The sequence below is a fragment of the Macaca mulatta genome, chromosome 17, assembly GCF_049350105.2.
Source record: "Macaca mulatta isolate MMU2019108-1 chromosome 17, T2T-MMU8v2.0, whole genome shotgun sequence".
NCBI lineage: Eukaryota > Metazoa > Chordata > Mammalia > Primates > Cercopithecidae > Macaca > Macaca mulatta.
In genome coordinates this window covers 69,187,457-70,263,545 of record NC_133422.1, presented here as the reverse complement: position 1 = coordinate 70,263,545, position 1,076,089 = coordinate 69,187,457, and the positions used below count along the sequence as shown (strand labels likewise).

The 1,076,089-nt window shown below is 37.8% G+C and overlaps 2 protein-coding genes, 1 long non-coding RNA gene, 1 other non-coding gene and 2 pseudogenes across 15 annotated transcripts; 3 read left to right on the top strand and 3 right to left on the bottom strand.

Moving 5' to 3' along the window:
• Nucleotides 1-16,275: 16,275 nt before the first annotated feature.
• TBC1D4 (TBC1 domain family member 4) lies at nt 16,276-228,598 on the top strand. 11 transcript variants are annotated; one of them, NM_001172423.2, is given in 21 exon segments: nt 16,537-17,184; nt 146,449-147,030; nt 149,216-149,305; nt 152,936-153,040; nt 161,871-162,003; nt 169,530-169,621; nt 169,881-169,991; nt 174,562-174,681; nt 184,144-184,218; nt 185,548-185,774; nt 187,573-187,737; nt 192,247-192,270; nt 199,322-199,482; nt 202,040-202,251; nt 205,683-205,842; nt 209,751-209,909; nt 212,586-212,830; nt 217,756-217,915; nt 220,484-220,653; nt 223,632-223,808; nt 225,754-228,598. In NM_001172423.2, coding segments are annotated over 21 exon segments (3,900 nt in total). In that variant the 5' UTR covers nt 16,537-16,686; the 3' UTR covers nt 225,988-228,598.
• LOC695072 (mitotic spindle assembly checkpoint protein MAD2A-like) lies at nt 125,911-128,274 on the bottom strand (annotated as a pseudogene).
• A 45,325-nt stretch (nt 228,599-273,923) lies between the features above and the next one.
• LOC144336138 (uncharacterized) lies at nt 273,924-684,477 on the top strand. Of its 2 annotated transcripts, XM_077973777.1 has the most exons (6): nt 273,924-273,987; nt 311,823-311,972; nt 476,777-476,885; nt 530,154-530,227; nt 611,951-612,018; nt 619,293-621,768. In XM_077973777.1, the coding sequence occupies exons 2-6, from the start codon at nt 311,850-311,852 to the stop codon at nt 619,306-619,308; spliced, it is 390 nt and encodes a 129-aa protein (XP_077829903.1). In that variant the 5' UTR covers nt 273,924-273,987; nt 311,823-311,849; the 3' UTR covers nt 619,309-621,768. The 2 variants fall into 2 exon arrangements, 1 of the variants encoding a protein (XP_077829903.1); XR_013407641.1 differs by lacking the exons at nt 611,951-612,018; nt 619,293-621,768 and adding an exon at nt 684,150-684,477.
• LOC114673654 (U6 spliceosomal RNA) lies at nt 394,241-394,347 on the bottom strand. The gene has a single exon (XR_003724417.1). It is a non-coding gene; the product is annotated as a U6 spliceosomal RNA (small nuclear RNA).
• Nucleotides 680,019-751,358, bottom strand: LOC100430131 (serine/threonine-protein kinase RIO3 pseudogene; annotated as a pseudogene).
• Nucleotides 751,359-946,886: 195,528 nt separating this feature from the next.
• Nucleotides 946,887-949,685, top strand: LOC114673574 (uncharacterized). The gene is made up of 3 exons (XR_003724336.2): nt 946,887-947,105; nt 948,408-948,447; nt 948,804-949,685. It is a non-coding gene; the product is annotated as an uncharacterized LOC114673574 (long non-coding RNA).
• The last annotated feature ends 126,404 nt before the right edge of the window (nt 949,686-1,076,089 follow it).

Genomic DNA, 1,076,089 nt, shown 5'->3' with positions numbered 1-1,076,089 from the left:
CCTTTGGTCAGATTTTCTTTCCTTAAGTATGCTAAATATGTTGCTCTATTATCTTCAAGCATAAAAGGTTGCTGTTAAAAGATCTGATAACAATTTATCATTTCCTTTATATGTCATTTGGGCTTTGTCTGGATATAAATAAAATATTTTAAAATCTTTCTTTTATGGGAACAATTGACACTGGGGATTCCAAAAGGAGGGAGGGAAGGAGGGAGAGCAGTAAGCGAAGGCTAAAAGCTTCCTATTGGTTACTGTGTTCACTGTCTGGCAGATGGGAACAATAGAAGCCCAAACCTCAGCATCACGTTATTTACCCTTGTAACAAACCTGTACAGGTACTCCATGCATCTAAAATAAGATACAAATTTAAAAATCAAATCTTTCTTTAAAATGCAATGGTTTTACTAGAATATATTTTAGTGTTGGCCATTTTGAGTCAATTTCTCTAGGTACATGATGTGCTTTGCAACAGGTATTTTCTTTCTTTTTTCTTTTTTTAGTGAGACAGGGGCTTGTTCTGTTGCCCGGGCTGGAGTGCAGTGGTGTGATCATAGCTTACTGTAACCTCAAACCCCTAGGCTCAAAGGATCTTCCTGCCTCACCCTCCAGAGTAGCTAGTAGTACAGATGGCCACCACCCCCCCAGCTATTTTTTTTTTTTTTTTTTTTTTTGTAGAGAGGGGTGGTCCCGTGGTGCTGTCCAGACTGGTCTTGCACTCCTATCCTCAAATGATCCTCCTGCCTCAGACTACCAAGGTGCTGGGATTACAGACATGAGCCACTGTGCCCAGCCACAAAATGTATTTTCAAGTATCTTTTCATTTTAGGAAAATTTTCTTGAATCATAGGTTTCTAATATTTGTTCTATTCCAGTTCCTTTGGTTTTCTTTAATACTTCTAGTATTTATATGTAGATTCTTTTGTTTATCTTCTGTATCCAACATTCTCTCAAATCCTTTCCACTTCTTTATTTCTTTTCATTAATATTTTCCTCGTTCTTTTAATCTTCTGTTTCTTTTGCTTGTTTTTTAAGAGATGAGGCCTCACTGTTAATTTTCTATTTTTATTGAGACTTTTTTTTTTTGTCGAGACAGGGTCTCACTGTGTCACCCAGGCTGGAAGTGCAGTGGTGCGATCACGGCTCACCGCAGCCTCAATCTTCTGGGTTCAGGTGATCCTCCCATCTCAGCCTCCCAAGTAGCTGGGACTACAGGTGCATGCCACCACACCTGGCTACTTTTTGTATCTTTTGTAGAGACGAGGTTCGGCCATGTTGTCCAGACCAGTCTTGAACTCCTGGGCTCTAGCAATCCTCTCGCCTCAGCCTCCCAAAGTGCTAGGATTACAGGTGTGAGCCACTGTGCCTGGCCTATTTGTTGTTTTTATTTGCTCTTGTGTACCTAGTTTATGCTTCCTTAAAATTTTTAAACCTTATGTCCTGAGTTTTCTCAGTTTTCCCTACACAAGCTTTGTGTTTTAATAAACAAAGTAAATATACATATGAGGAAGACTTCTAGGACCAAATAGGTAATAATGAAGTTACTACTGCTAAAATGAATGTTTGCCATGCACATTAAATCAAAAGAGCAGAGACTTCGAGGCACCTAAAACTCTCTAAACTCGGTACCTGGAGGTAGAAAACCATTTTCTGTTTTCTTTTACCTTGTGCTGCAAAACCAAGTGAGAACCGTGTTACTCCTAGAATTAGAGGCATGTTCCTGGTTGTTTAATTGAATCTTTCTAAGTTAACATTTAGAACAGAGACAATAGCTATAGAAGAGTTATTTCATTTACAAATATAGAACAATATCACAACATTAAAGAGGAGGTTACATGGAAATTCTTGTTACTTTCAAATATCAGACACTTTCATATTATAGTACTACAGCAGTGGAATGAACTCTATGTCACAAAGGCTTCATTCAAAAACTTTCTGTTGGTGTTTACACCAAACAAGTCTCACCATCCTTCTGGCATCATTCCGGAGCTATGAAATCCACTTGGCTTTTTAGATTATCGGAAACATTTACTTCGTGGTTTCCATCAGATTCAATACTGCCAGCTATTCACTCAGACAGACATTCTTTTTGCTGTCAGCCACTTGGGAAAGTGGAGGGATTTAAGCCCTTGGGAGGCTACAGCAGGGAGTTAAGGGCAGACTTCCATTGCCTTTGCTTCTCTCCCGAAAGATGACTGGAGCTCTACAACAAGGGGCTGAGTAGACAATGAAGTAGGCCTACTCCATATCCTAGTTAGCCTGGGCCCCTATAACGAAAATACCATGCACTGCGTGGCTTAAACAACAATTTATTTCTCATATTTCTGGTGGCTGGAAGTCCAAGATCAAAGTGCCAACAGATCTAGTGTCTGGTGGGAGTTTGCTTCCTGGCTTGAAGACAGCTGTCTTCTCCTGGGATCCTCAAATGGCCAAGAAAGAGAGAGAGAGAGAGGAAGCAAGCTCTACTGTGTCTCTTCTTATAAGGGCACTAATCCCATCATGAGGTCCCCACCCTCATGATTTAGTTATCTCCTCAAGACCTGCCTCCAAATATACTCACATTGGGAATTAGGACTTTAACTTATGAATTTGGGAGACACAAACATTGAATCCACAGCACCTCACCTCTTATGACTTATTTTCAGTTTGCTCCTTTAAAGGTTGGTGAGTGCCTTTATGGTAGGGTATGTACATGGTAAGGAAGATCTCAGAATTGCAATGAGTTACAAGAAATGTTTTCAAGGTTGAATGATGAAACATTGTCCAGGTAAGGAGGCAGAATTGTCTGAGGTCATGGAGTCCCAGGGAGCTATCAGTATGTATCCTATCTCGTGGAGCAATGTGAAGAAAACAAAGGAGAGAACAAGTATTGAAATTTGTGCCCTGCAGGGACAAGAAAAGGTGCTAGGTGATGATGAGTTAATCTGACTCAGTTCTGAGGTCCAGCATAGGAACCATCCCTGGGCAACCCCTTTACCTGCCACTGTACATTCTGTGGAGGCTGGCAGCTGCTTCAAGGAGCTCTTCTCTGGAGCATCCTTTCAGGACACAAGAGATTATTTCATAAGCCTTTTTCATTCCTCTTAGTCCTCTCAGTCTACCATCCCTCCTTTATTTCCCTCAGATGGCTTCATTTTTCATTTCACAAAGAAAACAGAAGCCACCTCATGAAAATTTCTCAAGGTTTGGACCCCACACTTATGAAATTACCTGTATCCATACTGAGTTCCTCCTTTTTGACTTTCTGATGGAAGAGATACCCTACCTCTGGTCTATAGATAATTCCTTTAGCTGGTTTCTGGAGTGAATGCCTTCTTGCCTTCTCAAGGAATCCACTCATTTATTTAATATTACTTAGTAAGCCTCTCCTTTTCATACGGACCATGCTCCATTGAGTGACTAATCCCTTTCTCTTTTGTAGGTTCAACCGATCTCTCTTCACTGGTTCCTTAGCACTTAACCATGCCTAATGCTTCCTCTCAGTTAAAAACCAACAAAACCAAAACACACAAAAAATTCCACCTTCCACCCATAACCCGTGTTCAGCTGTTGGCTTATCTTTCTTCTTTTCTGTAAAGCCAAGCATCTCTAAAACTTTTTGTATACTTAGTATTTTCATGTCACCATCTCTCAGTCATTCTACAGCCCACAGTCGTCTATCTTTTGCTTCCATTGTTCTCACTAACTTTGGTCACCAACAACCTACCTATGACTAAACTGAATGGAACCATTTTGGTCCTCATCTTACTTGATCTGGATGCAGCATTTTAAAATGTGGACCACTTCTTTTTTTCACGTGGTTTTGGTGACACCACATTACTCCTACGTTTCTGGTTCATCTAGCTCAGTTTTTTTGGTAAGCTGCATTTTTGTCTGTGTTTCTCTTAAATATTGGTGTTCCTTGGGGTTTCCTATGCATTATTTCCTTCATTGTTAGCACTCTTTATGGTTGATGCCATCAGTTCTTAGCACTGTAATTATCACATAAAGGACATGCTTGCTATTGTATTTAGAAATGAAGTTGTTGGAATTGCAAAGATTATCTTGTTTAAATAGGTCTACAGGGACAAAGCCAAAGCAAAATATACTATGAACTCTGATTAATAATGTATTTCATACCAATTAAATATTAGTGGAGTGAAGGAACAAAGTTATTAAGTTTATAGTTAGTGTTTTTGTCATCACAATGCTGGATATACATTAGAATTTAGATGGGTAAAGTCCATTCCTACAGCAAAGATTCTAACAGACACAATTTTATGTAACATTGATGTCCCGCATAAATGCATAATCATAACAAACATGAAAAACAAACTTCACATTATCTTTTGATTCTCATGCCTCAGCCTCCCGAGTAGCTGGGATTACAGGCGCCCATCACCACACCCGGCTAATTTTTGTATTTTTAGAAGAGACGAGATTTAGCCATGTTGGCCAGGCTGGTCTCAAACTCCTGACCTCAAGTGATTCGCCCGCCTCGGCCTCCCAAAGTGCTGGGATTACAGGCATGAGCCACTGCGCCTGGCCCAGTATTTCATATTTAAATTAATAAGACACAGAACTGGTATGTATAAATTGAACATAGCCTTCTCCCCATCTAGTTACCACTAAGTATTCTTCATGCATTTATGGTATCTGATTTACAAATACTGTTAAATCCCCTTTACCTTAAAACCTATACTAATTATTCTCCATTTGCTCATCCAGATACCTTCTCTGCCCTTTTCTCCCTTGCCTTATGCCCTGGGACAGTGTCCTCTGAGGACTGTATGTTGGAGGAATACCAGGAGGAGATGGAAAACGGGAGCACAGGGTCAGGGCATGCCTCCTCTGTCCCCTTCCTGTTCAGTGCTGTATCACCGGCATTAGCTGTGACCTTTCCCAACTACAGGTTCTGTGGGGCAGTGACTCCCACGGGCTTCCAACAACATTTCCCACTCTTGGCTTTTTAGTCCTAGGGCCAATCATGGTTTCCCACTGTTGTAAGTCTCCCAGCACCTCAATATTCCCTGTTTGTCTCATCGGTTCTGCCCATACCTTTGTTAAGAGTTCTTTCATTAAAGTCTTAATTTTAACTCACTTAGGGTAAATTTTTTTATTTCTGAGAACCTGACTGATATGACAATTTTGAAAACTAGCCCAGTGCTTTGCATTCTCAAAAGCACTTGTGCCAACAATTTTCTGCTTCTTACTCTTAAGGATTCTCATTAAATAACACCATGGTATGGTGGGGCGGGGCGGTCCCAAGATTTCACCTATATTTCAACCAAGGCTGAAAGTTCAGAATTTTAATTTTGTATTTTCACTGTGTGCTAAAAGCTCTCAGTTTGTATCTCTAGCCCAGATCTGTCTCCTAAATTTCAGAACTACATGTTCAACTCCTCTGATTTCTTTGCTCTGATATTCCACAGATACTAAAAATTCCAAATGCAATGCCTAATTCTTCTATGCCTTTTAAGCAACTTTCTCAGCCTGCTCCCTGTCTGTATAAAGTTAGGAGCTTAGAAATGTCTTTTGTAAAAAAATTTTTAGAGACAGGATCTTGCTCTGTTGCCCAAGCTGAGTGCAGTCACATGATCATGACTCACCGCAGCCTCAAATTCCTGGGCTCCAGCAATCCTCCTGTCTCAGCCTCCAAAGTAGGTTGTACTGCAGGCAGGTGCCATTATGCCTGGATACATTTTTTATTTTTGTACAGGTGGCGGTCTCACTGTGTTGCCCAGACTGGTATACTCCTGGCCTCAAGCGATCCTCCCACCTTGGCCTCCAAAGTGCTAGAATTACAAGTGCGAGTCACCTTGTCTCGCCCAGAAATCTCTTTACAATCTGAATATTCATGGTTTCTGTTAGTCCCGGGTGGCCATACTTTTGCTGACTCAATTCCTTTAAGAATTTGGGGGGGCTTTATGTATATCAGACTAGAGTTCACTCCATGCTGCAGAAGCCAAACCCACAATTAGTTTCAAGACAGGTTTTTCTTCTTTAGGTTTACTTACTGCTAGTTTGAGATTAGGCTTCCATGCGACTATGTCTTTAAGCTTTCAGGAAGTCATTTGGTTCAGCAATGGAAGCACCAACTTAATTCTCTAGAAACTTTAAAATGTGTCTTACAGTTATACTTTGATTTGATCTTCATCCTTAAACTATTTTTAAATTTTTGAGTATCTTTTATTTGCTTGAGAAGTTGGAAATAAGATATAGTTTATATTCCAGACAGAGAAATTTTAAACCTTTATAATTCTCTGAATTCAACTTTCAAATTGGCCAGGTGTTTAACGAGTCCATCTCTTTCTTAAAAAAAAAAAAATGCCTTACTATACACAGCTGGTATAAATCAGCTGACACTCTCAATCTTCTGCTTGGAAATATTCTTACTCAAATCCAAAAGTTCATCAAGTTATTGAGTGAACTATTTTTCCAGTTCCTGCAGGTGATTCTCATACCACTCCACGACATGGGGTTTTTCAGCTTCTATAGCAGCGTCTTCATGACTTTTTCCAGTCTCCTGTAATAGTTTTCTTGCTCTTTTTTTCCAGCCTCCACTAACAGTTTCCTTTCCATCTGCCACATAATCTTGGAATCAATGTCACATATTTTAGAGTGTTGTTATGGCACCATCCCAGTTCTATACACTGTAGAATGTTGGAGCTGCCTTTCACTTGTGTCTCTTACTGGACAAACTCTGTAAGAATGGCAAAGATGTTTCCAGTCCCTGGACCATAGTAGGTATTCAGTAAATATTACTTAATAAATAAATAAATAAATGCGGTGATTCATCATTCCTAGAGACCTTTTAAAGGTGTCATTGCTTAGTTTGATCTAATCTCTACTGCCTTAATAATGAGTACTCTAGTTCAGCTAGTCTCTTCTTAACTATTCTCTTTAGTATTGTACCTATTAGAGTACAACTTGTACACACATGAACAGTGGCTCTTATTTGAAGCAAAATCTACCCATCTACAAAATGTGATTCCTAAAAAAGATTCTTAATGTCTGTATGACTCAGTCTTCTCATCTGTAAAATAGGATAATAGTAGTACCTACACGATTGTTGTCAGGATGTTTGGTACAGAGTAAAAACTCAACAAATGGTGACTATTACTATTTTTTCATTTTTGCATCCTTACAGAACAAACTTGTAACATAAACTGCTTCTAAAAAAAATGGGAAAGAAGTGGAAAGGAGACTTACATTTTTTGCTGTACATATTTTTTGTAACTTTTGAATAGTGTACCATCTGCAATGACTGAGCTGGGTGTGGTGGCTCACGCCTGTAACCCCACCACTTTGGGAGGCTGAGGTGGGTGGATCACTTGAGGTCAGGAGTTCAAGACCAGCCTGGCCAAAATGGCGAAACACCATCCCTACTAAAAGTACAAAAATTAGCTGGGCATGGTGGTGGGCACCTGTAATCCCAGCTACACGGGAGGCTGAGGCAGGAGAATCCTTTGAAACTGGGAAGCAGAGATTGTAGTGAGCCGAGATTGGGCCACTGCACTCCAGCCTGGGTGACAGAGACTCTGTCTCAAACAAACAAACAAAAAAACACACACACAAAAAACAAAACAAAAAGACAAGAAAGAAAAAGAAAACAATGCCTGATTCAAAAAGTACTACATGTAGGCCGGGCGCGATGCCTCACGCCTGTAATCCCAGCACTTTGGGAGGCCGAGGCGGGTGGATCACAAGGTCAGGAGTTCGAGACCATCCTGGCTAACATGGTGAAACCCCATCTCTACTAAAAATACAAAAAAATTAGCCGGGTGTGGTGGTGGCGCCTGTAGTCCCAGCTACTCGGGAGGCTGAGGCAGGAGAATGGTGTGAACCCGGGAGGGAGAGCTTGCAGTGAGCCGAGATCACACCAGTGTACTCCAGCCTGGGCAACAGAGACTCAGTCTCTCAAAAAAAAAAAAAAAAAGTACTACATGTATGCATGTTCATTTTAATTTCCATTATTAATAGCTTGAATGACATATTTTAAAAACAGCAATAAAGACTTGGAATAATTCATCCATGACAAATTTAAGATAGATTTATTTTTATGGTTTTTTTTTAGAGCCCATTAGAAATAGCAATTAAACAAGAAGTATTCTTATGGGGGGAAGATTTTACTGTGGCATTAACACTGCTTTTAGTTATAAAGGTTTTTATTAGGTTAAAGAGAAAACAGTCAATAATATCAATATAAGTCCACATAATTCTGAACAGTATAAATGTGAGGTTTCATTCAATGGCAAAGTGTATAGTAAGGGAAATGTTTAATCACTCCACATTAGTACCCTCATACAAATAAACAGTATTTCACAACTTGTGGTTTATCTCACATGCTTGGCTGGCGTGGAACTCTAGCCTGAAAGCATGCAATAAATAAACGTTTGTTTTAACTTTATGTTTCCCTTCACACCTCAAGCAGGTTTTGTGACAATACAGTTTTCAGATCGCTCGAGACCTTAAATGTCAACCACACAGATTCCTGAATTATGCAGTAAGATAAGATGGGTATTGGTAAAATCACACCAGCCTATAGTGGGAAAAAATAATCGCTTCCTCTGTAGAAATGTTTAACTTCTGAAACTAACTGATTCTGTTATTTGACGTTCAAGAGAGCTTTAAAAGGATTCATTGGCCAGGCACTTATTAATTATCCTCTCTGTGCCAAGCATTGTGTATTTGATTAGCAATCAGTCCTGGATTCCATTCATTCTCTGCAATGTTCCTTTTTTTTTTTTCTTTTTTTTCTTTTGAGATGGTCTGGCTCTGTCACCCAGTCTGGAGTGCAGTGGCATGATCTTGGGCTCACTGCAACCTCTGCCTCCTGGGCTCAAGCCATCCTCCCAACTCAGTCTCCCAAGTAGCTGGGACTGCAGGCACACACCACCACACCCAGCTAATTTGTGTATTTTTGAACAGAGACAGGGTTTCACTTTGTTGCCCAGGTTGGTCTGTAACTCCTGAGCTCAAGCCGTCTGCCCATCTCAGCCTCCCAATGTGCTGGGAATACAGGCGTGAGCCACTACGCCCAACCAATATTACTCTCTTTATCCACTTAGTTTGTACTTCAATTTCCTCATATTAAAAAAATGGCACTTTTAGATTTTTAGATTTCTTGCCATGCATTTGTCTGTCAGGAACAGTAGTAAGTAGCACCCGTTTGGGGTCTAGGCTGAATTAAATGAATAATTACCTAATTTTTTGTCAAGACGTCTTTGTTTTTTGTTTTTTTTTTTTTTTTGAGATGGAGTCTCGTGCTGTCGCCCAGGCTGCAGTGCAGTGGCACAACCTCGGCTCACTGCAACCTCTGCCTCCCGGGTTCAAGCGATTCTCCTGCCTCAGTCTCCCGAGTAGCTGGGACTACAGGTGCGTGCTACCACACCTAATTATTATTATTATTATTTTAGTAGAGATGGGGTTTCATCATGTTAGCTAGGATGGTCTCGATTTCCTGACCTTGTGATCCACCTGCCTCGGCCTCCCAAAGTGCTGGGATTACAGGCGCGAGCCACCGCACCTGGCCTTAAGACATCTTAATGTCAAAAGACAAGATGTGGTTAATTTCTCTGAATATTCCATGAGTGCTTGGAGAAAAAGAAATCTGTATTCTTTTTTGTGTCCACAAAAAATAACGATAAACTGGGAAAAATATGTGAAACATATGTTGGACAAAATGCTGCTATCTTTAATATAGGTAGTTTCTATCATTTGACCCCTGTTTTAAAAGTAGGCAAAAGAGGAGCATCAAATCCTTCAAGAAGAAATCTAGATGATCAGTAAACATGAAAAGATTATTGACAATTTGCTGTTTTTTTCTACTCTTTTCCCATTCTCTATTTTCCTGATTTTTGGAGTTCTCTTTATTACTTCTTTTCTTTTCTTCTTCTTTTATGTAGCAAGCGCAAGCAGTCTTTCTTCTTTTTTTAAAGAAAATGACAGATAAAACTGTAATATATGTATCATGTTCAACATGGTGTTTTGAAATATACATACATTGTGGAATGTATTGAGCTAATTCATATACACATTACCTGACATAGTTATTATTTTGTGGTGAGAACATTTAAAATCTACTCTTAGCATTTTTCAAGAATACAATATATTATTATAACTATAATCAATATATTGTACAATAGATTTCTTGAATTTATTTCTCCCATCTAACTACAATTTTGTTACTTTTGACCAATATCTCCCCCATTCCCCCTTCTCTAGCCCCTGATAACCACCTTTCTTCTCTCTACTTCTTTTTTCTTTTTTTTGAGATGGAGTCTTGCTGTGCTGCCCAGGCTGGAGTACAGTGGTGCGATCTCAGCTCACTGTAACCTCCACCTCCCAGGCTCAAGCAATTCTCCTGCCTCAGCCTCCAGAATAGCAGGGATTACAGATGCATGCTACCACGCCAGGCTAATTTTTTCACTTTTAGTAGAGACAGGGTTTTGCCACGTTGGCCAGGCCGGTCTCGAACTCCTGACCTCAAGTGATCTGCCCGCTTTGGCTTACCAAAGTGATAGGATAACAGGCGTGAGCCACCATGCCTGGCCTCTACCCTCTACTTCTACAGAATCAGCATGTTTTGCTCCACTGAATAATATAAAATAACATAAAGAATTTTCTTTTTATTGAACATAGTTAGAACTTACCCTGAAGCTGTCTCCATAGGTGGCCATAAGACCCGGGCTTGGCCAACCAGAATACTGAATATTCTTGGTACCATGATTTCTCCAAGAAAGGACATTTAATTAAGCCGAGCCAATCAAACCCATTCAAAACTAAATTGAAACTTTTTCCTGGGCAACCAGGATGGAAGTGTTCTCTTTTCTGCTGTGTGTGGAGCTGTAAGAACATTAATTTGGAGCTGGTATAAGCTTTTGCAACCTCAAGGAGAGAGGAAAGAGCCTGGTTGTGGTAGGTTTATGGCCAATCCTGATGGATACCTGTGAAGACACACATAAAAATTAGAATGTGCTAGTCTCTAATTGCGGAGCAGTAAGAATTTCTTCTAATGGTAATAGAGTGGTCCCTTAAGATTCTGAGAATCTCTGACCTGTCTGATTCCTCACTTCAGACAGGCTACTAAGAGCATCTAATTTGAGACACACTTATGTGTGTAATACTGACCTTGCAGGGTTTCTTTGCTGGCTTAGTGGTCAAAGGGAAAACAATGTCAATAAATTGCCAGTTATCATCCTTGCCAAGATTTGAACCAAGATCAACCTTTGTAGTCCGGCCTACTTTACTAACTACAAATGGGGCCAACAGAGAGGAACACAGAACTTAGCTATGAAGAAGGACTGGGTCCTCTGGAGACTGGATCGTGATCCCCAGGGAGATTTTCCATTTTCACCAGTTCAAGGCTGTTTTTATTATCTTCTTAACTTCATTCTCTCCCATGATGCACATAAAGTTAATTTGGGCTCTGCCAGACTCCTCACTGCTTTCCCATAATGGCTGATGAACGTTTTCCACTGTTTTATAGATGAGACAGCTTGCCAGTCAGCAGCTTTTGTCTCTAATCACGGAGCGCAGTTCCAGGTCCTAACTTCTATTAGCCTCATCTATAATCTTTCATGAAAATATGGTCCCAGCTACCCACCTGTATTTTTAGATCTGATAGCCTCAGAAGCTGTTGGCTTCCGCTGCCACTGACCATTGTGGTTTTGGCCTAACTCTTTGTTTCTGGCATCTAGAAATGTTTCCTTCTAGTTTTCATAGTTGCTTAAGTTTTTTTTTTTTTTTTTAAATTTATCTAGTATTTTCCTGTATTTGGTGTGTGGGTGGATGGGAAGCCCTTCTGAATCAAACTAATCATTCACAGTAGCTAGGAATTTAATTATACTTTGTATTCTATGTCATCTTTTCTCTCTGTCCAACACCACCTTTTTGCGGGGGGTGGGGGCAGGGTAGAATTTCCTTTTGGAGGTTTCTGTCTTCCAGCTTTAGGCAGTAGGCTGGATGAGATGGTTTCTAGACCTCCTGTAGGGTTATCAATCTGAGTCTTTGCTGTATGTCCTAGTAGGTGTAGCAGTGCATCAGCGAACATAGTCACTGCCTTGTCCTCCTTGTCCTGACAGCAAGGGCTTTTCAGTTCACTGACTCTGGTTTGTCTCTGCGCTCTTCCTTGGCTGCATGAGGATATATCCAGTGCTCCCTTTGCCATGCAGGGCATTTCCAGAGGCTGTTTAAGGTCTGCTGCCTAGATGCCCCCTCCCCTTCTTCTGCTCCCTCTCCATGATGGGTGTGGGAGAAACGCTGAGGTCTTGCAGGTTTCCTGGGCTACCCTTGGTAAAGGGCAGCACAGCTTCCGCTCTGGAGAACTATGCCCCCCTCTACTGACTTAACCAGAAGAGATAGAGCCTAGGTCCCCTCCCTGGAGATCCACAACACCCAAACCCTCTTATTCCCATTCTTCTCCTCTATCTCCCAAGTTTGGGGAAATTTTCTTTAGTGTCTAGAGCAAGAGAAACTGACTCTAGGAGCATGTAATATATTCTAAATCTTTTGCCTGCCTTGCCAGGTCCTTGGGTTTTTTCGCCTGAAAGCTAAGAATGAACTCTTTTGTTCTCTGTGTTCTGCTGTGTCATCCTTTCCCTGAAGTGGGAAGATGGAATGCCCTGGCTGCCTGGGCTGAAGGAAGGTCACAGCGAACAATGAGGAAAAACCCTGTGAATATCTTGAAATCCTGTTAATCACAAATGCTTGGGTTCTGTGTGTTATCCCCAGCCAGAACTCCACTACATTTTTTTGGGAGGCGTTCTATTATTTTCTAGTATTTTATAATTAGTTTATATTTAGAAGGTTAACCTGAATTTAGCTCATTAAATCATTTGGCATATCACCTCTATGATATCAAAACATCCCTCTTTAGTTTCTTAAATTCGAATCTGCTATTTATTCAACTCATTCATTCATTCAGTATTTATCACCTACCTAGTGTCAGTTACTGTGCTTTTTGCTGGAGGAAAGTATGAGACAAACAAATAATCCCTTCAGAGGAACCACTGACTCAGACGTGGGGGAAAAACAATCCCTTCTCTCAAGATGCTCTTGTTGTGTTGTGGTGGGAATGCAGACAAACCACCCCAAAATTATAAAGAATGATAAGAGTTATAATAGTGAAATGCACAGAAAAGGGGGCAAAGGAGAGAAGGCCATTAGCTCTGGCTGCCAAAGTAAGAAAGATCTTTGCAGAAGAGATGACTCTTGAGGTGGGTCTTGAAGAATATGGGTCTTGAAATAGTGAAGGACGAGGAAATGCAAGCTGTGGGGCAGTGGGAAGAAAAGGCAGCTGGGGAGAGGAAGAAGCTGGTGAAGCCCCATAAAGACATGAACATGTACTGTGGGAACAGAGAGACTGTGTGGAAGAGAGAGTTGGGGAATGGGGAGCAAAAATAAAATAGGTAGAAACAGTAGAGCTTTGTGCTTTAGGAAATCTCTCAGTCTCTCTCTCTCTCTCTCTCTCTCTCTCTCTCTCTCTCTCTCTCTCGAATCTGGCTCTGTTTCCCAGGCTGGAGTACAGTGGGAATAAAGTAAATACTATATTTATCTTGGCTCACTGCATCCTCTGCCTCCTGGGTTTAAGCGATTATCCCGCCTGGGCCTCCTCAGTAGCTGGATCTACAGGCACCCGCCACCACGCCCGGCTAATTTTTTGTATTTTTAGTAGAGACAGGATTTCACCATGTTGGCCAGGCTGGTCTCTAACTACTGACTGCAAGTGATCTGCCTGCCTCGGCCTCCCAAAGTGCTGTGATTACCAGAGTGGAGCCACCAAGCCCGGCCCTCTTATTGTTTTCTAAATTTAAGTGATCAAATATATAATTGGGAACTTTTCACGTGCATGTAATTTTGTAAAGCTCTGCAAGTGATACAATGGTGGTGAGAAAATAATAGCTTACCATCTAGTTAATGTGTATACTAAGTAAAATATGTATGAATGATTATAAAACAATTTGTATAACACATATTAATGCTAGAGTATAACAATTTTATTTGCAGGATAAGAGAGGTTAATAACACAGTGGAAAACAATCCACAATCTCAGTGGCTTAGTAGAAGAAAAGTTTATTTCTTACTCCTGAGGAGTCTGCTGCAGGCCTGGGAGATTCTCCAGGCCAGTCTCCATGCTGGCCACTGGAGAGAAGAGTGGGCAGAGCCTTGACTACTGGCAATTAAATGTTTCTACCCAAGTCACTTCTGTTCACATTTCACTGTCAAAACAAGTCATATGACTGTGGCTAACTTCAAAGAGGGCAGGAAAGGACTATCTGCCCATGTGTGAGGATGCAGAGAGGATCAGACAGTAAAAAATGCTCATCAGCATGCAGTAAGAAAAACGTAACAGGGCCGGGCGTGGTGGCTCATGCCTGTAATCCCAGCACTTTGGGAGGCCGAGGTGGGCGGACTGCCTGAGGTCAGGAGTTCAAGACCAGACTGGCCGACATGGTGAAACTCCGTCTCTACTAAAACTACAAAAAAATTTGCCTAGTGTGGTGGTGTGCACCTGTAATCCCAGCTACTCGGGAGGCTGAGGCAGGAGAATTGCTTGAATCAGGGAGGTGGAGGTTGCAGTGAACTGAGATCACGCCACTGCACTCCAGTCTGGGCGACAGAGCAAGACTCCATCTCAAAAAACAAAACCAAAAACAAAAACATAACAATAGAAAGAATAAGGGGCATTTCCAAGCAGAAAGCAATCATACTTCGCATGTCATGTATTAAAAGGCAATTCTGTTTTTCTGTCAATCAGTGAAAGGGTGTTCTTTGTTACTTCACTTTATTATGCCAGTAGGAACTGGCCTGCTGCAGCTATTAATTCAATCCTAGCTCCCAAGCTGGTTGATTTTGTAGAATCTACAAGACTTCCATGCTTTCTCTATATTTTTGTTCCTTTCTTTTATATGTCTCAGATGTGTAGCCTAAGGAAATGGGATCTGTGTAAGAGAGTTTCTGGGAAGGTTTTAGAAGGTCTCAGTCTACCTTCCAAGAACTTTTCATTGCTTCTTTGAAGACATGGGTCTTTTTGAACAAAGGTTTTTTAAGTGGTTAAACCAAATGACTTAACCTAATCAATTAGTAATGTCTCCATCTTGGAATTTAGATACCTATTAATAAGAGAGCCATCAGGGTGCAACCAGAAATTCAGCATAGGAATAATGACAGTTAGTCATATTGACCTTAAATAAACAGAAGGGAAAAAGTGGTCCCAGGGCTTTCTAGAAAGTGAGAACTCATTAAACTAAAAACCAAGAAACTAAAAACCAAGAAACTAAAAACCGAGTTTTCATTCTTCTTGTAAGCACTTAGGAGAAAGTCAAGAACTTCTGTGTCTTTCCTATTTGTCTTTACTTCTTACCCAATTCTTAATTATCATTCAGTATGAGTAAAGAGAGAATATTTGTCCACCTGTTTTAAAATTACAATGATCAAATTATTCCAAACTTTTTTTTAGTTCTTTGGAAATATGTATTATCATATATACATAAAAGAACAAGAAATCTCTACATTAGCTCTCAACTGGGAATATAAAATAAATAAAATATAATTTTTCCATATTTTAAGAAGTTGGCTGCTTTAAGAACTAGGAAGATTCAAGTTGTCAATACTATGTTTTAAAGTGAAAATTGGAACTGGAATTTATAATATTGTGATTGAAAACACGAGCGTTTTTTGAGATTATTAGGAAGGATAATTCAGAAATTAATGTGTAGGTTTTAGAAGGAACTGAAACCAAGCAAATACTGTTAAAAAAAAAAAATCCCAGTTCTCCATTGCGAGTGGCCCCCTCTCTAGGGGGCAGCAGAGACGCCCGGGAGGAGATGGCGATCGCAGCGACCTAAGAGAGGCCAAGCGGGTCCAGGCAGTGCCCACGCCAGGTTCTAAGCTGCAGCCCCAAGGGCGGGGGTCGAAGGAAGAGGCGGAGAGGCAGTTTCGCAGATAAGCTTTTGCAGGCGCCGCTCTCCGCCCGCCGGACGGGAGGCGGGTTAGCAGCCCAATTAAAGAAGCAGCCTGGAAGGAAGGAAGGAGCGAGGGAGGGACGGGAACGCCAGGAGGAGGAGCAGCGAGCTGGGCTGCAGCTGCTGCGGGAGGCGGAGCGGCCCCGCGAGGCCACATTTTGTTTTTGTTATTTTCCATTGGAGTAGTTGTCGGAGGCCTTTCCCGAGGACTGACCGCGCCGCAGCCCGGCAGCCCCGACCTTCCAGGTGACAGCCGGTCACCCTGGTAGGAGTCAGCTCCGCCCCAAGTCACCCCCTCCCGCCCACAGCCCCATTCCCCGCCCAGCCACCCAGTGCCTGCCCGAGGCGAGCGCGGAGGCTGCAGCGGGGCTGCAGCGCTGGAGTCGGCGGCCGCGGGGACCCTCGGCGTGGTCCTCTGACCCTGCATACTCGCGACGGAGGAAGGGGAGGTCCTGCCCGAGGCGCCAGCCCAAGGAGGATGCCCATTTAACCCACCTTCGCCTATCCCTCCGGCTGCCGGGCGCTTGCCTCGGTGCCCGCCGCCGGAGCCTCCGAGCCGCGCCCGTGGAAGTGCTGCATGGGGCAGGGCTGCTGAGGCGCGGAGTTCGGGGTCGCGCCGCTCCCAGGCGGGCGCGGGGGCCTGGTGCGGCAGTTGGCACAGTTTCGGCGGCGCCTTCTGCGCGGGAGTGGGGGGCGCGGTGCGCCCGGCCGGCCTCCGCGGTGCCTTGGTGAGGTGAGAGTTATGGAGCCGCCCAGCTGCATTCAGGGTGAGCCGTTCCCGCACCCCCTGGAGCCCGAGCCGGGCGTCTCAGCTCAGCCCGGCTCCGGGAAGCCGGGCGACAAGCGGTTCCGGCTGTGGTACGTGGGGGGGTCGTGCCTGGACCGCAGGACCACGCTGCCCATGCTGCCCTGGCTCATGGCCGAGATCCGCAGGCGCAGCCAGAAGCCTGAGGCGGGCGGCTGCGGGGCGCCGGCGGCCCGCGAGGTGATCCTGGTGCTCAGCGCGCCCTTCCTGCGTTGCGTCCCCGCGCCGGGCGCCGGGGCCTCGGGGGGCACCAGTCCGTCGGCAGCGCATCCCAATCCGGCCGTGTTCATCTTCGAGCACAAGGCGCAGCACATCTCGCGCTTCATCCACAACAGCCACGACCTCACCTACTTTGCCTACCTGATCAAGGCGCAGCCCGACGACCCCGAGTCGCAGATGGCCTGCCACGTTTTCCGCGCCACAGACCCCAACCAGGCAAGACTGGGGCTCGGAGGCGCGGGGGCGGGCTTGGCCCTGGGGGATCCGGGAGCAGGGCGGGAGGGGGGCGGGGACGCGACTTTAAGGACCTACTGTGGTTTGGCTGCAGGCGCGCGCGCTCCACGTGGCGCTCTCAAGCGCCGTCTCGTCCGCTTCCCTGGACTTTGGGAGGGGTAGAGAAGGCATTCGGGGACTGGGCGAGCGGCTGGAGCCGGCCGGTTGCAGCAGGGACCCGGAGGGAGAAGGACCGCGGTCCCTGGATGGAGGAGGACCTGGCGCGTCCAAAGAGCACGCGTAGAGGAGCGCGCGTCCCGGGAGGACGGCGGTGTCTGGAGTGTGATCGGAGATGGCTTGCTTGCCGTGTGTGTGTGTGTGTGTGTGTGTGTGTGTGTGTGTGTGTGTGTGCGCGCGCGCGCGCGCGCGCGCGTGTATGAACGCAGAAGGTTGGGTTCCTAGAGGTTCTCACTAGTTCTCAATCACGGTCCTTAACCGGTTTGGCTGGTCGCGTCATCTTCGCCCCAGCACCTGCAGGTCTCCGATTTCGGAGCGGGGGTTAGGGAAAAGTTACTAGACATTGTCAGATTGTCTGCGAAGAAGAATTCTGCATTTGGATATTGAATGGAAAGAAGCCCTTCTCTTTTTTGCAGTTTTTAAACACACTTATTGGAGGCAGTTTAGTAGAACAGGTTTCTAATACAATTTTTAAATGATTTTTTTCACTTTTGTTTTTAATTTTTTTTTTAGTCTTCTAATTCGAATTACCAAACAGTAAACTTTTACTTCCTTAAAAACAGATGTGGACCTTATGGAACAGGGAGAGGAAAACTTGACTATGCAGTGATTGTGCCTTTGAAAACAAGCTTTTTCCCCTTTAATTTGTAATGAGTTTTTTTTCCCCCCATCTCAAAAGCTTCCAAAATGCTGTTTTAAAAATGGTTATTTAATGTTTGCACAGTACTTTAGGTTCTTTGGAAAAATATTGTTGTCTAAATATAAATAAAGTCTCAGGTTGCACCATGTGGCTTTCTTTTGATAGCTGGGAAATTAATAGTAGTCAGATGAGAAAAACATCCTATAAATAAGGCTTTAATTTTTTATTTCACAATTCTTCTGTCTGTAATTGAAAGACTTAGAATAGTTTTCACAAAAGGCTTATAGTTGAATTGAAGAAAATAAGAGTTAATTGTCTTAGATTTCATCACTTTGTAAAATATTTTTTTTTTTTTTTTTTTTTTTTTTTTTTTTTGAGACGGAGTCTAGCTCTGTCTCCCAGGCTGGAGTGCAGTGGCATGATCTCGGCTCATTGCAACCTCTGCCTCCCAGGTTCAAGCGATTCTCGTGCCTCAGCCTCCCGAGTAGCTGGCATTAAAGTCGCCCAATAAAAAGAACTCCTGATGTGAAGAGAGCAGTTTAAATTTGTGATCACTGTTATGTTTATGGCAAAATATTGTACTAAAATTATTTCAAGATCCTAACCACGATTTAATGAATTTCATTTTGTGATCATTTGTTCAAAACTTTTTAGCTTTTACATATGTTAAAATTGGAAAGTTTCTGAAAGCTATTACATCTTTATTGTATTACATTTTTCTGGTTCTGGCGGTAAGGAGGAGCCAGTTGCATTTTTTCAGGACTTTAAGGAACTTTTCATGACTCTTAGGGGTTTATGTTAAAGTTATTTCCCTCCAGCCACATCTGATGCCTGACACATTGTTGCTAATCTCATTGATGGTCGTGGCACCTTGAATTCTCAATAGCTGCTGTTGAGTTCCTCCTGGTCTCATTGGTAGGAAGTCAATTATAAACATTCCTTTATTTTCCTCCATTATATATTTAAGCGTTAGAGGCTGAACTATATAAACATTAATATGTTTAAGATCACTTCCACCTTTTAGTCCAGTGGGAGCAGTGGAAGCCATAAGACTTTCTCATAAAAGTTCAAGAAAACCTCTAACTGACTTTCCTGTTTATTGCCTTTTCCCGGATGCGTGTTTGATATAAAGACAGGAATTACTATTTGCTCTTAACCAAGAGATTCCCTGGCAGAGGATTATTAATTTGAAGGGCCAGATGTAGTGTCTCTAGAGAGCATCTACAGCCATTAATCGGTGGTTACAAACTCAAATGATGAAGAAGAGGGTTGAATGAGGACCATGGAGGACTGGATGAATAGTGACTCCTTTCTCAAGGTGCTACTTAGTTCCAGTTGGAAATTGCATGAATGGAATGCAAGTCTAGCATCGCTAGAGCTGCTGATTTCCCAAGAGAAAGTGGAAATCTGAATTTTTATATATTACCTTGCATTTTAAAGTATTGGGAAATATTGTAAACATTTAAGAATCCTATCTGGGCCAAACACTACACATCTGAGAGATGGCTTCAGAGATCCATGAGCTGCTGCTTTTGATCTTTGACATAAATATTTGTTGAGTGGACAAGTGCAGTGATTGACACTATGTGCTGTTTGCCGTATTTCCTTTAGAGCATCCAGGTTCATTTGATATGGCTTTCATAGTAGGGGAAGTTGGGACCATCCTTTTTGAGGAATTTCCCAGAAAACTTCCCAGAGGGTTGATTCTGCAGTTGGACATGTTAAAGGGCTCGGTTCCACATATTATCATCCTGCAGTATGCTTCATGCAGAGTTGGCTGTGGATAGTTCTGGGTACCCTTGAAATCAGAAGGAAGACCTGCTGTTTGCTTTGTTCTGAGTTCTACATTTGAAGTGGAGAATTATTTATTTGGACTTAAGATCATTGTTAAGAGAGTCTCCTAAGTGTTTCCCTCAGTCTTTGACAAAGTATACAAAGTCTACAAAGGTAGCCTAGAGCAGTAGACCTGCAAACATCCCCTAACATACTTGCCTGTGGTTTGTCTCTCATGCCTATTCCTTTAATGCAATGGCCCTATCTGTTGGATGACCATATACTTTATTGTTTGATATGGGACAATTTTATTGTCAATAGGGGCACCACTAATAATGACACAAGCACTGTGAGTAATAAACCTGGACTGTGCAGGACAAACCAGGATATATGGTCACCATGGCAAAGTTTGTGTTCATGCAGAGCCACTGAGTTGGAGGATTGTGGTTACTAATATAAAATGATAATGTTTTCAAGAGTATCTACTCACATATTGGAGTTGGATCTACATTTGACCTCAGAGCTGGGAGTGCTGTACTAATCGCTTGGGGGTATATTGTGGGGAGTTGCCACAGTGATGTGTTGCCTCTTGGCTGCATACCTCCCTGGTGGGTCAGAGTCAATTTAAGGATGTGTGTCCGGAAAAGCATTCAACCAGAATGGCTCGATGCACCACTGTTTCTCCCAGGTTCTAAGAGAAATGGAGATGGGGGTCGAATATATGCCAATGCAGATCTGTCTGTAGTCAAGCCTATGTAGTCTTATACAGGAGGAATGTCAGACTTAGAAATTTCAGCTAAACTTGAGTATTTGAGCTGGGAAAAGGGCTTAATCCCATTGGCATGAAGTGAGTTATAGACTTGAACTGGGGAACCAAGAATATCTGATTCTCTCCCAAAGGTCTAGGGTAGGCCACTAATACTCTGTAAATATTTATCCACTTTCAAAAAGAGTCTGTATGGCATTACCCAAATTTTTCTGTTAAAAAGTTATTTTATGTTATACATTTATTACCGCAATAAAAAATAAAGCAGGAGTTGTCATTGAAAATATGAGACTCTGGTATGTTAATTGTGAATTAACATTTGCCTGTGAGTTTTGAAGCATCATTATATTTTATAATTATAGGGTGAACAATCATTTAAATGATAAAAACATGATTGTTATAATGTTCATTGCTTGTTTTTGTGTATGTTTACTGAAGCTTGCAAGAATGATTTTAAAGAGACTTTACAAATTGTATTCTTAAAATTAAAAAGGGAATTTAATGCCAGTTTTTTCCCAAGTCTCAGTTCTCTTAAAAATGTTTATTACTATCTGAACTTTATTCAGGTAACCAGTTGTTTTGTCAATATTTTTAGAAGGTCATTTTTCAGTTCTTTTTCAAAGTTGATGGTTAGTGGCTTTAGGAATATACCAGTGAGAATACCAGAGAAGAGAAATTGAAACCTGGAAGATTTCACCTCTCTGCTTTCTAAGAAGTTTGTTCTGTGGACAGATAGATCTATCTCTTTTTTTGTAATCATTTTTTATTCTCTCTCCTCCCTGCACTCTGAAGTAGAGGTTAATTTGCCTTGGCTCTGTGGTAGAATCATGACTGCAGTATCTGGGGGAAAGGCACAAACATAGCCCAGAGACTCCCAGCCACAAGGGAGCATGTTATCATAGGAGCCCTAAGCTGAAAATTGAAGGTGTTCAGTGTCAGGGCTTGATTATCAGAAACCAGAGATTCTCAAAGTTCAGCGTCTGTGTCAAAATTACCTAGAGGGCTTGTTAAAAGAGACCACTGGACCCTACCCTCAATTTCTGATTTTAAGAAGTTCCCTGGTGATGCTCAAACTACTGGCCTGGTGACCACAGTTTCAGAAACCCTGTGCTAGGTTACTTGGTTCCTTTGGTTGACTGTATGACCATTTCTGTTCCCCTGGTTATTTTTGCAGTCTTTCTCAGGCTTGAAAGTTCAAGTTGAATGTGAGGAGAAATAATATTTGACTGTGGAATATTTTTAAGAAGCTCTTCATCTTCTAGCTTAATGGTTTGCCTGTCCTTTTCCTGAGATAGACATTCTGCCAGATATCATAAGACAATGCCAATGTTGAATGAAAACTTTGCCTTTCAGCCAAAGGTTTTAAGTTCTGCAGGTGGAATAAACAGTTCATTTTGAGGGGAATACAGATAACCTAAAAATCTGAATTCCAAAGTGTTCTAAAATCAGAAACGTTTTGAGCATCAGCATGACACTACAGGTAGAAAATTCTTCACCTGATTTCATGTGATCACAGTCAAAATACACAAAATTATTGAAAATATTGTATAAAAATACCTTGACGCAGGAGTGCACCACCACGCCCAGCTAATTTTTGTATTTTTAGTAGAGACGGGGTTTCACCATGTTGGCCAGGCTGATCTCAAACTCCTGACCTCGAGTGATCTGCTCACCTGGGCCTCCCAAAGTGCTGGGATTACAGATATGAGCCACTGCGCCCACCAGAAACATAAATGAATTTTATACTTAGACTTGGGTCTCATATTTAAGATGTCTTATTATGTATATGCAAATATTCCAAAATCTGAAAAAAAAATTCAAAGTCTGAAACACTTTTGTTCCCAAGTATTTTGGATAAGGGGTACTCAACTTGTATATCCTAATTTCAAATTACGATAGTTTTTGAAAAAATTAAACCTTGATTTACAGCCTGAGAAATAACACCATTCAGTAAGGCAGACACTGCTCACATGCCTTTTACTCAGTTTGGTGTGAGTAATTGCTTAGTGAGGAAACTGATGATTTCCATGAATTTTCTAGATTATCTGGTGTATTATTTACCTCATTAGTAAAAGATACAAGTCAGAAAAATAGCAGCATGCTTAATATACTGGCTTTTAAGAAAATCATGCAAAAAGAAGTAGAGTTGGGTAATTTCGTGAATAAGATGATGGCCAGCCTAAATAATTACTGCAAGCAATTTTATTTACTTAAAAAAAAAAAAAACTCTCAAGGCTTCTGTTTGTTTAAAAACATTTGGCTGGTAGTTTCAGAGCCCCATTTCCTTTAGACTGTGTTGGCATGTCTGAACTAAGCCAACATGCAGTTATTTGGATGTGTACCCCCTTGTAAAGTGAAGAACAGATTAATTATGATTTAATGTAATAGTATATTCAGACTTATTTGACCAAGTAAAGGATTTTGCTTGACATATGGTCTGTATAAAATATTTATACAAATTGACTACTTCGCTGGGATGTGTCAGCTCTAAGGATATCATTGGCTTCTACTTTAAGGTTGGAATATAGTATGCAATATGGTATGTTGACATTGCACTGTCTAGTTTGAGTAGCTCCTTAATGCATTTCCTTAAAAGTGGATGTTTATTGAGCTCTTACTGGGTAATAGTACTACTTTCACTGCTTCTCTTAGGTGATCACATTTTAGCTTCACAGTAACTGGGTGAAGTACATACCAGTATTTCCTCCATTTTATAGATGAGAAAACTGAGGTATAGAAAGGTTAAATTATGGGCCGGGCATGGTGGCTCATGCCTGTAATCCCAGCACTTTGGGAGGCTAAGGCAGGTGGATCGCCTGAGGTCAGGAGTTTGAGACCAGCCTGGGCAACATGGTGAAACCCTATCTCTATAAAAATACAAAAATTAGCCAGGTGTAATGGCACATGCCTGTAATCCCAGCTACTTGGGAGGCTGAGGCAAGAGAATCACTTGAATCCAGGAGATGGAGGTTGCAGTGAGCCTAGATGGTACCACTGCACTCTAGCTTGGGTGACAAAGTGAGCTTCAAAAAAAACAAAAGGTTAAATTATTTCTCCAAGACCACAAGACCTGTACTGGTAGAAGCAGATTTCTATTCAGGCAGATTCTAAAGCTTGTTTTCTTACCTGCTACACTAGAATGCAGTTATTGAAAATTAGTTTTTAGTTGTCGGTCTTATCAACTTTTATACTATCACTTTTTCCTACTCATGTTAAAAATCTCCACAGGTAAATATGCTTATTAAGTTTGTAAAATAATAATTAGTGCTGAATGCACACTTGGGTATAGTTATGTCAGTATGTACTTTCCGTTTTAAGGGGAAATAAAAAAATCTGTGTGATTTGTTAGGCTGGTAAAGCCGAACTCTGGTGTATCTTTGATTTAGTGTCTTTAAGTATGGCAGGGGAATAAACTATGAGTCTATAGTATTTATAACCATTATAACTTTAGGTTAGCATAAAAGATCACTAGGATATATATTTAAAAACAAGTAAACCATGAATTTGAATATATTTTATTGAAATATAAAGTATATGAATATCATTTAATATGTCTTTGATATCTATGATTATATGACAGAAGGGGACAAAATATAGGATTAAAAGTTTGGTTGGTTTCATTTCGGGTACTCTTGCCATAGGTTTGTGCAGTCTCACCAGAAGGAAATCAGGGTTGTTATTACTGTTTAACTTACTGATCTCTTCCAAGTTTCACTTCTTGCAAGATGTCGGGGTTGGAAAGAGGATCTCTAAGTAATGGAATCTTTCTGGCTAAAAATAGAAGCCTACATTCGCTGCTTTAGCGTTTTTATTTTGTAGATACCCTTAACCAGTTGAATAGTCTTCACTTTTAACTTTTGTGAATTTTTACACAAATTTTTAAAATTCTCTAAGTTAGGACCATGGAAACTTTGTGCTATCAATATTATATAATTTGTGAGTAGCTTATTATCAGTCTCAGATTCTAAGTCAAACACTGCTTCTGGTCGAACACATCTAGAAATCTTTTATATCTCACAATTGTATCTTCTTTTGTATCTTACAATTGTATCTTCATATATATTTTAAATAATGGATTATGTAACTTAGACACATACATTTATGGCTTGGACCTTTTAAAAATCAGTAAAAATTGGGAGGCCAAAGCGGGCAAATCATTTGAGACCAGGAGTTTGAGACCAGTCTGGTGAACACAGTAAAACCCCATCTCTTCTAAAAATAGCAAAAATTAGCCAGGTGTGGTGGTGCATGCCTGTAATCCCAGCTACTCAGGAGGAGGCTGAGGCATGAGAATCGCTTGAACCTGGGAAGTGGAGGTTGCAGTGAGCCATGATTGTGCCACTGCGCTCCATCCTGGGGTGACAGAGTCTCAGTCTGTCTCTAAATAAATAAATAAATAAATATCAATAAGTAAATTGTTTTTGGTCCCTACATGGCTCCTAGCTTTTCCAACTCGTCTCTTGCCTTGGTTTCAGCCATTTAATTCCCATTGGCTGGGCAGTCTGAGAGCTTTTCCTGAGTTTACCTGAATTAAACTGATGTCCTTTCTCCTTGGTTCTCCAGGTAATTATTGCTCCCAGATTTCCAGTAGCAAGTTCTTTGGGAGACCAGTTTGGATACCTCATTATTTTGTGTTGGATCTCCCTGATTCTGCCGCTGTCTTTGAAGACCACCCAATGCTTGTTGCCTAAACTCTTTACAGATTGTGCGCTACTTGCCTGATGGGATTTCTTTCTTGTCATGGAAGCTGGTCTTGTTTTTCCTGAGAGGGGATCTAGTTCTGGTCCTCGCCCCTTCCTGTTAGCTCCTTCTAAGGCTGTTAACAGACTTTATTTGCAGACAGATTTTATTTTGCACAGATTTTATTTTGGCTGTTGTATGGAATTTTGTAAAAGCCCGTTGGCATGAACATAGTGGTGGTGGTGGGCATGACCCTTTTAAATCCATCCACAATTCTTTTTTTTTTTTTCTTTCTCTTAGATAGAGTCTTGCTCTGTCACCCAGGCTGGAATGCAGTGGCGCGATCTCGGCTCACTGCAACCTCTGCCTCCCAGGTTCAAGCAGTTTTCCTGCGTCAGCCTCCTGAGTAGCTGGGACTACAGGAGCCTGCCACCACACCCAGCTGATTTTTGTATTTTTAGTGGATACGGAGTTTCACCATGTTGACCAGGTTGGTCTCTTTTGACCTCATGATTCAACCACGTCAGCCTCCTGCAGTGCTGGGATTACAGGCGTGAGCCATGGCGCACGGCCCATCCACATTTTTTTTCTTTTTTTTCTTTGAGAGGGAGTCTGGCTCTGTTGCCCAAACTGGAGTATAGTGGCACAATCTTGGCTCACTGCAACGTCTACCTCCAGGGTTCAAGCGATTCTCCTGCCTCAGCCTCCTGAGTAGCTGGCACAACAGGCGCCTGCCACCATGCCCGGCTAATTTTTGTATTTTTAGTAGAGATGAGGTTTCACCACATTGACCAGGCTGGTCTTGAACTCCCAACCTCAGGTGATCTGCCCGCCTTGGCCTCCCAAAGTGCTGGGATTACAGGCGTGAACCACCATGCCTGGCCATCCACAATTCTTTTATCTAATTTGAGGTAGGCAGACAGGTTCAATAGGTGGATCTTTGTCTAGTTTCTTTCTTTCTTTTTTTTTTTTTTTTTTTTGAGACAGAGTCTCACTCTGTCACCCAGGCTGGAGTGGTGCAGTGGCCCAGTCTCAGGTCACTGCAACCTTCGCCTCCCAGGTTCAAGCAATTCTCCTGCCTCAGCATCCGAGTAGTTGGGATTACAGGTGTGTGCCACCACACCTGGCTAATTTTTGTATTTGTAGTAAATACTGGCTTTCACCACGTTGGCCAGACTGGCCTCGAACTCCTGGCCTCAAGTGATTCTCCTGCCTTGGCCTCCCAAAGTGCTGGGATTATAGCCTTGAGCCACCGGGTCTGGCTTGTCTAGTTTCTAATAGCAGTATTAAACAATATGAAAACAGGTGGTGGTATATTCTATTTATAGATACCCCTTTATGTTTTACCTTGCTCCATTAATTTTAAACCTTCCCACTGGTCACATTGATAAATTTATTTATTCTCTGTTCATGTAAATAAAGTACATTAGTTATAACGTAGAGACTGTTACCTAATAGCTAATCCTCCATCAGGGATCTGGAAGTTAATTGGCATATCACCTTTCTTCTATTGGAAGTTAGGTTGGAGGAGATATATATATTTAAAATTAAATTGTTCATTTTAATAAGTGGAGTGTGAACATGACATAATTAAATCTATCTTAACATGAGAAAGTAGAAGACTTCTTTGGAATAAAGAATATGTAAAAATGAACCTTTAATTTCTCCAGTATTTTCACTGAAGCCCACCGTATAGGTTTTTTTTTTTTTTTTTTTTTTTTTTGAGACAGGGCCTCACTCTGTCGCCCAGGCTGGAGCGCAGTGGCATGATCTTGGCTTACTTCAACCTTCACCTGTTAGATTGAAGTGATTCTTGTGCCTCAGCCTACCGAGTAGCTGGGACTACAGGCGTGTGCCACCACACCTGGCTAGTTTATATATTTTTTGGTAGAAACGAGGTTTCACCATGTTGGCCAGGCTGGTCTTAAACTCCTGACCTCAGGTGAGCCGCCTGCCTTGCTCTCCCAAAGTACTGGGATTACAGGCCACCATGCCTGGCCAACCCATCATATAGTTTAACAGAGATTTCTATCTGTCTTTTGCTTGATCCACCAAAATTACCCAGCATTTGACTTGATGTTTAGGAGCTATACCCTAAACTTGTAGGAGCCAGGTTAATGATGATAAAAATAGCACCTAATCACTTTATATGTATTTATGTTCTAGACCAGAGAGTCTCAAATTTGGGACTCATCCTTGGAGGTTTTGTTACAATGTGATTGCTGGACCCCAACCCTGACCTCCAGAGTTTTTGATTCAGTAAGTCTAGGGTGGTGTCTTAAATTTGCATCTCTAACAGTTCCCAGTTGATATTTTAACAATTTTTTTATTTTTTATATTTATTTTTATTTTTTATTATTATACTTTAAGTTCTAGGGTACATGTGCATAACGTGCAGGTTTGTTACATATGTATACTTGTGCCATGTTGGTGTGCTGCACCCATCAACTCTTCATTTACAACAGGTATAACTCCCAGTGCCATCCCTCCCCTCTCTCTCCTCCCCATAATAGGCCCTGGTGTGTGATGTTCCCCTTCCCGAGTCCAAGTGATCTCATTGTTCAGGTCCCACCTATGAGTGAGAACATGCGGTGTTTGGTTTTCTGTTCTTGTGACAGTTTGCTGAGAATGATGGTTTCCAGCTGCATCCATGTCCCTACAAAGGACACAAACTCATCCTTTTTTATGGCTGCATAGTATTCCATGTTTATGTGTGCCACATTTTCTTAATCCAGTCTGTCACTGATGGACATTTGGGTTGATTCCAAATCTTTGCTGTTGTGAATAGTGCCGCAATGAACATACGTGTGCATGTGTCTTTATAGCAGCATAATTTATAATCCTTTGGGTATATACCCAGTAATGGGATGGCTGGGTCATATGGTACTTCTAGTTCTAGATCCTTGAGGAATCGCCATACTGTTTTCCATAATGGTTGAACTAGTTTACAATCCCACCAACAATGTAAAAGTGTTCCTATTTCTCCACATCCTCTCCAGCACCTGTTGTTTCCTGACTTTTTAATGATTGCCATTCTAACTGGCGTGAGATGGTATCTCATTGTGGTTTTGATTTACATTTCTCTGATAGCCAGTGATGATGAGCATTTTTTCATGTGTCTGTTGGCTGTATGCATGTCTTCTTTTGAGAAATGTCTGTTCATATCCTTTGCCCACTTTTTGATGGGGTTGTTTGATTCTTTCTTGTAAATTTGTTTGGGTTCTTTGTAGGTTCTGGATATTAGCCCTTTGTCAGATGAGTAGATTGCAAAAATTTTCTCCCATTCTGTAGGTTGCCTGTTCACTCTGATGGTAGTTTCTTTTGCTGTGCAGAAGCTCTGTAGTTTAATTAGATCCCATCTGTCAATTTTGGCTTTTGCTGCCGTTGCTTTTGGTGTTTTAGACATGAAGTCCTTGCCCATGCCTATGTCCTGAATGGTATTACCTAGGTTTTCTTCTAGGGTTTTTATGGTATTAGGTCTAACATTTAAGTCTCTAATCCATCTTGAATTAATTTTCATATAAGGAGTAAGGAAAGGATTCAGTTTCAGCTTTCTACTTATGGCTAGCCAATTTTCCCAGCACCATTTATTAAATAGGGAATCCTTTCCCCATTTCTTGTTTTGGTCAGGTTTGTCAAAGATCAGATGGCTGTAGATGGGTGGTATTATTTCTGAGGACTCTGTTCTGTTCCATTGGTCTATATCTTTGTTTTGGTACCAGTACCATGCTGTTTTGGTTACTGTAGCCTTGTAGTATAGTTTGAAGTCAGGTAGCGTGATTCCTCCAGCTTTGTTCTTTTGACTTAGGATCGTCTTGGCAATGCGGGCTCTTTTTTGGTTCCATATGAACTTTGAAGCAGTTTTTTCCAATTCTGTGAAGAAAGTCATTGGTAGCTTGATGGGGATGGCATTGAATCTATAAATTACCTTGGGCATTATGGCCATTTTCATGATATTGATTCTTCCTATCCATGAACATGGTATGTTCTTCCATTTGTTTGTGTCCTCTTTTATTTCACTAAGCAGTGGTTTGTAGTTCTCCTTGAAGAGATCCTTTGCATCCCTTGTAAGTTGGATTCCTAGGTATTTTATTCTCTTTGAAGCAATTGTGAATGGAAGTTCATTCATGATTTGGCTCTCTGTTTGTCTGTTACTGGTGTATAAGAATGCTTGTGATTTTTGCACGTTAATTTTGTATCCTGAGACTTTGCTGAAGTCGCTTAAGGAGATTTTGGGCTGAGACGATGGGGTTTTCTAAATATACAATCATGTCATCTGCAAACAGGGACAATTTGACTTCTTCTTTTCCTAACTGAATACCCTTTATTTCTTTCTCTTGCCTGATTGCCCTAGCCAGAACTTCCAACACTATGTTGAATAAGAGTGACGAGAGAGGGCATCCCTGTCTTGCCTGGTTGATGTTGATGCTGCTGGTCTGGTGCCCACACTTTGACAAATATTGCAGTAGACAGTGGGTTGGCAAAAGTATAGCCTTTATTTTTGTAAATACAGTTTATTTGAACACAGCCCAACTCATTTGTTTATGTATTGTTTTTTTCTTTTTTTCTTTTTTTTTTTTTGAGACGGAGTCTCGCTCTGCCGCCCAGGCTGGAGTGCAGTGGCCGGATCTCAGCTCACTGCAAGCTCCGCCTCCCGGGTTCACGCCATTCTCCTGCCTCAGCCTCCGGAGTAGCTGGGACTACAGGCGCCCGCCACCGCGCCCGGCTAGTTTTTTGTATTTTTTAGTAGAGACGGGGTTTCACCGTGTTAGCCAGGATGGTCTCGATCTCCTGACCTCGTGATCCGCCCATCTCGGCCTCCCAAAGTGCTGGGATTACAGGCTTGAGCCACCGCGCCCGGCCTGTTTATGTATTGTTTATGTTTTCATGCTACAGTGGCAGTGCTGAGCATTTGTGACAGAGACTCTATGGTCCCCAGGCCTAAAATCTTTATTATCTGGTCCTTTATGGAAAAAAAAAATGGATAACCCCTGCTCTAGACTATTTTGTAAAAAAAAATAGGTGTTTTAACCCTCATTTTATAGATGAGAAAACTAAAGCTCAAATAATTTTCTTAAGGACTGGAGCTAGTAAGTGGCAGATCTGGGATTCCAAACCCCATGTGCTTTCTAAAACCTACTTAAACAATTTTTATTGATGGTTTCCAGATTTATTACCGTAGCCCAGCCCTCTCCTCTGAGCCCAAACTTTCTTCAGTATTTAAATGCTTACTTGACGTCTGCACTTGAATATATACTTGCTGTTATAACTGGGAATTATATTTGAATCCTACTTTTTCACTCCCCAGTTTCAATCACTGAGGCAAGTCACATTGATTCTGCCTCCAAAACTCCTTTTTCTGGGGGAGGGGAGGGGTAGAAAGCAGATTCTTGCTCTGTGGCCCAGGCTGGAGTACAGTGGTGCAGTCGTAGCTCACTGCAGCCTTGACTTCCTGGGCTCAAGTGATCCTCCCACCTCAACCTCCCAAGTAGCTGAGACTACAGGTTCTAGCCACCATGCCTGGCTAATGTTTTAAAAAATGTTTTTGTAGAGACGGGGTCTGGCTATGTTTCCCAGGCTGGTCTCAAACTCCTGGTCTCAAGCAGTCCTCTTGCTTCAGCCCCCTAAAGTGCTGGGATTACAGGTATAAGCCACAGCACCTGGCCACAATTCATTTTTCATATGTCCACAGCTCTCCATTACCACTGACACCACCCAGATCTCACTACCTTATCTTTTGCTGGGATTACCACACGCCCTCTCACCTCTTCTCCTTGTTCTCAGCTTGCTCTCCCATCAGTCCCTTCTTTCACGGAGCAGTAGGAGAGGTAAAGTACAAACCAGATCAGGTTTCCCTTGCATTCAGAATAATATGCAAATTCCTTATGTGATCGTGTGTGACTCTACCCCATTCGTCTCTGGGTGTCTTCTTGAAGACTGCTCTCCTGCATGCATTACATTCAGATATATAAGTCATCTGCCCCATCCTTAAACAAGCTCAACTCTGAAATCACTCCAGAGCCTTTGTATGTGTGACTGCCATTCTTTGCGAGCGTAGTTTTTTATCCTGGGCTTCAGTTCTCTGTTAAATTGCAAATGTCACTTCCTCAGATTGGCCTCCCTTAGGTGGGTATCCCACTTTTTCACTTCTGTCTCAGTTGTTTTTCTTTTGACACTTACTCATTTAAAATTAATTTTCTTTTTTACCCTTCTGGGGAGCATTGTCGCCGCCTCTGGAATGCAAGCTTCACACTGAGCGTGATCTTACCTGCACATGGTTGTGTGCCCAGAACCTAGTTCTGTAGTATGGGTTCATTCCAACTAATTGAAATGAGGTTGAGTAAGAATTGATCCCTGCCCTCAAGGAATTGAGTCCACAGGAGCAGATTCATGTCTGCTGGCAAAGATACATGTTTGTTTTCGTATGGTTGCCTTTAGTTTTCTTTATGTTTAACAAGTGGTGATTGTATTCTGTTTGCCCGGTATTTTTTGTTATGGCTATTTACACATTTAGAGCCCTCATACTGCTTATAATATTAAAAAGGATTATAAAGTAACTTATGTAATTTCTGAAAATATTTTGTTGTCTAATTTGAGAAGAGCTTTTTTTTTTCCCCCTCCTGATCAAAACATAGGAAGTTTACTAAAGCTACCAACAGGAGAATGTGTGTCTCCTTGTCCTGTGTGAGTTGAGGATTTGGGGATTGGAAGATGATCAGCCTTAATGATTTTGCAAATATATCCTTGCAATAATTGGAGTAATTTTTAGTTTCAGTTCAGTTCAGTTATTTAGGCTTCCCAGTGGTAACATGTTCTCATTTGGAAGGCTATTTAGTAACACAGTGCTTGAGAATGGGTTCTGTAAGTTTTTACTCCCAAATCTGAAACTGACCATTTTCTTAGGCCCAAGAAGCTGGACTAGAGCCAAGAAATTGAAACTCTGGACCCCACTCTTTTCATGTAACATGAAAAATCCAGATCATGATTTCTTAGTTGTTCCTTTGTTCATTACCCTGTTTCTTTAAAAACCAATCAGGTTAATAGCTTTTCAAGGCCTGTCTTAACAAATCGGCAGGGCAGGCTAAGAGGTGTTTCAAATGCTTTTTGAAATCAAAAAGGGAAATGAATGAATGGAGAGGAGATCCATCTGGGTGAAGTCAGAGAAGAGCAAGAAAAAAACTGGCCAATGTCCACAGTGAACTCTTGACCGATTATAAGATACAGAGTTTGTATTCTGAATGTCTTTTTTTTTTTTTTTTTTTTTTTTGCTAAAACAGCATGTTCTTGTGACAGAATAATAATCACTGCTCTTGTATATGTTTTATTTAATACTTGGAATAAGAGGTTTTGGTAGGTCGATTATAGTTTTCATGGCCACTGAGGCATGCACCAAGCTATAGGTAAGATGGCAAGTAAGACTAGTATTCTTGTGGGTTGGGGTTCTACTTTATTTATTTATTTTATTATTATTATTTTTTGAGACGGAGTCTTGCTCCTCGCCCAGGCTGGAGTGCAGTGGCACTATCTCAGCTCACTGCAAGCTCCGCCTCCTGGGTTCATGCCATTCTCCTGCCTCAGGCTCCCGAGTAGCTGGGACTATAGGCGCCCACTACCACGCCTGGCTGTTTTTTTGTATTTTTATAGAGACAGGGCTTCACCGTGTCAGCCAGGATGGTCTCGATCTCCTGACGTGGTGATCTGCCCGCCTCGGCCTCCCAAAGTGCTGGGATTACAGACGTGAGCCACCGTGCCCGGTGGGGTTCTACTTTAAAGAAAAAAACTACACAAGGAAAGATAACTTTATTTTTCTAGGAAAACCTAACAGGTGCCATAGTCATATGCCTTTGTAAATACAGGCTCCCTGCTTCCACCTCCTTCCTCAAAAGGGCCTTTTCTGCTCCTTCATAGTCTGTCTAGTATGAGCAGTACTCATTTCTACATTTCTTCAATGTTTGGTCCCTTACATGGTGTAGGCGAGTCTCATACAGTAATAAGTTCTAAGCAACTTTTCTTTTTACACCGTTGATGAAGCAGTATGTGGTTTATATATGCGTTTCTCTGTTTTGTCATTAGTTTTTATAATAATTGAAATGGTTTTTGGAAACCTGCTTTCCATTATAATCTTGGCCCAAAAACATTGACATTGCTGATGATGCATTCAAAACAGCAAACATAGCTGCTTGTTAAGGCAAAAGGCAAATATGAAAATAGACAGTTTCATAACATGTTTGCCTATTTACAAAGGCTGTTTTCTTTTGCTCTTGGAGTGGAGGATAAACACATCATTTCTGTAAAGGGACAAGCTGTAATGTACATATTGAGTATGAGAGTTACGGCCGGGCGCGGTGGCTCAAGCCTGTAATCCCAGCACTTTGGGAGGCCGAGATGGGCGGATCACGAGGTCAGGAGATCGAGACCATCCTGGCTAACACGGTGAAACCCCGTCTCTACTAAAAAATACAAAAAACTAGCCGGGCGCAGTGGCGGGCGCCTGTAGTCCCAGCTACTCAGGAGGCTGAGGCAGGAGAATGGCGTGAACCCGGGAGGCAGAGCTTGCAGTGAGCTGAGATCCGGTCACTGCACTCCAGCCTGGGCGGCAGAGCGAGACTCCGTCTCAAAAAAAAAAAAAAAAAAAAGAGAGTTACTTGTTAGCATTGATTTGAGTCATAATATATTACCCCGTTTACTTAGGAACCAGTCGGGTTAATAGATTTTTTTGTGCATGTGATTGTACCAACTAGTAGTTTCCCTGGAAATCTTGTTTGCTATGATTTTTCTTCTGAAAGCAGAATTGGTTATAGATATTGGCAGTGGGAACTGACATGTATATGTCCTATAATTGTTTTTTAGCTGCTTACATTTTTCAGATGATTTTTTTTTTAATTTTAATTTTTTTTCTTTTTCTTTTTTAGACAGAGTCTCACTCTGTCACCAGGCTGGAGTGCAGTGGCGTGATTTGGACTCGCTGCAACCTCCAACTCCCTGGTTTAAGTGATTCTCCTGCCTCATCCTCCCAAGAAGCTTGGATTACAGGCATGCGCCGCCACACCCAGCTAATTTTTGTATTTTTAGTAGAGATGGGGTTTCATCATGTTGGTCAGGCTGGTCTCGAACTGCTGACCTCATGATCTGCCCACCTTGGCCTCCCAAAGTGCTGGGATTACAGGCATGAGCCACTGTGCCTGGTCATCAGATGACTTATTTTTAAAAACCATGCTACTACCATGAAGGAGAATTACAACAAATGCTTTGCATATATTTAGATCTTCATAATTCAAGTGGAGACTTTGAACTGATTATTAGAAAACTGTTGATTTTAAAAAATTATTGTTCAATATCCTCAGTACCTGATAGTACACAGGGTTTTGTGTACATTTTCTGCTTTAGATTCTTGCTGTCAATGAACAAAATGTTTGTTTGTCTAATGCAGTTAGAGTAAATACAGGAAAATCCCATCCTTAACTCATGTTATTCTCTGTTTTGGACATGTTCACTGTGATCAGTCTTAAAAGAAGTGACTAACTTTTGCTGAGTTTTCATTTGCCGTTTGGAGGCTTTGCAAAGGAGAAAAGACCACTTATTATTGACTACACAAGTCTGACCCTGTGGAATAGGTGTTGATGAAAAAAGTCAAAGTCTATTAGGTATTTGAAGAGATTTATTCTGAGCCAAATAAGAGTGACCAATGGCCTGTGACACAGCTCTCAGAAGATCCTGAGAACATGTGCCCAAGATGGTGAGGCCACAACTTGGTTTTAGGGAGACATGAAACATCAGTCAATACAGGTGAGATGTACATTGGTTCAGTCTGGAAAAACAGTACATGTAGAAGTGGGGGCGTCCAGGTCACACTGAGAGTAAAAGATTTTCTGATTGGCAACTGGTTGAAAGAGTTATTTTCTAAAGACTTAGAATCAATGGAAAGGAATGTGTGGGTTAAGATAAGGGGTTGTGGAGACCAAGGTTGTATCATGCAGGTGAAGTCTCTAGGTAGTAGGCTTCAGAGGGAATAGATTGTAAATGTTTCTTTTCAGACTTAAAGAGTCTGTTCTATCAGTAATTCCAGAAGGGAGGAAGGTATAACGAGGTGTGCCTGCCCCCCACCCCCATCATGGCGTGAAGTGGTTTTCAGGTTAACTTTGGAATGCCCTTTGCTGAGGCGAGGGGTCCATTCAGAAGGTTGTACAGGCTTAGAGTTCTGTTTTGGCTTTACATAGGGACCTCCAGCTTGAGAAGCCAGACTGGAACCAGGAAATTGAAGCTCCAGTCTCCACCCTTTTGTAATTAGTCATGTAACATGAAAAGTCATTTGATCTGGATTATGATTTTCTAGCTGTTCCTTTGTTCATTACCTCATTCATTTATTCACTCATTCATTCCCTCAACCGTTCCTTCATTTGTTCAGTTATGTTGTAAGCTGAATGCTTCCAGTGTGCCTGGTACTGTGTTGAATATTGGTATAGAGTGGTGTATAAAGGAAATGCATTCACTGCTTCATGTATCTTAAAATTTGTGGAGGAGTGGGACAAAACTAAGTGAAAAACAGCATTAGGTGATAGCAGAGTTCCTGGACTCTGGAATCCGACTGCTGGGACTCCAAGCTCCACCACTTAGGGCCCTGCGCAAGTTCTGGCATCTCTCTCTACTTGTATGTCCTCATTTATAATGTGGGGATGTCAAAATGTGCAGATTTCATAAGGCTGTTGTGAGGAGTGAGTGAATTCATTTGTGTAAAGCACTCAGAACAGTACCATATGGTAAGTGCTATGTAGATGTTAGCAACATACCTACAAATTTTCAATTTCAAATTGTGATGAAGGCTATGAAGGAAAAGAAGGTAATGTTATGAGAAAAAAAAAGAGGAAACTTACTCTAGATTGGGTTTTGTAGTAGGTAGTTTCTTCGGTTCTCTTTTCCCAATAGAATCTTGTTTTTATTCAGTCATTTCTCCTTCTGTCTCTCAGCCAGTAGGCTACAGGAAAGATTTGCCCAGGAATCCAGGCTCAAGCCAGTTTGTAAGTTTGTCCCTGGACACACAGTGGTTCCAGGAAATGTGGCTCAGTTTGTGCCAATGCAAGATCAAGGGCATTTTCCAGGTGACGAGACCAGCCTGGTTGTGGAGACCCTAACTCAGCGGCGCTGGAGGAATTAAAGACACACACACAGAAATGTAGAGTATGGAGTGGGAAATCAGGGGGCTGACAGCCTTCAAAGCTGAGAGCCTCAAACAGAGTTTTACCCACATATTTATTGACAGCAAACCAGTGATAAGCGTTGTTTCTGTAGATCACAGATTAACTAAAATGGGAAACAAAGGGATGGGCTGAAACAAAGGGATGGGCTCTGGCTAGTTATCTGCAGCAGGAGCATGTCCTTAAGGCACAGATCACTCATGCTATTATTTGTGGTTTAGGAACGCCTTAAGCAGTTTTCCACCCTGGGTGGGCCAGGTGTTCCTTGCCCTCATTCCGGTCAACCCACAACCTTCAGCGTGGGAGTCATGGCCATCATGAACATGTCACAGTGCTGCAGAAATTTTGTTTATGGCCAGTTTTGGGGCCAGTTTATGGCCAGATTTGGGAGCCTGTTCCCAACAGCCAGGGGCTCTGAGAAAGTTTTCTAATTGGTTGTTGCATGTAGATTTAGAAACTGGAACTGTTATAGTTACTTTACTACCAGAGAGATGATGAAGTTAACATACTGAGGAGGGTATTGTTGGGACAACTGGGAAAAAACTGTACCTGAATTCTGACAGAAATAAACCTGATTACCACTACCTGTGGTACTTTTTCAGTTTACATGAGTTGAGTTGGTTTTTCTGTTACTTGTAGCCAAAAGAAAGAGAAGGGTCATAGAAGGCCACTTTTGGAGGCAAACAATTCAGGATGACTTGAGATGCGCTAATTTTTTACTAATCAGTAGACTTGGGACCATGTATCAATATGAGGAAAGCTGGTTGGGGGAATGTGGGAGAAACAGGTTTTAGGGGTAAATCAAGAATTCTTATTTCTATAATAAGATGAGCTGGATGTTAACAGTGGTTTGCAAATTTTTTCATTTTCTGACCTAAGATACCTCAAATATATGACATCTTAATATCAGTAACTATGATTTCTAAAGAATTGGCAATCATTGTCACCAATATTGAGGTTGATGAAATAAAAATCTTACTGGGGGCAGGTGGAAAGGGTGATATATCAGTGTTTTTCAACTTGATTACACATAAGAACTTTGTGGGGAGTTAAAAAAATGTGTACATGTCTACTAGATTCTTGCGTCCTTTTGTAGAGATGTGGAATCAGAATCTCCAACGTGGTCCCTGGTAATCTCTGTTTAAAAATAAGTCATTGGGATGGAGTCAGCTTAGCACTTCTGTGTGGCCTGAATTTGGAGAACCAGTGCATTAGGGAACCCAAGGCCCCTTCCTATACAGGTTTTTTTTTTTTTAAATTACGACTCCAGGAATCAATTCCACTTAAACTCAGGAAACACCAAGAGCCTTAGGATTTGCCACAGTACAGTCTTGTTAAAACACCATGAGTAACATCATTACATTACTACTTCTTGACACCACCTCTGGTGAAATTGTTATGAGTTTTTTTTTTCTATAGTGTTAGTGAAAACTCGATCTCTGCAGGAATATTGGCAATACTGTGAGTGCGTTAACAGTTACCAAATGCTTGGGTGTTTGATTGATGATTGTTAGAGTATCTGTCACTTAAACAGCAGTTAAAATATCACTTTACATATCAATAGTTGGGTAATTTCCTGGGAAGTCAGGTGGTAGATCAGCCTGTAATCATAAGGTTGTATTCTACAGTCATTGCAAGGACATTATTACCCATGCTTTGCTGAAACTAGGTAATACTAGTAGATGAAATCTGTTGTCAGATAGTAAGAAGAAATGAGTCTAGGACACATTGAAGCATAATTATGAGCAGTGTTATATGCAGTGGGGAGGTGGGATGATCTGCAATGGTGATGAGCCAAGTAGGGTACTGGCTCCAAGGCCCAGACAGAGCCCCCAAATAATGAGATGATCTACAGGAAGACATTACTCTAATTAATGTAATTAAGACTTTATTTATAGTCATTTGGGCTACATTGTTAGCCAACCAATTTGCCCAAGGTGGTAATGATTCTCTCAGCTTTGGAAGATGATGCTGTAGGCATTTGTGTAGGGATGGGGGGCGGGGGAGGGTACATTTTAGCTCTGCTTTGTCAAATCTTTTTTTTCTTTTTTCTCTTTACCCTGCACCCTCATAGGTTTATGAGTTCTGGAAGAACATTTAGTCGTGGAAAAAGGCAACATTTTAACTCTTCTACCTAGTAAGAGATAAGGTTCTGACTTGACTTCCCCAGAAAGCAAACAAGTTGTAAATATAACATTCTTCTCTTTGCTTATCTGTTTTTGAGGTAATGTACAATTTGGTACTTACCCTAGGTATCATATTAAACTTTAGGTCTGTAGGTCTGGGGTGAGGCTTAGAACACTGGACACCTTGGACACATTTGCATCTGTTCCTCTGGTTGATTTGCTGTCTCCATAATGGTACTGCCCTTCATATATATAGTTGATCTGCGAATAATAAAAATAGTAATGGTGATGGCATAGGATTTTCATAGGGTAATTCTTGGTTATGGATTAGGCAGTGAGAGCCATGAGAATTTTGTAGTTGTCACAGTGTTTTAATCATCCTTGTCACCACCATTGTCATCACCTCCACTGTGGCCATTAGCAAATATTGGTTGAGGCTAATCAAGTGTAAGATTAGCAGGTTGGTAACTGGGAATAAGCGGTGTAAGTGATTTCAACATAACAGATAAACACTGGTGGTAGCCTAAGCTCATGTTAATCACGAGGTGAAGCTGTAGAGATAGTACACATTTGTTGGGGTACTCGATATTCTCTGACATGAGATCTGCAATTAGTTTCAAGGAATGTGGAAGTTTCAGGGCGTTGTTGAAGAGTTTCAAGGAAAAAATGACAAATAATTAACATTTAAGCCTTCTGCAGGTTTTCATTCTTTAACAAAATGTCTCAATCTGTCAGAGACTTAAAAGTCAGTCAGTATAGCTACCTGTATGTAGGAAATGAAGAACTCAATGATTAGGAAATTGTAATGATAGTGCTTTTTCTGTCATTCTTACATTTCTATAAAGAATGTGGCATTTACAGGTTTAATCAAGTTAAACATTTCTTTCAATGGCTTCGTGGTGATTTCCATCTTCCTTAGAAATAATCATAGTACTTTGAAAGAGCATTTTGGTACAGCTGGAAAGTTTATAGTACCTAGTAATTTTTTGAGGCTTTAGTATTAAAGAAATTTATATGGAAATGGGATCTGGAGAGCATATGATAATTGAAATCCATGGATAGTCCTTTACTTGAAGTCCTTTCTCAATTAGTTGAGGAACAAATAAATACAGATGGTCTTTACATCTTTTTTCTCTTAAGCCCTTACTTGCATTTCTTTCATGCCATTATGTATTGTAGATTCTAAGATGTAAGAGAAAATAGCTTAAACAGTGGCTCAACTGAATTTGAGCTCTGATTGCTTTGCAGACATTCAGTGGCTCCCCAGTATACAGCAGAATAGTTAGATTCACTCTTTTGTAAGCGAGCGGCTTCAGTGATAATGATGGTATGGAAGATGATAATGAAAAACTACATTGGCTATTTATGGAAACACATTTTTATGTATGAATGGGTACAGCCTAATATTGTATACTTCTAGTGTCTGGTCTGTAAGATTATTGTCATTGAAGGAATAAATTTGGCTCAACCATTTACTTCATTCCTTATCTCTCTCCTTTTTTGTTGTTTTTTCGAAGCAGGATCTTGCTCTGTCACCCAGGCTGGAATGCAATGGCATGAAGTTGGTTCACTGCAGCCTTGACCTCCCAGGCTCAAGTGATCCTCCCACCTTAGTCACCCTAGTAGCTGGGACTATGGACACGTGCCACCATGCCTGGCCATTTTTTTTTTAATTTTTATTTTTAGTGGAGATGAGGTCTCGCTATGTTGCCCAGGCCAGTGTTGAACTCTTGGGATCAAACTGTCCTTCTGCTTTGGCCTCCCAAAGTACTGGGATTACAGGCATGAACCACTTCATTTGGCCCCTCTCTCTTCTTTCTTATAACCAGTCCAGTTACTCAGAGAATGCTCAAGCTCCATACCATGAGTTGGTAGTTCTGATCCTTCTCTTTCCCTGAACTTCATCTCTGCTTTCCAGCTCTCTGAACTTCTCACCATTCCTCGTGCCCACCTGGCCTTCCACATTTCTCTCTACACACATTGGTCTTTTTGTTGGGAATGCCCTCTTATTCACCTGATTTCCTGATCTTTACAAACCCCATTCACAAGTCACTTCCTTTGCTATAGTCTTCTTGATATCAGTCCCCATCCTCCAGATGAAAGTTGCTCCTTCCTTTGTGCTTCCCTGTTTATGGCTTTATTGCGGCACTTGTGTTTTTATTGTTGATTTGCAAGCCTCTCTTCACTAGTTTGTAAACTCACTGAAAGTACAGATAGGGCCATTTTTGTATCCTTAACATCTAACACAATGACTAATATGTATTATTATTATTATTATTTTTTCGAGATAGAGTCTTGCTCTGTCACCGAGTCTGGAGTGCAGTGGCGCGATCTCAGCTCACTGCAAGCTCCGCTTCCCAGGTTCACCCCATTCTCCGGCCTCAGCTTCCCGAGTAGCTGGGACTACAGGCGCCCGTCACCACACCCGGCCAGTTTTTTTATATTTTTAGTAGAGATGGGGTTTCACCGTGTTAGCCAGTATGGTCTTGATCTCCTGACCTCGTGATCTGCCTGCCTCGGCCTCCCAGAGTGCTGGGATTACAGGCATGAGCCACCGCACCTTGCCAATATGTATTATTTATATGCTTTGTTGAAATAATTTTAACAAAATATATATGTTGTTTTCAAGCCTTTCCTTTCTGAATAGGACTGTGCTATGTGTCCAGGGTTATAAGAAGTATAAGGATTGACCTGGACACTAAAAGGTTCATATTGTGTTTGGAAGAAAAAGAACACACAGGGAAAATGTTAAATAATTAAACACAGTGAATGGTCCTACCACTGTTTTGGGAAAAAGAACACAGAGAAAGCATATAGGTCCTTAATAGAGAGCTAGGTAAAAGAGGTTGTATTTTATATAGAAGAGGAGAGACATAGAGAAGTGGGATAGATCATATGCATGTATTTTGCAGGAGAAAAATCAAGACCATTGCAGTGCCAAAGTCCAGAAACTGACTAGATGGAATTAGGAGAATTAGTAAATTCCTTAAGTCTCCCTTGTCTGTAGAATATTGGTACCTGTCTCACAAAATTATGGAAAAGAAATAATTCGTGTAAAACATTTTGCACAATGACTGTAACAAAGAAAGTGCTCACAGGATAGCACTTTCTTACTGTCATTAGAATGACAATAAGAAACTATAGTTGTTATTAAAAAGTAGTGGTGGCCAAGCATAAAAACACACTGAGGGAGCCATACAAACTGAAGCTACACAATCAATCAGAAACACAGTTAAAGAAGATAAAGGTTAGGTATTAGGCGAGGAATTAGTCAACAGGAAATTGAGAATGAACAGTATCAGGTCAGTGTTGAGGGGAAGGGAAAGGCAGGGAAGTTTGAAGAGTGGTTGAGAACAAAACACAAAGAACTAGTGAAAAGAACGACCTTGAAGCTAAGACATTGCTTGCCCTAGGCTGGTAAAAATCCGTGCTCTCCTTCCTGCCAGGACTGGAGCGGATCAGTGTGTGACCAGCCCAGGGCATGCTGGCGGAAGCAGGTGTGCCAACGCATGAGCTGGTAATTAGGTTAAGGGGGAGAATGGGGAATTGCAGTAGAGCCAGATTGTGACAAGAGAGAGGAGTGGAGGAGGTAAGGAGGGAGACTCTTGAGGCAAAAGAATGGCAGGAAGGATATGTGAAACCAGGTCCCAGTTTACATTTACCTAGTGCTTTCTCTTTCTAAGGCCTTAGGTCTGAATGGGAAGGCCAATCAGAGACAGTATCAGTTTCATAGGCCCCTAGGAGGGCACAGAGCCACTGGCTTGACTTGCCTTTCTCACAATATTAGCTAACTCCTGTGTCTAGTAGTTCAGTTTTAGTAGACTTTCATTTTATTTTTTAAAAGCTTGAGATTTTAAAAAAAACCATTAAAAAATTATACTTGTAGAAATGTTTAGGATTTTTGTCATGCAATATAGTTAAAAGGTTTTCTTTTTTTTTTTCTTTTTTTTTTTTTTTTTTTTTGAGACGGAGTCTGGCTCTGTCACCCAGGCTGGATGGAGTGCAGTGGCGCGATCTCGGCTCACTGCAAGCTCCGCCTCCCGGGTTTACGCCATTCTCCTGCCTCAGCCTCCCGAGTAGCTGGGACTACAGGCGCCCGCCACCTCGCCCGGCTAGTTTTTTGTATTTTTTAGTAGAGACGGGGTTTCACCGTGTTAGCCAGGATGGTCTCGATCTCCTGACCTCGTGATCCGCCCGTCTCGGCCTCCCAAAGTGCTGGGATTACAGGCTTGAGCCACCGCGCCCGGCCGTGTTAAAAGGTTTTCTACCTAAGGGGTATACATTAAATAGAGTGGTCTTAGAGTACTGTTTTAACACTTGCTTGTTTATGATATGGATAGGACAGAGGGAAATACTGGGTAAAAGAGGGCGGTTCCCCATCAAAGGCCCCATCTTCAAGCCTGGAAACCCATGGCCTTAAATGGGAACAGGCATTCCTGTTTTTGTGCCCAAATGTTGCTTTTTCCAGGACCACTGTGACTTGCCACATCCCTACCCCGTGCCCATATAAACCCCAAGCTCCATGAGTCACGAGTAGAGAAACAGAGGAGCAGAAGAGCGGCAGAGTGGCAGAGCTGTGCAGCAGAGAAGGAGAGAAAAGGAGCATCTGAACGTTGAGAGTTCGGCTGGGGATGGTTGGAGAAGAGATTGGCCAGAGGACAGCCAAACTCCAGGGGAAGACCGTCTTCCCACTCCATCCTCTTTCCAGCTCCCCATCCATCCCACTGAGGTACCACTCAATAAAATCCTCACATTCACCATCCTTCAAGTCCGAGTGACCTGATTCCTCCTGGATGCTGGACAAGGACCTGGGTACCAAGAGGAGAGGATGTAAAAGGCTGTCACCCCAAATCTCCACTGGGCTAATTTAACACTTAGCCATCCGTGAACGGCAACTACTAAAAGGGCATTAATTGTAACACCCCTAGATGCTACCATGGGGCCAGAGACCAAAAGCGCTCACCTGGCTCCTGCACCTGCCCATCTGCATGCTCTGCCTCCCATAAGGGGTTTGTGCGAGCAACAGGGCTGACCAAGCAAACAAGTCACACCCCTGTTGTAAGACCCATGTAAGGGTCAGGGAACACTCTCGTTTTGTTTATAAAAATCACCTGAGGTGCTTGTTGGACAACAGAGATTTCTAAGCCTCACCACAGACTTATAGAAACTAAATCTCTAGAGCAAGCACCTAGAAATTCATGTTTACAAGCATCCTAGGTACTTCTTGTGATTAGGCAGTTTGGGATAAATATTGCTTGTGTGAAGTGAAAGACTTTTAAGTTCTTCTTGTAGGTCAAGGATTATAGTGCTTAATTTCTAGGTCATGGTTTGATTGTACTCTGGTTCCTACTTTGGGAGGTTATAAAGGAAAGTTTACTATATTCTCCCATTTCTACCAGTAATTTAACACCGGGGTTCTCAACTCCGGGTGATTTTATTCCTCAGTGGACATTTAGCAATATCTGGAGACATGGAGACACTTTTGGTTGTCAGGCTGGTCATGTGGGTACTATAGGCATCTAATGAGTGGAGAGGTCAGGGATAATGCTAAATATTCTGCAGTGCATAGGACAGCCTCCCACGAAGAATGATCTGGGCAAAAGTATCAATAGAGGACCCTGGCCCTAAAGTCTGTCCATATTAATTAATATATAACCATTTAATTAGTTAATAAAGTCTTAAATTGATGTATAATATATATCCCATGTCACCGACATCCATATTAAGATGTAGAACATTTCCAGCACTCAGTGCTTTCTTGTACCCTCTTCCAATTGATACCCATTCCCCCTTAGAAATCATTACCCTGATTTCTGTCATCATAGATGACTTTTGCTTGTGCCTGAACCTTATATAAATAGAATCATACAGTATGCACTATTTTGTGTCTGACTTCTTTTACTCAACATTGTGTCTGGGAGGTATATTTGTGGTGTTGCATACAGCAGAAACTTGCCCTTTTTTATTGTTGTAGTATGTATATCACAATTTAATTATCCATTTACTGCTGATGGGCTTTGTGTTGTTACAAAGTTGTGATTAATATGAATAAAGGTGTTATGGACATTTTTGTGTATCTCTTTTGGTAGACGTAGGCTATCATTTGTATTGCATATATGCCCAGGAGCTCTACATTCTTGTTAGTGTGTAATATTGTTAGTTTTTACATTTTAGCCTTTCTTGTGGGGAATGTATTTGTATCTCATTGAGGTTTGAATTTGCATTTTGCAGATGAGTAATGATGTGCTAAGCACCTTTTCATATGCATTGGCCATTTGGATGTTATCTTTTGTGAAGTGCTTGTTCGGGTCTTTTGCCCATTCAAAAAATTGTCTTGATTTGTAGAAGTTCTTTAAATATTCTGGATATGTGTCCTTTTTCAGATATATATATTGCAAATGTATTCTTCTAGTTTGTTGCTTGCCTTTTCATTCTCTTTTGAGAAACAGAAGCTCTTAATGAAATACAATTTATTAGTCTTCTATTATAGTTAGTGCTTTTGTATCCTTTCTAGGAAATCATTGCATATCCCAAACACCTGAGGTCTTTGGATGCTCAGGTTTCTGTTAGCTCAGCCCTTTGTAGTGAACCAGATTTTTTTTTTTTTTTTTTTTTGAGACGGAGTCTCGCTCTGTCACCCAGGCTGGAGTGCAGTGGCCGGATCTCAGCTCACTGCAAGCTCCGCCTCCCGGGTTCACGCCATTCTCCTGCCTCAGCCTCCCGAGTAGCTGGGACTACAGGCGCCCACCACCTCGCCCGGCTAGTTTTTTGTATTTTTTTAGTAGAGACGGGGTTTCACCGTGTTAGCCAGGATGGTCTCGATCTCCTGACCTCGTGATCCACCCATCTCGGCCTCCCAAAGTGCTGGGATTACAGGCTTGAGCCACCGCGCCCGGCCGTGAACCAGATTTATTTAAAGATATTATGGCTTTTTTGTTTGTTTTAGTCTAATCCACATGGTTTATATTGGACACTAAGCCTATGTGAGAGCTGGGAGTGGTGCTTGCCTGTGATCCTAGCTACTGGGCTGAGGTGGGAGGATGGTTTGAGCTCAAGAGTGTGAGGCCAGCCTGGGCAACATAGTGGGACCCTGTCCCTAGGGAAAAAAAAAAGCCCATATGAGTAGCAGATTAATATTTATATATGTATTACATATATGCATTAGAAGAGAAGTCCTTTTATTTGTTGAGCTAGGCAGTTGGTTGGTTAATATTTTCGTTAAAGCAGGGTATCAGAAAGGATACATTTCCTAAACATTTTAAGCTAACTTTTTGCTAGCCTTTTGGGGTAGGTCCACATCAAGGCCGTTTCTTTCCATATGGGTGCATTAGTGACAGTGGAGACTCTTCGGTTTTTTGACTATATCATACCTTAAAAGTACCTTTAGTGTTAGTGAGAATGTAAAGACACTTGTGAATTGGTTAGAGTTCAAAGTCATCCTAAAGTTTTATAATTTTTCCTCATGTTATTTTATGATTGTTTTGTCTGCACTTGATTTGACAATTTCTCATTTTAGTGAATTAAAAAAATGTATGTATTTTAAAAATTTTATTTATGATCCCAGGCTGGACTTGAACCCCTAGGCTCAAGTCATCCTCCTGCCTCAGTCTCCCAGGCAGCTGGGACTACAGGCCTGTCCCACGGCACTTGGCTTGGTGAATTTTTTGTTTTGTGTCCTGTAAGACTTTTTTTTTAACTCCAAATTTATTAGCTTACATATATTTCATTACATAAATATAATTATAATGGTTGTATAGTAAGCACAAATAGGACTGGGGGGACACACAGAGTAGACTTATAAGCACAGGGTTCAACTCAGGACAGAGATGCCTAGGTGTACGGAGTGGGGGCCCCTAGCTAACCATAGCCAGTGGGCTGTGGGCACATGGAACATGCATGTTTTACAGAGGCAGTAGAGAGTGAGGGTTAATTCATCAACTTATTTAGAGGATGGTGGATGAAGGTTCTCCAGTTCTCATTGAGCTGTGTAGTTGGAAAGATAGGATGGGAGGGGGGGAAAATAGATATTTTGATCTTTCTGATCAGTTACATAGAATCTCTACCTTCTCTAACTGAAGAAAGAATCAGAAGCAGATGAAAGAGTAGTCATGTATTTAACTAGGGAAAGCATTTGTATATTCATGTTTACATTTTTCCCAGAGAGTACTTCATTTTAAAATTTGAAACAGTAGCTTGGGATTAGAGAGGAATCTAACACCTATAAAAGGTTATATAGGAGTACATTTCCAGTGTAGTTATATAAAGGACTTTACAGATCGTATTTTGAAAGAAAAAAATATACCTTTAGATCAGATCATTATTAGGTCCAGCCTGGGATCATAAACCCTGGGAAAAAGGACGGGGGATTTGTGTGTTCTTGTTAGGTCTTGCTTGTTAGTATCTCCAGACATCCTGTACTAACATGCCAAAATCCACCCCATAAATTCTGTTGGAAAGCGATCTGCTGCCAGTTTGAAGCTGCCTATTGCTTAATAATGTCTAGCAGTTTCTATATGTTTTCTGCAGAAACTGAATAAATATAGCAAGGTAGAATCTTTATTTAATTTTGGATCTGATAACATCTTTTACTTAAAAGTTGGAAGCAATTTTTGCATGCAGCTGTAATTTCATGTGAATCATATTTTTAAATATTGTAGGATAAATCTTATAAGAATTTAAAATGGAACATCTATGCTAACACTTATATTAATCTTTTTATCAAAGCTTGGAAAGAACCCTATTAAATAGGAGGAGTAGGTATTTTAAATAACATTTCAGAATGTTAGTCTGTCTACTTTCTTTTAATAAATCACAATAGAGGCCAGGCGCCATGGATCACACCTGTAATCCCAGAACTTTGGGAATATAAGGCAGAAAGATCACTAATATATTTTTATTTTTGTTTTTGTAGAGACGGGGTCTTGCTGTGTTACCCGGGCTGGTCTTGAACTCTTGGGCATGGTGGCACACCTGTAGTCCCAGGCTCCCAGGGGGCTGAGGTAGAAAGATTGTTTGAGCCTGGAAGGTGGAGGCTGCAGTGAGCCATGATCATGCCACTGCACTTCAGCCTAAGCAAGAGAGCAAGACTTTGTCTCAATAAATAAAGAAAGAAAGAAAGAAAGAAAGAAAGAAAGAAAGAAAGAAAGAAAGAAAGAAAGAAAGAAAGAAAGAAAAAAAGAAAGAAAGAAAGAAGAGATTGACTACAGGATGGATTATTAGAAATAATTGTATTTTACATAATATTCCTTTTATTTTCATGTTTGCTTCATTTATTATTGGCAATGCCAGGTAACAGGACTCACATATGATTTTTGTTGTTCATTATTATTAAATAAGAATTTTTTTTTTTTTTGAGACAGAGATGGCAGTGGCACTATCATGGTTCACTGCAACCTCTGCCTCCCGAGTTCAAGAGATTCTCCCACCTCAGCTTCCTGAGTAGCTGGGATTACAGGCACGCACCACCACGCCTGGCTAATTTTTGTAGTTTTAGTAGAGACGGGGTTTTGCCATGTTGGCCAGTCTGGTCTAGAACACCTGACCTCAAGTGATTCACCCGCCTTGGCCTCCCAAAGTGCTAGGATTACAGATGTGAGCCACCGCGCCCAGCCAAGAATCTTATTAAAATAGAAAATGTTTTCTCTACCTAGTGGAAGTATATATATATATAACTAATAATTAATATTTTTAAGGAGATTGAATAACTTGGTTAAATGTGTCTGAGTGGAACTAACTATTTGGCAGTATTTATGAAGAAGAAAACATGATTTGGTGAAAAATTCAGATTTAAGTTTTAATTGTATAATTTTATTATTGTATTAAAATAAAGGCTATGATATATGAAATATATTGCTTGTTTGAGGTCCTTTGGAAATTTGAAGCCAGAAACACCTTGTTAAACTAAACATATTAGTTAAACTCTGATGTGCTGCTCAGTGCTTGAGGAAACTTGAAAGCAAGAAAAATACTACGTAAAAATCTTATTTACTACTTATAAAGTAATGTAAATTTAATTAATTCAAGAATTATGTATTATGACTGATTTGTGCCAGAAACATTACAAATATGAAGAATAAACCTCACAGAAGCTGACAGGAATTTTAATGCATTTGAAAATGATTTTCTTGAAATTTTGCTTATTTTTGGCAGAAAAGACTAAAACCTACCATTGCCAACATTTTTATAAATGTAATTTTATGGGTTTATTAAACCTGTATTTATTGAGCCCCTACTTTACATCACAGTGACCATAGTTGCCATTCGTTTCTTTTAATTGTTTTCCTTGTTTTTCTTCGTTATGATGTAGTGTCAGAATTTCCGTTTTCCTCCAGAGGTGTACTTCATTTAGTGTAATAGCAACATTCTTGACACATGTATGTTTCAGATATTACTGTTGCCTTTTCATTTGCTTTATACTTTCAAAAAAAGCCCTTTAGTGTTAAGTCTTTTGATAGCATCTTTGACATTTATTTAAGTTTTATCACACCCATAAGATACATGCAGATATGTTATCTGGCTTTTTTTCCAGGAAATTACAAATAGAAAGGATGAAATTGGTAACTTTGACCTCTTTTTATAAGTGTATAACACTGTGATCAATACTCTAATTTTCCTCCTTGAGCACCGGTTTGTGACAATATGCAGAGAATATTGCCAACCAGGTAAGCCCACCAGAACCTAAGTACCTGGAGTTTTTATTGAGGCTTCCTTATATAGGCATGATTAATTGAGTCATTAGACATATGGTTGAACTCAATCTTCAGCCCTTTCCACCACCCCAAAGGTCAGGCTGATATCACCTGGTGGCCCAAGCCCCACCTTTAATCACATGGTTGGTCTTTCTAGCTTGGCCATTTTCCATTCTCAGCCCTCTTATTAGCATATATGATCTAGGGCCCACTGTGAGCCCCCTCATTAGCATAAACTATCAAGTATAGTTTGGGGGCCCCATCATGAATTACAAAGATACTCCTATCAATAGGAAGAGTCCAAGGATTTAGAAGTTACCACTCAGGAGCTAGGACAAAGGCCAGCCAGAATCTTATCAAGCGTTCTTCTATTTCCCCCAAAAGTATAGCATGTCTTATTTTATTAGGTGCCTGCAAAATTGAACTATGTACCATTTCTTTACCATATTTGCATTGCAGTGCGCATGAAGAGCTCTTAATTCAGAACTTTTCTCTGCCACTAATTATGTGGTTTGGGTAAATCACTTAACTTGTTTGAGACTCACTTTTCTTGTCCATAAGATGGAACGAATAGTACCTACTTATTAGAGCGAGAAAAAGTGCCTCACAGTGTCTGCACATAAAAGGTGCTCTATAAAATAATAACTATTATTATTATGTGCATCTTTTTCTTGTAATCAATTGCTGTATTTAAGAGTCAGTAGATAATTTTTTTCTGTTATTTATTAAGTGTACATTCTAGGACTGTTTTCATTTAACTCGGCTATTTATAATATAGATATGTAATATTACATATTTTGTCCAATATATGACATACATATTAATATTTATAATACATATTTTGGGTGAGATTCCATCTCTACAAAAAATAAAAAATGTAGCCAGGCATGGTGGTGCAAGCCTGTGGTTCTAGCTACTTGGGAGGCTGAGGTGGGAGGATCCCTGGAGCCCAGGAGTCTGAGGATGTAGTGAGCTATGATTGCACCACTGCGTTCCAGCCTGAGTGACAGAACAAGTTCCTGTCTCAAAATAAAAAACTCCAAAAACTTTTGTATGTATATTTATATGTGCTCTATATTATAATTTATATACTTATATACAATGTGTTATATAAATATATTTGTAATGAATATAATATACATTTATAATATACATTAAATATATTCATACAATATGTATTTTATATATGTGTATATATATTAAAAGGAGAGTTTAACCAAAAACCTGATAATATAATTGTTTTGACACTTGGCTGTTTCCTGTGAAGCAAACCAAATAATTACTAGTGTTTAAATTATGGTACTTGAATTAATTTTATATTTTTTGATGACATCTGTAAATTAATTATTTAGTACAAGATATAATTTTAAGTAAGTACATTTTTTGGACCATATTTTGACTAGTATTGTGTTATTTTTCTTTTGACTGATTTCATTACACCACTTACTTAAGTTTTGACTTTTTTTTTGGTTGCTTACATTTTTAAAGTACATATTCATGTTTATCCTTGCTTCCAAGTAAACTCACTGTTTATTATAGGTGCTTTATAATCAGTTTATAATGCTTGGGATTACTCAGTAAATGTTATTGTCTGCCTAGAAATTGGAAATTAGATTAGCTTTTTGCATCTCCTGTATAGTAAATAAAGATACTATCTTGGAGTTTATGACCAAAAATAACCCTAATTAGTATATGAAAGCTCCATGTATCCAGAAACTGTGGATATATGACATGAACATATCTTGATAAAACTATGAGCCTATATATAAAACTGTGAGCATATCTTTGTAAAACTTGTCATATTGGTTGACAAAGCTAAATTAAGACACTAATTAAAAATGTGGGAATATAACTTAAAACCTTTATTAATGGTAGCAGTAAAAGCAATAATAATGAGAAAATTTTATAGAAAATTTATTTTTATTTCATAGTTTTCTAAGAACCTGCCAACTAATTTCGATGACTAAACATTAATCCACATTCCATTGCATAACCATTCCACAGAAGCTTTTACAAATTGCTGTAAGTAATTTTCAACAAAGAAACTGGTGGAAGTTGAAATATATGGTATTAAATCATAAAAGGCTTCAATTCCTGATATATGAGTGATATGGAGGAGTGAAGTAATTTTCTGGATCACAGGAGAGAAGATAACAATTTTAGGTGTGGTGACATAGACATGTCATATGAGAGTCTTTTTTTCTCTTTTTAAAGTGTTTCCAGCTTTTGGTGTGGCCTGTTGTGATGAGGAAGCCTGAGGCGGCCATCAGGGGATAGCGTCTCGGGGGCCTAGGCCTCTTGCTCAATGTCTTCAGCCAGAGCAAATGGTTTTATTTGATTTATGTGCTGGTATTATCTGAAAGACATCTTTCGAAAAAAAAATTCCCTGAGTTCCAGAACCAGGCTGGTTTGGAAACCACTGGCCTAACAGAATGTTTAAGTATTTTTGACATAAGCTGAGCAGCGGAAAATGATACTGGAACATAAGTAGTGGCAGGGGAGAGAGACGGTTCACATAGCAGGGGAAGATTAATTTTCTCTCCACACACCACAGTGAAAAATGAGAAGAACGTAATACAGTTGTTTCATGCTACCCATATGCTATTTGCTGGAATTATGCTGCACTTTAAAAAATTTAGGTAAAATTCTTATAGAGTGAACTATTTTAAATAAAGGAGACGATTCCATAGCTTTTAGAACATTCGTAATGTTGTGCAAGCATCACATCTATTTAGTTCCAGAACATTTTCATCACTGTGTTGTACTTTTAAATTTATTTATGGGGTTTATTTGTGCTGTGCTTCTTTCTAAAAAAAGCTTGGGAGTGGCTTCTCGTTAAGGCTATTAATAAAATAGAAATGGAAGATCAGAACCAAGGAAAGGAGAAAGAAGCTAACATGAAATCAACATGTGTTAATGTAGTTTGTATTCAACATCAGGTTTGACGCTTAAGCTTTCCAGCAGCAGAGCATAAAGGTACATCTGATAAGTTATCCAAGAGCAGAGAATAATTCCAGCTCCTCAGTGGAAACAGGTTTTCTTGACACTGAATTCTAAATGAAATTTCAACTGGGACTTGATGTGACATTGAACGACTGCAGTTTCACAGTGTATACTGAAGAGTTTGTAATATGACTTTTTCTGTAATAACCTTCAATAAAACCAGATTTTAGAGACAGAAAAACTATAAATATTTGACCTCTACTAGCTTCATCTCAAATTAGTCCATATAATTTTTTTTTAACAAACAGGAAAAGTGTGAGATTGCGAGGAAGCCCTTAAGAATGTCCCATCAGCAGGAATTGTGGTGGCCAAGGCAGCACCCTCAGCAGGACCTGAGGGGGTGGGACCAGGTTTTACCAGGGATATGTTTTGAAGTTAAGGGTGGAATATTATAGATTGAAGGCTAAAATCTTTTTATATATTAGGCAATGAAGTGTAGGTGTTACAAAATAAAAGCCTCACTGTGCACAAAGATGTACAACTGCTGCACGTGGTTACAGGAGTTACTTTTAGTCAATGGACTTGGTGGGTGACAAATGTAGATATAATTGGAGGATATTTATAGGGAGAAAGTATTTAGTAGATTTGGTAAATTTATATCAATGGTAGAAGTATGGAAGGATTAAGGTAGATTTTTATTTGTTCTATACTCCTACTTTCAAGTTGCTGTTCCTAAAGATTTTGGTAATTTGGAGTGCAACTATCAGTTTATGCGAGTTCCAGTTTCATTACATACTTGTAAGCCCTAGGTGTAATCATTAACACTGTTTTTCTAATATAAATGCTGAAAAGGATTCTTATTGTTACTTATATATTCATAGATGAGGATACTGAAGGCTGTGATGCTGTAGAAACATCAGATCATAAGCTGATGGACATGCACAGTGTGTGTGTATGTGTATACAGGCCACTGACCGGTACTGTGTGTGTGTGTGTATATATATATGTATATTATGTACACACACAGACACACACACACATATATATATAGTATATATATAAACAGTACTGGTCAGTGGCCTGTTCGGACCTGGGTGGCACAGCAGGAGGTGAGCAGCAGGTGAGGTAGCAAACTTTTATCTGTATGTACTGCCACTCCCTGTCTCTCACATTACTGCCTGAGCTCCACCTCCTGTCAGATCAGCAGCAGCATTAGATTCTCATAGGAGCAAGAACCCTATTGGGAACTGTGTGTGCGAGGGATCTAAGTTGCAGGCTCCTTATGAAAATCTAATGCTTGATGATCTGTCACTGTCTCCCATCACCCCTAGATAGGGCTGTCTAGTTGAAAAAAAACCAGCTCAGGGTTCCCACTGATTCTATATTATGGTGGGTTGTATTATTATTTCATTATATATTAAAATGTAATAATAATAATAGAAATAAAGTGCACAATAAATGTAATGCTCTTGGATCATCCCAAAACCAGTCCACAGAAAAACTATCTTCCATGACACCTCTTCCTGGTGCCAAAAAGGCTGGGGACTGCTGTTCTACAGTGACTACTTTAATCACTCTTGTATTCCTGCTGTCTCCTACAGGGTCTTGATTGGAGTAAATGCTTAATAAAAGTTTATTGAATGAATGAACAAATGAATGAGCTGGGACAGAGGTCTCTTTCTTTCAAGTTGGATGCAGTGTATACATTGCATTTATGTGAGAATTTGTTTCCCATGTTTTAAAAAACACTTTATGGGGAGGCCAAGGTGGGCGGATCACCTGAGGTCGGGAGTTTGACACCAACCTGACCAACATGGAGAAACCCTGTCTCTACTAAAAATACAAAAAATCAGCCAGACGTGGTGGTGCATGCCTGTAATCCCAGCTACTTGGGAGGCTGAGGTGGGATAATCGCTTGAACCCGTTAGGTGGAGGTTTCAGTGAGCCAAGATCGCGCCATTGCACTCCAGCCTGGGTAACAAGCGTGAAACTCCATCTCAAAACAACAACAACGACAACAACAACAACAACCACAGCATCAACAAAAACCCACTTTATGCTCTATAGTGAACACATTAATTAAAATGAGTATTTTATATGGTGTTTGGTTAAAGAGATGAATGGCTAAAAAATCTAAGCTCTAAAGCATGTGAAATGAGTAGACTTATTGAAAAAGAAACTTACTGAAAAAGAAACAAAATATTTTGGTAATGAGAAGGTAAATTAATATATACAAATAGGCAGTTTTCTGTAATTGATCTAATATACTTCCCCAGGTCATGTTTAGTAAATAATAAACTTCAGCAACCGCTTCTTTAAAAATGAATGAAAGAAGTCTTTGAAATTCTAGAAGATTATGTGAAATTTTATAAAAGCTGTTTCAGTTATTGCCTCCTAAAATGTGACAGTGACACTCATAGCACAGCTTTTGAAATTCACATACACAAAGGGGAGAATCATGTATATGCATTCACATATTTGAATTATATATGTATATAATTATATACATATCAGATTATAATTATATATCAATCACACTTACATTACCTAATATTAACACGTATAATACTAACGTGTTGTGTACAGTAATCCCCCCATGTCCTCATGGATACGCTCTAGGACCCCCAGTGGATGCCTAAAACTGCAATATTATTGAATATTATTGAAGCATATGTGTGTGTATACATATATATACACACACTATATATATATTGAACCATATATGTGTATACACACACACAATTTCTTTTCCTATACATACATACCTATGATGAAGTTTATGTTAGGCACAGTAAGAGATTAACAATAACAACTAATGATAACATTGAACAATTGTAACAGTATACTGTAATAAAAGATAGGTGACTGTGGTCTCGCTCTCAAAATATCTTATTGTATGCGATATTTTTAGACCATGCTTCACTGCAGGTAACTGAAACCTGAAAGTGAAACTGCACATAAGTGTAGACTACTGTAACACAGTCTTTAAACTTAAAGTGCCCTCCCCGCCTCACACACACACACACACACACACACACACACACACACACGCACATACACACACGGAGTTTTAATGTACATAGCTTTTTGTTTTTTTTTTGAGATGGAGTCTTGCTCTGTTGCCTAGGCTGCTGGAATGCAGTGGTGTGATCTCGGCTCATTGCAGCCTCTGCTTCTTGGGTTCAAGCTATTCTCCTGCCTCAGCCTCCCGAGTAACTGGGATTACAGGCACATGCCACCACGCGTGGCTACTGTTTTGTATTTTTGGTAGAGACTGTTTCACCATGTTGGCCAGGCTGGTTTTGAACTCCTGACCTCAAGTGATCCATCTGTCTTGGCCTCCCAAAGTGCTGGGATTATAGGCATGAGCCATCATGCCCAGCCAAACGTACATAGTTTTAATGTGTATTTTTAACGTTCTGTAGTCCTTTAGGAGTAGATTGCCAGTGGTTCTGTGGTGTCCTATCATTTGATGATTCCAAATAAATGAACTCTGATACATTTTATATTGTTTTGTGTGGATACAGAAACAATATAAATTGAATGTTGCATTAGTTAGGGGTTATTGTAGGGAACTGATACCACTCTGGTTTTTTGAATCAGAAGAGATTTATTCCAAGCAATTACAAAATTGATGGAAGAGCTTGAAGAGTGGTAAAATTAGGGGCTGGCATTAGTTGCTAGCATTTGTTGTTTCACCACTGAAGTTGTGATGAAGAGTTCTGGAAGATTCTGTGTGGAAAGCGAAAGGGAATGAACTTCCATGTCTCAAGTGGAGAGGATTCCAGGTGGCAGAGCAGGGACCTTTTCAGATACGTTTGAAAAGGAAAGGCCAGTGCTAGCCAGGCAGACACCAGACCCAGGATTGTACCAGGCATGTGTGTGTGTATGTATTGTCTCGAACTCCCAACCTCAGGTGATCCGCCCATCTCGGCCTCCCAAAGTGCTGGGATTACAGGCGTGAGCCACCACGCCCAGCTGTGTGTATGTGTTGTGTATGTGCACACACGTGTGTGTGCATGTATATCCTGGAGAAAGTTATTTAAGGTCTTTGTTCTTAAGGAAGTTTCTTTGGAGGTGGCAAGATTACAGGTAAGAAGCAATAGAAGTAGAAATTGAAATCCAGAAGGAACTTTAGAAATAGTCAACTCTCATTCCCTGTCTTCACAGATGAAATAACTATCACAGGAGTGTGATGATTTTTCTCGAGGTCACATAATAGAGGCCTGGGCTGAGAACAGTGTATGTGCAGAGAATCTTTCTGGACCTTACCAACTGGCCGTGACATTATAAAAGATCATTTATTTAGACAATAAGATCAATAGTATAGTGAGTTTCTGCAAAAATAGTCATAGTAACTTGATCTGATTATAAAAATACAAACACAACAAGGTTTGTTTCTGATTTAAGACTATGAAGTGTCCAGAGGTGTATAGAGTGTTTACAGATTAAGTGCTACTAAATTGGGTGCCGTTTTTATCCTGCAATAAAGATGTGAGTCTGCAATTTACCTCTATTTCATTGATTCTTAAATGCACATTTTGTTTCCACCTTTTAATATAGCCACAGTCTGAATGTGTCTTAGAATGTATGGCTCCCTGGATTTGGTAAAAAACAGTAATTGTTGGCTCATGCCTGTAATCCCAGCATTTTGGGAGGCCGAGGCAGCCGGATCACTTGAGGTCAGGAGTTCGAGACCAGCCTGGCCAAGATAATGAGACCCCATTCCTACTAAGAATACAAAAATTAGCCAGATGTGGTGGTGTGCGCCTGTAATTCTAGCTACTCAGGAGGCTGAGGCAGGAGAATCACTTGAACCCAGGAGGCAGAGGTTGCAGTGAGCCGAGATCACGCCACTGCACTCCGGCCTGGGTGACAGAGCAAGACTCCATCTAAAAAAAAAACAAACAAACAGTAATTGTAGGAGAGTCTACTGAAGTGGTTCTCATAGGAACTGTAACTTAAAGTTATCTGAAATAACTTTTTAAAAACAAAAATGTCCAGGCTGTGACTCAGGCTTGTTGAATCGGCAATCATCAGATTATGAATGTGATAGTAAAGTGTTTTCCAGCAATATTTCACAACTTTTCATCTGCTTACTTTTTTTAGGGAGTAGTGTGAATGGTAAATTCTGTCTAGACTTGAAACATTTTCTGTCTTAAATCAATGTGTGTCACATGTTGGTAAATTGTAAGCTTTGCCAATACGAATTTTTTTCTTTCCTTTTATACCAGCAACAGATAACAAATTAGATGAAACTAATATTACCACTGTTACATTTTACTCCTGGTGAGATTGTTGGTTTTAGTGCTCTAGGACCTTATTTTATAGAAGATTTTATAGTTTAGAAAGTATTTTGCATATACGATCTCAGTGGATTCTTAGAGTGGTTTCTGAGGAAAATACAACAACAGATAATGTAATATTTTTGGTGCAAATGAGAAAATAATGTGCTCAAGGTCTATAGCTAACTCATATTTGAGTATCTACAACAAGCCCAGTATGTCATGTAGACAAGGAAATGTGCTATTCTAGATATTTTAAGACTAATTATTCAATAATCACTTGAGTATTTTTGAGAATAGTTCCATGCACTGTTCTATGTGTTGTATGGAATAGAGTGATGTATACACATAGATTATTTAAATTTCTGTTAATATGTAAAACAAAGAAATAGCAGTTACTTGTGTGATTATCTTCTCTGGTGTCTGCATGATATTATGAGAAAATTCCAGTTTCAGTGTAGTATGAGGAAAAAGCATGGGCTTTAGGGTTCATCTCATCCTGGGGCTAACACTTAACTCTTCCAGTGGTTAAGTGTGTGTGACCTTGGGCGAGTGACTTTTTTGGGGGGTGTTATTTGGAAAATTGAGATGAATGTGTCTATTCATATAGATTTTATGAGGGTAAATGAGGTAATGTGCATAAAATGCCTAGAAAACTGGCTGGCCCATAGTAAGCAATTAATAAATGATAGCCATTAATATCATTTTTTCCAATATTGAAATAAAAAGTAGAGAAATATAGACCCATGAGTCATGATAAATTTATATTACAAAATAAAATATTAACACACCACCAACACAGAAGTTGAAATACAGGTTTATGAACAAACATCCAGACTGCAGTGATAAATGATCAACCCCAGAGCCAGGGGTATTTTCTTTTATTTATTCGTTGTCCTTTGAGTTGTTTTGTAAGTCTTAAGGTAGATTACAGAAAAGCTGGAGAATGTACCATATTTGTTTTAAATCCAGGATTCCAGATTTCATCAGGGTGTGCAGTAACACAAAAAGACATGAAACATGAACAACAATGTCTTATTTATAATGTGAAATTATTAAACTTTTGATCAACTTGTTTTTTCCATTCCCTTGGACTCTATTATTATCTTATCTAGATTATGATCACAGCATTTAATTTTTTACTAAAGCGTTAGAGGCCAGGCAGCCCTTTGGGAGGCCAAAGAGGGGCGATTGCTCAAAGCCGGGAGTTTTGAGATCAGTCTGGAGAGCAAAACAAGACTCTACAAAAATACCTAAATGAACCGAGCATGGTGGTGAGTGCCTGTAGTCCCAGCTATTCAGGAGGCTGAGGTGGAAGGATCTCTTGAGCTCAGGAGTTCAAAGTTGTAGTGAGCTATGATGACACCACTGTACTCCCGCTTTGGCAACAGAACAAGACTTTATCTTAAAAAAGAAAAAAGAAGAATTGTATCATTTGCTTCCTACAGGTACATTTTTCTGCCTTTTCCTCCACAACTCAATATATGTTCTTTAGCTTTTGGGTATGTCCAATAACAGCAGTTACTTTGCCTTTGTCCTCTGTTACCCTAGCATTTACAGCTTTTTTTTTTTTTTCCCCCAGATGCTTATATTTTTCTACTATCTGCTTATAAAATGCTTTAAGAAGACTGTGAAAGTTATCCTGTTGTCACATCTGTATCTTTTTCTGATTCCCAGTACTTGGATTTCAAAGTAGCTGGTAGTCCTAAGTGCTTGGCAAGGTAGATGGAAGACCATGTTAAACATTCATCTTGGCTTTTCCTGATCTCCGCAGTTGCGATAGCTGTGATTCTGAGTAGGGATGGCAGATATAGGACAGTGTTCTCAGGGGAATCTGTTGTCCCTTTAAGGTGAAGGAAAGCAATGTTGACTGGAAAAAGCCTCTCTGTTAGTTTGGATTGACATTCTTCCTTTTTCCCTCTTTGAGAATCATGGATGTAGAGAGAGGGAAGATGGAACACCTCCTCCGACTGCTGCGTCAGCTGTAGCTTCTGCTTTAGAAGGGTGCCTGGAAGGCAGTGTTTGATAGGTGTATTATTCTCTGCTAGGGAATCCCAGCCCCCCTATATATTCCAGACATGTTATGATGAGAACTCATCCAACAGTTTCCCTGATCTTACCCACACTTGGCAGTGTGCTTTGATTTAGATATAATTAAATTTTTGCATTATTTAATGCTATATTGAGTACTTTCAGAGGATTATAACAAAAATATTCAAACACTTGAAATGAGATATCTGGTCAGTCTAGGTACTTTTGTGTTTCTGATTCTTATTTTATGTTCCTTTAGAAACTCTGTGACAAATCTTGCCTTTTCATTCTTGATAGCTAACCTCTACAGGGAAAAAGGTAGTTACACAGTTATTTGTCAGTGACATGTCCTAGCCACTATTGGCCCGTTCACTTTTGCATCTGGCTGCATCCAGCTGGGCACCTCTAAACTGAGGTAACTAATTACTTGCCTAAGCCCAGAGGAGCTACAATAAACTTCATAAAATAAACAGAGCAATGATGCATGTAGCAGTTTATCACCTCTGGTGCCTTTCTTCACGTTAAGTGGTGATTCTGTTTTTAGCATAGACTAGGCAGAGAGAAGAGGCACAGACAGGACATGGAGTTTGGACAGTTTCTGTTTTTTTTTTTTTTGCTCTGTTACTCGGGGACCCTTCCCTTCCCTTCCCGTTCCTCTTCCCCTTCCTCTTCCCCTTCCTCTTCCCCTCCCCCCCATCCCCTCGACCTAGTGTCACTCTGTTGCCACACTGGAGTGCAGTGGCGCGATCTTGGCTCACTGCAACCTCTGCCTCCTGGGTTCAAGTGATTTTCCTGCCTCAGCCTCCCAAGTAGCTGGGATTACAGGTGCATACCACCACGCCCAGCTAATTTTTGTATTTTTAGTAGAGACGGAGTTTCACCATGTTGACCAAGATGGTCTCAATCTCTTGACCTAGTGATCTGCCCGCCTTGGCCTCCCAAAATGTTTTTTTCCCCTACCAAATCATTCACACTCAAATTTAAATTTAAATGTTAGTTTTAGATTATTTGATTCCAGAACCAAATTTAAGTGATTTTTAGTTTGTTTTCTATTTTGGGATATTCATTGCATTGTTTTATTTCATTATTGTTGATTATTAGAATCTTAAAAATAATCATCTTAATAAACCTCACTAATGCTTATTGAGAACTGGTTATTTGCTAGATTCTCATCTGAACACTTAAAAAATTTTAGTTTTAAAATGATTCTTTGGTAAGTTTTGTTATTAGCCCTATTTCACAGATGAAGAAACTGAGGTTTTAAGAGGTTAACTGTAAAAGAGGATTTGCCAGAAACTAACTAAATACCACTCCCTCCTTTTTGAGACATAACATTTTTCTTTTGAGGTTACCCTATATTATTGAGGAAGTTAAAAAGAGTACATACATAGTATATATTATGGTGTTTATAAATTGCCCAAATGTTTTCTGAAACCATTATTTGAGTAGCTCTGAAATGGAAATTATGATTACTCGTTGTTAATTAATTAAGTGCTTTAAGCTTAGTTCTCTTCAGCACATGAATTGAGTATAAACATTGAGTACAGCTACACCACACCATTGGATACAAAGAAGTGTTACAGAGTCTAATTTGTCTTCTTAGAGGGAAAACAGACATGTATACAATTAAGTTGTATTGTGAATCAGACTGTGATGGTTGCTGTAATTCGGAGTTGAGGAACTGTAATGGGAACAGAGAGAATGAAGTTACTGATTTTACCGGCAGGATTGGGGAAGGCTGAAGCATTGTCATTCTGTTTCTGAGTTAACTGATCCTGTTAGATCCTGCAGTTTTAAATTGGTTCAAATTTTTATGACTTCTTAGTTTTCCAACTCTATAGGTACTATATGCAATCTATACATGTGGTGCATAGACATTCCTGGGCTATGGAAGATAAGAAATCCTATTTTTAGATTTTAAAAGTAATCTTTTTAGAGATACTAAAAATATAGTGCTTTTAAGTTACTTATGGGGGAAAGCTCTTTGAATTTTGTTTGGTAAAAATGCAATTTCCTTTTTAATTTTTCGAGATTGATTAGATGTTTGACAAGGATACACATAATAATTGGGTTTCTTTTTTTTGATTCCTACTCTAGAAGATATGGTTTCCAGATGAGTCCCTTAAATTAGAAAGCTGCTTACATTGTATACATTTTACAAGTTTTTTATAGAATTCTATAGTTTCATATATTTCAAAGGCACTAATCATGTCTTGTTCCCCCCACCCCCCTCCATTTTTTTTTTTTTTTTTTTAAAAGACAGAGTCTCACTGTTGCCCAGGCTGGAGTGCCGTGGCACGATCTCGGCTCACTGCAACCTCCGCCTCCTAGGTTAAAGCAATTCTCCTGCCTCAGCCTCCCAAGTGGCTGGGATTACAGGTGCCCGCCACCACGCCTGGCTAATTTTTTTGTATTTTTAGTAGAGACGGTGTTTCACTGTGTTGGCCAGGCTAGTCTCAAACTACTGACCTCATAATCTGCCTGCCTCAGCCTCCCAAAGTGTTGGGATTACAGGTGTGAATCACTGCACCTGGCCTGTCCTCTTTTTAAAAAAAAATCACATAGCATTTAGTACAGCACCAGCCTGAAAGAAGGTAAATGTTCACTGAATGTTTGTAAATTAATATTAAAATATGGTGATGGTCTGGTGCAGTGGCTCACCTTTGTAATCCCAGCGGTTTGGGAGGCTGAGGCAGGAGAATCTCTTGAGGCCAGGAGTTTGAAACCAGCCTGGACAACATAGCGAGACCCTGTCTCTACAGAAAAAAATAAAACAAACTAGCTGGGTGTGGTGGTACATGCCTGTAGCCCTATCTACTTGGGGGGCTAACCTGGGGGAATCCCTTGAGCCTAGTAGTTCAAGGTTACAATGAGCCATGATCACACCACTGCATGCCAGCCTGGGCAACACAGTGAGACCCTATCTGTATAATTTTTTTTTAATAGTAAGAATAAATATGGTGATATAAACATAGAGCCCTTAACAATTGGTTCCCTCTTCAATATGTATTCCTTCATGTTCAGTCTAGTCTTGATGTCCTTCACAACTCAGGTTTTTTTCCTTCTAAAATTTAACTGTGTCAATTACTTCACTGCTTAAAACTCTCCTCTGTTTTCTCTTTGCTTGAAGGATAAAGTCCAGTTTTGTGCCTGGCTTGCTGCCCACTTCATGATATAATCTGGTCTAGCTTAACCTCAGACTTCTGCAGGGTTCTGCTCCCCCTTTGAAGAGTTAGCCATTTCATTTTATACAATCCACCCCTAGTGGAAACACCCTTCTTCTCCTCCTTCTCCTTCTTCCTCTTCCTTCCTCCTTCCTCCTCCTCCTCCTTCTTCCTCTTTCTTCTTTCTTCTCCTCCTCCTCCAATTATAACACTTAATGCATTATTCTGTTTGTTGACTTCTATGTCTCTTTGGAATTACGTAAAGGTGGGATTTCTGCCTTCATGTATTTATAGTATTCGTCTTTTTAATGACCAGTGCCTGACACATAGTGTATCAAAAAATGCTTGTCCAATGATTGTGTTCTGTCCTCAGAGTCCTGCAAAATTATTATGCTCATTAAGTGTACAAGAATCTTTTCATAAAAGGTACTGTTTATAGTCAGATGTTAATGAAACATTTCTTATATTTTAAGTTGTTTGGAATATTGCATGTATACCAGTTAATTTTCTTTTCTTTCTTTCTTTTTTTTTTTTTTGAGATGGAGTCTCACTCTGTCGCACAGGCTGGAGTGCAGTGGCGTGCAACCTGCAACCTCCTCCTCCCGGGTTCAAGTGATTCTCCTGCCTCAGCCTCCTGAGTAGCTGGGATTACAGGCGCGCGCCACCAATGCCTGGCTAATTTTTGTATTTTTTTTTTTTTTTTTTTTTTTTGAGACGGAGTCTCGCTCTGTCGCCCGGGCTGGAGTGCAGTGGCCGGATCTCAGCTCACTGCAAGCTCCGCCTCCCGGGTTTACACCATTCTCCGACCTCAGCCTCCCGAGTAGCTGGGACTACAGGCGCCCGCCACCTCGCCCGGCTAATTTTTTTGTATATTTAGTAGAGACGGGGTTTCACCGTGTTAGCCAGGATGGTCTCGATCTCCTGACCTCGTGATCCGCCTTCTCGGCCTCCCAAAGTGCTGGGATTACAGGCTTGAGCCACCGCGCCCGGCCAATATTTATATTTTTTTTTAGTAGAGACGGGGTTTTACCATCCAGACTGCGCCACTGTACTCCAGCCTGGGTGACAGAGTGAGACTGTCTCAAAACAACAATGACAACAACAAAAACCTTGCCAATTTTTCTAAACATTGGGTACAACAAAACTAGTAATTGAAATAAAGAAGCATAGATTGAGGAATATAGTCTAAGCAAGAATAAGTGAGTTATTTGGCTATTTATATGAAGATTTGAACATAGTGGTTTACAATTTCCATTAAATACTCTGGATGGCAAACAGTCTTATTGTTTTGTGTGATTAATACAGTATCTCTGAGTGAACATGCGATTTGCATTGGAGAAAGAACACAAGTTTAAAAGAGCAAGCATATTATTAGGCTTACTGAATAGTAAGCAGCGTATTCAGGCAGATGATAAAATATTACATTTAAATTGTGAAAAGTAAAAATTATGAATTTTATCACAGCACTTGGCCTTAAATGAATCAAAATCAACATAAATAGAATAAAAAAACTTTATATACGAAGTGTAAAGAAATTTAGATGTGGCAAATTTTACTTAAAGTTGCCATCAATAAACTGGAATTACCTCCTGGATGAGGAACAAGGCAGTTTTTTGGGAGATTTTGTCTATGGCAAACACGTTTATAGAACTTCTAAAGGGAAGCATTAATAGTGATGTTGCTTGAGCTTATCTTCAGCTGCAGAAGCTAAGCTCTTTGCTCTCAAAATATATGGTCCACATAATACTGTACAAAATATTTGGCACTAAAATAATGTCGCTTTCCACTTAAATTACCTTAAACAGGAAATACTTTTATCTCCTCTCATATCAAAATATTTGGCACTAAAATCATGTAGCTTTCCACTTAAATTACCTTAAACAGAAAATACTTTTATCTCATATCATATGCCCTTTTGACTACATAGATACGTATCTGTAGGAAACTATTTCTGAATTTTCTTTTTTTTTTTTTTTTTTTTTTTTTTTTTTTTTTTTTTTTTGAGACGGAGTCTGGCTCTGTCGCCCGGGCTAGAGTGCAGTGGCCGGATCTCAGCTCACTGCAAGCTCCGCCCCCCGGGTTTACGCCATTCTCCTGCCTCAGCCTCCCGAGTAGCTGGGACTACAGGCGCCCGCCGCCTCGCCCGGCTAGTTTTTTGTATTTTTTAGTAGAGACGGGGTTTCACCGTGTTCGCCAGGATGGTCTCGATCTCCTGACCTCGTGATCCGCCCGTCTCGGCCTCCCAAAGTGCTGGGATTACAGGCTTGAGCCACCGCGCCCGGCCCTGAATTTTCTAAAATGTGAATCTAAGAGACTTGTAGCCTGTTTATCTATAGACAATGTGGTCGACATTAATCTGCTTTAAAAAATAAGTGAAGAGACACACCATGTTTCTGCATGAAAATTCTTAATATTATAAAAGTTTTCCATAATATTTTACTATTTATAACTTGAATTCTCAGTGTGTTATGGCCTTGCATGGGCTCTTCCTTTTAGATCTATCATTGTTATAGAATGTAGCCACAGGTTTGCTGGCTAGACTTTCTAAAACTGACTTCCAAGTGCTTTAGAGGATATTGATTGGATTTGCCCCTTTTTATACATCTAGGATAGAGCTCTTCTGTTTTTTTCTATCCTTAGGCATTTACAAGTGACAGGGCTTTTGTTAAGGTGGGTATTTCAAGAGCAGCTAATATTGAAAGGCATATTAATGAAATGTTTCTAGAGAAAATTGAACCATAAGCATTGCTCAAGTGAAACATTTGGAATTGTTTTTAGCATAGAGATGCTTATTTGCTTTATTGTTTTTATCAGTTGTAAGTTTCTAGGAGTTACTAGGAAATGTAATTAACGGTATATGAACAAGAGTAGTATGCTTCAAGAGGGAAGCTTGACTAGAAGAATGCAACAGGTGGAAGTTGTCTTTTGAAAGAACAGTTTACCATATCAATTATTGGATATAGCAGAATGAGGAAAAGATGTTTATGACATTGGAAAATTGTAGTGTGATGGGAGAATCTGAAGATTTTATTTTTGCCATATTTGTGTAGCTTTTTGAGTATTTTCTTGGCTAAGAACATTTTCCTCAATTGTAAGAATTGCAGATCTAAAGGATTTTAAAAAACAGGTTCTTAGTAATACCAGGCAAAACTCTGTACTCTTTTGACAGACCTCTGCCAGCCACCAGAAAGAGTTAATGCATCTTCAAATAGTTCACAGTGAATAGCAGCGACTTCTCACTGGGAAGGTCAGGGCACTTAACAGCTTGCTCTGTTTTATAGAGGAATTAGCTGCTACTGGTGAGTTAGCTTTTCTCTGAGAGTCATTTATCCACTGGAGAGCTGCCAAACTTTTAAAGACATCAGCTACTTCTTAGTGTCCCAAATCTCAAAAACTGTATATCGGTGTATTGTAGAGGGGCCAGAAATAGCTCCATTCTCTTAAAAAAAAAATGTTTATAATGAGACTAGCACTTCAAGGAATTTAACGGAATAATTTTGCTACTCCTCTGCTCATACTGTGGACAACTAAAGTAGATTTAAAAAACCTTTTTGTTTTAGAATAAGTTCAGACTTACAGAAACATTGAAAGAATAATATAAAAACTCTTACTCCCTTGATTCACATTTTACATTTATTAACATTTTTACAAAATTTGCCTTATAATTCTCTCAGAATCTAGTTCTCCTTGTTACTGTAATTTTTTTTGAACAATTTAAAAATAAGTTGCAGACATGCTGCTGCACTGCCCCCTTAATGCTTCGTTGGATTTTTCCTGAAAACAAGGACACCGTTAGATAACCACCGTGCTGCCATAAAAATTGGGAAATAAATACCAAACTGTTGTTATCATTTAATCCACAGACCCCATTCAGATTTCACCAGTGATCTCAGTAATACCCCTTTAGGCCTAGGATCTGTATCTAATCCATATGTTTATGTTTAAGTCTCTCCTAATCTGGAGTTTTCCTAATCTTTTCTACTCTCTCATTACCTTGACATTTTTGAAGAGCACCAGTTATTTTTGAACAGGCATTTTTAGGATATTTCTCATTTTGGGTTTGGCTAATGTTTTCTCATAGTTAGATACAAATTATGCGTTTTTGGGAGGAATATCACAGAAGTGTGTTCCTATCAGTGCATTTTAGCAGGAGGCATGAGATGTCAATTTGTCCCATTACTGGTGATACTAACTTTTATCACTTGATTAAGATGGTGTCTTCCAAGTTTCTCTAATGTAAGATGAAGAAGAATTTTTCACTTGTCAATTAATAATAAGGATTCTGTAGGGAGATGCTTTTTATGAAACATTTTACCCATTAGTGTCCATTGATGATTCTTGCCCAAATCCATTATTACTATGATGGTTGTGAAATGGTTTTGTTTTTTCTTAAGGCAGAGTCTCACTGTTACCCAGGCTGGAGTGCAGTGGTGCAATCATGGCTCATTGCAGCCTCAGCCTCCTCGGGCTCAGGTGATCCTCCCACCTCAACCTCCTGAGTAGCTGGGACTACAGGCGTGCACCACTACAACTGCTTAATTTTTGTATTTTTTATAGAGTTAGGGTTTCACCATGTTGTCCAGGTTAGTCTTGAACTCCTGAGCTTAAGTGATCTGCCTGCCTTGGCCTCTCAAAGTGCTGGGATTACAGGTGTGAGCCACTGCACCCAGCCTGAAATGGTAGTTTTTGATTCCACCATTCCTTCTTCATGAACTAGTTGGCATTTGTGTTAGTCCGTTTTCATACTCCTAGGAAGAAATACCCGAGACTGGGTAATTTATAAAGAAAAAAAGGTTTAATGGACTTACAGTTCCATATGGCTGGGGAGGCCTCATAATCATGGGTAACGGAAGGTAGGAGCGAAGGCACATCTTACATGGTGGTAGGCAAGAGAGCATGTGCAGGGGAAGTGCCCTTTAAAAAATCATCAGATCTTGTGAGACTTATTCCCTATCATGAGAACAGCATGGGAAAACCTGCCCCCATGATTCAATTGCCTCCCATGACACATGGGGATTATGGGAGCTACAATTCAACATGAGATTTGGGTGGGGACACAGTCAAATGATATCACCATTGTATATAAAATAGAACTTTATTTTCTTGTCTGTTTGTTTATATCAGTGTGGATTCATGGATTCTTATTTTGGTTAGTGGGCTATAACCAGTCACTGTCATTATTTCCCAGAGTTTGCCAGTGGCAACTCTTTTACACTGACTTCTATATCTTTTTCCCATACTGTAGTTATTCTTTGAGCACTTTTGGGACAAAAATGGATTTCAGACTTATTTTATACTTACCTAGCTTGTCAGTCAGCCATTTTTTCAAGAAACTCCAGATTCTTTTAGTAGAGAATGGTATTTAGAAACCCACACCAGGATACTTGGTATATTCGTTGCCACTTGCTGTCATAGCTTCTAGGATCTGTCAGTGGACAGACATATGAAATCTATGTATGTTTATGCATACAGATTTACTATATCTAGAAACAACGTGATGTCCTTGTGTTAAAGATTGTTGCTTGCCTTAGCATTTCAGTATCTAATATTTACAGTTTGTAAAGATTAAATTAAAAACCTTGTTATAGAGTTATTTATTACTGAAGTTTTCCTTTCAAGTTATCATGACTGAATCATATTATATTTCTCTTACAAAGATGTTTTAATTATATCACTGATATCAAAGTGGTTTTTTTTAGTTGTAATTATGGTTTTTTTCTTTTTTTTTTTTTTTTTGATACAGAATCCTTCCTCTGTCACCCAGGCTGGAGTGCAGTGGTGTGATCTTGGCTCACTGTAACCTCTGCCTCCTGGGTTCAAGTGATTCTCCTGCCTCAGCCTCCCAAGTAGCTGGGATTACAGGTGCCCGTCACCATGCCCAGCTGATTTTTGTATTTTTAGCAGAGACAGGGTCTTGCCACGTTGGCCAGGCTAGTCTCGAATGCCTGACCTCAGGTGACTTGCCTGCCTTGGCCTCCCAAAGTGCTGGGATTACAGTCATGAGCCACCACACCAGGCCTGTAATTGTGTATGTTTTAATTGAACTTTTAAACTTTCCTCCTCTTAATATGAAAGCAACCATTTTTAGGTCTGTGAAACTCTCAGAACTTTTTTGTTTTACAGATTTTGAAATACGCAACTTAAATTATTTTTATAGGTTGAATCTGTGTTATTAATATTTCATCTTATATACAAAATATTTTTAGTTATCTGAAGCTTTTTATTTATTTTGTTAACTTTTAGGTTTGGGGGTACATGTGAAGGTTTGTTACATAGGTAAACACATGTCACAGGAATTTGTTGTACGTATTATTTTATCACCCAGGTATTAAGCCCAGAACACAATAGTGATCTTTTCTGGTCCTCTCCCTCCTCCCACCCTCCACCCTCAAGTAGACTTCACTGTCTGTTGTTTCCTTCTTTGTGTTCCTAAGTTCTTATCATTTAGCTCTTACTTGTAAGTGAGAACATGTGGTATTTGGTTTTCTGTTCCTGTGTTAGTTTGCTAAGGATAATAGCCTCCAGCACCACCCATGTTCTGGCAAAAGTCATGATCTCATTCTTTTTTATGGCTGCATAGTATTCTATGGTATATATGTACCACACTTTTAAAATCCAATCTGTCATTGATGGGCATTTAAGTTGATTCCATGTCTTTGCTGTTGTGAATAGTGTGCCATGAACATTCGCCTGCATATGTCTTTGTGGCAGAATGACTTACATTCCTCTGGATATATACCCAGTAATGGGATTGCTGAGTCAAATGGTAGTTCTGCTTTTAGCTCTTTGAGGAATTGCTGTACTTCTTTCCACAATAGTTGAGCCAATTTACACTCCCACCAACAGTGAATAAGTATTTCCTTTTCTCTGCAACCTCACCAGCATCAGTTATTTTTTGACTTTTAATAATAGCAATTCTGACTGATGTGAGATGGTATCTCATTGTGGTTTTGATTTGCATTTCTCTAATGATCAGTGATGTTGAGCTTTTTTTCATATGCTTGTTGGCCACATGTATGTCTTCTTTTGAGAAGTGTCTGTTCATGTCCTTTGCCCACTTTTTAATGGGGTTGCTTTTTTTCTTGTACATTTGTTTAAGTTTCTTATAGATGCTGGATATTAGACCTTTGTCACATGCATAGTTTGCAAATATTTTTTTCCCATTCTGTAGGTTGTCTGTTTACTGTTGATAGTTTCTTTTGTGAAACTTTTAAATTTGCCATTTTCTTTTATTTATAGTATGAATCAATATAATATGGTATAAAATGAGTATTCTGTGTATTAGAATAGATGAATCAAGTATGTTAGGAAAGGTCTGTCTCTCTTGCAGGTAATTTACATAATGGGTTAAAGAGCATTCATTGCCTTTGTCTTTTACACATATGCTTTCCTATCTGTGTATAATAGGGAAAAGCATCTTGTATTTTCATTTCTTAACAAGGGACAGTAGATTGTTTTTATTTTATGACTTATACTCTCTTGTCTTGATACTTTGGGTAGATATATTAGATCAGAAATGGGAACAGATTGTACAAAGAATCTATGAGCCCTTAAAACACTCTACTTCCATACATACTTCGTGAGTGCTACATAGTAAGGCAGTATGGTTTGAAGAATGTTTTGGATAAATGAACAGGGCAGTTTCCTGTGTTTTCCACCGTGTGTGAGAGAATAAGGCTGAGGAATGCCACTGGCACCTGAGATGGATCTAATGAATGGGTGGCAGTCTGTGGGTCACCGTGGCGTGACAGAAAATGACTCATGCGTAGTAAATATTCAGTATTTATTGAATGGCATGGAATGGTGAGAGGTGAGGCAATAAATGTAAGTGAAGTAGAGTAGGCTCTTTTGTATTTTTTTTTTTTCTTTCAGTTATTTGCTCTAATCCCTATGAGAGGCACCATGCAAAGAACATAGGCACTGTGACAGACAGGCATGATTTTTAGTGCCGAAGCCACTTCTTGCTAGCTGCATGTCTTTTGCAGCCTGAGAAATCTTCAATCTCAGCTGACTCATGTATAAGATGAAGATGATAATACCTACCTTATGGTAAGGTTGTGAGGCTATAGAAAGTGCATCAGACACTTGAACATATTAGTTCCTTTCTTCTGCATCTTTACTTGTAAATAGTTATTCCGTTTAAGTATTAACTGTACATTCTAAATTGCTTTCTCTGTGCCATTTCATTTTAAACTAACAGTAGTTATAAATTCCCACACCTCCAGGTCAAACATTACCTTTTTATATTGCTGGGAGAGTGCTGGTTTTTCCCTCTTCATAGTCCCCAGTGCTTCTCTCCACCTGACCCATGATGTTTTATTTATTTGTGTGGTTGTTGACATTCCTGCGGTGTCATAGACATTCTTGTTTTGTCTGCTTAGAACCACAGTGAGCTACAGAAAACTGCCTCAGAACATGGAGTTTCAACTTACCTTTTAGTCATAGTCCCACAAGGTTCCTGGGGCCATAGAACATCTGGGCAGTTAATACATTTATCCCTTGGCTGAGGTGCTCGCCCCAGGGATGGGCCGCGTCAAGTGGAGCTTTTCCCTGGATATTTCACACTAGAGACCATTTTCTCCAGTCACAGAGATGGAAGGGCTCCAGTTTGATTTGTCTGTAAAGCCAACTCCACACTGCCTACTTCTGGTTACACAAGGAAAGTGAGTGAATTGGGTGTCTGTTACTTTTCACCAAAGAATGGACTTGGCCTGGAATCTTCCTCCACTTTCTCACTCCAGTTGCTAAGCTTTACTGATTTCTTTAGGCTCAGTTCAAGCAAATCTAATCCTTCTAAAATGTCCATTCTTAACCCTTAGACTGGAGTGAGGCTACTCCTTCCTTTCCTGGTTCCTCTCAATATTTCTTAATAGGTAACAAGCCGTTTTAAAATTTTTATGTGCACAAGTCGATGTCTTCTTTCATATCCTATTTCTAGAATATAAATTATCTGAATCTTTAGTACCAGTACAGATCCTGATACATTATAGATACTCAGTAAATGTTAATTCATTGAAAAGGCAATGATTTGCCTTTTGAATTCCAGGCAAATAGTTCCTTAGTAAAGATCTTTGGTAAGAAGAATGCAATATGAAATTATTTTTATTTACTTTCATCATTACAGTTGTTACCTAACTCTGATCCTTAGACCCACGGACCAAAGGTTGGGATCCTTAGTCCCAACAGACCAAACCAAAATGGAGTTACTCATGCTGAAGTTCCCAGGCACCAAGTAGAAATTAAGTTGTTTATTCAAGGAAGATGTCCTTATCTCAATTTTATAGATGTGAAAAGAAGCTTTTGTACGACAGTTAGGTATCATACTGAAGGTCACCTGACAGCTTTAGCAACAGAATTGAGATTAGAACAGGGGATTAAGATCATTTAGAAAGTTAAAAAAATAGTACAAAAGAGTTTCCTATAATCCTAGCACCCATATACTTGACAGGTTATGAAACCCGTTTTTCTCAAAGTTCTCAAGAATGAAAATTGCATAGAAACAAAGCCAAAACTCCGATTGCTCATAATGATAATTTGCATGTATAATTACTAGCTTATTTATATCAACTAGCTGATTACACCAGTTATAATTTCTAGATAATCTTCTATAATTGCTTGTTTAAAGGAATTTAGTACAGCTGTTGTAAAGCCCATTGATACCTCATTTCCCTTTTATTCTCCCTGGGACACCTCCAGAAATAGCTTAGTTTAAGCTTGCCAGGAGTGTTCATTCGCTGGGCACCCCTCAGGACTTGAGTTTAAGTCTAGCTTATTTTAAGCTGGACTTTGTTCACCTTGTCTTTCACTGAATGGGTATCAGCAAGGACATTCTCAGTTACAGTGGCAAGATTGTGGGTGGAGTGGCATGGGAGGGCAAATGTGAGCAAACACACTCAGGGATGGAGCTGCATTGACCATATGAAAAGGAAGGGGTGGCCGAGACGGGCGGATCACGAGGTCAGGAGATCGAGACCATCCTGGCTAACCCGGTGAAACCCCGTCTCTACTAAAAAAAAAAAAATACAAAAAACTAGCCGGGCGAGGTGGCGGGCGCCTGTAGTCCCAGCTACTCGGGAGGCTGAGGCCGGAGAATGGCGTAAACCCGGGAGGCGGAGCTTGCAGTGAGCTGAGATCCGGCCACTGCACTCCAGCCCCGGCGACAGAGCAAGACTCTGTCTCAAACAAAACAAAACAAAACAAAACAAAACAAAACAAAACAAAACAAAACAAAAAAAGAGAGAAAAGGAAGGGGTGGGTGGAGAGAGAGTGAAGTGCTGTGCCCGAAGAGCCCTAATTACACATGATAAAGCCTTAAGGGAGCAACTGTTCATATCTACACAAATCAACGGGGATATAAAAGAATGGAAGATGCAAAACAGAAACAGCCATCTGCACATATAATAAACATTTGGGAAGTTGTGATTTCTCCATCTGTCCCCCGATGAGCCTGGAGTACTCAGCTGATGTAAAGCAACGACACTTAACAAGAAAAGCCGTTGCAATGTCCTCTTCCCTATTTCTGTCAGTTTCTCATTCTGCTTTATAAATTCCAGTGGTGTGACCCTTTGGTCATGTTTGGAAAGAAGATACAGATATTAGGAAAGAAAAGAGATTTTGAAGTGTGTGCTTGGGTGGGGCACAAGGGGACAGTATGGACTGTTTTGAAAATGGCCTATTTAATTTAGAATTCACAAAAAGACCACTTGTTTCATTTTTAAAGAAATGAAACAATGCTAAATGAGTCATTTTTGGGAGTAAAAGCTGTCAGCCTTTAAAGCGATGTATGTTTCACAGTGAGAAAGGAATGTCTTCCAACTTAAAAGGCTGTAATTTTTGTCATCTAGCTAGATTATAGAGTAAATTTTACAAATTTCCAGTTACAGAGCATATCCATGGTGATACGTAGCTACAGATATTGTGAGAATATTTCATATAGACTCATATTCTCAACTGTCATGTATATATTTTATAATTTTCTTTTTCTCTGTTCATTGTCTGTGTGCAATGGTAAAGGTTGTTCTGCTTAACCCTTCTCTGGGAGATTTAGAGTGAAATACCTTTATCTAGTCTTTTTTTTTTTTTTTTTTTTTGAGACAGAGTCTCGCTCTGTCGCCCAGGCTGGAGTGCAGTGGCCGGATCTCAGCTCACTGCAAGCTCCGCCTCCCGGGTTCACGCCATTCTCCTGCCTCAGCCTCCCGAGTAGCTGGGACTACAGGCGCCCACAACCGCGCCCGGCTAATTTTTTGTATTTTTAGTAGAGACGGGGTTTCACCGTGGTCTCGATCTCCTGACCTTGTGATCCGCCCGCCTCGGCCTCCCAAAGTGCTGGGATTACAGGCGTGAGCCACCGCGCCCGGCCCCTTTATCTAGTCTTGCTCATTCTCTGTGGACTAACTCTAGCTTTTCTCCCTTTCCAGATGGGTGCTTTTTGGAATACATTATTATGTAGATTGCAAGATTCAGCTAAAAATCTATTTATTCTGTTCAAGTTTTGCAGACGGTTCTATGCTCTGAAAGTCCTATGGGCTCTCAGACTAAGGTTTTTCTAAGTTTTTCTTTGCATTTCACTGCCTTAAAGTTTTGTTTTGTTTTGTTTTTTTGGTCTAATTTTTCTCCCCTCCAGTTCTCTCATCTTTTTTCTTCCTCGATTTTTTTCCAATTTCTCTCAGGTGTTTTGTTTTTTTCTTTTCTCCCCCAATACCCTTTTTAAAAGAGTAGTGGTTCGACCTAAATAAATTTGAAAAGCATTTTGGGATCATTTTAATTAAAACCTTTTATTTTATCTTGCTAAATTGATTTGGAAGACAAATTTTATCAACTTTTTAATGACAAGAATATAAATGCCTGGGCATGAAAATCTCAGCAAATGGCACCACATTTGTCAAGCCCTGAAGGCTTAAATGTTGCAAATCAGACCAGAAGATCCAGAAAGCTCTGGGTCAACCTTGACTCACTCTGTTATACATACTCATTCCTGTTCCATATTAAGACTTTGGGCTTATTCATTGAACTCTGGAACTGGATGGACTTTTCTTTGTGATGAGATGAAAATATTTACTTTCAGTGATGGAGATTATGAAGAGGGGGAATTTTACTTTGCCTTCTGTAGGTTGTTGATTTCCATATTGACTTATTTTTTAGATTAGGGTACGACAGTTAACTTTCTTTCCTATGTTACTGGAAAGATATGCTTCGTTCTTTTCTCTAACATGTGATTTTACAACATGAAAACATACATTTGGTGGTTTTAATACTTAAAACTCCAAAAAAGTTACTCACAGAAAACTAGGATTGCCACCACTTGCGACTCTGTGTAATGATAACCTGGGTATGTGGTATGAGAAATTTGTGGTGGTCAGGTGATTTAGCTATGGCAGTTTCCACAGTTAATTCTCTCTTACCTCTGTAGGATGCAGGAGTGTGTAGGGAGGGGGCCTACTGTCATCGTTACTGCTCTGAAAGTTGGCCGTGTTCCATCAAAGACCAAAGCTGTCATGGCTGGAAATATGGGAGCCTATGAAATGTGTGATGACAGGGGTTGCAGCAAGGGTGGCATTCTCCTATTTACTTCACCCTTAGTCTGCCCTGTCTATATTTGCGGCAAGCCTCTGTCCAAGAAGGCAAAGACTTTTGCAATATTGCTTCAGATGAAGAATGATTCCATTTCAAAATGATCAAGATGAACTAATCCGGGGAACTGGGTTGCCAAAAATCATTTTAGAAGCAAATTGCTCCTCATTTGTCTGTTATATTTTTATTTCTGTTGTGTTCAGTCCCCCATAGAGTGATTTAGATTAAAAGAGTCTTGATTTTATTCATAAGAGCTAAAGGAAATTATTATACATTAATTCCTGACTTGTTAATTTTTCTAGAAAAATCTAGTATAGATTCATACCAGCAAACATTATACTGGTTTTCCATTACTGTATTTAATCCAAATATGACTAACAAAAGTGTAAGGGTAGAGGGTGAAACATGCTGGAAGGATGTGTAAAAAACATGAACATTGTCCAGATAAATTTTCAGCGTTTTTCCTTTAAAATCTTCTTTGGTAGTTCACCTCAGACCTTAGCATAGAATGTTACAAAAGCAGAAATGTGTTTGAGATCTGTTTCATGACATGAAACATTTTATTGTAATGTTTGAGCTTTGCTTGTTTCATCCCTTCCCGCTACTCCCCCCAAGTCCTCCCCAAAATAATAAACAAACCCGACAGTACTGAAGCACCCCCTTAATGAAGGCTGAATTTTATGTCCCCTGTTGTTTTTAATACCTGTAGAGAATGCCAGGTATTAAATGTTTGCTTCCTGACATTATTTTAAGTACATATGCTTGCTTGCTTCCTGATTTTATTTTAATTTTTCTTCCCATTATAGTCTATTCCCTTCTTTGGCCCTTCCTCCTGTTAGTAAATTGTCAGAGGAGTATTTACCAAAGTATATCAGAAATCTATCATGTATAGTTCAAAAAATGGATTCATGAAAAAGTGATTTAGCATTTTCTTTTTGTTCTTCTAAGCAACATAAAACAAGAATACGGAAGTGTGAGCTTTCAAGACTTTTCACTTAAACAGTGAATAAAGCACAGTTATAAATGTGTGAAGGATGCAAAGATCAGTGACCCAGGGATCCTAGCTCTTACAGGATCTTGCAAGTCTAGGAAAGAGGTCAGTGATTATGAGTAATTTGAGTGTGAGTATCGGGGCAAGTGCTGAGGGAGGTCTAAATACAAAAGGAGCCAGCTTCAAGCTTCAAGCCTGAGCAGCAGTGGTGTGAGGTTCACTAGCTGCTCTGATAGTTCCATGTTCTTTTTTTCTTTTTCTATTTTAATATTTAATTTAAAAATAGCGATAGGGTCTTGCTGTGTTGGCCAGGCTGGTCTTGAACTTGAGTCTAGGCTGGACTCAAGTGATCCTCCCGCTTTGAACTCCCAAAGTGCTGAGATTACAGGCATAGGCCACTGCACTCAGCTTGAAAATTCCATCTGAATAATATTGTTGATATATACAGCAGATACTTAAAAGTTTATATTTTGAAGATATTCACTCTCTCTTTTTTTTTTTTCTTCTGAGACAATCTCTTGTCTTCCAGGCTGGAGAACGATGGCATAATCATAGCTAACTGCAGCCCTGAACTCTCAGGCTCAAGCAGTCGTCCTACCTCAGCCTCCCGAGTAGCTGGGACTACAGGCATGCACCACCATGCCCAGCTATTTTTTTTTTTGTGTTTTTTCCAGGCAGAGTCTCCCCATGTTGCCCGGGCTGATCTCAAACTCCTGGGCTTGAGCAATCTACCTGCCTCAGCCTCCCAAAATTCTAGTATTAAAGGTGTGAGCCACTGTGCCTGGCCAATATTCATTCTTTCTACTTTTGTTTAAAGCTTTTTGTTTTGGGGATGCTTTTTCTTTCATTTAGTTTTGGACATGAATAGTCTCTTGTGGTTATTAAGAGACATGGGATTGCACAAGGTTGCTTCCAAACCTGTGTAGGTATTTGCTCCAACAGGTAAGAAATTGAGCCAGTGGCTGAATAGTTCCTGAGTCTCATACCAGTGTTGCTAGGGAATAAATTCAATGCAAGGTGAATAAGAACAGGTAATTTGATTTATTTATATGTGTTTTGATTTATTTATATGTAATTTGATTTGATTTGATTTGATTTATATGTGTTTATCCTGATGTGTCTAGAATCACAGTCTTTAATATAGCCAGTAACAAAAAGGGTTGAATTGACCTCCTCCCATTTGTTAGCTGGATACATGTTTTCTGTGAAACCACTTGATAATTTCACTTATGGTTATTTTAATAAGGGGACTTGATCTGTGACTTAAGCATTATCAAAAAGGATTTTTTCCCTTTTCTACACATCCTCCCCAACACTTGTGGTCTCTTCTTCTCTTTTTGATAACAGGCTTCCTAAGAGGAGTGAGACTATATATATCTCATTGTATTTTGCTTTGCATTTCTGTAATGATTAGTGAAGTCAAGCATCTTTTCATATCCCTGTTGGCCATTTTTATGTCTTCTTTGGAGAAATGTCTGTTCAAGTTTTTCTCCCATTAAGAATTTTATTTCAATTGATAAGTAAACATTTTATATATTTATGGTATAAAACATGATGTTTTGATACCAATATGCATTGTAGAGTCGTTAAATCAAGCCATTTAAGATATGCATTACCTTATATTCTTAACTTTTTTGTGTGGTGAGAACCTTTGAAATCTACTCTCTCAACGATTTCAAGTATATAATATGTTGTTATTATTAACTATGGTCACCATGATGTACAGTAGGTGTCTTTAACATGTTCCTCCTGTCTAACTGAAATTTTGTGTCCTTTGACTAACATCTTCCCAAAGCTCCTACACTGCAGCCTCTGGTAACCACCATTTTACTCTGTTTCTATGAGTGGATTTTTTTTTTTTAGATTTCACAGATAAGTGAGATCATGTGGTATTTGTCTTTCTGTACCTGGCTTATTTCATTTAACATCATGTTCTCCAAGTCTCCATGCTGTTGAAAATAATAGGATTTGCTTCCCAGGTGGAATGGCATTCTATTGTGTATATATACCACATTTCATCTGTTGGTGGATGCTTACATTGATTTCATATCTTGTCTATTGTGAATAATGCTGCAGTGGACATGAGAGTATAGATACCTTTTCGACATATTCATGTCATATCCTTTAGATATATATCCAGTAGTGGGATTGCTTGATCATATGGTAGTTCTATTTTGAATTTTTGAGCAACCTCCATACTGTTTTCCATTATGACCATACTAATTTACATCCTGGCCAATAGTGTGGTTCCCTTTTCACCACATCCTCACCAACACTTACTTGTCATCTTTTTTTATAATAGCCATTCTACCAGGTGTGAGGCATTGTGGTTTTAATTTGAATTTTCCTGATGATTAGTGATGTTGAACATTTTCTCTTACAACTATTGACCATTTGTGTGTCTTCTCTTGAGAAATGTTTGTTCAGGTCCATTACCCATTTTTAAATTTTTTTTTTTAAACTATTGAATTGTTCCTTATATATTTTGGATATTAACCCCTTACCAGATACATGGTTTGCATACATATATATTCTCCTTTTTAATAGTTTGTCTCTTCACTCGGGTAATTTTGTTTGTTGTGCAGAAGCTTTTTAATTTGATTATATTCTATTTGTCTATTTTTGCATTTGTTGCCTGTGCCTTTGGGGTCATACCGAAAAAAATCACTGCTTAGACCAATGTCATGGAGCTTCTGGTAGTTTTACCGTTTCAGGTTTTATGTCTAAGTCTTTAATTCAGTTTGAGTTGATTTCTGTATATGGTGTGAGATAAGGGTCTAATTTTATTCTTCTGCATGTGGATATCCAGTTTTCTCAGCACCATTTATTGAAGAGACTATCCATTCCCATTGTGTGTTCTTGACACCTTTGTTGAAAATTAACTGACCATAAGTGTGTGGACTTATTTCTGGGTTCTCTCTTACATTCCCCTGGCCTATGTGTATGCTTTTATGCTAGTACTATGCTATTTTGATTACTATAGCTTTGTAGGAGATTTTGAAATCAGGTAGTGTGATGCCTTCAGCTTTGTTCATTTTGCTCAAGATTGCTTTGGCTGTTCTGGGTCTTTTGTGGTTCCATGTGAATCTTAAGTTTTTTTTTTTACTTCTGTGAAAAATATCATTGGAATTTTGATGGGAATTGCATTGAATCTGTAGATCACTTTGGATAGTGGAAACATTTAAGCAATATTATAAAAAATGATTAAAAAACAGATAAAAATGCAATATTATTAAAAGATTTTTAATTCATTAAATGATTGCTTTCTTAGAGCAATTCTGCATCCATAATTTTTTTCTTTTCTTTTTTCTTTTTTTAAGATAGAGTTTTACTCTATTACCTAGGCAGGAATGCAGTGGCATAATGATAGCTCACTGCAGCCTCAAACACCTGGGCTCAAGGGATCTTCCTGCCTCAGCATCCTGAGTAACTGGGACTACTGGCATACACCATCATGCCTGGCTAGTTTTTTGAATTTTTAAATTGTTTCGTAGAGATAAGGTCTCACTGTGTTGCCCACACTGGTCTTGCACTCCTCCTGCCTTGACCTTCCCAAGTGCTGGGATGATAGGAATGAGTGCCCAACTCATACTTTTTTCAAACTGTCAAAAATACATGTAATATAACATTTACCATCTTAACTATTTTAAAGTGTAAAGTTTAGTAGTGTGAAGTATGTCTACATTGTTGTGGAGTCTCCAGAACGCTTTTCTTCTTGCAAAACTAAAACTCTGTACCCATTAAACAACTCCCCTTTGTCCACCCATCCCATCTGTAATTTTTAAAAATTACTTTTTATTAAGAGAGAATAAAACCTGTAATGTAAAAGCAGAGCAAGGATCCTAATAGGAACTATATTAGGAAGAGCTTAAAATGGAGACTAAACAGAAAAGTAGCTGCGGAGTTAACTCTACAATGGAAGTTTTTGTTTTAGACTCATAGAGAAGTCATTCTTCTCTTGCCTTTAATACCTAGAATCAGTAGAGGAATTAAAATGTCTGGAATTGATTGATGTCTTCACCTGCTTTGGCCTTTTATTGAATCTCTTCTAAGTTTGTTATTTAATCTCCCTCTTTCCTTTTACTCCCCCTCCCCCAGTTTTAAGGGAAAACTCTCTCTCTCTTTTTCATAAAATAAATTTTAATTTCTTTAGCGAGGTGTTGGCCCTAGCAAACCATCTGTTGTTAGTAACACTGCTTCCTTATAACTTTAGTGCTGGAATAACTGGGTGAAAAACCTATTATTATACTGCTTTCTTTTGGACATAAGTTATATAGCAACTTGTTGAGATATTTCCTGAAAACTTGCCAGTTGGCTTTAAACAGAGAAAAAGAAACCACTTAAATACATAGAGATTTCAAACTATACAAATTAAAAATTAATGCAGATATATTAAAATAAAACTTTCTATGGAATGCTCTATTTAGACCTCATTTGTGATAACTTTGGGCTAATGTTTATAGTTTCTAATTGAGAGTGTTGTTGCTTTTGGAAACTTTTCCCCTAAGATTAACTCTGGTATCGCATCATTAAAATATGTTTTCTCTGTCAGCTGTGTCATTTAGCCTAACTAGTAGCGGAAGCAATTCTAAAATTGGCCTGATTTATGAAGTTTAATTTGAATAAAAACTGTAAGGTCAATTAAAATAATTGGTTGACCGATGGTGGCTTGACATACAAACTAATGGAAAGTTAGGGCAAAAATCCATTTTTAAAAAACCAAGAGGAGCTGAATACTTGATTGAATTCTCTGTTTTGCTTGTATAGACAAATTATCAAATTAAAGATAATCCCAAATATTCTGTGACATTTAGAAATACATTGAGGAATTTTGTTTCCCCCTCACTCCTCAGTTTTACTAGGAAAAAGCTTTCATTGATATTATCTTTAACATAAATGTCCAGAGAAGATCCTTTCCATAGTCTTCCTGGCACTATCACAAAAGTGAATTCAATAAACAAGTAACAGAAATACAGCAGTTTTTAACAAGATAGATTTAAATATTGTAAAGAATTGAAGTTCGAAAGGATTTTCTTTGATAACAAGATTTCTAGAAATTCTCAATATTTTATAATGAATTTCCAATTATTTCTATGACTCAAAATTAATTTTCCATTTGCATAGTTAATGACTTTTTGCCTGATACCAAAGTAATGTGTTTTTCAAAGGATTTTATGATGGAGATAAATGAACCTGTATCTGAGCTTTGTGTTATAGCTTCTCATTTCCCTTACAAGAAAGAAATGACTCTCCGATTTCATCCTGCAGGGGCTTCCTAAATTCAGGCCTGAATTATTTTGATTTTTTTTTCACAGCCAGTTTCTTAACACTGTAGTTTTCTGGTCAAAATGACAAGGAACTCCGTGAGATTGGGGGGCAGATGAACTCATCTTTGCTCAGTATTTTGCAATCTGGATTATTAACCTCTTGGAATAAGGTTTGTGTATAGCACAACAGGTGACATTTAAAACAGTATTTAAGACCAGGTGTTAGTGGCTCACACCTGTAGTCTTGGCACTTTGGGAGGCCAAGGTGGTAGGATCACTTGACCCCAGGAGTTAGAGACCAGCCTGGGCAATCCCAGTTCTAGTTGAAAAAACAAACTTCAGTATTTAATACACGAAATGTGTATTTGAATGCACAATCTTTGTACACCATGTATGGGGAGGAAATGGATTTGTGGAACATTTGATGAAATGAAGAACAGAGAACATAAGGGATTGCTTCATCTCAGTATCAGTGATTAAGTCACAATAATTAACTTTAAAGTCAGTATTTTTTATAGATTTGGAATATGGTTGTTTTTTGTTAAGAAAGTTGTCACTTTTAAAGTACTTCTTTGTTTTGAAGATTAAAGGAAATGAGGAGCATTTGTAATCCAAAAATTATTTTCTTATAAACATAATAGAGAAGTTCTCTTTGCCCAGTCTCTGATATGCTGCTTCATTTCAGGTTTTTCTCCCACGACTGTACACACAACCAATAGAGTATCATTAGTGCTCCTTTGAAGTATAATTGTTCTTAGCAAAAATAATTATTCTGGAGTTCTTGTTATAGAACATTTTGTAACAGGAAAGCATGTATAAATATACTCCAAAGAATTACTTAGTAACAGTTTCCCAGCAAATAAAAAGTTACTAAGGAGTCTCTCCCATCAGGGGTTGCAAAGGTGAGTGTGACCTAATGCCTGTCTTCAAAGATTTTGTGAACTCCCCAACTGAGTTCACAAAATCCCCATGCAGTTAGGGACTGAGGGAGACTGTAAATGGGATAGGAGAGGCTGAAGCCAAATACAGCGGTGCCTTCAAGAATGGAGAGATTGTATGTGGCCAAAGGGTCTGAAAAGGCTTTGTGAGGACCACGGTTTGTTTTAACATCACTGTTCTGAGGCATCGTCTGCACACAGTGAGTGAGAAGTGCCTCAAGTACCTGAGCCGTGGGGATGCCACCCTGCTGTTCCCCTACTTATCATTTCTCCAAAAGAAACTAGGAAAGCAAACCTAGATTTTATTAGTGCTTCATTGTAGATGAGTGAATAGAATTTCCGTTGATAAGTAATCTTCTAAATTTTAAAGAATGATGTTTGCGTTCGTTTGTGTGGCTGACAGTCCAGTGTTGGGCTCTTGAGAGCCAAGGGGTAAAGCTGCCTAAATAATTCTCCCTTTTATAACTGCTTGGCCTTTCCTGTTCACTCAAGGTCCGTTTTCTGAAAGCCTCGTTCAACTCTTGCAGAGGTGTTACATTTCTTCTCTAGATTTGGTTCACCCTTTCCCCCTGAATGATTTCCTGCTTTAATATTTTCTCGAACGTACCCTACTACATTTGGCGTAACTTGTTAAATTGTTGTAGGGTGGAATTTACAAGGATCCCAGGAAGCATAAATGTGTGTGGTTATTTGAAAATCACTGTTATTTCTGATAATGTTCCAGAAAGCTTTTCTAGAGATCTGATTAGGACTCCTAATTATCTTCTTGAAAACAGAAGTATCTGCATTCCATGTTGCTTGAAGCACTTCTAGATTTCTTGCTTATTTGCCTCACCAAATCGCCACTTGAGGCCCACATAGTTTCACACTATAGAAGGAAGTTTATACACGTACATTTGTTGATTACTCGTTGATGTAGCACTCTAAAAAGAAAATCACACCTTTGAAAATCTAAAAATTATGCTGACTCATATTTATGATTTACGTACTATACATTCACTTTTTTTGAAACTATTTTTGTGGCTCTCTGGATTGCAGAGGCCAGGTAGGTAGAAGGCTAGCTATAGCTAGTGAGCATTCATTGCCACTTTTCTTGGACCAGTTGTCTCTCCGATAAGAGATGTCCTTTGTCCATTCCTATTCCACTGCTCTGCCTGGCACAAGTCCACCACCCCCTTCTGGAAGATGGCAGCATCTAACTTCTTACTATAGCCACTGAGGAATTTTCTGGATCCAGGCTCTCCAATCTTCTTTGGCCCATTCTGTCTCTGCCAAAATCAGGTACTTGCCCTTCTTCTGATACATTCCGCCTTGTCCTTTTCCTTTGTGTTTGTTCACGCAGTGTTCTTCTCATTTCCGCCCAGTGACATCCTGCTCTTCCTTTAAAGTCTAGCTCCAGTGCCGCTTCCCGCACGAGGCCTTCTGATCCTTCCAGAAACTGTGATCTCTGCCAGTGGCATACCATTCTTCCAGTGCTTGTCATATTTGGCATTCTACTGTGGTTATTTGTGCATGTCCTATCACCCCTGGGGAGAGATACCATATCATCTCATCTATTTTTATATTCTCATAGCATGTAGTATGGAATCAGGTACATGGTAAGCACTCAGCGAAGATTTTTCGATTTAATACAATTTGTGAGTTCCACATATGTACCAGATGGAGGTGACTGGGAGACCACAGTTAATGTATGGTGCCCACTTCAGCCTCCCTCTCTGGAAGAATGTAAATTGTTATAAACCTTAACACTACTGTGTGGTTCTCATTCATTTCCTGCTGTAATTTCAGAAATGTATCTATTAGAATAGTTACAAGAGTGTTTATCCCCCTTTAACATGATTTTTGATAATATATTTTATACAACTTTGAGGTATGCCTCATCAGAACTCACATATTTGCCTTCTATATTTTCTCAAAGCTGGTACAAGACTACAACAACTAAAAAGTTGGTAAAAATCTGCGATCCTTACTACATACTTACATTGTTAGGCAGAAATCCAAGGAATAGGGTGAAAATGTTGCATACAACTTCAACAGCTCCTTTTTCATCTTCCAGCACTGGAATGAGAAGAGGCAGAACTGTAGAGAGGCCAAGTGATTGCTTAAAAACACCTCTTAGATTGCAGCAGAGCTTGACTAGCAAAATAACCTCCAGCAAAACTTTCTTAAGCAGTTATGTGAGGGAATCGTAAAAATTGGTTGGTTACAGCAAAGTGGCTAAAGTCACATTTGAATGACTGTAAAAGCACCCTGAGTTATACAACAATCTCCATTTGTGTGTGTGTCTGTGTGTGTTCATGTGTGTGAAAGAGAGAGAAAGTGAAAGAATTAATAGTTACAGAGAACAAACGTTTAGATCAGTGGTCCCAACCCTTTTGGAGTTACGACATCCAAGAGGCCCCACATGTGGTTTTTGGTCCCTTGGATAGTGGCTGCTCCTATTTTGCCCGTCTTCAATCCACCTTTAGCAAAACCAGAACTGCTGCTGTGATAGTAACAGGGTATATGTGTGTTTATTTTGCGGAGGTTGCAGCAGAGAGTAGGGAGTGAATAAAGAGTGTAATTCAAAGATAGCACTTGGAGTTGTTAGAATATCTGTGATTCCAAAAATTGAGAAAAAGAAAACCATTGAAACAGTGTTTAACAGAACCGGCCCTTCTGAGAAATTATTAGCAATTGCTTATGTAAGTCTGTGTCTTCATGCTGCCTGTATTTTTCACCTTAACACTGCTTGAAATATTATTAATTAAATATTTACATAGATAACAATTATTCTATTTTAAGAACGCAGTCCTCTTTGGAAAACTTAAGGGGAACTCTTGGAGGAATTAACAAGAAGCTTTGGCCTAATAGCTGACTGTGTGCCTTTCATCGTTTGGGATCTTTTGTTTGTAGAAATTCTCTTTTCCCATTTTTCAGCTGGAAAATTCCTACTTATCTTTTAGGGCCCAGCTCAGAAGCCACATGCCCTGTGTAACTGTCCCAGATCCATCTCCTGTCTGGCAGGAAAAGTAATTATCCCTCCATCTGGATTCTCATTTAAATAGGTCTTTTCACACATTTGATTACAATTTTTCTTTACATTCTTATTTCCCAGTAGAAAGAATAAATACCATGGCATACTCAATGCTGTATCGGTGGGGCTCAGTAACACACACCGGTTGAGTTAAAAAATTTTGGCAATTAGATGACCTTAATTTTAAATGAATCACACTAGGTGATTTTCAAGTCAGTCCTTGCCAAATCTAACATTTTATGATCTCAGGAGAAATGGTTAAATTTTAGTCACTGACAATTATGATAAAATAATAATAAAATAATAACAAGTATAGTTAGCATATCCAGATAGTTTATTATATTTCACATATTGGGATTTATATTCACTTCCATTTAATTTTAACAGCAACTCTATGGTGGTGGTAGTATTATTACCATGTTGACAAATGTGGAAGATTATGTGACTTCCTCGAGATTGCGTAACTAGTAATTGGCACGATGTGAACACAGGACTATCAGATTTCCAAGCTTATCTGTTAATCAGCAGAGTTGAAACTAAAAGGTAAAAAGCCAGGCAGCCACCTGAGGCATTTATTTATAAGGGTTGCTAACACATGAGTCACTGGAATAAGAATACTACTACTAGTTAAAATAGATTTCCATATCTCAATTCTTACCTATCTGAAAACAAAACAAAATACACTTGATTCCTTAAAGGAGGCCACATCCTTTCATGCATGCCCCTCCTCCTCTGCCTGGTCTCTGTCTGTCCCTGTTCTCCACGATGAAGGCCCTTAATTAAACCTATCCTGATCCCCTATGCCAAAAACTAGAAGGAGCTTCCTATTCTGAACCCAGGCATTTTTTTTTTCATTTTTATGACTCTTATTTTCTATCTGGTATTATAATTTCAGCAGGATGGTAAGATTAAATCCAGTTTGAGCTGAGGTCCTATGTGCCCATCACTCTCAGACTCCAAAGGGCAGTGTTACTCCTCCCAGGTAGCACTTACCCAGGGCAGGTGGTGCAGGACACAGGTTTGGGGATGCCGGCTCAGCACACACCTTCAGCCTGTACATGAGGCTGGAAGGAGATTTGGGAAGTAGAAGGAGTGAAGTAGAAGTAGGGCAAGTGGCAGTTGCGCTATGAGCCCCATCCTAGCGAGGGGGCAGCAAGGAGAGCCTGGCATGTAGGCCCTAGCTCTTGGGGGACAGGGTGTGGTGTGTGAGTCATGCCAGTGCAGAGAACAGAAGGCGGTGGGTGGGAAGTAGCTGCTTTCCTGCTAACAGTGGACCAGAGATATTGGGTGGAATTGTGAGTGACCATCCGGAGCAGGTGCTTTGGGGCATGTCAAGGAGGGTCCACCCATGAGCAGAGCAAGCAGCTTTGAGCATCTGCACGGTAAACCAACAAAGATATTTGCAGGGCAGTTTGACCTTCCTTGCCCTCTTTTCTCCTGCAGGGGTCAGAAGAAACTACTAGTCAGCCAGTGGGATCTAGGGCTGGGCAAGTGAAGAGAGGAAGCCCACCCTGCCCTTGTGCCCCACAGTTGCCTGAGCCGGTGGAGGGTGACACTTTCCCTTTGAATGGAGTCCATAGTTTGGTTATTACGTGGACTGGGTATTTACCGAATGAAGACTGTTTTAGGGACTTTTTGTTATCCACAACTTGGCACCTCACCATGGTGCCTGTCTCAGATTTAATCCGGGGCTAGCGTAAGGTGTCGCCTGGTCAGATAGGTTTCCAGGGGCACTTGTACAGGAGGAAAAATTGCTTTGTGACTTTTGAGTATTGCTTGTGTGTTGCTCTTTCCGTATGCCTGGGTCTTATTTCTCCTTTCCTGCACTTGAGGCTCTGTGAATGCTGCAGCTTGGAAATGAGAGGGGCACTGTTGTCTCAGCTGTCAGCACTTAGTTATTTTCCTAAATCGTACAGAGCTGAGCACTCAGTTGTTCAATACATATTTGTTGAAGAAATAGTTTGCAAAATTAAGCCAAATATAATTTTCATTAAAATTTTTTGAAAAGTACAGGCATTATTTTTTAAGGAAACTTTAATTTCAGAGTAGTAATCTTAAACTTGCAGAGAAGCTATAATGATACTACAGAGTTCCCATATACTGCATGCCTAGTTTCCCGTTGACGCCTGACTTAAGTATATTTGTCACTACCAGTGAATTAGTGATTGCTTTTTATTTATACAAATTATTCTTCTTACAGCATAAGATAATAAAGGAAAGAATGCCACAGTGTTTGTCTCAGAGTAGCTATTTTGATTTCCAGATTGAGGTTTTGTACTATTTGCTAAACTTTGTTATGCATTTGCTTTGTACAAGTAATGTGCTTCCTAATTTCAGTTACAAATCAAAGTGTATTGCACAATTCCCAGTGAGTCAGATTGCTAAGTTCTGTGACCTTTGAATTTCATAAAGTGGTTATGTTTTTCTTTAAAATGGCCAAGGAGGAACTTGATATTTATGTGGACTGTTGTCTTCAGTCTGTGATGGAGTGCTTCATGTTGTTGCCAGAAATAACATGAATTAACAGTTAAGATCATTTTTGGTACCGGTGGTTTTGTACAAAACCATAAAATATAACAGGGTGATCAAGCAAAACTTTTTCATCTAAGAAGTTTTCCCTTAAATACAGCTCACCCTTTATGTCTCTGATTTCAAGAAATTTTGTGGTCTTCCTCATAGAATAATTATAAAGCAAAAGTCAGTTAATATAAGAAAAATGCTGAAAAGGCCAGAAGACTCTAAATAAATTCAAGCAACAGAATCAGTTTGGATTAGTTTCATACATAGTTTGTCACTATTTGCGAGAACCACATTTGGTGGTCTGTTATTTAATATTTATGTGTTCCCAAGTAAAGTTTAAATTATTAAAGTGAACAATGCTGAGATTGAAGTACTCTCAGATGGTGTAACTCCTATGTGAAAATGGCTTAATAAATTTGTTTTTGCAGACAACTTAATCATCTGTAATGGAAATGTCATCAATCCAGTATTTTTTCATGTCACCCATTCTCTACAGTATTGTAGTCACTGGGTTTACAGCTTAACAGCCACTAGCACTGGTGAATGTCTACAATTGGATGTCTTCTGTTGGTCCTAACTCAGTATGTCTAAAACCAATTCTTTTGAAGTCTTAGATATTTCTCTTGAAATCTCAATTTCAATTTATGACAATAAATCAGTGACCTATCCTCACACCTCATACTTTACTTTTTTTTTTTTGAGATGGAGTCTCACTGTGTCTCCCAGGCTAGAGTGCAGCGGCATGATCTTGGCTCACCGCAACCTCCGCCTCCTGGGTTCAAGTGATTCTCCTGCCTCAGCCTCCCAAGTAGCTGTGATTACAGGCATACACCACCAGGCCTGGCTAATTTTTGTCTTTTTAGTAGAGATGGGGTTTCACCAGGTTGTCCAGGCTTGTCTCAAACTCCTGACCTCAGGTTGTCTGCCTGCCTCAGCCTCCTAAAGTGCTGGGATTACAGGCATGAGCCACTGCGCCTGGCCTGTACTTTTGATTTGCTTTCTTTCCATCCCATTTCGGTCTTCATATTGTTGACTTTGAATGGCCTTTCTATGCATTTTTTCCTATTCACTTTAAATCCCTATTTTAAGGATCACCTCATATCTGGATTATTGACATAGCATTCTGACTGGTCTACCCTCCTCTATTTTCTCTTCTCCCAACACACACACACACACCACATGCATATACACACAGATCACACCCACACAGACCACACCTACATACCATCCTGCATACCCTTTCTTCTCACAACATAAACACACACAAACACCAACATCCCCCCATATTCTTCCTCTATATAATACACACATGCAAACACACACTTCATTAATTGATCTAGTTCATGGTCACATTAATTGTCCTAAAATACTTACCCTTCATTTCAGCTTACTAAAAACTTCGTGGGTAGCTCCTTATGCTTACGGGATGTAGTCTGGACTTTTCAGTCTGGCTTTGTAGGCAATTCACCTTTCAGTTCACTTTGTTGAGAACTCTTCCTCTGCTATGCCCTTGGCTTTCTGTATGCAAGAGGAGATTTATGTGCTTGTTATCAAGACTTTCTACAGAGTGACCTGGCCTTTGTTTAACCAAGTCAGCTGTTTTTGTGCTATCATCTAGAACTCATTGGGGATTGTTCAGTGGCCTAAGCCTACCACCCTCCCTCTGACATGTCACTGACATGACATGACACTGAGAATGAACTCAACCATGGGAATGTGGATGCAGTGTCGCAGTGCCATAAAGGGACAAAATACTTCTGATTGCTAATGGAGTTGCTTGATCACTGTACATCACTCCAAACACAAGCATCACAGGTGGCATATGAAGTTTAAGAGACAATTGTTTTTTTCCACCCTAAGCACAATTTCTTGTGGAACCCTTCTTGACATCATGGAATCCCAATCAAGAAACCCTGCTCTAGCTCTAGAAGAAGAGAAAGAGAACCATGTTTGGTTTTAGTTATTTCAGATCCTGTAGAGAACCACCGAAGAAGGGGCTCCAGAAATGCAAACCCCTGTGTTAAAAGCTAGGGTACTGTGAATCAGTCTTTATACACTGAGGAAGCTACAGGTTGTATAACTGGAATCTTGACAGTGTAATACAAAGTGTTTCATGCTGTGATGCTTAGTGACAGAAAGAACTCTACCCTTTTAAGACTAACAGTCTGGGGTCTTTGTTCTTGAAATTCCGTATCTGCAGATGTGGTCATAGGTTTATCAGGGGTATCCAATATTTTTTGGCTTTTCTGGGCCACATTGGAAGAAGAAGAATTGTCTGGGGCCACATGTAAAATACACAAACACTAAGGATAGCTGATAAGCTAAAAAAAAAAAAAAATCACAAAAAATCTCGTAATGTTTTAAGAAAGTTTACAAATTTGGCCGGGTGTGGTGGCTCTTGCCTGTAATCCCAGCACTTTGGGAGGCCGAGGCAGGCAGATCACAAGGTCAGGAGATCAAGACCATCTTGGCCATCCTGATCTCAGCTACTCAGGAATCTGAGGTGGGAGGATCACTGGACCCCAAGAGGTCAAGGCTACAGTGGTCCATGATTGCACCACTACACTTCAGCCTGGATGATAGAGTGAGACTCTGTCTCAAAAGAAAAAATAACAAAAACCATGTCTTTTAGGCCATCTGTGCATTTAGAAGCCATAAAGGGGTTACTTACCTAACTTAAACTGGATTCTCATTCATCCCGAGTAGTCCCAGCTACTTGGGAGGCTGAGGCAGAAGAATTGCTTAAACCTGGGAGGCGGAGGTTGCAGTGAGCTGAGATTGCGCCACTGCATTCCAGCCCATGGGCTGCAGGTTGGACAAGCTTGACATGGATGCTGGAAAAAATGGAATAGACAGTGTTTAAGATTTGAAGACATAATTTCTATATATATGTTGTTTAATGAATATTACCATTTGATCACTTTTTGGTATTTAGCTTAATTCAAATTTTTATCCTTTTATAAATTACCTGGTACCCAGTAAGATCTGGGTGTTTGTGTTCCTAGTGTACTAGTTTTGAGCTGAGATTAGCTTGTACATTGGCTAATGGGAATGCTGTGTAGGACCCTGCTTATCTTCTGAATCTGGTCAGCCATCAAGTTCACCCCATATTAGGGCATCAGTTACTGGGGTACAAGGGCATACTAGGTCATAGCTGTGGACATTATTTGCCCTCCTTAAGCATAATAGCATCTGTGTTTTTGACATCATTACCCATGTAATCTTAATAACTTAGTTTCCATATTTACACTTAAAATGCAAACCACTCTATTTGGAGGAAATTACTTTTCCCCCTAACTAAAAATACTAGTTTTTTTGCCCGGGCGCGGTGGCTCATGCCTGTAATTCCAGCACTTTGGCAGACCCAGGTGGGTGGATCACCTGAGGTCAGGAGTTTGAGAGCAGCCTGGCCAACATGATGAAACCCCATCTCTACTAAAAATACAAAAATTTGCTGGGTTTGGTGGCATGCACCTGTAATCCCAGCTATTTGGGAGGCTGAGGCAGAATTGCTTGAACTCAGGAGACGGAGGTTGCAGTGAGCCGAGATTACACCGTTGCACTCCAGCTTGGATGACAGAGGGAGACTCTGTCTAAAAAAAAAAAAAAAAAAAAATTAGTTTTTGACTGTTCAGACCTTTTACCTTCTGCGATTCTCCTCCCCTTTATGTGCTCCGACGGCACTGTCTGCTTCTCTCCTTGTGGCATGTATCACACTGTACTGTACTTGCCCATTTTCTTGTCTGTTTCCTCTACGGGAAGGTAAGCCGTGTGGTGTCAAGGGACCATTCCTGTCTGGCTCATCCTTCTCCTGCCTGGCACAGTGTCTGTCAGGTTTTAGGTCACAGAATAAACATTTGTTGAGGGAATTAACTTGGTAAATATGTCTCTTACTCGATAATTATGTTGCTTAAATGTGGTTTATGACAATTAACTTCTCTGCAACAATAAATTGAAAATTGGGGTTGTTAATAGGTTGGGAATTAATCCTGAAACTGCCATTATATGTTAAAATAAACTTCCAAATGTAGTATTTTTTTTTTTCTGGTAATAACCTGGGAAGACCTAATGACTTCATTTCCTTTTTGTTTGTTTGAAATCGTGGAATCGATTTAGTTTATTTGGCTATTTGACTTTATTTAGAGGTGACAGTAAAAAGGTATTTTGACTGGATGTGGTGGTTCATACCTGTAATCCCAGCAGTTTTGAAGGCTGAGGTGGGACGATTGCTTGAACCCAGGAGTTTGAGACTAGCCTGGTCAACATAGTGAGACCTTGTCTCTACTGAAAATAAAAAATAAAAAAATAACTGTGTGTGTGTGTGTAAGCATGTGCCTATCATCCCAGCTACTCAGGAACCAAAGGTGGGAGGATCACTGGAGCCCAAGAGGTCAAAGCTACAGTGGGCCATGATTGCACCACTGCACTCCAGCCTGGATGATAGAGTGAAACTCTGTCTTAAAAGCAAAGCAAAACAAAACAAACAAAAAAAAAACCCATGTCTTTTAGGCCACCTGTGCATTTAGAAGCCATAAAGGGGTTACTTACCTAACTTAAACTGGATTCTCATTCAGATATGTGTTTTGTGTGAGGGGAAACAAAATTAGGGTGAATAGGGAAGGTATAGCCCAAACTTCTACAGCCCTCACAAAATTTCAAGCTCTCTTATTCATTGTAACTTACAGGCTTCTCTTCTACTCCCAGACATGCGAACACTGCTATCCCCAGCTCTACTCCCCAACCTGTTTGGATTGCCTGGTTATTATTTGGAGTAGTTAGACTAGTGACATTTCAGTAAGTAAATCTTGTTAAACTGACTGATTCATCCTTAGCCTTATGAAAATTTATGGGCTTAACTAAAGTTAATACTACAAACGGAAGCAGTGCTTTTTGAATCCCAAGTGTCTTCAGAAGCTCTGTAAGCATCCATGGACTGGGTGTGGTGGCTCACCCCTGTAATCCCAGCACTTTGGGAGGCTGAGGCGGGTGGATCACCTGAGGTCAGAAGTTTGAGACCAGCCTGGCCAACACGGTGAAACCCTGTCTCTACCAAAAAGAAAGAAAAAAAAAAATTCGAAAATTGGCCGGATATGGTGATGTGCTACTTGGGAGGCTGAGGCAGGAGAATTGCTTGAACCCAGGAGGCAGAGGTTGCAGTGAGCCGAGATCGCGCCACTGCACTGCAATCTGGGTGACAGAGTGAGACTCTGTCTCAAAAGAAAAGAGGCTCTGTATGCATCCCCGTCGTTGCTTAACTCTATAAATTGGGGCTGTCACTACAGCTTCACAGAACCATTTCAGCATTATTTTTTGAAACACTTTCACCAAACGGCCCTTGTCATTGAAGCATTTTGGGAAATGTACTTTACTCCAAATGTTTGTGGATTTGAGAGGAATCCTAACGCCCATGTGGCAGACATAACAATAGTATTAAAGAGATTTTAGGGTAAGACCTCCTGTTTCATACTAAGTGATAACTAGTTCTATTTCATCACATTATATCATACGGTGGGGAAGAGTTTTATTATGTATTTCATTTAACTCTCATTATCAGGATTAGAATTTGAATAATTTTCATATTTTCCATGTGCTTGCCTTCTAGGCTCAGTAAAACAAAGGAGCAGTAGTGGAGAAGAGCATTTAAACAATTTGTTGGAAAATATATGGCATAACGTTTGGGTTCTTCTGGCTTTTTTATCTCTGTGGCCTGATAAGCTTTTGCCATGTGGATTCATGGTCTATGTGAAATGTCTTACATTTTATATTAGTTAAAATATTTTATGTCTGCACTTAGAATATAGGCTAAATTTTCCCCTTCAGTATTTCTAAAGTAGTGATTTTTTACTTTTAATGTCCACGCGGTTTTTCTGAAAAAGAGACAGGTGTTTAATTTCTTGATAACTAAATATAGACCTGCACATCATGTAGTGTGGTGTGCCCTGACCCAACTTCTTCAGCAAATGTAGCACGTGTGGAGTTTATTTATAGTTTGACCTCTAGTCTTCATTGGCTTCTAGTTTATTTGGGGCTTAATTCATTAGTGTGACAGACTGTGATATTTAAGGGTCAGCTCTGAGGAGAAGGAGATAGAAGAAGAACCACTGTTCTGGCGTTTGTACACTACTGTGCTATGTTCGTACCTGGATTACTTGTGTGCGTGGAGATGGGCCTGGGTTAGGCAGACCATAGCAGAGGGTAGACTGATAGCATAGGAACCTTTGGAATGAAAAGGGGGGATGGCTGTAATATAGGAAAGCTCTTAAAGGGGACATGATGTGAATATATCAAACATAGTAATTATAGCTACCATTTATTGAGTGATTATCATGAGCATACATTGTTATTTACATACATTAGCTTATTGAAACCTCACAGCAATACTCTGAGAGTGCTGTTATTTCCTTTATACAAGGCAGGCAACTGAGTTTTAAGGTAAGTGGCAAATTTGGATAAGACAAACAAATTTGGTGAACAAATTTAAAAATCTGAAAGCTGGGGAAATCCTTTACAACATCTGTCAAGTGGGTCAGAATATTTACAAGAAATTTTGGATTCAAATTCATTTCCTCCAGAGATGACATAGCAGGGCAAGTATAAATTAACCCTAGTATCTTAACATCCTAAGATTAGAAGGGACCTAGAAAAGTATTTGCTAAATTTATTAATTGAAATTACATAAATGTCTAAAGAGAAGCTGGGATTGCAGAGAACATTTATTGCCTCCTTGAAAGCCTTTGTTGACAGCAGAATATAAATTCATTAAAGAGATTTGTGTTTTTGTTCCTTTTAAGATTCTGCATGTTTTACCATGAAGTTACACCAAGGGTCAATCTGCATCAAACTGTGGAATTAACTGAACTAATTTGCAGAACTTCAAGAGAAACCCAATACTTCAAATTTATCTGTTAGCCAGGGTATTTTGAAGCGGGGGCAAAAACCTTTAATTGAGTCTTTGTGAATAAATCCACATTGGGAAGGAATGGAATGTTTGATCTGAAATGGGCTATTGAAATGGAAGAACAAATTAATTGTGAACCCAGCCGTTATTTTCCTATTTCTAAATTGAGTCACTTGAAATTTCTGAGAGGGAGTGAGCATACAGTATTTAAAATGAATATAAATTTAAAATTAGAAAAGATTTTGTTATAGAAAATACTTTAAAACAAATTGGGCAAAAAGGAAAAATTTGTCAATTAGCAGCCATTATTGTGATATAAACATTGTTGAGATTCTGGTATATACATTTATAGCCTTTTTAAAAACTCACATATATGTATATCATTGTGTGCAGACATACTTATGTATTCATATTATAACTTTAAAGAAAAGGTTTCTTGAAGGCAAGACTGGTAACTGACCAATAGCTCTTTATGAAAAACTATGTATGTATATATGTGAGTGTGTGTCTGTATATATATATTTGTGTGTGTATATATATGCACACAATCATATATCAGAGGGAACTTGTAAACTTGCAGTCATATATAGGAGGGAACTTGTAAACAGAACATGTACAGAATTTTTACAGCTTAATAATAAAGACAATCCAATTAAATAATGGGCAAAGTATTTGAATGGTTATTTTTCCAAAGAAGGTATTCAGATGGGCAATAAGCACATTAAAAATGCTCAACATCATTTGTCATTAGAGAAATGAAAATCAAAATCACAATGAGATACTACTTCACGCCCACCAGAACAGCTATAATAAAAATGACTGATAATAACAAGTGTTGATGAGAAAGTGGATAAATTGGAATCCTCATACACTGTTGGTGGGAATGTAAAATGGTACAGCCACTTTGGTAAATGGCTGTTCTTTGAAAGGTTAAACATAGAGTTACCAAATAACTCAGCAGTTCCACTCCCAGGTGCCTCCCCAAGAGAAATGAAAACATAACTCTGTACAAAAACTCGTACATGGCACTATTTGGTTGATGGTTACACTAAATGCCTGGACTTCACAATTATACAATATATACATATATCAAAACAGAATTTATACCCCCTAAATTTATAACAAAAAAACACTTCATATGTGAATTTTCATTGCAGCATTATTCATATTAGCCGAAAAATGGAAACAACCCAAATGTCCGTCCATGATGAATGGATAAACAGAATGTTTTATATCCGTATGATGGAATTTTACTTGGCAATAAAGAGGAATGAAGCACTGATACATGCCACAACATGATGAACCCCAAAACATGCTTAAATGAAAGAGGCCAGTCACAGAAGACCACATATTAATATGACATCATTTATATAAAATGTCCAGGATAGTTAAATCTATATGTAGAGAAATTAAATCAGTGTTTGGGGGAAGAGGGTAAGGTCCAGCTAAGGAGGTGTGATTGGTGATGGGTACAGGGTTCTTTCTGGGGTGCTGAAAATGTTTTAAAACTGGATGATGGTGATGGTCGCACAACTTTGTAAATATGCTAAAAAGCAATGACCGTATGCTTTGGAAAGGTGAATCTATGGTATGTAAATTATATATTAATAAAGCTGCTACAAATATGGTAGCTTATTTTCTGAGATTTCCCGGCTTGTTTCCCCCTTTGTGTTTTATGTGTTTTATCTGTACCATCTCTTTTCTTTTTTTTTCTATTTTCTGTCTCCTGATCAAGCAGTTTCTTGTCGGTGTGAGTTCCTGTCTTAGATGTGAGTCCTGGAGTGTCAGTTTCCAGAGTTTATACCCTTAGACTTTGCTGTAGGCACTTCTGCTCACTTACTAGTTGGAATAGAGAAAAACTTGTGGTTTCAGCCGCTATGCTCCCATGGGCAGGCCATAATTGACATGAGTACCTGTTGGCTGCCTTGCAGACCTGTTCTCTGGCCCGTCAGTCATCCCGCTGCTTCGCTTTGTGTCTTTCCTCAGAGATGCCGAGATTCTGAAAGTCTTGTATGTGGTTTCTACCAAAGTCACTTTTATTTTTGGATTCAAGAGGATACTTTCTTATCTAACTTTGTTGTAAATGTTGTCCATAGGTTTTGTTTTTGATGTCGATTGTTCTGTTTTTCTGTGGAGAGTTGGGAAAATCAAAAAATTTTGCTTCCTTGCTGTGACCAGCTTCCTAGAATTCAGAAGTGTAATCTTTCTGGCTGTTTGAGGAAGGTATTTGGAGGGAATTGGTCTGACAAAAACAGAAGATATTGTCCTGGAGATTTTAATGTCCTTGAGGAAAGAACTCTTGGCCTGTTAATCTATTTAAATCTATTTAAATCTCTTTAAACCCAGGCCCTGGCATTCGTAAACACTCAAATATTCTTGGAATGTTGTTGAATTCATTGAATGTAGATGTGCAGAGAGATGAATGGCGGCCTGAACGAGGTGGGCTAGAATTTATAGCTGGTACCCACTTACCAGTGTTGTCACTGAGCGGGTTGGATGAATAGTTTCTCCTCCTTACACATGCAGATCGGAAACACTTCTGAAGCTTTGGTCAGCTTGTCTCACATGCCTCAGTTTATCACAAACGTCTGAAATGATACGTAACTATCATGTGAAGTTTCGGTCTCACTAGGGTATCAATACTAGGGTGTTGATGATCTAAATGATGCGGATCCTACATGCATCCGAATGAGTGTAACTAGAGACCCTTAATTAACCCTTAGGTGCTGGGCCTGTTTTCCAAGTCCAAGGCTTTGGATTCTGTTTTTGTACACTAAACTCCCATCAACCCTGCTTGTGGGCAACTAAAGCACATGTAGTGGTTTAATCATGCAGGACCTTTCCAATTTGGTATGGAGGGAACTGCCTGATTTTTCCTGAGCTCTCTAATAATCACTTTCGTTTATTCTACTCTTACATGAATCATAAAATGTTAGTAAATAGGACTATATATGTTATGGAGATGAATACCCTAAAGGCCCCCTCAATGACAACACTGTGATGTGTGCTCCATCCTTCTCAATCCTCTTATCGTCACCAACACCTACCATCAGAAGTTTCATTTCCTTGGTGCTCTGTTTTGCACCGTGTCCTTTGAGAAAAGGTTGCTGAGGTTGAAATGAAGGACAAAGCCATACAATGTGCCGTCTGTTGAAGACAGCATATTTTTGTGTGTTGTAACAAAGGCCTGCAATGCTTTAATTTGAAGAAGTTGAGTTGGGTGGCGATTTAAGTACCTTGGACATTTTTCAAACCCGGGCAATGCCCAGTGATCTTGGTTGTAAGTAAAGTATGTAAATAATAGAATTATAAAGAATCCAGGCCGGGCGCGGTGGCTCAAGCCTGTAATCCCAGCACTTTGGGAGGCCGAGGCGGGCGGATCACAAGGTCAGGAGATCGAGACCACAGTGAAACCCCGTCTCTACTAAAAATACAAAAAAAAAGTTAGCCGGGCGCGGTGGCGGGCGCCTGTAGTCCCAGCTACTCAGGAGGCTGAGGCAGGAGAATGGCGGGAACCCGGGAGGCGGAGCTTGCAGTGAGCCGAGATCGCCCCACTGCACTCCAGCCTGGGCGACAGCGTGAGACTCCGTCTCAAAAAAAAAAAAAAAAAAAAAAAAGAATCCAGTGTTTACTTTCTGAGTGGCAGTGAAGAGGCTTAGTGTTTTCCTTCTGGGTTGGCTTCTTGGATGTGTTTCTCAATAAATTCTCTAGAGATATGTGTGTCAAGTCAGCTTGTTAAAAAGCAAAGAAACATGAAGGCATGTGGCCCTCACAGTTGGATGCTTTTAAACACTGCAGCTGTTTGAAAGGCCGGAGCGTACGAATTCAATTATGACTGAGAAACCTATCATCTCTCCCTGTTAGTGCTTGTCATGAAATCCTTCTTCAAATAATGGTAGCCAAGGGAGGAGAGATGTGCAAGGAATATAGACCGTTTCAGTCAGTTTAAAAAGGAACAAAAGACAAAAAATAAAATGACACTTAATTCTTAAAAGATAAATGAAGGATTATAATCTTGGTTCACCATGCTAGAAGTTTACTCAAACTTCCATTTTTTTTTTTGGTCTACTCTTTGACACTGTGTCTTATTTTGTACCTAGTGGTTAATTTAACTCTTTAAACAAATGAGTTTTTGGCTTAAAGCTTTTCTGCATTATTATTTACAACCTTCTTTTGGTAATAATAAAAGATGATTATGGTAAAGTTTATAAAATAGAAAAATATAGAAAGTTAAAAAAAAGAAAAATAACCTCCCTTTCAATGTTTTGTCCTCTCAGGAAATTATAGATTGATGCGTACCCTAGACTTGAAAAATTCATATGGCCGGGCATGGTGGGATCCAGGCTAGGATCACGCCTGTAACCTTAGCACTTTGGGAGGCCAAGGTGGGCATATTGCCTGAGCTCAGGAGTTTAAGACCAGCCTGGGCAACACGGTGAAATCCCATCTATACTAAAATACAAAAGAAATTATTTGGGCATGGCAGTGTGTACCTGTAGTGCCAGCTGCTTGGGAGGCTGAGGCAGGAGAATGGTGTGAACCCGGGAGGCAGAGGTTGCAGTGAGCCGAGATTGCGTCACTGCACTCCAGCCTGGGCGACAGAGTGAGACTCCATCTCTCCAAAAAAAAAAAAAAGCATATATACATGTATATATATACACACACACACAATATAATTTGTTGTGATGTATAAATTGCATTTTTTTGCAAACATTATATGTTTATTATTCTGCAGCATGGTTTGTTTCACCTAATAGTTCATGGTCTTCTCTCCATATGGCTGAGATCTGATGCACTGTATTCTTCCTTTTTGTGTCAGTAAAGGTATTAGATACATAATGGCCCACATGTGAGAAAGATGTCAGGGGAAACTGCAGCCCTACCCGAATAGTTTGTCCTTCTCAACCCCTGGCCTAAATGGATGTGTAGTACCTAGAAGTCATTTAACAGCTGTCAAATCAATTGCACGGCTGCTGGTGTCATAGAGGACAGGCAGCAGCTGGTGGGCAAGTGTAACCATCCCCATTTCTCTGCATGGGTGGAGCGGGGACAGCAGCAGATGGACATAGTTCTACTGTTGTCAATTTTTAACTGTAATTTAAGGGCTTTCCATTAGGTGTTTAATTTTAAAGTCACAAAAATTGATTTTAGTGAAATATTTAAAAACGATTTAGATAAGTTAGAAGAAAAGAATTATCCATGGTCCTTGGCTACCCAAATGTAATTATTGTTAACATTCTGTGATTTTTCTTTTTGTTCATGCCTTTTCTTGAATCTGTTGTTAGAAATGGCACTTTACCTCTGTGGTCTTCCTCCTTAAAACCCATCACTCAGTCTAATCGTGAGAAAAACATCAGATAAATCCTGATAAAGAAACGTTTTTAACAAATTCCTCTTGAGAACCCCTCAAAACTGTCACAGTCATTAAAAATAATGAACATCCGAAAAATTGTCACAGCCAAGAGGAGCTTAGGGAGACATGATGACTAAATGTAATGTGTTGTCCTGGATGGGATTCTGAAACAGAAAAAGGACATTTGGGTGTCCATACTGAGGAGGGATGTTAACAATAGAAGAAACTGGGTATGGATTACAAGGAAACTTTTTCAACTGTCTTTACCTTTTCTGTAAATCTAAAACTATTCTGAAATAAGATCAAATACATCTTTTAAAATGTATTACAATAATACTATGTATGCAGTTTTGAACTCTGCTTTTTCTTATGTGCCATCTTCTTAAAAAATCTAGTGATTGTTCACTATTTATCAAAATGAGTACGCTTTGATTCACGTAACTATTGCCTTTGCTGGGGAGACATTGTGTGTGTGTGTGTGTGTGTGTATGTGTATATATATGTATGTGTGTGTGTGTGTATATATATATATTCCCCCCTACAAAGCCTATTCTAATTTACAGTTACACCACCTATATATATAAATACCGGATTTCCTTGAACTTTCTCTAGCATTCTGTATAATCTTTCCTGAAACTAGTATCTTGACTTAATCTGTTATTTCTTTACTGAAGTTCAAATGTAAGCATTTCCAGGCCGGGCGCGGTGGCTCACGTCTGTAATCCCAGCACTTTGGGAGGCCGAGGCGGGCGGATCACAAGGTCAGGAGATCGAGACCACGTTGAAACCCCGTCTCTACTAAAAATACAAAAAATTAGCCGGGCGCGGTTGTGGGCGCCTGTAGTCCCAGCTACTCGGGAGGCTGAGGCAGGAGAATGGCGTGAACCCGGGAGGCGGAGCTTGCAGTGAGCCGAGATCGCGCCACTGCACTCCAGCCTGGGCGACAGAGCGAGACTCCGTCTCAAAAAAAAAAAAAAAAAAAAAAAAAAAAAGTAAGCATTTCCCCATTAGGTTTGTTTTACTACTTCTCTTAAGAAGTCTCTCCTCACATTAATTGTCCCACTTGAGCCTGTGTTTTTCTTGTGAGTTTCCTTGAGCTCTTTAAATAGTACACACACAACTTTCAATAATAAGCACAAACAGAGGTGGGAAATTGGACTTAATAAGTATTCTTTTGTAATGATCCTGTAGAATGCAACTAGGAAGAGGAAAAATTATAATTTATTAAAATAAAAACTAATGTAATTGAAATTCATGTCAAAAGAAAATACAGAATGATAGTAAGTAGAAGCTCATTTTCTTTGTCTTTGCTTTATTTTGGAGCAGCATGTGTGTTTTGGAAATGTTGGATTGTTTAACAAAATTATTTATACTTCCTGCCTTTATTTTTTAAGGTATTTGCTAGATCAAAAATAATACATTTTGTAACCACATGGTAACATACAAGAAAATCTCAAAACATTTAGAATGTAATTTCTTTAAGCAATATGAATAGAGCCTATAATTAAAATATTTTGTTTGGTAATAACGAAAAACTAGCTGTTAGTAAGTGATTTTGTTGCTAGCTGCGAAACTAGAACTAAAAATTGTCTTAATCCTTTCTCCCCTGCCCAAAAACCCCACAAACTTTTCCCCTAAAAATAAAGTAAGTCGTGTTGTGAAGTAGAGGATCCAGTGGAATTAAAAATGCATTGACCCACGGCCTCCTGGTACCTGGCCATGTGCAGGAGTAGGTCTTCATCCATGGGTGAACGGCAGTTCAGTGTGCTGGTTGGGTTTATTTTGGCCCTGCACGCCTGGAACAGACTCTTGAGAGAGGGGCCCAGGAGCACGGGGGCTGCATGTTCTTTCCCCATGACTGCAAATGCCCCACATACTGTGAAACTGGACTGCGGAGCTCATTAACCCGGGCCTGATGGCTGGCAGGCTTCACAGCTTCCTCTGATTTTGACAGGGGATGGAAGATGTTCAGACACCTTGTGTGTGTAACTTACCTCCCTGTGAGCTCCATTTTTGCTTTTTGTGCTTAGGCAGTATCTATTTTTAATTATTAAAAAGTCTCTTGTATCTCTCTTACTTTTACCTTCTTTATAAATTCTACCTTTTTTTCTGTACTAACCTGAATTAAAATATGTATACAAAATGATTTGTTAGAAATCTTTTCATCACAGATCATGCATGATACAGGGTGTGTGTGTGTGTGTTTGTGTATGTGTGTGTGTGTTTGTGTATGTGTGTGTGTGTGTGTATGTGTGTTTGTTTACTAGGGGTGGAAGACCACATGGAAAATGAAATTGTTTTTAAAGTAAAAGTGTATATACCAAGTAAAATTTATAGATTGGGGTAGACAAATTATCTTTTAAATGGAGAATGTTTCAGGTTGCTCAACTTAAAATTTCTTATCCTTTTTTTTGAAGCTATTACCTGAGAATGGAAGTATTTATTATACCATAATCATTATTATAAACTTTGGTTAGTTCTTATATTGAAAGAATGGAGAAATGTTCTATTCAATCCTTTGGCATATTTCAACTAAAGCTTAAGTTGCGGGAGAGAAGAATGAAGGTGTATCGGGGAGATGGGGGACAAAACCCTTTTAGGTCTGCCACAAGCTCTAAATTACTTGGACACCTTGTTATATATTAAGAAGTAATTCAGATTTTAGTTTATTTGATAATATATCTTATGTATTTTAATATAAAGATATTTTTAAAAGCATGGCAGTAAAATTATTTAACCCCCCACTCTCCAGTCTATAAGTCAGAATGATTCTACTAGAATCTGTGCCATGTTCATCCTTGACTTTAGGGCACCCTTGGTGGGTGGTTACACATCCTACAGTGTACATGTAGCTCAGTTAATACAGCTTTGCATTAGATACAGGAGGAAGGGCTCAAGATCTACATGTTTCAGGAGATTCCAAGCAGAGTTTGTGTTTGAAGTGTTCACTTCAGCAAAAGTCCACAGGTTTTCATGATTTGAATAATTCCTCACTGCTTAATGTTCATTTTCCATTAATTGAAACATTCCTTCATTCATTTGACAAATGTTCCAGTCTCCAGGACTGAAAAAGGGTCTGTCTCAATGGAATTTACAGTGTAGCTTTTCCTATGATTTCTAGGTTGATAGATAGATTCTAAAACTAGTTAAACCTTGTTGCCTTTATTCTCCAGTAGCTATCAACAACAGCAACAACAACAACAATCAACCCCAAAGCATCTTCATTATCTGGAGAATAAACCTACTGCAGTCCGTGAGTGAGAAAATGTAGAATAATCTGTATATTCTGTTAATTCTTGCTAAAAAAGAGAATTTCTTATTGCCAGAGTATTGTATTTTTTATTTTGTACATAACTCTTGGTAGGAAAGAATAGATTGTACCGTTCTTTTGTGAAGGTGAAGTCCTGTGTGCTTGTGCTTTCTGATTATATGTTACTTTCAGCTACTGAAAAAACTGCTTAATGCCAAGGTCACGTAGTATCAGACACTGACTAAAGATAGTTATGCGGGTAGACCTTGACTGAAGTACCTGATGCAAAAACAGCTCTTACTGACAAATTGAATCAGTTATTCACCACTATTGTGCAATCTCTCACAATAGTGGGAGATTTGGAGACTTGGGGTTTGGGAGATATGTGACTTTAGAGAAAGAAAAGGGGAAATTAAGAACAAGTAAGAGAACTAATCCTGGAAACAAGCTCTCACACAAGCTTGAGGGTAGAGCTGGGTCAGGGAGAAGGGGAGTATGTGGAACTTCCTTTGTGAGAATATTTTCCTTGTTTTCAGACTAATTTTTGAAAGCATTTTGATACGAGAGATCAAGAGATCATCTCATTTTGGTCTAACACTAATATTATGTAAAAGAAAAAAACTTGTTTATTTAGAGTGACTTATCCAGGGTCACGTGGCTATTTAGTGACAGCATATATACATATAGAGTCTAGAAACTTGTTCTGGATTTTTCCTGTGAGACTTACTCTTTCTCTGGAGTGCTTATTGCTGATGGGTGATGGTTGCACACGAAGCTGGAGAAGTGATCGACGCCATATGGGGAAAGCTTTGTGTGTCCTTGTGAGGAATTTCACTATATGTGTGTGTGCTGGAGAGCTAGTGCCGGTTTTAAGCATGGATGTGGCCGGGCACGGTGGCCCATGCCTGTAATCCCAGCACTTTGGGAGGCTGAGGCGGGTGGATCACGAGGTCAGGAGATTGAGACCATCCTGGCTAACACGGTGAAACCCCTGTCTCTACTAAAAAACAACAATAACAACAAAAAACCCCAAAGAATTAGCTGGGCATGGTGGCAGGCTCCTGTAGTCCCAGCTACTTGGGAGGCTGAGGCAGGAGAATCGATTGAACCCGGGAGGCGGAGGTTGCAGTGAGCTGAGGTCATGCCACTGCCCTCCAGCCTGGGCAACAGAGTGAGACTCTGTCTCAAAAAAAAAAAAAAAAAAAAAAAAAAAAGCATGGATTTAATGTTAGGTTTTTATTTAGAAAGAACACTTTGACTGTGATTTGGAGAATGGGGTGTATTGGAAGTAGTGGTGGTGGTAAATGGGTGAAGGGGTATATTAGGAAGCTACTGAGAGTTGTTCATGTGAAAAATGATGGGAACCATATAAACAGTGGAACTGGAAAAAAAGTGGGGCTGATTAGAGCAATATTAAAGAGGAAGAGAAATAGGATTTAGTGATTGTATATTGGTGGTAGGATGGGGTGAAAGGAGGGAGAGAAATGAAGTGTTTTGGTTTTCTAGGGTACATAACAATTCACCTTTCTAATTAATGGCTTAAATCAACAGCAGTTGCTTATTTGCCCACTCTTCTGCAGTTTGGTTAGGGCTTGATGGATGGCTCATCTGTACTCCACAGTGTCTGCCAGAGCTGGAATTTTCAGGATGGTTTCTTTACTGGGTGGTGCCTCAGCTGACCTTGTGGTGTCATCTAGGGACTGGCTGGGAATGGCTCTCCTTTTGGTCTCTCCCCAACGCGAGCATTACCTCCCTTACAGCATGTCAGTTTCATGGTAGTCTGACTTCCTGCATGGTAGCTGGCTTTTCCCTAGAGCTCAGTAGTAGAAACTGTAGTAGAAACTTCTTCATACTGGGGTGCAGAAGTCCCAGAACATTAGTTCTACTGCATTCTATTGGTCAGAGCAGCCACAGGGCCAGATTGCATTCAAGAAGAAGGGAAATACCTCCCATCAAAGAATTTATGGACACATGTTTAATCCATCACAGTCTGCCCTCTGGCCACAAATTATTTACATTTCTTCAAAGGCAAAACACAGTTGCTCACTCCCAAGATGCCCGGCAGTCTCAGCCCATTATAGCATCAGGCTCTGACTCAGATACCAGAATTACATTCATTAAATCATATGGAGGTGTAGATGAGGTGGGTTGGGTGTGGTTTCTCAGTGGCAGAGGTGTGTGAACTAAATAAAAGGACAAGTTATTTGTCCCCTAGCCCCCCATATATAAAACAGGAATACAGGGATGATATAAGCCCAGTAGACAGCGCTGTTCAAAATGGATGTGTGGCAGTGGGTTACAGTACCGTAGAACAGGTACTGGTCCATAGCGTTTCTGAAATTCAGCCAATTCTCAGCCTCAGCTCTCATTGGGAATGATTTTCTGTGGTTCTTGGCTCCATCTTCTGTGTTGTCCTTTCATTCCAGTAAGAAACAGCTGATGTTTGCAGCTGACTCTTTTTTACCATGCTTCCTGCCTATAGAAGTTTGGGGGTTCAGAGGCCTCCTTTATTTTGGGAGATCTTATATCATTTATTCCAAGCTAGTGTAGTACCCCCCAAATTTAAGAACTTTCTGTATATCAGTCTACTCTGTTTGAGAAAAGTCACACCCAGAATATCTTTGAAGATAAGATTGGTTCTTCTTTACTTTAGGCTGGGTGTCAGGTTGCTGTGGGAGAGCTCCTTAAAGTCTTAGAAACCCCCTTGTCTAGATAAGTGGGTTTGGGAGGTAGGTCCTCAGATCTTTGAGGTTTTTAGAAAAAGGAGTCTTACTTTTTTGGTACTAATCATGGGTCATTTTTACTGTCAGAGCCCTATTTTGGTCCTTGACCTGAGGCTACTTTTTACTGTGAAAGTCTTTTGCTGAGAGGGACTGCAGATAGAAGTAGCTTTACTTTTGGACCCATAATGTTTTGGGTCCTTTATATTTCCTCTGATTTCTGCTTTTCTTAGCTTCTCTTGCTTCTCTCATACTTTATCACAGGCAATTAAAGGAAGTCAGTTATACTTCCAGCTTTCTGTCTGGAAATCCTCTTAAGTTGACCCTCAAGTTCATTAGATACTCTTTCTGTTGTGTGCATTGCAACAGGCTTCCTCATTGTTTACCAGTTCACAGCTGGTGTCCTCTTCTGTCCCGCCTTCAGTTGCCTCACTAGCAGCTCCCACTTTCAAACCCACTAGCCATTTCCTCGAGGCCCTTTAGGCTCCACACAAAACCCATTCCCAAAGCCAATGCCACATGTTTTAGATTTTCTTATGTCAGCACCCACTTCTAGATTCTGATTTTTGTCTTGTTCATTGCATAACAAACCACCTCCAAATGTAGTGGCTTAAAATGATAACATTTATTTACTTAGTACGCTGCAGTTTGGATTCTCCTTGGTAAGAACGGCTTATGTCTACTTCACATGGCATCTGCCAGGACTACAACATCCAAGGTAGCATGTTCCCTCTTGTGTGTGACGCCTCAACTGAGTGGCTGAAACACCTGGGGCTGGCCAGGCATCTCTTTCTCTCGGTGTGGCCTCTATGCTGCAAGCTTGGCCTTCCTCACAGCAAGATAGTCTTATGGTAGTCATGACTTTGGATATTTTCAGAGTAGGAAAGTGGAAGTAGCCAAGCCTTCTTAGTACCTAGGCTTGAAGAGCTCAAAATGTTCATCTAATTGCTTCTATTAATCAAAGCAGCCACCTAACCAGGGAAGCAGACAGTATCACCTTTCAGTGGGAAAACTACGAAGAATTTGTAGCCATCTCTAATCTACTATAATAGGATAATTCCTAGGTTTTTCTGGTTTAGCATTGGTAGATTACGATACTGTTCCCTTGAACTGGTTTTTCTTGGAAAGGTCATGGTTCATTTACATTTCAAAGAAACCAACTCCAAAACAAACAAATGAAAAACAAAACAAAACAAAACCAAAAAGCAAATCAAATCAAAACAAACAAACAAAAAGCCAAATAGGAAAAGAAAGACCTGTTAGCACTGTAGACTGACTTATCTTTTCACTCCTTGCCGTCTCCACACAATATGTTACTGTTTTCACACCTTCTACCATTTATCTCAGTTTTCTCTTTTCAGCTACAGACAGTATCGCTTAACATTTCTATGTTAGTTCTACTGCCTTTCCTTCTCTTTTCCTCCACTTCCACTTTATAGTTTCTGGTATCTGCCCTTTATTTTTTATGTTGTTTAAATTGATATCACATTGTGATGTGTTCATAGTTAATTTCATGCTTTGTAGTTGATTTTAGGAGTTGATTATTACTGGACTAAAGGTTTTATGCTAATACGACTGTGTAAATATTCACTAAAGAGTCACTGTGCCATGACTATACTTTTTTGTTTGGCAGGTTGTTGTTTTTCCTGGAGTTTCTGCTTACCATTTTTTTCTTGCCTTCTCTGCTTTAATCAGACCCTTAAATTCTTCTAACATCTCAAGCATGCTAATTAACCTGTGAAATCCGTTCATTTCCTAGATGCTTCTCAGCTAGGACCCTCAGCTGTCCTGTTTCAGTTGGGACTGACACAATGTGTCCTCAGGGTTGGATTCTCTTTTTCTTAGATTGTATGGCTTCTTGTTTCTTATTTTACTGTCTGGTTTTGCTTCAGTATATCTTTAAGTAACCTTTCTAAAATGCTTTTATGTGTAAAATCTCTGAATCTTTTCTCATCTGAAAATATGTCTATTCTTTAATCAGAATTTCTCCAAACACCGCATGTTCTCACTCATAGGTGGGAATTGAACAATGAGATCACTTGGACATGGGAAGGGGAGCATCACACACCGGGGTCTATTATGGGGAGTGGGGAGGGGGGAGGAGGGAGGGATGGCATTGGGGGTTATACCTGATGTAAATGATGAGTTGATGGGTGCTGACGAGTTGATGGGTGCAGCACACCAACATGGCACATGTATACATATGTAACAAACCTGCACATTGTGCACATGTACCCTAGAACTTAAAGTATAATAATAATAATAAAAAAAAGAATTTCTTTCAGTGTTGTAGGCAAAGAAATACTCAAGCGCTCAGAATGTTATTCCCTAAGGATGCTGTAAACATATCTGAGGGTGTATGATTACTTGTTTCTGTTGTTTTCCCCAAATTTGTTTTCTGATCTTATATTCCTGCTTCATCATTGTTTAATTTTTTTCTTTTGCTTATTAATGTTTTTGAATTTTAGGAATTACATTCAGACATTAGTTACTGGGTTTTAAAAATTGATAATTAATTACACTAGATGGCAAATTTGTGAAATTCTCCCTAAATGGCTTTACTAGGAAATCATTATTGTGACACAAATACAATATGCCTATTTTAGAAAAACCTGTAAAATTTCTGGAATATCTACTCCTTTCAGTCCCTATTTAAGAATCTCTTTACTTTTTCCCTGGTGCGATAAAGTTGGATTGCTTAAACCTTTTCAGGACAGCTTTGTCTTTTAAAAACATAGCCAACAAGATCTGGAACATTTTAGGCCTTTGACCAGTGGTGCTTTTTAAGTCAGTTCTATCGCCCTTCTTTGAAACAGCTGCGGAGACAATAAACGTTGATATATAAACTCCATTAACAGCATTCATGGCTGGAATAAAAATATGCTTTATTGTTTTAGTATAATGAATGGACCTGTCTGGAAGGCCCGCTGATTTTTTTCTACGTCTGTAGAGATGTGAAATTTGCAGCTTGTGGTTTTTAATGAAGGAAACTGGATTAAACATTTACCCCTTACATAAATTATAAGCAGGTGAAATAAACCTGTGGAACACCTTGTGTGAAAGCAGGAGCCACATTAATCGCAGGTCATGAGAAAAATGAGGGACTTTGTGGAGAAAGTCCAGAGCCAATGGGTTGCAAAACCACCCTGATCCTGTTTATAAATAAAGAGGCGTAAACAAGCCAACCAATTAAATGGGAGGGGCACAACAACTTACTGATTGTGGAGCCATGATACTTACCAAGGTATCATTTCTTTTATTTAGTTATTTATTTTTATTTATTTATTTTTTTGAGACGGAGTCTCACTCTGTTGCCCAGGCTGGAGTGCAGTGGCGTGATCTCGGCTCACTGCAACCTCCGCCTCAGGTTCAAGTGATTCTCCTGCCTCAGCCTCCCAAGTAGCTGGGACTACAGGTGCACGCCACCATACCCGACTGATTTTTGTATTTTTAGTAGAGATAGGGTTTCTCCATGTTGTCCAGGCTGGTCTCGAACTCCAGATGATCCACCTGCCTCGTCCTTCCAAAGTGCTGGGATTACAGGCGTGAGCCACCGCACCTGGCCATATCATTTATTTTCACTGGCAGATTGTGAACTTCATAAACTCTTTATGATTTTGCTGTTTCCAGCAACTCATAGAGAAATACCAGGAATCTTTATAAATAGCCTTTGGTTGTATACAGATCATTGTATTATATGTTGGAGGAATGGATTTCATATTGTGACTTTTGCACTTTACCACTCACTTTAAAAAATATTTCAGAAAAGGGCCTTCTAGTTGGAACTCAGTCTTGTACATGTTTGTTCCTGTTTAGATATACCACAAAAAGGCACAGTCTCTGTGGTGAGGAGTTGCTAAGGAGGAAGCAGCAGTTGATACATCTGTTTTAAGCCTACCCTTATCCACTGCTGAGTAGTTACCAACCAGTACATTTCAGGGAACTTGTACCTTTGTCCTACCACATCCGTCTCAGGCCTCCTTTAACACAAAGGAATGGCAGCATTTTTTTTTAGAAAATATATTCTAATTGGATAAATATTTTTTGATTTCACACATACTACCTGCAAACATACTTCTGTACTTAGTGCCTATACTCCTATTGTAAATGGTCGTTTTTATACTTGGTACCTCCTTCTATATTCTCTTTTCCATGATCCCGCACCCCACCCCACCTGTACACTCTGTCAAATTGTAGCAAGGTTTTGCACATTGCAGTTGCTCAATAAATGTTTGTTGAATGAAATTAATTGGCTACAGTCTGTTCCTGTTGTTTCCCTTTAACTTAAATCTGCACAATATTCCTGTATTGAAAGCACAATAACATTATTTGCAGTGCTCAGAATCATTGCCAAGGATACATTTGATTTTCAGGTCATTCTGAGAAGTAACAATGAACAGATGAATGAACAAAACAGCTAACCACATACATTTTAATTTTTTTAAAGATTGGCAAATCTAGCTTCTATTGTATTTGAAATATAAAATATATTTATGTTTGCTATTTAATAATAAGGTTTATATTTTGGCAAGTATTTGGCATGTAGGTGGTTCTCTCTGAGAATTCTTTTTCTTTTCTGTGTTTTCCTTAAAATTAAAAAAAAATTTTACAGCTGAAATATCTGGCAGATCTGATTTAATACACGGCCAAAATAACCATTGTTCTTTCCATGATTGTCAGTTCTTTTGATGACCTCTTGTGTTTAATAATGTCGTTTCCTTTTTAGACTTCACAACGGTTATGGCTAGATTGAAAATCTGTGGAATCTAAACTATGGTTCGGCTAAACTTTTGTTAATAAATGAGGAAGTAAAATGAATATGAATTTGAGCTTAAAATTAATGGGTCTGAGATGACAGTAAACTTGTTTTAAATATCTGAGTTTGCATATCAGCTCTGTTTACTAGTCTCATGACTTTTCTTTCTGCAAGTTAATTATATTTGTCTTGTCTTAAAAGGTAATTGTAAGAATCATCAGTAGTTGAAAAGCACTTTGTAGCTATTAGCTGTATATATGAGATTATAATTACCAAGTCATATTATATAATCCCTATTTCAAAGCAATTCACATAGGCATTTTCAGAAACCAAATCATTCTGATAGACTGACTCATATTCTTCCTCTAAGAAAATAAATATCTGTGTTACTTAATAAAGAGTTTTTTGTTTTTTTTTTTTGAGACAGAGTTTTTCTTTTGTTGCCCAGGCTGGAGTGCAATGGTGCGATCTCTACTCACCGCAACCTCCGTCTCCCTGGTTCGATTCTCCCGCCTCAGCCTTATGAGTAGCAGGGATTATAGGCAAGCACCACCATGCCTGGCTAATTTTGTATTTTTAGTAGAGATGGGGTTTCTCCATGTTGGTCAGGCTGGTCGCGAACTCCCAACCTTAGGTGATCTGCCCACCTCGGCCTCCCAAAGTGCTGGGATTACAGGCATGAGCCACTGTGCTCAGCCAAAGATTTTATTTATATCATTTAAAAAAAATTTCCCCAAGAATGTGGAACCTACAGATTTCTCAGGTCTGGGTAACTCTAAACCACTGTATTGTTGCACTGAAAAATCTGCTGTTTGTAGATCTGGCCTGTGCATAGCAAGCCAAGTGGCTGTGAGTGGGCAGAATATTACCTGGTGGACCGAATGCAGCAGAGGATATTCACCATCCATTCAGACTTGTAAAATGTTTGGAGTGGAGCCTGGCAGACAATATGCCACATCATACAATGTTTATTATATAGATATTAAGCACTGAGACAATATTAATTATTCTACTGAAAAGATGATTAAGTGTAACATTCCAGAGACCCGCCTGGGAGAATGAGGGGTGAAATGTGTGAATGCAAGGGTTTTAGCAGTGTCTAAGAGATGACTACCTCTTGTTTAAAGAGTTTGGCAGCAAAAGAAAGGAAAAAACAAAACCAAATGCAGTAGTAAGAGCAAACAAAGGCTGAGTGTGTGTATGTGTGTGTGTGTTGGTGTGTGTGTGTATTTTAATTTATAGATATATTTTTTGACATTACAAAAGAAATGATGCCCACAGGGAAGAAATGACTGCAGGTCTAAATAAGGAAGGGTATACTGTAGGATTTGGAATTCTAGCAAAGTAGAGATGGATTAAGGGCTCAGCAAACTGAGAGGAATAACTGTAACTCAGAGAAAAAAGGCTAGGTACAGTGGCTCACTCCTGTAATTCCAACATTTTGGGAGGCCAAGGCAGGAGGATCACTTAAGGCTAGGAGTTCAAGACAAGCCTGGCAATATATCAAGACCCTATCTGTACAAAAACAAAAATAAAACAAATTAGCCGGTGTGGTGGCACATGCTCGTAGTCCCAGCTCCTCAGGAGGCTGAGGTGGGAGGATCAATGGAGCCCACGAATTTGAGGTTGCGGTGAGCTGTGATTCTGCAACTGCAGTCCAGCTGGGGGAACAGAGAGAGACTCTGTCTCTTAAAAAAAAAAGAAGATGAAGAAGGAGAATGGGGAGGAGGATGAGGAGGGGGAAGAAGGGGAGGGGGAGGAAGAAGAAGGGGAAGAGGAAGAAGAAGAAAAGGAAAATGTCTTCAGTGGTTAAAGTATGAGAGGACAGAAGGAGGGGCAGTGAGATATTGAAGTGGAATTAGGAGCACATGAGAACATTTATGTGAGGTTGTCTTGCAAGTGCCAGTGAATTAAAAGTGGATTGTCTGCTTGAGGATCTTCTTTCAGATGACTAAAGAATACATGAAATATACGAAATGATCAGCTGAGGGGTATGATGGAGAATGAATGCTGGTAAGGAAGTAGAAATAAAGTGAGAAGGAGGATATGCCAATATTAGGGTCAAAAATGACCCTAAAATAGGGTCATTTTTGCGTTTATTTTGTGTGCATTTTAAAATACGGTCTTTTGGTTATTTATCCAACACATATTTATATGTTTATTTATTCAGCAAATATTTGTTGAAAGTCTTTGGTTTTATAGGGCTTCTTTTTATCATGGAAAGACATTAAAAATATAAAAAAGTACAATATTATAGCATGCTAAGTGGTGAGAAGTGCTTAGGATACAAATTTTACAGGAAAGGGGTTGGAGAGAAAGGAAGAGAAGGAGAGAGAAAAAGAAATAATGAAAGACCGGAGAAAGAACGAGAGAAAGCGAGAGAGAGTTTCAGTGAGTGCGCCCAATGGAGTTGTCACTGAAAAGACAACAGGTGAGGAAAGATCTAAGGAAGTGAGAGAGAGGAACAGGACTTCCGTGGCCCCAGGAGGAAGGCTCCTGCTGTGTGGAGGAGCAGTCAGGAGGCCATGTGGCTGGAGTGGACTGAGTGAGGGTGAGTGGCAGGCGAGGAGCTCAGAGAGGGAGTAGGGCATCAGATGGTGCAGGGTCTTGTAAGCCAGGAGACTGCATGAAATGACTAAGTGGAGCAAGTGTAAATAGGAAAGAGGAAAGGGCCAATCCTAGAGCCCTGGGTAGTCCCAAGGATGAGAGTTCTGAGAGATGAGAAGGAATAAGCAAAGGAATCTGAAGGAGAGCCAGTGAAGGGAGAAAACCTAGCACAGTCAAGTGTCCTGGTAGCCAAGTGAAAGAAGTATGTCAAGGTTGAGGAAGTGCTCTTTTCTGTCAAGTGTACCCCGTGGGTCTAATATGATAGGGACTGGGAATTAACCATTGGATTTAGCAATGTGGCAGCCATACCAGCTGCTTTGCTGGGGTGGCAGGAGTAATTGCCTGATGTGGTATGGGTTCAAGAAGGAAAGGGAGGAGAGAAATCACAGACAGCAAATGCAGGCAACTCTTTTGGAGTTTAACTGCATCTAGGAGGAGGGAATTGGTCTGGTAGTTAGAGAAGGAAGTGGGGTCAAAAGAATTCTTTTAGGATGAGAGGTAAAAATAACGTGTGTGTGTAAACTGATGGGGAGGATAGAGTAGAGAAGGAAAAATTGATGTTGTAGAAGAGAGAGGGGAGAACTCCTTCATCAGTGTCCTTAAGTGTGCAGGAGGCCATGACATCTGATATACAAGTTGTTTGTGTGTGTGTGTGTGTGTGTGTGTGTGTGTGTGTGGTGGAGGAAAAAGTGGCCTTAGCTAGTGTGTGCATAGTATCAGGAAAGAAGGCATAGTGTAAGCACAGTTAGATGTGAAGGTCAGAACTTGTGGAAGCTCTCTTTGGATATGTATCCAAAGATATATAGATTCTCCCTTCCCTTCCCTTCCCTTCCCTTCCCTTCCCTTCCCTTCCCTTCCCTTCCCTTCCCTTCCCTTCCCTTCCCTCCCCTCCCCTCCCCTCCCCTCCCCTCCCCTCCCCTCCCCTCCCCTCCCCTCCCCTCCCCTCCCCTCCCCTCCCGTTCCCTCCTCTCCCGTTCCCTCCCCTCCCCTCCCGTTCCCTCCTCTCCCCTCCCGTTCCCTCCTCTCCTGTTCCCTCCCCTCCCCTTCCGTTCCCTCCCCTCCCCTTCCGTTCCCTCCCCTCCCCTTCCGTTCCCTCCCCTCCCCTTCCGTTCCCTCCCCTCCCCTTCCGTTCCCTCCCCTCCCCTTCCGTTCCCTCCCCTCCCCTCCCCTCCTGTTTTTCCCTCCCTCCCTCCCTCCCTCCCTCCCTCCCTCCCTCCCTCCCTCCCTCCCTTCCTTCCTCCCTCCCTTCCTTCCTTCCTTCCTTCCTTCCTTCCCATCTATCTATCCATCCTCACACACATACCTATACACGCACAGTGATTTTCACACACTAAATAGAAGAGAAAGATGAGGTTTTCCTCTTTCGACAATTGCTGCCTTATATACCTCGAAGTCTGCTGTTATTTTGTGGTCTTTTAAAAAATCTGTTTGAAGGTCACATGCAGCATCCTTAAGCTTCCATCATCCCAAGTCTTGAGGAATTACAGTTAGCAAGGCAGAATGTTAGATTCCAGTTCCCTTTCATTATTGTGTTTTAACTCTGGGGTTGCCATTACTACATGAGAATGAGAATCTGTAAGTGAGTGAATTGCTGAAGGTGGCAGTGAAAGAGTCTGTTAGTGTCAGAAATTAGTAGTAGCACCTTTTAAGAATACCCTTCAGCAGCCATGGCGCTGGGTTCATGGGGGAAGCCCTATTTCAGGTTATTCTACATCCTAATCACTCTGGATGTAGACTTGTACCTAATCTCCTGGACCCAGACCTTTCGACCATTGAGACCTGACTGTCAATTTAATCTCTCTTCTGACCTTTTCTTTCCTTCCTTCCTTCCTTCCTTCCTTCCTTCCTTCCTTCCTTCCTTCCTTCCTTCCTTCCTTCCTTCCTTCCTTCCTTCCTTCCTTCCCTCCCTCCCTCCCTCCCTCCCTCCCTCCCTCCCTCCCTCCTTCCCTCCCTCCCTCCTTCCTTCCTTCCTTCTTTCGCCAGAGTGCAGTGGCACGATCTCAGCTCACTGCAACCTCTGCCTCCTAGGCTCAAGCGATTGTCCTGCCTCAGCCTCCCTAGTAGCTGGCATTACAGGTGCCCACCACCACGCCCAGCTTATTATTATTTTTTTTTTGTATTTTTAGTAGAGACGGGTTTTACCATGTTGGCCAGGCTGGTCTCGAACTCCTGACCCCAAGTGATCTGCCCGCCTCAGCCTCCCAAAGTGCTGGGATTACAGGCTGAGCCACCATACCCAGCGTGTTCAGACCTTTTCATGTTAAGTTTTTGGTTTAGTTACCTGTCTTCAGGAATTATTGTTTCTGTTACTTCTAGGGCCTAGACTTCTGGTTTGCTGAGAATTTCTTACAATCTTTAGTGTTTTAACTTGTAAATTTTCTGGCCTTTTCTGTGCACGTTGTCTTCTAGTCCTTGTCCATATCTGACTAGCACCATCATGTTGATGCCTGGTATTGGACTGTGTGCATTAGCCAACCACAGTACCATAATTGTTTGGGATTTGTGGCTATTTTTATAAATTGTTATAATTCATATGACTAATTTTATCAAAATGATTTGCTAACACTATGGCAATATTTAATTGGTCAAAATATTATTTTTCTTCTATTTTATTTAACCAGTTTAACTGTTTCTCATAATAATTATTATTCTGTTATTAAAAAATAACAAAAACTAAAACCAATTCTAGAGATACAATAGTTACATAAAACCAAGCTTTTCTACAAACTAGTCTGTTTTTACTTACAGTGCTTTTCTGAAGAAACAAAGTACATTAAAAAAAACTACTAGTAGCCTCAGAATTAAATAAAAGTAAACAGAATTTTTGTGGCCTAACTTTAATCTGAAACAGAGAGAGTATGATGAATAGTTTTGTCTTTTTTCCCAAAATCTCCTTTCAAGGCTGTTTATAATTCATTCTGGCTACAGGGTAGCTCACTAACATGAGCATGATCAGTCTGTAGAACGAGTACTCCTGGAAATATATCGGAATCAAGTAAGCAGGGTACTGTCCTGTTTTAAGTATGACAAGTTAAGAAAAGTCTGGAATATTGCAGCAGGTCTGTTATTTTTAAAAAATAATCACATGCAAAAAATTTGGACCCAGAATAGATGATGGGCAACAATAGCTACCATTTTAGTGAGCACTTATTGGCCAAGCATATGTCTGCTGTCATTTAATTTCACAAATCCTTACAATAATAATTTGAAGCAGATATCAGTAAACCACTTTATGCATAAAACACTAAAGTTAGAGCTGCTAATAATAAGTTTGTAAAAGGCCACACAAACCAGTAAACTGGAGAGCTGGTATTGGAGCCTGTTTGAACAATGTTGGAAGGCATAACATTTTATTTATAACCTATATCACATACGGTGAGCAGATAATTGAATTGGGTCAATGTTGTCATACTGTATTACTGTGGACATGTGGAAGACTTGAGAACCATAGTACTCAAGTGTGGTTTGCAGAACTCTGGGGTTCCCTGAGATACTTTCAGGGGGTCAGCAAGTCAAAACTATTTTGATTATAATGTTAAGATGTTATTTGTCTTTTTCATCATGTTGACATTTGCACTACTGGTGCAAAACCTATGGTAGATGAAACCACTGGCATCTTAGCATGATGCCATGATGGTGTCCATCAATGCAGTGGCACCAAACTCTACTAGTGATCACTGTATTCTTCACAGTCAATAATTCATAGCTAAAAATCCCAGCCAGACCCACTTCAGAATGATCTTCATCTGCTTATTGAATCAGTAGAATTTATTCAATTTTTAAAAATTTAACCCCTGAGAACACATTTTAAAAAATATAATACTTGAGAAAATGGGAATGGCATACCAAATACAATGCTGGTGTAAAGAAAAAGCATTTGTACAATTTTTTGAATTGTGTGATAGGAAGAACTATGGCCCCTTAAATATGTCCTTGCCTTCATCCCAGGTACCTGTGAATATATTACCTTGTGTGTCAGAAGTAACTTTGCAGATGTGATTAAAGTGAAGGACCTCAAGATGCAGAGATTATCCTGGATTATCCAAGTGGGCCTAATCTAATAACAGGAGTTCTTAACAGGGAAGAGGAAGGTAGAAGATGGGTCAGAGAGATGTGATGTGAAGAGCACTCAACCCACTGTTGCCAGCTTTGCAGGTGGAAGAAGGGGGCCACAAAGCTGGGAATTTGGATGTCTTTTAGAAGCTGGGAACAGCCCTCAGGTGACAGCCTGAAAGAAGACCATAAAGAAATGAATTCTCCCCTAGAGATTCCAATAAGGATAACAGTCCGCCAGCATCATGATTTTAGTCTGATGAGATTTGTACTAGACTTCTGTCCTGCGGAACTGTAAGGTAATAAATGAAGCTTGTGGTACTTTATTAAGGCAGTAACAGAAAGCTAATACAAGTTGCATGCTGAACTAGCCTCTTTTACTTGGAAAACCATTTTTACTTGAAAGAATGACTCATAACAAAATGTGCTTCTTCAGTCTTGGGTGTTAGGCAGACATAGTCTTGAAAATGAACAAAGTGATCTTGCCACTTAAAGAAAAGCAACTGACAGGGTGTGTTTAGACTTTTGGAAAAACTTCTGTTTGTCATTGTGAGCTTGATGGTTTGCTGAAGACTTTGATGAGATTAGTGGTGATATTAGCAAATGTGATGTCTTGATAATACTTAATAGAATACGTCAAAATTTGCATAATTCAGCGAACCAATATTTCCCCAAAGACCAGTGTATGAGTTACAAAACCTTGCATTGTTAAAAGATTCTTTTGAAGTGCAAAATAAAGAAATGGATTTCAATGGGACAGAATGTAGAAAGTTCACTGACACAGTTTCAGATTTCACGTTGCCACAAACCTGTAAGGAATGATCATTCTTTGGTGGATCGTATCAGAAGATAATATTAACCATTATCTGAAGAAGCTCTGAAAATTTACCCTTTTCCATTTATATATACTTGTGGGACGTTAGATGTTCTTCATGTCATGGCAGATTGAGTGCAGAAACAGATAAGGGAATCCAGCTACCTTTTATTAAGTCAGGTGTTACAAAAATGTTAAACAATATCAATCTTTGCACAAACTTTTTTGTTTTAAAAGTGATTTTCATAAAAATAATATTTATCATATAATGATTTGTGACTATATTAAGTGAATTAATAAATATTTAAAATTTTCTCAGTTATAATTTCTAAAATGATAAATATTGATAGATAGAACCATACATACAGAAGCCCTTAGTGGTCTCAACAGTTTCAAGAGTGAGAATTGCTGTTTTAGAAAGCACTTGGAAAATAATGATAAAGATGTCAATTATCAACAAGGAAAAATACCTACACCATGTTTTCAAGGACAAAAAGGAGATCACAAAACTTTTTGTTTAGAATGAGTCTGTTTATTCAAAATTTTATACCTATATTAACTATTTTAATATTGAGAAATGTGTGGAGAGATGTTCACTAAAATTTCAGTAGTGGTATTCTCTGGGTGAGTGTTTTTTTATTTGTACTTGTCTGTATGGTTTATTTTACAATGAGCATGTATCATGAAATAAAATAGCAAATCTGTATTAAAAGCACATTTATTATTTTACAGCATGCGTTTTTATAAGAATTGTGAAGCCATGTAAAAAGTGTATAATGTATTCATGAAAGCTTTTCTTTCATTGCATTCTTTTCTAGGGCTATTAAATGATAGTCATGGTTTTTGGTCCAAGTTTATTGCTCAAGGCTTTAATGCAGTAGTTCTGAATTTATATGTTTAAGATGTTCTCATTGGTAGGTTGGCCCAGTAGATATTGACATTCGTTAATGCCGCAGTGTGTTAACTTCACTCATCCTTTTGTTTTCTGTTTAGTATTTACAGATAAGCCTTGTAGGGTAGAATTAAACTTAATGGTGTTTATAAATATATTATAAATTGTCCCGGATCATAGCAGGACACGAGGGCTTTAGGGTGCACACTGTTAATCACAAGCAAACACTGTCACAGAAACGCAGTGTTTGATGTCTAGTTTCCGTTCTAATCTCATAGTCTTTGATGTTATCCTCTTAAGACTGGAAAATGTCATATTCATTTTCTTGATCCGGTTAACATGATTTTATGAGTGGGTTCAATAAATTAGCAGAATCTAGGACAGTTTCTTATCAGTAAAATGAGGATAATAATAGAATTACCTCAAAGGATAGTTGTGAGGATTAAAGGAGATATATAAAGCATTTAGAACAGTGCCCCGCACATAAGTGCTCCATTAGTGATAGCTATTATTATCTAGAAAGTGCACACAGTAAGTTCATAGCAAATATTATTTACAAAGAGCTAACTTTCCCAGATACTCACGTTCAAATTGTTCATGTATTTGCATTAGCAATGATCATGCAGAGGCTGTTATCAACGTCTCTTTTCAGAGCAGGCACCTGCTTTTCAGGTGACACTCTTAATTTGATTAATACTGTCTTCTCATATGAAAACACTCTAGGTTCAGGCAAGAACCAGTTTAGTATTGTGATCTAGGAGGGTGAGCAGAACCACCACTTTCTCTTTGATTCTTTGCCTGCTCATTCATTGGTTAGTTCATTTCACAAACATATTGCATGGGAGCCATGTGCTAGGCCTTGTGCTCGGGATAGATAAGAGGCATGAGACACATCTGTGGGAGAGGAAGATGCCATTGGGTGACTAAATATAGTCCGTAAGTGCTGTGAGGGGGAAGCCCTGGGTTGCTGTGGGTGATTTGTAGGTGTGCATTGCTGCCACAGGCTCTGGGGTAGGGCACCATTGGGAAGGGCCATGGAGGGAAGTTTCTGTGAGGGGAATTGTGAGCAAATCGGCCTCCCAGGCTGCTGAGCAGTGAGCAGCCTGTGCTTTGTTCCTCTCTTTGTTCCTCCTTCTCTGAGGACATCTTATTATCTGCTGATGTGCCTTATGGGCAATTTGCATGGAAGATTTATTAGTCATGTTTTTATGTTCTTCATATTCTGTTTACTAGGCTGAAAGAAGCATATGTGTTTATCCAATATTTATAGGGCAAACAAAATTTTTAGGAATATTTAATAAAGGCACAGCGGTTTCAGAAAGATTTTTCTTCAGTTATTTTAACCATAACTGGAGTTTCAAACATTTAAGGATGATTTTTGTTTGTTTATTTCAGAGTCGTGAAAGGAATAATCTTTCTGAAGTGTTTTTTCTGAATCAGCCCACAAATTCATAGACTAATCATAAGGAAACCATTTAGCTGGTATTTATGTAAAGAAATATTTTATCATAACTGAATTTTCAAATATTTGGGCTCATATTCCTATATTTTGCAGTGGCAACCTTTTTTTTTTTTTTTAAAGAAACTTTTTTCTTCCTTTATCTTTTCTGGTTCCCAATTGAGGTAGAATTTTGGAGAAACTGGAAAGTTACTGTCAGGTTGACTGGATGTAGTGCTGCATGGTGTCCAGAAAGGAATATACAGCTCGCTGGAGATGAGGTTTTTGAGATAGAGTCTTGCTCTATTGCCCAGGCTGGAGTGCAGTGGTGCGATCTCAGCTCACTGCAGCCTCCGACTCCCAGGTTCAAGCGATTCTCCTGTGTCAGCCTCCCAAGCAGCTGGGACTACAGGCACCCATCACCATGCTCAGCTAATTTCTATATTTTTAGTAGAGATGGGATTTCACCATGTTGGCCAGGCTGGTCTTGAACTCCTGATCTCAAGTGATCTGCCTGCCTTGGCCTCCCAAAGTGCTAGGATTCTGTAATCCTGGCACAGGCATGAGCCACTGCACCTGGCCTGGAGATAAGTTTTGAAACGTTTAGGAGCTGGAGAGCAGAGAAAGAATAGTTCAGGAAAACTGGTAGGCCATGTGCCCAGGAAATAGATGATGAGGTAAGAATAAGTGCTAAGCAAGGAATTGAGAATCTTGTAGGAGACATAAGGCAAGAAGACCAGTTATATACAGTAGTCCCGCCTTATCAGTGAGGGACACATTCCAAGACCCCCCGTGGATAGTACTAAACCCTATTTATACTCTGTTTTTTTCGTGTACATACATACATACATACATACATACATACATAGCAAAGTTTAATAGGCCCAGCAAGAGATTAGCAACAATAATAATAAGACAGAACAATTATAACAATATACTCTAATAAAAATTATATGAATGTGGACCCTCTCCAAAATGCCTTATTGTACTGTACTGCAGGAAACTAAAGCCACAGAAAGTGAAACTACAGATAAGGAGGGACTATTGTACAAGTCCAAATGTATTAAGTGCCATGGGGATAAAAACAAAATGTTTTAGCCATTTTTTCAGTAAATAAATAAATGTTTTGAGTGCCTACTATAGTCACGGTTGAGGTGGGGGTAAGATCATTTCTGTTTAGAGAATTCAGAATTCTGGAAACGTTTTCTTTTCTTTTTTTTGTGGGGAAGACAAGGTCTCACTCTGTCACCCAGACTGGAGTATGGTGGTGTAATCTCAGCTCACTGCAGCCTCCACCTTCCGGGTTCAAGTGATTCTCATGCCTCAGCCTCCTGGGTGGCTGGGACTACAGGTGCTCACCACCACGCCCGGCTAATTTTTGTATTTTTTGGTAGAGATAGGGTTTCACCATGTTGGCCAGGGTGGTCTCGAACTCCTGACCTCAAGTGAGCTGCCTGCCTCAGCCTCCCAATATGTTAGGATTATGGGCGTGAGCCACTGTGCCTGACCGAAGATAGGCTTTTAATAGAGTTCATGACATTTAACTTGCCCTTAAAGGTATACAGAGATAGAATTCTAATGCAGTGCTGTCCAATTAAAATATAGTGTGAGGCTCATGTGTAATTTAAAACTTTCTAGTAAACACATTAAAAGAAGTCAAAAGAGCTGGGTGAAATTAATTTGAATTGTATATATTATTTAACCCAATATGCCCAGAATATTGTAATTTCAGCATTATAATCAGTATAAAAGTATTGAGATACTTAACATTTTTCACACTAAGCCCTTGAAATTGACTCTTCATTTTACATGTCCAGCACATAGCACATCTCAATTCAGAAGCTAACTTTTCATTGGAAATATGTGATCTAAATATAGAGTTTATAAAATTTAACAGTTGAAAAACAAAATTCACATACAGTTTTTTCCAGTCATACTTTAAAGTTTTCCAATAACTGAATAGGGCATCTGTTTTAAAATTGTAATGCATATTAAAGTTAATTCAAATCAAAAAATCTTTTTCCTAGTCATATTAAATTCAACTCCACCCGTGGCTAGAAGCTACCATATTGAATAACACAATTTTAAAGAGATTAATGAAAAGAAAGTTTTGTAGGCAGAAAGAAGGTGTCGAGGAAAAAAGTTGGAGCAGTCTTGAGGAAGCAGCAAGCAGCCCAGTGTAATTTATTTGAAATGAAATAGTGAGAGAAAAACCTGGAATGATATTTGGGAGCCCTGGATGCATAGTCTCCAAATTGGAACTTCAAGTAAACAGACATTGGGCACTCACTGGGTAAAGTTTTTGGCAAAAACTTTATAAGAGGAATGAGAGGCTGCCTGTTCTGATTTAGGCTGATTAATCTGGCTATATTGTTTAGGGTGGATTTGAGAGCCAAGGGGAAGGAGAGAGGCTGGAGGTGAGGATATTAACAAAGAGCTAATCTCAGACAGAAAGAGGTAGTGAGAGCCTGGAGTAGAAAAATGCTGGAGATTCCCCAGCCTAAAAAGATTCCCTTTCACTGAATCAGCTTCCCTCAATGGGTTTCCTAGTGTTCAACTATCTTTCCGTGCTGTTACAAATATTATGTTGTGTCTCTAGTATATTGCCTGCTAGTATTTCATTTATTAGTTTCCCATCCATCTCCATAGATTGGTACTGTAAACATGTAGCCATTCAGCACTTATTTCGTTGTATCATTGTAGGTTATTTTGTGTGTTTGGATCTATTTTAGAGTTTGAGCCATCAGTGAAGAGAGACCATTTCATTGTCCTGTTTGCATGCATAGCGCCTAGCACACTTAGAGCCTCTGGTGTTCTTGTTGCACTGAGAAGGAATTCAATAAATGTTTCTTGATTTGAGTGAACCTGCAATGATAGCAGTTTGTGGATGGCACAGACTTGGGGATGCCAATAACTTTGCCTCATATTTGGGCAATAAGAAAGCAACTGAAGGTGGGGAGTTCATTTCAAGGTGAATTGCCAGAGGTTTCAAGTCAAATTTTTATTGGGGAAAAGGTGAAGCAACAATATGAAGCAGTTTCTGGTATTCTGTTTCTTTTTAAGAATACAGAAGAAATTGAAATCATTGGAGAAATCCTATTACTTGATATAGGCAAATATATTACCCATTACAATTTGTTTAAAATTAGAAATCCTAAGGCTGAAGGTGAAAAGCCAGGTATAGTTATTTCGACAGTGAAATAAATGATTGAGTGGCAGTTATAGCCCATTCACCCACTGGACAAATAGGCACCATGAGGAAGGACTGGTGTTTGTGGGACATGATGATTTCCTCATAATAAATGGGAGACTTTTTGTACATCATGCAGTTGATTGATAATGAAGAGGAGGTGGATAAAAATAGTTAATATTTATTAACAAGTTAATTCATAACTTTATTAACATTATTAAGAACCTATGTTAGAAACAATGTTAGGTGCTTTATATAAACTTTATTCTCACAGTTTTTATAGGTTACAGGTATTATCCCTATTTTATAGAGGATGATGCTGAAGTTAAGAGAGTTTGAAGTGTGCCAAAAATCACATAGCTAGTAAGTGATCGAGCTGGGAATGGAACCTGGATATGTCTTACTGTGAAGTTTGTGACCCATTCGTAATTGGGCATAGTAGATGTTACAGAGAGAGGATTTTGGAGTTAAAAAAAGGCAGGGGGAAAGGTAAGGATCTTTTTCTAGAGCAGAAGCTCTCTTCTGTTCATTTGGATGGTGATGATGAAAACTCTTCCAGTGGCGTAACACCAGAAATTATGGGGACTGCATTAGGCTAGCTTTGTCAGGACTCCCATAGGAGGTGGTCGTGTGGAAACCATGATAAAGAATAAGAAGGTGTGAATTTTCTTCCTTTTTTCACTTCCTCACATAGTGTAGATAGAGTTAATGTGTGGGAACATAAAATGCCGAGAAGGTGGAATGAAGGAAATAGGGATGGATTGTTTGTAAATTCAGTGTTTCATCCCTTGAAGATTAAAAAAAAAAATCTTACCTAGTTCATTACTATTCCAGAGACAGATTAAAAAGTGTCTGCCTCTTTTTTTTTTTTTTTTGAGATGGAGTTTCGCACTCAGGCCCAGGCTTGAATGCAATGGCGTGATCTCAGCTCACTGCAACCTCCACCTCCTGGGTTCAAGTGATTCTCTTGCCTCAGCCTCCCAAGTAGCTGGGATTACAGGTGCCAGCCACCACGCCTGGCTAATTTTTTCTATTTTTAGTAGAGATGGGGGTTTCACCATATGGGTGAGGTTGGTCTCGAACTCCTGACCTCAGGTGATGCACGCGCCTCGGCCTCCCAAAGTGCTGGGATTACAGGCGTGTCTGCCTCTTAATAGAAGAGTCAGATGAGGCTGGGTGCAGTGGCTCACGTCTGTAATCCCAGCACTTTGGGAGGCTGAGGCGAGTGGATCACTTGAGGCCAGGAGTTCGAGACCTGCCTGGCCAACACGGTGAAACCCTGTCTCTACTAAAAATACAAAGATAAGCTGGGCCACTTCGGAGGTTGAGGCATGAGAATCGCTTGAATCTGAGTGGCAGAGGTTGCAGTGAGCCAAGACCGTGCCACTGCACTCCAGCCTGGGCAACAGAGCAAGCCTCCTTCTCAAAAAAAAAAAAAAAAAAGAGTCAGATGAGCAAAACTGATATACTTCAATACTAGCTTTCTTTTAGATACCTTAATTTTATCAATAATGGTAAATGTGTTGTTTAGTTGATTTTTATCAACTAAAACTTGGAGTTTTAGCTGACTCAGGGGAGTGAAACGGCTCTCTTTGAGACTGATAATCATTTTCTGACATGAGGCTATTTAAGGCCTCAAGGACTTCTGATGTCAATTAACCATCAAATATTTTAACAGTGCTTAGTCTTTGCTCAATATCTTGGTCCATTCTATGTTAGTAATAGATGCACGTCAAATAGACATTTTGGTTTATGAGATTCCATGTTTTGGAAGAGGCTGTTGGATTCTTAAAGCATTTATTCAGTCATTAAACATTTATTGAGTATTGAACTCATGTTAGTCATTGTGACAGACATGGGGTATTAAGTGGTGAACAAAATACATATTTTCCTGCTGTCATATTCTTTGAAATCTAGTGAAGTTGGCAGACTTTATTTTTTATTTATTTATTTTTTTAAAACAAACTTAACTTTATTTCTCACTTTCACTTAAAACTTGATTTTATAAAACACACACACAAAAAAACATTTTTAAGAGTTCTGTATTACAGAACATTAATGAGTACAAATATCCATTGCTTCATAGGTTCAAGTTACATAAATTAAAGTCAAATTTGGAAACTGATTCATTAGGGAAAACTATACATGAAATGAAGGTCAAAAGGAGCTAATACAGCAATATTTCATTGTTTATAGATTATTAGTTACTTTCAGGACCTCAACAAAGATTCTGAATATTTAGACTTCCTTTGCTGTATTTTATACTTAAATATCTCCCTACCTATACTGAGTCAAGCTACTTGACCAAAACATCTGATTTAGGAAAGCATTTAGCTTTATAGCACAAGTTTTTCCATCTACATTACTATCTTCAAAGGAATATACATCACAACGTTGACAAAAAAAATTCCCGGTTCCTTTTGAACAGTGTGCAATAAATTCATGATGTTAACTCCATGGTAAGTCAAATAGGTACCAAAAAATAAAAGGAACAATTACACAGTTCAGTAAGTATCATTTTGGTTTTCTCCATGTAAAAATTAACCAGTGAAATAAAACATATTAACTATAGATGATTTGATTTCAGGAAAACCAAATTTCAAAATTACAATTACATTATTTTCCTCACGTCATCCTCAGTCATTGACAGGAATTTTGTAGGCCACCATGCTATTTACTTTGTGGATTGTAGTAGTAAATGAACGAAGGCGGACTTCCTCAGAATTGGTAATGAACTGTGGTCCCAACTCTTCCCATTTTTCAGGTACAACCAAATCTTTGTCTGTATAAATCAGGAGATCAAATGAACAGGAAACTTCCAACAGTGGCAGAAATGTCACTGTAGCTGTTATCTGTCTGATCACTGAATGGATTTCATCCTGGATAGCTTTCTGAGACTTTTCTCTGGGTGCACTGTCATCTTTTGCAGTCTTGTCACACTCAATATCAAACTGCCATCTTTCCAGGACCTCACCTCTTTCAATATTTGAGATAACTACAACCAGTTTCTGAACTGAACACTTGTATAACCAATCTTTTAGTTGTTCCACCACATTATTTAGGTATTTTATGAGCTCAAGATCAGTAGTTACAAGCAAGGTGAGTCCGTATTTCTGCACTCGAGTAAAAGTTTCAGATGGATATATGCCACGCTGATATAAAATGCTGTTGATGCCGAATGAGAAGAACTCGGCCACGATTTCAGCGCTCCCGCACAGGGTGGTTCCCTGCTCCCGGGAGAGCTGCAGCTCCATGGCCAGGGACACAAACAAAGGCACGCACTTGCACTGGGCGGACAGCAATCACAGCGGCTCCCACAGCACTTCCCCGCCAACGAAGTTGGCAGACTTTAAAAAGACAGTTACACAAATGAATATACTGTCATACATTTTGATAATATTTGACATTTACCATATTGATCTCATTGAACATTAGAGATTTACTTTCTTTAAATAGATGTATCTTGAAAAGCTGTGTGTGTGTGTGCATGTGTGTGTGTATGTATGTATAAAACCTCACATTTGTGTAAATCAAGTAATAATTTAGCTTTGTGATTTTGAGCTAGTCATTTCGTTTCTCTGGATTTTAATTTTCTTGTTTATTATATAGCAATTTATAGAAGATCTTTGTAGAAGTTTCTGATGTTAAATTCGGTCATGTTGTTATGTGATTGAGATGTTTATATACTATTTTTTTAATGTTGCTCAAAACATAAATTAGTTCATTTTGTACCTGAAAATAGAAAGTAAGACTTGTTAAATAATAAATTTACCCAACTGGCATCAATAGTTATAATGCTGCCATACTGGAAATGTTGAAAGTTTTGCAGAAGCTTAAATATGAAGCTTTGAAAATTATTGTCGAAATTCTAGATTCTAAGTTCTATTAAAAATCTGTTTATTTTCTTCAGCTGCATATGTATTCGATGTGAATCTTCTAAACTTGAAACAAACACTTCATGGCCTCTCTGATCATCAGTTTTCCAGTTTATTATTTTTTAATAGATAATTTTTTAGAGCACATTTAGAAGTATAGAAAAATTGAGAAGTTAAACCAACTTATTTTCACAGTGGGAGTAATGGGCCCTATCTTGGATAGTTGTGAGAATAAGAATTATTGAATGTAAAAGTTTTAGCATGGTCCTCATTCCTACGCAGCTATTATTGTGATCAACTTTTTCCCTTCATCATTACGCTAACTCCTACACTGAAAGAGAGCTAGGTATTTGTTTATCTTTTTAGTTAATAAAAGAAAAAATTCTATTGTCATGCCCAAATTTCTATCTGTATCACTGATGGCCACCGACCACAAATCTGTTCCACCATTTAATGTTTTCTCTCATTTCAGTGATCTTTGTTTGCTTCCTTTTTCTAACCATGGAATTTTATGAAAATCTAGAGATCAAAGGAAGCAACATAAGAATGACTAGGTGATTTTTGTATTTTTTCAAAAGCTGATCATTTTAAAACAAAACATTTAAAAAGTTTCTAGTTATTAATATAGATTTAATATGCATTTGAAGAATTTTCAATAATTTAAACCAACTTTTAGTAAAATCGAACTTTAAAATATATTGATGTGCGTTTATTACATAAGCTGGTATGTGTGGAAAACAGGCAAAGATACAAACGATAAGGAGTAAAATCATGCTGATGGATATTACACTAACAAAATGCCACATATAGCCATAGTACTAATGTACTACCCTTTAACATATTACAATAATTGTAATTTATGGCTTTGAAACTTTAAAGATACGAAACCCCCAAATCATGTTCATATTTGAAAGAGAAACTTAAGGCAATAAACAGTTTGTAGCAATTAGAACTATATTTTGCATGCCATTAATATATAATTGCATGCTACTTTTATATATCCATTGTAGCAAAGATTCCCCGGTGAACTCTATCAGGCCTGGTTTATGATAGATATGTAGATAGATAGGTAGACAGAAAGATCCTGGTTTAAGAGAGACAGATAGATAGCTAGATAGCTAGATAGATAGATAGCTAGATAGATAGATAGATAGATAGATAGATACACACACACAGATACTGATAAAGACCAATCAGAAAATATATATATGATATATATATTTAAAAGACCAATCAGAATATTTATCTATATTATATGTAATATATAGTTTTGGGTTGGTCTTTATCAGTGAACTCATACTTGAATAGTTAGTAGAGTAACTGAATGTCTTGTTTTTGCTCATTTGTGTTTGAGGTATGGTTGTAGTGCCCATGGGATAGTGCAGTGGTATTTGCATCACATAATTGTTGCATCTGGGCCCTTTTGTTCCCATTGACTTTCAGGGCCATTTCGAAACCTGCATTAAAGACAATTTCTGAGACATTTTCTTCTAGAAACAAGAATGGTGAATGGTGTTAGTAGAGAATCAGAAAATAATTTGTATATCAGACCTTTTCGTTCTATAGTTTTGGAGAACAAAGTCTCACAAGTAGCAGATGGCCATAGCTATCATTCACGTAGAGCTCCAGCTTTCATAAAAAGGTATGTTTCCCGGATACAATCTGGGGCCTATTTGCCATTTAATGGCCTCACTGTTTGAAGTTTAAAGTTCTCCATTCTACTGCGCCAACAGTTTTCGATATTTATTTAGCAGCTGGCTAGGAACTAGAGAATCTTGTGTTGCGCTGAAGACATGATGTTCACACGTTGAATCAGACAGAAAAATTTATATTATGCCTAATATATACTGTTTATGAAGACAGAGATGTATGTACATGCTCCAAATGATTAAAATGAAAAGTTATAAACAACACAGTTAACCCTCAGTGGCTCAGTAAATTTTTGTGACAGGATAAGTGCTGCTTACACACATGATGCTGTTCTCTGTGTTTGGCCTATTGGAATGCATTGATCTATATTTCCTAAGCTGAAATGAAAGTAAGAAATTTAATTTATGTTATAGTTATTGATTAATCACATTGCTTCGTGACTGTACCAGAATAATACTGCAGAAACATATTACTGGTTGAAGTAAGTTTTAGATGGTTATTTGTGGATTATTGCCCTATTATGGTCTCTGTAGAAATGTAAAAGTTTACTTAAAAGTCACCAGAAGGTCAGGTGCAGTGGCATATGCCTGTAATCCCAGAACTTTGGGAGACTGAGGCTGGCAGATCAGCTGAGGTCAGGAGTTTGAGACCAGCCTGCCAACAAGGCGAAACCCCATGTCGTCTCTATTAAAATACAAAAATTAGGCAGACGTGGTGGCACCTGCCTGTAATCCCAGCTACTTAGAAGGCTGAGGCAGGAGAATTGCTTGAGCCCGGGAGGCAGAGGTTGCAGTGAGCCTAGATCGCACCATTGCACTCCAGCCTGGGTGACAGAGTGAGACTCCATCTCAAAAAAAAAAAAAAAAAAAAAAAAAGTCACCAGAAGAACATGGTCCTATTTGGAAAAGATATTTATAAATTTCATTATGTCTGTAGATGTAGCTTAATGATATTACCATCAGATGTGCCTTGTTATCTTTGGGTGAAGAGGAATAGTCCTACGACAGTCTTTGAAGGTTGATCATAAGATTTCTGTTTTTGTTTTTGTTTTTTTTTCAGTTTCAGAAAGTTTTGAAACACCTAGTTCAGCCTCACTTTTATTAAGGTCATATCTCTGGAACTTTGACTTGAGTTCTTTCTTTTTAGAAGCATTATATAACTTAAATATTTTGACTTGCATCTAGCCCCAGCTTTTCTTTGTTGAAGAGTTCTGATTGTATTGCCTTGTCTCGAATGCATCATTGATCATTATGAAAAGAATACAGGTTGTTCCTGATGTCTGTTCTCCCTTCTTCTTTAGTAACGGAATTTTGAACTAGGTAAATGGCTATGTAGAGTCAGGACTACGCTTCTTAGCTTCTCTTGTTGCTAGGAGTGCCTCTGGTTCTGGCCACTGGGGTGTAAGTAGATTTGTTTTGTGGCAGCTTGCTTAAGAAACCTTCCTTAAGAGAGTATCCATTATGTATGTGTGTGGGGGGGGGAGTGGGGGGACATCCTCTTTCTCTTTTTCTTATTATTAATTCCTTCTTTGTATCCTGCTCCCTGGAATACATTTTGAACCATGGAGTTGAGGCCCCCAAGATAGAGAAACAAGATAGAAGGCACCTGCACCTTTGATATTTAATGACAAGCAATGAAGTACCAAAACAGCCCCAAAACACTAACTACACTTTCATGTTTCATGTGACAGGAAAACAAACTTCTGTTTTGTGTAATCAATTGCTATTTTGGGTTTCAGTCATTGCAGATGAACCCAATCCCAACGATTGGGTTCAACAGGTTATGTATAACTTTAACTGATTCTTTAACTACTTTGTTAATATATATTCTCCTAGACTTGTGTACTGGTTAGAACTCTTAGAGGCAAGGGTGAAAACTATCACCGTGTGAAAGGACCCTGAAGTGGCCCCCAGAATTGGAGGAGACCCAAGAGCTATTCACCACACCTCCAAGGATGTTCACAGCCAGGGACTGGACCCCACCTGGACTCTTTCTCTCCACAATTTGGATCTAATTTCATTTTCCTCTTTGTTTTATTTTGTTACTGCAGACTGGCTCTCTGCAGTGAAAGAGAATGGTACCAGACTAATTGCCTTAATACTTGAGACTTCAGATGGGAAACAGCTGTGTCTTGTCTTCTGTTGGAAAAATATTAGGGAACAACTCACATTGACCTGGCCTGGGTCACATGCCAGTTTCACCCGTTTACCTGTCACTGGACCAGCTTGAATTACCTGCAGTTTATTGTGGTTACTTTGGAGGCAGGTGGATGGGAAGATTGGACCTGGGGGAGGGTGCAAGGACTGGCAGCATCCACTGAAACCATTTGTTCTAAATGAAGTGGGTGTTATTTTGACAAAACAGTGTCTATTATAACTGATACGTCATTTATAAATGATTTACAGTTGGGATCATCTTAGTCTTTCTTGAAAGCAGTCCATGTGTGAAAAAAAAATGAGGGCTGCGAGTTTGCTTTGAATTTGGTTTCTGACTTTGAAGTTGTGAAATTTGGCAAGACTGCAGCTCAGATAAATCCTTTGTTTGGGAATTTTGATGAAAATGATTTCAGGCCCCATTGTCACATTATACAGGCTAATTATTGGGAACCACTGAACAGATTTCCTTATTTTCTTTGATCTTCAGTCTCATTGATTATAATGGAAGCATTGCTGTAATCATTAATCTTTTTAATGTAGACCTAGGGAGGTGTTTTGGATATTAAAGAATTAAGGCTATTACGCCCTGAAAAATACTTAGTGTCACAAATTCTACTTAAAATTCTAAGGTGAGAGCTTCTCTAAGGAGTTAAAATTTGACATTTAAGGAGTTAAAATTTTATGTATGTTTGACATACATAAAATTTGAGAAGTAAAAATTCTTTTGAAAGGGCTTTAGGATACTGAGTTTCCAGAATGTACTTGAAATATTAACAAATGATGGAAGATAAATTAATTGAAAGGTCCTGGTGTCATGGGATTGAGTTCTGTTGAGGGAGAGAGGACATCTCTGTCGACAGGGCATACATTCGGAGAGTGGGCAGGGCCTGGCATGGGCTGGGCAAAAGCTAGTCATGACACAGCGCCTGCTTCCAGGTGGCGTTCAAACAATATGGTGACATTTCAGAGGCTTCAAAAATAGAGGTGTATTGCTTGTGTAAGTATTTTATTTATTAATCTAATTTCTAGTCAGATATATGCGAGGTGCATAGATGAAGCGTATTCTTTCTCCCGGATGCTGAAAGTCTCAAGCTTTTTATTCTTTTCTGCAATCAAAGATGAAAAGAAAGTTGTGTTGTTTGGGTCACGTAAACCATCATACACTTTCTCTTGGTATCGTTTTGCCAGCCCACGCAAGAGAAGGGGAGGGAAGGGAGCATTTGATATTCAATGAACAAAGAAGCATACCTTTTCTACAGCCAGTGTCAGCTCTGAGAATGCCTTTTGTGATCAGAACGTTTTGCAGATGATGTTCACTAGAGTCCCGGACAGGAAGAAGGAACCAAGGCCAGAAAGGCAATCTTGCTGCAAGATAAATCCTTTGTTTGGGATAATTTTTCATTCCCCAGGAGCAGCCACAGCAGGCACACTCCATGATGACCCGTGTTGTTTGGAGGAGTTGATCTCTACCCTGAGGGTTGGAGGTTGTGCATTTAGAACTCCAATATGAATTATTACTATATGGGGAGACTGGTGCTTTTCCTTCACCCACAAAAAGTGCAAGTCCGGGTCGGAGATTAGCGTCTGGTTGCTTGCTGTTGCCTTTCTTTCCAGCCTGATTTTGGAGAGAGGTGAATGTGTGTTTCCGTTGTTATCCCGGGGTGGCCTGCGGTTAGGATTTTTCTTCTTTGAAGAAGGGAGGTATACTCTCCTTAACAGTTAATGACAATGTTTATAAGGACCTGAAGTCTTCGAATAAAAGCCCAAGAATGTCATATTATTTTCATCTGCAAGGTGAATAGTCTGTTATGATGGTATAAATATCTGAAGTAATATGGAAGGACAGGACAAAAATAGGTTTCTGAGAAATGTGTGGCATTTTTTGTTTCCTGATAATATTACAGCTTTATCTACTGATCTTAGCTAGAGTTTGTCATGTCCAGATCCCTCTGGGCTGAGCCGTCACTCCTTTGCCTCCTTTTCCAAGGCCCATTTCATTACACAATTAAGCCTTGCTTAAAACCTTCTCTTCTCATGAACTCAGACATTTCATAAGTTAAAACTACCTATTAAATATTCAGTTTTAGGATTTTGTTTAGATGACATTATACTTCCTATTTCATGATGAAGGACCAAGATGTATGTTTCTTACTATATTTATTGTGTCCTGCTTTAAACTATCTAGCAAATTAAATGTCGTCGAAAGTCCTGATTTTGCTGTATTCAAATTTTTTCAGTCTAACTTTATTTTATTAACTTATTTTATTGCCAAACTTGTCTAATCAACTAAAGTTCTAGTTGATTTACTTTTTATGGGCCTAAGATGAGAACAGTAGTAGTAATACTTTATAAACAATGGGAACATTTTTTTTTCTCAGTATTGTGAGAACCTTTAAAAAAATTTTTTTTTTGGTTTAAACTAGTCTTTGTGGGAAAGCTCCCTCTAGTGTTTCTTGCAGCAAGTACAAGTAGTATTGAACTATGCTTTTACAAAAATGAACCTGAGGGCCAGGCTGGGAGGCTCAGGCCTGTAATCCCAGCACTTTGGGAGGCTGAGGCAGGCGGATCACTTGAGGTCAGGAGTTTGAGACCAGCCTGGCCAACATGGTGAAACTCTGTTTCTACTAAAAATACAAAAATTAGCCGGGTATCATGGCGGGCGCCTGTAATTCCAGCTACTCGGGAGGCTGAGGCAGGAGAATCACTTGAACCTGGGAGGTGGAGGCCTGCAGTGAGCTGAGATCATGACACTGCACTTGAGCCTGGGTGACAGAGCGAGACTCAGTCTCAAAAAAAAAAAAGTGAGCCTTAAATAATAGGACTGATTTGATAAATAGAGAGCATCATGTTGAATAAATAGATAGTAGGCTGATCTCACACTGGAAATGCTGTGCAGTTGGGTAGAGGGATCTGCTGTATTCAAAAACATGGATCTCAAAAATAAAGAACAATGTTTCAGGTGTGTCTCTTCAATAGCCCCAGAAAATGGAATATTAACTTTCTTGATTACATGTTTATGAGATGCTTTACTTTCTTGTTTTGATGACTTTGTTTCTTATTTCACCGTTTTAGAGATCATGTCCATAGAAATATCCATATCTCAGAAAAGAAATACAGGGTTATTTTTCATAAGCGACACAAATATTTTAAAATCATAGTATGATATTCTTATTTTGGGAATGTACAGAATAGAGTAGTTTTGTGTAAACACATGCAAACTTTTTTCAAAATTTATTCCTTATGTAAATATTACTTTTATAGGATAGCTCCCAGTCTCATCCTAATGGCAGAGAAGACAGTTTTACCTACATGAGTTCATTTCACATGGGCAAACCTCTCTTCTAATTAGTGGCTGATTCCTGAGTTTTACCTAAAATACTTGATGCCATGTAGGGTTCACATTTAGCAATCCAGAGAACACAGGAAGAGTAGCTCGAGGGTCCTAAGGATGCCTTCACCTCACAACTTGGTCAATAAACAGCCTAGAATTAAATTTTATGTCGATGCTCAATATTCTGTTAGATCTTCTTCCCCATCCTCATCTTAGCTAATGAGCAAGCTTGCTATTTTACAGAGAAAATTAAAGCAGAGAAGAAGTTCTATAAACTCCCATCACCCATCTGCCTGCACCTGTGCCTTTCTATTCTGCCTTTCCCTTTCAGACTGCCAGTTCAGTTCAACCTCTTCCTTGGGCCTAGATTCTGTCCCCTCTTGTCTACTTAAGGACATTGCTCCAGTAATTCTGCCCTCTTTCTTGAGATCATTGATTTCCCCTTCAGTGTTAGGTATTCTCTATTGGAAGCTGTCATTTCTTCCATTTCTTTCAAGAGAGAACCCACTTTTGAATCCACTCCATTAAGACTTTCGTCCTTAGCTCCCACAAATTTTCTTGCCAGAGTCACCTATGAGCTCATGTTGATTATTCTCTTCTTTTGGAAACCTTTCTTACTTGGCTTCAGGATGCCATTCTCTCCTGGTTTTACACCTGGCTCTTGCTGTATTTTCTTTCATTCATATTTCTCCATCTTTCTTTTTCTTTTCTTTTTCTTTTCTTTTTTTTTTTTTGAGACAGAGTCTTGCTCTGTTGCCCAGGCTGGAGTGCAGTGGCACAATCTCAGCTCACTGCAGCCTCCACCTCCCAGGTTCGAGCGATTCTCCTGCCTCAGCCTCCTGAGTAACTGGGATTACAGGCGCACGCCACCATGCCTGGCTAATTTTTTTATATTTTTAGATGGGGTTTCACCATGTTGGTCAGGCTGGTCTCGAACTCCTGACCTCATGATCTGCCCACCTCAGCCTCCCAAAGTGCTGAGATTACAGGCATGAGTCACCACGCCCAGCCTCTCCATCTTTTAAACTATAAGCACTGTGACCTTAACGCTAGGTCCTGGAGATACCCACCTCTCTCTCTCTGCCTAGCTCTCTGTGTCTCTGTTTCTGTCTCTCTCTCTGTCTTCTATACTCACTCTCTTGATAAACCCATCTAATCTCATGGCTTTAAATACCATCTAGATGCTAATAACTTCCAATTTTCTGTCTCAGCCCTGATCTGTCCCCTGAGTTCCAGACACATATAATTAACTGCCTACTGACATCTCACCTTGAATGTCTATAAGCTTCTCAAAATTAATGTGTCCAAAACGAAGCCCCTGATCCCTTAAGCCATCACCCACCTTCAGTCTGTCCTACTGTCGATCCATTTTTTTCTAATTCCTGTGGCCCTAAACCGTGATGTCATCCTTGCCTCCTCTCCTTCTCCTAGATCTCACATTGGATTCATCAACATATCATCCTGTCTGTACCTTTAAAGTTATATCCAGAAGCTGGCTGCTGCCTAACCACTTCCCTTGCTGTCGCTTCTGTGTGAACCACCAATGACTCACCCTGGATGAGTGCAGTGGACACCTGCCCATTACGTTTGTCCATTTTCCGCACAGTAGCCAAAGGGTTCCTTTGAAAGCAACTTAGATCATGTCATTTCCACACTGAGCACTGCACTAGAAAACAGGGGTTTCTGTCTCACCAAGAGTAGAAGCCAAAGTCCTTTCAAGGCCCTGCAGGATTTAGATCTCCCACATCTCCCACAACTGCCTCTCCCATAATCACATGCTCACTCACCCCCATCCAGCCATGGCGGTTCCTCACAGTTCCCTGAACACACCAGGAAAATTTGTGCTTCAGGATCTTAGTACTTGATGTTCTGTCTGCCCAGAACATTCCTCCCTCTGATATTTGTATTGCTCATGACCTTGCTCACTTCAGATGTCTACTCATATCTTACAGAGTCCTTTCTCTAAAATTGCAACTATTTTCCTCAAAATTTTATATCTTTCCAAATTTCCCCCTTCCCTGCATTGTTTTTCTCCTTGGAAATGTTCACTAAAATCCCTTATATTTTACTTCTCTTGTTTATTATTTTTTTTCTTCCCTGTCTCCCCACCCCAATTTAAATTTCATGAACACAGGGAATTTGATTTAGCCATAGCCTGTCACTTATTTTGTCCTCTTATGTAGCACACATTGGAATTATATTTTGATTTAAATGTTATTAAATGCTTTCATTGTCGCAGCACTGTGTCAGGTGTATTTTCACATTTAATTCATTATTCTTAGGTTGCCCATCAGATAAGCCTTGTGAGTTCCATTTTGCATATGAAAAACCTGAGACCTAGGGGGTATTGTATCTTTTCTGTAGATCAACATAGATACTGGACCCAGGCTTTAAGTGGAAACCCTCTAACTGCATGATGTGTACTTTTCTAATATGTGAAGCTATGGACTGCTTCCTTTTAAAAATAATAATTTTGATTTTGTGTGTGTGTGTGTGTGTGTGTGTGTGTGTGTGTAGTGAAAGACAGGGTCTCACTCTGTCACCCAGGCTATAATGCAGTGGTGTGATATAATCACTGTTCACTGTAGCCTCGACCTCCCAAGCTCAAGTAATCCTCCCACCTCAGCTTCCTAAGTAGCTGGGGCTACAGGCATGTGCCACAACTCCTTCCTGGTTTAAATTTTTTGTAGAGACAGGGTCTCCCTATGTTTCCCAGGCCGGTCTTGAACTCCTGGTTTCAAGCAGTTCTCCTGCCTCTGCCTCCACAAAGTACTGGAATTATAGGTGTGAGCCACCACGCCCCAGCTGACTTTGGTTTTGAAAGGAAATTGGAAAGTGACGGTTCTTGCCTGCTCCTTTGTCATCTGACTTCTTCCCAAGCATGTCATCTTCTGTCTTGTTACACCAGCACTTAGCCACTTCTGGGGAGATTTTATTCTCTCTGTCTTTTTTTCTCTCTTTTTTTTTTTTTGAGACAGTGTCTCACTCTGTTGCTCAGGCTGGAGTGCAGTGGTACGATCTCTGCTCACTGCAACCTCTGCCTCCCAGGCTCAAGCGATCGTCCTGCCTCAGCCTCAGGAGTAGCTGGGATTACAGGTGCGTACCACCACGCCTGGCTACTTTTTGTATTTTTAGTAGAGATGGGGTTTTGCTATGTTGGCCGGGCTGGTCCTGAACTCTTGACCTCAAGTGATCCACCCGCCTCGCCTTAGCCTCCCAAAGTGCTAGGATTACAGGTGTGAGCCTATTACTATGCCTGGCCTCATTCTCTTTATCAAATCACGATTCCCCAGATTTTTTCCTGTGAGTTGCTCTTTTATGTTTTCTATCTGATCACTTTTACACATTTGTAACAGTCTTAGGATAAGAAGGCACAAGTCTATCTTTTACAGAAGGAATTCAACTGGACAAACAGTGAGACGGCATGAGAGGAGAGAACTTAGTGGAAAGGTTTAAGAAATGTCTCTCTGATAATTTGGCCTAACTTAGAGGCCATCAAAAAGGCAGCAGTTAGAAAAGAGCTGAACCACAAATGGGTTTGGAGCAAAGTAGCCAAGAATATCTAACAACTAAAGTCTGGTCTGAGAGGAAACTGTCTTGGCTCATAGCCCGAGGGTCAAAAACAAACCTACTTGTATGACTCTGGTTTAAGTCACAGAGATACTCTTGCTTTCTTTGGCCCCAAATAGTCTAGTCTCTTGTAATCTCATTCTTTTCTTCTTCAGTGGTTTGATTTTTGGTGTTAACAGTTTATTGCCACATCTGTAAAATAAGACAATGGGGACTGGTGATTCCTTCCGGGGACCCTTAGTTTTACAGTTTTACAGTTCTAGCATTTTAAAATCAGTGTATTACTCTATTCTGTTTTGAATCTAGACTCAGTTTTAGACTCCTATTTTACTGTGGAAAATTTGCTTTAAAGTAGTAATTTAGATTTTTAACTAAATACAAAGAATCTCTGAAGTATTTTAGGATAAAAGTTCAAATGAGATTGTCAAACAGCTTCACCCTAAAAACCATAGCACGAACTGGGTGTGCTTCTAAGGCTACTGGGGCTGGAAAAATGTATAGGGATAATTAGTATTTCCTTGAATATAGATGAACTGATACTTGGCATCTATATATCTTCCCAGCATTTTCCATTGTATGAAGACGAAATTTTAAAAAGCTCATTTAAAAATTATAGCATTAAATGACCAAATCAATCATTTCTCAAGATGCTGAATTTTACTTCATACCATTATGCTTTGAACATTATCCTCATGTTGCGTGGATAGTCTGTAAACTAATCTTAATGGTTTCTTAAACAAGCAGAATTAATTACAAAGGAAATCTACCCTTCCCCTAAAGCCATGTATTACTTCCAAAGCAAATATATTTCTTTTCCATACTGTCTCTGTTTGAGTGAAACTAGTTTAAATTGCTGTTCTTCCTCATTAGGCAGTTTCTCAGTTTACTTATTCCCTAATGTTTTTCCTCAGCATTTTTTTTTACACTTCTCTAAATCTTGCTCTACCTACTGTAGTTATTATAAAAGATGAATAATATCAAGCAGTGAAGCTTATATCAATTGTAAACAAATTGATCCAGTTCTTTTTTGTTTAAATATGTTTTAGGAAGCTTATTCTCACACTGATATCCGTCATATCTGTTTTTAAACATTTATTGAAGTTCATCTGTTATCAGTGAACCATGTGAGGAAAAAAGACATTGTACTGTAGATTAATCTATCTCCATAATTAGTAAGCGTGGGACACTTGTGATTATTTAAACAGTATAAGAAAGACTACAGTCATCAAAACTAAAATGTTTCTTTTTAAAGAAAGCTAAAGCTTTGCTCTTTAGTCCCAAACAATCTGTGTATTTCCTGATTGCAGAGTCAGGAAATACTTAGCTTTTGAAGCAATAACGGTTACTCCTGGGAAGTTTTATAATTGGCTGCATAGTGATAACATGGACTTTAATAAATACAGTAAAAATATCGCCGGCTTATTTAGAAAGAGAGAACTTCTTCAGTGCAACCGAGAGAGCTAATACTGAGGACGACACCAGTTTGGCAAAATCATTGCTCTTCGTGACCACCTCCAATTTCCAGCTGGCTTCCTGATCAAAGGTATCTTTCTTTAGTACTTTTTCACTTTCCAGATTTTCTCCCGCGTTCGTTCAGGCCTTTGAACATCAATGTGGGTTAGTTGTAGAATTCATTTTATTCTGAAGTCAGGTAAAATGTAGTTTATAAAATGTTAATGGGTTTCTTGAAGTATGTTAAATAACTATGATAACTAATGAGAAAGAACAGCATGACATCAAGGAATCTAGAGGCAATTTTTTTTTGTCTAGAGTGAGGAATTGCTTTAATGTCTTGAGTCTTGGTACTTGAGTCTGAATTGTTTTAGTGAGGTCAGTGAAGGTGTCACAACAAAATACTAGCTAGAGGTGGCACTGTGCTTTTTCTAAATACTATGAAACCCTTATTTTTGTTGAATTGATCCCTGTGTGTTAATGGAAATGAATCATATTAACAACTCACACACTACTTCAGGTTTAATCATAAAGGTGATTTTTCCCTATCTTGATTGTACGTTAGCTTGCTTTTATATTGGCATTAATCCAAAAGTTAACACACAGAATATGAATGCCGATGAGACCTTATTGACCATCTATCAAGTTCCTCCATTCACTTTGCTCTTGAGGAAGCTATCTGGCAGAGGTGCAACAACTATTCCCAGAGGTCCTGAGCAAAATATTGGGGATAGAATATAAACCTGTCAGTCCCTAGTTTGGTTGAGCCTTTCTGAGTATCCTTGTTTTGTGTTAAAGATTAAATGCTGCCACTGAGTAAAAATCTGGCCTTGAATTGGTGTGTGTAAATCGTCATTAGACTCTGTGGGTTGTAGGCAGATTCCGAGCAGCGGAATTATTTGTAGCTAGAATATGTAGCTGGGGTGTGTAGCTTGAGGTGCTCTGTAACATTTGGAGTTGTTCTGGAAACATACTGTCACTTCCCAGTTTGGGTGAATGGTGAGCAGAGTGAGAAGCCACTGCTTTCTAATTTTGGGTGTGGCAGATCTCTTGAGTCATCAACAGGAATTTACTAAATTTGTCTCAGTCCTGAAGCATTTATATCAGAGTTTTAGGTAGTTTTTTACTTCTATATATATGCCTCTGTTTGCTGACAGCATTCATTCAAGTTCTCCTGAGCCCAGATCATTTTCCTAGTGGCCACAGGGAGGAATTCTAGTAAGCAACAAAATCAGCCCAACTCAGTCTTTCACTTAAGAGCTTACGGTATGATGGTACAGGAGAAAAAGATATTGAAAAGATGCTACACATATAAGAAGGATTCGAATTCATTCAACAATATTTGTAAATGTATGTATAAATAGATGTCAGTTAACACTACGTATACTACAGGAGAATCCTGTGATTCCAAAATATTGTATACATGTACAAGTACTGGATAGAAATTTATGTCTCTTGCGTTGTTTCTGATGAATCCCTTAAGTAAATGCTTCAATACAAGATTTTCATGATTCTCTGATCGCTCATTTCCCCACCATGGATATTTTACTGGGCTTATATGAGCAGTGTGACCCTTCTGGTGTGGCCTGAGCTAGTAGCCAGGGGCTGTATAATGCTATATTTTATACTGCGTGTTTCACATGAGGATAAGCGAAAAAACAGAGCCGTTGTTAGCTCAGTTTTGCAGAGTCTCTGTAACCCATGTCATTGCAAGTTGTGGTTAGTCATAACCTGAGAAAAGGTAGTAAAGGTAACTAGAACCAGTTTTGTGTTATAATATTAGCATCTTAAATTATTAAAGATTAAATTACAGACCCAGTTCAGAATTCAAGATGATGAACTTCGCTTATATAAATTAGGTCACTTACAGAATTACATTTAGGTGTTGAGTTTTTACCTGTAGTCACAGGGAAGGATCCTGGGAGACTAGAAATTCAGCCACAAATCAGTTTTTCATGTAAGAACTCTTGATATGGCGTTAGAGAAATTCAAAAGACTTGACACAATTAAGGTTGAATTGACTTTATGTGCAATCTCAATTGTAGAATGGAACTCTGAGGTTGTATGTAAATCATTTTGTAACAAGATAAAATATCTGCAGTAAAATCAGTGCTACAGGCAATATTTCTGATTCTGTACTCTGTGGAGACATTTTTGGAGGCATACTTGGGTTAAAAATTAGATGAAAAGTATTTAGTGGAAATCAGACAAAAAGATTTAGCTATACTTGGGTTAAAAACCAGATTAAAAATATTTAGTAATCAGATGAAAAATAGAGAGAAAGAAGAGATCATTCTCCTAGGGCTTTGCCCACTAGAATCATTTTACTTTTGCAGGTTTGCAGGGTTGAGTGTCAGCTAGCTCACTCTCCGCATCTTCGACCCTTGTCGAGTAAGGTAAATCACATACTAAGGCAGTAAGAAAATGACAGAGGGTTAAGGTTGCTAGTCACATGTTAACACAGATACCTGACTTTGTCCCTGAGACATGGCAAGTGTTCGGGTGAGTCACTGAAGCTATAGCATGTGGACTTTATCCTTTCATAGGAAATACTTGGTCTAGCAAGCTGAAATTCTTGTGATTTTAAAACTATGAATGCTCTAGCAGTATATCCCAAATAATTACATCGGCCCCTCCTTATCCACAGTTTTAGTCACCTGTGGTCATCTGTGGTCCGAAAATATTAAGTGGATGTGGCAATAAACTGTTAACATGGCTGAACTCAGAGACCTTGTGGGAGGAATGTGCCTTGCATGTTGGAGAAATAGCAAGGAGGCCATTGTGGCTGGAGCTGAGTGAGTAAGAAGGGAATTTAGTAGGAGATAAAAATCAGAGAAATGAGGTGAGGATGGAAAGATGAAAATCCAAGTTGTCTACCTAAAGGTCATGTGGATGACCTTTGGCCACCGTGCAGATTTTTTTTTTTTTTTTGAGACGGAGTCTCGCTTTGTCGCCCGGGCTGGAGTGCAGTGGCCGGATCTCAGCTCACTGCAAGCTCCGCCTCCCGGGTTTACGCCATTCTCCTGCCTCAGCCTCCCGAGTAGCTGGGACTACAGGCGCCCACCACCTCGCCCGGCTAGTTTTTGTATTTTTAGTAGAGACAGGGTTTCACCATATTAGCCAGGATGGTCTCGATCTCCTGACCTCGTGATCTGCCCGTCTCGGCCTCCCAAAATGCTGGGATTACAGGCTTGAGCCACCGCGCCCGGCAACCGTGCAGATTTAATCTATATGGATATCATATGTGGATGGCCAGGGCCCTGAAGCACACTGTGAGCTGGTTGTCTTTTACATTTTTTTTTTTTTTTTGGAGACAGAGTCTTGCTCCTGTTTCCCAGGTGGGAGTGCAATGATGTGACCTCAGCTCATTGCAACCTCCCCCTCCCGGGTTCAAGTGATTCTCCTGCCTCAGCCTCCCGAGTAGCTGGGATTACAGGCACCCACCACCATGCCTGGCTAATTTTTTTTGTATTTTTAGTAGTGATAGGGTTTCACCATGTTGGCCAGTCTGGTCTCGAACTCCTGACCTCTGGTGATCCACCTGCCTCAGCCTCCCAAAGTGTTGGGATTACAGGTGTAAGCCTCTGTGCCCGGCCTTGTCTAAAATTTTACTCTTAATGAAAAGGAGAGCTATTGAAGGGTTTGCATGTGAGCAATACAGGCGAGGTAAGATTTCTCCTATACTCCCTTAGGATCTCTGACTGAAACTGACAGGAGACAGGTTAACAGGAGAAAAGCATACTAATTTTATTTTGTAATTTTTACATGTACATAGGAGCCTTCACAAGAAAAATGAAGACTCAAAGAAGATAAAGGGTCTGGGTTGGATAAAGTGTAGTAACTTGTGAAAATGCGACAACACAAAGAGGTTTTGGCAAGGGCAGTTAATTGTGGAAAAGTAACTAGGAAGATAAAGGGTGAAGTAACAAGATTTTTGTGTTAGGTTTCTCGCAACTGCAGTTTGCTGTGTCTAGTGATAAGTATGTCTTCCTTTCTCCTTTATAGTGAGGGGGAGTTTTACCTCCTGATTTTAGGAAGAAAAAAGAAGATGAGAATACCTTTCTCACACTTGCAGTTTTTCAAGTATCTTTAACTCAAAAATAATCAGCATGCCAAAGTGGCATATTTTGGGGTGGCAAATTTTGACCCCCTAAAGTAACATGACTTGTGTTAAAAAGGATCATTTTGGTTTTGAAAGTAAACTGAAGCTGGCAGGGGAAACTAGCTGAAAGGTTATTGTAGTAAACAAGGTGAGAGCTGATTAGTGTTCTCTCTTGTTAACTGTAAACCAAAAATAAAATTCCAAGTCCCTGTACACCCCAACCGGTTGAATGGACCCCTCCTCTTGTTCAAGGTCACTCGTAAGTTAACTTGAAAAACTAGTTCAGACCATGAAGGGAAGTGGGGGTTGGACATTGCTCCTCATATTCTCCTTCCTTTGAAATTCAAGCACAGCTGACCAGCATTTAACATTAAAACGGCTCTTAAGACTGACAAAGCGACTCTGTAGCAGTAAGATACCAACATGACAGATAACAGGCCCTAAAAGAAGGGCTCTGAAAAGGCCCTATATTTTACCCCAAAATATATTTATTTGACATGTTTTGAAATGGTCCTGCAAAGCTCTCTTATGGGGAAAATCATAGCTTTTTCCTTCCCTTTCCAGGTCTTTTTCCTGGCCCAGGAGAGAATTAACTAAGAGTCTGGCACCTTTTAAAGTCTGATAAGAAACATTTACAATCTATTCTTTGTGAAGCCTGCTACCTGGAGGCTTCTACATAATAAAAACCTTGGTTTTCACATCCACTTAACGTAGCCCGGACACCACTCCCTTCTATTGAGTCTAGTGCTTTAGATAAACTCTTACAACCAATTGCCAATCAGGAAATTTTTGAATCCACCTATGATCTGGAACTGCACCGCCCACCCCCAATACACACCCCCCACCCCACCCCTTTGAGTTCTCCTGCGTTTGTGGATCAAACCAATGTACATGTTACATATTTTCATTGATGTCTTATGTCTCCCTAACATGTAGAAAACCAAGCTATAGCCCAACTACCTTGGGCACATGTTCTCAGAATCTCCTGAGGCTGTGTCATGGTCATGCCCTTAACCTTGGCAAAATAAACTTCTAAACTGATTGAGACCTGTCTCAGATACTTTTTGGTTTATAGAATGTACCACATTTTATTTATCTCTTCACTTGCTGATGGACATTTGGATTGTTTTCAGTTTTGGAGTTGTGAACGCAGAAAATCTGAGACAGGTCTCAGTTAATTTAGAAAGTGTATTTTGCCAAGGTTGAGGATGCGCACCCATGACACAGCCCCCAGGAAGTCCTGATGACATGTCCCCAAGGTGGTGAGGGCACAGCTTGGTTTTATACACTTGAGAGAGACATGAGATATCAATATATGTAAGAAGTACATTGGATCTGTCTGGAAAGGCGGGACAACTTGAGGCAAAGGCAGGAAGACTCAAAACAGGGAGGGAGTTTTTAGGTCATAGATCGGTGCTACACAAATGGTTACATTCTTCTGAGTTTCTGATTAACCTTTCCAAAGGAGGCAATCAGATATGCATCTATCTCAGTGAGCAGAAGGGTGACTTTGAATAGATGGGAGGTAGGTTTGCCCTAAGCAATTTTCATCTTGAGTTTTCCTTAGTGATTTTGGGAGCCTAAGATATTATCCTTTCACTGGGTATTGGGACAAAAGTGCCTTTGAATATTTGTTTGAAGGCTGTCGTGTGGGCATGTTTTCCAGTGTTTTAATCTCTGGGAGTGGAATGGCTAGGTAATGAAGTAGGTCTGTATTCAACTCCTAAGAAACTGCCAAACCATATTCTAGAGTGGTGTGTCATTTTATATGTCTGTTTATAATGTAATTAGAGTTCCAGGTGCTCCCACGTCCTTGCTGGCAGCCTTCTTTTTATCTTAGCCATTTTAAGAGGTACATAGTGGTATCTTATTGTGGTTTTAATTTGCATTTTCTCTGATAGTTAATGCTGATGAGGGATGTCTAGGTTTTAATCTCCTCATCATCAAGAAAGGTTATTTTATCCTGATGGTTGGAACTTTGGTTCCTTTCAGCTGAGGCACAAAATAACTTTTAAAAACAATCAAAAGACATATTATGACATAATAAGTTGACAGTGGCTTATATAGTTTAATGGTTTTGTTTCTGGGAGACTCACTTGAAGTGGGAAAATATAATCCTGCTCTTCAATTTCAATTAATTTTCATTACATTTTAATTTTATGTTAGTCATTTATGTCAAATAGTATAAGTGTATGCTCTGTCTTGTGTAGTGTCTATTACTTTGTATATTATTTAAGATAAAAATACATTCCATGTGGTAATAATTGGGCTAGGTAAATGTAAATTGTCTCAAAACATTCAACTAGAATCAGGGTTTTAATTTTTCCCCCCAGGTTCCTGATGTTATTAGCAGCATAAGGCAATTATCTAAAGCCGCCATGAAAGAGGATGCCAAACCCAGCAAAGATAATGAGGACGCCTTTTACAACTCTCAGAAGTTCGAAGTCTTGTACTGTGGAAAGGTGACCGTGACCCACAAGAAGGCCCCGTCAAGCCTCATCGATGACTGCATGGAGAAGTTCAGCCTGCACGAACAGCAGCGCCTGAAGATCCAAGGCGAGCAGCGCGGTGTGGACCCGGCAGAGGACCTGACTGACTTGGAGGTGGTGGTGCCCGGGTCCCCCGGAGACTGCCTGCCGGAGGAGGCGGACGGCACCGACACCCACCTTGGCTTACCTGCCGTGGCCAGCCAGCCTGCCCTGAGCAGCTCTCGGGTCTGCTTCCCTGAGCGGATTTTGGAAGATTCTGGCTTTGATGAGCAGCAGGAGTTTCGGTCTCGGTGCAGCAGTGTCACCGGAGTGCAAAGGAGAGTTCACGAGGGCAGCCAGAAATCCCAGCCACGACGGAGACACGCGAGCGCGCCCAGTCACGTCCAGCCCTCGGACTCGGAGAAGAACAGGACCATGCTCTTCCAGGTACGCCTGGCTGGGCGCTGTCTGCCCTTGCCCCAGAAGGTGCCAGACGGAAGCAGCTGGGCATCCAGTTCCTCCCAGTTCCACCTCTGTACAACGAATAATCTAACTTTTATTTGTTTTCCCATTCAAAGCAGATAAGGCAGGTGGAGGAAGAGTGCACAGCAAAGTAGGGAAGGGGCGAGAGGCAGACGTGGAGTGTGGAGTGTAAGAAGTAAGGCAGTAGGAAAGGAGGAGGAGGAGGAAGCAATTCGTGGAGCGTCCTGGACACCTGGTAGAGAGAATAAGAATCTATCACCAGCATTTGCCTTGGGGTGATTCTCGAATAAATGCTTAAAAAAAAATTTGTAGGTAGGGCGCGGGGGCTCACGCCTGTAATTCCGGCACTTTGAGAGGCCGAGGTGGGCTGATTACTTGAGGTCAGGAGTTCCAGACCAGCCTGGCCAACATGGCAAAATCCCGTCTCTATTAAAAAAATAGAAAAATTAGCCGGGCGTGGTGAGGGTGCGCCTGTAGTCCCAGCTAATCAGGTGCTGAGGCGGGAGAATTGCTTGAACTGGGGAGTCGGAGGTTGCAATGAACTGAGATCGACCCCTGCACTCGAGCCTGGGCAACAGAGCGAGACTCCGTCTTAACAACAACAAAACTGTGGAAAGTCAATCTTTAAAGATATGAATCTGAGAGAGTGCGATTTAACATGGAGAAACAAGGGAATTTTTTTCTAGAGAAGAAAAAACTCCAGAGACTCGTATAGGTATTTTGAGTTGAGAGCACACCAATTTATGCTGTCACACCGAAAGAGGTTAACGAAACACTATTGACCTAAAAATGTACTGAATTGGATACTAAAATAATTTGATGCAAGCTGTAGAATTGGTATAAAAGATCATTCTTAATTCTAAACATTTTTGAATGTTGTACAGGATATAGAAGGTGTCAGGTTCCACTTAAAATAACTTAATTCATAACAATACCCTGTAGAGAGTCTTTAATCCTCAGCTTGTAAGATTTGAGTTTCCTTGGGCAAAAAAAGAAAAAAAAAAAAAAAAAAAAGGACTGACTATCTTTTTTAAACTTATTTTAAAGATTCCCTGAAAAGGAAATTCCGGAGCATTTTGGTAAACAGTACCGGTGTGTAATATCAGAAGTTTGCTTTATCAGAGGCTCATGAGGCTTTTTTCCACAAATGATAATATTTTATTATAGAAAAAACATCCCAAATGCAGGATTTCATAAACACTGGCAGGCGAACAAGTACAGCTTCCAAAGTAAATTCAAAGTAAAGAGGCAACACTTACAAACATTTCGCCGTAAGGAGAAAATGTGATGTTCTCCTGCGGAAGTGATCCCATGCAGAACACAAATGTGGCTCCATATCCGTGAAGGCATCAGATTTCCTTTCTGAGCTCGGTATGCCCATTTCAGCAACTGAAAATGATGGCAAGAAGTGGCATTGATTATATTACTACTTGATTTTAAAAAATCACACCCCTGATTAAAAACAAAATTAAGAGACAGGGTCTTGCTCTGTCATCCAAGCTGGAGTGCGTTGGCGTAATCACAGCTCACTACAGCCTTGACCTCTGGAAGTTCATATTTTGTTTTTTTCGTTGGTGGTGGTTTTATTTTTAATGAACTCAAGGTGTGTCATTAAAGCCTCTCTGGTCTTCGGTGACGTGTTAACTGAAATTCCCCTTTTCTTGGGGCTATCAGATTTGTTCTTTTTTTAGCTAGTCACAGTTCTTGTTGTTAATTTTTCTGAACGGTTTATTTTCAAAAATTTTAATTCATTAGCCCAGTTACAGATATATCCTTTCGCTGACCATTTGGGAGACAGTATGATTATAACTTATTTTTTAAAATTACTATTTTTAGAAATCATGAAGTGAGGAAAGGTTGCACATTTTTTAAAAAGAGTTGTTTCTAATCTGAAAAATATTTGTTTGTATCTTATAATAATTGAAGACTAACTTAATTTTCGTACTTTTTTTGACAGGAAAGAAACATTTTTGAGGCAGCTGATATTTGGGGTAAAAAATATTGGTTGGATTAGATGTTTAAGTACATACGAAATAGATATATCTGAGATATTGCATTTGAATCTATATTATTAGTTTAATATTTGATTATAAAGTAAGATGTTAGATCCTTATGAATTGAAATTAATTGGAATGCTTTTATTTTTAAGGTTGGGCGATTTGAGATTAACCTTATCAGTCCAGACACTAAATCAGTTGTGCTAGAAAAGAATTTTAAAGATATCTCCTCTTGTTCTCAGGTATGTATCAAAGTATATCATCATATGTGAAGAGACCAATTCAGTCTTGTTTCAAAATTAACAATAAAATAACTGGGCTTGACCCCTTCAAATTTTAATTTTTTTTTGAAATTCAAATTTTTATTCTTAAAGGGAATTTGTCTTAAACTAAGGGCTCCTGGGTTTTTGTCTATGGCAGTGTCAAAATCCTGCCCAGGTCCCTTGGTGTCTGTCCTAACAGTTTGTCCTCATTTTAGTCAACTCTTTCTGACTGTAATGCCACTTCATCAAATCCCTTCTAGTGATGGAATTTTTGTGGAGGTGAGTTCTTTTGAAAATACCTGCACAGTTAGTTCCTTGGAATGCTGGCCTGTGGGACTTGTGGGTATAACTGAGTCATACTTGCTCTTTATACCATAGTAGGTAGTAAAAGGAGAATGAGGGTTTCAGCTTATTTTAATGTGAATACTAAATTTTGAAAATATTTCTGTAGTTTTGTTCTTTTATTTATTTTTAATTCACAAACTGTGTATTTAAATGTTTTTAAAATAATCAATACAGCCAAATATGTACAAGATTATATTAGACATTGAAGAGATTACAAGATTAAAAAGAACTTTTGAGGATGTCAGATGGAAGGAGTATCTAAATCTAAATGTAGGGAGATTTAAAAATGCACCTCTAAGGAGTTTCCTGGAATTGAGAATTCACTTCTTTTCTGCCTAGTGACTTAACTTACCTTCAAGGAGTTGGATCTTGCCAAGGTCCTTACTTAGATTTTAATGTCACTTCTTCTCTGTTTAGTGACTTGCCTTTAAGGAGTTGGATCTTGCCAAGGTCCTTACTTATATTTTAATGTTGAAAAATCATGCCGGCCTATCTTGTTTTCTTTATTTACTATCTTTTTAAAAATAATTTGAAGTTAGCATTGCTATAGGTATGATATTCAGACATTCTTCCCTTTGAAGATAACAAGACAGTTTTTGTACATTTATTTATTTATTTATCTATCTGGAGACAGGGTCTTCCTCTGTCATCCAGGCTGGATTGCAGTGGCGTGATCATGGCTCATTACAGTCTTGACCTTTCCGGCTCGAGCAATCCTCCCACCTCAGCCTCTCCAGCAGCTGGGACCACAGGCATGTGCCACCATGTCTGGCTACTTGTTATTTTTTTATTTTCTTAAATTTTTTGTAGAGACGAGGTCTCATTATGTTGCCCAGAATGGTCTTGAACTTGTGGCCTCGAGATCTTCCTGCCTTGGCCTCCCAAAGTGCTGGGATTACAAGCATGAGCCACCCTGCTGGCCAGTTTTTGTACACCTTGTTAATTGTTTACCTCAGTCTCAGCTAATACAGTTCACATCTGATATTTTGTTTTAATATACTTTCTATTATATGGAGACATAAAATTACATTGTGTAGATAAAAATTTTCTACTCTAATAACTTTGTCAGCACTTGACATAAGGAGGAATATATTGTAAATTTCTAAATTCCTACTTAAAGGACACAGAAGTTTTAACTGAAAAGTATTTATTAAGCATTCTTGTAATTACCAGTTTACTGGTGGTCCCTGGGAGATCATAAGTGCTGTGAGGGCAGGTATCTAAGTCTGTGGTGTCATTCTGTAGGACATCAGAGTCAGATGTACTCAGACAGAGCTTAACCCTGAGGTGTTCGATACATGTTGAATCAATGAGCACTTTGCACGTGGTGGGCCTTATGCCAAATACTAAAGAGAAAGTGATGTCTGAACCGAAGCAGTTCCTACCCCAGAGCACCAAGGGGCATCCTCAAAAGCTGTGCTTCCCACGCCACACTTCCTGAGCCTCCTGGTGAGAAAACTCTCAATGTTCATTGGGCAGCTAAAAGAAAAAAAAAAATAGAAAGAAATAGAAAAAAGAACTAGCCAAACCAAAAATTGGAAGTTCAGATACAATTTCTTGTTTCCACTTTGTATGTTTTTAAAGTCAAGATGTGCATTCTGATATTCTGGTTCAGAAAAAGAAATAAACAGAAGCAGGAGGGATATTTGTGGAAAGCCCTGACTTTCATCGAGGTAATTGTCAGGTTTAGCCATCTGCTCCTCATTGAGTGGCTGGCCCTGCTCTTATTATGTCTTTCCAGGGAATTGAACTCATGTGATGTGGCTGTTTTCAGGAATAGCCTGATTTTTTATAGTGCACACCCACAAATGCTTCTTTCTTCAAAATCTGTCGGACTGTTTGCCTGGCAAGCATGGGGACTACAGGAGTGGTTTTCTTTCCTGGAAACGTTGCCAGTGCCTCAGGACTCTCTGAGCTAATGAGGTCCTGTGAATTTTTCCCATTTAGTACTAAGCGAGTAAAGGATATTCTTAAGTCACTAATAAATTGTACCAAATCGAGGCCAGTGTGGCTGGACTTGTGGAGGTGAGAAGGGAATGTTATAGGAGATAAAGCCAGAGGAAAGGAGATGAGAATGGAAAGATGAAAATCGAGGTTGTGTATCTAAACGTCATATGGAGGGCTGGTAGTCACCATGCAAATTTAATCTGTATGGATATCATATCCATACAGATTGCTTAGTTTCACCTCAAGAGTTGCAACCTCTCTCCTGTGTACTGACTTTTTCTTTTTACCAGAATTGATTCCTTTTTCTATTTCTATTGGATAGATTGAGCTTATTATAACAAAACAGGGGTTGCCATTTATCAAGCATCCTAGGAATTATATTTCTTAGTTCTAAATCTCAAACATTCCTGACAGTAGGTGCTGTTACTACTGTTTTATAACGAGAAATGGATGCTCAGAGATAGTTATGAGCAACCCAGTGCAATATCACGTATCTCACAATTAGTTGAATCAAGGTTTAAGCACAAATCCGACTTCAAAGCATGTTTTTCCTTTTCACTTAGATTTAGGTGATTTCAGGACAACTTTAAATTTTTTACCTACCTGGCTTTTCTAAGTACTATGCTTGCTATTAAGGTGTTGTCTACATACCGGTATGTATACATTTAGACTGAATGAAAATCACAGATGATTCTGATTTTTTTTAAAATGAGACATAAAGGAGGTTATTTAGCCTGGGTCTAGGAAGTACAATGATTCATCAGTGTGGATAATTGGCACCTGCAATAATTTATTTAACATATCAGTCTTTTAAGTGTGGCTCCTTGAGTGTCTGTAAAGAGACAAACATTCCAGTGTTTTTGTGCATACTTTAGGGAATTGCATGCCATTTAATTTGAGTATTGTCAGTATTAGTTTTTCTCAGATTCTTAGCCTAGATAGATAAGAACAGGGTTTATGATGAATATCAGACTGCCGTGCTAAGAAGACAGTAAATTGAAAAGTCCATTACTTGCAGACATGGAGTGGCATTTTATTACAAGACACAGTGGATCATACCATCAATATTTTTCCTCCTGTGGCCTTGAGTCACAGAGTGTTTATCAGAAGCAAAACAGTCTGCGTTGGTCTCACCTTTTATTTTGAGTATCGACAGGCCACTGTATGAGTTTGCTATGGCATTATGTCTGCCCTTCATCACTGTGAAGAAGAAATTCATAGAACTGTGAAAGCAGAGAACTGATGTTACTTTCCATATTGTTGATTAAAAGATATATTCCCATAAATTTTGTATTGCACTTCTTCCCCTCCATCCAGGGTATAAAGCATGTCGATCACTTTGGCTTTATCTGCCGGGAGTCTCCAGAGCCTGGACTTAGCCAGTATATTTGTTACGTATTCCAGTGTGCCAGCGAATCTCTGGTAAGTAGTGTTATTGCTGTCTGCTTACTCCTGCGGACACATCTGTCAAACAGAAGACTTGCCTGTTAGGAGCCCAGGTCTTGCAAAATGGCTATCTTTGGGAAGAAGAAGGCATCTAGAAATATGTTTTTCCCCTTCAAAGCAGCACAGCAGTAGAAAAGCAAAAACATAATTGTCATGGTAAAATATATGCCTAGATACTTTCTTGGGTTTAAAAAACCCAGTCATGGAAGCTTGAGCATTTTTAAAAGGTAGGAAAAGACTTATAATAGGAGAAAAGCTGTTACTTTTTTCATTGCTCATATGAGAAGATAAGGAAGGCCATTGATCTTTTATTTTCTTAATTGCTATAACATCGCAGAATAGATAATGCTTATATCAGCAGAATAGAGAGCTCTTTTCGTTTTCTTCCTTTATTTTATTAGTCCCTTCTTCATTTTTAAAATATCATATTTGTTGTGGTCTTACTTTAACCTTCATTTTCTTCTTTGGCATTTAAAAGTCAGTTCTTTATCTTTAACACTACCCCTCTCCTGCTCTCAACTAAAGGTAATTGGAGTTCAAGAGGAAACATATAAGGCAGGCTTGGACATATATCTGAGTGGCTAAGAAATATGTTGACTTTTTTCCCCTCAAAGTTTTTACTTATTCTTGCACTTATGCCATCTCCCCATATCATTTTAACACAAACCTTTAGACATACGCATCACCATTTTTAGAAAAGTTTACAGAAAATTATTTTCTTAGACATGTGATCCTCCCACCAGGATTTCTTCCAGGGAAACACATAAAACTTCGTCATATGGAAATCAGTCAGGCAGCATTGTCCTTGTGCCCTTGGTGCATATCACAATTATCCCTGCCCAACTCTTGCCTTCCACGTTCCCAGTGTGGACACCGAGGTTAGAAATAATGAAGAAGTAGGAGTGAATTTGTTCAAAGGCACTTTGTGACCAGCAGCCTCTGGCCTTCATCTTTTTCTCTAAAAGATATAAAACTCCCGTCACTAACAGTTTCCTGTTCTCGAGAGTTCCATTTGAGTTTTGTCCTTCCTCTAAATAACCATACATATGAAATATCCACATGTTGATATCCAGGGACTGTTGCTAAATAGGTTGCATTTAGGACTTGAGAGAGAAATTTGAGATTGTCATTGTGTAAATGACAGTGAAAGACAGGTTGGATAGAACTGGGGGAGGAAAAAGAAAGAAAGCCAAAGAAAACCGGTGACCTAACATTAGAGAATGCCAACAAAGTAAGAGTTTGGTAGAAAGTGATATCCTAGGATGTTATTCCACACACGCCCTGCTCCCCACCCATTCCCTGCACACTCACACCTCACTCCTTCTCTGTGTCCCTCCTCTACTCTAGGGCTGATCCCTCTACCACATTCTGGATCCCCCACTCTGCTACCTTTCTAAAACCTATCATATACCCCATATGTTTTATTTTGGAAGCACCATTTACCTAACTTCTCTACTTAGAAATGCCAATGTATCTCTTTCACATTTTATATGCAGTTGTTTATCAAATCCTATTGACTGAAAAAGAATGTCTCTTTTCTCCATTCTCCCACTTTTCTTCTTTGCTGCCTGATTCTAGGCATTCATCTTCTTTACTTCGGCCCTTGTGTTAGTGTCCTAACTAGTAATCCTGCCACTAGTTTAATTTGCCATCTCTTCATTTTCTACATTGTGCTAGAGTTTTATTCTCACAAAATTTCCTCCTTGGAACCTGGTTCATGCCTCACTGTTAAGGGACAAAATCCAGATTGTGTAGCACACAGCGGGGCTCACTTCATTCTCTAGCCTCATCTGCACTTAGACTGGAATGCCATGCCCTTTCGTGACCTTTCTCATACACGCCGTTCGTCTTACAAGCTCTTCTCTGGGTCAGACCACAAAGACTGCTTTGATGGTTGATGTGATACTGCTTTTAGTTTGACTTGCTACTGAAACCCACACATGTTGGTTAGTTCATGGGACTTGAGTGAGAGACTGCAGCTCTCTGAAGGCCCACTATGGCTCACAGTAGTACAGCTGAAACTCAGAGGTCCCCATTCACTGCATGGAGTGAGGAGTGTACCATGTCAGAGGATGCCAGAACCAGGGCGTGCTGCCTTTCATACTGGCCAGCTGGGAAGGAGGCCATGTCAGCCTCAAGAATCTGGCTGTTACTAAGCGAGGAGAGGGTGCAGTGCTTTAGTTATCTCTTTTTTTTAACTGCTTTTAATTTTGGAAGTGAAGCAGGCCTGGCTCTGCCCTACTAAAACCTGAGTACCATTCCCTTTCTTTTCTACTGCATATTTTTCCGGCCTCAGCTTACATATCACATCCTACTGAAGTCTTTCCTGACCCCCTGTTTTGCAGGAATTGCCTCCTTTAGTTGCGCTATTGTTAGTTCTCTTACTATACTTTATTCCTAGGTCTCCAACAATTCTTGCCAGTCCCCACACTCACTTATCTGTTGCATAACCACCTACCCTACTAGATTGTGAGTTTCACAGATTTCAGACTATCTCTTTTACGTGTTGTGTCATGGAGGTTCTAGGATAGCAGGTGCTTGGTACTTTTGTACTTTGAGTGATTGAATGACTGCATTACTCTTAACTTCAGATAATCATTTTCTAGGTGCTGGTTAATCTGTGATCTCTGGAGAACTTGCACTAAAAGGAAAATGACATAAAACTTTGTTACTTCTAATCTTTTTTACAGGTTTTGTTTTGTTTTTAGTTTTCAATGTTTTCATTTTTGCCCTCATGCATGTAGAATGAGTTTTGGAAACAGGGAATCACAATAGAAAGTCTGGGCACATGCTGTATTTTTCCACCTAGCGTGATCTGTGACTAAGGCAACAGACTTGACTGGCTGTGAATGCCTTCCTACTGCTTGAAGCTGTGTCAGAATCTGAGGTTTGGCATAATTATTCTTAAGAACAGGCCTATGCTAGGATCTTTCAAACCATGTTTAATTTTATCAGTAAGCATCTTAACTGAATAGTGAGGCATCAGAACTGCAAGTCTCAAGAAAATTAAACGTAAATTTCCTTCATAATAGAGGATTGCTTAAGGAGCTGATACATAGACCAAAACAAAGCAAGTAAATATTATCAGTCTAAGCAGTGTTAGGAGTGATGTGGCTCGTGTAAGACAATGTATTGCAACACCACGCATGCTCATTTACCTTCTCTGAGTACCAAGAATACACAATTAGCATTTTCTTTTGCTTCTTTGTAATAATTGCTATGAATTTGTAAACAGGGTAGTGTTCTTACGGGCCCTGGAGGGCTATGTTGGAAGTTTAGATGATCAGTTCTTCCTTTTCTCCTCCCTTTGTCTCTCCCAACCTTCTCCCTTCTTTCCTTCTCCCTCTTTCTTTCTTTCCTTTCTTCCTTCCTTCCTTCCTTCCTTCCTTCCTTCCTTCCTTCCTTCCTTCCTTCCTTCCTTCCTTCCTTTTTCTTTCTTTTTCTTTCGTTCGTTCGTTCGTTCATTGTAGCAGGCAGCTTAATCTTGTTTAACCAACCCTTGAGATTTGTAGAACATATTATTTCTTCAAAAGTGCTTTCTCTGAAACAGGATTTGAAGAGTGTGAAAAAAGTACAGGTGAACTGCTACTTACAAATGAAGAAAATGTAAACTCCACAGATGCAGACCAAAATATTCAGGGAAAGTATAACCAAAAGACATCTACAGAACTCTCCACCCCAAATCAACAGAATATACATTCTTCTCAGCACCACATCACACTTATTCCAAAACTGACCACATAGTTGGAAGTAAAGCACTCCTCAGCAAATATAAAAGAACAGAAATTATAACAAACTGTCTCTCAGACCACAGTGCAATCAAACTAGAACTCAGGATTAAGAAACTCACTCAAAACCGCTCAAGTACATGGAAACTGAACAACCTGCTCCTGAATGACTACTGGGTACATAACAAAATGAAGGCAGAAATAAAGATGTTCTTTGAAACTAGTGAGAACAAAGACACATCATACCAGAATCTCTGGGACACATTTAAAGCAGTGTGTAGAGGGAAATTTATAGCACTAAATGCCCACGGGAGAAAGCAGGAAAGATCTAAAATTGATACCCTAACATCACAATTAAAAGAACTAGAGAAACAAGAGCAAACGCATTCAAAAGCTAGCAGAAGGCAAGAAATAACTAAGATCAGAGCAGAAGTGAAGGAGATAGAGACACAAAAGACTCTTCAAAAAAAAAATCAATGAATCCAGGAGCTGTTGTTTTGAAAAGATCAACAAAATTGATAGACCACTAGCAAGACTAATAAAGAAGAAAAGAGAGAAGAATCAAGTAGACGCAATAAAAAATGATAAAGGGGATATCACCACCAATCCCACAGAAATACAAACTACCATCAGAGAATACTGTAAACATCTCTACGCAAATAAATTAGAAAATATAGAAGAAATGGATAAATTCTTGGACACATACACCCTCCCAAGACTAAACCAGGAAGAAGTTGAATCTCTGGATAGACCAATAACAAGTTCTGAAATTGAGGCAATAATTAATAGCTTACCAACCAAAAAAAGTCCAGGACCAGATGGATTCACAGCCAAATTCTACCAGAGGTACAAGGAGGAGCTGGTACCATTCCTTCTGAAACTATTCCAATCAATAGAAAGAGAAAGAATCCTCCCTAACTCATTTTATGAGGCCAACATCATCCTGATACCAAAACCTGGCAGAGACACAACAAAAAAAGAGAATTTTAGCCCAATATCCCTGATGAACATTGATACAAAAATCCTCAATAAAATACTGGCAAACCGAAACCAGCAGCATGTCAAAAAGCTTATCCACCATGGTCAAGTGGGCTTCATCCCTGGGATGCAAAGCTGGTTCAACATACGCAAATCAATAAACATAATCCAGCATATAAACAGAACCAAAGACAAAAACCACATGATTATCTCAATAGATGCAGAAAATACCTTTGACAAAATTCAACAGCCCTTCATGCTAAAAACTCTCAATAAATTCGGTATTGATGGAACGTATCTCAAAATAATAAGAGCTATTTATGACAAACCCACAGCCAATATCATATTGAATGGGCAAAAACTGGAAGCATTCCCCTTGAAAACTGGCACAAGACAGGGATGCCCTCTCTCACCACTCCTATTCAACATAGTGTTGCAGGTTCTGGCCAAGGCAATCAGGCAGGAGAAAGAAATAAAGGGTATTCAATTAGGAAATGAGGAAGTCAAATTGTCCCTGTTTGCAGATGACATGATTGTATGTTTAGAAAACCCCATCATCTCAGTCCAAAATCTCCTTAAGCTGATAAGCAACTTCAGCAAAGTCTCAGAATACAAAATCAATGTGCAAAAATCGCAAGCATTCTTATACACCAATAACAGACAAGCAGAGAGCCAAATAATGAGTGAACTCCCATTCACCATTGCTTCGAAGAGAATAAAATACCTAGGAATCCAGCTTACAAGGGATGTGAAGGACCTCTTCAAGGAGAACTACAAACCACGGCTCAAAAAAATAAAAGAGGACACAAATGGAAGAACATTCCATGCTCGTGGATAGAAGAATCAATATCGTGAAAATGGCCATACTGCCCAAGGTAATTTATAGATTCAGTGCCATCCCCATGAAGCTACCTATGACTTTCATCACAGAATTGGAAAAAAACTACTTTAAAGTTCATACGGAACCAAAAAAGAGCCCACATTGCTGAGTCATCCTAAGTCAAAAGAACAAAGCTGGAGGCATCACGCTACCTGACTTCAAACCATACTACAAGGCTACAGTAACCAAAACAGCATGGTGCTGCTACCAATACAGAGATATAGACCGATGGAACAGAACAGAGCCCTCAGAAATAATACCACACATCTACAACCATCTGATCTTTGACAAACCTGACAGAAACAAGAAATGGGGAAAGGATTCCCTATTTAATAAATGGTGCTAGGAAAACTGGCTAGCCATATGTAGAAAGCTGAAACTGGATCCCTTCCTTATGCCATATACAAAAATTAATTCAAGATGGATTAAAGACTTAAATGTTAGACCTAAAACCATGAAAACCCTAGAAGAAAACCTTGGCAATACCATTCAGGACATAGGCATTGTCAAGGACTTCATGTCTAAAACACCAAAAGCAATGGCAACAAAAGCCAGAATTGACAAATGGGATCTAATTAAACTAAAGAGCTTCTGCACAGCAAAAGAAACTACCATCAGAGTGAACAGGCAGCCTACAGAATGGGAAAAAAATTTTGCAATCTACTCATCTGACGAAGGGCTAATATCCAAAATCTATAAAGAACTCAAACAAATTTACAAGAAAAAAATAACCCCTTCAAAAAGTGGGCAAAGGATATAAACAGACACTTCTCAAAAGAAGACATTTATGCAGCCAACAGACACATGAAAAAATGCTCATGATCACTGGCCATCAGAGAAATGCAAATCAAAACCACGATGAGATACCATCTCACACCAGTTAGAATGGCGATCATTAAAAAGTCAGGAAGCAACAAGTGCTGGAGAGGATGTGGAGAAATAGGAACGCTTTTACGCTGTTGGTGGGACTGTAAACTAGTTCAACCATTGTGGAAGACAGTGTGGCGATTCCTCAAGGATCTAGAACTAGAAATACCATTTGACCCAGCCATCCCATTACTGGGTATATACCCAAAGGATTATAAATCATGCTGCTATAAAGACACATGCCCACGTATGTTTATTGCGGCACTATTCACAATAGCAAAGAGTTGGAACCAACCCATATGTCCATCAATGATAGACTGGATTAAGAAAATGTGGCACATATACACCATGGAATACTATGCAGCCATGAAAAAGGACGAGTTCATGTCCTTTGTTAGGGACATGGATGCAGCTGGAAACCATCATTCTCAGCAAACTATTGCAAGGACAAAAAAACCAAACACTGCCTGTTCTCACTTATAGGTGGGAATTGAACAATGAGAACCCTTGGACACAGGAAGGGGAACATCACACACCATCAGACACCAGGAAGGGGGAGGGGGGAGGGATAGCATTAGGAGATATACCTAATGTAAATGACGAGTTAATGGGTGCAGCACACCAACATAGTACATGTATACATATGTAACAAACCTGTACATTGTACACATGTACCCTAGAACTTAAAGTATATTAATAATAATAAAAAACTTATAGGTCATTTGCGAAAAGAGATAGATTTTAGAAAATAAAGTATTTATAATTTTAGAAGTCAGATAAGTTTTTAGTAATATTTGTGTACAACAGAAGTTGGTAGCCACATTTCAGACACCATGACCTCTTGTTTCACCCAGAAATAGTGAAAACATCAAAAGTTCAATATTTCTACTAGATACCTTTTACAAGGCGGTATTATTAAATGACAAATAATTTATATGGAAGCTATTTATATTACTAGTAGATTGCTAACCCCTTCCGTGTTTAAAATAAATGAGAAACAAGAAAATAGAAATAAATGAACATCTGCACAAATAGCTTTTGAATGCATAACAAGGCAAATGAAATAAAAATGCAAAGTCATTAAAGATGTAGTCCTCTTATTTTGAAGAATTAGAAATTATTACTTTTTGCTTATAGTATAAAATAACATTTTATGAAAAATTACTTTTATTAATGGAATGATAAGAAATTCATAAGCCTTAAGGTTGGTGATATAATAAAACATAATTGAATAATGACTGACTGCTCAGTGTTTGATCTCTTCTTTCAGAAATAGAAGAAGAATAGTCTCTGTTTGTTTCAGTTTCCTCATATACTCAAATGTAGAAATAGATTACATTCTTTAAATAATAATTTATTCTTAAATCAGGCCATGGGGAAGGGGAAAGAGAATGTAAAAATGTGCTTACCAAGCATGGTAAATGGTTTTGAATATCAAAGCTAGTTCGGATGAGGCCCTTAGTGCTCAATGGCTCTGTCATGCAGGTTTCATAATTTGATCTAAGACCTACAGAGTGTAGGAAAATGACACCTTACATTTGTGATTGTTTACAGAAAAGGAGATACAACTGAAAACTGGTTTAACAATGCATGGGGATGAGCTGGTAATTGGTTTCAAAGAAGCATCCAGGAAGTAAAAAGGCTAGATTAAAGCTTTTTGACTGGGTCATGGATGAACAAAAAAGAAGTTAGCTGGTAATTTGCAAGCTGCCAGTCTAATGGTGAGACTCAGCTGTTAGATGCCTCTATGTAAGACCTTCTTAGTGTCACAAATCAGAAGTGGAATGATAATAAATCAGAAGTTACAGGGATAAGCCAGCATTGTTCACAGACTTTCCCCACCCTTGTTTAAATGGAACTCATTTTTATCCAGAATTGTACTTAACACTTTTTGTTTGCTTTTACACCAAAAGTAATCCAGAATAGTAAAGTGCATAGGATACCTATTAACAAAGTGAGTGTTGGACCTATTTTGTTGTTTCATATAAGTGGCAGATAAAACTTCCAAAAGGATCTTTATCTGATAAGCTGTATAATTAAACAGAAGGATTAGCCAACTAAACTCTCTGATGGCATAGCCCTCAATGCGATTTGAAAACAGCATTAAATTTAAATTAACAGAGCAGAATTATATTACACACACTGAAATAATCTTATTTCATCCAGCTTTCAATTTGGTGTATGAAATGTCTAACTACAAGACTTAGTATTTTCTCTCGGCTAGCTCACTAGTCATCAAAATTCTATTATTTTTTATTTCGTCAGCATCAACACAGGCTCACATTGCTGTTGAATTTTGAATGTTGCTATGCAAGCCAACTTTTGTAGACCTGAGTTTTGTTTCTTCCTGTAGGTTGATGAGGTAATGCTGACTCTGAAACAGGCCTTCAGTACGGCGGCTGCCCTGCAGAGTGCCAAGACGCAGATTAAACTGTGCGAGGCCTGCCCGATGCACTCTTTGCATAAGCTCTGTGAAAGGATTGAAGGTACAGTTTTATGTGGCCTTGGCAAAAGGGAAGTTTGCTTTGGCACTTGGGAAATGAGAAAGTCCCTGTTGTCATTGAATAGTTCTTTGTTTCAGTATGAAACAAGGACCCGAAGAATCATTTCTCATGTTCACTCAAATGAGTGTGCTGTCAATCTCTGCTAGGTGCTTCACACACTCTCTCTCTCTGTGTCACTCTCTCATTTCTAAAGGCAAACTCAAGAAGGTATTTGTATTTCCCACAGTTTTTAAGACTGCTAAGTACATGGTGGGAACTGACCAAATATTTGCTGAATGAATGAAGAGAGACAAAACCATCACAGACTGTCAAGTGATTATTTAATATTTCCCTTTTTCTCCCTTATTTGATGATGAGTTCCTGTTCTAAAAATGTAGAACTTTAATGAAGCCTGCTTGGCTTTTGAAGTACATTTGTCAATGACAGAGATAATAGAGGTGATAATATAAAGCAGTTTTTAAAAAAATATGTTCTGAGGAGGAGTGAAGGGCATGAGAAAGAGATGATCCTATGACTCAACCTCATTTCATTATCTCTTACTAACAACAACATGAAAAAGCTTGAAAACTACTATACAAGACAAAAAACACAATTTAATAAACACTAGTGAAATGTCTACTCTGGACCAGGCAATGTGCTAGGCACTGGGAGATACAGAAATGATTGAGACATGGACTAATCCCAAGAAGCTTACAGTCTAGAGTGGGAGACAGGTATATTAGCAAATAAATGCAATTCATTATGACAGGTGTTATAATACATGGGAAGAGTGCAAATTATTAATAAACATAGCAGAGGTTGGTCTAGACACTGTAAATGCACATCATGATTTCTGTTCAGTAGGCGGCAGAATCATAGGCACAGGGCAGAATGAATGATGAGTAACAGTATTCATTGAATATTTACACAACTGTATGATCAAACACAGATTTTTTTTTTTTTGGTTGATTGGTTGGTTGTTTTGAGGCACAGCCTTGCTCTCTTGCCCAGGCTGGAGTACAGTGATGTGATTACAACTCACTGCAGCCTCTACCTACCAGCTTCAAGCAATCCTCCTGCCTCAGCATTCCAAGTAATTGGGACTACAGATGTGTGCCACCACACCCGGCTAATTTTTAAAAAAATTTTTTGTAGAGATGGAGTCTCACTATGGTGCCCAGCCTGGTATCAAATTCTTGGTCTCAAGCAATCCTCCCGCCTTGGCCTCCCAAAGTGCTGGGATTACAAGCATGAGCCACTGTGCCCAGCCAAAGACTGTTTCAATGTAATAGGCTTAAACAATTAGAATTATAATTTTGCAGAATGTACATTATTTTCAAACACATAAAGCATTTACAAAAATGGAACATTCTTAGCTGTGTGGTAAAGGAAGCATGTAAATCTGTGTGTCGGGGGGTACCAGTTACTCAGGAGATGGTGTTGGATCAATTTGCCATCCAAAAGGGCAAAGATTGCTTATATTCATCCTGCTTAGTAATACATGCTAGACAGATCAAAGTCCTCAGTGTAAACAAACAAAATATTAAAACTATTAAAAGAAAACAAGAAGATTATTCTTATTTCTTGAAGGGAGATTTATTAAGACACAGAAATTCAAGAACAATCAGAAGAAGACACTGACATATTTGACTTTATGAAAATTTAAAGTGTTTACATAACAGTAAATGTTTGGGAGTTATATGACCAGTAACAAACAAGGAGATAGCAGATTGGAATCCAGAATTTGTAAGAACTTTAACCTATAAGAAAAAGATTAAACCACACAGTAGGAAATTGTATAAGTCATACTGAAAAATACTTCTCAGAAAAGGAAATGAAAAGTTCCAAGAATGGAAATGTAAGGATGCTGAACCTTACTGGATGTCAGAGAAATGAAAATGGAAACAATAAGATACTCATCAGGTTAACTGTTGGAGAAATTGTATAGTTGTGTAATATGTTTGTGTAATACTGATGGGAGTGGAGATTGCTACAGCCATTTTGGGGGGACAGTTAATATAAACTCGTTAACCTAACATTGCACATACTCTGTTATCTAGAAGTTCCATGTCTTGATAAGAAAAACTCTTATATAAAAGTACAGAAGGTGACATTTAAAAGGTTTTGTTATTTGTAAATGATGGAAAATTGGAAATGATCTAGATGTTGATCAATGGGATAATTAGTAGTATATTCACATAATGAAGCAATTAATAGGAATGAATTGGAACTATATGTCAGCATGGATGCATCTTAAAATTGTATTATTGAGTGAAAAAATAATTTGCTTAACAACATATATAGCATATATTTGTATATATGGAAAAAAACATAGTATAATGCCGTAAATTTTTTTTCAAAAACTTTGATCTACACTCTGTCACTTTCAGGAAGACAGTGTGGCAATTCCTCAAGGATCTAGAGCCAGAAATACCATTTGACCCAGCAATCCCATTACTGGGTATATACCCAAAGGATTATAAATCATTCTGTTCTAAAAACACATGCACACGTATGTTTGTTGCAGCACTATCCACACTAGCAAAGACTTGGAACCAACCCAAATGTCCATCAATGATAGACCAGATAAAGCAAAAACAGCACATATACACCATGGAATACTATGCAGCCATAAAAAAGGATGAGTTCGTGTCTTTTGCAGGGACATGGATGAGGCTGGAAACCATCATTCTCAGCAAACTAACACAGGAACAGAAAATCAAACACTGCATGTTCTCACTCATAAGTGGGAACTGAACATTGAGAACACACAGACACAGGGAGGGGAACATCACATGCCGGGGCCTGTCGAGGAGTGGGGGTCTAGGGGAGGGAGAGCATTAGGAGAAATACCTAATGTAGATGACGGGTTGATGGGTGCAGCAAACCACCATGGCACGATGTATACCTTTGTAACAAGCCTGCATATTCTGCACATGTATCCCAGAACTTAGTATATGAAAAAACACAAAATTTTGATCTACTTTTAGATTTACAGAAGAGTTGCAGAGAGTTTCCAAATATTCCTTACCCCATTGTTTATAAGTAATATTTTCCTTCTTAAATTGTATTTTTCAAACCATACACTGTAAAATAAATTAGTTCTATGTAGGCAAAGTGATAAACATAGGAGTAAAGAAACAACTTTATATTTCTGTTTTTAAAATTATTTAAACAGACTCTAGGTGTGTTTTAAAATATATTTTCTATTACAAAACAGAAGTTTTAAGTTCTCATAAAAGTAGTCAGTCTTTGTCAGAAGCTGGCTCTAAACCTCTAGGGGAGCTATCACTTACACAAAGGACTCGGTGTAGATATATAGCTGGATCTTCATTTTCTGGAGCCTGATGTTTTTATAGTTTTAGATATCTTTTTTTTTTTGTATTTTCATAGAGATGGGGTTTCACCATGTTGCCCAGGCTGGTCTCAAACTCCTGAGCTCAGGCAATCTGCCTGCCTTGGCCTCCCAAAGTGCTAGGATTATAGGCGTGAGCCACCGTGCCCGGCCAGTTTTAGATACCTTTTTAAAGAAAAAAGAAAAGTAATAAACAATTATGAATTCAGAATTATTAGGGCCCTTCCCAAAATCTCGAAGGGACTCTGATACTTGAGCTTTATGCACTGCAAGGCATGCATGTATCTGAAGGGAGTGAAAAGAAGCACTTGTTGAGTCACTCGGGGTTGTTTTCCTAAGGCCTTCGATCACACTGTCTGATAGGATTTGTTCCTTCCTGCTTTTTATGTTGGGGAAAGATAGCAGTAAGACAGCACAGTACTCTGATGTTAAGAGTAAGGACAAAAGTAGTCACAGTAAGGCAGATCCTCTGTAGGCCTCTCCATGTGCGAGGCACTATTGTGTTTCGCATGTATTAGCCCATTCCATCCATATGAAAAAATGGAATCTCATTTACACAGGAAGCAGCTGAGACACTGAGACCCGTAGTGGGGTAGTAACTGCTGTATTCACGTTGCTTGGAAGGGGCAGAGCCAGGATTTGGACTTGCACAATTGGTTTCCAAAGCACCTTGATACCTTCTGTCTAAGAGAGTATCCAAAGGCAGGGACCCTCAGGGCCTGGAAGCCCTGGTATCTGTGCATTTTCCGAAGAGTTACTAAGAGTTACTTAGAATTCACAAACTGTGAATTCTAAGTTTGTTTTATGCTTAGGTACAAAGTACAGAGCTTGAAGAAGGATCACATTTAGATAAACAAATTAATAAAAGTATCGTTAGTGAGAAAGATATTTTAAAGTACCATATAATAGTATTTTATTTCGCTCATTCAGAATTGGAGTATTCTGGTCAATACATTTGGCTGCATTGAGTTCTATTTTTAATGACAAAAATAAGATAAAAATAGAGTAGATAAGTATGTGTATGTGAGCCTTCACCGTCTGTCCTTGTGTTCACTCTTACTGTTTATCCCAGGAGGAACAGAGTCAGCCATCTCTGTGGACCAAAGTGAATTGAGGAGGTGGCATCAAAGGGGAACACTATTTCCCAAGGACCAGACCTCAGAATGTGAACCTGAAAAGTGATGCTGAGTATCATGGAGATAGAGTGATTATCCTAATGTTGGTTTCCTACATTAACATGCATAGTGGATAATATACATGCTTTCAATATCAGTAATTCGCTAGTCAGTGATTCCAGCTGCTGAGAGAAAGGAAGTCCAATCAGCCAATCAGATTCATGGAAGAGGGAGCATGTATAGTTTGAAAGAAATAAAACTCCAGCCAATTCCAATTCTTTAACTAAAACAGAGGACTAAAGAAACTTCCTAGTTACATACTTCAAATAATTACCTTCATTTTTCTTTTCCTCTTTTCAATCTTTTATCTTCCATGTTAAGTCGCCTGAGTAATAAACAACACGAAACAAAACAAAAACAATCATGTGAATCATTATAATATATTGTCTAAACCTCTGAAGGAGACTTTCCCAGCAAATAATAAATTGTGATAGTGGCCGGGTGCAGTGGCTAATGCCTGTAATCCCAGCACTTTGGGAGGCCGAGGCAGGTGGATGACCTGAGGTCAGGAGTTCAGGCCCAGCCTGGCCAAAATGATGAAACTCTGTGTCTACTAAAAATACAAAAATTAGCTGGGCATGGTGGTGGGCACCTGTAATCCCAGATACTTGGGAGGCTGAGGCATGAGAATCACTTGAACCCAGGAGGCAGAGGTTGCAGTGAGCTGAGATCGCACCGTTGCACTCCAGCCTGGGTGACAAGAGTGAAACTCTGTCTCAAAAAATAAAATAAAATAAGATAAGATAAAATAAAATAAAATATAATAAAATAAAATAAAAAAATAAAGTCGGGCGCTGTGGTTCATGTCTTTAATCCCAGCACTTTGGGAGGCTGAGGCGGGCTGATCACCTGAGGTCGGGAGTTGGAGACCAGCCTGACCAACATGGAGAAACACTGTCTTTACTAAAAATACAAAAGTAGCTGGGCATGGTGGCGCATACCAGTAATCCCAGCTACTCAGAAGGCTAAGGTAGGAGAATTGCTTGAACCTGGAGGCGGAGGCGGAGGTTGCGGTGAGCCGAGATCACGCCATTGCACTCCAGCCTGGGTAATAAGAGCGAAAATCCAACTCAAATAAATAAGATAAAATAAAATAAAATAAAATAAAACTGTGATAGTGAGTGGCATCATACCATCAAAATGAATTTAGTTTTCTGTCTGTGATCACCAAGACATGCACCAAATTTTGCTGTACATTGCACAAAGAAATGTGGAGCGGAGTTTTTGGAAACTTTTCCTCTAGTTCTCATTCAATACTGCACAGTGGTTTAAAGCATGCCTGGTGGCTGTGTGGCTGCAGGATGGCAGTACTGTATGCATTCTGGCAAGTGTGAAGTGAATTCTAGATCTTTTGAAACAATGTGTATTTTCAGGTGATCCTCCTGTGTACTATCTGTAGAGATCTTGTTAGTTATTTAATTTTAAAAAGTAGCTCAAATCTATTAAATGAGTTTACTTCAGTTGACTGGCACCTCATATTTTCTTAGAAATGACTACAATGAGAAAAATGCAAAATGTACTTATAGACTAATACATTATTTTTAAATTCTGTGATGCAACTTAGCAGAACAAATTATAAGTATTTTTGGCCAATTACTTTGTCTTATTCTTTGTAAATAAACACAAAGAATACATGGAAAACATTCAAATTAAGTCATAACGTCATGTAATGTATTTAGTTATAAACTGAGAAAGATAGCAAAGGCAGCCTTGTAATGATTTTAAAATGCTGGCCTACCTATAACGTTTATTAAATATTATATATACCCAGATATTCTCTTCATAATCAAAATATAGTAGCAATACTCTAAGTGGAACCTAACTGTCATGAAAATCTCTTTTTCTCTGAATCTTCTTTTAAAGAAATGAAGGAAGAGAAATCTGTTCTTTAAAGATGGATGGTCTGTTGAATTACTGCAATATGAATTAAATTTTCTTTTTTAAAAAAAATTTAAAAACAATCTTTTCATGAAAAAAGATTTTCCAAGGACTTAGTATAAATTATGTGTAAGAATGGGATAGGTTTATGAATATCATGATATAAAGAAGTAAATCATTTCTTGATAAAATAATAACATTGCAAGTTCACTAAATGCTAGTGCTATCCTTAAAACTTTATTCTCACAGAACAAGAGCTGCATCGGGGAAGAGATCTCTGGCTAAGCTGTAGTCTTGCCTTTTAAAATTATTGCTTGTTCTTTCTTCTTTAAATGTCAAGTTGTAAGCTTCACATTTTTGGCCAAGGCTAGTCTTTAGCTGTTATTTCCATGTGAGGTCTTAGGTTAATGTTAAATCATCTGTGAGTTTCTACTGTGGCTGTTAGTGTAAAGTGGTTTCTGGTTGTGCTTAGTATTGCTTAGAAATTCATTGCTAGTAATTTTTGTTGTTGTTTTTTTGAGATGGATTTTCACTTTGTTGCCCAGGCTGGAGTGCAGTGGCTCGATCTTGGCTCACTGCAACCTCCACCTCCTGGGTTCAAGCGAGTCTCCTGCCTCAGCCTCCTGAGTAGCTGGGATTACAGGCTCCTGCCACCATGGCTGGCTAATTTTTGTATTTTTAGTAGAGACGGGGTTTAAAAGAACTAGAATTTGCTTCATGCTTGTCAGAAGGTACACAATGCTGCCATACTGTGGCCACACTGTCACCAGACCTGTTTTAAACCACTGCAGTACTGAATTAGAACTAGAGGAAAGGTTTCTGAAAACTCTTTCCCACCTCCCCAAGTGTTGGGATTAAAGGCGCGAGCCACTGCACCTGGCCTGTTGTTAGTAATTTTAATGCCAAGACCACTACTGGGGCTGTTGATTTTGGTGGAGAGGTTTTTCATCTAGTTTCAATCATTTCAATGATCCAAGGTTTCTTGTAGGCAGGAACACGTCTCCTTGAAAAGATTTAAGTTCAGAGCCTGCTTGGGAAGAGGTGAAGTGTAATGCATTATCTGCCCCTGAATCTCTGCTGCTGGATCTCTGTTTAATACCTTCCCTTATCATTTTCCTTAGGCCTCTACCCCCCAAGAGCCAAGCTGGTAATACAGAGGCATCTCTCATCACTGACAGATAATGAGCAAGCTGACATCTTTGAAAGAGTTCAGGTAACATTATTTGTAGGTCTCATAAATAAGACATAAGGAATGAGAATTGAATCCTGTTTTATGCATTCCTGTTTTCATTCTGCTGCCTAGAGTTAAAGATGCATGACCTAGAGTACCATTGGGTAGTATAGAATGCCGTTGTATTCTTGCTTCTGAGCTAAGTTAAAACTCTTAGCTTTGTTTACGTTTGTCTGCCAGACGGAATGAAAGGAGAGAAGCTGTGTTGCCATAGTGTTCTTTTGGTTTGTCTGTTGAACAGAAAATGAAGCCAGCCGGTGACCAGGAAGAAAATGAACTTGTGATCTTACACCTGAGGCAGATGTGTGAGGCCAGGCAGAAGACGCACGTGCACATTGGGGAAGGCCCTTCGGTGAGAAGATACTTCCTCCTTCGCCAACTTTTGTGGTTGTTTATGGATTTTCTTAATTCTTCCGTTTGTACTGTCAGGTTCTTTAGGGCTAAAGTCCTATCAGAGTTTCCTGTGACGCCCCCGCAGCATTTTGGTAGTTTTATAAGGACTTTTTTTTTTTTTTTAAGACAGAGTTTCACTCTTATTGCCCAGGCTGGAGTGCAATGGCACTATCTCGGCTCACCGCAACCTCCGCCTACCACGTTCAAGTGATTCTCCTGCCTCAGCTTCCCGGGTAGTTGGGACTACAGGCATGCGCCATCACACCCAGCTAATTTTGTATTTTTGGTAGAGACAGGGTTTCTCCATGTTGGTCAGCGTGCTCTTGAACTCCCGACTTCAGGTGATCTGCCTGCCTCAGCCTCCCAAAGTGCTGGGATTACAGGCGTGAGCCACCGTGCCCGGCCGTTTTATAGGGAATTTTAGCAGGCACTGACACATTGAGCTAACTAATGATGGTCTTAAAATGTCAAAGAATTTGTGGGTTTTGGTTTAAAAAAAGTATTAATAGTACATGTTCATGATTTAGAATGAATGTACATTATTTTTAGTTATATTAATCTATTATTTTATTTCCAATTCATATGAACATTTTATTTCATCAAAAGTGGAGATAGCCCAAATGGTGAAACACCAGTAATATCGTGTAAATGGTACCCTAGCTGCAAACTGAGGGTTGGTATTTTTGCGCATGTGGTTTAGAATTTATCCTCTGCTGCATATAGAAGAAGCAGGACTACCAGCAGTAACATCAAAGGGGATATTGAAATATTTAGTCTTGATAACATTAATTCAAGTTGTGTCTTTATTTCACTATATTCAAAACAAATCACATATCGTTAGTACATAGTCCTTCATTTAGTCACAGAAAAGCATTTCTTGAGAACTTTCTATGAGTTACACTATGTGATGGAAAAGGGTGACAAAAAAAACTGATGAATGAATCATGTGCCCTCCAGAGAACAGCTCAAATATTTGAAAGGGGAATGCAAACAGATCAATAGATACATAGAAAAAATTCAATAAGTGGCTTAAAAAAAGAATCTGTATCAATTTTAAGTTAAGTTTTGTATCGGGTATAAGGTGAGGTCCAGCTTCATTTTTTGCCATTGAGTATGACGTTAGATGTGAGTTTTTTTTGTATATGGCCTTTATCACTGTGAGGAATTTTTCTTCTATTCCTAGTTCAAGTATTTTTATCATGAGAGGGTATTGGACTTTGTCAAATGCTTTTACTGTATCAACTGTCATGGGAGTTTGTTGTGCAGATTTTAGCAGCACTATTCACAATAGCAAAGACATGGAATCAACCTAAATGCCCATCAGTGATAGGCTGGATAAAGAATGTGATACATATACACCATGGAAAGTTAAAAACATGTGTATATTAAAGCACATTGTCAAGAGTATGAAAAAACACCCTCACAGAGTGGGAGAAAATATCTACAAACCACTTATGTAATGAGGGTTTACTATTCAGAATATATAAAGAAAGAACTCCGACTCAATGACAAAAAAAAAAAGCATCTGTAGTGAGCACAAAAGTAGCTATGTCTTTGCTTTGGAGCTGCAGTGGAGAGTAAGAGAAGAGGAGATTCAAGAGGAAAGACATTTGGGGGAGCTGGAATTTTAGGAGAGATAAACTTAGCTGTCAGAACAGTTGAGGAACTGTTGGGCTGGGTGCAGTGGCTCACGCCTGTAATCCCAGCACTTCAGGAGGCTGAGGCGGGCAGATCGTGAGGTCGGGAGTTTGAGACTCTGGCCAATATAGTGAAATCCTGTCTCTATTAAAAATACAAAAAAATTAGCCAGTGTGGTGGTGGGCACCTGTAATCCTAGCTACTCAGGAGGCTGAGGCAGGAGAATCACGTGAACCTGGGAGGCAGAGGTTGCAGTGAGCTGAGATCACACCACTGTACTCCCCAGATGACAGTGAGACTCTGTCTCAAAAAAAAAAAAAAAGAAAGGGAGGGAGGGAGGGAGGGAGGGAAGAAGAGTGAGAGGAAGGTTGAGCATAAAGTTATGTAGTGGTGTGCCCAAACTTACTCTATGCAGGCACTGGAATTAGGTGCTAGTTTTGAGGTCGTGCTTGGGGGTTGGTGGGGGAAACAAGGCTGGGATGATAGGCAGAATGAGATGAGAAAGGGCCTTAAGTTACTGGCAGGCCTGACTTTGTCGTGGAAGGATTTGAAGTAAGGGAGTGAGAAGATCAGATTTGCACCACAAAGAGAAAATTCTGCTGTTCTTCTGATGGTAGATTTATTTGTTGGGTAGGTTGCTGGGTGAGGGGGTTAGGACTAAGTCATATTCTCCAGTTGGGAGAATGTTTTAATAAAATATGTGATAAGTGATTTAATTATTGCAGAAATCTTTATCGAGTACAGACTGTGTACTAGGAAACAGTGATGAATAGTGGTGACCCTGTCCTGCCATCTTAACTGTTTAGGAGGAGAAAACAACATGAAACCAAATACATTAAACTACGATGTGATTGGTATAATGATGTATGCACAAGTTAGAGGTAGCATTGGTACATAAATAGCTTGAATAATTCTGTCTTGAAGCATTTATTTAACTCAGGAGAGAGATCAAGCTAGAGCCCTAGAGAAGTGAGGAAGGAACTGAGTGAAGAGCTATTTAGGCGGCATAATCTTTAGGACGTAGTGACTGACTGGAAGAATCTGTAAAGGAAGGGAGAGGGAGTTGCTGTGAACAACGTCATGGTTTCCCATGTGGGGAAATTTGATGAAACGGAGCCTGGAAATACAGAAAGCAGACGAGAGTGGGGCAGTGGATGAGAATAAAAAATAAGAGTTCAATGTGGAAATGTGTTTGAGATTCAATTAGAAAAATGAATTTGGTGCCCATAGAGGAATTTGAGGTGGTAAGTATGGAGGTTGATACATTTGGTGCCTATTGAGGAATTTGAGTATAAATATGGAAGACATGAGCTTTGATGTGGACCTGAAGTTAAAGGAGGATGTACACAAGATGTGCATTTTTGTGTGATGGATAAATCACAAAGAAATGATCATATAGGAGGAGATTTTAACATGTTAATGTTTTCTTGCTCGTAGCTAAGTTTCTGCCTCCATCATGCTCTCCTTTCCTTCATTTCCTTCCATTTATTCAACTGGTATTTACTGAGCAGTTACTGTGTGTCAGATATTTGCTAAGTGCCCATATAGTTTTTCTATTTTGTCACATTTGTTTATCTGGAAGCCTTAGAATAATGAGTGATCCCAGTGCTTTATACACCCTGAACCCTGTCCAGCCCACATCTATACCCATTGTTTTTTCTCCTTTCCTTTCTTGGTGGGGCCTTTCTTGCATCTGTAACTTCTTAACTGATTTGATGGAGCTAGTGCTAGTGTGGGCCCTTATTGCCTCCTACATAGACTGTGCTGAAGCCTCGAGTTCAGTTTGATCTTTCAGTCTGATTTTCCTGTCTTTTAGGTGTGTTTTTGAACACTCCTTTTAGATAACTGTCCCTAAAACATTACATTTACAGGGATTTCCCTTTGCTTATAAATTTGGATTACCAGTTCTTCCTATTTATCTGGCACTTAAGAACATTCAAGGCTTTTGTTTTCCAGCCTGACTTTCTCATGTTACCTTTTACTGTTCCCTTCTATTAGGCAGGTGCAGACGTAATTGCAGTTTTTGCCATTAAAAGTAATGGCAAGTAATATTTTAACTAAATACATGCACTGACTTTCTCTCCCTTAAGCAATCCACCTTTTAGGATTTTGCCAACAACTATCCCCAGTTCTGGGGAAGTCTTCATCCCTTTCTTCCTGCCTGTCTGAATCCTCTGTATTCTGTTCTTCGTGTTTAGACCCACAGCCAATCTTCCTGCTTTCGTATTTGATACTTACATGTGCTTTGTGTTGCTGTTCCCTCCCCAAGCAAATCATAAGGTTTCTCGCTTGAAAGGTTTTCGCTGCTAAGGACCATGTAGCTGCTTACTTCAATGGATAAAATACATAGAAAACCTAATATAGTGGACACATCGTAGATTCTCACACAGTTTGGTTCTATAGTTGTGATCTCAGAGATAAATGACCCACTCACAAATGAAAATGGAATTATAACAGAGGCATTACCATAATCCAGTTTTGTTTGGAAAATGCTTTGTTCTTTGGAACTTGTGTTCTGTGTTTTCCTTGGTAATTTGGATATAAAATATCTATCTTGGAAGGGATAGTTATAGATGTTAATCAGAGTAGCAGCAGTAAAAATTGACATCTCAAGTATGATTTTTGCTAAATGCAGCAGGAATGTATTCATGGAAAGGAAAGGCATGAAGGAAATATTTTACATCTGTCTTTTTATTACATACAATATGAAAAATTAAACCCCCTTCCTTGTAATCATTGTGTTCACAGTGTGGGACTTAAATTATTACTTAATAATAGAGCTACTGAAGAATTCTTGTGATTTTTAATAGCTTAGTCTTAAGCCTATAATTAAAGTCTCATTTATCCTTGAGTATTTCCAAACTAAAATGTATCCGTTTTTCTTTTTTTAGACTATTTCAAATAGTACAATCCCAGAAAATGCAACAAGCAGTGGAAGGTTCAAACTTGACATTCTGAAAAATAAAGCTAAGAGATCCTTAACTAGCTCCCTGGAAAATATCTTCTCAAGGGTAAGATTGCGCTGATGGTCTTTTAAGTATGCACATCTGTGTTTTCTAACAGTTTAGCTTCAGTCCCAACAGGTTCACGGATTTCCTTAAAAAAAAAAAAAAAAGCCTAAGATAACTTTTAAAAATTAGTTAACAAAGTGTTCTTTTTTTGTTTGTTTGTTTTGCTTTGTTTTTTTGAAATGGAGTTTCACTCTTGTCACCCAAGTTGGAGTGCAGTGGTGAGATCTCAGCTCACTGCAACCTCTGCCTCCTGGGTTCAAGCAATTCTCCTGCCTCAGCCTCTCAAGTAGCAGAGATTTCCTGCCTCAGCCTCTCAAGTAGCAGAGATTACAGATACACACCACCAGGCCTGGCTAATTTTTGTACTTTTAGTAGAGACAGGTTTTCACCATGTTGGTCATGCTGTTCTCGAACTCCTGACCTCAAGTGATCCACCTGCCTTGGCCTCCCAAAGTGCTAGCATTAAGGTGTGAGAGCCACCGTGCCCAGCTCAAAATGATCTTTTTTTTTTTTTTTTTTCCTTTTCTTTGACACAGTCTTGCTCTGTCACCAGCCTGGAGTGCAGTGGCACGATCTTGGCTCACTGCAACCTCCACCTCCCGGGTTCAAGTGATTCTCTTGCCTCTGCCTCCTGAGTAGCTGGGACTACAGGTGCACACCACCACGCCCGGCTAATTTTTATATTTTTAGTAGAGATGGAGTTTCACCATGTTGACCAGGATGGTCTTGATCTCTTGACCTTGTGATCTGCCCATCTCGGCCTCCCAAAGTATTGGGATTACAGGCGTGAGCCACCATGCCCGGCCCAAAATGATCTTTCAAAATAAGTTTCCTTCTCAGATCGAGATTTATTCTGGGGCCTTTATGTGAATTTGATCAATAGAGATTTAGTAGTAGAAATATATATGTATAGAAAAGGGGAAATAGAATATTGATGCTCAATACTGTAAGAACTTTAAAAATCATTTCCCATAGGAAGTTATAAAGAAATTATTTTTTTGCCCATTGTATTAGTTCATTCTTGCATTGCTGTAAAGAAATACCTGAAACTGGGTAATTTGTAAAGAAAAGAGGTTTCATTGGCTCACAGTTCTGCCGGTTAGAGTTCTTCCAGAGAGGCCTCAGGAAGCTTCCAATCATGGTGGAAGGCAAAGGGGGAGCGAGACATCTCACATGGTGGGAGCATTAAGAAGAGAGAGAGAATGAGGAGATGCTGCACACTTTTAAACAACCAGCTCTCATGAGAACTCACTATCATGAGAACAGCACCAAGGCGATGGTGCGAAACCATTCCTAAGAAATCCATCCCCCGTGATCCAGTCACTTCCCACCAGGCCCCACCTCCAACACTGGAAATTACAATCTGACATGAGATTTGGGCAGGGACACAGATCCAAACCATATCACTCATTCTTAGAAACTTAGAGGCTAAGTGCTGAAAAAAGTATAAATTAATGGAAATTTATATATTCCATTTAGTAAGTGTATATATTCCATTTTAAAATAAGTAAAAGGGTTCCCCTTCAACTTTATTTTCCTCTTCCTGAACAATTCTTCCTTAGAGCTATTAGGTGAGGTCAACCTACGTGGATGTTTTGGGCTGTGGCATGGGGGACCCATGGTGGCTCAGAGCAGGGAGACTGTCCCTATGGGGTGTGGAATGTGGGGGTGGCTCGATGCAGGGTGTGGGAGCCTCTTGCACTGACGAGGGAATCCGCAGAGAAGGGGAACCTGGTTTGGGAGGTCGCAGGAGGCAGCATACTGGCAGAAGGAAGGCCCAGTGCGGGTGTCAGAGTCACAGTGGAGGGGAGCGGGCATTCACAGGGATGAGTGCCTGAGCAGGCTGAGGATGTGCATGTGTTGGGATGGCAGCCCCAGCATGGAGTGGCACAGCCTGAATGGGATGAGGATAGTGTCTGTGCAGTGGTCATTGTGGAGATGGGTTATGTACACACAGGGACTGGTGAAGTAAGTAAATGTCTTAAGGAGAGTGGAATCCAGGGAGAAAGAAATTACTAATATGAAAAGGGTAGAAATTAGAATGAACCCTGCCTTGGATTCAACTTGGAGGTATCACACTAAAGAACTTACTCATGTAACCAAATACCACCTGTTCCCTCCTGGCCAACATGGTAAAACCCCGTCTCTACTAAAAATACAAAAAAATGAGCCAGGCATGGTGTTGCGTGCCTGTAATCCCAGCTATTCAGGAGGCTGAGGCACGAGAATCACTTGAACTGAGGAGGCAGGGGTTGCAGTGAGCTGAGATCATGCCACTGCAATCCAGCCTGGGAAACAGAGTGAGGCCCTTTCTAAAACAAACAAACAAAAAACCCCACCTGTTCCCCCAGTAACCTATGGAAATAAAAAAATTACAAAAATAAAACTTGGAGGTATCAATATAAAATCATGATATTTATATACATTAAATATAAACATATAATCATATAGAAATATATATGCAAATATAAAAATATGTAACTATAAACATAAGTATATATGTATACGTTCTACTAGACAGAACCAAGATTCTGAGAAACATGGCGAATTTCGGGACTGTAGGAAAAGTACAAGATGAACCCAGAATATCTTGGTGTTCTAGATAGTAGGAAAATGTTCAAAGAAAGATGGTGATGTGTCATGAGGACATAAAAACCTTGAAAGGGCTCCCACTGAGAAAATACGAACATTGACATAAATGATAGCCACAGATAATCTAACTTATTGCATAAAATGGGAAACTGTTTTCTGATACAAAAAATAAATGAATATATTGAAAGTTTGATCATAAAGAAGATATTCGCTGTATGTAATTAATATTTATTAATTACTAATGGGAAAATAACTTTACAATGGAGAAGGCTGGCAGACACCACCAAGTGATCAAATTGAACATCATCAGCAGTGGGACAAATTGCAGCCCTGTGCCACCTGATATAAAGAAACAGCACTGCTTCTGTGGTATTCCTGACAAATAGGCAGTGCCTGAATCTAATCATGGGGAAATGTCAACAAACCCACATTGAGGTGGAGTCTACAAAATAACAAGCCTGTTATCTTCAAGAAAGTCAAGAACAGGTTAATATCTCCAGACTGAAGGACCCTAAAGAAACACAAAAACTAAGTGGAATGGGAGATTGTGAATCAAATCCTTTTGCCCAAAAAGCCATTACTGGGACAACCAGTGCAATTGGAGTGAAGTCTGAAGATTCAATAGTATTATACTGCATCAATGTCAGTATCCTGGTTTTGAAAGTTGTATTTTAGTTATATTGGAGAATGTCCTTGTTTATAGAAAATACACAGTAAAGTATTTCAGACTGATGGAGCTTTATATTGGCAACTTATGTGAAAATGGTTGTGGGAAAAAACATTTTTGTACTATACTTATAACTTGCCTCCGCATTTGAGATTGCTTCAAAATGAAAAAAGAGAAGTGATTGTTTTAAACCTGCTTATCACACATACCTCACAAAGCCCACCCAGGGTGCTTTTTTAAATTTATTTTTTCTGCTTGCTGTTTTCATGTGTTAATAAATAGCTCAGGTTATTAATGGATCAGAAACACTGCCATTGTAGGATCATCAATAAGGGCTCTTTTCTGTACCCAGCACACTGCCTGTGAAAACCAAGACTGGTTGGGTGGTAGGTGTTTTAACTCCTATGAACAAAGTTTCAAAATGTACCTTGATGACTTTTTTAAGTCTCTTGGCCTTTATGTTAATATACAAATAAAATTTCACCTTCAGTGTATAAGTGTCTTCCTTAGTGATCTCTCAGTGCCTTTAAAGAGGCAAATTAGTGATATAAATTCTTAGACTTTGAGAGGAACTTTGAATTAACCATTGAACTCTATTTGCAAATGCGTAGTTTTTAAAAACATTATTTCCACCTGTTTAACCTTAATAGCATTGTAAGAATATGTTTAAATAGTTGGATACATTTTGATTCTTTCCATGTTTGTGCAATAGAGCATTAGGACATAGTAACTTCTGATATGCCGTGTTGCAGCGTTCCTTGTTTTGTTTCTTCGATATGGCTCAAAATACTTTTCTAGTTATTTCTCTTAATGATAGAGATACTTTTAACTTTAACAGAAGCCCTGCAGCAAGCATGATCGATTGTGAATGCCATTATTTTATTAGTGGAAAACTGAATCTCAGAAAAGAACATCTAGGAGATTTGTCAGAAGTATGCCACCACAAATTTCATAAAATATTTATGCCTTTTTCCTTCAAAATTTATAAATTAGTAAAATCCTGGTCCTTACTCCAGACCTACTTAATCAGAAACTCTGGGGGTGGGGTCCAGCAATTTGGGGTTCACCAAGCCCTCCAGGTGATGCTGATGCAATTACACTTAAGGTAAGTGTAATTCTTAAAGCACCAGCATCAGAAACAGCATCAGCTACCTGAATTGAACACAGTGTTTAGTAAAAATTTTAGCAGAGAAGACCATTTAAGTAGGTGTCAGGGTACCTGAATGTAATACCTGGCCCTAGCCAATTTTATATTTATGATCTTGGATGAATTATTTGCCTTTTCTAAGCCATAGTTTTCCCATTTGTGAAATGGATATATTAATATCCGCTTGCCTCATGTAATTGTGTGAGGATTAAATGTTAGTATGTTAGGGAAATATCACATCATAGATATGAGGTAGTATATTCAGTGGTAAGCTCAAAAGCTCTGTCATTTACAAAATGGCAAAGGGTATTTAGGGTGGTACTTTATCTCCATTTAGTACCTTGGCATCCTGCATAATACTTGCAGTGCCAACTTTGAAGTCTTTTTCGCATGCCTTCAATTGCTGTAATGACATTTTCGCAAGGGCACAGCCAATCTGTTTTGATCAAGGTGGATACCGTAGCTTTTGTTTCCCAGAGTGATGCCAAATGACATAAATGTTGCGACGTAACAAGGTCTTGCTTGTACCATGTGCAACAGAATGCACTTTTTGGGCAGGTTGGCAGCTCCCCATGTTGTATTAAAGGTTACATAGCAAAAGGGCAAAAGGGGTTTTGTGTACTTCCAAAACTTGTCTTTTTTTTTTTTTTTTCTCCTGCTGAGTTGTATAGTAGAAAATTCACACTCCAGTTTTGGAGTTTAGCTCATAATTGCTGCCATTTTTAAATGTCAAAATATTTTATTTAGCTAACTATAGTTGTTTATGAAATAGGATCCAGTTTTTAAATGCCAAGAAGCTCAGCTCATTAACCACTAAAAAGTGGGTCCAAGGGAAAGGCCCTACCACGTGAATTAGCGAATCATAATGTCGTACAACAGAAAAAGCTGTCTGTTCAGAGGTGAAAATCAGAATCATGTAATGGCTATCTGTTGCTTTTTTTTTTTTTTCAGTTGTTTTCCAAAACAGAAATATTTACTAATATAAATTTTATTTTATTTTTTTGAGATAGGGTCTTGCTCTGTCACCCAGGCTGGAGTGCAGTGGTGTGATCATAGCTCACTGCAGCCTCAAACTCCTGGGCTCCAACAGTCTTCCCCCCTCAGCCTCCCAAGTAGCTAGGACCACGGGCACATACCACCAAGCCTGGCTAATTTTATTTTTGTTTTTTTATAGAGACCAGGTCTTACCATGTTGCCCAGGCTGGTCTCGAACTCCTGGTGTCAAGCAATCCTGCCACCTCAGCTTCCTAAAGTGCTAGGATTACAGGCATGAGCCACCATGCCAAGCCAATATTTACTAATATAAAGTGCAAGTTATTTTGAAAATAGTAGCCATTTTCTACTTTCTTCAGAATAATGTCCATTGTCTTTACTTGTTGAAATGTGTGAAGTGGTAGAGTATAGTTTTTTTGTTTTTTTTTTTGTTTTTTTTTTTTTTTTGAGGCGGAGTTTCGCTCTGTCTCCCAGGCTGGAGTGCAGTGGCCGGATCTCAGCTCACTTCAAGCTCCGCCTCCCGGGTTTACGCCATTCTCCTGCCTCAGCCTCCTGAGTAGCTGGGACTACAGGCGCCCGCCACCTCGCCCGGCTAGTTTTTTTTTGTATTTTTTAGTAGAGACGGGGTTTCACCATGTTAGCCAGGATGGTCTCGATCTCCTGACCTCATGATCCGCCCGTCTCGGCCTCCCAAAGTGCTGGGATTACAGGCTTGAGCCACCGCGCCCGGCCGGTAGAGTATAGTTTTAAAGTAACTTTGTTTTTCTTTGTGCACAAAAAAAGCATATGTGGGTAAAACACCACTATGAGTAAAATAGGTGATTTCAGGTGTTTTTCTAATAATAGGAATGGTTTGATACCATCTGTCTACTTTGTCTGTTATGACCAAATAACCTGTCTGAGATAACCAGGCAGGTGGGCGTGTAAGTAGCGCTAAAAATAACAGAAAGCAATCTTGTCTTTACTATATTTTCCTCTTGGCTACACACACTAATCCAATAATTTATTAGCCACAAATACAGTTTTTATTATTGGAAGAATGCCAATTATAACATAGAACTGAAGAACTGAAAAGAATTTGATGATGTTCTAGGACATTTACAAAATTCCATGTAACCTCTGTAGGCTAATTAGCTTTATCTGTAATTCTTTTTTTCACAGAGCCTTAGTTTAGGAATGTAGTAGTAGTTTAGGGATGTAGTTAGTTCAGGGATGTAGTAGTTAGTTTAGGGATGTAGTAGTAACAGCTCAGGAGCTTCACTTGAAAATTGTGCTTCCTGTGTCAAAATTGCTGCCCTTTCTTTTAACTAGCTGTGTAAACTTGGGCAATGTAATCTGTCAGAACTTCAGTCTCTGTATCTGTGAAGACGGGCTAAATAACCATACTGACCTCACAATTGGTATGAGGATTAAGTGAGCTAATGCACTGTAAAATGCTTAACGTAGTATATGGCACATGATAAGCATTCAACAATATTAGGTGCAACTATTAATTTTATTATTGTTTTAGTTATTATATAGTAAGCCATTGGAGATAAAGGTGTAATATATCAGATAAGAATAAATATTGCTTTACGAAACAAGGTCGGATGTCATAAGTAAAACAGTCATCTGAAAAGAAGAAAGAACTGTTAAACTTTCTGATAGTAGATGTAAAAAGAAAAATTCAAGAGGCTAGGAAACTAGAGTTGAAAAAAACCTTTCAGAAAATGGAGCAAAATTCAAAGAAAAGGAAAATAGGAGAACAAGGTAAAAAATTAAAGGATCTGTCAAGAACCTAAACAGTAGGAGTTCCAGTAAGAAAAGATGCGTGCAAGGAATTCTTTAAAGAAATAATTTTAAAAATTTATCAGAGCTAAAGATCATGAGTTTCCAGATTTAGTGAACTCAGAAAGTGCCCAACAGAGTGACTGCATAAAAGTCATGTTAAGGCATGTTGTTGTGAAATTTCACAGTGCCAAAGGGCAAACTTAGATTCTGTTCCAAAGAGAAGCAGCAGGTCAGACACACAGGCTCTAGAGTCACAATGGCTTTAGACTTCTGAACCAAAGGACATTTGAGCAATGCTAAGATATTTGGAAGCAAAATTTCCAACCACTACAATGTACAATATCCAGCCAAACTATTAGTGAAATGCAAGCATAGACTAATGACACTTATGGGCACGTACATTTAAAAAAAAATTTAATTCCCACTCTCCCTTTCTCAGAAAGCACCTGGAGAATGCGCCTTTCCAAAATGAGGAAGTAAACTAAAAAAGGAGAAGACATGGGACCAAGGAAGCAGAAATTACAACAGAGGAGGGGGTCAAAGGAAATTTCTAGGTTGATAGTGAAGGAAAATCCTAGGAAACTTTGTAGAGCAAGCCTACATTGTAACACGTCCAGTCCAGACTGGGGCAGAAACACAGAGGTCTTCATAATGGTTACTTTAAAAAAAAAAAAAAGAAGAAGGAGGGGGAGGGGGAAGGGAAGAAAGAGAGAGGGAGATTAATGGTTTATGTGGTGATGTTTGGACCGTATTGTGAACTGTTGGAGAGTTCTGTAATATATTTGTGATTGCTCAAGTAGCCACTAACTCCATGAAAAACAATATACAAGATATGAGGTGTAATCAAACATAATCATAGTAAAATATGTAGCTCAGCTGCAAACAATATTAACAGTCATAATAATCTAAGCACAAAGTACTGATTTAACCAAAATTCATGATGTAACTATATTGAAGGAAGAAGGGAAGAAAGGTGTGTGTGTGTGTGTGTGTGTGTGTGTGTGTGTGTGTGTGTGTGTGGTGGAACTGGGTATATAATGAAGTAAGAATATTAAAGTTTCATCTTCCAGAATTAGGAAGTCAATAGATAGTTTCTAAAATGGAAAGCATAAGGAACAGTAGGATAAGCTTTAATACCAGAAATATCAATATAAATAATGTCAAGGTTTGCTTTTGGGGAGTGGGATTCAGAGTGAGAGAGAGGGGGTAGATGACCACCACTTTTCATTATAAACTTGATAGCACAGTGTCACTTTGGAAACTTTGTGCTGATATTACTTTCCTTAAAAATTAAAATGAAATTCAACCCCCTCTTACCCCCAAGTAAACCTAAGAATGTTTGCAGACAGAGTTGAAGCCTGGAAAGTACTATGCAAATGTTATGCATTGTTAAAAAATTTCGCAGGGTCACTGTCACATGGATCTAACCGGTGTTTCCACTCATTCTTTTTTAGAACTTCGCCACATGCTGTAGAGTTGTGTGGAACTCCTCAGTCTGTGTTTTGTCTTTTGAGACCTTGTAGATGATGAGGTTCCCAACCTGACTTGTATGCTCTTTCCTTCTACAGTTGGCCTCAGTCCCTTCCTGTTTAAAGTGAGGGGGAACAGACAAAATGATCTCTTAGGTTCTTAGGTCTCTTAGATCTTAGGTGATCTCTTAGATCTGTTTCTGAGATCATTTGTAAAATCCACATCAAAGGACTATGTGAAAAAAAATCGATAACCAATTCACTAATACTGAAGCAGACTGATATCTAGTCTTCCAAAATTAAATGATTTATTGAAATAGTATGGCATTATGGAATAATGAATGAAGCAAAACCTTTAAATTTTAGAATGTGGTTTTCTTTTCCATGTGTTTTTTCACTGATGTTTATTATAATCCTATAATGTGAATTATGATGTTTTGATCTAGGTTGTATGTATTAAGTCATTTTCTAGATAGCTTTTCTCATTTGTTTTGCTGTATCTTCCACATTTGAATCTGAGACAGAGTTAATGGGGCCCTTACTGAACTTATGGGTGAATAATGTGTAATCTTGTAACCAAACTAACTTCAAAAAGCTTGGCCTGAGTATCTAGTTATCTAATGGCTGATTTAGAAGTAATGGAAATAGATCAGGAATGGTTCTTACCGTGCTATAATGACTATTCATATAGCCAACACATTTAAGTGAACCACAGAAGGATCAATTTAATGCTAACATTAAGAGGACAACTGGAACTACCTTTTATAGTTTTGAAGTAAAATGTTACATCACATGAAGCACTTAACTTTATTCTTTTCACTCAGGGAGCTAACAGAATGAGAGGTCGGCTTGGAAGTGTGGACAGTTTTGAGCGGTCCAACAGTCTTGCCTCAGAGAAGGTATCTAACTAGAGCTTATTTACACTAATTACAGCTTAACAAAGTCAGCACCGATATGGTAATATGCATGCTCCAGTATTTTATTATGAATGCTTTATAGCTTTTTAAAAAATAAATATTTGAGACTTTATTATTTTAAATAAGAAGATTCTAGGCATTAGCATGTAGTTCCTTATTCCCTTACAGGCTAACTGTGCTCTGTTAGGCTTTTCATTGTTTGGAGATAGTGTGCTTTGGACAACAGTATTTGAGCAACTATTGATCCAACACCTTATAAAAAATGAGCCATAGATTACTAATTATATACTTGTACAGTGATTTTATTTGTTCCCTTCCTGTGTTACTTTTCCCCCCTCATTTTTAAAAATCATTTTAACTGCAACATCAGGAGCTTCTTTATCTCATAGACAACTCGCAGTAGGTTGGGTTTCCTGTTTCCTGCGTAGTGCAGTATGTCACCTGAGGCACATGCAGCCTATTTTTTTAAATGGAAATATATTAAAATATTTCTATTAAGCTTTCTGTTGATGGAAGTAGGGACTTTAGTCCAGCTATGAGTCTATTATCACTAACCCATGTTTATCAAGCTGAAGATTTCTACAGTGGTGCCTGTTCTGGAAAGTTTTAACAGCATACCTGTCTAAATTGAAAGATTTATGATTTCTACCCATGCAATATGAGATGCATTCCAGCATAGCTCGGTTTTCATTCATTTCCTGTTTTTCCTGTGTTTTTAAAGAAATTTACCTCAGGGAACATGTAATTGAATAGAAACGTCCACAGTGAGGGAAGACACTTAACAGATTTTATTTTCCGGAAGGCTTTGCCATGAGACTTGGACACTTAGGCATTGTAATACTGTTTTGGCAGTACAGGAAGCATGCAATTGATATGTCACGGAAGCCAGGAGATACGGAAACACAGACTCCACCCTCTTTGGTCATGATCTTTTTTCATCTCTCTGGCAACAGTGAGAGAAGTACAGTAGCTATAGCATTTCGTGGCCAAGTGTCAGGGGAGAGAATACCTTTCACTTTTTGTCATCCCTCTCACTTTCTGGCCTGTCTTTACGGATGCTGTCTTACAGCTGCTTATCCGACGATAAGTGGGTTGTGGTGATACTGATTACAGCTGCTTATCAGAAGATAATGGCTTGTAGTGATACTGATTAGCCTATGGCATAAATTCAGTAAAAGGGGGAGAAAAAAAGCAGTTTTGTCATGACTCAGGAGGAAGATGAGGCACACTGTCACTTTTGAGCTCTGTGTTTTGGCAGGTCTGCCATGACCCACTTGGGAAATAAAGGGCTCCCTTCTGCCTGTGTTTCAGGACTACTCACCAGGGGACTCTCCACCAGGGACACCGCCAGTGTCCCCACTGTCCTCAGCTTGGCAAACGTTTCCCGAAGAGGATTCTGACTCCCCGCAGTTTCGAAGACGGGCACACACGTTCAGCCACCCACCTTCAAGCACAAAAAGAAAGCTGAATTTGCAGGATGGGAGGGCTCAGGGTGTGCGTTCCCCTCTGCTGAGGCAGAGCTCCAGCGAGCAGTGCAGGTGAGTCTGACCCTGTCTCCAGGATGGGACCTAGATTCTCATGGCACACAGTTTGGATTACTCTGGAGTCAAGGTGGATGGCGAATTTATGCTGTCGCCAACTTTCAGTTTTGAGAACCACCATAAAAACAATTTAAGTCACCTTATTTACTAGGGGAAACAGGCAAGGTTAAGGCATACCCAGAAAGAAGAGTTATTTCGTTTGGGTGGAAACTCTTTTTTTTTGTTCCTTTCAGAAAAATGGAAAAAACGAGATAACCATGCAATTGTTTTGTCTGAAAACCTGCTGATTACATGTTACTCAGTGTCTTGATGATGATTCTAGAGAAACAAAGTCAGCAGATTTGAAAATAGCATAGCAGTAGGACTTCCTGTTAGCTTACAATAAAATACCAGGGTTTTAAAAGTCACCTGAGTTACTTTCATACATGAGATAATATTTGGCTATATTTTGTTACATAATAAATTAAAGCTAAATATGAAAATTGTTATAAATTGTATCTAGAATAAGGTGATATCTATAAAGAAGAATACATATACCGTAATTGACAGGCAGTGTCCACTTAGAAAAGATCTTACACAGTATTTAAAACATAATTTAACAAAAAGTTGTTTGATATTTGGTGAGAAACAGTAAAGAGGATAAATTTGGAATGATTTTCTTCTTCCTGTGTAACACAGATCAAATTTATATCTTAGAACTCGTTTTGTTTCCCTTATTTACCTATGAATTTGATACAGAAAATAGGGTTAAGTAAAGATGCTGGTTGGAGAGGAAAAGAAAAAACACAACTCAATGTAAAAGGAGAAGGCTAATTTTTATATCATGTGTTACAAAATTTGCCAGCATTTCCTTTAAGGACACGGTTTTATTTTCATTGTTGTTTTCTGAATGATTCGAAATTTTAAAATGAGATATTTTATGATAGAAAAATAAAGTTAACAGAATTCATTATTCTCAGATTTTTTTCTGTGTATGTAAAGGATATTAAATAGTCATATGTATATCAAGGATATTTAAATGATCACTTCATTTATATTTACTCAAGGCAATAGAATGCTTTTTTTTTTCCAGGAAAAATTATTTTCAAGAATTAAAGACATCTATCATTTTAGACTATAAATATCTCAATCCTTCCCTCTGTTTTCCACATTTTATAATGTATAAGTTCAAACAATTTCTGTCACTATAAAAAGATGCTGTCTGTGTCATTGTGAAAGCTTGCTATGCAAAGAATCTTCTAGATTTTGGGCTTTCAATTAAACCATAGTGGCACAATTCCACTGTCTTCAGGACAGAACACGGACATTAATGTTTGTTAAGCCAAAGGTATTATGATAACTTCCAACAACCAAACATGTTGTTCTTAAATATTTAGAAGAGTTTATATCTTTAAAATAGTCAAAGTCTTTGAACTAGTGATAATCAGTCTTTCCTTCTGGAACTTGTTTCCTGTAATTATTTGTGCTTTCCTACTTTTTTCCCCTTGAAGTGTCTTTTGCATGTGAAAACAAATACTTTTTGTCCTCAAGTTGTTAAGAATTTTTTAGAGACAAACACAGATGCTTAGAAATACTGTATAGATAAGGAATTCAAATTGTGAAAGAATGAAATTAGGTCATAGTTATCTAAATAGAGAACTGCATGCTTCTTTTTTTTTTTTTTTTTCATGTAAGATCCAGCCCTGAGCCTTGAAAGGAAAGATTAAATTAATAGCAAGAACCTGTTTATATGCTTTTTCATAGTGAATTGCCAAAATATAAATTAAGACAAATTTGCTGTATTTTCTGTACTCAGCACTCTTTCGTCAGTTCGACGCATGTACAAGGAGAGTAATTCTTCCTCCAGTCTTCCAAGTCTTCACACTTCCTTCTCTGCCCCTTCCTTCACTGCCCCCTCTTTCCTGAAAAGCTTTTACCAGAATTCAGGTAGACTGTCCCCACAGTATGAAAATGAAATCAGGTGAGATCAGTGTCCTCTGTTTGCAAAGCAAAATTTTCTGCAGTGATATACTGATACATTACTAAAAAGTGGTTGATTAATTTTGGAGTGACATTTATGCATCCCTGTGTTGTGCTTGTTCTAATCTGTTTCTAATAATATATTGGTTTCAATTACAATTAATTTTATTAAGAAAACTTTTTCAACCAGTAGCTTCAAAGCTTTTTGATGACATTATTATCTTTTTGAATTATGTTTTTTTGTATTGTTTGTGTGTTTCTTTTTCTCAGATTCCAGAGTCTAAGCTTTATATTGTTAGCACAACTGATGCTAACATATACTGAGTTAACCTTCCCTGATCGTGCCTTTTTTTTCTTGGCCTTTCTAGACATATTTAATGGAATCCAAAAGCCACTGATTGAAACAACTGTACTAAACTGATAGATACAATAATATCTTTATTTTTAAGTATATAAAATATTTCCTAGGCATTTCTTTGATTTTTCAATGACAGACTTTTCTGGATCTCAATATAAATCACACAATGGTTACAAGATCATGTTGATAGCAACTCTCAGATAGCATGAGAGATCTGTAAGGGACCTCCTGAATCTTGTGAACATTCTGTTTTGTTTTGTTTTTATCTCCAGTATGGAAAAGGCATAGCCTGTTAAATCTTACTGCTTGTTCTTTTAGTAACACAAAATTAGATGTAGTGATTTTTGGAGAATTACTTTTTTTAAAAAAAATTAAAATTATACATACAATAATATTGATCACTCAAATTCTTAGTGGGGTGCTGCAACCTCTAGAAAGTAATGGACTTAGTTGGGAACCTTTCTAAATTTGTTGGTGATGTAGATGTTTGTGAGATTCGTTCCTATTTTTGTGTATAGCTTGACTTATTCACTTTTATCGCTGTATAGTATTCCATTTCATACATTATAGTTTATCCACTCTTTGCCGATGGATATTTGGGTTGTTTCTTGTTGTTTGATGATTGGCAATTCTTGTAGTCAGAAGAGGAATACATGTTATCCACTAGCCTGTGTGCCATTAACATCTTCTTGGATATTCTTTTGGCCTATTTCTCTTAGACATAGGACATGCTAAAAGTCAACATATAACTAGGTAGCACTCACTCACTAGTTAAGTTAGACTAATCCTTGAATTATTCCTGAGGATCTTTTGTCCATGTGTGCCTTTTTTTTTTCACTTTAAGAAAGATAACTAATACTGGATTAATATAATTTTGATCCTGAACTTTCCTCTGAATTAGTACAAAGTCATGTTCAAACATTGAATTTGATTTATAGTGAAGAAAGTATGTGAAGAATTTAAAGTGCTTTTGGGCACAACCTTATGGAAGAAATTTCAAAGGAAATAGCCACAAAACTAATATAAGGTGTATAGAATATGAAACGAGTTTAGAGAACCAAGAATATACATAAAGATATCAGTTTGCATTATCTCTATAATACTGCCTACTAATAAGAATACAACACTTTCAACCAAACCTATTTGCATTTTCTTATTCTGTTGGTTAAACTGAGCATGTGGAGAATCCCAGTTTCCTTCCTGAGAGAACCATGCCTGAAAGTGACAATTAGCAGTACCCATTAAGAAGATCAAAGGTTAGCTGTAACTAGGATGTAAAGCACAGAAGCGGTGGCTTCTGTCTATAAAGATTATTCATATTGTTTAATGTAAGATTATTCATTTGCTTTCAGGAGTTCCTGCTTAGCTGTATGTATAATTTTTGCAAATAGCTTCCCAAAGCCCTCTATACCTCATTCTAATAGAAGGATATTGAAGTCAGAGGGCAAATATACATTAGTTTTGGGTTGAAAAATTTCACCTTTTTGTAGCTGTGTTGTTTTTGTAGCTGTAGCTGTATTGAAATATATGGCAAACTTTTAAAATTCTAAGATCATTAAAAATCATTGTTTTCTGTATGTTTTAATGTTTTCTTGGCTATGTGCAGTTCTAAAAATCAGAGAGTACTTTTGTACCATTTTCTACATTTTGTAAGTTTGATAGCATAAAATCAATAGGCCAAAATTATACTTAAAAAAATTGTTTTCCCAGAAAAGGACACCAATTAAAAGCACACAGCTCAGTAGATTATCGCAGAGTGAACACCTCTATTTCTTCTTCACCCCGGTCAATAAATGGAATGCTAGCAGCATGTGTGCAGCTCCTCCCATGTCCCCCATCTAATCACCATCCCCATGCTGACCTCAGACATCCTAGATTAGTGGTGCTTGCTTTTGAACTTTACATAAATAGAATGATACAGCCTATCTTCTTTTATCTTGCATCTTTCACTGACATTCGTTTGTGAGATTTATTCCTGTTTTAATGAGCATTTTACTTCATTCATTTTATTGCTATATAGTATTCCATTTAATATATCTGAATTTTTCCATTCTCTTGTGAATAGACATATGGGTTGTTTCTAGGTTTTTGGCTTCAAAAAGAGTCCTGTCTTCACTATTATTATACATGTCTTTAATGTACCTACATATGCATTATTATTATTATTATTATTATTCTTTGATATGGAGTCTTGCTCAGTCGCCCAGGCTGCAGTGCAATAGCGCAATTTCGGCTCACTGCAAGCTCCGCCTTCCGGGTTCACGCCATTCTCCTGCCTCAGCCTCCTGAGTAGCTGGGACTACAGGTGCCCGCCACCACGCCCGGCTAATTTTTTTGTATTTTTAGTAGAGACGGGGTTTCACCATGTTAGGCAGGATGGTCTCGATCTCTTGCCCTCATGATCCACCCGCCTGGGCCTCCCAAAGTGCTGGGATTACAGGCGTGAGCCACCGCGTCCAACCCTACATATGCATTATTGATGAATATCTACACAGTAGTAAAATTGTTGGACAAAATGTTCTCTTAATAGGTTTATCTCAACCAGTAAGTCACTTCAACATAAATGTACAAGTTAGAAGCTTGGAGAGTTTTAAATTTGTATTTTGAAATAATTTCAAATTTATACTAACGTTGCAGAAATATTGCAGAGGATTCCTGTTTAACCATTTATCCAGGTTAATCAAGTTTTTATATTTTGCTACATTTGTTTTATAATTTTTGGTCCATTTACATATATATACATACATATATATGCACATCTATATTTCCTCATTCTAAGCCGTTTGTGAATAAGTTGCATGCATCGTGTTCCTTTATTCTTAGTACTTTAGGGTGTATTTCCTAAGAAAAAGGGTATTCAATTCTAGAGCATGGTTTCTGAAACCTTGTGGTTCCTGAACTCTACATTCTCATTATCACTTGGTTTAGAGAGACTATCATGTACACATAATTACCATGATATCTGAAACTATTCAGAATAGTGAGGGGAGAAGGTTGTAGTATGATCAGTTATAATTTTCTTGTCACTTGAGTACTTAATATCTTATTAGTTGCATAAAATGGATCTCTAAATATGCATTGTCAAGTAGAGAATATGGTAGGGTAGGAGATAGGCTAACAATACTATTACTTTTTTTTTTTTTTTTTTTTTTTTGAGACAGAGTCTCGCTCTGTCGCCAGGCTGGAGTGCAGTGGCGCGATCTTGGCTCACTGCAAGCTCCGCCTCCCGGGTTCACGCCATTGTCCTGCCTTAGCCTCCGGAGTAGCTGGGACTACAGGCGCCCGCCACCATGCCTGGCTACGTTTTTTTTTTTTTTAATTTTTAGTAGAGACGGGGTTTCACCATGTTAACCGGCATGGTCTCGATCTGACCTCGTGATCCGCCCACCTCGGCCTCCCAAAGTGCTGGGATTACAGGCGTGAGCCACCGCGCCCGGCCTACTATTACTTTTTTAAAAGCACGTTAATTTGAAATTTTAAATTCAGATTAGGCATCCTTTTCCAGGACCACTATCCTGAATTATTGAAAACATGTTAGGTTACTGTTTTTAAGCAGGCTGAGAAAAAGGAGCCAAGATCTTTTTAATAGTTGGTTAGTAGATTTACTTGCACATAACTGAAATAATAGAGGAGAGGGAATGTGTGTATTTTTTGTTTTACCTCACTTTGAATTAATTTTTCAAAATTTAATGTTATTTCATTGTTTAGTAAACTTTAATTTATATGATATGGTATATTTTTATAACATCTGTTTATTAAATATTATCACAGGCATATTTGTTACTTTTTACAATTGCTTCTCAGGTTTTAAGGCTGTGCTTAAATATTTATTAATGTTGGAATTTATTGCTCAGAAGTAAATGACAGTCAAAAGAAAGTAAATGATAGATATTACTTCTATTTACTTATAAACCTTTTCAATGAGAAAATAAAATCTTTGATGATGAAGTACTTTGTGGTATAGTTTTTGTTCTTTGTTTCTCTTGTATTCAGTGAAAAAAATAGTATAATTATTCATTGTAGTTCATTATTGAAGTAACCTTACCATGACTTATTGATGACTTATGGGAATGTCTTTTATTCTGAATCCTGATTTAGACATATTTCTCTTTGTGTGTGCTAATTCCATTCCTTGTTTTCCTGTTGTGCCAGACAAGACACTGCTTCAGAATCAAGGTGATTAGAGGTCTAAATATTTTTATTAAAAAAAAGTCACAGATTCTTCCAACTGCACATCATCATTAGTTTCAAAAGCAGTTTTGTTTGTCTCCTGAATGCATGCCATCTTTCTGAGTGCTCTGAGGTCTACACAGTAGGGAAAATGTGACCCTTGCTGTAATCAGACCGTGAATTACCATGTAAAATGTTGATTGCAAACAGAAATCCTGTTTCTACTCTATTCCATGCTGAAATTTCTTTAGAGCTGTGCTGTGGCCTTCAACCAAAGCCTAATTTTAATTTTAAATTAATGGAAGTGAATTTGCTAGTTAGGGTGTACATATATGCCTAAGTGGAGTTTATTCCAAATGCCAAGAAGATGCAGAAATGAGCATCCTAAAGGAAGCATACTCACAAAATTGAATCTGCCTTTCAACTGAAGAAGACTGTTCATTTATTTCTGTTCGCCTAAATTCCTGTCACCTTGGTCGCTTTGAGACACTGCTAAAGCCGTTCAGATCTCCCATTTGTCTGGACACAGGAAACACCTAGTTCCTTATTATGGAAGTGTGACCGCATCTGTGTTGACATCTCTTGACTCACAGGCTTTTTCTGTGGTAAACATCCAGAATCACTGTTAACAACCACTACAGATAACTGTCCTCTGCTTTATTCCCATCTCTATATGTTACTCTTATCATGAGCCCAGTGAAAAAGATACATGCCCATCTTCCTATTTGGGGCCACTGTTTAGATTTCTTTGTAGCTAGAGTAAAAATGTTAAGTATTGCGCTAGAATGAGCTGTTCAAGGAGAAAAAACCCTCAGAAAATTATTTTGGCAACAATGATTAGATTAAAAAGTGACTTCTTTGAGACTTGTAATTGGCAAATCTCAGTCATGGTTAGGTGTAAGACCATTTAAATAATACTTCTTACCTATTCTTAAAAGCCTAATGGAAATGTTAGTTCTGCCTTGTGTCATTTTAGGTTTTGCTACAGGTAGGGAATTAAGTCCGTTTATTACTTGAGAGATAATCTAGCCTACGATTTCCTTATTTTACATGTGGTTAGCTTGAACTCCAAAGAGCTTTTATATTTTGTGTGATTTTTTTTCAGCTTGGGTCATAAGGATATAAATAAACATATGAGATACCCAGATATGTTTTAAATTCCAATATACTGAACTTATTTTCTTAAAATCTGCAGTGTGTCGAGTTTAGGAAATAAAACTCTTTTTTTTTTCTCCTTCTTTTAGCTACACGTTGTTCCACTGACTATCTCTTTTGACTCATAGGTCAAATACTATGTATTGATTTCCACTAGAATAGTTTAATCTCAATTTTATTTAATTAGTAAATATTTTCCATAGGATAACAGATGTGTATGCAGTTGAAAGCCAGAACCTATATAAACTGTTAGTGCACCTGATACAATTATGAGTTAAATTGTACTGTGGATCCTGTAGAAAAAGTATGGTTTCATTTCTATGGTGTTTTACGTAGCATTTCTTAAGGCTTACAAAGAGGAAGGTTTTTCAGCTTTCGGTTGAATAGTTGCTATCACACTAATCAAGTTTTGATATCTATCTTATGTTGTAATTCATGGTGATTTAGTTATAGATTTAGCCAGTGTTTAGTCATTTATTTGGACTTTAGAGATAGAGTCTTGCTGTGTCATTCAGACCGAAGTGCAGATACTGGGAGTTTCAGCTGGGTGCCAGAGAGTTGGGGGATAGGAGGCAGGTTGCTGCTCAGCAGAATACCACCTTTGTGAGACTGGTCCTGACAGAAGAGTTTACCTTTGTGCAAAGTGTATGTACGTTGCCCTGGCAGGAAGTAAAATACGACTACATCCTTCTTAAAGTTGAGTCTCTGTGAGTGGTCATTAGAGCACCTGCATTCTGCATAATAGTCAATGAATTCTTTTAAAGCAGGCAAGTAGGTGTTACAATTCTGTGTTAAAATAAGAAGTATGATGTTAATTTAAGAGTTGATCTGGTGAAGGCTATAACTGCTTGTTCAAGGATATGTTAAAAGGCTATCCTGAAGCTTTGACAAGTTCATATTATAGCATTTGATGGATGCTATATACAAAGGACTTAGAAATAGCCTTCCTACCCTATATTGGGGAATATATGTAATATGGGATATTTTCTCTCCATATAAAGGCTTAATTTGTGTTCACAAATTGTGGTTCTTAATTAATTGGTGAGTGGTAAGAGGGAGTATATATACAATATACCAGTCAAAAATGGGTGGGAGTTCTCCAAGTTATATTTCCTTCCTAGATACTCATTTTTAACTTTGTGAATTTCTGATAGAGGTAATGCTGGCACAGAATACTTTTCCTGAATATGTGTCTTGGGAAGCAGTTTCATAATACACATGTTTAGATTCCAAAATACAAAAGAAGAAGGAAAAAGATTCTATGGAAACATAAGGGAATGGTTATAATTTGCTTCATGATTTTAAACATGTAAAGATGATTAAAATACCAGTGTCTGTATATTCAACTGTATTAAGGTGTTTTTTTATTTGGTCCTTCTATTTACAGTTAAAAGTATATACATTTTGGAATGTAATTATTTCAAAGCAAAGAAAAGGAAGTGAGACATTTACATAAGCGAGCACCTGATAGTACTCTGAAGTTATTTCTCTGTTGGTATAAAATTAATCCATTAAAAAATGGACAGAGAAGTACCCAACACAGAGGCTTAGTGCTAATTGGAGACTTAATTTTTCACCAGAAATGCAGAGGATCCTGGGGATCCCAACAGCTTTGTTTTTGTGGTCCTATAGAGCTTTGTTCAGAACTAATGCAGAGTATTTACGCTGGCAGGATAAGCTGCAGTGCCTAATGTCTGGATTCTGGACCACCTAGGTTTGCATCCCGGCTCCTTCACTTTATTATCTGTGTGACTGTGGGCAAGTTACTTAGCCTCTTTCTACTTTAGTATTGTCACTAAAAATGGAAGTAGTAATGACACCTACCTTGTAAGGTTGCTGTAAGGATGAAATTATTTCCTATTTGTAAAATGTTTAGAATAATCGATATCTGGCATGAAGTGTATGCTGAGAGTCTTAGCTTTATTATTATTACAGTAAACACCGCATGTTGTTTTGTTTTTATTTTTAGTCGAAAAGTAGACATTATGCTTTCTTATCTAAGTTTAGTTAAAGGAAAAGTCAATGTGATAACTAATATTGTAATAAAAAACAAACAAACCAAAAGAAATAAACTCCCCCCACCCCCATCCCAGTGTAGTTTCCAAGTTGGGTTATAGGAATTTTGATGCAGTGTTTCATTTGGTTTTGATTCTTGCAATTGCCACCTTAAGAATGTCAGATTGCTGACTAAATGTAAATCAAACAGGAAACTGTTATAAGTTGCATAATTGCACTGACTGCTTAAATGTTTATTGGGAACTTGACTTCTGAATACGGATCTTCTCTTATTAAAAGCAGAGCTGCTTTTGCCATATCTCAGCAACCAACTGCATTTTCAAGATGTCGATTTTTAGTACAAGATAAAGGGTCAATGGTTTGTTCTGTAAGTTCTTCTTTTCAGTATATTATTATCTTTTATTTTTACTGCTAATTTTTTGGCTTATTACTAGTCATTAAATTCCAGACACGGGAGAAAAATATGTCATTGGGCAGTTTATTCATATTATAGGATTTAAAATTTTAGGTTTATGAAATTTCTGAATATGTATCAGTGGGCTAATGTGAATACTGTATGCACCTCTTTTATAACATGCTGCCCCCCCAAACTTTGTATTTTATAGGCAATCATGAAACTGATATGGGTACAGCTCAGTTTTATTTTTAGTACCTTCTAAACACTTGGTATGTCATTAGCAGTGAATTGGAAGGTGATTCTTACAAGCTGTATTAATTCCAGCATTAAAATATAAACATTTCAGAATCCTTGGATTTGGTCAACTCTGGTTTGTTAGAGCACTAAAAAAGTCAAGATAAATTAATATTTGTTGATCTTTTGCCCTGTTGGAGCATTGAAATAGTGCTTTTAAATAAGTATTTCATTTAGCTTTCAAAGCTTAAATTATAAATTAGATGCCTTTATATAGGAAAGGAATAACACTTACTAGAAAAAATATGCTTTTTGTTGTTTATTAACAGCATTGCCATGGTCAATACCTACCAGTGCCATCAACAGTTCAGAACACACTTTAGAAAAACAAAGCTATTAGGACTTGACTCCCAATAAAGGGTTTTAAGAAGGTAGATCTTTTATTTATTCCTGACATGTTAGCCTAGCCAATATTTTTGTCTGTTTCACTTAACCTTCAGAGTTAATATGTTATTTAGTTTTATAAAATATTAATTTATTCAGTAGATATTTTTGAGTGCTTATTATTTGCCCATTACTACACTAGAAGCTAGAAATATACCTATGAACTGGGCATTTAGCAAATAACTGCCAGCAAGATCGTGTTACAAAAATGAAGATAATGAGTACTTTAACAGTATTTATTGGGTTGTCACTATTATATATAGAACATTTGAATCATATTTTTAAAAGGGAAATACTTGCATTAATGTTTTCCAAAGTGCAAGTAAAAGAAAAAAATATACATATATATTCAATATTTCAGGAATTTTTTTTTTTGGTATTGTTTTGTTTTGTTTTGTGAGACAGAGTCTTGCCCTGTTGCTCAGGCAGGAGTGCAGTGACGTGATCTCGGCTCACTGCAACCTCTGCCTCCTGGGTTCAAGCAGTTCTCCCACCTCAGTCTCCTGAGTATAGCTGGGATTACAGGCGTGCACCACCACACCTGGCTAATTTTTGTATTTTCAGTAGAGACAGGATTTTGCCATGTTGGCCAGGCTGGTCTTGAACTCCTGACCTCGAGTGATCCACCTGCGTCAGCCTCCCAAAGTGCTGGAATTACAGGTGTGAGCTTCTGTGCCCAGCCTCAGGGAGTTTTTAAAAATTTTTTTTAGTTATAATTTTATTTTAAGATGGAGTCTTGCTCTGTTGCCTAGGCTGAAGTGTAGTGGTGCGTTCTCGGCTCACTGCAACCTCTGCCTCCGGGGTTCAAGAGAACCTCGTACCTCCCAAGTAGCTGGGATTACAGGCGCCCGCCACCATGCCCAGCTAAGTTTTTTTTTTTTTTTTTTTGTATTTTTGGTGGAGACAGGTTTTCACCATGTTGGCCATGCTGCTCTTGAACTCCTGACCTCAGGTGATCTGCCCACCTCGGCCTCCCAAAGTGCTGAGTTTACAGATGGTGAGCCACAGCTCCTGGCCACTGCCTCAGGAATTTTGAACAATGGACACGTATTAGGGTTATAATGTTATCCAGGATATATAATAACCAGAGTTTGACTATATTGAGATATATGTATCAAGTACTGTACTTTCTAACATATCACATCATAATACTTACTGTCTGCACAGCAGCTCAGAAGTCTTTTTTTAACTTTAATTTAGTCAGTCCAGAAGTAATGTTTCCATAACACAGATCCAGACTAGAACTAACTGAATTGACTGAGTAAATAAAGATACGATAGGCAGTTGCTGAATTGCTCTTCTCACTATTAATTGCCTCAACACTATGGAGTTCCTTTGAGTATCTGAGGGTGGCTGTTCTGGCTGAGCTTTGTTTCTGACCTCAGCACTGACCTTTTTGATTCCATCAGAAGTCTTATACCTTCATTTGTTGGTATCATCACCTGTAAATATTGGTATCCTCATCGTTCTCTCAGGCAAACTCAGACTGTGAAACTTAAAAATGTAAGATATCCCTGCCACTAACAGCACCAATTATTGTGAGGTCTTCCAGCAGCAAACATAGTTGATCTCAAAAATAATTTTGAGTCATACTGACCTTTTTTTGCAGATAGGCCATCATAAGTCAAAGTGGTATTTTCTAGGAAATGAAATGTTTACAGTAGAGGAGCATTTTCCTATGCACTAATATAGAATGATGTGACACTCCTCCCTGCCCCCCCCCCAAAAAAAAATTGAGGGAGGTGATTCTAGAGTCAATTAATTTCAATAAGTTGGGGAATTTCTATACACTGTTTCCCTGTTGGAGAGGTACAATGCATGCCAGTGTATTAACAGTCTCTAACAAGTACTGCTATAAAGAAATCTGTTAACATTTTTTAACAGGCTGGGTGTGGTGCCTCATGTCTGTAATCCCAACACTTTTGGAGCTGAGACAGGAGAATTGCTTGAGCGCAGGAGTTGGAGACCAGACTGGGCAACACAGTGGGACCCTGTCTCTATGACGATTTTTTAAAACAAATAGCCAGGTGTGGTGGTGTGCACCTGTAGTCCCAGCTACTCGGGAGGCTGAGGCAGGAGGATCTCTGGAGCCCAGGAGGTGGAGGCTGCAATGAGCTGTGGTTGTGCCACTGCATTCCAGCCTGGGTGAAAAAATGAGACCTTATCTCACAAAATAAATAAGTCAATAAAAATTTAAAAAGATCTATTTTTTAACTTAGGCGTCCAATCTTATTTGACCCCAGTTGTTTCTTAGTATATCACCTAACAATAATCCCAAGGTTGACTGTTCTGCCTATATTCAGGTTATCTTCTGCCATGATCCAACTATTGGTGGCTGACAATTCAGAGACAGATCTTAACAGTCATAGGCAATTAGAAACAGTCTTTATTGACATGTTCTATAAGAGCTCTAACAAAAGCACTTTGTGAGCCTTTTACGGAATATTTACCTTGTTTTGAATAAGCTATTCATGTTACTTCCTTAGCAAAGCATGAGTTAATGACTTAAGCAACCTGTATTCCTCCTTATAAGTGCTTCTGTTCCTCAAATTAGAACTAGGACTGGTTGGCTGCTAAGGAATGAGTAGAAACAGGGGAGCTTCTCTTGACTGGGCTGTGGCCTAGATTGCTCTTTCCCCAGGATGTGGTGGCCTGGGTGACTAGTGTGCCTGGTGACGCATTGCTCCATGTTGCCTGTGGCTTGTGCTTGCCCGTGACGGAACTTGTGAATGGCTTGTGCTACCAGTTGGTTGTGAAGTGCCATGATGTGCAGCTCTCCTTACAAGTGATACGTTTATTTGCTTTCCACAGTGATGGAGAAGGGAGGAAAAGGACCTCGTCTACCTGCAGCAATGAGTCCCTAAGTGTGGGAGGAACCTCTGTCACTCCTCGCCGGATCTCCTGGCGGCAGCGCATTTTCCTCAGGGTTGCTTCTCCCATGAACAAATCACCCTCAGCAATGCAGCAGCAAGGTCTGTGTGGTGCTCCGCAAGGAATTCATCCCTATGAGTGTCAGAAATTAGCTAATGGAATACAAATGCTGTGTATAAAGAGATTTAAGTGATGACCGTGTAGAAATTACTTTCTGTATGTGACACAGTGGTTTGTCTTTCAGGTACCATTAGAAAACATTAGACAGTCAATACGTGATTGTTGAATGAATGAATGAGTGAGAGAGTTTCCAAAAACCTGTACTTGGGCCTACTCCACAAGGTAGAGGGAACTCTGATAGTGCTAGGAAAGAAGTCATGTGTCCTTTTTCTTTCTTTTCTTTTCCTTTTTTTTGCCCCAGAGATCAGGCCTTGCTCTGTTGCCCAGGCTGGGGTTGCAGCAATGTAATCATAGCTCACTGTAGCCTTGAACTCCTGGGCCCAAGCAATCATCTTGCCTCAGCTTCCAAAGATCTTTTTATTAGAAAAGCAACATAGCCTTTTATAAGAGCCACACATAAAACAAACTGATGTAGAAATATTGAGCAATAAAGGAATGTATACAGTACACTAGGCAAATACTAAGCAAAAGAGAGCACAGGCAGCTCTTTTTGATTAATTGACTTATTAAATTAAAGCCAAAGCATCCAAAGAGGCAAAGCACATGTAACAGTAAACAAAAGGATAGAACAATCACGAGAACATACATAATGATGTAATTTTGAGAGCTAGAAAATAACACCTAAAAGAATTCTGGAGTGAAATCACTAAATTAATAGCTCCCATGGGAGATTTTAACATATTCATCTTTAGAAATTAAACATAAATAGTATTTGAGTAACACAAATAAATAAGCTTGACCTAATTATACAGAACTTTGCCTCCTATAGAGAAAACTCACTAATTTTTAGCACACTTGGAACATTCATAAAATGTAACTATGTACCTGTCCACAAAGATTTTTAAGTAAATCATTTTGAAATTCAGATAACCATGATCGTTTATACAAATATTATCTGACCACAATGCCAAAAAAAGAAAGAAATCAAGGATTAGAAGACAAGTAGAATGACACGTGTTTGGGAATAGAAAACTACTCTTGGAAGCTAGTAGGAAGAAAATTCGATGATTAGAGTCTTACCTATTGAAATGGATCTAGGGAGCCGTTAAAAGCCATGAATATGTTTACATAAAATCAAGAAGGCCAAAAATTAGTTATACTAAGTGTTCAACTCAAAAAGCTAGTTTGAGCCAGGTATTAAAATTTTAAAACAACAACAGGAAAACATATGGAAGTAAATAATAAGAGTAAAGGCAGAGGTCAATGAATAAAAACAAAAATAGAAGGAAACAACTGGTATTAATAAAGATGAAGTTAACTCTGCCTGAGATGGTCAGAAAAAGCTTCACAGAACAATGAGATATTTATTTAAACTCATTGCTGGAAGAACCGTGCTTTAGAGAGAAGGAATGACGAAGCTCTGGAGTCATTCGAGTGAACTTTTCAGATCAGAGGATCATGAGAAATTCAGCATGATGGATGCAAAGAATGGGAGATTGATATATGATACTAGAAATCTGAGTGGAGACCAGAATCTGAAGGGACTTAAGTGTTAGTCCCAATTTGTTCTTGGGATATAAGCAACCATTGAAATGTTTTAAGAGATGTGATTATGGTTGTTAATAGGAAAATCATTGGCAGTAGGAAGGGAGAGAATGAGTCACCTGTTAAGGTAGTGTTGCACATGGAATACTGCACAGCCATGAAAAAGAATGAAATCATGTCCTTTGGAGCAACATGGATGTAGCTGGAGGCCATTATCCTAAGAATTAACACAGGAGTAGAAAACAAAATACTGCATGTTCTCACTTATAAGTGGGAGTGAAACATTGAGTACACATAGAAACAAAGAAGGGAACATTAGACACTGGGACCCCCTTGAGGGTAGAGGGTGGGAGGATGAGGATTGAAAACTACCTCTCAGGTACTGTGCTCACTACCTGAGTGGTGAAGTCATTTGTACATCGTACCCCAGAGTCACATAATTTACCCATGTAGCAAACCTGCACACGGACCCCTTGAACCTAAAATAAAAGTTGAAAAAGAAAAAGAAAAAGGTGTTGCAGGAGGAGTGAGCAGACGGAGTACTGTGCTCAGCCAGGAGAGACCCAGCATTGCTCACTGGCTCTGCTTCTGATGGATTCTGATGATCGATGTAGACCTTTGGAGATCACTGATCCCTAGCCACTTAATTTTCTTGTTCCTCACAGCCAGAGAATATACGTAAGTAAATTGCAGAAGTGTTGGACTCAGGAAAGGCCAGCTAGTTTTGGGGCACCTATCTTACAGAGCTCTCTGGGTAGAAAGAAGAAGTGGTGAAATGACCTATGCTTTTGTTTCATCATGACAGGGAAATCTAGAAGGGGGATTCAGTCTAGTGAATTCGCTTAAATATTAGCTCCAGAAACTAAGTTACGGGGAAAGCGGCTTTGTGACATTTTTAAGTGTAGAAGATCAGATGAGAATGTGAATTCTACAGAAACTTGTGTAGTCTGGGTTACTGCTAAGGAATGCCTCTCACTGTGTTCTTCTTGGCAGATGGATTGGACAGGAACGAGCTGCTGCCACTGTCCCCCCTCTCTCCAACCATGGAGGAGGAACCGCTGGTTATATTCCTGTCTGGGGAGGATGACCCAGAAAAGATTGAAGAAAGAAAGAAATCAAAAGAACTGAGGAGCTTGTGGAGAAAAGCTATACACCAACAAATCTTGTTGCTTCGAATGGAAAAAGAAAACCAGAAACTTGAAGGTTAGCCATTCTAACAGACTAAATGCTATGATGATATGATTGAAGAGTGTAGGTTAAACCTACCTTTCTCTCCCCATACATGCCATCTGCACTCAGTTTTGGACTGTATGCACACTTTAAGAAGAATATCTGCTGATTATAATTGTTGATTTCCATTTTGTGAGGTGGTTGTAACATGGGAAAGGTCAGCTTAAGATATTTCTGGTTTTGTTTTAAATGGGTTTGTATTTTAAATAGATTTAAGACATAAAAAACCCTTAGAATATATTTAGGTAAAATAGAATGTAGATAATATGGAATCAATGTATTTGATGTGTCTGAAAGTTTATTATCTTAGTGTCACTTCTAAAAAATCCTTAAATATGAGAAAGCAAATTTTTTCTTTGAATGTGATTTTCAAGTTTCAGGTTAATTACATTCATAATGGGAGAAATATGCCTACTTCAAATAAATTCTGCTTACATTGTATTCAATTTAACTATTTAATTATAATTATCTGTTATCAAGCCAAATCTGTTCCTATTTTTTGTTAATGCTTTGTAAATTTTCTATTTAGCAAAATTATATTCAAGTTATTATATTTATAATCAAATAATTTATAATAGATTTTGTACTGTTTGTGGTGGTTTATTGCTAAGTTTATGATTACCAAATGCTTTGGAATGTGTTTTTCAGCCTTTGAAAGAATGATGTAATTTACTCCAGTACTGATAGAACCGCATATAAGGAGATGCCAAGAAATCCAAAAAATGTATACCTTTCATTCTTTTGGGAAAATCACTTAACCTGAAGGGGCCTCATTTTCACACTTGTAAAATGAAACATTTAACCTAAGTGGTCCGTTTGACCTTTAAGATTATTGGCACAAGTATAATTTAGGTATTTCTCTCACTTGCTTTTATTTTGTTGTCTTTCCTAAAGCTTTTTTAGTGCAGGTATTTTATTTTAACAATATGTAGTTTGCAAGAGCACATTTTTAAAAATTGCTGTTGGCGGAGTGAAAAGTACATAGGATTTTAAATATCCTTTGGAAATATATCCTCTTTTCTTTAAAATTAAAAACGCTATTAATTGTCATTAGCATAATTTTAAAAGTTCAATGCGATAAATGGTCTGCCCACTTGAGGTTTCACAGGTTTCAAAAGAAATTGAATTCTTAATTGTAAGCAAGTGGTTATATCTTGAACTAACTCAGGAAAATAGGTTGAAAAAAAGAAGATGGTCATCATTCCTTCAAAAAATTTAATGCATGAAACTATATTTCACTTGGGAGTATGTACAAATAAAATCTGATATTAAATATCAAAGGATAGTTTCAGAATCATAGACTATTTGAAATAGAAATAGTCTTAGAGGTTACTTAGCTAGATTCTTCATTCTACAGCAGAAGTAGTGACTGGCTCGGGGAAGGTAGGGAATTAACCTAAGGTCAAATAGTGACATGTTGGCAGAGCAAGTACCAAAACTCAGGTTTATTCATCGTGGTTCTCGGGCTTTCCCCAGCACCCCACAGTATTTCTCAGCTATGTAAATATAAGGAAATGGAATGTTTTACATAAATGGCTGCATGTGTATTCTGAGGTCAGTTATATTCTCTGATTTTACAGGGTAAGAAAGGAGGTGACATTTAGAATACATTCTCAGAAACCTTTATCGGTTCTCTGTTTCTCAGCCTACATAACAGAGATAAAAAATAGTTTAAACTATGAAAATTCTAACCAATGGATAATTATTTCTTGATAGTTCTTTAGTCTTTTCTAAACAGTTAAGGGTAGATACTAACTGTCCCTATTCACCATTTTATCCTCAGGGTGTGCTGCTGGTACATAAGCAGATTCTTATGATTATTTTAAATGAAAAATAATCTAGAGAAGATTAGAGAAAAACCCTAAGGAAGTAAGTTTTGTCCAGCGTGAGGAAAATAATTAGTAAAGTTATATATAGGAGTATATTTGTTTTTAGCCCTAATAAACCCACACCTTTAAAAAAATTATTTGGTTATCAGAAAAATATAAGGCAAATAGCCAAACAGCCAAGCTAAACCATGTGAGAAAGCCATCTATGGTATCCGGAAGGAATAGTTTTGTACTGCGACTTATCTTTAGGTTATGTCTGGACTTTTAAGTAAGAATTTTTACTGCCTTGCTTGAATAACAGTTTGTTATAAGATATTTTAAGTCTTTTGAAATGGTTTCAAACACACTAAGTAAAGAGTAACTTTCATTCTGCTGTTGTTTTTGTGCTGTCGAGGACTTGGGATGCATGACAAAGATTTGTGTTGCAGGAGGTAAGGTGGCCAAGCGCTGTGAGCATGCGTGAATACAGATTGCTCTGAGACGTTCCTGTCCACCGTGATCCTAATGAAGAGAAGAAGTATACTCTTGTGTCCGCTCTTCCTTCTCTTTTCAAATCAATTTTTCACGATAAAGACCAAATCAAGATACTGGTTGCTTTTATAGACATTTATTTTAATGAGCTCTAGGCATGTATGTTCGACCATCAAATTAGAGAGAATTATTTATTATTTAAAAAATAGAATTAGTGTTAACTTCAGTGAAAGGAATTTTCCTTTTTAAGTTCATTACAAATGAACACAGGAGGACTGGGCACAGTGGCTCACACCTGTTATCCCAGTTCTTTGGGAGGCTGAGGTAGGAGGATTGCTTGAGGCCAGGAGTTTAAGACCAGCCTGGGTGACAGAGCGAGACCCCATCTTTACAAAAAAGTTTGTCAAATTAGCCAAGTGTAGTGGCGCATGCCTGTAGTCCAAGCTACCCAGGAGGCTGAGATGGGAGCTCAGGAGGTTGAGGCTACAGTGAACTATGATTGCACCACGGCATTCCAGCTTGGGGTACCGAGGGAGACCCTGTCTCTAAAAAGCAAAAGCGAAAACAAACAAAAGAGAAAATAAAGAACACAGGAACACATAAGCTAGTTTTATTAGTTATTAAGGGCAGTGTGGATAACTCTGGAAACAGTTATAAAAATGTATCATGTTATCATGGTGATATATTTTTCAAATCAAGATTACATGAGTCTTTGCTCATGTATGGCACATATAAAATATTAACACTTCAGTGGTGTTTAAGATGATGTGAGCTATCATTTCCTAGGCTATCCATCACATTTGTCAACAAAATGGAAAATTATAGAATGATCAACATGGTTTACTTTTTATGCTTAGCAGAGTTACCATATGTAAGATACAGAGTAAAACCTCCTTGGGAAGTTATTCCTCATTTTTTTCTCACATGAAATGATTCAAAGCTTGAGACTCTTTCATGTATCCTCAATTTGTTTTAAATTTTCTTTTTAAGATATACTCCCAGTTAATTCCTGAAAGTCATTTGGTATGGTTTTACAAATACAATCAAATGTTTAAAATTTTACATTTTAAAAACACATTGGTCTTACGTAAATTCTTTTTTCCTTAGCAAGCAGAGATGAACTCCAGTCCAGAAAAGTTAAATTAGACTATGAAGAAGTTGGTGCATGTCAGAAAGAGGTCTTAATAATTTGGGATAAGAAGTTGTTAAACTGCAGAGCTAAAATCAGATGTGATATGGAAGATATTCATACTCTTCTTAAAGAAGGTATTTGGGATAATCTCAATACTTTTTGTTTTTTTAAAGAAAAACCTGCGGGATTTTTTTTTGTTTGTTTGATTTGTGGAGCTCAGATGTAATTTTGTCCTTGTGTTTTGCTTAGTAAAAAAAAAGAAGTAATTTGTTTCTTCTTGTAGTTTAGTGACTGTCTGTGAGGAGGTAGCACAAACCTATTTTCAGCTTGGTGGTGTTGTTTACCAAGAAAGAAGGGCATGCATTGATACAAATCTTTGATCACTGCCATAAAATTATTAATAATTCAGTCTTTCAAACTTGGCTCATTTTCATCATTTGGTCAGAAGTATTTATTTACATATATGTGTATATTTACATGAATATGTATATATACCTGTATGTATTTATATAGAGAGAGACTTATATTCTGGCTAAGTAATCAACCACTTTTCTTTCATCCATTCATTTCTTCACTAATTTTGGAGAAGTCGCTTTTATTTAGCCATTATATTGCATTTATTCTTTTATTGCTGCTATGCCACATAAGATGCCTGATATTTAAGAATTCTAAATTTAAAAATAAAATGAATAAGTCAACTTTTAGTTGCAGTTTCTGTGACTCACATTAAATATGTTAAAATTAGAATCTCCATAGCCTACATAAACTGTGGATGTAAAATAAAAATTCCAAAATACCCAAAGAAATTCTATAATGAATGTTATTTTAAAAGCCTATGCCAATGTGTGAGACTGTTGAACCGCAGTTAAGTTTAAATTAAGATAAGAGTTATTTTGAAAGCTGCTTCGTTGACAAACTTAATATAGTGTTCTTTATCCTTAAAGATATGGAAATCCTAAAGATTTTTATTGAATGCTTTATTTGGGAGACACAATAATGGTTAACAGAATGTCTGTGAGATGTGGATTTTTTGAAATGATTTTCAAAGATATTTTAGGAGTGCTTATCTTCCCATTTCTTATTGGATACAGTTTAAACTTCTTGGCCCTGTGCCCAAGGCCTTTGTATTAGTCCATTTTTACTCTGCTGATAAAGACATACCCGATACTGAGTAATTTCTAAAGAAAAAGAGGTTTAATGGACTCACAGTTCCACATGGCTGGGGAGGCCTCACAATCATGGTGGAAGGTGAAAGGCACGTCTTTTGTGGAGGCAGACAAGGGAGAAAATGAGAACCTAGTGAAAGGGGTTTCTCCTTAACGAACCATCAAATTTCATGAGACTTACTCACTACCACAAAAACAGTATGGGGGAAACTGCCCCCATGATTCAATTATGTCCCACCAGGTCCTTCTCACTACACGTGGGAATTATGGGAGCTACAATTCAAGATGAGATTTGGGTGGGGACACAGCCAGACCATATCGTTATTCTATAAGCTCTCCTTCCTCCTTTCTGATCTAATTTTTTATCTCTCCTTACCTTGTATTGTATGCTCTGGAGACACTGAACTGTTATACTTTGAGCACTGATATGTCTTTTGCTATTTCTTGCATGGAATGTTCCTGTCCTCCCTACTCTCCTTCTTCCTTACTTCTCTACATTCTCATTTCCCATCTCCCTTTCTTTCCACCCCATCCTCTTCTCACTCCTTTTTCCTCCGCCCTTTCCTCTGGTCCTCTCCCGGAGTGCCTGCTGCCTGCACTTTAAGCCCAGAGCATCCTATTATCCCTCAGGTCCCTCAAATATCATTTCCTCAGAGCACCACCCCTGACCCCCAAAAAAATCAATTCATTGTACTTTATCATTATTTTTCATGATTAATTATACTTAATCATAATTTATAGTTTAATAATTATGTATGTATTTGTTTAATGTTTTTCTTACCCCACCACTGCACACCTAGCACCTAAGAGAGTATATTGCACTTGTCACTGAATGAATGAATGGATGAATGAATGAATGAATGAATGAATGAATGAGATGATTTTCCTGAGAATGGATTTATTCATCACTCAATGATGAGGCGTCCTGACTGCCTTGCTTTATTCTCTGCTGCATACTGGATGCTCAATAAATGTATGTTTGACTGGAATGATGTCGCTTTTTGTACATTTATTATTGGATGGATAATAAAACTGCCCACTCATGTTATCAGTGATTCATTTAGTGGGCTGATAGTTACCTTCTAAAAATGACATTTTCTATGCTGTCATTCATTCCTTCAACAAATGCATAAGCAGCAAGGGATATTCTTGGATTTTATCATACAGAGATGAAAATATGCTTGCTATTCTCAAGGACCATTTAAGTAGGGAAAAGAGACAAAACTTCAATGTAGAGCTAACTGCAATCTAATAAGGTAATGTTACAGTATGAGTCAAATAGTATGTGAAAAGGGACTGATTACATCTGGAGATGTTAGGGAGAGCTTCAACAGAAAAGGTGGCACTCAAGCTCATTCATGAAAGATGAATAGACGTACAATGGGTAATCAAGTGAGGGAGCTTGGGATTCCCTAAAGGCAACAGTAGGTGCTAAAAACTGGAGAAGCGAAAATGACCACAAGCGTCTAGTATACATCAGGGACTGGGAAGTAATGGTGCTTAGAAAGGTAGTTTGGAGCTATATTGTAGAGGCCTCATAAATCATGCCAACGAGCCTCGGTTTCACCTATCGGACAATAATACTTTCAGCTTGTACAAACTCTGGCATTCATTCAGAAGAGATTACTGCCATTAAGCCTTTCCTTAACCAGCTGGAGCAAAGGAACCCATTGCAGATTCAATCTGTCCAAACTGAAAACTCCTAGTGAGTGAAATAAAGTTGCCTGCACTGTGCGGAGTTGAATTCTGTCCCTCCCAGTGCTTATTTCATTTCCCTTGGCATAAAAAACATAGTCATAGTGTCCTCGAACTGCTTGGGATACATTTTGGTGTTGAAGCATAATAGAGTTAATGTTTTATTATATGTGCTAAGCATTTTCTTCTCAAAGCCCGAATGTTGTTCTGGAGCATGTCAGTTACACTTTCTTATTGTGTACTACTTTTATTATTTCTTTTTTTTTTAGACAGAGTCTCACTCTGTCTCCCAGGCTGGAGTGCAGTGGTACGATCTCAGCTCACTGCAACCTCCGTCCCCCAGGTTCAAGCCATTCTCCTACCTCAGCCTCGCGAGTAGCTGGGATTACAGGTGCACGCCACCACACTCGCTAATTTTTGTATTTTTAGTAGAGGCAGGGTTTCACTATGTTGGCCAGGCCAGTAACGAACTCCTTACCTCAAGTGACCCGCCTGCCTGGGCCTCCCAAAGTATTGGGATTACAGGTGCGAGCCACCATGCCTGGCCTATTCTTTCATTTTTAATGCCCCTATAAGAATACTATTTGATTCTCTATTATAAAGTTACTTGTTGATGACAAATATTTAGAGTTGTAAATTAGGATTAGCATTTGTTGCTATCCTCAAGCCAAATAAAGAGTGAAAATAGGCAGCGATACACTTTAGGATACTTTTGGGAATACATGCCTCTGAAACCAGACTTTTGGAGTTCTCATTCTAAACTGCCACTTCCTAGCCATGTGAAGTTGGGGCAATTACTTCATCTCTGCCTCAGCTTTCTGTCTATAAAGTGGGCCTAATAGTAATTGCCTACCTTACAGTTGAGTTGTTTTCTGAGTGCTCTGTAGCTAGGCACCCTCAATAAATGTTTGATTAATGCCCAGTCAGCGATGGGTGATGTTGTTGTTAATGTCATTATTGTAAGTGTTGTGTGAGGGTTTTCTTTTGCAAGACATCAGGAGCTATAGGATTAAGCTTGTCAAAATATGCTCCTGTCAATCATATTGCGTGGTCTTAGGGTGGCGTGCAGTACACACAGCTGCCTGTTTACCAGAATTACATAGTGAAGCAACTGGGACAACTGGGATCTACAACTTCATTCCGGAGCTCAAGGCCTTGGTTATTTATCTCCTTGATTGTAGGAGTTCCCAAAAGTCGACGAGGAGAAATTTGGCAGTTCCTGGCTTTACAGTACCGCCTCAGACACAGATTGCCTAATAAACAACAGCCTCCTGACGTATCCTATAAGGAACTTTTGAAGCAGCTCACTGCTCAGCAGCATGCGATTCTCGTGGATTTAGGTATGTTTGGCATGCGGATTATAATTTGCAAAAGTAAATAGCTGATCCTTCTGTTGAGTTGTTTTGGTTTTTGTTTGTTCTTGGGGCTGATAAAGAGCACCTGTTGGCATATGCAGAGCCATTGACTTTGTCCTTTTCTGAGGGCAAGTTGGCCATATTCCTGATTGATGATCCAATAAACGCCTGCGTATTAAATGAAGTTTTTACCCGAAAACTTTGCCTCTGCAAAGGGAGCCATCTTATATTTAAATTATTATAAAGGTCATATTACGGGGTGCTCTCAGTTACTGCATTTTGAACAACTGACTTTTTAGGGCAGATAGTTGTATTTTAATCAGTGCTGGTTTTGAAACGGCTTAGAATAGGTTAAACATTTAACAAAGGTGTACTAGGTATTCCTGGACACATTGCTGAAAACCATCCTTTATATATCACTTTTAAAAGCAACATGATAAATGGTTATGTTGGTGGAAATGATGACTATACACCTATAGGGTGAGTGAAACATTAGTTGCGCTAATAGGGTAGGAGTAGGTACTCATGGCCTGGGGGAGAATTTCCAGTGACAAAATCATAAGGCAGTCTTTTTTATTTATTTATTTATTTTGAAATGGAGTCTCCCTCTGTCGACCAGGCTGGAGTGCTGTGGCTCTATCTCTGCTCACTGCAAGCTCCGCCTCCCAGGTTCATGCCATTCTCTTACCTCAGCCTCCTGAGTAGTTGGGGCTACAGGTGTCTGCAACCACACCTGGCTAATTTTTGTATTTTTAGTAGAGACGGGGTTTCACCGTGTTAGCCAGGATGGTCTCGATCTCCTGACTTCGTGATCCGCCCGCCTCTGCCTCCCAAAGTGCTGGGATTACAGGCGTGAGCCACGGCGCCCGGCCAGTAGTCTTGTTAAATGCTGATTTTCAAATAACTTGTGGAAATAAAAATGCTTTGATTTTTAAAAATTATATTGTGTCTAATTTTTCTCTAATATACTTTATTATTTAAAAATATCTACATTATTAGATTAAATATTATACATTGGCATTTGACCACTTTTTTTGTACTCCTAAAAGTTGATATATGTCAGGTGGCCAGATATGTTATTTGGGCCCATTTGGGAAAATACAAGATTACCTTATGTTTGGTGTCATCTTATATTAGGGCATATGAAAAATCACTAACCAAACCCTAGTTTTTAACCTCTGTTCCTTTTGGATGACAAATGGCTCTTGTTGGGAAAGGACTCAGCTCCGTTAATTATTTTTTTGAGCCCAGCAGAGTTAAAAAGGGGATTTTACAGAGAAACTGAAAATGAGTTTTTGTGCTGATTGTGCCACTAATTGTGGTCTTAGACATATTACCTTGCTTCTGAGTGTCAATCCTCTCTACTAAGTGGGGGCATTGAACAAGGCGGTCCTTGTGTTCCCAAGCAAATCTGTGGTTCTCTGACCACAAATTGGTGATACGATCAGGGGTAGTCATGATGTCCTATTAAGGAGAGAGAATGAGATCATCTTACAGTCAGACAAAAATGGAGCTAGAATCAAGTTAATGGATAGAAAGTGCATTTATAGTTTTCCTTAGCAAAAAATTTAAGGGAGAAAATAAAACCATAATTTTAAAAATTGCTTATTTGGCTCTACTTGTAGCCATCTGTGTTTCTTCAGCATGCAATTGTTATTTTCTCATATCTTCCTCTTACTGGCTCTGCAGAATTAATCTTATTGGTTCCTGGGGAAAAAAAATCACTTTTAAGCATTTGTGGGAGAAAATATTTTAAAACCTGGCCCTCTTGGAAGTTCTAACTGACAGGAGTAATCATTTCACAGGGACACTAACATCTCCCTTCATTTTTGTGGCACTAGGAAAGTCCCATACCAGTATACACAGCTGTGATGTGAAGATGGGTTTGTTTCTGGGTATAGAACTCTCCTTTTAGTGATGCAGGACTCACATTGCCAGCTCAAGTGTCTCTGTGGTAATTTTATACCTAGAGGTAAATTTTAGAGGGGTATTTATTTGAAATTGACTTGACTTGACCCTTTATTTTCCTTGATATTTTTAGATATTGAAAAAGGAAAGTGGTTTGCATGGCTCATGGAGGTATTTTAAGAGCAAAGAGCAAAATGTAGTTGAAAAAGAAGTTTTCTTCTGAATGATAGTCTGAATGTAAAGCCAGACAAACCCAAAAAGTCCCTCCAGTGTCATATTATAAGAAAAGCAGAAATAAATCTGTTTATAGACTGAAGATTTTCTTTTAAATAATATAATATCTCTTATAGACTTCTGGTTTCATTTAGAAGGTAATCATTATATGAATTAGAATTTGCCTTGCTTTATATAGTCAGAATAAATTTTATATTCCGTTTTCCTGGTATCTCTCCTGGGTATGTCATCAGTTTGTGGATTTTTATTTTATTGTATTTTTTTTTTTTTGCTAGAAAGAAATACTGGTTAGCATAAAATGTTTCCTCCCATATCATACATGTGAAGATGGTATGGTAGCCTCGCAGGACTTGGGATGAAAGAGAGAGAGACTCTTAGTTACATGGTGACTCCAAGCAACTCTCACTGGTTTGGGAAAGAGTGTTTGTTTATTCTTGGAGGTCACTGAATTGCAATTTCACTGTGGTCTCCAAGGCATGAGGACATTTCAAAAACTATTTTTCTTCTTTTCGTCTGCAGGAAGGACGTTTCCTACTCACCCTTACTTTTCAGTACAGCTTGGGCCAGGGCAACTGTCACTGTTTAACCTCCTGAAAGCCTATTCTTTGCTGGACAAAGAAGTGGGATACTGTCAGGGAATCAGCTTTGTGGCCGGAGTCCTGCTTCTGCACATGAGTGAAGAGCAAGCCTTTGAAATGCTGAAATTCCTCATGTATGACCTTGGCTTCCGCAAGCAGTACAGACCTGACATGATGTCGCTGCAGGTGAGGCACTTGTGCTTCCCAAGGAAGGTATTAGACTATTACCAGAAATCCTGGCCCTCTTCTCAATTACTACAGTTCAGATTTAAAGAAATGGAGAGCCATTGTCTTAGAGCTTGGATGAACACTGGGGCATGTTTTAGTTCACTTAGTGTGGGATTTGCTATTTAGGTAAACTTCTAAGTGTATGAGACCCATAGGCAGGATACCTTTTCCATAAAATTCCTAAAGTGAGTAAATAAGTAATTTAAGAAAGGTAGGTGATGAGGACCCAATCCTTTATGCCCTAAGTCTATGAGTTACATGGAGAAGGTATCAAGTCATCTTTATTCACTTTTCCTCAACTTCTCAATTAAAAAGGCTCACAGATCTTTTGTTTACAATCTGAAAGTGTCTTTATCGCTTTACTTTTGAGTGCACAAATAGCAGATACCATGTTATGGTTCTCTTTTTTTTTTTTTTTTTTTTTTTGAGACGGAGTCTCGCTCTGTCGCCCAGGCTGGAGTGCAGTGGCGCGATCTCGGCTCACTGCAAGCTCCGCCTCCCGGGTTCACGCCATTCTCCTGCCTCAGCCTCCCGAGTAGCTGGGACTACAGGCACCCACAACCGCGCCCGGCTAATTTTTTGTATTTTTAGTAGAGACGGGGTTTCACCGTGGTCTCGATCTCCTGACCTTGTGATCCGCCCGCCTCGGCCTCCCAAAGTGCTGGGATTACAGGCGTGAGCCACCACGCCCGGCCCATGTTATGGTTCTCTTTGAACTTATCATATCTCCCCTCCTTTATCATCATGTAAGATAAGCCTTTACAGAGGAAAAAGTGTGAAAGCCAGTGGTGCCTTTTCAGTCTGCCTGTGTGTGTGTGTGTGTGTGTGTGTGTGTGTGTGTGTGATGGTGTCTTGCTTTGTCACCCAGGCTGGAGTGCAGTGGCACGATCTCAGCTCACTGCAATCTCCGCCTCCCAGGTTCAAGCAATTCTCCTGCCTCAGCCTCCCCAGTAGCTGGGATTACAGGCAGGTGCCACCATGCATGGCTAACTTTTTTGTATTTCTAGTAGAGATGGAGTTTCACTGTGTTGGCCAGGCTGGTCTTGAACTCCTGACCTCAGGTGATCCGCCCACCTCAGCCTCCCAGAATGCTGGGATTACAGGTGTGAGCCACTGAGTCTGCTTTTCTTAGCAGGCTCTGAAGAATCACCATTCGATTTTTCAAGTATTTTGAGTGGGGTATTAACTGCCACTGCTGTCTTTAGCCTACCTCAGACTCCTTGTTTACACATTTCTTTCCTAGTTTATCACTTCTCTAAGTGGATTGGTTGCTAATAAGCAGTTTAAATTTTGTCTATAGATACTTATCTCAAACAAGCACTGCCTGGCAATTTAAAGCTTTCAGTAGTTAAAAATATAAAAGAAGACTTTAAAGAGGATTCTCAGGTTTTTCCTCCCTTGAAATGAGGTATACATGACTCCCAGTTCATCATAATACTATGCTTTAGATAAGAAGTAGTATTTTAAAGATGCTTTTAAAATATACTATTTTTCCTGGTTCCTGGAGATGAGATTTTGCCTTTAATAGCTCAGTTGCCAATCTATGACAAAAGAATTGTGTTTTTACTCTGAGCATTATAGTAAATGATATTTTTTGAGAGTGAATGGAGATGAAGTATTCCATTTTTCTTCCTTTCCCAAGGTAAAATTTTGGCTGCGGATATAGGGCTTTGCCATTTTTTGCCAGAAAACCATTAGGTTTTCTGGTGTGAGTTCCTATGATTTGATTCCTCACTGATGACTATTCATAGGTTTAACAAATCAAATGACAACTGTGGAAAGTTTTAGTTTTTATTCCTAAACAGTTTACCTGTATCTTTTTATCTTTTTTTTTTTTTTTGAGATGAACTCTTACTCTGTCACCCAGGCTAGAGTGCAGTGGCGCGATCTCGGCTCACTGCAATCTCCGCCTCCCGGGTTCAAGCGATTCTCCTGCCTCAGCCTCCCGAGTAGCTGGGATTACAGGCATGTGCCACCACACCCTGCTAACTTTTTGGTATTTTTAGTAGAGATGGAGTTTCACCGTGTTAGGCAGGCTGGTCTCGAATTTCTGGACCTCAAGTGATCCACCCGCCTTGGCTTCCCAAAGTGCTGGGATTACAGGTGTGAGCCACCGTGCCTGACCACCTGTATCTTAATATCAGATAGGAATCAGATGCTCTTGTAAGGAATTCAATAATTCTGATTTTCAGAAACAACAGCTTGGGAAGCTATTATTAGAATTTCAAAGATACAGGGAAGTACCTGTGAGTAGTGTTTGATCTGGATCCACAGATAAAAAGATATAGCTATCAGTTTAAAAATACAATGATATTTCAATTTACAAATTCTTCATCAATTTCACTTTACAAAAATTCATGTAAATTGGATTTATACATTCATTTAATATGCCCTATAAGTACCAAGAAATATTTTATGTCTATAATTTTGAAAATGCAGACATTTAAAAATCTTTGGTGACAGCATTGCTGTAGGTCACAGTATTGGGGACCTTATTCTGGGAGAATAGATCCTTTTGCATTTGAAAGTGGAATATCACACTTTCTCACTTTCTAGAGCAGGAGGTACTGTTTTGGGTCTAGCCAATAGGACGTTTAGAAGTGTGCTTGAATACCTCTTGCAGTGGGTTTGAACTCACTCCACAGGATTTCTGATTTCTTGCTTCTCTCTTGGTGACTTGGGTGCTCCAGGCTTCAGTTACCTTATCTGTAAAATGTGGGGGTTGAGGTCTTTTTCAACTTTAAATACCTGTATCTCATCACGTTAGTTTCTGCTGCTTTCTGTGTTAAGCATAAAGGCATCATATCTTTTCCTCTGAAGTTTTTGGTCTCCACTTTTTTTCGTCCTCTCTCTCCTAGCCTTATCTCTCTCTCTGCATCTTTCCTTCTCCAGTTCACCTCTTTAATCTGAAGGTTTGCCTTGGTATCTGTAAGGTGGAACTGAAGAATTATTTGTTCTTAGCAAATAGAATTTTGTCATTAAAGCTTTCTTTGAAGGAAGCCTGAATCGTGTTCTTATTTGCCCACATATCCCTTGATGGAAGAAACTCTCTTGACCCCCAGTTGAGAATGTACGATGGGGTAGGTGGGAAATAAGATTCTCTTAAAAATATTAAATGTTGAAGTATTGCTTCTTTTTATAATCACAAGTGAATGAGAACAGTGAGCTTTTGATGATGTGCTTTCTTTTTATGCTGCTAATTAGACTTTTTTGATTTTTGTGCTTACCAAAATACTAATTCTTTTGTTGATAGGTGCTCAAAATTTCTGGTTTCTATGATGCAAATGGTCTAAAGGAAATGTATGTTTTTTTTTTTCAACATGACTTTTTGAGATAATCTCATTTAGAAAAAGACTTTCTGTTTGACTCCAGCTAAGCTTCTTATTTTATAGCTATGACTGCCTCTGGCTCTTTAATTCCCTTTTATTTACAGTTTGTGTGGAAACTGAATTTCCAAAGATATTTGTTGTAGAGAAGGATGGAACAATTTTTTGTATTTATGCATAGTTTTTGATTTTTTTCCAAAGGAGTCCGTTGATTTTTAGTTCTGTACTCTAGAAATAATTGTTGAATTCACAACATAATTGGTTATTTTTATGCATTGTCATAAGAGTGATGTTTTAATAATTTCTTTCAGTGAAAGAAGTTCTACTAGATTTAATAAAACATTTTATACATTTTTACCCCAAAATATCAAGCCAATATAACTGATCAGGGAACCACCACTTATCTGTTAACTGTGTGGATAAAAGTTTAAATTAAAACACAATTCCCGAATTTCTTTGTTACTTACTCCTGCTTTTATCTGTAGTATCACAGATATGAGTTTAAAAGTTTCTGTGTGCTGTTTTTATGATGTTTTCTGAAATACCAGTAACCAACTCAGTAGCCAAATGAAATAATTTTTTCTTTTAGTTCTAGAAACATTCAGAAACAACTGCACTTTTTGCCTTAATCCCGTTTGTCATGAAAAATATGCTGCTGGAATGACTTGAATATTAGAAATAAATCTCGGCCGGGCTCGGTGGCTCAAGCCTGTAATCCCAGCACTTTGGGAGGCCGAGACGGGTGGATCACGAGGTCAGGAGATCGAGACCATCCTGGCTAACATGGTGAAACCCCGTCTCTACTAAAAAATACAAAAAACTAGCCGGGCGAGATGGCGGGCACCTGTAGTCCCAGCTACTCGGGAGGCTGAGGCAGGAGAATGGCGTAAACCCCGGAGGCGGAGCTTGCAGTGAGCTGAGATCCGGCCACTGCACTCCAGCCCGGGCGACACAGCGAGACTCCGTCTCAAAAAAAAAAAAAAAAAAAAAAAAAAAAAAAAAAAAAAAAAGAAAGAAATCTCAAGCTTCTGGCCCTGTAACATTCTAAGCTTTAATTCTATCCTAGCAGTGCAGATTGTCTGGAGAGCCAGAACTCTCTCATAAATCACATGCTGGTCACAGTAAATAGAAGTAAGCTTCTGCACTGAACATGGTAGATTCTTTAGAATGGAGACTTTTCTGGAATTAGTCCGAAATTAGGAGGGATCTTCTATGAGGTTCGTGAGCCAGGACAGTTCTCATTAAATTCCAAAAGCAATGCCTCCCTACAGAAGAAAAAATTCCATTTCTATATATATGTGTGGTACTCAAACACACGTGATAGAGAAACTTGCTCAGTCTTCTTAGATAGACTTTCAGTAACTTGCTTTATGGCTTCAGTTAAGTGAACTTGGATTTTAGTATCAACTTTAAAATCACAAAAATGAAGTAATACTGCTTATACTTATATATGTGAATTTGTTGTTAAATATTAGAATAAAATTAAAATCAGTGTATTTGATGCACATGCAGATACATGCATAATATTTTATTTTTTCTTCTCCAAATTAACTTTAGATTCAAATGTACCAGCTGTCCAGGCTCCTTCATGACTATCACAGAGATCTCTACAATCACCTTGAAGAAAATGAAATCAGCCCCAGTCTTTATGCTGCCCCCTGGTTCCTCACATTGTTTGCCTCTCAATTTTCATTAGGATTTGTAGCCAGAGTTTTTGGTAAGATGCCTGTAATTAAATGAAACAGTATTATTTATTCCAAGGACTATACTTCTACTTCTAGCCATATAATGCCCCTATTGTTTTATCACGTGTTACACAGAATAGCAAATTGCTAATGGAATTTAATAAATGTGCCTGGCTCTATTCTGACAGTAACGTAAAACCATATTTGTCTTATATAAAATTGAAATTAAAAGGGAAAGAGGAATTGGGCTTCTGTATTTGAGTAAGCTGTAATGGAGCTCTTATTTTCATTTGTACCTAAAAATCAGAGCGTATACTCCTAAAATCTGGACTAGGGACAGACTCTGTATAATTTTCCAGATTTTTATATACATCTTTCTACCCCCATTGTCTTCTTCATCTTGCATTCAGAACACAGAGAAACATGTTCTTAACTTGTATCAATGTTGTTTCTAATGGCATTTCTTAATCTGACTTTTTGTTGTTAACAGAATAACTTTACTTCCTGTTTCATTGCTCATGTGACTCTTCTTTCACGCCAATGCAGTTATGGTGGGACAGTCTGTAAGACTAATGGCTCAGGGAAAACACTAAGTACAGTCAGTAGAGCCCAGGGCAAGTTACTGAGTAACTGCCTTGCTCTAATCACAGTGTTTGCCACTGGGAGTAAAAAGAGAGTATAATATGGTTTATGTCCCCTTTGGAGGCCCTTATATCTATTCACAAGTCTTTATACTTGTCTAAGTCTGTTATTTGAAAAGCAAAAATTAAAACAACAACAACCACCAACTCTTCATCAGAGGTTTGTTCTAATGATGTGTAGGACCTCAGTTACCTTAAAAAGGACTCCCTTAATTTTTATGTTCTGATCATCTATTTAGCAGACATGGGCAAAGCAGTCAGTATTCACTCACAGCTGCACTTCTGTTAAATTGGAGCTGTTGGTCAAATTGTACTGGCGCAGTTGTAGGTCATTGTCAGTGTTTGAGAAAATGAAAGAGCATGCAGTGAAGATATTAGGGAATATTACAAATAGTAAGGAAATATGTTGTTTGGAGAAATTTGTTTTGAGGATATATGTGTAATATGTATATGTACCAGATTACAACATATGATATATTTCTTATTGAGGACTGTGGTGGTTTAAAAGTTAAACACTGCATTAGTGTTACTACAATTTATAAAATGCAACAAAAGAGTAAAGGTAAAATGCGCTGAATCAAATGTTCATCAGATTTCTCTTGTTTATTGAATATACACTATTGCTTTTCTACAGTGACATTTTCTCTGGAGCTTGGGTTCCTATTAATGGGTCTTCGGTAAATCCTTTTGTTTATATATGTTTTTCTTCCCAGAGAATAATCTATCATATCAAAATGATGTTTCAGGGCACCTCTCTTTGACTTACCCTTGGAAGCTTGATGTCAAGAGTTCAAGAAACAAATGTCATCAGTATCAGTTTTTCGTTATGAGAATACAAATGATGCTGTTGGCTATACAACAGCTGTTAACTCTCTTCTTTGAATTTATAAAAGAATAGAGCTGGCAGGAAATAGATGCATGAGCAAGAAGAACTATGTTTGAAATAATGATTCTATGGTTCCATCTTCATTAAAGACTCTCTGTTGTATATTATTCATTAAAGAATGACATAGATTGAGAGAAACTTTCATACAAAAGTACTAAGTACTTGATTTCTTTCTTTCTTTTTTTATTTTTCTGAGACTGAGTCTTGCTCTATTGCCCAGGCTGGAGTACAGGGCACAATATCAGTTCACTGCAACCTCTGCCTCCTGGGTCCAAGCGATTCTCCTGCCCCAGCCTCCCAAGTAGCTAAGACTACAGGCATGTGCCACCACACTCAGCTAACTGTTGTATTTTTTGTAGAGACAGGATTTCACCGTGTTGACCAGGCAGGTCTCCAACTGCTAGCCTCAAGCCATCCACCCACCTCAGCCTTCCAAAGTGTTGGGATTACAGATGTGAGCCAACACGCCTGGCCTAGTACTCGATACTTTTCAAAATTATTGCCTGTTTGTATTTGTAGGGAAGCAGGGCTTAGAGTTAGGGTAGCTCTTATATTTCTCTCCGGATTGAGGTTGTATGTTTGCCATTTGTTTTAATTTTTCTTTTAAGGTGTTTTTTTTTTTTTTTAAATTTCCTGGTGTGGCATAGATTTAATTACATAGCTGGTTCATTTACTTTTTATTATGGTAATGAGAGTTTGAATAGTACTCATTGGTTATGTTAATTTGTTTTTGTATTCCTGTTGTGAAGAAAAATCTATCAGTTGAATAACTGTCCTTGAGGTTTACCTAGTCTCCATTAAATTTGGCATTAAAAATTAAAAATAGTTCATGGACAGAGATATACACTTTGTCCTTTTTACCCTGGCTTTATCTGAGATTCTTAAGAGGAATATTAAAACATCTGCTTATTTGTTTAGTTATATTACTTTTTAAAAAAAGCTGGATGCTTTTGACCAGTTTTCTTTTGCAAAACATGTAAAACAAGTAAATAAAAACCTTTAGCAGAAATAGCATGCTTTTTACAAGAGTGGATGCATAATTTTGATCATGAAAATTGTATCTCTTCTTTTAGATATTATTTTTCTTCAGGGAACTGAAGTTATATTTAAGGTTGCACTCAGCCTACTGAGCAGCCAAGAGACACTTATAATGGAATGTGAGAGCTTTGAAAATATTGTTGAGTTTCTTAAAAGCACGCTACCTGATATGAATACCTCTGAAATGGAAAAAATTATTACCCAGGTATGATTTAAATGCTAATAGTATTATAGAGCAGTTTTCTCTACTGAATATATATTAAATGGTTTAGCATACAAATGTAGCTTTGCTTGACAGGTATTTTCATCAGATACATTTTATTTAGAAAGGGGACTGTTGTGAAATTTCTACATTGTGACATTGTCTATCTGGCTATGCACAGAAAATGTGGTTTAGTGCTACGTAATGAGTTTTTCAGGAATCCTTTCAATTTAAACCAATGCTAAAACTGAAGATAGAACTGACAGAGTCAGGAAGGCCTGAGAGTAAAATCAGATCGTCTTGCCTTTGTTATCTTGTTAATTATTTTGTAAAATACATAAAGAGGACATGTGGCAAGAGTACAGGCTTTGGAATTAGAAGGTATTGGGTTTGCATCTACTTCTAGCTCTTTAATTGGTTGTTTGGCTTGCACACATCAGCCTAATCGTCCAAACCCTAGTTGTCCAGAATGGTACAGTACTGGACAAGTTCTAGAATGGGATAATACTGATCTGAGAGGTTTTATGAAGCTTACATGAGGAGACTTGGTGTATCAGTCTTTGTCCTTCCAGGAAACATTCTCCCTCCAATGATTCAAATGAAGGAACTGTCTATAAAGGTGTGGGTAGGCCTAAGGGAATCCAACACAGATGTCCAGGTGCCCAGGAACTAGTAACATAGGGAAACTGTTCAAACCTCTGCTGCAGAGGGGCTAAGTGGAGGATGTAATAGTGTTACTAGGTCCGGGGAGAGCTGGAACTGTGGAGGAGGGTTCTGTGCTGGTTGTTATGGTCTTGTTGAACTAGGTAGAGACGGATCAGGGAAGAAATACCCAACCCTTTTCTCCTGCCCCTCTTCATCTTGTGCTGGCATCTTCTGTTTGCCAAACTGAACCAGAAGCCAGCCAGAAAGTAAGTGTGGGGAATTGTCTGCCTGCCAGGGTACAATAGAATGGATGAGGGCAGAGAATGGATCAGAGAAGCAAATTGAGAGTAATCTGCACACCGTACGTGTAGTCCTTGACTCTTCATAGGAACCAGGTGAGTGGTAGCTATATATTGCTGCTGTTCAGATGCAGTGGACAAGCTTAAGAGCAGATTGATAGATTTGACAGTTAAGCTTTATGAGCATTGATAAAGTTTACCACTTTGCTGAAGGCACTTTTGATGGCAGAAAGACGATAGGGTTTAGAGAAAGGGAGTTTGGAACCTTGTTCTGGTGCCCAGCCATTTACTAGCTGTGTGCCTATGGGCAAGTTACAACCTCTCTGAGTCTCAACCTCTTCCTCTACAAAATAGGAATAACAAAAGTAGATTCTATTATAGTTTTGTATTATTTTAGGAGCAAATATAACCAATATGTGAAAGTATTTTGTACCCTGTAATTCATACTGTAATATGAACTCTTATTATATTAATACATATAAAATTTTATTTCCATTACATGGAATCTAAATCACAAATATCTATAAACAGTTTGTATTTGTTAAAATGCTCTGTAAGCTGAAAAGTATAGCTTTTATTTGTATAGTTACTGGTTTATTAATTTTTCAGAAATATCTTTCTTGACTGGAATCAGATATTATGCTTTTAGAGATTTGAAATCAGATATCACCTCCCTTCTAAAATTGATGAGGAAATTGCCTGGCTTTACAGATTACTATTAGGATTAATGGGTAGAATTTATAGGCAGGTAAATTTGAACTTGATATTGGGAGAATTTTCTAACAATTAGAGTTTGATTACTGTGGAATGAAATGCTAATATTAAAGGAGACTTTGATGAACTTTATTTATGGACACTGGAAAAAAATGCAAATAATGCAGAAAATCACAAAGAAGGAAACAAAAGTAACTATAAATCTCAACATCTAGAGATAACCTTTGAAACTTTCTATTACATGTTTCTTTGCTTATATATACATATAAAAATGTATAAAGTTATACATAAATGAAATCATACTATATATACTATTGTGGAACCTGATTTATAATTAAAAATATATAGAGTATTAGATTTTTTCCAGTAACTATAAATCCATATTATCATTTTAATGGTTGTGTAATAATCTATTGTATCCATACCCACTAAGTAAGGAAAAGATGATGGTTATTTGAGGATAACCAGTTAGTCTAGAAGTTCTCTTATTAAAATTTGAATGTTTGAGTCTCTCTAGTAGTAAGTAGTAGAGTAAGTCAGATTTTTTGTGGTTTCTTTTCTCTTCTCAATGTTAGTATAGAGACCATTGCTTGAATAGCAGCTGTAGTCTCTCCTTCCCCCTAGGAAGTTTGGAGTAACTGTCCTCTAGCTTCAAAGCAAACGACCTTCCTATTTAGTGTTGATATGGGAGAGCAGTAGCAGCCCTAATTAAGCCTTACAGCCCTGGACAGTGGTCACAGTGTGCAATTTTGAGGATTCTCTGTGTGGTACAATATGTAAATGACTCTTTAAGAGGCTTACAGGGAATAGCAAATGGATGAAAAATTTTTTTAAGATCTTTCTGCTCCATTGGCAAATAAATTAGAAATGCTTTTGGTTGCTTTATTACAGTAATACCCTATGCAATTTTGCTTACTAATCAGCAGAGATTATCTCTAACATAATAATTACTCAATAACTAATGTTGTTTATATAGTATACTACATTATGAATATCTTGGCTGCAAAATACACTTGGACATTAATTTATTCTAGTGACTTGGCTTCCCGAGAATGTTTCAATTGCATAGAAATAATCTATCTGTTCTATTTTTAAAGAAAAAATTTCTTCTTTCACAGAAAGAGCTGTCTGTTTTTATGCTGACAGTGTAAGCTATATCTAATTTATTCTTGTATTGACAGTTACACTTTTTTTCCTTTTTTATGCTTTAATGTTCTTCATTAATAAGTATTTGGAAATATACATGAAACATACCAAGATACACAAGCTGTATCTTGTTATACATACCAAAGGCTAGCCTAACCCATGATACTTTCATGGCAGGTTTTTGAGATGGATATTTCTAAGCAGTTGCATGCCTATGAGGTGGAATATCATGTGCTACAGGATGAGCTTCAGGAATCTTCATATGCCTGTGAGGATAGTGAACCTTTGGAGAAGCTGGAGAGGGCCAATAGCCAACTGAAAAGACAAAACATGGACCTCCTAGAAAAATTACAGGTAAAGAAATAAAGATTTGAGCAAAGAAGTACTTTAATGCCTCCTGCACGCACAGAACTACCTCAGGAATGGAAGGGATATGTGTGTGGAATGAACCATTGCTAAGCAAGAGCCCATGTATCAGACTGTCCAAATGCTCTGGGGCTACAAATGACATGTTAAATTTAACATTACTTGGAAAAAATGCACCCTCACAAAATAGCTAAATGGCAGTTCAAAGTGGAATCTGCTTAAATACCTGTTGCATGTTACAGATATTTGGTTAAGTTCAAGGAAGGAAGAATTGAATGTAGGAAATTGATGAAGTTGTGAAGCACCTGGGCTTGAGCTGGAATCTGGAGGGTTGGTGGAAGAAATGAGTGAGGAAGGTCTTTAAGTCAGGCTGGGTAGGAGGGTGGCATCAATAAGGAGGACATGGCAGAGCAGCAGAGTTAGGCTGATGTCAATTTCAGATAGATGTTGGGGAGAGTTAGGGTAAATATGATAGAGGCGGAATTGTAAGTGACTTTCAGTGTCAAGCCAAAGAACCTGACTGTAATCCTGTCGAGAGGGAAATCTCTCAAAGTTTTGGGGCCATGCTGTAGAAAGATCAATCTGGGAACCTTGATGAGGACAGATTGAGATGGGAGAGAAGGTAAGGAGGCCTGCTAGCAGTCACTTGTGAAAATCTATTGTGGATGATGAGAGTTGTCTAGACTAAAATGGAAATTGAAAAAGAGGGAGACATGTCTAGATAAATTGAATTACATGTAAATATTACATGTAATATTAATATATCATTCCTGCCATCAGGGAGTTCACAATTATTATTTGAGAATATAAAACACTATGTATCTGTATCTAAGCACATACTTATACATGCAATAAGCAATTTATTATAATTCTGTATTTGCAACTTGTATATGTGTGCTGTGTAGTCATGCCCCAAGGGGAGGGGCTTAAGAATGATCATGGGAGGGAGGCTAGCAGGTGACCCTCCTGAAGTCTTCAGGGGAGATGACTTCAGGGGAGTTTCAGTGCCTAATGGCTGCTTGGTCTCCACTTACTCCTCCTCTCCATTTCCTCAACACTGCACCTGGCTACAGACTGGAAAACACTAAAACTCTGCTTCTATATGGTGAGTCCCCTGTCAAGACCAGTCAGGAGAGACAGGTTAGAAATGACGGGTCTCTAAAGTGGTTGCTTCCCAAGAATGGGGACACTAAACTTCCTTCACTTTGTCTTACATTGGCTCTGGCTCATAGAAAATTTAAATCTTTTTTCTATTCAAAAGAGGGCAACATAGTCTATTTTCATAAAGAAAAATAAATGGTTGGTATACTGTCCATTTTTAGTTGGATATTTCAATGGCGATTAATTGAGTATTTGCCCTTATTAGGGAAGGTGGGTTTGTACCTGTTTTATAATGATTCTTCTGAACTTACAGACTTTTTCACTGACAGTTCAGTGTAGTCATCATCAGTTACTCGACCACCCCTCACATCTGTAAAAACTGATGAAAGTCCAAGTGTATGTTTAGAGAACTCCGTATTTCAGTCAGGGAAGGAAAATCTCTTTTAGCACTGCAAGATAGTGTCAGGAATCTCCTGTTTCTCCTTCAGCCAGGCCAGATCCCTCCCGCTCACTCAGGGGAACACCAGTGGGTGCAGAATAAGTTCTGCTACTGTTGTTGAGGGGGTGATTTAGTATTGAATTATTAGTGTATTCAGTGAGAGGAGATGACTCATGATAGTTCCATAGTTACATCTTTGTGAAACCTAATAAATCATCGTTTCATGTAGGTTTTCAGAGTATTTGTTTCACATAATATTTTATTAAGTAATTCGAAGTAATTGGTTAATATGGGTAAGGACTGGCTCCTGCTATAATGAATCATGACTTTAGCAAGACATTTGATTGCAAATCAAATTTTTGACTTGGAGGATTTTTTTTCCCCACAAAACAGGTAGCTCATGCTAAAATCCAGGCCTTGGAATCAAACCTAGAAAATATTTTGACAAGAGAGACCAAAATGAAGTCTTTAATCCGGACCCTGGAACAAGAAAAAATGGCTTATCAAAAGACAGTGGAGCAAATCCGGAAGCTGCTGCCCGCGGATGCTCTAGCCAATTGTGAACTGTTGCTGAGAGACCTAAGCTGCAACCCTAACAACAAAGCCAAGATAGGAAGTAAGCCATAATTGAAGAGGCGTGGCCTCAGCAGGAAGTGCTCCTTAGAATACTACAGAGAGGAAGAGCCTGCATGCCGCTGGCCCAAGGCTGGACCCTGAAGCTGATGGAACCACCTAATACTGGTGCTGAGCCCCTAGTCACAGCAGGTGGACCTCGTGCTCATCAGAGCGTGCCAATCCTAAGCCATTGGACATATGTAGATTGGTTTTTGTTGTTGCTATGTACATATAAATATATATATAAAATGAACATAGTTCATGCTTTCAGATAAAATGAGTAGATGTATATTTAATTTTTTTAGTCAGAACTTCATGAAATCCACACCAAAGGAAAGGTAAACTGAAATTTCCCTTGGACATATGTGAAATCTTTTTGTCTTTATAGTGAAACAAAGCCAGAGCATCTTTGTATATTGCAATATACTTGAAAAAAATGAATGTATTTTTTTCTCCAAAGAACAGCATGTTTCACTCAATGGTGAAAAGGTGGAAACATTTATGTGACTTTATGTGTATCTGTCTTAATATCTACTGACATTGTCTATATGAGGAAAGTGACTGAATACTAGTCATGCTCCTATGAGTTTTTTGGGAAGGTAGGGGCATTTCTCCCTGCCTGCTTTGTGCCAACTAGCGTGTTGCATCTACATGCATTGTGAGTCTGGTTAAGAATTACTATAAACATACATAAAGAGAAAGTAGGACATTGTGGCTGAGTGTACCTAGCTCAAGGTAAAGGAGAATATCGCTAATTTTTTAGCGAACTAGATCAGCATTATTACTCAAACTAAAAATATCACACCTGAAAAATTTAATTTAGGACCTAAAATGTCTAGATTAACTTTCTGCCTTTTTAATTTAAATAACTCATTCAGTTGTGAATGAATTCCTCTTTATTTGGTGCCACAGTCACCAAATGACAAGGATTTGCCATTTTCCCACCAAATTGTGAGTGCTCATAATTTAGGTCTCTCTACCTTAAATTCAGTATAAAGAAATGTAATTATGATTGGTTTTTTTCCAAAGATGACAAGCTGTGTTGAAATACATTTTTTCTTTTGACCAATTGACAGACTCTAATAAGCTTTAATAATTTTCCCCTTTTATGTGAAAAGTTTTGAGAACTATGAAATATTTAGGAACAAACTGTTAAAATCCATTGGAAGGGAAAAGTGGTACCAGTGGTACCAGCTCAACTAAAACCTGCAGTTCTGCATTTCAACTCTTCACTTCCTCAGTCTACAAATAGCTTATTAGAGGACATTCACACATGCTGGGTATAGGCAAGGAAAGTAATTTTCAAAGTACATTTGCAATTCTCTTTTTCAGAGATGATTCTAGGATAGTGCCTCTGAAAGTTGATGCAGCATTTTTGCCTTTCCAAAAAGTATTTATCGTCACTGCTTTTTGCAGTACTTGTATTTTCACAGATGGATTATCTGGGGTAATTTTCTTCAAAGGGAGTTTGTTATACACAGTGAAAATTTATTATAGAGTAGAATAGTAAAGCTCTAGAGGTTTCAGAAAGCTTTGATGAACAGATGACAAACATCCGAAACCCCCGTACACTGTTACCCAGTGTGAATATAATAACTTGTTATAGCTCAGTGTGCCCTTGAATCCAGACAGTTTCTTAAAAGACAATAAAATCTTATTAGTAAAGTTAATGTAACTTCTAAGTTCTAGAAAATGCTGATTCTGTCTACCCCATTCAATTGGGGGCTACTAATTGATTTGTTGCTTGGTTTTCCTGAGAATTTCTCTATTTGTAGGAGGGGTTTTTTCTTTTTACTGTCTGTTGATGGAAAATTACTTTATGGGTGTGATGCACAGATGGTAGCCAAGGAATCTGTTGGGAAAGTTTGGAAAGAAACCTTTTCTTTCTGTTATTCAGTTTAAAGTAAACTTTATCCTGGATGTTTATAATCAATATTAAGAGTTATATTACAGCGTTCAGAGATTAAGCTGACTTGGATTCAATATTTTCTTTTGAAAATGAATTTTCTTTTTCATTTGTGATTTTTTAAAAATGTTGCACCAGTTATGCTTCATGCATTGTTACATCTTCATCAGGTTAATGTAATGTCTAGTTCCTTTGCAATAAATATATTACTGCAGCTTTCTTGACATATACTCTTTCTTTTCGGGAGAGAAGAAGCTCTTGGTTAGAGTCTTTTACTACAGGGGTCCCTGGGTACCTGTCCATGGCCTGTTATGAACGAGGCCACACAGCAGTGGTGGGCATGTGAGAAAGCATGACTGCCTGAGCTCCGACTCCTGTCAGATCAGCCATGACATTAGATTCTCATAGGAGCGCAAACCCTATTGTGAACCTGTGCATGCAGGAGATCTACATTGTGTGTTCCTCAAGAGAATCAAATGTCTAATGATCTGTCACTGTCTCCCATCATCCCCAGATGGGATCGTCTAGTTTCAGGAAAATAAGTTCAGGGTTCCCACTAATTCTACATTATGGTGAGTATATAATAATAATAATAGAAATAAAGTGCACAATAAATGTGCTTGAATCACTTAGTCATCCTGAAACCATCCCCTGCCACCAGTCTGTGGAAAAATTTTCTTCTATGAAACCAGTCCCTGGTGTCAAAAAGGTTGAGGACCGCTGCTTTATAAGATCTGCATGGTAAAACCCCATCTCTAGTAAAAATACAAAAATTAGCCAGGCATGGTGGTGCGCATCTGTAATTTCAGCTACTCAGAAGAGTAGGAGAGGCATGTATTGTTACTTATAGGAGGCCAAAGAATCGTCTGAACCTGAGAGGCGGAGCTTGCAGTGAGCCATTGCGCCACTGCACTCTAACCTGGGCCCCAGAATGAGACTCTACCTTAAAAAAAAAAAAAAAAAAAAAGATCTGCATGGTTTGGGTTGTACCTACTTAAAATTGCTACACAAATAATTCTTCGTAATAGAATCTGAGACAACAAAGATAATTCAAGAGACATTTATGTAAGTACATTGTTACCAGTTTTCAACTTACTTTCTCAATGGAGACTTTTGAAAGAAAATTATAAGCAACCACATTGACAGATTTGCATTCTATGCTTTTATTTTCCAGGCCCCCTCATAGATAGCAAGGGAGAGAAAGAGCCACAAGAAAATACAAAATTTTTCAATTGGATGCAGATAATTAAGAATTAAGGACACTTACTGATGGATGTGATATGAATGTTTTTACATAAAATATATATCTCTTGGAGTATTCTCATGTATATTTGTAATCCAATAAAAATATACTATATCTTCTTGCTAACTTTAGGACTAACACTTTTAACTATTTTTCACTTAATGTAGTAGTCAAGCATTTTGAGAATGAGGCACTGTAGTCTTAATATTACAGTCTCTTAATATCCATGTTGACTTTTGTTACTATGTCACCAATTCTTTTTTCACAGTACCAGATTAGGAATAAGAAATCTATCATCTGATGGCATGAAGTATTTAGTCCTTCTACCACAATGTGACACTCTCATTATATCACTCATTAGCTGTGATATAATGAGAAAAGCACTGGATTTAGAGTGAGAAGTTTTAGATCTATGTACTTTTATTTACTTAAAATAAAAGCACTGGATTTAGAGTGAGAAGTTTTAGATCTATGTACTTTTATTTACTTTTATTTATTTATTTAAGATCTACCACTTTTATTTACTCATTCAACAAATAGTTTTTGTGAGCCTATTCCAGGCTAGCTGCCTGAAATTCAGGGGTGGAGAAGACATACTCCTTGTCCTCAAAGAATTTGCATAGCCAAACAAGACTAAGAAAAATAACAAATCTGGAGGCATCCCATTACCTGACTTCAAACATAATACAAGGCTATAGTTACCAAAAAAAGCATGGCACTGGTATAAAGATAGGCACATAGACAGTGGAACAGAATAGAGAACCCAGAAATAAAGCCAAATACACAAACGAATCTTCCACAAAGCAAACAAAAACATAAAGTAGGAAAAGGACACCCGTTCAACAAATGGTGCTGGGACAACTGGCAAACCACATAGAAAAGGATGAACCTCATCTCTCAACTTTTACAAAAATCAAGATTTAAATCTAAGACCTGAAGTCATAAAAATTGTAGAAGATAACATTAGAAAAACTCTTCTAGACATTGGCTTAGGCAAAGACTTCATGATCAGAAACCCAAAAGCAAATGCAACAAAAACAAAGATGAATAGATGGGAATTAATTAAACTAAAAAGCTTCTGCACAGCAAAAGAAATAATCAGCAGAGTAAACAGACAACGCACAGAGTGGGAGAAAATGTTCACAATCTATACATCTGAGAAAGGACTAATATCCAGAATCCACAAGGAACTCAAATCAGCAAGAAAAAAAAATCACATCAAAAAGTAGGCTAAGGACATGAATAGACAATTCTCAGAAGAAGATACACAAGTGGTCAACAAACATGAAAAAAAAGTGCTCAACGTCACTAACAGGGAAATGCAAATTAAAGCTGCAATGCGATACTGTCTTACTCCTACAAGAAAGGCCGTAATAAAAAAACTCAAAAAATAATAGACATTGGCATGGATGCAGTGAAAAGGGAATACTTTTACACTGCTGGTGGGAATGTAAACTAGGACAACCTCTGGAAAATAGTGTGAAGATTTCTTAAAGAACTAACAGTAGATCTACCATTTGATCCAGCAAACTCACTACTGGATTTCTGCCCAGATGAAAAGAAGTCATATGTTGACTTACAAATATATATACATACATATATACACACACACGCCTATATATACATACACATATATACGTACACATATGTACATATATACATATATATACGTGTGTGTGTGTATATATGTTACATTTTCTTTATCCATTCACTAGTGGGCATTTGGGCTGGTTCCATATTTTTGCAATTACAAATTGTGCTGCTATAAACATGCATGTGCAAGTATCTTTTTTGTATCGTTACTTCTTTTCCTCTGGGTAGATACCCAGGAGTGAGATTTCTAGATCAAATGGTAGATCTGTGTGTATGTGTATGTGTGTGTGTGTGTGTGTGTATAGTATTCCATGTGTGTATATATATACACACACACACACAGAATACTATACACATGCACACACACACACACACACATATGTATAAGAAATACTACTGAGCCATGAGAAAGTAATGAAATAATGGCATTTGCAGCAACCTGGAAGGAGTTGGAGATCATTATTCTAAGTGATGTAACTGAGGAATGGAAAACCAAACATCATATGTTCTCATTCATAAGCGGCAGCTAAGCTATGAGGATGCAAAGGCATAAGAATGATACAGTGGACTTTGGAGACTCAGGGAAAAGGGTGGGAGGGGGGTAAGGGATAAAAGATTACACATTGGGTGTAGTGTACACTGCTCGGGTGGCAGGTGCACCAAAAGCTCAGAAATCACCACTAAAGAACTTATCCATGTAGCCAAAGACCATCTGTTCTCCAAAAACCTATTGAAATAAAAAATAATAAAAAAGAAAACAAGAGAGTTTATACATTAAGGTGGAAAAATAGATATGCAAAGTAGTACAAACAAGACTCATTTCACTCAGCCTGGATGGGGGACTGGGTAGCATTGGAGTGGGTGTCAAATGTAGTGTGAGGATGGCATGCTTGATCTGAGTCTGGAAACTGCAGTAGAAGTTGACTAGTTTGTGTAAAGCAATATGTGAAAGATAGGGGATGGCGCAGCAGATCCTCAAAGTGTTATTTTATTACAATGTTCATGAGAAAAAAAGTAGATTCCCTGCCAGGGCCACTGCTTGTGTGGAGTCTGCCCATTCTCCCTTAGTGAATTAGGTGAGCTGGCATGTCTAAATGGCCTCATTGTGAGTGATTGTAGGTAAGAGTGGCCCTGCAATGGGATGGCAAGCTGGCCAGCATTGGTTCCTGCTTGGGACCCTGAGATGCTGGGATGGACTCCAGCCAACCAAGACCCAGAGATGGAATAAATTGGTTGGAAAATGAATGAATAAATACAACTGATTGTAAAATAAAAATTGATAGACTTTACAATACATGTATGACACTAACGGATGCAGTATGAAAGTGCTCAGCGAGCCCTCCATGTTTGTGATGGTTTTTGAACTTCATGGTTGGAGGAGGTGCTCCTGACAATTTTTGCGTTTGCAAACATTTTTTCCTTGATTTTCCCCACCACAACGACAAACGCTGTCACTCACAGGTTCATCAAAAAGGGGGCAAATGATTATCTTACTTGTTTCTATGAATCTTTCTTAAATGTATGTATAATTCACATTTACTTCAGTGTTTGATATTAGAAGTGTGTGGTGACTTTATTTAGAAGTTTGGTGATGTTTTTGTGACCAGAAACATACTGTAGGAACTTAACTTTTGTGTATATCAATTAGCTTATGGTAAAATTGGTTTCCCTGTACATTGTGTCACTTAAAGTCAGTTTCCAAGAACCTTACTATTGCCAGGTCTGTCCCGTAGACGCTGACTGAGGGATGAAATGAGTACTCAGACACAGGTATGTAGTGTAAGAGCAGCTAGGGGACTGCCTGGCTCAAGTGGCCAGAGTGCATCCCTAAGAAGCTGGAGCTGCTTGCTTTTTTTCAGTGCAGGCATAATGCCAAAAACCTGGAGCCAACAAAACCTGCAGGTAATTAACATTTATTGTTCCCCTTTCAGGGAACATCACACGCAGATGATCAAAGGTCAGATTTTGGTCAACGTAAGTAAACAAGCCTGTTTAAGATAAATTCCCTCACACTCCCTTGTACCTACTCCTTACCCTCTGCCTCAGGGTTATAAAACAGCTGCCTTCAGCAATTCTGCCCCAGGGCTCTGCAGAACCTTCTGTGCCTTCAGAAGATTTGCATCATTTCCCTATAGTTTTTCCTGCCACTCTGACCAATCCCCCACATACTATGATGGTAAGTGATGACTTACTGTTTATAAATCATAACTCGTTCCTTAATTTTGAAGTTTAGTAAGTCTACTCAGTAAGTATAGTTACATGGGGGTGTAGTGGGAGATGAGTCCCTGACACACAAGGACTCTATCATGAAAGTCTTTGTAGACCATTGGAGCCCATGTGAGGTCATTTTGAGTTCTGCCTAGCAGACAATGGCACCATTAATGACTGATAACCTGGAGAGAGACATCTGGTTTGCTCCAATTCATTTTATACATTTGGAGAGAAACTAGAGAGTAGGAGTGTATAATTAGGTGAATGTAGTAAAAATAAGGGTTGAACAAAGCAAAGCAGAACAGTTCAAGCCTGATCCAGGGCAGTGGGCTCTTTCTGATATATCAGTCACTGAAACTTGCTAGTTTCATCAGCAAAATATTTGTCCCCCTTTTTCCCCAATCCCTGCAGCAGCTACCTTAGTTTATTCATGTTCTTGGTCCAGTGGATTGAACTGAGACCATTACCCGCTTTTAAGGGCAAATTCCTAAGCCACAGATACTGAACTAGTTGTTTTTTGTTTTGTGGAGTGAGAAACGCAAGTAGAGGTTGGGGCTGAATGGCTCAATGGAAGAGCCAGGAAGGATCCAGAATTGAAAGGGAATTCAATGGAAGCATAGGAAGAAAGCAATAGAAAAAATAAGTGAAGATTTTTGGAGCAAAATGCTATTATCCCTTCAGTCTACTCATGACATTGAGTACAATGTCAATATCTTGGTGCTCCATGTTGTGGGACCAGATCTTTGATACAAGTTCTGTTTCAAGGTAGTGTAGCAGTGGAGGTCATGCCAAAGGGAGCATGCCCAAATATGGGTTATCATTTCTAACCTGGATTGCTCCTTGCCATTAGTGCTCCTCCCCTTGGCAAAGATAACTTCCTAAAACATAAATCTTATTCAGTTTATCCTCAGCTTAAAAACCTTCAAAGCCTTTTTCTCCCTCCCAGGATGAAGTTCAACTCCTAAAATGACACATTCAGTTTTTCATGAGCATGTCCTTAATAACCTGTCCAGCATGATCTCCTGCCTCTGGCCCCATCTTTTTCTGTGCTCAGATCAAATGGCTAAAATGCTAAAATCCATCTAGTTTCATGAACCAACCATTCTTTTGCTTTGCACAAGCCAATCCTTTCTTCCCACACTCCTTGGGGTTCACTCCTATAGGATACTCTTAGGTCTCTGTAATAGGAGTATCCAACCACACCGCCACTACAGCCTAAGGAGTAGCATCACATCACTGGCAACCTGGGAGGGGGTACCGGGGAATGAGGGAGCAAGGTGCTGCTGAAGTTCGTGGGTATCTCAACACCCCCAATAATGTTATGCATACTAAAAACCAAAAAGCTAACTTCATCTTTACCCTGCCAGAAAAGCATGTTAATGGACTTTGGAGAGACAGGTGTAGTTGTGTCTAGCACTTTATATTTCTTGATGGCCTACTATGGATGGGTCAGACACTTTGTTAGATTGTAGGACCTCAAAAACGTCTCTCTCTGGAATTCTCTGTGTCAGTTCTCATCTGAGAAAAGCACAGTTTTTATGAAAAAGCAAAAAGGAGCATGCAGTGTAACACTCTGTAATTTGTAAAAGTGCTCTAGTGTTTCACCCTTCATTGTAAATATGTTACATGCTTGTTCTATGTACAAATTATATCCAATGCAGTATATTATGGCATATCTTATACTTCACATTAAATATATTATGATACAAGCTATGAATGTAATAGGGTAGTTGCACTGAATAATGCAGGAACATTACTTACATAGACTATAATGTGGATGGTGCTCCCTGGAGCTGTGTAATGTATCAGCTGATAAAATATATTACATATAATGTAGTACACATATTATACTGACACCTGACACCATGTATCCCACACTGTTTATGTATTAACATGCTCTTACTATTCCATTGTCTACACTGATATAATTTTATAATTCTAAAGCACTCTTACCCAGGCAAATTATTTCATTGATCATTACAGTAACATCCCAAAAGACCCATGAACTTTTCAATAGACAGTTTATATCCCAAGATTCTTTGAAGCCCCTCATCTCGAAATTCACACTTTCTCTTTCCACCAATCATATTATTATTATATCATGATTGTCAGCCTGTCTTAATCAAACACTACATTGAAATACACGCCCCCAAACAAAACTTCCCCTCTGAGACACAACCAAAGCTCTGTAGAGTTGGCATTCTCCCTTACTGTGATAGGCAATAAACTCAGCTGTCTTCATAACCTCAGCATATGACTTCTTTTCTTCCTTAAGCTGAAAACTTTCACCTTTTGACTTGCAGGTAGCACTTGACAGCTTCTCTTTGGAATATCTGTATTGCCAGTATCACTATTCTCCAGGTTAGGGGCCATTATAAAGTAAAATAAGGGTTGCTTGAGCAGAAGCACAGCGATGGCTCAACAGGTGATCTGGTAACCAAGAGAGCTACTATGGGACTCACAGGCAAGTGAGGCAGGAGAACAGGGTCTGGAGGCAGGGAACATAAGCCTGATTCATGCTGACTTCCTAGAACTATACCAAATGGGAACACTTCAGCTATGACAGGGAATATCCTCTCCATTTACATAGGGTGCACACCGTGTAAATGACTTTGTAACTTTATTTCATCCTCTTTGTTGACATAAGGTGTACACCACGTAACCAATGGAAACCTCTAGAGAATATTTAAACCCCAGAAAATTCTGTAATGGGGCCCTCAAGCCCCTGTGCTGTGGCCCACTTCCACCCTGTGGAGTGTACTTTCATTTTCAGTAAATCTCTGCTTTTGTTTCTTCATTCTTTCTTTGCTTTGTTTGTGTATTTTGTCCAATTCTTTGTTCAAGATGCCAAGAACCAGGACACCTTCATCCAGTAACGCAAGGAGTGTAGACAGCGTGGATATGCTGGACAAAGGGTCAGTTCATGTCCTAGGTGGTACAGAGTGGGACAATGTGAGATTTAATCACATGACTTAGAACAGTGTGTGATTTAACACATATGAATTATTTATATGTGGGATTATTCATTTAATATTTTCAGACCTCAGTTGCCCCCAGATAACCTGTGGAATTTTTCATTTCATATTTTCAGACCTCAGTTGACCTCAGATAACCAAAGTCCTGCAAAGAAAAAACGCTGATAAGGGGAACTATGGTACATGCTATTGTTTTCTTATCTTTTTACTTTGCTTATCTTATACTTAATTTCTATTTTCTTTCTCCAGTCCTCTTTTCCCAAAGTTATATCTATCTCAGATCTCCCGGTAATTCTCATCATTTCCTATCATAATTGGTGGATCACAGGGATACAGGCAAGGTTGACCCTCCTAGTTTTTATTCCTACAATAATACAATTGTAGAAAACATTGAGATTAAACTAAATATTTTATTTACTATCATGTGCGTGAGGTCTATAAATATTAATAGCTGAGCGTTACAATGAGGTATTCTCCAAAACCTCATAAATAAGGGAAATGTGATATTCTTTGAAGTGAAATCAATAGTTTTTGCTCTCATCTACAGGGTCGCTTTAGACAGAATACTTCCTGGATCTGAGAGCTTTGACTGTGATCTAATTGAATATGTTTGCACAGCTAAAGAAAGATTAGGTTAATTAGAAAAGGATTGTTTAGCCTTAGAAATACAGAAGAAAGAAAATCAAGCAGTTTGGGCAGATCCAGGTGGAGGGAACCTTAGCCAAGATCCCTGGCAAAGTTGCTGTTTATTGTGAAATTGAATACGGGGAGTCCTGGCCTCCAGAATACAAGCGTTCTGGCTCCTCTGACAAGTCTGTCCCCATTGTGAGATTGATGTCATCTGTGATAGACATATGTCCTAAACATCCAATTCATTGTACTCCCCTTGTTCGAAGTCTATGCCGTCAGAGCAATCTTCCATTTACGATTTAGCTTTTCTGGATGTCATAGAGAAAGGCTAGTCTAGTTTTAAAACTGCATATATTCAAGTCCCTGAAACAGTTCTGCTTTTTAATATAAACTTAAAACAGGGATTTCCAATTTTTGGAATTATAGTAAAATATACACAACATCAAATTTACCATCTTAATCATTTTTAAGTGGCATTAACTACATTTACATGTTGTGTAGCCATCACTATCATCCATCTCCAGAACTCTTTTCAGCTTGCAAAACTGAAACTCTGTACCTACTGAACATTCAGTCTCCGGTCACCCCTTCCCCAGCCCCTGGTAACCATCAGTCTGCTTTGTCTGTGAATGTGACTACTGTGGGCACCTCACTGAAGTAGAATCATACAGCATTTGTCCTTTTGTGACTGATTTGTCTTACCTAGCATAATGTCTTCAAGGGTCATCTAGGTTGCAGCATGTGTGAGCACATCTTTCCTTTTTAAGGCTGAATAAAATTCCATTGTACGCATATACACCACTTTTTGTATTTTCATTTCTCTTAAGGGGACACCTGAGTTGCTTCCACATTTAGCTATTATGAAAATGCTGCTATGAACATGGGTGTACAAATACATTAGTCTCAGGAGCTTGGTTTTTGTGAGTCCACCCATGAAGAATGAATCTGTGGTTTGCATGCTGATGAAATCAAACTGCTGAGCCTTCAAGGGCCCAAATGGAAAAAACTTACCAGGGTAAATGACATTTTTGGGTGATTTCTTGCTACTATTATTATGTAGAAAAAAATCCTAGAATGTAAGGGTTGGATGTTGGGCAAACTGGTTTTCTTAATACTAGTGCTGCTTTTGCATACATGGGAGATTATTTTTCTAAGAGCTAGTCAAATATTGCTAATTTTCAAGTTCTCTTTTGCAGAGTAAAAGCTTATGTGGTCTGATATTCTTTGCCTTCTCAGATTGAGTTAATTTGCAAATTCACAGATATCGTTCTCAATAGACTATGATATTATATAGAAAGGATTATTTCAGTTAAAATACATCTTACACTCTATATTCAGGGATGTCTCAGAAGTGTTGACATCTCAAAATGAAATGAGGGCGTTTCCTGTGTTGACTTTTACCAACTTGGGCCTATTTATTTTTCTTTATACATTTATATTCTGTTTTTGTCTAGTGAACGGTTACTCTATTTCAGTCCCCTCTCCTCTGCTCCCTAATTTAGCCTTTGTATAGTAAATTGGGTACTTATAGGGATAAATCACCATTCACTCTTTAATAAGTCTATTAAGGCTTATGTAATTAGAGCATTCATTAGTCCTTTAATAGTACTTACATTTAAAATCACAGGGCAAGGCAGGAAGGGAGGTATCAGTGACTTGAGTGAGTTAATATGCTTGGTTAATATGCTTGGTTTTCTTCCCATTTCCCTTGAAGCTAAATTTATCAGTTAAGTATGCCCTGGGATAAACTGTTCCACTCACTCAAAGAATCAAAATACACTTCACATACTGTTTCTGTGAAAGGATTACCAGATAAAATATTAATATGAGTGCAGATACAAGAAATTATTACAGAATTTTGGAAAATACACTTTCTTACAATTGTGTTTCTTCATCTCTTTGTTCTTCCTGAGCCTGGAGGAAGTGGACAAAAGAGTTATTAAGAGGCCGGGTGCGGTGACTCATGCCTGTAATCCCAGCACTTTGGGAGGCCGAGATGGGTGGATCACGAGGTCAGGAGTTCAAGACCAGACTGGCCAAGATGGTGAAACTCCGTCTCTACTAAAAACACAAAAATTAGCTGGGCATGGTGGTACACACCTGTAATCCCAGCTACTTGGGAGGCTGAGGCAGGAGAATCACTTGAACCCGGGCAGCAGAGGTTGCAGTGAGCCAAGATCGCACCACTGCACTCCAGCCTGGGCAATAGAGCAAGACTCTGTCTCAAAAAAAAAAAAAAAAAAGAGTTTTTAAGAGCAGAGTCCCTGTAATCCCAGCACTTTGGGAGGCTGAGGCAGATGGATCACCTGAGGTCAGGAGTTTGAGACCAGCCTGGCCAACATGGTGAAACCGTGTCTCTACTAAAAATACAACAATTAGCTGGGCGTGGTGGCAGGAGCCTGTAATGCCAGCTACTCAGGAGGCTGAGGCAGGAGAATTGCTTGAGCCTGGGAGGCGGAGGTTTCAGCGAGCCAAGATGGCACCACTCCACTCTAATCTGGGTGAGAGAGTGAGACCAAACATCACTTTCTGACTGGGCATGGTGGCTCACACCTGTAATCCCAGCACTTTGGAAGGCCAAGGTGGGTGGATCACCTGAGGTCAGGAGTTTGAGACCAGCCTGACCAACATGTTGAAAACCCATTTCTACTAAATACAAACAAATAAACAAAAATAGCTGGGTGTGGTGGCACATGCCTGTAATCCCAGCTACTTGGGAAGTGGAAGCAGAAGAATCACTTGAACCCAAGAGGTGGAGGTTGCATTGAGCTGAAGTTGTACCATTGCCTTCCAGCCTCAGCAACAAGAGTGAAACTCTGTCTCTAAATACATAAATAAATAAATAAAAATAAAACACCACTTTCTGTGAGGCTGTGCTAATTTTGTTTAGCACAAGGGATGATGGAAAGCCATGCACTGTTTCACTGTGCAGGTTAACTTTTCCCGTGGCAGGCAAACTTAGATAGCTTGAGAAATCTCTCATCCTTTTGTGGGCATTTTACTGAGCTGGTTTGTCACCAGCCCAAGCTTATTTGTGTACAAGGAAAGTTACAAGAAAGAATTGGTTTACCCGTTGCACGTTTGGATTAATTACCACATGAACTGTTGGCAGCATCTGGGAGACCTAGTTCACATGGCTCTGTAGCGAGGATAATTGTATTGCCTTGGACTTTCTCAAAGTGTTTTCATGGAGAACACTTAGCGGTGCTAACAGGTAAATAGGTTCTATGACCAAGTAAGTTTGGGAGACAATGGATTAAGCCACATTATATAGAATTTTTTTTCTGCGGGGCTTTCAGGTAGCTTTAGCTTACTGCAGCTCCTTGGGAGGAGGGCCAGGAGACCAGGTAGCCCTTAGTGTTAGGAGCACACCCGCTCCTGCACTTACTTCTTGTTGACCTGGGCAAGTCATCAAACTTTTTAGCATCTGAGTTTTTCTTTTTGGTTTTTGAGATGGAGTCTCACTCTGTCGCCCAGGCTGGAGTATAGTGATGCGATCTTGGCTCACTGAAACCTCCACCTCCCAGGTTCAACCAATTCTCCTGCCTCAGCCTCCCCAGGAGCTGGGATTGCAGGTGTGTGCCACCATGCCCAGCTAATTTTTGTATTTTTAGTAGAGATGGGGTTTCACCACATTGGCCAGGCTGGTCTTGAGCTCCCAACCTCAAATGATTCACCCGCCTTGGCCTCCCAAAATGCTGGGACTAAGGCATGAGCCACTGTGCCCTGCTGCATCTGAGTATTCTTATTTGTAAAATGATGGACTTAAATTAGAACACTAAGGCTTCATTCAGCTGTGTGATTTCTGCAATAAATAATTTTCCAAAACTTCAGATAAATCATGTAAGGCACAAGGAAAGAAAATTCTGGTCTGACTTTCAGTCTAACTATGATAATTCATAATTCATCTTCATCTCATAATTTACTTTTACTTTTTAAAAAATGTCAGTACAAGGAATCGGCCGAATAAATATATTTTACCAGCCTTTTATTCCCCCCTCTGAGTAATATAAGTCAACATGAAACTGTATGGTTAGACTTGTTTTAGAAAAATAGATGAATAGACCAGGCACAGTGGCTCACACCTGTAATCCCAACATTCTGAGAAGCTGTGGTTGGAGGGTTGCTTGAGGCCAGGAGTTTGAGACCAGCTTGAGCAACATGATGAGACCCCATCACTACCAAAAATAAAAAATTAGCTGGCTGTGGTGGTATGTGCCTGTGGTCCCAGCTTCTTGGGAGGATGAGGCAGGAGGATTGCTTGAGCCAGGAGGCGGAGGCTGCAATGATCTGTGATGGCATCACTTCATTCCAGCCTGGGTGACAGAGCAAGACCCTGTCTTGAAAAAAAAAATAGTAAAATGAAATTAAAAGCAGAAAACAGGTGAGTGAATCATTTCACCCTCTTCCTTCTGAGTGTTGGCATATAGTTGCTGCATTTTAATTTTAGTCTTGCTTTTCATTGTTGGAGTGATGAAGATAAAAGAATGATATGTTCTTTTGAAAAAATCTAACTACAAAATAAATTTTGTCTTAAAATTCTATTTTTTGATAAAAAATATATAATCTGAAAAGATAAAGAAAGGCTTTGGATCATCAAATGCATTTCTATAACGCTTACCTCTAAAATGTTGCCTTCATGAATCTATAATACTAAATTTCTGTCGCATGGATAATGCTGATTGTCATTCTATGAATGAATAAAAGTTGGTAAATAAGAAAAGCCCATATATAATAAAATGTCTTTTTCTATTGACATTGTGCTGTACAGCATTTGTGTTCCCCTCGAGTGGGAAATGCATGATTTATTTATATAGAAAATCATAAATAGCACACACATTCAATGGGGTGAGGTAAATTGCGGGATACATTTTTTATTAACTCAACAAACATTTATTAAAAACCTACTGTGTGCCAGCCAGTGTCCTAAGTGCTGAGAACACAGTCCTATAGAGAAGATAGACAAGAAGAGGCCGTACAATATAGTGACAATGCATCATGAAAGATTAGTTAGGCAGTGATAGTAAAGCCAAGAGGAGGGCCACCTAACCTTGTGAGATCAGGAAAGGCTCTTAATTAAATGAATAAAATTTAAATAGGCCAGGCACGGTGGCTCATGCCTGTAATCCCAGCAGTTTGGGAGGCCAAGACAGGTGGATTACTGGCAGTCAGGAGTCTGAGACCAGCCTGGCCAACATGGTGAAACCCCATCTCTACAAAAAAATACAAAAATTAGCCTGCGTGCTGGCATGTGCCTGTGGTCCCAGCTACTTGGGAGGCTGAGGCAGGAGATTCCCTTTAACCTAAGAGGAAGAGGTTGCAGTGAGCCAAGATTATACAACTGCAGTCCAGCCTGGGCAACACAGCAAGACTCTGTATCAAAAAAAAAAAAAAAAAAAAATTAAATAGTCATTTGTTGTCACTACATGACCCTAAAAGAATTTCAGGCTTAAATTGACTAGTATCTTTTAGACCATACCACTTTGCTTAATAGTTCCTCATTTAAAAAACTAATGCTTGTTTATGTTTTTCCAAATGTAAAAGTTAGTATACAGGATTACTTACGAAGCCCTAAAATTTTTTTTTAAAATTTACATCATTTCTACTATCTACAAGTTATCAATAATATGTTTATATATTTCTTTTGTCATCATTTCCATGCATTACAAAATAGATATAGACAATAATAGAATTCTGTATCTGATATTAACATCATGACGTATTTATGTCATTAAAAATCTCTAAAATATCTGTATGCATAATTTTCAATGGCTATTCAAGTAAACCAAAATGTATTAATGTTTTTCTATTTATGTAGTTTCATACATTCTTCAGGTATAATCAAATGACTTACAACATTCAACTACCTACTGAAAAAAATAATATAACATAATCAGCTGTTTTCTATTCCCTAAAATTGGTACCTCAAAAGATTATATTGTATTTGAGAGTTCCTTCATTATTCAGTAAACTAATGCATAGGCTACATCTTCTAATATATGGTAAATTAAACATATTCATAGGTTAACTAGATAAGCAATATATCTTAAATATATTTCTTTTTAAACAGAATTTCTATGCTCCATATATTGTAGATGTGTTTTGGCCCCTAGATCATACTGCAACATTTGATAACTAATGTTTTAGGATAGTTCAATGCCTCTCCGGAAAGAGTAGAGAATATATGTACCATGGGTCAAATTACATAATTTGTTGGATATATACAAAGTCATACCTCTGTTGAAATTGTGATGATTTTCTACAAACAAGCCCAAATACAAATTCTAGACTCCTGTGTAGTCCATCCTTACCTTCCTGCAGCTTTCAAAATCCACTATCAATGTTACAGAAATTTCAAGGGAAAAGAAGATCCAATATATGAAATACAATTCCCCTTCTTAAATCCCCGTAAGTTTCTTCTTTCATTTTGCTACAACTGGAGTCTTTCATTCTCAACTGTCTACCAAACTTTCCCCAACACACTCTGAGTGAGCAGCTATTCAGTTCTCTATATGTAGATCACCTTAACCTTTCTCCTCCTTTTAGTTTTGTCCACGCTTATCCATTTACTATATGACCTGAGTGTTTGTGTCCTCCCATGATTGACATGTTAAAAACTAACCCCCATGGTGAAGGTATTAGGAAATGGGGGCCTTCAGAGGTGATTAGGTCATGAAGTCACAGCCCTCATGAATGAGATTAGTGCCCTTATCAAAGAGGCCTGAGGGGGCTTTTTAGCTTCTTTTGTCACAGAAGGTGCCATCTGTGAGATGCTGTTTATGGCCATAACCAGACATCAAATCTGCCAAAACTTTGATCTTGGACTTCCCAGCATCCAGAACTGTGAGAAATAAATTTCTATTGTTTATAAATTACCCAGTCTGAAGTTTTGTTATAGCAGTCCAAATGGGTGAAGACGTTCAGTAAGCAAGAATTGCTCCCTCTGGAAGCCCAAGGTGAAGTAAGAGGAAGATTATATTGGATTGGTTGGTTCTATTGGGTTGGATCTGTTACCTAGTATTAATTTTTCGATCTGTCTGTTGTATAACCTTACTATAGACTCCTGGATAATTAGAGAATTCCCGCTTCCTTCACTAAAAGGGCCTAGTCAGTATGCCTGACATTCTCAGAAAGAAAGTTTGACACTACTCTTAATTCTGCCTCCCCTTCCATCAGTGGCCTTTATTAGAATACTTGACAGTGAACTGGTTTAGTTGTTCATGTTATAAAATGGAAAAGATGTACAAAAGGTTTTTTTAGGTTTTGGTTAGAATTAAGTCTATAAGCTGACCACAGGCACATAAAGAAGGCATAAAAATAACAGAGAGTGCAAGTGACATAATGGCAGTGTTTATTGTTTGTGCCTAAGTGGTCACATCAGCTACAATTATAAAGCTGTGTTTTCTACCCTCGACCCCTTCTTACACCAAGCTTTGACCTACTCACTATACACTGTGCTGTCTCAAATAATTACCGTCAACAACCACACACACACACACAAATTGGCAAATACACTCTTTCCCTAAATCCAAACCACAACACAGAAGAGATTGATGAGTCAAAAATGCAACTTCATTAAATTTAGTTGTAAATTATATGATGTTTCTAGTTTGCCCCATCTCTAGACAGGGCTGCTTCGGCCACTACTGTGACTATCTGTAGCAGTTGGTTGCTGTGCAACTATGAGAAGACACAGAAGGATGATCTGATCCATTAACAATTACCATGTAATTGAAGTAAAATGTGAAAATAAGAAAATGTTCCCAGGTGAGATTAACCAAGAACATCTCCCTGTAAAGCTTTCTGTTATGCCTATCTAACTTCTTGAAAATGGTATAAATTCATCAGTTCTAATTGATATGAAAGTTGAAAGAGTGAAGTAATATAAATAATAACTAACAAAAGGATCTATTGCCTATGGATAACTTATTAGATTAATGCATTTTAAACATACATTATCTCATTTAATTTTTGCAGTAGTTATGTGAAAGAAAGTACAATTTTATTAATATTTTACAAATGAGAAAAATTAAATGGCACAGCTAGTAAGTGAGAAAGTTGGGGCTCAAATGCTGCATGGTCCAACTCCAAAATTTGTTATTTCAATGACTTTGCCAGGCTACTGTAGCCTTCCTTGGAGCAGTGAGCTAGTCCCAGGTTTATCTACATTTCATCATCTCCGGATCTTGCAGAGTCTTACATTGTGTTTGTTTGTTTGCATTTGTTCAAGTTAAGAGTGCTTTTCATATTGGTTCTCCTGAGATAAGCAATTTAGGAGAGTCAGAAAGGGAGGAATGTGTAAAGATTAGGGGAATCAGAAGTTTGGGGGATGAATGAAGAGAGAGGAGGAGAGAAGACAGAAAAGCTAGAATTCTTCTGGTCTCTGTTAACTTACACTGTTCAAAAGTTATGATGAAGAGAACCTTAAATACAGCCACAGAGTGACTGCAGAGTCCTATGATATCTTACTGGATTCTCAGATCTAAACCAATTTATAGCATGTAGCAATTTATTTTTTCCTTGGTGCCTGGGCACAATGAATTAGGAAAATGTCTATTTCTGTTCTAAGTGATTTCTACTAAGGGCTAAGGAAATTCCTGGATAGGAACTCCCAATCTATATTCCCCAAGTGCTGTCCCCACCCCAAAGCCCATATGTTGGGCCAGTCCGGGGGCCCTGGGGAACTAAAGGAAAGGAAATGTCTTAGTGTTCTCCATCTCCTCATCTCTTTCTCTAGCCTTATACTCTGGCTCTGACTAGAAACGATGATTATTATAGGAAAGGAAGTAGATCTATAACATTTTGGTCCAATGGGCTGATGGAGGAGAAATGGAATCATGAAAACATTCTAAGTACATCCATTCACGATGGATCAAAAGTCAGATTTATCCATCATGATCTCAGATGTTTGTGTGTCACTGAAAGAAACCTGTGTAACTTGATTGAATCCTAATCTATTCAGGGAGAGGTTTCTAGGGACATGCAAAGTTTATGATAGAAAATAAGTTTTGGCCAGGTACAGTGGCTTATGCCTGTAATACCAGCAATTTGGGAGGCTGAGGCAAGTGGATCACTTGAGGTCAGGAATTCGAGACCAACCTAGCTAACATGGTGAACCCTATCTTGACTAAAAGTACAAAAATTAGCCAAGCATGATGGCGGGCACCTGTAATTCCAACTACTCAGAAGACTGAGGCAGGAGAATTGCTTGAATCCAGAAGGTAGAAGTTGCAGACAGCAGAGATGGTGCCACTGTACTCCAGCCTGGGCGACAGAGCAAAACTCTGTCTCAAAAAAAAAAAAAAAAAAAAAAAAAAGAAAGAAAAAGAAAAAGAAAAAGAAATTTTGCTTTACTTTGAAGAACAATGTGAAGAAAGGAAGGGTCAACAGACTAGAATAAAGGATTCCTGAAATTAGGCCTATTCCTATCATTGCATTATATTGGTTGGCTGGCTGGATTAATTGATGAATGGATGGAAAAACTCAGAAAATTTTGGAGCACTAGTATTTGATAAAGTAATTGTCTTAGTCTGTTTTCTGTTGCTATAACAGAATACCATAGGCTGAATAATTTATGAAGAAGAAATTTATTTCTTACAGTTCTAGAGGCCAGGAAGTCCAAGAGCCTAGTGCTGGCAACTGGTGAGGGCTTTCTTGCTATCCTAACCTGGTGGAGGCCATTGCTTGGTGAGAGGGCAAGAGCATATGTGTTAGCTTCTTATTCTTATAAAGCCACCAGTCCCATCATGGAGGTCCCACCCTGAAGACCTTTTCTAACCCAAATACCTCCCAGAGGCCCCACCTCCAGTCAACATATAAATTTGGAGGGACACATGCAAACCCTAGCAGTAATTAAGCAATATCATTAAAAAATTTGGGGCTATTAGCCCTTGATAGAATGATTTAGATTTTCTGGGAAATGGACATCCATTTATTTATTTGTTTATGTATTTGAGAGAGAATCTCGCTCTGTCCCCCAGGCTGGAATGCCGTGGTGCAATCTTGGCTCACTGCAGCCTCTGCCTTCCAGGTTCAAGCAATCCTCCCACCTCAGCCTCCTGAGTAGCTGGGATTACAGGCGCACACCCCATGCCTGGCTAATTTATTATTATTATTAGTTTTAGACAGAGTCTCACTCTCACTCTGTTACCCAGGCTGGAGTGCAGTGGTGTGATCTTGGCTAACTGTAATCTCTGCCTCCCGGGTTCAAGTGATTCTCCTGCCTCAGCCTTCTGAGTAGCTGGGATTACAGGCGCATGCCACCACGCCTGGTTAATTTTTTATTTTTAGTAGAGATGGGGTTTCACCATGTTGGTAAGGCTGGTCTCAAACTCCTGACCTTAGGTGATCCACCTACCTCGGCCTCCCAAAGTGCTGGGATTACAGACATGAGCCACCACGCCTGGCCTGGGCTTCCTTTTATTGGGAGAATAAAAGATGGAAAGTGACTCATTGCGGGTGCAACCTCTATGTTAATATCACGTAAGTGAAAGCCATTTTTAAACATTTTATAGATGTGTTTGGTTGTCTGATACCTATTTTCTCTTTCACTCAGAGTTGTATCATCTCTTTTTGTTTGGGGGAACCTATCTTATTAGATTAAAACACGCATAGTGCAATCTAGGATTAGTGTCTGTGGAACTCAGCTTGGGAGACAGTACCTTATTTTGTTTGAGTAATTTCATTGTCAGAGCTTTGAATAGATGGGATAATCAATCACCCACAAAGTGTGACTTGAAGGGCACTGACTAATTTCAAGCATGTCTGAAATCTGCATCATTTAATTCAATTAAATTCATACAGCATTACCTGACTATTTGATGTGTGCCCTGCACTAGGAGAGAGAGACACACAGCTAAATATCCATATTTCAGTTTGGTGAATCCACAATAAAATATTGTATCTTTGAAACTTTATTTGCACATACATAAGGAAGCAATTAGTTGTGCCCAGGCAGGCAGGCAGGAAAGCAATGGAAAAGCAAAGTACCTTTTAAAGGAGCCTTAAAGAGTCAGAAGAGACTCAACAGAGAACCTACTGTGTGGGTGGAGTGGGGTGGAGGGAGGGCATGTGAAGGACAGAAGAACAGCGACTATTATCCAGGTTTTGATATTCCTTGATAAGTGATTCCTCAAAACACTACCTCTCTCATGATGAATTCTGTTTCCCAGATACCATGATATCAAGGAAGAAGGTAAACTGATAGGAGACACGTGTCTTTCACATCTTCTAATCAAAACAGTAGCTGTCATCTGTGGTGGATTTACCGTAAAGCCAATGTTTCAGGGTCTGTCATTTGCATGAGGTTCTTCCAAGATTCTGTATGTAATTCTGTATTAATAATTTCATATATTCCTTTTGAAGGGGAACTCCCCCAAATTCTGTAAAACTCAGATCCTATAAAACTTGGATCTGTCCCTTCCTACCATTTATTGTATGGTGTATCAATCAGGGTCCAATTAGGAGACATAAACCACACAGTAATTTGAACAGGCAATATTTAGTATAAAGATTTATAACTGTAATAGGGAATTGGAGGCCTGGGGATTGGCTAGTAAGGAGTGAAAATAACTTTAAAGAATGCAGGAATGACAGATACAGGGTGTAGCCACTAAGAGCTGAAAGAGAGAAGCCAAGGAAGGAACACATCTGAAAAAGCCGATCACCCTGCTCTCCAGCCTCGTATCAAGGCTGAGATCCAGACTTTATTGGTGAGGGCATGGCTGTGGCTCCCTGAATGGCAGAGAAGTTTGCTGAGGCTGGGAATTCCTCAAAAAGTATACCAGGGAAGCCATGTTTGGGAAGATACCAGGCCTGATGCACATCACTGAGAAGCTCTCTAAAAGAGTGTAGAGGAAAGCCATGCATGGAAGGTGCCTTGGACTTCTGGCCAGCTAGCGATGCAGGAACCCTGCGCTGGAGAAGCTGCCTTCGCTGTAGGAGCTGGGTGCTGCAGAAGCTGCATAGGCTGAAGCAGCCTGCCCAGTGGGCTATCACAAAACCAGGAAGCAGAGCTCCTTCCTCCTGCAGGGTCCCTCCAGCACCCCCACCTGACAAAGTTCAAATTTTATCATCATGCAAACTGCAAAGGAAAAATACATTTTCACAGAGCAGAGAATAAAAAGTACACTTGGATCTCAAGTAACTGACACTTCCAGTTTCCATACATAAGTCATAAATGTTACCTCATTCAATTCGTGTAAGAACCCTGTCTGTCCTACGTAAGTTTTATTGGCATGAAGTTCTGCTTGTGAATATACATATTTCTGACTCTACTGACAAAACTGGATTTTTGGATCCATCTAAACAATGGGATGTCTCCATCTGAAACAATGGGATGTCTCCTGTAAGACTATGTCTGAGAGGGGTCACCTAGAAGGACCAGCAGGAGGGCAGCTAAAAAGGCCTGTCAGTCATTTTAGCTTTCCATGACTGCTAACCAGCAATCACTTTTCATTTCAGCATTTAGACTTGGCTTCAAATCTGGAAAGCCCAAGACGTACATCAGGAGTGTGGCTATTAAGAATTTAATTAAAACATTCCAATTCTGTTGGGTTTACCCTTTAAACTATGACTACCAAAGTACTTATAATCTCTTAGTTCCCTCTAGAGGGTTCAGTTATCAATCAGCCTGATGATCTGGGGGTTGTTTTTAGTGTATGTGGTTGAGGCATAAATGGGAAAATAAAATCTTGAAACAAATTTACATCTAGGTTTTAAAAAATTAATTAGTTTTCATATTTAAAGTATATAGGGATTCATTCAATCAGATTGGTGTATTGGGTGTTATGACTGAATTTTCCACTAGATGACACTGTTGTTTCAATTTATTTGCATTGGTCTTTGCCTTCTTTGGAATGGACTTCATGGGTTAGCAAACTACTTGAAGGAATTTAGTAGCTCACCATTCTGCTTCCAGGTAAAATATCCCAGTATGGCAGGATCTAGCTTATTTGGAAATGCCTTAGGGAAACTACTTAAGTCTCCCCTTGTAACATACCTAAAACTTAATTCTCTTTATTGTCAAGAAATTGTTTTTATACCAAATCTATATTTTTAATACCGCTGTTTAAACACATTTCTTTTCCCCCTGTTCTCCATGGAGATGAAGAAAAACAGATCATCTTTTTATATATAAAAGCCTTTCAAATACAGAGGACCAAGATAAAATTGCTTTTCATCTTTCTTTCCTGAAGGCAAAAATAATATAATTTCTTCTAACTTTTCATCACATTTCTTCACCAGTCATTTGGACTCAGTTTTGATGATTTTTGATGAGATCTGAATTCCAAATGGACTCCAAAATGCTCCAATGACTTTAGATTTTGCTTATGACCAATTCACTTAGTTTCTCAAAGTTTCAGCGATATGGCCTAACACTTTCTTGGGTTCTTAAACAAACACAGAGAATCAGGCTAATATTGGTTTAAGTATCCACCCTTCATTCTGATGTTGGTGATAGAGGTTGAGTCGACAGGTGTTTATCAACTCAGACTTGTCCCAGATAAACCATCTTTGAAGCACAATCTCTTTCCCACCTGTGGACCTCTGTACTTATTATTCTCTCTACCTGAGATGCTCATAATCTCTCTGCCCTATGCTCTTTCCTCTTGTGTAGTTTCTACACATTTTCAACCTCAGGCTACACATCATTTTCTCAGGAGCCTTTCCTGAGCTCACATCATCTGCTGTCTGGCACACCAGGTCGTGGACTCCATTAGAGTCTTTCTTAGCACCTTGTACTTGTCTTTTGTGGAACTTTGTACACATGTAGCCATTTAATTATTTGTGAGCATTTGTTTAATGTCTGCTTTTCTCTCATTAGACTCTATTCAGTTAGGGATGAGATCTGTTTCATTCATCTACAAAGCTGCAGCACTTGTCTGGGAATATAGTAGGCACATAGTACGAACTTGGTAGGTTACTTTAACTAACTACTGGATGAATTCTTGACAAATTGTTGCATCCTTTTCTTTTCTGAGAGATGACAGTTCTTAGTAGGGCAATTCTCATGAATCAGGAGGTAGACAGGAGCATGACTCATTCAAAGACCTGGAAGAAAGCCTGGGATGTATACCGGAAGGGAGAGAGCTTTGCACACCTGTCTGGTGAAGAAGTTAAGGCCAGACTTTAGACTTCGAACTGTGGGCAATTAAGACTATTGATGGGTTTTTGAAGAGGGAAATGATATAGTCAGACGGTCCCAATTTACCAGGAATGTTGAATGGTTCATGAGGACAAAGACCATTTGTGTTGAGAATGTTAGCAGTAATCTTGACATTGAGCCTGTTCTTCTTTTGTAATTTTATTTCCAGTTGTAATTTTTGAGTTTATTTTTACCACACATTATAAGTTATTCATACAGATGAAGATGATGAAAATGATGTGGACACAACCTAATGTCTAACATTTTTTGAGCACTTTCTGTATACCGTGCACTGGTCTAAACACTTTATATACATTACATTAGTGATTAAATTTTAGTATGCATAACAATCACCTTGAATGGCTTCTTGCTCAGTACTGCTAGACCTTACCCTCAGAGTTTCTGATGCAGTAGATGTGGCTGGAGCCTGATAGTTTTTGTGTTTCCAACAATATCCTAGGTAATGCTGATGCTGCTGGTCCAGGGACCACACTTTGAGGACCACTGCACTGTATCATTTAATTGTTAATACAACTGTAAAAAAAGGACTACTATTGTCTCCTCTTTAAAGATGAGGAAACTGAAGCTTAGAGAGGTGAAATAACTTGTTTAGAGTCACACAGCTAGTAAATGGCAGAACTGTCAGATCCAGATTCATGGACCTCAAAAGATGATCTTAACCCCTAAAGCAAAAGTTCTCAAACTTTGTGCATCAGAATCAATGGAAGAGCTTTTAAAAATTCAGGCCACTGAGTTCTACCCTATCTAATGAATCAAATCTTCTGGAGTAGGATGGGCTATTTGTTATTGGACAAGATTTTCAGGGGACTCTAATGCCCATCAACTTAGAAAAAGAGTGCATTTGGCCACACGTTGTAATACCTTAGGAGTTCAAAAAAATTACTGACACCAGTTAGTCTGATTTATTTGGGCAGTGGTGTGGCCTGAGAATCAGAATTTTTAATGTTGCCCAGGTGATTCTAATGTGTAGCTTGAGAAACATGATAATCACTGCACTAAAATTCTGTCTCTTGAACTTGACTGCATATGTTTTATACACACTCGAAAATGAATTCATTATGTGAATGTGAGGTTAAAGCCAGAAGGCTCCATAGCAGCTTTAGTAGGGGGAGGAGTTCTGAAGGTAGAGGACCTGGGTTTAGGTTGTTCTGTCATTTACTAACTCCATTGTAACCTTGAGTGAGTTTCCAAAAATTTTCTGAGCCACAGTTTTCTCATATATAAAATGAGAATAATAAGAAGATTACATAGTCATCATAATAATGTTAATATATAGCATTATTATGAAAATTAAATGAGATTATATTATTTGAAGGCTTTATGAACTATGGAATACTAAACCAAGATGAGGGATTATTTTCACCCGTATTCGAGAGAGACTTAACAAGGATCTATCCTAGCTGGCAATAAGTGAGGCATATTAATTTTTTTTCTACCTTAAGAAGCCATAATGCCCAGCTCATATTTAGGTAATTATGTCAAATATATTTCCCTGGATTTTTTTTTTTCTGGCAGGCATAAACAGAGACACAATCTTTTATGTATCATTGGTATGCTTTCCTGAAAGCACCAAATTATAGGCAGGACTAATGCGTTGTGAATGCTTACCGCCAGTTTATTGTGGCATGCTTCTGACATATCACCATCTGAAAAGCCATCACAGAGGAAAGAAATCATTCACAGTCTAATTTAAATAATGGCCACATCTTTGCAATGATGACAGACTGTGACAGTTTATAGGTTTTAGATGGCGACTCCTGCACTTTGTAAAAACAGATCATCTGCCAGTGGACCTGTGATTATTGCCCCATATACATTTGTGAATTTTTAAAGGGAAATTGAGTGTGCAGCTTCCATTACAACAGGTAAATTTAGATGAGTGAATGTATCTATCAAGTGACTTTTAAGAAAAGATCATCCGCCTGTGCTGCAATTCCTGAAGCCCCATTTCCCATTTTCAAATTTCTTCTTGGAGAAGAAGTAGAAAATAATGCAGAGAAGTTGAAGGAATATCTCTTGGTAAGAATGGAACTAGGAGAATTGGAAATCGTTTTCTCTCTTCCTCATCCTTAGTATGCAAGCACCATGTTGATTCTGGGAAGCCAGAAGGTGCAGTGTAGAGGGACTGGCTTGATAGAGTGGAGGCTTATGGAATGAATTAGAAAGAATACCAGCTGGTCGTGGTGGCGTGTGCCTGTAATTCTAGCTACTTGGGAGGCTGAGGTGGGAGAATTGCTTGAACCCACAAATTTGAATCCAGCCTGGGCAACATAGTAAGGTCCTGTCTCAAAAACAGAAAAAGCAAAAAAAGTATTCCTTTCACCTTTTTCAAGGATGAGCTTTTCTAACCCCTTGCCTGCATGAATAGAGCCCCTTTTTTTCCCTATGCAAAAATCTTTAAACTAGGGAGGAGGGAAACACAGGTTGAAGACGTTGTGCAGCCACCTTCACACATGGGGAAAAATGTCCTTTCAATGGGGCAAGGACAGTTTTTCCTTTATTCTGAGGAGAAAAGGTGTGTTCAAAAGTAAAGAGTAGGTTTATCTGTGCTCTGAATTTAGAGTAAAGATGACAAAGACCCAGAGTTGGAATAACAACTACTAGTTGTCGAATACTCTAAAAGATTAGCAAAATTTCCTTAAGAAATTTTAACCAAAAGGCACCTTCACTTTGAGTCCTAACTCAATGAGATTGCAGTATTTTTTTAAAAGTGTTTCTTGAGTGATTTTCCAATGAGTTCCTAAGAACCAAATTCAGTGATGTTGTGTTTATACAACTTGCTACTTGGTGAGCATGCTACTTGGTCTTCTCTCCTTCTGTTGTTTCCCTGCTTATGGTCAAAGCAGAAAAGAAGTATGAAGGAAGTGAAGAGTGGTCAGAGGAATAGGCACTAGAGCCTCTTCCATGCAGTATTAATCTGGCTTCCACAATGCTTTGTTCATTTCTCAATGATAGCACTCACCAAGTTGGGTTATAATATATTGTTCCCCCCATTAAACTACGAAACCCTTGAGGGCTAAGCAGTGCATTACTCCGTTTAGTACCCATTGTGCTGGTAAATAATAGGTGTTTCGTAAGTGTTTATTAAATGAATGAACAAGTATTTGAGCCAACGTATAATAATAAACCTAAGTTAAAATCAGCAATGTATAAGAACTTAGGTTTCATATGATGTTCTGTTTTAAAATGCATATATATTCAAACATGTTACTTTACTAACTTGGCTTACAAATACATTCACATCTCTCTTATTTCTCAAATCTTTTGTGATCCCAGAGTTCTGTTTTAAAAGAGGGACCTGTACCTTTCTTGAGTACTATTCTACCCTGAATTGCTCAAGAACCCCAGGGATTATTCAGTGTGGAAGGGCCAGTACACAATCTGATCAGTTCAAGGGTGGGTCCTGTTTTTAGCAGTTCTTGCTTTGATTGGTTGAATCCTTATATTCTCTTGCCTGCTGTCTTCCTTTGAATCTTTATTGAGTTCCTTCTCTGGGCCACGCACTGTTCTAGTTGCGCCATCTCACAGGTCCCTGTCCCCTGCCGCGGAGAGACAGCACACTCTTGGCTGCTTCAGATCTCTGCAGTGGCTCCAAACTCCATGCTTAGAATCCCCAGGTTACCTCTTTTGTGTTTGTCTAATTGGATTCACAAAACAGGTTAAGTCTTGAGGATCTTCTAGACTCAGCCACACTCTGTGCTGGGCCAATCCCTTTTCCCAGACTTCAGATCTTTACTTTGAAATAATAGAGTACCCCCAGACTTCTACCCTTCTGAGGAGCTCTACTTTGGGTACTTGGTGTCCTTTCCTACCATCAGGCCACTGTCAAGACCATCCCAAATATTGTAATAATGTTGAACTTCACAAAGGGAAAAGACCAAACTCCCTTTTTTTTTTTTTTTTTTCCCCCAGGAGGCTTCTAGACTCTTATGCAGATTTGTCCACCTTCTCCACAAATGCTACCTCTGCTTATCAAGAAATATAGGGAGACTTTGTCAGGGTCCATCAGGTTCTATCTTTCCCCCAGGTAATAGCGCCTGCTAGTCTTACTTTTGTGTAACTAAGAGGAACCAGTTAAATGATTCTTCCCTGAAAAAATAAAGCCTGCTCCAAGGTGCCTTATTATGTTCATCTATAGATTCAAGAGTTCTTGGATTACATGTTCATTTTAAAATTTCTTCTTCACATGCACTTTCTCTTTATCAAGTCCACAGTAAGTGTTAATAGTAACTATTTCTGGACAATAATATTGTAAGGTATAACTTTATTTTTCTCTTATTATTCTCAATAAATACATGCTATTTGAAAAATAAAATGCTAAGAGTTAGTAAAATAAAGAAATACAAAGTAAATAAGTTCATAGCTTTAGAGTAAGAAATATCAACTGCACATGAGAGAGCTGGAATTTATCTTTGAAAATAAAACATGACATTGTCTATAGGTTTCATCCTCTGTTACTTCAAGCCAATTATAGATGAGTTTATAAAAATGTCTATTTACACCAAAGCCTGGCAGAGACACCACAAAAAAAGAGAATTTTAGACCAATATCCCTGATGAACATCGATGCAAAAATCCTCAATAAAATACTGGCAAATCGAATCCAGCAGCACATCAAAACAGCTTATCCACCATGATCAAGTGGGCTTCATCCTTGGGATGCAAGGCTGGTTCAACATATGCAAATCAATAAACATAATCCAGCATATAAACAGAACCAAAGACAAAAACCACATGATTATCTCAATAGATGCAGAAAAGGCCTTTGACAAAATTCAACAGCCCTTCATGCTAAAAACTCTCAATAATTTTGGTATTGATAGAACGTATCTCAAAATAATAAGAGCTATTTATGACAAACCCACAGCCAATATCATACTGAATGGGCAAATACTGGAAGCATTCCCCTTGAAAACTGGCACAAGACAGGGATGCCCTCTCTCACCACTCCTATTCAACATAGTGTTGGAAGTTCTGGCTAGGGCAATCAGGCAAGAGAAATAAATAAAGGGTATTCAATTAGGAAAAGAAGAAGTCAAATTGTCCCTGTTTGCAGATGACATGATTGTATATTTAGAAAACCCCATTGTCTCAGCCCAAAATCTCCTTAAGCTGATAAGCAACTTCAGCAAAGTCTCAGGATACAAAATCAATGTGCAAAAATCACAAGCATTCTTATACACCAATAACAAACAAACAGAGAGCCAAATCGTGAATGAACTCCCATTCACAATTGCTTCAAAGAGAATAAAATACCTAGGAATCCAACTTACAAGGGATGTGAAGGACCTCTTCAAGGATAACTACAAACCACTGCGCAGTGAAATGAAAGAGGACACAAACAAATGGAAGAACATTCCATGCTCATGGATACGAAGAATCAATATCATGAAAATGGCCATACTGCCCAAGGTAATTTATAGATTCAATGCCATCCCCATTAAGCTACCAGTGACTTTCTTCACAGAATTGGAAAAAAACTGTTTTAAAGTTCATGTGGAACGAAAAAAGAGCCCGCATCTCCAAGACAATCCTAAGCCAAAAGAATAAACTGGAGGCATCACGCTACCTGACTTCAAACTATACTACAAGGCTACAGTAATCAAAACAGCATGGTACTGGTACCAAAACAGAGATATAGACCAATGGAACAGATCAGAGCCCTCAGAAATGATACCACCCATCTACAGTCATCTGATCTTTGACAAACCTGACAAAAACAAGAAATGGGAAAAGGATTCCCTATTTAATAAATGGTGCTGGGAAAACTGGCTAGCCATAAGTAGAAAGTTGGAACTGGATCCTTTCCTTACTCCTTATATGAAAATTAATTCAAGATGGATTAGAGACTTAAATGTTAGACCTAAAACCATAAAAACCCTAGAAGAAAACCTAGGTAATACCATTCAGGACATAGGCATGGGTAAGGACTTCATGTCTAAAACACTAAAAGCAACGGCATAAAAGCCAAAATTGACAAATAGGATCTAATTAAACTAAAGAGCTTCTGCTCCAGCAAAAGAAACTACCATCAGAGTGAACACGCAACTTACAGAATGGGAGAAAATTTTTGCAATCTACTCATCTGACAAAGGGCTAATATCCAGAACCTACAAAGAACTCAAACAAATTTACAAGAAAAAAACAAACAACCCCATCAAAACTTGGGCAAAGGATATGAACAGACACTTCTCAAAAGAAGACATACATACAGCCAACAGACACATGAAAAAATGCTCATCATCACTCGCCATCAGAGAAATGCAAATCAAAACCACAATGAGATACCATCTCACACCACTTAGAATGGCAATCATTAAAAAGTCAGGAAACAACAGGTGCTGGAGAGGGTGTGGAGAAATAGGAATACTTTTCCACTGTTGGTGGGACTGTAAACTAGTTCAACCCTTGTGGAAAACAGTATGGCGATTCCTCAAGGATCTAGAACTAGAAATACCATTTGACCCAGCCATCCCATTACTGGGTATATACCCAAAGGATTATAAATCATGCTGCTATAAAGACACATGAACATGTATGTTTATTGTGGCACTATTCACAATAGCAAAGGCTTGGAATCAACCCAAATGTCCATCAGTGACAGACTGGATTAAGAAAATGTGGCACATATGTACCATGGAATACTATGCAGCCATAAAAAAGGATGAGTTTGTATCCTTTGTAGGGACATGGATGCAGCTGGAAACCATCATTCTCAGCAAACTGTCACAAGAACAGAAAACCAAACACCGCATGTTCTCACTCATAGGTGGGAATTGAACAATGAGATCACTTGGACACAGGAAGGGGAACATCACACACTGGGGCCTATTGTGGGTAGGGGGGAAGGGGGAAGGATAGCATTAAGAGATATACCTAATGTAAATGACGAGTTAATGGGTGCAGCACACCAACATGGCACATGTATACATATGTAACAAACCTGCACGTTGTGCACATATACCCTAGAACTTAAAGTATAATTTTAAAAAATGTCTATTTACCTGCCCTATTTGCTTACTTTCTAAAATGAGAGTGCTAGTCACAGATGATGCATACAATCTAAAGACATTTGCTCTGGGTTCTTTACTCGGTTTTTTTTTGTGGTGCTCTGCATACATATAAGTTTAAATTCTATTTCACCCTTCATTGTGTAATTTATTTTTTATAAAGCATATACAAATAGAAGTAATTCTAAAACTTTTATTGTAGAAAGAGAACTAAAGTGTTGCCTCCATTTGTGTTTACATACCACTTTACTGTTAACCTAAAAATTTTCTCATCCATTGGCATTTTTTCAGGAAGGCTGGCAAAATCTCTCAGGCAATCTCCTTCATATATGTTAAATTTACAAATATGATTTTAATGTTGCTTTAATATCAAAACATATAATTAAAACAGTATAATCCCAGAGCAACACTTTACTCTTTCAATGCAAAGTAAACTAGAGGAACGCTTTAAATTACTTATTGGTTGAATTGTCCTTCATCAGTCACCTTGTCATATATGCTAAATGATATCCAGCAGAGCACAGTGGCTCATGCCTGTAATCCTTTTCTTCTCTAAGACTTGTGTTTGAGAACTGTTCTCAATTAAACCCTGTTCCATTTAGTTGTAGATAAACCAACAATATAAACTTTTTTTTGGCACAAAGCTTGTTTTTAGCTTCCAGGGCTGGATATTCATATGTTTTGAGTCCAGGAGTTTGAGACCAGTCTGGGCAACATAGAAAGATCTTGTCTGTACAAAAAAAAAGATAAAAACAGAATTAGCTGGGTGTGGGTAGTCCCAGCTATTCAGGAGGCTGAGGTGGGAGGATTACTTGAGCCCAGGAGGTTGAGGCTGCATTGAGCTGAGATCGCACCACTACACCTGTGTGACAGAGTGAGACCCTGCCTCAAACAAAAACAAAAACAAAAACAAAAACAAAAAAAAGCTATCCAAACATTTAAGAAAGACAACAAATGTGGAATGTGCTCTTGATTGACTAAAATATGAAATCCCCTGTTACCAGTTCAAAATGGTGAGGGAGCAGCTCATTTACTCCTCTGACTTCATGGGACTGGAGTTACAACAGTGGGAACTGTGATAACTCACACTTCCTGCACAGCTGGGCGGATGAGAAAAATGCTTTCATTGGGAAGAAGATTCCAGATTGGAAGTGAGTTGCTTTTACCAATTTCATAGTAAAAACAGCTTTTTGTACTTTCTATATTGTTATTCTGCAAATGTGTGGCACATTTCTGTATGCTAGGTTAGTTTTCTCATCTGGTCCTGGTTCCTGTTCGAAACTGCTTTGAGGAAGTTTAAGGGAGGGTGCAAAGGTTTCTTTGCAGGGAGGTGGGCACGCTCAGTCACAGAAACGTCATTATCCTCTCTAGGCTATTTGTGGCCAAATGTCATGGAATTTAGGGGCAAGAGATCCCTTGTATTAGGTCACATCTATTAGATTATTTCATGATTCAATGAGTCATAGAATCAGAGATTGTTTTAGTTGGAAAGAACCCTAGTGATTTATCTAGTTCAGCGGTTCTAAACTGGCTGGGAATTGTGGCAGAGGATGGGGTGGATGGGGTGGGCGAGGGGTGCATTGTCAAAAGCCACATGACAAACCTCCTCTTCTTGATCAAACCCATCTTCTCCCAGTCATGGCAGGTAAGAATCTCCCAGAGGTGGGAGCGTATATATATATGGAATATATGTATATACATATATGGAAACATGTCAGGGGTTCTGATAGGATTCTCTGGCTGAGAGCCATAAATTTCATAGTCATATGTTTAAGAAAATGAGAAAAGAAATTCCAGAAAAGTGAAGTAATCTCCATCACTGATAGACTCAAGCCCAGAGACCTAGTTCTCAGGCCATTCCTCTTGTAACTCTATTGAGGAAATTAAGTATTTAAATATATCTTCCAAGTAATCTCTTTCTTGTGTTATTCTTCAGAATAGGTGCATAGAGTGCAAATGTTGATATAATCCTGTTTAGTTCTTTTCTGATTTGTGAAGGTATGTGGACAAGTTGTAACACATCCAGACAGAAACAGGCGTCAAACAGAATTATTGAAGAGGGACTGTTCCTTCGTTTTTCTCCTATTGTGGCACTAGCATCTATTCTTAATGGCGAGACTTGACTCAGTCCCTGTGTCTTTCTAAAAATGTCCCTAGATAGGTTGTTTAAATTAGACTTTTATAAAAAAAGTTAAAATGTTAAGTCATGAATCCATTAACTCATATTATTGAATGAGACCTCTCTATTTTTTTTTTTTTTTTTTACTTTACAGATAATAACTACATAAAATATGCAGTGAGTTTTAATATTAACTTCCAATTCTTTCTTACTCAATGAATGCTGGCAATACATAGCCAGTATACCTAGTAGAATTGCCAGGCTTCCGGCCTGGGCCAATCTCCTTTTCTTTCTGACTTTGTAGATCCTGTTTTACAGATTCATCATGGTCTATACTAGACTGGCTGCTTCAGGGTTTTTGTTACAACATGTGGAAATTTGGACTTTCCTCGTGTACTTGTTCAAGGTATATAAATATCTAGATACTAAGTCTTGTTTAAGTGCATTAACTTCTTTATAGAATGCCTTGTAAAATGCAGGCCACCTGCTTTACTGCAAAATATCTGGGATATGCTTTTTGTCTCTCTTTAATCTCAATGCCTAATATCTGTGTTCTTTTTCACCTGCATCCTCTCTGCCAAATTTGTCAAGTTTAATGCCAGCAGATGAGTTTGATCTTTCTGGGTGGGAAGCACCCCTTCCCACTTAAAGTCTCAATTGAAAGTGAATGTCTATTGGATTTAAAAAAAAAAAAAAAAAAGACACTTCAGGTGCATACTCATGCTTGGAGGTGTTCTTATTTAAACATTTCGCATCCGGTTGGATACATAGCTATCTTCTGGCTGCTCCTAGCTTCCAGTGCACAAGCTCTTCGCTGCCACCCATATCTCGGGCCAACTAATGTGATTTTAAATGATCTAGTAGTCATATTAACAAGAATAAAAAGGAGCACGTAAAGTCAATTTTAATAATATATTTTAGGCCAGGCGCAGTGGCTCACGGCTGTAATTCCGGCACTTTCGGGGCTCAGGTGGGCGGATCACCTGAGGTCAGGAGTTCGAGACCAGCATGGCCAACATGGCGAAACCCTGTTTCTATTAAAACTACAAAAAATTAGCCAGGTGTGGTGGTGTATGCCTGTAATCCCAGCTACTAGGGAGGCTGAGGCAGGAGAATCGCTTTAACCTAGAGGCAGAGATTGTAGTGAGCCGAGATGGAGCCACTACATTCCAGCCTAGGGAACAGAGCAAGACTCCATATATAGATATCTTAGTTAACCCAGTATAGCCAAAATAACATCATTTCGACATGTAATCAACATAAAAAGTATTAATTAGTTATTTCACATTCTCTATTTCTTACTGAGCCTGAAATCTGGCATGTATTTATACTCGTCTCAATGTGAATGCTAAATGCAGAATATTTATTGTCAGTACTTGATCTGTATCCAGATTTCATAACATTTCTGGTTGAAAAGTAGAGCCACACACCCAGGATTTTCCAAACATACTTAAAATATTCCAATAACTAAATTGAGTATCAAAACATAATTTTCCTCTTATATTCACATTCACATTGATAAAACCAGTTTGTGTTTTGAGAAGAATTAATTTGACTTTGAAGCCGAGTATGAATTTCAAAACAATACCTGTGTAAGTTAAGTAAATTCACTAACTCTTGTGTCAATATAGTGTTGTTAACATTGAATTCAAAGGGGGTATACATAAATTGAAAACAACTTTAAATTAATCACTATCACCAAAATGTTCGTCAAATTTTTCTTGTGTTCTTACAGCCCGTTTAGATAGCATTATAAATTGCCATTAAAATCTTGTGTATATTGATTTATGCTAGAAAAATGAGTAAAATCATTATTTCCATGTATTATGAAAAATTTAGATTTCAATATAAATGTTTGTACTTGTCTAAGTCACAAATAAACTTTCCCTTTTCTCAATAGTTCAGATTTAGCTCATTCACATGCAGTGTGAGATCTGTGAGAAATCATTAATCATATTGCCCCTTTCGTCTTTGATTTTTGAATATTTGGCAAATATTCCCTTTGTTTCAAGAACATCTTGAATAGGAGTATTAACAGGTAAATTGAGGCACATTAAAGTATTAAAGAGCAAATCATGCATCAGACAGCTTTAAACCAGAAGGGCTCCAGGGGTGGAGGTACTTGAGGGAAAGCTGCTATAGGGTAATCATGGACACAAAGCAAAGAAATTATTTGATTGGTTAAAGTAGAACAGTAGCCTCATTTGGATCATCTCAGTGGACAGTCCGGGTTGGAAATTAGTTGGCAGTTTCTGATTGGTTACACTTAAATTTCATTTTTTTTAAAAGAATATGACTGTTTACACTGGAGCTACCTCAACTAATGGCCTCCCAAGTAATTATTTTAATAGAAGTTAACAGTACAACAAACTTTTGTAAAATGTTTCCACAATCCAAACAAACAGCATTCACAAAGAACACAAGGTCTTTTAATCTATTGCCTTCTATTTGTTTTAACGATTCTATTAACTGACAATGATTAATAGTTTGCACATATTTAATGAGTGATTTTAACAACTGTGTCTGCAACATGTGTCATAGAGCCTGCTTCGGAAAACTAAGTACAAATATTTTAAATACCTATCATACAGTGGTAGAAAGAAATAAGAGGGAAATGTCAGTCTATTATTTTAAAATTTCAATAAATCTGGATTTTTAACCTCACCAAGCTGAAGCACTGTTTGTCATGATAGAAACCATTTTTTTCTTATCCTGTTGAAAATTTTTTGACAGATGTACAAGATTAAAAAATATCTATTCTACAAGTTTGATTTTTCAGGCTGTCAATTGACAACATTTCTTCACAAATTTGAAAGTCCTCACTCAGACAGATGTACTCTTGAGACACTCATAAAGGACATGGCTTTACATGCTATCCATATGATGATGACTTCCATACATATGATATGCTCAGCCCTAATCTCTTTCCTGAATTCTAGACTCAAATATCCAATATCTACGTAACATTTCCAAATTCTTGATTCTCCTGCCAAACTGCCTTTTTACTTAGTTTTCAATAAATGATAACTCCAGGCCAAGACTTTGTGAATTATTTTCACCTCTTCTCTTCATACCCTATATTTAATCCATCAGCACATCCTGTGGACATTACCTTTTGAATGTATTGTGAATATGACAGTTTCTCACCAATCCATTGTTATGACATTAGTCCAACAGGACCTTTTGGGTGGACCATTGCAAAACTTCTTAAGTCTTCCTGTTTCCATTTGTAACTTTTGTCGTCTATTTTTAACACAGCAGTAAGTCAGATCATTCTAAGCTTGTCCTCCACATGTCTTGAAAAGATTCCCATCTCATCAGAATCTGGTCCATAAGTGTTGCCATGACCTATAAGGCTATGAATCTCACTCCCAGCTCCCTATCTGTCCGTAACTCCTACCATTTTCAGTTTTTGCTCACTGATTCGTTCTCCTGTGGCTTCCTTGCTGTTCTTCAAATACTTGAATCCTTGGGGTTATTTTTTTGAAACTACAACTCCTCTCTGCAACATGCTTTCACTGACAACCAATGACTCATTCACTTCATTCATGACTCTGCTCAAAGGTCGTTTTATCAGGGAAGCCTTTTCTGAATACCCGACCTAACATATGAAGCTCTCTGGGTCTCTTTACTTGCTCTGTATTTCTTTATCAGTTACATTATACATTTATTTGTTGTGGAGGATTATCTGTATCCCCCTAGAACAAAAGCATCAGCAGAACAATTTAATGCAGCTGTTACTGCTGTATCCCCAGTGATCAGACCAGCACCTAGCGCACCACATATTCTCACTTGCAAGTGGGAGCTGAACAATGAGAACACGTGGACACAGGGAGGGGAACACACACACAGGATTAATAGCTAATACATGTGGGGCTTAATACCTAGGTGATGGGTTGATAGATGCAGCAAACCACAATGGCACACGTTTACCTAGGTAACAAACCTGCATGTACTACACATGTATCCTGGAACTTATAATAAAATAAAATTCTAAAAAAAGATGCTCAATATGCAGTTGTTTGGTTAATAAATGATTTATACTTCTACTGATTAAAACTCAATCAGTAATTTGAAATCTTAGAATATCTGTTCTTTGGATATTCCTGTCTTCTGAGTGTAAATCATTTGTTTGTGGTGGCTTAAATGCATGAAAAAGAAATTAGGCTTTGAAAATAACCAGCTGTTATTTAGATTTTATGCTGCAGGCATTTTGTGGTTGTTTACAACCATGTAATGAGCATTGGCCAATGTCTCTTATGGTTTTGGCGAATAGTTCAATTCACAGAGTCCAGATTTTTCCATTGGTTATTTATTTTTCATTCTTTTCAGTTCAGTCCTATTTTTTTCCATACCAAGCTCCATGTCTATCTCTAAGCAAATCTCAGGTTTCGAGTTAGTGCAGGACTACCTTTCCTATCTTTGTCCTGGTACAAATTTTATAGTCACAAACTTGAGTGTGCAAAAATATAACCTTATTGTCTATAACATTTTATTTTGGGGCTCTGAACTCCCATTCTGAATGTGGTATGAAACTCAATCCAATAACTGCTGGGAATTTCAGTCACCTACATTGATTTTTTTTGCCGTCAGTTCAGACTTAGCCCAGCCACAGTCAGGACATTTTACGTCCACCTTTCCCCGTGGACTTGCAGATTCACTGTGTGGTGGGGACAAGGACAGAAGTGGTGGTGGAGGAGGGGTCAGAATTGTCTTCTCTGTGCTGACTTTGTCCTGTGCCAGGAAGGAACTGCTCCTTCAGGCCCTCAACACTGGTAATGGGGTGCTTCCTCTAATGCACACTGAGACCTGTGGGTCCTGACTGGGCTTCCCTCACTGCCTGGAGCCAGCAGTCTTCTGACATGCAACTTGTCCACTCTGGTCCCCAGTAGATGGTCCACACTGTATCCTTCTGGGGGAGACTTCCCTTGTTTCAGCTTCAGTCTTGACCTTCTGGCTCAGTCTCTCTTATCAAATACCATTTGAGCCAGCAATCCCATTACTGGGTATATACCCAAAGGATTATAAATCATTCTACTATAAAGATACATACTCATGTGTGTTTATTGTGGCACTATTCACAATAGCAAAGACTTGGAACCAACCCAAATGTCCACCAATGATAGACTGGATAAAGAAAATGTGGCCCAGATATGCCATGGAACACTATGCAGTCATAAAAAAGGATGAGTTCATGCCCTTTGCAGGGACATGGATGAAGCTGGAAACCATCATTCTCAGCAAACTCTCGCAAGAACAGAAAACCAAACACCTCATGTTCTCACTCATAAGCGGGAGTTGAATAATGAGAACACATGGACACAGGGAGGGGAACATCACACACTGGGGCCTGTTGGCGGGTGGGGGATAGGGGAGGGAGAGCACTAGGAGAAATACCTAATGCAGGTGACAGGTTGATGGGTGCAGCAAACCACCATGGCACATATATGCCTATGAAACAAACCTGCACATTCTGCACATGTATCTCAGAACTTAAAGTATATATAAAACAACAACAACAACAGAAAGCCCACATCCTATTTAGGTTTTGAACTCTTAGGTCTTATAAAACGCAAGGGATTGTCTCCACCTTTCCTGTGCTTAGAAAAGTTCTCCACTGTTTCTAATCTCTACAACCCAGATGGGGAAATTCTTTCTGAGGTTTGCTGTGTCTCTGAGCTGTACCTGAAAACCATGGCTCAGGTTCTTTCTTTTCTTGGATCCCTTTATTTAAAGGTGGTTCCATTATTCTTTCCCCTACTATAGCCCTGGTACTTAACTCAAGTGGATGGAGGTTCAGAATACCTCTGGGTTTCTGTAAAAAACTATTTCTACCCAACTCAGAGGATTTTTTTCTGAGACTTAAGGGGAAGTAAAAAAGATGTGGCAATCCTGGGTGCCATGGCTCACGCCTGTAAGCCCAGCACTTTGGGAGGCCAATGCAGGTGGATCATGAGGTCAGGAGATCGAGACCATCCTGGCTAACATGGTGAAGCCCTGTCTCTACTAAAAATACAAAAAAATTAGCCAGGATTGGTGGTGGGTGCCTGTGGTCCCAGCTACTCGGGAGGCTGAGGCAGGAGAATGGTGTGAACCCAGGAGGCGGAGCTTGCAGTGAGCCAAGATTGTGCCACTGCACTCCAGCCTGGGTGACAGTACGAGACTCGGTCTCAAAACAAACAAACAAACAAACAAACAAACAAACAAAAGATGTGGGGAAAGTGGTTCTGACTTATTCAGAAATTGTATAGGAGTTAGAAGTGGGCAGAAGAAAATCCTGGTGTCCTTTCAACAGAGTGCTGGGCATTGTCTAACACAGTGGTTTCAAACTGGAAACATTTGGCAATGTTTGGATACATTGCTGATTGTCACAACTGGGTGGGATGGCCTGCCCCTGGCCTCTAGCAGGCAGAGGCCAGGGATGCTGCTAACCATCCTACAATAGACAGGACAGCCCACAAAACAAAGAATTTTCTGGCTTCAAATGTCAATGGCGCCAAGGTTGAAAATCCATGGTCTGGTGAACCGTCTGGGGATTATATGATTCTATAGCAGTGTGTAATTTTCAATTACCTTTCTATGGACCAGTCTACTTTATATCACTTTAGGGGAAGAAGTTAACTTGTTAAAAACTATTAGTAAAGCAAGTGATTCTTGTTTATAGCAATACAAATGAATTTCGACGACTGGAGACTATTGATTTCCACCTATAGAAAACATGACATAAATTTTTTATTTTATTGCCCTCTAAGACATTATTCAGTTTCGTATCTATCAGCAGATTTATTTCAGCATTTTAATTTTATATCTATATATATATATATGAAACTGGTTTTAACCAGTTGAGTGATTTCTTCACTAATGAATGGGTTGAATACAACCTTTGACACATGTTAATTTTATATTGGCCCAAGAGTCATGTTTTTAATCTTTAAAAAATTATCTTTTAGCAACCTGTCCATATCTCCTTCCAAATATTTGCTATCGTACACTGGAATGGTCCCTTTTGATCTTACAGGTCACAAATTTTGTTGCTTTTATTTTCTTGGGATCTACACTGATAACCCTAAGCTATGGGATCTGACTATTGGTGTTAGAGTGAGTTGAGGGGTGTAGGGAGTATTATGACGCCCCAAGAGCTCTTTTTCAAACTTTATCATAACACCAATATTGATGTCTTAAAATGAATAATAATTCTTTAATATTAACAAATCAGATTCCTGATGTTTCATGTATTTTTAAACAGTTAGTTTGAATCAGGATCTAAACAAGACCTATACATTGCAACTGACTGTAATGTCTTTTAAATCTTTTTTAAGCTAAAGCTTCCTTTGTAAAGATTCCATATCGTCCACATACCTTTTTATTTTCCTTGCAATTGTATTGTTGACAAAATGTGATCATTCATACACTAAAGTTTCTCACACCCTGAATTTTGTTGATAACGTCTTTGTGCCATTGTTGCCTATATTTGCTATAAACATGCATTCAATTGAGAAACTTGATTAGACTCAGGTTTGATTTTTTTTTTTTTTTTTTGGCCTGAATACTTCATAGGTGGTGCTGTGTACTTCCACCAAGAGTCTCAAACAACTAGCTGTCTCTGGTTTTGTCATATTGGTAGCTGTTGAGTATCACTGCCTAGATTGATTTTTTTTTTTTTTTTTTGAGACAGAGCCTCGCCTTGTCACCCAGGCTGGAGTGCAACAGTGCAATATTGGCTCACTGCAACCTCCGCCTCCCGGGTTCAAGCAATTCTCCTATCTCAGCCTTCTGAGTAGCTGGGATTACAGGCTCGCGCCACCATGTCTGGCTAATTTTTTGTATCTTTGGTGGAGATGGGGTTTCACCATGTTGGCCAGGCTGGTCCCGAACTCCTGACCTCGTGATCCACTGGCCTTGGCCTCCCAAAGTGCTGGGATTACAGGTGTGAGCCACCATGCCTGGCCTAGATTGATGTCTTTAAATTAAGGATGTGCAGTGCATGTTTAATAGTTATCAACCTCGTTTTCCCTTAGGCTTAATCTTCACCTCTCTGTTGGCACGTTCCATGGCTGTGGGTAGTCACCTTGCAGTGAGGTAGTAAAGGTTGCCCTGAGGAGGTGAATGCTTCTTAAGGAAATGTCAGAGTTGGGCAGGGGGAAGGGGATTTAACGCAGAGGGAACAGAAGGGGCATAGACAGAGGAATATAATGAGGATCAGTCCATTAGTAAATTGTGAGTGCACCCAGGTGCGTGGGGAAAGAGTGTTCAGGGAAGAATAGATGAGAGAAAAGTTTGGGGGATAATGTAGATTGCGGCCCTAGCGTAAGAGGTTCTGTCACAGGCATTTCCAAAAGTTTTAAATTCCTGACTAGGTCAGACTTAGGTACAGTGCTCTACAAAGTTCTATGCACATGTCTCTGAAAGGGCAAGAAGTCTACACAGGGGAAAACAGAAACACCCCCTGTATTACTTCGTTCTGGCTACTATAACAAAGCACTACAAACTGCGTAGCTCACAAATACCAGAAGTTAATTTCTCACAGTTCTGGAGGCTGGGAAGTCCAAGATCAAGGTGCCAGCAGATGTAGTGTCTAGTGAAGGCCTGTTTCCTGTTTCAGAGATGATGCTTTCTCTCCGTGTCCTCACAAGTGGAAGAGCAAACAAGCTCCCTTGGGCCTCTTCTATAAGGTCACTAATCCCATGCATGAGGACTCCACCCTCCTGATCTAATCACTTCCCTCCTGATACCATCACATTATTAAACAGGTTCAACATATGCATTTTGGGGAGACACAAAAATGCAGACCGTGCACCACCAGTCCCTCCTCCTGCACCATGCCAACGTCCTCATAGTGTGCTTCTTTCCTTCCTGGGGAATGAAGTGATGAGCTTCAGGGCATGAAATGAAACATCCAAGTAGAAATCAAATCCAGGATCGCTCTTTTCAAAGTCTTTGCTACTTCTGCTGAGAGAATAATCAAGAGCCTTCAGACCCCTCACCTTTATTGTGGAATGGAGAGGAGAAATCAGGCATGCATCCATTATATTATTTTTCTTGTCATTTTAAATTACTAGGTGGCAGTTTTGAAATACTGCACATGGTTGAATGTGGCCTGAAGTAAATACCATGTCTGATGCTGGCAGACAATAGATTTCCACAAGCCTGAAGCATGCAATTTTTAAAGCTCTATTTTTCTCCTCCTCTTTCTTGAGGTGGAGGGTATGTTTTTTTCATATAAAAATAATAAGTTTTAAGAATATAAAAATAACTTAAAATCCCATCTACATTGAGGGCTTTTGATGTGATCTTCCTTTTTTTCCGTTTTGACTTCATTCCAATCACTCTTTTTGGTTTTCTATCTCATCTCACACCCTAATGATTACTATTTTTATGTCCTTTAATGGTTCTATTTCCACGTTTGTCTTTCTTAAAATGCAGCTTATTTAGTGTTGGAAAAAGGATAGCTCCATTCTTCAATGCTTCTTTTTCTGAATATCAGGACCCCTAATTCCTGATTCACATGTAGATTTAGGAAGAATGATATACAAAACAAAGATGACTCAATTTTGGTTTATCTGCAGCCTTATTCACAGACTCAGCACTATCCCTGGGCACAGAAGTACTTATATGTGTTTTTTTTTCCTTACATATTTTGCTAAAGTTTCTGATTGGAGTACTTTTCAGTTATTCAATCACATTAGTAACAAACGTACCATGGATCGAGCATTGGCAATACATAGTAGACCAAGAGAAATAAGTTCCCTGATACCATGAAAAGAAAATTCCCATATCTGAAATCAAATTTGCCACCTTTCTCGTATCTCTTATTTCTCTCAGCCACGAAATTGTTCTTTTAATCAGAAACCAGGTACTAAACCTTATCTCCTTTCTCTCCCTTGGCATCTTCCTAAATTGTCAGTAAACAATTTCTGCCAACTCCAGAAACAATTCCTTTTATTTTCACTCTTATTTTCCATTCTTACTGCAGCCCCTGTTGTCTGGATCTGTATAGCTTTATCTCAACTCTGGCCAAAACCTCTTTATTGATTATTCTTTCTCTTCTCTTCAATGCTTTCTGAACTTCACATTAATTTTCCAATTGTATTGGTTTAGGTAGGTCAATTTCCTCCTTCAAACCTCTTCAGTTACTACTGCCTAACTTAAAGCAGCATTTCCCAAAGTAGGTTCCAAAAAATGTGGTAATTGTTAAAGTTAGAAAGCACTAGGGTAATGAAGTAAAATGTTTGCTCTGGGGATGGTAGTTTTCACTAAAGGACTCTTGGAAGTCTTGGATGTTGTCGAGGAGATGTTCAATGTGGTTGTTCCCATTCTTACTTGGCCATGAACAGCCCGCTCTCCACCCTGACATTTTTTTCTTCCACAGTAAGTCCCATGGGATTAGCTCTATCAGGCATCAGTGTGGGAAATACTGGTCTGTGGTACAAATTCTAAATTCCTTGATGCCTGTAATCCCAGCATTTTGGGAGACCAAGGCAGGCAGATCACCTGAGGTCAGGAGTTTGAGACCAGCCTGGCCAACATGGCGAAACCCCGTTTCTACTAAAAATACAAAAATTAGTCGGACATGTGCACCTGTAGTCCCAGCTACTCAGGAGGCGGAGGCAGGAGAATCGCTTGAACCCAGGAGGTGGAGGTTGTAGTGAGCCAAGATTGCGCCATTGCACTCCAGTCTGGGCAACACAAAGGGGTGTTAGAATGTAAACTAGAATGTAACTAGAAGTAGTTATGGTATAACTATAATCATCTATGACTATAACTAGAAATAGTTATTCAGGGGGCAGACAGGACCTTTGGAGAAGGTTGAAGTTCCTTTAATAGAGGATGGGAGCAGAATTTAGAAAATGTCATCTATATGTTATTTGATCATGTTGAATTCCCCCAGGCTAGTACGGTGTAGAGAAGAGTGGAGTGCTCCTGGCTCTCTCATTTGTCTTCAGCTCTAAGCAGGGAACAGGAGATGGTGGCCTCTTCAGCCCTTTTTGTAGCTAGCTACGTCTTTGTGCCAGTGGTATCTGATGCCTGGTGCAGGAAAGGACCCCAAACACCCACTTCCACAAAGTTGCTTAAAGACTTTTTTGCCTTGTATTTGACTCAAATAGTTTTTGTATTTGTCAGGCTGCCATAACAAAATACCATACATAGCTTAAACAACAGAAACTTATTTTCTTATAGTTTTCAGGGTGCTAGAAGTTTGAGATCAGGTTTCTAGCATGGTCCAATTCTGGTGAGGGCTCTCTTCCTGACCTGTTGATGGCCACCTTCTTGCTGTGTCCTCATCTGATCTTTCCTTGTCGTGTGCACCTTGAGAGAGAGAGAAAGAGAGAGTTCTCTTCATCTTCTTATGAGGCCATTACTCCTAACATGAGGGCCCCACCCTCATAAGCTCACCTCCCAAAGTCCCCAATTCCAAATACCCTCCCATTGTGGTTAGGGCTTCACTATATGAGTTTAGGTTGGGGGACACAATTCAGTCTACAGCAGTTTTGAATGTCAGCGTTAACCAGTCTTACAAAAGCAGAAGGAAGATTTAGCAATAGGACTCATTGAAATGGTACTAATTTAAAGAAATTCTTCTTTTTCCTAGAATCTCAAGTGGAGTAGAATTTCTTGCCAACAGAGGCTTCTGTCAGCTCATGAGCCTCCTCTTGGGCTGTGTGTATGTGTTTCCACTTTAAATCCACCTCACCTGTGCTTTTCAGAGCCTACCCCTCAGTCTCAGGATTTAAAACTGAAACCTCTTCTTGTTATTTTACTTCGTTTAAATTGCACAAAGGGGTGTTAGAATGTAAAGTTTGGGGTTGGCTCATGAAAGCAGTAGGGAAAACAGTTAAACATTAAAGGGGAACGAATCCACTCACAGAAGAAAATCACAACCCTGGGAGAACTACACTCAGAGGGCCAAATGGCTTTCTCTCACTGCTAATTCCCCTAATTTCTTGTGAATAAGGGAAGTGCCAAGAAACATGAGGACTCAGAGCCCTCTGCCAGGATCTGGGTATTTCTTGCCTCTTAACATCTGTCTTATTTAGGCCTCACTATAAATTTGATGAGATTTCTTCCTGAACTAATCACAGAACCTTGTAGGGCAGCAGACACCATTTCTTGACTCTGTGGCTTTATATAGGAACATGACTTTAATGGGTCCTTGCCTGTTCATTCCAGTGCATAGTTTACAGTTCCCTGGTCCCACTTCTGGTCTGAATACTGGGCTGTGACGCTGCACAGAGGAGTGGCTTACCTTCATTTTGTTCAACAGATAACGATGAAGCATCAGACGCCAGGCAATGGTAGGGGGTGGGGATAAGGCTGTGAACACAATGGAGAAAAATTCCTGCCCTCATGGAGCACATATTCTTGTGCTTTGTATATTTGGCATCTTTTTCACATTATGATTGTACTCACAATGATCACTTCCGTGTTTAATTGGAGCATCAGCTCTATGTGGAGATGGTAAGCACTTTAAAGAAAAGGATTCTAGACTGGGTGCAGTGGCTCATGCCTGTAATACCAGCACTTTGGGAGGCCAAGATAGTGGGATCACCTGAGGTCGAGAGTTTGAGACCAGCCTGGCCAACATGGTGAAAACCTGGCTCTACTAAAAACACAAAAATTAGCCAGGCGTGGTGGCAGGTGCCTGTAGTCCCAGCTACTTGGGAGGCAGAGGCAGGAGAATTGCTTGAACCCAGGAGGCGGAGGTTACAGTGAGCCAAGATTGTACCACTGCACTCCAGCCTGGTTGACAGAGTGAGACTCTGTCTCAAAAAATAAAATAAAATAAAATAAAATAAAATAAAATAAAAGGGATTCTAGCTGTCTTGTTTACGATATCATTGTGCCTGAAACATCATAGGTATTCAATATGCATTTGTTTAGTTAATTAATTTATGGACCACCTTCCACAGGGTATTTTTTTATTGGCACCTCTTCCCCTTACATAGTAAGCAAAAATTTTCATACACGAGAGACTCCTCATTGCCTAGAATGATTTAAACTAGTAATAAAGTTTGTTGCCCATCCATAGGCCTTTAATAAAATATTGCTGACCTGCTATGAATCAGCAAAGCCGAGGACTCCCATGCTCATAACACTATCATCCTCACCACTGTTAACTTTCCCTGTACCCTGGGATCACAGCCCTATATCCAGTGGGGTACTGGAGCCAGCTCATACAATATCTTGCAATATCTGACTAATTTTCAAAAAGTTTGCAAGCCAATTGGCATCACATCAGTAGGTTGAAATTAACTACGATGGGGAGTATTTACACTGTGGAAATTGGTAATTATTACATATCAGTAGTCTCCCTCCATGCCTCCAGCCAACTGTTAAAATTTATGAACACACCACTGGACTAGATGGAAAGATAGGGTACAGGATCATATCACTGAGCCACTGAGTCCTGAACTCCCTTCTAGATTCCTTGCCAAAGAAATTTCAAATGTCTTGTGGTTTAAGTCCTTGCTACTCAAAAATGTGGTTGGTGAATCAGCAGCGTTGGCATCACCAGACAGCCTGTTAAAAATGTAGTCTCAGGCCTTGCTCCAGACTTGCAGAGTCAGAATCTGTATTTTAACAAGAACCCCAGTTAATGTAAAACACTAACATTTGAGAGCACAGGTTCACGTCAATAGTTCTCAAACTTAAGTGGGTATCAGAGTCAGCTGAATTGTTTGTTTAAACCCAGATTGCTGGGTGAGTTTTCCATTCAGTAGATCTAGGAGAAGGACCTTGAGAAGTTATATTTTTAACAAATTTCAGGCTGCTGCTGCTGCCGCTGCCACTGCTGGTGTTGTGGGACTTTTTCTTGGTTCAGCTAAAGACAGGGTCCTTGTCACACGGCCACAGAAATTTAGGCTCGCAGACAATTTGAAGAGTGAGAAAAACGGGATTTATCGGGCAAAAAAGGACCAGAAAGGGAAACAGATTCTTAGCAAAGAGAGAGCGAGTGCTTTCTGCCTCACAGTTTGAATCCCGGGTTCCACTCAGGAAGAGGAGGGGCCGGGCTCCTCCAGGCGGCAAAGGGTGTGAATTTCTGTGGCTCCTCCCCCGTGCGCATTCCTCCCAGTGCGCAGGCTGGTTAGAGTTCCGCCAGGAAGCACTTCCCACCTGGCTGAGTCACTGGTCTGGGAGCACATTTTGAGAATCACTGGTAGGTACGTCTGTCACTGGGTACATTTTTTGTTTGTTTCTTGGAGCTGAACGGTATCCTGATAGAGGCAATAGTGGGCTGGTAAATGTTTAACAATTGGCTCTCTCATTAAAAAAAAAAAAAAAAGCCTTGATTTGCGTTTGCAGATTACATGGTGTAAATACTTACCCACCGCTTGGCCAGTTGCAGGCTACCAACATGGTGCCACTGAAAGTGGAGTTGAAATGAGTGTAGGTGGCTCTCCTGAGCCTGTGTGAGCTGACGCTTGGACAGCACTGAGGCTGGCCAAAGACAGCCGAGAAGTCAAGCAAGGAATTGTTAAAAAGCTTTCAGCAGAGTGACTTTATTAGATTTGGGTTTTAGGTGGATCTGTGTTTCCTGGCTCACTTTAACAGGGTCTAATAGAGTTGGAGATCCCCGTAGAAGACTATAGCAATATTTCCAGCTATGAAGCTGAGGAGTGTTGCCAGAGGAGAGGAACAAATGTGAAAACTAGTATATTAGTGTGCTTGGGCTGGCCTAACAAAATACCACAGACTGGGGAAGCTTAAACAACAGAAACCTATTTTCTTACAGTTCTGGAGGCTGAAAGTCTAAGATCAAGGGGTCGGCAGGTTTGGTTTCTCCTGAGACGTCTTTGCTTGGTTTGCAGATGGCTACCTCTTCACTGTGTCCTCACCTGACATTGTCTCTGAGTGTACATCCTTGATGTCTCTTCCTCTTTTTATAAGGACATCTGTCATACTGATTAAGACCCTATGCTTATGACTTCATTTAACCTCAATTACCACTTTAAAGGCTCTATTTCCAAATAGTCACTTCGAGGGTTAGGGCTCCAACATATGAATTTTAGGAGAACACGGTTTAGTCCATAACAGCTAGTTGGGAGGTAGTTTTGTGGCCTAGTAAGTATAGGGGCTGAGGGCAAGGGTGCAATCTAGGATGGCTCCCAGAATTGCAGGTTGGGTGAATTTTGGTGATAAGATTAGGAAAATGGGTTGGGTGCGGTGGCTGACTCCTGTAATCCAAGAACTTTGGGAGGCCGAGGTGGGTGGATCACTAAGGTCAGGAGTTCGAGACCAGCCTGGCCAACATGGCAAAAGCCTGTCTCTACTAAAAATAAAAAAAATTAGCCACGTGTGGTGGCAGGTTCCTGTAATTCCAGCTACTTGGGAAGCTGAGGCACGAGAATCGCTTGAACCCGGGACGCAGAGGTTGTAGTGAGCTGAGATCACACCACTGTACTCCAGACTGGGTGACAGAATGAGACTGTGTCTCAAAGAGAGGTGGGGAAGAGGAGAAGATTCTAACAAGGTTTGAGTAAAGGTTAATTTTATGTCCTCTATAAAATTATATTTAACAGCAGCTTAGTTTTTGCTTTTTCCTGTGGGAACTTGCATATGGTAGAGGATTTTTTTTAAAGCTCTAACGCTGTCAAAATCCAAACTATTTGGAGCCCCACATATGGTTGCCAGGTAAAATACAGGATGCACAGTTAAATTTCAATATTAGATTAATAAAAAATGTTTTAGTACACGTTTGTCCATATATTGCATGGGACATATTTCTACTAAAAAAATCCTCTATTTATTTGAAATTCAAGTTTAACTGGTAGTCCCGTATTTTTATTTGCCAGCAACCCTAGCTTCCTATGTAGTCATCAGGGAGACACTTTTGATTGGCTGCACTCAAATGATACTAAATGCTGTGAAGGTTCCTGTTGACAACATAGTCGGTGGTCATAGGTGCTTTGTAATAGGAAGTGTAGATGCGGATTTCACATGGGCTGTCTGTGAGGTTGGAATGAGGAAAGCAAGAGGACGGATGATTGCAGAAAATTCAGTGTGAGTCACTGGAAAACTGGTTACATGTGAATGTGTGTTACTGTCCATGTAAGTGCGTCTGTAGTTTTTGGTCACTGGCCTGAAATGTCTTTTTTAGAGATTATCTGAATCATTTCTCCAATGTTTCTGTACTTGCACTTACAGTCAACTGAAGTCTTAGCAAAGAATCCCATGTGTGTTTCCAATATTAGAGTGTGTGATTCCTTTACTCCAGGAATGTCCTGCTTTAAATCAAATGTTTGGTCTCGATTGTGAATCCCTCTGAGCAGGACCCAGCTGGCCCTACTCCTGGGTGAGACCATGTCTGTGCATGCTTTCCACACCTGGGGCCTGCCTGGCAGGCATTCCCCACACAGCCTGGGCTCCTGAAAGCCTCCTGGGGAGATGAACGGGAATCTGGAGCACAGATGGGCCTTTACCTCCCAGCAGATTCTGGCTAGAAGCATGGCCCCAGCTCTTAGAAGGATAATCATGTCCATGTGTAAGTTTGAAAATATGAAATCATAAAAGTGTGTGCAATTTTGTGCATTCAATGATATATATGGGTGATCCTGTGAGTAGAACATAATCAAATTTTAGGTCAATAAAAATTTCTATGGGCCTAAAATATTTTCAGATCTTTTAGCAAATTTTTAAAGGTGCTATCATTTACATTGGGTAGAGCGTGTCTTAATCATCTTTGTGTTTCTCAGCCCATACAAAAGTAAGCCTTCCCCTGCTCTTGCATCGTATTCCTAACCTTTGTTAAAAGTCCCATCATTTACCCAGTCAAATAGCACTAATCATACAGGAGCCACCCTAGATTCTGCCGTCTCTCAAATCCTCCTTGATCAACACATTACGTCCTTTCAGTTCTACTTAAACCCTCCCCAATCTTCCTTTCCTTTGAATCTCTCCTTCCTTAGTCTTACTTCAGTTGAAGGATTGCTGTGGCCTCGTCCCATCTCTGAAATAACTTGTGTTTTGTTGGGGCACAGAATCAATGAACAGACTAGGTGGCATTCATTTTGTAGTTTCATATTTGAGCTTGTGCCAAATTATCTTTGTCTACTTTCCTGATAGGGTGACTAGAAGAGCCTCACGAATGGTCACAGCCTGGAGAGTTAGTGTGGGCTGGAGAATGAGAACGTGGACTCTGGAGCCCGCCTGCCAAAGGTCAATGTCCAGCCCTGCCACTGTGGGCCTTTGGATAGGTAGCTGAAGCCCACTGTGTCTCAATTTTCTTGTGGGCCAAAGGAGATAATAACCATAGTGTTGTTATAAGGATTAAATCAGTGCCTTGCACAAAGCAAGTACTCTGAGTGTTGGTTAAATAAAATGGTGGGTTTAGGGTGGATGCAGGGTCCGAACCTGTCTCTTATCATATCTGCCACAACTTGGGACCACACCAGGGGTATGGCTGTCTCCTCATGACTGGATGGTGATTCTGAAAGATCCAGAACTTGGTTCAACACCTGCTCACTGAAATGGGGCAGGCTCTGGGCAAGATATCTGGGATATTAACTTATCTTTAGATTTGTATGTACAAGGGAAGACAGGGGACAGGGGACGCTGAGACAAGATACGCAATGTACCTACCATGGACAGATTGGTTCTGGAAAGCTGCAGACCCTGCCCAAGAAGTGATGTCAATAGGCAGTACTGGTATTATCCATTTATTGATTTGTTTTCCACCTACATTTATTGTACATGTACCTCTTCCCTAGGCCAGGTACTTGGGCATACAAAGATGTGCAAAGAATCATCAGTAACAGTCAAAATCAGCAAATTGTGTACCCTTACAGAGTTCAAGGTGAGATAAGGTGGCGAAGAACCTGATTCAGAGAGACAGGGACATTTAGGGTCTAGCAGGCCAGGCAAGCATATCCTGGCTGTCACTGAAGAGCAGAGCTCAGCAATCCAGAAGGAGCACAAGATGAAACTGTGCTCACGAGTGATGAATATATAGGCTGGAATTACCAGCCAGCATCTAGTCACAGGCCCATAATAAGAGCTCATCTATGGCACAGCCAACTTGGGGGTGGAGGTAGGGCTAGATAGGACTCTGGGGCCACAGGAGAGATCTCTGTCCTCATTGGAGATTCTAGTCCCATATGGCAGCCAAGAGAATGCTTCTGTTCCGGACTTGCCCCTAAGACACCTGGTTCAGAGTCTGATTTGACCATTGAAAGTGCCTCATGGGGCTGGCTGAGTAGTTTTCCTGCTTCCCCCTTAAGTACAGATTTGCACAGAATCAGGGCAGGCTGACCTGGCAGGAACAAGGTATTGCTCAAGTACTTACTCTTTGTAAAGCTGATGTGGTCCAACTGGATCTGTGTCCCCATCCAAATCTCATGTTCAGTTGTAATCTCGTGTTGGAGGTGGGGCCTGGTGGGAGGTGATCGAATCATGGGGGTGGAGTTCTCATGACTGGCTTAGCACCATCTCCCCTTGGTACTGCATAGTGAGTGAATTCTCATGAGATTGGGTTGTTTAAAAGTATGGGGTCCTTCCCTCCTCTCTTCCTCTTGCTCTGGCCACGTGAATTTCTGGCTTCTCCTTTGCCTTCTGCCATGATTGTAAGTTTCCTGAGGCCTCCCCAGAAGCTGCGCAGATGTCAGCATCATGCTTCCTGTATAGCCTGAAGAGCTGTGAGCCAATTACACCTCTTTTCTTTGTAAATTACCCAGTCTCAGGTATTTCTTTATAACAGTATGAGAAGGGACTAATACAAAAGTACTGTGTTAGGTACCTGAACCATGGTGCAGAAAGAAAAACAAAATCTTTCTCTCCAGGAGGAGTTGATGGTTTAACAAGAGAGTTATGGCCAACACAGAACATGCAGAACCAAATACATTAGGGCACATCTCCAGCCTCCCCAGTGGTCCCCACCTCCTCATTTTATCAACAGCACTCCACACATGCCAATATTTAGGTGCTGCTTCATTTAGTGAATCCATTAGAGATTGTTAAGATTTAGTTTCCTTAAAAAAGAGGATCTTAAGTATTGCAGAGGATTCTAAAGAAGACATTGTGTCATATAAAGAATAGATGTTTTTCAGGTTCTTAATGCCATAGATATACTAGAAATTTATATCATAACCACTATTCTTAATCCCTGCTTTATTCTTTTACAGAGATTGTCACGGGGTTAAAAGTAACTGAAAACCCAAACCCATACAATTAAATTATAGGCCCTTTCTGCTAAGTTTTGTAAGGTTGTAAAATACATTAGCAGTGTGCTTCTTTGGTTTGTGTCTTGGTATTTTAATTTTAAGAGTATTTGGCCAAATAGAGATAACCTGGGACTAATCTAATGCAGCATCCCTTGCCTTATTTTCAGAAAAAGTCATCATCTTCTTTGAAAACATGTGTTTTCTGTTCTCTTTTAAAAGATTCTCATCTTTTTCAGATGTCTTCTCCAAGTCTGTGGAGTCAAAGAATTGCCAGCCTCTGAGATTTATTGGTAGGAATTTTGCTGAAGCATAGGGTGGGTGATGGGGCCGACTTCAGACCTCCTGAGGAAGGAGTTTTGGGGAGGAGTGGAGAGAAGATGTGGTGTAAACTACCTTGCTTGTGTCACGCTCACTAACCTGATGTCACTGTGCTTTCTGTAAGTAAACGGCTTCTCATTTTGACAAAGTCACTTATCAGAAGCCTTACAGACGTGATTTGTTGTACTCTTCATCCAGCATGGTAGTTAGGAAACTATGGGCCCTGGTGTGAATTTTGGCTTTGCATCTACCAACGCTTTGAAATAGATAATTCTGTGGTTCTTTTAACTCTTGGAAGTGGAGACTTCATGACGCCGATTCTAGTAGTGGGCTACTGCCGAAGGGGCTGTCTGCCTGTGGTAGAGCACTCACTCTCTGTCAGAAATCAGTGAAGGTGATTTGACGATCAAACTACTCCCTGGTCTAGAGAAGGGTGGGGGAGCTGTTGGAAGAAAGTAGGTCCTCCAAAGAGAGGCACTCCTGTGAGGGCTGGTCAGCCCCGCAGTAGTCCTGGGAGACCCAGAGGCTGCCCCAGATGGAAGCCGTCTTTTAGGCCAGTGGAAAGCTGGACACAGAGGAAGATGGGGCTTTTGCTTCTCTTGGGGTGACAGCACCTCCTCTGGCCAGGGTTTGAGAGGGCCTCACCATGCATCTCCGGCCAGACCTGCCTGCAGCTCTGTCCCACTGCCCCTTTGTTCCAGGTGGCCCCCTGAGCCCTCGGTTATCCAGCAGCCTCATTAGCTAGTGAGCTCAGCGGGTAGAGGAGAAAGCACCCAGCAAGGGTGCTTAGAAAGGCCTTTTCTAAAGCCTAGCGTGCAGCGACAGAGACAAACCCTAGTGTCTTCCCTGCCCAGACAAAATCCCGCGCTTCCCTCCCGCCCTCCCCACTGCAATTCTAAGGGAGTTTTTCCATGTCTTTCCCTCTGCATTTTCTTCCCAAGGATAATTGGAGGAGGAGAGCTAGGGAAGGAAAGGGGTGGGAAAGGGTATGCACGTTGTCATTTCTCACTGGAGCCTAACTTCGGAGCAGCTGGATTCCAGACGCCCTCTTGACTAAATGATGCGCCCTTTGCTCGCTGGCTCTGCTCCGGGAAACTTGCCGGGCGCCGGTCGCTCCGATAACCAGTAGATGGCGCTCCGCCCCCGCTCAGCCGTCCAGGGAGCCGCGGCACCTGGAGCTGGGCTCTGAGGTCCAGACTGGTGTCACCCGCGCAGGCAAGAGGCAAATATTCAACCTATTTCATGCATTTTGAGAAAGAAAGCCTTTCTATTTAGGTTCACTCCAGATTCTCTGGAGATGTGTTTGGAAAACCCCCTACCACTGAACTCATCACTGTGGCCTTTTATTCACTTACAAAATGCTTCCCCCGAATCCCAGCTCAATTACCTTTTGTCTCCCCTCTGTCCTAATGCTCTGGTCTGGATGCATGAAAAACAAAACAAAGCGGCAAGATTAGACGTCCCTTTTCTCTTCCAAAATGGTGTGTCGTTCTTATTTTCCAGAGCCAAATGGAACTGGTAACCTTGCTGCCCAGAGATATATATACACACACACATATATACATACACACACACATATATACATATGCATACACACACATATATATGCAGTGTGTGTGTGTTTGTGTAGTACAGTATATATGTGTGTGTGTGTATTTCACAAACATGTACTTTTGCCTAAAGAAAGAAATAAAAATAAATAAATAAATATTTCTTTCCCTCTGGGCAAACGTACATGCTTTTAGATAACGTTTTCACCAGTCTACTCAAACCTTATGTTTCCTTGTCATTTCAGAGGTCCAATATCTGAAAAACTATCATGAATGTCTGATAGTTAATCAATTCAACAACTGGTTACTGATTGCTGCTGGTATGCAAAGCCTTATACTCTGTTGTGGGGAATACAAATATTACATTAAATCCTTACCTTAAAGAATTTACCACCTTATCTTAGAAAAATAGCCCTTGGACAATTAGAGCTAAAGCAATGTGTATAAGCATTTGAATATATGCACAAAGGCTGCAATGTGTGTTAGTGTGTGTGCTATGGTTGCTCGGGACTGAGGTCTGGAGGACTGTGGTAGACTTTTAGAGTGATATATCTAATAGTGAATGTCGGATTGTTTGATTGCTTCAGGGTGCCATGCCTAGTTTGAGCTGATAGTACGTTCTATAAATAAAGATGTGAATTAGGCTCCAAAAATAACTACATTTACCTTAGGTTGATAAAATGATTTACCTTTTCTTTTCCTTTTTTCCTTTTTTTTTTTTTTTTTTTTTTGAGATGGAATCTTGCCGTATTGCCCAGGCTGGAGGGCTGTGGCGCGATCTCTCCTTACCGCAACCTCTGCCTCTCAGGTTCACTCAGTTCTTGTGCCTCAGCCTTCCAGGTAGATGGGATTACAGGGGTGCACCACCATGCCCGGCTAATTTTTGTATTTTTAGTAGAGACAGGGTTTCACCGTGTTAGCCAGGCTGGTCTTAAACTCCTGACCTCAAGTGATCCACCCCATTTACCTCTTCTAAAGTGCTTCCACGTGTATTATCTCAGGAATGATACTTTGCCAGTATTTCATGCTGTGACTTACATTCAGCAATAGAGAAGCAAGAGATGAACATATAGATATTAAGGAATAATGCATGACCAGAACTCAGAATGCCAGTTATACTTTCATCTATTTTGTTTCCTATGGTCTCTCTGTATTTTTTCATCCAGAAAATATTTGGTAGATTTGGATGGAAAGGAAAAATTCCTCTGGTGGGAAAGCAAGTGGACTCTGTGTGTGTGTGTGTGTGTGTGTGTGTGTGTGTGTGTACACTCCTGCATGCTATTAAATGTCTTCCCAGAGGTCTTGGTCTGTTGCAATAGCCTTGCCAATCCTTCAATTACTGTTTTTCTTTCATGAGAAATTGTTACTAGAATGCACTCACCCTTTTAGGGAGCTGTGAATGTGGTTATAATTGCTTGTTTCTAAGATAATTGGCCTGACTGCATAGCCCTGGAAAAGTTACTTGAACAAATGGAATGTGGAGGAGAGCCTGAGCTGCATTCAGACATAGTCTCAGCTGCGAGGCTTTGCTGCCGTCCATGGGCCACTGTCCTGGCGATCACAGTGTATTGCAAGAGAAATGAAACCAGAAATGTCTATACATAAGGCCACCTCAGAGTGAAAAGACTGCTTGAGTTTTGACATTTCTTTGAAGGAGGGATGTTCTTTTGATGGTAAAATGACCTATTCTAGCTTTTGATGGGTTCTAATCCAAGAGCTGTAGATTAGTAGACTCTCAGATGGATTCCATTACCCCTTTACAGGAGGCTCTGGAGATTCAGGAACTGAATGTTATCCGAGTCTGCAGGAGCAATGGAAAGGAAAGAGAATAGTGAAAGGTTGATTGATTTCAGGCATTAAATCAATGTAAAATTTTCCAACATCTATATTATTGGTACTATCAATAACCTTTGGTGGCACTGATCAGAGTTGTGCTAATGCATAACAAGCTGACATGAAATGACCATCTTCTTTGGCTCCTGGGGAAAAACAAAAAATACTTAAAAGTATAGGCTCCTGAGGATAACAAAATGCTGCTAGTTTTGTTCCCCTCAACACTCCCCCATACTTTCTTAAAAAAAAAAAAAAAAAAAAGAAGGTCCTAGAAAACATTTCGTGATGTGTATCTGTTCAATAACTGAAACTTGGTTACCAAAAAGAATCTTTAGATTGTGAAGAGCAAGAGCTTAATCGTTCACTGGGAAAACAGAGACCAGTGTTGTAAAAAGGTGAGAGTAACCCAATCAAGAACACCTAATTTAATGAAGGTATGCCCAGCCGTTCCAGGATTTATGGAAAGGTGTAAACACAGTCAGGAAAATCAACCTAACAACTCAGTGTGGCTCTTCTTTTATTTCTTGTTTTCAGTTTTCTTAACAATCTTCTCTTTTTGTTAAAGACTTACAGGGTTACAGGATCGTACAGGCTGTATGTAAAGCATTGTCAGGATTGGAAACTATCTGAACTTGGCCAGTTTCAAGGAAATATTGCAAAGAGTTGTTACCCAAAGAACTTTCTCCAAGACTTGCTGGATTACCAGGCAGGGTCTGTGTCAGGGTGCTACCAGGAGCAGTGAGCAATGTGGCTCATTTTGTTAAGAATGTTTTCAGTGACTAGCAATTTAAGCATGCTTTTGCAAGCTACCACTTAATTTTTCAAACAGTTACTGCAGAACCAGGCAAATAGTATGCTTCCTTTTCAAAGTTTTTTTTTTTTAGTCATGAAAACACAATTATAATTTTCTACCATATTAAAACACAGCAATTCTGCAGCCATTAAAGAGAATGAGAGACCTGAATGTAGTGACATGGAGAGATTTCAAAGATGTACTGTTAAGGGAAAAAAGCAACAGGCAGAAACTATGTTTAGGAAACATTTATTATTTAAATATAGAGAAAAATGATGAGAAGCATATGCAGTAATCTGTAAATTTGGTTACTATTGGGGCGAAAAATGGCAGTGCATGAGGGGTAAAAAGTAAACTTTTGCATTTTACTCTCTGTACTTCTATGTTGTTTGAGTCTTTTTTGTTGAAATATATTAATGTATTATTTATGTAATAAGATACTTTTTAAAGTGTGACTGTAAATATCACAGCTTTTCAAACACAGTGAGAAAAGCAGTTATTTCATCTTCTAGTTTGTGTCTTGAGTATACATACATATCTTTTTATTTCATTTACTGTAGTGCAGGTAAGAAGGGGTTAAGCCATCTAGGTCATTTTTAAACGTCTGGATTCTTGCAATCAAAGCAATCAAAATCCATTTCCACCTTAGCCCTCTGCCACCATTCATCAAATAGGTCCCGCTCTGTTGGGAAGACAATGTTGTTTCACAAGTAGGAAAAAACCCAGCTGCAAATGGTTTGCACAGCGCTGGTAGGGAGAAGTCTGCTGAGGATTCCAGGAGAAAGCGGTCAGCGTGTCTGGTCCTGTGAGGGTTGTGGAGTGAGCTTTGTTTTCCTACAGTGAAAGCTTCCCTGAACATCCTGGAGAGGAATGAAAAATGTTCCGACCTGCAGAGAGGGCATCAGGAATGAGTGTTAAACTAATTCTAACATGGAAGAAATAAGCATCAGGAGTTCTCTCTGAAGGAATGGGAGCTGCAGTTCCAAAGGAGCCTGCCTCAGCTGTCTTTCTGGTTTCATTTGTGTTGTCAGAAACTCCACAGTCACTTCTTTTGATGTCTCACTTTCCTACATTGTCTGTTTCCAAACCACATTTTTGGGTTAGGGGAATTCTATGCTGGCCTGGGTGTATATGGGGATTCTTGGTGAGGGCGTGAGAGGTTTTATATTTTTATTTTTATTTTTTTTCTTTCTAGCCCTACCTACCTTTCACCTCCCTTATGGGAAGACTTTATGTACAACCTCCACAAGGTAGAGAGAGATGTCATAGAAGAGGGACATATGGAACCACAGTGCTGTAATTTTCCTGGCAAAGAGTAAAGCTTATTACTTTGTCAGTATCTAACAGAATCTTTGTTTTTTCCTCTTTAAATATGATTCTGAGGCTCATGGGTGTGGCCAGGTCATTTTTTGGGTTCATGCAGGAATAAGAATTGCTAAAGGAATTTGGGAAGGAGTTGGAGGGAACTACTTCTTCACAAAACTGTCCCCCATGTGGAAGGGTTTGCTTATTTTACCCTTCATAGATTCCTGCTGGATGGCCAAGTGAGTATCAGTGTGAAAATGTTTTAGAAGAGGTACCGGCTATTAGGTACTGAAAGCGGGCATAAGCCATGGAGCATCACCAGGTCATTCTCCCTTGCACAGTTCACGATTCAGACCTTTCCCCAAATGCTTATAAAGCTCCCAGTTTCATACCTAAAAGGAGACTTTAAACTGGAAAAAAAAGTACATATATAAAAGCTATAGTTCAAGACATTGGGACATAAAATAAAATGTGGAAAGTTAAAGAAGCAGCACTATTTAATATATATAGAAAATTATCATCATCTCCAAACCTAGAGAAATAGTAGTAGATGTCTTAGTGTGTGCTTCTCCAGGCATGTTCACTTTCTCTGAGAACAGACATCACTCTTCACTGCCCACAGCCAGCGCTAGCCTTCTGCTCCTGTTATGTGGAGCAGACCCAGATGGTGGACACTTGACCCAGGAATGTTGCATCTAGAGACTGGGTTAGGCCAACAGGTTCCTTAATGGGGGTTTTATTTTTGAAATACACCTGATATGTCTCCACTTCTCAGCATTCTCTTTCTCTGAAGTCCTTCTGCTGTTTTTGCCCTGGGGAAGAGGAGGAGGGGGAGAAGCATTTCTAGGCTAATAGGTTCAGGTTCAGGTGTGTGTCTTGTCCTGTAGAGAAGCCCTTTATTCATGTTACTAGAACCACAAGGTGCCTCTTAGGCAATTGAGTAGAGATAACTGAGTAAAGGGTCAAGGCGGATGGGCCAAGCAACAAGCCAATCGTTTGCCTTTGTGGGAATTAAGAGAAAAATTCTCTCTCCGAGTGGAAGAATTAGAAAAAGGCATCCCTCTGCATGGAGAAAGACTGGCAGGTGCATGCTTGGCCAACTGACCAAGGTCTTTTTGCAAAAGTCAAAGGCTGTCTTTTTCCAGACCAAAGCAGCCCAATGCCAGGGAGCACCACTTGGCAAGCATAATGCAGATTGTTTCAGACTTTTCTTGCTCCTTTGGCCTTTGTGCAGTGCACGCATGGCTCAACCATACATAGAAACCCTGAGCCTGATAATCACTTCCCAGAGACTCCATGTTCCAGCTTGATGTCCAGAAAGTGACTGAGATTTCCTAGGCCATTGAAGAGAGATGAGGAATGAGGAGGGACATGGCTGATGGGTGGTAGAACCAGCCACTCTTGTGCAAGGTACATGGAGACCAAGGAGGACAGAATTAATGGAGAAACTCAGGCAGGGCCAGGGCTTCATGAATGCCAGCTTAATAAACACGTACCTGTAGCTATCACTGGGTTCTTGAAGTCTCATCATATTCTGGGTTTTGAAATTTGTTATAATTGGAGTTCTGGTTTTTCATGCAAATTGGGTTTCATGAAATAGAAGTTACGTGGACAACATAAGGAGCTCCTTTTATTCCCACAGTTTCATTTTCCATGTAGACACAAGCTTCTCCCACATTTTTCTGCAACCAAACCTCTTATGGTTTTATGCAAGGTTTTGGTAATCAATGGTCTTCTCATTTACTCAAACCAATGTAGTCAAAGTTGTATATATGTAATATTTTTTTGCTAGGCTCATGTACTCTGGTCTTCATTAGGTTCTGGAATTATTAAATCACCTATACTGATTAATTCATGGTGTTTCTAGATAAAGATGAACCATGTTAGGCCCATGAGAGGCTTCAAGACAAAAATAATTCTGTAGTCAAGTAAGCTTAGAAAAGATTGCATAATATATTCCTCTCTTCGTATTATCTTCTCTTTCATATTATTATCATTATCATATTAGAGTTTATGAAAATTTCTCTAATAACTTTTTAACCTTGTTTGATGCAATATGCTCTAGACTTATTTGACTGTGAAACATTTTGTTGATGTCGAATAGTTCTATGAAAATATTTTGGTAAACACCCTTCTAGATTTAAGATTCCCAGAGCTGAAGATAATTAAGCAACATTTTCCTCTGGATGTTTAAAAAAGTAGCATACTTTCTAATTGGTTTATTTTCCTATTTGTAAAATTATTTCTCCCTGTGTTAAAACAACTGACTGTGGGCTTCCATCTTCTCAAGTGCCCTATGCTAGTCTGCCTTTTGTTTTTAATGCTTCCTTTATTTGAATAAGTTATGATTGTTTACCATCTATTCTTTCAAATTACTTTCATCTGAAAAATAATTTTAAAAAATTTTCATCTTTTCACATATGCTAGCGTAGCTGTTTGCCACGTACAAAGTATTTTCACATTCATTATCTTATTGATTGTTGCTATGACACAGTCATTTTAAACAACCTTGCTGATGGTATTTAAAAATCATTAGGGCCATTAATATTCTATTTAGTCTGCAAAAAATTGAAATAGCTGACTCCTCCATATCACAGAACTAAGAGAATATAAAATTTTGCCTGTAGCAAAAATGCTCAAAGGATTTACTTAAACACAGATTGCTAGACTTGAATAACAAATAAAGAGCAAGGAAGGTAAAGAGTGGAAGAGTTGTTTGCTATTGTTATTGCTAGAAATACTGCCTTTTAAAACATTATGCTCCTTCTGATTGATTTTAAATTCTGGTCATGCCACTTTCCAACACCATTATAGAAAATATATCCCCAAAGACTCTGGGACTCAAGTCATTATATTTTCTGGCAATCTCAGGAAATAAATATCTGAATAAAAACATTTTGTTATCTTTACAAAATTTATGAGAGGGAGTATTATTTTAAGGGTTAATTTTTAGTTACAAGTTGTAGAATTTCTTAATTGTTTTATTTGCCTGATTCCTTTATTTTTATTTTAAGTTTCTCAGTGCATGTGCAGGATGTACAGGTTTGTTATAAAGGTAAATGTGTGTCATGGTGGTTTGCTGCATCTATCAATCCCTCACCTAGGTATTAAACCTAGCATGCATTAGCTCTTTTTCCCGATGTTCCTCCTCCTCCCTGTCCCCTACTAACAGGCCCCAGTGTGTGTTGTTCCCCTCCCTGTGTCCATGTGTTCTCATTATTCAGCTCTCATTTATGAGTGAGAACATTCAGTGTTTGGTTTTCTATTCCTGCATTAGTTTACTGAGGACAATGGCTTCCACCTCCATCCATGTACCTGCAAAGGACATGATCTCATTCCTTTTTATGGCTGCATAGTATGCCATGGTGTATATGTACCACATTTTCTTTCTCTAGTCTATCATTGATGGGCCTTTGGGTTGATTCCATGTCTTTGCTATTGTGAATAGTGTTGCAATAAACATACATGTGCTTGCATCTTTATAATAGAATGGTTTATATTCCTTTGGGTACATACCCTGTAATGGGATTGCTGGGTCAAATGGTATTTCTGGTTCTAGATCCTTAAGGAATCACCCCACTGTCTTCCACAATGGTTGAATTAATTTGCATTCCCAATGTAAAACTCTTCCTATCTCTCCACAGCCTCTCCAGCATCTGTTATTTCTTGACTTTTTAATAATCGCCATTCTGGCTGGCATAAGATGGTATCTTATGGTTTTGATTTGTGTTTCTCTAATGATCACTGATATGGAGCTTTTTTTCATATGTTTGTTGGCCACACAAATGTCTTCTTTTGAGAAGTGTCTGTTTATTGGACTAATTTCTATTAAAAATAAGATATATTTGTTGAATGACTAAATAATGAAGTAATAGCAAAATCCTGGAATTTGTATCCTTTTCATATATTTTCTCTGACATTTTTAATATATATTATGCTTACATTCAGATCTTAATAATTCCTACTGAATTACAAGCTTCCAATTTTATTAAGGTATAATTGACAAACAATAAGTTGCCTATGTTTAAAGGATAAGGTTGATGTTTTTTGACATATGTACACACATATAAAATGGTCACCATAATCAAGATAATAAACATTTCCATCACCCAACAATTTTCTTTTGTTGCTTCATGGTAATTTCTCACAGATCGCACTGTCCCCCAGCAATCACTGGCGTGCTTTCTGACACTATAATTTAGTCTGGATTTTCTAGAACTTCATACAAATGAGATCATACAGCATATACTTTTTTGTTTCTGGCTTCTTTCACTCAGCTAAAGATTTTTGAGGTTCTCTATGTTGCTGCATGTGTCAATAGTTTATTCCTTTTTAAATTATCTTTTGAACATAAAATATATTTTTGAGCAAAATTATTGCAGAGTATTGATTTATTATATGGATACTTCACATTTTATCTATTTATCTGTTGCAGTGCATTGGGCTGTTTCTAGTAGTTTTTTGGCTCTTATAAATAAAATTGCTATAAAAAGTACCTAGCAGTAGAATAGCTGAATAAAATGATAGGTGTAAGTTTCCTGTTTTTTTTTTTTGAGACGTTTGAGAAGTTTTGAAATGTCATTTGTGAAAGCATCTCAATAAATGATAGATTACTAGTCACAAATTCAAAAAATACCTTGGGCATGTGTTATGTGCTGGATACAGTGCCAGAGCTGAGGGTATAATGGAAACAAAATTCAACAACTTGCCTGTTTTCATGTACCTTATAGTATGGCATAGGAAACAGAAGTTAATTAAATAACTCTCCTAATAATTGTATAACTACACATTAACATATTTACTCTGAAGAAAAGGAATGTGATTCTATGAAAGGATATCATACAGGGATATCTCATTTTATCAGCTTTATGTGCTTTGCAGAAATTGCATTTTTTAAAAATTGAAGGCTTGTGGCAACACTGGCTCGAACAAGTCGACTGGCACCAATTTCCCAACAACACGTATTCACTCTGTGTTTGTGTGTTACATTTTGGTCATCTTTGCAGTTATTTCATACTTTTATTATCATTATTATATATATTGTCGTGATCTGTGATCAGTGATCATTGATGTTCCTATTTTAATTGCTTTTGGGACATCATGATCCATGCCCATTTAAGACTGCAGACTTAACTGGTAAATGTTGTGTGTGATCTGACCACTCCGCCAACTGGCTGTTCCCCTATCTCTCTCCCTTTCCTTTGGCCTCCTTATTTCCTGAGACACAAGATGGAAATTAGGCCAATTAATAACTATCACAGCCTCCAACTGTTGAAGCGAAAGAAGAGTCATACGTTTCTCACTTTAAAATCAAAAGCTAGGAATGATTAAGCTTAATGAGGAAGGCATGTCTAAAGCCAAGGTAGGCCAAAAGCTAGACCTCTTGTGGCAAACAGCCAAGCTGCGAATGCAAAGGAAAAGTACTTGAAGGAAAAGATAAGTGCTACTCCAGTGAACACATGGATGATAAGAAACTGAAAAAGCCTTATTGCTGCTATGGTGAACATTTCAATGATCTGGATAGAAGATCAAACTAGTCACAATATTCCCTTAAGCCAAAACCTAAGCCAGAGCAAGGTTTTAACTCTCTTCAATTGTGTGAAGGCTGAGAGAGGTGAGAAAGCTGCAGAAGAAAAGTTGGAAGCTAGCAGAGGTTGGTTCATTAGGTTAAGGAAAGAAGCTGTTTCCATAACATGAAAGTGTGAGATGAAACTGAAAGTGCTGGCCGGGCGCGGTGGCTCAAGCCTGTAATCCCAGCACTTTGGGAGGCCGAGACGGGTGGATCACGAGGTCAGGAGATCGAGACCATCCTGGCTAACACAGTGAAACCCCGTCTCTACTAAGAAATACAAAAAAAAACTAGCCGGGCGAGGTGGTGGGCGCCTGTAGTCCCAGCTACTCGGGAGGCTGAGGCAGGAGAATGGCCTGAACCAGGGAGGCGGAGCTTGCAGTGAGCTGAGATCCGGCCACTGCACTCCAGCAAGGGGGACAGAGTGAGACTCCGTCTCAAAAAAAAAAAAAAAAAAAAACTGAAAGTGCTGATGTTGAGGTTGTAGTGAGTTATCCGGAAGATTTAGCTGAGATAATTGAGGAAGGTGGCTACAGGAAGTGGCAGATTTTCCATGTAGATGAAACAGCCTTCTAATGGAAGAAGATGCCATCTAGGACTTTCCTAGCCAGAGAGGAGAAATCAATGCCTAGCTTCAAACTTCAAAGGACAGGCTGACTTGTTAGGGTACTCATGCAGCTGGTGACTTTAAGTTGAAGCTAATGCTTGTTTACCATTCTGAAAATCTTAGGGTTTTTAAGAATTGTGTTAAATCTACTCTGCTTCTGCTCTATAAATGAAACAACAAAGCCTGGGTGACAGCACATCTGTTTATAGCATGGTTTACTGAATATTTTAAGCCCACTGTTGAGACCTGCTGCTCAGAAAAAAAGATTCAAAATATTACTGCTCACTGACAATGCATCTGGTCACCGAATGGCTCTGTTGGAGATTTACAAGGAGATTAATGTTGTTTGAATACCTGCTAATACAACATGCATTCTGCAGCCCATGAATCAAGGAGTCATTTCAATTTTCAAGTATTATTTAAGAAATACATTTCGTAAGTCTACAGCTGCTGTATATTGTGATTCCTCTGATGGATCTGGGCAAAGAAAATTAAAAACATGGAAAAAGCTCACCATTCTAGATGCCATTAAGAACAATTTTTGATTCATTGGAGAAGGTAAGATATCAATATTAACAGGGGTTTGAAGGAAGTTGATTCCAACCCTCATGGATGACTTGGAGGGCTTCAAGTGTTCAGTGGAGGAAATAACTGCAGATGTGGTGGAAATAGCAAGAGAACTAAAAGTAGGAGTGGAACCTGGAGATGTGAGTGAATCTCATGATCAAACTTTAATGGATGAGGAGTAGATTCTTATGGATGAGCAAAGGAGTAAATTTCATCTCAAGAAACCACTTCCTTTGCTCATCCAATTGTTTTAAACTGGATGATAACATAATTGGATTTGGATTTTGAAATGATCATTCTGGCTGCAGCATGGAGAACAGGCTACAGGAGGGACTAGGATGGGTGTGGAAGACCAGTCATGAGGCTGTTGAAATGGGCCAGCGTGACCTGAGGTGGTGTGCAAGGCAATGCAGTCAAACATATGGATTTGAGAGCTGTTTGAAGGATAAAATTGACATGTCTCAGATATATTGTCTTATTTCTTTCTCTGTTGCTATAACTGAATACCTGAGACTGGGTACTTTATAAAGAAAACAATTATTTCTTACAGTTCTGGAGGCAGAGAAGTCCGGGGTTGATGGGCCACGTCTGACTTTTGGATGGGACAAACATTCAAACTGTAGCAATGTGTAAGGTACAGTGTGCAATGCAAAGAAAGGTGAAGGTTTCTGGCTTGTACAAGAGTGCCATTTGGTCACATAGAGATCACTAGAACAGGGCCAAGTTTATGGGAAGATGCCAAGTTTGGTTTTGAAAAGTTGAGTTTGTACATGGCATGTGAGACATATCTGTGTAGATGAGTCTTCTTTCTTTCTTTGTTTTCTCTCTCTTTTTTTTTTTTTTTTTTTTTTCAGTAGGGTCTCTTTTTGTTGCCCAGGCTGGAGCACAGTGGTGTGATCACAGCTTACCGCAGCTTTGATCTCCTGTGCTGAAATGATCCTCCCATCTCAGCTTCCCAAGTAGTTGGGACCACCGGTGTGCAACAGCATACCTGGTAAATTTTTAAAACTTTTTTTTGTAGAGATGAGGTTCCACTATGTTGTCCAGGCTGCCCTCGAACTCCTGGGCTCAAGCAACCCTCCTGCCTTGGCCTCCCATGTATATGGGTCTTGAGTTCAAAGGAAAAGTTTGGGCTAGGGCTATACATACATATGAGGAGATAACAATCAAAATGATAGTATTGAGTAAGGAGGACCTGGCACCATGCATCACAGAGTGCTAAATGCAAAAACAATAGCTTTTGAGGATTTATAGATCCAGGTGTAATGCTTTTCTTTCTACCTTTAAAATTGAGCAGCAGGCGGTATCTTTCATGTACCTCCTCAAAGTGATATCCCTGCTAAAAATGAAATTTAAAATGCTGTAATTAGGTAGGAAAAAACTCTAACTGTAACATTTTAAGTGCTTCTCTTCTCAAAAATTTAGTGACTATATCTCACAAATTCAAACTCTAGTTCAAGATTTTGGTGTTGAATTCAAAGAACAGATGAAGAACTCATGAAGTCATGGAAGTTCACTGGTTTTGCCATAGGATCATAGTAATTAATGGTAAAAGTGGCCATATGTTAAAACTTTCAAGGGCAAGATGGGTGGGAGCCAATTTTGTGACTTAAATTCAAGGACTTGGCCTCATATATCTGTTTTCTTTCTCCCTGTGCATTTTACTATTTCCATCTTCTTCTGGATAATTACCAGAAGCACTGTACCACTCACTTTGAACAGCTTTGTCATCTTTTCCTCCTTGATCCTGCTGTAGAGTTGAAATTCTGAATTTATGACATTGCAATCATTTTCATGGCAACAGACTGTGGCATCATAAAAATTGCCCAATAGAAGTGTCTGAGAAATTGCCAAGATGGATTTTTGGGCAACATAATCCAGTAATTACTGGAATTGATGTTGACAGCCTGCCCTCTGTGAATGTCCTAATGTCGAACTATACCTTAAGATTTTTGCTGGAATGTGTAGAATAGGGTGAAGTTCATGTGAGAGCTATATTCGTTTCTAATCTTCATCTACTTTTGGAAGTATTTAGCTAAGGAGCCTATGCATAGATAGAATCTGAGAATAAACTTGGTCGTCCAATAAATCTGATTTGAGTCCCAGTTTTGGGTCGTACTCTCTGTGTACCATTAGTAAGCATTTTGTCAGATATTAAGATGGTGAATCCAGCTTTCTTTTGGTTTATGTTTTCTTGTTATGTCCATTTGAATCTTTTGTTTTCAGTTTTTAATCTGACTGTTGTTGCATTTGAATCTGATTCGTGTAGATGACATACAGTTGTATTATTCTCCAGTTCAATCTGCCAGTCTCTGTCTTTTGGTTGGTAAATGTAACCCACTAACATTTAGTAACTTAAATATTAATATTTGTTATAATTTATTTGGTCATTTTATGTTTTCCATTTACTCATTTTTTCCTTTTGTTATTTTAGTCCTTACTTTTCTTTAGAAAGATCAAATTTTCTTGTTCTGGTTGCTAATGTACACATTCTATTTTAATACTTTGGTCATTGCCCTTAAGACTCATATTTATTTACCCATACTTATTTTTAAAAACTTAATATCTATGCTAAAATCTGTATATTCTTTTTATTTTTAAATCTCCTTATCTTCCCAAATGCCCTCTTGGAGAGTTTCTCAATATAATATTCCAGCTAACAAGTTTATACTCTCTTTCCTCCTATTGCTTATCCTGTTGCTCTATTTTAAAATCTCAACTACCGTATTTTTTTTTTTTTGAGACGGAGTCTCGCTCTGTCGCCTGGGCTGGAGTGCAGTGGCCGGATCTCAGCTCACTGCAAGCTCCGCCTCCCGGGTTTACGCCATTCTGCTGCCTCAGCCTCCGGAGTAGCTGGGACTACAGGCGCACGCCACCACGCCCGGCTAGTTTTTTTGCATTTTTTTTTTTTTTAGTAGAGACGGGGTTTCACCGTGTTAGCTAGGATGGTCTTGATCTCCTGACTTCGTGATCCGCCCGTCTCGGCCTCCCAAAGTGCTGGGATTACAGGCTTGAGCCACCGCACCCGGCCAACTACCATATTTTTATACTTAATATTTACAGTGGGTTTTTTTCTTATAACTTCCTGTTTATGTCTCATGTTACTAATAACTTTTCTTATCTTCTGAAAGACATTTAATGTCATGCTGATATGGTTGGGATCTGTGTACCACAAAATCTCATGTCAAATTGTAGTCCCCAGTGTTGGAGATGGGGCCTGGTTAGATCACTGGGTGGATTTCTCATGAATGGTTTAGCACCATCCCCTTGGTGCTGCTCATGTGATAGTGAGTGAGTTCTTGTGAGGTCTAGTTGTTTAAAAGTGTGCAGCACCTCCCCCGTCACTGTTTCTTGCTCCTGCTCCCACGATGTGAGACACCTCCCTCCCATTTTGCCTTCTTCCATGATTCTTAACTTCCTGATGCCTCCTTAGAAGCAGAAACCACTATGCTTCCTGTACAGCCTGCAGAACTGGGAACCAATTAAACATCTTTGCTTTATAAAATACCTAGTCTTAGGTATTTCTTTATAGCAGTGCAAGAACAGACTAATACAGAAAATTGGTACTGAGATGTGGGGCATTGCTATAAAGATACCTAAAAATGAGGAAGCAACTTTGGAATTAGGTAATGGGCAGAGGTTGAAAGAGTGTGGAGGGCTCAGAAGAAAAGAAGATGAGGGAAAGCTTGGAACCTCCTAAGAGACTGGTTGATGGTTATGAACAAAATGCTGGTAGTGATATGGAAAGTGAAGGCTAGGCTGAGCAGGTCTCAGATGGAAATGAGGAACTTATTGGGAACTGGAGAAAAGGTCACTTTTGTTATGCCTTAGCAAAGAACTTTGATGCATTGTGCTCTTGCTTTAGGGATCCGTGGAACTTTGAACTTGAGAGTGATGATTTAGGGTATATGGTGGAAGAAATTTCTAAGCAGCAAAGTGTTCAAGAAATAGCCTTGTTGCTTCTAACACCTGTGTTCATATGCAAGAGCAAAGAAATGACCTAAAGTTGGAACTTATATTTAAAGGGGAAGCAGAGCGTAAGTTTAGAAAATTTGCAGCCCGGCTATGTGGTAGAAAAGAAAAGCGCATTTTCAAGGGAGGAATTAAAGAAGCCTGAAGAAATTTGCGTGAGTAAAAAGAAGCCAACTGCTAATAGCCAAAACAATGGAGAAAAGGTCTTGAAGGCATTTCAGAGACTTTTGCAGCATCCCTTCCTATCACAGGCCCAGAGGCCTAGAAGGGAGGAATGGGTTCATGGGCCAGGCCTAGGGTCCCACTGCCCTGTGCAGCCTCAGGACACTGCTCCCTACATCCCAGTCACTCCAGCTCCAGCCATTGCTCAAAGGGTCACAGTTATAACTCATGCCACTGCTTCAGAGGGTGCAAGCCATAAGCTTTGGCAGCTTCTATGGGGTGTTAAGCCTGTGGGTGCACCGAGTGTAAGAGCTGAGGGTTTGGAATCCCTGCCTGAATTTCAGAGGATGTATAGAAAAGCCTGGATGTCCAGAAAGAAGCCTGCTGCAGGGGTGGAGCCCTCATCGAGAACCTCTACTGAGGCACTGAAGAGGGGAAATGCAGGATTGGAGTCCCCACACAGACTCTCCACTGGGGCACTGCCTAGTGGAGCTGTGAGAAGATGGCTACCATCCTCCAGATCCCAGAATGGTAAATCCACTGACAGCTTGCACACTGTCCCTGGAAAAGCAACTGGCCACTCAATGCCAGCTCTTGAGGGCAGCCTCAGGGCTGAACGCTGCAAAGCCATAGGGGTGGAACTGCCAGAGGACTTGGGAGCCCACTACTTGCATTGGTCTTCTCTGGATGTGGGACATGGAGTTGAAGGAGATTATTTTGGAGCTTTAAGGTTTAATGACTGCCTTGCTGGGTTTCAGACTTGCATGGGTCTTTCTTTTGGCTGATTTTTTCCTTTTGGAACGGGAGTATTTACCCAATGCCTATACCCCTATTGTATGTTGGAAGTCACTAACTTGTTTTTGATTTTACAGGCTCATAGGCAGAAGGGACTAGCCTGTCTCAGATCAGACTTTGGACTTTTGAGTAAATACTGAAATGAGTTAAGATTTTGGGGGACTGTTGAAAAGGGGTAAATGTATTTTGCAATGTGAGAAGTATATGAGATTTGGGGGGCCAGGGCCAGAATGATACGGGGGATCTGCGTTCCTCCAAATCACACGTCAAATTGTAGTTTCCACTGTTGGAGGTAGGGCCTGGTGGGAAGTAGTTGAAACTCATGAATGATTTATCACCATCCCCTTGGTGGTGTTCTCAACATAGTGAGTTCTCATGAGATCCAGTTACTTAAAAATGTGTAGCACTTCCCCTGTCCTTGCTCCTGCTGTCTGAAATGCCTTGCTCCCACTTTGCCTCTCACCATGATTGGAAGCTTCTCAAGGCCTCCCCAGAAGTAGAAGCCACTATACTTCCTGTATGGCCTGTGCAACAGTGAGACCATTAAACCTCTTTGCTTTATACACATGTTTAAGTTCTTTGTCATTTTCCATAACACTGCTTTAGATATTTCCCTTTGGTTGTCTTTACAGTAGTCATGTTCCTCAAATATCTAGTTATTTTGTCTTATGAGCTCATTTTCCTCTAGGGGTATCAGCTTCTTTTCTCTGTTTAGGGGAAGGGTCCAAGGCTGTGCCCAAATCTGTGTCCACTCTGGTGGGCTTAAAAGAGAAGAAAGATTGTATTCCTTAGATCCTTAGATTCCACATGGTTACCCTTGATGACATTTTACCAAATACTTGTGTTAAGGTTTTACCTTCAGGCACTCAAAGACAAGCATCATTGGGAGAAAGCAGTTGGTATTCTACATGCAGAGGAAATTGAAGAGTGGAGGCTCCAGAAGCATTTGCTCTAAGCTAATGTTACCATGAGGCGAGTGTTGGGATAAATATCTGTGGGGAAGTCCCAGGCAAAGCTTGTCCTTAGGGAAGACTTTAGAGAGAGAAAAGCAGAATTTAAGAGCTTCCCTCATCCAGGTGCAGTGGCTCATGCCTGTAATCCCAACACTTTGGAGGCCAAGGCAGGTGGTTGGCTTAAGCCCAGAAGTTTGAGACCAGCCCGGGAAACATCATGAAACCCCATCTCTACAGAAAACCAAACATAAAAATTAGCTGGGTGTGGTGGTGCATGCCTATAGTACCAGTTACTCAGGAGGCTGAGGTGGGAGGATTGCTTGAGCCTAGGAACTTGAAGCTGCAGTGAGTCATGACTGCCACTGCACTCCAGCCTGGATGGCAGAGCAAGACCTTGTCTCAAAAAAAAAAAAAAAAAAAAAAAAAAAAAAAAAAAAAAAAAAGCTTTCCTCTACTAGAGCTTCTCTATCACTAGTTTTGAGACAAGAAACAAACACCATTTTGGTGGCCACTCTCTCTCTCTTTTTGACTTCATAAAACAGGTAGTTCTGGATTCTGGAGTTTTTATTCCTGTAGAGTCTATGTCCCTTGAAGGCAGGGATCATGTCTGTCTTGTTGCCTATTTTCTCTTACTTGCTTCTGCCATTATCCTTTTATTCTTGACTTTTCTATTACTTAGGGTTTAGGTTTAACTGTGACTCTCAAACAAGTAGAAGTTTCTTTTCCTTTCATGCCAAAGGCTAGTGGAAAATGATCTAGGGCGGATATAGTGGCTTTACTTCATAGAATCCTCTTACTGGTGAGGCCCAGTCTCTTACTGGTTTACCTCCCTGCCAACCCTGAGCTGTAGTTCAAGATGGTGACACCACCTTCTATGCAGAGGATAGGCAAGAATGAAGAAGGATTAGTAAAAGATACAACCTGGCTGTTTCCTGGGGGGATGTTTCAGGAAGCTGCCTCATAAAACTTGTCTTTACATATAAGTCACAACTTCAGGGAAACTAGTCTTTACTGTGTCTAGCCACATACCCAACTAAAAATTCTACAATTACGGAATAAAGGAAGAATAATTGCTGGGAACAACCAGTGGTCTCAGTTACATCTTCCTTCTTTTCTTCTTCAATGTAGCTTGTTTTTCTAGTTTCTTTTGTTCCTGACTTCTTTTCATTCCTTCCCCAAACATTATTTAGTGTCTAGTGTGCACTAGGGGCTGTATTTTGGCCTGCATTTCTATCATTTATTTGGAGGACAAAATTACTTTACTATACAATGAGGAAATCTCAGGGAGAAACATATAGATTGGATACAGAAGTTATACTGGTATGAAAATGGTTTGCTATTTACAGATAAAGAAACAGATCAAGGACTTTCTAGGCAGGAGAAGAATCATGACTTCAGTCACAGAGGTAGAAATAATGTGGAGGTAAATAGATGAATTTGACCAAATACTAGGCTATATTTAAAAGAATAGGGGGAGGAACATTTGGAGAGGTAGGTATCGAACCATGACGACACTTTAATGGCAGATAAAGGTGTTTAGAGTTAGGCAACAGGGAGCCTCTTCAAATGTATACCTAGGAGAGTAGCTTATGAACACAAAATTTTAGGAATCACATGGCCTGAGAGGAGCCTGGAGACATTTAAGTTTGAGGTCCAGAATGTTGACATAGGGAGGGAAAGTGGTAACTGGTAGACACTGTCTCCTTGTGCCACCACCATATTTAGAACATGCTTTCCACTTTTCAGTTTACCTCAGAGTCCAAGATGGCTGTGGGAAATCTATATGTTGCCCTTACATTCCAGGAACGATGGAAAAAATGGGACTCTCTGGGTCAGTTTCCTTTATGTATACCTCTTGGTAGTTGCCTATAACACTTGCATGTTTATCTCATTGGTCAGAACTTAGTTATGTGACTACATCTATCTGTAGGGGAAACTGGGAAATCTAATATTTTGTTCTGAGTGATGATATACTCAGCTAAAAAAAAATTAGTATTTAGTTACTATTAGGGTGGTGTCCCAACCTTGTTATTAAGAAAGAATTAAGGACTGAATATTAAAAGGCAATCAGCAGTTTCTTCCCTATCTTACATTAGCCTGCTTAAGGGAAGTATGTCCAAAACTCTGTGGCTGGCGAAGTGGGGTAGTGGTTAGGGGACTTTATGCCAGGTAAATGTTATAAGAGGAAAAATGTGTGGAGGGAGAAGGAAAAAAGGACATAGAGGGTCAGAATATTTTCAAATGAACTACTCTGGGAAATCTCCTGTCTACAGTGTCAACAGTTGAGCATTGGCAATGTGACAACTCATGCCAAGGGAGGTGGGTAGGGCTGTAGCCCTGCTGTGTACTTCTAGGGAGCACCATTCATGTGGAATATATGAGTGGTGCCTCTGAAATTGCAATACAATCCAGCAGCAGCCTGGGCTGCTGTCGTGGAGTGGGGGTGGTCCTGACACTGTGGCCTGACCCTATTCTTTTATTTAAGGGGTCTTAGTGGCAGGCAGCTCAAAGCAGTCTTCTCAGGGCTCAGTTCATTGTATTCTCTGTTTCTTCAGCAAGAACACTTACAGAGTAAGAAAGGATGAGAGAAAGGGAAGGGGATGGGATGTCAACTAGACTCCTGTTTTAAGAGTCTGAATGACTAGTGGTCTTTATTTGATTCACTTCATACAGCTTGGGGAAGAAATTCGAAATCCTAGCTGGACACTTTAAGATTTTATCAGCTATTTTGACTTCCGACTTGGAACTCTTGATTATAGGCAATTTTAATAAAAAACCGAGGGGTTTCACAGAGGCTTAGAAAGAAAGAACAAGAGTAATGAGAGCAACAGTGATGTGGTGGGAAAATTCTATTGAACTTGGAGTCATACAATGTGAATTTTAATTACAACTTTGTCACTTGTGAGTGGGGCGATCTTGGTCAAATTATGTAATATCTCTTGAGTTTCAATTTGCTTATCTATAGAGAGTAATTATAAAAGAATAATCCCAAGGTTGCTGTGAGGAATAAAGGAGTTAGTGAATAATGGACACAGAGGCTGCTGCTAGTGTAACAGGAAAACTAAAGGGCAACTGGGAAAATCTGACATTGGTGATAAAGTACATTCAACCTTTTTTTGCCAATATCCTCAGCCCCTCCTGAGTTACCTCCCTTCTATGTGACTGTAGGGCTCTAGGCATGCCTTTCCTAGGTCCGCATCTGGGAAAACCACACAACCATGGATATTTTCACCACAAAATTGTGTGGTCACCAACCTCAATTTGGCCTTTAAAACTGCTCACTGATTCTTCTATGCTTTGTTCTTTCTGGTTTTGTATCTTTTTTTTTTTTTGAAATGGATGTTCCAAAAATGTTACTCCCCTTTGTCCCCTCCTGCCCTGGCTTCCCCTCCCTTGGCCCTTATCAAGTGACATCACTTCCCATTTCACAGAGAAATTAGATGCCTTTTTAACTCTCTGTCAGCACTTAACCAGCAAGCTTAACTTTCTTCACATCCATCCTTCCTGCCTTCCTTCTTGTTAATGGAAGAGGTGACCTTCATGTAATGGGCAAGTCCTCTTTATTTATTTTGGAGGTCTAGCCCTGTCTGCTTTCTCAGGATTCTGGTTTCATCAATCATCCCTTCTCTTCTGTATCTTAAAGTTTTCCTTTCATACTGGCTCTTTTTTGTAAGCATTTAAACATCCCTTACTTTTTTCCATTTTAAGAATAAAATCTGGCCGGGTGCTATGGCTCATGCCTGTAATCCCAGCAATCTGTGAGGCTGAAGTGGGAAGATTGCTTGAGCTCAGGAGTTTGGGAACAGCCTGGGCAACATGGTGAGACCCCTCTCTCTACTAAAAATATTAAAAATAATTAGCTGGGCATGGTGGCACGTGCCTGTGGTCTCAGTTACTCCAGAGGCTGAGGGAGAGGAGGATTGCTTGAGCCTGGGAAATCGAGACTGCAGTGACCTATGATCAAGCCACTGCACTCCAGCCTGGGCAACAGAGTGACACCCTGTCTGAAACAAAACAAACAAACAAAATAATCAAATCTTCCTTGACTGAATTTTCTATTCCAACATCTTCCTTCACACTACTCATATTCCATGTACAAAGTCATCTACATGGCTAACTTCAGTGTCAACAGGACAGACAGAGAAGTACTCATCTCCTTCAGAGAAGCATTGCAAGTTACAAAGTAATGGGTAGGGATGTATAATGATCCTATAACAAGCGTAGTGAATAATTAAAATGCAATCTACCACATCCTCTTTATTGCCAGACTTTTTGAAAGAGTTGTCTCTATTGCTAGATTTAAAAAAAAATCGATTTCTTCAATTTGGTTTCTGCCTCCACCACTTTAGTGAAACTGCTCATGCCAAGGCCCTTGATGATTTTCTTGTTGCTAAAACCAAAGCACATATTTCCGTTATACAGTACCCAGCTTTTACCAACATTTGAAAACGTAGACCCCTCCCTCCTATCAATTCTTTCCTCGGCATCTTGACTTTACTCCCCTGGTTCCCCGCCTCTCTCTCTGGCTGCTTTTTCTCGCTGTCTCTTGTGGGCTGTATTTCCTTGGGCAGTTCCTTAAATGTTGGTTTGTGTCATGTCAATTCCCTTCTGAATCCCTCAATAATCTCTACTTCCAGTTCTCCAATCATGTTCTACATTTTGCAGTACATCCTAGATGTGCCAAAGTATAGCTTTTCTTGTTTTTAATAACAGATAAAATTGTGCTCAACCCTCTTCCCCCTAGAAAGGGGTAGCAGGGAAAAACAAATGAATTCTATTGAAAAATTAAACAAATTAAATTAATTCATCTTCTAGTTTTAATGTCTCTTGCAGGTAAATATCATGTAATCTCAATCTTCCTTTAGTGTGATTTCTTATTTCTCAAGAAGGCTTCTTTCTTTGTCACTGCCTGCCTCTCGAGGGAGTGTGGATGCAGAGGTGCATGTAAGCCTTTAGCTATTGATGGAAGCATGGTCATCTAACTGGCTTATTGAAAGTACTGAATTCAGTAGGGTGGAAGCTGAAAGCCACTTTATTTTCTCTTACCATTACCCCATTTAAATCAGCTTTCTCTTCTTGTTACTCTCCAATAACTGGAGGAAATTTGGGGTAATATGAAAGATTTTTGTGGTTATATAATAAAAAAAACACAGCCTAATCTAGTAATCATACAGTACTAATCTCCAGTCCAGTTTACTTCTCCGCAAACCAGTTTTGCTTGCCTAGAATCCTCCAGTGGGAGGAAGAAATAGCTTCTTCTCTGTTTTTCATTCATTGGCTAGATGCTTTTGAAGCCTGTCTAAGGGAGGAAAGAGGTAAGGAAAAAAAAGAGATTTTTTCCTTAGGTTCATTTTATCTTGTGTTGATGCTCTCTGGCTGCAAGAGATAAGTATAACAAACTGACTCTCTCACTGGGCTCTTTGTGCATTTTTGGAGATGTTCCCATGGCTGAGAGTCGCAAAATTGCGTTTTGCTTGACTTTGGGCTTAATTGCTCTAGCAGTCACATCTGCTCATCACCTCGCCCCTGCCCTCATTCCTAGCTCCCAGCTTTCACTGCCCTCTAGATTCTGCTATCCACAGTGATCCTGGGACCACCGCTCCCTGGTCCTCTGTGTTGCTCCTCCAGGGTTCTCTTGGAAGAAAACTTTTATCAGAAATGTGCTTTTTAGAGAGAGTGATGAGGCTCTTCTTCTTCCTCCTTCTCCTCTTCGTCCTCTTTCTTCTCCTTCTCTCCTTTTTTTTTTTTTTTTTTTTTTTTACATTTTGAGGATGGGTTAGGTTTCAGTGGAAATCAACAGCAACTGGGAAAGAAAGTATTAGGCTATGAATAAGTATGGAGCTACAAAAGATTTATTACAAGCCTTAACTGCATTATTTGCAGTGAAATCTGTAATACCTGCCCATTAAGCAAATCCAAATAAAACAAATACATGATATTAAGGAGTAACAGAGGAGGGAAGAGGTTAATGAATGACTGTCAATAAGCAGTAAAAATTAAATGGATACTTAGAATATTCATTCATCTTTTGGCAAAAGTTAAATGTTTTAACAGTCTGAACAAATGTTCAGGAAAATATAATGCTCTATTTTTAACTGATACTCCTTTTAATCAAAGATATGTTAATCTGTTTTTAGTAAATGAGTAAAGGTAGAACTTTTCACCTTTTTGTTTTTGAAATCACACAAAACATGTTGAGATTCAAACCTGTGGTTTTAAGGAAAATCAGCTTAACAGATATGGTCACTTTGGGATGTAGGAGTTGTTCACAACCTAAGCAATGTATCAGAGTTGAGTTAGGGATGAATGAGACATTTGCCTTTCTTGTAAAACAAGGGAGAAAGGCTTCTGTGAAATGGAAAGCACGATCCCTTTCATAGAATAATTTTAAGAAGAAATATGTACGAAAGTTGAGGATACAGAGATTAGTTTCTTGAAACCATTTTGCCCATTTTTTTCTCTTTGGAAACCCTAGTATACCCTCCAAGGATATGTGTACTTCCAGTTACTGTTTTAGGGAGTGACCTCTCCATTTAGGATGTGAGGGATTCTTGATGCTCACTGTATTCGCTTTCTTTTAGGCTTCTGCCAAAACTCTGAGCTACAGGGAGTATCATATTTAACTTCCCATTTCACACATATATACATTCTCTTGGGAGGAGAATCTGTAGCTCTCATTAGCTTTATAAGGGGTCCACTTTACCCAAAAGAGTTAAGAAATGCTGACCAACAGATTGACTTCCTTTTGCAATCCTATTATTAGGCCACTATAAATGCGGCATATGACTGTATATTGCATACCATACATAACATTCCTGCCTTGTTTTGATTCTGCAGACCAAATGGTCTGCTTCTGTCAAGTTCTTCCCATATCCACTGGGGACTCAGCTGCCATTCCACAGGGCATGAGAGTGCAAATTAGTTATTCAGGCTCTTTTGGCAAACAGCGAGAGCACTGTGCAATCTGTTACCCCATTTAAATATCTGTGGCACAAACAATCACTTAAACGTGATTATAGTTATTTGATGCTACAACTTAATTTCATGATAAAATTGTATGTTTTAAAAGATCTCTTTGCCAGTTTTTTATAAGATCGTGTTGTACAAAGGACTTGCTTTGCTTGAAATCAGATATCCATTGGTAATTTGCACAACATGCACGCCAAACATGGAATGTTTTTGTGGGAGGGCAAAAAGACCAATAGCAAGACTATGTTTTGTTTACTTTAGAAAAACGCTGCAAAGCAAGGACTGTTTAAGGATTATGCTTTTGGATGGGTGCAGAGGTAGTGGGAAAGAGGGGGAAATACTTATCTGAAAAATTCCTGAACCGCAGCTGAGACCTACACAGGTAAAAAGATGACACAAAGGAAGACAGAAAAGTGCATCCTAATCTAACCGAACTGAGAGAATCACCAAACTGTCAATTCACCGAGCTGTGGATGTAGAAACAGAATGGAGCCTTTCAATTCTGCTGCCTTCTCCCTGGGGTTAGAGACTGGTTGCCATGGATATTCTGGATTCCTGCAGCTAATGGGAGGCAGTTCTGTAGTGTGGTATCCTGGGGACCCGCCAGGGTGAAACATGAAATGGAGGCCTGTGGGTGTGGTGGTGGAGGTCTGGGAAGCAGAGGTCACAGGGTCGCCTTCCAGCAGAGTTAAAGCTGATTTTATTTCAAGTCACATTCATTTGGCAATCTATATTTTCCGGAAAAACAGACCTTTTTGTCCCTCCCCTACTGAGCAAAGAGAATCTTCATCTCCTTAAAATGGTTGCGATCACAGCACTAAGTAGTGGATGCTATAATTAGATGTGCAACAGTGGTTCAGAGAAGGAATTTTTTTCAATGTAATTGTGGGGGGTAGGGGGAGAGGGGAAATAATTTTAGTTTGGTTCAGAGATGGAACTGTTTAGAAATGCCCCATATATGTATGTAGCAAATAGGGTGAACCAATAAGAAAGTTTCTGATTTATTCTGTCATTTAAAAAATGAATTGGTATTGGGCCTCTTCTTTCTTTCCAATAACTCATGGCAATGTAGCCTTTTCTCCAGGCTGCCTCAGTTTTTAACCAGGTCACAGTGAAAAACACTTTCTCTATAATCTTTTGGAGAATGTCCCTCTCTGGCTGGATAGTCAAGCACTTTAAAGTCAAGTTATTGGACAGTGGTGGCTAATGCTGATAAGTGGGAAGGGTCTCTGCCCTGACCTTTGAGACTTCTTCTCAGCAGAGCATTGAGATGGTGATGGGGTCCTCCTTACATGATTTCAGTAAGCAAAATATTCAGCACCAACTATCAATGCCGTCTTTCTGTTCAAAATTCTTTCAGTCCTCACTGAAGGAGTTGCTTTAATGGAGATTAAATAAATCACAGTCACCAGTGCTGCCTGGTAAGGTGGAGACGTGTGGGTTCAAAAATAAGACTGTTTTTGGTGTTTAATATGTTACTTGCTTTTAAAACATCACATGGTTTTTGCTTGGCACTCATTGTGTAGCTGGTTGGCAAGGGCAACAGAGGAAGGTTGGCCTCTGCTGATCCCTGAATCCCAAGAATAGAACTGCAATTTAATATTATCAGCCTCATGGAAAGCAGAGACTTGGAAGCGTTTCCTTGTGAGCCAAATGTAAGGGAGTTTCGTAGTTTGGAACCTGGGAGAAGTAGCTTGCCGGACCCAAATGAGCATGTTTTGGCCAAGGAAGCCTATCAGAGTTTTGCCGATCCTCAAGTACTACTGCTATTCTTCTATTAAAAATCTCTTTCTTCCTGTTAATCAATCTGTTGCTTTTTCTACCTTATTTGCTTAATCCATCAGACATTAAGTTAAATACCTAGTGATCATCTACTAGCAAAGCTGTATCTTTTTCCCCCAAATGAAGGGAGATGTGGTGGTCATCACAAAACTCCACAGCTGTAGCTATCAGCACTCATCAGTGGCTGTCAAAAGACCCCATCTTGGCCAGGTAGAGTGGCTCACACCTGTAATCCCAGTGCTTCGGGAGGCTGAAGTGGAAAAATTGCATGAGGCCAGAGGTTCAAGACTAAACTGGGCAACATAGTGAGACCCCATTTCTACAAAAAATAAAAAATTAACAAGGCATGGTGGTGCATGCCTGTAGTCCCAGATACTTAGGAGATAGAGACAGCCGAATCACTTGAGCTCAGGAGATCCAGGCTGCAGTGAGCTATGATGATGCCACTGCATTCCAGCCTGTGCAACAGAGCAATACTCTGTCTCTAAGAAAAAAAAAATACCCCCTATTTTTACCCAAGGGATGTTGCATGGCATTTCCAGGTCTCTATGGATCAGGCACCATTCGGAGGATTGGGAAGCACAGGCTGAATCTGTGTAGATAGTATAGGAAATGAGCATGGAGATTCCACCATCCCCAAATGTTGACAGCCAAAGCATCTCATTCACGCTTTTTCAGAGGAAAACAGATATTTAAAATCAGTTGGATTCTTTAATAGCTGGAGGTATCAAAAGATCTACATTTTAGTCCTGGCAGTAGTAGAAAGGAATGGTATGGCTAGGGGAAATTAATAAAATTTCTCAAGAATCTTTCTTTTCATAACTGTAAACTGGAACTGTAAGATGTCTCAGTACAGCTTCCAATTCCTGATTTTATAGGGGAGAGTGTGTACCCTAGAGATGAGGAAGAAGAAATCAAAAGAGAAGTCCAATCAACTTTACAGCACAAAGTAGTAAGTATCTGTATATCTGATAAATATATAAATATTATAAGTAAAATTAAAAGTTGAATATTCAAACATGTGACAAAAGATTCGTATCTTTATCACATAAAACGTAATTATTAAGAAAAATGGGTTAAAGACACAGACAAAAAATATTGAAATATATAGAGGTGAAAATAATGTTCAAATTCATCAACAATTTAAAAAGATAAGAGCAGCAATATACTATTTTTAGCCTGTAATTTGGCAAACATAAAAAATATAATATTTGGTGATGGTAAGGATGCATGAAGGTAAGGACAGAGTTATTCTCCCTACCGTGGCTTTTTGAAAAATCATTGATGATATTATAAATTGCTATATATTTTCTCCTAGGTATTTTGTCAATAAGTTATTAAGCAATTCCACTTTCATGAATGTATCCTAAGGAAATAAACAATAGTTTGTAGAATATTTAGCTTTAGTCCTGTTAATTGTAGCAACTTCTTGAAAAAAAAAAAAACAAGCAAAATATTCAACCATTGGGGATTTATTGAATTAATTAAGGTTCATTTACATAATGGACTACCATATAATAAGTTAATAAGATAGTACATATTAAATGCTTCTCTTTAAATGAAAATATGTCTATAATGGACTTGGCATGGTTACTCATATCTATAATCCTAGCACTTTGGGAAGCTGAGGTGAGCGGATCATTGAAGCCAGGAGTTCGAGATCAGCCTGGGGAACACGACAAAACCATGTGTCTACTGAAAATACAAAAATTAACTGGGCGTGGTGGCGCGTGCTTGTAATCCCAGCTACTTGCGTGGCTGAGGTATGAGAATTGCTTGAACTTGTGAGGTGGAGGTTGCGGTGATCTGAGCTCATGCCACATGCCACTGCACTCCAGCCTGGGTGGCAAAGTGAGACTCTGCCTCAAAAAAAAAAAGTTTCCAGTGTATTTTTATTTGGAAACAAATTATCAAATATTATACAAGATATTATAATTTTTATTAAAATAATTATGGATACATGTGAATATAGAGCCAAATGTGTTCGTTGTCAGTTTCTATAGATACAAAGATTTATGGATTTATTTGCATTTTAATTTTTTCATCTGCATTTTTTGTAATGGGAATTTGTTGCCCTTGTACTAAAAAGTTTCATTTAATAAATAAAAGACTTAGAATGCTACAATTTTAGAGGAATGTATGGTTAAATAAACTAACTTCTAAACTGGCACTTTGTATAGAATTGTGACAGTGGGGGTAGATTAAGGAACAAATCTGTAGTTATGATGTCAATAAAGGCAAAACATTTTTGTTCAGATTGATATAATCGACACAGACATAACTGATGTTCATTTAGTAATATAAAAAATACAACTGGATGCGGGTTGGTACTTATATTGCAGTGAGCTATGATCTTGCCACTGCACTGCAGCCCAGGCAACAGAGTAAGACCCCATCTCTAAAAAAAAAAAAAAAAAAAAAAAAAAAACAGGAAAAAAACAAAAAGCACGTGAACAAGTATTGCATGTTGAGCGTAAAGAGAAATAAGTTCCCAAGAGTCGCAAGTGTTCTCAGGTACGCAGAACAATTGCATAGGAGCAGCAAAATGAAAAACATGTTATTGGATTAGATTCTAAATAAATAAAAAGTATCATGTAGTAAAATGTATATGCAGTATTAAAATTAATATTGTAAATGCTCTGGGAGTTTCAGAAGCATGTACTTCACAGTGTTTATTTAAGTTTGTCTCTATTTGAGAGCAAACACATATATTGGAAGGAATTTAACTGACACAAATTCACTGTGTCTACAAAGCAAAACAGTGGTTGCCTCTCACAGTCTAATAACATTTATCTATGTAGATTAACAAATCACTTTGAAATATTCACTGAAGACTTAAACTATCCAGTCCAGCCTACTTTTCTTTTTTAACAATAGCAATTTCTTTTTTAACAATAGCAATTTTACTTATTTTAAAATCTTTTCTATTTGAGAGTTTTCAACTCCTTGCTTTTTTATAACCACATCCATCTCCCTTTTGCCCCTTGACCCCACCCCAACCCTAGTCCTAACCCTTCCTAACCACTAATCTGTTCTCCATTTCTAAAATTTTACCTTTTCAAAATGTTCTATAAATGGAATCATACGGTATGTAACTTTTACAGATTATATTTTTTCCCCTCAGCATAATGCCCTGGAGATTCATCCAAGTTGTTGCGTATATCAGTAATTTGTTTCTTTTTTGTTATTGTTAAATGATACCCCATGTGTATTAGTCAGGGTTCTCTAGAGGGACAGGACTAATAGGATCCAAGTATATATGAAAGGGAGTTTATTAAAGAGTATTGATTCACATGATCACAAAGTGAAGTCCCACAATAGGCCATCTGCAAGCTAAGGAACAAGGAAGTCAGTCTCAGTCCCAAAACCTAAAAGTAGGGAAGCCAACAGTGCAGCCTTCAGTCTGCAGCCAAAGGCCTGAGGGCCCCTGGCAAACCACTGGTGTAGGTCCAATAATCTGAAGCTGAAGAACTTGGAGTCTGATGTTTGAGGGCAGGAAGCATCCAGCACAGGAGAAATATGGGGGCCAAACGACTCAGCCAGTCTAGTCCTTCCATGTTCCTATGCCTGCTTTTATCCTAGCCACACTGTTAGCTGATTAGATGGTGCCCACCCAGATTGAGGGTGGGTCTGCCTCTCCTAGTTCACTGACTCAAATGTTAATCTGCAAATTTGGTAACACCCTCACAGACACACCCAAGAACACTACTTTACATCCTTCAATCCAATCAAGTTTACACTTAATATTAACCATCACACCATAAAATCCACGCATCACAGGTTTTTTTTTTTTTTTTTTTTTGAGATGGAGTTTCGCTCTTGTTGCCCAGGCTGGAGTGCAATGACATGATCTCGACTCACTGTAGCCTCTGCCTCCCAGGTTCAAGCGATTCTCCTGCCTCAGCCTCTCGAGTAGCTGGGATTACAGGCATGTACCACCACACCTGGCTAATTTTGTATTTTTAGTAGAGATGGAGTTTCTCCATTTTGATCAGGCTGGTCTTGAACTCCCGACCTCAGGTGATCTGCCCACCTCGGCCTCCCAAAGTGCTGAGATTATAGGCATGAGCCACCATGCCCAGCCTACAATTTGTTTAACAATTCACCTGTTTAAGGGCATTCGGCTTCTTTCTGGTTTTTGGTTATTATAAATAAAGCTTCTATGATCATTCACGTACAGGTTTTTATGTGACATAGGTTTGTGTTTCTTTGGGATAAAAATCCAAGTTAATTGTTTAGATTGGTGAAACCACCCAACTAGTTTCCACAATGAGTGTACCATTTTACATTTCCTCCAGTAATGTATGAGTGGTCCAGTTTCTTCTTCAAGTGGCAGTTGGTGTCACTATTTTTTATTTTAACCATTCTGATAGTTGTATAGTGACTTCTCATTGTTTTAATTTGTATTTCCCTGATGGCTGATGATGGTGAAATTTTTTCATATGCTTGTTACCAGTATACCTCTTCAGTTAAATGTCTGTTCATGCTGCTTACCTCTTTTCTAATTGGATTTTTAAAAAATTATTGAATTTTGAGAGTTCTTTATATCTTCTAGGTACTAGTCCTTGATTAGATATGTAGCTTGCATGTATATTACCTGAATTTGTAGATTATCTTTTCACATGCGTCACAGCAGATCAGAAGTTTTAAATTTTGATGAGATTCAAATTATTTTGTCTTTTCATAAAATGTGGTTTTGGTGTCAAGACTAAGAACTCTTCACTTAATCCTAAATCCCGAAGATTTTCTTTTATTTATTTTTCTAAACATTTTCTAGTTTATGCTTTACATTAAGCTCATGAACCAGTTTTAATGTTTTGTCTAAGGTGTGAGGTTTAGGTCAATGTTCATGTTTTTGCTTATAGACGTCCAATTGCTCTGGTGCCATTTCTTGAAAAGGCTTTCCTTTCCCCATTGAATTGCTTTCGTGCTTTTGTAAAAAAATAAAATAAAATAAAGTAATTGAAACAGCTGACTATATTTGTATGGATCTATTTTTGGGTTCTCCATTATGTTCCATTGATCAGTGTCTTTCTCCTTCTGCCTGTATCACATTGTTTTTTGATTACTGTAGCCCTACAATAAATTGTAAAATTGTGTATTAATTTCCCAGGACTGCTGTAACAAATTACCACAAGCTTGGGGACTTAAAATACAGAAATTTATTTTCTCACAGTTCTGGAGGCCAGAAGTTGGAAGTGAAGGTGTAGGCAGGGCTTCATTCTCTCTGGAGGCTCTAGGGAGAATCTTCCTTTTCCTCCTAAGCTTCTGGTGGCTGTTGGCAATTCATGGCTTTCTTGGCTTCCTTTAATTTCTGCCTTTGTCTTCATGTCACCTCCATCTCTGTGTATGTTTTCTTATCTGTACATCTGTCCCCAAACTCCTTCTGCCTCTCTGTTATAAGGATACATGTGATTTTAGGGCTCACCTACACAATTGAAGATAAATGCTTTCTCTCAAGATTCTTTTTTTTTTTTTTTTTTTTTTTTTTTTTGAGACGGAGTCTCGCTCTGTCACCCAGGCTGGAGTACAGTGGCGCGATCTCGGCTCACTGCAAGCTCCGCCTCCCTGGTTCACACCATTCTCCTGCCTCAGCCTCCCTAGTAGCTGGGACTACAGACACCCACCACCATGCCTGGCTAATGTTTTTGGTATTTTTTAGCAGAGACGGAGTTTCAGCGTGTTAGCCAGGATGGTCTCGATCTCCGGACCTCGTGATCTGCCCGCCTCGGCCTCCCAAAGTGCTGGGATTACAGGCGTGAGCCACCGTGCCCGGCCCTCTCTCAAGATTCTTAATCACATTTCGCCATATAAGGTAGTATTAACTCATTTGCCATATGTGATGGTTAATATTGAGTGTCAACTTGATTGGATTGAAAGATGCAAAGTATTGTTCCTGAGTGTGTCTGTGAGAGTGTTGCCAAAGGAGATTAACATTTGAGTCAGTGGACTGAGAGGGGCACCCTCAATCTGGGTAGGTGCCATCTAATCAGCTGCCAGCATGGCTAGAATAAAACAGGCAGAATAAGGTGGAAGGACTTGACTTGCTGAGTCTTCCACTCTTTATCTTTTTCACATGGCTGGATGCTTCCTGCCCTTGAACATTGGTCTCCAAGTTCTTCAGCTTTTAGACTCTTGGACTTATAATAGTGGTTTGCCAGGGGCTCTCAGGCCTTTGGCCACAGACTGAAGGCTACTTTTGAGGTTTTGAGACTCGGACTGATCTACCACTGGCTTCCTTGCTCCTCGACTTGAAGATGGTCTATCATGGGACTTTACCTTGTGATTCTGTGAGTCAAGTCTCCTTAATAAACTTGCTTTCATATATACATATATCTTAATTTTTCTGTCCCTCTAGACAACCCTGACTAATATACCATATAAGACAATAGTCAGAGATTCCAGGGATAAGAATGAGGACATATATTTTAGAAGGCCAATATTTAGCCTACTACAATTGGATAGAGTAATTCCTCCTGCTTCACTCTTCTTTATCAAATTATTGATTGTTTTAGTGCTTCTAGGGCCTGTGCCTTTTCACCTACATTTTAGAATAAACATTTCTTTGTCTTGCCTTGTTGCAATGGCTAGAACTTTCAATACTACACTCTTGAATAAGAGTGGTAAAAGTGGACGCCCTTGCCTTGTTCCCAATTTTATTAAGAAAGCATTTTTTTTAACCATTAAGTGATATTACCTTTAAGTTTTGTAGATTATTTTTATCAAGTTGAAATATGTTTTGTATTTCTAACTTGCTGAAAGTTTTGTCATGAATTGGTGTTAGATTTTTCTCAAATGCTTTTCTTGCATCAATTGATATATGAGTTTTTTTAGATGATTGACATATATGGATTACACTGACTGATTTTCAAATGTTGAACAAGCCTTGCATACCCAAAATCAACCTCCATTGGTCACAACTATAAATTTTTCTTTTTTTTTTTTTGAGACGGAGTCTCGCTTTGTTACCCAGGCTGGAGTGCAGTGGCCCAATCTTGGCTCCCTGCAAGCGGTGCCTCCTGGGTTCATGCCATTCTCCTGCCTCAGCCTCCTGAGTAGCTGGGACTACAGGTGCCCACCACCACGCCTGGCTAATTTTTTTGTATTTTTAGTAGAGATGGAGTTTCACCGTGTTAGCCAGGATGGTCTGAATCTCCTGACCTCATGATCCACCTGCCTCGGCCTCCCAAAGTGCTGGGATTACAAGAGTGAGCCACCGCGCCTGGCCAAGTATAATTTTTTTTAATGAATTCTTGGATCCAAGATTCTATTATTTTTTGAGGATTTGTGTATTGATGTTTATAGAAGCTGTTGGTTTAGTTTTCTTCTTTTTTACTGTCTTTGTTTTTGGTATCTATTTTGTCTTGATTGAGTTTTAGTAGTTTGTGTTTTTCAATGAATTGGCCAGTTTCTTCTAAGATACTAAATTTATGAGCATAAAATTGAGATATTCCCTAATGATCATTTTAATGATGGCAGAATATGTAATATCTTGTATTTCATTCTTGATATTAATGATTTTTGTTATCTCTTTCATTTTCTTAAGTTTTATCTTCTTTTTGAGTGACAGACATAATTATAAATATTTTATTTATGTCAATATTCTATGGTTTTATCAACTTTGTTGACATTTTAAGAACTACATTTTGTTTAATTGCTTTCCTTTATTGTCTTTCCATTTTCAATTTATTGATTTCTGATATTTCTTTATTTCCCTTCTTCCACTTGTTTTGGGTTCATTTTGTTTCTTTTAGGAAAGAACTTAGATTAATTTATTTAGAAATGTGTTATTTAATTTTTACATATTTGGTGATTTTACTGTTGTCTGTGTTATTGATTTTATGATACTCAGAGAACATACTCTGTATAATTTCAATTCCTTTTTTGGGTTGAGTTTGTTTCATGAAGCAAGATATTGTAACTGTAGTATGTTACTTACAATAGGCAAGTCAATATGCCAAGACACCAGGTTGCAACAGAGAAAGAAGTTTGATTGTAGGGCCATTGAATGAGGAGATAGGAGGAAACCTCAAATTCGGGGAGTTTGGGGCTAGGATTTTTAAGGGTTTTGGAGTGGGCCAAGGTGTGAAAATTGTCATTTGGTCAAAGGATGAAGTCATGGGACAGGGAGATGAAGAAACTGTATTCGTAGGCTGATTTGGTTCCTCTGTGGGCAGATCTTTAAACTGGTTAGTGTCAGCTGTTCTGCTGAAATTCAAGATCTGCTTAGGCAATTCTTAAACTAAAGCCTTATGATTCCAACCTCAGAAATCCTATATATAGCAACAGTGAGGATGCAGATGGTCCATATCTAGTGTTATTTGACTTTCTGTTATGAGGAAATGGGTCTGTTATAGTAGGTACCTAGGCAGACATGAGCAGGGCAGGAGAGACATCCCAGCCTCGTGAATGGCAGGTGACCATCATCTGATGGATGTTAAACTATCTCTCTAAAATAATAATTGGTCGCAGCCAGCACCAGGGAAAGGCAGTTTCCCAATAGATAGAAAACACGTGAAGCTGGTGATCAGCGCTTCCTGACAAAATCCCAGGAGTTGGGTGAGTGGGCTCAGGCATATGCATGAAGAGATAAAATGGCAGAGTTAAATTGGTATATAACCTTTCTCTAGAACACTTAACTGGTAAGGGAAAAATGCCTCAAGTGAGCATACACACAACTCCAGTAAACACATTGTGCATGTGGCCGCTCCCAAGTGCTGGCAGGCTACTGTGCATGTGGAGAGACTGCTTCAAGAGAATAATCAGGGGAAAAGAAATGCAAACCCTGGAACCATGCCACAGTATAAAACCCAAAGCCAAGGGTCGGATGAAGCACTTGGATATCTCAAGTCACCCACTTGACCCTCTTCTAAGAGTACTTTACTTCCTTTTGCTCTAAAACTTTTTATTAAACTTTCACTCCTGCTCTAAAACTTGCCTTGGCTGCTGCCTCTGCCTTAAAACTACTTCTGCTCCTCTGCTAAACTCTTTCCTCCAAGGAGGCAAGAATCCATTTACGGCAGACCTGTATGGATTAACTGCTGATAACGGGTCAATGTACAGCCTGATTAATGCTTAATTATAACTATAGTTCTGTAGCTATTTAACCCTTTGAGGATGGCTTCAATATTGTCTAAGTTGGTAATTCTTCCATGGGTGCTTGAAAAAAATATGTATTCTGCTGTCTTTGGGGTGAATGGTTCTATATATGTTCATCAGATTCTGTTGGTTGATTTTGTTATTTGGATCTCCTATATCCTTGCTGAGTTTCTGTCTGGTAATTCTATCATTTTTGAGAGGAGGGTGTTGAGATCCCCAGCTACAGTTGTGGATTTGTCTATTTCTCCATTCAGCCCTATCAGTTTTTGCTTTTCCCTCTTGTGCTTCTTCCTCTGTTTCTCTTTTTTGCTTTCTTCTGGGTTACTTGAAAAATTTTTTTAGGAAATCATTTTGATTTATTCATAGTGTTTTTGAATATAACTCTTTGTATAGTTTTCACAATGATTGCTTTGGGTATTATGATATGCAAATATCGTTGATCACAATTTATTGATAGGGAAAGCAGAAAATTCCCTTTCCTGGAAGATGTCTGCTTCCTAATCTTCAAAATGATGAATACTTTATGTGGCAAAAGGGACTTTGTGAATATAATTAGATGAGAATCTTGAGGAAGGATGATTATCCTGGTTGCTCTGGGTGGTCCAATGTAATCACAGGATTTTCTCAAGAGGGAAGCAGAGAGTCATAGAAGTGATGTGGTGATGGAAGCAGAAGTGGGAAAGTCACATAGAGATCTGGAGATGTGCTGCTGGCTTTGAAAATGGAGGAAGGGGCTATGAGCCAAAGAATGCAATTGCATCCTAGAAATTTTGTCTATTATGTTAGGAGGTTCTGGACCCTCATTAAATCTTTTATTTTAGCAAACTGTCAGTCTGTTTAGCATTCAGATCCTAGCCTACTTTTTGAGGTTGTTAATAAAATGACAGCTTAATTTTTACAGTCTTTGCAGTGTTATTTTGGTTGGCTTGATTTTTCTTTTGCTGCTGGGGCTCCCAGTAGTACTTGCTGGTGCTGGCTGAGGGGATAAAAGAAGTTTCCCCAGGCTGGGCTTCCAGGTGTCTCTCAGAGCGGGAGGGGAGTCTTATGCCTGTGGAGGTCCCAGGGGCTTCCTGCACTGCACCTCTTGCTGTGCCTGTGTCCCTCTTCCAGACCTCCTGGCTATCTCTAGTATCTCTCAGTGAGGGAGAAGAGCCTGAGGCCCAGTGAAAAAAGAGTGAATTCTCTCCTGGGCTACTTGTCAGTGAGGCTCCTGGTGGATCCCACCTTGCCTGTTCTTCTGGGTTTGCCTAATGTTGTTGGAAAGGCTCCCATTCAGTCAGGGGATGGAAAGAGCCTACCCAGGTTGGTTTAGTTGTTGGTTGGGGTTCTGAAAATGCTAGGTCTTGGTGACTTTCAAGTTCTGTTGGGGAGGAGGGTAGGCATGCAACACCCTGCCACAATGTTGATCTACCAGTTGTTATTGGACCAACAGTTTCATATTCCTGCTGCACAGTAAGAGATCAATACACTGAAATGGTAGGGTTTGTGGCAGAGAAAATTTAGTGATTGCATAGCATTGAGTGAGGAGATGGGAGGATACCCTCAAATCCATCTCCTTGAGGAATTCTGGGCTGGGGTTTTTAAGGGAATAATGGAGGGTGAGGGGCTAGAAAATTGAAGTCATTGATTGGTCAGAGTAAGGGGAATGAAATCATCAGGATGTGGCAACTGCATTTATTGGTTAGTCAGTTTCTCATGATGTCTTTCTGACCAGCGGATGTCAGTAGTTTTGCTGGTACACAGGACCTGAAAGAATGTCTCCAGTGGAAAACTTAACTTTTCATAATGCCGAAGTTGTTATCTGTAGAGCAGTTAAGGGAACCATAATGTAGGGTCTATGTGATTCTAAGGCAATAGGCAATTACAAGAAAGCAGGTCAGAGAGTGAGCTGACCTAATGATTAATACTGAGTGCGCTGTAGGCTGGGCTTATTTTTGTTTTTCTCCCTTATTGGGGGACCCCGTCCCCAGTATGTCAATGTAGGTTCTTTCTATTTTCCCTAAGTGTAGGCTGGTCTGAGAAATAAAGAGAAAGAGTACAAAGAGAGGAATTTTACAGCTGGGCTTCCGGGGGTGACATCACATTTTGGTAGGACGATGATGTCCCCCAAGCTGCAAAACCAGCAGGTTTTTATTAAGGACTTTAAAAGGGGAGGGAATGTACAAACAAGGAGTAGGTCACAAAGATCACATGCTTCTGAGGCCAGTAAAGATCACAAGGCAAAGGGCGAAGCAAAGATCACAAGGCAAGGGTAAAATTAGAATTACTGATCAGGGTCTGTGTTCAGCTCTGCATGTATTATCTTGATAAACATCTTAAACAACAGAAAACAGGGTTTGAGAGCAGAGAACTGGTCTGACTTCAATTTCACCAGGGTAGGGTTTTACCCCACCCTAGTGAGCCTGAGGTTACGGAAGGAGACCAGGGCATATTTCAGTCCTTATCTCAACTGTGTAAGACAGATACTCCCAGAGTGGCTGTTTATAGACCTCCCCCCAGGAGTGCATTCCTTCTCCTGGGTATTAATTATTAATATTTCTTGCTGGGAAAAGAATTCAGTGGTATTTCTCCTACTTGCACGTCTGTTTATAGGCTCTCTGCAAATAGAAAAATATAGGCTCTCTGCAAGTAGGCTGTATTCTGCCTGACCCCTCAGGCAGTCAGACCTTGTGGTTGTTTTCCCTTGTTCCCTGAAAATTGCTGTTATTTTGTTCTTTTTCAAGGTGCACTGATTTCATATTGTTCAAACACACATGTTTTGCAATCAATTTGTACAATAGTGGTCCTGAGGTGATGTATATTCTCAGCTTACGAAGATAATAGGATTAAGGGATTAAAGACAGGCATAAGAAATTATAAGAGTATTATTTGGGAACTGATAAACGTCCATGAAATCTTCACAATTTATGTTCAGAGATTGCAGTAAAGACAGGCATAAGAAATTATAAAACTATTAATTTTTGGGAAATGATAAATGTCCATGAAATCGTCACAATTTATGTTCCTCTGCTGTGGCTTCAGCTGATCCTTCTGTTCAGGGTCCCTGACTTCCTGCAACACTCCTTTCCTTCTTCCCTGATTAATTTTATGAAGTTTATAGGGGCAGTTTCATAGTCTTGGGATTCCAAACAAGTTTGCCTTCTTCTTACCACCTTTCAGAGTTCTCCTTTGGTTGCTTTGCATTATGTCCAGGGTTTATAGTACCTAGCAGGAAGAAAGAGGGAGAGAAGGGTTTGTGCCTTCTTGTCCAGACTGCAAGTCACTGTTCAACTTTGATAACGCCAAGTTGCTTTTGCTCATGACTTAAAAGAAGGACTAGTGTACCTGAGTTGCTGGAAGAAGGCATCTGAAAAACAATGAACTAACAAGTATGGAGTCAGATGAGGTTGGTGTATTAGGAAGGGTCAGGTCATGCAATAACAATGCAGATCACGTTAAGGAGTTTGGATTTCATTCTAGGTGCAGTGGGAAACCATGTAAAATTTTAAGCAATGGAATAACTTGATCCATTTTAAATTTTAGAATGATCATTTCAATTTCAATGTGGAAAAGAGGTGTCAGGGCTTATGAGTGGAAATATTGAGACATAAAACTATTGTCTACTAGATTGAGACAGGATGGCTACTGAACAGAGGTAGAGCTGGAGATAAGTAAAATGATTAGAGATAGATTTTGGAGGTATTACCTGTAGATTTGGGGGTGGATTGACCATGGAATATAAGTGAAAGAGACATATCACACATGCCTCTCAAAGCTCTGGCTTAATGAACTCTGTGGGTAAGGATAGACAAGAGAAGGAATGGGGTGAGAGGTATATCAACGGTTTATTTTGAGATAAATTTTACATATTAAAATAGAGATGCCAAATAGATGCTTATGCTTATAAATATCAGCTCTCAAGCTCAGAAGAGAAGAATGGACTAGAAATACAAATGCAGAGAATATCAGATCATAGGTAATGGGACAATTGTGGGAATGGATGAGATCACCTTGGAGAAAATATAGAGTAAGAAGAGTAGAGTTCTCAGTTCAGAGCCCTGAGGCAAACTAACATTTGGTTGTCAGAAGAGGAGGAATGTGCCAAAGAAAATAAGTAGCAGCAGCCAGAAAGAGATAGGAAGAAAGCCAAGAAAATTTCCCATCTTTATAAGAATTTCTTTCACATTCTCATCACATTAATCACCCATAAGGATGCTAAACTAAGCAGAAAGTCACAAACACGCTCCTCCACATAATGTAATCAAGTTCCCTAATTATTCAATTACTTTATTGCCAATTCACATTAAGAAGTTATCTGTAGGAGAAATTTCTATATGCACACAAACACACACAAAAATCTGGAAGATAATTTAAGAAAATATTAGCAGAGATTATATCTGATGATAGAATCATGGATGTTTTTTATTTTCTTCTTTTCATTTTTCTAAAGTTTTAATTTTTTCTATAATAGGCTTATCAGAAAAATTATCTGAAGTTGTTCTTTTTTTGAAGGGGGAGAAACTATGTTCTATTATTTGGAACAAGGGAAATTAATCTGAGTGTTATGGCATACCATGATTCTATGACACATCTCAAATGGTTCTTTGAGTTAGATACATACAATTTATTTTCCTCTGTGATCCTCAGGGCTCTTTCCTTACAGATCAGTACATAGCTCTCTATAAATAATAATGGGAGACCATGAGGCAAAAAGAATATGAAACTTAAAATTATCTGTGTTTGAATTCTATCTCTGCGGCTTCGTATCTTTGTTACAAGGGATATGCTGTAAAATGGGACTATTAATGTATATATTTTGAGGAGTAATCAGAGGATCAAAATTAGATAAAATAGATAAATGGCACAGTCCAGTTTTTGACACATGGTAGGTTATAGATAAGTGGTAATGGTTAATATTGCAGGCTATGGAGAGAGAGAGCCTAGGTTTGAAATTTGCTCATCATTTACCAAATGGGTCATCTGCAAATTACTCAACCTCTGTATGCTGCATCTTCCTTGAGTGACAAATGAAGGTCTTAATAGCATCTCTCACAATAGTATCTATTACTTTGTAGTATCTATCACAATGGTATCTATGACAAGGGTTTTATGAAATAATATATGTACAGCATTTAGAATAGTATGAGGAATATTCACAAGTACTCAACAAACAGCATTTTGCATATTTCTGCTATGATTAAGTTTCTGTAAATTAAATGGTTATATTTTAAACTCCTTAAGGGGCAGGAACAAGGACTTGCTCTTTTTTATACACAATGACTCATGTGCTCAAAAATGTTTATAATTTAGGATTGTCATTCCAAATATTAATTCCCATGACATAAAACTAGAGTTGGAGCTCTCTTAATGTATCTTCACTTAACAAGTCTCACTAAGTTAACTGATGCTCTCATTCTCTTTTGGTGCATAAGGAATCATGCCCAGGTGAGCATTCCTTGTATACTTCAGGTAACTATTTTTATGTGTATTAGCACATTTCTGCTTCTAATAGTAGTTTTATTACCAAGAGACTTGTGTTTATTTCCAAACCAGTTAATACCAAGGGTGATTATCACAGTGGCATAATTTATTTAGATATGGAATACATTGTTTGACTTTGAGTGTGAAAAGAAAAAGCCATGTTTCTTATGAAAATTAAATTGAATGTTTTGGAAAAACTTAATAAGAATGAGTTCCTGGCCAGGCGGGGTGGCTCACGCCTGTAATCCCAGCACTTTGGGAGGCCGAGGTGGGTGGATCACCTGAGGTCAGGCGTTTGAGACCAGCCTGGCCAACATGGTGAAACCCCGTCTCTACTAAAAATATAAAATAATTAGCTGGGCATGGTGACAGACACCTGTAATCCCCGCTACTTAGAAGACTGAGGCAGGAGAATCACTTAGACCCAGGAGGTGGAGGTTGCAGTGAGCCAAGATTGTACTACTGCACTCCAGTCTGGGCAACAAGAGTGAAACTCTGTCACAGAACAAAACAAAACAAAACAAAAAAATAGTTCCTAAAACTTGCTGTGAAATCAGATGTGGGCAATGTAACAGAAAGATATTGGCAAATCTATCTAGACTCATATTGCCTCATAGAATATCTTTAGATTCTCTTTCTAAGAAATGCAAACTAGAAATCACAGACAATGGATAATGGATATGATTTATGTGGGTGATTTATGGAGGTGTGTGTCTCCTTCAGTGGACCTATACTGAAAAAAGAGGTCTTTGCCCAACATCTGAAGATTGGTATGTGTGTATGTATGTATCCCAAGTTAAAACGAAATATTTAAGGCTTACATTCATCCATTTTTAAAGACCCATGCCTGCTTTAATCAACAAATATTCATCCTGAATGTGAAAGAATAAGTGGTCTTCTAAAATTAGATGGGTTGAGCAGAAATTAACTGAATATCTACTCACTTGGGATCCCATGATAATCACTTGCTAATGTTAAGATTTTGAGCAGGTTACTTATCCTCCTTATCCTCCTGCACCTGAGTTCTTCATTTGTAACAGTTAATTTTTTTATTAATGAGTTTTTTTTTTTTTTATTGAAAGAGAGCATATAAACATAGCAGCGTTTTTGGAAGGTAATGAGTGCTTTAAAAATGTATTTTCTTTATTCTGATGACTACTAAATATTTTATTTTCAACCTTGACCTCTCCTAAGCCCTGTACCCATATTTCCAGTTACATCTCAAGACATCTTCACTATTCTCTCAGACTGAGTTTCAAACTATTATCAACGCATTACTTTGTCTTCTATCTAATAACTCATACTCACAAAAAACCTGGGACCACATATGTTTGATTTTGAATTTTAGAAATGTCTCTCTCTATTCTCTCTCTTTCCTTCACTAATATTGCTCCCTTTCTTCCTTTTCCCTTCCTTCCTTCCTAATTGCTCCAGTTTATTTAGTTTAGTGAGATGTATCCTATTTTTATTATTCCAAAATGGGTTTAAGTGAAGTTTATTTCTATTTACTTAAATAACATTTGCAGTTGTTCCTTTAGTTCAAGACTTCATTACTTTTCATAGTACATTCCAATCTCTCTCTCCTCTCTTAGTATGTCCACTGCAGATATTATCTTCCCAGGAAACAAATCTGATCTGCCCACGCACGTGCACGCGTGCGCGCACACACACACATGCACACTCTCTTAGACACTCATGCCTTGTCATTACATCCAAGTTGAGATCCAGTCTCCTTAGCTTTGCATATAAGCCCATCGCAATCCTGCTGGAACCACTTTCTATAGATTCAGCTCCTGTTCCTTCCAACCAGACTCACCTTCCTGCTGTTCATGATTCTATACTGTCCTTGTGTTTGTTCTGGTGCTTACATCATGCCATCTTTTGGAGTACCCATTCAAGTGGATTAACATTTTCTGTCTAAGAATTCTTCCCACTCCAAAATGTACAGTAATGAAAGTATCTGGGTGATTTTAGAGGCTAAAGCTGTATCTCTATTATTCTGTATGTACACACGCAGCTGGTTATTTGCACATTTGTGGGCAGAATGTAATCTTACCAGAGTTCTCTTAGGTTGACTTGGTGTCTTCTCCCTAATTACTCCACACAGGGCCTCAAGTGACAATAACAGCTGGTTATGCAATTAAAACCTTTGGGCCGTGAGTGAAGAGCTCAGAGAGGATGACTGGAAGGGCATAGTGTATAACTTACTCATTGGTTTAATAAGATGGAAAGTGTTTGGCTGCTCAGTTATGCAATTCATTTTAACTTGAATGGAGAAATCAAATTAACTGCAGGCAGGTATTATAAGAGCTGACAGCTCCGGCATCCTCAGTGTTCCATGAAACCGGGAGATTGTCCTTGTAGAGGCACAGGTCTGCTTTTTCTTCCTTCTTTTTCTTAGAACATTTCTATGTGCTAAAATAAATGTTCAATATACATTTTTTAGTAGCTAAAAGGATGTTTTGATTTTGGCTCTATCAACTGCAGAATTTGCAACAAATTAATGAGAACCTCAGCGGCAGAGGCTAAAAAAGTAATCCCCTGAACCATTACTGCACCCATCAGTGTTCTAAATTGCTGGGTATCTTGGCACAAAAAGAGTAGTGATATACGAGCGTGGTGTTTCCATCTCATTTAGACTCATTCAGATAATTTTGGATTCATGTTTCACAGAAAAATAGATTGTCCATGTTTTCCAACATTACTTTGATAAAGACTGGTGCGGTGGATTTGCTTTCTAATGGCTCATACGATAAGAAGAAAATAAAGAACAACTTTAACTTCCTTTAAAGAGATTTTTTATTTTACTTCCTCAGTGATTTAGGATGTTTTCTTAAAAGCTTCAGCACATGGGTTAGAGATAGAGAAAGCAAAAATTAATAGTATAAATTAATAATAGCAAGTTTAATATTCAAAGCTTCTTGAAAACATGCTTTCAAGTTATGATTACATAGAAATGCCACCCTTTCTTAATTTGTTGGGTGTATAGTTTAAGGGAACAAGTAAATAGAAGTAGGAGAAAAACAATTACAGAAAAATTAAACCACTTGGCACAATCATTCTAATTGTTGAAAGATTTTATGTTGGTATAAGTGTACTGAAATATATACATTTTAATGGCTAATTAAATCTATACGTGTGTTGTGGAAAACACATCAACTAAATATATGTTTATTTCTACCCTCTTCCCCCTCAATGTGAGGCTACTAAAGGGCAGGGATCACATGTTTATCATCTCAGTAATCTCAATTCCTTATCAAGATCCATCTCATTGTATGTTATGCATACCTTTTGTAAGGAAATTAATTATATAAGCACTTAAGTAATATCTATTATATGCCATGCATTATTCTAAACACTCTCTACATTAGTTAAAATATTAGCCATTTTTATCCTTATAAGCATTAGTATTAGTTACCTATTGCTGTGTAACAAATAATCCCACAAGTTAGTGGCTTAAAGGATCAAGAGACATTATCTCACACAGTTTCTGAGGGTCAGAAAATTGGGAGCACCTAGATAGGTAATTCTGGTTTCCTGGTCCCTCAGAAGGTTGAGGTGAAGATGTTGGTTATGACTGTAGTCATCTGAAGGCCTGACCAGGGCTGGAGGATCTGCTTCCAAGGTGACTCACACAGTCACATACATGGCAGAAAACTTAGTGCTGGTTGTTGACAGGAGGTCTCAGTTCTTATTATGTGAACCTCTCCTTAGGGCTACTGGCAGCTGACTTCCTCCAGAGAGTGGATAATCTAAGAAAGGAAAGTGGAAGATAAATACTTTTTTGACCTAGCCTTAAAAGTCATACTCTGTCACTTTTGCAGTCTATTGTTTACACAAGTCAACCTATTCTATGTGAGGGGTACTGTGCAAGAGCATGAACACCAGGATATAGTGGTCACTGTGGGCCACATCGGAGGCTGGCTACCACAACAGGTATATACAATAGGTGCTTTCATTATACCCATGTTACAGTTGGGGAAAATGAGGCACAGAAAGATTAAGTAATTCGTGTATGGTGGGGGTTAAATGAGATCTCACATGCAACACACACACAAGATGTAGAACATTATATGGAACATGCTAAGCATTCAAATATTAGCTGTTATTTTTCTCTAAACGCCAAAATTATTGCCTTTGGCATTTGTTTTTAAATGTCAATGGGTCAGGATGGCCAGCTATGGGTTTCATTTTATGGAAACACATTTTGCAGCTATTGAGAGGGAAAGCTGGCATGTGACATGTATTAGTGTCCTATTGCTGCTGTAACAAATTAGCACAAACTTAGTGGCTTGGCCTAGTGGCTTAAAACACAAGTTTAGTATCTTACAGTTTTATAGGTCAGAAGCTTGACCTAAGTCTTACTAAACAAAAATCAAGATGTTGGTAGGGCTACATTTATTTTGAAGGCTCTAGAAGAGAGTCCATTTTCTTGCCTTTTTCAGCCTTTTGAGATTGCCTGAAGTCCTTCTCTCATGGAGCCCATCCTCCATCTTCAAAGCCAGCAGGGTAGCATTTTCCAATTTTGCTCTCTCTCTCACTTCTGCTTCTGTCACTGCGTCTCCTTTGCAATTTCTGCTTCTGTGGTCATGTTGTCTTTTCTCCTTTCTCTGTCCTTTGTGTCTCTCTCTTATAAGGACCCTTGTGTTTACATTAGGTCCACTTAGATAATATAGGATAACCTCCTCATCTCAAGAGCCTTAACTCAATCACATCTGCAAAGTCCCTTTCATCATGTAAGGTAACATTCACAGGTTCCAGGGATTTGAATACGCACGTATTTGGGAGACCAATCATTATCCAGCTTACTACATGATGAGTGCTTAGTTTTTGTTTGGTCAAAGCTTTTGAAAAAGAATACTTTTGTTATGGTCACTGAACTATCTCAGGCAAGAGGGGGAATTGAATCTATCTGCCTCTCTCTCCTGGGGTGGTTTTAAGGTTTAATCTCTTCATATCCTGAGAATGATTCATGCCTCCTCTTACATTGCATTGTAGGAAGCAAGACTGTAGCAGAAGCCACGTCAGGATAAATATCAGAGTCTGAGTTCTTGTACATGTTCTGCCATCTTCTGGCTGTGGTACCTTGAGCAAATTAGCATTAGAATGGTGATCATTAAAAAGTCAGGAAACAACAGATGCTGGAGAGGATGTGGAGAAATAGGAATACTTTTACACTGTTGGTGGGAGTGTAAATTAGTTCAACCATTGTGGAAGACAGTGTGGCGATTCCTCAAGGATCTAGAACTAGAAATACCATTTGACCCAGCCATCCCATTACTGGGTATATACCCAAGGGATTATAAATCACTCTACTATGAAGACACATGCTCACATATGTTTATTATGGCACTATTCACAATAGCAAAGACTTGAAACCAACCCAAATGTCCATCAGTGATAGACTGGATAAAGAAAATATGGCACATATACACCATGGAACACTATGCAGCTATAAAAAAGGATGAGTTGATGTCCTTTGCAGGGACATGGATGAAGCTGGAAATGATCATTCTCAGCAAACTAACACAAGAACAGAAAACCAAACATCACATGTTCTCACTCATAAATGGGAGTTGAACAATGAGAACACAGGGACGCAGGGAGAGGAACATCACACATCAGGGCCTGTTGGGGAGTTGGGGGCTAGGGGAGTTATAGCATTGGGAGAAATACCTAATGTAGATGACGGGTTGATGGGTGCAGCAAACTACCATGGCATGTGTATACCTATGTAACAAAACTGCACGTTCTGCACATGTACCCCAGAACTTAAAGTATATATTAAAAAAAACATTGTATATCTGTTAAGGGATAAAGAGTCAACATCCATAAACAAATATCTAAACAATGTTGTGACCAAAAATACCTGCCTTGCCTACTTGACAGATTGCTGTGTTCATCAGTTGAATAATATGAAAGGACATATTTTGAAGACATAAAAATCCAAACAAACATAAGATCTCATTGGCATCCTTGCTGCCAGCGATCTGAGCCCCCGACAAATGAAGCTAGCATAGTTGTGAACATGAAAACGAACAAACTTGGACATTCTGAGGGTCTCTGTGAGTGCGCAGGACTATGAGGGGAATGTTTTTTATCCCATGCCTTTGGGAGTTACATCATTTCCTCACTCGGTGGAGTGAGATGGAAAATGAGAGAGATTTTCTAACCAAACAACATTTAGACCCCTTGCAGTCTTCCATGCTCAAATGAAAACAAAGCCTTTAATTTGTGAACGTGGGCTTAAATATCATGTTAACCAAGTTAATATGTTATTAAATGACTTATATATGTCAAGTGGGGAGGTAATTAAGAGTTGAATATTCTTCAGAATTTGTTTTTTATTCACTTATCCCAGGTATGTTTTACAAATAGGCCTTTTGGGGCCAAAGGAGATATGTTAGGTGAGTGGATGACCACAAATGAGGAGGAAGACATCCTCAAGTGTGATCGCGTAGTATTCATGTCATTCTTGCTTCATGAAAAGTTCTCTGAGCTGCTTTGTGTGAGGCTGTATCAGGGCCCTGACAACCCAGGGCTTTTATTGAGTAATCCTTTCAGAGTCAACAGATACAAATCAAAGATAGCCTGGTCCATCCCATTTACTCCCCTTCTTTAAGCAATTGTTCATACAGGTAAGGCTGATAGAGTTGGGGGATGGTCACACAGAATCAGAGAGCTCAGGATTAGAAAACCCCCAAGAGGTCCTTCAGCAGGTTAGCACCTTTATTGCCACTTACAGCCTTAGAGCTTTACAAGCTATTCACCCCTTTTCAGCCAGGGTTTAATTTTCTTAAAATCACTATTGATTTGCCTCAACCACCAATCTGTTTTCCAGAGTTGTCAGTTTTTCTACCGGTGAATCCATCTTGCTCTGTGCCATGGGGTATACAACTTTAGGCCCCTCCCCAGCGAGTGCCTGTCTTCCTACCCACTGGGGCACACTCACTGTGGTGACATCAATCACCCCACGGGAGGTGGCTGTAGATAACTGCAGCCTCTACCCCACCAGCATTGTTTAACAAAAGGCAGAGAATACTGAATCTGCAGCAAACATCCTGTATCTTTGCCTTGTCCTTCTTCAAGTATAGATTTCACAGAAGTCAATCTTGCTCAAAGAGGGGAATTACTGCCTGTCTGAAGGGGGAGTCAGGGAGTCTCCTACCCCACTGTTCATTTGCCCTTCCTATAAAAGACAGTGGGGAAAGGTTCAATTTTCCTCATCTTGAGCAATCATGTAAAGAGAAGTGGAAAAACAACAAGAAACCACCCAGTCTTTTCAAAGCCTGCCTTCTATACTGAATGTCAGTTTTTCAGGGAGTAAATCGTCTTGATGAAAATTATTCTGATTCTTTCATTTTTTTCCAGCCATTTTGCTGCCTGACTTTGAGGCATTTCAGTACTCGTTAAAAATTTCTCTTTCACACAAAACAGAGAAAATGAGAGATTTTACTTGAACCAGGCAATTTGACTCTCTTTTTCAGGGTAGTTGATGTATACACAGGTATATTTATTTAATCTCTTTTCCCCATACATCATTGCTTAGATACAGATTTTCAAGAAAGGAAATCCATGTTTCATTTGTTAGGTATGCAACGTAACTAATTGGTGCATATTATTTGTAAGAATTTTAACATATCTATTAAATAACCCATCTCGAATTGTGGCATTCAAAAAAACTCTGAAACTTAAGATGCTAACTTCATTTTTAAAAATAAAAGCCCCACTTTCTTAGATGAAAGTGTAAATTTTTAGTGACTGAGGTGGTTGCCCTCTCAGGCATCTTTCAGAACAGAGGATGTGTTGTTTAAGGGACCATGTCATTGGATATGCAGGATAAGTAACCTCATTAAAGATGTAATATGAAGGCAATACATTGGCATATAAATACAGTCAAGAGGCCTATAAAGGAAAACCAGGAGAATTAGCTGGAAGTATGGCAGTCCACTTACATTACTTATTTGCTAGATTGCTTATATTTTTTGTGCTTTATGATTCCTTTTAGTCATTTATGCATTTTGATTCCTCATAGTCAATTTTTTGACTTAGAATAAAAGTATCTAAGTGATTTGCCTGAAATAAAGTAACTGGTAATTAGTATGTGTGTGTGTGTGCTTGTGTGCATGTGTGCACTTATAAATATAAGTACAGTTCAGGCAGGGAAGGGGCAGGGGGCAGGCATAGCCAGCTGTAGAGGAAAAGACACTAATCTGGGCATTGAGCTGTTTGAATCCAAAAGCAACCCCTTGAACCAGCCAAGTTCAAGGTAAGAAAGATGAGCAGTTAGCTAAGGTCTGGAGTAAGAGTTCATCTTTGGGTGATGAACTTTAGAATGCAGGATGTTGCATGCACTTCACTTAGAATTCTACATGTCTTTCCCAAGAATTCAATTAGTTACCTAGAAATTTGAAACTACAATCGACAAGGTGATACAGATGTGGTTAATAAATACTCCATGGATATAGAATGGAAATGTAAAATAAGCAAGAGAGGTGATTTATAAGATGTTAAGGAACACTTAATTGATCATCGAGCGTCAGTCTCTTAAAGACTGGGCAATCTTAGGAATAGTTCAAGGTGATGTTTTCTTGAAAATGTTAGGTCATCCTCATGGGTTCATCTTGAGGGTTAAATAATAAGGTGGGAAGAATTCATTTATTCTCTTTTTCCTCCATTTGACAGATATTTATCCTGTTCTTACTAGCTATCAGCATGGTGCCAGGTACTAGGGTTATAGAAGCAGTTTGAATAAAACTTTGCCACTGCCCTCAAGGAGTGCACAAATTAAGTGAACGCTTAGATCTTAGCAAATTGCTTAGCATGTATAAGGCTCAACAAATAGTTCCTTTACTTTATCCATTTTTAGAATCTGGTGGATGTCTTTTTTAAACTTTAAAACTGTGAGGCTGTGAATGATCTTTGATGTGTGAAAATATAATGTTCTTTTATTCACCCACTAAATAGTTACTGAATGCCTATTGTGTGAATATGGATTATTACTAGGACCTATGTAAAATAAAGTATTATTCTTGGTTGAAAATTCATAATATGTCTATGCGTCTGGCATGACTGAGTGATTTAGGGGACATAAGAGTTATTTGAAATGGTATCTTTTCTTAAGATAATTCATTATAGTGTTATACACAATTTTGTTGTGTTTGAATGACGTGGTGGGTTGCCATGAATTTTGTGTTTTGAGTCCAAAAAGCTGTCATGATCTGTTCCTTGTCTTTGCTGTTAGTACTCTTTGCTGTTAGTATGCCTTCTCTTGTCCCGTCCCATCTTCTGATGGACTTGTTTGCTGCCCTGTTGGAATGGAAGAAGCTTCCTGGGAGGAGACTTGCCTGTTCTCCAGGCTAGGTGAACCCCCCAGTAATCAACCAGTCTTTTAAAGCAACACCCAGAAGCAAATCTTGACTGGTACGATGCTCATTGCCTTTCATTATAAATACTTCTTTAATGCGTGTCTTTCTGGTTTGAGTATGGTCAATATTTGTTGAATGAAGAAAAGAAGAATAAATGAATTCTGCCTAGCTCATAAAATACACATGGTATTCTGACTACCACAGAATATATCAGAAATAGAAGACATTTTTCCACTCTTGTGTAGCACACGCTGGCTGCCCTGAGGCTACCAAACCCCTTTGATGATTGATTGTGCCTTGCTGTATTCTGATAATCCCTTTTTGGGAGCAATTTGCACAATTTATGGGTTGCAGTGAAGCTGAATTAAATTGAAATTTTGTGTTCACCTAAGTTTCGGAAATATCGAGTTAAACCATGTTAAAGTTAATAGTTTTAACAGTAGGATTTCTCAGGAGCTTTACTACTTAATGTGCATGGTGCATCTTTGACAAGATAATGTGATGTGTAGCATTTGAAAAAAATATTTGACTTTTGAACCCCTTTTGTTTTTCTTGGAGCATTTTGTGCAAACTTGAGGTCTTCCATACACCCGTTGAGAAGCTCTGAGTTTGGCTGTCCTAAGAAAGAAACACAGTTCTCCCAAGAGGGAGGACAGGTAATTGAACTCAATTACTTTCTGCTAAATTTCTGTTAAGGGGAACTCAACTTTTATTGTTCTCAAAGAAAGGAAATATAATCAAATGCTAACTGATAAATGATAGGAAATGAACTTCCAAGGGTTAAGAAAAGCCAGACAGCCTTCCCAGCAGCATCCTCCCCACATGACCCACCTCAAGGCCACCCTAAAGCTGCCAACCAAATGCCTGGGGAGATTCCCATGGAAGCAGATGGTGCTGCCTGGAGACATTTGTCCACAGCTTGGCATCTGGGCTTTGAGTGCTGTCCAGCTGAGGACCAATCAGGCAGAATACTGGGCGACAGGCTTCCCACTGAAATCCATTAGCACTCAGGCACTGCCCATCCTTCTTTTTCTTAAAAAAGGAATTTGTGTTCTCTGAAATTGTATCAGAAGCACTGGCCAATGAAAATGTGTAAGGCAAACTGTGGCCTTCAAAAGAACACCTTTAGAAGAGGCAGAAAAGTATTAACATAGGGTCCACCCATTTAGTCAATCTGATAGTAGAACCTAATCCTGAAGTACATGGAGAGAAGGTTTCCATGTTGCTTTTCTACATTGAATACCTTTTAAACAAGGATTATCTCCTTGAACAAACTTCAGTTAGGCTCCTCTGAGCCCTCTTCTTGACTAGGCCTAGACCTTGTGCTTCCATGTTTACCTTTGTCAAGTCCAGTTTTAGCAGAAATCCTGCTGAGTCGGTTTAGAGAAAATCCTCCCATCCTTGATATCTGATTACTCCAGTGTGCCCTCACTGAGAACCCTGTAAGTTGGTTTAGCAAAAGTTTCCCTGCCCTGCAGGTCTTACCTTAGTCCGCTGGCCCCCCTCTGTTCCCTGGCTATAAATTCCTACTTGCCCTTGCTGTATTTAGTGTTTAGCCCAATCTCTTTCCCCTATTGTAATCATCTTGGATAAAATCTTCCTTACCATTTTAACAAGTATCAGAATAATTTTTTCTTTAATATTACACATGCCTTTTCTACTGCGAGGCTCTCTGTTTGGGATCCTTTGTGCTTAATTGTAATTAGCAAAGGTAAAAAATAAAATGCTTTTAGAAGGAATGGCTTGAACAGAGATACTAGTTTTATCTTTGGCTAATTCAGAAACAGAACTATGGTACTATAAGAGCTAAGAGGAAGGCTCCTCACTAGGAGATGAGAGAGGAGTTGGTCCCTGAATTAAACCCACAGCCAGAAGAGATTTCTACATTGTTTAAAATATAATGGCCCAAGAATAACAATAAATACAGGATATTACACATACAGCATATCATTTCCATGGCTTTATCTAATGATTATTTTTAAAATTAAGCATCATATTAAAATTAATTTGAAAAATTTTATAGAAAAATGATATACTCATTAAAAAAATCATTTCCCATGCCTCATCTAAACAGAAGTTTTACTTTTTCTGGAGTTCTCCTAGCTGGAACTAAAGATATCATACATCTTAGTTTGTCTGGGGCAGCCTTAGTCTGCAGCAATTGTTCCAGAGCCCTATCCAGCTTAGCATTTGTCCTGAAAAAAATGTCCATTTGGACTGTGAATTGTGTGAATCCCTTGCCCTACCTGATATTAGATATGCCAAAATCGCAGTGCACACACCTGTGTTCACCCACACTCCTTGTCACTTACTCTATCAGATACTTCTTATTCAGCAGCTGGGATTCTCTTGGTTTTGATTGTTTTCTGAGCCTTTGGCCACTTGTTTTACCCCAGTCACTGTAAGGCCGAATTCGTATGACTCTACCCGGAATGTCTGAGGCAACTGACTTCACTTGAGTGCAACCCAATGGTGCCTCTTGTCATGCTTGACCATCCACCTTTCCCTCCTTGTCTTGAACTTTCTCTGCAGCCCTTAAGGAGTGAAACTCTGCAAGACTCGCTCTGCCCCCAGTGCGTGGGCAACGTGGGATGTGGGAAGAGTTTACGCCGTGGCTAATGGGGGACAAGAACTAGTAATCTGGCCAGGCGTGGTGGTTCACACCTGTAATCCCAGCACTTTGGGAGGCCTAGGTGGGTGGATTACCTGAGGTCAGGTGTTCAAGACCAGCCTAGCCAACATGATGAAACCCCATCTCTACTAAAAATATAAAAATTAGCTAGGCACAGTGGCAGGCGCTTGCAATCCCAGCTACTCAGGAGGCTGAGGTAGGAGAATCGCTTGAAACTGGGAGGTGGAGGTTGCAGTGAGCCGAGATGGCACCATTGCACTTCAGCCTGGGTGACAGAGCGAGACTCGCCTCAAAAAACAAAACAAAACAAAACAAAAAACAACCCTTCCCCCTCCAAAAATATTGTACTCCCTTATTTCTCCTGAGACACAGTTTATAGGCATCTGGCAGACAGAGCACCCACTTGCACATGATACCAACTGGTGGGCAGCTTGATAACATGCTGCTACTTCCCCTTCTTCTTTTCCTGCCACATTCTGCTTTTCTCTAACTCCTGCTTTCTTAAGACAGAATGCTCTAACAAAATGGCAGTCCCTAAGGTTTTGTCTGGGGCTCCGCTTTTCGGGGAACTCAGGCTATTAAATGTACTCTAACTCTTTCAGCTCCACACCTCCCTTTTCACTCTTCCCCATGATTCTGGAACTGGGACTCTGCAAACAACATCTCCCAGACTCCTTTGCTAGTTTGCTTACAGGTTCTGCCAATAGGAAGACTAGAGAGAAATCTGAAATTGGAATAGAAGAAGCAAGAAAAAAAGGATTTGTTATTTTTTTCCTTTTTGATGTGTGGCCCCAGCATTGGCAGTTAACTTCAACTGTGGTTAAAGATCCCGGCCTCCAGCTTCTTTTGCCATTCCCCAAACCAGCCTCATGCATCCTCAGAAGCAGCAGTGGTGGGTGGCAGCCCCTCTGAGCACCAACTCCAGGAGCTCTCCTCTAAGTTTTGAGGTGTCAGGTCCCAGTAACTGTATCTCTTCCTTTATGTATGCCCAGACCTTGGGAAGGTAGCTGTTTCCTCCAGTTCTCATCTCAACATTGTGTCAGAGGATTTGTGTGAGGATTAAAGGAGTCAAAACCATACAGTCACATACTGTCAATTCTCATTATTCATGGTAGTTACATTCCATAAAGTTGTCTGGAACACTAAGTTAGTGAATACTGAAGCATTGCTTTACACACACACACACCCCTACCTCTTTCATATCTTAAGTCTTTATTTTATTTTATTTTATTGAGACAGAGTCTCACTCTGTCGCCTAGGCTGGAGTTCAGTGGCACGATCTTGGATCACTGTAACCTCTACCTCCTAGGTTCAAGCAATTCTCCCACTTCAGCCTCCCGAGTAGCTGGAATTACAGGCATGTGCCGCCACGCTCGGCTAATTTTTTTAATTTTAATTTTAATTTTTATTTATTTATTTTATTTTATTTTTTTTTTGAGACGGAGTCTCGCTCTGTCGCCCAGCCCAGGCTGGAGTGCAGTGGAGACGGGGTTTCACCGTGGTCTCGATCTCCTGACCTTGTGATCCGCCCGCCTCGGCCTCCCAAAGTGCTGGGATTACAGGCGTGAGCCACCGCGCCCGGCCTTAATTTTTATTTTTACTAGAGACTGAGTTTCGCCATGTTGGCGAGGCTGGTCTCAAACTCCTGACCTCAAGTGATCGGCCCGCCTCGGCCTCCCAAAGTGCTGGGATTACAGCCATGAACCACAGCGCCTGGCCCATATCTTAAATCTTAAAAGCAATTTATTCCAGTAGATGTGTTCTCTTTGTTTTACAAAAAAAGAAAACAAGGTTCAGAATTTAGTGACTTGCTTTGACTTACATGAGGCTGCTCCACTAACAGGTGCCACTGTTGAAATTCATACCCAATCCCACTGACCCAGAGCTGGGATCTGGCAATACACTGCACCACTGTTAGCATCATCAATGCCCTCTGCTCACTTCTGTAGGAGAGCTGAAACAAGAACACGGAGCCTTGTAATTCCGCTAAAGGTTACAGAAATTTTATTTTATATTGCAAATATGAAATCTGCAAATAATGAAGGTGGACTGTAATAAATTTAGAATATTACTTGTACACAGAAAATATTCAGATATTCACTGTGACCTTGCCATTTCCATTTTATAGTTGAGAATATTTAGTTCACTTAAATATTTGTGTGTGGCAGAGACAGAATTCAATTCTGGACCTGGTTCCTTTTATTTCAATACTTGTATTTTCAACTATTGTGTTGTTTCCAAGGTTCTAAAAAAATCTTTAAAGTTATAATATTTTGTGACCATGTAATATTTTATCACTTTGATGAATAATTATTGTCTTAACTATTCCTATAGTATAAGGATATAGTCAGGTTTCTGGTTTTTTTTTTTTTTTTTTTTTCCTTTATTAAAAAAAATAATTCACTGGGCGCAGTGGCTCACGCCTGTAATCCCAGTACTTTGGGAGGCCGAGGCTGGTGGATCACAAGGTCAAGAGATCGAGACCGTCCTGGCCAACATGGTGAAACCCTGTCTCTTCTGAAAGTACAAAAATTAGCTGGGCGTGGTGGTGCATGCCTGTAGCCCCACCTACTCAGGAGGCTGAAGCAGGGGAATTACTTGAACCTGGGAGGCGGAGGTTGCAGTGAGCCAAGATCGTGCCACTGCACTCCAGCCTGGTGACAGAGCGAGACTCCGTCTCAATAATAATAATAATAATAATAATAATAATAATTCACTAGATGTATGTATGCTTTTATCATTTTGCTTCTCGTGAAACTCTTAGGAATAATAATTGATCTCAGGCAATATAACTATCTTTAAGACTTCTGCTGTGTTAGAATTTTATTTTCCACAAAGGGATTACTTTAAGTCCATGTAACCAGCTTTAGTTCAGAGTATCATTTTTGCCAAAATCACACCTGTTCTAAAATTGTTATCAGCATAACATTATTTCTTGAAATTGCCTTAAGTTATTCAAAATATTTTCCCATATCTTTTTTTGAAGTATCTGTGATATCTTTTTTACCTTTAATGATTGATATTTTGCTGTTTGTCTTATACATTTGTATTTTCTATATGTTAAAGCGACACTTTAATCTGTTGTATTTAATGCAAATGTTTTTTAGTCTGTTATTACCCTTTGAAAATTAGGTTGGTTGTATTTGTATTGTAGAAGTGATCGCACAATTGAATTTTTCATGAAATTCATTATTTGTTTTGTTGTTCTGGTCAGAGGTCAGAATAAAGCCGGTAACAAACCAGCAGCTTCAATGGATCATTGTGGGGGCGGTGAGAGTGGGAAGAGAATTTGATCTGCCCTTTTAACCTTTTCATTTTAAACCTTAACCTTTCTCATTTGTAAAACTGAGTGAAATTGAGAAGATAGTCTCTGAGGCCTCTTCTGCCGCTAAAATCATTTGGTACTAACTTGAATCAAGTAGGATTTGGGATCAATGTGGGGGAAAATCTCCTTATTTTGCTAAATCTGTTTGTGATGTGGAAACTGTGTTAGTCTGCTGAGGCTGCCATAACAAATGCCATAGACTGAGTGGCTTAAACAACATAAATTTTTTTCACAGTTCTAGAAGCTGGAAGTTCAAGACCAAGGTACCAGCAGTTGGTCTCTGGTGAGGCCTTTTTCTGGGTTATAGACAGACACTTTTCCCATGTCCTGACATGGCTTTTCTCTGCGTGCAAAGAGAGAAAGATCTCTGTTGTCTCTTCCTCTTCTTATAAGGATGCCAGTCCTATTGGATTAGGGCCCACCCATATGATCTCATTTAACTTCAGTTCTCTCCTCAAAGGTCTTACCTCCAAATAATGTCATTGGAGGTTAAAGTTTCAACAGATGGATTTTTGGGGGACCTAATTTAGTCCCTAATTGTAGCCAACTTCATTCAATGAATGGTGTCACACCAGTGCAATAATGTTGTTAGAATTCTGACATCAGTGGAGTTGTGGATTGAAGGTTCTAAAGTGTGTGGACTTTTCCAATCTCTTTCCTTAGCTTCCCCCCACCATACCTTCCTATTCTAGGAACTGTATGCTGGCCTTCCTTCCATGTTTCCTTGAGCAGACCACCACATTCTACCTTCAGGCCTTTGCATCAGCTCTTCCCCTGCGTGGGTACTTGTCCTCCTGGTCTTTGATGGCCCAGCTCCTTCATCATTGTGGTCTTAGCTCCTCAGTCCAGCCCTCCTCTGTACCAAACTGTTTTTTTGTTCTTGCATAGCACTGCCCTCTCCTGAAATTAGCTCTGTTGTTTATTTGTTTACTTGTGTACTGATTGCCTGTCTTCCTAGTCATAGAATATGAGCTCCATGAGGGTAAGGGTCTTTTACTACAGTGCCTGTTACATATCAGACTCTCAAAATTATTGATTGATGAAAAGCTGTTACAACCATTTCAAGTTATTCCAAACACAAATGGAAAGGGGTAACTTTATGTCAAATATAGCAGATATTGAGGTGACCATTAACACCAAAACAAAGTCTATCAGTGGAGATTTAAGCTGGTTATAAGCATAGGACATACAAAGAGGACAGTCTTGAGTTATCCTTTAGGAATTCTCCTTCACTTTCCAAAATGTCAAGGCATTTATACCCAAATAGTCTACTCTGACTCTTGTCTGTGACAGCAAGAAAGAATTACCTTGTGAGGTTAATAGTTAAGAAAACAAAACTTTATTAGAACACAGATATCATACTAGGATTCAAGATGATTTGAACTCCCTATCAAGTTTTACAATACAACAAAAAATTCTAGCCTGCAGGTGCCACTGATTGGCAAATTATTCCTAAGGAATTATTTATTGGGTGCCAGAATGCAGTAAGAACCATACAGACTTGGTCTCCATTTAATGGCTGTTCTTCTAGACAGGAAATACAAAACAACTAAGGTAGCCAAAACACAGCACCTGAAAGAAGGAAACAAGTTAAAGGTGAGTGGCTTCTTAGTTGGTATTTATTTTACTTGTACAGAATATTTAATCGTTTGACCCTGTTTACTTTTTGATATACAGAATTGAATTGTTCCTTCTAATCCCTTCAATATTTCAATGGCTGACTTGGTTTTATTTTGAAATCTGTATTACATATATTAAAATAATTATGTTTTGAGGACTAAGCCATGTGTGTACATGCAGAGAATTAGTAAAATCTATCATGAAAATCTTCGGTTTACATTATATTAAATTTTTCCCATGCATTTTTATTTAGCCTTAAGCATATATGTAGTACATTCCAGGAAAGATAGATAATTATATTCTTTTATCTCTCTTGTGTGGGTTATAAGCTTTTACTAAGCTAAATTAGGTTCATAAGCAAGCTGAAATATATAATTTATTTTATGAAAATAATCTATGTTTAGTTATAAATTATAGGAAGCACAGATTCTTTTCTAATAGGGTTTTGAGATGATAAACTGATAACATAAAATTGAGTGTCTTTATTTCGGTACTTTCAAATGCATTTTATGTTGAGAGGGAAAATGGGGTAATAAATGTTAAAAAATTTGAGTGAAACACTAATCTTTCAGTTAATTCAAACTAGGACAGTTTCCTTCCATATAGGTTTGGAACTCTTTTTCATTGATTTGGGAATTCAAGAATAGTTATTTCACTGATTTTCTTTAAATTTGTCTCAAGCGATGCTAGAAGATGTGTGGCAGCAGAAAGGGTTAAAAGCTCAGGGAGAAGAACTCATGTCCCCCAGCTGTGAGGGGACTTGAAAAGCATGAAGGACATTAACAAGTTTAGGGGGTTCTCTCCTTACAATTCTTGATCTTTGCAGCCTGGATCTACATGAAACATAAATCAACCAGTTAATGCAATAAGTTCAAGTGAACAATTTGTCAGTTTTAATAGAAAAAGAAACTTAAATCATAGCTTGACTAAATTTGAATCATCCTGGTTAAATTAGTCGAAACAGCAGTTAAATTATATGCTCTCATATAAGTTCACTAATGGGTGACTTGAGTTACATGGCTTCAGCATCTATGTCTTACTTCTCCATTGCTGCTGCTTCTCCTCTGAGGACAACCATGGCTGCTACAATGGCTTTTGTTCTCTCTCTTTCTTTCTCTGTGTATGTATCTTGGGGAGAGGACACTGCCCTTTTCATAGAATGCTCCCAGTCTAATCCCATCAGTATTTCAATGGCTGACTTGGTTTTGTTTTGCAATCTGTATTATTGTAAAGTGTAAGATAAACCTCCTTTTTTTATCCTCTAGTGGGTAGTAGAGGTCAGCCTGTAACTTTACCCCCACCCCTGCTCCCATCACCATCCTTCAAGTTGTACAGACAAGAAAAGGGAAAAGCAAGTTTAGATCCCCTCTCTGGTAGCCCACTGCCTGGATCCATGTGGTGGAAGCCAGCATTCCACATTTACCTTCCTCTTCCTCCACAAGTAATGCTCCAGGTGTCTTCAGACCTTGGTGTTCCCAAATATACTGACTCCCAGACCCAGAAAAGTGGACCAGAGTTCCTTTATTTGAATCCAAGCCCCACTGAGTTCTCATTTCCCATCCTGTGAAGGGCTTCTCCCCAGGGAGAGTGACCGTAGGAATTTTTTTTCCATGGAGAAAATCAGCCCTTACCTTTAGAATGTTAGTCTGTTAGTCTGGATTCCAAAGAGGTAGTTATTTTTTTTTTTTAATTTTCAAATTTTGTTGGTACATAGTAGACGTATATATTTATGGGGTATGTGAAATGTTTTGATATAAGCATGCAATGCATAATAATCACATCATGGAGAATGGCGTATCCATTTTTTTCAAGCATTTATTCTTTGTTTTACACACAATTCAATTATATTCTTTGTATTAAAATGTACAATTAAGTTATTAATGATTTCAGTCACCTTGTTGTGCTATCAAATAGTAGTTCTTATTCATTTTTTTTTTTTTGAGACGGAGTCTGGCTCTGCCGCCCAGGCTGGAGTGCAGTGGCCGGATCTCAGCTCACTGCAAGCTCCGCCTCCCGGGTTCACGCCATTCTCCTGCCTCAGCCTCCCGAGTAGCTGGGATTACAGGCGCCCGCCACCTCGCCCGGCTAGTTTTTTGTATTTTTTAGTAGAGACGGGGTTTCACCGTGTTAGCCAGGATGGTCTCGATCTCCTGACCTTGTGATCCGCCCGTCTCGGCCTCCCAAAGTGCTGGGATTACAGGCTTGAGCCACCGCGCCCGGCCTTATTCATTTTTTAAATTACTTTTTGTATCCATTAACTGTCGTCACCTCTCCCCACCCTTCTAGGACCCTTTCCAGCCTCTGATAATCTTCCTTCTACTCTCTATAACAATAGTCCCCAACCTTTTGGGTAGAAGGGACTGGTTTTCTGGAAGACAGTTTTTTCAAGGATGTGGGAAGTGGTGGGGGATGGTTTGGGGATGACTCAAGTGCATTATATTTATCAATAGATTCTCATAAGGAGCACACAACCAAGATTCCTTGCACGTGCAGTTCACAATAGAGTTTGTGCTCCTAAGAGAATCTAATGCCGCAGCAGATCTGACAGCGGGTGGAGCTCAGGCAGTAATGCTCACTGACTGCTCACCTCCTACCATGTGACCCCGTTCTTAACAAGCCACAGACCAGTACAGGTACCAGACCATGGCCTGGGGGTTTGGGCCCTACTCTACAAAATAGTTATTTGAAGTCTGCATCAACTCATGTTGCAAGATCTGTTTTATTCATACATGCATGATACCACGTATGGGATACCAATAATCTAGGTTGTAGTTCAATCTCAAGTTTTCAAAATCTTGGTGCATAATCTCACCTATGTAGTTAAGACTGTTAGAAGTATCAGTGTGTATTTTACTTAAGTTAACCTCAGATCCTACCTATACCACTCACTTTCAGTTTTTCATTATGCTCTTCATCAAAAGGTTCACAAAGAATTTTCATATGTTTGTTAATATTTCTGTTATTCTTTTAAAATGTGTTGCTCTACTAATTCAGCGCATGATGCCTAAAAAAGCTTAAGCTTTTTGATTTAACATGACAAGGCAAGGAAAATAACGATTGAAGTAATTGAATCCCCAAATGCTGATTTTAACGTCTGTGTTTACAATAGAAATCGCTTTTCACATTAGAGAATGAATGCCAATGAATCTTTTATATCCAAATATACTAATATTGCTTTATTAAAAGATATTTGAGAAATGATTGTTGAAACAAAAAAAAAATGGAACAATGGTACAAAAATAGAAAATGTATGTCAGGCAACATTGTCACCTTGTATCCAGTCTGGGGATTAATATCACACAAACAGCCTGAAGCTTAAGTTGAATGCTCTTTACAGCCTGCTAAGTAGATTCTAAGAGCAGAACTGCACGATTGTGATGAGTAAAAACAATTTAACTCATTGAATTTGCAATCAAGAAGGGACCTTGAATGGATTCAGATTCTTTTAAAATGGAGGAAAGGTGATTCACCGGGGCACATCCATCACTTATGGAAACCTAATTGTAAATCTGAATAAAGACTAAAGAAATAAATGCCTTTTCAAGCCCTTTGTTTCTTTGCTGTATTCAGTGTTCAATGAGGATCGCACTGACTTAGTTCAAGACATCAGAGAATGGAAATATATTCCAAGGTTTAAAGGTGTTTTCAGCTATGCCAGATCCAGAAGGAGGGTGGGCTAGGCAGATGCACTTCTTGCATCCAAGGCCAGTGAGTGGAAGACAACTGGAAAGACTAAGACCACCGTTGGAAGGGCAATCCCCAATGTGCTGGTGGTCAGTCAGCGAGGAGAAAAGGAGATCTGAGCCCTCTAGGGAGGGATGCAGAGGCAAAGAGGTGAGCAACCTATTTAATAATGATGTGTGTTTAACAGGGAGTCTAGGTTTCTTCCTGTCCCTGCTTCTTGGCCTACTGGAGACAGATTTGGCCTGTTGGAACCCAGTGTGATTTGGGGTGATAATCTCCTGGAACTTTCTGCATCAGACCCACCCCTCTGCGTGAGAGTGTCAGAGGCGTGTGAACCAGAGCAACTCCATCTTTAATAGGAGCTGGGTAAAATGAGGCTGAGACTATTGGGCTGCATTCCCAGACAGTAAAGGCATTCTAAGTCACAGGATGAGACAGGAAGTCGGCACAAGATACAGGTCATAAAGACCTTGCTGATAAAACAGATTGTGGTAAAGAAGCCAGGCAAAACCCACCAAAACCAAGATGGCCATGGGAGTGACCTTGGGTTGTCCTCACTGCAATACTCCCACCAGCGCCAAGATGGTTTGCAAATGCCATGGCAATGTTAGGAAGTTACCTTATGGTCTAAAAAGGGAAGGCATGAATAATCCACCCCCTATTTAGCATATAATCAAGAAATAACCATTAAAATGGGCAACCAGCAGCCTTCCGGGTTGCTCTGTCTATGGAGTAGCCATTCTTTTGTTCCTCTACTTTCTTAATAAACTTGCTTTCACTTTACTTTATGGACTCGTCCTGAATTCTTTCTTGCACAAGATCCAAGAACCCTCTCTTGGGGTCTGGATTGGGACCCCTTTCCTGTAATAGGAGGAACTTAGCTCCCAACCTTATCTCGCGGCACAACAACCCTGGAAGACAGTTGGAGGAGAATAGGTTATGGGATGTGATTAGGAAACGTTTTGTAGAACAACTTAGGTAGTAATAACTGTTAACTGTTATGGAGTGTTCACTGCTGGATGATGTGTGTCACAGACATTATTTCTGTGAGGTCAGTTTGATGATCTTCATATTAAAGATGTAGAAAATTTTGGCTTACAGAGGTCAAACCACATATTCTAAATAAAACGTGGGACTGAGATTCAAATCTAGGTCTGATTCCAAATCTTATGTTCTTAACAACCATGATCTATTTCTTCTAACTGTGGCCACTAGACAAGTTAATGAATTTGGCTAATTACTAGATCCCAGACTGTATTTCCTCTCCTGAAGCCCTTCAGCTATAACATAGCTTTCTGGGGACCCATTCTGTTCTTTGGTTTTAGCCAGTACAAGCTAGGCAATTAAGAATATCTGGAATCAAAGAAAAATTCTTCTGTCACTCACCCAGGAAAATATGTTTCAAAATTGATTGCAACCTTATGATTTTTTTTTAAACTTTTATTTTAGGTTCAAGGGTACATGTGCAGGTTTGTTATATAGGTAAACTGTGTGTCACAGAGATTTGGTGTACAAATAATTTTGTTACCCAGCTAATAAGCGTAGTACCCGATAGGTATTTTTTCTGTTCCTCTGCCGCCTCCTACCCTCACGGTAGGGTAGGCCCCAGTGTCTGTTGTTTGCCTTCTAGTATCCATGTGTTCTCATTTGGCTCCTACTTAATAGGTGAGAACATGTGGTATTTGATTTTCTCTTCCTGCATTAGTTTGTATAGGATAATGGCCTTCAGCTCCATCCATGTTGCTGCAAAGGCCATGATCTTGTTCTTTTTTTATGGCTACATAGTATTTCATGGTGTATGTGTACCACATTTTCCTTACCCAGTCTACCATTGATGGACATTTAGGCTGATTCCATGTCTTTGCTATCATGAATAGTGCTATATTAAATGTACACATGCATGTGTCTTTGTGGTAGAATGTTTTATATTCCTTTGGGTATATATCCAATAAAGGGATTATTGGTTTAAATGGTAGTTCTGTTTTAAGTTCTCTGAGGAATCACCACACTACTTTCCACAGAGGCTTAACTAATTTACACTCCTACCAGCAGTGTGTAAGTGTTCCCTTTTCTCTACAACCTCACCAGTATCTGTTACTTTTTGACTTCTTAGTAGTAGCCATTCTGACTGATGTGAGATGGTATCTCATTGTGGTTTTGATTTGCATTTCTCCAATGATCAGTAATGTTGAGCTTTTTTTCATATAGTTGTTGGCTGCATGTATATCTTCTTTTGAAAAGTGCCTATACATGTCCTTTGCCCACTTTTTAATGGGGTTGTTTTTTGCTTGTAAATTTGTTTAAGTTTCTTATAGATGCTGTATATTAGACCTTTGTCAGATGCATGGTTTGCAAATATTTTCTCCCATTTTGTAGGTTGTCTTTTTACTCTGTTGATAGTTTATTTTGCTGCACAGAAGCTCTTTAGTTTAATTAGGTCCTCTTTGTCAATTTTTGTTTTTGTCGTAATTGCTTTTGGCATCTTTGTTATTAAATCTTTGTCAGGCCAGGTCCTATGTCTAGAATGGCATTTCCTAGGTTATCTTCCAGGGTTTTTATAGTTTTGGGTTTTACTTTTAAATCTTCAATCCATCTTGAGTTGATTTTTGTATATGATTGTAAGGAAGGGGTTCAGTTTCAATCTTCTGCATATGGCTAGCCAGTTATCCCAGCACCATTTATTGAATAGGGAGTAGTTTCCTAACTGCTTGTTTTTGTCAGCTTTGTCGAAGATCAGATGTACAACCTCATGAATTTTTATAAATCCATTTACATCATGTTTAAAAATTGATTTTGAGACCATAATATTTTTCCATAAATAAAAACTGAATGACAGAAAATCTGATCATACTGTTATTATAATTGCAAAGTTTAATAAGATTATTGAAAGATAGCCAATTTTTGTAGGTGGGTAATGATTTTTATCCTAATTTGTAAACCTTTTCTTATAATAACAAATAATTCCAGGTGAATAGTTGGCCCTTCTGCAGAATTTATGCAAGCACATGGACTACTTATGTTCCAGTTTATGCCATCTTTTGTAGATGTAAATAGACATCCTTCTTCTTGCTTGCTGGTGAAACCCAAATTTTGTTCAGGTTTCTACCCTTTCCCCTGGCAAACATGGTTATCCTAGTCCTCTTTTCAGAGTTTAATTTAAGACATGGTATATGATCCAATTTTATTTTATTTTATTTTTTATTTATTTTTTTTTTTGAGACGGAGTCTCGCTCTGTCGCCCAGGCTGGAGTGCACTGGCCAGATCTCAGCTCACTGCAAGCTCCGCCTCCCGGGTTTACGCCATTCTCCTGCCTCAGCCTCCCGAGTAGCTGGGACTACAGGCACCCGCCACCTCACCCGGCTAAGTTTTTGTATTTTTTTTTAGTAGAGACGGGGTTTCACCATATTAGCCAGGATGGTCTCGATCTCCTGACCTCGTGATCCGCCCGTCTCGGCCTCCCAAAGTGCTGGGATTACAGGCTCGAGCCACCGCGCCTGGCCTGATCCAATTTTAGACACTGAGATGCAAAGTGAAATCTGTCGAGTGGTTCTTGGGAAGGTCTTGTTGCTGTTAAAAATGAGACACACAGGAAGAGATATGCTTTTCTTCCACTGGATATTCTTATGTCTGGATGTGATCACTGGAATAGTGGTAGCCATATTGCAACCATGAGGGAGTCTGTCTGAGAAGAGTAGAGTAGAAAAATGGGAAAATATTGAGTCCTCCATGGCCTGCTTGAGTTTTTAATCCTGAAGCCAACAGACTTATTAATATATAAAATGAATATTCTTGCTCTGAATCACTTGTCATTTTTTTATTTGCAGCTCAAAATATTCTAAGTGATATAGATGATATCCTGATTTCATTATCATTTAAACACATTTTTATTATAGAAGGAACTTACATTCGGTTGATATCAGTATTCAAGAACAAATTCAAGTTTGCTATTGTTTATCACTGTGAATTATGCACTCCTTTAGGTAAGTAGATGATGACATGAACATCTTACTGCTAAGAACACAAGAAGAAATAAAAATGAGTAGATAGACAGGCAAAAATCGGAATATAGGATCTGACATTAAAGGTTAGTATACACTTTATATGTAATTCATTCATTTAGAAAAGGTTAAATAATATTCCCTTTCCACAGCAATTGGAAAATTGGCTCAGTAAAGTGATTTATTTAATCTTTTTGTCAATTAGTGTTTACTATATTTTAGCATTTACACTGGGCACTGTGCTTCCATCTAGTTTTATCATTTAGAGTTTCTGCCTTGGGGAGACAATAGCTAAGTAGGTGAGGTAAGAGATGTGTATTTTATTCATTTCTGTACAACAACTTACACCAAAATTTAGCAGCATAAAAACAGTTATCTCACAGTTTCTATGGGTCAGGAATCTAGGCATGGTTTAGCTGGCTCCTGTGCTTCAGCGTTCTCATAAGGCTGAAATAAAAATGTTGGCGAAAGCTGTCGTCTCATCTGAAGGCTTGACTGCGGAAGGATCCACATCCAAGCTCACTTACATGGGTATTGGTAGAATTCAGTCCTTGAAGAGCTGTTGGTTTGAGGGCTTCAACTCATTTTTGGTGTCTAGCCTCAGGCAACCCTCAGTTCCTTGCCATTTGAGCCTCTTTAATATAGTGTCTTACTTCACCAGAGTGTGTAAGCTGAGAAGCTAAAAGGGAGTCCTCTAGTAAGATAGATGTCACGGTGTTTTATAGTCAAATCATGAAATGACATCCCATCATGCTTGTTGTGTTCTATTCATTAGAAGCAAGTTACTAGGTCTAGCCGCACTCAAGAGAAAGGGATTACATAAGGTCATGAACGTTAAGAAATGGGAATCATTGAAAGTCATCTTCTAAATCCAGTACAATACAAACATAAATGTTGTCAATGTACAACAACAGATGAAGGGTTCCACGTGAGTAGAATAAAATAGGAATGCACAAGGAGAAGGAACCAATTCTGACTGGAGGCACAGGAAAGAGATAATATGTATAGAGCACGGTGCTAGAGCCAGATTCCATACTCTACTTATGTTCCAGCTTGAATGTCACACACATATGTCTCATAGCAGAAAACAATTGGAAAATTGTTCTTGGCAATAGAAACTGATATAGTTTTGATGTGTGTCCCTTCCCAAATCTCACATTGAATTGTAATCCCCAGTGTGGGAGGTGGGGCTTGGTGGGAGGTGATTGGATCACGGAAGTGAGTTTCTCATGAATGGTTTAGCACCATCCCCTTGATGCTGTCCTCATGATAGTGATTTCTCATGAGATCTGGTTCTTTACCAGTGCGTGGCATCTCCCCTTCTCTCTCTTGCGCCTGCTTTCACCATGTGATGTGCCTGCTCCTGCTTTGCCTTCTGCCATGAATAAAAGCTCCCTGAGGCCTCCCCAGAAGCTGAGTGATGGTGCCATGCTTGTACAGCCTGAAGAACCATGAGCCCGTTAAACCTCTTTTTAAATAAATTACCCCATCTCAAATATTTCTTCATAGCAATGCAAGAACAGCCTAATACAGAGACTCATTGAAGTGTTGTGAACAGGAGAATGACCCCTCAAAACAGAACTTACAGCAGATTTGAGTGGGATTCATAAGGCTGAATGGAGGAGAAGGCTAGAGGTATAGAGGCCACATGAAGCAGGACTGAAGTATTGAGAATGCAGAATAATGACTCTGATTGTCTTTGGGTTGTGGAAATGCAAAGAAAAAAATGTGAGAAAGAGACAATGAGAAGAAAGAACAAATTGATCTTAGTGACAATTGAATTGCAAGTTAAGTGGAAAGGAGAACTTGAAGATAACTAATTTTTGCCCTGGAAATATAGGCTAATGCTAGTCTTATTAATGAAATAGGAAAGTCAAGAAGTTAATTTTTTTTTTTTTTTTTTTTGGTGGGATGGGAAGATGATTGCTATTTGAGATGCTTCTAAAGAACCCATCAAGTTGATACTCAAAATAGGTTTCTCTCTTGACCTTACTTAGTATTAGTAAAAGTCCTGTTTTAGGACATATGGGCAAAGACAAAGCTTACCAAACCACACTAGTATCTGCTATCCTAGTAGACTGTGAAATGTATTACCATCATCATTGCAGTGCTGGGATTTTGTTTCTCAAATTCCTCAGGCTGAATTTCTGCCTAAATAAATAGCCATCAGAAGATATTATGGGTCAATTTATCATAAGGTATTATAGATAATCAATTTACAAATCACTTGGGGAAATTTTCCTGTAGCTGTTTTATTGGCTACTATTAGTGTCACATGTCAACCATCTATTATTTTGGATTTGCAACGGCAGCTATTCTTTTACAAGAAATCTAATCAATTTGGTGCACAGAAGCTTATTATTGAGGTAAAATTCACACAATGAGGAAAGCTGCTTTTGTTCCAATAAGACTATGCCATGGTTTGACGTTCCATTAGTGTAGCAATATATAGTTACAATTGTACATAACTTGGCAGAGCAATTCTGATCAATAAACTATGATGGTTTAATTCAAGAGTATGTTAGAAAATAAGAAAAATGCAATTTTGGAAAACTGCATTTTGTCCTTACAGTTGTAATACTGTACATGGAAACAATCATCTCAGTTTTTTTATGAAAGTCAAAATTGTCAGCCATACGACACAAATTCCTCAGACACTGTATGAACAGACTCCAGGGCACAATGGATGCCAGGGATAAAGTTGAAAGCAAATTTATCCATCTCGTTCCCAGGCTGGTAACAGAGTCTGTGTATTCATTGGAACTTTGCCTCTGCCAAAACCAAGAATCTCTGGAATACAAAACACAGGCAGTTCTTAAAAGAAGCTTAACAAAATGAAATAAAAACCAGTAGAATGACATTTAATTTGTGGTTCTTGTCTTGCTTTTAGCCACACAAATTTATTGATGCATAAATAACAAAAGGAGGCCAGAAGCCTAGAAATGGTCTGGAAAGGGCTCAATCAAGACATCAGATATAAATGAAGATAAGGCTGAAGACAAAGGGCTTCTTTAGATTTCCTGGGTAGGCATCCCTCACACTTGGAAGGCTGAAAGAAGCCAGCTGGAGCCTATATGCCTGGTCAGTTGTGAGGAATCTCCTTATCCATTTGGGGTGCTGCAGAGAATATTCAGAACAGGAGGGTGCTATGAACACATGATGACAAAAGTGGAAAGCTTGCAAGGGAGAGGGAAGTTGCTGCGTGGTTTCTGGTGTTGAAATGCTTCTCGCATAAAGCAGTGTTCTTTCTTCACTTTTGTTTTTGGTTTTCATTTGACCATCCTAGCTCTCCCCAGTTCTTGTGAAATTGTCTCTATAGATGGAAAGATTAGCATTCATCCTTTCCTAACACAAATGTCTTAATTAGGGAGTTCCTTTAACAAAATGTGACGTCTGATAGATTTGTGTTTTTGTGGGAGTTTTACTATGAGAGGAAAACACTATCTTACCAGTTATCAGTGGAGAAATCACATCCGTTTTTTCTTTCTTCAAAAAGAAAATTCCTGACTATTTTTCATAATTGAGCCTGTTGAAATAGACGTGGAAACAAATGTGTCCATTGGGTTCATTGACTGTAGTCTTTGCTATGTGAGGAGAAGCACACATTGAGATGGCTGGGAGGAACCTTGATGAGTGTGAAGCTTCACAGCTGTGAATTGTACGAAGCATTTATGCCAAGCTTCAGTCCTCCACCCAACCCTCAACACATGTTAAAAGCACAGTTTCCAGAAATCAAGGGCATGTTAAGTCCCAACTGCAAATTGAGATGAAACCCCTAATCAATATATTAAGAAACATTTAAACCAGAAAGAGTAAAAAAGGTTTAATTTTTAAAATTATTACCTTTTTAAAAAGATGTAGATATTTTAATAATTTTCCTAAAGAAAAAAGAAAACTGATGTGATGTTCATTCAAATAAACAACGTGCACTTACTAAGATCGACAGTGCATGTGATGTCCTCGTAATTGCTAATGGGAATGTAATGAGAAGTTTCCCAAGGGGAAACAAGACACAAACGCATACACTGTTGAATAGTAGTGAGAGATTTTAAAATAGCTGAATAAGACATTCTGGAAAAGGTGAAACTATAGAGACAGTAAAAAGATCAGTGGTTGCCAGTGGACCAAGGGGAGAGAAGGAGGATGAACAAGTGAAGCACAGGGAATTTTTGTCACCCAGGCTGGAGTGCAATGGCACGATCTTGGCTCACTGCAACCTCTGCCTGCCGGGTTAAAGTGATTCTCCTGCCTCAGCCTCTTGAGTAGCTGAGATTACAGGTGCATGCCACCACACCCAGCGAATTTTTGTATTTTTAGTAGAGATGGGGTTTCACCATGTTGGCCAGGACAGGGGAGTTTTAGAACAGGGAAATTATTACACTCTCCCTGAAAATGTAAGGGTGGATACATGACATTATGCATTTGTCGAAACCCGTAGAACTCGACAGCACCTGGAGTGAATCTTAATGTAAGCTATGGACTTTAGTTAACAGTCACATATCAGTATTGGTTCATCCACTATAACAACCGTACTGTGGTAGTACAAGATGCTAATCTTAAGAGAAACTGAGGGCAGGAGAGAGAGGGAACACTGTACTTTGTTCAATTTTCTGTAAAACTAAAACTACCCTAAAAATGTAAAGCCCATTAATTAAAATAACATAGCTGAAGAACCCAGTAGCAGAGACTTCACAGAGCAGTTTTGCAAAATGCATAGTTTAGACAAAGCTTATAATGGGAACTCAGAGGAAGGTGGTATCACTTCAAGCAAATGTGGTCAGAAAGGACTGTGCAAATACATAGGCTTAGTGAGATTTTGAATGATCAGTTTAGGTTGACGAAGAATTGCTGATTGGGCTGTGCTGGGAGGCTGGTGGGTGTGAGAAAATAATGGAGGTGGAGAGGTGTCATAAGAGGGCTGCCAAACAATGGCTCAAATACAACATCTTTTCTTGTTGTGGAAGGTAGGCTTTAAATGGAGTTTAAAATAGTATTTTTGAAGGCCTTTGAATTAGTCCATTTTCATACTGCTATGGAGAAATACTAGAGACTGGGTAATTTATAAAGAAAAAGAGGTTTAATGGACTCACAGTTCCACGTGGCTGGGGAGGCCTCACAATCATGGTGGAAGGCAAAGAAGGAGCAAAGGCATATCTTACATGGCAGTAGGCAAGAGAGAGTATGCAGGGGAAGTGCGCTTTATAAAACCACCAGATCTCATGAGACTTATTCATTATCCCGAGAATAGCACCAGAAAGACCCACCCCCATGATTCAATTACTTCCCACCAGGTACCTCCCATGACACATGGGAATTATGGGAGTTACAATTCAAGATGAGATTTGGGTGAGGACACAGCCAAACCATATCAGCCTTGAATGTCAGGCTAAAGTATATGGGCTTGACCCTTTAACCAAAAAGAAGCCACAGCAGGGAAATAATAGGGTCAAGGTGAAATTTGGGTATGTTTTTTAAAAGTATACTACTACAAGGTAATTGCAAAAGTCCAATGAAGGTACAAAGGGAGGAAAATATCCCTCTCCCATCCCATTCCTATAGGATGGCACCTGTGGAGTTAGACATAGAATTCCTAGAGCAGACACTGTTGATGCTCTGCCCAGATTCCCGTGGGTCCCTTTTCCTTCTGTTTGCAGCTGCCCCCAGCTCCTGTGTGCTCTTGCTTCTAATGGCCCACACCTTCAGACTGCCTTCTGCAGACTGTCAGCTCCTGGAGGTGCTTTGTCTGCACATACACAGAGAGCCAGAAGGGCCTGGGAAGTTGTGCTCCCCACTGCTCCCATCCCTCCCTCTTTACCAGGCAGGCCTTACTTACTGACCTCAGCAGCTTCTCTTGGGTATATTTCTTTACTCTATCATTTGCACATGAATCATTGTCTCAGAATTTGCTTTTGGGGTCTCTGACCCAAGAAAATTCCCTAGTAACAACATCTGCAAGAGTTTAGCCTTAAAACTCTGGAGACTCTCTGGGTATCCATCTTGTTATCTGCATGATGAGGTCGTTGGTCTGTGACGATGACTTCTAAATTTCTCTTTGGCTTTAGCCTTCTAAGATCTCAGCTCTAAGTCTTCTACTGTGGTCAGGGTTAAAACTGAAATTCTTAGCAAATAATCTCTGTCCTGATTCCAGGAGTGGCCCCACTACTTTTATCCAATTTTTCAGTTATCACCTGTATTAGCAGCCGAGATGAAAGCAGTCAATATACCACCAATTAAGAATACAGTGACTTTATAAGAACCACTTGCTTAACCAGTACAGGTAATTTGGGAGAAAGAAGAAATATATACAGATTAATGGGAAATTGTTAAATTCGAGAAGAATAAGGTGAAGGTAAAGAATTTTCATCCAAAGAAAAAGAAGACAATGTTTGAGCAAAATAAATGGAAGCTAGACTCAAAGACCAAAAGAGAGAAGTAGGGACACATTTAAAACTTTCGTAAGAAATGTTTACATGGGAGAAGGGTGATCAAAAGCCAGTTTGAGCCAAGAAGTATAACCAAACTCCCTGTCTCATTATTTTCTCCACAAAAGGCATTACAAAGGTTCTGAGGGATGTAGTGTCTACGAAGACTTAATCTTCTCGGGAGTGTAAAAATAGGACAACTGCCTTAAGAGGCAAAAATGGAAAGTCTAACATGTTAAAAACAGAATTACTTTTGGGCAAAGTTATGAAGAAAGCACAGGGCCTGTGGGGTACTCTTCTACCATTTCTTTTAACATTGCTCCTTCACATCCCTTCATGGTGTCCACCCCTTCAGATGCCAAGGCCAGCCAAACCCTCTCTCCAAGTGACACCGTGCCCCACCCTCCGACAACCTCCTCCCTCCTCATTGTGGTCTCTACCCATTTGGGTTCTTCTCATCTCCCAACATATGTTTTCTTCCTCTAGATCTCATTCTTCAATTATGTATTAATGGGTGGAAATGGCTTATTAATTACTTTAAGTAATCTGTCAATGTGCTGGCTAGATAACTGATCACCTTCTTGGATGGCTGGCTAGATACCTGATTACCTTCTTGGATAGCACTGTTCTAACTTTTAAAGATGAATACTTAGCATTGCAGTCAATTGTAGGTCTGGCCAGGGATGGGGAATATTTTTGAACAAAAGTGATGTTTTTCTGGCCCCTTTTCCTAAGAGAGACAATGACACAAATCTGTTCAAATAAATTAATGTTGCCTTTTTGAAGACTGCCCCATATGGCAGGAAGAAGTTTACATGCCAACATGTAGGCTGCCTCATGTGCTCCATCACTCCTTTCATTGTATATTTGCACTAACAGGCACAGAATGGAGTAAATTCATTTTTCTGTTTTTCAGGGTGATATTAATTGACCTATATACCTGCCAAGCTGTGTAAGAAATTGCAGGAAATTGAGGTTTAAAAGAGATAGGTTTAAATTTATCAAGATAGGCAACGGATTCTTTCATTGTTCCTCAAGTCGCACAAATGGCTTACTTATTGGTAAGAATGATCCCAAAAGCTTTGGAAAATATGATAAAACACATAGGTGACATTAACAAGTATAATTTTTGTGAAGTTGTAGGAGCAAAATCTGGATTGCAATAGGCTCAAGCGCAAAAGGAGAAGACAGTGAGTTCGATAAATAATTGGAGGAGCTTTGCTGTAAAGGGAGGAAAAAAATGGGCAGCAGCTGGAGGGTAAAGTGGGATTAGGAGAGGGTGGTCTTTGCTTTACAGTGGGAGAAATATAGCATTTTGTATGTTAGTGCAAAAAAAGGTAAGAATGATACGTTGATAATGCAAAAGAGAGAGTTACTAGAGCAATGATCTTAGGTAAATGAGAGAGGGACGGAGCACATAAGTTATTGAGGGCTTTGCCTACTTTAGGAGCATGGAAAGAGCATAGGGATAGGAAAGAGAGTAGAGCATCTGGGCCCAAGTGCAGGAGAATGGGTAGATGTGATGCTGGGAACTTGTGGACCTCTCTTCAAATTGCTTCAATTCTTAGCAAAATCAGAAGCAGGATCATTGCTGAGAATGAAGATGCAGAGATGTGGGAAGACCACAGGGTAGGAATGAGCCAACTGGTGATGAAAGTCTTGGGGACAAGGGATGACTTGAGTATCCTAGGCATCTCGTGGGGACTGACATGATATGACTGTCTCGATGGTCCCAGATAGTTAATGGTGGTTGGGCTGTAAGTGTTGGGGAGGAGAGTTTTCCAGAATTCTGTCTGTCCCTCTTGATCTTTGCTGATGGAGACATGAGCCTGTCAGATGAATGAGTTATATCCAATGCAAAGACCCCCCTGTTGACTTATGACAGCTATTATACACAATATCCTTTCCCATTATACTGACATCAAAGTTGATTCTGCTGACTTAATGATTTTGATCAGACTTGCAGTGATTCTAGACTGGTTGTTCTGTGGTTCTTAGAATAATAATGCAAGTGGAGTAAAACTTAATTTTTAAAAAGACCTTTACTACTAAATCTTGAAACAGCTGCTAAACACAATTTAGTGTTCTTAATTTTACAAAATTATTAATGCAGATAATTATGACAGTTAATAACAAAAATAATTCCTACCACCTCAATGGGAGCATGTTTGTGGTTACCAGAGGCAGTTCTCCACGTCATACAACCTCAGTGATTTGTGTTCTTAAACCATGTCTTTGATGAGCTGGGTCATGGGCAGAACATTTGAGAACACTTTAAAACAGCAGGGGCGAATCCAATCCAGAAACAAATGAATATAACAGCTTTCTCCTACGATAAGCATATCAGATTTTTATCTTTAAATGGTGTTAATTTCAATCAAGGTGGACTGCTTAGTTGGTGAAGAGATGTCAGTAACCACTGATTTTGGAGTCCTGAGGAAACTCTCTTAGCTGTTGGCCAAAGTGGACCTAAAGGAAGCCAGAGAACAAATGCCTTTAGGGTGACTTTTTCAATCCCTGCAGAATTCTTCAAGTGAAGCGGATGTTATTTAACCATCTGCTGTAGGTCATTTAACACACAATCTATCCTCAGAAGGAAAGTCGTGCCATTCCAGAACCAAAAGCGGGGAACAATATGTCTTCATAAGATCAATGCAAATCAATGCTGGCTGCTCTTGTAACTTTTAAATATAAGACAGGATCTCAAATTGACAAATATGCAAATGCGTAAGAGATCAACTTTCCCCAGCTCTTCTTGAAAGACTGGGGAGAGAAAAAGGTGGGAAAAGACATTAAAAGGAGTGACGAAGCACATTTCCCTCTTTTGAAACATGTTCAGGCTCTGAGAGCATTTCTGTCCCGTCTGTAGATGAAGCAACTCTGGAGTGGGCATGCACTGGATTTCCATGCAGTCACGTGGGCAAGTGGCTGCCACCTTTTCATGGGGCTGCCAGTATTAATTTTTGTCTTTCTGAACTCATAGAAACAAATTATTACTAGTGAAAATTTCCAGATGTAATAAAATCTTGAAGAAAAACTCTTACGAAGAAAAGACTGAGCAGTTGCAACTTAGTCCTCACTTATGGTTTTGGAGTATATTTTAAAAATTAAATGAAAAATTTAGTCAAGAACTGTGTCCATTCAAAAGTAACTTCATGTTACTAGAGTTTCAGGTCTCTATAGGACAAAGTGAGCATTTGTAAACTGGTTATAGGTTTCAGGATATAGTTGTCATAATAGTTAGATTCATGTTTTATTTTTGTTTTACCTGATGGGACAGGTAAGTTTAAGGAATGGGACAGGTTAGTTTAAGGAATCAGTATATGATGGATGATTATATCGATTCAATAGCATATTATTTTCTTATATGCTGTCAAAATCAAATGATCACAGTGAAGTAAAAATTTGGTTCTAATACCCTGCACATCTATGGCAGTTATCAGCTAATTCACAGTTCTTTTCATCCGTTCATTCATCAAATAGTATTGTATTGTGCCATTTGTCAGGAAGTATGCAGAGTGCCGGAGAATGTAGCAGCAACCAAAGCAAACACATTTCTTGTCCTCAAAAGCCATTCTGGAGTCAGGCAGACTGACATGAAACAAGCAATTATAACAAAGTGTGGTAGATCTTTTGATAAGGCAAGTAGAGTTGTTATAGGAATACACAGGAAGAAACATATAGGAATGTGGAAAGAACAGTCTGGGGCTATAGTGGATAGTCAAGGAAGCCTTCCTTGGGGAAGTAAGAATGAGAGACTGGACTAAATACACTGGCATGCACAATGCACAGCAGCCCACATTTCTCCTTTGATCTTAGTGGAGGCGTTTCCACTCAGAGGCCATCAATGAGCAGTACCACCTATGGGCCAAAGTTCTGTAACCCTCTATTATTTAACTGTAAGTTAACTCATAGTCTTTAGCTATAAGCCTTTCACCAGAGGACATTTTCCTTTTCTTTGCACACCCCAATAACTGCAAAGAAAAGGAAAATACCCTCTGGTGAAAGACTTAAAATTAAAGCAGATGTCCAGTGTCTGTGCACTCAGTGGACAGACACCTAGACATTCCTGTTCTCTGTCCAGCCAAGTCGAGAAATAGGCTGGGATCATGATGGCATCAGCTTATATTAATGGTGGGTGGAGGAAAATGAATCATTACACTACCCACTGGGCATATAAAGTCTGGCACCAACTGTGTTGCGTATTACTCCTTTTGTAAACTCATATGTGAAATTGAGATTATCTTCCTCTAGCTGCAAAGAATTGAAATGTATTTTAATTGCTGATATTCTGTTATTCTATGTTAACGCTGCCCAGGAAGAGCTATGTGCCCAAAGGAGATGTCTGGAGTAGCGACCTCCTGAGGGCAGGTGTGATTGTCTTGGAGAGGCAAGTTGGAGTACTTGATAAGGATGCTGAAGTCGGTAGTTGAAAAACAATTTGGAGGTTTTTCTTTGCAGAAGCAAACAGCTTGGGAAGAATCAGGAAGAGTTGTTCCTGATTGGCAGGATTTGAGCAATCAGCCCATTAGAAAGATATCCTAAAGCAGGAACAGATGTTTAGGGTGGAAGGCATAAAGTCATGAAACGCGGGAATTTGGCTATGGGTCCAGAATAAAAGAAGTTGAAGAATTACATGCGGGACATCGGGAACACTGCAGTTTGGGGGATTTGAATTGCTGCAGGGGAAATTTCAAATGGAAACCCTCATGTGAATCTGGATCTGGATGGCAAAGGGCCCCATGTCTTTAGAATGAAATAGTTCTGCCTTTGACTGAGTGCAGAAATTTAAGGGGAGTTGTAAGTTAGTTCCAGAAACCCATATGTCTCTATAGTTGTAGCAGAGCTATTTTACCAGCTGTATGACAAAAAGAGTGGCTGAAAGAGGCATAAAAACAAAACAAAACAAAACAAAAAAACCTTCAACTGAGCTGAGTAATGATGTGAAATGGAAAAGAGCAGAAGTATTTGGTCTGTGGAGAAGACATAGTTATAACATTCCGGATGATGGCACCAAATTGTTATTTATATAAGAAGTCTCTGTCCCTGTCATGTTCTGGGTCCATGTGTCATCTCCAGCACCAAGTCCAGCCACTACCCCAGTTGTTCCATTTCGTTTAGCACCATGATGATGACTTCATGGGGTCTGTTGGGTTATTCTGTATTGTGAGAGGAAGGAGACTTAGCGATCCACAGTTGGTCCTCATGGCTTGTCCATGGCCACCAATAGACAACTGTAAAGTATGAAGTGCAGCTTTAGATACCAGGAGACTATTTCAGGAAGGGATCAAGGCACAGAAGTGTATATTACTGTGTCTTCCTGAATGCGAAAGGCTGAATCTGTGTCATAGAAATAAAACAAGATAAAAACTTTCTAGTTAATTGAACTTAACTGGAAATAAATATGTTTCCAGGAAAATACTTTCAACGCAGCAATTCAACTCCTAGGGTAATCTTGTAAATCAAGAAGTTCTCTGGGCTCATGCTGGCCGTCTTTGGATGTGTGTAAGGTGCCCCCTTGGGCAAAGGGTGGAAGATGCTGCCTTCTATTCCCAAACCAAATAAGAAGGTCTTTCAGGAGGATCCTCTTTGAGCTTTGAAAGACATGTCTTGTGGTTGGGACATGCAGAGGACTGGAGCCAGGCTGAGGCTTGAGAAAGCTCAAGTGGATTATAGTCTTGGGTGGGTCTGACTGCAGGAGGCAATCAGAAGTGAAAGCTGGAGGTGCAGCTTAGAAAGCCGTTTGCCTAACATTGAGGAGTTGTCTGGGACATGGGACTTTCAGCAGTAGAATGGGTACAGTTTGGGGCAAACTAGGATGGTTGGTCACCTAGGTGTTGTGCTGGGATTGAACTGCATTTCCAGCACTTGTAAGGCAAGGGTGGCCTGAATGTTTCCTGTGGGTCTTCCCACATGGGAGAGAGAGCAGACATTGTGTTATCCTAAGTCCTGTCCAGGAGGGCCACCTGGAGCAATGAGGGAACATCAGTAGGAAGTGTATTTCTTTTTTGGGAAATGGGGGTCTCACTCTGTCACCCAGTGAGTGCAGTGGCGTGATCTCACCTCATTGCTACCTTGGTCTCCACGCCAGGGCTCAAGTAATCCTCCAACCTCAGCCTCCCAAGTAGCTGGGACTACAGGCACATGCCACCATGCCTATCCAATGTTTGCATTTTCCCCGCTAGTTTTTGTATTTTTTATAGAGATGGAGTTTTGCCATGTTGCCCAGGCTGGCCTTGAACTCTTAGACTCCAGTGATCTGCCAGCCTTGGCCTCCCAAAGTGCTGGGATTATAGACAGGAGCCACTGTGCCCAGCTGGAAAATATTTTAAAGTATACTAATAAATTGAGAAAGAAAGCATTTTGAAGTTTACTCGAGAGTGCCATCTTAGAATAGATACTTATTTGGCCTAGTGGCAGTGCAATTGTAGGACAGCAGGATCTAGCAGGGAACCTCTGAAGCCCATGTAAGCCTCCCTGGAGGGAGAAAGTCACCTTTATCAGTAGGCAGGGTACCACCCAGGGTTACAGCTTTCACCACCTAGCAGGCCAGGGTGTAGAAAGTCACTCATCCAAGGCCTAACTGATCTGTCCTCACGCCCTTTTGCTTTGCCTGTGGCCAGGCGTAAAACAGCAACTTGATGTCAAGTAGGGGCAGAAGTCCCTCAGGTGAAGTTGCAGAGAAGTGTCATACTTCCTTCCCTTTGCAGGAAAGGGAGAAGATATACTAAGTCAACTATGGCCTTTTGATGTGTCGGACTGGACATTCTTTTTATTGCATTTGCTGCTGCAATAGCTTAAAGAAAGCTGAGTTTACTTATTACTCAAGGATCAGCAATAATGTCTCACAACAGTTTTCATCTAGAGGCAAAGTTTAATGATGTCCACTGAATGCAGTTTAAAAGGACCTGGGAGACAAAAATAACTAAGCTGTTATAGAAATTAGACTACTAGTATCCTAATGAGAATATGTGCAATATATACAGAAAATGCCAGCCGATTTTGAGACAGTAGCTCCTAACCCTGTCAGTATAATTATATCCTGCATATCAAGCACGGTTCTGCTTTAGCTTTCTCTTTCCATTTGGAAGCACCCAGAGTTGATGTCTACGTGCACTGCTCTTTGGGCTCCTCACATTGGGTGAATCTGGTATTTTCAAGGCCATATTTCACAGCTGTTTGTAGGCTTTAACTTGCCACGGAAGCAAATTTGCAGGTATCTGGAGGACCCACACTTTTAGAAGGACTGCTAAAAAGCCTCCCTCTGCCAAAGAGGAGGCCAGACCATTTATCACAGCCAGAGGCAATGCATGAAATGACTGTAACAAACAAATGAGTGAGTGCCCAATAAATCACAGTAGCTTGATTAATCAATAAAGATATTGATTTTCTTAGTGATATTTCACATCCCTTCCCCCTCTCCCAACTAAGGGATTTATGCAGGCCACTGAAAGATAAATTTATCTTCCATTCTTTGGGGCTTGGATTTGACCCAGTGTAATAGGAATTGATCATTATCTAAATGTTGTTTTGGCTGGAATGTTGTAATTTGCTGTATTACGAAAATGTGTAGAGTTGCTTGTACATGTACCGTCATCTCTAGTTACATGTTTTTATAATACAGACTGATGTTTCATATCAGGGATCCCCTTGGAGCTCTCCTTTCCCAATTGTATGCCAATAAGGAAATATAATACCAATTAATAGTAACTATCCTACGTAGAAGTGTCCACGCTGTGAAGACTGTTGTTTACCAGTTTTATGCACTCTCTATAAAAATCTTCCAGGAATGAGAAGGCCAGGTGCTGTGCTAGGATGCCTAGTGCATCAGTTATTTCCTTCCAGAGGTTCCCAGTTCCTCAGTGGGAAGCATGGCTTCCTTCTAAAACCCCTGCTTAGGTTGCATGTTTGTGCGCTACTCCTTAGGTAGAAGAAAATAGGAGGGGAGATCGCTATCACTGGCACTGTCCAGGCACAGTCCAGCTCCCTTCTGCTCCACACTGGCCTCCCTATGAGAGATGCTCAGCCTGCTTCATGAAACTCAGGTAGCCACCTCATTCTGTCCTTGGCCTTAGGCAACCTTAGAAGATTCAGTACCAATTTATCCAAAGTTTAAGTTAGTGAAACCTAAAAGATGAGCAGTGCAATCTCATGTGCTTTTTTTTTTTTAGCATGGAAAGTGGCCCTGGATATTTGCTAGTGGGTACTGATCCCTCATAATGCTGATTATATTTCATACCTTTAATTCTTTTAATTAAAACATTCTCAGTCTATTAGCTGTTTTTTTAATGTTTGACTATACCTTTAAATTCTGATGGGCATCTTTTTTTGTTTAATTTAAAAAACATTCCTTAAATCTCTTCCCAATGTATAGTCTTTCCCTATACATTGGGTCCTATCCAATCCCATGATTTAAATACCAACTTATGCTGGGGACTCTCAAATACATATCCACCGTTTTACCTGAGCCTCAGACTTACATTATCCAGCTGTTAATGTTGAATCTCCACTTAGATGTTTCATAAACATCTATACGTTTGCATGTCCAAAATATTCATCTACCCTGAAACCTATTCTCACCAGGGATTTTTCATTTCAGTGAGTAGCATCAGTATTGACACAGCTTTCTAAGCCAAGACTTACTGAATCAGATATTCACAGAGTTGACAGAGATTTTAAAAGGTTAATCGAATTGTATTATGTTTAAAGTCCTGCAGCGTTTTTGTGCAGAACTTAGAAGATAATTCAAAATTTTTCTTGTGGTCTTCAAGGCCAAGCAAGATCCGATTCCTGCCTACTTCTCAGACCTCTGTTCATCTGCTATACTCTGGCTACTTCAGCCTCCTTTCTTTCCTTGAACACACTAAGGTCTTACCTGCCTCACAATCTTTTCCTTCCTATTCCCTCTGCTTGGAACTCATTTTACTCCATATTTCTTATCTCAGGTTAAATGTCGCTTCTTCAAAGATGCAATTTCTAACTTCTCTACCCAAAGTAGATTATCTTCTTGTTACTCTCAAAACGTCTTTATTTCTTGCAGATCACTAGTCTCAATATGTAACTATTTTGTTCATTTATTCATGTGTTAATTTAGTGACTTCCGTAGTCTCTTCGAAAAGTATTTTTGAGGACAGCGACCACATCTCTCTTGTAGATCACCAAATTCTCAGTGCCTAGGTCAGCTACTGGCACCTACAGACACTCAATGTGTTCCTTGTTGAATACATAAACAGAAAAAATAGTAAACAAACTTAGTGAACCACTAGCTTTCCCTCCCATCAAATGATTAACAGCAAATAATTGATAATACTTTGTGCTGATGTGGGTGTGGGCAATTGCATGCTCAAGCATAGTTAATAGAACTATAAATAGATATAACTTTTCTGGAAGGCCATGTGGTAATGGAGGATTAGAAAATGTGTATCCTGTATGATCCAGCAATGATACTTTTAGAAAGTAATCACAAAAGGGGAAGAGATTTATGTCGAAGGAGTGTATCATAGAGTTATTCATAATGGCACCAAATTGGAAACAACCCAAACATCCATTAAACTGGTTAAGTAAATTATAATACATATATACAATTGGATAATATGTGACTGTTACAAATGGTATAGGTCTATATTTATTGACATGGATGAATGTCCATGACAGATTGTTGAGTAAAACTCTCAGATTACATATATTATGTACATATATTATGATTCCCCTCATACAAAGTTGTTTAACTATATATACAACTATATCTAGAGAGAAAATGGAAGGATATTTATCCAAATGTTAGTTGTGGCTATGTTACAGTAATGAAAATTCAAGTGATTTTTGCTTTTCCTGAGTTGTATGGTTTTTACAAGAATGTATACTTTTTCTCCTAACAATAAAACCATCAATCAATATAACTACCTTACTTGACTTTATTTGCTCATATTTTATTTGGCAATATTTAATATATATCCATAAATAAGTTTTCTATGTTTTATGGTTGGTTTGTTGGGTTTTGGTAGCAGGTACTTGGTAGCAGATTTAGCTAGTTACATTAAAAAAAAACTAGAATAAGCTTTCTTATTTTGTTTGTTTTTTCTGTGCTCTGGAACAGCTTAAATATTACAGGAATGATGAGATCATTAAAGCATTAAAATATCCAGGTTAGATGCACAGAAATGGGGGTGATTGTATTTCTTTGACAACACTTTAAATGCCTTCTTCAGTTATTAGGCTATTCTGAATTAACCCCTGTTCAATTAATCAGTTTTGGTGCTTCATGTATTCCTAGAAAGTTTTTTATTTTCAAAGATATTGAGAAAATTTGATCATATTATAAAAATAAAATAAAATATAATTTTGGCTATATAATTTTGTTTTCCCATTTTTTCTCAGTTAGTCTTACCAAGGTTGTATCTATTTTTTGTGTTTGCTTCAAAGTAATAGCTCTTTGATTATTTGATTTTAACGAATTCCTATGTTCTAATTGAGTTTTTATCTTTATTAATATTTTTCTACTTTTCTTAAGTTTATTCTATCTTTCCTTTTCTAAGTTTTTGAGGTAAATATTTTGTTTACTTATTTTATTCTGTTCTTTAAAAAGAGCAGACTAATGAATCTGTGTTACGGAAAGTGAAAGTTAGTAAATCTCATTTCCAGTTTTCATTCATATAGGTTCCTGCTGGTAAGAATGATCAAACAGAAGAAAATCAACAGGCAAAATGCAGATTTTATCATTTAAAACTTGGGAGTCTGTCTGGTAAAATTCAGATAGATGATTGTTTATTTTTTAAAAGCTTAGGAAACCGTTTACAATATTTATTTTTCTCAGTGAGACCCAGGAGGATGTTGCTTTCCTAAAACAACTGGGGTGATGTAGAAAGGGAGCAATGTAAGAACACGAAAGATTTCTTAGTGTGTTTGTCTATTTAGAAAGGCAAGAGTGAACTGTAGATTGCATTCCATGAAAACTAAATTGCTTTAAACCAAACTCGAAATTTTCTACAAATTCTCCAAGAACAGTATATGGAAGTTCAGGAAGGGAGACATGGACATAGAGACAGAGACATCTAATATGCATATAGCAAGAGATCCAATAAGTATATAATGTTGAAACTGCCTTTGCAATATTACCACAGAGCAGAAATCTAACACAAGCTGATTTTGTCTTGCTTTTAACCACACAAGCTAACTGTCCTGGCCATAGGCCAAGCTAACTATGGGAGGAATTATAGTTTAACTTTAAAGCAAGGATGATAATAGTGCCTTCCTGGAAAAAAAAAAAAAAACAACAAAAAAAACCTTCTCCTTGTTTGGGGACACAAACTACCTCTGTAAAATTAATGAAAGGCCACAAAGTTAGAATTATGGGAGGTGCCTCAATTCCGCTAAGAACTATGCAGAGTTAAGTGATATCCTGCCATTGTTCCCTAGCTTGCTTACTGCTGGGGCATCAAGTAGCCACAGGCCACAAAATTTGCAGCTTCCCCAGTAACTCCTATGGATAAAATCATTATTGTAAAACCTAAGCTTGGTTTTTGAGATATTTGTTAGAATTCTGCATTCTGGAGAACTGACTGATGCTACCTGGACCCACTCAGACCTGTAACTCAATTAGCCGGTTCTATGACCTCCACCCAGAAACGGACTCAGCACAGAGACAGTTCCAACACTCCTGTGATTTCATCCCCAACCAATCAGCAGCATCCATTCCCTAGCCCCCAACCCACCAAATTATTTTTGAAAACCCTAGCCTCCAAGCTCTTGGGGAGGTGGATTTGAGAATTATCTCCTGTCTTCCCACTTGGCTGGCCCTGTGATCATGGAATTCTTTCCCTGCTACAGTACCTGCCATTCTCAGTGCAGTGGCTTTTTTGGGCAGTGGGCAAGGTGAATGTGTTAGGCTGCTACAATATGAGAAAACAGGGAAAATGAAGTAAAAATTGTCAAAGAAATTTGAAAACAATCTACAATGTTGAAGATTTAAGTATAAAGCAAAATGATGAAAGCTGACCTTCAGTTAGATAAAACTGATTGACATTTTGGAACTTTAAGGATAAATATGAAATGACTTGGTATTTAGGCAGAACAATTAGATTGTCTGTGATGGTAGAAACACAATGGCAAAACTCGTCTGTGGTTCTCACTGGCTGAGAGTCCTTACTTCTCCCACTTGAAGGTAATTGGCCTCCCTGACCAGTGAATGCACCCATTTTAGGAACAGTTAACATTCCCTGCTTTCTCCATGTACTATTTTGCTGATGCCAGGTGGAAGTCAGGGATGCTTCAGCTAAATCTGTGTGGATTCTGGAAACTGGCCACTTCCTGAGGCTTTAGTGTGACAATTAGAACTGCCTTCTATGAGCTGATAACCCTCTTCCCTTTCTGTTTTGAGTTGTGGGAGTGGTGAAGGAGGCTAATTAAGTCATGTTGGGAGATTCTTTCCTTTACTCCCTGCACAGGGCTTTTTCATCATCTCTAGTGGTTGTGGTTTGGTAGGGTCTTTGCTGCAGTATAGTTTAATTTGTGTTATACTTTATGAAAATTCCTTAGGGCTGCTGGCATGTGGATGGCATTCTTTCTTAACTTCTGGTGATGATTGCTTATTTCTGCATTATTTTTAGCTGTCTGAGTGGGAATATGTAGCGGAAATGGAGTTAAGTACATGAACTCAAATTGCCATCTTTTGGCCCGTACTTGGGCCAGAAGTCTTCAAGATGACTTCTTGTGGAGGCACTTGCTGTCTGTCAGGGCTCCGGTGTCCTACTTGCGGGGAGGCAGGGAAGGCAAAGGATAACTTTTGATTTAGGTGTGTGTCCCTGAGGCATTTTTTTCCCCCAAGGGAAATCACGTGATTATTTTTTATACAGTAAGTGCTATAATATATAATTAATGTATTTAACATTTTAAGAAACCTAACACATATTTTCTGAAACTTAAAAATGTCTATTAATTGGTGTTTATTTAATTGTAAACATTTTATAAATTATTCTTACTTAACTCAGTGTTTTTCACTTAACCCCAAATTAGTCTCCAGTGTGTGTGTGTTTTTTTTTTTTTGGCATTCTTTTCTTTTTTTTCACAAAATAAATACCAGATTTATGTAGCAAAGTCAAAAGAAATGTTTATTCTTCAGAATTTTTTTTGCTAGAAAGGTCCCAAAATTTCTTGAACCCTTGGGAAGATCTTTCAAGGGGAATCAAGAGCAAAAGAAAAAGACAGTAACAATTTCTGTTGCTAAAAATCAGCCATCCATGCTTGTGCCTTTGGAATACTCGTTGTAAAACAACAACTACCACTATACACAAAAGGCTAATCTGTGCCCTTTATATGGATTTGAAACTATTCACAGGAGAGGTAAATTTTTATCTTTCATGCAGTTCTAGGCATGAAATCTACCATCATGTTGGGCATATATATAGTGTATTTTGGGAGAGACAATATCAGAAATTGTCAGTAAGGAATGAGACACAAGACACTGTATTTAGTATCCTAAAGATATACTTCAAGTTGTATCAGAATCATTGGGAAAACAATGATTCTGATGAGACCAACTGCTTACCTACATTACACATAGGCACATGTCAATTATAGTAGTGTTAGAAAGGCAAATTTGTGACTGTAAAGACATTAATGTGATGCATTTTTAGCAATATTGTTACTATTGACTCTGATTTCTCAGAACACACATCGTTTGCAGCCTTTTATGGTGATACGGCTGCTCTGTGCTAACTTCTCTAAAACCACAAAATTTGGGGGCGGTTAAATCAGGGTTGAATTGTCCAAAGAAGCATTTGCCTACCAGATGCCATTGATCTCTTCTGTGCCTCTTTTCTGGGAAAACTTCTGAGTAAAGTGTTATCAATCTGATTCAAAGTTTTGTGAGGAATCAACTCATGTTAGCATCATTTGGTTTGATGTATCCATTTCTATTTTCTGTATGGGTCTCTTTTGTTTTCTAGATTCTAAGAGCAGATGAAATCCAGTGACAGCCAGTATACCAAGACTAGCAAGAAATATGTACAGAAAGATCATTTTTTTCTTTCATCGATTATAAATATTTGATCAAAGATAGCATATGGAATATGTTGCCATTGAAATCTTTGAATTCAGATTCATGCTTAGATTAAAGGGTCATTCACCCATGGGTCTCAGGGAGAAATAAAAAGGGCTCCAGGGTTGCCTGTCTCTGGGTTGGCACTACAGTTTTTAGAATAAGAGCTATGTTACGGTGGATATAAAACTGGAAATTCTGAGGGTGATGGAGTGAGACATCCAGGGATTTAAAAAATCTTCTGTACTCTTGTTTATAAAGTCTATCAGAAACCTCGCATTGCTGCTTGATTCGTCTCCTTTTGTAAATAGGGTAGTTCTATCTGTACTTGGTGAGGCTTCAGGCTCACCAGAAGTGTGTAGTGTCATATTTTCCACTTCAGCTTCCTCATTTTTTATTTCAAATCTTCAGTGGTTCCTCATCTGCTCTAAGACTTGAGCCATTGGTAATCAGGTTCTAGATCCTCTCATCTGAACAAGAGGGTGGCAGGCAATATAAGAAATACCTGAAGAAAGAGAGGAGGAGCTTTGTGTGGACAGTTGAATGCCCAATCCTTGCCCTGGGTTCTCTTGGGGCTCTGGCAGTGGCAGTGGTGAAACTGCCTCTATATACTTTATAAAATTAATCAGAGAAGAAGTGAGGGGAGAAATGAAAATGAACCAAAGTTGCAGCATGATTGGCATTAATCATGAAGTCAGTGTGCCCTCTGACTTGCTTCCTCATAGCTGTGTGGTGCCTATTGTAGGATAATGTAGACTATGATACAAGATTATAGTTTCCTTTGACTGCTCTATAGATAACAATTTGAACATTATGAAATGCTGAATTTTTCCTTTGAGATATTATCTCAGATCCTGCATACCAGTGAAACGACTGACGTCAGCTGGTCTGAAGGATTCCATTGATGCCAGCTGGTCTGAGGAACTCCACAAGAAGCTGACTCATCAAAGAATGCAGTTTCCACATCCTGATGATTTCATCCCCTTTACCCCAACCAATCAACAACCTCAGTTCTCCAGCTCCTCGCTCTCCGTGATCCTTAAAACAACCCCAGCCCAGAACTTCTCAGGGAGATAGATTTGAAGGTCTTTTTACATCTTCTTGCGTGGCACCCCACAATCATTAAACTCTTTCTCTGCTGCATTCCTGCTGTCTCAGTGTAATTGGTCGGTTACTGCACAGCAGGCATATGAATCAATTGGTTCTATAACAATGATGTTTCTTTTTATCTAGGCTGTGGTCAGAAGGGCCCCACTGTGGTTATGATTCTCTGTGTAAGAATTTAAACTATCAATCAACTTGGAAAACATAAAAATCAAGATAAAGATCATTTGGAACTTTACTGAATAAAGAACACGTTCTTTATTACATAATGGGCAAATGTTATATCCATTTTGTTCTGGTAGAGTTTTAAATTGTAATTCTCCACGCAGGGTTGAGGTAAGGCAGTCTCTGAAATTCCTATTATCTGTAATAAATTTTTGTGATATTCTTCTAAATATTAATAATATATTATGTGCATTTTTATCACAGCATTTTTTATTCCTTGGGCTTTGCTCAAGGGATTGATACTCTTAGTCCAGGTCTTTATGTTGTGACCAGTGAAAAACAAACCAACAAAGTCAATAATCCTGAGTTTTACAGCTTTTGGGAGCACAGATTGAATTCTCCATAGAGGAGATGACACTCATTCAGCCCTTGGTGTAGGCAAGTTGATTCCTTGGCTTACAGTCAGTGGAATCAAAGCTTTGCTTTCCATAGGTCCATTCTCCTCAATTTCAGCTTACATATCTCCATAGAAAAGAAAAAAACTGTCAATGCTTTTCTGCCTTTTATGACAATATTAATCCAAACCAAGGAGAGAGGCACTGTGTCCTTCCCACCAAATTAACACCAAAACATTCTTTCCTTTGCAAACTGAAAACAACTACAGGTTGAGTATAATCCAAAAGTCAAAAATCCCAAATGGTCCAAAATTAAAAATGCTTTGAACACCAACGTGATACTCACAGGGAATGCTCATTGGAGGATTTCAGATTTTGGATTGGGGTGCCCAATTGATAAGTATTGACAAACATTCCCAAATCCAAAAAAAAAAAAAAAACCTAAAATCCAGAACATATCAAGTCCTAAGCACATTGCATACACTATATATAGTTGTAAAACCTGACTAAGTTTCCAAAACCTTGGGATGAGCCCTACAAAGTTAAATCCTTGTTGAGTTCCACTGGGTATGCAGTGAATTATTTCCTTATCTCTGGAACAATTTCCTGGTCTCCAGGATGGGTCCTTATAATGGGACCTGAATGGAACCTCACTTCTCTGAATTCAGGCTGCTTGGTTGGGACTTTAGAGAGATTGTAATCTGGTCTATATCTCCCTAGCCTCTTTCTGGAGTTCTCATTCCTACAGATAGCCTCAGAACTATTGTCAGTTTCCCCTGGTACACATCTTTGCTGGATTTTCTCACTAAAAAGTGATTCTTGTGATTCACTCTTTAGCCTTCTCTATCCTCTTCTGTGTTCTTGCAGGCTGACGTTTGTGAATGTCATTGTCTGGTCGTCCTTTCCCAGTTTGGGTTTGGGTGATGGGAGGCATTGACGGAAGTTGGAGTGAGGTTTGGGTACTTGTTTCCCAGACTCTCTTTTTGTTTGGGCATCTCTTGATGGTAGCTGCATTCTACAACTACAGACCACATCTCCTGTACAGCAGCTGCTGCTACAGGTCTCCCAGACTCCAGCAAGAGTTCCAGCTCCCTCCTTGTCATAGGCTGAATAATGGTCCCCAATGATATCTGTATCCTAATTCCTGAAACCCATCAATATTATCTTGTATGGAAAAAAGGTCTTTGCAGATGTGATTAAGTTAAGGTTCCTGAGATGGACAGTTTACCTTGGATTATTTAGCTGGATCCTGAATGTAATTACAAGTATCTTATCCGTAAAAGAGAGAGATAGTGGGGCATTTGACTACCCAAGGAAGAGAAAAAAGCCATGTGATGGGAGCAGTCAGAGAGAGAAGTTGTACATTGCTAGCTTTGAAGATAGAGGGAGAGACCCTGAGCCTAGGAATTCCAGTTCTAGATTCTGGAAAAGCCAAGGAAATGGATTCTCTCTAGAGCCTTCACAGCGAGAGCAGCCCTGCCAACAACTTGATTTTAGCTTTGTAAGCATCACTTTGGACTTCTGGTATTCAGAAAATAAGAGAAAAACTTTCCGTTGTTTTAAGCCACTGAGTTTGTGGTCAGATATTTTCCAGCAAGCCTAGTGTAAATTGTTCCACTGTTGTGAAATCCAGGTTGCTTCATGGCCCCTCAATTGGTCTCCCTTAATCTGCTCCCACCTTTGTGAGAGGTCCCATTCATCACACTCTGTTGAGTCACCTTTTAGAGCATGGCACTTGTGCCTTGCTGGTACTCTCACTGGTACTCCTCACTTCCTTTGCCAAGGCCAGGAGAATTATGGCTGGAAGTTCTCATTTAACTTTCAGTGAGTTCTATGAGGGCAAGGACGGTGGGTTTTGTTTTGTTGTGTCTGTGTTTATAAATAGATTAATTAGTGTAGAAACATTATCAGCCTGCATTTGGGAAAAGTACCACTGGAGCAAGAAACAAAAGGATTCTTAAAGGCTGTCATTTACATTTATGCAAATATACCATATGATCTGAGCTACACATGATCTTACAAGTCTTATATAAATAGTCTTCATGTTGTCAAAGCAAGGGTTTACCTTGCCAACCATAATATGAAAAAATGAAATAATTCAATACTGAAAGAATTCATTTTTAAAATGTTTCAAATAGTATGTGTACTTTTGAACACAGACTTTCTGAACACATTTTCTTCTTTGTTGCTGTCTTATAAGTAACCAGTCTGGAAATTTAGGATTGTCAGAATACATTACACACACACAAACACTTACACACAGTCACACATATACTTGCACACAACATCTAACAGTTTATCTTGTGATATTTTAGTCCCACTAAAGAAATTGAAAGTCAGCTTATGGTTTTGCAATTGTAGCACGTAAGTATATTAAGTGATATTAAGCTGAGGTCCAGAATTAGTCTGTAAGCTGGCAAACTTCTACATTTATCTTCTTATAGCATAACAAAATGTGTTATCCTCTATAGGATTGATTTAATAGCTTTTATAGATCTGAACCAAGCAATTATTTCCAAGCCCCAGCTATTCTGACCTTTCCTATCGTTGTTGTTACCACCATAAAAAATATTTTGTACACAGTGCTGGGTACTGAACAGGTATCTTGAGCACACACTATTCCTAAACTCTCAACTTCAATCGTTGCTATATTCTTCTGTTCTGAACTGAAAGGAGGTTTGCTAACAGAAACTCAAAAGCAGTGGGACAGGATTTGAAAGTATGTGAAAGAGTTCCATGTTTTCAGTGAAATACTTATTTATCTTTCTTTTTACTTATGGGGCCCTTGATTGGTTAATTTTTTACAGTCCTCCAAATAATAAAGTTTCTGCTATTTACATTAGCAATCGATTTCCACCTAACCATTCTCTTGAATATATTTTATTTTCTTTATAGCACTTATTACTTGCAAAATTATCCCATATAATACATTTATTTGTTTTTAAAATCTATCTTCTACACAAGAATGTAAACCCCATGGGGACTGTTACCTACTGCATCCCTAGATGAAAGTTAGAAAGTGCTTGACATATAGTAGAGATATGCCCCAAAAAAGGTTAAATGAATCATGATGAAATCAACTTTGCTGCTTAGGTGGTCAAATAAATAATGTCACAGGTTATTTTGGTGACAAATGTATTTATAGCACTACATGTTGTTTTCTGAAAAGAAATTCCCTGGGAAAAAATAACTTACTATGTTGGACCAATAAGTATGTCTCAGATGTATTTCATCATCAAAGCAGATCTGGAGTCAAGGCAATGCACCGTCCATTCACAGAAGTTCCATTGTCCAGCAGCCGGGGATGAGTGCTTGTTAACACCAAAGCTTTACTTTAAACACTTTAAAAACATGCTATAACTCCCACCTCTTGTATTCCCGAACTGAGATCAAGGATTAAAAGGCTCCAAGAGTTTCCAATCTCTGTGGAAAATTGGCTGTCACATGGAACGAGATATATACTGACTGATTTTGCCGTGCAATTGGGTTCTTAATGAAAGCAGTATAAAACAAAACTGCATCCTTCTGTATTTCATTTGTGCATCTTGTACCTGGAATAAAATGTAACTGCTGTAAATCTTTAAGTTAGGTTCAATAAAGCAATAATACTGTACTGTGCAAACTGACCATTTAGCTTAACGACTGATTTGTTACACCATTAACTTGTCCCCTGCCTTGTCTTAGGGCTCTTTGCTAACTGAGTAGTTGTTAACTACTGTAATGAACAGATTCTTCTAAGAGGAAAAACAGCTTAAACTGGGAAGTTGGTGATATCGCTGACTGATACCTTAAACGTGGCCATGGAATAATGCATAGATTTTAAAGTTATTAATGTTTCATCATGGAGGTATTGTAGGCCCTCAAAAATAGCTTTAGAAATGAAATCAGCTAAAGAAAAGGTATGTAGAATCATGTCGAGGCTTTGTAATTTGCACCTTACATGTCAGATTTCTTAGCTGCTACTTTAAAAGATCTCTGTAGTCAGATTACATGGTTTGGAAAATGTAGTACTATCATTAAGAGTAGCATTCATGACATTTATTTTCTCTTATTGACCAGTATACTCTCTGATGTAAAAGTATCCCTTGCATCCTCTGAAGAAACACATGAAACTATGGAGATGGTCAATTCATAATTAGAATAAGCTGATGGGAAGACGCAGTGTCCTCTGAGACATCCTGGGCACAGGAAAGAGAATGGATAACTTGAAGCCAGTCCTTAGAACTGGAACAGGGAATGAATGTACTTTGCTAGTCTCAGGTAGTCCAGCCTGGACTTCAACATCGGAGACAGTATTTCCACATCTATATGTAGTACAACTTCATCAGCTTCTAGAGAAATGTAATCCAAACCCTTCATCTTACACAGGAAACTCCACTGTGGTCTACTTTGAAATTTTATAATGTACAAAGGCTGTTTGTTGTCTTCTGTAAGCAGACTCATCTCAGTATTCTTTTAGAAACCAAGCTATCTGGCAGTTTTTGATGTGTGATTTGCCAAGATCATACTAGTCTCCTCTTTCACAGAGATGTTAAGTGAAAAAAAATAAAGCCATAAAAATTTTGGAGGAAAATGCCCACAACTATTTCTATAATTCTGGGGTGGAGGGTATTTTTGAAGAGCTTCCTCAGCATGGCACCAAAGGCAGAATTCACATTTGAAATGTTCATGCAATTCTATGGTATGAAAATTAAAAACAAACTTCTGAATGCAAAGCCACAATGTTAAAAGGCCAACTAAAAACTGCGTAGAAATATTTCAATATAAAAAATACAGGTTAATATGCTGACATATGACATGCCTGTAAATAAATAAGGAAAATAACCTAGATTCCCAATAGTAGGGGACTGATAAATAATTGGCATTCATTAAATAAAATAAAAACATGTAGTCATGAAAAAATATAATTCTATATGGGACATGAAAAGATGTTAACATTGATAAATGAGAAAGGCAGTTACACAGTAGGCTGTATAATATGATAAATATATTTCTATTTTTACAAAAAATTAACTAGGGCAACATTTTGGAAGGCTAAACAACAAAGTATTTATAATGATCATCTCTGGTTGGTTGTATTTTAGGTAACTTTAAAATGTTCTAACATCTAAAACAAGCATGAATTACTTATGTAAAACTATAAATAATTGCATAACAATGTATTAAAAACATGGCAGATATACCATAAGTGTCAGGCTGCTGCTTTTTTTCTTCTACTATTTTTTTTTTTTTAAATTTTGGATGAACTGTCATCAAAAGTCTTTTTGTGTACTGTAAATACCTTTGGAAACAACATTAAATCTTTCAGATCTCTGGGGACGTAAGTTGATATTTAAAGTTTGTGTGGATAGGTTATATGACTATCTAGTATATGGAATTCTGCCACCCAGTAATTTATAGATCAAGGGGAAAATGATGCAGCTGCTACTTGTATCTGTGCACCACGGAGTACTTCAACCCAGAAATGATGCTGGCCATGCACCACCATTACTCACACTGGGCAATAAAACCTCTGGCCATAAACTCCCTGCTCCTGCCATGGCTGTGCTGATAGAGCTTTATGCCAGGAGCATAGTCAGAGGAATGACTACCAAAGACAATTAAATAAAAAAAGGTGCTGCTATGCTTTTACTAGGTTCTGTATCTGCCTCACTGTGGTCTACCACTTATGTTCTAAATAGGTATTGAATGAATCAATTCTTGCTCTTCATGGCTTTCTCTATTTTTTTTTTCTCCCATAGAGGAAGTATGATATTATGTGTAACTAAACTGTCAGTGTGGGCTCTGGAATCTATGTTCAAACTCTGGCACTGCCACTAACTAATGTGTAATCTTGGGCAAGTCACTTTTCTGTTCTTTGGTTTCCTTATCTGTAAAATGAAATTAATTTCAACCTTATAGGATGAGAAGATCCAATGGGATAATATATTTAATGAACTTAAGAGAGTGATTGATCCATAAGTCTACAGTGAATGTTAGCAATTATTATTGCCAGTGTGCATAACCTGTTGAAAGCTCCCAAGGTTAGATAATATGTTTGGTCATTGTAACATTTTGTAAGTAGCTGAAGAGGCTAGTTCATTCACATCCTTGGAGTTCTATGTGCTATCCACTTTATGTTCAACCTTTTCAACAACCCTAGCAGCTTACATTATTTTCTACTATCCAAGTGAAAAAAACTGAGCCTAATCAGGACTGTTCTTCTTCAATCCTTCATACTCCCTCCCTTTACACATCCTATGTTGCTTCTGGTTATAGCACGCCCAGAATTCACAGGTGGGGTCTTCCAACAATCCTCCTGCCACCTCCTCTTCATTAGACTTTGTACTCTTCAAGGGGTTTCGAAGAGCCTTGAATGAGTAGCATATAATACAAATTGCTGGTGGTTCTGCTCTGGCCTTTTACTGAAATACTAATAAGTAGATTTTGCTCAATCTTGGTGAACAAGTCTTGTGTTGAGCTTTGTTTCTTCTTGATTTTGGGTACTGCCTTCTGCTCAACCTTCTCAGGACAGATGTCCTGCTGAACTTGTTTCTGCATCCTGCTGCCATACCACACCCATATAGACTGCCTGACCAGACCTCTACCTATTGTGTACCTATTGCCTTTTCCTCCTCCCCACACTCTGCTTTGTCCACTTGTAGGCCCTCCACTGACAAAAACCACCTGCTTACTAGAGCCTCTGCCTAATGGTTTGTTGGCTCTTTCAGTGTGCCAGTGGCCAAGGCAGATTTTGTCCCTGCTGGAGTATCATCGGATCTACAGCATGCTCCCTGTATTAGCTCTGTCAGAACTATTGGTCCTTCCAAATCTGTCCATCTTGCCAAAAACAAAGCTCTAGTTCCGGGATCTGAAGTCTGTTCATGTTGGAACCCTCTTAACTCCTTTAGTGACCATTAATGCCAGCTGATAAGTGAATATTTCACCCCCATCCTATGAAGACAGATGTGGATTCCACCATGGAACTGACTTACAATTACCATAGGAGCATTTTCATATCTGTCCATGTGGAGAACCTGTGAATCTGGGAATTTATCCATTTAGAAGATGCTTCTTGCTTCTGAATGGAGAAAGAGTTTCAAATGGCCATTTTAACTCATGCTCCAAAAAGCCAAAATGAGCACAGTTCACTCTGAAATAATAAAATTATTTATAAAATTGTATTGACTTCTCAAACTTTTAATGTTTGAATATTTTTCATCAGCTGTCGAGATAAAGATGCACACAGAAAGCAGAATTAACTAAATAGAAAAGTCAATTCTCTGACTAGAGTGGAAAACTGCATTATTTGAAATTCTCTTGCCTGTCTCCTATAAAAATGAAAACATGCAAAAATAACTTCTTATTTGCATATAAAATGCTACATAAAATTGGTCTACAGCTTATCTCATGCTGTAAACACAGGGAAAGGAGAAAATACACATTTCTATATACAGCTTATATTGAAAAGTCTTATTAAACCCAAATTATGCATTTCCATTCAGGAAAAACTTCCCTAATAGAAAACTTGCAGCCATTTTGCTTGACAAGACATTCCAAAGGTTCACATGGTAGGAGGTATTCCACTATGTTTATATGAGCTGTTGGTTACATTGCAAAGAGAGTGGTGTGATTAAAATACTGCTTACTACTTGGGATCCTGAGGTGGGAGAATCACTTGAACCCAGGAGGCACAGGTTGTGGTGAACCGAGATCCCACCACTGGCATCCAGCCTGGGTGACAGAGTGTGACCCTGTCTCAAAAACAACAAACAAACAAACAAACAAACAAACACACTTAGCCTCCTGTGGAGTGTGGCTACACTACTGTGAAAGTGTCATCATTTTTGGGGTATGTAAATGTGAATCTGGGCAAACTCTTTAAATCAAGATCTCAACTAAGACTGGCTGATACCCAGAACCTACAAAGAACTCAAACAAATTTACAAGAAAAAAACAACCCCATCAAAAAGTGGGCAAAGGATATGAATAGACACTTCTCAAAAGAAGACATTTTCGCAGCCAAAAGACACATGAAAAAATGCTCATCATCACACGCCATCAGAGAAATGCAAATCAAAACCACAGTGAGATACCATCTCACACCAGTTAGAATGGCAATCATTAAAAAGGAAAAAACAGGTGCTGGAAAGGATGTGGAGAAATAGGAGCACTTTTCCACTGTTGGTGGGACGTAAACTAGTTCAACCATTGTGGAAGACAGTGTGGCGATTCCTCAAGGATCTAGAACTAGAAATACCATTTGACCCAGCCATCCCATTACTGGGTATATACCCAAAGGATTATAAGTCATGCTGCTATAAAGACACATGGACACGTATGTTTATTGCGATACTATTCACAATAGCAAAGACTTGGAACCAACCCAGATGTCCATCAATGATAGACTGGATTAAGAAAATGTGGCACATATATACCATGGAATACTATGCAGCCATAAAAAAGGATAAGTTCATGTCGTTTGTAGGTACATGGATGCAGCTGGAAACCATCATTCTAAGCAAACTATCACAAGAACAGAAAACCAAAGACTGCATGTTCTCACTCACAGGTGGGAATTGAACAATGAGAACGCTTGCACACAGGAAAGGGGACATCATACACTGGGGCCTGTTGGGGGATGTGGGGAGGAGGAGGGATAGCATTAGGAGACATACCTAATGTAAATGATGAGTTAATGGGTGCAGCACACCAACATGGCACATGTATACATATGTAACAAACCTGCACATTGTGCACATGTACCCTAGAACTTCAAGTATAATAAAAAAGAGAAAAAAAAGACTGGCTGATACCTTTAAAAGACAACTATAAGATATTTCTTGTTTCCCTGAGTATACTTTGAATTTGATTTTTTTGTTATAAAAATTATCTTACTATTCGATTGTAGCATCCATACAGAAAATTGCACAACTTGGAAGTATATAGCATGATGAATTTTATGCTGCAAATATGTAATATCCACTCAGATAAAAGAAAAAAGAACATTACCATTCCAAAAGCACCCATCTTATTCCTTCCTTATAGAATCCCTACTTGCACAATGGTAACCATCATCATGATTTTGAACTCTATAAATAAGTTTTGTCTGTTCCTCGATGTTTATGTAAATATGAAATTTATATATAAAAACACAATGTATTGTGTTTTTGTTTCTGGCTTTAAGAAAACTCAATAATATATTTTTGACATCCATGCATGTTGTTATTTTTAGCAGTAGTCTTTTATATTTTTGTTATTTTGCTCTATAGTATTCTATCATATGGAGTTATCAGAATTGATATTTGCATTCTATTGTTGATATTTGAATTGTTTTAATTTTTGCTATTACATTTCTTTTGGAGCACATATTGATGTATTTATTTTAGGCATTATATCAAGAGTAGAATTATTGGACATAGGGTTTATGTATAATCAACTCTAATAATATTGACAAAATGTTTTCCAGTGTTTGGACCAGGTTAGACTCTACAAGCCGTTCTAATTGCTTCACATCCTTGCCCACACCTAGTGTAGTCAATCTTCTTAATTTTAGTTATTGTGGTGGATATGTAGTGGTATTTTATTATTATGTTTTTATATAATTATATAATTATTATTTTACTGATGACAACTGTTTATTTTACTGATGACTAATGACGTTGAGCCGTTATATGTTTTTTTTGGCCCTTTTTGTAGTTCCTCTTTTCTGATGTGCCTATGTAAGTCTCTTTCCCAGTTTTTCTATTGCATTGTCGTCTTCTTGTTGGGTTTCAGGATTTCTGACTACAACTCCTTTGTTGGATAGATCCATTGTAAGTACACTCTTTCATTCTGTGGATTATCTTTAACGTCTTAGTTTTAAAGCTGCTTAACATAACCATTATTTCCTTGCTTTGGTCATTAGTAGTTTCTGTATCCTGTTTAAGAAATCTTTGCTTACCCAAAGCCATTAAAATATTCCCTTATGTTTTCTTTTAAAAAATTGTGAAAGGAGTAGAGTCAAGATTAATTTTATTTCTATACGGATATCTAATTGACCTAGTACTATTTGCTTTATCATTGTAAAGACCATTATTTCTGTAGTTTACTGTGTTGTTACCTGTTTTATAAATCAGGTGATTTGTATATGCATGGTTCTATTTCTAGATTTTTAAATTCTCCTCCTTTGGTCTCTTTGTTTATCTTACAATCTTATTATACTTCTATGATAAGTATATTAGATAGTAAGTCTAAAACTTAGTTCTTTATAAAGATTACCTTGACCACATTTAATCATTTGTATTTTCACATAAATTTTAAAATTATCTTGTGAATTTGCAAAAAAAAAAAAAAAAAAAACCTGCTGAGATTTTAATTAGAATTGCCTTGTATATATAGATCAATCTGAGCAATACTGAATTTGCTTTATCTCTTCATGGATTGAGGTCTTTAATTTCTTTCAATACTTTTTTGGTAAATTTTAATCTGAAATTTATGCATATTTTTGTTAGATTTAGTCCTTGATAGTTAATGTTTTGGTTGGTATTGAAAGTGGTTTGAGTTTTGACATTTTATTTTCAAATTGCTACTTTGAAATTTTTAACTTTATTTTTTTCTTTTATATTTTTATATACTTTAAAACATTTTTATATTTATCTTCTACCAGTGAATGTAAAAGTGACCATGTAAAATTTACTTTTTAATTCCAATAGTTTATTTGGAAATGCTTTTGAAATATGTACATACAGAGTGATGCCATTTGCAAATAACAGCAGTTTAATTTTTTTCTTTCCAATTCTTACATCTTTTATTTTTCTTGACTTAGTTTACGAGCTATGATTTTCTTTTACAATGTTGAGATAGATATAATGTGTAAAATAAATGATCTTTGTCTCATTCCTAATCTCAGAGAAATGATACCATATCCTTTATCATAGTAAGAAAGCTTCATTCCATTGTTAATTTTCTAAGCATTATTATCATATATAGATGTTGACTGTTAAAAAGGTTTTTCAGTATTTGTTAGATGATTTTATGATTTTTTTCTTTTATCATGTCCATGTGATAATTTACAATGATTTTAGAATATTAAACCAACCTTGCATTCCATAAGTATAGCCAATGTGTTTTTTTATTTTATTTCTTACATATTTTTTCAAGATATATTCCCTGGATTTGTCTGCGAATGTTTTATTCAAGAATTTGAGATCTCTGCTATTCATCTTACCACAGATAGAATGTCACTGCATGCCCCTGATCACTGGATTCCTAAAAGCTTTACTGCAGTGGTAGATCCCTGAGTCTTCATAGCGTTTATCTCCCAGACTCTGGAGCATGTGTGTCATGCCAACACCTCCAATGGACTAGCTATATTTTGCTCATTTTGCCTGATCAGCATAATGTTATTAATATAATGGATCAATGTAAATATCTGATATGTCCAGATTTCTATATTGTATACTATATAATGCTAGATGTTATACTATGTTGTTCTACTAAATAAATTTTCAGTATTCCTTAGGCATTCTGCAGTATCTATCTAGTTTTTGCAGGAGCTAGATGGGTGAATTAAGCAGGGATTTAATAGGGACCACAACCCCTGCAATGTTTAGATCTTTAAAATTGTTATCCATGGCATGAAATTTTGTTGTTGGTTTACCATCTTGCTATCTTCACTATCAAGATCTGTCCTTCTCACTTTACCAGTTGTTGTAGTACTTGCAACCTTCAGATTCTCACAATTAGGCACTACCACCTTGCATTTTGGTTTTAGGTCTCTTCATTCTCATTGATATTAATAAACCATGCTCTGTAACTGCTCTGTTACTGTCATCCCTGGCCTGCTGAGAAAAGCCACTGAGGACTTTCTTAGTGTTGCTGGTGCCCATCTGCTAGCACATTCTTTATGTTCTTGGTGAATTGTTTGTCACTTGGGCTCTTCTGTAGAACATAATTCTCTTGTGGGTCTTCTGGACTCATATAATATATTCATTCCACCAGGCTCACTTTACTCAACTTCTTTACTTCCTTCTAGGTCTGCTACAGTAACTCCAGCATTTCAACTTAACTCAGGAAAAAGTGCTATCCTTTTCCCCAAATTTCTAAGAGCCACTCTAGCAGAGAATTTGCCTTAACCTCTGGGGTCTTTGCCAGGGTGCTAAATCCTGTATTCCAAGAAAGTGCCTACAATTTAATGAATTCTTCATATCTCATCTTAAGTTCTAGCCTGCTTGATCAAGTACCCTTAATATCCAACCAAAAGATACTCTTCTGGCTCGTGTCAGTACATGATAGCTAATTATTCCTTCTACCCTCAGGCTTTGGTCTCTTTTTTCTCCTATTAGGCCCAGAATTATTCTGTGCCAGGTTACACAGAGATTTAACTCTAGTTATCAGCCTGATGCCCAGCAGAGGTGTGGACAGATCCTGAGGAGCCTCCCCTTGCATTATAGGGGAGAGGTCTCTGCAGTAATTTTCTGCATAAGGAGAAGTGATATCTCTTAAAAAGTGAGGGTCTGGCTAGCTCTATAGTCTCTAAGGATTTATGGAAGTCTACAGAGCAAAAATCCTTGGGATCAACCACCTAGGTGTCCTCATACCACATGTCAGGTCCCTAGGTTTTCCCAAAAGTATCCTGACATTAGCATAACAGGCTTCCCTTGCTTCAGCACTTAAACATCTCTGAAGTACCGCTACCTTTAATATCAGATTCTGAGTTTGCTTCTCAGCTGTTTCTGCTCTGTCATTCTAAGAGATAACGGCCCTCTGTCAGCTATCAAAAGGGCCCTCTCTAGCCTCACACTTAGCCCTGTTTGTTAACTGTTAAACACTATAAGTCTCCTATTATCTCTCTTCTGGATATCAGTGCAACTGATTAATAAGAAGACATCTTAACTGTCCTCCTATGTCTCATTTCCCCATATTTCTCAGATGCTAAAATCATCACACTGGAAAGGGTGTTGTTCACCCTTAGGACCTTTTTCCATGTCACTATGGGCAAATTCTTTAGCAATTGGATTACCGTCTTGTGCCAAGGATTTATATGCCACTTAGGTTGGGGTTTTCCACCAGACAGTTGGTGAATAATTCAATCCCAGAATCTTGTTTTATATTGAGATTTTACTGTATTTTCTTTGATTAATCTCAGTAACAGCTGTGTCACTTTCAGTCTTCTGGGAAGCTGACTCCAAGACAGAATTTGAACTGCAACAGTTCCATTGGGGGAAATCCTTGTGAAAGATATAGGGGATAGAGAGCAGGAGTAGGCAGAGAGAGACTGTAATACAGATCTGATGCCTATTAGAGGAGAGGAGGAACAAAGGAGGAGGATTGAGTGAAAAAGAATATCAGACCAGTACAGTTCTGAGATAGACTCAGCTAGGCTGTTAGGGAGCTGCGGGGAAAAGACTGCTTATTAGAAGGCTTCCACATTGGACTGGAGCAGCCTGGGAGAGTCTATGGCCTCAGCACCTAGTGCTTCATTAGATTCCCCAAAGTGTGGCATTTGAAGGCTCTCTCTTGAAGGGAGATTATAGTGCATACTTCTTAGGCTATCCTTGCTTTCATGGTAGCCATTTGCTGCCTTCAAACAGATGTTTTTATATTTTATCTATCTTTTCTAGTTGGTCCTAGTGGGAAGATTAATGTAACATACTATAATTTGCCATAGCCATAAGCACTCTTTAATCTGATTTTTTTTTTCAGGTGGGAGTGCAGTGGGATGATCACAGCTCACTGCATCTTTGACCTCCTGGGCTCAAGCAATTTTCCCATCTCAGCCTCCTAAGTAGCTGGGACTACAAGTGTGAACCACTATACCTGACTAACTTTTGTAGAGATGGGGTTTTGCAATGTTGCAAAAAAGGTTGGTCTCAAACTCTTGAGCTCAAGTGATCCATCCACCTTGGCCTCCCAAAATGTTGGGACTACAGGTGTGAGCCACTGCATCCACCCAAGTCTAATTTATTTTAATAAAAGTTTAAATATAGTTAGATATCAAAGATTGGCAGTCATAAACCATTTATATCTGGAAATTATTTGCAAAATGACATAAACTTAGTTAAACAAGAAAGGGTAAAGACAGTATTTTGGCTGATAATTTGGGTTTCTTTTTTCTTCTTTCTTAGTGGGGCCGAGCTTCTCTTGGACCTATTACCCAACACAGCCTAGCAGTCCACCAGAAACAGAACAACTATAGGGAGAAATACTGCTAGCTCATGAAATTTTAGCCCTCAAATATCTTTTGTATTAGTCTTTCCTAGTTCTACCCTTCTAATTCCAGATAATTTCCTGAATATTGAGGTTACCAATGGCTTTGTAAGGACTTGATGTAGAGGAGGGATTATAGGAGGGCAGAAGGCATGTAAGTAATCTCTACCCATACCACATTGAGTCAGCTGAGGTCAAAAATTATTTTTTTAAAATTATCTTTGTTTATAGGTTGAAGTTCATAATATATACCAGTTTCTGAAGTATTGAATGGAGAATGATGTAGTTGTTGAAGAGGAGTAGGGTACAGTTCACTTAGGATGTATCTGGTAGTAATAGAAGAGACATGCAGTGACTTCTGGACTGTAGTTCTCTTTCTTTCATGAGCTTCTACACAGGGACATTTTATTATGGTAGGTAGTTGCTACCTGAAAGATACAAAAAGCCTAACTTTAAAGTGAGAAGAAATTGTGAGGTTAGTTTTGAAGATGGGGAGCATAATTACAAAAATCATGAAATTACTGGGACACTGAATAGTGATGACAATGGTGCATTGGGTAATGGGGCAATAGTTAGTGGGAAATGTTAGAGAGAGAAATACAATGTAGTAAGAGTGGAATACTATGGATGGTTGTCCAAATCTGGCCTCCTGCCTGTTTGTGTAAATAAGGTTTTACTGGAACACAGCCACACCTGTTTGCCTGCACGTTGCCTGTGGCTGCTTTCATGCCACAGAGCAGAACTGAGTAGTTGCAAAAACAGGAATCATTTACTATCAGGCTCTTTACAGAAAATATTTATAACCTCAGAAGTGCTGGCTTACAGTAGCATGATGAAAATCAACATTACCAATTTCCAATTTTGTCTCAAGACAGAAAGACTTGTTTAGAAATTTCTTTTAATATAGCTCCAATATTTTGGCAGCACTGGTTCTTACCTCTTTTACTCATCTAGATATTTCCTCCTCCCATAGCCTTGACTTTTTCCTGCTTCTTCCTTTTTCCTTCTTCATCTCCTCCTTCCATGATATCTGCTTTCCTCTTTACATTCTTGTCTTCTTTTTATTTTCCTTTCCCCTGCCATCTTTTTCTTCTCTTTCTAGTTAAGACTCTTAATTGCCCAACATTTCTGCCATGTTGTTAATAACCTGTAAAAAGGGTTGAGATTGCAGATCCAACATACTTAGCCTTTAACATGTCTTTGTTCAAGACTAGGATTTGCAGTACCACATGTTCTGAAGGCAGAGCACCCCTCTGCCTGCCTTTGAAGTACAGAATCCCACAGTGAATTTCACACTAAATCCACTCACATCACTCGCTTTGGCTGCATCTTGCTATACCAGTTTATGTGAGTGTCACCACCTGCAGTTTAAATAATGGACAATTTCACTGGCTCAGCAGAGCCTCTGGCTTTCATGTCATATTTCTTCCATGCCTCCTATAAAGAAATGCCTATTTTTTCTCCCCTAGGTTATTACAAATCTAGTCACTATTACAGAAGCACAATTTTCTAGTCACTTCAGTTTTGCTTGTATTGATTTTTAGCTCTATTTTATTTACATTGCTTTTAAAGTAGTATGTGGGCATTTTCTTTCATACAGGTGACTTGATAAAAGAACATTGTGCTCTTTGTACGTACAGTAGTAGTACCCCTTTTTCCAAAGGGGATATGTTCTCAGACCCTCAGTGGATCCTAAAACCATAGGCAGTACCATACTCTCTACATATTACGTTTTGCCCTATACATACATACATATGATAAAGTGTAATTTATAAATTAGGCAGAGTAAGAGATTAACAACAATAACTAATAATAAAATAAAACAATAATAATAATATACTATAATGAAAGTTATGTGAATGTAGTCCCTCCTTCTCTCAAAATATCTTACTCTACTGCAGGTAACTAAAACCATGGAAAGTAAAATTGTGAATAAAGGGGCACTGCTGTACTCAGCTAGCATTTTTTTCTTATTTGAAACCCTTATTTTAATTCAGTAGTATGGTATTTTAAATTTAAGTAGTAAGTGCTTCCTGTAAGAGATTTTATTATCGCATGACTTATATTATGATTACTAGCATTTATCGTGAACTACCAAAATAAAGAGGATCTGTGGACTGTCAATTTAGTTAACCTAAGTGCAAAGTACACAACTCTATGTTCCCGCACATGCTGGCCTCACTTTCTATTCAATAAGCACCTACGTTTTGCTTAGCAGATTGAAAAGAAGTCACACAGTACCACAAACTTTTTCTTCAATCATTTTTGGAAAGATTAAGTTATAAACAAAGAAAAAGTAAAATGCATAGTACAAGCAATTAGAGATTCTAACACAATTTAAAATAACATTATTTTTAGTAATAGGCCCCTGTTAAAATTTCAGTGTAGGTCTCCCATTAAAGTGTTAAAGGGATTTCAGCGACTTAGGCAACAACGATATGCAAGATGTCTTCATTGTATGTTCTATTGGACACTAATTTTAGAGGTGTTCATGAAGAGGCTTAACTGATGTTAGGTCTGGTGCAAAAGAAGAAAAGGTTACTTTAGGGATGTTGCTTTTGGAATACTGAGAATTTCATGAACATTCCAATTTGAAAGAGGGGTGGTCCAGAACGGTCATGCAAGATTAATTACTTCCTTCTTCTATGGATTTCTGAACTTGCTTTGGCTAATGCCAAGCAATTTTTGGAGAAGCCAATAGGAGAGCTTCAGGCACTGAGTATGAACCAACATTGACCCCGAGAACCTCATGAACTCCCTCAAATAAAACAAGGTCACCTTTCTTAAACCCTTTAACTCCCTTGAATTAAGGTCCCAGAAAATATTAATATTTATATGATTTATATATATATTTTTAAGATGGAGTCTTGCTGTGTCTCCCAGGCTTGAGTGCCACTAGTGGCACAATCTCAGCTCACTGCAACCTCTGCCTCCTGGGTTCAAGCAATTCTCCTGCCTTAGTCTCCTGAGTAGCTGGGGTTATAGGCACGCACCACCACACCCAGTAAATTTTTGTATTTTTATTAGAGACGGGATTTTGCCATGTTGGCCAGGCTTGTCTTGAACTCCTGACCTCAGGTGATCACCCACCTTGGCCTCCCAAAGTGTTGGGCTTACAGGCGTGATCCATTGTGCCAGACCAATTTCTAATTTTACATTTAAATATTGCTTTAATCAACATCCATGTCCATTATTTTTTCCCTAGAGTAAACTCATAGAAATGGAACTTTGAGGTAAAAATGTATACATATTTTTGAAGCTGTTGGTACTTGTTGCAGAAATGCACATTAGAAAATTTGTAACAATTTACTATTTAGAAAATTTGTAACAATTTACTATCCACTAGCGTTATGTGAATTAAGGCATTCTATTCCCTACTCCTCATCCAACCTTCTGATGTTTATTACTTTTCAAAAGCATTTGTCAGCCTGATAAAGAGATTAATTTAATTTATTATGTACTTATTAGTATATTAATTTATGTATTATATTAATTTGTGTGTCTTTCATAATAATATAGTCAATTTTCATATTTTTATGGCACATAAATATTTCTGACTTCTCTTGTGGCATTTCTTCAATTTGTTTAACTTTTTCATTGCTTTTCTATCATTCGTCTGTGTCTATCTGCTCTAATCTATGTTTAGAAGAACTTCTTCCAACATATTAAGAATGACAGAGTTGGTCAGACCAACAAAGCACTTTCTAATAGTTAGGATTATTCAGAAGTAGAATAGGTTATTTTTTGAGGCAGCAAACTTCTTGCTGGAAGCATCTATCTTTGGAGATTCCTCCAGTTTCTAGGGGTTTGGAATAAATCATTTCAGCTGTCAATTCTACTTCTGAAGCTCTAAGATCCCTTTGAATTTTCATACGAAACATTTTATGCTTTAGTGCCTTGTTTGTTCTCTGGATGAATTAAAACATTAATATGTGTCCATATAGTTGAGTATAGTTTGGAAACACTAATCCCTTTATAGGAAGTAAGAGCCAGTAAGATAACTTTTGGTAACTTACTTGAGCTTGGACTAATGTCCACCCATAAACCCAGCAAGTGAGTTGCTCTTCTTCCATGGAAGCTCAGACAATGACGCAGCATGTGCAAAGCTTTGCTTTCATTTACACACCCATTTGAAATAATACAGTAAGGCAACACCAAAGGCAATTATCATTTTGACATGAAATGTAACGTTAGTTTTTTCCACTTTCAACATAAACAGTGCATTTCTAGTCTGCTTAACACTAAAAGGTAATTTTCTCCTAATGAACAGAAGAGTTGTAAAAAAACAGTGTTATGATATAGGAAGAGCGGTGACTAACTGTTTTTAATGGAATTATGCATGCTTGATTCTTATTATCATAATTAGCTTTTCTCATGTTATGAGTTTTGTGGGTTTGTATTGTAGTAGAGTACTAAATCACTAGCAGCCTCATCGGGGTCTGGAAAAAAAGTTCAAGCCAAATGAACTTTCCCATATGGATATAAAAGAAACTGCCAAAAGTTAACATGAGAGTTTTTTCCCCATGCTCATGTAGTGCCTGAATTCACCTTCTCTTTGCTAATGGCTACAGTTACATCATATTTGGAGAAGACAAAGTTACCAAGGTAAAAAAAAAAAAATTGAATGTGCTATCATGTCACCTTTTCTTATCTCTTTCCCTTTAATTCTTATTTTCTGCGAGTTAATTTGGAATCCTTCCTATGGTGGGATGAATTATTTTATAAGTTGACGCAAGGAAGGAAAATAAAAGTATATTAAAAAGATAAGTATACATAAAAATGAAATTAAAAACACAGAGGCCAGGCTTTGCCTACAGGTCTCATTATATACCAAGGACTATTGCAAGCATTCTTCTAATGATATAAAAAAAAATTCTCTTGGGGCATTTTTGTCATTTAGTTGGCTCTTGTATCACCGTCATTTTGTACCGTTAATGCCATCAACCATCACTTAAGGTGCTAATCTGTATAAAATATGTTAAAATTGATGCATTTTTGAAATCACAGTTTGATGTGGATGCCAATGGTAGTGATAAATATTAGGTCCTTACCTAATTAGGTCATATTAGGACCAGTGTACCAGGGTCCTGGGCTTTGCTATTTACACATGTTACGTGATCTCATTTAATTATCATAACAATTCAATGAGGTAGATGCTATTATTAGCATTCATTTAATAGATGAGCAATCTGAGGCTCAGAGTAGTTTAATAACTTGACCAAATAAGAAATAGAATGGGGATAGGAGCTTAGTTCTGATTTCAGAGCCTATATTCTTTTTTTTTTTGAGATGGAGTCTTGCTATTTTGCTCAGGCTGGAATACAGTGGCACAATCTGGGCTCACTGCAACCTCCACCTCCTGGGTTCAAGCGATTTTCCTGTCTCAGACTCCCCAGTAGCTGGGACTACAGGCATGTGCTGCTATGCCCAGTAATTTTTTTTTTTTTTTTTGTATTTTTAGTAGAGACAGGGTTTCACCATGTTGGCCAGGCTGGTCTCGAACTCCTGTCCTCAGGTGATCCACCCACCTTGGCTTCCCAAAGTGCTGGGATTGCAGGTGTGAGCCACGGCACCTGGGCCAGAGCCTATATTCTTCATCAGTATGATTTATTAACTAGCCACCAACCATTCCAGAGGGAAGAACTTGAAAACTGACAAACATAAAGGAAACATTAAAAATGTAAACCGTTTACAATCCCACCAACAGTGTAAAAGTGTTCCTATTTCTCCACATCCTCTCCAGCACCTGTTGTTTCCTGACTTTTTTATGATCGCCATTCTAACTGGTGTGAGATGGTATCTCATTGTGGTTTTGATTTGCATTTCTCTGATGGCCAGTGATGATGAGCATTTTTTCATGTGTCTGTATGGAAAACAGTATGGCGATTCCTCAAGGATCTAGAACTAGATGTACCATATGACCCAGCCATCCCATTACTGGGTATATACCCAAAGAATTATAAATCATGCTGCTATAAAGACACATGCACATGTATGTTTATTGCAGCACTATTCACAATAGCAAAGACTTGGAATCAACCCAAATGTCCATCAGTGACAGACTGGATTAAGAAAATGTGGCACATATACACCATGGAATACTATGCAGCCATCAAAAAGGATGAGTTTGTGTCCTTTGTAGGGACATGGATGCAGCTGGAAACCATCATTCTCAGCAAGCTATCACAAGAACAGAAAACCAAACACCGCATGTTCTCACTCATAGGTGGGAACTGAACAATGAGATCACTTGGACTTGGGAAGGGGGACATCACACACCGGGGCCTATCATGGGGAGGGGGGAGGGGGGAGGGATTGCATTGGGAGTTATACCTGATGTAAATGATGAGTTGATGGGTGCTGACGAGTTGATTGGTATAGCACACCAACATGGCACAAGTATACATATGTAACAAACCTGCACGTTATGCACATGTACCCTAGAACTTAAAGTATAATAATAATAAAAAATAAATTAAAAAAAAAATGTAAACCGTGTGTTCATTTAGAAAGTCAAGGGCTAGCATGTAAGCAGATGAGAACACAGAATGGGGCTTTGATAACAATGGTGATGGATCACATGGAATAAGCCACCCTGGGCAGTACTGTTAAGTAGGCTCAGTTTCAACTTGGAATCTTCTCAAGTTTTCCTTTCATCCTTTCCCCATGTCTGTCTGTCTCTCTCCCTCCCTCCCTCCTTTCCTCCCTCCCTCCCTCCCTCCCTCCCTCCCTCCTCAGGGAGATGTCCCCTAGAATTCAAAGGTCTTTGCTAAGTTTTGGTGATAATATTGAAGGTTTATACCATGGTAATATCCCTGTCTGTATATTCTGTATATTTTTGTTAAGCTGTATACACGAAGCATAACAGTTTATATATATAAAAGTCAGCTGGAAGTTTTCAGTCCCTCTCTCTAAAGCTCCCAGAAGTGAATTCAAATTTCACAACATGAAAGAAGCTTGGATCATATTCAAGGAAGTCATTAAGGATTTATTAGAGCACAAATGCATCAACTTTTAGTTTTCTTAAAATGGGCTGTGAACTATAAAGGCCCCTAAAACTAAAATAGAAGCTGGAGGAAGAGATAATAGGGAGTAACTTATGTAAAATCAGGAGACAGGGTATTTGTAATTGTTCTAGAGATTGATCTGAAGTAGTGAGAGGAATATGGACAAGAAAGCCCACTTAAGTGGATTCTCATTCTGGTAAGATCAGTGACAAGTTAAATGATCTTGAGCAAAGTAAATAACCATGGTTCATCTGAAAAGTGAAGTTCATAATGTATTCCTCATTGCATTTTTTGAGGGCTAAATATTTTAATATCTAAAATATTTAATACTAAACAGTGCCTAGCAAATGAAAGATGCTGAATGATGGTTTCCACCTTCCTTTGCTTTTTCATATCTTCCTGGTGGTGAAAATAAGATGCTCCTCACAAGCAGGAGACTGGTGACTGCTTGGTTCTAAAAAGTATTAGTCAATTTGTGAAAGATTATCAATAAAATTATAGATAATATGCACTGAAGGCATTGCATCCTTCCTGAGCAGTTCTGTGCTAGCTGTTCTTATATATAGCTCCTAATTCAAGCTTACAATGTGCTTGCAAGGTAGGTGCAATCATTCCCTACTTACAGAGGAGAAATAGAATGTGTATAACATGCCCCAGATCACTGAGTGCACACCTGGGCTTAACCAGGGCCAACATTCATATCCAGATACTACTAAACTGTAAAAGTAGTGTTCTTTCCACTCAAACATGTACTTGCATTAAAGACTGTTTTACTAAAATATTAGTGGACAACTGAGATTACAAGACTACATTTTGTTATTTACCTTATTCTCACTTTTTTCTAAGCTTTTAATTTTTTAAAATTTGATTTTGTAATATTTGACTCATGTAGGAAAGTCATATGCATCATACATGGTTATGAAGCAAGATAATAAAAACACTTGTGAATCCATCCCCGGCTAAGACATCGCTGAACTTTTTTTTTTTTTTTTGCATTTTAAAGATTTTGTTTCTTTATTTCTTCTAAAAAAAAATAAAGGGATATATGTGCAGAGCATGCAGACTTGTTACATAGGTCTACATGTGCCATGGTGGTGTGCTGCACCTATTGACCCATCCTCTAAGTTCTGTCTTCAACCCCTGGTGTGTGTTGTTCCCCTCTCTGGGTCCATGTGTGCTCAATGTTCAACTCCCACTTATGAGTGAGAACATGCAGTGTTTGGTTTTCTGTTCCTGTGTTAGTTTGTTGAGAATCATGGCTTCCAGCTTCATCCATGTCCCTGCAAATGACATGATCTCATTCCTTTTTATGGCTGCCTAGTAATCCATGGTATATATGGGCTGCATTTTCTTTATTCAGTCTATCACTGATTGGGCATTTGGGTTGGTTCCATGTCTTTGCTATTGTAAACAATGCTGCAATAAATATATGTGTGCATGTGTTTTTATAGTAGAGTGATTTATATTCATTTGTGTATATACCCAGTAATGGAATTGCTAGGTCAAATGGCATTTCTGGTTCTAGATCCTTGAGGAATTGCCATACTGTCTTCCAGAATGGTTGAACTAACTCACATTCCCACCAACAGTGTAAAAGCATTCCTATTTTTCCATCTTTTGTTTCCTGACTTTTTAATAATTGCCATTCTGTCTGGTGTGAGATGGTATCTCATTGTGGTATTGACTTGCATTTCTCTGATAATCGGTAATGTTGATCTTTTCTTCATGTTTGTTGGCATAAATGTCTTCTTTTGAGAAGTGTCTGTTCATATCCTTCACCCACTTTGGATGGGTTTTTTTTTCTTGTAAATTTCTTTAAGTTCCTTGTAGATTCTGGACATTTGACCTTTGTCAGATGGGTAGATTGCAAAACTTCTCCCATTCTGTACATTGCCTGTTCACTCTGATAATAGTTTCTTTTGCTGTGCAGAAGCTCTTTAGTTTAATTAGATCCCATTTGTCAATGTTGGCTTTTGTTGCAATTGCTTTTGTTGCAATTGCTTTTGGTATTTTAGTCATGAAGTCTTTGCCCATGCCTATGTCCTGAATGGTATTGCCTACGTTTTCTTCTAGGTTTTTTATGGTTTTGGATTTTACATTTAAGTCTTTAATCCATCTTGAGTTAATTTTTGTGTAAGGTGTAAAGAAGGGGTTCAGTTTCAGTTTTTTGCATATGGTTAGCCAGTTTTCCCAGCACCATTTACCGCATAGGAGATCCTTTCTCCGTTGCTTGTTTTTGTCAGGTTTGTCGAAGATCAGATGGTTGTAGATGTGTAGTGTTATTTCTGAGGTCTCTGTTCTGCTCCATTTGTCAATATGTCTGTTTTGGTACCAGTATCATGCTATTTGGGTTACTGTAGCCTTGTAATATAGTTTGAAGTCAGGTAGCTCGATGCCTCCAGTTTTGAGTTTTGTTCTTTTTGCTTAGGATTGTCTTGGCTATATGGGGTCTTCTTTGATTCTATATGAAATTTAAAATAGTTTTTTTTCTAATTCTGTGAAGAATGTCAGTGGTTGATGGGAAAAGCATTGAAACTATAAATTACTTTGGGCAGTATTGCCATTTTCATGATATTGATTCTTCCTATCCATGATTTCCATTTGTTTGTGTCCTCTTTTATTTCCTTGAGCAGTGGTTTGTGTTCTCCTTGAAGAAGTCCTTCGCATCCTTTGTTAGCTGTATTCCTAGATATTTTATCCTCTTTGTAGCGATTGTGAATGGGAGCTCATTCATGAATTGGCTCTCTGCTTGCCTATTGTTGGTGTAAAGGAATGCTTGTGATTTTCACACATTGATTTTGTATCCTGAAACTTTAAGTAGCTTATCAGTCCACGAAGTTTTTGGGCTGAGATGATGGGGTTTTCTAAGTATACAATCAGGTTGTCTGCAAACAGAGACAACTTGACTTCTTCTCTTCCAATCTGAAAACGCTTTATTTTTTTCTCTTGCCTGATTGTCCTGGCCAGAACTTCCAATTCTATGTTGAATAGGAGTGGTGAGAGAGGGCATCCTTACCTTGTACCTGTTTTCAAAGGGAATGATTTCAGTTTTTTTCCCATTCAATATGATATTGGCTGTGTGTTTGTTATAAATAGCTCTTATTATTTTGAGGTATGTTCCATCAATACCTAGTTTATTGAGAGTTTTTAACATGAAGGGATATTGAATTTTATCGAAGGCCTTTTCTGTATCTATTGAGATAATCATGTAATTTTTTTCTTCCGTTCTGTTTATGAGATGGATTACATTTATTGATTTGTGTATGTTGAACCAGCCTTGCATCCCAGGGATGAAGTCAATTTGATCATGGTGTATAAACTTTTTGATGTGCTGCTGGATTCAGTTTGCCAGTATTATATTGAGGATTTTTGCACTGATGTTTATCAGGGATATTGGTCCGAAATTTTCTTTTTTTGTGGTGTCTCTTCCAGGTTTTGGTAAGAGGATGATGCTGGCTTCATAAAATGAGTTAGGGAGGAGTCTCTCCTTTTCAATTGTTCGGAACAGTCTCAGAAGAAATAACGCTACTCAGAAGCTGGTAGCAGCTCCTCTTTGTATTTCTGGTAGAATTCAGCTGTGAATCTGTCTGTTCCTGGGCTTTTTTTTTTTTCTGGTTGGTAGACTATTAATTACTGCCTCAATTTCAGAGCTTGTTATTGGTCAATTCAGGGATTCAATTTCTTTCTGGTTTGGTCTTGGGAGGGTATATGTGTCCAGGAATTTATCCATTTCTTCTAGATTTTCTAGTTTATTTGTGTAGTGGTGTTTATAGTATTCTCTGATGGTAGTTTGTATTTCTGTGGGGTTAGTGGTGATATCCCCTTTATCATTTTTTATTATGTCTATTTGATTCTTCTCCCTTTTCTTCTTTATTAGTCTAGCTAGCAGTCTTTCTGTTTTGCTAATTTTTTCAAAAAACCAGCTCCTGGATTTGTTGATTTTTTTGAATGGTTTTTCATGTCTCTATCTCATTCAGTTATTTTCTGATTTTAGTTATTTCTTGTCTTCTGCCAGCTTTTGGATTACTTTGCTCTTGCCTCTTTAGCTCTTTTAATTGTGATGTTAGGGTGTTGATTTGAGATCTTTCTACCTTTCTGATGTGGGTGTTTAGTGCTATAAATTTCCCTCTTAGTAGTGCTTTAGCTGTGTCCCAGAGATTCTGGTACATTGTCACTTTGTTCTAATTGGTTTCAAAGAACTTCTTGATTTCTGCCTTAATTTCATTATTTATTCAGGAGTCATTCAGAAGCAGGTTGTTCATTTCCATGAAATTGTGTGGTTTTAAGTGAGTTTCTTAATCCTGAGTTCTATTTTCATTGCACTGTGGTCTGAGAAACTGTTTGTTATGATTTCAGTTCTTTTGCATTTGCTGAGAAGTGTTTTACTTCCAATTATGTGGTCAATTTTAGAATAAGTGCCATGTGGCACTGAGAATAATGTATATTCTGTTGATTTGGGGTATAGAGTTTTGTAGATGCCTACTAGGTCCACTTAATCCAGAGCTGAGTTCAAGTCCTGAATATCCTTGTTAATTTTTTGTCTTGTTGATCTGTCTAATATTGACAGTGAGGTGTTAAAGTCTCCCACTATTATTGGGTGGGAGTCTAAGTCTCTTTGTAGGTCTCTAAGAACTTGTTTTATGAATCTGAGTGCTCCTGTATTGGGTGCATATATATTCAGAATAGTTAGCTATTTGGTTACTTTGTTCACTAGTTGTTGCAGTTTCTTCATAGTGTCATTGGTCTTTATATTTTTGTTTGTTTTTGCAGTGGCTGGTACTGGTTTTTCCTTTCCATATTTACTGCTTCTTTCAGGAGCTCTTGCAGGGCAGACCTTGTGGGAAAGAAATCCCTCAACATTTGCTTCTCTGGAAAATATTTTATTTATCCTTTGCTTATGAAGCTTAGTTCGGCTGGATATGAAATTCTGGGTTGAAAATTCTTTTCTTTAAGAATGTTGAATATTGGCCCCCAATCTCTTCTGGCTTGTAGAGCTTCTGCTGAGAGGTCCACTGTTAGTCTGATGGGCATCCTTTTATAGATGACCTGGACTTTCTCTCCGGCTACCTTTAACAGTTTTTCCTTCATTTTGACCTTGGAGAATCTGGCGATTATGTGTCTTGGGTTTATCTTCTCATGGAGTATCTTAATGTTATTGTCTGTGTTCCCTGAATTTGCATGTTGGCCTGTCTCTTTAGGTTGGGGAAGTTCTCCTGAATAATATCCTGAAGTGTGTTTTCCAGCTTGTTTCCATTCTCCTCCTCTCCTTCTGGTACTCCCATCAATCGGTCTTTTTATGAAGTCCCATATTCTTGTAGGCTTTGTTCATGCCTTTTCTTTCTTTTTTTTTCTCTATTCTTGTCTGCACATCTTATTTCAGTAAGGTGGTCTTCAGACTCTGATATCCTTTCTTCCACTTGTTCTATTCAGCTATCGATACTTGTGTATGTTTCACGAAGTTCTTGTGCTATGTGTTTCAGCTCCATCAGGTCATTTATATTCCGCTCTAAACTGCTTATTCTACATAGCAGTTCCTCTAACCTTTTATCAAGGTTCTTAGCTTCTTTGCATTGGGTTAGAACATGCTCCTTTACCTCATAAAAATATGGAATACTTCACAAATTTGCATGTCATCCTTGTGCGTGGGTCATGCTAATCTTCTCTGTATTGTTCCAATTTTAGTGTATGTGCTGCCAAAGCAAGCACACATCTCTGAGCTTTTAAAACTTCTTGCCTGTTCCTCCCAGATTCTTTCTCTTCGTTGTTTCCTTGTTTGTAAAAAAGTTTATTTACATATGTAAATATCTCTAAACAATGCTTAACTTTGTTTTTTAGCATTTTCAAAATTGTTTCATGCCATCTTCAGTCTACTGTGTTTAATGTTTTGACTTAACATAATGTCTCTCAGATACTTTCATGTTATTGCTTATGGTTATATTCATTTTCATCACGACATCATCTTCTATTACATACATTTTTCACATTTTATTTGTCCATTGTTTTTAGATGGATATGGATTAATTTTTTTAAAAAAATTATAACTGTATTACACAATGTTGAATACCCTTTGCTTAATGTTATCCCTAAGACTTGGAAGTAATGTACTTATAAAAATTTTCTCAATCGAATGAGCATTAAATATTGGCTTATTGTGGTGTCAGGTTCATTTTCCTAATTATCAATGAGGGTGAACTTCTTTCTCAGTTTAAAAATACTGTTATTTTAAGTTCAGGGGAACAAGTGCAAGTTTGTTACATAGGTAAGTGTGTATCATGGGGGTTTGTTGTACAGATTACTTCATCACCCAGGTATTAAGCCTAGTACTCATAAGTTATTTTTCCTGATCCTCTCCCTCCTCCCACCCTCCAGCCTCTGAAAGGCCCCAGTGTGTATTGTTACCCTCCTCACCATGTGTCCATGTGTTCTCATCATTTAGCTCCCACTTATAAGTGAGAATATGCAGTATTTGGTTTTCTGTTCCTGTGTTAGTTTGCTAAGGATAATGGCCTCCTGTTCCATCCATGTTCCTGTGAAGAACATGATCTCATTCTTTATGGCTGCATAGTATTCCGTGGTGTATATATACCACATTTTCTTTATCCAATCTATCACTGATGGGCATTTAGGTTGATTCCATGTCTTTGCTATGGTGAACAGTGCTGCAATAAACATATGTGTGCATGTTTCTTTATAGCAGAATGATTTATATTCCTTTGTGTATATATCTGGTAATGCAATTGCTTGGTCAAATGATATTTTTGTCTTTAGGTCTTTGGGAAATCATTACACTGTATTCCACAATGGCTGAACTAATGTATAAGCATTCTTTTTTCTCCACAACTTTGCCGGCAACTGTTAGTTTTTAACTTTTTAATAATAGCCATTCTGACTGTTATTTGATGGTATCTCATTGTGGTTTGATTTGCATTTCTCTAATGATCAGTGATGTTGACCTTTTTTCTTATGATTGTTGGCCACATGTATGTCTTCTTTTGAAAAGTGTGTTCATGTCCTTTGCCCACTTGTTTATATTTTTTATTTCTTGTAAATTATTTAAAGTTCCTTATAGATGTTAGATATTAGACCTTTGTCGGATGCATAGCTTGTAAAAATTTTCTCTCATTCTGTAGGTTGGCTGTTTACTCTGTTGATAAGTTTCTTTTGCTGTGCAGAAGCTCTTTAGTTTAATTTGATCCCATTTGTGAATTTTTGCATTTGTTCAATTGCTTTTGGCATCTTCATCATGAAATCTTTAACTGTGCCTATGTTCTGAATGGTATTATCTTGGTTGTCCTCCAGGGTTTTTATTGTTTTGGGTTTTGCATTTAAGTCTTTAATCCTTTAATCTGTCTTAAGTTAATTTTTGTATATGGTGTAAGGAAGGAATCTAGTTTCTTCTGCATATGGCCAGCCAGTTATTCCAGCACCATTTATTGAATAGGGAATCCTTTTCCAATTGTTTGTTTTTGTCATGTTTGTTGAACATCAGATAGTTTTTTCTCATTTTATTAGCAGTTAGTGTTTTCTCTTCCATAAAATCACCTCTTCTTAGTTTTTGGCTATTTTCTGTTGGGTTGTTAGACTTTACAAAAATTAATTCGAGTGAGTTCTTTAGATATGTTAGATGTCAATCTCTGTTTGTCACATGTGTTTAAAATATCTTCTCCTAGTGTTGATTTGCCTTTTTACTTTCTTTTCAATGCTTTGAAATGTATTATTATTAATTTCTGTGTTGTAGAAATTATCAATCTTTTATTGTATGATCAGTATTTTTAACTTTGATGAGGTTCAATTTATTAATTTTTTCCTTTTATGGATTTTGCTTTTGGTGTCAAGTCTTAGAAATATTTGCCTAGCCCTATATCCTAAATTTTTGTACAATTAAGTGTGTGATGCATTTTGAGTTAAGTTTTTTAAGCTGTGAAGTTTAGGTTGAGGTTTACATTTTGCCTGTATTTTTCCAATTGCTTCAGCACCATTTGTCAAAAGACTTTCCTTCCTCCACTGAATTGCTTCTGTACCTTTTTAAAGAATCAGCTGAGTGTATTTGTGTTAGTTTATTTTGGGGTTCTTTATACTCTTCCATTGATCTATGTGTCTGTCCCTCCACTGATACCATGCTCTTGATTATTGTAACTATAGAATAAACATCAATATTGGTTAAAGTGATTTCTTCCACTTTAAACCTCAATAGGATTTTGACAGGCATTGCATTAAACCTACATCTTTACTATGTTGAGGTTTCCAATCCATGAACATAGTATGTCTCCATGCTTTTTATCAAGGTGAAGTTAGCACCTATCTCTCTTTTCCTCACTTGCTGACAGTTTCTAACATGAATGATGTTGGATTTTGTGAAATGCTTTTGCCATGTCAGATGATATGACTAATTTGATTAGCATTTTTTTGTATTAAAAGATCCTTTTCTATTTTGAGATCATAAGGATATTCTATTTTGTTTTCTAAAAGTTTTGAAGTTTTACCTTTTACATTTATATATTTATTCCATTGGGAATTGATTTTGCCCATAGTGTGAGAAAGTGTGCAACTTAATTTTTTATAAGGATTGTTGATTGTATCAGCTCGTTCATTGAATATGTATTGTTTTGCCGTATCTCTCATATGATTGGGTCTGTTTTGTTCTGTTGCACTGACTGATCTCTCTGCTCTGGGTTAATATTGTATAACTCTAATTATGTTAGTTCTGTAAGCCTTGAGATTATGTTGGGCAAATCTCTACACTGGACTCTTCATCAGAAGTTTCTCCCCTAGTTTGTGATATTCATTTTCCATGTAAGTTTTAGAATTGGCTACCATGTTTCTTGAAAAGCCTATCAGATTTTTAATCTGTAAACAGTTTATGGAGATTGACATCTTTTTGATATTGAGTTCTGATACTTTCCATGAAAATAATATTCCCATTTATTTAGAGATTTTTAAATATCTCTCATAATGTTAAAAATTTTCTCCATAAATGTCTTGTGTTTATTTTGTTTGATTTATTTCATGGTAGCTTGGTACCTTAAAGGGTTTTGTAAAAAGTAGCTTTTTAAAATAGTATCTTATTTTATAATATTTGTTTGTCGTTGATATATAACTAATTAATTTCTATGTATTAATCTCACATTCAAGCACTTTACTAGACACTTTAACTAGCTCTAATTTTTGGCAGATTATTTTGGGTCTTCAATGTGGAAATCATATTATATATGAATAAAAGGGGTTTTGTTGCTTCCTTTGCAGGCCTTTGCATTTTTTGCCCCTTTGTCCTTATTACACTATTATGTTAAACAGAAGTGATGATAATAGACATTCTTTTCTTGTTCCTGATTTTAGCTTACTTTACCATTAAAATTTATATTTACTGTAAATTTTTGGTAGACAAATTTTGTCAGGTTAAGAAAGCTTTCTTTGATTTTTATTCTGCGTTTAAACACACATACACACACACAGACACATACACACACACGGGTCTTAAGTTTACGAAATAGTTTCTACACATTGTGACATAATAACTTGTTTCTTTAATCTGGTAGATCATATGTATAGATTTTTTGCCAATGTAAACCAACTTTTCCTTCTTGAAATTCATCTAACTTGGTCATGATATATTATCTATCAATGCAAGTACCCTTAACCATCATTACCAATCAATTGGAATCACCAAGTAAACTGGAAATTATTTACCAACTCTGACTTAAGTGAGCTTCCTTTATTCTCTCCTCCACCAGAAATACTTCCGTTTTAGTACACAGATTCATCGATTCCAAAAGTACATACACAACATGAAATATAAATTGTTTATGTTTAAATTCAGGTAAAGGAGATATTTGCAAAAGACGCTTGTTTTGCTGCATCTCCTTCAAATCATCCTACGTAGGTAAAAGTCTATTTAATCTGTTCAAAAGTCAGGCCTGCTCAGAAGAGTTGGGTGTGGCTTAAAGTTCAAAGGAATCCTCAGTTTGTGACTAAGTGGACAGGCACTGGAAATATCCACAGGATAAACTAACAAGTGTCTATTTTAACTCTAGAAACCAAATGGGGTCAGGCGCAGTGGCTCACATCTGTAATACCAGCACTTTGGGAGGCCGAGGTGGGCAGATCACTTGAGGTCAGGAATTCGAGAGCAGCCTGGTCAACATGTTGAAACCCTGTCTCTACTAAAAACACAATAATTAGCCAGGTGAGTAGGGCATGCCTGTGGTCTCAGCTACTTGAGAGGCTGAGAATCACTTGAACCCCAGAGGCGGAGGTTGTAGTGAGCAGAGATTGTGCCACTGCACTCCAGCCTTTCAGCCTGGGTGAGAGAGCGGGACTCCATCTTAAAAAAAAAAAAAAAAAAAAAAAAGAAGAAAAAATCAAATGGTAAATTTTTTGAGTTTCTTCTGAGAGGATATCTCATTTATCTCTCTTTATTCAGCATGTTTTTGGAAACTATGTGTTCTTCTAATTTTTGCACTTGATTCATTAGTAGCAGACTCTACATGCTTAACTCATGTGGGTTTCTGTTTCTGTATTTTTCCTAAAAGGCAGAGGAGGAGGGAAGAGAAGTTCTGGGCTAAAGACCCAAGAGCCTTTCATTTAAAGGCTTATGGCCAAACTGCAAACCTGTGGTGATCTAGACCAATTAAATCAGAAACACTGAAGTTGAGACTCAATCATTTATATATTACAAACCTCCCCGGGTGATTCCAACGTGCAGGAAAGGATGTGAATCAGTGTTTCCAGCTATCAGAGTCAAATGACTATTAATATGTATCTAAGAACATAGCAGACATTTTGTAAATATATTAATTCACTTAGTCTTGATCCTCTTTAAATACAATGGAAAGGGAAGTGTTTTAATGTTTTACTCTCTAAAACTTTTACTGTCTTGGAACTTTTCCTGTGGTACACTAGCAATGAGAAAATCATGGAGGAGGCAGTGACAGCAGAATGACAAAAAACACACAGAGGTGTGTGCGTGTGCACACACACACAGATTCAAATATTGTAAGTAAAAGGAGAGAATTTGGGGATCCGTAATTTTCTACTATACTTTGGTGGTGAATGAGACATAAAAACCTTTTTTTTTCTACTGATCACAGCATGATTTTCTTTAGGTTCAAGCCCGGTGCTCTGAGTAAGTTGATTAACTCCAACCAGGTGAATAGTTTCACTAAAGGTAACATTCTCCTCCCAGAGGAGAAGTGCTGTCTATAACCTGCCATTGATTGAAGTGGCTGACCCTGTAGAACACACACACAAGTTCTACCCATCCTGCATCCTGCACCAACCCTGAAGCACAGGCACTTCCTGCAGGAGGCAAAGGAGAAGAAACAGCCTGCACTAACTGCTGGGCTTTGCAGGTGACAATAGCAAAGGTTTATTATAGTTTCTGAACAAGTTAGAAAGTAAATCTCTATTGTAGATAGCCCTGCAAGTCCAAAACCGTAGGAGGTTTAGGAAAATATGGGTTTTAGCAGCAGGTGAAACAATGATGACAGTCTAATATAAGTCTAATGTTGAATTTTTCTAAGTTTCTTAAACATGACATTGGCCATGGGTCAATCATATGTTTCAGTCTTGAAAGAGATGGAAAAGATATTTTGTCCCCAGGTTCTTTTTCTATGACTCTGATTGTACTGTGGCATCATATAGTTGGTAGACTGAGTAGAAAGTAGTATAGATTTTCATCGTTATTAACCATCTATAATTCAATTTTTTAGGAAGATGCAAAGTGTTAGTGAAAATTGTCTAGAGCCTGATACAGTGGACTTTTTGAAGTTTGTTTCTGCTGCATACCAAAGTGGTGTCTTCCGTATCAACTTCAAGCCATGAAAAGTTACACAAAAAGGACTTCATGTATACTTTCTCTGTGGCATTCGTCATCACTCATTCAGGCAATAGTGACTGGTTCCTCTTCTGGGCAGGCTTTGTGCTGGGAAATGGAGAAAATGCAAAGGGACATATATGAAACAGTCCCTGATATTAAGGAGGAAGAGACACTCAAATAACACTCAAGGGAGGAAGATTGTAGTTACTGTACAGCTAGGACATAGATGAAAAGCGACAAAGCAAGGCATTCAAATGTTCATTTATATGATAACACAAACCCATATATTTGAACTAATCAGTGTGACAATCAGAACCTCTCAGTTTCCATCTGGATATCTGTTGTATTGTCAACACTGCCCAATTTTGAGGGTCATTTGGTTTTGTAGCATGATAGATTCTTTGAAGGTCATTTGTTTCCTTTCTTGTAGCATGTGTTGCTGCAGCTCCAATAATACCCTTTTGATGACATCACAGATGATGATTCATCCTTAGGTCTTATTCACTCAACACACTAGGCTACACTGGCACAAATCCTCATTTCATTTTTGCTACCTAATTGGAAAACTACTGTCAAATAGTTCAAGAAGGAGAAAGAAACCCCAGGAGAGTTAGGTGATAATATTATTCAGCGCTATCTATTGAGAGCATTTATCTAATCAAAACAAAAGATGTAACACCTGGTATGTATCTAGCACTTTCCCCAGCTGGTGCAGATGGATGCAGCCAGCTTGAGCTCTGAAATCTCTTCCATCCCTCAGTAGTCCCTGAGTGGTGGTTTGAGCCAGACTGTGAGGGGAGAAGCGGGGCAGGCCAGCTCAGCTCAGCAAGATCTCAGGCTGCCTGGCAAGTCACTTTGATGTGCTGTGCCTTTGAAGTCAGTTCTTTCATATGGAGCTCTCTTCTCACCAGTCTCTTTCTTAGCCCCTGCAGTTTATCAGAGGGAGAAGAGGCCTCCAATAATTACTTCTTTGAGGGAGGCAGAGAGAAGTGAGACATGGAAGGAAGAAAACAAAGACAGGCAGAGTGTGAGAGAGCAAGAAAGCCAGAACCAGGGAGTGAATATTAAAGGCAGTTGGCATTATCTTTATTTTAGTGATGAAGGAATCAGGACTCAGGTAACTCAATCATACAGATAGTAAAAAACAGAGATGAAATTTGAATCTAGGCTATGTCAAGACAACACCCACACTTTTAATCACTAGGCTAAGTTTGCTTCCTCAGTGACAAAATTGCCCCTTTTCTGTATTGAGAGAGTTGTCCAAAACTGTTGGGGCATGTGCCAAGACTAGTGTGTTAGTATGCTTGCTGTGACAAAGACTATTGGCCATAAGAGTTAAAAGGAATCTAAATCCTGTCTATCTAGTACTCTTGAAGTGTCCACATTCACATTTGCTCTTCATGCTTTTTAAAGACTTTGTTAAAGTCATTCATTTTCAATGTATATGAAGAAGTTCATTACTGAAGAGAATCTATCCCAATGACATATATGGACATAGCATCACATTTTAATAGCCATGAGTGCAAACAGTCCACATATCAGCTGCTTGAGGTCATCTTTCAGAAGCCAAGGGTTGACCATGCCTCTTCCCAATGACCCCCAGCAAAGCCCCTCATTTCCCCCATGCCGTCTTCTCTAGAGTGGCAGGAGGCCAACTGGGTGTGTCATAATGAGCAAGTTTGTCCTGCGTTATGAGTGTGAGGAATTAAGGAAAGCTGCAGAGTTGAATTCATATGGGTATTAATTTGGTCTATTTTCACAAAGAGAGTATTCATAAGTATGTAGCTGGAGAAGAGATTACTCAGAGCAGGCAGGTCTATTAGAAAAAAAGTGGGAAGGGAATAATAACAGTAGTGCAACTATATAAATAAAAACTTTTCATGCACCTGGGAGAAAATAACAATAGTAATGGCAATTATTTTAAGTGAAAACTTTCTATGTACCTGTTTTTTTTCCACAGGCACATTATTTCATTTAACTATAGTCACAACACTTTGAGCTGTCAGTCATTTTGTTCATTTTTCTAAAGGAGGAAATGGAGATTGAGGGTTATTATGCATTTAAACCAGTAATACACGGCAGAGCCAGAATTCAAATATAGGCATGCCAAACTCAAAAGGTGCAGGCTTTTTCAACTCAAGCCTCCTCAGTCATATTCAGCTGAATGCATAGAAGCCGTGCTGCAGGTTAACTCGTGGCTTAATAGAAGACCACTAACAGAGCTGCTTTGTGTGGTCAATAATGGCAATAATTTTGAAGAAAGCTGATCATGTGTATAGGGAACAAACCAAAAGAAAGTTCTCATCTAAATGTTAAAAAAATTAACTTATATTGTATATTAGTTTTACTTTTTCCCCATAACGAGCAAAGTTTCCTCAGGAAAGAGACCATGAAGGAAGAAAACTATTAACTTGATGACCAACAAATGCTGAAAAATATGTCATCCAGAAAGAATTTTTTTTCCAGAATGAATCTGCAATATGACTTTTCTGGACATTGAGAAAATTCAATATGCAAAAGGAATGTGGTGTAAAGTAAAATTTAGAATTTAGTAATGGAGGGAGTTAGAATAGTGAGAGAAACTATATCCCTCTCACTGTTAGCATAGATCACTACTCTCTCAATGTTTTATTATGTATTTCCTATAAACAAAAATACCGTTCTATACAACCACACTTACAATTATAAAAATCAAGAAGTTAAGATGGGTGCATTAACTAACTGAGCAATAACTATCTAATGCTCAGACCCCATTCAATTTTTGCCAGTTGTGTCAATAATGTCCTTTACAGAAGAAGAATTCAGTTAGGAATCACACATTGAGTGTCTTTTTAGTTTCCTTAGTTGTGTCTCTTTAGTCTGTTTTTGTCAGAAACAGTTTCTTTCTCTTTCTTTTCTTTTCATTTTGGGATCTTGACATTTTATAAGGTCGTAGACCAGTTATTTTGTAAATTTTCATTCACTTTTGGGATTCTTACACATTTCATTATAGTCTGATTCCAGTTATGTACCTTTGACAGCAGTATCACGGAGGTGATCCCGTGATCCACCCAGTCACCAGGTAGTGCAAAATTTGTTCTCTCTGATCACTTGATTGAGGTGGTGTCTGCCAGGCCTCTTTATTCAGAATTTACTTTCCTTCACCTTTGTAACTAATAAGTATTTCGTGAAGAAGCACTTTGAAGCTATGTAAATATCCCATTTGTCATTAAACTTTTTTCACTTATATATATCTCTACATATTCATGGGTTCCTATTTTATTGAATGATTTATAATCCATCACCATCATTTACTTCAATGCTAAAATAATCCCAGACTTTTCAGTGGCTCCTGTGTTATTCTGTCCCCATGTAATATGGTTTGACTGTCTCCCCACCCAAATATCACCTTGAATTGTAATAATCCCCATGTGTCAAGTATGGGGGCCAGGTGGAGATAATTGAGTCATTGGGGGTGGTTTCCCCCATACTGTTCTTGTAGTAATGAGTAAGTATCACCAGATCTGATGGTTTTATAAATGGGAGTTCCCCTGCGCAAGCTCTCTTGCCTGTTTCCATGTAAGATGCATCTTTGTTCCTTCTTTGCCTTCTGCCATGATTGTGAGGCCTCCCCAGCCATGTGAAACTGTGAGTCCATTAAACTGTTTTTTCTTTATAAATTACCAAGTCTCAGGTACATTTTTATTAGCAGCATGAGAACAGACTAATACACCACCTTTCTTTGAGCACTTCCCTGTTTACTAGACAAAATGTTCCAGACTCATTTTACTTTCCCTGTCCAACCTATTAGCCGTTTCCATGGATTTCTGGTTCCTTTTAGTGGAGAATAGCATTTAGAAGCTAAGATCTGGGCACTCAGGATGCTCATCGCTATTGGGGTATCACTGCTCCAGGCCTTCGCGGTAGACACACACACAGGCAAACACACGCATACCCGCACACTTGCACTTATATTTTTTGCTGTGCCTCTCTCTATCTCTCAAGCTAGCTTATTAACTAGCTATGGGAAATCATAAACTCATACTGAACCTACCAACATTAATTCAACTCAACAGCTTTGTTACAGTTTTCTCACATTTTGTATTTGTAATTCTTATGATGAAAAAAAACCAAACAACAAACTTGGTTTTCATTATCTTTAATGTATTTATGTGATTACTTCCCCTGTATGTGACACATTTTCAATGGATACACCACTTCTCTCCCCTGCCTACATGCCTTTCTCATTCCACCTGGGCTCTGACTCCTTCTACCAGGTTGTTCTCCATCCTGCTCGGGTGCTGGCTCCCTATGCCTGGCCAACCCGCACCCCATATGCTGTCTTCCTCACATAGCCTAGGCTCTGCCACCCTGTGCTGGGCAGCCCCCCGGCAGGTGCCCTCCTCACACTGCTCAGTGTCTGATTGTCCACCCTGGGCCTCCCTCTGCAGAGTCACCCTCTCTTCTCCCAGCCTGTGCTCCAACACCCTATACCAGCCCACACTCCAGTGTGGATGCCCTCCCTGCCCTGTTTGGCTTCTGACTTCCCCTTCCTGCCCCTCAGTAAACACCCTCATCACCCTGCCTGGGCTCTGTCACTCCATGCATGCCACCCCTTTCCCTGCATGGACACGTACTTTGCCTTGCCCCATTGAGTGACTTTTGGACTGAATTGCTCAGAAAGGAAAAGGAAGGAAATGGAGGGGAATGGAGGAAGAAGAGAAAGCTGAGGAATTAAAACGATGAACACTTTTGAATGAACATCATTAAAAGTATGGGCTGTTTTCTAGTAGAATTTCATCCTCCTGAAGTCTTTTTTTTTCTTCCTTTCTTTTTTTTTTTTTTTTTTTTCATTTTTTTTTTAGGAGGGGGTGGGTCTCAGTCTGTTGCCCAGGCTGCAGAGCAGTGGTGCCACCATAGCTCACTGCAGCCTTGAACTCCTAGGCTCAAAGGATGCTCCACCTTGGCATCCCACATCCTGAGTAGCTGGGACTACAAGTACAAGCCAGCACATCCAACTGAGCTCTTTGCTAGCAGGGTTTAGCAGGGGCGTTTTTACTCAGTTGCACTTACTATTTATAATTCCAAAGAATCACAAATGAATTTCTATTCTAATAAACAAACACACTGATAGTCAATCCAACTGTGAACTGTCTGTTAAAAGGGCTTGGATTATAATCGAACAACTATAACTCTGTTTCCTTATATATATAATTGTGTTGCTAAAGAGTTTAAAAGTAAGAGACTATAATGGGTATCCTATCTTTAACCAGCTTGGAGTTTTAACTGGAATCCAGTTAAATTCTAGGCAAAACTTACAGTGCCAGCTAAATGGTCTTTTAATTTTTGGCTGCCTTTATTTAAAAGGAGACTTCAGAGTCTTGCAAAAATTTATCTGGCAACTGCAAATAGATGATCATGTTCACTTTAAATGTAGGGTCCTCTTCCTAGCCCATGTTTTTGAAGAAGCACTTGTAAGAATGATAAAGGTTAGTCTAGATCATAACCAGCTTTTGAATCCTAGTGCCTTCCACTCAGATAAATATCTCTATGGCCTTTTATTTCCATATTCTCATTTATATATTTTATGATAACTAAGAAACCAAACTATAGAAACACTTTGTAAGTTTTCTTCAGGAAAAAAAAATGTAAAAAAATATTTCCAGATGTGGAACAGATGCACACAACATGCATTGAAAATAGTATGAAAACTGTCATTTCAGCCTGCACGATCACATTTTTTCACCTGCTTAGGGAATTGTACATCTCTGGCTTGTTGAACACATTCTTGACTGTAAAATTGAAGAATGTCAGATCAAAAATGCTGCTTTAATCATGTTATTTCATAGCTTATATTTTACATTTGGAAGCAAAGCATTAAACTACATACTAAAGCACAGTGAAATGATGTTAAAGAACGGAATTGATTTCAAGAAGACACAAGTTGCAGAAATAACTTTGTAGGTCAATCAAGATTAATTTATATAGCACTCTTCAAAGTCTAAATATACTGAACTTGGACAATCTAAGCCAAACTGAAATAGTTAGTCTCTTAGACCACAGGCCCCGATAATCCTGAGAGTATTTCAATATTTGAAAAAGTTCCTACACTAAAGTATTTCAGCTTATATTATTTAATTCTCATTCTGCTTATTAAAAAAATCTTTACTAAAAGATAAAACTTCCTTTTATCTGTAGACTTCTGGCTTCTTTATTATTATTAATATTATATTAAATGCACCAGTTTTGAGAAACTGAAAAAAATATGTTCAATATTTGTGTATGAAGGCACACAATTCTAAATACTTATTTATTTATTTTAGAGAAAGGCACTATCTCTGCCACTCAGGCAGAGTGACATGATTGTAGACTCCATATTAGTCCATTCTCATGCTTCTATGAAGAAATACTTGAGACTGGGTAATTTATAAAGAAAAGAGGTTTGATTGACTCCCAGTTCTGCATAGCTGGGAAGGCCTCGGGAAACTTACAATCATGGCAGAAGGTACCTCTTCACAGGACAGTAAGAGAGAGAATGAGAGCCAGCAGGGAAAATGCCAGACACTTATAAAACCATCAGATCTCATGAGAACTCACTCACTATCATGAAAACAGCAGGAAAAATCCCCCAAGATCCAATCACTTCTGACTGGGTACCTCCCGTGACACATGGGGATTATGGGGACTCCAATTGAAGAAGAGATTTGGGTGGTGACACAGCCAAACCATACCAGCCTCAAACTCCGAATCTCAAGCAATTCCTGCCTCAGCTTTGCAAGTAGCTGGGACCGTAGGTATGAACTACCATGCCTAGCTAATTTTTATTTTTTTGCTTTTTGTAGAGACAAGGTCTCTCTATATTACCCAGGCTTGTCTGGAACTCCTGGACTTAAGTGTTTCACCCACCTTGGCCTCCCAAAGTGCTGGGATCACAGGCATGAGCCACTGTGCCTGGCACACTTCTAAATTTTTAGAGCCTAAAAATACCCCAAGAGCAAAAAATAGTTTTTCAGTAAAGCATCTATACCTGACCTTTACCAAGTGCTCACTTTATGTGCCTCACATGTGTTATCTCATTGAATCAGTCATCACCTTCATCCTAAGGAGCAGACATTTTTATCATCCTCATTTTTCAGATGAGGAAATTGAGGCCTGGGGAGGCTGAAGAGTTTGCCCAAGGTCACATAGCTGGTCTAAGGTGGAATAGGAATTTGAACTCAGTAATCTGATTCTATGGTCTATGTTTCTTTCTTTCTTTCTTTTTTTTTTTTTTGAGATGGAGTTGCAACCTCCACCTCCCAGGTTCAAGCAATTCTCCCACCTCAGCCTCCTGAGTAGCTGGGACTACAGGCACATGCCACCACACGTGGGGCTAATTTTTGTATTTTTAGTAGAGAAGAGGTTTCACTATGTTGGCCAGGCTGGTCTCGAACCCCTGACCTTGTGATCCGCCCCCAGCCCCTTGGCCTCCCAAGGTGCTGGAATTACAGGCATGAGCCACCATGCCTGGCCTATGCTCTTAACCTTTATGAGTGAGGGACCAAAATAAAGTGGAGCCCACAATCCTCGAAGTTGTGTTACTTCCCTTATGCTAAATATACTCTATCAGATTAAGATTATAAAAAGAAAAAGTGGCATTTTTGCAAGTTCACTATTCTCTGGAGTTCTAGAAAGCAATGGAAGAGAATACAGTTGAGATTATGGTTTAGCTGTTCATGGCAATAGGGGGAAATTAGAGAGAGAGCCCAGTCTCCTCTCCCAGGCCACTGCTTCTACTCTGGCTCCAGAGCCATGCCTGCCCTTCCCACTGGCCAGTTCCAAGTGCAGACTTATAGGTAAAGGCAGTTTCTGGATCTAGACACTGTTGAATCCTAATTCCTGATGGAACATTTATCTGTAGGAGATTATGGAAAAGTAGCAACCTCTCTAAGCCCCATTTTCTTTATTTGTGAAAAAAAGATACCTAATAAAATAACTCCTTGAAGTGCTGATTTGGGATTAAATGAGTGAATACCGGTACATAATGTAATCAGTCTGTCTTGCACTTCTCCAGTGGCTGCTTGCACTGCCCTGTTGCTGACCTGTTGCTGTCTGAAACTCTTATCTCATCATATGCTATGATGAGGTCTTACTTGTTGAAAAATTCACCCTCGTCTTCCCACATCAAAATTCATGTTTTGTCTATGAAGGTTGATCTCAGTTTGAATTTAGAAATAAAGTGGTCAAGCGAGCCTCCTGAAAGTGTTGGCACCTTAAAAGCAAATGTTACCCACATAAATCTAGCTTACAGACTATCAAGCTGTGTGACAATGTGCAGGGGATTTTAGGTAGGTGGAGAAGGAGAGATACTGTGGTGAGCTTCCTCAGGGCAAAATGTATCCGAACCTTCAAAGGAGTGGAAGAAAAAAAAAGTAAAATGTATTAGCCATGGCCTGTTCTGTTAGAGGGTTGGCCTCTTCCTGATCTGCCCCCTCCTCATTCAAAGGCCCTTTCAAAAGCCTGAACACTTCCTGCTCTGAAGCCAGAACAAGAGGGTCTGAAGACTGGCTGGCCTGACTGTTTTAAAAGGTTACTGGGCTCACCTTGGAGGTACATGGGGGCATTTTAGAGCTTGTGAGAATGCACGTGTGACTGAACAATTAAATTCAAATCAAGTGCTGTGCTGGTTGATCTATGTAGATCTAATGAAACAGAAAGAGCCAGTTATTGAATGGAGAAATACTTTCAAAAGTAGATCAGCAGGGATTGCTTTGCTGAGATAAGAGGGGCTAAAAGTAAGAGCCCTTAAGAAGAAGATTCACTTAGCTCAAGTCAGAGAATTTACACATGCTGGGATAGCTCGCAGTAGCATGAGTCTTGTTACTAGAATCTCTCTGTTGGTCACAATATGAAATATGTGATCTTTTCTCTTCCTGACTACTCAGCTCCCAAGGACTATTCACAGATACACGTATTTACAGTGGCTTGTGCACTATGTACTGACCGTTGACATTGCTAACACGTAAAGGCTAGGAAGAAAGAAAGAATCCATCAATTTCTGCCTACACATCATCCTTTAGAAGGAAGAATTTATAGAGCTGAAGCAGAAACATCCACTGCCTTTTGTGTTTGCTTGGACTTTGTCTGTAGAACTTGCTTCTTTGTATTTGCTCTCTGTGGTTCTATAAGAAGTAGCTTAAAGGATAATTTTATTAGTATCCAGTCCAGAGAGAAGTTCTTTTAAAAACTCAGTGATCTTTAGCACTGCTTTGTCTTTCTCATAAATTCAACATAAGCCCATTAACAATACATTTGCCTGGAAAGGAGCAACTCCCCTTAAGGCCAGGGCTGTCAAGGCTGTGACTTCAACCACCAGGCAATGCAGCTGGTTAAGTCCTTGAGGAGCAGAGGGTAGGGAGACTCGGAAACCTAAATCCATTGCAGGAGAAGAAGTGCCCCATATGAGCATGACTGTAATAGAATAGGGAGAGAAAGGAATGCAAATAGCCAAGAGTATGAGATTATGCCCTTTTAAAAATCATTTTACATTTGTAATTTTCTGTTTAGTGAATGATGAGATTGACAACCAGGCCATATGTTCAGCAGAAAAAAATAGGTCAGTATTCAGAAGCAAAAATGAGGAAGAGTCTGGGTAAAAGACAGGGCTAAATGGACTATTTTAGACCCATGTGAGAGACATTGATTGCCTTGAGAAAATAGAAGTGCCAATTTCTGATGAGCGTTGTCTGTTGGGAAAAACTCTGTTGGGATCATGATCTTTGATTTTTGTTTATAGGATGGACTCTTCTTATTTTATGACCTCAGGGGGAGGAGAGTTACTTTACCTGAGGTTTCAGATTTTGCTTCTCTTAATCCTGGTTTGTTCTCTGCCTTCTGTGGTCAGGGATTTTATTGTTTAGGATGAGGCATGTTAGTTTGTAGAATTGTCTGTCTAACATCCCCATCAATATTCCCTGCTTAGTATTCCTGGCCTTCCTCACTGTGTTCTGTGAATTGTTATCTGATTCTGTTTATGCCACCATCATCTGCACCTCATGATTATATTGGTGACCTTGGTTATATCACTCATTCTCTCTGTCTCAGTACCCTCCTTTGATAAAAAAGAATGACAGTTACTTCTAAGCTCTTTAGAGAAAAATGTATGTCCTCAGTTATTTGTGAAATTATCAGTCCTAGGAACTGTGAAACTGAGAAAGTACTTAAACAAAAAATATAGCATTGGAAATTCTACATTTTTGTTATTGTCTATTTTTTTTTAAAAAAACTAAATGTAACACAGTCATAAGCTGTTGCTATGTATTTGAACATGTTACTGTGTTCGATTCTGTATACTGTAACTAAGACATGGCTCCTTTTCTTCAGAAAAAGTGAGAATAATGTGCCAGGATATTTGAGACACATAAATGAATGAGTGACATAAAATATAATCATGTATAATTGCTCTAATCCCAGATAAATTAAAATATATTTGAATCAAATATATATTTAAATCCCAGGAATTACCCACTAATTTCAACCAATACTCAAACAAATCAAACCAATACATCTTTTGTCAAATGTTTGTGTTTCAGACTCTTTGCTGACCGCAAGGTTTACAAGAAGAATATGAAGACCCTTTTGTTGCTGAGATTATAGTCTGATGGGGAAGACAGACCTTGTCATAGGGAAAGAACAGTCATTAAATGTCTTACAGCAGAGAATGCTTTGTGTAGCCTTGTATTTTAGAAACATAATTTTGAGTTTCCTGTGAAGAACATTTTGTGGCAGATATCAGAACAAAACTGAAGACTGAAGAACAGTTTGTAGGCTCTGGAAATATCGAGTGCCTACAAAATACAAAATTCTGTTAAGCACTGAAAATTCTAGAACAATATATATGACATGGTTCTTGCCTCCATCAACCTAAATAACTGAGAGAGACTTTCTAAAAGAAAATGATATTTATTTGGGAATAGAGCATTGCAATGGGTATAAATATGCCATAGTAAACTATTTCATATGTGTACATTCAGGCAGGTAAAGGAAGACAAGGGTTTTTGAAGGAAAAATGAGGAAGATTACATAATTGTTTTGAGATAATTCTCCTTGGTAACCAGAATCAACAACAACAGTCCAAATTTGGACAGGTGATTGTCCTCTCAGAAGTATTGTTTTGTAAGGTTGTGATGACCTTTGTGCAAGGTTGTGGTTTTTGTAGTCTTTTGTGACAATTCTTATTAGTCATTTATGCATGAGAATGTTCCCTTTGTGCCTTCTCAGACTCCAGTTTTTTTTTTTTTTTAAACACAAGTGGCTCCATTTTGATTCTGACATCTTTCACATCTCCAAGTAGTTAGCGTATATGTACAGACAGATGGCATAAAATCACAGGAAGGTAGGTAACAATACTGGCTTTGTATCCTTAGAGGCTTGGAGTGTTTTTATCTTTCTTTGTATTTCGTATTTGGAGCAGAGTTGTTGCTCAGTAAGTATTTTAAAGAATGAATGGGCTTAAAGACTATCAAACAAATGGTAAACAATTTTAAAGGGATGAGAATTTCACCTAAACAAATAATTACCACTGAGTGTGATGACTTCAGGGATCAGGTAGAGACAGCAGAGAAGAGGGAGCGATTAACTCCCTTCACATGAGACAGGATATCTTATCTGAAATGGACCTGAAGGTAAAATTGTTTTCCAGATAGGCACAAGGAGATAAGAATATTTTACAGAGAAATCCATGTACAAAAGCATGGTAGTTGAGAAAATATTTGCAATCCTCCAGCTTTCTGTGAATTAGTCTGCCTGCGGTATATGCAGGAAGGGATTAGGGCCAAAGAGAAGAGGGGTTAAATAAACAGAGACCACATGTCGAAGAGCTTCATATACTATGCAAAGTAATTTAAATCATACTTTGTAGTCCCTTAAGAGATTTTGAGCAGGTGAGAGGAATGGTCAGATGTGTTGGTAGTTCACTTCAGCAGCAATATGGAGGATGCATTGGAGAAACTGAAGCAAAGTCAGGAAGAGTAATTAAAATGTTATTGGGAAACTTCCATTTAAGGGCAGTTAAGATGATGGTTCTGCTTTCCAAATTCACCCCAAACAACAGAAAACTGAAAACTTAGACTCTAGTATTGACAAAAAACAAAACAAAACAAAAAACTCTAAACTACCATTTATGAGGGGGATGGAAGATTATGGGAAAACACAAAGAAATAATCCTCTTGACCGAATATTGTAGACATTAGAGCTGAGTACTATACTTTCAAGCAGGTGGAACACACTGAAGCAAGGTTATAAGCCATTACAGTATAGAAACATAGCATCTGAGGGCAGAGAAGGGAGAGAGAGTTATTGGGAAATAGTGTAAGTATGCTATTATAGTCATATAGCTCTCAATAAAATAAAGGAATTTGAACTAGGATTGTCATTTTACCTCCTTTAAGGCAGAATGCGTAAGTGGCCAAGAAAATCCAAGAGTTACACTAAAGAAATTCTCCACATTGAAGAAACATGAGTGGTGGGTAAAAATTGTTCTGCTGAGAAATATGGGTGAAAAAAGACCCTCATTTTATCACAGCATTCTGAAAACTTATGTGATGAGAAAAAGGACAACAACTTCCAAAATTAAGGTCTAGTTCAATATATGATAAAAGTCATCTTTTTAAAGTGTACAATTCAGTGGTTTTTAGTATATTTACAGAGTTGTACAATGATTGCTATTATCTACTTTCAGAACATTTTAATCACTTGTAGAAGAAACTGTATACATAGCAGTCACCCTCTATTTCCCCACTCCTCCCACTCCTGGCAACACTAACCACCTTTATGTCTCTATGAATTTGTCTATTCTGGACATCATATAATAAGTGGCTTGTTGTGCCTGGCTTCTTTTACTTGGCATTTTTTTAAGGTTCATCCATGTATGTATCAGAAATCCATGATGTTTTATAGCACAACACTGTATTATATGGATAAATCACTTTGTTTATTCAGTCATTAGTTGATGGACATTTGGATTGTTTCTGTCTTCTGGCTATTATGAAAAATGTTGTAATGATCATTCATGAACAACTTTTTCTGTAGAAATACATTTTACTTGTCTTCGGTGTATACTTGGGAGTAGATATACTGCGTCATATGGTAACTCTGTGTTTGATTTTTGAGGATCTGACATTGTTTTAAAAGTGACTGCACCAATTTACATTCTCACCAGTAATGTATGGGTACTGTAGGTCTTCTTTGGAGAAATGTTTATTTAAACTCTTTGCTCATTGTTCATGTCATTTTATTGTTGAGTTGTAAGAGTTCTTTACATATTCTTGATATTAGTCCCTTATCAGATACATGATTTAAAATCATTTTCTTCCATTCTGTAGGTTGTCTTTTTATTTTTATTTTTAATTAATTAATTATTTTAGAAATGAGGTCTCGCTTTGTTGTCCAGGCTGGTCTTGAACTTCTGGTCTCAGGGAGTCCTCCTGCTTTGACCTCCCAAAGTGTTGAGATTACAGGCATACACCACTGTGCAGCCTGATTTCCTTGATAGTGTTTTTTGAAGCACAGAAGTTTTAAGTTTGAATAAACTCTAATTTATCTATTTTTCTTTGTTCTCATGCTTTTAGTTTCACAGCTATGAAACCCTTACCCAACCCAGCATCACAAAGATTTATGCCTATGTTTTATTCTAAGATTTTTATAGTTTTGGCTCTTATATTAAGAATTTGATTCATTTTAAGTTAATTTTGTGTATGATGAGAGGTAGGAGGTCTAGCTTCAGTTTTTGTGTGTGGAAATCTAGTTGTCCCAGTGGCATTTGTTGAAAAGTCTATTTTTTCCCCATTGAAGTGTCTTGGCACCCTGGTGAAAATCAACTGACCATAAAAGTAGAGTTTTTTTCCCTGGATTTCTATCATATTCTGTTGATCTATATTTGTATCCTTGTTCCAGTATCACATTGTCTTGATTATTGGAACTTGTAGTAAGTTCTGAAATCAGAAAGTGTGAGGCCTCCAACTCTATTTGTTTTCAAGATTGTTTTGGTTATTCTGTGTCTTTTGCACCTCCATATTAATTTTAGGATTAGCTTGTAGATTTCTGCAAAGATGCCAGCTCAGATTTTGATGGAGATTCTGTTGAATCTGTAGATCAATCTGGGGGAGTATTGTCATCTTAAGAGTATTAAGTCTTTATATCCATGAACATGGGATATCTTTATATTTATTTAGATCTTTAATTTCTTTCAAGAGTATGTAATATTTTTAAGAGTTCAAGTTTTGTACTTCTTTTGTTAAATTTATTGCCTCATATTTTGCTCTGTTTGATGCTATTATAAATGTAATTTACCCTTCGATTTTATTTTTGATTGTTCATTGCTAGTACATACAGATACAATTAAATTTTGCATGTTGATTTTTTTATTCTGCAACCATACCTGGTTAGTTTATTACCTCTAGTAGGTTGTGTGTGCATGTGCATGTGTACTTTTCTTAGGATTTTCTACATACAAAATCAGGTCATCTGCAAAAAGAGAGTTTTACTTCTTCATTTCCAGTCTGGATGCTGCTTATTTATTTTCCTTGCCTAATTGTCCTACATACAAACTGCAGTGCAATGTTGAATACAAGTGGCAAGAGCAGATACCTTGTTCATTACTGATTTTAGGAGAAAAGCTGTCAGTTTTCATGACATGTGATTCATTAAATATGATGCTTTCAGTGTTTTTTTTTGTAGATTTCTTTTATTGCTATTATGTTATTATGAATGTAAATAAACTCTGCATTCTTGGGATAAACTTCAGGTCATAGCCATGATGTATAACTCCTTTTTATGTGTTTCTGAGTTTGGCTTGCTTATATTTTATTGAGAATTTTGAGTCTTTGTTCACAAGGCAAATTGATTTGTGATACTCATTCCTTGTGATATCCGTGTCTGGATTTGGTATCAGAGTCATACTGGCCTCACAGAATGAATTAAGTATTATTCCCTCCTCTTCTATTTTTTTGGGGAAAGAGTTTGTAAAGGGTCGGTGTTAATTCTTCTTTAGATATTTGGTAGATTTCATCAGTGAACCTATGTGGTCTTGGTCTTTTATTTGCAGAAAGATTTTTAATTACTAGTTTAATTTCCTTGCTGGCTATAGATCTATTCAGAATTTCTATTTCTTCATGATTCAGTTTTGATAGGTTATATATGTCTAAGAATTTATATATTTCATCTAGGTTGCCCAATTTGTTGGAGTACAATCGTTTGTAATATTCTGTTATCATAATTTTTATTTATATAAAATGGATTGTAATTTTCTCTTTTTCATTTCTCATTTTAGTTACTTGAGTCTTCTCTCTTCATTGCTTCATTGATCTAGGTTAAGGTTTGTCATTCTTTCCAAAACTAAACTTTTGCTTTCATTGATGTTCACTGTTGTTCTGTTCTTTGTTTCATTTATTTCCATGTTAATCTTTATTATTCCCTTCTTTCTTCTTTGTTTGCTCTTTGTTTTCTAGTGTCTTATGATGGAAGCTTAGGTTATTGATTTGAGATCTCTTTTTAAAATATAGATGTTTACAGCTATAATTTTTCCTCAAAGCACTAATTTTTCTCATGCTTTCAATTATTGAATATAGTGTTTTTTTGGTTTTCATCCATATCAAAGCATTTTGTAATTTTTCTTGTAATTTTTCTTTGACCCATTAGTTATTTTGGAATGTGTTGTTTTATTTCCACACCTTTGTGGATTCCCTAAATTTCCTTCTGTTACTGATTTCTAATATCATTCTATTGTGGTCAGAGAAGATATTTTATATAATTCCAATACTTTTAAACCCATTAAGACTTGCTTTAGGGTCTAATACATGGTTTTTTCATCTGCAGAATATTCTAGGTGCACTTGAGAATAATGTGTATTTTATTTTTTGATGCAGTGTTCTACATATATCTATTGGGTCTAGCTGATTATAATGTTCAAGTCCTCTGTTTTCTTGTCGTCTTCTGTCTAGTTGTTCTATTCATTATTGAAAGTGAGATATTGAAGTTTTCAACTATTATTGTTGAATTGTCTGTTCCTTCCTTCAATTCTGTCAGTTTTTGCTTCGTATATTTTTGGACTGTGATTGTTAGGTGCATATACATTTATAATTACATTTTTCTGAAAGGTAAGTCCTTTTATCATTATGAAATGTTTTTCTCTTTCTCTCTCTCTCTCTCTCTCTCTCTCCCTCCCTCCCTCTCCCTCTCTCTCTCTTTCTTTCTTTCTTTTGTTCTTTCCTGTTTTCAGGGTCTCACTCTGTCATCCAGGCTGGAGTGCAGAGGCGTGATATTGGTTCATGGCAGCTTTGACCTCCTGGGCTCAAGTGATCCTCTCATTTCATCTTCCTAGTAGCTGGGAGCACAGGTGCATACAACCATGTCTGGCTAATTGTTTTATTTTGAGTAGAGATGGGATAACATTTTTAATATTACAGTCATTCCAGCATTCTGAGGATTGTTATTTGCACAAGATAGTTTTCTCTTCATCTTACTTTCTATTTGTATCTTTGAATGTAAACTGTGTCTTTTGTAGACAGTACAGAGATGGATCATATTTTTAAATTCTTAATCATTTTTTACTATATTTTGTTGAGTTTCTTTTTTAATGGTTGCCCTGGGGATAATATTGGCACCTTATTAATACCTTATAACAACCCTGTTCTGATTATTCCCAACTTTATGTTAACAGTATATAAAACTTGTCGTTCTACTTAGCTCTGTTTTGTCCTCCATCTTTTGTATTATTATTGTCATACAAATTACATTTTTATACTTTATGTGGTCATCAATACAAATTTATAGTTGTTGTTGTTTTCAGGTTATTTTTAAATCAGGTAGGAGTATAAAAGCCTTACAGACAATTATTTTTGTCATTCAAATTTACCTATCTAGTTACCTTTACCAGTGCTATTTATTTATTCATATGGATTCAAGTAATTGCCTAGTGTCCTTTCACTTCTATTTGAAGAAATCTCTTTAGTATTTCTTGTAGGAGAGGTCTGCTTGTGATGATTTTTTTTGGTTTTGTTTATCTGAAAATATATCTTAATTTCTCTTTCATTTTTGAAGGATTGTTTTACTGGCTAAAGTATGTTGGTCAATAATATTTTTATTTTATCACTTTAAATACGTCATCTCACTGCCATCTGGCCTCCATGACCAGAAGAGAAATCAGGTGCTAATTGTATTGAGGATAAATTGTATGTGGTAAATTGCTGCTCTGTTACTACTTTCAAGATTCTCTTTTGTCTTTAGATTTGATAGTTTGATTATAGTGTTTTTAGGAGTTGATCTCTTTAAGTTTATTCTACTTGGAGTTTGTTGAGATTCTTGAATGTGTACATTAATGCCCTTCATCAAATTCAGAACATTTTTGACAATTATTTTCTCAAATATTCTTTCTGCCTCCTTCTTATTCTTCTGGGACTTTTGTGATGCATATTTGATATGCTTAATGGTATTTCAAAGGTCTCTGAGGATCTGTTAACTTTTTTCATTTTTATTTCTTTCTGTTCTGAAACTGGACAACCTTAATTCAAGTCAGTCAATTTATCCTTTTATTGACACATATCTGCTGTTGAGTTCTCTCTAGCAAATTTATTATACCTTTTACTCCATAATTTCTATTGGTTCTCTAAAAGATAATATCCGTGTGTTTGTTTGTATCTTGTATTTCACTGGGTAGTGTTCTCATACTTTCCTTTAATATTTTTAGATGTGATTTTTGAGAACATATTTGAAATAACTGATTTAAAGTCTTTGTCTCATAAGCCAGTCATCAGCAAATTCTTAAGTGGCAACTTCTATTGATACTTTTTTTTCTCTGTATAGGCCATACTTTCTTGATTATTTACATGTCTCAAATTTTTAGTTGTTGAACACTGAACATTTAAAATAATATAATTTTGGGTTGGAAACAGTGGCTTATGCCTGGAATCCCAGCACTTAGGGAGGCCAAGATGGGAGGATCACTTGAGGCTAGGAGTTTGAGACCAGCCTGGGCAACATAGTGAGACCTCTATTTGTCCAAAAAGTAAAAAAAAATAGCTAGGCACAGTGGTACATACCTGTATTCCCAGGAACTCATAAGGCTGAGGAAGGAGGATTGCTTGAGCCCAGGGGGTCCTGGCTGCAGTGAGCTGTGTTGATACAACTGCACTTCAGCCTGGGTGACAGAGTAAGACCTTGTCTCAATAAATAAATACATAAATACAATCGTAATGTAAATTGACAACTTTGTAACTGAGATTTTTCATCTCTCCTGAGGTTCACTGTTGCTCTATATTGTTGTGTTGCTGTTTCTTTATTTAGTGCCCCTCTTAAGCTAACTCTGTAGTCAGCTAATGACTGAATAGAGATTTCCTTCAATGCTTTGAATGGATATGACATCCAATCTTTGCAAGAGCTTCTGTGTATGTTTCAGGACATGCCTTCAATGCCTTCAGTCAGGAAGCGTACATCTCTATATTTGTCTTCATTCTTCCTGCCTTTACAGTGCCTAAACATCAGCTTAGGACCTTCTCAGTTTTTTTCTATATGTATTCACAAGCTTGAGTATGTGTTCAGCCCTATACATTTCCATGGACTTCTCAATTTCCTGTAATATAGTGGAGTTTTCTAAAGATATGCAAAGCTTATACATACATCGCATACCCCAGCTTTTTCTTTTAGAAATTTTTGGCTAGGCTCTTATTTACTGGTGTTACTGTTTTAGGCAGTTTCAAGGTTAAACAATTGCTGCTGACTGCATTGGGCAAAGGTTCCATGGAAAAGGCTACTGGCACTGACCAAGGTCTGAATCAGATCAAATAACAACAAACCCTGAGAATGGGTTTTCCAGGGACTTTCCAGACATGGAAAAAAGTAACAGTTCTCTGAATGTGGTTTTCTTAGTTTTGTTCTGCTATAACAGAATACCACAGATTGGGTAATTTAGAATGAACAAAATTTTAGTGACTTACAGTTCTGGAGGCTGGAAACTTCAAGATCAAAGGACCAGCATCTAGCAAGGACCTTCTTGCTGTGTATCCCATGACAAAAGGTCAAAAAAGAGAGAGAGGCAAAAAGGGCTGAAGTTGTCCTTTTATAAAAAAATCCACTCCCACAATCATGTCATTAATCCATTTATGAAGGTAGAGCCCTCATGTCCTAGTTACTTCTTAAAGGTCCTACCTCTGAAAACTGTTGCATTGGAAGTAAAGTTTTCAATGCATGCTTTTTGGAGTATATATTCAAACAATAGTATTCTGCCCCTGGCCCCCCAGATTTACTGGAGAAAGATCACTGAGACTCTCAGAGGAAAGTCTTAGAAAAAAATGAAAACTTATGAAAAATATAGAGTTTTATGATGAAGACTTTTTTTTTTTTTTTTGAGCCAGAATTTTGTTCCATTGCCCGGGCCAGGGTGCAATGGCAAAATCTTGGCTCACTACAACCTCTGCCTTGCAGGTTCAAGCAATTCTTCTGCGTCAGCTTTCCAAGTAGCTGGCTACAAAAAATTTCTACCAAAATTTTTTTATTTTTGGTAGAGATGGAGTTTCACCATGTTGGCCAGAATTACCTCAAGCTCCTGACCTCAGGTGATCTGCCTTCCTCGGCCTCCCAGAGTGCTGGGATGACAGGCATGGGCCACTGTGCCTAGCCTGAAAATTTTCATGAGGAGGCTTTTTACACAGATGGTAAAAGTATGAGGGGATATAGCCTAAGATACAGAGAAATCAAGCAAATGAATATATTAGGGATATGTTTTACACCTAGAAAAAAAGGATGTTAAAGAAAGGGAATCTAGTTGTAGTTTGTTACTTGGCTCAATCTTAAGTAATAGCTTGCATACTCATAGTAATACAAACATGGAAATGAAAATAACCAAAATTTGTGATATAACAGTGTAACAAGATGAGATATAGAGAAGGGTGTAAATTCCCGTAATAGCAATTTAACAGATATTGCCTGAAATTGATGTAGTGATAGCAGAATACACCTGTTACTGAGAAGTTTTGAAGTCAATTCCACAAGTAAAATTTGAACATAGTTGCTCCTGAAGAAGATGAAGGTTATAGGAGATTGTGTGTGTGCACACGTGTGTGTGTATAAAATGTCTCATAATGATATTTACTTTTATCTAGTAAATACTGACCACATTCAGCCCAGTTTTGGTGATGTGTTTAGTATGAAGCTTTATGGTAAGGGGTTGGAAACTGAATGAGAGTAAGAAGTGTAGTCTGTTTTTCAAAAAAAAATAGTAAGCTAGTTTTTCAAAAAAGTTGACTGGAAGAGTGGGGTAATAAAGCAGAAGGGTGAGGCAAATGTTCATTAATGATTGGGTGACTTTATTGGCCCAATATTTGTTTTCAGAAAAGTTTTTGAATGTGTGTAGACTGAGGGAAAAATACATGGTAAGAAAATTTTAGAGAATAAGGCCGGAGAGGTTTGAAAAGATGCTTCTTTGAGATTCTCATCCCTTCAGCTAAAGGGATGAGAATGAATGTAAATAGATTTCTATGAAGACAGATAAGGAACTGAGGACTTTTTTTTTCCTGGTAAACCTCTAGAATAAAAATAAAACAAGGTTATTCACTGTGAAGTGAACTGATTGGTTTTTGAAGGGAATGATGAGGATTTGAAATAGCGGCTTGGAGGATTGGCAATTGGCATGGACATGTATAAAATGCAAGTGGTGCTGAAAAACCAAATGATGTTTGAGCCAATATGAATTCATTATCACTCAATATACACAAGATTATGCCCACTATCCCTGAATTCACTATCAGGTATTTAGGAGAGAACAGTAGTGCTCAGTAGTTTGGGTGTGAGAGTGGAGAACAGCGATTGCTAGTTAGGATCAGGGGTGAGGAAGTTAGAGTTAATTTGGATAAAAGGACCCTGTTAGGAGAGTTAGAAAAAGAGTGGCCCAAGTGGGTATGCTTGGGTAGGGAAAGAGGCAAAGTCAGGAAAATGGTGCGTTCAAGAGACTAATAGTATCCATAAGGTTGAAGAAAAGTTTTAGTGAGATAAAATGGATTTTGAGAACTTACAAAAAAAAAGAAGTTGAGATGTAAATTTTCAGTTAACCAAATAACTTGCTTTGTGTAGTCTCTTGAGGTTTAAGTGAAAAGCAATTTAATTTTTATTTATGTAATTATATTATCTGTAAAGACAAGCTATTTGCATATTTAGATGGGGAATGATGTATTGATGTTGAATAGTAGGACAAATGGCCTCTACTCCTTCAAATTTGAGGAAGAATTTCTTTTTTTTTTGAGACGGAGTCTCGCTCTGTCGCCCAGGCTGGAGTGCAGTGGCCGGATCTCAGCTCACTGCAAGCTCCGCCTCCCGGGTTCACGCCATTCTCCGGCCTCAGCCTCCCGAGTAGCTGGGACTACAGGCGCCCGCCACCTCGCCCGGCTAGTTTTTTGTATTTCTTAATAGAGACGGGGTTTCACCGTGTTAGCCAGGATGGTTTCGATCTCCTGACCTCGTGATCCGCCCGTCTCGGCCTCCCAAAGTGCTGGGATTACAGGCCTGAGCCACCGCGCCCGGCCGAGGAAGAATTTCTTAAGGAAATGTGGTTTCAGAAGATTTTTAAAGGATGGTAAAAAAAAGAGTTTTTGAGAAGGTAGGGTGAAGAGGGCAGTCCAATTACTGCATAGGAGAAATGGACTGAGAATTGGATAAAGAGAACCATGAGTTTTAATTCTTAACATTCAGAAGTGTCTTTCCTAGGAAAACGAGATCCAATTGGGCCTATGTTCTTAATCTCCCCTTGGGTTAAATCTCTTTCTTGTTATCTCTGTGAATAACGTATGTGTGGTTGGATGTTAAAGCTCATGAATTCTCCTGAATGACATATTCACATAGATAATCAGCTTCCTTTCACTCTGCCCCTTCCAGCTCTGCTTCCTCAGCCACAGCTGCTGATTTAACTGCCTCTGTTTCCAAAGCAGGAGCTGGAGAGTGAGGTGGGCCTGAGAAAGTGTACCCCAAAGAGGAAAATGTAAAGAGTGGAAGAGGAAAATTTAAAATAACAAAGTAACCAAAAATGAGAACGAGAGATTTGAATAAAAATATTATTTATGAAAACAATAGAGTTTGTGAAAGGAAGGAAAATGGTATCGGGGGAGGAGGAAAGGTGAGGAAGAACATGAACAAAAGGATGACAATGTCAGAAACTGTCTTAGTCGCTTTGAAATTGCTGTTTTGCTGGTTTGTATGAAAACCAATACATGTGGGGCCTTTATTCAACTATTTGTTCTTACCTCTTTTTCCATTATGAACGTGTTTGGGAATAGATGTCACATGGAAGGCACACTCTTATGGATATACCCAGGTTTGTGTGTCATTTATAGCACACTAATTTTAATTTTATTCCTTTCTCTTTCAGCTAAGAATGTATACATTGTAAGCAAATAGGTAAAAGTGATCTTGTTCCAGAAATAACCACTTTATTTATTTATTTATTTATTTAGTTTCTTTTTCTTTTTTTTTTTTTTGAGATGGAGTCTCGCTCTGTCATCCAGTCTGGAGTGCAGTGGTGCAATCTCAGCTCATTGCAACCTCCACCCTCCTAGGTTCAAGCCATTCTCCTGCCTCAGCCTCCCGAGTAGCTGGGATTAAGGCGTGCACCACCATGCACAGCTAATTTTTGTATTTTAGTACAGATGGGGTTTCACCATGTTGGCCAGGCTGGTCTTGACCTCAATTGATCCACCTGCGTCAGCCTCCCAAAGTGCTGGGATTACAGACATGAGCCACCGTGCCTGGCCACTTTATTTTTAAAATATAAAATCTTTCATAACTTAATTGTTATCATACATCACTTTTCAGAACTCTCACAACCAGCTAAAACACCTAGATCAAAGACAACCATGATAAGTTACTTCTGAAATTTTGTATGCCAGTTTGCTGTGTAATACAGAGTAGTTTCTATATATATACATAAGTAGCTGGGGGGAGTAGGAGTTGCAATCAATTTGGCGAATAATTCTTGAGCATCTCTAATGTTCTAGGCACTTTGATCTTGATCACTCATCATAAACTCTCTGAGAGCAGTAGCCTTGTTGATTCCATCACCTTTTCCTTCTCCAACTTTTCCTCCTCCTTCTGACAGCCATTTCTGTCTAATATATACTATGTGTTCTACAAATAAGTGCATAAATTATGGGTGCTTTGGTGCTAAAGAAAACAAATGATATAGAATCTTTCTTCAAGTACCATTCTAAATGAAGAAGAAGAAGACATATACAATTAAAATGGTGATGGTTGTAATTTCTTCGTATGTGAGTGTTATTTATTTTCTCCCTGCACTATACTAGTGTTATTCAATTCCCGTGTCATCCAAAAAGAGGTATCTTTTCCAGGGAAGTTCTAAATTTTGGAAGATGCAGAATCAGGAGTGTCTGAAGTCTGGAGCAAAAACCAGATAAATAGGAGGCTAATTCAATCTAAAAAAAGTAAAGCAAGAAATGCCATGGGTACTGGGTAAATGAAAGAATGTAGGAAGCTTTAGCATGTGAATTATTTTAGAGCAGCTTGAAGATATGAGAAAGAATTAGGAAAAGACAGAAGAACTTTTTGAGAAGTGTTCTTGTGGGTTATATACTGCAAAGCACTTACAAAGTCAAGATGTGAATACAAATTAAAATTATATTTTAAATATTTGGATTGCTGGTCTGTCCTTTGAACATACTTTGTGTGTGGAGTGAGTCATGTGGCGCCCCAGCTTTTAGACAGGCTACATTATTATTTTAAAGAGATAAAGCAATTAGTTTCAACGGAGGTGGTAAGGTATTTTGGGGACCAGAGTAAAATTCTAATGAGACATTGAGAAAAGCTTTAAAAAGAAGGTAATATTTTAATGGGTCTTTGAAAGCTGTGTAAAGTCCTTCTTGCGTGAGGGAACGAGACATTCCATGATGAAGATACTGTCTGAGGAAATACCAAGTTGTTGTAGGAAAGCATAAAATCTGTGTATTGGAACATAAGTTTTATGACTCCATGTGGTAGGAAATGAAGATGAAAAGATTTTTTATAACTACTGCTATTTATTGAATGCTTAGTAAATGCCAGGCATTGTATAATTATCTTAATTGTTGCAACAAAGTTTAACTGCATTCATCATTATAGCCAAGGATGTATAATAAAAGAAGACTGGGAAAAGAATCCTAGTCAAAATTGTTACTTAAAAGATAGGCAGAGAAATAGAAGACTAAAATATGAATGATCATGGGTAGTAGAGACTCAACAGAAATCAGGGTTCCAAAGCAGAGAAATATTTCTAAAAGGTAGGTGTAGGCAACAGTGCCAAACTTCAGTAGTTTGAGGCTGAGAAGAGACAGTAAGAGCTAACCTTTAGGAGGCCATTGTTGATATTTTGGGAGAGCATCTTCAGTCAAATATTGGAAATAGAAATGACAGTACAGGAGGCTTCAGTGAATATGTGATGAGGAGGTAGAACCAATAAAGAACCAGCTGCTCTTGAGGATTAATAGCCCTTTAAAGAAGGAAATGGGAGAGTGACTCAAGTTGTCAACAACAGCTGAGAATCTAACAAATGAAGAGGGAGGAAAAATAAAGACAGAAGAATTGATCTATGAGAGATAAAAGATCATGGATGCAGACAAGTCTGTGGGAGCGGATGGGCTCTAAAGCCAGGTGAAAGAGTTGGGCTTGGTAGGGAGGGAAACTGCACCAAGGCAGAGCTGGAGGGAGGTCTTAAATGATGATGTGATTCTAAATTGATTTCTTGTTTTTACTGTTTTGCACCGCATCTCCCTATATTTCTGTAGGGGTAAGCAGCCAAATCAAATAACTAGATTATTGTAATAATTCCAATGCAGCCCTGTAGGATCCTGAGTTTGCTCCCAGTCTTTGGCCAGAATCAGTAGTTCCAGCCAGGACTTCTTTATAAAGTAGCTGTGGCTTCCCTGACTATAGGAAGTTGCTAGAGTAATGTAGAAATACGACTTGTGCATCAGGTCAGCTATGTTTATGTGTAGGAGCCCAGCATGGACAAAACAGGACACAGTATGAAACACCGGCCATGCAGGGCCTTAGGTGTGCCTTAGCCCCCACCCCTGACCCACTCTCTGAGCAAACTTTCTGCAGTGGATCCCTTAATTAGAACACCAATCACATCAAATAAGAATTTTAATCATTCAGCCATCCCATAATATTCCCGGTGTGTGCAGTTGCTCAGAAGCACAGAAATCTGTCCAAGTGCATTCACCCTGTAGTCAGCGCTCGCTACATACAATTAATGTTGGACTACATTTTTGGCATGCTACAGTTAACTTTTTTTGTAGGGGACAGTTTTTCCTTACTTAATTGAAATCTACTATTCAGGCAAGGAAAAGAATTCACTAATTTTCAAAACATAAGAACAGATGCTCTGTTAGGGCTGGCTTCATGAATTGGAAACGAAACATAAATTACATGGTGTTATTTGAGTGCCTCGCCAAGCAGTAAACTGTCTTCTCTGACTTATCTGCTGTCTAGTACCTCAAACACTGGAATTAGAAAAAACAAAAAATGAGGTAGGTGGTAGTGGTGAGGGAGTCCTAATAGGTTAACCCTATAGAGAAATTCCTTTAAATATAGCATTTCTCAAGATATTCCACTTTATTTAATCAGACTCTCAAAAGCTCCAAGGAAAGGAAGACCCACCCCCCATTTCACAGGTGAATAAACTGAGGTTTAGAGGTTTAGTGACAACCCTGTTTGAGGAAGTGGCTAAAACAGAAGGACAAGCCAGGTCTTTGCAGTTCTCAAAGCTTTCTTATTCAACCCCTCACTTAATGGAGAAATGAATTTGCCTAAGAGGCGGGACAAAATGGTCCTGGGAGCATAGGCTTTATACAGGTTTGAAGCCTGGCATCTCTGCTTCACATTAAGAGTTACCATTTCTTGAGCACTTAAAATGTGTGAGGCACCATGCTGTTTGCTTGACAACTGCTCTCACTTATCTATCATGCACAGAGCTGCAGTGTTGACAGTATTATCCACTTTTTAATAAACACAAAACTGTTACTCAAAATGATTAATTCACTGGAGGTGGGCCAGCTAATGGGTGATGGAGTCAGGATTTGAACCCTAGTCTGCCTGGTTTACTCCATTCTGCTTTGCTGGAGTTTGTAGCTAACATGCCATGTGACTGTAAGAAATTCACTTTAGCTTCAGCCTCTTTATCTTTTGAATAGATATTTTAGCACATACCTTGTAGTATGTTTTGACAATTAAATCAGGGTACAAAGGAAGCATCTACTATAATATCTTTAGCTGCTTCAACAGCAGTCATGGGCCTATTTGTCACTCTAAGTTGCTCGGTTAGTTACTGTTGGAGTTGGAGCTACACACTAGGTTTTCCGATTTCCGATTTTCCTTATGTTGCTGTGCAGGGCTGAGAGAAGAGTCTTGTGAGGCAGACAAAGAAACACAAGGAGGAGGAAGAGCAAACAGGACAGAATAAAAGGGAGAGTTGGCAGTGACAGTCACAAATGTAATGATGGGCACATGGCTAATCAAGAAGGGACCCTTGGGGCGGATTCAGTCATGTGTGCAGGGGAATGGCTGTGAAGCAGAAATAGCCCCAGTGGGAAGGCAGGCATTGATGGATGTGAAAGCAAGCAGAGCCATCCTTTGGCTTAATTTCCCATTTATTTGACTTGAGGTAAACTAGAAGAAAAGATCCATTTAAAATGGATTTCAAATTATGAAATTAAAGAAGCTGCAAATTGCAGGTATAGAAATTACAGATGATCTGACCGCATCCAACTAGAGAAAGGATCAAATAAATAAGACTAAAAGATAATTGGAGTTTAAAACGGATATAGTGATTGTAAGAAAGGACCAGGCTGTTTTGAATGAGTTCACTCATCCATTTCCTGTTCATTAAGTACTACTCAGCCCCAGCCAAATGGGAGGCACCGTGATAGCAGTGAGCCATACAGAACTGAATAAAGAATGGCCCTTTCCTCAAAGAGTTCAGTTTCTGGGAGCAAAACATATGGACACAAGTAGTTATGATACAGCATGAAAAGTCCTATTAAAGAGCCTTGTACAGAGCATTGTTGGAGAACAGAATAGGAACATTTAATGTAGCCTTGAAGAGCAGTTTAGGAAGCACTTCACTCGTGAGTTAAAATGATCATTTTCTTGAAGAATCAGTAGCAGTTATTCTAATGGAAAAGAGGGGGAAGGCCCTTCCAGAAAGAAGAAATACATACAAAGACACAGAAACATCCTGTGCTCAAGGATACGCAGGATGTTATGGCTGCAGTGTTGGCTCCATTGGAAGTGGTAGAAGGTGACACTGAGAGCAAATGTTAGGAGTTTGGAATTCTACCTGTGCATGATGGGACAGAACAGCAGAAGCAGGTGACTTAGATCTCTGCATTTGTCTAGGTGAGAGGGGAAGGCCTGAAAGAAGGAAGAGCAATGAAGAGAAAGGCTGGAGAATAATATCTTTAGCCTCTTCAACACTGTTTTTTTTTTCTTTAAGGTCCCATATAACTTGCTATTTAAATTGCCTAAATAAAAGTTCCTATGTACTGTAACTTGTTATTTCCAAGTACATACCCAAATAAAAGAATTCTTTTTTAGATCACTGGGCAGCAGCTTCCTTCATTCGTCCACTTCTTTGTCCAGTCTTCCTCTGCTGTCCTCTCCCTGGACCACAGTCCTCCTCTCAGCTCCTGCAACAACTCTAGGCCCTCACCTCTTCCCCAGCCCAGTCCCTGACTCCAAAATAGGGGGAAGGATAAGCATGGAGGTGGTGGGAGAGATTCTCTGAAATGGGTGGATATTTCTGTTGGGAAAAATGTAGACTAAACCAAGGCCAGGCCCCATGGGTTGGTGGAACATTGAATCGTAGTTTTGGTAATATGGCTCCACTTTGCAGAGCAGAGTTACAGTTGGGAGGCAGCAGTCCTGACAAATCTATGCAGGAAGTCAACTCAGGTGAAAGGTTCTGAAGCTCATTCCGGTCTACATGAAGAGGCAACAACGCCAACAGCTCCTGATTTAGAGGGTGCTGAGTAGAGGGAAGCATGAGAGCCAGGAGCAACTAATTACATATACATATACATGTGTATATATATGCATAGATATAAAATGATAATGAATGTTTAACATTTAAATTTTAGTAATTTCCTTTTTTGTATTGTAACATTTAGAAATATTTTACTTGCAATAAAATGCACTATTTTGTTTAGTTGCTTGTCCAGAACTCATAATATTAAATAAATCACCTTAAAAGATAAAACACCATCGAGACCATCCTGGCTAACATGGTGAAACCCCGTCTCTACTAAAAAATACAAAAAAACTAGCCGGGTGAGGTGGCGGGCGCCTGTACTCCCAGCTACTCGGGAGGCTGAGGCAGGAGAATGGCGTAAACCCGGGAGGCGGAGCTTGCAGTGAGCTGAGATCCGGCCACTGCACTCCAGCCTGGGCGACAGAGTGAGACTCCATCTCAAAAAAAAAAAAAAAAAGATAAAACACCAGTGTTTCTATAGGTATCAATATTAGAGATAGAAATACCATGGCAGTTACTTTGCTCTGGTGTTACAATCACTAAATGAAACAGCTTTCCTATTTGAGGAATTGCCGTATGTTATAGAGAATGATAGATATTCCAGAAAAATAGGGTAGACCCAACTTCCAAAAAACGGGTAAAACATTTTAAAAGCTATAGATTGACGATTCCTAGCCTTATTTTAGAATGAGAAAAATACAGGAAAATCTAAACAAAATTAATTTCATTTCCTTTTTGGAGATGCTTTGAAATTCTACAGACCAAGAGAATGCTGTGGATTTAGAGTTTTTCATTTCAGCAGAATGGCATTTGAAATTTCTTCATACGACTGACAAAGGAATGATAGTTCCATCAGGTGGCATTTAGACCTGACTGACCCATCTGTCACTTAGAGCAACAGACAGCAAACTTTTGCTGTACATTTCCAGAAAGCAGATAGTGTTGGTTTTATGGCCCATGGTCACTGATGCAACTATTCAACTCTACCACTGTAGCAGAAAAGCAGCCACAGATAGACATAAATGAATGAGCATGCCTGGGTTTCCAATAAAACCTGCTTTACAAAAACAAATGGCAGGTCACATTTTGCCTGCAGCTTGCAGTCTACCAATTCCTCCATGGCTTAGGGTGTTAAATAACTGGTTGAGATCAACCTGGACTAATGTTTTCAGTGACATGCTGTAGGGTCCCAACTGTGACTGTTTTGTTCCAAATATTATCTACAATGTTGATGAGATGGAAGGCATGTTTATCATATTTGTGAGCAATAAGCACTGATGAGAAATAGTTAAAGTTTTAGAAGACAAGGTTCAGAATGGTTTTGAGGGACAAGTAGTGAACAAAAATAAGAAAGATGAAACTTAGTAGGGCTAAATGTCAAGTTGTACACTCAAATTTAAAAAGAGCCCTAGATGTATGGGGGGCTTTGCCTGACAATAATTCATGTGAAAAAATTCTGTGTGTCACTGACCAAACTGTTTACAGTCAGCCAGTGATGTGAGGTGGTTACCAAGAATGCTGAGGATACCTTTGGCCGTATTAACAGAGCACAATATCCAAGGCAAGGGCAGTTGTGATCACATTGGGTTTGGCATGGACCAGAGTCCCCTGGTGGGCTGTATTCAGTGTTAGGTATCATGCCTTATTAAGTATTTTGCCATGTAAGACAAATACCCATTGGTTTGAGACAGACATAAAAATCCAAGATGTTTATTCCTAGAACTGGCGTACATACTTTATAAATATGTGTTTAGTGGAGAAGATATTTAATTTTTTTGAATTGTTGAAAGCTGTCATTTGGGGAGTTTGTAAAAAATTTCTACCTTTTTTAGAAGAGATGGGGATGGGGTATATAATTCCTTTGTTCTAGGAGGAAATATTTTGAAAACCATTTTTAGTCACATATGACCTAATTTTAGTTTGGGAAGCTCTAAATTGGTGAATTAATTCAAATGAAGATATTTTAGACTGAGATCTTAAGGGTATCGTTTAGGAATGTGCACTTGGATATAGTAGAAGAACCGTGGCATTAAAGAATTAGGTAATTTTCTCCCAATCTGAACTCAAACCTGAAGTTTGACTGCTGTATGCTTGAAAATTATTTTCTTGAGGGGGGAGATATATGTGTGATATATGTGTAGGTACATATGTATGTTCTTACCTAAGTCAGACTTTGTTTACTAGGGATTGGGAGTTAAGGCTAGACTACAAAGGCTATGTTAATTTGGAAGACAGGCTGTGACTTGAACTTGAACTGGGCTTAGTCAGTTAAGTACCACCTGGCCTGTCTCTGTATGTTCTCATGTTACTGAAGATACATAATCCTGGACTATTGTGATATTCTTGTCCTGATTATGCAGCTCAGTTCACATCCTTATGGACTGGAATGGAGTTTCCCCTGAATGGAATGAATGGTCCCTCTGTCAACAATCTTGAGAGAAAAAAAAAAAAAAAAAGGCAAGCCTTGGGCTGGAGGAAGGAAAGGTTCTCTGTTCTTCTGGGGGTGAAGAGAGTTTGTGCTAGAGCCGTTCTGTGTGAAGACTTCTACTTCATTTGTTTGGGTTCACCTGGACCTATGAATTATTTGCAGGAAGTTTCCAGGGACTTAGGTTCGGGTTGACCTCGTGGGCACTGAGGCCCACACACATTTATTGGAAGTTGTTAGTTCTCTGTGTTGCTGTCTGTTATCCTCGGGCCTTCTGTAATACCTAGCTGAAACTATAACTTGAGCTCAGCAGGTCTATGAGAATTAAAAAAGATATATGTGGAAAGTGGCAGTAACCTGAAGAGGTTAGTTATGAGTTGGCAAAATGTAAGCTATAGGAAGGGAAGAAGCAACCTAAAGTGAGACAATTGCCCAAGATGACATACATCAAAGAGGATAAATTTGTGGAACAAGTGGTAATTCCCCCAAAGTCCCAGAAATATCCAGAAATCACAAGGAATAATTTTCATTAAAAACTGTGCTTCAAGTGGTCTTAAATCACTGGAACTTGATCTCTTGCTATTTGAGTACTAAAAGGAAGAATGGGCATCCATTTTGAGTGTGGCAGAGCAAAGCTGTATTTCCCTTTCTCCACTCAGAAATTATTCAATAAAAAACACAAGGAGGATGACATACAATTCTGCCTCCGACAAAACCAGAAAACATCTGAAACACTGACCACATCAAGCACTATCAAAGAGCTATCAAATGCCGTGAAAATCAGGTAGAGCTGGTGGAAGAGAGGATACTATTGGTTACAGTCCTAATGGGCCAGCAAAGCACACTTTTCCAAGGTAAGAGGTGCTTTTCTTCTTTTCAGAAATGGGTAGAAGGTACATAACTTGTGGGTGGGAGACTTAGAGAGGTTCCTCCGTGAAGGAAGTAATGTTAAGTGGAGAATCACACAGACAAGCCCTCTCAGCTTGAGGCTGTCTTATCACGGGGCAGGAAGCTTGATGGAGAGATGAGACTCTTTCCATAGTGAATATTTCCAGTGCTGCCTGCCTATCTAAGTAGGATGGAAGTAAATACTGAAGAACCTAACTGTATTACTAGCGAGATATAAAACAGCACAACTGCTTTGGAAAAAGTTTGTCAATGTTAAATAGAAAAACATACAACTATCATTCTGCTCCTAGATATTTACCATAGAGAACTGAAAGTCTATGCCCAATAAAGACTTGGGCAAGGTATACAAGGCAGCTTGATTTGTAACAATCTCGAATTGCAAACAGCCCAAATATCTATCAACAAATAAATGGATAGATGAGTTGTGGTATGTCCTTAAAATACTACTCAACAGGAAAAGGAATGATACACCCACCAAAATGGATTATATTCTTAATCCACAAGCAAACATTTGTGGATTATGAATATGTCTATTATCTAGCTTTTTATGATAGTTTTACGTGTCTGGGTGTATATATGTGTGTGTGTATATATATGTACACTCATATATATGCAAATGTATCAAATTACATACTGCAAACATTTATAGTTAACTCTATATAAATTATATATCAATAAAACTATTTGAAAATAATAGGGCTGTGATACCTCTGGACTAAATATGGTGATTGATTATAATTCAATTGAGAGCAAGTAATTTGATCTCCTGCGTTGTTTTAGAATAACTAACATTCATCAGAATACCTGTAATAATGAAATTTAAGTTGAATTTCAATGTCATATTTTAAACAAATGTTTTCATGCTTCAGAAGAACTTACATGCTATGAGAACTGTTGCCATTTCAGCTTTATTTCTTACTTGGCTTGGGAGAATAAACAGCCTTAAGGGGCAAGAGATATTTGTTTGGTTTGGTTTGGTTTTGGTTTTTAATTCCCATGCCCATCCGCCATCTCTTTATGCCTAGAACAACAGTGCTTTGATGATAGTGGATGTTTGACAAATGTTTTGACTTCATGTATAATTTAAGGGCCTCAACAATGTCTTAGTTGCTTATTAAAACATCTGGGAGTATAAATCAGTTCAACCATTGTGGAAGACAGTGTGGTGATTCCTCAAGGATCTAGAATTAGAAATACCATTTGACCCAGCAATTCCATTACTGGGTATATGCCCAAAGGATTATAAATCATTCTACTATAAAGACACATGCACACGTATGTTTATTGCAGCACTATTCACAATAATAAAGACTTGGAACCAACCCAAATGGCCATCAATGATAGACTGGATAAAGAAAATGTGGCACATATACACCATGGAACACTATGCAGCCATAAAAAAGGATGAATTCATGTCCTTTGCAGGGACATGGATGAAGCTGGAAACCATCATTGTCAGCAAACTAACACAGGGACAGAAAACCAAACATCGTATGTTCTCACTCATAAGTGAGAGTTGAACAATGAGAACACATGGACACAGGGAGGGGAACATCACATACCAGGGCCTGTCGGGGGGTTGGGGGGTGTGGAGAGGGATAGCATTACGAGAAATACCTAATATAGATGATGGGTTGACGGGTGCAGCAAACCATCATGGTGCATGTATACCTATGTAACAAACCTGTGTGTTCTGCACATGTATCCCAGAACTTAAAGTATTAAAAAAAAAATCTACTGATGGGGAAAACTCTACTAAAAGTATAACATAATCTTAAAATATAAGATAGAAAACATTGAAAGTAGTAGAATATAGAAGTATTTTCAGCCTTCAGGTAAATAACTATTTTTTCTAGGTAAATTGAACTCTCTGAGTATGAAAACAAAATTTTGTTCTGTTTAGTAAGCTTGATTAAAAGAATGTAGGCATGAGTGGTAAACAGTACAGGTGTTGTTGCTAGTAAGATGATATGATGCTGGACAAATTGTTTAACCACTGTTGACTTTGTCATTTGATAATAGCAGTATATTCCTTATAGGGTTGTTGTAAGAATCAGTGAAATAATGTTTATGAACTACTATAGTGGGTGCTGTGGTATGACCCCAAATCCCTCTTTCTGTCCAAGGCACTTATTTTTCCAGTTGCCTGAATGTTGACTGCTGAGGGCTCACAGATGAGGCCCTCTTCAGAAATTGTTCTAGACTAAAGGCCTAACCCAAGGATACACCATCCCCCCGGGAGCTGCCTGTATCCAATGACTAATCCTTTTAGGGATAATGGGCCTAGCTCTCTTTCCACAATTAGGGCAATTTTCAAGGGCCATCCTAGCTCCAGACCTCCCTTTAGGATTAGCTGAATATATGGTGCAATTGCATTGCAGTTATAATTCCCATTCTGCCCAATACTTTGGTGCTTCCTGAGAGTTGTTCTTGAGAGTAGTCCCTAATAAGTTGCCTGCATGCAAATCTCAGAGTTTAAGCTTCTGTTTTCCAGGGAACCCTACTGCTGTTGTTTGAATGATAGTCCCCTCTAAAATTCAGGTGGAAACTTAATCCCCAATGCAACAGTAAGTGTAGCCTGTGGGAGGTGATGAAATGATGAAGACTCTGCCCTTGTAAATGGAATTAGAACTCTTATAAAAGGGCTTGAGGTTGAAGGCAATACCCTTCTGCCTTCCATCATGTGAGGACAAGTTGGTTCCCTCTGGAGGACTTGGCAACAAGATGCCATCTTGGAAGCAGAGATTGTAGACCTTACCAGACACCAATCGTGCCAATGCCTTGTTCTTGGACTTCCCAGCCTTCTGAACTATGAGAAATAAATTTCTATTGTTTATAAATTATCCAATCTGTGGTATTTTGTTATGGCAGCATAAATGGAGTAGACACCTAATTATCACAGTTAGTACTAAAAGTTGATATAGAAGGCAGATGCACTAATTCTGCCAAGATTTTGATTGGTATTGTTTTAAATCAATAGATCAGTTTGGAAGAGAGTTGATATCTTTACATATTGAATTTTCCAGTTCATGAGTATGATATATACTTCCATTCATTTCTTTAATGTTTCACCACAAAGTTGTGTGTGTGTGTGTGTGTAGTGAATGATAGAAATTTAATTGCATATTTATTCCTGAGTACTTTATATTTTGATATTATAAATTGTTATATAGAAATATAACTGTTTTGTACTATATTAACTGTGCATCTCACATTGTTAAATTCATTTCTTAATTCTCATAATTTTTTTTCTTTTTTTTTTTTTTGAGACAAGAGTCTTGCTCTGTCACCCAGGCTGGAGTGCAGTGGCTCAATCTCGGCTCACTGCAAGCTCCGCCTACGGGGTTCATGCCATTCTCCTGCCTCAGCCTCCCGAGTAGCTGGGACTACAGGTGCCTGCCACCACTCCCAGCTAAATTTTTGTATTTTTAGTAGAGATGGGGTTTCACCGTGTTAGCTAGGATGGTCTCTATCTCCTGAGCTTGTGATCCACCCGCCTCAGCCTCCCAGCATAATTTTTTAATAGATTGTTTTGGAGTTTTTATGTCACAATCGTAACTGAGATAACAATATTTCTATTTCTTGCTTTCTACTCCTTACAATTTTTGTCTCTTTTCTTACATTATTTCAATGGCACGGACTCCTATACAACGAGAAAAGGAGTAATATTAATGAACATCTTTGTCTCATTCCTGATTGCAGGGAGAACTCTAATATTTGTCATTAAATATAATTTCTATAGCTTTAAAATAAATACCTTTTATATTAAGGAAGATCATTTATGTGCCTAATTTGTGAAGAGTATTTAACATCCAAAGGGTTGGGCTTTATTAAAGACTTTTTTTTTTTTTTTTGCACCTACTAATATGACCATATAACTTTGCTCCTTTATTCTGTTAATAGAGTAAATTTCACTGATTGGATTTGTGTAAAATATTTTTTTCTTTTAACGTTGGGAAGAAGATAGTGGTAAAGCCATCTGGTCCTGACGTTTTCCTTGTTAAGAAATTTTAGTTACAGATTTAACTTTTAAATAGGTAGATAATTATTAAGATTTTCTATTTTTCCTGTTCTAGTTTTGTTGTTCTTTCGAAGGAATTTGGGCATTTGAATGTTCAAGTTTATTGTCTTAAAGTTGTTTATCCTCTATCCCTTTTTAATGTCTTTAGCATATAGACTATAATCCTTTTTTTTTTTGGACTTCTGATAGTGCTAATTTGTGTTTTCTTTTTCTCTCCTCTCAATCGTTGTACCCTTCCTTCCTCCTTTCCTTACTTCCCTTCCTCTCTTCTTCACTTTTTCCTTTCTTTCCTTACTTTCTTTTCTTTTTCTTTTCTTTTCTTTTCTTTTCTTTCTTTTTTTTTACACAGAGTTTCACTCTTGTTGCCCAGGATGGAGTGCAATGGCATGATCTCGGCTCACTGCACCCTCCACCTCCCTGAATCAAGCCATTCTCCTGCCTCGGCCTCCCAAAGAGCTGGGACTACAGGCATGCACCACTACAACTGGCTAACTTTGTATTTTTAGTAGAGATGGGAGTTTCACCATGTTGGTCAGGCTGGTCTTGAACTCCTGACCTCAGGTGATCCATCCACCTTGGCCTCCAAAAATGCTGGGATTACAGGCGTGAGCCACCGTGCCTGGGTCTTCCCTTACTTTCTTTCTTCTTTCCTTCCTCCTCCTCCTTCTCTCTTTCTCTATCATGCTTGGTAAAGGTTATTAATTTTATTTATTTTTCCAAAAAAACAAATTTGTAAGAACTATCTTTATTATACATTTAGTCTCTATTTCATTAAATTCTGTTCCTTATTAATTTCTCCCTACTTTCCTCACATTTAGCATACTATTCTTTTCTAGCATCTAGAGAGGAACACTTAGACAATTAATTTTAAACTTTTCTTCCTTTTCAATATGTTCATTTAAGGCTATTAATGTTCCTATAAACTATATGTTTAGCTGTATGCTACAATTTTTTATATCACAGCTTTACTTTTATTCAGTTCAAAGCATTTAACAATTTTCATTGTGATTTCTTTTTCTACTTATGTGTTAATTAGAAGTCTATCACTTATTTTCTAACTATGGACATTCTAAAGATATATTTTTTAAAAGTACTGATTTCTAGTTTAATACCACTGTGGTTAAAAAACATGTTCTCTATGAATTCAGTTCTTTCAAATTTGTTTAAAATTGCCAGATGACTCAGTGCATGGTCAGTTTTGGTAAATGATCTTTCTGTATTTAAAAAGAATGTCTATTCCTCACTTGTCAAGTGTAATATTGTATATTAGGATATATATTCAAATTTGTTAATCATATCGTCATAGTTTGTTTATCGCTACTAATTTTTGACTGCTTTCTTTTTTGGTTACTGAGAGATGTAGGTTGAAATTCTCCAACAATGACTGTGGATTTCTTTATTTCTCCTTTAAATCCATCAGTTTCAGTTTTATATATGTTTTGAAAACATGTTACTAGACACTTGCACAATAAAAAATTTATATTTTCCTGTTGAATTGATATGTTTATTGATATTTTATTGGTACTGACACTGGTTCTCCTATTATCTTAAAGTCTATTTTGTCTAATATGAATATAGCAATACTGGCCTTCTTTTGGTTAGCATTTGTGTGGCATATATTTTTCCATCACTTTATTTTCAGCTTTTCTGTATTCTTGTATTTAAAGTGTTTTTAATAAGCAATGTGTATTTGGATTTGATTTTGCTCAGTCTAATGATCTTTGTCTTTTAATTGTAGTATTTAGTTTATTTTCATTGTATGTAGTTAGTGGGTTTAAAACCACATACTTTTTTCATGTGATATTTCATTACATACATAGAATGTCTAATAATAATTAAGACAGAATATATAGAGTATACATTAGCCTTAGCATTTATCATTTCTATGTGGGAACATTTTGAGTCCTTCTAGCCTTTTTTGAAATATATACCATCTTGTCATATCTGCTAATGTTTCATGGCAGGGTCACCCTACTCTGCCATGGAACATTTGAACTTATTCATTCTATCTAACTGTATGTTTTAACTCATTAATCAACCTCTCTTTACCACCCCCACCACACAACTCATGCACCCTTTCCAGCCTCTGGTATCTATCATTCTACTCTCTGCCTCTATGAAATCTACTTTTTTAGCTCCCCCATATGGGTGAGGACATACGATACTTTTATTTCTGTTACCGGCTAATTTCAATTAACATAATAGCATCCGGTTTCATATATGTTGCTGTAAATGACATGATATCATTATTTTTTATGGCCAAATAGTATCCCATTGCTTATACCATTTGTCCATTGATAGGCAGTTAGGTTGATTCTGCATCTTTGCTATTGTAAATAGTGCTGCAGTGAACACAGAGTGGGGGGCAAGTATCTCATTGATATATTAATTTATTTTCCTATTGATAAATACCCAGTAGTGGCATTGCTGGATCATACTGTAGTTCTATTTTTAATATTTTGAGAAATCTTTCTACTACTTTTTATAGTGGCTATAGTCATTTACATTTCTACCAACAGTGTAGAAGTGTTCCCTTTTCTCTGCATCTTCACTAGCATCTGTTATTTTTCTTTTTGTATTTATAGTAATAGCTAGTCTAACTGGGGTAAATTGATATCTTATTGTGATTTTGACTTACATTTATCTGGTGACTGGTGATATTGATCACTTTTTTCATATACCTGTTATTTGTATATCTTATTTTGAGAAATGTCTATTCAGGTCCTTTGCCCACATTTTAATGGGATATATATCTATATAGCTCTCTATAAATATATATCTATATATGTATATCTACCTATCCCATTACATATATTTACTGTTGAATTGTCTGAGTTCCTTGTATATTCTGCGTATTAGTCTCTCGTCTAATGAATAGTTTGTAAATATTTTATCCTATTCAACAACTTGTTTCTTCGCTCTGTTGATTGTTTCCTTTGCTGTACAGGAGCTTTTTAGTTTAATATAGTTCCATTTGTCTATTTTTGGTTTTGTTGCCTATGCTTTTGAGGTCTTGGCCATAAAATCTTTTTCTAGAATAATGTATTGAACTGTTTCCCCTGTGTTTTCTTCTAGCAGTTTTATAGTTTTGGATCTTACGTTTAAGTCTTTAATATATCTTGACTCGATTTTTGTATGTGGTGAAAGACAGGGGTTCAGCCTCATTCTGCCACATATGAATATTCAGTTTTCCCGGCAAAATTTATTGATGAGGATGTCCTTTCCCCACTGTATATTCCTGGCACCATTGTTTAAAATAAATTGGCTATAACTATGTGGATTTATTTCTGGGTTCTTTATCCTATTGCATTGGTTTATGTGTCTGTTTTTATGTCAATATCATGCTGTTTTGGTTACTATAAGCTTGTAATATATTTTAGGTCAGATAATGTGTTGCTTACAACTTTGTTCTTTTTGCCAAGGATTGCTTTGGCTGTTTGGGTTCTTTGTTGATTCCATACAAATTTTAAGTTTTTTTTTTTTTTCCTGTTTCTCTGAGATGACATTGATATTTCAATAAGAATTGCATTAAATATATGGATTGCTTTAGGCAATATGGTCATTTTATTAATATTAATTTTTCTGATCCATAAGCATGGATGTCTTTCCATTTTTTTATGTCTTCTTCAATTTATTTCATCAGTGTTTTATAGTTTTACTTGTAGAGGTCTTTTATTCTCTTGGTTAAATTTATTTCTAGGTATTTTATTTTATTTACATATTTTTTGAGACAGTGTCTCACTCTGTTGCTGAGGCTGGAGTGCAGTGGTGCGATCTTAGCTCACTGCAATCTCCACCTCCTGGTGATTCTCCTGACTCAGCCTCCCAAGTGGCTGGGACTACAGGCACTGGCTACCATGCCTGGCTAATTCTTGTATTTGTAGCAGAGACAGGGTTTCACCATGTTGGCCAGGCTGGTCTCAAACTCCAGACCTCAAGTGATCCACCCACCTCAGCATCTCAAAGTGCTAAGATTACAGGTATAAGCCACCTCCCCCGGCCTGATATTTTGATTTTTTGTAGCCATTGTTAATGGATTGTTTTCTTGATTTATCCTCAGCTAGTTCTTTATTAGTATACAGAAACATTACTGATTTTTGCCTATTGATTTTGTGTCCTGCAACTTTACTGAATTTATTTATCAGACAGTTTTTTAGTGAAGTCTTTAGATGTTTTTTATATATAAAATCATATTGTCTGCAAAGTGGAACAATGTGATTTTCTGTTTTCCAATTTGAATGCCTTTTATTTCTTTGTCTTTACTGATTGTTCAGGCTAGGACTTGCAGTATTATGTTGAATAGAAGTGGTGAAAATGGGCATCTTTGTCTTGTTCCAGATCATACAGGAAAGATTTTCAGCTTTTTCCCTATTCAGTATGACGTTGGCTGTAAATTAGTCATATATGGCATTTTTTAATGTGGAAGTATGTTCCTTCTGTGCTCAGTTGGTTAAGAGTTTTTATCATGAAGGGTTGTTGAATTTTATCAATTTTTTTCTGTGTCTATTGAGAAGATTATATTATTTTTCTCCTTCATTGCATTGATGTGACATAGAACGTTCATTGATTTTCATGTACTGAATCATCCTTACATCCCTGGGATAAATTACACTTGATCATGGTGTATTATCTTTCTGACGTGCTGTGGGATTTGTTTTGCTAAAATTTTGTTGAGAATTTTTGCATCAAATTTGGTCAGTGATATTAGCCTGTAGTTTTCTTTTGTGTGTGTTTACCTTTTGGAAATGTTATGCTGGCCTCATAGAATGAGTTAAGGAGAATTCCTTCCTATTAAATTTTTTATTATAGTTTGAGGGGAATTGGTATTAGTTCTTTATAAGTTTGGTGGAATTCAGCAATGGAGCCACTGGACCTGGGCTTTTCTTTGTTGGGAGACTTTTTATTACTGATTCAATCTTCTTATTATTGACTGGTCAGATTTTCTATTTCTTCTTGATTCAATCTTTGTAGGTTGTCCAGGAATTTATCCTTTTCCTCTGGGCTTTCTAGTTTGTTAGCATATAGTTGTTCATAGTAGTCTCTGATGATCTTTTGTATTTCTGTTGTATCAGTTGTAATGTCTCCTTTTTGGTTTCTGATTTTATTTATTTGGTTCTTTCTTTTTTCTTTGTTAGTCTAGCTACTGATTTATTAATTTTGTTTATCTTTTCAAAAAAGGCAACTTTTTGTTTTCATTGATCTTTGGTATTGTTTTGTTAGTCTCTGTTTCATTTAGTTCTGCTCTGATCTTTATTTCTTTCCTTGTACTAATTTTGGGTTTAGTTTGTTCTTGCTTTTCTAGTTCCTTGAGGTGAATCATTAGATGGTTTATTTGAATTCTTTCTACTTTTTTGATGTAGGTCCTCATTGCTATAAACTTTCCTCTCAGCATTACTTTTCTTGTATCCCATAGGTTTTGATATGCTGTGTTTCCATTTCCATTTGCTTTAAGATTTAAAAAAATTTCTGTCTTAATTTCTTCATTTACCTAATGGTTATTTAGAAGTATGTTGTTTAATTTCCATGTATTTATATAGTTTTCAAACCTGCTTTTGGTATTGATTTCTAGTTTTATTCCATTATTGTTTCAGAAGATGCTGTATATGATTTAGATTTTTTTTTTTTTTGGGATGGAGTCTTGCTCTGTTACCCAGGCTAGAGTGTAGTGGCATGATCTTGGCTCACTGCAACCTGCTCCTCCCAGGCTCAAGCAATTCTCATGCCTTAGCTTCCCAAGTAGCTGAGACTACAGGCATGCACCACCACACCTGGCAAATTTTTGTATTTTTAGTAGCGATGGGGTTTCACCATATTGACCAGGCCAGTCTTGAACTCCTGATGTCAGGTTATCCAACAACCTCAGCCTCCCAAAATGCTGGGATTATGGGCATGAGCCACTATGCCCAGCTATTTATATATAGATATATATCTAGACAACGTCTTGCCCTGTCGCCCAGGCTAGAGTGCTGTGGCATGATCTGGGTTCACTGCAACCTCCACCTCCTAGGTTCAAGCGATTCTCCTGCCTCAACTTCCTAAGTAGCTGGGATTAAAGGTGTGTGTCACCATGCCTGGCTAATTTCTGTATTTTTAGTAGAGATGAGGTTTCACCATGTTGGCCAGGCTGGTCTTGAACTCCTGACCTCAAGTGATCTGCCCGCCTTGGGTGGTGGGATAACAGGCATGAGCTACTGTGCCCGGCCCATGATTTAGAATTTTAAAAAACTTGTTGAGACTTCTGTGTTACATAACATGGTCTATTCTGGAGCATGTTCCTTGTCCTGATGAGAAGAATATATATTCTGCAGCTGTTGAATGAAATGTTCTGTAAATGTCTGTTAGGTCAATTTAGTCGGAAGTCCAGTTTAAATTTACTGTTTCCTTGTTGATTTTCTGTATAGATGATCCACCTAATGTTGAGAATGGGGTATTGAAGTCTCCCACTACTATTGTATTAAAGTCTATCTCTTACTTTAGATCTAGTAATCTTTGCTTTATATATCTAGGTGCTTTAGTATTGAGTGCATACGTATTTAGAATTGCTATTTTTTCTTGCTGAATTGATCCCTTTATCACTACATGGCCTTGTGTTTTTTATTATTTTTGACTTAAAGTCTCTTTTATATGATATAAGTATAGGTACTTTTGTTTTTTCTATTTGCCCATATGTTTATGGTTGCCTTTTTTCCTCCCTTTTTTATCTTCTTTTGCTGTTATTCCATTTTCCATGCTATACTAATTTGTTAGTTATACATTTATTGACTACTCAACTAGTTGTCATCCTAGAGAATTAAACTTGTATACTTGAATTATTATGTATGTTTTAAGTAACTTTTACTTCTGACAACTTTTGTGCCATTGTTGTCATTTATGTTAAACTTACATATATTTTTAAGCCCCAGGAGAAACTATTATTGCTGTTTGAAACAGTTAATATTTATTTAGATTTATCAACATTTTAACTGTTTTCACAGATTTTATTCTTTGTTTTTATTTACCATATTTCTATTATCATTTTCTTTTGCCTGAAGAACTTCATTTAGGATATATTTTAAAGCACCTCTGTAGGCACTGATTTCTTTTTGGTTTGCTTACTTAATAATATCTATCTTTAGTCTTCTTTATTTTAAGAATATTTTTAGTGAGCATAGAATTCCGGGTTGGTAGTTTTTGCCTTTCATCGATATTCCAGTCGTGGAATGGGGCAATGAGGAATTAAGTGGTTATTGAAATAATCCAACTGAAAAGAAATGAGGCTCTGAACTGAAGAAATGGAAATGCAAATGAGGGAACAGTTGAGATGAAGGTTGAGAACAGAATTAATCAGTCTCAGATATGAAGGGTGGATAGATAAGAACACTTGTGCTATCTTTGCTTTTAAATATTTCTTTCTATTGTCTCATGGCTTCCCTCATTTGTAATAAAAAGTTAACTTTAGGCCTTATGGATGCTCTTGTGAAATAAAGGTGTCCTTTTTTTCCTGCTGGATCTATCTTTCTTTAGGCCATTATCTCTTTAAACATTTATTACATTTTTCTCTCCTTATGTTAGACATTTTTACCTTGTCCTGTATATTCCCTACATACTTTTATTTCTATTTATCTCTCTGTGTTTTCATTTGGGTATTTTTTCTCTCTGTGCTTTCAACTGGATATTTTATACTAATCTTTCTTCCAGTTCACTAATAATCCTTTTTACTTTGTCTCATTGGTTGTTAAACCCATCCCTTAGTTTCTCAGTTTCATTTCTAGATTGCTCATGTATTATTTTTAGACATAGGTTCACGTCTCTACTTGATTTTCTGTATTTTATACTGTTCTATCGTAAGGGGACAGAATAACTGTCTGTACTTGCATCACTGTAGCTGTTAGTATTATCTCTTTTTTCTTTTTCTGTTTGTAATTTGAGCCTATTTCTAGTCATGCTTGGTAATTTTGGATTGCATGCTTGATAGTGTATGTAAAAGATCTTGATAATATCTTTCTCCTGTGATTTTTTTTTAAGAAGGCAGCTAGAATAACGGCTAATCATCTTGATCCAATCAGTGATGAGGTGAACTGAGACTGCTTTCCAGATTGATCTCTTTCTGGTTTGTTCTTATCACTAGTCTGTTGTCTTTCCAGGGTCTTACCTGAAGCCTGAATAGTTTACCATACCCCTGTACCTTTAAAGTCCCTAAACTCATTTTGACTGCCAAGCTCTGTGAGAATGTAAAGTTCTGCTTAGCTTTTACAGATCTTGGCAGCTGCTCTATGCTGACTTTTTCTACTTCTTGCTCCATTCAGCCAATTCCTAATGGGTAAAATCCAAGCTCAACATGATTTTGTTTTCCCCTTGATTTTGGTTCCTCAATTTCTGGTTGGCTTGAGAGTTCTGAATCCAGAGTTTTCTGAGTATAATTTTGAAACTTTGAATTTTAAGATTCAAATTGTTTGTTTTTTATGTACCATCCTGGAAATTGGCAAATGTATCAAAGAAAAAAATGGTAGTAAGTGTGGGGCTTACCTAAATGTATATCCCTTCTCTCCTGGGAATTAATTCCTCAAGTCCAGGCTACCTTGGTTGTTGTCTGATTCCTTTAAATAGCTGTTTAGTCTTCTGTATTTTATGTATGTTCTATGATTGTCCATGGCAGAAAGTTTGGTTTCATGCAAGCTACTCCATTATTGATATAAGTGAAAGATCTCTATTTTTTCTTAAAGGTCAGAGGACGTGAGAATCATTTGAAGTCCTTGAAAAATAGCTTTCTAGGTTCCATATCTGAAGATTCTGATTTATATCTCCATGTTTAACAAAGTACCAGATAATTTTGACATAGTTGGTCCTGTAATGAAATTCTACATCCTTTAGATTCTATATTTCAAAATCTACTATTTACCTATTCTATTGTGATAAAATGTTTATGTTTTATTGACAACAGTGTTAATAAGAAGAAAGCTAGCATTATCACAAACTTGTGAATTTCTTTTTGCGTGATAAGAGTATGTAAAACCAGGGAATATAAACTCATTAGGAAAGGAAAATGAGGGGAGAGTCTATTTAATGGGGGTGGAAAACTCACTAGGTATGAAATTAATATATAATCCATTAGTCATAAACTTTTCAGTAGCAGTATTTGGTAGCTCCATAGAGGATTCATATTCAGGCTATTGGGATTCATTCTACATAAGCCTGCCTTAAATGTAATTATCACTGAATTGACTCATCCTCTATCAAGACACATTTTCAGATACATTTTGATGTAGAGATCTTGTAACTTCTTTCCTTATTATGATTTATAAGATGAGATTGTGTTAAACTGGAATGATTTTCATGTGTATGTGTGTTTGGTTTAATTTTGTTTTATAGTTATTGTATGTAGCTATATCTCTGCTAGGCTGTTCCTATCAACAACTAATATCTGTAAGTCTCTATTTACTCTTCTGTTTAATGGAAAGGAAAATGCCTAGTGTATACCTCTATTTATATCCTCTTTGAGGGCCTATTGACACAATTCTTAAAAAATTGTTTTATAAATAATAAAGCACTAAAATTTTTATTGGTTATTTAAAGAGACAGAGAGATAGTGCAGTCTATGACATACAGGGAAGAAAGCTCAAGATTTGCCAGAAGTCACTGGTTGTTCCATATGGCTGAGTTGATGCGAATGTAAAAATAAACTAGTAAAATGAGGTTGGGCCAGATGATGGAGGTCTTGATATTCTGGCCAAATTTGGTCATTTCTTCACTAGGCAATACAAGTCATTGCCTTATGAAGAGAGGGTTGGCATGAAAAGAAAAATTATATGACATTAGGTATAAGATGTCCTGGAATGGGGCAATGAGGAATTAAGTAGTTATTGAAATAATCCAACTGAAAATAAATGAGGCTCTGAACTGAGGAAATGGAAATAAAAATGAGGGAACAGTTGAGATGAAAGTTGAGAACAGAATCAGTCTCAGATATGAAGGGTGGATAGATAAGAACATTTGTGCTATCTTTGCTTTTCCTAAGTTTTGATGACAGAAAATTAATAGAAATAGGGAACACAGGTATGGCCCCAAATCTCAAACTTAATCTGGCTCAATAATTGCTTTTTTACTATACAGTTACAAAAGAGATTTTCCATGTCCCCAGGCACTTCTTTTTCTCAAATTGCCACTACATATGGGCATTAATTGCTTAAAAATTATAACTATTAGATATTCAGTAGTATTTCTGTGTCTCCTATGGATGAGCCAACATTCCAACTTCCAAATGTTCACTTTTAAATAAAACACATTTACAGAATTTTTCTGACACAAATTGTATTACATATGTAAGGGCTAAATCTGGAAAAGTTTAACAGATAAAAATCCAGTTATGCACAAGGGATTAACACAGGCAACTCCCATTAATGTTAATCATCCAACTCCTAGGACATTAAAGTTTCACCACATTCAGAGAAGAGGTCACATATGAAGAGGAAGTAGACAGGCAAGTAAATCATTTACATACAATCCATTGTATGAGCTGTTAAAAATTTTTACAAAAGACATTTGTAAAATGAAGGGTTTCTTTTTTAAACATAAATACTAAAGAGCAGCACTTCCTTCTTAAGGCTTGCAAATTTGCTTTGGCTGAGATGACCATCCACCTGTGTTGAGTTTTCAGGACTTGTGCTCTTGGTTATGTCTCCTGTGGTTATTCAATGCCATCCCCATCATCTTGCATTTCTTGCCTTCTCTGCTTTAGAAATAATAATAGCCAGTACTTACTGAATGGCCATTCTGTGATAGTTGCATTAGATCATAGGTTTTCAAAGTGTGGTCCCTAGACCCTCACATCAGCATCATCTGAGAACTTGCTGGAAATGCAAATTCTTGGCCTCCACTCCAGAACTACTGAATCAGAAAGTCCAAGGATGGGGTCCAGCAAGTGGTCTTTAATAAGCCCTGCTGGGGATTCTTAGGAACTGAGGACCACTGTGTTACGCTTATCTCCAATCACAATGTGTCTGCTGTTAGGAATCACCTTTTCATGTGTCAAAACTAAGGCTGAGAGAGGTAAGTAATTTGCCTAAAGTTGAGCAGTGCCTAAGATCTCAAAAGCAGATCTGTAATCTACTTTATTACCTCATCACACTGCGTCTTTGTAGTGTGCATTGACTGAAGACTAAATGCAGGCTTGTGTCACAGAAGAACAAGGCCCACGTCATGACTCCTGATGTTATGTTATGAAGCTGTGGTCAAAGCATTTTGCCCCTTTGTGCCTGCTTTCATACATGTAAAGTAGGCTTGAGGATCATTTATCACTCTCTCTCTCTCTCTCTCTCTCTCTTTGTGTGTGTGTGTGTGTGTGTGTGTGTATGTATGTATATGACAAGCCAACCAACCCACTACCACCCAGGGCTATGAGACAAAATACTAAGCTATGCTAGGTGACTAGAAAACATTATTTCCAAAAGAAGTCATGCAGATGATAAAATAATATGCTTTGATAAATTGATTTGACTTCTCTTTACAATCCCTACCATGTAAATCTCTACTGAATAGCATTAAGAGCTTTCCATGGTCCTAGACTGAGTTGAAACATTTGGCCCTTGTGGTGAATTCACCATGGACAGGTTGAATTTTCAGCACCTAATTCCCAGCTTGCTCCCCTTTCCTCTAGCAGGAATTATGTTTTCTTCTCTTTATACAAGATTTCATTAGCATAGTTACTCTCAGCTAAATCCTGTGCATGCCACTAATCCCACTACTCCTAAGAAACTGGCTTCTAAAGTTAATGTTTATTCATTTTATAAATATTTATTAAAAACCTATGTTCTTAGTACTATGCACTAGAAAGAATATAGATGATAACCATTGGACAGCATACATTCTCTACTTTATGGCTTTTACCTGGAGTGCATGTAAATCATATACACATAATAAATGGTGAAACAAAGCAACAATATAAGAAATCTCATGGAAGAGGATGTTGCTATTACAATTGCTGTGAATTCAGAGACCAGAGGGAGATGATTTGGGTAGCCTGATCTCAGAAGAATTCATCCTGAGAGTTTATAATCTAAGGAGAACCCAGAGAAAGTGAGAGGAGAGAAAAGAAGGAAGACATGGTATGCTTAGACAAAGCGTATTTCTTCCCACCACTTCATCTCCCTCTGTAGTTCTTTTGGCCCTACTCTCAGTGAAACATTGAAATGGCAGTGTGCATCTGTGTGGCCCAGAAATGGAGGGCTAGTGCTAATGTACGTGTGGGTTATTTTTTCTATTCTTTTTTCAGTCTGCTTAACTGAAATCTGTATTCAGAGTTAAAGAGTTTCACACTTCTCTGAGAGCACCGTTGACTTGTGTAAAATATTAACTTGACTTCATAAGAAAGGAATGATGTGGGTGACAAAAATGCTAATTGGTGAGGAAGGAGTAGAGATAAGATTTCAAGCTGGCATGGATCCTTCCAACCTTGGGAAAACTCTGCAGCTGGGTGGCTCTCTGGGCGCTGTACTCATCTATATGCAGTGGCAGTCTGTGTTCCCGACATGAGTGAACTGAAGACCCTAGAGCTTGTGCCAAAAGCTCCTTCTGAAAGCAATTATCAGGATTCACCATATGACTTCAATTCTTTCTGGACTATAAAAGAGACTCTTCACCATTTTTCGAAAAGGGATATGAACAGAAATGCTGGTGGCTTATGCATTATTTAGAGCCTGCCATCCTGCCTTGGTCTCACAAAGGAGAATGACAGCATTGTCAGAGTGGTTTCAATGTATGTGCCGGTGGAAATAGAGATGCTAGATTTTGTAGCTTCTCTGAATTACCTGTAATCTGATGGCCTATAATTAGCTTCTTGAGGATATTAAATCCTCATTTTTTTTTTTTCACTTTTCACTGAAGAAAGGTGTCTGGTATCTCATTGTATTTTAAAAAATCACATTATGCATATATTTGAGAAAGGTAGTTTAATGATAACAAAATTATTAACTCTGCTCATAGTTTGTCCACAGTCATGCATATAAAAGTTTAAAGGACATTGCATGGATACAGCTGATAGCAGGATTTGACTCACTCTTTTTTCTAATACTGCCGCATAGAGCTATCTTGCTTTGTTTTGAGACACTTTCAGTGAAGTACTTAGGAATTTGGATAAGACTGTTACATCAAGACACATTGATAAAAATGCTTGGCAGTAGCCCCATCTTATAATTTAATAGCTCCTTTACCTCCTTTCCTTTTACCATACATGGATCTCTTTTATCTGTTTATGACAGGAAGCTTAGGTTTGAAACCTTTGAGTCAACCCTGCCCTTCTATGCTGACCAGTTACTAAGCCCTTTTCCTTCCACTGGCACATGCCTCTGGAAATTGCTCCCACTATGTATTAGTCAACCTTCTCCAGAAAAACAGAACCAATATGATGAATGTATAGGATATAAATATGTGTTTATATGGGTATATGCACATACACCATACACACACAAACACACACACACACACACACGTAAATAAGAAGAGATTTATTATGGGAATTGGCCTGCATGGTTATGGAGGCTGCAAAGTCCCACGATATGCCATCTGCAAGTTTGAGAACCAGGAAGGCTGGTGATGTAATTCAGTCTGAAGTGGAAGGTGAGTTCTGAAGCTGAAACCCAGGGTTGGTGTATGGATTGCGGAGGACAGCTGATATAAGTCCCAGAGTCCAAAAGCCTGAAAATCAAGAGCTCCAATGTCAGACAGCAGGAGAAAATGGATGTCTCAGCTCAAGAAGGGAGAGAAAATTTGTGCTGCCTCTGAGATATGGTTTGGATCTGTGCCCTTCTTAAATCTCATGTAAAATTGTAATCCCCAGTGTTGGTGGTGGGGCCTGGTGGCAGGTGATTGGATCATGGGGGTGGAGTTCTCATGAATGGCTTAGCACCATCCCTTGGGTGCTATTCAAATGATAGAGTTCTCATGAGATCTGGTTGTTTAAAAGTGTGTGGCACCTTCCTCCCCAACTTCCTTATGCTCCAGCCATGTAAGACAAGCCTGCTTCCCCTTTGCCTTCTGCCATGATGGTAAATTTCCTGAGGCCTCCTCAGCCATGCTTCCTGTTAAGCCTGTGGAACTGTGAGCAAATTAAACCTCTTTTCTTTATAAATTAGCCAGTCTCAGGCATTTCTTTATAGCTGCATGAGAACACACTAATACACTCTGTCTTTTTGTATTATTCAGGCCCTCAAAGGATTGGGTGATGCCTACTTGCATTGTTGAGGGTTATCTTCTTCAGTAAGTGTAAGGACTCAAATTTTAAGATCTCCTGAAGACACCCTCACAGATATACCCAGAAATAATGTTTTACCAGCTATCTGAGCATTCCTTCACCCAGTCAGGTTGACACATAGAATGAATCATCACACACTTCAATTCTTCCCCCCTGATCCCCTAATCTAGTCTCTTCTTACCTCAGTTGCTCTTGATTCCTGTGGTCTTTCTCCTTTCTCCAACACAATGCATAGGCCTGACCTTACCAGACTAATCTCTGAACACTTCTTCCATCACATCACTGCCAAACTTAAGTTACTTCTAGTTGATACCCAAATAAAGTACAAACTCCTTTGTGTACTAATTAGGGTTATCCTGCAAAATGTAGCCAGATTGGTTACTTCTTCCTGGTTACACCTTATGCTATAGGCTGCCTGGGCTATAGCTGTCTCCTTCTCTTTTACTGATAGATATTTAAGGGGTAAGTATAAGTGCAGTTATGTTACATGGATATATTGCATAGTGGTGAAGTCTGGGCTTTTAGTGTAACCATCACCTGAATAGTGTACATTGTATCCATTAAATGCTTGCTCATTCCTCATCCCCCTCCCACTCTCCCACACTTCCAAGTCTCCAAAGTCTACTATTCCACACTATATGTCCTTGTGTACACGTTATTTAGCTCCCACCTGTAAGTGAGAATATGCAATATTTGACTTTCTGTTTCAGTTTTTTTAACATAAGATAATGGCCTCCAGTTCTATCCATGTTAATGCAAAAGACATGGCTTTATTTTTTTTTTTTTTATGGCTGAGTAATAGTCCATTTTATATGTGCACACACACATACCACATTTTCTTTCTCCAGTCATCTTCTGATGGACACTTAGGTTGATTCCATATCTTTGCAGCTGTGAACAGTGCTGTGATAAACATATGAGTGCAGGTTTCTTTTTTATACAGTGGATTCTTTTCCTTTGGGTAGATGCCCAGTAGTGGGATTGCTGGATTGAATGGCAGTTTTATTTTTAGTTCTTTGAGAAGTCTCCATACCGTTTTTGATAGAGGTTGTACTAATTTCCATGCCTACCAACAGTGTATCAGTGTTTCCTTTTCTCTGCATCCTCACCAACATTCGTTATTTTAAAAATTTTTAACAATAGCCATTCTGAATATTGTAAGATGGTATCCCATTGTGGTTTTAATTTGGATTTCTCTGATGATTAGTGATGTTAAGCATTGTTTTCATATGCTTGTTAACCATTTGATGTCTTCTTTTGAAAAATATGTTTATGTCCTTTGCTTACTTTTTAATGGGGTTATTTGTTTTTTTCTTGTTGACTTGTTTGAGATCCTTGTAAATTCTGGATATTAGTCCTTTGCCAGATGCAGAATTTGCAAATATTTTCTCCCATTCTAAAAGTTGTCTGTTTACTCTGTTGATTATCTCTTGCTGTGTAGAAGATTTATGGTTTAATCAAGTCCCAATTGTCTATTTTTGGTTTTGCTGCATTTGCGTTTGTGGTCTTAGTTATGGATTTTTTACCCAGGCTAACATCCAGAAAAATTTTTTCTAGGTTTTCTTCTAGTATTTTCATAGTTTCAGGTCTTACAGTTAAGTCTCTTAATATGTCCTGAGTTAATATTTTTATATGGAAAAAGGTAGTGGCACAGTTTCATTCTTCTGCATGTAGCAATTCAATTTTCCCAGCACCTTTTAATGAATACGGTATTCCTTTCCAAGTGTTTGTTTTTGTCAACTTTGTCAAAGATCCATTGGCTACATGTACGTTGCTTTATTTCTGTGTTCTCTATTCTGTTCCATTAATGTATGTGTCTATTTTCATGCCAGTACTATGCTGTTTTGGTTAATATAGCCTTGTAGTATAATTTGAAGTCAGCAATGTGATGTCTCAAGCTATATAAATGTTTCTTATTCACATGTCTTTATTTTAGTAATTTCAAAGTTTTAAATTTGAATTTACATCTCCCAAAATTAAGAGATAGTTGTTGCTTTAATAACTTAGGGTTCCAATCACAACCATTCCTTAAAAATCCATAACATCTATAACTAGGCAACCTCTGCAATAAAAGCTGTCCTATTGCTCATTATTAGATATTCTTTCCTTTGAAACTCTATGCATAAATTATCTTTTGCATAACAAATACCTCAAATGTAGTGACTTGAAATAACACACATACATTATCTTATGGTTTATGTAGGCCAGGAGTTCAGGTACAGCTTAACTGGGTCCTCTGATTAGGGTTTCATAAGTCTGAAATTAAGGTATCAGTCAGGATGAGTTGGGTTCTCATCTGAAGGCTTAACAGAGAATGGATCTACTTCCAAGCTTCCTCAGGTTGTTGGCAAAATTCATTTTCTTAAAGCTGTAAGATTCATGGCAGCTCACTTCTTCAAAGCCAGCAGTAGAGCAGGAGAGACTTCAGTAGGATGAGCTGTATACGTTCATGTAATACTGTATATGTAATCAATCCCCTCTGCCATGTTTCATTGGTTAGATGCAGGTCACAGATCTTACCAACACTCAAGGAGAAGAAATTACACAAGGGTGTCAACACATTAAGAATCATGGGGACCTCCTTAGAATTGGTCTGCCGCACTCTATATTTTCTTCTTCTCTTCACTATTTTTATGTCTCTCTTACCTTTTAATGACATGATTTTCTGTTTATTAGATGTTTTAGCTACCTAGATTCAATGATAGCCTATTTGTGCCTTATCATGCCTGCACTGTTTGGTGCAAAGTATATGTGGGTTAAATAACATATAAGTTGAATTCATCACTGGATGCTATGTTTTTCTGTAGAGTCTATGTTTTTCTGTGTTTAACAGATTATAAACTTTTAAAAGGCAAGAGCAATGTTTGTAACCTACTTTGCATACTAGCTAATTAGGAAAAAATCAACATTTAATATTATATTATTATCACTCATTAAATACACATTTTAGAGCCTGAAAGCATTAAACACTTAAATTTGTAGTATGAATATAATACTGCCATCAAAATTATGTAAGTATTATACCCTGTGAGGTACATTGCATGAAAGATACCTTGATGTCTTTGGTTTTCTAGGAATCTCATGCCATTGATATTAGGGCACCATGTTTTTCTTAATTCTCTTTTCTTAACTTTGCCTGAAACATTAGCTGTTGTGGAAAGATGGCGAACATCTTAATAAGGGGAACTAAGTAAGAGATGTATTTCTGGGCCACGGCAGAGTGATGGGCCCTGGTAGAAAGGTATGAGGGAAGAGTCTAGGAAGAAAGAGTAAGAAAGTAAAAGAATTCTGCCATTGATGAAAGGATTTGCCAAAGGGTTTCCATAGGACTTATTTTTAAAAAATATATCTTAAAGATGTTATAATGAATTAAAAATTCTATTGTCTAAGGAGTTGAAGTGACATTAAACAGATTTCCTTCAAAATGTACCTTTCAAACTCTTAATATGCTAATGAGCATTGTTTGCATCCAAGAGGAAAATTTTAAAAAATAATTTCAACTTTTATTTTAGATTCAGGAGGTACATGTGCAGGTTTGTGTATATTGTGTGATGACGAGGTTTGGGGTACAATTGATCCTGTCACCCAGGTAGTGAGCACAGTACTCAACAGTGAGTTTTTCAACACCTGTCCCCCTCCATTACTATTGCTGCAGGAAGAGAAAACCAAATAACAAATATTCTCACTAATAACTGTGAACTAAACATTGGGTATTCATGGACATAAAGATAGCAACAGTAAAAGCTAGGGGCTACTAAAGCCTTCCCCTCTCTAGTAGCCCCTAGTTTCTATTGTTGCTATCTTTATGTCCATGAATACCCAATGTTTAGCTCACACTCATAAGTGAGAATATTTGGTATTTAGTTTTCTGTTCCTGCAGTAATTTACTTAGGATAATGGCCTCCAGCTGCATCTATGTTGCTGCAAAGGACATCATTTTGTTCTTTTTTTAAATCACTGCATAGTATTCCATGGTGTATATGTGCCACATTTTCTGTATCCAGTCACCGTTGATGGTTCTAGGTTGATACTATGACTTTGCTATTGTGAATAGTGCTGTGATGAACATATGAGTACATGTGTTTTTTTTGGCAGAACAATTTATTTTCTTTTGGATATATACCCAGTAATGGGATTGCTTTTTCAAATGGTAGTTCTCTTTTAAGTTCTTTGAGGAATCTCCAAACTTCTTTCCATAGCAGCTGCACTAATTTACATTCCCACCAAGAGTGTATAAGTATTCCCTTTTCCCTGCAGCCTCACCAGCATCTTTCTGTGTGTGTGTGTTTTTTTTTTGTTGTTGTTGTTGTTGTTTTTTGTTTTTTGTTTTTTTAATAATAGCCATTCTGACTGGTGTGAGATGGTGTCTCATTGTGGTTTTGATTTAGATTTCTGTGATAATTAGGGATGTTAAACTTTTTTTTCATACGCATGTTAACCATTAAATGCCTTCTTTTGAGAAGTCTCTGTTCATGTCTTTTGCACACTTTTTGATGGGGTTATTTGTTTTTTGCTTGTTGAATTATTTAAGTTCCTTGTAGATTCTGCAGATTAGACCTTTGTTAGATGCATAGTTTGTGAATATGTTCTCCCGTTCTGTAGATTGTCTGTTTACTCTGTTGATAGTATCTTTTGCTGTGCAGAATCTCAATGGGGCTTAGAATTTGACATGAAATTTTGGTGGGGACACAGATCCAAACCATATCACTAAGAATTCCAGTATTATGTTGAATAAGAGTGGTGAAAGTGGGCATTCGTGTCTTGTTTCAGTTCTCAGAGAGCATGGTTCTAGCTTTTGCCTGTTCAGAATGATGCTGGCTCTAGGTTTGTCATAGATGTTCCTTCAATTTATTATCCTTATTATTTTGAGGCATGTTCCTTCAATGCCTCGTTTGTTGAGGGTTTTTATCATGAAAGAGGATTGGATTTTACAGTAAGATTTTTCTTCCTGTATTGATATAATGATATGGTTTTTGTTTTTAATTCTGTTTATGTGGTAAATCACATTCATTGATTTGCCTGTGTTGAACCAAACTTGCATGTCAGGAATGAAGCCTACTTGATCATGGTGAATTAACTTTCTCATGTGCTGCTGGATTCAGTTTGCTAGTATTTTTTTTTGGAAGACGCTTATGTCTGTGTTCATCAGGGATATTTGTCTGTAATTTTCATTTTTCATTGTGTCTTTGCCAGGTTTTTGTGTGAGGGCAATGCTGGCTGTAGAATAAATTGGGGAGGAATCCCTCCTTCTCAATTTTTTTGGAATAGTTTCAGAACTAATATAAGCTCTTATTCATATATCTTGTAGAATTTGGCTGTAAATCCATGAGGTCTGGGACTTTTTGTGGTTGGTGAGTTTTTGATTACTGATTCAATTTTGGAATTTGATATTGTTCTGTTCAGGATTTCAATTTCTTCCTGATTCAATCTTGGGAGATTGTTTCCTGAAATTTTACATTTATTCCAGATTTTCTAGTTTGATTGCATAGAGTTGTTTATAATATTCTCTGAGTAATTACATGTGATATGGGTCTCTTAAAGACAGCAGACAGATGGCTCTTATCTTTTTATCTAACTTGCTACTTTGTGCCTTTTACAGGGGTGCACTGAGGCAGTTTACATTCAAGGTCAATATTGATATGTGATGTGTTGATCCTATTGTGAGGTTACTTGGTTGCTTTGTACTTTCTATTGTGTGGTTACTTTAGCGGGTCTGTTCCTTTTTTGGTATTAGGTATCATTCTTCCGTTTCCAGGTTAAGAACTCCCTTAACAATCTCCAAGAGAAAGATTTAACATGTAACTTCTCTGAAATTAGTTTTTACTGGAAATGTGTGTGTGTGTGTGTGTGTGTGTGTGTGTGTGTGTGTGAGAGAGAGAAAGAGAATTGGGAAATTTCCTGGGTGGTTAAAAAAACAAGTTAAGTTGAAAGGAAAAAAACCAAAAGGGCATTTAAATCCTCCATTGACTCCTACATTGTTTGAGAGGACAACATTTAGATCATAGCCGTATGGATGTGGGTGGGAGAAGTGACACCTGGGTGCAAAAGGAAGGAATAGAAACACTTTCAAGCATCTATGTTTACATCTTGAATTTAGTTAGCTTGAATGCAGCTTTTTCATTAGTCAGCAAATCTATGATGAAAAGGTCCATGGTCAATGTAGCAATTTGATCAAGTTTCTACTAAGTCATTTGAACAAGTAGTGAAATTATCAAAATCAGTTTTTTTTTTAAACTAATAACTGAATAGTTAATATCCACATGTACTCATATGGTGTTAGAAGCTAAATATGCACCTCAAATTTTAAGCTAAATTTAATTGTTTTGTATCTTGTCATCTTAATGTTGAATTCCTGTCAATCTGTTTACTGAAAAGGATATAAGGCTTTCCTATAACAGTCTAAGGTTTGTTTTACTAGGTTTAAGGATTGATGTTTTATAAACTTAAGATGGATTTTTTAAAAAAAGAAACCCAAACAACTACATTTTCTAGAGTGTTTACTCTAGAGAATTGTGTTTGCTGTCTTAGAGGAGTAAGCTGTGTTTGTCATAGGAGGCTGAATCTGCTCGGCCATCTTCTGAAAAATTGACTTGCTGAATATAATTTTACTTATCTAGTTAGAACTACGCAACTGATAGATGAGATCTGAAAATTCTTTTAATGTTTGAATGTTACTTAAAAGCATTCCTCTAAGCATACATCTTTATAAGTAAATATTAATGTGTTTTTAATGGAATAACTTTAAAAAAACCAAACAAAGCAAAAAACCATTTTCTCAAAGATGATACTGAAGTTCTAAATTTAAATAAAAGAGATAATGGTGATACCCTTAATAGATAGTAAAATAAAGCAGGAGTATTTGGTATGGAGGAAATTTACCAATAACCAACAGGTAACAGCGTCAAAGAGAATCTATAAAGGTTTCCTTAGAAAAAAATTTAAATAAAATAAAGCAAGGCAGGCAAATTTCGTCAAATATACATAGAGTTTTCTATTAGTGCTCTCCAGAGAAACAGAACACCATAGGAAATATACGTGTGTGTGTGTGTGTGTGTGTGTGTGTGTGTGTGTGTGTGTGTCTATAAAATAAGGAATTGGCTCAAGTGATTGTGGAGGCTGAGAAGTCCCATGATCTGCCATTTGCAAGCTGGAGACCCAGGAAAGCCAGCGGTATAATTTGAAGGCCTGAGAGAACTGTTGGTGTAGATTGCAGTTCTAGTCTTAAGGGCTGAGGTCCAGGAATGGTGAGCACAGTAGCAGATTGATGTTCAGCGTAAGCAGTCAGGTAGAGGAAGAGGGAATCCAACTTTCCTCTGCCTTTTTGTTTTATGCAGGCCTTCATGCTGAGGAGGGCCATCCGCTTTACTCAGCCCACCAATGCAAGTGCTAATATCTTCCAGAAACACCCTCGCAGACACACCCAGAGATAATGTGTAATCAGATATTGAGGTATCCCATGGCCCAGTCAAATTGACATGTAAAGTGGACTAAAAAAAGGTTCTTAGAAAAGTCTTCCAGTGGACAATCTGGAAGGCATTGTGGAAGGGCTCAATGAGTGGAAGGGCTCATTTTTAATATTTTAACAGTTCTTTTAACAACAACTGAAGAAAAACAAGAATGAAATTCCTAAGTGTGTGCAATGTCGAAGTTTTAAGATATATCTCTTATGATGTGGTGACTTGTAAAAAATTATTTGAAGACCTCAATTACTGGAACTCACAAATGCTAACATTCCAAACATTTGAAAACCTCTATTTCGTAGTCCTTTCTTTTGACAAATGAATGGGTGAATGAAGAGATTTGGAGGTGGATATGGGCAGCATGCAGTATTGAGTTATGAAATTTAAAAATGTTTGCAAAAGTACAAGATGCACAATATTTTATTTTATAGGTGAGATTTAGGTAGCAATTGATCATATCTGATTCAGTAACTAATAGTGTATGAAATTATTCTATATACTGAAATTTTAAAAAATTAGGCTTATAAATTCCTCTCTTTTTCTCATCTAGTTTTCCTCTTTTAATTGCTATTCTTTTGGTTATTTATTTCTGTCAGTACTGAATTCAATGCCAGTATTAATTAAATCCCAGCTTTGACTACTTTATACCAAGACAGATGACAGTTACAAAGGTAAAGAGGGCATGACCCTCAGCTCAAGCTCAATATAACTCCAAATTGAGTTTGATAATTCCAACGGAAACATGGATGAGAGTTTGGAGCAGTACAGTATACAGAAAAATATTCCTGCTTCGGAGTCAACTGTCAGAGGCATTCAAACTGGAGCAATTCTGTCTTGAACAAGGACTGGGTAAAATACGGCTAAGACCTACTGGGTTGCATTCTCAGGAGGTCAGATGTTCTTAGTCACAGGATGAGATAGGTGGTTGGCAGGACTGGTATAACAAGATACAGAGCATAAAGACCCTGCTGATAAAACAGGGTGCAGTATAGAAACTGGTCAAAACCCACCACATTCAAGATGGCAGTGAAGGTAACTTCTGGTTGTCCTCACTACTCATTATAAGCTAATTGTAATATATTAACATTTTGTTGGAAGATAATGTTAGCGAAGTAGGTAGCGAATACAGGTTGTATTCTTTCATCTTAATCTTTAATTAGATAGATTGTGAAACAGATAAGTAACAAGTTTAAACTATGTTTAATAGAATGGCGCCTCTACCTCACTTTTCTATATTCATTCTTATAAACTGATGCCGAATGTAGACTTTGGCTGTGAGGATGGATAAGGAGCCAATGGATGCCTGAGGGAATTGATGGTGGACTTGATAGAGTTCAGGAAATGGAACTCAGATATTACTGAAGATGCTAGCCCAAGCGAGTGGCTCCATTAATAATGGCACAGACTGAAGGAGAAAGGAAGGTGGGTTTAGGAAGCAGAGACAGGATACTCAGTTTTAGAAACTGATTTTAGAATAAGAGCAGGAAATTCCCTTGATGATTACCAATAAGCAGATGGCATTTTTGGTTTGAATTTTCAGAAAAAGCTTAAAGCTAGAATTGGAGAAGTAGAAATCATCAGTTGAGATATGCTGGTTGAAGCCAGCATGGGGAAGATCAACAGTAAGTGTTTATAAAGAGAAAGGACATCAAAGTACAGACTTTCTTGCTGAATAAAATCACACTCAAACAGTCTAGGTTTTATCACCAAGTTAATGTCTTTTTGGTTATCTCCTTCCTCTGGGGTGCTCTTTTGTCCCTAAAGCTTAGGAGTGCTATCTTTTCTTTTAGGTTTCTATCTAAAGGCCATTAAGTCCTTATATTGGCCCTAGGATCTTCTATGAATCCATCTATCCATCTAGATACCCAGCTCACAAGTAGATATTAAATAATAGATAATAAAGATACATAGATGAATAGGGCATAGTCCCTGTTCTCATTGGATTTAGTCTCATGGCAAGGAAAGACATACAAATTGTTAATTAAAATGTGATAAACATCATGATAAATATGTGTGTGGGCTATTGAGGAAAAGGAGCAAATCACACAGTCTGTAGGGGAAGTATGAATGGGAAAGCTCTTTTGTAGAACATGAGGCCTGATATAAGTCATAAAGAAGGGACAAGAGTTAACTCAGAAAGTATCGCAGCAAGGTAAGGTACATTGCAGAGGATTTCCTAGGAAAAGTATGAAGAAGAGTAGAAAATTGAGATGCATAGTGTCATCTCATACACAGTTTGTACCTAAATCTTCCCATTTGTCCCAGGAATTTTTTCATGGCTATTTTCTTTTCTAAAGCAAGGACTCAATTTAATTTTATATATTACATTTTTTTTTTGTGCTTTTTCATAACTTTTAGTCTGGAACAGTTCTTTCACTTGCTTTGTTGTTTCAATGGTCTTAATCTTTTTTGAGTAATTTAAAACTTGTAGAATTTTTCAGAATTTTTCTGATGCTTTCTTCATGATGTCTTTTAGTTCCTCTATCTCTATACTGACTATTAACAAACTGGAAGGTAGCTCACTAAGTCTAGAAGCTTGATGAGGTTCAGGTTAAAAATTATGACACTTCATAGTTGATGTAGAATACTTCATATTGTGTAACACATCTGGAGGGATATAGTATCAAGTTGTCTCTCTATTCATGATGCGAATTTCTGTCACTCAGTTAAGGGGCCGAGCATTAGGCCATTCCATTGTAAAGTTGGTATTTTCTTTGAGCAATCATTAAGCAATCTGTGGAGTGATACATGTTAGGAGACTATTCTTCATAGGACTCTTCTCTTTCTGACCCTTATGCAAGCAGAGGATTGATTGTTTTCACTCTGGGCTGTCTTTTCAAATATATTTGTATAGCAAACTGCCTTGGAAGATTGAGACAATATCCCCTTCTGAAACAAAAGGCAGATTTATTTCCTGTCCAAGATAATAAAGATAAAATCTCCTTCTAAGGCAAAAGTTGAGTAGGTTTGCTAGGAGTCCCTTTTTCCTAGCCCAAGAATCAAACCCACTGTGTGTATAGCATGCACCTGGATTAATCTGAACACCATAAGGAACAAAGGAAAATAAATGCAAACAGTAAGCTAATGTTTCCTGCTGTGCTGAATAATAGTCATTTCACTCTGACCTAGGAGTGTTGTGTCTTTTCCAGTACCCACTAAATTGGCAGGTTAACAGCCTGCAAGCAGCATAATATCTCAGATACTTCACAGTTCTTGACTGCAATTATACTCACTATCAATTTTTCCCTATGATGAAATTTTAAAATTATTGCTTCTGCATTTTTAGTTGACATTCATTCTTCTATAAAGAGAAGCCTCTTGTTTTCCTCTCTTAAAATTTTCTTTTTTATGTCACTGTAGGCTCCCTGATTTTTATTTATTCAAAATACATAAAATAAATAAAAAGTTTTCTTCAAAGAGCCTTGGTTCCTTGAATGGGAATTAGTATTTAGAAATTAAGATCTAAGCTCTAGGTATTTCTAGGCCTTATTATTAATGACATTAGAAAATATAATCTTAAAAATTATGAATTTATGTTGATATTTCCATTTTAAGTTTAAATTTAATGTTATAAGGTTTCACTCGTAAAATCTTTTATTTTATGTTTGCATCTTTGTCTCTTTTTTGATTATTTATTTTTAATTTTTTAAATTTTAAGTTCATGGGTACATGTGCAGGTTTGTTACATAGGGAAACTTGTGTCATGAGGGGTCGTTGTATAGATTATTTCATTACTCACGTATTAAGCCTAGTACCCATTAGTTATTTTTCCTGATCCTCTCCCTCCTCCCACACTCCACCCTCCAATACCCAGTGAGTGTTATTCCTCTCTATGAGTCCATGTGTTCTCATCATTTAGCTCCCACTTATAAGTGAGAACATGTAGTTTTTAGTTTTCTGTTCTTGCATTAGTTTGCTAAGGATAATGGCCTCCAGCTCCAACCATGTCTCTGCAAAGGACATAATCTCATTTTTCTTTATGGCTGCATGGTATTCCATGGTATATATGTACCACATTCTTTTTATCCAGTCTATCATTGATTGATATTTAAGTTGATTTTGTGCTTTTTCTATTGTGAATAGTGCTGCAATAAGCATATGTGTGCATGTGTCTTTATAACAGAATGATTTATATTCCTTTGGGTATATAACCAGTAATGAGATTGCTGGCAGAGTGATATTTCTGTCTTTAGGTCTTTGAGGAATTGCCACACTGTCTTCCACAATGGCTGAACTAATTTACGCTGCCACCAACAGTGTATAAGCATTTCTTTTTCTCCATAAACTTGCCAGTATGTGCTATTTTTGACTTTCTATTAATAGCCATTTGACCAGTGTTAGATGGTGTCTTGTGTTTTTGATTTGTATTTCTCCAGTGATCAGCAATGCTGAGTGTTTTTTTCCTGTGATTGTTGACTGCATGTATGTTTTCTTTTGAAAACTGTCTGTTCATGTCCTTTGCCCACTTTTTTATGGGGTTGTTTGCTTTTTTCTTGCAAATTTTTAAGTGTTTCATATAGATGCTAGATATTAGACCTTTTCAGATGTGTAGTTTGCAAACATTTTCTCCCATCTGTAGGTTGTTTGTTTACTCTGTTGATGGTTTCTTTTGCTGTGCAGAAGCTCTTTAGTTTAATTAGATACCATTTGTCAATTTTTGCTTTTGTCGCAATTACTTTTGGCATCCTTGTCACGAAATCTTTGACTGTACCTATGTCCTGAATGGTATTGCCTAGATTTTCTTCTAGGGTTTTTATAGTTTGGGGTTGTACATTTAAGTCTTTAATCCATCTTGAGTTAATTTTTGTATATAGTGTAAGGAAGCGTTTCAATTTCAATCTTCTGCATATGGCTTGCCAGTTATCCCAGCACCATTTATTCAATAGAGAATTCTTTCCTCATTGCTTGTCTTTGTCAGGTTTGTTGAAGATCAGATGGTTGTTGTAGGGGTGTGGTCTTACTTCTGGGTTCTCTATTCTGTTCCATTGGTCTATGTGTCTGTTTTTGTACCAGTACCATGCTGTTTTGGTTACTGTAGTCCTGTAGTATAATTTGAAGTCAGGTAGTATGATGCTGCCAGCGTTGTTCTTTTGCTTAGTATTGCCTTGGCTATTCAGGCTCTTTCTGGTTCCATGTGAATTTTAAAATAGTTCTCTCTAGTTCTGAGTAGAAGGTCAATGATAGCATGTTAGAAACAGCATTGAATCTATAAATTGCTTTGAGCAGTATGGCCATTTTAACAATATTGATTCTCCTATCCATGAGCATGGAGTGTTTTTCCATTTGTTTGTGTCATCTCTGATTTATTTGAGCAGTGGTTTGTAGTTCTCCTTGAAGAGGTCCTTCACTTCCCTTGTTAGCTGTATTCCTAAGTATCTTATTTTTTTTTTGTAGCAATTGCAAATGGGAGTTTGTTCATGATTTGGCTCTCTGCTTGCTAGTCGTTGGTGTATAGGAATGCTAATGATTACTGCAGATTGATTTTGTATCCTGAGACTTTGCAGAAGTTGTTTATCAGTTTAAGAAGCTTTTGGGCTGAGACTATCGGGTTTTCTAGATACAGGATCGTATAGTCTGAAAACAGGGATAGTTTGACTTCCTCTCTTATTTGGCTGTGCTTTATTTGTTTCTCTTTCTTAATTGCTCTGGCCAGAACTTCCAGTACTATGTTGAATAGGACTGGTGAAAGAGGGCATCCTTGTTTTGTGTAAGTTTTCAAGGGGAATGCTTCCAGCTTTTGCCTATTCAGTACGATGTTGGCTGTGAGTTTGTCATTTGTGGCTCTTATTATTTTGGGGTATGTTCCTTAAATACCTAGTTTATTGAATTTTTAACATGAGTGGATGTTAAATTTTGTTAAAAAATTTTTCTGCACCTATTGAAATAATCATGTGATTTTTGTCTTTAGTTCTGTTTATGTAATAAATCAGATTTATCTATTAGAGTATGTTGAATCAACTTTGCATTCTTATACTTTCAGTCTTAATAAACTTTTCTTCAGTCATGAATTCTAAATTCTCTTAAGTATCTTTTTGAGTCTCAGGATGCCTCATTCTGGAGCTCTTGATGGCTCCACAGGCTGACCATTCTAGCCGCAAACATGCAGGTCTTACCTTCTAAGATCTTATCCAAGATGTTTTCCTTGTAGGAACATGGTCGGCAGGCTAAGAAAAGCTTCATTCAACTAATTTCAATTGTGAATCAAGGCTCCTAAACTTAACTGCACTGAATCTACTCATTACCCTTTCATTTCTAAAATATCAAAGCAATCAGGAGATTGGTTTGCCTGTTTCCAGTCTTGTCTCTGTAGACAAGATTATTTTTAATAACAGTGAGTTAATCGTCCTATTGTATTTATACAAATCAGAGACAGGGTTGATTTTTAGGTGGTACAATTATTTTATTCACTACTAAGAAAGAAGTTTAGCCATTAAAATAATGACCCAATTTTTAGCACTTAAATTTCTATTTTCTATGAAAATATCTTTTAAATTTAATGAGACATAGGGTTATATCATATATCACTATAGAGTCATAAGATTAAAGTTTGGTTTCTGGTCTGACATGTAAACAGTTTGGAAGGTTTCTGGTCTGACATGTAAACAGTTTGGAAGTTGTTAGTCATATTCTAACAAGAAAAATTTGAACAGGCTGGGCACAATGGCTCATGCCTGTAATCCCAGGACTTTGGGATGCTAATGTGGGTAGGTCACCTGAGGTCAGGAGTTCAAGACCAGCCTGACCAACATGGTGAAACCCCATCTCTACTAAATACAAAAAATTGGTGAGACATGGCGGTGCATGCCTGTAATCCCAGCTACTTGGGAGGCTAAGGCAGGAGAATTGCTTGAACTCAGGAAGCAGAGGAATCTTGGCAGTGAGCCAAGATTGGCAACAGAGTGAGACTCTGTCTTGAACAAAAACAAAAACAAAAACAAAAAAAAAAGAAAGAAAGAAAGAAAAGAAAAAAAGAAAAAGCTCAACAAACTGAAAATCAACAACTGTTTTGTTTTTTTTTTCACTTTTTTTTTTTAAAAATTTATTTATTATTATTATACTTTAAGTTGTAGGGTACATGTGCATAACGTGCAGGTTTGTTACATATGTATACTTGTGCCATGTTGGTGTGCTGCACCCATCAACTCGTCATTTACATCAGGTATAACTCCCAATGCAATCCCTCCCCCTTCCCCCCTCCCCATGATAGGCCCCGGTGTGTGATGTTCCCCTTCCCGAGTCCAAGTGATCTCATTGTTCAGTTCCCACCTATGAGTGAGAACATGCGGTGTTTGGTTTTCTGTTCTTGTGATAGTTTGCTAAGAATGATGGTTTCCAGCTGCATCCATGTCCCTACAAAGGACACAAACTCATCCTTTTTGATGGCTGCATAGTATTCCATGGTGTATATGTGCCACATTTTCTTAATCCAATCTGTCACTGATGGACATTTGGGTTGATTCCAAGTCTTTGCTATTGTGAATAGTGCTGCAATAAACATACGTGTGCATGTGTCTTTATAGCAGCATAATTTATAATCCTTTGGGTATATACCCAGTAATGGGATGGCTGGGTCATATGGTACATCTAGTTCTAGATCCTTGAGGAATCGCCATACTGTTTTCCATAATGGTTGAACTAGTTTACAATCCCACCAACAGTGTAAAAGTGTTCCTATTTCTCCACATCCTCTCCAGCACCTGTTGTTTCCTGACTTTTTAATGATTGCCATTCTAACTGGTGTGAAATGGTATCTCATTGTGGTTTTGATTTGCATTTCTCTGATGGCCAGTGATGATGAGCATTTTTTCATGTGTCTCTTGGCTGTATGAATGTCTTCTTTTGAGAAATGTCTGTTCATATCCTTTGCCCACTTTTTGATGGGGTTGTTTGTTTTTTTCTTGTAAATTTGTTTGAGTTCTTTGTAGGTTCTGGATATTAGCCCTTTGTCAGATGAGTAGATTGCAAAAATTTTCTCCCATTCTGTAGGTTGCCTGTTCACTCTGATGGTAGTTTCTTTTGCTGTGCAGAAGCTCTTTAGTTTAATGAGATCCCATTTGTCAATTTTGGCTTTTGCTGCCGTTGCTTTTGGTGTTTTAGACATGAAGTCTTTGCCCATGCCTATGTCCTGAATGGTACTACCTAGGTTTTCCTCTAGGATTTTTATGGTATTAGGACTAACATTTAAGTCTCTAATCCATCTTGAATTAATTTTCGTATAAGGAGTAAGGAAAGGATCCAGTTTCAGCTTTCTACTTATGGCTAGCCAATTTTCCCAGCACCATTTATTAAATAGGGAATCCTTTCCCCATTTCTTGTTTCTGTCAGGTTTGTCAAAGATCAGATGGCTGTAGATGTGTGGTATTATTTCTGAGGACTCTGTTCTGTTCCATTGGTCTATATCTCTGTTTTGGTACCAGTACCATGCTGTTTTGGTGACTGTAGCCTTGTAGTATAGTTTGAAGTCAGGTAGCGTGATGCCTCCAGCTTTGTTCTTTTGACTTGGGATTGCCTTGGAGATGCGGGCTCTTTTTTGGTTCCATATGAACTTTAAAGCAGTTTTTTCCAATTCTGTGAAGAAACTCATTGGTAGCTTGATGGGGATGGCATTGAATCTATAAATTACCTTGGGCAGTATGGCCATTTTCATGATATTGATTCTTCCTATCTATGAGCATGGTATGTTCTTCCATTTGTTTGTGTCCTCTTTTATTTCACTGAGCAGTGGTTTGTAGTTCTCCTTGAAGAGGTCCTTTACATCCCTTGTAAGCTGGATTCCTAGGTATTTTATTCTCTTTGAAGCAATTGTGAATGGAAGTTCATTCCTGATTTGGCTCTCTGTTTGTCTGTTACTGGTGTACAAGAATGCTTGTGATTTTTGCACATTAATTTTGTATCCTGAGACTTTGCTGAAGTTGCTTATCAGCTTAAGGAGATTTTGGGCTGAGACAATGGGGTTTTCTAAATATACAATCATGTCATCTGCAAAGAGGGACAATTTGACTTCTTCTTTTCCTAACTGAATACCCTTGATTTCTTTCTCTTGCCTAATTGCCCTAGCCAGAACTTCCAACACTATGTTGAATAGGAGTGGTGGGAGAGGGCATCCCTGTCTTTTGCCAGTTTTCAAAGGGAATTTTTCCAGTTTTTGCCCATTCAGTATGATATTGGCTGTGGGTTTTTCATAAGTAGCTCTTATTATTTTGAGGTACGTTCCATCAATACCGAATTTATTGAGCGTTTTTAGCATGAAGGGCTGTTGAATTTTGTCAAAAGCCTTTTCTGCATCAATTGAGATAATCATGTGGTTCTTGTCTTTGGTTCTGTTTATATGCTGGATTATGTTTATTGATTTGCGAATGTTGAACCAGCCTTGCATCCCAGGGATGAAGCCCACTTGATCATGGTGGATAAGCTTTTTGATGTGTTGCTGAATCCGGTTTGCCAGTATTTTATTGAGGATTTTTGCATCGATGTTCATCAGAGATATTGGTCTAAAATTCTCTTTTTTTGTTTTGTCTCTACCAGGCTTTGGTATCAGGATGATGTTGGCCTCATAAAATGAGTTAGGGAGGATTCCCTCTTTTTCTATTGATTGGAATAGTTTCAGAAGGAATGGTACCAACTCCTCCTCGTACCTCTGGTAGAATTCAGCTGTGAATCCATCTGGTCGTGGACTTTTTTTGGTTGGTAGGCTATTAATTATTGCCTCAATTTCAGAGCCTGCTATTGGTCTATTCAGGGATTCAACTTCTTCCTGGTTTAGTCTTGGAAGAGTGTAAGTGTCCAGGAAATTATCCATTTCTTCTAGATTTTCCAGTTTATTTGCATAGAGGTGTTTATAGTATTCTCTGATGGTAGTTTGTATTTCTGTGGGGTCGGTGGTGATATCCCCTTTATCATTTTTAATTGCGTCGATTTGATTCTTCTCTCTTTTCTTCTGTATTAGTCTTGCTAGTGCTCTGTCAATTTTGTTGATGTTTTCAAAAAACCAACTCCTGGATTCATTGATTTTTTGGAGAGTTTTTTGTGTCTCTATCTCCTTCAGTTCTGCTCTGATCTTAGTTATTTCTTGCCTTCTGCTAGCTTTCGAATGTGTTTGCTCTTGCTTCTCTAGTTCTTTTAATTGCGATGTTAGAGTGTTAATTTTAGATCTTTCCTGCTTTCTCTTGTGGGCATTTAGTGCTATAAATTTCCCTCTACACACTGCTTTAAATGTGTCCCAGAGATTCTGGTATGTTGTATCTTTGTTCTCATTGGTTTCAAAGAACATCTTTATTTCTGCCTTCATTTCGTTAATGTACCCAGTAGTCATTCAGGAGCAGGTTGTTCAGCTTCCATGTAGTTGAGTGGTTTGGATTGAGTTTCTTAGTCCTGAGTTCTAGTTTGATTGCACTGTGGTCTGAGAGACAGTTTGTTATAATTTCTGTTCTTGTACATTTGCTGAGGAGTGCTTACTTCCAATTACGTGGTCGATTTTGGAGTAAGTACGATGTGGTGCTGAGAAGAATGTATATTCTGTTGACTTGGGGTGGAGAGTTCTATAGATGTCTATTAGGTCTGCTTGCTGCAGAGATGAGTTCAATTCCTGGATATCCTTGTTAACTTTCTGTCTCGTTGATCTGTCTAATGTTGACAGTGGAGTGTTGAAGTCTCCCATTATTATTGTATGGGAGTCTAAGTCTCTTTATAAGTCTCTAAGGACTTGCTTTATGAATCTGGGTGCTCCTGTATTGGGTGCATATATATTTAGGATAGTTAGCTCTTCCTGTTGAATTGATCCCTTTACCATTATGCAATGGCCTTCTTTGTCTCTTTTGATCTTTGATGGTTTAAAGTCTGTTTTATCAGAGACTAGTATTGCAACCCCCGCTTTTTTTTGTTCTCCATTTGCTTGGTAAATCTTCCTCCGTCCCTTTATTTTGAGCCTATGTATGTCTCTGCGTGTGAGATGGGTCTCCTGAATACAGCAGACTGATGGGTCTTGACTCTTTATCCAGTTTGCCAGTCTGTGTCTTTTAATTGGAGCATTTAGTCCATTTACATTAAAGGTTAAGATTGTTATGTGTGAACTTGATCCTGCCATTATGATATTAACTGGTTATTTTGCTCGTTAGTTGATGCAGTTTCTTCCTAGCCTCGATGGTCTTTACATTTTGGCATGTTTTTGCAATGGCTGGTACCGGTTGTTCCTTTCCATGTTTAGTGCTTCCTTCAGGGTCTCTTGTAAGGCAGGCCTTGTGGTGACAAAATCTCTAAGCATTTGCTTATCTGTAAAGGATTTTATTTCTCCTTCACTTATGAAACTTAGTTTGGCTGGATATGAAATTCTGGGTTTAAAATTCTTTTCTTTAAGAATGTTGAATATTGGCCCCCACTCTCTTCTGGCTTGTAGAGTTTCTGCCGAGAGATCTGCTGTTAGTCTGATGGGCTTCCCTTTGTGGGTAACCCGACCTTTCTCTCTGGCTGCCCTTAAGATTTTTTCCTTCATTTCAACTTTGGTGAATCTGGCAATTATGTGTGTGTCTTGGAGTTGCTCGTCTCGAGGAGTATCTTTGTGGCGTTCTCTGTATTTCCTGGATTTGAATGTTGGCCTGCCCTACTAGGTTGGGGAAGTTCTCCTGGATGATATCCTGAAGAGTGTTTTCCAACTTGGTTCCATTTTCCTCCTCACTTTCAGGCACCCCAATCAGACGTAGATTTGGTCTTTTTACATAATCCCATACTTCTTGCAGGCTTTGTTCATTTCTTTTTCTTCTTTTTTCTTTTGGTTTCTCTTCTCGCTTCATTTCATTCATTTGATCCTCAATCGCAGATACTCTTTCTTCCAGTTGATCGAGTCGGTTACTGAAGCTTGTGCATTTGTCACGTATTTCTCGTGTCATGGTTTTCATCTCTTTCATTTCATTTATGGCCTTCTCTGCATTAATTACTCTAGCCATCAATTCTTCCACTTTTTTTTCAAGATTTTTAGTTTCTTTGTGCTGGGTACGTAATTCCTCCTTTAGCTCTGAGAAATTTGATGGACTGAAGCCTTCTTCTCTCATCTCGTCAAAGTCATTCTCCGTCCAGCTTTGATCCGTTGCTGGCGATGAGCTGCGCTTCTTTGCCGGGGGAGATGCGCTCTTATTTTTTGAATTTCCAGCTTTTCTGCCCTGCTTTTTCCCCATCTTTGTGGTTTTATCTGCCTCTGGTCTTTGATGATGATGATGTACTGATGGGGTTTTGGTGTTGGTGTCCTTCCTGTTTGATAGTTTTCCTTCTAACAGTCAGGACCCTCAGCTGTAGGTCTGTTGGAGATTGCTTGAGGTCCACTCCAGACCCTGTTTGCCTGGGTATCAGCAGCAGAGGTTGCAGAAGATAGAATATTTCTGAACAGCGAGTGTACCTGTCTGATTCTTGCTTTGGAAGCTTCCTCTCAGGGGTGTACTCCACCCTGTGAGGTGTGGGGTGTCAGACTGCCTCTAGTGGGAGATGTCTCCCAGTTAGGCTACTCAGGGGTCAGGGACCCACTTGAGCAGGGAGTCTGTCCCTTCTCAGATCTCAACCTCCGTGTTGGGAGATCCACTGCTCTCTTCAAAGCTGTCAGAGTCGTTTGCGTCTGCAGAGGTTTCGGGTGCGTTTGTTATTGCCCTGTCCCCAGAGGTGGAGTCTACAGAGACAGGCAGGTTTCCTTGAGCTGCTGTGAGCTCCACCCAGTTCCAGCTTCCCAGCAGCTTTGTTTACCTACTTAATCCTCAGCAATGGCGGGCGCCCCTCCCCCAGCCTCGCTGCTGCCTTGCGGGTAGATCACAGACTGCTGTGCTAGCAATGAGGGAGGCTCCGTGGGTGCGGGACCCTCCCGGCCAGGTGTGGGATACGATCTCCTGGTGTGCCTGTTTGCTTAAAGCGCAGTATTGGGGTGGGAGTTACCCGATTTTCCAGGTGTTGTGTGTCTCAGTTCCCCTGGCTAGGAAAAGGGATTCCCTTCCCCCTTGCGCTTCCCAGGTGAGGCAGTGCCTCGCCCTGCTTCAGCTCTCGCTGGTCGGGCTGCAGCAGCTGACCAGCACCGATCGTCCGGCACTCCCCAGTGAGATGAACCCAGTACCTCAGTTGAAAATGCAGAAATCACCGGTCTTCTGTGTCGCTCGTGCTGGGAGTTGGAGACTGGAGCTGTTCCTATTCGGCCATCTTGCTCCGCCCCCCCCCCCCCCCTCAACAACTGTTTTTAAATCCCTCATAAAATTATTGACAGAGGTCAAACTGCTACCCTAAAAACTAGAGAGATTGGCAGATACAGAGATCAGAGAGCTTACTGGGAGCAGAAGCCATATCTGGAGACTTAAATTTAAACACTTAAAAGATGATTAAATAATTGCTGAAGTCTGAAAGATTAAAACCCTGGGAGCCCAGGTTTTGGAAGGCAATACCCATACTTTTATGAGTTTTACCTCCAGGAGCTTTATCAAGCTCTCAGGGTCAAGGTCAGAGGAAAATTACCTCATGCTTCTAATACCAAGAAGAGAAGAGTAACTATTTTGAAATATACCTAGAGTGTTCTGTGCCCTTGAAGGAAACTATTTTATCAGCTTCTAACCAATGTGAGTTTTACCAGAGCTTAATAAGCCTATGAGGGAAAGTAAATACCCAACTCCTGCACCCTCTGGTCTTCTTTCTCACGTGAGGCAGAAAAAACTAGAAAGTATGTGCAAAGATCACAGTCTAGGGGCATAGTCTCACTAAAAGACTAAGACATGGTAATAAGATTGTAGAGTACTTTCTTCCCTCCACCCCCACCATATCAATAGGGCTCCTGTATAACCCGAGATTATAGCTGAGAGCAATTTCAGAGCACAAACTCTATTTAAGAAGGAGTCTCTAGAGAAGCCCAAAGGAAACAAGGAAAAGAGAAACAAAGACACTAGAGGAAATGTTAGTCTCTGATACCTATAGGTACAGCAAATAGTAAACACAGTCTAATTCCTATACAGATAAACATAAAACCTCACTCTAAAAGGCCATATGCCTCAGTTCCTTCAATCTGATAAAATGTCTAGCTGTTAAAAATAATTACAAGGTATACTAAAAGGCAAAAACAAAGCAAAACAAAAACAACAACAAACAAAACACAGTCCAAACAGACAAACCAAACAACAGAACCCAATTTAGATATGGTGGAGATTTTGGAATTATACTGGAAAATCAAAATGGAAAATATGGACAACATGTCAGAACAGATGGGTAACATAAGCTGAGAAATAGAAACTCTAAGAAATAATAGAAAGAAAATGCTAGCAATAAACAACACTAGCAGAAATGAAGAATGCATTTAATGGGCTCATGAGTAGAAATTCACATTTATATAGAAGAATAATCAGTGAGCTTGAAAATATGCTCATAGAAATTTTCATAACTGAAATGCAATGAGAAAAAAATAAGGAAAATGATGGAAGAGAATATTCAAGAAGTGTGAGACAACTACAAGAGGTGTAACATATAAGTAATGGCATTACCAGAGGAGAAGGAAGAATGAGAAAGAAGAATAAATATTTGAAATAGTAATGACTGAGAATTTTCCAAACTTAATGACAGACAGCAAACCACAGATCCATGAAATTTAAGCTCATGAAGCTCAAATCATGAACATCAAGCAGCATAAATACAAAAATCCCTATATTTAGGCATATAATATTCGAACTGAAGAAAATCTAGGATATTAGGCATATCATATTCAAACTGAAGTAAACCTAAGATATTAGGCATATCATATTCAAACTGAAGAAAATCTGATAAAAAGCAGAAAACATCTTACCTAGAGAGGAACAAGGGTAAAACTTTTATCAGACTTCTCTTCAGAAACCATTTAAGCAAGAAGAGAGTAGAGTGAAATATTTAAAGTGTTGAAAGAAAAAAAGACAACCTAGAATTCTGACTTCAGCAAAGGTAAAGGTAAAATAAAAATTTTCTCAATCAAACCAAAATTGGGGAAATTTTTACTAATAGACGTGCCTTACAAGATATATTAGTTTTTTTAGAGAAAGGAAAATAACACAGGTCAGAATATTTTATCTACATAAAGAAAGAGTGTTACAAAAGGAATAAATTAAAGTGAAATAGAATCTTGTATTTTTTAGAATTGATCTAACCAATAACATTTGTTTCAAACAATAACAACAATATATAGCTTATGGGTAAGTGAAATGAACGACACCAGTGTTCTAAGGGATGGGAGGGAGAATTGGGAATACTTTATTATAAGATACTCTTACTACCCATGAAGCAGTATACTGGTATTTGAAAATAGACTTCGATTGTGAAAATTATTTTATAATCTGTGTAATATCAATTATCTATTGTTTTAAAAAAGGCAAAATAAGGTATTTCTACACCTTCTTCATATTCAAGGCCAAGTCTCCCGATCACTTTTCAATTCAGTCTCTTATATACACAGTATTGTCCTTCCAGTTATCAATAATATGGTGATGCAATGTATCTTAAAGGAAGTCATAGAACTAAAACCAAATTGTGCTGGCATTTAACATGGCTTTGGAATTACTATATGTAGTTAATCTACCTTGGACTCTTCCTTTAGGAATTCTGGAATTCTGCTAAATTTGTCTGATGCACCACCTTCTAACTCCTTCCCACATCCATTTGGTTCTTGGGTATAAAAGGACTGGTGCTTTTATTGTGCTCAGGTTTTGCTTTTATACTGCTGAAACCTATTCTATAAGTTTTAATTCATGCACTATTAATATTTGCACATACAGAGGCAATGATGACGGCTTGATCCTCACATGATACCAATAATTATAAGATACAATCTAATTTTAGAAATATTAAAATTTAGAAAAAAGAGTTCACTGCAGAATTGATGAAACAAAGTAAATTATTTGGATGACTCTTGTGCTTAAACCTCCTGTATTAATCTGTTTTCTTGCTGCTGATAAAGAGATACCCAAGACTGGGCAATTTACAAAAGAAAGAGTTTAATGGACTTACAGTTCCATGTGGCTGGAGATGCCTCACAATCATGGTGGAAGGCAAGGAGGAGCAAGTAACATTGTACATGGATGACAGCAGGCAAAGAGAGAGCTTGTGCAGGGAAACCCCTCCTTATAAAACCATCAGATCTCTTGATACTTACTTACTATCATGAGAAGAGCATGGGAAAGACCGGTCCCCATGATTCAATTACCCACAACTGGTCCCTCCCACAACACCTGGGAATTCAAGATGAGATTTTGGTGGTGACACAGCCAAACCGTATCATTCTGCCCCTTTCCTCTCCCAAATCTCATGTCCTCATATTTAAAAACCAATCATGCCTTCCCACAGTCCAACAAAGTCTTAAATTATTTGGGCATTAATTCAAAAGTCCACAGTCCAAAGTCTCATCAGAGACAAGGCAAATTCCTTCCACGTTTGAGCCTGTAAAATCAAAAACAAGTTAGTTACTTCCTAGATACAATGAGGGTACAGGCATTGGGTAAATATAGCCATTCTGAAGGGGAGACATTGTCCAAAACAAAGGGCTACAGGCCCCATGCAAGTCCAAAATCCAGTGAGGCAATCAAATGTTAAAGCTCCAAAGTAATCTCCTTTGACTCCATGTCATATCCAGGTCACACTGATGCAAAAAGTGGATTCCCATGGTCTTGGGCAGCTCCACCCCCGTGGCTTTGCAGGGTACAGCCCCACTCCTAGCTGCTCTCACAAGCTAGCATTGAGTGTCTTCAGCTTTTCCAGGCACACAGTGCAAGCTGTTCATGGATCTACCATTCTGGGGTCTGCGGGATGGTAGCCTTCTTCTCTTGCAGCTCCACTAGGCAGCAGCGCAGTGGGGACTCTGTGTGGGGGCTCCAACCCCACATTTCTCTTCTGTATTGCTCTAGCAGAGGTTCTCCGTGAGTGCCCCCCACCTACAGTAAACTTCTACTTGGATATCTAGGCATTTCCATACATCCTCTGAAACCTAGGCAGAGGTTCCCAAACCTCAGTTCTTGACTTCTGTGCATGTGCAAGCTCAACACCACGTGGGAGCTGCCAAAGCTTGGGGCTTGCACCCTCTGAAGCCGCACCCTGAGCAGTACCTTGGCCCCTTTTAGTCATGGCTGGAGTGGCTGGGACAAAGGGCACCAAGTCCCTAGGCTGCACACAGCAGAGGGACCCTGGGCCTGGCACACAAAACCATCTTTTCCTCCTAGGCCTCCAAGCCTGTAATGGGAGGGGCTGCTGTGAAGACCTCTGACATGCTCTGAAGACATTTTGTTCCTTGTCTTGGTGATTAACATTTGGCTTCTCATTACTTATGCAAATTTCTGCAGCCAGCTTGAATTTCTCCTCAGAAAATGGGATTTTATTTTCTATTGCATTGTCAGGCTGCAAATTTTCCAAACATTATTTCCAAACATTATTATTTGCCTTTTAAAACTTAATTCCTTTAACAGCACCCAAGTCACCTCTTGAATGCTTTGTTGCTTAGAAATTTCTTCTGCAATATACCCTAAATCATCTCTCTCAAGGTCAAAGTTCCACAAATCTCTCTAGTAGGGGCAAAATGCCACCAGTCTGTTTGCTAAAACATAACAAGAGTTACCTTTGCTCCATTTCCCAACAAGTTCTTCATCTCCATCTGAGACCATATCAACCTGGATTTAATTGTCCATATGATTACCAGCATTTTGGTCGAAGCCATTCAACAAGTCTCTAGGGAGTTCCAAACTTTCCCACATTTTTGTTTCTTCTTCTGAGCCCTCCAAACTGTTCCAACCTCTGCCTGATACCCAGTTCCAAAGTTGCTTCCACATTTTTGGATGTCTTTTCAGCAGTGCCTCACTCTGTTTTTACCAATTTACTCTATTAGTCTGTTTTCAGGCTGCTGATAAAGACATACCTAAGACTGGGCAATTTACAAAAGAAAGAGGTTTGATGGACTTATAGTTCCATGTGGCTGGGGAGGCCTCACAATCATGGTAGAAGGCTGGGGAGGAGCAAGTCACGTCTTACATGGATGGCGGCAGGCAAAGAGAGAGAGAACTTGTGAAGAGGAACTCTCATTTTAAAAACCATCAGATGTCATGAGACTTATTTACTATCATGAGAACAGAATGGGGAAGACCTGCCCCCATGATTCAATTATCTCTCACTGGATCCCTCCCGCAACAGACGGGAATTCAAGATGAGATTTCGGTGGGGACACAGCCAAATCAAATCACCTCCCCAGTTGATTGTGTGCTGAGCACTGTGATTTCCCAGTGAGATCTTCTGTAAAGGAAGTCTTTGCTGCCAAGCTCGTGGGAGTGCTCAGAGGACAGTCGGCAGCTGTCCATCCATCTGGGGACTTCACAGTTGCAAAGAGACCCCATGTGCCAAGATAATTCCCCTTTCAGAGTGGCCCACATCCACTGACTGATGGAGATAGGAGTATAAAGGCCTAGCTATATCTGCTCAGCATGTGACCACTCTTATTGGCCATGTTAGCTCCCTGTGGGTTTGGCTGAAGATGTTAGATCTTGCAGTCCAACTTCTCACTTAGCCCAATTTTGCCTCCCTCCCTACTTCCCACCAGTATTAATCCCAAGGACATTTCCTAATAATCCTCTTATATACTGAACTTTATCTTGGAATCTACTTCCTGGAAAATTCAAAATATAACAACTTTCTATGGCACTTAGAAAAAAAGTCAAAACTTTGCTGGGTGCGGTGGCTCACACCTGGAATCCCAACACTTTGGGAGGCCAAGGCTAGTGGATCAATTATGGCCAGGAAGTTGAGACCTGCCTGGCCAACATGGCAAATATCTGTCTCTACTAAAAGTACAAAAATTAGCTGGGGTGATGGGACATGCCTGTAGTCCCAGCTACTTGGGAAGCTGAGGCATGAGAATCACTTGAATCTGGAAGGTAGAGGTTGTAGCACACTGAATTGCAGCCTGGGTGACAAAGTAAGACTGTCTTAAAACAAAACAAACAAAAACAAAAAACAAAGCTCAACAAAACTCTTTCCAGGGAACGTACAGTTTTCACCCTACTTCTTAGCTTCATCTCCTGCCACTATCTCCCTGGATTCCCAGGTTCTAGACATACTCACTGCTATAAACTCAATTGTGTCACCCTCAAAATTTACATGTAGAAGCCCTAACCTTTAATGTGATGGTACTTGGAGATGCGGCCATTGGGAAGGATTAGACTTGGATGAAGTTACCAGGCTGGGGTGCTCATGATGGGATTAGTGCCCTTATAAGAAGGGACACCAGAAAGCTTACTTCCTCTCTTTCTCTCTGTCAAGTGGGTACACAGCAAGAAGGCAACCATGAGCAAGCCAAGAAGAGAGCCCTCAAGGGGGAACCAAAAGGCTGGCTGGTACCTTGATCTTGGACTTTCCAGCCTCCAGAATGGTGAGAAATAGATTCTTGTTATTTAAGCCATACCATTTTCTGGTACTTCATTATTGCATTCTAAGCTAACACAACACCTGCTTTCTACTTTTTGAAAATGTCAAGCTCATTCTCTCTTCTCCCCACCGTTCTTTGCTATGTGTTATTCTTTCTGTTTATGCAGGTCTCCTCTTGAGTGGTGCTTGTTTAGCAAGATCTCTGACCACCACATTCAAATTAGTTCCACTCTCTTATTCTCTTCATAACATTTATAGCACTTATATTAAATCAACCAAGTTACCATATTTGATTGTTAATTAATTTGTCACTTATCGGACTGTTTCCCTCGCCTCCCTACATAAGAATATCAGTTCCATGAAAGCATGCTATGGTAGCTTAACAAATATTTATTGAATGAATGAATGAATGAATCATGATTTAGAAAGATGAATACATATATGCTACCACCACCCCACATAGTCTCCTTCTAGGTGATCTGAGAGACCTGAGAAGACTGTTGCTTTAAGCCATGATTATCTCAGATCTGGCTTGGCTTAGAAGAAGGTATGTACAAGGCCTAATCATTAGCTATTTTATTTCTGTCATTGTTGTGAAGTGCTTGCCCAGTTAAGGTTTAAACACCAATTAGAAGATGCTGCAACAGCCATATTGTGAATTTCTCAGTGCGGTCTGAAAATTAACCCAGTATTTGGGGTGGCAGATGTCACTCAAACTGGGTTGTTTATTTAAAGGACCCTCCTGAAGAAAGCAGTCTGGCCTGGATATCTTTCAGACTGGATTGGAACGAGTCCTGGCCCTTCTGCTTCTGGTGGTTACTGTTCTGAAAGACATCCAATTGCAGCACTCTACAAATAGTTTAGTGAAAAATGCCGAGAGTGTCTCTTTATCTTTATCTTGTGTTCTTGCTAAACTGACTGAGTTCAGTATCAGCTTCTGGAAAGCATTCTAATAATCTCCAAAGTGTTTAAGAAGCATTACTCACATTATCACAGAAACATGTCTTGCTCCAGAAATGTATTTACTGTTCTTTTTAGAAACACAGATGCATTGTAGGTAAATAATACAAAACAGTTACTTTCTTGCCAAGGGAAAATGCTGTTTTTGTATTTATCTGTTTAAGAAGCAAATGAAATCACTCATGCTGGAGGAAGATGTATGATAGATGAAGATCTTAGACTTGCTCACTTCTTAATCTCTATATTTTTTCATAACTATATTTTCTAGTTTATGGTTTTTTTGGTTTAACTGGGGAAGTCCTATCTTCTTTTAAGTCAGCCCGGTTTTAACAAACAAAAATATATTACCTTAACTCTTCCATGGTTAGGAGTCATGGCTTCTGTTAATTTACCATCTGGCAGCATGCTGGGAAAAAAATAAGTTTGTGTAAGTCTTGGATGAGGAATTTAATGTCTCAGCATTTAGAGATTATCCATTACTTTATAAAGTTTTAACTTGTTTGAAATATCAAATTGCGAATGATTACCCTTTGATGACAGAGAATTTGAATGAATTAACAGCGGCAGCAAAGAGCATGCCTCCTCTTGCTTTATTCCCTCTATTTAATGATATAACAGCCATACCATTTACAATTAGATGGTCATTTTCAAAATGGCAATTTTTTTTGTTTGTTTTTTGAGACATAGTCTCTGTCACTAAGGTTGGAATGTGGTGGTTTGATCATGACACGCTGCAGCCTTGAACTCCTAGGCTCAAGTTATCCTCCCACCTCAGCCTTCCTACTAGCTGGTACTACAGGCTGGCACCACCATGCCTGGCTAATTTGTGTGTGTGTGTGTGTGTGTATGTGTATGTGTGTGTGTGTGTGTGTGTGTGTATATATATATATATGTAATAGATATGGGGTTTCATCATGTTTCCCAGGCCAGTCTTGGACTCCTGAGCTCAAGCAATTCCTTGCCTCGGCCTCCCAAAGTGCTGGTATTACAGGTGTAAGTCACTGCATGTGGCCTGGAATGGCAGTGTTTTAAGTATGCTGACTCACTCTTGTTGCACGTCAACTACACGTGCATGATTTAATGTATCTCCTGCGGTTGAAGCAGTTTAACCTTCAAGTTATTGATGGAAATCTATAAAACACTTAACATGAGCCAAGTGCCTGGCCCATGGTATGTACTCAAGAAATGAATATTCAGTGAATGTGCCCTACTTCTTTAATTCTGTTTCCAATATTGAAATTGCATGTAAATTCCACTGAGACTCACTGCTCTGGAGGTTAGGGTGGGGAGAGGCATTTTCAATCAGGATCTTCACAGTATATTTGTCAAAGAGCGCTAAGTGAAGTCAAAGCAGCAGGCTAAGGTAGAAACCCTTGATATTGTTATTGGATTCATCTTGGATATAGAAGGAGGGGAAAGTAGTTTAATGTGGGAGTTCTGCTGATTCTCAAAGGAGCTTTTCTCTTCTGTGCATAGGCCTAGAGTCTATGGAGACCCAGGTGTTTGAGTTGGTTTGAAATGAGTGTGCAGATTTCTGAGCCCCAGGCATTCCTTGTTCTGCTGTGTAGTTTCATAGAGAAAATCCAAGAATGAGCCAGTGGGAGGTTTTGAGGTTGATAGAAGCTACATTTTGGGCTCAGCTGTATGAAAATAGGGAACAGTAAGAATTGCTGGCCCACTGATGTGGTATTGAATCTGTGTGGCATATGTTATCTGACATCACAGTCCTGGAACACTCCTAATGGCTGCCAGAAAAATACAAAATCTAATGGAAAAGTAACCCACTGAACCAGAATGAATCAGCTGTTCATTCCTCCTCTATTGGAATTTATCTTAAAAATGGAAATTAAGCCTGAATGCATATAATTTAAAAACTCAAAGCAAGAAATAGAAAAGCTTTTAAAGGATCGTTAATCTGTCCCTCTTGCGTATCTAGTTAGTTACGTAGATTTTATGAAAGAATTTGGAATATAGATGAATCTTTAACTTACAGTTGTTCTTTTTTGAAGAGATCTATTGTTCTCATCTAAATGGTTCAATGTTTCATTGACACTCATTAATCTCTGTTACATCCTGTGAATTAGGTAAGTGGAAAATGTTTTCCTTCCACTTGTACAACACAAAGTCCTATGGTGAACTCCTCTATTAATTTCCACATTCACCCTCTGGGCATAGAAGCTAAGTATCCATTAGCTGTGCACTCCACCTCCCTCTTCATCTCTCTACCTGAATCAGAGACAGTTCACTTTTTATGAAAAACTGGTTTTGGCATGGGGTCATGATTAACGTATTTGCATGATTGTTGCTGGCACAGAGCATGATGGTTAGACATGTGCACTGCATTTACCTCTTACAAAAGGTGGAATAATGTAAATGACATATAATCATAAGACTGATATGAAGATTAAGTGGGATTTATAGAAAACATCAAAGTTCCTGGCACACGCTAAGTGTTTCATATGAATGTTCATCAGAAATCCCAATACTAATGGTCTAGAGCTGGCTGTACTTTCTAAAGATGTTAATTGGGTTTTTAAGTTGTAAGTATTTTTAATATTATAATGTCTTAGTTCAGGCTGCTATAACCTAATACCATGGAGTGGATGGCTTCAGCAAAAGAAATTTATTTTTCATGGTTCTGAAGGCTGGGAAGTCCAAGATCAAGGTGCCAGAAGATCTGGTATCCTGGTGTGCAGATGGCTGATTTCTTGTATCCTTACAGAGTAGAGAGCAGAGAGCTAGAGGAAGCTCTCAAGTATCTTTTTCTAGGGGCATTAGTCCCATTCATGAGAGTTCTACCCTGATGACCTGTGTACCCACTAAAGGCCCCACCTCCAAATTACCATCACATTGAAGATTTGGATTTCAATGTATGTATTTTGAAGGGACATATTCAGTTCATGTGAAAAGGATAAATTTCTTCATTTGAATATAATACACAGAAAACACATTGCAATAGAATATGAATAGTCTTTTTTTTTTTTTGAGATGGAGTCTCACTCTGTTGCCCAGGCTGGAGTGCAGTGGTGCAATCTTGGCTCACTGCAACCTCCAACTCCCGGGTTCAAGCAATTCTTCTGCCTCAGCCTCCCGAGTAGCTGGGACTACAGGCGTGCACCACCATGCGTGGCTAATTTTTGTATTATTAGTAGAGATGGGGTTTCACCATATTGGCAAGGCTGGTCTGGAACACCTGACCTTGTGATCCACCTGCCTCGGCCTCCCAAAGTGCTCTGGGATTACGAGTGTGAGTCACTGTGCCCGGCCATCTCTTTTCTTAATATTATATTATATTATTTGTCTATTGTCTTTCAGCATTTCACACGATCAGTGACTTCCAAAAATTTCAATTGAAAGGAGTGTGTAGTGAACTTGAGAGTATAGGACAATGAGATATGTAACTGCCCATGTTCCATTGCTACTTTGAGCAGAATCCTTGGGAAACACTATGGAGTGATGGAGAAAACACCATCTGGGGAGTCAGATGACCTGCTCTCCATCCCAGCTCATCAGGAAGTCTCTGAGACAAACACTTATCAGGTTAGAATTTGAAGCTCTTTATCTGTAAGGTAGAAAAAATGGTAATACTTGCTGTATAAACCTCATGAGGTTGCTGTAATGTCCCAATGAGATAATATATGGGAAAGTACTCTGAAAACTCTAACCATTTTAAAAGTAAAAGCATCACTGTGGGTGGAGACTCATAAGTAGATTCTTCCTAAAAAAACGTAGTCAAAAGGAAGTGGTTGTTTTAGAGAATCTTCCACATATGATGACATTATTCACTACTGTCATTTGAAATTTTACAAAACAAGTTATTAGTTTCTTGATACATTAAACAATTTTAATCTGTTTTCACTTTATGAGATCCCAACTTTAGTGACCTTTTAAACCAGAAACTTCTAGCATATTACTGGGAAAAGTGAGAAATCTAGTTCATAGATTTAGAACAGTTGTAATTTTAGCTAACTCTGAATACAAATGTACAGGAGACATTGCAGTTTCAGTTGCCCAATACCTAGCATTAGAAAGTAAAAATTTAGACCAAATTACTAGACAGTATGTCAATAATGAATAAAGCTTGGTTCCTTTTTTTTTTTTTTTTTTGAGACAGAGTCTCACTCTGTTACCCAGGCTGGAGTGCAGTGGTGCGATCTTGGCTCATTGCAACCTCTGCCTCCCGGGTTCAAGCGATTCTCCTGCCTCAGCCTCCCAAGTAGCTGGGACTACAGGCACATGCCACCACATCCAGCCATTTTCTACTAAAAATATAAAGCTTGATTCTTAACTGAATAATGTATAACAGTGTTAGAACACACAGATGACTATGTTAGGATTAATAAATGGTGTTGAATTATCAGACTGCAAAACAAATTGCTGTGATTTTTGGAGACACAAATGTTATTAGCTTGTACATGTTAGAAATTATGTGCATCTATATACCATGCTTTCATTCAACAAATATTTTTCTGATCACGTTCTATATGGCCAGCGTTGTGTTAAGTCCTAGGGATACAGAGGAATACATAGTACCGTCCCTCTATTTTGGTAGTTTTAACCAAGGTAAATCATGGAGTGTGTTTAAAAAATTGTATACAATTCTAGGATTCAGATTCAGTAGCCTGCAGTGCAAACTGGGAAAGTAGAGTAAGAAACACATCGCTCATAATAGAAACAGCTTCCCTGAGATTTTGATGTGTCACTCTGGTTAATAATCACCAATCATCACCACTAATAGGTGGGGACAGACACAGCATGGTAAAAACAATTTCTGAGATGTGGACAGGATATTAGGGAAAGCCAAGTAGGGACATTTCATGTGTCCTCAGAGGGAGCTGAGTAAGGATGGATTCTGGGGAAGGTGACTCCTAACCTTTCCAAATATTTTTTCTAATCACAAACCTAATGCAGTAAACCAATGAAGAACATGAGAAGCAAAAGTCATCCATTATTTACAGTTTTGATATTCTTAAATTTTGCTATTACATATATAGAGTAAATTTTCTTTTCTTAAATATTCCATTTTGAATTGTATAGATTTTTGAATTTAAGATCTTTAATCACTCTGTAATTCAGGGAAATATGTCATAATTACCTTCAAGTATTTCTCTCATCTATTTCTTTGTTATTTCTGGAATTTCTATTATGTATATGTTGGCATCAAATTCTGTTCTTTGTATCTCTTAATTTTCATCTCTTATTCCTTCTTAGAGTTTATAGATTCTGCAATTTATTCATTTATTACGTTCTGTTTTCAACTATCATATTGAGTCTAAGAAGGGATAAGAGATGAATATTCAATATTCAGTATTTCTACTTGGCTTTTCTTTTTGACTTTGAGTTCCTGTTTCATATGAGCACTAACCTGTCCTATTAGTTTGAGAATTTAATTCTTATTCTTAATCTTACATTGTGTAATAAAGCTCTTCTTTGTAGTAAATGCACTTGGAATTAGTTATACATCACTACAAAAAAATTAATGACAAATTATCTTAAAATATAGTGGTTTAAGAAACAGTAATTTTTTTTTTTTTTTTTGCCTTTCATGATTTCTGTGGGTCAGGAATTCAGACACTGTACAGGGATATGACTTGTTTCTACTCCACCTTGTTGGAGACCCCAGCTGGAAGGCTAGAAGCTTGGGGACTAAAATCATGTGACTTGCACTCACTTGCATTTCTGGTGGTTGGCACAGGTGTTACCTGGAGGACTAACTGGGGCTATTTACAAGAATCCACGTGTGACCTCTCTATGTGGCTTGAGATTCCTCACAACATGGTAGCTGAACTCCATGCATGGGCATATGGTGCGATTTGTTGGGGGTTGGGGGGGAGAGAGAGAGAGAGAGAGAGAGAGAGAGAACCTGGCAGAATTGTATTTCTTTTTTTTCTTTAATTTTTTTTTTTTTAAAGAAGCAGGCTATTGCTATGCTATGTTGCCCAGGCTGGTCTGGAACTACTGTCCTCAACCGATCCTCCCATTATGTCCCCCCCACCCCCAAGTAGCTGGGATTGTAGTCTATAGACATGTACCTGTATTCTTTTCTTGACCTAGCCTTGGAAGTCACATAACATCACTTTTGTTCTACTTCATTGTTTGATGTAGGCAGGAGTCTCTGCCCAATTCAAGAGGAAAGAACATAGACCACATATCTTGGTGGGAGGAATGTCAATTACATTGTAAGATGAGCATGTGGGAATGCATAAATATATAGGTGTGGGCATCTTTGTGAAACACGATTGTTCACATATTCCTTATTGTCTAGCTATTTTTGCCTATGAGCTCAGCTTCCCCTGAGGCTGTAACTATACTTTCTGTAATATATGAGGAGGCGTGGGGAACCTAAGTGCTAGCTTGTGCATCTTTTGGTGAGTTTAAGGCAAAAAAAAAAAAAAAACAAAAAACCAGAGATGCACTCTTTCTTTTTGTACAGGTGGAAGTTTCCAGAAGATTACTCTTTTGTTTTCCTATAAGAGATTTTAATAGATTAGTACTTTGGATTCAAGGTTTCTCCTTTCATTACTATTTGATTCATAATTAAAGCATTTTCCTAGGAATTCAACAGTCCAAGCTAGTTCTCTACCTGTCGAGAACCAGAGGTTACCCATTATCCTTATTTTTCTAAATAGTTTGGAATTTTAGTTTTGTTTTCTTCTTTGCCCTAGGAATTATTTAGTACAGTGTGGTTTTGTTTTCTAAAATTTTTGATTGGGTTTCAAAATTTATACTTCAAAAGTTTTTCTTTTTTTAAAAAAATTATTAAACTTTAAGTTCTGGGATACATGTGCACAACGTGCAGGTTTGTTACATAGATATACTTGTGCCATGGTAGTTTGCTGCACCCATCAACCTGTCTTCTAAGTTTTAAACCCCACATGCATTAGGTATTTGTTCTAATGCTCTCCCTCCCCTTGCCCCCTACCCCCAACAGGCCCTGGTGTGTGATGTTCCCTTCCCTGTGTCTATGTATTGCCATTGTTTAACTCCCACGTATTTGTGAGAACATGAGGTGTTTGGTTTTCTGTTCCTGTGTTAGTTTGCTGAGAATGATGGTTTCCAGCTTCATCCATGTCCCTGAAAAGGATGTGAACTCATCCTTTTTTATGGCTGCATAGTATTCCATAGTGTATATGTGCCACATTATCTTTATTCAGTCTATCATTATGAGCATTTGGGTTGGTTCCAAGTCTTTGCTATTGTGAATAGTGCTGCAATAAACATACATGTGCATGTGTCTTTATAGTAGAATGATTTATAATCCTTTGGATAGATACCCAGGAATGGGATTGTGGGGTCAAATGCTATTTCTGGTTCTAGATCATTGGGAATGGCCACACTGTCTTCCATAATGGTTGAACTAATTACACTCCCACCAACAGTGTAAAAGTATTCCTATTTCTCCACATCTTCTCCAGCATCTGTTGCTTACTGACTTTTTAACGATTGCCATTCTGACTGGCGTGAGATGGTATCCCATTGTGGTTTTGATTTGCATTTCTGTAATGACCAGTGATGATGAGCTTTTTTTCATATGTTTGTTGGCCGTATAAATGTTTTCCTTTGAGAAATATCTGTTCATATGCTTTGCCCACTTTTTGATGGGGTTGTTTTTTTCTTGTAAATTTGTTTAAGTTTCTTGTAGATTCTGGATATTAGCCGTTTGTCAGATGAATAGATTGCAAGAATTTTCTCCCATTATGTAGGTTGCCTGTTCACTCTGATGATAGTTTCTTTTGCTGTGGAGAAGCTCTTTAGTTCAATTAGATCCCGTTTGTCAATTTTGGCTTTGGTTGCAATTGCTTTTGGTGTTTTAGTCATGAAGTTTTTCCCATGCCTGTGTTCTGAATGGTATTTCCTAAGTTTTCTTCTAGGGTTTTTATGGTTTTAGGTTTTATGTTTAAGTTTTTAATCTACCTTGAGTTAATTTTTGTATAAGGTGTAAAGAAGGAGTCCAGTTTCAGTTTTCTGCATATGGCTAGCCAGTTTTCCCAGCACTATTTGTTAAATTGGGAATTCTTGCTTGTTTTTGTCAGGTTTGTCAAAGATCAGATGGTTGTAGATGTGTGGTGTTATTTTTGAGGCCTCTGTTCTGTTCCATTGGTCTATATATCTGTTTTGGTACCAGTACCATGCTGTTTTGGTTACTGTAGCCTTGTAGTATAGTATGAAGTCAGATAGTGTGATACATCTAGCTTGGTTCTTTCTGCTTAGGATTTTCTTGGCTATATGGGCTCTTTTTTGGCTCCATATGAAATTTAAAGTAGTTTTTTCTAGTTCTGTGACGAAATTCAATGGTAGCTCAATGGGAATAGCATTGATTATTTTTTTTTCTTTTAGCAATCTACATGTGATTGTATTTTTTATCATATGACTTTGGTCCCATTGCCATAACTGTTTGGACTAGAGGTATCTGAAACTAACTTATAAATTTACAGACTGAATACCAGTCTATGTGGTGGCATGAAAAATAAAATTAGTTGAGCCAATTTATCTCTTTTGCAAGTTTGAACTAAGAAAATCTAAGTAAATAATCCAGATAGCCTTGCAATTGTTGGTTGAAAAATTCATAAAGAAGAATCAAAGCCCTATCACTTTTGATGTGGTACCTTACAGACTAAGTAAAGAGGGAACATGATCTAAGAGTAAGTAGAGGACACCAATTGGTAACTAAGGGTCATACTGCAGGAGACAGAACTTGCCGCCTGTGTTGAAGGTAGAACAAGTAAGGTTAATAGCGTCTCAGTTACTGGTGTCATTACAGTCCAACACTATGAAAATGCTTAATATAAACATTTATTTTTAATTTATTTACTTTACTTACACATTTGTTCATTTATTTTCTTGACGTAATTTCTTGAGATATAATTTTGTTACTTACAACTAAAACAGTGTAGTCTGAAGGCTTGATAGAAGTTTTTCTTTATTTTATATGTTTGGTTCTCTTGGGGAGGGTGTGGTGATTAGATATCCGTGCTCATTTCTTCTGCCTTTGTGAAGATTACCTGAGAAGTGCGCATGCATGCTTGAAGGGTAGATGGGAGAATATTCAGGCAAGGAAAGTAGTGGTGAGAAAGGCACAAAAGCAAGGAGCAGCAGGATGTGCCTTGGCAGTTAAAGCAGTTTGTTGTTTTGTGAATATGAATTAAGAAGCAAATAGCGGGAAGAAATGAGGTCTTCTGCTTCCATGTAAAGCAGAATAATGTTTTGAAATGTTGATTTGTGTTTTGTTTTTGCTGATATTCAGAGATACAGATTAGATGCATTTTCCTTCCCCTCTCCATTCAGTTAGCTCATTGCTTTGTTCGTTCCTTTCTCCAACTGTATCACTCTCCACCCATGTCTCCATTCCTATAACTTCTCCATCCCTTCTTTCACTACCTCCTCCCAGGCAGCCTACAAACCATCTCGTTTACCTCACTTGAAAATCAAGAAAAAAATAACATTCCTTTCTCTCTATTCTACTACTTCATTTGACACCTTTTAGTCTTCACCAAACACATTGAAAAAAATAGTCTAGACTCACTTTGTCTCTTCCCAATCAGCCATTAACCTCCTGCACTCCAGTTTCTGACTCTATGACTTAAAGTACTTGACACATTGTATTATAGTTTATTTTATCCCCTCCTAGACAGTGTGTGCCTTAGAGGGAGGACTGTCTCTCAGCATATGTAGTATCTGGCACAAAATGTGTACTTAAGAAAATCAACAAACATTGTATGATGAAGCCTTATTCATTCTTCACTTAAGCTTACAAAACTAAATTTATATTTCCTTGGCTTAGATGGTGACAGAAATGCAATATACCTTTTTCTAGGGTTATTTTATATATCCATATTTTACTTCCTTTTTCTTAAAATTCAGTAGGATTGTCTGCCCCTCTGTCTGTCTGTGTATCTTTCTGTCTGTATATACTCACCTACCTTTCTTCCTGTCATGTATCTATTATCTAAAAATGATAGATTATACATCCATGTTTATTTAAACCATGAATTTTTATCAAGTTTACATAAATTGTCTTAATAATTATATACTCTAATGATTCTCAACCCAAGGTAATTTGTACTACAGATGCAGGTAAATGGTACTTTCTCATTAAGATAATGTTCCCATTAATACAGGAATAGAGCACCAGCATCACATAGGCCAAAGTGGCTGAGGAGGTTGGACAGAACGTAGTAACCACTTGCTACTCCTGCACAAAGTGTTTGTGTCACGTTATTTCATCTCTAAAAAGAGGATACTGCTAATCTTCTTTTAGCAGTTTTAGGGGGCTGGGTGCAGTGTAATCCCAGAAATTTGGGGGGCTCAGGTGGGAGAATTGCTTAAGCCCAGGAGTTCAAGACTACACTAGGCAACATAGGAAGACCCCATCTCTACAAAAAATTAAAAAATCGGGCATGGTGGGTGCATAGCTATAGTCACAGCTCCTTGGGAGGCTGAGGCAAGAGGATTGCTTGTGCCCTGGAGGTGCACCCTTGGGTGCAGTAAGTTATTATTACACCACTGCCCTCCAGCCTGGGCAACAAAGTGAGACCCTTTCTCAAAAAATAGAATCAAAGAGAACATTGTGTGTGGTACCAATAGCAAAATAAATAAAGAAGTTCCTTATCTGGAGATATTTTTCTAATAGGAACATATACATAAGCATATCACCAGAAAAATGTACACACAATAATTTGGGGGTTGTGTCCTCCACCAAACAATTGTTGAAATTATTATGAGATCTTGAGTGAGATGCAATTTATCAGGAAAGGCTCTATGGAAGAGGTGAATTTTAAATCATGTTAAGTGCTTGCATCTTTATTCAAGAGAAAGAGGGCCTGACTTTGAAGGAGGGAAAGGACTTTAGGATAGAAAGAAAGGTATGTTAGCTCACAATGAAAGTGAGCAAGCTGGTAGACAGTTTTGATGTTGCCAGTTATTATCGGCAGAGACGGAGTTCTAGATCATTTCTTAGCTGAGAGAAAAGTGCTGAAAATGAGTACACACTGACAGGCAGAAAATTTGAGTCTTGAAATACAATTATGTATATAAGACTGAAAAGGAAAAGAAATAGGCTGGGCGTGGTGGCTCACACCTGTAATCCCAGCACTTTGGGAGGCCGAGGCAGGTGGATCAAGAGGTCAAGAGATCGAGACCATCTGAGCCTTAAAGTCAGCAAGTTTTATTAAAGATTTCAAAAGGGAAGGTGGTGCAAGAACAGGGAGTGTGTCACAAGACCACATGCTTCAAAGGGCAAAAAGAAGAACAAAGATCACATGCTTCTGAGGAAACAGCACAAGGGCAAATTCAGAACTACTGATAAGGGTCTATGTTCAGCTGTGCACGTATTGTCTTGATAAACATCTTAAACAGCAGAAAACAGAGTTTGAGAGCAGAAAACCAGTCTGACCTCGAATTTACCAGGGCAGGGTTTTTTTTCCCACCCTAATAAGCCTGAGGGTACTGCAGGAGACCAGGGCATATTTCAGTCCTTATCTCAACCGCGTAAGACACTCCCAGAACGGTCATTTATAGACCTCCCCCCAGGAATGCATTCCTTTCCCAGGGTCTTAATTATTGATATTCCTTGCTAGGAAAAGAATTTAGCGATATCTTCCCTACTTGCACATCTGTTTATAAGCTCTCTGCAAGAAGAAAAATGTGGCTGTATTCTGCCCAACCCCACAGGCAGTCAGGCCTTAAGGTTGTCTTCCCTTGTTTCTTGAAAATTGCTGTTATTATGTTCTTTTTCAAGCTGCACTGATTTCATATTGTTCAAAGACACAAGTTTTACAATCAATTTGTACAGTTAACACAATTGTGGTCCTGAGGTGATGTACATTCTGAGCTTATGAAGATAACAGGATTAAGAGATTAAAGTAAAGACAGGCATAAGAAATTATAAAAGTATTAATTTTGGGAACTGATAAATGTGCATATTAAAATGAAATTTTCACAATTTATGTTTAGAGATTGAAGTAAAGACAGGAGTAAGAAATTATAAAAGTATTATTTGGGAACTGATATATGTCCATATTAAAATGAAATCTTCACAATATATGTTCCTTTGCCGTGGCTCCAGCAGGTCCATCCATTCAGGGTCCCTGACTTCCCGCAACACTAGTTGGCAGGTAGCTGTATCCAAACTCACAATGGAGGAACATAAGTGCTTGAATAATCATCTTTATATCTTGGAGAATATGCTGTTTCTAATATGCACATATTCACTTTCTTGGGGTCTAGGTTGGATTTTTGTCTTGCTCCATGGCTAAGTGTTAGCCACAAGCCCCAAGGAGTCAGAACTGTTTAATTACAGCAGTGATGCTCTATTGCAAATTCCTGGTTTACTTTGATAATTAGCTGTTTGCACTTGGCCTCTTAAAAAGCACTGGCCTAAAAATCAATCAGGAAGTTTACATGAAAAAATGGAATTGTAAAGGCTATACTATTCCATCTATTGGAATTTTAAAAATTTGGTCTTTTGTAAAGAATGGGGTTAAAATTGACCTTCAATTCTTGATGAAAGACTATTACTATGTTCGCATGAGTTTTAAATTTAGATGTAACAACTCATTTGTGTTATTTGGAAAGCTTAGAAGAAATGTTTTTAGTTTGTGAAAGTAAGGTGTATAAAATAAATAAAATTCTTTATGTACTTCAATTTCCTTTTTACTATCTAGAAAGCATTTGGAGACTATGCCCATGAACACTGCATATTATTGATTATCCATAATGGATATTATTCAGAATTTGGTTTTAAACGATTGCCCCTACTTCACATATACTCCCAGCTGCTACGTTAGTCATCAGAACTATTCAGAGGTGAAAACATTTTAAGAATCATAGACTTTCTGTTGAGGTAGCCTATCATATTTTAAGACAGGCATAATCATGATAAAGTTATTTTCTATTGAATAGAAATTCACCCTTTGTAGTTCTCAGTCTCTTCCATCTTCACACAGAGGCAATCTAGAACAATTCTCTTTATTCCTTCCTTGAAAGCAGGCACAGATGGATGACTGTCTCAGCCCTCCTTTCCTACTTAAACAATCTTTTTAAAGGCTGATCTTTGAATTGTTCATAAGGACATGACGTTACATTCTTTTTTCTGCTTTCTTTTAGTTAAACATAAATTGGTGACGTTTTGGTAATAAGTGATCTAGAACCAAAACCAAAACCAAAACCAATACTCTAAGTGTGTCCTTGTATGAAATATGGTAGAACTAGTGACTCTCATAGTTTTTGAAGTTGTTTCTTGATATGGGGAAGGTTGAATCAGGAAATCTCTGGTTGGAGACAAACTATAATAAAGAGTTTCAAATTTTACATGTGCAATGGGAATCATGAGAGGTTTTAGGAGGAAATTATAATATCAGGTGCATCTGTTAGAAAAGAAACTTTGGTAGCAGTAAAATATCTATATTACAAAGGGAAAATAACAATTTTGGACTGAACTTATTCTACTTTTATATTGTTTATAGGTTTGATCAATAAGCAATCAATGTCTTACATCTATGACATATTATATACACTTGTTGAGCAGGAACAGGAGGAAGATAGAGTCCTGCATGGTCCACCAAGCTCTCCCTTCCAAGTCACTTAAACCTTCTTAATAAAAGTATGATCATTCAGCCACTCACTCTCACCTCGTGTATCTTTGTCTTGTACATAGGGCTGCTCATAAAAACAATGACTGATTGCACATCATAAATGATAAAAATGGTGGACACTCTTCTACACACTCTATCAATGTTAACTGATTTGCTCCTTCACTCTTTGAGATAGTATTATTTTCATCATCATTTTAAAATGACAATGTCAGGAGCAGAGAATTTAAATAAGGTGTTCAACATCTTACAACTAGTAAGTGGCAGAGCTGCACTGCAGCTCAGAGGTTTGACTCCAGTGTGTCTGTTTGGAACTTCTTCATTATGCTATTTCAGTAGAGCCAGGACAATGTAGAATAAATATCATCTAACTTAATCTCATAGAAAGTAACCCCTACTTCACGGCCTGTTGTCATAGATGTTTGTATTACTTGTGAGCAACCTCATTACATGGGAATAATGACCGAAAGATAGAAATAACAAGTCTAGAATAGCAACCTGGATAGCTTGCTGCTGTTTTGAGAGTAAATATGTTTCAATTAAGAAACATATTAAATAGGTAAAGAAAGTTCTTCTTTTACCAAAAACAAATTAAAAGTGGGATTTTATTTGCTTTTCTTTTTCAGCAAACTCAGAGTTGTCTGTTTTGTTTCAGCAACTCAGAGTTGTCTGTTTTAAAAACAGTTGAAACTGTTTTTAAATCTAATTTACATTGTATTTAATACAATTACCACTTCATAGCTAGAGTTTTAAATCTGAAAATATCGGTATTCTGCTTGATGTTTGATTTTAATACTTGTCCATTTATAGTCAATTCTCATTATTTATGGTAGTTATGTTCTATAAAGTTGTCACCAACACTGAATTAGTGAATACTGAAGCTTTGCTCCAAGGGGAAAATAGGGTTAGGTTCCTGTTGGTCTCTGGGCATGACATTTTTGCCAAACAATTAACATGAAACCTTCTTTTATGTGCATTTCTGTTTAAAGACACCTTATTTAATGTATATTGATTCATTAACAATGAACTCACTGTCAGTAGCACTGTAACTCATGCCTGAATGAAGCTTGTCTAACGCACATATTTCTTCCATGAGGCACATTATAGCCTTCTTGGGCTTAGGGGAACTAGACAGCACCTTAGCATTAGACTTGAGGGCCATTTAAAACAGTAAAATCACAAGAAAATGCACAAAAATGAAAAATATCTAGCAGTAAATAGGTTGTGAAAAATGATACTTGTTTACAGTATGAGAACTAAAACAAGAAGGCAAAGTTTCACTTTGTTGGACTTCAGCTGAAAATGTGCTGCTCATTGGGTAACTCAAGTTTTTGGCTATTTGTGCATGTCCACTAATGACCTTGAAAGAGCCATGAGTGTTGATTTTTGGGTTATAAATAAATTTTAGCAAGTAGGTAAATCCCCAAATGCAAAATCTGTGAATAACGAGGACCAACTATATATACTTGCCTTTGTATTTGATTAAAATCCAAGAATTGCAAATTTTTTGAGGGTATCAATTGAGGATAGACTTCAAGATGACATTGATAACTGACAGGATTTAGAAATCTCTAGTATTTTCTCATATTTCGAGATTATTTCTCGGAAGTCGCAATGCTTTTAGATCATCTTTTAAAGATGAGATTAAGGATTGTTCTAATGGCTAAGAACTCTCTTGCTGAAAAAGGTTAATGGTATTAACTGGGTTTGAAGTCTACAATTTTCCATTTCTTTAGCTCTTGGGAACAGTGAGGATTACAGGTATTACAATTATATAAACCTTTATAAGAAAGGCTTGAAACATCTCTGTTTAAAGACCTGTTATAAAAGCAAAATTAGTAAAACTACTGAAGACCAAAGACAAATCTTAAAAGTAGGCAGGAAAAAAAAAGACACATTTCCTAAAAAGCGGCAATAATAAACCTGATGGTCAGCTTTTCAACAGAAACTATAAAATCCAGAAGACAGGCCTGGCGCAGTGGCTCCCGCCTGTAATCCCAGCACTTTGGGAGGCCGAGGCAGGCGGGTCACAAGGTCAGGAGTTCGAGACCAGCCTGACCAACATGGTGAAACCCCATCTCTACTAAAAATACAAAAATTAGCTGGGTGTGGTGGCGGGCGCCTGTAATCCTAGCTACTCAGGAGGCTGAGGCAGGAGAATTGCTTGAACCTGGGAGGCAGAGGTTGCAGTGAGCCAAGATTACGACACTGCACTCCAGCCTGGGAGAGACTCCGTCTCAAAAACAACAACAACAAAACAACAACAACAACAACAACAACAACAACAACAACAACAAAAAATCCAGGAGACAATGAATTGTCATTTTGAAAGAGCTGAGAGGACAGAACTGCCAACCTGGAGTTATAAATGTTGTGAAAATATCCTTCAAAACTGAAGGTGGAAAAAAAAATTTTTTTCAGACAAATAAAATATTAAATAATTTTACACCGGCATGTCTACAGTGCAAACAATATTAGCAGGAGTTCTGTAGGCTGACGAGAAGTGATTCTTGACAGAAACTGCAGAGAGAAGTAAAAAATAAAGCAATACAATGCAATGGAAGGATACAGTGAAGGCTCACCCCAATAATCCAGCTAGGACAATCCTAATGGTCAGTGGTTAATGTCCCACAGTATCAATTATTCAGCACTGTTTAACTGTTATCAGCATTACAGTCCACATTCACATTTAGAAAAAACATTTCTGCTTCTTCTAGGGGACAGTCTGGCAAAAGACAAAATGATTCACCTTAGTATCTCAGTCTGTGGCCCCTGTGTTTAGTTTTCTCTGAGTCCAAAGGGTGAGAATTTGTCTTTCATTTGAGCCAAGAGGCTCGTCTTGAGGACTCTTCTAAAACAGGAGGAACAACTCCAGTCCACAAATTGTTGTTGTTCAGCTAATAAACAATTAAGGAAGAAATAAAGTAACGAAGGAACAAAGGAAGGAAGGAGGGAGAAAGAATAGACATAAAACGAAGGAAAGCTTTCTACTGGGCTCCCACCTCAAATTATTTTAATTTTTATTCACTTCTCATTTTAAATATTAGGTAGATATTGTGCAGATTTTTTCTCTTCAAATTCAAGAAGTGTTTACAGAGTCAAAATATCATGAGATCAAACACCTGCAGCCCAGCACTGTAACTATTTCAAATCAAGAGAAGTAAAAAGCATGGAGAGCAGAGGACCTTGCTTTAAATCTGAGAGATAGCAGACAGCATTCCAACAGGACCACTGGGTGTCATTTTATCTACAGGGAAATTTCATCCAAGTGCTATACATCATTCTGCTTTAGGAAAAGGGGAAAAGTGTACAGAAGCACATGCCATGATTGTAGCCACAACAGAATGTCAATATTTTCCAATTGTCCATATACGGAAGCCTGACACTGGATATTAATGTGAGTCTGTGAAGATGGGAGCCACACCTCCTCCCCACACAGGACACTATCACCCCCTTAGCCAATCCCTTCTCCATTTTCTCTTCTTTTAGTTTTACTGTCATTATATTGCCCTCTGGGAATGGGGAAATTCAGGAGGATTCATAGGGACTTTAAGACAGGGAAGGCTTTTTGCTTCTGTCTCAGGGAACTGGTACTTTCCTCCTGTGAGAGGCAGCAATTCTATTTTCTCCTCCAAGGTCTGGGTAAATGTGGCATTTCGATTTGCTGATATGACCCCTACCCTGTCCCTGATAAGGGTTGTCACCTGTGCTTGATGTCCTTCCCAGAACAAATGAGAGCATGTAAGGGGGGACACCGAGGAAGATGTTGGAGGAGAAGGCCAGATTCCTCATTTATTTATATGATATTTAAAAAAATTAAACCTTTGATTGTCTCCGCTAATATAACTGCTCTGAAGCCCTGTGCCAGAGCTACTTACTGCCTCTGAGCATGGATGTTGTCTTTGTTGGTCTCTCGATGCCCAGAAAAGACAGAGGAAATGGGTTCACTGCTCCTGAGGCTGCTCTAGTCCTTCCTCTTAGTCACAGGCGAGGCTGGACTTTTCTCACCTCGCTTGTGACTCCTCAAGTGATGGGCTCCTGCCTCCTCTCAGGTGTCCCATCTGTTTCAGTGCCCTACCTGTCACGAGCCTCCTGGCCCATGCTGGCCAGTTCTTCTCTTGTCAGGGAAGTTAGAGAAAGAAGCCACCTTCCTGTCCTCCTGCGTGTGGTGTGGAGAGAGGTGCCTTACAAGCAAGTGTCTTCATGGTGAGGATAAACTCACAGGCTCAAGGAAGAAACACGATTGTAAGAACAACAGTGGGGAAAAGGCAGGATCCAGGTATTTTGGCGAGTATAAAAGGCTGCCTTAAAATAGCTATCCATGTACCCATACAGAATGGAGTGTACACACACAAACCAGGACAAAAACAGCTCACAGGGTTCCCTAGGCAAGGAAGGAAGCAGTTCAACCTGGGAGAAGGTGGGAGAGGGAATATGGGCAAATGATACTGTGAATGCCAAGATTATTGAGTGGACACTCAGCCAGGACTGATGGCTGAAAAGAGATGATTTGGGGACTTACAGAACTACTGTAGAAACAGACTGAATCAGGTGATTATCCAGAGTGACCTAAAATAAGGAGTCCCTAAGTGAGGACTCTGATGAATAAAGCAGTATTTTAATTACTCTCTTAGAATGGCCTATTTTTGTATAAAAATGTGCTATATTTTCCCCATGCCTCTGGGTGAAACAATTTGTGCTATAATCAGAATATCTGGCCTGAAAATAGTTTGCTCTTCATGGCTACATTGTGAGATGGGATGTAGGTATAATGACCATTTTTTATTTTCAGGAAGCCTCAATTTGTAATATTCTGTCCCAAAAAAGAAAACATGTTTATCTAGCATGGTTTTTGATTTGGTGCATCAGAATATGTGACCTATATATGGAGCATAAAAGATAATAATAGTATTTCCAGAATCACACCCTCAAAAAAGAGCTTCAAGACTCAATGTGGCACTTGGAAAGCCGAGTCACGATGCTGTTGGTGTGGGCTCACGCCTTGTGTGCACAGTGCACATGGCCATGTCTTGCCTCCAGAGGCAGAAGGCCTCATACTGTGTGGGGGGCACATAGGGAGCAGGGGGAGCTCCACAGGGTAAAGAAAAGCCTCTTACCAGATGGAGCGTGGATTTCAGATGAAGATGACCCAATTAGCCTTGATTCCAGCATGTGCACAGATGCTATGACTGAAATAAAGTAGGAAGTGGTGCTGGTGAAATGTTGCGTAATGAAATACATAGGTTTTTATTGAAGAAAAATGTTGAGATTTTAAAAGACTTTTAAAAAGGCTTTTAAGGCTTGCCCCAATGGTGTGAGGCTTTTCCAAAAGTCTTTCTTCCTTATTGATTAAAATGTAGCCTCCAGAATCCCACTCAATGCCCAAGTTCACATCTCAGCTTTATCACTCTGACCTTGGGCATGTTATGCATCCTGACTGCTCCTCAGTTTCTCATGTGTATACTAGTGGTGTGATTATACCTAGAAAACAATTGGCACAGTGGCTTGGCACAAAAAAGACTTTCATCTAATGTTAGTTATAATTATTTATGTGTGAAACTAAATAGGGAGAAAATTCACTTATACTCTTCTCTTCTAATTGTTATTAATATGTTGACAGCTTTATTTTCTTATATATTTATTTGAGAAGGGTGTGATTCAAGATTTTTGTTTCCTTAAAGATACTTTGGTGATAACCAACTTAACTGCTAGTGCATAAATGGAATCTTGTGTGTGTAAGTGTGACTGCATGTTCATGATTGTGTAAATGAGTGATGGCTCTGGGTGTGTGTGCATGGTTGGATGAGTGTGTAAATCTGTGAGTGTATGAACCTGTGTGTATATATTGATAGATGTTGTATAAGTTTCCTGAGACTGCTGTAACAAATTACCACAAAGTTGGTGGCTTAAAACAGCAGAAATTTTTTTTTTCTCACAACGCTGGAGGCCGAAGCCTGAGATCAGTGTCACTGGGTTGCAATGAAGGTGTTGGCAGGGCAGCACTCCATGGAGAGGCTCCAGGGCAGAATCTAATCCTTGCCTCTTCCAGCTTCCGGGGACTGTGGGCAGTCCTTGGGTTGTGGCCACATCACTCCTATCTCTGCCTCTGTCTTCACACGGCCTTGTCTTTTCTGTGTGTATGTGTGAAATCTCTTCCTGTTTCTCTCTTCTGAAGACAGTTGACTTGTGATGCCATTTACGGCCTATCTGGATAATCCAGGATAATTTCCCCATCATTAGATTATTAGTAATGTTAGCAAAGACCCCTTTTCCAAGTAAGGTAACAGGTACCAGGGGTTAGGACCTGATATTTTGGGAGCGGGGTGCATTTTTCAGCCCACTGTAGGTGTCTATGTGTATGTGCATATGTATGTATGGGGGCATATGGATGTGTACATAGATGAGTATGTACGGGTATATGTGTAATTGGTATGTGTTTGTATGCGTGTGTGAGTGTAAACATGTGAGTGTAGGTGTGTATGTGCATATGTGTGATGAGTGTATGTGCACACATGTGGGCCATGGGTGTATATATATGCATGTGTGTATATATATGCATGTGTATATGCGTGTGTGTGGGGGTATGGATGTGTATATATACATGTATATACATGCATGTGTTTCTGCATTATGGGTATGTGTTGGTATATAAATATGCATATGTGTAAGTATATGCATGTATATATGTATGTGAATGGGCGATGGGTATGTATGTATATGTATATTTTTTATGGAAAGTAAGTTATCTATCTGACCTTTGCCTAAAATATTTTATTACGGTTCTGAAATAATCAGTTGCGAGTCTATTGTAATGAACCAGTACTCTTGTAACAGATGGTCAAATAAACACAATGTTTCTACCTTCCCAGAAATCATCTTAAGCACAAAATTGTTATAGTTTATGAGAAAAGAGAAACCCTGTTTAAATGCTAGTAAACAAGCAAGCACATACCTCTCTTACCTCTCTCTGAACCTCAGAAAGAGGACCCAAGTGGGAGTTCAATTTAATGAAAAATGCATTAGGAGCCGTTCTGATGGCAAGGAGCATCTATTACTCATTTTAATCTCAGCCAACCAGGTAGATCGGCACTGGTCCATGAACCCCGGCTATGAAAAAAAGGAGAGAAGTCTTAATGAAAGCCAGACGGTGGCCCTAAATGAGATGTTTCAAGCTTTCTTTTTTTCTGCATTTAAAATCTGCCTGTGGAAATCACATTTGGGTTTTATGAGGACTGGAAGGTGTTATAATCTGCTTTGGAGTTTGGACTCCAAAGGAAGAGACTAGGAAAGAGAGAGCCACGGTTAATTGCACTAGGGCAACTTTTAAAAGGCCCAATATGAATTTATATATGTTATCATATTATATATATGTTTTCAATAATTTAAATATCTATATATGCTATAGAAATAGAAAAGAGAGCCCATTCAATAGTGTGCAGCAACTATGTTAGCTACCATGGAGATGACTAAGGTGATGAAGTAATGGTATCCACCTTGGTCAGTTAACAGTCTATTTCTGGAATATAAATGGAGGCAGGGTGTATGGGAAGAGAAGTGCATATAGGGCAATTTGGAGGAGGGATAGAGCCTATGGGAAGGGGATCTAGGCTGCATTCATGGCAGCTGGTGCATCATCAGAACTTTGATACATGCCTGAGAAGCCAGTCGATAGAGCTGACCAAAGAGGGAGGATCAGAACTAATTGTACCACAGCAAAGATAGGAAAATGAAGGGCATACTGGAATAACACGTAATCCAGTTTTTCTGGAGCATAGGCTACCGCTTGAACAAGATTTCTCCACCTCATCATACTGATATTTTGACTTGGATAATTCTTTGATGTAGGAGGCTATTCTGTACGTTGTAGGACATTAAGCAGCATCGTGGGCCTCTACCCACTAGATGCCAGAAGCACCTGCCTTCCAGCTCCTCCACTGCCCATGTTATAATAGATAAAAATTCTCCAGACATTATCAAATGTATCGTGAGGGGCAAAATGGGCCCTATTTTAGAACCACTGCTCAAGAACCTTGCTACTCTAGGGACTCACATGCATGTTAAAAATCTGAGAACTGTTACTCTGAGGAACAGTAGTAGAAGGGCTTGTAATTATAGTTGGGGTTAGATTATAGAAAGATTTGAATGTTTTGCTACACATTTGAAGTTAATTTGATAGAAAATGAGGCTGTATTGAATGTTTTTTTTCCATCACAAATTTATTTCAGAAATACTGGACTAGTCATCTACTATTGCCTACTTAACATTCTTCTCACCTTTCTTACTACCTCAATCTTAATTGTAGGGGAATGCAAATGATAGTTAAAAACTATATTTTCTCGTTTACCCTGTGGGTGAAGGGGTCATGAGACTATATTCTAAACAGAAGTAACTTGAGGGTTTTCTAGGGAAGCTCCCTAAAAAGAGAGCTCTTTGTCCTTGTTTTCCTTAGATGTTTCCTCTTACTTCCTAGAAATGAACATAATGGTTTGAATTCCAGAAGACAACTTTAAAGTTTAAGGAGATGAGCCCCTGTACAAATATGGTAGAGAACAAAGTTAGAAGGAACCTGAGCCAAAGAGAGAGAAAAATAAACACCAATCTTATTTCAACCACTATTTTTCAGAGGTTTATTACTTACAGCTGAATGCAATTCCTAACTGATTAAGATTGTTATTGATGTGCTAGATGAATTGGAGAAAAGGCAATCGTGCAGAAACTATTAAAATAGTCTAGGTAGAGGATTCGGAGAACATAAATGGAAATGAAGAGGTATTTATAATCTGAGTTTGTTTGAAAATATGATAATTTTTATGTTTGTCCCTGGAAAAATAGTGATATAGTTTATAAACATCAGAAATCAGGAAGAGGAGTGGGATTGGAATAATGCCGTGAGTTTGGTTTGGGGCGCATTGAATGTGAGGATTAATTAGACGTAAGCTAGATGTGTATATCCAGCAGGAGAGAAGTTGCCTGTGAAGATACAAGGATACTAGCAGTGGAAGCTGAGCAGGAGTGAGGATTGGTAAAATAAAAGGAGAAGAAGAAAGGGATGATTGTGAGCATATTGTTGAGCTGGAGAGGGAAACCTGGAGAAGAATAAAGGGCTAAGTGTTGTTATGGGATTGCTGTTGAGCAGGTTGCCCAGGAGCGATTTTACAATGGTGTTTAAACAGGGAATTCAGTTGCTGGTGCTATTTTATGGGAAAGCCCACTTACTCCAGGAGCAGTCTCTGTGGTGGCCCTATAAACTAGTGAGATCGAGTGTTTATTCTCTTTCAGCAGTTAGGTTGACTAACAGAGGCATACTCCATCTTTTATAGACTCTTCCCAGGCTGCCTTGACTCTTCAGATATCGCTGTTAGTTAATGCTATCATAGAAATTGTTGACCCATGCTGCGTATGATATGAAGAAAGTTGCTGCCTTCTGGAAAATATTTTCTCCTTTCTCTGCTCAATATCTTTTGCATATGCAAAAAAATTCCACGAAAGTTGATTTATTAAACAGGTGTAAATATAGATCATATGCTAGGGGTTTTCATGGATGCAAATATAATAAAGCTATAATATAGGCCTGGTGGAGTTTATGCCTAGGATGAAAATCAGATAGGTGTGATAAGTACTACAGTATGGTTTACCTCAGTGTTCTCTGGTCATAGGAATTAAAGGCTTACAAATACATCTAATGATAGGGCTCTTTGTAGTATAGTTGAAATCAGATAGTGTGATGCCTCCATCTCATGTTCCTTTTGCTAATTTTCCTAGGTATTCAAGTTTTTTAAGGTTCTATATGAATTTTATGATTTTTTTTCTGATATCTGTGAAAAATGACATTGAAATTTTGACAGGGATTGCATTGAATCTGTAGATTTCTGTGGGTAGAATGGACATGTTATTAATACTACTTCTTCCAATCCATGAACATAAAATATCATTTCATTTATTTGTGCCTTCTTCAATTTCTTTCATAAATGTTTTATAGTTTTCAGTGTACAGGTCTTTCACTTCCTTGGTTAAATTTATTCCCAAGTATTTTTTTGTAGCTACTATAAATGGAATTGTTCTCTTGATTTCTTTTTAGAAAGTTTGTTGTTAGTTTAGAAAAACATTGATTGATTTTTGTGTGTTGATTTTGTATCCTGCAACTTTACTGAATTTATCAGTTCTAACAGTCTTTTGGTGGAATCTTTAGGGTTTTGTATATATAAGCTCATGTCATCAGCAAACAGGGACATTTAACTTATACCTTTTCTATTGGAATGACTCTTGTTTCTGTCTCCTGCCTAATGCTCTGGCTAGGACCTGTAGCGCAGTCTTGAATAGGAGTGGTGAGAGTGGGCATTGTTGTCTTGTTCCAGATCTTAGAGGAAAAGCTTTCAACTTTTCCCTGTTAAGTATGATGTTGGCTGTGGATTTTTCATAAATAGCCTTTATTGTTTGAGGTACATTTATTCTATAATTTGTTGAGAGAGTGTTTATCATGAAAGTATATTATATTAGGTTGGTGCAAAAGTAATTGTTGTTTCTGCCATATACTTTTAATATTCTGTCAAATGATTTTTCTGCATCTAATAGTATAAGAATATAATTTTTGTCCTTCATTGTGTTAATATAGAATATCATGTTTATTAATTTATGAACGTTGAACCAGCCTTGTATCCTAGGGGTAAATCCCACTTGATCATGGTAAATGATCCTTTTAATGTATTGTTAAATTCCGTTCGCTAGTATTTTGTTGAGAATGTTTGCATCTATGTTCATTAAGGATATTGGTCCATAGTTTTATTTTTTTGTGATGTTCTTATCTGGCTTTGGTAATTCTGGCCTGATAAAAAGTTTGGAAGTGTTTCACTCTCTTAGATATTTTGGAATAGTTTGTGAAGAATTGATTAAAGCAGCATGGTACTGACATAAAAATGGACACATCAACCAATGGGACAGAATAGAAAACTCAGAAAAGAACCCAAATGTCTACAGTCGATTGATCAAAGGGGCAAAGAATATATAATGGAAGAAGGACAGTCTCTTGAATGAATGGTGTTGGGACAACTCAATATCCATATGCAAAAGAATGAAAGTGCACTCTTATCTCACACTACATGTATAAACGTCAGTTCAAAATGAGTAAAAAACTTCAACGTAACACCTGAAACTGTAAACCTACTAGGAGAAAACAAGGAAAAACCTACACAACATTGGTTTGGGCAATGATTTTTTAGCTTCAGCCACAAAAATGTAAGCAACAAAAGCAAAGCTAGACAAATGGGATTACATAAAAATAAAATGCTTCTCTACATCAAAGAAAACAATTAACGGAGTGGAGAGACAACCTACCAATTGGGAGAAGATGTTTGCAACTCATACTTCCCAATTAGTGTAAGAGACTAACATCCAAACATATATAGAACTCAAACAACTCTATAGAAAGAAAACAACCTGATTAAGAGATAGGCAAGACAGTATCCTGGGTGAATTAACACCAAAATAGAAAACCAAATACTGCAGGTTCTCACTTATAAGTGTGAGCTAAACAATGAGTACACACAGACAAAAATATGGGGAAAATAGACACTGGGGACTCCAAAAGGGGAAAATGAGGGGGGAAGGGTTGAAAAACTACCTATTGGGTGCTATTTTCACTACTTGGGCTATGGGATCATTAGAAGCCCAAATCTCAGTGTCATGCAATATACCCATGTAACAAAACTAAAAATATACCTCTTGGATCTAAAATAAAAGAAATACAAAAATAAGAAATGGGCAAGGGATCTGAATAGCCATTTCTCAAAAGAAGACATATAAATGTGAAAAAAAATTAAACACTACTAATGATTAGGGTGATGCAAATTAAAACCACTGTGAGATATCACCTCATATATGTTAGAATAGTTATCAAAAATACAAAAGAAAACAAACGTTGGCTTGGATGTAAGAAAAGACCATAGTGGGAATGTAAATTTGTACAGTCATTATGGAAAACAGTATGGAGGTTCCCCAGACAACTAAAAATAGAATTACTGTATGGCCCAGCAATCCTACTTCTGGGTATTTACCCAAAAGGTTTGAAATCAGTATGTCAACAGATATCTACACTCCCGTGTTCATTGCAGCACCATGCACAATAGCCAAGATGTAAAAGTAACGTAAGTATCCTTAAAGGGATGAATGAATAAAGAAAATGTAGATATACACAATGAAATACTATTCCATCTTTAAAAATGATGGAATTCTGTCATGTGTGACAACATGGATGGAATTGGCAAACATCATACGAAGTGAAATAAGCCAAACACACAATGACAAACACTTTGTGTTCTCATTTGTATGTGGAATCTAAAACAATGGTATTCACAAAAACAGAGAGTAGAAAAGTTATTATCAGAGGCTGGGGGTGGGGAAAATGGGGGCATGATGGCCAAAGTGTACAAAGCCTCGGGTTCAAAATAAGTTTGATTTTTACATTTTTCCTTTTTTGAGATTAATATACAGCATGATGAATATAGTTAACAATTAAGCACTGTACATTTAAATTTCACTAAAAGAATAATTTCAATGTTGGTATAAAAATGTGAAATATTTGAGGTGGAGAATATGTTCATTAGCTTGATTTAACCATTGAAGATTGTAATAAAAAATCGTAACATATGTACCTCATACATATATACACCTATAATTTGTCTTTTAAACAAAAAACTATTACTCTTCTTTCATTTGTCCAGAATATGTGGGTTCTGGGGGTCTGTGTGTTTTCACCCTTTTGGGGAACACCGCCTCAGTCTTCCCTTCTCCCTTGTCCATACAATTTCATTCTCCTTTAGCGTTTCCCTCCTCTACATGTAAACAGTCTCCAGTATCATCTATTTTTCTCTTTTCAAAAAAGATGACCATTATATAGCCTCTGTTTCTTCCTTTGTTGTATTCACAGTTGCCTATCTGCAATTATGAAATCTCAATGGTCTGAAAATCAGAAGTTTTTTTTTGTTTTGTTTTAATAGCTGATTTTGCAGCAAAACCTGCCCTAAATTGGTATGAGGTGGTAGAGAGTATTTATTCATCCCTAGAACATTCATTTTATTTTTGTTAAAGAAATGTTAATATGTTTGTTTAAGGAGCCCTGCTTTATACCTTATATGAGAATAGTATTACTACATTTAAAATTTTTAAAATTCTTAATTCTAAAAACATATCTGGTCCCAAGAGTTTTGAATGAGGGAATGTGGCTCTGTCTGTTCTTGAAGCTCTATTCAATGCAAAGAAGATGAGGAAAAGAAGTTATAATAATTGGGAAAGTGGAGACAGCATGATGATCATTTGTGAGTGATGCCATATGCTAACTGAAAAAGCCATGAGAATCAACTGAAAAGCAAGTAGACATAAATGAGATACCTGAACCCAAAATAAGCATACATATCAAAAAGCCAGCCTACACTACCTTCTGGGACTAATCTCACAGTTAGAAGAATTCGAGGAGCCCCACTTAGCTCATTAATTTAAGTGACTAAGATCAAATGGAGATTATGGACAATTTTGGCTTGATTTGTACTCCAAAATGAGGAGCTGGGTTCCTGCCTGTACTTGGGGCCAACTTCCCACTTTGCCTTCCAGTTTTTCCTGACTCCCAGAGACTGCAGATCTAACCCTCAACAGCAGCTCTATGACTGGGGAACCACAGCCTGCTTGGCAAACTTTTTAGTTCAACCTTCCTTTCTTTTTTTTTTTTAAATTTATTTATTATTATTATACTTTAAGTTGTAGGGTACATGTGCATAACGTGCAGGTTTGTTACATATGTATACTTGTGCCATGTTGGTGTGCTGCACCCATCAACTCGTCATTTACATCAGGTATAACTCCCAATGCAATCCCTCCCCCCTACCCCCTCCCCATGATAGGCCCCGGTGTGTGATGTTCCCCTTCCTGAGTCCAAGTGATCTCATTGTTCAGTTCCCACCTATGAGTGAGAACATGCGGTGTTTGGTTTTCTGTTCTTGTGATAGTTTGCTAAGAATGATGGTTTCCAGCTGCATCCATGTCCCTACAAAGGACACGAACTCATCCTTTTTTATGGCTGCATAGTATTCCATGGTGTATATGTGCCACATTTTCTTAATCCAATCTGTCACTGATGGACATTTGGGTTGATTCCAAGTCTTTGCTATTGTGAATAGTGCTGCAATAAACATACGTGTGCATGTGTCTTTATAGCAGCATAATTTATAATCCTTTGGGTATATACCCAGTAATGGGATGGCTGGGTCATATGGTACATCTAGTTCTAGATCCTTGAGGAATCGCCATACTGTTTTCCATAATGGTTGAACTAGTTTACAATCCCACCAACAGTGTAAAAGTGTTCCTATTTCTCCACATCCTCTCCAGCACCTGTTGTTTCCTGACTTTTTAATGATCGCCATTCTAACTGGTGTGAGATGGTATCTCATTGTGGTTTTGATTTGCATTTCTCTGATGGCCAGTGATGATGAGCATTTTTTCATGTGTCTGTTGGCTGTATGAATGTCTTCTTTTGAGAAGTGTCTGTTCATATCCTTTGCCCACTTTTTGATGGGGTTGTTTGTTTTTTTCTTGTAAATTTGTTTGAGTTCTTTGTAGGTTCTGGATATTAGCCCTTTGTCAGATGAGTAGATTGCAAAAATTTTCTCCCATTCTGTAGGTTGCCTGTTCACTCTGATGGTAGTTTCTTTTGCTGTGCAGAAGCTCTTTAGTTTAATGAGATCCCATTTGTCAATTTTGGCTTTTGCTGCCGTTGCTTTTGGTGTTTTAGACATGAAGTCTTTGCCCATGTCTATGTCCTGAATGGTACTACCTAGGTTTTCCTCTAGGATTTTTATGGTATTAGGTCTAACATTTAAGTCTCTAATCCATCTGGAATTAATTTTCGTATAAGGAGTAAGGAAAGGATCCAGTTTCAGCTTTCTACTTATGGCTAGCCAATTTTCCCAGCACCATTTATTAAATAGGGAATCCTTTCCCCATTTCTTGTTTCTCTCAGGTTTGTCAAAGATCAGTTGGCTGTAGATGTGTGGTATTATTTCTGAGGACTCTGTTCTGTTCCATTGGTCTATATCTCTGTTTTGGTACCAGTACCATGCTGTTTTGGTTACTGTAGCCTTGTAGTATAGTTTGAAGTCAGGTAGCGTGATGCCTCCAGCTTTGTTCTTTTGACTTAGGATTGTCTTGGAGATGCGGGCTCTTTTTTGGTTCCATATGAACTTTAAAGCAGTTCTTTCCAATTCTGTGAAGAAACTCATTGGTAGCTTGATGGGGATGGCATTGAATCTACAAATTACCTTGGGCAGTATGGCCATTTTCATGATATTGATTCTTCCTATCCATGAGCATGGTATGTTCTTCCATTTGTTTGTGTCCTCTTTGATTTCACTGAGCAGTGGTTTGTAGTTCTCCTTGAAGAGGTCCTTTACATCCCTTGTAAGTTGGATTCCTAGGTATTTTATTCTCTTTGAAGCAATTGTGAATGGAAGTTCATTCCTGATTTGGCTCTCTGTCTGTTACTGGTGTATAAGAATGCTTGTGATTTTTGCACATTAATTTTGTATCCTGAGACTTTGCTGAAGTTGCTTATCAGCTTAAGGACTTACAAAGAGACTTAGACTCCCATACAATAATAATGGGAGACTTCAACACTCCACTGTCAACATTAGACAGATCAACGAGACAGAAAGTTAACAAGGATATCCAGGAATTGAACTCATCTCTGCAGGAAGCAGACCTATTAGACATCTATAGAATTCTCCACCCCAAATCCACAGAATATACATTCTTCTCAGCACCACATCGTACTTACTCCAAAATTGACCACGTAATTGGAAGTAAAGCACTCCTCAGCAAATGTACAAGAACAGAAATTATAACAAACTGTCTCTCAGACCACAGTGCAATCAAACTAGAACTCAGGACTAAGAAACTCAATCAAAACCGCTCAACTACATGGAAACTGAACAACTTGCTCCTGAATGACTACTGGGTACATAACGAAATGAAGGCAGAAATAAAGATGTTCTTTGAAACCAATGAGAACAAAGATACAACATACCAGAATCTCTGGGACACATTTAAAGCAGTGTGTAGAGGGAAATTTATAGCACTAAATGCCCACAAGAGAAAGCAGGAAAGATCTAAAATTGACACTCTAACATCGCAATTAAAAGAACTAGAGAAGCAAGAGCAAACACATTCGAAAGCTAGCAGAAGACAAGAAATAACTAAGATCAGAGCAGAACTGAAGGAGATAGAGACACAAAAAACCCTCCAAAAAATCAATGAATCCAGGAGTTGGTTTTTTGAAAAGATCAACAAAATTGACAGACCACTAGCAAGACTATTAAAGAAGAAAAGAGAGAAGAATCAAATTGATGCAATAAAATGATAAAGGGGATATCACCACCGACCCCACAGAAATACAAACTACCATCAGAGAATACTATAAACACCTCTACGCAAATAAACTGGAAAATCTAGAAGAAATGGATAATTTCTTGGACACGTACACTCTTCCAAGACTAAACCAGGAAGAAGTTGAATCCCTGAATAGACCAATAGCAGGCTCTGAAATTGAGGCAATAATTAATAGCCTACCAACCAAAAAAAGTCCAGGACCAGATGGATTCACAGCTGAATTCCACCAGAGGTACAAGGAGGAGTTGGTACCATTCCTTCTGAAACTATTCCAATCAATAGAAAAAGAGGGAATCCTCCCTAACTCATTTTATGAGGCCAACATCATCCTGATACCAAAGCCTGGCAGAGACACAACAAAAAAAGAGAATTTTAGACCAATATCCCTGATGAACATCGATGCAAAAATCCTCAATAAAATACTGGCAAACCGGATTCAACAACACATCAAAAAGCTTATCCACCATGATCAAGTGGGCTTCATCCCTGGGATGCAAGGCTGGTTCAACATTCGCAAATCAATAAACATAATCCAGCATATAAACAGAACCAAAGACAAGAATCACATGATTATCTCAATAGATGCAGAAAAGGCTTTTGACAAAATTCAACAGCCCTTCATGCTAAAAACGCTCAATAAATTCGGTATTGATGGAACGTACCTCAAAATAATAAGAGCTATTTATGACAAACCCACAGCCAATATCATCCTGAATGGGCAAAAACTGGAAAAATTCCCTTTGTAAACTGGCACAAGACAGGGATGCCCTCTCCCACCACTCCTATTCAACATAGTGTTGGAAGTTCTGGCTAGGGCAATTAGGCAAGAGAAAGAAATCAAGGGTATTCAGTTAGGAAAAGAAGAAGTCAAATTGTCCCTCTTTGCAGATGACATGATTGTATATTTAGAAAACCCCATTGTCTCAGCCCAAAATCTCAACCTTCCTTTCTAATCCCTTTTCAAGGTTCTCTGACCTGCTGGAACCCAAGCTTCCACCTGGATGGATTCTGCTCCCTGGTTGTCTCTGCTCTGTTGCTTCCAATACTTGTTGCCTGCTTGTCTCTAGGATGCTGTCCCTTGTGTCATTACAGCTGCCAACTTTGGTCTTTGTTAGAGATGACATTCAGACAGCTTTGTTGAAATTTTACCTACAGAGTGATTGTGCAGCATGTCATATAAACAACCTCAAAAATCACAGAAACAGAATGGCACAGCTGTGCCTCTATGCCCAGAGAAGCCATCGAGTTTTGGTGACATTTTAAATCAGAGCAGTGACTAATGATGCAAGTGGGATGTAAACTCTGAATCATACAAAATCATTAATTTAATTGTCTCTGCACCAGGCAGAGCTGAAGCAGTGGGATCTATTTTGTATGGCACATGTTTGGGCTTCACAGACAAGAAGGGTCACAAAAGGAATCTTTTCAGAGAGGCCAACTTCCATATTCTGAAATATTCTTTATTTCCTCTTTCTCTCCCCTCCCTCCTTCCCTTTCTCCCTTCACTTCTTCCATTTCTCACTCATGTATCAGGTTTTGTCATCTGAAAGTGAGAGATAATAACAGTATCTTCCTTATAGGGTTATTGCCTGGATTAAATAAGTTGACAGTACTTTATATATGTATGACGTGCTTTGAGTGCCTGGCCCAAAGTAAGCATTTTTTAGGTGTCTACAATTATTATTGATACTGACTGTATGTCTGGCCCTGTTATAGGAGCTAGGGATACAAACATTAAAAACACAGGTCCCTTGGAAGGCCGAAGTGGGAGGATCACGAGGTCAAGAGATCGAGACCATCCTGGCCAACATGGTGAAACTCCGTCTCTACTAAAAATACAAAAATTAGCTGGGCTTGGTGGTGTGCACCTGTAGCTACTTGGGAGGTTGAGGCAGGAGAATCGCTTGAACCTGAGAGGCGGAGGTGGCAGTGAGCCGAGATTGCACCACTCCACTCCAGCCTGGCAACAGAACGAGACTCCATCTCAAAACAAAACAAAACAAAACAAAATAAAACAGGTCTTGCCCTTAAGTATCACCAATATACAGGTATTTGCAGGATGTGCTTTTCTGAAGCACTGGCTTTGGCATGAGGGGTTGGATTTGAGAGCCAGCTCCATTGCATCTCTCATTAGCTATGTCACCTTGGGCGAGTTACTTAATGTTTCTAAATCTTAGTTTCCTCCAGTGAGGATAATAATAATTCATGTTTTATAGATTTGTTTTTAGAAATACAGGACACAAGGCAAGTAAACTGCTTAAGAGAATGAATATTCAGCTAGGTCATAAATACTAAATTCCTTTTTCTGGAGGTGCTACTCGTTATGGGTCAGCAGATGATCCTAGACAGGACTTCACATTAGAATCCCTATCCTTCCAGATGAGATGAGAAGAGCATGGGCTTCATTGTGCTCCTCTGAATCTGGTACTGGGGCATTTGTGAAGTTGAGTGCTTTATCCTCAACACATTGGCTCTGCCAAGACAGCTGAGGGTCTATATGAAAGAGACAGGGGTTCTGTAATAAGAAGACTTGGGTGCTTTCTCTACTTCTCAAATTCTGTTTTTCCATCTGTAACATGGGTATAAGTATGGTCTCTAACTCACACTTACAGTGAAGGTCAGTTGAGATCATCTAGGTCAGGAATTGAGCACATCAAACATGCCTGACATACGGTTGTGTTCTATTAAATTGACAGCTATTATTGTTTTGCTACTTTGATTCATAGTTAATTTTCTGCTTGGATAAGAGCTTGCATAGCTGGGGCTCTAGTTATCTACTTTTGTTTTGGAAGATTATCTTAGTTTTTAAAAACCACTGTTTTCTTATTTCAAGAGCAATATATGTTCATCACTGGAAGAAATCTCAGAATATTCTGTTTTGTATTTTCTAATCCTCCATCCCTGGGCAGAGTGGGAGTCATACTGGGTGAGATGGTGCAGGCTGGCTAGACTTCCTTGCCTAGCATATCATTTTTGGTTGGCATGAAGTTTCATAAGGAATGATCACCAAGAATCACTTAATTGCTACCCCATTATTGGTTGTCCCCAAAGCAAGCACAGGCTGAAATTACTAAGTTTATTATTTCTCTCTGGAGAATGTATTTTTTTAAGTTTTGGGGTGAAATTCAGATTCAGTGATGTAATAAAATAATAATTGAAAATAGATTAATGCTGTCTGCCATTGTCTTTGTTTATTTCTATAATAGCGTGATTTCACTCTAAGCAATGGGTGATGCTTCCAATAACTATCATTTATTAAACACCAGACACTTTCCGTGCATCATCTCATTTGTTCCAAATGACAAGCCTATGAAGTAGGTATTCAGTTCCTCTGTTAGCCATGAAAAATCTAGACCCAGATTATATAACTTGCTCAAGATCAGAGAGTTAGGATTTAAACCAAACTCAATGTGCCTTCAGGCTTTTTAAAACTACTGTGCCCCCAAAGTTAGAGTGGATTTAAACAAATAAATGAAGAATTAAAAAGCTTTAAACAGTAATCTTTACTGAAGCAAAAAACTTCATAAATATTTCTTGTAACACAAAAGAATAAAAACCAAAAATGCAACATTAAACTACAACTTAAGCATACTTTTCCCAAACTCCCAGCCTCATCCCAGCCTACACACTGAGTCCTGATATTTAAAAATCTAATACAGCCAGCCAGTGGGGTTCATAAAACTGTGACCTTTATTTAAATTGTCAGGAGGAAGAAGCTTATAATAAACAGGCAAGAGCAACCAAAAATTGCATACAAAGAGCTTTGGAAACATCTGAATACAAATCATTTTCTAAATGTAGGTTGCTCTTATCATCGATTATATAAGAAACGCAACCTTAGACCTTCCCTGCATTGCAATAATAATGAAGGAAAACCCTTATGCTCAAAATGATTAAAGCATTTAACACACAAAATGAACACTAGGGAGAAAGTCTTGTCTTCATTATACTCAGCGTTATGCCACACAATAAATATAATCTCCCTTAGGTTTTACTAAACACCCAAGCTCTTTAATTTACATTATTTTATTCATTTGAATTCACTTCAGATTTATGAAAGGAAAATAAGAGATCTCACAATAAATGAAAAGGTGTAGTTAACAAGATACCTTAATGAATCTTAATAAAATCCATGTGGGAGTGAAGCGAACATCAACTTACCCTGAAGTCACATCGGTTGGTGGTCAAATATTTTTATGGGGTGTGAGCAAGTGTATTCATCATTAGAAGATAATGATTAAAATTACTGCTTGTATATGCCCTTCAATTTAAGTTATGATCATGCACCATCTCCCAATTTTTGCTTCACATTCAAAGCATTTTATAAAAGGGAAAATAAGCTAGAAAGTAAATGATAGTATTTTATTTGATGCTTTGCATACAAATAAATGAAGGTAGATGACTGGCTGAAGAGAAGTGAATAGTTTTCTTGTTTTTAATCACATTATACCTTAGATGCTGTGAATATCTTGGCATCTACTTATTTAGCATTTATGGTTTCAACATTCTCAAGTAATACAATGACCATGATATATACACTTGTTACATTTTGCTGAAAATTGTGTCTTTTTAATAAAAATAAAGTGGCCAGGCCGGTGGCTCATGCTTGTAATCCCAGCACTTTGGGAGACCACGGCGGGTGAATCATCTGAGGTCAGGAGTTCAACACCAGCCTGACCAACATGGATAAACCCTGTCTCTACTAAAAATACAAAATTAGCCAGGTGTGGTGGGGCATGCCAGTAATCCTAGCTACTCGGGAGGCTGAGGCAGGAGAATCGTTTGAATCTGGGAGGTGGAGGTTGCGGTGAACCGAGATCGTGCCATTGCACTCCAGCCTGGGCAACAAGAGTGAAACTCCATTTCAAAATAAATAAATAAATAAATAAATAAATAAATAAATAAATGAATAAATGTCAAGCATCATTATTTTAGCAAATGTAGCAAAAGGAAGAAAAAGTTTTGCAGTTCTATTATCAAGAGTAATGTGTTTTTATGTGTTGTCAAAAGACAAAATTACAACAAATTTAGTTTTAAATCTAATTTGTGATTCATGAATTGGAGCAAACTTCATTCTACAAAATTGAATGAGAGTTCTGACTGGGCAATGCAGAACCGTGGGTTTTGTAAGGTGGAAGCAAGGAAACAGAGCAGTAGAAGAAAAGCTAATTGGTTAATGTTGGGTTACTTCAGGTGCTTTTTTTTTTTTTTTTTTTTTTTTAAAATAAGGGTTAAAGCAGAGAGGACTTTCTTATTACACTGACCCAGGTAGACTGGAATCTCCTGTTTATCCAGAAAACCTGTGCTGTTTGGAAATCTATCTGCTTTCTTAAAGTTTCAGTTTGATTATGTGGCATTTAGCATGAGTATTCCATTTTGGTTTGGTCTGATCTGTAAGGGCCTAGTGTAGGAGCTCTGTCCAAAACAATGGCCTCCCATTGTTAACAGTGTGTATTTATATAAAATGATATAAAAAATTAAAATTTACGAAACAGATGCCTTTTTCTTGTATTTCTTGTATTTTTTTTCTCTCCAGGTCAGGAGTTCTATCTTCATCATCATCGAGAATCTAGGACCCAGCACAGCACAGTGTCTAGACCATACTAAGCAGTGTCTAGAACATAAGATACTTCCTGAATAACTATGTTAAGATCTTTCTGTATCATTGCATATTCCACTGCATCTTTTTGATGACTTCATAGTTTTCCATCCCATGGATGTATTGTGATTTATTTAGCTAAATTCCTGTTTTTTGCTTAGCAAAGAGGTTACTGATTTTTCACTATTTTAAGTGGGAGTAAACATTCACGTATTGAAATCTTTTCTTAGAAGTCCACTTGGACATCTTTGGAATTGTTGGTGTGCAGAGTAAGCACAAATATATCATTTTTAATACCTGTTATCAAAAAAGTCACCAAATGTATTTAAATATTTTACTTTGGCTTCTATAAATATATGAAAATGACTATTTTCCACTTTTCCTGACTTGCAGGTCTTTGAATCTAGGTATGGGGAAAAATCTAGGTAGTAAGGCTAATTGATCAGTATTTACTCCTTAATGAGGTTTTATTTTTCTCAAGTGTACATTTTATGAAATGAATCATATCCTCAAATTTGTAAATTGTGAAAGCTATTGAAATGATCCTCTTTTGAATGTCAATTGTCAGTGGATACCACTAGTGCCATTAGATACTAGTGTCATTTAAAGACCACTCTTTAGTCAGTGAAAGCCCGACTCCTTTGTGAGTTCGGGTGAATAAAATTTCAGTAGATGAAGTCATTTCACTGGATTGTGAAGATCAGTAACTCATCCCAAATCTCATTTTAGAAAGTAAATACAGCTGGAGGAATAATATATACCCTAGAAGTGTCAGGTTAGAAAGGATTTAACACCACACAATAAACTATAAATAACAGCATTTTGAAGAACTACGGCACATTCATTAATGTCAAATAAGGAATTTGGAAATAGCCATCAACCAACCATTGTGGTGATAGGACCATTTCCGAATTCTTCATTGGCAGGGAAAGAGAAAATTCATGATCAAAAAAATGGAAATGAAGAGATTTTTCCAATTATCTGTTGACACTAAGAGAGGATGTAATTTACTCTGTCTTGAATATGACCCTTTAAATGTGTGAAATAGGATTGTTCCTCGTATAGTCCAAGTGTTTCAAAAAGCCCATGAACTCTTTGAAAGTAATTCACTTGAGTTTTCAAGTTGCATGTAACATGGTACTAAACAATTTAATTTTAAGAAGCATGAAAAAGACAAAGCCACAAAAAATTAGTAAAAAACCTTACGGTAGTGAATTTAAATGGTGGCAGAAAAAAATCTTTTGGAACTGAGAAGACCAACCTTGATATGTGCTCAGAAACAGTAAAAATCAAGTCTGAGTATAAAGATCATGGATGGTCACAAACTCCTGAGAGTGATGTTCAATATGACGCTTCACCTAAGGGGGCAATAGACATGACTTTTCAAAATTCCAGATGAAGCAACTTACCATAAAATTATCGACACATAGATAAGAACATAAAACAATTCCTTTTATGGTGTGTCTCTCAAAGAACGGAGGAAAAGAATAGCAAATGGTGGTAAAAGTCTACCAACTTTTTTGCTACTGCATTAGCTGTCTACATGCTAATTGTTGTTTGTGTATTTTAACTCAATTGTTATGAAATAGACCTATAGACATGTCATTCTATGGATTAGAATCTTCATGTATTGTGGTAATTATATTTTGAGAACAGAATGTGGATTATCTTGCAAGTTTTTAAGGAGCCAGAATATTGCTTTCTCTAGAAAGTTACCTAGATTCCTTTTGTTCTGCCTACCTCCCCTTTATTCTGATTTTATTCACTTTGGAAAATTGATATATGCATATTTTTTTCTATCATATCTGTGAGAAAATTCTACAAATTGTGTTTTCCAGGGAGAAGTTTGAAAGGGATTCCATTTCTCACAAACATAAAGACAGCTCAAAGATCTAATGATTCCAGGTTTTATTTATTCATTCATTCATCAGATATTTGCTAAGAGCCATGTGCTATATTGAGCACAAATGATGCATGCTTTATACTCATGGAGTTCCCATTTTAGTTGGAAAGCAAAAAGTGAATAAATGAATGCACATAAGACTAAACAAACATAAATATTTACAAATTGTGATAAGAGTTAAGAAAAACAAGAACAATAGCCTGAGATTAAGAAGAGAAGACAATTCTACTATTTATAGGGTGATAGATAACAGTTTACTTTTTATAGGGTGGCAGGGCAGTCTTCCCCCAGGAAGTGAAATTAAAGATGAGAGGCAAAGGATGAGCAGGAGCTAGTCATCCAAACAATGCCACATGTAGGAGAAAAAGGAGTTTGTGCAAAAAGCCACGAGTCAAGCAAGAGCCTGTTGTGTTGGCAAACCTCAAAGAAAACCAGTGTGAATGGGATGATGAGTGGGGAAGATAAAGGGCTTGAGGGAAGCTGGTGAGGCAGTCAAGGCCAGAACACGAAAAAGAAGTTTGAGTTCTACCTTAAGTATAATCCCTTAAAAGATTTAATCAGAAGTGTAACATGAGCTTGACAAAATTTATGTTTTAAGAAGATGACTCTGGCTACTTAATATGGAATATAGTGAAAGAGCGGAAGAGTAGAAGCATACGCATTGTCAAGAGTTGTAGAAATGTTGGCTAGAAGATGATGGTGTTAACAGAGTAGAAGGCAAGAGATTGATTATTTGAGATATAAATTGATGATGGGATCAAAGGTGTGGGTAGTGCATTGTATACAGGAGCGAGGGAGAATGCAGCATTTCTAAGACTTTGGCTTATGCATCAGGATCAATGGTGGCACCATCTTACTGAAATGTAGATGACTGTAAGGGCAGATTGCAATTTATGGATTAGATGATACAGCAAGGTTTTTCTAAATTTCTCTGGTGATGGGTCACTTGGGGTACTTGTTAAAAATACCTGGACCCTATTCCAGGCACTCTGAGCCAGAGTTTCTCACTGAGTGGTCTAAGAAGTCCTAGTTTTAAGAAGCATCAGAGAAGACTTTTTATCACCATTGAAGTTGGGAAAACATTGTATTAGAGAATGGAATCTCCATGGAAGAGGGTTCCTGTATGACATAGTGCAGAACCAGAAGATGGGGAAAGAGGAGGCTTGATTTCAAGGAAGAGGAGATTAAAGGCCATTGGACTTCCATTGGTTAAGAAAAGGACCCTAATAGGCCGGGCGAGGTGGCTCACACCTGTAATCCCAGCACTTTGGGAGACCGAGGCGGGTGGATCACGAGGTCAGGAGTTCGAGACCTGCCTGCCCAATATGGTGAAACCCCGTCCCTAGTAAAAATACAAAAATTAGCCGGGAGTGGTGGCATGTGTCTGTAGTCCCAGCTACTTGGGAGGCTGAGGCAGAAGAATTGCTTGAACCTGGGAGGCAGAGGTTGCAGTGAGCCGAGATTGCACCATTGGACTCCAGCCTGGGTGACAGAGCGAGACTCTGTCTCAAAAAAAAAAAAAAAAAAAAAAAAAAGAGAAAAGAAAAGGACTGTAATCAAAGTACTTAGCATAGTATCTGGCACACCATACATGTTGATTAGTGTCAGTGTAGAATAATCAAAATTTTGTATGCTATATTCAGATGTGCAAAAAACCACCATCTTTATTTTTCATAACTGGTCTAATGTTACTTATGGAGGTAGTAATGGAGAAAAAGTATTGGTCAAATCCAATACATCGAATCTGATTTGTTTACTTAAATAATCTTGTTAAATATTTCTCTTTCTGTCACTTTTTAAATAAAACCTCATTTTAAAAGGATTTTCTCCTCCCTTTGCATTTTTCCAAGGGAACATCTTACTGGGAGCGAATGGCTTGTAAGACTTCAGGTAGTAGGGAAAGGAGCTATTATTTTGTAATGTCCTCTGACTTCTCTGGCCTCTGTAGAGATAATCTTTTTCTGATGTTCATGTCTGTGACTGGTGAACTCATTTGTTGTTCTTTAGGCATCAGAGCTGAGGCTTCACCACCACTAACTAAGCCCACGTCAGCTCTGAGGCCTGGCTTTGATGCCTCCCATCAGCCTGGGGTTACAGCATCTTCTCACCTGGAGAACATCTGGAAAGCTAGTCCTATAAACTCCTTTCCACATTGTTCAAGAGATATGTAGGATGTTTTGCATCTCTTTCAGGATGCTTGAGCACCAATGAAGGCTGTAAGATCGTCCTTTGCCCACCCTTGCCACTTCACCTATGGTGCTCTGCTACAGTCACCCTGGTTGATGTCAATACATGATGCAGTCTCCGTTCAGAGCCCCGTAAAGTAGAGCAAAATCTCCTCCTATTTCTGTTTTGTCCCTATCCCACATGCTCTCTCCTTTCACTCAGTCCTTAGCCCAGAGAGGGAAGGTTAAAACACACATATCTGCTCATCTTTGCCTTCCTCTGACTTTTCTCCTCCCCTCTATGCTTCTCTGGGGGTCAGAAGTATGGACTTTCTTCTTCAGATAACTTTCTTCAAGAACTTTTCCACATTATGTCTTCTTTTCTCCAGATGCGACATCTACTTTTCTCACTGTTCCCTTCTCCAGGGTAATAGTGAAGAATGACCAGCAAGGAATGGGATTTATGGCAAAGTAACAAAAAACATATTGTTTTACAATTTGTAATATAGTGTTTGAAAACGTGAATTTTCCTTGTTGCTTTTGGTTATCCCTGATTTAAATTCCAATAATGTTAGTACAAAATCTCTCAAAATGTATACTTAGTTTCCTGGATCACATAAAAGTAGAGTACTAGGGGTGGCTTCCTATTCTATACCTAGTTTTGGTTGGACAGAAACTTAAGAAATACAGTAGTTGTACCAGCTGTAAGGAAAAGAAAAGCAAGCTCACTCTTGTGAAGAAGTGAGGGGGAAAAAATTGGGAGCCAGATTAGGAAGAAGTCATGTGAGAGCCTTGGGAAGCGGTGTGCAGGCTCAATTTATGTTTAGATACATAGAGTGTTAGGCCTGGAAGATACTCTAGCAATAGATGAATGCCCTCTTTTGCAGATATGTAAATCAGTGCTCAGTAGTGCAAAGTTATCTGTATGGATTTTAGAGCTTGTGAGAGACAGGCTTGAGACTTACTCACATCCTTGGAGCATCTGCTTCCTAATCCTGAGCTCCCCATCCTCTGGTTCTGCACTGTGTCACACATTATTTTCCAAATATCCTAGCAAGCATCAGAAATTACAATTTTAATACTACTTTCAAGTAACCAAAAAGACTAAGATTTGTGAATAAATTATAATTCCTAATTGATCATCTTTAATCACAGCGCCATCCCAAGGATTGCCTTCGAATAGAAATTCAATTTATTGTATTAATTTAAATCATAGTATTAGTGACATTAGCTGCTACAGGTAACATTAGCTGCTGTAGGCAACATTAGCTGCTAAGGTAACATTAGCTGCTATAATAAAAAATTTCCAGAACCACTAATACAGGTGTTAGATGGGTTCCTTCTGTCTTGTACCTCTGCCATCCTGCAGTGGAGAAGTTCCCAAACTTTCTCAGTTCACAGAATCCTTGTCGCCCCTAGTATTTTTTTTCACAGTGCTCCTAAGCCAAAAGAAATAGCTAACAGCACTGTTGATTAGGTAGTTTGACTCCCAAACTGAATAAAGATATATGTTCTAGCAACTGAGTACCTTCTTGATAAAAAAATCATACACATACATGGAAAGAAAAATATTTTTATTAATACATTGTACAATTATTAAATATATTCTACAGTTGTATTAATTGGAATGTGTATGCCCATTGAGTACTGCACAACCTCTCAAACCTTGAGATTCTTGAGTTTCTTTAAATAGATTAAGAACCTAAAGATAGAATGTGAGGCTGAGTGCAGTGTTTTCAGATTTTAAACACTATTTTACACTTGTGTTGCCACATCTAATTAAAGAGCAATTTTAGTTAGAGACTCACTTTTACTAATTTCCCTCAGATCATTCAACTTAGTCATAGTAACAATTATTTTCCTTACATGCTCATATTATTTGTTTACATACTATTTAATTCAATGACATAATTACAATTATATATAAAACTTGCATAATTAAGTTTGGGAACAAACACAAGTAAGTGTAAACCCACTGGATGAGTAGAAGTCTCCAGGTGTGTAGTAGCCTACAAGGGGCAATCATTTAGCAGCTGCAGACATCACTGTGTTTGACAATACAAAAGCTTAATCCACTGAGCTAGATAAGTAGAGGACTCAGGGCTGCTAGATCTATGCAGATGAAAGAAATCAAGGGTACCTAAGGCTTTATTCTTGTTTGACCAGTGCTGAACTGGTCAGAAAATCTAAACATAATTGTATTGCTTCCAGAGACCCAATGTCTTCCAGGTCCTTTATTGATAGGTAAGGAAATGGAGACTCAGATAAATTGTCTTGGCCACAGCCAGTGTTAAAATCAGGTTTCTGTTTTTTTTTTTTTTTTTAAGACAAAGTCCCACTCTTTCACCCAGGCTGGAGTGCAGTGGCGCCATCTGGGATCACTTCAACCTCTGCCTCCTGAGTGATTCTCCTGCCTCAGCCCCCTGAGTAGCTGGGACTACAGGCGTGCACCACCACACATGGCTAGTTTTTGTATTTTTAGCGGAGTTGGCCTGGGGGGGGGAGGTTCCGCCATGTTGGTCAGGCTGGTCTCGAACTCCTGACCTCAGGTGAGTCAACCAACTTGGCCTCCCAAAGTTCTGGGATTACAGGCATGAGCCACCTCGCCCCACCTGAATTTTAGATCAATATTCTTTCTGGTATAATATACCACAGACCCAGACTAGACAGATCAATTAGGAATTATTTATTCACAAATCTTAGTCTTTTTGGTTACTTGAAAGTAGTATTAAAATTGTAATGTCTGATGCTCACTGTGATGATTGGAAAATAATGTGTTCTGGTACTTCTTTAGTATTCAGAACTGTGAACCACTTTACCTGACACTCCAATCAAGCTAAAATTAACTAACTGTGAGGTAATGAGGATATAGGTAAACTAGTTCACATATGTAATTGTGAAAACAGCTCTTACCATTAAATAGCAAGCATTTTGGTTTGAACCACACTATCATGGTTTAATTAATGCCTGTTCTATGCAAGCCTTCTCTAGAGATTACAGAAGAAAATAAACTGTTCTTTTCATTTTTTTTCAAAAAGAAATGATAGAAAACAGTTTCTTCCTTCGTCTTAGTGGAATCGACAGGAATGGAATTTCTAAAAAGATTTTTTTTCGCCTACATATTAACTGCCTACATATTAACTATGAAAATTCCAATCTGGTACAACTGCTCCTTTATTTTAAAAACATCAAGTCAGTAGCCCCCTTGGTTTAAAAATATAAGCACTGTGATTTCTTTTTAGATCTTTATTATATAAAATGTGAATTTTTGAATTAATTTTTTTGCACAGAATCTTGCACAAAATTTTGCTGCACAAAATTAAATTCTTCTTATTTCCTGAGTTGTGTGTATATACATACTTATGTTCAATTACATACACACATGCACACACACACGTCTCTGTGTATAATACATATGTGTATATATGTGTGTATGTTCAATGTAATATTTGTGGGACATACATATATGTATATATGTGTGTGTTCAATTACACACACACAGACATACATACACATGTGTATGTATAATGTGTGTACCTGAGTGTGTGTAATTGAACATATGCATATACACGTATGTATTATACACACAAATATTAAAACTTAGACACAACAAACCTCTGTTTTAGGGAAGTGAATTTTATATCATTTGAAAATAAATTGTAGGCAGATTAATTATTCAGGATACATCAACTAAAGAAATGTTTTAGTTAATGTATGTGTAGATAATATTCAGTAAAGCACACCACTTAATTCAATGGACCAAACGTTCTGGGCTTTTAGATAGTTTTTAATTTTTTGGCTATTACAAATAGTGCTGCTGTGAATGCACTTGAACATATCTTTTAGTACACATATCTACACGTTTGGTTTTATACTTAGGCATAGATTTGCTAAGTCATAGGCCTTTTACATGTTCACTTTTAGTAGCTACTGCCAAATGGTTTTCCATAGGTGTTATACCAATTTACACTCTACCAGCAGTGAGTTACTGCTGTGTACCCTCACCCACTTAGTCTTCTTTATATTAGCTACTCTGGTGTATGTATATTATTTCATCATAGTCTTCATTTGCATTTCTATGATGACTAGTGAATGAATGCTTTTATATATGCTTATTAAACATTTCAAGTACTTGTTCAAATCTTTTATCCATTCTTCTATTTTCTTGTGTATCTTTGTCTTATTGATTTGTAGACGGTCTTTATATATTCTCCATATGAATTAATTGATTTATAGAGGCTCTTTATATATTCTCCATATGAGTTCTTTGCTAGATATGCTTATTGCAAATATCTTCTTCCAGTCCATGGATAGGCCATTCTTTTTGTATCAACCCTGATGCTGTTAGATTATTCTATGGTCAATCAATTCTAAAAGAAAGGAAAGAACACTGGCTTTTGTTAAGAGTAGCCTTGAGGTAAATGCCTGCACCATTACTGTGTGATTTTGGGCAAGTCTCCTAACCTTGAAGAATCTCTTTGCTCACCTTGTAACGTTAATAATAACCACTCATAATATGTTGTGAAGATTAAATGAGCTATTTTATGTGACAGAGCCTGGCAGAGTGCCTGGCACATATTAGATCTAGATGCTTAATAAATTTTACAGGATGGAAGGGAATAAAATACTCTTTGTTAATTTCATCTTGGGTATCTGATACTGGCCACAAACTTTTAAAGATTTCAGTGGCAAGTTCGGTGTTATTGCAGAGCCTCCCTGAGGCCTGCCTTACGTGCGTTATGTCTTCATTATCCTTTCTTGTAAACTCAAGGGAGTAAAAAAGCCTGAAACCACCAGCCCCTGCTCTTGCTTCCTGAGATGGGGGGTCAGAATATTTGCTTTTTTTCTGTGAAAGTGAAACACGTTAGATAGTTAGATTTTTAGGAGAGTAAAACACATTGGAAGTAAGATTAAAAAAAACAAGGAACACATATTTCTAAGAGAAATAAATTGAAGTGTGTCCAATTGTAACTAATTATCTTTCATATCTTTTTCTCAATGAAAGCTTTCCTTGGGTTCAGATGGATACATTACAGGCTACGTGTATACCTATATATTCTGCATTTTATGTATATATACATATATAGACATTATGTACATATATTTCTGCATTTTTAATATGTAAGTATATATACATATGTACTTATATATGTGTATATATACTTATAAGTATACTTATATATGTATATATTTATAAGTATTTATATAGAAATATATATACTTATAAAGTATATATGTGTTTATATATAAGTATATATACTTATATACTTATATATGTATATATTATATATTTTATATATACACTTATATTTTTATATATACACTTATAAATATAAGTGTATATATACTTATATTTATGTGTATATATACTTATATTTATGTGTATATATATAAAAATATATAAGACATATAATTATATATATAAAATGCAGAAATATATATACATTATATATATACATATATACATGTTCTTCTCAAGTGTTAATGACATTTATTTCAGTTATAAAACAAATGAAATTGTGGCCTGCTTGGTGAGACATGACTAATCCAGGAGCAGCCAGATGGCAGTGCCAGTCAGTTCTCTTGAGTGATGTGACATCATGATCTCTTCCAAACACCTGGGTACAGACTTGTAAAACAATAGGGAAAAACAGCACTTCTGGATTTGAGAGTTTTCTAAATCAGATTAACAAATAGAAGCTTAGTATTAATTTATGCCATTTAAAAATCTACCACTCAGCATTTCTATAGTAGCCACTGACATTATTCATTTCTACCACAGGTAAGGCAGAGAACCCCCACTTCAGTGGTAGCAAACAGAAAAAGTAGAATTGAACAAAATTCAAGTTATTGTTGTAATCATCAGATGATTGTAAATCATCAGAGGAGCTACAGTAATTACTCTCCATATTCTAAAAAGGTAGATTTACTCAGGTGAAAAGATACAGAATTCTGCCCTTTGCTTTTCAATACGTGTCAACTGTGACTGAATATGTGGAGGGATTATCGGAGTTGGTATTTCTCTCAAGCTATAAAATGATTTTACAAATCCCCCACTTCCATTCCATTTATAGGTCTTTGTTCCCCCCTCCCTGAGGAATTCATTTACAATAAATGGTAAAGTGCTGGGAGTAGAACACTTACTTTTACAATCTGTTACTATATAATTAAACCAGATCCAAGTGGCCTATTGACTTCCAAGGTTTAATGGGTTAGTGTGGTTCATGAAAACTCCAGGGGGACGCCTGTAAAACCTGATTTGGGACCACATCCTGGTTTTTAACAATGTTATCCTTTGAGGAATTGTCATTGAACAAGTCGTATATTTTCAGTGTTCTGCAGTGCAACAAGTACTTTCTATTGACCAGCAACAAGGCATACTGTTTACAGCCAGTTATTTGAGGTGACTTGTTAGTCAGCCCTGGAAATCCTATAGCAGAATCTTGTCCCCAATCCTGTCTTCTCCAAGAGTTTGTTGAACATCACTCATGTGCAAGCTTTCTTATGTTTATACTTGATGATATCCTGAATTCTCAAATTTGGATAATACTTACTGGTTTAAAACTGAAAATAATAGCACTTTTTAGGCACTTTAAAATGGAAATTTCTGTACTTAAATTGGTCGGAATCAAGGGGTTTAGATAGATGTGTAAAGTGTCCAGGACAGATTTTGATAATTATATAATCTGTTTTGAAAATTCTTTAAAGGGGTTGCTTTGTAGGGCAAAAGCCCAGGGAAGTTGCTCTAAGTAGATCTAGAGGTCTTGAGAGATGCAAAGAAACATTAAGACTAATGCACTGGGTTCTTCCAGGTCTCCTGGGAGCAGAATCTTTGGCCTGGAAGTCGAGAGGAAGAGGAAAAGGCAGGTTTTGTGAGTTTCATTGTCAGGCATGAAAGCTGTGGGTGGAAATTCAATGGAGATCTTATTAATCATCTCAGCAATTAGTCTTTGGACCATGAATTAGTAAGATACTGTAATGTTTGTAATTTATTTTGGTTATGTTTGTCATCTTATATATTTCCTATGATGATCAGCGGTGCAATCATTGGAATGTAAAGGTCTGGATATATTAGTTTTGAGGAGGAGTGATGAAAAGAGTTATTTGTTTATTTTTTTTTTTCAGAGCCACTCTTGATGATAGAATGGGTGACATGACAGCCACCAAAGTAATGTGACATGAAGTAGAAATGAGACCTGAGATGTGGCCTGGACCTTTACCTTGGAAATGCCCATAAATCGTGTCCCTATTCCTTAAGATTTTACTTAAAGTTATTTTAAGAATGTTGTGAAGTTTCCAATCATACTAAAATCTTAAAAAAAAAAAAAAAAAAAACCCACAGAATTTACATTTCAAAAGCACTATTGTTTTCATGATAATGGTGGCAAGTAATTTTCAAATTTGGATTATTTTAGAAACAGATTAAAAGACGACAACTATAATATAATCCCAATAAACAAAAGCAAATAAAAAGGCTAAATCATGGGACCATCAGTATATAGATTCTACTTATTACTGTGGTCTTTATTCCTTATCTTTATGATGTAGTTCATATTTTTTATTATGCAAGTTTTTGAACAAACACAAAAGTTCAGAAAACAGTATAATGAATAGCATATACCTATCACCCAGGTAATCCAGATTTTTCACACTTACATCATCTATCTTTTGTTTGGGACTGAAATATTTTAAAGCACATCTAAGACCTTATCCTGACTTATCTTTTCATTTTAGTGATCTCCTTGCAAGTAATTGTAACAGATAATACTATCATCATTTGATAGGAAAAGAAGCTGAGTTCCATACTTTTAATTTGCCTAAGGTCACCCAAGAAGTTAGTAGCAGAGCTACGATCGCCTCTTTCTTAACTCCATTAGACTTGCTGGCATAATTTCACAGTTCCCAATGCCCCTTGTCCTTGAGAACTGTTCCCTGTGTAAGACTTAGTTTTAGCAGCTCTGTCCTTTTACTGTGTGACAACCCTAACACTCCCAACCAAGATGTAATGGATAGACCGTGATGGACACTCAAGCTCTGATGGGCCAGTCAGATTCCTTCCTTTTGGAAGTCACTATTGGGGCTATAAAACAAGTCTGTCTTCCAGGAGGTGTTGAGATACATGCTACTTTGGAAATGATTGGTCAGAGAAAATCTCCCTGGTAGGAGATACCTGAATAAAGTCCAGAAAGAATAAAGTGGGGAACTCTTATGGTTTGGATCTGTGTTCCTACCAAATCTCTTGTTGCATTGAAATCTCCAGGGCTGGAGATGGGATCTGGTAGGAGATGACTAGATTATAGGAGAAGATTTCTTATGAATGGTTTAGCTCCAGCCCTCTTGGTACTGTCCTTGTGATAGTGAGTTCTCATGAGATCTGGTTGTTGGAAAGTGTGTAACACCTCCCCTCTTCTCTCACTTCCTCCTTGGACCAGCCTGTGAAGTGCTGGCTCTCTCTTTGCCTTTAGCCATGGTTGTAAGTTTTCCTGAGGCTTCGCCTAAAGTTGAGCAGATGCCAGCATCATGTTTCATGTACAGTCACAGAACTATGAGCCAATTAAACATTTTTTTTTTTGTAAATTAGTCTCAGGTATTTCTTTATAGCAGTGTGAGAATGGACTAAAACAGAGACCCATGCTGACATCAGGGAAAAAAAGGTGATCCAGGCAGAGTGAACAGCAACAGCAAAGCCCCAAGGTGGGACATGCTTGGATGTTCAAGGGAGAGGTGAGAGTAGGGCATACAAAGGCAAGCATGGCAGGTGATGGTGGCAAGGGAAAGATCATAGAGGGCCTTGTGGGCCAAGGTAAGGTCTTTGGAGGTTTGTCTGAATTTGATGGGAGCATTCTGCAAGGTTTGGAGCAAATGGGTGATAAAATCCAACTTACAAGTTGAAGGGATCCCAAGTAGCCATGTGGAGAATAAACAGTAGGGACCAGAGGGAAGAAATGGGGAGAGTTGTTTGGACATGGCAACAACCCAGGTAAAAGATGATGGTGGCTAGGATGAGAATGATAGTTGTGGCAGTGGTGAGATACAGTTCCTGGAAATTGTCCCTCAAGAGACCTAACTTCCCCAGGGTTCTGTGAGAAGATACAGAAAAGTTTCTAAAAATTTCTTTTCGGTTTGTTTAACTAGTTTGAGCTGTTTTCTTTGTCTTACAGTAAAAAAGTCTTGCTAAAGACTGTGTAGTCTTTGCCATTCCGTAGTGCTTAATGAATGCTTACTATGTGCATAGTTGACTATGGCAGGTTGTAGTTCCAAAAGAAGGCCAAGCAATACTTTCCATCCCACCCAGTCTTCTTACAATGTGACCTTGCCGTCTCCTATTAACAGCTGGAGTCTATGCCACCTCACCTTAAGATGGGACTGCCTGGATCATCAATAGAATCTGGTGGAAGTAACACCATCTGACTTTCTGAGACTACATCATGAAAGGCAAGATGGCATTCCTCTGGCTCTCTCAGGAGGCTTGCCCTTGGAATCTGGCCACCATATTATGAGGTGGCTCAGGCCACATGGAAAAGCCACACATAGGTGTTCAGCCCCAGCAGAAGTCTTAGCTGACATGGATTGTCTGCATAACCTGTTAGTGAGGAAACCGTTGAGATGACTCCAGCATCATCCAGTGTCTGACTGCAAGCACATGGGAGACCTTTAGCAAGAGCAACCTAGCTAAGCCCAGTCAGCTCCAGAACCATACAAATAAAACAAATAATTGTTTTAAGTCATTAGTGTGGGGTGGTTTGTTACATAGCAATGGATGACTGATTTTGTTACCATATGTATTGCATTATCTAGGACATCTGATTTAAACCATTATACTTTTCTAATAATAGTGAATAATTATACAGTACTTATTATATGCCAAACATTGTTTTGTATGCTTTACATGTAATAACTCTTTTAATCCTCACAATGGGCTTGTGAATTAGGTACCATTATCATCTCATTTTACATATGAGAAAATCGAGGCATAAAGAGACTCAAGGTGAAACACTTTATAAATATTGTGCCAAGTTTTGAACCGGATGGTATGAGCTCCAAAGCCCATATATTTAAACATTACCCTAAGCTGCCTCAGATCCTGATGGACTATTTTTCAGGAGCTTTGCCTCAATTCTGTGTCCCTGATAGCCAGTAGTTATGACAGTACTTAGAGAACAGCAGAGATAATATAATCCAGAATAGTTGGTCTAAGAAGTATTTGTGTTTGCCATTCTTTGCCTAGAAAAACCAAATGCAAAACTAAACATCCAACAGATGAAACAAAGCAAAATAAAACACATTGACCCTCCTAAAATTATTTTTTCTCAAAATCAAATAAAAATGTATTTCCTGGGCCACCCAGATAACTTTAAGCATCCTAGTCAATGCACTTATGTGCACATACTTAACAGAAGCCATATTTCTTACTGTGCTGTGGTTATTTTCCTCTGTCATGGAAACAAGGACGTTATAGAAATTTATGAAAATGGGTCTAAATATGCATTTAGGCATGGCTCAAGACAATAGTTTAAGTAGATCAAAATTTTTTTTGTTATTTCCACCATTCCTTTTTTTTTCTTTTCTTTTTTTTTTTTTTTTGTCTTTTTCTCCTCAGGTGACTCTTAGCCTACTTGATGACTTCCCCTAAATTTAATCCAATAAACACTTATTGAGCTCAGAACTTCTTTACAGGCAGATATGTGATTAACCAACACAATGCACTCTCTCAGAATGTGACCAGTGGAGGAAGGCTGGGGGCTGGGGGTTTGTGCTTATAATGAGAGAAGCTTCTAAAAACTTCATAGAGAATGTGAGAGACAGGACTTACATTTCCAAGCAGGGGCAGGAAGAAGGACATTGCAGATGTATGGACCAGCATGGGCAAAGGCTATGAGGTATGTTCCTGAAGAGTTTAGATATCAGTGAGTGGGCCCCAGGCTAGAGAGTATTTTCAAGAGAGGAGTAGCAAGGAACAGTTGAATTGAATTGGAAGAGAAGGAGTAAACACTTACGGGGCACCTAATCTTAGTATATAAAGTCAGGCACTTGACTATTTCACTTTATCTCCACCCAAATCTGTGAGACATGGGAGAGATGCCTATACCCAAAGAGCTCTAGAAAGTGCCAGAAACTCAATCTCAATGGGTAAATGAACTCCAGAGAGGCATTAGCTCCAGGTTCTTTCATTGTGGAATGGAAGGTTTGGACCTCAGTTAAATTTCTGTATTAGGAGAAGTATTTTTAGAAGTGGAGAGTTGAAAGCTGGCTCTATTAGGCAGCACATATCACTTTCAGAATTACAACCTACACAACCCAGTCCTGGTATCTCATTTCCAGAGAAACTCACCCCAGCACTCTCTGGGGTTTGCTCTATGGTGAAAGGCAAGATAGGATGCCTCCTAGTTCTGAATTGGCAAGAAGAGCAGAGTGGCCTCGAAGTCACCAAAGTGTCACAGTGCTTCACCAGCAGGACTGTTTCCTCACTTGCCATGTGGGACATATTCCTTATCCTCCTTGCCTCAAAGGATGTTAGTGACAATTAAAAATAACTAGACAAACATTTCTGATACAATTAACTTTGCCTTTTATCCCACTCAATTCCATTTAATTTTAATACCATTTTAAATTTTCAGTCACTTCTCAGAGGGTTGTGGGTGGGCAGGGAAGGGTTGATTTTTGTTTTTCTTATTTTACCAGGATGATAACAGTAGAAAGAAAACTAAATTTGGAAAGAAAACCAAGTTTGGGATCATAGCTTAACCATTTATTTATAAACTGAGCGGTCTGGCGGGGGGAACCTCAATCTTTTGAACCTCAGGTACCTACAATTAACTCATCATCTACCTCACTAGGCTATTATAAAGATTTACTACCTTAATTAAAAATGCTTTGAAAATCACAAACTACTGATATTTGCTATGATATGTAGAGTTGTTTTTGTGTGATTGTATTACCGTAGCTCCCTATAAATAGTCGAACAGGATCTGAGGCAGTTTAGGCTAATAAACTGCCTCAGATCCTGTTGGACTATTTATCAGGAGCTGCATCAGCCATGCATATTTACAAGAGATTTTTGTCTCTAACCTGACTCATTTAACAGGAACAACATGTCCATATGCCAGAACATGGGCTGGCCCATAAATCACATCCTGCCCTTCTCTGAACAATCCAGTGTGTCTGTCATGTGTCGAGCCTAAGAAAACACTGAGAAGCAGTCCATAATCCTAAATCCATTTATTTGTGTAATGTCTCCATTTACTGAGTTCCTGGCATTTTGTATAATACCTATGTACTAACACTTGGAAGTATAAGAGTAGTAGTTGAGGTTTTATCAAGATTTGAGTATTGAAATCTTATTAAGATATGAAAAAAATGCACATTCTTCCTCTGCCAAAAGAGATCTAGGTACCAAGATAAAATATGGCTTCTGTTTTCCACATACATAAAATTTCCACGTGCAGTGTTGATAACTTTGAGGATTGTATAGATAATGAAAACTGCGCTAGTTGCCACAGGTCTACCTTTAGTCAAGATGAAAAAGAAATCACCACTAAAGAATATAGATGGGAACAGAGACAAACTTTAGTCCTAGTAGACTTGACTTTATGTAACCCACAGTTTTTCTTTACTTTATTTGCAGCTGAAGTTGATCCTGGAAAGAGAATCTTTAGGGAGAGAACATTGTTTTCTTTCCCAGAACATCGTGTCGGGCAGGTAAGCTAGGAGGCACACTTCATTCTTTTTCTCTCCTTACCTGTAACGTTGATATAAAGAAGTTCACAGAGTAAATGCTACTTGGGAAAAGTAGCATTTTCAGCATTTTCATTTTAATACACAGAAATGACTTGTCATCCAAAATTTAAAGTCATGTTACTTCAGAGAGTCTAAAGCACAGGAAAATAGTTATTTTATCAACTAATTGCCTGCCGCTGAATTTGATTTAAGCCTGCTCTACTGCTCCCATAACATTTTACAAATCACTGTCTACACTTCAATAGGCTCCGTGCAACGTGCTGGTAGAATCTATTTCTTTCCATAGGACCTTCCTGTCTTAGAAGTGACATTGATAATTATCTCCCTTTCACATGGGCGCCCACCAGCTGAATTGCGTAGGTGACTTCCTGCCCACTCAGATGATTAGAGTTTTGCAGCTCACATTGACTCAGGCAGTGGGATCAAATTTCCCACCTCCATCTGGCAGTTCCCTCTTCGGTCTGCTGCACCCTAAGGACAAAATGTGGGCAGCTACGTCATCCTTACCTACCTCTCTCTGAGGGTGAGAATTTCTCCTTGAATGGCTGTGAAGGCGGCAGGGCGTTGCTTCATTTTAGGTGAACATTAATATTAAACAATGGCTCTCCCTGGGAGTAGGTGGCTGCAGGTTGAATGCTAAGCTGCTTCAATAAGACTGAAACTGAACAAGAAATAAAAAAGAAATTAAATCTAGAAGAGGGCTGAAGGAAGAAAGTACCGAATTTTTAAAGACTTGCCAAGTGCAGAAGCTTAGCAGGATGAAGATAATTTGTGTGTAAACGATGGCAATTATCATGCAGTCTTTCAGTACATTGAATTCAGCTTAGAAACATGTTTGTGATTTCATTCAAAACCTTAGCATTTTGTATTATAGTGAGAAATACATTATTCATGTTTTGATGGCTTATATTAGAGGATTTTAGTAGTTGTTGCCCCAAGTTTTCACACTGTGTCAACATCTTTTGCAATGTGATTTTGTGGTTCCTCGCAAGAGATGGCTTCCATTTTTCTACCTCCTGAATACAGATTGGCTTTTTAACATACTTTGGCCAAAGAAGTTGGTGAAAGCGACCACATACCATTCTAGCTTCGAGCACTTCCTTCTTCTCTTGGAACCTTGCTACAGCCGTGTGAATAGTCTGCTGGAGGATTAGACACCGTGTGGAAGGGCTTAGTTGTTTCAGCTAAGGCCATTTTAGAAACGCCTATAGCTAGCTGAACGCTGCCTAGCAAAGAGTGATCCACAGCTGACCATAGATGCATAAGTGAGCCCAGGTGTCACAATGACCTGAGTGATAATATAAGACTATTCTTTTAAGATTCTGAGTTTTGGGTAGTTTGTTATGCAATGACAGCTAACTGATGATGCAACCACCAAGAATATAAGGCATATTATTTATTTTTGTTTTAAATATTAATTTAAAACTATTTTAGAGCTTTAAATGAATAAAACAGCAAGAAAAATGAATTTGGATTCACTGACCCACTTACAGGCAAATCACCTGAGTGGCAAACAGTGAAACTTGAGATGCAATCTGAGGTCAGGCTCTTCAGTCTTATGAATCATGATGATGCAGTTGGATTTGTTTTTCCTTTAGGGCAATGACGATTCTTTGAAATGTTTTTTTTCCTTGGAATTAAAAAAATTATAGGATGTTGCAAAAATAGTGCACAGAGGCCATAAACTTTTCACCCAGCTTCCTCCAATGCTGACATCTCATGTAACTATAGCACAATATCAAAACCAGGAAACTGACATTGATACAATGCTGTTAACTAGAGTATAGATTTTATTTGACCTGTTTTTAAATTCACTAATTGTGTGTGTGTGTGTGTGTGTGTGTGTGTTGGCAGTTCTATGAAATTTGATTCCATGTATATATCCATGGGACCACTGATCAATCAAGATGCAGAACTATTTCATTACCATGAAGGAAATCTTTTCAAGTTGTTCCCTTTCAGTTGCACCTACTTCACCATCCCCATCTCTGTCCTCTGGCATCCACTAAATCTGTTCTCATTCTTTTTTGTTTTGTAATTTATTTTTAGAATATCATACAAATGGAATAATACAGCACACAACCTTTTTGGATTGCTTTGAAACGCTGTAAGCAGTGGAGGAATGTGGTTGATTTTCATTTCAGTAAGACCACTACAGAACTCAGATTGCACTAAGAAGACGGTTTTGGAGAAATGGGAGACTTGAGGAAGGGGAACAGGCAATATATTGTTCTAGTAATCCAGGTGAAAGATGATGATGGCTTGAGATAAGGGGGTGGTGGTGTGGACAGAACAAATTGTGAATGATATTCAGGAGATTGAATTGACAGGATTTATATCAGTTAATGTAGAGTAAGAGTCAAGGAATGAGAGAAGTTGAAAATTCATCAACTCATTTGATCATTTGTTTAAAAATATTTGAGTGCCTGCAGTTGTACCAAGTGTGGTCAATACAGCATGAACAAGACTGTGACCTCATGGGAGTTTACATTTTCATTGAGATGCAAATTGCTAAACACACTCATACATACATACATATGCACACACATATAATACATAGATACCACTTGCAAAGTAGAGGATTAAAACTGGATAATGTAAATAAAAAAAATAAATCTTATTGTCATTCATTATGATAGGAAACTCCAGAATAGAAGGTTGAGAAAGGAGAAGAGGATAACTGAGAAACTTGCTAGTTGAAGGTGTCTTTGCAGGATATCCTGAGGGCAGTTGTATAAATATCTCACCTAATTCCTCAAGATGCTCTCAGATAGCAAATCAAGAGTCTTTGAAATTCTAACTATTGTTCTCTATAGGAGTACACACTAAGAAGAGTTAGAGGAATGAAAGAATAATAAGACAAGTTAACATTCATTGGATGTTCACAGTGTGCCTGGCACTTTTCTAAGCTCTTTACATAGATTAACTCTTTGCCACAATCCTATACAATTTAATTAATTGATCTTAGCAGCAATCCTATAAAATAGGGAGTTATTATTGCCATTTTCCAGATGAGGAAACTGCTAAGGAATAGAAAGGTAGCTAGTAAAAGAGCACTCCAGGCCATTGCCCTAACCACTATTCTATGCCATCTCTCTTTCAAATGTGTACCCTTACTGAAACTGTGTAAGCGCATGTTTTACTCTAATTTTTATCATTCTTGTATTTGTGGTAGTTTTACTTACCAACCTATCTAAAGTAATTATACTTAATCTCCCAAGTGCTCCCTTTAATAAAAGAGAGTCTGTTTACATCATATAAAATATTTAATTTCCCATTAGAGAGGATCGTGGTCTCTAAGGCTCTACCAATCTTCACTGGGATCGTTTCACAAATGACTCTTAGTATATATGGGCAATTTATAATTTTCCATCAGGGCCAGGGCTAGGATGAGGTGCCTAGGAAACAAGATTTAAGGATGTGCTCATCTCAGGTGCTCACCCTACACTTGCATGACTCTAAGAGTTCATGTCTCCTTAAATGTTGTGCTCTAAGCACTTAGCTTGTTTCTCCTTAGTCCCTGCCTCGTTTTTCATTCTGTCTTCCTGGTGATTAAACCAGGAAGTTTCGCATGTGCTTTTATATATGGTGTCTGAACTTACACTATAACAGCATTTTGCCCTTCTGGTCTGTGGTCCCTAGCTGCTTGAGGGTGAACAAAGTTCTGTCATCTGGGCAATTGTATCTTCAGCACACAGCACACAGTAGATGCTTAATGACTATTTTCCAAATGAATTAAGAGGAGCCTATTCAGAAACATACTCTAAAAATCTGGATTACATTACATTTTCTGTACCCTTGATGTGTTCAAATACCGAAAATGGAGAGATATAAATCAACTAGTTACACAACGATGAGCTAAGTTCTGTGATAGAGGCATGGACAGAGGGCTTTTCAAGCAGAGAGGAGGTTGTAAGAAAAACTATCTGAGAACTGTCGGGTGAGATCTCATATCTTGAGTCAATTCTGACCATCCCACCAACTTCTTCCGTGCACACACAAGTCTGCAGGGCAGCCAGGCTGATTCGTTGAAAGCAATGAGGCAGTCATTTCTGAACATGAATTAGCTAATGGAGGAGCTGGGGATGGAGTACAGGAAGGAGGAGGAGGAGGAATATGCCTTCTAAAAATTTAATTTGTCACGCCATCAGGACACCCAAATGGAGTATTCTCTGGAAGACTTGAAATTCTAGGGGGCTCAAGAGAGAATCAAGGATAAAGCTGTAACTTTGGAAGCTGTAGCAGAACGGCAATATTTGAAGATTTGGAAAAAAGTGAGATCACCTAGGTACAGAACAGAGTAAGGAGAAATAAGCAGGGAAACACTGATAGAATGTGTGGTGTCCATTTATAATCATCATGCTTCACAGTAACATCCCGTCTTTCTGTGTAGGAACAGTTTGTCTACAGAAATGCCAAAGCACCCCTCCGGTTAGAGTTGTCACGTGGCATGACAGCTGACACCTTCTTCAATAAGAATGCATTTGGGCTATAACATAAACACCAGAGGGGGTAAGCCCTGAGCATACTACTCTCAGAGGACACCTTTTTTGTTTTGTTTTGTTTTGTTTTTTAATGGACAAAGGCGTTCTTTGGTTTTTCAGAAGATAAATTTGTACCCAACCGTCTATTCTTAGGAGACAACGATATTATTCCTGGAAATATTTGTAAAATTCCATATGAACAAGACCGGTGTTTCTTGCATTTTAATTGCCCCCCTCTCTCTCAAACCCCTGTGATAGCAAAATGTTGTTTTTTATGAGGTTTTTCCGGAGTACTAAATCTTGACATAATCAATACTATATATGTTAACTATCTTCAGGCTGTCTGTAGTAAGTTTGAATTATTAGATTCCTCTGAGGTCTAGACTATTTTTCTTTCGGCTATCACTTACCATTTATCTATCCATCTATAGTACATAGATGTTTTACAGGAATATTTCTAGGTACATAAATAAATTATGTGGCTGGTGGCAAAGATTGGTTGTTATAGCAAGGCTCTAGTGTATTATATTTAATAACCCAAACTGTAATAAAAAAGAGAGAGAGATTGAGAGAGAGAGAAGAGGAGAGACTGTGCGCTTCTCAGTCCTTGCTGGTGCCTTCTTGAAATTGCCAGAAAAGACACTCTGTAATGGGACTGTGTTGTCTGTGACGCTCTCACATCACAGACACAGTGACTTGGGAAAGCAATAGTATACTGCAGATATAAAGTGTTATTAATTAAACGTCCCAATACAGCAGTTCCCAGAAGCTACGATCAACTAGATAGAGCATATTATGTTTTTCTTTTCACAAGTGCCTATGAGCATTTGTGGAAAAAATATTAGATTCATTCTCTTATCCATTCTCCTCAAATCTTCTCCTTCCTCTTCCTCCCTTCCCTGCTTTATCCTCTGAACTCTACTACTTCTCTCCACAAAGAATTGAGAACAGCTTAGATGAGGGCACACATGTTTAAAAGGTAATTAAACATTAAGATCAGGGAAATTTTAAATAAAGCTAGAAAATCAATACCAGGGAAAGGAAGAATACACATTCACAGTGTATCAGGGTCAGCCTAGTTCTTACAGTTGAGCCCCAAATTGGCTCTGAATTTTTTAGCAGGTGAAGCAAAATGGAAGACAAGCATGGCTACATAATTCTTCTTTTAAAAAAGGAAGTATCACAGTTTCTCAGGGGAAGCAAAGTTATCCTAGCACAGATTATTTTTTCTTAGAGTCTCTTACGGGGGTACCAGGCATTTAAGATTTTTATTTAACCTTCACAACAAGACAAACATTATTTTAAATAGGTTGCAGTTGAAGAAACTGAGAACAAACCCATAAAACAGTTTATTCAAAATCATACCAGTACTAAAAGGTGGTATCAGGATACAAACCCAGGTTATCTGATTCTTATTCTGGTTCCAGAATGCTGCTATTTTCATTGCATGCATGCCCTCTTCTAAGACATTGTAACCTACTCTGCTTTCTTTAATAGATGCATTCCTAAAAGGCTTTTTTGTTAAATATATGTATGTATGTACCTGTAAAATATCAAATAGAACATATATATCCAATCAAATTGTATTTTTCCATTGACAAGATTCATGATTTCAGGGATTTTTTTTCTCACAACTAATATTTAGCTGGAAGTAGCTCCCAACTTTTAAACTTATCTTTGTTAGCAACAGAACGATTTTTCAATTGAAATTCTCCACAGAACCCCATATACAAGAACAAATTGAAACAGAGCTGCTCTGGAGGAGGCTGGGGTGGGCCAGAGGGAGCACTATGCTCCCAGAGACCACTGGAGCAACTCCATCAAACACAGTCTGAAACAAATCCCTTTAGAATTTACAAACAGCTGCCATAGTCACTGCCTCATTTAATTGTTTAATTTGTAGTTTGAAATAATCCTGTTGAGCAGATCAGTTTGGACTTTCCTTCATTTCAAAATTAAAAAAACTGAGGCTCTAAGTTAGTGATGTCTGGCCACTGTTCATCAGCTGGCATCTGTGTTCTTCATTGCTCAGGTTGAGTAGGTCTAGTAAACAGGGAGGACAGCAGGCAGTGTGAGAAGTTGGTATCAAAGAACGAGTTGCTTCCTAGCAACGTATCTTAGGAGTCTCATCTGATTGGTCAAGAAACCCTAAAGCAAAGAGTGGAGGAGCCCAAGTGACTGATGGTGATATATGCTATGGTTTAACCAAAAGTCAACATTTGTCTTACTGTTCTAAAATAATTTTTCATAACCTCCTTGAACAAGTGAAAAACCAGGCCAAAGGGACTTTTACAATGAAATAAGAGGACCAAAGAGATATTGTGGTCATGTAGAAAAGAACAAAGAGGGACTTAGAAACCCCCTTCATTCTAGAGTGGTTGGGAAGAAGGTCATACATTTCTGCTCCTCTGTTTTAACCTGGACTGACTTCTTTTGAAATAAACATTTAAGTCCCTTTCTGTCTTTATTTTTCCATTACAGAAAATTCAAATATGTAACAAAGTAGAGAGAATTTATTCTCTCATCACTCAGCTTCAGTAATTACATGCTCGTGACCAATTTTGTTTTATTCATATACTCCTCCCACCCTGGATTATTTTGAATTGAACCTATGACATCATTTATGTATTCTGTAAATGTATCAATGAAGTCTCTTAATAGAAGCAGTGTCTTACTTACTCAAAGAGCATCAAATTCTACCTTCTCAATTGAGAGAGGGGGGTGGCCTAAGGGACGTTTCTGCTGTCACAACCACAGATGGCGATTCTGTAACTGATTGTGAGATTCATGCTTAGGAGTTTGTTTCTGTTCTTTCACATTTGGGAAGAGAGACTGGAGACATGCCTGTCTCAGAATAAATAATGCCTGAACATTAATGGTTTGGGAAGTCAGAACTTGGTGACTATGCCTTCAAAATACCTTTGGCTACTCTTTTATGCTCTCTTGCTACCTCTGATTGAAGTAGTTTAATGCCATAATATCAGAGCATTTATTTCCATAATCGGGAACAGGATCCTCCAAATGGGGTTCATAGACTCTTAGATACTCCAAGAATGAGCATTAGGAGGTCTATGGACCTCCTGAAATTAGGTACAAAATTTTGCATCAATGTGTGATGTACAGTTTTCAAGGGTTCATAGTTTCTGTCTTCTCAAAAGTACCTGTGACTCCCTCAAAATATTAAAATTGCTGCACTAATCTTTGTACTTGTGCATAGAGAGGCCCATCTGCTATTGTAGTGGATCACAGTGAACCGTGAGTCCAGGAGTCTATGAATGCAGGTATGAGTCATGCCAAAGAGTATGAAACCAAAGTCCTGTAAATGCCAGAGAAGGGATAGAATTTTCATTTTGATAGAAGGCGCCTTGTAGATATTAGGTAGGGAAGGCCTTGCAGTCAGCACTTGAGGAACTATTAGATAAACTGTCAGTTGACAATCAACCTCATAGCACACAAGTCTTTAATAGGGCACTTCATGCCATAGTTAGGTCGTTACTTCTTCCAGGAACCATAGTGTTCACTGGGCTCCAAAGGCAACTTTTTCTATTTATCTGTTTGGGGTGAATATGGTGATATGAAGCACTGTAAAATGGAGGTTGATGGTGTTGAGATTTTATTCAGAGATATTAAGGTGATTTTAGTTCAAATATTTTTTAAATACGTATATTGCAAAAATGGTCACAATCCTTTACTGTTCTCTGGCCATAACCTTAATAATGTGACTTTGCAGCCTCTGTCATCAAAAGGTAGAGACCCTGCCATCCCCTTGAATCTGGACTGGATTTGTGACTTGTTTTGGCCAACAGACACAGTGAAAATAATAGATTTTCATTTCGATACTAGTTTCCAAGACACTTTGCATACCACATTTTTTGTTATCTCTCTTGGGACCCCTCCTGTCCCATTCTGTTCACCTGTGAGCACATCAGTGCTAGCTTGCTGGAAAATGACAGACTACATGCTTCAGGACTGTGTGAACCCTGCTTTTCTAGCCAAGTTCTCATGTATGAGAAGGTGGTAGCAACTATCAGCAAAACCTCTTACCATTGCTTTCCCTGGTCCTGCTGAGTGAAGATGCATGGGAGAGCTGACTGAGACCTAAATAACCCAGTCTAAATTTCTAACCCACAGAATCATGAACTATGTAAATAGTAATTATTTTAAACTATTCAATTTTAAGAGGGAGGGGAGCTTGTTATGTGGCAAAAGCTAACTCATGCATTAGGAATCACATCTTTTCAAAATAGAATCACATTCTCATTATCTGCAGAGATTTTGGCGCCCCTGAATCTCTGACATTTAACTCAAATTTCTGTTTATTTCTATATCTTGTATTCAAGTGCACAAATTACCTTTTTGTTATTATTTTTGAAGGAGACGTATCACTATTAGAAAAACACGCTTACTCTCATTTCTCCATTTCTGCACTAGGAATTTTTATCTGCTGTAAGATGAAAAAAATTTGAACAGGCAGGTATTCTTCCAAATGTATTAATTATGTCAATAAATAAGTTTTGAAAAACCAAATGCCAAATAAAATTTTGTTTAATAGTATATTTATTAATTTATTTTGCTGAAGCTTCCCCTCCCTGAGGCAGAATTGCAAAGTCATTTTATTTACAGAAATGCAATAAATAAAACTAACTACTGTGAATGAAAAACATTCATTAATATAGCAAAATATGATCCTAGTATGCATTCATTATTAATAGGAAAACATTGATTATAATGAAAGGAGGATAGTAGAACAAAACACCTTAAGGTCCTCATTCAAATTCCTCTTTTATCTAGGGGCTGAGTTCATAGCTTTTGTGTCATATTCAAAGGTATTTCACACTCCAAAGAGACTAAGAACCCCTGACTTAGTATAAACCTCCTTCACAGTTTATCAGTAGGTGTTTGAATAAATTTACCTTTTTCTATGTTGACATAGCTATACCTTTATTCTATGTAAAACAAAATTTGGCTCTATCTTCCTGCTCTTTGCTGTTAACTAGTCGAGAAGGCACCTCAAATTGCCTTCATTCACCCACAGAAGCTATGACGACTCTGAATACAAACAAGATGAAAAGTGACTTGTGAATATTAGTCCTGAAGTCTGAAAGCATCTGGAACATACACAATAGAGAAAAATGGTGATAGAAACAAAGAAGTTCAAATGGCAGTAGTGACAACAATACGTTGAGAGCTAAAGAATGGAGTGTCTCAGCAGGTGGGAGACAAAATTATTCCTCTTTGTGTCTAATCTCAGATAAATGGGGGAAGTGCTTTGCAGGTCTTGCTTCTATCTTTTTCCAGTTTTTCTTTTCTTTGCTTTGTTTTACCTAAACCGTAGTTTGATTTCCCATCGAGAAAGCTAAAAGCATCATTTTGCTTTTTTATGTTCCTGTGTTATTTGTGTCCTCTAGGTAAGAGACACAGAGATGAATTGAGAGGCACACATGGGAGTAATACCCGTGAAAGGCAAGATGGGAGGAAGAGCCTTCTACCATGATGCAGATCAGAAAACATTTCAGACATGTCAATTGAAGCTCTGTAGTAAAGACTTCCCATTAACGGAATCCTAACTAGGCACAAATAGCCGAACCTTGCTACCCTGCCATTCTTCATCATTGACTGGGGGCTGCTTGAGAAGACCGTAGCCTTGATTTGAAAGCCGAGACAGATCCTGAATCGGTACTTCTTGAAGCTGAAGTCAAATTCTTTCTTGAGGGGAGACCTAAGTAACACATCTCCACACTGCCTCTGCCATTTTCCATTTACACAACTCATAAATGTTAGCCATTTCTACAAGGTCTGAGATAATCCAACAAGTAAATTAACAAGTAATTGCTTTGCTTTGACCAAGGGTTATTTAAAATGACAGAAAGGGAGTCTTTCTTTGTGTTTCTTAACTCTGTGATAGGGAGACTGGAAACGGACATTTAAAAAAAGATACAGCATGGCATAGTGGAAAAAGAATAGGGTTAGATATAGTTGTATGTTATGACCCTTCTGGTTCCTACCAATGTCTTAGCAAACTGTATCCTAGAAACCTCATTAAGAAATGAAATATTGCTGTAAAAATCACAGTTCCTACAATGAAGTTTCATAGTTGAATTGAGGTGACTTAAAAGCCATCATTCTCAGCAAACTAACACAGGAACAGAAAACCAAACACTGCATAGTCTCACTCATAGGTGGGAGTTGAACAGTGAGAACACATGGACACAGGGAAGGGAACATCACACACCGGGGCCTGTTGGGGGCTAGGGGGCAAGGGGAGGGAGAACATTAGGAGAAATACCTAATGCACGCAGGGCTTAAAACCTAGATGACAGGGTGATAGGTGCAGCAAACCACCATGGCACATGTATACCTATGTAACAAACCTGCACGTTCTGCACATATATTCCAGAACTTAAAGTAAAAAAAAAAATCAGTAGTTACAAAATTATCCCAGAACTTAAAGTAAAAAAAAAAAATCAGTAGTTAAAAAAGTATCCCAGAACTTAAAGTAAAAAAAAAAAAAAAATCAGTAGTTACAAAAGGTCCTCTAATCATCATATAACCTCAATGTTCTTGTCAGCACGGTCATTGTCATCATCACCATCATCATCATCAAGTGCTTACGGTGTGCTGTATTCCATTCTAAGTCCTTTAAATGCATTATCCCATTTAAACCCCATATAAAAATTCTAAAAAATTAGTTAGGTAGCTCAAAAATATTTGTGGAATGAAGCCTTTCTAGGAAGAGGGAATGAAAGCGGGAAAGCATGGGAACAATGAGAACACTGGTGCTTTCAGGATTCTACCTACCTGTCATTCCTTGTATCAGAAGTATAAATTCCATATTGGGAAAGTGTGCAGAATAGAAAAAACTGGCAACAATGGGGGAATGAGGCAGATCTTGAATAACTTTGTGATGTAAGCTATGACATTTACCTTTTGTATTAATAATGATGAAGAACCACTGAAGGAATTGAAGTCTTAGCTTCCTGTCTTTCTTCCTGGGCAAAATGGTATCCTTTCCCAGCTCTCAGGATTTTTATGGTTTAGTGTAATAGGATGTCCACACTGAGAGCATTAGGCAATGGTACCATATAGTATATCAAGCCTTCTGTAGTGCTGCCACTTACCTATACATTGGCAACACCTGTGAGCTTGTCAGAAAAGCAAATTCTCTATCCCTACTCCAGGTTGACTCAATCAGACTTTCTGAGGGTTCAGCTCAGGGATTTGTGTTTAACAAGCTCTCCAGGTGATCCTCATCATAGGTTTGAGAGGCTCCACTCAAAACCAGAGCTACTTGAAGTGTGGAGGTCTTCCCTCCGGAGCAGTCGGTCCAGTGTTTCTGGCTTGTGAGGAAGGTGTGGACAGAAATTGAGGGTAAGTGTTTAGAATCACTTAAGCCATGAATCAGAGGATTTTATTTTAGTTGACTCTAATACTTAAAGTTTGGGTTTGTATTTTGTATGTCTTCTTTATTTCATTTTCCTGAATTATTTAGTGTGTTTTACGAAGTAACAATTTGTGATGAATTGGGTGCAGGTACACAAACACACAGACACATACACTCACACAAATCAGTGCTTTATCCCAGAAGTGTAAGAAGCAGTCTTCTATACTGGGCCATGGTGGCTCTTTGGGCTCTTTTTCAAGTGTGGACACCTTGTTTATAGAGGACATTGAATATTCCAATTTGGGAAAGTAAATGTTAACATATTTTGCACTTTGAATATGCCATTATCATTCCCCAGGGCCCCCTGACTTCCCTGCATTGGGGCCACTTGACAAATGAGTCTGTTTTTCCTGACTGCTGTTGCTAGGAAGCAACTTGCTTGGATACCAGCTTCTCACTCTTCCCACTGACTTCACTGTTTTCCAGATGTGTTCAGACCCAGAGATTAAACAATAGACAAAAAAGACAGAAGGAAAACAGTTTACTGCAATATGTTTTGGTGGTGTTATCATAAACAATTTTTGAATTGGCCTATTGAAACAGAGAAAAATATATAGATAATTCTCACATTGTAAAATTACCAGAAGTATTTAATTTTCATGGAAACAAAATACCCTTTAAAAATATCATTAGAAGGCTGTGGTGGTGCTATATAATGCTTCCAATCTTTCTTTGGGGAGCCCTTGTGTTTTACAGTTTTGAGGGGGAGTTTATAGTACTTTTCTGCTTCTGTTTAATAAAATAGACAATGAGCTGTTTTCAAAAGGGGAAGAATTTTTTCAGTAGAACATAAGTAAATGAAATTAATGAATCTGTTTTTTATACAAAAAAATCCATAAGCATGATTAAAAGACAATTTAATGATGGAAGCGGACTCGAGTTGTTATGGCAACTAGGATCTTAAAGTACCTGGCTGTGTGTGTGTTTTCTTTCCTCTTCCCTCCCCGATTCTTTAAAAAAAAAAAAAAAAAAAAAAAAAAAGTTGTCTTCCATCTGGTTTAATCACAGTGTTAAAATACCAATGTCAAAGAAAAGTATCTAATAAGGATAATTTCACATCTCTTGCAAGACAAGTGGTATTTCACCTTAATAAGAAATAAATACAATAATGCAAAAGTCTTTTAGGAGAAAAGAATATGATTGTACATTATCATAAATTGCTAAAGAGTCCTTTTAATTATCTTAGGCTGTCATTCTTTAACTTGAATTATGGTAGTAGACTCATCTTCTGTTTTCTTTTTTTTTCACCATAAGAGGAGAACGTGGATGGAGTTGTGGTTGGAGAGAGTTGGAGGTGGCATTCAGTTATCTTATGCTCCTTACCTAAGTATCCTCTATCAATTGTCATGTAACAGCTGTTTTCTTTTAGTTTTGTGTTCTTTTAATGTTAAAGAAATAAGGCTTTTTTTTTTGAACTGAAACTTGGAAATTATATGTCTTTAGAAAATAAGAATCTTATAAAAGGGTTTATTTTGCTCTGCTTATTGCAGTTGGTTGCTATTTAATATCACACCATTCTCCTTAGTACGTATTTGAAAGGTGAGATTTTATGAAATCCACATTGGCAGCCAATCAGTGAGAAGGGCTCAAACCAGAGTAGCTCCACTGGAAATCCATCTCTTAAACTGGGAGAAATATGTAGTAAATAGGAAAGCATTGTTTTTGCTTTCTTTTGAAAGTAAGTTATGGATTTTTAGGAATATACGATAACAGGTCCATATGGAGGAGTGAGCCCACTGACCTGATTCCTGCTGCCATGTTGTTCCAATAGAAATCAAATGCAATGTTTTATTTTTATTTTTATTTTTTATTATACTTAAGTTCTGGGATACCTGTGCAGAACGTGCAGGTTTGTGACATAGGTATACATGTGCCATGGTGGTTTGCTGCGCCCCTCAACCTGTCATCTACATTAGGTATTTCTCCTAATGCTCTCCCTCCCCCAGCCCCCAACCCCCTGACAGGCCCCAGTGTGTGATGTTCCCCTGCCTGTGCCCACATGTTCTCATTGTTCAACTCCCGCTTATGAGTGAGAACATGTGGTGTTTGGTTTTCTGTTCCTGTGTTAGTTTGCTGAGAATGATGGTTTTCGGTTTCATCTGTGTTCCTGCAAAGGATGTGAACTCATCCTTTTTTATGGCTGCATAGTGTTCCATGGTGTATATGTGCCACATTTTCTTAATCCAGTCTATCATTGGTGGGAATTTGGGATGGTTCCAAGTCTTTGCTATTGTGAATAGTGCTGCAATAAACATGTGAGCATGTGTCTTTATAATAGAGTGATTTATAATCCTTTGAGTATATACCCAGTAATGGGATTGCTGGGTCAAATGGTATTTCTGGTTGTAGATCCTTGAGGAATCACCACACTGTCTTCCACAATGGTTGAACTAATTTACACTCCCACCAACAGTGTAAAAGCGTTCCTATTTCTCTATATCCTCTCCAACATCTGTTGTTTCCTTACTTTTTATTGATCTCCATTCTTACTGGCGTTAGATGGTATCTCATTGTGGTTTTGATTTGCATTTCTCTAATGACTAGTGATGATGAGCTTTTTTTCATGTTTATTGGCAACATAAATGTCTTCTTTTGAGAAATGTCTATTTTCGATGGGGCTTTTTTTTTCCTTGGAAATTTGTTTAAGTTCCTTGTAGATACTGGATATTAGCCTTTTGTCAGCTGGATAGATTGCAAAAATTTTCTTCCATTCTGTAGGTTGCCTGTTCACTCTGATGACAGTTATTTTGCTTTGCAGAAGCTCTTTACTTTAATTAGATCCCATTTGTCAATTTTGGCCTTGGTTGCAATTGCTTTTGGTGTTTTAGTCATGAAGTCTTTGCCTGTGCCTATGTCCTGAATGGTATTGCCTAGGTTTTCTTCTAAGGTTTTGTTTTTTATGGTTTTAGGTCTTACATTTAAATCTTTAATCCATCTTGAGTTAATTTTTGTATAAGGTGTAAGGAAAGGGTCCAGTTTCAGTTTTCTGCATATGGCTAGCCAGTTTTCCCAACACCATTTATTAAATAGGGAATCCTTTCCCCATTGCTTGTTTTTGTCATATTTGTCAAAGATCAACTGGTAGATGGAGATGTGTGGTGTTATTAATGATGCCTCTCTTCTGTTCCATTGGTCTATATATGTTTTGTTACCAGTATCATGCTGCTTTGGTTACTGTTGCCTTGTAATATAGTTTGAAGTAAGGTAGTGTGATGCCTCCAGCTTTGTTCTTTCTGCTTAGTATTGTCTTGGCTATATAGGCTCTTTTTTGATTCCATATGAAATTTAAAGTAGTTTTTTACTAGTTCTGTGAAGAGAGTTAATGGTAGCTTGAAGGGAATAGTATTGAATCCATAAATTACTTTGGGCAGTATGACTATCTTCATGATATTAATTCGTCCCAACTATGAGCATGGAATGTTTTTCCATTTGTTTGTGTCTTCTCTTATTTCCTTGAGCAGTGGTTCACAGTCCTCCTTGAAGAGGTCCTTCACATGCCTTGTAAGTTTTATTCCTAGGTATTTTATTCTCTTTGTAGTAATTGTAAATGGGAGTTTACTCATGATTTAGCTCTCTTTGTCTATTGTTGGTGTATAGGAATGCTTGTGATGTTTGCACATTGATTTTGTATCCTGAGACTTTGCTGAAGTTGCTTATCAACTTAAGGAGTTTTTGGACTGAGATGACGGGATTTTCTAAATATACAATCATGTCATCTGCAAACAGAGGTAATTTGACTTCCTCTCTTCCTATTTGAATACCCTGTATTTCTTTCTCTTGCCTAATTGCCCCGGCCAGAACTTCCAATGCTATGTTGAATAGGAGTGGCGAGAGAGGGCATTCTTTGTCTTCTGATGGTTTTCAAAGGGAATTCTTCCATCTTTTGCCCATTCAGTATGGTATTAGCTGTGGGTTTGTCATAAATAGCTCTTATTATTTTGAAGTGTGTTCCATCAATACAGTTTATTGGGAGTTTTTAGCATGAATGCGGTGTTGAATTTTATCAAAATCCTTTTGTGCATCTATTGAGATAATCATGTGGTTTTTGTCATTGGTTCTGTTTATGTGAAGGATTATGTTTATCGATTCACATATGTTGAACCAGCCTTGCATCCCAGCGATGAAGCCTACTTAATCATGGCAGATAAGCTTTTTAATGTGCCACTGGATTCGGTTGGCCAGTATTTTATTGAGGATTTTCGCATCAGTGTTCATCAAGGATACTGGCCTGAAATTTTCTTTTTTTGTGTGTGTGTGTCTGCCAGGTTTTGGTATCAGGATGTTGCTAGCTACATAAAAAGAGTTAGGGAGGATTCCTTCTATTTCTATTGCTTGGGATAGTTTTAGAAGGAATAGTAACAGCTCCTTTTTTTACCTCTAGTAGAATTTGGCTGTGAATCCATCTGGTCCTGGGCTTTTTTTGGTTGTTTGGCTATTAATTACTGCCTCAATTTCAGAACTTGTTATTGTTCTATTTAGGGATTCACCTTCTTCCTGGTTTAGTCTTGGGAGGGTGTATGTGTCCAGGATTTATCCATTTCTTCTAGATTTTCTAGTTTATTTGTGTAGATGTGTTTATAGTATTCTCTGATGGTAGTTTATATTTCTGTGGTATCGGTGGTGATATCCCCTTTATCATTTTTTTATGGTGTCTATTTGATTCTTCTCTTTTCTTCTTTATTAGTCTGGCTAGCAGTCTATTTTGTTAATCTTTTCAAAAAACCAGCTCCTGGATTCACTGATTTTTTTAAAAGGGTTTTTCGTGTGTTTATCTCCTTCAGTTCTGCTCTGATCTTAGTTATTTCTTTTCTTCTGCTAGCTTTTGAATTTGTTTGCTGTTGCTTCTCTAGTTCTTTAAATGTTAGGCTGTCAATTTTAGATCTTTCTCACCTTTTCCTGTGGGCATTTAGTGTTATAAATTTCCCTCTACACACTACTTTAAATGTGTCCCAGAGATTCTCATACATTGTGTTTTTGTTCTCATTGGTTTCAAAGAATTTATTTATTTCTGCCTTAATTTCGTTATTTACCCAGTAGTCATTCAGGAGTAGGTTGTTCAGGTTCCATGGAGTTATGTGGTTTTGAGTGAGTTTCTTAATCCATTTGATTGTACTGTGGTTTGAGAGACTGTTATGATTTCCATTCTTTTGCATTTGCTGAGGACTGAGGAGTCTTTTACTTCCAATTATGTGGTCAGTTTTAGAAAAAGTGCAATGTGGTACTGAGAAGAACGTATATTCTGTTGATTTGGGGTAGAGAGTTCTGTAGATGTCTATTAGGCCTGCCTGGTCCAGAGCTGAGTTCAAGTCCTGAATATCCTTGTTAGTTTTCTGTCCCATCAATCTGTCTAATACAGACAGTGGGGTGTTAAATTCTCCCGCTATTATTGTGTGGGTCTCTAAGTCTCTTTGTAGGTCTGTAAGAACTTGCTTTATAAATCTGGGTGCTCCTGTATCGGGTGCATATACATTTAGGATAGTTACTTTCTTGTTGCATTGATCCCTTTGCCATTATGTAATTCCCTTCTCTGTCTTTTTTGATGTTTGTTGGTTTAAAGTCTGTTTTATCAGAGACTAGCATTGCAACCGCTGCTTTTTTTTTTTTTCCTTTCCATTTGCTTATAAAATCTTCTTCCATACCTTTATTTTGAGCCTATGTGTGTCTTGTGAGATGTGAGATGCGTCTCCTGAATACAGCATACCAATGGGTTTTGACTTTTTATCCAATGTACCAGTCTGTGTCTTAATTGGGGCATTTAGCCAGTTTACATTTAAGGTTAATACTGTTTTGCGTGTATTTGATCCAGTTGTTATGACACTAGCTGGTTATTTTGCCTATTACTTGGTGCCGTTTCTTCATAGTGTTGATGATCTTTACATTTTGGTATGTTTTTGCAGTGGCTGGTACTGGTTTTTCCTTTCCATATTTAGTGCTTCTTTCTTCAGGAGCTCTTGTAAGGCAGGCCTGGTGGTGACAAGATCCCGCAGCATTTGCCTGTCTGTAAAGGATTTTATTTCTCCCTCACTTGTGAAGCCTAGTTTGGCTAGATATGAAATTCTGGGTTAAATTATTTTCTTTAAGAATGTTGAATGTTGGGCCAACACTCTCTTCTGGCTTGTAGGGTTTCTGCAGAGAGATCTGCTGTTAATGTGATGGGCTTCCCTTTGTGGGCAACCTGACCTTTCTCTCTGACTGCCCTTAACATTTTTTCCTGCATTTCAACCTTGGTGAATCTGACGATTATGTGTCTTGGGGTTGCTCTTCTCAAGGAATATCTTTGTGGTGTTCTCCGTATTTCCTGAATTTGATTGTTGGGCTGTCTTTCTAGGTTGGGGAAGTTCTCCTGGATAATATCCTGAAGAGTGTTTTCCAACTTGGTTCCATTCTCCCCATCACTTTCAGGTACACCAATCAAACATAGGCTTGGTCTCTTCACATATTCCCATATTTCTTGGAGGCTTTGTTCATTCCGTTTCAGTCTTTTTTTCTCTAACTTGTCTTCACACTTTATTTCATTAAGTTGATACTCAATCTCTGACATCCTTTCTTCCGCTTGATCGATTTGGCTGTTGATACTTGTGTATGCTTTATGAAGTTCTTGTGCTGTGTTTTTCAGCTCCATCAGGTCATTTATGTTCTTCTCTAAACTGGTTATTCTAGTTAGCAGTTCCTGTAACCTTATATCAAGGTTCTTAGCTTCCATGCATTGGGTTAGAATATGCTTCTTTAGCTTGGAGGAATTTGTTATTACCCACCTTCTGAAGCCTACTTCTGTCAATTTATCAAACTCATTCTCTGTCCAGTTTTGTTTCGTTTCTGGCAAGGAGCTGTGATCCTTTGGGAAAGAAGAGGCATCCTGGTTTTTGGAATTTTCAAACTTTTTGCTCTGGTTTTCCCTGATCTTCGTGGATTTGTCTACCTTTGGTCTTTGATGTTGGTGACCTCCAGATGGGGTTTTTGAGTGGTCTTTTGTTGTTGTTGTTGATGTTGATGCTATTGCTTTCTGTTTGCTGGTTTTCCTTCTAACAGTTAGGCCCCTGTTCTGCAGGTCTGCTGCAGTTTGCTGGAGGTCCACTCCAGAGCCTGTTTGCCTGGGTATCACCAGTGGAGGCTGCAGAACAGCAAAGATTTCTACCTGCTGCTTCCTCTGGAAGCTTGGCCCCAGAGGGGAACCTGCCAGATGCCAGCCAGAGCTCTCCTGTGTGAGGTATCTGTCAGCCCCTTCTGGGAAGTGCTTCCATCAGGAAGCATGGGGGTCAGGGACCCACTTGAGGAGGCAGTCTGTCCCTTAGCAGAGTTCAAGCGCTGTGCTGGGAGATCCACTGCTCTCTTCAGAGCTGGCAGGTAGGAATGTTTAAGTCTGTTGAAGCTGTGCCTACAGCTGCCCCTTCCCCCAGGTGCTCTGTCCCAGAGAGATGGGAGTTTTATCTATAAGCTCCTGTCTTGGGGTTGCTGCCTTTCTTGCAGAGATGCCCTGCCCAGAGAAAAGGAACCTAGAGAGGCAGTCTGGCTACAGTGGCTTTCCCAAGCTGTGGTGGGCTCTGCCTAGTCCAAACTTCCGAGTGACTTTGTTCACACTGCAAGGGGAAAACTGCCTACTCAAGCATTAGTAATGGCAGACACCCCTTCCCCCACCAAGCTCAAGCATCCCAGGTTGACTTCAGATTGCTGTCCTGGCAGTGAGAATTTCAAGTCAGTGGGTCTTAGCTTGCTGAGCTCCATTGTGATGGTGTTGGAACCGAACTGTCGATTCCCTCCTGGGCAGGGGTCGCCGCGAAGGATCACCGACACGAGATTCACAGCAGAGAGTTATTTATTACTAGCGCGCTAGGGTCCCAAGCTCTAAGTTGGCCCTGGGACCCCGACTGCTTGTTACAGGCTGTTTATATAGGCAAATACAAGTTCAAACACAGCTTAGGGCGCGAAATTCAAACAAAGCTTTAGGCGCGTGGTAATTGGGTCTGTCTATGGCCTGAGCAAGGTGTCTTATGCTAATTGGTTAGAGCAGGACCTTATGAGGTTTTTTCTTGGAGTTGCTGATTCCGGGAACTTCGAGGCAGGGTGGGACCCCCGGAATTGGCAGGGTGGGACCCCATGAGGTTGTTTCCCGGAATTGGCAGGGTGGGACCCTATCAGGGTGGGACCCTATTGAGGCAGGGTGGGACCCTATCCAGAGCCACCTGGTGTTAATTTTTTTTTTAAGTTCTTTTTTTATGAGGACTAGTTTCTAAGTTTTATGCAGCCTAGTTTCAATGGGATCCGCTGAGTGAGACCCCTCGGCTCCCTGGCTTCAGCCCCCTTTCCAGAAGAATGCATGGTTCTGGCTTGCTGGTATTCCAGGCTCCACTGGGGTAAGGAAAAACAAAACAAAACCAAAAAAACCTCCTGCAGCTAGCTTGGTGTCTGCCCAAATGGCCACCCAGCTTTGTGCTTGAAACCCAGGGCTCTGGTGGCGTAGGCACCCAAGGGAATCTCCTGGTCTGTGGGTTGTGAAGACAGTGGGAAATGCATAGTATCTGGGTTGGATAGCTCTATCCTTCGGGGCACAGTCCCTCAGGGCTTCTCTTAGCTAGGGGAGGGAGCTCCCTGACCCCTTGTATTTCCCAGGTGAGGCGACGCCCCACCCTGCTTCGGCTTGTCCTCCATGGGCTGCACTCACTGTCTAACTAGTCTCAGTGAGATAAGCTGGTACCTCAGTTGGAAATGCAGAAACCACTTGCCTTCTGCATCGATCTCACTGGGAGCTGCCGACCAGAGCTGTTCCTGTTCGGCCATCTTCAAATGCAATGTCTTAGTACCTTCTTTTTCATTCTTTATAGAACAGGCATTAATCCAACTTAAGTATCTAACAGATTGATTTCACATGCCCTCTATTCCAAACAATCTTTTATCTGTAAAGAGGCTAATCTACGGAAAAAGTGTCTTTGTGGCTATTAGTAGTTATACTTAGCTAGAAGTGTTGAAACGGACAATGCAACCCATTTAACACAATAAAATCAGGAGTTGTATGTGTGCTCCTGTGATCCCTGTATGTTACTCCATAAATGACAAAATAGGGCTATTTGTGAATATGATGCTACCGATCTGTGATCAATGTGCCCTTTCATCCTGAGTCACTTTTCTGATATTCCAATAAAAAGAGGTTCATTAAACAAAAAAGCTGAATGTGCAGAAACCAGGCAGTGAACTAATCTTGAGGATTTTCTTTAAATATAACCTCCCTAGGTGAAGTTGTGAATTAATATTTAACACCAGTAATTAATAAATTACATCAAATAAACAGGTGTGTTGTGGCAGGTTGTATAAGTCAGCTGCTCTAGGTACGTACAACTCTATGCCTGTATTAGTCTGGATTCTCAGCTTCCTCAGGAACAGAAAGAAAAATAATAACTGAAACAGAAATTCATAAAGCAGTAGTTAATATATTCAGTAGTAGTTTGTAGTAAACCGTATAGTTAAACATCTTCAGATTATAAAATGCCAGAAAACAATAAGTTACTTGGACCCTAACTACTAGAATGACTGAAGTTTAACCATGCATAAATTCCAGGTAGAAAATATTTTCCTCAAAAAAGAAAAAAAAGGTAATTCTTAAACCTACTGTGGCTTTCTGTATTAGGAGAAAGATTCTACATTCTCAAAAGTTTCTTTGACCAAAACCTGATGAATAATTACTATATATAAGACTCAAAAAAGCTAAGTGATTTAGGTTTATACTGTGAACAGTGGCAAATCTAGAACTCCAAAGAAATGTAACCTTCGAAACCAACTCTCGGAAACTTTAGGCTTCTGTGAAACTCCTTATTAACGGAATTTATCTACATTTGAAATCCTGTTCATGTGGAAAATAATTATTTCAGATTGTTTATGCTAGTAGTAGGTTGACTATTAGCCCAAGAGGTCATGCCTTCTTTTGTTGAGATATTATTTTCCTACCGCATAGCCCAATAAAGAAATTCCTCCTTTCTATAATTCCACGCTGAAGTAAATTTCCAAACCCAGAGAACACTCGGGTCGTTTTGTATGCCTGGGTTCCATAAGAGAGTCAACCTCTGAGGAAGCTTAGGATAAAACTCCCCTGCAATGGGGGCAGTATTTCTATGTAACAAATTACCCCAACACTTACCATCTAAAAAAAAATACATATTTATTAGCGTATACTTTTTGGTGGTTGAGAATTCAGGGGCAGCTTAACTGGCTTGAGGCTGCAGTCAGGATGTTAACTGGAGCTGTTTAAGTCATTTGAGGCTTAACTGGAACTGGGCATCATGGTTCACTCACATGGCCAATGACAGGAAAACTGCTCCTCACTGGCTACTGGGAGGAAGCTTAGTGCCCTTCCATATGGACCTCTCCATAGGGCTGCTTGAGTATTATGACATGATGATGGATTTCTCTCAAGGCAGGTGATCCAAGAGCAAGATAACAAGGAGAAAGCTGTGATGCCTTTTAAGACTCAGTCTTAGAAGCACAGATCATCACATCTGCCATATTTGAGTTGTTAGAAGCAAGTTGCTAATTACAGCCCACATTCAAGGGGTGTTGAATTAAGTTCCACTTCTCAAAGACAAGTATCAATACATTTTAGGATGTAATTTTAGAATCACAACAAATGATAATTAGCTGGGCTTCTCTAATTCCTGCTTTTAAGATATTGATCTTGAGATGTAAAGAACAGATAGCAAAGATAAAATGAAGATACTAAGAAGACAAAGAAGCCAAGACTATATTACAATTTTAGACTTGGTTTTCTTTTCCCCTTGTTTATTCCCTCCCCCACCTCAAAGTTTCTCTTCTTGGCTTGCAGATAGCTAACCTTTCTCTGTATCTTCACGTCATCTTCTCTCTGTATGCAGCTGTTTCCTAATCTGTTTTTCTTACAAAGACATAATGTCACAGTGGATTAGGTCCATCCTAATAACCTCATTTTAACTTAATTATTTCTATAAAGAAAGACCTTATCTCCAAATATAGTCACATTCTGAGGCATGGCATGGGTTAAAACTTCAACATATAGGCCAGGGATGGTGGCTCACACCTGTAATCTCAGTACTTTGGCAGGCCAAGGCGGGTGGATCACGAGGTCAGGAGTTCGAGATCATCCTAGCCAACATGGAGAAACTCTGTCTCTACTGAAAAATACCAAAAATTATCCGGGTGTGATGGCACATGCCTGTAATCCCAGCTACTCAGGAGGCTGAGGCAAAAGAATTGCTTGAACCCAGGAGATGGAGGTTGCAGTGAGCCGAGATCCGCGCAGCTGCATTCCAGCCTGGGTGATAGAGTGAGACTCCATCTCAAAAAACAAAACAAAACAAAAAACTTCAACATATAAACTTGGGGGTGATGGTGGTGAGGAGACACAATTTAGCCCATAACAATGTGTTTACATTTCATTATACATTATTTAAGAAAGTATCTATTCAAATTTTTTGCGTTTGCTGGATTTTTAAAAATCGTAAAAATTCTTCACAAGTTCAGGACACAAGTTCTTTTATATATAAAATAATACATATGCAATATATAATGAGGGACTTTTATCCTTATATGTAGTGTAAATGTTTTTTCCAAGTCTGCGGTTTGACTGTTCATTTCCATAATTGTGCCCTTTGAAGAGCAAATGTTTTCAATTTTGATATTTAACTTATCTTAAATGGTTCTTCTTGTGTCCTATCTAATAAATCTTTCCTTATCTTAGGATATGATTTTTTTTTCTCTTCTGGAAGTTTTATACCTTTAGTTCATACATTTAGGAGTAGGATTAATTTTTCATTACAGTATGAGTTAAGTATGGGCTCTCTCTCTTTTTTTTTTTTTTTTTGAGATGGAGTTTTGCTCTTGTTTCCCAGGCTAGAGTGCAATGGCATGATATCACCTTATTGCAACCTCCATCTCCCGGGTTCAAGTAATTCTCCTGCCTTAGCCTCCCAAGTAGCTGGGATTACAGGTATGCGCCACCACGCTTGGCTAATTTTGTACTTTCAGTACAGATGGGGGTTTCTCCATGTTGGTTGGGCTGTTCTCCAACTCCTAACCTCAGGTGATCCACCTGCCCTGGCCTCCCAAAGTGCTGGGATTACAGGTGTGAGCCACTGCACTCAGCCTGGGTTTTCTCTTTTTACATATAGATATTTATTTATTCTAGCATCACCTGTTGAAAACACTATCCTTTTTCCACTGATTTGTTTTGGGACCTTTGTTGAAAATCAATTGACAACATATGTGTGAGTCTCAATACAACATTGCCTTGATTTCTGTAGCCTTCTGGTCATTCTTAAACTCATAATTTGGGTCCTTCCAACTTTTTTCTTCTCCTTAAAAGTTGTTTTGCCTATTCTATGTTCTTACAATTTCATATGAGTTTTAAAATCAGCTTAACAATTTATTTACAAAATCTTTCTGGGATTTTAAGTGGCATTTTGTTGAATCTATATCAATTTGGGGAAAATTGACAGCTTAACGCTATAGAGCTGAAGGGGTTAAAAATATGCTTCTTTGGCATGTTGACTATTTCTAGTTAAAGACAATCGAAAAACAGCAGGGGGAAGAAGATCACTCATACCTTTTTTTGTGTGTCTTGAAAGCAGGTGGTGGAATTCCTATGTAAAAGATCATCATTAAGGACAGGAAATTAAGGATGAGGAAAATTTGTACAAACACTGTTAGACTAATCTTTATCTTCCTAGCCCCTTCTCTACACAATTAACTACCTTAGCCCAAACCCCTTTGCCTTGTCACGTTTTCATAATTTACTACTGTAATTCAGTATGTAAGTGTTCATGTCTGTGTCTTTGGGTCTTCATTTCTTTATGAGGGCTCCCGTGCCATGTAAAACTTGTATTAAACAGATTTGTATGCTTTTCTCCTGTTGATCTGTCTTATGTCAATTTAATCCTCAGGCCCATCTGAAAAGTCCTAAAGGGGGGGAAGTAAAATTTTGCCTCCCCTATAGAGCCTTCCAATTCATCATGAAATAGAATATACCGTAGAATACCATGGAATTCACCATGGTATATCCTTGCATTTTTTTGGGTCTTCTCTAATTTCACTCAGCAATGTTTTAAAATACTGTGTGTAATTGTTTTTCACATATTTTGTTATCTTTAACCTTAAATATTATATACTTCTGATAATCTAAGTTATGTTTAAAATTTTTTTAAGTCCCTTTTTATTTTGCTAATAGATGTGAATACAACCGATTTGTATATTAAATTTGTATCTTGCAAACTTGATAAATTCACTGTTTGGAACGAATGCTTTTTTTGTACATACTTTAGTAATTTCTGTGTGAAAACTGTATCTTGTTGATTAAAGCCAGTTTAACTTTTTCCTTTCTACTGTTTATTTTATTTTTTTCTTGGCTTATTATCATTGCCAGGAGTTTCAACACACTTTTACATAGAGGTGATGTATTTAGAAATCCTTGCCTTGTGCCTGATTTTGGAAGGAACAATTCTTACACTATTGAGTATACTATTAGCTATAGGTTTATGTAGTTGCCCTTTATTAAAATAGAAAACTTCTATACCAAAGAAGGTAAAAGTTTGTCATGAATGAGTATTGAATTTCATCATATGCTATTTCTGGATTTATTGATATGATCATATAGCTTTTCTTTTTCAGTTTCTTAATATGGTTAATAATGTTGGAGCTTTGAATATTAAAGTAATCTTGGTTTCCCACTTGTTATGATATGCAAACCTTTAAAAATAGTTTATATTTTCATAGGAATGTTTTATACTTAGTTCTTTAGTAATATTAGTCTAATTTTCTCATGTCTTTTTCTGGTTTGGTAGCAGGGAGATGCTGGTCTCAAATAATGAGTTAAGAAGTGCTCCCTCATCTTTTATTTTCTGGATGACTTTTCAGAATTGATCTCCTTTCTTTCAGAAATGTTTGTAAGAATTTAGCAGTGATCTCATCTGGACCTGATGTTTCCTTTGTGAGAAAGTTATAAATTACATATTTAATCTTTAAAAATACATATAAAACTATTCAGATTAACTGTGTCTTTTTAGTGAGTTTGGTGGTTGTACTTTTTAGTGAATTTGTCCATTCCATTTATATGGTTAAATTTATTGTCATGAAATTCTTCAAAATAGTCTTTTTATCTGTAGTATCAGGAGCAGTGTCCCCTCGTTCATTCTGATATTTTTCCTTATCGGTGTGGCTAGATTAATTTTATTAAACTTCTGGAACCAGCTTTTATTTATATTGTTTTCCTGTGTTGTTTGTTGTTGTCGTTGTTGTTGTTCACTGATATCTTTTATTTGTATTTGTTCCCTCAATCTTACTCTAGGTTTAATTTGCTGCCCTTTAGTTTCTCATAGTTGGATCTTAGAACATTGTTCTGAAACTTTTCTTCTTTTCTACATAAGCATTTAATGCTGTGGATTTCTCTCCTGTCACTACCTATCACAAATCTGATATGTTGTGCTTTTATTATCATTCAATTAAAATATTTTCCACTTTTTATTTTTTCTTCACTCCATATATTTTTTAGAATAATATGACTTATTTTCTAAATCTTTGCAGGTTTTCTATATTCTATTGATTTCCACTTTAATATTCTGGTCAAATGACATTTTCTTTTAATGAATTCAATTCTCTCAAAATTAGTAAAAAAGTAGTTCAAGACCTACAATACTGTCTATATTGGTGAATGTTTTAGGCATACTTGAAAATAATGTATATTTTGCTGTTTTGGGGTTGAGTGTCCTTTTAAGTGTCTATTACAATAATTTGGTTGATTGGGCTATTTATGTTGTCTACAACTCTACTGATTTTCTGTCTGCCTTTTCTAGCAATTAATAAGAGACAAATGTTAATCTCCAACTATAATGTTAGACTTGTTTCTTTCCCCTTTCCTTTCTTTTTTTGTATTACATATTTTGTAACTGTCTTGTTATGTACAAGCACATTTAAGATAACTGAGTCATCTTTATCCCATTAGTCACTGGAAACAGTCTTCATGCTGTAATCTATTTTGTCTGGATTAATATAGCCACTGTGACTTTTCAAAAATTACTGTTTGTATGATAAGGCTTTTGTACGTTCTTTTAATTTCAATCCATATCCTTATGTTTAAGATGATCTCTCAAAGACAGCATATAATTGTGTCATCTTTTATCCAGTGACAATTGAAGAGACTATATCATTTACATTTAATGTAATTATCAACATGGTTGACTCGAAATCTACCATTTTTCCAATTCATTTCTATTCTATTTCTCTTTATTCTTTTTGTTCCTTATTTTGAATAAATTGAGTATTTTGTGATTCTAATTTATCTGTGCTATTGGCTTTTGGTCTTAAATCACACATTAAGAAACTCTTCCAAGGTCTACAATGTGCATTTTTATTTTATCACAATCTCCTTTAAATAATGGCAAATCATATCATATTTAAGTATCTTACAACAATATACTTCAATTTCTCACCTGAAATCCTTTGTCCTATTGTTGCCACGTTTTGCTTCTACATATGCTATAAGTCCCACACTATACTGTAAGTATTCTTGCTTTAAGCTGCCAATTATCTTTTTCAGCTCTATTGAGGTAGAATTGACAAATGAAAATTGTATATATTCAATGTGAACAACGTAATATATATACCCAGAAGTGGGCTTTCTGGATTATATGGTAATTCTATCTTTATTTATTTATTTTTTTTAAGACTTGTTTTTTATTTTTATTTATTTATTTATTTTTTAGGTATTAAACTTTGGTTTCTTTTTTTTTTTTTTTTAATTATACTTTAAGCTCTAGGGTACATGTGCCTAACGTGCAGGTTTGTTACATATGTATACTTGTGCCATGTTGGTGTGCTGCACCCATCAACTCGTCAGCACCCATCAACTCGTCATTTACATCAGGTATAACTCCCAATGCAGTCCCTCCCCCCTCCCCCCTCCCCATAATAGGCCCCGGTGTGTGATGTCCCCCTTCCCGAGTCCAAGTGATCTCCCACTTATGAGTGAGAACATGCGGTGTTTGGTTTTCTGTTCTTGTGATAGTTTGCTAAGAATGATGGTTTCCAGCTGCATCCATGTCCCTACAAAGGACACAAACTCATCCTTTTTTTATGGCTGCATAGTATTCCATGGTGTATATGTGCCACATTTTCTTAGTCCAGTCTGTCACTGATGGACATTTGGGTTGATTCCAAGTCTTTGCTATTGTGAATAGTGCCGCAATGAACATATGTGTGCATGTGTCTTTATAGCAGCATGATTTATAATCCTTTGGGTATATCCCCAGTAATGGGATGGCTGGGTCATATGGTACATCTAGTTCTAGATCCTTGAGGAATCGCCATACTGTTTTCCATAATGGTTGAACTAGTTTACAATCCCACCAACAGTGTAAAAGTGTTCCTATTTCTCCACATCCTCTCCAGCACCTGTTGTTTCCTGACTTTTTAATGATTGCCATTCTAAGTGGTGTGAGATGGTATCTCATTGTGGTTTTGATTTACATTTCTCTGATGGCCAGTGATGACGAGCATTTTTTCATGTGTCTATTGGCTGTATGCATGTCTTCTTTTGAGAAGTGTCTGTTCATATCCTTTGCCCATGTTATGAAGGGGTTGTTTGTTTTTTTCTCGTAAATTTGTTTGAGTTCTTTGTAGGTTCTGGATATTAGCCCTTTGTCAGATGAGTAGATTGCAAAATTTTTCTCCCATTCTTAAGTTGCCTGTTCACTCTGATGGTAGTTTCTTTTGCTGGTGCAGAAGCTCTTTAGTTTAATGAGATCCCATTTGTCAATTTTGGCTTTTGCTGCCGTTGCTTTTGGTGTTTTAGACATGAAGTCTTTGCCCATGCCTATGTCCTGAATGGTACTACCTAGGTTTTCCTCTAGGATTTTTATGGTATTAGGTCTAACATTTAAGTCTCTAATCCATCTTGAATTAATTTTCATATAAGGAGTAAGGAAAGGATCCAGTTTCAGCTTTCTACTTATGGCTAGCCAATTTTCCCAGCACCATTTATTAAATAGGGAATCCTTTCCCCATTTCTTGTTTTTGTCAGGTTTGTCAAAGATCAGATGGCTGTAGATGTGTGGTATTATTTCTGAGGACTCTGTTCTGTTCCATTGGTCTATATCTCTGTTTTGGTACCAGTACCATGGTGTTTTGGTTACTGTAGCCTTGTAGTATAGTTTGAAGAGGATACTATAAACACCTCTATGCAAATAAACTAGAAAATCTAGAAGAAATGGATAATTTCCTGGACACTTACACTCTTCCAAGACTAAACCAGGAAGAAGTTGAATCCCTGAATAGACCAATAGCAGGCTCTGAAATTGAGGCAATAATTAATAGCCTACCAACCGAAAAAAGTCCAGGACCCGATGGATTCACAGCTGAATTCTACCAGAGGTACAAGGAGGAGCTGGTACCATTCCTTCTGAAACTATTTCAATCAGTAGAAAAAGAGGGAATCCTCCCTAAGTCATTTTATGAGGCCAGCATCATCCTGATACCAAAGCCTGGCAGAGACACAACAAAAAAAGAGAATTTCAGACCAATATCCCTGATGAACATCGATGCAAAAAGCCTCAGTAAAATACTGGCAAACCGGATTCAGCAGCACATCAAAAAGCTTATCCACTGTGATCAAGTGGGCTTCATCCCTGGGATGCAAGGCTGGTTCAACATTCACAAATCAATAAATATAATCCAGCATATAAACAGAACCAAAGACAAGAACCACATGATTATCTCAATAGATGCAGAAAAGGCTTTTGACAAAATTCAACAGCCCTTCATGCTAAAAACACTCAATAAATTCGGTATTGATGGAACGTACCTCAAAATAATAAGAGCTATTTATGACAAACCCACAGCCAATATCATCCTGAATGGGCAAAAACTGGAAAAATTCCCTTTGAAAACTGGCACAAGACAGGGATGCCCTCTCTCACCACTCCTATTCAACATAGTGTTGGAAGTTCTGGCTAGGGCAATCAGGCAAGAGAAAGAAATCAAGGGTATTCAGTTAGGAAAAGAAGAAGTCAAACTGTCCCTCTTTGCAGATGACATGATTGTATATTTAGAAAATCCCATTGTCTCAGCCCAAAATCTCCTTAAGCTGATTAAGCAACTTCAGCAAAGTCTCAGGATACAAAATTAATGTGCAAAAATCACAAGCATTCTTATACACCAGTAACAGACAAACAGAGAGCCAAATCATGAATGAACTTCCATTCACAATTGCTTCAAAGAGAATAAAATACCTAGGAATCCAACTTACAAGGGATGTAAAGGACCTCTTCAAGGAGAACTACAAACCACTGCTCAGTGAAATAAAAGAGGACACAAACAAATGGAAGAACATACCATGCTCATGGATAGGAAGAATCAATATCGTGAAAATGGCCATACTGCCCAAGGTAATTTATAGATTCAATGCCATCCCCATCAAGCTACCAATGAGTTTCTTCACAGAATTGGAAAGAACTGCTTTAAAGTTTATATGGAACCAAAAAAGAGCCCGCATCTCCAAGACAATCCTAAGTCAAAAGAACAAAGCTGGAGGCATCACGGTAATTCTATCTTTAACTTGTGAGTATTCCTCAGAAAAATGTCTATTCAGGTCCTTTGCTCATTTTTAATCTGATTTTTAAAACTATTGAGTTGTGTGAGTTCCTTACAAATTTTTAATATTAACCTTTTATCAAATATAGCTTACAGATTTTTTTCTCCAAATCTGTATGTTACCTTTCTATTTCGTGGATTGTTCCCTTTACTGTGCAGAAACTTTTCGTTTGCTGTAGTATCACCTATTTAGTTCTTGCTTTGGTTGCTTGTGCTTTGTCATCATACCAAAGTTTTTTTTTGCCAAGACCAATGCCATTGAGCTTGCCCTCTGTTTTCTTCCAGTAGTTTTACAGTTTTGAGTCTTATGTTTAAGTCTTTAACACATTTTCAGCTGATTTGGGGGGAATGGTGTAAGATAAGAATCAATTTCCTTTTTCTGCATGTGGACATTCAGTTTTCTGAATACCGTCTGTTGAAGAGATTATCCTTTCCTTACTGTGTGCATTCTTGGTGCTGTGATTAGAGATTAATTTCCTATATACGCATGGGTTTATTTCTGTGTTTACTATTCTGCTCCATTGTTCTATGCATCTGTTTTTATGCCAGTACCATCCGATAGCTTTATACTATACTGATTACTATAGCTTTTTAATATAAATTTAAATCAGAAAGTAGGGTGCCTCCAGTTATGGTCTCCTTGCTCAAGATTGCTTTAGATATTTGCAGTCTTTGCTGGTTCTACAGAAATTTTAGAATTGTTTTTTCTATTTCTGTAAAATTGCCATTGGAATTTTATAGAGATTTCATTGAAGTTATTGGTTGCCTTGCATGTCATGGCAAGACTGACAATGATTCTTCTGACCCATGAACATGCGATATCTTTCCATTTACTTATGTCCCATTCAATTTCTTCCATTAACATTTTATGGTTTTCACTATACAGATCTTTCACCTCCTTGGGTAGATTTATTCCTAAGAATTTTATTGTTTTTGATGCTATTGTAGATGAGATTATTTTCTTAATTTATTTTTTGGATAATTAGTTGTTAATGCATAGGAACAGTATTGATTTTTGTATGTTGATTTTGTATCCTGAAATTTTATTGAATTCGTTATTGTAAGAATTTTCTGGTAGAGTTTCTACAGATATATATATATCTCTTAAGAAGAAAACTTCCTTAAGTATTTTATGTGGTGTAGGGCTCTTAGCCATAAATTTTATTTTCTTTTGTTTGTCTTTAAAAGTATTCATTTTGCCTTCAATTTAAAAAACATTTTTCTAGGTACAGTATTTTATATATATATAAATATATATATCATATATATGTAGTCACTACAGCAGATTTCTAGAACTTTTTAATCTTGCTTGACTGAAATTTTATGCCCATTAAATATTAAATTCCATTATCTCATTTCACTCTTTGATTTTACAAATTAAACTATTTTGGTTTATAATTTCTTTGTGTTACTAACATTCCAATTGTATTTTCTCAGTTATTCCACAATGTACAGCAAATTATTTCTGGCTGCAGTCACCCTGTTGTGCTATCAAATACTAGATCTTATTCATTGTATCTAAATATATTTTTATACATGTTAACCACTTCATTTTGGCCTCTTTCTCCACTACCCTTCCAAATCCCTGGGAACCATCATTCTACTCTCCATGAGTACAATTGTTTGAATTTTTAGCTTCTCCACCACTGGGTGAGAACATGCAAAGTTTGTTTTCCTGTGATTGGCTTATTTCACTTAAAGTAATGGCCTCCAGTTCCATCCATGTTATTGCAAATGACAGGATCTCATTCTCTTTTTATGGCTGAATAATACTCCATCATGTATATGTACCACACTTTCTTTATCCATTTATATACTAAGTTGTTTTCAAATCTTGGCTATGATGAATAGTGCTGCAATAAACATGGAATTGCAGATATCTCTTCCATGTACTGATTCCTTTCCTTTGGGTATACATCTAGCTGTGGGATTCCTGAATAATATGGTAGTTCTATTCTCAATATTTTTTGAGGAACTTCGATGGTGTTTTCCATAGTGGCTATAATAATTTGCATTCCCATGAACAATGTATCAAAATTCCCTTTCTCCACATCCCTCGCCAGCATTTGTTATTGCCAGTATTTGCATAAAAGCTGTTTTAATTGGGGTAATATGATAGGTCTTTGTAGTTTTGATTTGCATTTCTCTGATCAATGATGTTGAGTATCTTCTCATATGCTTATTTGTCTTTAGGAAAAAAGTGTCTATTCAGATCTTTTGCCCACTTTAAAAATCAAGTTATTGAGTTTTTTGTCCTTTGTCAGATGGATAGTTTGCAAATATTTTTTCCTGTTCTATAGATTGTCTCTTCACTTTTCTTTTTCTTTGCTGTTCAGAAGCTTTTTAATTTGATGTGATTCCATTTGTCCTTTTTGCTTTGGCTGCCTGTGCTTTTGGGGTAGTATTCAAAAAATCTTTACCCAGACCAACATCCTAGAGAATTTCCACAATGTTGTTCTTTAGTAGTTTCATAGTTTGAGGTATTCGATTTAAGTATCTAATCCATTTTAATTTGATTTTTGTATCTGATGAGAGATAGGGATCTAGTTTCTTTGTTCTGTATGTGGATATCTAGTTTCAACAGCACCCTTTGTTGAAGAGACTGTCCTTTCCTCAATGCATGTTCTGGCACCTTTGTGGAAAATGAGTTCACTATAGATCTACAGATTTATTTCTGGATTCTCTATTCTGTTCCATTGCTCTATGTGTCTGTTTTAATGCCAATACCATGTTTTTTTGGTTGGTACAGCTCTGTAGTATAATTTGAAGGTATTATGATTCCTCCAGTTTTGTTTTCTTTTTTCAGGGTGGCTTTGGATATTCTCAGGCTTTCATGGTTCCATATAAATTTTAGTATTGCCTTTTCTGTTTTGGTGAAGATTATCACTGGGATTTTGATAGGAATTGCATTGAATCTGCAAATTGCTTTGGGTGGTATGAACATTTTTACAATATTGATTCTTCCATCCAAGAACATGGAATATCTTTCCATTTTTTGTGTTCTCTTCAATTTCTTGCATCAATGTTTTAGTTTTCATTGTGGAGATATTTCACTTCTTTGGTTAAGTTTATTCCTAGGTATTTTATTTTATTTGTAGGTACTGTAAGATTAGTTTCTTGATTTGTTTTTCACACTGTTCACTGTTGGCATATAAAAGTGCTACTAATTTTTTATGTTAATTTTTATCCTGTTACTTTACTGAATTTTTAAAAAATTAATTCCAACAATCTTTTGGAGGAATCTTTAGTTTTTTCCAAATATAAGATTCTATTGTGCACAAACAAGGATAATTTAACTTCTTCCTTTCCAATTTGGATGCCTTTTATTTCTTTCCCTTGTCTGATTTCTCTGGCTTAGACTTCCAATACTATGTTTTATAACCGTGATCAAAACAGGCATTTTTGTCTTGTTCCAGATATTAGAAGAAAGGCTTTCAGCTTTCCCCATTTAGTATATTAGCCATGGGTCTATCATATACAGACTTTATTTTATTTAGGTGTGTTCATTCTATTTCAGTTTTTGAGGGTTCTTTATAATGAAAGAATGTTGAATTTTATCAAATGCTTTTTCAGCATCAAATAAAATGTTAATATGGTTTTTATCTTTCATTTTGTTGATATGATGTTTCACACTGATTTTGCATATGTTGAACCATTCTTGCATCCAGGGATAAATCCCTCTTGTCATGATGAATGATCTTTTTAACATATTGTTGAATGTGGTTTGCTAGTATTTTGTTGAGGATTTTTGCATCAGTGTATATCAAGGATATTGGCCTGTAGTTTTATATTTTTGACATGTCATTGTCTTATACTGGTATCAGTAAAACCGGGTTTGTAGAATGAGTTTGGAAGTATTCCCTCCTCTATGTTTGGGAATAGTTTGAGTAGGACTGGTATTAGCTCTTCTTTAAATGTTTAGTAGAGTTTAGTAGTGAAGCCATTGGGTCACTGACTTTACTTAGATGCCCTTTTATTGCAGATTTGATCTTACTGGTCTATTCAGGTTTTAGATTTCTTCATGGTTCAATTTTGGTAGGTTGTGGGTATATAGGAATTTATCAATTTCTTGTAAACTTTCCAATTTATTGGCATATAATTGCTCGTATTAGTCTCGAATGTTCCTTTGAATTCCTGTAATATCAATTGTAATGTCTCTTGTAATCTGATTTTACTATGGAGTTCTTTCATTTTTTCTTAGTCTGGCTAAAGATTTGTCACTTTTATCTTATTTTTTTAAAAAAACTTTACATTTTGTTCTTTTGTATCTTTTTTCACTTCAATTTCATTTATTTCTGCTCTGATCTTTCTTTTCTTGTACTAATTTTGAGTTTGATTCTCTTGCTTTCCTAGTTCTTAAAGATGCATTGTTAGATAATTTATTTGAAAATTTTCTATGTTTCATGTAGGCACCTGTTGCTACAAACTTTCCACTTAACACTGCTTTTTCCCCTCCCTTCGTTGCCCTCCCCCTCCAGCTTTCGTATGTTGTGTTTCCATTTTTATTTGTTTCGAGGAATTTTTAAATTTCATTTTAAGTTTCATCATTGACCCACTGGTCATTCAGGAGCATATTGTTTAATTTCCATGTGTTTTTATGGTTTCCAAAGTTCCTCTTGTTATTAATTTTTAGTTTTCTTTCCATTGTAGTCAGAAAAGATACTTGATATAACTAAAAATTTCTTGAATTTTTAAAGTCATATTTTATGACCTAACATCTGGTCTAGTCTTAGAATGGTCCTTGTGCTGAGAACAATGTGTTTTCTGCAACCATTCGATGAAATGTTCTGTAAATATCTATTCGGTCTATTTGGTCTGTAGTATAGAGTAGGCCAGATGTTTCCATGTTAATACTTTTGTCTGGATGATTTGTTCAATGTTGAAAGTGAGTTGTTAAAATCGCTAACTATTGTATTGGAGTCTATCTCTTTCTGTAGTTCTAATAATATTAGCTTTATGTATCTGGATGCTCTAATGGTGGGTGCATATATATTTATAATTGCTATATCCTTTGCTAAATTGATCCCTTTTTCATTCTATAATGATTTGTCTCTTTTTATAGTTATTGTACTGGAACCTATTTTATCCGATAAGTATGGCTACTCTTGTTTCTTGGTTTTCATTTCCATGTAATATTTCTTTCCATTTAATTTTCAGCCTGTGTGTATCTTCACAGGTGAAAAGTGTTTCTTTCTTGTAGGCAACAGGTTATTGGGTCTTGTTTTCTTAATCCATTCAGTCACTCTATGCCTTCAGATTGAAAAGTTTAGTCCATTTACATTTAATGTTATTGATAAATAAGGACTTATTTCTTCTATATTGCCATTCGTTTTCTAGTTGTTTTTTGGTCTTCATTCCCTCCCTTCCTTCATTGCCCTCCCCTCCCTTCGTTGCCCTCCCCACTCCTTTCGTTGCCCTCCCCACTCCTTTCGTTGCCCTCCCCACTCCTTTCGTTGCCCTCCCCACTCCCTTCGTTTACCTCCCCACTCCCTTCGTTTACCTCCCCACTCCCTTCGTTTACCTCCCCACTCCCTTCGTTTACCTCCCCCTCCCTTCGTTGCCCTCCCCTCCCCCCTTCGTTGCCCTCCCCTCCCCCCCCTTCGTTGCCCTCCCCTCCCGCTCCCTTCGTTGCCCTCCCCTCCTCCTTTCCTCCTTTCTTCATTTTCTTCCTGTCCTTGTGAAAATGATTTTCTGTGGTATGTTCTAATTTCTTTCTTTATATTTTTGTGCATTTGTTGTAGGCTTTTTTTATTTGAGATTACCATGAAACTTGCAAATAACATCTTATAACTCATTATCTTGAACTAATGACAATTGTACTCTGATAGCAAAAACAGGCAAAGAGAACCAACAAAAACTCTACAGTTTAACTTCATTCCACCATTTTTTAGGTTAATCTTTTAGTCTTCCTACTCAAGATACGAAAAGTATACACACCGTAATTACGTAATTATCTATTTTTGTACTTACTGTACCAGTGAATTTTGTATCATCAAATGATTTTTTTTTTTTTTTTTGAGGGGAGAGGAAGTCTCACTCTCTTGCCAGGCTGGAGTGCAGTGGCACAATCTTGGCTCACTGCAACCTCTGCTTCCCTGGTTCAAGCAATTCTCCTTCCTCAGCCTCCTGAGTAGCTGGGATTAGAGGTGCCCACCACCACTCCCAGCTAATTTTTAAATTTTTAGTAGAGACAGGGTTTCACCATGTTGTCCAGGATGGTCTCGATCTCCTGACCTTGTGACCCACCCACCTCAGCCTCCCAAAGTGCTAGGATTATAGGTGTGAGCCACTGGGCCCCATCAAATGATTTCTTATTGCTTATTCATGTCCTTTCTTTCAGACTGAAGAACCCTCTTTAGCATTTCTTATAGAATAGGTCTGGTGTTGACAGAATTCCTCAGCTTTTGTTTGTCTGTGAAAGTCTTCATTTCTCCTTCACGTTTGAAGGAGATTTTCACTGGATATATTATTCTAGGGTAAAAGGCTTTTTCCTTTAGGACTTATATGCCACTCTCTCCTGGCCTATAAGTTTTCCTCTGAAAAGTCTTCTGTCAGACTTATTGGAGTTCCATTACATATTATTTGCTTCTTTTATCGTGTTGCTTTTAGGATTATTTCTTTATCTCTGACCTTTGGGAGTTTAATTATTAAATGCCCTGAGGTAGTCTTCTTTGCATCAGATCTTCTTGGTATTCTATAACTTTCTTGTACTTGAATATTGGTATCTTTCCCTAGGTTTGGAAAGCTCTCTCATCATTTTGAGTAAACTTTCTACCCTGATCTCTCCTTCTCTACCCCCTCATTAAGGCCAATAACTTAGATTTTCCCTTTTGAGGCTATTTTATAAGTCCTAGAGGCATGATTCATCATTTTTTATTTTTCAGCTACTCTGACTATGCATTTTCAAATACTCTGTCTTCAAGCTCACTAATTCTTCTGCTTGATTCAACTCTGCTCTTGAGAGACTCTGATTCTTTCTTCAGTTTGTCAATTGAATTTTTCAGCTCCAGAATTCCTGTTTGATTCTTCTCAATTATTTCAATCTCTAGAGATACCTCTATACTGTTTTGTATAGTGGCTATACTGTTGGCATTCTTCCCAACCGTGTTCAAGGGTTCTAATATCTCTATATCCTCACAAACACTGATCTTTTCTCTATTTCTTAATGTACTTTAAGTGTATCTCTCTACTCTTTTCTTGTTTGTATAATTTCTGATACATAGTATGATATTTTATCTTTGTTCCTTTCTGGGTTCTTTTAAGATTCTTGTTATCACTGATTTTTTTTTCAGAAATTTGATTATGATGTGTGTTGGTGTGATTTTCTTTAGAATTCTTTTGTTTGATATTCATTGACAGTTTTACCTTTGTGTATTTATTAATTTTGGTACAAATTTGAATTTTTTTGCCATTATTTCTTCAAATACTTTTGTTGACATCTGCTCCCTAAACTTTTTAATTTTCTTTTTCTGGGACTCCAGTTTTTTTCTTTTTTTTTTTGAGATGGAGTCTTGCTCTGTCACCAGGCTGGAGTGCAGTGGCACAATCTCAGCTTACTGCAACCTCTGCCTCTCGGGTTCAAGCGATTCTCCTGCCTCAGCCTCCTGAGTAGCTTGTAGACACTTGATGTTGCCCCACAAGCTCACTAATGCTCTGTTCATTTTCTTTTATTTGTCTTTGTGTTTTATTTTTTATAGTTTTCATTACCATATCTTCAAGTCACTAATCATCTCTTCTACATTGTCTAATCTACTGCTAATCCTATCCTGTGTATTTTCTTTTCATTTCAGATATTGCATTTCACATCACTAGAAGTTATATTTAAGCCCTTTTTACATTTTACATTTGTCCTATGCTCATGATTTACTCTATATTCTTAAACATATGAACCATATTTATAATAGCTGTTTTAATTTCACTGTCCACTAATGTCTTTCATTTATCTGTTTCTATTAATTGATATTTATCCTAATCATAGATCTATTTTCCTGCTTTTTCTTTTCTTTTCTTTTTTTTTTTTTTTTTGAGACAGAATCTCCCTCTGTTGCCCAGGCTGGAGTTCAAATGATTCTCCTGCCTCAGCCTCCCAAGTAGCTGGGATTACAGGTGTGCACCACTACACTTAGCTAATTTTTATATTTTTAGTAGAGACGTGATTTTGCCATGTTGGCCAGGCTGGTCTTGAACTCTTGACCTTAAGTGATCCGCCCACCTCAGCCTCCCAAAGTGCTGGGATTTCAGGCATGAGCCACTGTGCCCAGCCTTTCCTGGTTTTTTTGAATGCCTAATAATTTTTGACATCAGACTTTTTCATTACGTTCAATTTTGTTACATTACTTTATACATTGTTGGATTTTTGTTATGGTTTGCAGTTCAGTTGCTTGCATTTAGTTAAATCCTTTAGAAGCCTTTAAGCTTTGTTAAGAAAGGTACAATGATGTCTTCAATCTAGTAATAATTTATTCTCTCCACTAAGGCAATATATTTTGATGACTCTACCCATGCCCCATGGATTTTGATGTCTTTCTATTCTGGCTTATTAAGGGCCAAGAATTGTTCAGTCCTGTATGAGCATCAGAAATTATGATGCCTGTTCCTTTCCAGTGGTTATTTCTCTGGGCTTAGGAAGCATTCTCTTACACATGCACAGATCAATCTTAAGCCAAAGACTTTACTAGATCCTGCTGCAGATCTTAAAGGCTCTGTATGTGTAGTTGCCTCTTTTCTGGTACTCAGGTCCACACATCTTAGCCATCTTGCCTCCTGACATTCTTTCTCTTTAATTCAGCAAAACTGTAAGGTTCTTTTACACTCTCTCCAGTGTACCATGGCCTGGAACTTGCTCATAGGCAGCAAACTGGACCAACTGTAGGATTCACCCAATTTGTTTCCGTCTTCTCAGGAATCACAATCCCGATCTGCCCATTATCCAGTATCTGAAAATTATTTTTTTCATATATTTAGTTTTCCAGTTATTTAAAGTGTAACAGTAAACTAGGTCCTTATTATTTTTCTTAGCTAGTAGTAGACATTCTATCCTCATTATTTTAACTGTTGCATTTAAAATAACCCATGTTTATTAATGACATAATTTTAATAATTTGGTTCCAAATGTTAGAGATTCAAGTTGTTTCCAATGTATTAAAACTGTTGCTTTCATAAACATCATTGTACATAAAGCTTTGAATTAGTTATTTTGTTTAGTTAGCTTCCCTAGAAGAGGAATTACTAGATAAAAAAATTTGAACACTTCTTATATTCTTGATAGATATGGAGCAAATTGCCTTTTAGAAAGCAAGTTCCAACTTACATTAATCTCTACTTATACCAATTTATTGAGCTTTAAATATGTCGCTATTTTAAGTATGCTTAAAAATACTGATTTGTTCAATCCTCACAACAAACTTATGAGCTAGACACTATTAATAGCACCATTTGAAAGATGAGAAAACCAAGGTACAATATTTAAAGACTTAAAGACTTCAATAGCTGATAGGTGATGTGTCCAGAATTCAAACAAAGGCAATGAGGCTCCAGAGCCTCCATTCTAACTAACTCCATATTCTACCTCCTTTCAAACATTGTTATTAGTTAAAATCTTTGCAGATTACTCACAAAATGGTATCTCATTCTTTCAATTTGATTACTAGTAAAACTGAAATGTTTTTGGTATTTCTTAGCTTTTTATATTTCCTCTCTAATGGAGTAAATATTTGTGTCTTTTGCCTGTCTCATCCCTTTAAGACTAGCTGCCTTAAAGCGGGAAATGTGAGTAAGAAGTTACGGAACTATGAACTTCCAGAAATGCACAATGCTAGTGCTGTAAAAATGGTTCAAGATCCTGACCCTAGGGTTGCTCTGTAGATAGGGGGTGAAATGCCAGGTTTGCTCACTATGGTCATATCTATAGTAAAGACCTGTCTTAATGGTTTCTACTCTTGGTAGTCTGAATATGTTTCTGGAAGGACAAGCAAAGAAGAAGAAAATTAGAGGATCTCTAGTGTTCTTGGAATTAGTAGCTTAAAAGAGAACTCAAAATAGTATTAAGGGTAGCCAGCACTACTCTTCTTTGAATGAGGAAAACATTGAATTTGAAGGATTATTTGGCCAGTAGGTAATCAACATCATTCCAAAAATAGGTTTTAAGGCTATATTTATGGTGCTTTTTGGCAATTCTAAGCAACTACATTTGGCTTAAAGATAATCTTGACAAAATCAAATTATTTCAAATTCCTTTCAGAATTTTTTTCTCAGTACATGTGACACAGGGAAAACAAATATTGTGAATGCTTTTACATTGAAAAGGAATGATAACTACATTAATAAATTGTTATATTTCTTTTCTTTTCTGAGACAGGGTCTTACTCTGTTGCCCAGGGTGGAGTGCAGTGGCACAATCTTGGCTCACTGCAATCTCTACTTCCCGGGTTCAAGCATGAACTCATGCCTCACCTCCTGAGTAACTGGGATTACAGGTGCGTGTCACCATGCCTATCTAATTTTTGTGTTTTTAGTAGAGATGGGGTTTCACCGTGTTGGCCAGGCTGGTTGTGAACCCCTGACCTCAAGTGATCCCCCCACCTCGGCCTCCCAAGTGCTGGAATTGCAGGCATGAGCCACCATGTCCAGCCTCATTGTTATATTTCTAAAGCGTTTTTTGTTATTATATAATAAGAAATTTTAATTTCCTTAACAAAAGAGACAATCTTTTAGAATATAAATGTACAAAGTCAGTAATTTTATATGTAATATGAATTTAGTACATAATACTAGGAAAATAAGGAAGCCTTTAAAAATTTTTGTAGATCTGTATATTCAAGATATCTCACTATTGATGATTAAGATAGACTGGCTGACCCAAATATGAATGTCACATCAGCAATTTAACCCATCACTTACTGAGAATCTACTTTATGCCAAACAGGAACTTTGCTAGATGTTGAGTGTTCAGCAATGAATATGAACGTAAATTTCTAGAACCAGAATGCTTGGCTTCAAATCTTAACTATGTGACTGTTAGCTATGTGACCTATGAAAAGTTATTTCTCTGTGCCTCAGTTTCTGTTAGTAAAATAGTGATAACCAACGCTGAGGGGCTCCCCACCCTGGGAATGTAAACAAATGCCTTCTATTTTTTTTTTTTTTTTTGGAAATTCATGAGAAACAAGGGACATTTCCAAGTGGCAATGGTATTAAGGTTATAGCAGTTTTGTGCAATGAATAGGGGGATGCTCTCTTTTCATCTTTCTGGAAGAGTTGTACATGGGGATATATCAATTAGAATACTTTTTTTTTTTGAGTCTGGTTGGGACTTTTCTGTAAAATCCTCAAGTCCTGATGCTCACTTTGAGAAAACTTTTACAACTACTGATTCAATGTCTCCTAAGAACACACTACAACTGTAAAGTGTCCTAACAATCCCTTACTTTGGCCACTTACCGAGGAACCTTATTCTTTAAAATTATAGACTACCAGCAGCTTTACTGTTTAAACTGTTATCAGTTAAAATTCCAGATCTTGCCAGGACAATCTAACTACCCCAGAATCAAGATATAAAGCATTTTCTGTAGTCTAAAACTTCTCTTTTGCCCCTTTGCATTAAGCCCTCCTAACACTACCAGTCCTGGTCAGATCAGCTTTCTGCTGCTACAGATTCATTTTGCCTTTTTAGAATTACAAACAAATGGAATCCAAAATTAAGGACACTTATATATCTCGTTGTGTATATTATCAGCGCATTATTGCTGAGTGGTTCTCTTGTATAGCTGTAACACATTTTGTTTACCCATTCATCAGCTAGTGAACATTGGGTTGTTTCCAGGTTTTGGCTATTATGAATAAACTTCTATGAACACTAATTGATGTTAACATCTTTTTTTTTTTTTTCCTCTGAGTAACTGGGTCTCACTCTGTCACCCAGAGTGCTGTGTGATCATGCTGTGGCATGATCTCAGTTCACTGCAACCTCTGCCTCCTAGACTCAAGCAATCCTCCCACCTCAGCCTCCTGAGTAGCTTGGACCACAGGTGTGCACCACCATGCCCTGCTAATTTTTTTGTATTTTTGGTAGAGATGCGATTTCATTATGTTGCTCAGGCTGGTCTCGAACTCCCGAGCTCAAGCAATGCACCTGCCTTGGCCTCCCAAAGTGTTGGGATTACAGGTGTGAGCCACCATGCTTGCCATGTTCACATCTTGGTATGAAAATATGTATTCATTGATCTTGAGTAAATACACAGAAGTAGAATTTTTGAGGTGTATGTTAAGTGTATGTTTAACTTTATAATAACTGTTGAACAGTTTTTCAAAAAACTTGTACCATTTTATACCTTCACAAGCAATGTATGAGAGTTCCAATTTTTCTACATTCTTACCAAGAGATGTTTTTATCTGTCATTTTGATTATAGCCATTCTAATGTACACTGTGAGAGGATCTAATTAAAGAGCTTGTGCACAGCAAAAGAAACTATGATCAGAGTGAACAGGCAGCCTACAGAATGGGAGAAAACTTTTGCAATCTACCCATCTGACAAAGGTCTAATATCCAGAATTTACAAGGAACTTAAACAAATTTATAGGAAAGAAAAACAAAACATCAAAAAGTGGGCAAAGGACATGAACAGACACTTCTTAAAAGAAGACATTTATGCAGCCAACAAACATATGAAAAAAAGATCAACATCATTGATCATTAGAGAAATTCAAATAAAAACCACAATGAGATACTATCTCACACCAGTCAGAATGGCGACTATTAAAAAGTCAAGAAACAATAGATGCTGGCGAGGCTGTGGAGAAATAGGAACGCTTTTACACTGTTGGTGGGAATGTGAATTAGTTCAACCATTCTACATGACTGTGTGGCAAGTCCTCAAGGATGTAGAACCAGAAAAAAAATTTGACCCATTAATCCCATTAGTGGATATATACCTGAAGGAATATAAATCATTCTACTATAAAGATACATGCACGTGTATGTTTATTGCAGCACTATTCACAATAGCAAAGACATAGAATCAACCCAAATGCCCATCAACTATAGACTGGATAAGGAAAAATGTACATATACATCATGGAATACTATGCATCCATAAGGAGGAATGAGATCAAAAACCAAACACCGCATGTTTTCACTCATAAGTGGGAGCTGAACAATGAGAACACATAAACACAGAGAGGGGAACAACACACACAGGTGCCTGTAGGTGGGGTATGGGGAGGGAGAATATCAGGATAAATAGGTAATGCATGTGGGGCTTAATACTTAGGTGATGGGTTGATAGGTGCAGCAAACCATCAAGGTATAGGTTTACCTATGTAACAAACCTGCACATTCTGCACATGTATCCCAGAACTTATAATAAAATACAATTAAACATAAATTGTTGAGCCTTATTTTATGGCCTAATATATCTTCTTTTTTGACTGTACATGTTTGTTTATTTTATTTTCCTATAGGAAAAGCTTCTTAGAAGATCAGTTTCAAATGTTAGCATCTTTTTAAAATTTCATGAATATTTAACTATTCATCTACACTTTTAGGTTGATTCTAATATTTAAGTTTTAACTGACAATGTTTTTCTTTTTTTTTCTTTTTTTTTTTGAGACAGAGTCTCGCTCTGTCGCCCATGCTAGAGTGCAGTGGCACAATCTCAGCTTACTGCAAGCTTTGCCTACTGGGTTCATGCCATTCCCCTGCCTCAGTCTCCCAAATAGCTGGGACTACAGGCACCTGCCACGAAGCCTGGCTCATTTTTTTGTATTTTTAGTAGAGACAGAGTTTCACCGTGTCAGCAAGGATGGTCTTGATCTCCTGACCTTGTGATCCGCCCGCCTCGACCTCCCCAAGTGCTGGGATTACAGGCATGAGCCACCGCGCCCGGCCTTTTTATTTTTATATATATATATATATAAATATAAACATATATACTTTTATATATATTTATATATACACTTATATATTTATATATACTTTTATATATACTTATATACATATACTTTTATACATATATACTTTTATACATATATATGCTTATATATATAATCTTATACATATATACTTGTGTATATATACTTTTATACATATATACTTTTATTTATATATATACTTTTATTTACATATACACTTTTGGCCGGGCGTGGTGGCTCAAGCCTGTAATCCCAGCACTTTGGGAGGCCGAGACGGGCGGATCACGAGGTCAGGCGATTGAGACCATCCTGGCTAACACGGTGAAACCCTGTCTCTACTAAAAAATACAAAAAACTAGCTGGGCGAGGTGGCCGGCGCCTGTAGTCCCAGCTACTCGGGAGGCTGAGGCAGGAGAATGGCATGAACCCGGGAGGCAGAGCTTGCAGTGAGCCGAGATCTGGCCACTGCACTCCAGCCTGGGCGACAGAGCGAGACTCCATCTCAAAAAAATAAAATAAAATAAAATATATATACACTTTTATTTATATATACTTTTATATATATACTTATATATATATACTTTTATATAGATATACACACACATACTTTAAGTTGTAGGATACATATGCACAATGTGCAGGTTTATTGCCTAGGTATATATGTGCCACGTTGGTTTGTTGCACCCATCAACCCGTCATGTATATCAGATATTTCTCCTAATGCTATCCCTTCCCCAGCTTCCCACCCACTGACAGACCCCAGTGTGTGATGTTCCTGTGTCCATGTGTTCTCATTGTTCAACTCCCACTTATGAGTGAGAACATGCAGTGTTTGGTCTTCTGTCCTTGTGATAATTTGCTTAGAATGATGGTTTCCAGCTTTATCCATGTCCCTGGAGAGGATATGAACTCACCCTTTTTTATGGCTACATGTATTCCATGATGTGTATGTGCCACATTTTCTTAATCCGCTCTATCATTGATGGACATTTGGGTTGGTTCCAAGTATTTGCTATTGTGAACAGTGCCACAGTAAACATACGTTGTGTGTGTGTCTTTAGAGTAGCGTGATTTATAATCCTTTGGGTATATACCCAGTAATGGGATCGCTGGGCCAAATGTTATTTCTAGTTCTAGATCCTTTAGGAATCGCCACACTGTCTTCCACAATGGTTGAACTAATTACACTCCCACCAACAGTGTAAAAGCGTTACTATTTCTCCTCATCCTCTCTGGCATCTGTTGTTTCCTGACTTTTTAATGATTGCCATTCTAACTGGTGTGAGATGGTATCTCATTGTAGTTTTGATTTGCATTTCTCTGATGACCAGTGATGATGAGCATTTTTTCATATGTTTGTTGGCTGCATAAATTTCTTCTTTTGAGAACTGTCTGTTCACATCCTTTGTTCACTTCTTGATAGGGTTGTTTTTTTCTTGTAAATTTGTTTGAGTTCTTTGCAGATTCTGGATATTAGCCCTTTGTCAGATGGGTAGATTGCAAAGATTTTCTCCCATTCTCTAAGTTGCCTGTTCACTCTGATGATAGTTTATTTTGCTGTGGAGAAGTTCTTTAGTTTAATTAGATCCTATTTGTCATTTTTGGCTTTTGTTGCCATTGCCTTTGGTGTTTTAGTCATGAAGTCTTTGCCCATGCCTATGTCCTAAATGGTATTGCCTAGGTTTTCTTCTAGGGTTTTTATGGCATTAGGTCTTACATGTAAGTCTTCAATCCATCATGAGTTAATTTTTGTATATGTTGTAAGGAAGTGATCCAGGTTCAGCTTTTTACATACGACTAGCTAGTTTTCCCAGCACCATTTATTAAATAGGGAATCCTTTCCCCATTTATTGTTTTTGTCAGGTTTGTCAAAGATCAGATGGTTGTACACGTGTGGTGATATTTCTGAGGCCTCTGTTCTGCTCTATTGGTCCATATATCTGGTTTTGTACCAGTATCATGCTGTTTTGGTTACTGTAGCCTTGTAGTATAGTTTGAAGTCAGGCAGAATGATGTCTCCAGCTTTGTTCTTTTAGCTTAGTATTGTCTTGGCTATATGGGCTCTTTTTTTGGTTCCATATGAACTTTAAAGTAGTTTTTTCCTATTCTGTGAAGAAAGCCAGTGGTAGCTTGCTGGGGATAGCACTGAATCTATAAATTACCTTGGGCAGTATGGCCATTGTCACAATATTGATTCTTTCTGTCCATAGCATGTCCATTTGTTTGTGTCCTCTTCTATTTCACTGAGCAGTGGTTTGTAGTTCTCCTTGAAGAGGTCCTTTACATCCCTTGTTAGTTGTATTCCTAGGTATTTTATTCTCTTTGTAGTAATTGTGAATGGGAGTTCACTCATGATTTGGCTCTCTGTTATTGGTGTATAGGAATGCTTGTGATTTTTGCACATTGATTTTGTATCCAGAGACTTTGCTGAAGTTGCTTATCAGCTTAAGGAGTTTTGGGGCTGAGACAATGGGGTTTTCTAAATATACAATCATGTCATCTGCAAACAGGGACAATTTGACTTCCTCTTTTCCTAATTGAATACCCTTTATTTATTTTGCCTGATTGCCCTAGCCAGAACTTCCAACACTATGTTGAATAGGAGTGGTGAGAAAGGGCATCCTTGTCTTGTGCTGGTTTTCAAAGGGAATGCTTCCAGTTTTTGCCCATTCAGTGTGATATTGGCTGTGGGTTTGTCATAAATAGCTCTTAGTATTTTGAGACACATTTTGAGATTTTTTTTTTTTGTTGTTAGCATAAAAGACTTGAATTTTGTCGAAGGCCTTTCTGCATCTATCTATACAATCATGTGGTTTTTGTCATTGGTTCTGTTTATGTGGTGGATTATGTATATTGATTTGCATATGTTGAATCAGCCTTTTATCCCACGGATGAAGCCGACTTGATAATGGTGTATAATCTTTTTGCTGTGCTGCTGGATTTGGTTTGCCAGTATTTTATTGATGATTTTCACATCGCTGTTCATCAGGGATATTTGGCCTTAAATTCTCTTTTTGTTGTGTCTCTACCATGCTTTGGTATAAGGATGATGCTGACCTCATAAAATGAGTTAGGGAGAAGTCCCTCTTTTTCTGTTGTTTGGAATAGTTTCAGAAGAAATGGTATCAGCTCCTCTTGGTACCTCTGGTAGAATTCGGCTGTGAATCCTTCTGGTCCTGGACTTTTTTGGTTGGTAGGCTATTAATTATTGCCTCAATTTCAGAACCTGTTATTAGTCTATTCAGAGATTTAACTTTCTCCTAGTTTAGTCTTGGGACAGCGTACGTGTCCAGGAATTTATCCATTTCTTCTAGATTTTCTAGTTTATTTGCATAGAGGTTTTTAGAGTATTCTCTGATGGCAGTTTGTATTTCTGCAGGATTGGTGGTGATATCCCCTTTATCATTTTTTATTGCATCTATTTGATTCTTCTCTCTTTTATTCTTTATTAGTCTTGCTAGCAGTCTATCAATTTTGTTGATGTTTTCAAAAAACCAGCTCCTGGATTCATTGATTTTTTTTTTTTTTTTTTTTTTTAGTGTTTTTTGTGTCTCTATCTCCTTCAGTTCTGCTCTGATCTTAGTTATTTCTTGCCTTCTGCTAGCTTTTGAATTTGTTCTTGCTTCTCTAGTTCTTTTAATTGTGATATTAGGGTGTTGATTTTAGATCTTTCTTGCTTTCTCTTGTGGGCATTTAGTGCTACAAATTTCCCTCTACACATTGCTTTTAATGTGTCCCAGAGATTCTGGTATGTTGTATCTTTGTTCTCATTGGTTTCCAGAACATCTTTATTTCTGCCTTCATTTTGTTATTTACCCAGTAGTCATTCAGCTGCAGGTTGTTCAGTTTCCATGTAGTTGTGTGGTTCTGAGTGAGTTTCTTAATCCTGAGTTCTAATTTGATTGCACTGGGGTCTGAGAGACAGTTTGTTGTGATTTCTGTTCTTTTACATTTGCTGAGGAGTGTTTTACTAGCAATTATGTGGTCAGTTTTAGAATAAATACAATGTGGTGCTGAGAAGAATTTATATTCTGTTGATTTGGGGTGGAGAGTTCTGTAGATGTCTATTAGGTCTGCTTGGTCCAGAGCTGAGTTCAAGTCCTGGATATCCTTGTTAACCTTCTGTCCCGTTGATCTAATATGACAGTGGGGTGTTAAAGTCTCCCATTATTATTGTGTGGGAGTCTAGGTCTCTTTGTAGGTCTCTAAGGACTTGCTTTATGAATCTGGGTGCTCCTGTATTGGGTGTATACATATTTAGGATAATTTAGCTCTTCTTGTTGCATTGATCCCTTTACCATTATGTAGTGGCCTTCTTTGTCTGTTTTGATCTTTGTTGGTTTAAAGTCTGTTATCAGAGACTAGGATTGCAACTCCTGCTTTTTTTTTTTTTTTTTTTTTTTTTTTTGCTTTCCATTTGCTTGATAGATCTTCCTCCATCCCTTTTATGTTGAGCTTATGTGCTTCTTTGCACCCTCGGCATTTGCTTGTCTGTAGATATTTGGAGAGTTTCAGGCATTATTTCCTTGACTGTTTTTTTCTGCCACATTGCCTTCTTCTGCTACTCCCAATTATACAGATGCTGCTGCTCTTAGTTCTCTGAGGCTTTATTCATTTATTTTATTCTTTTAAAACTTATCTTCTTCACATTAAATCTCTGTTGATTTTTATTGGGGTTCTCTGATTTGTTTCTTCTAGGTCAAAGCAACAGTGAAGTTTTTCTTTATTTATGTCAATGAATTTTTCATTTCAGTTATAGATTTCAACTCCAAAACTTCAATGTTTTAATAATTTCTAAATGCTTATTAATATTCTGTATTTGAATTCTATTTTTCTTTATTTTATTCATGGTTTCCTCTAGTTCTTTGTACATATAGTAACTTTAAATCTTTGTCTAAAATGTCTAACATACAGCATCTTTCAAAAGTATTATCTATTGCCTGCTTATCTTTTCTTAAATATGGATCACACTTTCCTTTTTCTTTGCATGTTTCAAAATTTCTTCCTAAAAATTGGGTATTTTATATAATGTAGTACAGTCATTTCTGACTTTCACCCTGGGGCTTGTTATTGTTGGTTGGTTTTCTTTATTTGTTTAGTGGATTGCTTGAACTAATTCTATGAAGTCTATTTCTTACAAAGTATACAACTTCTGATGTCAGTACTTAGGACTTTTGTTGTGTTGTTCTTTAAAAAAATTTTAAGCTTAGAATTCTAGAAGTTGTTCCTAGGCCAGTATAAGTTAGTTTTCAACCAGTGACTGATGGGTTAGGGATTGTGATTAAGTTTTCTGAACCAGTAAGACTTCTACCTGTTTCAGGAAGATTTCAAACCTACACTGCTGTTAGCCAGGGATTAACAGTTATCCAATTGCTTCAGTGAGTGTGTGTACACAGCCTTCCAAACCACTAGGGATGGGTATGATCTTGTTAGGGTCTCTTGAGGCTTTTTCCCTCATGTTCTTGTTAAAATTCTGGCAGTTCTGTTGTTTTGTTTGCTGCTACCAGTGTCCAGTTGCTTCCCTAATTGTTTAAATTGTTTACCATTATGACATTGTTTTATTTATTTTGTATTTTGTATTTTATTTATTTATTTTTTTTAAGGAAGGTTGCCTCCAGACAGGAGTTCCTATACTCTGTTTCAAATTAAGTCAGCTCCCTCAGGCAGTGCTGTGGAGTTGGCAGTCCTCAAGTCTGGCTTCCCCAGAGCAGAAGCTCTGCTCATTGTGCTGGAGCTAAGTGCGGGGAAGGGATGGGATACAGTCTGCTTTTCCTGGACTGACTTCTTTACCCTAAGTTGGAGCTAGGTGGTATGGTAGTCCCTATTTTCCTTTGGAAGAGTATGAAACTTCTGCCCTATTATAAGCATGGCAATAGAAGCCTTAAGTCTCTTTGGCCTACAGTTCATGGCTTGCAGCGCCTGACCAGGAAAAAGCCTTCACCCTATGAGTGAGAGCTGGACAGAGAGCTATCTTAGCTGAACTCTCCTGGAGTAGATCATAAGGAACATAGATCTTGAAGGAGATTATAAGGGAGCCTTATCTGCCCCTCCCAGGGTGAAACCATTGCCCTGTAGCTGAGAGGTGATGGAGGAAGTAGGGTGAAAAATGCTACCCTCTTCTTGGCCTTGCCCACCTAAAATAAACCTGTAACACTGAGTAAAAGTTGGGAGTGGTGATGAGAGCAGTTTCTGGCTCAGGTGTCACAGACTACCGCTGTTCTTACTGAAATTTTGAAGTTTTTTTTTAAAAAATAAATGCTTCTCAATTTATTGCCTGTTCTTAGCTCAATTTCCAGAGATATTATTAAATAGTTGTATTTTTGGTAATTTGTGCCAGTTTTAGTGATTCCTTTATTAGAAAGAAGGTCTGCAGTCTCACACAGCCAACGTCTCGTGTGTGTGTGTGTGTGTGTGTGTGTGTGTGTGTGTGTGTGTGTGTATTTCTGTATAATTCTACTCTTCTGAATCCATGGCTGGAAATCAGGACTTTGACTTCTCACCTCCTTTCTTTAACCTTCCTTAGTTCTCCTTACAAACATAGAAGGGTTACTACAGCCTCTTCTATTAGTGTAGCATTTCCCTTATGATAAAAACATAAAGGGAAGCTTCTAGAATTAAAAGCAAACATGTTTTTCAAGATGACTGTCATATGCTTACTTTATAAAAAGAAAGTTCAGTTTGACTATTAAAGCTGAACAATGTTGTTGTTCTAGTCCAGTACATCACTTTCTCAGAAAGCACAGAAATGCTTCTATTCAACAAATGGGGAATCGCAGGATATCATGATTTAAGTTGAATTGATCACAGGATACTATGATTTAAATTTCAACTATAGCAGAATAATGACATTGGTTTAGATAAAATAATAGGCAGATTAATTTTGGCTGAGGAGGTGGAAGATGATTTAGAAATGAACTGTGCCAGCAGTGAGTAGATGACTCACTTTGATGCTCCAGATCTATAAAAAAGCCCAACTCCTGATTCAGTTGGCTGATCATCAACAGATGAGTGACTCAGGAGGAGTAATCATTAGAGGAAGAATGGTGGGGCAGATTGGCTGAAGACAGGCTGACCCATGTCATAACATGACATGTCATCTGCTTTTAAGCCCACTGTTTTAATTAGGGACACTATTACTTCCCCAGCCACATAAAATTGAAAAGCAAATCAAATGTTCTTATTATATCATATTTGAGGCATATAAGAGCTTGTATGTTTGGCAAGAAGCATTCTTATAAAATTAACATGCATACATCTACCATATTTAATAATAAAAACATTACCATTAGCTTTGCATATACCTTTATGCTACCCCCATGAGTAAATATATTGCTGAATTTTATTTTATTTATTTGGTTTTTAGATTTTCTGTTTAATTTTTACAAAAGAAGGAAACATTTGTAGCCTTCTATTACTTAATTTTTTAATAACTCAAATTACTTTTATAAGCATTATATTATAGGTAGCTCTAAGTCATTTAAAAATATTTTAATTATTTTTGAAATATAATTCACATACTATAAAACTCAACTGTTTAAAGTACACATAAACTGGTTTTTAGAAAATGTAAAAGGTTGTGCAACCATTATGATTATATAATTGCAGAATATTTTCATCACCACAAAAAGAAACCCATACTCTTAGCAGTCACTCCCAATTTCCTCCTTTTCCCAGCCCGTGGCAACACTTTCTGTTCCTATGTATTTTCCTATTTGAACATTCCATTTTGTTTCTGTCTTGTTTTATGAATCTGTACTTAATTTCTTCTTACAGTTGAATAATATTCCATTGTATGGATATACCATATTTGTTCATTCATCAGTTGATGGACATTTGAGTGTTTCCACTTTTTGCCTATAAGTAATGTTTTCACAAACATTCATGTACAAGTTTTTGCGCAAACATATGGTTTTAATTATCCTTGGTATGTTCCTAAGAGTAGAATTTCTGGATCATATAGTGACTCTATATTTAACTTTTTGAGAAACTGGCAAACCATCTTACAAGGTGACTACACAATTTTCTATCCCACCAGAAATGTATGAAAGTTCCAATTTCTCAATATCCTTGCCAACACTTGTTTTCTGTTCAAAAATACTGTCAATTTAGAAAATGTGAAGTGGTGTCTTATTCTGGCTTTGATTTGCACTTTTCTAATGTTGAACATCTGTTCATGTACTTACTGGCTTTACTGGTTATTCGTGTATCTTTGGAGAAATGTCTATGCAAATCTTTTGCCCATTTAAAAATTGGGTTATTTATCTTTGTAATGCTGGATTATAAGTGCTCATTATATATGGTGAACACTAGTTTCTTATCAAATACATAATTTGCAAATATTTTCTCTTATATTGTGGGCTCTTTTTGAAAATATTTTCTTTATAGTATCTTTTGGCATATACAAATTTTAAGCTTTGAAGAAGTGTAAGTTACCTATTTTTTCTTTGGTTGTTCATGTTTTTGATGTTACTTCTAGGAAATCATTGCTTAATTCAATGTCAAAAAATTTATGCCTACATCTTTCATGACATTTATAGTTCTAGCTCTTAAATTTATGTCTTCGAATCTTTAGGTAAGATAGGGGTCTAAATTCATTAATTTGCATGTGTGGATCCAGTTGTCACAGAAACTGTGTATCCCTTTGTTGAAAAGACCATTCATTGGCTGTTAGAAAGGCAATAAACAACATGCTGGCAAGGCTGTGGAGAAAAGGGAACACTTACACACTGTTGATGGGGCTGTAAATTAGCTCAAAATTAGCTCAGCCATTGTGGAAAGTAGTGTGGTGATTCCTCAAATAACTTGAAACAGAATGACTATTCAACCCAGCGATCCCATTGTTGGGTATATACCTAAAAGAATATAAGTCACGCTGGGCGCGGTGTCTCACGCCTGTAATCCCAGCACTTTGGGAGGCCAAGGCAGGAGGATCACGAGGTCAGGAGATCGAGACCATCCTTGCTGACATGGTGAAATCCTGTCTCTACTGAAAATACAAAAAATTAGCCGGGCGTGGTGGCGGGCGCCTGTGGTCCCAGCTACTCCGGAGGCTGAGGCAGGAGAATGGCCTGAACCCAGGAGGCAGAGCTTGCAGTGAGCCGAGTTCACGCCATTGCACTCCAGCCTGGGGGACAGAGCAAGACTCTGTCTCCAAAAAAAAAAAAAAAAAATATATATATATATATATATATCACTCTACTATAAAGACATATACATGTGTATGTTTATTGCAGCACTATTTACAGTAGCAAAGACATGGAATCAATGTAAATGCCCATCAGTGATAAACTGGATAAAGACAATGTGGTACATATACACAATGGAATACTATGCAGCCATTAAAAGCAATGAAATCATGTCCTTTGCAGTAACATGGATGGAGCTGAAGGCCATTATCTTAATCAAACTATTAGGTTGTTGCAACATAATGGCAAAAACTGCAATTACTTTTGCGGTAACCTATTAAACAGGAACAGAAAACCAAATATTGCATGTTCTCACTTATAATGAGAACACGTGTTCACAAAGAAGGGAATGACAGACACCAAGGCCTACTTGAGGGTAGAAGGTGGGAGGAGAGAGAGAGGATCAGAATTAATATCTGTTGGGTACTATGCTTGTTACCTGGGTGTTGAAATACTCCATACACCAAACCCCTGTGAACATGCAGTTGCCTATATAATAAACCTGTACATGTACCCCTGAACCTAAAATAAAAGTTAAAAATAAATAAATCTTAGCTAACAACAACAGCAAAAGACCATTCATTTCTCTATTGCATAGCATAGTGGGTCAAATAGTAACCCACCCAAAATATGTGTTCATGTCCTAATCCCCAGAATTTGTGAATAATACTTTGTTTGAAATCCAAATGCTGTATTTGGAAACTTAAATACCTAGTTTGGATCTTGGCATATGCAATTAAATTAGGATTTTTGAGATGGGATTATCCTAAATTACCCTCATGGATCCTATATTCAATGATAGTTATCTTTAGAAGTGACAGAAGCAAAGTCACAAGCACATAGAGAAGAAGGTGTCATGTGAAGATAGAGATAGAGATTGGATGGGTTGAGCTGCAAATCAAGAAAGGCAGTAACCACTAGAAACTGGAAGAGTCAAAGAACAAATTCTTGCTGAGATCCTCTAGAGTGAACTCCTGCTAACACCTTGATTTCAGACATTTGGCCGCCAGAAGTGAGAAAATAAATTTTTGTTAAGTTACCCCATTTATGGTAATTTGTTACAGCAGCAACAGGAAACTAATACAAATGGCCTTAGCATGCTTGTCAAAAATGAATTGAGCATAGATGGATAGGTTTACTTCTGGATTCTTAATTTCTGTTCCTTTGATAGACAAGTCTATTCTTATGCAAGTCTCACACTGTCTTCATTACTGTAGCTTTGTAATAGGCTACAAAATCAGGCAGTGTGAGTCCTTTAATTTTATTCTCCTTTTTCAAGATTGTTTTGACTATTCTGATTCTCTTGCAATTTTAGAATCAGTCCATCTTTGTATAAAGGCAGATTAAATTTTGATAGGGATTTTATCAAATCTGTAGATCAATTTGGGAAATATTGCCGTCTTTACAATATTAACCTTCCAATCCATGAACACAGTTTTCATTTATTTTGGTCTTATTTTTTTCAACAATATTTTGTAGTTTTCAGTATGTATGTCTTATGTCTTTCATTAAATTCTTACGCATTTTATTGTTTCTGATGCTATTGTAATTGGACTTTGTCATCTTAATGTTATTTTTAGATTATTCATTGCTAATAGATATACACTGATTTTATATATTGATTTTTATATCCTGCAACCTTACTGAATATGCTTATTAGCCCTAGTATACTATTAATGTTTTGCAAATTCTTTGAGATTATCTATAAGAGTATATCACACGAAAATAAATATAGTTTATTTCCTTTCCAATCTGGATGCCTTTCTCTGCCCTACCCCTCCTCCCCAGCATCCTGCCTTTTAGAAATGTTTCTGGCCTAATTTTGCCCTGACTAGAACCTCCAGTAGCATGTTGAATAGAAGTAACTAGAGTGGAAATTTGTCTTGTTCCTTGTTTTAAAGGGAAAGCTTTGCCTTTAAGTATGATAATAGCTGTAGTTTATTGCTTGTTTTTTTCTTTTAGATTACCTTAATTAGATTGAGAAAGTTCCCTTCTATTACTAGTTCGAGTCTTTTTTGTCTTTAAGTGGTGTTAGATTTTGTCAAATATTTTTCTGTGCCTATTGAGATACTAATGCAGTTTTTTCCCTCCTTCATTCTATCAATGTGGTATACTACATTTATTTTTCTTCTTTATCTTTTGTATGCTGAATCAATCTAGCATTCCTTGGATAAATCTCACTTGATCACATGGTGAATAATCCATTGTACATGCTACTAGTTTTGTTTATTAGTAATTTTGGGGCAGATTTTTGCCTCTGTACTCATTAGGGATATTGGTATGTAGCTTTGGGTTTTTTTTGTGTGTGTGTGTGATGTCTTTGGTTTTGGTATCTGGCCTCATAAAATGAGTTAGAAAGGTTTCCATTCTCTTCCATACTTTGGAAGTGTTTTTAGTGTATTGGTAGTAATTCTTCTTTAAATGTTTGGTGAAATTTACTGATGAAGTCATGTGGACCTGAGCTTTTCTGTTAAAAGTTTTAAAATTACTAATTCAATCTCTACTTGTTCTAGGTCTATGTAGGTTTTTCAGTTTCTTCATGAGTCTGTTTCAATAATTTGTCTCTTTCTTGAAATTTGTGTATTATATCTAGGATATCTAATTTATTGGCATATAATTGTGTATCTTATTCTCTTATAATCTTATTACATTGTATTCTATAATGTCACCCTTTTCTCTTTCCTGTTTATGTAAAGTAATAGAAGGTAGCCATGTCTTGCTATTTGAACATTGTTTCTCATTCACACCTTCTCCAAAAGGCTTTCAAGTTAAAAATGACTATAAGACAAAGACCACCTCAAAAGTATGCCTATAAGACCCTTTATGAAGATTTCAGAAAGACTTAAAGGCATGTCTCATAGAAACTCTCAGTTAGACAAAAAGCCTTCCAGAAAATTTTAAGGTATTTTCCTACAGCATTTTGACCCTATCCCAAATCCAAGAGAGCCTGTGTTGAGAGATCTGTGGTGCAGCTTTTATTTAATATAGTGAACCTTACTAAGATTCACAGGGATCCCACAAAGTTTATAAGAGAATTATATTAGTACTGTGAACTTGAAATAAAAGGAATAGACATACTAGAAAGAAAAACAAAATAAAACCAACCCATAAGCCCTCAACTCTCTGAGAGTAGAAAGAGAGCTGAAAATGTTACACAACAGCCAAAATGTTTTTCTTCTTATGGAAAACAAAAAATAAACAAGAAGTAGGTTCCAAGAACTCAAGAGGTAAATGAAAGAGCCAGAGAGAATGATTTAATATTTCCAAAGTAGGACTGGCACCTAATCAAGACACTGCCAAATGTGCTTCTCTTTTTCCCCATTTTTAAATGGGAGTGTCCATTGCAATTATTTAGTCTGTTATTCTATTGTGTATTAGTTATTATGGAGGGGAAGTAGGGTTTTTTTTGTTTTTGTTTTTAGTTCACAAACCTTCTGGTTGAGAAGAGCCACACTCAAGTATCTTCACTGAAGAGAATCATCTGTATTTGCACCTAATATGGATGACACTATCTAGACTGTAAGGTCCTGTTTGTCTGAACCAGAGTTGAGGTGAGTTAACTCCTTTTTAGAAACTCTGAGACTCCATGTAAGAAGTTCAAGAACCCTGAGATGACCATGCTGGAGAGGCCATGTGAGATATCTCTGGGTACTTGCTCCTGTTGAGCATAGTCTTCCTACTTTCCCTATGAGGGTGCTAGATGTGTGATTGAGCCATGGTGGACCATCCAGCCATTATGAGATATGAGCCAAATTATGAGATATTGCCATAATTGTTAGTTTAAAATTAGTACTAAGTTTTGGGGTAGTTTGTTATACAGCAATAGATGATGGAAACAGAATTCTAAAGATATAATTGTGCAGGTGTAAAATAAAACATATGAAAGGATATTTATTATAGCACTGAAACAATCTGAATGCCCTTGAATAAAGACCAGTTAAATAAATCATGGTACATATATGCACTGGACAATATGTGCAGCAGTTTAAAAAAGATTGAGGATGCTTGTATTTCATTAATATAGAACTATCTTCAAGATATATAATGAGGAAAGCAAAATGCAGAACAGTATGTTGAATATGTGACTATGCATGTAAAAAATGGAGTGCAGGAGTATGTGTTTTAATGGGCATAAATATCTCTGGAAGAACAGACAAAAGGTAATCATATCAGTTGCCTGCAAGCCTGGGTGGCTTATGAATAAGAGCATCTATAAAACTTCTTTATATTCTTTTATAATTTGTCATTTTTGTATCTTGAACAATGAAACTGAATTATAAGATGAAATTAACACACGGGTAGGATTAGAGAAACTTTGGGTATACTAGTCCAGTAGTTACAACGTGACTGCTCACTAGCCTTCTTGACTTCAATCAGACCTTCACTTGGTTGCAATTATTTTACTTCTTCTCAGTATGAAACTTGATCTTACTGTTTTTCTTTTTAAAATTCTTTAAACCTCTACCTTTCTGTCAAGAAAAACTCCAAATTCCTAACTATGATATTTAAGGTTTGTCTTAATTTGTTCTATACGTCATTCTTCAGCCATGATCTGCCATCACTACCTACTCTCAACATTTTACCTTCTGGCAATAATTAATTATTTGTAGTTCCTTGATAGCTTCATAATCTGTCACATCTTCATGCTGTTGTATATTCTGTGCCCACTGCCCCTGGAATCACCCCCTCCTTCTTTCTCCTTTCTCCTATGAACTACACCCTATCCTCTCAAAATAATACTCTGGTATCACTTTCTTCACAATCTAGGAATTAGAATGAATCATTTACTCCTTTGCACATACATAGACTCTTTTTTTGTAATTCTCAGTCCATAAAAATATTTATTTTATTCATACACCTATCTTCACTTTTAGATTAGGATGTCCTTGAAGGAAGAAATAATCTTTCTGTGCCAGTTTCAAACTCAGCCCCTGACATATAAAAAGTTCTCAGAAGCCCATTGCAAATGAAACTAAAAAAATTTGACACATACAATTTGGCACAGTCTTCCATCTTATTCTAGAGATTTTGTGTTAAGTTTGAAAACACTATCAGAACTAGTGTCTCCTAATGGTAGTGTTGCAGCCTTTTTACTCCTGTAGTTCGGTGGGCAGGAGTGTTACAGCTCTGCCACCTGCAGCTCAGTGAGCAGGATTGTTACAGCTCTTTCACTCCCACAGTTTGATGAGTTCTGGGTTCTTGTCCCACAACCAAGAAGAATAAGGTATGCAGACACTAGAGAGGAGATAAGGGAGAGTATAATTTATTCAGTGAAAGAAAAGCTCTTGACAGCAAGTGGAGACCCCAGAGTGGCTAGCTGCCTGTGAGGCTGAGTTTAGCGTTTTTATGGGCTTAGAATGGTGGAGTGTGTGCTGATTGGTTTATGGGTAGGCTTGGAAAAGTCACCATTTGATTGGTTAAAAGGCATCATTCAGAAAGAACCAATCAAGAGAGTAGGTAAGATGAGGGTGAAAGTTCTTACTCTTGTTCGTGGATTCTATCCAGAACTGGTAGCTAGGTTTTTAGGCTTTAAAATGTCCTTGGCTTGAAGGTCCAGTTTCACTGGAAACCCATCTCTATCTTCGTAGGAATTTGTCTGTCTCCTGTCTCTATCAGTCACATTACTACCATCTATATTTGTATGTATTTATTTACATATTTATGTATGTTTTCATGTATGGATTCTTAAATATTTATATGTATTTCTTTTTTACATTTTTTCTCAGATACCACAAATTTCCTTTTGACTAAACAGTTTTTCCCAGGCAGGTATTTTTTTTTTCTTGAGACAAGATGACAAAGTGCCAAAATTGAATACAGCTTTTTGATAGTATAGCTAGAATTCTAAACAATGATAAAAGGAGTTTGTAAAAAAAAGAAATATGATAAAAAAGTGTTTTCTCATTTTACTGTCAGAATAATCAATTAAAAATGCCTGTTTTCTAAGGGTTTACTTGGTAATAAGTAAGTCCTGATTTTTTTTTTCCTCCGGAAAGATAACATAGGTATCATTTGTTGCTGAGTAACTATGAAGCAAGGGAACAGTTCACCTATAGAAAAGATATATCACACATTTGTATATCATGCCTGGATAAAGAGGCTGAGAGGGAAAGTTATTATCCTGAAAAATCCCCTGATAATCACCTTAGAGTTGCATTTGAGAACTCTAGTTCAAGTGTGGAAAAATCGATGTGCTAAACTTGTTCCTATTCTGTTAGTGAGGGGTTGTGTAGAGGTTCATTTTTCTCTGAGTGTGCTTCATAGCTTGTGAATGTATGACGTGGAGTCTTCCCTATTTTATGTTATTTCACAAGTCATTATACTTTAAGGGTATTTATGTAGCCTCATTTTGCTTTTATGCATTCAATCAATTAGAACCATGATTTCATTTAAATACCTGGATGCCTCATAAATTCAGCTTTGCTAGAACTAAAGCAAAATCTTAGAGATTGCAATGATATTCTTCTGGAGTCAATTAACACCTAAAAGCGTTTTACTTTTAAGCAAACATTTAGTGGCTGTTTGATAGACATATGCAGTATATCATTCTAGTACTATTATCTGATATATGTGGTGCATATATATCTATATGGGATGGCATGTATATGTGAATTACCATGTCATTTCGAAGCTAGCTCTTTATTAGTCAGTGGTTGGCTCCTGTGTGTGTTTATTTTTCTGTTGTACCTCACATCATACTGAGTGCTACTCTAGGTTTTCTGTAGTCACTGAGCTCCATGAGGCCCAGGCTACTTTCAGATTGACCAAGCCTTCATCTTGATGCTTCTTTCTATGCCTACTGCCCCCTGGGAAGTCCCTGTGAATGGGCACCCATCTCATTCTCCCAATCTTTGAGGCTTCTGTTTCCTGTGGCATCCACTGAATTACCAGTTTCCTTTAATACCAAGAGGAGATTAGCTAGTCCAATAAAGTGTTTACATGAGATTTAGAGACACAAGGATACTTAGAGTTAATTTAGACAAAGTGCTGCATTTGGGAGAAAAGGGAGATAAGGCCCAGAAAATGGGAGTAGCATGCCCAAAGTCAGAGTTCACAGAAGTAACTCACAGCCAGGGCTACTGCACTCCAGCCTAGTTCTACTTGCAGGAAACCACAATTCACATCTTCTTAGGCTTGATGGAGTTTGTAGATAGGCAGTATTTATATAAACATGAACTCTCTTCAATAATGACTTGGAGATGGTCAGTGCGGATAGCTCCCCATTGTCATCAACTTGCCAGGCCTCTTTTATCTTTCTGTTATACCACTCTTAACATATTCTCAAAGTCACACAGGATTATAGAAGTGTCACTGTCATTCATTTTACTTATAGTCTCCTAGACCAAGGCTTTAACCCCCAGTGAAAACTCTTAAGGTGAGAACTTCAGATTCCTATGGCAAACTGGACAGGCCCATGTCAACCTGAAAAAAAAAAAAAACACACTAGAGAAAATTATCTGTAAATATGTTGTGTTTACTCAGGAATAGAAATAAGGATTATAATCCAGACTGCATGAAATGGCAAGGCATTCCATGAGGGGAAGGCTAAAGGGAAGCTTTTATTCTCAAAAAGAAATTTGCATAAGCTGCTTAGAAACAGAGTTCACTGGCTCTAGAGGTTCAAAGCCAGAACTGTCAGTTCACTGGTGGAGATGTCATTATTCCTGGGCAAGTGTTCTTCCGAGAACATCTTATCTGAATAACTGCAGTCCTGAAGCATGTGTAGTGATAAACCTTTTCAAAAGAGGAGATGTGTGATGGATGTGAGTTTTTAGGAAGTCCTTGGACACAGTTCTTATCTCAGATATGTAAGCGTGAGCCTCTTTTCTTCTGGGCTTTCATAGCTCTGTTTTGCCCAGGTCTGACCAATGGGATTTCATCCTGGTATCTGTATCTTTCATACAAGTATTTTAAAAGTAGGTTTGGGTGTGTTCCAATCCCTGAAGTTATAGTAGAGGAGGGTAGTCTTTTACTCTGGAAAAAGCTCCCTGCTCTGTGGTATCAATATGCCCAACTGCCGATTTACATTTCTCAGTCCTCATTGCAGATGGGACGAGGTGTGGTTGTGAGATGTATCAGAGAGTCACTTGGAGAGGGTTTTAGGAAAACACTTACGCAGCTGTACAGCAATATTTCTCTTTTCCCCATTCATTGCGACCCCTCAGGGACAGTTCTCTAATCCTGTGTGACTTTGAGAACATGTTCAGAGTGATATGAGAAAGATAGGAGGCCTGGAGTGTTGATGACAATGTGGAGCCACCTGGACTGCCCATCTTTGTACTGTGAGTAAAAAATAAGCTTGCACCTTGTTGAAGCCCTGTTGTTTTGTGTCTTTGCTGCAAGCAGCTGAATGCAGTTTCCACCTGGCACAGTCACATTTCAGGAGCACATCTGTTTTCTCACTCTTTCCTCCAGCACCCCACCTTGACTCCGGTAGTCCTTTAGAATGCTCATATCTCTATCATTCAGAAAATATGAAAAAAAACCCCAGAACTAAATCCTTTCCTTACACCAATTCTGATTTTAGAAATCTCCCCATTCCTTATAGCTCTCTAGAGCCACTTTTCTCAAAAAAAAATTGTATACTATTATATACTAAATTCTGTCCGCTTCCCCATCTCCCATTCCTTTTTAAAAATGTGCCAATTTCTTTAGCAAGTTAGCTATAAAATAAAGCTCTTATTTTGAATAGTTGATATATATATACATATATATGTGTGTATGTGTGTGTGTGTGTGTGTATATATATATATATATATAAATATATATATATAAAATTTGGTACAAAATTCAAAAAGTGAAATATAGCCCGGTTCCCATCTGTGTCTCCCCATCCAGTTTCCTTCCATAGAGTCAACTAAATTGCGAGTTATTTTTATGTATATATTCTTTCAGAGTTATGTGCCAATGAAAGCATACACATAAGTGTTTTACTTCTTAAAAATATTTTTTCACATGACAGCATACTATACACACTGTTCTATACTTAGGTTTTTCACTTATACATCTTGGAGATCGTTTCAGAGTTGACTCTGTTTTTTTAACAACCATAGAGCATTCCATCATCTAAGGGGCCACAATGTGATTATTTAATGAATCTTACATAGATGGACACTTAGATAATTTCAGATATTTTTATTGCTAGCAGCGCTATAATACATGTCCTTATGAATATTTTCCTAACACATATAGGTATATCTGTGGAACAAATTCTATAGTGTCCTGGTTTTAGTTTTGATAACTATTACCTAAATGCCCTGCACAGAGGTTTTACAAGGGTATGATATTAAAGTTTATGTGATTGATATGTTTAATTAGCCATTTCTTTAGAAGTTATTGAATGACTTTGTTTTTGAAATGAAAACAATTGTGATATTGACTGTCCCTTCTTCCCCACCACTTCCAACCACTTGATTTTTGTTGATTATATTTATATTTCTTTATCATTTTATACCTCTAAGTATACTTCAGCCTTCATTATTTGGTTTATAAACTCAATGATATATATTAGAACTTGGTTATAAAAGATGAAGAAGTCTGCATACATTATGAACTCCCACTTCCTATCCTTCTTTTTCCAACTTTTACTGGATTTATTACATTTATAACCTGTCCCATAACCACAACCCTAACACTTATTTTGGTCTTAGTCTGATGCCTAAAAAAACAACACCCATAACTAGTTCTTTTCCAATAGGTTTCTCTTCCTTACTTAAGTAAAATTTGTGTTTATTAGTTTTTATCAAGTGGAGCTCCTGGAAACTCTATTTTCAACTATATTTATTCTCAAATGATAGGAAGTTACAATATTTTGGGGTCTTTTGTTTCGTTGAAAACTCAAGTACTTTTCCACTGTTTTCTGGCATTGAATGTTGCTGTGAAATCTGAGGTGGGCCTGCTTACTTTTTAACTTTCTCTAAAAATGGTAGCTTGATCTTTTTGTCTGATTGGCTACTTTCTTCTCATTCCAATAGCTTTACTAGGTAGGGTATCTCTTGGTGTACAGCTTTTTGCGCTAATGCCCTTGTGAAAATATGTCTTTTCTTGTCTATAGATTAAAGCTTTTATTCTGGTAAGGTTTCTTGAGTTATATCTGTAAATATTTTTATGGTCTATCATTTCAATTCTTCTCTTTGGGATACTCATTATGCATATTTAGATGTCCTTATATGCTTTTTATGTCTGCTATTTTTTCTACATTAATTTTTAACTATTTTTCTTTGTTTAGTTGCTCTTTTTTCCCCTGTACTTTATGATTTTCACCATGTTTTCACCATGTCTATTTTCCTTCTTGGTCTGTTATCAACGTCCCAATTTTTCTGTGATCATAACTGCCAAGGTTTTATTTTTCTCTCTGCAAGCTGTTGTATTTCCTTCTCTCACAGCTTTCTTGGGCTTTTACATCCCCACTTTGAACTACTGCCTTTTACCAGCTCTGTGAACTGGTAATTTTTCAGTGCCTTAGTTCTTTATCTCAGAATGGGGATAGTAATCGTTCCACTTGATAGAGATATAGTGAGGACCAATGAGTTAACTTATTTAAAGCAATTAGAATAGTGCCTTATACATGGAAAGCACCTTATAAATGCCTGCTATTATTATATTTGTGGTTTTAGAGAGGCAGCTTATTTAAGAGTGTTTATTTTTGATTCAGAGAAATCTGGTCCTAGTTTGTATCCACTCATTTTTCTGGTGGGTTCTTTTTTTGGGGGGAGGTGCTACCTTTTGTTTTCCAGTCTAACAGCTGGTTCTTTGAAAACAAACATACCTGTATACAATAAAGTATATACATCCCTAAGTGGCCTAATCAAGGAAAAATGTGAGTGAATGTTAAAATGGAATACCAGGAAATAGCTAGAGATGTAAAAGAAACTTAAGACTCGGAAAAGTATACTTTGCAAAACTGCATACAAACACATTTGAAAGAATCTACAGATCAGAGAATTATCTGAAAATATATTTTATCTAAATGAGGCAGAAAGGGAGGACAAATCCAAATAGATGGATAATCATAGGGGAAATTGATTAAAATCAGGCCTCAAATGATTTCACAGGTATTTCTCAACTTTCAGGGTTTGTTTTTTTTTTGTCTATCTTTTTAATGACATACAGAAGAAAGAAAAATCTTCATTTTTTCATATTTTAATAGGATCAGTATCACTTTGAAATCTAAACCTGAAAATAACACACACTTTCACTCACAGACATATGCATAAACATTTTGGTTACAGCAGCAACTGTAGGTGTCACCACTATCACAAAACCTTCAAAACTACTGAATGTGCTTAAGTATGGGATTAAAAGAATAAAGCAGCACCAATAATGGGGTTCATCTCAGGAATATAGTAATGCTTTACTATTAGAAGATATGCTAATACAATTCACCATATTAATAAGATAAAAATCATATCACTTCAATAGTGTCTCCAAAAAGCACTTGATAAAACAACTTATATTGTCTAAAACTTGTATGAATATTTTTATATTTCTTCCTGGTGTGCATGTGTGATAGATTTAGTGATAGTTATTTATAGCATATATATATAAATATCTTAAATATATAACATATAAACACATATATCCACGTGTGTGTGTGTGTGTGTGTGTGTGTGTGTTGTGTGCGCACATGCGTGTAGATCAAACAGAAGCCATTATACTTAATGGCAAACACTTAGGGGATGTCCTAGTGACAAGTAAAGTATGCTTTCATCACTTCTATGACTTCATCTCTCTGGAATTGTGAGCTGATATAACTGAACACGAGAAAAATAAGTAAACAGGTTAGAAAGTAAAGTTAAAAGCATCATATGTAAGTAATGTGTTTTAATAATTGAAGAGCATCAACTGAAAATCTATTAGAAACCGGAAAATAATAGTGCTAGTTACAAATAGACACATATCCACACAAAAACATATGTACACAAAATTGTAACAAAATAACAAAGAATAAGTTGAATGAGAAATATGTAAGAGAACCTTAGCTATCCATTCATTTATTAAATAATTGAAAAATATACCTTATTCTTAGAGAAGATTGAATAGTATCTTAGTTGTAAAAAAGGCAATTCTCAATTTTATTTATAAGTTAAATGAGATCTCAGCTAAAAATAACCTCAAGATTAGAAAAACAAACATGAGAGGCTGGGCATGGTGTCTCACACCTGTAATCCCAGCACTTTGGGAGGCCAAGATGGGTGGATCGCCTGAGGTCAGGAGTTCAAGACCAGCCTGGCCAACATGGTGAAACCCTGTCTCTACTAAAAATGCAAAAATTAACCAGGTGGGGGTGGCACACACCTGTAATCCCAGCTACTGAGAGGCTGAGGCAGGAGAATTGCTTGAACCCGGGAGGCAGAGGTTGCAGCAGATCGTGCCGCTGCACTCCAGCCTGGGCGACAGAGACTCCGTCTCAAAACAAAACAAAACACCAAACATGAGAAAATTATATAAATCTTACTCAGAAAAATTAAATATAACAATGGCCATAAAATTGCCTGAAGGAAAATGACTTTCAGAAATAATTAAAATGCTAAATTAATTAAAACTTTGTTTTTATACTGCAAAAGAAATGGATACATGAATATACCAAAATTTGATATTCCAGAGGTAGAACCAAACATGTGAATCTAATTTATGATAGTATCTTTAATCAACAGCTAACCAGGGATTTCTTCTACTTCTATGTCACCAGTTTACTCTATGCTTGTTCATATTATATTTCACTATATTTTTTCCTCTTTTTCCTCTTACTCATTTTGTTGTATGTTGTGGTCATTGCTTTTCAAAGGAATATTCTAACACTGATTTAAATTCCTTCAGGAAAAAGCCTTAATGAATATTTTATTTTATCCCATTATTAAAGAATTAATGTTTTCTACTACATAGTGGCTGAAGTGAGTAGGAGAGAGAGACCAGTACTAATTGAAAGCTAGGGAGCCAGCCTCACTTCTGGAAGGTGGGACGACTGGTCAAATAGCTTAAATGCTCTTTGGCTTTGAATGTGATCTTGTCTCTATAACAAAGGTGTACTGTAACCTACGTGTGACAGTTCTTCTAGTTGAGGAGGCTGGGAAGCAGAGCCCCGGCACAGTGTGAAAATGAAAGCCACAGATGTACACAGTTACTTTCACTTCTAACATTTCAAAGTTGATTATTTGAAGTTTTTCTTCTTGAGAATCATTTCTAGAAATAAGGGAACACTGACTCAGAAAAATCCCTCTTATTTTTGTTTTGAGGATGATTTGTCATGAAATTAAGCTACTCAATGTGCACACTAAATTTTATATGAAATCTCATAATGCAATTTTATGTTAACTTATTCACTAGTTATATAATAAAATTGCTAGAATAATTATCCAACTCATATTTTATTAATGCTTAATTAAAGATATAGCTTAAGTAATTGTGGCACATTACAGTACTAGTGAACCAGAAACTTATAATAAACAATACAATGACAGAAAATTACTAGGTAGAGTACTTTAGTTTTATGGATCTTTTAGCTGAATTCATAAATAGATTACATTATTTTAGGATGCTTTTTGGTTCCTTATTAACCTTTCTTTTTTTTTTTTTTTTTTTTTTTTTGAGACAGTCTTATTCTGTTGCTTATGCTGGAGTGCTGCAATGGCATGACCTCGGCTCACTGCAACCTCCACCTCCCAGGTTCAAGCTATTCTCCTGCTTCAGCCTCCCAAGTACCTGGGATTACAGGTACCCTCCACCACACCAGGCTAATTCTTTGTATTTGTAGTAGAGATGGGGTTTTGCCATGTTGGCCAGGGTGGTCTCAAACTTCTGACCTCAGGTGATCCACCCACCTCGGCCAACCAAAGTGCTGGGATTACAGTTGTGAGCCACTGCGCCCGGCCCCTTATTAACCTTTCTAAATAAATTTTTGCCATGGGTATAGTATATTCATAAAAGTGGCTTTCATTGACAGCCTTAAAACAGGTATCCACATGGCGTTTGGGTTTTTTTTTAATCCAAGTTTTAGATCTTATGTCAATAGTGGTTTGGAAATAAATTGAGAGAAAGATTGACAAAAAGTCATAAATTGAATAACCACCAGGACTTTGGTTTAGTGGCCTCAGGAGGCGTTGTGACTTATTGAATTATTACCTTAAGCAGAATTAAATGGTAACTTCTTTTGTATTTTCCTGCCAGTCAAAAACATGAGATTGTAGTTGTAGTTCACACTGCAAGCCAGAACACAGTGATTGCTTGCAATGTGACTCTGTATTTCTAAACATCACCGGTCCCATGCACTGTGTGGTAACAATGTAAAATATTAAGCTGATTATATAGACAACAGTGATGAAAGTTCATTGTTCTAGGTTTATCCAGGCAGTTGCCTTATTTATTTATATTTCACTTTGACTTGCATAAGCCAACAGATTCTTTAGGAAAATAATTGGATTAAATAATAAGCAAAAAGCAAAATCAAATGTGTCAGCTAAAGAATTACAAATTAGACCTGACTCTATAATTTTGCCTAAAGAAAACTATTACGTAGAAAGTTATTGTCACTGATCTGGCGTGTCAGAGCCTGGAATAGCTTTCTTCATCTGCAATTCAATATGTGAACTTTGGGAAGAACCAAATCTTATTTCTTTAATTCCTCTCTTGAAGTGGGAAGGTTGTCTCCCCCTGAAATCTTCTGGGAATGAGGGAGAAATGAATTCATACTAGAAGTAGCTCACACCAAGCCCTTCAGGGTGTGTCCCACTCGACTCAGTTCCAGTTGGCGAGGCACAAGGAAAGCATGCAAAAACAGAAAGAAGTTTCCAAATGAAAGCAGTTTAGAAAAGCAAGATACCTGTGTCTGACTCTGCAACTCATCATTCTCTGATGATTTACAGTATTGATGTTGATTTACATGGGGTGTGACTTACGTGCCTGCAAATGAAAGATGACGCATGGTTTACATTAGTTGACATTGAACAAGCTGCATATGGCTGGCTCAGAATCCATGGTATCATCTTTGTCAGGACTTCTTGGCAACTCTTTCACCTAATTAGCACAGCGCTTCACAGTTTTATTCGCAACTGTAATGTTCACTGTAAACTTCTTTTATTATCTCTTTATCCCTCCAGCTTTTTTCCCCCAACAAGTTAATTATGTTTACTGAAATACTTAGGATATGGTAGAAAATGATACGCAGTCAAATATAGCCTTGCCACCCTCGAACTGTCCTGAAAGCAGAAGACCAAATACAGATGGGTCAAAGGGAAAAAAAGTTTGACAAAACAGATTCTTCAGAGTTACCTGGACCTTTTTAGACATTTCTGGGAAGAAATGGGTCGACAGGTATACCTAGAGAACTCCTGTATTTCTTGGGTATTTCTAAAATGAGTCCAGTCATCCCAGAGATTCCTAAAGTAAGAGTCATAGACTGAAAAACAGGGCTGCAGGTCCTTCCTTGTGTTTTCTTTTTTTTTTAATTGAAACTTTCATTAAGATGATTGTAGATTTACATGAGGTTGTATGAATAATAAATAGAGAGAGTCCTCCTGTATCCTTTATCTGGTTCTCCCCAGTGGTGCCATTTTACAAAACTATAGAACAACATTACAACTAGGATATTGAACTTGATCCAATCCATGAATCTTACTCAGATTATTTCAGTTTAGCTTGTACTCATTTGTATGTGCATGTGTTGGGGAGTGGTGTATAGTTGTATACAACTTTATCACATGTGTAGGTACATGTATCCATCATGAAAATGTTGAACAGTTGTATTACTGCCAGGATCTCGTTATATACCTACTCCTACCTCCCTCTATGTTCCTTCATCCAAGTCCTTGCAACCACAATCTGTTTGACCATTTCTAAAATTCTATTGTTTCAAAAATGTTATAAATGAAATTGAATCATGACATATGTAACTTCTGGGGATTGACTTTTTTTTTTTTTTTCTGTCCACTCATTGCAATTCACTGGAGATTCATCTAAGTTGTTGCCTGGCTGCTAATTGTTAGAAGGGTTCCTGATGGAAACTTGTTATGAGTGGCTTGGATTTGCCAGGTGTTTTCCCTGGGGCTCCTGAGGAGTCGAGGAGAAGAATGGGCCTATCTGGGCTGCCTCCTGTCTCTATGTCGAGGATTGGAAATGCCCAGTCTGGTTGGCTGCCTTCTGTTAGGAGAGGGGAAATAACACGCCTGGCTGCTGAGTTGTTCTTCCAGTCTTGGCGTCCCAAATTAGTGTGTCTTCTTACCATCTTTTAGACATTTTCTTTGATCGCCTTGTGAATTATTTCTAGGGTTTATCGTTGTGCTGAGTTGGGGAGACAGGGCGAAATAGGTCTATATCAGCTTGTCCTGAGTAGAAGTCCTCATGGTAGCTTGCATATTCCTGTTTGTTCATATACCTCTCTGAGCTCCCCATAAACACACATTCTCCCTCTACTTTAAGAGTTAACATATTTGCCCTATGTGTGTTTGCAACTTTTGAAGGAAACTTGGATCCAATCTAGTTTACTCTTAGGCCTGTATTGGACCTGGAATTCATGGGTTAGGATGTTTTGGGCTGTAAATACATAATAACCAACTAAAATGGACTTGAAGCAATAACCAACTAAAATGGACTTGAAGCAACAATGAAGCATGCTGAAGGTATAGGGGTTACAGGTTTGTTTGAGCTCCAGCTCAGTGTCTTAGAAATTCTCTTGGATTTTGTTCATGCTGGCAAGATGACTACTGTAGCTTTAAGCATTATATCATTTACAACTTCCAAAATTAGAGAGGCACAGGTCCCTGTTTTTTGCCCTTGAAGGTACATTTTCCTTGAAGCCCTCCAATAGATTGACCCTTTGTCTCATTGGCTAAGGATGCATCACCCACAAGCTTGCCCACAGTGGAAATAGAACGACTAATAATTGTTTTGGAGCAATTAACATTCACTTACTCTGTGGCTTGAGACATATCCCATAAAGTACATGGGCATTTAATTTTTGAACATTATCACGTTTATTTGGAAGAAAGTGGGTGGTAGTGGCAATAGTTAAGTGATACTAGGCTAATCTATATTAATTGTCTTATTTTAATAAAAAAATCATCAAATTGTGGAAATATAAACTGATAGAAATAGGATGGAAATTAGAACCAAGCAGGATAGGCTTCTGAGATAAATGGATTCAGCTACAGAGTTGGGTCCTTAAGCTGCAAAATTCTGTTTCTAAGACAGGAACTTGTTTTAAGCCTGAGGGTCAATGTTTCAAATCAAGGCTTCAGTCATAATTGATAATGGAATTAGCAAGGTGGTAGGAAAGCCTGGGAAGGTGGAAACAATGACCCAGTGTTCAAACAAGAAACCAGATTTCACCCAAATCATAGTAGGCCACAGGTGACTAGGAGGGGTTGCTGATAGACTCTTTTCATTTAATATGGATTGTTTTGAAAACCAGGAAGTCTGAGTTACTAGACACAGGACATCAGTAATGCTCACGGGAAGGAAAAAGCAGGGGCTCCCATTGAAAAATCTGGTCAGCAGGCATACTTGCTATCCTAAAGTTAAGTAACTCCGCAATGCAATTTTAATCCTGGAAGATGCCTGTCAATTAGAAATATTTCTGGTCTTTATTTTAATTTGGACACTGATACAATTCAGTAGCAGAGAACTATTGAAAATGAGTTCATTTAGCAAAGCACTGTTTGATATTATTTTGAAAATAATCCAGGATATGGATAATGGTACTGACACTGAGATGGAAAATAAAATTTATTTAATTGGTTGAATTGTTAAACAAACATCTATTAATGCTTAGGTTATTCAAAAACTACTATGTGCCAGATTCTATTCTAGATACTGATGGTATGAGTCTCTATTGCTGAGAGAGCATATATTTGATTGAAATTATGCTAATTAGATGCTAGGCTTTAATCTAACCTGAGGATGCAAAGATAAACAAGACATACTCTCTAACCAACCATAAGCAGCTGAGTCTAGAAGGTAAAATAGGACAAACTCTGTACCTATCTTGCTTATAATTAAATTTGAAGGAATTAGAGAACCTGGCACATAACTGATGCACAAAACCTTTTTTGCATAAATGAATATGTAAACAACTAACTACAACATTGTATAGTAATGCTATACTAAAAGTATAAAGGGAATCCTAGGGTAGTGAGGATATATGTAAGGTTAATTATGCTCTTGGGAAATGCAGGGCAGGTAAGAGAAAGCCTCAGAGGAAATAGTTGAACTAAACCTTGAAGGATGAGCAGGATTATGCTAAGTGGAGAAACAGAATGAACATAGGTGTGAACTTACATTGACGTTTTGGGAAATGGGTAGAAATGTACATGTAACAGAACCTATGGTGGATAATGAGTGGGTGGAGATGACCTTGGGAAAGTAGAATACAGTCTTCTTGGAAGAACTGAATGTATCCTTCTAAGGAGTATACACTTGGTTCTGTAGGTAATGGAAAAACTAAGTATATAAACTTTGTGATTAGGTGTGATTCTTGAGAAGGACCCTCTGGCAGCTTTATGGAGGATGGGTTGGAGACCACCACAAGCCTGAAATTTAATTCCAAAGGCGTGAATAGTAATCCAAATTTTAAAAAATTGCTGAGAGCCAGGGTTAGAGCACAGGTGTTAGGAATAAAAAGGCATTTTAGTGTCATTGAGAGATATTTAGAAATAGAGTTAACTAGACTTAATAACTGATTGGATATTTATGATAAAGGAAATAGGGAATCAATTTTTAATTTGGTTTCTAGTTTGGGAATTTGAGTGGAGAGTATTATGGTTGGCTTATCAAGGGAAAGTATTCTTGGTGAGAAAATTGAGATAAGCTCCCTCTAACTGAATATACTATGGCAACAGACAGAGCAGCTTTAACATATAGGACAAACATTAATAGTGCATTAATCCCTTGGATAAATAGTTTTTTTTTTTTTTAAGTATTGTACTTTTATTGAAGTACAGCATTCACAAGTCAAAAGGGCATAGTACAAATGAACTCAAAGTGGCACTTGTATAAACCATTGGCCAGGTTAAAGAATAAAATGTGATTAATGCCTGAAAATTAATAAATCTATTGTATGACTGTCTAGCAATCTGCATACTTACCAGTTCTCAAACATAAGGTATAAAATCTTAACCAAATAAACCAACAAAAACAACAAAAAAACTGAGTCTATTTATTACCTCATCAATCTATCAAAGAAATAGCTAGATCTTTTCCTCCTCAGTATTTGAGAGTGTATTTGACCTGATTTGACTTAAAATTGAGACTCTATCATATACGTTGTAGGTGGCAACTCAAAGAAGTAGGTTGTTAATATCCAGAGTAGGTGAATTTGAAATAGTACAAGAAGCCCTGTAACTACTGGTGGGAATGTGTGTTAGACATATTAAGGAACCGAGGACAGAGAGAACAAATAGTGTGCTCAGATAAATTAAATTGTGTTTTTAAAAAATATTGACAGTCATTAGGGCAAAGCTCTAACTTATTAGCACTGATTTTCTGCCTGTTACTTGGGTAATAACTATAGCTAATATTTATTGGCCATTTATTACATGCTGGGACTGTTCTATGTTCTTTATAGGTATTAAACAATTTAAACCTTACTATTCTTATCAGAAGAGGCACCTGAAGCAAAAAGCTGCTGTGTAATTTGCCTGAAATCACAACTAGGAAGATATGGAGTTGGGCTTTGAATGTGGGCTCTTGGCTACAGAAGTACTGCTTGATGTTTACTCCAATAATGCTAGACTAGGAAGTAAGCCACAGGATGAGAAGCGTGTCAATCTATGTAATTAGTGATGAATAATAATGCTCATAAGCAATTGCTAATTCTTACGGCATAAGTAGAGAAGGCTCTGATGGAATAATTTAATCAAGAGGCAGTATATGGTATATAAATATATGAAGATATTTAACCTCTACCAATTCCTATCTTGTATTAATTTATTGAACACTTATTACAAATTAGATAAGTCCTTCCTCAGAATTCTGACTTTCAGAAGGTTTAGAAATGCAAACTTATCAGAAAATGATGACAATGTGATGACGGATCTTGTAAAGTTGATGGCAGCTTGGAACGGGAAGTGTTGCATCCTGCCTGGAAGTTGCGCAACTCTCTATGGAGAAAACATCTGAACTACCTCTTGAAGAGTAATCAGATACGTGTGTCAGATAAGATAGGGGAAGACTGTCTTTGAATATCGAAGGCATGGGGATGAAAAAGCCTGGTTGAACGAGCAAAAGAAAAGGCTGATGACTGGAAGGGCAGGAAAAAGCCAGTTGAAGTGGGTGTTATAAATCAGGCTAAAATTTGGTTTTAACGTTGTCTAGAAGTAGCTTTCAAGCTTTTCTGACCCTGATTGACAGTAAGAAATTCTAAACAAATTTCAATTAAACAATTGTTTAACCGTAGTTAAAATGTGCTTCCTGACAGGAGACTTTCTCATTAAGTCTTGCCTTTCCTTTTTTCTCTTTTCCTTCTCTTTCCTTTTCTAATTGTCTAGTCTTTTCTATATTTCATTGAACAAAAAGTCATATTTGAGAGCCACCAAATTGTGTTAATGGCCTGGCAAGAGATAACTTCCTATAGTAAATGAGAATATCTGAAATGACCTATTATATTTACATTTTTAGAAAACCACTTGATTTCAGAGTAAGGATTAGAGCAAGCTGATCCTGGCAGATAGACTTGAGGTAGGGATCCAATTAGGAACTATTCAAAAAAACTTAGGAAGGAAATGGTGAAGGCTTTGATAGAAAAATTGGACTAAAGAAAACTTGCTATTATGATTATGATGATATGGGAGGAGGGCAGGGAACTGCTGGGTAGAGAAAGGCAGGGTCCCTGGCAAGGGCTCCAGCCTCAGACCTGTGCCCATGAACCTAAGTGAGAAAAAGTAGTCCTGTTTTCATGCCCAAATGTTGCCTTTTCCAAGACTACTCTGGCCCACCGTGCCCCCCATCCTGTGCCCATGTAAACCTGAGACCTTAGCAGGCACAGACACAAGGGACTGAACATTGAGAGGAACAGAGGACCACATGGACAGACACCAGCAGACACCAGCAGACACCAGCAGACCAGCGACCGCAGAATGAGGTGGCAGAGAAAGAAGAGGAGGGACGTCTGGATGCTGAGATGAATTTGGCCAGGGGTGGTCCAAAAAGAGTCTGGCCGCTGGGCATCCTGACTCGATGCAAAGATCACCTTCCTGCTCCATCCCCTGCTTCCAGCTCCTCATCCATCCGACTTGCTGAGAGCCACCTCTATCACTCAATAAAACCTTGCGCTCATCCTTTGAGCCCACATGTGATCTGATTTTTCTGGTACCCTGGGCAATAGCTCAGGATACAGAAAACTGTCACACTGGCCCTGTGCCCTTGCTATAAGGCAGAAGGTCTATTGAACTAGTTAACACAAGCCATCTGCAGATGGAAAAGCTGAAAGAACACACTGTAAGGCAAGACCACTTGGGCTTCAGGAGTCATAGACAACTACCCTAGATGCTGCCATGGGACCAGAGCCCAAAAGTGCTCCCCAAGGCCTCTGCACCTGCCCATCTGCGTGCTCCCTCTAGGAGTTTGAGCAGGGGGGCGACCGAAGGAGCAAGCCACACCCCTGCGGCACATCCTGCAAGGGGGATAAGGGAACTCTCACATTTTAATGACAAGGAAATCAGTCTCAGATTCAGAGAGAGTTTAGATATGAAATCTGAGAGAAGGAATCCAGAACTAGAGATGGAAATGTTTGTAATCTATATATTGAAATACTAGATGTGTGAAAACCTAATAAATTCCTTTTTAGCTTCAGAGAACTCCTTCCTGAAAAATACCAAAATGATCCATCCTTTACATGTCAGATTTTCTTCTGTAGAGGTTCCTGATTAAATGATCTCATTCAAAGGAATGTTCTTTTCTACTTTTATGACCTAATGGCAGGCTTTTAGTTTTTCTTCAAGCACTTAAAAATTTCTATCTAGTAGGTTATGTACAAAATCCCATTAGGGAATTATTCAAAAATAATAAAATGTTTGACCCCTGTAAAGTTTTATGTAGAAAGAAATTAAAACAAAAATCTTTGGCTTTAATATACCCTAACATTGAAAAAAAATGTTCAGATGATTTAGGGAAGAAGTGGTTTTGCTCTTTAATGAGGATATATTACTGCTTAGAAGCAGTTACAATTGGGCTGTTTTGCAGTAGTGTGATGCATTAGATGGGTTAATCCCCACACAATCAGCTTGTGTGGCACTGCTGGACTTTATTAGATTTGTGACTGTACCAAGCCAAGGGGTGGGGGGCAGCATTTCTTAGGAGAAGAGTAACAATAAAAGTTTTTTCTTCAGTTTTGTTTCATTCTGCTATCTCTGTTTTCATTCCATCTGAATTGCCTTTTTAAAAAATTGAGATAAAATTCCTTTAAGATAAAATTCACAATTTTAACCATCTTAAAGTATACAATTCAATGGGTTTTGATATATTCATAGTGTTGTTTAAACATTGCCAGGGATTCCAGAATATTTTCATCGCTCCAAAAAGAAGCCCTTATACCTGTTGAGCAGTCACGCCACATTCCTCCTTCCCTCCAGCCCTGGCAGTCACTAATCTACTTTCTGTCTGTGTGAGTTTACCTGTTTTGGATATTTGGTTTACATTGAATCATATATCTTTTTTTGGGGGGGCTTCTTTTACTTAGCATAGTGTTTTCAAGGTTCATCCATATTATAGCATGTATCAATCCTTCATTCCTTTATTTGGCTGAATAGTATTCTGTTGTATGGATATACCACATTTTGTTTATCCATTCATCTGTTGTTGGACCTTGGATTGTTTCTACTCTTATGAGTAATGCTGATATGAACATTCATGTTTTTGCTTGTCTTGGGTATACACCTAGAAATAGAACGGCTGGAATCATATGAAAATTCCATATGTAACTTTTTGAGGAACCTCCCAAACTCTTTTCCACAATTATTGCATCATTTTACATTTCCACTAGTAATGTATGAAGTTTTTCAATTTCTCTGTATCCTTGTCAACATTTGTTATTTAAAAATAAATTGTAAACATTGTATATTAGTCCATTTTCACACTCCCATAAAGAATTGCCCAAGACTGGGTAATTTATAAAGAAAAGAGGTTTAATTGACTCACAGTTCCGTATGGCTGAGCATGCCTCAGGAAACTTAGAATCTTAGCAGAAGGCGAAGGGGAAGCAAGGCAAATCTTATAGGGTGGCAGGCAAGCGAGTGAGAAGGGGGAAGTGCCAGATGCTTATCAAACAACCAGAACTCATGAGAACTCACTAAACATTAGAACAGCATGGAGAAACCTCCCCCATGATCCAGTTACCTCCCCTCAGGTCCCTCCCTGGACACATGAAGATTACAATTCAGATTACATTTCAAGATGAGATTTAGGTGGGGACACAGCCAAACCACATCTCATTGTGTTTTGTAATTTATTATTTTTAACCCTATATTCACATTTCAGTCTCCTATACCTTGATCTCACTTTTCTCCACTTATGTTGCCAGCCACATGAGGTCATTTGTATGAAAACCTACTTTAACCATGCCCTTTATTCATGGGTGGAATCATCACAGTCTTTTCCTAGTATATTTCATATGTCAATGGGAAATAATTGGTATATTAATTATCTATTGCTGCATGACAAGTTACTGAGAAACTTGCCAGCTGAAAACTACAAACATTTGTTCTCTACAGTGTCTGTGGGTAAAGAACTCACGCACAACTCTAGCTGAGGGTCTCTCTCAGCACTCATCTAGGTGTGGGTCAGGGCTTCAGTCTGCACTCAGGCTTCACTGGGGCAGGATGCTGCCCCGCTCACTTATGTGGTTGCAGATTTCAGTTTCTCACAGTGGTTGGACTGAGGGCGTCAGTTTCTCACTGGTTGCTGCTAGAGGTTCCCTCAGTTTCTTGCCATGTGGCCCTCTCTAGAGGGCAGTGCAGAAGATGATAGCTGCTTCAGAGTGAGCAAGAGAAAGACCAGGCAAGATGGAAGATACAATCCTTTTGTAATCTAATTTAAACTCAGAAGGATGATAACATCTCATCAATATTATCCTATTCTATTCAACAGTAAGTTGAATTACTTGATCCAGTCCATCTTCAAGGGGAAGAGATTATACAGGGCCTGGAATACCAGGATGTGGGGATTATCGAAGGCCATTTCAGAGGCTGCCTACTAGAATTTTTTAGGGAAAGGGACAAAGACTTTAGGCATGAACACACTCTCATTTTACAAATGTAAGTACTTTGACACAAAAATTTTTAGTGTTTATTTAAATATCGCTAAGGTATTTCTCCTTTTTTGCAACAAGATCTCTCTGTCACCCAGGCTGGAGTGCAGTGGCTCACTGGAGCCTGGAACTCCTGGGCTCAAGTGATCCTCTTAGCTCAGCCTCCCAAGTAGCTGAGACTACAGCCACATGCCACCATGCCTGGCTAATTTTTAAATTTTTGTGGAGATGGGATCTCACTATGTTGTCCAAGCTGATCTCAAACTCCTGGGCTCAAGCAATCCTCCAGCCTCAGACTTCCAAAGTGCAAGGATTATATGTATGATATCAGCCACTGGGCATGGCTGATACTTCTTAAAAATATATATATTCTCAAGGTTCTGATCACTTGGCAATGCAGAGAAATTTAGCAGAAAAGAAAAATTTGGAGTGAACCAGGAAACCTGATTGCTACTTCAAGACCTAATATTAACAAAAATTCATGATATGCTTATGCAAAGCTTGTAAACTCTTTGGACTAAAGTTTCATTATCTGTAAAATCAAGGGGTACTTCCTATCAGGAGCTTTTAATGTTGTTTGACTGCAACCCGTAATAAAAACAATGATTTTACACGGGGACCAATCTGCTACATACATATTTGGAACCAGTTCATAGATAATGGAAACAAAAGGTTCAGATAACTGAAATAAAAAATAGCAAAAAAGCAGTATTTACTTTTACAAAATACAAAACTTTCTGGTATTTTCCATGACATTCTATTTTATTGATATACTTTATTTAATTTTAAAAAATGGGTTGACCCAGTTAAGTGTTTTCATTACCTTCGAATGGATTTCAATCCTCAGTTTGAAAGCACTGTGATTTCTACAGCTGCTTCCAAAACTGCAAGACAACTCTAGGATTATTTGCTGTATCTGTGAAGATAATGAAAAGAGAAAGGTATACATTTCTCCTTTGCCTTAAGCACCATGTTGGCCAGTTAAGAATATATTAGCAAGCTGTCTGCCTCTCCGCTATTACCAACATGCGTGCGCATTACTTTGGTAAAGAGGTCACGGGTAGCTATTTCAGAAAGCTAATGACTGCATGGCACAAATAGCCCTTGGCTTTGCCTCAGGCTATCAACTCTCTCAAAAGTTCTTAATCCCCCCAAAATGACCTTTTTTTCCCTATTCTAGTAGGTTCAAGGGGTTATTGATTCTGTCACATATATGTTTTTGCTTTGTTCTCTGGTGCATTATATTTATTTATTCCTCATCCCTGTGGATGCATCACAGTTGGTGTGATGGGCAACGCCAAGTTCATCAGGAATATTCACTGAAAAGGAACGTTTCCTAGATGGGGGCCATATGTACGTTGCTTCTAAAATTTTTCACCAAATTATTCCTAATGCAAGAGCAGCACAAAATCTGTGACAACTCGCTGAACAAGTCAACTTTCATTGAAGATTTCTGCTTTAGCTTAGATATTCATGCAAATTCTGAACTCTATGATACGTGCTTGTTTTAATAGCTAATCAATGTTTTACATTATTTATGAGTCAATTTGTAATTGACTTTAACTTCCGTCACTTTTCAATCTCAGAATAAAATTTATGTTCCAGGAGGCTGCACCATGATTTTCCTTGGCTGAATGCAAAATACTCCAAGGAATTTTGAGAAGCATGAAACATGTTTTTTTTTTTTTTTTTTTTTCATATGATCCTCATAATCACCCCCATGAAATAGGTTTTATTGTTCATATTTAGCAGATGAGGATTAAGAATCTCCAGAAAGTTATATAATTTATAACAGCGTTAGAACTTAAAAGTAGCTCTGTATCTACAGCTCTTGCTTGCCTTATCATATCATAATGCCTTTAAACCTTCAGGAATTGAAGAATGCAGATAATTCTGAAATATTCACTGCAGAGAGTTAAAGGATCCTATATATATCCAATATAAATACTTTGCCTCCTGAGGGAGAATATACAAAAAGAATTAAGACACTTGCTCCTTCAAAGAAGGAACTTTAGTATACCTGAAGATCACTGTCTTCTAAAGTAAGGTTGAGGAGAAGTCTAGAAGACTATTATGAAGATGAAATATCTGAAGTCATAGGACATAAATCGTGTTATAGGAACTAGATTGCTGATAACAAAGATTTGATTCAGATGATGTTATGGCCAGGGACCATGAGTTTCCAGATTTCTTCTTTGTCAGTTTTCTCTACCCAAGCTGAGTTTCTCTGATTTGCTCCAAATCTAAGTGTAGAACCAGAGTGCATAAGAATCCTTATTTGCAAAAAAGTAAGATCAGCTTGGTGCGGTGGCTCATGCTTGTAGTCCCAGCACTTTGGGAGGCAAAGGCAGGCAAATCAACTGAGGTCAGAAGTTGGACACCAGCCTGGCCAACATGGTGAAACTTCCCTTCTCTACTAAAAATATAAAAATTAGCCAGGCGAGATTGTACCATTGCACTCCAGCCTGGGCAACAAAGTGAGACTCCGTCTCAAAAAAACAAAACAAAACAAAAAAAAACAAACACCCTCTGACTTTACTTACCTTTTCAACTGCTTGCAGCCCTCTCAGTGGTTGCAAGAAGGTATAGATATACCTGTTACATGAAGAAAGAAAGCTGGAAATGAAAGAGCAGAAAGAATGGATGCATGTGTTTTAAAGCATGTTATACTTCTAAACCATTATGAGATGAAATACTGAAATGGATGTCAAAGTGGACACTCTCAGTCTTAGAACTCTAATTCATATACCCCTATATTATCTAGTATTTTGTTAGCAGTTTTTCAGGATTTAGCTTTTGTCAACATACTAGATACATTTTCCCCTCTACAGACATTTTATATCCATAAAGATTTCTTAGCCCGATTTGTATCATCTACAAAATAATTACTGGTCCTAATTTCCTGAGAGCCAAATAATCACTGCCATATGTTTTTTGTTCTGGCATTCTCATAAAAAAATAGGATGCCTTTTTTTCCCCTGTAAAGGTCACCTTTCATACCACTTCTCAAACACCTTCTCCAAAAGAAGGATGATGCAAATATCTCATCTCATTTTTTCTTCCTCCTCCATTGTCTTCAGCATGTGACTTTTTTGACTTGGAAGTAAAATGGCTGCTGCCCTGCCAGGCATCCTTGAAAGAAATTCAACTGCTATGTTTTTATCATTTTGCACCTGAATGGTAGACATGATGCATGAAATAGCAGCCATCTTGCTACTATGAAGACAAAAGCTAAGAATAGAGGAGAATGGAGCAGAAACAGCAAAGAGCCTGGTCCTCGATGACATCATGGAGTTACTGTACCAGCTGTGACTGCCAACCCAAGATTTTTTTTGCATATAACTCTATAGATATCTAAGATTTTAAACTTAAAAACTATCCTTATATGTCCTTTACTAGTCACATTTCTCTTCCTTCTATCTACAAATAACCATTATCCTGACTTAAGATAATCATTCCCTTACTTTATAGCTTTAATACCCATATATTAGCCATGTTTTTTGTTGTAACTTCATAAATCAGAATTTTATTTTCTGTGGCTTGCATTGTTTTCTCCACATTATGCTTGAAAGATTGAGCCATGCGAACAAATACAGCATTTCATATAAATACAGGAGTTGGCTGGAATTTATTTTGTAATGTTGTATGTATTCCATATAGCATGTAGCTTTCATTTATTTCCATTTCTATACAACATTTTCTATAGCATGTGGTTGTAGTTCATTTATTTCCATTGTTGCACAGCATTCCATATAGCTGTACTTCATTTGTTTTCATTGCTGTACAGTATTCGTGTATTACATAGCTGTCCTTCAATTGTTTTCATTGCTTTGCAGGATTCCATTTGTGAGCATTCAACAGTTCCTTCAATGGACATTTGGTTTGTTGCCACATTGGAGCTATTGTGAGTGATGCTGCTAAAAAGGTTGTTGTACGTGTCTACTAGTGTTCCGTGTGCAAGTTTCCCTAGGGTATATACCTTGAAGTAGAATGCTGGGTCACAGGGATTGTGTGTTTTTTAGTTTATTAGAAAATGCCAAACTGTTTTCCCAAATGGCTATCTACTTAAGCTTCCTTCCATAATATATGAGAAGTCACATTGTTTCACATTATTTTATTCCTTTACTCCTCCATATCTACTTTTTATTTTACAATGAGTGTATACTTACTAACAGAAAAAATGTTTTCCTAATTTATTTTTTAAAAATTTATCCTTACAGAGAGAATAAACATTGTTATTTAAATATATACACATAATGAGTTTTTAATCCTTTGAAAATGATGCAATTGAGCTTACTGATGCTTAACTATGACTTTAAAATATACTTATGGCTCTTTGCTCACACCCCAAGTTAACTGATTGCTTTGTGTCTCTGATATAATGCACACATGAAGTACAGAGGTTTTACCAGGAAGTCCCTGATAAATAACTAGGACAAGGAAGAGGATGTGAATTCCATATCTGATTTGGGGATAGTAAGAAATTTACTTCTCCCTTTCTTTTCTGTAATAAAACTGCTATGTGGCAACTGTGGAGAATTCTTGAATTGTAAGATAAATGGCTGTGATTTTTATAGAGTGTTGGTATTTAAACAGTAGCATTAACTGCCTCAAGGCTTGAGAAAATAAAGGTCTTGTTCTCTCTGGAGAGCACTGTCTCATTTTGGAAAATTATCTATTTCTGAAATGTGCACTGCTTTCCAATGCTCTGGCTGGACTATGAGCTGCAGTGAGGATCCGGGAACTTTTATAGCAGCAAAAACAATTTGTTTCAGACAGGCACAACACAATTAGGAGAAACAATATTTTGCTTTGGAAAATATCTCCTTATGATGTAATCCACATGTGTTTATTTATAATATGAAATACAACTTTCCTTGAAATGTTCCCTTGATGCATTCAAAGTTTTAAAAACTTCTTTGACACACATCTATCCTCTAGATCAGGGGACTATATTTTTAAAAAAACACGTATTTTATCAGTTAAATTTTTATAACCCTCAATAAGTAAATACATATATACACCTATATATATATAAATACATTATTTACTTATATATACTATTGAACTAATATAATGAAATAGCATAAAACATACCTGAAATAGAAATTTCAAAACAGAAAAAAGCTGAAAAACATTAGGTTTTAAATTTTAGTTTTTTATTACTACAGGATGCTTTTGTATTCATAAAAATGTGTTAAAACTAGAGTAATGTAGTTGGACATGATTTTTTTCCAAACTAAAAAAAAAGCTCCTTTTAACACTTCATGATATAGTAACTTAAAGTCTGTTTCTGGGGCTACTTATGTTGGTAATAGAGTTTAAGAACAAAAAGTATGTTTTACAAATATACATAGATCTAAATAGTTTGTCTACTAAATAATAAAACGTATTTTTATCTCTTACCCTCATTTTTGTAAAGCATTTGTTAAAAATAGAGTGACAAGTGTCCATTTATTCTAATTAAACCCAGTATGTGCTATATTTTAATAATTTAAACTGATACTCATTCTCTATTGAGATTCTATTTGGAAGCTGTTAAAACAGGTTAGAGAGGCCTATTTCTGAGTTTTTCAAGTGTTTAAATAAGATTTTCTGTGAGACCTTTTAGTATCATTTTCAATAACAAAATCCCATAAATATGGAAACATTTTTAAACATCAATTTTTGAAATACTTACACCATGAATCTCCTTTAAATAAAAGGACTTTGTGACTTACTGTTTAAATATTATTTTTACCTTGAAAGTACAGATTAGGTAGATTAACTTTTTTTTTTTTTTTTTTTTCATCCCAAAAACATTTTCTGGGCTGGGTGCTGTGGCTTACACCTGTAATCTCAGCACTGTGGGATGCCAAAGCAAGAGGACTGCTTGGGCCCAGGAGCTCCAAACCAACCTGGGCAACATAGTAGGGCTCTCTCTCTACAAAAAGTTTTAAAAAATTAGCCACATATGGTGACCTGTGCCTGTAGCCCCAGCTTCTTGGGACGCTGAGGCAGGAGGATTGCTTGAGCCAGGAGGTTGAGGCTGCAGTGAGCCATGATCACTCTGCAGTACTCCAGGCTGGGTGACAGTGAGATCCTGTCTCAAGAAATAATTCTGGGTAATATATTGCTGATTACTACTTTTCGTCACATTAAAGGTTGGCAAAACTGACACTTTTGCCTTTTGTAAAGTAAAAATACACAAATTATTCTTTGATACATCTTTTAAATATTTTACAATGAAATACCCAGTGATTCTGTGTGCTTTAAAAGAGGCATATGTTCATTCCCCATGCAATTAAATATTTTAAGTATTTCTCCATGTTTAACAATAAACCCTCTTTGGTGATACAAAGCTGGGGCAACCCCTAAAGATAGGGTCCCTCTCTTGCCCAGCTTGAAGGTTCCTCATTTATATTGTATTACAGGTGATCAGAGTTGTGCAGCAGGTGATCTAGCTGGCATCTTGTAGCATTTTGTGCACTTTGCTTCTGGTTTCAATTACTTGCTGCAGTAACGTGCCTCAGAATGAGGCAGCGGATGCATTTCACAAGCTGGAGTATCTCTGAGCTCTGAATGCAGATTCCCATCTCCATTCCAGTCACAGGCATATATATTCTATGAATGGTTACATTCAGACCAAACAACCATCCTCAGTGGCTCACAAAAAAAGTAGTTGTTCGTATATTTCATTACTGAAACAGCATACAGCAAATACCATAGACCGAAACATAGCATAATCCATAGCTTCATCCAGAAAAACAAATCTCCCACAATGTGTGATTTGTGGTTTGTTTCTTTTCATCTCCAGCAATATTTTCTGTTTTCCAGCAGTATATGTTGAAAAACAAATGGTTTTAGATCATCTCTCTATTATTTTTAGCCCATTATTGCGGTCCACTCTACTATCTATGGCAGGAAGGAGACTTTCTTCATTGGTATGTGGAATTCGGTTTTCACAATGAAGTGAAAGAACCTTAAAAGAGACTTCAAACAGTTGCCATAGATTTAATAGAGTAATTTGATAAAATACTGCAGTGACGATGACATGACTTTTTCCCTTAAAATTGTCATGGTCTGTTTTTATATCCTGGCTGTTCATTTTTTAATATTTTTATTAGTATGATGGTTTTATACTATCATTACTATTTTAAAGCCAAGAATACATGTTGAATGAGATTAACTTATCAAGTGTGAGTATACACACACATATTCCAAATAGTCTTCTTGATTACTTTGACTTATCCGATGGTCATTCCTTCTAAGAGGGCAATGTAGTCCAATGGAGATCTCAGATAAGGAGGGGGAGATGTCAGCTCTGTGATCTTATTATTTACTTGAGCATGAGTGATTAATTTTAGTTGCTATTGGTAGTTCCTTTGCAAGAATATTTAAAGACACCTGTCTATTTTGAGCGGGTCGGCTTCCTTTAGTTTCATCAAAATTAAGTGATATAATTATGAATTGATTTAACTTGGCCCAGCAAGCTGCAATCACTTGTAATTATTCAAAGAGGAGATATGATGAAGATATCACTGTTAACTCTCTGTGTTTAAAAAAAAAAAAAGCAAAACTCTACATTTTCTTTGTTTTGCCTTAACGACTGTGTATCTCTAGTTCATATTTCACTTTCAGCCACTAATTCACCAGGTCTTTACATTATTTTCAGAATCCTGAAGATACAGTATCACTCTCCTAGTGTGTTTTTAACTTAGCCTTTCTTTTCAAGGAATTTACAGACATACCCTTTGTAATCTTAGAATTTTTACGGTTGCTTATACATCTATTTCTCTATTTTTAGGATACTTACCCTGATTATATATCATAGTTAATGCCTATTATACAAAAATTGGAAGACTAAAGTATAAAGAAGGAAATTTAAAAGGCCCATTATCTAACCACACAGAGAGAAACCGACTTTTTGTCAATGCACACAACGAATACACATTTGTCACTATATATTATAATATGTTTATATTTAAATGAGATGTGTGTGTACTGTTTTGTAACTGTTTCCCTCTTCTTAAAATATTGTATACATCTAATAATTTCTGTGGGTTGTTTTCTCCAGGAGGCTGTACCCACTTACACAATTTTTAGGTGACTGCAGTCTTGCTGACAAGTCACTAGGCTCCACAAGAGTCTAGCTTAATTTTGTGGCTAGGCCATAATTTACAGAAAGTCATGCAGGGGATATGTCATGCCAAATTAACTGTGGTTTCTTTTTGATTAAACATGAGACAGGAAACATTATAATGATCTTTGGACATTCTTACAATATGGGGCTACCCACTTATGATTATGAAAGGTCTTGAAACTCAGAAAAATATTTTTAATTTGGATAACTTGGGTGAAATGTGGTTGACATTTTGGGGCAAGCAGGCTGTGTGATTCCTCCTCAGCTTCCTCAACAAAGTTTTGGAGTCATTTCACAAAAAAAGTCTTGGCATGACATTAGACAAAGCTCTGCATGCCTTAGTAAATGACAACAAGTACTGATTTGAAGGAAGACCATTTAGTGACATGTGTAATGACAAGAAATGAACTAATGGTCGCAGTGCTGGAGCAGTTCCAGTGATTGATAAATTGATGTCAGGCTGTCCCAAAGATCTGATTTTCAGATTGGAAAATTTACCTTCATGATGCATGCAAAACATATCTCTATTACCAAATCCAACTCGTTTATGAAAGGACTAGAGATATCTGGTGTGATAAGGCACTGTCTTACTATGGGAATTGAGTTAAATGAGAGTAGAATGTGGAAACAGCAGTTAAAGGGGAATCCTCTCTCAATGACTAACTTTACTTTTTTTTTTATAATCACTCACTATATAAAACTACATTTTTCTACTGGCAAAATAGATATCCTAGTATTTTCCAATTAGAAACATACACAGGAGCTAAAACAATTACTGACATTAAAATTTCAGGTAAATACAGAGGGCCATTTAATTGCTAATGATATGCTTTATGTTTTGAATATGTAATTTTTGATGACATGGCATGAAACAACTGTAGTATCCTCCAGGATGGTAATTTGAGGGCAGAAATAAAGAATAACATGCCTCATTTAACTTATTGGAGAATTTGAGCTACATTAGGTTTATATTACCTTATAGTGTGACTTAGTATGCCAAAGAACCCAAAGCAATTTACAAAAACCAAATTCTTCTCAATTCTGGTTGACCTGTCCTGTTCTCATAAACTGGTCACTTAAAATGGTCTACCGTAGAAAGCTTAGATGTTTAACATTGACAGCTGATGCTAAAGTGTCATAAAACTTAGTTTAAGCATCTGTATCCAAAGTCAACTTACTCAAATAAAACGTATGTATACAATATTTTGTAATATATGTTAATATAAATATTTACCTTCTCACACCAGTCAAAATGGCAATTAGTAAAAAGTCAAAAAAATAACAGGTGCCAGCGAGGTTGTAGAGGAAAAGGAACACTTTTACACTATTCGTAGGAGTTCATTGCAGCACTGTTCACAATAGCAAAGACATGGAATCAACCTGAACGCCCATCACTGATAGACTGGATAAAGAAAAAGAGGTAAATGTACACCATGGATTACTGTGAAATCATAAAAAGGAATGAGATCATGTCTTTTGCAGGGACATGGATGGAGCTGGAGGCCATTACCCTTAGCAAACTAACGCAGGAACAGCAAACCAAATGCTGCATGTTCTCACTTGTAAGTGGGAGCTAAGTGATGAGAACACATGGACACATGGCAGTTGGAACAACACACACTGGGGCCTATCAGGGTGGGGGGATGGGAGGACAGAGAGGATCAGGAAGCATAGCTAGTGGATGCCAGGCTTAATCCCTCGGTGATGGGATGATCGGTGATGATCGGTGCAATAAGCCACCATGGCACACGTTTACCTATGTAACAAACCTGCACATTCTACACATGTTCCATTGAACTTAAAAGTTGGAAATAAAATTACACGTGTTATATATTTTAAAAGAATAACATGACACATATATAAAAAACATATTCAATGACCACTTATAGTAATAACTATCTTTGCCTTATTAACATTGCCAGAAAATGATTGTTAATAAAAACTTGAAAGATGAAGATGTCTAAATTTGATAAGGAAGTGAAATTTATTAAGATTATGGAGAAGAGAAATACTGTTAACTTCTCCCCAAAAGGGAATTCCATGTAAAACAGCTCTCTCTTCTTCCTTTTATCCGTTTTTAAAACTCGGAGTAAGGACAGACATTCCCACTTTCCACTCTACCAAAATTTCTGCACCAGAGTGAGGGTCCATAATGAAATTTACCAAACTAGAAGGGTGTTCATTCAGAGTGGCATCTCTAATGTATTTCCTCTGAATTTCTCTGTATAATAACAGTGAACTTTTCATAGCAGTAAAATGTATTTGATATTGAATTAAGAAGGGATATCCTCACAAAGTCACTACCTTTTCCCTCTCTCTTCCCTAGGCTTCTGTCAGCACTGATTCCCTGTCCCTTATTTAAATACTTTACATAAGCAATTACCTCGCAAGAGTAAGTTAAAACATTGCCCATGTTGGCAGGTCCACATGCTTGAAGTACAGATGTGGCAAAGATGGAGAAAATTTCCAGATTCTTTGCATTGAAAGTGTGTATGTGCCTGTAAGGGGTGTTTTAATGATCAGGTGGAGCCAAATGGATGATTAACAACAGACAGAAACTAATCTGTTTTCTAAGGGGTAGTCACTGCTAATACTAGGTTTTCGTGCAAGTTTGGGGCAATGGCTAATGGCTTGTAACAATCTGAGAAAGATTGAGCACCGAATCAGGAAAGATTATGCAAATATAGCCCTTGTTGATAGCAAAAGCAGGGTTATCTGGGCAGAGAGACATGTTAAAATTAAGAAATTGGTTAAACGATGTAAAACCCTCCTTATTATCCTTGATTTGATTATACAGAAGTATCTCCGTTGCTCTTTATTGTTTGGTGTTGGTTGATTATTTCTGGTGGTTTTCGAAGAACTCTGGAGCCCTGTGTGTTGGTGGGCAAAGACAAAGCAGAAACAACATGTGGAGAAAGAGCATGGAAGAAGTATCACAGAAATCAGACTACCAAGTTAGGGAATTGGGAGAAAGGAACTTGGGACACAGCAGTAAAAGGAAACTTCTGATTTCTTTTTCCGGAACCCTTGCAGATCCTTCTATGTTTTTTTTTCAGTGTCTCCAACTGCTGACATTTTGGAAACCAAAGCCAAAAGCAATACATCAAATCAGCAGCTCCAGGCAGAGGACTGTTTCAAACCAAAATGATGTTTTAATCTTGAATCAAGTAAGAACGGCATGTTGTGAATGTTTCTAGGGAGTAAATTTACTAGAGCTGTAAGATTGGCCCAACCTAGGTATTTTATAGGGATTTGGTTTCATTTTAGTCCCTGGTCAAAACAAAACAGCATTGTATGCAATTTATAAACCAAAATGAAGCATAACACAGTGTAGACATTCATCATAAGTTCTTTTATTAAAACTCCTAAAGTTTAGTCCAGATCTGTAATCAGATCCTACATGTAGAGTATGCCATTACATTGAGGAAGTGAAAGTAAAAGGTTTTAGAAACAAAAAACCAAGGAGGGCAAAGGGGAGTGCTATGATTTTTCTTTCCATGAAAAACATGTAGTACTGTGGAACTGATTTCAGCTGAAAACTGGGGGAAAGCATTGCTAGGATGGTTCTGTTTGTCTTGAGTCCTTCAACCTTCCCACTCATGCAGAGGTGGATATTTCCCTAGGTTCCTCTTCTCTCTCCTGTATCACCAGAGGTGACCCCTCTGTAGGCATTTCCTAGCAGTTAATGATTGGCTAGTTTAAGGGCCCTGGGTTTTGCCTCTGGCCCTTAACCCACATCTCGTTAACTGGCAGGATGTATTTCCTTTCTGTTATTTACTTTTACATATTCTTAATAGAACAGAAGGTACCTTGGCTGATGCAGACAACGTTACCCTTTCAGCGTCTCATTTGTAAATAACCCTGTTCTGAGTAATAGGAAGTGATCCAGCTGGTTGTAAAAAGACACAGGTTTAATGGGCAATTCCTGGTGGACTAATGGTTTTGCTGGGGGAAAAAAAAATCGCACTTGCAGGACACATTGCTCCAGCGTTGGTTCTGAACATAATGAGCCTGCATTCAGACAGAGATGCACACACACCTCTCTGGGAGTTATAAACCTTGAAATATACAGGAGGAAAAAATATTAAAACATATCTAGCTCATTTTTCTCCCTAGAGACAAACATTATTCTGTCTGAACATCATTCTTTCCTCAGGTTCAATAATTTCCAGGTGCAAGATACAGCCACTTTTACATACAATGTATTGCCCCTTTAAATTTTTACACCAGGTCCATACAACTTATGTATGTACTGCAGTAATACAGCCACTGTTGCCTTCTGTGGTCATTAGAGCTCTGCCTTTTCCTGATACTTGAATGGTATCTGATATGGTAGTTCATGGCATTTAGTTCATCAAAATTTGGTACCTGTTTAACTTGATGGCCTAGTATTTTATGCTTACTTACTGCAACTGAACGAACATTTCTGGGGTACTCACCACAGTGCTAGATTTATTCCATATATGTCTAATACCTACTGAAGCCAGGCACCATGTCTGCTGCACTGTTTTATCCCCTGGACACAGTGCAGTGCCTGGTGTTGGCTACTATCCCACAGTAGCTAAGGGTCTGTGTTCTATTTCAGCACGGCAGAATCTCTAGCTCAGTGACTTGGGCAAGTTAGTTGACCTTTCTTTGCCTCAGTTTCCTCATGTAAATTTTGGAAAATAACAGTGTCGACATCAAGATTAATAGTAGTATTAGTACTCTACTGAAATAACCTATGTTAAGTGCCCAGTGTATTCACTGGCTTATAGTTAGCATCACAAATGTTAAATATATTATCATTTATAGTGGTGCTTAATGTATTAGGGTCTCTAGAGGAACAGAATCAATAGGACATGTGTGATGAGAGAGAGAGAGAGAGAGAGAGAGAGAGAGGGAGAAATATTGATTTTAAATAATTGGTACATGGAATTGTAGAAGCTTGCTGAGGCCTAAATCTGATGGGGTAGGACAGCAGGCTGGAAACTCAGGGAAGAGATGCACTTCAAGTCCAAAGACAGTCTGCTGTCAAAATCCCTTGTTCCTTAGGGGAGGTCAGTCTTTGTTCTATTAAGGTCTTCAACTGATTGGTTGAAAGCCACTCACATTACGGAGGGTAATCTTCCTTACTCGAAGTCCACAGTTCTGAAGTCTAGAAGTCCAAAATCAAGATGTCAGCAGGGTTAGTTCCTTTTGAGGCTGTGAGAGAAGGATCTGCTCTGGGCCTTTCTCTTTAGCTTGTAGGTGTTAATATGCTTGTTATGCCTCTTCACATCTTCTTCCCTCTATATGTATCTGTGTCCAAGTTTCCCCTTTTTATGAAGACTCCAGTCATGTTAGATCAAGCCCATCCTAATGGCCTCACTTAAATTTGATTACTTCTGTAAAGATCCTGTCTCCAAATAAGGTCACATTTTGGGGCACTGGGGTTTAGGATTTCATTATTTGAATTTTGAATGGATGTGATTCAATAGATGATAGTTCTGTATTAAAAATTGTCTCCTTTTAAAATGATATTATGTGGCTAGAATAAATTGGCATTATACTTGACCCCTAAGAACTCAGTGTTATATTTGAATAAATATACAAAGCAAACAATTCCTTAAAATGTAAAAAAAGTGAAAAAACCTTAAAGTTAATATAAATAATATAAAACAAGTATATCTGATGGCAGTGAAGTTTATAAGCATGAAGGATAATTATGCTGAAAGTTTTCGATTAGAAAAAGCTACAGTTATCTTTAAAGAAGATTATAGATATGCTGATATTTTAAGTAGGGCTAAAAATTATAACCACAGTTCTGTTTCTAATTCACTCTGTCATTTTGAAATGAAATGGTCATCTATAAAACATTTCATATGGGCATACATTCTATGATTTTTGGTAGACTTTAAAGAGCTTTTATACCTGAGTAAAAGTCACTGATACGAAAGGTTGCCTGGAGTCTCATATTGTGAAACAGGTTGGAATTAAGCCAAAGAACATCCTGCCCAGACAGGGTGTAAGTGCTCCATATGAAGCAAAGAACAAAAATGAGGGCAGGATGGAGATTGGGAGAAGACTAATCAGTGCTTACAAGAGGCAAAAAAATTGATTTCGTGACTCTCTGGAGATCGCTTAAAAAATCAACTTAGATTCTAAAGAGGTAGTGGCCTTATCACATGCAGTACACAGTTTTATGCTGTGGTTTTACACTGTTTATATGAGTGTGTTGCTTCATTGATTTATAAGACTGTGCTAAGATTATGATGACACTGGGGGAATATCATACGTGCCACTCACTTTGATTTAGACCTGTGTTAATGGCCTTTTCAAGAAAATATACTGAATGTTATGGGACTTGGGGGAGTCTTTGTCTTGTCCTTTTTTGGGGGGTGTTCCTATTGGCTCACCTAATTGTCATTCAAGAATGAATTTTCTACTCCTAGTTTTACCCTTTTTGCCAAAAACATTATTCTTTATATCTTTAAAGTGTTCCATTGTAAAGGCTTAAAATGATAGGTGTAAGCACCACCTTGGAGCAACATAGAGCTATTTGTATCTACCTGCAACTGAGCTCCAGTATTTTTGAAATATAAATAAAAATATTTTAGATCAAACACAAAGCAGCATCCAAATTCCTGCACATTTCATACTTGTATCTAATCATCTGCTGGTGCACAGTTATACTTCCATGGAGTTTCAGGACTTTCCCAGATCCGACCTTGTCTGGTCCCTTTCTATGCCTTTAAGATTTCCCTTTCTCCTCTATGGGATTGATAAGCGTTATCTGTAAAAAGGATGCTGTAGTGTATAAGTGGTATTGAGACCTTCAGAGATTTCCTCTTTAATGCTATACCTTGTTCCATCTTGGCTTTTCTATTGGTCGACCACTCTATATCTGTGTGGCATACCTTTCTCTTGCTTGAAAGACTGATAAACTGCCTGATGCCTTACTCTGGAACCAAGGACTCTCTTCTCTGAAGCCTAATCTTGCCCTTTTCTCTCAAACAGAATCTTTTTGAATCATAGAACAAGAAAGAAGCTTGTTTGGTTCAGCCCTAGAGCCTATGACATTCGTGTGCCCCTTGTGATCCAAGTTTCTATCAGGCGTTGCCTGGCACTAAGTTTGGGCAGTCCTGGCCAAACACAGTAAATTACTTTTCCATTTCTCCATAGGAAGCAAAATGGCTCATAAAAACAGACATCATCATCATCATATACATTAATGTGAAATGGTAAATTCATTATTGCTACAAAGATATAGATATAGCACATCAAGAGCTGATCAGTAATTTTGATTGGGGCATCCTTGAAGGTTGCATTTGTGGCCTCCATGAGCTGACCATACCATTGTACTCAATGAGTGACATTTGATTGATTGCCTACCCAGCATTATCTACCTTGGCTCCTCTAGGATCCTTTCAAATGTGAGGGATAAGGTGACTTCCTGGGAGCCTAGTCCAATCTTATTTCTTTTGGCTGGCAAATTTTTGGGGGAAGAAAAAAGAATTTTCAGTGTTTAAAAAACAAATGAGCTTATAAAAATCTAAATTTTATACTTCTCTTCAGAAATTAATAGCAATAGCAACACTGCGCTGCTATCCTATTATGCTTAATTGGCTGGAGCTGAGCAGAGACTGAGGTCTTTAAGGACTTGCTGTCCATGGCTTGTCATGGGTCCACTTACTCATTTTTGTTTACTTCTTGACTGCTGTCAATGTAGCATATTCCCCAACAGAGGGAATATCTAGCCACTTTTGGTGAAATATGCCCCCTATCACTAGTTATGATTGTACTTTTTCATGTCCAAAGACATTAATTGAGCATACACACACACACACACACACACACACACACACACACACACACACACATATACATATATATATATAGTTCCCTTTAGTTAAATCATTTAAATATCAAATTGATTTTGTCTTTCTCAGATCTCCTATCATTAGACCATTTAATATGCTTTCCTCCTTGTACAATTTCCAGTGTAATATTATTGACAATGTCTTAAACTTTGAAAAAAGCTCTCTATCTTTTAGTGAAATATAAATATTAAATTTCTTCTACCTTTTCTTATGCAAGTCTAAAAATGTAGAGTCTGTTTCCACATAATTCTTCTAATACCTTCGAAATTTCAGATTCTGAACTATAGGGCACTGTGTATTTCAAGGTTAATAATAACTTTAACCCATATTATGTGCCTTTATGCCAAAGAAAAATTGATTTCCATTTAAATAAAACCTCAAATATTGCAAGAGAAAGTGTTTACCTATTATAAATGTGTAGTAGTAACAGCAGTGGAATACCAGGGTAGAGACAAGATTGGTCATTGCTAGGTAGTAATTGGAAATATGAAAAGGAGTATAGCATCTGAACTTGCAATGGCTCCTGTTCAATTTAAGAACTGGATAAATATGCACAAAACACATCCTAACCAGCTTTGCCTTTCTCAATTAACCTTTGTTAATTGATCATGAAATAACTCTGACCTAAGTCAATTTTGATCAAGTCATTTTCAGAGGAAGATGTGCCACATCCGTATTTGTAAACAATGATAATCAGATTTTCTCTTTACATTTCTAAAGAACCCTTTTAAATATAGGGCTTCAGAAGTAATGGAAATGGGACAGAGAAGCGTGGTCTCAAAAGAGATGGCACCCTCCTGGATCACTGTTACAAGAGTGCAGGGGAGCTGGGTAATTGACAAGGAGCCAGGCACTCCTGATCTCTGACTTTGCTGCCCCTACTCTGCTTTCCTAACCAAATAATTTTATTTCTACTGCTCACTGGAATGAAGTAGAATTTCAAACAGCAGCATACAGGACCTCTTTCATCCCAGAGGCTTTCTGAGGCAAAGAGTGAGTGCTTCCTGCCAAGACAGGTTTCTCCTCTGATGTTACTCAGTTGCTGAATGAAACTGTTTTGAAATTACTGCAAACAGAGGAGCAAGAAGTGTGAGTGCTAGAAATGTAAGAAGTTGGAGTATTTTTTTCCCTGCTCCATGTAGAATACCTGCACACTTGCAAATGAGAGAAAAATAGTGGTTCATTCTCTCTCTCTCTTTCTCTGTCTCTCGTGTGGGGTGTGTGGGGCGTGTGGGGCGTGTGTGTATGTGCAGTTTTGCTTTCCAATACTCATACTTGTCTGATGCTGCTTCAAATGTTTCCCTGCCTGGGAATATTATGGGATGGATGACAGTGAAACAAAAAAGCAAGGGCTTTCATTCGATGTACATCATTGTGTTAATTGGGAGTCAGGTGGTGTGTTTCCTGAAGTAAGCAAAGAGAAAATAGTATTTATGGAAGCTGTCAATATACAACATGTACACTTCAGCTTTGGCCCTGTGCGAAAAATAGTAGAGATCCTATTTCAAGAAATATTAGAAAATTAAACCCTTCTTTGACTAGTAGCTTGTCAAATCTGATGACTCCACATATGAAATAAAAAGAAAAGCAGACTTTCTTTACTGATGAGCTCCCCACCCACCCACCCACCACCACCACAACATTCTTCCAACTCTGTTGCCCACCTAGTTTAAGGTTCTGGAATTGTCCCTCTTATAGTTATTTTCTGATTCTAATCATAATATGATGGTTACCTCTACAACCTTAGCTTTTGTTTTCTTAATTGGAATAAATAGCAATCAAGCCTGTTAAAATTTGTCTTAATAAATACCTTTAATTCGACATTATTTCTGTATGGAGCTGGCCCAGTACTTACATAGATAGCTCAAATGTCCAAGAGCTAAGGATGAATGTTCTGGTCTCAGTAATTATTATATACACTGTCTGAATTTGTTATGTAATTACTTGATATTCTGCTTCATTTTGACTGCTAAGACTTGGCCTTTGAGCACTTGGCATTTTGCTCACATAAAGGAATCTACAAACACATCCCTTGGCTAATAAATGTAATAGTACATGATGGGGTGAATTCCATTTAGACAATCTCACATCTTTAGTACACTAGGGTCAAGAATTTCAGGTAGCAGAATAGTGTGTTTTATTATTAGTATATGTAGCTTTGAAATTGATTATTGCAATAATAACTTAAAAAATTAGGATAAGTAAAATTTGCAGTATTTCCTTTTTATGTTGAGCAAATGTTAGTTTTTAAAATTTTAAGATAGTATACAAATTAATCTTTAGGGTTTTGATTTTGTAAAATATGTGGCTTTTTGTAAATAAGCAGTGTTTTGGGAAAGGCCAGAGGGTCACAGATGTGATATTGAAGAATGAGAAAAGTTGATATAAACAACTCTTTACCTCTGAGAATTGTCTTAAGACTATCTTTTTCCTTAAGTGTGCTCATATTCCCCTCCATTTCTCAAACATTTTTTTTTCTTTTGCCTTGAGACCTGGAAAACTGGAAAAGGAAATTACCTGGCTGAAATGGTTTTTATATAGATTAACCTGTGGTAGAAAGACACGTCTGTTTATATATGATCTCTCTACTTATCTACCAACAGGTATTTAACAAACATTTGTTACATTCAATGATCTTTGCTGGCTGCTGTGGAGGAAAACAAAGGAATTCTACACAGCATGTGCCTAGATTCAGGAGTCTACAATTTGATAGAGGGAGGGCAGAAACTTTCTTAGGGTAGAGGTTACAGGAATGTTAACTTTGGCCAGGCATAATGACGCACGCCTGTAATGTCAGGATTTTAGGAGGCCAAGGCAGACAGAGGGCTTGAGCCCAGGAATTCAAGACGACTCTGGGCAATGTGACAAAACCCCATCTCTACAAAAAAATACAAAAAAAAAAAAAAATTAGCCTAAGGTGATGGCATGTGCCTTTGGTCTCCGATACTCCAGAGGCTAAAGTGGAGGGATCACCTGAGCCTGGGATGTAGAGGCTGCTGTGAGCCATGATCGTGCTACTGCGCTCTAGCCTGAACAACAGAGTGAGACTCTGTTTAGAAAACAAAACAAAAAAGAATGTTAACTTTGAGCAACAAAACAACAGAATTTGATTATAAAGGATGAGACCATAGTTATATAAATAAATGATTGAATAAATAACTCAATGGGAGGAAAGAAAAAAGTCTCCTATATAGAAAAATTTCTGTCTCTCTCTCTCTCCTCTCTCTCTCTATATATATACACACACATACACACACACATATATATACATACATACATATATATATATGTTCCATTTCCAGGAGGTAGATCTTAATTTCTCTCCCTTTGAGTATAGGCTGAACTTAGTGATTGGATTCCAAAGAACAGAGGACAGAACTGATAAAATATAAATCTTATAATGAAGACTCCTGGAAGACACCGCCTTAACCAAGTGACCAAAGTTTCTATTACTAGTGATAAGTCACGTTGCTATCGTGTGGCCCCTGGTATCTATCTTATCATGAGAGAACGCCTTACCTCTGGGTAAAAGGTATGAAAATTATTCTTTCTATAATTCTACTGTAATTGGGAGAAAACACCAGAGAAACACAAATTGAAGAATATTCTACAGAATACCTGGACAATACTCTTTTTGTAAGAAAAAAAATTTCTATTTTAACTCTTTGCCTATTACACTTCTACTGGTCAATACTCTTTAAGACTCAAGATCATAAAAATCAATGATCTGTATGGAATGGAGAAACTGTTAAAGACTACAGGGAACTAAAGAGACATGACAACTAATTGCAACTTGGTAACCTGAATTGGATCTTAGAACAGAGAAAAGATTAATGGAAAAACTACTGAAATTGGAATCTAGTCTGTAGTCTAATTAATGGTACTATACTAGTGTTAAGTTTTTAGTTGTGACAAACATACCCCTAATTAACATCGTGAGGGAGTGGGAGAAAGTATATACGTACTTTCTGAGCTATCTTTGCAACTTTCTCCAGAATAAGAAAACATTTGTTTAATGAACGTTATTATTGTTCAACTGTGTGTTACTAAGAGCTACTAATATATATTTTTTGAGATGGAGTTTCGCTCCTGGTGCCCAGGCTGGAGTCCAGTGGCTCAATCTCTGCTCACTATAACCCCCGCCTTCTGAGTTCAAGCGATTCTCCTATCTCAGCCTCCTGAGTAGCTGGGATTACAGGTGCATGCCACCATACCTGGATACTTTTCGTATTTTTTTTTTTAAATTTTTTTAGTAGAGACGGGGTTTCATCATATTGGTCAGGCTGGTCTCGAACTCCTGACCTCAGGTGATTTGCCTGCCACAGCCTCCCAACATGCTGGGATTATAGGCGTGAGCCACCGTGCCCAGCCAAGAGCTACTAATCTGAAGGGAAAGTAAAGTAAATGAGATGCCTTTTGGGGGAAATGAACTATAGGACAGTCCCCAAAGGATGGGTAGAATTTGAGGCTCAGTCACTGCTTCTTTGAAACCATGAAGTTTTGTCCCAGATATTTTTCTTCTAATCTACTGAATAAGGCAGAATTCTCATAAACACTGGCTCAAGTAATTTTAATACCAAAGCAAAGTAATTTTGAGTTAAGTTTAAGAGTGCTGAGATTAGCTAACTCCATCCATGACTTCATTTATCCAGAGTCCCCTGACCATTGTCCAAATTGCAGGACACTTCTTCCCTTTCCTGAAGTTCCACCTTCCACTGTTCCTCTGTTCATTGATTCCACTGTGCTCTCTGCATGAAAATTGTCTGCATTCTTAGCTTGATCTTAGACTGTTCCTTTCACCTTGAGGCTTTTACAGAATAAGGCATCATCCAAAATCAAAACTTATCATTTACCTTTTCCAGTGTGCTCTCTTTATTTCCCACTACTTCAGAAGAAAACCACTCAGACACATATGGATTTTAAACCATTTATTTCATACTTTAAAAGGAAAAAGTAATTATCATATAGTATATTGAAACAGAAAACTGTGGGAAAATGATGAAAAGGTAGATACTCTTTCAATTAGTTTAGATTAACCCTAGTACTAACATCTAATAACAACAGTGAAAAAACAAATATAATTTCACTTATGTATAAGATGCAAAGGTGCCCAAAAAAGTATGTATAAGATGCAAATGTATGTATAAGATGCAAAGATGCAAAAAAGTATTAGCAAATGTAGGTAGCAGTTTATTGAAAGAACAACATCATAATCATAAATGCAGAAAGATTCCTCCTTTTTAATGACTGCACATTTTATAGTATCCATGTACCACAATGTATTTAACCCTCTCTCTGTTGGTGACTATTTGGGGATTCTCTTAATTTTGTTGAATATGATAATGTAATATTAAACATTTTTGTACGTATATCCTTAGGAGTTACATCTTATTACGTCCATCTTTAGGAGTTATGTTAGGAAGTGGAATTAGTGGCCACAATGATATCTGAATAACAGTATAATATCTACTTGATAAAAACACTTAGTAATCTAGAAAAGAAAGAAAAATGCCTTAATTTGATAGAATATATTAATGAATAGACAAACATACTTAAAGTTATATAAATTTTGCAAAAAACTTTTAAAAACTAAAAATTATATAAAATATGCAAATAGCACTGTGTGTTGTAAATATTCTATTAATAAAAAAGGTTTAGCAGGCTGGACTGTAGCAATCTGGACTGTATTAAAACATGAGTGTGTAGATGGATAAATGTATAGGCAGATGTATATGCACAATTTAAAAAAACAGTATAATACGCTATTCTACAACTTAAATTTTTATCAATAACATATTAAGCTCCTTCAATTATATTAGTACATACAGTTCTTCCTCATTCATTTTTAACACTTGCATACTTCAAAGTGCAAATCCACTGCAAGTTATTTAATTCTCCTTCTACTTGGGATGTTTTGGTTTTCTCCAAATTTTATTTTTATTATAATGTTGCTTTGAACATTTCTGCATGTCTCTCCTAATGTTCATATATTTTCAGGGTGGATATCAAGAAATGGAATTTGTAGCCTAAACAGGATGTGCATATTGAATTTTGGTAGATGCTGTCAAACCCCTTTCATAATGAAAGTGTCCATGTATACTACACTGATAGTTTATAAGAGTACTTGCTGCCTCAAATCATTGTCAGCACTTTTTACTTTATGATAATCTGAAAGGCGAAAGTAGCTTCAGGTTGAGAAGCATTTGTGTGTGCTTTTCTGTGAAGGATGAACTCTAGACTAATCCCCATGGTTCCCACCCCTGGTGTTTACTCCTGTGTAATCTTTCCTCACATGTGGGGAGGACCTGTGACTTGCTTGTAGTCAATAAATATTGCAAAGATGAAGTAACACTGAAGATCTGTTTATAGTCCCAAATCAGTTGATTTTGAGTTAATCAAATGGGAAGTCATCCTGGATGGGCCTGACTTAAGAAAAGCCCTTACAAGATGGACTAGGCTTTCCCGCAGGTGTGAGATTCTCCTTTTGGGCTCAGTGAAGTAAGTGGCCATGATGGAGAAGCCCATGAGGAAGGAATTGCAGACAGCCCCCTGTGAACTGCAGACAGCCTCTTAGACTCAAGCTGCATAGACAGCAAAAAAGCAGGGACCATCAGTTCCACAACCATAAGGAATATATTTTGCCAACAACCCATATAAGCTTGAAAGTGGGTTCTTCACCAGTCAAGCCTCCAGATGAGAACACGTCTAGCTGATGCTTTGCTTGCAGCTTTGTGAGATGCTGAGCAGAGGCTCCAGCTAAGCTGTGCTGTGCTCTGATGCCTGACCTATAGAAACAGTGACATAATAAAGGTATGATGCTTTAAGTCATTGTTTGTTGTAATTTGTTATGCAACAATAGAAACAAGTAAGTCTTCTATTAATTGTTCATATTCACAGACTATCATTTCTTTGGGGGCTATTTTTTCTTGATGTTTTTAGAACTCTTAATTAGCAGACAAAAAATATCTTTATTTTCTGTCTGTTGTTTTCTCCCAGTTACTATGGGATTTTTAACTTGCTTTACAGTGAAATTCATTATTACATTCCAACATGTGACCCAAGTTTACAGCTTGCTGAAGAACTACTTATTACCTTGAGAGTACAAAAATAAACCTTCATATTTTCTTCTAGTATTTAACCTCCACTTCCCAGGTTCTAGCGATTCTCCCACCTCAGTCTTCCAAGTAGCTGGGATTATAGGCACGCACCACCATGACCAGCTAATTGTTGTATTTTTGGTAGAGATGGGGTTTCACCATATTGTCCAGGCTGGTCTGGAACTTCTGACATCAAGTCATCTACCCACCTCAACCTCCCAAAGTCCTGGGATTACACGTGTGAGCCACCGTGCCTGGCCCAGTTCTTAAATCTGTTTATTTTGTATATGAGATGAGACAGGGATGCAACTTTATTTATCATTCAACATTAGTTTGATAAGAAAGCATATACCACTTTACATTAGTCCAGCAGTCCCTTAAGTAGTTTATAAATATTAGATTGACTATATAACAATCCTTTGAGATGGATTTTACTATCTTTATTTTATAGGTGAGGAAATTGTGGCACAACAATGTTAAAGGACTTTCTCATGGCCACGCATTGGTAAGCAGTGAGCCTAAGGATTTTGACTCCAGAGTCTGTACCCTTAAACTTTATAAAACTTTATTAGAATAGGTTAAAGAAGTTGGGAGGGGGGGAAATGAGGACACAAGGTTTAGGTAAAATTGTCAGAAGTTTTATGAGAATTGGAAGTGGTGAAATTGCAAGGGGAATGAAGGTATATCAAAGGAAGAATATTTGTTTTGTTTTTTTAGAAGGAAAATATTATAATATGTGTGTATGTTAATGGGGATAGGAATATTCCAATCAAGAGGAAAAAACTGATTATGAAAAAGAGAGAATGGAAAATAAAAAGAGTGTTATCTTCAAGTGAATGGGCAGGTGGGGAATGTTGGAACCAAGTGCATAAGTGGAGGAGTGGCTTTAATATAAAAGCACAGGCACTTTATCCATGGCACCTGAGAGAGAGTCAGAATGTGGATCAAGATGCAGGTTGGTTTTTAGATTGGCATTGGAAGACTTACAAGTTCTTTCCTGATCGCATCTCTTTTCTCATTATAACGAGAAACAATCCTATCAGCTGAGATTAGCAGAAAGTGGTCTTGGAGTTTTGTGGAGAGGGTTGATGGTGAGAGATGGTCATTTAGGATAATGTGAAAGTAAACCCACTAGGAAAATGCAGTAGGATTATCAGATAGCACTAGTGTTCACTTGGAGGTAGAGGTCATAACTTTAAAAGGAGACTGTTGACTTTGTTTTGATTCTTTCCTACCCCTTACAGCTATTCAATGGACCATCATGAAATAGGCAAAACATGGGATTTTCCCCTAGTTTCACAATTTGCCTGGTGGGAAAAATGCAGGGTAAAGGGACTTCTGTGAGTTGAATTGTGTGTCCCAAAATATGTGTTCAAAACCTAAGCCCTGGTATCTGTGAACACGAACATTTGGAAATAGGGTCTTTGCAGATGTAATCAAGTTAAGATAAAGTCATGATGGATTAGGATGGGCACCAATCTGATGACTCATAAGAAGAGGGAACTTTGGACACAGACACACAGGAAGTATGCCATGTGAAGACAGAAGAAGAGATTAGAATGAGGCATCTACAAGAAAAGAAATCAAAAAGATCATCAGCAGCCACTGTAGGGTAGGAAGAGGCAAGAAATGATTTTTCCTCAGAGTGTCCAAAGAGACATTGGTTCTGCCAACACCATGATTTCAGACTTCTGGACTCAGAAAAATTGAGAGAATACATTTCTGTTGTTTTTAAGTCACCCAGTTTGTGATACTTCATTATGGCAGGCCTAGGAAACTAATACAGGGACAAAGCAACTTGAAGGTTATATTCAAGGAAGTAACTAAAAGTATGAGCCATAACTCTAAGCTTCTAAATAAGAGTCAGTTGTGGTTGGGGAAGGGTAAGAGATAGAGTAAATGTAGTGGGGTGAATGGATTGAAGATCCAGTCATATCAGAGCATTCGTGGAGCTGGAGTGTTAAAGGAGCAGCAGGAAGGATAGGAAGTAATGGAAAGAGAATGGAATAACTGAATTCAGTTATGAAAAGGATCCACTCTTCAGGGCTCTTTTCCTCTCTTCTCCAAGTTCCAGCAGCCTGACTTTCTCAGATGGCATTAGCCAAGCTCACCTGTGACCTCTGGTTTTTAGTTGGCTCAGACAATGGGGACTATTGGCACAGAATTGGAAATGATCACTTATTCCATTCTATTGTGTCCTTCCTTCCACACAGTTTATAAAAGTGATCCAATCTTTCTAACGGAAACAAAAAAAGAAACAGGTTAAAAGGAGCTGAGGAAGCAGAGATGAACTAATTTAAATTTGGGGGACCCTGGTCAAGCAGAGAAGGAGAAAAAAATAAGGCATTATCTAAAACTGCTGAAAGAAGCCTGGGCAACATGGCAAAATCCTTTCTCTACAAAAAATACAAAAATTAGCTGGGGCTGGTGGCAGATGCATGTAGTCCCAGCTACTCAGGAGGCTGAGGTGGGAGGATACCTGAGTCCAGGGAGGTCAAGGCTGGAGTGAGTTGTGATCATACTATTGCACTCCAACCTGGGCAACAGAGTGAGACCCTGTCTTAAAAAAAACAATAAAAAATTTTAAAATAGTGTTGAAAGAGGTGTTATATATTTTTTGAAATAAGAAATGATTTTATTCGTTCATTTTCATACTGCTGATAAATACATACCCAAGACTGGGCAATTTACAAAAGAAAGAGGTTTAATGGACTTACAGTTCCACATGGCTGGGGAGATCTCACAATCATGGCAGAAGATAAAAGGCACATCTCACATGGTGGCAGACAAGAGAAGAGACCTCATTCAGGAAACTCCCACTTATAAAGCCATCAGATCTCGTGAGATTTATTCACTGTCGTGAGAACAGCATAGGAAAGACTTGCCCCCATGATTCAGTTACTTCCCTCCCAGTCCCTCTCACAACACATGGGAATTCAAGATGAGATTTGGGTGGGGACATGGCCCAACCATATCAGTGACATATACACATGATGCCAAAAGTGCTGAAGAACTCATAATGAATAGCCACAATCCCCTGTACTCTTCATCCCACTGTGGTTAGGATTTAGGCATTTTCCTTCTCCGAAAACTGCTCTGCCCATGTTCACCAAGGACCTTGCATTCCACTGGACATTTTCCTCCATAACATTTGGTTTGTTGGCCACCTTCTTTTTCTTGAAACTTGGGCTAACTTGGATTCCATGCAACATTTTCCCTAGAGCAGCTTATAGGCCTCTGACTTCCCTACTCTCCTGTTGCTTTTCAGGCCCCCTTTGTTCCCTCATGTGACAAATATTGCAGATCTCCAGGCTTTGTCTTCACCCTCGTCGCACTCAGCCTGCTCTTCCTGCGTGGTCTTATCTGCTCCCTTGGCTTTAAGTGGCACCGAGCTGCTAAGGATGTACAACTCTAGTGAAAATGCCTCTCCTGAGTTCTAGGATCATCTGTCTCTATCTGTTGACTAGACTCGTGGAAACCCCACAGGAGCATCAAACTCAACAGGTCCAAAAACAAACTCATCAGCCTTATCCTGTTCCCAAATATTTCCTGTCCTCTCTTTCAATTATTGGTGTTAATAAGTTAAAAGTTGTCAATTAAAAACACCACTTTCATCAAATCCCACATCAAAGTGCATCAGCTGGGCACCTCAAGTATCAAAGACATAAAATAATGGCATTTTAAACAAGTTATAATTTATTGTATATTTGAGGTTGTATTTCCACAAGAAAGTGATTTTGTGACTCTAAAGTGTACAGATTATTGTCAATGATTTGACTACATATATCAAATCTATCATTTATATTTAATAAAATTTATGTGAAAATATACTTTATATTTAGTTATTTGAAACAAAACTAAAGATTTTATTCCTTTATCTAGAAAAAGAGGCAATTTTTCAAATACTAAGTATTGGTTTTGATCTGTTTTCTCCATATTATTTATAGATCTGGGCATTTATTGTAAAATACTGGGGGAAAAGAATGCACATATATGGATCAGTGGGAAAATCTGATTAAAACCCTCAGTTTTTAAGGTTTCTGTTTATGTGCATTTATAATGATAGATGGTGCCCTTAATGAAGACTACCTCTATTCTTGATTCATCTTGGGTTTGGGGGTGGTAATGAGGAAAAACATGGAAATATATTCCAATTTACAAAAGTCCATCTTTTCCTTTAAATATGTAAATTATCAATGGAATCCTACATTCTATTTTTTTAAATAAATGGAAAATTGTTCATGATCATTAACATAAAATCTTACATAGTCCTTAGGGCACAGTACAGAAGGCAGTCTTGGAATGCAGGAATTCTAACCTTGGAAGAGACCTGGGAAGTGATATATAGCTTAACAGTCATGAACTTGTGCCACAGGGGCCAAACATGGCTTGTTAATATTGTGTGTGTGGGTGGGGGTAGAGTGCATGCATGCTGAATGCCATCAGCTGGGTGGTTTGTGGAAGTATCTCTCTCCAGTGTGCCATGTGCCGTATGCTCCTATTAGTACATTTCTCATCAGCCTCACCTCACCTGCCTGCCTAGGCCTTTGAAGACATCTGAGTTTGCTACTCCAGCTAGTTCCTCTTACCTTCCAATTAAGCACATCTGGCAGGTGATGCTCCAGTCTCTGCTTGAGCACTCTCAGGCAGGGGGAACAGAGAGCTTATTAAAATTTCAGGCAGCTTTCCTTGTTAGAAAGTTTGCTGAGACTGAGCTGCAACTTGTTTCCCAGTAACTTCCACCTAATAGTTGAGCCACAGGGAACAAACTTGACCCTCTTCCACACAACAAAACTTCAGATAATTGATAGGACCTATTGTCTCCCCATTTCATTCTAGGGCTTTTCTTCTCAAGGTTAAACACCCTCAATTTCTTTAATGTCCCTCATTTGGCATTCAGCATCTTGATAATCCTCCTTCAAACAAATGTAATACTATTTGTCAATGACCCTTATAAAATGTGTTTCTGAGAGGGAACACAGTGATCTACACATGGTCTGCCCAGCCCAGGGTAGAGAGGGGCTATTAACACCCATGTTCTGGACATTACACATCCATTAATGAAATTGAAGGTTGCATTAGCTGGTTTTAAGCAGTTAGTAACAGTGATGAAAATGATGGTTAAACCATGAAATGCAGCTTGACTGAGTTCAAAGAAAGTAATGGAGGTGCATATTAACATTAAAGAAGATTCTCCTCTATTTCAAAGGACACAGGGAATTATATAAGCAAAGGTATATATTTTTAAAAATCTGAGATGAACAAAAGCAATAATGGAAGTATCTGGGTTGAAAATGATTGATCATTCTTTTTTATATTCTTCCTGTAATGTGGTTATCACATGTTTTATAATTTTAAAAACTTTAAAATATATTCTCAATCTATGCATATTACCGCTCTATTCCAGTATATATTTTATCTGCCACATTTCTATATACTTGAATTTTACTTACATAAAAATAATGCTCAAATACATATACATATTTACATTACTATGTTTTCTGTTATCCAAAGCCATCTTTTGAAATTTGTCAAGGGAAACAAATATTTTCATCTCACTTTTGTAAATAAAATAATTTCTTATATGAATTTATTGCTTCACTTTCCCCAGTTGCATCTTTTCCACATTTCCACAGTTGGCCTTTATGATCACGGATCAGAGGTAAGGCCCACTTTGATTACGAGGCTATTCAGATAAGACAGAAAATATGCAAATATTTTAGTGTCAATACTTTAGGACCTGGTAGGTGCTTCCAGGGCAACAGCAGAGTTTTCACATTGTCTCCTTAAAGCCCCTTTCCCCTTCTCCTCACTCACCTTCTAAGGTGAATGTGCTGTAAAGCTAACAGAGTGTGAGCTACAGAACCCCACTTACATGAACCCTTCTAAGGTTCTGAGAGGCAGATTAACTTTGTATTAATAACTTTTATGTTCTTTTGCTTAAAGAGGGCCTCAAAGTTATATGAACCATGGGTCCCACAATACCTGGATTTACCCTGCCTATCCTCTTTCCAAAATATCTTTTGCACACCTGGCAACTTTTCATTATCCCTGTATTGGCTTAATTTTGGGTTGTGGGATTCTGCTGTGGTCCTTGATCCTAAGTTCCACCCAGCATTTAACCCAGCACAGCATTTCCCTGCTTCCTTTCAGTGACTCAGGATGTGTGTGTCCTCTCTTATTTTTTCAAGTCTTCTTGTCCAGGGAGTTGTTGTCCTGGTCATTGCCATCTGAGGCTTGGATGTTTGGGATGAATAATGCCTGCCTGCTAGTCCTCAGTCTAGAATGCTTTCTCACTGTTCTTTAATGCCCAGAAGAGTAGCTTTGCTCATTACCTTTCTAAAGCCCTGTGCCTGACCCTTCTGCTATACTTCAGTATCATGTCATATGGTCTAAGTTGTTTTCTCCAATGAGGTTCGCCCTAGTGGGCATTTGAATAAGGTCTGGCCCATTTTTCCTACTCACCTGGGTCACCATAAAGAGTCTCGAAAGCCTTATACCAAAGAAACGACATATATGTGAGATACATACATTTCTGCATGTTGAGAATGGAGACATAGTTTCAGTAGAAAGAGCTCTAGTGCAATAGAAAAAGGAGATATGATGAGATCAAGTGAATGTGAGACCATTGTCAACTTCTGCTCTTTTCTAAGATTTTAGCATTGACTCTATATTCTTTTCATCTAATTTCTAGCAAGATTCCCAGTGACTTCAGTATAATCATGGGTGTCTCTGCCAATACTCTGGCTTGCTTAGTTTATAACATCAACTTCAGTGATATTTACTTTCTGCTTTGCTTTAGAGTCCCATATACAGGTACTATTGTCATCTTGATCCTTGATGGAGGAATAAAAGATGCTGTAGTAATCATATACTTCCAATCATGACTAGCATGGTACTTTAAATACACATTAGGAGCACAATAAATGTTTGCTGATAAAATGAATCAATAAATTTTGGAAAGTGTAGCTATAAAATCAAGAATGATGAATGAAGCTGAAGTGAGGTAGTGTCCTGGGAATAATAATGGAAAGTTATGATCAGAAAGACATTTTATCAAATTATCATTCAAGTTCAAATAGTATTCTCCTTTTTGATGTATTCTAAATATGAATAGCATTAATAAAGTTTAAGAATTATAATTTTGCATCTGATTGCAGGGTATATCTATTTGCATTAATATTATTTAATGTATTTTAAAACTATACAATATTGCTTAATGATCCAGCAATACCTCATACCTCATCCCTCAAAAAGATAAGTTTCACAAAGCAATTCAGATCATATCTAAAATTCTATTTTAATAAATAATTGATTAAGGTAATGGTATTTACATTGTTAGCTGAAATCTTGTATTATCCAAAGCTATTTCAATAACATGATATATATGTAATATGATATATATCTAAAAGACACAGGGCTAAAGGGAGTTATCGTAATGGTTTTGCATATTTGAGAATGCAAAATGACTGAGACTGTCCATATTGTTTTTGAAGGATGCTAACAAGCTGGCATTATGTCCTGGTCTTTCCTTTGAGAGTTGTGAGCACACACATTATCAGAGATCTGACTGCAGATTTTGTCCATAAAAATAACTCCGATGTGGCTTGAAGCACAACTTTTATGAGACTCTTTGATTTGTTTCCCAAAGGTCAAGTTCAATCCTGGTGGCTTGCTGTAGGAATGTTTTAATTTTTATTCAGTAATCCCCACTTCCTCTAACTGCCTTGCACATCCCGTCACCCAGCAAATAAATATCCAAGCAGTAAAGTTGGTTAGCTAGGCACACTCTGTAAAACATGATGATTTATTCTTTCAGTGACCTTAATGATAGTTTTAGTGTAGTAAATTTTTTATTACAGTAAATTATTTATTGCAGGAGCGGCATGTAAGACAACAAGGAATGCGGAAATAATAGTGGAGAAATTTATGTTGTTTTTCTGAAGAGTCTTGTTTCCACCCATCACCCCTTTTGTACTTCTAATAAAAACCTACCATTATACAAAGTAAATGCTCAAAATAACATGGGATAGTTTTTGGTTGTAAAGAGGGGACACTACACACACTATTTCCAGAGTGGTTTCCCAATAGGGGCTCCTTGCATTCTTCCCACTTGTTCTGGAGTCAATTAACTCACTAGCTGACTGCCAGAGACCCTTTTCAATTGTGACTGTCTAGCAAACATTAGAGTTCTAACATTTTCTAGGCTATTAATATTCTTACAAGAGACATAAAGGCCTTCAATGCTTTATCAAGAACATGTCTAACATAGGGACAGTGGGGCAGACGACCAAAAAGACCAAATATCCCCTCCTTATACTCCTTGTCTTATCATTAGCAGAACAGATTGTGACAAGTGAATTGTCACTTGAAATTAAACATCTATGTAAATTATCCATTATTTAGAATTATAGAAATAGGCATCTTGACATCTATTGTACAATGAAAGCACAAGCTTATAGCAAGACCCCTGAGGCTCTCTAAAATCTTGGTCTGTTATGAATCATAAAATGTAGATGATAGATGACTTTATAATCAAATGATTTTATGTATTTACTTATTTATTTAGTAATTGGTTACTCCCATTTAGTATAAGTGGTAAATTACACAAAGTTTCTATGAATCATAGTTCTGGATTACTCAGGGCTGGCAGTGACCTTGCCAAATAAAAGTTACCATAAAACATATTACCAGTAAGTAAATTCTATCCTTTAAATGAGAAGCATTATTTAATATTTCAAGAATTCATGATTAACGATGCATTTGAAGGGCCAACATTCATTTTTTTTCACTTTATATGAGTTGTTTTGTTATTTTGTGTCAATAAAAGGAAGTGATACCTTTTTCATAGTTTCTCGGGATCTTGAACACATTACCTGATAGATGACAACTAGTCAACAAATATTTGTTAAATAAATAAGCAGACAAAAAGTAAATTTATGTTCAGTTTAGTGAGGTATGTTTGTGTTTTTCAAAGAGAGTATGTGTTTTACCAACTTTCATAGCTCTCACATATCTGTGAATATCTTTTTGTTGCTTTCATGGGTAAAAGTCAATTTGGCTGGCATAAAAATCTGGCATCATGAACATTCCCTTCAAACATTGAAAGATACCTCTTCCCTTGTCATTTTGCACAGTAGCTCTTTAATCTCCATCCAGTGTCTTTTCGTGGTTTTCTGCTCCTGTTCTATCTGATCATTTTATTCTATGTATTATCAAGGATCAAGCAGTTTTCTGAAAACAGTTCTTCTGGTTCTTAAATACAGGCTTATCCTTGATTTATTGTACTTCACTTTCTTATGTTTTTCACAAGTTGAAGTTTTGTGACAACACAGTACTGAGCAAGTCTGATGGCGCCATTTTTTCCAATGGCATGTGCTCACTTTGTGTCTCGTGTCACATTTTGGTAATCCTCACAATATTTCAGGCTTTTTCATTATTATTGTGTCTTTTCTGGTGACCTGTGATCTGTGTTCTTTGTTGCTATTGTAAGTGTTTTGGGGCACCATAAACCACACCCATGTAATGCCAAACTTAATTCATAAATATTGTGTTCTTACTGCTCCATGGATGAGTCATTCCCCTATCTCTCTTCTTCCCCTCCAGCCTTCCTGTTTCCCTGAGACCCAACAATATTGAATTTAGGCCAGTTGATAACCCCACAAGCGTCTCTAAGTTTTCAAGTAAAAGGGACAGTCACAAGTCTCTTACTTTAAATGAAAAGCTAGAAATGATTAAGCTTAGTAAAGAAAGCATATCAAAAGCCAAGACAGGCTGAAAGCTAGGCCTCTTGTATGAAACAGCTATGTGAATATGAAGGAAAAGTTCTTGAAGAAAACTAAAAGTGCTACTGCAGTGAACACACAAGTGATAAGAAAGCAAAACAGCCTTATTGCTGATATGGTGAAAAAGTTTGAGTTGGCTGGGTAGAAAGTCAAACCAGTTATATTTCCTTAAGCCAAAGCCTAATCCAGAGAAAGGCCTCGACTCTCTTCAAATCTATGAAAGTTTAGAGAGGTGAGGAAGCTACAGAAGAAAAGTTGAAAGCTAACAGAGGTTGGTTCATGAGGTTTAAGGAAAGAAACCATCTGCATAACAAAAAAGTGCAAGGTGAAGCAGCAAATGTTAAAGTAGAAGCTGCAGCAAGTTATCCAGAAGATCTAGCTAAAATAATCGATGGAGGTAGCTTCACTAAACAACAGATTTTCATTATAGATGAAATAACTTTATATTGGAAAAAGATGCCATCTAGAACTTTCGTAGCTGTAGAAAAGTCAATGCCTGACTTCAAAATTTCAAAGAATAAGCCAACTCTCTTGTTAGGGGCTAATGCAGCTGGTGACTTTAAATTGAAGCCAAGGCTTATTAACTATTCTGAAAATTCTAGGGCCCTTAAGAATTATGCTAAATCTACTCTGCCTGTGCTCTATAAATAATAATAATAAAAAAGCCTGGATGACAGCACAATTGTTTGTAGCATGGTTTACTGAATATTTTAAGCCCACAGTTGAGACCTACTGCTTGGGAAAAAAAAAAAAAAAAGATTCTTAGTTACTCAAGATCTCTGATGGAGATCTACGAGGAGGTTAATGTTATTTTCATGCCTGGCAACACAACATGCAGTCTGCAGCCCATGGATCAAGGAGTCGTTTCAACTTTCAAGTCTTATTATTTAGGAAGTACATTGTATAAGGCAATAGCTGTTTTTGATATTGATTTCTCTGATGGATTTGGGAAAAGTAAATTGAAAGCCTTCTGGAAAGGATTCACCATTCTAGCTGTCATTAAGAATGTTCATGATTCATGGGAGAATGTCAACATAATATTAACGAGAGTTTGGAAGAAGTTGATTCCAATTGGTATGAGTGATTCAGGGTTGTAAGACTTCAGTGGAGGAAGTAACTGCACATGTGGTGAAAATAGCAAGAAAATTAGAACCTGAAGTAGAGTCTGAAAGATGTGACTGAATTACTGAAATCTCTTGATAAAACTTAAGGGATAGGAAGTTGCTTCTTATGGATGAGGAAAGAAAGTGGATTCTGGAGATAGAATCTAATCCTCGTGGAGATGCTGTGAATATTATTGAAATGACAGCAACAGATTTAGAATATTACATAAACTTAATTGAACAAACAGTGGCAGGGTTTGAGAGGATTGATTTTAATTTTGAAAGTTTTTCTGTTGGTAAAATACAATCAACCAGCAACACATGCTACAGAGAATTTTGTTGTTGTTGTGCTTCATAGGTTGAGAAATACAGAGAAATTTTTATGAAAGCAGGAGTCAATCGATGTGGTAAATTTCATTGCTGCCTTATTTTAAGAAATTGCCACAGCCACCCCAATCTTCTCCAACTATCACCCTGTTTACTCAGCAACCATCAACATTGAAGCAAGACTCTCCCTTTACAGCAAATAGATTATGAATCACTGAAAGCTCAGATGATCGTTAGCATTTTTTAGCAATGAAGCATTTTTAAGTTAAGGTATGTACATTGTTTTTATAGACATAATGCATTTACACACTTAATGGACTACAATATATTATAAATGTAACTTTTTGATATGCACTGGGAAACCAAAAAATTTATATGACTTGTTTTATTGTGATATTTATTTTATTGTGCTGATCTGGAACCAAACCTGAAATCTCCAAGGTGCACCTGTAATTTCTTAAGAATACTTTCACTTTGACCTTTAAAGACATAATTTCTTATTTTTTTTTTTGCATCTATAATATCGTGTTGCTTTCATTTACTTTTATGATTTTGGTTAAAGGGAGACCTGGGCACTTCTGATATTTCCCATTAGATGAGTTCTATGGCTTTTATTTAGTTGAGCCATTTGTGTGTAGAGATCATAGACTTTGAAGCCCCAGGATATCTGCATAGAAATCAAAGCCACTGTTTCCATTATTATCCCAAGAAGAGTAGTGAAAAGTGCTCAATATCATTAGTCATTAGAGAAATGCAACTTAAAACTGTCATGTGATACCTCTATATACCTATAAGAATGACTAAGATAAAAACTAAAACCAAAACAGTTCCTGCCAGGTGTTGCTGGGGATGTAGATGAAGTAGAACTCTCATACACTGCTGGTGGGAATGTGGAATATTGTAATCACTTGGTAAAACAGTTTAGAGGTTTCTTTAAAAGCTCCACCTGTGTTTACCATATGATCCAGTCGTTTTATTCTTACTTACCCATGAAAAATAGGATATATCCACCCAAAGATTTGTGTATGAATGCTCATATTAGCTTTGTTTGTTAGTAGTGAAAAACTGGAAACCACCCAAATGTCCACCAACAAGAATGGATAAACAAAGTCTGGAATATACATTCAATTGAATACTACTCATCAATACAGCCAATGAACTACTGAAGCATGCTACATTGTGGATGAATCTCAGAGTAATTATGTTGTGTGAAAGAAACTAGACAAAATAGGGTAAATACTATATAATTTATTTAAAATTTTAGAAAATGCAAACTAATCTTTCATGACAGAAAGCAGACCATTGGCTGTCTACAGGTGATCAAGGCATATAGAGACAGGAGGGAGAGAAGGATTACAAATATCCATGAGTTGGGGAGTCAACAATATGTTCATTGCTTTGATTGTGGTGGTGGTGGTTTTTATGGGTATACCAGTATATCCAAGTTTATCAAATTGTATACTTTAAACATCATTCATTTCATGTCAATTGTATCTCAAAAAACTATTAAAATATAGACAGAGAGTTAATCCTTACAAAAAGTTTTGAAATATGTTACTTTCATATAGCTTTTATTCATGAAGCTTTATGGTTGCCCACAACATGGGATATAAAAGGTTTTTTCCTTTTAAAAATATCACTGTGATTTTAGCCAGCACATCCAATAGTGTGTGAGAGAAAAAGAAAGAGAGAGAATTTACTGAAGAAAAAAAGAAAAGAAACCAGAAAAAAAATATATATATGGTTTTAATTCCAGCAATTCCTGGAAAGCAACTCCAGAGAAACTTGGCCAGGAGTTGGGAAAAGACCATATAAATGCTTTAGGGCAGCTCTGCCAGGAAAAAGTTATAAATGACTGAAGGAGTATGACATTTGTGATGAGAAAGGAAATTAATCTAACTTGTAGCTTATGCTTTTAAAGTTTTTAAATTAGAAATGTCTACTTTAAAAGTCCAAAGAAATGATTAAGAAGTGAAATTGTGTCTTTAACTGTTTTCTAAGAGTAACATGGTCAGAATATTTGTTAAAATAGTTGAATTTTGGAAACGATCATTTCAAAAACAAAACCAGCATTTGGTCAAAGTTGAAATACACTCAAACAATGTTTCCTTGAAATTTACTTTGAGAAAATTGAGTGGCCAATTATAATCATTTATAACTGACGGTGATAAAACCATTTTCTTCATATTATAAACTGCCTAAAATGTTGGAAAAAGTACTATATAAGGGGAAGGAGAACTTATTCTTCTGTTATATGGGGAAAAAAATGACACCATCTCTGGGCCAGAAGCCAAGTCATGTAACTTCTATGGGTCCAAAATTCATCCTCTATATGTCAAGTGATTTAATTCGACTCTCTTAACTTCATTCCAGCTCTGTAATTTATGATTCTATATACTCAGATTAAGGGATATAAGCATATTCAGACCATATCTTAATTTTCTAAAGATAGAACAGAAGAGGAATACTGCATAAGTGATTCCTCTTATGAAAAGGAAAATGATGCTGGATTGGCATGAAATTAATTTGTAAGCAATATAACTATAATAATAATTGTTAGTATTTTCTTGATCAGTTATTTCCTAAAATTTATCTTTATTTTTAGAGAAGGCTGCCTACAAATTATGGTGCGTGCCCTTCCGAGGTCAAATGTGTCTCTTGATGTGCAAATAGGTCACTTCTCTTAATCATAGACTTCTATGTCATTGAAGTGTTGGTTTATTTTGAATTCGCAGTTAGAAGTACTTTTTCCTAACAAATTCACTCTACAAAAGAGAGATGGATGGATGGATGGATGGATGGATGGATGGATGGATGGACGGACGGACAGATAGATATCATGTGGGATTGCTTGGGTTAGTAGCGCTCAAATATTATAGAATGCTAGAAGTAAAGTAATTAAAAATAAATGTGGAAACATAGACTATGGGAAGTTTATGGGGAAAACATTTGGAAAGTCATACAGATCTATCTTATATAATTACAATGATGGATATATGATCTTTTTTGTACTATGGCTGTTTTTCTGATAACATGGCAAATCACACCATTAACATTAAACAGAAAGAAACAATCAATTGACAAAACTATCAGGAAATTAATTTGATACTATATATCAAGAGCATTAAAAAATATTTCCCTTGAACAGAATAAACTCATTCCTGGGACCTTTTCCTCCAAAAATAGATGTAAAGAGTAAGATATGCTTTCATTGCTAGGCAAAACTTTTGAATCTCAAACCATGTGACTCTACCACCCTGTTCCTTCCCAATTTTGTCATGAATTGACCTTTACTTTTATTGTGGAGTTGATCTCCTGACTTCCATTCTTCCTCTCCACCCCTCCTGCCTTCATTTTGGGACGTTTCATCATCCATGTAATTTATACATTTAATGTTTCATATTCATAGATCCTTGATGTCCTTCTCATGAATGAGTTTAACACCAACCATTAAAAGCAACCGACTTAACTGAGTAAATGGTACCAGTACAAACCGAGATTTCAACTGAAATCAACCTGCATAATCCAGAAATCTTTCTCCTCCATTTCTGTTTTCAATTCTTCTTCCCATTATCCATGCTACCAATTCCAAACCAACATCACTCTTCTGAAATCCTTCATCTCATCTGCATTCCACTTACTCTCATCAATTCATTTCATCTTAAATTTAAAAAACCATCAACTTCCAACCTTATCTTGCTCTCTACTTTTGTATATATAGGAAGAGGTGTCACCTTTCCTTCTATGTACTTCCTTAATTCTCTGTTGTTTCCATTATTACATATTGTCATGTAACAAATCACCTTGAGAATAAATGACTTCAAACAAAAATGATTATTCTTAAGGTTTTGGAATAATCTCTCATGTAGTTATAGTTGGATAATGGTCAATGTTGAAGTCATTTGAAGGTTTGACTGGGCTGGTTGTCAAAGATAGCTTCTTCCTCATACATGTGTCTGATGCTTCACCGGAGATGGCTCATTTGGGAATTTTTCTTTCTCCATGCCTCCCTCCATTCCTCTTCTCTGGCCAGCTTCCTCACAGCCTATGGTTACTAAGGAGTTGGTCTTCTTAGATGGTGTCTGGCTTCCTCTAGAGCAAGCATTTTAAGTGACAAGGGTTCTTCTGACCTATATTCATAAGAAGTCATGAAGTTAGGCAGTGTCAGCTCTACCTCATCCTTGTCAGATTCAAAAGGAGAGAACTATAGAAGGATATATTTATATTGGGGTGTGGTTCTTTGGGCAACTATCTTTGGAAACTACCACTTGCCTTTATAAATCCTGAGAACATTAAAAGCTCGTGCAATTAATCAATTAATGTATATCCCTCGTTGTGGCTGCCACTACTTACCTCTTGGTCATGCTCCACATTTACTTTCATGTTTGGGTGAAGGTATTCCTTTCTACTTTAATCTCAATAATTTTCAAAGTCTTTGTGGATGACTCAGTCCAAGACAGTTCTTTGACATTAATTCTGATGATCTTCTGACACATAAAGCCACATCTTGAAATATATTAAAACCTAATACTACACAACGTAGAAAAATATTAAATTCTAATTTATTATGCTATCTTTAACTGCAACAACCTATTGTTCCAACCTTGTAACACTCATAGACCTACTCTTTGACCTTAGGGAAATTTCAGGCCCTGAGCTACTTCATTTCCTTTTAATCTACCTATTTCTTTCTGGATTCACTTTCTTCCTAACCTATATTCCAAGGTTTGTCATTTTGATTACTCTGAATTATTATTACTCTGCCTTTTTGCCCCTTGCTCTTCTGTAAAAAGCCCTTGTAAAATCATAACTTTGGATTGATTCAATGGTTATGCTTCTTTACTCTTTCAAAAATAAGAACTGTAGAAAAAAATTATGCAATGCCATGTCACTGCCATCTTCAAAATACCCTCTTGATACCACATCATATCCCCTTTTAGTTATATCCAAATTCTGGACTTCTTGGGAAAAATCAAGATTCTTTAAAGAAAAATAAGTATTTACTTACCACTTTACTACAAATACATTTCTTGTTTCTCTCTAAGTTAACAATGCCCTGTAAAATAGACCCTTATCTAACTTGTTGTTGTTGGCCATTCTTTCCTTTAAGGAAGAAATACCTCCATGATTTCTATGACTTTATTTTCTCCTGGATTCCATTCTCTCTCTTTATACTTTCTCCCTTAGTTTCCTCTGTGGGCTCATGTTTTTCTGCCCATTCCTTAAATATTCACACTCTCCAAGTCTGTCATCTTTGGAAATTACCGTCTTTGGAAACTTCAATCCTATCTCTCTATACTTTCCTCCTCAGTTTCCTTTGTGGGCTCATGTTTTTCTGCCCATTCCTTAAATATTCACATTCTCCAAATCTGCTCCATCAGCTCTCTGTTCTTTTTACTATTTACACTCATGAAGTTATTTCAATCACATTTGTGGTTTCAATTACCACTTATATATTTAGCCCTAAATTCTTCCCTGATCTCAACTCTTAACTCCAACTGGTTTCTGGAAATCTCACATGTCTTACAAGAATTTTGAGCTCTGCATGTTCTAAAAATGTGCTAGTGATTTTCACACAAAATTGATTCTCAACTGTATTCTCTTTCTAAGTGAATCGCATAAAAATTTTCTCATTCATGGAAGCCAGAAATATAGGAGTCATCCTTAACTACTACTTCTTAATCTCTATTATTCACTCTTTCTCTAGCTTCTGCTAATACATATTCTTTTACCTTTGTCACATGCATTTCTTCTGATACTAGTCAATTACAGTATTGTTAAATAATCATGGTTGAAGGCATCATTCTTAGTTTTCAGAAGCATTTGCAGATAAATAGGTCCTCATAAAAGCCAAGATTCCAAAAAATAAAGCAAAAACATGATGCTGTATGCCTTAAATATATACGTTTTTTTCTTTGTCTTAGTCTATTTGGGGCACCATAACAAAATACCATAAACTAGGTTGCTTGTAAACAACAGAAATTCATTTCTCACAGCTCTGGAGGCTGGGCTGTGCAAGACCAAGGTGCCTGTAGATTTGGTGCTTGATGACAGCTCATTTTCTGATCCATAGATGGCACCTTCTCACTGTATTCTCACATGGTAGAAGGGATGAAGGGTCTCTAGGACCTCTTTTATAAGGACACTAATCCCATTCATGAGAGTTCTGCACCCAGGACTTAAGCACCTCCCAAAGGCCCACCTCCTAATACCATCACCTTGAGGACTAGGATTTCAACATATGAAGTTGTGGGGGGAGCAAAATAAACATTTAGCCCATGGCAAATTTTAATTTAAAAAAATTTTTAAAGCAGATGACTCTAACCTTTACTTTTCTACACTGTTGATACCAACTATTAGCAGCCTTAAAACCATCCTCCCCTTTAATGGAGTATCTAACTAAATGCTATTATAATACTTCAGAAAAGAGACGGACCTCACATATGATTTTTATTTCCAGGGACAGTATTTACAATTAGGATGGCCTAGAGTGAGAAGAGTATAGTTTTCAAAGTGAAGATAAGACTTATGGAAATTTGCTAAGTATCCTTTTTCCTTATTTATAATAGTAGATAATACTTACTTTGTATATTTTGTATGGGTATATGAAGATTAGGTAAGATAATGAATGTGGAGATGCATAGATGCCAAACTTTTTTCTAATTTCTTTCATTTTTGCTATTAATACTTGCCTGAGTATTTTCTACATGTCAGACTGATCACTCTGAGTGCTATTTGAAGAGGAAAGAGCTTCAAAAACATTATTAATTACATGTATACACAGAGGTACCATGTTAATGCCATATACATTCTTACTAGTGAGGCGCCACCCAAGACTGGAAACATGAACATATTTTTAAAATACCATACAAGCAACTTCAAAAAAATTAACATCGACTATTTCATAGTTGGAAAAAAAGAACTCAGTGTATTGAAACTAACATATATTTCATCAGATGACAGAAGCCTAACTCTTGGAATTATAATAGGGAACATTGGTGAGAGGATTGGTAATGACAGCTACACAAGGAAAGAATGACATTAATAAAAAAATAATTGAAGAGATTTGTTGCTTGTCATCCATAAAAAAGCATTACTTCTAACGTAGTTAAAAATGCAATCAATCAACACAAGCCAGGACATTCTCCTGGGAGAGATGGGGAAACTATTGTGAGCAATGTGCTAACTGACCTAGAGAAAAGTGAACCATTTTTTGAGCTTTGAAATACAATTCATGGAAGCTTTTCATATTACCATTGGTGGGGAAATTTGCATTCCCTGAAGGCCATGTTCATAGGTGACCACTATAGTAGGTCTTTGTAAAATTTGCAAAGCATTTTAGAGCGGTCTCTTCGGTCTTACAACAAAAGCTTGAGAATTAAAGAAAAATCCTGGGTTCCCCCTCCATGAATAGACACATAAGTCAAACCTTTAAAAAAAACATTAAAATAAGAGTTACATTCATAATCAGAGAAAATTTGTTTAATCTTTTTATGCAATAGCAATATAGTGTTTATATCTTAATGCAACTTAAGATAAAAATTTTTCATGAAGTAAATGATTCTCCAAGGTATCAGAATTTTCAGAAAGGCATAAAAAGTCATTTTGGTGTAAATAATGCATAGTTTAATAGCAAATCATAAAGATACATTTTGTATTTACAGTTTGACAGTTTATTTAAAAAATATTAAATTAATCACATCAGTTTATTAAATTGAATAATTATTTAATATACTGTGACTTTATATCATCTGTTTCATCATTTTTATAAATCTGATGTTGTATAAGTGGTAAATATGCCTTCAAGGAAAAGAAAATGCTCTAGAAGGAAAAGAAGATGATAAATTGATTTCAGCTACGTCGCAGTACAAGAAGAAAGGTAAATCATACTTCGTTTTAAAGAAGCTATAATTCTAGAAAACATTTGATTAGACAATTGCAATCAATATTAAGGTTCTAGAAGTTCAGATACTTCTTGTAGTGTTTGAATTATAGGATCATATGTAATTAACCCCTTTGAACTACAGCAATTCCTTTTGATTATGTAACAAGGAGAGTAAGTTTGTGGAAGATTCACCACCTTATGTAAACTTTTTAATGATCGATAATTGGTCAGAGAAAAATGAATTTCCAGTGTTCATTCAGAGTTGTTAAAATGATACTTCTATTTGACTCTCTGCTGCTCCCAGGAGGGTCGTTCTGTGCCTTCACAATCTTCCCTAATTAGCTTATGCTTCATATGGGACTCCACCAGTCTCCAAGCCACATCTAAAAATAGTCCTATACATACTAAGCTTATTGACGGTGGTAAGACTCTCATAGGGCCATAGGACACTTGCTGCAGATAGTAAATGAAAATTGTGCCTGGATATCTTTTGCATTCTACTTTTTGTGTCTTGTAATGTTATCTATAATGTGATCATATCTGGATATCACTACTTGTTCTCAGAATTATTGTTTCTTTTTTCTCATAGTCTTGATACTTTACATTTCAAAATTACTATATAGCTAATTGTAAATATGTCCCCTTTATATTTATTTATTTTACTTTAAGTTCCCGAATACATGTGCAGAACATATAGGTCTGCTACATAGGTCTATGTGTGCTATGGTGTTTTGTGGCACCTATCAACCTGTCATCTAGGTTTTAAGCCCTACATGCATTAGGGATTTGTCCTAATGCTCTCCCTCCCCTCACTGCCCATCGCCTGACAGGCCCCAGTATATATTGTTTCCTGCTCTTTGTCCATGTGTTCTCATTGTTCAACTCCCACTATGAGTGAGAACATGCGGTGTTTGGTTTTCTGTTACTGTATTAGTTTGTGAGGATGATAGCTTCCAGCTTCATCCATGTCTCTGCAAAGGACATGATCTCATTCCTTTTTATGGCTGCATAGGATTCTGTCATGTATATTTACCACATTTTCTTTATCCAGTCTATCATTGATGGGCATTTGGGTTAGTTCCATGTCTTTGCTATTGTAAACAGTACTGCAATACATGCACATGTGTCTTTATATAGTAGAATGATTTATATTCCTTTGGGTATATACCCAGTAATAAGTTTGCTGGGTCAAATAATATTTCTGGTTCTAAATCCTTGAGGAATCACCACACTGTCTTGCACAATGGTTGAACTAAGTTACATTCCCACCAAAAATGTAAAATCATTCCTATTTCTCCACAGCCTTACCAGCATCTTTTGTTTCTTGATTTTTTAATAATCACCATTCTGACTGGTGTGAGATGATATCTCATTGTGGTTTGTATCATCCTGATACCAAAACCTGGCAGAGACACAACAGAAAAAGAAAACTTCAGGCCAATATCCCTGATGAATATCGATGCAAAAATTCTCAGTAAAATATTTGCAAACCAAATACAGCAGCACATCAAAAAGCTTATCCACCATGATCAAGTTGGCTTCATCCCTGGGATGCAAGGCTGGTTCAACATACACAAACTGATAAACATAATCCATCACATAAACAGAACCAATCACAAAAAAACACATGATTATGTCAATAGATGCAGGAAATGCCTTTGATAAAATTTGACATCCCTTCATGTTAAAAATTCTCAATAATCAGGTATTGATGGAACATATCTCAAAATAATAAGAGCTATTTATGACAAACCCACAGAATATCATACTGAATGGGCAAAAGCTGAAAACATTCCTTTTGCAAACCAGTACAAGACAATGATGCCCTCTCTCACCACTCCTATTCAACATAGTATTGGAAATTCTGTCCAGGGCAATCAGGCCAGAGAAAGAAATCAAGGGTATTCAAATAGGAAGTGAGGAAGTCAAATTGTCCCTGTTTGCAGAAGACATGATTCTATATTTAGAAAACCCTATCATCTCAGCCCAAAAACTCCTTAGGCTGATAAGCTGCTTTGGCAATATTGCAGGATACAAAATCAATATGCAAAAATCACAAGCATTCTTATATACCAACAGTAGATAAGCAGAGAGCCAAATCAAGAATGAACTCCCATTTACAATTGTTACAAAGAGAATAAAATACCTATGAATACAGCTAATGAGGAACCTGAAGGACCTCTTCAAGGAGAACTACAAACCACTGTTCAAGGAAATAAGAGGACACAAACCAATGGAAAAACATTCCATCCTCATGCATAGGAAGAATCAATATTGTGAAAATGGCCATATTGCCCAAAGTAATTTATAGATTCAATGTTATTTCCATCAAACTACCACTGACATTCCTCACAGAGTTAGAGAAAACAAATTTAAATTTCATATGGAACCCACAAAGAGCCCATATAGCCAAGACAATACTAAGCAAAAAGAACAAAGCTGGAGGCATCATGCTACCTGACTTCAAACTGTACTACAAGGCTACATTAATTAAAACAGCATGGTACTGGTACCAAAACAGACATATAGACCAATGGAACAGAGCAGAGACCTCAGAAATAATGCCACACATCTACAGCTACCTGATCTTTGACAAACCTGACAAAAACAAGAAATGGGGAAAGGATCCCCTATTTAATAAATAGTGCTGGGAAAACTGACTAGCCATATGCAGAAAACTGAAACTGGACCCCTTCTTTACACCTTGTATAAAAATTAACTCAAGATGGATTAAAGACTTTAAACCCCCAAACCATAAAAACCCTAGAAGAAAACCTAGGCAATACCATTAGGACATAGGCATGGGCAAAGATTTCATGACAAAAACACCAAAAGCAATCACAACAAAAGCCAAAATTGACAAATGGGATCTAATTAAAGAGCTTCTGCACAGCAAAAGAAACTATCATCAGAGTCAACAGGCAACCTACAGAATGGGAGAACATTTTTGCAATCTACCCATCTGACAAAGGTCTAATATCCAGAATTTACAAGGAAATTAAACAAATTTACAAGAAAAAAAAAAACCCATCAAAAAGTGGGCAAGGGGCATAAACAGACACTTTTCAAAAAAAGGCATTTATATAGCCAACAAACATGAAAAAAAGCTCAACATTGCTGATCATTAGAGAAATGCAAATCAAAACCTTTTTATTTAATTAATAAGTAATAATAGCCAATGACATTTTTTTTCACCAAGAATGAGAAGAACAAATATGCTTTTCTTTAAAAAGGCTATCTTGAATTCAACTTCTAATTTATTCTTTTACTCAGTTATATTTTGGGGCGAGAGAAAGAGAGCTCTTTGGAATTTCTCTTACAAATCTCAGATCAATAATGTGATACTTATTCGAATTCATACACGTTTAGAAAAGCCCCTCATGAATTGGATGTATATGCTCCCTGTATCCTTTACCAAATAACAGTTCTTAGAATTTCTTTTTGTACTCCATATTTACTTAAATACAAACCTATATTTATATTTACAAAGTTGAAGATTATATCTTAAAATAATTGAATCTGGAAAAAGCCATTTGGGAGGTGGTAAATGGAATTTCAGAGCTAAAGGAGGGATGTAGTCTGAGGATCATACCTCTTTTCTTGTGGGAGGGTCTAGGTTTTTTGTGAGCAGTTTTAACCAACCAGATATAAAGCAGATGTCTAATTCATGGTACTTGGGAAACCCAGAACCAAAGAAGTAATTCAAATACAGATGCCCTGGGTCAAAATGTTAAATTGAGTGTATACTTATTAAGGGCATGCCCTTGAAGAATCCAATATATTTTCCCCTAAATATGGCTTTTGGCTAGACTCGCTCTGAAAATTAATATTTGTCACTGATAGATGGTCTAGTCCCTCTCACTCTCACTTTTTCCTTCTTTACTCCACATGTTTGTTCACTGGTGATCAGAAGATTGTAAAAACATGTAAACATAATCTTAAAATACAGAAAAGAGTGTGAAGAAAAACTGGTTGTGACTTTCATGTGATGGTTTCCAACCTTGGGAAACATACCCTTGCCTATTATGATAGCTTTTTTCTGGATGCACCCACCCTTCACTATCATTTAGGCTGGCGGGAGGCAGACCCACCTTGCATGGAGGTGTTAGATTGTGGAGAACAGGACTCAATGGTCTAGATGAACTTCAGTTGGGAAGAGGTAGGCTGGTATCTATAATATGATGGCAGGTAAAAGACTAAGGAACACTAGTTGAGGGGCTAAGGAGAATGGGTGAGCCCCTGTGAAGGAACTAATGGAAAGTTACGTTTTTCTTTCCTGCATTATAATCACATTCCATTTGCCTATGGCTTCTTGGTAGTCTTTGGGAGTCTAAGGGAAGGTTACCTATATCCTTGAGAAGAAACAACCCAGAGAAAGTAATGGTATCACATGCGTGCTTTTCTCATTGAGTCTGCAGTGGTGGGGAAAACTGTGGAACAAAGGGTAAGCACTGAAACTACTGCTATTTGTGTAAAAAGGAAGAATGACTTCCTAAGGCTGGAGAAAATGGGAAGCAACTGGATGACATTGATATTTGAAGAATGTGTGACCATTATCATTATCACCATTGTCACCAATGACAATGTTGCCTGAAATTTGTGGAGCATAGTGTATTTTTGAAAGTACTTTGCCCTAGAATCATCTAATTTGCTTTTTAGTTAAAATTTTTACTGTAGATATAGCTGGGAAAACTCTGCTTCATAAGAAATCTGTATAACAATAAAATAAGACACCCCAATTTAAGATACTGGGAAATTTCAGAAGCCACAAATCATATGTGATAATAGTGTATAGTTTGTGAGTTTATACTATGGGAAAGAACTATTTTTTACATTTTTAAATTTATTTTCGCATGTATACATATAAAATACACAGATATATATACATGTCCTATGCAAATAAACATACAAAAATACACTAATACAAAATACATTTATTTTCTCATCTCATCCTCCCAACGACCCTATAAGATATAAACTGTAATTACTTTCATTGAATAGATACTGAAACAGAGACATAAATAGATTAAATAACTTACTTTAAGAGGTATACTGGGATTTTAATCCAGACCATTGAATTGCAGGAATGTCTTGCTTTGCCTCTGCCACATAGGACAATGGTTTGCTCATGCTCTCAGTCAGTTTCAGAAATAGTTCCCATGTATTAAGAATTGGTTGAAAAATGCTGAGATAATCTTTAAGTTGTATTGCAAGGGAAAACCCTTCCCACTTGTTTTATATGCATCATATTTACAGTCAGTCAGTATTTGTATTTGTAAGTGGGGATACATTTAAATGCAATGTCATACACTTTGAAAGTGCAATACATTTTTGTTACTTGGTTAAAATTCATCACAGAAGTCATTTTTCTCCCAAGAAATGTCTGAGTACATTAACTTAAAAGATGATATTGGCAAGCTGATAGCATACATATTTTAAATAGAATGTTCAACTGTATTTAATGTGTATTTGTGAGAAATAGCTGTGTATTCATGGAGTTTATGAAGAGCTAAGCTTGCTTATCACTTGCCTCCCAATAGTGAACTGTTCCTTCTTTGCAAATACTCAGTCACCTAACAGAAGGAAGGGGAAAAAAAGACTGTTTTTTAATTAAAGGTTTCTAATATGTAAACACTGTCCCATAAATGAGACAGAATTTACCTTTATTAGGTACAGACCTTATGTTGTAAGTGAGATATTTGACTGAAGAGAGAAAAAAATTTACATTTTGTTGTACTACTCTGCCTTGATTACATAATGGAAGCCCAAGTCATGATTGAAAAGGTTTTAAATGTTAAGGGACATCATCTTACTCTTTAGGTATTAACAGTAAATACTGTTATAAGCTTTGAATAACTGAAGGACTGACTTGAAAGGGGGTTGGAAATGCACCAGAAGTTTATGCAGGTTTGATAATTAAATAAGTAAATAGGAAAAACTGGAAAAGGCAAAAAAGAGCAGGAGAAAGAGAAGTTGAGTATGATGCATTACATGAGCAGGCATTAAAATTAAAGTGGAGGTGCCCTGATTTAAATTTATTAAGGAAAACAGAAATAACTGCTGGTTATATTACATAATTGACCATAAAAATATAGATATTAAAAGCTGCTTATCCATTAAGAATTCAAAAAATGATATCTGCAACCCAGGTGCATGGGAGTGAGGAGCCCAGAAACAATGGGAAAGGTGAGATAATACTACTTACGGTGCAGCCCAATGCTACAAGGCAGGAGAACCATGGATGGTGGGAAGTATTTTGTTAGGTAGTGAGTGTAAGTCCCCTATGAAAGAGTATTTCAATCTTCTTTTTGTTAATACTCAGCGGCCAATAAATGGAAAGACAGAACAAGAACTAAATCAGTTTAACAAGGCAATCACCAGGACCCTTGGGAAGCAGGCTTGTTAAGTGGACTGTTTGCAGATGTAGAAACTTATACAGGAGAAGGTGAAGGTGCCTGATGAATGCTCTGGGTTCTAGTGTCTTAAAATGTAAAAGCAGTCTTTTTCATTGTGTGTACCAGGATCAACTGCAATGTTTGTTACAAATGTTGATCCTCTGCTCTCAAACTAGACTTACTGAAACAGAATTCTCAAACTAGACTTACTGAAACAGAGCCTACATTCATTTATTTAAAAAAATGTTTCTAAGTGATTGTTATGTCCATTAAGTAACAATCATCTTATTATGGGATGTTTAGATAGAAGGGATCTTACAAAATAGAACTCTGAGTGTGACAGTAAATCTGTTGCAAGAGAGGTATGGAATAGTCAGAGAAGAGAGAATAAGAAACTCTTTATCCTTGGACCTCTAAAATAGATAGGATATTTTTTCCATTAACAGTAACTTAGAACATCTTGAAAAAGATTCATTGCTACTTAACCATAGGAGGTTTCAGGCAAGAAGGCCCAGAACTACAGGTGGGAGAGGTCCTGTCAAGACTAGAAGGCACAGAGGTTGGTGATGACTTCGCACCAAGAGGCTGCAAAGATATAACGTGACATCTATGCATAGCAATACTTCAGTGACTGCATTCCTTGACTTATATTTTTTAATGTGCATGAAATTTTGGTAATACATTACTGAGTACTACTACTCATTTTGCTGAAACAAGTGGGAATGCCTCTTACATTGAGATAAAATATCTGATAGAACACTAGACATTGACTATTTTGAAAGAAAAATTCTAGGATTGTCTGGGTATGGGGAGAAAGGAGGTACCAGTGACAATTTCAGTTCTTCTGGTTGGTGATTACAATATTTGTGAAGAATAAAATCGTGAAAAGTAAACAGTAGGGAATGTGGATGGTACTGAATGAAATAAAATGAGTTCCTGGTATGGGTTCAGCATATACTTGGTTAAAACAATGAAAAGTATGTTTGGAAGAACTTTAAGAGACCCCATCTCTTGCTTTTAATCTGAATTCGATGGATAGAAGTAAAATTCTGGATAAAACAGCCATACAAGATTGCAAATAGAGGATAAAAATGAGAATCAGGAGTTGGATGTAGTGGTGTATGCCTGTAATCCTAACAACTCAGGAGGCTGAGGCAGGAAGATACCTTGAACCTAGGGGGTCCAAGCTGTGGTGAACCATGATTGCACTACTGCATTCCAGCCTGCAAGACAGAGTAAGACCTTGTCTCTTGAAAGAGAGAGAGAGAGAGAGAGAGAAAGTAAGAAAGAATGAAGGTAAAGAAGAAAGAAAGAAGAGTCAGATCAAGAAGAAACATAGCAGGGAACATTTTTTCATAATTTTAGATGGGTATAATGGGGAAATAATATTTCTGGTTTCAGGTATCTGTGTATTAAAGGCACCCAGTATAAGTGATTACCAAACGAAATGGAACTTTTTTATACATGAATGCAAAATATTATGATAGGCATAGCCAAGATTTCATTTGAGACTCAACAAATATAATATGGCATTGAAAGGAACAATTTGATCAAAGATCTTAAGTCTAATTAAAACCAAGAGGAAATAGTTTTGTAAGATATGAATACATTACTTCTGATATAGATCACACAACTGCCATGCAGCTCAGCTATAAATAGGGAATTCAGAAAATATAATGAATCTTGTTAACATTCTTCCTTCAAAATAAACAAAATTTTAATTTTTAGCTGATATATTTACCGTTACGATATTGGGGCCGGGTGCGGTGGCTCATGCCTATCATCCCAGCACTTTGGGAGGCTGAGGTGGGCAGATCACGAGATCAAGAGACTGAGACCATCCTGGCCAACATGATGAAACCCCATCTCTACTAAAAATACAAAAATTAGCTGGGTGTGGTGGCAGGCGCCTGTAGTCCCAGCTACTCAGGAAGCTGAGGTAGGAGAATCACTTGAACCCGAGAGGCAGAGGTTGTAGTGAGCTGAGATCACGCCACTGCACTCCAGCCTGGTGACAGAGTGAGACTCTGCCTCAAAAAAAAAAAAAAAAAAAGATATTGGTGTGTCTTTTTCCAGAATGTTTCTTACACACTTTACATTGTTATTGAATGGTAGATAAGAGTTTTACACTGCATGTTTCATTAATATTACATAACAAGAGTTTTTGTATTATTAGAATTTTTAACAAATGATATTGGATAACCCATAAATGTATTTAATCATGTTGTTGTGCTTTTATGTTCTTTTGAATTTTTTTCCTACTATACAGCTGTGATGAAGGGGCTTCATTAAGGGGCTTCATAGAATTCTGGAAAAGAAAGAAGAGTCAGATCAAGAAGAAACATGGCAGGAAAAATTTTTCATAATTTTGAAATAATATTTCTGGTTTCAGATATCTGTGTATTAAAGACACTTAGTATAAGTGATTACCAAAGCAAATGGAACTCTTACTTTGGGGTCAAATGTTAGAAACACTTTTTAGTTTCTAGAAACAATTTGGACATCATTTTTCAGAAATGTTCCAACAGTCTTACCAGCAGTTTGTGTTCATCTCAGTGTACTTTCTTGTGTACTAAATCTTATGATATTAGTAATAATTATTATTTTACCAGTTTTAAAGGGCAAAATGGTATGTGATTATAGTTTCAATGTGTACCTTTTCATTTGTGTTGCGGATGAAATATTTACGTTTATTAACTATTTTATTTACATTCATGTATACGTGTACAAAATAGTTTCTTTTACTTATTTAACCATCAACTTTTTTTTTTCCTCTTCTCTACTTATATGTACTCATCATGTAGCTAAGTCTCAGTCGATGGTTTGTGACCCATTTTAGTTCATAGGGTCTTTTGGAACCTCTAGGATATTGGCAGGGGAGTAGCACCTAACTTTGGTGTTGTGCTGTTGTATATTTCCTAATTTTTAACTATTATGTTGGCCATCATATGACAATTTTAGGTGAAGGCATGAAAGCTATTTATTTGCATACGCACAGATGCCTCATCCAACAGTGGGTTCTTGATATATTGTTGAGTTTTCTATGTGGGCCTCCAAAGATGGTAATTTCTTCATGAGAGAAATTTTGCATCCTGAACAATAGAGGAGTCTCCTCTGGATCTGATCTTTGGGGATATTTGTAAGCTCTACTTGGAACCCTAAAGCACTTCTCTCAAACCTCTCATGTCACATTTGTGAACCCTGAAAACAAAACTCCTACATTTAGCAGGAAAAACTTTAAACAAAAGATTCTTACAGGCCAGGAGTGGTAGCCCATGCTTATAATCCAGCATTTTGGGAGGCCAAGTCAGGAGGATTGCTTGAGCTCAGGAGTACAAAAATCTTCTTTAATTAGCTGGACATGGTGACATGTCCTGTATTACCAGGTACTTGGGAGGCTGAGGCAAGAGGATCACTTCAGCCCAGGAAGTCAAGGCTGTAGTGAGCCGTGATCTCACCACTGCACTCTAGCCTGGGTGACAGCATGAGACCCTGTCTCTTAAAAAAAAAAAAAAAAAAAAATTCTTATAGACATCATCACATACTGGATAGTTAGATAGTTCTTTGAATACCTTTTGTTATTCTCGTTTTACTTTTATCAGTGCTCAGTAATTTTTCAAATTCACACTCTGGTTTGATAAACAGATCTTCTTAATCATTGTATTTGACTTAACTAGCTGCTTCAAAGAACTGAATATTTTTGGATTAGATTTGATACACACTGGGATTTTTTTTTCTTTTAACAAAGTAAATTTTGTTGGATATGTAATTGCCTGATTGTTTCTTGTTTGCTACACAAAGAAAACCAATCCTCTGAAACAATGGTATTGCAGTAGAGAAATAGTTTAATTATCGCAGGGCTAGCCCAGCAAGAGATGGGAGTTTATTCCTCAAATCAGCCTTCCCAGGAACTCAGAGCAAGGGTTTTTATGGATAATTTGGTGGGCAGAGGGCTAGGGAATGGGTAATGCTTATTGACTGGGGACGAAAACATAGGGGTGTGGAAAGCAGTCCTTGTGTGCTGAGTCAGCCTCTGGGTGGGGGCCACGGGACAGTTTGAGTTATGAATCAAGGGGCTGGGTAGAGTCAGCTGGTCACCAGAATGCAAAAGTTTGAATAATATCTCAAAAGAACAATCTTAAGGCTCTAAATAGTGACGTTATCTATAGAAGCAATTGGGGAAGTCACAAATCTTGTGAACTCTGGCCACATGACTCCCAAGCAGCAAGGAATTACAGAGAAGCAAGCTAGGGAATAATGTCTGGTTACTCTTTACGCTGACATTTTAGCAGAATTCAGGCCCCTCCCATAATCCCAATCTCATGGCCTTTCGTTAGTTTAGTTGCAGTCCCTGAGCAAACAGGGGGTTAGTTTTAAGGAGGGACTATTATCATCCTTGCTTCAAAGTTAAACTATAAACTAAGTTCCTCTCATGGTTAGCTTGGCCTATGCCCAATAATGAGTGAGGACACTCAGGCTCTGAGGCTAGAAGCAAGATGGAGTAAGCCATGCTAGACTTCTGTCACTGTCATAATCTTTGCAAAGGTGGTTTCAGGTATATGAACAAGGTTCTATCCATTATACATGCTATGAATAATTTTATGCAAACATACCCAAAGGGTGTAATTATAAGAACTTCTTTCTTTCTTATTTCATAGGTGAAAAAGGTTTTTATATATTTTGTATATTAACTCCTCATCTGATGTATGATTTGCAAGCATATATATTCTCCCATCCCATAGGTTGTCTCTTCAATCTATTGATTGTTTCATTTGCTATGCAGAAGTTTTAAATTTGATTAAATCTCATTTATCTATTTTTACTTTTGTTGCCTGTCCTTTTGGGGTCATAATAAAAATAATCATTGCTTATAATACTGTCATGGAGATTTCCTATGTTTTATTGTAGTAGTTTTAGAGTTTCAAGTTTTATGTTGAAGTCTTTAATCCATTTTCAGTTGATTTTTGCATGTGGTATGAGATAAAAGTTTAATTTCATTCTGCATGTTCATATACAGTTTTCTCAGCACCATTTGTTGAAGACAGTTCTTTCCCCATTGTGTATTCTTGGCACCTTTGTTGAAAATTAACTGACCATGTGTGGGTTTATTTCTAGGTGGTTCTCTCTCCCTCCCTCTCTCTCTCTTTTTTTTTTTTTTTTTTTTTTTTTAAAGACATGGTCTTGCTCTGTCATTCAGGCTGAAGTGCAGTGGCATGATTATGGCTCACTGCAGCCTCAACTTTCCAGGCTCAAGTGATCCTCCTGCCTCACCCTCCAAACTAGCTAGGACTACAGGTGTGTGCTCCATGCCCAACTATTTTTAAAATCTTTTTTTGTAGAGATAGGGTCTAACTGTGTTGACGAGGATGATCTTGAATTTCCAGGCTCAAGCAATCCTCCTAACTTGGCTTCCCAAAGTACTTGGATTACAGGTGTGAGCCACTGAACCTGGCCTCTTTTTTTTAAGTGTTAGTTAGGAATACATCTTGGTTTCCAAATAATTTCCTTTCTACATTTTTACTATTTATTTCTGTATTTGTTGGATTATGATTAGAAAACATGACCTCTGCGTTTTAAATTTGTTAAAGTTTTCTTTGTGAATAAATTCATATTGATTTTAATAAATATTCCATATGTATACAAAACTTTTGTATTATTTGTTCCAGAGATGTGAATACGTATGTCTACTAAATTTTTTTCTTAATTGTATTATTTTTGTATTTTAAACTCCTCCATACTCTTTTTTTTAGCTTACTAAAATTGTTTAATTCTGAATAAAGCATATTGAAGACTACACTTTTATCTGGTTCTCTTGGAATATCTTGAATATTTGAATTTTCCAGTTAGCTTCTATTAGTATGTTCCATACAGGTTTATTGCTATTATGTTGTCTTCAAAATGTTGCCTTTTTTATTACAAGTATTTTTCTGAGTACTTTATTTTTTATTTTTGTTTTAGAGACAGGGTCTTGGTCTGTCATCCAGGCTAGAGTGCAGTGGCATAATCTCAGCTCACTGCAGCCTCAACCTCCCAAGCTCAAGAAATCCTTCCACCTCAGCCTCCCTAGTAGCTGGGACTATAGGCACATACCACCATGGCCAGCTAATTTTGTTTCTTTTTTGTAGAGACAAAGTCTCACAATGTTGCTCAGACTGGTCTCAAACTCCTGGACTCAAGTAATCCTCCTGCCTTGGCCTCCCAAAATGTTGAGGATTACAGGCATGAACCACTGTGCCTGACCTGAATATCTTATTTTGTTTTAAGCTCTTGCATCACATATTTCTGGATGGTCCATTATCATCTATTCCAACTTTGTGTATTAATTGTAAGGTTCATTGCTAAACATGGTTTTAGGTCTTCTTTATTTTCCTCTATTGCGAAGTCTTGGTTTTGCTTCATTTATGTTAAGAACTTACACAAGTATTTCCTTAAGATATTTTATGTGGGTCACACCCTCTCAGACTTCTACATTCTCAAATACCTGCTTATACCCTGACAGATGAATGACATCTTGGCTGTCTACAGGACTGCTGAATTAAATTCGTTTTTCTTAGCAGTGATTCCAGTATTTCTAGATTTTAGTGTAACAAATGATACGGTAAGTGTCAATATGAAATTTATTTCTTTGAAGTTAACTTCTCTCTAAATACTTGTAGATTTTTCTCTTGACTCTTTAACTTCATAGATTTTACCATGCTATGTTGATTTTGTTTCTTTTAACATTGATCAGGACTGAGAAACCTATAAACTCAGTCTGTTTTCAGTGTAGTCATTTTATCCTTCTTTTGTTTATTTACTGCCTGTTTGTCATTACTTTATTTTTTTTTTCTAGCACTGTAGTAGCCACATTTCAGGATTCTTGGACTTATCCTTCAAGGCTTTTTAATTTTCTAAGATAATTCCATCATTTTACATTTTTAGATATGTCTTTCATTATTCTACTTTTGGCTCTATACTTGGCTCAATGGTGGACATATTTAATGTCCTAAACTCTGTAGTGGAGAAGTCATGTTTCTTTTTTATGCAACAGAAACCACTTAGTATTATAGTTTGTTCATCTTGCTATCTTTCTCCTTGTAGTAGCAGAATTCTAAGATGGTCCCTGTGATAGTTGATCTTGGATGTCAACTTGACTGGATTAAGTGATACCCAGATAGCTGCTTGTCAATGTTTTCTTAGACAAGGAGTTGATTCCTTTTCTGATAAGAAAGAAACCCAGTTAGTTTGGCATTTGGTTAGAAAACTTGAGCTGCCCTAGGTGTGTCTGTGAGGGTATTTATGAAAAAGACTGGCATTTGAGTTGGCGGACTGAGTGGGGAAGATTCTCCCTCAATGTGAATGAGCACCATCCAGTCAGCTGGGGACCCATAAGGAACAAAAAAGCAGAGTGAGAGTGAACTGGGGTTCCCTCTTCTTGAGCCAGAACACCCTTCTTTTCTTGTCCTTAAGATGTCAAAGTTCCAGGTTCTCTGGCCATTGTATTCCAGGATTCCCACCAGTGGCCTCCCAGGCTGTTGGAACTTTGACCTCAGACCGAAGGTCGCGCCATCAGTTTCCCTGGTTTTAAGGCCTTTGGCCTTGGACTGAGCTACACTACCAGATTTCCTGGTTCTTCAGCTTGCAGAGAACCTATGGTGGGACTCCTCAGCCTCTATAATCATGTAAGCCAATTCCCCTTCTCATTTCTCTCTCTCTCTCTCTCTCTTTAGAATGCGTTCCCATTCTAAGTATAAGAAAACTGAAGCTCAAAGATGTAGGAACTGTGCTGAAACTCACAGAGAGAGAGAGAGAGAAAGCTATATGTGTATGTATATGTATGTGTATATGTGTGTGTGTGTATATGTGTGTGTGTGTATGTGTGTGTGTGTGTGTGTGTGTGTGTGTGTGTGTGTGTGTGTGTGTGTATATATATATATATATATATATATATATATATATATATACTATTGGTTCTGTCTCTCTGGAGAATCCTGACTAAAACAGTCTCTAAAATTTTCTACCCTTGGTGTATATACCCAGGACAATCCCCTTACCTTTGTGGGCGTGCGGCCTGTGAATATAGTGGCATAGTTATAGCCTTGATTAGATTATGGTCTATGAGAAGTGTGATGAGAAAGTAACTTCCAAGATTATGTTACGTTATTCTTCTGCTGGCCTTACAGAAGTAAACTGCCAGGTTATGAGAGGGCTATGTAGCTAGGGTTTGAGGTTAGTATATAGGAGCTGAGAGTGACTCCCAGCCAACAACCAACAAGAAAATAAGTGAAACAACTTCAAGGAACTAAATTGTGACAACCACCTGAACAAGCTAGGTTAGAGGACCCTGAACTTCAAATGAGATTACATTCTTGGCTGACACTCTGAAATCAGTCTGGTGAGACACTCACCAGCTACTCAGGGTAACAGTAATTCTCCAAGAGATGGCTTACAGCTTATATAGCTTATATATCTTCATATATATATATAGATATATTACATAGATATCTATATATATAGATCTATCTATATATCTTCTTATATATATATCTTATACATATATAGCTTATATATCTTCATCAGAGAACAATAAAGTTTAGAGGTGTTGACAAGACAAAGGCAAAGAACCTTGAGTCTCCAGGGGCAGCAAATTGTGGGAAGGCAAATATAAGGGAAACTAATGATGGAAAGGCTAGTTATTGCAGTTTGTTGTATAGTTTTGTCAGTGCTGTCTCTAGGCTGGTAAGGGTCTAAAGTCTGATAATTGTATTTGTCCTTCCTTTCAGAAATGAGAGGAGAAATGTACTTGTAAATTTATACCCTGTTTTTAGGCAAATAGAGGAGAGAGAGCTTTTCTTGTATCTGCTTCTTCTCAACTGTGTCCAACTCAAAGGAATCCTTATGCCAAAGTGGCAAAGTGGCACATTTTGGGGTAGCATATTGTTACTTCATTCTAAGATGGGAATCTTAGTTTTCGGAAAAGATACTGCTGTTAGTTTAAAAAAAAGCAACATAATATATGTATGTTTACATGTGTATACGTTAGTTAAAGAGCATGAATTTTTTACTCAGATTGCCCAAATTTCTCTATCTACCGAGTATGTGACCTTGGTAAATTACATAATCATTTAGTGCCTTGGCTTACATATTGATGCAATAAAGAAAATAGGATCTACTTTACAGGTTATCATGAGGATTAAATGAGTTAACATATGTAAAGTACTTAGAACAAGAACTAGCACATGTACAAGTTCAGCAAATATTGTCATTAATTGAAAACATATGCTAAGATACACAAAAAAGATGTATTCAGCCATTGGTTAATTATATCTTATTTGTTATATACAAAACATTGTTCTTAATGACAGAATATTAAGTTTTATGGGAGAGTGGTTTATTGAATATGTTGTGATTATCACTATTGTTTATTTCTTCATAATGTGACTGATAAAGAACAAGTATTTGTAATAAAAGAAGTATCAGTTTTCCATTTCCTTGGTGTTTCCTTGTGCTTTCATTATCAGTGTTACTTCAATCCGTGATATGTTTGCAAGTTGTCCTTTCGGGTTGTTAAAAGGTTATTATAGATAACTCTGCTGAGCACTTCTAATCAAAGCACATACTAGATGCTTCAATTGCTATGTCATTTAATTCTATTGGTAGTTTTGATAGTTGTTTGGGGAAGGGTATAAAGCAAGTTTACTATGCACCGATTACTACTTCAGCCCACTGCATCTTGGACTACAATTTCTGCTACTTACCTGAAACTAGTCAGACAGAAGACTGGCCCACACAACAAATTACATGAAGCTGGTTAATTACTTAGAGATAGGCAGAAAGGGACAGTAGAAACCTAGGAATCAGGGCAAGTGGGCACCCCAAGGCTCAAAAGAACTGCCCAGGATTAAATGGAATTCCATCTGTGTGAGTCCTACTTTCACAGCAGCTGAGGAACCCAGTAAAGGAGCCCACTCTGGGTTTTATACCTGAAAGACATCATGGCTTGCTGGACTTAATGCATTGAAGGGCATCATGTTTCTGAGAGCGACTGGACCAGAGTCCAGGATGTCCTGGCCAGTTCCTCCTTATATCAGTATGTAGCATTCCCTGCACATTTTATAGTTATTTTTGAGAACTACAAGCAAGAAGAAGTGAAAATAAGTTGCTCCAAGACCACCTGGAGAACTGTCCTGCATAGCTATGCTTATAGACAAACAGAGAGCCAAATCATGAGTGAACTCCCATTCACAATTGCTTCAAAGAGAAAAAAATACCTAGGAATCCAACTTACAAGGGATGTGAAGGACCTCTTCAAGGAGAACTACAAACCACTGCTCAACGAAATAGAAGAGGACACAAACAAATGGAAGAACATTCCATGCTCATGGATAAGAAGAATCAATATCATGAAAATGGCCATATTGCCCAAGGTAATTTATAGATTCAATGCCATCCCCATCAAACTATGAATGACTTTCTTCACAGAATTGGAAAAAACTACTTTAAAGTTCATATGGAACCAAAAAAGAGCCTGCATTGCCAAGACAATCCTAAGCCAAAAGAACAAAGCTGGAGGCATCATGCTACCTGACTTCAAACTATACTACAAGGCTACAGTAACCAAAACAGCATGGTACTGGTACCAAAACAGAGATATAGACCAATGGAACAGAACAGAGCCCTCAGAAATAATACCACGCATCTACAACCATCTGATCTTTGACAAACTTGACAAAAACAAGAAATGGGGAAAGGATTCCCTATTTAATAAATGGTGCTGGGAAAACTGGCTAGCCACGTGTAGAAAGCTGAAACTGGATCCCTTTCTTACACCTTATACAAAAATTAATTCAAGATGGATTAAAGGATTAAAGACTTAAATGTTAGACCTAAAACCATAAAAACCCTAGAAGAAAACCTGGGCAATACCATTCAGGACATAGGCATGGGCAACGACTTCATGTCTAAAACACCAAAAGCAATGGCTTAAACTGCCTCTGAAATATTCAAATAGATAGGTAACATGGACAGCTGGGAATGTGGAAATATGAGTGTGGAGCTCAATTTGGGATTTAACAGCATATAGGTATAATTGAAGACGTGGAGATAAACTGGAGAGAGTATGAATTGAGAAGAGAGAAGAATGCAGGGTAAGAACTCTGATTAGGTAGAGGAAGATGTACCAGGAAAGAGAAAAGACATTAAAAATGGAGAGTATTCTAAGAAGAAACAATATGGTTAGTATTATCAATATTTCTAAGCAGCCAATAAAAGAAGATAATTTAAAAGTTTCTACTGGATTTAATAACATTAAGTCACGCATGGTTTTAGTAGGAATTTAGTAGAATTGAGGGTTGCTAATGCCAGATGACAGTAGGCTCACACATGAGTTGAACATGAGGAAATGAAGGGAATTAAAGTAGAAATTTGACTAAGAAGCCTATCTAGAAGTTCTAGAAATGACTACAACCTTTTCTCCAAAAGGACTTACTCGTTCATCAGAGGACTATAGTAAGCAGCTCTTATCAATGTCCTCTACCTACCTGGTCATGGATGGTCAGGGCCTGTTAGCATGATCACTAGATAGAAAGAGGGGATTAGTGGAGGCTTTAAATTATGTTTTATTTTTTATAAATTGCAAGAGTTGAAACATATGTCAGTGCTGATAAGGAGAAATAAGCAGAGAGGAAAATATGGTTCGCTGAGTCTTCAAGATCACACAGCCATTTACTGATAAAGCTGGGATTAGCAGTTCTAATACAGGGATTCTGGTTATTTTACCTTACTCTCCTAGGATTAAATTATGAACTTGGGTTTAACAGAGGAAAAATATAAATCGATAGCATCTGATAGTCTTTTATACATACTATGGAAGAGGGAGACACTACCATCATAGCTGCCAGATTAATATTGCAGGTGGTAAAGTTATTATGAAGTTACATGGGTATTTTTGTTTGTCAGTTTGTTTTAAAGGGTGAAACCACAAGCATATTGGGTTAGTGCTCTGGGAGGAGAGAAGAACAAAGCTGGTGACATGCATGGAGCACCTGCATTAGTCTGATGGAGATTTTGGCAGAAGATCTAACCTCAAACTATGTCTGTTGTTATTGTTATTTTTGATGTTGTCATCAACTTTTTATGTTGAGTTTTAGGATTTGAAATACCAGAGGCAAGCTAGGCCTACTTCTAATCCCCTCTTTTCTACCTACTGATATTCTAAAGAGGGATAATTGCTCATCTTGATGGGCAGAGGTCCAGAATATTCTCTGAATCACATTTTCTCCATGAGTAAAGGTTCCTGTGTTAAACATATTAACAATCTCTTCTCTATAGCCTTCTCTCCAAAAGGACTTACTGATTCGTCAGAGGACTATATTAAGCAGCTCTTATCAATGTCCTCTACCTACCTGGTCATGGATGGTCAGGGCCTGTCAGCAGTTATCAATAAATGAATAAATGAATTCCATTTTGCCATGGGCTCTTTGTGTAATCATTCTATAAGATCCCACGGACAGGAATGAAAAGAGGCATAGATTTAGAGGGAAGAATTTGAACTTTCTCCAGTCCCTGGCAGTAACGTTTGTGGTCCCTCAATTGATTCTACTGATAGACATGATGAACTCTTTTAATATATTTATGCAAAATGTCACCTTTAACAGTTCACCATCAATTGGAGATTGCTTCCAAACATGGCTGCAATTTCCTACCCTTATCTATATCTATGCCCTTTTGCTATGTGATCTTACAGCTCCTCTAATCATGAGGTGGAGTCTATTTTTTCACCCTTAAATCAGACTTAACCAATAGAATTCAGTGCCAGTGATCGTGTGGCAGTTTCATGTCCGGGCCTCAGTAGGCCTTAAGTGCTTTTGCTTGATTTCTTATGCCCAGGCTAGTCTGCTGGAGGATGAGAGGCCAATCACCAGAGCCACGTAAGCTTAGTTGCCCCAGCTGAGGTCTCAGACATGGAGAGACCCCAGCCAAGATTACCGACATGGTTTGCATTTGTGTCCCTGCCCATATCTCGTCTAGAATTGTGGTCCCCTGTGTTGGGGGAGGGTTCTGGTGGGAGGTGAGTGGATCATGGGGGCAGATTTTCCCCTTGCTCTTCTCATGACAGTGAGTGAGTTATCATGAGACCTGGTTGTTTAAAAGTGTGTGGCCACCTTCCCCTCCTCTCTCTCTTCCTTCTGCTCCAGCCACGTAGGATGTGCCTGTTTCCCCTTTGCCTTCCACCATGATTGTAAGTTTCCTGAGGCCTCTCCAGCCATGCTTCCTCTAGAGTCTGCAAAACCATGAGCCAATTAAATCTCTTTTCTTTATAAATTACCCAGTGTCAGGTAGTTCTTTATACAATGCAGAAATGGACTAATACAATCAGCAAAGCTATCAGCCTAACTTACAGCTGATGACAACACGTAAAGGTGCTCTGCCATGACCAGATGAACAGCTCAACCGAGCATAGCCAACATTGCCAACACTTGGGAGCTGAATCTTTTTTTTTTTTTTTTTTTTTTTTTTTTTTAGTGACTATGTATTGATATGATTTGTTAGCCAGTCACAGCTGGCCGATATACCATTCTGTTGTATTTCTGTATGTTAATGACGTCTGTCATCACCCAAGTGATGTTATCGCTGGGGACAATGAGTAGTTACTAAGTGACTATACACTCACCAGGCTGAGCTATTCACACTACAACACAATTTACCCACAGACATGTTTAAGAACTCAAATTTAGCTGACATCTCCAAGGTTCTCATTTAAATATGCAACTACACTGATTTGAAATCCTATTATTTATCACCAGTTGTTTGTATGCAATATGTTTCTAGGCACAATACAGATTGCCTGTGTTATAAACCACAGGGTGTGACCTACAGGAAATAGCACATTTTTTCTTATTTTACACTATAATTAGTATGTTTAAATCACAGAGTGAATCCAGAATATCAATCTGCTTAGTGTGTCTCCATTTAATTCACTAACAACATAAAATATATGTGCATTTGGCAGTTGAAATGAAAAATAATGAGGCACTTAGAGAAATTAGATTACTACATTATAATATAATAAGATTTTAATGATACAAGTAGCATATACCCCTCATACATTTTGGTATGTGAGAAGCTATACAATTATCAACAGTGTGGATTTTTTCCTTTCGGTTACCAGAAAGTATTCATGTGATTTATGATCGGATGTAATAATGTTGTTCTATTGGAATAAAATCTATTATGACACACATCACTTTTATTAATTCTATTCTATTGGATAATTGGAGACCTCCCCTCTTTTTTAAAATGACAGACTAGAGACCTCAGCTCATTTTACAGTTTTTAATTTCTTGCTTGTCTTTGGCTAAATCTTTTTCATAAATTTCAATTCAACAAAACATAAATGCAGCACCAAGGTAAAGCTTGATGAATTGGTTAGAATTAGCCCAGAAATCAAAGAAACTGGTTTAGTTGTTGTTGTTTAAATATTTATTCTCAATTGATTTGAAGTTTAGTTGATGAGAGCCATGTCTGAGTCACTCATATCACTGCTAACATTGAGTATGTATGGGTTTGCTGCTAAGATGTCAGAGCAAATAGAAGTCGCTTATGAGTAGTGGGCAAAGTTAAAATCACATCTGCTGAGAGTTTCAAGGTCCCTTGGCATGCAGTCTTCAGCAGATACCTGGCAGAATTGTTAAATGCCACACAGGAGTGACTTTTGGCTATGGCATACAGCACTGTCATCTCTTTTCCAGAATGACAGTGACACATGCTCATTTCAGTAAATTGACTTTGCCAAGTGATACATTCATTGGAAAAGTTCAAGCCCAGAAAATAGAAAAAAAAAAGACAAGGTAGCATATGGACATGGAGAGATTTGCATGGCATTTCATAATGTATCAAGATAAGATTAGCAGCACTGTATTTTTCTCCATTAAAAACAAATTCCAGGTAGGCGTGGTGGTAAAGCCTGCAATCCCAGCACTTTGGGAGGCTGAGGTGGAAGGATGGCTTGAGCCCACAGGTTCAAATTCGTCCTGGGCAACATAGTGAGATCCTGTCTCTACAAAAAGTTTAAAAAATTAGCTAGGCATGATGCACATGCCTGTAGCTCCAGCTACTTGGGAGGCTGAGATGGGAGAATTGCTGGAGCTTGGGAGTTAGAGGCTGCAGTGATTTGTGATCCCATCACTGCACTCCAGGCTGGGTGACACAGTGAGACCCTGTGTCAAAAAAAAAATTCAATATGAGTGCTATCTTGGCACAGCTGGATAGAATTATCTACCTAAACACTCAGCCAAAACTAATAGTTAGCTTTGCTAAGGTCAGATGATTTCATTGTTCTTTTCGGGAGTTTTTTTGTTTAGTTGCATGTACCACTTTAGATTGACAACCTAGTACCATTTTTCCTGAGCTCTTTTAAAACAGTTTTTTAAGTTGAAAACCACAAACTAATAGAAAATCAACTCCCCAACAAAACTGACAAACTGACAATAACATCATCTTATGGAATCAATGGAATCATCTTTCCTCCTGCTGTGATCTGGATATCTGCATCCCTCCAAAATAATATGCTAAAATGCTAACTCCCAAGATGATGGTTAGGAGGTGGGGCCTCTGGGAGGTGATTTCTCATGCCTAGGTTAATGCCCTTATAAAGTAGACACAGGAAGCCCATTAATCAAGAGGACAACACAATAAAAAGGTAATATCTATGAGAAAGTGAGCCCTTGCCAGACACCTAATCCACTGGTAGCTTGATCTTGAACTTCCCAGCCTCTGGAACTGTGAGAAATTAATTCCTATTTTTTATAAGATACCCAGATTAAGATAGTTTGTTATAAGAGTTCGAACCAACTAAGACACCTTCCTTACTTAAACAACATGTCTTACAAGGTCTAATACAAATAGGAGACATAGGAAGCTCTGTCTTGAATGGAAATGATCTGACTTATACAATTTAGTGTTAGAGGGAAAAGAATGAGTTTCCTAGCTTCTTATCTGAGGTGGGGGAGGTAGAACACAAGGATGGAGGTAAAGGTCCAGGATGGGTCAAGCTTTGGAAGGAGTTTAGTTCTAACAACTTTTAGGTACAGGTGGGCATCTGAGACTAACTGTGCTATCCAGTGGCAGAACACAAAGAGGAAACTAAAATAAGATCCTGTACTTTAGTCAGACCAGAAGTCTCAAGCTCCCAAACTACAGTTACCAAATGATGCAAGGCAATGGGTTAACCAGGTAGGCAGGTGGGACACATGAGAAGAAACTGTGTCGGAAGCTTCTGAAGGAAGTCTTCAGTTATTGAGAAAACTATAGGTCATTATATACTGAGCAGAGTGATTCAGAAACATTTAACAAGTTGGACCACAGCAGCCACTTCCTTCTTCAACCAGGAGGAAGCTGCTAATATATTTCCCACTAAGTGTATTAGTGAGCCAAGCTCAAGTTCAAATATATAAAGCCCCAGGGTTGAATGGCAGTAAATTATTCCAAGAATATATAATAGAAATACAACTCATAGGCAATACCTTTTATTCTTCATGCTACTCTCTTGCACAGCATCACAATTTGATCTTACAATCACTCTGCATCATGTGCAGTCCAATGGAACCCAATTTACTGATATAAAAAGAGAATCAGTGTTGGTGACTTGTCCATAGTGCCCCAAGTAGGAAGGGGCAGAATTGAACTAGAGTTTAAGGCTTGTAACAGCTGGCTGAGCCTTTTCCCCTCTATTCCAGGCCTCAGCACACTGTATCTGTAAAGGGCCATTGTTATGGGATGAATTGTGCCTCAACCCCTGCTAATTCATATGTTGAATTCCTAACCCCTACTATTTCAGGATGTGACCTTATTTAGAGATAGAGTCTTTACAGAAGTAAGTTAAAAATGAGGTCATTGGGAAGGGTCCTCATTCTATATGACTGGTGTCCTCCTAAGAAAAAGGAAATGTGGACTCAGGCAGACAAGGGAGACAATGTGAAGATACAGGGAGAAGATGGCCATCTACAAGCCAATGAGAGAGGCCTGGAACATATCCTTCTCTTCCAGCCCTCAGAAGGAATCAACCCTGGCAACACCTTGATCTCAGACTTCTAGGCTCCAGAACTGTGAGACAATACATTTCTGTTGTTTAAGCCACCCAGCCTGTGGTGCTTTGTTGCAGTAGACCTAGCAAACGAATAAGGCCATAAAGTAAACATCTTTGGCTTTATGGACCATAAGGTCTTTGTCACAATTACTCAACTTTGCTGTTACAGCACAAAAGCGGCCATAAACAATATGTAAATGACAGGGTAGAGATATGTTCCAATAAAACTTTATTTACAAAAACAACCAGTGTAGGCTGCAGTTTGTCACTGCTCTTCTGCACTTTGTTGCCCTGAAAATGGATGCTTAGAAGGTTTTGAATGGCCAAATGTAGGCCCAGAGGCACATGGTAATGAATGAATTTGACTGGAAATCCGCAAAACTGAAAACAACAATGGCAACAATGATCTTCAGATTGTTCTCAGTCCCCCTTGGGAATTACTTTCTACCTGGTTTGTAGTGACTGCCAAACTTTATATGCAGGCACATTATTGTGGGTTAAAGATGGCTACTTTATTTTATTTTTTTGGCTACTCTTCCCATCCAACAGGTGGAATCTATTTACTTCCCCTTAAATTGAGGGTGGACTTGTGATTTGTTTTGACCACTATGAATGCCACAGAAGTAAAACTATGCCAGTACCAGGCCTAAGCCTTAAGAGACCTGGAACTTCTTCATTCACTCTCTTGGAGCTCTTATAAAGAGATCCAGCTACCCTTCTGGAAAGACTGCATAGAAACAGGGAGAGAGCTGTCCAACAGGTCCCTACATATTCCAGCCATCCCAGCTGAGGCATCAGACTGTTCTTGCAGGCTCAGCTGAGCTTCCACTGAATATAGCCTCTTCTTTTTTCCTGCTTCCACTCTACTAGGAAAATGTAACCTCTTGAGTGCCCCAGCTGATGCCACATGGGAACAATCCATTCCTACCCAGCCTAAGTTGCAGAACCACGTGCAAAATCGTGATTGTTGTTTCAAGGTACTAAATTTGGATAGTTTGTTATACAGTGATAGGTATCTGACATAGCACGCTGCCCTCCAGTTACCCAGGATATCTACTCTTAGCCCATCATAAGCTTCCCTGATCAAGTAGCATTTAGTGTTCCTAATGCCTTGTGTCCAAGTGTTCTTGGACTTACCATCAAGACTCACATACCTTGAGGAAATTTCAGACATTATAGTAACTGGCTGGGGTGGGAACAAAGAGGACTGTGGGGTAAAGACCTGTATATTAGACCTTACATCCTTGACCTAAATGCCCTACTGAGGTTACAAGACATTTTTGGCAGAAATGTGGTAAGGAGAAATATTCTTAACCTAAAGCACAGTATCAAATTATCCTCACCATCATCTTACTTTTAGGCGCTACAAAGACATAGCATGAGCATGAAGTTATCCAGTTCATTCTCACTCCAGTTGAGTCATTGGCTCTTTGGCCTTCTGCAGAGGGCACCTCATATGTCATTTTTTGTAGCCTTTCCTATTTTATCAGTCTAAACTGTGTTCTAAAGTAAATTTTGTAGCTGAACATCACCCATGCTTCTTAAGTTGCAGAGTTAGATTATATGCCTCTTATTTAAGGAAGAAAATGGCTGGCCTTTTCTCAAATAGGAGAAACTATGGACTTGAATAATTGACTTGATTCAATGACTGAATCATTTTCTAGAATGACTTGAATTATTTTTCAGAGCTAATGTTTTTGTATGGCTATACTAGAGACTATAGTCAGAGTGACCACTTGGGTAAGACCATTCATTCCTTACCATTGACAGATGACATTTACTAATGAACTGCTATCGCTTGTCATCTTCTCCTCAGAAACCACTGATAGAAACTCCCCTAGAAATACATGAAGTCTCATTTGTTCTTGCCATAAAACTATATATATGTATTACATATTCATATGTACTCCTTCAAAATTACTTTTTTACTAAATTATATGTATTTCAGTTACTTCTAATTTATAAAAGGTATGTGTGTAAAAGAAATATATATACATGTATATAATATACATGTTGCAAATAAGAAGTAATTTTGGAAAAAAGAAAGATAGAAATAAAATGAGAAGTTAGGATGAGCTTCTGGGACCCTGACGTTGGCAGACTCTGAGGAGCTTACTGTCTAGATGATTTATCGCTTGCACAAAGGAAATTTCTTCCAAATTCCTGACTCTTTTTCACGCATGCTTATAGGACTACCTAAAATTTTACCAATTAGAGATTCATTAGGGTTAGTTATTATCTGCTAGCTAAAATGTATAGAATTATCAAAGTGTTAATGGGCTATGAGTTCTTCACACATTTGTAAATTGGCACAACAAAATAATACTTAGAATTTGGCTTGCAATTTAACTGACATCATGCATTCCTATGGTTTATATTTTAAATTTTATTCTTCATTATCATCATGTAATTTAAGCAAAGGACTATTACAATTTCTTACCAGACGAATATCAGACACAGGGTTTAATTGTCTTTTTTCTAACTTCAACCCAAGAGTCATCCCACAAATAGATTCTGAAATGTGGTTTCAGGAAAATGAAGTAAATGGTTTCTGGGAGTGAGTCTGGAGAAGAGGATAGGGAATACAGAAGGGAAGTGAAGAACAGCAAGGCCCTGGGTTTGTGTTTGTCAGTGGAGAGGGGTGCCATGCGCCAAGAGAACAGTATAAAAAGTGAAGTGAGAAAACAATTTCAAAACTCTTTCAAATAATCCCTACCATTAGCAATGAGGGGGAAAAGCTCTGTTTTGTCATCCTTCTCCTGTCCTCTCTGAATGACTGGGTCTGCTCTCAGGACATAGGTCGTCGGCCACATTTCAACTATATTAATAGTTGGGTGTATTTTGTGTGGTATCTTAGCAACATGATAGCTATGTGTGTGTGCAGTTGTATTTTTTTAAAGTGGTCTCTTGAAACAACTGCTCTTTAGATTTTCAGAATGAAGTCCATTTTTAAATTCAGAATTCCCTACGTATGTTTCAGCGTTGCTTTCTTCATGTTATGTCTCTAAAGAGAGTGGACCACATCTTAAAAATGGACTCGCTTTAGAAAGAGCATCTTGTGTCCATCAGTTCAATAAACTGGGGGCAGACTGAGGAATTACATCATAAACTCATTTTAAAAATGAATTAAAAAGCAACTTTTTTGACAGGTGACTTTGCAATTCACAGATTTCCTGATACTGCTCTCTAAATCTAAAGCATCCTCATTGTACATGCTCATTAGCATCTATAAATATAAATACTAGAGCATATTTTCAGTAAACTGAGGGAAGATAGTTATAAGCATACCTTGGAGATACTGTGGATTCAGTTTCTGATCACCATAATAAAACAAGTCATATAAATGTTTGGTTTCCTAGTGCATGTAAAACTTATGTTTATACTGTAGTCTTAAATATGCAATAGCGTTATGTCTATAAAAACAATGTACCTACTTGAGTTACAAAATACTTTAAAATGTTAGTGATCATCTGAGCCTTCAGTGAGTCTTAATTTGTTTGCTAGTGGAAGGTCTTATCTCTATGCTGATAGATGCTGACTGATCAGGGTGATAGTTGCTGAAAGTTGGGATGGCTGTGGCAATTTCTCAGAATAAGACAATGAAGTCTGCCACATTGATTGATCTTCGTTTTACGAACAATTTCTGGGTAACATGTGATGCTGTTTGATAGCATTTTACCCACAGTAGAACTTCTTTCAAAATTGGAGTCAATCCTCTCAAATCCTGCCACTGATTTTTCATCTAGGTTTATGGAATATTTTAGTGAGTTCTCATTTTCAACAATGTTCACAGCATCTTCACCAGGAGTACATTCCATCTCAAGAAACCAGTATTTTTGCTTATTAATTAGAAGAAACTCCTTATCCCTTCACGTTTTATCATGGTATTGTAACAATTCAGTCACATCTTCAGGCTCTACTTCTGATTCTAGTTCTCTTGCTATTTCAACATCTCCAGTTACTTCCTCCACTGAAGTCTTGAGCCCCTTGGACTCATCCATGAGAATTGAAGTTAACTTCTTCCAAACTCCTATTAAAGTTGATATTTTGACCTCCTCTGATGAACCATGAATGTTCTTAATGGCAGCTAGAATGGTGAATCCTTTCCAAAGGTTTTTCAATTTATTTTGCCCAGATCTGTCAAAGGAATAATTTTCCATGGCAGCAATTACCTTACAAAATATATTTCTTAAATAATACATTTGAAAGTTGAAATGACTCCTTGATCCATGGGAAGCAGAGTGGATGTTCTGTTAGCAGACATAAAGACAACATTAATCTCCTTGTGCATCTCCAGCGAGCTCGTGGGTGTCTAGAAGTCTTTTTCTGAGTAGTAGGTCTCAACAATAGGCTTAGAATATTCATTTAACTTTGCTGTAAAAGGATGTGCTGTCATCTAGGCTTTGTTTTTCCATTTCTAGAGCACAGGCAGGGTAGATTTCATGTATTTTTTTTTATTATTATACTTTAAGTTCTAGGGTACATGTGCACAACGTGCAAGTTTGTTACATATGTATACATGTGCCATGTTGGTGTGCTGCATCCATTAACTCATCATTTACATTAGATATATCTCCTAATGCTATCCCTCCCCGCTTCCCCCTCCCCACAATATGCCACGGTATGTGATTTTCCCCTTCTTGTGTCCAAGTGATCTCTTGTTCAATTTCCACCTCTGAGTGAGAACATACGGTGTTTGGTTTTCTGTTCTTGTGATAGTTTGCTGAGAATGATGGTTTCCAGCTGCATCCATGTCCCTACAAAGGACACAAACTCATCCTTTTTTATGGCTGCATAGTATTCTGTGGTGTATATGTGCCACATTTTCTTAATCCAGTCTGTCACTGATGGACATTTGGGTTGATTCCAAGTCTTTGCTATTGTGAATAGTGCTGCAATAAACATACGTGTGCATTTATAATCCTTTGGGTATATACCCAGGAATGGGATGGCTGGGTCAAATGGTATTTCTAGTTAGATCCTTGAGGAATCGCCACACTGTTTTCCACAAGGGTTGAACTAGTTTACAGTCCCACCAACAGTGGAAAAGTGTTCCTATTTCTCCACATCCTCTCCAGCACCTGTTGTTTCCTGACTTTTTAATGATTGCCATTCTAACTGGTGTGAGATGATATCTCGTTGTGGTTTTGATTTGCATTTCTCTGATGGCCAGTGATGATGAGCATTTTTTCATGTGTCTGTTAGCTGTATGCATGTCTTCTTTTGAGAAGTGTCTGTTCATATCCTTTGCCCATGTTTTGATGGGGTTGTTTGTTTTTTTCTTGTAAATTTGTTTGAGTTCTTTGTAGGTTCTGGATATTAGCCCTTTGTCAGATGAGTAGATTGCAAAAATTTTCTCCCATTCTGTAGGTTGCCTGTTCACTCTGATGGTAGTTTCTTTTGCTGTGCAGAAGCTCTTTAGTTTAATTAGATCCCATTTGTCAATTTTGACTTTTGTTGCGGTTGCTTTTGGTGTTTTAGACATGAAGTCCTTACCCATGCCTGTGTCCTGAATGGTATTACCTAGGTTTTCTTCTAGGGTTTTTATGGTTTTAGGTCTAACATTTAAGTCTCTAATCCATCTTGAATTAATTTTTATATAATTTTTAAAGGCCCTGGTACTTCAGAAATCATAAATTACCATTGGCTTTAACTTTAAGTCACTAGCTGCATTTAGCTTCTAATAAAAAAGTCATTCTGTCCTTTAAAGCTTTGAAGACAGGCATTGACTTCTCTAACTATGAAAGTCCCAGATGGCATTTTTTCCCCAATAGACAGCTATTTCATCTACATGGAAAATCTGTTTTTTAGTGTATCTACATTCATCGACTATCTTAATTAGATCTTCTGGATAATTTGCTATAGCTTCTACATCAGCACTTGCTCCTTCACTTTGCACTTTTTCTTAAAGATAGTGAGATTTTATTTTCTCAATGCTGAGCTAAAAATTCCACACATTTGGCACATGTGTTACAAGGAGGGGGAAAAGCAGAGAAACATCACTGTATAGCTCTCAGGTTTTGGTACTGCAAGTACAACCATAACTTTGTTTGCTATTGGCAACTGGCAATCACCTCTGTGTTTACATTGAAGGCAGTGGGCATTGGTGGTATTCACCATAAAATACTGGTGGGCATGAAGCAGCTTTCTTTCCATTCTTCTGAATGTGATCTTCATTCATTGTCTCCAAAGCTTCTATCTTAGCTAAAAAAAATCCCCTTCATTATCTGCTGAGATGTTTAAAACAGCATTGAAGAGGTCTCATTCATTAATGGCTTTCCTTACTACTCCTTTCTGGAAAAACTGTGAGACATTTTATAGTCATGGAACAATGATTCCAGTCCATTAAGACAAGTTGATTCTCCTGACTGACTGATGTCAAACAACCAGACCTTTCCAGCATGCCAAAGTGTGTTATACTTGTTGAGGTTGATATGAAAAAGTGTACATTCATTACATAACTGCTGCATCAAATGAAGAGTTTGTTAGTAGGTTTCTTTCATTCCTTCACTATTGAGCTTTACTTCTTTTAATTTAGGGGCTGGAACATAATCATGGCCAATAAAAGACATAGTTAAAATGTATTTCTTGTACTCAAGTTGTATAACTGTTGGACAAGGGATTCTAGTTCTCTGCATTCTTGTGAGATCGTGGATTTCGCTTTCTGCCCACATGTGGATAATCTTATGTGGACTTAGTTCACTGAAGTGATCTTTATACCTAAGATCATCTTTAACTTATTGATCATGGTTCTTCCACTCTTTAAGGGTTGTTGTAAATACCATGATGGCACATTGTGTAGGTATGACTTTACTATATTCATCCTCCATGCTCTTTCTGTATACATGAAAGACAATGGATTTCTCTCCTGTACTAAAAGTCAGTGATTGTCTCAAACATTCTGGAGTTGACCTTTTCATACATAAAAAAACATGTCTCAGGATCAACTGCATTTTCTTTGGTAGAGTGCTCCTTTTTCTTGTGGAGGAAGGCACTTTGATGTTCTTCTGAGTAGGTATGTTGTTTTGAAGCCTCAAAAACTTTGTTTGGTAGTTTTAAATCCATTCTGTCTTCTACCTGAAATGCAGGTGCAAGATTTTCCATTCTTGCTGGATTCTTTCTCCCACATACTACTTCATGATGTTTGGTGGTAATGCCCTTTCCTTTTCCAATAAAACCCTTTTTGGGAGTGGGAACTGGTTTTGCTAGTCAGTAGAGATCATCATGAGTACCCTGGCAGTCAGCCTCATCTTCAGAGCTATCACTGTCTTCATCAGGATGGACTTTTCAATAGTTTTCAAAGGACATGGACATTTTTTTTTTATCTCCATTGAATCTTTTTTTCTTTATGCCTAAGTTGTGCATCATATTCTTTGCCAAATTCCATCTGTAGTATCTGAGCCAACATTAGGTCACTGGAAGTGTCAATGTTTTCTCCAGTAATAAATGGCCTTTTAGCAATAGCTACTTGAGGAAAAGTGACAGTTTCTACCTCTAACTGCAGTTCTTTGACCAACTGTTCACTCATTGTATCAGCCAAAGAACAAGATGTTGTCATTTGAAGGATAGCCCATGGACACTTACTGGGTCCCCCAGCCCACTGCTGGCTTGGGCTTAGACAATGTTACTCCTGCCAGATTTTTGGGGGAAGAAGTTCAGCAACAAGAACAGAGGAGAGAGGTGGTAGGATGGGAAGCAGGCTCTAGCAAGGAGATAGGTGGAGCCAAGGCAACCAGAGCTGAAGTGACAGATCCCTCTCGCATTTTTATTTAATAAAGATAGCTTCTGTCCCTAAGCTTCAGGAATGAACCTCTGCCAGCTTCAAGCTTTTCTCCTTTGCATCTTCCTCACCTCTCTCAGCCTTCACAGAATAGAAGAGAGTTAGGGCCTTGCTCTGGATGAGGCTTTGGCTTAAGGGGATGTTGGAGCTAGTTTGATCTTCTATTCAGACAACTAAACTTTCTCATATCAGCAATAAAGCTGTCTTGCTTTCTTAACATTTGTATGTTCGCTGGAGTAGCACATTTAATTCCCTCCAAGAACTTTTCCTTTACATTCACAACTTGGCAAACTGTTTAGTGAAAAATATCTAGCTTTTGGCCTATCTTGGCTTTCAATATGCCTTCCTCATTAAGCTTAATTATTTCTAACTTTTGATTTAAAATGAGAGATCAGTGACTCTTCCTTTTACCTGAATACTTATAGGCCATTGTAGAAATTTTAATTTGTCTCATTTCAGTATTGTGTCTTAGGGAATAGGAAGGTGCAAAGAGAAGAAGAGAGATGGTAACAGCCAGTTCGTGGAGGTGTCAAAACACACACGATATTTACCTACTGTTTTTGCCATCTTACGTGGGTGGGGTTCATGATACCCAAAAACAATTATAGTGGTAACATCCAAGATCACTGACCACAGGTCGCCATGATAGATATAATATTAATTTTTAAAGTTTAAAATATTGCAAGAATTACCAAAATTTGACACAAGTGTGCACATGACATTGGAAACATTGGGTCTGATAGACTTGCTCAGTTCAGGGTTGCCACAGTGTCTGTGAAGCACAATAAAATGAAGTACAAAAAAATGGAGGTATACCTGTAATTAATGTTCACTGTGTAATCTAAATGGAAATTAAATGTAGGAGTTCACAAGCTAAATACATCTTAGAGACCCTTTAATCCAAGGAGGTAAGAGGAGAGAGACCATCCACTTGGTAACCAGAAAGGTATATATGTACCTTTATCGTGTTCTTTTTCCCCTAGACTCAACTGGGAATAATGTTTAACCGCATGTCTTTTCTTACATGCGTAGTTTGAATAATGGTTATGCAACTGTATGCTACTTGCAGCTCTTGATCTTCATTATCAACATTTAAGTGTTCTTTGGGGGCTGTTTTAAGACATGCTTTAAATTATGGATACTGATGTCACCTCTTTTTCACCCTCTGATTGAAGCTGCAGCCTTCCTTAGCTAATAAGATTTTCCAAATTCTAACCTCTAGTTAGATGCAAATCAGAGCTTTTTGGGGGCATGTACCGTGTCTTGTTTTATAGTTAAACAAGTTAAATAGATAATTAGTGTCTTAGTTCGGGACGCTGTAACAAAGTACGATAAACTGGGTCACTTATAAATAGCAGAAATGCATTTCTCACAGACTTGGTGGCTGGAAGTCCAAGATCAGGGTGCCAGCATTCTCAGTTCTGGTGAGGGCCCACTTCTGGGATGTAGACTGCCAGTTTTTCATTGTAGCTTCACACAGTAGAAATTGATTGAGCTAACTCTATTTCCCTTTTCATAAGAACACTAATTCCATCACAGAGGTTCCACCCTCGTGACCTAGTTACCTCCCAAATGGCTCACCTCCTAATACCATTATGTTGGGGGTTAGGGCTTCAACATACGAATTTGACAGCAGGGTACATAAACACACAATCCATGATAGTGGAGTAATGGTGAATTCTCCCTGTTTGCATTTAAATGGTTTGCAAAATCCCTCTAGGTGAAATAGCATATTGTATGGAATCATAGGAGGAGATTTTAGCATGTGAGCCACAGTGAGACAGAAAGCACATAGGATTTGTCTTAAGACAGACATGAATTCATTTCCTACCTCTGCAAAACCGGGTTGAAGATTCCTGAACCTTCTGAATTCCAACAGAGAAAATCTGGTCCTAAACCAATTGTCTAGTTACATCTTTATCTATAGAATATATATCAACTTGTCTGCTTCAAGAAATTAAATTGGGACAATTGACATTGATCATCAGTTGCTTTCTGTAAATCAGTAAAACAAAATTATTACCTTTTTCTTAAATTCAAAAATTATTGGTATTCTATAGATCTTGTTTTCCTCCAAATTTAGTTTTGATTTGTATGATATTGAGCAAATTAAAATGCTAGTCCAGCATATCAAATCTACCTTAGCAAAATTTGACAGATCATCTTTTAATATTGCACTACTCCTGCTTAACAATCCTCAGTTTCTCTATTGTCTCATATCTGCATGTGGCCTCTGGGTGAAGGTAGATTAAGGCATAGGGAGAATCCTATTTTCTGGACTTTTATTTCTTTATTTCTGACTCCATCCTACATCAAACCATCAATATGTAAAGTTCTTTGTGACAGTTTTTGAATTATTCCATGTCTGCATTTTGACAGCAGGAATAATGGTTTTAATGACAGATACTCATCTTCCCAGGAAGTAAGAAAAGATGGGAATACAATGTTTCTCTTTACTTTATAAGAGTGTATTGTTATTTGTCATTTATTAACATTGTTTTGACTATTCTCATCATCAATCATTTTTCATGACCAGACTTTATTCTTTGGCAACACATCTCCCATTTTCTGTTGAGGAATCCCCTCTGGGAGATATTTGTTCAGCTACTGAGGGATATTTTGTTTCCTTTTACAGGCAATGACTGCACAGCCTGCAAGAGGCCTGTTTTGGACATCAGTTGTTAATGTAAGTAATAATGATAATGAATTGCCCACTTCAATGTGTTATACATATTTCTAAAAGGGTTGCCTTTTAAAAATAGATAATGAATAGAATAGACTTTGGACAAGTGTGATCTCTGAATGAAAGCATCTTCTTGTTTATTAACAGCCACAGGTGTTCTGAGTCCATGTCTTCCAGGCCAGTGACCCTGATTGTAAAGGTCACTTTACATACTGTCATTTCATGACTTCTGGCTTTCTCATGATGGATTAAAACAACAAAGGAATCAGAAAGAAAAAAAGGGAGGGGGAGCTGATGGGAGGCAAACTCAATGAGACACTGTATTACTCTTTCTGTAGTCTCTGGTTCCTGGTGAGAGGTGAGAGCAGCATCCTGGTGGCCTCCCGTAGAGATGGGGTCTGATTGGCCGAATCCCTCTCTCCGCTTGAACAGCTCACAAAGAGCTTGTGTGTGCCATGCTGCTGGTAATCCAGCTCATCTGTTTCATCTGCCTCCTGTGAGATAGGGGAATAAAAAATAGGTAAAATACTCTAGAGAAGCTTGAAATGACTGATGCTATTGTCATTTGGTATTGCTTGGGCTTGCATGTTAAGTCATGCTTCTCTCTGCTACGTCTCCCACTCCTTCTGGAAAAGAATTTAAAGTCAAACAGGATAGGCTGATAGGTAGAAAGCAGAAATGCGTACATTACAGGTTAAATCTGATTTTTTTTCTCTGGGAGAAATAAACTAAGAACATGAAATTCGGGGCTCACAACCCAGGTTTTCCTTAGCAGGACTGATTTTGAGAAAGTTGTAGAGTTAGAGAAATCAATACCCTTTGGTTTGGGTGTGTACTCTGTTTTCAACATTACAATACAATTTAATGTACAATGTCTATGTGTCATTTAGTTGTTCTTATGTTCCATGAATTTATTATTCAAAAACAATGTCAATTATTTTTACCCAGTTTACAAGTGACATAGAATTTGAGGAAAAAGAGTAAAGCACAAACTTATTTGAAACTATAAAGTTGGGATGAAGTCAAACTCTGAATGGATCTGAACATTGGGCATTTTCTGAGGATTGATGACCGGCTAGGAGGAGTTGATGGTCCTTGGCTGAAACTCGGGCCATTAACTCCAGCCAGTCATTAATTGCCTAGAAATGTCCTGGGCTGAGGTCATTATTGCTATTATAAACTAAATTAATGCCCTGTGCTTTAGCCAATAAGATTATTTGAATTATCTTTATTCTCCATTCAATTTATAATTATAAAAATGTACCAGAAGCAATCAGACCAGATGATAGATTAATCACATGCAAAATTACATTCTAAAAGAATTGTTTTGGATTCATACGGCTACCCAAAGCATTTGAAGAAGTTGATTCCTCTGTGTTGGCATTTATTGAAGTTGATTTTCTATGCTGCACCCCAGTTCCTCCACGCTACTTCCTATGATTGGTTCAAATTCAAGTAAATACAATGAATGAGATTTTCAATTCACAATGTATAGATTCAACTTGCTGGAAGATATAATAGTTTGATTTTTGGGTATGAAAAATTGGGATGGTGGGCATGGGGATAGCAGAGTGGGTAGATGTGGGAAGAATATAAATCCGTGAATAAAAAGCTATATAAGACCTAAAACATATATACACAGACACAATTTATTGACTTTGTGTCATATTTTGCAGTTTACAATTATTTTTATATTCATTATTTAACTTTTTCAGTAACATTTTCAGTGAAGTATGGCAGATATTATGATTCCATTTTTTATAGGAGAAAATTGAGGTCTGAACGTTTAAGCAATTTGCCTTGTGTGGCGTTGTTACAGATGACCACAGCTGTCCTCAATCCAAGTTTGTTTCTCCAGTGTTAGTCTATAGCAAGGATCATTATTTTGTCTTGGGATGTTCTTTTAAGTTTTTATGCTGACAATGACTCAGTACTACTAATAAGTATTAGAATGTCTTTAAAAGCCCTTTTCAAGGTATGTCCAAACTTCTTAAGTTCTTTAGAGGAAGAGTGCTATAGAACTAACAAGTAATATAGCATTTTGATACTTCAGGATGAGAAGATCCATTTGCTGCTTTATCTTCTCAGGGTCTGCTTGAGTATTTGTTTTGTTCTTAAGCCATTCATATTTGTGTTAACCTATAACCTAATTAGGTAAATTATTGTATTTATATGATGCTTTTATATGTCTGTATTCTAGTCTATATGTGGAAAGCCTCTTAAATAAAGAAACCTGCTATGATATAATCAGAATTTTACTGGCATACCACAGCAAGGAAGAACAATTAAAAAGAATTTCTGAAAAAATATTTGCAAATTAATTAACCAAGAAAGAATGAGTTTTTCTTGTTTATGGATTGCCCTAGGAAGTCCTTAGGATATGATGTCAGCAGCAGAATGAACATTTGGATGAACTGTTTTTTTTTGTTTGTTTTTTTTTAAGGCAAGGGTCAATTCAAACTAGATGATACCGTGAGCTAAGAAGTATTATGCAAGTTATATGGCATTCTACAGTTATAACTGTAAAGCGATTGTTCTCATTCTTACATACCTAGTGGGGGTGATTGTTCCTATTCTTCCTCCTGAACTTCTTTTTACATCCAAGTTCTGGCCAGACCAGAGGGGCAGGCAGAGAAGACTCTCATTCCAGATCTACACTACTGTTAGAATCCCTAGATAATACGTTGTCTCAGAAACAACAAACAATAGTTTAGAGTCAGACCTCGGTCTCTTCTTTGTTTCTCCTTTCATCAAATGAGGAGTTGGATTATGTGATAAGATAGTGACTATGCAGAAACATGTATGACTCCAGGAAGTCCACACTTGGCAACTGCAACATTCACAAAAACTGAGAGCAGAATGATTAGAATCTAGACCAAGGAAACACATCACAGTCTATTGGGGTCTACCTTGAAGAGCCAGGTGAACATCTCAGAGGTGAATTGTTCTATTTGACCAGTTGTGTTTCTCCAACTGCACCTGAAGTGTTAGCAGTGACACAGATACCACATTGATAAACTGAGAGAAAATCTAAAACTGTGATTTTTAGTAATTATCAAAATCTAAAACAGTGATAATTACTTCTTGAACTGAAGAGTTTAGATTGGTCCAATGAGCTTTCAGAGCTACGAAAATATCATTTATAACATCAGGTAAGATTTAGTTTCCTACTACCTTTCTAATTGTATAAATTTCTCACTATCTTTTCCAATTGTATATACCCCATTATAGGAATTATTACATTAATAATGCATATACAAAAGTAAATTAGTGATTCTTCTGTATAATTCTTCAGAGTAGCCTGTGTGGCTCCATTTTGTAAGTTCCTGGGCACATGCTGTAAGGAGACGTGTTTCCTATGGGATGTCAAGCAAAACCAGTAATAATTACCTGATAGATGCAAGCGGTTTATTTGTGAGAAACAAGCAAAGAATGGGTTCCATAAATAAAATAGTACTTAAGAGGGCACAGACTATGTGGTAGTCTAGGAATCATTTAACATGGCAGGTGTGCCAGTTATCTGTTTTGGAAAGGGCAGAGTCTCTGGAGTTGAACAACTCCTATAAAGCAGTTGAAGAGTCTCTGAAGAGTAAAAGTGAACTGTACAGAAAAAAAAATAGCTCCAATATTTATTCCTTGCCCTGTTACATGCCTCTATGGACAGCACTGTAATGATTTTTACAGAAGCACTTTGTTCTTCTAGTCAGAGTCTATTTTTTTTTTCTATGATTAGAAGTTAGGGTTAACAATGTGGGGATATTTTAGGTACCAGAAGGGGCCACTGCAAAGAAGATGACTCTCTGACTAGTTTAGGGTCATGACTAGTAGATAGAATTGTATCCAGAGGATCAGGGCAATCCTGGAAAGTAAGCAAGGTATAATCATTCTAGTCATGACCCTACGATTTTGAACTCCCATTCAAGGGAGGTTAAGAGTATTGCATGGGATAGTGCAAGACATAATAAATCCTGTTTCTATTGGTGGTTATACTATGGGCCTCAGTCCCTCCTTTGGTTGTGGTTAGAAGGGGTATTTTACTAGTTTGGGTAAAGGGTTGGTTAGTATAGTCTGAATGTTGATGGGCTCAGTACCCTCAAATCCTACCAATATTGGTAAAATTTTTGGACCACGTGAAACCTGGTATCTTGCAAAGATCTTCAAGTTATGTCTGCTATATGCTTCTCTATAAGACAGTGTCCAAACTAGCTATGACCCAATTATGGAATGGGAAATCCTCTGGAATGTCAAGGAATAAGCCTTTTAAAGAGCATTTAAACTTTTAGTTTCATTTACATAAGAAATCTCTTTACCTAGCAAAAATATTCTGCAAAACTGGAGACACAGTGAAGACTTTTTACTAATAGCTGACCTATTCTAAGGGAAGTACTAAAGAGTGTTTTTCAAGTAAAGGAAAATGATTCCAAAGGGAAACTCAAAGATTTAAAGAGAAATGTAAGGCAACAGAAAGAGTAAACATGTGGGTCAATTTAAATGGTTGTTGAGTCAATAAAACCATGATAGCAATGCACTACGGGATCTAAAATACGTCGAGCCTTTCCTGTCAGCAAGGCCTGGGGTCCTGGCACTGGTGAATCTCAGGATGTCTGTTGCATTTCACAGGTGAGCCACTTGCCTTCTGACCTCTGAGCAAGCTCTTCCCGCTTTATATTCTGGTTGCCAGAGTTTTGAGTGGTGAGGGAGTTCTCTTTGCTTTCCAGTTTTGCCCTCTGCTTTCTATGCCTTGGGTGATCCTTTTCATTCCTGCCACACCACTCTTGGCCTCTGGAGAGTGGATGTAGCCCGTAGATGCTCTGTGAAAAAAGAATTACTTGAGAGGTTTCTCTCCAGTCTTCTGCTCCTCCCTCAGTCTTAGTGAGGTGAATGCCTGGAGTTAAGCCTAGGGGTCTAATTTCTCCCTGCCACTATTTGAGGTCTCCCTAAGATGTGAGGGAAAGAACTAGAGGGTGGTGTAGTCTTCCTTTCTATCTTGGGCATCCCATTATCATTCACACACAGCCCTAGAAGGCTTGCTGAAAGTTAGACTGGATACTCATTACCTTTTTCAGTGGCCCTTGCTCCCCTCACTCTCCATTTCAGTCAGGCACACAGGAGCTGTGGATCTTTCCTTTTGCCCAGGCTGGAGTGCAGTGGTGCAATCTCAGCTCACTGCAACCTCTGCCCCTCAGGTTCAAGCGATTTTCCTGCCTCAGCCTCCCAGGTAGCTGGGATTACAGGTACACACCTCCACCTCCAGCTAATTTTTTGTATTTTTAGTAGAGATGGGGTTTTGCCGTATTGGCCAGGCTGGTCTTGAACTCCTGACCTCAGGTGATCCACCTGACTTAGCCTCCCAAAGTGCTAGGATTACAGGCATGAGCCACCATGCTCAGCTTTTTCTTCTCTTTTGAGGGCTTGTCACTTTCTGGAGTTTGTTTCATTTAAGTTTCTTTTAGTGCTCAGCTGTGTAATGGATTTCAAGACAAACTACACTTACATAGTTCATCTGGATTGTTTTTGGTTACTAGCATGTATTACTTATTTTGACCCTAATTTACTGATGGTATAATAGGCTTTGCTCTTACAGTTGACAAGACCTGCCTTCTTTGAATATGGCAGAAGTAGTAGACCAAATGGTGATGGTAGTGTTGGACATGATTTCAGAGAAAAGAAGACCAATACTAGTTTTACTCCAATGTTAAATTCAAAAATATTCTCTATTATGTGATTCTATGAAGACTGGTCATGTACAATTGTTATTATACGCTCAGATGTGATTGTTATCAAGGGTTAAAATTCTGTCAAGAATGTATTTCTCCAAGATAAGAAAATAATGTGGTTCTGGGTTTTTAAACATATGAATTGTAGACTAGACTTGCTTATTTGCCTGATATTTTGAGAATTATTACTGATCTTGTTGCATGGTGAATTAGCGTTCTCTAGAGGGGCAGAACTAATAAGATAGGCGTATATATAAAGGGGAGTTTGTTAATGAGTGCTGACTCACAAGATCACAAGGTGAGGTTCTACAATAGGCTGTCTACAAGCTGAGGAGCTAGGAGCAATGAAGCCAGTACAAGTCTGTCCCAACGCTGAAAAACTTGGAGTCTGATGTTTGAGGGCAGGAAGCATCCAGCACAGGAGAAAGATAGAACCAGACAACTAAACCAGCCTAGACTTTCCACATTCTTCTGCCTGCTTTTTTATTCTGGCCACTCTGGCAGCTGATTAGATTATGCCCACCCATATTAAGGGTGGGTCTGCCTTTCCCAGCCCACTGACTCAAATGTTAATCTCCTTTGGCAAAACCCTCACAGACACACCCAGGAACAATACTTTGCATCCTTCAATCCAATCAAGTTGACACTCAATATTAACCATCACACATGCATACAGTGAAGGAATGTAACAGGTTTTTCAGTGGCAGATAAGACTGAAGAGCAAAAATTAAAGTTAGAAGCTTGAAAGAAAAAGCTTCCTTACATTATTACAGCGTATTTCATAATTAGATAACAAATCAATAAAGTAGGTGATGATCTAGACACTGTATATCCACAAAATTGTACCATCAAATCTCTCATGAATATGATAAAATACTTTTAATTTTATTTTCCATCACAAAAAGATCCAACATAGGCAATTCATTCCTTTCATAAAATTAAATAACAAATTTGACTATCAGCTTATGGGATAAATTATCAGAACTGGTTACCTATGAAGGACTAAGTATAAATTTTGAAACTGCAGTTATCACTAGTTTGATTTTAGATAAAAATAAAAAGTTAATAATTTGAGCTCATTAAAAAAAGTTTTTAAAAAAGTCTAGCCAGGTGCAGTGGTTCATTCCTATAGAGGCTGAGGTGGGCAGATCACTTGATGTCAGGAGATTGAGATCAGCTTGGCCAACATGGCAAAACCCCATCTGTACTAAAAATACAAAAATTAGCTGGGTATGTTGGTGCATGACTGTAATTCCAGCTACTTGGAAGGCTGAGGCAAGAGAATCACTTGAGGCTGAAAGGCAAAGGTTGCCGTGAGCCAAGATTGTGCCACTTCACTCCTAGGTGACAGAACAAGACTATGTCTTGAAAAAGAAACAAAAAAGAAAATATCTTCTTCCATTCCCATTGACATATTTGTTACACTGTGGTTTTTTTGTTTTTTGTTTGTTTTTGCTGTGGTTTTATGCTTATTAAAAAAAATAAACAGTTTAGATCTATATAGTCTCTTGCAAGAAGCATTACTGTCAATTTAATTTAGATTAATTAGTAAGAACCAAGCTCAATTGTTACCTTAAGCATAAATATTAATAAATATGCTGTTCATTAAAAGTGTCCATAAGGTGTTTCATATGTTTCATATGGGGAACCATATTTCAATCATTATTTTTTCTTTAGTTATGATTGCAGAATGATAAAACTTCATGAGTCTTATAGTGTTCCCATGTATTACTTGCCTGTATGTATACTTCAATGAACAACTTGTAGAAGTTTTGAAATTCTTTTATTTTTCTATATGGTCATTCTGATTGTATATATTCAAAGTCACTTTTATATGCACTTAAACTAATGATTTAAAAAGTAGGCTTGAAGTTTGTATATTATTTTTGTCTACTTAATTTCTCTTACTTTTATTGTACTTTCTAAAAGTATCATTTTGTGGAGGACTGAAATTTAAACAAGCAAAACTGGTTCTTTATCACAGAGAGTTTGGAAAGCATCATTCTGAAGCACAATTACAGATTTTCAAAATTTAATATTGTATACAATTTGAGCTCTTATTATTCAATTTGTTCAATTGCTCCCTTGTGATTAAGCAAAACATTTTACTGTCTTCCTGTTCCCAAGATTTGTTTTCAATAATAGCAATCCAATGAAAGCTTTAAAAGCTGAAGTAGTTTGGCACTTCATTCATGGAATATTTTGATTGAAAATTTCAAATGATTTTGAACAAAATGTTGCTGAAATTTAGAGGGCTCATTTGCAAAACGTTCAATACCATTTTAAGACATTTAAAAAGTAATCCTCTAGATTCTCAAATACACTAAAGTTTAATTGACATTGGCAGAAAATAAAGTGCATACTTCCATAATGAAATATTTATTTTATATTCAAGATAAGTCTAGTAACAAAAATCGTGTTGCTCAATAATTCTATGTATATGTAAAAACACTCATAAATTTGGGTAACTACAACTTCTCTTTTAATTGGCAGAATACCAAAACATATTGGGTGCAATTTTGAATTCTGTGTGTGCCACGGACAATTCCAAATATGTTTTTGCTATACAGCTTTTCTTATTTAATAAAAATATTTTATTATAATGCTTTCCTCCATCAAAATTTATACAGTATTTAAAATATCATGTAAATGCATAATTTTATCTATATTTTTAATTTTTAATTTTGTGGATGCATAGTGGGTGTATATGTTTACAGCTTACATGAGATATTTTGATATAGGTTTGCAATATGTAATAATCGCATCAGGGTAAATAGGGTATCCATCAACTCAAGCCTTTTTCTTTTGTGTTTTAAACAATCCAATTATACTCCTTAAAGTTATTTTAAAATGAACAATTAAATTGTTTTTTACTATATTCACCCTGTTGTTCTAGCAAATTCTAGGTTTTATATATTCTATTTTTTTGTACCCATTAACCATTCCCCTTTCCTCCACAATCCCCACCACCCCACTACCCTTCTCAGCCTCTGGTAACCATCCTTCTACTCTCAAGGTCCATGAGTTCAGTTGCTTTAATTTTTAGCTCCCATAGATAATTAAGAGCATGTGATGTTTCTCTTTCTGTGCCTGGCTTATTTCACTTAACATAATGATTTTCAGTTACATTCATGTTGTTGCAAGTGACAGGATCTCATTCTTCTCATATAAAATTCATATAGCTGTTTGACTGAACAGTACTCCACTGTGTATATGTACCACATTTTCTTTATTCATCTGTTGATGGAAACTTAGGTTGCTTCCAAATCTTGCCTACTGTCCATAATGCTGCAATAAACATGGGAGTGTAGATATACTGATATTTTCTTATAGGTATATACGTAGGAGTGGAATTTCTAGATTGTTTGGTAGCTCTATTGTTTTAACCAGTTTTATTGCTATAACCAGTTTTTTGAGAGTTTTTATTATAGAGAGATGCTTATCAAATGCTTTTCCAGCATCAAATGAAATGATCATATAGTTTTTGTCCATTCTGTTCATAAAATGTGGCACATTGTTCGATTTGCATATGTGGAACCATCCTTGCATCCCTAGGATAAATCCCACTTGGTCATGAAGAATGATATTTTTAATGTGTTTGTTGTTGAATTTGATTTGCTAGTATTTTATTTACGATTTTTGCATCAACATTCATCAGGAGTATTGGCCTATAGTTTTCCTTTTTGGTGTGTCTTTGTTTCATATTGGTATCAGAGTAATATTAGCCTCATGGAATGAGTTTAGAAGTATTCCTTCCCTCTCTATTTTTTGGAAGGTTTTCATAGGATTGGTGTTAGTTCTTTAAATGTTTGGTAGAATTCAGCAGTGAAGCTACTGTGTCCTGGATTGATTGATTGATTGATTGATTGATTGATTTTTCCTGGAAGCTTTTTATTATGATGTTGAACTTCTTACCTGCTATTAGTCTGTTCAGGTTTTGGATTTCTTCCCAGTTCAATGTTGATAGCTGTATGGGTCTAGTAATTTCTCAAGTTTTTCTAGATTTTCCCATCTATGGGTGCATAGTTGCTTATAATAGCCATTAATGATCCTTTTAGTTTCTGCATTATTAGTTGTAATTCCCCCTTTTTCATCTCTAATTTTATTTATTTGGAACTTTTCTCTTTTTTTCTTAGTCTGGCTAAACTTTTGTCAATTTTGTTTAACTTAAAAAAATGTTTTGTCTTATTATCATTTTGTATTTTTTTCATTTCAAATTCATTTATTTCTGCTCTGATTTTAATTATTTCTTTTCTTCTACTAATTTTGAATTTGGTTTGCTCTTGGTTTCCCAGGTCTTTAAGATTAATCATTAGGTTATTTAGTTGAAGTTTTTCTTCTTTTTTGATGTAGGCACTTATAGGTATAAATTCTCCTCTTAGTACTGCTCTTGCTGTATCCCACAGGTTTTGGTATGTTGTATTTCCATTGTCATTTGTTTTGAGAAAATTTTTGATTTTCTTCTTAATTTCTTAATTGACCTACTGGTCATTCAGAAGCATATTGTTTAATTTTCATGTATTTATAAAGGTTCTAAAATTCTTATTTTTATTGTTTTATAGTTTTCTTCCATTGTGGTCAGATAATATACTTGATATTATTTTAGTTTTTTGAATGTTTTAAGACTTGTTTTGTGACCTATAATATGAGAGTGATCCATGTGTAGAGGAAAAGAATTTAACTCTGCAGTCATTGGATGAAATGTTCTATAAATATCTAGTAGGTCCATTTAGTCTATAGTGCAGATTAAGCCCAATGTTTCTTTGTTGATTTTCTGGCTGGAGGATCTGTCCAATGCTGAAAGTGGGGTGTTGTAGCCTCTAGCTATTATTATATTGGGACCATCTCTCCCTTTAGCTCTAATAGTATTTGCTTTATAAATCTGAGTCCTCCAGTATTGGATACATACATATTTAGAAGTATTACATCCTCTTGTTGAATCAACTCCTTTTTCATTCTATAGTGACCTTCTTTATCTTTTGGTTTTCATTTGCTGGAATATCTTTTTATATTCCTTTATTTTCAGGCTATAAGTGTCTTTATAGGTGAAACATGTTTCTTGTAGGCAACAGATCTTGGGGTTTTGTTTTTTAATCCATTCAACCAGTCTATGTCCTTTGATTGGAAAGTTTAGTTTATTTATATTCAATGTTATTATTGATAAGTGTATCAGTCAGTGTTCTCTAGAGGGACAGAATGAATGGAATATATATATAATTTATATATATAAATTTTATATACAATTTCAAATATATAATATATAAATAATATATATTTAAATAATTAAATTTATGTTAAATTTATATTTAACATATAATAAATAATTAATTAAAACAATATATATTTAATATATAAATAATACATATTTATATATTATATAAATTTATATAATATATTGCTTCCTGTTCCCAAGACATTATGTTCTGCTGGCCTAGAGGTCTTAGTTCCAGAAGGAGAAACACTGCCACCAGGAGACACAACAATCATTCCATTAAACTAGAAGTTAGCATTGCCACCTGGACACTTTGGACTCCTCCTACCTTTAAGTCAACAGGCTAAGAAGGGAGTTACAGTGTTGGCTGGGGTGATTGACCCAGACTATCAAGATGAAATCAGTCTAAGGTAACTTTAATTTCACAACAAATGTAAGGAAGAGTATACATAGAATACAGGAGATCCATTAGGGCATCTCTTAATATTACCATGCCCTGTGATTAAGGTCAATGGGAAACTACAACAGCCAACACAGGTTTGGGTTATGCCACCAGGGGAAAACAAAAACAAAAACAAAAAACGAAACACTACCTGCTGGGGTGCTTGCTGAAGGTGAAGGGAATACAGAGGGGTAGTAGAAGAATGTAGTCATCAATACCAGTTATGACCACGTGATATATGGGAGTTTATTAAGTATCAACTCACATGATCACAGGGTCCCACAATAGGCCACCTACAGGCTGAGAATCAAGGATAGCCAGTCTCATTTCCCAAACTGAAGAACTTGGAGTCCAATGTTTGAGGGCAGGAAGCATCCAGCATGGGAGAATGTAGGCCAGGAGGCTAGGTCAGTCTCTCTTTTCACATTTTTCTGTCTGCTTATATTCTAGCTGCACTGGCAGCTGATTAGATTGTGCCCACCCAGATTAAGGGTGGGTCTGCCTTTCTTAGCCCACTGACTTAAATGTTAATCTCCTTTGGCAGCACCCTCATAGACTCACCCAGGATCAATACTTTGTATGCTTGAATCCAATCAAGTTTACACTCAGTATTAACCATCACAAGTCTACCGCTTGTCAACTTGAACCCATACACACCTCATGACATCATACATAATCTTCAAATAAAGACAATAATAAGGTCATAATTATGCCTAACACAATACAACTATCCTTCATACAACTGGAAATGCACCAATCCACAACCCAAATACTATTACATAAAGTTAACAATACTTAAATGCTGATGTGAAGTCAATCAATCTTAAGTCACATGATAAAGGAGAAAGGAAATATAATAAAGATATTTTCTTAGTATAAGTATATACATGCACAAACATGTTTTTAACAATAGAAGCAGGAAATACTCATGACAATTACAGTCCTCATTTCTGCAGCTGTTCATGTGGTCATAGCTGGTATTGATGACTACATTCTTCTACTGCCCATTCTGTATTCCCTTTGCCTTCAGCAAGCACCCCAGCAGGTAATGTTTGTGTGTGTGTGTGTGTGTGTGTGTGTGTGTGTGTGTGTGTGTGTGGTTTTTTTCCTGGTGGCATAACCCAAACCTTTATTCCTGAAGGGTCTGGGTCATTTGTAGTCCTGCCTGTATTGGGCTGTTGTAGTTTCCCATGATCTTAATCACGGGCATGGTAATACTAAGAGATGCCCTAATGGATCTCCTGTATTCTATACATACTCTTTCTTACCTTTGTTGTGAAATGAAAGTTACCTTAGACTGATTTCATCTTGATAGTCTGGGTCAATCACCCCAGCCAACACTGTAACTCCCTTCTTAGCCTATTGACTTAAAGGTAGGAGGAGTCCAAAGTGTCCAGGTGGCAATGTTAACTTCTAGTTCAATGGAATGATTGTTGTATCTCCTGGTGGCAGTGTTTCTCCCTCTGGAACTAAGACCTCTAGGCCAGCAGAACATAATGTCTTGGGAACAGGAAGCAAAAATTGTGCTAGTGGATCACTAGGGGTATTAGGGGGTGGCGTCACTTCCACCTCTTGATTCCTGGACCCATGAATCAAGGCTATGAGAGAAACAGTACCACATATTGGACTCTGATTCAGAGTATACACAGCCTTCTGGAGAACTTTGCCCCAGCCCTGCAAAGTATTGTCACCTAGTTGGCATTGTAATTTTGACTTCAAAAGGCCATTCCACCATTCTATCAATTCAGCTGCTTCAGGGTGATGGGGAGCATGGTAAGATCAGTGAATTCCATGAACATGAGCCCACTGCTGCACTTCTTTAGCAGTAAAGTGAGTGCCTTGGTCAGAGGCAATGCTGTGTGGAATACCATGATGGTGGATAAGGCATTCTGTGAGTCCACGAATGGTAGTCTTTGCAGAAGCATTGCATGAAGGATAGGCAAACCCATATCTGGAGTAAGTGTCTATTCCAGTGAGGACAAACCTCTGCACTTTCCATGATGGAAGAAGTCCAGTATAATCAATCTGCCACCAGGTAGCTGGCTAATCAAACTGAGGAATGGTGCTACATCAAGGGTTCAGTGTTGGTCTCTGCTGCTGGCAAATTGGGCACTCACCAGTGGCCATAGCCAGGTCACCCTTGCTGAGTGGAAGTCCATGTTGCTGAGCCCGTGCATAACCACCATCCCTGCCACCATGGTCACTTTGTTCATGTGCCCATTGGGCAATGACAGAGTTACTGGGGAAAGAGGCTGAGTGGTATCTACAGAACGGGTCATCATATCAACTTGATTATTAAATTCCTCCTCTGCTGAGGCCACCCATTGGTAAGTACTCACATGGAATACAAATATCTTCACGGCTTTTCACCACTCAGAGAGGTCCATCCACATACCTCTTCCCCAAATTTCTTTGTTATCAATTTTCCAAGCATGCTTCTTCCAAGTCCCTGACCATCCAGCCAAACCATTGGCTACAGCCCATGAATCAGTATATAATTGCACATCTAGCCATTTCTTCTTCCATAAAGCATCACAACCAAGTACACTGCTCTAAGCTCTGCCCACTGGGAAGATTTCCCTTCACCACTGTCCTTCAGGGATCTCCTAGAATGGGGCTGTAGTGCTGCAGCTGTCCACTTTTGGGTGGTACCTGCATATCGTGCAGAACCATCTGTGAACCAGGCCCTAGTCTTCTCTTCCGCTGTCAACTGATCATAGGGAACTCCCCATGAGGACTTCAGTGCAGACTGAGGAAGAGAAGGCAGGGTGGCAGCAGTAGCGACCATGGGCATTTGAGCCACTTCCTCATGTAACTTTACTTGTGCCTTCAGGACCTGCTCAAGCCTGATCACATATATATCACTTCCATTTGATGATGGAAAGCTGCTGTTCCTGACCCATTTTATGGCTAGATGGGTCAGAAAGTAACTAGTTCATGATAGGCAGTTCAGGTTGTGTGGTGACTTGATGACCCATAATCAAACATTCAGTTTCCACCAAAGCCCAATAACAGGCCAAAAGCTGTCTCTCAAAACAAAGAGTAGCAGAAGATGGCAGGGCCTTGCTCCAAAATCCTTGAGGCCTCCACTGTGATTCACATATGGGGGCCTGCCAGAGGCTCCAAACAGCATCCATATCTGCCAATGACACCTCAAGCACCATTGGATCTGCTGGGTCATGTGGCCCAAGTGGCAGAGTAACTTGCACAGTAGCCTGGACCTGTTGCAGAGCCATCTTCTGTTCTGGACCCCACTCAAAACTGGCAGTCTTTTGGGTCACTTAATAAATGAGCCAGAGTAACACACCCAGATGAGAAATGTGTTGCCTTCAAAATCCAAATAGGCCCACTAGGCATTGTTCCTCTTTCTTGATTGTAGGGCCAAATGCAGCAACTTATTCTTCATCTTTGAAGGAATATCACAACAGGCCCACACCACTGGACCCCTGGAAATTTTACTGAGGTAAAAGGTCCCTGAAGTTTAGTTGGATTTATTTCCCATCCTCTGGCACACAAATATCTTACCTATAAGTCCAGTGTGTTTGCTACTTCTGGTTCACGGGCTCCAATTGGCATAATGTCATCAATGTAATGAGCCAGTGTGATATTTTGTGGAAGCAAAAAGTCATCAAGCTCTGTCCGAATAAGATTATAACACAAAGTCAGAGAGTTGATATACCTCTGAGGTAGGACCATAAAGGTATATTGCTGGCCTTCACAACTGAAGACAAATTGCTTCTGATGCACCTTATGGACAAAAATAAAGAAAAAGGCATTCGTCAAGTCAATGGCTGCGTAACAGATACCTGTAGTTATGTTAATTTGCTCAAGAAATGAAATCACATCTGGTACAGCAGCTGCAATTGGAGTCACCACTTGGTTAAGTTTATGATAATTCACTGTCATTCTCTAAGATCCGTCTATCTTCTGCACAGGCCAAAAGGGAGTGTTGAATGGGGTTTAGTGGGAATCACCACCTCTGCACCTTTCAAATCCTTCATGGTGGCTGTAATCTCCAGTCCCTCCAGGGATGCGATATTATTTTTGATTTACTGTTTTTCTAGGTAGAGACAGCTCTAAAGGCTTCCATTTGGCATTTCCCACCACAATAGCTCTCACCCTACCAGTCAGAGCCCATGTGGGGGTTCTGCCAGCTGCTAATTATGTGTATGCCAATTACGCATTCTGGCACTGGGGAAATGGCCACAGGATAAGTCTGGGGACCCACTGGACCCAGTGTAAGTTTGACCTGAGCTAAAACTCCATTAATTAACTGACCTCCATAAGCCCCTACTTTAACTGGAGGACCACAATGACGTTTTGGGTCCCCTGGAATCAACATCAGTTCAGAGCCAGTGCCCAGTAGTCTCCAAAATGTCTGATCGTTTCCCTTTCCCCAGTGCACATTTACTCTGGTAAAAGGCTGGAGGTTTCCTTGGGGAAGCATGGGAGGAAAAATTCACTGCATTAATTGTGAGTAATGTAGTTAGGTCCCTGCACAAGGGTACCCAGCCTCCCCTTCATTATCTGGGTCTGTAAACTGGCTGAAGTCTGGAAGTTGATTGAGGGGCTGTGATTCTTTGTTTCTATAATTCAAATTAGTCTTTCATCCATTCAACCTAGAAGTTTCTGCTTGTATAAATTAAGTAGGAATGCAATAGGCTTCCTATCAATTTCACTTTTAGGAACACTGTGAGTAACTAGCCAATACCAGAGCTCTACAAAAGTCAGACTATTCTGATTGCCAGTTTGTCTTTGCTGTTTATTATGGTAGTTATGCCTACCTTGCCTTTGATGGTTGAGTGCCACCACTTGGCCCCTGCCACCTTGGGATCCAATTATTCTTATTGTATTTAAATGTTACAGTTGAGTGACTGTGGTTCCCACTGTTAGATATGACATACAGAGAAGAACAATTACAGGGATCTTCAAAGATGCAGGTGCTGCCTTCACAAATCTGTTTTGCAAAGCATTGGTCGAGGGCATATCTTCTGGATCCTCCCAACTGGAATGAGTAGGTCTAAAGTGACTAATCCACTCCACTATCCCAACCTCCCTAAGCCTTTGGATCCCTTCCTCTGCACTAAACAAAGAGAGATCAGGCATTTACAGCTCACTCACGGTGGGCCATCTTTTAATCCATATTTCAGCTAACCAAGCAAATAAACTATTAGAACCTTTTGTAACTCCCAGAGCTGCAACATTAAATGCAGAGTCTCTACTTAGTGGGCCCAAATCAATAAATTTAGCCTAATTCAACTCTATGTTCCTTCCACCACCAAAGTGGTAGTCTTCTTTTGGTTAAATCTTCTTGGTGTTCTGTAACCTTCATGTACTTAAATATTGGTATCTTTTTCTAGGTTTGGGAAGTTCTCTGTTATCCCTTTGAACAAACTTTATACCCCATCTTTTTCTCTACTTCCTCTTTAAGGACAATAACTCTTAGATTTACCATTTGGAGACTATTTCTAGATCTCATAGATGTGCTTTAGTGTTTTTTATTCTTTTTTCTTTTGTCTCCTCTGAGTATGTATTTTCAAATGGCCTGTCTTCAAGATCACTAGTTATTTCTTCTACTTAATACATTTTGCTATTATGTGACTCTGATGCATTCTTTAGTGTGTCAATTGCATTTTTTAGCTCTAGAATTTCTGCATGATTGTTTTGAATTATTTCAATATCTTTGTTAAATTTACCTGATAGAATTCTGAATTCCTTCTCTGTGTTATGTTTAATTTCTTTAAGTTTCTTCAAATAAGCTATTTTGAATTCTTTGTATAAAAGATTCCATTCTCTGTTTCTACAGAATTGGTCTCTGGTGCCTTATTTGGTTAATTTGGTTAGGTCATGTTTTCCTGCATGCTCCTGATCCTTGCAGATGTTTTTTGGTGTCTGCACATTGAAGAAGTAGGTATTTATTGTAGTCTTCACAGTCTGGGATTGTTTATGCCTGTCTTTCTTGAGAAGGCTTCCCAGGTATTCAGGGGGGCCTAGGCCCCAAACCCAATGTCACTGTGGTTTTTTTTGAGACTCGTAGAGGTACTGCCTTGGTGGTCTTAGATAAGATCCGGAAGAATTCTCTGGATTACTAGGTGGACAATCTTGTTCTTTTCCCTTACTTTCTCCCAAACAAATGGAGTCACTCTCTGTGCTGAGCTGCCTATGGCTGGGTGTGTGGTGATGTGAGCACCCCTGTACCTACCACCACTGGGACTGTGCTGTGTCAGACCTGAAGCCAGCATAGCATTAGGTCTTGCCTAAAGGCCTACTGTAATCAATACCTCACTACCACCTATATTCACACAAGGCCCTAGGGCTCTATGATCAGTAGCTGGTGAAGACAGCAAGATTTGTGTCCTTTCCTTTAGGTTGTTGAGTTTCCCCAGGCCCTGAGCAGGTCTACAGATGCTGTCTGGGAGCCAGAGTTTGGAGCCAAAAATAACCTTAGAAATTTGCCTAATGTTTTATTGTACTGAGGCTAAGCTGGCACTGAAACCACAATATAAAGTCCTTATATTTTTTCTATGGGACAGTAGTGCTGGTTTCACTTTCTTTTTTTTTTTTTTTTTTTTTTTGAGACAGAGTCTCGCTCTGTCGCCCAGGCTGGAGTGCAGTGGCCCGATCTCAGCTCACTTGCAAGCTCCGCCTCCCGGGTTTATGCCATTCTCCTGCCTCAGCCTCCTGAGTAGCTGGGAGTACAGGCACCCGCCACCTCGCCCGGCTGGGTTTTTTTTGTATTTTTTAGTAGAGACAGGGTTTCACCATGTTAGCCAGGATGGTCTCTATCTCGTGACCTTGTGATCCACCCGTCTTGGCTTCCCAACGTGCCGGGATTATAGGCTTGAGCCACCGCGTCCGGCCTCTTTTTTATTTTTTGTTATACTTTAAGTTCTAGGGTACATGTGCACAATCTGCAGGTTTGTTACATATGTATACATGTGCCATGTTGGTGTGCTGTACCTGTTAACTTGTCATTTACATTAGGTATATCTCCTAATGCTATCCCTACCCCCATCCCCACCCCAAGATAGGCCCCAGTGTGTGATGTTCCCCTTCCTGTGTCCAAGTATTCTCATTGTTCAATTCCCACCTATGAGTGAGAATTTGCAGTGTTTGGTTTTCTGTCCTTGCGATAGTTTGCTGAGAATGATGGTTTCCAGCTTCATCCATGTCCCTACAAAGGACATGAACTCATCCTTTTTTATGGCTGCATAGTATTCCATAGTGTATATGTTCTTGTTCTTCCCTCCCCTTGCCATAAGCAGAGAGCCTCTCTCTGTGCCTACTGCCACCACTGGCCCATGGAGGGATTCTGCCAAGCCACCACCAATGTTTACTTAAAGTCCAAGAGCTCTTTAGTCAGCTTGTGGTGAATGCTGCTTAGCTTGGGACTCATCCTTCATGGCAGTGGGCAGCCCTCTGACCCGGGGCAGGTCTAGAAATGCCATCCAAGAGCCAAGGCCTAGAATCATGGACCCCAAGAGCCTGTCTTGTGCTCTACCCTACTGTGGCAGAGCTGCTGTCTATGGTGCAAGACAAGTCACCTTTACTATTCCCTCTGCTTTCCTCAAGGGCCACAATGTACTACCTGGGTATTGCTGCTGTTTATTCAGGGTCAACCCTTCAGTTAGCAGATGATGAATCCTGCCAGGACTGGGTCTTTCCCTTCAAGGAAGTGGGTTCCCTTCTAGTCCAGGACATGTCTAGAAATGTTGTCTAGGAGCTAGGACCTGGAAAGGGGATCTTGCAGCTCTGACCAGTGCCCTCTCCTGCTGTGGCTAAGCCAACATCCAAGATGCAAGACAAATCTTTCCCACTCTTCCCTCTCCTCTCCTCAAGTGGAAAGAAGGGGACTCTTTTAGAGACATGAGATGTGCAGTCTGGGCTTAGAGGCGACGTGGTGCCAGCACTTCCCCAGCTATTCTGCCTGATGTCTCAGTAGGTCATGTGTTTCCCTAGTCCACTGGCTTCTGAGCCCAGCTCAGCCCTAGGACTCACCTAGGAGTTGCAGCCCTTGTTGCCTAGGCTGCCTTTCAAGTTTATTTATGGCCCCAGAGCACTCCAGCCTGAGTTAGTGAGGCTTGTTGGAACTCAAGTTCCAGCTCTTGGGATGGGCCATACTCCTCTGGCTATGGCTGGTTTAAATACTCCCTCTGTGGGCAGGTGTCAACTCAATTTGGTCTGGCTTTGCTTTCTGCTGTAACAGGGCGGTACAGAGTTCAATACGATATCTCCCATTTGCTGCACTTTCCCTGTCCCAAGAGCACACATTTTTTCTCTATGCCACACAGCCACTTCTGGGGGATGTGGACAGGTTGCCATTGGCTATCCAAGACTGTTTTTTCTACCTTTTCCATGCCTCTTTCAGTGATATGGAGTTAAAACCAGGTATTTTGAGTACTCACCTGATTTTTGGTTCTTATGGAGGCACTTTTTATATAGATATTTGTTAAATTTGTGCCCTTGCAGGAGGGATGATTGGTGGAGCCCTCTATTTAGCCATCTAGCTCCTCCCCTCCTTCAATATTATTTTCTATATTGAAATTTATAACTGAGTTTATAACAGCTTCCAGATCACGTTGGATATTTGATTAAAAGAATAAACTTAAAAAGAGTCTTGAGTTTATAGTTTGGATGAAGAAAAATTAAACTAACTGCTTTTCTGTTTGAGTCCTCTTATGATACTGATATAAAAATGGCTTCATTTAAATTATTTTCTAAATTTAATTTCAGTTATTGAAGCCAATGTTTTAACAGCTATTGCTGTATTTATATGCATAACAAACCTGGGAACTAAAAATAAATTAATTTAGAAGAAAAATTGTTTGATCTGATTAGTGATATGCAAGTAAATCTTACGGGGTTTGTGAAGTGATTGTCTTCAGATAGATATGTTAAACTGTCAATAAACTGCTAAATCTTGAAGTAGGTACTAGTAGTTCTTTAGCACATTTGTGTGTTCTGATTTTTCCAATTTCTACTGTTAGAATTGCCCCCATATTGGATGGTAAACATAGACAAACAAATTATTTACTTGTCATCAACTGTCCAGAGAAATGTAAATTCACTACTTAATTTTTCATTAAACATGTACTTTTAAATCTAATTGCTATTGAAAGGATTTACTTCAAACTAAAAGATTACTACCAAGCAATAAAACATATGTAATACATGACAAATGACTTTAATGACAGCAATAGGCTAATATTTATACACTCTAGGGTAGGGTTACTTAGCCTTTATGTAAGACACACACTTTTCCCATCACCTAACCCAAAATTTCTCATTTTTCTCAAAGACCTCACCAACTGAATGATTGGTGGTTTAGTGCAACTCTCAGAACATGACACATCTGCTCCTGATACAAATTCATCTGGCAGGATACTAGAAGAAGGAGTTAACTATTTAGGCATTATTGCCATGCTCCCAGGACATGAAGAGGTTGGTTGTGTTTGGAATAGCTTCGGTAATGGCAAAGTAGATTGAATTGGATTAACCCTACCAGGATAATAATTATAGACCAGTCAACATGAAAAAACAAATAAACCAACAAAACAGCTACTTGGAGGCCACTGAAGAGCAAACAAAAGTAAAGCAGATGATATGACTTTTGAGGAAAAGCAACTTATATGATACACAAAACTATTCCAGGATGGATAATAAACCTAAATAAAAAGCTAAAACAATGAAGCTTGTAGAAAAAAACACAGGAGAATATCTTCTTGATCTTGAGGTGGACAAAAGTTTCTTAGGACTTGGAAAGCACTGCCTCTAAGAAGAAAGAAACATTAGAAACATTATACACTGTACTTTATCAAAATTTAAAATTTCTGCTCATCAAGACACCTTTAAGAAAATGAGAAGATAAGTCAGATAAGTGGTAAGGAATATTTATAATACACAAAGCTTTCAAAGGACTTGTCTCCAGAATATATAAATAACACTTATAAATTCAAATAAGTTTTCAGGCAAAGAAAATCATTAGAGATAAAGGGGGTGAATATAATATTAAATATTTCCATATATGTACTAAGTGACGATAATAATTCTAAGCATGTATGCTCCTTAAATATAGCTGGAAAATATACAAAGCAAACCTTGACTAACATACAAAGAGAAATTGACAAATCCACCGTAACTAACTGTATAACTTTGTTTCTTAGTTTCCTCTTCTGCAAAGCTAAGATGATAATACATACTTTATGTACAAGTGACTTAATACATTTAAAATACTTAGAATGTTTGGCACATACTTTGCTGGATATGATAGCTATCAGTAATAAACATACATTATTATTAGGTGACTATATACCTACACTGAAATAGTGCCTTGGCCGTGACTTCAATGGTAATGATTCAAGAATATAGTACATCCAGAAAAAGGAAGGGAAATTTTACCAATCTATACATAAGGCCGCTCTGGAAAATACTAAGGTAACATCTATGGTGTGTGATAAAGTTACAGAAAATGGCTAAATATGTGAATTCATGAGATGACAACCAATAAAAGAGGATATATTGGGGATATCCCTATATCTTCCTCTCACCTTTGCTGTGAAACTAAAACTACTTTTTTAAAAAAGACTTTAGAAAAGTGTAGTGGACTACAGTATTGTGAGCCTAAAATACAAAGAAATTTATAGTCATATTACCCAGAATCAGGGAAATTTAAACCCTTTTATAAATATTTCAGCCACTTTTATAAATATTTCTTGTCACTGTTGATCTGAAGAATTCATGGAGTGTAACTAACAGATTTCAGGGTTGGTCTACAAACCCTGGACCCACCCTGAAACACCCCAGAGAACTATGTACAACTAGGCAGAGAGAAAGTGACAGAAGATAGACTGGGGTGACTGTCTTAGGTAAGGACATATTAGGATGATGCAAAACAATGCGGAGAGAGAAACACAGATATTCCAAGGATATTAAGAACTCTTTTCCTCTCCTAGATCTGCAAATTTCAAGGTTAAAAAAATACATTTACAAAATTGGGATTAGGTCCTTTGGGTTGAAACAGGATTAAAATTCAGATATAATGAAAAAGGCTTCTATCAAGCTCCGAGGATAACACTCCCTTTTTTGAGTGTTAAATACTTCAAATTACATAAAATCTGGATTGGTTCTTTTTAAAAATGTTTAAAGTAATTGTAGCATTTTCTAATGTTACCAAGACAAAATCCAGGATGCCCAGTTAAATTTGAACTTTAGATAAATAAAAAATAATTTTAAAATATAAGTATGTTTCATGTTAAAAATATTTGTATAAAATAGGGGAGTTTTTATTTTTTTAAAAAAAGAGAAGACAGGATAAGTAATTGTGTCCACTGTAGAAATACAAATTTCAGCTGCCGAGAGTCAACCTTAGTTTTTGTTTTAAGCAAACACAACTGCCTTGCAGTCTTTTCAGCATGTCCCATGCAATATTTAGAATATAGTTATACAAAAATAATTTGTTTTTTTCTGAAATTTGAACTTAACTGGTGTCCTATATTTTTATTTGCTAAACTATTCAATCCTATTTATATTATCAAATCTGTCAAATAACATTTCTATAAATTTGATCTCTGAGGAAATATCTATAATTTTTATTCCTAAAGCCTGTAAATGCTTTAAATAAAAATATATGAGGATCCATTATTATTATTATTATTATTATTATTATTATTACTTGAGACAGCATCTCAAGCTGTTGCCCAGGCTGGAGTGCAGTGGCATGATCACAACTCACTGCTGCCCCGACCAACTGGGCTCAAGTAGTTCTCCCACTTCAGCCTCCTAAGTAACTGGGATCACAGTTAATATATATGCTTCGTTCAGAGAAATGAGGTCTCGCTATGTTGATCAGGTTGATCTCAAACTTCTGGATCAAGAGAGCCTTGCACTTCAGCCTCCCAAAGTGCTGGGATTATAGGCATGAGACACTGCGCCCAGCTTGATTGCCCTAATTTCTGGAGATATTAAAATATAACTTTCAAGTTTGCTTGCAAACTCCTTCCTTTCCTGCCTAGAATCTCTAGAATCTGCCTTTCTCCCTGTCCCCTGTCTACTACATATGTATATTTGTGTACACACACACACAGACACACACACACACACAGTGAGAGACAGAGAAAGAGAGAAAATCATATTTAGTGACTTTTTTCATTAAACTCTTAACAGAATGTTACATATTAACATGCCATGCATTCTTGAAAATAAATAATGAAGGACTGAATGGATGATTACTAAGCAATTTCAGCCCAGTTGTTCTCTCCTTAATATCTGTGTAATCAGTCACCCAACACATTCTTCCTGCCCACTGCAAAGACCAAACCAGTTCACTGAGACCACAACATTGCAGTAGAAAAAGTTTTTGTTTTTTTTTTTTTTTTTTTTTTTTTTTTTTGAGACAGAGTCTTGCTCTGTCCCCCAGGCTGGAGTGCAGTGGCGCGATCTCGGCTCACTGCAAGCTCCGCCTCCTGGGTTCATGCCATTCTCCTGCCTCAGCCTCCTTAGTAGCTGGGACTACAGGCGCCTGCCACCACACCCGGCTAATTTTTTTGTATTTTTAGTAGAGACGGGGTTTCACCCTGTTAGCCAGGATGGTCTCGATCTCCTGACCTCATGATCCGCCCGCCTTGGCCTCCCAAAGTGCTGGGATTACAGGCGTGAGCCACCGCGCCCGGCCATAGAAAAAGTTTTATTGTCGCGAGGCAGGAACATGCAGGAGAACCGGAGTTATCACTTGAATAAGTCTCTCTGAAGGCTTGGAGGTCAGGGTTTTTATGGACAATTTTTGTTGGGCAGAGGGCTAGGGAATGGGTGTTGCTGCTTGGCTGGGGAATTACAGGGTTGTAGAAAATGGTCCTCATGCACTGAATCTGCCTCTGGGTGGGACCACAGGACCAGCTGAGCCATGAGTCACAAGTCCGGGTGGGGTAGATCTGAGAAACATATCAAAAACCAATCTTAAATTCTACAATAGTGATATTATCTATAGGAGCAATTGAAAGTCACAAATCTTGTGACTGCTGGCCACATGACTCCTGAGCAGTACAGAGTTATAGAAACTACACCCTTCTTGTGACCTCTGGCCACTTGGCTCCTGTGTCCTGAGCAGTAAGGGATTATAGAAACTACACCTACATTTTAGCAGAGTTCAACACCTCTCTTAATTTATTCTTGTGGCCTTTCATTAGTCTTACAAAGATGGTTTTCAGTCCCTGAGCAAGGAAGGGATTCGTTTTAGGGAGAAACTATTATCATCCTTACTTTTCCAAAGTTGATTGACCTATTCCTAGGTATGACCAAGGACAGCTTGCAGGTCAGAAGCAAAATAGAGTAAACTGCATCATATTTCTTTTACTGTCATAACTTGGCGAAGTCAGTTTCACCTATTTTTACGAAAGTTGCTAGTAACTTAAAATATTTTTAATTCTGCATTATTCTTGCTGTGTTTTTGTTCATCTCTTTGCTATAATCACATTGGCTCTTGCTGCTTGGTAATAGGCATGGATTTCAGATAACCAGGCCCAATTCATTCCCAGTAGAAATAGATAAAAGCACCATTGTTTCTCTTTGCCTTTAAGAAAGAAATATCTAGCCAAAGACAAAGGGAAACCTTGTCCATTAGCAAGTGAGGTAGAAGACTTTAAAAAATGAAACAAAAGTTCCAGAGATATTAAACAAAGAGTCTTCTGAAAAGAAGAAAAAGATATGTTTGCTTGGAACAAGAATTAATGATGGGCCCCTGGCAGTTGGAATTCAAACTTAAGTAATAGGCACACAATTACTTATTTTAAAGTCTTGTCTGTTCATCTCTAAAATGAACACTCTCTTGTTTTACTTGAATATCTATCAGCATTTCTTTCCAATCAAACTTTATCTTGATTTTTATTTTATGCTGTGATACTTAGCTGTGCTCCTAGAAGTTTGCTTTGGACAAATGGGGTGTTTTTAGCAACAATGACAACAAAATTAACACAAGCATATTTTTTTCCTTACTTAAGCCCCAAATTATCATTTTACAATAAGTATTTTTTTCCTTCACTCAATGTCTTCTCCATCTTTGGAAAAATAAACTAAGAAGCCTAGGGATTAGAGATTTAAAAAAAGTTTCTGAAGTTCCCTCCCCATTGAAAGAGGGCCCTTGCTTTCCTCACTTTGAATTCACAGTCAACGACTGTGTGGGTGGCATTCTTCTATACCCTGGTAGACAAAGACAAAGGTCACAATCTCATGGGAGCTCTATAGCCCTGGCCACCACCTGACAAACCTGAATACTTAACCAGGTGTCCCTAGGGCAAGTCTGTATCCTCCCTATAGGACTGCAGCTGATGAGTTCTTGAAAGTGCCACCTCCTGGCTGGAGGGCAATCAACACAAAAGTAGTCCACTAAACAAAAACACAACCAAGGACCCTCACAGAGTCCACTTCACTCCCCTGCTACCTCCACTGGAGCAGGTGCTGGTATCCATGGCTGCAAGACCTGAAGATGGATCACACCACGGGACTCTCTTTTAGACACTCACCAGTACCAACCTAGAGCAGGGTAGCTCCACTGGGTGGCTAGACCCAGAAGAGCAAAAACAATCACTGCAGTTCAGCTCTTAGGAAGCACCATTCTAGGGTATGGGTGAGAGCACCACATCAAGAGAGCATCTCATGGAACAAAAGAATCTGAACAGCAGCCCCTGAATTCCAGATCTTCCCTCTGACATAGTCTACCCAAATGATAAGGAACCAGAAAAACACTTCCTGTAATATGACAAAACAAGGTTCTTTAACACCGCTAGAAGATCATACTAGCTCACCAGCAATGGATCTAAACCAAGATGAAATCTCTGAATTGCCAGAAAAAGAAAAAAAAAAAAAAATTCAGAAGGTTGATTATAAGCTAATCAAGGAGGCACCAGAGAAAGTTGAAGTTCAACTTAAAGAAATAGAAAACATTATATGGGATATGAAAGGAAAAATTTTCAGTGAAATAGAGAACATAAAAAAAAAAACAGTCACACTTTCCGGAAATCAAGGACACACTTAGGGAAATGCAAAATGCACTGGAAACTCTGAGCAATATAATCAAACAAGCAGAAGGAAAAACTTCAGAGCTTGAAGACAAGGCTTTTGAATTAACACAGTCCATCAAAGATGAAGAAAAAAGAATTAAAAAAAAGAATAAAGCCTCCAAGAAGTTTGGGACTATGTTAAATATCCAAACTTAAGAATAATTGGTGTTCCTGAGGGAGAAGGGAAATCTAAAAGCCTGGAAAACATAGTTGAGGGAATAATGGAGGAAAACTTCCCCGGCCTTGCTAGAGATTTAGGCATCCAAATACAAGAATCCCAAAGAATGCCTGGGAAATCAATTTCAAAAAGATTATTACCCAGGCACACAGTCACCAGGTTATCTAAAGTCAAGATGAAGGAAAGAATCTTAAGAGGCATGAGTCAAAAGCATCTCAGGTAACCTAAAAAGGAAAACCTATCAGAGTAACAGCAGATGTCTCATTAGAAACCCTACAAGCTAGAAGGGACTGGGGTTCTATCTTTAGCCTCCTTAAAACAATTATCAGCCAGGAATTTTGTATCCAGCAAAATTAGGCTGCATAAAAACAAATATCTAGCAAAATTAAGCTGGATAAAAATAAAGGAAGGAAAGATACAGTCTTTTTCAGACAAACAAATACTGAGAGAATTTGCCATTACCAAGCCAGCACTACAAGAATCATTTAAAGGAGCTCTAGATGTTGAAACAAATTCCAGAAATATACCAAAATAAATCCTACTTAAAGCATAAATCTCACAGGACCTATATAACAATAACACAGTGAAAAAAGGGTATTTTGGCGACAAATAACATGATGAATAGAACAGTACCTCACATCTCAATACTAACATGGAATGTAAATGGCCTAAATGCACCAATTAAAAGATACAGAATGGCTGAATGGATAAGAATTCACTGACCAAGTTTCTGCTGTCTTCAGGAGACTCATCTAACACACAAGGACTCACATAAACTTAAGGTAAAGGGATGGAAAAAATATATTTCATGCAAATGAACACCAAAAGCAAGCAGGAATAGCTATTCTTATATCAGACAAAACAAACTTTAAAGAAACAGCAGTTAAAAAAGACAAAGAGGGACATTATATGATGATAAAAGGACTAGTCCAACAGGAAAATATCACAGTCCTAAATACATATGCATCTAACACTGGAGCTCCAAAATTTATAAAACAATTACTACTAGACCTAAAAAATGAGATAGACGGCAACAAAATAACAATGGGGATGTTTAGTACTCCGTTGATAGCACTAGACAGGTCATCAAGACAGAAAGTCAACAAAGAAACCATGGACTTAAACTATACCCTACAACAAATGGACTCAACAGATATTTACAGAACATTCTACCCAACAACTGCAGAATATCAATTCTATTCATCAGCACATGGAACATTCTCGAAGATAGACCATATGATAGACCACAAAATAAGTCTTAGTAAATTTAAGAAAATAGAAATTATGTCAAGTACTCTCTCAAATCACAGTGGAATAAAATTGGAAATCAACTCCAAAAGGAACCCCCAAAACCATGAAAACACGTGAAAATTAAATAACCCTACTCCTGAATGATCGCTGGGTCATCAGTGAAATCAAGGTGGAAATTTAAAATTCTTTGAACTCAATGATAATAGTGACACAACCTATCAAAACCACTGGGATACAGCAAAAGCAGTGCTAAGAGGAAAGTTCATAGCATTAAATGTCTACATCAAAAAGTCTGAAAGAGTACAAATAGACAGTCTAAGGTGACACCTCATGGAACTGGAGAAACAAGAACAATCAAAACCCAATCCCAGCAGAAGAAAAGAAATAACGAAGATTGGAGCAGAACTAAATGAAACAAACAAACAAAAAGGAAACAATACAAATGATAAATGAAACAAAAAGCGTTTTTTTGAAAAGATAAATATATACACCATTAGCAAGATTAACCAAGAAAAGAAGAGAGAAGATCCAAATAAGCTCAATTAGAAACTAAATGAGAGATACTACAACTGATAGAAAAACAAAAGATTATTCAAGGCTACTATGAACACATTTATGCACATAAACTATAAAACCTAGAGGAGATGTATAAATTCCTGGAAATATACAACCCTCCTAGATTAAACCAGGAAGATATGCAATCTCTGAAGAGACTAATAAGAAGCAGTGAGATTGAAATGGTAATAAAAAAATTGGCAACCAAAAATGTCCAGGTCCAGAAAGATTTACACCTGAATTCTAATCAAATGTTCAAAAAAGAATTGCTTCCAATCCTACTGACACTATTACAAAAAGTACAGAAAGAGGGAATCCTCCCTAAATCATTCTATGAAGCCAGTATCACCCCAATACCAAAACCAGGAAAAGATGTAACAATAGCAACAACAGCAAAACAATATCCCTAATGAACATAGATGCCAAAATCCTCAACAAATACTAGTGAATAAAATCTAACAGCATATCAAAAAGATAATCCACCATGATCAAGTGGGTTTCATACCAGTTATGCAGGGATGATTTAACATATGTAAGTCAATGAATGTGATATACCACATAAACAGAATTAGAAACAAAAATCTCATGACCATCTCAATAGACTCAGAAAAAGCATTTGACAAAATCCAGCATCCCTTTATGAGTAAAACCCTCAGCAAAATCGGCATACAAGGGACATACCTTAAGGTAATAAAAGCCATCTATGACAAACCCACAGTCAACATTGAACTGAGGGGTGAAAAGTCAAAAGCATTCCTCCTGAGAACTGAAACAAGACAAAGATGCTCACTTTCAGCACTTCTATTCAACACGGTACTGGAAGTCCTAGCTAGAGCAATAAGACAAGAGAAAGAAATAAAGGGCATCTAAATCAGTAAAGAGGAAGTCAAAAGTCACTGTTAGCTGATGATATGATCATATACCTAGAAAACCCTAAAACCTCAACCAAAAAGCCCCTAGAACTGGTAAGTGAATTCAGTAAAGTTTCAGGATACAAAATTAATGTACACAAATTAGTAGCTATGCTATACACCAACAGCAACCAAGCTGAGACTCAAATCAAGAACTCAACCCCTTTCACAATAGCTACAAAAAATTTAAATACTTAGGAGTCAACCTAGCCAAGGAGGTGAAAGACCTCTACAAGGAAAACTACAAAACACTGCTGAAAGAAATCACAGACAACACAAACACATGGAAACACATCTCATGCATGCCCATGTATGGGTAGAATCAATATCGTGAAAATGACCATACCACCAAAAGCAATCTACAAATTCAATGCAGTTCCAATCAAAATACCACCATCGTTCTTCACAGAATTTGAAAAAACAATCATAAAATTCATATGGCACCAAAAAAGAGCCAAAGTAAGACTAAGCGAAATGAACAAATATGGAGACATCACACTACCTGACTTTAAACTATACTATAAGGCCATAGTCACCAAAACGGCATGGTACTGGTATAAAAATAGGCACATAGACCAATGGAACAGCATAGAGAACCCAGAAATAAAGCCAAATAATTACAGCCAACTGATCTTCAAAAAGCAAACAAAAACATAAAGTGGGGAAAGGACAGCCTATTCAACAAATGGTTTTGGGAAAATTGGCATGCCATATGTAGAAGAATGAAACTGGATCCTCATCTTTCACCTTATACAAAAATCAACTCAAGGTGGATCAAAGGCTTAAATCTAAGACCTGAAACCATAACAATTCTAGAAGATAACATCAGAAAAACCCTTCCAGACATTGGCTTAGGCAAAGACTTCATGTCCAAGAACCCAAAAGCAAATACAACAAATCAAAGATAAATAGATGGGACTTAATTAAACTAGAAAGTTTCTGCACAGCAAAAGAAATAATCAGCAGAGTTAACAGACAAGCCACAGAGTGTGAGAAAATCTTTGCAATGTATATATCTGACAAAGGACTAATACCCAGAATTATGAATAACTCAAATCAGCAATAAATAAATAAATAATCCCATCAAACGTGGGCCAAAGGCATGAATAGACAGTTCTCAAAAGCAGATATACAAATGGCCAACAAGCAAACGGAAAAATGCTCAACATCAATAATTATCAGGGAAATGCAAATCAAAACCACAATGTGATAGCACTTCACTCTTGCAAGAATGGCCATAATAAAAAAATCAAAACATAATTGATATTGGAGGGGATGTAGTGAAAAGAGAATACTTTTAAACTGTTGATGAGAATGTAAACTAGTACAATCACTATGGAAAACACTGGAGATTCCTTAAAGAACTAAAAGTAGTTCTGCTGTTTGATCCAGCAATCCCACTACTAGGTATCTACCCAGAGGAAAAGAAGTCATTGTACAAAAAAAGATACTTCACACGCATGTTTATAGCAGCACAGTTTGCAATTGCAAAGATAGGGAACCAGCTCAAGTGCTCATCAATCAATGAGTGGACAAAGAACGTATATTATTTATATATATAAAATATATAATATATAAATATATATTACATATATTTTTTATATATATTATATATATATGCAGCAACTTGAATGGATTTGGACACTATTATTCTAAGTGAAGTAACTCAGGACTGAAAAAACCAAACATATGTTCTCACTCATAAGTGGGAGCTAGGCTATGGGGACACAAAGGCATAAGAACGAAACATTGGACTTTGGAGACTCAGTGGAAGGAATGGGGGTTGGCGAGGGATAAAAGACTACACGTTAGGTACAGTGTATACGGCTCGGGTGGTGGGTGCACCAAAATCTCAGAAATAACCACTAAAGAACTTATTTATGTAACTAACCACTACCTGTTCCTCAAAAACCTACCAAAATAAAAATATAAAAAATTTATGAAAAGTAGACAGAAATGTAAAAAGGTACGTTATATATGCATGAAGTACATATATGCATTGTTTTATTAATCAGATAAAGGAAGAAATTTAAATTAAAAAAAAATCCCAGTTGACACATGTACTGATCCCCAGCACAAAGCACAGATAGAAATTTTAGTAGCCACGGTGCACTTCTAAGGAGCCCTTGTCAATGACCCTCAACTTCAAAGAAGTCATGTTTGAGGGGCCATCAAGGAAGTGATTCATTGATATAGGGGGCAAGGATCAGGCATGGTTTAGAATGAACATAAAAAATATCCTGTTCTTTTAACCAGCAGAAGACACTCAAACTTCCCTGACATCTGTATCCAATGTCCATCCTTACTCCTTCTTTTCTGACACCTTGTATCCTAGCTTATCACTCAAGAGGAATTCAGTGAGCACTTACTATATACTCCTATGTGTCCATGTCAGTGCCACCCATCAGACCCTGAACAAATATAAAATCTAGAAAAAATAATGTTTGAGGTGATGGATATCTTAAATTTCCCAGATTTATCGTGACAGGTCCCCCAACAGGTTACTTAAGGGTGTATGTCCGCTGCTTGAATCCTTGGCAGCTGGATAATAAGCCAAAGCCATGGTTCCCAGCCAAGGAACCGGTGTCTCTGAGAACTCAAACATCCAGAGAGTATCTGAGAACCTACCAATGCTCAAACACAGTAGTAAAAGAGCCAAAATATTACCTTAAAAGCAGTTTAGAGACAGGAGGTAGGGCAGATATCCAGTGCTCTCCTGTAGCTGTCCAGGAGTTCCCCGTATATAAGCACGAATAAACTCATCTACTTGTCAAACTGGACTTGCTTTAGTCATTGTTTGTTCTCTTGGTTCCTTCCCAGTTTGAGGAAGACATTACACTTCCAAGTTTTTCTCACAACACTGGATTTTTTATTATACATTTAATGCATGTATCAAAGTATCACATGTATTCCATAAATATGTGCAATTATGTATCAAAGTCTCAATTTTCTTATTTTTTGCATCAGATAAAGCTAGAATTTAGCTTACCCTTTTCAACTGTTACAGTTTTTAATGTTAGTTATATAAATAATTAAAATGTAAATGCCTACTTTGGGGTAACTCCTCTATCAAACAGAACAGATCATTTGGTAATCTTAAATAGGGTAATCCTTTAGTATTATAACTACACTTGGTATAATAACTATTAAAATAAACTTAGAATTCACTCAGCAGTAGGAAAGTTGAGAATTATATACCTATGTATTTTTTATTATAACATTTAATAGTATATTGAAAATGCATTACCTTTGACAGAAACAAAGCGAACACTGGGGAATAAACACACTGGTCTGTTTCAGTTCTCCTAAACCAAATAGAATTTGTGAATTAAAATTTGTGTTGCACCTCAGAGAACCAGAGATTACCTGATTGTTGGGTTATTGGTTAGTTTATTGGGACTCAAGGTGAATCTTTTCCTGTGCAAAAGTAAGCAGCTGATACGATGCAGAAGACACTAGCATATCCTAATTTAAAATAGTTAAAAGAATATCTGTTGACTGCAAATGATGACTACATGAGTAAATGGTATAAAATCCCTGAAGCCATGCACTTAGGCAAACTCCCCTGCTAGGTCTGAGATACCACAAACCTAATAAGTAGTGGGCAGAAGAATACAATGTCTTAGATATGATTGGCCATGAGTTTGTCCTTTGGTCTGTGATGCATTTGGCAGGATGAAGATGACTGTAGTTGGGATGTAGATGTGCTGTGTTTCAGTGGTACACACTTCACTGGGGTCAGTGATAACCTCTATAGCTATATCAGGGAGACAGGTTTCCAAAAAAGAGGCTAATTTTGTTTCTAGTAAGAAAGGATTCTGAAGCTATCCATCCATATAAATTTTTAGTTAGTGTTAAGCAATTGTTGTAATTGTAATTGGTTACAGTAATTTACTAAATAAATTAATTACTTGATGAAGTAATTAACTACTTTGGAGAGGTAAATATTAAAGAAATTAGTAATAAGGGTGTGCTAAAGAACAGAACTATTTATTGAACTTGCTAACCTCAACAAGAACAAGCTCCTCACATGCCAGCAGTACACTTTGATAAAATGGTTTCTTTTCCCTCCCTCCCTCCCTCCCTCCCTCCCTCCCTCCCTCCCTCCCTCCCTTCCTTCCTTCCTTCCTTCCTTCCTTCCTTCCTTCCTTCCTTCCTTCCTTCCTTCTTTCCTTCCTTCCTTCCTACCTTCCTTCCCTTTCTGAGACAGGGTCATACTCTCTTGCCCAAGCTACAGTGCAGTGGCGTAATCATTATTCACTGCAGCCTTGACTTCCTGGGCTCAAGCAATCCTCCCACCTCAGCCTCCCAAGTAGCTGGGACTACAGGTGTGCACCACCGCATCTAGCTAATATTTAAGCTTTTTATATTGCCCGGTTGGTCTTGAACTCCTGGACTCAAGCAATTCTCCTGCCTTGGCCTCCCAAAATGCTGGGACTACAGACATGAAATACTCTGCCCAGCTAAATTTTATTTTCAGATGGAACAGTTTATACTTTGTTCTATAGAATCATTTTGAAAGTTTTCTATTATACAGCCAGCTATCATATTGGTGGTCATGAATACACTGGTTACCTGACATGTGCATTAAGTGATTCAAAGCTCAGTGGGAGTGAAAGTTGGGATAACTAACACATTTTCCATGGAGTCTCCTTTCAATTGTGAACTAAATTTCCAGGAAAGAGCTTTCCAGCCATTTTAGGAAAAGGAGGAGGAATAAAAGACACACCCAGGTAATTTCACTTACGCAAGCTTGGACAGAGAGTCCCTTCATTCATGTAAATCAAAGCTTGTGATTATGGCAATGCTATCTCTCTGAAATGAATAAGCATCACTATGGGAAACAATTTTTATCCTTCATCAGGATCTGCAGATAGGAAAAAAATACACCAAAAATCGACAATTGCTAATGCTGAGGCTAACTTAGCGCCCACTCTTAAGGCAAAACTTCTAAACAGTGTCACTTGCCAACAACAAATTAGCACTGACTGGGTGCAGTGGCTCAAGCCTGTGATGCCAGCACTTTGGGAGGCCAAGGTGAGCGGATCACTTGAGGCCAGGAGTTCAAGACCAACCTGGCCAACATGGTGAAACCCCATCTCTACTAAAAATACAAAAAAAAAAAATTAGCTGGGCATGGTGGCACACGACTGTTATCCCAGCTACTCAGGAGGCTGAAGCACAAGAATCTCTTGGACCTGGGAGGCAGAGGTTGCAGTGAGCCGAGATCACGCCACTGCACTCCAGACTAGGCAATAGAGAGAGACTCTGTCTCAAAAAAAAAAAAAACAAAACAAAAACAAAAATAAAAAACAAACCAAAAACAAATGACACACACACACAAAATTGCATTGCTCACTTATCATAATTTCCAACAAGCTTTGATACTCTAGTGAGATTTTTATTCAGAATAACTATTTGTTACTGTCCTAATAAATCAGCAAATATCATTAGAGACCATGTTACAAAGCTCCTGAGGAATGCTGTTTCTCTGCAATAAAAAGGATGCAATGTAGAACTATTGAATTATGCTGCTAAAGTAGTTTATATTTCCTTTTACATGAAGCCTAGAAGAGAGGGTGCCCTCAGAGAATATAAACAATAATGATGGTTTCTTTCTAAGACATTGGAATTTTGGTGAGCAGTAACATCTTACTAGTTCTTTCCCTGAGTAGTGACATTTCTCCTTTTAGAAATGTATTTACCATGTTGGCCACATAACTTTCTCCTATTTGGGCCTCAGGCCCTTCTGCATTTCTCCCGATTAGAAGTGATGAGCTTTAGTTAACCGAAAATCCCAGCGGTAAAGGGATTTTGTTAAGGGCTGTGATCAAACCCAGCTATCTCCTTCTTTACTTATTCTATATTCAGTGTCAGACTCTTGCTGCAAATCTTTGTTACTTTTATGATTAGAGAGTTTTCTCAAGGGAGATGGTCTTCCATGGAAAGAATTAAATGCGCATTAGCAAGTCTGACCCTTTAGGGTATGTTTATACGAACACTATTAGTTCTTGGATAAAATCTGTAAGGCTCAGAGCAGGATTAAGATTTCATATATAGACCTCAATCTCTCAGGGCATTATAAATCATTAAAACTGTCCTGGAGGCATGCTCAAGAGCCATGGGATATCTATTAATACTTTTTATGGGTGTGGTTTCAATGGAGATTTTAAATAAATGAGCTATTATTTTTGAGCCAGACAAAGTGCTTTTTCACATGTGATAAAAGTGGCTGCACAAAAATGCTGGAGACTATGTGTTTAGGCTCATGCTTACACATACTGTAGATTCAAATTGTTTCCACTTTAAGAATCCAGACACTAGTAATCATTTACTTTTATTTAAAAATAAATATTAAAAGATATAATTTATTTACGAAATTTTTTTTCAACAAGGAATTCTAAAAACGTTTTACTCAGGAAAGTCATTTTGATTCCCTGAGAATCCCATCTAAAAGTTTATGAGAAGAATTTAGTAATTCATTCCTTTGAAAAACATTGCATTATATTTCCCTTCTACAGGGAGATATGTAGAACAATTGTGTGCTTCTCCAACTTCCAAATAGTTTATATCCAATTAAAATGTCCTTGAAGGAGAAAAGTCAAAGAGTGGCAGAATTCAGACTGGATAGATGGTGTAGCATGGGTACGTCAATCAAATTTATGGAGAGAGAAATATGAAATGTGACTCCCACCCTCATCCATTGTGCATTTTTGTAGTATTGTTGGTGAAGTTATATTCCTTTTCCATGCCTGCTAGTGCTGTGAGATTCCTCTGCCCCTACTCCCATCTCACAATGTGGTTTAAACTGGGTCATCAGTCAAACCCTGAGGATAAATCTGTGTTTATGATGTAGAAACTCATGAACGTCAATGAATGTTCATTACCCACTGTGCCCTGCTCTTTCGGTTACGTGCAGTTGAAAACACTAATAGTTTTGTGGGACCCACTTGGACCTCCAGAGTCAGTATAATAATAATTTTCAAGTGAAAACGTTTGAGCTAAGATACAGAAAGAAATCATACCTGAACTTCTTTTATTGGGCTAAAGCAGAACTTCCAGAAAATGCAGCTGCTCTGCACTCCCCTCCAAGGCAGTTTTCTGAGAATTCAGCTGCCGTGGAGACAGAGTTTCCATTTTCCTTAGCATCAAAAGCCCAATAGAACCCTCCATGCCTTCCCATGGAAGCTCTCCCTCCCTTCCCTGCCTCCACATTTTTTCAAATGTGGAATAAAAATCCTTTATCTCTGGCTATTGACTTACTCATCACTGAGTCTGTATAAATAAACCTTGTCTTTTCTCCTCTCTTTATCTTTCTTTTTCTTTTCTTTTTCTTTTTGGAGACAGTGTCCCACTCTATGACCCAGGCTGGAGTGCAATGACACAAACACAGCTTATTGCAGCCTTGACCTACCAACCCCCCAGGCTCAAGTGATCCTCCCACCTCAGTGCCTGAGTATCTGGGACTACGGGCACACACCATTATGCCCAGCTAATATTTAAATTTTTTTTTTTTTTTTTGAGACAGGGTCTTACTGTGTTTTCCAGGCTGGTCTCAAACTCCTGGGCTCATGAGATCCTTCCACCATGGCCTTCCAAAGTGCTGGAATTACAGGTATGAGCCACCACACTCTGCGTCCCTTCTTTTAATCTATTGTCAGTTAATTTGCAAGCTTCCAAACACTGGACGCAAGTTGGAAAATGACAAGTTTTCCTCTGGACAGTGTTTTCATATAAAGCAATGAATGGGTCATTATACAAGGAAATTGCATGGGATGGTTCTCCTTGGTAGAAAGCCCAGTGGACTATCCCTTTTTGTAGAGTTAAGATTGATTCTGTGTTTCTATGTCTGTTTCTTTGTTCCATACCTGTGGCACAATTAAAAGGCAAAGGATAGCTTATCATTTACATTGTAAAGCTAGAGAAAATTTGTTCAATATATCAATATATAATATTTGTCTCACACAGATGAAGCACTAATTATGCTTCACTTTATAGAGCATTGGTTTTATGATAACAAAGTTAACATTAGCTTATTTTAGAACACTATTATGATGCATATAGATGACTATAAAGGGATTACTAAACTAAGGCAAGGAACATTTGGCTCAGTCTTCCTTGTGTCTGCACAAATCAAAATGTAAATTCCCAGCCAGGCACAGTGGCTCACGCCTGTAATCTCAACACTTTGGGAGGCCGAGGTGGGTGGATCATGAAGTCAAGAGATCAAGACTCCACCTCTACTAAACTCTGTCTCAACTAAAACACTACAAAAAATATCTCTGGGCATGATGCCGCGAGCCTGTAGTCCCAGCTACTTGGGAGCCTGAGGCAGGAGAGTCGCTTGAACCCGGGAAGTGGAGATTGCAGTGAGCCGAGATCAGGCCACTGCACTCCAGCCTGGCAACAGAGCAAGCCTCCGTCTCAAAAAAAAAAAAAAAAAAAAAAAAAAAATTAAAAAAAAGTAAAGACCCCGTTTGTGGCTGGAAGCTAATCAAGTATCAGCTATAGGGAGGAATATTGTAGCGATTAGGTGAAAAGAAATACAGAATACAACCCCTCAAAATAGAGTCCAAAAGTGATTAACTATATTCAAAATAGTTTGAGGGTATTAAAGTTGATTTTGGAACAACCAGCAGACACTAAAAGGAAGGTCTAGAGAACAAGAGGAATCAAAGGTTCATGAACACAATTGATTCAGGGGTGAAGGGTGTTGGGCAAACCAGGAAGGGAAGTGATTGCATCAGGAAGATACAGTTGACAAGTAGCTGGAAATTCATTTGCTTTATCACCAGTTAGATTTAACCTAGAGAATTCCTCCTTGAGTGGCAGCTAATTTTTCTTACATTTGCTTTCCTTAAAATGATTCCACTCTAGGTTTCTAAGGGAGATTATATAGTCTTTATCCAGTAGACATAAAAATAAACCTGGAGCCCATATAACCTAAAGTAAGAATATATAGTCAACCTACATAACAAAAAGGGAGAGGTTCCCTAAAAGGAAGTGATGTTTGTTCTGGAATGGGACATTGCAATGGGACATCTGCAATGGGACATTGCAATCATTTACTATGATGTGCATATTGAGGGAGGTACTCCAAATTGGAGTAGAGGATCTCTTAGGTCAGATTCTGATATCCTTTGGCAAGATATCCTTTATGTGACACATGAAGTAGAGGATCTCTTAGGTCAGATTCTGTCAAGTTACCAGCAGAAGCTACAGATAATAAAATTTTAATAATACCATTATTCTGTCAGTGAAAATGGTAACATTACAAGGGGTAAGAGTCTTATTTTGGTATGGAGTCTTATTCTACATCTTGAGAAAAGCTGCCTGCATCATGAAGTCATCAACTTCTTGTCCTGGTTTGCAGTCTCAATGTCTCTGGTTATGGAACCAAACAGCCCGATGAACTTTCTGTGTGGCTTGTACATCATGCATAAGACTTGTTCTTTAAAACTAACTTAAGCTAATAGGGCTTTAGAAACAGAGCAGTTCCTGTTTTTAATAATTCCATGGAAGAAAGTTGGATAGGAGGGAGCTGGAATAATTTAGAATTTAGTCTAGTCTATAGGTAGATAACAAGAACTTGAAACTAATGCACAGGCCTATAATCTAAAACTGGTGTATAATGGTTTTTCTTTTAGAAACGTAACTTTTTCTCTCTACTTGATTACACAGGAATCTCAGATTCAAAAACCTTTTGAAGCTAGAAAGCCAAACCAGGGCAGATTTTCAATTTTACTACTGTTTTAAGATTTCTGGACCTGCTAGGCAGTGACAGCTTTCACTCACTCACTGTTAAGACTGGGAACCCTTGAAGCCAGACTTTCTATGCACATTCTCAAATACTATATTCCAGTCAAAGCCTTAGTAACATAACCAATGTTTCTAACTGTGCTCTGTTGTAAAGAGAGATTTTTATTGAACTTATGCAAATATCCATATTGCCATAAGAGTACTCATAAACAATTCCTGAATGTCAGAGGGATCAACTAGGGAGAAAAGGCAAATGTTTCCATCTTTGTTCAAAAAGTATACTTTACCAAATGGCTGTAAGCTATAGATAGCTAAAGAGAGAACATTTCCTTAGATCTGGAAAACAAAACATTTAAGTAATGATCCAATAATGTTTCAAATAAAAGTCATAAAAACAATACCTTCATCAATGTGCTTAATCACATGTAATTAATTTTTATTCTCCTTGATTTTGATCAGCAGCTTCCTAAATCCATCTGTTCTTTATTAGAGTTTTGGAAAATTTTTATTTAGTCCATTGATCTTAAAGTTATTGGAAACCTGTATATGAGAGTACGTATGGTCTCAAGTTAATGGAAGATAGTGTTAGCATTCTGATATTCTCTTTCCCTTCTCCGGGAGGTGAGAATGATGGGAAGAAAAGGCAAATTGGAATGTTAGGCTGTTGGGCCTTCTGTCTTGTTGTCTTTTGTAGCATGGCCCTCTTGGCTACCGAATGTGTGACATTTCCTGCCAGCATTGTCAAAACTGCAGTGTCTACTCAGATCATGATCAATTGCAGCTGAGAGAATTGACTACTAAGTTGCATAAGAATAGGGTAAAAATTGTGTTTTTTAAAACAAGCCAAATAAAAATGTAAATGTCATCACTGGGCGTGAATCCATATTGATGGTGGTATAGTAAAAGACACTGGAAACAATTGTGAAAAATGTATTGTCCTGGGGATCAGAAGACCAATTTAGATCCACCCCCTTCGTTACTAGTTTGTGCCCTCAATCAGGCTGCTTTTGAGAGGCCTCACACTCAATAATTGTACGTTGCTGAATTGTAGCACATACTGTCGGAATGTGGAACTCCAAATGTCATTCTGCATAAAACGAGTAGAATTGGGATGACATAAATACTCTGTGGAATAGGAAATCTTACAAAATAATTTCAAAACAGGTTTCTGGCGTTGCTATTATGAATTGAGGAAAGGTAAAGTTCTCTTTAGTTGAGTCCTTCATTTCATGAGGTGTAGGCAAAAATTGGAATTTTTCCTGAAACCTATGCATCAAAACTTTGCCTAGCTCAACACAAAACTATTAAGTTTGAGTGTATTATTACTGTTAATAATTATAGTTTGGGGAGAAAAAGTGGAATGATGGAGCTGGACTAAATTCCTTGCCTTGAAGACTTGGAAAAATAAAGGAAGTTGAGGCAAAGAGTACCCAAGGTTTAGAATCATACTCCTGTGTCTGCAGTAATAAGAAGGCCAGGGGCAAATGTCCTGCTGTGTGTGATCTTCTCCGGCATGAGTTTGTACTAAGTGAACCTAAGGCTAAATAACTCAGTCTCAGTACTGGGACAGAGATTAAGAAACTGCCTTGGCTCTACCAAGCATCCCAGTTACTTTGTGTATCTGATGCCCAGGATGAAAACAAGTCTTTGACTTCTGAAGCCAAACAAGTTTTTCTTTGTTTGTTATGACGCATAGATATTAATGTTCACAAGTAAAAACTCAACCAAAATTTTCTACACAAGACGTTGGACTTTTTTTTTTTTAAAAAAAAGAAGCTTATTTTTCTTAGCATATTGGAAAGTTTTTGAAATGAACAAGTCAGTCATCTTGGAAATCATACTGTCTCAAGCTCAAACTCCTCTGTGGAGTTTTGTTAGACCATCTTTTTAGCCATGATTCAAGAAAGACACTTCTAGCCTAACAAATAGACCTTTTAACAAATATCTGAGCCACATTTCTTTCATAACAATTTTATTTCATGATTTCCACATCCAAAAGCAGTTGGAGTAACAGTAAATTTAGATAATATCCTGGAAAAGATGTTACTCACTTTTTAGTACTGATATGTATGCAATATTTAGCATCTATCATTTTTTATTTGTTGTTTAAAAATCAGAGCTAAATTTATTTAAGGTATTAAACTGGTCCAGTACAACATAATGATGAAAATTCTTATTAGGTTACCAGCTCTGATATGTTACATAGTTTCCTGCTTAGAAGAATCATTTTGTGTCAATTTTTCTAAATTTCTCATCACACTCAGTTCCTTATGTCAAACAGCATGTGATGGCCTTTGATCAAAGGCAAAAAAAATCTGAACTGTTAAAAGAAATAGAAGAAATGGGCAATGATGCTTCAGAAATATTTGTTTGCTTACTTAAGTGTAAACTGGATTGTATCTTTTAAACATGGCTTGCATCCTATTATGAATTGCTATTTTAAAGATTAATATCATTTTATCCTAATATTAAAGACTTTCATATTTTGTTGACATCAGTTACACTGCAGAAAAAAAATTTTCTGAGATAAGTTACACAACCTTGTGGATAATCACTATGATCTTGTAGAACAGTTTATTAGCTATAGAAGATTAAGTGACAGTTTAAAAATATTGCTTGGGATCATCTAAACTCATCCCATTAGAAGATAAAAGCAGTGTACATTTAACATTGAAGCTGAAGGTTTTTTAATCAGGTGATTATGTCTATGGCTATGTGACCTTCTTAAATAAAGCAATATGGGAAGTTCGATTTTCAAATCGTAGAGAATATTGAGCTATCGAGGGAGAATCTGGTATAAGGTCAAAGAGCAATAGGACTGAGAAAATTGTAATGATTATAGAATAATTAAGCTCAGTTTTTTTCTACTTGAAGACAGAGAGGGCAAAACCATAAAACTATTCATTGGCTATGTCCTTAAAACTTTTCTTTTGTGGTTATTCTTGAGAAGTAAGAGGCACTCAGCTTAAAAATGAGATATGAATTTCAGGGATGATACCTTAATTTTACTACTATTTTTGTCTTTATTTTACTATTTAAGATGTTTTATTTTCCCACATTCCAGAGCTTCAACTTTTCCATTAATCCATTTGTGCTTTTTGGTGACATAATCATTCTTAAATTTGAAGAATAATCACTTATAATCTCGTTTACCTAGCCCATCTTTGCATGTGAAGTGTTTCTTCATAACTGGTCAACCTTTATACTTAGTGAACCAGACACTCTCCATCTGAAAGCTTCAGGTACTCCTACTCTTTGTATTCTTCTCAGGCACTGTGAACTTTCCTGAGGATTATTCTGTCGACTGTAGGGTGAACATCATGTGGATTTTTTCTGTCTTATTTTAGGTGTGCAGGAAAGTACACACATAGGCAGTCCCTAGTGGAGAGGGCACTGATTAACCTCTGCTCACACCGAGGCTGCCCATTGCTAATAGTTTAAAATTTCTTATTGTTACTCCTTTACTCAAACACTTGCAATAGATCTTCATAATGTATAGACAAGGGGAAAAGTTCTCTGTCCAGCATTCAAAGGTTCTCAAAATGGGCCCTCTCATCTTCACTCCTCACCCAAAGAAATCTAGCCTCTTCTTTGGGTTTGATCTTAGCCTAGAATCTGTCTCTAGGTAAAAAGAAAAAAAAAAAAAAAAAGAGTCCACCATCAATTTCACTGCTTTGGGATGAGGTCAGGCTCATGCTAGATCCTTGCCCTGACCTTTTGCCTCACTTCCAGTGGCTTAGTGTTGCCCCAAAACAACTCCAATCTCCCTGTCCCTGGGAACATAAACATCTCTAATTTTCCTTCCAGCTGGAGGTGGGTATGTGACTTAATTTTGGGCAATAAGATGTAAGGTACATCTCCCGTGAACTTCTCAGAAATATCTTCCCCATGATTAAAAGGCAGAGGATCACAGAAACAGACCAGTGCCTGTTCTCCATTCTTTCACTTTCAGACCATGTGTGAGCTGGTGTGACTTTCGCAGCTTAAACAACCAAGTTGCAACCCAAAAGCAATAAACAAGAGTCCCAAAGCCAATATGAGGAAGGCAGGAGAGGTGGGAGAGGATGGCGTGGGGAAATTCCTGGGTCTTGATCTCCATGCCATCTTTGGGAATGCTTAACTCCACACTTCTTGCCAAGTAAACAATAAATGCCAGAATGGTTAAAGGGAACAATAAATGCCGGAATGTTTAATGAGGGAACTACTGTATCCAAACCATGTTAACTAATACATTAAGGTTCTGATCCATTCACCAGCCCTATATCTGCATTTCTGTTTTGGTTCTTTGCTAGATACCAAAATTTTTTCAACACTAGACATTTTTCCAAGTATCTCCACATTCCTAAAATTTGCTGATGGACCTCGCCTATGCTTACCTCAAGTTTACTTGCTCAGGTTTCTATGTACTGGTTGTATATCAGTGATACAGAGTCCACCCATGCTCTGGCTCTCAGGAACATTCCCGGATGGCTCTGCTCGGTTCTGCCTTGCTCAGGGAGTGGAGTTCCCTCTTCTCCTGAGTTATCCAAGTTCCTCACCCCCAGGAGCTTCCAAATGTCCGCAGTTGTTGGGCCACGGTGGATCATAGGAAGTGACATAGTGAAGTCTGGCTGTACGTGTGTAAACAGTTGGGTTCTAAGTCCTTTCCCCTTTTCTCCTGGATCTATGCAAGAAAGAAAAAGAAAGAAAGAAAAAAAAAAGAGATAATCTTTCTCCGTTTTTATTTATGATGTCTCACTATGTTGTCAGGCTGGTCTTGAACATCTCATGTCAAGCAATCCTCTCACCTTGGCCTCTCAAAGCACTAGGATTACAGGCATGAGCAACCATGCCCAGCCTCTCCCACTTTTAGAAATTGCATTGTTTTTAGAAATTGCATTGTATCTGCTCTTTCCTCTCCAGAATGAATAACTCCTCTACTTTATCTTAGCTCTTTCTTTAGTCCCAAATTTGCCTTGTCTTTGAGGAAAATATACTTTACAAACATGTATCTGAACTAAATGTAGGCAAGTGTCTTTGAGTCCTTGTTTCTCCTTTGTTGTGGGTTAGGGGAAAGAAAACTAGCCTTCAGGGTATCAGCAAAAGAACATAGGATAGAGAACACAGAACCATTCAGATAACATAACTTTCTCCCACTTACTACTCTCTTTATTACCTAGTCCCCACTACAGTTTCTCATGTGTGAGTTTAGGAATTTCTAGTTGATAGGGCAACTAGGATAGCAAAGTTCTAGTGTCCAGAGCAGGCCAGTGATAGCCTACACATGAGGTAGCTGGAGTAAACCGAGGTACGGATCTTGTTTTTAAAGTGCAAGGCTATAATACGGAAGGCGTTGCTCTTTGTCTTAAGGTGAGTTGTCATATGAAATAGGTGGGATGATTTGTGAGGCTGGCCACCAAGTGGGATAATATCATTCCCAAACAATTTGTGAGTAAGGGCTGAGACAAATGAGTTAGGCTAGATGTAGGGACTGAGCATATTCTATCGAGTACATGTATGAGAGTGAGAACAGCCCCTTAAAAATCAGTCACATGATATTCTCTATAGCTGTGCTTTTACTATGGCAGCCAACAGCTACAGGTGGCTATTAAGCCCTTGAATTGGGCTAAATTCAAGTTAAGATTTATGCATACGATACACACTATGCATAAAATACACACTAGATTTTGAAGATTTAGTCTGAAAAAAAGAATGTAAAATATCTCATTAATAATTCTTATTTTGTATTAACTGCATGTTGAATATTAATTACACTGTAATCAGTGCTTCATCTTTACCTTCATCTTCCCAAACTGTTGTTGACAGGTTGATAAATATTATTGTGTGGCCAGGTGTAGTGGCTCATGCCCGTAATCCCAGCACTTTGGGAGGCCGAGGCAGGAGGATCACTTGAGCTCAGGAGTTTGAGACCAGCCTGGACAACACAGGAAGACCCAGCTCTACAAATAAATGTGAAAAATATTAGCAAGGTGTGGTGGTGCCTGCCTGGAGTCCCAGCGACTTGGGAGGCTAAAGTGAGAGGATACCATGAGCCCAGTAAGTGGTAGTTGCAGTGAGCTGAGACCCTGCCACTGCACTACAGCATGGGTGACAGAGTGAGAAATAACACTTTGGATATATTAAGTTGAAATAACATTTTGGATATATTAAGTTAAATAAACTATATTATTAAGTTATAAAAAATCAGTCACACGGATTGGAATTGCAAGCACCCACCAGCTTAGAGCACTGCCTGGGCCAACAAGGAGATCTCACTGTGGGAAGCTATGTTGCCTACTTTGAAAGCTTAGAATGTAAACTGTGGAGCCCAGGAGCCTATCCATCTCCAGATCCTAGAATAGTGCCTGGCACATGTTAAGTAAATAAAAATATTTTAATTAATTAATTAATGACCTTCTAATAATGCCGAGACAATATTTCTCCTAGTTCTATTAGCCTCTGAGCTCAGTTCCAGCCATGACTCTCCTGGGCCATGTTGTCAATGACTAGCTACAATAGATGGGTAGAGGGATCCATGGATAGACTGACAGACAGCGTAAATCAAAAAGTGTCTGAGACAGATTTTAATTGATTTAGAGATTTATTTGGTCAAGATGGAGAATGTGCCTGGAAAAAAACAAACACACAGAAAAAACAAACAAAAAAACACACAAGTTACAAGTAGGATCTGTGGCCTGTGCTTTTTCCAAAGACGTTTAGGACCAATATTTAAAGAGAAAAGAGGGAAAGGAGGAGAAGAAAAAGAAAAGGAGGAAAGTAGGCAGTAGGACAAGTGGTTACTTTGATTAGTACTCACCAAATCTATATTTTACATATGAAAAGAGGAGTGGAGGGGAAGTGATTATGCATTCTTCTCACTCTTGGTAGATCTACATTTTACATAAGACAAAGTAAGCATGTGAAATTTACAGCTGTTTGGGAAGAAAAGAAATGTAGCTTTTGCGTGACTCAGTGCTCAAGCTGAACCTTCCCTTTGTCATAGTGAGTTTGGGTTCTGATATTTTATTTTTCTTTCGCAACAGACAAACACGTGTAGTATGGGCTTTTTTTTTTTTTTTTTCCTTTTTTTTAGCTTAATCTTCTGTTCCCTCAGTTTCTTAAATATATTCACAAAGACGGTGCTTTCATAGATAGAAAGGTGTTTTTAAAATGTCTGTAAGGTATAAGTTTCCAGGGAAAACTAGAAATTTATTATGATACCTTACATATACACACAAAATAAAATAAAGTGGTTTTTACCCCTTTTCTCTTTGGGTTGTCTAATTTCAATATGAATTAGAGACAGTTGCAGTAGGATCATTGTAATAGCTCTTTATTTGTCCACCTGGCCCTTGCTGTTGCACAGAAAGATATATTTTTCATCCTGGCGTTCCTGATTCACTTTCCCCATTTCCCTCCATGGTGCCTTTCATATTCTTCATACTTTGTGTTTATTGTCCATCTCCCTTACCTAAGTTTCAAGAAGGCAAGCACTGTTTTGTTCACAGTGCCTATGGTAGAGCCCAGCAAGTGGTAGGTGGTCAACATATATTTTTTAAGTGAATGTTTCAATGAATGATTAAAATGGATGTGTGCTCAGCATCTATAAGAAGAGTTTCAGAAGGAATTGTAAAGAAGAGCCATTCCTTGCCCACAAACACAACACTAGGCATGGAATGTTACCATAAAGGAAATGTAAGAAAAGGTGTGAAGAAGGGAGAAATATAAACTTAGACAAATTGTAATTTGATTAAATAGAGAAGGATAAAAGTGTCGAATTATTTTTATTCCAGAAATAAAATACATCCTTGGATTCATGAATTCTCTAATTTTGTGTGTTGCCAAGTGAAGTTCAATGTGCAATAAGCATAAGGAAAAATATTCTCTCATAATGTTTAGCTGAATTTATAGAAGATAGTGAAGATTCAACTCTATTTTTGTCACACTGTGATGCAATAGCATTTTGCATTTCCTTAAATAAATGCCAAGAATATGAGGCACATGATAGAGGATCCCAAAGGATGCAAAATCTCTCCTGGCAGACACTGAGGGAAGATAAAATTAAAACAAGGCAACTGATTAACCTTGACTGGTTTATAGCTAGAATAAAATTAGACAAATGTTTGAATAAAAGCACACTCCGGTTTTTTCTTTTATTTTTTTGAGGCAGTGTCTCGCTCTGTTTTCCAGACTGGAGTGCAATGCAGTGGTGCAAACACGACTCACTGCAGCCTCTACCTCCTGGCTCAGACAATCCTCCCGCCTCAGCCTGCTGAGTAGCTGGGATCACAATGCAGGCCACCACATCTGGCTAATTATTTTTATTTTTTTGTGGAGATGGGGTCTTGCTATGTCACCCAGGCTAGTCTTGAACTCCTGGGCTCAAGCAATCCTCCTGTCTCAACCTCCCAACATGTTGGGGTTATAGGCATGAGCCACTGCGCCCAACCTCTTAATTTTTAATTGTATGGATTTATGGTCATTTCAGAACCTTCCATTTTCAAGAATAATATTTTTCATATCTTCCTTTCCTCATTCTCTTGTAACCTCCCTTGAACTTTTTCCACAGAATAAGTCTTGTTTTCGGCACAGTTTATAATTTTCATGAAAAAGCAGAAACAAAGACTTGAAGAAGACACTTGCCTAAATTTAATGTGGGAGATTCAGATACATGTTTGCATAGCAATATTTTATATTCTCAAAGAAAAGGCAAACCTGACACCAGAGGAAGGGGAAGAACAAAGCAGAGGAGTTACTCACTCTGCAGAGGAGGGAGCAAAAACATGATTCCCAATAGTTGGAGGAAAAGGAAGGATTGTTTCTTGCATAGATCCAGGAGCAGAGTGAAAATGACTCATAGCGAAACCTGTAAAATTAAAGGAAGTTGAACCAAATGGTTACAATGTTTGAGTTCACACTTAGATGAGGGTGGATCCCTCGGGCCTGGCGTGACAGTGGTAGGAAAAACGGAAGTGAGAGAACTCTAAAGAGCAGGTTATCTTGGAGACAGAGGAACGTTGCCATTAGTGTGTGGAACTGCCTAGAATTTGTGTCCTCTAAGAACTTGGAGGATTCAACAAATATTTATCAGGCATTTTTCAGGCTCCTGAGCTGCTATGATAGGGCAGAGACTGGCACAAGGATGGGACACAGTCATCCCTGACCTTGAAGAATCTAATGAGTCCTAGGTTGTGGAATTTGTTTTAATAATAAAAATTTCATCTCAGAAGTTAAAGTCAGATGATTCACAGTAAAGAAAGAATTTATCTAGACCATAGACGATTTCAAATAAAATGAAAATCATTCTTTGCAGACATCATCATTGACCACAAAATGGTCCTTGTAATATATTTTGTTACTCTGCCATCCTCTGGTAATCTGAACTACAAAACCAGTTAAAGCTAGTGACAGGCAAGATCATTGTCTACTAATAAACACTAGTATTTTTCTAGATACAGGAAAACAGAAAATGGCAATAGAAAAAATATTCTTTAAGAATGTAAAGAGCATATATTTAACAGGAAGTAATATGTGGCTTTGTAAAATACCAGACTTCCCAGAAAGCAGTACTAATGATATGCATGCTAATTAGATATTTTATGGAATGATGTTGCTTGCCCAAGGTTGAGAAAAACAACCATCCTGTCTTGAAAACAGACTAGCACTAGAGAGAAAAAAAGGCTTACACCTGGAACTGCATATAATGGCATGATGCTGTTACCAAAATTTTCTATTTCTATTCAGAACCGAAATTTAATTCTGACTGTCTCATGCTGTGGGAACCATAGACTAAGCCAAAATCCAGTCATGATCTTCAAGAAACTTCTACTTCTGTCATTTATTTATCAAATAGACTAGAGGTTAAGGCAAAGCACTTTGTAATAAGAGAGAAAAATGTTAGAGACATAACGAGAAAACAGGACTTCTATCATAGATTTTTTAATAGTTTAGTAAGTAATAATTTGATTTGACATAGTGTTTTATTTTTTAATACTTCTGTATTTAATAACTCATTTGATGAGGGACAAAGCCGTGTAATAAAACGAGTACAGGTTTTGAGCCCCAGCTCTATGGACCTTGAGAAAATAACTTAGAGTCTTCTGAACATCATTTTCTTCCTCTGTAAATGGGGAATATAACCTTGAGCATAGAATTGTAATGAGGATTAAATGGGATAATTAATGTTAAGTGCTTATTTCAGAGCATGCTATTAAGTCTTCAATAACCATCAAATGTCATTCTCCTCATCATCCTCATTGCCATATCGTCATCTTCTTCCTCTTCATCATCATCCTCATCAGTACTGGATTATGTATCAGTTATGAGGATTATCAGTATCAGTTATCAGTATTAGTTATGCAGATTATCATAGATAAAAAATAAAATATCCTTGGCATCTAGTGGTGCTTCAAAAGTGGTAACAGTTCTATCTGCACAATATGTATCTTTATTTGTAATCAATAAGTTACACTGGATTGATATTCTTATTTATAATTTAAAAATGGAAAAACTAAGAAAAATTCAATAATTAAAGTGCTGCAAAGGATTAATACTGACACTACTCAAATGGCCCACTGTCATGGTTAGGAGTGTGTATTGCAGAGCCATGTTACCTGGGTTTAACCCCGGATCTAATCTCTTTGTGACTTTGGAAAAGTTACTTATCTTTCTATACTTCAATTTTCATCATCTCTAAAGTGAGATAAATATTAATGCCTACCTGTTAGTATTATTGTACATTTCACAGAACCTTTGCAGTTGGGCCATGTGACTAGTTCTGGCCAACGAGCTGTAAGACCATTTTCACTTCTGGGCCAAAGCCTTTAAGACCTGGTAAGTGACTTTCCACTTTTCTTCCCTTATTGTGGTGATTTGGAACTTGCATGTTGCTATGGCAGTTTCATAGATCAAAACAATCTGGATTACTGAGTCACTGCATGGAGGATAACTCTCTTGGAATGTTACCTGATTTGCATTAGAAATTCCCTGGGCAAGAAATAATGCAAAGTCAACTGAGATGTTTGACTCACATTTTTATGACAGCATAACAAACCTGTCCTAACTGTACAATCCTGATAATAGTTCCAGACCTAAAGCCCACCTACTGTATGTGTATTAAGAGCTCAGAGTAATGAGAGGATTATCTTTGAATGAATTACAACCCTGAGGCTATTGACAAGATCCGTAAAAGTTACGTTTCCATCCTCAGTTCTTCATATTTGACACTGGCCCAAAATTTCTCCCACTGGAAATTGCTGGCTGTAGTATCAGATGCAGTTAGTAATGTGGCATCAGTGAATTTTTTAAGAGCCAATTTTCCTAATCATTCCCTTGCCCAGAAAGCAAGGATCAAAGATTCCCTAAGATATTTCAGCAGCCAAAAGCAAGTGACTTATGTAGGGAGAAAGGAGAGGAGATGTATGTACAAATTAGGCATGGTTATTCACTTCTATAAAATAGTCCTTGATTAGTTTCAGAACTCAAGTAATTTGGTGCCTTGTACACAATAGTACTCAATAAATGTTTGATGATGACAGCTCTGACGTTGGGGGAACATGATCCAAAAACACTCAGGAATCTGAAAATACCAGAGCTGCTTAGAAAATAGGAATAGAATCAATTAATGAAAATGTTTATTGGACATTAGAGCATTCATTGTGTCATTTATTAAGATTTAAAGCTCTCTATTATTCTTTGATTTTAATCTAGGTTTTCCAGCATGACAAGAAATTTCCTGTTTATCAAGGGACCAAGTTAACAAACAGAATAGAACGCAGGGAGCGCAGAGGATGTTACATTATGATTTTCAGAAAACTCAGAATGCAAATTTCTGACTGTCTTTCTGTACTTCCAACCCCTCCCCCCACACACATTTTATTTGGCAGCTTCCAGCGAAGACCAAACTGAATAATATCTCGAAAGTTCTGGGGTCTAGCAAAAGTGCAAGCAAATGCATAATAGAGTTTATGAGCCCAAAGCTGCCTTTTTCTGTCAGGGCATAGCTGAGTACGTGAAATCATGAATTTTCAAGTGAATGAGAATAGCTCTGTTTTTGTTTTTGTTTTTTTAAAGATGGAGGCTCCTTTGGTTGCCCAGGCTGGAGTACAATGGCACCATCTCAGCTCACTGCAACCTCCACCTCTCAGGTTCAAGCGATTCTCCTGCCTCTTATGTATCTGGGATTACAGGTGTGTGCCATCACACCTGCCTCATTTTTTTGTATTTTTAGTAGAGATGGGGTTTCACCATGTTGGCTGAGCTGGTCTCGAACTCCTGACTGCAGGTGATCCGCCCACCTTGGCCTCCCAAAGTGCTGGGATTACAGGCATGAGCCACTGTGCGCCGCCTGAACAGCTCTGGTTTAACAGAGGAAGTTCACGGTGATTCCTGGATGCTTCCTTTGCTTTGTACTAATGGGTATTCCTGAGACTCCAATCACCTACCAACTCATTAACCAAATATGAGAACTGCAAGGTTAAAAAATAAATAAGCACCAAGAATGTTTAAAGCTGCCTCAGCTCATGAAGACTCGGCACACAAGATAGGAGCAAACAGCTGTTGTCTCCATTCTAGAATTGAGTGAAGGGATCCCTCCCTGAAAAATAAAACGAAACATAAAACTCTATGGATTAAGAAGATTCCCTTATCTACACCATAAAATACATTCTTAAACTGTAGTTTAGCTTCATTTGATACAATTTCCTAAATCTCTCACGGATGATACAGTTTTATTATGCAAATACATTTGTTGAAGTGTTTATTTTATAAACCAGCCAGAGGCTAAAATTCCCCACTGAGTCTTATTCTTTAGGTTTCCAAAGATACTCTCTTTCCTGTAAAATGCCAGACCATGAAAGACTGTTTGACTGTGATTTGCATGAGATGAGGGCTGAATATGAAATAAATATTCAATAAGGGGTCCAGAGGGAATCAAGATAGCTCTAAACATGTATCTATTGATCCACCGGGTTCATGATTGTCTAACTGATCATCGAACTGGTTACCTGAGTGGAGCATCTGTTCTTAGAATGACAAGTGAGTGTTTTGGGGAAATGGCCAGAGCAACCATTATTTTGAATACTTTGCAGCCACCTCTGCCAGAAACCTGCTAAGTTCACTTATAGTATACTTTCCAACACCCATATGGTGAGGGACATCATTCAGCCAACAGATGTGGCTTTATGGTTTCAGTGACTGTCTCTGCACATAGAGGGGCCAGGGATACATAAAGGTGAGTGGGAACAGTCTTATGTCAATATACTGATTATTTGTTGTTGTGTATCAGCTCCCTGGTGAGTTAGCAGAATCTGTAACTATATATCTGACACAGAGCACATTTTATGCTTTAAGTACCACAAATCAGCTGTTAAGAGCCACTGATTTATTAGTCTTTTATATACCCTTTGCTAAGCTAGTGCAATGGGTACATTGGCAGTCCCTTTCATTAGTATCCCATAATAGAAGATTTATGATGCTACCATTGACTCATAGAGATGTATTTTACATCTCTGCATTGCAAGTTAGAATGCAAAATAGATGTAAGCTTCATGATAAAAATGATAATTATTATTTTAAAAAAGAGGTTTGGTTACAATTGCAACAGTATTATCATGACATTGAGGAAGTCAGTGATAACCAAGCTAGAAGGTCCCTAAACCTGAAGAAAAAAGTGCAACTAAGAGTGTGGTGTTAGAATGTTTCCTCAACCTGCCTGGTATAAGACATAAAGTCTCTGACACCAGAAACATGGTTAAGTAGGACTTTATAGGGTAACTGACTTAGAAGCCTGAATGAAGAGAATTCTTAAAGCTTTTTCCAGTTACTGATTTGTTTTCTCTTAGGAAAATGGCTTGTAAATGTATGATTTCACAGATACCATATGTCATCTTTGCATTTTCTATAATATTTAGTGTTTCATGAAAAATATCACTTAGGATGGGTTTCAAATTATTTTCATTTTAAAAAATTAGGTTTTTATTTTAAAATTCTATTATTTCTGGGACTATTCGCCAGGCTTGATTTGCTTTATTAGGCTAGTTCCATAGCATCATGCACCAATACATCCCATTTAGTTGAAATGGGATCATCTACCTCATTTATATACAACATTTAAATTGCCACTTATGATGGAAATGTTAGTTTGGCATATGGCCTTCTTAGTCACACTAGAATTGCAAAATAATGCCTTTTTTTTTCTTTTGAGTCAGTATCTCACTCTGTCTTCCAGACTGGAGTGCAGTGACACAATCATGGCTCGCTGCAGCCTCAACCTCCTGAGCTAAAGTGATCCTCCCACCTCAGCCTCCTGAGCAGACCACAGGCATGCACCACCATGCCTGGCTAATTATTTTTATTGTTTGTAGAGATGAGGTATCACTGTGGGGCCCAGACTGGTCTCAAAGTCCTGGCCTGAAGCAATCCTGTCACCTCAGCCTCCCAAAGTGTTGCAATTACAGGCATGAGCCATCACACCTGGCCTGCCAAATAGTGTTAAAGGAAGATATGCAACATCCATGGTTAAAAATATAGGTTCATCTATAGGGTTAAGTTATCTGGGATGTTATTGTTCTGCTATTCTTGTGGCTCTTGTCTTAACATTAATCCCTACAAGTTAGAGAATATCTGCTGCCTTCTCATTTATCAATAAAGAAATGGAGACATAAAGAAGTTTGGGACTTGTGAGAGCTGCTGACTAAATTGGAGTCTTTTTTTTTTTTTTTTTTTGAGATGCAGTCTTGCTCTGTCGCCCAGGCTGGAGTACAGTGGCGCGATCTCAGCTCACTGCCAATTCTGCTTCCCAGATTCAAGTGATTCTCCTGCCTCAATCTCCTGAGTAGCTGGGATTACAGTCGTGTGCCACCACGCCTGGTTAATTTTTGTATTTTTAGTAGAGATGGGGTTTCACCATGTTGGTCAGGCTGGTCTCGAACTCCTGACCTCATGATCCGCCCACCTCGGACTCCTAAAGTGCTGGGATTACAGGCGTGAACCACTGCGCCCAGCCAAGTTGGAGTCTTTTAAAACCAAATCCTTTGCTAGTTCTACCAGCAAGACTATGTTGAATTGTCTCACAGCTTCACTCCATTGCTACCATTGTTTTACAATTGAGATTAGCTACATGAAAACATTTGGGACTTTTTGGATACTAGTAAAAGTTGTAGTTGATAATTACAGAGGCATCCTATGTTTCTCAGGTCACACACACACACACACACACACACACAAACCCAGTTATATCACTTTTATGAACAGCACTCTTCTGGCTTTTGTGTCTCCTCTGTGGGGAGACTGCCCCCTCCTGTTCAAAACCCCCATATCTCAGGGGCTGTCTTGGGGTGAAGGAAGCCTCACATGGGCTCATGAATGCTATTCTCAACTACTAAATGATATGCCTGATTTTCCTTCCCTCCTTTTCCAGCTCCCATTTTTTTTTGTCTGTGATAATCCCTCTGACTCTCCCAGCGTCTCCCAACCTCCCACTCCAGTGTCACTGTTCCTTGCCCAGGTTGACGGCTATCAGGTCACGTGTTCTCAGGCTCTCCAGTACCAAGCCTTTCCTTGGGCCAAAGCCTGCATGTGGTACGAAACTGCAAGTGCTGTTAATTATGACAACGCCCTGGGACCCTTGAAGGGTGTCTCATCCAATAAGAGCCCCTCTCCCCATCACCTTCAAGTTGCATTATGATTTAACAGCATGAACTTTGGAGGCAGAGTGACTAGGTTCAAGTCTCAGTTTTCCTACTAACTTGCCATCTGACCTTGGACGAGTTTCTTAACCCCTCTATATTGCAACTTCTTAAAATGTGAATAAGAACCTATCACGTAGACGTGTGAAGATTTAATAACTTAAAGTACGTTTGGAACAGTGCATGGCATATGATGGGCATTCTAAATGTCAGCTGACTTGGCTTTTAAGTGCCAAATCAGTGCCACCTGTGTTGCCAGAGCCTTAAGATGATGTTTAGGAAACAGTTATTCTCATTTTTACTTTTAGTAACGGCATCCTCACTGTAATTTCAGATTTCATCAGGAGTCCATAGGGTCTGGATTGAAAGACCATCTAAATGAGACATATCCCTCTACTTTGCTTTTAGACTACAGACCGTAGTGTTAATATTGAACAGGGCTAGAGTGTCTCCTTCAGATTCATTCTTTCCAAAATGTTACCCATTCCCCACACTAATGTCTCCTAGTGGGCAGAAGCCCAACAGACTTAAAGACATATCTGAATTCTAGAAAGTTTCAGAAGAATGATTCCTTTTAATTACAATACTCCTACAGGACAGGTTTTTTACAATGAACATTTATTCTGGGTGCAGCAAGTCTTCCCATACTTTTAGGAAGATGTTCTATATACCCAAGCTTTGAGGAATCACATGTTTTCAACTAGATAAGTGCAACAGAGTATAAATATCTCGAGAAAGGCAATTTCTTGTCACTCTTCTCCCTTGCTCATCTTCTGCAGTATTTATTTCATAATTTAGGCAAGCCAAGGCAACATCAGTCAACTTAGAAGAGCTTATCTCATAAAAATTGGATAAGCTTTTAGCAAAACTCCTTCCTGCTAGCTAGCCTAATCTATAATATTGTCCATTCAGTAAGAAAAATTTGCTCTCACACTTTAAATCAACATGTATGTAACCTACTATGTCCAATATTTTCTACTGTTTATTTATTTCTATTTTACTAAGCCCTGCTGGCCTTATTATGTAAGGTTTCTGACATTTAGCTGTTCTCCGTCTGATGCTCTCCAAATTACAGTGACTCCTTAATTAGAATACTTAGAACTCTACAAATGTACCCTTTCTCTCCCATACTCTCTTGAAAATAATAGTATCATCTGTGGGCTTTTACCAACATCTGAATTCACATGTGACAATTTGGGTCCCTTGGCTCTTGGGCTTACCTCTTTGGACTTCCCGTCACTTGCCAGTGCTCCCTGCACTCACGGCAGCCTGAACAACTTGCAGTTTATGGAGAGTGTGCTGCATTTTAATGGTACGCGCTTTTGCACACACTACTGTCTCTTTCTGTGATGCCCTCTGCCTCTCCTTCACCTTCTTCTGCCTGATTTACTTTCACTCATCCATCAAATCTCATTTTGAGTATCAGCTTTTCAGAGTCAGCCAGTCTGTTTAGCACTAAGGCAGTACATTGTTCAGACCCCATCACAGTGTATGTGACCCTGTGATAGAAACAGCTAGTTTCCTTTTTTTTTTTTTTTTTTCCTACCAGACAATGGTCGTCTTGAGGATAGAAGCTCCGTCTTCTGTGTGGCTAGCATTATGTTAGTACATAGTGGCTGCTCAATAAATATTTGAATGAATAAATGTGTAAGAGAGGAAAATTAACTTCCTTTCACCTTTCTGGGTTCTTTGGCTAGTCTACAAATTAAACTGACATGAGACAGATTGACAGGAAGAAAACAATTTTAATTAGGTGCCTATACATGAGGGTTCCACAGAAATATGAGATCCAAAGAAACAACTGGAAGACAGAGGCTTATATACCATCCCAAGCTACTGAAAGGAATAGATGTTTTGGGCTTCTAGGGAAGTGGAGGCAAATTATGGGAGGTTTGGGTGAGAAAATGTACGGTGAGCAAAGATTGCCTTGTTTTGGAGATAAAAGTTTCTCCATAACAAGGTGGCTGGTTGTAATTCCAGCATTTTTGGAGGCCATGGTGGGAGAATCTCTTGAGTCCAGCAGTTCAAGACCAGCCTGGGCATAGTAGAATGAGATCTTCATCTCTACAAAAGTCTTTTCTATTAAGAAAAGTATGAGTTTTGCTGATTAGCAAATACTAAATCATATTTGAGAGAAAATAGAATAAAATTATGTAGAGACTCATACATATTGGCATATGCATAAGGAACAGATATGTGTGTGCATAAGGAAGAGATATAATTTTCCTTTCTAAGTTTATAGAAGTACTAATGAACATGAGTAGAGTAATTGAAATTTCTTACTGTATTATAATTCAAACAATGGTCCTAGAGCATAGGCATGTTTATTATTTATTATATCCATTTTTTCAAATTGAGAAATTTGATATCCTGTAAATTAAGAGTCTTGTCCAAGGTTACAAATTCATAAGTGGTGGAGTCAAACTTCAAACTTGGCCAGGCACAGTGACTCATGCCTGTCATCCAGCAGTTTGGGAGGCCGAGGTGGGCAGATTCCTTGAGCCCAGGAGTTCCAGAGCAGCCTGGGCAACATGGCGAAACCCCATCTCTACAAAAAATACAAAAATTAGCCGGGTGTGGTGATGAACGCCTGCAGTCCCAGCTACTTGGGAGGCTGATATGGGAGGATCTCCTGAGCCAGGACATCAAGGCTGCAATGAGCCGTGATCATGCCATTGCACTCCAGCTTGGGCAAAAGAGTGAGACCCTGTCTCAGAACACACACACACACACACACACACACACACACAGACACACACACAGTTCAAACCCAGGTCTTCTGGAATCAAACATCAGGCTGTATTACCTGTTTTGTGTGAGAATAGTAACAATAATATTTAAGACCAGATGTCGCCCAGAGAAACAAAGAAGATAGGTTTGTAAAATCATGTGTAATAAACAGGCGTGCTCTGAAGAGCACAAATTCTGATGTCTCAGTGCCCACAGGACAAATCTAGGAGGAAACATTTACTACCTTCATGGCCTTGGGGAAGGAAGTCATTTAGCTTGTCCTGGCATCACTTTTCTCATCATTAAATTACAGATAGTAGTCACTAACCTGAGCAGTGTTATGAAGATTAGAAATAATGTGTATAAAGTTCCTGGCACATAGTAGACACTCGTAAGCTGTTGTTACTCTTACTATAGTCAGTGCCTTCCAAAGTTAGCTGCATAGCTTTGCACTGCATGAGGATAGCAACATAGAGGTAGACGTTCATTAACGCTGAACATTGCATGAAAGTGTATGAGAAACATTCATGTAAATTAAGAATACTGCTTTCATCCTGTTGCATTTTTTTTTTTTTGCCCTTCTTTTTGGGCAAAGTATATTTTACATTTTGGAGCTTACTGTTTGTACAAATAAGAGGAACAAAAGTATCTTCCAAGTATGTGAATGCTTGATGACACAACAAAGGGAGCTTCCAAAGCAAATTTATTACTGTGCATTTCCAGGTAATGTAAGCAGAGATAATTATTTGTCATCCTTTGAATGTACTAAAGCAGATAAAAACATGTTGTAATTTGCACAGCTATTGGAAAGATCTTCAATACAGAACCATGTGAACTTGATGTTGGCAGCCTCCTACAGTGGAGACAATACTCAGTTATGTTTAAAAAATTGGCAAGTTCAGGGCAGCACATTCCTGCATACTTGAGGCTGCCTTGTTGATTTTCTTTCAACTCCAACCCAAGTCAGGCCAAGCTCCTTCACTGCAGAACAACAATGTGGCAACCAGGAATGAATTTTTCCCCACCCTTCATCCCCCAATTCCTCCCTTCAGACAAATCATCCTGCCCAGATTTCAAAGAAATCCCAGAGAGGCATTCTTGCTGTTATATCTCCAGGACTCCAGCCAGCACAAATCAAGAAAATGGTTTCCAGGTGCAGATGGTCTTCCCCTCTTCCCCCCTCACTTTAAAATCTAGTGATTGTTCCAAGCTTTAATCTGGAGATGGACGATAGGGGGAACAGGAGGGTAACCTTAGGATTCAAAAGCCCATAGAAAATTATTTTGCCTTTTTCATTTTAGAGGAGTCATGTCCATTCTCCAAAACATATCGCACAACCCAGCATGATTAATTCTGTCTCTTTTGATAAGCCTCAGACCCCAAATAACTAGGATACATTATCTGAACTACAGAAGGAGCCCTACAGAGTGAAGCTTTCAAAAAGGCACTTCTAATCCAACGCTATTACTATCTCCTAGTCACTAGCTCCATTTTCACACAGAGCTGTAATTGGTGGAAAAATTGCATACTTTTCACAATAGTCGGGGATTTGCTAAATTCAAGTAAAAGCAGATAATTATTGATAAACAAGAAAAATGGATTTGAAGGAAAATGTATTTGGGGAACTTTTCTAGACATAATATTCATAGCAGTATAACAGCAAATGAGAGTGACAATGTTTAGAGCAGGTACCAGTGGCTCTGTTTCTCTCTTCTAGTCTGAACTGTAATAATTTCTCCTGTGTCCAAATACTAGGATATTCATTATTATTGAATACTTCTGGACCTATGTTCATGAGGTTTTCCATTTTCAGATATAGAATATCATTTTACATTGTCAAAATATAAAAACCTTTACATTCTAATATAAAAACCTATAACTGCAATGGAATTTTCTATATTTTTCTATAGATCAAGTCTAATATTTTAAAACATGATTACTTTTGTTTGCCATATCATTATTATGTAAGTATTATGCACTGACTGGTGAGATTTAGGACTTATGAAGAGGAAAATGTAACTTGATCCAATTTTGCAACTTGGTCTACATGAAGGCCATGTTTCACATGTCAAGTTGAAGTTTTTCTTTTTTGTTTGCCCCGTCAGCTCCTCAAAATCATGCAGATTATAATTTGTTTTATTCTTGGAAAGAACCAATTTGTACAGTTTTTTTCTCCTCCTTGAGTTCCTAGTTTTATTATTATTCTGTTTTTCCCTAGGTCATTTTGTTTATATGTCATCGTTATATTACTTTTTCTTGCTGGGAAAAAATGTATGTACGCTTTTAGAACTGTATTAGTAAAATTTTCAGATTGCCATCAGTTTGTTGAGTTGAAATCCACTTAACTCTTTTAAAATGTATTCCTTGTGGAACCTTCTGAATTTCTATCTTTCTTTGGACTTAGTGTCAGAAACTTCTAGTGCTTGCCAATATTCTCTTTCTCATCTTATTTAGCACATAAGGAAGATGTCTGCAAGCCCCTTGCAGTTAGATGGACATCTTGTGCTAATACAATTGATGAAACTAATATGCAAGCCTCCATGCTGAGTGTATAGGCCTCTGCCATGTGTAATCATCTTTCTCTTTCTCTGTCCACCAACTGAAGAATGTCCCCAGGAGACAGCAAAGCCACAGGATGGAAGAATCCTGGTGCCTGAATGACAGAGTGGAACATACATCCCATGTACACCAACCCACATAGGCATATGATGGGAGCAAGAAAAAAACATACATTCTGCTGGGCCACAAGATATCAATGTAGAAATTGATATCTTGAAGTGGGCTGTTGTGGAAATGCAAAACCTAAAACATGGCATAGCTGTTGGGTAGAAGACTGAAAGAAATCATATCAAAGGCTAGAACCCTATGAAGACCTGCTATGCAGTAGTAGCTCCTATGGTAAACTGTTATTTATGTCCACTTCAAGAAGACCATATGCTAGCGGACCCTGAACTTCCCAGGAAGTGGCTGGGAGGAGTCAGAGTAAATATGTGTTGTCTATTATTGGCTAAGGTATTACAAGAATGAGATAAGTTCAGGTAAGAATTGGCTGGTTTGCAAGCAGAAATGAAATGAAATATAATACAGAAATTGGGTGTCACATAGAAATGGAAAGACCAATTATTTTCTAGAATACAAACACTAGGAAATAAAAGTTAAAGAGTATTTAATCCATTGTAACTTGTAAGGAGGCAGGTGTCACCTTCCCATTCAAGCTTGATGGCCTCAAAGTAGCCAAGAAATCAAGCATGAATATTATGTCTAGGAATAATCTTTGGATGTAGTTACTGGCGTCCAAACATGATTGATAACAAATAGATCAATAGTTTACATATTTTTGCAAGAAATTTTATTGCCAAAGAAACCACTAACCCCATGGTAAAGGCTATTAATCCTCTAAAACAGTGTTTCTAAACCAGGGATGATTTTGCCTTCCAGGAGACAATAGTTATTACTGGGGGAATGCTACTAGCTTTTGGGGAGTAGAGGTCGGGGATGCTGCTAAATATCCTACAATGTATAGGACAGCCCCACGTAACAAAGAATTATGCAGTCCAAAAATATGCAGCCCAGGTTGAGAAACCCTCATCTCAAACAACACCAAGATCCCTAAACTTTCATGAGGAGGAAGTGAATTTTCAAAGCTGAGGGTCCTATGAAGAGCACAGAACCCATACCCACTGCAGAGGGGGCCATGGAGGAAAATTGACAAAGCAACGCCTTCCAACGAACAGAACTAGAACTATGTGATTCTTGATTTGGCAACACCCTGCTAATGTATATGGCACTCATTCACTCATTCACTCATAGTGAAAACCTGGTAGGCCATAAACTCATGTCTGCCATATTTGAGACTGTCTTGTTGGTTTTCTTTCAAGTTACACTTGATTGGTTTGACTGACAAGAATTAGTAGTTCAGACTAATTTTCAACATGCTAACATCTTGCTTCTCTTTTCTCTGACATTCAATATTGCTGGTTAAATTCTAAAGCCCATTTGATTCTTGTTCCTTTGCGGGTGGCCTCATTTTCTCTCTGGAAATTTTTAGGGTCTTTCCTTTGTCCTTAGTATTCTAATATTTTACAAAGTTCTGTGTAGGTTGGGCTCTTGGTTCATTTTCCTTTCTGGGCATTGAAAGGGTCCTGTCTATAAAGTTCTGTGACTTTCTTCTGCTCTGGGAAATCATCTTCTATTATTTATTTAATTATGCCTCCATTCTCTTTTTTTCAAGAATTCTTATTTGATAGAGATCGAAACTTGTGAACCAATTCTCCGTATCTCTTAACTTTTCTCTTGTATGTTCTCTTTTGTATTTTTGCTCTACATTTTGAAGAAACCTACAGGATACCACAGATGTCAAATTCCTTCTGTTGCTACCTTATGCTTAGCATCAGGCCTTAATTGCCAGAGGTTTCTCTCAGTGTTCCCGCTCCTGTGGCAGCTTTCTGCAGGTTTAACAACATGTGCTACAGAGAGGATCTCTCTCTGCATTCCTGCTTCCTACAGGCTGCCAGAGCTTGGTAGAAGGCATTCTCAATTTCCTGCTCCTGCCTCTGCCATACGAAGGTTCTAGGAGCCGAGCTGATCCTCGGGGCTGTGTTCCTTTAGCAATCCTGCCCCTCCCCAGTAGCTACAATCTCCCCTCTTACAACAGAGCACAGTCAGCAGGGGTGGGTTTCCTGATCCTCCCCAGGGTCAGAGGGCTTCTGCCTTAAAGCACTTGTTAACATTGTGATTGTTTTTTTCTCACCTGCTTCTATGGTGGCCAACTCTTTTTGTCTCTGTTCTGGGCAAAAGGAAAGAGTTTGTGTGTCCATCTCTCCTTAGAAAGGCGCGACACTGTTGGGATTTCAGTTCACAAATTGCCTTGTGATCTCAGCTCTCTGATAGTCCAGGGAGGAAAAAAAGATTTTGTTCTTGTTGTTAGGGTGAGACCGATACTTTCTAGTAGCTTTCAATATCCTGAGTAGGAATAGAGGTCCAATGTTTGTTTCTTAAATTCTAAAAACACTACTATTTTCCTGAAAACTTTTTCTGCAGCAACCTATTTTATTTTAGAGATTTAACACATTCTTGGATCTCACTAAATTTACTATAAGTGTTTGTTAAAATCTCTTATCTTTTAGTTATTTCTGGAGTGAATTGTTCTTTGAGTCCTTTGTTTGTTTTGAGGCTATTAATTTTTCTCTAATGTCTGGTGATTTTTGGTTTTCTGCATGTAAAAATGAATAAAAGACTCCACTGATTAATTATTTAGCTCATATGAGTTCCCTGCCCTCATATGCTGCATTTCTGAATGAGAAGGATGAGTGGATAGGACAGGGCAACTATAGCCTTCACTTTAGTTTGATGGCTGAGCCCTAATTCTACCCGTACTTCAGAAAATTTTTAATTGTTTTGAGATTTTCCTGATGATTTGTTTTTGGAGGGGAGGGACTTCATCATGTAACCCTTGCAGTTAGTCCTAAAAATAGTCAGTTAATTACCCTGGTTTCTGTCCCAACTCTTTTGCTTTCTGTACTGAAAGGTGTTCTGCCCAGGATGGAGAGGCTCCATGGGTTCAAGTGATTCTCTTGCCTCAGCCTCCTGAGTAGCTGGGATTACAAGCATGCACCACCATGCACAGCTAAGTTTTGTATTTTTAGTAGAGACTGGGTTTCACTACGTTGGTCAGGTTGGTCTCGAACTCCTCACCTCATGATCCGCTCACCTTGGCCTTCCAAAGTTCTGGGATTACAGGCATGAGCCACCATGCCCAGCTGACAGAGTCTTATATACTTCAGTAAAATCAAAAGAATGATTTGTAGCTGAGGACATGCAAATGGACAGAATAGTATAAGAATATTTTCATTTATCCTTAATAGTGTTACTTTTGAATAAACAACTGGATGAGTGAATGAAAGAGTGAGTTCTAAAGATGGATATGCATGCCTGTTAAACATTGTTTTTTCCTTTGTATTGTGTAAAATTTGTGTTGGAGGAAGTCATGTCAACCCATTTTCTAATGTGGGTGACAGAATATACTGGGTTGTGATCACTAACGAATGAAAGTGTTAAGAATCATATTGCAAATAGATAACGCATTTCTGATGCTATTATTCATACTATGAAATAAGTGCCCCTTGAATCATTCAAATTCAAGCAGATTCAGGTTGCTGCTGTTGTTGTTTTTAAGAGACAGGGTCTCGCTCTGTCACTCAGGATGGAGTACAGTGGCACAGCATGATGGTGGCTCACTGCAACCTCAAACTCCTGGGCTGAAGTGATCCTCCCATCTCAGCCTCCCAAGCAGCTGGGACTGCAGGTGTGTGCCTCCATGCCTGGATAATTTTAAAATTCATTTAGACATGAGATCTAACTCTGTTGTCCAGGCTGGTCTTGGACCCCTGTGCTCAAGTGATCCTCCTGCCTTGGCCTCCCAAAGCACTGGGATTATAGGCGTGAGCCACCATGCCTGGCCTCAAATTCAAATTTTGGTGACTTGATTTTTATAAACTATGACAAAATTAAGGTAACCTGTTTTTATTTTGGTGCCGTATCATTTACCTCATGCTTGGGAGAATCCCACAAGTTTATTAAGACAATAAAACACATACATTCTTTTCTTCTCACCAACAACCCTGCTTTGATATTAAGTTTAATATTTCTCTTTAATTCAAACCAACAAATACTTGTTGAGAAACTATTATGCTCATAGTGCTGTACTTGGTGCTTTTGAGGTAGATATAAATAAGATATGGTTTATGCAAACAAGTAATTTACATTTTAGTGTGAGAGATGGGCATAAATTAATTCTAAGTCAAAATACAAATTGCTCATTGCAGTAAAAATGCTGTAGATAAAAGGCTGTGACAGCCAGCATGGATTGAGGGAGTTTAGTTCTGCATAGGGAAATCTGGGTTAGCTTCTTAGATGAAGTGGGATTTGAACTGGGTCTTTCAGGAGGATTAGGACCACAGCAGATGGAGATGGATGAAAATGGCAATCTGAAATGGGATCATGGTTTATATAAAGGCAGAAATGAAAAGTTTAAAGTGCTCAGGAAGCTACTAAAGTATAATTCATAATGTGTGCTATCAGGAGGAACAGGGCTGATTAAATGCAGGTAAAGGACTGAATACATAGAGAAAGGAAAAATCATGGCTAGCTTGGATACCAGGATGGAAAGGTTTCTGGTTATTCCATATGTGATCAAGCTCCATTGAAGGTGTATAAATAGGAAGTGGCAGGAATATTCTTAGAAATAGGTCTCTGATGGCAGAGAGAGAAAGACAACTGGAAGTAGGGAGCTATGTTTGGAGAATGGAATGAAACTAATTTAATTAATATTTCTTGATTGTCTATAATCTACTCAAGGATGTGACAGCACTAGAAATCTGAAAGAAATATTATGCAGTGCCTACCCTCAAGACAAACTATGCGACTTTCTGATGATGTTGTGCTGTTTCACGCCTCTGTGCAAAGGTATGGCCATGGTACCAAGAGGATAATAAAACATAATGGGAGGAAAGGCTAAAATGATGTTAATAATTTGTAAAGGGTCTGGAATCAAACACTAGGCTTTGAAGAGTTGATATGAAAATTTAAACCATGATTTTAGAAAGATAATTATAATGCAGGCCAGGAATGTAAACAGGAAAAGAGAAAATCTGGCAGTTGAGAGTTTTTGTTGTAGGCCATGACATATTTATGTGGAAATTGATCAGAGCCTAAATGAGGGGAGAAATGGCATATTAATAAATGAGTTCTGAGAGTGGGGGAAGTTAAGAGCCAGGTGCAAGATTTAGCTTTGGAGATGATGAGGCCTCCCCACATTGAAGACCTTTGTAGATGAACAAAAATGGGAGACTTGGAAGCTGTAAGAGCTCATACTTGCTCACGTACTTTTTCTCTGTTGAGAAGACAAAGTCAACCTTGTGGCAACATGTGGATTCTTAGGAGGGTGATGAAGACTGAGTAGCTCCTTTTGAAGGTATTATGAGCAAAGCCTGGGACTATAATGTCCCCCAGCCCGTCCAAACTGGGAAGAAGCCAAGAGATGAAAGAATGACTTGGACAAGTCCAACTTGGTAAGCAGATAAGTTCATTAGGACTTATAAGCAGGGTTGTAGCAGGACAACTCCAGAGATCTACCCTGTCTCCCATCTCTAAGCTGCTTTAAAGTTGATTTTCTGGCTCTTTGCCTACTGTGTATGAGAGCAATGAGACTGTTTTCCTTAATATGTTCCCAGCTATGCCTCAGGATGTTTGGGTTCTCAGGGACACCTGCTCCTCAGCTGGGCACCATGGCCTTGGCCCACTGCCAAGCCTTCAGGATTCAAACAGCAGACATACACACTTAAGTATGCTGGTGGGGAACCCGTCATACTACAAGCCATCAATCTATCCTGTCTCCCAGCTCTTACGTTCTTTCTACCAATCTTGTGTATGAGTCTCCTAATAGGATATGAGGGGAATAGCAATATGGGCCTATAATGCATAGCCGTGGCTTGTGCATTAGACCACATCTACAGTATACACAGTAGAATGAAGAGCAGAAGCAAACTGAACTTATGATGCCTATTAGAAAAACATAACTCCAATGAGTATATAAGGTATATAACCAATTCGAGAATGAGTCAAAGAAACCTAATTAGGTTGTATTATGGATCTGAATTGACAAATGATTTAAAGCATCTGTGACATTACTTTCTTTTCTGTTCTTTTCATTTCTTCTCCTTTTTCTTTTTAGAGATAGGGTGTCTCACTCTGTACCAAGGCTGTAGTACAGTGGCACGAGCATAGCTCTCTGTAGCCTCGAACTCCTGGACTGAAATGATCCTCCCAACTCAGCCTCCTGAGCAGCTGGAACTAGAGGTGTACATCACCCAGCTAATTTTTATTTTATTTTATTTTATTTTATTTATTTTATTTTTGTAGAGATGAGATTTCATTATGTTATCCAGGCTGGTCTTGAACTCCTGGGTTCAAGAAATCCTCCAATAGGCACAACAGGTAGTGGCTATAAGGGCACATGTTATTGTGTCTCCGTAGCATTGGCAATTGGGCCTCTGGATGGAGGCCACCCTCAGTGAGCCTGGGGTGCCTTAGTGGTGCTGTTAAACCAGTCACTTTGGTGTTGTCAAGAAAAAGGGAGAATATTCCAAAGCATATTATTACCATTTGACGGGGGTAGGTATTCATATGGCCAGCAGTCAGACTGGTTGCTGACTGTAGCTATAGTCACAGCCCAATCTAGGAAGACATTACCAGCTTCCATGGATAGCAGGAATAACAGCCAATAGACATAAACACAGGTATATAGCAGGGACCCTCATGAGTATATCCATTTTTCGTAACATTATTAACCCTGTGTTTTCTCCCATTAGTCCTATTAGGGAGGCTACTATAGGCTTCAGATCTCACTTACAGTACCACACATGGCTTTCCTCCCTGGAAGGGGGCATAGTAGCCAATTGGTAATTTTCTGGCCCTGTCTATGTACCCACACTATGATGGCTCTAGCAGGTATTGGTGCTGCCACATGTTGATATAATAAAGCTTTTGGATTTCCATCAAGGAGCACAGCTGGGACCATATCCCCTCTGGCAGTCTTCATGGTGCACTCCAGTGCCGTAAAATCAATCCAGTGTGGAGGCATTTTCCAGCTTAACTTCAGGTCCACATAGCCATTGTTGCCTGGTAGACCCATTGGTGCTCTCAGGAGCATGGTCTGGCCATCTGCTTCAGGAGCATGGCTCAATGTCTCAGATGTAACCCTGAGAGTTTGTAGGGCCTGTTTTATAGGCCTTGCCAATCATTTATAGGAGTGATACCATGTGTGGTACAGGGGGCTTATTTAAAGTTTGTATGGCTTCAGGGAGATCCTTAGTCCAAGATCTTAAAGAGCCATCCTGGGACAGTGCACATAATTGGGTTTTAACAGGCCTTTTTTTTTTTTAATGAGGCCTGTCCCTGTTGGGTTATATGGTAACTGGAACCTCCAGTCTATTGTTTTTCCTGATGCCCAGGTTGAATACCGTAGCCTGTGGAATGGGAGCCCTGATCACTATCTATTCATCTTGGCATGCCATACATGACGCTGAGAGCAGTGAGACACGTGATGGCCTCCGTTTGTTGTAATACCCTATATACAGCCAATAGCTATTGCTCTATTTGTGTCTGGGCCCATTTTTCACCTTTCCTTATCATGGTGTGTAATGGGTGGAAGGTTTCTGCCAAATGAGGAATAAATATCCTCCAGCAACCCAGTAAACCTAGAAAAACCTGAAGTTGCTTTTCTGTCTGGGGAACAGGCTGCTGTGCTATCTTATCAATGACAGCTCCAGGTATGTTTTGCATCTTACCCAACCAAGTAACTCTTAGGAATTTGACAGCTATGCTGGGCCCCTGTATCTTTTTGGGGTTGATTTTCCACCCCCAGTCTTTCAGGCCATCTAAGATGGTGTGTAGGGCATTCTCCAGATCTACAAGAGACTCTGAGTTTAGCATACTATCATCAATACAGTGAAACAGGGAGACTGAGGCCAGCACAGAGGTTCTACACAGGTCCTATGCCACCATGCCATGAGAGATGGTGGGGCTGTGTAGGCATCCTTGCAGTAGCACCTGGAAAGTCCACTCTTGGCCTTGCTAAGTGAAGGCAAAGTGGTCTTGTGAATCTTCTGCTAAAGGAATTCCAGAAAAAGCATTAGTCAAGTCAATTACAGCACTGGCACTTCCCAGCGTAAGGACTACTTACTTGCTCTAGCAGTTGAGCAATATTGGGTACAGCTGCATGAACAGGGGGCCACACTTTGTTTAGCTCATGGTAGCCTAGTATCATTCTCCGGGCGCCATCTTAGCTTCTTCACAGGCCACACAGGACTGTTACAGGGGCTCTGGGCAGGCCTGACTATTTGTACCTTATATAATTCCTGGAAAGTGTGGGTGATTTCAGAGTGTCCGCCTGTCAGGCAGTAGTTCATGTTTATTGCCTGCCTGGGCCAGGCAGGTGTACAGGCACCTATTTGGACCATTCCCTTTTTGTTCTTTGATTGCTTTTTAGACTCTTTACTTGTTCTTATACAGCTCACTGAGGTCCACCAAAGTTTTCCCCACGTTATAGATTTTATTATGTTTATTTTCCATTAACAGTCTCAGAAGTGTAACCACCGCCCCATATTATAACCTTTTTTAATTGGAAGTGACCCAGCCATCCAATAAGTATCTAAAATAAAGTTTATATTTTAAAAATATAAACTTTACAAAATGTTTACCTACAAGCATTCATCTCATTCACATTTATTTAGTTTTAGCAGTTTACCTACATTACTCATGAGAACCGAGACATTAGACAAAGCTAATCATTGTTCCAAGTTATTTCCCTGTTTGCCATTTGCATAGCCTGTGAATATCAGGTATTCACATAAGTAAGTAAATGTAGCTGATTTTATTGAACCAACAGTATTAAATTGGTCTTGCTTGTTAAAAAATTACAAAAGATTCTGTTTTTGGCTGGGCGTATAGTCTCATAATCTTTATATCAAATCCTGCCTTTTGTTTTGTTTTGTTTTTTGAGATGGAGTCTTGCTCTGTCACCCAGGCTGGAGTGCAGTGGCATGATTTCAGCTCACTGCACCCTCCACCTCAAGGGTTCAAGCAATTCTCTTGCCTCAGCCTCCCAAATAGCTGGGACTACAGGTGTGTGCCACCACACCCAGCTAATTTTTTGTATTTTTAGTAGAGATAGGGTTTCACTGTGTTAGCCAGGATGGTCTTGATCTCATGATCTCGTGATCCACCTACCTCGGCCTCCCAAAGTGCTGGGATTACAGGCGTCAGTCACCACACCCGGCCAAACCCTGCATCTTAAAACATCTAGTAGTGGCAAATATAAAACTTACCTAATCAGTAAACCCAGAAAAAATTGTATACTGACAATTTCAAAGACATTTTCATTTTTATTTTACTAATAATTTTAAAGCCAGCTTATGTATTAAAGATTATTAAATTCACATGAATCTGAAAAGCATTTGGACTTAATTCATGAGTACTCATTTACTTATAAGCCAATTTGGTTGCATATTAGACATAACACATATATGTAGCATATATAAATATATCTAAACATGTGTACACACAAATAAAGATCCAATAGCTTTTACCTTGGAACTCTAGCCATGAGACAGTATCATAAACTTATCAACTTATAAACAGAGATGAATCCAAATTATATTTCTGAAAAAAGTGGGACCTGCTAACATGGCTAAACTTTATTTGCCTGATAGGTAATCCAAACAAATCTGTGGATCAAAATTTTGGGCAAAGCAGTTTCTTTGGCAGTCTGATTTTAAAAACCCCTTATTATTATTATTTTTAATTTAGTTTCAAGTTAGTTTCCAATGTTTACATTTTATTTAGAACTGGCTGAACTGTATAAGAAAAGTAAAATCTCCAAGTGATTTTGAATTAGCAGTACCATAAACAGTGAGTTTCATCTCAACACTGGTAGCTTAATGACAGCAGATTAAAAGCAGGAAGAAAAGAAAGAGAGACAGAGAGCTTCAGAAGACTCTATTTAATTCTATAGTTGCAGGTTAACCATTTCAGCTCTGAACTTTTCTTGTTGTAATTTGCCCATCAGTTTTAAGATGTGCACAAGAATGGGTCATAACATGTAACCAGTGGGAGTCCTAGAAAGCCTGGCATGCCTTTGAACATTCCCATGTTTTTAAACATGTAAGCCACCAAAGTTCTTACCCTTTTATCTAGCTTCTTTGCCAAATCCCTCGCCAGGGTTGACATAAACACATGAATGTCCCATGTCCTTTTTTTTTTTTTTTCTTTTATTTATTTATTTATTTATTTATTTATTTATTTATTTTGAGACAGTGTCTCACTCTGTTGCCTAGGCTGGAATGCAGTGGTGCAATATCCACCTATTGCAGCCTCCGCCTCCCAGGTTCAATTGTTTCTCCCACTCAGCCTCCCAAGTAGCTGGGATTAAAGGTGTCCACCACCACGCCCAACTAATTGTTTTGTATTTTTAGTAGAGACAGGGTTTCACCATGTTGGCCAGGCTGGTCTTGAACTCCTGACCTCAAGTGATCCACCCGCTCATGCCTGTAATTCCAGCCTCCCAAAGCGCTGGAATTACAGGCATGAGCCACTGCTTCCAGCTGTCCCTTTCTAAGTGCAGCTCCTCCTTTAACTTTTCTATCTCCTTCTCCTACTCTAATGATTTCTCAGTAGCCAGCCTCACCCAAAGCAATGGCCAGCCTGCTGCAACAACACTATGTTTGCCATCCTTATTGTATTTTAACACCTTAGCTTCCTGTAGTACATGTTCAATCCCTGCCTGTGCTTTCAGAGCATTCCCATACTCACGTGGCAGCCCACAAAGGTCAAGCAGCCAGGCAACTTCACCCCACATGGTTGGTGCCAGTCACCTCAGGGTTCCCTCTGCAGACACTCCTGCCTAACTCATCGTTTGATCTCTGAGGTCCTGTTCATGAAGCCAATTATTCTAAGAAAATCTTGGGACTATAATACCCACTCCAAACTGGGAAGGGGCCTGGAGAGACCAAAGGACAGCTCATACAAGTCCAGCTTGGAGAGTAAATGAGTCTATTGGGACTTACATACAGGACATTCTTGGGTGGCAGCAGGACGGCTTTGGAGATCTGCCCCGCCTCCCATCTCTAAGCTGCTTTAAGTTGATTTTCTGACTCTTTGATGACTGTGTATGTATGATGAGTGTTTTCCTTGGTATGTTTCCAGCTATGCCCCAGGATGTTTGGGTTCTCAGGGACACCTGCTGTTTGGCTGAGTCCCATGGCCTTGGCCCACTGCCCAGGCCTTCAGAGTTCAAGGAGTGGACATGCACCCTTAAGTAACCTGGTGGGGGACCCATCACGCTACAGAAGGAAAGGAGTGGTACAAGACAAAGGACAAGAGAACCAATCAACAGTGATTGGAAGCTGTGTCTTTGTGGTAGTTTCTATTTGCCTAGCTACATAATATTTTTCATTTGTGCCCTGGTACATTGAATATTTGAGGACGTTCTCTGTCAGAAAGTCAAATGGCTTAGTCCTCGAATACAGGTATAAGTCTTAGTCCTTGAGTCCTTCCAGGTCACCAATTTTGGCTATGCAGGCTGCATACTGCCCAACTCCAAGGCCACCATTCACAGAGACCACAATGTCAGTGGTTCACCTGAAGTCATCCAACATGGTGACCCCAGGTATAACTAAAGATGAAGGTGTTATGAAGACATCCTCGTCCTTGGATGATGAGGAGCTCTTCTTTGTCTCTTATACTCCAAATTGGAGTGGACGAGGAACTTCTCTGCATCTGCTGAGGCCTTAAGTCTTACTGCAAGAGAACGTGAAGATCTCTCTTAGCTTAAGGTAGATGGTGCGTTGAGTCCTGGGTATAGACAATGGCTTATGTCTCTTGCCTTTCCTGTAGGTAGCTCACCTTTGGTCTCAGAAAAGGAAGAAATCTTTTGTTTTTTCTAACAGAAAAAGTATTATACAATTTTACACAAAACAAAAATAAAATGTGTATTGCTGAAGTAAGGTGTGTTTTGTCCAGCTGACTGTCTTTGGCCACACATTCTCTAGACCTGCTACATTTCCTGGATCCCTTGATTGTTAATTGCACTGCCCCAACAAACCCTAGATTTCGTTTAATCTAACTGCTTCAGGAAGTGGCAAGGCAAGCAGGAAAAAAATGGAAATTGTATGCCTGAACAATTTTGATTCTGCTACTTAATGGTTATATATTTTTCTAAATCTTGGTTTTCCAACCATTATAAAAAGCAGTAAATATGACTTGTTTTACAAGTTCAGTGTGAGGAATAAATGAGATTACCTGTATACAATGTCTAAGGATGACAGACAAAAACAATTTAAAAAATGTGAGCTCCGTTTCTTTATTCCTAGGCATGGGTAGCGCTCTTGGTATTAGTCAAGAAAGCCTTCTACGAAATCAAAATGGTAGACCCTCTTGAAGATTCAACTTGGACTTACCTAGATAATACTGTCAGTGAATGGGCAAAAGTAAGGAATCATCTTTCTCCATTTTATCTCAACAATCAGAATACTTTGACTTCAGCTCTGGAATCCTGAATTTCCCAAAGACATTCCTACCTACTCGAGCAATTCTTGGCTAATCATCTAGGGGAATTTCCTCTTTTACTCTTTCTTTACTTCTTTCATTTTCTGTATAGCTGAAACTTCCTATTCCATGTAACTCTCTTTAAGAGAACCGTCACATTGGTATCTTGTCATTAAGTTTAGAAAGTCCATCCACCTAGATCCCCTTGGGATCTTTTACAATGGCAAATAGATGCCAGGGGGAACAATGGCAGTGGTATCTGAATCTATCCCTTGTCGAGGTCTAACTTTTATACCATAGAATTGCATGAACTTTGAATTTCCTTTGCTTTTGGGATCTGATGCCTGGGGTTGTTTAAAAAAAGTTCAATTTGGTGAACAGAATCATGAAAATGTCTTAGGGCTGTCTTATAGAAAGTTTCAAGAAAAACAGAACGCTAATACCATATACGCGGGTTTAAAATACTGCTTTATTTGTAATACAGTAATAATTTAGTAATATAAGTTACGTATAATTTATATTACTCTAGTGCAGGGATTTTATTATTTGGATTCTTGGTAGAACATGTTTTCTACAAAATACCCAGAGCCTCCATGATCAACTCAAAACAAAGAATCCAGGACAAAGATACTGAGAAGTTCCACCCATTTTGCTACAGGACTATGGCCTGTGTTACTTATACCTTTACTATTATAATACATCTGTTTTACATTTGAATATTAATAGTGAGGGCTCTAGGCGATATTATTATAACTAGTGTAATAACTTTCTGGGAATAGAATATCACACTAACATATCCTCAGAAATCATTATGTCCATTCTCCAAGGGACAGTCTTGTGATTCAAAGAGATTAAGCATCTATTCTAGTGAGTAAAAGTGCAAAAACAGAGCCTTGAGCTCTACAGTCTTTCTACAATGTCATGCCCCACTTTTAGGTATATAGTATCAAAGTCAAATCAAACTGGAAATAGGATTTGAAGCTGACAAGAGGATTGTGTAGTTACAACCCTATAATAAATACCAAAATCAATTTCATATGTGAGATTTATTTTTCCCTGTCTTGTTATCTTACATCATTTTATTGTGGTATAATCATAGCTGTAGAAACACAGCAAGTCTTCAAAAAAACAATGGTGATTCTGTGTTTACAGAGAAATCTAAAAATTGGATTTGGCTTAAGCCTTCTAAATCAAACTAATTCCCTTTCTCAGGTTAATGCCCCAAGGCTAACATAATACATGGAGCTAACATAATACATGGAGCTTACGAGATAGTGTTTGTGTTGTATTTAAGATGAATGGTTTATTCAAATCCAAAGAGCAGCATCTTTAGTAAAAGTTTTAGCTATGTGACAGTGAAATTTAATTTAGTATAATGAAAATATATCGTATCAATTTAATAATTTTGTCAAATTTGAAATTTTCCCTTTCAAAAAACTGTACTTATGCAAAAAAGTCCAGCAAGGCAGCTGTTAATATTTGTTCTCTTTGTAAAGTAAATGGTTGTCTTTTCTCTACCATCCAAATCAAATAAAGCAGATTGAAAAATCAACTAAAGCAGAAATTCACACTTGCAAAAGTTTAAGCATATGAAACTATACCAACTGATATATGAGGTTTTCAAAAAACATATTCCCAATGCGTCTCTTTGAAGCTATATTTAATATGGGGCTGTAAAGATGCTATTCCCAGAGATAGGGAAATATGACAATAATCAGAATTCTTCCTGAGAATTTTGCTCATTAATGATTAAAACTTCTCACAATGATCTGATGAGATCACAAGATCAGGCTTTGAAAATCCGCCTTGTGCTGCTTTCCCACAATCAACACATACTTTACCACCTGCTCTGGGGAAGCTTGACCCTGTCTGGCAATGCAACAAATCTCCTCTTCAGGAACTGGAATTGCCAACAACATCTCTAAAGGGGAAATTAGAACATCTCTAAAGGTGAACTATGGCTCCAGAAAGGAAATGCTAAGCATCAGCCTGGGCTTCAGGTCAAAGTAATTTAATTTCAGGCGCTGTTCACTGAAAAGCTTGAATGCTAGGATCTGATTTGAATCTTCTGGCTTTGTGTGTGAAATCTGTCACTGATATAGAGATGCTAGAATTTTTAATGTGTATCTGACACGATGTCTGGATACATTACAGAGTTGTAACTGTCCTGCTGGGCTGTAAGCATCTGAGATTATTTGGAAGTTTCTTTGTGCAAGCCCTAAGGATTCAGATTTAATTGTTTAATTACAGTGAGATACCGTACTGCATGGAAAACAGGATCCTTCTCAATAGAATTGAAAGAATTGTATAGAAGCTTGTAGTCATTGCAAGCTAAAGGGGCCACAGACATAGGGCTTTGTTACAAACTTTACACTAGGAAAAGAATTCAAGGTAAGACTAGGCCCTTACATTTTCAACAGGCTGGAGACTGGTATTGGGATCATAACCTGTGTATATAAGATGAGTACATCTTGTGCAGGGCTGCAAAGCATTTAGAGCCTTCCCTGGGGGCCAGGGGGAAGTGGGGGCCTAAGTGGCTTTTCTTGGGTTGGCAGAAATAACCCCTTAGGGAATTTGTAGTCAATGAATTAGTTAGTAATCTAAATGTATGATGAGAAGAAAAGGGCCCATTAGTCTTCAGGCGATCGTTTTTAGGATCTTAGTGTGAGTCTTAGTCATAGAAGACTGCCTTGTTGCCGGGGACAAAAGAGTTGGCAATGGAGAAGTGGGAGTCATGATCTGATGCACGAAGCCCAGGATTCAATAATAGGCTGAAGTTTTCTGCGGGGCAATTCAGTTCAGCTTAAATCCAAGGAACAGACTCATCCCTAAGAACTAAAAAGACAGCAGTGAGCCTGACATTTTCTGTGGCACCTTGAGCAGTCTGGGGCTTATAAACTATCCCATTCTTGTTAGAGAACAAGTCCATGGCAATAGAATTAACTCAACACCTTGATGGATCTGACTGGATTCATATGTCTCTTCTCCTAACAGGATGGCATATAGTGGGCGCTCAGTAATTACTTCCCTAAACAACATGGAACCTGGTGTTTGGAAATCCTACATTAGAGTTGCACATTATGAAATTGATGAAATACAGACACTGTTCAGCACAAATTAAGATGTTTGGTTACAGTCCTTTAAAGGAAGTTCTCTTTGTACATTTTGCACACCATTCTCAGTGTAGGCACAAGGTGTAGGCAGTGCTATTTGTCTCATGTACTTATTTCTACTGGAAAAAAAAATGAGGTCAATAGGGTTGAACTGCTAATTCGATATCACAGTTGAGATGGAGCTCAAAACCTTACTTTCATGAGTTCTTCTGCTTTTTAACCCCGAGTTCTTACCCCTGAATTCTCTGTGGCAGCAGAAACTTCGAGACATAGATTAGAACAAGTATCACCAGCATCTTCTCTTGCCCCAGCACAAAGCCCCGCTCTAATCAGCCTGGCCTCATGCTATGCTAGGCTCATCTTAAAGGATTTCACTCTCAGAATTTCTGCTCCTGGTTTTCTTCTCTATCTTCTCCTACTGATTTTTATTTTTTGTATCTTTCAAAGCCCAACTTAACTACTGTGAGAAATGCTAGGAGTCACAGCAACAGAACTAGAAGAGTCATCCTACTCCTGCATTTCTGGATTTTACAAAACCATCCTACACCTGTAGGATGACTCTCCTAGTTCTGATGGTGAGATTCCTAGCACTTAGCACATATTTTCCTCGGGTGTTTAACAGCTTTTTTTTCCCCAAGCCTTGGAAGATATACATAGTATCAGAAATCTTATTAACATATGTATTCCTTGAGCATTCCTTTGAACAAAAAGTATGAAACAAGGTATATAATATTAGACTATCCTCATTGCTATGAGATTTGGAATACATGATCTGTAAGAGTTCTTTTATATCTGGACGTGTGTCTCATCATAAGAGGGTCCGTTCATCAACCCTTTGAAGACAATGCAAAGCTCAGCATAGATGATTAGACAATGCTGGCAGTGGTTATGTTGCCCAGTCAGTGACATGGAAGGCCTCTGAGGAAAAGGTAAAATCTAGAGACCAGGCTGAACTGTGGAAGTAGAACAAATGATAGGGAGCAACTTGCAGAGCAGGCATGGAAGTTAGCATCAGGGAAGGGAAGGGATTCAACAGGTGGCAAAAAGTGTGGACCTGGCAGGAGGGTATCTCATGCCATTAGGACGTTGAGACAGCAGGTAGCAGGTACCTACACATAAAAGGATGGAGTTCATGGGCAGAATGACAGCAATGAGATGACATAGGGAAATGGAAAAGTTGGGGATAATTTAGTGAAATGGGGCAGAGAGAAAAAAGTAAATCGTGAGCCTAAATTCTTTAGTATGCTTTACGGTCAGAGCCAGACATTTTTGTTCAGCAGTTCTGGACAAAAGCAGAGACAGAGCGCTGTTGGTTTTGCCTCCTTATAAGTCCCAGGAGGTGAGCCTAGACTAAGAAACTGATCAAGGCTGAGTCTCTAGGGTTTTAGTGACCTCACTCTGAAGGTTACATCAAGGCAGGAATGGGGAACCAAGCAGGTAGTTAGAATCTATTACCTGCCTAGAAAAGCAAAATAGATTTGAATTTAAGACTTGCATGCTTCTTTGAAGACGAGTTAATATTTATACAAGGCAGACTTTGATGGAACCACTGCTGATTGCAAAAGAGATAGAATGTGCTCTGAGAGGGTGGGCAGGTCAGATTATAAAAAGAAATTATTATAATACAAGCTTCTTTATAATTCACAGATTTCTCTTCCAAGGCATATTTTATCAGCTGATTCTGTCATAACCTGCAGTTATCTTTCTGCCTTATTTCTTTCTAAACACACACACACACACACACACACACACACACACACACACACACGCGCACACAGTTATTTAGTCAATTTCTTCTGTAATCTTTATATTTTCAAAAACATTTCCCTTTTGCCTCTTTTTTTATGGTGAAATGTGCCATTTTTGGACTTTTTTAAAGAGAACAGTTTTTACTATCTCTAAAGCTTATGTAAAACAAAATCATGTGTTTCAAATCCCTTACATTCCAGGTTCCTATTCTTCTCTTTTGTACCAGAAACTATTTCCCCTTCTAGTGTTTCCCTCATCTCTATAACCATGCTTAAAAATTCTTCCCAGATAAGACAAAATGAATGTACAATGCTAGTTAGGAGTATTTATGTAGGCTGTGCACATCATTATTTACCCCTCATATGCCATGAAAATACATATACCTGTATATCCTAATTTAGTTTATTGTAAAGAGGGAAGTTTAGCCAGAGCAGTAGAAAAGATTCCATATATATGTAGAAACACACACACAAAATATGTATGATATATTTATAATCTATATCATATATCTATATCAACTATATATATGTTTTTCATATGTATATATAAGAGGAAGGATGAGGAGGGGTTTTACAAGACTTTAAGTAATATACAACAGATTGAGAAATTGAGTTAAGAAAGTCAGGAGGTGGAGGGCATCAGACTGAAAAATTGAAAGAGGCTAGTGAAGTATGAAGAGTTTGAGGGCCTTGACCCAAAAAGGACAGAGCGATGGCCCAAAGAACTGCCCAGAAGAGTGGTTGTGTTCAAGAAGGGAGCACTCTAGAGCAATCAGACATGCCCGCCTTGCTATAAAGACCAAGGATTAGAGAGGAAGAGAAATGTCTTCTTTGGGTACAAGCAGGAAAAAGACCTAGACATAGCTAATCAACTGGATTTTGATGGACATCTTGATTGTGCTAGTAGCTTTATTTTGTTGCTGCATCCCAGGAAAGATCCATTTATAAACATTAGGGATTGGCAGTTTCGCTATTTTCTGGCTCACTTTATTTTTAATCTTAGAGAAAAATTCAAGTGGCACTTCCTATTATTAGAGAAATCTGAACGGTGCTCAGGCTGATTTTAAGTTCCTTACGAGCAGGGTGTGAGTTTTCCGCTGTTACATGCTCAGTACCTAGCACGGTTCCTAGAGTATAGAAAAATTCCAAAAATATTTTTGTTCTGTCCTTCCTAGAAGAACAGTGGTAATAAGGAGGTAAAATGATAGAGCTGCTTCTTTTCTGAGGCCTCTTCTCTGAACCAGCTGCCACAAAATATTGTTTTATTTTGCATGCATTCATGAAATTATAAGATCTCATCAGTGAGTCAGTCGTTTGCAGCTACTTGGATGGACAGGTCAGAGAATTTTGAAATTTATTCATACTGACAGACTCAGAGAGAAGATAGCCCCATCTTCCTATGAAATGAAATGTCCCACAGGGTCAAAGTAAAGATTTTGGTTTTGCGTTTTGGCTTTGTATATGTATCTGTTACTTTTAGTCACCAAAACAATCAACTATTATTATGGCACCCAGCATATTTTTTCAGTTGCATTCATAATAGAATTTAAGGTTCAGCTAACAGTTATACAATTGCTATGAAAAACCCAACTTTTTTTGTCTGAGATAAATATGGGTTCTATATACATGTTATATTAGTAGTAAAGGCCCATGTTATACGGTGGAAGCCTTTTTGAGCAAATAAATTCATTCTCCAATCTTCACAGTTGAGGATAGCTTTACCTTTCTTATTCCAGGTACATCAGGCATGTAGAAAGACGATTGATTGATTGATTCATTGACCACCTACTAAAGTGTATTTCAAGTAGCTCATATTTGAAAAAGGTGATCTAATAGGCTATTTAAATACTCTGAGGTCATAATTGCTCTAAGGAATTTGTTCTGAGGTTCTTAATCCACAGCTCTGTATTCTTTTATGAGATCATAACAGAAAAAATAGAGGGGCAATAGAAGAACTATTCACTTCAACAATTTTCTGTATTTTACCAAACCATATTTGAAACTAACATCCACTTTGATTCTCAGGTTTTCTTAGACAAAGACCTACAAGAAACATTTCCACTTGAGTTTACCCCACATTAACAATAAAATCCACAGAGCATATGCCACACATTTGCTCTCCCCAACCCCTTTTGTAAATGTGATCATAACCCTTAGAAATAAATGTCTAGGTAGAAAGCAGTTTTTCTCAGGAAATCAGTAACATCAATTTTCCTTCAATCTTTGTGCGGTCTCTATTGTGATGTTCCAAATTGCTACATTTTGTATGAGAGTCCCTCATATATATCTTCCTATATCCTTTCAGAAATAGCCTGTAAGCAACATAAAGGCAAAAACTGTGATCTAATCCCCTAGCATAGTGCCTAGTACAAAGAGGGACTGTGTAAGTATTTACTGAATAAGTTAATAAAAAAGATATCAACATATATCCATATATCACATGGAATCAGTAGCCAGGTATCTCACACTGTGATAAAATTTTCTTCAGTTTCAATTTGATGAGTGCAATGAACGTTTTATATAATTCTCTATGCAGAAGGCGTCCTGGGGAAGGGGCATGCATTTTAAACACCGGTTGCTTTGAAGGAGCCCCCACTACATATGTATCTTTTTCTTTTAATCTCTTAGAGGGTAGCAGTGGACAGGCCACTACATGAATGTGGGGAGGTGGAGTGAGGCTTTATTTGGAAGTATGTTTGCCTTTTATCCTAGTAAGTAATTTGTATAGAGCATGGCACACACGGGTCAGGTATGGGCCTGAGTGAAGTCAGGGACAGGCTGTTTGGCACTTGCCACTGCAGCAGCAGAAGTCTTATCAGCTATTTCTGAATCTGTTTACCATCCTTGTGTAACACGTCCATTCTAGGCTTCTTCTTCTTTTTTTTTTTTTTTTTTTTGACAGGGTCTTGCTCTGTTGCGCAGGCTGGAGCGTAGTGATGCAATCACAGCTCACTGCAGCCTTGACCTCCCAAGTTCAAGCAATCCTCTCACCTCAGCCTCCCAAATAGCTGGGACTACAGGCACATGCCACCATGCCCAGCTAATTTTTAAACTTGTATCGTAAAGATGAGGTCTTGCTATATTGACCAGGTTGGTTTTGAATTCCTGGTCTCCAGCAATCTACCCACTTCCGACTTCTCAAAGTGCGGGGGTTACAGGTGTGAGCTATGGTGCCCAGCCAAATTCTAGGTCTTAACGATCTATAATTAACAAATACGTTTTTCTTTCTTTTTAAAAAATCTCTCTTTTTAAAAAATCTAGTCCCAATGGCATCATTGTTGGAAATCTGCCCCCACAAAAAGTGTCCCCCAGCTGTTTCTAGGAATCCTCATGGTGCCATCTTGAATACATGTTTGGTATCAGGTCTCCCCAGCTCTTCCTCCTCCATTTATCCTGCCACCTCAGACTTGGTTGACTCTTGTGATTGATTAATTAATTAATTAATTTGTTGAGACCAGGTCTCACTATTTTGCCCAGGCTGGACTTGAACTTCTGAATTTGAGGGATCCTCCCACCTCAGCCTCCTGAGTAACTGGGATTACAGGTATGTGCCACCATGCCTGGCCATGACTGGTGATTTTGTTTCTTTGCTGAACCAAGTCACAGTCTGATGCATCCTACTCCCCTTTAGCCCACTACCTGCTCCCTTCCCTTCTCAATGCACATTAATGTGAGAGGGGACACTATATCACATTGTCAGGCAGTCCCTCTGCACTTCCTCATAGGGCACTAGCTTTACTGAAGGATTAAATATGAGAAAAACATTGTAGGCAGTCACTATGACCACCATTAGATGTGGCTGCTCTTTGAGTCTAAATCTGACATTGTCATTCCCCACTCAGCCAGCTTCTTGACCAACTTGTGGAGTGTTTCCATGCAGCAGGGGGTAACTCACACTTACCACCATGACCACTGCAAAGGCCAGGCAACACTCAGACCCAGTGAAAATAGAAAGAAGTCTTCCCAAAGCAAGACCCACTTCATCATTAAGTCTTTCCCAGGACAATTTACAATGCAGAAATCCATACAGGAAAAATCTCACCTCCTACATCCATAGGCTTGATCTGACCCCTTGACTTTGACAAAACAGCCTCAATAGTAGATGAATACATTACCTTCTAATCTGGTTTATTCTATCTATCCCACTCAAGTTGAGCAGCACGAAATGTAATTCTTTTTACTAGTGTAACATGAAGAGAAGTTAAGGTGTGAGTCAAATTATTTCTCCCAAGCTCTTGTCATCAAAAACTTCATGCACATATACCTGGCAACCAAGAATGGACCACAGCATTTAGGCATAAATGATGCACATACAGATTAAGAATGGACAAACTCCTCTGAGTTTTAGGGGCACACATTTACTTTACTGAGTAGAATGCTTACTATCTCAGCCTAAAGTCTCAGCTTGGGGTGAATTCACAGAATTTATGGCATTCCCAGGAATGCAGGGAACTTGCCCTTAGACATGCTCAACTAAATGTCCATTCAAGCAATTTTTCTAAAAGAACAATAACCTCTAGTCTCCACCCTAGGAGAAAAAAATCCTATTACTTTGGAAATAATATTTTTAAATTGTAAAACTGTTAAGGTCAAGTCCTCCTAAATAATCTTCTCTGTCTACCCCCTAATATTCTGTTCCAATATCCTGAAAATGCAAAATGTTATCTAAATTCTGTTAATTAATCTCAGATCTATTCAGTTATCTATTCTCAGGTGATTTTAAGATTTTTGTAAAACTAACAGGCCCTTCTTATGTAACAAAAAGAAAATCTGTAGTCAAGCATAAAAGATATACACAAAAGAGAGTTGGGAGATAATAAAACATAAGCAATGCAGTCAGATCTGCCTTTGAGTCCTTGCTCTACCTTTTACTAACACCATGATCTTCAGAAAGTCATTAATCTTCCTGAGTCTTATGTAAAATACAAATAATAATAGACATTTCATCATACAAATTTTGGAAGAATACATGAGATAATTTATGTCAATTGCCTAGCTCAACACTAACATATTGTTATTAATAGTGATTGCATGTTAGCTTCTAATAATCTATATTATGAAGACTTCCATCATGATGCTCTCTGCTCTCTTAATATGTTTATAGACGTCTTCCTATAATTTCTGTCACAATCTTCTTATTTTTAAGATAGATTAGCTGGAGGCTAACATTTTGGGTTATACAATGGCTAACAGTTAGATAATTACAGAGGATCGAAGACTAAGCACAGATGCTAAACCTTCCTCTGAGGGGACTTAGGGAAGTAACCTCCCTGATTTGATTAGAACATGCCTATGACACAAGGAAAACCATGAATATGAGAGTGAGACACCCTGGTTTTTCAACTTGATCTCATAGATACCATAAAGGAATGCGAGCTATAGGCCCCAAAATGAATCTGATTGGAAGTTTCTTGGATGCTGAGTTAGTGTCTCAATTGAGTATCTAAGAGGCTCACCATAGGTAGGTAAACAATGGATGTTTGTCAGATTTGGCTGAGATGATCAGAGCCTGGTTTTGCAGTTAGTAAATTTGTGCTAGCTTCCCTCTGGTTGTGTACCCTGAATTTGAAGGGCTGATGAAGAGTATGATTATTTTAAGTGAATAATTCGACATACAGTATTTTATTAATATCCATACCCAAGTTAAATAAAACATGAGGAAGGAGTTTGATTGAGGTGCTGGGAACAAAACATGTGACACTCAAATTTTAAAATAGGATTTTGAGCTAACTTTATGAGGGCCAGTCTTTAGTCAAACAATCAGCTTAATTTACAGAGAACAAAAGTGCCCATAAATATTTGACCATGTCTATCCTGAGTTTAGTTACAACTCATTATTTTAGGGTCTGAAATTCACTCTCTCCAGCAGAAGCACAACTTCCACAATGCAGGAATGATATGTATGTGTGTGTGTGTGTGTTTTGCATTGACCATATTTTCCAAAAGTACATGTATTAGTCTGTTCTCGCATTGCTATAAGGATCTTGGGTAATTTAAAAGGAAAAGAGGTTTCATTGACCCACAGTTCTGCAGCCTGTACAGAAAGAATGGCTTGGGAGGCTTCAGGAAACTTGCAATCATGGCAGAAGGCAAAGGGGAAGCAGGCATGTCTTCACATGGCACAGCAGGAGAGAGAGAGAAAGCAAAGGGGGAAATGCTACATACTTTCAAACAACCAGATGTTGTGATAACTCACTCACTTTATTGAGAACAGCAAGGGGGGAGTCTGCCCCCATGACCCACTTACCTCCCACCAGTCCCCTCCTCCATGAGATTTGAGTGGGGACCCAGAGCCAAACCATATCAGCACACTTTGTTGAATTACATTGGATTGAATCAGACACATATGAATTGAATTTACTTGAAATCATGGTATTGAACATTAAGAGGCTAAATGGCTTAATGACATATTTCAGATTTTGACAACATGACAAACCACAGCTTTTAAATATTGGAATAGGTGTGCTCTGTCTTGAATACAAGGACGTTCTATTAACAGAAGTCCTTGCCCTAAAATGTACCCTGCGTCAGTGGTCAGCAAACTTCTGTAAAGGACCAGAGAGTACATATTTTACACTTTTTGGGCCACATAGTCTCTGTGGCAACTACTTACCTCTATTGTTTTGGCACAAAAAGAGTTATAGACAATGCATAAATGATTGTGGCTGTGTTCCAGTAAAACTTCATTTACAAAACTACTGTATTTGGTACAGGCTACATACAGAAGTCTGAGGACACTTGCTCCAGATGAAGAGAATCCCTAATAAGAACTGGAAGTATCCTCTGGTAGGGCAGATTCTGAACATGTGCCAGCTCCCCTTTGTGCCTGAGCTCCAGGGCATCTCAGGGTCCCCTGAAAACTGGTCTAAGGTAGCCTGGAATATGTGTTGTGCCCTGTTACCTTCTTTCACTCTTTATTGTTGTTTTAATTATGTAAGTAATAAGAGTCCAGAAAAAATCAAAAAGTACAGTTGAACAAAAAGAAAATAACACATCAGAATCTCACTCCTCAGAAAAATTATTTTGTTTTATATCATTTTACGTATTTTACTATGTGAAGGAATGATATGTATTTGTAAATACATAATTTTATTTATATGTATTTATATGTATACAAATTATATATGTGTATGTGTGTATACACACACACATACACACACACAGACCATTTGATGGACTTATAATGAATTTGATTAGCCACTAATAACTCTTACTAAATCAATCATGTAGCAGTGGATTTTCCTAACTGTTCTACTATTGTCAAGTATAAGTAAAAAAAACCCAAAAAACTGTCCTTTATTTGTTACAGTGGAATATAGAGATAGAGAGATAAAAATAAATTAATATACCCCCTTGTGATCCTAGCTTCTAATTTTAATGGAAAGCAACTTAATTTTCATGCTGTGTTTTATTTTTAGATCATTTTCAAGTGCACAATATATGTATTTTTAAACTGTATTGATCCAGTTTCCCTTGTACCAAATCATTTCCAGGTGTCAAAGTTTTACTTTGGAAAGCAATGACCTAACTTCAGTTTTAATTCCCTTTCAAAATATCCCAAAATTTGGGAGCAGATGCACGGATTCCATTGAAAATCTTGACTATCTTGGCTCTTTGGTATAAATCTAAATCTTGGCTTGAAAAACATTTTTTTAAATTTTTGTTGGAGGGTGGTGAAAATTCAATTTTAGAACTTGCCTCGTATAAGGACTTCTTAAATCTACTTTCAGAATCTAAATACGGAGTATGCCTTTAATGATATCCATTTAAAAATCAAGGGAATGGAGATGCCCCAGCTGGGAGGGTATGGGCAGAAAAAGCTTCCAGTGGCCTCTTTCATTTAATCACAGTCAGCTTTCCTTCTAGGGGGTTCCAAATTAGCAGTGGGACAACTTTTATTTTTTATTTTCCGGTTTGAACAAGCAGGTGTTTCTTTCATGAGGCCCATATGTTCCTTCACAAGCTTTATCCAAAGCACCTACAGTATAGCCTATGGCAATGTGGCACATGGCCAATTTCCTTACAAGACTTTCCTTTTTATTCCAAGGAGAATATGTGGCAAGTGAATGTAAGTGTGTACGTGCATGTGTTTAGGTTCATGTGTGTGTGTGTGCATGTGTGTTGGAGAAACAGAGCAAGAGAACAATAGCATTCTCTTTGGGTTGGTGAAGCATCTGCTCATTATGCCAGAAAACCACAGTGAGGATGAGCCGACAGCGAGGCCTGAGGTCCAAACTGACCCCACGCCAAACTCCCGCTCATCGGCATATTTCCCGGCAGGCTGTAACATGGCTCTGGCAGACCCTGAGAGCAGCTGTCTCTGCCTGGCAGACAGGCAGTAGTTCGACCAGGTGGATTTCTTAAGTTAAAAGTAACAATCATTCCGAAGAAAGAAGAGCACCACTCAAAGTTGACTGCTCCTTGTTCAATCAGGATCACCCACAGGAAGCCAAAGGAGCGAGCCAGGGTGAAGTGATAGAAGTCTGTAGAGGTGAGAATATAGACAGCCTTCTACTGTAACTGTGGGGAAATGGGAAAGGCCCGGGAGCCGCAATAACTGGTCAAGAGGTATGCGAGAAATGATTTTCTGTAGGAGTATAACTTCATGATCATCATCAAAGTTTATGAGTTGCTAGGGAGGAAGTGAACAACGTTTGGGAAAGGAAAAAGCTTGCCCTTCAGAACAAGCAACTGGTCTAACACTTATGACAGGGATATTAAATAATTGAGAGCAAAAAGCTGTGCGCTGTTTGGTCCTACAAACTTGAAAATGAACCTGCCATCTCTACTCATCCTGTACTCACCTTTATGTCTGTGTTCACAGGGAAGTGAAACATATGAGTCCCTTTATTCTATATTCTAGATATATGGGAGTATGTTACCACCAAAAGATACTACTACAAAAATTCTTAAAAGTTGACAATTAATAAATATGAATTGAAACATGCCAACAAATACAGAAATTGCAACAACTTGTAAGAGTAAAATCACTGGCAATGCTTTGCCTGAACGTGATATTTAAAACACACACACACAAACACACACACACAAACTATTTTCAAATAAAGAAGATGAAGAAGACCAAACAGTTACCTATAAATAATTTTGCATTTGGTTTTCTTTCTTTCCCAGCACAATGCCTTCTGGTGATTTGCTTCCTGAAGTGCTGTTTGTGTATTAGCAGTGTCTCCTTGTTAATTGTAAATTGTAAATTTCTGTTAGCAGCATTTCTTTGGAGCTTGCGAGAAATGCAGAATTTCTAGCTCCACCCCAAACCTACTGAATCAGAATCTACATGTTAACGAGACCCTCAGGTGATTTGCATGCACATTAAAATTTGAGAAACTGTCTTGGTTCCATTCGGAAAACTTAATTTCTATAGTTAGTTACAACGATTATTTATTCCAGGCAATGCTGATTGTAATATTTATCCATGGTTGCTGGGTAATGAAACCATCAGTCACTATCTCAACCTACGTGGGGATTCCGAAATAAAAGTTAAAAACCTTTCTCAGTGTTTTGGCTGAAATTGACAATTCTAGAAGAATTCAATTTATAGGAATAAGAAAAGCAAAGCCATATGTAGTCACACATTTTGAACCATTGAAGTTCAAATCTGTTTGCTATCATCACATTAGACCCTGCTCTATTACTCTAGGACAATTATTTCAAGGAAATGATGACATCACGAAGCATCTCATTAAAGGTATTGATTAGCTGTCATAAAGTCAACTCAGAATGATATTCGGTGCCAATTAAGTTGAAGTCTTATATCTCAAGATTGTATTAGCCAATCTTAAATTTTATCTATTAGACTACTATGTGATAATTTATTAATTTTGTCTACTAGCTAAAATTTACAAAGATACAGTAATCCTTGATTGCTACAGTCTCTTCAAACAATGGTGAAAAGTGATTCACGCTTCAACTTTGTGATAAGCAGACAACATAAGATTCGAGGCACCAATGCACACACACAATGAAGCATAATGCATGGAAGAATACCATGGTGACAGGGGCAATGTGATCTCTGCTTCTGTAATCTGAGACTGCATCCTGCTATTGACTTACTCTCTCAACTTCACCTAACACCAATGGAAATCCTGTACGTGAAACAATGACAGGATATCTCTGGAAAAGTTATTAAAAGTCAGGGCTCTGAAGAGAACTACTCAAAACACATTGTTCATGAATTCATGAAATCTTTACATAACACCCACCAAATAACAATATTTTTAAAATATCTAAGGAAATTCCTTACTTATCAAATTCAATCAGCATTTACTTTAAAAGAAAAAAGCAGTTTTGGCCTCTAGGCATAAAAGATTTACAATTTAGATATTCAGAGGAAAAATTTTTTTAATGAACTAATGTAGCAGTTTTTGAACTTTCACATGCACCAGGATCATCTGCAATGCTGGGTAGAGCACGGGACTCCCCAGGTTGTACTCCAGATTCTATAGGTCTGAAACAGGGCCTGGAATTTATATTTCTAACAAGTTCCCGGATGATGGTGATGCCACTGGTCCAGGGACCACAGTGAAAAATTCCTGAACTAAACTATATTACCGATTACTCTCATTGCTAATTTTATGTTCATTTATTCTACAAATATTAATTATTTTCTGTGCACCCAGGAAAATGCTAGTTGTTAGGGATGCAAAGTTGAATAAGTCATCCTTGCTCTCCATAGTCTGATGTAATTTGCCGTGTCCCCACCCAAATGTTATCTTGAATTGTAGCTCTCATAATTCCCATATGTTGGGGGAGGAACCTGGTGGGAGATAATTGAATCAAGGGGGTAGGTTCCACCATACTGTTCTCGTAGTAGTGAATAAGTCTCATGAGATCGGATAAGGCGTTTCTCCTTTTCCCTGGCTCTCATTCTCTCTTGTCTGCCACCATGTGAGACATGCCTTTCGCCTTCTGCCATGATTGTGAGGCCTCCCAGCCATGTGGAACTGTGAGTCCATTAAACCTCTTTTTCTTTATAGATTACCCAGTCTCAGGTATGTCTTCATCAGCAGCCTGAAAACAGACTAACACATAATCGAATAGGACTACACAGTCCCATAGAGAAGGACCTACTTTCCTTAGGCCATAAATTAGAGGTGGAAGCCCTGCCTCTGCCTTCTGTATCGGTGTAGAGACTGGTGTTGCTCATTCCCTGTGCCTCCACTTCCCTCTACCCTCAAGAGGTCTTCACAGTACAGGGAGGGTTCTCTCTCAATTCCTTCCTCTTCCAGGACCCAGGAGATGGTATTCAACATTAGCTGGCCATCCAGACTCCACATCCAGCATGGACCACCATTCCCATGTTGCTCACTGAGTCTTACTTTCTGTTATCTATAACGTATGGGACCTACCGGGTCATTTTCTTGCAAATTGGAGCTTGAGTCAGCCTTGTGCATCACAGTAACCAGACCTAGGTTTCCACTTTGGATCCTCCTCTCCTGATTTGCTCTTGCAAATCCTTGCCTCACAGACTGAACCACTGTTCAAAAAAATTCAAGCAGTGGCTGTGATCCTGCTGCCTGTGAAGTAATGTCTCTGCCCACCTGTCCACCTAACTCGGCTTTGCCAGTTTTCATCTTCTTGACTGGAGCGTCACTGCATGCTCAAGGGGCACCCTGGTGTTGATGATTATCACCCATTACTCGAATGACTTGCCAGTGTCCTTTGGGAAGAGCTTTCCCCACGTATTGCTCCTCCTACTATAGTCCTTGTAGTTGGTGATCTGGTGACAGTGCCCGGCTGCCTCTGCTGTTTCTGTCTGTGATGTTACCAGTCTGTTTTTAGGTCACAGTCTGAGCTATAACAGCTCACACAGCAGGCATATTCACATGGAAATTTCCTTGGAGCTTCAAATCCAACACTCCTTCACACAACCTCTCTTCACCAAGTTAACTTCCCAACCTCTAGGTATCCGTTTGGAAGTCACTTATTTCTAGAAACCTTCCCTCAGTCTGTGTTGGTGTCTCTACTGTGTGTTCACCTGGTACATCATACTATCCTTACTTTAACATTTGCCATACTTACAATTTTTATTAGTTTATCTACCTCAATAGATTGAAAATGTCACATTGTAACATTTACAGCATTAAATAAATAAATAAATCCAGTCTGTCTTAATTGGACAACTACCAGATTCCAAACACTGTCTATATGTAATGGGAACAATGTGAATCATGTTACTTTTTCTGGACAGATGTACTCAATGTGCCTCATGTTTCACCTTGATCATCTGAAACACTCCTACAATCATTCTGGACATCATATCTAGCTGGTGGAAGGGGAAAGGGAGTTAAAGAAAGCATCCTGATAGCTAAGCATCTAAGCCAGGAAGGAATTTACCTTACTTATAATCATTTTTGTAACAATGCAATTACTTTCATTTCATTGATAATAACTACTCAAGTAGCCCACCTGGATATAGGAGGAGCTAGGAAGATAGGTCCCACTTACATTTCTACAGTAGGGAAGGGTGGCGCAAATCCTTGGCAGGCGATGTGTCATCTCTTCCAGAGTCCAGCTCTCAAACATCCACACACACCTTTCATACAAACACACTCACCACCTCAAGAGGACAAACCAGAGTTCATCCAACTCTAGTTTAATCCTAGCTCAAAGTCCAGGATTTCTGAATAATATCCTCAATATTCCATCAAGAGTGTATGTGACTTCATTTAGTTTAGCAACTTATATAAACAAAATATCTCCATCATACAGATGAATAAAGACAAACTTAGATGGAGTAATGTGCTTAGGTCATGGGTGGCAGAATCAAGCTTCATACCTGGTGACTCTCACTCCAGAACCCATGCTCTTTCCCCTCTGCCACTCCACCTCCCTGCAAGGAGTGCCAGAATTAGTGTGAGCAGTTACTCTGGAGTTGGCTTCCTACTGGGGATAAACTACTTTTAAATCTGCAAATTTTTTTATATCTGCATCACTTCTTTCAAGGAAAGAAGGACTTCTACCGAAAACAGTTGAAATGAAAAATTCACCTGAGGATATACAGATAAGCTAACACTTGGACAGGAGAGCGAGAGAGCTGAGAGTGGGTTATAGACAGACTTGGGAGACCTCTCTCCAAGGCCACAAGTCACTCCTGAGAGCAAAGAGGGATTATCTGGCATCCACCAACCCAGTCCCACTTCAGAATGCCCTCTAGCTAACGCTCACAGAGCATGTCACCAGACACTGGGCCTGAAGGGGCAAATTGGCCTGAAAGATTAGTTGGTTAATCATGACCAACCAACTGAGAATCATAGCTATTTATTCTAGAGAAAAACATTGCTGCCAAGCATAACTAGTCACTGAGGGCTTTCATTTAGAGTAATAGGCTTACTCTTTTCCTGTGTTTCCTATGGGCCCAGTTTTGTCTTTTCCATGCAGTTGTAGGTAATTCACCCTAGTATTAGCATGGGACTAATTCTTAGGGAAATATGAAGCAAGTCAAATATTTTTCTGATTTAAGTTAACCATAGGTTTTTGTTTTTATTTATTCAATTAAAATTATATGTTATATTTTAATTAAAACTTTAAAAAATTAACACATTTTCAGCATGTTTTCTCATGTTATCCTAAAAATTATGAGAATGGTTGTAATTATTTCAATATGCAGAGTGAGCTGGAATAGAAAAAATTGAGTTTATCATGGAACTGAGTATGAACCTTTAAGTTCAAAGATTGTAGGCTTCCTCAGAAGCTAACAATGAGAATGGGATATGAAATTGTGATAAACTTGTCTCAAAAACCTCTTACATGTGACCAAGTAGAAAATTAGCTTCTGCATGCCCTGCATGATGTGACCCACGAGAGGATGAAGGGACAGATACTGATCGCCTAAGCTGAAGTCATGTACTTAGGAAAGATAGCCTTAGTTCTTAGGGCAGAGACTCAAACTTGTTTTTAGTTGACATTTTTTGACCCCCATTTCCAATTTTAAAAGACCTATATTTCCAAGCATAGCTGCCCTTACTCCCAATATATACAATTGTGCTTATAATCCCAGTGGAGTTGTGTAAGTCTTTGCACAGGCAAGACAAAAACATGTTACCCACAGAGTTCACATTTATCTGGGCCCAGATAGGGATAGATGGAGCAATCTGAAGGCAGGATTGAGAAGGAAGTAATATCGCACTATAATGAGCCTGGATGATCTTCATCCATTTCTTCCTTAGTGACATCCTATCTCCAGGATTTCAGTGTCTGGAGAGTTTGTCCCTTTCCTGATTGTACATTGGCTTGAATAGATCCTCTTAATTCCCCTGACCACATCAGAAACATCCCACCCATAGCCTTGCTTATCCCAGGCCTCAGGATCCATAGTTGTGGGACCCAGCCTCCAATCATTTTGGAGGTAGAATGAACTTATGTCCTCTTGTTTCTATAATAATACACTGAGTGTCTGCCTTGCTTTCTCACCCACAGTAACTTGACTGTGTTAATTATCATTGTAAATTCATGCATTGGTTCTCTGGATTGTCATATTTCATCATATCCTTCCTTCCCTTCCTTCCTCCCTTCCTCTCTTCCTCTCCTCCTCCCTCCCTCCCTCCCTCCTTTCCCCTCCTCTCTCCTCTCCTCCCTTCCCCTGCCCTGCTCTGCCCTTCCCTTCCCTTCCTCTGCCCTGCCCTCCTATCTTCTCTCCTCTCCTCCCCTCTTTTCTTTTCTTTCCTTTCCTTTTGTTTTCTTTTCTTTTGTTTTCTTTTTTCTTTTTCTTTCTTTCTTTCTCTTTCTCTTTTCTCTTCTTCTCCTTCCCTTTTTCTTTCTTTCTTTCTCTCTTCTTTCTTTCTTTCTTTCTCTCTCCTTCCTTCCTTGCTTCCTCCCTTCCTTCTTTCCTTCCTTCCTTCCTTCCCTCCTTCTGTCCTTCCTTCCTTTCTTCCTTCCTTCCTTCCCTCCCTCCTTCCCTTCCTCCCTCCTTCCTTCCCTCCCTCCCTCCCTCCTTCCTTCCTTCCTTACTTACTTACTTCCTTCCCTCCTTCTGTCCTTCCTTCCGTCCTTCCTTCCTTCCTTGCTTCCTTCCCTCCCTCCTTCCTTCCTTCCTTCCCTCCTTCCGTCCTTCCTTCCTTCCTTACTTCCTTCCTTCCTTCCCTCCCTCCGTCCCTCCCTCCCTCCGTCCCTCCCTCCCTCCCTTCCTTCCATCCTTCCTTCCTTCCTTCCTTCCTTCCTTCCTTCCTTCCTTCCTTCCTTCCTTCCTTCTTTCTTTCCTTCCTTCCTTCTTTCCTTCCTTCCTTCCTTCTTTCCTTCCTTCCTTCCTTCCTTCCCAGGGTCTCACTTTGTTGCCTTGGCTGGAGTGCATTCTCTCTCTTTTCTTTCTGTCTCTTTCTCTCTCTCTCTTTCCTTCTTTCTTTTCTGTTCTCTTCCTTCCTTCTTTCCTTCTCTCTCTCTTTCTTTCTTCTTTCTTTCTTTCTTTCACAGGGTCTCACTTTGTTGCCTTGGCTGGAGTGCATTCTCTCTCTTTTCTTTCTCTGTCCTTTCCTTCTTTCTTTTCTCTTCTCTCCCTTCCTTCCTTCCTTCCTTCCTTCCTTCCTTCCTTCCTTCCCTTCTTTCCTTCTCTCTTTCTCTCTGTCTTTCTGTCTTTCTTTCTCACCCTGTTGCTTTGACTGGAGTGGAGCGGCACAATCATAGCTCACTGCAGCTTCAGACTCCAGGACTCAAGTAATCCTCCTGTCTCAGCCTTCTGAGTAGCTGGAAGTACAGATGTGTGCCACCATGCCTGGTCATATTTCATCATTTCTAATACATGTTGTTTCACTTTTTAAAATTTTATCTTTTAAAATATTTTAACATGTGTCTTATATCAATGGCATCTTTAGGCAGGTGGCATTTGTGACATGGCTGGCATTAATCATACTTGGTTGTTATACCTGGTGTCATGAGTAGACAACTGCCACCACTTGTGTTTCAATCAACAAACTATTTAGGATCACTTCAAAATGAAGTAAGAGTTCAAGCTCTTGCCTGAATACCGCCTTCATCTGGCACTTTCAATGAGCTTATGAAAACACCAATATCAAAATATGCAGAAAGTGTGCCAGGAGTTTAGAAGAAAATGCCGAAGACAAAAGTAATGTATTAACATTTAAGACATGCTTCATCACCAACACCCTTCACATAATAGAGCAGGGGCGCTCAAACTCAAGTATGTATCAGAATCAACTGCAGAGTTTGTTAAACACAGATTGCTGGACTCCAATCCAGAGTTTCTGTTTCAGTAAAGATCTGGTGTTGGGTCCAACAATGTGTGTTTCTAACAGGAGAGTCCAGATGATGCTGATGTCGCTTGTCCAAGCATTGCATTTGCAGAACCAGTGTCCTAGAGAATGATTTAAAATGAAAACGTTTCTCCATCTGCTAGCTGTTAGGGCAGCACGAAGACCGCTTGACACTGAGGCAGCTTCCAGAGTCAGCTGTCTGGAACTCTCAAGCAAAATTTCCCATTTCCTGGACCATAAAGTTATCTCTCCACCATACTCTATGGACTTTCCTCTTTTTCTCTCCAAGCCTGTGGCCATTTCTTCACATCTCTCTGGCAGATGCATTGGTCCTGCAAACATCTTTCAAATCCTGAGCCATATTTGCCCATTTCTGTTTTTCTTCTCACAGTGGTTAGTCACAATTCTTGATGTGAATGGGTTGCAGAGGAGGGGGCATCTGGAAGGGTGGATGAATCCACCTTTGGGATTCATTTAAGAGAGTTCAGTGAGCTGAAGAGAAGATTTAATGCAAAAACCTAAAACAGAAAACAATTTTTTTTCATTTCTCTACTGCTGCACATCCTTCCCTAGTTAATGTTAATTTTTATCTTGGGTTTTCCTCCCCAAGAATTGAGAAACTGGGATCTATATCTCCTAAATAGATAGGTTTAATTCCCACATGCTCCAAAAGAAGCAATGAATACTCCTCCAACATGTAACAAGTATGAATTTTACTTTAATGAATCAGATGTTTGCAAACAAGGATTTTGCTTTATTTTGCACCTGATATGCTTCTCTCGACTTTTGATCTCATCGTCTGAGCCCTCTATCTGCTTGGAGCAAGTTAGTCATGCTATCCCATTTCAGTCAACTCAATGTAATCCAAAAATATTCCAGCTGAAACTAGGCATTAAGACTGTAGGCGTCATTAAGTGCAAAGCTTCCTCCAGGGTGCGTGGTGTCCTTGCATGCCTGCACACAGCTACCTTTCAGAAAAGGGGCAAAGCCAAAGCCCAGCACTGTCCTAGGGCTCTGGTGATGCCTGACTGCAAAGCCTTGATGGTTGCCTCTATTACTGTAGATGGAACTAATTGCTGACTCTGTCATGAGGCATGTTGGATACTCTTAGGACCATCACTTGGGTTCTCCTCAGTAACTACTTGGACATGGTAATCCTGATGAGATATGGTTGGGGTTTCTTCGCCTCCCCAACTCTCCCCTCCTGCCAACCATGAGCTTTCTATCCATCATAGCTCTGTTAATCAGATCTTCCTTCTTGGGCAAGTTTTTGTTTGACAACAAAGTCATGCTCCCTAGGAGAAGCTAACACCTGCCCCTACACTGTTTGTGGCCATAGGAATCTTGGAAATTCCTGCCTTGCACACATGAGGCAGTCTTTGCTTTCTTCCACCTCAATCTGTTACTGCCCACTTTCTGGTGCCCTTCCCTGTTGCTCTCCTGTTCTACCTGGATCTGGGGTTCTGCTAAACAGCAAACACCAGGAGAGAAGCAAATCGTGTATTTAAAATTACCCCTAAGCTTGGGAGAAAATCCACCCACTGTCTCCATTATTGAGATTACCCAGGAGGCTGTGCACTTCATTCTTCCTTTCCTTATGTTTCCAACTCTCATTCCTCCAACTTCTCAGACAAAGGTATATAGCCATGGAGTGGGGTGGGGGAATCGTGGAAGGGGGGTGCTGGATTGGGAGAATTAGAGTCATTTATTTTACTTGTTCACTCTGCCTTGGGGCTTTGGGTAGGGTGTCTGGCTACCAGGAAAAGATGCTTCACTGAATTTAAGAAGTGAAATAACATAAAAATATTTGTTCTCTGTACTTTCTCTTTACCTATGAGTGGAAGGGGCCAGCAGGTAGTCTGAAGACTCAAGAAGGGGCATTATTCCTTGATACTTCATACTATTTTGTCACCCACTTCATTTTCTGGTGAGCACAAATTTGCAGGAACATACTTCTCAACTGGGATTCAACCAAATTTACAACATAAATGTTTGAAGCCCTGCCTCTGAGCCAAAGTAAGTTAATTAAGATAATTAATTACTCCAACAGTCATTGAGCACTCCAAATATATACATATATAACATATAAAATATATATTATATATATATGGTACTGACTAGATAATAATACATGGGTGATCATGGTAGGAGTACAGGAGTTGGGCAGAGAGTCAAGAAATATTTCTTAGAGGAGGCTGGGTATCAAAATATGAAGACCAGCTGGCCAGCATGTCGAGAGGCCACATGGAATGACACCTTTATATGACCCAAAATAATAAACATCCTACTTCAATCACTGTAGTTAATAAAACTTCATGGTGCCTACTTGTGTCTATGCTTGTCTCTGCTTAAAACACAAGCACCTTGAGGGTGAAGTCCGTGCTTCGCTCTTTGCCAAAATCTCACACCTTACCTGGCACACATCAGATGCATTATGAGAATCAGTAATTTGTTGGAGCATTATTATTATTAATAGAATGCTGAGTAACATTCCAAAAATTATTAAACCCTGAGAATTATTTGACAGAAACAAAATATAATCATTCTTTAACTACTGGTGTAAAAATTGCACTCTTACATCAACCACTCACAGTTGAAATTAAAATGGAATCTCTCTCATAACAATATTAGAAGAAGAAAATTAATGGCTTTGCATTAATGAGCTTCCTGGTTTATTACTTAATAAATTACTGTTAGTTATAAGAAATATTTTAGAAGACTGTAACTGTTACATACACTGTATTCCATGCATATTGATGTCATGTGAAATTATTTTGACTTCCTCTTACAAAAGACAAATGAAAAATCATTTAAACAATTATAAGGATGCAAAATGCTAGCTCTGGTAACCTGATTTTTTATGATTATGTCATATATATCACAAGTAAATCATAGCCATTGTATTGTTGCATCTTGTTAAATTGAATGAAGATTTAATTTAAGGCCAATGTTGATAACATTGTAGATAAATGAACCATGTTCTTTGCATGGATGGTTTTATAGCAGAGACTCAGTGGTGAGGAAGTTAAAATTCTGTCAGAATCACCATTATAAATTTTCAAAGCATCTTGTTCTCTGATTGAAATTTAGTAGCAAATCCTAAGACTAGAACTGTCTTACTAATTAAAAGAAATTATTTTACCCTGGTTAAAAGATGCAAAGTTACAAGGAAGTTAATGCATCTATATTGCCTAGCATTATTAAAAGATAATGTCTACCCATACAAAATAGTAAATCAGGACAGAAAACACCACATACTACAAAAATGAATAAGAAATTATGAAATCAAACCCAGGCAAAAACAGCAATTTGGCATCTCTGGACCTCTCTTACTTGTCAGTGAAAAATGGAGTTTGGATAGGAAGATATCTAAACTCTTTCTATCTATTATCTACCTATGATCTATCACTTACATTGTATTATCAGTCACATCCATCGTTTTTAGTGTTAACAGGCCAAACACAGAACTAAAATGAACATTCCTTATTCCGTCTCCCCACCAACATGCTACAATTTCTTAGGCTCTGTTGCAGACCATAGGAATTTATTCCCTTCTTCAAGATTGCCAGGAAGACCATCCCAGTTCAGTTCATATACTGTGTAAGAATTCTCATACAAGCACATCTTTAAAAAGCATTTAAATTGGCAAAACATATAACTTTGTACTTAGCAACATTAGACTTATAATAGACACATTGTAAATAACAATTAATGTCTATAGCACGCAAGAATATTATACTGGGTATAACTTAGATCCTGAAAGATTAATTTGCATAATAGACTATGACCACATTAAAAAAAAAAAAACCCGACAATTATGCCTAGCCCAAAGTACTTTATCATAAAAGCAGACACTTTCACATGGGAACTAATTTTCTATTTGGCTTCTTTCTGTAAATCAATATCCAAAGAAGCCTAAAGTTTCTTAAGCTAAAACCAGAATGAATTGCTTCAGGGAATAAGATTCCACACCTGACCAATATTCACTGGCTACAAGACAGGAAAATCTTTGTTGTTTATTACAACATCCAAATACCATATTAAGTGCTTAATTGTGAGTAGTGTTATGTTAAATACTAATATGACAGGACTTGGACTTTAAAAAAGAACTTGAATAATATGATCAGGGCATGCCTTCAGCACACACAAGGCATAATTGCACTTCATAAATAGAGAGTGAATTTTTCCAGTTTGACTGAGTAGATAGGAAATTATAAATCTCTCTCAGACTGTTATAGTTTAAGCCAATTTTCTTTGATTATGTCAACTGTAGGGCAAGAGAACTGCTTATTGCCAGTCTCTGACAGCCCTTTTTCTATCGAATAACTATAAAATATTTCCTAAGTTTTATGTTTTGCCAGCAGGAAAAAAACCTTGTTTTTTCAATATTTCTTTCTGGTGTGATATCCAATTAAACCATGTTTGCTGCTCTTCTTTGAACCCTCTCTGTATTCTCTATAACCCTCATTCATTTGGTAAGTGTATGCCCAGAATGTTTTGATTTCCCCCCCAAGAGAATGGCTCATATTCTTTTCTGTGTTTTTTGTTTTGTTTGTTTTTGATACATTCGGTGTTGTGCTTGTGTTTTACACTGCAGACAGGTCTTCGTTGCAGACTTGAAGCAAGCTCATCACCCATCAGGTCCTACTTTCCTATCCAACCTATGTTTTGTCAAACCTTTGCCTATTTGAACTTGTGCAAAAGCTCTTTTCTTGGGTGTTATATAACAATTATCCTGTGGAAACCTATTCTATTAATTCTTCAGTTTACAAGATCACTTTAGCTCTACATTTGTCTCCTGAGATGCTGTGCATGCTTATTAAGGGAAGCATTCTTTGAAAAGTCACTCACTTATGAGCATTCACTCAGGCCACTCCCTTATTTAACTTGGAAGAGACAGAGCACAGAAACGAGCACTGTGTAATAGTATTTTCTTGATGCCCCTCCAAATTGACACTAACTTACTCACAGACATTTTATATGGTAGAATCTTACAACTGGTTGTATAGCCAGTGAATGATGGGTGTTGTCTCTATTTGACATAAATACCCATGCCATGTGATACTAAATTAAAATCTTTGCTGTTACGAAGATAGATTGAGTCTCTGATTTCCCGTAAATCTCTCCAGGCTGCACAACAGCAATTTTTTCCTAACTGAGAAAAGACTTTAGCTTTGTTAGAAGAGGAGATTGTCACTGAACTTCATGAGGTGGCAGGTCAGCTTCACCATTTCCCCTTTAGGCTTCCCCCTAAGGTATGGTGAGCTGCTCATCTTGTTATGGTTCTTATCTCAAGACCATGATATTCACCGGCTAGTTTTTGCTAGAAGTGTTAGGGAAATGGGAGCATAGGAGAGCCAGGGTGACTCCATTTTAAAATCAGCTCCATCTTAATATTAGGAGGGCCCTCAGACCTCCTTCTCCCCCTCCCTGCTGGTGCTCTCTGTGTTCATGTGGGAACAGATCTAGTCAGGTCTGCTTCAAGAAAACTCCACCTGATATTTTGTTCTCTTTTTCTTCCCCAACCTTCACCTTCAATATTCAACCTTCAAAGATGTCATTTTCCTTTCTGAGCCTGCAGTCACACCTGAGCTTTCTGGATCTAAGATTTATATTAAAAGGGGAAATAGGGGGCTTCCCTTTGGTCTCAAGTCAATATTATACGCTCCAAATACCGTGTCAAAGACTCCCTGTGTTGGGGCATCAGGTACTGGCTTAGTTGCTACTAAAACAGCACGGAGTTTCCTATTTTTCTCTTATCCCTTGTGTCTGTAGTGTCCTAGGGGCTGTCCATGGAAAAGAGAGGCCAGGTAGGTCACAAACACTTCAGGATCCCTAATAGTAAAGTCATAAAGGAAACAAACTTCACCTTAACGTTTAACATTGACACCCAAGTAGAGGCCGGTGGATGCTGTTGTTGGGAAACAATTTATCAGACAGGGAGATGGTGTGATGCGTTTTATCTTGTACAGTCCATTTTGCTTCTCTGAATAATAAAAAAAGTATTTGTTTTACAGTAAACAGGCTTTTCTAAGTGCTTAAAGTGTCTAGCTGCAGAGTGAACAAGAATCTAGCTCTGGTTGAGTATGGAAATCTCTTTCCTGGGAAAATGTTTTCGAGGTGGTGGTTTTTCCTGGGAAGAATTTTAGAGATTATTAGTTTTTCTTTATTTCCCAAATGCTCATTTTCTATTCTGTGATGGAGGATCAGGAATCTCAGCATACACAGAAGGGCTTCATCAGATATAGGACTGTACATAAGCCTGGCTATGGAGCCCAGCAGAAAAAGAGAGAACAGGTGGTGTGGACACATTGAGGGGAAGGAGCATTGGTACTCATTTTCCCATTCCAAAGGCCTACCCTTGCCCACCATCCTGTCCTCTCTCTCCAGTTGATTTCACAGTGCATTACAATTCTGGTTCATTTCCTGATGTCCTAAATTATCCTTTTCTGTCTATCTCATTGTTCTCCACTAATTCTACTTCTAAGATTTGGCCCTGGCCTTCTTCTCACACTAGTACATTCTCTTTCCTGGAGACCTCAGGAACTACCATCCAGGGTAGATCCAGGTTTTGTAGGACATAAAACTTATCCAATTTGGAGCAGCTCCATGTACATCCCCCAAGTGTCTTTGTTTTGAAAATTTTAGAGACACCATTGACCGTGGGAAATGTGGCCCTCAGCTTCAAACCTACCCATTTATACTCCATTTTCTGAGGCTGAGGCTGAGGCCGGCACTGTGAAAACCACGTTTCTGTATAGCCAGGTGACTCCCTGTTAGGCTGCTAAAGCATACCTTTAGAAATGCTAGAGGAAAACTGGATGCCTGGAGGAGGGCTCCTACCTGCTTACCTCTTGATCCTGATCCTATCATCCCAGCAGCACTTCATTCAAGAGTAACAGTTGATTCCAGTGTGTGGTTTTTCCTATAGTCTTAGAGAAAATGTCATCACATGATTTCAGAGCACCAGCGAGCTGTTCTCTACAGCAAAGATTTGAGTTCTAGCTTTCTGGAGCTCTCTTCTATCTTCTAAATTTTAATAATTCTAACTTTCCCTTTGCTTTTCAGCCCATAGTGAGGTAGAAGCTTCCTGAATTTAATTCTCCATACACTTTGGAGTCTCTTTTGCCTAAGTATTGAGGTATGATTTACATACAATAAAATTCTCCTATATTAGTATACAATTATATGAGTTTGGATAAATATATAAAATCATGTAGCAACCACCAAAATTAAAGATTTGAATAACCCCATTGGCACATATTATTTTTTAACAACCCCAACATATTCTTTACATCAACAACACCCCACCCTACCACAATCCTTAGCCTCTAGCAACCACTATTTTTTTTTTTTTTTTTTTTTTTGAGATGGAGTCTTGCTTTGTCACCCAGGCTGGAATGCAGTGGCGCAATCTCGGCTCACTGCAACCTCTGCTTCCCGGGGTTGAAGCAATTTTCCTACCTCAGCCTCCCAAGTAGCTAGGACTACAGGCGCATGCCACTACGCCCAGCTAATTTTTTGTATTTTAGTAGCGATGGGGTTTCACCATTTTGCCAAGGCTGGTCATGAACCCCAGAGCTCAGGCAATCCACCCACCTCGGCCTCCCAAAGTGCTGGGATTACAGGCGTGAGCCACCAAGCCTGGCCACTACTCTATTTTCTATAAAGCAAAGTTTTGTCACTTTTAGAATATCATAGAAAGGAAGGCATATAGTATGTAGTTTTTTTCGAGCCTGGCCTCACTAAATTAGCATAACGTATTTGAGATTCACCTACATAGTTGCATTTAGCAGTAGTTTACTGCTTTTTTATTGCTGAATAGTATTCCTTTTTAAGACCATAACATTTTTTACTTATCCTTTTGCCAGTTGAAGGACTTTTGCATCATTTTCAATTTTTGGTAATTATAATTAAGGCACCAGAAGTTGATGTATAAATTTTTGCATGAAAATAAGTTTTTATTTCCTGGGGTCAATACCCAGACATGGGATTTGTGAGTCATATATAGTAAGTGAACATTTAACTTTATAGGAAACTCCCAAAATGATTTTTCACAGTGGCTGTATCATTTCTATTACTACCACCAGTACTGTGTAAGAGTTTTAGGTACACTGCATTTATAACAGCAACTGATGCTCTGTTTTTTGTGTGTTTTCTTTCTTGTCATTCTTATAGATGTACAGTAGTATCTAACTGTGGGTTTCATTTGCATTTTCTAATGACTAGCGATGTTGAAGATATTTTTAAATGATTATTTAGATTCAGCATTCAATTCAAACCATTTCTCCAGTAATAATATAGATTGTTTCCTAACTAAATCTTCTAACATTTTTTATTTAAATCCAAGAAGAGTAACACTCTGTAAGGTGAATGAAAAGAGAGATTCTTGTATTAGGAAGTAATTTAATGTATTACCTCAAAGGATAAATGATCATATTAACTTGGTATATATATAAACATTTTCTCTCTCTCTCTCTCTTCCTGTACGTGTGTGTGTATGTATATGTGTGTATTATATTCATTTATTTAGGGTTCCCAGAACAAAGCTTAATAGAAGAGGAAATAGGTGACAGAAATATTTTAATATATTAACAGATAATTTTCCCCTGTATTTCTATAGATCCCCATATTCCATGACCCTTTCCCAGGTCAGGCATCTAAAACACACATCGTCACGAAAAAATGCACTGATAAAGGGATAAAATTCCTGGCTTTAGAATATCAAAAACCTAGGATTTCAGGCAAGAAGAAAACATGTGGAAGAATATATGATAAGGCAGTATCTGTTTTAACCTTTGCTCAAACTAGGTAAAAGATGTTTAGGATAAGAGGAGAGGTAGAGGGAGCCATCAAGGAATCAAAAAGAGCTAAGACATTGGCAGGCATCCTCTATGACCCACTGCCTTCAGCCAAGACCCATGGGGAAGACAATGGATCTCCCAAATGGGTCTAAGGATCTGAAAGCACAGAGGGATAGTCATAGAACCATCAGCTCCTCAGTTCCCATCCTAGTGCTAGAAAAGAGAAAATGTCTGTTTTGTGATCTTAGGGCTGAGTCAGCCTCATAAAATCTCCCAATGCTTAGTAGAATGTTTCTTGCATAACTGAAAACAATGTGGCACTAACAGAGAGGTGGAAGACCAGAAGAGGTCTCAAGTGGGAGTGACCTACTGACAAAGCCCATGTTGGAAATAGGACGATTGATGACTCTGAGGACCAGATACGTGCCAGTGGCATGTGGAAGCTGGTTCACATTGACCTGCAGAAGCCGATTGTGTGCATCTCTTCCAACTCTGCACCTTTAATTTGGCCTTCACAGAAGCATTTGCATTAGGAAATTGGCAAATACTGCTGTAGGAATACCTCATTTTATTGCACACTGATTTGTTGAGCTTCACAGATATTGCATTTTTTTAATACAAAGTGAAGGTTTGCAGTAACCCTAAGTCCAGCAAATCTACTGGTGCCACTTTTCCAATAGTATATGCTTACTTCATGTCTCTGCATCACATTTCAGTAATTCTCATCATGTTTTAAACTTTTTTAAAATCATATCTTTTTTAAAATCAAACTTTTTTAAAATCATATCTGTGATCAGTTACTGTTGCAATTACTTTGGAGTGACATGAACAGCACTCATATATGATGGTGAACTTTGATAAATGTTTTGGGTGTTCCAATTGCTCCACCAAATGTTGTGGGCATTTCAACTGCTCCACCAAATGGCCACTTCCTTGTCTCTCTCCCTCTCCTGGGGCCTCCATATTCCCTGAGACAAACAATATTGAAATGAGGCCAATTAGTAACCATATAATGGCCACTAAGTGTTCAAAGCTTCAAGTGTTAGGTTGGTGCTAAAGTAATGGCGGTTTTGCCATTACTTTTGCACCAACCTTATACTTTTGTATTACTTTTGCATCAGCCTAATGAAAGAGTCACACATCTTGCAGTTTAAATCAAAACCTAGAAATAATTAAGTTTAGGCAGAAAAGCATGTTGAAATCCAGATAGGCCAAAATCAAGGCCTTCTACACCATTTTGCCAAGTTGTGAATGAAAAGGAAAAGTTCTGGAAGGAAATTAAAAGTGCTACTGCAGTAAACACATGAATGATAAGAAAGCAGAACAGCCTTATTATGGTTGATATGGAGAAACAACAACAATGAGAAAGTTCAAGTGGTCTGGACAGAAGATCAAACCAGCCACAACACTCCCTTAAGCCAAAGCCTAATCCAGAGCAAGGCCCTAATTCTCTTCAATTCTTTAAAGGCTGAAAGAGGTAAGGATGCTGCAGAAGAAAAGTCAGAAGCTAGCAGAGTTTGGCTCATGAGTTTTAAGGAAAGAAGCCATCTTCATAACATAAGAGTGCAAGGTGGAGGAGCAAGTGCTGATACTCTTTACTCTAGGAGTGGGCTAGCCTCATAAAATCTCCCAACACCTAGTAGAATGTTTCTTGCATAACTGAGAGGACTGTGGCATGGATGTAGAAACTGTAGCAAGTTATCCAGCAGATCTAGCTAAGATCATGGATGAAGGTGACTACACTAAACAACAGATTTTCAGTGTAGACAAAATGGTCTTCTATTTGAAGAAGATGCCATCTAGAAATTTTATCCCTAGAGAGAAGACAGTGCCCAGCTTCAAAGCTTCAAAAGATAGGCTGACGCTCTTGTTAGGGGCTGATGCAGCTGGTGACTTTAAGTTAAAATCAATTCTTATTTACCATTATGAAAACTCTAGGACCCTTACAAATGCTAAACCTATGCTGTGTGTGCTGTATAAATGGAGAAATAAAGCCTGGATGATAGCATGTATGCTTAAAGCATGTTTTACTAAATATTTTAAGCCCACTGTTGAGACTACTGTTCAAAAAAGAAAGAGTTCCTCCAAAATATTATTACTCATTAACAATGCTCCTAGTTACTCAAGAGCTCTGAAGATGTAGAGGGAGATTAATTTTGTTTTCATGCCTGCTAATGCAACATCCATTCTGCATCTCATGGATCAAGGAGTCATTTCAGTTTTCAGGTCTTATTATTTAAGAATATATAAAATGTATTTTTTAAGACTATAGCTGCCATAGACAGTGATTTCTCTGTTCGCTCTTAAATGGAAAACTTTCTGGAAAGGATTCACCGTTATAGATACCATTAAGAACTTTTGTGGTTCATGGATGTCAAAATGTCAACGTTAACAGGAATTTGGAAGGAGTTGATTCCAACTCATGGGTGACTTGGGGAGGTGGTGGTTCAGGATACCAGTGGAGAAAGTAACTGCAGATGTGATAGAAATAGTAAAAGAACTAGAATTAGAAGTAAAGCTTGAAGATGTGACTGAATTGCTGCCATCTCGTGGTAAATTTTCTTTTTTTGGGACAGTCTCATTCTGTCACCATCTCATGGTAAAATTTAAAAGGACAGAGTTGCTTCTTACATATAGGCGAAGAAAGTGATTTCTTCAGATGAAATCTACTACTGGTGAAGATGCTGTGAATACTTTTGAAACCACAGCAAAGGATTTAGAATATTACGTGAATGTAGTTGATGAAGCAATGGCAGACTTTGAGGATTAACTCCAATTTTGAAGGAATGTCTGCTGTGAGTAAAATGCTATCAGGCAGCATCACATGCTACAGAGAAAGCTTGTTTGGAAAAAAAGAGTCAATTGAAGTAGCTAACTTTATTTTTGTCTTATTTTAAGAAATTTCCACGGCCACCATAACCTTCAGGAACTACCACCGTGAGGTGGCTGTGGAAATTTCTTAGAATAAGACATTGCAAAAATATTACAATTTGGTGAAAATTCAGATCGTTGGTTTTTTTTTTTTAGTAATACAGTATTTTAAAATTAAAGTCTATTCATTTTTTAGACACAGTGCTATTGCACACCTAGTAGACTGTAGTATATTGTAAACATAAGTTTTATATGCATTGGGAAGCCAAAAAATGTGTGTGATGAACTTTATTGTGATATTTACTTTAGTCCAATAATCTGGACCCAAACTTGCAATATCTCTAAGGTATATCTGTAATAAGGGGGCTTTTTCCCTCCCAGTGCTTGTCTACTGGCACACCACTGGCTATACCTCTACCCCCTGTAGCCTCAACACTATACAGAATCTTAAGAATTACATCAAATTTCTATCATCTAGTAAAATGGTAGCTCAAAGTAACTATTAAATCATTATCATAAAATTATGATATCACATTTTGTGCACAACTGAGATTGTGAAATGAGATTCATACTCTATATATGTAGCAAGCTAGCGATCACAAAAAGTATTTAGAAATGCTGTAATAAAATAACTGGATGTATACATATGTAACAAACCTGCACGTTATGCACATGTACCCTACAACTTAAAGTATAATAATAATAAATAAATAAATAAATAAATAAATAAATAAAAATAACTGGATGTTCTAAACAAGTCTTAAAACTTATGTTACCTATTACTTGATTTGAAGAAAGGAATCACCCAGCATTTGGCATAGCACCAGAGATGCATATATTTGATACCTAATCTTTTCAATATAATAGCATATTATACCAGCAGTCATAATTATTGCCTGATGTATGCCTTTGAAAATTGTTTAATTAAAACTTTTTATTCTCTCATTGTCTTTTGAAAAACTTCTTAGGCGGAGGGTTGGGGAGTGCCGTGGCTCATGCCTGTAATCCCAGCACTTGGGGAGGCCCAGGCAGGAGGATCACTTGAGTCCAGGAGTTTGAGACCAGCTTGGGTGACATGGCAAAACCCCATCTCTATTTAAAAATAAAAAAATTAGCCAGGCATGGTGGCACATGCCTGTGGTCCTAGCTACTTGGGTGGCTGAGGTGGGAGGATTGCTTGAGCCTGGGAAATCAAGGCTGCAGTGAGCCGAGATCATGCCACTGCACTCCAGCCTGGGTGACAGAGAAGAAACAGCACAAAACAAAAAAGAAAAACTCTTTTTTTTCCTTGTTGATTCTTGCATCATTATTGCTTCTCACTGTTTGCTAATTTGTGAGGGCAAATACTGTTGAGCTCAGCCCATGAGAAATCTGTGGGTTGTAGAAAAAAAACAAAATTATTTGGACCATTTTGATGTTGTGATATTTTGATGGATTGAATATCTCTAGGTGCCATTAGAGAATTTCTATTTCAATGGTCATGGAATGCCATCTTTACCAAATCTTATCTGCTGTGATGCTGTGATGCTGCATGCTGTATAAGGGGAGACTGAGTACCACCACTATGCATAGGCGTTTTGTAACCCCAGAATGATCAGCGTTACTTGCTGATGGACATGGATTTATATTTTAGATTTTAGATGTAAGTTTTCATATTACTTTATTACAATAATAAGCAGGTTGATATACTACTTAGGCTTCTGTTATCATCCTGAGATATATAATAGGAGTTTAAGATATTCTTATAATCCTGAGACTAAAGGCCTATTCAGACTAGTAAGTTGTTTTAACAGAGAGAGAACTAGTGTAAGAATGTATTAATCATCATGAATTTTATACAGAGAAATAACCATTTTTCTAAAGTTTTAAATTACTGTCTATGATGAAAGTAACCTGTTTCCATGGCATTTTCTTCTAAAATGTTAGTGAAGAAAGAAGGAGAAGAAGAAAGCTCTAGAGAATTATTCAAAGCAACCAAAGGGACTTCATAATAGGAGAATAAGTCATTCATTTGTTTCTAAAGCTCTGGCAAGAGGTGGTGATGTCTAAGAAGACAGTTCTGTTAAACACAGAGAATCAAGTCTGAGCTGAGGTTCATACTCAACCTGAAACCTAGGTTAGAACATTTATTCTTCTCTTGCTTCAAGCAACTCAGCTGAAAAAGGGATAAGCCATCATGAATAAATAATAATAGATTTTTTCAAAATGGATATAAAATGAACTGTTTCAAGGAATATCTGTTTCAGGTTCCTGGAGGTTAGGGTGTGGGTGGGAAAATGATAGTCTGTGGCCTATATTCGGAGACATCTTTTTAAATCATACAAAACCATTGTATCATTTACAAACTTAACTGATAAACATTTCTGCAGCTACAAAAGTATTTATTTATTTATTTATTTTTGAAATAGAGTTTCACTCTTGTTGCCCAAGCTGGAGTGCAATGGCATGATCTTGGCAACCTCTACCTCCCGGGTTCAAGCAATTCTCCTGCCTCAGCCTCCCAAGTAGCTGGGATTACAGGCGTGTGCCACCACACCTGGCAATTTTTTTGTACTTTTAGTAGAAACAGGGTTTCACTACGTTAAGCACGCTGGTCTTGAACTCTTGACCTCAGGTGATCTGCCCACCTCAGCCTCCCAAAGTGCTGGGATTACAGGCATGAGCCACTGTGCCTGGCCAACAAAAAAAGAGTACTTAAGTTTACTTTATGCTACAGGAACCATGAATCGACTGGATAGGTTATGTCCAGTGCAGTTTATTCATTCGGCTGATGTCAAAAGTCAGAAGCATTTCAGAGTTAGCATGATCAAATCTATTCAATTGCTATTTCTCGCTGAAATTTTACTCATTTTTTTTTATAAATCACTGTGAAAGCATAGTAAGCAGATAAATTTGAACCCTCTTCCTTTGTACTACCATATACCATTAACTTAAAGAGAACCTGCCATAAAGTATGGTAAATTTGTCTTCTATAGTCTTGTCTTTTCCACTGACTCTGAATACCTTGAGCTTAAGGTCACACTTTGTTCAATGTTATATGACTAGCACCCAATATAGTTCTAGCATCCAACAGGTATTCAATACTTAATTGTGTGCAATGACTTAGCTTGAGTATTTTTATTTTTACCCTTTCTTCCAAATGTTCATATCCTATTGCTACATGGTTCTTAAATGCCCCTTTGATACTTCTTGTACATAATTAAAGAAAACTCATTCCTTTTCTTGCATTCCCATCAGGAAATCCTTGCATAATACCTTTGTCCATGAGTCATCAGTTTAAATACTCCCACCAAAAAAGAAGTTGCATGAATTAAAGAAATTTTTGCCTTACCCCAACCACCCTTCCCCAACTACTGAGGAATAATAGAATATCTGAAATATACGACAGTGATTTTAACAGAGTTTCTAAACAGAAATTTAAGATTCAGAAAGAAAACATAGCAAACAGCATCGGCAATTCATGTGGAAGCTCAAATCCCTGTGCTCCTCAGATTTTATTCTCCACATATTCTTCACTCTACTTGCATGGCTGAGGCATGGACAGGTGAAGGGACCTAGGTCATCTTCCCTGGAGCTCAAGGTGTGGGCCTTTTCTCAGACCTTTCCAGAGATGGAGAAGTTCTCACATCTGTGACATATTTCTGTGTGCTTCCTGGTTTATGTTGAAATCTTACTGTCATAGCTCAGGCCCTTATTAATGGCGAAGAGAAAAAAAAATTACAAGTTCTTGGCTCCATTTGATATCATTTTTACTCTCTTGCTCTAGTAACCACTTTCTCTTTTCTTTCCTACAACCACCTTGGCCACTTTCTCTGTCTTGACTTTCCTTTGATGGCCAAGGCCTCTTCCAATCACCTTGAGTCTTCTCCTCCTGCTAAGTTGTTCAGTTGTTCCCACCTCCTCCCCACAATCTTGCCTGAGTATATAGAGTCAGCTTTCCCACTCCTGTATCTCTGGCCTTGACTGAATGAAGGCACAAGCCCTGTGTAGGTGCCAAACTGAGAGACCAGTCAATGGTGATCTTCTGCTGCTCTCTCTGGACGGGGACACTTGCTTTCTTCAATCACTTTTGCCAGATGTGTGAACTCCCTTCCTCTTCCCTGGACCTCTTAGGTGGCTTTTCCTGGGCAGCTGTTTCTGGACTATTCAACACTGGTAGTCAAATTTATCGTCCCGGTCTCACTCTAGCTAAAAAAAAGCTTTCCTCAGAATCTTTTTTTAAACAATGTCTTCAATAAAGTGCAATGAAAGCCAAACCAATCTTTTGTTCAACAGTCCCAATTCTGAAATTACACATATGTTCAATATTAGGTCTAAATGTCTCCCCTTTCTTTAAATTACACTCTGATTCCCTTCCGTTCTGTAAAGGTTGCCCTAGTTCATTGGAAGTGGCATGCTAAATCCATGGTCAGGTAAGGAAGGTGCAACATGGGAGAAGATAGGGGTCCACAAGAGAGGACCAGCTGGCCTCTAACAGTCTATCTGCAGAGGGGCTGGACCTCATCCTTAAAAGATGTGCAATAATGGTCAGAGTTGCTCTTGGCTTCTGCCACTTAGACTTTGAAGTTGTGTTTGGGAAGAGAAGGAGACTGTGATTCATTACACTTCACAAGCCTGCTTAGCTCACTGCAATCAGTAGTTTGGGGCAAGCTGTCAGAGCCAGGGAGCTGCTGCCTCCATTATAGACAGTCAGAACAGTCAGTCTTCGGGAACCACTTACTTCTGGGTGAGCTGATGGTACCTACATAGGTGGTAGCTGATGTGGACCCAGGCCCAGTGAGGGCGGGTTTCCAGTCTCCATTTGTGAAGAAAAAGCCTGCTGGAGGCCACTGTGCTTGTTTCATGTTTGCCTCTTGAGTTCTCATTCTCCCGTCCCATTCCCTGCAGAGGCTCTATGGGGACAGCAACCCAGACTCTCCAGAACTTCCGTTGGTGGTTCTTTCAAGTGAGAAGTCCAGGCTGCACTCCCAAAGTCCTTCCCTCTCATTTTTATCATCAGGAGAATAGAAAATCATGAGAGAGAAAAGAAAAATGCAAGCCTACTGACTGTTAGTTAACAGCTTAACTATTTCACATAGCAATACATATTCCTCTACCTCGTGAATTTTTATAGCTGTATTGTAATCCATTCTATGGATTTACTATGTTTTAACCTATCTCTGCTTAAGAGCATTCTTTTGTCCATCCATATGGCTTTAGACCTTTAGTGAGATCCACAGGGCAGAGGCAATCTGCTTACTTTCACAGCCCGAGGAATTTGAACCAGCCCCTCAGAGGATATTACTTTTGAAAGAATGTGTTTGTGTATAGGCAGTTCCCATACTAACAGATACATGGGGAAGGATGGGCCACCAATTCACTTACATCCATGGTATGGTTTCAAACTTGTCTCCCCATCCAAATCTCATGTCGGGTTGTAATCCTCAGTGCTGGAAAAGGGGCCTGGTGGGAGGCGACTGGATCATTGGGGCAGGTTCCCCCTTACTGTTCTCATGATAGTGAGTGAGTTCTTACAAGATCTGGTGGTTTAATCATGTGTAGCTCCTCCCTCTCCACTCTCTCTTCCTCCTGTTCTGGTCAGGCAAGATGTGCCTACTTCTACTTTGCCTTCCACCATGATTGAAAGTTTCCTGAGGCCTCCCCAGCCATGCCTCCTAAACAGCCTGCAGAACTGTGGACCAATTAAACTTCTTTTCTTTATGAATTACCAGCTTCAGGTGTTTCTTTATAGCAGTGCAAGAACAGACTAATACAGTCCATTTTATTTTTCAGGAAATGAATGACACTACATCTATTTTTGGAGGGAAAAGATTCAGCTATGTCAGCCAGTCATTGTTTCCCAGCCTCTTTTTAGCTGAAACCTTGGAGGATGCTGTTTTCTGTTTTATTAAGAGAGGCATGTCCCTTGTGGCACTCAGAAACAATTTGGTTTGCTCTACAGCAGACTTGGAGTGGCCAAGGGTCCCAACAGACACAAACACCTGAGACCATGACAGAGTACCCTAAATCACCAAGCGGAATAAGAGGGAGGAGAGGAGAAAAAAGTAAAAAGAAAACAAATGACAGTTATCTAAATAAACCCCACAAAATCAGAGCAAAATGACTTTTGTCAGCGTTGAAGTGTTATATTTTGTTTCTTTGACAGATAAGTAACATTTACAATGCCAATTATTCACATTTAATTAATCATTGTCCAACATCTGCTATGTACATGGCAATACACAATCCCTTTTCACATTGTTACCCTTGGGTGGGGAGTGGGAGGGAGAGTTTATGTTTACATTTTTTATATTTGAAGAATCAGCCCTGTGTGTGGCAGTTAACTGGCTGCTCCCATCTGCAGCATCAATTTGTTAGATGACTATCTTTTCTTGAGAAGAGAAATGGTAAAATATACTTGGCTTTCCTTATCTTCAACAAAACAATGAGTGTTTTTACAAAATTGGCCAGTATAATCTATGTCTCATAACTAGATTTTATACCTTTTTTTTTTTTTTTCATGTTTTGGCTCGGTTGATCCTGACAGCAGACTAAATAAAATGTAACAGAGATGTTTGAAAACTGGTCAATCTCAAAGGCATGGGGGAGTGTGATTTAGAAATTGACAACTAGAGCATGAGCAATAGTCTGTTTCCAAGGTTAAGGTTGTAGAAAACCCCAAAGGTCATTGCTTTCAGCATGAGATTATAGATGTGTTGCTTAAAATAAACAGAGAACTCACATCAGTTTCAATAATATTATGCATCCCTGTCCAATGCCATTTTTGCCAAGTTTAGCTAGAAATTTTCTACTTATAACTTTATTAAATTTGCATTAATCACAGCCTAATTCATCTGAATTATTGGTAATTATGGCTACCAAATATTCTCAAAATACCTGTATAATATTAAAATTGACCAATCATGTATGGTCAATAAGTACCATTTATTGGTATTGAATAAAGTTTCCATAATTTCATCTATTGTAAATCTATTAGAAATGATGCATGATTATGTTATGAAATATTGCTAGTAATAATATTTCAAATTGGTACATGTTGACATTTATTAGAGGATCTAAAAGTGACTTCTTTTCCTTCCGTATTTTAGTTGTTGTCAATAATTTTTACATTGAGGAACAAAACACTGATATATATATATATATAATTAAAATCATTATAATGAGCTATGTTACTTGACAATTGTAAATTCACACTGTAATGGGGCATATAGTATTCTGAATATTGAAACTTTGCCTTCATACAAAGAAACATCCATATGTAATATCGAAATATGTGTTATTCACTAAAAACTATCATCTCAGCTAGGTTAACAAATCATCTGCAGATGTCCTACCTTCTGTGAGCTTACATAGACTTTTCTTTTGATTCTCATTCTTTCCTCCTCTTCCTCCTCCTCCTCCTCCTTCTCCTCCTCCTCCTTCTTCTCCTTCTCCTTCTTCCTTTTCTTTCTCTCTGTCTCTCCCTCTTTCTTTTTCTCTCTCTTTCACTGTCTCTTTCCCTACAGCCACTAATAGTCCTTTTCAGTCTCCTAAATGCTATGAGGTTTGAATGCCAAGGACTGAAATATTTATCTAATTCAACCCTCTCAATAAAGAATGGGGAAACTGATGCCAGAGAAGGGAAATAACTTTGTGAGAGTCACATGGCTAGGCATGAAGATGGGCTGGAATTCACATTCTTTCAACTTCCCTTCAGTGCTGTCTTCAGACTCATTTTTACTTAGGTTTCTAAAATATAAATATCCTTTCACTCTGAAATGATGCATATGAATATATGACAATTTATATCATCTCCATGAATATTTTCTTATCAAACATTGTTTATAATATTTGATAAGATATTTAATATAAATATAATATTTAGTATAATACAGGTATTTGAGAATATTTGGTAGCCAATATTAAATATTGGTACAAAATAAAGTTTATACTTCTTAATGATTTCTTCTTTAATCTCCAGTTCACTAGATTTTGTATTCTAACATTGGTAACATAGTCATATGTATTTGGCTGGGTTTAGACACTAACTCACTGGCGAATGTGGAAGGATCTATGTATTTAGGATCAGGACCACAAGGAATACCAATCTCCATGGATGCCAATGTTTGATGGTTGAAAACATGACCTAGACCCTAACTGTGACAAGGAGGAGAGAGAGAAACCCTGGTTTTAATGACTAAATGCCAAATTAATTTAGGAAACTCAAAATTAATTCATTACCTAGAATTAATTAAATCTTCTTGTGGATTAAAATGATATTCAAGACTCAAATGTTACAAAAAAATTTAAAAGTTGGATGTCTTATACTCTTGAGTTTTGTAGATCAAGGTGTTTCTTTTCCTGCCTGCTCTCTTTGTATTGTTTGGTGTTGCAATGACTTTATGTGACTGTCTGTCTTACCAGACTATAACTCTATTTATTAGAGAGAACAATTTAGTCTTCTTTATATTCCCAGACCTTTGGCATACTGGAGATGATGAGTGAGTGTTTTTGATTGCACACGTGGCCCCAATGACTCCCACCCTATAGCCACACTCCTTGCTACGTAACTTTATAGCTTTCCTATTAAGAGGTGGAGTCTGTTTTTCCACCCTTTGAACCTGGGCTAGACTTTTCAGGTGCTTTGCCCAATAGAATGTGATAAAAGTGCTCTAATTCTGACCCTTGGCCTACAGAGGTCTTCCACATTTCTGCCTCTTCCTTGGGAACTCCGCCACCACTCTGTCAATGAGATTTACATTATTGTAGCAATAGACAGCTAATATAGTTTCTTAAATCAACTAATCACTCAAAAACAACAAATGACTCACATAATAAGAAAGTGGTTAAGCGCTCAGTCTCCAGGGGCTGAAGGCTTCTTGGTTTTTCTGGTCCCTTTCATTTTTCTGTCTAATGCCTCATTGACCATTAGTGTATTCCAAAGTGCAGTGATTCAGAAAGAAGTGTTATCCACACATTTGCCTCTTTCTGGATGTGTGACCTTAGACAAGTCACTTAATCATGGTTTCAGTTTTGTCTTTTACAGAAGGAGAATGATCCTACCTTGTCAATCTCAAGGATTATTATGCTGTAGAAAATATTTGGGGAAGTGTTTTAAAAGCTATTGCATGTTCCTCACATGCTGAATGGAAAAACACAGCTGCTAGCCTCTTTGTGAAGGGTGAGAGGAGAGCGGGAAAATGAAGAAGTGAGAGAAATGTAGGATGATTGATAATCCTGGGGACTCCCAGGGTCAAATGGTGACTGTGAATCTGTACGCACATGCTTCATTCTCCACTAGCGTTATCAAGCTTGGTGATGGATTTCTTTTCTTGACAAATTGCCATTGCAGGTTATTTCCTAGATGATATTTCCACAAATGGAAAATCATTCTCTATTGCCTGAATGGCACTAAAGAAAGTTATTATTTCCCATCTGATCCCATAGAGCCTGCATTCAGATTTACCAGCAAGAGGGTTAATAAAAACAGAACTACAGCCAATAGCAATTGAAAAATGTTACTTCTCTATCTGGCTACAATGTGTCACCTTATATGTTGCATCCTCTGAATGATAAAACATAATTTACTGAATCAAAAAGTAAATCTGAAATCCAATTCTAGATTCTCAGTAACGTGAGACCTGTTTAAGTAGATTTTTGTATTGACTTTGAAATATAAAAGAAGTGGTGAGAAAGACAGGATACAAAATAAGCATATGTTTAAAGATGGCCCTTTAATATTTATGTCAAAAGAACTAGAAATATAGTTACAATAGTCTTATCTATTGATTTCTAAGGTGATTTACCTATAAAAATATTTAATTCCATTTTCAATGTATTTGAAGAAATTGTGGGTGAAGCTGGATGCCTTTATGTAATTACTGAGTAAGAAGAAAAGAAGTTTAATAATGGTCATTTCCTCACTATCGCATTTGATGAAAATAAAAAATCTCTTCAAAACAGAGTTATGATTTTCTCTTAATCATTTTTAAAAAAATGCACATGTGATGTGGCATTTTTAATTTTAAAAATTACTATAAGAATCTCTTTAAAAATTACCTTTTGATTACAATGTTCACTATTTGGGTGATGGGCACACTGGAAGCCCAAAACTCACCATTTCCCCATATATCCATGTAACAAAACTGGACATGTACCCCCTGCATTTATTAAAAAACAAAAACAAAAAAAACAAAACAACTCAGTGGTCCTTTTACTTTTTATCTTAGATGATCAAGTGGTATTAAAGAAAGGTCTGCAACATGTCACTTCTGCTGGTAACAAGACAATGGCTGAAGCAGGATTTCTGTGTGGTAATTGCAAAGACTGCAACACATTCCTTCATTCATTCATTCACCCATAATTGAGCGCATGTATTCAAAAATATTTACTTACACTAAATGTTAGGCACAATGGCAAATATATATTTATTAAGACATAATATATCCTGACTCATTTTGTATTTATATAAATTGGTAGGCCCAGTAGCTTATAACATCTCTTTCCTCTTTCTCTTCTTCATTCTCTTCTTTATCTTCTATCTTCTACTTCATCATCATCATCATCATATGTAATCTTTTATTGATCTTCATATTCTCTCAGTGCTTCATACATACTAGGTAGTCAACAAAAGTTTGTTCAATTAATATGAATTATTAAAGTAACTTTACTTTTGGGGAGGTCAAGTGCTATATTGTTTGCATTAAATGCAATATTTACTCAAATTATTTCAATAAAACGTAAAATATATATTATCATTTCCAATTTACAGATGAGAAATTCTACACTGAAACATTAAATCACTGACTCCAAGTCATACAAGTGGTCAGGTACGGAGCTTGCCTTAGATCTCATCAAATGGTGTACAGGTTGTTGTACTGAGGGAAAAATAGTATAACTTCTATTCGTATTTTTATCTAAGAAATTTAAAAAGTTTTCTTGACATTGAATAAACACATTAATATTAGTAGATGTATGCCACTTTAAATAAATATACATATACTGGCCGGGTGTGGTGGCTCACGCCTGTGTTCCCAGCACTTTGGGAGGCTGAGGTGGGTGGATCACGAGGTCAGGAGATCCAGACCATTCTGGCTAACATGGTGAAACTCCATCTCTACTAGAAATATAAAAAATTAGCCGGGAGTGGTGGTGGGCGCCTATAGTCCCAGCTAGTCAGGAGACTGAGGCAGGAGAATGGCGTGAACCCGGGAGGCGGAGGCTGCAGTGAGCCAAGATTGTGCCACTGCACTCCAGCCTGGGCAACAGAGCGAGACTCCTCTGTCAAAATAAAATAAAATAAAATAAAATAAAATAAAATAAAATAAAATAAAAAATAAAATAAACATATACCTAGTCAGATTTTTCAAAAATTTTTACTTGAAGGGGAATACAACTAAAGTCTTTTTTAATCCATTCCTACATACCAGAGTTATAAACTGGATTGTGGCCTATTGATGGCAAGAAAAATAAAATTAGAAGATCTGGCTCTAGATTCTATTTGACTGTGATAGGATAGAATAGGATAGGATCATACTGGATAGGATAGGATCAGATCGGATCGGATCAGATCAGATTGGACAGGACACAGCAGGGCAGGACAGGATAGGATAGGATAGGTGTCATAAATTTGTTTAGTATACGTGCTGCCTCGGCATCTATTTTTAGGCCTACATAGTTGCTTAAAACCCAGTCACCTTTGGCATGGTTAAAACTTTCTCTCCTTCTGTGGTTGTTTGCAATATAGCCTGCTTGTTCTTCATCTCACTGACCCAAAACACAACCTATTCCACAACTGGTAACCAGGATAAAGCCTAATGGTCAACACCAGAGTCAGGAAAATGAGGTCGCCTTTCACGTGGGTTTTCTTTAGCCAATCCACAAGTCCCACAGGAAAGCCTAAGGGGTGGGCCTATGGAGGTTAATAAAGAGATAGTCCCACAGGTTTCCCCCAACACCTCTCTCTGTCTCTCTCAATCTCTCTAGATCCCCACCTGGTAGTTGAACCTTCCGGACTTCTTGTTGCCTCTTGTTGGCACCCTTAACCTCTCTGACTTGTGAGTAATAAATTTATTCTGTCTCGTGCATTTTATGTTCACTTCCTCATTCATTGTGTCTCACCTGACACACACACCCAAGTCACACCCAAGTCTGACTTTCCTCTGGTCGGAGCTCAGCTAGTGAATGGCTGTCTGGGCTTAGGGCCACTCTTGAGGCCAAATTAAGAAGAAACCATAACAAATTAAAATCACGATAGGATAGAAAGGAATATAAAGACATGGAGTGAAATAGGATGGACCAAAATAAGAGTATCAATAAGACATACAAATTTTAAATAATGTTTTGAGAAATTTTAGCACATATGTTCTTTTGTAATATATTAAAATATCCTTCTAACCATAGATCACAATCTAAAAGTTGTTCTAAATCACTGCACTTTATTTCAAAGAGCTGCAAGCTCAGATACCCTAATCATTTTGTGTGGTCAGAAAAAAAAAAAATTAGTTATGGGATACATTCTTCAGTGGCCATAAGTCCTACTTGGTGTTAGTTTCATCTGGTTCAGTTTATGAAACTTACACCTTACCTCCAGGTACGCAACTGAGTTTTGAGACTCTGATCTTCAGTCTTTCTTATCTTTTGATTTCTGTTGTCTCCATAACTGATTTCAAAATAACCATAAGACAAATCCTCTGGCTAGTAATCTTAACAGATAAACAGGACCCAGTTGTAAAGACAAATTTATCCCAATCACATTGTTTCATCTTAATGCATGCTATAAAGTCACCACATAAGAATAAAAGCTATAGCAAGATACTGATCATATCTACTGTTTCTGAGAACTTGCTAAATGTCTGGCACTGTGCTACACCTTTTATACAACTACTAATTTTGAAAATGACCTATAACATGCATATTATTATACTGGTTATATTTTATAGACAAGAAAATTGAGGCTTAAAGAGGTAAGTGATCTTGTTCAATGTTACACAGCTATGTGGCAGAACCAGAAATCAAGTCCAGATATATCTAATCCAAACTCTTCAACTATTCTCTTATCAGTATTAGGTGCATGGCTAGAAATTTTATTCTCAGAAACTTCAAGACATCATCTAAATTCAAAAAAGAATGCAATCGATTTCACTCTTTCTGTGGCTGCTTTCTGAGCATTGATTCCCATGACCTTCCCCAGGACCATAAGAATAGATTCCCAGAGGCCTCCAATTTTCCTTCTTCTAACCCAGCCTTAATGCTGATGATCTTCCCTGTAACACTTTCTAATAACTTTCCATGGTTCCCTTTTACCTGTACCACTTGTAGTCGGTAGAATAATGGTCCCTTATAATTCCAAACCACCCCCACTGCTATCATCACTATAGCTTATCTTTCATTAACCCTGTATCCTCTTAGTGTCTGGCAAAGGGTGAGTAACTAATAAAAATTTGGTCAATTAATATTAATTTTAAAATAATTACATGTCTGTTAGTACAGAACCAAAACTCCAGCTCAAAACTCCCACCTGCTTTCATTATCCTTCCTGGTGGGTTTCTCTGCTTCCCCATTGGATTGTAAGCTTCTTGTAGCCCCAGGATTATGTGATACTTCATTGTGTGAGCATGCATATAGTTGATACCCAGTATTCTTAAGAATTGAAATGTAAATTATTATGATTACACAGGGCCAGCATAATTAATAGGCCACACACTTAAAGAACTGAGAATGCAAGAGATAGGTTGTTTGCACTGAAGATGGTATTTTCTAAAAATGAATAAAGTGGCATGAACTGAATGCAAGTTTATGTTATCTCTAGCTGAAATGAAAAGTTTCTCTCTTAAGCACTATTACGCCTTCTTTTGGTAGCAGCAATAATTTTCTTCTTAAATTCACAAAAGTCCTAATTCTTAAAAAAGTATGCTAAAGCAATGTGGTTTGCTCAAACAATAGCAAGCGCTCTCTGCATGATTCCTTTTGAAACTTTAAGCGTGTCGTCCTGTCTCTGTAACAGCTTTTTCTCATTAACAGCATGTGTTGAATTTCAAGGTCTGATTCTCAATGGACTTAGGTGAGCAGCATTTAGCCAGAGGGCAAAGGTGCCACAGCCTGGAAGTTGTCAGTTCATAGTAAACTGACATCTAGAATCAGAAATGGGAGGAGTGGAGGGGGCTAGGTACAAAAAAAATCAAAAAAGAAAAAAAGAAAAAAAACAGGCAAAATGTCCTGTGTTAAGAAGTTGCAATGAGTCAAGACAAAAAATTTTTTTAAAGAAATCAAGTCCCTTGGAATGGCTTGATTGGTTAACACCTGTGAAATAGGTAAACCATAGAGGGAAAGATGGCATACAACTCACCTAATTGTGGACACCACTGAAAAAGGGAACAGATTCAGACTCACCCTACGTTATAGAAGGGGGATAGGGTGGGTGCAGGGGCTGGGAGCAGTAGCTAGCATCTGTTCCCAGCACTTCATGGACTGAGGCAGGAGGATTGCTTGAGCCCAGGAGTTCAAGGCTGCAACGAGCTGTGACCATGCCACTGCACTCCAGTTCGGGCAACAGTGAGATCCTGTTTAAAAAGAAGAAAGAAAAGAAAAAAAAGAAAAGAAAAGAAGGAAAAGAAAGAAGGAAAGAAAGAAAGAGAGACAGAGAGAAAGAAAGAAAGGAAAGAGAAAGAGAAAGGAAGAAAAAGAAAGAAAGAAAGAAAGAAAGAAAGAAAGAAAGAAAGAAAGAAAGAAAGAAAAAGAAAGAAAAAAAGAAAGAAAGAAAGAAAGAAGGAAAGAAAGAAAGAAGGAAAGAAAGAAAAAGAAAAACGTTCCTTTCCCCTTTAATTTCACAAGAACATTAGAATGGGGAATTAGGTCATTTTGTGTAATCCCGTAGATATCAATAGAGAAAAATAAATGTCATGTGAACCCAAGTTACTGCTTTCTTGCCCTACCTTTTCCAGGGTGAATCGCAAACACACTTATGCACAATAAGCATCGTGAGTGATGATGAACATAAAGCCAATTGACCTTAATGAACAGAACAGGCAAAACAATCCTTCTGGAATTCCACTGCATAGAAACACTCTTCAGAACACCTCTTCAGAGCAAGCAACAGAGTTTTGGAGTATTTTTAGATACCGCTACCTAGGCAGGATTTTCACTAGAAATATGGGCAATAAAACACACAGTGACATCTTTGGGATTTGTGTGGATGCTTGGAGGTGATTAGACAGGTTAGTAGGATAATCTGTTATGGGGACAGAGCATATTTGGGAGATAAAATGAGTGAGAGCAAAGGACTGCTTAGAAATCGTAGGTACGTTTGATACTTGGTTTACAATCTTTCCAGCTGTGAAAGGCTCCGCTTGGGTAGCCCAAAGCCAGTGCTGTCACTTTGTGATGTGTGAATTGAACTGAGCTCCAGCTGGTCGCCATCAAGGCTAATATAAGAGGCAGTATGGTGCCTCTACCTGGCCGAAGACTTCCCCTAAGTGTGAAATGTCACGTACCTCTTGTTCAAAGTCTGCTTGTTCCTCTAATTTCATCACTGTCTGAGTTGTATTGCACTGGGGACTTCTTATTCCTGTCCTCCATACAAATAGGCTTTTAGTGAATTAACTGAGTGGGTGGGCAGATTGGAAACTATTGGAGAACAGGGTTATGAGGAAGGGGAGACATTTTTCTTCGGCCCCGTTCTGTTCTCCCAGCTGCTGGAGGCTCTCAAGGCCTTGAAGCCTTGTTTGTTAGCTGGGGGTTTTGAGATCTGCATCAGTGCTGGTGGGTGTTTTTATTTGATGTCTGCTGACTCACTTGTATTTTGAAGTACAGTCTGTGTCATTTCTCCAGTGTGCTTTTTTTGGAATGAGAGGGAATTATATTTTTAAAGAAAAAAACTTGATATTTCCACGAGCTTGATTTACCCCCTGTCTGTCTGTAACGTTAGTCGGTGTTTAAATGTCAAGGACAAGCAATTAACAAAACTGTTTCTGCACTCTTTATTTTCAGGTTTATTTTTCTACCTCAGAAATGCTTTTTGGTATAAAGCAATAGGGTTTGTTATGGTTGGCGTACGTTGTAAACTTCAAAATGTTACCTCTGCTTAACGCAGCATAGTTTAACCCTTTATGGTTTAGAATGAAAGGAGAGTAATGTCATTTACCTCATTATTTTTAGGGTCTTTGCTGTACCAAGCACTGTGCTAATGCAATGAGATTCTTTGATTAAATACAGGTTATAGCTAGTAAAAAAAAATGGTATATCAATAAATAAGAATGATATGTAGTGCTGTCCATTTAACAGTTGAAGTAAAGAAGGCTATTCGTTCTGAGTCAGTGCACCCTAACGCCAATCCAATACCCATCCCTTTATGCAATGCGTGCCCCATGCCTCACTGTTTTGAATATTTATATTTGCATATTGCATACTGGCAGATTTCAGAAAGTGAGGAAGAAATAGTTCTAAGAATGAGAGTTTAGTTCAACCATAAATAATGTGTTGTTGAAGTGAATACAGGTTAAACATAAAAAGCAGAGTAACACTCAATCAAAAAAGAAACAAAACGACAGCCTGGAGATTATTTCCTGAATGAATTACAACTGGCCATTTGAGGAAGCCTCAAAAGACAGAGTACTATCTCAGTATCATTCAACTTGATGTGGCTTTAGGGAAATAGGAAAGGGATAAATTTGCTGGTCTGGTCTAATCTGTTCCCACCCCTCTAAGAGCTCGGGTGGAAGAATGGCAGGCACGTGTAAATATACGCTGAAAAGTAGTTCTGAGAACCAGGTAGTAGGTGGTAAGCCGGGTGATTTGCAAACTGTTCAGTGACTTTTAATGACCCTTTAAAAATGTCCTAAGACAGTGTCTCTGAAACTTTAAAATACAATCATCCAATGATGATATTGTTAAAATGCTGATGCTGATTTAGAAAGTCTGGGAAGAGGCCTGTCAACTTGCTTTGCTAACAAACGCTCAGGCGGTGCCTAGGCTGCTGGTCTCAGGACTACACTTTGAGTAGCAAGAACCTAAGAAACTGGGGCTATAAATGGGCATTTCCAATGGGAATGGTGAGACTCGCAAAGGAGCCCTCTGATAATGCTATTTCTACTGACAAATCAAAGCTAGAGAGTATACACAGGCTAGAAGTCAGTAATTAAAATTCAGGAATGTTTTAGAGGAATTAAAATCAGTAGGGGGGGAAATCCCTCTACAATATAAAGGTAGATTTCTGAAAAAGAAAATACAAACTAGATTTTGAAATAAATGTGCTAAGGAGAGTAAATATTAGGGACAATATGTTAGAAAAGTAATTGTATAAGAATTGATAGGTAAGCTTGGACTATCATTTTAGACCACATGTAAAATGGCCTTTTCTAATCAGCAATTGGGAGAGTAGGTACATAGAAAAAAACGTATTAAACAGTTTGTCTCCAGTAAGCATATCATGAAACATCAATTGGTATGGATACATTGACTGTCTCACTTACTAGTTATAAAATAAACATAACTACAGTCATTATGTAGTATATCAAGTACATGGAACACATCCTTTTCAATTCTGTGAATTTGTCATTAGCTTTAGGAAACCCAGGATTTTTTGTGTGTGTTTACTTACTTCATATCCTAATACTACTAGAGATGTATTCATCACATTATTTTACTGCATAGTTTATGTTAAACGGCAATGGTGGCTTTTAAATTCTAGACCTTACTTAAACGCAATAGAGAGTCTCAAAGTTTTAAGATCTCTTGCTAGATTTTTGAATGCTTAAAAAAAAAAGTCCTGACCATTCAATGTATTCTTTAAAACTTCATTTAAATAGAAACTTATAGAAAAAAAAACACCCAAAATTATAACACAAAATGCCTAAGAGAAACTTTTTTTTTTTTTTTTTTGGTCATAGTACTTTAAAAATCAACAAGAAAAATAGTGAAAATAGTAACAATTGTAATGATGGTGAGAAAACACAAAATCCAGAAAGTCACCAGCCAGTACATCAGTTTAAGTGAAAGAATGCCTATAATCTAAAACAGAGAATGAGCATTACAGAACTCACATGATTAGAATCTGAGCCCAAGCTGAAGAAGTATGCTTTGAATAATCAAAAGCCTAAGGTTTATAATATTGATATATGCTCAGTTGCTTTCACATTAATTTCAATTTAATTCAATAAATATTTTTGAGGCTGTTCTGAATACTAGGAATTTTTCTAAATACTAAAGGAATTCTGCTAGCCACAGATCAGAAAGGTACTCTAGAATCAGTTGCCACCTTCATGGTAAATTCTGTACCTAACTGTCCCACTTCGCTTTATTGAACCTTACCCTCTGTTTCTAAGCATATGCAATCCCTGAGATAAGAGCTACATACAAATATATAAAACTGAGACAGAGCTGGGTGCAGTAGCATGAGCCTATAGTCCCAGCTACTCAGGAGGCTGAGATGGGAGGATCGTTCGAGCCCAGGAGTTCAAGGCTGTAGTGTGCTATGTTCAGGCCAGCAAATAGCCAATTTATTCCAGCCTGGTCAACATAGTGAGATCCCATCCCTAAAATTTTATTTATTTATTTAAACAGTCTTACTCTGTCACCCAAGCTGGAGTGTGGTGGTGCAATCAGGGCCCACTGCAGCCTCAACCTCCTGGTCTCAGGCAATCATCCTGCCTCAGTCTCTTGAGTAGCTGGGACCACAGGCACATGCCTGGCTAATTTTAAAATTATTTGTAGAGACCGGGTCTCACAGTGTTGCCTAGGCTGGTCTGTAACTCCTGGGCTCAGGTGATCCTTCTGCCTTGGACTCCCACAATGCTGAGATTTACAAGTCACCGTAAATCCCACTCTAAAAATTAAAAAGAAAGTAAAAACCTGAGATAGCTAGAGCTTACCAAGAAACATAAACAAATTATGCATATAGATACAATCTTCAGTATAGAATTTCTATAAATTTGTTGGAAATATGTCATTGATCAGATTGAAAGATATTATGAAGAAGAAAGAAAAGTCAATTCTCCTCAATTCCCATTTCATTTTGAATGAGCTTCAGTCTTTATATACAATAAATGTCTTAATATTCTGTTTATGATTACCTAATTGTGATGAAGAAAGTTGTAGTCTTACCTTGTATACTGGGATTTTTCCTACAAAATATATGATGAAGTTCTCCCTTAGAGAAAAGAGAGACACGTGTCATATTATCTATGTTTGGTAATAAAGCAAATGTCAGTATGGCAATATGCTTTATTTTAAGATTTATCATGAGACGTGAGTTTGCCTTAGTGAATAAGATGTGGCCAAATGGTTACGCTGAAATGCTTGTTCTCCATTAGGAAGATCAAGCAGATGAGTCACAAATCTTCAGAGGCCCTCTCCACATACCCTCATCCCTTCTCTCACCCCATCCCCTTCCCACACACACTCCTCCAACAAGAGCTTAAGAGGAAAGAAGCCCTGGAGGGTCTGTGACACCCCTGCTTCTGAGGGAAGGAGTAGTTGGGGTAGGCAGATGTCCTTTGCAGGCCTCGGGACTCAGAAGATGAGGCAATTTCAAACCTGTTGACCGTCCTCAACAAACAAGCCAAGCAACCAAGAAGATAGGGGCATGATGGAACTGAGATCCGGAGTGACTCTGATGAGGTCATTTATTATGGATTCCCTTATTTATTTTTTTCATCACATTCTTGCCAGGGGATCTGCCTCAATAAAAGAAAAAGATTCTGTGGGCAATTAATTTTAGCAATTGCTGCACTGTATGATTTCTACCCCTCTTGGAGATTCATAAATGCATCACTGCATTAAAGACTAAGGGAAGTCTGAAGTAAGGGAAATAAACATTGATTAACCCACAATGTCCCACACTTATTTGACTATTAATAATATCTGGAATTTGTTCTGCAGAATATACTTTGCTCGCCTAGCCTGGCCACCCTGGGAAAGTTTTCCTAAGAATAACTTCAATAGACATATAAGTCGACCTCTTGTGTGTGTGTCTGTGTGTGTATGAGAGAGAGAGACAGAATTTCAAAGACTTGATGACAACACATTTGAGTGTATGAATCCAGCCTTTCTTGATTTCTCAGTGCTTTTGAGCAATTATATCTGATTTTTGCTTAACTTTGAGATTGGCCTTTGAAAATGCCCTAATAAAGTCATTAATTTAACTACAATAAAGACTAAGAAATTAATAGCATTGTCGCAAACAAAGAAAATCTCAAATGACAAATATAAAGAACGCATTTAAATTATTTCTGTTAATTTTCACTTTTTGAAATGTACTATACAGTTGAATTCATCAATAACATTACCTCTAGTTATTTATATTTAAATAATGAGATTTCATTTTAAATGGAACCCAGAAATAAGTTTCACTTTTTGCTGAATGTATCCTTTAAAATAATTGAAATAGTTTTGCATAATGATTGCATTTAGGTATTAGTAAGCTGGCACATTAATGAATGCACTGGAATTTTTTTTTATTTTCAAGAAATAAAACATAATTATGATGAATTCAATGCATATGGTAACGTAGAAGATTGCTAATAACACAGCATGACCATTTAGTATACTTAACTCATAGGCACCTCTATTTCTGGATTTCTTTAGAAAAGTAGAAACTGCCTTTGGACTTGACATCATGTTATGACATGTTTGTGTTATGTGTGTGCAGGATGCGTATGTGTGTGAGAGAGAGAGAGCGAGAGAGAGAAAGTTAATATTTGAGTACTAATGAAATAATATTTGAGTCCCTGAATCCAGGTATTTATGAGGGAGCTGGTGAATTGGCTAACAGTAACTCTCAAGTAAATAAAAACATATTTGACCCAAGTCATCTCTTTACTAATGTTATCTTGTATCATTAGTTTTTAATTTTCACCTTCATTAAGACTCAGCTCTCCAAAGGGTGGTAGCTAACAATTCTTTCTGAAAGCCATTTCAACAGAATCAGGTTGTTGCTATTCTCATATTGATAATCCAGTTCTAAGACATGATTCTGGTCATGTAAAGAACCAAAAGACAAAAAAAAAAAAAAAAAAAAAAAAGAAAGAAAGAAAAATGTAGACATCTGGTAACTAAAGGCAATCTGATTCTCTAGTTGTCAAGCCAGATTTCCTCTTTTCTCAGCAGACCTATGTTGTTGGTCTGGCTTCAGGAGGGAACAGTGTACCTCTCAAGGTAAATGATATGCTCGATCTAGGAGAGTAACATCCTATTTAAAACATATTAAAAAGACTTGGGTTTTCCTTTATTACAGGTTGTAGAATGTTACACTTTGTTACATCTGCTTTCTAAACCCCAGGGGTTCAGAGGAGCTCAGTGGCAAATGTGCAGCCTTCTCAAAGAATCATTCCCCAGATATTGGCAGAAACCATTTTGGCTTCCTATCCTTCTCAGTGATATCTTGCTCCTTTGGGATTTATTCCAGCAACCTGTTCAAAAGAAGAGGTTTAGTGGGTATAACACAATGCAATAGTGTATGCTACACATCACAATATTTCAGCTCTGATGTTTTCTTTTTTTAAAAAAAATTATATTTGTTTTACGGTATTCGAGTACTTTATTTCTTGTGACAACCTTTTCCTAATAAAACACCGGTTGTTTCATACAAAGTTCACAGTACCTTCTAATTAATTTCTAAAGAACAATCGTTATGACCATTGAGTAACTTATCTACTTAAAGATGTTTGTGCTGCAACGAAATGGTAGCTTCAAAATCTCCAACATATATATGATGAAAATGTCCTTTCCTGTACTGGACATTGTTACTGGTTAGTCTACTCTCAAGCTTCATTCAATTGAAGAAAAAAAGCCATTGGTTTTCTGTGTTTCCTGTTGAGACACATTTACTCTTCAAAACGGCCACACCACAATTCTAGTCATGTTCACACAAAATCACACAGGTTTTGTTGCCTCCAACAGTATAATTTCTTGTTCTATATCAATCAGTTGCTTGCATCTGGGATGTTGAGCAGGACATCCTAGTTATCTTTGTAAGGTGGCATATTTGCATGTCTTCAACAGAGAAAGCAGTTGTGTTGGCCTTCTGATCCTAGGCTGGACCCGTGAAACCAATCTGGGGACAGGCACTGCCAGAACTCTTGGTGATATCCTGAGTTATAAGGAAAAGAGCTATGGATTTAAAGAACATAATTTATAGCACGTAATTGTTGGTTTCAGTCACCACTAAAAATAGATTATCCAAATGGCAATCAAAAGTCAGAGTAATTGAGGCATGGGGAAAAATAGTAGGGGGCAGAAAGGCATCATGGCCATCGGTGCCTGATTCTTTTCTGCACATTTATGATTAGACTGTGAGATATTTTGTAAAATATCATTTGTAAGAATTCAATTTTCTCCCTTTCTGTATAGGTATAAACCTGTGGTTTGTGGGAGTGGGTTGAAATAGTTGTGTCTAGGAAAAGAATATGAAGAAAGGTAAAAAAATGAACATTCCTCCATCTATAGGAGACATGACACTGGTTGGACACTTACACTCTTTAGTAAAAGAAAAAACAGCATTGCTCATTTTTTACCTGATGATTTGCAATTGGACTAAATAATACAAAAGGCAAAGCCTCAAAAATTGTTACCAGGATGAATATTACTTGTGGCAAAGCAAAACACAAGAACCCCACACACTCCATTGTCTATGATGTGAATATGCATTGCCTAATAATGTCATAGGAAAAATTAATATTCCAAATTACATTTAAACAGATTTTGTTAAACCTCTGAACCAAGAGATTGGTTTACAAAGTATGCCTCAAAACAAGGTTTATATAGTGAAATTCAGAATTAAATGCCCTTAACTCTCAAGGTCACTTCTGACTTCCTTTCAAGAATCAATACTAAGAAAGGTGTTGGTAGACCAAGGGCATGAACTCCCCAGGAAGCTTCTGAAGGATGTGAAAGAGGATAAATTGCTTCCCTTTCCTGCTGGCTCCAAAGCGCTCCTGTGTTTTCAGCTCTGGAAATGCATATGGAAACAATTGCTCCTGGACAATTTCCTCTCCCCTCAAGGCAGCTGGGCCTCTCCAAGTCTGTATTGTAAGCTTTGCAGCTTTGCACAGAGGTCAAGGGTCAATGCAGCCAGACCTGCAGGGACAATGCACCAACCCTAGCTCTTGCTGTTCAAAGGAAGAAAGTATACACACAGCATTTCTGAGTTCCATTAGTTTCATATATCATCTGATCCAACACCTCATTTTTCTGACGAGAAACTAGCAAAATAAAATTTTTGCTCAAGGTGAAACTGCGAGTTAGGAAATGAAAGGGACAGGATTAGACCCTGGCTGTACTTGCTCCAGTTCTGGACAGCTTGTTCTGTGTTGGGCCACGTCTGTCTCGTGAGTGGCCTTGCAGTCCCCTGAGAACACAGGCTTCCAGATTTAGAGGGGTGAGTCATGAAAGATTTTCATCCAGGCCATTCCATCAGGGTCCTTTTCAAAAGAAGGCAGCCCGGATCTTTTATTTGAATTGAAAACTGATGACATGCTTAGCACTTACACACATGCACCTTGTTTAGGGTTTCTCAATGGAGCACAAAGTTCTGTGGAGCTGGAAGTATTATTATTTTAAAGTACGTGAACAATATAGTAGGTGTAAAGTCTTCTCCCCTTTACCCCTATTTTGTATGCTTTCGAGAGAAAAATACAATTTTAAAAGTGATATTATTGTTTGTTAGAATGAAGCAGCATTCTTCCTTCTTTAAGTTCCAGCATAACTAAATAGCTAAATATCCCCCAAAAATGACTTCATTAAAAAGAATTTTAAAACTATTAACCTTATTCATTGAGGAATCCATTAAGCTCTTCCAAATGTATGTGCGATATAATAGAATGTAGCCATTGGCATTCCTATTGACTTGGATTGTGTATTTTGCTTGTTTGCGGAATTGTAGGAGTACCTACGTAATTATTTGGAATTCTGCATTTATTGATTAATTTAATTGCTCATGTATATGGGTATGGGTTCATATGTATTTTATACTTTGAACTATAATCTAGTACTGCTTTTTACATTTTATTGTTCAAATACTTCCAGCTTTAGCCATTAGAAACTCAGTTGGCTCCTGTCCCTTTGACATTCACCTATGAATGTAATTATTAATGTTTTTGAGCACTTCCCTAACTTCTAGCATTACAAGATGTCCTGGACTCATCTAGTATATGATCTGCCCCAGCCGTAGAATTATCCACTTCTCTAAGAAGCCTTGGTTCTTTTGCTGAAGAATGGTATTAGAGAACAAAATCTGGGCACTAGGTATGTTTATTGCTACTGGGGTGTTTTTGCTTCTAGGTCTTTTTCATTGGCAGAGAAAGGAAATATACGTGTGCACACTGACCTGTGTATGTACACATACTTTTAAATACTTTTTATGTATCTGTATTAAGATAAATATCAGTTCATATCTAATGGGGTACAGGGCATGCTTCCCCAAAATATGATACCTGGGCATGTGAGAAAAACAGCAGAAGCAAGAAAATCACTCTCACCTTCCTGTCATCCTTCTCCCCTGAAGCAGGTTGTAAGACCCTTATTCCAGAGGTGCCCTCCCTCTGGAGGAAAAGAAACATCTTTATTTATGAAGACATAAGGACATGGAGAAGAATCTGAACAAACTGGTCCTACTAAGCACCTTCCAGTTTATTACCATTAGACCATACCTTCTCTGTCCAATCATACTTCTCCATGACTATCTACTTTTTCATCAGACGTGGTATTTTTTAAAAATGCACGTTTAACTGTTTCTTTGGGTCTTCATTTCTGAAGTCTCTTATCTCATATAAAATGTATATAATAAATTGTATGCTTTTCTCTCATCCATCTGTCATTTGGTTTTAGGGGTTTGACCATGAACCTAAAGTGGGAAGAAAAATATTTTATTTCCCTGACATACTGACGCCTCCAATTCTAATGCATTACCACATGGATCATTCTAGCCTTCTCCTCTTGCACATCTGTAACTTCTTAGTCCAATAGTGAGACACCTTGTTCCCACCATTTGCCATGCACTTAATTGCTCATTTTCAATATACATAACAGTTCTTTTAGAACTGTGAATTTGTACTTCTATGGGGAAAATAACTTTTATCCAGTAGAGTACAGTGCTTATGTATTGTTCTATTTGTCTTTAGTTTTACAGTTTCTACCCATTTCATAAGTTACTCAGAGCATCACCTCTTACCCAATACCCTTCAGTGAAGTTATTTCATATATTCATAACACAGATTTATTTTTATCACAGTCTGCATTCTCTCCTGGGACTCCTTGACTTCCTAAATGATTTTTTTAAATTTTCATAAATTAAGGTTCACATTTGGTACTATAAAGATTTATAGGTTTTGACGAATGCATAGTGTCATTTCTACCATTATAGTATCATACAGAATAGCTTCACCTTTTAAAAAATCCCCTGTGCTTCTTTTTATTTAATCCTACCCCTTTTCCAAACCTCTGGTGACTACTAAACTTTTGACTGTCTCTATAAAGTATATAAGTTTTTCAGACTGACTTCTTTTACTTGGTAATATGCATTTAAAATCAAGCCATGTTTTTACATAGCTCAATGGGTCATTTATTTTTACTGCTAAATAGTAATCCATTGTATGGATGTAGCATACCTTTTGTTCCACCTTTTGAAGGATGCATTTGCCTTTTGAAGGACATCTTGGTCATTTTAAATTTTTGGTCATTATAAATAAAAGTGCTACCAATATTTGCATGCAGATTTTTGTGCAGACATAAGTTTTTACATTGGTTGTTGGCTAAATACCTAGGAGCATGATTGCTGGATTATGTAAGTCTATTATACTTAGCTTTTTAAGAAACTGTCAAATTGTCTTGCAAAGCCATCCTATTATTTTTCATTACCATCAGCATAATGAAAATTCTGTTTTTCTCTATCCCCATCAGCAGTTGGTATGGTCAGTTGTTTAGATTTTAATCATTCTAGTAGGTGTGTAGTGATATCTTGTTGTTTTAACTTCATTGATAACAAAAGGTAAGCATCTTTTCATATGTTTATTTGCCATCCACATATCTTTTTGGTGAGGTACCTGTTCAGAAGTTTTGCCCATTTCTTTGAGGGTTTTTTTTTATTGTTTTCTTATGGGTGAGTTTTAAGACTTCTTTGTATATTTTAGATCAAAGTCTTTTATCAGATATCTGTTTGGCAAATATTTTCTCTCACTTTGTGGCTACAGAAACTGTGGCTACAGATATACATTCAACAGTATTTCTACATTAATGAAGACCCTAAATTTGCTATTTAAAAAAACTGAAGCAGGTAGAGTTGAAGTCCTGAGAAGGGGCAAAACTTGAGAAATTTTATATTACCTTTAACTTGCAAGTGGTTATGACTCTTAAAATTATAAACAACATTATTTCCTTTTGATAAATCTCTCAATAGCTGACACTATTTGTTTTTTACCTAGCAGTCATTCTCCTATATTTCTTGCTAACTGCACTTCTGTTTTCTTCTATTCGGGTGGCAGTATGCCCACCCCATGAATGTCCAAGCTATTCATGGTAGTCCTATTCCCCTGCATCAATGTCCACATGAAAGTAACACCATTCTAGTCAATACTACATAAGGGAAAGTATAGTAGATCACTTTAGCAAGCGGTTTCCTCCCTTAAAAAAGAGAAGGCCACATGAGAAATGATCACTTTCAACATCTCCCTCACTTCTTCAGTTGCTCCCATTTAAAAATGTGAAACCTAGAATTTTGTCAGCCATTTTTCAACCATGAGGTAACCAGCCTAGAGACAAATGTCAACATGCTGAGAATGCTGAAATAGAAGAATGAAATGAGATTGGGTCTTTGATGACATTACTGAGCCATGGAACAAATTTTGGAAAGCTTGCCCTTAGATGTCTTTCTTGCTTTAGTGAAAATTCAACATCTATTATTGAGCTAATGCTTTTCGATCTTTACACATATGGCTCCATATAGAGTTATATTTGTATGGAACACTGGAGTATACAGGGCAGAATCTTCTCAGACAGAAACAAGTTGCTCTAGGATTTCAGTGGTCTCAGGCACCCCCTCCTGGCCACTTTTACAGTGCCTGCGATTAGCACCTCAGCGACTTGCAACCTACTCATGGCAAGCTGTAGCACACCACTTAAGAAGTTCTTTTGGTTTCAACGCATCATATAGAGATTGAACACATCCTAATTAAGTTATATACTGAGTACTGATTTAAATTCATGCAAAATATTTCTTGTCATGGAGGTCAACTAACCAACCTATCAAATAATGTCTAGTAAGAACAGGCTCACCTTTGCACTACTCTAATGGCCCAAATGTGAGCATAGCTGAGGAACTTCTTGGTCTTCTGGAATATACCTAGAGAGTTGGGTCATAAAAGGAAAAGATATTTTACCTCTGTAGTTTTATTGTAGTTTAAATTTAATTGCCTTGACATCTTATAATAGGCTAATGTATTTAGAGGACATTATCTTTACAGCAAAAACACCTTTAAAGTGTGTGTCTAAGTTACTGTTCGAACATCTGGATCCAATTCATAATATGGAAATTACATCAAATCAACTAACTAAAAAGAATAACTAAAAACAGGTCCTGTAACAAAAAGCTCTGAGAATGCAATGAAACCTCTATGTGTTCTCATGACCATCTTTCCAATGTACTAAGAAGGTCTGGAGTTATTCCAGTGCAGAGTTCCCTAATGATGAACTAAGATGACAGTGTTGTACTTATGATGGGTAATTTTTAAAGGGCTTACAAGGTCTTGTGTTCCAAATAAGGACTGTGTTCCCTAAACAGGGAACATTTCTAAGCATTTCTTATTCATTATTAAATAGGTTTTCTGGCAGCAGACAATGAAATTCACAGGATTTATATTGACTCCTTCTGTTTGGGAATGAATTGTAGACTCCGGATATCTCTGAATCACATTCTAACCCTCAGATTTTTATTTATTGTTACAAGGGCTGCTGAAGCATAAATTTCTTGGAAACCAAGTACTTTCTTCAGGGAAAATGAGGCATGTATCTGGGCTTTTTGAATAATCATTTCAGTTTATCTAAAGCATGTGGTCTATATATATGGATACAAATACACATTAAATATACATATATTTAGAATGTATTTTAATACACATTTCTATGTATATTTTAATATAAATTTCAATTTTTATTTAATTTAGATATAATCACTTACCTATTAACTTATTCAGTGAAATTATTTAACTCAGGCACCACCACGTGAAAGAGCGTCTATCACTAGTTTAGTCTTAAGGCTTGGATTTGACTACTAAGATTAACATAAGGTGTTGTTGTTGTTGTTGTTGTTGTTTTTGCAAATGTCGGATCATCAAAGTTGCAATTACTTTGCAACAATGTTTGCAAAGTATGAAACTGTTTAAAAGTTGAAATTGGCATTTTTCCTGGTGTTAGTGATTTTGGGTATAGTGTGTCCCATTCTTAATGTATGGATGGGGAGAAGCTCGTGAAAGCAAGACGCCTGCAGTCATGCCAGCTGGAAACACAACAGTAGCACACCCTGAAGCCAGCAATACTGCAAGAACCACCAGGGGTGCAAAGGCTCATCTTCCGTGGCTTTCTGATCAGTGCCAGTTCTTCTGCATGGGTATTGGCTAATTTCCAGAGCAGGCCACAATATCGACTGGCTTTGTGGTGCAAAAAAAGAGCTAATGTTTTGCCTTCTACTCTTCATCCATGGAGTAGATCTAGTAGGGACAACTATGCTCAGGTTCTCCTAGACCCCGTGCAGAAGGTGACAGCTCAGGGAAGAAGCAATCACATCTAATGGGACGATCTCAGCCTGAGGAATATGGAGCCCTTGGATTGTGGGCACTGGCTTTATTCGGATTCAGAACAAAATTCAAATACACTTCTGTTTTTGGTTTGTTTTTGTTTTTGTTTTTTTTTCCAACCTCGAAGATAGGGCTCATTTTAACCTCCAATGGAAAAAATGGGAGATGAGAATAAATGATGTTTAAAAATGTGACAAATGCTGTAGTTCAAAGCATCAAAGTCCGTATCCAGCTGACGGTTGCTCCATTACCTGTTGAAATAGACATCTCTCAGGTGGCTTTACTCAGGGGGACATAAGCTTAATTGTTTTACAGGAAGAACCGATTATGTCTAATGACTCCTTCCTCCAAAGGACCACATTTCCACATTTAAAAAAATCAGTCTTTCACATAAAACCTAGCAGTTTTCAATTGAGTTTTGAAGATAATTTACCTAAACCTCTCTTTCTAAGGCAAGGATTTAAGAAACCTGAAAAGAAACTGTCAGTGAAATATGACAGAAAAATACAAGGTTCAAGAAAAACAACAGGTAGAATGTTTTAAAAGGGTAGTCAAATGCATTATAATATGATAATATAAAAAAGGAATAAAAAGTGTCCCCTGGAACTGGCAATTAGGAGGCAATTTTTATATTTTTAAAGGCAGAAAGCTGGAAAACCCAATTTAAAAGTAAAACGTAAGGAAGAAAGAGTAAGGAGACACCACCTTTTTGAGAATTTAGATGAACAGATGAAGGAGATGGTAGTATATTAATGAAGATTACAAATATGCAGCCAAAAGATTTTTTTTTTTAGAATGAAAGAAACTTGAGCACTTGATGAGGACAAAGAAAGGTGCAAATAGAACTGGAAAGGAGCAAATTTGGGAGCAACAGAGAATACTTGGTGGCATTAAGATTCCTAAAGAAATGGGAATGGATGTTATTGAGGGCAAAGATGAAGGGGTTGGCTTTGGCAAGGAGAAGGTTAGCCACTTCCTAGTCTGGAGGAAGGGGTCAGGATGAGAGAGGAAGTTGGGCTTGGTGAGGATTAAGGTAAGGAAACAAACAGAAGGTGAATAGAGGTCACAACTGGTGGCTTAATTTTCCTCATACTAAAGGTATCTTGGGTGAAATTTTTCTTAAAAGGTGATAAAAGTCTTGAGGGAAATTATTCCTTCCCCCAAAGAACTGAAATGAAGTGAAGTCCTTGTGCTTCAAATGATTCAGAGTGTGGCATGTGAGACTAAATAATATTCATGGAGGATTGTGTACAGTATCTCTAAGTCCGAATGCAACAGCTTCAAGAAACCTTCCATGCTGAAAAAGTATATGCAGACCTATAACATGGGCATTGCAAATATATCCCTTTAAAATCTAACTTTTACATGTTACCAATTTGTTTTACTCTCTAAGTCCAGGAAGTATTCTTTCAGTGCAACACCTGAGCCCATTCAGCACTCATAGAGAGCTTCCCGTGATGCTCAGATGCATCCTGTGGCAGACTATCAGCCCACACCCTCAGTATTCTTGTCAAGTGCACTTTAGCATTCCAAGAAATTTATTCTATAGTCAAGAAACCGCTGGAGATTTTTCTTCTCCTTGGTACTTTTCTGTTTCCTTTTTGCCTTTGACCTATGTTCTTTTATCAGGAACCTTATAAATATATAATTTTCCCATAAGTCTGTAAGTGGGTCCTGAATTATAGGCTTATCAATCCTCTTTTATATGTCTCAGGGAAAAACTAGAATTCAGTCTGAAAACATTGCCCTTGGATGTTTTAGTACAATTATGACCTTGGAGAAAATACAGTAGCTTTTCCCTAGGAATTGCATCTGACTGCCACTGATATCGTATAGATATTTTATATGAGAAAGAATAGAGGGTCACTTCAAACTTCATAAAGTACGTCCTAATAGTCACTTAAATGCAGGACTAGAAGATGACTGGGTTAGTAACCCACTTAGGCCGAGTGATAATAGATTTTCAAAGCTGAAAATGGAGAAAATATCAGGCTTGAAATATTGGTCAGAGGCTAACAGGCAGAAAGAATAATATAGCCATGTTGATTTTTATGATAGAGATAATTTATAATAAAAAGAATATAAAAATTGAATGTTCCTTTCACATTAAAAAAAGATTAAAAATGAGATCTTCTCATTTCATGTAAAACATTTTTTGATTAGGACACTACAGCAATGCTCTGACAGGCATAAGCTGTTAGTAGGGAGCATAGGGCAAGCAAAGAGAGGGCAGGAACCCAGCAACTGCTATGAGGTTGATCCCAGCAATGATGGTGGAAGGACTGGATCGTTTTCATCAAGTAGGAGAAAATACGTTAAATCCAGCTGGCCGGACTTGGCTGTTGAATCTGTTAATTAGCTTACAATATTAAAACAATATATATTTTTATATTAAGACTGACTCTTTAAATTTTTATACATTAAAGCAAAATTAAGCTTTTGTGTTATTTCCAAAAGACCTTTATTTGTCAATTTGTCCATTTACTTAGCAAATGATTTCCTTCTTATTGTACATATAGCCATTTTCTCATTTCAGAAATGTCCCATTTTGGGTTATAGGTCAAAAGTCTTGTCTAAAAATGTTGAAATGGACTATTAGTGAACAGAAAACTGAAAGTAGGGTATTTTTCACTTATCTGCGTTTTTAATATTTGCAGAAAGTTTATGTTTAGTTTTCATTTTGCAGCTTTATTTTTGTGCTTTCTTTTTTTGTTGTTATTTAGGGATTAAATGTTATTTGAAATGCAATCACCTTCCAAGTTCCTAAACTTAGTGTTAAAACTTTTAGTTTACAATTTTTGGTTTTAAAACTAAAACTTAGTTTTAAATTTCCCATATGAATCTCCATAATTTACTGTCAAATTTTAGAATTGTCTTTATCACTGTTATTTTACTTTTTTCATTACAAAAAGCAAGAATATATTTAGGGATTCCAGGGTTGCTGTTTTTAATCACTGAAAATGCTCTTTTACTTACTAATAAAGAAATAGGTTATTGGAGATAAGAAAGGACACAGAATAATACAGAATTTATTTTCTAGAACATGTTCTCTTGCATCAGTGGCGCAAGTGGCTTCACAAATTAAATTGGAACGGAACCAACAACTTTTTCATGGTTCATTGAAAGGCGCTATGAAGAAACTCTAATCCACTAAGAAGCAGTGTTTATGCATCAAAGTGTGTCATATCCCACCATTTAGCATTGTAGTTATACACAGCTCTGTCATATAACTCTGTGCATCCAGCCAAAGGACTCACAAAACATTGTACCAGTTTAGTTGGGGTGGTAGGATGCCTTGAGATGAAACCCTTTATGATCTTTTCTTCAAATACCCTAGACATTAGATTGTAGAAGGCTGGAATGTTTAAGTCTGTTCTAGTTCTCAGGCATGTAACATGAAAGAGAGTCATAGAGCTTATTTGTCCATTGATGTCTTCCAGATGTTGTGGTTTTGGTTTTTTGTTGACTGATGAGTTAATTGTTGTTTACGTAAAAACTCTCACTGCCCTGGATGCTATAGTCACATCCACCTTTCCGTCAGTGTTGCAAAGAATAATACTAAGAAATTAAAGCCAAAAACATCTAAAAGTAATTTTCCACAAAAGAAAAACCCACATTTTACTGTGAAAATAAAATACACATCAAGTACACAAAATAAAAGATGTACACCTCATTGGATTATTATAAAGCAAACACTCAGGCTAGTAAATTGACTTCTAGAACACCATTTTCTCCATGTATTCTTTCCCCAGCTGAATGTCCTCCTCTTCAAAGATAAATGCTCTCCTGCTTGTAATAGTATACCTTCCCTTGCTTTGCTTCATTGAAGATACCTCATAAATAGGAATTCTTAAGGACTATAGTTTAATCTGTTTTTATTAAAAGAATCAGAGAGCACGTGTTTAATTTCTGACTTCTTTTACTGATTGTTGTGATTGCAAGATGCCTCCTTGTTGTTTGTAGCTGCAGTTCATTACTTTTCATTCTTATATAGTACTCTAGTATATTCAAATTTATTAAATCCACTGTTGATGGGCTTATGAGTTAATTCCAGTTTTGGACTATTATGAATTATACTGTTATGAGTAACTATGTATTTACTATGATATTCTTATAAGCATTTGGTGCACATGTGTTGTTTTATGTATGAGTGGGACTGCTGGGCCATAGAAAATACATACGCTCAATTTTAGAACTTTTCCTAAGTGGCTGTGCCAATTTACCCTGCCAATAGGATTGTAGTGTAGTTGGTTTTGGCTCTATGTCTTCATCAACTCTTAGAGTTCTTTTAATTTTATTGATCCTGGTTGGATTCTCCTTGTGAATGTAAGTTGCATTAATTTTAAATAGTTTGTGACCATTTGGATGTCCATTTTTAACTGGTTGTTCAAGTCTTTTGCCAATTCCCCCTGTGAGTTGTTCTTGTTGATTTTGAGGAGTCTCCTATTATTCTGGCTATAATGGCCCTACCAGTTGTACTTGCATATATTCTCTCCCAGTCTATGGCTTACTTTTTCACTGTCATAATAGTATCTTTTGAAGAAAGAGCAGTTTTTATTAATTACTCAAAACTATCAATCTCTTTCTCAATATATTTGACAACTTTACTGAATAATTTTTAACACCTCTCCCTCTATAAATTATTTTCATTAAGTATCAAGAATTCAAATGAACTAATGCTTGCCAGGAAAGAAATTATGGAAGGCAGACAGTGAAAATTTTATTGAACTTTGATATATAATTATGTAGTAAAAATTAAAGGAAAATCAAGAGTAAGCATAAAAATATTACTATTCAAAAGGAAAATTAATATATAAATATTTTCAATTATATTATTTTATTTGGGGGATTATTTGTGTTGCTGTTGTTGCACTCTGCTGAGTCAATACTGTTTTATCATAATGTCAGTATCTTACTTGAAATTCCTTTACAAAATTTCCTTACAAATTTCTTTACATATATATTGGTTTTTCAACAAAAGTATAAATAATTTCAGGGCAAAAAACCCACACACCTATTTATTCCACAGCTTTCCTGCCTACCTATTGAAACTTTGGTTTGTATGTTTTTTGTCACACAGCTCTAATAATGTTCTGAGTAAATAATTGTATAGCAACTAAGTGAATTTTCATAAACCTGAAAAATAAAAAGATAAAATGTTATGTCAGTAACATGATTTAGTTGTAACTATAATTGCAACTATATGTATTTGTTTTTTAAAAAGTTACTGGATAGTTACTACTAAAAATCATTTACATAGAATATTTTTATATTAGACTGTAATTAAGGGATCAAACCCAATTTCAAACTATTGGGTTTTAAAACACATAATAATTTAAAAGAATATATTTCAATTTGCATATGATTTTTTAAAAATCTAAGTTATAGTACTGCTTGTTAATATCAATTATGGTTCCTTTAATCAACACAAAATCGCTATGAGCTATCATTACCTAACTTTCAGATGAGGGATCAGAGTCTAGAGAATGTAAATAAACTGCTGAGGACCACACAGTTTATACGAAACAGAGCAATTATTAAAACATAGATCTTTTTAAATCTAAAATTCATGCCACATTTACTATTATGTTCTGTAGAACTACCTGTTTTTTGTCAAATGGAAACACTATAACCAAAAACAGTGTGAAAGGAAAAATATTCTAAGGACACTCAGAGGTCCAATATTAAGAAATGTCTAAATAGTTACAGAATGCTGGGAAAAAGGAATGATATACCATGACAGACTCCCTTGCCATGCAATTCTGAGACCATCCAGATGCAAAACCAATTAGAAAAGGTCAGAGATCAAACAGCAATGTTGTGAACATTGTTTTGTGAATAACATAAACACAGGGTCTGTTTGTCATCATCTTTGATAATTTCTGAAATCGACTGCATTATGACAGATTATATGCAGGTACTGAAGTGCTTTTTTTTTGTTTTTTTTTTTGTTTTTTTTTTTTTTTGCATTCTGTGGGTTGTCTTTTTCTTAGTGTCTTTTAAAAAATTTTTTAAAATTTTTTTATTTTTTATTATTATTACACTTTAAGTTCTAGGGTACATGTGCATAACATGCAGGTTTGTTACATATGTATACTTGTGCCATGTTGGTGTGCTACACCAATCAACTCCTCAGCACCCATCAACTCGTCATTTACATCAGGTATAACTCCCAATGCAATCCCTCCCAAATCCCCCCTCACCGTGATAGGCCCCAGTGTGTGATGTTCCCCTTCCCGAGTCCAAGTGATCTCATTGTTCAGTTCCCACCTATGAGTGAGAACATGCGGTGTTTGGTTTTCTGTTCTTGTGATAGTTTGCTGAGAATGATGGTTTCCAGCTGCATCCATGTCCCTACAAAGGACACAAACTCATCCTTTTTGATGGCTGCATAGTATTCCATGGTGTATATGTGCCACATTTTCTTAATCCAGTCTGTCACTGATGGACATTTGGGTTGATTCCAAGTCTTTGCTATTGTGAATAGTGCCGCAATGAACATACGTGTGCATGTGTCTTTATAGCAGCATAATTTATAATCCTTTGGGTATATACCCAGTAATGGGATGGCTGGGTCATATGGTACATCTAGTTCTAGATCCTTGAGGAATCGCCATACTGTTTTCCATAATGGTTGAACTAGTTTACAATCCCACCAACAGTGTAAAAGTGTTCCTATTTCTCCACATCCTCTCCAGCACCTGTTGTTTCCTGACTTTTTAATGATCGCCATTCTAACTGGTGTGAGATGGTATCTCATTGTGGTTTTGATTTGCATTTCTCTGATGGCCAGTGATGATGAGCATTTTTTTATGTGTCTGTTGGCTGTATGAATGTCTTCTTTTGAGAAATGTTTGTTCATATCCTTTGCCCACTTTTTGATGGGGTTGTTTGTTTTTTTCTTGTAAATTTGTTTGAGTTCTTTGTAGGTTCTGGATATTAGCCCTTTGTCAGATGAGTAGATTGCAAAAATTTTCTCCCATTCTGCAGGTTGCCTGTTCACTATGATCGTAGTTTCTTTTGCTGTGCAGAAGCTCTTTAGTTTAATGAGATCCCATTTGTCAATTTTGGCTTTTGCTGCCGTTGCTTTTGGTGTTTTAGACATGAAGTCCTTGCCCATGCCTATGTCCTGAATGGTACTACCTAGGTTTTCTTCTAGGGTTTTTATGGTATTAGGTCGAAGTGCTTTTTAAAGCACAACAGTGTCTGTGAATAAGGAGTGTGACCCACATAGATGTATTCCTAGAAAATCTAATCTATGAAAATCTGACTTTTCCATAGATGAAATAAAAATTGATGACTCATATTATAAAAAAGATCTTACTAAGAAAAATGATTCTTCAGGATTCCTTTAAATCCAAGCTCTTCTTATGCTTTTAGAAAACGATTCCATCTGCAATAGTTGGATTTATACAAGATTTCTGAGGAATATATATGCTGCACAAAGTACTATAAACCACATATAAACTTGAATGAATGTACTATTTAGAGAGGATTCAAGAACAAATAACTTGGAATAACAAAATATGCACAACCCAACTCATCCAAATATTTGTTTAATTTTAATTATTTATGATGCAGAATAAGGACAAATATATTATTGTAATCAAGATTTATAAGCTGAAGTGCATACTCAGCAATCTGAAATTTGAGTTTTGGCTCATTCAGACATGAAAATCCATGTCAGAGTTGGTTTCTAAAGAAAATGTGTCCACCACTGTAACAAATACATGTGTCAAAAGCATCAGCTTAAGGACATGACCTAAATTGAATAAGGCTGTATTTTCATGTCAGAATCTCATTGCGTGAGCAGTCTGAATATATCATAATGACTTAAAGGAAGAGGAAAGGATTTCTGCAATTCCTCACAACTAAGAATGCAATGATTCATATTCTATTCTGAGCGGAGATACAGTCAGGTGCATGTATTAACATGTGATTAAACATTCACAGATGAATTAAATTTACAAAATTTAAAGTGAATAAATCAGCACATTTGTATTTGCCAGACAACAGCAACAGTATAACGACAAATAATAATATCATAATAATACAGTAACAGCAATAATCTGGAGAAATACTTTTTCATTTAAGGAAATTAAATGCATTTTAAAGAAAATTAAGGATGTTTATCATCATTTAACGTGACTTAATCTCTCTTTGCTCTTGTATATAGGCATTTCTGAAACCAATGAATGATTGTATATTGACGCAAAAATCCTTTCCTGTAAGAAGAGCTTGCTGTTCTTGGAATAGATGGCTCCTTGTTGTCCCAATACCAACTCAAATGCCACCTCCTCAGACCGATTATCTATAATCCCTTGTCTAAAGCAGTCTTTCCTTTCCATTGTTCCCAGTAACAACCTATCACATGATCTTTTATTGTATGTAGCACTCATCCCTATCTGGAATTATTTTTTGATGTGTTAGCTGATTTGTCTCCTTTTTAGTCTTCCTCCCTCTGAACAGAAGCGTCATGGGAGAGAAAGAACCTCATACATATTCCTACAAGCACAAAATTCCCAGCCTTTAGAAGAGGTAGCATACAGCAGAGGTGCTCAGTTAACACGTGTTGAGTGCATGAATGAATACAGAAAGGGATTTTAGTTGGCAGTTTAACTGGTTAAATATTTTGATATTATATAATTAACATATCCCTGGAATATAGCTATGGCTAAATGTAATGATCAAACATTAAAACAATATTGGTAATTAGAATAGTCTTTCATCCATTTTTTAAAATTTTAAACATAGTTATTGCCTTTGTGGAAGTTTCATTTTACGTTGGAAGAGAGTTTTGAATAGGTATCATGTAAGAAAAAGTTCAAAACATAAGGGGAGAGTGTAAAAGATGAAATTGATTCTGCAGTGTGTTCAAAAAGCACTCTAGAAAGAAATGCTTTTTAAGCTAGGACTAGGGTAACCACACAAGTTATTGTCCAAATAGAGACCCATTTGAGGGCAAATAATGGTACTAAGCATAATTAACTTATGTGACTGATAATTTTACTTTATTATATAGATGGATTTATAGAATAGTTCTCTAACACACTGGTTTTAAAAAGTAAATCTGGTCTGGCATAGTGACTCATGCCTGTAATCCTTGAACTTTGGGAGGCCAAGGCAGGAGGATCACTTGAGCCCAGGAGCTCAAGACCAGCCTAGGCAACACAGTGAGACCTCATTTCTACAAAAAAAATTTTAAAAATAAAAACCACAGTTAACTGAATGTGTTGATGTACACCTGCAGTCTCAGCTACTTGGGAGGGTGAGATGGGAGGATCACCTGAGCCCAGGAGGTCGAGGCTCCAGTGAGCTGAGATCATACCACTGCACTCCAGCCTGGGCATTAGAGCGAGACCCTGCCTCAAAATAAATAGATAAATAAATAAATAAATAAATAATATTTTTATTTAAAATAGACAAAAAGAGACATAACACGGGTGGTAGCCAGCCTTTGAACTGGCCTTCAGTCTTCCTGGTATCCACATTCTGTGAAGTCCCTCCCCACCTTGAATCAGGGTTGGTTGTCAGGATTACAGAAAGCAGCAGAAGTGGCAGTGTGAGATTTTCAAGTAGATAATAAAAGGCATTGCCACTTCTGTATATTGCTCTCTTGGATTGTTCACTCTGAAGGAAGCCAGTGGCCAACTCAATCAGTTTGAGCAGAGGCCTGTGTGGGAAGGAACTGAGGCCTTCTGCCAGCAACCAGCACCAACCGGCCAATCCTGTGAGTGAGCCACTTGGGAAGTGGATCCTCCAGCCGCAGGCAAGCCTTCAGATGATTGCAGCTCTGTCAATACCTTGGCCGGAATCTCAAGAGAGACTCAGACAAACTGCTTCCAAATTTTTAACATACAGTAACTACAAACAATACATATTTATTGTTTTAACTCACCAAGTGTTGGAGTTACCTGTTATGCAGTAATAGATATTAATAATTATTACAACAAATAATTCAATATGTGATCCTTAATCCTGCCCCGGAAGAAAAAAAAAATGCTATGAAGACTATCATTGGGTCAATTGACAAAATTATTATATGGTGGTTAGATAAGAAAAAGGTATCATATGTCTATTGAATTTACTGGTAGTGATAACTGTATTGTGGTTTTGTAAAAAGGTATTTCTTACTCTTGTTTTGATCAAGGTAATAACTATATAGGTATTACTCTTAGGCAATACATGATTAAGTGTTTAGAAGTAAAAGGCAAAATTTATGACACATACACTTTCAAAAATTTTAGAAGCAGAGATAGAGAAGAGAGAGAGAGAGAAAAAGAGAAGGCTTTAGAGAGTATGCAAATGACTAAAGCAAATGGAAAATATATCAACAATAAATGAATGTGGTTGAAGTGTATATGGCTATTCTGTGTACAATTTTTTTTTTTTTTTTTTTTCCGAGACACAGTCTTGCTCTGTCCCCCAGGCCGGAGTGTAATGGCGTGATCTCGGCTCACAGCAACCTCCACCTCGTGGGTTCAAGTGATTCTCCTGCCTCAGCCTACCCAGTAGCTGGGATTACAGGTGCATGCCACCATGCCCTGATAATTTTTGTATTTTTAGTAGAGATGGGGTTTCAGCATGTTGGTCAGGCTGATCTTAAACTCCTGACCTCAGATGATCCACCCACCTCAGCCTCCCAAACTGCTGGGATTACAGGCGTTAGCCGCCATGCCCAGCCTCTGTGTGCACTTTTTATTCTTTCAAATCTTCTATATATTTGACATTATTTCCTAATAAAAAGTTTTAAAATGTTTCCTAACAATGGAAATATATAACTTGGTACCTTAAAGCAAAATTTGAAATCTTTAAATTAATCATATGAATATTAAAAGTAACATAAGCAATTAAATATACAAGTATATTAAATTAATATACTTGGTATATAGTCATATATTTTAATCAATTTCTTAGCTATATTTGTATCTAATACCACAACATTAGTATTTTTCTAAAGAATATATTTTTACTATGATCTATTATTCTTAATTATTTTCACAAAATTGCTGGTAATACTTAAAAAGTTGTATTTTGTTGTTGATTAATACCATCAACTGAACTATCTCTGTAAAGCATAATGATATTTTAAATTGAGAAATTCTCTCTGTTGTTTCTGAGGTACCTGGTAAAGTCAGAGCTAATTCTGCTAAATAATGGATATGCTTATTTCTAATGTTGTATATTAAATAATGTAAATATTTCAGCCCCAACAATTTGGTACCATCTTTTTGCCTCCTTTTGAATACCTTTCTTGATAATATTTTCCATGTAGCAAAAGACATCAAGTAAGTTTTGTTAGTTTGTGAATTTTTAATGCTTATCCAAATTTAGATACTCAAAATCATGAGTCTTATCAATTACATTGTATTCTGGGATGAAATATAAATTTATACAATTAAAAATAGCTCCATCAAAAGTACCTTGAGATATCTCAAAAGTGAAATATTTAATTTTAAAATGAAATTTTGCAGAGAAGTATGAGGGAAGCCTATGGGGTATTATAATATTCTGTATTTTGATCAAGATAATTATATAAGTATTAATGTGTGTATGTATATATATGCATACATAAAAATCAAGCTATAACATAATCATAAAACAATAAAAATATATAAGACTATATCCTTATGGTCATTTTACACACTTTACCGTATGTATATTATACCTGGAAGAAAAAAGCTAAATCTTGTATACCAGCAGAATTCTCATTATTTAATCTGTTCAGTTCCTTTCTTGCTTTTGTGAAGATAAATATTGATGTCTTTCTGGTTGTAAGATTTGGTTGTAATCATCACTGCAATTTTTAAAAGCTTCAAAACTGAAATTTTGGGCATATCCTTGGTTAAACACTTCACTTAAAAATATTCAACCGATTTTAAACAAATGCAACCAAAATTTGAAGACTGATTTAATTTACAAAAAGATTCATTACTATTGCAGGTCACAGATTGACTTAAAGTAATTAATCAAAGGTGAAAACATTTCTAAAATCCAAACAATGGCAAGCAGCAATGTGGGAAAGTATGTACAGCTCTGGTGGAGCTTTTTCGTTTAACTCACCATCTGCTCCATCAACACAATTTTATCATTCAGTTAGATTGTTTGTGCATATATATAACGATATTGTAAAATCTGACATCTACAGGTTCTGTTTTGATTAGTAGATATTGCTATTTGTTTGAACATAATTATTACTTATGTGTACACCACAGCAGATAGAGGAAAATTTCTTGCACTGTAAATTCCTTAATTTAGTAAAAATATTGTTTTTATCAACATGCTATGCTCTACCACACACGTATTTTGTTCCTATTATCACCGCAAAACGAACAACTTTTTGCTCAATTTTTAACTTAATCAAATTCACAATAACATTCACAATAATAAGATAATATGTTTCACTTTCAGCAGAATGAACTTCTTAAAGCTTTTCTTTGATTGCATGAATTGTATGAAAAGAAAAATCATTATTGGAATTCACTTATTTTCTACCTGAAGCATTTAATGATGCTAATGTTATCCTCGCATCATTTAACTGTCTGTGATTTTTTTTTTTCTCATAAAGCCACCACATTAACTACCATCACTTTAGGTTTCAAATATGTTAAAGAAAACTTGGAATAGACATAAACACCACTAATTTAAAATAACAGGTAACTTTATCTTAGATAAAAAAATGTGTTTCATGGATCGATATATAAACACACCTTCTGTAGTTGCTTCTGTACCATCCATCATAGTGAACAGTAAATGTCAACAATGTTTGCAAGTTACACATTCATCGTCAACTATCTGGAGAGATGGAAATTCAGTATTTAATTTTTCATTAAACATGCACTCTCATTGCTGCTGAAATAATTTATTGCAAAATAGAAGTGCATCATAAGACATAAAAAATAGTAACTTGATTTATTATTTATAACCAATAAAGGACAAAACAATTCTAGCAAGAATTTCCAGATTCTTCCATGTGAGTGCTATGGCCATACTATTTATCCTCTATTTCGTTCATGTCTTGGTCTTCTCAGGCTGCCAAAACAAAAGACCATAAATGGCAACTTAACAGAAATTTTTTATTTCACAGTTCTGGAATCTGGAATTCTGAGATCAGGGTGTTAGCATAGTCAGGTTCTAGTGTAAGCTCTTTTTCTGCTTATAAATAGCCACCTTTTACTGCAAAGAAAGAGGGAAAAGGGAGGAAAGGAGGGAGGGAGGGAGGGAGGGAGGGAGACAGAGAGAGAGAGAGAGAGATCTTTTTCTCTTCTTCTAAAGTCACAGTTCTGTTGATTGGGGCTTTACCCTTATGATCTCATTTAACCTTAATTATTTTCTAGAGACTGTATCTCCAGGTACAGTCACATTGGAGGTTAAGGCTTCAACATAGGAATTTAGTGGGAGAAGGGGAGCATCTCTGACTACCCAAAACATGTCCTCATGACAGGCAAAATACATTAATTCCATCCCAACAATCCCCAAGTTTTAACTCATTCCATCATTGACTCTGAAGTCTAAAGTCTCATCTAAATATTTTCTAAATCAGACATGGAAGAGGCTAGAGGTTTGATTCATCTGATGCAAAATTCCTCTCTAGCTGTGAACCTGTGTAACCAGGTTATGTGCGTCCAAGATACAACAGTGTGACAGGCATAGGATAGCCATTCTCATCCCAAAAAAAGGAGAATTAAGAAGGAAGGAAGGGGTGATGGGTCCCAAGCAAGTCCAAAACCTAGCAAAGTAAATTCCATTACATCTTAAGACTTTGAAACAATCCTCTGTGGTTCAATGATCTGCCCTTCAGGCACACTAAGGTACCAACTTTATCCCCATGGCTCTACAGGGTAGAAGCATCCCCTTGGCTCTCTATGAGGGTTCCACCCACACAACTGTCTGCGAGGTCCCACCTCCTTCTCCCTAAGAAGGGCCTGTCTACCCAGCCCTCCATAAGGGCATCCCAATCCCTGAGACACTAGCAGCATTATCCTAGCCTGCTAAAGCCAGAGTGATGACTCTACCCATTAAAACAGAGCAGGAAATAGCTTTGTCCTTTGGGTCTGTGGTGGACTTGGCAGCTCTGATGATCTCTGACTTGCCCTCAGGGTCAGTCTTCCCTTTGTTGCATAGTTCTATCATCTGGTCCTGTAGAATCCAAATAGTCTGACAGTGTTCCTTTATTCATCCTTCTTTCTCTGTTCTCTTTAGTACAAACTGGCAGTATTTTGCTGGCATAATCCCCTCTGTATCTCTGGCTTCTTAAATCCATGAATAGCACTCTGGATCTCTTTATAAAATGGTTGTTTAGCCACACCCTGAGTGTTCTTTTGAAAACAAACTTTCTCATTGTTTGCAATATGGATAGGCTTCCAATAAAGCAGTAAAAAAAAATAGTAACTGTTGATTTATTATTTATAACTAATTCTTATTTTTCAATCCTTCAAATACTGATTATTTTTGACAATCCCTTCTTTAATTCATCTTTCCCCTTTTGTATTTTCCTATAAGTAATCAGGAGGAACCAAGCTGCTCCTTCAATACTTTGTTTAGAAATCTTCTCTACTAATTTCATCCAATTTTATCACTTGCACAAAACACTCCAACACCATTTGGCCAAGTTATCTGCTACTTTATCACGGGATTATCTTTTCTCCAATTTCCAACATGTGTCTTATTTCTATCTGAGACCTCGTCATAATCATTCTTGATATCTATATTTCTTGGATGCATCTCGAACTCTTTACCCTTTACTTATTATCTGGTTCCAAAGCCACCTCCACATGTTTAGGTATATATTGCAGCAGCATCCTCATTTACAGTACCAAAATCTAGTTAGAGCTCTCAAAAGAAACAGAACAAGCAAAATATGTGTATGTATGTGTGTCCATATTTTGCTGTGTGTGTTTACACATACACACAGACACACACACATAGTTGGGGGAAAGAGAGATTTATTATAAGGATTTGGCTCATATGATTATAGATGCTGAAAAGATCTGTAGTTGGCAGACCAAGGAGAACCAATAATATAGTTCCAGTCCATGTGTAAAGGCCAGAGAACCAGGAGAGCTAGTGGTACAAGTTTCACCCCGGAAGCCTAACACCCAAGTAGAGCCAAAGTTTTAGTTTAAATTTGAAGGCATGAAAATAAAAAAAAAAAAAATCCCAGCTCAGACAGCCAGGCCACAGTTCCCTCTTATTCAGCCTTTTTTTTTTTTTTTTTTTTTTTTTTTCTATTTAGATCTTCAATTGATTGGATAAAGGCCACTCACATTAGGGAAGGCAATCTGATTTACTCAGTATGCTAATTCGAATGTTAATCTCATTCAGGAATACCCTCACAGACACACCCAGAACAATGTTTGGCCGTGGCTGGATGTCCCTTGGCCCCATAGTGAAGTCAAGTTGATGGACAAAATTAACCCTTACACTGCATATATTTTGCATACACCTAGCTTGTAATTTCCCATGAATCCAACACTTGGTGGCTTGCCAACTTCATGAATCCACTAGCCTTAACATGTTCTAGGCTCAAATATTAAGTATTCCCCAAGCCTAGCTGATATTTAACCTTCAGTTCCTCATATGTACTTGTTCTCTCACCACAAGGATTTTACACATGATGTTCTTTATGTCTGAAAACACTATTTTATATGCACTTTACTTGTATTATTTTAATCATGTATATTAAATAACAAGTGCACAAGACAAACCAAAAATGAAAGAAGAGACCACCATATCATGGAATATCTGATGTGTCATGTCGAAAATTATCAGATTCTTAAGGACATTGGGACATCACTGAAAGAGTTTAAGAATGGGAGGTACATCATCAGATTTGACATTTTAAAGTTCCATCTAGTACTGTTGTGAAAAATAGATGAGCGGGAAGTAAAAGTTGATGTGAAGGGACTGTGAAAATCTCAGATGACCCAGGTAGGAGGATGCATTAACTTCTACCAACATGATAGAGGTGAGGATGGAAAGAAATTGATTTGAACGATATTTAAATGTGGACTTGATCGAACTTGTTGGGTCCTCAGGAGGGGAGTGTGGGCTCTGTGTGTGTGTGTGTGTGTGTGTGTGTGTGTGTGTGTGTGTATTTAGTCTGTGTGTGTGTGTATATATATATATTTAGTGTGTGTATACATATACATATATTTAGTCTGTGTATATATATATATATTTACACACACATATACATAAAGTTTGAATAGAGAAGGATGTGTCAGCTAAGGAGACTATGAAGGAGCAGATAATGGCAAGAGGACAACTAGAAGAATGTAGTATTCTGGAAGAGAAAGGATGTGAAGATTTCAGATGGGAAGGCTCAAATGGAGGGAAAACTGCTAGAAGTCAAGCAAGTAGGGAGCAGTGAGTGATATAAATAGTCACTAGTGATTTTAACAAGATTTTTGATGCTGAGATGGGGCAAAATTCATATTGGAGTAGATTAGGGAAGGAAAGAGAGATAAAAATAGCAAATGGAAAAATTTTTTAAGTTTTTCTGGGGAAGCGTGAAGTAACTGAAAAAGAGTTGGAGATATGATTATTATTTTGAATTGAAATTTATACATACAAATAAACACTGACATTTTCCCACCACTATTCCCCAAATTACATGTGGTGATTACAATTTAGAAAAGAAAACACAAATTGCCAATAATACGTCCTCTTAACATTGCTTATTTAACTAATATCATTCATAGAAATATTCCAGAGGATTTTAAGATGAAAGGGAAACAATGCACTGATTTCTTAAATTGGAAAGTAGTGACATTAACTCACAGTATTTCTTAAGTAACTTTTTAAAGCTAAATGAATCCTTGCTGAGTATAGCCATATGGTATACACTTTTGGGCTATGGGAATTAGGGTGAGAGGTCTTTAGGATTCCCTCACCTCACACAGAGGTGAGTAGCTCAAAACGAGAGCCTGGCCTTCTTCACACATCTGGAGTTGGTACATGGTTTAAGTTCTCAGTTTGCTAGTGTTTTGCTAATTATAGTCACAATGAATTATTGTATCAGATCCCCTTGATGCCAATTTGTTCTTTGGGTCTGACACCACTTCTACTGTTTATTGATCTCTTTTTGTCCTTACTGTTCTAGTTGGGGAATGCTGAACTATGACTCTTAATATATAAATGTAGAGACTATTACATGTGCAATTTATTGATAAGTTTAGATTAAGTATAGGTTGCACAGTGGCTCCCAAAGGGCTAAACCAGAGCAGATAAACAGCTATATTAAGTCAAATTAATTAAATTAAATTAAATTTCATTGATGAAAAGAGATTGCCACATTTTTTGTTCTAATAACTTACATTAACCACTGAAGTAGTTGTTTCCATTTGAATGATAATTAGTATTGCATTAGAACAATGGGTATGAATTTTGGGTTTCAAAATGCAAAAACATTTTCCCCATCAAAACAAATATTCATTACACTTGGGCATTAAAGGAATTCAGTCTTCAGCTATCCTTTTCCATAAACAAATTCACTGTGTAGGCAAGGAAAAACTGTTCTAAGTTACTATTTAGAGGAAATAAGAATTTATATCAGATTCAGGTATTTTTTAAAGTGAAATATTCCTTTTATTATGGAATATGTGGAGGTCAATAAATAATGTGTTCTAGTGCAGAAACAATAACAAACTACTTCTTATAAGAAACTGCTCATTTTATAATGAAGCACATTTTTTATATGGATGTGTACCATTTGGTGGAATATACTCTCTCTAGAGCATTACATGTTCTTTGGGAAAATGAGGGTAGTCATTCAGTGAATGTTATAGAAATCTTTCAAGAGTCCAGTTGAATGTTTCAAAACTGTATGTTTCACTCATCCTAAATTTAGTGGAACTTGAAGACAGTTGATGTTTGGATATAGGTGATAAACATCTTGAATTTTTATTAGAAACATAATAATAAAAGGCCAGTTAACAATTATGTAATACAGCTGTTTGGGATTTTTTGGCTTTCTGTCATTCACCAGCCACAATATTTAAATTCTGGCTCAGACATGCACTTAAGTATTCATTAGGAACAAATCGATAAAACATTTACTGCCAGGTTGTATTAAATAGTAGAAAATTGCTACAAATGAATACATTCTACAGTGTTCTTCTCTTCAGTATTCTAGAAATGTACCACCAAGATCAGAATTCTAATTGATATTTTATGTTAGAGAAATAAGTTAATATGAGTGTCAATTTGTAAGTAAAATTACTATCTTCCATTTAGAAATAGTTTACTTCAGGTTTTACACTGATTTCTAATATTTTTTCCCCAATAAGAAGGTAGACCAAAAAAGGAGATGCTCTGTTAATTATCTCATTTTACAATAAATTTACTTTTAATTATTTCATAGTTCCCATTTAAAAGGTAAGGCTTTAGTTTATTATAGTTTTAAAATGAATGTATGTGTATATATTTAAGTATACATGTATACATACAACCTTTCATCTCCACAAACCTAAAAGTCTTTTATAGGCTGGGCATGTGAGTCACACCTGTAATCACAGCACTTTGGGAGGCAGAGGCAGGAAGATCTCTTGCGCCCGGGAGTTTGAAAGCAGCCTGGGTAACATGGCGAGACCCCGTCTCTATAAAAACAATGTAAAAACTAGCAGATAGTGGTAGTGGATGCCTGTAGTCCCAGCTACTCAGGAAGCAGGAGGACCACTTGAGCCTGGGAGGTTGAGACTGCAATGGGCCAAGATTGCAACACTGCACTTCAGCCTGGGTGACAGGGCGAGACACTGTCTTACAAAAAATTAAATATAAGTATTTTATAAACCTCACATTAAGGACTGTTTCTTATTTCAGATGATAAACTCAGATAATCCCTCTTCCAAGTTAATATAATGAGTGGTTGGTTGTAGAAAGGCAATGCATTCCCTGAAGTGACTTTCTCTGTAAACACCCTTCCTTCCTCTGACACATCATGCTTACTCCCCTCACCCCTGCAAGTAAGCCCAAATAGTTCATTCCCAAATCCAAAGTTTTACTCGGGCATCCGATTCAGATCAATCACATCTCGTCGGGTGTCTATGCCACTGAGGTGACAAGGGAGAGTCTATGTGCCATGAAGAGGGAGCAATTTAATGGGTCAGAATCTCTCTGAAGATACCTACAACACCTCTGCTTACAATTTGCCCCTTATGTTGACCACAATACTCAAAAGTAATCAATCTATCAACTGTAAGTTTTTCTAAGGAGTTGAGAGAAAAGATATCATGACACTCATTGGGTAGTTATTAGCACTGCTAAACTGAGAGTCATCAAAGTATGACAGTTAAGAATAAAGTGCTTAACATTGGAGTGATTGGCTTCTAATCCTGCTTCTGGATTTTATTAAACTATGTGACCTCGAATAAAATTGATACATTTCTTGGACCTCAGGTTTCTCATCTTTACATTAAGCATTATAATCACTAATTCCCAGGGTTGTCATGAGGATTAAATCAGAGAATGCATGAAAAACTGAGCATGTAATGAGAAGAGTGCTATTTAGTTAGCTCTCTATAATGGTACCAATGTGGGGCTCATGAATATAGTCCTAGGAAATAATTAGAGAAGGAATTTATAAATTTAGGATGATTCTAGATTTGGTAGAAATGGTCAAGTGGCTTTGAAAGAACAGAGAATCTTAACTAAAATATTGGTTAACTCTTACAAGAATCTGCAATATATCTCTAGTGATTACTTTTATAAAATCTTTATTAAAAGCCTGTAAGCAGCACAAATGCCTTGCATATTCGTTCGTTGTATTCTGGAAATCAAGGAAAAATGTGCTCAATTCCACATCTGGGTTTGGGTGTGGGAGTAGGGTGTGTGTTTGTTTTCTGTCGCCACATAACAAATTATAGCATATTTAGCAGCTTAAAACAGCATCATCTTATTAGTTCACCAATCCAGTTAAGATGAATTTGAACGATAAACACTCATGTATTAGTTCACAGTTCATATGTCAGAAGTCTAGGCAAGTTTGATGGAGTTCTCTGTTTAGGATCTTCCAAGGTCAGAATCAAGTTGTCAGCCCAGCACCTTTCTAATCTGAAGGCTCTGGAGAAGGATCTGCTTCCAAGCTCTCAGACTGCTGACAGAATTCACATTCTTGCAGTTGTAGGACTAAGGCCTTCTCTGCTTGCGGGCTCTCAGCCAGGTGTTACTCTCAGCAATTAGAGGTCACTTTCCAGTCCTTGCACATGGCCTGCCCCATCTCCAAAGCCAGCATTGAAACCTTCTCAGGCTTTAAATCTCTTTCCTGCTATCTTTTGGATAAAACGCTGCCTTAAAGGGCTCATGTAATTAGGCCAGACCCACCCAGATAATATCCCTTGTCATTATCTCAAAGTCAACTAACTTAATTACATCTGCAACGTCCCTTTTACCATGTAATGTAACATAACCACAGGAGTAACACCAGGGACAAAGGTTAAGGGGCCATTTAAAAATTGGAACCAACCCAAATGCCCATCAATGATAGACTGGATAAAGAAAATGTAGCACATATACACCATGGAATACTATGCAGCCATAAAAAGGGCTGAGTTCATGTCCTTTGCAGGGACATAGATGAAGCAGGAAACTATCATTCTCAGCAAACTAACACAGAAACAGAAAACCAAACACTGCATGTTCTAACTCATAAGTGGAAGCTGAACAATGAGATCACATGGACACAGGGAGGGGAACATCACACACCAGGGCCTGTCGTTGGGTGGGGGGCTAGGGAAGAGATACCATTAGGAAAAATACCTAATGTAGATGACAGGTTGGTGGGTGCAGCAAACCACCCATGGCACGTGTATACCTATGTAGTAAACCTAAATGTATCCCAGAACTTAAAGTTTATAAAAACAAAACAAAACAAAACAATTCTGCCTACCACAGAGAAATGGGGATAGTTCTGGGAGCTGAGACCTAAGAGAGATCACGAGTTTTATCCAAGTACAGAATAGAAGTGATCATGAAGACACAAGCCCCAAGGGGACCCAGCAGAGGGACTTGGCTGACATCTGCCTTACACAACCTTGTTACAGATTATTTCAGGGCACCAGGAACCCTGACACAAAATAGATTTCACTGCCAAACCCATCAGTCGTAAGAGGGAAATCCAGAACTCCTTAATGGCAGGCAGCTCTTAGTGAAGGTTTCACATGCCCACTGGCAAATCGTGTTTTCATCAGGATGGAACGCCATGGACACAAATATGCTGTAAATAAAATTGGAGACATATGTTGCTGGAAACACAAAATAGAGAAACTCACTGTGAATTGAGGAAAATAAACCTTAAGATGGTACTTTCAAGATATTGTAAAAATGTTGCAGCTCTTGACTGTGATTTTTATAACAGTGTAAGAGGATGACTATCTAAAGCTGTCACAAAGAGCTTCTTGAAAATAACTGAATTCAGAACATGACTAATAAAATCTCAGGGATGTATATCAAAGGGGAGACCCAGGAGACTCTCACCTTTCATCCTCCATCCTGGAGGGCCACTTGTTCCTAGTTAGGGGTAGGGTATGGAGATTAACAGGGGAATATAAGTTAATTTTGTTAATAAAGCATAATTTATATTGAGTAAAGTACACAGATAATGTGTCTGATTCAGTTAATTATAACAAAATGAACACAATGTAACTCAGTTACTTATCACAAAATGAACGTAAATGTAACTCACTTAATTATCAAAAATGAACACACACATATTGTTCTAAATCAATAAAGAGACTGTCATCTGTGTTTCAGAGGCCTCCCCAAGCCTCTGTCCATTCACAGTGCCCCATCCCCTCCCTTGATAACTCTTTCCCTGACTTTTAATATCCTAGATGGATTTTTGCCTGGTTTTCAATGCTATTTAAATGCAGTTATACACTACAAATTCATTTGTGCCTGGCTCTTTTGATCAGCATTATGTTGTCAAGTATAGATGTAGCTCATTCTCACTGCTACATAATATTCAATTGGATGAAGTCACCACAATGTATTTATCCATTCTACTGTGGTACATTTGGGTTGTTTCTAGTTTGGCTACTAAGAGTAGTGCTGGTATAAATATCCACACACAAATCCACACCTTCTCACACCCAATTCTGTTTGTTGTATGCCTAGGAGCGGAATCGCTACATCATAGTGAATGCATATATTCGGCATTAGTAGATGATAGCAAACCCTTTTCCAAAGTGGCTGCACCAATACATCCACACCTTCAGAAGCACTATATGGATCTGTCCAATATATGGTATTGTCCATCCTCCTAATTTTAGCAATTCTTCTCTATGTAGTGGTATTTCATTGTGGTTTTCTTTTGCATTTCTCTGATAACAAATAAGGTTGTGTACTTTTAATATGCTTACTAGCTATTTGGATATTCTTTTTCTTTTTTTTTCTGAGACGGAGTTTCACTCTTGTTGCCCAGGCTGGAGTACAATGGCATGATCTTGGCTCACTGCAACCTCTGCCTCCCGGGTTCAAGTGATTTTCCTGCCTCAGCCTCCCGAGTAGCTGGGATTATAGGCATACACCACCACACCCGGCTAATTTTGTATTTTTAATAGAGACAGGGTTTCTCCGTGTTGGTCAGGCTGGTCTCGAACTCTTGACCTCAAGTGATCTGTCCGCCTTGGCCTCCCAAAGTGCTGGGATTACAGGCATGAGCCACGGCACCCAGCCTATTTGAATATCCTTACGTGGAGAATGCTTATTCACTTTATTCACTTTCGCTCATGTTTCTATTGGGGTTTCTGTCTTTTTGTTATTAATTTGTGGGATTTCTATTTTTTTGGATTTGAGCCCTTGGTTGATTATAAATGATGTACAAAATATCATCTCCCACTTTTTGGTTTCCTATTCATGCTGTTTGTGGTGATTTATTTATTTATTTATTTATTTATTTATTTATGACACAGAGTCTCGCTCTGTCTCCCAGGCTGGAGTGCAGGGGCGCGATCTCGGCTCACTGCAAACTCCGCCTCCCTGGTTCATGCCATTCTCCTGCCTCAGCCTCCCAAGTAGCTGGGATTACAGGTGCCCTCCACCATGCCCAGCTAGTTTTTTTTTCATTTTTGTTTGTGTTTTTTTTTTGTTTTTTGTATTTTTCATAGAGATGGGGTTTCACCACGTTAGACAGGGTGGTCTCCATCTCCAGACCTGGTGATCTGCCCGCTTCGGCCTCCCAAAGTGCTGGGATTACAGGCGTGAGCCACCGTGCCCGGCCTGTTTGTGGTGTCTTTCTACAAATAAGAATTTTTAATTGTAAAGTCCAGTTTATCATTATTTTTTCTTCGTTCTGGTTAGTGTTATTTGCAAACTGATTGTGCCACATTTCCTGGGAGGTTCTACTTCCACTTAGAGACTAGAAAGCCACAAGATAGCATTGCTCCCATCCTGACAAAAAGAAAAGGCTGAATCATTTACAAAGCCATATTTTTTTGAAACCATCAGAGATCTGAGATTGCATGACAACCAAGTGAATTTAATGCCAAAATGACAGGCCCCTTTGAGGAAAATCAGGAAACTCAAATTGTTTCAGGTTTGGCGAGGCACAGGAGAAAGCGGCAGAAGCAAGTAAGAAGAAATCATTTCACATTTTCACATATGCCTAAGGGCTGCATGTGAGCTCATATGTCACTTTAGAGTAGGGGTACCCATGGTACGGTCTGGTCTGTGGCCTGTTAGGAAGCAGGCAGCACAGCAGGAGGGTGAGCAGTGAGAGCATTACCACCTGGGCTCCACCTCCCATCAGATCAGCAGCAGCATTAGATTCTCACAGATTCCACAGGATCGCCAGCCCTACTGGGAGTGTGAGCTGCACATGCAAGGAATCTATGTTGCGTGCTCCTTAAGAGGATCTAACTGATGCCTCATGACCCGAGGTGGAACAGTTTCATCCTGAAACCAAACCTTGCTGCCCATGGAAAAACCGTCTTCCACAAAACTGGTCCCTGGTGCCAAAAAGATTTGGGGACTGCTGAATCTGGGAGCCCAGACAGAAGGGGAGTGCACACTCACTCTTAGGCTCATTTTTGTGGGTCTGCACTTGGGACTTACAGGACAGATTGGAGGCAAGCAGTAGAGTGAGAGAGTGGATCTCACTGGAGCAGGCATTCAAGGAGGGATCCACTGCTGCTGGGGTATAATACAAAACTTCATCCAGTTCCCTGGATCATTCACTCACAGGAAGCGAATGCCATAAGGGCAGGCACAGCAATTCTCCTTGCACCCCAGGCTACCAGATAAAGGGTGGAAGTGAAATCAGCCTGCTTCTGCTAGTAGGATCCTGGGTTCACGCCATTCTCCTGCCTCAGCCTCCTGAGTAGCTGGGACTACAGGCGCCCCCCAACATGCCTGGCTAGTTTTTTTTTGGTGTTGCTGTAGGTTTTTTTGTTTGTTTGTTTTTTGTATTTTTGTATTTTTAGTAGAGATGGAGTTTCATCACTGTAGATCCTACAGTGATCTGCCACTGTAGGAGAGACAAAGAGGAGAACAAGATGCTGCCCACAGTGGAGGTACATAAATTGCTAAAAACCAGGGGTATGGAAAGAATAGTGAGACAACCCTTCTGGCATCTGTACTTGATCAGCTGGCTGTAAGTATTTGGCTTTATCTCTGGGGCCTCCATCCTGTTCCATCACTATGTGCCTATTTTTATACCAGTATCATGCTGTTTTGGTGACTATGGTCTTATAGTATACTTTGAAGTTGGGCAGTGTGATTTGTCCAAATTTGTTCTTTTTGCTTAGTCTTGCTTTGACTATGTAGGCTCTTTTTTGGTTCCATATTTGTTTTAGGATTATTTTTTCTCATTCTGTGAAGAATGATGGTGGTACTTTGATGGGAATTGGATTGAATTTGTAGATTGGTATTGGCAGTGTGGTCATATTTACGATATTGATTCTACCCATCCATGAGCATGGGAGATGTTACCATTTGTTTGTATCATCTATGAATCTTTCAGCAGTGTTTTGTCGTTTTCTTTGTAGAGGTCTTTCACCTCCTTGGTTAGATATATTGCTAAGTTTGTTTGGTTTTTTGTAGTTTTTTTTTTTTTGGCAGCTATTGTAAAGGGGATTGAGTTCTTGATTTGATTCTCAGCTTGGTCACTGTTGATATATAGCAGTGCTACTGATTTGTGTACATTGATTTTGCATCCTGAAACTTTACTGAATTCATTTATTTGCAAACTGCATATGTAACAATGCACTAATATCTAGAACAAATAAAAACACTCAACAATTAAAACAAACAATCCAATTAGAAAATAAGTAAAATATATGAGAAGACATATTGTCAAAGAGGATTAGAAATGGGCACTTGTCCCAGAGAAATGAAAACTTGTTTTCACGCAAAACACTGGGCACTATTTTTTTTTATAGTCTTCTATATAATAGCCCCAAAGTAGAAAATATCTAGATGTCTTCAATAGGTGAATGGTTAAATAAACTGTGGTATATCCATACCGTGGAGTACTACTTAGCAATAAAAAGAAAGGATCTATTGATTTATGCAACAACATGGATGGATCTCCAGGGAATTATGCTAAGTGTAAAAAGCCAGTTTCCAAAGATTTCATGCTCTGTAATTCCATGCATACAACATTCTTAAAATGACAAAATTATAGAAATGGAGAACAATTTAATGATTGACAAGGATTAAGGAGTGGTTGGAGGTAGAAGGGAAGCAGATGTGGCTATAAAAGAGCAACATGCTGGGTGCTTGTGGTGATGGAAATGTTCTATATCCTCATTATATTAATGTCAATATTCTGGTTTTGATATTATACATTATTACAATTGGAGGAAACTAGGTAAATAATGCATACAGTCTCACTTTATTTTTTCTTACATGAATCCACAAATCTCTCTGTATTATTTCTTTCAAGTGCATTGAAAGCACAATTATCTCAAAGTTTAATTAAGAAGAAGTATATAAGAAGAGAACACGACATGACTTAGCAAGGGCATTAGAAAAACCCAGAGATTTCAAGTGATATTTTGCACTATATAGTGAAATGATATTGTGTTACCAAAAACACCAAACAAATAAAACTCATGTAATTTTAGGCTTTATTCAGTGCCTAGAACATAGAAACTCATGGTTTCTATTTTTAGCTGGCCATTTTTAAGTGGTATGTTGCTAAATTCTGGGTACTGCACTTTAAGAGGAAGTTAAAGGAAATTCAAAACCAAGATGTAGAATGAAGAAGACACTGGAAACCTTGCCATACATAAAATATTTGGAGAAATGACAGAGGTTACCCACAGGAGAGGACTCAGTGGTCACAGCACTGTACTCTTTAATTATCTGAAGAATTGCCATATGGAAGAATTACACCTTCTCTGTAAGATCCTAAGAAATACAAACAGGACAAACTGGCATAAGGCAAAAGGGAGATTTCAATTCAACATACTCTGCCCCTTACCTGGAGTGAGTGGGAATCCTCCAACATAAAGTAGGCCTATTACACTTGTGTAACTATGAACAGGCAAATGTGGGTTGGTATATTACAACAAGAGTGTGGGTGTGAGGCATGATTGCAACTTCTCAACTACATTGGCTTTCCCTGGGGGAGAGTTATCACCACAGACTTTATTCAGGATATTCATTGGTGGGCTGGCCAGCTTGAAAAAATATCCAGTGGTTCAGCTTGAGTCTGTGTCACTCAAAATCCGGAATGACAGCATAACTTTGGTGCAGCTTGAGTAGAGATAGTTTATAAATATCTGCTTATGTCTCTAAGGAAAGTGGATCTGCACCAGATATACAACTCTATAGATGTGATAGGATATGATCTGCTGGTCTCTCATTACATTTAGAATGACCAAGGATAAAATTGGCCTATTTCATACATAGGGATCTTCTTCTGAAAGTGGTGTTCACACATTACAGAAGCAAAATGGTGATGTACAAAGATTATGGGCTATGGGACATTCTAAGCTTGATCTCAAATTCTGGTCATTATGCATTACTAGTTGTATGGACTTGATCCATAACCTCTCGGGAACTCAGTATCCTTAGTCTCTCAGCAGAGATGATAAAAATATCTACCTCAAAGGGTTCATGTGAGGGACTAGATAATGTATGCAAAGCACATAGCAATAGCAGAGTATCTAGAATCACAGCAAGCATGCAATAGATAGTATTACTTTTCTTTCCCTTTGCTTGGTTGATGAAGTGTTAGGTATGTTAGAAATGAAATTTGGTCATGTAATGGACTTTTGAACTAAATGAATGGCATTTAAGGCCCATCTATGCCCAAAATAATTATTACTGATTAGAAAGAGAGAGAGAGAGAGAGATGAAAACCAGTAAGCTTAAACTTTTCCTGGGAAAATCAAAATGTTAATAGGATATTATTCAACTACCATTACTTAAGTGTGTGAGTAATCCCCTAACTTCTAATCTTCCACTGGCTCAAGTGGTGAGCGGTTCTGTGTGTGGCCTGGGAATAGGCCCTCATCCCCAACCCTGTGCCACTCCATGATCAGGTCCTTGAAGGGCCTTCTTCTGTCCACAAGCACACAAAATCACTTTAAAAGAATACCATTAGCTTTGGTGCTACCTTTTTCCCCGCCTGGTGGCATCATTCCACCTCTCCAGCCTTCTATCTTCCTTTCTGACTTTTCCTTTCATCCAACCTTTCTCTTCTCCCAAAAGTTCTTACAGAAATAATTGAAGACAAATATTAGTGTATACAGATTGGTATTAAGTATCTAACAACAGTGTGGTACGGCATCAGACAATCAGAGTAAATGCAAACAACAGAAACACTGGAACAAAGTCTTGAAGTTCCTCTTCCATGAGGCATTAACCCTTTAGTTGCTGGATCCTAGAGCAACCTTGTAGAGGGGCTGGGCAAGAGTAAATAACACGTAGGGGCCCTGGGAAGAAGCTATATATCGACCAATATGAATATTAACAATCTGTATAGCCATCCTGATGCATACATGCTCAATATCACCCCTAATCTGAGGGAAAGGGTGGGTGTATATCAAGTAGGGGTGTATGGGACAGGGGAGCAGTGAAGGTAGGATGCGTTCAACAGAAGCCTCAGGTACTTATATATACATTTGCCTGTGACTTACTCATAGTGAATCTTTAATCTTGTTGGGAGGCCTTTTCCCAAAATTTCTGTGGGCTTCCAGACAAGAATCCTCTATTTTTAACCTCCCTTCACATCCACCCACCTAATTCACGTGTACAGTTTAAGAATGCAAACTTATTCAAGTTTTAGCCTACAAAAATATAATTAGGAACCTCCCTTGCAAATCTGCTGGAGAAAAAAAAAAGCATTAAACAAATTCAATTTCAAATAAGTTAAAGTATATTTAATTTTCCTCTGCATGATATCATAGCTAAAAGGCTGTGATGCAATGGATGGAGAACAAATAGAATTGTGTTGTTTCTTATTGTCCTGCTAACTATTTATGTTGCTTAACTTCCCTGTAAAGTGAAGGAGTGTGGCTAAGACTATAAATTAATAAGTGTTTAAAAAGCACAAAAAGGGGACAGGAGTAGGAAGACAAATGATATATTGAATTGCCGGTAAAATAAGAGTGAACAAAAACATTGCTGAATTTAGGATATTTCTTAGTTTTGTAATTTTTGGGAAATTTTATTATAGCTTGTATTTAGATTTATTATGCTGAATATATGTCATGGCTAAAGTCCATCATTATTCATTGGGATAGTAGGTTGAAACTACATTAACTCTTATAGCTAAATGGTTTATTTTACTGATGTTTGGTATTCTCATTAAAAACAATTAACATTCAAAGGTAAGGTCAAGAGAAAAGTCAATAAGCCTTAGGATAAATGAAAGTCAAAGTAGAATCTATCATTTACAACCTTCAAGTAGAAATTTGCAGCTTAAAGATAATCAGTGAAAGTCTTTGCTAACATTGGTTATTGCTTGGTACTAAGCTTAAGGACATTTTTCTTCTTTATTCTCTTTGAACTTTTCCCACAAGGAGTATACATTAATTTTATTATCAGAATAATAAAAAATTCATTACAAATAATTAGAAAACCAGTAAGTAGAAGATAGAATACTCATCTAGTAATTTGATGTATTTGATGGATATTAGCCAGTTGGTAGCCTTGGGTCATTTTTGGAGGCTAATACATTGAATTTATATAATATAGCATATAAGTAATCAAAGTGATTTGAACTTTAAGTATATATGTGTATATTTTACAATGGGCTATAATATGACATAATGTAGTATAGAAATGGGAAAACAGGCTCTTGGATAAGTTAAATAACTTAATCAAACTCACCGTCTAGATAGTGTAAGAAAGAAAGATACATTTAGATGTCACATCTTTTTATTCCCACCTGGATATTGAGATCTAAAGCAACCTCTTCAGTCTTATAAATGTCACTGGGGTCACCACAGAGATGGACAGGTTCTTTAGATGACCAGAGGACACTTCTATCTCACTCCTTTTAACATAATGGAAATTAAAAAGCAGTCTAGATGAGGTGAATGCAAGAAATATGCTTCCAGGAAGCAAATCAAATAAAGGTCCTTAAAAAGAACCTAAAATTCCCAAATGACGGAAAATGACAATTTACTGCATTCTTTTCTCAGGAAAGAGAAAACAGTGGTATATGAGTTTCAGACAATAAGGAGATGTCACCCAAGAGGTCAAGAGCAGGCTTAGGACATGTGGATGCTAAGGCAGGAGCAAGGAAATTTGGAAGTAGGCGAGGTGTGGAATTCAGGAAGGATTTTTCAGCAGCTTGTAGTAGGACTCCATCTTGGAGCTGAACTCCAATTTTAGTGTACAAAGAATAAAAAAGGATAGAAATAGAATCTCAATTTGAAGAAACTAGGTTACTAAGAAGCTTTTATTGCTTGTCATCAGACTCTATACAATAAGGTAAGAACTCAGTGTTGGATTCTGGCATACAAGCAGAAAGCTACATTTAGGATGGCTCAGCATTTCCCAAGAGTTTTTAGACACTAACCTATGTAGCAAAGAGGGGGTTATAGCTATGCTTCTTATAATTATAGCTACAATTACTAAGATGTATACAATATCTGCTAAGCTTCAGACACTGTATTTTATCTTTTAATGTTGATTATTTAATCCATTCAACCATCTTCCAAAATTAATACATAAAATTTTATTAAATAGTAAAAACACATATCTTGTTCTCATCTTGATATTCTGATATTTTATGTTCATTTGATTTCTAAAGAAATAAGACTCAATGTTACAACATCTTCTCAGCCATACAGCATTCATTACAAATACAAGTTGTATCTCAAGGCTAAGTATCACATTAAATACCTACTGAGATGTGCAGGTCTTTATAAAACTCACCATTATTTGAGATTGAAAATAGAGGCTGGTGAGGAGGCGTAAACTGACCAAGGGAGATCTGCACCATTCTGTCTAAAATTCAGAACTATTTTCTATATTTGATGCCTTTATCATTAACTTCTTGGCCATTGCATTGTGTCTTGTTTGCAATAGAGATTCCTAAGGAAAAAAATGCTTTTATTTATGATATTTGAGCTCTCTCTGTTGATCTGCATTGCCATCTTTTATGTCCTTCACACTATCACTATTTTGTCCCTTCCTACTGCCATGCTGAGAATTTTCTACTATCCTTTAGGTTCTTACTACCTTCACTCCACCCTAAGAATAATATACATACAGATAGATGCACATAGACACATATGCAACTTTCCTGACAACCACAAGTATCTTCTGCTTTACTATGAAGATCTTAACTCCCTCTTAACATTCATCCCCTATGAAAGAACAACAGTTATACTTTCCTATTTCTGCTTTACAAAAATAAACACAAAATATGCATTCTAATTTTTGTGGTTTTATATATATATACACACACACTGACCTATACTGACCTACTGACCTAATAATATCAAGCTTGACAATTCCCATATAAAACTGTTTAATGTTTAATAAATAATTCAATCGTTTTGTGGCTGAGAATACTCTGAAAAGATCTACACACTCTTTCCTAATTTAACACACAAAATGGTACGCATAGTCCATTTTGGAATTCCTGCTCTTGAAACTGGAATTAATTCAATACCATATGGAAAAGTTCCCTTATATTCTTTTTGCATATGGCCATTCTGTAGATAAATTGATAGACACTTTTTATAGAGCTTTCCTGCACTGGGATGATTTAAGTGGTATATACATTGCATAATAACAACCTGAGCTTCATTTTAATGCACACTATTGAGGAAAGATTTTATTGCTTCTCATCAGGTTCTCTATATTATTACTAGTACTGAGAGTTAAAAATGACTACAATTCCCCTCATTATAGCCAAATAGATATTTTTAAATTGATTTATCCACATATAAGTGATTCATAATCATCTCCATGATGAGCTATTTTTTACCATCCTTATATCATAAGAGATAAATATAAATCCCCATTTTATGGATTAGTAAGCAGGCCACCCTTGAAATTAGTAATTTAAATGCCAAAATGAGCTCTCTCTATTCTGAGGTATTATCAATATCTCTTAAGCTTTTGAAATACTTTTAACTGATTTGGCAACCTAACCATGAATGAGCGTGAGAAGTTGATTCAATCTGTAAGTTGATGGGGAAGACTGTGAATTACACGTGAGGAGAGAGACTCCATCTGTTGTGCTCTTTGCAGTGTCTCTCTCCCCAGGACTTGTTGCTGACACAGCGTAGGCACTCAATAAATACATATGGAGTAAAATAATAAGCCTCAATGCTGAAGTAGTCACATTGTTTTAAAGTGTTTTTTATTAGCATAATGAAAAAAATTACCAACCGGAATAAATAACCAATGCCTAAAACATTTTATTCTAAAGCAAAGATTTGTTTCTTCCTCCCCGTGCTAAGGTACACATCTATAAAAGCTGGCTTCATATTTAACACTTAAACATAGAGAGTGTATCGGTCAGATACAATTGCATCAGTTAGAGTCACTGGCAGAAAACAAAAGTCACTCTACTAAGATTAAGCAGAAAGGATTTATTCTAGTGTAGTAAACAGCAAAAGGATTGTTAAAAGGACTGCAGAAACAGGTTTTAGACTGAATTTCCAGGAAGAACAGTGACAAACTGGGCTGCCATGAAAATTTCGCCTTGACTAGGAAGCTGTAGAATCAGAAAGTTGACAAAGAGATTGAGAAATTGGTCATTACAGTTGTCATAATCTGCATAAAGAAAATCGATATTACTGACTCCGCCTCTTTTCCAAACTAATTTGGTTCTATAGTCAAGACTCACAGAAATATATCTGATTGATGGAATTTAATTCACATCAAGAATGCTCGCTGCGAGGGGCTCTGGGAAAAATAATTTTAGCATTCCAGCCTCAGCATTATATCAAGGCACACAATATAAGTGGCACAGAACTTTCGTGTCCCCATGACATGGTCCTCCACTGAATTCAGTTTTTAACTCCTTCCTACAAAATTAGAATTTCAAGCAATATGACATCACACATTACGCAAATCCAAGGTTACTGGATATGCAAAGTCTGACCACGTTCCTCATCACCTGCCGTCATAGATGAAATGGTGCTGCCACATTCCCAAAACAAAATGCCACAATTTAGTTAGAAAGTCATACTTAATGCAACACTGCTCTCAGATTAGACATTTTGCTCAATTAACAGTTACAAAGCATAGAAGATAGTAGAATGCTGTAACTGAAATACACGTATAAACAGAACAGCAGAAAAGAAAATGCATAAGAAAGAATAATTTCTGAAGCTGTAACACAGCTGTAGCACAACAGAGACTGCAGCAGCTGGCAGAGCAGCCTGGCATTCAGACAATACTAGCTCTATGATCTTGGGTAAATCTCTTAAATTCGCCAAGCCTCAGTTTCCTCATCATGAAAATGGAGTAAATAAAGGTACATAACTCATAGAGTTTTCTTAGGATTAATTGGGTTAGAATTGTGCCTTGAAGATTGTAAGTATACAATAAATGTTAGCTGCTTTAACTAATCAGTTAACTAATAAATCACATTTTCATCTAATACCTCCTCTCAGCAGTCCGGCCTGAGATGGATGCATGACAAAATACGACCCAATCCTGAGTCCCAAGTGTATTACTCAGGGTTCTCTAAAGGGACCGAACTAACTGGATAGATGAATATACAAAGGGGAGTTTATTAGGCAAATTGACTCACACAATCACAAAGTGAAGTCCCACAACAGGCCATCTGCAAGCTGAGGAGCCAGGAAGTCAGTACGAGTCCCAAAACCTCAAAAGTAGGGAAGCCGACAGTGCGGCCTTCAGTCTGTGGCCAAAGGCCTGAGAACCCCTGGCAAAGCACTGGTGAAAGTCCAAGAGTCCAAAAGCTGAAGAACTTGCAGTCTGATGTTCCAGGGCAGGAATCATCCAGCACAGGAGAAAGATGGAGCCCAGAAGACTCAGCCAGTCTAGTCCTTCCATGTTCCTCTGCCTGCTTTTATCCTAGCCACACTGGCAGCTGATTAGATGGTGCCCACCCAGATTGAGGGGTATGTCTGCCTCTCCCAGCCCACTGACTCAAATATTAATCTCCTTTGGCAACACCCTCACAGACACACCCAGGAACAGTGGTTTGCATCCTTCAATCCAATCAAATTGACACTCAATATTAACCATCACACCAAGATACTTTGAGTCGAATTTAGAAAAATTAACAATCCAAGGCATTAGAAAGTGTTATATATGACTAGTGAACATAACAGAGAAAGTTTTTGTTTTTCTTTATTTTTAGGAAAGGCCTTAGGAAGACGAGAAAGTAGAATATTCATAGATAGCAGCAGCTTTGACCAGTAGTTGCCAGTATAAGATCAAGGATAATCTAGGGGGCAGTGTGGAAAACTCGGTTGAACTCATGTGGATGTTTCCAGCCGAAGTAAAATCTAAAAACAGAAACCATCACAGGACATAGCATCATCTAGGACTCACAGGAAACATGGTTTGAGATAAAATGGATGAAGCATTTTGGTTTTTGTTTTGATGCTATTTTTCTATAAACAAATAACATAAGTAATCAGGCATCTATTCAGAGGCTCTTATTCAGCATTTGTATGATAAAGAAGGAATTAGACAAACATTGAAAACCAAAAATATATCAAAGCAAGTGACTTCCAAAAGTAAATTCAAATTATACCTATATGGTATAGCATTGAAAATGCCCACAGGAGATGTGATCATAAGTTCATTGAAAGATGCATAACTATGGCAACGTGAGTCTGGCAAAGAAGAGTCCAATTTATGTAGAATTTCATATTTTTGTAAAAGTCTTAAAAGAATATTCGTTTTGATTAGTCATTGTTTTGGAAGATATTTTAAAGAGGATATGTATGACTTTTCTTCCCAAACCCTGTTAGAATGAATGAACTTACCTCTTTTTATAAAGCCAGGTACTTCACAGAAAGGAATACTCTTTCAGGATTAATTTAGCCTAATAGAAGTTCTTTATCTGGTGTTGCAATAAACATCAACTTCCCCAAATTCAGGAAAAACAGTATGTTCAACATACATTTACTGAGCCTCTATTCCAAGCTTGTCCCTTACCAGATGCTGTAGTGGGGGTACAAAGTTTAAGATGAGATTCCTGTTTGTAGAGATTATTCAATCTAATTGGGAGTCAAATTATATATGGATGAAAAGGTGAATAATTAAAGTAAATCAGACAAAAATACAAGAGATATTGTTGGGTAATGCATGAGTATACACATGCATACACACGCATGCACACACATAGACACTAGGTTTTACAGGTGAAGTGTTACTATTCAAAGACGTGAGATTACTAAGAGCTGACATAGACAAAATCTTATTTGTGGTGGGTGAAAGGATGACAAGAATTGAACAGTTTTAATAGAGAGAAAGAAAGGCTACATTTCAAGTGTTGGAAACAGAATGACCCAAATGCATTTTAAGAATATATGAGGCTAATATTTCTCAAGTCTAGAATATTTAGAGGGAACCAATGAAAATAAAAATGAAAACACAGTTTGGGGATGGATTGCGGAAGTGCTTGAGTGCCAGGATAAGGAATTAGTATTCATAGACAAGGGAACAGAGCACCACTGCAATGTTTTCAGCAGGAGAAGAAAAAGATAAATTAGTCTGGCAACATGCATGGGGTAATCTGGATGGAGGGAGACAAGCTGGATGAGAATTTTACGGAAAACCAGTGTCACATGCTGAGGGTCTAAACTAGACTGACATCTGTGAGTGGAGAGAGGAGAGTGCAGAAGTGGAAGACATTCTTAAAGGAAAAAAAAAAAAAAGATGGTGCTTATTAGGAAATAACTGGTCTTGTAAAAGTGATGAAAATATTTTTCATTTCTGATGAAATAGAAAGAGAAAGAGCAAGACAGAGACCAGGAGACAAAGACAGAAATTTGGCCTCTCTTCAGACTGAATTACAAAGGGGAAAAATATTAAAAATTGTAGTCACGATATTTGCATCTTAATTCTCTAAAAGAACAAGCTGGGGCAAATGTGTGTTTTTATCTTCTAAATAGAAACAAACTGAGAGGAGCTTTTTGACGTTACTCAGTCTGTCATTAAGGCTCTTGGATTAACACACTGCAGAGGTCCACTAATGGTGCTTTTGTTAAAAGAATTAATTGAAGAGGAGAAACTAATTGCTACACAATGGTCATCTAAAATATTCATCCATTACTGGCTCAAGGGATGGCCCACTGGGATGGCAATCACGGCACCAGTGGCTTTCTAGAATACTTGTTGGAGCTTACTCTAATTCCTAAGAGTCTTCTGGATCATTTACAAACAACTATCAATTTATCATCAAATAATCTCAGTAAATCAGCCTACAATAAACATTATTAGAAAAAGAAAGAGAATGCTTGCAATAAAGTGGATTTCAGAGAGGAAGAACTTGAAGCACTCTGCATTGGCACAACATTCCTTTATGGCCAGTACTGTGGGAGCAATAACAGAAACGTCAGGCATTGAATGGAAACTACCTATGCATTCTCCATTTAAAAGTGTTTAATTTAGCATGAGAATTAACGTATTCAAGTGGCATTATCAAATACATTCTCTGAATTATTTGAAAGGCATATTTTCGTGGGTTAAAAAGCTTCACTTGTGACTATGCTTACTATAAAACCTAGCACTAACTGATACATCTCTCCAAAGCCAAATGAAATATTAAATAAAGACTCAACACAGGGGGGTTTAATTCTGGTTTCTCTGATAAAAGCTGTCTGCTGACAACTATCAAGGGTTCAATGGTAGGAGAAAGATACACTTGCAGGAAAAAAAAAATGAATGAATGAATGAATCCTCCTTGCTGGAAGTTCTCCACAATGTAGAATCTGTACAATTTTACATTGTCACCGGGCACTGTGAGCTCACTCTCCAAGTGGTGCCCTTTCAGTTCTGATACAAATCACTGTAAAGCAAAATGCAGTGCCCAGCTGGGAAAGCAGGTGTAAAATGGACCAACTAATCACAGCCTTGTCAAGTAATGGCTACAAGGCAACCAGTGACTGCCCTGCTAGTGAATTTTGGGTGATTTCAACCAATTGGATTAAGAAATAACACAAAGGGAAAGCATATAAGCCACAGAGAGAGACGAGACCAAGATTGTAATGTTCTTTGATCAGAGAAGAAAAAGGGCAGAAGATTTTAGGAAATGGCCCATTAAGCCAAACATGGAAAGAAAAAGATGGATAGCTTGTTTCAGGGCAACTTGGAGGTCTCTCACTCTAGTTTATTTGCTGGAACTGCTGAGTTAGACTGGATCAAAAAAGGAGCCCCAGATGGACGACACTGCTTGCTGATTCGCAATCCACACTGGTAGATTTAACAGGCTTCCCAACAATCTTTTAAGAAGCTATAACTATGAAAACTTCTATAGATTGCAACCAGAAAACAATCTCTAGTATCCTGAAACATTCAACAGCAAACAAAGCCTGAATGGGACAACAGCCACATTTCAATTTCCAGATCTTAGGCCTTTACTTTAAAATCTTCACAAAATGCAAATGGACTCTAACTCCCAAAGGGAAAAGAAAGTTATTACCAGGATCTACAAGGCTGCTCACTCTCCCCAGTATTCTTTGCCTGGGGGCCAGGAACACAGCATTTTAGCAGAATCCTGCTCAGTGAAGTGGAGGACATCGTCCAGATGGAGGAGTCACCTGCTTCCAGGCAATTCATAGACACAATTATTATTGTCTGGCTTCTATCCAGAACCAAAATAAGGAGTTTAATATGCTAGGTCCAATAACTATATTCCAGTTGATTCAGGAAGTTTTAGAGAAATAGTACAACATTTTCAGAAAGGAGTTTCATTTGGAACTATGATGGCAAAAAAAATATCATCAATACTTTTAGTAAAAATTGTACTGCATTATTACATTGACATCAAATCATTCCTTTAGAAAATCTCCAAGTCAGTGTTGTCCTATAATATTTTAGGTTTGTCTTTGTGTATGTCAATAAAGATGCCAACAACAACTTCAACAAAAGAGACTGACCTATAAGGCAATCAACTGCTGCAAACATAAGTATGTGCACACTTGGAAAATAGATTATTTCAACTAGAGCCAAGGTTTCTTGAGAATAACTCAACATCTGGGTAACTGTAATTCCTGTCTTACTAAGCTAATCAATGATATGTGAACTAAAGATTTCTTAACAGAAATTATTTTTCCATTAGATTTGTGACGATAAATTGCTTATTGTTTCCTACATGGTAAGTAGTTTTCTAACATAATAATTATTTTTTAAATAAAGAAGAAAAGTGTTCCTCTTCCTACACTGTTCCAAAAAAAGCATTTAAAGAGGTATACAAGATTTAAAAAACAGATGAAAAAGTTGGGAAGCATAGCGACAGACATTTCCAGGTTGCAGTTCAGAACTATTGAGTCATACTTTGCTCCTTCCCCAATTCTGTATTCTCCCTCTATTCTATGATGTTGTCGCTAAAGAAAGTGTGCTAAAACATTATGTTTGTACCTACCATCCCTAGAAATATCCAGAACTATTGTATCCATGAGCGATATATGACATGCCATCTTAAACGTTAGCCAATTGCATTCTAATATTCTTATGGGCATGAAAGACTCTTCAGGCTCAATGCACCATCATTTAGAATAAAAGCATGCTAAACACCATGTTATTGGTAAAGTCTTAACAAATGAAATTTCTTTATATTTTCAGGATAATGTTTTGAAGGTGTATAAAAGACTAGCCTAAAATATTTTAGTAAAATCCTTTCTTCCTCTTTTTCTTACTCATTTAAATCACAGTCTCTCATGGACTAAGCACCTGCCCCAGGAGTCCAAGATGTATTTAGTTCCTTGACAAATGTCTATTGAGTGTTGAGTATGTGCTAGATAGTATACTAGGTTCAGTATAGTTCCCAGATGCGTGGAAGAAGCCAACAGCCAACTAGTTTCCTTGTGCTACCTCTGTCACGTTCACTGACTCTATCCACTTTTGTGACCTCCCTTCCTAAGGATTAGTACAGAATTTGAGAGGCAAGAGCTGATACTAAACCAGAGGCAGTAGAAAGTAGAGAGAAAACTGAGGGCACTTAAAGCTAAAAATAAACATGTCTTGCTTATTGCTCACCTGATGGGTCATAGAAAGGGAGCTACCAAGATTCATTTACAGATTTCTAATTTGTGTGACTCAGAGCACGATGATGCCATTCAATAAATAGGCAACACAAGCAGAGTAATTGGGGGACAGGGATAGCAAATGTGAGCTCAGTTTTCTTTTTAATGTGACATTTAAACTGCATTAAAAAATTTATAGCAAAATGTCTGCTAGAGTGTGAGATGTAGTTGTACAAGTCAGAAGAGTGAAGTGGATGGGAGGAGCAGACTGGGAGTTTTCAGTGATTAGATCATGGTTAAAGTGGGAGAGCATGTGAGATGAAACAGGAAAGGGAATGGAGAAGAAGTAGGCCAACACTGGAGCCCTTTGACATATCAGCCCTTAAAGGACAGCCAACAAAAGAGGAGTGCATGTAGGAAGCTCAGAAAAAAAAGACAAGAGAAATCTGTCTAGCCTAGGTTCCCCCCATAACCAGAGCCTGAGACAATGCCTTGGAGCAGGTAGTTTATTTTGTTAAGTGATTCCAAAGAATAGGGATGGGGGACTGGGGACTGTAGAACAAGGAAGGGGAGAAAGTCAGTCCAAGGTGTCTTGTTGAGCTCACCACCATTATGGGCAATGGGGAGTCGGTCCTACTGTGAATCTCTAAGGAGCCATGCAGAATGCTCCTCAAAGTTGCCCATGCCTTAGGACAGAAAAAGAGGGCATTTACCCATTCACAGGCTTCTGTCCCTAGTGGTTAAAATGTGACCTTTGGTTGTTAATTCCCTTGCACTTTTAGATTTGGTGGTAAGAGGGAAGATGGTTCGTGTGGTAGCAGGAAGGAAGCTCTGAGATATATACATATATATAAGGGAAGATGCTTTCAGTTCAGCAGTATGTGCAGGTAGGTACACAGTCATAGCTGGAGTAAAAAAGAAGGGCCAAGAAAATAAGAGGTGGGGCACAAAAAGGTTTCATATGATCTATTCCTTACTCATGCCCCATCCATCAAACACACTTTGATTTAGCAGCTGTCTGCAATTGCTAAAAAATACTCAATATTACAAGGGTAAGTAGAACAACCTACATTCCCAGCTAATGTCATCCTTTTGCCTTTGTTAAAATTTACCCTATCTTTCTTCTACCATCCATTCTAGATTTCCCTCATCCCCCATCAGCACTGAAGTGGGCTTATCTTGCTCACTTGCGGATGGGCTGACTTCATCCATGAGGAGATGGAGTTTAAAGCTGTTTAACTCCAGTTGCATTGTGATTGCTGAAATTGCTCATTTATAGTTGTCATTGGGCAGGAGCATAGGTGTACTTCATGGAGTCTAATGGCAATCAACTTGTCACCAAATGGCTGCCTGGAATCCTCAAGGATAGAACCACAATGTGATCTGAGCTTTAGCTTTTGGTGCTGTAAGTTAGCCACTCAGCAGTGCCAGTAGCATTGATGGACATTAGTAAGAAAGAGCCCATTCAGTTGGACCCATGCATGTCTTCTTCCCCTGCTACCATGGTGTATTAGGCTAAATCCAATCAGGGAACAAAAATCATACTATAATTTAAACAGGGAAAGTTTAATATAAAAATAATAAGGGGATATTTAGGTAATGAGGGATGGGCTAGTAAGAAATCAAGAGAATCCTAAAGAATACAGGAATAGCAGACAAAAGGAATAGCTACTACCCCTAGAGGTGAGATAGAGAACCAAGAAGAGGCTTCCCAACCTCAGGGCTGAGACCAAACCTTGGAGAGGATATGCATGTGTCTCACTGGATGGCAGTAAAGTCATTATGGTATCGTACTAGGAGAACTTGCTGGAAATCTGCCCCCTGATACTTGCAGGGAATCTGCTCCCTAGGGTTCTGGGGAAAGTTGTTTATGGACAAACGTACCCTGTAGGCACTAGGCTATAAAGCCACCAGAGTGGGGGAAGCTGCTGGCTGCTGGGTGCTGTTGGCAGCCCTGCACTGCTGGGACCAGAGCTGGAGAGACCAGCAAGCTATAGGAGTCTGCCAAGCAAGTTCAATGGAACCAAGAAGGAACACTGATTCCCCCTGCAATGTCTCTCCCACTCACTCCACTAACAAAGCTTATAACATTGTGCCACCTGGTAAAGGAAAACTATTTAAAGGGACCATATCTATAGTCACAAAGTCAGCAAAAAGGGTGAATTTAGAGCTGAGAAGCAATAACTAGATAACCAGCATACATATCCACACTGCTCATGAGCCCATTGCACAAGCATATGGTCTCAATAGGAAGAAGCAGGCTGACATTCACAGCATGAGCCTACCTGGCTATCAGGTTTGTGAATGGTCCTCTGTGGAGGGCAGTCTCTGATAGATATTAACACAAAATATAAACATCTCCACACTTTGGGTCCATTCCCATTGCCCATTCACATGCTTTATTCAAAGACATCCTTATTTCCAGTCTTTCAATATTGCTTCCTCCTGTTCCTGGATCAAGTGGCTAATGCATTCTTTCCTGTCCAGGAGACTTTGTGCATCTGTACCTCGAATCATATCTACTTCCATACAAACTTGCAGTTCTGCCCACTAGGAGAATTTCGCTTTACTATCATTCAGGGTCACCTCTGAGTCAGATTGTAATGTTACAACAGGACCAAGATATCAGGAATAACTCATCTGTGAATCAGTCTGATGTTGTCCTTCTCTATTCAATATTCAGAAGGACTCCCACTGAGAAGCCACAGTGCCAGTTGAGAGAGAATCATCAGTGGAAGAGTATAGCTGCTATAGGAATCTGGGCCATGCCACATGCTTGCAAAACGTACTTATGCCCCCCAGGCCTGTTCAGTCCCATTTCTAAATGAAGCATCTCCACCGTAGTATAATTGATTGCTACTGCAGTAGGCCAAACTTATGAGTTGTTGGACCTGATAACATCCAGCTCATGATGTTGCCTCTGATCTCACAGTCACTTAGTTTCTCATGGTGAGGCACTCAGTCTTACTAATCCCAGGGGCTTGCCAAGAACTGCTTCTCAACATATGAGTAGTTCTCTGCAGCAGAGAGCATCCCCTGCTTCAGAACCTAGGAATCTGTACTAAACTCTGTACAACTGGGGCCGACCAAATGTGTGCACAGAATGTTTTTTCTCACTATAAAGTCCTCTAGCACCTTAGACCTTCTGAGTCACATGGCGTGAGGCTGGAGCTGATTATTACAGCAATTGCTGGGATAAAAGTGAGCTAAGACGATGTAAGGTACTGAACAGAATGTGCTCAATACAGGCACAAAAAGAAGTAAAAACTGGGATCGCAGAAAGAGACACAAGACTTTGCAGGAAGAAGTGCTCAATAGTGACAAATGTTGCTTTAAATTAAAATGCTTATTTTACATAAAATAAGGACAGTGAAAGGGTATGTTATGTTTAACAGCAAATAAGTCTTAAGTGACCTTGAGTGGAAACAAGTCAAGTTTGTGATGCAGGCAGAAGGTAGGTTGGTAAGAGCTGAATTGAGCAGAGCTCAGCAGCAAGCCTTGGCGGGTTCCAGGAACACGATGTTATTGATTTTCTCAGCACTCTGGAATAACCAGAGGGTCCTGGGACAGCTGGATCCTCTGGAACCATCCCCATAGCCGCTGATAGGCTTAGCCATTTATCATCTTCTCTGTATGCCATGACATGAAAAAAAAAGTGAAACACTGGGAAGTAGAAAGCAAATAAAATGGCTATGGGAAAATCTTTTTAAAAGATTAGTACAGATGGACAGAGGGAAAACAGCTATAGCCAGAAGAAACTCAGGATTTAAAGCAGTTTGCCTGAATATTTAATATAAACATATTTATTAGTATGTCCATGTGCTTACAAGAGACAAAAAAAAAAAAAAAAAATAGAAGAAGAAAAGCAGCCATTAGGAAAAAAGAGGTAGAAGACCCAGGAATAAGTCAGACATGAGGAAAGTTCATTGGGAATCCATCCAGTACACTTGGTAGATAGATTATCCTCATATACAACGAAAGATTGTTTTTACAAAGTGGAAGTGTTCCAAATAAGATTTCAGAACATACTTTTTGAATCTGAATTGCATTCTTATGTAGCATCCAAACAAGGTGAAAACTTCCGAGGTTTTCCTAAGTGTGACTTGAGTGGGTTAAACAAGATGTTCTCAGTTCCTAAACTGTTCCCTGGATGTTAATTAGAAGTTCATGGAAATAGAATTTAAGGTGTGTCATTGAGCTGAATAAAACTGGAAACAGTTAATACACACTCCAGCAATATCTAGGGAAGACAACGGCCTAAAAACTAGCAGCAATATGTTGAAGAGGTAAAGTCATGGTAACCCCATATAAGATCTTGGTAAATCTAGAAAAACTGGCGTAACAAACCGCAGCTGATATTCTACTGGGATGGAAAGATTATTATCTGAAAATGTATTGGCTGTTTCTGTTATCACAGCAGTTTTATTTGGCTCGATTTTCTGAATTTATTGATATAATTGGGGCCTTATAGGCCAAAATACTATTATATTAGATACCTGTTTTTCTTTCCATTTTATTGTAGCTATGTTTGCTTCTAAAGAAGTCATTATTCAGAAGTTTTTTAAAAATCTATTAACTAATAGCTCTGTGGTTCAAAGTCCTTCTCTGCATAATTTTTGTAATGTTTGTAAAAATTAGTATCTATTTTTATTAGCCAGCATAGATTATATGTATACACTATATAATAATATCAGTGCTGATTTTATTAATATGTAATATTAACTAATAATATTAATGTAATAATAGCCAGGATAGACTCTATGTATAATGTAGGTATATGTATTTATATGTTAACCTATTATGCTATATATGCATGTATCATACACTGTTCCAAGCTTTTATTTTTGAATAGGCAGAGTTGACAAAAGTTCTAAAGATGGGACATTTTCACATTTGACATTTTAGTCAGATTCTGCTTTCATTATCTCTGTTGATAGGTTCTGTTTTTAATCTTATTCCATCAATTCTCTTTTTCTGTTTTGCACACTGACACTTTATTTGATTCTGGAAAATGCATCTCTTTTTGTTTGTTTGTATTCTTTGGTATTAGTATCTGTATGCTCTGCAGCGCTTATGAGAATTCCTCACTCCTTGCACCAAATTAGATGCACCAGTCTCTATCCTGTGGGGCAGCTCGACTCGAATCAGTTTACCATAATATAATAAATACAGTGTACTAGTGAGTATGTAAAACATCATAAGCAAAATGACAGTTATGGTGAAATCTGACTATAAAAAACAATTTACAAAAAAAATCGAAGAAAAATGAGGTTAATTTTGAAACTGATCGTCATTAGAGGAAGACAGTTACAATGGAGAGTGGAGGCAGAATGAGAGGGGAATTGGCAGGAAATAGCCACAGATTAGCTGGGAACACATTAGCTGGAATTGTAGAATACTAGGACTGAAAGAAACTTAGAGATTATTTGGTCTGCTCGCATCAATGCACAGAAGATGAAATAGGTGAAGAGAGAGATTTGCTGTGTTATTTCTAATATCAATCAAAGAACCTGATTTCAACGTGATAGTCTCTCCCTATCAGTGGGGGAATATGTTCCAAGACCCCCAGTAAATGCCTGAAACAGTGGATAGTACCAAATCCTATATATATTATGTTTTTTCCTATACATACCCATGATAAAATTATTTTATAAATTAAGCACAAAAAGAGATTAACAACAATAACTAATAATAAAAAAGAACGATTATAGCAATATGCTATAATAAAAGTGATATGAATGTGGTCTCTCTCAAAATATATTTTTCTATGTTATTTTTCAGGTGATAACTATTATTATTTCCTCACTGTAGAGAAAATATACTCATGTATATTTGTGCATAATTAATTATAATGAAACAAATTGATATATACATATTGATAAGCCTTTTTTGAACAAAAACATAACCTTACATTCACATATTGTGCATAAAGGATAACTATATCAAATTAAAAAAATATTTTTGGTGTAAAGTGTTAACCATGTTGTGTTAGGGCCAAATTTTTGAAATTATATTAATGACTAGACTCTCTATGACATGACTCCTGATAATTTATTGATCATAAATGTAAAATATTAGTCTTTAAATTGTATTCATCATTTTAAATTATGCCAGCCAAGGTCTGTGTGCTATTAAATCCATAACATTTAAAAATATTTCCTCATTAGTGACACTGAGGTAGTTATTGCTTTCATTCATGATCTTGGTTTATATTAATAAATGTTATATAAAGTTCAATATCTGTTGCTGCTCATTATTTTTAGTCATGTAGAAGTGAGCAACATAATTTGTTGAAATATGAAGACCAGAGCTTAAATAACAAAAGGCTGTGCCTTAAGACACTTGAAAGTAAGAACTCTTACAATAACCTTATATAAGATACACATTGATTTAAGTATACATACATACATATGCTTTACATTCTTATTATTATTAGCCATAAAGGGAGTGGTAAGAACATTATTTCTTACAGTTATATTATATAGGCCTTCTCCCCCCAACAGTCCAACCATCACTGCCTAATGTGGGGAGAATATCCTTTTGAGACTCCATCTCAAAAAAAAACGGTGGGGGCGCTTTTATTTTCTTTTGGTGTGTGTGACTCAATATCAAGACTTTCATGCTGGCTGGGCGCGGTGGCTCATGCCTGTAATCCCAGCAGTTTGGGAGGCGGAGGCGGGTGGATCACGAGGTCAGGAGATCGCGACCATCCTGGCCAACATGGTGAAACCCCGTCTCCACTAAAAATACAAAAAATTAGCCGGGCGTGGTGGCAGGCACCTGTAGTCCCAGTCACTCAGGAGGCTGAGGCAGGAGAATGGCGTGAACCCGGGAGGCGGAGCTTGCAGAGAGCCAAGACCACGCCACTGCCCCTGGGTGACAGAGGGAGACTCCGTCTCAAAAAAAAAAAAAAAAAAGACTTTCATGTTTATAAAATAATGGCCAGCTCTAGAGTAGTGGCCAGAGTCGACTAAGCCTTTTTCATGCAGTTTAAAACTGCTTCCTCCATAAATATATAAATTACTGATTTTTTTTTTTTTTAGTTTTTTCATAGTTCCTATCATATCAGCTTTTGGTGTTATATGAAGATAAAAGTTAATGCTGCTCACATACAGCATTTTAAGCCCGTGAGAAGGAGAATATGTTTATAAGAAAAATGCTTTCATTCGGTTCTCAAATTAAGTTCTGAAAACAGTTGAAGACGCCTCTCCAATCTGGACGGGGAAATATAAATAGAGAGGATTCTGTCTCAGCCAATACCTGTGATGGGAGATTTATGTCCTCCTTTAGACACTCAATAAACATTATCATAAATTGGGAATCAAACGTCTAAGACAGTATAAAAGGAGTTGGTCTTTCTGATGGTGAAACAGACTTTGCATTAAATCTGTGTGGGGCAGCCTTTGCAATAAACATCATTGAAAATTTTAAATTAAATATAGTAAGGAGATATTATAGCCTTATTTTTGATGTTCATACATCTCAGTACAGACTAGTGCTTCTAGATAAATATCTGGAACTGACTGTGAATTACAGATCATGTGTATTCAGTGTTTGTTGCTTTGCATATAACCAGTGCATTTTATTTTATTTCATTTTATTTTTTGAGATAGAGTTTCACTCTTATTGCCCAGGCTGGAGTTCAATGGCACAATCTCAGCTCACTGCAACCTCTGCCTCCTGGGTTCAAGCAATTCTCCTGCCTCAGCCTCCCAAGTAGCTGGGACTATAGGCACGTACCACCATGCCCAGCTAATTTTTGTATTTTTGGTAGAGACAGGGTTTCACCATGTTGGCCAGGCTGGTCTCAAACTCCTGACCTCAGGTGATCCACCTGCCGTGACTTCCCAAAGTGCTGGGATTATAGGCGCGAGTCATTGCGCCTGGCCAAGCAGGGCATTTGATCTCTGTATTTACAAAACCTGATTACAGTATCTTACATATTTGTGTCTCAGCTCCATTTCTTTTCATTACAATATAATCCTTAAGTTATATTTTGTATACTACCTCAAGAAATGGTAAAAGAAAATAATTATTTCTTTAATTCTTGCTTATGAACATAAATTCATAAAGTTCAAAGAGAGGACTTTAAAAATTAAGTGACAAGCAACAGCGGGACTACTCATCCAATTGAAAAGTTTTGGGTTGTTTTATTTGTTTTATTTCTGTTTATTTTCTTATGAGACATGTTTATATTTTCACTTAGCCTATAAGAAGTGTTTAGTCCAAGTAATATATTTGCAAGTCAGTAAAATTTTTCTTACAAAAAAAGCCATTGAGTTCATGATTACATTTTAGCCTGTAACTGTCAATCATTAAAATTCATGTTATTACAGTTATTTCTAAATTCCCAAAAAGATCCCTTTGTGTGCAATGGCCTGGAGAAGTATGTAATGTAATATATAATTATGGTCCTTCTGAAAGCTCTAATTACAGGATGAAGCTAAATATCTTCTCTACCATGACTAGAATAGCCACATGATTTCCCCCTATGTCACAGCTAATCAGGGACACCTACGTCTGGCTTTTAGCAACAGATCCCATGTAAATTAACTGAATTAAATGCCTTGATATAGATTCATACATATGCTTGATGTGACAACCCAATTATATATTTTCAGTTTCTCATCTATACTTCTCAAAAACTAATTTCCCAAATAAAATCAAAGTAGCATACAATAAAAAAAAAAAAAGCAGAATCGTTAGAATAAGGATCAAAACATAACAATTAAGCAATGAAGGAAGAAACATGTTTGAAAATCTAGGCTAAAATAACTACTCCATGTAATCATTAAAGTCACTTCCAAAGCAAAAGGAAACTAACAAAGAAAGCAGACTGATTGATCAGGAGAAGCTGCTTTTTCTCAAAATTATACTGCCCACGGCAAAGTCTATTCCCACACTGTTTTCTGTATTAGAACTGATGGATATGTTTGCAGAACTTATAATTCCTATAGGATTTGATAAGTTACAATTATGCAAACATTCTTTCTTTTCTGAAATAGCTATTAGTTCCAGGTAAATATGTACAACAGCACTTGGCGGGATGTTGTCAATCAAAGAATAGCTGTTTTGTTAATAAAAGGGAATAAGATTTACCTTCAGAATCACAGTCCTCATGGCCAGCCTAGAAATTGTGATTTTTAAATTTATAGGTTGGTTTCTACAATACCAAACTCATATTGCTATCATTTAAAATTTGGAAAAAGGGAAAAGAGTACTTTGCTACAAGATTCAATCTTATGTTTCCTACACATGAAGCTACTATGTGGTCCATATCAGACATATTTCAACACAAGATAAATGAGTGGATTAATTGGAGGCATTTGTGAACCAACTACTGTGGAACAGGAATAGGTAAGATATTCCAAATTGGGATTTATAAACTTTTTCTGTAGAGACAAATAACAAATATTTTCAGCTCCGTGGGCTGCTCAACTCTTCTGTTTTAGCACACAAGTAGTCATAAACAATATGTAAATAAAAATAAAAATTGGCATGGCTGTGTTCAAATAAAACTTTATTTAAAAAACAGTCAGTATCTAGGCCTGCCTCCTGTAGAGTGCCAACCCCTGATCTAGGGAAATAGAACAGACAGTTACCTTCAAAGTGCTATAAACAAAGGTTTTTTTTTCCTGCCATGGAGTTATTTTCAAGATTATTAACCACCTTGTGCTCCATTCAAGTGTACTATAATTTCATACTGGGTTGAGAGGGCTGTCAAGAGAAGTACAATTGAAGAGTTCTTCAAGGAGAATTTCTCCAAATCCTTGCCAACTTTTTTCTGATATGATTATAGAAATACAATCTTCAATGAGATATTTTTTATCTTCTATAAAGTTTGGAAAAAATAAACATGATGTTTTCTCATATAACCTCTTTGTTCTCATAATTACTCAACTAATCTAATATAACTAAGCACCAACTATGAGTCAAGCATTATGCCAATTTTTTAATAATAATGTGATGAGTTTTTAGTATAACCATGGCATTAATACATATAAAAGTATTCCAAGACAATACAGTAAAGAAAATGAAACAAAGATGTAAATTATTACATTTCAACAAACATTCAATTTATGCCAAGTATTACATGAGTTTTTATAGGAGATTCTAGTAGGGTTCTCCAAAGAAACAGAACAAACAGGATATATGTGTGTATCCATATGCACACAGATACACACACGCCAATAAATATATACACACATACATATATAAAAATAAATTTATTATGAGTTGACTCACATGATTATGGAGGCTGAGATGTCTCACAGTCCAGCCAGAAATCCAGGAACGCTGGTGGCTTCATTCAGTCTGAATCTAAAAGTCTGACAACCAGGGGATCTGAGGTGTGAATCCTAGTCTGGGCTATGTCCCATCTCTCAGTTTGAGAGATATCCCAGCTCAAGAAACAATGAAGCAGAGAAAAAAAAGGAAGTGGTGTGGCCAAATTTCTTCTTCTTTCACCTTTTTTATTCCAGTCCTCATTGGATTAATTGATACCCCAAAACATTGGCAAGGGCAATCTACTTCGCTGAGTCCACTAATTCAAACACTCAGCTTATCCAGAAACACTCTCACAGACACCCAGAAATGTTTAATCTGGGCAACCTTCGGCCCAGTCAGGTTGACACATAGAATTAACCATTGCAGAGACTTTTTCAAAGTAAGAACAACATATTGTGTTTATTTTCAACAAGTCTATCCTTTCTTTGTTGAAACAAAGCAAACATACAAAAGAAGATGAATATAACCGTGTATTTAATCACTGATACGTTGCATCTTGTGCATATGCTTTAATTAAGAAAGGAGAGTTATCAGTAAGGTCTGGACAAATAAAATAGGGAGGACTTAATAAAAGTGAGAGAAAATTAAACTTGGAAACATTGTTAGAATACAAATATGAAAGATGTATGGGTCCTTAAAAGAATAAAGATGGCTTTGAACTTAAGACTTAGGAAATTGGTATCTATTTCTGTGTCCTGAAAAAGAGAGTGATGAAACAAGTTGATACTTGTTTACTTATGTCATCTCCAAGCTAAAAAACAATTAAATGATAAAAACACATTTATGTATGTATTAAGTTCTTAGCATAAAACAGAGCCTAATATATCTAAGCTGTTAATATTATCATTTAATATAATTTCCTCAATTCACAGATATGAACACCAACCCCCTGAATGGTGTAGTGACTTGCCCCATACAAGATCATTGCTTCCAGGGCAGGTCTCTTTCTCCTAATCCATGATTAAGAGAGATTAGCCTAGACTATTCTCAATGTCTTTTCCTGGAGTTCTACAATCTTCTAGGTTTAATGGACTATATAGTGGCCTTGCATAATAACAGCTTAAAAATAGAGGTAGAATTGAAGTGGAGAAAGAAAAGATAACAATCTGACTTCTACTTGGGCCACATCCTAACCACGAATCCCTGTCCCCAAAGAAGATACTAGTATGCTTCTATCTCAGATCTAAAGCCGCTTGGGGTTGAATTCCGCCTCTACCATTTAGAGGCTCTAAGACCTCTAATTTACAGAACCCCTCTGTCTGAATTTCTTCATCTTTAAAATAGAACATACCTTATATGGATGTGAGGATTAAATTATTTAAAATAGAGATTAAAACAGAGCCTGGCTCAATAAGTGATAGCTATGATTGTTTGCCTTTATTGAGCCCAATGTCTATCTTACATTTTGCTCATTGGCTACAGTATTAAATGGCTTTAATGACCTTAAATCATACCTAACTCAGCATCATAGTTTCTCAGAGACTTAGAAATGCTATAGAAGGAATGCAGTGGAATATGTTAGATAAGATATATTTGTTTTTCTCTGCTATATCCTGAAACTCCACTATTACAAAATTAAAGGGATAAAGAAGATTTAAAGGTATAAAATTTTTATAACAAGAGCAGTGATAAAAGAAGAGGTGAAAATGGACAAGAAGAGTTAACACATTTTGAAAGATGAAAGCAAATAGTTAAATGGTAACTATTATCAGAGCAGCGATATGAAATCGTAACTTCCTACAGTGAAAGCCAATTTTCATCCCAGGATCCTAGAAAGAAGCAGAAATTGGAAGCACCAGTTACCTGTCGGGTGGGATTGAAAACAGGATGATTTTCTGAAGGTTTATCTAAGGAACAGCTAAAACGCCTATGCAGCTGGGCAACCCCAAAACTCCTGCTGCCATATAAGACTTGAGGAATTCTCACAGAGGGCTCCAGACACACACGGCAGGGTCTAAAAATAAGACATCATGAAACTCATGGCTTTCATCAGCTGATTAAACAAATTTGCTTTTTATGCATAAAGTTGATTGAAGGATTGTGAAGTCCATCATAATCCAATGCTCAGAACGAGAGCTTCTATAAATATATGTCCATTTTTAAATCGCATTCAATTAAAATTTTTGGTCAGTGAAAGTCTTTCAAAACGTATTCATGCTCTTCACCATCTTTGATTCCGGTTAGTAGTTTATATGAGCAACTATTATAGTAGTTGGTAAGCAAATGGGCATCCTCAGAGAAGTGGACAATTCTTGAGTAGCGTAGATTTGTGTTCTTCTTGTCTGATACCTATATGTCTGTAGCCTAAATAAGTTTGCTGTGCAAATATGGCAGGAATACACGTGGCTGTTTTGAGTAGTATTTCTCAGAGGGGGCCTAAGGCAACCTCAAAGATTATCCCTCAACACTAGAGATACCTGCTTTCTACAAGACAGAAGAAATTAGTTGAAATAGGGCTGGAAGAAGTAGTAGTGATATGCTGGTCAGGTAAAAGGAGTTCAGACATCCCGTAAAGAATGAAAGTCCACCATATCCCACATGGACATATGGGTAAACCCTACCTGAGGTGCACAAGAATCAAGTAGTAAGAGTTACAGCTTGGCCCACTCTGACAACCAAGCACTAAATGCTCCCTCCCCACTAATGCCATGGCACCATGTGAGCCTTCAAGGACTAAGATGGCTCCCAGGGTGGATTAGTCCATTTTCATGCTGCTGATAAAGACATACCTGAGACTGGGCAATTTATAAGAAAAAAAGATTTAATGGACTCACAGTTCTGCATGGCTGGGGAAGCCTCACAATCATGATGGAAGATGAAATGCATATCTTAAAACATGTCAGCAGACAAGAGAGAATGAAAGCCAAATGAAAGCAGATCAGATCTCGTGAGACTTGTTCACTACCACGAGAACAGTATGGGGGAAACTGCTCCCATGATTCAATTATCCCCCACCAGGTACCTCCCACAACACGTGGGAATTATGGGAGTTACAATTCAAGATAAGATTTGGGTGGGGACACAGCCAAATCGTATCACGGGGTCTGGCATAAGCAGGGAGAAAGATGAATTAACTGAATATTAAACATGAAATGACTGAAAACAAACTGGAATTTATTAGCCACAGTAAGGTTTCAGAAAAAAATGGAAGTTCGAGACATCTATTAAGTATGGAAAAGTAATTTTTTTGTTTTTATTTTTTACAAAAATGGTGTTTTTTGACTGAAAAATGTATACTCAGCAGTCTGGTTACTCTTTCTCTACTCAACTTTTACTGGAACCCATTTCACCAATATTGCAGCATAGATCACTTTCCCTCTCTACATTTTTTCCTTTCAGTGACATAATCTTTCTCATGCCATTAACTCCACCTCTATGAAGATGAATCTAGACTATCTCCACTTTTAGCCTCCCTCTTTCCCCTGAATTCCAAATCCAATTTCAAGCAGTTTGTCTATATGTGCACCTCAAGCTCCCTCATAAAATGCAAAAGTGATTCTCCTATTTTGGTTCTTTAAGCTGGTCCAAGTTCACCCTGGCCAGTTGGGACTCAGTGGCAGCATTTCCCCAGGACCTCTGCCCTCCTCTTCTTGGCTCACGCATACTTGCTGTTTCTCCTGGGACCTAGATTTCTGACTTCATATTCTGAATTTGGTACTTTCATCTGACATCTTAGCACTCTGTACTTCAATTTTGTACCCTGACTTTCTGTGTAATCCCCTAGTTTTTTACAATGCCATCGCCTCAAATGTCAATCTTCCTTTCCCATTCCAGTCCCAAGTGCCAGCCCAGAGGTGGCAAATTCTGATAATCAGAGCCCCTATGTGTGCAATTCTCTTACGTCCTCATCTTGGAATGGAATTCTCTTCAGAAACTTTCTTCTCAGAAACATCTGGGTCTCCTTACTCTTTCCCTCCCAGTCTTCATGCTCATTTGGTGGCTGTATTAGTCCATTCTCATATTGCTAATAAAGATATACCTGAGACTAGGTAATTCATAAAGGAAAGAGATTTAACTGACTCACAGTTCCACACCATTGGGGAGGACTCAGGAAACTTACAATCATGGTGGAAGGGAAAGCAAACATGTCCTACTTCACATGGCAGCAGGCAAGAGAACATGTGCAGGGTAACAGCCCTTTGTAAAACCATCAGATCTCATGAGACTTATTCACTATCATGAGAACAGCATAGGAAACCTGCCCCCATGATTTAAGTACATCCCACCGGGTCTCTCCCATGACACATGGGGATTATGGGAGCTACAATTCAAGATGGGATTTGGGTGGGGACACAGCCAAACCATATCCGTGGCTAAGTGCTCTTAATTCTGTCCTCACAGTGTCTTTCATATTGATTTTCTTCTTTGAATTCTCATTGCTTTCACCTTAAGGCTGTCATTTAGATAACTGAAATGGCATCCTGACTGGTTGCTCTACTTCCAAGTCTCTACTACTAAACTGTAAGGTTTATTGTTGTTAGAATAACCCTTCTAAAACATCTTTATTTATTCTTAATTTTATTACATAAAAGATTTAAGTGAAAAATCCAAACAAAAGAACATTACTCCTTCCACCAATTTTCCTCCTATTGCCCACAGTACACAATTCAAACACTACTGTTTTGTAGTTATACCCCCACCATAACTCCATAAATTCAACTTTATGGCCTAACATACCCCTTTCCTTATACAACCCAACATGTACTGTTATGTTTCTAAGCATTTTCCCCCACTTTTCCATCTGTGAAGAAGCCTGTTCCTCCCAGGTCTGCCTGTCAAAATTTTGCCACCCTTCAAAGTCAAACACAAGTGTCCCTTGCTTAAAGTTATTACCTAGGATGCTCTTCTCATCCACCCTAAACTTTGCAGATACCTCTCCTGAGCATGGATCTCACTTCAGGGGCAGGGAACTTATTCATGTACATCTTCATCACTAGATTATTGCCATCTTTAATGATGACGCCCATGTTTCCCCCATGGCATTTAAGACTGAGTCTTGCACATAACAGATGCTCAGTATATGTAAGTTGAATTGAACGTACTAGAATTTCAGAAAAAAATAATACCTACAGAAATCTCTATCTCTGGTTAAATACAACTGTTCACCCTCTCTATTCTTCCCCCTCCATTCTGCCTCCACAACTGCATAAAGCTAGAGAAAAAGGTACAAATACAATGAAATTCTTACCTTGGAGGCATATCTCAAATGGTCCCTACAGATCTCAGACAGCCAAAATGAGATACATATCATTAACATAGAGACCAAGGAAGTAGTATCCGATTTTCAAAGATACTACTTAGAATTTACAGGGAGAAGATATTAACTTAGTCTAATGATTTACTTATAAAGAAGGAGTTTGCTTACAGCCATTATGTTTAGGATAACTCCATCTCACCCTAACATTCATTCCAAAAACAACTCAAGCGAATTTGCAAACTGAAAATGACCCATACTGCACATATAAGGCCGTGACTTTAATCAAACCCAATAAAAATCATGATTTTATCTGAATTGATTTTGGTGCAAAAACTTTCACAGAGTGGATAAATATTTAAAATAAACTCGTTGCTTACAATAGTTTTAACTTAGAAGTTGAGAAATCCCCACATTTATTTTTGTTAAGTGGTTAGGAATATATATAACTTTAAGAACTCAGGATATTTATTCAGGAAGAAGAGTTTAATTGGGCATACGTAGTTTCTAGAAGTAAAAAAAAATTACAGACAGATTATTTTTGATGTTTTCATTCTGAAAGTATGGCTAACTTCAGTTATTCATTAAATATCCACAGTGTATTTATGAGACAGCTCCCATGAGCTAGAACCTAAGTGAATGTTCAAATGGCTACAGTTTACTCAGACTTCACCAACCTTTAAATAAGTGCCTCAAGCACCTAACATGCTTAATACACTTTTCATATGTTGCTTAAGGAAGATATTACTGAAGTGGATTGTTTTTATTTCCCACATTTTGACAACAGAATGAAGTATATTAAATCAGAATAATGGAAGGGATATTTACAACTAAACCCTAGAGAGTTTGTTTAAACAAAAGATGGAATATAGAAGTTACAGTCTCTTATATTAGTACAGGGCTTTTGTGGCACCTCCTTCACACAAGCCTTTCTGATGTGCCAGTAGACCCTGTTTCTTCTAATAAATTTGCTGTGACTCCTCTCTCCTTATCCTCATAGCAAGTAAAATCATGAGTTTCCCCACCTTAGCCCAGGATTAGTCTCTTACCCATTTGTTCCATGAAATCCAGCAAAAGATTCAGTTAGTTGTGATGAGGTGAGAACCCATGGTGACCACTGTTCACTGTGCAGGTGGAGGATTAGAGAAAGAAATTAAAAGCTGTGGTTGCAGCAGGTAAAAGAGGCTCTGATCTCCTGTCAATTATTGTGGAAACCTCTTGCATGGTTGTCCATATTCTGTTTGGGCTTAATCTTTTAAAACAATGCAAAACAACAAAACAACTTAAATGCTATGTATAAGACACTCTTCATGCAAATGTACTATATATGGGAATAGAATGATGGACCAGTCAAAATCCCATCCCCAAGAAACTTGATTCTAGTGAAGGAGATAAATTTGAACAAAAAGGACTATAAAATGAGGCAAAATGGTAAATTCTGTGAGAGTAGTGTAAAAATGCTATGGGAGGGAAGAACAGTATTTGTGTGTTTTTTTTTGCAGGGCTAAGATTTGGGGTGTTTTGTTTTGTTTTGTTTTTTGAGAAGGAGTCTCACTGTGTCGCCCAGGCTGGAGTGCTGTGGCCGGATCTCGGCTCACTGCAAGCTCCACCTCCCGGGTTCACGCCATTCTCCTGCCTCAGCCTTCTGAGTAGCTGGGACTACAGGCGCCTGCCACCACGCCTGGCTAATTTTTTTGTATTTTTAGTAGAGACAGGGTTTCACCCTGTTAGGCAGGATGGTCTCAATCTCGATCTCCTCACCTTGTGATGCTCCGACCTCAGCCTCCCAAAGTGCTGGGATTACAGGCGTGAGCCACCGTGCCCAGGCGGTTAGGGGTGGTTTTAATGAGAAGTTGGCTTTAAACTGGGTCCCAAATAATTGTTAAGACCTCAGGAAGTGGAGGATGGTGTTGGGAGTGGAAATTCAAAGGGAGTTTCGAAGCAAGGGGGCCACAGTGGGAGAAACAAATCAAAGCAGAGTGTAGAGATTTTAAACCATTATCTCTCTTCAAGTAAGAAAGAAAGGACAAATGAGTTCTATAGGTCATTTCCATCTATTTTCTGGAAGAAATTGAACTTGTTAACCTCTAACTATATAAGATATTCTTCTTCTAATATGAATATGAAGTATATGTTGATATGCTCCCATGCATTATGTAGAAATTTAGACTGAATTAATAGTTATCAATTTATAAGGTATTGAAGACATTTTCCTTTTTTCAAATGAAAATGAACTTTTTAATAAGTATTGAATGGTGCCAGGCATAGTGGCTCAAGCCAGGCCTGTAATCCCAGCACTTTGGGAAGCTGAGGTGGTAGGATCACTTGAGGTCAGTAGTTCAAGACCAGGCTGGTCAATGTGGTGAAACATCTTCTGTACTAAAAATACAAAAATAAACCGAGTGTGGTGGTGTGCACCTGTAGTCCCAGCTACTCAGGAGGCTGAGGCAGGAGAATTGCTTGGACCCTGGAAGTGGAGGTTGCAGTGAGCTGAGATAGCGCCACTACACTCCAGCCTGGGCAACAGAGCGAGACTCTGTTTCAAAACAAAAACAAAAAACAAAACGAAACAAAAATACAGTACAGAATGGGTAAAACATTTGGTACTGATAAGAACCTCAATAGTATCCCTGATCTACTTGGAGTCTGAGCCTTCCTAGACCCTCTCTGTTTCTGGTGGGCGGAAGTCCTCAGTGGACGCAGAGTATAAAAGAATGTTGCAGTCACTGCGCATCTGGACTGAGAAACGTGTGATGAGAGGCTCATAAGCCAAAACATATGTGCTTTCCAGCTGTGAGCATGTTGGATCAGGCTGACTCCTAGTTTTCTGATTTGTATGTAAGATAAGAATTTTCTTAACGTAAGCTTGTGCATTCATTACTGTAAACATATAGTACTATATTGGTACTATAAGTTCTCCTAGATATGTAGCATCATCTTTTATATATTTGGAAAATGTATAAGCTCAGAAAAATGCTGGGTTGGGAAATTATTTGAATTCATTTTAGATTTCTCAGAATATAATCATGTCAAACCTAAATATAACCACATATAGGACAAGTTTTACAATTTCTGTGTATGCCAAGTCCTTTAAATACTTTTTTGAATGAATTTGTGTATTTCAAGGTTTTCAGAAAATTATGTGAATAGTAAAGTAAAACAGCAAAATGCATGAATATAATTACTATTTCTTTTAAAAATAAAAAGCTAACATGGAACATTGGAGTATTTCCATAAATATCTGAACCCCTCAAATCTACAATGAAATAATAAAAAATATGCCAGCCTGGATTAATAACAGACATTCCTGAATATAACTTGCAAATGACATGTTATAGCAGATCTTCTTTATGGCGATTCTTTGAAAAGTATTATGGTGCAATCACTCCTCCAATAAAGTGGGGAGGAAGATTAGGAATTGGTCAACCTGGCTTTTGCCAGTTAATGGGGCAGGTTTCTGAAACCCTCTGCTATGGTCTGAATGTGCCTTCCCAAAATTCACACGTTGAAACTTAATCACCAATGTGATAGTATTAAGAAGTTGGGCCTTTTAATAAATGATGAAGTCCTGAGGGCATGAATGGGATCAGTGACCTTATAAAAGAGGTACAAGGGAGTTGTTTGCCCTTTCCCCAACGTGAGAGCACAGCATTCGCCTTTTCTGCAGTGTGAGTGAGCACGAACACACAGCAAGAAGTACCATCTATGAAGCAGAAAGTGAGCCTTCCCTAGACACGGAATTGGTTGACACCTGGATCTTGAACTTCCTAAGCTTCAGAACTGTTAGAAATAAATTTCTATTATTTACAAATTACTCGATCTTTTCGTTATAACTCTTTTGTTATAGCAGACCTCTCCAAATCAGTTTATTCTTGCAGAGTTAAGTAACAATTTAATGACATAAAATAGATACTGTGTTAATTTAATGCTTGGTACATACTAGGATTCATAAAATATGAGTTTCTTTTCTTTCTTTTGTAACACAGCTGCAAACAGAAAGGGTTGAGGCTTGTCCTAAGGGCTCTTTTTTTAAGACAGTATACAAGGAGTTAGCTAGTTAGGTACACATTTGCAGCTCATTAACAAGAATTGCTTGCAGGCCAACTTCTTAAACCTCAACAATGTAATCTTTAGCTTACCTTTCAAGGAGCCTTAAGTTTAAATATAAACATCTTCTGTTCATCCATGAACCTACCTACTTGCTGACCCAATTATTTGCCGTATGAACAGATATAGAATATATGTATATTAGTCTTTCATATCCACCTTCTCTCAATGAAACCAAAAGTGTTTCTATTACCGTTGGCAGGACATAAGCAGCCCACCTTGTTTGGAATTTACCTTTAATTTTTTCTTGAGATCTTTAGATTATAAATGGTAAAAAATTAGAACTGATTATAGAGAACAGAAATCCTAGGTAGGTTATTTCTTTTATTATTATTATTATTATTATTAACAGGGGTCTCTGCAACATCTGTTCTATCTTATTGAAATTCATCAAGCTAAACACAGCTGCTATTTCATAGGAAAGTGGGAATAAGGGGCGGAGGAAGTAAGAAAGAAATTTTTTCCAAAGGAGGTGGCTTGGAGAAAGTAGAAAAATTTGCTGTTGGTTTTTTTTTTTTACTGTTGCCTAACTTGGGTGTCCTAGGATTTTCTTGAACTTCCTGAGAACTGTTGTGTAACAGACAGATGTAATAAGTATACATTCAAAACACCATTCAGAAAAAAATACATTTGAGGCATCTTGTAAACCAGAAAAAAAATGGCACTAAAGTCTATTTTGTCTATTTCTGTTTCTCAAAAAATATTTATGTCTTTGAGTAATAATTTACAGTTTCTCTTTTCCCCTAAAAGCATAAGAATTGGTCATATAGCATGACATTTTCTCAATAACTGGCATTCATAGGCAGTATATGAAATGGTAATCAATGGCTATGGGCCAGGAGATGGCCAATGATATCATGAGAGATAACTGAGAAGCCATTTTTAGCCACTGAATCCGTGTTTCTTACTCTTTCCTATCCTGTTTTTCCCGCTTAGTAGCACACCTTGATCTGTATTAAGAAGCTCAAGCACATTAAAAGCCATTTTCTTTACTGAGCAAATGTTTTGAAATAATCTGCAAAAGTGTACTAACAGGTAATATTCAAATTTTACCTCCTTTTAAAATGTGACCAGTGGATATTACCAGAGTCACCATCTTTCTCCCCACATTTCTTCCCTGAGTTGATTTTTAGAAAGGCAAAGGCAAGGCAAGTTCTTGCTTTGTCTTTTATATTACAGCACCAATGAATGAGAAGCCAACGTCATTCATCTCCATACCCCCGTTAACAGCTCAGCATATTTGCAACTGTAACACTAAACTCAACAGCAGCATTTATCATGTTTTTATTTGAAATCTTCATACAAATAAAAAAAGATGAGATGATCTATAATATATTTAGGAAATGTTTCAAAAAGTGAATAAAATCTTGCTCAAGGGAAGGCTCTATTCTACACAGCTTAGAATCCACTGCAGTTGGAGCTGAAGTTAAAATTATTCAAATGATGATTTAGCACCAAATTTCAGAGACTTGAATGATCTTGATAGTAGGTGAAAATCAGCACCATGACATAAATTGTTTAAAGCGTCAAGATTTTCTTCGATTTCCCTCTCTTTCATTGTAAACGTGTCCACTCTATGTGAGTGCTAACCCATGAGACGCTGAGAAACAAGGTGATCAGAAATTTGTATGGTTTAAGCACTCTTGTTCATATTTTTAAGTGAGGAAAACTATTCGGAACCACACTGATGGGCTGAAAAGGCAATGTAAATGGGAGAACAATTCTAGCAAAGCTTTCCACATGTATTGCTAAGGGTTCTTCTTAACTTGATGACATATTTCTCTTGACACCCTTGGACACACCTGCCATTACATTCCCATTTTCCTAATCTCAATAGGATCATTAGGAGAGTCTCTGAATGATCAGACAGGCAATTATTGTAGTGTATTATCAACACTAGCTGGTCAATGTGGCATCAACAGCCTGTGCACTTAATTCAAATAGCACCATTGCCAGAAAAGGGTTTAATGCTTGCAGAGGGTGAGAATATGCAGGAGAAATGAGGTTCAAATGCTTTGCAAGAGCCACCCACCCCCCTGCCTTTGCTAATTTCCATGGAAGGGTTGGCTGTGCTGAATATTTAGGAAAACAATATTAATGCTGCTGCTTCAGAGGATCCATGGGGAAATCTGATAAATATCTGATTAAATTAGTCTCCAACATAATTACATTAAAGTCAAATTTGTTTAACTTTTTCTATGCTTGGTTATCCCTGCACAGCCAAAAAGATGTTAATTGGCAACCTAGCTTCTAATGTATTTATACCACTGGTGGTTTATTAAGTTCAAGTTTTATAATGCAAATGAAAAGAGATTGAAGTCATTTTTTTATAGCTAACAATTAAACTTTGAGGTTTTGGTTTTAAATGGAGCCTGTGAAGTCTTTAGTTTACACTGATAGTTTTACTATAAATCTGTTAAAGAATATCAATTTTAAAAAGATATTATGTGTTCATAGAAGTTTTCTTTATACTTCTAGACATTAGAAAACAGAGCTAAGGAAAATTGAAACCATGAAAGACCTTACCCTACTGACTCTGCAAGTGTGGCATTAGAATTGAGAAGGTGCCATAGGGAAAGGTTCTTAACATGTAAACTACCTTCTTCAACTCTTTCATTGATTATATCTCTTAAGCATGCCCACAAAGAACAGAAAGTTCGAGAAATGAAAAATAATACAAAAATAGTGTTTTAAAAATAGAAACTCAATTCATTAAATTACTGTGTTACTCCGTTTGCATTGCTGTAAATGAATACATGAGGCTGGGTAATTTATAAAGGATTATCAAGAAGCATGGTGCCTGCATCTGCTTGGTTTTTGGTCAGGTCTCAGGAAGTTTTTACACATGGCAGAAGGCAAAGGGGAGCAGGCACTTCACATAGTGAACGAGGGAGCAAGAGAGAGAAGGAGACCTGTTGGGCTCCTTTTTAAATAACCAGATCTTAGGTGAACTTATTACCATGGGGAGGGCATCAAGCCATTCATGAGGGATCTGCCTCCATGACCCAAACACCTCCCACCAGGGCTCACCTTCAACACTGGGAATTGCATCTCTACATGAGATCTGGAGGGGACAAACATCCAAACTCTATCAATTACTATACATGCAAAGAATATAATTGATATCTATACTCCTAAGTTTTGCTGAGAATCCTGGTGGATTTTCTTTTCCCCTAGTAGATTTTTATATGCCAATGAAGTGGGATGTTCAAATTGGACTTATCCTATCCTAGCCTTTGTGTTGGATGAAGCCCTAAACTTAAGATAATTGGTATTTGTTCAGTGCTCATACATTTGTAAGAGTCGTGCATAAACATACATGCACAATTTGCAAGGGGTGACATGAAATCCAGTCTGGTATACCATAGACCATTGTTACTTCCAGGATATAAATGGGGACATAACTGGTGAAGGTGTGTTGGTAAAGAGGATTTCTTTACAGAGACTATTGCCAGAGCATTGTATTCTCTTTCACCTACACACTGGGGGATAGTGACACCAGTCTAAAAGAAGCAAACTGGAGGAGCCTGGGGCTCCACATCTTAGAGACAGTGCTACACTCACGGAGTAGCCTATAATCCCAGAGTGTGGCCAGAGCAAGAAAGCTTATGTTTCCTGTGGGTCAGATCTCAACCCAGTAGAAAGGTGGGGAACTTGGCTCATTTCAGAGGGACTTTGACCATGAGGACTGCTCAAAAGAATGATGCAGACCTTGCAGGGATGGACTGAAGGAATCCAGAACCATATGGAGAGTTGTAGGCAGTCAGCATAGGAGACATCAACCTATCATAGAGCGGCAGGTGGAAGATTCCCACTAGGGATTACTGAAGAACCATCAGATTGTCCTGTACCCAGCTAGACAAGGGACCGATTGAGATCTGACACTCCTAGAAGGCATAAGTGTCAGATTCCAACTGGAAATTCAAGAGCTTTCTGAACCTTACCTCTCCTCCGTCTCCACCTCTCCAACAGAGGAGGGGCAAGAGGTTGCACAGTGAGAAGAGCTGGCTGGGGAAATCATAAAGAAGGTACTGTAAACCCTTTCCCCACTGGAGTGTTCCCATTCTGAGCCAGGTTTAGCTTGGGGGAAAAGGGAAGCTTTAATCTGGTTGAGAACAATTTTGATATGACATTGGGCTAACAGAAATAAAATAAAATGTAAGGTACCTAGAAAAACTTTAGGACTAGCCTAGGATTTCATCCAAGACCAGGCAAGGAGACTGCAAAGCAGGGAGAAATTAGCTGTCCTGAAAAAGGAAACTATTTGAGCGCAAGTTATACGCTGTTATACAAGATTTAAGAGGCAAATCCAAGGGCAGCCGAATGACTCTGTCTTACAGTGAGAGAGGAATTTGAGGTTTGTAAAGGGAAACTTGAGAGAGGGAGAGGAAATGGGAACTTGTCAGGGAAAAAGGTACAAAATCAAAACTGTTGTTGACAGAGCTGCTAAGAAGGACCTTGACAGAATAGAAATGTCTAATAAGAATTTTCTTTTTGTTTTCTGGAAGGCATATCATATCAGCCTCTTTTTTCTATTACAAAATCTTTCATAAACTAATGTGTGTAAGTGGAATTGTGTAACAGAACTTAAAGAGATGAAGTGGCTGACCTCTGGGTCACTGTGGGGCAGCACTAGCATAAAGGCGGACGGGACCAGGACAAGGTAAGTCATCAATATCAGGACAGAGGTGCCTAGGAAAGCATCCTGAAGAAGGCGGTCTTTCAGCCGATTCTCCAATAAATAGGGAGCTTCTCTTGTGGATTCCACAATTAACCTTTTAATTTAACCAGGCTTCATTGATCTTTGTATGTACAATATTTTCCATCAATGCACATTTCATTGTGATGTGATCATGATTATGGTGCTGATGGTGGTAATGGCGGTGGTGGTGATGATGACGAGATTGGTGATGAAGACAACCCCTACCACTTTTATGGATGCGTAATAGTTGTACATATTCTGGGGATACGTGTGCTATTTCAATACCTGATGCAATGTGCAAAGGTCAAATCAGGGTAACTGGGATATCCATCACCTCAAATATTTATCTTTTTTTGTGTTGGGAACATTGTAATTCTTCTCTTGTAGCTATTTTGAAATATACAATAAATTATTGTTACTATAATTTCCATGTAGTACTATTGAATATTAAAACTTATTCCTTCTATCTAATTTTATTTTTGTACCCCTTAGTCAACTCCTACCATTTTAGAATGCTTAATGTACTAAGTGTTTTTCATGAGTTTTTAAACTTATTTCTTGCAATAAACATGAAATGAGAAAATTGAATCTCAGAGAGATTTGATGACTTTTTGATGCTACCAAGATATGAAATGGTAGTTACAGAATTTGAACTTTTTTTCAAAAATACAGTAAAAATATCACTTGGAATTTTTTACCTCAATGTTCTATGTAATGGTACTTCTTACGAATGCAATATATGCCAAATCTCTTATTTCTTTTCTTTTCCCTACTCATTTTCATTTTATTTTACTCATCTTTTTATAGTTTCTTAAAGTAGAAGCCTAGATTATTAATCTTAGATTTTATTCTAATATAAATATTCAATACTGTGTATTTCCCTCTAAGTACTATTTTTACTGCATCGCACACATACTAATGGTCTGTATTTTATGGCCCAGCATTTGGTCTGTTTTGGTCACTGTTTCTTGTGAGCTTGAAAAAAATGTGAACTCTACTGTAGTTGAATGTCAATTAGATCTGGCTGATAGATGGTGCTGTTTGGTTCATTACATCCTTATTGATTTTCTGCTTGCTAGATCTGTCAATTACCTAAAGATAGTATTAAAGTCTCTAACTGTACCAACTATTATAGTCAATTCAATTATTTCTCCCTGCACTTCTATCAGATTTTGCTTCACATTTTTAAAAACTCTGTTTTTAGGCACATATATATTAAGGATTGTCATGTCTTCTTGGAGAATTGACCCCTTTATCATTATACAATGCCCCTCTTTATTGCCCTTGCCCTGAAGTCAGCTTTGTCTGTAATTAATATTGCTACTTCAGCTTTCTTTTGATGAGTATTAACATAATATATCTTTCTCCATCCCTTTATTTTTAATCTATTTGTGACTTTATATATCATATAGTTAAGTCTTGTTTTTTTTTATTTTCTACTCTGCCAGTCTCTGTCTTTAATAAGGATTAGACCATTGATATTTAAAGTGATTATGAATATATTTGTGTTAATATCTATAATATTTGTTACTGTTTTCTGTTGATTCCCCCTTATCTCTCTCTCTCTCTCTCTCCACCTCTCTCTTTCCCTCTCTGGTTTCAACTGAGCATGTTATATAATTCCATCTTTTTATCCTCTTAGCATATCAATAATACTTCTTTTTTATGCTTTAGTGGTGCCCCTTGTGTTTGCAGTATATGTTTATGACTATAGCCAAGTCTTCTTTCAAATAACATTGACCCACTTCATGGGTAGTACCAGTACCTCATAACAGAGTATTTTCAATTCCTTTCTCCTATCCCTTATAACATTTCTGTCATTCATTTCACTTATTCATAAGCAATAATCACTGAATATATTGCTGCTATTATTCTTTTGAACAAACTGTTATCAGTTAAATAAAATAACAATAAGAAAATAAAAGATTTTATTTTACCTTCATTTATTCCTTACCTAATTCCTTCCTTTATATAGATCTGAGTATCTGACCTACATCAATTTTCTTTCCCAAAAAATTTTTGAACATTTCTTGCCAGGGGGGCCTACTGGTGTCAAATTCCCTCAATTTTTGTTTGTCTGAGAAAGTCTTTATTTCACTTTCTCTTTTGAAGGACAGTTTTGCTGGATACATAATTCTAGGTTGGTGGATTTTTTCTTTGCAAACTTTAAATATTTCACTCCACTCTCTTCATGCTTGCATGGTTTCTGAGAAGTCCAGTGTAATTCCTATCCTGTTCCTTTATAGGCAAATGTTTTTTCCTCTGACTTCTTTCAAGATTTTCTTTGTCATTGACTTTCTGCAGTTTGTTTATGATATGCCTTGGTGTCACTGTTTTGGGATTTATTCTGCTTGGTGGTCCCTGCACTTCCTGAATCTGTGATTAATTTTGGAAAATTCTCAGCCATTATTATTTTAAATATTTTTGGTTGTTTTCTTTCTTCTCCTTCTGATATTTTCATTATGCATATGTTGCACTTTTGAAAAATATTTTTGTTTTTTTTCTTTCTTCTCCTTCTGATATTTTCATTATGCATATGTTGCACTTTTTTTTTTTTCTTTTGAGACAGATTCTCACTCTGTCACCGGGGCTAGAGTGCAGTGGTGCAATCTTGGCTCACTGCAACCTCCGCCTCCCGGGTTCAAGTGATTCTTCTACCTCAGCTTCTGAGTAACTGAGATTACAGACACCTGCCACCATGCCCAGCTAATTTTTTGTATTTTTAGTAGAGATGGGGTTTCACCATGTTGGCCAGGCTGGTCTCAAATTCCTGACCTCGTGATTCGCCCGCCTTGGCCTCGCAAAGTGCTGGGATTACAGGGGTGAGCCACCGCGCCCAGCCTGTCGCACCTTTTTTAAATATCCCACAGTTCTTGGATACTCTGTTCCATCTTTTTCATTCTTTCTCCTGTTTTGTATTTCAGTTTTGGAAGTTTCTGTTGACATATCTTCAAGCTCACTGATTCTTTGCTCGGCCATGTCCAATGTCCATGACCATGTCCACTGAGGTGTTCTCTGTTTCTGTTAGTGTTTTTTTATTTCTAGCATTTCCTTTAATTCTTTTTGGAGTTTCCGTCTCTCTGCTTACATTACCCATCTCTTCTTACAAGTTGTCCACTTGTTCCATTAGAGTCCTTAACTTATTAATCATAGTTACTTTTAATTTCTGGTCTGATCATCCCAAAGTCTCTGCAATACCTGAATGTGGTTTGTGTGCTATGTTGTCTCTTCAGGCTGTATTTTTTGCCAGTTAGCATGCCTTGTCATTTGCTATTGAACACGAAACACCCACTTCCTCGGGTAAGAGGAACTAAGGTAGATAGGCCTTTTGTATGGGATTTTACCTTTATCTGGCTAGGAGTGGGACTATTTTTCCTGTTCATATTAGCTGTGATATCAGAGGCTGAAATTTTCTGTAATGTGCTTGTTTTCATCTCCACTGTTGTCTTTGAGTTTTCCTAGGTACTTTTTAAATAGACTCTGAGGTTTGCAGGTTTTCTAAGCTATGATCCCCTGTCATTTTTCAGGAGCTCTATTAATGTGGTAGTAAGGTGTACAGGGCAGAGAGGCATTATCGGTTTTCTTAGTGAGGCCGAGTTGGTATTTCCCTTTCCCTAGGTTGGTTAGATTTGGGTAAAACTCCAGTTAGTTAGGTTCTGGTAAAGCAGTTTTCCCTAAGGTTCAGCCTTGGTTAAAGATAACGGGAAACTCTGGTTATATTTCGAAATGCTTCCATTTTCCCTTCTCTTGCTGGAAGCAAGTGAGGAGTTTCCTTAGATTTTCACAGTGAGAACCTGGTAGGGCATTTGGAGGAAGATAAACTCTCAAAAGTGTGGGGGTCCCCTAAGATTGGACCCCATGAACGTTTTTAGCTTTCAAGCTAGATCACACTGAGCCTCCAGCATTTCATGAATTGGAGTTTAACGTGTTCCTACTGATTCTGGCTTCAGCTGTGGGCTTCCACTCCTGGGCTTCTGCTAAAGGTGAGCTGTGACTCTTCCCTGTCAGTCTTTCCAGTTTTGTGGCAGTGGTTTGCTCCACGTACCCAACTGTCTGATGGATCTTAGAAGGGCTGTTGATTTGCAGTTTTTTCAGCATTTTTCTTGTTATGAGGGCAGGAGTAACAATTTCCAAGCACTTTACATTTTGGTTTGGAATCCCTAAGACTCTGTCCTTTTTTATTCTTCATTAATGAACTGAATTTCTACTGTGTGCCGTGGACATTTATGGTTGCTGATACTACAAAGGCAAACAAGATATGATCACTGCCTTCAATGGACATACAGTATGAGAATCCTAAATTATTCACTTCTATATCTTTTCTTATTTTTACCATATTTATGTTTGCTTTGCTTCACTTCCTGCAAACATCTGAGACCCACTTTTTGTGCTTCTTTTATATCATTTCTATTTTGCAATCAGACTTCCACCCTCCACCTGGTACGCATTCACTCGTTCTCTCATTCTTACATTGGTTGAGTACTCTTCTGTCTTTAAACTCTGTATCGCAAAGGCTCTCTCTCATTAGTGCTTTACTTTAGTTGCTATTAGACACTGTGGCAACAAATGACTGGCTAAGTCTCAGAGATCAGAATACTAAGAGATGTACTGAGACATGGCCTCACTCCTCAGAGCTGCAGCAGCACGTAACTTATGGATACCAAGCAACTCATCAAACTGAAGGCACTGACAGCAATTTTGGAGGTAATCGGTAGTGCCCAACAGGTAATCACCTCTTGCTTTTGAGTTGTTATGAGTAGACAGAACTTGGGAAACCACATTTTTTTTTTTTTTGAGACAGAATCTTGCTGTATTGCCAGGCTGGAGTGCAGTGGCGCAATCTCGGCTCACTGCAACCTCCACCTCCCAGGTTCAAACAATTCTCCTGTCTCAACCTCCCAAGAGTAGCTGAGAATACAGGTGTGCACCACTATGCCCAGGTAATTTTTGTACTTTTAGTAGAGACGGGGTTTCACCATTTTGGCCAGGATGGTCTCAATCTCCTGACCTCGTGATCTGCCTTCCTTGGCCTCCCAAAGTACTGGGATTACAGGCATGAGCCACTGCACCCTGGTGGAACCACATTTTAAACTTCTGAAAATAACATATAGGCCTGGTGTGGTGGCTCATGCCTGTAATCCCAGCTACTCGGGAGGCTGAGGCAGGAGAATCACTTCAACCTGGGAGGCAGAGGTTGCAGTGAGCCAACATTGTGCCATTGCACTCAGCCTGGGCAACAAGAGCGAAACTCTATCTCAATAAAAAAAAAAAAAAAAAAAAAAAGGAAGAAAGGAAGGAAGGAAGGAGGGAAGGAAGGAATGAAGGAAATAAAAATGATTTTATTTATATACGGGATGCCCAGATGCCCTAATTACACTGAGCGATAATGTGTTTTAGGAATATGTACTCTTATCAAGCATTTCACATTAAATGGATTAAATGGGTTTCATTTCTCTGCTCCTCATCAAATTTTTCCTCATGTGAGCTTCTTGAGAAGAAAATATGAACATAATTTTGAAATTTTTTTGATAATTTTAATATATATTTTCTGATTTACTATTCCATTTCCACTTTATAAATCCAGAAAAGGTATTACCATATTTTATCAGTCTTTGTAAAAAGTCTTATAATCAGTGTTTTGTCATAATTGAATGGACAGTGGCTTCTTTTCTGATAAGTGGCACATACGACTAATGTTTTATAAAATATATACATTACATTTAATGAAATGTACTGTTTTAATATATATCCTGAGCATTTAATTTTTGTCACACTTTTCATTTTCAAATATTTCACTCCTATGAAAAAATTTACACCTAATGAAAGCTAGATGAAATAAAGTTATTACATGAGACAAATGCACCCTGAGAAAATTAAATGTTATTCTTTAGGCCTCACAAAAACTTCACATTGAAAGGATGAGACATGTTAAGGAAAGAAAAGAAAGTAAATATATAGATAAGTCTAAATAAATAGTCTATTGTGGATTGTACAAAATGTTATACATATATATAATTAAAATATATGAAAATAATAGCATCCAAATTGTGAGATTGGTAAATGGAGTTAAAATTTTTTAAGCTCAATGTAGTGTCTGGCACGAAAATAAAAGTAAAATTAATATTAAATTTTTAAAAGTCAAGAATGCATGTCGTAATCTCTAGGGTAGCCATTAAAAATAGTAAAAAGCATTTATACTTCAAATGAGAAAATAGTGAACTGACAAAAATTACTCAAACATGAAAAATATTTTAAAACTTTAGAACAAGCAAGATGGACAGAGTAGTCCCAATAACAATTTTTAAATAAGGTAATAAATTTAAACCCAACTATACTAGTTAATTACATTAAATGTTAAAGAATTAACTGCTCCAATACAAGCAGGAAAAATATTCATCTTATTATCACTGACAAAAGGAAGCTTGTATGTTCAAAAGTTTGAGAACAAAATCAGTACCAATTTTGCGAATACTCTAAACTGAAGTGTTAGATAAGACTAACAAAGAGGATGGCCCCAAATTGGTTCATCCAGCATTATCTCAAACCTACTTCTAAACTATGGATAAAAAGTGGAGAATCCAGGAGTGGAGATAAAGGATCTGGAGAGAAAGTAGATGTTGTCTGTGTACATTATGTTTATCTAGTTTCTCCTTCATATTCATGGTGTGTGGTGGTATTTCTTCTACCCTCAACTCAAGGCAAATCACTAGTGGTAGTTGGAGGGGGTAGGGTCAAGAAAATCTCTTAGGGAGTTTGATTTGGTGTACTTAGCATTTATTGAACAGCAGTGCATGATACTGCATACTTGTCTTTTACCTGAAGAGTCTAAAAGCAAGAGCTATTCTGATGGCAGACTTTCTTGGAGCCATGAAAGTGTAAGTTTTCTGTGCACCAACTATAGACCCAGTTAGAGGAAATTAGATTGGTCATTGTGAAAGGAATTTCACTTGAAGAATGTCAGGAAAGGCAACAAGTGTTCCACAGTGGATGAACCATGGAAAATAAGAGACTGAGGATGGAGTTATAAGTGTCCGACTTGAAAACATCACATATATTAAGATATTTGCAGGTGAGGGGTCTGCAACAGGAACCCATAAAACCACAAAGAGGTAGACCCACCATTTAGAATCCTCCATAGTCAGAGGGCTTTCAGGCCTGTACCAATCAAGTAACCCATTTTACCCTATGTCCTATGTCACATTTGCTTCCTAGTTCAAATTCTGGAGCAGCTAGGTGAAGGCTGGTGAGTGATGAGAAAGAGTAGAGAGTTAGGTAACAAAATAAAGACTTATCATCATACCTGCACATCCCCAAATATAACTGAGAGAGGATAGAAGATTTAACAAAGATGGTTTGGAGTCATATGATTATTAGACTGGGTTAAATTGTTTATTATCTAAAACTGACAGAAAAACTATGAAAAATGGCTGAGATTTCATCTAAAGGATTGGCTAGTGGGGATGTGGTATAAGTTGAGAGAATACATTTAAAGGAGTCATCTTTGGAATGACAGGAATTACCTTGTGCTTATGTCCTATGAAGCCCAGTTAATTCAATAAGCCAGTTACACTTACAGTAAGACCACACTCAGTAAACATGAACACTTGAGTTAAACTTGATTGTGTTACAGAAGGATCTGGGTATACAGAACCCCTAAGAATGCAAAGGTCCATCATTTTAAAATGTGAAATAAAGTCACAGTACTACTGGGTCTTTTGTGCATTGTTGGGACCAATTTTTGGCACAGAAAATAAGTTCTCCCTTTATGGGATGAGACTGCCAATTTTTCTTTAAACAGATGGCTGTTATTTCGTTATCCAACATACCTTCCCTTGACACTTCTGTCTGCCAATTATTGTGGCAAATATAGTCTTTTATTCTGGATAAATTACTGAGGTACTTTTTGAGACACAGTATCCAGAGGGGTGAAAGATTTATATTTCTTTACCTACCAATCAATCTACACCTGAAAGTATGTGTGAGATAAACTGGAACTGATTTCAATTATTGATAAATCACAGAGAATAACATAAACCATTACATGATTGATCTTGGAGACTTTTTCAAACCCTCTTTGGAGTAGAATAAGATACCTACTTTAGATGACCACTAATTGGCTAGTGTATTAGTCCATTCTCACTCTGCTATGAAGAAATACCTAAGACTGGATAATTTATAAAGAAAAGAGGTTCAATTGATTCATAGTTCTGCATGACTGAGGAGGCCTCAGAAAATTTACAATCATGGTGGAAGGTACCTCTTCACGGCGTGACAGACGAGAGAATGAGTGCCAGCAGAGGAAATGCCAGATGCTTACAAAACCATCAGATCTCGAGAGACTCACTCACTATCATGAGAACAGCATGGGGAAACTGCTCCCATAATCCAGTTACCTTCACCTGGTCCTGCCCTTGACACATGGCAATTATAGTTCAAGATGAGATTTTGGGTGGGGTCATAGCCAAACCAAATCATTCTGCCCCAGCCCCTCCCAAATCTCATGTCCTCACATTTCAAAACACAATCATGCCCTTTCAACAGTCCCCCAAAGTCTTAGCCCAGTCGAGCATTAACCCAAAAGTCCAAGTCCGAAGTTTTATCTGAAGATAAGGCAAGTCCCTTCCACTTAGGAGCCTGTACAATCGAAAGCAAGTTAGTTACTTCCTAGAGACGATAGGGGTACAGGCATTGGGTAAATAAACCCATTTCAAATGTAGAAATTGGCCAAAACAAAGGGGCTACAGGCCCCATCCAAGCCAGAAATCCAATAGGCAGTCATTAAACCTTAAGGTTCCAAAATGATCTTCTTTGACCCCATGTCTCACATCTGGGTCACACAGATGCAAGAGGTGGATTCCCAAGGCCTTGGGAAGCTCTGCCTCTGTGGCTTTGCAGGGTATAGGCCCCCTCCTGGCTGTTTTCCTGGGCTGGCATTGAGTGACTGTGGCTTTCCCAGGCATGTGATGCAAGATGTTAGTGGATCTACATTCTGGGGCCTGGAGAGCGATGGCCCTCTTCTCACAGATCTGCTAGGCAGTGGGTACTCTGTTTTGGGGCTCTGACCCCACATTGCCTTTCCACACTGCCTTTGCAGAGGTTCTTCACGAGGGCACCGCCCCTGCAGCAAAATTCTTCCTAGACATCCAGGCATTTCCATATTCTCTGAAATCTAGGCAGAGGTTTCCAAACCTCAGTTCTTGTCTTCTGTGCACCTACAGGGCCAACACAATGTGGAAGCTGCCAATACTGGGGTCTTACACCCTCTGAAGAAATGTCCTGAGTTGTACCTTGGCCCCTTTTAACCATGACTGGAGCAGCTGGGATGCAGAGCACCAAGTCCCAAGGCTGCACCCAGCAGGAGGGCCCTACACTCAGCCCAGGAAACCATTTTTCCCTCCTAGGCCTCTCTGCCTGTGATGGGAGGAGCTGCTGTGAAGCTCTCTGACATGCCCTGGAGATATTTTCTCCATTGTCTTGGGGATTAACATTTGGCTCCTCATTACTTATGCAAATTTCTGCCATTGGCTTGAATTTATCCCTCAAAAATGGGCTTTCTTTTCTACTGCATCATCAGGCTACAAATTTTTCAAACTTTTATGCTCTGTCACCTTTTAAATGCTTTGCTGCTTAGAAATTTCTTCTGCCAGATACCCTAAATCATCTTTCTCAAGTTCAGAGTTCCACAGATCCCTGGTCTCTTTGCCAAAGCATAGCAAGCGTGACTTTTACTCCAGTGCCCAACAAGTTCCTCATCTCCATCTGAGACCACTTCAGCCTGGGCTTCATTGTCGATATTACTATCAGCATTTTTGTCAAAGCTATTCAACAAGTCTGAAGGAGGTTCCAAACTTTCCCACATTTTCCTATCTTTTTCTGAGCCCTCCAAACTGTTCCAACTTCTGCCTGTTACCCACTTTCAAAGTCACTTCCACATTTCTGGGTATCTTTATAGTAGCACCACACTCCAGGTGCCAATTTACTGTATTAGTCTGTTCTCACACTGCCATGAAAAAATATCTAAGGCTGGGTAACTTATAAAGAAAATAAGTTTAATTGACTCACAGTTCCATATGGCTGGGGAGGCCTCAGGAAACTTACAATCATGGCAGAAGGTAACTCTCTACAGGGTGGCAGGAGAGAGAATGAGTGCCAGTAGGGGAAATGCCAGACACTTATAAAACCATGAGATCTCATGAAATTCGCTCACTATCATGAAAAAAGCATGGGGCAAACTGCCCCCATGATCCAGTTACCTCTACCTGGTCCTGCCTTTGACACATGGGGATTATAATTCAAGATTAGATTTGGGGTGGGAAAACAGCCAAACCATATCAGCTAGATACCAAGGCAGACGTTGCAATAAAAACCTAGACCTCCACAATTGAAAGGAATTATTAAGATCATCTATCTCCCATCTAATGAAGAAATCCAAATTCAAAGCTATTTCAGGTGACTCGTGGATATTTTGTAAGCAGAGTAGAAAAAGAGGAGGTTGACATCAAAATGCTTTACTGAGAATTATTTTTTTCTAGATAGACTGTTTCTTGGACAATAATTTCCCACAAAATGGAAAATAAGGTTAGGGTAACTCTAGGCTTGTATCATCCTGCAGGTAACTATCTAAGAGAAGAGAGTGCCATTTTCACAATAATCCCCAAAAACGTCCTGAGGAGGACTCTGACTTGTGTCATGGAGACTCTGCCTGGAGCCAGAGGTGGTATTTGGTTTGGATCCAGAGGTGGGGGATGTGGTATGACTTAGGGGAGTAGATTTAAAGGAGTCATCTTAAGAAAAATGGAGTTACTTTGTGCTCGCTTTCTGAAGGAGTCCAGTTAATTCAACAGACCAGCTGTACTTATACAATAGCACCACAAGCAGAGAACAGGAAGACTGAGGTTCAAGTTGAATATGTTACAGAAGGATCAGCCCCACTTGAACTACAGGAGCTAAAGATGAGAACAGGGATCTGATCCAAAGAGATTCTTACTAAATGAAAGCTTATGTTTACTATGCTAACATATATTTTTGGTGACTTTTATTTTAAAATGTTCTTTCTCTCTTGCTTATTTAATCTTTCCTTCCTCCATTAAATTTCTTAAATGTCTCCCAGAACCAAGTGGATGAGTGGCACCTCCATCAAATGATATCTCTTGCATTTTGGTTTCCAAGAAAAGAAGCTTCTAAAAACATTCCAAAGAATTTCTTGAAAGGTAGAGAAATTCCTGGGATCTCAGGGGTTAACAGGACCTAGTATTATTCCTAACTTGATCACTCCTTTCACTGTGGATTTGGAGATGATAACATTGTGGTTTAGTAGCAGGTTCATGACCTATAGGTCTTGAGACCCTGATTCCATATTTTTATTTCAGGATTTAACAGTTTAAATGAATTAGAGACTCTGATTAAGGGTATCCTCTCAAACTATTGTTGAACTTTGCCTCATAGTTTCAGAAAAGACACTTAATGCCAAAGAAACACATAGGACATCTCTAGGGTATTGAAAATTCAGAAGTGAGAAATGATTTTACCAGGAGACCAAAGCCCTTCAAATTAAAGTGAGATTGACTGACCCTTCTGTAGAACATGCAGTCTTATAGTATCTAAATGTATGGTGATCACATATTCCAGATGTTAAGGATCAATTCTAATTTCAAATATTTTATTCCATTGTCCTTATAAGTGTATTCATACTGTCAGACAATGTATCTGGGACAGGAACTCATATAATATGGCCCATAGAGTTAAAGCTAGATCCTTGGTAACTTTATTTAATCAGAAGGTCCTACATTCTATGTTTCAAGGGAACTCATAGTCCTTATTTCTAAAGCAAATGTAAAGGTTTCTGTGGAAGCAAGCACTATGCAGTTTTACTTGATGATAATTACCCTGAGTCTCTAGCGTACACCGATGCATCTTTGCTGTGAGAGACACATCTTGTGTCATTTCCCTGACTCAGAGAAAGGTTTTGAGAAAAGGTCAGTGACTACCCAGGTGAGTTCAATCTTTATAGGCAAGTGAATGAGAATAAAGTTGAATGCAGTTGTCTTGTCCAAGTAATCCTCTATCTTGACAGCATATTTGAATCACCTAAGAGCTTTTGAAAATTACCGACTTATTCCCATCTATTTCCACCCTAGACCATTAAATGAGAATCTTTGGGGGTGGGGAACCTGATAGTCTTCCCAGGTGATTCTAATGTCTGATCAGGGTGGAAAACCAGTGTTTGACAGATATACAAACACCAGATAAAAAAATCTGTGTTAAGCTAATTGAAATGTAAGTTGCCAATTGAAGTATAGATTTTGGTAAGCTTTTTCTAGCACTTATTACGCGTGTAATATGTGTGTGCACTATTCTAGAGACTCTCTAAAACATGCCTGTGACATAGAAATAATTATCTTCCTTTTGATAACTGAAGAAACTGATGCCTAACCAGAACAAATGGCTTGAACAAGATCACACACTAGTAAGTGGCAGAGATAGGCTGTGACTTCATAGTTGATTGACCCTAAGGAGCCCATGGAAGGCAGGGTCTGTGTCTTACTCATCTTTCAATTTCCCCCACTTCCTATTGTACCCAATAACAGCCTCTAGCAGAACATCTGCTCTAGAATAGGGCTTTGTGAAAATACACTTGATTTAGCAAAATGGACTGTGACTGTCTTGCCATGCATACATGGGCATGGATAAGTTAGTACTTTTTTTTTTCCCCTGCATAATCTACATCAAATACCTCTATCAGTCCAACTGATACCTGACTAAGAGAGAAGTTTTGGTGTCTTCAGTACCGCTTTGGCCTAGGCATGCTATCATGACAAGGACTAGGAAGAAGGCTGGTCAGTGCAGGACTAGGGAAGGTCTTGGACATTGGTAGAGATAAGGGCACATCTAGGAACACATAGCCAAGGAACAGTAGATTCAAGGCCAGAACTCAGTTTGAGAGTAGTCATGAGTTACATGAAGGCCAAAGTGAGATCAAGATCTCACGAAGTCACTGTTTGAGAAAACAACCTTGAAGTCAATACTGATATTGGCAATACATTTCCAGAGTATATTTATAATATTTGTTGAAGTTGTGTGACATGAGAAAAAATTGTTGGCTATTTGTTGAAGGTTTATTGTTTCTATTACCTATCTGAGCTTCCTCTGAAAGGAATCAGAATATGCCATTCCAAAATTATGCTACATTGGCATTAGGATTACTCTGAGCTAAAGACAATTGTGACTCAACAGAACAAGAAACGTTTTCTACCCTTTAAGGCTACCTCTACCTAAAAGTAAGGCATGTATTGCCTTTGTGAAAGGTGCCTTCCTTAAATCAGGGAGAGAAGAGCTACTGTTCTCATTGAAGGCAGAGACATCATCAAGATGAATATGCACAAACAGACTGTAATAAAATAGCCCTTGTCTTCATTACTTCACCCGTATACTTTTATACTTCCTAGTCACTTGAAACCTGATTAGAAACAAAGATCAAAATCATAAAAAATTTGTTATAAACACATAATTGGCTTTTTCTTGAATCATTTCAAAGTGAATTACCTTAGAGTGATGACACAGAAGGGACTGTCTTATGCCGGTTCAGGCGTCCCTTCAGACTGGTTGCTGTGAATCTTCTGCTTTTTGGAGGACTGGCCCATTTTAAAAATAGATTACATGACACCTAGTTCCAGAAACTCCATTCTGGTTTGGTTATTTCAAACAATGGCCTCCCATAAACTTTGTTGAGCAAATCTAAATGTGTTTTCCTGCATTAAGAAGGTAAATAAGCCCCTGAGTTTAATCTCTTCCATTCTAATCAACATATTATCTTTGTGAACCCCAGTGCATGTAAATATTAATAAAAGGCATGTGCTTTAAAATACAATCTCACCGGGAAGGTGAGGAGCAATTGTTTTCCTACCAATTTTAGGTAATCAGCATTAGGATGCTATAGTAATCAGTTCAGGAGCCAAAGAGCCCAGAAACAAAAGCCAGGTGCTAGGAACCTGAAAGCATTGCAGTGACCCCACAGTTGGGATGCAGGTCAGGATACTGGGAGATCAAATAAAATTAAATCCTGTAAATATTTGTCACATAGCTATTATGTGCAAGCCACTGGGTACTGTAATGCAAATGCAAAAGTGAATGAGACACAGACTTCATCCTGAAGGAGAAAATAATCGAATAGAGGGACAGAAGGAAAGGATATTATGGAATACCATTGAGGAGATAAGTGAAGATGTGTTAAAGAGTTACTAGTAATTAAAAATGTTTCATGGAAGAGGTGAAATAAGAAATGTGCCTTAAGGCTGGGTGTGGTGGCTCACGCCTGTAATCCCAGCACTTTGAAAGGCTGAGACTGGTGGATAACTTGAGGTCAGGAGTTTGAGATCAGCCTGGCCAACATGGTGAAACCCCATCTCTACTAAAAATACGAAACTTGTCCAGGCATGGTGGTATGTGCCTGTAATCCCAGCTGAGATGGGAGGATTGCTTGAACCTGGGAGGCGAAGGTTACAGTGAGCCGAGATTGGGCCACTGCACTCAAGCCTGGGTGACAGAGTGAGACTCCATCTCAACCAAAAAAAAACCAAAAAAAAACACACAAACAAAAAAAGAGGAAAGAGGAGGAAGAGAGGGAGGGGGCAGGGAGAGGGAGAAGGGGAGAGGGAGGAGGAGGAGGGGAAGGAGGAGGAGGAGGAGGAGGAGGAGGAGGAGGAGGAAAGAAATGTGCCTTGAACAATAAGTTATATTTTGATAGCCATGCTTGGGGTGAAATGAGAATTTTTAAAAGGTAAATGGAGATCTCAGACCTGTCAAATAAAATTTGAAGGATAGGGCCGGGCGCGGTGGCTCAAGCCTGTAATCCCAGCACTTTGGGAGGCCGAGGCGGGCGGATCACAAGGTCAGGAGATCGAGACCACAGTGAAACCCCGTCTCTACTAAAAATACAAAAAATTAGCCGGGCGCGGTGGCGGGCGCCTGTAGTCCCAGCTACTCAGGAGGCTGAGGCAGGAGAATGGCGGGAACCCGGGAGGCGGAGCTTGCAGTGAGCCGAGATCGCGCCACTGCACTCCAGCCTGGGCAACAGCGTGAGACTCCGTCTCAAAAAAAAAAAAAAAAAAAAAAAAAAAAAAAAAAAAAAAAAAAAAAAAAAAATTTGAAGGATAGGCTTCAGATTTTGGAAAACTGTTATTGTCAAAGTCAAAGACATCAGCAGCATGGCTGACTTAAGTGGGAATTTTGAAACCAATACAGGGAATGGTGGGAGGCAAAGGCAAATGGCCAGGTTCTTGCTTTGAAGGGACTGTGCTTTATCCCTGAGCCACTGGTGTACCCTCCAGAGCACAGTACACATAGGACTCAAGAAAGTTTGATGGATAATTTTTTGTCAGAGATCAGAGAACATACGAGGGCACTCAAAATTCAATGTTGCTTAAAAGTTTGTTTTTTTCAACCACTGAAAACACTAGCATCAGAGCATCTTTGTGAGAGGATGTATATTTTAGACAACAATCTCCTTCACATGGTGAAAAGAAATTATTTCTTTTTCTGCTCCCTTAGCTTTCTAATGAGTTTAGTGTCCAGAGCAGCAACTTGGGGAATTGTTTAGCTTAAACATTTTAAACTAAGAGTAGAGAATTTTTACACTTGCCTATGACTTTTAGCCATAAGTCAAACTGTCATTACTGCAACAACAAAATATTTTTATCTGATCTTACTATTGTTAAATTCTGATTTGCAGTAATCAATAAATGAGTAAGTAAAATTAAATGAATTTTTAAAATTAAGATGATATTTTAATGGTCATAAGTGATCTTTTCCAGGGATATTTTCTATTCAAAACATTATTTCTGCATGTTTGAGATGTATACCATCATTGTGAGTTCTCGATTTTTATAAGTTAGCCATATATCAGGAGACTCTTACCCTTGTGTGATAAATATGGACATTTTGGACACCATTTTTCTCTCAGACATTGAGATTACTTTTTATATTTCATCACGTCACAGCAATCTCAAAATTGGTAGCAAGTACTTCCTGTGTTACCATTGAAAAAACAGTGGGAATCTCAGTTTGATATCAAATTGTAGCCATTCACTCATTTACCATTTGGCAAAGGATTTCATCCATTGTGATTGTACCCTAGCAACTATACTGATTACCTGTCATTTTCCTAATTCTAAACCCTAGGAAACCTTGGTTACCATAGAAATTACTTTTCCACCTATGTACAATTTAACTCAGCTAGGCTATTTTTACTAAGAGATCCCAAATTTGAGCATTTTTAAGCCACCTTCATATTTCCCTTAAAGAATTCACATTTCTAGAATTCTACTCTTTCTCTGGGTAAAGTTACAATTTATACGACTACATAGTACATTTGTAAAGGTCAGCCATGGAAGAGCTTTGTGAACTTGGATGTGCGTTCTGATGACCTGGAGACCTTGTTCAAATGCAGGCTCTGATTCAGTAGATCTGGAATGGGGCCTGGAATTCTGCATTTCTAGCAGGTTCCCAGATAATGGTGCTGCATTAATCCTCAGATCACATTGTAAGTCTCAAGGAGGTGCTGGATCCGTTTTGTTGTTCTTTAGAAATTTTAATTGATTTACATTATTTGAATAGCTTTTTATATTTGATATTTGGAAACACAAAAGTTTTACATGTTTCTTCTTTCAGTTGGTCATGAAATAAGTTAATAGAGCAAAGATACTTATGATTATGTTAGTTTGGAAACTGAGAACAATGCAGATTAAAAACAAAGTAAAAAACACCATATGGTTGTATCTACCACATGAGCAAAGAACAAGTCATGACATCTTCCCTTGGAATTTCAAGAACAGCATTTATCATAGGTATAAATTCTGCTAACATTCATCGTAGTATAAATTCTGCTAACATAGTCTCTGCAGTGCAGGACTGTAAGAAAGAAGTATCTCTAGTAGTAGAAATGTTTATTTCATCATTCAAAAAATACAGAGCTCCTTTGAATTTTTTTCTTCTGATCCCAAATTTAAATATAGAATACTGATTTTCATAGTATTAATAATGAGGTTGGTATCTGACTCCAAAATCGTTCTTTTAGTGTTAAGCTGGTAAAGTGTTATTTCTACAAGGATAAAAAATATTTATAACTCCGCCTCTGCAAGACAAGTAGAGATGTACAGGTAAGATTTTGTAGTTGTTTGGAGGCTGAAGAGCTCTTCTCCAAGGAATAATTTATAGAGCTTGGATCAAGGCCCTTTTCTCAGTGTAGCTGGAGAAACCCATGCGAAGACACTAAAATTGACAGACGCAATTTTGAGGATCTGCCAATCACTGTTGGTTTTTGTTTTTTTGATGTTGTTTGTTTGTTTTGTTTTGTTTGTTGAGATGGCAGCATCTAGCTGAATGCTTCTAATTCTTGTTTTCTGTAACTAAGTCTTCAGTGGCTCAAATTTAAAATGTAAACAAGACCATTAGAATAAACAACTCAGCCTTTGGCTCTCCCAGCTGGAATAACAGTAATGATTTTAGATACTGCTTGTTCAATAGCTTAACACTGGTAATGTTGCGTCCCATTTGAATTAATGTTCTTATGCAGTAGAGACTCTAAAGCACATAAGGCCTCAATACCATGTACTTAAATGTAAACATGATGAACTGTTCCTTAAGGAATTATGAAGTCAAAGATAAACACATTGTGCCAAGACAATCTTTGCTTTAGGTTTACAGCGAGACTATGGTGCCTTTAGCAAAATCTTCTATCGCACCCTAGTCTATCCAAAGCAATCTTCAAAGATCCTACTATCAAAAAGAAGGAGAAAGAAAATCTTCTACGTATTCATATCTAAATCATGTGCTCAATTTTAAAAGGGTCAAAATTTTGATGATGGTTTAATTTTTCAACGTTGCTTTCATGGCTCCCCATCATTTTCTGTTTTTATGCTCCATCTCTTGATAAGCTTCATGCTTGCCTTTTCTTTTCCTTTACCCCCAAAGACATGCGGCTTTACCTTGGCAGTGCCTATTTGAAATGTTTTAATGGTCCTCCATCAGCTAGAGTCCAAATACCATAGAACAGTGTGACAACTGTCTCCTTCAAAATCTTTGTTCCTAGAAAACCAGCTGTAGTCATATTTAAGAACTTTGATAATGCCTTTTCTCCTTAAGAAGTAAGCTTTTGGGTTTTTGGACATTACTTAAATATTATCAGGGATTTGAAAGCAAGCATAGATCATTGTTTTGCTTGCAGAACCAACTCAGCTCTCCTACCAATTTATTTACATCCTTTTCCCTCCTTCAAAACCTTGTCCTTCTTACAATTTCATGTGTATTTTATTCATGTCAATTACAAAAAGAACTAAACTGGATGCAGCATAAATTATTTTTTAAAAAATCTTTAATGCATACATGAATATAATTCTTTTTCTTTTGGTAGATTTTGTGGGTGAGAGTTAGGAATTAATTTGTCACTGAAGGTTTGTCAACAATATGTAGACCTTGAAAAGACTTGCCTTTAAATACAGTACATATTAGTTACATAATGCTTTGAAATGCTAGGCATTTTTTAAATTATGAAATATATTCATACCTTATCAGAGCATGTAAACCCTATATGTTTTTTCTTCATAAAGACAACATCAAAGTAGCCAAAATCCTCATTAGATAATAAGCATTACCAATAACTTAGAAGCTTCTGATCTCTTTCATTGCATATCCTTTCCTTTCTATCCCTAATAATTACCATCCTCACTGACGTGAGACTTTTTATGATTTTAGTATCTATGTATGTGCCCCCAACAATACATTGTATGGTTGTGCTTACTTTTGAACTTTACTTAAATGGAATTGAGTCTCATATTGTTTACTCACTATTATGTTTGGGAGATTAACCACTGGTGATACTAGTAGCTGTCGTTCATTCATTTTTATTGTTGTTTTATGCCACCAAATGATTATATCTCACTTTGTGTATGTGATCTACTCTATTTAGATCTATGCTGCTGTGAACTTTCTTATACATGTCTTCTGGTACACATAAATAAAAGTTTATCTGATTCAATTTATTAAACCTAATTATAGAAATAATGGGTCATGGGGCATATGTGTTTCATATTCAGGTAAAAATCAAACTTTTTTTGAAAAGTTCTGTGTGGAATCTAAAATAGCCAATCTCATAGAAACAGAGTAGAGTGGTGGTTACCAGAGGCTACTAGTGGGGAGAGGTGGGGAAGGGGGAGATGTCAGTCAAAGGCTACTAGTAGGGAGGGGTGGGGAAAGGGGAGATGTCAGTCAGTTAGATAAGAGAAGTAAGTTTTAGGGATCTATCACACAGCATGTAGCATGGCGACCACAGTTAATAATATGTATTGTATAATTGAAAATTGCTAAAAGAAAGATTTTAAATGTCCTCACTACAGAAAAATAAGGAGATGATATTGCCTAGGTTTTCTTCTGGGGTTTTTATTGTTTTAGGTCTTACGTTTAAGTCTTTTATCTATCTTGAGTTAATTTTTGTATAAGGTGTAAGGAAGGGATCCAGTTTCAGCTTTCTGCATATGGCTAGTCAGTTTTCCCAACACCATTTATTAAATAGGGAATCCTTTCCCCTTTGCTTGTTTTTGTCAGGTTTGTCAAAGATCAGATGGTTGTAGATGTGTGGCATTATTTCTGAGGCCTCTGTTCTGTTCCATTGCACTATATATCTGTTTTGGTACCAGTACCATGCTGTTTTTGTTATTGTAGCCTTACCATTCAGGACATAGGCATGGGCAAAGACTTCATGACTAAAACACCAAAAGCAATGGCAACAAAAGCAAAAATTGACAAATGGGATCTAATTAACCTAAAGAGCTTCTGCACAGCAAAATAATCTATCATCAGAGTGAACAGGCAACCTACAGAATGGGACAAAAATTTTGTAATCTACCCATCTGACAAAGGGCTAATATCCAGAATCTATAAAGAACTTAAATTTACAAGAAGAAACCAACGCCATTAAAAAGTGGGCAAAGAATATGAACAGACACTTCTCAAAAGAAGACATTTATGTGGTCAACAAACATAAAGAAAAGCTCATCATCACTGGTCATTAGAGAAATGCAAATCAAAACCACAATGAGATACCATCTCATGCCAGTTAGAATGGCAATCATTAAAAAGTCAGGAAACAACAGATGCTGGAGAGGATGTGGAGAAATAGGAACGCTTTTACACTGTTGGTGGGAGTGTAAACTAGTTCAACCATTGTGGAAGACAGTGAAGACAGTGTGGCAATTCCTCAATGATCTAGAACCAGAAATACCATTTGACCCAGCAATCCCAGTACTGGGTATACACCCAAAGATTATAAATCATTCTAGTGTAAAGACACATGCACACGTATGTGTATTGCAGCACTATTCACAATAGCAAAGCCTTGGAACCAACCCAAGGGACCCTCAGTGATAGACTGGATAAAGAACATGTGGCACATATACACCATGGAATACTATGCAGCCATAAAAAAGGATGAGTTCACATCCTTTGCAGGGATGTGAACCTGCATGAAGCTGGAAACCATCATTCTCAGCAAATAACCCAAGAACAGAAAACCAAACACTGCATGTTCTCACTCATAAGTGGGAGTTGAACAATGAAAACACAGGGACACAGGGAGGGGAAGATCACACACCAGGCCTGTCGGGGGTTGTGGGGGTAGGGGAGTGATAGCATTAGGAGAAATACCTAATGTAGATGATGGGTTGACGGGTGCAGCAAACCACCATGGCACATGTATACTTATGTAACAAACCTGCACGTTCTGCACATGTACCCCAGAATTTAAAGTATAATTTTTAAAAAAAAGAATTTTTTTTAAAAAAAGGAGATGAGGTGATGGAAATGTTAATTAGCTTGATTTAATCTTTCTACAATGTACACATATATCAAAATGTCAGATTGTATGCCATACATATATACAATCATTATTTGTCAAGTAAACAAAGAAAGATGTTTTTCAATTTATGGTCCATCTACTAATATACGAAAATTTCTGTTGATCCATATCCCCTCCAATATTTACTAATACATAGACTTAAAATTTTTGCTCGTCTGGTGGGTGTGATATGGTAACCCCTTTTACTTTTTATTTACATTTCCTGATTATTACCGATCTAGTACATTTTTCAGTGTTTTTTGTTAATTTAAGTTTCCTCTTCTTTGAAGTGCCTATTGCCCAGTTTTCTATTGAACTGTTTGAAATTTTCTTTCAGGTTTTAGTCCTTTCTACACTTTATGCAATAAAACTATGTTCTTAGAGTTTGTAGCTTGACTTTTCACTTCCTTTAGGGTGTCTTGATGGGCAGAAAAATCACATTTTTAATATAAACGAACTTATCACTCTACATGTTGTTTTTCACAATTAGTTTTTTAAACTACTCAAAGTTAATGTTTTGGTTTGGTAAGACTTTGAAATATAATTTTTCTTGTTTTTTCAGTGCATTAGCATCATTTATTGTAATGACCATTGGACTTCCCCCACTTAATTTCCAATAGCAAATCTGTCAAGCAACAAGTGTACTTATATGCATGAGTTTGCTTCTGGGATAATTCAGTTTCATTGACCTCTTTCCTTAATACGATAATTTAACTGGAGAAGGGAGAAGTAGAACAGGAAAAGAAGGAGAAAAAACATAACTAATTTTATGGTTGTGATACAAGTATTTGGACTCTTTATTTTTTAACACCAAATGCATCAGTATATAAACCAATTGGGCAGAACCAGATAAACAGATAAACAGAACCAGATATGTAACTTGGAGAGTCCAGTGTAAAATGAAAATTCAAGATCCCTTGTTAAAAAATTACAGAGGCCGGAAGCGGTGGCTTATGCCTGTAATCCCAGCACTTTGGAAGGCTGAGGAGGGCAGATCACATGAGGTCAGGAGTTCAAAACCAGCCTGGCCAACATGGTGAAATCCTCTCTCTACTAAAAATACAAAAAATTATCTGGGGGTGGTGGTGCATGCCTGTAATCCCAGCTACTGAGGAGACAGAGGCAGGAGAATTACTTAAATCTGGGAGGTGGACATTGCAGGCAGCCGAGATCATGCAACTGCACTCTGGCCCAAGCGACAGGTCAAGACTCCATCTCCAAAACAAAAAAAAGAAGAAAAGAAAAAAAAATTATGAAGAAGTTCAAGGTGGCAGCAGCAGAGCATTAAACCAAGCCTGGGACCTTTCTGAGTATGGGGTCTCACGCATCTGCATGTATCACACATGTAGGAAGTCAATTCAACAGACAAAATATGATGAGATTGTTCCCTTTTTATGAAATAACTATAAAATTATGCAAGAATAAGCCCCAGCTTCTTACAGAAAGATATTTTTAATCAGGAAAAAGATGATGTAAAAGAAATTAAGTATCTAGCATGGAATTGGATATAATTTGTCATACAAAATTGAATTTAATACTAGTAAATATACGTGTAATGGCAAGGGCTCCTGTTTTTAACACGGGGAGGAATTCATCTTTAATTGGTCTGCTTTTATTCCTCATTCTCTAATTACAAGTTTGACTTTCTCACCTTTATGGATCCTCATGCTTTTTGCTTGACTGCAGGGCCATGTTACATGTAACAATCTTTCAAGATTCAGTGCTGTAATACACTAAACTGAACATTCTCTTTACACAGTTTCCTGCTGTGTTTACTTTATGATATTTTAAATAAATGTTGAAGGGAATTTATAGCTACTTAATACTAGTTCATGTGCTAGAAGTACTTAACTGAAAGACTATTTGAATAGGTGCCTGTGGATATATCCACTTATAACCTCATATTGGATGTTTTTTATATTTGTCAAAAGAAATGAACTATTTTGTCTTATTAAAGTGTGGCTCAACTCTACATAGAATATATTAAATAATGCCTCTATTATTCATCATTATCAGTGACTCTAGGATTTCATGTAATTGAATTTTAAAGGATAACAAAAATTATAATATTCAAAAGTTCAAGTTTTACCATTCTCTTTTTCTATAATTTTTTTAACCGAAGCTTTCTCATCTTTTTGAGTCACTACTTTGCCTCACTACTTTGCCTCACTAAACGAAGTATTTTAAACATTATTGGCGCTTTCTCTGATTATTTGTAACTGCTATTTTGGACATTAATTTGTTGAGCTACATTCTAACCAAGATTGCTGTATCATCAACAGCTTACCCTACTGTGTATATAGTTGTACCTCTCATTGCTTTTTCTATCCGCTGACTCTTGGTTATATTGTCAGCTGCTACTTGAGTGTATCCACGTGCTTCCCTCTACTCTTAGTTTGCTTTCTAAATTTTCTTTCTGAGTAGGCTTTCCTCTACTCTTAGTTTGCTTTCTTAATCTGATGTGGGCTGGGAAACCACTAACTATTATATAATTTATAGAATTCTGTGTCAAATAAGAGTTGGAAGCTTCAAGCAAGAAACCAATCCAGAGAGACGTGTATGAGCTTCCATAATCGCATTTTTGAATGCTCTTTGACACTAATAGACCTGTACTTAAGTTTAGATTCACTGTTTTGGCTCAGAATGAGCCTAAGAAAGAGCTGTGTTACTGCATGGGGCACTGCAATGAGTAGTCAACGCTCACTGTTTGACCTATTATCAGCTTGCAGACTCCTTATTCTGCTATTGTTTTTTATATTTCCCACCTGCTGCTGGAATTCCTATAGTTATAATGCCCAAATGGAGGCCAAATAATTCAAGTTAATTTGTTCATGTGTATATATAATTTCAAGGAAAATAACAGTCATTGTATATGTATTATGTACCCAATAATAAACTGATTTTTAATACAGTGAACATGTAAAAATTAAAAACTACCTTATAAATAATAAAACTGGGGCTCAGAGAAGCTATAGAAATCATGCATGCTTATTCATCAAAAAAAAAAAAACTCACAAAGCACATACTGTTTGTAAGTAGGAGAAGTTAAGCAAACATTTCTTAAATAAATGAATTTTGCTGATACAGTCTGGCTTCAAAACACCAGTTATTTTCACAACATTAAAGATAGTGAGCAGAGATGGTGAATTTAAAGTGAGCTTTGAGCTCATCTTGGTTTTCACTTAAAAATTATACTTTTTGTTTTACAGAGACAGTACCAAGAATTGATCTAGGAAATAATAAAATCTTAAAAGAAATCCAAAATTAGTGTCAGAGTATAACCCACAACATTCCACAGCAATCAAACAAAAAGATAATCTAAGGTTTGTACTTATGATGCTGACTGATGTATACAAATAAATAATCCATAGTTCTAGGTGGGTTTCATAACAGCAGAGCCTGTTAAATTCAGAAATGTCCATTTTCCCATGCTGCAGACTGCTAAGTAAGATTGAATAGTTCCTGTTAAGATCAACAGAGACTTAGAAAGCTTAATTTATAAAGAAATATTTTAAAAGAAAGAAATCACAATCCTTTGCTTGTTTATTAATGGTGGCTGTTATGAAGAGGTTGTTATACACTGTTCTTGTCTGTCCTAGGGGCAGAGCCTCAGGAATACACTTCTGAGGAAAGTCCACTGTCATAGAAAAGAAAAAGTGACTTCTCCAGATCACCTTTCAGGTAAACCCAATGACTGGCATTCTCTAACTTCCATCTCATTCAGGAGTGATTTATTAGTAAGGAATAGAAACACACCATCTTTCCTATAACAAAGTGGTCCTCAGTCCCTGGTACCACAGACTGGTACCGGCCCGTGGCCTGTTAGGAACCAGGCCACACAGCAGGAGGTAAGCGGTGAGGAGCATGACCTCCTGAGCTCCGCCTCCTGTCAGATCAGTGGAGGCATTAGATTCTCATAGGAGCACAAACCCTATTGTGAACTGCAGATGAAAGGAATCTAGGGTGCCCACTCCTTATGAGAATTCAACTAATACCTGATAATTTGAGGTGGAACAGTTTCATCCTGAAACTAACCCCCCATCGCCTGTCCATGGAAAAAAAGGTCTTCCACAAAACCCGTCCCTGGTGCCAGAATGGTTGGGGCCCACTGCTATAAGTGATAGAAAAAGAAAAGGGAAGGGAAGGGGAGGGCAGAGGAGGGGAGGGGCACCAAAACTATCTTAAGTAAGAGAAAATGCTCATAGAATCCATTTAAGAGAAATTTAACTAAAAGAATCATGTGTCTGGGTCTGTGTGTGTGTGCAGCTCTGGGTTTGTCTGACAATGGCTCTTTTTACGTATTGGTTTCCGGTTTATTACTCCATAAACTGTCTTCTTATTTGTCTGTATATACATGTCCCATGATGGCTGCATGTTAAACCTTAAGTCTACAGAATATTCCTTTTAGATCACTACCTTTAAATAACTTCTTCAATGTAGGCCAGTTCTAAATTTCTAGGAAGAGGATCGGATTGGCCCAGCAAGAGTCAGGTGTTCATTCCAATGAATCCTCTGTGAACTGGAAGATGGGTTTCTGTGATACATAGAATTGTATGTCTAGGCTATGGATGATATTTATATTGAGATCATTAGGCTGGTGGGTAACATTAGCAGGTTATTACTACTGCCTCCCAGTTTTGATAGCATTCTCCTTAAGATGTTTAGACAAACAAAAATATCATTAGAAGTATCTCTCCCATTGTCTGTCTGATTCTGATTCTTCAACTATGTTTCCTGAGCCACTAAGTGAAGGAATCAAAGCATCTTCTCACAAATTCTAAAAATAAACAAATGAAAACCAACTCCATAGTTCTACATCAAGCAAAATAATGTTTACACAGCTGAAGATTGCATATCTGGGAAAGAAATGTTATATTGATTATCTATTACTGCATAACAAATTACTCTAAAATTTAGCAGATTAAAACAACAAGCACTGATTATTTCAGTGTCTGTGGGTCAGGAATCCAGGAGGAGTTTAGCTAGATATCTCACAATCAGGGTGTTTCATAAGGCTACAATCAAGATACCGGACAGGGCTGTACAATCTGAAGGCTGAATTGGGGAAGGATCTGCTTCTAAACTCACTTGAGTGGGGGCTGTTGGCAGGTCTCCAGTCTTTATTAGCTGCTGATTAGAGACATCATTTCTTTGCCACGTGAGCCTCTCCAGTATTGCTTTATCACAAAATTTAAATAAACAATCAACTATTAGGACAACAAATATTTTTTAAAGCTGAATCAACCAATATACTATGATAATTTATTTTTCTATTCTTCCCTTTTTTCTTTAGTTTTCTATAAACTTTTCACTATTTTTTCTAGATACTCAACAAAACTCTCCAACAATTGTCAATGTTTTTCCCTGTGAGCAAATTATAAAATAAACTATTAGTTTCTTTTTCTCTGTTTTTGGGAACATTCTTCCAGCTATGTCCTGTCATCTGATTCAGATATGTATTGTTGGTCACTAACCCTGGCACTTCCCTTCACATTTCTGCTGAGTTTGATGGTCTTTTGTTTCTTGGATCTCCAGTGTTCTTTCTTGAATTTGTCCTTGTTTTTTCGAAAAACATTCTCCAATAGTTTCCTAAGAAAGAGCAGATGATCTTCTCCAGTGTTCTGACCTTCACAGTTGATCTGTATTTTTGCTGGATATAGAATTCGAGGTTGAAAATATTTTCATGCAGAAAGGCCTTTTAAAGGCAATACTCCACCGACTTCTAATTTTCAGTGTTGCAGTTGAAAAGTCTGAAGCCACTGTCATTCAAATTCTGGCACATGATTTATTAAATTCTTGCCTGATTCTTTCAGAATCTCATTTTTATTCCTGGTAGTCTGAAATGTATGCTTTAGGATAGGCATATGTTTGTTGGTGCAGGGCATTCATTGAATATTTCCAATGAGGAAAATATGGTTTAAATTTCTGAAAACTATGTGCCATTTCTTAGATAATATCTGGACTTCTTTGTTTTTTTTTCTGGATTTCTAGGGCTGTAACACCTTTTATTTAAGTAGTGGGCCTTCCTAATTAATCTTTAATTTTTAATTTATTTTCCCAAATTTTCTGTTAAACATTTGTTTCATCCTGAGATTTTGATATCATTAGCTAAATCTTACACTGAATTCTATGTTTTATATCTACTTTTCTAATTTCTTTTTTATGTCAAAGGCTTTCCTTAAATTCTTGGGAATTCTTTGACCTGGCTATTCATTCTTACTTAAAAATGAGTCACTAAAATCCTGATTGGTGTGAAATGATAAGGATGAGGAATGAAGGACCGGCAGATGTTTATGTTATGGAAAAGGACTCATTTCTTAAGCTGGGGCAGTCAATTTCTCCATGCTCTTGAATTTGACAGGGTGGGGAGAGAAGAAGCAAGATAGCGATAGTTTCTGTTTTGCTAGTAACATTTTAGGTTTTAAATGGGGGAATGGTGAAGAAGGTCCCAGAGTAGAGTATCTCGATTTTTACTTACTCTGCCCTTTTCTCAACCTAGATCTCAGTGCAGTTTCGCTAAGTCTGAAGACATTTCTCCAAAAGCTTAAATCTCAGTATCCCCTGGTTGGTGTGAAAATTTTAATGTTGGAGAGTAAGGGAGAGGAGGGCTAGTCTTGAGATGTGTCAGGTGAGATGTGAGATGTGTCAGGAGCCTGCCCTGTATAGATCTTCCACCAGTTCTATTGTGTTCAGCTGCATTCTTGTGCTTCCAAATTCCCAAGATTAGATGCTGAAGAATCAGAATTCTCAGGAATTTTTAGACACTTCCCAAATCATAAATTAATCTGTATTTTTCATAAAGCTTTATTTGCACATTTTTAAGTAATAGTGAGTGACCTTAATAATAAGCAGTAAACCACTTTTTTGTGATAGGACCAAACTGAACTTGCAGGAATTTTTCACAGAATTTTAAAAAGAGTATTAAATGCATGACTTAGGATTATTATGAATCAATATTATTATGACAAGATACTTATTTTAATAAGCTATAAAAATCATCTCTATCCAACATAATCATTTGATATTAGAAAACATCAAAAGAAACAAAATAAAATAAATACTAAATAAAAATAATTTAAAGCATTGAAAGATAATACCAAAAATATGTAAAATATTTAAAAGTACTTTTCTTAATATAAAATATTAAAGCACACAAGGTTTTAATAGCCCTACCTAGTAGTCTTGATTTTTATAACAAATATCCTATTTTTTTTGGAAAAATTGCTTTCATTTTGCACTGATGGCTTGATAAGTTCAAAGATCTTCAAGTTGTACATCAGAGTATATGTTGCTTCATAAAAGTTTATCTCTTTTTTAATGATGAAAGTATTTCATCTGCCTTCTCTGAGTTTGGTTTTGCCATTGAAATTTATGTTGCTTTTGCTGATTCAAATTTTACATTAGTTACTAATTCTATGTCAGAGTAGTCTACAACAATATTCATATATTTTTCTCCTTGCATTTCTTCTGTTAAGTTATTTACAAACAATTGTAGCCTATGAAGTATTTTAAACACTGGAAAACACGAGCTAACATTGTTAGGTCATATCACAATAATATAACATTGTGATATTCTAACACAGTTAACAATACTATGCAGAATTACATGTCAAAATTGTCAACTTAAGAACTTACTTTGCTTCCAGACTTGTTATTTCTTAGAACAACATTCAAAGTATTTGTATAAAGTATACTATGCATATAAATGTATTAACATTCATTTTATTTACAAGAATGATTCATCTTTAGCAGCAGACAGGGCCACGGATACCTAAAACATGGCAACATGATGAGACGGTGATTGCTGCTCATCTACGTGCTCCTGTCCCGGTCCTGGAAATGTCCATGTTATGCTTCCATTCTGTGTACCAGTGATTCCTGCTCTTGCTTTCAACTTGACATCAATCTATTCTTTCAAACTAGTAACATTGCTATGGTGATTATTAAGCTTTAATTCTAGCAGAGGAATTGTAATTTGTTTTCCCAACTGATTTCTCTCTGAATTCATAAAAACACATAAATTTCCCAAAAATTCCCCAAAAATTCCAGAAAAGAATCCCACATGGAAACACTACTCTATGGTTAACCTTCATTCTCTGTGTCTGGGATGCCTCTAATCATTAAAGCTCTCAAAATTCCATGGAGTAATAGATAACACCCCCACTATGACTCCCCCGTAGAAAATTAGGTTGAAACTCTTCTACCTTCCTAAATTGCATGTTTTCTTTCTTCTTCGCATCTCCTTGAATTTCTTTCTAGGTTATTTTATTCTTATGGATTCATATCTTTGCACTAATATCAGTGAGATTTGGGGGGTTTGAAAGAAGATAAATGAGAGACATGAACCTAATATTTTTACTCATGCTTCCCCTTGCCCTTGGTAGTTAACTTGCCTACCTACAGCTGATAAGAGAAGATCTTTAAAAAGAATGAATAATATAATAAAGGGCCTGGGAGGAAACTTTTTGAAGTGATGAAGATAGTCATGGTCTTGATAGAGGTGACCATGTATACTTATCCCCAAACTCATTGGATTATATACATTAAATATATATGGCTTTTCACATGCCAATCATATTTCAATAAAATGGTCTAAAGAAAGAAAGAGAAAAAAACACTTTATGTATCTCACAACTCAACTCCACGCCACATCAGTCACAGATTAGAGGACTAATAATGAACTCTATATTCAAGCCATGTCTGTCAGTTTATCTCACCCAAATATTTGAAATTGCTGTTGAAGCGTGAGAATGGTAGCTCATTCCTGTATTCCCAGTACTTTGGGAGACCAAGGCAGGAGGACCACTTGAGGCCATAAGTTCAAGACCAGCCCAGGCAACATAGTGAGACACCATCTCTATCTACACACACACACACACACACACACACACACAAAAGAAAGAAAGCCAGGTATGGGGGCTTGCACCTGTAGTCTCAGCTACTCAGGAGGCTAAGGCAGAAGGACCACTTGAGCCCAGGAGTTTGAGGATGCAGTGAGCTACGATTGCACCACTGCACTCCAGCCTGGGCAACAGAGCAAGACCCTGCCTCTACAAATAAAATAAAATAAAACAAAATAAAATAAAATAAAATAAAATAACTACCAGGTTAAAGAATAGAGAATGAAAATCTACAGACTAAAGTTTTATTTACTATCTTCTTTTTAATTTTATTTCCCTTTTTTCATTTATGCATTCAGTAATCAATTAATTGACCGCCTCCTATGTACCTATCTTTGAGCTAAGTATCCTGGTGATAAAATGAATGATTCACAGCATTTTTCATCCAGGAATTCAAGTCTAGTCTGGAATAGATAGATAAATCAACAAATAGCCCATCATTTCTAACAAATATATATCCACCAAATGTTGTAATGAAGAGAGAAAAGTGCTTATCTGCCAGCAAGGATCTAGAAGGCTTCCCAGAGGACCAAAACACTGAGCTGCAATAGGTAAGATGGAGGTAGTCAATCCCAGGACAAAAATATCTAAATAGAGAAAAGAGTATGTGAAATACCCTGAAGAAAATAGCAAATGAATCCTAAATATCCTAAATGAAAGAGAAAATGTCATGTCTGGGATGAGCAAGAAGTGTCACAAAACTGGAGAATAAGGTGTTCAGATAGACAGTACATGTGGAGAGGTTAAAAGTGCAGACTGGAAAAGATTGTGAAAGGGAAGTTTGGCATTTATGCTGAAAGTAGAGATGTTTTAGGCATAAGAGTGATGTGATCATATTTGCATTTTTATCAGAGAATAGCATGATGTTGTGGGGTTTTGGTGAGGATCTGAGAGAGGCAGCAGGTAGAATATTCTAAGGAAGCTCTCATACTAATTCAGAGGGAAAGGACACCAGCCCAAAAGTTATGGGTTTGTTTGTTGTTTAGTGGAGAAGTCAGGAAATTAAGTGGACACGTCATGTCCTCTGAGAACACTTTCCCAACCACCCTACACATCTGGGCTTTGTCCCTCTATTTTGTTTCATAGCATGCTCACAACCATCACACACTTGGTCAGAATTTCATATTTAGTTATTAGGTACCTTGACGGCAATGGTGATCTGGTTCTTATTTACCAGTTTAGGACTTAGCAATACTGTATAGGCACCCAGTATTTGTTGAATAAATGAAACCCAACTCTCTGAGCCTCTTCAAGCAGATTCTTATACTCTCCTTGCTGCTAGAAAATGGAAAATTGCCTTACTGACATCCACAGCATACACACCAGAGGAGCCCAAGAGTGGTGGCTAGACCAGCAGCAGCTGTATCAACTGGGAACTGCTTACAAAAGCAGTCTTGGTACCTACGCCAGACCTATGGAATCACAAACACTGCAGTTGAAAGCCCAGGAATTGGTGTTTTAACAAGATTTCCACATCATTCTGATGCAAGCTAAAGTTTGAGAGCTTTAGATGATGTATTCTGTTCCAGTAATAACTTGTCTTTGCAAAGAGATCATGCATCCTAAGTTCTTTTACTGTGCTTTAAATCTAGTTTTGGTGCTCGATAGCCCCAAATCTGTAAGCATGTGTCTTAGTTTGGGCTGCTGTAACAAGATACCATAACTAGGTGGCTTACAAGCAACAGAAATTTACTTCTCGCAGTTCTTGATGCTGGATGTCCGAGATCAACCAGGGTGCTATCATGGTTGAGTTTGGCGAGGGCTCCTCTTTCAAGGTCCAGAGTGTTGACTTCCTGTGGTATTCTCACATGGAAAAAAGAGGGCAAGAGAGCTCTCTGGAATCCCTTTTATAAGAGAATTAATCCCATTAATGAGGGATTTGTCATCTCCCAAAGCCTCCACTTCCTAATACCATCACGTTAGGGGTTAGGATTTCAACATATGAATTTGGAGGGGGACACAAACATTTCATTCATTGCAGTAAGGTTATATAGGATGAGAATGGTGTGAAATGAGGACTTCTTTAGTTGTTCTGGTAAAAAATGCAATAATCAATACTTATATAGTTATAAAAGATCTCCATGCTTATAACTTTATTTCATGAACAAGTACTTGTTTAATGGAACCAACCCAATGACTCTCCTGGGAAGTACAATAGACCACACCCCTCTTTAAGGGTACGGTTCTGACATGCAATGAACAGAGACACAGCAGGTTGGAGCAGATTGCCATATTGTCATTCTATGGGTTTCTTTGGTCTAATTCTCTAATAAATGACAATGTGTCGGTTGCTGGGTTGGAATCAGTAATATTTCATCAAAATTTATCCTTGATTGATTTTATTTCTGCCAGAATTCCTGCTCAAGTCCAGCATTGGGCCTTCAGTCATCCAGGCCAGCAGGGTATCCTAATTTCAATCTGAGTTAAGGTCTTAATAAAAATGCTACCAAGATGGACACAATTTTTTTATTAAGTCAAACAAAAATGATAATGTCAGTAACAATATGCTTGTCTCATGCAACAGTGACAGTAAGTCACTCTAGGAGGGCTTACACATACATACACACACACACACACACACATATACACACACAAATCCTCTTGCTCAGTTTTTTGCATTCTTAGTATTGTAATCATTTCTTGTTCTACTATGTCCCACCTTCACAGAATATACATTATACAGCCCAAGCATACTGATTTTCACTTCATGAATCTATAAACCCTATAATTCTTACCCAGAACCTTGCAGTTTAACCTGTCTTTGGAGGAATGATTTAATAACAGAGACTTGTAATGAGAGCTCTTATCACTAAAATGTCACTGTATTTACAAAATATACTACAGGGCACTTACTAATATACTATAAAGTGCTATCATAAATCATTTAGCCTAGGCTATCCTTTTAAAAATACATTAATAAAATAGAAATAGTTCAGTATCCCTGACTTTAAAAACATCTATTCTTTCTACTCTGAAATATTGTGAGTGCTCTCAGTTACTATTACTTCATGGTGTCTTTCTCATGTTTAATACTCTCTTAATAGCCTTAACCAAACATTCATTTAAAAATAGCCTACTGTACAGTTTTACTATATTAATAGATAACGATACAATATGTGGGGAGTTAAGGAGGTGAAGAAAGGCAGGAAACTACTATTCACTGAATAAATAATAAGTATGTTAATAACGACAATACTTCCATTTACTATTATCTAATGCGTGATAAGAACAATCTTGCTTGCCTCTTGTAGGCAGGATGCTAAGTAGATATTAAGTACCCACAGGAGACTTGCGAGGTAGGTGTTATGATCTGCAGTTCATAGGACAGGAAACGAAGGCAAAAGACAAATCAGAATAAGAGTGGAAATGGAAAAAGAACTGTGTTTTAATTACCTTTTAATTTGTTATTTCCCCCAACTCCGGAATATTCTGTATTCTTAGTTGGAATACATAAGGTATAATAAGATAAGTGACCTGCCCAAAGCAACACAGCTCATTGGTGACTAAGAGCAGATTTAAACTCTATTCTGTTTGATTCTAAAATTCATGTACATTCTACTGTGCTGAGCAACCTCTCACTCATGTTTTGGGTATAGAGAATGAGGAGTTTTCTTTTGCCCTTTGAATGAATGGGAAAATGATTAAATGACCTTAAGTCAGTGGCAAGAAGATATCTTTCCAATGTATTTTCTGAGTATAGTCAGAGAACTCTGAGATATATAATCTCAGAAGAATCAGAGAGAATGTTTTGAAAAAAGAATTCCTAATAAATTTTCCAAAGAGTGGGGAAAGCATTTGTTCTTCCATGACATCTTTGAAAGCAGAGAGACAAGCAATCACAAGCACTGGCATCGTGAACCTAGACATTCAACTCTCTGCTGCTTACCAGAAACTCCCTTTTAATATCCACATTTTCATTCTTCAGGCAAGAAGACAGAATAGTCTGGGGTAGAGGAGAACAGCAAATTCAAAAGAGCTTTTTAAAACACAGTTCTTTCTCCACTTCCATGCTTATCTTGATTCTTCTCAACCATTGTGCAGACTCAGATAACCTTAAACCTTTGATTTTCAAAATTATTGCAATCAGACCCTGTTGGGAGCAGGCCCCCCAAAATCTGGCCATAATCTAGCCCTAAGATTGGCCATAAACAAAATCTCTGCAGCACTGTAACATGTTCATAATGGCCTTAACCTTCCCCCACACTGGAAGGTTGTGAGTTTACGGGAATGAGGGCAATGAACACCTGGCCCACCCAGGGCAGAAAACCGATTAAAGGTATTCTTAAGCCACAAACAATAGCATGAGCGATTTAGGCCTTAAGGACATGCTCCTGCTGCAGTTAACTAGTCCAACCTATTCCTTTAATTCGGCCCATCCCTTCGTTTCCCATAAGGGATACTTTTAGTTAATTTAATATCTATAGAAACAATGTTAATGACTGGCTTGCTGTTAATAAATATGTGGGTAAATCTCTGTTTGGGGCTCTCAGCTCTGAAGGCTGTGAGACCCCTGATTTCCCACTTCACACCTCTATATTTCTGTGTGTGTGTCTTTAATTCCTCTAGCGCTGCTGGGTCAGGATCTCCCCGACCAAGCTGGTCTCAGCAAGGCCCTAATGATATTTTGACCATTAATGTTTCTTTCTTTGAAAAACAAAGAAAACCAAACGTTAACTGCTTCCTAACAAAAAGACAAAACTTTTAAAACACTCTTGCCAAAAAATCAAATCTGATTCTGACCAAATCTTTAGCACTATCCACCAATATTAAGACATGTAAGGGATAGAGGTACATGTTAAATGATAAAAAGAACAAACTCAGGAAAATGCAGACTATGAGACACTCTATGGAACAAAAGACCCAGTTTCTTCAACAAGTATATCACAAGAAATAAAAAAAGGGATGAAAAAGAGACAGAGTCTCACTCTGTCTCCCAGGCTGGAGTGTAATGGCACAAACTTGGCTCACGGCAACCTCCACCTCCTGGGTTCAAGCGATGAGTAGCTGGGACTACAGGCATGCACTGCCACACCCAGCTAATTTTTGTATTTTTAGTAGACACGGGGTTTCACCATGTTGGCCAGGCTGATCTCAAACTCCTGACCTCAAATGATCCACTTGCCTCGGCCTCCGAAAGTGCTGGGATTACAGGTGTGAGCCCCACACCCGACCAGAAACTTTTACATTAAAAGAGACTTATCAGCTAGTTGCAATGTATCAACATTATTTATTTAGATACTAATTGAAACTTTAGAAAGAAGTTATGAGAATATTGACAGAACATTTGATGACATTATGGGATTTGTGTTAATTATTTTAGATATGTTTATGGAATACTGGAAATGTTTTTTAAAAGAGTCAAAGTTCTTAAAATTATATACTGCAGTATTTATCCATGAAGTTATATGCTTTCTGGTACTCTAAAAATAATAATAATAATTTTGCTGGGCTGCAGTGGCTCATTCCTGTAGTCCCAGCACTTTGGGAGTCCCAGTCAGGCAGATCATTTGAGCCCAGGAGTTCAAAACCAGCCTGGGCAACAGGATGAAACCCCGTCTCTACAAAAAATACAAAAATTAGCTGGGTGTGGTGGCACGTGCTTGTAGTTTCAGCTACTCAGGAGGCTGAGGTGGAAGGATTACCTGAGCCCAGGAAGTTGAGGCTGCAGCGAGCCATGATTGTTTGGAGACCCTGTCTCCAAAAATAAAAACAAATAAATAAAATTTAATAAATAGAGGTAAAAACAGTAGAGGGAAGTATAGATGAAATATTCTGTGTGGTGATGATTATTGAAGTCAAATCACAAGTAGTATATGAGAGATCATATTATTCATTATTTCCTCCATTTGTATATGTCTGAAATATTTAGTAACACAGTTTTTTTAAGTTTATTTTAATCTAATATAAAATCAACCTGTAACTTATTGTGTGTTTCACATGAACTGGATAGTGCTCTGAAGGTTAAAAGATGTTAAAATCTCACCAGAGATAGGACATATAAATACATGCAATAATTTACAACTTAGTTTCCTGAGTGAATTCTAGTATACTATTTTACTATCTTAAGAAGACTAAGAAAATTATTCCCCTAAAGTTATACAGACCACCTGCCACTCCAAGTTACTTCTCAATTGACTGAAGTAGCATCAACTCAGCGTGACTAACCTGTTTATCTCATTTTCTAAATATATTAGTTAGTATTTGATAGGGAAAACCTTCCAAAATAGATAGTGTTCTGTGTGAGATTTGGAGATTTAAAAATAGATTCTCTTTAATTGTTATAAAACCTTACTGCTATGAACTCAATTGTGTCCCCTCATAATTCATGTTGACACCCTAGCCCCTAATGTGACTGTATTTGGAGTAAGGAAGTAATTATTGTTAAATGAGATCATAAGGGTGGATCCCTGATAGGACAAGTGGCTTTCCAATAAGGTATACCACAGAGCTCCCTAGCTCTGTCTGCATCTGTAAGAACCCAGTGAGAAGGAGGCCATCCGAAATATAGGAAAGGAGACCTAACCAGAAATTGAATCCACTGGCCCCTTAATCTAGACTTTCCTCCTTCCAGAAATGGTAAGAAAATAACTTGCTATTGTTGAACCAAGTAGTGTATGGTATTTGCTATGCCAGCATGAGCTAACTGTGATGCTTGGTGTGTATAATAATCACCTCTAGAGATCATTAAAAAGAAATGAAAAAGAAACTATAAATTTATAATTGTACATTCAGATACTCGGATTCCACCAGGTCCCACCCAAGCATCTGTAGTTGTAAGAGGCTCATAGGTGATTATGGTGACCCTAAGAGATGGTATTTATACTCATACCCCATACCAAGTAGGTGTGGGAAACTGCAACAGAGGGAAGAGTCTCGGTCCTTGTGTTGTTCTGCCCCTGCTCCCCTGCTCCCCTTCCCTGCTTCACTCTGCATTCCCAGCAAAGCAAGTGGAATGGCATTCTTTTCTCTTTCCAAATCAGATGGCCAATTTAATAATGTTTAAAGAACTTTTCCAGCCAAAGCAGCTATGGAGCCCAAAATGTTCTCACTAAGTGGAAATGTCTGTGAAGGTTTCTGTAGTACTTTATGCACAACACTTTGTATCTGCCATCCCCAAGAGAGCAGAACTGCACTCTTAGCTCATGTGCTATTGATTGATAAATGTATGTACAGAAACTTGTAGATTCCTGCATCTGAATAGAACAATCAAGCTTTGTGGGCGTAGAAAAATGGGTCTGTGTTTCATTTTAATCATTTTCACTAGTAATACTCCAGACTACTGTCCCATTGAATCAGTGGTTCATTAAAGAAGCTAGATTTACAAAGTTAGAACTAGAAATTCCCCATAATTTTAAATTACAAAATAATTCAAACATATAAAAAATGTAAGTCAATAAAGCACTAATGCATCTACTGATAAAAAAAAAAAAAAAACACATGCTATCATAGTTAAAATCTTCATTTAAGTGAACTTATTTTGTACAATTTTTATATAATTACATTAATGAATTTTAAGTATAAATTCAGGTACATTTTGACAAATATATACTGTCATATAAAGACCACCACAGTTGTTATATAGATTATTTGTATCACTTCCAAATGTTCCCTCCTTTCTCTTTGCAGTCAATTCCCTCTCATTTCTCCTAGCTCCTGGCAACCACTAATCTGCTTTAAATGAAATGGCAAGTCATAAAATTTTCACAAGTCAAGAAAATTTTTACAAACTGTTTGTCTGTTTTATACCTAAAAAATAACTCTTATAACTCAATTAGATAAATAGCCCATGAAAAAATATTTTCAAATGATTCTAATAAACACTTTTCCAAAGAAGATATATAAACAATAAATGAAAAGATATTTAGCATCACTAGTCATTAGGCAAATACCTATTGAAATCACAATGAGGTATCACCAAATCCATTCTACTAGCGATAGAAGGGCTAAATTCTAAAAATCTGACAATACCAAGTTTGCATGAATATGGAGAAACTGTAACAAGGCTGGTGGTAATGTAAAATTGTACACTTTGAAAATTTTCATTATTTTTATGAAGCAAAACTTATCATAAGACCCAGCAATCCCACTCCTGAGAACTATGAAACCGCCTGTACATAAACTTGTATTTGAAGGTTTATAGCAGTTTGTCAAATCTCTTTCTTTAAAACAAAAAAGTAAAACCACCACATTATAGATGCAAATGAAGGCAATTCCTCTATGTAGTTCTGTTTCCATTCTCTTTTCAGAGATAACCACTATCCTGAAGTTGATGTGTTTTCTTTTTACAAGGGAGTTTATTCTGTTACTATACATGCATGCTTCCATGAAAAAGTGGGATTATTTTAGAAAAAATATATCTAAATTATATAATTTTGGATGTAGCCTTTAATAACTTGCTTTATTCATGTAACAGCATTATTATTATTATTTTATTATTATACTTTAAGTTCTAGGGTACATTTGCACAATGTGCAGGTTTGTTACATGTGTATACATGTGCCATGTTGGTGTGCTGTACCCATTAACTCGTCATTTACATTAGGTATATCTCCTAATGCTATCCCTCTTCCCCCGTCATCCCCACAATAGGCCCTGGTGTGTGATGTTCCCCTTCTTATGTCCAAGTGATCTCATTGTTCACTTCCCACCTATGAGTGAGAACATGCGGTGTTTGGTTTTCCATTCTTGCAATAGTTTGCTGAGAATGATGGTTTCCAGCTGCATCCATGTCCCTACAAAGGACACGAACTCATCCTTTTTTTATGGCTGCATAGTATTCCATGGTGTATATGTGCCACGTTTTCTTAATCCAGTCTGTCAAACTGATGGACATTTGGGTTGATTCCAAGTCTTTGCTACTGTGAATAGTGCCACAATAAACATACATGTGCATGTGTCTTTATAGCAGCATGACTTATAATCCTTTGGGTATATACCCAGTAATGGGATGGCTGGGTCAAATGGTTCTAGTTCTAGATCCTTAAGAAATCCCCACACTGTTTTCCACAATGGTTGAACTAGTTTACAGTCCCACCAACAGTGTGAAAGTGTTCCTATTTCTCCACATCCTCTCCAGCACCTGTTGTTTCCTGACTTTTTAATGATTGCCATTCTAACTGGTGTGAGATTGTATCTCATTGCAGGTTTGATTTGCATTTCTCTGATGGCGAGAGATGATGAGCATTTTTTCATGTGTCCATTGGCTATATAAATGTCTTCTTTTGAGAAGTATCTGTTCATATCATTTGCCCACGTTATGATGGTGTTGTTTGTTTTTTTCTTATAAATTTGTTTGAGTTCTTTGTAGGTTCTGGATATTAGCCCTTTGTCAGATAAGTAGATTGCAAAAATATTCTCCCATTCTGTAGGTTGCCTGTTCACTCTGATGGTGGTTTCTTTTGCTGTGAAGAAGCTCTTTAGTTTAATTAGATCCCATTTGTCAATTTTGGCTTTTGTTGCCATTGCTTTTGGTGTTTTAGACATGAAGTCCTTGCCCATACCTATGTCCTGAATGGTATTACCTAGGTTTTCTTCTAGGGTTTTTTTGGTATTAGGTCTAACATTTAATTCTCTAATCCATCTTGAATTAATTTTCATATAAAGAGTAAGGAAAGGATCCAGTTTCAGCTTTCTACTTATGGCTAGCCAATTTTCCCAGCACCATTTATTAAATAGGGAATCCTTTCCCCATGTCTTGTTTTTGTCAGGTTTGTCAAAGATCGGATGGCTGTAGATGTGTGGAATTATTTCTGAGGGCTCTGTTCTGTTCCATTGGTCTATATATTGTAACAGCATTATTTTTAGATTTATCTATGTTTCAGTGTAGCTCTAGTTCATTCATACTTATTACCATACAGTAGTTCATGGTATAAATACATGATATGTATGCAATTTTCTATTAATGGACATTTAGATTGTTGCAAAATTCTTTGCTATTACAAACAATGTTTCAAGGTGCAAGAATGTTCACATTTTCTTGTCTGTGTGTAAGTCTCAGTATATCTCTAGAAATGGTTATAGGATATGCATATATTCATGGCTATTAAATATTACCACATTTCTCTTCAAAGTGGTTGTGCTGGATATTTGTCATCTGTCCTTTGTGACAATGTCCATCCTTTTCCACACTGCTCTGCAACCCCACAGACTAACCTTTATGAACTTAGTTCCCATTACTTTAGGTTTCTATTGGGTTTGGCCAATGGGAAGTAGATATTAGAGGGCAGAAGTTGGAGAGAAGTAAGTTCCCTACCTGGTGGGATGTGGTTTATCAGTCTTGGAAGTCTTCTATAAGGATCATAGTTTCAGCTGGATGGCTATTTATAATAAGGATGGCTGTCTGTGTCATTATCCTTCAGGCCTAAAGGTAGTAACAGCTTCCTGCAATTACTAACCCTATGGTGCTTCAACATCCCTTGTCAACTCGTATCCCTTACTCTCAGCTTTGTAAATAGTCTAGTCATTAAACTCTCTTCAGTTACTTCTTTGAAGTGTGACATCTGTTTCCTGCTGGGACCCTGACCAATATGGTGATTTTCCAATTTACATATCCACTTATGAGAATTCCTGTTTCATCCTTGCCAATACTTGATATTAACATATTTGTTGATTTTTGACAATTGGATGAGTGTGAAATGAAAAATCATGATAATCTTAAAGTGAATTTCCTGATTAGTATAAGTACAGCATTTTTCACATTTACATTGGCCACTTAGATTTCTTCCTCAGGGAATTTTCTGTTCATCTTCATTTATCATATCTTATTGAATTGTTGATCTAATTGATTTGTAGGAATTTTGTAGATGTCCTGAAAACTAATACTGTATCAATTATGAATGTTGAAAATATCTCTCCATAGTTTGTGGCTTTAAAAAAAATTATTATGGAAGCTTCTGTAGTGCAAAATTTTAAATTAAGTCATTTATCAATATTGATATATTTTAGCTTGCTTAGGAAATATTTTCATTCTCCATATCATTAAATTCCTCTCCTATTTTTTTCTACGTTACATTTTTTTCCTCATGTATTTTATGCATCAGGAGTTTATTTTTGTTTATGGTATGTTGATATAATGTTATTATCTTCCATATGGAAAGCCAATTGTCCCCAAAGCTTTCCATGAATGGCCTATACATTTCTCATTAAACTGTATTGCCAAATTTGTCATTTCACAAGTTTCTTATGTGCATTGGTCTGTTTCTTTGCTCCACACTTTATTCCATTTTTATTTGACACTAGACCAGTATCAGAAAGCATGAATCATTCTAGCTGTATAGGTTTCTCCTAGTAAGAATGCTTTCATTTTATTCTTCCTTAAGTTGTTTTTTATTACTTTTGGCCATTTATTTTTTTCACGTGAATTTTAGAATAAGCTGGCTAAATTCTTCAAACATAAGCATTTTAAAAATTATTTTTTATCAGAAGTACATTAAATCCTTAGATTAAATCTGGAGCTGGCTTCCCTAATATTGACTCTTCTCATCCATTCATGGATGTAGTGTGTGTGCACACATATGCATGTGTGCATGTATGTATATTTATATGTATACATGCGTGTGTGTGTATATATGTATATGCGTATATCCCTCATTTACCTCTCAAGTTTGAGAACTTTTTCCATAGAGATTTTGGATGTGTTTTGTTAGATTTATTCCTGAATACCCCAGCTCAAGCAGATTTATTATTCAATGCCTTAGCTTAAGCTTGTCCAACCCATGGCTTGCAGGCTATATGTGACCCAGGATGGCTTTGAATGTGGACCAATAAAATTTATAAAGCTTAAAACATTATGAGCTTTTTTTGTGATTTTCTTTTTTAGCTCATCAGCTATCATTAGTATTAGTGTATTTTATGTGTGGCCCAAGACAATTCTTCTTCTTCCAAAGTGGCCCAGGGAAGCCAAAAGACTGGACACCCCTGCCTTAGATGTTTATGTTACTCTTGAGGATGAGACCATTAAATTCTCTAATTGGTTGTTGCTGTTACGTAGAAATGCTAAGTATCAAAAATTCTATTTTGAAATTTATTTCCGCAAATTTTTTTAACACTAGTAGTGCTGATTCAAATTTTTTAAAATTAATTTTATTTATAAATAATCATATCACTTGAAACAAAATTTAATTTTATTTCATCCTTTATAATTCTTATACCCCATCTTTAAAAAATTTTTCCTTCTTTTTCTGTCATATTACATTGTCTGAACTCTTTAATAAAATGTTGAATAGTAGGAGTAAAAGCAGATATCCTTGTACTAGCCCTGACTTTAGAGAATGCTTCTAACCTCTCACCATTAAATATGATATTCCTTTCAATGCATTGTCAGATACCATTTGTAAGGTTAAGGAAGGTTTTTGTTTTAACAGACTGCTAAAAATTTGTATCATGAATTGGGATTGAGTTTTTTACATATTTTTCTACATTTATTTATCATTTTGGTTTGAATGAACTCAGTTAATATTGTCTCATATGAATTATATTAATATATTGAAATTAAACTATTCTTTCACTGATTACGAACATGGTTTAGTATTTTTGATGTGCTATTTTTTTTTTTTTAATCTATGATCATAAGTGGGATTGGTCTACAATGTTCTTTTCTTATATTGTCCTACAAATGTTTAGTAGTAAATAATTTTGGATGGAAGGTGGGGGTATAGGAGTTGCTTATAAGATATTTTTTATCACTTTTTGTTATTTGAAGCTTTACTGAATCTAGATATAGACTTGGTTTAATTTATCTTTCTCAGAATTAAGAGGGCTTTTCAATATGTTGATTCATATCTTTCACTAATTCTAAGATATTTTTTGCCATTATGTGAGCTAAGCCTACTCTTTTACCACATTTTCTGTCTGTTCTCCTTTTAGAATTCCATTTTTGGTTATTCTTATTCCATCCTGCAGGCTTTTTGACATATCATTTGTCACATTTCTTTATGTACTAAATTCTAGTTAATTGTTCAGGTCTATTTTCCAATTCACAAATTTTTCATTTAGCTGTGTCATTTCAATGTCCTTTTTCATTAATAGAAAATCTCTTTAAAATATTCTATTTATTTTTCATGGTGATCTGTTCATTGTATGTATTCTATGTTTTTTCTTCTTAAAAATTTTAAAAATATAATTAGGTTCATGATTTTCAGATTTTTCTATTTTCTTCTAGCACTCTTAGTTTGTTTTCTGTGTTTTCTGACTTGCTGCCATGGTCTATTCTTATTTCACACAGTTGTATTTTCGAAGAAAGTCCCGCAGAAAAATATTTGCCACAGCATCCCTACAGATTTATGTTTTCTTTTATACCCCATTAGGGGAACTACCAGCCAAAGATCTTTTTTGTGTGTTCATTTCACAAATCTGGAGTCCCACCTTGTATTAGTCCATTTGCACGCTGCTGATAAAGACATAGCTGAGACTGGGAAGAGAAAGAGGTTTAATTGGACTTATAGTTTCAACATGGCTGGGGAGGCCTCAGAATCATGGTGGGAGGCAAAAAGCACTTGTTAACATGGTGGCCGCAAGAAAAAATGAGGAAAAGCAAAAAGCAAAAACCCCTGATAAAACCATCAGATCTCATGAGACTTATTCACTACCACTAGAGCAGTATGGGGAAAACCGCCCCCATGATTGAAAATATCTCCCATCAGTTCCTTCCCACAACACATGGAAATTATGGGAGTATAATTGAAGATGAGATTTGGATGGGGACACAGAGCCAAACCATATTACACCCCACATAGGTTGTGAGTAATGTACAGGCTGACTTTGGACACTTGTAATGAACAGTGTTGTTTCAACATCTCAGACACTCCACGTCTTCCTTGGTCCAGAGGGAAGGATTTCTCTAATCCTCCTTTCATGGAGTAGGCAACCCTTCCTAAGTCCTGGCCTTATGTAACAACATCATTTCTACCCCCTTTCCCTGCACAAGTTCCTTGTCATGCCTTTGATCCTGCATGGGAAATGAAATCTCAGGCCTCAGCATTGGGCTTGTGACTAAAACTTACATCACCCCAAAGCTGCCCCAGTGTAGGCTCATATGCTGACTTATCAAGCTTTGAGTTTCCTCTTTGCATCTGAAAATTTCCATTATTCCTTTCAAAGATAGATAGATAGATACAAAGATACAAGATAGATAGATAGATAGATAGATAGATAGATAGATAGATAGACAGACAGACAGACAGACAGACAGAATATTATACAACATATCTACATGTTAGAGGTTATAGGAGGCAGGGCAGTCCGCTTTATCTCCTCCTGCCATAGTGCTGGAAGCAGATGTCTGGTGTACTTTTGTCCTCCACTGTTGTCTCTAGCTCTTTTCACTCCTAACCTCTGCCAGGTAAACTGGGCATTTGATTGCTACATAGCCAGTATGGTGAAGGTCCTGGCTAATGATAGGAACTATTAAAAAAAGGAAAAAAAAAAAGCTTGCATTTTATTTCCCAAGCTTAGAACTGGACTAAATTATTATAACAGGGACCAACACAACTTTACTATTCTTATTGAATCCTTTAACGTACCACAGCCTTCTCTACCATAGTTAAACACAGATTAGCACTTTGCAAGTCAAGTAGCTTTGGCCCTCTCCTAATCCAACCAGAAGCAGGAAATCCCAGTGTATTCCTAAGATGGTCTGTGAAATTGTCAGTGGTGTTTCAAATACTCACAGGATTAAGATTGTTTGGTTGAATTACAAAAAGCATTTCAGATTTAAAAATATATTTTTATAAGAAAATAAACACAGTTCAGTTGTATTTAAAATCATAATGTATTTTTATCAAGTACACTCTGTTCCTCCTAAGCATACTCTGTTTTCATTAATTTGTAGTAGGAACCCAGCACAGCATAAACTGGCTTTGCTTCAGATGTCTTTGTTCGTCAGTGGGAAAACAGTCATCAGGATATTCAAAGGGCATCAAAATTTTCAGAAGCACCAAAAGGGACCTTTGTAGTGATTCTAAATTTTCCATGGATTTCCTCTCAATGGTTGTAAATATCCTTGAAAGGCCATAAGAATTGTATCACAGTAGTTCAGGGGGAATGTTTGCTTGTTTCTCAGCTGAGATATTTCTGTAAACAATAGGTCCCCATGAGAAAGCCAGATCCCCAATGTGGCTGATAATAGTTTGCTATATTTGCCAAATTAGAGAGTTTGGCGACGTTATTTTCTCTCTCTGACGGGAACTATTTCTTCTTCCTTTGAGAGAATGGAAATTATTTCAGAGTTGTATGTGAAATCAACAAGATGTTCACTTTGGGCCCCACAGTTGAAGAGACCTTTGGGTCATAAGTCTTTATTATGCTTCCAGGTCCTGTATTTAATACCTACTGAATTGAAGGTCTGTGGCTAAAGTCAGAAGATGTATGGGTTCTATTTTGAACATTTTGCCTATACGCGACACCATTGATTTTCTTGGCTTCAATGAAATATTCCTAGTTTTATGTTTCCTCTTGAGCGAGTATAAGCATATTCATTTTGAAAGCATCTAGGACAGTATTTACTAAGTCGCATTTTTAGAGAGAGACACTAGTTTAGGCACTTTCACACGCAGTGTATTATTTAATCTGAATCTATTCCTTTTGCAGGAGTGTGAAAGAAACATCAATCCAAGCTGTTATTTTTAATGGCCAATTCCATTATCTCTTCTCCCATAATTTGTCTGCACCTTTTCTTTGCCTCTCATTCCCTAGCGCTAAAGTTCTCATTCATACCTTGGTCGGAACACACACATCAAGTGGCTTTGACACTCAGGTGCAATTACCAGTGATGCATTTGCCTCCATGCAAATGTCAGGATGTAGCAGCAGAAAGGTTACCTCCTTGCACTGCAGGGATAATCACTCTGTGAAGTGCCAAACCTCTATTCACTTCATGTCCTTTTCAGATCCAATTCCAGGTTTCTCGCATCCATCACAGAAACTGAGCCCTAAATCTGTGTCTCCTGGGACAGACACACTAATTGGTAATCCCAGGTTTTGTTTTCTCTTAAGGTTCAGGAAGAGATGTTTCCATATGGAAATAGGAGGTGGGTCTGACTTATTGGGACCCATCCTTGCAGGATTTTTAACCTTCAGGCTTTAGAGTGGTCAGTCATCTAGTTGACGTCTCAGGGGTTAAAAGTCAGGGGAAAGTGCCATCTGAATTCATTATGACTGTCTGGAATCTCTATCTCTTTCAGCTTGTGAAGGTCTCATCTCTTTGTCCTAATCTTTAATTATCCCATTAAGAAGAACAGGTGAAGCAAGGGGCGCTTCTGGGGTCTTTGGGAGAGAGTGGGAGATAGGAAAACAAAGAGACAGAGGGAGAAGATGAAGAGCATTTGGGCTCTCCTTGTCGCTGCTGTTTTGCTCATCTCACCAGTTTGGAAGAGGGGGTAGGGACACACAAGCTGGCTTTCTCTCCAACGCAGCTGAGGCCTTTATGAAATCACTGCAGAGGCAGGGGCGGCAAGGCACTATTTTTATCTCCAAATTGATTCAGCTGCAGTCGCTGCTGTGCCTCTGACTTCATTGCTTCCCGGCCCTCCCCCTCGCTGTCCCCACTCCCAGCTTAGCCCGATTTGGGGACTTATCTTCAGCTTCCTGCGCCGCTCCCTCCCCCTCCTCCGCGGCCTGGGGCCGGGCCGGGCCGGGCGAGCTCCTGCCGGATACTGATACTGACAGCAGCAGATCGTGCCGCTGGCGCTGACGTCCCACGGAGGCGCGCGGCCAGGCATCAGCGAGCCTCTCCGGGCCGCGCCAGCATCTAATTGTTCACTCTCCAATTTTCCCTGCCCTTGGGAACAGGGTTCCACAAAGAAATTTCATCAATTGAAATGCTGCGCACCTGAACATTTGCCAAATGCGTCCCATCTGACTAAGGTCTAAGCTTTCAAATGTTGTTGCTAGGAAGAAAGGACAGTTACACTCTGGGCTTGTCATCTTCCCTTCCTCCTGGGTTGATGCGGCTCCAGACCGAAGCTCCTGGAGAGACTGGCTCGCCTCAAAAGACTGGAAGAGATTTTCTTGTTTGGGGAGGCAGAGGGACAGGGCAGGTTATGCCACCCACCCTTGTTTTGCATGTGAGGTTCTGAGTTGCCTCTCTCCTCCCTCTCTTTGAGATGCTGGGAGCTCTTCCAAAGCGGAGTGGTTTTCTGTGTCTCTCCATCCTCTGTGCCTAGAAAACAGGGGACTGGTCTTCAGAAATGTTTGTTACAAGAAGATCAGGGAGTGTAGGCTTATTTTAAGTACCAAAAACCTACCATTAGGAAAACAAAAGGATGTGTCAGTGGGCTGAAGATCCGGTGTCCCAGCAACTCCTTGGTTAACTGTCTGAACTCTTTGATTTAACATGGGCCTAACAGCACCCAGAGAAGACAAGTGGCAGGGCTGGTTGAGTAAATGAGTGATGGAGTGATCGTCACTCGGGACAGGCAATGATAGTCTGTCTCTCCCCAAATGTTTTTTGTGTGTCAACGTTGTAGGAATGCTAGACTAGATCAGATTCCACCAGAAGGATTCTATCACCTAATAGGGAAGATGAGATAGAAGCAAATTCAAAATGCAACTTACAAAACAAATACCAAGATAGAATTAAACAGAAGATGTCCAAGGAAGGGCACAAATGGAGGCTTTTAGGATGACCTGACCTATGTACTGGATAATGATAAATGGGTATTATTTGAACATTAAATGATAGTGAAGAACAATATTCTAGGCCTGTGGTGTGCAACGTGATAGCTACTCTGCATGTGGCCATTTAACTTTAAATTGGTTAAAGTGGAATAAAAAATTCACCTCTTCAGTCACACTAGTCAGTACTCAAGTACTTGATAGCCATGTGTGGCTAGTGGTTACTGTATTGGAGAGTGCATATCAGTTTTATCATTGCAGAAAGTTCTCCTGAATAGTGCTGCTTTAGAGGAAGAAAACAGCATGAACAAAGGCACTGAGGTAGGAAAACTCAGGATAAGTAGAAGGATCACTCAGTAGCTTGGAGTGAGTGGAACAGCAGATGAATAAAAGGAAGCAATCAGAAATCAGGGGACCAGAGGAAGCAGGCTACCAGATATGAGGTTCAAACATTAAATGTATTTTGCAGGTAATAGGAATCTTTGAAGGTCTGAAAGCAGAAAAATGACATGATGAGAGCTACGCTTCTGAAATATAAATATGAATACCAAATATAAGAGAGTTGTTTGAGTGTCTTTTAGTTTTCAGAATCTGTACACACCCATTATCTTGTTTAGTTCTCAAAACAAGCCTGGGAATAGGCAGAACAAATATAGGGGGAAAAGCTTCCTAGGGCTTGTGTGACCTGACCAATGTCACTAGGGAGACAGAAAAATACTGAAAAGAGTCACAAACAACACAAAATTCTTCCAGCTGTGAAAGACAACCTCATTCCTCCACCACATTGCCCCATTGGTGAATTTTCGTTTTTATAACAGGAGCTCCTGATACACATTACATTCCCTTCCAAGAGTTGAATTACAGTATTAGATTACTGATAACCCTGAAGAGGAGGCAAAAGGCCTTGTGACAAAGTGGCTTCAAATTTGACATCCGTAAGACCAATCACAACAACAAATTGGAAACATTTAAAAGAAAAGCCTAAGGAGGATTTACTGTCCCCACCAAGGCCGCCTTAGGCTGTGTGCATGGCGCCCCCTGGAGTTGGTCACTCATAGAAGCCCAGATCATCACCAGCGAGAGAAGAAAGCAGGTCTCATCTAAACGCAGAGGGAAAGATAGAGCTGAGAGAAGCTTCTGGTCCCTTAACAGAGCAGCCTGGGCCTGCCTGGGAACAGTATTAAAAAGAAAACATGGTGCAGGCATTCCAGAAGAGAAAAGCTTGGAGATGCTCAAATCATACTTCATGGTTGACTTTGAACTCTGTGCTTGGGAAGATGAGCGTGAATCTGGCCATCAGACCAACTTAAGATTGCTTTCTAGCCTCTGCATTCTAGCAGAGATAAGCTAATTAATTGCTCTGACTCTAAATGTTATCATTTATAAAAATCTATAAAATAAATATCAGGATTGTTGAGAGAATTCAATGTGAGATGTATGATGTGTACAACATGCGAAGTGGTACAGTACGTACCCAATACACCTAATTTTTAACTCCCCCGAAGACAGGTGTATGCTTTTTAAAACATACGTAAAAAAGCAAATGGGATCTTGCGGTTCCAGACCAGAAAAGTAAAGAACATTTATCAGATTGCAATAAAGTTTGTATTTCAGTTCCCCAGGAATTATTATCCCTCTGTCGGAAAAAAACAAAATTTTTTTCCACCTCCCTAGTGAGAAACAGTAAATTCACACACAGAATATTGTCTGTTTCCTTGCCATCCGTCCAGCTGTGAAGCCGAAATACAAACTGAGTTCAGGCTTCTGAGAGACGGTTTATATGGATTTAGTAAGGTGCAAATCCCGACCCAAAGGTAAAGTTTGATTTTTGTCACTGATAAAAATGCACTGCTTCAGGCCTAAACTTCTGTCTCTTCCTGCTTTTAATCCTGCTTTCTTTCAAAACGCCAATTAGTGGAGCAAATTTTACCAGTCACCTCATTCCCTATATGTTATTACCTCATTTATACAGTTTGGCAATATATTCTGGATATAAATAAGCTACAAATATTTATAGGGCAGGTCCCTCTTCGAGTTGCACCATGTAACAATCAGAGCATAAAATGTCAAGAAGTCCTAACTATTTTTCTTTCTTGGTTTCTTCTATTTGGGAAAAGGTTTTCTTCTAATGTGCATCAGAACAGCTGCCTCTCCCAATCCCTTAAGTAGCAAAGTAAATGGAAAAAGAACATTCTCAAACAATCCAAATCAAGACCATCGTTTTAAAAGGATTTTTTAAAAATGAAGACGATGATATTTGAAGCAAGAGAAACAAATGCCTTCTAAGGCTTACACTAAATCCCCTAAGGGGTGGGGGTGAGCAGACGTCTTTTCTTCCCCAAAAGCACCTCCAGTGACTTTAAGGATCTTGCTGGCCTAATCCCTTGCTGACCCACACTAGCAAGGAAATAAGAAAGCCTCCGTTTAAAACTATAGTCATCTTCTTCGAAAGGCAGCTGAGAGCTTTGAATCCTTTTTGTTTCATCATCCTTTTCCTTGCAGCCCCAATTACTCAAGGTACTTCTGAGTTTCTGGCCATTGAAGATTCTTTTCAAATAGAGGTTGAGTGGTCACGGGAGCAACCTTTCCACGGAGCTCGGGTTCTTCGTGCATGAAACAAATGCCTCTTTAGCATACTGTGTTTGAAGGCGTGGGAGCACTTTTTAGGTCGAAATGCAACCTTTTATAGCATTGAGGGTGGGAAGAAAAAAAGAAAAAGAGAGAAAGACAGAGAGGTTCATTTAACCTTTCCGTAATTATGCTTTCAGTATTTTCCTGCTGTTATTCAATGCACCTCCCCGTATTCTCAGTAGTTCCTCAGTCTGAAGTGTACTGATGAAGGGAGACCACCTTGCCTGGGGCAAGAGAGACCTGGCTTCGCTGAGCTGGAAGTTAGGGTGAGGTGATTCATCACAGGCTGCACCTTTCTGTGTCTCTTAAATTTTCTGCCGAGAATGCCAGATAGGGCTGCATTACATAGCTTTTAATAATAGAGCCCTTGAAAGCCTCCAAATGAAGGTAGGGTGTGGTTGAGATGAGGACTGCTTGTTTTTGACAAGGAGAATTGTTCCTCCCGCCCCAGCCTCTCGAGTAGCTGGAACTACAGGCACGCAGGAGCCTAATTTTGAAAAATTTTTAATTTTTGTAGAGACAGGGTCTTACTAGGTTACCTAGGTAGGTCTCAAACTCCTGGCCTCAAGTGATCCTTACACCTTGGCCTCCCAAAGCACAGGATTATAGGCATAAGCCACTGCACCTGGCTGCCTTTTTTATAGAGTTGTAATAGGCTGCTAGATGCTGTTATGTAAAGGTAATTCAGACATGGCTCCTGCCCTCAAAAAGTGAATGATCAAGACATTAAGCTTCAATTTTAGATTAAGTAATGACCAGTCTTTGTCCTTTGTCACTTTACTACCAGGGCATCATTGCTTACACTCCGCCCAACATGTGACTCTTTTGTGCACAGCTCCATTTTGAGCCCACCTCAACATTTACCTAGAAGATGCAATGTGGCTATTTTCCTAAATACTAAAATAATTTTGGTATGTATCTAATCTGTTCTCTAACTGGCCAAAGGGTGAGGGGGACAAGAATCTAGCTCTTTCTGTTCCCTTCTTCTAAACTTCCTTTCACTAATGAAATGGTTTTTAGGCGTATTTTTAATGCTTAAAATAAGGAGGAAACAATGATTTGAAAAACTTTTGAAAGTTTTTCAAAAGTTCCCTTTATATTTCTGAGTTAAAAAACAAAAACAAAAGTAAACAAACAAAAAAGATTTCTAAGTTCTGAATACATAAAATGCTGACATGCTGATGCCAGGACAGAGCAACCCACAGTTTCTGGGTTGGAGATTTAATCCCTGAGTCACCACATGCCCTGCTCAGCATGTGCTGGGGGAAGCACACAGTTACTACCCTTGCTCTTCTTTCTTCCCTTGGCTTAGTCCACCAGTGTCTGATATGGTTGTAGTAAGAACTTAGAGTCCCACCTAACCACACCTCATGCAGTAGAATCATCCATGGAAATAATTGTATGTCTAGTAGTTACAATACTAGGCTGACCCATGCTCTTAAACCTGGAACACACACACACACACAGTATGGATTAAGAAAAGAGGAGAGGATACATTAAGGAAAGGGAGGAGTAAGAAGTAAGGTCTCAGCAAGTAGATCTATTAAAAGTGGAAATTAACAATTAGCCGTTAAAGCTATTATTGCGGGTTAAAACAGCACATGTGGCCTAACTCAGAAATCCGTTATTTTATTTTATGGTGTTTCTCTGGAACGTGCATATATCTGAATGATTAGAATACAATGGGCATTAACACTACCATATTCTCATACTAGCTGGAATGTTGACAAAGATGCCCTTACAGGCCCTGAGACAGGTATTTGCCCTGACATTGGTATTTAGTGACTTTCTGTCTCCTGGAAAGGGCCAATGGCCCTGCAGTTTTATCCCAAGTTCTCTCTCTTGACTTTATAGAGTTAGGCTGCATATATTTGTGTCCTGCATTCTCTCCTATTTATTAATAGCAGAATGACTTTGGGCAAGTTGCAGTTCCCTCATCTGCAAAATGTAGATAATAGTAGTGCTTACTTTATAAGTTGCTTTGAGCATGAAATGACTAAATACAAGTGACGTGCCAGAATGGTTCCTACCAAATAGTAACTTTTATGTAGTCATCATCCTCATCATGCTCATGTTGCCTCCTCACTGGCAACACCTTCCCACCCTCCTACCTCCGTGGTCTACACCTTGTCATGGCCACCTCCTCCTTTCCTTTCCTCTAATCCTCACAGTACCTGTCCTCAGCGACCAAAGAAATTTGAGATTTTTTTAATACTCATGTATTCTTCTCTTCACTATTTACATTCTTTCTCTGGATAATTTTAGTCTCTCATGCCTTTAAATCTCAAACTTATGTGAAAATTTCCTCATTTATGTTTCTAAATATGTCTTTTACTCCAATATCAGATTCCATATATCCAACTGCTATTAACTATTTCCAAGATGTAACGCAAAAGTCTCAGTCAAAATCTGCATAAGTTGAACTAACAGTTGATGTTCTCCTACACCCTCTCAGCTTCCCAAAGCAGCTCTTCCTGCTCAGAGCCCTAGTAATGATGCTATCATCCCGATCTTCCACAGTCCATGTGACCACCCCCCGCAAGAAAGCACTGAAGTCTCCTTCCTACCTCACATAGTTAAGATACTTCCAGTTATCCACATTTGAGACCTATGAATTTTCTCAGAATGAATGATTTCAAATGAAAATTTGGCAAATTATATAATTGACATATTTAGTTGTTGTTGAAAATGAATTATCTGTTGTAATTTATTCCAATAAGGAAAAAATAAGTCATAACTTGAACATTTGTGAGTATTTGCCCTACTTAGACTTACATTCGTAGTGTTATAAGGATTTGGGCCTCTGCCATCTATTTTGTAGCTTTAAATATCAGTCCCTGAACTCAGTGTTGGGGTTACAAAGAAATCCAGACAGACACTTTCTTTAACCACATGATGGCTTCTTGAACAAAGAAGATGTACAAGCAAATTTAATGCACTATTGCATGGCAAACTCTAAAACAACCAATTATTTAGAGGCATAAAAAGGGCAAACTCAGGGAATGTTAGCCCAACATCCCAACAGTATATAAATATTTCCAATTTGGGAAAATTAAAAAGATTTGAGCTGATAATTCAGAGGAACCGTAACTTTCTTATTTTTTCTCTCAGTCTTAAGTTTGTTCACCAGGGAAATTTCTTGTGGTTCATTCTGGCGTCTAGTGCATATCCTCCTGAAGTTAAAATTCTTCTTTTTTGCTAAATAGGAGTGGTTATACAGTAGTTAAAAATGTCTCCCTCTAAGCTTGATTTTTTTTAGTACACAATTTTCTTCTGTTGTTATCCCCTGTCTAATTAACTAATCAGGATTGGCCTCCTTCACCACATACTTTTAAGAATGGCTCTGGGTCAGCTATAGTTTAAATCACCCCATGACAAAAACAGCCTTCGTGTTTTTCAGATTGAAATCACTCATACGTTTGAATATTTAATTTTTTCTTCATCCAAATGGTACAATTTTATAAACATATCTAAGCAACTATGTTTGTCCTGCAAGCCAACTCTACTATATAGAACCCAAGGTAATTTAGTGGGTGGGTAGTTCTTAATAAGAACCAGGTGGTTCATTTTGCGTGAACATTATTCTAGCTTTCTTACTGTTTTCGTAATGTTCTTTCCGTTGATATGTTTCCTTTGCATAATGGAAAACAGAGTTAGACATATCATCCCATCCCACCTTATAGACATATTATAATGCCTACCCCTTATGTTTTGATCCTTTAGTGTGGAGTTAAACCATACTGTAAATTCCTTTACTGTACAGCACAGGTCTAGGCTCCTGTGTGCATAGGGCCACTGTCACCAGAAGTCTTCTGTCCTGTTACTTTAAAAATTCCACTCCAAGATCTCCCCTGGCACTGAAGCTTGATGTTACCATTTTATTCCATTTTGTAAGCAGCGATATTCATTCAAACTTCAAAACAATCTTCTAATCCCCCCAAAATTTGTAAGTTCTTACTATGTCAAGGCACTAACCCATATGCTATAATTGCCATCACAAAAGCACTGAGTGCTGAACTTCCATAAAATAACAGGTGTGTTTCAGCATTACTCCTGCCCCACCTTCACCATCATAGCACTATGATCACAGGGGAATTCTTCTACCTTTAGCAAGAAAGGAGAAATGGTCTCTTCTTTTCTACACTTCTGAATCAAATCAAATTTATGAATTCACTAATGCCCAGCAGATAGAGAAGATGGTACCACAGTTTACATGGGATCTCAGGTATGCAGCAACAGTGGCATTTACTACCAACTGTGCCAGCTGCCCCAGAAGGAGCAGTGTGACTTGGGCAGTTACCCTATGCCAAGAACTATACCAACAGCACCTCTCTTATGTTTAACTAGTGAGAGGGAGGTTTCAGAAAGCGCTTACCCCTTCAATCACAGGAAGAGGCCTATCTGTGCCATTGGAAGTAGAATTATACTTAAAGACAATTTCAAAGCTCACCTTTTTCCTAATCAATTGCATAATGCTCACCCTCAAATCGCAAGTTTGCTCCAATATGTTGCTGCTTCTAAACATTTATAGACATCAGGAACTGAGTTTCAATATAATTCCCCACAAGACCTTTTGTAATGGAGTGTTAATATTTTTCAAAAGAATAATTCTGGGACATTTCCCAGATCAGCATCTGGCTTTTTCATAGTTCCCTGAGGAGAAGACATACAAGGGGAAACAGTGGAATAATTACATTTATTAACAGTTTATTTTATGCATGATTTTTTTTGCACATCTGCACATAACCCACACTTTCTCAGGTACCAACTGGTTCTGCTTTCTTTTATTTGTCTCTCAGTACCTGACACGAATGACAATACCTAGCAGTGCACCATTCACACATACCCATACATACATATCAGTGAGGATTCAGTAAGATTCAGTTCTATAATGCATATCTGTAGTTTGTTGGGTGGAACTCATTTTTCCAATACATAAACTCTCCTTTTATAATGGAATTATCTTTGGGAACTGTCACTAGTCACACTAATTACAAATGGAGGAACAATTAAATAGGCAGAACATGGGGATGAGTTAAACAGCCCAGACATAGAAATAGAAATACCATGGGGAACAGTAGTTCTCTAGCTCCACCGAGGCACCAAAAGGAAACAAGTGCAACCTTGCAATTGACTGTAAAATGTGGGAAATATGCTGTTTTTCTAGAAAGAGGATCTATAAAATATCTATAAAATGCATTGTGTTCTCAGAAAAGTTTCCTGTCCTTTTATATTATCCTTTAAATAGGTCATTATTGAATTTCAAAAGACATAACGGGAATATAGATGATATTTGGTTATCTAAATCTGGGTAACAGTAAGTTGCATTCTGTGTTTCAACATATAATTTATTAAGTTGCTGGATAACCTTAATGTGAATAAAATTAACTCTTCCCCAGGGCCAAATGTACCCTCATAATGGAGACATATGTAGACATAGACAAATATAATTCAAGACACAATAATGTAAATGACCTAAGTGGGGCATAGATGAACCCTTCTGGAATTCTCTGAAGACAATACTTGGTTGAAATCAGAACAGGAAAAAATTCATGAAGAGGATGGCATATAAGCAGAATTTTGAATCATTGATTGAGATTTCAGTTGGTGGAAATGATGGGAAAATGCAATCCGATTAGGCAAGTTTTAATATCATAGAAGTAAAATGAAAAAAGTAAATGAGTTTGCCTCACCAGAATGTGGGATAATCTTAGAATAAAACACAGGCAAGGCAGTTTGGGATAAACCTGTGTTTAAAAAAAAAAAAATAAAGATGACACTTTCATATCTGAGCAACTAGCTATATAAAATATAAAGAAGTTATAGAAGGGTGAGTGAAAAGCAAAAAAAAAAAAAAATGTATTTAAGTCATAAAATATGTCTGCCAAACTGCAAGGATAATAAGTCCTACTAATGGGAAATATCATTGTTTTATTACATGTATTAATAGATTTGCAGATATAAGTGTCAAGGTGTGAACTGAGAAAGAACTATTCTGTATAAAGGAGGAGATAAAATGCATTTCCATTTTTGAAAAATTCAAGAAAAAAATTCAGAGAAGTCTGAGATTAAGTATGTTTGGAAAGAGGGTCAAAGGAGGGAAAAAATCAAGAAAAGTCAAAAAGAGACGTAAGGATTTAAAAAAGAGAGCTACATCTAACAAGATATTTTTAAGTTATTTTCTCAAGGCCTTGTGATATTGGTAACTTTTACTGTCTCTCCTATATTTAGGACATTCTATGGTGGATGCACAGCAGTGCTGAGTTCTGTATCCACAGGGGCAGAAGTCTTAAGAGAAGTTCTGAAAGCTGGAGTCTGTGACGATTTCACTTTACCCTGCAGAGGAGGACCTTAACCTGCAGGGAAAGAAGTCTGGAGTTCATTGAGCAGATAATGAGATGCCGTTGAAGTTTGGTTTGGTTTTGCTTGTTTATTGTAATCAAATATGCGCTTTAGAAATATACCTCTGGCAGAAATCTAGAAAATATCTTGGAAGGGGAGATTGGGATGGAGAGAGACAGATTATGAGAACATTGAAATAATCTGATCCAGAAGAATTGATAACAAACAAAGTCAAAAGAAATTCGCATACCACTGATGTGAGTAATTTGAAAAATGGGACATCAAAAATGGCTCCTGACAATGAAAATGCAAGCTACCTTCAGTAGTCTTATTGTTAGTAGGGATATTATATTAATACCTATTTTAAAACTATTTTATGAATAAGTTCATTAATTAAATTAGAAACTACTATTTTTCATTACAAGAGATAATATTATTATTCAATGAACAATATTATTGTTCATTCAATCATTGTTCATTCAATGAACAAAATTAAGTGAAACAATGCTATCTTAAATTTGATTATAAATATCACTAGAAGCTCATTTTTTTTCTTGTATACACATGTATATTTAGCTCTATTTTCTTAAAAATGCCTAGGAATATTGACAAGCAATAACAATGAGCACTCCAGATCCTTGATCATTGTCTCTCAATACCACTTGCACATCAATAGGAAACAAGATCCAACGTGAAGATGGTTTCCACTGGTCCAAGATGAAATCCTCTAGCAGCAAGCAGCCACACTCAGAATGTGGAGGATTCAGCAAGATGGATGATACATTTTCTCCAACGAATCAATGGCATACACAAAATAAGATCAGGATGCTATTGGTAGGATTAAAAAAAAATTAGGAAATATAATGACTAAATACAATATATGGTCCTCATTTAGATCTAACTAGAACAACCTGACTGTTAAGATTTATCTTTGATACAATCAGGAAAACATTGGATGTTATTAAAATTGGCCCATATTTCTCTTAGGTGTACTGTATCATAATAGGAAGAAGAAGAAGGAGAAAGAAAAATATCCTTCTAAGTTTAACATGTATTCTCAAGTTTTGTTTGTTTGTTTGTTTCTGATGAAATGATAGGATGTCTAGAGTTTGCCTTAAAGTACTCCAGGGAATAAAGTGAAGCAAAATGTGTGTGGAGGTGAGTTGGGGGCAGGATAGAGGAGTGGGAGGGAATCAGCTTAGGAAAATGTTAAAAATTATTTGAAGCTGAGTGATATGTACATGCAATTTATTAAACTGTTTTCTGTAACTTCATGTATGTCTAGAAATTTGCACAAAAACATGTTCAAAGAAAAGATAACCCTGAGTTTTAAGCTACCAGGTAGACTATTTTAATAACCATATAGCTGATCTCTCCACCTCATGTATCTCCCTATTCAATTCGTCGCCTAAACTGTTACCGTTTTCTTTGTTTTTTGATCATGTGACTTCTCAGCTTCCATAGATTTCACAGGGCTCACATTGCTTGTCAAGTTAAGCAGAAACACATATAGGACTTGCCTTTGAAGTCCTTCTTGCTTTTTTTAAATTTTCTTTTTTTTTTTTTGAAGTATGATTCACAAAACATAAAAGTATTATTTTAAAATGAACAACTCAATGGCATTTAGTATATTCACAGTGGTATACAAACAGCACCTCTACTCTAGTTCCAAAACATTTACATAATTCTAAAAGAAAACCCATTAAATAGTTACTTTAAAGTCCTTTTTAATCTGGCCCAAAGTAGAGAGCTGGATATGTCCTGGAATATGGCCTGTACCTTTCTCATTTCATTTGTGCTCACATTGGTTCTTCAGAAATGCCTTCCTTCATTACTGTCCTTAATTAGAAAACCCATTTAAGACCCAAACCAACTCCACATCATTCATGAAGTCTCTGAAATGACATTGGTTTGATCTACTTCTCTCAATTCTAATGCTGACAAATCTAACAATGATGACAGACTATGTTTTTATGGAATTACAATGAACATACAATTTTATTTCATAATTATTTTTAATGATCATAGAGTCAAAGAACCTTAGAAGACAGACTGTTCAAATCCCAACCAGTTCTTTAGGCCATTGCATCTAAGGGGAGAAAAACTGATTTTGGAATCAGAGAAAAACAGAGCTCACACATCTGCACTAGGTAAATGCTCTGGAAAGAGGCTAACTCCACATTAAATCAGTGTGGGAGAGAATGTTACCATGATTGCCAATACTGTCAAAGTTTCTAGTAATAGAAAGTGTTCCAAAACAATTTTTAAAACAAATTGAAACAAAATGTGCAGTGAGGCTGAAAATAATAATGAGAAGAATCTATGAGTGTAAATGTTCAGCATTTGAAAGCTCTCCACAAGGTCGTTACTGGCAAATGCATTTATGTTGGTTGGACCTGGCATGTGAACTAGGCAGGAGAGCCAGAGATTTCCATCCCCACCTGGTTTTACTCCATGGCTTCATCAGTTTCATGGTCCCCATTCCTGCCAGGAGCAAAGCCTGGCACAGGTGAGAATGAATCACAGGAATCAGGAATACTGGAGCTGTAAAAAGCCTATGTGCTTTAGAGGTAACCAAGCCCTATTTCATCATTGTATAGATGAAGAAATGAGGCTCTAAGAAAAGTAGACTGACTTCTGAAATTTACTTAACTGGTAGAGCAAAGTGGGTCTTAGAATCCAAATATTCTGGTGCTGATTCCAAGGCTTTTTCTGCTGCAGAACCTAAATTATTTATTTATATTCATTAAATTTTAATTAACTTATTTCATTTTTGTGTGTAAAGGGTTTTCTTTAAAAGTTCAGTTGGTGAAGGTCAAGGAAATCAGACTCCTTGAAGGTCAAGGAAATCAGACTCAAGGTAAGCATCAAATGTATGTCTATGTTTTCTAAGAAAGTCAAAGATTTACTTATAGGAATTTGCTGTAGTTTCTAAGTCCTGTTATTTCCATATACTATATTGCTAAGGGAGTAAAGAGGAAAGCAATAAGGAATAAGATAAAAGCCCCACATATGAAAAGAGGGGACAGGGGTAATGTTGTAAGAAAACCCACAGCCAAAGTCTAGGCTGCAACAGACACACATCCTGTCCTCAGGATAGGTTTCAGGTCTGACTCCAGTTTCTGACTTTCCTATAGATATGCACTCAAATACAGGCCCGGTTGGGCTGAAGGCCACAGAGAGTGTCTAAGGTCTGTGCACCACCATGACCCTTCAGTTATGTGTTGTGTTAATTTAGTAGGGCTGCTCTTACAAAGTTCCACAAACCGGGGGGCTGAAACAACAGAAACGCACTGTCTCATAGTTCTGAGGCTAGAAGTCCAAGATCAAGATGTCAGCAAGGTTGGTTCCTTCTGAGGGCCATGAGCAACCTCTGTACTATGCCTGTCTCCTAGCTTTTGGTGGTTTTCTGGCAACCTTTAGCATTTCTTGGCTTGTAGACTCATCACCCTTGCATTAGTCAGCTCAAGCTGCCAGAACAAAATACTACAGACTGGGTGACTTAAACCCCAGAAACAAATTTCTCACAGATCTGGAGACTGAAAAGTCTCAAGATCAAGGTGTGCGTTGATTCCAGTTCTGGTGCGGGCTGTATTCTTCCTTGTGGATGACTGCCATCTCATTGTGTCCTCACATGGTAGTGGAATGGTTGTAGGGCAGGGAATGAGAGAGAGAGAGGGAGAAAGCGAGAGAGCCCTTTATATAGTGTCTCTTGTTTTCAGGACACAGATCCTTAAAAGAACTAAGGAGGTGTGAATACTGAGACATCACCTAAACTGTCAGATGTCCTGGTCCCAGTAGCTCCTGGTCCCAGGAGACGGTCCCAGGAGATGCTATGGGTCAAAATTCAAATGTTAAAATTCTACCTTGCAGTTCTTCAGAATGTGATCTTACTTGGAAATGCAGTTGTTTGCAGATGTAATTAGTTAGGGATTAGGGCCCTACACTTATGAACTCATATAACCTTCAATACTTCAGTGTAGGACCTATCTCCAAATACAGTCCCCTCAAAGGTTAAGACTTTAGCATGAAAATTGTAGGGGTATACAATGCAACACATCACAACTCTGATCTCTGCCTTTGTGTTTACATGGCATTCTTCCAGTGCGAGTGTCTATGTCTGTGTCCAAATAGTCTCCTTTTTATAAGGACTCCAGTCTTATTGAATTATTGGTCCGCTTTAATCTTAACTAATTACATCTGCAAACAACCCAATTTCCAAATAAGGTTACATTCTGAAGTACTGCAAGGTAGAATTTTAACATTTGAATTTTGACCCATAGCATGTATATACCCTCTCCTGCTACCAGGACATCCATCAATTTAGGTGAGGTTTCAGTATTCACTCCTCCATAACAGACCCTGAAACAAGACGTTGTGTGCATGAAGTTATTTGGGAAACACAAGAACTTGAGCAAGGAGTGGGGAAGAGGGCGTGATTAAGTCAGCCTCCACAATGGTCACTTGGAGAATCCCATTAGCCCCATGGGAAAAATACAGGGAACATTATCCCTCCAGGGAGGAAAAGGAACAGGGATATTTAAACACCGATTTCTTTGTCTGTTGGTGGCCAGTGGCTGTTGTGTCCTCCCTCTCTCTTTTTCTTTCTTAATTATTTGCTTTAGCCTTTTCCAACTCTCCCTGGGGAGAATTCATATTCATGAGCAAAGACACAAATCACCTTCATGCAGCACTTCTACTCCTGCTCCCTTTGAGTACTAATCTGGATTCCTACCAGTCTTCATTTGCCATATTCAGGACAATACTTAGAAACATTCATGTTAAACCAGATTCTCTCCGAAGTCTCACATCTGGCATCATAAAATCACCCGTAGGTGAGCGCTGTTCTGGATACTAAGCTATGTGTTCCCAACTTAGGATCTTACTCTGGGAACTTGCACAGAATCTCTCTACATTCTTTATCTGCCACTAAAACAGAAAAACAAGCATGACAGATATGAAAAGTATAGATAATTTGCTTATTTATAGCATTTAGCAATCTTAATTTATGTTTATGTCTTATCAGTGAACCCCTGCTAATAGAGATTCCATTTTTGCTTAAATTATTTTGGTCTTAGACTGTGGCTTTCCAGGTCATCTCTAAATGTCCTTTTGTTCCCAGAACATTTGGTCCATGAACATGACTGTAATAAAAGCAAAACAAAATAATCAATCCCAAACCCTCTATCAAGCTTTAAATAGACACAACAAAAAGCACAAAGACAAGAGTGAGAATTACTAGCTCCTCAAAAAATGTCATTCCCCAATTATTTCAACTTGTCATGGCAATAATAACAGGTAAGATTTACAAATGCCTGAAGCAGGAAGTGACAGGAGTGAGTGGAGAACTACGTCAACTGCTGCAAGTTTGAGGAAAATGAAAACAGAGAATTAGTCATTGGGTTTAGCAAAATGCAAGACATAGAGATCATTATAGGAGGTCTTTCAGTGAAGTGGTAGAAAGAAAAACTTGATCAAAGTAAATTGGGCAGAAAAGGGGAAGTGAGAAAGTAGAAATAATAAATATGAACAGTTCTTTTAAGGAGTAGAACTGTCAGGGGAGCAGAGAAAGTAAACTATTTGGAGAGGGGTATGAAGTCAAGGTCGAAAGCATGTACATGTACAAACACACACACACACACATACACTTTTAAGACAGACAATAACAAACCATGTTTTTAAGCCAATAGAAGTGATTCTAGTAGACAACTGATGATAGTACAGGACAGAGGAGGGGGTAACTGGGCATACATTATTAGGTTGGTGCAAAAGTAATTGTAGTTTTGCCTTTCCTTTCAATGGCAAAAACCAATTACTTTTGCACCCAATAATAGTCAAATAAAAAAGATTAGTGGACAGGGGTCCTTTGACAGAAAAGGAACCCCAAGGCAAGAAAAGGCAGATGGTGTATACAAATGAAGGTGGGTATATGGGAGTGATGGGAACAAGAGATTGTTGTCATCGGATTGCATCTATTTTATTAATAAATACAACTCATCCAGGGAGTGGGGGCAAAGGTGGGGAGTGAGAGAAAGAGAAACGATTGGAGTTTTGAGATGAAAAGTTGTATTTGTTTCCTACCACCATAGCAAATTACCACAAATTGAGAGGCTAAAAGCAACTGAAATTTATTCTGTGACAATTCTAGAAGTCAGAAGTCCAAAATCAAGGTGTTGGAAGGGCCACGCCTCCTCTGAAGACTCTGTGAAAGAATCGTCTCTTGTCTATCCCAGTCTTTGATAGCTCCTGGCATCCCTTGGTTTGTGGCAACGTAACTCTAATTTGTTTTCGTTTTCACACGGCAGTCTTCTTTCCTGGGCCTCTGTGTTTCCAATTTTCCTTTCCTATGTCTTATAAGGTCACCTGTCATTGGATATAGTGCATACCCTAAATCCAGGATCATTTCATTCTGAGATCCTTAATTATAACTGCAAAAAGACCCTGTTTTCCAAAAAGGTCAAATTCACAGGTACTGGGAGTTAGGACTTGGACGTATTTTGGAGGACACCATTCAACCCACTACAAAAGTGTTATATCATAATCATCCAGAAGAATCAGGAAAGTTATATAACTAGGAAAGTGTAGAGAGACTATCTCTCAATGTCAAGGGTCCATATGAACTTTTGATAATAATTTGAAATAAGACCATTCTACATACTTTTGTGATTTTCCTTGGCAATATTCTGCTGCTTGAATGCCAACATGAACTAAGTGGGTAATTAATTTAACCAAAGTTGAAATTTTGTGAGGCATGCTTAATAAATAGAATGACCAAAATATTATGAACCCTGAATAGAAGTGGCTATGTAGTGTCGAACTATAGTGTAGTACATAAAAGGTGAGGACAAGAGAAGAGAGATGAATTGTCAAAGTGTCAATGGATTAGAGGTCATTATAAGGTTAAAAAGTAATTGAAATGGGGATGGGGGTGTTTGAATGAGAATGAGTAGAAAGTAATGGCTAGGGGATAGGATACTTAAAATTGAGATTTTGGAGATTAGGGTTTCTCAATTCTAGCTGCCCGTTAGAATAACCAGAGATTCTGAATTAATTGTCTGGGTAGGGCCCTGGAATTGGTATTATCCCAAGAATTACTCACGTACAATATATATGTCCATGGTCCTATGAACATGTATGAAGGTATTGTGGAGGAAATAAAAATCAGTGGAGGTGAAATAAGAGATCAGAATATTACAAAGGTCTCCCCAGGAGTAGGAGGAAATGTGAAAATATCAGGGGATAGGGGATGATTCTTGGGAGGAAGACATGATGTAGGGACCTCAGGACAGTGGATAACTCTCTAGGATAGTTTTTCGTGGCAAGCAGGAGTACCACAAAGCCTGAAAGAGATGCTCAGGTCTAAGAAAATCATCCTTCATATCATTATTTGCTATTTTAAAATGGCACATATATTTAATAAAATGATCATTTTCTAGGGAATAACTTGACAAAAGAGCAGCTGGCTTATACCTTAGAATTAGGCCAGGAATTACCAAACAATTCAAGAGACTCTGACCTACCACCACGTCTCCCAAGTTGCTTCTGTCAACCTGAAATAATCAAAAGGATTAGAATCTTAAAGTTTATTTGATTGAAAACCTGGGAATTGCCATCCAGGAGACACAGACTTCAGATAAATGAGGTCAGTGCCCCAAAGACAAAAGTTAAGTTCTTGCTTATACAGGCAGAAAACAAAGAAGTTTAGTAAGATTATAACATTTTATATGCAAGGCTGGTTTATGAGTTACAACAATTTAGTTAGTTTGTTTTCTTTTCTGTAGGGTTGGCTTTCATGTTTTCCTCTGTAAAAGTGTATTTAACATTTCATCTTAAGACAATGTGATAGCCACGAGGTCTTTGTGTGAGAAAGGTAAGAGGGAAGTTAATCTATAATGAAGATCAACGGTGAAGAGGGAAGGAGGCTTCCCTGGTGCCCTTTAGTCATTTACAGCATTTTACAAAACAACATAGGTAAGGAAGAAGGCTAATCTATAATCAGAGGAACACAGATTACAGGTGCTTAGGTTGCAGCTGCCTGCCATGTAACTCAGGCCTTGTAATCACATTCCTTTAAGGCTCAAAATAATTTATAATTCCAACAGCTTAGACTTTGAATTACTTATTTTCACACTTAAAACCTAAGACCACTGCCAACACCTCCCTCCGTCCTCCAGGAAGGGAGGACAGGGCTTATGCTGGATTGTTCATTCTTATTGCCACTGCCTCACTCTGTGGCTGCCATTGTCAAATGATCCCAAGAACCAACTCTTGGGCCTCTCCAACTATGTTGTCTTCTCTTCCTTAAACACTCCTTTATCTTTAAGAGATAGCCTGTGATGGCTTCAAAGATAGCCCCCAAGTTCTTATTCCCTTTCTTCTTGAAGTGGACTGGATTTAGTGATTTACTTCAATTAATTATCTAAAGATGGAAATAATGGAATAATACTTTCGAGATAGAATTATACAAAGATTTCAAGTGGGGCTCACACCGCCAATCTTATTTTGCCTGTCAGCTCTGCTTGTTTTTAGGTAGTCTTTTGCAGAATGCAAGAGTTTTTTGGCATGTATATGATATTGGAGCAGACATACCTATATTCTTTAATCCACATTAGCAAAGTGTCTATGTTCAGCAGGCTAAGTCACCAACTCTTCTCTGTCTCAGTGCTGCTTACTTTAATTATCTGTTTGTTGTATATTCGTTTGTTTCCTCTAACAAGATCTCTTTACAGGTATGAATGTCTATCATAAGCTACTGCAGGTCAAACACCACACTGTACATTTTTCTTTTACGATTTGTTGTCCATATAGTCAAGATATCAGTTGAGAATGCATCTTCATGGGAGGACAAGGTATAGAAGCTATACCTTAAAATAGCTTTGCTTTGAATATTTTATATAGCATAAAATTGCATTCTATTAATTTTAAATACCTTTAGACAATAACCAGGCCAATTGTTTGTACAGAAGAAATACCCCCGAACCCAGTGTTTCTCTCCTTCTAAAGATGGCTAATTTTTCGTATCTCATCACAAGCATGCCTGAGTGGATGAAACAGAAGCATATGCATATATAATCATCATGTATTTCAGTTCCCCATTCTTGGTTGAATGAAATGAGGATTTAGTTCAGTTTTGGGCAGGTGGTCTTGAGAGCCCCCATTTATTATGAAGGTTTTCATTTGTAAAGACAGAAGCCATTGCCTAGTTTTTAAGTAAAACTGTCTGTTCAAAAGATACCACATTTTATCATTCACTAAACATCAATTGATCTGGAGCACTAATAAAATAATGTCTTATATTTACATGGTTCTTTATATTTACAAACATCTTTTCATATCCTTTCTTCTTTGACCTCCCAACAGATGTGGAGCTAAATATACAGCAGGCTCTTCTATTTCTGCTTTTCAAATGAGGAAACAGAATCGCAGTGAGGTTAAATGACTTGTCCAGATCCCACATCGAGTAAGTTATGGCACCAGAAATTGAACAAGGACTTCTGAGGCCATGACGTGACTGATTGATGTCCTCATGCATTAAATCACCAGAAGGAAAGACTATCATTTACGCATGAGCAAACTCAGGTCTGATAGTTTTTGTTACATATGCTTAAACCTTCTTGGGAACAGTCCCCATGCTCTATATTATGTGAAAAGCACAGAAAGCCTCTTCTCCGGTATAACAATCTGTCTTTCATCACACTCATTTGTGTTTCACATGACTGAGTTTGCTGTTTAGGGAATTCCAAATGTAGAAAAATCAGATAAAACCCAGTGTCCCTGGTTTCAGTCTGTGTGATTATGAACACAATACTGTACTTACAGTAGGATGCCAGAGTGAATAGACGCTGTTGCCTTTGAAAGGATGAGCATTCGTTCTGACCTAATAACTACCTGACGCTGGGTACAATTATCTTTCTTCGAGTGGCACATTATTATTTGACACATTAATTGTTGTGTCATTTCTTTCTGAAAGGCATGTTGGGTGTCTCATACAAGCCAGAGGCTTCCTGAATTAGCCATGTCCGAGTGGTGCAGCACTAATTTACTTTTCCAAACTAAAATCAACCCCATCTCATCACCCGTTTTCAATTACCACAGGCGGACCTGAGCTGCCCTGTGACCTCAATGCTTTCTTCCTGTGCCTTGGCATATCTGATGAACATCAGCGAGGTCCCCCTTACTCACTACAGCTATGAAAGGCCCCTCCTCTGAGGCAAACCACAGAGAGAGAGACATGGCTTTGCAGAATGGAACATTCTTTATGACATAATTCCTGCCCAAGAAGCATTGCACAAGAGTATTAGCATGGTCTCCTTTCTCTTGTGTCCATTCTACCTTGGTTTCTTTCCACTCTTTTCTAGGAAGGGGTCTCTGTATGGAGGACTGTTTCCAAAGCACAAAGACTCTATGGTCTTAGCAAGGCCCAAACATTCAAGTCTGGATGATCTTCTTCCACTGCTGCAGCTGCTCTCTGACATCCTGCACAGGCTGATGGGCTGGCGACCCTGGGTGTGCCTCTGGGCCTGTCATCTGTCGTGTTGTTAGACCACTGATGAGCTGTCGCTGCTTGCCTTTAAAGTCTGCACTTCTCTCTTTTCCAACTTTGGCTGCCACTAGACAATGAAAATCAAGCAGCCACACAGCCCTTTATCCCCTTCCAGATCCAACTGGTTGAATCAGTCTTGGAGCAGAAAACAGAACCTTCCCATTGTCTTCCCAAACACGTGGGGTGTGCCTGTCCCATGGCAAATTACTGTTAAAAAAAATCAGAATTAGAATGCGTTTGATACTGCACACTTTGCTGCTAGTGAATGCCATGTCACCCTGAAGACTCATCTCCCCTTTTGGTTTTAATTGGGTCCTTTTCTGTCGCTTTCTTTTCAGCTTGCACCTGTCCCTGACATATACTGCTGCTGACTACCAAGTGAGTTGTTCAGTGAGCTAGAGGTATGATAAATTAAATATGATATGTATCACTGAATCTGTCTTTGGCTGCTTCATCGTACATTATAATTTGGGAAGGGACTATTAAAATAAAATACTAAGGAATAAGCAGAAACAGCCCACTGTTAACATGTCCAATGGCAAGAGAAAATTACAGGTTTCATTGTATATGCGGCACCATCTGCCTCTTTCCGAGGCTGAGCCTTCGGCTTTCCCAGGGGAAATAGCTGTGGATAAGTTATTCAATTAGAACAGCATTATTGGCCAGCTACCTTGGAGAATTGAGTTGATGATGTTGCGATTATCCTCCTGTACATTCCTTCATGTCTCCGGCAGGCTGCAGTGCACGGCAACTTCCTTAAGTGTTTACTGAGCCCTACAGTAGAGGTGAACAATTGGAATGAAGAATATCAAGGATTCCTGAAAGAAAATCAATTTTGAATGAACTTTTCTTGCTTAGCCACAGCTCCAATATTCTGAGTCATACTGTATTTTTGTGGACTTCCATTGACTTAAGTGACAGAAATGGCAATCGGGGGGACAGTGAATTTCATGATATGCATTTAACCTATGGCACTGCACAAAATAATTACTCATGTACAATTGTAAGGTAAAAAAAAAAAATACTCAGGTCTCCTCAACTGTGATATTAATCTTAGGGAATGGGGAAATCTCATAGGGGCATAATGCCATTTTAATGAAGACTTTAGCTGTTCTTCAAAAATATTTGTATCATAAAAAATAGTAATTATTTATGAGTCACTCTCTCAGGAGGTCAGATCCCTTCAAGGGTCATGCCATCAACCAAAAACTTCCTAAATGGGAGCTTTTGGGAGTGTTCATTGTTATCTCTAGGATCCTGTGGTTTGTAACTAGAAGACCCAACAATATTCCTTTTGCCTCACAAAAATATTTATAATATTTTTACATTTTTAAAACTCATTGATGCTTAAAGAAAGTTAGACATAAAGAAAAATATTAAAATCTAAAACAATTTATTTTCACATTTCTCACAAATATGTATATACACATCCAAGTATGCTCTGGTATGTCAAATATTTTCAGGGTGCATATCCACACCCCAGGGGCAGTTCAGGCGATCTTCTATGACTGTTAATTGGGCAGGAAAGCCAACGTGCTCCTCTTCACTGGTTCAGATTCTGATGGCTTTGGAAGGTATCTGTCTGTATTTCTGTTTTCATAAATTGGAAGAATTACATTTATATTCTTTGTCTTTGCGTGTGTGTGTGTGTGTGTGTGTGATGCCGATATTTTAAGATACTCATTTTTAAGGGCCTCTTATATATTAGGACATAAACCCTCTATTGCAAAAAATGTTTTCCCCAGCATGTCATTAACTTTCATTTAGTTGTTGATATTTCTGATATTCAAAAGTGTTATTTGCAAGTAATCAGATCTACTTTTTCACTTGTGTTGTTTTCACCACATTATGTGTAAAGTCTTCACTTGAGATAAGTTAAATATTTACTTACATTTTCTTGGCTTAAAAGTTGAAATGTATTTTCTTTTAACTAATGCATTAGATATGTATGCATGTATGTTTGTGTGTATTTAGCATAGAATGGTCTAAGATAAATGTATCTATGAGATCCAGTTATATTATCAAAAACACTAACATCTCAGTGTCTAAACACACATTTTTTTCCTTGCTCATGTAAAGTCTATGTGTGTCCTGAAAGCTTTTGGACAGATGCCCTCCACAGCAACAACAACAAGAACAAATTAAGAATTTGGACTGCACGTTTACCTGTTAAAAGCCTTTAAGCTCCGTTTTTCAGAGTACTTCCATTTTATGGCACCCCCATCTCAACCCAAAGCTCTGGGTTCACTGTGGAAGAGGAGGAGAATGTGGGAAATGAGTCCATCAGCTCTCATGTACTTTGGGCCGGAAAATAATGCATTGCCTCCTGATAGACACAGTCAGGCTATGGGACCCGTCATCTAGCCCCAGCCTACTGACTAGAGGAGTGAAAAAGGAGAAATGGAAATATTGCTAAGGACTGGTAGTATCTGCCACAATTTACCCTTTTGTTTCTCCAGATATTCAGTGCAGTCTCCCTGTGGTATAGATATGTATGACAATTATACCTACCTCCCATCTAAGAGAGAAAACCCCACGGTCTTCCTCAGTTATGGCACTGAGCTCAAAGTCCAGAATCCAGAATCTCTGAGTGATACAATTGTCCCTCCGTATCCATGGGGGTTTGGTTCCAGGACCCCCATAGATATCCAATCCACAGATGCTCAAATCACTGATATAAAATGGTGCAGTATCTGCACACAACTTATACATATCCTTCCATATATTTTAAATCATTTTTATATTACTTACAACACCTAATACAATGTAAATACTATGTAAATAGTTAATGCTATATTGTTTTGTTTATATTAGTTTTTATTGTTATATTGTTTTTATTGAGTTTTTAAAAAATATTTTCTATACACAGTTGGTCGAATCCTTGGATACAAAATCCTTGCATACTGTACTCTCTATGTCAAGTCTACAGGTAGCTCCCATAGCTTTGGAAACCTAGCAACTAAAATGACAAGTTATCTGGCACTTACACATGTCATAATTGAAAAAGGAAACAGGAGTCCCTGTTCCTGAAAAATTCTGAATTCCTTCCAGGCAGACGTTTTTTGAGTACCCTACCTTCATGAGGCCCAGACTCTGCTCTCCTGGAGGATCCAGCTTGGTTCTTGGTCTCTGTGTCTTCTGTCTCCACCCTTAGGGAGATATTTTTCCTTTCCTTTCTCCCTTCTTGGGCTCATATAAAATGGATCCTAGAGAATATGAAGTTTTCTTAGCCTACTTCCTACTCAGGGCCTGAGAGGTGTTTTAGCACGCCGCCCAGGGCCGCTCTGAATGCAGCCTAACACCAATTTGTAACCTTTCTTAAAATATCACGAGTTTTTGTTGTTGTTGTTGTTGTTGTTGTTGTTGTTTTTGGTTTTTGGCTTTGCTCATCAGCTATCACTAGTGTTAGTTAGTTTGACAATTCTTCTTCTTCCAGTGTGGCCCAGGGAAGCCAAAAGATTGGACACCCTTGTTTTAGAGTCTCAAACACTTTTAGTGCAGGCTCACAGTTTCTTAAGCAATACAACTCTCTTAAAACTTTGTTGGTTTTTCTAACCTATTGAATTCCAATTAATTCCATGTGCCAATCGCTACAGCTACGATTCTTTATCTAACACACTTCTCACTTCATCTGTATTTCTTTACACTCGTGTGCCTGTACCTCTCCCAGCTTGAAGACCCCGGTAGTTTTCTTGAGTCTATCTGGATTTGATGAGAGAATGGAACCCTTAAGCTCTTTTACCTGAGCTATTTTTCCAATTGAAAAGATTACTGGGCCTCAGGCCCTTAGTTTGATCTTTCCCTAAGGCATTTTTATCTCATTAATTCCTTTGTATGAGTAAAAGTACAGTCTAAATCTGTTATTTATTTTTGTTGCTGTTGCTTGTTTGTTTGTTTTTGTAAACAGCTCAATTTTAATGTCTTTTAACATTTTCTCTTTTACTATTTAGGATTGAAAGCAATTACTGGTTTAACTCATTCAAGACCCCAAATATCTGAACTATTTTTTTCATTCTTGCTGGCAAACAGATAATACTTTTCAGAACTGTTTTTCTTATAATTCCTTATCAAATACAACCCATAGTGACCAGCACAGATTAATATCTGCTTTGCGAGTTCTCATGCTAGAGACACACATTCATTGGGTACACATTCTGCCTCGCACATTATCGGAGGGAACAGTCTTACCAAATGAGTTCCCGCTGCAAAACCTGGAGCTCCATCTTTCTAGACACAGGCGTCTGCAACAGAGGAAAGAGCATGGACAATCATTCACTGGCTCCTAATTAATTTATCAGAGCCCGTTGATCAGAAAGGGACATGTAGCTCTGCAACATATAGTATATCCACAGAAAGGAGGAATATTGGAAATATGGGTAATATCTAGAAATCTCTATGCAAACAAAAGTTTAACTTGTGTTTTCTTCCAAAAGACAAATTTTCCCAATTTGTTAAATATCCCCCTTTACCCATTGGACCCTTTAAAAATAAAACATTTCATAATCTGTCACAGGAGTAGAAAAATAACAAAAAAATAAATACTTCATACATAGTTAGGGTTACAAGGAATAAATCAACAAGTATTTGTGGATACCTACTGTCCAGTGCAAGAAATTAAATTCCCCAGTAGCCTATCCAATTGCATTTACTTTCCTACCCAGTTATCTTTTTTAGTTACTTTTTTTTTTTTTTTTTTGAGACAGGTTCTCACTCTGTCCCCCAGGCTGGAATACCATGAAAAGGAAAGATCATGGCTCACTGCAGCCTCTAACTCCTGAGCTCACATGATCCTCCTGCCTTAGCCACCTAAAGCACTGGGATTACAGGCGTGGGCCATTGTGCCTGGTCTTATTATTATTTTTAATTGACACATAATATTAAACACATTTATGGGGTAAGATGTGAGATTTTGGTACCTGTTTACAAGACGTAATGATTAATTACATCAGGGTGATTATCACATACATCACTTCAAACATTTATCGTTTCTTTGTGTTGGGAACAGTTATAATCCACTCTTCTAGCTATCTGAAAATACACAATAAGTTGTTAACTGTAGTCAGCCTATTGTGTGATAGAACACTTAACCTATTCTTTCTGTCTAGCTGTACTTTTGTATTGGTTAACCAACCTCTTACTACATAGTTCTCACATCCTTCCCTTCCTCTAGTAACCACTACTATACTCTCTACTGGTATGAGATCACATTTTTTAGCTTACACATGTGAATGAGAATACATGGCATTTATCTTTATGTGCCTAAGTTATTTTGCCTAACAATGTCCTCCAAGCTCATCCACATTCTGAGTTCTCAAGTATTAGTGTTAGTCCATGTCACGTGTGTCTATTGATTTTTATTGTCAATTAATTCTTACATTCATATCATATTCTTTTATTTACTCAGGTTATATAATATGCATTTCTTAGTTCATTTTCTGTTGCTTATAACAGAATACCTGCAACTTTGAAATTCATAAAGAAAAGGAGTTTCTTTCTTACAGTTATAGAGGCTGAGGAGTAAAGCGGGAGGGGCTGCATTTGGTGAGGGCCTTCTTGCTGGGGGAGACGCTGCAGATTCCCAAGGCAGAAGAAGGTATCCATGGTGAGGGGGCTGAGCGTGGTAGCTCAGGTCTTACTTCCTTTCAGAAAGCCACCAGTCCCCTTACCACGATAACTTATCAATCCATTAGCCCACTGGTTTATTAATCTACCTAGGAATAGATTAATTCATTCATGAGAACAGAGCCCTCATAACCCAATCCCCTCTTAAAGTCCCTACCTCTCCACACTGCCACATTCGTGATTAAGTTTTGGAGGGGACAAACATTCAAACCATGACGATATTCTAATATCTGATAGGACAAGTACCCCTCCTCTCCCTTTATGAAATGATTATTTTTTAAATTTTACTTATTTGTTTATTCTTCCTCCAGGAAATTTAACATTTCAGTCAAGTTAAAGAAGTTCTACTGGAACTTTTATTTGGTTGCCATTAAATGTATGCATTAAATTAAAATAAAAATATTTCAGATATTCCATCTTTTTATCTACTAGTCTGGCATGTCTACATTTTAAAATTATTTCTCATAATTCTCTAGAAAATATTATCTTTTCTTCATATAATTATCATGTACTTTTTGTTATAGAAATGCCTAAGAATTTAATTTCTGCTGTGATTTGATCTTTTGTTTTTTCGTCGGTTTATAGATCAAAATTTATAGGACATAGGAAAAGAAAGCATTTTTTTTTCATTTGTTCGGTGCATGTATTAAATGCTTAATCAATTTAAGTGATTTTTTCCATCACTTTTCTGGGTTTAATAATTACATAATTATATAATCTATTAATTATTTTGTCTATTTCCTATCGCTAGACAACTAATTTCTACTTCATATTTCATTGTATTTTTCAGAATTTTAAGAGCAATGTAAAAATAATAAATAAGTCCATTAATAAGGATCATTGCTTTATTATTTTAATGAAATACTTCTAAAACTTTCAATTATGATAAAAATTTAAGATTGCAATGTTTATCATATTGAGTTATCTTGCCATATCTAGTTTTACCAAAAAAAGTCAGCAAGAGATGTTACATTTTATCAAAGGCCTGTGGCCTTTAATTCATATTCACATATGTTTTGGTTTGCTTTGGTTGAATTTTACCCATAGCAGTGGTGTATCAAGGGCAGGCAGTGGGAGCTGTCTGGCCTGGGTACAGGCCATTGTTTAGAATTTAGAGCGACAAACATCTTTTGTCTAGGAGGAGTATTTTATCTCTGACATCATATAGAATTGAAAGTACATGATCATAATAAAAAGCAGAAGGACTTTTATTAATTTTATTGTTGTTTTAAAATGCTCTATAACAGTGTATCCTTTTGTAATTATAGCCAGGGCTGATGGCTCCCACTATCCTGTCTCTGGTAAGACATTGCCTATCAACCCTTGTAATGTAATAGATTTTCCAGAATAAGCCATCCTTATACTCCTATGAATAGATTAATTCATTCATGAGAACAGAGCCCTCATAAGCCAAACACCTCTTAAAGTCCATACCTCTCAATACTGCCACGTTGGTGATTAAATTTTAGAGGGGACAAACATTTAAACCACGGCAATATTGTAGAATCTGATAAGGGTAAGCGCCTTTTCCTCTCTGTATTTGGAGAATTCTTCTGTATACACACTGTGTAGAATTCAGTTTGTAGGTTTTCTGTAGAAAACTTACATTATATTTGTATTATATTTATTTATATTATAGTTATACTATATATACAAACTATAAATATACCTATATATTAAATATAACTATAAACTATAAATATAACTATATATTAAATAAATATGTTTATATTATATTTATTTATATTATAGTTATAACTATTATTTCATTATATATTTTATTTATATCTATTTTAGATATATAATATATATTCTATTATATACTACATATAAAATGAAGTAATACTTTTGAATAGACAATGTATAAATATATAATGAAGTAATCATTTTTAATAGAAAACCTACAAACATATACATATATATATATATATATATATATATATTTTTTTTTTTTTTTTTTTTTAAAGTTTTGGAGACAGGGTCTCACTCTGCTGCCCAGACTGGAGTGTCTTTGCCCAGTCATAGCTCACTGCAGCCTTGGACACTTGGGCTCAAGTTATCTTCCTATCTCAGCCTCCAATGTAGCAGAGACTGTAGGCACATGCTGCTGTGACTGGTTAGTTCTTCTTTTCAAAAACATTTTTTGTAGAGATGTGAGGGTGTCCCACTATGTGGCCCAGGCTAGTCTCGAACTTCTGGCTTCAAGTCATCCTCCCACCTTGGCCTCCCAAAGTTCTGGGATTACAGGCATGAGCTACTGTGCCTGGCATTAATTCTATATTTATATTAGGAATTGGTGTATAATTTTGCAGGCTGGGGGGTGATCAGACATATCATACTTTGGTATCAGAATTGTATTTACTACATAAAGCAGATTAGATAATTATCCTTTATTGAGTTTTAATATTTATTTAATTTTACATCCATTAACTTGAGAACAGAGTACATGGAAGAAAACTATTCCTTGAGAGTTTGAAATAACTATCCATTAAAGTGTCTGAGTGTTTACTTAATAAATTTCAAATTGTCTTTCAAGTTTTTTAAATTAGAATTTTTACTTTTCAATAAAGAAAATAAGCATTTCACTGATATTTTAAAATAGTGACAAAGTGATTCTACAAATTTTGTCTGTTATTTCACCCTATTATTCCTTATTTTGTGTATCTGAGTGAGTTCTAGTACTCCTGAATTATATTTTTCAGAATTCTGTCTGCAGTTCTTTCATACTATTGGAATTTAATTTATTATTTTTTCTACTACTCTGTATTTTGATTCATTGACTTATGCTATTATCTTTACTAATTTATGTTTTTTTAAACTTCCCTAATTTTTGGCTCAATTAATATGTCTTTCTCCTGATAACTGTTTAAGGAGCATTAAGGAATAAAATGGACAGTTAATGGATAGTGGTATTATTTTCTTTATATTCTATAATATCTAACATTATTTTAGATTTTTCTTTGATACAGTATTATTTAGGAGCACTTAAATTTCTATATACTTTTTCTTTTGTCAATTTGTTATTAATAATTTTACTCTGATTATTGAATATGATCTGTTCAACTTGTGTTTTGGGGACAAATGGATTTTTGTGGCCTAGTTAATGGTCTTGAAACTTTGTTGAAATATTGTTTTATTAAAAATTGTATTTATCGAAAGGTCTCTAGAGTAAACAAAAACTCAATTTTCAAATGAAATTGATCATTTGGCACCCTGACATGGTTCAGACAAAATGTACTTATTTCCAAGAACGTTCAATAGTAAGTGAATTGGTGTCACATCACTTTTTGTATTTGTACCCAATATAGAAAGACCTGGGTTCAAATACCAGCTCTGCTACAAGTGCTGTGGTTTGAATGTGTCCTCCAAAAAGCATGTGTTGGAAACTTCATCCCCAATGTATCGGTGTTGGGAGGTGGAGCTTAACAGAAGGTGTTTAGGTCATGAGGGCTCTACCTTCATCAATGGATTAATGCCAATTTTGAAAGAGCCTGGGTCTGCAAATTCAACCTCTTACACTTTCTCACCCTTTCTTTGCTCTTCCTCCATGGGATGACACAACAAGACACCCCTCACCACGTGCGGCCCCTCAGTTTTAGACTTCCCAGCCTCCACACCATGAGCCAAATAAATTTCTGTTACTTACAAGCCAGGTGCAGGTATTCTGTTATAGCAAAATAAACAAATTAAGAAAACAAGTCACTAAATTCCGACCTCTTAGTTTTCTTGCCTTAGTAAATGACAAGAATAATACCGACTTTGAGGTGTCTTGCGTGAGAATTAATGAATGTCAAGTGCAGTGTCTGCCAATAATCGACACTGTAAAACATTGGTTCTTCCTATTTTCATTACTTCTGGGAAGAGGTTCTTTTAATTATTTGTGAGACTCTGCTGATTCCTTGCTCACTCTGTCTTGAGTACACTTTTTCATTCTGTTCTCTTGGCTCTCAGTATAGTTAGTCATCTCTACAGTCTGTCTTGTGCATTAGCAGTGAGGGGATTTTATATCTTCCCAGCTTTTGACAGAAAGAATAACTGCTGTTCTTATAGCAGTTATAAGCTGAAATTATATCTCCCAATTCCCTAAAACATGGATTCTTTGCCTTTTCCTGAGCAAAAGTAGGGGGAGAACAACCAGAGAATTTTACTGTTTGGCCATTTCGCAAATTCTGTTAAGAGCACAACAGGTCTCCTCGGTGTATATATCTAATCTATTATGCTTGTAGCTTACTATAGAGATGATTTGTTTGCTCTAGCAATTTTTCACATTGAAAATGTACACAAAACTTGGAATTATTGCTAAAGCTTCTGATTAACTTATATTTTGAGCTATTATATAGAAATATGACTTGCTGGTCAATAAATAACTAACAACATTTCAAAAACAACTAAATGATTGTGGAATATTTTAATTGGTTGTTTGGAAAATGTATATTTTAGCCCAAATCTGAGTACATATTAATCACTTAGCATTAATTCTTGATTTTTTAATTTCAATTTGCAGAAGAAACAGAAAAACTTCTCTGTGAGTTTTAGAAAAAGTACAGTCATCATATTCTTTATTTTTGCATAGCCCCATATAACTAAATATCCTTTTGCCAAAATACTTACGTTTCAATTGCCTTTGAAAACCCCTAAATTTTTCTGTATTCAGAAAGCATTCGCCTGGCCATTAACATAAGATCATTACCATTTGTTTGCAGAGATATTCCTATTAATAATATTACTATGTAAACATGCCAGTTAGCAGAAAAGGTCAATATATTACAATAGTTCTTTTGGCAAAGAACATAACCTGAATCTGAAGAGAAAGTAATAGGAGAGCATTTAAGTAATCCTTGTGAGATTACAAAATATGGATGAAGTTTGTAAGTTAGTAAATAAACAGGTCATCAGAGATAGCATATGTAAAATTATTAACTATTGAATAGCCCTCATAAAATATCCTTCCAACACAGTCTGAATCTTCAGATGTCATATGTCACATAGTAATCATTATCATTTGTATGAATTAACATACACATTATCATTTGTGTGTTTCATGGAATAATGTAAGACTTCATACTAATGACTTTATACATATTAGATAATATGCCTGTCACAGTAATACTATGAATTGTCATATTATCTTTATTGTTAACTTAATCACAGGGCTTGTTAATATTGGAACTAGTTTTCAAATATAGTTGATCTTCCTCTCATATATGGATGGATCTCAAAATTTCCTACAGATTTTCCCTGATGCTGTAGCATTGAAACTACTTTTCAACAAAAACTGACTTAATACCAACAGTGGGATTGCATCTAGGAGGAGCCACAGTATGGGACTTCAGGCCAGTAAACTGGTAACAGGCAGAAAGGACACAGATATTACAGGCTGGAAAGCTGGTGAACTAGAGTTATTACATGGAAAATATTTGTAAACATGTTTCTAGTGAGTTACTGTAAACATATTACATACTAATCAAGGATGTAGCATTAAGGAAAATGGGTAGGACATTTAAAAATGTTAATATAATGGGCTCACATGAAAGAGATGTATGTGGGTTTAATTCATCAAGTTTGCTCTGATTAAGGAAGTTCTTTCTGCTTGAGACAAGAAATTTATGTTGACTGGGATTCTGATAATTTGACAACACATGGGGTTGAAAAAGTTACTTGGGGAATTCTGAGAATACAGTGACATCATGGTTTTTAATCTCTGCAGGTCCCTACCCCCTATAAAAACAGACAGAATATACAAAATAATTTTAATAAAAGAACCTCACAATCACCAACTACATCAAAACTAGGTAATATAACATCACTATGACTCCCCCAAATAAAAGTACATGGTGACAAATCAACTAAAAGACCTGTCTTGTATATGCATCTATGCAGGAAGAAATGAAGAGAAGCAACAGAATTTCAGATAGACCCTGACAGGAAACTCAAAATTGCCAGCAGCTACTCTGCAAAGTGTGACAAGCTAATTTAAGAATAGCAGCGGAAACTTGTAGGAGTTTTTGAAGGATCCAATTTGTGATTGAGTACAGTGTTTACCAGACTTTCTGAAATTTGGAGTATTCTGCTGTATGAACTCTCAAAATAATCAGCCAACTTTCCCTCTAGGAAAATTCCCTAATCAGATGATTCTTTTGGGAGTAGAATCCAAATTGATCAAAACAGGGATCATAGGGGCAAATAAATTGAAATGGTCCAAATAAACATATGAGAAAGGAACGCAGGCCAGGAAATCTCAAAAAGTAAGAGGCCATGCTTTTGAACACTCCATGAGATTCACTGAAGTGTACTATAAAACTTTTTTCTTTAAGCAATACTGGCGTGTCTCTTACCGCTTAAAGTATTAAAAAAACATTTCCTGGAAATTCAGTGAAAGAATTATAATCAAATCCCATACAAAGTTACTATAAAAAATAAGACAAAAGATAAATTATATTCCTACAGAATATAGAAGTTTCCTTACCAATATATGCAATCAGTTAGGTCTTACAGATTTATTCAAACTCTTGATTACTGTTGATAAAACACACTTGCATTTCCAGGTCACGGATAAAAGATAAAATGTCACGAAGAACAAAATTACTTTGAATTAGAAAAGGTCAGCAATGGGAAGGGTGCGGTGACTCACACCTGTAATCCTAGCACTTTAGGAGGCCGAGGCGGGCAGATAACAAAGAGATAACAAAGTCAGGAAATCGAGACCATCTTGGCTAACACGGTGAAACCCAGTCTTTACTAAAAATACAAAAAAAAAGAACAAAGAAAAAAGAAAAAAAAAATTAGCCGGGCGTGATGGGGGCGCTTGTAGTTCCAGCTACTCTGGAGGCTGAGGCAGGAGAATGGCAGGAGGCTGAGGCAGGAGAATGGCAGGAGGCTGAGGCAGGAGAATGGCGTGAACCCGGAGGTGGAGCTTGCAGTGGGTCGAGATTGCGCCACTGCATTTGGGCCTGGGTGACAGAGCGAGACTCCGTCTCAAAAGAAAAAAGAAAAAAAAGAAAAAGAGAAAGTCAGAAATGAGATCATAGAACTCAGCAAAATATTAGAAAACATATATTAAGAAATGAAGTCTAAACTAGAAGGAACATAGGATAGAAAAAACACAATAGAGAAATAGAAAGAAAAAAGAAGAAATATTTAAAAATCAACAAGAAAGAGAAAGATTAAAGGATTCCAGAGAAAAAATGTTAAAATATATGCACAATAGGAGCCTCCAAAGAGGAAAATCAAAACAATGAAATGGAAACAAGATTAAAAATGAAAATTCAAAAAGCTTCCTTGAAATAAAATACAGTTGAAACTATACGCTAAAATGACACTACTTAGCTAGGAAAAGTCAACTCAAAATGACAAATTCTAGGCATATTCTAGTAAAATTACTGATCCTACAGAATAAAGTAAAATAAAATAAAATAAAGGAAGAAAAAGAAATAAATAAAATGGGAGATTTCCAAAACAGATCAAGCCACTTATGAAGGAAACAAAAACAGATTTTGAGCATATTTCTCAATAATGATACTTTATGCCAAATCACCATAGTGTAAAATACATTTAGCTACACAGGAGAAGAAATTAAAATTGAGGATATATTTTACATCCAGCCAAACTAATTGTCAGATATAGAGGCCACAGAAATATGGTTGTAAATATCATTCGTGTTCCCATAAACCTCTATGAAGAAAGCTATTAGGAAATTATCTTCCAACAACCAAAAGTGCAAGAGAACTATCAACTTAAGGACTTTTGATAAACATTAAAAATGTTTACATGGAAAACTTAAATTAATGATGGTCATAAAGGAGACAGTATAATATATAGTAGCTGTATACTCTGACAATGTAGATATAGGACAATTATCAAAAATGATGGGAGAAAGCAAATAAGTATAAAAAGTATAAAAAGAGTACTAGACATAAGTGGGTATTACTTTAAATCATATGTCTTAAGACAGGGAAAGGAAAAGATAAAATTAACAGCTAATATCAATATTGCTTATCATAGGAAACCAATATGCAATAAGCAAAAAAGGAAAAGGGCATTGAAAAAACAAATAGGGCTCTAATATAATAATACTGATATAAAATTACCCATTAGAATAAAAATATAGACTTTCTTAAATACTAAAATATCTAAAAGAGAGAATGAGAATAAAAGACCATTTAATGACAAACTATTCATATAAAAACTTGTACAAATACTAAAGTAACATTAAAAGTATTATTAAATAGATGAAATATATAAACACACATACATAATCTGAAATTCTCCTTTTTTTTATAAGATATATATACATATATATTTATTATATATATAGTTTAAGTAAAAGCAAATTTGTAGATTGGCCGACAAAAAATATCACATAACTTAAAGTGATTCAGAAGAATGTTTTTATTTTCATTTTAAGGATTGATGAAAATGTACTGGACAAATGAGGATAAAAGACAGCAGGGTTACAATCTTGATATCTGAGAAGATAGAATTTAGAACAAAACAAATGCACTGAAAGAAACAAAGGTTACTATTGGATGTCAAAGACTACAATTCAAATAATTTTTATTAATACATGTACATCTAATGCCACAACAAGCTTTAATAAAGCAGAAATTACAGGAGATGCAAGGAAAAATAGAAATACAGCGAAAAACAAGTGTGAGGAGTGGAACTAAATCCTACAAAATAGTAAAACATACTGCTAAGTCTGTAGTTTTAAAAGTATGGTATTAGCGAAGATAGCCAGAGGAACACAAGAGAAAATTTAGAATTAGGCCCATTTATATATTAATTTAGTGTACAATAAAGGCAATATCTCAAATTAGTGGAAAACTATATATTTTTTAAAACGTGGTGAAAAAAGTATACTTGGGTGAATTTCAAGTGAACAAGAGATTCTATTAAAGAAATGAAGCCATACAAATAATAGAAGGAAACTTGGGTGAATTTCTCTCTATGCCTAGTCTGAACAAGTATTCCATAGTTAGACCAAATCCAGAAATAATAAGGAAAAGTACGTTTGCTTACATAAAATTTTTAAAAATATATATGACAAGGAAAAATAAGGAAACAACAATAATGTATTTAGGAAAATATTTGCAACTTATATCACATACAAAGCCTCAGTATCGTACTACATAACAAGCTTCTAAACATGTAAAGAAAAGCACCAACCATCCTACAGAAAAATGAGCTAGGGAAATGAACAAATGGTTCATACTGAAAGAAATGCAACTGGCTCTAAATCATTTAAAAATATTCTCAACCTCGCTCAAAAAAGAAAAAAATGTCAATTAAAACTACACTGATGCCATTTTTCATATATTATACTGGCAAATATCCACAGCTTTGACAGCACATTCTCTTGGAAAGGCTGTAAAGAAACTGGCACTCTCATATATTGCATGGGAATGCAAAAAGATACATAACACGTGCAGGGAAATTTGGCAATTGCTATGAAAATTGCATGTGCACTTACCTTTTGACCTAGAAATTTTACTTCTGGGAATTTATCCCAGAAATACACTGGTAATTTTCTAAAAGAGATCTGCACAAAATCATATGCACCATATAAACAGATAGTTATGACTGTTTGTAAAAGCTAAAAACTTGAAACGCATTAAATGTCCATCAACAGAGAATGATTGAATAAACTCATGTACAATCATGCAGTGGAGAATCATGTAGCTGTGAAAAAGAATTAGGAATATTTGTATACTTTTATGAGGTAATGTCTACAATATATTGTTAAGTGAAAAAGAAGGTAGAGAAAAGCATGCCAGCATGTAAGCTCTTATCTAACAAAGGAAGATATACATATGTTTAGATAAGGAAAAAATATATATATATATATCTTCCTTTGTTAGGTAAGGAAGATATATATGTGTCTTCCTTTGATAGGAAGGAAGATTGTGTGTGTGTGTGTGTGTGTATATATATATTTATATGATGAAGGAAGGAAGATATATATACACATATACATAGTGTGTTTGTGTGTGTGTATGTGTGTGTGTATATATATACATACACATATATACACACATACACACACACACTTTCACATACAACCGTATGTGTGTGTGCATGCTTATAGTTATATTTAATAAAAGCAAAGAATTAAAGAATAAATAAAATTCAGAAAACACTTGTTATCTTTATAGTGAAGTGGTGACGCAGGATGAAGATAGAAGAGTTAGATTTCTGGGAGTATGTTTCATTTATAATCTTTGCTAGACTACTCTTATGTATATTCAATTTAAATCTATTTAGAGTTGTTGCTTTAATGCCCTGGGAGCAGATACTCTTTACAACATTCTGGTTGATCAATTCTCTTTAGGTGGTAACTTGAATAGTATGGCTGTTCCTTTATAGAACAGAATCTGAAGCCCATAAAACAGTTTGACAACTATTGAATTAGAAAAGAGAATTCTCTCTCATATACTAAATCTACACAAGATTACATATTTTCATTATTACTTACATGTGGATTACAACAAAACACACATATAACTCAAATTTTTAAAAAGGAAAAATTGAAGATTTTTAAGATGAAGAATAAAAGGAGGATATATGTTTATATCAAATGTCAACATACTTGTTGCTGGACATAAAATTGGCTTTAACCTTTCTAGAAGTCAAACTAAAACAAGTTTCGTATCTCTTATTTTCAGACAGAACACAAATAATTCAGCAAGGGATACAAAGTAATTTCTGGTACAATTTTCAGAAAAAAACGTTGGAAAATTATGTAGAAAATAGGTGACTTTATCAGTTAGAATTCCTTCACATGCAAGTCATGGAAAATCTATTCAAACCAGCTTAAGCAATAAGGCTAACCTTGAAAAAAGAGGAAGATCATTTCCAGAGGCCTAGAAAACCTCTTTTCATGCCTTCACCCAACGTGGAATACTTAGACCAACAAGTCTCTAGAAAAGCAGTTGGAGTCAGCTACCCCAATATTCGTGTACTCCATGGAGTAGAGATGAATACGGTAACAAAATTGACTTCCGTTAAAAAAATAATAATAATAAATTGGCCAAGCATGGTGGCTAAGGCCTGTAATCCCAGCACTTTGGAAGGCTGAGGCAGGTGGATCACCTGAGGACAAGAGTTCGAGACCACCTTGTCTAACAAGGTGAAACCCCCATCTCTACTAAAAATACTAAATTAGCCAGGCATGGTCACGCACGTCTGCAATCCTAGCTACTCAGGAGGCTGAGGCATGAGAATCGCTTGAACCCGGGGGATGGTGGTTGCAGTGGGCCAAGATTCCGCCACTGCACTCCAGCCTGGGCAACAAGATCAAAACTCTGTCTCAAAAAATAATTAATTAATTAATTTTAAAAAGAGGACAGAGGGATGGCAAACTCCAGTGACCATTAGTATGAGTTAATGAGAAATGTCTTTATCATCAACTTTACTACAGTTACCAACTGGATTTTATGCAACCATTTCCCACTCATCTTTGTTAGAAATCAAGGCCTCATAAGAAAGACATCTCAGTCAAGGTTAAGGAGATTCAAATATGTAGCCTTTATCCAAGTGAGATTGAACTGAGAATGCCTACATGAATACTGAAGGCACTTCCCTTCGACTAAAGTTTTCTAACCCAAATTAAATGGCAGACCAGTAAACTGTTGGAATTCTATAAGATAGATTCAAGAAGTTAGGAAGCAAAATATGGGAAAGGCAGAGGGAGCCACTACACTGCAATATTCATCAAAAAAGAAAACAAAAAAGAGGACAGGCTTTTATGCAATGTTGTAGACAATCCTGCCTGAGTAGCACTTACTAACTGCATTGATAAACACTTTTTTTCGGTACTAGCTAGCAAATTGTTTTAGGTTACCTTTATGATAAGGAATGTGGTTGCTAGTATTCTGTAAGGGTAGAGCCATTAGTATAAAAAACAGTCAAAAACAGGTAGGGCTGTCAATCAATTAAGTTTTCTCACCAAGGGGAATACCATCTAACCTCATTATAGAAATAGACTGTTGTAGTTCTTACAAGGAAAACCAGTTTTTACCTAAGAATGTGCTTACCAAAGACCATACACTTCTACACTAGGAACAAGACAGCATGTCTTCTCCTGGATCATTTTCAGAGGCTGTGTTACCACATTAGTGCCACAGACATAAGGTAATCTCAGTAACGTCTTTGTGGAGAATTGAAGCTAAATATCATAACCACCAAAGTAAAGACCAGGATAGCTTGTTGGCTCAAAGTATCTACCATCTAGGTAGCCAAATAAATTTTCTAAATATGTGGAGTTATTAAAAGTGACCCATGCAACATTAGAAAATGACCCATGCAACATTAGAAAATGTTTGTCACATAATATGCTTTTAGTATTCTTATCCTGAGCACTACTCTGTTGACAGCAGTTAGATACTAGAATCATTTGTCTCTTAAGGCCATGCTTGTTTCATGCTGTTAAAGCTGTCATCACTTAGTAGAGGGGCCTATACATAAAGTTTATCTAAAAAAGGAATCTGATCTTTAAGGTATAATTTTAAAAAGAAGGGGGAGCAACTGAATCAACACTTGAAATTATTTTAGAATGACTGAGATTCTGTGTTAACCTCATGTAGCTTGGCCCATAGCCATTTTCCTGTCCACAGAATCAATGACAAGTGAAAAGTTAATGAAAGCTACCAAAAGACACATTGTTGAACTGTTCAAGATTGTATTCAGCTGCATATTATAGAAATCTGACAAACAATGGCTTAGACAAGTAAGGATTTTTTTAAAAAAAATACTCACATAACAAGGAATAAAATTGAAAGCCATTTAGGGCTGATGCACAAGGAGCCAGGTTACTTCTGCATTGAAGATAGAAAGGCTGTTAGACTTCTAGGTGTCACATCTATGTTTAATGAAGGAGGAAGATGGAGTGGTAAACATTTATACCAGTTTATTATGTGTGTGTCATGCACAACCATACTTATAAACTGAGTTACCAGAAGCCCCATTTTTCACAAAGACCTCCATTAATATGGCATTGGCCAGATCTAGAAAACATGACTTCCTTTAGCTGTAATTACTTTAAATGTAATACAATGCCTCCCTCTGTTCTGTTAATAAGAAGTGAGAGGAAAGTGAACATTGATTAGGCAATTAGGAGTATTTGCCTCTATTATCCTTAAATTCTCTGTAATATTAAAATGAGCATAACTGTAAATTCTAGAAAAGCTGAACCTAAAACCCACTTGCTCTTCACATTATATGTTGGACTAAAAAGATATTTATTTATTAACTCAAGAAGCATTATTACATGCAAATTCTGACCCGATACCATATTAGATGTTAAGGACAAAAAGGGACCCCAACCCACTGCTAAGGAGCACACAGTCTGGTAAGTGAGAGCCACCTTGAAAACAGAAAAAGGTGAAAGGGGCTAGATGTATAGTGGCCAGAAGCAACAACAGAAAAAGTGATGAATTATACCTGGGGAGATGAAAAAGGGGTAGTGTTAGGAATGACGTCTTTCCTGAGTTAGTTATTGAGCAATATCTTGAAAAGAAGTATACCTCTGCTAGATAGATTGCCTGGGGTTATACAGAGTAAATTTACACAAGTTCTGGAAAAATCACCTAGGAATCAAAAAACCCTAGTGTATTCATAGTTCTACAGGACTCAACCAAACAATTTTCTTTCACTGCCCAAAGTTATGAGATAATATAAAAAAATGAAACTCTTAAGTGGAAAGGAAAACACTTGTGTAATATAGTCAATCATCAAAAGAAACTTTTTCCAAAACAAAAGAATATTCATTCCTGAACTTGTTGCTTACCGTGAAAGCCCCAAAACATCTTAGATTGAGTTCTGAGCATTTAAATTAAAATGGCAACCTTATACCCCCAACCACAGCAGTGCAATAGTACTGCATTAGCATGTAATAGGAGATTTCCACGCTGCTAGCCTAAGGGGTAGAGTCTGCAATTCCATAGTTCATCTCTCCTAGCTATATTGCTAAATCCATCACTTCTTCTGTCTTAAAGGGCAAGAGTGTCTCTGTGGAGTCTCTCACAGCATCTTTATTACTTAACATTGCCATTTTCTTGGTCCCAGATTGTTTCAGTGTCTGACCCTGATTGACAGTTCCCAGCAAAATTTTTATGGGAAGTTCTGTGCAATATGGATATCATTGCTGGTAGGTGAATCCTTGGAATAGCTAGCTAAGTGTATCCCTTTTGTTCTCTGCACAACCAGATATTTCTTGTTTTGGCTGCCATTATAACTTCCACATACTATGTCAAAATGCCTTCATGATCTCTGTTACTAGAAAATGTAGTCTATTGGTCAATCAATCTAGTTGACCTTTTTATATTTTTTAATATTAGGGCCTTCCCAAAAAGCAGAACTCATCTTTGAAGTGTCCAATAAAGAGATGCTAATAAAGGGACTACATACAGAAGGGGTGAGCAAGATTAAAGGAAGAATGAGAGATAATGAGGCTTCTAGAGAGTAGCAACAGTGGGAAGACATTGCTATCCCAAAGACTGAAAGGACAAGGGAAAGAAGAGATGATCAGTGAGAAATGCAACTTGGAGGCCCTCCCAGGGCAGAAACTTTAAGTGTGGAAGGACACAGCTATTGACAAAGTCATGGCACAAAGAATGGAAGGAGGGAGGGGAAGACATGCCTTAACTTTCTTCTCTTTCCTCTTCCTTCTTCTTTTGGTTCTTTCCATTGGTCAACTCCAAGGAAAAAACAACCAGGCAACCTCCAGGCACAGAGAGGAGAATGGGGGAGAATGGCTCCGTTGGAAAGCTAGCAAATTCAGAATAACCAAGCAATCACTCTGTATTTGTTGTTGTTAAGACGCAGTCTTGCTAAGTGGCCCAGGCTGGAGTGCAGTGGCGCGACCTCGGCTCACTGCAAGCTCCACCTCCCGGGTTCACGCCATTCTCCTGCCTCAGCCTCCCAAGTAGCTGGGACTATAGGCATCCATCACCTCGCCTGGCTAGTTTTTTGTGTTTTTAGTAGAGACGGGGTTTCACCGTGATAGCCAGGATGGTCTCGGTCTCCTGACCTCGTGATCTGCCCACCTCGGCCCCCCAAAGTGCTGGGATTACAGCCATGAACCACCTAGCCCGGCCCACTCTGTGTATTTTTTACATTGACACCATTGGGTTTTCGATACTCCAGAAATCTCTAAATGCCAGATAATAAATTATACCTTTGCTTCTAGCTAGAATAAGATGTCCTGGAGCTGGGGCACTGCAATGCTGAGGGAATCCAGTAACATTTGCTATGTTTTTTAAAGACTCATTTTTGGGGTCCTGGGTTTGAATTATGGCTCCATGACTTATTAGCATGGTTAAGTTACTTTACGTCTGTAAACAGTTTTCTGAGTTAACAGATGGACACATTCATCAAAAAGATAAATAAATAATTTATGTTAAACAATCAACACCGTGACTAGCACATTGTAAGCAACTGGTGTTAGTTATTATCATTAGAAATTATAAACTTGGAGCCATGTAGTGTTGGACATAATAATAATACCTACATCTTAAATTGTGAGAATTAAATGAATAAATAAATGTAAAGCACTTAGGAAAAATGTGACCAAAACTAATATTGTTGTTATTACTTAAAATTATGCTTTAAGAACGTATTTATTGAAATTTTTAAAAGGATTACAATACATGTTATGTTTCAAAAAGTAGGAGATAAAAGAGCATGTACAATGTGGTCTCATTTTTGTAAAAATTTTATGTACCATAGTGCCCAGCAAAGAACTTCAAATTATTTTAGCAAAATAACTGCATTTAAACGTTTCTAGTTCTTGATAAAAGAAATAGCACACCACCATGATGGAACATGATCCTGTTTTGGAAACGAAACCAGGATGACCATTTAATTTTACTCATTATGGAAAATGACCCTCATCATTGATTAGTCCACAGATCTTGAGAAGTTTCCCTTAGGGGATTCTCTGTTACAGACAGTAGTCACTGACTTTAGGAGCAGTGATGTCTGATGCTCATTTAATTATCCTCATTGGCATCAGAATTCTTTTATGATATCAAACCTGTCTTAATCTTGGGCTCTAAACAGAGGCATTCTGTCAATATTTTAAAGAATGGAAGTAGACTGGAGGAAGGTGGCATAGAATTGAAAACAATGCAGAGAACCATGTGACGCAGAGAACTCTATGGAGCTCCACAATGAGAAAAGGTAAAGCCTCCTAAACTTGAAGAAATTCAGTTTTTGCCTGCTTAAAACATTTATGTTCTACTCCTGAATATGTACTTTAAGTTGAGAAAAATTGAGAATTTGAGGTAAATAATTTATCACCAAGTTGATTTGATACAAAAAGATTTTAGAAAGAAAGATTGATAGACAATAACAAAAGCACATCTAGATTAAACATCAGCATTCTGAAATGCTGACGACATTGATTTAATTTTCCAGAACAAAATGAAGTTGAAGAAAAAAGAAATCATGACAGATGAGGTATATGAATGTTTTATGATGGAGCTATATTTGTTAATTGTATTTTAAATGCCTGACCTTTTTATTTTTTAATCTTCTCTGTAACCACACTACTTCAGACGTAATCATGGCATGCCAGTACCCCCTAAAATGCTTGAGTGGGTTCCATTTGTACTTTAAGCTCTGACTTTACAAACCTACCCAGCCTTGCTTCTGCTCATTGACATATTTTTCATTCACGAACTTCACTCCAACTACCTTGAATATGAGAAATTTCCTCTTACCTTGCGCACTTTACACTTGTTCTTCCTTCTTATTCTGGTCTCAGTTCAAATGTCACCTTCTCAGAGTGCCTCTTTCTGGGCATCATTTCTAAAGTCCTTTAATAGTTTACTTTCTCTGAGGCTTATGTCATGGTATGAAATTACGTCTTTTATTTCTTTTTCTGCTCTTGTACTTATCTTGCTGGCCCGAGGACTGTCACTGGAGGTGTAATATCTGTGCAGCTGAGAAACCCCACTGGGATGTGAAGTTGATTAAAATTGGTGCAGGCTGACCAGCTGCCCAGAGACATTGACTACCCACGGCCAAGCCGACCCTCCTCACCCCCAAAAATCCAGGTTTGGTGGAATACAACCTAAGGGCACAACCTCTTCTGTATGCTGCTTATTTTTCAAAGGTGTTATCTGGCTGAAAATTCGCGAACAGACTTGTCCATAGTGGGTCTATGGTGCTTGGGACTCTCTGTGCTGGAGCTCATCCCCTCTGCCTCCTCAAACACACAAGGAAAAATGCACCGAAGTACAATAAATATACTTAAAATATAAGGAAATGCTATATGTAAAATATAAAGCAGGAACAATAAGTTATTTTTAGAAGAAGCCAAGTGATAATATTAAGTATAAAAAATAAAGTAGGAAAATGACAAAACTCAATGGGAGCCAGGTGCGGTGCCTCACGCCTGTAATCTCAGCACTTTGGGAGCCCAACGCAGGAAGATCACTTGAGGTCAGGAGTTCGAGATGAGCCTGACCAACATGGAGAAACCTTGCCTCTACCAAAAATATGAAAATTAGCCAGGTGAGGTGGTATGCACCTATAACTCCAACTACTCGGGGGGCTGAGACAGGAAAGTCGCTTGAACCCGGGAGGTGGAGGGTACAATGAGCCAAGATTGCACCACTGCACTCTAGCCTAGGAGACAAAGCAAGACTCCCTTTGAGAAAACAAAAAACAAAAAACCTCAATGGGAAGAATAAAAACATAAAAACTGAATCCACGGGTAGAATAAATTAGTGAAAGAAAATAAAAAAGAGACATAGGAGATAAAAACAGAATTATGAAATCTGGAAAATAGTAGTCCCAGGGGAGAGTAAAAGACTAGAGTGAAAAAAATATTTCAAGAAACTCCCAGATTCAAGAAAGATGAAAGACCTCTCCTGGATTGAAGGTACTCAGAGTGCCCAAAGGAACCCCTCGCCCTCAGATACAATATAAGGATATCGAAGAATGTCAAAGAGAAAACTTAAGAAGCTAGGCAAAGGATAGATTATCTTAAAAAAAGAAAGATCATACTGACATTACACACTTTAACATGAATAGTAGATTAAAAAGGCAATAGAATATGATTTTAGAGTGAAATAATGTTGAAACTAGACTTTGATATGCAACCAAATTGTCATGTAAATAGAGAATATAATACAAATCTATTCTGGAAAATATCTTAAAAGATATGCTACACAATGACCTACTTTAAAAGTGATCTTACAGGAAATGATAAAATTAAAAAACATGCTGGATTTTGTTATAAGAGATATAGGAAATAAGGATAATAAAATACCATCAAATTGCAGGTCAACATTACTGTTGTCAAAGGAAACTGAGAAGGAAAAAAAAAGATAATAGCAATTCTTAAAACTCGAATTAAAATTGTAGAATACATCAAAACGGGTGGAGAGAAACCAGATGGATATAAGAATATGCTAAAATGTATGTTTTATGAAGCAGGATAAGTAAGCATTTATATGTTTAAAGAGTTTTCATGAATGAATAAACATGCAGGTGAGGTTTAAATTAAGGGCAACCACCATAAAAACAAAAGTTGAATGAATAACTTTTAAACCAATGGAAGAAAACTTGACTGGTCCCACGCAAAACAGGAAAAAAGAAAGAAAAAAATTGTACAAACATAGAAAATATGGAAAAAATTGCGAAAATGTCTCAAGACTTTTTTCAGTAAAAGATTAATACTCATTAATTTAAAGATGAAACTGGGTTTTTTTTTTTTTTTTTAAGATTCTGTAAAACATTATACCATGTTTTCTGTGAGAGACTTGCTTAAAATGAAACAAAAGGCAAAGAAAGGTTGAAAATGCAAATTTGGAAGTACATATGAACCAAAGAGATCTTAACTGTTGAAAAAGAAGAGTACAAAAGTCAAAAAGGGAATTATAAGCCAGTAAAAGGAAAAACAGAGCAGAAAGATATAATCCTTATGAGCATACATGTTCATAACAATGTGATTTTAAACTGAAGAAATAACAGGCAGAATTATAGGGAAAAACTGATAAATTTTATTAATCATAAATTTAGATTTTAATATGCCCTGCTTCAAAATCCATAGATCAAGCACACAAAAAATAAACAGCAATATCAAAGACCTGAAAAAATCAGTTAATAAGCCAGTCTATTGAATAACGCAAAACTGTACAAGCAATAAACAGGGAATAAACTAATGCATGCATATAGAAAAATACAAAATCCAATTATCAAGGGATTAGTGTCATGCACTATATTTTTCTTAATATAAAAATTAATAACAAAAGGATGTTATAAAAACCACATAATTAAAAACTAGGTAACACCTTAATTATCATTGGGTTGAAAAGAAAATTATAAAGAATATTACAAATGCTTAGAACTGAATATCAATGTAAACTCTAAAAGACAAAAAAATTGGGTTAAAGGAGTGATTAAAAGAAACTTCAACTCCAAATAAATGTTGCAGTAAACAGGAAAAACAAAAACAGAGATTGTACAGAAAAGGAAATTCAAAAAACCAAGAAGAAAGAAAATAATAAAAATAAGAGCAAAACTAAAAACATAGAGAATAAACAGCAAAATAAAATTAACAAAATCAGTAATTGGTCCTAAAAAAGTTTAATATCATAAACTTCTGGGGAAAGTGATGAAAAAAATGAAAGAATGTACACATAAAAGCAGAGAATGAAAATCATGAAATAACTACTAACAGAGGTAGACAATTTATGAGAGAATAACATAAACAATTATACTTTAAGATACAGATCAAGTGAATAAAATACTATGAAAATGAAAAAGTCAAAATTAAAGCAAGAAGTAGCAAAATTGAATAAAGTAGTAAGCATTAAATCAAATAATAGACAAAGATATTCTGCCCATCAAAAGCCCCAAATCCTTATTATATTAAAAGTAATTTCTGCCAACATTTTAAGAAATATTTAACTCTTTTTAAGGGAACAAAATCTTCCCTTAAAAAAATAAAATAAAATAAACAATTAGAGTTGACTTGCTAATCTTGTCTAGTGAAATCTCAGTTCCAAAATCAGACAAGAATCATCAAAAAAAAACCTTTTAGCCCCAGTTTACTTTTAAATGTAAATGCACATTTGTTAAATAAAACAGCAATTTTATAAGAAAAATTTAAAATACACTATGATCAAGATTAATTATTCCAAAAATGCAAAGATAGTTCAATTGCAGGAATTTTATTAATTTAACTTGCCATAAAAACAACCAAAGAAAAAGCATACATATTTTTACAATGGATACAGAAAACGGATATGAGAAAGTTTAACACTGATTTGTAATATTTTTAAACCACAGAAAGTTTGAAATAAATTGAACCTCCCTATCTGAGTAAAGGTTAAATAACAAAAACCTATTACAAATATTATTTTGAATAAATTATTTTTAATAAAGAAACATTAGGGTTGAGGAATGCAAGAATATTTCTATCAGTGGTGCTGTTTAACGTAGAACTGGGATGCTCTTACCAGCACCAAAAGAAAATAAAATGATATGCAAAGAATGGCATAAATTGGCAAAAATGTCAATTTTAGATTATATATATATACAATATGTATATATATAATCAATAAGCTTAGAAGAAGAGCTTAGCAAAGTAACTGAATACAAGACTAACAAAAATAATCACCTTTCTCTATATCAGAAACAATAAACTAGAACATATATGTAAAAATGCCTCATTTATAATAGTAACAGAAACTATATAACATCAAATAATTAACTCAATAAATATGCACAAAATCTTTTACAAATTCAATTCGTGATAAATTATATATATGTAGACATTATGATCCAACAATGCCATCACTAAGGAGTTCATCCTAAATACATCCTTAATAATAATAAGCTCTTATTGCATATTTATTGTAGCATATCTTATGTTGACTAGAAGTTACAATCAATTAAAGCACCCTTCAATGTGGATTTGATGCCGCCAGTAAAATTCAAAGCACCATGAAAAACAACTAGTGAATGTACACACAGCAATATGTAAAGATCTTAAAAGCAAAATGCTGGTTGAGAAAATAAGAAACAGAGTGAGATCTTTAAGACAATATCACTGCATAAATTTAAATTTCATGCACACAAAACAATAATACATGTTTTACAAAAACATAAAAACAGAAAGCTAAGTAACCAACATACTAGAATGGTTATCTATTGATGTGCCTAGGTGTGGGGAAGGTGTGAATATGAGGAATGGGGTCAAAGGAAATAAAATAAAAAGTAAATAAAATATAGTCATATACCACATAATGATGTTTTAGTCAATCACAAACTGCTTATGAAAAGATGGTCCAATGAGATCGTAATACGATATTTTTACTATATACCTTTTCTGTGTTTGGATGTACAAATACCATTATGTTACAATTGCCTGGTATTCAGCACAATAATATGCTGTACAAGTTTGTAGCCTAAGAGCAATAGGCTGTATCACATAGCCTAGCTGTGTAGTCAGTTATCCCATCTAGGTTTGTGAAAATCCACTCTGTGATGGTCATACAACAACAAAATCACCTAAAGATAAATTTTTCTGAATGTATTTTAGTTGTTAAGCAATGCATGACTGCAATAACAAGAAAGGAACATGGCATGGACAAATAAAGTAGAGTGCCATAAAGTCAGAACTATAACTGATCCCACTTTCGGTACCTAATGTCCAGAAAAATAAGCAAAATAAAGATAATTTCATTCAGTCTCTTCAGACAGTGGCATTCAGAGCCCCAGTAACAACAGCAGGAAAGGGGCGGTGAAATAGTTAAGTCTGGGCTGCACTATGAACAGATCTACAAGATAAATGAGTTGAGGAAGCAGTACCATTGGTTCTGTGCTGTGTCCCTCTTTCTTGCAGCAGAGCAAACAAGACAGCAACACATTGATTTACAGTAAAAGGGCCTATCTTTGCAACCAGAAGGGTTGGAAACTTTATTTTTTTTTCTGATGAGATCAAATCACTCTTTTAAGAAAGTCGTTGAACATCTAAAGAGAGGCTTTGAAACATAAGTTGATAAAAGAGGTGGGTTCTTTATGTGTCTCCTCAAAGAGCAACATAATTTTCAGCTTTATAATAGCCACTTTTTTCTATCTTACCTGGCTCAATGGCAACTCCGGTGAATAAAGACTTTATTGGGAACATTCCTGAAATGGAGAGCACTAACGATAGCCTGTGACTAGTCTGAGTTTCCGTAAGGCGTAATGAATAAAATATAACATCATTATTATGCCCTAGACAAAGATAGGGGATGGGGCTTGTCCACGGACAGATAAAAGTCGGGACTTTAGTCTGAATCCCAGATGTGACTGGCATTTAGAGAAATGAAGGATTTAATTTCCAGCAAACGATTCTTTTTTCCTCCCAAAATGCCAATTTAGGATTCACATAATGCAACAACCACGTTGCCACTTGAACACCAGAAGGAAATAACCTCTCTGTCTGGGACTTCTTCTACTGCTTTTGGTTAGTTTGTTTTGGCTGGCTATCTGATTTTTGTTTTATTCCTAAAAATCTGTCTGGGGAAAAAGTTATTTGCTTTTAACTTCTATAACAAGAACCCAATTTTTAAGCTCAATTTGAAAAAAGAAAGCACAATAGATTTTAGCAAGGTTTCTAAAGTTATTTCTTTGGAAATCCAAAATGACATTATTAATCTTACTGATAAAGGCATTATATTCATTCCATTAGAAAATAATGAATATTTTTCTATTTATTTAAGAAGCTCCTGGGAATCGAAAGCAAACTTAAGGAATACAAAATATGCCAGTAATGTAGTCTCCAGGGCACAGATTCAATGTGCTAGGGATAATAAAATGCAACTATTTGACTTTTTAAATCTCCAACATTTTTATAGTTTAATTCAGCTCATAGTCATTGCGAGCCTAATATGTCTAGGTCTCTGTGTGATGCAAAATATAAACATGCCTTGGCTCCTACCCTCTAGGAACTTAAATATCAAAACTTAAAGAAGATGTATATACACTACTAATTGTGATGTAATATATCATGTGAAAAATAAAGCAATAGAAATCTAGAGAAAGCAACATGAGCAGAATTGAAGAAGAAGGAATTTGTTTCTGACAGGGAATCTGGAAGTGCTCCCTGGAATCTGAAAATGACATCTTAGCAGGGCACTGAAGGACATATAGGGTTTCAGTAGGCTGATATGGAAGTGCAAAGCCATTTCGGGCAGCAATACCGGTCATGTCCAAGGTAAGGGATATAGATTGCACATTTGTGAAATAGTGAAGGCTCTTTTATTGAAGGTATAGAGCACGTGGATATCTCAGGCCATGATAGTATGAAGCTGGGTTGTGGAAAGCTTGGCTTTGATGTAAGGAAGCATGGGTTTGCTCTGTGGAATATGCTCAGGCTTCTGAATCTACTTGAGCAAGGCAGTGACAGATGTGACTATTACTTGGGTAAGAGTGTGAAGTCTGGATTTTGAGGAAGAGAATAGATCTATGGTAACCAGTTAGAAACTTCACAGAAGTTCAAGAGAAGAGTAGGGGAAATGGAAAAGAAGAATCACCTTCAAGAGCCATCAAAGATACATCATTTTAACCGGAACATGTTATGAGCTGGATTAATATGACTTCTTCTCTTAAGTTTGCTTCTACATGATTTTTTTCTCCAACTCAACCAGAAGCAGACATTTGACTTCAGAGTAATTAGGTTTTTGTAATAATAGGAGATAATTTTTTTTAGAGAGGGTCTCACTGTGGCCCAGGCTGGAGTGCACTGGCATGATCATGGCTCACTGCAGCCTCGACCTCCTGGGCTCAAGCAATCCTCTCACCTCAGCCTCCTGAGTAGCTGGGACTACAGGCACATGCCACTGTGCCCAGCTAATTTATTTTATTTTTTTTTTTGGTAGATTCAGGGTCTCACTATGTTGCCCAGACTGGTCTCAAACCTTTGACCTCAAGTGATCCTCCCATGCTGACCTCCCAAAGCTCTGGGATTACAGGCATGAGCCACTGCACCCAACCTAAAATATTAATTTGACAATTTTTTTCATTAAAATATATTTTTGGCCTGGCATGGTGGTTCACGCCTGTAATCCCAGCACTTTGGGAGGCTGAGGTGGGCGGATCACCTGAGGTCAGGAGTTTAACACCAGCCTGGCTAACATGGTGAAACACTGTTTCTACCAAAAATACAAAAAAAAAAAATTAGCTGGTCATGGTGGCATGTACCTATAATCCCAGCTCCTCAGGAGGCTGAGGCAGGAGAATCGCTTGAACCCAGAAGGCGGAGGTTGCAGTGAGCCAAGATCACACTATTGCACTGCAGCTTGGGCAACAAGAGCAAAACTCCATCTCAAAAAGAAAAAAAAAAAAAAAAAAGAAAAAGAAAAAAAAATTTAAGAGACAAGATCTCACACTGTTGCCCAGCCTGGGAGTGCAGTGGCTATTCACAGGTGCAGTCATAGCACACTGCAGCCTTACACTCCTGGCCTCAGGCCATCCTCCTGTCTCAGCCTCTTGAGTAGCTGAGACTACAGGTAAGAGCCAGCATGCCCTACTCAAATTTTAAAATTGGCCATGTGACACCAGGACTACTTTCTATGAAAGACAAAGGGAATGAAACCTGGGAAAGCTGATCACTTCTGCAAGAGACTGTTGTGAACCTGAAGGAATTACTCAATCAGGAAAAGAATAAATATGTTGAATCAGCAAATGTGAGTACTACCAACACTCTGCTCTCACCCAGCATCATCCCCAGAATCAGTAAGCTGTGAGTTCCAGAGTGTTCTTACAGCTATATAGCAAAAAAAGTGCCATGTTCATGATGCATTCTCAATACCCTCCACATCAACAGCATTTGCTAATTGCTATCGTTTGGATCTGTGTTCCCACCCAAATCTCATGTTCAATTGTAATCCTCAGTGTTGGAGCTAGGGCCTGGTGGGAAGTGATTGGATTGTGGGAGTGGATCCTTCATGAATGGTTTAGCACGGTCCCCTTGGTGCTGTTCTTGTGATGCTGAGTGAGTTCTCACGAGATCTGGTTGTTGAAAAGTGTGTAGCACCTCACTCCTCCCTCTCTTGCTCCTGCTCTGGCCGTGTAAGAGGAGCCAGCTTCTGCTTTGCTTTCCACCATGATTGTAAGCTTCCTGAGGCCTCCCTGGAAGCCGAGCAGATGGCCGGCATCATGCTTCCTAAACAGCCTGCAGAACCGTGAGCCAATTAAACCTCTTTATTAATTACCCAGTCTCAGGTGTTTCTTCATAGCAGTGTGAGAATGGACTAATATGCTAACTGGTTAGATGAAGTGGGAGGAAAGATTATGAGCGGGAAGGTTAAAAGTTGCTGCAGCAGCCAGACTTTCGAACCAGAGTAAGAGGAAGTATAATGATACCAGTAATCAAATTAGGGAACTAATTAGAGAAATGGAAATGATAGGTCAGTTTAGGGCTTGTTGACTCTAAAACACCAACCTCACATCCACATGACCCAGCAGGCAGCTGTAACTGGGAGTCTGGGTGGTGGTCTCTACTGGGCAGCCATCCCACCCATCAGGTTGATAACTGAAGCTGGAAGTGAATAAAATGTACTTTCCCTGGAATAAAGCACAGGGGGAAGAGACAAGAAGGATGAGAAAATCTCCATAGAAACAAAACTTTAGGATGTAGATGTGGGGAGGAGAGAGAGGATGAGAAGCTGAGAAGGACTGAGAAGCATTAGTCAGGGAGGGGGCAGTGAACTTCTGCAGGAGTGCAAAAGGGAGGTGTGGAAAATATCAAAGGAAAAAGCAGTGTTGAATAAGCGGAGGTGGTCAACTGGCCCAAATGTTGCAGAAAAGATGAAGAAGAGAAGGACTAGTAAAGGTCACAGCACATGGCTGCTATTAAGTCACTCGTAATATTATTTGATATGTTTTAAACCCAACACTGCCAGATGCTGTCTGAGTTGTCCTTCTTTTACTGATAATATTACACCAGTACCTTAAAAAACTCTTTATCTAAATCAGCTTTGCCCTGTGGTTCTGTCTGAGGGATAAAATATAACGCATGTTGAGTCATTCAGCTAGCTTATGAACATGTTAGGAGATTAAATTAACACTTTCCAGTAAGTGCTGCTCTACTGACCAAAATTATGGTCCTGAGGCCTGTTCTAGTGAACAAAGCTTTGCAAGTGCTTAATTAATGGACAGAGAATAGTATTTGCAATGGGACATTTCCTGTGCTGGAAGCTCCTCCCTGGCAATAAGTTTTCTACAGAGGTATCAATTAGTGACCTGCAACCACTAAATGGATTTCTCTTTCCATTTCACCAAATGACCTCTAAATTTACAATTACTGTAATCAGTCACTATGCTGTTTACACAGTACTTAAAGCTGTCTTCATATAATGTTTGGAAATTACTTGCATGCTAGCATTATGAATTTGAATTCAGAATCTCCAGTTAAAAATTTCAAAAAGTATTCCTTTACCTGTTTTAAAAAACCAAACAAACAGATCAATGGTAGAAGTCAGCCCAACAAAATAAATGCTTGCAAAATAAACCTGTGCTTGTAGCATCAGATAAAAAGGCACTGGTTATTTTAGTTCTTACATGAGCATGAAGAAATTAAACATAAACATGGTTATGCTATTAGTTAAAATAATACGTAGGCTGTATAGTTAATTACCATCTTGTCTCCAATGATTATTAAATTGAAATGACTATGCACATGTCAATTTACAATAAGGTCTTAAAATGAGATTCCTGGAAATTTCACAGGATAACAAAACAGCATATAGAAATCTTGGCTTCTTTTGATAAAGAAGACTAAGAAATCTTTACTGAGTGCTTTGTTCTTTTCAAAGAAACCAATGCTGAGAGAGGGAATGGCTGACAGGAAATGACGAATTCAGTGGAGCATCCCAACACTTAGATTATTAGGCAGCAAATGGTCAGGCTGATCATGTGTGTAATTGTAGCTTTAATTAAAGAATGACGATGGTGATGAAGAAAGAAGGAGGAGGAGGAAGAAGTGGAGGGGGAGAGGAAGAAGAGGGAGGGATGAGGGGGAACATTTATTGAGCTGTTATTTTATGCAAGTATTTTAGATGTCATCTAATCTTTATTAATCTTCATTATAACCTTCTGAAATAAACACTGTAATTATTGATTCTAATAGATACTATACTTAATCTCTATTTTAAAGGTTAGGAAAATGAAGCCTAAAAGATTAAGCAAATTTTCCAAAATTGTGATAATTTTTGGGGTTTTCTTATTATGGTTCCTACATTTCTCATCCTAACCATGTAGTCTATCTTCATCTTCGGAAAAAGCTATATGAAGAAGTGGATTTAGATAAAACAACAGAGCAATGGGAAGCATATCTCTTTTTTTCCCCACCCCAAATGTAAACCATATCTTCATTCTTTTTCACTTACTTTGTATCATTTTGCCATCATTTATAGATCTCTGCCAGGTCCTGGAATCAAGTCATGTTAAATATCTCACTTTTTAAAAAAAATTTTAATTTTGTTTTGTTTTGTTTTGTTTTATTTTGAGACAGGGTCTCACTCTGTTGCCCAGGCTGGAGTGCAGTGGTGCCATCACAGCTCACTGCAGCCTCAACCTCCTGGGCTCAAGTGATCCTCCCACCTCAGCCTCTAGAGTGGCTGGGACTGCAAGCACACGCCACCATACCTGACTAATTTTTGTTTTGCTTTTTTTTTTTGGTAGAGATAGAATTTTACCATGTCACCCTCATCGGATCTTACTTTTAAAGAAACATAAGGAGAAGGATGCTTGCCTGAATGCAGTCATGTGCATAATAATGTGCACAGTCAAAACATAATAATGTTTTGGTCAACAACACATATACAACAGTGGTCCCATGAGATTACAATACCATATTTTTACTGTACATTTTTCTGTTTAAATATTTTAGATACCCAAATACTTACCACTGTATTACAATTGCCCACAGTACTCAGTATAGTAACATGCTGTACAGGTCTGTAGACTAGGAGTAATAGGCTATACCATACAGCCTAGGTTTGTAGTAGGCTATATCATCTAGGTTTGTGTAAGTATGCTCTAAGATGTTTGCACAAAGACAAAATCACCAAACAATGCATTTCTCAAAATATAGTCATGTCATTAAGCAACACATGACTGTAAGATGACAGTCACAAATTTGGAGTGAATTTTAGCTCTGCTGTTAATGGCTTCAGAAAATTGCACTTAGCTCTTATCCTTTTTTACTAAGTGAGGTGAGGGCAAAGGAGAAATATGCTCTGAAGTATTTTTAAAAATAGGAATTTCAACATCAGTACTACTTCTTTCAAGAATTGTAAACTGGATTTGAGGATATTGCAGCACTGCTGCTTCTAAATATTTTCATTTGCTTTTTCTCCATGAAGACTAATTTCATCACTATGAGAATACCAATTCTATATACTTTATCTGGTTGCTATAAGAATCAAATGCGATAATGATTCTGCAGGTATTTTTTAAGCTATAGCATATAATTAAAAGGTAAGTTATTTTAATTATCATAACTTGGTTGAAATAATCCATTATAGTGTTAATTCTCAGTTTTAGGGATAGAGGTGAGGTACTGTGAAACTATTGCTTTTGTAAGAAATAAAGGTAGAAATTACAAGCTGCTGTACAGCCCATTGAACTGTGACCTTGAAGTTCACACACCACTCTTGGAAGCTGCATGCTCCCTTTCCCGTTTTTCTCATATCTCTTTTTCTTCCCCTGCTTCTTTCTGTGTCAGTAACTGATTAATTGTTAAGGCTCCAGTGACTTTAATTAGGTTCAACCTCTAGCATATTCTCCAGCTCCAAAATCTAAAGTAGTTAGGCTATTTATTTATTTACATTTAATCTTTTTCCATAAAGAATTTAGGGTCCCTAAGAGGTTATCTGTACGTGCATTTTTCATGACTCAAATTATATGCATCAGATGGAGCTCAGAAAGTCACCACTATACAAGGACCAACTTCTGCGCTGAACCAATTCAGTTACTATAGCCTTTGGTGAAGAATCACTGTGGCTTTGAAAGAAAGAATGTGCTGCCACTGATTGAGGCTTTCTTATATGTCAAACACTGTAATAAGTTATTTACATAATTGTCTCAGATAACAGTCCAATAATTCTGCAAAGGAAATATTATTATCCCCATTATATAGATGAAGAATTGAAGCTTAGTGAAACTAAGGTGATTTGCACCAAATCACGCACCTGGTAATAAACAGGGGCAAGATTTAAACTTAATTCTGGGGGACACCAAAACCATGACATCACAGTAAGAGAGTTTGTTAATTTGTTAGGTTGTTGTGGGATCATTCACTAAATTTAAACCCTGATGTGCTTATGAGCATAAAGCAATATTATAATCCTCTTAATTCTGAACAGAGGGCCATTGGTCTAATTCTCTATATAGTCTACGAATGTGTGTAGTAATTTGTAGTTTTCCCCTCTTTCCTTGCTCAGGCTTCATTTTAGCTATAGCACTCCCCCTAGTATAATCTGTTCAACTCCATATTTCCTCACAATTCACTTTGTGTGAGGACTCCTCCCACATTATCCCTCCACTGTTCCTGCCTCTTGGTCCTAAATCTACTAGGAAGCCTGTGCAGAGCTTTCATTAGAGGCTCACTCACCCTAATGGACTCTTTCTACCTATGACAATATTCCCCATTCCTCTCCATAAAATCTCCGATTTTTCTGTTAATTAGGCTTACCCTGGTCGACACAGACTTTGAAATTTCTCCTTCATTGTAAATTGTTCATTCTTGAATCTTGTCACTCCTTCTGTCTTAGTTCATTTGGGCTACTATAACAAAATATCAGAACTGATTAGCTTATAAATAACAGACATTGGTTTCTCACAATTCTGGAGGCTGGGTTGTCCAAGATCAAGATGTCAGCAGATTCAGTGTCTGGTGAGAGCCTGTTCCTCATAGACGGCACCTTCTTGCTGCATCCTGTCGTGGTGAAAGAGGCAAGGGTCTCTCTCTGGACTCTTTCCTAAGGGCACTAAACCCATTCACGAGGACTCTGCACTGACTTAATTACCTCCCAAAGGGCCCCACCCCCTAACACCATCACTTTGGGGGTAAAGTTTTTACTATATGAATTTTGGGGTGAAGAAACACAAACATTCAAACCATAGCACCCACTCTGCATTCAGTCACACAATTCTTTTGCGATTTTCTATAATTCTCTTCAAGTATGATCATTAGTTGATAATTCAATGATTTCATAATATTTTTAAGTCATATTTACCACTCTCATTTCTCTTTTTAATTGTGAACTTTTCAAATAGCAAAAGCTACTATTTCTTCAACTTCCCATAATTTCTAAAAGACGTATTTTCCCTTATTGTCTCAACCAAAATTGATGACGACAATGGAACAAATCACAGCCTAAGATTATAAGTTTTATTTCAAATGCATGTAACATTCAGATTAACAAGACTTTAGATACATCAAAATTTTTCCAAATCTCATAAAAACAAGAGGGAAAACATAAATGCAATCATAGGATCTATTTTTCTTTAAACATTTAGCATGTTTTCTATGTGAACATAATATCCAACTTGCGGAACAGAAGATTTGTCACTTATAAATTACAAAAGTAGATAAATTTCTCAGGATCTGTATTTTCCTTTTTATTGTCACGATTTTGATGTCATAAAAGATACTCAGAAAATTTGACACGATTTTCCAGATGTTATAATAAATACTGCATGGAGTTAATATTTTTGCCTTTTGTTCAGGGGAGCTGAGTCTGTTTTCTCATTTTGTAATTTTTTCACTTAGTTGCAAGGCGAAGTCAAATTGCCAAAAGCTGAGACATATTTTGCAAGTTCTGAAAGAAAATCACATGAAATTGTTGAAAGGATATGAAATGCTAACATTATGAACTACATCTAAACTTAAACTGATGATTTGATCATTTGTCAAGAACAAAACTGGCTACCAAAAAATTCAAAAAAAGTGCATAGCCTGGACACACCTTCTCAGAATGCCCATTTTCCTCCCTGCAGGTCATTTAAAAAAAAACCCCACTGATTCATCCACTCAAATCTAGTCATTTCACCAAAACTACATATTTTGGTATACACTTTCCTCCCTCTATCTTCTCTTTCCTCAAGCAATGTAAACCACAGTGGGTAGCTATGGCTTCATTAAATGTCTGTTCAGCTACACAGAACTCAAAGAGGTGTGCTCAGAAACAGCCCCCTCACTCCAGCCTTTTTTCACAAATGATTCTCCTGGATCACCTTCCACTGGGCACAGTGACTTTTGCTGGTGAAGAGTAGTTGGAATAAAGATGAATTAAACTACGATAGAGTAAGCAATAAAGAATCTGTCTTAGAAAAGACTGCATGTATTACTCTGTCCTCATGCTGCTAAGAAAGTCTTTCGAAAGACTGGGTAATTTATAAAGAAAAAGAGGTTTAATGAACTCACAATTCCACATGGCTAGGGAGAACTTACAATCATGGCAGAAGGTGAATGGCACAGCTTACATGGCAGCAGGCAAGAAAAGAAGTACCAGCAGGGGAAACATCAGATCGCGTGAGAACTCACTTGCTATCACGAGAACAGTATGGGAGAAACTGCCCCCATGATTCAGTTATCTCCACTTGGCCCTGCCTTTGACATGTGGAAATTATTACAATTCAAGGTGAGATTTTGGTGGTGATACACAGCCAAACCATATCACTGGATATCTGCTTACCAAATTTATTCATTTTTTTGGTAGCCCATGTAAAATGCATTTCCCACCCTTCCTTAATTTTACCATAAGATTGAGAGTTAACCACATGAAGGTGGTCAGAAATTGTGTTTACCACTTTCGGGTATCTCCTATACAATTCTCCCATGGCTTTGCTCCATTGTATGGCTGCAACGGAGATGAGCTTCCAGGGCACATGTCAAATAGGATAGATTCATATGAAGAAATGAGCCTAGACTCCTGATTTATCACTTCAAGGAAAGCCATCCAATAGGAATATTCACATTGGACTGTTGCATGAGGAAAGGAAAAAAAAAAAAAAAACTTTTGAATTACATTAAGCTACCAAAATAAAGGGGTTATCTATCAGAGGCTCATGTGAGCTTAATTAATACAGAAATTTGTATTCTGAACACACCTTGCAATTTTGCTTCCATTGCAAAAATATAAAATAAGGGACATTGGTGTGGTGCTAGGATGTTGGCAGGAAAGTGATATCCAAGCTTGGAAAATTGAGACCTATGTTACGCAAGGACAAACCAATTAGTAAAGATCTTTCTGCTTCCAGAATGGCCAAACTAACCAACCCCTTAATCAGATAACAATGAAAAAGCAAACAATTGCCTGAATGCACTGGAGAGTAACAAAAGCAGGTAGATTCTGGAAAGGAATCAACTCTCCAAAGAAAAGAATGGTCCCAGGAAGATTTTTGTGGTTGTTAGCCCAAGAACAGGCCTTAGTGGGTAATGTGTAGTGTGACTAAAATTTTGACAGAAAACCCAGTCTTTCCAGCAGAAAGAGCAATGGATACATTTCAGGCAACAACGTTGCTGCAAAGTGAGGAGGAATCCTGGAAAGAAGAGATCCTAGAGCTGGAACCTCAAATCTGTATATTAGCTCTGCCCAAATCTCTAGCTAATCACTGAACCATACATACATAGGGAAGACTCTGAGCCCCATAACTAATGATTACAGAACTGAAATGTTATTTTAACTCCTTCCCAAGAGATGAAGTTTTCAGTTTGAGTCCAATTAAACTACTATTAAGACTATAACACATAGACCAAATAAAATAAAAATAAAAATCAAGATTTGGCAAAGCAATATGATATGCAAAGTCTCCATACGAAACATTCAAAATATTCGGGATACAATTCAAAAGTACCCACAATATAAAGAAACAAGCAAATGATAGCTCATTCTTAAAAGAAAAGATGATCAATAGAGACTATGAGTTGACTCAGCTGCAGACAAGAAATTTAAAGCAGCTACATTAGTGAAGCTCAAAGATGGGAAGAATAATATGCTTGGAATGAGTGAAATTATAGAAAAGCTCAGTGAAGAAACAGATACTATAAAGATAATTTATGGAAATTCTGAAACAAAAAAGGATATCTGAAATTTTACAAATTCACTGGATGGTCTTAGAGGAAATGGGAGATTACAGAGTAGTCAGCATTGAAAATAGATCAATAAAAATATCCGATCTAAAATCAGAAAGAATAACATTGAAAGAAAATGAAAATAGTCTCAGAAACCTATAGAATAACATCAAAAGGTAGAACATATGTGTCATTACAGTCTCAGCAGGAGATGAAAAATAGGGAAGAATAAAATATTTGAATAAATAATGGCCGGAATTGTCCTAAGTTTTGTGAAAGACATAAATTTACAGATTGAAGAAGTTTGGTGATGCCCAAGAAAGATAAATGCATGTATAATGACATTTAGGCATCTCCTAATCAAATTGCCAATCAAAGATAAAGAGAAAACCTCGAAAATAGTCAGCAAGAGATGACGCAGTTACCTACAGGGGAAGAGTAATTCGAACGACCTGACTTGCTATTACCATCAATGGAAACCAGAAGATGGAAACAACATCTTTAACATACTGAAGAAGTGCTGGGAGCGAGGGCTGAGGTGAGGGGGGATGGCAGTGGAGAGAATAGGAGCAGGGAGGACGTGGGGGAGAAGTTGTCAACTTAAAATTCAGTTAATCCTTCAATAATGAAGGCAAAATAAGGACATTTTCATATAAAAGTAAACTAAGAAAAAACATCTAGCAAAACCATCACTTATGATGGAATGGAAGGCAAACTACACGCATACTGAGCCCAAGACATAGGATAAGTGGTAGGAATGAATGAGGGTAATCTATACCTACTCTTGCTTTAATCTTTTAGCAAAGTATCGCAAGAAAAGTATAAGCTCAGGAGCAAGTTGACTCATTTGCAGACAAAAATGAAAGAGAATAGGAGAGCCCAGAAATTTAAGACCTTGAAAAATTAGAGCAGCAGGCTGGAATTTATGCAAGTGAGAAATACAATTCTATTTTGTTAAGCCACTGAGGATTTTCTGTAACAGCAGTAAGGCTTATCATAATTAATATAACTAATAAATTTTTTTATTTGAGGAATGTGTCTGTGTTCATGTGTAAATTAGGGCAAAGGGTTTACAAATTCTAGGTTGCTTATGCTGTGTAATTCTGTGACACTATTTTGTGTTTATTTAGTGCTTGTGTGAATTGGGACAACTTTATAAAACATTGTGATCATTTTCTTTTGCGAGTCATCATTTCAAATCACTGTTGTGTATGGAAAGATGCAGCTTAACATACATTGTTGATACAATATAATAAATGAAGAAGGAAATCAATCGCGCCTAAAATAAGAGCAAATAGTCATCTTAAAATGGACTTTTCATTTCGTCATCACCAATAGGCTAAAGGGAGCTTTTTTACAGGTTTGCCTGAAGAAACATTGATTCAAATGGAGGTCCAACTTTCTAAAAGAGTCATAAAGTGTAATGTTGAAAGCAGAGAAATGAACTTGTTTGCTGAAGTGGCAATTCCCTTTTTTCAAAGTTCTATAAAATTATTTATTTTTTAAATACAGTAAATAATCATTTTTATTCCTCCATATTAGCTCACTTTCTACATAATCCAAGCCCTGGACCTGTTGTTAAAAAAAAAAAAAAAAGTTATTTTAGAGTTTATAAAGACCTTTCTCCAAATAGAGACTTACTTAGTCCTCACTGTTCTATGAAGTTCATAAGCCAGAAAATTGTGCTAACCCATTATATAAAAAAGAGACATATGATCTTATCATTCAGTAGGACTCTAATTTCTAATTAATCAAATATTACCAGTTAAGTAAAAGGTCTGAATTCATGATAGACATGAAATAGTTTTATTTTTCTGTAAAGACTGCCCCACTTCCCCCACCAGGCAGCAAAAATAGCTCTCATATCAGGTCTAGTATTAAGAACTAATTTGGGCCGGGCGTGGTGGCTCAAGCCTGTAATCCCAGCACTTTGGGAGGCCAAGGCAGGCAGATCACCTGAGGTCAGGAGTTCGAGACCAGCCTGGCCAACATAAAGAAACCCCATCTCTACTAAAAGTACAAAAATTAGCCAGGCATGGTGGTGGGCACCTGTAATTCCAGCTACTCGGGAGGCTGTAGCAGGAAAATCGCTTGAACTCCGGAGGCAGAATTTGCAGTGAGCTGAGATCGCACCACCGCACTCCAGCCTGGGCGACAAAAGTGAGACTCCATCACAAAAAAAGAACTAATTTGGTGAAAAATCCCAGTCTCATCTCCTCTTATCTCCACAGCTCAAACTTTGTCCATGCTAAAAGAAACCTTTCTTGGAGAGAGGAGTAGAGATTTCTCTTATGGTCCTACCTCCTCTATGTTGGCAATGAGGAAAATTATGGAGAAAAGGCAAGAAGGTTTTGCCCTTAAATGGAAAAACAATCGTTAGGTTGTTCTTGTTTCTTCGGATTACATCAAATGTTCATTTATAGCTGGTCTATGACAGATATCAGAAGAGTCTCAAATATTTTGTTAAAACTCTGTGAGTTTTCCACCAAGGAAGATGTGACTGGGCCATGAAGTGCTTGACTCATCACTTTTGGATAACATGCTGCCTAGCAGCCCTGGACATGGTAAGTTTGATTGAACAGGGGACAGAGTAGCAAGACACATGGTATGGAGAGTGGAGGTATGAGGGGAAGCCCTTGCCCCCATCCAAATTGGAAGTAGATGGAGCAAATATGGATTTTCCTAGTGGATCCCAGCCATTGCTGAGTGCTGAAACAAAATTTCTATTTGAATGAAAAATCCCAAATTTGTAATACTAAGTAAGATATTTTAATTCCTTTTAAACTGTTTTTTCATTTTTTTCAAAAAGATATTTCAAAGTGCTAAACTAGAAAACGCAATATTTTAAAATATTTCTGGTGATGACCAATAAATTCAGAAATGGGAATTCATAAAAGCTTCATATATACATATTTTAATATTTATATTATTATCAAATATTAGAAAAAGTTATATCTGATACACTAACAGAAAAAAACAATTTGTGAACATGTTTTGTTTTATATGACAATAATTATATACTGATTGCAAACAATGGTATACGTAATATGAATATACTAATATAGTTAATAATGTATTGCATATTTTACATTCAGAAAACCTTCTATTTTCAGGCCATGAGTTAACAGTATCTACTATTTATATAACACTTTTATAGATCATATGAGTAATTCTTTTTTAGAAAAAAAAATTACTCCATTAACTTGTGTTACAATTTTGTAAGGAAAGGATTATCACCTCCATTTTCAACTGAGATCGTTGAGACTGTAAGTAACTCGCACAAGGCCACATATTCTGATGAGTAGCTCAACTCAGGATTTCAATGTGTACTTTTTGACATGAAATTCTGTTCCTTCACCACTTTTGTATCTTACTTTCAGATGAGTGGAACAGACTAGCCTGTTCTGAAATGCATTTCAGTTCTTGGCACATTTGTTCAAGAAATATTTATTGAAAATATTTTGCTAAACTAGGCACTAGGCAAATAAAGAAAATAGTGAGAAGTTTACAGTTGTGTTATACCAATTTGAACAAATCTGAGAAGCCTATCTAAGTCCATGCCTCATTTCCCCATCCGGGGAGAGCCTCCATCAACATTTTCATCCAACGGAAGGACCGTGAAACTGATAGACTGTCAGACTTGTAGATGAATCTTGGCATTGTTATTTACTATTAGCATGACTAGATTTTTACTTTGCAATATACTTCATTTGTAAAATGGTGCTATGGACACCCACCTTATTTAAAGGCTAGAAGTAATATTTACAAATAACAATGGTGTTAAGAACATATACTTTATTTAAAGTTTAGGAGTAATATATACAAATCACCTCTTATAGTGCCTAACATATCACTTGATAGATCCTCAAACATTAGTAGACATTATTATTGTTGTTATTATTGTATTAAGAGTGTAATGGTAAGTTGTTGCATAACAAAACATCTCCAAACTTCATTGCTTAAATAACAAACTTTTTCAAATTGACACATTATAATTGTACCTATTTATGGGGAGTACAATTTGATGTTTGAATATATGTATATACTGCATAAAAATCAAAACAGGGTAGTTAGTATATCCATCACCTCATGCCAAATTTTTTTCTTTTTTAATGATTATGTGGATTGGCCTGGCAATTTCTCAGGGCTAGCTGAGCTGGAGCTAGTTTGTTCAAAATTGCCTCACTCATGTGGTTGGCAGTTGGCACTTTATTGGTTTAGGAGATCCTCAACTTGGATGACTTCTTTCTGCTCCATATAATGTCTCATGCTGTGGCAGGATAGTATAAGCTTCTTCACATGAATGTCTTAAGGTTCAAAATGGGAACAAGTGTGCAAGCCCCAGTACAGAAACACTTTCCAAGACTCTGCTCACTTCCTGTTTGCTAATATCTCATTAGCCAGAGCAAATCGCCAGGCAGATCACAAGGGTCATGAGTCAGTGTGGGAAGACGCTAACCAAAGACATGGATGGAGGGTATAAAATAACTAGCAGACATTTTTACAATCTACCAAAATTTCTTTCTTTTCTTTCTTTCTTTTTTTTTTTTTTTTTTTTTTTTGAGATGGAGTTTCACTCTTGTCATCCCAGGCTGGAGTGCAATGGCACGATCAACTTTCTGCAACCTCTGCCTCCCAGGTTCAAGTGATTCTCCTGCCTCAGCCTCCCAAGTAGCTGGGATTACAGGCATCCACCACCATGCCCAGCTAATTTTTGTATTTTTAGTAGAGGCAGGGTTTCACCATATTGGTCAGGCTGGTCTCAAACTCCTGACCTCAGGTGATCCACCGCCTAGGCCTCCCAAAGTGCTGGGATTACAGACACGAGTCACTGCACCAGGCCGACAATCTACCAAAATTTCTAAATATCAACTTTCCTTAGAACTCATGGCACAAATTGTAAGGCAGCCTCATAATTTAACACCTGGTTTATTTCATTCATTTCATTTGGCATGGATACGTCTCATTTTCTCAACTCTAATTCTGCTTTCTATTGAATAATGTTATTCTGAGTTCGTAATATGTTTGTGTCCTTCTATATACCTATGACTCATTTCTTTCAAAAATAGATAAAAATGCATGAATGATTTTTCTACTTGGATACAGAAATAGGTAAATATATAATATCTGTCTTCAAAGCTATGTCACATTGATAAGACTTAAAGCATTTCCCTAACATCTGCTGCTTGTGACTGTGCTATGGGTCTTGTTGCTATTTGAAGAATGGCACTCTTGTGCTGTAGACAGCAATTTTGCTCCAACTAAGTCACCTGTCCTTGACTACCACACACTAGCACATTCTCTAGCTTACAGGTGTTCCTCAGCTCTCTGCTGTGATGTTACATTGCTTTGGGCTATGATTCAGTGAATTCTTCAAATGCATCCTGGGGCACTCATGCTCAACCAATGTCCTGTGGCTTAATCTAAGCTACTTTTCAGTGTACTTTATTCCTTTATCACTCATAAACTTAACAGGTCTGCGCCCAGCAAGGGTGAATTTCCAATATTTAAGAACTTGCTTGCTGAAAGCTTTGCCAACCAAATGTTATGAGGAGCAATTTATGAAAAGCAAGAATAGAATTTACCCAAATAACTAAATGAGGCATTTATAAATGTTCTGGTCACATAAATAAAAGTGGATATTTTCACATCACACAGGTGAAAAACTATAAACCATTAAGTTCTGGACCAAAATCAACTGTTCCTGTCTCCTCAGGGATGCAGTGACATATAAATTTCAGGGATAATTTAAACAATAAGATTACCAGCTTTTTGGGTGTGATGTTGTTCCCCAAAGCTCAACTAACAAACATGATCTTAAGTAAAAAACTGCTTCTTTCTGGAAGACTGCTGCATTATTTATAGTCTCTGAAACAGTGATGACTTTCCCTTTTGTGTTGATTTATTTTAAATTTGAAGCACTTTACTCTGAGCATGACCCAAGCTTCCTCTGTTACATGCGTTGATTCGACTCCTGTTTTGCTGTTGCAACTATTGCCCTGTCCAGGCATACCTGGGCTGCTTCGAAGCACAAGAGTTCAATCAAGAGGGACTGGCTGGAGTGACAATAAAAGGGAAAATTGCCTCAGGTTTGTATACCCACCCTGAAAGTTATCAAAACAAGCCAAATATTCTTGTTTTAGTCACAGGAGCTGAGCTCCCTCCACCTTAGCACTTGTGGTCTTAAACTGCTGCACCTGCATCTGGCCTGTCATGAACAGAAGAGATTTGACTTTATCTTTTTTTGTGAAGTCAAAAGCACCTTCACCATCCGTTTCATTTCTACCGGTAAGGCAGATGTGCTACACATTCTTCCCAAGAGTATTTTAATTCATTTGGATGACTCCCAAGCAAGCTAGCCTTGCTCTGTTTTTGTTTGTTTGTTTGTTTAAATAGCCCCCTTCAGTCTTAATTCTTCCTGTATACCATACCACCAAATCTTTCAAACTCCTCAATATCGTTGATTCTAAGAGATCCACTGGATCTCCAGGCTAATAGATTCTTATGCGTGAGGATAGCTCACGCATAAGAATATGCGTGCTTCTCAATATTATCATGCAGTTTTGCTTCTCCTGCCTGAAATCCTGCTGTACCTCTAAGGGCCAAACTGATGCCTTACTCACTTTTCTCAGTCATTAATCTGTAAGATGGTTTTATAGATTAAAATGCCTTTGCTCCTTCAGTAATTACATTACATTGGATGAGATTTAAAATGGACTCCTTATAGCAATATAAGGCACCCTTGGGGCCCTATATGCATGTTCCCCTGAACCCCATCTCTAGATCCTGCTCTGCCCTCTCTCCTCATACATCATTCTCCTTTTCCCATACAGTCTTCACCTCTTCCTCCATCATTTCTTGTTTTTCTTTGCTTCCTGCTTTCCGTCTTGTTTCCTACTCCTCACCTCCCTCTACTCATTAGGGTTTCCTCTCGGCAGAGATTTTTGTAGAGCATATCCTTTTTCTGTATGTCGGTCTATGTGTGTCTGTGTGCAGGCATGTGGATGCAAGTGCGAGAGCGTGTCAGGAATGAGCACAGTGGGGAGAAGAGATGGAGAAGATACAGTCATTGAGGCAGAAGTCTAGCTCAAAGTTTCATAAGTGAGAGGATTTGAGTATCCTTGCCTAAAGGAATCAAAGGAACCTACGTTCACAGCTAAGAATGAAAAGAAATTCCTTTCAGCTGTAACTCAGAATCTTCAAATATTTAGTGCAATGTGTATTTGTCCCTCCGAGACTCTTAAATACAGAACATTTTCGATGATGTAAAAAGCATAATTTACTTAAGTAATGATTACTTAATGACTTCTGTAAGGTACATTTTATATGATGTTGCTCACATTTTCTATTTTCTTTATTTGGGCCGCAGCCGTACCCGCCTGATCTGTCATGTGCATTTTCAATGAGGCTCCCTGAGGTTCTTACAGTGATGAATAAAGGAATCTGCACATTTGTACTACACAGTCTTCACTGATTTAATGAGAGCCATGCCAGTGGTACTAAATCAAGCCTATCATTTCCAAAAGGCTTTGATTTTCAGGCATTAATACCAATTACCATGTTGTTGTTGACAAGACAATGAGATATCCAGGATAACATTGGTCACAATTATATTTACTGAAAGGAGAGGACTAATGTGGACCCCGGTATAGTATTAGCTTTTTTTTTTTTAAAGGAGAAGATTTTTCTGGAGGGGGAAAAAAAAAAACTGAAGGAAAAAAACCTTTTAGCTTCCAATGAAAATGGAACATATCTGTACTTTGATTTTTCATTTCATTCAAACCAGACTTGGTAGAACTCAGCAGGGTGGTGCCAGGGACATTCTCCAATTTCCTGGTCTTGTTCTACAGCAGCATATTAAGCTTTTGGAAACATCAATCAGGAGACAGAAAATTGATTTTTCAGCTTTTGAGGTAAGAACAAAAGGTACAGTATTGTCTTTTTTATTTCCTGTGTTTTTTCCTCCCAACCTACTACCTGCTGTTTTGTTCCTTCCGTCCTTCCCCTATAGATTCCACAATCCCCACGTGCCATCTGCTTACTGCTGCTCTCTTTTCTCATTCCAGGATTCAATACTGAGGTCCTTATATGATTGACCATTCATTCATTCATTCAATCAGTGGTTAATTGAACATATAAGCATATATTGTTTGGGGTGTTCTTATTATATTAATATTCACATAATTTGTATAATTTTATGAAATAAAAGCGCAACTGTTTTACAATGTTGTGGGCATATAGCAGACATCACTATAAAACTGTTTCTTATGATGGGAAGCTTGCCAAAGATGGCAATAATGAAAGCTGGAACTTAAGAGAAATTCGGTGTAGTGTGAGAAATAAAGAAGTGAAGCTATTACTTGCTGGGATCAGTTGTTTTTCTTCTTCCTCTGAAAGCTGGTCTGCAAAGTTTGCTTCAGGAAAATTCAGTAGGTCCACAGCTTCCAGATCCATTTCGTCTTCCAGTGGGCTTCCTTTGTCAGGAGCTCAGCCAAGGTGGGAGAGAGCGAGCTACTCACCTGAGCTGTCAGGTGTCTGCGTAGCAAATTAAGGCAACAAGTCAAAAAAGTGAAAAAGCCAAAGTTTTGATCACTTACTGTGATGGTATAAGCAATAGTCTAAAACCAGAGGAAGTACCGACTCTCCCTGTTCCGTTTTCACCTATGGGACAATGCACAAATTAAGGGTCAGGTGGATCCGCATAGACTTGGGGGTCATCTCACTGTTAAGGGAGCCCCTAATAAAAGACTTACACAGTTTTATAGACTCTGCAGTTAGGAGAGAGGGCAAGGGCTGAGGGTTATGAGTGGAAAAGTACTGAGTCCTGAGTCAGAGTTGGGGAAAGTGTCTTCAAGGTTTTCCCTTCTGCCTCCTATAAGGGGTCCTTGGCAGAGGCAACTGAAGACCTCTACTGCAGGCCTCAAATAAAGAGACCTAGGAATGAAAGCACCTGGGCTAGGACTGTAAATATGTGAAACAGCATGACCTGCCAGAGGGACACGAGTCCTTATCGCAATTCCTCTCAGAAACTAATGCACTGGCTTGCACCACCCATGCTGTGAGGAGGCAGCTTCCTCCTGAACGTCCTGCCAGGTAAAGCCTTTATAATTACCTATGGCCAGGTATGAAAAATCACACATATGTTTTTAACCATGAGCTAAAACCCTCATTCTTTATTTTTCATTTCTGGCCTAGAAAGTAGAGAAAAAGCAACAGAAGCAAAATTTGTGTGTAGATTTGAAGAAGTCCCAGAGCACGAAGAGAGAAATTAAAAATTAATCGTCAATGGGTTTGAGAGATGGAAGTATAGCATCCCTGCCCCAATACCATAGTTTCAATAAAGATTTTTTTTTGTAATTAGAAAATAGATTTCTTTCACTCTAGCTGAAGCATTCAAAGGGAAAACAGAACAGACAGAGATGTGAAGAATTGCAGTCTCTTACGTGAAAAAGTTCTTTCTAACTGCATTCCACTCCCAGCAGATCCTAATCTCTTGAACTATCTCCATTGCTAAGTTGTCTGTTTGATTTCATCTTCTCAAAGATGGAGGACACGGATGGACAGAAATGTGTAGCATCATGAGAGAACATCAGTTTTGGAGTTAGCCCTGCAATTCTTGGACGAGTAACTGAATGTGAGTCTCAGTTTCCTCACCTGTACAATGATGACAGGAATACTGAACCGATAAACCTACAGGACAGTTCTCTGGTGGCTTTAGAATGACCCAGTTCTCTCCCTGTTCTTCCTTATGTTTCTCAAGAGTAACTGTAGAGAGTTCTGGGAATGCAATAACCTGAGATAGGGAGGAACTGCCTGAAACAGCCCAGGCCTTATTTCTGTCCCTGTCTCTCCTAGGGAATGTATCATTTTGAGTTAGGGAGAAACTGCCCTGGATAGTCCAAGCTTTGTTCCTGTCTCCTGTGGAAGTGGGATATCCATCAAAGCTTTCCCCAGTGAGTCATGTTGCTCCTGAGGAGTAGAAGGCAAGGTGAGCTGTCCTATGGGGTCCCTCAGTTGTGGTGCAACTGGAGCATGTACAACCAAGACTTTATCTTCCCCAGACAGCTTCCTTGAGCCTCGGGGGTCTGGCTCACAACGGATCCTAGGCTGCTTTTGTCCCTGTTGCCTATCTGTAAATAATAAATCCACTTCTGAAAACTTGTGTGTGAGTGTGCTCTGTCTCACAGAACTCAGATAAGTTGGTAACCAGTATGCAGTGAACCTGCTGCAAAATACCTACCTCGGAGTGGAGAATAGAGGAGATGATGAATGTGTCTCTCACGTTGTACCTAGTTATTTAATGATAGCTTTTGACCTTTTGGAAAATAATTCTTCAGTTCCTGAAGTACCAAGTACATTGTTACGTGAAAACTTTTTAGCCATATATTATGAGCATAAGTGGCAAGAAAGAGATAGGAGAAGAGAGGATAAACTTATGTTTCATCCAAACTTAAAAATTATTTTTCAGAATTCATGTTTTAAGAGCTCTATGGTGATCTTGAGGCTACAGTTAGAGACAGGGTTAGGTGGGAATGTCTGCCAATATCACTAGCCATCGGCTTTAGAAACTCTAAACACAGGGTATAGCAATACCCAATACTTAAATCAAAATAAAAATGCAGTAACCTGCAAAATAAATGGATGACATCTGATGGTATTTTTTCTTTATATTGACTACTTTGATGCTTTTTAAAGAGCAATATTAAATACCAAATTCTTTTGAAAAAATAATTCTTTTTGCTTTGCTGATGTGTAGGAATGTGTTTAGTCTTTCTCACTGGGGATTCAACCAAAAAAGGGTCCAAATCCTTTCCCCTGACTTTTCTTTCCCACACTCCACTCTAGATGCTATGCTTAAATGTCCATTATTTAAAATACTTTAGTGCAATTCTGGTTTCAGGCAAGATTGAAAAAAACTGTATCCTGCTTCTCTCACTGAACGCAAATATAAACATGACAGAATTCATGGAGCTGCTATCTGAGGACTCTGAAAAGTAGATGGTAGCAGGCAAATTGGAAAAGGAGTTCAGAATTCAAAGTACCTTCAAATCAGCAAGAAGTTTTTATTCCCCATTCTCCACTTATCATCTCCTGGGTTGAAATCAAAGCCAGCCAGGTGTGGACAGAAAAAGCTTTAGGCGGTATCCTCATGTTCTGGTCAGAGGAGCAAGAAAGAGCTGAGGGAGCGTGAAGAAAATCCCTCGTTTTCTTTTCTGTTATTCTCTTGTGTCTCAGTACCCAGAAAATCAAGTTGCAGCAGGACAGCCACAGAGGCTGGGTATGTGTGGAAATCTCTGAGAGAGGAGAATCCTTTCCCACCAGAGCACCTATGGTCCCCAGATCAGAGGCAGAATGCCTGCTGGTTTTTCCTCTCTGTCCTCTCACCACCTGACCCCAGATCTGCAGCCATAACTGCAGGAAGTAAATGATAGGGTGGAGAAACTAACGCCTCATACTTTCGGCTATAAGAGGTAAAATGGGGATCCCAGTGAACCATAAAGTGTCGAGGAGATCCTGGTGAGGAGGGATCTCAAAAGAGGTATCCCATAAAGTGGCGTATACATTTCTGGGCTCATCTCTGCATGGATTAGACCCTACATAGAATGGCAAAGGCTTTAAGAGGAGAAATATGCGCTAGAACACTTCCAAGGACCCAGAAATGGAGGTCCTTGCCAAATAACAGTGCAAAGATTGAAAACTGACCTCATATTGAAACCACAGAACATAGAAAGCAACCCCTAGAATAAGAAAATAAAGAGTTATAGCAAGTAATCCAACAAAAGATATAGAGATATAAAAGAGTACTGATTAGTAATAAAAAGGCGGAAAAATAGGAAAAAGTAAACAAAGGACATATGGGACAATTAGAAAACAAATAGCAAACTGGTTGGAACGCTGAGGTGTGAGGATTACTTGAGTCCAGGAATTCAAGACCAGCCTGGGCAACATAGGGAGATCTCCTCTCTACAAAAAATAAAAGTACCCTAGCATGGTGGTATGTGCCTGCAGTCCCAGCTACTTGGAAAGTTGAGGTGTGAGAATCACTTGAGCCTGGGAGATAGGCTGCAATGAGCCATGATCAAGCCATTGAACTCCAGCCTAGTGACAGAGCAAGACTCTGTCTCAAAAATAAATAAATAAATAAAATAAAGCAAATTGACAAATCTGAATCTTATCGTATTAGTAATTGCATTAACTGTAGATGAATTAAACTCCCAATAAAAATAATAAATCATTAGCTTAAAAAGCATGACACAATTTACTGCCTATAAGAAACTCACCTGAAATATAAGAATACAAATAGGTTAAAAGTAGAAGGATGAAAAAGGATACACCATGCTAACACTAATCAAAAGAAAGCTAGAGTAGCTACATTAATGTCAAACAAAGTAGATGAGGAAACAACGAACATTTCTAGTGATAAAGAGGAATATTGCATAATGATAAAAAAGTTAATTCAACTGGAAGACAAAAATAAATAAATCATAGACATGCCTGCATCTAAAACAGAGTCTCAAAATACATGAGAAAAAAACTATTTGAATAGAAAGCAGAATAGACTGATTCACAATTATAATTCAACATTCCTCTCTCCATGATAGACAAAGCAAATAAGGAGAAAATCAGCAAGAGTTTACAAAAAATGGAACAATCAACCAACTGTATCTAATTGACATTTATAGAACACTTTATCCAACATTAAATATACATATTATTTTCCAGTGTCCATGATACATTCACCAAGATAGACCATAGCAAAGTCATGAAACAAGCCTGAACAATTTTTAAATAATTTATGTCATATATAGTCTGAATATGATGAGATTAAACTAAAAAATATTAATAGAAATATAGCTGATAAATCTCCAAACACTTGAGAATTAAACAGCACATTTATCAATAATTTATGGGTCAAAAAGGAAGTCTCAAGAGAAATAAGAAAATATTTTAAAATTAACAAAATTGAACACACAACATATCACATGTGAGACACAACTAAATGAGCACTTAAAGGGAAACTTATAGGACTGTATGCTTATAATAAAAAGGAGAAATATCACAAATCAGTGATTGAAGTTTTGCCTTGAGAAACCAGAAAAAAAAGCAAAAAACATTTGATGTGAGCAGATGAAAGAAAATCTTGAATTGAAAGAAAAGAATTAAATTCAGAAATATATATAAACAATACATAATGAGAAGAGGAGTTATTCCAGGAATATAAGGCTGATTGAATGTCTGAAATCAATTAATATAATACAACAAACTAACAGACAAAAAGAAAAAAAAATGTCAACTGATGCAGAAAAATCATTTGACAAAATCTAACACCCATTCTTGATTAAAAACTTTCAGTAAACTAAGAGTATAAGGGAATCTTGACCTGATAAGAAGCATTCAGAAAAACTCACAGCTAATATTACACATTTGGTGAAACGCTGAACGTTTTTCCCCTAAAATCAGAAATAACAAAGAAAGCATGTGGATTCTCAATACTACTGTGATATGCAAAATAAAGGTCCCCCCAAGATGTTCATGGCCCTAATCCTCCCAAATTATGCTTATGTTAGGTTATATGACAGAGGAAAATTAAGGTAGCAGATGGAATTAATATTGCTAATGAGCTAATTATGAGATAGGAAGATTATCCTGTGTTATCCCAGCAGGTTCAATATAATCATGAGGCTTCTTTTAAGTGGGAGAGGGAAGCAAATAAGTCAGTTAGAGAAAAATCTGAAGATGCTACATTGTTAACTTCAAAGATGAAAGGGGTCTATGAACCAAGGATTGTGAGCAGAAAACTGACTCACTCCTGCAGCCCCCAGAGAGGAAGACAGCCCTGCCAATATCTTGATTTTAGCTACATTAGACCCATTTCAGATGTCTGACCTCCAAAACTGTAAGATAATAGATAATGTTGTTTTAAGCCACTAAGATTGTGACAATTTGTTACAGCAGCAATAGGAAACCAATGTAACTGCTATCAACATAGTAGTTAAAGATCAAGCAGGCAAAATAAGGCAAGAAAAAAAGATATATACGCTTGAATGGAAAAAATTAAAATGTCCCTATTTTTAGATGAGATAATGGTCTATGGAGAAAATCCTAAGAAAATCTTAAGGGAGGTCTATTAAGAAATTTCCAGAACCAATAAGTGAATTTAATAAGTTTTGAAAATATAAAGTCAACATAACATGTTATTTAGGAATGGATCAAAAATTAAGAAAAATTAAAGTCAACACTAGAATCAACTCTATAGTAACATTGAACAAGTACAAATCAAATTTGAAAAATATGTAACATTTACAATACCTTAAGGTGTTTTTGGAAATATTGAGGTATAAATCTAACAAAACATGGCAAGATTTATATGCAGATGACTTCAAAACATTGATAAAAGAAATCAAAGAAGACTGAAGAAAACAAAGAGACACACCCTATTTATGGAATAGAAGACTCCATAAACAGTAGGACTCAATGGAAGATTCAATATAGTTAAGATGTCAATTCTTTCCAAATTGATCCACAGATTTAATGCAATTTTGCATTAATTTTGGAAAGTCAAAATATCAGCAAGAGTTTTGTTTTTTACATAGAGAAACTTATTTTAAATCTTACATGGAAAGGCAAAGGGAAAGCCAGTTTTGAAAGAAGGTATTTGGAGTACTCACACCATCTGATTTCAAGACTTTGTATAAAGCTTCAGTAGTCAAGGTAGTGTGGAACTGGCTAAAGTATAGCACATAAATCATTCAAGCAGAACAAATGATCTAGAAATAGACTCACACTTTTTGTCAAAGTTCCACAGCCAATTCAATGGAGAAAAAATACTCTTTTCAACAGTGATGGAAGAAATGTATATTCATGTCTTAGTCAGTTCCGTCTGCTGACACCATTCTACAGACTGGGTGTTTTCAACAGAAGACATTTGTTTCTCTCAGTTCTGGAGGCTGGGAAGTCCAACATCAAAGTGCTAGAAGATTTGATTCCTAGAGAGAGCCCTCTTCTTCGCTTGCAGAAGGCTGCCTTCTTGCTATGTCTTCATATGGTGAGAAGGGGGAGCAAGCTCTGGTCTCTCTTCCTCTTTTTATAAGAACACTCAGCCAGACATGGTGGTTCACACCTGTAATCCCAGCACTTTGGGAGGCTGAGGCAGGCAGATCACCTGAGGTCAGGAATTCAAGACAAGCCTGACCAACATGATGAAACCCAATCTCTACTAAAAATACAAAAAGTAGATGGGTGTGGTGGTGCACGCCTGTAATCCCAGCTACTAGGAAGGCTGAGACATGAGAATCACTTGAATCCAGGAGGTGGAGGTTGCAGTGAGCAGAAATCGCTCCACCACACTCCAGCCTAGGTGACAGAGGGAGACCCCATCTCAAACAAAACACTACTCTCATCATGGGGGCCCCACGCTCATTGTCTCACCTAAACCTAATCACCTCTCCAAGGCCCCACCTTCAAATACCATCACATTGAGGGATCAAATATTCAGTCTATAACAATCCATATCACCCTCAAAAAAAGAACCTTGTTACCTAAAAACTAAAAAAGAATTAACATAAAATATATCACAGATTTAAATGTAAAACCTAAAAATAAAAATCTTCTAATATGAAACACAAGATAAAAATTTTTATGACCTGGGAATAGGCTTGTATCTAGAATATATTTTTTATACTCTCAAAGCTCAATAATAAGAAATCAACAACTCGAGCTGTAAAAAAAAAAAAAAAAAAAAAAGGGTAAAAGACTTGAAAAAGTACTTTATCAAAGAAGGTATTATGATGGCAAATAAGTAGATGAAAAGATGTTGAACATCCTTAGCCATTAGGAAAATACAGATTAAAACTATTTTGAATACCACTACAGATCTATTAGAATGACCAAATTTTAAAAAATCTCACAATAACATGTGCTGGGGAGGATGAAGAGCACTTCAAACTTTGCATATTGCTGGTTATTAACTGAGTGTTTTTATTCCCCAATCCAAATTCATATGATGAAGCCCTAATGCCAATATGGTTGTATTTGAAGATGATTGAGGTCTCCAAGGAAGAAATTAAGGTTGAATGAGATCATAAGGGTGTTGCCTAATCCAATGGGACTATTATCTCTTAAGAAGAGACACCAGGGAGCTACTTGTGAGGATACACTTAGAAGGTAGCTGTCTGCAAGCCAGGAAGAGAGCCTTCATCAGAAACCAAATTGGCCAGAACCTTAAACTTGGACTCCCAGACTTCAGAACTGTGAGAAAATAAACTTGTGTTATTTAAGACACAGTCTGTGGTATCCTATGTTATGGGAGCCTGAGCTAATACATGGTTGTGATATAAAATGGTGCAGCCACTTCAGGAAACAGTTTTGGCTGTATCTTACAAAGTAAAATGTACTCTTACCACGTGACCCAATGATTCGACTCTTAGGTGTTTACCTCCTAGAGAAATGAAGAGTTATGCCATATAAAACATCTGTGTATGAATGATTATAAGAGCTCTATTCTGGTTCAAAGTTGGAAATAACCCAAATATCCTTCGAACAATGAACAGATGAACAAACTGATACATCTGTACAATGGAATAATACTCAGCAATAAAAAGGAATATGCCATGTATACACCCAGCATCACGGATGAATCAAAGACATTAAGCTCAATAAAAGAAGCCAGTTTCCATATGTTACATACTATTAATATATGATTCCACTTATATGTAAAAAGCATATAAATGCAGGAAAAGTCAAAAGCATAGTAATAGGAAACAGATCAGTACTTGCAGGGATTAGGGGAGGCTAAGACTACAAAGAGGCCATGTGGGGGTGACTGAACTGTTCTGTGTTCTGATTGTGGGGGTAGATATGGTAATCCATACATGTGATAAAACTCTACACCCCCAAATACATCAATAAATAAGGCAATTTAACTCTATGTTAACTATTGAAATAAATATAATTCCATTGCTAACAATTTGTGGTAGATATTACTGGTACTTAGTAATATCTTAATCTCTTCTCCTTTGGACATGAAGATATAACTTCTCCTGTTAGATAATTCTATGTGGCCCATGGGCTATGAGTGGAAGTGACATAATTTATTTACAGTAAGAACATAATAGAGGTAGGGAGAGAGCTCCAGATGTTCTTCTGCTACTTACACTGAGAAAGGTTGCATGTTCCAGATGATGCAATTTTAACATCATGGAGCCTCCATCAACCAGGGAACCTGAATGACTGTAGATCAGAGAAATCTCCCCTCCAACTTGCCAATCCATTATACATTTAAAATGAGAGTAGAAAGAACATTTGTTACATGTAAAGCCACTGAATTGCCCTGCTTAATATAGAAATTATTCATGCAAGTTGACTGCTTCTGTTACAAACTCCTAAAACATGTCACATGGGCTTGGCAGTCCTGTGTCAGCAGGAAAAAGAAAAAAGACATCAGAGGCTCCAGTGACAAAACATTAAATTAAAATGATGCCTATTGTATATAACTCATAAAACAGACAACATATCCAATGTGCTTGTGGCTCTAGAACAGTGATTCTCAAACAGGCAATCTTTGCTACATAGGGAACATTGGTAATGTCTGGAGATACTTTTGATTGTCACAATTGGTAGGGTGCTAGTAGATAGAGGTTTGGGATGCTGCTAAATTGTCTACAATGCACAAGATAACCCCTGACAAAAAGGAATGTTCCAGCCCAGAAGTCAATGTGGTTGAGAGACTCTAGTCTTAAAGAAGACATTGGAAAAAGACATTGCTATTGGCTATATTTGTTAAGATATTGCAAAATAAAGAGAAAACACTCAACAAAGGAGATTCACAGCTGAATTCTACCAGAGGTACAAAGAGGAGCTGGTGTTATTCTTTCTGAGAATATTCCAAACAAAAGAAAAAGATGAACTCCTCCCTTACTCATTTTATGAGGCCAGAGTTATCCTGATAGCAAAACATGGCAGAGACACAACAAAAAAAGAAAATTTCAGGCCAATATGCCTGAGGAACATCGATGTGAAAATTCTCAATAAAATACTGGCAAACTTAATCCAGCAGCACATCAAAAAGCTTATCCACCATGATCAAGTTGGTTTCATTCCTGGGATGCAAGGCTGGTTCAAGATACACAAATCAATAAACATAATCCATCACAGAAACAGAACCAATGATAAAAACCACATGATTATCTCAATAGATGCAGAAAAGGCCATCGGTAAAATTCAACACTCCTTCATGCTAAAAACTCTCGATAAACTAGGTATTAATGGAACATATCTCAAAATAATAAGAGCTATTTATGACAAATCCACAGCCAATATCATACTGAACTGGCAAAATCTGGAAGCATTCCCTTTGAAAACCAGCACAAGACAAGCATGCCCTCTCTCACCAATCCTATTCAACATAGTGTTGGAAGTTCTGGCCAGGGCAATCAGGCAAGAGAAAGAAATAAAGAGTACTCAAATAGGAAGAGAGGTAGTCAAATTGTCTCTGTTTGCAGATGACAGGATAGTATATTTAGAAAACTCTATCATCTCAGCCCAAACTCTCCTTAAGCTGATAAACAACTTCAGCAAAGTCTCAGGATACAAAATCAATGTGCAAAAACCACACGCATTCCTATACACCAATAATAGACAAACAGAGAGCCAAATCATTAGTGAACTCCCATTCACAATTGCTACAAAGAGAATAAAATACCTGGGTATACAACTTACAAGGGATGTGAATGACCTCTTCAAGGAGAACTACAAACCACTGCTCAAGCAAATCAGAGAGGACACAAACAAATGGAAAAAAATTCCATGCTCATGGATAGGAAGAATTAATATTGTGAAAATGGCCATACTGCCCAAACTAATTTGTAGATTCAATGCTATCCCTATCAAGCTGCCATTGACTTTCTTCACAGAATTGGAAAAAAACTACTTTAAATTTCATATGGAACCAAAAGAGAGCCCGTATAGCCAAGACAATCCTAAGCAAAAAGAACAAAGCTGGAGGCATCACGCTACCCTACTTCAAACTATACTGCAAGGCTATAGTAACCCAAACAACATGGTTCTGGTACCAAAACAGATACATAGACCAATGGTACAGAACAGAGGCCTCAGAAATAATGCCACACATCTACAACCATCTGATCTTTGACAAACCTGACAAAAACAAGCAATGGGGAAAGGATTCTGTATTGAATAAATGGTGTTGGGAAAACTGGCTAGCCATATGCAGAAAACTGAAACTGGACCCTTCCTTACACCTTATACAAAAATTAACTCAAGATGGATTAAAAACTTAACCATAAGACCTAAAACCATAAAAACCTTAGAAGAAAACCTAGGGAATACCATTCAGGACATAGGCATGGGCAAGGACTTCATGACTAAAACACTAAAGGCAATGGCAACAAAAGCCAATATTGACAGACACAATCTAATTAAACTAAAGAGCTTCTGCACAGCAAAAGAAACTATCATCAGAGTGAATAGGCAACCTACAGAATGGGAGAAAATTTTTGCAAGTCTATCCATCTGACATAGGGCAATCAGGCAAGAGAATATCCAGAATCTACAAGGAACTTAAACAAATTTACAAGAAAAAAAAGGACCCCATCAAAAAGTGGGCAAAGGATATAAACAGACACTTGTCAAAAGAGGGCATTTATGCAGGCAATAAACATATGAGAAAAAAAAACTCATCATCACTGATCATTAGAGAAATGCAAATCAAAACCACAACGAGATACCTTCTCACATCAGTTACAATGGTGATCATTAAAAAGTCAGGAAACAATAGATGCTGGACAGGATGTGGATAAATAAGAATAGTTTTACACTGTTGGTAAGAGTGTAAATTAGTTCGACCATTGTGGAAGACAGTGTGGCCATTCCCAATGATCTAGAACCAGAAATACCATTTGACCCAGCAATACCATTACTGGGTATATACCCAAAGGATTATAAATAATTCTACTATAAAGACACATGCACATGTATGCTTATTGCAGCACTGTTCACAATAGCAAAGACTTGGAACCAACCCAAGTGACCATCAGTGATAGACTGGATAAAGAAAATGTGGCACATATACACCATGGAATACTATGCAACCATAAAAAAGGATGAGTTCATGTCATTTGCATGGACATGGATGAAGCTGGAAACCATCATTCTCAGCAAACTAACACAAGAACAGAAAACCAAACACTTCATGTTCTCACTCATAAGTGGGAGTTGAACAAAGAGTACCACATGGACACAGGGAGGGGAACATCACACACTGGGGCCTGTTGGGGAGTGGTGAGGGGCTAGGGGAAGGATAGCATTGGGAGAAATACCTAATGTAGATGATGGGTTGATGCGTACAGCAAACCACCATGGCACGTGTATACCTATGTAGCCTGCATGTTCTGCACATGTATCCTAGAACTTAAATTATAATAATAATTTTGAAAAAGACTTTTAAAAATGACCAAAGAGAAAGATTCCAGCAATCAAGACTTTTCAATACTGGAAGGTCAATTGCTTTGAAAGCCCAAACAGAAAGAGACAAAGTTGAGAAAGATCCATTAAAACAAACCTCTTGATGCATAAACAAGCCACAGTTAAAAATAAAAAATAAAAATAAAAAAATCAGACCGTGGATATAGCCCCCAGTAAAACCTGACAGTGGGTAAAGAGGCTTTCAGAACAGATAAGATTAAGGGCATGGATTTCCTCCAGAAGGGCACTATCTATTATTAAAAGAGAGAAAGCAAAAATATGTAACAAATCTGTGAAACAGTCTCAAAAGACCTGTGGTTGTAATTTCTGGAATTTGGAAATGACTAAAATAAAAATAGATTGTGTAATAAATCTTGTGAGATTTGTAGGGCCAGAGAAGTTAAGACTTAAGACATCCCCACCAACAAAAAGATCCTATGACCTGTTGAATATTTAAAATAACCCTTAGGTTCTCAAAACTTCCTGGAGCAGGAAGTAGACAAAAAGTTCTATAGCCCCCAAGGTGTGCATATTACCCGATGCCAACTTCTAAAACTTCTGAAGTGGCCAGGAAGAACAAGAGCAAATAAACTACCTATAATGCAAAGTTGGGGGTTATAAAGTTCGATAAATCAAGGAACTCTTCCCAGAGATTACAATCTGTGCCAAATCATGAAACATTCCCATTCCTGGATATACCCTAGACTAAGAATAAGTGTTTGCTATTCTGGTTAACAGAGATTTTGAGAATTTCTTTTAAATGAATTATTATTACAGCAAGAGCCAACATTTTCTCACCATCCCCTCCCCCCAGTGCCTGCCCAACAGGATTTCAGAGTTGTACAGTGCAGTGATTGCTATGTGTTCCTATTCTTTCTTCTCAGGGAGAAGTGTTTATTGTAGTTACTCTTTTCCCTGTTCTGCCACTGTATTTTGTGTGTATGTGTGTGTGAATACACATGCATGTGCACTCAGAAAAGGAGCAACTAACTTATATTTTTATTTCAAAGGCTCCATATCAAGAAAAATCACGTTCATCCCTGATATATGGACTATTGTGAATCACCCAGAAATCTGAGGGATTGAGTTCAATGCTATGAATGAATGGGCCTCAGTCATTAGAGAAGTGACAGGAGTTCTCCTGAAGGAGGTCCTCAGGAGGAGATGAGTGTGATCCACATTTAATGGGAGGAATCAACTTAATAATTAGTGACCAGAAGACAGGATCTAGGAAACCCATGACTCAGGCTAAAGCACACAAGGACAGGTGTGAGCTATCCATGTATTCTTTTCTGCTGCCGTGATGACTATAGGGGCTGTGTGTTCCAGGTTGTACAACTACAAGATGGTGGATCCTCTGATGGGCTGAATCCCTGGGTGACTGTATGGAGCAGAGACCTTCCCCATACTGGCCCCTGCCAACCTATCATAGACATTTAGCAAGAGTAATGTCCTGACTAATATACACTTCCACCTTCATTTTGGAGTAAGAATCTTTGGTAAACAGAATCATCTTGCTATTCACACCCTAATAATGTCATGAAAGAGCGGGGACTGATAAAAACTAGTAAGACACTGAAATGGAGAAAGATCCTGATTTCATCACCTGAGGGCCACACACACAAACATCCATTCACAAGTATGTCATAGTGCCCTCGTAGCATAATACGAATTGTTTTGCATACCCACTGTGTAAAAATGTGGTGTATAGCCTTGCATAAACAGCTTCTTCCTGAAGCATTCCCACTGCAAGCCAATAACGTGAGATGTCTGACTATAAAGCTAAAGCTTGCAAATACTTTTTAATTCACAAAATAACAGGAAGAGAAAATTCATGGTGCATGCCACTATTCACCAGTTAAGTATATGCCCACATTTTAACTTTTAGGTGAAATCCAATGTTTACCAGTGAAGCTCTGCTAATAGAAGAGTTTAGTACTTCCACTCTTTCACTTGTGTCTTCTCAAGTCAGGAGGGTTGGCCATATGGGGAAACTGACAATCAGCCCCTTTTCCGGAAGATATTAGTTTCTACTTGGTTGGTGTGGAAAAAAATTTGTTCGTCTTTCTACTGCTGCATCTGGGGCTGTTTATTAGTTTCATTTTGATAGATGGAGAGAAGATGAACAAATCACAAGATTTATTTTTCAGGGCATATTTGATAGAATCAGAGACCTTTTACCCCTTCTATACACTGTCTAAAAAAGCGAAATCAATCCAACATAATATGATTTGGTTTCCTCAGACTTTGTTAAGGAAGCTAGGTTTGATAGATAAAACTGTATCCGACTGTTTTTTTTTTTTTCTTTTTTGAAACACAAGCCTAAGACAAATTCATAGATCAAAGCCTACATGAAATATAATGTATCTGGTTTTTCTTCATAAAAGATTTTCTGTTATGGTATAGATAATGTGTACAGTCAGTGTGAAATACATAAAATCTTGACAAGTTAACAAAGCAGCATCTTTGAAAAATTTATCCGGTTTCCAAAATGCACTCATGGAGAATAACTATCCCACTGGTAAAAATGGAAAAAACCAGTAACAAAGACATATTTGGAAAACATTTCTCCAAACTGCCTTTTTGCTGTCCTTGTGTTCCAAAATCAGAGAGTTGAGATTAAAGAACTCTGTCTCTACCTATCACCTAATAATATCTTTTCATTCGAAAACTTGATAAAATTGGTGGCTACATGAGTTGGGAATTGAGTGGATAGGGAACAGAGTGGGTGGTTAACTTTTGCCCTATCTCTTTATATCTTTAGAATTTTGAATTATGTAAATATATTATCTAAACAAAAATTAATATACAAAATGTTTTAAAATAAAGTAAAAGCCAACCAAAACTTATCTGATGTTATTCAGCAGGGCATTAAGAACTACACAGCATCAGGTATAAGCCTCTGGACTTTTTAGTTCATTTCACACTTGCTATAGTCCTCCTGGCTGAGACCTTCTCTGGATGAGCAATTTCAGGAATGAAATTAGGTGAGAGTGTGAGGTTCATGGTCTGCAGAATATCACTGCTTTCCTTACCCTGCCATCTCTCCTTTCTCTCTCTTCTCTCCTCCCCCAATTCGTCTCTCTTCTCATCTCCATGTATTCTGTAACACTAATCATTCACTTATTGGATTCTTACTATGTATCTGACACCATTTTAAATGCTTTGTATTAAATAATTTAAACCTCATATAACAGTAACCCTAGGAAAAACTATTAAATATTACCATTCACAGATAAGGATACTAAGTTCAGGGAACTTAAGTCATTTGCCCAAGGTCACACAACTAGCAAATTACAAAACCAGAATTTAAAATAAGGTCCTCTGCTCAGAATGTGCACGCAAGCATTTGCAATGCTGCCTAGTGAAAGTTAATCTTATCAATGGGTTCTTTTATTCACAAAAAGTATATTCGGTGGATAAACTTCTCCAGGGAGAAGTAAGTAGGTATCTTTTCTTTTATTAGTATTTGTTCCATTGGACCCAAAAAAAATCTTCCAGGATAATTTCCTTTTTTGGATTACAAGATGAGAGAATGAAAATGTGAAAGGCAAGGCTAGTGCAAACAGAGGCAGGATAGATAGAAGTTAGGGTGGGCAGAAGAGTTTGGAGAATGAGTCCTGTTCAATTACGTGGATGTGCTGTCTCACTGGGGAGAAGTTTAGAAGGGTAGATGTCAAATCAATAAGAAAAACCAACGACTTGACTGCCTCAAAACTGGGCTGCCTTAAAGGACAGTGAGTTCCCTTTCATGGAGGAAGATGAGAAGATGCTGGATTGGTTGACAGGAATGTTGTAAAGGAAACTTATGGCATAAATGTTGGAAAAAACTAATTGCACTTTGGGATTTAGAAATAATTCTACATCTCTTGTAAAATATTTTGTCTCTTTAGAATCTTCTCAATCTGTTTTCTCCTTATAATTGGTAGTCCTAATCTAGTCTGAGACTAATATCTCTACTAAACTGAGTGATTAATTAGGTACAGGAATCTTTAACATAAGCCCCATCTTTTGTAATTCTCGAAATATTGTAATACTATTCAGAGGTTGTCCATGCTCTACACATTTATTGATGTATTATAACTGGATTCAATTATCTTTGTGTTTCAAAGAGACATTACCATTCTAAAATAGCATTTATGGATTTAAAAGAATTAATAGCTCCCCATTATATATGGCCACCAAATACTTTAGTTGTGCAAATCAGATTTAAATCACAATTGTTGCATATAATCAGATGAAACATGAAAAGAAACATTTAACTAATAGGTTCTAAAGGAGTATTTTAAACTGCATTAAGTTTTAAAAATGTATTAACTATAATTATAAAATTATACTATAAATCCTTAATTACTTCAAAGGAATGACGATCTTAAAATTTACCAAGTAGCTGCAACTACCTATCAAATTAATATTTTTGCTGTAATTGAGGAAAACAAAAAGGAAAAGAATGTCTCCCCTTTTAATGAAAGATTCATACTTACAGTATGAATATAATATAAGCACATTGTTTGTAGACTTTTTTTATCTTTGTTATATTTTGTTATTTTTATTTGTCAGCACCTAATATGTATTTGCTGTCATATAATCAAAATTATTTCAATTATATCTAAGAAATGCTATTATATAAATTACTGGAAAGTGGCCTAAATTACAGTGTACAATTAGGTCATTCAGTTTCCAAAATAATTCCTTTAAAGATCAAAGGATTTTTGATCCTATTTCCCTTATAGTAGGATTCCAGCTACTTTCCATTCATATCCAACTTTTCCAGGACTATCATATGAGACTAAAGATATTAGTAGTTTTGGTGCTTAGGTTGTCGTAATTACCTAATGGAGTTTCTTTCCTATTTCTATTTCTACACTGAATCTTTTGATTTTGTCAAAATTGACTCCATATTGTAATATCTTAATTTCAAACTTGCTGCCAAAGCTGAATCAGTTAGATGGACTACATTATCAGAATTCACTCCTGTGAAAGGAGAAAGTTATCTTTCCTTACCTCTTTCGTCACCAGTTATAACTTGATTCATATTCATTTGAACACTCTGAGAATGATGTCATCATTGTGTAAACCAGCTGCCCGTCAATGGAGGCTGGATTTGCTTTTCAGCTTCTTTTGGAGGGGATAGAAGACTAACAGGAGTGGAATAAACATGACTTGAATACTAAAAATAGAGTTTGTGCAGAGATATTACCAACAAAGTGCTCTTTTAATGCAAGATCATTACAAAAATTCTTCAAAAAACCCAAACTTTGACTATTTACTTTACATTAATCTACTGTAATATTTTACTTTTAAAAGGCTGTCTATATATGTATTGTTATGTGTTGATCCATCTTTTCATTAGGTAAAAAATTGTCAGGTTAACTTTTTAAAGCAATGTGAAAACTGTTGGAAAGCATATGTTTCAATTAAACATGACTCAGAGTAGAATTTTACAGCCGTGAGTACCAGGGCCATTAAGCATTTTATGCTTCTTTTGCTCATTATCCTATAATTCATTATCCTAGTTGTATGTGCAAATTACTGATACTGGTTAAAATATTTACTTCTTTATTCATTGCTAATTTAATTCTCTTCTAACTTTAATGTGGATACAGATATACATAATATATGGATTAAATATAGTAATCTCCCCTTATCTGTGGAGATTTTAAGACCTCCAGTAGATGCTTGAAATCACAGCTAATACTGAAACCTACATATACTGTTTTTAATCTATACGTACATATCTATGATTAACTTTAATTTATAAATTAGGTACAATAAGAGATTAGCAACAATAATAATAAAATAGAACAATCATCGTAGTATACTGTAATAAAGGTTATACGACTGTAGTGTCTCTCTCTCTCTCTCGCTCTTCAGAAATATCTTATTGTGCTGTACTTACCTTTCTTCTTGTGATCTGTTGATATAATAACCAACATGACTGTTGCATAACTAAGGGATGGGTAGGACAAACAGTGTTGGGTAGTGGGTAGGACAGACAGTGTTGAGACGTGGGATAAAGGGATGATTTACATCCTGTATGTCTGCCCAGGACATAAATCATCCTTCCGTTCAGTGTATCCCACAAAGTAGGACAGCGTAAGATTTTATCACACTACTCAGAAAGTGAGCAATTTAAAACTTACTAATTGTTTATTTCTGGAATTTCCACTTAATATTCTCGGAACTTGATTAACCTCATGTAGGCTGGGACCTGGGATAGCTGAAACAATGGAAAGTGAAACTGTGGACAAGGGGAGAATACTGCATTGTCAAAGATCAAAATTTCAACAAACTGAGTCTAAAAATCTAGTTAGCTTTTATTGGTGATTCATGAATAATCACCAATAAAATAATATTCATGAATAATAATTCATGAATTGGGCAGCATCTCATCTACAAACTAGGCAATCCATTGGGCACGGCAGAACAGTCAGTTTTTGCAAGGTAGCTTGAGCAGGAACAAGAAAACAGCATAGTGCAAAAAGCAAATTGGTTGATATCCAGTTACTTCAGGTTATTTTTCTTACAGAATTAAAGAAGAGGGAGTTTTCTTATTATGCCAGCTCCAGTTGACTGGCCACTTATGATTGGTTATGAATATTCTATTTTTTTGTAAAACTGGCACATTTCTATTTCTAGTTTGAGTAGGTGACACCTAACATGAGCAACTCTACTATGGTTTGTTCTGGTCTGTTGGGGTCTAATGCAGGAGCTCAGTCCATAACAATGGCCTCTTAAAAATGTTATTGAATTATCTATCTATCTATAATATGCTTCTAAGAAAAATTATTTGTATTATCTTTCAGCATTTATAATCTTACCCCCAAAAGGAAAATATTTGCTTTACAAAATATTTTCCCCTTTTTTGTATTTTCTGCAGAAAAAATTGTATACCATAGGTATGCCAAAATGAGGAGCTTTTGGAGAACAATCAATCCTCTGATCATGAAAACTTCTAACATCTACTTTAATGTTTTAATCTTATTTTTTGTTTATTGTAACAGTAGACTAGGGTTGTAATATAGTTTGGATATTTGTCCCATTCAATTTTTCTCCCCCATGCCCCCTATGTCAGAGGTAGGTCCTAGAGGGAGGGGTTTGGGTTACCAGGGCAGATCCCTCATGAATGTCATGGTACCCTCCCTGGGGTAATGAGTGAGTTCTCATTCTACTATGTCATTTGAGAACTGATTGTTTAAAAGAGCATGGCATCCCTCATGCCTCCTCCTCTTGTCCCCTCTCTCATCATGAGACATGCCAGCTCCCCTTCCACTTCTGCCATTATTGGAAGCTCCCTGAAGCCCTCACCAGAAGCAGATGCTGATGCCATGCTTCTTGTACAGCCTGCTGAACTGTGAGCCAAATAAGCCTCTTTTCTTATAAATTACACAGCCTCAGATATTGCTTTATAGCAATAAAAACAGACTAATACAGGTTGTTAAGAGTGTAAGTCTTGCGCACAATGCAACTCACAACCCCATTTTAATCCCCAAAGAGCAAAAAACTCTCAGAGTCTCTAAGAGTCTCCATGACATGGAGTCAGAAGAGTCCTGGTTGACAGATATTTAAAGACTGTGAATTTAATCTTGAAAGACAGATTTATAGAAATATTGAGTTCACCTTGATTCTAGCTGAATCAAAATTGCATATGTTACTTGACATATTTCAAATAGGGTTGTAACTGAGCATCCACCTGCAGTGTAAAATGCCACCTCCAGCAACACTTAGGTAGAACCTTCACCTAAGCATAGGCTCCCCTCATTGCCTCTCACTTCTCACTTTTTGAATTCCTATTCTCTTCATAGGTACTCGTCTTTTATTCTGTAATTTCTTCATCATTTATTAATTTGTTCACATATTTATTCAACTAATAAACATTTTTTAAACACCTGCTTTGTGCTCAGCATGATACAGGACATGATCATGAGAATGAATAGCTGATGAAGGAAGAAGGTGAAAGTCTTTAATAATCAAGAAGCTCAAAATGCTGAATTTATAGAATAAATAAAGAATAAAGCAGCACCACTCAAAATATGGACCACATATTGGTGCAATGCAAGATCAAAACAGAATTTGAAAGTAAGCTCCTAGAAACTTTTATAGCACTTTGACATGCTCTGATATCCAAGTGTGTGTGACCAATGGACTCATCTTGTTAAACAGGATATTGATCAGTTTTGTGTGGTTGAATTCACATGGTTAGCTGCCTGTGATATGAGCTATGTACCAGTCACGCATGGTAAGACTGCATGTCAGTGATACTTCAATGATACTTCAGAAGAAAGTTTAAGAATCACTGATTTACAAGCAATACAAAACAATCCTCAGGTTGCAAAATCTCTTTTACTATCAACTAATCCACGTTCCCTAATGACTTCCAACAATTGATCTGATGTTTGAGATGTAGAGAAACAGAATAGACTACATAAAAGGCAAGATACCAACCATTTTTGCCATTTTACCAACGATTAATTTCCAGTGAGATACCATAGCATTCTAGATCTAATCCCACTTACTACAAAAAGTGACTACATAGTAATAACCAAGAATAAAAATCTACTTTGTATCCAGTGTGTTTTAGATATATTCTGTGTCTATGAATGTGCTTATTTTGATGTTCCTTCATCAAACAAACCTTAATAAGGGAATATTTTCTCTTCCTCATAGTTTGAAGTCAAAAGTTTCATCTATAAATTGTTATTAGGGCATTCTTTGTTCAATAGTGACAGGAATTAACTATTAATAGTGGATATTTGTCAGTATTTTTTTTCTGAGGTATGGGGTTTATATATAGCTATGGTTTGGATGAGATTTGTCCCCATCAAAACTTATGTTAAATTTTGATCCCCTATGAGGCAGTGTTAGGACATGGGGCTTAGTGGGAAGTGTTTGAGTCATGAGGGAAAAATCCCAGATGAATAGATTAATGTCATCTCTCAGGAACGAGTCCTTACTCTTGTGGACTGGATTAGTTACCAAAAGAGCAAGTTGTTTCTTCTTGTCTTTTGTCTCTTTGCACACATCATGATTGAAACAGCACAAGACCCTCATCAGATGGGCTTCCTGGTCTTGAACTTTCCAGCCACGAGAATCATGAGCCAAATACACCTTTTTTCTTTATAAATTACCCTGCCATAGATATTTTGTTATAGCAACACTAAACAGACTGACATAAATACCTTTTGTCTATAAAGGTAAAAATTCTCAAAGTTATCACTTAGTCCTCCTGTTCTTTAACGATTTTGAGCACAAAAGCACACAAATGTAGAAAGTATATGTTGTTCAATACGCTTCCTATGTAAAATTCCTGAGATTAAATAGAAGTTATATTTTCTTTCAATCATCAAAACTGTTGCAGGCATACTATATACCAGTTGCTATAGAAGACATTTGGGGGAAATGTAGAAATGATGTTGTTCTTATTCCACGAAATTCAATGGTCTCATGTGGGAGACAGACACATATAAATAATGACAATCAAACATGATACTTACTATGATGGAGGTGGACACAAAATGCTATCTACAAGCAGTCCTTGCTTTGCACAATAGTGTAGGGCCATGAAAATGACTGCATGCTGAAATTATGAAAAACAATCTTAATAATCAAAACAAAAACTACAATTATTGACAAAAACTACAAATATATGACCTTTACATCTTTTCTCAAAACATTAAAACTGTCTTACTCTTAGTTCTAAACAAATAAAAGAATGGAAAAAAGCAAACTCAGTATTTCTTTAGTCCACTGAAATTTTAAATATTAGAAACTTTGAGAATTAAAGTGTCTCATATTATTGTTAAAAAAAAATACTTAAGAGTAGTTTGAACACTGTTTTCCTTCTTCTCATTTCCTTCTTCTCATCACATTCCCTTCTAAAGGAAATCAGCTTCTAACACTTAACCTTTTATGCTTTCAGCATCAGGAAATATCCCAAGAATTTTTTAATGTGAAGTTTTTTTTGCCAATGTCACACTTCTACTGGGACATCTTTATCCTTTCATCACAACCACTTTCTTCGTTTATGTCAATAAATTCACCTTCACTAAGTTCCTCTGGCTGCACATCTGGAGTCTTTCAAACAGTGGCAGTATCAACATTCCTACAGGCAACTGTTTCTCCTATAACTCCATTTATATCCAATTCAAATTTCACTTTTAGCATTATGAGTTTTCTTTTTTTGCTACACTCTCATCATTGTTGACCAATTTTCTCTTTCAATTATCTGTATTCTAAAATATCACATGGGGCTATCATTGGGATCAAGGAAGCAAGACAACTTGCTGTCTGTGCATGAACTGAGTAACAGATGAGTAAGGACCAATTACCAACATATTTTGAAAGAAGCAATATGATTGGTCACCAGTCGTGATGTGCATATATTATTTCAGTAGTGATTTTTGCACTGAAGACATAGCAGCAAAGTTTATGTTTTATGTTATTATTATAGTTAACATATCCTGGTAACTAAATTTTGAATTGATTTGCTGGATGACTGGTGTCATATAACTAAACCATAGTAACTGAATTCACACATAGTGAAATGTTGAAAGTCAAGGACTGCCTGTATATAAAGACATGAAAACATTGAAAAATGAATAAGTAGATGCATAGCACAATAAGGGATGGCCAGTTAGCCTAGCTGAAATCAATACTGCAGGAGAAAAATGGGGTCATGCAGAAAATGTAGAGATAAGGCTTGAGAAATAGTTTCAGACAAGATTGTGAATGTTCTTTAGAATAAAATACCATCATGTAACGATTGCTGCCCTGCCTAGAAAGAAATCACTCTTACTTTATCTATATCTTGCCTAGTTCTTTCCCCATTCTCACCAAAGGTTACTGACATAGTGTGGCTGTGTCCCCACCCAAATTTCATCTGGAATTCCCATGCATTGTGACAGGGACCCAGTGGGAGGTAATTTAATCACAGGGACAGATCTTTCCCATGCTGTTCTCATGATAATGAATAAGTCTCATGAGATTTGACAGTAGTATAAGGAGGAGTTTCCCTGAACAAGCCCTCTGTCTCTTTTCCTGCCACCATCCACATAAGATGTGACTTCTGCCATGATTGTGAGGCCTCCCCAGCCATGTGGAACTGTAAGTCCATTAAACCTCTTTCTTTTGTAAATTGCCCAGTCTTGGGTATGTCTTTATCAGCAGCGTGAAAACAGACTAATAGTTACCCAGGTATTAAAATGGCTGTCCCTATGTATGGTGGTTCATTTCACACGTCAACTTGACTGACCCATAGGATGCCCAGATAGCTCTTAAACATTATTTCTGGAAGTGTCTGTAAGAGTGTTTCTGGAAGAGATTCACATTTTAATTGGTGGACTAAATAAAGCAGATGGTCCTCCCTAATGTAGATAGCCACCACCCAATCTGATGAAGACCTGAATAGAAGAAAAAGATGGAAGAAGGTTGAATTTACTCCCTGCCTGTCTGCTTAAGCTAGAACATCAATCTTCTTCTGCCCTTGGTGCTCCTGGTTGTCAGGCCCTCAAACACAGAATGGAATCTAAATCATTGGTTCTCTGGCTTGAGACCTTCAAGCTTTCCTGGGTCATCACTAGCTTTCCTGGGTCATCAGCTTGCAGAGCACAGATTGTGGAACTTCTCAGCTTCCATATTCATGTAATCCAATACCTCATGATAAATCTCTTCATACATAATACACACACACACACACACACACATTTGGTTCTGTTTCTCTAGAGAACCTTGACTAATATAATAAGTCACCCTTTATCTTCCATTGTTTTAATCTGGTCTTCTTGTTGAATCCTAGAATGCTGGCTAACATTCATTCCTCAGCACCAGCTTGCAGCTTCCTCTTTGCAGCCAGCTAGAAATGGCTGCAGGAGCCAACTCTGAGCTATCCCAACACTTTGGTTATTGAAACTTCATTGTTTCTTCCCCCACATCATGTAATGAGAATCACAGACCCTGGAAATAAATGTGATCATCTACATCTGACTCTGGACATACAGTGGAATAGTAAAAAGCCCAGTGGATTCAGTCAAGTTGTGTTTCAGTTCTTGTTCTATCAATAACTTGCCTTGAGAAACTCATTTCACTTCTCCTGGTCCCAGTGCTAAAATGAACTCATATCTCTTAGATCTCTTACTTCTCTAAATGCTAAATGACTACCTCTGTTTTTCATGCATTTTATCAAAAATTATGCTTCATTTATAGGGATGCAACATAAGTGAAAAAGGAAGTTTAAAATGCCAAATGGTATACCCGCTCATGAGAATTGATGAAAGCTCATGTGACGTCCACTTTCAGGAACAATAACTGTTTCTCCAAAACAATCTGGAAGAGTTTTTGTAGTTTTCCTTTTCCCAAGAACTGCCAAGTGCTAAGTCTAGTGATATATACAGTAGTAAAGTTATTCATGAGCTCTTGATTGCTGGTACCCTTTAGTAATTCTGTAGCAATACGATACAATAACAGCTTCCCACTACAAACTCTGATTCAGATAAAGGAATTATGTTATTTCCACAGAAGAGAACACAGTATTTAGTCCCCTAAAATTTTATTGTACTTAGTGTTAAATGGTTTAATTGTGATGTAAATACAACATTCATGTACTAAAATATATATAGTCTCAGCTGAAGGACAGAGAAAAAGAAGCAGTCATGATTTAAGATTAAAAAAAAGGCTTGAAGTTTTCAGAAGAAAATGAGAGAAGAAACTCAAGTAAGTATGGGAAAAATGAGGAACAAAAACAAAGTAAACTTGAAGAATTTGAAGAATTTGCAAGAGAGAGGGAAATTAAAAGCGGAAGTAGAGATGTGTGAATGAGACAGGCACTCAAAAGCTAGCTGTCTGCTTAGCACTCCCTGTAGGTCTTTATGTGAGGTACCAAGGTTGGAACCCTACAAACAGAACACACAGGGCGATGTCCTTGAATATATCTGAATACATACATAATGCACCTTGAAAATACAAGGGAAAGAGGTGTTTGAAACAAGCAACTTGAGTTGGACGGGTTTAGTAATCCCACACAGTGGGGTAATAATAGTCCTAGAGCTAGAGAGACCTCTCTCTTCAAGAGCAATACTTGATTTGAGGAATTTCTCTATAATGCAGCATTAAAGATAGAACTTAAAGTTTGCTCATTTCCTTTCACGGCATTTCTTTTGAGCTTACGTGTAAATACTGCTCTTCCGTTCTTCACTGGAAAGGCATAGTCCTTGAAAATAAGATTGAGTGCCTGAGACAGTGGGAAGTAAAAGAACCACACCTCCAAATAATGGTCCACAGTGTTTTTAAAATGAATTACCCTAGTGCCACTATCTTTTTTTCCCTATGATTTAAGTAATAGTGGCATCTGAATTTCTCTGATTTTGCCAGTTAAAAATTGGCTACACAAAATAGGGGAAGATAAACTAGAGGTCATTGTTGTTTTTATTTAACAACAAACCAGATTTTAATAAATAAATAAATACAATTTTGAAATAAGGCAATTGGAAGGTTTGGCAGATGAACAAATTGGCAGTGATATTTACTTTGTTTATATTCAGAATTTTTAAAAAATTACTCCCATCTCAACAGCCTCTGGCTACTAGCATAGAAAAAAGAATAGGTGGTACCCTGGAAATCTATTAGAATTATAAAAATGCACTTATTGCAAAACGTCTGGGTGTATGTACAAAATAAACATGTAATCTTACTTCGGAGAAACTATTTTATGAATCCTCTCAATGCATTAGAATCTCTCAAGTGGCCTGAATGAGGCCTGCTAAGAGGATCATTATTGCCTCAGCCCCCACAAAGGCGATTTTTTACAGGGATAGGATAAGAAGAGATTTTCCAACTGTTAGATGCGTCACAGAAGAGACTCAACTTCTGTTTTGAGAAATAGATATTTATGACATAATAGGAAATACATATTTGGTCTCTTCCCTAAGTTCCTAATACAGAGTTCTTAAAATCCTTGTAATTTCCTGAGTGATGGGGTGCTAGGAGCATCTTTTGTTCTAATATTTGGTCTTTGACCCTGATTCCAGACACAGGAGCTTTTAAAACCTTAGGAATCTCCAAAGTGATGAACATCTTTTGTATGCTAATGAGATGACTAGATAACATCCCTAGATAGCTTCAGGATGGAAGCCAGTCACTAGAAAAACCAAAACATGATAGCAGGGTTAGAACTTTCAGCTCAACCTAAGCAATGAAAAGGGGCTAGAGATTGAGTCACTAATCAATGGCTAATGATGTAATCAATCATGCCCACTTAATGAAACCTTGTTAAAAACTCTAGACAGTGGAACTCAGAAAGTTTTTAGGTTGATGAGCACATTGGGATGCTGAGATGGGGGTGCACCCAGATTGGATATGGAAGTTCCACACCCCTTCCCTAATACTTTGCTCTATTTATCTCTTTATCTCACTGTTTATTTGTATCCTCTATGATATTCTTTAAAATAAACTAGTAAACATAAGTAAAGTGTTTCCCTGAATTGTGTGACCCTTTATAGCAAATTATTGAATATGAAGAGGGGCTTGTAGGAACTCCTGATTTGTAGGCAAGTAAGATAGAAGTGTGGATAACACAGGGATCCACTAACTGAGATTGATATCTGAACTAGGGGGACAGTCTTATGGGCCTGATTCCTTAATCTCAGGGGTCTGCACTAATTCCAGGCAATTGGTGTCAGAATTGAATTAAATTATAGGACACCCTCTTGGTGTCCACAGAGAACCACAGAATCGCTTAGTTTGGAAAACCCACATATCTTGTGCCAGAAGTGCAGTGAGTAGAAAAACAGTTTTTTTCTTTTAATTTTCCATAGAAGAGACCATGAGTTGCAAATAACTGCCTTGAAGTCAGAGAATATCGTACAAGCTATGGCTGGTGTCTACATTTTGTATCCCTAATTTTACCATACAGTTGAAAACGTCAGATCACTCAGAAGAGATATAATTTGTCATTGAAAGAGATGACGCTTTTTGCATTTTGAGATCATTTCTGTTGAACCCATGGCAATTATAATAATTACTCAGTATTTGGGTTACAAAATCTTCATTTCAACTCCACCTAGATAGGTTTACTTGGACTAGAAAAAAAAGGCGGGGGGTGGGGAGCGGGTAGAAAGGTGCAGATTTTCCTTGGTATCCATGTGAGATTGATTCCAAGACTGCTTACCCCCACCCTGCAGAATACCAAAATCCAAGGATGCTCAAGTCCTTTATACAAAATAGTATTGTATTTGCATATACCTGTGTACCTTCTTTCATATTCTTTAAATCATCTCCAGATTACTTATAATACCTAATACTATGTAAATAGTTGTTATACTATATTGTTTTTTATTTGTATTATTTATTTATTGTTGTGGAGTTTTTTTCAAATATTTTTATCTGCAGTTGTCTGAATCCATGTATGCAGAACCCACAGATGCAGAGGGCCAACTATAGTAGATTAGAAAAAGTCATTAAGGAGGGACAAATTTCACCCACTCATAGAATGTCATGGAGTCATTGACTTTTTTCAGCTTTATGAATCCTTCACTTGTTAGGCAAATGTCCTTTTAACACTTTTTTATTGTTTGTTAATTAAATCTGCTTCAAGATTTTCTATAACTTGTTTTACCTCCTTAGAATTCTCGAATTTTATTTTGAAAAAAATTACCACTTTTTTAAAATTAAAAGATATATGTTATTTTAAAATATAATGTTGCATGTCTTTTCCAAACACTACACCCAAAACAAAAGTAAAGAAAGGGCTTATCCTAGGAATTATTTTAATCCCATTTGCTTTTCCTTGAATTTGCCTCCTCATTTCAGTTCTGGTATATTATTTTCATTTTAATTATTGCTTCTTTGCATTCAAATCATATCATGGCATGAATTTCATTTTTCTTACTTCGATTTATGAAATTCCTTAAGAGTTTAAACTGTGCCTTCTAACTATTTTGTCTGGCATGTAACCATAAGATAGTAGAATTGATGTTTTTAATTGCATTAAAGTATAATTTCTATGTAGAAATGTACACAAATTGTATTTGCACAGCATTCTGAATTCTAACAAATTAAATACATCCAGGTAACCACCTATCAGATCAAGAAATAGAACACCCAGAAGTTTTTTTCCTCATCCTTCCAGTAACTTCTCTACCCCAACCAAGAGTAAATGCTATCTTGACTTCCTACATTACAGATTAGTTTTGCTTGATTTTGAACCTGAAATAAATAATAGTATGCACTATGGACTCTTTGTGTCTGGCTTTTTTTATTTGTTTATTTGTCTCTCATCATATTTGTGAGAGTTATCCATGTAGTGGCATACAGTTTCTGTTTATTAATTCTCATCTCCATAGAGCATCCTGTGAGGGAATTAATTAATAATAAATAAATTAATAATTAATAATAAACAATTTATTTATCCTTTCCACTGTTGGTAGGCATTTGACAAATTCTGTTTCTGGCCATTTTAAATATTGCCAACATGAACATCTTTGTACATATATTTTGGTGAAAATAGGTACTCATTTTAATGGTATATATGCCTAGGTAACGACACTTCTGAGTCATGGGATGTGCATACTTTCAACTTAATAGATTCTGCCAAAGACTTTCCAAAGTGGTTGTATCACACCACATCCTGACAGCAGTGCATGAAAGTTCAGGTTGCTCCACATCCTTGTAAACACTTGGATTTATCTGTCATTTGCTTTGTAACCATTCCCATGTGAGTGTGAGTGTGAGTGTGAATGTGAATGTGTGTGTATGTCCAATGGTGTATGTAGCATTGTGCTTTTAATTTGCATTTCCCTCATGAGTTTTTCCCAAAGTTCAGTACCTTTTCATATATTCATTGGTATTTTATATATTTATTTTTATATCATATGTTTATTGGCCATTTTTATATTTTCTTTTGTGATGTGCCTTAAAAACTTTTGCCCATTTTTCTGTTCAGATGTTTACCTCTTATTGATTAATAGGTATTTGCGTAGTCTAGATTTAGTCTTTTTCAGACATATGAATTAGAAATGTCATATCCCATGGTAAGATTGCCTTCTCACTCTCTTAATAGTGTTTTTTAATAAAATGAATTTCAAAATGTTAATATCATTGAAGTTATCCATTTTGTTTTTAAAACTAGTGCATTTTGTATTATATTTAATAAATTTTTGTCTACTTCAAGGTTACAAAGAAATGTGCCCACAATTTCTTTTAAAAGTCTTATTATTTTCACCTTTTAAAGTTAGATCTGTAATTGATTTTTGGAATTGATTTTTGTGTATGGTGTGAGGTCAAAATTAATTTTTTCCATGTGGATAAAAATTGACCCAGAATTATTTATTAAAAAGGCTTTCCACTATACTACAGTGTCTTGTTTGATATAAATCTGGTGATGGTGTAGGTATGGATTATTTTTGGAGAGGAGAGGATAGGTTTAGTTGCCTATCATTCAGCCAATAATAACTATGTACTATAGCTTTCAATAGGTCTTAACATCTGGGCATGTAAGTCCTCTTACTTTGTTTTTTGAATTCAAATTGATGTAGCTAACTTTTGTCTTTGCATTTCCATATAAATGTTTAAGAATTGTCATGTCCACAAACAGCTTACTGAGGATTTAATAGAGATTGTGATGAATCTATAGAACAATTTGTAAAGGATTGACATCTAAATACTTTTGAGTCTTCCAATCCATGAACAAGATATATCTACTTATTTTTTCTTCTTAATAATGCTAATAACATTGTTTTCCGTGTAGAAGTCTTAAATATCTTTCTTTGATTCATTGCAGGTTATTTGATTTCTTTGATGCTACTGTGAATGGTATTTTTTAATTTTTAATTTATTATTTGTTACTGTAATATAAAAATAAAATGTATTTCTTATATTGACTTTTAATTCAGCAATGTTGCTAAGTTCTAGTAGTGTACTTGTAAATTCTTTTGGACTTTCTACGTGTACAATTATATTGTCTATCAGAAAAAAAGACAGCCTTACAGATCTATTTCTCAATTATTTTGAGAAATAATTTGGGCGGGGCAAGGGGTTCATTTGTTTGCTTGCCTTATTGGGTAGCACCTTCAATACAATATAATAGTGGGTAGAACTGGGTAGAACCTTCGATATAATATAATAGTGATTATCTTTGGCTGTTCTCAAGCTGAGGGAAAAGCTTTGGGTATTTTGCCATTAATTATCATGCTAGTAGTAGTTTTTAAACATTTTTAAGCAAATATTAGATTATTTGTGTACAACCAAATGTGTTGGGGCTTGCTACCAGAACTTTGTTAACTTTATTATATGTAACTTTATACCTTAAATATGAATGCCTTGTTTAAATCTCAAAATGAACGTAATTACATTTGTTATTGTTGGTTTTTTGCCCCTGTGCTTTCCATAATTTCTCTCTAAAACTCTTCAGTTGCATGTCTTACAATAAATAAGTGACAATTAATTACAAATCAACTCTCAATCCTCTTCTTCCCCATCTTTAAAACCACAGTTGCAACACTACTTTAATATAGCTTACTATAGTTGCCTCCTTTCTTTTTAATGCTGAGCTTCCAACATAAACTTCTCTCTTCTGTTACATGAAGTCTAGTTATCCACTGTGGTCTCCTTGTACTTTGAAAATAAAAACTATTAATACTATTAGTTAGGTCTTTTGTTTTGGTAAACACCACACTTCCAACTCCGAGACAATTTTCAACTGCCATGCTGTCTTTTGGAAGTCCTGAGGTGCCTGAGAATTCCTGGGGGTTTAACCTAGTTAATTCTAATGACCATTTTTTATTCTCAGTGAACTCTCAGTCTCACGTTATTGTTACCTGTGACAGAGATTGCTCATTGTTTCCTGGTATCCATTTCCTCTCTTATTATTTGAACCAGAATCCCCCTCCTATCAGTTCAACAAGGCACACCATTGGTCAGACCAAGATTACATTTCCCAGACTCTTTTGCAGCTAGGTCTGACCAATCTGATCAATTTCTGGCCAGTGATAGTTGAGAGCAAATGATGCTTGGGACTTCTAAATCATGTCCTTCGAAAAGGAAGCAGTTTGCCTTTATGTTCTTTTCTTACTTCTTGCTCGCTAGAAAATGGTGACAAGGAAATAGTTAACTTCGACCCAGAAATGCTTGCTAACTTGGGTTCCCTGTGACCTTGTGTGGAATTGCCTGCCTTACCTGAACTGGCAACCAAACTATAGACCGTAAGATCAGAGAAAATTGAACTTTTGTTTTATTAAACACACTGTACTTAGGTTTTCTTTGTTACAGAAATTTAGCTTATATTCTGTATCATTCTATATTATTTGGTACTCAAATCTGTTCTTTTTCTCTCTGCCTCACACTGGTTAAGGCATGGAACAAAGTTTCTTTACCTTGATTTTGTAAAAATGCTGCTCACATCAGGAATTGGTAGAAATTTATTGAAGATTTGGGAATAACACTAAAGATCTAGTAACATTAGACACAGAACAGCTCTGCAGAGAGAGCCTAATACAGAATATTAGAAGTCACTCTCTATAAAAAAGTATTCAAGTCACATCTCTTGTGATAGGTTAAATTGTGTCCCTACAAAATATATGTTGAAATCCTAACCCCTGGTACCTGTATGTGACCTTATTTGAAAATAGGGTCTTTGTAGATGGAATCAAGTGAGGGTAACGTCATGAAGGTGAGTCCTACTCCAATATGTCTAGCACTTCCTCATAAAAAGAAGAAAACACCATGAGAAGATATAGATACATGGGGTGCATGCCACATGACAACAGAGACAGAGATTGGCGAGACACTGCTGCAAGCCAAGGAACGCCAAAGATCAATGGCCACCACCAGAAGCTAGAAAGAAGCAATGGAGGATTCTCCCCTACAGTTTTCAGAGAGAGAGAACAGCCCTACTGACACTTCAATTTCAGACCTCGAACCTCTAGAACTGTGAAACAATACATTTCTATTTTTTAAGCCACCCAGTTTGACATCTTTGCTATGGTAGCCCTTGCAAACTAGGACACCTACCACAAGAAGTTTCTCACTGACTAACTGGTTCCTTCCTAATGTCCCCCAGCCTCTCTCCAAGATACCACCACGTCTGTCTCAGAAACATCCTCTGTCCTCAACTCCCCAGTGTTTTTATATAACAACTGAAAAAAAATACAGATTCCATAATGCCATTTCAATTTGTATAATTTCAAGAAAAGAATTCTGGAGTTTCATTCTTATGAAGTTTCTTAACAATAGAAAGCATCAATTATATGATAGCTGTGATTAAGAAAACTTTTAATTTCTCTAAAGCATCCCCAAGCATAAATTTGGCTCATTTTTTTTTAATGGTTTCATTCTTGCAGTAAAACCTCTTGCCAAATTTTCCAATTTCAAATTTAATATGTTTTCATGCTATATTGATAGTCATCTACATAGTTTGTACTGGGGAGAAAAAGAAACGGTTCTTTTCAAAGCCTAAGATTTCGTATGTCTTTTGGCTTCTTAAATAAATATGTTTCTTGAGTTGAGTTGAGTAGAGCTTAATTGGACTGAATTGAAACAAATCAAAGTAAATTGAATTGGGGAACTATGCTTCACTTATTTAATGAGAGTTTGCTGTAAAGTAGAATAAAAAGTATAACTTAAAGAAATATTCTACTTTTATCATATGTACACTGTTACTATTAAATAATCATTCATTGCTGTCCCATTACTTTCTCATTGCTCTCTATTAGAATCCTAGTGGATGGAGAGAAATTTATAATTGTATTTTCTGGTGATGCTTTATGTTAGGAAATGAAATCAAAGTGATGCATATTACCCAGCCTGCTCATTAGAATGAAGGTCAATAATCTTCTTGGATATTTTTTGATTTCCATTTTTGTGCGGGTGAACTAAAGTTGTATAGCGTCCCTGGGCTTTAAAGTGCTGATCATTATCAAAGTGCAATAATTTTTAAACAAGTAAAATCAGAAAAGAGTATACGGTTGTGGTACTAGAAATGGAATGCTAAGTTATGCAATGAACAAATGAATAGTATTTTTTCCTCTCAACATGAATTCTGGTAAAGTTGGGAGACCATTTCGTGTTTTCAGTATTTCAGCTCCATTTTGATATGCTTTTATCAATACTACTCTCTACTGCACAAATAAATATATGTAAATGTGTGCATCTAAATGTAAGTGTTGGTTACAATTCTTATTTACCTCTATTTCTTATCATGCATAATAATTTCTGTTTATGAGAATATGACTTCCTTAGAGGAGAACAAAATGCCATCAGACTCATCCATAATCATAATTGTTCCATATTTTTCTTCTCAGCTTTCTCTTCCCACGTGTCTCCTCCCCTTACCCATTTGCTAAGGATTATCTTCATACCCTGTCGCTACTCATCACCCCAACCTGGGTCTTTATTCTCTGCTCCATTTTCTTCATTCTCTAACTGTTTACACTTCACAGAATTTTCAAGAGTTGTCTATATGCATATATTTGTATCCAGTTATCCCACTAATACTCTCACTCTTTTCCAGTCTAACTTCCTTTCTGACCATTTCTTCTGAATACCTCTTAGAATTGCCAAGCATAAAGGATGTTTTCCTGCCATGGCTGATATCTCAGCTACATTCAACATGATTGTTCCGCTCTTCTTTAAACAATTTATTGGCTTCCATGTCCCACTACTGCCCTCACTGAAGTGTCTTGGGATTTTTTCTCCTCTTTCTATGCTCTATGCTATCTGTTACATCTAAAATTATACCTCCATATGAGGAGATGCCCACTGATGGCGGGGCCATGCTACAACCAGAGGCTAGCGGAGCAGAGGGAGTTAAGACTACACAATAGAAAGCAGAGAATGAGGCTCTGACATAGTGAAAAATAAGAACAGAAATTCTAGGAAATGACAAATAGGAAGAGAATAAAAGGAGGATGAAGGGTAGGGAGACAGAGGAAGGGAAGGTGGAAAGATTAACAGACAGATTAGGAATAGGAGTAGCGAGGTAGTGTTTTATATTGCCTTTTCCCTCCTTCTCACTGCATCACACACCTGATCACCAATGAGCTGTAAAATAAGATGATAATTGGAGAGGTGCCTACAAGTAGGAAGGGCTGGTAAGTATGGAACAGTGATAAGGACCTACAGGAAGGTGATGATGATTTAGGATCTGCAACAAAGGAGGAGGAAGAACCAAATTCAACATGTGACAGCAGAATCTAGGATAGAAAGAGGGAATCTTGGCTGGGAATAACCAATTATATATGAAAAATACATTGTATATTAATTTGGGTAATGCTAACAGTTGAAACAAATGAATTTTTTTAAACATGTATATTGGTTCATGCAGGAGAAAATTTTGTTTTTCATTTATGTAAAGACCAAAGCAAATGTTCCTGATTCGTGAGTAGACAGCTCCCTTCAAACAGGGACAAAGAATTTCAATTCAATTTTTCATATGCTGGCTTCTACATCTTCAAACCATGGCTTCCAAGGTCACTGTGCTCATCTGCCTCGAGCCAGCAGGAGCCATAAGAACATGGAGGATTATGCATGGGGAGAATTCATGGGCCACCTGTGAAGCTGGGACCCATCTGTTTTACCAACAATGAGCAGAATTCAGTTACATGGTCATGCCTAACCACCAGAAGACTGGGAAATATCATCTTTGTGCCCAGGAAGGAGAGGAAACAGTCTTGCTGAACAATTAGTAAGTCTCCAACACACATTGTAAAATGAGAATGCATGTGCTTCTAAAAAGAGTGCACTTTAACTACAATATATTCACCTATGGCCAGTGATTTACTGGCAACACAACCACAATTTCAATTGAAGGGCAGTGGCATGATGGGATACTGCAATGAAAATGAGCCCATTGAGCTCATTCGTGTGTTTTTGAAATTGAGGCATCCCACATTGTTCTGTCTTAAGCAAGCAGCATGTCAGATTTAATATTTTCCCTATTATCTATCACACAATGTCATTTTGCATACAGAAATATTTCATAGTGGGCCAGTCTGTTTTTCCAATTTCAGAGAAAAAAAATATAGCTCTTGAATTTCTTAAAACAAAAGGCCAGTTTTCAATCCCCAAGGTTTTAAGACATCTTTGTACCTCAGAGCCACATCTGCCAATGGATTAACTGAGAAACAAAGAAAGCACCAGGTATTCATTAGCTCTAGAAGGAAATTACCCCTCCACTTCAGCAGTTGCAAATGCTCTCATTCTCCGATGGTGATAAAAGATCATTTGAAACCAGTTTCTCAGTAACTGAGATGACAATGAAAACAACTTAGCCCCGCTGGCTAATTCTCTCTTTTATATGTATTTTCGGCCAAAAGGCATTTGCCTCTCCCAGCAAACTTGACTTTTACATCATTTTGAAAATACACATGGTGAAAGCGTACAGCTATAGGTATTCATTTAATGCAAGTTGCATACATATGTTTTTTTAATGAGCAATTGAGTAGCATGCTCTGCACAGAGAAAGTATTGAAAAGATGTTAGTTGAGTGAATTAGGACTTACAGTCACATGGCATATCCTTCACTGGCTAGTCAATGAATTTTGGGTGTTTATTTTTGTGTATCTCTAAATATGGTACAATTCGTATGCACAGGTCATTGGTACTTTTTTGTATATAAAGCCATATTTACTATAATAAAGTTGATCTTTCTTAATATGAAAACATAGACATAAGGAGAAAAATCTGGAGATGGGGAGTTCAGTGACAGAGGGAAAAATTCCTACCCATTCCACAAAAAGAATCCTTAGCTTTTAATTATTCATTCATCCTTCATTCAATAAATCTTTCGGGATCCTGTAGGACCTTGTTAATCAAAGTGTAGACTGCAGAGCAGCAACATGGGCATCACTTTTAGCTTGTTAAAAATGCACTGTCTTAAAATCCAATTCAGACTTCCTGAATCAGAACAGGTTTTAACAAGATCCCCAGGTGACTTGTATGCACATTAAAGCTTGAAAAGCACTGCATACACAGCACTCCATTGTATACAGACTTTTTCACATCAACAATCATTGGTCAAATGGCACTAAGCAATTAGATATAGAACCTGTAGCGAACTGCTGTTTCTCAAGTGGGGGTGACTTTGCCAGGGAACATTTGGCATCGTCTGGAGACATTTTGGATGGTCAGAACTGAGGGGATGCTTCTAGAATCTAGTGGGTAGAGTCCAGGGATGCTGTTAAACATCCTGCAATGCAGAGGACAGCCCACACAACAAGGAATTACCTTCCCCAAATGTCAACAGTGCACCAGTGAGAAGCCAAGGACTGCGGGCCAGGTAAACTGTAGCTTCTGTCAGAAGGATCTGGAGGGCTTGTTAAAATGCAGATTGCTGGGCCCCTCCTCAGAGTTTCTGACTGTTGGTCTGGGCTGGGGCCTGAGAATTTGTGTTTCTATCAAGTTCCTAGATAATTCCAATACCACTATTCTGGAAGCTGTACTTTGAGAAACACTGGTACAGAGGGCCGGGAGATGCTGCTTGGCCCACTGTGGTCTTTGGCTGTATCCTCTCGATGGTTCCAGAAACTCCTGGCTCTCATTTGCCTTGACCTTGTTTAGAGCTTCCCAAATTAACCAGAGCCCAAGGTGTCTTGATACTTAGGAACCGACAGGGAAGCTAGGCAGTGAAATCTCTTCAAGGGTTGCTTGGATTGGGAATGTGTAGTGCAGGAAGGGCTGAGGCAAAGGAGGAGATACAGTGCTATTGTCATTTACAGATGATACCAGATGGCAGCTAAATTCAGAGTCCAGACTGCCTGAGGGGCTTGCTAATTACAAGAGACTTCAGCTGCAGGAAACACCCTAATCACCCCATGGCAGCTGGGCAGCCCCAGGGAAGGCTGGATTGCCAGCAGAAATTTTTGTTTGTTATAAAGTAGGACTTGAAGGGTAAAAATGACAAGTTCAATTTGGACCATATTTAACTGAGAGGGAGAGGAAAATATATTTACAACGGGGGTGGCAGAGAGTGAACAAGGGGGACAGGTAGGTTCAGTTAGATGGGAATCAGAACCTGGAAAGCGATGAGCAGCTGGAGCCCAGGCCAGGCCCTATGGTGCCCCCACTATCCTGGGCATCCCTGCAAAAACAACAAAGATTTCAAGATGGAATTTGTGGTTTCTACTCACCAACTGCTGTATGCCCTCTACTATTTGTTATTCTTTTAAAAAACTAAAAATAAATAAATAAATGAATAAAGCTATTGATTTAACACCTTTAGGAAGGAAGGCAGGCATCTTCTCTTTGTTTAATCAGCTAACTGCCTTTCTTTGGTTGGCAACCAGCACTGAGATAATTTTGTTCTATGGGCGGCATTTAGCAAAACCCCAGGACTGTGAATGAGGGAAAAGCAGCAGGGAGGGGAGCAACTACCCGAGCAGCTGTTTCCGGGCTACACCCCAAGTAGCAGGATTTGGGCCAAGTTCACAATATTATCCTCTGCTGGAAATTTTAACAAGATTTCCTATAAACTGGGACTAAATTGGAGAAATGCACCTAAAATAATTCTTTTTACAGTTTAGTTCAGTGGGATACAGGATCTTTAGGTGGATTTTCTTCTTTTGAGATTTGATTTTACAAGGAAAACTTTGGGAGAAAATAAATCTAAAGTATATTCACAATTGAAAACCACTGCAGACTTTATTTTGTACCCCTCTATTGTATCCTGTAATTTTTTGAAGTATGTAGAAGTATAATCTGTTTCCAGGGAGAAAATATTTACTAATAGTCCTTTTCAATCACACCTTTCTTGATTTTTGCTCTGGGTCTCTTTGAGTACATGCCTCAAACATCTAGAAACATCTTTTCTGTGTCAGTCCCACTTCTCTTTTCTACCTCTCTGCAATACCAATGAGATTCCAGCCACAGCTTGGGAGGGTGTAGGGCACCCTTCTTCATTCCTGGTGAGTGGGAGGGAGACTTCTATGTGAGGCACCTTGCACCCAGGCACAAATCTTCCAGATTCTTCACAAATGTGACTACCAGTCAAACTACACTTTCTCTTGCTAACATGGAGCAATGAACTCGTAGCTCACAGGTAGGCTCAAAATCACCCTTCCTACAAGCCTGAAGAGTGGTACTCAGTCTAGCAGGTAAGAAGCTTGGAAGTCACCACGGTCCTAACAACAAAGAAAACACTGAATAAACTGAAAAAGCAACAGGTCTTCTTAGATCCATAAGAGAAGTGAGGTCACAGTGAAAACTGCTACCCCTAAAACAGGAGAGACTGACAGGCGAATACAGAGGATCACAACTTACCAGAGCAGGAACCCATGAGCTGGAACCTCTGCAGTTACTAGAGCCAGAGTAGGAAAATCTTAACTACCAGCATGAAGAGATGCAATCAAGAGGAAGAAACAGAAAGCGTGTCCTGCCTGCATTCTATTCTGTGATATATTCCTTCCCTGCTTCTTGCCCACTCCCTCCATTCAGATACACTGAGTATTTTACCGCAGATACTAAAACCTTGAATTTATAATCATTGGATTGGTATTAAAGTGCATGCTTTACATGAAAATGGTACTTTAACCAGTTTTTGCTTATGTAAGTCATTCCTAAATATATACGCAGTTCTTTTTAATGGGAAAACACTTTCTCCTGTTAGAGTTAGAACTTGTAACTGATCTGTAGGGGATCTAGAGATTACCTCCAACCCCTTTAGCTCTCAGTGGGCTCTTCAGCTGGATCTAGAAACCAAATTGACATAAGGCAGATTAACAAGAAAAAAGCAAACACATTTTATTAGTTTTTCATGAATGTGGAGATCTTAACAAGAGAATTGAGGCTGAAGAAGTGGCCAAAACAATTTGTTTTTATACTTTTTAGACAAAGAATGATGAATTTGAGAAAAAAATTACAGGACAAAGAAAATCGGGCTGAGGCAGTAAATTTCTAGGGAAATAGAAAATATAGTTTGTGGGAGTGTGTGTAAAACTAGTGGAAAATAAGGATTACTTCATTAAGTACATTTATTCAGGTCCATTGCAGCCCTTAATTCCCTGTCTCTTGTGATCAAGCTGTTTCCTCACCCTCGTATGGGGAGGAGGAGGAGGGTACCCCTGCCAGGGGAATCCTTATGGCTTGCTACATGTAGGAAGAGAAGGCAAGCTAGCCCTTACTGAAACTAAATTTATTCAACGTATTCAACTCAAAATAGTCAACATAACAATCTCCCATATTTTGGGATGGCACTTCTTTCACTTCTTCAGATTAACAAACAAAACAGCATTGAGTTCTCTCATCAGGCCCTTACTGTAAAACTGTGAAGATTTCCATTCAATGTGCTACCAAACCCCATGTTCTTGCATTGTTTCCACTAAGAATCATACCATAGGTACAAAAAAGCTTCCACCTTTTTTTGGGAGTATGTGCACAGTATAGGTATGTACAAGCAACTAGAAAACAGCAAGTACTGAATTACGGCTGCTATCAATCTCAGGTTAATTTGGGAATTTTAACACTTTGTTAAGCAAAATACAGAGCTCACAGTTATCTGTGATGTTTAATTATAAATACATCATACACACATGAATACAACAACTTGTATCAAGTTGTATGAATTTAATTTTTCATTAGTAGTACAATTTTTACAATCATAAAGATAATAAAGAACTGCTTCTGTGACTTGCCATGTATCTAACGTAGTTAAGTAAAGTGTTGGGCTAAGATGCAACCAATTTAAAGCCAGAAATTTTAGACTATGTGTAGAGTTGACACTTGAACAAAACAAGGGTTAACGTTGCCAAACCCCGCACAGTCAAAAATCCTCATATAATGTTTGACTCCACCAAAATTTAACTACTAATAGCCTATTGTTGACTGAAGCCTTACCAATAACATAGTCAATTAACACATATTTTGTATGCTATATGTATTTTATACTGTATTCCTACAACAAAGTAAGCCAGAGAAAAGAAAATGTTATTAAGAAAATTAGAAGGAAGAGAAAATATATTTACTCTTCATTAGGTGGAAGTGGATCATCATAAAGCTCATCCTCGTCATCTTCATGTTGAGTAGGCCAAGAGGAAGAGGAAGAGGAGTTGGTCCTCCCATATTAAGGATGGCAGAGGTGGAAGAAAATTTGCCTAAAAGTGGACCCAGCTGGTTTAAACCAGTGTTATTTGGGATCAGCTGTATTTTTAAATTAAGTGATCTGGAAGTAAAATCCTGCCATTGGTTCCAAGGTATGGATACATTTTAAATTCTTCATTCTCTTCTCTAAAGACATTTGCTTATCTGGGGCAGGTTGAACGAGTCCTGGCTCTAGACCTTACATGATAAATGTTGTATTATGAATTCATCTCTGTACATTACCTTTGTCTCCCTACTAATTACTTCATGCAGTAATTCTTACCCCTCTCATTAGGGATAAGAACACACCAGGTCTACTTAGTTTGAGGAAAACCTCAAAGACAGGATGGTGACCCTGAAGAGTCACTGGTGCCAGCCTAGTTTAGAGTTCAGAAATTTTACAGTATTTAAATAATGTTCAAGCACATACGAATGTTTTTTACTTACTTATTTTTATTTACTTATTTTATTTATTTGTTTTTTTGAGACGGAGTCTCCCTCTGTTGCCCAGGCTGGAGTGCAGTGGCATGATCTTAGCTCACTGCAACCTCCTCCTCCTGGATTTAAGCAATTCCCCTGCCTCAGCCTCTTGAGTAGCTGGAATTACAGGTGCCCACCACCATGCCTGGCGAATTTTGGTATATTTAGTAAAGACAGGGTTTCACCATGTTGGCCAGACTGGTCTCAAACTCCTGACCTCAGGTGATCCGCCTGCCTCGGCCTCCCAAAGTGCTGGGATTACAGGCGTGAGACATGGTGCCCAGTCAGGAATGTTTTTTAGAATAAAACATATAAATCATCTTTTGGTGGCTCAAAAAGCTTGTTCTACTCATTCCCTTGAAATACAGAAGTTTTACTGAACTAATAGGCATAACACATTTCTATGAAAAAAACTTGTTTTAGATACTATGAAGAAAGAGAAAGGATTTCTTGGAAGCACTGATGTCTAAATATTAACCAGTAACCATTCAAAATATTTAAGAGTCTGCACAGTGATATGGTATATAACAGAAATGAGAAATAGTTTCATACAGCAAAGTGGGATACAACAGTGGCTCAGTATGCTAATTTTCCTCAGAGGCTTAATTTTCTTACTCTTGTGAATTCAAGTCCTTGTTGCAGTGCATATCCCTGGATGTGTTTAGTGTTTGTCTCCTTATGCTTAAGGATAACTGACCTTTAAAAAACGGAATAATTTTGTCCTCACATACACACAATGCATATTCATAATTTTATAGCAAAAATGGGAAGTGTTACCAAAAGTCCGTACATTGTCCATCAAAATGTTAAGGAAAAGGATAAGGGAGGGAAATATGTTTTAAGTTCAATAGTGATTCTAGTTGGTTTCTTCCTAAGACTTTCCTATATCCCTTCAAGGCCTCCTCCAACCTTCCTGTCCTTCACCAAGGCGTGTCTTCCTCACTGTTTCTTTTCCTTGCTTTGTTTTCTCTTTGATCACTTTCTTCTTTTACCTTTTGCTTCAAGCCATGAGTCGTTTGCAATTTTCACTGACCTACATGAAGAGCACCAGCAGGAGACTGAGAGCAAAGGAGGGGTGGCCTGAAAGAGTCCCTGAAGCCAGGTGCCTCTCTGGAGGGTGCTGGCCTCAAGGTTCCAGCAATGCAGTCTGAACACTCACTCCGCACGGCACTCTTCTAGGCACTTTGTATTAATTCAGTACTTAGGAAACCCACAGAGGTGAGTATTGTTATTCCCATGTTACAGATGGGAAATTGAGGCGCAGAGGGACTATAGGATACTTATTAACAAAGGTACCAAGGCTAGAGATACCTGGAAGCCAGTGATTCCTGAACCGGAGAAGCACACAGGTGTGTTTTATTCACTTATTTGTTTTTCTATAACTGGCAAAAGAAAGGGGGAAAGACTGGGTATATAAGAGTATAAATAACTGAAAGAAGATATAGAAAACTGAGATATTACGCCCCTGAAACTATGTCAAGAGTGTTTCAAACTCAGTGTAAGAACTTTGGCCAAATAAAAACAAAACAGGTGATTTTTATCGGCACTCATTTTTCTTCAGGATGTAGTTCAAATAAACCAATTGCCTAGTTCCTGAAGAGCTATGGGGTCAGTTAACTAAGGTCGGTTTCCATATCTATAAAATGAGTATACTAATAAATAATTCCTGCCTGTTCTACCTCCTAAGAGTTACTGGAACAATCAAATGAGATAAAGTGTGTAGAGCTCTGTGACCACAATGTGGTACAAGCTCCTCATCCACATTATTTAACATTTCTCCATAGGAAGTTCTAGGCTCAGTATTTACACAGAGTACTGCTTGGATAGCATTCCTTAACTGCAGTGATGACAGCAAACAACTATTGGCCACCTACTATGTGCCAGAAACATCAATGTATATTAGTTCATTAGGCCTTTCAGTAATCTGATGAGGTTGATAATAATATCATCCCCGCTATACACATGGAGAAACTGAGGAATGAAGCGATTGCTTTGCCCAAGGTCACACTGCTAGAGCTGGTATTTGAACACAAAAAGTTCAAAAGATGTGATCTCTATAGACATGATTACAAAAACTTGATCAACATGATGTAAATTTGTCTTCTTATAAAAAGAAAGTCTATTATAAGTGAATCATACATATTCAAACATAACGAAGATCTTGCCAGTGGGTTTACCATGATTCCAGAGTCATTGATATGCTTCTTCTTAGCTTTGGAAAAATTAACAAACAAATGTTGAAGGAGCATATGTTACATAGCCTGTGGAGAAAACAAGGAAATAGGACTCAGTTCCTTCTCCAAGCAGTCAGAGTCTGTCTAATAGAGATTTTATGAAGTCCTTAGTTCTGGTACCTTTTGTCATTGTTTTTTGTTTTGAGACGGAGTCTCACTGTCGCCCAGGCTGGACTGCAGTGGCGCGATCTCGGCTCACTGCAACCTCTGCCTCTCAGGTTCAAGCGATTCTCCTGCCGCGGCCTCCTGAGTAGCTGGGATTCCAGGCGCACACCACCACACCCAGCTGATTTTGGTATTTTTAGTAGAGATAGGGTTTCACCATGTTGGTCGGGCTGTTCTCTAACTCCTGGCCTCATGATCTGCCCGCCCCCAAAGTGCTGGGATTACAGGCGTGAGTCACCGCGCCTGGCTAGTAAATTTTTAATGTTAAACTTTTATAATCTAGACCATAACTGGAGGTAAAATGGGAATCTACTAAGTGAGTAACTAAGGAACATAATCATATGTTCCAGCCCTTGGGGTGGAGGGGAGGGGTTTAAAGTCTATCAAGAATGATAAAATACTAAATAAATTATTTCGATAATATATGACAATATTATATATAAGTACTAAGAATGATTTATTTATAGGCTGCTAATAGAACACATAAGAAGTGGGAGTTCATAAATTAATATTAAAAGAATTAGTTTGGTTAACTAGAGAAAGTTTTAGATGGAGTTCTATAGAAGTTCATTTACTGTACTGTTTTGGGTTTGAAATATGTAGAAAGAGAAGAGGAGAGGGAGGAGGAGAGGAAGAAAGAAGAGGAAGAGGAGGAGGAAGAAGAAGAGAAAGGAAAAGCGAAGAGGAAAACAAGCAGAAAGAGAAGGAGAAAAGAACGAGACAGATACAAATAGACCTTGAAAAGGAAGTTTCTTTATTTACTCTTCTTTTCCCCCACATGAGAACCCCAGTCCACAGCCAATCTTCTCTTTTAGAAACAGCTTTAATGAGATATAATTCACATACCATAAAATGGACTCATTTAGAGTTTATGTCAATGTTTTTTAGTACACTCACAGAGTTGTGCAACTATCACCAAAATCAATTTTAGAACATTTTTATTATCCCAGAAAGATTCCCTGCAACCATTAGCAGACACACCCCATTTTGCTTCAACCCCCATCCCTCAGCAAACACGAATCTACTTTCTATCTCAATAGGTTTACCTAAACTAGGCATTTCATATATGAATGAAACCATGCAATAAATGGTCCTTTATGACTGGCTTCTTTCACTTAGCATACTACTTTCAAGGTTCATACATGTTGTATCACGTATTAGTACTTTCTTTTTATTGCCAAATAGTATGAATATGTCACATTTTATTAATCCATATGTCAGTTGGTGGATAAATGGATTGTTTCTACTTTCTGGCTATTAGAAATCATGCTGCTGTGAACATGATTGTGCAAGTTTTTATGTGGATATATCTTTTAAAATACCTAGGAGAAGAATGCTTAGTCGTTTGCTAACTCAATGCTTGGTATTTTTAGAAACTGCCAAGATGTTTACAAGTTTGCCAAAATATCTGTGTCATTTTACAATCCTACCAGCAATGTATGAGGGCTTCAATTTTTCCATCTTTCCCAATGTATTATTGCCCTTTAGTTTAGCCATCCCAGTGGGTATGAAGCAGTTTCCCATTGTGGTTTTGATTTGCATTTCCCTAAAGAACAATGATATTGAACATTTTTGCGTGTGCTTATTGGCCACTTTCATGTCTCTTTTGCAGAAGAATCAGGAATAATTTAGCTTTTTTTGCCTACGTAAATTAATGTTTTTCATAAACTTTGGTAAATATTTGGACATTATTTTCCCAAATATTCTTTCTGCTGCTTTCTCTCTCTTCTCTTCTGGGGCTCACATTATGTGCATTCTGGTTTGACGATTTTCACAGGTCTCTGAGGTGTTGTTCATTTTTTTAGATTAATAGATTTATGTTTTAGATGTGCAGAAAAATTGAGTGGAAAGTATAAGGAGTTTCCATTTTCCCCTTAATCCCCTCTTTCGCATGCAGTTTCTCCTATTGTGAATATCTTGCCTTAGTGTAGTGCATTTATTAAACTTGGTAAGCTAATACATGATTATTAATTAAAGCCCATAGTTTACATTAGGATTCATTCTTGTATTCAACATTCTATGGATTTTAAAAAATATATATAAGGACATGTATTCGCCATCTCAGTATCATATGAAATAGTTTCACTGCTCTAAAAATGCCTGTGAGGTACCTATTCATTCCTCCTTCTCTCTCCCAAAGCCCTCGTGACCACTGATTATTTTGTTGTTAGTTTTGGTTTTCCTAGAATGTACTATAGTTGGAATCATATAGTATGTAGCCTTTTGAAATTGACTCCTTTCACTTAGCAATATGCATTTATTGTTCTTCATGTCTTTTTGTGGCTTCATACCTCATTTTTTTATTGGTAAATAATATTTCATTGTATGAATGTGCCAGAGCTTGTTTACCTATTAACCTATGGAAGCACATCTTTGTTGCTTTCAAGTCTTGACAGTTACCAATAAAGATGCTAGAAATATTTGTGGGCAAATTTTTATGTGGGCATAAATTTTCAACTCATTTGAATAACATCAAAGAGAACAATCGCTGAATCATATGGTAAGAGTGTGTTTATTTTTGTACGATACTGGCAAATGGTCTTCCAAAGTGGCTATTTTGCACACCACAAGCAGTAAATGAGAGTTCCGGCTACTCTACATCCTCACCAGCATTTAGGGATGTCATTGTTTTGGGTTGTAGCTATTCTAATTGATGTATAATGGTATCTCATTCTTGCGTTAATTTTCAATTCTCCAATGACATATGATATTGAGCATATTTTCATATGCTTACTTGTCATCTGTATATCATCTTTGGTGAGATATCTGTTCAAATATTTAGCTCATTTTAAAATTTTATTTTATTTTACTTTAAGTTCCAGGATACATTTGCAGATTATGCAGGTTTGTTACATAGGTATACGTGTGCCATGGTGGTTTGCTGCACCTGTTGACCCATCCTCTACGTTGGGTCCCCTCGCCTCCCACCCCCCAGTAGGACCTGGTGTATGTTGTTCTCTTCCCTGTGTCCATGTAGTCTCAGTGCTCAAGTCCCATTTATGAGTGAGAACATGCGGTGTTTGGTTTTCTGTTCCTGCGTTAGTTTGCTGAGAATGATGGTTTCCAGCTTAACTGACTTCTTTATTTAATGGGTATCCTTGTATGTTTTGGATACCAATGCTTTATCAGATATGTACTTCATAAAGATTTTCTTGCAATCTGTGGTTTATCTTTTCATTTTCTTAAGTGTCTTTAACAGTGCAGAAGTTTTTAATTTTAGTGAAGACCAACTTACCTTTTTCTTTATGAATCATATTGGTGCTGTATCTAACACACCATCACCAAACCCAGGGCCACCTAGATTTTCTCCTATGTTTTCTCATAGTTTTATAGTTTCACTTTTTATAGTGAAGTTTATTATTCATTTTGATTTCATTTTAGTGAATTTTTGTGAAGATGTAGGATGATCTATGTCTAGAGTCTTTTTGTTTTTTTGGTTTTTTTGGTTTTTGTTTTTTGTTTTTGGCATGTGGATATTCCAGTTCCATTTGTTTAAAACACCATGCTTTGTCCATTGATTTACCTCTGTCTCCTTATCAAAGAGTAGTTGACTTTGTATGTGTGAGTCTATTTCTAGGCTATCTATTTTGTTTCTTTGATCTATTTGTCTATTATTTTGCCAGCACTACACTGTCTTAGTTACTATAGCTTTATAGTATACCTTGAAGTTGGATAGAGTCAGTCCCATGATTTTGTTCTTCTCCTTCAATGTCATGTTAGTTATTTGGAGTCTTTTGCCTCTCCTTATAAACTTTAGAGTCAGTTTGTAAATATCCACAAAATAACTTATTGGGGTTTTGATCAGGATTGCATTGAATCTTCAGATCAACTTGTGAAGAATTGACATCTTAACATTGAAGAATTGACATCTTAACAAAATTGAATCTTTCTCTTCTTATACATAGAATATCTTTCCATTTATTTAGATCTTCTTTGATTTCTTTTATCAGAGTTTTGTAGTTTTTTTATATAGTTTAGGGACCTAACGTCTTTTGTTAGATTTGTACCTTATTTCTCTCTTTTTCTTGCTAATGTAAGTGGCATTAGGTTTCTGCTTTCAAATTCCGATTATTCACTTACGATGTGTGAAAAAACAATTGGCTTTTGTATATTATCCTTGTATCTTGCAACCTTGCTGTAACTGCTTATTAGTTTTGGTAGGTTTTTTTGGGGGGAGGGAGGGTTCCTTAGTATTTTCTACATAGGCAATTATCTCATCTGCAAACAAAGAGATTTTTGTTTCTTTATTCCTGATCTGTATTCTTTTATTTCCTTTTCTTGTCCTATTGCACTAGATAGAGCTTCCAGTACAACACTGAATGAGTAATGGAAGAAGCATTCTTCCATTTTAGCAAGAAATCATCGAGTTTGTCATTTTAGCAAGAAATTTTAGCAAGAAATCATCGAGTTTGTCATCATTAAGTATGGGGTTAGCTGTAGAAGTGCTGTTTTTTGTTTTTTTGGGTTTTTTTTTTTAGCTGCTCTTTATCAAGCTCTGTTTATCATTCTTTAGTCTTTTTTATTGCTATTCTTTTTTTTTTTTTTTTTTTTTTTATGAGACAGAGTCTCTCTCTGTTGCCAGGCTAGAGTGCAGTGGCATGATCTCTGCTCACTGCAACCTCTGCCTCCGGAGTTCAAGTGATTCTCCTGCCTCAGCCTCCCGAGTAGCTGGGACTACAGGTGTGCACCACCATACCCAGCTAATTTTTGTATTTTTAGTAGAGTTGGTGTTACACCATGTTGGCCAGGATGGTCTTGATCTCTTGACCTCATGATCCGCCTGCCTCAGCCTCCCAAAGTGCTGGGATTACAGGCATGAGCCACTAAGCCCGGTCTTATTTCCATTCTTTAGACTGGATAATCTCAATTGACCTATCTTCAAATTTATTGATTCCTTTTACCACCAGCTCAATCTTGCTATTAAACTTCTTCAGTAACTTATAATTTTCAACACCATAATTCTTTGTTTCTTTTCTATAGTTTGTATCTATTGGTATTCTCTATTTGGTGAGACATTACTCATATTTTCCCCTATTTCCTTAGATATCATCTGGTTTTATTCTTTGAACATATTAATAATAGCCGATTTAAAATATTTGTGTAGTAGATGAAACATCTAGACTTCTTCAGTGATTGTTCTCAGTGATTGCTTTTTTAACCTGTGTATGGACCATACTTACTGTTTCTTTGCATGTCTCATAATTTTCTGCTGAAAATTGGACATTTAATTAATATGATATGGAAACTCTAGAAATCAGATTTCCTCTCCTCCCCAGGGCTTGTTATTATTTTTGTTTGTTGTTGTTATTGTTGTTACTGCTTTTTTGTTTAGTGACTTTCCCAAACTAATCCTGTAAAATATCTGTTTTTTGATACTTGAGGCTGCTGAAATAGAGATTTTGTTAAATGCCTTGATCCAATAAGTCTTTCAACCTTGCTGCGGGCTTTGTGTAAGTGTTAGAGCACATATTCAATATTTAGGCAGTTTGCAATACTGCCTAACCTTTAATTTCTGCTTCAAGGTCAGCCAGAGGTGAGAGAGAGTGACTTTTTAGGGTAGGCAATTGTGCATCGCCCTGTGGTTTCCCAGGATTGTATCAGAGTATTTCACAGCCCTCATGGGCATTTTATGTCCTGCTTTTGTTTCTATGTTTGTTTTTAGTCTGCCTCTTGTTTGCCTCAAATGTTATCCCTGCCTCAGATAGCTGTGATATTAAACAATCACCATTGATTGTTTTCAATCGTTTTTTCCCAGGGAAAAAGCTGTTCAGAATGAGTTAATTCTGACTCCGGTCAAATAAAGATTATCTGGAAATGAAGTTTAGGTGGCTTGACAGGGAAGCTGCAAACTTTTCTGCCACCTATATTCTGATGCTGTTCTTCTGTGTTTTGCAGACACATTCATCGCAAGGATGTTGATTTTTGATATGGTTTGGCTTTGTGTTCCCACCCAAATCTCATCTTGAATTGTAATACCCAGGTGTTGAGGTGGGAGGTGGGAGGTGGGAGGTGGTTAGATCATGGGGGTGGCTTTCCCCATGCTGTTTTCATAATAGTTGGTTCTCAGGAAATCTGATGGTTTTATAAGGGGCTCTTCCCCCTTGGCTTGTCTCTCTCCTGCTGAGGTGTGAAGAAGGTGCCTGCTTCCCCTTCTGCCATGACTATAAGTTTCTCCAGCCATGTGAAACTGTGAGTCAATTAAACCTCCTTTGTTTATAAATTACCCAGTCTCAGGTAGTATCTTTATAACAGTGTGAAAATGGACTAATACAGTTTTCAAGATCACTGCAGATCTCTGGAGAGGGGAATGAGAATGGGGAATATTACAATATCATAAAGTTCACTGGCCTTATGAAACACAGTTATTTGTATGGCATTAATGCTTCTCATATTGCTGCAAACCTTTGGTTAATTTCTAGAGTTCTGAAATTTGACTATTTTTGCCAGTGTCTTCATTGTTTTTATGAATGAGTAGTTTTTCAGAGGTCCTTCCTCCACCATTCTGAAAGTCCTTTTGCTACCACTGATTTTTAGAGTCAAATAACAGCACTTCTAATGTCCCATAAATGTGTGCAATAATAGAATATGTCCCTGGGGAATATGAGAGAGAAACCCCAGAAGCCTATGGAATGAAGTGTAGGCACTGGTGGTCCAATATTGTTTAACCATAAAGAGGTTATCTTCTAGGAGCCACTCTGTAAATTTGCTCATTTCTGTTTTGCTCATTTACTCTCAGTTTCTAATGAAAGTTTACTATTATGAAGAATGTTGGTCTTATCTCTCCTGAATATGCAGAAAAGGTATTTCCCCATTCCATTTGGGTGATTAGCAACCTACATTTCACTAAGTGCTGTGGTGATACCCTATGGAAAATTTCTGGGGCAAGGAGGGGCAAATGTGCTACGGGCACCCAAAGAGCACAGACAGGGCAAGTTTCTTCCCATGTTGTTAGTTTTTTTCTGTGCTGATTTGTCCTTCATATTCATATGAGATGAATAATCTGTAACATTTCTAGAAATAAGCATTGAATTTTACTTCTCACAGTGGATATGAACTTCAATTCAACAGCAGTCATTTTTCATTTTTTTTACATAATCTAAAACAAAAACATTATGGGAGGAGTTCTGTTTTTAATTTCTTTTAAAGTTATCTATTCTAACTGAAACTTAAAAGTTTACATTTTTACAACGGACACAGATTTTCTAAGAATCTGTACACAGGAAAAGAAAAATAGCAATAAGAGATAGTACAAAAAAGCAAAGAAATCATAAGGTGAGAGATCAGAAAGAGTTATTAAAATATTGCTTACTCATCTTGTATGGGGCCAATCTTTGCTAGGTACTTAGGATGAACCTTGAAAATGCCACAGACTCTGTTTAAGTCTAGCAGGGAAGAAAAATGCATAAGCAACCAATTATAACACAGTAAGAAGGGGCCTAATAGCAGAGAAGCAAGCCTCCAGGACAACACAGGGGAGGAGGAGGCACTCAGCCCAGGGATGTAGAGAGGAAAACATCTCAAAGGACAAAGTTCCCATCCCATTTGGAGAGCAATTCTCTCCACATCAATCTGCCATGGCACACAGAGCAGGACTTCAGTCACTTTTGAGAGTCTTTTTGAACCTCATCACTTTAAGAAGACTCCTTGGGGCTCCAGAGCACTTCCTGTTTAAGGAGAAAATTGGTGATACAAGTCTTCATATCAAAGTCAGACATTCATTGAGTAAGATATTTAGTAAGATACTCACCATCTTCTCTGCCCTACTTCTGAACGGTCCTGGCCATGTCCACTCCAGAAATGCCTGGATGACTGACCAGATGCATCCTTTGGAGAGGGAGAGGAAGCATCTCACTTCTAAAAGGAAATGTATACAAAGGAGCATGGCCCCTTTGTGTCCCTTCCTCGAGGTCAGCTATCAGAGTTTTCCAAAATAAAACATTATGGCATTTGAGAACACGAATATTACTGTAATTATTTCTTTACTTTGACCCAGTCTTGACATGATTTGCTCTCTTGGCCTTCAGAAAATATTTTGGAAATAATGTGAGCATAACATATTTTTCAATATTAAGTCACAAAACTATTTCATGCATTTTAACATCCTTGCTTGTGGTTTATGCAAACTGCAGGGATTTGCATAGTGCCAACCACATAGGCTTGTGTAAAGTCTGTCTTTTACTCTTGAATCTCATAATCTTGAGATATTAAAATGTTTTACACACTGTCTTTATCACAAGCTGATGCTACCACTCCCTCGTCAAGCAAGAAGAAGAAGTAGTTTGTTATAAGGAAGTGTACATTTGCCCTGAGAGTAAGGGACATGGTATACAAAGAGAGAAGGGAGGCCTAATTTGCAACCTAGGGACTCCTTCTCAGGGGGCAGAGGCAAGTTTAGCAAAGGGACCACAGTTTTCTTCTGTCACTGCAAAATTTGTTAAGAATTTTCTCATTCATTCTCCCAGGTAAAGACACGAGAGAATATGAGGATAGCAGCTTGTATTTTCTATTCCACTCTCAGTGGAGAGTTTAGGGTTACAACTTGAGGTGTAGAGGTACGTTGAAAGTGCTGTGGCATTCCCAGGTGAGTAACTGGGGAGAGAAAGGCAGCTGAAACCTGCCTTTGCCCAGACTCTGAAGGATAGGAAGGGCAAACACAAGCCACACTCACCAGGCATGGGGCAGCAGAATGAGAGAAACTAGAAAGCAAAAGTATAGAAGCAAATCCAGGAGAGGGACACATGGATATTTGTATAAATTAAGGCATATACACTGATTGTCTTTCTAAGTCAGCTATATATAACAGTCTAAATGCCCATGGCCCCCAGCAACCAGCTAATGCCTGTGAGGAAGGTCAGCCTCCCTCTGACTTGCTGCTAATCCAGTTCTCATCAACAGAAGGTGTGGCAATTCTTTCTTGAATTCTTTAGCTTAAAGAAAATAGTAATATCTCCTTTACTTCTCTTACAAGAGTATATCAGTGTGTTGTTGTTATTTTTCCCCAAGCTGCAGAAAAATAACTCTGGCTAAAGTACACGAAATATATTGATTGGGAAAATTCAGAAAAGTCACCAGTTCGGAAGGGAGGATGGAGAATTAGGCTCTGAAATTAAGAAGCCAAAAAAGCGTCAGATGGCTTGTTAGCATGAATTAAGCAACGGCATCTTTAGGGTTCCATCAAGGCCATGACAATGTTTCCCATGCCCCCACTGCTTTTGTTCTATGTAGTTTATCTCTCTTTGCCTCAACCCACTCAGAGTTCAGAGTACCAGGACAGAGAGTGTGGGCAGCCTCAGTTGAATGGTGATGCTCATTCCTGCCTGGGAAAGGCACATGACCTTTACATATAACCCAACCAAGACCACACATAATAGCAAGAGGTCACCCCCAATGGAAATCATTCCTAAAAGAAGAAGAAATAGAAGCTAGTAGACAAAATGCCCACCATTGAGAGTAGTAGCACCACTCTCTTGACTTTGTTGACTTAAATAGAATTTAAAAGTAGGAGGAATTTACTGGTAGTCAGCCTTATGTAAGGGCTATGGACAGTCATGAATGAAGTACTGAAAGCCAGAATGAGTAGAGTTAATGAAAGATAAACATTAAACATCAGGTTAAATGAATTAGCTTGGAAACCCAAAGTAATGGGTCAGGTCAATCAGTGAATACACTACCCAAAACAAAAGAAGATGGGAGAATAAACAAACGTGTGGGAGGCCAATAACTTCATGTTCATGATTAACTCTGGGGCCCTGATATGATTTGGTTGTTCCCCCACCCAAATCTCTTCTTGAATTGTAATTCCAATAATCCACATGTGTTGTGGCAGGGACCTGGTGGGAGGTAATTTAATCATGGGGGCAGTTTCCCCCATTCTGTTCTCATGATATAAGTTCTCATGAGATCTGACTGTTTCGTAAGCATCTGGCATTTCCCCTGCTGGCACTCACTCATTCTCTCTCCTGCCGCCCTGTGAAGAGGTGCCTTCCACCATGATTGTAAGTCTCCTGAGGCCTCCCCAGCTATGCAGAACTGTGAGTCAATTAAATCTCTTTTCTTTATAAATTACCCAGTCTTGGGTATTTCTTCATAACAGTGTGAGAAGGGACTAATACAGGCCCCCAGGAAAGAAAAGGTGACATGGCCTAAGGGAGGTAATAATTTGAATTGAGGGGAGAGTTTGGTTGGAGATAAAGCAAATCCATATAAATAAATAAATGGGAGAGAAAGGATAAGTCTTTCTTACAGGAGTATTTCAATTAATCAAAAACAGGAAAATGAAAATAGAAAAAATTATCATTTGTCAAATGCCACAGTAATCATTGTTATAGGTAAGAATCATCCTTGAACACTAAAATTAGATGGCAAATGTATGATGATGAACAGAATATTTGTAGAGTCTCAAATTATCTTCACACAAGGTGCTTATTAATTTGAAGGAGAAAATTGTAACTTCACAGTGGAGAAAACTGGCAGATGCCACCTAAACCAAATTGTTAAAGTTAATATCACCAGTAATAAAACACACCAAAACCTTTTACCTTTGCATATGACACACTGGGAAGGGCCCAACATCACTACTGTTACATTCTTGTCAAAAATGCGTAACTTCAATTCTAATTATATCAAATGAAATAACTAGCCAGTAGTCTTCAGAAGTGCAAGGTTCATGAGACACAAATAAGAAGAGTCACAAAAGTCACCAGATTGGAGGCTAAGGAGACATGCGACCTAAATGCAATGTAAGATACGAGGTTGAACCTAGAACCATGATAAATACACTAGTGAGGCAATTGTCATAATTCAAATACAGCCTGTAGACTACTTAGTGATACTGCATCGACATTAACTTCCTGGTTTGGATAACTATACTTTAATTATATAAGATGTTAACATTAAGGGAGAGGTATAGGAACACTACAAGTATTATTTTTACATTTTTGTAAATGTAAAATTACTTTAGAATAAAAAGTTTAAAAATATTTAGAATAAAAAGACAAAGAAAGAGATGGAGTAAAGGAAGGAGGGAGGGAAAAAGTGAGAAGAGAAAGAAAATCTAGTTACATTTCCTTTCCATGTTATGTTTGCTTCTATAACCTCTTCCCGTCCTCCAGTTAAATTGCATGAGGATAAATCAAGGTCTTGGGTTATCAGCACAGATATTTGCACTGTTCCTCCTTTCTCCCTTCCTCTCTCCCCATCCTCCCTCAGGCCACCTCCATCCACCTGCACACACCCCACAGTGTGAGTTACTGAGACTTCATTCCCCCTAGAACCACTACTATTCTCAACAACAGAGAGTATGGTCTTTTTCGACTTTTTAAGTACAGATGTACTGTCAGGTAAAGTAATCCCTCTCTGCCTTTGGAGTAGATCCTGATGCCCCTTCTATAGTTGTTGGCTTTTTTTCTGAGGTTATTGATGCTGCTGCTAATCTTGCATCAGGGTCTATTCCCAATGCAAACGGCAATGGCCACCACATATGCCTCTGTCCTCCACTGCTGCTGCTCTAACTGATTCTGCCAATGCCATTGCTGTCCCTGTCTGGGTACTTTAACTGACCCTGCAAAACTCCACCCACAGCCAACCCTGCTAAGACAAAGAACCATTCATCCTATGTCTCAGTTTGTAATTGAAACAGCAATTAACCAAATAAATGTTATGTTCAGGCCAGGCACAGTAGCTCACCTCTGTGATTCCAGTGTTTTGGGAGACTGAGGCAAAAGAATTGCTTGAGGCCAGGAGTTCAAGTGAGCTATGATTGCTACACTCCAGCCTGGGCAACAGAACAAAACCCTGTCACAGAAATGTTATTTTCAAATCAATACAATCGTAGCATTTATTAATGTTTCATTTATCCTGTAAAAAGAAATTTGTTTAATTTTTTAAGTTAGGATGTTATCTTTTATCCTCCTTTCATCTTATAGTTATGAGTGGTAAGGGCTCTTCACCACATTATTCTTTTATGTGTCCTTCTATTTTATGAATTAATGTCAAATTTTAAACTTCCTATAGACACAGAATCAAATATACAAAACATGATAAGCAAAATGGATTTTTGAGTATAAAACCAAGTTTGTTTTAATTGAGTTCCATTACATCTAAATGTAGCCTTCAAGTGATAAATACATGGAAGGCTTTTATCAACCTCCAGACCTTGGATTGACATAATAACCTGCTTTGATTTCTAGTATCTTTCCAATAAGAAAATATAGAAATATAATCAGTAAACTAGGTAGTATCCATATCTCAAGCACTTCTACACTTCTAGTCCCAGCACTATTTGAATGTGTACATGTTTCTTTATTAAATCTCTCCTAAATACCACCTATAGAGCCACTAGCAAATATTATCAGTTATGTAATATTCCAACTATCCACTTAGGATAATTAATTCCAGCCATTATCCTAAGTGAAATGACCCAGAAAGGGAAAGTCAAAAGCCACATGTTCCCACTTATAAGTGGGAGCTAAACAATGTGTACACATAGACATACAGAGTAGAATAAAAGATATTGGAGGGGCCAGCACCTGTAATCCCAGCAGGGGAGGCCAAGGCAGGCAGATATCCTGAGGTCAGGAGTTCGAGACCAGCCTGACCAACATGGTGAAACCCTGTCTCTACTGAAAATACAAAATTAGCCCAGCATGGTGGTGCATGCCTGTAGTCTCAGCTACGTGGGAGACTCAGGCAGGAGAATCGCTTGAACCCGGGAGGCAGAAGTTGCAGTGAGGTGAGATTGCGTTGCTGCCCTCCAGCCTGGGAAACAGAGCAAGACTCTGTCTCAAAACAAACAAACAAACAAACAAACAAAAACAACCAGAGAGAGTGAGAGAGAGAGACATTGGAGACTCCAAAAATGTAGTAGCGTTGCAGGAGTACAGGGGTAAGGGATGAAATACTTCTTATGGGTACAATGCACACTATTCAGGTGGTGGGTACACTAAAAGTTCAGACTTCAGGACTACGCAATATACCGTGTAACACAACAGCATTTGTAATCCTAAATCTATAAAAATAAAAAACTAACTTCTAGGGCAATAAAATACTTTCTTTCCTGCAAATACAGTTATGTTTGCATATTAAGACCCTTCAGGTAGCAAGTACAAAGCTGCCCTCAGAAAACCTCAACTTACCGAGTTTTATTATAAAGGATGCACAAATAAGTAAGAGATTGGAAACAGCTACATAGCCAGGCTTCCAAGAGTCTAGAATAACTTTCAGGATCCTTCCACATTAACAAAGTTGGGCATAGTGGAGAAGAGAAATGCCATTCACTTTATAACATGGCTGTAAAGACCTTGCTGTCATTTCACCGCCCGCAGCAGCAGGCTTCCTTTATGCATTACTCAGCACGGTTATCCAGCTACTCCCTGTTGCACCTTCCTGCTGTTGTTCTGGCTGCTCCTGATGAAATATTCTCTACTCTGCAATCTGCCACACAATTCTTCCTTGTTCATAATACCTGCCACCTCATAATTGCTACTGGATTATCCCTTCTTCTTGCTACCTTCTCTTATGCATCACCCATGTGATTGTGTCCCTCTCTGTGTATTTTATACTTAAAATCCCCTAAAAAAGAAGATCTTATGAGATTTGCTACTTAATTTTTGAGCCCAGCTCTCCTGGTAGGCTCCCTCATTAGGGCCATGGACTATTCTGTAAATGGTTGGGTTTTAGTTGACAGTCATTTTTAGGTTAGTTCAAGGATGTCACTATTTGTGATTCAAATGGAGCAAGGCATAGAATTTTGTAAAAACGAGACAGTGAGCATGGAAAGTTCTCTGTGGGAACTTAAAACAGGCCTGTAAGCACAGTGAATGGTTGGTCTATTTGACTTTTATTAGATTTTGTACCTCCTTGAATCTATTAAAAAATAGCTTTAAGTTTTTCGTGCGTAAAGTTGGTTCTACTATTGGGCTCATCAGTGGGATATGAGACCACCATCTAGGATCTGGATCACCATTAATCATCACTAAACACATCAAAGGAAACTGGCTTAAGGCACCATAGAGCTTTTCCTGCTGCACCCATTTGCACTGTGCGCTAACCAGCTCAGCTAACCAACCCACTGGTTATAACACATAAACACCCCCTCATGCCCAAACACAGCCATCCCTAGCAAAGTGCATCTGTGATGAATGAGATTCAATCAGCCTTCTGGCTTTCCAGGCTCAAGATAACATTTCTGCTATTGATAGTATCAATTTATAATTTAATTTCGGGTCCCAGCTCTTAAGAGATAAGGCTGTTTGTAGAGCTAAAATCTAATCCAGTTGAGGGTATTAGACAGAGTTCCATAAATTTCGATGACCACAAGATAGTCTGATCTTTTAAAAACTCGGCTAAAATGCGTTTTATAAACCTGAATTTCTGAAATGAGTAATAATGAAAACAGTGACATCAAATTTAATATTTGCTTATCCATTTACCCAGATGCATGAACTCACTGATCAGCCCGAATGTACTCATTTTATAAAAAGAAAAAAGAAATCCACCTGTAAGCTTTACAAAAGTGCAGGAAAAAGATGGCTTCCTCTTAGGGTATTCAGTCAAAATTGATGCCATATCAATATGAATTTCTTGTTTGCTATTAATTTAAGAAAACAATACATGCTTATTGTGGAAGTCGCAAACAATACAGAATGATAAACAGGGGTCATTATTCATTGTTTTGTTTATGGTTTCTTTTATGAGGGCCTGCTTTCTGTATCTTTACTTAAGATGATCTGCGGCTGTAAGCCCTGCCACCTTCAGCTCTCCTTGACTGTGGACGCCCCTGCTGCTCCCTGATTGATGTAGGTACAGACTAAGTTATCAGCCAGCTCCTGACCCATCCAAGGAGGACAACTTTATTGCATGTCTGTTTAGCCTCTGCTGGTGCTCTCTTGAAGGCATCAATTCTCTCAGGTGAGGACCGCAAATAAAATTTAAGAAATTCTCCCTCAGGCTAAGAGGTTAGGAATCACACCAAAATTTCTCTAAATGGAGTCACTCTGCATAATCTCCCCGGCTCGGAGCATCTCTCACAACCGTGTACTGCTCTTTGATTAGAGGAGAATTAAAGACAATGTGGAGTCACTCAGGGGTTTGATTGACAGTCATTTTCTTTTCTGTCCCAGTTACTGTTTTGTTGGATTATCATAAGCGGATCTCTTGCTCCTCTCTTTCTTTTGCCATTTTTGCACATGTGGTGCCTACGTAGGAAACCTATGAAATGACAAGCAACCATAAACAATAGACATTGCCTCTGTCCTTCTTTTTACTGCACTACACCCTCCTCCTCTCTAAACAAAGAAATTTTGAGAAACTGCTTTTCTCTTCCTAGCGTAACGCAAAATCATTAAATAAAAATTATAGGGTAGTTTAGCCAATTTCTTCATTATACTGTGAGTTCTTCCAAGCAGTTAACCTGGGTTGCTGCCTGCATGCTTCTCTGTATTGCAAGCTTCTTCCTCCAAAGTATAAACAGGAGTGAATCAGCTCACGAAAATGGTCATAGCTGTGGAATTTAGCTCTTGGCAATTAGCCTCCCCTCTTTCTTCTCAGGCCAAGTTTCAACTATATTAATCCTAATGCACTGTAACTTGAAATAATACAAATGGAAGTTCCTTATAAAATACATTTCTTCTCTGCAAAACAGAACAAAAAATTATTCACCCTTTAAATGTAAATACTTTAAATGTAAACCATGAGTATGAAAAATAATCATTGTTAATTTTGAAAAACAGAGTCCTGACCCAAAAAAAACACACCAAATGTTTGCTAATCCCCAGTTTTGGCTATATTTTTAAAATGCAGATTGAGTTTTGCCAGATTGCCAGATACTTTATGGAATATCATTGTGCTGACATCCATAAAAATTGGTATCTAGTCCTGGTTTTACCCCTATCTCATTGAGAGAGTTTGGGCAATTTATTTCCCCTCTTTTGGTACACCATTAAATCAGAAGATTAGTTAAAGAGATTATTAAAATCCTTCTCTTTTTTTATAACTCATAGGCATCAGGATAGAACACTCAACTCCCTCCTCCCATGTTTTCATATGGAAGAACTTCCAGAAAGGGTCACTTCAGGCTTCTCCCTCACATCTCCTCTGACTGATGAGTCTACAGGGTTGTCCAATCTTTTGGCTTCCTTGGGGCACATTAGAAGAAGAATTGTCTTGGGCCACACATAAAATACACTAACACTAGTAATAACTCTTGAGCAAAAAAAAAAAAAATTGAAAAATATCCCGTAATGTTTTAAGAAAGTTTACAAATTTGAGTTGGGCTGCATTCAAAACCTGAGCCACATGCAGCCCACAAGTCGAGGGTTGAATAAGCTTGTTCTACAAGCTCATTCCTGTTTGGACATCAGTTTGGTCCCCAGAAGCACACTTACTCTATTCCTCTATGCCTTACGTTTTCTGCTGGAAAAACTGATGGTTTTCTAGTTCAGACTATGACTGGGTAAGTAAATTTAATTCTGGAGCAAAACATGAGCATATCTCAAGTTATATTCTTCAGAGAACTTTATAAAGTGGATAATTTGATGCTCATTTGCCCAACTCCTGTGATTATCTCTCCATTGGTTCTAAACTTGAAGGGATAGGAAATAGCTATTATATATTAAGCCCACTAAAATATCCTAATTAGAGGAGCAAGGATTTGATGAGAACAACTAGAATTGGGAAAGGAAGGAAGGAAGGAAGGAAAAAAGGAAGGAAGGAAGGGAGGAAGGAAGGAAGGAAGGAAAAAAGGAAGGAAGGAAGGGAGGATTGGAGAAAAATTTATGTATATTTGTTGAATGACTGAATAAACTGATGAACAAACAAATTATGTGTGTTATTTCATAGCAGAACAATTTTACATAGCACTGATTTAAATGAAGCAATGTAAGAAAAACAAAGCAGGAGGCATCACACTTCATTTAAAATTATATTATAAAGCTATAATAAGCAAAACAGTACAGTGCTGGCAGGAAAACAGATGCATAGAAGATAGAAAGCCAAGAAATGAATCCAAACATACACAGTCAATGGATTTTTAACAAGGTCACCAAAGAGACACAATGGAGAAAGGAGAGTCTCTTTAACAAATGGTGCTGGGAAAACTAGATTTCTACATGCAAACAATGAGATTGGACCCTTACAGCATACTCAAAAATCAATTCAAAATTGATTAAAGACCTGTGTAGTAGACCAGAAACTATAAAACTCCTAGAAGGGAACATAGAGGAATAGCTTCTGAACGTTGGCCTTGGCAATACATTTTTTTGGTATTACACTCAGGCCACAAATGCAAAAATAAACAAACGGCCCCATGTCAAACAACAAAAGCTTCTACACAACAAAGGAAACAATTCACAAATTGAAACATCAGCCTATAAATTGGGAAAAATATTTGGAAACCAAGGGAGATAAGGGATTAATATCCAATTAAAAAAACTCATACAACTTAATAGTGAAAAATATTTAAAATAGTTGGAAAATAGTTAAAATAAAAAATAGGCAAAAGACCTGAATAAACATTCTTCCAAAGAAGACATAAAAATGGCCGACAGATACATAAAATGGTGCTCAACATCACTAGTCATTAGGGAAATACACATCAAAACCACTCATGATGCCACCTCACAACTGTTAGGATGACTATTATCGAAAAGTTAAAAGATAACAACTATTGACAAGGACGTGGAGAAAGGGAATGCTTGTGCACTGTTGGTGGGAATATATATTGGTGCCACCATTATAGAAAATAGTATGGAGATTTCTAAAAAAAAAAATAAAATAAAAGCAGAATTAACATGTGACCCAGTAATTCCATCTTCTGCATCTATACCCAAAGGGAATGAAGTCACTACTTCATAAAGATATCTGCACTCATGTTCATTTTAGCATTGTTAACAATAGCCAAGATAAGGAAAAATCCTGTGTCCATCATTGGACAAATGGATAAAAATCTGTGGTGTATATATAATAGAATATGATTCCACCCTAAAGGAAGAATGAGATCTTGCCATTTGCCACAATATGGATGAGCCTGGAGGACACTGTGCCAAGTGAAATAAGCCAAAAAAAAAAAGAAAATATTGCGTGATCTCACTTACATGTGAAATCTAAAATAAATTGAATATATAGAGATAGAAAATAATAAAGGGATTACAAGGAGCAGGGTAGGGGGAGTGAATGAAGTCATGTAGGTCAGAGGATATAAAGTAGCAGATATGTAGGATGAACAGGTCTAGAGATCTAATATACAACATGAGGACTATAGATACAATAAAATTATATTGTATATAGAATCCCTGCTCAATGGGTAGATTCTAGCTGTTCTTACCACAAAAACAAAAAAAGGATAACCATGTGAGATGATGGACATGCTAATCTGAGTCACCATTGTAACCTTTTTACTATCTATATGTATCTCATATCATAACATGATGTTGTATGCCTTATACACAGTACAATTAATTTTTAAAACTTTTTAAAAAAACAAATGAAGCAATCTAACATTTACTGTTTTATTGTTTTGCATGCACATGTGTGTGTAAATGTATTTTATCTAAGTAAATTCCATACACAAAGCAAACTTTCAGATTACAGTGTATAAGAGGACATCAACATTTATTTGGAGTTTCTTTTATGCATGGTCAATCCTAGATTGCAAACTCCAATAAAGTAGGAAACCTGTTTCTTTTGGTTTGCTTATGTCTAAGATGTGGCTTAGCATTTACTTTTATTTGCTAAAATAAACAAACAGATGGTGTGGAACAGCTTCCCAGCCCTCTCCTGGTTGAGTGCTTGCTAGACGCAGAACACTGATTATTCTGAACTCTAACTACTAATCGAAAGGCAATCATGACATAGCACTTAGGAAAAGAAGAAAACCAGTATTCAATTATGTTTGTTTATGAACATCATTATTATTTGATGATTAAAATCACAGCTATTACTTCAGTATTTTAATATTAATCTTGTTTTCAAATTAAATTATTGTCATAAACATGGAAATTCCTCTATAAATTGTTGATGGGAGTGCAAATTGGTACAATCTTTTCTCGGAATAATTTGGCAAGATTTATCAAAAGCTTCAACAATAACCTTTAACTTTTTTTCCCAGAAACACCGCTTTCAGAATTTACCCTAAGTCAGTCATCACGTCTATACATAAAAATTCATGTACAAAAATTTTTTAGTGAGTATTGATTATAATAGTAGCAATTTAGAAACATTTGCAATGCTCAACAATAAAAAAAGTTTATTTTTTTTAAAATAGTAAATCTGTATTTTGGAACACTATATTCTATAAAATTATGGAGTAAAATGCACAATATGTACTTAAGGTAGTATTATTAAAGGTTTAATTTTTTTAAATAAATATATGTTTATCCAAACATATACACCAAAATACCAATATCACCACCACCCCACACCCTGGGGATTTGGTTTATGTGTATTGGCAGACAATTTTCCATGGATCTCTTAAATTTCTGCTAATTTTGCAAGTAGAGGTACTGACTGTTCATTTTACAGGTTACCTTTCCGAGAATATTTGTATTGTGAAAAGGGTTTGGAAAATAGTGTTTCTCTCTAGAACAAGGGGTACGTTTGTTCAATGCCCAGTTTAATAAAGAGAATGTCTCCCTTCAAGACAAAGTTCATCCAGGCTATTGCCCATAGAAAGAGATTCAGGTTCCCTAAGCTCAGTATTCCTTTCCTGTAACGTAACCCACTGCGTGTATAGGGGCCATCATGCCCCTTTTGTATCATCCCCTGGGAACCAGGGCTCAGGAAATGGTTCAAAACCTGCTGATACTCTACTGCTGTAATAAACTTTTATCTCTGCTCTAGGAGTCTCATGTCTTCTACCAGTGTCTATAAAACTGCAGCAGGTTAACTTTTCAGCTTGCAAATCTTGACAATATGTATTCTTTTATTTGTGATTTTTATACATTTATAATTAACTAGAGTAAACATACAGAATCTTTATAACCAGATGCTTAATGATTTTTTTAAAGAATCTGAAAGTCAGATGCAATGTCACAATACTATGCCAACAATAGTATCAGAGGATGCTAGTTTCTCATGGCAGAATGGCTGAGAATGAGGCAGCTAATGGCATTTTGTCTGTTGGCAAACAGGTCTTCCTGTGTTTGCTTCACATGTCAAGAGCCTTGTAGGGCTTTACTTTCAACACAGAGCCTGTTGAAATCTCACACAATCCACCGACTTGTCTTTATGAAGTCCATGGGGCAAAGAACTATTCCAACAAAATAACTAGATCTTTTAGAAAAATGTCAGCTGCATTTTCTGACAGGGAACAGGTGTTTAGTGCATAGGATTTCGAGTCAGGAGCCTGCTGCCTTTAAATATAACTGTCAAGTGATCAGCGTCCGCTGGCAAATTGCACTGGAAATAGAAGCTTTCTTTCTACAACAGATGAGACTTTATAGTTGCTGGAGGTTATAAATGTTTGTGAATATGGCTGCGTGTACATATGTTCTCTCGTCAGCATCCATTGGAACATAGAAGTAAAGTGTTTATGAAAATGTCCTTATCTGGTGGCAGTTCCATTTCTATAATTTGAAGTGAGATAAAAAGAATGGAGTGCAATTCTCTAAAGATTTCTTTGGTGTGTATCTCTACTGTACCTTGGTACTCAGAGATGGTGGCTTAAGACAAAAAAAAAAAAAAAAAAAAAAAAAAAAAAGGAAAGGAAGAGAGGTTCTTCCCTTACTCCTAAGCCAGTGTGTTATATTCTGAGGAGCAGAAAGGGGAGGGCTGGGTCCATGTCTGATTGATTTTAAGGATTTCAGGCTTAGAATAATCAAGCTGGGACTCTCTTTCCTTTCTCAAAGAATTTTAAGGTAATGATTCCTATGTAAATCCCGCCTATAAGAAGCCCCTTTAGGTAGAAGTTAACATCAACCAATTTGAAAAGTTAATCCATTATAGTTAATCACAAGCAAACCTAATCCAGTTCTATAGCACACAGTTGCCTCCCATTGACTCTTGTAATTTTATACTGGCTTTCCAAACTGGGCTTTCACCCCAGTCTTCTTTCTCATGTCGCTCTGGATGCCCATAATTTTCTTGATGACACAGTGGCAAAAGCTATTCGTTCTTTGCACCAACATCCATTTCCACCATCCACCTTAGTAACAAATCTCCAGTTTTATTCAAGATAGCACTGTGTCCAGTTAAAAGACTAGATTTCCCAGTTATTCTTTGCTATTAGATGTGGCCATCTGACTAATTTCTGGTCAATGGGAAAAGGAAGTGCTCTGTGGATTCTCTGGGATATTCCTTGGAAACGTAAGTGCTTCATGCCCCCTCCTCTCTCTTTCTTTCCTTTCTTTAACCCCAGTGATGCAGATGGAACCCCTGCCACAGCCTTACAGAGTGCAATTACCTTGCAGATGGAAGACAACTAATGTGAGCAGAAAGAGAAAGCCCCTGGGTCTCTAATAATTGTATGCTTTCTCCAGGCTCTCTCCTCTGAACTTTGCTGTTGCTGTTTACATGAAGAAATAAACCCTGAGTGTCCAAGTTACTTCAGTAGTTCCTAGATGAGTACCCTGATTCTCACTGATACAGACAGGCTGCCCTGCAATTCGATATTTTTCACAAACTCTTTTCGACAAATGTGTCAAGTGAATTGGAAATGTTCAGGTTTTGAAAAAGAAAAAGAAACGGTGTGAGAGATAGAAGAGAAAAATCTAGGCACTGAATTAGCAAACAGGATTAGGTTGTTTTCAAACAACAACATTAAAAGGGATTCTGCATTGCTCTGTACGATTGGAAAGCAATGGCTAAATACGTATGAAAAGATTGTCTTTTCAATGCTTCCTTTCACTTTTACTCACATGAAAGAGGTACTAAAGTGACTTGAACTGAAGTCAGATGGCATGGGTTTGAATCCTGTCCCACCTTTTCTCAGCTGTGTGTATGGGACAATTTCCTTCCCCTCTGAGTGTTTCCATTTCTTCCTATGAAAACAGCCTTCTTCCCAGGCTGTCGTGAAGTTGACATGATTTAATACAGACACATGGCCATAGACAGTGACTGGCATATATTGTTACCTAGAATTATTGCTCTTCATGTGTCTTCTATACTTTTAAGTGTTTCTATAAAATTTAGTGGAGTGATGATCTTTGTTTTGTATCTAACAATGTGACTCTATACTTTAGTAAAAAGAGAAAAATAAGGTGTTTTGTACATTGAAAGTGGGAGTGTGAAATTCCGAGGTAATCAGACTGTCAAGAGCATAGAGAAACACTTTTCTCACTTTCTCTCCAAACATCTCCCTCATCTATCACCAACAGTGCCACAAAGTATGATAAAGCTGTTCAAGTATCGTAAGAAGAAGGCCTCCTTAAGATGCTCCTAAATTTTATCTCTCTCTGTCTCTCTTTTTTTTTTTTGCCTACAGATCTCAAAACAATAGAATTTGAGGTCCTACAGCAAGTATAATCTCACTTATCTTCTGCTATTTTGCTTTGGTTTATGACACACTCGAGATTTAAATCTGTCATCTAAATTCTTAAAGATATATTCACATTATTCGATTTGTTTCAACATTTTCATTTTCTTTTAGAGAAAGCCTTATTCATTTCCCGTAGTCGGTAGTCCTATCACTTGTATATTCAGAAAATGATTCATATATTCATTATATTTTTGAATAATAAAAAATTCTCCAGTATCTCTCAGTGTTCGTGTTACCTTTGTTGCTGACCTTGTTCACATAGATCATACACAATAGGAACATGTAACAGCTTTTGAGAGCTTTTTCTTCCCTTAGCTTCACCCATCCCTCCCTCTCCCATGTTTATTATGTCACATTTCTAATTCTTTTCCATTAATTTTGATTCTTGATTACTTTTTGGTATTTCTTATTCATCTATGTAGAGATGGTATGTCCTTTGAATTTATTACTGGAATTATCCACAGAAAAGAATGATCTCATGATCTTTTCTCATGATGCTCTTTTTATATTAGTTCATAATTGAGTATTGCACAATAATTCCCCTGTGGTTCTCATTCTTACAATTAAGGAACATAGCATTAATTATTTACTTTTCCTTATTTCTTAACAAGCTGGAAATACATTTTGTGTACCCTCAAAGAAAGAGCCATTTAGTGTATCAGTCAGAATCATATGTTTTAATTAAGTGACTTGTTATAAAAACGCTTTCTACATTATCTGTTTAATCTGCCTATCTGCAATGCATTCACAGTTTTCTTATTTCCAAACCATATCTATCAATACTTTTTCCCTCATCATGTCACTGTTTATCTTAATCATAACTATTGATCATATTGCTGATGCAGCCAAAGATTTAAACCAAGTTTTTCAGTTTTAATAGATAACATTTTAGTAATGGGAAATGTTTTATCAGTCCTCAAAACCTAGGAAATTTAGAATCTAGCTCTTTATTCATTATTTCTCAAATGAAAGAAACTAGAATTGCATTCACAAAGTAAAAATTAATCAGAGGAGAAATTGTAAATGAATTTGAATAGTAGCCATCTTTCAATATCTTTGGTCAAGATAGACTAAAACCTTTGAGTTTTAAAAATTCAAATGATTTTTAAACTTTTGGTTTCACTCAAATCCCTCAATAATACTCTAAACAGAATTTCTTATTAATGGAAGATCTGAATGTTTCAAGTTTTACTAAACTCTATTTTCCTTGCTTCTCTAACACTACTTCTGCTACCCTAGTTCTTTCCATGACTTATTATAATTGCCTCTGTTTCTCTCTATAGAATCTTCTTGCATTCCTTGTTGTAACCACAGAATTGGCACAAAATAATGTTCCAATAAATACTTGCTTAAGAAAAGAAATAAATGAATAAAACAGAAACATAAAAGACTAGCAAATTTTCTCCTAGATAGAAGAAGGGGAGGGGTTATGATCACAAACAACACTTGTGCATTTAAGGTTACTCTATAGATGCCAAATACTTTATTCTAAGCGTTAGCATTTGTCTCTTGGTAACTTTTAAGACATTGTGCCATTCCCCGTTTTGAAATCTTTCTGTATCTTTTTTTGCATTAACATGTTAATTTTTGTTCCTGCCAAAGAAGTCATTTGAGATAGGAACATTAGTTCATTGGAGCAGAATTATGTCAATATCACCATAAAAGAGAAAAGGCTGCATTTCATACAGGACTCCACAAAAAGGCACAATTTACATCCTTTGGAAACTTCCGTTATTTGGAACATTTATTAGAATAACAGTAAAGCTGTCAAGATTTTTTAAGGCTTTCAGAGGTTCAGGAACATTCCTATATATTATTAGATTTAATCCTTGCAACAACCAGGAAGCAGGAATTGGGGAGAAAGGTTAAGTATGATGTCAAAGCAAGCACAGCAATATCCGCCATCAGAGAAATGCAAATCAAAACCACAATGAGATACCATCTCACACCAGTTAGAATGGCGATCATTAAAAAGTCAGGAAACAACAGGTGCTGGAGAGGATGTGGAGAAATAGGAACACTTTTACACTGTTGGTGGGATTGTAAACTAGTTCAACCATTATGGAAAACAGTATGGTGATTCCTCAAGGATCTAGAACTAGATGTACCATATGACCCAGCCATCCCATTACTGGGTATATACCCAAAGGATTATAAATTATGCTGCTATAAAGACACATGCACACGTATGTTTATTGCGGCACTATTCACAATAGCAAAGACTTGGAATCAACCCAAATGTCCATCAGAGACAGATTGGATTAAGAAAATGTGGCACATATATACCATGGAATACTATGCAGCCATCAAAAAGGATGAGTTTGTGTCCTTTGTAGGGACATGGATGCAGCTGGAAACCATCATTCTTAGCAAACTATCACAAGAACAGAAAACCAAACACCGCATGTTCTCACTCATAGGTGAGAACTGAACAATGAGATCCTTGGACTCAGGAAGGGGAACATCACACACCGGGGCCTATCATGGGGAGGGGGGAGGGGGGAGGGATTGCATTGGGAGTTATACCTGATGTAAATGACGAGTTGATGGGTGCAGCACACCAACATGGCACAAGTATACATATGTAACAAACCTGCACGTTATGCACATGTACCCTACAACTTAAAGTATAATAATAATAAATAAATTTAAAAAAAAAAGAAAATATGCTTGATTAGGAATAGGTAGATCTGAGCTCTGGTTCCAGTTCTGCCACTAACTACCTTGAGGAATTAACTCAAGTGACTTGACTCCTCTGGGATTTATTTTTTTTTCATCTATTAAATAAAGGGCTTGGTTTGTTAAGCTCTAGCTCTAAAATTCTGTGCATATTTTATCAAAGAAAATGCATTCCAATCATTCATTTCAAAACCAGAATTCTTATTATCCAAGATAGAAATAACTTGGGAGGCTTAAGTGGCATTCCAAAGGATGAGCTAACTTCTTTGTACCCTTCAGAAGGACATCCTACCTTTGTCCACCCCACATGCCCAAGAAAAGTGTGTTGAGCTACCTGATCATATTTTGCATTGGAAATAGTCTCTTGTTGCCTTTCTTTGTCCTTTCTCCTGTTGTTAGTGGTCAGTGTGTGACTTCCAGATAAGACATTGGAAAGGGAACGCCATGGGAATAACATACAAAGTGTAAAATTGGGAGGAAAGTGGTAGAAAAATAAAACAGCATTGGATACTAGAAAGAATGCCATCTGCATACCAGAAACCTTGATATGTATGGGACTGACTTAAAGGAAACATTGTTAGCTGTCTAACATGCCTGGGAAGTTAGCAGAGATGTGTCCCCACACCCTCTAAATCAGTAGGGTGAGGTTAGGACATGGGCAGGTACAGAGGATGTAGAAGCAGTAGAGGCTTCTTTTTGAGATGATGGCCAGACATGCTGACAGTATGGAAAGTTCCCTCCAGAAAGGAGCGCTACCCAGAGGTAGAAGCACACCTAGCATATTTCAAACTTGGAGCAGGGCACTTTTTAACACCCTCTTTTCTATGCAACACAATTATTTGCAGTAATAATCATGAAATAAAATAAATTATAATAATGTCCAGAAATGATTGCAGCTATTGAAAATTCCCTTTTATTAAACTTTGTCATATAATTGTGCCAGTAAAAAAATAAATATTTTAATTAACAACAAATAAATACCGCAATGCCGAAAGAAAAACTAAGTAATGAAGTACTACATATAAGTGGAAATAAAACACAGACCTACATATTAGTCTATTACAGTAATGAATGAAAACAAAGTTTTTGTTTTTAGGCCTTAACTCCCGCAAATTAGTAAATAACATCTTCAAAACTATTTTTCTTCACATATTTACGTTCGTAGGCAGTGCAGCCTTGTTAATCTGTCATTGTTCATAGTTGGCCAATATTAAACCTTATATTCATTTTAAGTTCAAAAAGGTATTTCAAATGAGGCAACAGACACACAACTCTTAAACATACAGGTAAGTGTTGCAGATGTTTATAAAAATCTCATTTTACAATACATTCCAGAGCTTGCAATGCCACCCATGTCTTTGTTTCCTCAGGATCAATTCTAGTAAATCTCAAATCTCTCTTGCAGCCAAAACATTTCCTCGAAAATAGCTTCACCAGAAAATTCATCACGTTCTGTTTCTTCCAATTTCCAAGCACTGTGCTCTCTTGTTCATTTTATATATACCATTGAATGCAGGAATACCTAGTTCCTCTGGAGTTGGAAAACCACTCCCCAAGCAAGCTCAAATATAGTTAATCTTCGTGTGTTAGAAACTGACTATATAATTTGGAGTTCTCTGAATTATCTTTCAGAGAGAACATAACATTTATCCAGTGATAAGCAATTATAAAATGTACGAATTTAAAGCCATGCATCTGTTATTAGAACTCAATAGCTATGGCAATTGTTTAGAATTAGACCAATAAAAGATTTTTTAAGAGAGCATTGTATCATTAACATTGTTTAAACTTCTTGGTACATAATGATAATGAAAAACAAATCAATGTTTAGCAGGTTTTTCTGTTGCTGTTTGTAAATTTTCTACAGTCAATGCACACCCTTCCTGCTTGCACCCAGGCCAACCAGAATGACCACCAGGTCGTGTGTGATCTGGAAGTCACACACGGTTTCCACCTTTGTAGCTACTCCCACAAGCTCAAAGGCAGTCCAGCATCAGGGATTCTCTAGGGAGAAGCAAACACCAGCTCTCCAAGACAAGGAAGGAAAATGCTGGAGAACTTAGTGTAAGAAGTAAATCTTTTTAATCAAGGTTGTTGTAGGAAAGAGGAAATGATTTTTTTCCAAAGATTTTGCTTCCAACAAAATTTTAAAAGGATACTACAGCTACATTAAGATGTAAAAATGATGACCACAAAGATGAGAGTCCTTGAAGATCACTTAATGAAAGAGAATGCAGAACCCAAAATCCAACTCTAGTAGATTGAGAATTTGGTATATGACAAAAATGGTGTTTAAGGGTTATACAATATGCACTTTAGATATATTCTGTCTAAAATCTTAATGTGAAAGAAATAAACGTGATCACATTTTTATTCTACACACAAAAATAAATTCTAGACAGTCTAAAAAGTTAAATGTGCAAGAATTAAAACACACACACACAAAATAGAAAAAAAATAGATAAATTTTTATTAGCTTTTAGGTTGAGATAACAATTTCAAGGCATAAAATCAAAGACAGAAACTATAAAAGAAAGGGCTGACAAAACCAAGAGCATTAATATTAAGTTTCTATACTTTAAAACAAATCATATATGGAATTAAGAAGTAAATGACATCCTGTAAATGAAAAAAACATACATTGGGTTATATATGAGTGATAAAGAGCTTTCGAAAGTCAGTAAGAAAAATAAAATAATAAAAATGCTGAATGAAAAACAAAGAACATGAACAGTGATTCGTAAAAACAGAAATGTAAATTTTCAAAAAAAAGTTCAACATTATTATAAAAAGGAAAAAAAAAAAATAAAACAACAATGAAATGTTTTACCCCTCAATTTGGAATTTACATTCTATCTATCTAATGTTGACAAGAGATTGAGAAAATAAGTATTATTTGACAGAGTGCAACATATAAATCACTCTTTTGGGAAGTTATAATTGCAGTACAAATTAAAAGCTTTGGATATAAGACTTGTGACTTCACTTCTAGGAATGTACATATCAAAATAATTAGATAATGAAGATTCATCAACAAAAATCTTCATTGCTCTGTCATTTTTAATATAAATATAAAAATAATACTAAAATAAACATAGAAATAATAATCTCAAGAAAGAAATCTTGAGAGAAGAATGATTAAATAGATTACACTGTGTTTGGTAATAAAATACCATACAGTCATTAGGAAATACAAAACAAAAACACAGTATTGGAGCATATTATTATATTTTAAAATGTTTGTAACAGCAGTAAGTGGATAAGGCAGTATACAAAACTTTATACAAGATTATTACAATTTTTAATAAACTACATGATTCCTTTATAAACACTGGTCATTTCAGGTATTAGGATTATGCTTTTTTTCCCTCCTCTGCAATTACTTATATTTTGTTCATGTTCTACAATGATTGTGTAGTATTTTCATACACCAAAATAAAACAACCAGGTTATTAGAAGGAAAAAATATTAGTTAGGCATTATAACACACACCTATAGTCCCAGCTACTCAGGAGGCTGATGTGAGAGGATTGCTTGAGCCTGGGAGATCAAGGGGTCAGTGAGCAATGACGGGTGCCACTGTACTCCAGCCTGAGCAACAGAGCAAGACCCTGTCTTAAAAAATAAAATAAAAAGAAACTTGGGATAATTAAGTTGCCTATGGCCACCACTTCTCCCTCCTTCTTATGGGCAAGTACTTCTTTACTGAAATCTTTACAGAGGGGACAGGAGGCAGTTTTCCCTATGGTCTACTTCCCTCCCAGGCCAAATGCACTCAAGGTTTTGTTCCTGGTGATTTGTTAGTCAAGTCATGACGCAAGATGACATGATTTATACTATCTCATCAACTATGTGCTCCAATGAGATAAGACCCTGTTACGGGATAAGCGTGTCCCTGAAAAATTCATGTGTTGAAGTCCTAATCCCCAATACCTAAGAATGCGACCTTATTTGGAAACAGGATAATTCCAGATGTAATTAGTTAAGATGAGGTCATTCTGGGGTAGGGTAGGCCCATAACCCATTTTGACTGATTTCGTTATAAAAGGGAAAATTTGGACACAGAGACATGCACAGAGTGAAAGCCATGTGAAGCCCTAAAGGGAAAACACCACGTGAAGATGAAGGCAGAGATTAAGATTATGCCTCTACAGTATGATATTGGCTGTGGCTTTGTCATAAATAGTTCTTATTATTTTGAGATGCATTCCATCAGTACTGAATTTATTGAGAAGCTTTAGCATGAAGGGCTATTGAATTTTGTCAAAGGCCTTTTCTGCATCTATTGAGATAATCATGTGGTTTTTGTCTTTGGTTCTGTTTATGTGATGGATTACATTTATTGATTTGCATATGTTGAACCAGCCTTGCATCCCAGGGATGAAGCCCACTTGATCATGGTGGATAAACTTTTTGATGTGTTGCTGGATTCGGTTTGCCAGTATTTTATTGAGGATTTTTGCATCGATGTTCATCAGGGATATTGGTCTAAAATTCTCTTTTTTTGTTGTGTCTCTGCCAGGCTTTGGTATCAGGATGATGTTGGCCTCATAAAATGAGTTAGGGAGGATTCCCTCTTTTTCTATTGATTGGAATAGTTTCAGAAGGAATGGTAACAGCTCCTCCTTGTACAACTGGAAGCATTCCCTTTGAAAACTGGCACAAGACAGGGATGCCCTCTCTCACCACTCCTATTCAACATAGTGTTGGAAGTTCTGGCTAGGGCAATCAGGAAGGAAAAGAAATAAAGCATATTCAGTTAGGAAAAGAAGAAGTCAAATTGTCCCTGTTTGCAGATGACATGATTGTATATTTAGAAAACCCCATCATCTCAGCCCAAAATCTCCTTAAGCTGATAAGCAACTTCAGCAAAGTCTCAGGATACAAAATTAATGTGCAAAAATCACAAGCATTCTTATACACCAGTAATAGACAAACAGAGAGCCAAATCATGAATGAACTTCCATTCACAATTGCTTCAAAGAGAATAAAATACCTAGGAATCCAACTTACAAGGGATGTAAAGGACCTCTTCAAGGAGAACTACAAACTACTGCTCAGTGAAATAAAAGAAAACACAAACAAATGGAAGAACACACCATGCTCATGGAGAGGAAGAATCAATATCATGAAAATGGCCATACTGCCCAAGGTAATTTATAGATTCAATGCCATTCCCATCAAGCTACCAAGGACTTTCTTCACAGAATTGGAAAAAACTGCTTTAAAGTTCATATGGAACCAAAAGAGACCTCACATTGCCAAGACAATCCTAAGCCAAAAGAACAAAGCTGGAGGCATCACGCTACCTGACTTCAAACTATACTACAAGGCTACAGTAACCAAAACAGCATGGTACTGGTACCAAAACAGAGATATAGACCAGTGGAACAGAACAGAGTCCTCAGAAATAATACCACACATCTACAGCCATCTGATCATTGACAAACCTGAGAAAAACAAGAAATGGGGAAAGGATTCCCTATTTAATAAATGGTGCTGGGAAAATTGGCTAGCCATAAGTAGAAAGCTGAAACTGGATCCTTTCCTTACTCCTTATATGAAAATTAATTCAAGATGGATTAGAGACTTAAATGTTAGACCTAATACCATAAAAACCCTAGAAGAAAACCTAGGGAATACCATTCAGGACATAGGCATGGGCAAGGACTTCATGTCTAAAACACCAAAAGCGATGGCAACAAAAGCCAAAATTGACAAATGGGATCTAATTAAACTAAAAAGCTTCTGCACAGCAAAAGAAACTACCATCGGAGTGAACAGGTAACCTACAGAATGGGAGAAAATTTTTGCAATCGACTCATCTGACAAAAGGCTAATATCCAGAACCTACAAAGAACTCAAACAAATTTACGAGAAAAAAACAAACAACCCCATCATAACATGGGCAAAGGATATGAACAGACACTTCTCAAAAGAAGACATGCATACAGCCAACAGACACATGAAAAAATGCTCGTCATCACTGGCCATCAGAGAAATGCAAATCAAAACCACAATGAGATACCATCTCACACCAGTTAGAATGGCAATCATTAAAAAGTCAGGAAACAACAGGTGCTGGAGAGGATGTGGAAAAATAGGAACACTTTTACACTGTTGGTGGGATTGTAAACTGGTTCAACCATTGTGGAAAACAGTATGGTGATTCCTCAAGGATCTAGAATTAGAAATACCATATGACCCAGCCATCCCATTACTGGGTATATACACAAAGGATTGTAAAGCTTGCTGCTATAAAGACACATGCACATGTATGTTTATTGCGGCACTATTCACAATAGCAAAGACTTGGAATCAACCCAAATGTCCATCAGTGACACTCTGGATTAAGAAAATGTGGCACATATACACCATAGAATACTATGCAGCCATAAAAAAGGATGAGTTCATGTCCTTTGTAGGGACATGGATGGAGCTGGAAACCATCATTCTCAGCAAACTATCGCAAGAACAGAAAACCACACACCGCACGTTCTCACTCATAGGTGGGAATTGAACAATGAGATCACTTGGACTCTGGAAGGGGAACATCACACACTGGGGCCTATTATTGGGGGGGAGGGGGAAGGGATGGCACTGGGGGTTATACCTGATGTAAATGATGAGTTGATGGGTGCTGATGAGTTGATGAGTGCAGCACACCAACATGGCACAAGTATACATATGTAACAAACCTGCACATTGTGCACATGTACCCTAGAACTTAAAGTATAATTAAAAAAAAAAAAAGAAAGGAGAAGGGTGGAAATAATGAACTGTAGAAATCAATGAAAAAGAAATAAGTGATAAAACCAACGAAGCCGAAAATTGGCTTGAAAACATAAATTTGGTAAGCCCCTAGCAAAACTGATCAAGAGAGAAAAAAGCACAATTTACCAAGATCATAACTGAAAGGGGATAACACTACAGATCTTACAGACATTAAAAAGATAATAAAAGAATGTCGTGAACAAGTCTAATCCAATAAATCTGACAACTTACATGAAATTAATAAATTTCCTGAAATGTACAACTTTCCCAGTGACACAGATGAAGAAATCTGAACATCATCGTATCTGAATTAAATCTGTTATGAAAAACCATCTCACAAAGAAAACTCTAGGACCAGAGGTTCTACTGGAGAATTCTAACAAATGTTTAAGGAAAAAAGTAACTCCAATCTTAAACAAAACCTTTCAGAAAATAGAAAAGGAGGGAATACTTCCCAACTCATTTTTTGAAGCCAGAATAATTCTGATTCTAAAATCCAACAAAGACATAATAGGAAAAGAAAATTGTTCTCTTGAATATTGATATGAAAATCCTCAACAAAATGATGGCAAATTATGGAGAAGGGAGCATAGCAGAATGCCAACCAGAATCATCAATAGACAGCAATGCTAGGGGGTGAAGGTCTGATGGAGAAAAGCATACTTAAATCGTCTCAAGGTAACTCTCCTCATTACTTCCCGAGAGAAAAAAGAGCACACTGGAGAAACCTGGCAGATACCACGTCTATCTATTAGGTCATCAAAGTTAACATCACCAATATTAGGACAAGCTGAAGTCTTGTGCCTCCTGACATGACACACTGGGAATACATCACTCCTGTGATACTCCTGCCAGAAAGACAGAGTCTGAATTCAATCACAAGGAAACATCAGGCAAAGCCAAACAGGGAGACACTCTGCAAAAAAAATGTGGCCAGTACTCTTCCAATATTTAAGTGTTACAAAATTCAAAGACAGACTCGGGAACTGTTCCAGATTAATGGAAACCAAAGAGATAGGACAGCTCAGTGCAGCAAGGGACCCTGGACTGGGTCCTTAACAAAGATGATGTTTGCATAGGAACAGTGGCTATGACGTTAGCACTGTATCGGTGTGAAATTTCCTATTTTGATCATTGTACTATGGTTATATAAGAGAATTTCCTTCCTTTTAGGATATATACATTGAAGTATTTAGATGAATACTGCTGTTTGCCCTTAATAAAAAATTAAATTAAAAAATGAAGTATTTAGATGTAAAGAGGGGCAACGCCTCCAACTGAGTCTCAAATGTCTCAGAAAATAATAAATACAGTAAATATGAAAAAAAAAAAGATGATGCCTCTAGAAGCCAAGGAATGCCCAAGATTGCCACCAGCCAACAGAACCCAGGGAAGAGGCATGGAGCCATTTTCCTTCTAGCAGTCAAATTAATTAACCTTGCAGCCCTCAGAAGGAACGAATGCTGCTGACACTTTGATCTCAGACTTCTAGAATTGTGTGTATAGTCTCCAGAACTGTGAGACAATACATTTCTGTTGTTGAAGTTACCCGTTTTGAGGTACTTTGCTATAACAGCCCTAGGAAACGAATACAAACCCAATAATTTTTGACAGTTTGATCAAGAATCTGTTTCTCTAAAGGTTGAAACCACATGGGAGGGCAGTTCTTGTTTTGTTCAAGGGTAATGACTTTAAGTCCTTTTTGCCTTACAAATGTAAAGCACAAATCCCATCCTATGATGGAGAGACCCAGGATAAAGAGGCTAAAGCTCTGCAAAATGACAGTAAGATGGTCTTCACTGGGGATGAAGTTGCACACTTGTGGATATTTTTCACCAAGAGACGTGCATTTTTTCCTTTGGTGGCTGGAGTGCGCTCCTGATAGGAGAGAAATAATTAGAGGAGAGTAACTTTGGGAACAAGAAGTCTTCTGTATATTCAGGCACCCAGGCTGCAGATCACAGGCTGACGAGAGAAGGTGATACTTGTTGCTGGGGCTTGCGTTATGAACTGAGAATGACTATTTATAGTTTCCAGTTTTATTCTCTCTGAATTGCAAATCTCTTCTGTTATCCCAAAGTCTTCAGAAAAATATTCTTAAAGATTATAGATTCACTTATCACCATGGGGAATCTGAGACCAGACAATGTAATATGCACTGGGGAAATGAGAAAGAAGTTCCAGACTGTTGAGAGATCCCAATCTCAACACAGCACAGGGTAACATGCACAAAAGTCATGCTGTGGTCTAGAGACCCTTGGTTGACTAAAGTGGCAGGTGGCAACCAGGACAGATGTGGGAAGCACATCAACTTTCTCTGGGGCTACTCAGAAAACTACTGGAAATAAAATTGTTTAAAAACAAAACAACAACAAAACAAAACTGGCCTTTCTGACCTCTGGCAGGATGGGACTTACACATTGCTTTTTAGGTACTTGACGTGCAGCCTCAAAACTGAGCAAGTCTAGGACTCTCTTCTTTTGAACACTGTGCCAAACGCCTGGATTTTTGAAGAGCTCTTGGTTTCAGCACTTCAACTTCTTTCCATAGATTTGGTATCAGACCTGCAAAGTTACAGAAACAATAGGATTTCGCTAATATTTTGGATTATGGGTTTATTCTAAAATACTGTTTCTTATTAACAAAAAATATAAGGTTGGCCAAAATGATAATTAGTATTCGTCTATGCAGTGCTCATTTCTTTGGTGACATAGCTATGACTTAAATAGGTTAGTGTCTCTATCTCCCCAGCCACAGCTCTAGTAAAAGTCACCCTAATCTCTGATACAGACTCTATGAATCTTCCTTTATTCTCCTTCAATCCATTTTCCATCTAGCAGTAAATTAACTGAAAATGCTAATTTAACCTTGTAATCGCCCACTTAAAATTCTTCAATATTTTCCCCAGGAAAAAGAATCGAATTTGTCAGCCTGGCCTGTAAGACTCAACAACTTGGTGCAGCCTCTGTCTTCAGCTTCACTTGTCACTCTGGTCAGGGGAATTCTTTCCCCACCTGGCCTAATTCCTAATTTTCCTTCAGGTCTGAAATTTCATGTCACTTTTTCACTGATCCTGAATCTAAATCAGTTGCCTTAATCATCACGCTCTTTAATTTCTTCAATTACATCTATACTTTCTAATTATATATTAATGTGATCATTTATTTGTATAATGCTGATCCCCCATTTTTAAGAATAATAGGGTTTAGATTGTTTTCTATTAGGCTATGTTCCATCCCTAGACCTAACAGAATTTCTAGTATCTTGTAGATATATTGTAGGTGCTCAATACATACTTGATGAATGAGAAGGTAGATGCCCTTAAAATAGTGCTTGAATTGTGTCTTAAAGAAAACATTCAAAGATAATTTTTTCAATGCAAATATTAAAAAAAAAAACAGGAATATAATCTGTCTACCTGGTTAAAGATGACGAATAGAGCAGATTTTTCAGCCTAAAATTTTTCACCTTCTCAGAAGCTAACTCAGGAAAGCTTCTTAACACAGCCACAATTTTGATCAGAATGCCTTGGAATCTATGATAATGATACACTTGACTTAAAGATGTCCAGAATAATTTTTCCTTCCACTTCTAGACCTTGCTTGGGCATGATTTGATAATTCATTCTTCAGCTTTAAATAAGCACCAGTCTCTCTTTTCCATTTCTTTCTTCCCTGAAAGAAAGCATAATCCCCTTGGCCTGGCTCTGATGCCAACTAGGTGTTATGACTCTGGCCTCCAGTTTCCTCATCTGTCAAATGGGGATAATACCCAGCTCCTTAACTGATAGAGCTGTTTTGAGAATCAAGTTATCAGCTATTGAAACTATGTTAAAAAAAAAAACTCTTATAATACAGCAAAATGTTAAGTACAGAACTGTTCAATAAACATTTTCAACTACTAATATGCGTAGCCAAATGGTGTATTTCCCAAGTTTATGTAATTGTCACTAGTGTTTGTATTTGCATACATACACCTGTCAGTAAATGTCAACCTGTGGCCAATAAGATAGGAATCCTAGGAAGAAAAGAAGAAAGAAAAGAGCAAAACAACCCCACAAACTAAGTTAGATTAATAAAATAGAAACAATGAATTTGTTAAGGTAGAAATAAATTACCAACTCCAATTTTATGTATATTATTTCTAAAGTTTACACAAGTTCCCTTATATATAGCCTTAGTTTTCAATTTTGACAATTTTATTTTGACAAGCAATAAGTAATACTGAAATATTTTAAACTATCATTACATTTAATCTTCTTCCTAAAACTCCTTGTTTCTTTGGCAGTAAAGACATAAATTGTCATTGCCTATTTCTATTGACTTTGAAGTATAACATTCTTTTTGCTCAGCTAATCTAAATCAACCATATAATGTAGCCCCTTTGGGTAATAATTATACCTGAAATATGTACCTGAGTAAAAGAAAGGAAAACATCTCAATTGTAGCTTCTTTTCATTTAGTTTTATGATAACTGATTTATGTATTTCTTGGGTCTTCTATTCAACAGGAATAAACCTCTCTACCTCCCAGGATATTTGCAAATATATGCCTATGAATTATCTAGTTCCCACTCCACACACCCATAATTTTTATTTTTAATAAATTAGTATAAAGTACATGTTACATATCATTATTTGTCACTATATTACCATAATAAATGGATTATTAATCAACTTACAATAGCCAGATTAAATTTTAGTACACAGCACTCTAAATGTGCTGCCAAGTATTCTATAAAAGCAATTTCACTTCAGCACCTATGTCAAAAAATGTCCTATGTCCTCACAATATTTTTACTCATTGTAATAAGAAATTTTTCACATCATCATCAACAACCTAGAAAATTAATATTGATAAAGGCATTTATGCTTATTGGGAAAACAGTTCTCCATTGGGCCATAAAATGAAATTCTAGGTCAGTTTCAAGGTTTTGTTCATTCTTTAATAAGAGTATTAAAGGTATAAATCTTCTGCAAAATGTTAAAATGAGATTTCAGTTTTGTTCATAGTTGTTTCTGACGCTAAGAAGCCAAGCAGTAAGATGATTCATCAGGGCAATTTACTTAGTGCATCAGAATGTCCTCTATGACAGCAATGGGGCTGGGGGCCAGGGGGAAACTTGTGGATTTACCTATCAAAACCATTGTGTTCTCTCTCTCTCTGTCTCTCTCTCTCACGCACACACACTCTCTCTCTCTCTCTCTCTCTCTTTCTTCTCTCATTAATCAGCTTGGATGACCTAACGACAGTAATAACAAACACCTCTTTGTTATATACCACCTTTTCTTCCCAGATTGCTGGACTGTAAGTCCACTCTCAGGCTTTTCCCACTATCCTGCTTGATTGAAAGAGACACCTTCATGTGTGTGCAGTGAAAGGAAGAGAGACGCCATCCCTTTTCCAGAATACAGTCACAATTGAGAGTCATGTTCTAAGTATAAAGACATGACTAAAATTCTCCTAGTATGATCAGTACACATTTTTTTGGCTGTAAAACCAATTCAATACTTCCAGAACCTATCAGTGCTCATATTAATTAAAATAAGACATATCCATTGTAAAAATGCATCATGTATAACACAATATATACAAAAAAAGTAAATGGCATAATCTTACAACCTAAAGGAAAACAACTTTGAAAATTTTCTTGATCTATAAATGGTGAGTACAAATATTCAGAGTACAAAATATCTACTATATATTTTAAAAATATTCTTATGTCAAAATAATCATTTTGTCTATACACAAGAACTTAATCTTATTCAATTCAATGTAAACTCATTCTAATCACAATTTATAGAGGCCCTGCAGTATTTTCTCAGATAAATTAAAATTTTGCAGTGAATTAGGTTCTCCCCGTCTAGAACTGTACCCAGGTTTTAGTTCAGCTCAAGTGGCACCACATTGGGGAGGATGTGGGTCCTCTCCCGGATCATCTGTTCACACTGCACTTTGTTTGCATTTATTCTTGTTAGCCTTT

Bases quoted from the DNA above. Each gene is read 5' to 3' on its own strand.
- TBC1D4 (XM_015121186.3), top strand. From the start codon at position 16,687: ATGGAGCCGCCCAGCTGCATTCAGGGTGAGCCGTTCCCGCACCCCCTG. The intron at 147,031-149,215 runs GTACGCCTGGCT...TTTATTTTTAAG, and splicing joins ACAGGACCATGCTCTTCCAG to GTTGGGCGATTTGAGATTAA. The intron at 220,654-223,631 runs GTATGATTTAAA...CTTTCATGGCAG, and splicing joins TGGAAAAAATTATTACCCAG to GTTTTTGAGATGGATATTTC.
- LOC144336138 (XM_077973777.1), top strand. From the start codon at position 311,850: ATGGTCTCGATCTCCGGACCTCGTGATCTGCCCGCCTCGGCCTCCCAA. The intron at 476,886-530,153 runs GTGAGAAATAGA...CTTTATTTGCAG, and splicing joins ACTTTCCAGCCTCCAGAATG to CTGAAGTTGATCCTGGAAAG. The intron at 530,228-611,950 runs GTAAGCTAGGAG...ATTGCTTTGCAG, and splicing joins CAGAACATCGTGTCGGGCAG to GATTCCATTTGTGAGCATTC.